Source organism: Lepisma saccharinum, chromosome 10 (assembly GCF_977018435.1).
Source record: "Lepisma saccharinum chromosome 10, izLepSacc3.1, whole genome shotgun sequence".
NCBI classification, from domain to species: domain Eukaryota; kingdom Metazoa; phylum Arthropoda; class Insecta; order Zygentoma; family Lepismatidae; genus Lepisma; species Lepisma saccharinum.
In genome coordinates this window covers 158,526-1,311,958 of record NC_139238.1, presented here as the reverse complement: position 1 = coordinate 1,311,958, position 1,153,433 = coordinate 158,526, and the positions used below count along the sequence as shown (strand labels likewise).

At 40.0% G+C, this 1,153,433-nt stretch overlaps 5 protein-coding genes, 2 non-coding genes and 1 pseudogene across 11 annotated transcripts; 5 read left to right on the top strand and 3 right to left on the bottom strand.

Annotated features, from left to right (window-relative positions):
• The first annotated feature begins 145,027 nt into the window (after positions 1 to 145,027).
• On the top strand, positions 145,028 to 145,804 carry LOC145994454 (uncharacterized). The gene has a single exon (XM_083130589.1). The coding sequence runs from the start codon at positions 145,028 to 145,030 to the stop codon at positions 145,802 to 145,804; it is 777 nt and encodes a 258-aa protein (XP_082986715.1).
• Positions 145,805 to 209,453: 63,649 nt separating this feature from the next.
• Positions 209,454 to 209,927, top strand: LOC145994453 (protein GVQW3-like). Its single transcript, XM_083130588.1, has one exon. It carries the CDS (start codon positions 209,454 to 209,456, stop codon positions 209,925 to 209,927), a length of 474 nt encoding a protein of 157 aa, XP_082986714.1.
• A 38,975-nt stretch (positions 209,928 to 248,902) lies between these two features.
• LOC145993730 (protein O-mannosyl-transferase TMTC1-like) lies at positions 248,903 to 896,827 on the bottom strand. The gene is made up of 16 exons (XM_083129469.1): positions 896,282 to 896,827; positions 692,223 to 692,400; positions 628,865 to 628,938; positions 597,481 to 597,645; positions 587,409 to 587,481; positions 580,652 to 580,755; positions 487,694 to 487,883; positions 435,651 to 435,772; positions 425,828 to 425,992; positions 399,556 to 399,669; positions 336,498 to 336,641; positions 312,889 to 313,100; positions 300,229 to 300,364; positions 276,044 to 276,194; positions 255,247 to 255,450; positions 248,903 to 251,712 (listed from the first exon to the last, which is right to left on the bottom strand). Exons 1-16 carry the CDS (start codon positions 896,569 to 896,571, stop codon positions 251,554 to 251,556), a joined length of 2,481 nt encoding a protein of 826 aa, XP_082985595.1. The 5' UTR covers positions 896,572 to 896,827; the 3' UTR covers positions 248,903 to 251,553.
• On the top strand, positions 443,418 to 445,184 carry LOC145994183 (uncharacterized). Its single transcript, XM_083130279.1, has 2 exons — positions 443,418 to 443,469; positions 444,638 to 445,184. Exon 2 carries the CDS (start codon positions 444,638 to 444,640, stop codon positions 445,103 to 445,105), a length of 468 nt encoding a protein of 155 aa, XP_082986405.1. The 5' UTR covers positions 443,418 to 443,469; the 3' UTR covers positions 445,106 to 445,184.
• On the bottom strand, positions 580,341 to 580,415 carry TRNAV-UAC (transfer RNA valine (anticodon UAC)). The gene has a single exon. It is a non-coding gene; the product is annotated as a tRNA-Val (tRNA).
• A 48,456-nt stretch (positions 896,828 to 945,283) lies between the features above and the next one.
• TRNAS-GGA (transfer RNA serine (anticodon GGA)) lies at positions 945,284 to 945,354 on the top strand. Its single transcript has one exon. It is a non-coding gene; the product is annotated as a tRNA-Ser (tRNA).
• A 93,841-nt stretch (positions 945,355 to 1,039,195) lies between these two features.
• Positions 1,039,196 to 1,039,645, top strand: LOC145994452 (puff-specific protein Bx42 pseudogene; annotated as a pseudogene).
• Positions 1,039,646 to 1,110,450: 70,805 nt separating this feature from the next.
• On the bottom strand, positions 1,110,451 to 1,150,666 carry LOC145993728 (beta-1,4-glucuronyltransferase 1). Of its 5 annotated transcripts, none has more exons than XM_083129464.1 (6): positions 1,150,463 to 1,150,666; positions 1,131,967 to 1,132,573; positions 1,119,184 to 1,119,586; positions 1,116,338 to 1,116,491; positions 1,114,095 to 1,114,668; positions 1,110,451 to 1,112,578 (listed from the first exon to the last, which is right to left on the bottom strand). In XM_083129464.1, the coding sequence occupies exons 1-5, from the start codon at positions 1,150,469 to 1,150,471 to the stop codon at positions 1,114,447 to 1,114,449; spliced, it is 1,395 nt and encodes a 464-aa protein (XP_082985590.1). In that variant the 5' UTR covers positions 1,150,472 to 1,150,666; the 3' UTR covers positions 1,110,451 to 1,112,578; positions 1,114,095 to 1,114,446. The 5 variants fall into 5 exon arrangements, with proteins under 5 accessions (XP_082985590.1, XP_082985591.1, XP_082985593.1 ...); XM_083129465.1 differs by having other exon boundaries at positions 1,114,105 to 1,114,668; XM_083129467.1 differs by lacking the exon at positions 1,150,463 to 1,150,666 and adding an exon at positions 1,149,342 to 1,149,415.
• Positions 1,150,667 to 1,153,433: the final 2,767 nt, after the last annotated feature.

Here is a 1,153,433-nt window from a genome sequence, read left to right as displayed (position 1 = left end):
GATTTTGGAAATGTGAATGTGTTAATTTGTGTAGTCAAGAAGTATTATGATCTTAATACAATTTTGTTTGTAATAAGGAGTTTAATTGCGAGTGCAAGTGTAATATATTAACATTAACTGACATTTAAATATATTTTTGGTGTGCGAGAGTTAGTAAGGTTTACGTAAACATACCCGTATCTGTTTTCCCAAAACCTGAGGGCTTCATAGTAGGCTGATAAGTCTCATGTTCGCCGTAGAGGAATAAAAGTAAGTAGATCCATTGAGAATAAACCGGCGAACCTAACACATTGCATGGCAAGAAATCGGTAGAAAGTTGTGGGGTACAAATAAAACAATTGTTCCGCTTTGTAGTCGACGAATCATCTCAAACTTTCCCCATACCCTGTCCCAACTATCTCTGGAGCAAGGCCATGCGTAGTTTCAGAGAAGGGCAAGAAATCGAGTGGCCAGAGCAAAGCAGTATAAGCTGCTGCAAGAGCTCGTAACAGCAGTCTCTTCCTCTCCCCGCAATCCTGTTCCCTTTCGCGTGTTCATTGGTGGATCCGTCTCGCGTCAATACTTGCGGAGATACTTGCTTTCGTCCGCCTGCTTCAGAGATATCTGGGACAAGGTATAGTACAATGTTGAACTCATCACGAAAATTGATGCATAACTTATGATTACAATCATCCGAAAAATAATTATAGTAATAAATTACTATTAATTATATAATTTATCATTATTATTACATAGAAACTGGCACAATTTATCATTATTTAGCATATTTTCACAGATTCAATTGCACTTTTTTTTCCTTTCGGGAGGTTGGCAACGGTGGTGAGCATCGCCCTTTCATTTCGCTCGTTACACGCAGCTTGTAAAACAAGACATCATCGCGGCTACTGTTCGCACTCTCCCCTCTCCACTGTTCTGCAGATTCAAGCGGTCATTTCTGCGAAAGAAGCACGGCCGGAATAGGCACCATCGCCGTAACGGTGCCGCGTGGAAGTCCAGTAAGGGTTATTGCTGTGCTGTTGTACCCATAGTTGCGTTTTCTGCCGGACTGGCGCTGTTGTGCACTTCGTGATGAAATATTTACGGCGCTCTCTCGTCATACGACTCATTTTCACTGGTATTTATGAAGGAGATCGTTCCATCACACTCATCAGACACAACCAGTGCTGAATCCAGTCACTTTCCTCCGTGGAAAATTTCAAACTTCACGAGAGGGGTCGCCATAGGGATCAAATTATAATAATATTAAATACAAAACTAATATTTTAAAATTGTCCCTTACCTCTGAAATGTAATTAAGTGTAAATTTCGATTAGACTGCACAAACTGTGTTTATTTTATTCACAGTTTAATACAATCTCAGTTTGAAAAAATAAAATCGTGGCAATAATTTATGGTTTGTCGTTTTAGTCCTTTCATTGAACGTATTTTAAAAACCTGGTCTCAGACACGGTACGCAACCAATGATGTATTTTTTCTCGTTCGACCAACGAAGGATTAAACAGTATGTTTTCTTCAGATTAGCCTTCCCGAGCATGAAGTGGAGTTAAAAACTATGCCACCTTCGAAAATTGTTAATACATTCCAATGTAAAATGGCTAATTATGTATTTGAAGTCCGCTGTTAGGTATGTAAATAACAGCACAATCAATGTTAGGACGATTTCTTATAATGCACACGGTGCTACGATACCAGGACCAACTTGCTATTATTTCAAAATTTTCTGGTATTTTATTTAACGTTTGGTGCAGCTTTCGGCAACATTTAGCGTGTAACTCTCTGAACAGCAGCTGATAAGATATCTTCTGATGCCTTCATCGGTATTAGTAGTTTGTGTTGGTGCTGCAGAAAAAGTATTTCGCTCGAGCTACAAATAGTTCGACGTTAGCTAGCGCGTGGAATTCAGAGCTTGTTCGCTCGAGCGAATAACGCTCGAACAGGCAAAACGAGCAGTATTCACTCGAAGCCACTAGTACACGTATAACCGTAATTTGTCTCTGGTAGTGGGCCCTGAAATATGGACTGTGAACTGAAAGACGCCGTGAAGTTGAAACTTGAGTGAAATAGTCATCATCTCTATGTTAAAATTTGGTTTAGTCTTACCAATACATATTGATGCATGAAAATCAAAAAATTTACATACATGTTCTGAGATTATTGTCACATTAGAATTATATTCTATTGTATACGCTCCAGGGTGGGAGACATGCACGAGTACAAGCGAATGAAAGTACTTTATACTGGTCGCAAGCCCGTCTGGCGGCTGACCTACATAACTCTATCTTTCCTCCAATCGTCTTCGGGGGGTGTGGCTCAATGACTGTCAACAACCTCAGCTGCAAAGTAAAAGCTCTAAGAGTAACATGCCTCCCGATGGCGTAGTGGTAGCGTCGTTGCCTTGTAATGAAGGGGTCCCGGGTTCGATACCCGGTGGTAGCACATGGCACAGTGGTTCGGTTCTCACTTTAAACCGTAGGTCCAGTCCCGATTAGCCTTACTGTGGATAAAGTGGACTTAAAACAACAACTCTAGGAGTAACATCGGTCTCACGTTACAACGTTACAGACGTTGTACGTCTGTTTTTGTCAGCTGTTTTCATTGGCTTGTTTGTACAGTGATTGAGTGTTTTGTGTACTAAGTTTCCTTGCTTTGTGTACTATTGTACAACCCCGGGTTCGATACCTGGTGGTTCGGATCCCACTTTAAACTGTAGGTCCAGTCCCGATTAGACTTACAGTGCATAAAGTGGACTTAAAACACCAAATCAATCAATATTGTGCAACTTTTATCCACTAACGGCTCTCTGTACGTTTGGCAACATGCGGTGTATACGATGCTCATTTGTTTCGTCCCGCCATTAACTTTCGGTGCCTTGTGACACGAAAATGCCGAATGCCAGATTATACACATTGCTGTCAGTTGATGTTCTCTTGTGGTTCTGTGTGCGCGTCTTGAAGTTCAAACCCTAAACAACAGTTTGCGACGAGGAGTCCTTTCTATCGGACGTATTTCTAAGACAAGTTCTCTGAAGATGTGCAGGAGTCACAGAGACAACAATTCTCCATTTACTCTTTGGTATGGATGCAGAACAGAGACACTTCCCCATTTCTTCAGTGTTATTGAGCCCGGGATCCCCATAACTCCCGAGTTGAGATTCCGGCCAGGAATTCCGAATGTTTGCACGAGACGCGCATCTGCAAAAGTTCATCAAAGGTCCATTGTTAAAAAGTCACAGCCCTGGTCGCCTCCTTCGCCCCCTCCCCCTCCCTTAGAAGTTAGGAATGGAGTAACTCAGCGAGGAACTTTCTGTTCGGGAGTTTCTCTTTCGAAGGGAGAGCGGGGGGTTGAGGGATGAAGGGGGGGCATCCATGGCAAACAGTGTCCGATTGATCAAATATTGACCACCGGGGTTCTGCTTCGCTTGGCCCCCACGGAAGAACTGAAGAAAGGCCGGGGTGGTGTGGGGGTTGACTTTCGCGATTCTTTTCGGATTCGGAAGAAATCTTGAGCCTGGCTAAAGCTTTTGCAATCATAAGTCACGTCCTGCAGTCTCGTACCTGCAAATGCTGAAATAACCTGCGATTAGGTTTGGATCAGTGCAGTAAATCCTGAACTTCTTCCTGTAAAATCACGTTATACAATTTGATCTTCAATTATTGTTATTTGAACATACATAGAAGTTTTCACGTCATGATTAATCTGCACTGTAAATTTCCAAAATGCCTTATTGCTCTCACTGATCAGGGTCTTTCCATATTCCCTCTTTTATTCTCTAGGTTTTTAGTTCGAATCCTGGGACAGACAACCTACCTGTTATTTATCGTGATCTTCCTCGCTCTATACATATGTTGACAAGTAACTGGACAAGTGCTGTATTGGTGGCAATAAATCATTGAATGAAATAATGTTTCCTTTTTGTGCACAACTCCAGGAAAACTGGATGCGCCTAATACATACAGTCATGGACATAAGTATTCATACAAAGGCATTGTTTGAATGAAACATGTTATTATACAAAGAAGACCGTAAAGGCAAGTCAAGTCTGTAGCACATATGCTCCATTGGAATGGCAAGAATAGAAACGCAAAGCAATTGTGTGCATACAATTGAAATTGTCATGAGAAATGTGGGTAATCCTGAAATAAACTGCTTTCTGGATGGTCATAAAGTATTCATACGCCAGGTTATAAACCCCCAAAAAAGTTCATGAAACAACCGTTTCCATCATTCAGTGCCAGATATTTGTTTACTGTACTTGCACCTGTGTAAGGAAGTGGTTGGTTTGGTGTTGGCGTGCTGCAGAAAGTCAAATGGGCCGCAAAGGGAAGGAAACCACGATCGAAGAGAGGAGAATTATGATATCATTATACCACAATAAGCAATCATATTCTGAAATAGCAGACATAGTTAGGAGAAGTCGTGCGACTGTGCAAAGTATCATCAAACGATATAAGACACAAAAGTGCTGATAAATAGGGAAAGGGTTGGACGTCCTCAGAAACTTACTTCGAGAGAGAAACAAGGACTGTTGAGAATGATCAAGAAAAACCCAAAATTAACATCGCCAGCAGTGTCGGCACATGTTCACGAACACCTGGGAAAACAAGTGTCCTCAAGAAGTATTAGAAGGCTTTTCAACCGAGCAGGGTACATAGCTCGGGTACCTAGAAGGAAGACATACATCAGTAAGAAGAACAAGAAGGCCAGAATAACATCTGCAAAGAGTATGTGAGTAAAAGTTTGGACTTCTGGGATAAAGTATTGTTTACGGACGAGAGTAAATTTAATATTATCCATAGTGATGGTAGAATTTTGGTGTGGAGAAAGCCCAATACTGAGCTTGAGCCTCGAAATCTCTTGGCCACAGTTAAACATGGAGGTGGTGGCGTTATGGTCTGGGGCTGTATGTCAGCCTCAGGTGTTGGAGAACTCGTCTTTATTGAGGGAACTATGAATAGATTGTCTATTTGGATATTCTGAAGAACAATTTGCAGCAGAGTATCGATCATTTGGGTCTTGGGAATGATTTGTACTTCCAGCAGGACAACGACCCTAAACATACAGCTGAGATTGTCAGCCTTTGGTTGTTATATAATAACAACCCACACTCAAAACTCCACCTCAGTCCCCCGACCTTAACTCCATTGAACATCTTTGGAGCCATTTGGAAACCAGACTCCGAAAACATGACATAACAAGTAAGAATAGACTGAAGGAGGTCATTTTGCATGAGTGGCACAATATTACATCTGAAATAACCACGCCTCTTGTTCATTCTATTCAAAAGAGGCTGACAGCTGTTCTCCATAACAGAGGAATGCATACTCAATTCTGACGACATGGTATTTGTTTCCTTCTTTTCTTCAAAGTGAACTTTTATGTTGGTGTATGAATACTTTTGTCCAACCAAAGAAGCGGGTATTGAGAATGTATTGTATTTTATTTTTCTAGAAGCAGCATCCGATATTTATTTTTGTTGTCAATATATCGTTTGGTGCATACATGGTAAAGCATTAACAGTTTTGACTTCCTTATTGTTTTCCTAGCTGCTGCAATTCGTCCTTTCTTCCTTTCAGTTCCACTGTATGATTACTTTTGTCCATCACTGTATATAATTATGTGCGATGTCAACATATTGCATCTTGTAATGTACATGCATCAATCCCCTCAATGGTACTTTCCGTGTGAAAATTTCTCAATAAACTCTCTCTCTCACTTCTCTCACGCGTTTATTGGTCGAGCTCTCTCGGGTCACTACTTGCGCAAAGAACTTGTTTTCGTTCCTTTGCTCCAAAGATTCCCGAGGCAGTGTGTGCTTGCAGTTCTTTCTCTGACAGCAATTCTATATTGTTCAGCACATACATGACTCACCACTGAAAACATCCAATAAGGAAATCCTGATGAGCTCCCATCACGGGAGATTCGGAGCAATAAAAAATAATATCCCCAAGGTTATCGAACCGAGCAACATTTATGAATTCAGGTTTTGTGCGAGAGACAAAAATCCATGCATCAGCAATGCATCGAACATTTCATTATTTCACGGTGCAGAGGGCAGCTTGAATCCCCGGGGAGCATCTGTAGTTGGCAGAATTACACGGAAAGAGACGGCGAGCGCAATGCGACTTTTCGGTTATGAATAGCGGCGCGGATCGGAGGTCAGTCGTCTCATCGAAACAAATAGAAATTCGCAAGAAAGCTCGCTCCGTGGCAGAGGCCTTGAGTCCGCCAATAAATTCAGCTAATCTCCCGTCTGAAGATGTAACCGTTAATTTTCATACAGGAACCGAATGTAAATCAGTTTGGGATTCTCATATTTCCCCCTCTGCGGAGAAATGTAATTTATTATCTTCTTGCGTTTCTTTTGTAATTGAAATGCGTTCCGTGCGTATTACGAGTGAGGGGTGTGGAGATGGAATTTCGGGTGTGCCAGCGGCACTTTTTGATATGTCTTAGTCTTCGGGAAGAAGCGCTTGAGATGTAGTGGATCCATTTGCGATAGAATTTGAAATTCCTAGAGAGGAATTGTCTTATTAAAAGAACGGGGGAATTTGGCATGGAACACACAGCTTTCTTTCAAAAAAGGAATTTTTGTTTTCATTAGTTTGTTTACAAGTTTACTATGTGCTAGAGAATCCGAAACACTGTGAAATTTGCCTGTATCAGGGATCGAACCTGGAACCATTTGTTACATTTAAGAAATGTTTCTTTGCTTGGGACCTAAATATTGAATGGTAACAAGTTTAAAAAATCTAAAAGTTCTGACCAAGGCAATGTTTATTCTATAATAACACACTATGAACTTAACGTTTCCACCATCTAACATGATATTCTTCAGCCAAATTTTCAAACTAAAATTCTTTTAGATATACATTTTCTTATATTCTTCATTCATTCCTTCCTTTTTCCTTTCTTTGTTTCTATCTTCCATCCATTCTTTTTCCCTACTTTCTTTTATTGTTTTTTCATTCCTTCATTTAATATTTTCTTCTCTTTTTCCTTCCTCCTTTCTTTCCTTCTTTCATTCACTTCTTCCTCCTTTCTTGCTTTCTTTTCTCCTTTCTTTCATTCTTTCTATCTTTAATTCTTTCTTTCTTTCCTTCCTTCTTTTTCATTTCTATTCTTCTTTCTGTCCTTCTTTCCTTGCTTCAATGTTCTTTTCTATCATTATTTCCTTCTTTCTTTCCCCTTTCTTTCATTCCTTTCTTCCTTCTTTCCTTCCTTGTTATTCTTTTCTATTCTCCTTCTTTGTTATTTCTGTCCATCTTCCTTTCTTTCACTTTTCTTTTTTATCATTATTTCCTTCTTTCTTCTTTCGTTTCTTCCTTCTTTCTTTCATACCTTCCTTATTTCTTTCCTTCCTTCCTTATTTCCTTCTTCTTTTCTATTCTCCTCCTTTCTTTTCTTTATTGTTCCTGTTTATCATTCCTTCCTTCCTTTCTGCTTTCTCTCCTCCTTTCTTTTTAATATTTTAATCTTTATGAAGAAGACCCTGTTAGAGGGTGGAAAGGTTTATAGTGTGTTAATATAAAATAAAACTTACCTTGGTCAGCTTTAGTGTTTCATCTACATCTTGATAAGTTGTCGCAGTGCATGATATTTCTATGTTTCCACTGATGGTAGCTGTCTTAAATTTGGACCACGTGCTCCCTACTTATTAAGAAACAGGACCTCAACCCCCGCCCCCCTAGAGAAGACCCCGGAAGAAAGTAATTAGCATTCTCACAATGGTCTGGAAGTTGCCAGGGTTATTTTCCAACTTTGCAACATCTCTCCGAACGCAGTGAAGGATGGAGCGACCCGAATTGTTCCCATTGTATGAAAATCTCCGACGAACTTCTCTGACAAGAGGAAAGATTATTATTGGCTCTTGACTTCGCTCACGTGGAAGGCCTCCAGCTCGGAGGAAGGAAGATTGCAATCTGACTTTCCGAGGAGCGAGCCTGGTTTGTTTCCTTGTTACGAAGATGGATTTATTGTATTGTTGCTGGAAACGGCTGAAGAGACGATGTATGGTTGCATGGAAAAGTTCATTGTCTCACAAAGGATATTGGATATCTTTTCCCGGTCTTGAATTGTTGCATGACAATGAACTTGTTCCTGTGGCAGATATTCCAAGAAAATCCTTCAAGGTAGCGACAAAAAGGGGACTGATATACTATGTAGCTTTGAGACCGAAGCGACAGGTGACACGCGGCAGGTGTCTTTGGACGAACCATCAGAAGTAAATACAATTTTTCGTCTGGATAACAACACCACAAGCTAGGCGTGTCGCTTGTTGCTAGAGCGTTACTCAGACTGGACCGTTTTCTCAATAGCTTTTATCCGGATATCGGATAATTTTCTATTCGGATATCCGAATTATCCGGATATCTGTTACCCGGATTATTCGAAATGTCCAAATGTGTGCATTATCCGGACGGTTTTATCATTCATCCGTTTTACAGTCTATCCACATATTATTTTATTCGCCATGTTCGTATTTCACTGTACGGATAATCTACAAATCCTTCTATCAAATCTGTCCTATCCGGATATTTTGATATCCTAATTATCTGGATATTCGGATTACCCGTTGTCGCCGTAACGGAGATCCGATAATTTGAAATCCTTATATCCGTTATCCGGATTTTGTGGCCATACCTTTTTATTATCTTGATAGCGGTGAATGCCTCTGTATGAAACCCACGTGTCGTTGTCGCTGTTGCATACATGAGATGTTAAAGAAACTAAATCAATCTCAATCAAATGAATATGGAAGAAATGCATCGTTACAATTAATTTACTGAAATGAAAATTTTGAGTGCCGTCACATTATTCGGGGTTATGCCACTCAACACGCGTATCTGATGACTACAATGTTCTTACCTAGTTTAGCCACTATAGCCACTTAGGACACATATGGACAAAACACAGCCACACACAGGATTTTACTGAATGTAGGTCCAGCCGCCAGAGCCTCGTTGGCCTGAAACATTGCAGTTTCCGCGGTGTACTACCTGGAGGTGAGGTTCAGATTTGGGTAATTCATGAAGGAATCATCCGTTACATTCTAACAAGTTTCATTTTACGAATATAAAGCTTTTTAGTTATTACAATATAAATTCAAACTGGATAAGTACAAGACTGTAACTGGAGATTAATTTTAAAACAATTTAACATTGACTTAAAATTAAACAAGAACCCAGCAGTAACACAGATTATACAGTTGCATAAACTTTCGATTAAAAGTGTAACTTCTTGGGTGCGACGAAGGCGACCTAAGTTTTAAACAATTTACATGCAAACATTTATTTTAAATACAGAATTTACTCTAAATACCCAATTGCAGGATTTAAACCGAAGTTCATTGTATGTTTCTATCTGACGTGTCGTGAGGCGAGGCGTACTCCATGTACAGTGTGCACCATAATAGAGTAAACAACTTATCTAGTTAACTGTTAAGAAAATACGAAACGCTACAATGAGGTTCGTTGTATAACAATGAGAAATTCTTCAAGTTTTGTTTTCATGCGCAAGATTTTTGTAAACACGGTCATTGTGGCGCTGGTGTAGTGTTAAAAAATGGCGACTTTCACAGGTCCCCAGACCTTCCACCCCTAGACTTCTGCATTTTGGGCTTTGTGAAAGTCTGTGTCACCTATGCCACAGAATGTGTAGCAGCTAAAGCTGAGAATAAGAAACGCCCTTGCTTTGGTGGACAAGGACTTCTTGGGAAAAGTGTGGCAAGAACTAGAATTTCGATAGGATGTGTGTCGCATAACTGGTGGAAGCCACATGGAACTTTGTAGCCATTTGTAGACATTCATAGAACTTGCCTAATTGCTAATTCCGAAGGTTTATGGCTTCAGCAACACAATCCTTCCATCTGTCCCTATCCTGGGCAAGATCAATCCAATCCTTTCCTTTCTTACCGATTTCCTTTATGTCCACCTCAATGTATTCCATATAGTTTAGTCGAAATGAATTCTTAAAATTGTTTACGTTTACTCTATTTTTATCCTGTATAGATATGGCACCGACTGAATTTCGATGGGACGAGAAATCCCATCCCAAAATGTGAAATCATTGAAACCACGAGATGAAAAAATACCCCAAAAAATTCTAGATTTCAATAGCTGAAAGAGCGCGGGAGCGTGTTTGGCGGGAAGGCACCTCATTGGCCGTTGCGTTGAGTTGTTCCGGATTATCCTTTCGATGGCCAACGGTGCAGAAGAACGGTTTGTGGCCCACGGTTCAATGTACCAGCGCGCTCTGGCGGCCGAAACAAGACAATCTGCGGCATCAGCATTTCCACAATGGAATTATTGCTCGAGGCACGCGCTCGTCTCGTTCCGCAGCAGGGGGCGGACTGGAAGGGGGGAGGGGGGACGAAAAGAGAGTTAAGGACTTTCTTTAATTTATCAAATAGAGTGTGCCATGGTTCGCTAACGCCATCTTATCATACTCTGCCAACATGCCACTTCAGAATTGGCCCGCATAGATTGAACACAGTGCAGCCGGCTCTCGTGGAGGAGGGGTTAGGACATCGCCCTACGACGCCAGGGGTCCAGGGTTCGATTCCTGGCCTGGGGATAGATATTTGTGAGTTCCCATTCATTAACTTTTATCATATCACTCATCCCCATCTTCGTAAATTAGCCAAAAGTTGCACCAAAGGCGAAGTAAAATAAAGCATATCATTCAATCAACAATCAAAAATCAACGCAGTGCGTTTTTGACTTTTCCTGTTCTCCAAAAGTGATTTGGGGGACCCATATGCAGAATTTTTATTCGCAATTTTTTTCTCCGTTATTTCGGGGACGGTGACTGTAATGAGCAGGTCACGTCGACCAGAATTCGTACCAACATCTTTCTGAGAACTTTTACAACAGGGGCATAGCTAGAATTGACCTCCAGGGGGGGCTCTCAATGCCGTAGTGGTAACGTCGTCGCCTTGTAATCAAGGGGTCCCGGGTTCGATACCCAGTGGAGGCACATGGCACAGTTTTTAGGATCTCACTTTAACCTTTAGATCCAGTCCCGATTAGCCTTCTGTGGATGAAGTGGACTTAAAACAATAATTCGAATTCAAATCCAAGGGGGCCCACGTGTTATCAGGGCGGGTTTTGTAAACAAATTCCATTTTTCAAAAATTGAACCCTATTAAATGAAGATTAATTATGTGTGTGTGTCCCTGGTGATCATAAGTTAATATAGAATTTAAAATTTTAAAATATCATGCAAATACTACAGTGTATTTTCAATATCTTTTAGAGCATCTCTTTAGGTGTTAATTCCCTGATACGGACACCATACCTTTCTACACACTCCATTCTGCTTTTGACGACACATATTTATATCACACAAGAGAAATTCATAACATTCAATCTTGGTGCCTACCGAATTGGCACATATATTCCAACATAAAATATCCCATGACATCATCAGAAGTAATCGCCTTGAGGAAATTAGCTTTCGAGTCCCATCTCGCACAGCAAGAAGCATTAAACTTTTTACTTCTCAGAAACCAAGATTATGCCTCATCCAGCGTTCCCTGTTCCACAGACAATACAATAACTAAGCAAGCCAAACAAATATCTATGAAAATCAGGCAAGTTTTACAGGACTGTCGAGTGAAAATGTGTATGTCAATTTAGCGCATTTTTCGTTTATGTTATTATTTTCTGTTTTTACAGTACATTCATATTTGAAATGTCTAATATTTCATTTGGAATCCTCTGTTAAATAAATAAATTATGATACAATTTTATAAGAGTACTTGGACCTAAAAGTGATGATGAGACAGGTGAGTGGAGAAGGTTACATAATTTAGAACTGCATAATTTGTATTCATGTCAAGATATTATTAGAATAATTAAATCAAGACGACTTAGGTGGGCAGGCCATGTGGGAGAGGAAAGAAGAGTTTACAGGATTCTTGTTCGGAAACCTGATGATAAGAGACCTGTAGGAAGGCCAAGATGAAGATGGAAGGATAACGTTGAGATGGACCTAAAGGAAATCTGTAAGGATGGAAAAGATTGGATCGATCTTGCCCAGGATAGGGACAGATGGAAGGCTTGCGTTGCTGCAGCCATAAAACCTTCCGGTTTCAGATTGCGAGAGAGTTAGTTAGTTTGATACAATTGGAATGGTTCGCATTAGGTAAGACTAAATATTAAAAATACATCGTAATGTGAAAGTATCAAGTTTCAAAAGTTTTCGTCCCATTTGTTCCAAGGCCGAAGAAAACTCGGATACATATTTCAGAATTTTGTATACGAATTTCCGCATGCGGTTCGCGCCACGTTATCTCATTAGCATAATGCTTTTTCTTCATTCTGCTTCTTTGTTTATGGAGGTATAAACCACGAAGCTAAATTTGTAGTGACTTTTCTGGCGCGTTTAAGGGGAAGAAGGGAAGAAGAGGAGGATTCTCGGTCATTACTTCAAGAGGATGGCAACTGGTTCTCAGACGCCAAATGATCTCCCCTCTTCTAAACGTGAGGTTTTTAAAGCGCACTAACGCAGCGCCACGCTCGGCGAAAACAACCAACAACTCCTTCTGCCTTTTTTTCCGTCTGTCACGGAAGGAACCTTTACAGCACTCAAGCGCTACGGTGGAGGAAATAGAAGTTTTATACACACATATTTCAACTGTCATATTTTCCCCGTCGGGCTGACACTTTTAGCAAGGGGAGGGTTTAAATGTCATTGTAGGCAACCGCTCACCCACCCCGACTTTCTCTCCCTCGGCTTCCACTCCTTCTGTGTAATTAATTACAATTTCAGCTTTTCACTTGTGCACCTAGATGGCACGCGCGTCTCTCTCTCTTTTCTCCGGCCTTAATAATTATATCCGCATTTAGGAGGAAGCTCTTCGTTTACCTGAAGATGTTGCAAGACAAAGATGGAACGTGGAAAGCATCTTGCAGGAAACTGAAATGGTCTCAGGCTTGAACTGTGAAACAATACAAAATTGTGCTACTTTTACGATTGCGATACTGTTCTCGTCCCCATTTTGGATTCATTAATCACAAAAGGTCAATTGAAGTCTATCTTCCTCATTTCACTTAGTAATATATCGTTTGGTGCGTGTCAACCTGCCGTTATATTTCATTTTCTTGTGTGTACGTATTGTATTGTAGAGTTATTTATCTCGTAATCAGTAGCGGTGATTGGTTTCCAGAACTGAATGGAGAGAGAGGGGGGGGGGGCAAAGACTGTTCTTTCTCTTGGTATTATCATTAAGAGGTCCCGAAATATTGTCAATATGCTTCGTTGCGTATGTATAGTTTCTGTGTTCTGAAAAGCGAAGGAAATAAACGAAATCAATCAATCCTTGTTTTCGTTTACAATTACTGTTTCTTATCGCCATTGATTTGTCATGGCATTTTCGCTCTCGTATCAAACAATAACGGGCGCCCCTAACATTTATTTCGAATAATATAGGACGTGCGCAGCGGAACAATCTTCTTCTGCGCACCATGTCGCCACTGTACTATTGACTGAGGATTGCCAGTAAGCGTTCTCGTTCTTCCGCGCAGGTGAAGTGTTCTATGGCGCATGATGTTGCGAGAGAGCACCTCCTACTCAACGCTTTCGTTCATCTGCGCATGCGCAAGAGTCGAAACATTCAACGTACGGTGCTTCTGTGCAGTATTGTTCACGGGTTTTCCACCGTAATATATTCCAACTCTATTGTTAAATCTATACACGTTATGTGTTTGTACGAAGCCAGTTGACCTCGGTTGGGAGTAGGAGCATGCAGACAATTGAAATTCCATCCTGTGCTATGCAAACAACGAACTCACCCCTGGTGGTTGTCCACAACAGAGGAAAACATCTTCGTTTATTTGGTCCGGGGGAGCCAGACCTTTTTTGATAATCAGCAGTACGCGAAACAGGAATTTCAATCCGGTTTGTCGCTCGAGGCTTTTGTTCGGGTGTGGAACACGACGGAGGACGCTTCATTTCGGAAACACGTCACGCTCTCCATCGGGGTAGTCCTTGTCTCCAGGAAATTAAAAGTAAGGGCTGTTACCTTAACGAATGCGGTGCGATACGGACGGAACGCCGGTCTCTCATCAGAATTGCATATGAGTGCATTTCCTTCTCTTCAAAATGGAATCGCAAGTGGCGGCGCGTTCTTTTTCCATCGGGGAGAGATGGGGCTTTGGAGGTAGGAGGGGAGGGAGGAGGAAATCCAATGTGCGGAACGAGATTTTGCGCATTTAAATCCATTGTCTCCGATCCATCAAGCAGCTCATGCAGATGTTGCAAATATGAATTGTCGCTGAAGAACGGGGAGGAATTTTAGAGTAGGTATCTGTAATATAATTTATTCCGGTTTCTTTTATTTATTTCATTTAAGCATTCCAAATCGTATTTTTATCGAACAGTTAAAATCGTGCTGTTTCGCGCTCAGCCGAAAGTGCCTGGGTAAGATACACGTTAGAACGTGTGTTCCCTACAATACTTTTTCCTATTATTATATTTATTATTATTATTATTATTATTATTAATTTATACTTATAGTTTGATTATATTGAAAGTAAATAGTGTTTTGGCAAGGACTTGACACCCCACATTAAGCATATAAATAATTAGTGACTCTGAACACATTGATTTGGTTTATATTATTTACTGCCTGCCACTTTTGGCTAATCGTGGGGATGATGATGAGATAGTATGTGATGAAATTGATGAAGAGACACCCACAACGATCACCCATGCCCAGGCCGGGATTCGAACCAGTAATCCCTGGAGTCTTAGAGCGCTAAGCTAACAGTTCCGCCACTAAGTTGGGCACACCTTCAAATGCAAACCTCATTTAGTTCCTCCTTAAGTCACAAGAGGGCATTGAGTGGTTAAGGTGTCCTAAGTTCTAAAATTAAAAATTGGGCCTACTGGGACACAAAGTTGATCTTTCATTTTGGTCAAAGTCCGAAATTGAAATTTGCCACTGGAGAGAGAGAGAGAGAGAGCGCACCTCAGATTGAGATTGCAAGATACACATTATTTCCCCTTCGCAAACGCCACCGCACAAAAATTCCCCCCTGCCTCACGTAGGGCGGAAAGTATTCGAACAGCAGATGCCGCTCTTTCACATTCTTTATTTCTGAATGTCGACTGCAGATTGCCCCTGCGGTGTTGCTTGTTCGCCCGACTGGCGAGACACCTGCGTCAAGGAAACATGGCGAGCCCGGAGACCCATCACAAATTTTATTATCAAGCGGTCGTCGACATTTTTCCTCCTCTTTTCAGCTAGGAATGGGGGAAATTGTCTGCTTGCTCTCCAGGGAGGAACAGCTGGCCTTGTCTTCTTGTTCCAGAGAGTCCAGGCTGCTGGAAGTATTCTGGAATGACAGGAGTTTTTACGCCTTCATTAGAATCTCTGAACTAAAAAGTTGACAGGGAACAGCGGTACGTATCAATCCGCCAGGAACGTCTCGTGTTGTTTGACGAAATGTTTCAGCATTTTGTTTCATTGACCAATGGCGAACCTAACTTTGGGGACAGAATCGAACTTGGGGGCCTATTTTGATAAATAATTGTTACATTTGTGATGTTATAAAAATACTACACATTTCTTCGTTGCTCGGGAGATTAACAAAAGTACCCTTAACTTGTAAATTTTAATCAACCTAAAAACTTGAGGGAGCAGGTGCCTCCCTTGCCCCCACCATGTCATGCCTATGTCATTGACAATGGAAAGGTTAAGCGGTGACGTCACTAGTAGCCGATATCCTGGATGAATATTTCCAAACAAAACTTTCAACCTGCTTGCTTCTATCCTTTTACATTGAAAATGTATCAGAAAGGGATAACTTGTTTTACAGTGACAACAGTTAGCAAGCGAAATATAGCACATCAGTGTAAATATTACATTCTGGTGAATATATACGAGTAGATACGTATGTTACTAATTTCTTACAGTTCAGGGGTTAATTAAGAAATAACATAAGAAAATCGGGTATTTTTGAGGAAACTCATTAAAAATAGAAGCCCTCGGAATATTAGTGGATTTAACCCACATTTTTAAAAATATCTTACATGGTAAAAACTAATCTTAGAAGGTTATAGTTTGTTACTGTGACTGTTAGGAAACAAAGCACGAATGCCTTATCATATATTGGTGTCAAGACTATATCGATGTTGCTGACGTGCTTTTTGAGAAAAAAGAAGAAAAAACAGCCGATTCTCTTAAATTATTTCTTCATTAGCCCCTTGTCAGTGATGAATAAGTAAAATATCCAGGTATTTCCCAGAATATAGTCCTTATATTGATGTACGACACACATCTTTCTGTTTCCTGACTGCTGTCACGGTAAGAAAAGTATCACATTCGGGATCAGTTTGCAATGCCGAAGCGTAGGGTATTCTCCGCGTGAAAGCTTGTTTGGAAACATACATCCAGGACACTGGCTCTGGTGATGTCACGCTTTGCCTGTCCATCACTCACGATCTGTCTTTTATATCTACATCCAAATTATGACGTCCCTTGTCACTTTTCTATATACACAATTAAAAACCCTTCTTCTATACGGGTTCATCATCAACTATTCAGAGGATTTGCAAAACACCCTCGGGGGTAGGAGTCGCACAAGACCTGCAAAGAAGCTAATTTACCATTTATTTTCGTTGATTCTAAAGTATCTTTCTCACACATATCACAGATTCCAAATTACTAACATTATGAACTACAATCCACACATATTTAGTTTAGAACATGCTCCAGGACAAACTGATACCAGTTCTATATATACAGGTGAGCCCATCTCCACATCAGACACATTGATTGATACTACCAAAATTCCAACAGCCAATAACTACTAACACACAATATTGTATCTGTTTAGTAAACTATTATAATTTCTTGCTTTGTTTCTCGACCTGTTCAAACTTTTATCATTTCTCATTTAATTTCTGCACGACAATACTCTATAATTATATCCTGCTACAAGTATACAATCCACAGTGTGATATCATTGTTGCAATATCGCGGGGCGTACTCGAACACATTTTCATCACGCTGTTGAAAAGCAACAGAATATTTCAGCAACATGGGGGTTCATTATTTTGAGGACAGACGTGCGTATTTATGGCTCTCTTCTGCGTCCGGGAGGGTAGTAAACCTTGCATCTGTCCAGAATGAAAAGTTTGCGGAATCGGACTTGCTGTCCCGTGTGAAGACAAATGAATACGAGCCTTGCCAATTTCTCTCCAAGCACCTGGCCATACTGGCTACAAAATGAACACCAGTTTGAGTCCATTTAACGAGACATTTATATTAGTCTAGTTTATTTAAAGGGGATGGGTTACTAGGCGTCGCTCGTGTTAACATTCGCTGTAAATCCTTTGTATCGAACAGTGTATCGTGCAATTCGATTCTATGAATTGAAGTTTTTACGATATTAGACATTTTAGGGAATTTTCTTTCTCCGCCCATCTTTATATGTTTTCATATTCATGGTAATATCAAACCTTACTAAACAATGCAAGAAAATTAGAATTTTTAGAAACTAAACAACTAATAAACACTTTAATAAAATGAGAAATTTTAAACTGTTTCAGAATTAAAGATCAAACTTTTGTGAACAATGCAAGAAAACAATCATTTTTAGAAACTAAACAATTTATAAACTGTTTCAGAAATGAAGATAAAACTTTTGCAAACAGTGCAAGGAAACAATCATTTTTTTAGAAACTAAACGGTTTATAAACATTTTCAGAAAATTAAAAATAAATTAAACTGTTTCAGAAATGAAGAGTAAAAGTTAAAATTCTAAACACACACTCAAAAAAAAAGAAGTGAGGAAAGCCATAATTTTAAACATGTGCAAAAATATAGCAAGAAATGACACAATTTTAAAACAGTAGACTAAGTTCCGTTTAGGCTAACCATATTTAGAGCGAATCGAATTTCTTTTGTTCAACACTACAAGCTCAAACACACATACACACAATAAATAAACATTATATATTTAGAACCTTTATTTTAAAAAGTAATAGGAAACTATGTATATTTACAAGATACTTATAACAGCAATAACAACTTGAACAAAACATAACAAAAAAAATAACAAAAGCTTGTAACTTGCTGTGTAGGTATGTATGGTTACAATGTGTCTGATGCTGGAATGATTCTATTCATGCAACGAGAAGAAAAGTCATACTCCCACGAAACACGCATTCGCCTGTGAAGTTGCGCTTTAGCCTGTAATGTCCAATAAATATTGATAGTGTAATCCACCCTCGGAAGTTTTCTGAAAGGGGCCTTTGGGTCTCCCTCACTTCCGGTCAGTGTTGCCAACTGCTGAAAGTGAAAATGTTCTAGATATTATTAAAGGTTCTCCAATATATGCTATTGCATGGTTTAAATCCATTTTAAGCTTATTTCATCGTTGGAAGTTTTCATTGCTGTGTGGTAGTAATAGCTACATTTTGTTTATGTTTTGAGGCATTGAATGAAAGTAAAAATATAGATTTGTTCAAATTCTAGGTGCAACTGTATTTTATTCAGTTGTGAATCTCTCAAATTAGTGTTGAAATAATAATTATTTGAAGAAAGTAACAAGTGTTTTGATATACAGATGTCTCCATGAAAAAATAATCTTCTGATACATGTAATTGGCAATGTTTACGCTAATGGGCTAGTCCTACAGTTTGAACCAGTATGCAATGTGCTTTCACCGAGGATCAAACCATAGATACTTTGATTACAAATCGACAGACACTACACAGCAGGGGAGGCCCTCAAATTTAATGTATGTAAGTGTAATAAGACCCTTTATACTATAGACAAAATAATTTGGAATGATGTTGATCTGAAAAGAAGAAAACAATGTATATTCGTTTAGAAATCTTTCTCTATATTCTATCCATGATGCACTTTTGTTTTCCAATTCGTACATGGACTGCAACGTGACTGCAGCCAGCTGGCGTTTGCATCATCGCGCACTGCTTTGCTCCATCCTCTCGATTTCTCCCCTTCTCTAACGTTATGTGCTGCGTTGCTCCACAGATTCTTGAGATAGATTATACAAGTTTTATTTTTGTTTCTTAATTTATTTTGTAATTTTCTTCAGTCGGTACTAAGAAACGAACCTTGACAAGCAAACCGAACCTTTCACACCAGAGTGGCGCGTAAGTACTATACTCTGTCCAGGCAATCTCTGGAGCGAGGGAACGAGAACAAGTATTTGCGCAAGCAGTGATTCGAGAGGGCTCGACCATTGAAGCCGTGAGAGGGTACGGGATTGCGTGGAGGGGAATAGCGACGGCTGCTATAAGCTGTTTGCGACAGCGTACACTACTTTGCTCCTACCATTTTATTTCCCTCTGTCGTTACGCGCGACCTTGCTCCATAGATATTTGTTTCTTAAAGTCTAGTATAAGTTGGCGTTCTCCGAAACATCTCTTCCCATGCGTCAGTGACTGCTATATCCTCCAAAGCCCTATTATCGGTGTAACGGAAATTTTGCATCGGAGTCAAGTTTCACGATTACACCAAACTGCGACTCCATCGAGGGTCGAAGCGCGCGTCAGGGATCGCAATGGAACTATTTCCGGTGATTACCATGATTCAGTTCCGATGACGGAATTACGTAACAGCCACGGAGACATTCGACATAACATCCGAAATAGCGGGCGAACAAAGCCTCATGGAATCCAGCATGCTAATGACTAGCACGTGAATGGTAGGAGCTTTACGTACAATAACCGCCTGAGATCACGGGCAGGATGTCCAATTATGTGGTCACTAGGTTTCCAACAATCATACACGTTAATTACATTGTTGAGCAGAACTCTGGTATCATCAGCATATGAAATTAGCTTCGGAATTGTGTTCAGAATTCTATCCAATGTTCTTATTGGGCAAAGCAGATATCTAAACTTGGTTTTCAATATTTCTGGATTACTGAACACGAATGATAAAGAAATGAACACATTACCTTAAACAGGAATTAGACTGAATTGTTGTTTTAAGTCCACTTTATGCACAGAAAGGCTAATCGGGTTTGAACGTACAGTTTAAAGTGGGATCCGAACCTCTGTGCTATGTTACTTCACCAAGCATCGAACCCTGGAACTACTACAGAAAAATAAGTCTGACATTTTGGTTGAGTTTTAGCCGTGGTTTTCCTCGTCCCTTTCTGGTGAATGCCGGGTTGCTACTTTTTACATACTCTACTCCCTCCTTCATGGTTAACTTAATATCACAAGTAAGCAATGTTAATAAATTAAGCCCACCAATCAGAACACCGACTCTTTCTCTACGGAATCTGTGAAGCTAGGCCGCGAATAATGGTAGAGAAGAGGAGAAAGCGAGTAGGCAGAGCAAAGCAGTACGACTGGTAGCTGCACCACGTTCCCCCCTCGAATGCACTCATTTTCCCTCTAACGCCTTCTTTGTTCGAGCCATCCCGAGTCACTACTTGTACGTGCTGATCTTCGTGGCGGAGTGGTGAGCACAAGGCGCCAGGGGTCACGGGTTGGAATCTCTGTCTGGGTGTCTTTTGTGAGTGCGTGTGCATCAAATTCATGATATTATCGCTCGTCCTCATCCTGAAGAAAGTTGAAGCGAAATAAAGCAAATCAGTGAATCATCATTGCTTCCACAGAGGACTTGTTCACGTTCGGTAAATTCTCATTCGAAAGCAGCAAAACAGTTTGTTGTCTTGTTCCAGCTTCGAGAAATAATGAACACAAGAAAGCGCGGGTTAACGTCATCCAGGTAAGCCTATTAAAAAAACATTTGCCCCTTCCCTCTTCAGAACAAGTGTTCGTAGCGAATGGCAATACAGCATGCTGTTTTAAATTTAGCCTCGAAAACGAAACAATGTAATGCCCGAACATTACTTTTTTGTTGAAAAATTGTGTTTATTCGTTTTTAATTCGTCAAATATTTCAGATGTCACAGGCAACTAGTTTTAGATGGACAAGTAAACTAACCTGACCATAAACCTGGCTACATAATTTAACATACTGAGAGATTTGTCAAGTAAAAAGTAGCAAAGCAACAAGATAACGATAGTATGGAAGTTTCTCATTTGTTATTAAGTGCATGCACGAATAATAAACTTTTATTAAGGTAAAGCAGTGTTTTGTTTACTACGACTGGTGATTACCCGAGTCTTTTGCTCACAATCTGAAAAGCAAAATGTAAATTCCTAAACAGACTCTAAGATACGTAACAAGAAGATGTCTATTAGACGATATAGATTTTAAGAGGCTTGAAAAAGATAACGTTACGTTCCCTGCACTTAGAAAATATTTCATATAGGCATATTTCATCTCTTTTCTTCAAATGTTAACAGTTCTGACAAACATAGTCTTCTTTTTTTTTTTTGGGGGGGGGGGGGGGTGATAATATCGAAAGTAAAAGCTCATAAGGCCCCATGCCGAACTCGAAACCCGTGATCGCTTGTAGCGTCGTGGGAGCGATTATTTAGCCTCTACTGCTAAGTGGAATGTGAAGGTCGTGCTCCACAGAGACTGGTGTTTAACGCCATACCGTTCATGAAGTATTGCAATTCTTGCAGAGACTGTAAATCTGTACTTCGATACGCACTTAAAAGAAATCCTTAAAAAAAAGGTTTCGTATGGTACCCTAGCGTCTGCTGTATATGACTATTTGCAATTTTGCAAGATTAATTGAAATGCTAGCTTACTAGATCAATAGGTTTTAGGCATTTCGTCATGTATGTTCCTTTATCCATCCCATCAACATACGATTCGTCCTTATGCAACGCATGTACACTCACCGGCAATAAAAAATGGGACACTTATATCCTGAAATACTTGCTTCCCCGCAATGTGTTTTGTGTTTTACCTTACTCAGCGGCGATAGTTGAACTTACTATTGAACGCCGTTGAGTTAGGCAACACACTTAAAGCTTTGTAGGGAAGCCATTATGTCATGACCTATGTATCCATTTTTTTATTGACGGTGACTGTACATAAATTAATGACGAAGAATTACTAAAAGTGCAAGTGCAAAATGATTTCAGTATGATTTCGGTTACTTTACGTCACTTTTCTGCCTTTAAGTCAATCGCGACCATGAGAGAGAATGAACGAGCAGATGAAATGGATGGTAGGGCAAGCATACTTATACAGCCATGCTTTACAAGTGTAGAACTTGAAACCTCTGGTTTCTTAGGGCGTGATGTTGATCACTCAGCCAGGAGAATCGTGTCCCAGCATGATAAGAAATTTGATCAAATGTCTAGAAGCATGTGTCTAGGATTGAACCCTTTGCACACTGTAACATCTGTATTTTCCGCAACTATTTTCTCATATAAAGTTCTTTAGTTTGAAACTGTGTGACATTACGAGAGTATAATGAACACTGGAAGCATGAGGGATACAACAATGAAGTAAAATTGGTTTCAATCAATCCTCTGTGCAAGCCGATTTTTTTGTGTTGTAGTTTTTCTGTAATAAACACAATTGAGCATGCAGGTGAATTCGCAGTTTCATTTACCTCAAAATTGTTGTTAGGTGTCTAGGCTTGCTCTTGCTCGCAGCTGGTTTCTTGAAAATAAGCCCTGGTAGACATCTAAGTATGTTAACAATTTCGATAATACTTGTTTGGATCTTCACAGAAGAACTTTTATAATGTATGACTATCACAATTTCGTTGCCTAGTTCATATATGCACAGTGTTCACAACTCGTTCCATAAAGCTGTAACGTAAGTAAATAACATCACTTACTAAAGCGTACACTTAACCATTATGTAGATAAGTGCTGTTGATTAGAACACTGTCACCGTAACCTGCAGCGATTTGGGAGAAATTCGCCATATGTTACTAGCATTCGAACAGAAGATTTCGGACTAGCTAAAGGTAATACTTAGGCTGCGAAGGTATAACAAACTCGTTGGAATTATTCGAGTATCATCGTCAGCAGTTTCCGAACAGTAGTTGGACTTTCATCCTTTGACGTGCTCAAAAAACTTCCCAGTTTGCAACACTGACATGGTATATTGGGTTTTTCCTCTGCGTTCCTTCCTTTTAACCAAGATGGGCGAAGGAGAATTGATTGAGGAAAGGAAGGAACTCCCTGCCTGGATGAGAATGAGCATCTCAGCGCTTAATAATTCATTGGATTTTTTTCCCTTCGTCCTCTCGAAGTGGCACTGGCAAGTGTGTCGCGATTTCAGTACGTGCAGGGTATTCCCCAGACTCACTCCTTCTCGTCTTGTTTGTTTTCTCTCTCCTTCCCTCCATCGTACCCGGCGTCTTCTTTGCCTTCATCGTTTCCGACGTCCTCTTCCTCTTCATTTTACTAGACGATCTCTTCCTCTTCATAGCCCTCTGTGTCTTCTTCCTTCGTACTCTGCGTCTTCTTTCTCTTCATCGTACCCGCCGTCTTTTTCTCTGCATCGTACCCGACGTCTTCTTTCTATTCATCTTACTTTTCATTCTCTTCGTCGTACTCTTCTTTGTCTTCATCGTAACCGGCGTCATCGTTCTATTCATCTTACTCTTTCTTCCCTTCATCGTATCCGGCCTTTCCTCCCTTTTTCTCGTCTTGTCTGTTTTCTCTTTCCTTCTGTCCATGGTACAGGGCCTCTTCTTTCTCTTCATCGTCCTGGACATTCTCTTTATCTTCATCAACCTTGAATTCATCTTTTTCGTCATCGTACTCTTCTTCCTTCTCTTCATCGTACTCGGCATCCTCCTTCCCTTCATCGTACTCTGCGTCTTTCTTCTCTCTATCGTACTTGGGAGCCTCCTTCACCAACTCGTACCCGCGGACTCCCTTCTCCCCATCGTACCCGGCGATCTCTTCCGTATTATCCTCGTGCACGAGGTACTGTCCCTGGGCGGCATCTCCTTGCTTCCTGCTGTACGCGTCCCCTGCTTCCGTCAATCCCTGTGCTACATACTTCTTCTCCTTCAGCGTGCTTTCGTCGAACCCACTTTTCCTCAGCTCCTTCTCTTCCTTGTTGTGCTCTAGATGCTTCTTCGCCTCCTCCTCATCACCACCGTCGTCATTGTAGACGTCATGGAACACCGTGCGTTTCCCGAACTCATCGAGATGGTACGACCTCTCGAAGCCACTTTTGGAACGTCCCCTCCTGTACCCGCCTCTCTGGTCATATTTTGCCCCTTTCACACCCTTACTGCCACCATAATGCTCTCCGTGGTAGACACCATCGTTACGGAATCGTCTCTTCAACGCACCTCTGGAACGGTAACGTCCACCATGGTGCTCCCTACCGGAGCGCCCATGGTGCCTCCTGTTGTAACCAGACCTGGCCTTGTACCCTGCCTTCCCTCGCCTTCCACCACTCTCACTGTAGCCACCACTGTGCGCTCTCAGGCGAGGACGTCCGTGCTTGTAAGTCCTCAATCTTGGCCGATCCCTCCGATAGATCCTCCGACGGGGCCTCTGGTCCAAATTATGCTCTCCATCCTCGGTCTTCTGGTTTGTCTCCAACTGACCTTCAGCCTCTTCTTCAAGATTCCCAGCATCCTCTTCGACAACCTCCGCCATTGAAACCTCGCGGACCACAAGCGATAAGACGCACGCCAAGAACAGCGTAAACTTCATATCCCCTTTTTCCACTGACCGGAGATAAAAGCGACAATGGAAAAACGGCCAGGGGGAGCCTTTTTCCACCCGTTAACAGCCTCGCGATACCAGCCTACTGATACTGTTTTCGTCTTTATCGGAGCAATTCTTTATATAGGCGTCCCTCGCGAAGGAACTAATAAAGGAGAAGAAAGGCTTAGAAAGAGGAGGAGAGACCTTTTTCAGGGAAAGAGGAAGAATATTTTTCCGGCTTCTCTTCCGGTGGTGGGGGAAACCCAAAGTGGAGCAGGATCTCTGAGAATACATCAATATGAGCAATGATGCGAGAAATCCTTCAGACATGAATTACCTTGCCTAGGCACCATAACAGAGGAGCGTGTTCTGGAACTCACATTTCATTGGAAATCCCCGAAAGAATTCTTCCTCGGAGTATCGGAGACATTAGCTTTGCGTTACGATCATTATTACAAAATCGCAAAGACGTATTCCCTCCTCTGAGTGATATATCTACGCAGAAGTCCTCCCCTTCAACCGAACATTTTGCCAATGTAAATCACATCGCGTTCTATGAATGATGGAAGACCCAAGACTCAAGCAAAAATGCAGTTGTATAAAATCAATATCCCTAAGAGAATACGGGCATGATTTCTACGTTTTCCTGGCCGGCATTCTCCTAAGACTAGTTAAGATGACATCTCTTCAATGTGTATATTCATGAACCAATCATACTTACATTTTGTACTGGATTTGAAGTTCAGAAAAGAAATTCTTCATATTTTTCAAATACCAGAGTATTACCTACTTACCAGCTTACTTAAAAAGGATTGATTGATTTGCTTTATTTTACTTCGCTTTTTGTGTCACTTTTGGCTAATTTGCGAAGATGGGGATAAGTGATGCTATAATTAAATTGATGAAAGGACACTCACAGGCATCCATGCTCAGGCCGGGATTCGAACCCGGGAACCCTGGCGTCGTAGCGCGATGTGCTAACCACTCCGTCACGGGAGCCGGCTACTTAAGAAAGAATCGATATTATAAATTAGTAATGCCGTGCGCAGAATTATCGAAAGTGCGGGGGGTGGGGGCAATAAGATTTATTTTTCAACTTATGTGGTTGCAGCAAACACTGTTAGAGGCGGAAACTGTCCCCTGGCCACACGACACAAATCAACGCGGTAATCAAATTCGTCCCAGACACGGCGCAACATGTCCTGCACTGCGTGCATTACGTTGATCACGAAGTTGCTGGATGGAAGTTGGTATTGGTTGTGCATAAACCCTGTCTTTAATAAACTTCCATCCAGCAACTTCGTAATAGGATAATGCATGCAGTGCAGAACATGTTACACCGTGTCTGGAACGAGTTTGATTACTTCGTTGATATGTGTCGTGTGACCAGGGCAGCCTACATTGAGGGATTGTAACAGTGTTTGCTGAAATCACGTATGTTGAAAAATATTTCTTTTTATTGACATTTATAACCACACCATTCATTTGTGTACAGTGGCGGCGATTGGGTTCCAAAAGGTGCCGAAACTGGGGAGGCAAAGACAGTATACGTATTTCCTTTTGTAGATAAGGTTTAGCATAGTGGGGGGGCAAAAGTGGCGAAAAGTGTGGGGGGGGGGGCAACTGCCCCCCTCGCCGCCACTGCCTGTATAATTCTTTTAGTATTCAGCCTTCATTTTGCTACCTTTTTGTGCCTTTGACGTTCTTTTTCTACGAATACTGGGCCAAAGCCCCCCCCTACCCAAGCACGCCGCATAATTTTGGTGAAAGTGGGATGTAAAGGTGTGACCTTTTGAGAACACACCCTAAAGTCAACCCCACTTCCACGTAGCACATCCTGGTAATTGCAGTCTTGTAGGCTAACGAGGCTCTGAAGGGTTGTGTGTTGTCCTGTGTTTTGTCGTTGTAAATTATGTGGTAGTGGCCCTTTACAGCCTCAACATTTAACATGGGTAAGGAAATTTAATCATCGGAGACAAGTGTTGACTTTCGTTACGGTAAGATGCTAGGGATCCGTTTAATGTGATGGGTGTAAATAACCCCAGTGTTGACGCACCCCAAAATTTTATTTCGATCAATCAATCAATCGTGATGAATGAGTCGACAATTGAAATTAGAAATTCAATAAATTTCTATGTCTGGAATCTTACATTGATTACATGTACGCTAGTGCTATTTGATTGATTTGCTTATTTTACTTCGCATCTTGTGCCACTTTTGGCAAATTTCCGAAGATGGGGATGAGTGATGATATGAAGGAATTGCTCAAGGGACATTCACAATGAACATCCATGCTCTCAGGCCGGGAATCGAGCCCGGAACCTCTGACGTCGGAGCGCGATGTGATAATCACTCTGCCATGGAGGTCGGCTAATCGCGGAGATGATGATGAATGGTGGAACGATGAAATTAATGAAAGGACGCCCAAAAACAGGACACAACACAAGCCCCATAAAGGTTTATTCTGGCTGTGAACCTATACTTTGTCCCTGTTATCTCTGGAGCAAGCGAACGGAAACTGCGTAAGTAGTGACTCCACCAATGAACACGTGAGAGAGAACGGGATTGCTTGTAGGGGAGGAAAGCGACTACAGGTACCAGCCTTCGTGTACTGCTTCGCTCTGTCCACTCGATTCCACCACCTTTTCTGCCGCTATGAGTGACCTTGCTCCAGAGATACCCGAGACAGAGTTTAAACGCCAGAGTCTCGTTAGTCTTCAGAATTCAGTACAGAGTGTACTACGTGGAAAAGACCCTAACATTAGGTGTCTTTCAATGTTACTTCCGTTACGCTGAAATTTTCAAATAACCATTACGTTTCAACAAATCTTCTATATATAAAAATTGATGTATACATGTGTGTGTGTTTATATATTTGTTCCGGCATAACTCTCGAACGCCTGGAGCAATTTCAACCAAACTTGGCACACGTATCACTTGCAATCTCGAAAGAAATACTGTGAGGTAAAACACCCCTGGCACCCCTAAGGGTGGGGTGGGAAGAGGGTGACATGTAAAAATGATCGAAAACGACCGATATTAAATTCCGCACAGAAATCAGCCGCGAATCTATGCATCACGCACAACGATGGTGATTCTCGGATTGTCTAACATTCAGGCTGATATGAGTTTGTTTTGCGAAAACGACCGATATTAGTGTGGAATCCATAGTTTTCGGGGTTGCTAAGAGGAATAGTGACACTCCCAATGCTGTTGAGCTCCACGTTCATCATCTATCGGCATGGGGGTGAAAAATTACCTACATTAGTGTCGAATCCATAGTTTTCGGAGTCGCTAAGCTAATTGGTAACATTCAGGATGAAATAGAATTACTTACATTTTACATTATAGTTAGAATTCGTTATTTTCCTGCCTAATAGAACATTGGGATAAGTAAATTCCCGGGCAACGCCGGGTAATCAGATAGTAATAATGATAAAGGTGTAAGAAGCGCGACGACGGGTTCAGTGGTAATCAATTAAAGTAAAATGTACACAAATTAATTAGTTCAATAAGGTCAAGTATAACTGTAATTTAAGCCAAAAGGAATATAATCATATCATAATAAATATGGTCTCAGGGATCGCGTTTACGCAGTTGGACCTTTAAAGCGAGGTAACTTTGTTTATACCGTTATATTATTCTATTCTGTAAATTACGTAACACGACAAAATGGGTGTGAAATCTATATAATTAAATAAATCAATTTATATTATACAGGCTGCCCTCTTACGCACAAACCACACACTCACTCACACATTCATCGGCAGATTACACAATACTAATTCTACTACAAATACTTTCATTTTTTCTGGAATAATATTATTGTCTGGCTTTTAGTTAAAGACGGTTGTTAGCAATTTTTTCTCAAAGCAATGTGATTTTAGGACTGATAATTATACTCAAATGATTATTACTTTTTAATATGCGAAGTAGATAATGTTTATGTCAATTTGGCTACGGAATCTTGTGTAATCCTATATTTAGAATAACGCGCCGATATTCTGGAATGATCTCCGACGTTCATAAAATGCTTTCTTACCTTACGGCTGGACTTGGGTCATAGCTACCTGGGATGACATCTCAGATGGACACTCGATTAACGGAATCACTTTCACTTCCCGTACTTAACTTACGATTGTCAACCCGTATTCCTCTCTTCCTTTCTCTGGAGTAATCTTCGTTGAAGCAAGGATCTTAAGTTCGCTCAACAATGGATCGACATCTCATCAATGGTTCAGCATCTCAACAATGGTTCGGCATCTCAACAGTGGATTGGCACGTCAACAATGGTTCAGCATCTCAACAATGGTTCGGCATCTCAACAGTGGATTGGCACGTCAACAATGGTTCAGCATCTCAACAATGGTTCGGCATCTCAACAATGGTTCGGCATCTCAACAGTGGATTGGCACGTCAACAATGGTTCAGCATCTCAACAATGGTTCGGCATCTCAACAGTGGATTGGCACATCAACAATGGTTCGGCACTTCAACAATGGTTCGGCATCTCAACAGTTCACGATCTCTCACACATTGAAAATCAGAGTTCACAGGGCTACGAATGCGGCGGTTATCTTTAAATATAGTTCGGGCGGCGTTTCTATGATGTTATGAAATTATCGGGCTATAATTTATCACGGCGGTAATCAAATTCTCGCGACGACTGATGGAATTTTGTCGCAGACGTAGGCGCGATCGGAAGGGGAAAAGCCCCTTGCGGCTCTGTAGCGATCTACTCACCCATGATGTGGCTGTTCAACGTTTCGAAAACTAACAAAGACTCTTTTGCGAAATCAGCTAGCACGGATGCGATCCGAACGAATATTCCACTAGTACTGTGTTTTCTTTCTGCTTCGCGCGAAGACTTCCATGTCTAGCCTCTATGCTTAAGTCCTTTTCTACTTTCCCTCCAGAAAAACTTGTTATCCGCCATCTACCCCTGTATTGATGAAATGCACCCTTGACGAGATTAGGTGATTGACCCGCTCATTGTCCATCAGCATGGAAAGTAGGACAGCTCAGCGTGAATGCTATCTTCTCAAGCGCCCTTTTGTTATCTTCTGTGATTTTTGATCCTCAATTACGGCTTTATCCTTCACTCGATTTTTATTAAACTTCAGAAACTTGACTTTTAGAATGTGTTTTACCATGGTCTTGAATTTCTGCTCAATCGGTCCACTAGATCAAAAGTTCCTTTTTTCCGTTAATGTCCATAAGAACCTATACAAATGCTGTTTCAGAGACGATTTGTCGTGGCCAAATGCAACATTAAACATTATCTACTTGCACCTTGCCTTAGTTCAAATTATACTAAGTATAGAATTATACTGAATACGTGTCTTAAATGAAATAATTTAATCTATAATTATTTTAATCAGATTTGTTAATCTGTAAGGCGTGATTTTCCGTTATAAAGGATAATGCCTACTTTCGGTACTAATTGTTTGCATGAAGCTTCACTGGGACAGTTTGAGCCGCCACCGTATGCGACGTTGCCAGCTTGAGTCTTGCACATTGCGTGTACGAAATAGGAAAGCGACAAGGTTTCTAATCTGTTTGATGTTCCGCCGGGCGACCGCGAATCATTGCCACAGTTTAGGAACGACCGGTTCAACCTTCCCCACATCACAGTTGTCGGCTTTGTCGAGATTCGGAAATAAATCAGTCCAGTCGCGTTCCCATGGTTCGCGTGCGTTTGTGTGCGTCCGTGGATCAATTTTTCAAACCAGCGAGTCTGGTCTGGCGTGGATTAGTGGCACCGAGCGCATAGCAGTCTCTTTGGGGAATCCCCGCGTATATTGTTGACGACATGCATGACGGGCCGAATCAGTTTTAACAAAAAGGCTCCGCGGAGGGTTTCTCTCCGGGTGCCCTGCCAGTGCATCGACAGTAGTAAATTTCCTCGTCATCCCATCGGACGGGTTTATGGTTAAGAACGAGAAATATATGTTCGTCCTGTTTTAAACGCATACATGTTGTGACGTCATTGCACGCTGGAGAATTGGCCGGGGTGTGAGGGGCAACCTTTCGGAATGCACGCGAATGTCAATTTAGCCTCGACTGCATTGTTGCAGTGTAACGAGGTTCTGGCGACTGTATCCTCAGCCAGTATGTTTCTCTGCGAGGCTTGTGTTCTTTCCTGTCTATACCCTATTTCGACTATCTTTGGAGCAAGCGAACGAAAACAAGTCTCTGCGTAAGTTGTGACGCGAGATGGCTTCACCATAGAACACGTGAGAGGGAATCGGATTGCGTGGAGGGGAAAAGCGACAGCCGTTACAAGCCTTCGAAGCAGCGTGTACTGCTTCGCTCAGCCCATTCGATTTACCCCCTTCTCTGCCGCTGTGCGCGGCCTTTCTCCCGAGACATCCGGGATATATGTGTGTTTATCCCTTCATTCACCACCTGTCACCACCATGCATTATCATCTTTGCCAGAAGTTGCAGAAAAGCTAAGTAAATCAAACCATACAAGGGCGTAATTAGACACAGACCAATTTTCCATCGGAACAGTATTTCATGCTTCGTATTACGCGTTCATACTTGAAATCTGATTTCCTGATCTTTGTTTAGTGTCGATGCCCCTTGAGACTGAAGGTGCGACCCATCTTCTGTAAGTTTCCGGGTTCAAATCCTGATGCAGGTATGTACAACGAACGATAGGAGCGCAGTGGATGATGAGAGGGAGAGAGATGCTAGAATAAATTATGTATAATGTAAATATATCAACAAAACACTTTTCATGTGGCCTGAACCTCGCCCTTCAATAAAGGACAAGTGAATCGAATTGAAAGGCGGCCGGGGCGTGGTGCTGATCACACCACCTCGTAAATCTTGAATGTGTAGCCTGCTCCACATTCACCTTTAAGGATAATTTTTTTTATTTTTTGTTTTAAGTTCAGTTTGTGCACAAATAGGCTAAGTGGAATTGGACCTTCAGTTTAACGTTGGATCCGAACCACTGTGTGTCGCCACCGAGTGTTGAACCTGGGACCTTTAAGTTTCCGCGGTACGGTGCAATGATCACGGGGTATATTTACCTTGAAATTATCGAACAGGAAACGAGAAAAGTTTCAAAATGGCATCCTATGATATAACCTGAACGAAATCGCCTGCTGCATGAGACACCGCAAGAGTTGACTCCAGAGGCATGTTTTCCTCGTCTGTGACCACCGAAGACTTCCAAAAGTGCTGTGTCACGATCATTAGTTCCTTTCGTTCGAACATTTTCTGTCAGCCGCACGCCTATTGGTCGACAAGAACGGCGAGGGTGACTAATAGCCGACGGGACTACACTTCTTCTCAAGCAATTATAATTCTTGGATTTCGTCTCTCCTTTTTTCTTCATCGAACTTGTCCACAAACTTCCGAAGAAAGTTTTTCTTGCAAGTTGGCCATCATCGAATGTCTCTTTTTCTTATCTCCCTGCAAAATGTGTAGGAAACGTTTTGCTAAAATGTTCTCAAATTTTGACAATTGACTCGGCTGTTTATGGTTTGTTTTTTATTTTGTATTTTGATCTCATAGTTTATTTTAAGTCAACTTTATACTCAGATAGTTTTTGATTGATTTGGTTTTTTACATGTTTTTTTTTACACTTTAGGGAGACGCTAGAGCTTCGCTAGTCTGCAAAATACATTTCGTCATGCTGGTTGATTTTGCATCACTCCCAGGCTGTTTCATACAGATTGGCTTTTGACCGTTCCATTGATTAGAAGCCACACGTTTTTAAGTCTCAAGTGTTTAAGATCATCAAATACATCTAATGCCTACAAAACTTATGTAGCCTACTCTTAACAGATTAAACAATCTTTTCAACAAATATTACATACTTGAACGTTACCAAGCTGCGATATCACATACAGTTCATGGGATAAAAATACTAATAATATGAAATTATAAAAATATTAATGAATATTTTGTTTATAAAAGAGCAAAATTAAATTCATATTAACCATCGCTTCCCGTGATAATTTAAACAAAAGACTAAATTTCTATTCGTCATAGTGTTGCTGTTTCCACATGTTGAAATGACGTATAGTATACAGGGTGATTGGTAAATTCGACCCATTCCTAAAGGCTAATACTAGAGCACATTTGCAACAAATTTGACCCTATGCACCGGGGGTCGGAAATCAATGGGTTTCGAGTTATTGCAGTTTGTAGATTTTCGTGACATATTCCGACTTGCGACCAAAAAACTACTAATTGTGAAAAAAATACTAAACCCTGAGCACTTAATCAACACGTTGCTAACAGTTGACGAATGAGTGAGTACTGGGAAAAAAATTATGCCCAAAATTCCCATATCCACAGAAAGAAACAGTCATTGGAACACATATCATGAAGAAATTTGGAAATTATTGTTTAAATCGAAGAGGATTACTCAATAAAATGGTAACACAGCGTAAAAATTACGGAAAAAAACTTCCTCGTTACATAAGCTCTCCAAAAAGATACAAATGTTGTCAACTGGCACATGAGTTGGGAGAAGAACATCCCCCTTTGAAATTGTATGTTACACTTTTTAAAAATGTTAATAAACTATAACCCATCCGAATTAACTGGATTGACAACGAAACTTGACAAATTTATTGGAAACTAAATCTTTAGATCATGTAAAGTTCTATATGAGGTATTTCTAGTATATTTTGGGCATTACAGCATATGTTGCATCAAATGTTTTTATCTTTTTGGGAAGAGCTGCTCTCTACCACTGTCTGTGAGGAAGGTTTTAGTATATTCATACTTTTTAATTTGTTGTTTTTGTCTTGTTGAGATCCTTTCTTAACCTTGAACTTTTAATTTTTTCCAAGAATTTAGAATTTTAGATAAAAGGATATTTCCCCGCATACATTAAAGGAAGCAAAATGGCCTAATGTGCCGATGCATCCAATAATTTTAATTCAATCCATCCATCACTGTTATAGGTCTATTTAATTTGGATAATAAACCTTTTCGTGCAGGCCTCATCTCCAGGAAGCTATCAACTCGGAGAAAGCCCCGGCACCTAGCGACCTGTTGGTTGAGATGAGTCAAGGATAATAAACCTTTTCCTACTCCCACAAGAATAGGCAATAGTTAGGCTGGAGAGTTCAACTGAACTAACCGATCTCTAACTACGCACTGGTAATGATCAGGCTGGATGGTTCATATGAACTAACAGAACTAACTTACCTGAGTATGTAATTAATTCTTATTTTCTTCTTTGGTCTTTTTAAGTTCTTACGGCGGCCGTCCTATATGCTGGCAAGGTAAGTGGGGAGCAGGGAAGCGACTAATCCAGCGTGATAAGAAACGCAGCACCCTGTAGTAGTACTTATTTCCGCCACGGCGTATCTCTCGGCGCCACTAGTTGGTCTGCGCCGAATTACGCGCTGCCGTAAGAACTGATAAGACCTATAGCACACGACTCTTTGATGTGAGATGTGAACACTACAAAATATTTCTGTATCCTGTGTGAAATACCAGTACAGTAATATGACGTATTCTAGGGCAAAGTGTATTATTTAAAACAATACTCTGCAAAAAAAAAAAAAAAAGAAAAAAAAAAGAGGGTTAAAAAACGAAGGCTCCAGAAGGGTAATAATGTTCAGTTTATATTGATAATAGGACCGGAAATCTCTGTGTGGCCTAGATTTGTTCCCGGATTCAAGGATTCCGGAACAAAAAGGTTGAAAATTCCACCGGATTTATCCACCCCTTTTGTTTTAGCAAAAATATTCCATCTCTCCATCCTCCACGCTTTATCTTCTCTCTTTTATGAAAGGAACAGACCGAAATTGTATTTTCTTTTCATTTTCGAGAGAGAGAGAGAAAATAATTCAATGTCCGAGGATTACAAATGACAAGTATAAATGAATGCGCCTCACATTATCCTGAACGGCATTCTTCCCGCACTGCCCCCGTGCGTTAGAGGTGAGTTCAGCGTGCTCCACGCATCGCGGTTCGTAGCCTTCAAGCTTAGGGCAAGTAATGCAAGTTTCATGTTCCGGAAGCCGAGTAACAACGAGAATCCAGCGTTTTTTTTCTTGTACTGATGTCTATTTTAATAACAGGAGGAAACCCAAAAAAGAAGGGAAAAAGTCGTACTAACATTTCAGTTCCATGACAGCGAAAATTGGGCTATGAGACAACTTGCATCCAGTGGGCTCCGTTGGTAGGAGGACTTTTCGTTACGTTTTCAGGGAAGAACTTTTTTTAACATTTCGCTTTTGACATCCAGCTGCAACTTCCGACAAAAACCCAACGTAGATAAGTTTATTTCAGAACCGGATGAACTTTAAATAGTATTTTCAATTTCAGCTCCAGTTTACTTAGGATGTTCTTCTGGAGAAGCTGATTTAAAAATTAATATCCTATTTTTTTATTTCCTTTTGCGAAACTTCTGCGTTACGGAAGATGAATTTTAGTTTTTCATATTAGTGCTGATCAAAGGGTTAACAGATTATGTGTGCTATACTACACTGCACACCTTTTTCCTTTTAATTTGTTGCTTTAAATAATAGGTTATTTTATTAGCTTATGGAACGGAGTATACCAGGCTCGCTGTGGTTTTCGGCGTGAATCTGCGCCTTTCACTTGGGCTGTTGCGTCAGTGGGGGAAAGGTGACGTGATTGTTTTTTTTCACTACGCGTCACAGCAGGCGCTCGGAACAGCCAATTAGACGAGCATGTTCTTGAAATCTTCCCGCGCTCTTACGCTATTGGATGCCGGAAGTAACGCCGGTTGTGCTTTAGGCAAAAGCGCCAGCCGCAGTGATTCGTTTTCTATAAATATCCAGCGGCAGACCATTCTCCCTAACAGAAATAAACTCTGTCTATTCCAGAAAATCTTACTCGTTTCGATGACATTTTAAGAACGGTTAACGTACACTATCTTGTGCATGTTGCTTCATATCGCTCTTTGTTAAAATTACTCTGTATTCTTCGACCTGGGCAGTTTGAGGCCACTATGCATCTATTACGTATATTAAACAATAATATTATAAGGCTTAAATACAGTTTGCACACTCTTTTCCAGGAACAACGTATTTTTTATTATCATCTTGGACACATCAGTTATATTTTTTGACATATCCGATCAACAAACGCATGATATATATCATTATATTTACGTGCAGTGACCAAAATACGTCATTTTTTCCCTTAAAAATAGTGTCTAAAATTTAACAGCATCTTTGATCAAGTGAAACCTAGCAAAATCCGGTTTTCACCACAATGTGAGGCTACAAGGGTAAATGCCGTTAAAGGAATGTTGTAAGCAGCAAAAAACTGCTTCTCGCATCCTCAATTCATTTGTTCTGTGTTACGTTGGGTCAGGTTCGGGGTACATCCAGCTCGAAACAAACGCTAAAACTAATTCCTAACAGCTTTAAACCTGACACTCCTAACCTAACCACATGCGCATTATTAGAACTAAGCGGAATTGTAGGTTAGGAGGGCCAAGTTTAGAGCTGTTAGGAATCAGTTTTAGCGTTTGTTGCAAGTTGCATGTGTCCCTCACGATTCCCGTGTTCAGTTACCAGTAGCTGGTGTACTGGAAATGTGTATGGTACTCAACAGTTTTCAGTGACATTCAGCAATCGCAAGCTTTTAGCGCTGGGAAGAAAAATCTGTAAAATGCTGCCTGTGCAGAAGTCATAGACAGCGCCGCAATTAAATTACTGGTACGACTTTTGCAATATGTAAAAGAACACGGTAATAAGGCAACAGAAAGATACTTCGGGCCGCAACTAACTGTAAGAACAATGGTTTGAATTTGTGTCTTAGCCCACTCTATTCACAGAAAGGCAAATCAGGACTGCACCTGTAGTTTAGGATGCAATAAGAACGACCATGTACCTCCATCGGGTGTGGAACAAAGAATCATTTAATTACAAAGCTACGACGTTGCTATTATGCCATCGGGGAGGCCTACGAGACAATTAACATTACTTAAGGTATTTTCTACTGTTACGGAGGCCGATCCTAATGCTGGCAAGGAGAGCGGGGAAGCGACCAATCCAGCACGATAGAAAACACAGCAGCTAGGTGAACGAGGTTCACGTAGTACATCTTCCCGCCGCGTCGTAACCCTCAGCGCCACCGCTGTTGTCTGGTAAGTATTAAGAAGCAAATTGTCCATCACGACGTTTAATCTCTTTGGTTTAAGCGATGAGACCTTCAACAACTGAAATAAAACATCAACGAAGGTGCTGATAACCTCTGCACCAGCATATGTAAACATTAGTCATTTCAACACGTAGGATGCAAGAAAAAAGTTTATGAAAATAGACATGAACGATTTGCCAAGCAATATTTGTGCATCCCACTGAACGTTAGTTGAGAATAAAATTTAGAATAAATTTGTATCCCAAAATTAAGGGTGCTTTTTATTGTCCGAAATATTTCTTCTGCTTCACAGTTTGAAGTAACGGTTCTAAGTCGTGGTGTACTTACGAACAAGAGACCGAGTTTGCCAGAATACTATTCACACACGTAGTATTTAAAACTTAAAGCGCATGAACGTACTTTTGTGGATAGTATCTTCTTATTTGAATGTTCTAATTATCTGATTCCATATCAAGGTCTCTCTAGTGACGACAGTTTCAGGAAATTCACATTTTCCTGCTTTTCAAATTTTTGCATGAGCACATTCATTGCTTATCTCACGGTCTCTCGATTCTCTTGTTTTCCTCCGGAACTCTGAGATAAAGTTGCTTCCTCCTCGTTGGAAGGGACCAGTGTCATGACCATGCAATTCCCTTGGAAACTAACCTTTATTTTCTGAAACGCGGGAAATCCTCCGAAGTGTGGGAAAAAAATTTCAGCAGCGCGGGAAATTTTGACGGCGTTTCTACAAGTCCCCAGCTCCCCGGATGAATTATTTGCTTTTACCCGCTTGCTCTCCCCGGCCCCGACATTTTACAGAAGATTGTTCGGGAGTCCATCCCCCCCCGCCCCCTCCCCAGTTCCAACGGGATTCTTTTCTCGACCGTCGGAGTCTGTTTATGAAATCAACAGCCCTGAAAATAGGCTCCAGAGAGAGAGGGAGAAGAGATCTTGGCCGAGTCGAGCTGGTCCAGCGGGGACGTGATCAAAAAACCGCAAGAGAAAGCTACGTAACCGCACACGTTTTCACCTCTTCCTTTCGTTCACTGCTCCGGATTGCGACACGCTGTTTTGCATCATTAGTCGGGCGTTTGGAAATCCAGCAAGTGAGTCTGTGTGTAGGTTGTTGGTCTGGGAACTGGAGAAATGCTTCAAGAAGCTGGAGGATGGAAGCCTTACTAAGCTTCGTCAAGTAGAATTATTTAAAACTTACATTACACATTCATTTCAGTTTTGTTCTTTAGCGTCATTTTTCTTCCACTTTTGAGTAATCGCGAAGATGAAGATGAGGGATTATATGATAAAATTGATGATGGAACACTCACAAAGAACACCCATTCCCAGACAGGGATTCGAACCCTAGAGACTTGACGTCGTAACGCGGTGTGCTAATCACTGCGTCACTGAGGTCGGCTTTTTGCAATGAGAGGTCATAGTGTCACTTTCAAAAACCGCTTATCAAACCATACCCAGCAGTTTTCTTTCTATTACATTCTTCGGGATATTTGAAGCCAAATTTTCGAGCGTAATACAATGTAAATTGCTGTTCCGTTTCTTTGTGTACGTTCGAACCATCTTATCCTGAAAAGATGTATCGCATAATGATTATTTTCGCCATTTGATCACGTGAAACGTTTCACTTAATATTTGTATGATGAACTTATGGGAAATTTTGATCACTGTTCAAATTGCCCCAAAGGTGCTGTTCAACTCTGTCCTACAGGACCAAGACAATCAAATCCACCCTTCAGAGGGAAAAGCTAGTTGATATGTAAGTTTCACGATAATAGCACACATCTGTATCCAATAATGTTCTACAATCAAACTCGCCTATTCACACGTTCTCACCCTGAATATGAACTGATGAATGGTCAAACATTTCATCTGCAGTGCTACCATGTTACTGCCACTGGTGTCAATTCCGTAGAATTTCTTCGCATTACCCAGAAATTCGCGATGTTCAAATGTAGCTCAGTCTCCCTTATAGCGCGTTACTTTATCGTACCACGATAATGAACTGCGCTTTGTGAAAGTATCAAGATCTTTTTTAACCAATCTGTACTATTTCCAGTACGATCTAATTGTGAATCAGTGCCACAATGTGTTCGTTTGTGCGTATGTGCACTGGTTTGTGTGTAATTTTATTTATATGGCCGAGTTGAATAGACAGTTGTGTACTCTCTAGATTAAAGATGGTTAAATGTTCTAAAAAGCGAGGCCATTTTGAACAAATAGGTTTATATTCTGTTACTATGCTGTACGATTTTTGAAGCAATGTAGAAATGGTGTACATGTTGTAACATGTACAAATGGTTATTTTTAAAAGGAAATGTCCAAAGGATAAATTAAGATATTATATTTATTCGTTTAGTTCAAACTAAAAATTTGTTTGAACTAAACAAAAGATCAAACCTTTCAGGTGATGTTCGAGATTGAAATATGTCGAAATCTCGGAACATTTCATCCTGCTCTAAGATTGTTTGTGATTTTCTTCAGTCCTGACAAGATGAGTGCTAGGGACAGTAGCTTCTGGGAAAGACCGTTTCTGTCCTTATATTTTAACTTTATTGTTTACAATTAACTTTACCGTGTAAATTAGCGTCATTAAATATTGACAAAGTTAATGAAATAAGCAAATGACATTAAAATATACAGCATAATATTTAAGTTTTTCTTCAAATGCAATGCACGATTTTCCTCTAAAAGACGTACAAAGTTTCTTTACTTGCAGAAGGAAACACCTGACGTAAATATTTACACAATACTTGCTTCTTTTTGTCAACATCCTTCTTTACACTCTTACGAGCATTAATGTTACGCTGTCATTTCTCATAAAATACCTTTCCTTCTGTTGACTTCAGAGTTATTTTTCGTCTTCTCCTCTTCCAAGTTCCCGGCATCCTTTGTCACCTCTAATTGCCTTTTGGTGTATCATGACTGACAGGGATGAAGGCTGTAAATCTTAATTAGTGAACTAAGATTTCTTTCTTTGAGTTTCGTGTGTTCTATAGTAGCTTATGATGGCCACCTCAGTAGCCTGAATTTCAGTCCGGGCAATGACAGGCCCAGGAAAATTGAACGAGCGATTTGACAAAGTCATACGCGCGTGTGCACAGCTATATTAAAACTATTTGTTTGGTATTGCATGTAGTTGAAAACAGTTTCGTCTATTTATAACTAGTTTTAATGAATGCCTTTAGTGGAATCTATTTTTTAGTGAAAACATTTGGTTTCTACTAACTACAGTTGATACTTACTTTCTCTAGTAGCACTGTAAATTAAGCCTAACTTTATGTAAGCAACATATTATTTTAAAAATTATGGACAAAAATTCCAATGGTCATGTGTAAAGTACAAGTAAATACTTAAAAATAATTTCAACTGGGGGTGATTAGTGAAAACTAGTTTCGACTACAAGGTACCCGAATCCTGATTTTTACTATAGTTATTCTTTGAAACCAGTTGTAAGTAGTTAATTTTTCATGCTTGATAATTACGTAGTATCATCTTGAAAGTATTTTGGGAGGTTGAAGTCCCATAACACCCTCTCAGCACACTTTGTACAAGAATAATGATTATTACACAACTTCTCTATTGCTCAGATAGTGTATCCGTCAAATACATAAACAAATAGAAGGAAACAACTTTTAACCTTACAGAGATTTATCATGATAATACAAAGAACGACTCTTCTTGTCTACACAAGCATGATAGCATTTACAAAATCCCAAATAATTTCAAACTTGCTAAATGAAAAAAAAAATCCATTCTCTCAATTCTAAGCAAAAAAATAAATATTGACAACTATATACCTCTAATTACATAATATTCAATTAATTAGAAGACATTTAGTAATGTATAAAAGAGTGACGCAAGAAACGTGACCAGACGTGGGGAATAGTCTGTGTTGGAAACCTTACAGTTCATTAACGTTTTGTAGTCGGCAGATATAATTATCGAATATTGTGTGCACGCAGCAAGTTCAATATGTAATCATGTTAACATAAATTGTGGGTTATTTGTCAAAGTAATACAATTGTAGTTTACACCTGAACAATTAGGTAAGTGAAACATATTCACGACATACCTGTGCGGTCTACTAGCTGGAAAACAAATTAACCATTTGCCAACACTTCATCAACAAACAAGTTGGGTATGAATTTCTTAGCAAAAAAAATAATATGAAAGGATTGTTGGTTACACGAGAATGCAAACTCCAACAGCCAGTGAAACCTTACGACAATATCCCTCAACCAACCACCGCCATCTGAGTATGAGATGAACTACTTGCATTCTAACCTCAGTCACTTATGGGAGCTGCTTAGAAGTAGTAGTGGACTTCGGTTCTTACTTTTGTTGTTAACAGACAAAGAATTGAATAATAATGGAATCAGAGTAGTTGATTGATTGAATTTATTTACTATCTTTTGATACCAAATGACAAATTTATGATGAAGTTGCTTCATCTCCATTACAGAACAATTTCCTAATCTCATTTCCAAAACAAAAGTGAGTGTTGTGTGTAATGAAATTTCAATTATTAATTACAGCATAAGTACCTAACCAAAGAATTACTTATTTTTAGAGAGGCTTCAATATATCAGCCTTTGCAATGATACAAACATACAATGGTGACAAATGTCCAAGAAATATATCATGTCATACTTTAAAGGTCTCTCCTGAAAAAATAAAAAAAATTGGACATAGAACATTTACATTTTCAGTGAAACCACATCAATGCGACGCCATGTCTAAAATCACATAATTGCATTATTTGTGTTGAATTCTCCTCAATCACACTGGAAACTTATTACCAGATAGGAACATGGTAACCTCCATTCTTTCGAGAACAACATGGTTAATGGCGAACAGTAATTATAAAGCACATTCTCGTCTGCAGGTTAAGGTTACAAATGCGGACGGTCATTAGCGTTTCTTGATTTGACTTTGAAAAACGCATTTGAAACTTCAGCTACTGTGTTACAAACGGTCCCACCTGTAATTTTCTCTTTCGTTTTGACTGGACAACAGATTTTATGTACGTATTAATTAAGGCTGTAATGGGAAGGCATATAACATGGTTGTTTGTGTCTTTTAGCATGGCTAAATGCCACCATATTGATTTAGAATCGTCGGGAGTTCGGGGGGTGAAATGGCGCTGCTTGCATTCGAGATAGAATGATATTAATGCCTTGAAATGTGAGAGTTACTCTGTAATTTAAGGCATTTCTAACCAGCGTTGTAATGATGTTAATACGAGTGCCAATGCAATTTGCCATTTGTATGTCGGAAACATTATTTTCGCTCGTTGAATGTTAATATTCTGAATCGTAGGGAGCTTTCAGACCGAAGCGACATGTGTAAATTGGAAACGAATCTTCGACAATTTTCTGAGTAGCGTCCATTGTGCCTCCTCGGTCTGGTTTTGGCTCATGTAAACTGAATGTTTTTTCTACACACTGCATGTATGATTTGATTTGTATTGAATTTTGTTATGTAGCGTTGCTTTTCTGCCACATTTGACTACTCGCGATGATGATGATGAGTGATGATATAATAGAATAGATGAAGGGACACTCATAAAGAACCCATCACCCGTGAATCGAACCCAGGAATAATGAAAGAACGTTCAGCTACACAAAAGCACACAAAAGCACGCATGCTCATTGTAGTTTACAGTCTAGCAAGCTCGGAATGAATATTCGATGGGTTACAAACATCAGTTAAAACAAATTTTAACAAATTATGTTCACACGACGACGAAAGCTCTCAACAGTATGGATTACATTTACAATTTCAGTGTGTGACTGCACTTTGTTGGAACATTTGTGTATGTAAAAATGACGATTATAAACAACCATATATTTTATTAGTATTGAAAAAAACGGGATATCTACCTGTGGATGTGTTGATTGATTGATTTGGTTTATTTTAGTTCTTCCTTTACTACATTTGGCTAATCGCGAAGATGAGGATGAGCGATGATATGATGAAATTAATGAAGGGACACTCAGGCCAGGACTCGAATCCTGAACCCCGTGTTTCGAAGCTCATCTTTGGATCTCGTACAGTGCTTTTAGTAGGGTCAATGTTTTCTTAAGAATGACTCATAAACTTTCATATCAACTGGAACCCGCGCCCTCGTTTAACCGACCACAAGGATACATACACACACGCTGTCTTTCAACTCCACCTTGCCAACAAAGCGTTACGAAAGGTCAGAGCCGGCTGCAATATGAATATTTGGGTTAATTGACTTGCGGCCGAATGACCTCAGCGGAACTACTATATAAGTCGAATTTGGACACCAGTCTTTGAAACAGGTGCAATCCGCAATGTCGTTCTTGGTGCTATTGTCGCTGTGTGCGTTTGGTGTCGGTGCGTTGAACCGACAGGAGCAGACGTTGTTCAGTAAGTCTTACGCAATGCAAAAGTCTTTGGATCTACGTGCGTCGGCGACGAACTACGGCGACGGTGCGTCGGGGGCGAACTACGGTGCGTCGGCGCAGAAATACGGCGATAAGTTTGGCGGCCAAGGCGCATCAGGGTACCGGTCCAGCGAAGGTTACGGAAAGGGCCTGCAGGGCTCTTTTGGTCTGCAGATCAATGGCGGTCACTATGGACTTCGAGGAGGGGCGCTGAAGAGCTTTGGAGAACACGGTGCGTTTCATGGACTTTCTGAAGGTAGCAATGCTGGACAGAAAGGGTCTAACCATAAGACGATCTCCAGCTACAAGAAAGGCGGCTCCAGCAAAGGTTTCCAACGGTTCCACCATCTGGAAGAGAAGGGCAGAGAGGAAAGCTACTACGACGAACGTCACGAAGAAGGAAGCCAGGAGAAGTACGGAGACCAGCACAAGAGCTACAAGGAAGAAGAGGGTAAGAGATATGGCGGAGAGTACGAAGATAGGGGCAAGGAAGAGAAGGAATACGGCAAGGAAGGGGAGTACAAGAAAGGTGCTTACTATGAAGATGAAGAAGGGAAGAAGACTGAAGATGGACAGAAGACATACTTTGACAAGCAGGGCGGCTATTCAGATAGCAGCACCGTCGGTGATTTTGGCGTAGGCTACTACGAGATTCCGAACATTTATAAGTCTTTCGGCTAGCTTCTGTGGTGTTAGTGTAAGATTTGTCGGTTGCTGTGATGAATTTCGACGAATATATGGTGCTCTGAAAGAAACTCTTTAAGATAAACTTAGTTCCAAATAGGACGTCGTTTTGTGCACCTTCTGTGAATGTGGTAATATGCCTGTAAAAATACTAGTAGGCATAATCACTGGCGTACGCAGGGGGAGCTGATGGGGCTAAAGCCTCTCCAGAAATTTTAAGATAATCAAAATCTTCAATTGAAAGCAGTAAAGATCTCGGAAAAAAACAAAGTGGTGAATGAAAACCCACCTTAAAATAAACCAAATTATCATTTTTGTGGACAACTTTTAAAACGAAAGTTAGAATGGTAATTACGAAATACTTTCTAGTGTGTAATGTCCACCGCCTAGAACGCAGCTACTGTATATAATATATACATTTACAATTCCAGCCTCCACAGAAGAAACATGCGTACACTAGTGAGCAAAATTATCATAATCATGTTCATTAGCTTTACTTTGTGAAGTTCAATAATCTTGAATGTCCCAGTGATGCAGAGAAGAACCTTCCAAGGTCAACCAACATCAGAACAATGTAATGCATTCAAATCAGTTGCGATGTAAAAATAAATGACAATTAATATAATGCTGTGGAATTTGTCTTCTTATAACTTTTCCGACAACCGAATTAAGTGCAGAACTAGTGCAGTGTACTCTATGTATAATATAGTTTAAGGCAATTTATAATTGAATTATACTGAAATGTTCGGTAGAGGCATATTCAAGCTTGATGGAAATGTGTAAATTCTAATAATGTTTTGCTTTCTACTCGCATAATTTCAATAAAATGAAGTACACTAGACAATAACTATTTGAATGTTGAAACTACATCTTGAGCAGATATCATAGTAGTTGTTATTGCACACACAGATAAGGAACTGCATCAATTTAATTTATGTTCGTCAGATGGATGAATTGATACAACCATACGTTAAATACCAATCGTTTTCCTCTCATCTGTTCGTTTTGAACACACTGTTTATTTTAAATCTTGACAATAGACACTACATCTGTTATTCCGACATTGTTGCCAACAATGGAGAATGCAATCTCAATCTTTCGCAGTGAAATCCCTGACATAATTTAAATATGCCCCCTTTACTTCATGTGATATAAATCTATCTTTACGGACAAGAGGAGGAGATTCAAGTTTCAGTACTTAAAAGAAAGTTTGGTAATCCACTTTTTTGCCAACAAAAAGTGAACATAGTTTATATTTGAATAATTCATTACAATTAATGATATGTAAGCCTAGTGCATTCTATTTAGCAACGTAAACAGTTTGCTTAGTAAAAAAAATGTAATTTTTCTCAGTTTCAAATCCACATTTACAATTTTTTTAACACTGTTTGCTGCATGTAAATACGTTCTCTGCTTGTACATTAATCATACATTATAACACCATACATCAAACATTGACTTATTAACTAGAAACCATTTTATTTCTCTTCACAGTGTGTGTTCATTAATGATGTCGTTTTTGTTCACCTATTTACATTACAGTAAAGTAATGAACGCCGCATTTAACTTGATGCACAGAGTATCTCCTACATTTGGACCAAATCAACTTAAATGTGCAGATATAGATTTGATTCTGGAAGCTAAGCCGTGCGTGGTGAATATTTTTGTGCTGTCGGAACAATTGAAAATTCAATTTTTCGAACACGTATTTCCCCCCATGTATACGATGCAGAAATAAGTTTCCTGTATAATGGCCCATTAAAACCTTTACCGCAAATGACATACTTCCAATATTGCGTCAATCCGTCCACTTTGCAAAATTAATTGTGTAGCAGCAGAAATCTTGTTATGCTTACCCAAGTGGCATCCAAAATAGTTTTAAAATGTTTTGTTTTGCTTTATCTGATATAGATCGACGCTAGAACATTATTTGGCCCAAAAAGTTAACGAGATTTGTTCCAGTGTATTTTCAGGACCACAGCTCCAATATTATGTTCTTTTTAACATGTTTAATTCCATTTGTCAACTATTTTCATGTTTTGATTGCCGAAAATGGTGCACGTGGAACATCTTAATTTTAGAATCCACTTGCAATAGATCAGAAAAGTATTTTAAATTCAATGACGTTGTAAATGGGTAAAATGTGAATTAGTATAATACAACTGCAGTGCAGTGACCAATGAGTTTCAGTAGTATAATACTTACAAATGAAGAGACAGATAGGAAAACGGTTAGAAACATGCAGAGACAGAGAGCCGACGTGCATGGCGGAGTGGTGAGCATAGCTCGCTGCGACGCCAGCAGTCCCCGGTTCGAATTTCTGTCTGGGCATGCAGTGAGTGTCTCTTTATCAAATCGTCGCGATTAACCAAAAGTGGTAGAAAAGTGACGTAAAATAACAAAGATAGGGGGGATGCAAAAAAAAATGTGGATTTTGAATTCTCTTCACTAAATTAAGTTGAAGTTCATTGCACAATTTCCTATACACTCTGTCCCAGTTATCTCTGGAGCAGGCTCTGCTCAAATAGTAACGCGAGATAGCTCCTCCAATGAACACGCGACAGGGAACGGCCTTGCTTCACAGATTCCCGGGACAGATCATAGCTACGAAAATGATAATGATAGTAATAACACTGTCCTTGGAGACGTAGCTTTCATCATTAATTTACATTCCAATCCACTATTTCTCGCAAGTGTACAACAAGCTGTGCAAATACAACTCTAAACGGTTTTTACAACTTCAAGCCTCAAGTCAATATTTGAGGACATTTAGCGCACAAAAGTAGCTTACAAAGAGGGTTTTTATCACAAGTTATTTATAACCCTGTGTAGGGAACATTCTTGTCTTCAATTGTGAGACATTTCCGCTGATAATACCACATTAACTTCCTACCAAAATGCCATGTCATTATTCCCTGTATTCTTACTTGCGCTCTACTTGGAAAATCATGAATGGTGCATGAAAGCAGCGTGTGGGGGAACGCAAGCTCAACGCCCACGGATGTGTACATTACAGGCGAATCAATGGTTCCTTACGTGATTACAGTTCGTCGTACGTCAATCATTTCTATGTAAGTTCTGCAAACAGCCTGTGAATACACCTTTGTGACCCTTTATTGCCTGAAAGACCGTCTATTTGGGAAGACAGGGGACCCTTATTGTCGTTTTGTTAATGCATTGGGAAAACCATTAGGCACAGAAAGGAAAGCTGCGAGCGCAATATATCATTCGTCACGTGACAGGTCCTTCTAACTACATAAGGTGAACTCGACTACAAATAAATAAGGACATTTACAGAGGCAGTCGGACATGTGCAATAAAATAAACAGAGACGGCGGAAGAATGGTTTCTGGTTCAATGATTGATTGGCTTCCCTGTCATTTTCCCCTCCTTTCGTTTTCCTTAGTTCCCCTGCTATTGATTCCCTTCTGCTATCCATCATCTATTGGTCTTGCACTTGCTTTATTCCTATTCTTCCTTCCTCTGTTCCTTTTGCTTTTGTGACGGAGGGGTGAGATGAAACGGTGAGACGGGTTTGGACACTGACAATCAACTTTGTCGCACTTCACAAGCACCAATACATTTAAAGTACCGATTACCTCATTCTGTATTGCGATTGCAACTAACTACCTCTCTAACCTTCTTAAACACGAAGGTTTATGGCTGCAGCAACACAAGCCTTCCATCTGTCTCTATTCTGGGCAAGACCAATCCAATCTGTTCCATCCTTACCGATTCCCTTTAGGTCCATGTCAACGTTATCCCTACACCTTCATCTTGGCCTTCCTACAGGTCTCTTACCATCAGGTTTCCCAACAAGAATCCTGTAAACTCTTCTTTGCTTCCCTTTCGTGCCACATTATCTGGACATAGCTGTTCTTTGTGAAAGTCCCTTCATAAATTTCATTATATCACCACTGATCTTCATCGTCGCTATAGCCAAAAGTGGCAGAAAAGCTAGGCTTAATAAATCAATCTTGCTTTTCTACAGCCACCTGGGTGGCCTAGTGAAGTATAAGTATGGGTGACCGATGGTCAATTTCAACTCATGCTCGTCGTTTCGATTAGCCAAAGTTGCAAACATGGGACGTTAAATAACAAGAATTCCTCTACTTGATGGCGCCTGATATTAATCATGAGAATTGTGATGCGAGAAAAGTTGAACTCAAGCATATATCAGGCTTTTCGCTTGTGTTTCTCTGTTTATACATAGGAAAATGAAGCATTGAAATTCAATATTTTGTTGAACGTCTGAGGGTTGTGGCTCTAATAATTCCTAAGTTACAATTTTTTCTTTTTTTGTGGACACCTACGGTAAACCAGTTTTAGATAGTTCGTAATAATAGACTTGTTTTCTAACACACAGTTGCCTGAAGATAACAGCAGCTTTTAAGAAGGCTTTCATTTGATTTCTCTAGAGACTTTCTTTTTGTCTGCATTCTCAAAGGCATGTTAAACAGCACTGAAACATTCATGTACGTCTGCCCACTTGCTGCATTCAAGAGTTGTAGCAACACGAAGTTCTCTCTTTTTTAACTAAAATGTTGACAAGAACGAGTAGGCACTGTCTTAGATTCTTCAAACAACAGCCTAAAAGCTGTTGTTATCTCCATGTTCTTATGATAGATCATCTTAAGTTGTTGAGTTATAGTAAAATGATGTATAAAAATTAATTTTGCACGAACTCAATCGAGATGTAACAATTATAACTTTCTGACCATGTGTAGAAAAGCTAGCAGAAGTATTCTGTTTTAACTTCGGGTGGAAGGTGTTTTGTAAGTTTCTTTATGCATGCCGAACGTATCTTTATTCCTGAATCTCATAATCTTTATTTTTATAACAGCCTCCTATTCACGTTATACTGCTTGCAGATCGAGAAGAGTAGGGATCTACTTCCTGACTCGGATTCTCACCTTTCAGGCTCCTATCATATTACGCAAATTCATAGAAATTTGTAAAATAGAGTTTAAAGTTAGTGATAGTCATGCTTTTTTTTATTAGTGGACATGCAAAATCAAAGTTAATTCCTCACGTAAAAAGAGGTTTTCGGCATGCATAAATAAACTTACAAAAAACAACTTCCTACTCTTTATCCTATAAATTTGTCAAGTTAGCTTTTCTACACGTGGACAAAAAGTTATAATTTGTACATCGTGACTGGGTTCATACAAAGATAATTTTTACACAACATTTTACTACAACTGAACAACTTATGATGATTTTTTATAACCTGTTATACAGTATATTGATTCTTAATCATTGATTTTCTGGGAAAGCAAGCTTACCATAGTTATTAAAGGTCCAGGAATTGTGAATGAATTCAATTCTGGTCCTGGAGAAAAATCGGCTAGCGTAAATAGATTCTGGACTTTAAAGAACATTTATGTCTTTAAAGTATTTCAATTCTGTCCTGGAACCTTTTTTCCGGATCAATTTAACTACGACTTGGACCGAATTTTAATTGTGCGATAAGAAAAGTTCCGGTCCTGTTGCGGAACTCAATATAACATAACCCACTAGAATATATGGGTTCTTGAAACTTTACCAACCCTGCCCTCTACTTTTTACCATCCTTGTGCAGTAAGTTTTCGCACACACACACACAGGAAATATCTTCATGTAGAAAACTATCCTCTGTCCCGGGAATCTCTGGAGCGAACGAACGAAAGCACGAGAGGGCTTGACCAATGAGCACGTGCGAGAGAACGGAATTGCGTGGAGGGGAGAAATAGACCGTAGTTACCAGACTTTGCAGCAGCTTCGCTCCGTTCATTCTCTTTCTCCCTACCTCTAACGTTATGCGCGACCTTGCTCCTGAGATTCCCGGGGTAAAGTAGTAGCAAAAACGCTTATACTCTATCCCCGGAAACTGCGGAAAGTGGGGAGGGGTCTAGTCGGCAGAGCGAATCAGTACACGCTGCTGTGAAGACTGGTAACTGCAGTCGCTTTTTCCCCTCCACACAATCCCGTTCCCTCTCACGTGGTCATTACTGGAGCCGTCTCGCGTCACTACCTGCACAGAGACTTGTTTTCGTTCGCTTACTCCAGATATACCCGGGACAGAGTATAGCTGAGAGAGAATGCGAACTGTAAAAGTAAACACTGTACTTTAATTTTTGATGAGAGAGAACATTTTTAGGAAGATAAAACCACAGTATAATGCTGTAAAGGGCAATATAATTACAAAAGTAAGAATGGTATAATATAACATGGTTAGAACTGGTAATTTGTACTGGATTTTCCACATAACTTTCGCAAAATTTCTGTGGTAATGGTAATGCAGAGAATATGGCCGTACAGTTTTTGTTGAAAAGTCAGTCTCATCGCAAGCACAAGTGTTGAGACTTAAGAGTCCTTTGGATGACTGTAAGTGCACTAATGATGGCCGCCGTCGCCGCCGTGCCCGTAATGCTGTTCGTTCCCTCCTCTCTTGGAGTGGCTCTCCTGCTCGTCGTGGTACGCCTTGTGCCCGTGAGAGCTCTTGTGCCCTCCCTTCTCGTCGTGGTAGTTGCCGTGTTCGTTGTGCCCACCTTTCCCGTAATGGCTCCCCTGGTGCCCGCTGCTGTGGTGCCCACCACCATGGGACTTCCCGCCCTTGTCGCTGTGGAAGTCGTGCGACTCGCCGTACTTCTTGTGGTGTCCCTCGTCGTGCTCCTCGTCGTAATGGTGCGAGTCCTTTCCGGACTCCTCCTTGCTGTAGACGTTGTGGAAGCCTTTGGTGCTGTGACCCTTGCTGTGGTGGCCCTTCTTCCCGTAGCTCCCACCCTCTGAGCCCTTTTTGCTTCCGTGGTGCCCGCCGTAGTGCGATCCCGCGTCGTGGTAGCCCTTCTTGTGCCCTCCCGAGGATCCGTAATGGCCGCCGTGCTGCTCCTCCCCTTTGCTGCCCTTGTGGCTGCTGTGATGACCGCTCGAGGACTTGTGACCGCCGGAACCGCTGCTGCCGCTGCTTTGGTGGTGGTTACCCGAGTGACCGCCGTCATACCCTCCACCATACCCACCACCACCATACCCGGTTTCGGCAACCGCCAGATCATCCGAGTCGCCTCTTTGGCCAACGGCCTTTGGTTGTGCAGGCTCGATGACCAAAACTAAAAGAATCCCAACAACAAACAATGCCTTGAGCATGGCCTTTCACGAATCAGCAAAAGTGGTTGCCGTGTACCAATCTACTCTCGACGACTGTTATTATCGAATCAACACACACGTATATATATAGATTTATACATTTTTCCCGCACAGTTCTTTCACTGATTTCAAATACGCAAAACATTGACCGCAGCGTAACATTTCGTAAGCCCATCCCACCTTCGCTTATCCGCTAAGATTACGAAGCCTTATGAAATCCCTTTCCACGGTTGAAAACTTACGGCAAGGGACCGTAGATTATGACCATTCATCGTAACATAGTCACGTCGTCCATATTGGTCGACGAACAAAAAATGTTTCCCAGAAAACCTCCTTGCATCAACGTTGTAATTGCACTAGTTGAGAAATACTTCCCCGTTTTACATATTATATAAGTGTAGGAATTGTGCTCTCATGTAGAAGTATGCGCTTGCTCGGATACGTTGGGCAATGGAAAAAGTCGTAATCATTCTGTGCTCTATGGAGGCTGATATATCAGTCTATAAAATATTCGCACGTCAATAACCCGTCGTAGACTTGGAATCAAGGGATCCCGGATTCGATACCCGGTGGAGGCACATAGTGGTTCGGATCCCACTTTAAACTGCAGGTCAGGTCCCGATTAGCCTTTCTGTGCATAAAGTAGACTTAAAACAACAACTCAATCAATCAATAAACACGTCAATAATCACATCTTACATTTAGCATCATCGTAGTGTTTAGCCGGCCTCAGGGGCGGCCTGTTTGGCATTGCGCCCCTCGATGCCTAGGAAACAGAGTTTGAATCCCGGCCCGAGCGTGGGTGTTCCTTGTGAGCCTCCCTTCATCAACTTTATCATATCATTCATCATATCCTCATCTTTGCGATTAGCCAAAGGTGGCAGAAATGCAAAATAAAATAAACGAAATCCATCAATCAATCGTAGTGCTTAATTCTGACTCATTGCAATCACGAGATTATTGTTCGATTTCTTGAGGGGGCCAATTCAATTCTTCAAACGCCATTTACACTGGAGCCCATTCCCGTTATGCCCGTGCATAACTTGTGTCTTCCCGATGGCGTAGTGGTAATGTCGTCGACCTCAAATGAAAGGGTCCGGGGTTCGATACCAGCTTGAGGCACACACGGGTTCGGATTCCATTTTAAACTGTAGGTACAGTCCGCTTTACTCTATCACTGCAAAAAGTGGTATTGTTTCTTTGAGTTTGTTTTTAAGTCCACTTAATTCACAGAAAGGCTAATCGTGACTGAATTATGCGTCTTCACTGGGTATCGAACTCAGGTTCTCTTGATTGTAAGCCTCCGATGTTACCACTACGACATCAGGGAAGCGATTCAAGTGGACTTAAACATAACTCTGTTCTTGAGCTTGGAGTTTTAAGTCCGCTTTTTGCACAGATAGGTTAAACGGGACTATATCTGTACTGTAAAGTTGGATGGGAAACACTATGTGTCTCTACCGGGTATCGAACACAGGATCCTTGGATTACAAGGCAAAGACATTAACAAAACTTGAACAAAATTCAAACTGAAGCTTATTTTGCTTCTTCTCTTGTTGTTTATTCATCTATCTCTTGTTCTCCTTTTCTCCTTTGTTGTTCTAATTGTTATTTCTTTATTGTGCTTCATATTTTCTGATCCGCCCTCCGCGGTGGAGTAGTTAGCACAGCGCGCTAACACTCCTAGGGGCCTGGGTTCGAATCCAGGTCTGGGCATGGGTATGCTTTGTGAGTGTCCCTTCATCCCTCATCCTCATCTTCGCGATTAGAAAAAGTTACAGAAAAGCAGTCTCCAAACAGGCACGCTATCTTGGGATGTTCTTCTCTTGTCACCCTGGCTAATCGGGTAGCGTTTTCCTGCATATTACGCAACGAATTCTACCTTCTTTTGGCCTGGACGTAAGAAACAATGGAAAGGACAAAACAGTAATGAAGTAAACTAAACGAAATCAACCATATTTCTTGCTTGCAACTTTGGCGGTATGAGTCCTCTCAGAGTTAATTTTTAGTTTTTCCTTGTATATGTCTCGTGCAAAAACTTGTCGGCTGTTCCCGCCGTTGGCTCAAAGCAGGATTATCATCTGCAAGAACTTAGCCCTGGAGGGAGTCCCTTGAAGGGAAGGGAAGGGCGTCTGGACCTGCTGATTGAGAACTCGACGAACGTGATCTACGACACGGACGAGAGCCATAACTCTCCTCTCGTTGATCTTCTTTTGTCGATTCACTTTTTTTTCTCTCTCTCGTCGTCGAGAATTTTTTCCTCCTCTATCCTTATTCGCCCACTTTCTAAAGCTTATTATTGGTGTCCGAGTTCATGCCCAGACCTCTCGAAGTTGCTCAGTGTTGCCAGGCGTAGTGGAGTTCTCTGTAGGTTATATTGGGTATTCAGGAGTGCAGTTGATAGGTGTGGTTTATTTTATTTCGCTTTTCTGCCACTTTTGGCTATTCGTGAAAATGAGGATGAGTATTGATATAATGAAATTGATAAATTGTTTCTAATTATTATGTAAATTAGTTAGCTAAACCATTTTGTGGTTGAAAGATTGAATTGCTTTATTTGACTTCGCTTCTTGTGCCACTTTTGGCTAATTTGCGAAGATGAGGATGAGTGATGATATGATGAAATTGATGAATGGACACTCACAAACATTCATGCCTAGGCCAGGAATCTAACCCGGGACCCCTGGCATCGTAGCGCGATGTGCTAACCACTCTGCCACGGAGGCCGGCTGTGGTTGAAAGAAAATGTAAGTAGCTGCTTAAAGTTGTCCGCACAAGAAATGTATTTACATGAAAGGAAAGGAGGTTAGAGGCCCACACAATTTTCATCACTAAAATTCAAGAAGCAATTTTGTTCTCGAATCTCTACATCCTTTGAAAATTACCCATCAGTCGACCTCCGTGGCGGAGTGGTTAGCACAGCGCGCTACGACGCCAGAAATCCCGGGTTCGAATAGCAGCCTGGGAATGGGTGTTCATAATGAGTGTCAACTTCATCACATTATCACACATCCTCATGGTCGCGATTTGTCAAATGTGGCAGAAAAGCGGGAATAAATACAAAAATAGGAACGCATATATAAATATATAATTTACTATCCACATTGTGTTTTGATTTTATATTTGTTATTTAGCGGCGGTTTTCTTCAACTTTTTGGCTAATCGCGACGACGATTCATTGATTGGGTTTATTTCACATCGCTTTTCTGTCACTTTCTGCTAATCGCAAAGATAGGGATGAGTGATGATATGATGAAATTGAAGAAGAGACGCTCTCAAAGAACATCCCAGGCCGGGATTCCAACCCGAGACCTCTGGCGTTGTAGCGCTCTTTGTTAATGACCCCACCTCAAAGGTCGGTCGCAGATTGTGACATACTTTCAAGAAATGTTTACTGATAGGTACAAGCGACAATCTTTAGGTTCCACGTCTCGCAACTTTTCCTCAAAAACCCTGGCAACCTCGGAACCTGGGAAAGCAGCTATCGCCTTCCCCCGTGTTCGTCACGTTTAAGCGCCAAAGGGGGAGGCCGGGGGGCAGGAGCCCCGTGGTCATAACCGGCGCCTGGATGTGAGTCAAAATAGAAGGTAAATCCCACAATTTCATTCTTGGGGTTCAGTCACGGACCAAGCGTCCAGTTCTTTGTCTTTATTACGGCTTGTCAAGGGAGGAAGTTTCCGGTCTTATTTCTCTTCGGGGAGGAGGAAAAAAGGAACGGAAATCCCGCTCGGTGAAGAGGGAAGACACGAAACGGGCGGGAAGAGGCTGGAGGGCGAGCGGGAGATGAATCTCCGCAGGTGGAGAAAAGGGAGAAAGATTGCAGCATCCGAGACTATCTCAACGTACCGAAAACCTGATTCACCTGTGTGTTTGTCGCTTCAAGGCCGGAATGGGATTCTGACGCTTGAAGGCAGGGGTGTACAAACATCTTAAGGGCGGAGGAATAGTGTTCATTCAAATGTACTTTATCTTCAACGGGGTGTTTTCTGAGTTCACGTTGCAAAGCGTGAATTTTGCGTCTATTTCATCAGGGCCTTTTGAGCAAGGGTTTATTGAATGTTTCAAAGTAGATTTACTTTCCTGTTTCATTTCCTCTCCTCTGCGTGGAGACGTCACAATATTTTGATAGAGGTGCAGTCTTTCCAGGCGTTGGCTTCAAAAATATTATTTTATAAGAGATTATTTAATCCTAGCTTACCCGTACGAGAAAATTACTGAAAACGAATCACTGCTTCCTTTGTTGTCTATTCAGGTGTAATTATACATTAATTATTAAAGTTAAAAAATCATCAGCAATAAGAAATAAGAACGAATGATTGCGTGAGTGTCACACACATGTTATATCTTTAACTAAACCTCGAAAAAGTATATTAATGTCGCATCAATGTTTCTTTCTTTATATATATATGTTCGTTATATAATTACAAAAATTAAATTATTACCAACCAATTGTACACTATTTCAGACATGAGTGTCATGTCGCAACACACATCCGGATGGGGGCTGATAGGCCCATCATGTGAATTTTGCCCCTATTTACGTTATCATTAGGATTTTTAAACAAAAGTAATACAGAACTATTGGGGACAGCCTAGGGAACAATATAATTTAATTTAATCTCTTTATACAGGGTGGCTCAATAAGTCACTTAACACTTAATCGAAAAAAAGAAGTGGTTGGCGTGAGAGCACCTCCCCTCTCGGGTAATCTAGGGTTAATAATATTTTCATTTTTAGATAGTTTTACAATTTACGCCGAGCCGTAGTGTTGTAGTCGAGAAGCCGTCTGGGTACCTCAAGAGAGAACCGGGTTCGCAGGAACTATTCCAGCATGAAGCTGGTTTGAGGTGCACCCAGCCTCTGGAAAATGGGTACGTGGACCAATTGGGCAATCATATGGTATAAGGGCTACAGGAGCGTGTTGCCGATGATATCCACAAATGGTAGAGATTGGGAATGTGTGGGCTGTTCTGCGACCCTACCTTCACAATTCCCCCATAAAGAACGATTCCTTCTAAAGATACTCAAATGTCAAACTCACTTCCAGGTAGTAAACACTTCACTCTTGCAGACTAACGAGGCTCTGGCGTTTGCGTCTAATCCTCTATGAGAAGAGCTTGAAGTGGCAGATGTTAGCTAAGGGATGCTCCTATGGTTTAACATGGTGACAATGTGACAGCTGGGGGATGCTTTGAGAAAATTGTGCTAGCTGGTTAGATGCCACCCCCCAAAAACCCCCTCATATCCAATACTATCCATATGGCTCATGTTGTGTCCGGTTTGTGTGTGTTCGTATTGTCCTTTCACGAATGAAGTGTGTCTACGGATGTAAAAATCACGACATGGCAAGACTGAGGGAACTGCACATGACCTGCATTGCTTGCAATGTTATAAATAAAAACATCCCGGACTACCTAAGCGTGAAGCTTAAATCCAGGCGTGAAACGCACTTGTGCCCCACAAGAAACGCCACTAATCTCCATATACCTCGCTGCAGAACTTCTGTTTCACAATCTTCGTTTAGTTACGTGGCACCTAACATCTGAAATGCACTCCCGAACGAAATAAAACTACTGAACTACAAACACTTTCGAAGGGCAGTATACGATTCACTGATTGATGATCAGAAGCAAAGCAAGACCACATATGATTAAAAACTGGAATTCCTGTGAAATATTGAAAAAAAAAACTGGGCCGAAACTAAGTAAAAATACATGTATATTATTATTTTTTAAAATTTATTTGCATCTCGTATATATTTCGTCATCTGTTTTCATTTTGTGATTTCTTTGTGTAGTTTTTTTATAGTTCCTTTTATGTTATTTTATTTATGTAGTATCTTATAATCTTCATGTATAATAATGTACCTAGGTACTTCGCTACAACCTTCTTTGTCTGGTTAGACAAGAATAAAGACCATTGAGATATGAAATACGAAAAAAAATCATCTTATCACTTGTCACCCTTATCTTCGTCAATAGCCACAAGCGAAACAAAATAAATCAACCCCCAAATATCATGGCATGTTTCACTATTGAAGGGATAGTTTACCCTTTAATCCTTTCAGGTCACTGCACATTTAATAACCAGCTTCTGCTATTCCCGTGAATACTTGCAAAGATTTTAACTATAAATAAACTCTTAAATTCTAAGAAGGAAATTAATTTTCATTAAGATCGGTCCACTACAGCCTCCTTACGGTGCGCTATTCAAACTTAAGTTTACAAAGTTTTCTTGAAAGTTCAAAAGTTAATGCAACAACATGTACGGTAATAGTTCTAAAAGTTTGTAAATATATATTTATATGTAGTTATAATAATTTCGTCCCGAGAACTGGAAATCATGAAAGTCAGACATTTTTATGAGAGGGTTTGCTTCCATAGGCCTCATCTTCACGTCGTCCATTTTTTTGTTCTTGTTTTCTTAATTTCAGATCTTTATTAACAAATTTATGGTCTCAAGACTATGCCCTTATTTTGTAGCGTAGTGGTAGCATCGTCACTTTGTAATCACGAGTTCAATCCCCGGTGGAGATGCACAGTGGATCGGATCTCACTTTAAACTGTAGATCTAGTTCCGAGGTTTTATCTTTTCCAGCCTCCACGATGACATAGGGGTAACATCGTCGCCTTGTAATCAAGGTGTTCTGGGTTCGATACTCGGTGGAGGAACATAGTGACCTTTCTATGCATAAACAAACTCACCCCAACTAATGGATCTTGGTGTCACACATGACTCTATGCTTTAAAGAACATACCTGTCATATTGTTAGCCAAGCGTACAAAAACAATATGTACTATAAGCATATAACTATACGTACTCCACTGTTTGTCACTGGAAATTGCAATGAATCGTGTATTCAGATAATGGTTTTATTTCCGTCTCTACACGTGATATGTCGTATTTCCACAGATTGACGTGTGCCGGCAGCACTGCACTGTCTAAATGCACTCTGAGACAATATATTCTCACAAAATAAACAAATTGCGTTTATCAAATTTCAAGTTGGACGTGGCAGAATTGGTGTTAAGTGTCTCGGAGATTAGCCAGGCCCACGGAAGTTCGGACAAGTACTCAGCCGCAATAAAGTGATGCTTCTTGTTGTCTGCGACTACGAGGTCTTCCTCCCTTCAAAACGACCAACATTTTTGGCGAAACATTCGATGGTGCTGCGGCACAACTCACAGGTGAAACGTTGGTAGTTCAGTGAGACGACTGCTTGAGCGGTGGGATTGGAATGTGCTAGAGTACCACTTTCAAAGTCTGTACTAGAGTTCTTGCGACTATGATATGTTTATCCACAACAAGGATGCAACTTCAGGAGCTTCGATGACATGGCATGACGTAGGGCGGACTCTCAGTGATACAGTATACGGAAAAACTATTCCGCTGACGTGAGAAAATTTGGCAGAAATTTGGAAACGTGTGCTATTACGGAGGAACGCAGTAATTTCGTCCTCCACAATAATATACGTAAAGAGTTGTGAGCATGTAATCAATTTTCTTGTAATGATCCTCGTACATGATAAAGTTTCTGTAATGCACAAAACAGTATACATGCATGCCTCAATGAAACAATGTTTTGCGGCTTCATGTGACTAATAAGTCTAGCATTGAAGCACACCATAACCGCCTTTGAAAAGGATCTGGGAAAGATGCCCCCTGGAGAAGACATGTGACGCTCATCTCCCTTTGAATGGACAGGATTTACGCTGCTTCCTTCCTCCCTTCGACGTCTCCAAGAACGTTTTGCATCCTTTCGCGGGAACTCCTCTTTGCATCGCCAGCAGGAGGAGGCGTAAACAACATTACACGGAAGACGAGTCGCCGTAAAAGTCAATTAGAGCTGAGTAATGCTGGATCGATTCCCTTCTGTGCTATTTCCCTTTGACAGATAAAAGAAGAAAACCAAAACTACCCGCGAAAGTTTTCGCATATGCAGTCTCGCACACTGTTTGGCTGTTGTGGAGGCGAACTCCATTTCGATTGATGGAAGGAGACCCAGATATCTCTCCGAGAGGAACTTTCCGATTCGTCTTCGCTCTAAAGGGACTTCCATTCCGGCAGGTATTGGGGTTTGAAAATGATTCACTTTTGAGGACTTCAAACTCAAAAAAAGCAGCTCCAAGAACCGATCCCCATATTACTTTTTGGAACTTTCTTCCTAATAAAACTTATGCACTTCTCTATGCTTTGTGCATGATATAAAAAAAGGCGACGTAAACTAGTAGATCAGTGCCAAAGACGGCACGAACGGCTAAGAAATTGTATGCATCCTCATGGGCGTAAATTGAGGCTTAGAGAGAGACTCCTTGATGGCGTAGTGGTAACGTCGTCACCTTGTAATCAAGGGGTCCCGGGTTTGACTCCGGTGGAGGCACAGTGGTTCGGATCCCACTTTAAACTGTAGGTTTAGTTCCGATTAGCGTTACTGTGCATAAAGTGGACTTAAAACAACAATTCAATTGAATTGAGGCCTAGAGAATCGAACTTGAGGGGGGGGGGACTTGAAAAGTTTTCAATCACATATTTGAAGAGCCCGGTTTAGTTTATGCTTCTTAAGTTTTCATTTCTTAACATAATTACACTACATTTAGCCTAAAAACGAAAGCATTTAGCATGACGTGAGAAAACAAAATACGGCGCTTGACCGGATAGGTGTTTGACTTACGTGCGATAAGTGAGACCCTACAAATTCTGGCGAGAGTACCATGTGATCTTCATGCCAACCACGAAAACGAAATTATTCCCAAGCAACCAAATACAGATCTATTTTCAACACGATACATGCAAGTATGGTACGGGGACTTCATGAAGACCTTGCATCATGTTGAAGTGATACAAATATGTATGGCTTGCTGATTATAAAATTTTGATAATTGATGTAAGTGTATTCGATATTAATTTTGCTGAAGTGCTGCTTTTAAAAGTATAAAGCATATCGAGCCTTGGTGTCTGCAGAACGTTTGATAGGGGGGCGAGGGGGGGACTAAAGCCTTGATGAAAGTTTACTCGGGTGAAGAAAAATCTCATTTCATACACTGTTTCATTGTATTGATGCATAAGAAACAGGAGCGTATATAGAATATGTCCGGATCCATCGATAATGACTGTATTAGAATTTCATCTTCCCTGGCAGCAATGCCTCCCCCTTTATTTCCCCTCTCTGTGGTTCAGGGACTAATTTACATGTAAATATAAACTTGTACAGCAGATTCAAAACAATGTATTCCTTTCTAATGTATGCGAAATTTATTCTGCACACACGGGCATCCACGATGGCGTTGCGGTAACGTTCTCGTCTTGAACTCAATAGGTCACGGGTTCGATACTCTGTGGAGGCACAGTAGTTAAGATCCCACTATAAACTGTAGGCCTAGTCCCGATTAGCCTATCTGTGCATAAGTGGACTTAAATCAACAAATCAAAGAAATAATATCTGTATACACACAGGTGCAACACAACTAACGCATAAAGCATGTGGAAGTGTTGGTATCAATAAATTTGATAGAGAACGAAGTGGGATAGTTCAATTATGAAGAAAATAATGACACCCCCCCCCCCCAGTTGCTCGGAACTTTCGTCGACTTTAAAATACTTTTTTTTTCATTAAGAACATAACAACGGTGAAAAGATTTCTGTGCACTAAATTTCTACGTGAGATTATTAGGGGGGGCAACGGTCTCTTCTTGTCCCCCCGTGCGCACGCCTATGATATCGAGCTAATATTAGTGGAGGCTGCGGTGCTGATTGACAGGAAGCATATGCTATAGTGCAGTACTGCGTAGTGCTTTGAAATCTATGTGGAAAGTTGCTCTGTCCATGCAGACAAAAGCAAAAACATCCCTCAGACCTGGGTAGACCCCTAACGAAAGATTCATCCACCTCTTCCACGGAAAACTTCAAAAGTAATTTATTTATAGCCTGCAACGTGATGCGAAAGTCATGTTCTTCAGAAAAATCCATGAGTTACGCTTTCCGGTCGAGTTAAAAGTGCCAAATCACTTCCCGCGTGTAAATAAATTTCTGCGCCACTGGCTTGTTCCTCTTTCCTTTAACCCATGGTCATCGCTGAAATTTCTAACCGGTCTTTTGGCACGCGGCCAAATACGCACTGAATTAGATAATATACAACCTAATCTCAACTTCATATTTATAGTTGATGTCCCCGATATCTCTTGAGCAGGCGAACAAGAAACAAGTCTCCGCGCAAGTAGGGACGTGAGATGGCTCCACGTGAGAGGGAATGGGATTGCATGGAGGACGGAAAGCGAGTGTGGTTATCAACGTTCGAAGCAGCGTATACTGCTTCGCTCTGCCCACTCTATCCCTCCTTCTCTGCCGTTATGCGCTGCCTTGCTCCAGAAATAACCGGGACAGGGTATAGCTTAGCGTTGAGGTCATGTTTTAGACGTGCAGTGATTTAATATTGTGCTGCATGATATTGTCGGTTCACTGCAAAAACGGGGGAGAATATTCTACAAAACAACTCGAATACTCGCTTATGCTGATGATATTGTGATAGTATCACGGACCCTTGCATATCCTAAAAGCACTTTCTTAAAGATAGATAGCAAATCCAGATAAACTTGACTATTAATTAATGAAACCAAAATGAGATACATGAGAATGTCCAGATCGCCACCAGACGAAATCACGTGGTTCTGAATATAGGCACATTGAGTGATTCGGGCGAATACGCCCAACTTTATTTTGGCGGTTTATAGCTTCGCTAAATGAAGGAGTGTCGCAATGAAAAGGATGTCAAATGAAAGCTACATGTTTTGTTATTGTTACCTATAAGTTTTATTACTGTAAGTCTTATAGCAAAATAACCATAGAAAAATAAACAGATGAACGTCAATTTTGTCAAATCACCCCGTGTTCAGGGTAAAATGCCCACCCATTAGGGGTAAAATGCCCAATACAAGAAACAATTCTTGTAATACTTGACATGACATATTTAAAGGAAAATAATACACAGCAATAACTGGAAGATTGTTAACGTTTATTTCGTAAACAGAACATCATTTGTACAGACAAGCATAGCTTTTCTCACAACATTTATTTTGAATTTACCATAGCCTCTTTTACTGTTTACATTTATGAGAAACTGTATTGCACCTTGGACACATGGACGTATATTTGGTACATATTCCATGCATCCACATACTACAACGAATACACTGGATCCAGTCACATTGTGGTCCTTTCTTCTCATAATAATGCCCATGGGCATATTGTACTTAAATTCTGTGGGCATATCACCCCACAGCTACAAGCAGGAAATTGAATCACTGGGTTGGCAACTCTGAGCACCATACGGCAGTTTCACTCTGCAGATATGTTTCCCTGACTCTTGATCTTTGCACCAAATATAATTCAGTTTCTTTGTCTCTTGGGAATATTATTGCACACTGTTAATACAGCAACGTCCAAAAAATTATTACCTCAAAAATTGTCTTACCTCATGAAAAGAACCCCGAGTGGCTTCAGATTCTTTCACAAGCTCCAAACCTGTTGCCTCGTCTCACCACGGAGGGCGCTTGCAAACAAGGGTCGCAGAATTGTCGTAACATTAACGTTGCGCGAGATACGAGGAGGTGGGAATTTAACCCCGATGGGCATATTCCCCCGAGTGACTCTACTGTTTTGAAAGAGTTTCCACTTTTACCTACTTTGGAGCCTTTCTACATAACAATACAGAAGAAGAAGAGACAGTTACCCACAGGATCCAGCCTGGCAACAGACAATATTATGCACATATAGAATTATTCAAGTCGAAGAGCTTCAAGAACACAAATTTAAGATTATATAGGACACTCATCAGACCGGTGAAAGCTTATGGTGCAGAGTCCTGGAAACGTGCATCCAAAGCAGAAAGCAAGATAATGTGCTTTGAAAGAAAAATCTTACGAATTTTTTTTGGGCATATTAAGAATGAAGATGGGTCCTATAGAATTATGAGTAACATGGATGCAGAAGAGTTGATACAACATGAACACATGGGGCGATACATCAAATCACAACGGCTAAGATGGGAAGGACATATGATGAGAATGGAGGAGGACAGGTTACCATGCTTGGTATTAAACCAGAAACTATGCGGAACAAGGCCAAAAAGATGACCGAGAGGAAGGTGCATCGATGAATCGAGAATGATTTGAAAAGGATGAATGTACGTAACTAGAAGAATGTAGCTCAAGACAGAACGAGGTGGAGGAAGATTGTTTGGGATGCCAGAACCCACCAAGCGCTTCAGTGCAAAAGAAGAAGTGTGATGAAACATCATTCCCCTTTTACTTGCATGGGCGTACGGTGAGGGCACTTTTGAGGGTTAACCCCTCACCCGAAATCTATTAACATTTTTCTATTGAGGAATTCTATAACCACTATGTAGTAGAACACCAGTTCTTCAGACTAGGAAACAAAAAATTATCTGTGAACAAGTAGAAGTTTTTTTCAATTTCTTCACGAAGTACAAAAGTGCTATCAAAAAATTTAGCTCTCGTAAGAACACATGTTCCGAGATATTTTTACCTTGTAGAAAGAGAGAACAAATGTATAATATTGATGATTTTCTCTTATCTGTATGTTGTGTAAATGTTTTCCATCGGAATAAAATATGTGACTACATAAAACGTTTTAGTACATACATACAGCAATAAACAAATATTATCTGTTTATTTCCCTCAACACACAAATTATTTACATAATTATATGTTCGCAACTGTCGTATAAACATCACTAGTCGGACTAAGCTTAAAGTTCTCTAGAATTATCAAAAATGCAAGTATGAGTGTAATGTTACTACAAAGAGGTAATAATAACATTAGTACAAGAAACTGAGTCATTGTGTACAAGGTAAACAAGTGCGTAAATTGCTGTGTTTTTCGATCATACAAAAGTTGCACCACTCACAGTAAAGTCAGTACCTCACAAGCATCCCTACATTTCAGATAGTGGTGCCATCTATGACTCCCTAATCACTGTAGTAACATTAAAGATCTTGCGACAATAACAAAAGTAACAATAAAAGTCAGGAGCATATAAGCACTGAAAACAAATAGACTCGGTTACAATTCTGGGTGTAAAACTGCACGGAGTATCTTAACCGTTCGGCAACGTCTTTTGATATATTCTGTGGTTTCAACTATTTGAATTGAAACTCGATTTCACTATTAGATTTTCACACGAACTTCCACCCCTAGGGGAAAACTTTTTCGAGGAGTTTGGAGAAGGGGGGAAAGTAGATCAGGAACAACCTAAAAATTGGCGCTGAAAGAGAGACGCGCGAGCGGGAAAATTCCCGCCAACTTTCAGAGACATTCCGAGGAAGACATAGCAGAGGAAAAACGGCGACGTTGTTCTCCAAATCACGTTGCCCGCCTAAGATTTATAACCTTGGAAGAGAAGGACCCATCTCGCAGTCCGGGGGCCCAGAGAGAGCTCGGATGTGACAGGGAAGAAAGAGGGGGGACAAATTAAACGCGCAAGAATTGGTCGTTTTCCCGCCAAACCCGCCCACCAGTCGAGTGGACCGGAAAACGCGGTCGACGCTCTCCGAGTTCCACGTGTTCAACGGCTGGAATTGGATTTAACCTTTGGCCCCATTTGCCGAGGGACAGCGTTCCTGTGGGGCGCCATACGTGAACGACAAACTGACATTCAGGTTTTCTCGTACGGTGAGAAATCGCCCGATAATTAAGTCTAGAAAATGCATATGGTTGACATTTTGGTGCGGCCATTAAAGGTCGTTTTAGCTTATTTTTTCGTACGTTGGCAAAGGCTGCCGAGACTTCATGCATTGAAGTTTTGTGTCACGGTGCCACCGTGTCATTTTCGGTCCATCTAAGATCGGCCGGGCGAAACTTGCAAAACTCTATAACACAAAAGACCTTCTACGTTGGGGTAGCCGCCATTCTTGGAAAAGTTGTAACGTGGCATCACTGGCAAGTACTACGGTTGCAGGCAGTTACTGAAAAAGAACTGTTTGAGCCGCGGTAGCTCCGTCGTTATGGCGTCTGATTACCATGCGAGAGGCCCGGGATTATTCCCGGCGGGGGAGAACAGGGATTTTTTCCACCTGTTCAGGCGGCTCCGTAGCCCACCCAGCGTCGTATAACGTGGGTACCTGAAGGAAACTCTGGGAGGGGCGTGGTGCTGATCACATCAACCCCATTTTCAGTCGGGATCAAGAAAGTGTTGGGCACCAACTTCACCCACCTATACGCCTTCATGGCGTGGCGCAAAGCACAGGGAAACACTTTACTTTTTACTTTATATGCATAACATATTAACATCTAAATAACAATACAAGTTAGGAACTTCCCTATGGCTCAGTGGTAGCGTCATTGTGTTTTAATCAAGTGGTTTCGGATTCGATACCAGGTGGAGGTACATAGTGGTTTGGATCCCACTTTAAACTGTAGGTCCAGTCCCGATTATTATCCTTTCTGTGCATAAAGTAGACTTAAAACAACAACTCAAAGACAATACAAGTTAGTATAATTTCAAAGTGTGAATTTTCTTTTGAATAACCCTGGGGGTAATATGCACTATATAATATAATGTAGGGGTTCTGGGATTTCTCAAACACCCTGTAGAATCGACGTCTTGTCATAAAAAATGTATTATATTTTGATCCCACCAGTTCACATGTCCAAGTCTCGTCATTTATCCTCATCGTCACGATTATCCCGAGGTGTCGTAAGAGCGATGTACAATAAGAAAAACACACACACAACGAGAGATAAGGACCCATGTAACAGTGACATCGTAAACGATACCGTTGGAATCCATTAGTTTTAATTGCCCGTCCCCTCCCCCTTCCCCCATAAACGAGGGAATAATTGCCCTAATAATAATGTTAAACCCATAAAGCTGGATATCTGGCTCACCATACGAAAGACAATACAAAGATATTTTTTGGATACCAGCCTGTGAGAGAGAACTTTATTTATGGACGATCAACTTTCAATGAGAATCCCGCGCCACTCGCCGTTCACCGATTGATATATGAACTCCATAACGATATCATTTCCACACACCCCATACGTACCAACACTGATAACAACCATATATACAAAAGGCGTTGGTTTTATCGTTTGGGTTCCCGCCACCGAAACTCGATTCTCTGCAGCCATTTCGCATAAAATGGCCGTTCGATTAAATTCAAGCAGATGCATTGAAGTGTTTTCGAAGGGAAGATCCTATCCTAGAGATGAGAGATACATTTCCATTAGATAGAAAAAAGAGGGGATCGGAGTTTTAGTAGGCTAAAGGTATTGAAAGCGAGAGCTGTAAAGTGAAATATTTATCATCTTTACAGTCATTCATTTTAAAATGGGGCGAAGGGGTTTCTGGGTAACGTCTGTAACGTTTTTTTTAAACAGGAAGTGTTTGAAAATTGCAAACGCAACAAAATTTTGTTTTACAGCGACTATATTCACTTTTAATGGCATTATTAAAGTAAGCTTGATGTACTGAGATTTCTTACAGTCTGTTTTAGGTATGGAAAATGCTCAATAAATCATTTATAGTATAGAATCTGAGAGCAGATACTCCGTAAACGGCACTTGGAGATAACTTTCATTCATTTGAACTATACTCTATCTCGGGAATCTGTGGAGCGAGCGCTTCCTCCCCTTCTCTGCCTTTATGCGCGGCCTTACTCCAGAGGTCCCCGCTATAGAGTATAGATTAGTCACAACTATAGCACGTTATTTTTTGAAAAAGTTCTTAATGATCTTTGAAAAGCAAGTCGTTCAAGTAAAAAAATTGTCCTTCCTTGTTGTTGAAATCCGTTCTATAAACACGTTGCTTCACATACACCAATCAGAAATGATTATTTCACTGATTTACCGATTCAAACTGGTCTTTGAAGCTTTCTGTAAAAAATAATTCTATTTCTAAAGATTGTTACCTTACTATGTATTTAACTGCTGATTTTAGGTATTAAAAGTAATAGTTTTTTGTTCCATAGTTCTGAGCACAGCAGTGACGAATGCAGTAGTACATCAACTGCGTTTACAGCTAGCTCATCATTATTTAAACCTATCAGAGTGTTTACCAGCTCACCACCTTGGTTACAGTTTACTAACAAGGGAGGTTATCTAAGTGTCCCCCTCCGATTTCCATGAAACTTGGCAGGTGTATAGAGGAGCCCAAAGGAAGAAATACGTGTTTTCTTGTTTCGGCTAAAAAAACTGTTTTAGGGGGCAAAAACCCCCTCAAATGTCAAGATGAGGACAGATTGAAGTGGGGATGTGACCCCTGTGTGCCCCTCTTGTATCCTTGGCTATGGATATCACCTATATGATATCTAGGTGATGCTTGATAGGATTATGGTTCCCGTGTGCGGCTATTTTGATGCTTCGTTACCTGCTTTAATCCGTCTATTGTTATGGCAATGTCTATCCGGGAACAACGGTGTCTATGAATTCGGCATCTCTCTACAATTGCACTGCGTTTGATACCGACAATCATACAGTTCTGTGCTGTGTGTGTTCCAATTATAATTATATGAGCGTGTTGTTCCTATGCCAGATTTACGTGGTTTCGGAGTCAGATCCCCACTTCAATCTGTCCTCATCTTGACATTTGAGGGCGGTTTTTAACCCCAAAAACATTTTTTTTAGCCGAAACATAAAAACAGGTATTTTTTCCTTTGGTCCCCTCTATACACCTGCCACGTTTAATTAAAATCGGAGGGGACATAGGGGTCAGATCTCCACTTCAATTTGTCCTCCTCTTCACATTTGAGGGGGGTTTTGCTCCCTAAATCAGTTTTTTAGCCGAAACAAGAAAACACTTATTTCTTCCTCTGGGAGTAGTTGTATTTACAATAGGATGAGCACCACTTATAAGTGTAGAAAAGAAGAGCTCATATGATTGAACAGCCCGATTTGCCTATACTTAAAACAATGCCAAGAGGGGCTTATACCCCAATTCTTCAAGTGTGATATGCTCTTAATTTTAAGAATTCTGAATTCTAGTGTAGAAAAAGAAGAAGCCTCAACAGCCCGATTTGCCTATACTTAAAACAATGCCAAGTTCCCATATGATTTTATTCTTTACAGTGTGTTTTTCTGTCAAAATCCCAGGAATCTTGAATTCTAGTGTAGAAATGGTGAGCCCCCCCTCAGATTGATTCTGCCATGTGTATATTGATATAAAGCTCATAGCTCCTGGGTTCTGAGACCCAGTAGAGTGTGGTGCATAGCCCCATGGTTTTTATTGCCTTGTAATCAAGAGGCTTCTGGGTTTGAGTCCTGATAAAATGTGAAGCCTCCCCTGATTGCAAAGTGTTAATATTGTTGCCTTGTAAACAAGAGGCTCGGGTTTGAGTCCTGATAAAATGTGTAAGATTGAAATACATGTGGCAAAATAATATCTCCACACGTGAGATTTTGAGAATAATTACTGCTAGTTGATATACAACTGATAGCTCCCAGATCTGAAACCTGGTAAAGAGTGTTATACAACAACATAAAAGAGCAAAAATTATTTTATATTGGGGATCACCAGAGCCTAATTATTGCTGTTGTCTGGGTATAAAAGCACCACCTCAGCCACTAACTGCTGTTATAATTGTTTTGGCATAGTTCTGTTTTTTTTGGATCAAGAAATTTTATATAAATAAACAATAAAAATGCCAAAACAAAAATATTGCAATCAGTGTAATAAAAATATATCTAGTTCTAATTGGTCCAGGCACCGGCATATTTGTGACTCTAAGAAATGCAGAAAGGCCACAAAAATGTGTCCAAGATGCCATAAAATATTAAGCAAGGTATATTACAAATGGCACAAGTGTAATTTTTATGTACAGTCATCAATATTGCCCTCACAACCATCTACATCTGGTCTGAAAAGAAAGCATGAAGCACCTGTTAATGCTGGACCTGCAAAGCAGCCACGCTATGAACCACCTATCCATAGCAGTTTTAATGGCCAACTTAGGGATTACCGGTATGAATCAGAGCCAAGATGTGGTATTAAGAATTTTTTGAACAGTAAAAATCCTGATGTGCAGGCAATTCTAAATGCACAAAATGGCTCTTATAAGCTATCCCTCAAATTGTTTACACAATATAAGAAACCAAATGGCACAAAATTTACACAGCCCCACATAACAGAAACTGTACCTGTATATTCAAATGCAAATTCAGACAAAATAATAAGCAGTTTGATAGATCAATTGAATATTAAACACTCTGAATTTGCAGCAAAAGAGTCTGGATGGAGCCTATGCGGATCTCCACACAAGCTCTATGTTAATATGTCTGAATTCAGCCCATTACAAGGATCTACATATTTGCCATTACCTGTCAATATTAAAAACAAACAAGCCGTGGTTAATATAGAAAATAATGATGATCAATGCTTTTTTTGGTGTATTTTAGCTGCTTTGTTTCCAGTTTCAAGGAATCCTCAGAGAATAAATTATTACAAACAACATGAGCACGATTTTGATGAGGCAATGGAGGGTTTAGAATATCCAATGTCTGTTCAGAATATTGATAAATTTGAAAAAAAAGGCCCGGGATATCAATGGTAAACAATTATCTATTAATGTATTTATTTGTTCCACTGGACGTGGTAATTGCTTGATAGCACCTCTCAGAATCAGTACATTTGATGATGATTCTGCTGTTCCGATTGATCTGCTCTTAATTGAAGGGGATGGCACATATCATTACACTCTGATACACAGTCTTGAAGCTTTAGTCAGAAAACAATTAGACAAATCTAAGACAATATTCAAGTTGTGCCGAAGATGTTTAACTGTATTTGATGGTCAAAAAATGGTGAATAGGGTTCGGGAAGTGAATGCAGAAATTGCTAAAAACAAGTTAATTGAACATTTAAAATACTGTGGCAATCATAAACCTGTTCATATGGTGATGCCAATGCCAAGTGAAAATGCAAAATTCAAAAAGTTTGAAGCCTTGTTGGAACACCCAGCATATATAGTCTGTGATTTTGAATCAAATCTCAAACCTCTTGCATTCTGTAGCCCAGATCCTGATGAACCTTCAATTACACCATACCAGTTATATGAACCTTTTAGTTTTTATTATGTTGTTGTACAGGATGGTGTTGTTAGTAAAGAAGATTCATACATGGGAGCAGATGCCATCAAAGAATTTGCACATAGAATAGAAAATGAGTGCAATGACATAGCATCTAATATCTTATTAAAATCAAAACCCATGTTGCCTTTAACAGAGAAACAGATTGAAGATTTCAACAATGCAGAAAAATGCCCGGTATGTGATTCTGAATTTTCAGATATAAATATCAAGGTACATCACCATTCTCATACAGATGGTAAATTCTTAATGGCCCTGTGTAATAGCTGTAATATTAAGATCCAGAGACCAAAATTTGTCCCTATATTTTGCCATGGTGCATCCAATTATGATTTTCATCATTTGATCAGGTACGAGGGGTTTGACAAGCAGAATTTAAATATTTTAGCTGAAAATGATGAAAAATATATTGCTATTAGCAAAATAATTAAAGTTAATGGTGTTCCTATTCACTTAAGATTTCTTGATTCCTACAGAATTTTATCGGCTAGCCTGGCTACACTGGTTACTCAATTATCTGATGATCAATTCAAAATCACATGTGCTTTGTTTCCAAATCAGGACCTGAAATTAATTAGGCGGAAGGGTGTATATCCATATGATTATGTTACAGATCTTTCTAAATTTGATGAGTGTTCTCTGCCACCACAACATGAGTTTTACAGCAAAATCAGAGGATCTGCAATCACTGATGAAGATTATCACCATGCCCAATTGATGTGGAACAATTTAAAATGCCAGACATTTGGTGATTACCACATGGCATATTTAAAACTTGATGTCACTCTCTTAGCTGATATACTGCAGGCATTCAGAAAATCTTCCATGCAAAATTATAAACTGGATCCAATGTATTTTTACAGTGCGCCAGGCCTAGCATGGTCTGCAATGTTTTTGAACACTAAAATGCAATTGGATCTGATCCAGGATCAGGACATGTACTTGTTTATGGAGCATTGTATAAGAGGAGGCATGGTGCAATGCTCTCAGAGATGATGCAGCACTGCCATCAAATTATATACTGTATGTAGATGCCAACATCCTCTATGGTTATGCTATGATGGATAAACTGCCATATGCAGGGCTTGAGTGGGTTGAAGATTTCAATATTGAAGATCTTAAGGATTTTGATGACAGTGACTATGGCCTGTTCTTAGAGGTTGATCTGACAATTCCTGATGATTTACACAACACATTTTCTGATCTGCCCCCAATTCCCGAGGTTCAGTGCTCACCTGGCTCTAAACAAAAGAAATTGATGATGACACTGGAGCCAAAACAGGGTTATGTCATATATTACAAAAACCTCCAGTTCCTGATGAATCATGGTGTTCAAGATACCAAAGTTGGCAAAGTTTTGAGGTTCAGGCACTCAAGATGGTTGAAACCATATATTGATACAAACACAGAGCTTCGAACATCTGCAATGAGCCAATTTGATAAGACCTTGTTTAAATTGATGGTCAATTCTGTGTATGGCAAAACTATTGAAAATGTCAGAAAACATACCGATGTTAAAATAATTACTGACCCCAGCCTGAGCAAAAAATTGATTGCAAAGCCTAATTTCAACTACAGAAGAATTTATGTTGAAAATATGGCACTTTTCAACATGAAAAAAACAAAGATTAAGTTTGATAAACCTATTTATGTAGGGGCTGTGATATTGGAATTGGCCAAATTACACATGTTAAAATTGTATTATGATGTGTTGAAGCCTTTTTATAAGGATCGTGTAAAATTGATGTACATGGACACAGATAGTTTTGTTCTTGATATTCAAACAGAAGATGTTTATCAAGATATATCACAGCCTGCATTGCTTGAATATTTTGATACCAGTGAACATACAATAATTCAACCCCACAACAAAAAGGTGCGTGGCAAGTTAAAAGATGAGACACTTGGTGATGTTATTGTGGCATTTGCTGGGTTAAGGGCCAAGATGTACAGTTTTGAAACATGTAGTGGTGCTGTTGCAAGAAAAGCCAAGGGCATTGGCAGAGTAATTGTTGACAAAGAGCTCCAATTTGAAGATTATGAAGATTGTCTCAAATCATGTAGCACAATCAGAACATCAGAATCCAGAATTCAGAGTGTGGATCACTTGTTGACTAGCAATATTGTAAGAAAAGTGGCTCTGGACCCACATGATGATAAGAGATGCATTTTATCATGTGGCATACATACTCTACCATGGGGTCATTGTTATTTGAAAAATGGCAATCAATGCCCAATTACAGAGCATGATTTGAAATAAATAAACATGTTTATGAACTTATTTGGGTTCAAAAAACAGGCTATTATGGACCTGCCAACACCAGCACCCTCTTCTGATATAATATCTAAACTGAGTGGTTTGTTAATTATTCATCTGAACAGCATACTTACAGATGTTGATGATAAAACAGGTAAAATATTGTACATATTTAACAATAATTTAAATCATTACCAATTACCTGTAGGTGGTCAATTACAATTTATTACAACCCCTGAGGGTGATGTCAAAATTTCAGTAGGGAGAAATATTTACAGAATTAAGCACTCAAACTTGATTTCTGGCACTGTTTATACTGTTTCTGCTGGTGACTGCTTATATATTGAGGTCCCTGGATCCTATGACAAGCTTATACCTTTTTTTTATAGAATTAAGAATCAGGTATTCAATAATAAATAACCACTAAAACAAAATGCCTAATGATATATTTGGCCATACAAGACATGAAGATCACAGTGATGAGATTCTGATGCTTGATGTCAGAGTCAAGAAATTAAGAAGTGATTTACAAGCTTTACAAACCACACTGAATGCCAGTCTTCAACTAGAAATTACAAATTTGCAATCACAATGCATGGACCCTCTTCTTAAAATTGATTCTGAACTCAAATTGTTGCTTCAGAAATATACTGATTTGGCCACATTGGATAATTTTCATAGTTTAGAAGAAGCTGTAGCAGCTCTTCAAGTCAAATTTAAGACCCAGGCCACCAACTCTGAGCAATTGAAACAACAATTGGAAGAGCAAATAAATAATGTCCAGGCACAGCTCCAAACAATTGTCAAAAGCATAAAATCACAAGAAGATTTTGATCTAGTGATTTCCACTCTAAAGGAACAGATTCAGTCACTGGATATACCTAATCTGGACCCTCTGAACAATGCCATAGCCGAGGTTAAAGAAAAAATTGAGACACTTGAAAATTTTATGAACAACTTGCCATCTTCTGATGCTTTGAGTGCAATAACTCGGAGTGTTGCCAATATTAAGCTGCAACTTGAAACATATGAAGATTTTGGAAAAATTCAAAGTACCATAACCCATCTTGAAGGTACAATAGCAGCAGTGCAAAATGATTTGGCAAATGTACAAGAAACTTTAGAATCCCGCTTGCCTGGGATTGTAGATACTCTTGTTAGTGTCCAGCAACAGATCACAAAGCTTGAAAACCTCAACACTGAATCTGAGCTATCTCATTTTCATCACTTGATTGATGATATCCAAACAAAACTTGAAATTTTACAACAATCAACACCTACTCAGGCAGATATAGCCCTGCTCCAAGATGCTATGCGTGGTGTGGCTGATGCTCCTGAATTAAACAATGTGAAATTGGCACTTGAATCTTTGCAAAATACAGTGTCAAATCTGCCTACATCACAGGAACTTAAAAATATTAAGAGAGCTGTGAATCGCATATTGAAATCAGAAGATATCAAGAATATCCAGGCAGAGATCAAACAACTTACTCAGACAGTGGCCACTCTACCAACCAATCAACATATTAATGAACTGCATGCCCTGTTTGAGGATATCAGAAGACAGGTCCATGATCTTACTGCTCAAAATTCAAAATTGGCAGTTGTTGAAAATTTACAGCAAATTGTAGCTAATATCAAGCAACAGCTAGGGACCATGGAATCCAATCAAGCAAATGCCCTGTCTGTTTTTGCCACCCAGCTACAAGAAATTGTGCAACAATACAAAAAACTTGTTGTGGACATAAAAATCAAGCCAGGCCATGATGATGTTGTTAGGACCATCAATGAGCATCTTGAATCTGTAACAAGCAGATTGCTTACAGCAGAAAAAGAAATAACCGGCATAATTAAAAATCCTAAACATACAGTAATTCTTGAATTGTACAGCATCCCCAACAAAGAATATGATTCACCATTTACACCAGGAGGCAAAATATATATGCTGTCCCCTGCACAATTTTATTACCAGTTTTTTGTTGGGGGCACACTGAGACCAATCAAGATCAAATATTGGCTACAACCACAGGCACACCACTACCCTACCTTATCAATAACAAATGCTGATAACAAAGCAAAAATCACCAGTGTAGAGTTAGAGGATTTTACAGACCCCAATACATTAGAAACAGCATATGTTGAAGATGATGGCTCTCTGGAATTTAAAATACAAATAGGGGACAAATTATATTTAGAAAATCCTGTAGTATCAGCTGCTGAACACCCTATAGTTGCAATATTCTTGTTTACATATTATGTCTAGACAAATTATTGTTGATGAATTACACAGACAAGCCAGACATAATTTTAAGAGACTGCCAGTAGTCACAAAAGGCATAGATGATTTATGGCAGAGCGACTTGATTGAGATGGCAAGTGGACAGCTGAAAAACTTAGACAAAATCAACAAGGGCTACAAGTATCTACTCACTGTCATAGACACATTTTCAAAATTTGCCTGGGCTGTGCCACTCAAATCCAAGACTGGAGCATGTGTTACAGAAGCCTTCAGGACAATCATCAATCAGAGTGGAAGATCACCGCGCTATTTGCAAACAGATAATGGCAAAGAATTTTATAATTCAGTGTTTCAACAATTTATTAAAAGCCAGTCAATACAACATTATTCGAGTTACAGTGATCTCAAGGCCTCAATTGTAGAGAGATTCAACAAAACCCTAAAAATCTTATGTATAAACAATTTACACTTCAAGGTAATTATAAATGGTTCAGTATTCTTCAAGAACTTCTACATAAATATAACAACTCTGTCCATTCCACAATCAACATGAAAACCTCTGAAGTAACTTCATCTGATGAGCAAAAATTGATCAGCACTGTTTATTATCCTAGATACCAGCCAACAACAAGAAAAGCCAAATACAGGGTGGGTGATCAAGTAAGAATCAGCAAATATAAGCACTTATTCAAAAGAGGCTTTACAAGAAACTGGCGCACTGAATTATTTACAGTGGTTCAAGTTAAACCTGGGACCCTTAACACATATATAATAAAAGACCACCGAGGAGAAATTCTCAAAGGCAGGTTTTATGAAGAAGAGCTCAGCAAAACTAAACAGCCTGACACATATCTCATAGAAAAAATTATCCGCAGAAAAGGCAACAAGTTACTTCTCAAATGGCTAGGACTCCCAGAACACAGCTGGATCGATGCAAACAAAGTGATAATATGAACACCTGGGATGTTATAAAAAGGCTGCCAGAACCTGAACAGCAGAATAAGAGAAATGGAAAATTGCTGCCTGATAATATTAGGTGTCTTATTGTTGGGCCATCTGCTTGTGGTAAAACTACACTAATGGTTGATAATTTTTTATTGGCACCCAACTGGTTAGATTGGAAAAACAGGCACTTGTATGTCTTCTCTAAGAGCTTAGAACAATTAAAATATCAGCAGTTGATGAAGCTATATGATGGACTGGATATAGCCACTTTTGAACCAGATGTTAAGCCACTCCATGAATGTCTCGATAATTCTGTTGTTGTGTTTGATGACATTATACTGGATAATCAAAACAAGGTTAGAAATTTCTTTACACAGGGCGGACACAAAAACATTGATTGCTTCTACCTTGCAGAGACTTTTTCAAAAATACCGAAGCAGCTGATCCGAGACAACAGCAATTTTATATGTGTGTTTCATCAAGATCATACCAACCTCAAACACATACATGATGAATATGTAGGTGGGGACTTGAGCTACAATGATTTTTCCAAGATTTGCAGTAAGTGCTGGAACCAGGACAGTTATGGGTTTGTCACAATTGATATGACAAGAAAACCCAATAGTGGCAAATATAGAAATAAAATCAACAATTTTCTAGACATTGAAACATAAATAAATAACCATGAAAAGGCCAATCATTGATGATCTTAAATTAAGAGATTATCTTGTAAAAAGATTTAAGGGATGGAAATCAGAGAACCGAGGTTTTTATGAAAAACACAAACAAACAGAACAGCCTGTTATTGATGCTATTAGTGAATTAGGTAAAAATATCAAAACTGTTACAGAGCAAAATCAAAATTTGATCACAGAGCTTGTACCTGTAGCTGCTAGGAACATATTAGATTATCCATTCACCCCACTTTCTAGTATTCATACACCTAGTCCTGTTGCTCCTCGAAGAATTGAAGCTAGTCTGGATCCTATTGAATTGGGTCTTCTTGCTCAAAAATATTTAAGCACACCTAAAGACAACAAAGATGAGGTCTTTGACTTATATGCTGACACAGAGCGTGATGGTAGCATCATACATAGAATTGGCAATTTCAGAGTAACATTTATGGGAGATGATCTGATTGTTTATTCAGAATCTCGTCTCGGAGAAAAAGGTGCTTTTGTTAAGTATCCCGGAACACCTGGATTGTGGGAACTGATGACTAGGAAAAGGCCTGGCAGCTATACAGATCAAGATTATGAGCATTACAAAGAAATATTAATAAAATCAGATGCTCTATACCAGAACAATGATCCCACACAAAAAAGAGTCAAGTCTAGCAGTGGAGCAAAATATAACAACTTAATCAAGCCCATATGGTCACAAATCAAGACAGGTAGTGGAATCAAACAATACAACACCCTGCCCAAAGAATTTGTGTGGGTTGATGATGTCAGGAAACTTGTAGATAGGTTATTGGTGATAGCTGGGGAGGAAAATGCTGGAAACCACAATTTTTACAATGAAAAGGTTGGAATTATGGACATGATAAGCACAAAATTGTCTAATTTTATAGTGAATGACACTAAGGGGATTGGATATCTTATAAAAATTATTAATACTCTACCACCTAAATTTTGGAATATTTCTGAGGGTCGGGGGCTTGTTAATGACATTATAAACAAGCTGCCATTTGAACTACACCTTCCAGGCTATCAGTATTGTGGTCCAGGCACAAAATTGGACCATAGATTAAACAGAGGTGATCCTGGTGTTAATCCCCTAGATGCTGCTTGTAGAGACCATGACATAGCATACAACACACATTCTGATCTTGACAAGAGACATGTTGCAGACAAGAAATTAGAAGAGGCTGCATTTGGTAGATTTGTAAGCAAAGATGCTTCTTTAAGTGAAAAAATAGCAGCATTGGGGACTACCATAGCTATGAACACCAAACAAAAACTGGGGTGGGGGTTGTGAATATATATATAATAAACCTACAATGAAAGCCAAGGGTGTTGTGTATCAAATACCTTATGCAGGTCTTAAATTCCTTAAAACTATTGATAGTCTTTTAACCAAAAAGCAGCGCAAGAAAAAAAGCTCTTGTCTTGCAAAGGGCCATGGTATGAAATTGTTACTTAGTACCCCCCAATTAAAAAAATTACAGCAATCTAGGAAAAAATCACATGTGGGGGATTTATATTTACTATCCCTGCCATCTTAGCAGCACTCGGGGCTGTTGGGAGCTTGGCCGGGGGATCAGCTGCCATAGCAAAAACAGTAATAGATGCCAAGAAGAATAAGGCAGAATTAGATGAATTGAGGCGCCATAATCTGGCCATTGAGAAACAAGGCAAAGGTGTTAAGAGAGCCATGAATAAGTTTAAAAAAAACAAGAGCCGCTTACAAACCAAGATATTGAAGCTTTAATCAAGCCACTGGGCATCAAAAATTTTAGAGGTGTGTACATGTCTGATTCTTTGCCAGAACAACCACTCAACAAAGAGTGTGGCATTGTTAATTTGGATAAGTACAAAAATCAGGGCACTCACTGGATCTGTTATCTTAAATATTTAAAAGATGAGGCATTTGTGTTTGATTCATTTGGAGGTGTTCCACCTGAAAATTTAGTAAAATATCTAAAATCAACTAATCTTTATTACAATAATGCCCGTGTTCAAAATTTCAAAGATGTTAATTGTGGACATTTGTGTTTATCTGTTCTTAGATATATGTCTCAAATAAATAAACCATCAATTGAAGATTTTCAAAAAGCCTTGTGGTATTTAAAACATCATGGGGGTATTCCATCTCACCAGCCAAAATTCAATATTGAAACTCAAATTACATGATGACATAGTGTATCCCAAAACAATAGCTCTCAGAGCATTTTATGGCATGTACTTGATCCCTAATATTACACACCACAACAACAAAATTGCAGTTGGTGATGAAAAAATTGTCATCACTCCAGGGCAATATAATCTGTCCACTCTAAATGCTCAATTACCCAGAGGTATAGTATTAACTCAAAATTCTGTTACTCACAGAGTAGAGATTGTATCTGCTACAGAAACAGTGGATCTGGGTACTATAGGGGAACTTTTAGGCTTTGAGAACAACACAAAACTTGAACCGGCCATCAAACACACTGCTATTAATATACCTAAATTCTTAGCCATAGAGACTCTAAATATTCACTGTAATGTGGCCGAGGGTATGATCACCAAATCAAATGGCATAGGCACTCACAAACAAACTGGCATCATTGCAACATTCAAACCTAATTCTGAATTTATGGAGCCAATCATCTACAATCCATCACCAACATTATATTTTCCTGTGTGTCATAACAGAATAGATTACATTGAGTTGATGGTCACTAATGAAAAAGAAGAATTAGTTGATTTTGCTGGAGCCACAACAACTGCAATCATAGAGATTAATATTTAAATAAAAATACATACAAGAAAAAAAAATGGAAAATATTGAGAGTTATGAGCTACAATCATTCCCCCCAAACAGGAGGACATTTGCAAATTTAAATCAACCCAACACAGAGATTGAGGTTGATCTTGATGTAGGGGATGGCTTTATACACCCTCACAGAGCAGATCTATACATCAAATTTGATGTTGTAAAGCTCGATGGTACAGATTATCCGGCAAATTCAAATATAAGATTGGTGGACAATTTTGTGCCACATCTGTTCTCTGAAATTGAGATCAGAAAGCATGGTGTTGTTATAAACAGAGTGGATTATCCTGGCATTACCTCCACAGCTTTGGCCACACTAAAATTATCCAAAACCGAGGCTTCTTACTACAAAATAGGTGGATTTGAGGCTGGTGATAAAATATTATCCAAGAGCCACACAGTGCTGTTCCCCATGCGCCTGTTGCCAGGATTCTTCTCAGATTACAAAGATATTATGTGGAAGGGTGGTTTAAGAATTACATTTAGAAGAGCTGCCAATGATAATAATGCTTTGATGAGGTACAGTACATTAAACTCTACAGGGGAAGCTCTGCCTAATACCCTACCTGATGAAGGCAAATGCCTTATTCAGACTATGGAGCTAAGAATCCCGGTTGTTGAATATGAGGCCAGTTATGCTCTTAAATACAAAGCAGATATAATAAAAAATCCACAGGTTCCTTTACAATTTTATACATATCAATGTGTACAGAAGCCCGCAACTGGTACTTATTATGAGTTTGATGCTACAAATTCATTCTCCAGTATACAATATGACATGCCAGATTTTGTGGTGGTACTGTTTCAGACTGGAAGACACAATAATCAAGAAAAAAATTCAAGTAAATTTGATAACTGCAACATCAAGAACATTTATCTTAAAAATGGCAGAAATGAGGTATTTCCTAGAGAAAATTATAATTTAGACATGTCCAAGGATGATTTCCTCAAATTATATGAAGCATTTTCAGCATACAAAAGGGTCACTACTGGCAATACTGACATGTATTACACACCAGATGAATTCAAAGCACAGAGACCCATGTTTGTCATCAACACTTCAAAAAGAAAACAAGTTGTGGTTAATGACAGGACAAACATTAAAATTATCTGTGAATTCCACGATACACTCCCCGATGACACCATATGTAGTGTTATTCTCATAGGTGAAAAATCATATGTTTATGATGTAAGAAATGAGAGAGTCACAGAACAATTCTAGAAGTCCGACTCAAACCCAGAGCTCTTGTTTTACAAGGTAGCAATATTAATATTTTGCTCAAACACAGAACTTCTGCTTATTGCAGGGAAGCTCAAATACAATTCAAAGTGGGACTTTGAAATATGCAATAAATATTCTTGTAAGTCTCTCTCGGTATATATTATCAGAAGAAGGCAAAACTTGAATTGGCTCGGGCATGCAAGAGTGAAGTTCTGTACTCTTCCAGTAAATTGGAGATTATATCTGCTGGCATGGCAATTTTCTCTGAAAGATGAAAGAGTACAGTGTAGATTATATGTCTTGCATGCCAGCAGATATAATCTCCCAGGCGTGCATGATTTATTGCTGGCCGAGACATGTGACTGATCAAAAGGTTAGAAAGAACATGCAAGCAATTAATTATGCATGCCCGCTCTTGTCCTATTGTATTGATCGGGAAGTTTTGCTTGCATGAAAATATAAATATTTTTCGCTTAATTTCAAGTATAGCCAATACAATATCAAGAGGGCCATATTTTTGACAAGCTTATAGACAACAAACTGAGAGATTCAGCCTTTGTACACATGGCGGAATCAATCTGAGGGGGTCTCACCATTTCTACACTAGAATTCAAGATTCCTGGGATTTTGACAGAAAAACACACTGTAAACAATAAAATATTATGGGAACTTGGCATTGTTTTAAGTATAGGCAAATCGGGCTGTTGAGGCTTCTTCTTTTTCTACACTAGAATTCAGAATTCTTAAAATTAAGAGCATATCACACTTGAAGAATTGGGGTATAAGCCCCTCTTGGCATTGTTTTAAGTATAGGCAAATCGGGCTGTTCAATCATATGAGCTCTTCTTTTCTACACTTATAAGTGGTGCTCATCCTATTGTAAATACAACTACTTCTGGGCCTCTCTATACACCTGCCAAGTTTCATGGAAATCGGATGGGGACACTTAGATAACCTCCCTTGTAAGATATGAAATGCTTGCCTAGCCCTATATTTGTGAACGTTCTAAACAATGAATGAATAAACCAATCATAGAAATCTACAACGTAAAAACTCTTTTGTTACTACTTGGCTTGAAATAAAAAAAATACGACACAAAACAATAGTCTTAAATGAAATGTCAGGGATGAAAAAAAACAGGCAAGTCAATTTTCTGCATTAAGCGAGGTAGTGGTGTCATTTCCTGCCGTGTGGATGCTGTACTGGACTTTACATGCTTCCTTTTGTTTCATACATTTAACACGTCCATTTATCAAAGCATATGGTTTTTGTACATTTTCATTTACATGTTCAATAATGCTTTTCAATTTAAAGTTCATTTTGTGGAGTTGGTAGAAAATTGACTTACCTGTTTTTCTACATCTGACATTCAAATAGTTTATGTAGCCTATGTAATGTAGAAATTGAAGAAATATATCAACTCACATTTCTTTATTTTCAGGAAATCCGACTCAAAGAAGGAAAGGAATAAGTATTTGAAGAACAGTAATATGGTAGTTACTAAGTACCTATATGTATAGCAAACTTTGTTTTATGTGTAACTTTATGCAATCTAAAATATGAACACATTTAGGGCACTATCGATAATGGTAGATTGAAGCACAGTTTTCGTTTTGTTTGAATAACTTTCATGAAGTCTTCCTATAATTTCAAACTTTTAATACACAAAACATTTGCTCTGTAGAGACATGTTTTTTTTGGAAATGGCACCAAAACTCAAAAGGTTCTCTTACGTTGGGCACATGCACGTTTTTTCCAAACGTCCCCTAAAATCACAACTTTGTTGATTCATCTATAGGACTTCCAACATTTGCGCGATTTGTTGCACGGAGAATATCTAAACGATATTAATTTTCTCCTCATGTTTTAGCCAACATCTCGTCAGTCACTGTCAATAAGATTACTGTTATCCTCACCTTCAACTTTTCAACGTATGGAACTAGTGAACTGTACATTTTGCTCTTAGCAAATTCCCACAGAAAAAGTCTAGAGGCGTTATGTCGGGAGAACGTGGAGGCCATGATGTTGAACCATCCCTCCAAAGGCAGCGGTTTGGAAACGTGTTACTCAATTACCGGCGAACACCTAAATTTCTGTGTGGAGATGTTCTCTGACATAAGAAGATAAATTGAATATCTTTTAGACATTATCCGTGCAACGTACGATGCACATATTAAAGTTTACGAATAAAACAACAAACTTGTGGCTTTGGGGGATATTTCGCATACGGTATGATGGCAAAATGTGACATTGTCCCGCTTAAAAAAAAAATGTCTACCTACGCACTTTTTTGTGTAATAAGTGATTGGTATGAGGGAAAACTGTACCAGTTTCATAGATCGAGACGCATTAAAATCGTATATTTTGTGTTTCGCATGGTTCGCACTTACCAATTGTGTATTGCGGAACATAGTTCAAGGTGCCATCATGCTTTTTACACGAAAACAAACAATTTTTCACATTCTGAGTGTTTTTTTTATTAATTTCTTTGCTTCCGGAACTCACAATATGGCGGGCACATCTTGACTCACGTTGTGGGTATGCAGTGTTTCAACCTTCACCGAAAAATACCTACTATCGTGTTCGTCACCGGTGGAAATTATACATTATGCACGGGTAGCTGATGGATAGCCCCACGAACCATTATGCACGGTAGCTGATCGATAGCCATACGAACCATTCACAGATAGCCCCACGAACCATTTCCGATAAGGTTAGGTTAGGTTTGGTTACGTTAGGCAAGCATAGTAAAAAAAGGGGGGTTTGAAACACTGACAGGGGCTTACGTCATCAAACGTACGCACCATCCGGTTGTCGTAGGGCAAGCAAATGAAAGCAATGGCAATTGTGCGTCTGTGAGATATTTCTCTTGAAAAATACATGATTTCCCGGTGAAATATATTCCACGATGAAAGAACATACCTCGACGAACGTTGTAAACCTTGGAGAAACTCATTTCCGTAAGTAGTTTCTTGTGTAAAATTGAAGAAATGTGTCTCCGATGTATGAAACTGTTACCGGGAAATTCTTTATCCTCATTCGGTATTAACTTTGGACGTAAATAAGAATGACAGAAAAATTTTGAGTTCTTTTAAAGAAGTCACGATGTAACGTAATGCTATTCTATCAAACGATACACGGCACGAGTTCTGTATCGGCGATTCGGTGCCAAAACTGGTGAGGCAAGGACAGTGTGCTTCATCTCGGTAAACAAGGATTAGCATTAAGAGGCCAAAGTGCAGGGGGTAAAGTGGCAAAAAGGAGGGGGGGGGGGCAAGGTCCCACTATCAACTTTTTAAAATACGAGCATATCGGCATAGTACAAAACTGTCACACTGATTTTAGATTGACTTACATGGATAAGTTCAAACTGTGTCCAAATTACGTCAACAGGACACAACTTGAAATTGACCCAACCTGTAGAATTCAATTAAGGTTTGTTTTCCATCTCGATTAGGTATCTTGGCAACCGAGGTTTCTTTGTCGTCAAATTACGTCGACAATGAAATTTGAATTCTCTTCCGATCTACGGCAACAATTAAGTTATGCAGAGCTTTTGAAGCACTTCCTGAGTCTAGGCGACAAAAAACGATGCCTTTGTTTCGGAAGTTTCAAAACGTCCACCGACGTGGGAGAACAAAAGTGAGTTTACTGCCCCTGGATGTATTAACATATAACAACACAATGCAGCTTTATTCGAGACCCCAACGTGCAGATAATTAGAAACAGAACGCGTACGAGGAAAACAGACCTGCCGACTAAAACAAGGCTCATTACGCGTAAGCATGCACGCACAGTTGGACGCATTGCAAACAAAAGTTATAAACTGAAAACGTACGCATCTCACGCAGAAGCTATTTGCACTAAAGTGCGTGAAATTGTGTCCACACAAATGAAGATCTCTTCCCTTCGGCCCTCGGTGTAGCCCTTTGTGTCGATCAAAGGGCATGCTGAGCACGGTGAATTTGGCTCCTGCCCTGATTATAAACTATTAATTCCGTTTATGGAAAAGCCAGTGTCCAAAGCCGAGAGCAAAGTAAACAAGATAGTATTGCTGGTGACCTCGTGTTTGTAATTGTGTGTGTGGAGTGAAGCCCCCCCCTCTCTCTCTCTCTCGAACGCAGTACCTATGTAACAGTTGTTAATGTTTTCTCTCCTTTTTCCCGCTATGAATATGGCTGATACGTGTTGTAAGATATCAACAAATTTTTTTTGTCGTTCACACGTGCGTGTTGTTATACAAACACATATGATGAGCTTGAATTACACTAATTTCTGTTTATTGTGCGTGAAATTAAAAATTTCGTTGCCGGTATAAATCAAGCAAAAAGTATTTTAAAAAATTAATCAGTTTTACTTTTTTGCATGCATTATTTCATGTCATATTTGGATGGCTGAAATCTTTGTAGTGTCATCTACTGATGTCCCCATCCATTCACGTCACCATCCTTAGAAGGTTTCATCAATTGACGTTGTGTCCTCATCGTACGATTGACTGACGACGTCATATCCTGATCACATTATATATTGACGTCGTTATGTCCTGATCGAAACATCTATTAACGTCGTCATATTCTGATCATAACATCTATTGACGTCGTCATACTCTGATCAGAACATCTATCGATGTCGTCATATTCTGATCAAAACATCTATCGACGTCGTCATGTTCTAATGAGGACATCTATTGAAGTCGTCATATTCTGATTAGGACATCTATTGAAGTCGTCATATTCTTATTAGGACATCTATTGACGTCGTCATATTCTGATCAGGACATCTATTGACGTCGTCATATTCTGATCAGGACATCTATTGACGCCTTCAAATCTCGATCGAACCATCATCTATTTATAAAAACGTCCTGATCACGCCACGTCTTGACGTCGTTATATCCTGAATTAATCACTTACTCAAGTCGTAATATCTACAGACGTCGTCACTTTCTTTTGGCACCTTCCACTGACGTAATCATATCCTGATCGCATCATTTATTAGCGTCCTCATATCCTGATCGCACCAGATGATAACTGTGACATTTCCAAATCCTGATCAAACCACATATTGTTGTCGTCATATCCTGATCAAATCACCTAATGACGTCATCATATCCTGATCGCACAATCAATTGAAGTAATATTCTGATCGAACAATCTAGATGCCGCCATATCCCGATCACACAATTTATTGATGTCGTCATATCCCGATCACACCACCTATTGACACCATCACTTTTAGGTTCTATCACCTACTAGTGACTTACATCTTGCAGCATTTACCGTGACCCACCTATGTTCTCATAACGATATGCAAGGTAATAAATGAACTACAAATCTAAGATATTTGTATTATTATGAAGTACTACACACGACTTGCGACATATTTCATGGCTACGAACCAGAAGAAACTTCTAAGATCTATATCTTGCACGAAATCCAGGCTTCTTCCTAGTTTCCAAAATGTAATAACTTGCATCTTGCATGTGTTTGTTTTTTATGCTTAACTGAATTTCAGGAAGAAGTCATTATTGTCTCGTAAACCAAGCACATAAGCGAAGGCCACTTTGACAGAAACTTTATCGCTTCAAGGGCAACAGCATGGTCAAACTGCTGCTTGATGGAAGGGAATTGTGCCCTTCTATCGACGTGCATCCGGTTCCGACATTTCCCTCGCCATTTCGTACGATGACCAGTCTCAACTCCCACAACTTGTTTCACGTTGGCAGAAATTACTCTCGGCGTATTGTGTGGGGAACTGGATGTTAAATGCCCTCTCTCCGTCCATCTTGCGAGAGAGATGGTTGAAAACCTCTCTATTCTATTCACAGAGCAAGGCAGTAGGAAAACCTTAGGCCACATTTCTATCAGACAGGTTCTAAACAAGTGAGATGCATTTCCTAATCGCTGTTTCGCCGAATGCGGGTGAGTTTTCGCGGATGACAATTTACGAATGAGTACATTTCATCACCATCTGTCGGAAACTTAAATGAAATTTCAGTGTATGATTATGAAATTCTACCAGAATACCAGCCAGGTTAATTCCGGATAGGCTTTCGGGTGCTAACATCCCTCTCGTCTTCATGGATTGAAGTTGGCGGAAATAAATGAATATTAATGAATGCGGAAATCAGTCAATTTCTAACCGTCGTTGGGGAACTTTTTCTACAGTTGTCACCGTTTCGTAACATTCCATATGAACGAGTCTATTGTTCAAGATCTCGTACGCATGGCCTCGGCAGAATTTTTGTGTGGCGATTGATTAAACTTGATTGATGAAAATAACAAAAAAATTATAATTACCATGGGTAGGGTCATATTATTCAACAATAACTATTAAAACTAATGAGAATAAACCACTTACATTTGAAATTTATTATTATCAGTATTTTATCCTCAGAGAGAGACTTTTACTCGATCCAACAGATGAGTGAATATCCACAACTGTTTCTCATTTTTTTTCACATTTCAAGCACTTGGTGTTCTGAAATACATATTTATTCTATTTAGTTACTAACTTTTAGACACAGAAATTAGGTGAATATTTAAGTCATGGACTTTATGTTGTGTGATCTCGAACATGAAAAACTACTATTTTGAATTTTGAAAACTGTGAAACCATTTATTCTTTGGATAAATTTCTTCCCCGATGGCAGAGTGGTAACGTCGTCTCCTTATAAGTAAAGGTTCTCGTGTTCGATACCCGGTGGAGGGACATAGTAGTACGCATCCCACTTTAAACTGTAGGTCCAGTCGCAATCTGCGCATAAAGTTGGCTTAAAAGAAGAAACCAATCAAACATTATTTTGGATTAATTTGTAGAATGTGAAAACAAACCTGGTTCGTCTATTTTACATTTTTTTCCCTCTAGAGTTCTAAGTTAGGCTGATTTTCTATTCCAAAATAAAGTTTAAATTCGGCATGTACAGTCATTCGCAATAACAATTTGACGGTTAGCTCGTGAAATACACGCTACCTGCCTAGTACTGCCGGAATGGCCGCCGAAATTGCTATTGAAAAGTTGGTTCATCAACATAGAGTTAGGCAATATGTATTTCTGAATATAGTTGCTCCATTTTGTATTCCCGTTGACTGTATCTATTAGTGTTTTTGATCCGTTAGAAAATCATCAATGCCAAGACAAAAAGAAAAATCTCTCTCGCTTGTCATCAGTATTGAAGTGCGTGTCAGGAGGAACAAGGAGGGTTCATGTTTCCTTGAAACCACAGCTGTATCTTGATCAAGGTAAGAATATTTAAGAGGGGCGGATGGGGTGACCTTCTGGTAACACATCCAAAAGTCAACTTCACTTCTACGCAATACACGCCGGTAACTGAAATGTTGCAGGCCAACGAGGCTCTGGCGTCTGTACCTATGACCAGCATGATCCTCCGTAGGGCTGTATTCTCCTGTGTGCTGAGTGCCCCTTTACAGCCTCAGCTTTTAATAGGTGTCATAATTTAAGTTATTGTTAAGTAATAGATAAGTGTATTAAAATTGAATCAGGAAGTTTTTAATACACATTTTATTTTGTTGTTGAAGGTCTGTCTTCAATTAAGTTTTAGTTCAGCATGAGCTGAAATGCCCATAATATCAAATTCAATCAATGAAAAATATTTAAGAATCTCTTTTGCTTATTCTTTGTCGTTTTTCTACCTCTGGAAGATGAAAGAAATGAACTGGATGATGCGACAAGCACAATTAAACTGACCAGAAATCGAACCTGGAACCTCCGTCTTCGCAGCTCTGCTTCGTAGTGGATGCTGGGACCATTCTCGATACCGCATTGACAACAAGGACAACCAGTAAGCGCTTCCATACTAGCTCCCATTCTTGTATAAAGGGGGCGACATCAAGCTGATTGAAATAACCGCATTTCCATCTCGCACATGAGCTATTTCACGCCAGCGCCCTCGTTCTTAATAGAAACCCGACAGAAACCGCATTTTATACGAATGCCGCAATATCTCCATGAATAGAGAATGGGAAAGGATGCAAAAAGAGCGAGGCGGCTTTTGATACGCCCTTTCAGGTTTAAAAAATGCAGATACAATAAACGCGGCTGCAAAAGAGAGCGCAGGGAGAGGTTTTTGCATTGCTGCTGTACAAAAGAGAGGAATCGTATCGCTGACGTGGCGTGAAATTCGCTCCGGTCAATACGAATGCTATTGCCGATTCTGTTGTTGCTATGGTCGCGTTCCATTGTCCCTGTCCCAACATAGCGTGGCTGGATTTTTTCGTGGAATGTCCTGGCGTTAATTCTGCCTGTGTTTGAACTATGCGCGATTCGTAAGGAATACGGCCAATTATTTGATTGCGCATTGAAAATGTGCCGAATCAATTGACGCAAATGCTATGAAGGCTATTGGTACGGATGTCTAGAGAGTTTTACATATCTAGGTAGAAAATGATTATAATTGCGTCAGATTGTACGAAAGTATGTAAAAAGTGTTATGGTGGATTTGCTTGAGATTTGAGATACTTTACCACCATATGCCTTTTTGAACAAAACGCAGATTATACTTTCCAAAACTTGAATATCACTTGGACACCAACATTTTAAAGCTTTTTATTTGATGCAGTTCTAATTATATGCGAATCGAACTTGGGCATATAGACAAAATCGGACTTGAGACATAACTTTAGGAGGGGGCAGAATCGAACTTTCGGCGTAGCTTTATGGGGTCGTAATCGAACTTTGGGGCTTAACTTTGGGGGCAAAATCGAACTTGGGGCTTAAATTTGGAGGCAGAATCGAACTTAAGGCCTAATTCGGGGGGAGGCAGAAACGAACTTGTCCTAACTTTGGGATGGGGCAGAATCAAACTTGGAGCTTAATTTTGTAGAGCAGAATCGAAATTAGGGCCTAACTTTTGGGGACATAATCGAAGTTGGTGCCTCACTTTTGGGGACATAATCGAAGTTGGTGCCAAACTTTTGGGGACATAATCGAAGTTGGTGCCAAACTTTTGGGGACATAATAGAAGTTGGTGCATAACTTTTGGGGACATAATCGAAGTTGGTGCATAACTTTTGGGGACATAATCGAAGTTGGTGCCAAACTTTTGGGGACATAATCGAAGTTGGTGCCTAACTTTTGGGGACATAATCGAAGTTGGTGCCAAACTTTTGGGTACATAATCGAAGTTGGTACATAACTTTTGGGGACATAATCGAAGTTGGTGCCTAACTTTTGGGGACATAATCGAAGTTGGTGCCTAACTTTTGGGGACATAATCGAAGTTGGTGCCTAACTTTTGGGGACATAATCGAAGTTGGTGCCAAACTTTTGGGGACATAATCGAAGTTGGTGCCAAACTTTTGGGGACATAATAGAAGTTGGTGCATAACTTTTGGGGACATAATCGAAGTTGGTACATAACTTTTGGGGACATAATCGAAGTTGGGCCCAACTTTTGGGGACATAATCGAAGTTGGGGCCTAACTTTTGGGGACATAATCGAAGTTGGGGGCCTTACTTTAGGGGACATAATCGAAGTTGGGGGCCTTACTTTAGGGGACATAATCGAAGTTGGAGCCTAACTTTTGGGGACAGAATCGAAGTTGGGGCCTAACTTTTGGGGACATAATGGAAGTTGGAGCCTAACTTTAGGGGACAGAATCGAAGTTGGGGCCTAACTTTAGGGGACAGAATCGAAGTTGGGGCGTAACTTTGTAAAGGGGTTGAATGTAAAGTTTTCCATTCCGTAAAAATAGCTTTAAGGATTATTTGCTAAATAACTGTTACATGTGTGAAATTACAATAATTAGGCATACTCTTTATTACTTTCCTCTTCAGGTTCCAGAAGGTTAACAAAAGTACCAATAACTAGTACATTTTAATAAATCTGGAAATGTTGGATGGGGTAAGTATCTCAATGTCCCCCAAGTTAGGCATATGGTATAGCTCTTTTCAGTTCTTACGGCGGGCACTCTAGAAGCTGGCAAGGGGAGCGGGGAAGCGATCAATTCAGCGACCGATAAAAATAGCAGCAGCCTGTAGAACGAGGTTCACGTAGTACTTATTTCCGCCACGTCATATCTCTCGGCACCACTGCTGTTCTCTGGTTGGTCTGCGGCGAATTCCCCGCTCCCCACTCCCCTTGCCAGCTTTTAGAGCGCCAGCCATAAGAACTGAAAAGAGCTATAATAGTGGTAGAAAGAAGAGCATTGCCGTGAATTACAGTGTGCAGGCGTGATGCTCGCACTGCACAGAGCTCTGGCTGGCCTCCACAGAAGTTGCTCAAGCCTGCCTCAAAGTAAACACTTTCAATCCTTTCAATCGGTCGTCGAAGTTACCACGACAACAAAACCACAACAGAAAACTAATCCGTTACATTATACTATATACACTTGTTATGTTATCAATCTGCGGCTTTATAACACAATAGCGGACTACAGTTTCCTGTAAATTTGTGGTAAAATACATCCCTTCCGACTAGAGTTCCTGCCTCATTTGCATTGTTTGTTCACCACAATTCAAATCAAACAAATGAGATTTATCAAACATGGGGAACACGCGATTCTGCATGGCAAAACCTTCAATCACCGTCCATTATATTTCACATCCTTAAAAATAATTGTGTTGATTTAATTCCTCAAAGTAAACAATCAGCTTTCGCCCCCCCCCACCCCCAGTTTTTGGTTCGTCATCGCATAATTTGTCAACTAGAAATGGATTTTCGGGCGTTCGCAGCAAATACCGTTGGATGGTAGGGGATTAGCTCAACGACATTCGGTGACAAGGGCAGCATTGACTGCAAATGCCCTTATCAAGCCATTCGACGCTATCGCCAGGTCATTAATTACATCAAAATGCGACCGATCATTATTTTGGGCTTAGCCTGAGGGACCTTGCAGGGCTCAGGAGGCATAGATATGCATTACAGGAATGTTTAGGCGAAAAGACCATTGAAGTGGTTAGATTTACCTGACAAAGGAGGGCCCTGACCTCACATTGAATATGGAAAAGTTGCCTCTTCTATTTTCAACTTGTTTCCCTTTTTCTTTTCTTGTGGTTGATTTACTCCTTGTTCCTCTCTCTGTTTTCCCATAAGTTTTCTGCTCACTTCCTTACTCTTCCGTTTTACTCTCTACCGATCTTCTGTTCTTTCTTCTCTCTCCCTATCTCGCTCTCTCTCTCTCTCTGTTTAGCTTCTTCTCTATTTTCTCTCTCTCATTCCTACCTCGCAGCCGCGGTAGTCAAGTCGGGGGGCGTCTGACGCAGGAGACACGGGTTCAATTCCCGGGCTGGGTGATCTAAGTTCGGAATTTTTCCGGCCGTGTCCCCGCATAAAGCAGCTCTGGGGTTCACCCAGTCACAAATCAATGGGTATTTGAAGGCAACCCTGGGGGTAAATCCGGCCGGAGCGTGGATCTCATCACATCCCTTCCAAAATAGCCGAGATCGAGAATATGCGGTACCCTACCTCCACATCTGTGTGTCGTCATGCCACGGTGCTATATGCACGAGGAACTTTATCTTTCAACTTTCCTAGCCCCCTTCTCTCCCTCTTCCTCTCTGTGGTCCTGTAGTCTGATTCCTACAATCTGTTTCCTCTTTCTCATTCTCTCCGCTTCTTTCATTTCTCTTCTTATTTCTCACCTTTTTCTTACCTGCTCTCCTCTCTCTCTCTCTCTCTCTCTCTCTCTCTCTCTGTGTGTATATATCTGACCTCTGCAATTCTCACACCTCCTTTTCATATCTCTTCTTTTTCCTCTCTCTCAAAACGTATCTTTCTTTTTATAAGGTAAACACGACCTCATTATGATCCATTTAAAGATATAACTTTCCATTTTGCACCCTTTATCAGTATACGGTCACCGTTTTCTTGCTTACATAAAGATGAGGATTTACCATTAATGTTCCCTTCGAAAATTATCGTTAACTTTGCTTATTTAAGGAATGCAATAATATCTCCACGAAATATAAATCCATAACAGTGATGCTTTTGAACCGCCTTTTTTTCAAATCACAATATTGAAACAATGTTTTCCCATGATTGTTAAATATTCTAACAATATACAGCAATTTAAATTGTTTTGCGTTTATTGTATTCATTAGTTTAACTGGGTTTCATTTATTTATATTCGTCGTAACCTTGTAGTCAAGGGGTGCCGGGTTCGATACCCGGTGGAGGCACATAGTGGTTCGGATCCCAATTTAAACTGTAGGTCCAGTTTTGATTAGACTTACTGTGCATAAAGTGGACTTGCAAAATCTGTTCTTTTCTTGCCAAAGGTTTTTCATAAGTCAAATAAGAATTTCTATAATCCTGTGCAGGTCTTCAAGTGTTTTGGTTGGTCGGTTATTAAGACAACGTAAACCAACCACAGTGACGCATCTCCCCTCCCACCAGTAATGTCAGCGTTGATGGTATTTCGCCGGCGCCCTGTGGCGTGTTTGTGATTGAGTACGGACCGGTCTATTTCACGGAGCAAAGTGTATGCGTGTTTATGACATAATACATTTTGCGGTCTGGCTCGCAGCTCGGCGTGAAAGTAAATTCAGTCCGTTGCGTCGGTCATAACGGGAGAAATGCATTATTTTTACGCGCCGTATGTACGCGTGTGTGTGTGTGTGTGTGTTCGAGTGTCCCTTTTTTTTCTCTCCCCAAAACTTTTCCCGTACTCGCGAACACGGCAGCTGTTGTCGACACGGCTATCAACGAAAACAAATGACGGGCTATAACCGCATCATTAACCGCTGGGGACAACATTGTTATGTCACTCAACAATAAGACTTGTCTGAAATTAATGGCTTCGACGAGAGGTGCTGCTATCTGGCAGGTAATGGCGGAGTTACTCCGGGGCTAAATGGCTGTTCGAGTAACGTCACAGGATGCTGGAACGTGATTTACCGCGCTGGCCGTTCAATGAATGGAACCGCAGGAAAAGGAACGAACGGACAGAAGATATAATCTGGCCCCAAATTCGGTCCAACCCCCTCCCCCCCCATCTCGTAGATCATCCCCGATCTCTAAATCACGTTGTTTAAATTTTGCTGAAGTGGGCGATGCGATGCGATGCGCTGCGTCATCGTGTCGCTCTTGGCGAGCGATGCGCTGATACTGTTAATCGGTGGCGGGTTCCGAGTGGGGGCACGGGTAGGCGCTTCACCGGAATTTATCCAGCGGACAGGAATCACTCAAGCGAGAAGTGAAGGGCGGTTTTACAGCAATCGCCTGCCAGGGGGCGCAGCTGCGATTGTGCGATATATCGCCCTTAAGTATATAAATCACAGAAAAGAATCACGCACTAATTTTGTGGTCCAGAATAGCTCTTTCAGTGTTACCAGATTGATGCGACCTATATATACCTGATGTAAAAGGGTGATTGATATATGGAAGTACAAAGTGGAATTAAAATTATTTTTTTTTACCACTGTTTGCTCTTTAGTAAATTACAACTTTACAGAGGTCTTTGTTCAGCATGTGTCTCGGCATGTAGAAGCAAAAGTTACCAAATCGAATGAACTAATAATCGTAATGATACAATAAAGTCGCTTTTCAGCCTCGTTTATCTAATCGCGACGGTGAGGATGAGTTATGATTTGATGAAGATGATAAAGAGAGACTCGCAAAGAATGCCCAGGTAAGATTTGAACTCGGGATCTCTGGAATCGTGATGATGAGAATGAGTGATGAAGGACACTCCAAAAGGGCACCCATGCCTAGTTCGGGTTTCGAATTCGGAACCTCTGGCTGATTTTCTGAGTACCTTGGCTTATTTAATTTTGCTTTCTTGCCACTTTTGGCTAAACACAAAGATCAGGATGAGTGGTGATATGATTAAATTAATGAAGGGACAATGAGAAAGAATTCAAACCGGATTCGAACCCGGAACCCCTGGCGTCGTAGCGCGGTGTGATAAGCACTCCGCCATGGAGGACGGCAAAGCATACAATAAATCAAAACTAAAAGTAAAAATAATAAAAGAAAGGGAAGTATGTGCCAATTATACGAATTTAAGCAACCGACCTCTCTGGTGGAGTGATTAGCATAGGAACCTTACTTCTTGTCATTTTGAATTTCGGTAATGCTCTTCGAATATTTTATCACTCTTCCTTTTCAATCATCTTGCTCTCTTTTGTCGTCTGAAGCAGCCTGAGACGAGCTAGAAGGGGGAGAGACGTCAAGTTCTGAAGGCAATGCGTCATTGTTGACTGAAAGAGCGGATGAAGGCACGAGACCCCTCTTCTTGCGAGGACTTCTTGCATAAGGTCGCCGCGGGTCGAGAGGTTGGGGAACAATGACCCAGCCTCCTGTTCGAAACAAGGACAATCTGTAGGACGAGAGCGCTGTCTGAGATGATAAAGCGAGCCGTGGTGGAAGTCAAGGAGGACGGTCAACAACACCGCAAGACCCTGATGAATGCGCGTGTTTGTAGCGACTGAGGGGATTTGCCTGCTTGAAAAGGACTCCAGGGCCCTGTAAGCCTCTTTCTTGTGTGAAAACTCTTGAAAGGTGAGCCGAGCACAACTTTCAACACGAGGAGATATCCGAAGTGTAAACCATCAGAGTTGTGGGACATCGATCTCGCATTTTGCGGTTCTTTTAGGAAAGAATGGTCAGCTATACTGGAGTATGGGGCTTCCACGTGGCGCAGTTAACGTGTTCTCGTCTTGTAATCAAGGAATATCGGGTTTGAGTCTCGGCGGAGGCACATTTCACAGTACATCGTCCCTTTCTTTATTATTATTATATCCATTCACATTGAAATACCCTACAACCCTACATAATTGAGGGGTCTAATGAGAGTGGGAGCTATGCCACTTAAACAAGAAATGGAAATAAATTGAGTTTTTTAAAGCATTGCGCTGAGTCATAATTTGTATAACAAAGCGTAATTTTTTTTCTGAACATATTGTTAGGTACATTATTCAAAAGGAAAAATATGGATTTCAATATAAATACCATTTATTATGAACATGTGTGGTATATTGTTGTAGTATACCCATGTGGAAAAATCAATCTAGCACATCAAATACTTTGAACAAGGCTTAAATACTTTTGCCTGAGTGTAAATCATGTTAACAGGGCTACATATGATCTACATAAATACAACTTCATATGTCTTCTGGAGGATCTTCACTGTCCATTGTTTCTGTGGATTTTAGTTTTTGGTAAACACCATGAAGAACTGGAGGAATATAAGGCATTATTGCCATGAGATCTTTTAACTTCAGGCTTGATATTAAATCTAGCAACGGTTACTGCAACACAACCTCTCCCACTTCTATTGCAGACACCATCAGTAAGTGGCATAGCTCCTTCTCTCGCTCAGAATGCTGATGAGGACGTATTCAAGAACTCAGAAAATCTGCTGCAGAACAAGCGGGAGTTATGTCACACGGTTGTAGTTCACATGATAGATGACAGATGGTAGGAGAATACTGAAAATGCCAAAAAATAAAATTTTCAAGATTTTTGGCATAGCTCCCTCTCTCACTAGACCCCTCAATTATCACCTCCTTATATCTCTAGATATAAATTAGAATTACATAAATTGTATTCATGTCTAGATATTTTTAGCATGATTAAATAAAGACGACTTAGGTGGGCAGGCTATGTGGTACGAATGGGAGAGGAAGAGTTTACAGGATTCTTGTTGGGAAACCTGATGGTAAGAGACCAGTAAGGCCAAGACGAAGATGGAGAGTTGGACCTAAAGGAAATCGGTAGGGATGGAAAAGAGTGGATAGATCTTGCCCAGTATCGGGATATATGGAATGCCTGTGTTGCTGCAGCCATAAACCTTCGGGTTTAAGAATGCTAGAGAATTAGTTAGTTATATCTCTAGTATCCCTCATGTAAAGCTTGATACATTACTACTGTAGGTCTATGGAGAGGGTTTGTTGGGCTTTACCCTTCAAAATATCCTTGGAGCTTTCAAGCAAAATGTTATTGTGGCTATTCTTGCTTCCTGGCTTATAAAGTACAAGGTTTGGTCAGGACGTCAAAAATGTTTATTATAAAATGTACTGAGAAACTGACTTGAAAACAGTTATCATTTTTCAAAATAATCTCTACCAATATTGACACACATATCCCAGCTTCATCAGTCCCCCAAATCCTGCTGCATAGAAGACTTTGGGCTGCTGTCTCAGCCACAGTCGCACCTCACGTTCAACATCTTCATTATCCGCGAAACGTTTGTCACCACCGTTTTCACACTTTTTTGAATTTCAAATGATCATGAATTATGCTGTAGACCAAACCATGAGAACATCCTATTGCAGTTGCTATGCTGTCTATCGTCATTAACCTGTCAGCTCGAATAATCACCTACAGTCCTCTGGTACGGTCGCCATTTTTAAACTGAGCTCCCCATGCGTGCGTCTGCTATCTAGCGTCTGCTAACTAAATATCACCAAGCTAGATTGTGCTGCCTCCTAATGACACCTTCAGAAACTACGCACTTCTATTTTCAGCTATCCCACATCAGTTTTTGACCTATTTACTGATTTACCCTCTTACATTAAACAGTTGTTGGAATCTCATCCTAAACTGAAGATCTAGTCCCGATTGATATATTTGAGGTTAAATAGACTGAATCATTTTTTTTTGCCGGAATTGTTGCCACAGCTTTATAATAGACTTAGAATCCATCGAGGAATTTTAAAACGTATTTTTCATCATGTGAATAACTGATTTCTTCCTTCCTACGATTTTGCAATATTGTGTGCACATTTCTCTAAACGACAGAATTATCGAGTATACATAAATTCAACAGGGTGTTAGGGCTGCGTAGTGAGTTTTCGTCAATGATGAAAGAAAGTTAAAAACTTCTTTGGAAATATTCTATTTTCCTTAAGTCCTTTTTACTCAAGATGAAAATACACTAGATTATAAGTTAACATAAAAAACTCCATATGCTTTTACATCGAAAAGAATCTCATTTCCTCCGACTTCTTCATATTAAATGCAAAGTTCCTTTGCAAGCGAATTGAAAATGTTCTGGATCTTTAAATGGAATTCATGTGTTCCATTCCGGATGAACATATCGAACACTTGCATCTTTCAATCCAGGCTGTGAATGGGTTCAATCTGCAGCTATATTCATATATTTAGAGAACCCATTACCACGTGTATGTTTTATAGGTTTTTAAATATTTAACCCGAACGTCGTTGCGAAATCGTTAGTACAGCGCCCTATGACACCAGGGGTTCCGGGTTCGAAATCCGGTGTTGGCATAGGCGTTATTTTTGAGTGTCCCTTCATCAATTCCATGGTATCATCACTCATCCTCATAGCCGCGATTAGCCAAAATAGCATAAAAGCAACGTTAAATAACAAATGAAAATGTTAAATACATAATTATTCAAATATTAAAAAATATGTAGAACAATAAATATATGTAATGTTAATGCCATTAATTTTATTAATTCTCAATCGATAGACTTACATTTACGGTCTAGATTCCACACAATTTTTGAAATATATTTTGTTTGATATTTCTGAGACTTTTTATAGTATTTATATGCTATTGCACAGGGATATCAGTTTTTCTAGGTAGATTATTACAATCGCGTTGATTCTCAGACTTGAGTGAATATACAGGGTGTTCATAACTAAAGTTCCTCTACTCAGAGCCCTCTGGAGCCCGTACGAAGCAACGTATTCCGCTGAAACGTAGCGTAAATGCTATGGAGACCATGGAGAAGCGAATACTGACGAAAGAATAGTTCAAATTTTCGCCACCATGTGGAGATGTGGCGTTGAAATCTGCTGACAATTGAGCATCATCCCTGGAAAGCGCTTCGTGCGACAACGCTGTCTTACTCTCTCAAAGGGTCATTTGCGTTGATGTCTGCTGTACTGGATAAACTAAAAATAGTTTTGCAGGTTCGGGTGCTGGTTGTTGTTATTTGAACGCCAAATTTCCACCTGGTGGTGAAAATTTGAAGTATTTTTTCATCGCCATTCGTTTCCTCATTGTTTCCATAGCCTCTTTACCAAGTTTCACCGCAATCCGTTGCTTCGAACGGATTCCAGTGCACTCTGAGTAAGGTAACTTTAATTATAACTACTCGGTATCATTTCGATCCCTCAGCCTTCATGCTGCCCTAATGATTACGCTGTCTCCTTGTAATGAAGTGGTCCGGGAGACGATCACCGGCAGAGGCACAATGCACAGTGGCTCAAGTCCTCTTTATACTGAAAGTCTACTCTCGGCATATCTAAGCAGAAATTATATTGGTTCTCCTTTAAGATACTCCAGGTAAAAGGGGTCTGTTGTTTCATTATTACAAAGAACGTATTTGTAGTTAGGTGGTATCCAAGAGACTCATTTTTCTCCTCGAGCTCCCAGACCTCCTGAAAGACCTTCCAGAAAGAACTGTTTACCTTGGAAGAGCTTTTAATTGATTGGAATGCCTCCTGCAGGCACCGGCCCCTTCTCCCCCACCTCTTGGCCTGCCACGGTGCCTTAATTAGCGACGGGAAAATCTGGCTAACTGATTGGTTCGTCTCATTTGGCAGGAAAGCCAGTTGAAAGAAGGGAAACCTTCCCCTTGCCTTTTCCAGTCGCGGGTATTTGTCTTCTCACGTGTGTTTTTTCTTCCTTGTAAACAAAGTGAACGAGGAGCGACCCTGAACGTAATCAAATTGTGGAAGAAGCGGTTACTTTTAGGGTTTCAGAAAACTGCCAAGGAGGTTTGCTTTCCTCTTCTGACAATGCCTTCTGGTATTTTGGATCATGCTCCGAATGCAATTTGGCTTTACTCTCTTGCGAAATGTGCTTCTAACAATATAATAACACAACAGTTGACGTTGTCGAAAGGCTATTCTTTGTCCTCTGAAGGAATGAAGTCAATATGAACAACTAGACGTGGCTTGTGAGAAATCCTATTGGTAGGAATATAGTACGCGTACATATCGTATCAATCCCTAAGATTGTATGTTTATTTTTAAGTCTCTCTGAACGCTTCATGTTGACCAGGGCATTCACTTGTTTTCTCAGCTGTCTCAAGCCTCTTAGGCATGTTTACAATGCATTGTGTTGTGCCATGCAAACCTCCTGAGCATTCAGGAAACAGGTAACACTTCTGGGTTTGGTGTCAGCGGTTTGCATGGTAGCAATTATAATAAACACGATTCGGCGATTCGGCATCGAGGAAGAGCTCGATGGCCAGGGAATATAGAGGTGAGACAAGCTGGGAAGTGACTGGACTTTGGGAATTGAGTTGGTAGAGAGAGGAGGTCAGCAAGACAGGAGGTCGATAGTGGAAGCTCGATTTGGTCAACAAGTTAGAAGCTTACAGAGGACTTCGCTATTTTCATTCAGCTCAGAGACTTCAGTTAGACAGGTAATTATCCTACACCCAGCCATGATACAGGTTCAACGGTTCACAAAATCCAACGAGTTGCCATTGTCTTTTCAGTAGTTTATTTCCTTTGAGTAATTTGTACCTTTCGCATGCCAAGCAATAACCCGTCATGTCAATGACGAGTGGTCTCATCAAGAGGATGAATGATGAGTAGTTTACATCACCCCATCAATTAACTGGTTCAGATCCCTTCATTCTATAGAATGACACGTGGATGGAGGTGCTTAGGGCTTTCATCCATTTTTTCGGAAATGCGATGAGAAAAGAGGTTTCAACAACCAGTTTAAATTTAAACCCCACCCAAAATTTTGACACGTGGTGGAGTGCTTGAGGCCTTTTCATTTTTTTCACAGAAAATGAAAAGAGTTGCAGTTCATTTTTAACCAGTTTAAATTAAACCCCACCTCAAATTTTGACACGTGGTAGAGTTGCGGGCCTTTTCATTTTTTTTTCAGAAAATGAAAAGAGTTGCAGTTAAATTTTAACCAGTTTAAATTCAACCCCACCCCAAATTTTGTTACATGGTTTTAAATTCAAACCCACCCTAATATTTTGCTCAGTTATTTAGTTTTTTTTAGTATGTCCTTGCCATATTTTATTTTTGAAAATACATAGGGCTTAAAGGTTTTAAAATTAATGGGGGGAGAAGAATTTACTTGTGCCATGATAGATGTCGAGCTTTCACCTTGCTGATGAACTCGACGAAACTTTAGATCAATTATTAGATATAGCACGAGGGACTACAAGTTTTAATTTAGATGTCAGCGGCCCAGCTGCAAGTTCCACCCCCAAGTTTAAACGTAGCCCAATCTTAACTAGACGCCTTCAGCGAGAATTATTGGAAAAACAGAAATGTGAACCACGATTAGAGCAACAAGATCAGGATTTTAGAGATTTAGACCAAACACAATTCGCAACAATGGCTCAGTCGCAGTTTGTTCCCCCAACTATTTTAGAGGGTATCCCATTTCAGGGGATAGCCGGGGAGGACGTTTCAAAATTTTTAGATAAAGTGGATAGCCTTGCCATATTAAATGGATGGAATAATGCCCGTAAACAGGAATTATTTCCAGCCCTTCTGGCCGGGCCAGCATTACGATGGTACCAGACCTGGAAAGATGGTACAGAAAATCAGGAAGTTACTTATGAGGAGATACAGAAGAAATTTAAAGACGAATTTACAGGGTCCTTGGATCAACTCCAGATTGAGGAGCAAATTCGATATAGATTACACAAAGAAACTGAGCCAGTTACGAATTATGTTCGGGACAAACAATTACTTCTACTCAAGGCAGACCCTAAAATGAGTATTCAACAACAAATCAAACAGATCATATTGGGTTTACAGGTGGATTACATGAAAGACATCCACCATAAAGAGTATGAGTCCGTGCATGGGTTGCTTAAAGATTTAAAATCCTTTGAGAAACTCCAATTTTTGATGAGACAGCGCAAGCTGAAGGAATTGAGGTACGAAGAGCAAAGAGAGAGTTTATTCTCTCCTTTGCATAATACACCAGCACTTTCGCAACAGCAGCAGATTTTACTGCAGAGTAACAATCTGGCTACTGCTGAGTCAGCGCAAGCGCGACCCACTTCAGACATTGAGGCAAAATTCAAAGCATTGCAAAAGGAGGTTGAGCAACTAAAATTATTTAACAATCCTCACAATACCAAAGCTCAAGTCCAGGCTCAGGAAACTGGTCTGGAAGCGAGATTAGCCAGTCTCACTTTGAGATTGGATAGCATGGAGGATCAAAAGCAGAACCCTGGCACCGACTCATCTACTCCAAAACAATTTAGAGAACATTATAATAAGGATAATTATCAGTCAAGTAACAATTATAGAGGCTGCTATCGGGGTAATAATAATAGACGACAATTCAATAGGGGGTACAGGAATGGACGTAATAATAATGGCAACGACTCAGATCGCAATAGGCGATATCGTAATACCCAACACTGGCGAGGACGTGGAAACTTCCGCGGACAGAACTCGCGGGGTTCCTCGTCGTCAGCAGGGCGAGACCAGGAAAACAGGGAAGAGCAACGGGGGAGACCACGCTGCTCAATTTGTAATTACCCTAATCACACAGCAGCCACTTGTTTTCAGAACACAGAGGCTTTAAACGAACAATGACTGCCCATAGAAGAGACGTATGTGCAGATTTCATTGGCAAACAGATATCAGTCTCTATTTTCCCCTATGAGGAACTAATTTATATTAACGCAGTGTTAGGGGGACAACGTCAGAGGTTTCTCGTGGATTCCGGAAGCCAAGTATCCGTCACCAGTGATCGAGGCATTCCTTCAACGGCTAAACGATTTAAAATTCATACGGCCATAAGGGGAGTAGCAAAAGAACAAATTGAAATTAAAGAGATTGTCCTATTAACTTTTGCAATAAACGGCCGCAATTTTACCCATCCTTTTCGGATGATTCCAAATTTTGAACATGGGACAATCCTGGGAAACGATTTCTTAAGAGCTCATAAAGCAAATTTGGATTTTGATCAAAATCGACTCACATTGAGGAGATTTGGTACTCCTCCGCGAAACCAGTTAAGGACGGAACACCGAAAGACCTTTGACGTTTCCATAAAAGTTGCTAGTCTGATCAGGGATTTATATGTGCCGGAATTTGTAACTTCCAGACAAATTAGAATCAAACCTAGATCTCATTTGTGCATTCCTGTCAAATTGACAAATTCTAGTAATCAAAACTTAACTTATTTGGAACCAGATTTACAGTTTCAAATGGACACAGGCTTAATGGTGCCTCGAGCCATTGTAAATCCGGAGTCATTTTTAATTTGGATTACTAATCCAAATTCTTACAAAATTAAAATTAGGAAAGGGGCACGCTTAGGTACCGCAGAGGCATGGCAAAATCCAGTACCAGCTTCGCGTCATATTGCAGACGACGAAGGACCTAACGTTATGGTGACCAAGGAGACTGGCACCGTGACAAAACCAGTGCACGACATTACTAAATTTGATATTAATCCAGCATTGGAACCCGATCAGAAGTTGCAACTTACACAATTATTAGAGAAATATGTAGATGTATTTTCTTGGTCTGAGCAAGACATTGGTTGTGCCACTAATTATACGCATCGTATAAAGTTAAAGGACGATTCGGAATTTCACGTCCCAGCCTACCCTATACCAGTTCACCTGCGTAAGGAAATTAACCAGCAAATTGACAACTTGCTAGAAGCAGGAGTCATCAGTCCTACAACATCACCGTACAATTCACCAGTTTTTCTTGTCAAGAAGAAATCAGGAGCTTATCGCATGGTGCAGGATTTCCGATTACTAAATGCTAGGTCTGTTTTCGATGCAGTTTCTATAGGAAACATCTCAGAGATATTGCACAATATGGCCGGTAAGAGCTACTACTGTAGTGCTGACTTGAAACAAGGATTTTTTCAAATACCATTAGAAGAACAATCGAAAAAGTACACTGCCTTTACTATACCAGCCAGGGGACAATTTGCGATGAATTTTACACCTATGGGACATGTGACTTCTCCCGCGGCAATGACCCGATGTGTTCAGCTCGCTACAGCGGGGATGAACGACAATAATTTTGCATTTTATATCGATGACATGTTTGTTTTTGCCAATACATTTAAGGATATGTTGGTCAATTTAGAGAAAATGTTTCAATGTTTACGATCTGCCGGATTGAAATTGGCTGTACCTAAATGTTCATTTGGATACTATGAGACAATTGCCTTGGGCCACAATGTGGGCAAATATGGCTATCGTATAAGTGATAGAATACTGTCATCCATTAAGAATTATAAGGTTCCCACCACAACGAAAAAGGTTAAAATGTTTTTAGGTCTTTGCAGCTACGTGAGGAAATATGTCAAGAATTTTTCTGATATTGCATCACCATTACAGGGTTTAATTCGTAAGGGCAAGAAATTTACATGGGGTCCTGAACAACAATCAGCATTTGAGAAATTGAAGGAAGCTCTAATTACTGCACCTGTTTTGTTACCGTACGATCCAGCGAAGCACACCAAAGTTTTCACCGATGCTTCATCTCATGCGGTCAGTGGCGTACTAATGCAGCCCAATGCAGAAGGAGAGTACTTGCCATGTGCGTACTGCAGTAGAACGTTGACCGACACTGAAAAAAGATTGAGTGTTATTGAGCAAGAATTAACAGCAATTTTATATGCTTTCAAATCATTTAGATTTTATCTTGTTGGCCGCCATTTTGATTTATACACGGATAACAAAGCAATTACGTACATTAGGACATCCCGTAATTTGAGCTCAAAGCTTCTTCGATGGAGTAACCTTTTGGAGGATTTTTCATTTACACCAATCCATGTTAAAACTACGGAGAATATCGCCGATCCCCTCAGCAGAGAATGTGGAGAAAACGTAGAGGATGGCAACACTGAAGAGGACATTCCCGAACCCAGGACACTTACTTTATTTGATGCAAGCACAGATGTCGCGGAACATCAGAGACAGGATTCATTTTTTGGCCCAATTATTAAAGTTTTGGAGGACCCAGACAGGGACGATGGAACATTACCTCTACACATCCAGAGGCAGGTCTATCATCATGTGTTGGAAGATGGATTATTGTATAGACAACAGAAATTAGGAGCTACTACCAAGAAATTATTATGCATTCCCATGACATTACGTGATTCTGTCATTGAGACACTCCACGCTTCACCCATAGGAGGTTCTCACCTTGGATTTACCAAGTGTTACAATGTGGCCTTACCAAGAATTTATTTTCCAAATATGAAGTTGTTTATACAGAGGAAAATTAGGGAATGTATAACATGCCAGCAGAATAAACGCCGTCCAGGTCTACCAGCAGGAGAATTGTGCACTTTTCCCGCACAGAAGCCATTCCAGCGGATTTGCCTGGACTTTTCAGGTCCATATCCTCCTTCATCCAATCTTCGTCATCGATACATAATCGCTGCCACAGATTTTGGGACGCGCTATTTAATAGCCAAACCAGTTGCGGATTGCACGGCCAGTACAGCAGCAGAATTTGTGTATGAAGAGATTGTGTTACGCTACGGAGCCCCACAGGATATTTACACGGATCGCGGATCAGCATTTAAATCTAAGCTTTTCCAGGAACTTGGCAATAAATTGGGAATCAACATCAAGTTTTCACCAGTCGGTCTTCATAATTTGATAGGTCTTTCGGAACGTAACCACGGGGTCTTACAGAGTATAATGAAGTGTTATGTCAATTCAAAACACACAGATTGGGTCCAATATTTACAGCCAAGTGTATTTAGTTACAATACTACCAGGAATCAGAATTTGCGGTATAGCCCATTCTTTTTAGTACATGGATTCCAACCCACCTTGCCCTGGGAGCTTGCATTACACACACCAAGCTGTGAAAATGTGGAAAATGATGTACGTTTCCGAGTATTGGAGAAAGCAAGAACCAATGCTACGGATAACTTAGCAAAACGACATGTTGAAGTGAAGAAATATTATGATCAGAAGAGGAAACAGATCAAGTTTCAACCAGGCGATCAAGTCTTAATTTTTGACAGCACCCAGAAAATTGGAACCGCACGGCGCTTTTCAGGTATTTATAAAGGCCCAGCCACAGTTATTCGAGAAGAGAATCCGAATACATACCTGGTGGAATTCCAAAACAAGCGCGGAAAGACAGTAGTGGACTCTATTGCCGTCCAGAGACTCAAAAAATATTATGCGCCTGATGACGGTGAAGGCGAAGAGAATTTGGCAGGTGAAGATGAAGATCATCAAGAGGACAACGTGGACTCACGCACGGATAATGGTCACTAAAATTGAAAATTCATATAAGTAACAGGTTTAACATTTTAATTTTACTTGCATGACATAATAATAATAATAATTTATAATAGAATAGCACTAATAATATTAAAGATTAAAAGCAGACTTATTATTTAATAATGTGCTTTAGGCACAAAAGTTTTTTTTTGCAGTATGTAATAATACTAGCTCAGCGAATACATCACTAGAATTTTATAGTTACTCTTCAGAAGAAGGTATATGATTTATATTAGCAAAGTTTATTTTTAAGCGCCAGTTATGAGAATATTTATATTATATGAATATGTAGACGTCGACGTCAAGATTTTATTGCGCTCCACTAACAAGTATTTTCCTTCGGATATTGGATCATGACCAAAATCCTGGAAATCCATTCTGCCATCGCAGAATGATAATGAGTAAACCACAACGGTTTTAGTTTAAAGCTTTGCCACAATAATATGCTAAGCATATTTTAGAATGAGTAGAGAGAATTAAATATTCTTCAAGTTTTAGTGATGTTAGTATTTTAATGCATTTAAAGATCGCATAAATAATAATTATTATTTTTCAGGTAGTCAGGAGTAAATCAGACTCAATTTTTTCCTTTACCTTGTACCTCAGTACGGTTCAATTGATGTCAAGTATTTAAGAATAGAAATAACACCTGAAAGTAGATAAGAGAAGTTTGCAGTAAAATTTAAAATAAGATAAGTTAACCAGTGCTAATAAATTTAGAGAATAAATAAATTATATTAAATAAATAAATCACGCAGGTAATTTGAGCCTAGAGTCAGAAATCATTAAAAGTTGAGTTAAAATATTTATTAATTTAGACTAGGCAGGCTTAAAGTACGTATTAGCTCTGAAGAACTGTTTGTTTTGATTGCCTAAGCAACATGAAAATCATCGCGATTTTAGTTATTTTAAACGGATTTCTTCCATACGTAAAAGCTTTTAATTTTATTTATCTGTTGAACAAGTCCTTTGACTATCCTTATAATATAATTACAATTTTATTATTAACAACATTTATTATTAGTATTTTTATAATTTTCATAATCTGTTATTTTCAATGTCAACGCAAGAAATCTATTACTTATGACCATGAGTGTACCAACGAGTTACAGTTAAGCAACTTTAATAATGATTCACCGCCCTTTGAGCAGATTTACGACGATATTGCACCGATTGTTGAAGTGGTACCATTAAAAACGAGTCACCCGCCAATTCCCCCTCCACTCCCTCAGTCCATTATTAGTGAACCTAGGGTACAACAAGAAGTTCAAGACGTATCCAGAAATAGTTTAGTCACTAAAGACGACAGTATAGATTTGCCGAAGAATATTTTATCCGTTAAAGATAGAGTTCAGAAATTTGCCGTAAGCAAGGGTCCTAATTTTGTTCAAAACAGTCGCATAATGGAAAGTGAATTGCCTATTCCACACTGTGTTCAGCCAGTTGTAAAAGTTAAAGAGTTATTTGCGAATCAGTCACCAGTAAAAGTTGAGAAAGTTTCAAGTGTTACTTTAAAAGCAGAAAGTACGTTAAATTTTCAGGTTCCCGAACCTGTTGTATTGTTTACAGACCATATTTTCTACGACTTCATGTTCGCCTAGAATTTTATATTCATTACGATTTAAATTTTAAGTATAATTCATTTTTTACGTTTGATTGTACCTTATGCAAGGTTTATTAGTCATTTAGTTTGCTAACAGCTTCCCAACTGTTGTTATTTTACCAGCACGGAAGTGTTCAAGTAAACACGCTGTCGCAAGCACAACGAAGTTTTCTCTCTTTCCATCCAATTTATTACGTCATTTCAAAGACCTTGACTTTATTTCGAACTCCCGCAGCGCTTACTAGACTTTGTTCGTAGTAAGTTAAAGTTTTGTAAACAGTTACGCGTTATTCAGTGTATCAGCGAACCATCGCCTTGCATTTTCTTTCTCCGTTCCTATGCCCGCTGCTCGTAGCAGCGACCTTTTCCCCTCCACCTCTCCGACGGCACCCGAACGTACCCGAAGTCGCCGATCACGGCAGCGAACTTGCCAGAGCTTTCGTTGTCGCCATAGAGAAATTTTCAGTTACGTCCAGCGACCACAAATGCAACCTTGCACAATTTAGAATGTCTCGTATCAGCAAATTCCTTTGCTGCACTGAAGCTCTCTTCCGAGTACTTTGAACACGCTAGAAGCTCAGAAACACTTACCACAGGCTTTGCATATTTTTTTTTTTGAGTTAGTGGCGTTCGTTCAGTAAAATTTTAGGGAATCAGTTTAGTTACGCATATAGCCATCAGAATTTGATTTTACAATAGAAGTTCATGTAAACAATGTTAGGGATATTTTGTTCTATATAGATAATTTTTTTTCGTAAAACGTCGCATTTATGCACTTCAGGCTAATCACGACCAATAATTTTCAAAGGAACAACAAGACGAAATTTTTTGCGTTTTTCTCGCAAAATTTTCCCGTTTTTCATAAGAGATATTTATAGTAAGTTAAATTTTGATAAAATCAGGGAAATTTCTACAAAAGGGCAATTTTAGCACTTTATGCACTTAGAGTAATCAAGATTATTAGCAACATGCCAGGCTAAGCCTCGGTGATTGGCACAGGCATGTGCAGCAAAAGTCGCCACGGCATCGTTAGCCTTTCCAAATTTAAACAGTGTGGTTTACCACAAATGTTATAATTTGGGAATTTATTATTATTATTAATATTTATTATTAGGAAGTTTAGTTTATCTACCCAATTTGCACTTTATTTGACCATGCAGCTATAAATTCATTACTTCTTACTGATTAACTTCGTGTTAATGTTAGTACAGTAGGTAATAACTATTAATTTGTATTTATATGGTAATATATAGCATAACTATTCTCTATCTATTTTGTTTAAACATACCTAAGGGATTGACACACCATTCTTATATGGGTCAAGTATACCTTTCCGCGGCGGGTCTGTTTACACGACCAAGTGATTTGAGGTATACGGCGGACTCAAGAAGTTTTGAGTGGTTAAATTTCTTTTGTTTAAAGAAAATTTGAAATTGAGAAAGTTTTATTATTTTTATTGTGTTTCAAATTTGAATATCACCTTTTTAATTCCCTGATGCTTTATTTGTTACCACCTGGAGTTTCAACGAAACTCAGAAGTAGCATTTACTGAAAATTTTGTCTTATATTGCATATTTATGAACCACGGCAAATTGCACCGGCCTATCATTTATTAGGAGGCCATTAGAGGCTTGCCAAAGCAACCTTTTAGCCTAATAGCTTGCTTTGCGCAACACAAATTTTATATATTTATTTTAAGGGTTCACAACATAATTATTTTTTTTAATTTAAACAGAATTTAGAACATGCTTGCAACACTTATTTTTGTTTATTAATTCTACATTTTGTAATTTTGAAGTGAAATCTATTACTGACAATAAATTATTTCAGTTTATTAGGACACGTAATGGTATTTTAATATCAGGTTCAGGTCAATTTATTGTTATTCATAATTTGAATAATAATTTGAATACGCACAGATCAATTCAGCTTAACGAAGGGGAATCTATATTTTTTAATTATCAGGATTTTTCGCAAATTATTGTGGATCAACAAATTTTACACACAAGAATTTTAGCCTTCGAACAAGTCAAAATGCAGGAAATTGAGTTATTACTTAATATTCCCAAGAATTTATCTGATTTCACTATTCCCCAATGGACTTCGCTTGAACTTGCTTTAAAACAACTTAATCAATCAATTAGTAAGAACATTTCATTTCAGGAATTAATTCTAAACCCTTTGCCTATGTCTATATTAGTTTTTGTTATTTGGAATGTGTTATTAACCGCAACCTTAGGATATTATTTTTATAAGCATCATCAGCTTGTGAAACAGATTAATTCAGAGCAGAGCAGTAATAATTAATAGGTTAAGGCAACACATTAATCATGGACATTAATATTTTAAATTACGGTTGGATATTTTATTTAAATTTTCCTTATTTATTTTCAAAGAGTTATGGCAATTATTTTATCAGTTTATTTTAATCATATTTTATTTTTGATGAGACAATTTAATTTAATTTTAAAGAAAAGGCAGTGGAGATTAGTTGGTTTTGTGTACATGCATACTTGAATTATATATACCCATCCTATTGCAATTTCCTTTCTTTGTCATACTTTTCCCTTTATTCAACCTAACCTGTCTATACGGAGCGCCATGGACAAGCAATACCTACACCATCCATGGGCATTTTTCGTGACGGACATCCGCAGGCAGTCCATTACCAGGCAGAAAGACTGATTACCATTCTACGAGGGAGACATGCAGACATTTTAAGTACTATTTCAAGAAGAGACTCGTCACCACCATTTTACGAGGGAGACATGCAGACATTTCTAATTACTACACGGAGACTACCTTTTACAGGAAGGATGTAGTCAACCATACATTTCCCAGTATAACAGACTACACATTATCAACAACAGCTAGTGATGGAGCTAGATAAAATTTCCCTCCACACTGCAGTTCAAACAACAACTTTTCCCCATCTCCTAAGTTCTACGGGTAATTTACTACATTTTTACATTGCCCCAATGCAGTCAAGACGACAAGCAATCCAGAAAGAAGAGGAAGCAGACAAAACATACATTCTACAAACAGCAGTTCTGGTCACAAACAATAATTACAGAATTGTGCTACAGTGTTTCTACACATACACATGCGAGCTCCTATCATGTGTATCTATTTGGTTATTTAACATGCATTATGGGAAACAGTACTTTTCCATAGTCCTTATATACATTTTCAGTTTTGTGCCATGCATAAGAACCAGTTTTATATGCATTCAAGTTTACAGTATATTACAAGGAAGCGACAAGCACCAGTGGTGTCAAGTGACCAGTGTTCGCATCAATTAGTGCATAATTTTTTTTTTACGATGAAATTTTGCACTTCGAATAATAAATGGACATGCAAGCAATACAAATAACATAATTATAGCACTTTCGAACATTTTAGAAAGCATGCTTTAGTGCCAATATTTTATGCATATGTTTGTCGCATGCAGGTATTATTGTTATTTTTTTTTTTTTTTTTTTATCTCTTTCTTTTCACCAACATGGAATATTGAAAGCGACATATTTGTTCGCAAAACATTTTTGATATTTATAACTTAAGCACATAGTTTTGTCACTTGGAAGATTATTAATTTTGTGTGCAGTCATACAAAGGTATTCACCACGCCATAGTTGTGTATACAGTGTACAGTTTAAACGTAGAAAAGAAAATTGAACGCTATACTTAAGTTTTACCAGCGACAGTTTTCAGTGTAACTCACTATATGCATTTGAATATTGTATAATAATACATTGGAATGTGCAACACAGCCATGCAAGTTTATATATTTGGCGACGTTAGGAGTGCAGTGCTACGTAGTTCGTAAAACATACGCATTTTGATATAATCAGGCTTTCACACGGACAAAACAGTGAGATGTGACAATGTTTTACATGCTTACTTACGTGTACTTATTTGTGCACCTTTTCAAGGTATTTTTTAGTTTGAAGAGTTTATATCGAGCGGCACTATAAACAAACATTGTGAATTCCGTTTCATCTTGCAAGACGCTCCCTCCAGCCGTTAGCTTCGCGGAACACACAGAGTCGTTACCGCGTGGCGAGGCATCACAGACTCTTGACTCGGAGCAAATGGATGAGCAATTATACATAATAAACAGTACGTACGCACAAAATGTGGTACATTAAGAGTTTTTCGCTTAACGACACGAACCTTTGTGATTTCTAGTCCTATACTAGTATATATTATTGTTTTTTTACATCGTATAAACATACGAATTTGTTAATATTAAGGGTATTATTCATTATAGAGTTTAGGGAATAAAAATTTTTCTTTCCTTTAGGCTACGGCAAACAAGGGAAGGTATGTTTTGGTGGATTTTCTTTTGTATATTTGGGTTTTTTAAGAAAATATATGGAATTGGCGAACCTGAGTCATGTCAAGCTTTGCGATTTGACTTTTAAATTTTCAAAGAAGAAAATTTTTCCTAGAGGGCGCGAACGTATCAATCCCTAAGATTGTATGTTTATTTTTAAGTCTCTCTGAACGCTTCATGTTGACCAGGGCATTCACTTGTTTTCTCAGCTGTCTCAAGCCTCTTAGGCATGTTTACAATGCATTGTGTTGTGCCATGCAAACCTCCTGAGCATTCAGGAAACAGGTAACACTTCTGGGTTTGGTGTCAGCGGTTTGCATGGTAGCAATTATAATAAACACGATTCGGCGATTCGGCATCGAGGAAGAGCTCGATGGCCAGGGAATATAGAGGTGAGACAAGCTGGGAAGTGACTGGACTTTGGGAATTGAGTTGGTAGAGAGAGGAGGTCAGCAAGACAGGAGGTCGATAGTGGAAGCTCGCTTTGGTCAACAAGTTAGAAGCTTACAGAGGACTTCGCTATTTTCATTCAGCTCAGAGACTTCAGTTAGACAGGTAATTATCCTACACCCAGCCATGATACAGGTTCAACGGTTCACAAAATCCAACGAGTTGCCATTGTCTTTTCAGTAGTTTATTTCCTTTGAGTAATTTGTACCTTTCGCATGCCAAGCAATAACCCGTCATGTCAATGACGAGTGGTCTCATCAAGAGGATGAATGATGAGTAGTTTACATCACCCCATCAATTAACTGGTTCAGATCCCTTCATTCTATAGAATGACACGATATGCTAAAGCCATAACATTAATATAGCTGCTATATTGAAATCATTGGACCTTATACATAGGGAAGTCAGCAAGTTGATCACACACGTTTATTAAAGAAATACCAAGTGAGATACTGACTTAGAAAAAGGTTTGATATATTTACCACACCGCTTTATCAGTTCCCCAAAAACTGCCATATAAATGTCTTTGGGCTGCTGTCCCAGCCACAGTCGCACCTCACGTTCAACATCTTCATCATCCGCGTAACGTTTGTCGCCACCGTGCTCACTTTTCGAAATTCAAATGATCATGTATTATGATGGAGGCTAAACCATGAGAACACGCTATTGCAGTTGTTATGCTGTCTATCGCCGTTAACCTGTCAGCTCGAATCATCACCTACAGTCCACTGGTACGGTCGCCATTTTTAAACTGAGCTCCCCATGCGTGCGTCTGCTATCTAACGACTGCTAACTGAATATCACCAAGCTGGATTATGCTGCCACCTAATGACACCTCCAGAAACTACTCACTACTATTTTCATCTATCCCACAGCAGTTTCTGACCTATTTACAGACTTCCCCTAGTATAATAAAGTGCACAGCTACAACAAATATATATGTGGAAAAGATATGAACTATCCAATAGGAAAGAAGCATTTTTCATAAATCACATGGTTTTCTTTACCTACATTAACTTTGTAGTTATCATGCATGGAGAAAAGGTTCTTTATTATCTATGATCGAAAGGAGTAGCCTTTTCAGAAAGCAATCCAGAGTCAAACCACACTTCCACGTAGTATACCTTAAATTGTATTTTGCATACTAACGAGGCTCTGGCGTCTGGTCTCTGGGTCAGTATAATCATCTAGCTTCATGTTGTGTGCTGTCCATATGTGATGATGATTGTCCTTTTATTAACTTCAGCTTATCACTATCTGTCTTGCCTCCCCGATGGCGCAGTGGTAGCGTCGTCGTCTTGTATTCAAGGGGTCCCGGGTTCGATACCCGGTGGAGACATATAGTGGTTCGGATCCCGCTAAAATGCAGGTCCAGTCCCGATTAGCCTTTCAGTGCATAAAGTGGACTTAAAATACCAGCTTAATCAATCAATCACCATCCGTCTTTACCTCCGCGATTAGCCAAATGTAACAGAAAAGTGAAGTAAGATAAAACAAATCAGTCAATTAGTATCTGGTTATTGACCCTAACTTTATACACCTGTTTTGGTTAGTCGCGACGATAGGTGGTAGATGAATTATAATTAATAATATTATGATGGATATCATTAATACTAATATTCTATTTTGTTTGGAGAGCATTGGTCCACTTTCTATCTCACCATTGAGGATCCTGTGTTCGAGGCTCGGCCTGGGCATGTGAGTTCTTTGTGAGTGTCCCTTCATAAATTTTATATAATCATCACTCATCCTCATCGTTGCGATTATCAAAGATGGCAGAAAAGGTGACACTAAATAACAAAAATTCAATACCAAAACATTGAAACTGATTTCTTAACACAAAGAGATAAAACCTTCCGTTTCAGGCAGGAGCCATCACCGCTTTGGGGCTTGGTTCAACATTTCTTTCGAACCACACCACGGTATCGGAAAGAACACCGTTTTACTTGTGAGTGTGCAAGATCCGTGTCGGTATCATTGCCGATAACTACTCCGACAAAATATCGGTACGTGTGAAAAAGGTGTTTCTCTTTGAGAGCAATACAACTGGAAGGCTTGACAGGAATCGTGGCAAGGTCTGAGACCATAGCAACACGCATCTTGCATTAATCATCTTACTTCCTCCCTCGAGCGAGAAAATTTCGCTAAATATGGTGGCTTACATGGACTTTCCTCCAATGTTTACAGTCTTGATATTCCGTTGGGCGACCTACAAGTTATGTGTACTTTCGTCGGAAAACAAACACCATTGTTTCTCGCTGGGTCCCTCTACGGTTGCAGTCATAATCGGGCACCACGCGGGGAATTAATTGCAGAATGCTTAATGAGGACTAATATTCCGCCGGTGGTGTTTAATATTGGGAATTTATTACCGGAGGAAACTTCACACAGGGACCTGATGCGTGGAAAATTCACAGCTGCTCAAGTTCCTGCCTCTCACGTTGGAACGTGCCTTTCGTAAAGTCGACGCCGAAATCATTATTCATCTTGCACGTCCATCATCCTCTCGCTTTTAACGTATTTATTCAGGTCTGCTCACGTCCTCGCAATCGGAGATTCCTGGTTTGAACCTCGTCCTGGGTATTGGTGTTCGTTTGTTGGTGTACCTTCATGAGCATTATCTTTGTCTATTTCGATTACTTTACGTCGGTTTTCTACTTATCGGGTTAATCGTACGATGTTATCACAACGCGCTATACCAACACTATTATTTATTAACAGTTATCTTAATACGGAAACCATTATTTACTAACAACTTTCACAACATGGACACGACATTTATAAACTATCATAGTGATAACTATACAATTATTTATTAACAATTTTACAAAACTGACACTATTGTTTATTAACAATGTCCGGCCTCCGTGGCAGAGTTGTTAGCACATCGCACTACGACGTCAGAGGTCCCTGGTTCGAATCCCGGCCATGGCTTGGGTGTTCTTTGTGAGTGTGCCTTCATCAATTGCATGACATCATCACTCATCTCCTCTTCACGATTAGCCAAAAGTGTTGAAAAGCGAATTAAAATGAACCAACTCAATCAATCAATCGTAACGATGCAGGATAATGTTAAGTTCACCTTATGCACAGATAGACTGACTGGAACTACAGTTTAAATAGAAACAATAATATAATAATAGAAAATAATATAAAAATATGTAAAATATGTGCTAAATCCTAATGTATGTAAAAATATGTAAAAATAAAAAAAAATGAAAATTAAATACCACGATTCGCGAAGATAATACAAAATAACATTGCTATTAGCATCATATGTCTGTTAATAAAAAATAATGATGCCTGTGTTATGATAATTGTTAATAAAAATAGTCATTATTCCGATAATTGTTATAGGTGTGTCGTGCTCCTCTGGAAAATAAAAGTCAACCTAAAAGTAGATATTTCACACATATAATTTTATTTCAGTCACAGTAATTTTATTTATTATTAAAAGGGTTGTGCAGGAACATGGTAACGTCAAACTAACAGTGTTTGTTTTTCAGGGAGCAACATTTGCCCTCTTGGAAACATATTTTGCTTGCCCTTTTCTCGGAAAAAAAAATCCTTGGGACGTCAATGTCCGTGTTACGGTAATTGTTAAGTATTATGATAATCGTTTGTATATAATTGTTAATAAACAATTATAGTAATATCGAAACAATTTGGCCTTCCTACAGATAATAACACATCTCAGCCAGACATTGACCATGTTGATTCTCGTATGATGTTTTAGCACGAGACATCAACATGTTAACTTGATATCCGGGAACGTTTTTCTGCAAATGCACGCTCATTGCTGTAATTTCTCCGATTTTGAGCACACTACCTCTCGCGGAAATCTGAGGAAGGATGTCAGCTTAAGACAACAACGGAGGCCCAAGAGATGAAAGTGCTTCTCCTGTTGATGCCAGTCACACGTCAAGGGATCTCGGTGTTTGCTCTCAACAGACTGAAAACAATGCGCCTCCCCTTTGACAGCGGGGAAACAAAAAGTATGCTACATGCCACGTAAACAAGCCCACTCCCTCGCTGCAACGTTGTGTGCTTCTGCCTCCGTGCATGGGAGAATAAAACGTCTCCTTGCGTGGAGATGCCAGGGTAAATAGAGTCCTGGGAGCACGCCCTGGGATCTTCGCAGAAGTGGAGCGCTTTGCTGGAATTTACGGTATATGAATACTAGCATTCACTAGCTAATGCTAGCCATGATGATCATGAACGTGCGCAGATCCTCTGATTATGGGGGCAAAAGCATTGATGGAAGTTCAGTCGGAGAAAGAAGAACCTGATTTCATCTCACTGATTTATTGTATTGATGGATAGTGTGTGTCCGAACCCACCGAAAATCACTTTCCTTCCTTCCTTCCTTCCTTCCTTCTTTCTTTCCTTCTGTATTTGTCTGTCTATTTCTTTCTTCCTTCTTCCTTTCGTTCGTTCTTTTTCTTTCTTTCCTTCGATCTTACTTTCTTTGTATCCTTATTTTTTTCCTAATATGTATCGTCCATTCTTCCCTTCCTTCATTTCTTTCATTCTTTCTATATTTCTTTCTATCCTTCCTCAATTCTTTCTTTTCTTCTATCTTATTTCTATCTTTCTCTCCTCCTTTATTTCTTTCATTCCTTCCTTCTTTATTTGTTTTTCTTCCTTTTTCTTTCTCTCCTTCTTTCTTTCTTTTCTTTCTATTATTTTTCTCTTTCTTTTTCTTTCGAGCTTCATTTTTCTTTCTTCACTTTCTCCATCTTTCTTTGGTTCTTTTCCTTTTTTCTTTCCTTATTACAAGAATTCCAAATTTCGTGGCACCAGCGTTCCCTCCTCCCATCTTTATTTCTAGTCTCTGTGGTTCAGAGACTAATTTACATAAAATCATGGTTTCGTACAGCATATTCAAAATAACTATACATATTCATTTCCAATGTTCAGGCAATTTATTCTCCAGACATGTAACTAACGAGTAAGGTATGTGGGAGTGTAAATAACAAGAAATCTACTAGAGAACGAAGAGGAATAGTTCAGTTACCTATGAAATAATGCAACTCCGCCCCCCTCCATAGTTGCCTGGAACTTTCACTTTTCTTTAAGGAACTGTTCTTTAATATTGTTTAATAACTGAGACGAGATTCCTCTATATGGAATTTAGTAGTGTAATTGGTCCTATTATTGGCGCGATAAAGTATGAACCCCCCTCAATCAGATTTGCCTACACTTAAAACAAGCTCAACATGCCCATATGAGCTTTTTGCTCAAGTGTGGAACTCTGTCTAATCCAAGATTTTTGTAAAAATGCCCTCGGGAATTTTCCGAGAAAGTATGACCCCCCTCAGATTGATTTGCCTACACTTATAAAAGGCACTTCTGTGAGATTGTTGTCCATAAATTTGTTAAAAATATGCCCCTCTTGATATTTTTTTTGGCCACACTTAAAACTAGGCCACCCTCACACACACACACACACACCCACACCCACACACACACCCACACACACACACACACACACACACACACACACACACACACACACACACACACACACACACACACAAATCACACTACTGAACCCAACTGATATTTTTTATTAAGCATAGAATTTTGATTTGAACCCCAAGAAATTTTATATAATAAACCAACAACAAAAATTCCAAAGCCAAACATATTTACAAACTAAGTATACACACTAAGTATACACACTAGGTATACAAAACACACTGCTGAACCCAACTGATATTTATTATTAAGCATAGAATTTTGATTTGAAACCCAAGAAATTTTATATAATAAACCAATAATAAAAATGCCAAATCAAAAACATTGTAATCAATGCAAAAAAAATATATCCAGCCCCAATTGGGCTAAGCATCAAAAGATTTGTAATCCAGACAAATACAGAACTCCAATAAAAATATGCCCTAAATGCCATAGAAAATATAGCATGGAATATTTCACATATAAACATAAAGATACTTGTTCTGCACAGTCATCAACATTGCCCCCACAACCATCTACATCTGGTCTGAAAAGAAAGCATGAAGCACCTGTTAATGCTGGACCGGCAAAGCAGCCACGCTATGCACCCATCCATAGCAGTTTTAATGCCCAACTTAGGGATTACCGGTTTGTATCAGAGCCAAGATGTGGTATTAAGAATTTTTTGAACAATATAAATCCTGATCTGCAGGCAATTCTAAATGCACAAAATGGCTCTTATAAGCTGTCCCTCAAATTGTTTACACAATATAAGAAACCAAATGGCACAAAATTTACACAGCCCCACATAACAGAAACTGTATCGGTATATTCAAATGCAAATTCAGACAAAATAATAAGCAGTTTGATAGATCAATTAAATATTAAACACTCTGAATTTGCAGCAAAAGAGTCTGGATGGAGCCTATGCGGTTCTCCACACAAGTTATATGTTAATATTTCTGAATTCAGCCCATTACAAGGTTCCACATATCTGCCATTACCTGCCAATATTAAAAACAAAAGAGCCGTGGTTAATATAGAAAATAATGACGAGAAATGCTTTTTGTGGTGTATTTTAGCTGCTTTGTATCCAGTTTTAAGGGATCCAGAAAGAATAAGTTATTATAAACAGCATGAACATGATTTTGATGAAGCAATGGAGGGTTTAGAATATCCAATGTCTATTCAGAATATTGATAAATTTGAAAAAAAGGCCAGGAATATCAATGATAAACAATTATCTATTAATGTATTTATTTGTTCTACTGGCCGTGGCAATTGCTTGATAGAACCTCTCAGAATCAGTACAATTGATGATGATTCTGCTGTTCCGATTGATCTGCTCTTAATTGAAGGGGATGGCACACACCATTACACTCTGATACATAATCTTGAAGCTTTAGTCAGAACACAACAAGGCAAATCTAAGACAATATTCAAGTTGTGTAGAAGATGTTTAAGTGTATTTGATGGTAGAAAAATGGTGAAAGGGGTTCGTGAAAAAATGCAGAAATTGCTAAAAACAAGTTAATTGAGCATCTGAAATACTGTGGCAATCATAAACCCGTTCATATGGTGATGCCTAATCCAAATGAAAATGCCAAATTCAAAAAGTTTGAGGCCTTGTTGGAACACCCAGCATATATAGTCTGTGATTTTGAATCAAATCTCAAACCTCTTGCATTCTGTAGCCCAGACCCTGAGGAATCTTCAATTACATCATACCAGTTACATGAACCTTCCAGCTTTTATTATGTGATTGTACAGGATGGTGTTGTTAGTAAAAAAGATTCATACATGGGACCAGATGCCATCAAAAAATTTGCACATAAAATAGAAAATGAGTGCCATGACATAGCATCTAATGTCTTATTAAAATCAAAACCTATGATGCCTTTAACAGAGAAACAGATTGAAGATTTCAACAATGCAGAAAAATGCCCGGTATGTGATTCTGAATTTTCATATGCAAATATCAAGGTGAAACACCATTCCCATACAGATGGCCCTGTGTAATAGCTGTAATATTAAGATCCAGAGACCAAAATTTGTCCCCATATTTTGCCATGGAGCATCCAATTATGATTTCCATCATTTGATCAGGTACGAGGGGTTTGACAAGGAGAATTTAAATATTTTAGCAGAAAATGATGAGAAATATATTGCTACTAGCAAAATAATTAAAATTAATGGTGTTCCTATTCACTTAAGATTTCTTGATTCATACAGAATTTTATCGGCTAGCCTGGCTACACTGGCCACTCAATTATCTGATGATCAATTCAAAATCACATGTGCTTTGTTTCCAAATCAGGACCTGAAATTAATTAGGCGGAAGGGTGTATATCCATATGACTATGTTACAGATTTTTCTAAATTTGATGAGTCTGCTCTGCCACCACAACAAGCATTTTACAGCAAAATCAGAGGATCTGGAATCACTGATGATGATTATCACCATGCCCAGTTGATGTGGAACAATTTAAAATGCCAGACATTTGGTGATTATCACATGGCATATTTAAAACTTGATGTGACCCTCTTAGCTGATATACTTCAGGCATTCAGAAAATCTTCCATGCAAAATTATAAGCTGGATCCAATATATTTTTACAGTGCCCCGGGCCTAGCATGGTCTGCAATGTTTTTGAACACTAAAATGCAATTGGATCTGATCCAGGATCAAGACATGTATCTGTTCATGGAGCAATGTATAAGAGGAGGCATGGTGCAATGCTCTCAGAGATATGCCAGAGCAAATAACAAATATATTCCTGATTATGATCCAGCACGGCCATCAAATTATATATTGTATGTGGATGCAAACAGCCTGTATGGTTATGCCATGATGGATAAACTGCCATATGCAGGGCTTAAGTGGGTTGAAGATTTTAATATTGAAGATCTTAAGGATTTTGATGACAGTGACTATGGCCTCTTCTTAGAGGTTGATCTGACAATTCCTGATGATTTACACAACATATTTTCTGATCTGCCCCCAATTCCTGAGGTTCAGTGCTTACCTGGCTCTAAACAGAAGAAATTGATGATGACTCTGGAGCCGAAACAGGATTATGTCATATATTACAAAAACCTCCAGTTCCTGATGCATTATGGTGTTCAAGTGACCAAAGTTGGAAAAGTTTTGAGGTTCAGGCACTCAAGATGGTTGAAGCCATATATTGATACAAATAAAGAGCTTCGAACATCTGCAATAAGCCAATTTGATAAGACCTTGTTTAAATTGATGGTCAATTCTGTGTATGGCAAAACAATTGAAAATGTCAGAAAACATACCGATGTTAAAATAATTACTGACCCCAGCCGGAGCAAAAAATTGATTGCAAAGCCTAATTTCAATTATAGAAGAATTTATGATGAAAATATGGCACTCTTCAACATGAAAAAAAAAATTAAGTTTGATAAGCCTATTTATGTAGGGGCTGTGATATTGGAATTGGCCAAATTACACATGTTAAAATTGTATTATAATGTGTTGAAGCCTTTTTATAAGGATCGTGTAAAACTGATGTACATGGATACTGATAGTTTTGTTCTCAATATTCAAACAGAAGATGTTTATCAAGATATGTCACAGCGTGAATTGCTTGAATATTTTGATAACAGTGAACATACAAAGATTCAACCCCACAACAAAAAGGTGCCTGGCAAGTTAAAAGATGAGACACTTGGTGATGTTATTGTGGCATTTGCTGGGTTAAGTGCCAAGATGTATAGCTTTGAAACATGTAGTGGTGCTGTTGCCAAAAAGGCCAAGGGTATTGGCAAAGTAACTGTGGACAAAGAGCTTGAATTTGAGGATTACAAAAATTGTCTCAAATCCCAGAGTTTAATCAGAACATCAGAATCCAGAATTCAGAGTGTGGATCACTTGCTGACTAGCAATATTGTAAGAAAAGTGGCTCTGGACCCACATGATGATAAGAGATGCATTTTATCATGTGGCATACATACTCTACCATGGGGTCATTGTGATTTGAAAAATGGCAATCAATGCCCAATTACAGAGCATGATTTGAAATAAATAAACATGCCTATGAACTTATTTGGGTTCAAAAAACAGGCTATTATGGACCTGCCAACACCACAAGCCTCTTCTGATATAATATCTAAACTAAGTGCTTTGTTAATTATTCATCTGAACAGCATACTTACAGATGTTGATGATGAAACAGGTAAAACATTGTACATATTTAACAATAATTTAAATCATTACCAATTACCTGTAGGTGGTCAATTACAATTTATTACAACCCCTGAGGGTGATGTTAAAATTTCAATAGGGAGAAATATTTATAGAATTAAGCACTCAAACATGATTTCTGGCACTGTATATACTGTTTCTGCTGGTGACTGCTTATATATTGAGGTTCCAGGATCCTATGACAAGCTTATACCTTTTTTTATAGAATTAAGAATCAGATATTCTATAATAAATAACTACTAAATCAAAATGCCTAATGATATATTTGGCAATACAAGACATGAAGATCACAGTGATGAGATTCTGATGCTTGATGTCAGAGTCAAGAAATTAAGAAGTGATTTACAAGCTTTACAAACCACACTCAATGCCAGTCTTCAACTAGAAATTACAAATTTACAATCACAATGCATGGACCCTCTTCTTAAAATTGATTCTGAACTCAAATTATTGCTTCAGAAATATACTGATTTGGCCACATTGGATAATTTTCAAAGTTTAGAAGAGGCTGTAGCAGCTCTTCAAGCCAAATTTAAGACCCAGGCCACCAACTCTGAGCAATGGAAACAGCAATTGGAAGAGCAGATAAATAATGTCCAGAGACAGCTCCAAACAATTGTCAAAAATATAAAATCACAAGAAGATTTTGATCTAGTGATTTCCACTCTAAAAGAACAGATTCAATCATTACAGATACCTAATCTGGACCCCTTGAACAATGCCATAGCCGAGGTTAAAGAAAAAATTGAGACACTTGAAAATTTTATGAACAACTTACCATCTTCTGATGCTTTGAGTGCAATAACTCGGAGTGTTGCCAACATTAAGCTGCAACTTGAAACATATGAAGATTTTGGAAAAATTCAAAGTACCATAACCCATCTTGAGGGCACAATAGCAGCAGTGCAAAATGATTTGACAAATGTACAAGAAACTCTAGAATCTCGCCTGCCTGGTATTGTAGATACCCTTGTCAGTGTCCAGCAACAGATCACAAAGCTTGAAAACCTCAACACTGAATCTGAGCTATCTCATTTTCATCACTTGATTGATGATATCCAAACAAAGCTTGAAATTTTACAACAATCAACACCCACTCAGGCAGATATAGACCTGCTCCAAAATGCTATGCAAAATGTGGCTGATGCTTCTGAATTAAACAATGTGAAATTGGCACTTGAATCTTTGCAAAATACTGTATCAAATCTGCCTACATCACAGGAACTTAAAAATATTAAGAGAGCTGTGAATCGCATATTAAAATCAGAAGATATCAAGAATATCCAGACAGAGATCAAACAACTTACTCAGACAGTGGCCACTCTACCAACCAATCAACATATTAATGAACTGCATGCCCTGTTTGAGGATATCAGAAGACAGGTCCATGATCTTACAACCCAAAATTCAAAATTGGCAGTTGTTGAAAATTTACAGCAAATTGTAGCCAATATCAAGCAACAGCTAGGGACCATGGAATCCAATCAAGCAAATGCTCTGTCTGTTTTTGCCACCCAGCTACAAGAAATTGTGCAACAATACAAGAAACTTGCTGTGGACATAAGAATCAAGCCGGGGCACGATGAGATTGTTAGGACCATCAATGAGCATCTTGAATCTGTAACAAGTAGATTGCTCACAGCAGAAAAAGAAATAACAGGCATAATTGAAAATCCTAAACATACAGTAATTCTTGAATTGTACAGTATCCCCAACAAAGAATATGATTCACCATTTACACCAGGCGGCAAAATATATATGCTGTCCCCTGCACAATTTTATTACCAGTTTTTTGTTGGGGGCACACTGAGACCAATCAAGATCAAATATTGGCTTCAGCCACAGGCACACCACTACCCTACCTTATCAATAACAAATGCTGATAATAAACCAAAAATCCCCAGTGTAGAATTGGAGGATTTTACAGACCCCAATACATTAGAAACATCTTATGCTGAAGATGATGGCTCTCTGGAATTTAAAATACAAATAGGGGACAAATTATATTTAGAAAATCCTGTAGTATCAGCTGCTGAACACCCTATAGTTGCAATATTCTTGTTTACATATTATGTCTAGACAAATTATTGTTGATGAATTACACAGACAAGCCAGACATAATTTTAAGAGATTGCCAGTAGTCACAAAAGGCATAGATGATTTATGGCAGAGCGACTTGATTGAGATGGCAAGTGGACAGCTGAAAAACTTAGACAAAATCAACAAGGGCTACAAGTATCTACTTACTGTAATAGATACATTTTCCAAATTTGCCTGGGCTGTGCCACTCAAATCCAAGACTGGAAAATGTGTTACAGAAGCCATCAGAACAATCATCAATCAGAGTGGAAGATCACCGCGCTATTTGCAAACAGATAATGGCAAAGAATTTTATAATTCAGTGTTTCAACAATTTATTAAAAGCCAGTCAATACAACATTATTCGAGTTACAGTGATCTCAAGGCCTCAATTGTAGAGAGATTCAACAAAACCCTAAAAAATCTTATGTATAAACAATTTACACTTCAAGGTAATTATAAATGGATTAATATTCTTCCAGAACTTCTACATAAATATAACAACTCTGTCCATTCCACAATCAACATGAAACCCTCTGAAGTAATTTCTTCTGATGAGCAAAAATTGATCAGTACTGTTTATTATCCTAAATACCAGCCAACAACAAGAAAAGCCAAATACAAGGTGGGTGATCAAGTAAGAATCAGCAAATATAAGCACTTATTCAAAAGAGGCTTTACAAGAAACTGGAGCACTCAATTATTTACAGTGGTTCAAGTTAAACCTGGGACCCTTAACACATATATAATAAAAGACCACCGAGGAGAAATTCTCAAAGGCCGGTTCTATGAAGAAGAACTCACCAAAACTAAACAGCCTGACAAATATCTCATAGAAAAAATCATCCGCAGAAAAGTCAACAAGTTATTTGTCAAATGGCTAGGACTTCCAGAACACAGCTGGATCGATGCAAACAAAGTGATAATATGAGCACCTGGGATGTTATAAAGAGGCTGCCAGAACCTGAACAGCAGAATAAGAGAAATGGCAAGTTGCTGCCTGATAATATTAGGTGTCTTATTGTTGGGCCATCGGCTTGTGGTAAAACTACACTAATGATTGATAATTTTTTATTGGCACCCAACTGGTTAGACTGGAAAAACAGGCACTTGTATGTCTTCTCTAAGAGCTTGGAACAATTAAAATATCGGCAGCTGATGAAGCTATATGATGGATTGGATATTGCCACTTTTGAATCAGATGTTAAGCCACTCCATGAATGTCTCGATAATTCTGTTGTTGTGTTTGATGACATTATACTGGATAATCAAAACAAGGTTAGAAATTTCTTTACACAGGGCCGGCACAAAAACATTGATTGTTTCTACCTGTCACAGACTTTTTCAAAAATACCCAAGCAGCTGATCCGAGACAACAGCAATTTTATATGTGTGTTTCATCAAGATCATACCAACCTCAAACACATACATGATGAATATGTAGTTGGGGACTTGAGCTACAATGATTTTTCCAAGATTTGCAGTAGGTGCTGGAACCAGGATAGTTATGGGTTCGTCACAATTGATATGACAAGAAAACCCAATAGTGGCAAATATAGAAATAAAATCAACAATTTTCTAGACATTGAAACATATATAAATAACCATGAAAAGGCCAATCATTGATGATCTTAAATTAAGAGATTATCTTGTAAAAAGATTTAAGGGATGGAAATCAGAGAACCGAGGAATTTATGAAAAACACAAACAAACAGAACAGCCTGTTATTGATGCTATTAGTGAATTAGGTAAAAATATCAAAACTGTTACAGAGCAAAATCAAAATTTGATCAGAGAGCTTGTACCTGTAGCTGCTAGGAACATATTAGATTATCCATTCACCCCACTTTCTAGTATTCATACACCTAGTCCTGTTGCGCCTCGAAGAATTGAAGCTACTCTGGATCCTATTGAATTGGGTCTTCTTGCTCAAAAATATTTAAGCACACCTAAAGACAACAAAGATGAGGTTTTTGGCTTATATGCTGACACAGAGCGTGATGGTAGCATCATACATAGAATTGGCAATTTCAGAGTAACATTTGTGGGAGATGATATAATTGTATATTCAGAATCTCATCTTGGAGAAAAAGGTGGTTTTGTTAAGTATCTCGGAACACCTGGATTGTGGGAACTGATGACTAGGAAAAGGCCTGGCAGCTATACAGATCAAGATTATGAACATTACAAAGAAATATTAATAAAATCAGATGCTCTATACCAGAACAATGATCCCACACAAAAAAGAGTCAAGTCTAGCAGTGGAGCAAAATACAACAATTTAATCAAGCCCATATGGTCACAGATCAAGACTGGTAGTGGAATCAAACAATACAACACCCTGCCTAAAGAATTTGTGTGGGTTGATGATGTCAGGAAGCTTGTAGATAGGTTATTGGTGATAGCTGGGGAGGAAAATGCTGGAAACCACAATTTTTACAATGAAAAGGTTGGAATTATGCACATGATAAGCACAAAATTGTCTAATTTTATAGTAAATGACACTAAGGGGATTGGATATCTTATAAAAATTATTAATACTCTACCACCTAAATTTTGGAATATTTCTGAGGGTCGGGGGCTTGTTAATGACATTATAAACAAGCTGCCATTTGAACTACACCTTCCAGGCTATCAGTATTTTGGTCCAGGTACAAAATTGGACCATAGATTAAACAGAGGTGATCCTGGTGTTAATCCCCTGGATGCTGCTTGTAGAGACCATGACATAGCATACAACACACATTCTGATCTTGACAAGAGACATGTTGCAGACAAGAAATTAGAAGAGGCTGCATTTGGTAGATTTGTAAGCAAAGATGCTTCTTTAAGTGAAAAAATAGCAGCATTGGGGACCACCATAGCTATGAGCACCAAACAAAAACTGGGGTGGGGGTTGTGAATATATATATAATAAACCTAGGATGAAGGCCAAGGGTGTTATGTATCAGGTACCTTATGCAGGTCTTAAATCTCTTAAAACTATTGATAGTCTTTTAACCAAAAAGCAGCGCAAGAAAAAAAGCTCTTGTCTTGCAAAGGGCCATGGTATGAAATTGTTGCTTAGTACCCCCCAATTAAAAAAATTACAACAATCTAGGAAAAAATCACATGTGGGGGGATTTATATTTACTATTCCGGCCATCTTAGCAGCACTTGGGGCTGTTGGGAGCTTGGCTGGGGGATCAGCTGCCATAGCAAAAACAGTAATAGATGCCAAGAAAAATAGGGCAGAATTAGATGAGCAGAGGCGCCATAACCAGGCCATGGAGAAACAAGGGAAAGGTGTTAAGAGAGCCATGAATAAGTTTAAAAAAAACAAGAGCCGCTTACAAACCAAGATATTGAAGCTTTAATCAAGCCACTGGGCATCAAACATTTTAGAGGTGTGTACATGTCTGATTCTTTACCAGAACAACCACTCAACAAAGAGTGTGGCATTGTTAATTTGGATAAGTACAAAAATCAGGGCACTCACTGGATCTGTTATCTTAAATATTTAAACAATAAGACATTTGTGTTTGATTCATTTGGAGGTGTTCCACCTGAAAATTTAATAAAATATCTAAATTCAGCTAATCTTTATTACAATAATACCCGTGTTCAAAACTTCAAAGATGTTAATTGCGGACATTTGTGTTTATCTGTTCTTAGATATATGTCTCAAATAAATAAACAATCAATTGTAAATTTTCAAAAAGCCTTGTGGTATCTGAAACATCATGGGGGTATTCCATCTCACCAGCCAAAATTCAATATTGAAACTGAGATTACATGATGACATAGTATATCCCAAAACAATAGCTCTCAGAGCATTTTATGGCGTGTACTTGATCCCTAATATTACACACCACAACAACACAATTGCAGTTTGGGATGAAAAAATTGTCATCACTCCAGGGCAGTATAATCTGTCCACTCTAAATGCTCAATTACCCAGAGGTGTAGTGTTAAGTAAAAATTCTGTCACTCACAGAGTAGAAATTGTATCTGCTACAGAGACAGTAGATCTGGGTACTATAGGAGAGCTGTTAGGCTTTGAGAACAATACAAAACTTGAACCAGCCATCAAACACACTGCTATTAATATACCTAAATTCTTAGCCATAGAAACTCTGAATATTCACTGTAATGTGGCCGAGGGTATGATCACCAAATCAAATGGCATAGGCACTCACAAACAAACTGGCATTATTGCAACATTTAAACCTAATTCTGAATTTATGGAGCCGATCATCTACAATCCATCCCCAACATTATATTTTCCTGTGTGTCATAATAGAATAGATTACATTGAGTTGATGGTCACTAATGAAAAAGAAGAATTAGTTGATTTTGCAGGAGCAACAACAACTGCTATCATAGAGATTAATATTTAAATAAAAATACATACAAGAAGAAGATGGAAAATATTGAGAGTTATGAGCTACAATCATTCCCCCCAAACAGGAGGACATTTGCAAATTTAAATCAACCCAACACAGAGATTGAGGTTGATCTTGATGTAGGGGATGGCTTTATACACCCTCACAGAGCAGATCTATACATCAAATTTGATGTTGTAAAGCTCGATGGAACAGATTATCCGGCAAATTCAAATATAAGATTGGTAGACAATTTTGTGCCACATCTGTTCTCTGAAATTGAGATCAGAAAACATGGTGTTGTTATAAACAGAGTAGATTATCCCGGCATTACCTCCACAGCTTTGGCCACACTAAAATTATCCAAAACCGAGGCTTCTTACTACAAAATAGGTGGATTTGAGGCTGGTGATAAAATATTATCTAAGAGCCACACAGTGCTGTTCCCCATGCGCCTATTGCCAGGATTCTTCTCAGATTACAAAGATATTATGTGGAAGGGTGGTTTAAGAATTACATTTAGAAGAGCTGCCAATGATAATAATGCTTTGATGAGGTACAGTGCATTAAACTCTACAGGGGAAGCTCTGCCTAATACCCTACCTGATGAGGGCAAGTGCATTATTCAGACTATGGAGCTAAGAATCCCGGTTGTTGAGTATGAAGCCAGTTATGCTCTTAAATACAAAGCAGATATAATAAAAAATCCACAGGTTCCTTTACAATTTTATACATATCAATGTGTACAGAAACCTGCCACTGGTACCTATTATGAGTTTGATGCTACAAATTCATTCTCCAGTATACAATATGACATGCCAGATTTTGTGGTGGTACTGTTTCAGACTGGAAGACACAATAATCAGGAAAAACATCCAAGTAAATTTGATAGCTGCAACATCAAGAACATATATCTTAAAAATGGGAGAAATGAGGTATTTCCTAGAGAAAATTATAATTTAAACAAGTCCAAGGATGATTTCCTCAAATTATATGAAGCATTTACAGCATACAAAAGGGTCACTACTGGCAATACTGACATGTATTACACACCAGATGAATTCAAAGCACAGAGACCCATGTTTGTCATCAACACTTCAAAAAGGAAACAAGTTGTGGTTAATGACAGGACAAACATTAAAATTATCTGTGAATTCCACGATACACTCCCCGATGACACCATATGTAGTGTTATTCTTATAGGTGAAAAATCATATGTTTATGATGTAAGAAATGAGAGAGTCACAGAGCAATTCTAGAGGGGGTCTCTGCATATTACATTGTTTTAATATTAGATAAACAAATTGAACCTGGTATCCAATTGAACTTAAACCGGAAGTGGACCGGAAGTAAATATGTGTGTGTGTGTGTGTGTGTGTGTGTGTGTGTGTGTATGTGAGGGGTGTGTGTGGGTGTATGTGTAGGTGTGTATGTATGTGTGGCTTTTTGGCCTAGTTTTAAGTGTGGCCAAAAAAATATCAAGAGGGGCATATTTTTAACAAATTTATGGACAACAATCTCACAGAAGTGCCTTTTATAAGTGTAGGCAAATCAATCTGAGGGGGGTCATACTTTCTCGGAAAATTCCCGAGGGCATTTTTACAAAAATCTTGGATTAGACAGAGTTCCACACTTGAGCAAAAAGCTCATATGGGCATGTTGAGCTTGTTTTAAGTGTAGGCAAATCTGCTTGAGGGGGGTTCATACTTTATCGCGCCAATAATAGGACCAATTACACTGAATTTCTAAGTGACAGTATAAGGAGGCAATTGCCCCCTTGTGCGCACGCCTATGATGCAGATTACATTAGGCATAGATAGTTTTTCGAAAAAAATAGGTTTTTAGATTAGGTTTTCAAAAAATCCCTATGATATTTGAAAGTCTAAAAAAATACATATGCTTAGAATTCCTTCTTCAGCATTCACATGAATCTTCATGTGGTCTGCTTTCGTTATTGCGTAGATATTATCTATAGTTTAATAGACTTACGCATTATTGAGAATATCTAGGAAACGGCGAAATCAAAGAACAAGAAGATTCACAGGAAAGCTCCAGATGAAATTCGAAGCATTTCTTTACAATTTGGAATATCATTGCGGTTTTTCTAATGGAGAGAAAGAAATTGAAAAGATCTATCCTGGTGTCGGCCAAAGGTTAAGCCGGGCCTTAAGATTATTTGAGAGAGATTTGGAAATATGAACAGAATTTATAGCTCTGTCAACATAGGAAGAATAAGTTTTCATCCTTTTGAAAACACGCTGAAACCAGCTTAACAAGGTTAAGGCGTGAGATCGATTTTCTATTGTCGAACTGCACTTACTTTTTACTTCGACTGTACAAGAAGCTAACAAATAGGTCAATTTATGTTCTCACAGCTTGACAAAAGTAGGTCTCGGAGATCCTGACAAGCACGACCAAAAAAACTACCACCCTTCAAAAACTTCCCTCTTCCCGCATAATTGTTAATCATCTCCTCAATGATGAGGCTGACATCTCCACAAACACCCTCACACCACGGCTGGTTCCTCGTCTCGCACCATTTGGCACGGTTACAGCACGCACGGACTGCGATGGTTCTTTACAGGATGCCCCTGGGTATCGATTTCTAGTCTTCGGGAGAAAAGACGAAACAAGCCATTGACTTGGATGGGGGAATCGGGGTGGGGGTGGGGGGGCTCCCTCTCGGAGCTTGGAGACAGGGTTTGGTACATAAAGAGCTATTTCCCTTGAAGTTAGACAGTTTCTTGCGAAGGGTAAGCGGAGTGGAAAGTTTTCACATCCATCCCACCCTCCTCGTCTATTATAGGCGCAAAACGTGATTGAGAAATTCTCCCCGAAGCGGGGGAATTCAATGATAGCGTGGGAAGTTGGGAACAATGGTTCTGCTTTGCCTTCCTTAGAGCTTACTAATTGAATATTAGAAGCGATTTTCTTTCGCTGTCATTACTTTGATCGCTGCCGCCACCACAGGCCGTAGTTTGTGTGGAGGAGTCCTGCCAGGATTGTCATAAGAAAGTTGACCCATTTCTCCGTTGCTATGGTTAAGTTCGCGGTATGCATAATCAAGCTTCCTGGGGTGGTATGTTCTCATCAGAATTATCTGTTTGCAAAACTTATGGCACGAACATAAGGCAGAGTGGGGTAAAGGTGAACACTTAAGGAAGATGCTACAATTAAAATGCTTGAAGTTGTGGTTCACTTATTCAGTATTTTGTTCTACATCCATTATGCGAATTAAGCTTTTGCTTTGGGGGGCGTATGCCCACTCAGTGGCGTATTTGTGATATAACTTTGGACTCTTAAGTTTTTTTGGGTATGCAAATTTGTATGTATGTTACCAGTCAGTAAACTAAAGTATTGACTTGCGAACTAAGTACCTTAGAACATTGTTTTTAACCTACGTAATTAACTGTTATGGTAACATTTGCACGTAAGTTTGAAACACTTACTATGTTTACGCTCTAAGAAAACCCAAACTCATACACGAAAAGAGCCATCGAAGTAGTAACACTGAAAAGTTGACCAAATTTCTATTGGCATGTTTAACTTTTACTCTGTCCCAGCCATTCCTGTAGCAAGCGCACGAAAACATGTCTCTGCGCAAGTAGTGACGCAAGACGGCTCCAGCTATTAACACGCGAGAGGGGGCGGTATTATGTAAAGGAGGGGAAAGCGACTGGAATTGCCAGCCTTCGAGCAGCGTGTACTGCTTCGCTCTGGCCACTAGATTCTCCCCGCTTCTCTGACCTTGATTCGATGGGACAGAGTATAAAATCCATCTATCCTACCTGCAAGTTTCTCGTGAACACTTTAACGCACGTAAAATATCAGTGCTATGCCATGAAAACAGGCTGCGGTTTTCTCGGCTCGGTAAGGTTGGTCACCTTCGCAATGGTGTCTTCCTCTAATCCAAAAGGCTGCATACTTCTCTGCAGGGAAATCTTTGATAACTGGATCATTACTGGAGACCAATGATTTTTCAGTTCTGTTTGTTACATAGAAGAGAAGTGGTATAATACATGGTTTCGATCTCATTTTCTTTGAGAAGGATAAAAACATCCCTGACAGGGATAAAAAAAAAAAAAATTCCCGGGGATCCCCAGCATCTCCCGTTAATTCACACATTCCTAGAACGTTCGTTTGTCTATCACGGCTGAACACTGCAAGTATTTAGCCCATCTATCTTCCTTACTTTCTTTCTCCCCTTTTCTTTATTTGTTCCTGCTTCTCGCTATCTCCTTCTATCGTTTCCCCTGTTTCTCTTTCTTTCTTTGTTTCTCTTTCTCTGATCCTCGCTCTATCTCTCTTGCTTTCCCGGATGCTTTCTATCTTTCTTTGTCTCTCTTTGACCCCATCTATATTTTTTCTTTTCTTTCTCCCCTTTTCTTTATTTGTTCCTGCTTCTCTCTATCTCCCTCTATCGTTTCCCCTTTTTCTCTTTCTTTCTTGGTTTATCTTTCTCTGATCCTCTCTCTCTCTTGCTTTCCCTGATGCTTGCTATCTTTCTTTGTCTCTGTTTTTCCATCTATCTTTTTCTTTCTTTCTTTATCCCCTTTTAAAGGGCTGGGGAGAGGGTCACCAGAACTCTACACAGTCTACGTCACAGACATCAGTGTCAGCGTACCTTAGTGGAAGTGGAACATCGTCTGTACCAGAAAGCAGCAATGTCTGTCAGTCGTGGTAACAGTGAGAGGAGATTGAATGGTCAAACTAATATGGCAGGAGAAGTGATTTTGTAACAAGAACACCATCGAACTAGTCGAGAAATATCTATCCTAATTTGCCCATATGCTACCATATCCGGCAATATGCTTCACGTACCCAAGGCTACTTTACGGACAAGCAACACCAACAGAAACCACTAATTGGGTTACTTGCATCTGAAACGTTTTCCCTTATTGATAGTTTTACCTTTTATTGGTGAAGCCACAGCGGAGCAAATACAAGACGTAATGCTTCACAAATACCGCTTGAATGTGTCAAAGTTGCATGGTTTCTAATGGCACTGTCAAATATTTTGGTCGACGCGGCGGGGTTGAAGTCACACCTGCTTTAGAATCAGTCCATAGTAATTGTTCCACCCTCTTCGTCTCTACAAGGTAAAGACATCTCCTAGCAACCAATGGGTTTAATTTGATTTGATTTTTGTTTTTTACTGTCGCTTTTCTGCTACTTTGGGTAACCTAGACGATGGGAATGAGTAATTATATGATGACATTGACGTTCACATTTCGTGGCGGAGTGGTTAGCACAGCGCGCTACGACGCTAGTTATTCGGCTTAGGTATGGGTGTTCTTTGTAAGTGATCACTCATCAATTTCATCATATCGCCACTCATCCTCATGTTTGCAATTAGGCAAAGAGTGGCAGAAAAGCTAAGCAAAATTAACCATATCTAAATAAATAAAATGAACATCCATGCCCAGAACGGGATCCCATCCTGGGACCTCTGGCGTCGAGGCGAGCTGTGATAACCACTCTACCAGAGAGATCGGCCAAGCAACCAATGGGAAAAACGTGGATACATACCGACCACATGAATTTCGAGATGCGTGTAATTGGTGACCCTTTCCAAGGACAGCCAAATGTTAACCTAATTTCCAAGTACTACACCTTGGACTGCATTTTGCAGACTAACTAGGTTCTGGCGTCTGAACTCACGTCCAGAATAATCCTCTGTGGGGGTCGTGTTGTGTCGTCCATGTATGTTTGTGATTATCCTTTCATCCATTTCATCTTAACACCATTCATCCATATCTTCCTGAGTACCTAAAAATAACAGAAAATGGAAGTAAAATAAATGAAAACCTAAAATCACACATTTCACTTAAAAACACCCTGTAAATCAATGACAAGAAATGTATGTAAGTAAGATGCTTCGAAAGGTGGACATTCCTGTTACGAACGCTGTGAAGGAACATTTCGGTCCATCCGTGCACGAGATCGGGGAACGTATCCCAGACCAGGCGAGAGGCTTTCTCTTAGTTTTTTTGATGCCTGAAGATGGTGAAGCCGTATCTTCGGAAGCTGGACGCCTGGGTGCACAAATCGATCCTCCGAACGCCACCAATCCATCGGGAGAATGCAGCGTCACTGGACCGTAAGGGAAGAGGACGCGGACCACTCCGCGATTCGTCCAGACAGGGAACGAAGGGATACGGCAAAGAGACGTGCGTGCCTCATTGCTCTATCGCGCATGCATGCATGCATATATATATATATATATATATATATATATATATATATATATATATATATATATATATATATATATATATATTGAGAGAGAGTAGGGGGAAACTGGAGAGAAGAGACAAAATGCTTCCATGTGCTCTTCACAGGAGACTGGTATTTAATTTTGAGCTCCCGCGCTGTACAATAGATTTGGTGCAATGAAAGACAGCTATTTCCAAAAAACGCATGAAGAAATACTATCATGTGGCACATCGTAAATGTAAATCTCAAAATATTCTCAATCTACATTTGATATTGAATTAGTGAATATATATATATATATATATATATATATATATATATATATATATATAGTGTGTGTGTAGGGAAACCTGGGGCACAGTCGCAGTATATGCAGATGACATAAATATTAATAGATTGTGGTCATGCCGTAACAGGGCGCATAGTGTGTTCTATGCAAAATTTTCGAGTGTTATATTCACGCTACAAACCTCCACTCATTCGAGACTTACATCCTTTTTGTTTATATTACAACAAACCGCTCAGAGATACGTTCATTAACGTCCTGTTAATAACGATTTACCTTTCTGACGTCTGAAATGGATCACCCTGTGTAATAATACACCATAAACGTGACGTTTCCACCCTCTAAATGCCTCTTTCTTCAGACAAAGCTTCAAACTAAAATGATTTTTGGATTTTAATTTCAATCTTTGTCTGAAGAAGACCCAATTAGAGGGAGAAACGTTACGTTTAAAGTGTGCTATTATGTAATAAAGATTGCCTTGGTCAGCATTTTTAGTGTTTAATTAAACTTGGAAACAATACTCAATAGTACCGTGCGTCTAATTCCTGGCGAGGCCGAGAAATCGGGAGAAGTGTAGCGGGCGGCGCTAGCGGAGATGCCGACATTTTCGACCAGTAACGTCTAGCTTATTTTTATGGACATATCTTTAACATGCAGATATTTATGTTAATATTGCAAAACGAGCACTAACCTGTCCTATAAGAGTTGTTCAAAGTGATGTCCACCTACATTCACACATTCCTGGCATCGTTTGATGAAATTTTGATTCACACGCAAAAGTTCTTATTCCGTAATTCTTCCAAGTTCTGCCCTTAATATTATCTTTTAGTTCGTCGATACTATGAGGGTTATTTCGGTAATCTCTATCATCTCGTAATGTAAGGACGAGACGCCTAACCGTCCCTCTACCTGGAGGTGAAACGCCAGGGAATTTCTGTGCAAATTACGTTCACACGTCTTGACACGAGTCTGTTTACACGTAAGCGTCTAACATAAAAAATCTGTGTTCTAACGTGAACTTTGCGGCTGGCATTTCAATCGCCTCACTTACACACAACACACACACACACACACTGCAAGTAACCAAAAACCACACTCTTTCACATAGTATGAAATTAACACGCTCTTTGTTCAAGGTCTGTTCCTCACTCCATTCGCAGCTCTGTCCAGGGCACCTGTAGTCGCGAGGGTGGAACGTAATCTTGATACAGTGTTGCACATTCAAAACCTTCAAACGATTCCGAGCGAAGAAAAATGCTTTCGAAGGTAAACTTAAGCGGGGCGTTACTGGTCGAAAATGTCGGCATGTCCGCTATCGCCGCCCGCCACACTTCCCCCGATCTCTCGGCCTCGCAAGGAATTGGACGCACTCTATTACTATTTCATTAATCGCGACGATGACGATGAATGATGTACTGAGCGATATGGTAAAACAAACACAACAATACACATACGTATTCCAAGTTGGATGAGATGATCTGTAGAGATGACCACTCCAACAACTAAGACGGGAAAACCATCATTATCCAATCCAGCCGGCCCCTGTGGTTAGCACATCGTGTTACGACACCATGGGTCCCAGGTCTGATTTTGATTTGATATGGCGCTTTAAGTCCACTTTATGCACAGTAAAGCTAATTGGGATTGGACCTACAGTTTAAAGAGGGTTCCGAACCACTATGTGCCTCCACCGAGTATCGAACCCAGGACCCCTTGATTACAAGACAACGACGCTACCACTGCGCCATCGGGGAGGCCAAGTGTCCCGAGTTCGATCACGGCCTAGTGTCCATTCATCAATTTCATCAAATCATCACTCATCCCCATTTTCGCACATTAGCCAAAAAGTGGTACAAAAAGCGAAGTAAAATAAAGCAAATGAATCAATCAATAATCAATCCACTGCAGTCATGAAAATTAACTGTCGAACCTTGTGCAACAGTAGGTCATAAGTGTGTGACACCTTGCTGCTGATAACTGACTCTTATGAGATTGCCTTTGTCCGGTGAAATTGGCACTCCATGGATTCATTACCCGGGGAAACGGTGCTAAAGACAAGCGCCACAGGACGGTGAGAGAATTATGAGTCTCCGGTTAGATCTCTCAGCTGCCATGGGTTGGGGACTGAACAAGGATACATAATGAAGTTACTCTTGGAAGGAAGATTTACGCATACCGCTAGCAGGAGACTCTCTCTCTCTAAACCTGGAAATTTTCCCTCTTGATCTAACCGAATGTCCCATCTGTTAATTACCAGATCAATACATTGAGTAATTAGAGGGGGAAGGTCTTAAGTGACAAGATTCCGAACGTCCGACGGTGGTTGACGCCGTCTGCGAAGCGATGATTAATGCAATATTCACTCTGCATCGCTTCCTTTAATAACGCTTACATAGCTCCCTTGGACGAAATTCTGAGGACCGCGGATTGGGTGCAGGGTGGCAAGCGGCGTGTCAAAGGAGCTAAGTTTGGTCATTTCGGCATCTTAGTTGACGCAAGTACTATTCCCTTTAGCGTCACTGCAATTGTCTTCACTTTTTGTTTGTATTTCTCTCTCACTGTTTTTTCACTCTCTTGTCTGATTTCTTTTCTTCGTTTTTGTTCTTTTCTTATTCATCTTCCTTCATTTTGTGCTGTTCTCCCGTTCGTCTTTTGTATTTCATGGTACTTCACAGTCTTCTTTTTTTTTTTTCTTCAAATCGCCTTTGCTTTGTATTTTCTGTTGTGTTCCCTTCTCCTTTTTCGTCTTCAATTTCCTGTATTTTATATTTTCTGTTTCAATCACAACTTCTTCTTCGTCTTCAAATTCCCATTGCTTTATATTTTCTTTGTTTTCTTTACTTCTTTTTCGTCTTCAAATTCCTTATCTTTTATATTTTCTGTTACGTTCTCTTCTTTTCCGTCTTCGAATTATCTTTCATTTATATTTTCTGTTTCGTTCACTTTGTTAAGTAATTACTGTTCTCTTAATTTCTGTAATAAAATTATCACAATGCACTCTTCCAGTTTCTTATACTATCTAGATAAAATGAATAATTCAAATGTAAAGAACGATTTGTTACTTTTATAGATCAGACACATCTTTGAACAGTCTCTTCTGGCTTTCTTAGTCCTTAGCCTGTATCTCATTGTACGTGTACTACCCGTCTCTACACTTTTATCTAACTACATTTTCTCTTTCGTAAACTTAGAGCGAGAAGAGTGAAGATTCGTATCTGGAAATAAGTCATTCTACTCGATTTCTTATTAAGGAGGCCCAAAGCAGCGCATCTTCCATGTGATGTAGACCTCACAGTAACTACTTTCTATTCTTCTGCGCAGACGCAAGAGGCTTTAGCACATGACACTACGCATAATCCTCTGTCTGATGCAGCATGGACTCTCTTCTCAGTCGTTATTTCCGTTCTGCGCAGGAGCAGTAGTCAAGAGCGCACGGCACTGCGCATCTCTATCCTGACGTAATAGAAAATGCTCCTCTCATTCGCTGCTTTCAGTTCTGCGCAGGCGCAGGAGTCTACTGCAGCAGCGAATGCTCTTCCCTTCCTTTCCGCAGACCACAGAGTAACTCATGGTCTTATGTTTTCCGCTATATAGGCTCAGCTCTCTGAGCGTAATCTACACTTTAACTTCAACCACCAGCATACGCAGAGATTTTTTTGAATTATTCGCATGTTAAAATTCACATCTGGTTTGTGTTACACCAATGACTGCCTGCCCACGCGTTAAAGTCTATGTTTATTTAAAATAACACCAACACAATTCCCGCACATACTCTCTCCCTCACATGTAACGTATGTAATACAAGACCTATCGATCAATAAAGCGTTCTCTACACTCACGCACGCATATGAACGCGAGATCTAAATTCCCAGAGCTCCTCGTTACTTCATTACTGTTACACTCTGATCAACGCAGAGGGCGCATGTGACTTGTCATGTAAGCCATCGTGAACGTTTGATATTGGTGACCTGGGGTTTGCAAATACCAACATTACTTAGCGAAAATAATGCAGAATGAAGCGGGAGTTCTGTGGGGCAGGATGGGATTGTGGCCGGGCGTAAAAATTCAAACCGTTAAATAATTAAGCGACGACATCTTGTTGACGTTGTTTATGGTTATCATAACTGCGGATGTTGCGTAAGAGGACTAATACCCACGCCTAACGCAGCAGTGGATTCTCCTAACTAATGTGCTGTTTGTGTTGTGCGTGTGTGCTCCTGGTTGAGGCGGATACACGAATGTTCAGCTAGGCAATCAACTGCGTTGCTTTCTCTAAGGGAGATTTCAGACCGAAGCGACAAACGACACGTGCTTTTTGGAAGTCAACGTTAAGAAAAAATGCAAGTTTTCGAACCAAAGAAACACAAAACGCCGCACGTGTCGCACGGACTGTGCCGTTTTCTCAATTCAATGGGTCATGTCGTCTCGGGCTGTTGTTCACGCATGTGCGGCGAATGTTTTAATTTCGTTTGATTGATTTTGGCTTATTTGACTTCCATTTTCTGCCACTTTTGGGTAATCCAGAAGAAGAGGATGAGTGATGATATGATGAAATTGAAGGAGGGACATTCACCAAGAACATCCATGCCCAGGCCGAGTTTCGAACCCGGGACCACTGGCTCTGTAGCGCGTAGTGTTAACCACTTCGCAACGGAGATCGGCATTTTTGCTTTAGACTGAAGGGGCCCGTGTCGCTTTTCGCTTCTATTTACCTATACTCTGTCCGGCGATCTCTGAAGCGAGCGCATAAAAATACGTATCTGCGCAAGTGGTGACTAGATTCTCTTCCGTTATGCGTATATACAGAGTGTTGCAAAATACTTGTTAGAACGCTTGGGAGGCGATTCGACAAGTAAAAACAAGGAAAAAATTCCATGTGAAAAAATGTCGAAATCGGCAGCGTTTTCGAGTGACAGGCGTGCGAAAATCGCCTCACACCATGTTTAAAGCACAATAACTCAAGAAGGAAGAAATATATCAATGTCGGATTAAAAGAATACAAAGAAAGTCGTACCTGACGAATGCAATGGTGCAGCAATTGAGGTCCAGTGTAAATTCTGCAAAGCGACTCTCAAAGGAAGTGGGGAATCCCCTAATGGAAAATATAGGAAATGTACTAGACTACTATTTTCTACATAATGTTGAGATCGGAATGTAGCCAGTAAAAAATGACGACGTATGTACAGTGTACACATGTCCCACTATTGCTGGAACACCGTCCCACAATCGGGAAATAGGAAAAGAACTGCAACTCTCTGCGTAGTATCCGCCAACGCTAATACGTAACAGGTGACCTACACTCCCAGCGCCTCTAGTGGAGGTTTCTGTATCACTTAGCAGAAATCAATCTCAGCGTAGTCTGACGGCATAGCGTAATTTTTTGGGATTTTTCCCCTTGTTTTTACTTTTGGAATCACACCCAAGCGTTGTAACAGGTATTTTGCAACACCCTGTATATACACTATGTGGAAGTAAGTCATTCAACACAACATGTCAGCGGATACCATCAGTTTTCTTGCAATCAATAGGAGGTAGGTTAGCCTTTGGCAGCGATAACTGCAGCTGCTCGTCGTGGTAAACTGTCCACAAGATCGTGTAGTACACAGAGTGGGATATTTCACCATTCCTCCTGCAGTACAGTCACCAACCCTAGAAGGGCGAAGGCGATCGCGACCTCAATCGGCGCTCCAGTTTGTCCCATAGATGTTCGCCGGACCCTGTGGCCGAGTGGTTAGTACATCGCGCTGCGACGCCAAGGGTCCCGGCTTCGAATCCCGCTCGGGCTTGGTTGTTTGTGAATGTCCATTCATCAATTTCATCATTTTATTACTCATCCTCATCTTCGCAAATTAGCCATGAGGCACAAAACGCGAAGTAAAATAAACTAAATCAAACAATCAATCAACCATAGATGTTCGACAGGGTTGAGGTCAGGGCTCTTGACAGGTCAATCCAGTCGAGTAACATTATTTTCTGTATACCACTCTACGGTAGCCCTGGAAACATGACAAGTCGCGTTATCGTCCTGGAACGCACATTCGTAGTTTCCTAGAAACGCAACAACGTGGGGAGCATGGAGTTGTCGAGAATAACTCGATAGGACGCAGACGTCATACTGGTACCAGTGGACCCACGCCATGCCAGCTGAAACAACCCCAGAACATGATGCCGCAACCACCATACTTCACTGTGGGCACTACACACTCGGGTAACAGACGTTCTCCGGGTAATCGCCATACCCACACTCTCCCATCTGATCGAAACAGTGTGAAGCATGATTAATCGCTCCATAGGACCTTCTGCCATTGCTCCACCGTCCAGTTTCTCAGCTCTACACCAGAGTAGTCTCTGCCGTTTATTGTTTTTTTGTTATCAGGGCTTTGTGGACAGCGGCTCGACTATGATAACCGAGCGCATGGGCCTCCTTGCGAAGTGTCTTGGTCCAAACAGTCAAATTGGTCGCACTTTGAAACTCTTCTGCAATCGAATACATCAGACGGGTCCCGTTTTTCCGAATCTCCCTCTTCAGCACTCTCCTGTCCCGGTCGTCCAATTTCGTGGATCTTCCACTTCGTGGTGCATTGCTGCAGTGTCCCTTTTCCTTCCACTTCTTGATGACAAAGGCTACAGTTGATTTAGGGACCTGTCGGGCATCAGCTATGCTACGAATACTCATGCGTCCTATAGAGCAGCCTACTATGATCCCTCTTTTAAACATGCTGAGCTTTTTCCTGTCCGTCATTTTATCAGCGAATGATTTGAGAAGCCTCCTGCTGCCGTATATATACCCGTCTATACCGGGGTGTCCAATGACTTTCTTCCACATAGTGTATATGTAGACTTATGGCCAACCATGCATATGAAGTTAGACATTTTGGAAGCTATTGCCTCGGAAAAATTGAGGTGTTCTGGAATCGCGTTGCTTATTTAAAATGTGTTCTTTTAGAAGCTGTCACAAATGCTCTTTCAGAGAAACAGTTTGATGTGGAATTAGATGACGGTTTCAACTTACGTGTGCGTAGTATAGTATTCATGCCATTGGAGTCTTGAAGCAACCAGATGGAAACACTTGCCAAAGTAATTACGTGCTACACGACGACGAGAAGATGATGATGAAGGAATGATGAGAAGACGCTTAACAGATGATGGCAGTCGCAGCCGCCGACTGGAACCGAACTTTGGTCTCCCCGTCCTAGTCTTTGAAGGCAGCAACAAAGCGGCGAGCGTCGCGAAATGTAATTTACCCCCTCCTCTTTGCATACTTCCCCCCAACCCATCTCCTGCTTAGGCGCCATGTCTGAGGCGAATTCAAATGTCAACGTTCGCTTAATCAAAGCATTCCTGGCAAGCGATTGAGAGAGATTAATCCACTCACGCTGTGCCCAATGAGAATCTCGAAGGTGGATAATTATAACTGACGTAAGTACGAGCTATTCTCCTTGAGCTTGTAATGCTTATCGCGAAATTGCATTAGATTTTGTGAATACACAAGGCGGCTATCGGGACAGTCTGTGCTCCAGTTTAGTTTCGCTCAGATCTTTAACTTAAGATGTGAATTGTCTGTTCTGGAGACCAGAACTCGATTTGAGCTGAGATGGTACCGAGACTGATACAGCGCTTACAACGAAGTCTGGCAGATGAAAATTTCTACTTGCAACTTGCTAGTGTTGACAGCTTACATTTTGTTAATGATCGTTGCTTCCCTGTCACTTTTGGCTAATCGCGACGATGAAATGAGTGACGAATAGATGAGATTGATCAAGGAACAGTCACAAATAAAATCCTTACCCAGGCTGGGTCTCAAACACTGGAACTTCTGTGTCAGCCATGTAAAAAGTTAGGCTGCCCAGCCGTCAGTGTTGCCATCTACATTATCCAAATTGTAACCGTACGACATTTTTCTTCTTCCTACTTAATACATGAACATTGGTAACAGTATTCATTAGCTCACAAAAATGAACTTACTTCATCTCGTCTGTCACCACAAATCAGATAACTCATCTCCAAGTGACAAATTACACTGTAGGATATGATAAGTTGGTGGAGATAGACCCTGCTTTATTGAACCCAGGGCCAATTTTTGGGAATAACAACAGCGTCTATTTTCGAAGACACGATAAACGACCTCACCAAGGACCGACCCTTCAGGCCTGGAGCAAGATAAAGACTTATATGTTTAGATGTAGTTGTTTTTCAGACTAACGAGGCACTAGTTGTCATTTACATGTGATTGTCATTGTCTCTTCATCCATTTCATATCATCAACGCTCATCACCATCGTCGCGATTAGCCACAAGCGTATGAAAATCAACGTGAAATAATAATTGTAGCTTTTCTGGCAACGTGATTCGAACAAGTGTTCTCGGGTTACCAGCCAAGTTAAGTTAAATCAAATCAAACACTTCCCCACTCTGCGCCCTAATTGCATTCTACTGATTATCTTGTCTCCTGTGATGCTGTATTTTGATTCCAGAGCTAAAGATGTAGATTAGCAACGTTAAACATCTCAAATACAAATAGCAGTACAAGCAGTGGATACTGCTCCTTCGGGATCATCTTCTTACACCGCGCAGATTGTCTTCTCTAGGCAACAGCAAATTAGGAGAAACATAACTTGAGTACGGCTGGGTTACGGGAGAGTGGGTGCACTCGAGACACAACTCAACGTAAGGAACATCGCAAGCGACAGATCACAATCCCTGGTCGAAAATTACAAGCAGGTAAAGGACACAGAAGAGATGGAGCATTTGATGTTCTTGTGAAGTATTGTTCAGTCTCGTCAACACTGCGAGCTCTCGGTGCACACCGTGAATACGTATTTCTAAATGACGGATGAGGGAGAGATCCCGTTTGCTGATCATTGATCAGTACTACGTCTAAACGATACATTTATTTATCTGAAGCATTATCTTCATTTTATTTGATTTTTGTTATTAGCGTCACTTTTGTGCCATCTAATCGCGACGATGAGGATTAGTGAAGATATGATGAAATTGATGACGGGACATTCACAAAGAATACTCTGGGCGGGATTCGAACCCTGGACCCCTGACGTTTTAGGGCGCTCTGCTAACCACTCTACCACGGAAGTCGGTTATATGGTTATATAAAATAATGCATATGAACTAGGACTTGTTAATTATTATTTTCCAGGACGTGTGTCGCAAACTGTTCATATTTATTTGAAAGAAACGTGAACTGAAACTCATTTACTTATATTTTGAAGAATGTGAACTGCAACTCGTTCATATTTATTTTGAACTTCGTGAATTTCAACGTATTCATCTTTTGTTTGGAAGAAAGCAATTTGCAACTCGTTCTTATTTATTTTGAAGAAAGTGAACTGAAACTTTTATTTTTATTTCGGAGAACGTGAAATGAAACTTGTTTATATTTATTTGGAGGAACTGAACTAAAACTCGTCCATATTTATTTCGGAGCTCGTGAACTAAAACTCATTCATATATGTTTGGCAGATCGTGAGCTGCAACTTATGCATATTTATTTGAAAGAACGTGAACTGAAACTCTTTCGTTTATATTTGGAAGAACTTGAACTGAAACTTTTCATTTTATTTCGGAGAACGTGAACTGAAACTCGTTCATATATATTCGGAAGAACGTGAACTGAAACTTGTTTATATTTATTTAGAAGAACATGAACTGAAACACTTGCCTTTATATTTGAAAGAACGTGAACTGAAACTCGTTTATATTTATTTAGAAGAACATGAACTGAAACTTGTTTATATTTATTTAGAAAAACATGAACTGAAACTCTTTTTCTTATATTTGAAAGAACGTGAACTGAAACTTTTCGTTTTTATTTCGGAGAACGTGAACTGAAACTCGTTCATATATATTCGGAAGAACGTGAACTGAAACTTGTTTATATTTATTTAGAAGAACATGAACTGAAACTCTTTCGTTTATATTTGAAAGAACTTGAACTGAAACTTTTCGTTCTTATTTCGGAGAACGTGAACTGAAACTCGTTCATATATATTCGGAAGAACGTGAACTGAAACTTGTTTATATTTATTTAGAAGATCATGAACTGAAACTCTTTCGTTTATATTTGAAAGAACTTGAACTGAAACTTTTCGTTCTTATTTCGGAGAACGTGAACTGAAACTCGTTCATATATATTCGGAAGAACGTGAACTGAAACTTTTCATTTTTATTTCGGAGAACGTGAACTGAAACTCGTTTATATTTATTTAGAAGAACATGAACTGAAACTCTTTCGTTTATATTTGAAAGAACTTGAACTGAAACTTTTCATTTTATTTCGGAGAACGTGAACTGAAACTCGTTCATATACAGGGTGGCGCACGAAATGATACCCCATTTACTTCTTGAATGAAATTAATTATGTATTAATTTTAATTTTTTTTCCCTAGGAAACCTTAATCCATTGAGATTTACCAACAGAGGCTGTAGTTCACTGAATCTTCACCGTGGCGCTAGCAGTCCAGTGTAGCGGCATGGCTGACAAAGGAAGGCTCACGCCAGAACATCGTGCAGCAATAGTGTTGTTTGTTGTTCGCGGAAACCAAAAGCATTGTTGGTGCACAGAGACGTTTCCGCGCCCAATTCAACACACGTTGGGCTCCAAGCAAGAGAACAATTCACAAACTCCATGAACAATTGCGGGTTCAAGGGACATTACTGGAACCGAAACGGCCGCGAGTGAATAGTGTCCGTACGCCGGAAAACATCGAAAGTGTACGGGTCGCTATGCAACGAAGCCCCAGTAAGTCCTGTAGAAAAGCATCTACCCACCTGTACCCCTATAAAATAACAGTTGTGCAGAAAATGACACCAGAAAAGATTCAGCGGAGACTGGTATTCGCTGAATGGGCTGAGGGACATATGGATGTTATCAACAATACGTGGTTTTCGGATGAAGCTCACTTTCACTTGGACGGAGTGGTGAATAGACAAAATATGCGATTTTGGGCTACCGACAATCCGCAAGTGCTCCATCAAAAGGAAAGCCATTCTCCCAGGATTACAGTGTGGGCCGCTATTTCAACGCATGGACTCATTGGATCATTCTCTTTCGATGAAAATGTTAACAGTGAGCGTTACCTGGATATGCTTCGTAATCAATTTATTCCTCAACTTCTTGTGAAGGATTTGCCATTTAACACACAATGGTTTATGCAGGATGGTGCAAGACCGCATACTGCCAATGTGGTCTTGGATTTCTTGCACGAGATCTTCAACTTCCGCGTCATTTCAAACAGGTTTCCAGAACGCTTTAATGGTGGTCAGTATTGGCCTCCCAATAGTCCAGACCTTAATCCCTGTGACCATTTCCTGTGGGGATTCCTGAAGGAAAGGATTTTTCCAAAACATCCAGAAAATCTCATGGATTTGAGAACATTAATTACGCAGGCTTTCACTGAAATTACAGAAAACATGTGTCGGAGGGTGATCAATAACCTAACTGTTCGTTCGACTACAGATGTGCAGTGCAATGGTGGTCATATTGAGCATGTTTTGCATTGAAACATTTTTCCACATTGCTATGTTCACTACAATGAATGTTTTTTTTAAAAAATGTTGCTTACTAAAGTTTTTACACTAAAAACAAATGGGGTATCATTTCATACGCCACCCTGTATATTCGGAAGAACGTGAACTGAAACTTTTCGTCTTTATTTCGGAGAACGTGAACTGAAACTCGTTCATATACCGCGTGAGGCACCTAAAAGTACCACCTGAAATAGCGAAGAAACCAGAAACAGTAGCGATGTGAGGTTTGCGGGAAACAATAATATCAAATGGGGCTCGTAAATCGGAGGTATGGGGTGGGTCGAAAAATATCGACAAATGGGGCATCTGGAGCAAAGTCATATTTTTTTTAATGGAACGATATACAATAACATGCATAATATAAAATAGCACACGCAGAGAAACACAACGCCGTTGGTCTCATGCATCTACTGCACATAGGAACGAAGATATGGCCATGTGAAAATATGTAAACAAACTAACAAGTGGCCCACTTGACCGTCAGTACCACGGCATGTACAAGTATGAGATGTCGGAAGCCATTGGACAAGATGAAGACAGGACGTGTTAAAGGAAGAAAAAATACAGTAGACATCGTCAGCACCATGTATTTGACAGCGTTACAGCATAATGAAAATGACCATGACAGTATGTCGAAGAACCACTGCGTAAGAAGCGAAAACCTGTCAAAGTGTGTGTTCAAAGTGGTGGCCGTCAGCTGCGATACAGGCAACGAGGCGCCCACGCAAAGATCGTCGCACAGAATGTAGCATCTCGTAGGGAATGTCCCTACAGGCCGCAGTAATGCAGTGTTGCATATCCTCTGGAGTTGTTGGCACATCCCGGTAGACAATGTCCTTCAGCTTTCCCCACAGGAAAAAGTCTAACGGTGTCAAATCTGGGGAACGAGCCGGCCATTTGACAGGCCCTCCACGTCCAATCCAACGATTTGGAAATGTATTTTCCACACATGCTGTAGCGCGTCTTGCACTGTGAGCTGGGCACCCGTCATGTTGGTACCACATGTCCCTCCTTGTCTGAAGTGGTATGTCCTCCAATAGTACAGGCAGTTCATGTTGTAAAAACTGTATGTATCGGTCAGCATTCAGTGTCCCTTGTATGAAAAAAGGGCCAATGAGATGTTCACCCACTATACCACACCGCACGTTCACACTCCATGGGCGCTGGCGTTCCACTTGGCGAAGCCAATGTGGATTTGTCACCGACCAATAGTGCATGTTCCTTAGGTTGACATTTCCATGATTGGTAAAAGTTGCCTCGTCAGTGAAGAGGATACGTGACAAATCGGGTGTGTCGTGTCGTAACAACCATGTGCAAAACCGAACACGGTCCACAAAATCATTCCCGTGAAGTTCCTGATGGAGGGAGATATGATATGGGTGAAACTTGTGTGTGTGCAGAATGCGCAATACACTTCGCTGACTCATCCCAGCATCCCTGGCAATTTCACGGGAGCTAACGTGCGGATTCACAGCAACAGCGGCGAGAACATTTGTTGAACCTGCCTCACCTGTAGTTGGCTTGTTCCGCACACGTGCTCGTGGTGTTACACTTCCGGTGTCTCTTAATTTAATAAATAACTTACCAAACAGACGTCGAGATGGCTGTCGTCTGTCCGGATATCTCTCTGCGTACACACGGTAGGCTTCTGAGGCATTCTTTCGGCATTCCCAATAAATCAGGATCAAGTCCGCTTTTTCTATGTTTGTGAACACCATAATCTTTGCTCTTACCACTACGACTGCTTGCTATGAACTAACACGATCTCGTGGACCTATCAAAACTTGCTCTGCATAAAGGCAGTTCTGTCAGGCACCTGAGAAGTCTTACATGCCGTGGTACTGACGGTCAAGTGGGCCACTTGTTAGTTTGTTTACATATTTTCACATGGCCATATCTTCGTTCCTATGTGCAGTAGATGCATGAGACCAACGGCGTTGTGTTTCTCTGCGTGTGCTATTTTATATTATGCATGTTATTGTATATCGTTCCATTAAAAAAAATATGACTTTGCTCCAGATGCCCCATTTGTCGATATTTTTCGACCCACCCCATACCTCCGATTTATGAGCCCCATTTGATATTATTGTTTCCCGCAAACCTCACATCGCTACTGTTTCTGGTTTCTTCGCTATTTCAGGTGGTACTTTTAGGTGCCTCACGCGGTATATTCGAAAAAACGTGAACTGAACCCTGACTTTATTATTTTATTATGAAGTAACTTAAAATACATCGTTATTTTAATAAACAGAAAATTGAAATTTTCTCCATTGTTAGGCATCAATAAAGTATGTTATCATTAATTTGACGTTAGACTACTGTTAATATTTTAAATCTCTAATTAAGAGAATCACTTTCCTGGTGATCTCCTGGTTCGTACACTGATTATGTGCATTCACGACATCAGGCGATTGTCTGCGGACGGAAACAGCTTTCTCCTCCCACAAACACATCCGAAATGTTGCTCAGACTCACAAGTTCCTTCTTTTTGTCAGCGCGCCGGCGTTCCCTCCGTCGCTTTAATTTTGCAAAGCGTTTCTCTTTTGTCTCTAGATTTACTTGCTTACGGTTAATTCCGCTTCGCTTTGAAGAGCAAGGGAGGAGAGGAGAACGCAACAAACACAACAGAAATTAACATCGGTTGATGCTTGCGGGCTGCGTCAGGTAACCGGCTGACCAAACGCTCTGCTTTGCTTTTGTGGAAGTTAACCCCCGCCGCCGACTTCGCAGCGTCTGTGCCTTTGGGCTCGAATTCCACAAGACTAATTATTAAATTGCGCGGGGAAATCCCTAGCTTTACGGATGGATGGTGCCTAACTTCCCTCTCTCTTTCAAAAGAACGGAAACCAATTATGATATGTTTACTGCATGAGCACTCTCTAAGATTACATCCGCGCAAATGGAAAGTTTTCCTGTGTTACCGTTGGGCGTCCATTTTGCGGGTCATTTTCTGTTCCGAGTCATTTGCAGATGTGTGCTCGGATGCTGTAATATCGAGTTCCAGTTAGCGAAAGTGCTCGAAATGAACACAATATTAAAGTTCCGAAAAATGGAAGAACGACGTTGTTCAATCATGGATACTTATGATTTGGAAGGAACAAACCCATTGTCTTTGAGCTGGTCTCTGTCGTGGAGTGGTTAGCACACCTGCTTCCCCGATGGCGTAGTGGTAGCGTCGTCGCTTTGCATTCAAGGGGTCTCGGGTTCGCTACCCGGTGGTGGCATATACTGGTTCGGATCCCACTTTAAACTGTAGGTCCAGTCCCGATTACCCTTACTTTGCATAAAGTGGACTTCAAACACAAACTCAAACAATCAAACTGAATCAATCAATCCCGGCCTGGGTATGGGTATCCCTTCATCAATTTCATCATATCATCACTCATCCTTATCAAGATTAGACACAAGTGACAGAAAGCGACGTAAAACAAACTAAATGAATAACCATTGTATTTGAATAGAAGTGGTACAAACCACACGTATCCCTTTAGCTACCCTATTTCCGAGGCTATAGATAACATTGCACCACAATATGCCTGGTTATTTATACTATTTTAAACTCTACGTTTAGTCACATAATGTGTTATTTGAACATAAAGAAAAGTCATACAACTAAATTCGTTAAAGATCAAGCCAGTTTTTAGAGCACGAACCAACAACTAAAATTTGTACATTTCTGTGACTGCTGTGTTTACTTTCCCGTGTCAATTACCGATATCAATATTGATATCGAGTATGAATTGTGGATGCTAATTATTTAAAGATTGTTTGTAAATATAGTGTACTGAACGTCGCTTACTTATACCATTAGATTAAAAACTCAATATGCTGACCAAGGCAGAAATTTATTTTATTATAAAATATAAACTAAACGTAACGTTTCAACCTTCTAGCAAGGTCTGCTTCAGACTCTGTACCATGTACAAACGAAACAAGGTACAAGAACAGGACTATATATATAAACAAAAAAACTCCCTGCCAGACTATTAGAAAGTAGTTCTGGAACAATCTAGCAGGCTTTCCCTTGTCAACTTTACTTTCACCTGAAAGTGATTGTGGTTGGACTCTCTATATCACGCTTTTTTTCCTTCATTCTTCTTCCTTCTTCTCCCTTCTTTCTCTCTTGTCCTTTTCACTCTTTCTAACACCTTCTTCCATTCTGTGTTTAACTTCAGTCCCCCATTCCAGTTCATTGTGTCTTCTTCACCTTTCTTCTCTATTTCCTTGGCTTCCTTTCATTTTCTCACTAGCATTCTCTGCTCCCTTCCTATCTGCTTAGCCTCATCCCACTCTATGTCATGTCCTGTTTCTCTCGTGTGTTTAAATATCGCATTTCTCTCTCTCTTAAGTCGTACATCATCCCTATGTTGTTTCAACCTGTCTTTCAGCCTCTATTTCGTTTCTCCTATGTACACACTCTGACATTCTTTACATTCACTTCGTAGATAATCCCTTCCTCTTCCTCTTCTCTGTTTTCCTTGTTTTCATTCTTCGCTATTCTTAAGATGCTTCTCCCTCCCTTTTTCTAAGTTTTAATGCTCGCTTTTCCTAAGCACTTTGCATATCTTTTCTGTGGTCTTCCCCATACTCCTTATTCCAAACCTCCTCTCTTTTTCTTTCTCTTCCAATTCTCTCCTGACACTTGATACGTTTAGTTTATATTTTATAATAAAATAAATTTCTGCCTTGGTCAGCATATTGAGTTTTTCATATCATGGAAACAAGGCTTAATGGTATTATATCATTAGATTGACTACGACTTGGAAGATCAAAATGAAGTGAATGCTGAAACACATTTACACCATCATTTCCCTATAGCGACAGAAAATAGTGGGGAAAAACTGTCAATATACCCGGCGTGGGATTTGAACGCACGCCTTCGCAAATACAACCAACGAATGAAAACTTTTCTAAAAATAAAATGTGAAAAGTATGAGCGATTGAAGATGATAATGGGTGTGTAGTTTCAACATCACAAACACAAATATGCGAAGGTGGTTCTAAGTGTTGGGATGTGAACCAATTTTCTGTCTCGCAAAAAAGCAAACAAATCGTTCTCAAGAGCAAGATAGGCGAGAAGTGGACGCCTCGCTGTTCAATAAAATCACCCTTCGTCCGAAAGACAAATGACAGGCGCGTGTCCAATATCCCGAGGGAATTGTATTTGTGATGAGCTATGGGGGAGAATCGTCACCCACTTTCTCCATCCTCCCTCCCTCTCTCTTCCAACGAGCATCTTCGCCTCTTTCATGATCTCCTTCGAGTGGGGTATCAATCTCAGGGAAACAAGGAGTGCATTCGTGAATCCATTCAAGTACTATTCCCGACAATTGTTTTCCTTTCACGACAGCCCAGTGTTGCAATCTCGTGGTTCTAGTTGGAACTAGTGGCAACAAAACCTCTTTTTTCTTCTCTCTTTTTAGAAAACTGAAAACCGTTCTTTGCATTTATGTTATCATCATTTAACGTCACTTTTCTGCTCCTTAAGCTAATAGTGAAAACGAGAATGAAGTTATGATTGAGCAATTGATTGAATTAGGTTATTTTACGTCGCTTTTCTGTCACGTTTGGCTAGTCGCAACGATGAGGATGAGAGACGACATGTTGAAGTTGATGAAGGAACACTAGAAAGAACACTAATGTCCAGACCCGGATTCGAACCCGGGAACCTTGGAGTCGTAGCACTCTGCGATAGCCACTGAGGGAAGTTCCGGGTTCGTTTCACGATGGCGATACACAATTGTTCGAATCTCACTTTAATCTGTAGGTCCAGTACAAATGAACCTATCCGTGCATAAAGTACACTTTATTATTTACAAACTTTAAGACGTAGCTATTACATACTGACACAATATAATCAACCGAAACCGAAAAGCGACCTTTTCAGCAATCTGAATATGCATACACTGGCAGTAAAAAATCGCATATGATAGCCAGACCATCACAGGTAAGTCATTAATTAGATGAACAGATTTCCAAAAAAATTAGGTAGATTTCAGATCAAAACGACAAGTCACAAGCCACGTCCAACATGGGGGCGGGGGGACTAAAATGACAAGCGACACGAGCCCCTTCAGAATGTAAACAATCGTTCATTGCACATGTGCGATCAATAGGCCAAGGTGAGACGATGCATGCCATTGAGAAAACGATCCAGTCCAAGCGACATTTGCAGCTTATCGTATCGCTTCGATATGAAAGATTACTTTGATAACTGTAAGCGACGCGTGTTAGTTGTAGCCTGTTCTGAAAGCGCTCTTAGCTAAAGAAGATATATATATTTTCGGATATATTAACCACAGTGACATCAGAGAATCACATACGATGTTAAAACATCACTGGTGCATCTCTCTTCAGATGAAACGATTTGTTTCAAAGTTTTAGAGCACAAACATATATATATATATTTTTCGATACATATTTGCGAAGAGGTGACTACACTGATACTGAAGAATCATGTCGGTGGTCAGACTATCATTCGTGGGTCACTTTTGTGAGGAAACGATTCCTTTCGGCCTCCGTGACGGTGTGGTTACTACATCGCGCTACGATGCCAGGGATCCCGAGTTCGAATCCTGGTCTCTGGATGGATGTTTGTGAGTGTCCATTCATCGATTTCATCATACCATCACTCATTCCCATTTTCGCAAATTAATCAAAAGTGGCACAAAACGCGAAGTAAAATAAGCAAATCAAACAATGAAACGATTCCTTCTAACGTTTAGAGCACGAAAATATATTTTTGGATATATTATCAAAGGGATGGCTACACTGACACTGGAGAATCACATCCGATGGTTAAACCATCCATCACTGTTTAGTAACTAATTAGACGAAATGATTTCTTGAAACCTTTAGAGCACGAAAATATTTTTTTGGATATATTATCCAAGGGTTGGCTACACTGATATTGAAGAATCACATACGATGAGCGATCAGGGTGATTCTTCGTATCACCCTAAGGTTTAGAGCTATTTCCCTCCCCCAGATTCTTTACGAAGGCAATGAATCATGCCTACAAAAGCACTTCCTCCCATTTCCCTTCTTTCAATTCCTTGGAGAACTTAAACAGAAGAAAACGACCCAACGTTAGGAGTCTTTAACTGATCTTCAATAGACGCTCATTCCATGAAAAAGAAACGGGACGTCGTCATTCTATCTTTCCCCCCGGGGCGGCCCCTAATTGGTATTTCCTTTAGTTATTGACACGGTCCCTGAAGAGAACGGAAGCTATCGAGCACTTTAATTTAAACCCCTTGTTTATCCGATCCTGCATATTTACGTGCGCTTAAGTACAAGACAATAGGCACTTTATGACGTCTTATTGTCCCCTTTTCCCTTCTAGTTTGTCTTTTAGCAATAATGTTCAAGATGGTCCTATCCTTACTCAAGCTTGTCTGGACCATTCAGAGGTTTTTGATCGCAGAAAAGTACACAAGAATTGCAGAAACGGATCGCATTTCCTTCTCCCAAACTAAATGTGTGTACGAATGACCAAGAGGTAAAGAAGAAGTTCAAATACTTAACTTGACTTGTGTCAAAATAGAAATTGGAGCGTTGAAGCGAGAGGATTTTGCTCAAGCGCCAAATAGTTCGCAAGAATGACACTAGATAGCGTACAGAATCGAGCAAATAATACTCGAAAAGGCAATACCAGCGGCGTACGCTCGAAGCCCAAGAGTACACGTATAACCGTAATTTGTCTGTGGAAGTGGGCCATCAAATATGGATCGTGAAGTGAAAGACGAAGTGAAATTGGAACTCAAGTAAGCATAGTCATTATCTCCATGTTAAAATGCAGTTTAGTCTATCTTACCAATTGAATGAAAGTGAAGCAGATTGTTATGGGCTGAAACCACCATGGCGGAACCTTTACATGTATGTGTCTATGATTATTGTCACATTAAGATGATATTTCATTGTACAATGGGATCCTTAAGTATTACCATGCAAATTGTCCATGACTATTTTCATTAATTTTTCTCTTACATCCTGTGTGTTTTTAAGCAATGGATATTTATGTATGCTGGTGCAGAAGTTGTCAACAGTTTGTTTTGAGCTTTTTTTTAATTCTTGAAGCTCTTATTGGGTCAAATATAGTAGACGAACATGGTGATGGAAAATTTGCACGGTAATACTCATAGATCCCACTGTACACACTCGAGGTTTGAGACGAGTACGAGCGAGCGAACGTGGTGACATGCAGTACTCGACAATGGACAATTTGGTGGTCGGTTTTACCACAGGCAGACATTGATCTCAGGCAGCAAACCTCTTGCGGTTTCTGCAAGAAATTTATATGATCCACCGCTTGGAGGCGCCCGCTTTCACTTCTGGATCAAACTCGCAAACAGCAGATGTCGCTGGTAAATTTCAAGCAACTGGAGAACGTGATGTCACGGGAGGCACTCTGCAGGATATGTGTTTGCAAAGAATGATTGGTCAAGCGCTTATCACATTATCTGTGGTTTGATCTTGGAATGTGAGTTGAAGGCGAGGTACGTCGAATGGTAGCCTTCCTGCCTGAAAAAGTTCCTCCATAACTGCGCTTTCTACTAACCCCCGTGGTCGCAGAATTCTGTGACATTATCGCGGAAGCACTTTCCTTCCATCGTTTGAAATTTCCCAGCCACATCTGATGTTTGCGAGTTTGATCCAGAAGTGAAAGCGGGCGGCTCCAAGCGGTGGATCATATGAACTTCTTGCAGAAACCGCAAGAGGTTTGCTGCCCGAGATCAATTTCTGCCTAATACATTTGTCTGTGGTTGTACTGACTAGTTTGGTGAAACAGCACGAGACTGAAGAACCCCTTAATTTTATGCTTCCCAAATAACACTGCTGTATTGTGTGTTGCGAACCACTCAGGCGTTTGCTAGTCGAAATATGTTTATTTTTGAAGTAGTTATTTCAAAATTAAGTGGAAGATAAATGAGTGAATGAGTTGAATTGATACAATAACGTATTGAAAATAGAAAATTAATTCCTTGCAGAGCAAACTAAAGTTCTGTTTTTCAATAAAAGTATTTGTGTTCATAAAATTGTCATAGTTCGAAGAAAAAAATAGGCAGTTTTTCCCGGACCTTGGTACTGCCTAACAGTGAAATATAGCTAGTATTCTTGGTATAGCAGTTAGCGTAACGCATTTGACAATCAAATCAAGTTTCTTTCTGTTTAGATCATTTTTTGTTTGTCAAGTTAATAATTTCTCACGTCGGAGTTTTTTGGTTTATCTTACGTGGCATATTTGCCACTTTTGGATAATGGCGAAGATGAGGATGAGTGATGATATGATGAAATTGACGAAGGGCCATTCACAAAGAATGCCAACTCTGGGGCCGGAATTCGAACCCGGGACCCCTCATCTGCGCATGATGTACTCTGTAAATGTCCATCAATTTCATAATTTGATCACTTATCTTCATCTTCGCGATAAGTGGCACAAGTGCGAAGTAAAATAAACCAAATCTAATGTGGCCCGGGACCCGTCGTAACGCGCTATGCACATCGTGAGTAACTAAGAATTACAAACTAACTCAAATGAATGTGGAAATGTGGTAAGAATTTGCATGTAAATACTGATATTTATACATTTGAATATAAGTTTCGAAATATTTTATTCTATATAGTTTTATGTGATAGACTTTGCAAGTGAACCCAGTTGGTCCGTTCCTTACCCTGATCCCTGCATTGGATTTTCCCCAAAAGTCCTCTGGTGGGTTCCTGATTACTTTTAAGGATGTCTCGCTGCCCGGGACCTCTTCTCGGCTACTCCTTTGGGAACGGGATCTTCCGAATAACTTCCAGGCTTCCAGAGAAACCTAATCACCCTGGAATCCCGGATACCACGTCAGGAGCGGTTAAGGAGGATGACCCTCATCCAGACTTTCCTGTTAAACTTGCAGGACAAGTCCTTGGAGAATTCTTCCAGACGGGGATACTTGGGGATGTTGGTGATCCGAACGCTTCTCCCCTCCTCTCATCTTTCTCAAGGATGCTAAGATAAGTCTCCAAACGGTATGAGCTGGTGGCACTTTTTCTGGAAGATTACGGACTGGTACGTGGGAGTCCTTGGATTCAAATCCGGCCACCCTTACTCAGATCTTCCGTATATTTCCCTGCAGCCACTCCAGGTGAATACTGGTGTAGTACTTGTAGCACAAACCATGGACACTCTCTCCTAGCTTTAATTATACTTTACCTTTTGAAACAAGTAATGATTTTTGGCACGTATCTGTATTTATCTCAAACTTTCACATCTTTACTTGTGCTAAATTGTTGGCATGTGACGTGAATCTCTGACCTTCTCTATGTTGGAGCAATTGTACACTCACTGGCAATAAAAATGGGACCCCTAGATCCTTAAATACTCGCTTCTCTGCAACGCGTTTTGTGTGTTGCGTAACTCGCAATAAGTGGAAAAAATTTTAATGGCAAATTCTAAAACCGCCGTAGAGTTAGGCAAAACACAAAACACCTTGCAGGGAATCCATTATTTCAGGATCTAGGTGCCTCATTTACATTGCCGGTGACTGTACATAAATGAAACCAAGAAATCGGAATACTATGATTTAGATTCTCACAACTCGATGTTCGAGTTGCCAACTTTAGTTCATTTGTGTGTAATTTTTATGTACATAGAAATATTGAGAACGATTCTTTTCAGTCCTTGTACACACATTTCGGTCGTTTGAAGTTCTTCATCAACCTGAAATTTATATACATAAGCATAGTAACTAAATTGAGTGAATTTTTATAGTTCAATGCTAATCTTGATATTAGTTACAGCTTAAAATGTCAGTTTCTCTAATGGCGTAGTAGCTAAAGCTGTCGTTTTGCAACTAACAAAATCCCCATTTAAATTTGCGGTAAGAGCATATAGAAACAGCTCAAACCGCATTTTAAATGTAGGTTTAGTTTCAATTTGCCTGTCTGAGCACAAGCTGGATTAAAAAAAATGACTTTGACAATAAATAACATTTTAAAAGAAATTCTATTAATAAATAGTAAACATATCATATTTGCTTGGAAAGCAGTACATTGGGTATTGACCAACCTCTTTACTTCTTCTCCTCCACAAACATAATTTGATTAATTATTTTCTGAAACATTGGAATTCCTTACGAAATGAATTTATATCTGTCAATGTCAGTTATTATAAAGTACAACCAGTGTAGTGTGTGTGTGTGTGAATTCTGTATGTGCTAGTAAACTGTAAATCATGACCGAAAAGATATAGTTCCAAGATATCCAATTAATAAAGCAGTATCTTAAAGATGGATATTAGCTGTATTTACTTAGAACGATGGTACACAAACTCTCAATTTGCAATAGTTTTAGTTTCGCTTTTGTTCTTTGGATAGTTTCCTGCGTTTCTAGATGAACTTGAATAATGAAAACTCTGATTAATGAACAGACATTCAAACACAGACCATTTAAGATAGCAGCTCCATGTGTAAGTGCAATAAAACCAGAAATCCACGTACCATATTTCCATCACAGGTCAAATTTCAACTTCCTTTCCGCTGGGAGAAACATGACCAGATTATTAACCTTTATTGGAGGTTTGTAAAAATTCTATATTTAGTACAGAATCGATGCCACTCAGCAGTTATGGCTTTACAACCAGCAATAGCGCCGATTGAACGAGCTGCTTAATTATTGAAACCTTACACAGGGACACACCTTCCCATTTCCCCACGCGGCTACGCCAAACGAGAAAAGGCGAACCCAATTTTATTGCGGTGATATTAGCACCTCATTTGACGACAATGACGCGTGTGTATACACCGTTAAAAACCCCGCCAACCAATTAGTAAACGCGCGTCCTAAAAATGCATAATTGTCCTTTTTATGGCGTCTTTTATGTTGCAATCTCACCACAAGCTGGTCCCCGCGGTCCACACTGCATTACGGTTGGTAGTAATCCAAGCGATTCACACTCCATTATCCATATTTGGAAGCGAGGCTCTTTCACCTGGGTTTACGTCACAGAAACTGGGCATGGAGCCAGATGTATGTTTGAGGTGCGTCGACCGGGGTTAATGCTTTAAATTGTTGTGCACTAGCCTCTCAGAGAGGCGCAGAACTATTTTTAAGAGAACCGTTTGGATATGGGTGCTCAGTGCTTTCATGTTGGTGGGCAAAATAATCCTGTTATTGACTAGATTTTTCTCCTTCGCTGTAGAACGCTATAATCCTACTTTCGCAGCTGCAACACCAGATCGCGCGAAAGGTCTCTGCTGTCCATTCCTTTCCACAACTCCAACGTGTATTGTACCTCCCCGATGTCGTGATGGTTAAGTCTTTACCTTGTAACCAAGGGGTTCCCAGTTCGATACCCGGTAGAAGCACATAGTGGTTGGGATCCCACTTTAAACTGCATGTTCAGTCTCGATTAGCCATACTGTGCATACAGTGCACTTAAAACACAATTCGTTTATTTTACTTTGTATTTCTGCCACTTTTTGGCTAATCTCCAATTATGAGGATGAGTGTTGATATGATGAAACTGATGGACACTCACCGGGATTCGAACCTGGAAACCCTAGCGTCGCAGCGCGCTATGCGAACCAATCCGCCGCGAAGGCCGGCTCGAAAAACTATTAAAATTACTTATACAAAATAATAAAAGTTTAACTTCCCAAAGTAACTAGCGGATGCAGAGAATGACAGAAGAAAGCAAAGCACAGAAACAAAGATTATGATATGTCGTAACGTTTCACGAGAAAATGGGATCGAATCTAGGGTAGTGTAGCTCGTTCATCATTCATCCTCACTGTTGGCATACTCGTTGTTCATGCTGAACTGAATGGCGATGTGCGAGAGGTGATAAACAGACACGTAGAATGGCAAAACACAACACTTGAGTTTACACCCTGAAAGAAAGGATCAGCATGGTAATATGGAGTAATGTACCTCTGTCTGCCTGGTGATGGAAGTTCGGCGATGAGCGGTTTTGACCGTGACTGTGCAGTATCTCAAGAGTTTGACTTGCAACTCGCTCCAACGTTTCATCGCCCAGTCCTCGTTCTGCTCCTCTCAACGCTTGCTCTAAAACTTGCTGATGACTTCTCGTGTCCCAGATATTTATTGTCATAAAAGTAATGCGGAGTCAGTCACCTGTATCCTCTTTCTGGATTTCGCCTGTTGACGTGTTTACGCCGTTAGTAACCCAGTAAAGCTTAGGTAATCGTCAAACAGAAAGCGATCTTCGCCCGCGGGAAGATCGCACTACGTTACGCAGTCGCTGTGTGATTAAGATATACTGCTATCCAGTCAAACAGTACGCGGGCAGACTCGGCGAGACGATGCAGATCGCGGCAGTCAGTTTTCGGGTTGTAATTTTTCAGAGAGACCGCGGCAATCACAACACAAAAATGACCGATGACTACGTAGAGAAACTTCCAGACCTTGTGCGGTGAACTCCCTCTACTGGATCGTTCTGTTTGGCATGCGAGCGAGATCGCGACGGACAACAGCGCGATTTCCTTATTGTCGAGTTCCTGTCTGGAAAGTGACAGTCAGTATCTGGGATTTGGAACTGTTTTAATCTAATGTACTTTCAATATTTGAGGATTATTACGATGTGTCCTATTAATAGTAATATTTACTTCAGAAGAACTGTTGTTACTGTACATTGTTTGGACTTTGTTTAAGCGTAACTTTATATATGTATTTTCTTGTATCTGTATGAGCCATGTGTAAGTGTCAAGGTGTGAATACATGTTATATACTATACTGGCTTTCTGTTTGCGTGAAAGGGCGAAAATGTGTCTGTGTGCGTTTATAAAAGGTAGTCTTCTTTTTTTCATTATATTAGTAAAGAGAAGTGAGAAAATATCGTAACTAAAGATTAAGTGTAATAGTGATTTTGCCTCTTTTGACTATTCGCGGCGATGAAGATGAGTGATGATACGATGACATTGATGAAGGGAAACTCGCAAGGAACATCCATGCCCAGGCCAGGATTTGGACCCGGAACCACTTGCGTTGCAGTGCTCTGTGGCGCACTTCCAGCTGGCGGCTGGGAAACAACGAATCGGCGATCAGTTGGTTTCTCTTCGACTAACATCGGGCATATTCGTGTCACGAGGCACCAGATGTTGCTGGCGGGATGAGACAAATGAGCGTCGGATACACAGCATGTTGCCAAACGTACTGTAAAACGAAGGGGTGGGGAGAGTTGATCAGCACCGTTACTGTATAAATGTTGCACAATAGTACACAAAGCACGGAAATTTAGTACACACTACAAACAAGGTAATATAAACAACTGACAAAAGCAGACGTACGCTTGGCAACGTTGAAACGGGACAGCGATGATAACCCTATAGAATTTACTTCGCAACTGATGTTGTTTACATCATCCAGGCACATACCCCCGAAAACTAATGGTAGACAGATGCAGCAAAAAGTAGGCCAGCCTCCAGTTGTGCCCGTGATCAGTATAACCACTCCGCCACAAAGGTCTGTCTAAAATTTCTATCGATTTGGGTACTTAAAAACTGTAGGTCAAGTACCGATTAACTTTTGACTATATTTCATAGCGGCAGGCGGAAGCTTTGATGTATAGAAACAGTCAGTTGTATTTGAAGGGCTTATCCTTACTGAAATGTAGAGATAGCGAAGGGGGAAAGGTTTGACCAAAGGGAAGCGTCCTCTGCATGTTCTCCGTTCTTCTAATACGGAAGAGCCCTTCTCGATGTCTATTCAAAACCCTTCGTCCGTACAAGGGACTTCATTGGGAACCGCTCTGCGTATGTCACCGGACGTCCTTTGCAAGGCAAGTGCACCTACTTGTTAGGAGCAGTGAAATTTCTACCTGAAATCACCCACGCTGGGAATTTAACCCCTGTCTCCCGCGTGGTAATAACATGTCCTACGGAATGGAGAGCCCTGGATGCAAATTTCAAGCCTGTAAAAGGATATTATTTCCCTATAGTATATAATTCTCTTAACTTCAGGGATTGAAGGATAGACTTTCAGGCTGTTAACTTCAGGGATTGAAGGATAGGTTTTTAAGCTCACATCTTCAGGCATTGAAGGATAGGCTTTCAGGCCCTCATCTTCAGGGATTGAAGGGATGGACTTTGAGGCTCCCATCTTTAGGGATTGAAGGATGGACTTTCAGGTTCTTAACTTCAGGGATTAGATGATAGACTTTCAGGCTCCCATCTTCATGGATTAAAGGATAGACTTTCAGGCTCCCGTCTTCAGGGATTGAAGGATAGACTTTGAGTCTCCCATCTTCAGGGATTGAAGAACAGGCTATCAGGCTCTCATCTTCAGGGATAGAAGGGATAGATTTTGAGGCTTTCATCCTCAGGGAATCAAGAATGGGCCTTCAGGCTCTCATGTTCAGAAATTAAGGAATAGATTTACTCTCATCTTCAAGGATTGAAGGATAGACTTTCAGGCTCTTAACTTCAGGGATTGAAGGATAGGCTTTTATTTTCAGGGATTGAAGGATGAACCTTTAGGCCCTCATGTTCAGGGATTGAAGGATAGACTTTCAGGCTCTTAATTTCAGGGATTGAAGTATAGACTTTCAGGCTCTTAACTTCAGGGATTGAAGGATAGGCTTTGAGGCTTCTATTTTCATGGATTGAAGGATGGACCTTCTGGCTCTCATGTTCAGGGATTGAAGGATAGACTTTCAGGCTCTTAATTTCAGGGATTAGAGGATAGACTTTCAGGCTCCCATCTTCAGGGATTGAATGATAGATTTTCAGGCTCCCGTCTTCAGAGATTGAAGGATAGGCTTGTAGGCTCTCATCTTTAGGGATTGAAGGATAGGCTTTGAGGCTCTCGTCTTCAGGGATTGGAGGATGGACCTTCAGGTTCCCATCTTCAGGGATTCAAGGATGGACCTTCAGGTTCCCATCTTCAGGGATTTAAGGATGGACCTTCAGGCTCTCATTTTCAGAGATTGAAGGATAGGCTTTCTGTCTCCCATCTTCAGCGATTCATATTCTGAATTGGAGAGTATCGTTAGCTCTCAAATCCTTGGAATCCTATGCGGTTATCAAATGGTTGAATCCTGAGAAAACCTCTTCATTTTCGTTACTATTTGGTTCTAAAATTAAACAAACTAACTCAAAACAATAATCTTGAATGTATTTATTTTATATGATTTGTATATCCTGTATAAAGAAGAAATTAAAAAAGTAATCATACACTTCTTTACTCGATCCACACGATGTATCAAACGACCCAGTATTTTGAAGAGCAACATGGAGTAAGTACCAAGTAATTATATGTGTAACCAACTTTGTTTAATATGAACATTTTATGTAATTTAAAATATCAATCCAACTAGCGCACTGTGGATAATGATGAATTGAAGTACAGTGCCCGTTTCGTTTGAAGGAAACATAACCTGATACAGTTATATTTCAGTGCAACACATTCCCTTAAAAGTAAACGTCGGAAACTTACCATTAATCATACAGATCCACAACCACGAACTTAGCAGTGATAACACAAAGCATAGCGGACTGTATAAACAACAAAGGACAGTTGGACATAATCTACACATACCTCAGCAAAGCATTCGACAGAATAAACCATTCCATCCTTCTCCAGAAACTACTTAGTGTTGGAATTTCTGGTAACTTTCACAAATTACTAGCAAGCTATCTTTGTGATCGCACACAAGCAGTTGTACTAAACGGGTTCGCTTCGGCCGAGAGAAGAGTTTCGTCAGGAGTCCCCCGGGGTGTAAGCAGACGGGAATGATCATAAATGTGAATAAGTGCAGCGTAATGTCTTTCACCAACAAGAAAACAACCATCACACACGAGTATAAAATTGGCAGCTCGACGGTGAGGCTTACGAGAGTTGTCGTTGACCTCGGTGTCCACTTCACATCTGACCTGTCGTTCAACACCCATTATCAAGCCTTGATGAAAAGGTGTATAAAGCTAGTTGGTTTCATTAGAAGAAATTTTCTGTTTAATTTTTCTGTGCCTACGGTTGTAAAAATATACGTCGCACTCGTTCGTCCAGTACTGGAATACTGCAGTCCCATTTGGAATCCACAGTAGAAAACATGACAAGACGAAGTGGAGAGCGTCCAAAGGCAGTTTGTGAAATGACTGTGCTTCAAGGTGAACATTGAATATCACAAAAATAAATATACATCCTTATGCAAGCATTTAGGTCTGGAAACTCTGTCCAACAGAAGAGAAGTCAGTGATGTCATTTTTTTACAGAAACTGATTAATTACGGCTTTGAGTGTTTGCACTGTTAGAAAGTACAAACGTTAATGTAGGCCGACACAGTGCAAGAAACCGAAAATGATTCTACACAGAGAGGCCAAGGGTCAACACGCATAGGTTTTCACCTGCAGTGCGCATGCAGGACACGGTGAATGAACTATTAAAAACTGTAGACTTTGATATGTTCACAGACTCACGTAGTGTGCTGAAAAAATATAATCACAACAATAAGTTCATAAATTGCTGTAAATATTGTGTACATTCATACTTTCATGTATTCTTTTTTTTCCCTCTCCTATCTTGTTATTAATTCACAGTGTATTATGTTCAACATAATTGGGAAATGTATCCTGTGCTGAACAAATAAATACTAATACTAATAATAATAATAATAATAATAATAATAATAATAATAATAATAATACGCCACACTTATAGGATTCTCCACCCAGAGACCACGAGAATTTACTTATTTTCATTTCAACGACGCATGTACAGGCTTCTGCGTTATGTTTCCGTTGCATCGTTCATTGACACTCTGGAAGATCCATTTTCGTAGGTGAAATGCCGCTTGCCCATCCATAATATCAAAAACTTGAAAAGTGACTAATTTCATTATACATGTACATATTAAGAGAATCATTGAATATTGTTTCGTGATAAATAACAGCTAAACGTTATGTAGAACAAAATAATACCTTTGAAGAATAATGTAAACTCGTGCTTACGAAGATCAGAGGAAACATTGGTTAATGCAGGGATAGCAACACTTCATTGTTGTACGGTAGTCACATTCTGCAGTTGACGATTTTAAAGATGTAACAAGCATTTGATAATTAACTAACTAACTCTCTAGCCTACTTAAACCCGAAAGTTTATGGCTGCAGCAACACAAGCTTTCCATCTGTTCGTATCCTGGGCAAGATCAATCCAACCTTTTCCGTCCTTACCGATTTCCTTTAGGTCCATCTCAACGTTATCCCCACATCTTCGTCTTGGCCTTCCTGCAGGTCTCTTACTATCAGGTTTCCCAACAAGAGTCCTGTAAACTCTTCTTTCTTCTACCATTCGTGCCACGTGGCCTGCTCATCTAAGTCGTCTTCATTTAATTATTCTAATAATATCTGGATAACATTTGATCGTTAGGATGGTACTAGGGTGAATCAAATATAAACGGGAATTTATTTTTCATAATTTATTGAAACAAAATACAAATACAAAACAAAGTAATTACTTTTCTACATACGATGGTCACTATTTATATTTTGAGTCTTGGCAACACTGATTGAAGTTAGGCGCGATTTGACGTTTGCACGGAATCGTCTGGCATTATTGACCATAACGTACTTCAAATGTTTTGTCAATATCTTCATTTGTGTTGTTTATGTTGCCTTGGAGATTGCGCGACAACAATAAAATGGAATTAAGTCGTGAACATTTTCGTGTGATGATTTTTTTACGATTTTCGACGTGGATTATCAAGACAAGAGTGCATCGATCAACTTACTTCCACATTTGGCGATGAAGCCCCATCCTTTGCCACTGTGAAACGCTGGTATAACGAATTTAATCGTGGCCGCCATTCGCTCACCGACGAGATTCGCGAAGGTCTTCCAAAATCAGTTGTTGTTCAAGAAAACATTGATGCTGTGCAAAACCTAATACTGCAAGATCGTCATGTGACATACTGCGAGATTGAGGCAACCATAGGCATTAGTTCCACCAGCATATATAAAATATTACATGATCATTTAGCTGTGAGAAAGGTATGTTCTCGTTGGATCCCACACAATTTGACAAAAACTCAAAAAGACGCTCGCGTCAATTGGTGCAAACAAATGCTCAATAAATACAATCGTGGTGCTTCAAAAGCCGTATATAAGATTGTAACAGGTGACGAATCATGGATATATGCATATGAGCCGGAACGTAAACAGCAGTCGACTGTATGGGTGTTTCAAGATGAACCCAATCCAACAAAAGTTGTTCGCGCTCGAAGCACATCGAAACAAATGGTCGCCTGTTTTTTCGGGAAAACTGGTCATGTGGCAACTGTGCCTTTAGAGGAACGTAGAACGGTCAACTCTGAATGGTACACAACAATTTGTTTGCCACAGGTCTTCGGTCAAATACGGAAAACAAACAAACGCCGTCGGATCATTCTTCATCAAGACAATGCCAGCTGTCACACATCTTGTCTAACAACCGACTGACTTTATGAACAGTCAAAAAATCGAATTGATGGGTCATCCGCCGTACACTCCTGATTTGGCACCCAATGACTTCTTCTTGTTCCCGAATGTCAAGAATAAATTGCGTGGACAAAGATTTTCGTCTGCGGAAGACGCCGTTGATGCGTTCAAAAACCATATTATGGAGGTGTCTCAAGAAGATTGTAAAAACTGCTTTGACAAATGGTTCGAACGAATGCAAAAGTGTATTGACCATAAAGGAGAATACTTCGAAAAACAACAAAGCAGTTTTCAATGCCAAATTCCTGTTTTTTCATTGTTAGGCTCAAAATATAAATAGTGACCTTCGTAGCTCCCTTGAACTGAAATGCACTTTTGCCAGCGGATATGGAGTTTGGCAATCCCTTTGTCCCAGAAAGTTCTCGGGCGTGTGTGCAGCCAGTTGCACACGAACTCTTCCACTTCTGCATCATCCTGAAAACGCTTACCTCCGAGTGCTTCTTTCAGGGGTCTAAACAAGTGATAATCACAAGTTGATAAGTCTGGACTGTATGAAGGATGTTCAAGTGGTGTCCAACGAATTTCGTCCAGTTTGTCACGTGTTGCACCAGCTGTGTGAGGTCTGGCGTTGTCATGAAGCAGCAGAACACTTCTGATAGGTGTGCCACGTCGTGTTAAAGAAAATTGCTACTTTCACAGGTCCATAGACCTAATACCCCTAGACTTCTGCATTTGGGGCTTTGTGAAATCATGAAAGTCTTTGTCACCTATGCCGCAGAATGTGCATCAGCTAAAGTTGAGAATAAGAAACGCCCTTGCTTTGGTGGACAAGGAGTTCTTGGGAAAAGTGTGGCAACTACTAGAATTCGATGGATTTGTAGCTATTTGTAGACAATCATAGAAACAAACTTAAAGTGTTACTGATTGATACGCAACGAATATCATTGTTGTATTTCATATAGCTTAGTCGAAGTAAATTCTTAAATTTGTTTCCTCTATTATGATATACTTGCATTATTTTGACATTTCATTTTTAAAAAATTACAGTTTGTTTCTTCGCTGTCGTTTTGTGCATTCGCTTCTTCCAAAGTTTAACAACGGAAAATTCATTTGATTCCGCTCATGTGCCAAGAAAAGAACAGGCTTCTTCTTGATGCTTGGTCCCAGATAACAACACAGCTAGCGAAGAATCGATGACGTAACTTTGCAGTCAGGTGGAAATAAAACGTTTAAACTACCAAGACATTCAAGCGTGTTGAATTATTCAAGAACTTTCACAACTACGTGAGACTTTTGCTGTTTACGAAATATCGATACCAAGAGTAACTATATATAGGTCAATTTCTTTTAGTTCTATAGTTTTATTGCTAGATCTTCAACTTTCATGCGTTAATACTGAGCGCACAAATTAGTGCACATGCTGTCCACTTGATTGCACGTCTTATTGCTGCCTGTGACGTCACTTTGGAGAAGTTTGCTCTGCAAGTTGGACGCGGATACAGAGAAAGTTCGCCAAGTGCCATCAAGTCGCACAGAACTTGCGAGAGCGTTTTCGCATCGTGAAGTCCTGTGAAGGAATCTCTGTTAGCGTGAAATAAGCGGCTACAAGACTGTTTGATGTGTAAGGTTGTTCCTGCTTCAGATTGCTTGACAGTAAAAAACATTCCCTCCGACAATTATTGCATTAAAAATGACGCATCTATAATGCGATTTCACCTGTACAATAATATATTTGTGAACAGAGACGTTGCTTATTTTGGAAGCAATTTATAAACAATTACTGCATTGGATTAATGCGTTACTTCGCGAAAAATTAATGACTACAAAATCTAAATTAAAATTGTGAGTGAGTCAGCACTTAGGCTATTTTCGCCAGTCACATTATAGAGTGCTTACGACGCCAGCGGTCTCGAGTTCGAATCCAGGTCTAAGCATAGTTGTTCTTTGTGAGCGTTCCTTCATCATATCATCAATCATTATGATCTTCGCTATTAGGCAAAAGGGGCAGAAAATAAATCTCATTTTTATTACGTCATCAATCTAGAACTGAAAACAAAAAAAGCGCAATCACCGCAACGTATTGGATTTATCTGACACAGTCAAAGTATTGAACATTTATTGCCACAATAATGGATATTTAAAAACTAACGGGTTAAAACTTCTCTTGCATCACTGAAAGGTTAGATTGTTACCTGAGCAGACGCCAAAACTTTGCGTAACTCCGTTATGAAACTGCTCTCATAAGCTTATGCCTTCGTTGCGTAATTTGTTAGTGAAATTAAAGCAGGTGGTAATTGTATTTCTTTTTTAAAAAAAAGAGAAGAACGTCTCTGCGAGCCAGAGCGCCTCTGGTGGTCTGCACGCGAAGCAGCCAGACATTTATCGCTTTATTGCTTCCTCCCGTGATCGTGTGAAAGGGGGAAATTCAGTTGCCAATAATATTCCGTACTAATTCCTTTCATTGCTCTCCAAGATCGTTCCAGTGATAACTTTCGGGGGAAGTGACGGGTGGTCGTGGAATTTAAAATTCAGATCGCGATTCCCTCTCTTTTTTTTTTCTCTCTATTTCTTCTCCGTGTACATTTACTGGACGTGTATTTATGGTCCTAATAAATCATGCGAGATATTTCAACGGTTCGATTTCGTCTCTGGTAGTTGCGACGTTGGTGTCGTAGAAATCTACAAATCGCGATAGAGAAATTCTCTTTCTTCGCAGCGTGGTGAAACCCGAATTACGTTGGCAAATTTACGTACTTTGATACTTGTCTTTGCCTGATAACTGCGTCAAATTTTAAACGTATTGCTTCTAAGATAAACAGGGCCCTGCCTGCCTGAGAACTCTCCTTCAATTACTTATATACAGGGTGTCACCGTAAAACATCGACAAACTTTGAATTAGGTTATTTTACGCCACTTTTCATCCTCTTCTGGATAATCGTGGCGATGAGGATGAGTGATGATGTGACGAAATTGATGATTCGACACTCACAAAGAACACCCATGCCCAGGCCGGGATTCGAAGATTGGACCCTTGGCATCTTAGCGTACTGTTCTAACCACTCCGTTACGGAGGTCGGCTACAGGGTTTTAAGTTTTTGTTTAAAGTCCACGATAGGCTAATCGGGACTGGACCTACAGTTTTATGTCGGATTCGGATCACAATGTACCTGCACTGGGTATCTAACCCGGGACCCTTTAAACACAACACAAATTTTCATGAGTGTAGAGGACATTACCCGATTAGTTTTTCTTACGAACGTTTTGCTGGAATCGAAGTTACAAAGTGTCATTTGTATCATGTATATACAGGGTGTCGTAAAACTCTTTCAACAACGCTTGGGTGCTGGTAGATATCATAAAAACAAGTAACTTTTCCCTATAAAGTTTACCTCAAAAGCGCTTAGTTTCTGCGCTATAAGCGCTTAAAATCTATCCTGTACGTATGCAACCCAACACAGCAAACGCTTGCTCTGACATAACTACCAGGGGTGCGTGGCAGGGTTGCCACTAGCGTTCCTCGTTAAGAGAGGCGACTTGAAAACAACAACTTGGGAGTCTTGCCTGAGCAAAATCCAAAACATTAATGGTACTTACGATTTTGTAAGAAGCATTGACAGTATTTATAAACTGACCAAGACAAATAATGGGCAGACTGAAATTCAAGATTGCTCATTCTAAATTATTTCCATAATTGCTTGATTGATTTGGTTTATTTTAATTCGCTTTTCTGCCACCTTTGGTTAATCGCGAAGATGAGGATGATATGATGAAATAACAAATGACACCAATGTCTAGACCAGGATTTAAACCCGAGACACCTGGTGCCGTAACGAGCTGTGCTAACCACATCACCACGGAGTGTATCGCGTATCATGCAATATCAACAATTGCAAGGGACACGTGAGATAGGGGAAATTCACGAACGAACAAATGTAAATAAGACGCAAATGTGCAATACGAGACCCTTTACAGTTCAGCGCTTGATATAAGTATGCATTTCTTCGTTTTGGATTTCAATAAGCACTAGTTTTAATGTGTGAATTTTGTTCATGTTTAAACGACGTTTTTCATTAAATTGAAAGTGATGGTCTGTGGTGGAGTGGTTAGAACATCGCGATAAGATGCCAGGGATCTTAGATTCAAATCCCGGCTTCGGTATGGATGTTTGTGAGTGTCCATTCATCAATTTCATCATATCATCACTTATCCCCATCTGCGCAAATAAGCCAAAAGTGGCACAAAAAGCGAAGTAAAATAAAGCAAATCAATCAATCAATGAATCAATCAATCATTAAATTAAAAGAGCCTTGCAATTATTTCCTTATGAGACGAACACGATTAGCAATAACGCTAGCACAGATAGGAATAATTTTCAAATAAATTGTAATAACATTACAGTCTGCGTGTTCGAAACTAGGCAGCAAACACATCATGTTTACATTTGTTCGTTCGTGGATTTCCCCTATCTCACGTGTCCCTTGCAATTGTTGATATTGCATGATACACGAAACACTCCGTGGTGATGTGGTTAGCACAGCTCGTTACGGCACCAGGTGTCTCGGGTTTAAATCCTGGTCTAGACATTGGTGTCATTTGTTATTTCATCATATCATCCTCATCTTCGCGATTAACCAAAGGTGGCAGAAAAGCGAATTAAAATAAACCAAATCAATCAAGCAATTATGGAAATAATTTAGAATGAGTAATCTTGAATTTCAGTCTGCCCATTATTTGTCTTGGTCAGTTTATAAATACTGTCAATGCTTCTTACAACATCGTAAGTACCAATAGGGTAACTTCGGTGAATAACGCCAGGCGGGAAACAACGCCATTTCAAAGTTTCAACTCTGAAAACATGGACGCATGTAAAGTTAAGGGGTGACTCACCGTTTTGCGATAAACAATGGTGCCTGGTAGCATTGCTGATAAGAACGGTTGCCATTGTCGAGCCTTCGTTTAAGAGAAACACTTTGAACAGTGTAGACGTTTGAGTTGCGTTTCGAAGAAATAGGGTCTACATTTTCATCGCGCCGACAAAGATGAGTGTTTTTCTATTGTAGGATTAGATTTTAAATGTTAACAATGTTGTACGTACGCAATACGTTTATTACGTAAGAAAATGATGTGTGTACGGTTATTCTCGGTTAATTTCCTCTTTCAGATGGCGAGAAAATGTAGAAATATACAGGCCAAATGGTCAGTAGATGACTTTAGGCAAGCTATGGCAGCCGTCAAACAAGGAATGAAGATAGCATGTGCTCCAAGTTTGTTCCAAATTCCTCGCAGAACTTTGAGGGACTGGGTATCGCGAAAAGACAAAAAAAGACATGCTTTTTCTAATAACTTACTACAGTAATTATTTTTCCTAGTACAGTTTAGTAAAGAAAATGTGAATGTTTTATTTGTAATTAAGATAATGTGAATGTTTTACTTGTAATTAAGAACATGGCGTTATTACCCGACAGGTCTGGAAATAACGCCATTTTGCATTAACAGAGAATTTCGTATTTTATTGCTTTCATTATAACAGTGCAATCAATATTTTATTATTACACAATAGAGGAAAGTTCATTCCCCTAAACATGTAAGTTTCATGTTCCTAACAATAAAAATGTATGAGTTATAGAACAAAATGACCAATTGGTGGCGTTATTCACCGAAGTTAGCCTAATGTTTTGGATTTTGCTCAGGCAAGACTCCCAAGTTGTTGTTTTCAAGTCGCCTCTCTTAACGAGGAACGCTAGTGGCAACCCTGCCACGCACCCCTGGTAGTTATGTCAGAGCAAGCGTTTGCTGTGTTGGGTTGCATACGTACAGGATAGATTTTAAGCGCTTATAGCGCAGAAACTAAGCGCTTTTGAGGTAAACTTTATAGGGAAAAGTTACTTGTTTTTATGATATCTACCAGCACCCAAGCGTTGTTGAAAGAGTTTTGCGACACCCTGTATATTCAAGTACGCTTTTCAGATTCATGGTTGTCACTGTCGTTTATTTTTCTATCGGAAAACGCACAACACGTAATCGTACACCATGGAAGCAGGAGAGACGTAAGGAGAGAAGTCGCAGGCTTTAAACCCTCCACCTTAAATAATGGAGGAGCTAAGCAACACATTGCATTGAAGTTGGTTGAGAAGCTATGGAGACAATGAGGAAGCAAATGCCGACGAAAAACGGTTCAAAGTTTTACCCACGGGTGTCACTGAGGCGCTGCAGTAGAATCAACGAGTAATGTGACTCTATTTCGGTACAGCACCGTCCAGTATGCGCCCCATGATATATATTATAAAATGCATTATTGTAGATGGTAAACTGGCAGCTATGGCCAATGTAATAATCTGTGCATAGTAACGATTATGCACCTTGTTTATGTGTCTTATGGATAATTTTAAATTTTAATAAGGTAATCCACATTGTTACAAGTTTTAATATATTTAATTATGAAGTTCCAATCTTGAGATGTTTATTTCTGTTTATGTCATAAATATAAGACATAACAAAATGGCGACGAGGATTAAAAAGATAAACAATTAGCTACTACTGTAAGTAGAATTATAGTAATTATGTCCAAGTGAGCCTATATGGGAAAACACAAGCTTTATACCTGAATTTCAGGCTTATGACCCAAGCCAGGATATAAATTCGTATATTAAAAGATTCAAGGCTTTTATTCAGGCCAACGATATACAGGAAAAGAAACGAGTATTTACTCTCATTTCTGTAATCGGTAGTTTACCATATCAAGAGCTGGAACACGGATTAAGTCCAAAGGATCCACAAGATTGCACCTCAAGTTAATAAATGGATTCAACGATTTTCTTTTATGCAAATTTAGCAAGAGCAAGGTGAGACACTACATCATACATAAGAAAAACTAAATATGCTGACCAAGGCAGAGATTTATTTTATTATAAAACATAAACTAAATGTAACGTTTCAACCTTCTAGCAAGATCTTCTTCAGACTGCACAAAGAGGCTAAGCAGATAGGAAGGGAGATGAGAATACTAGTGAGAAAATGGAAAGAAGCCAAGGAAATAGAGGAGAAAGGTGAAGATGACACAATGGACTGGAATGGGAACTGAAGATAAACAAAGAATGGAAGAAGGTGTTAGAAAGAGTGGAAAGGACAAGAGAGAAAGAGGAGAGAAGAAGGAAGAGGAATGAAGGAAAAAGAGCTTGAGATTAAGAGTCCAACCACATTCCAGATGAAAGAAAATGTTTAGCCTTTTAGGTGAAAGTACAGTTGTCAAGGGAAAGCCACCTGCTAGAATGGTCCAGAACGTCCTGTTTTGTACCTTGTTACATTTGTACTTGGTGCAGAGTTTGAAGAAGACCTTGCTAGAAGGTTGAAACGTAACGTTTAGTTTATGTTTTATAATAAAATAAATTTCTGCCTTGGTCAGCATATTGAGTTTTTCATATCATGGAAACAAGGCTTAATGGTGTTATAATCATACATAAATCGTTTAAAGGTTGCTGCAATAACTTGTGAGTTTACAACAGACGCATTAGACACGCGTCTTAGAGAAAAAACTCGTGTTCGGACTACCCGACAGTATACTAAAAGATAGATTACTGTCAGACATGCCCAGCATATTCGAAAAGGTTTGTGATGTGGTACTCCCACATGAGATAATAGGCACAAATAAAAATAAAGTCAACGAAAATACATTTTTGTAGGTGCAAGTAAACAGGTACAAGGCTCACGTAGATTCAGTACAAACAATTCGTTAGCTAAAACTAATTTTTCAAAGAATCGACAAAACACAAGAGAATCAGGATTCGGTATACATACAGTTATTAAATTCATATACGTTGATATCAGGTGAAAGATTGTGTTTATTAGGTCAATTAAGCTTACAACTTTACTATCATGGCAAAATATACATGATGACATTTGTTGTTGGCGATAAGATCAATTCAAATATATTAATTGATAGAGCTGGAATTAACATATTATTTGGTGATTGGCGCAGCAAACTTCTAAATGAGTTTCCTGAAACTGATTACGTTCAAATGAAAGATTCTACACATGCTTGCTTAGGTCTAGAATCATCGCTACCAGATGCTTGTTCGAGAATTCAGCGTTCAGACATAATTGATACTCCAAAGGCACATCAGCAAAGGATTGATGATATAGGTGAATGTTCACGAACATCAAATGTGCATCGGCAAAATAGCAAAGCCATGATTCTGAACAAACGTAAAGCCGAGGTAGATAATTCAAGTAATGAACAAACATTGAACACTGTCGTTCACGATTGCTGACATCTTTTGCAGAATTGTTTAATGAGGATATTAGTACAACCCTTAACACTCCCGTTGTCAAGCCTTTCGACACCTTTATTTTACCAAGCAGGGTATTTTGACTACCCCAATACAATTTTGTGATTTAGTGTAATATTTGTTTTTAGATTGTTATTTTCAATGAATAGCTTTATTTAGTTTTGAAATACAGTTTTTCAAATTATTAAAAGTATTTAAACTGAACATAAACACCGTATGGTGACACTAGTGCAGCGTTGCCATGTATGCGCGCTCTAATTCAACTCAAGAAAAGTAACCTGAAACAATAGAGTACAATATATGTTATTTGATCTAAACAATGGATGTATGGTAAAACTCAACAATGGAAAAATTAAATAACGAAGATGAATGAAAGACATAATAATAACTATAGAAACAAAACAAATTGGGTCAGTCACGAGTGTAAATACAATTTCAATCATTTTAGGACAAAGTCTAGAAACCACAAGTATGTAGCTCTTCAGATAAAATTATTATAGGGAAAAATCAACCTGGGTAGTCAGAATACTCCGCTTGGCAATGCGAGGGTTTCAAAGATTTAAAGGTATCAATACCTTTACAGAAGAATGCCAGGCCTGTGTTCAGGAAAGCGTACAGAGTAGCATATTTATTACGAGATCAAATTAAACAACAAATATATAATATGTGTAAGCAGAATATTATAGCTCCTATAAAACATTCCGAATGGCCAAGTACTATTGTGCCAGTAAAAAAGTCAAATAGTTCTATACGTATCTGTCTAGATTACTCTAAAACGGTCAATTTTCAAACCGATGGTTTAGTGTATCCTCTACCAGATTATCCTGATATTTTACAAAAAAGTTAAAATAGGAAAGTACTACACTAGGCTTGATTTATGTTCTGCATTTTTACAAGTAAGTTTGCATTCAATTTTAACAGGATTGGAAAGAGTTGCAGCATTTTTGATGATGATATCATTTCTGGAGATAGTCTACAAGAATGTCTCCTAAGAACAAAACAAGTCCTGGAACGCTTTAAAGTTATAATGTCAAAGTCAATTTAAGTAAATCTGAATTCCTGGTGCAAGAAGTGATTTACTTAGGAAGACGTTTTACGGCAAATGGAATCACACCAACTGAAAAGCACGTGCGTGTTATTTTAGAAAGTCCAGAGCCAAAGGATAAGGTGCAACTACAAGTTTATTTAGGGATGGTTGCATTTCAAAGCCGTTTTCTACACAACTTGTCATCTACAATACCACACATTTATCGACTTCTGAGAAAAAGCGAAAAATGGTTGTGGTCTGATCAATGTGTGTCGGAATTTAAGGCTGTTAAAGATAAGATTGTTCAGACACCTGCTATAATTCCTTTCGATCCTTCAAAAGAAATAATCCTAGAAACGGATAGTTCTTGCTACGGTGCTGGAGGACGATTAGGGCACGAGATAGATGGCGAACATCGAACAGTGGCGTGTTTTTCAGCCACACTTTCACCTGCTCAGAGGAATTACTGTCGGGGAGAAAGAGAGGCATTAGCCATTGTTTCGTCAGTTAAGAATTTTTACTTATATCTGGCAGGTCAAAAATTTACAATATACACTGATTCAACGGCTGCCAAATCATTGCTTGATTCGAATACACCAGTGCTAATGCAACACAATGCACGTTGGCAGAGATGGAAAATATTCATGGCATCTCTGAATTATGAAATAGAAGTTTCCAATAGCAGACGCTTTGTCAAGATTATCACTACCTGAAGAATTGAAATCAGATTTTGTTTTGACAGCGTAAGCAGAGCTAAAACAAATATTACAACCATTACGCGTGTCTGAGATCAAGGAGCATACAAAAAGCGATAGTTTGTTGTCTAAAGTAATAATTTACGTCAAGAATGGTTGTCCAAGAGCAATTGATCCACATATCAATGAGGAAGCAGTACCTTTATGGAAGAAACGTCTGGAACTGTCAACAGAAGATGGATTGTTGATGTGGGGAAATAGAATTGTATTGCCAGAGACACTGCGATGCAAGTTTCTGACTCAAAACCATTGTGTGCACAGTGGCGTAGTGAGATTAAAACAGATTTGCAGAGAGTTAGTTTGGTGGCCTAAAATGACTTCTGACATTGAAAGGTTTATCGGAGATTGTGATGCTTGTCAGACGAATGCAAAAGCTCCAGCAAAAGGACAATTTATATCATGGACACCGACATGACAACCCATGGAACGTGTACATGTTGATCAATTTTATTTCAAACGTTATTTATTCTTGTTGTGTGTTGATGCTCACATGATTTTTTAAAATCTTTGGCAATGTTCTACTTTAACGGCTCAGGAAGCAATTAGACATTTAAAAAGCAAATTTTACATACTTGGTTCTCCAAAAGAGTTAGTCTCAGATAATGGACATCCCTTCGCAAGTGAACAATTTAAGATGTTCATTCAAAGGTTGGGCATTGAATTAAAGCACGCATGTCCATATAAACCTTCGGGGAACGGTTTAGCGGAGAGAACTGTTAATACCGTGAAAATGTATTTAACCCTCATAGGAGATATTCCAAAGGGGAATGTTAGAAAATTAAATATTGAGGTAGAATCACTGCTGCGTACAATAATCCACTGGCATAATAATACTCCATTGCCATCAACTGGAACATCTCCAAGTTCATCAATGTTTTCTTACGATACTGCAAGTAATATAATCATTAAAGATGACACTAAAAATGTTCATTATGAATGTGAGAGCTTTTCAATTGGAAGTAAAGTATATTATTACTGCCCTGAAAGAAAGATACCTGTTTCTTCATGAAACGGGAGAAGATTCAATCAGTCAGAAAGACCTAAGGAATATGACGATAGTGCATATCAAGCATATTTATATCATACAATTAACAATGAAATGCGTGGCAGAAACTAAGCGACAGTGAAGAAAACAGTGCTCACAGTTCGTCTCCGAAGCAAGAAAGTAGCTCATATTTGAAGGAGGCGAGCAGACTTGGTCCAGGAACCAGTTCATCTAAGAAGCAAGGGAATAGTTTTGGTCTAGGACGTAGTTCGATGGGAAGAAGGAAATCTCAAAGAGTAAAAAGGACAATAGTGTTTTACCCTTCATAAGTTTGTTTTCTATGGACGGGGAGAAGATTGATATATATTATAAAATGCATTATTGTACATGGTAAACTGGCAGCTATGGCCAATGTAATAATCTGTGCATAGTAACGATTATGCACCTTGTTTATGTGTCTTCTGGATGATTTTAAGTTTTAATAATGTAATCCACTTTGCTACAAGTTTTAATATATTTAATTATGAAGTTCCAATCTTGAGATGTTTATTTCTGTTTATGTCATAACATAACACCCCGTCAACGTGAATGAAGCTTTGGAAACTTAAGACCGTTATCATTAGTCTTACGAAACGTTTTCCGCGCTGCTGTTCACTGTGAACCAGATTTAAACGCCACATTTCCACCTGGTGGTGAAAATTTGAACTAATTTTTGTTTCGTCAGGATTCGCTTCCCCACGCATCCAAAGCTTCTCTTCCAAGTGTCAACGCAATCCGATGGTTCAAAAGGCCTCCAGAGGGCTCTGAATATGTTAGCTTTTAATTGTGGCCAGCAGTATTAAGTACGTGTACTCAACGTATTAGAATGAACACTAGTCAACAAAATGAGAAGAAATAAATTGAGCCAGATTTGAGTCTTAGTGCAGTGGAAGGTAGCCTGTTCCCCTCTTCTATTCCGCTGTGCGTTGTGTAATGAGCCACGCTTCATTCACTTTGGTCACGAACATATCTCTTACCCGTGACATCGCAAATATCCAGGATTAAAGCGAATCGTCCATTGCGCTTAAAATTCCCTTTGCTCTTGTGCATATTTCATCAAAATCCTCCTTGTCTTACGCACCCAGCTTGTACCAGTGTTGCCAACTGCAAGGGAAGGAATTGTATTATTGTCATTTTCCAAGTGTATTTGTATTTTGAGCTTTTATTACTCCACGTCGCTTTTCTTTTACTGTTGCCTAATCGCGACGATAGGACGATGAAAGTGATGAATGGATACTCGCAAGCAGTGACCGTTCATAACAAGATTTGGGAGTCCAGAACTCAAAGCCCTCGGCCACTGAGGGCCTCCCCGATGTCGTAGTGGTAACGTGGTCGCTTTGTAATTAAGGCGTCCCGGGTTCGATACCCAGTGGAGGCACATGGCACAGTGGTTCGGATGCCACTTTAAACTGTAGGTCCAGTCCCGATTAGCCTTACTGTGTATAAAGTGGAATTAAAACACCAAATCAAATCAATCCGGCAACCCTTCATTACAAGGCGATTTCGTTACCACCACTCCATTTGGTGGCTAACATTGTAACTATTGAGTTATAGGAATAAAATATTTCAGTACAGTTATGTTTCTTAGAATGGAGGGGTGAATTAATAAAACATAAGCAGAACTCATGTGGCAAATGCCCTTTAATCTTATGGCAGGAATTTCTCGATGACGTAGTGGTAACGTCGACGTCTTGTACAGTCCCTACCAAAAGTTTAAGACCACCTTGTCATGTGTTTTTCAGTCAAACAGAAAAAGTACATATGCGAGTGCTTTTCATGAAATAAACACTTTAATACAAAATTGGAATCATTATGTAATATTATTGAAAGGTACATCAAGATCAAGAAAGTGTAAGGGCATATTAATGCACTTATAACTAACAGATGGAACTAAAGGTACAATTTGTAAAATCATTAAATCTGAACTTTGAAAATATACTTGGAATAAAACATTTCTCCTGAAATTAGATGAATGAAGTGTAAAATTGTAATAGTTAACAGGTCCACCATTAATCGTTAAGCACATTTGCACACATTTTCTCATGCTGCGGACCAATTTCTGGCATTCTTGGGGCGTAATCTCATTCTATACTTCGGAGATCTGTTCACGAAGTTCCTGGACATTCCTTGGCTGGCGTCTGGCTACACCTATGGTATTCCATAGGTTTTCCAATGAATTCAAGTCCGGACGTCGTGCTGGCCAAGGCAACAATGGGATTTCCCTCGCTTAATTCCAAGATATTATTGCTGCTGACGTGTGGCAAGTCACGTAGTCCTGCTGGAAGACGACGTACCCGTTGTGGAGCTTCTGGGCGGATGGGATCATGGTATCTTTCATTATTTCAATGTATTCTCGTGAATGCATGGAGCCAGGAATGAATCTCAAAATCCAGGTCCCTGCAGCAAACATGCGTCCCCAGATCATGACTGATTGACCCCCACCCTGAACAGCTTGCACGAGACATTTGGGGAGACGTTTCTCGGTTGCTGTCCTCCGAACTCTCACTTTTCGGGAGCTGTACAGCACGAATCTCGATTCATCACTGAAAAGGACCTTACCTCAATGTTCCATGTACCAGTTTTTTTTATATTTGCACCACTTCACCACTTCACACGATGACTGATAAAATTTGTTCACTCCAGCGCCGTCGCTGTGGAAGATATTGTTATCTGAAGACCTCTCAGTTTTCGCTGTATTTTTTTAATTTGCTAATTTTAGAAAGAAAAAAACACGAGAACATTTTTTTGGATTTTGTTCTTGCGTCAAAACCTTCGTTCATGTTCCACAACACTGAAAGAAAATTCAGTACTGTCATAACGACGTCGGTTACGTGTATACACATTCATCTGTGCTTCAAAATGCTGGATTTTTCAGTTAAGAAATTTGATTTTCCACTTTCCTATCTCAAGAACTACAAGACGTAGGCTATACCAATATTTTTTCGGCAATGTATGGCTCACACACTATATCACTTCCATACAGTTTCACTCCATATTTGTACCAAAAACTTTCGGTCAGGATTCATTTATATGAAAAACGTTGGTGGTCTTAAACTTTTGGTGGTCTTAAACTTTTGTTAGGGACTGTAGTTATGAGGTCCCACGATCGATATTCGGCAGAGTAACATAGTGCTTCGGATCCCACTTAAAATGTAGGTCCATTCCCACTTAGCCTATCTGTGTATAAATTAGACTTGGAAACTAACTCATTACTAGCATATCTCTCCTAGAGTACGGCAAGGGATCACTTTCGCTTGTTGTACTCGTTTGAATCTCCCACCGTCGAGCTTATAAAATAATTAATGTTACAATAATCGTAGACACACATATGTAAAATATCAACCTTGGTAATTTCAGTCCACGATCATCTATTTCATTTTCATCTATCACTGTTGAGGACCCACTGCGACACACAAATTACGGTTAGACGTGTACTACTGTTCTTCGAGTGTATACAGCTTGTTCTGCCTGTTCGAGCGTTACTCGCTGGAGCGACGAAGCTGTCGTACTCTATCTAGCGTCGTCAGTGAGTACTATTTGGCGCTCGAGCGAAATCATCTTTCTACCTAATCTCTGAAATGTCGAAATATATCCAATAACAGAGATAAAAATTGAATATCATTCAACATTGTTTTATTATTATTTCTTAATTCCCGCGTATCCAACTGGATGTAGAGGGCGAATTGCTACATTTGTGTCTATATTTTCAACAATTGCTGGTGGTAAAGACGTTAGAGCTTCCTTCCCACGCTCCAATAGCAAGAATCCACCCACCACGACCACAAGAGTTACAACCCGCTGTGTAAGTGAATTTCCAATCGCACAGCCAAAAAGGAAATATTGATTTTTCTTCCCGATTTTTCCCTTATTTCCTTGGCTATCAACGTTTAAATTGACTCAGCACTTTTGCAGAGGGATTAAAGGCGGGAAAAATGTAGAAATTACGCGGGAATATTTTTCTCCCCAGATCCCCAACCGAGAGCAATCCAAACTCAATAAGAACCACAGTTATTCTTCAATTTCCTTCGGTTTCATAACCCTTTCGGGAAGGTCTTTCTTCTGATGTACAAAGTGATTTTTTTGTGCAAAAAAGGTAAACTTAATGAAAAGTTATAGAAGTAAGATTCCTGTTAAGATATCTGCAGAGTATCGCTTAAAATATTCTTTGAAGATTCGGGAGTCGAAATTAAACGGTTGAGAGAACGTCATTGACCGCTTTCCAACCAATTACCAACAGAAATTAAACCGCTTGGAACTCTCAGATTTCTTCTTAGGTACCCAATTTTCCGACGCTTTTGTTATTTTATTTTCCCCCACCCGTTTTTTTTATCGTTCGCTTTGATTGGCAGCTGAACAGAAGAAGGGTATATCGATTGGCTGAAACCCCTTTGGACTCTTGCAATATTCATTATATCCTCGCGACTGATATTTGCATTTCAGATCTTTCAGCGTTTAATTAGAACTACTTATCCCAACTTTTCAGTGTTGAAGGTTGGGAGTAATTGCTTAGAAATGTTAGGTGGTAGTCCCCTCCCCAAGCCCCCCTTCTAGACAGAGTCGACGCAGCCAGATGATGCGGCGGGGCGCTACTGACTATGTGGAGACAATATCGACAAATATTTCTTATGCAATCAGTATGTGAATGACAGTGTTGCTAACTACATAGAAATCAGCATGCGAATAACAGTGTTGCTACCTACATGGAAATTTTACTTATTTCTTTGAATCCGGCATGCCTATGAACAGATCAGTGTAAGACGAGGAGAGTTTTCAAAACCAGTATGGGTGTAGGAATTATTTTAGCGGAAATGCTGACATACACCTTATTTCCTATGAATTTGGAGTGCTGATTTCGAATATTTTCTTGTCTCAATTGTGACGTAACATGATTCAAATCTCTAAAACAATTGTGGCTGCGTAAAATAGAATACTTATAACTTTTGAGACAAGAAGAATAATATAACGAAATTAAGGCAAACATTAAGTGTTTTATGTAGTTTTTATAAATGTTTGAATGTCAAATCTAAATATTGGCCACCGTTTCTAATTATAACACCATTAAGCCTTGTTTCCATGATATGAAAAACTCAAAATGTTGACCAGGGCAGAATTTTATTTTATTTTAAAACATAAACTAAACGTAACGTTTCAACCTTCTAGCAAGGTTTTCTTCAGACTCTGTACCAAGTACAGTCACGGACAATTCTGAGTTGTAATGTTTCCATTGAAATGCAATGGGTTTGTTACAACCTAGCAGTGTCCGTGACTGTACAAATGAAACAAGGTCAAAACAGGAAGATATATACAGAAAAATCACTCCCCTCCAGACACAAGATTATTAGATAGTTGTTTTTTTCTGGAACATTCCAGCAGGTGGCCCTCCCTTGTCAACTGCACTTTCATCTGACAGGCAATTTAGCTAAACATTTCCTATCATCTGGAAAGTGGTTGGACTCTTTATCTCGCGCTCTTTTTCCTTTCTTTCTTCATTCCTATCCCTTCTTCTCTCCTCTTTCGCTCTTGTCCTTTCCACTCTTTCTAACACCTTCTTCCATTCTTTGTTTATCTTCAGTCCGCCTTTCCAGTTCACTGTGTCTTCTTCTCCTTTCTTCTCTATTTCCTTGCCCTCCTTCCATCTTTTCTAAAATATTGCTGAGGAAACGAGATAATAAATAATATAATTTTCCAGCTAGGAGATGTGACATAAAGAAACTGATATAATGGTTTAAAAGCATGTTTCATATCACATCTTGCTAACTGCGACTCTCCGGTGGTGTAATAATAATGTCGTCGCCTTGTAATCAAGGGGTTCCGGTGGAGGCACATCGAGTTGGAATATTACTTTAAACTGTAGGTCCATCTCCGATTAGCCTATTTGTGCATTGAAGTGAACTTAAGAGAAAATTCAAACTCGTAGATAAGGTTAATTAATAATTTTTGTTAGTTTTAGAATACTATCTGTGCACAAACACATCGCAACACCGCTGCTTTTAAAAAGTCTCATTGTAGTAACAGGCGCCAGGGTTCAATTTGCGCCTGGGGAACAGTGCATACAGGTTCATACCCCACTTGAAACTATAGATACGATCCCAATCAGCTAGAGCACCAGTGGGGGCACATAACATCGAATGCCACTTTAAACTGTAGGTCTAGTCCCGATTAGCCGTACTGTGCGTAAAGTGGATTTAAAACACCAACTCAAACCAAATCTTAGCTGAGCATAAAGAGGACAAGCGAGGATCATTACAAGAAAAGTGATTACATGCTCACAATTGCCTACTGGACGAGTTTACTGTATTCCTTCATAATAGTTTACGGCCGAGTATAGCACATGCTGCCAAATTCCTTAGATATTTCCTCACACCATCAGCGGAATCATTTTTCCGTACATCTCCCTGCGACCTCCCTCAGGCCTGCACTATACCATCGATAGTCTTCAAGCGACGTCCTCGTAAAGGATCTTCTAGCATCCGAAACACGTCATCGTAGCAAGAACTTATGTCTAGACTATAGAGAGGTGCTTTCGAACTCCCCAACCTCAGTGCCCAAGCGGTTGCCTCACTGAATTTGCAACTGGTGCAGAACAATTGGATGTCTCGCCAGAAGCATTGGTCGTTTCCAACGAATAGCTGGACGAAGTTGATTCTACAGACAGTTGCTGTAATACTCATTGTTCACAGTAACTTCATTCGGTACTGTGAGACAAATGAAAAGGACTTCGTAGTCGAAGGCAATAAGAAGCAACATTAATGTAGCTTCGTACTTTTGGATCTTTTGCGGGCTTAGTGAATCAGTATAGTGAACCACTTAACCATGTTGCATTGAAGTGTCTCACAACCACAAGCGTGAACACGTTTTCTATGACTTGACAGCATTTCTTCCACTTGCAAATCAATATGGCTACAGTTAGCGTAATGCTGCCACCACACGTCAATCTGTGGAACTAAGACATGTCACGTGTAGAGGCGCGAATAATACTATTATCTGAATCCACGATTTATTGTTGCTACCAGTGACAAACAGTGAACATATTGTTCAGTAATAAGTTTCTTAATAATGATTCTCGTAAAACAAACCTTTTCCCTTCATTGTTTCAGTGTCAAATCTACGTCAAAGCTGGAATTCATTTTTGTATTCCTTTCTGAATCATATTTCCCGCGACAAATTTTGAGAGCGCCGTTTCAGAATAATTGAAGTGACTTTCGGACACAGTGATAAAGCTTCAAATAGCCTCTCCATCACTAGACGCGAGAACAAAAAAGCATCGCGGATGCCGACACGCGTTAACCAAGCACAGTACGCGAGAAACAATAACGCTCTCTTTTCATTTTCTGTTGGGCTTCGCCTCCTGCTGGTTTCCCCCATATCCTCGTCTCAAGATCTCATTACTCGTTCTTTGTGTCTTTAGCTACCTGTGGATTTATTCTCATGGTTATATGTGGAGTTGTACCTGAGCCTCAACATCTGTTCCTACCTGCATCTGGTGCGCCGAGGGGAGGGGCGCGGACCAGACCTCATGCTGTTCTTATACAGTTTTGCCATCTCGGTGTCGTTTTCGGAAATTTAGTTCCTTTAGTTCACTTGCACTTCGCGGCAATTAATTACAGTAGAGTCCAGATAATTCGAGTTGTACAGGACCTACCTCGAATTTGAAAATAATTTGATCGTACGGAATAATCTAGGGAAAATCAGAAGAGGTGATAGAAAATAACAAAACACTACTATATCTGAAAATGGGGTATGTAGTATTATTATGAATATTGTACCTACATTGCTTAGTACGGTAGTAACAATGATGTTGCAACTATACTTTACGCTGACATATAGTCCGTACAGTACACGAAGGATGACTAGACTTTTACACACTTTTAAAATTGAATTTCTAGTCCTCAGGGCTCAACTGGGTTTCCATATTGTGTAACTTACGTTGCAAAAATTGAAAGAGCACAATTTAATATTACAACAGTTGTTGCTTCGATTCGTTTTTGTTACATAGGAAGATTGATTAAAAATGTCTTGTGTTAAAAGGTTGCAAATGAGTTTGCATTGAATTATTTATAGTGAAATTATTAGTCGATACAAACTCGTTTGCAACTTTTTAACACAAGACATTTTTAATCAATCTTCCTATGTAACAAAAACGAGTCGAAATCAACAACTGTCAATATTTTAAAATTAATACAGCGTTCTTTACCTCAATGGCTTCCTGTTAATTTTATAATCATGTGTACAATAGAAATAAAGTAAATACGGATTATTCGTGAATGTAGAAGACAGTCACAGTGTCAGGAAAAAATAAATAAATAATATTGAACGTACACTTTACAGAAATGGCCAGGTGTCATCTGCTTCAGGACATTGCATCGTTGCCGTTTGCATAACATGTTATCTGGGTACTTAGCAAAAGAAAATTTGGATTTTGTTTGCCCCGGATTAATGCTCGAAGTGGAAATATCCTATCTGGAGGATGCTTGGCAGAGTTTTGGGTGGGGGATGCTTGTATTGATGAAATTGGAGACAATTCAGGGATTGGGGGGTGCTCACTTAAGTTATATCATGGGTGCTTTGTATTTTTTTCTTAACTTAAGGGGATAGCATCCCACTTCGAGCACTCCTGTGGAGTATATGGAATATTGGATTATCGAGACTTTTCTGTATATGTCGCAACGTTCGTGCAGGGAACTGGGATCGAACCTGGGTAGCGTAGCTCATTCATCACTCATCCTCAACAATGGTGTACTCGCTATTCATGGAGAGCTTAATGGTAATGTGCGAGAGGTAATAAATATACATGCGTTTGCCAAAACACAACACTTGAGTTTTAAGCCCTCAAAGACTGGACCAGCATGATGAGATGGTATACCTGTTTCTGTCTGCTAAATGAGAAGTTCTACGGTGAGGAGTTGTACTTGAGACCGTAGCATGCGTAGAGAGTCTGACTTGCGACTCACACAATCGCCTGACTGACAAACGTCGACCTGCTTGGACTGGATGAGAATCGTGAAACCGACTGCCTGACAATCGTCTCACTGGCTCGTACTCCAAAAGCTCACTGACCCCTCACCCCCCTTTGTTCCACTTATTTATTGCAATCGAATTTGCCTAGGCAATGCCGAGTCAGTAACCTGTAGCTTCTTTCTCGATTACCCCTGTATACATGGTTACACCTTTGGTGACCCTGTAAGCTTAGGTAATGTTTGACAAGGCATTCCTTAAGTATTTCCTGTCTGGAATACAACGGCTGGTATCTGGGTTTTGGAGTTTTTCATACTGATATTTTCCAATTATTTATGGATTGTTACGATGTTAAGTGGCTAGTCTTCCACTGTCTGTGAGGACATTTTTAGTGTTTTCTTACCAACTTAATGTGTTGTGTTTGTCTTGTTCAGGTCCCCATACAACCTTTAACCTTTCTAATGAGGCTTTTTACTCCTCCTACTTTAACTCTCAGGTTAGAATTTTATACAAGGGGTATTTCCCCGTATACATTGGAGGGTGCTTAATGGCCATGTGTGCCGAAGAACCCAAATGTTAATTAATTTATTAATTAATTCAAACTACGTAGCAACAGGTATTCGTGAAATTGATTGAAGCGATATGTTTTAAGTTCGAATTTTGATTTATAATGGACCTTTCCTTACTCATATTTCCACAAATCATGAGGTTTTATTGATTTCATTTATTTTACTTTGCTTTTCTGCCACTTTTGGCTAATGGAGAAGAAGAGAATGAATTTGGATAAGATGAAAGGACAATCACGAACATAACAGACATGGATAAATCACAACACAAGCTCACAGAGGATTATAACGAGTTACATTAACATGAGAACAAGATTGTCCACTTTGTTTACTTATTTTTAGATATAACATAATCTGATTTTCTGCTTCAAAATGTTACCTTATTGAGAATGATCTTGTACGCCAAGAGATGTAAAATATTTACAGACACATACTATTTACTTCTCTGTATCTATTTATAATATATAAATTGTTAACAAAGATATAATATTAGAGACAGGGTAAAAACTTACCCTGCTCTTCTCTTAAAGCGTTTTGTGCGGGACGAAAGTACCTTACCTTACTTCCGGAATGGCGGAAATGCAGAAGGGCCTGCACGATAATGTTGTGATGTCGCCTTGTAATCAAAGATCCAAGATTTGATCCCAGGAAGAGTCGCCCTGTAATGTTACCCGGATCACACTTTGAACTGTAGGTCCAGCCCCGATTAGCTTACCTGAGCATGAAGTGAGCTTTAAACCAGATTTGGCAATTTGTATTTGCATTGTTGTTAATTTACGTTGTTTTTCTGCCACTTTTGACTAATCGTGACGATGAAGATGAGTGATAATGAAGCTGATGAAGGGACGTTCACAAATAACTTGCATGCCCATGGCGAGAATCGAATCTTAGAACTTCAGCGCCGAGATCGAAAGTCGACCATCGAACAGCCTTGACAAACTTTTTATGTTGAGATCCAGAATGTCCGGAGCTCTACCTTGATGCTTCTAATGCATAGAGGACACCTAGTATTTTGTAAGGAAAATATTTTCTTTGTTTGAACCGCAGGAGCGACCAGCGTTGTTCTGCTGTTCCTTCCCTAACGGGGAGCGCCGAGTCCTGAAAATGAGTGGATTTGGGAGATTCGGGGATGAAAACGCTGCCCTGGAGAATCAATAGCTGTACGCTCTCCGCAGGAGTAACACGAGCGAGTTTCAATTCAGAAACAGGAAGAGTTGGAAGGGAAAGAAAAGCAAAACAAGAGGAGGCGAAAGATCCTATTAATAATAGAAGGGGGAGGCGTGCGTTAAAGAAAGCAGCGTCTTCTAAATGGAAAAAAAAATGAAAGCGGAAAGAAATCGGGACAAGAAAAACAGTGGAGAAAAACCTGTGGAAAGAGAATGGGATGAAGAAAGATGCTCGAGATCTGACTTCTTCTTTAATTGTAATAGGAGTTTGTTGCTGGGGATCCCCAGGGATGCTTGGGATCATATTGTGGTGGTGAGATGACAAAATTGTGGAAAATAATGAATGATACGATTATGTTTACGTACTTGCTTTGCAATAACTAAGAAGTAGATACACTCTGTCCCAGCTATCTCTGGAGCAGGCGAACAAAAACAAGTCTGCGCGTACGTAGTGACGCGAGAGAGCGCCACCAATGAACGCGTGAGAGAAACGAAATTACGTGGAGGGGAAAAGGGATTGCGTGGAGGGAGGAAAGGGACTGCAGATAGCTTCACAGCATTGCTTCGCTCTGCCCACTTGATTCCCCCCCACCCTTCTCTGCAACTATGCGCGGCCTTGCTCCAGACTGAGACAGGGTATAGATGAATAGGTTTCGTGGTGAAATTGTATAACAAATTGTGTTCTCGATTCAAATCTACTCTTGTCATAAGTACATCGTCAAATCTTAATTTCAATACTATAAACAAAATACCGACATCTGTGGTAGAGTGTTTAGCACTTCATCAGTCACAAATGATGACGATTATATTGAGAAATTAAAAACCACTGTCAATTTTAAAAGCTTTCATCTACTGTATGTTACGTAAACGTAAAGCCTCCCTCTGTACAGCCTGTGCAATATGACTAGGAGCCACATGGGGAGGAGTGGAGGTAAGTCTTGAAACATTCACGATGTCGACCATTGTGGAAGTGACGTGTTCAGCACCACTCTCAGGTACTCATTTTGTTAGAGGCTTGGTGAACCCAAAAGCAACCTTATGCAGGGACATTGTCTGAAATATTCCGGCTTGAAATTATCACCCCCCAGTGAATCAATCCAGGTGCTCTCGCGTGGCAGTCAGACACCCTACGGAGAGCACAACTGTTGCTATGCTGTCTTGATATGTAGTTATATTTTTTGACTTGTTGAGTAATACATTTTAATACATCACAACTACTTTTGACATTCTTCCTGGATCTAATCACTTGTAACACACCCTTCTCTTAGCATATAATGTTAATTGGACATTTTCCATTGCCTAGTGCTTTTAACAATACTTAATCCTGGGGTCCAGGCTTCGATACCCGGTCCGGATACAACTCTAAACTGTACGTTCAGTTCTGATTAGCCTGTATGTGCATAAAGTGGAATATTATATATATATATAACGAGAGAGAGACAGATTGTACAATTTTGTCTACTTAGGATTGTATTTATATGTATGTATGTATATGTATTGTGTTTATTCGCTACTGAAAATTTGCGACTCCTTCATGAGTTATATGAGTACTTGCGATATATTTTTGCATCAATTTTTTCCCCATGAACTACCATACGGTCGAAAATTATCTGATTCCTTTAATGATTTAAGTCTAAAATTATACAACACAACTGTATGTCTTACACAAATCTTATAAATGTTTACGGAATGTTTTAAAACTTCAAAAAAATCGTTAGACCGTAAACTACATACACCATTAGTTCGGTGACTATACCAATATACATTCACGCACCGCAATGAAAATTGCATCCGATTTAATGGGCGACAACGACCATCACAGGGCACCCCACCCCCACGTCTCCCGCCACATTTTCGTTCCGCCCGATCGCTTCCCGCGTTAATTTTTTTCATCCCCCCTCCCCTGCCCATCCGGTGGTTCGCCGCCGCCTGACAAGCCTGGGTTCGCCGCGATTCCGGCCCATGTCAACCATGTTTCCCCTCAGTCTCTCCGCCGGGCGGGGTCAGCCGCAAAGCACCGCGGGAAGGGCTCCTCCGGGGAATCCCCCGCAGCATCTCAACAGCCAAATTCCGGGTTCGGCTGAACAAAAGTTGAACGACGAATATCGAGAGTTTTCGGAATGTACAGCTGAAAAAAAAACTTCTAAAAAATCTGTTTATATAAAATGCAACTCGAACTGAGTGTAGAAAACATGTAAAATGGATGTGATGTGATGTGCACCAGGTTCCCGTTTCTTCCACACTCAGGAATACACACCGTGACGCGAAGGATCTCTTGTTTGAATTCCAGCCTGGACATGCGTTCTTTGAGAGTGCCGGGCCTTTCCGATGGGGCAGTGGTAGAGTCGTCGCCTTGTAATCAAGGGGACCGGGTTCGATACCCGGTGAAGGCATATAGTGGTTCGGACCGCACTTTATACTGTAGATCCAGTCCCGATTAGCCTTACTGTGCATAAAGGGAACTTAAAACACCAACTCAATTAATCTTTGAGAATGTCCCTTCATCAATTTAATCTTTTTCAATTCCTAATCTTCGCGATTAACCAAAGTGGCAGTAAAGCGAAATAAAATAAACCATATCACTCAGTCAGTACCCACCGCAACCAGTTAAGAGGCTGAGAGGGTTCCAGAGCCACTCATGCAAGTAGGACGTTTGGGAAAAGGGAAAGCATATCATGCTAACCTCCGTGAGGTAGTGGTCACCGTTCCTCGCTACCAGGCCTCACCGATGGCGTAGTGGTAACTTCGTCGCCTTGTAATGAAAGGGTCACGAGTCCCATATCCGGTGGAGACATAGCTATCATCATTAACTTCTCCATGGTCTCCATAGATACTATAGAGAGTTACATCGCAATCCTATGCGTCCACGGTCTACAGCAGAGAAACTTGAATTATGGGCATCTGGTATGTACTGTACGGGTTATTATAAATGATTGGCCCAATTTCATAAATTCACTGTAGCTTTTTTATTTGACATATTGTCAAAAAACTTTGCAGACGTATAGAAAAACTCAAAAAGTTTTTTTGTGTTGCATGTTCGCTTCTGATTTCTGCCACGAGAGTGCAGCAGTGAGCATTTATTCAATATGGCTTCACTTCCGAACGAAGTTCAACAAGATCCACCAACTGGCAAGTTCATTCGGCGATGGTATGCACAATTTACAGCTTCAGTATGCCTCTGTAAGGGGAAATCAACTGGTCGGCCTACAGTGACTGAAGAAACGGTTGAGCGCGTGCGAGCGAGTTTTGCACGAAGCCCATAGAAGTCGACGAACAAAGCAAGCAGAGAGATGAACATTCCACAGCCTACCGTTTGGAAGATTTTACGGAAACGATTGAAGCAGTAGCCTTACTGCTTTCAATTGTTACAAGCCCTTACGCCTGATGACAAAGTCATACGCTTTGAATTTTCGGCACAGTTGCAACAGCTTATGGAAGAAGATGGGTTTTGTGAGAAACTCATCTTTTGTGATGAAGCAACATTCTTTTGTGAATGGAGCAGTAAACACACAAAATGTGCGAATCTGGGGGACAGAGTCCCCATGCTGTCGTGCAGCACATTAGAAACTCACCAAAGGTTAATGTGTTTTGTGCAGTCTCACGGTGTAAAGTTTATGACCCCTTTTTCTTCTCAGAACAGACCTTGACAGGACACGTGTATCTGGACATGCTGGAAAATTGGCTCATGCCACAATTGGAAACAGACAGTGTGGACTTCATCTTCCAACAGGATGGTGCTCCACCCCACTTCCATCTCGATGTTCGTGAATTCCTAAACAGAAGATTGACAAACCGATGGGTCGGTCGTGGTGGGGATGATGATCAGCAATTCCTGTCATGGCCTCCATGCTCTCCGGAACTAACCCCCCGCTTTTTTTTTTGTGTGGGGTTATGTGAAGGATACAGTGTTTACGCCTCCGCTACCAACAAACCTAACAGAACTGAGAGCTTGCATCAACAGTGCTTTCCAACGATTGATAGGGATATGCTGCACCGAGTGTGGGAAGAACTTGATTATCGACTTGATATTTGCAGAATTGCTAGGGGGAAACATATAGAGCACTTGTAATATGCGACAAAAAAACTTTGAGTTTTTCTATACGTCTACAAAGTTTTTTGACAATATGTCAAATAATAAAGCTACAGTGAATTTATGAAATCGGGTCAATCATTTATAATATCCCTGTTTATATCTCGTATAACCACAATAAAATTCTACGGAAATGATACACATAGATTCAAACTAATTTAAGTATTTATAACATATTAATTTTCACAGGAGAAAAATACAATATTTCAAACCTACATCCCCAAATATTATTTGCGGTATGTGAGCGAAGCTGTAACGACATTCTTCAAGAGAAGGCTTTTTGCTTATTACATAGCGTAGAATCTAGAAGTTTCAATGCAGGAAAAATGACATTCTTTCCCTCTTTTCTGACTTTAGGAAAGAAAAAAAAGAAAATCGTTGGTAATTGGGAGAAAAAGATCTCTTATGATACTACCCGTCTTGACAGAGGCAGAGAGAGAGCGAGAGAGAGAGAGAGAGAGAGAGAGAGAGAGAGAGAGAGAGAGAGAGAGAGAGAGAGAGAGATGACAAGAGCTTGGAGAAAGATTTAAGACATTTTTAGGAACAGAGGAAAAGATTAAGATTGCTATTTTCCAAGGGAGAAATTACATGTAATTCAAACGTTTTCAATTTCTCTCTTCTCTTTTAGTCAAGTTCGTTTTTCCAACCGCGAATAATTATCTCCAAAACTCTCATTCCTTCGGGATCCCCCTCCCTCTCCCGCCGACACAGACATCGTGAGCAGTTTCCGACTTATTCTCTTCTCTGGAGAGAGATTGTCAACGAAATGCCATCATTTACTCTCGTAACAAACTTTGATATTTCAAAATTAGAACGTGAAGTAAAAAAAAAATAGTATGAAACAAAATATGCTTGAATCAATTTTACAATATTACGAACCAACGAAATTTAAGTACTCGGCTAAGGCCGATCATAGCGCCAGAGAAGGGAAGGAAATCGAGTGCGCAGAGCGAAGCAGTGCACGCTGCTGCTAAGGTAGCTTATGCAATCCCGTTCCTTCTCACGTGTTCATTGGTGGAGCCTTTGTTTTCGTTCGCCTACTCCCGAGATATTTTGGATAGAGTGTATCTACTTCGTAGTTATTGCAAAGCAAGTACGTAAAGGTAATCGTTGGTAATTGGGAGAGAAAGATCTCTTATGATACTACCCGTCTTGACGGAGACAGAGAGAGAGATGAATCTCGGCTTGGGCATTGGTTGTTCTTCGTAAGAGCCTTCATCAATTTTATCATGTTATCACTCGTCCTCATCACCGCGATTAGCCAATGATGGTAGGAAAGCGAAGTAAAATAAACTAATGAATAAATAAAGAAAAATGTCATCTCAGGCTGTACACTGATACGAGCCTCATTGGTAGCCGAAAATGCCACATGTCCCTGAATACTGCATGCCATCGCAATACCACACAGTCACTCAGAGAACTAAATGCATCATATTGATTGATGCACTAAAGTGTCTTTTTTGGCTTCTTCAAAGAATCAGAATCACATTTGATGCATTTGGATGCATTTTTGTATGTGGTGAAAGAAACACCAAAGTGCATCATTTGCTTCAAGTGAATATTTCTTTCAGTCGATATGCACTTCAATGCTTCAGTTGATGTTCCTTGATGCACCTTCCTGCATCTTTTTGAATGATGCACTTAAACGTTTGGTCTGAGCTACAGAGTTTATGTAGCTCGGACGAAACGTTTAAGTGCATCATCAAAGAAGATGCAGGAAGGTGCATCAAAACTCATCAAGGTGCATCAAAACGCATCAATTGATGCATTGAAGTGCATCTCGACTGAAAGAAATCCTCACTTGAATCAAATGATGCACTTTGGTGTTTCTTTCTCACATACAAAAATCCATAAAACACACTTTAGTGCATCAATCGATGCATTCTAGTGCATCAATCGATATGATGCATTTAATTCTCTGTTTAATTCTCTGAGTGTACCGGTTAAATTAAGAATTGTTGACGATAATTACAGCCAAGTAAACAAGTGAAAAACGTGATTGTGTCACACGCGCAGTGGCACAGTGTGAAGCACGTATTGTGGCTTGACTCTCATTTGTGCCTCTTAGCCTTTTCTTGAGGTGTGGGAAAAGGAGAGGTATGTGCGTCACATGTTCACGTTTTGATTGGCCCAGTGAGAAAGAAAAACCAAGGACGGTGATCGCGGATTGGAAGTGAGCAGTCAGGACACTTTATAAGTTTTCTCACTTCCTACGTCAGCCATCTTTGATTCTTTCTGTAGACGTTACTTAACCGTTCGAGAAAGAGAGAATAAATTATTCAAAACATCAACACCCTTCGCTCCGAATAAATAAATAAACCCGCGCTTCATGCATTAAAACTTCCTTGTCAGTTCCATTAGGACGTTAAGTCTGCCTCCTTCAATCGCTTCTTCGAAAGCTTTAACAGCCTTCGAAAACTGTTGTCGCTTGTTTCTTGCTATTAGCATTCTTCTATACGCTCAAGCGTATTGCAAGAAGTAGGCAAGCGGGAGAAGAAAATCTGTTGTCGTATGCTCCTAAATATTAAATATATATATGTATAGAATTTCATCTTGACCTTACCTTTCTTATATTTTCGTTTATTTTTGTGTGTTTTGTTGTCAATATTTCAGTATAAAGTGCCCTGTGTGTTGTGTATCTGAAAATCTCTAAGTAAATAAATCCTTCACCAGCTTACGGAAGGGTCTTATGATACTTGTTGCCATATATTTTTTGAGTTCACCCCCTCCTTCCACATACGCGTATATTAGGGCCTCCCCCATGACGCAGTGGTAGCGTCCTTGTAATCAAGGGGTCCTGGGTTCGATACCCGGTTGAGGCACAAGTGGTTCGGATCACTTTAAACTGTAGGTCCAGTCCCGATTAGCCTTACTATGCATAAAGTGGACTTAAAACAGCAACTCAAACCAATACGCGTATATTGGTTTTCACAAATTGTTTTATTCAATCTGCTTGCATGGCTTTACCTCCACGATAGTTAGTTCTCTCTATGGAATCTCGAGCAGTTCTTGCTCTGTGTTGATCGCGACCATGAGGATAAATGAAATTTATATGGGGACACTATTAAAGTAAATGCAAGCCCAGACCGGATTTGAATCCAGGAACTGCGGTGGCAGGACCGCACCTGACCTCCGAGTCGGCTTTTTATATATATCTCTCAGCTATGTTTGGAAAGAACCGCATAGAGCGAGGATGCGTGCCTCTTTAGTGTTCATTTGAGGATTTTGCTTCTGGTTCGTTTCCCAGCCAGAGCATCTTCATTTCGCTGTTAATCGCTTCACCCTTTCATCCATTCATTCATCTTTATACTCGCTATTAACGTAAAAGTGGTCAAAGGCAATTGTTCGCCATAGAATACCTTCCTTTCGACATGTATCCAAATCAGACACCATGGCTGCTCTGAATATTCACACTCCATCCTTTCGTCGTGATCTAGCTGACATGAAATTTTTATACAAGATAATAAATGGCAAAATCAGAACAGATCTCCTAATCAGTGAATTCACACTTAGGGTACCCTCAAAGCAAACGCGCAACCTGCAAACCTTCCACAACCCAACCACTAGGCTATCCCTTCTACAACGCTCCTTGTTTTACAGGCTCCCAGAAATCTACAACAAACTTCCCATGAATGTAGATATTTTCCTTCCAGAACGTAATTTTTGCATATTACTGACCACGAACATGTAAATCTATCCCATCTTGTTATTATTTTTATCATTTGTTATTTTTTGTTACTACTTTATGTTGTTTCAGTGTAAAATGGCCAAATAAGACTGTATCTGAAACTCTGAGTAAATAAATAAATAAATACAAACAAACCGTAATAGAAAAAAGTATTGAAGCTTTCCTGGGGAACAATGATGAACACATTCTCTAGGAATATCGAGCAGATAAGTTCTGGAAAGGTGTCCTGTCGCTCTAATCTTCAAAGCAGAAGTAACATTAGCTCTCTAAAGCTCTGAAACCTTTCCAATAGTTATTGCAAACTGAATGGTGCACTTCCAAGGTTATTTCCTTGCCAGATTTCAATAATTTCGAGTGCTGGATGAATAATATACACCATTCCTCAGTTGTAGGGTAGGTTCCTATAAGAGTACGCGGTCTTGAAAGAGTACGCAGTGCCAATTTCCAGCATTGTGGGATGGTAGCTTCTAGACGTTAGCAAGCAGCAGTACGGAAGGTTGTGTATGAGGATGATGGAAGTAACAAGCGGCTGGCAGGGACGGAGGAATTAGCGTATAAGTACTTTACTGCTATTTCAGTGTAATATTACGCTTGTAGAATATAACGTGTGCCCAATAACGCTAAAACGGGAAGACAATTACCTTGATAGTAAATATCTGTGCACGCCTTGAGAATACATAGGTGTGGGTTTTACATGTCTAGTCTGATTGATTCTGCCATATGGTGATCAAACATAAATGTGGCGTTGTCCTCAAAGAGGATTGTTTGAACAATACCCAAACAGTTCGCATGCGTACTCTTGAGGGACAGAGCAGTTTCTACGTAGTAAAATTCCTCGAATCTCTGATATTTTTAAAAAGATGTCTGTGGTCACAAGTTCTCAATAATTTTCTGTAAAATTAGAAGAATTTACATAGATTGAATCACAAATAAAATGAACAGTGCACCAGGAGGAAACCAGTCAGTGCTCATATATTTCAATTCAGCCTCATGAGGATGATCTTTAGCATCCGAGGAATTCCAATGCTAGTGCAGTGTCTGAAAGTACAGACTGTCGAAGTGATAATGGCAAGAACAGACATAAGTTGACCTACGAGTATCTCTTTCTGAATTGTTCCCCCTGCCCAAAGCCAAGTATGAGTTGAAGCGCAGTAGATGCGGAAAGACATCCGAAATAATAACATCATCACCATATCGAGCAACATTGGAGTTTGCATCATCCCAAAGTACGGAGCCAAGTAAAGGAGCCAAGTGTTGCAAAGGGGAAAAAGCGCTTGAAATGTGATGCTGCTGTGCCGTCCACATCTACAGACCTTCATGAAGTTGTCAACTGCCCAGAATGCCACGAAATCTTCGAGGAACCAATTACAGAAGACTGGATTCAATGTGGAGGTCGCGAGCAATGGTGGCATGAAGCTTGCTCTTCATATGAAGGACAGGGTGCCTTTCAGTGTGACATATGTTACAGGTTTTATTTCCTTCATCTCCACGACACTTTCAAGTGCGTACTTTTAGAGGACGTGTTGCGTACTCTTTAAGGACTAGTCCCCTAGAGTACTATTTTGCATCCATTTAAAAATATATCTGTATAGTCTATCCTATATTTTGTTTCCATTCATTTTATTTGTAGTTCCATACGAATGTAAAGATACTACTTAAAAAGTGGGTGCAGTTGTTTTGTATTTCTGTTTGTTTACGTTTCCGTAATATGACTTTAAACACTAACTGCGTACTCTTATAGGAACCTACCCTATACATGGTCGAGGACTCACAGATTTCTTTTTACAAGGCAACTCTTGTTTTGAGATTGCAACACTGTTGTTCTTACACGCGACAAGTAACTTACACTTGTTTAACACTTCTATAGACAGAGAAGAGGCAATAGTAGCATCGAACGTCTTGGATGTGTTTCTTATGGTATTTGAGTCCAGGATTATTCGAGTAGTTATATCCTCAGACTTATAAAGTGTTGACTCAGGGTGAGTCTAAATGGCACTGTTCAGTTTGCAAAGAGAGAATCTTCTGTCCCATAATCCCAGATGTCAAATTTATAGAAGTGATTGTGTTATTTTCACAAGGAACGTTCCCCTTTAGAGTTTAAGAACAATGCTTAGGATTGAATAGCACTAAGAAGTTATATTACTTACTCAAAAACAACAGTGTAGAATCTTGTCTGACTGGTAGCCACAATCAAATTTGCTCTTTTGCACATTGGGTGAAGAAATATATCCCTTCCTGAGCGAACATGCTCCTGTTTTTATTAGTTTTTAGCAATACATTAAATATATTGACTGTCAGTGTATTCATCCTTCATCGTCTGTTCCTAAAATTCGCAACTCATGTTTTCCAATCACTTGGAGTGATTTGTAAGTGTTCCACTAGTCTCAAAATGCATTTCTGCGTATCAGAAATATACAACCAACCTTTGTGTACCGCCAGAACAAACGCACCACATATGTTTTTTGTTTGTCTGTTTTTGTTTTTAACTTCACTTTATGCATAGGTTAATCGGGATTGGACCTGCAGCTTAAAGTGGGACCCAAAGCACTATGCACCTTCACCGGGTATGGAACTACAGGAAGGGGGGACAGGGGACGAGGTCCTCCAACCACCTTCTACCTCGCACTCGAATACACCTTCTCTCCCAGCGTAGTTCCCGTAGCCTGCAGTTCTTGCTTGCAGTTTTATCTGGGAGAGGTCGTGCCCCTCGAGAGGATAAGGATGTACTGAAGGTTGAGGAGAGGTTCAGTAACCTTGGTTCCTAATATTAAACCCAAGTTATGTTTCTCTTCAGACATGACAACTTGAGGAGATATCCTTGATAATAATAAATGATATACATGACATAGAATTTAAAATTATAAAATACAAGAATAACATAAATGAAAAATCATAAAAATAAGAATAAGATATAATATAATAGAGTAAAAGAAGAAAGAGAGAGGATATACTTATATGTTTTAAGGTATGGGTATGGAACTGTAATTGTACTTGATTATAAAGAAAAGCCGTTACCACTACGCCATCGAAGAGAGCCCTATTACACTGGAAACATCATGTACTTCCGCAGGTGGTCAAACAACCAATACTTTAGTACTGCTAGGTTTCAAGAAAATAATATTAACTTCTGAATTGCCTGGCGTTCGGGCCAATCTCCGTAGCACAGTGGTTACCATATCACGCTAACATACCAGGTGTCCAGGGTTCGAATCTCGGCCTGGGCATGGTTGTTCTTAGTGAGTGTCCTCTCATCAATTCCATCATATCATCACTCATCCTCGACCAAATGAATCAATCGAGCCTGACGTTGACTACTGTAGGTAGCGGCCATGTCTATTGTATCTAAGCGACCATACCAGGAAAATATAGCTTTGGAAAGTGCAAGACTTTATATTGCAAAATCTTGCTGTACTTATTCTTTGTCTTCATTAAAAAGTAACAAAGTTTCAGAATCCCCCTGTATAATCGTAGTATTTCAATTGTCGTGAAGACTTTTCAACTTAAAGCTTATCACGAATTCGATCTTCTGATTTGGAACAGGAAAGCTATAAATTCCTATTTTTTTCTATCGCTATTTTCTTGGACTTTGTTTCCAATATACCTATCTCCTTATAAATCTTGATTTTGTTGCAGGTTTAAGACATGGCTGAAGAAATTCTTTCCTTTGCTGGCTTTTGTTTGTCCGTTCGCTCAGTGCAGGTAAGAAAGGGAGGAGAAAAATCAAGATGAAAGGAATGTTAAATATATCGAGGCCAAATCAATCTTACACCCGTCAGAAAGAGATTTCTGCGTGGCCGAGGGAATTCTCTGAATATTTCCGCATCCCCCCCCCCCCTCCTCGTGGGTGAACCAAAGGGGTTGATTGAGCAGTTCCATGACCGAGCGTCGCCATGTTAATTGCAGATTGGTATTTCGTCTGAAGGACCGTCAGAAACAGGGAACGTGGAATAATATTTCAGTGTTTCTTTTTTACGTCTAATTTCATGTGCCGAGTTCTTCAGAAAAAATAATTTGCAGGTGATTTCTCTGATGCCGTCGGGTTAATAAATCATTTTCTGCACATAAAAGGTCCTAATTTGTCTCCCTCAATGGAGAGATTTTTTTTAAAAAAAGTTTGATAGGTTATGAAGTTTTGAATCACGTTAACTAACTCTCCGGCACACATAAACCTGAAGGTTTGTTGCTGCAGCATCATAAGTTTTCCACCTGTCATGCAGGGCAACATGAATGCACCTTCCCTTGCCGGTCTCAGTGGCGGAGTGGTTAGCACAACGCGCTAAGACGCCAGGAGTCTCGGTTCGAATCCCTGTCTAGTTATGGCTGTTCTTTATGTATCTCTTCATCAATTTCATCATATCACTCATCGTAATCTTCACGATTAGCCAAAAGTGGTAGAAATACGAAGTACAATATTCCAAATTAATCAATCATGAATTCACCTTCACCCTCCTTGTAGATTTCCTTCAGGTTCATCTTCGTATTGAGATTCCATTTTCTTCTTCGCCTTCCAACCGATAATGATCAGCATCACCACCTAAGACGCCAGGAATCACAGGTTCGATTCCTGATCCGGCATGGAAGTGTCGTTTTTAATTGATCTTACCTTTTTTAACGTTGGATGTCTGCGACATTGGGCTAATCGCGACCATTGTGATGAAATGTGTGAACGTACAATAATAAACGTACGTACATGGACGACACAGCCAAAACCTCGCAGAAGATTATACTGACCGCGAGCCCAGGCGCTGGAGCTTCATTGGAATGTATCATTGCGTTTATCTCACTACCCATTTCATCAAACATCAATAACCATAGACGTATAGTAAGGCGACCGTTCGAGAAAATGTGCCTACAAATGAACCCTGCTTAAACTTCGCAATAGAAAATTGGTCACTACTTTTGAACAGTTCTTCCACATCAATTTAAAGTAGTATTATTAAAGTATAAATCGTTGCGAATGAGACATACGTATAAATGTGCATGATACTCATGTGTCTTCTTCTTCATAGTTTGGCAAATTAAATTAGAGAGTCTGAAATGCCAGGTGTAAAATCTGCGTTATAATACAACGCCATCATATATGTTCTGATTGATAACTTCGGAACTAAAAAATATAACATCCCCCAAATAACTTGCAACATACTCACGAGACAGTACACGTTATTTTCTATCAATATCATATTTTTGATATGATTGCTATTTACCATGTTATGAGAGATTTACAATAAAATACAAATACAATTTCGAGAGCAAGAACAAAATATACATTTGAAAGTTTTTCATTTCTACTCGTATATTCAAGGTATAACAAGATAACCAAATCTGGTGATAATTTTATATTTGTTGGAGCTTTCTCCTTCGAATGGCATCAGTTTTGCAAATCTGTGTAAATAGTACTCTTTCTGTCATGAGAGCTAAATATATTTGGCTTGCTACCATTTTGAATCCTATATGGCAGTCACCGTTCCATGATGACTCCTTTGGTTTTGGCCTGTTTGTCGTCCTACAACTATAAAATCAACGAAGAATCGCCAAAATAGAAATACTCTTAGTATGAGTGAATGATTGGGATTTAGGAAAAGATAAAATTATCAATTTTCGCAAATCCTCTGTACTGTCAACAGCACAGTATTAAAATGAAGCAGCTGTCGTTGCAAAATGGTTTTGTGAATTACTTGGATTGCATTAATTCCATGCTTCATGCCCAGCAAGTTTCTAAAATGACCCAAAAATGAAATTGTCCCGAATTTTGAACTTTCGTTGCGCCGGTATTTTCTTTCCGGCAGCCTTAGTCCCAGAGGGCATTACCTATTCAAATGAATCCATTCGAAGAGTTTCCGGAATCTTGTTTCCTTCGGAGAAAACAACAAAGAAACCAAGCATGAGGTTGATGGAAGCGAGCCGTAACATTTAAAGAGCGAAAGTCCTCCATGCATTGCTGATCGATCCGAAGATCTTTTTGGCCACGGTGCGGACGTGCAAAGGAAAGAGGGAAAGGTTGTCTTCATATTGGAACATGCATTTGCCTCCTTGTGTTAATCTAAATGTCAAGATGTTCTCTGTAAAGAGGCGTTAACTTCCTACTAGTGGCATGTTTTGTAACGGGACGTAACTCCTGTCGAAATGCCATCAATCTACTTAAACTTTTATAAAACATTAAAATGCTGACCAATGCAAGATTTATATATATAAAAAAATATATATATACACTAAAATCGTAACGTTTCCACCCTCTAACAGAGACTTCCTCAGACCAAGATTCACAATAAATTGATCGTAAATTAAAGGTAAGCAGATGGAAGAAAGAAAATAAAGCAACAGGAGAGGGGGAAGAGAAATAAAAAGAGAAGGGGTTTGGCAAAGGAGTATGGAGAAAGCCACAGAGACGATAAGCAAAGTACTTAGACAGCGGGCGTAAGAACATACAGAAAGGGAGGCCGCAGCATTTTAAGGATAGCAAACAAGAAGAAGGAAGAAAACAGAGAAGAGGAAGACGAACGGATTATCTATGAGGTTCAGTGCAAGGAATGTGATAGCGTGTACATAGGGGAAACTAAAAATAGACTGAAAGACATTTGAAGCAACATGAGGATGACGTAAGACTAAAGAGGGAGAAAAATGATATATTCAAGCACACAAAAAAAACGGAACATGACATAGAATGGGATAAGGCTAGGAGCATAGGAAGGGAGAAGAGAGGACTAGTGAGGAAGGCCAAGGAAATAAAGGAAAAGGAGAAGAAGAAATAATGAACTGGAATGGGGGACTGAAAATAAAGAATGGAAAGGAGTTTTAGAAAGAGTGAAAAGGATGAAGAGAAAGGAAGAAGGAAAAGAGGAGGGAAGGAGTCCAGGAGATAAGGAATCTGTCCAAGTTCAGAAGTGGAGGCACAGACTCTCACCAGGTACCTTCCAATCACCGGTCAGGTATTGCCAATTACCTAAAATAAAATATTGTGAATTGTGAATCTTCGTCTGAAGAAGATCCTGTTAGAGGGTGGAAAGTTACGAATTTAGTGTATTTATATATTTTTTATACAATAAATTTTGCTTTGGTCAGCACTTTAATGTTTTATGAACATGGAAACAAGACTTAACAGTGTTACTAACCTTTTGTGGTTATAACCTTTGATATTTTTCACTTCACTTTTTCTAGTCGCGAAGATTAGGACGAGAGGTGATGAAATTGATGAACACGTATGGGCAGGACATAACACAAACTCACTGATGATTACACTGGCTGTGGATTGGAGAGGAAAATTGAGTTTGGGACGAGACTTCGTGTAGTGGTAGTGTACCCTATAGGTATTGATATGCCACGGTACAGAATACTAGCACGCACTAGCCAGCCATTTCCGAGAAAAGGCGCTTCAAAGTTTCGAAGTTTACAACACGCGTCTGATTAGGCGCAGATATTGTCCGGCTGCCAAGTGACCATGTGGTAGCGTATCAGTTTTACGTGGCATGAGGACCAGAGATGTGCAGAAGTGTGAGATCATCAAACCAGTTACAGGGTGACGTGTGCTCAGCACGACAAACCCCAGTCGTTGTCATAGGTTTCCGTGACCGGGTTACTCGTCCCTCACGATGGTGGGTAGGCACCGGTAACATACAAGGGCCGAATTCTCGGGAGAAAAGTTGTTCCTCGTCCCCCAGGAAACTCGAACCTGCGCACGCGTCCCGTAGCCAGCTCAAAGCATGACGCCTTAGACTGCATGGCCACGGTATCTTCTTACCTGTGTGTACACTTACTGCGTTCAAATACGTTCCTTCGAACGCGACCGACGAAGCCTCCTGTCTCGCTCACTCCCTTCTATCCGGCCCTCTTATACTGCTACACTTGATACGCACTCACTTATTGTATCATTTTAAGTGTTTAATATGTTAATTGTCTATGATGACGTAATTTGTTTTGTTCAATTGGGTAGTTTGTTATGGTTATGAACTAACCTTAAAAACTTTTGATTGTGGGTTGTGAGGTGAGAGATATTGTGAATGTTGCTGGATAATGGAAGTGATTTTGGAAATGTGAATGTGTTAATTTGTGTAGTCAAGAAGTATTATGATCTTAATACAATTTTGTTTGTAAAAAGGAGTTTAATTGCGAGTGCAAGTGTAATATCTTAGCATTAACTGACATCTAAATATATATTTGGTGTGCGAGAGTTAGTAAGGTTTACGTAAACATACCCGTATCTGTTTTCCCAAAACCTGAGGGCTTCATAGTAGGCTGATAAGTCTCATGCTCGCCGTAGAGGAATAAAAGTAAGTAGATCCATTGAGAATAAACCGAGCAACGTAACACAGTCTACGCGTGGATTCGAGAGGGGTCTTTACAAATTCGGCGGGTTGATCACATCTGTAAGCCATGCAAATTATGTATCATTCTCAAAATTTATATCAGGGAAGGAAATCTTCCGTGTTTATAATATCAATTTCTTCCCTTAGAATGCTCTCCCGTAAAAGGGTAGCGAGGGTGGGGGGTTAACAGTTTGCCTGCTCTTTAATGTTGTTCACCCGAAACAGGAAAATTACTGAGCATCAAATTACACTCGTACACCACGATCGTAATTAATAGAACCGAATTCAATTAAAATTTGCAGCAACTGTAAAAAAGAACCTCAATTTCAATTCTGCAAAAAAAAGAAGGTGATTAATTATTTGAACTTTACGGAAGCACCAACTAAATCATACATGGCTCTGCGTTGGGGTGGTCGGTTTGACATGTCGAAAAGGGCTTCCACCTTTGTTAGTGAAATCTTTAATGCAAAAACAATCGGTGATCGGCGATAATTAATAAAGCTTCGGTAATCAATCACTGTCTATTTGATCGCTGCATAGAAAATGAGGAGGATCATCGAAAATTCCAATCAACAATGTTCTCGTTATCCGCGACTGATGGATAGATTGATGACTGAACAAAGCTCGCGATGGTGGGGGCATGCCCGTGCTTCAGAGGCTGTTAGATTCTAATGAAGTTTTGATGAAATCAGCTCTGTGAGTGATGCGAGTGCGGTCGCCTTCGTTCGTAGCCATAATCTGCGGAAATTGGTCAGATGCGATGGACCTGACTGCACCAACGGTGACGTTCATCTCAAATGGTCCGCCGCAACTGAGCGCGGGAAACACGTCGGGTCTCTTAAAAATGCATCCTCCCGCGCCGTCTCCTGTCTAACTTGGCATCTGTACCAACCTTAGAATTTTATTTTCTTAGCAGAATAGGAGAATGGCGTACTGGTAACAACGTCGCATTGTAATCAAGGGATCCGGGTTTGATACCAGATGGAGGCACATAGTGGTTTTATTAATTTATTTCGTTTACCTAAAGTTTCAGATACAGTACTGAATGATAATTTTACTCTGAAACAGAAACAGCAGGAAAACAGCAACAAAATAGAGTACAAAATGGCACAGAAAACAATCAAAATTATACATACATCGTTAACAATTTTCTAAAACTTTGGTCTGCCAAGAATGTATCCACATTTGGAGGTTATTTATATGAGAGAGGAAGCCTGTAGAAAAGACACCGGGAGAGCTTTGGGGTGGGATTGTGAAAGATCTTTACGTTGCGGGTTGGTCATGTGATCCCACTCCTACCTAGTTCCGATTACCCTGTTTGGGCATAAAGTGGACTTCAAAACTCCAACAAACAAAAAATGTAGTTGTTGCTCCTGGGCATTTTATATTTGCACCCTCACCATATTCTATACCGGGAATCTTTAGATCAAGAGCACGAATGACGGTAGACAAGAGAAGAAAGCTAGTGAGCGGAGCTAAGCAGTAGACCCTGCTGCAAAGGCTGGTGACTGCAGTCGCTTTTACCCCTCCTGTCAATCCTGTTCCCTATTAGATGTTCAATGGTCGAGCCCTCTAAAGTCTCTATGATGAGGTGAAAACTCTGCCTTTGCTCTTCTGTTTGACGCATAACGTGCCGTTGTTATTTTGTAAGGAATATACGTATATTTATTGGACTCCTGCATAGAGAAATTTATTAAGTGTAGATGATAATAAAAAAGTGGACGTTAAAATAAAATCACGATGCATAATTTTTTCCACATCAGAATTTCAAAGAATCTAACAGTCGATATGGAAGTTATTCATTCTATGTGAGTAATTGTGAACTTAAATATTATTATTATCTTCATTATTAATTGTTTCTACTGGCTTCCGTGGCAGAGTGCTTAGCCAGGGTTCCGGGTTCGAATACAGGCCTGGGCATGGGTATTCCTTGTGAGTGTGTTCCTTCATCAATTTCATTACATCATTACGCATCCTTATCTTCGCGATTAGTCAAAAGGGGCAGAAAAGCGACGAAAAATAAACCAAATCAATCAATTGCTCATTGTTCCTGTTGGAGTGTCAAGCCCAGTTTGTCTATCTTCGCGCAAAGTAGATTTGGACTTTTCTTAATTTTTTTGCAAGCGTAAAATTAATTTATATGAAAATGAAATCCAAGGTTGTGTGAAGACGTTATGGAAATTGTGGCGTCAAGATGTCGCTTTTCTTGATCTTGGATTACGCAACGAGAGAACAAGCTCTTTCATGCGTGCATTCATTCTTGCCAACTCGAAGAAAAGCGCCGTTTTTTATTCTCTAACCCCAAAACGCGTCGTTTGATTCGCACATTCTCCACGTTCCCGGCTAACATACTCGGGAAGAAGTCTTGCTCCACCTAATTATTTGACGATGTTCCTATGCAAATAGCAAAACTCCGGAAGCCGAGGCAGCAGTTGTAATCTTCAGGAGCGAAGAGGAAGTTCCCGCCTAAATGTAGCAACGGGCTAAGACGATGCGAAACACCCGCGGCGTGATCGGCGACTGAAAGTGTCTTCTTGCCCTAACGGCCTTCTCCTAAATGATGGTCCATTAGCTAAGCACACGGCAGGGATCCTCGATTTGAGACGAAATAAAGAGACATTGCCTGGTCAAGAGGTGAAATTTTATTGGAATTATCTTGAGAGATTAGGTTTGGTGGTAGCTATTGGGTGGAATATTTTTTCCTTTCGTGTGTCATGGGTTGATTGAGTTTTGATATTTTACGTCGCTTTTGGCTCTCTCTCTCTATCTATCTTTCTGTCTCCATCTCTCTTTCTGTCTCTGTCTCCATCTCACTCTCTGTCTCTCTCCTTCTCTGTCTCCCTCTCCCCCTCTGTCTCAATCTCACACTGTCTCCCTCTCCTCTGTCTTCCTCTCTCTCTGTCTCCCTCTCTCTCTATCTGCCTCCCCCTCTCTCTCTATCTGCCTCCCTCTCTCTCTTTGCCTCCCCCTCTCTCTCTTTTGCCTCCCTCTCTCTCTATTTCTGCCTCCCCCTCTCTATTTCTGTCTCCCTGTCTCTCTCTGTCTCCCTCTCTATCTCTGTCTCACTCTCTCTCTTTTGCCTCCCCTTCTCTCTCTCTCTGCCTCTCTCTCTCTATGTCTGTCTCTCTCTCCCTCACTCTGTCTCTTTCTCCCTCACTCTCTCTTTGTCTCCCTCTCTCTCTCTGTCTCTCTCCGTCTCCCTCTCTCCCTCTCTGTCTCTCTCTGTCTCTGTCTCTCTCTCTCTTTCTCTTGTCTTCCTCTCTGTCTCTTTCTCCCTCTCTCCCTATCTCGCTCTCTGTGTGTCTGTCTCTGTATGTCTGTCTCTGTCTATATATATATACACACACACATTAGTGAACAAAATTATGTGGTCAAATGGACACACGGGAAAGAATTTCCGTTTGTTGCTTTAATTTTGCACATTAGTATATATATATCCCTCTTTCTGTGTGTGTGTGTGCGTGTCTGTGTATAATATCTGCGCCTAGTAACCAAGATCGTCGCGATGAAGATGAATGGTAATGAGATGAAAAAGTTGAAGGGACACTCACAAACACACATGCGCATCACAAAACGCAAGTCCATAGAGAATTACACAGGCTATGGATCCAGTCGCCAGAGCCTCGTTGGTCTGAAAAATGCAGTCTAGGGTGCACTACTGACATTTGGGTGTATTCTCAATGTGCGGTATTGTGTAAACTGACATATTGACTGGATTTTTTACCCATCATGTAGCCGACGTCCGCGCGGAGTGATTTTCTCAGCGCGCTACGATGCCAGGGGCTCCGAGTTGGTCTCCCGACCTGGACTTGTGTGTTATTGTGTGAGTATCCCTTCATCAATTTCATCATATCATCACTAATCGGCAGCGTCATGATTAGCCAAACGAGTAAGAAAAGCGACACTGATTATCGTTTGTGTCCCCAAGCTGAGTGAGATCTGGATTTCTTGGCACCATTCGCTTGTCGTCGGCGTCCAATGATCTGGGTACAAACTTTCTTGGACACCCTGTAGATAGAGTTTACATGGTGCTCTATTTGACCGACCACGTTACTAAACTATTATTATTACAGTCACATCTAGAGAGAGTCGCATCCATTTGAACTGTTTTGAAACAACAAAAAGTCAAGATATATCTGGATTCTTTGTAGCATTCACCTGCCAGAGCCAAACGACAAATTAAGCCAAATTGTATCTGCTTATCGATATCTCCGAAGAGGAAGCATCGCTTAAATTATCCTTTTCCCTACGCAACGTTCTTTTCACGAGCCCCCTTCCGGCCGCAGCAGAACTTTGAAGTCTGTATTGTTGCGCGTTTCCAACGACATCGTAGCCTGCCTTAATTTCACGGGGAAAAAGCTCGTCCTTCTCTAAGAGCTGTTCGGGCTATAACTAATTAGGTTTCTGGGAGGGGCAGGAATCAGTGAAAAAGGAGGCTGCAATCGCAAAACTTGGCTTTCGTAAGCGGAGGCTAATTCTCGGAACGACATCGCCGTCCCTTGCTCTCATTTTTGCCTTCACAATGACTGAAACAGAGTTTAATCACGGTCCCTAATCAGCGGACTCAACAAGCAATTTCCAACCCTGGTCCAATTCTCCTTCTCCTCTCTCTCTCTCCCCCTCTTCCCGGTCCCTACGTTGCTTGGACCTTCCCTCCTCAGCCAAGAGAGATTGATTACATTGGCGTCAATTGAAGTCAACTCTCAGGATTTTCCTGTTTCAATAGGCAAGAAGGGAAATTAATCCGTGAAACTTTCTGGTGATATTCTCCAGCTAATATGTCTCGGAGGTAGGAAGACAGGTTTCTCTAATTTACCTTGGCGTGTCCTCCTCGTTTTGCACAAAGTGTATGGTTGTTATTGTTTAGTTTTTTCTGTAATCCTTAGTTTATTGATTTATTTGGTTTATTTTACTTCTCTTTTCTGGCACTTTTGGCTAATAGCGAAGATGATGATGAGTAATTATGTGATCACATTGATGAAGGGTCACTCACAAAAACATCCATTGCTTCTCTGTCCCATTGGCATAAAGGTAACGTTGTCACCTTGAAATCAAGCGGTCTCCGATTCAATACCAAGTGGAGGCATATGGTGTTTCGGTTCCCACTTTAAACTGTAGGTCCAGTCCCTATTACGCCGATCTCCGTGGCCGAGTATTTAGCGCAGCGCTCTACGAAGCCAGAGGTGCCGGGTTCGAATCCCGGCTTGGGCATGCGTGTTCTTTGTGAGTGTCCATCAAGTTATCGCTAATCTTCGCGATTAGTGGAAATTGATAGAAAAGTGGAATAAAATCAAAATAATCAACCACAATCAATCATGTGATTCCGATTAGCCAATCTGTGCATAAAGTGAACCTAAGAAAAAAATTCGAACTACAAAATTAGATTGTACCAGTCTGGCAATACTGAAACAAGAGATCCAGCCTGGGCTATTGCGTGCTGAGTGGTAAAATGTTTGACTGCATCTTCAAATTAGATGCAATATTCAATTTTGATGCCTCAAATCCTGTTAACGCGAATGAAAAATGATGTTTTGGGCCAACCGAGAAAATTTTCCCTATCCGCAGAACATTCTTACGTCTCTTGCATGGAAATGGGATTTTGCTCACGTCCTAGACATGTAATTTTCCACGTCTCTCTCCTCACACAGCTTCCATTAGAAAAATAAGCCAAGGAAGGCGCTGAAAGTAACGCACATTCCCCCGATGGATTCCTTCGTCCCCCACATAACCAGGCTGGTGCATTCTGTTACAACGCCTACTCCTGTTCTTTCGCGAAAAAAGAACTCCGAGTGTAATATGTCCTCTTCTTCTCTTGTCTGGTTACCTGGGTGATGGAATTCTCATTAAGAAGGAAAATTGAGTCTCCGGGCAACTTCAATATAAACACAATTGCCTTTCATCCATGCCCCCTTTTTTAATATCGCGAAGTTCACTTTGACGTCTTGTTCTTAACTGTCACTTAGCGTCCTTTTGCATCCTTCTGTACTTCTGAAAGTTGTATGCTTGAGATAAACTAAAAATTTTGAAGGTGAATGCTTAAGGTAGGCCTCTATGTGAATTTCGTTCGTATGTGATTAATACATCCATAAAGTTCATGCCATAGTTTGGTAATTTTTCAAGATTACGAATTGTACCGGGTGGTCAGAATTAAAGTTACCCAACTCAGAGCCCTCTGTAGCCTGTTTGAGGCATCGTACGAGGGGGGGCTGGAAAGTTCATGAAATCACCCAGAAGAAATAAAAATTGAAACAAATTGTTGTAGCCATTAGAAATAGCATATATTGCAAACCTCTTATCCTGCATATGATCCTTTTGTCATTGTTATTTTTTTTGTTTCACGTTCAGTAAGAAGAGATGGCGGAGGACCTAAGGAAATTTGAGAAGAATGAGCTTCGCAGTGTCATCACGTTTTTCGTGTTGCAAGACAAATCCCCCATGGATATCCATAAAACTTTGCATGAGACTTTGGGGGAACATGCCCCAGGATATACAATAGTAGCCAAATGGGTGAGGCGTTTTAGGACTGGACATGGTGAGACTGAAGATGAGCCCCGCTCTGGCAGGCCTGCAAGTGCAGTGACTAGGGAAAACATTGTCAAAGTGCACGACATGTTCATGGAGGATAAGCGCATATCCACCAAAACCATTGCTGCGTATCTGAGGATATTGCGTGAGTGTGTGGGTGTCATAATATCAGAGTATCTGGACATGCGGAAGCTCAGTGCGAAATGGAACCCAAAATGTCTGAATGCTGACCAGAAGAGAACACGAGTGCAGATGTCACGGGAGATCGTGCGCAAATTTCAACACCCTTATGATTTTTTGTGACTGTCTTGTGACTGAAGATGAAACATGTATTCACCATTATGATCCACAGACTAAAAAGCAACCCATGGAGATGCGCCACAGTGGGTCTCCTCGACCGAAAAAGTTCCGACGTCAAAGGTCAGCAGGGAAGGTTCTGGCATCGGTCTTTTGGGATAAGGACTGTGTCATCCTCACAAAATATCTTAAACAGGGTGAAAACATCAGTGCTGCTGTTTATTCCCAATATTTGATTGAATTGAAGGCGGCTCTGAAGGAAAAACGTCGGGGAAAAGTGAGCCGTGGTGTGCAATTTCTCCAGGACAATGCGCCCTCGCACAAGGCCCATCAAACCATGCAATTGCTGGCGGATCTGGGCTTTACCTGTGTACCCCACCCACCCTATTCCCCTGATATCGCCCCATCCGACTATCACCTCTTTCCAAACCTCAAAAAACATCTCAAGGGCACACATTTTCCGTCCGAAGAGGCACTGGTTGAGGAGGTGGAGGGCTGTTTTGCATGGCAGGACAAAACCTTCTATTTGAAAGGGTTACAAATGTTGAAACATTGTTGTGAAACGTGTATTGAGCTTCGGGGGGAATACCTTGAAAAATGTATTAAAATGGTTGTTCCAGCTGTATTCTTTCTGGGTGATTTCACGAACTTTCCAGCCCCCCCTCGTAGAACTCTGAAATTTGGTTAATCCGCTATGCAGACCATGGGGAAGAGGATGGCGATAAAATGATAGTTCAATTTTACGCCACCAGGTTGAAATGTGACGCTGTAATAATGAATAATGAAAAACACAAGTCAGGTGTGTAAATCTTTATTTTTGGTTTCTGCCAGTACAGCAGTGTTCAATATGCGTGCCAGAATAAAACAAATTCACCAGAAATGTACGTTCTTTCTTATTTCATGTCATCGTGATCAGTTCCGAACTTTTGTTCAGCACTCACATTAAGTGATTTAGCTGAGTTATTAATTAGAAAGACATTTGTTTTTTTTGTTTTTTTTATAAAATATTTATTGGTTGTGGACAAAATCCATGCACCAGTTAACAATTTATCAATTGGTATTATATACATGTATGCACATAATATTTACTCACAATTATTCCTTTCATAATAAATACTTTCCAAATTTCATTACACTTTTACAGAATTATGTTAGACTTATTAAGATATTTTGTAAGAATATAGATTACCGAGGATGAAGGTGAAGTCAGTAAACAAGGCAGTGTCAGTGGCGCTTGATGTCCACTCCTGTACAATTCCTGTAAAAATGGTTCTCTGTAAGTTTCATAAAGTTTGCATTGAAATATAATGTGGTTTGGAGTTGCAGTATATTCATTGCACAAACAAACTGGTGAAGTCACTAAATTCTTCTTGTAAAGGTGAGCTGCGGCGATAGTGTGATTTAACCTGCAGCGCATTATAGTTGTGAGGGAACTCCGGGAGAGTTGAATCTGTTTAAACCAACATTCCTTTGGAATTCTTTCTTGTATAGCATAGTAGGCCTTACCGCATTGAGTGCCAGTATTTGTCCACAAACTTTGCCAGTCAGTAAATAGTATTTTTCTAGTGTGTGATTCCAAAACTACGGACGGAATCTTTATTGAAAGCGGCCGTTGGATTGTTTGATTCGCTGCATATTTTGCCAAAGTATCTGCTATATTGTTCCCTTCTATTAAAGAATGTCCAGGTGTCCAAATAAAGTTGATATCATATCCCAATCTCGTTAATTTCAGTGTGAGTATTCTTATGTTAACAATGTACCATTCCGTATGACATGACCATGATGCAAACTGTAAAGAATTTAGCACAGAGGCTGAATCGGTTGCAATTAGAACTGAATTTAACTTCTTCTTTTGTACATAAAGCAATGCCTGTCGTATTGCAAAAGCTTCTGCAGTGTAAATGGACAGATACGATGGCAAAGGAAAAAAATTGAATTCTGCAGAATTATCACAGTAAAATGCTGCTCCTGTTTTTCCAGACGTTGATTTTGAAGCATCTGTATATATGTGATATTCACATTGTAATTTTGAATGTATGTAATCTTGATATATATTATTTGAAATTGTAGGGATTGTCTTCCTGAAAACTCTACTTGGGTAGGCAGGAAAATGAATCCTCATGGGAGATATCATATTAAAGTAGTCTGTCATGAAGCATGGTGCATTAGGTAAACGAATAACATTAGCTTGAAATTTATTAATGTCCTTATAAGCATAATATAATATAGGTAATCTGGATTTATATTTTGCTGTACGTCTGTTGAGCATCAAAGAGTCTAACAATTGAAGTTTTGGTATGATCGGAGATGTCGTGTTGGCAATTTTCTTAAGTAAAAATTTGCTCGCAAGATATTTAACTCTAAGTTTGTATGGTGGATCTCCCACTTCTACGAAAGTTGCTTGTTTTGGAATTCCTTTCCAAAGGCCATAAATCCTGGATAAACTGCTATATTGGATAGAAGATAGCGTGTTGAAAGCCCAACTTAAATTATCATTGTACATAAAGGAACCATACTCTAGTCTTGAGTTTAGCATCTGTTTATGGATCTGATGTAATAATTTAGGATCAGCACCCCACTTTTTCTTAACTGTCAACATTTTTATTATGTTAAACACTTGAGATCCCTTACATTGTGCCAGTTCTACTTGTGACTTCCATTTAAGTTTTTCATCTAATATAAGTCCCAAAAATTTATGACTTCTTTGTTGACTAATAGGTTTTCCGTTTATATTTATTGATATGCATGAATGAGATCTCTTCTTATTAAAAACTACCACCGAAGACTTATCTGGATTTACTTCAATTCCATTGATATCACACCATGATGATAATTCATCCAGAGATTTTTGAATTTTTTGAGCCCCTTCTTGAATATTTTTACTACAAGTGTATATAACAATATCATCTGCATATTGTAATAGACGAGTGTGTTGAAGAATTTTTGAGCCTAAATCTGCCGTGTACATATTAAATAGCATTGGACTCAGCACTGCGCCTTGTGGTAGACCTTTATGTGTATAACGTGCGGTGGATAACTGTCCTCCATATCGAATGTACAACTTACGTGCCAATAATAATCCAAGAATACTTTTTATAAAATTACGTGGAACGTTCATTTTCTTCAATTTTTGTAACAGTATATTTGGAAGGACAGAATCATAGGCGCTACTTAGATCGAGAAAAACTACAATACAAAATTCCCGCCGTATGAAAGATAGCCATATATCTAAAATTAGTGTTGCTAATACATCTACTGTTCCAGTTCCTTTCCTAAATCCCATCTGATGTTTCGGTAATTTCTGATTATATTCGACCCACCATGTGAGTCTGTTCAGTATTAAATGTTCATATAATTTAGCAAGGCATGATGACATTGCAATAGGTCTATAGTTCGTATGTATTCCTGATTGTTTACCTGGTTTTAATATGGGTATTATCACCACTTCTTTCCACTGTGATGGAATTTCTCCACTATTCCATATTGAATTGTATGTATTTAGTAAAATTTCATATCCATTCAAAGGCCAGTGTTGAATACATTCGTATGTAATACCATCTAAACCCGGAGACGTTTTCTTTCGTTTGTGAACAACATATTCTAATTCCTCCATAGTGAATAGCGATTCTAACGTGGATGTTTCTGGATATTTCATAGAGTTTAACAATTGACAAAGATTAGTTTCAACTGTATCTGGTGTCAACTTGCGGTGAAATTCTTTTATCCAGGCTGAATTGATATCTCCTCCAAAATAATGACAAGTATTATTATTGGACATACTTCTTATTATTTTCCAAGTCACTGAAATAGAAGAATCTTTAGTTAATGTAGAGCAAAATGACTTCCAAAAGTATGATTTTGATTTCTTTAGGAACCTCTGAGTTTTTTCTGCAATTTCTTTATATCTAATAAAATGATTGATGGTAGGATTCTCCTTATAATTTATGTATGCTTTTTGTCGTTCGTTTACCCATTTCTGGCAATCCGTTGTCCACCACGGAGTCACTTTTCTTCTAGATCCAAAATTAGATACTGTTGCATTTATTTGTTCTTGTCGAATGAGAGACACCAATGTGTCATACGATACTTCTTGTTTCAACAATTCATTCTTTATTGCATTGTTTACATTTCCGGAGAATTTCTGCCATTCAACCCTTCTTGATATATATTGACTATTGTTTTGTTCAGAGCGCATAGTAAACCACGTTTTATTTTTATTATGTTGAAAGCTTATCATAATTGGCATGTGATTACTGTTGTAACACTTCTTTAATACACTCCAATGGATATTTGAAGCTATATCATTTGAGGTAATAGTTATGTCTGGAGCACTCGGCTGTTCATTAGGTCTTGAGATTATTGTAGGTGTTCCGTCGTTGAGTAATACAGCTGAGGAATCTTGCAAGTAATTATACAAATCTTTACCTGATCGATCAGTTAGAGAACAGCCCCACATAGGGTGGTGTGCATTAATGTCCCCTGCCAGCACAAATGAAGTGTTTGGTGGAAGCTGCCCAACGATATTCTGCCACACTGTAACAGGGAGGTGCACTGTGGGAGGGCAGTAAATTGATACATAAGACGTATCAGCAATCCGAACACCTGTAATCTGAATTTGACTGTTTATATTTTGAAACAAAATAATGTCATACTGTATATTTCTTTTAACACCTATAGCTGAACCACCGTATCCATCTAAACGATCATCTCTTATCCAATTGTAACCTTTAAACTTCAATGTTGAGTCAGTTTTCAACCACGTTTCTTGTATAAGAAGGACATCTGCAGAAAAATAAGATAAAATATTTTGTAAATTATGTCTATTGGGAATTAAACTTCGTATATTCCATTGTAATATTTTCAAGACTTTGTCTGGCATGCTGGTTGTTGAAATAAGTATTGTAAAATACTTGTAGCAATGCAAGTCCAGTCCTGGTTAACGTTCAATGTCGAAGTCCCTGCTAGGCTACATAATTGTTCTATATATAATGAAAAATTATTTAGGAATTTTGTAGAATTTTGTTCTTGTGCCCGATTTGGCTGGATAGCTTGAGCCGCCTCTGCAAGAACAAATAATTCATTTTGTTGGCATGTTGTCGACAAATCCGGAGCATTGTCTTTTCGAGATCCTGACAAAGAATAATCAGGGTTTGTCATTCTCTTTTTATATTCATTTTGTCCAAATGGTTTCAATGTTTGAGAAGATTTCTGGCGTTTTCCTTGAGAAGACTCAGTCTCTTCCAAATATTTTCCAGCTTTCTTTGAACTGTACAATGGCCTTTTATTAGATACACTGTATTGATCTTGTGTTATATTATTATGATATGAGGTGCTACTCGAATTGTTAGATATCGAAGCATATGTAAATGGCATTACTGTCTTTTCTATTTCCTGAACATGGCCAGTAGATATCTGTTCATATCCATACATATAGTTAATTTTTGGGACTTTCTTCATAGCTTCGTTAAACGTAACATTCTGAACTGTCATAATTTTGATTATTTCCTTTTGGCGTTGTTTTTCAGGACAGTTTTTATCAATTGCAGTGTGCTCCTGATTACAATGGAAACACTTGATCTTATTTGTGCAAGAGGACGATTCGTGATTCTCACCACAGCGTTTGCATTTTAATTTACTTTTGCAATTAGCCCTGAAGTGCCCATAATAAAAACAATTAGTGCACTGTTTAATCAAGGGAATGTACCTATCAATATCAAACTTTTTGTAAAACAGTGTGACATATTGTGGTAAGGATTGCGAGTCGAATGTTACAATTACCGTTCGAGTTGGAACAGCAACGCGAGTACCCTCCTCGTACTTATACTTCACAATGCGTTTTACCTTTATTACTTTGGCTGTTGATGAATTTATATTTTGCAATATTTCATCTTCACTTATTGACTGATGTACATCTTTCATAATTCCCATTCTTCGTACTCGGTGTGATGGAACAAAACCTTCCCAATTATTCTGTAACAGTAATGGATTCGAAAGGAAATCATTTGCATAATTAGATGTCGTAAATGTAAGTCTAGCTAGATTTTTCCCAAGGCTATCTATCTCTTTCAAACCTCAAATATTTTCTTTGCTGACTATTTGGCCTAATTTTAAAATGTGAAGTTGACCAATGTTTCCTTTGCCATTTCCACCTGAGGCATCCTGATGTTTAGATTTCACAAATATTTCATACGGACCTAAATGATGACTTCTGTACTTCAATACCTGTTGCTCATAAACTTTTTTGGAACTTGATTTACTTATTTGTTGGGTGTAATCTATATTATTACACTGAGAATTCAACTTATTAACTTCTTCTACCGAAGTTATGATTTCCACGTTGCTGGAAAGTTCCATAGCACTAATGTCCGTGTCCATGTTGGATTCAGCTGGTTTTGTACCAGCAAATTTGGCTTTACGGCCTTTAGATTTTTTCATGAATTAATGTTCACATTGTCGCACATATATTTAGAACGACACTAATATTCAAACAGTAAACTATAAAGTCTCAAATTCTAACTTAGAACACAAAATTATCTTTGCAACAAATCACTTACACAATCACATCTGTAACCACAGACTCAATTTCACCGAAAGGACATTTGTTAGTGGTTGGAAGTTGCGAGAAAATAATCTCTCGTTTATTGCAAGATTGCAAGGTAAAGGCAAATCCATAACCAATTGGAGCAGTTTACGTCATTATTACAACCCATCATGGAAGTACAGCGCCACATTTCAACCTGGTGGCGGAAAATTGAACTATTTTTATCGCCATCATCTTCCCCATGGTCTGCATAGTGGATTCACCAAATTTCATAGTTCTACGATGCATCAAACAGGCTACAGAGGGCTCTGAATTGGATAACTTGAATTCTGGCGACCCGGTATGTTGCTTACGTAAATATATGTGTGGTTTTTTGAGGATTTGAAATATTCGATTTGTTATTTGATATTTGTCTATAAATATATGGATTTGTGTCCAAATCGTTTACTGTATACCAAAAACAATTTCCTGTTACATATATGTTTAACATTTCAAGGTTTTTATTTCTTTATTACATAAAAAAGTACCTTCGTGCCATATCTATAGCATTTTCAACATTCTCAGTCGTTTACCACATGTAAACACAAGTTGGTGTCATATTTATAGTAATTTGAAGATTTCGAGTTTGTTACTGCACACAAAAATAATTTTTGTCACGTTTAGAGCCTTTTTTGAATTTCTGAATTGTTTACTGCGTATCCTGTCATATTTTGAGCATTTTTAAGATTCCGTGTCCTTTACTGCTTTAAAGATATTTTCATGTTATATTTAGTGCATTTTCAAGATTCGTAATCATATACTGCATACAAAAGTAAAACCGTGTCATATTTAGAGAATTTTTAAAATTCTGAATTGTTTGCTGCATTCAAAAATAAATTCGTGTCACATTTATAACATTTTCAAGAGTTCGAGTCGTTTAGTACATTCAAAAAAAATTAATTCGTGTTATGTTTGAAGTATTTTTAAAATTCCGAGTTGTTTACTGCATTCGTGTCATATTAGGGTATTTTCAAGATTCTGGATCGTTTACTACAGTATCGTACCTTCAGTTACCTGAAAACTGTAATGACAGGCACAACTCCATGGGTAACATAATCTCGGTACAGGAATCGATTCTAATCACACACTTATACCATAACCCCAGCTGCGAGAGGTGAAAGGACAACTTTTTAAGAACTTTAAAGAACTTGCACTCAAATGCATTTTACATCGTCATGGTTGGACTCGGCACATATTTGGATATGAAAGTAAGGATTCTTACCAGTCTCAGCGATAGATATGAATCTCCTTGGAACTGCAGAGATAATCCCCAATACCTGCTTCACCAACGACTCCCGATCGAATCTCCCTTCACTCTTTTCTCCCAACTTTTTATTCTCCTCTCTTCCCACATAAGAAACCCAAATTTTTGAGGTGTCATCCTTCCTACTCGCACATTTCCTTGTTATGCTCCTCAGTGACCTAAATCCAACTCGGCAATAACTAGCATAAGCATTCCATTAATATTTCCTGGCTGCGCTGATTGCTAATTGTCTGGGAGTAATTACATCTTTTATATTCCTAAATTTCCTATTCCTGATTTTCAAATATTATCCTTCCTTTCTTTTTATACATAATTATCATCTCTTTACGCTACACACAAAAATAAATTTAGAGAATTGTTAAGATTTCGAGTTGTTTACTGCATAAAAATAAATTTGTGTTATATTTAGAGCGTTATACCCTTCAGTGGTCCTAATTGTATTCTACAGTATTACGAAATATGTACATTCCCCTGTTCATTTACTTTATGAATTTGTTCTTTAATTCCTTCCCTTACTACTTCGTGGTGGAAATCTATTGTCTTCCAACTTGTTCGAATAATTCTCCTCTTTATAAACATTTACATAGTTCCAAGTCGACATCTTTCATAATTTTTTAAGCGTCAAAGATTAGTTTCCTTATAATATTCTAAAGAAACCGCGCATGGAGTGCGAACACAGCCATCTTCCTTCCCTCCATACATATCCATGCTTGTGTATGAAGGGAGAAGAAGTTGCTTACGCATTACACCAGCAAGATGAGAGGAAGGGGAGTCTAAAGATGTGTATTGTCCCGTGAAAACAGCCTTCGGAAAGATGAGTAGGGGAAAGCCAAGTCCCTTGCAGCATCCCTAAGGAGCTTAAGGGAGCTTGTAGCGGAGAGAAGAAAGTAAAAGTTTTGGCGAGATGTTGAAGCGCTTCCTTCCATGTTTGGCACGTGTGTCCGGGTTATGAGGCATATTTCATAAACGCGATGGGTACCTCGAGATTGGTGATGGCCCTGGTAGAGAAACGTCTAATTGCATTCCAAACTAATTTCGAACTTGCTGCAGAATTCTCCCAACTTCAACCTGTAGCCGTTGTAATAAGACGTGGGACAACTAGCAGGAGAACAAAGGAAAGATGTGTGCGAAAAAGCGGCGGAGGGTCGCTCTCAATAACCTGTCTTGCGCTTCCATGGTGTGAGGTGAGAACAGTAATGTTCCTCAGCGGGTCTAATAAGGTTGTAGCAAGTGTTGCAAGTTTCCAAAAATGTGATTGGATTTACTGTGCATAAATAAATCTTCATTTTTCAATGTTTATCACCTCTGAGAGCTGACGCATCTCTAGGATGGTAACACCAAGAATGTGTAATAGCTCTGTAGGATGTACTCGTGCTATTTGGACGTGACCATCGGCATGCGCTCGTATGTTGAAATGGGGTGCCTCTCAATGCTCGTTATGACTTTGATTGATTGATTGAGTTGGAGTTTTAAGTACACTCTATCTACAGGAAGCTAATTGGGACTGGACGTACTCTTTAGAGTGAGATTCGAATCACTATGTGCCTCCACCGGGTATCGAACCCGGTACCCAAGGTGACGATGCTATCACTACACCATCGGAGAGGCGTTAGAATGCAACGGTGTGTGTGTGTGTGCAAATATTTTACGAATACTTGACATATTATTTCTTAATATGAACTGGGTAAATAGATGTTTTACAAAACGTATTCAATAGCAGCACTAAGCAGAAAAGAAATATTTACTTGTTTTCTTTCTCAATTATACAGTTGCAAACATAGTGGAAATAATTGATTAGCAAATGTGGATATTAGCCTATAGAATTCCAGTCATTTCCCGTAAATTTCCATCTTGCCTCTGTAATAAATTCTGAGCCCCATATTCTGAAATACACTCATGCTCATAAATTAAGGATAATGCTGAATCTTGTACAAAGAAATATTTGATGTGCTCGTTGCAGCTTGAAATGATGTCTGGGCACTGTAACAAAGAACCTGTGTTGACTATGACCTTGATCCAGTGTGTGGTGGCGCTGTAAGCAGACAAATGACTCACAGGAGCGACACTGCTGACCAGAGTACAGTGCCTATAGGAAGTGTGCAGTTTTGTTCGGTTGTGCGAATGGTGAGTGTGTGTGTGAAATGGCTCAACGAACACATGTTGATGATGTAATGAGGGGAAGGATACTTGGGCGGCTAGATGCGGGCCAAAGACAGCAGGTCGTGTCACAGGTGCTCCAGGTGCCACAAAGTGTCATCTGACGATTATGGCAACGATTCCAACAGACTGGAAACTTGTCTCGGCGCTACAGCAGTGGACGTCCACAGTGTACAACACCACGAGAAGACAGGTATCTTACCGTAAGTGCCCGGAGACACTGACGGAGTACTGTCGGGGGCCTTGCTCGAGACCTTGCAGATGCCACTGGAACAGTTCTTTCCAGACACACTGTGTACAGACGACTCAACAAGCACGGTTTATTCGCCCGGAGGTCTGCAATTTGCATTCCACTGTCACATGGTCACAGAGTAGCCCGTAACAACTGGTGTAGAGAACACAGGACATGGACAATGGAAGAATGGTCTCATGTACTCTTCACTGACGAGTCCAGGTATAGTCTCAACAATGATTCTCGTCGTGTAACCATCTGGCGGGAACCAGGAACCAGATACCGACCCGGTACCATCGTCGAAAGGGACCAGTATGGAGGTGGTGGTGTCATGGTGTGGGGTGGCATTGTCCTGGGTTCACGTACACCCTTGCATATCTTCGACAGAGGTATTGTAACAGGTCAGGTGTACCGGGATGTTATTCTGCAAGACTACGTTCGTCTTTTCAGAGGTGCAGTCGGTCCTACGTTCCTCCTGATGGATGACAATGCCAGGCCACACCGAGCTGCTATTGTGGAGGAGTACCTTCAAACAGAAGACATCATACGAATGGAGTGGCCTGCCTATTCCCCTGACCTCAACCCAATCGAACATGCTTGGGATGCTCTAGTCCGACGTGTCGCCGCACGTCTTCCACCTCCTCGGACTCTTCAGGAGCTCCGACAGTTACTGGTGCAAGAATGGGAGGCCATACCCCAACAGCTGCTCGACAACCCCCTCCAGAGTATGCCAAGCCATTGTACTGCATGTGTCAATGTGCATGGGCATCACATTCCATACTGAAACCTGTGCACATGCTCAAAGAACTGTGAAACAACATTTTACAATCTTCCTTGCTTTGTATCATATGTGCGCTCTTTAGTTTTTCTCACGTTTTCTGCAATAAACATGGTTAAAGAGGGTATGTGGATGTCTTTCTTGTGTGTTCAACATGTGTCTGTGCTACCACAACTAGTTTGTTTCAGTGCTGTATCGTGGGGCACCAAAATCTCTATTATCCTTAATTTATGAGCATGAGTGTATGTAAATTCAAATATCACTCAGTTACTGGAGTTTCGTGGGTGAAAATATATTTTTAAAGTTCCTACGGTACGCCCGTTTCCAGGGCCAACAACAAACATGGGAAATACGAAAGTATAACGTCTGTAAACATTTTATAGCAGCCATGATGGAACTATTCTTGTACTGAGTAACTGTTTATGTAATCTTTGGACTTAATTTTACGTAGATGCCACTCTTGTTTAAAGTATGTTATAGTACATTAAGTTGGTTTTTGCATTATTGATCTTGAGGAAAGAATAAGATTTCACCCCAGGAAACGGAAGTTACTTGGGACTTCAATAAAGAGGATTTTCATCCTGAAGACTACATTTAGTGAGTTATTTTAAATTTTCTTAGTCTTTGAGAAATTGCATAGGGGAGGAGGCGGGAGGATGTAATGAGTACTCTTTCTCCTCGGCTTCCTTCATGGCAAAGTCGGACATTTTGGAGCAAGACTTGATTGATTGATTGATTTGGTGTTTTAAGTCCACTTTATGCACAGTAAGGCTAATCGGGACTAGACCTACAGTCTAAAGTGGATTCCGAACCACTATGTGTCTCCACCGGGAATCGAACCCAGGACCCATTTTGGAGCCAGACCTTTTGGTGTTAGGGTGGTTGCTTCCTGAGCATTTTGGTACTAGACACTTTTCTATTAGTTTTCTCTTTTGCGCACCGTTTCCCCTCTGATCCCTGGTTCACTTTTAGTTACTGCATGTGCTGAATATCTTCCTCATAACTTAAAAAATGGCTTTGTTAGAGAATTCCACCCTTGCTGGGAGGAAACTAACTGTGCACGAGTATGTTTGTTTTCAAATTTCACAGCTTTATAATTTATATTGTGGGCAGGAGGTGAAGGGCTGTACACACGAGAATGAAGACAGGCATCAAATGTTTAAGCACAAAAATGCTCAGGTAAAAAAAGGTAAAGTGCTCCCCTGTGCATAGCACCACGCCATGAAGGCGTATAGGGGGTGTGGGGGTAACGCCCCACGCTTTCTTGATCCGGTCGCGAGTGGAGGTGATGTGATCAGCATCACGCCGCTGACCGCCTTTACCCCCCCAGGGTTTCCCCCAGGTACCCATGTTATTCAACGCTGGGTGGGCGCCGGGACCGCTTCCATCGTTAGAAAATTTCCCGGATTTGAACCGGCCGGGGATCGAACCCGGGACCTTTAGTATGGTAGTCAGACGCCTTACCGACTGAGCCACCGCGGCCATTTAACCCGCGGCAGCACAGTCGTTTTACAAACCCCGTCACGTTTTAAAAAGCACTATGATATTCAGAATTCTGAAAACTTACTTCTATTTAGGATCCCTTCTAGAAAAAAATATGTATTAAAGTGACAGAGACGGAAGGTCTACACAACATGTTGGTCAACGTTTTATCTTAGTTGTTGGTGAAACAGAGATAATTGTTTTGTAATAAACACCATGTTTAACTTCACTAAGAGAAATTTCACATCCTTAATCGACATTCGACACTGCCCCTTCGATCTAAACCAAACATTAATTTAAGTTGAGCCTTGTTTGATTTTTCCACCTATGTTAGTGTTGCAGAAGGGGTGACGTTTTGGGAAGGCACCTAAATATCACGTATTTTATTTTAGCTACGATATAATGTGACGGGTGTAAAATACCCTAAATGCTGATGCACCCAGAATTTTAATTTCAATCAATCATCTGTTTTATTAGGCTAGAGATGCGAATGATTTAATCTTGTTTGAAAATAAGATCTTTAGGAAAATATTTGGGCCTAAAAGGGATGAGGAGACAGGTGAGTGGAGAAGGTTACATAATTTAGAACTACATAATTTGTATTCATGTTCAGATATTATTAGAATGATTAAATCAAGAAGACTTAAGTGGGCAGGCCATGTTGCACGAATGGGAGAGGATAGAAGAGTTTAGGGGATTCTTGTTTGGAAACCTGATGGTAAGAGACCTGTAGGAAGACCAAGACGAAGATGGAGGGATAATATTGAGATGGACCTAAAGGATATTGTTAGGGATGATAATTGCTCAGGATAGGGACAGATAGAAGGCCTGTGTTGCTGCAGCCATGAACCTTCGGGTTCAAGAAGGCTAGAGGGTGAGTAAGTTAGGTAGAAATGCGAGTGATAAAATATGACGCGAACATTCAGGTAACTATTACTGAAATCAGCCCTCTGCGATTTAGGTGTGGCGACATTATCGCCGCTGATGCGACAATGACACCTTTGCGACTACAGCGTCGATTCCGTTTGTTGACATTCCAAGTACCTACGTTCCATTCCACCTCAGGGGAAGACAACAGCATCGTGGATTATTTTCCGCGAAGGCATTCACCCGCGGAAGAATATTTGAGGGAACCTGAAGGAGAGGCTGCGTTAATTCGAGACCGCATACCATCCCTACCTTGAAATTGCGGGAAGCTTCCTTCGCCCGCCGTCAGATGTCAGGAAGGTAACGTGAAGGGGTACCGTCTCAAACGCTTTGCGTATTTCGCTCTAGCCTTAATTTCCTCCGGAGCGTGAAGACGGGGCCTGTGTGCGCCAAGAAAGAGTAAATACGATGCAGACGATCGAAGGGGAATTGCGGAAGTGGCTTTGAGCCATAACTCGAGAGGCGGCGGAAGTAGCGCGAGATATATGAGAGAATAAAGAAACAAGCGCGAAAGGAATTAATTGCAAACGAACAATCACGATAGAAGAATTGTGAAAAAATTAAAGTAAAGTATGTTAATCCTAGCACTCCCATGACATTTTCTACAACAAAGTATCCCAAGGAGAGCGATGGACCCATGAATTGTCATTTGTATAATATTCTCTCTCGATCAATCTACTTTCTATATTTCTTCCTATTTCTTTCTTTTTCATTTTATCATTCCTTCTCTTCTAATATCTCTGTCTCTCCATTCCTCGACCTTTTAATTTATTTTCCCTTACTTCATCCCGCCCATCTTTCCCTATTTTACTCCAATCCGTTTCTTTCTCCTATTCTTCTTGTCTGTTCTATTTCTATCTTTCAGTTTCTCTTTCATTCATATTGTCTTTATTTCTTTCCAATTCTCAGTGTCTGTTTTATTTTTCTCTCTATTTCTAATTGTTCGTATCCGTTTTCTTTCTTTCTTTTTCTGTGTCCGTCTTTTTCATTTTCTTTCTCTCAAATTCTTAGTATCCGTTGTATGTCTTTCTCTGGGTCCCTCTATTTCTTCTTCTTTCGTCGGTTTTCTTTCTTTCCCTATGTTATTTTATTTCATATTTCCTTTCCCCAATTTTTCGTGTTTTCTTTCTCTCTGTTCCTCTTTCTTATTCTTTTTCTTGATCTGGTTATCGCTCTTTCTCTCGTTCCTTTTCTTCTGTTGTTTAGCCAAAAGTGGCGCAATCGATCTGTTTTCTCTGAGGCATACTTTCCATTCAATATTTCGCTTCAATGTTATGTTGTTTAAGTATTATACTCATATATCGTGAACATAAGTATTGTAAGTAACGCAAAAGCTTCACTATTAAGTTTTAATAATTTTCGTAGTAAATGATGTTAAATTATCACGAGCCCTTTAGAGACAAACATAGAATTCAGTTTTAAGAAGATATACCCTTATACTCTCCAAATGGAAAGGGGGGATCATCAGAGTCCACAAAATACCTTATTCGTAATTCTCTTCGTGAAAATGTAACCCATATAATTAAGATAATTATAAATTTTGATACGAAGTAAGTGACAAAATACATCACTTTCAAGGAAAGAATGGAGGGTTGGATCGGAAGGAGTAAATTTCTCGAAAACACTCAAATGTAAAGCTCTATTGTTCACTAGGGACTACATTCGTGCAACCTAAAGGGGCTCGAGCATCTGGACTCGCAGCCAGTATAATCATCTGCTGTACTTTGTGTTGAGTACTGTCAATGCGTGTGTGTGATTGTTCTGTCATTACTTTCGTCACTTCTGCCTACCCGGTGACCGGTTAAGTGGTCCATTTTCGGACTTACAAACGAAAATTCCTTGGTTTAAATTTCGACGTGGGTAAGAGTGTTATTTTTTAGTATCCCGTCATCAATTCCGTCATATCATCACTCATCTTCATTGTCACGATTTGCTAAAAATGGCAGATAAGCAACGCTAAATAGTATCAATCTTATCTTGGGACCTTCACGATAGCGTAGTGGTAACGTCGTGGCCTTGTAGTAAAAGGGCCCAGGTTTGATGCCCGGCGGAGACACACGGCACAGTGGTTTGGATCCCACTTTAAACTGTAGGTTGAGTCCCGACTAGCCTTTCTGTGAACAAATTGGACTTAATCAAGCAATCTTATCAGATGTAATTCATGTTTTATCCATGGATAAAATAATGCAAATGAAATAAATGAATTTAAGGTAAGAAATGGTATCCTCCTTTAGGAGTTCTAGGTTGAGAGGAAAATAAATAGAAAAGGAAAACTGAAACATGAGTAGATATGAATGGAATAGGCGGCGATAAACGGATTAAGATCAGAATAAATAATAGCGAAAATTACTGTACGTCCAAGTGCTAAATTAATAAAAAGAAGATTCTCGAAAGGAAATGGACAAAGGGCGACTGCAAAATTAGCTACCACGACTACCGCGCCATCAAATGGATGCAAAAGAAACAACACGCTCTAGAAATTTATGCACAAAGAAGAATTTAATGTGAAAGCAAAGCCATGTACAGTAATCAGCACGAAAGAAACTGAAAAATGATAAATTGAATTAAAACACAAAAAAGGATTAAACGCGGACAGAGCAACAGCGAATGCAAAAAGAGAACCGCGAAGCAAATTAAGCCAAATTGAATATCTTCATAAGCAGGAAGAGAAATACAGCGTCGCGGATTAAGCACAAAACCGAAATCCAGTTCATGAATAAATGTTGGATGAAGAGCTACGAAGCAAAACTGGAAATACACGGAAAGAGAAACAGGACGATTCTTCTTTCTCTCTAATTTTCTCTCTTGTAATATATCTCTCTCTTCATTCCTCAATGTTTCCTTCTTTATCATTCATTTCTCCAACCAATCTTCCTCTATTTAATTCTTCATCTCTTTCTTTCTCTAATTATTCTTGTCATTTTCCTTTTTCTCACTGTCTCTCTCGTTCTTATTCTCCTCCTTTCTTTCCTAATTATTCTTGTCATTTTCCTTTTTCTCACTGTCTCTCTCGTTCTTATTCTCCTTCTTTCTTTCCTAATTCTTCTTTCTTCCTTTCTTTCGGATCCCTCTCTTTCTTATTCCGTTTCTCTCCAATTTTGTTTTGTCTATATTCCCTAACTTTCCTTCTCTATGCTTTTCTCTTTCTTATTCTCTTTCTTCCATACACTTCGTGTGTCTGTTTTCTTTCTTTCTCTGGGCCCCTTTAATCTTATTTTCTTTCTCTCTTTCTAATTATTCGTGTCTGTTTATTTCCTTATCTGGATCCTTCCCTTTTTCTTTCTTTCAAATTCTTCGTTTATTCTCTTTCTTTTTCTGGGTCCCACTTCTTTCTTATTCACTTTTTTCCTTCCATTTCTTCGTGTCAGTCTTCTTTCTTTAAGTGTCTTTCTTATTTTTTTATCTCTTCCTAAATCTTAATGTATGTTTTCTTCCTTTCTCTGCTCTTTCTTTCATATCCTTTTTCTTTCCAATTCTTCGTGTCCGTTCGCTATCTTTCTTTCTCTGGATTCCTCTCGTTCTTATTCTCTTAATGTCGTCACATGTTTCTCGCTCTTTCTAGCGTTATGTGTTTCTTTCTTCGTTTGCAATATTTGCATTTTTCCCGGCGACCCAAGAGAATTTGCTAATCCTACTTTAACAACAACTTGCGCAATCTTTCCTCGAAATCTCTCCTCTTTCCTTGCGGTTATTGGTGTTGGACACAGCCCAATCCTGTAATGAGACGTATTTCGAGTAGGAAGAAACGACATAAGCAAAGGTCCTGTTAAGAATTTTAAGCCATCTGTTACGACCCGTGGATTACAGATAAGAGGAACGTCCCAGATGCTGAGAGCATCAGATAAAAGCTCATGTTTATTTCAAGAAGAACAAGTTATCTGGATACTTAGAAAAACTTCTGGCTAGGGGAGATGTTTTCTGGCAATTCCAATTACACGCACAAACATCAACATGCGCATAAGATTCCAAAGTAGGGTGGAAATTACAATTGATAAAGGTCTAAATGTTTGAAAAGGTTCTCACGTTTCTTATCTTGTCTGCAAATATCCATAAGGTTGTTTTCTCCCTGTATAATTTTCACCTTCGGTGAATTCGTTTGGTTGGAATTGCTTGGAGGAACTTTCGTCAGTAAACCTTGAGGTTAAGTTATTGCGTTTGAAGTAGTAATTTTCCCGTGTCTGTCAAAATTTTGTCGCAAGCATGTTCATGTACATTTCTTGGTAGGCGTACCAATTTGAACGTCAGAACTTTGAATGAGTGTTATGGCAACACTGACTGGAATGACGATATGAACTGGGACGTCTGTGTGCAGTAGTCTGTGGCAAGTTATCATGGAGAGATACACAATGCAACAACGCATAGAAATTACTCGAATTTATTATAAAAAATCGTGTTCAGTTCGACAGACATTTCGTGCATTGAGAGGAATTTATAGTCAACATAATCGACCGACAGAACGCTATTTTTACGGCCTCTTTGAGAAATTTGAAACAGGCTCAGTAGCAAACGAGCCAACATCTATCCATCGTCGAGTCGGTTGTTTAGCTGAGAATATCGCTTCGGTAAGCCAGAGCATGGTGGACGATCCAAACCTGTCTGTTCAAGGCGTTCGCAACAACTCGGCCTTTCACAGATGACAACATGGTGAATTTTGCGTCACGATCTTCACCTAAAAGCTTATAAAGTGCAACTGACTCAAGAACTTAAGCCTAATGACCATCGTCTGCGTCGGGATTTCGCTAATTGGACTCTACAGCAGTTGTTTGCCGATACAGAGTTTGGCCGTAAAATCATCTTCCGATGAAGCACATTTTTTTCTTCATGGCTACGTTAACAAACAAAACTGTAGGATATGGGCAGATGACAATCCGCAAGTGCTTCTGGACGTACACCTTCATCCTAAGAAAGGTGGTGTGGTTTTTGGGACAATGGCGTGATCGGGCCTTATTTGTTTTATGACTAACATAGAAATCAAATTACTTGTCAATGGGGAGCGACACAGGAATATGTTGGTGAATTTTTTGTGGCCAAAACTGGCAAATCTTGACATCAACAATGTGTTTTTTCAACAGGACGTTAAACTTGTCACACAGCTCGGCAAACAATGGATTTTTTGCAGGAAAAGTTCCCCGGACGAGTCCAAAAAGGGTTATGTGAACTGGTCACCAAGATCATGTGACCTAACCCCCCTGGATTATTTTCTATGGGGTTATGTCAAATCTAAGGTCTATGAGACTAAGCCACGAACAGTTTGTGACCTGAAACGGAACATCGAACGAACCATTGAGGCTATACCGCTCAATATGTGTGCAGACGTGCTGGAAAATTGGACATTCAGAATCCATTCCACCCACCGAAGCAGAGGAGTACATTTGAACGACATAGTGTTTAAAACTTAATTCCATTGTTTGCTCTTCAAAATAAAAAAAATGTCTTTATCACTTGTGGTTTTAATTCTATTTAATTTTAAAGATCTGACGTTCAAATTGATAGACCCTATAGAACCGGCGTGATAAATTTGCTAATAATGCTGTAGGTGATGCATATAACAGCTCACAATTAGGACATAATAATCCTTTGGCAGTGCTAAGTCAAATGATCTGCGGCTAGTCCGACAGGTGGCAGCACTTATGCTGCAAGGTTCAGGGACACACAGCGTTGCAAGTACGAATGTGTTTGCAGTGTCCAGGCGACAGGCTCCCAAGATCCCCCTGCCCTACCAGCCCAGATTTTTTTTCTGTGGGGTTTACTGAAGGACAGGGTGTATGCAAATAAACCGCGTACGTTACACACTTCAAAGGACAACATTTCGACTGAAATCAGGAACATCACCGGAGAAACACTTGGGCGAGTCACGGCGAATATGCAAACGCAGGTGAAGGAATGCCTTCTTCAAAACGGCGGACCCTTTCAACACATGCTATGATCACAATCAACAACACACTATCCAAAGTACGTCATGTATAATTTACGTTAATATCTACATGGTACATTTTATATTACATCTTATTTTGTCGGGCCGGTTCTATAAGAATCACCCTGTATATGCAGGTCTGTAGATCAACACGATGTCAATTTTTTTGGTAATCGATCATTTAACATTCATGGTCAGGCAGGTGCCTTCCTGGCGGCATAGCGTCGTTGCTTTGCAATTTTGGGTTTCCGGTTTCGATACCCAGCGGAAGTGGTGGTTCCGATTCCACTTTAAACTGTAGGCCCAGTCTCGATTAGCCTATCTGTGCGTACAGTGGACTTAAAACCAAAACGCAAGCAAAAGTAAGGCATTTTTCAAATCTTTCAAATGTCCAAATACAACCCTGAGAATATGTACAGTCACTGCTACAAGTGGGCTGGAACTAAAGTACAATTATACTTGGAAATAACATTCTATCCTTACAGAAAGGCAACTTCAACACACAATGAACTGTCACACTGCATAATATTACTGAAAATATGTTTAAGATGACCATAAACAGAAAATCTTTCAAATTTCCAAATACGACCCTAAGTATTTGTACAGTGATAGGGTGGGCTGGAACTCAATTATAATCCTGAACAACAACACACTATCTTTCCAGGAATGCAACCTGAAACACACATTCAACTGGCACACTGAATAACCTTCCAGGATATATGCTTAAGACGACCATAAACATCTGCATTATTATTCATTTTGTATTGCAGTTGATGTTAGCATAGCGTTGGGATGTTGAAAATAGGGAAAACAATAGAGATTGCAATGGAATGTGAAAGTTGTATGGACATGTTTTGTCAGAATACACATTAATCGCTGCGAGGGTTCATCATAGAGGAATGCTTGTCTACGGTACTGTCGGCCTTTAGGTTCGAACGTCGATGCGAACTTCAAAACGTCAGAATCAACACAGAATCGTACCAACAGCCGTGGCGGGCCTCTGAAAGGACACCGTTCATCAGGAAACGCTGGGTTACTGACGTTTACTGAGCCGCCACACGTCTTTCAATACATCACATCACTGAAAAATAACCTATTTCGTGCGACAATTACTTCTTGTAATTCCTCTTCTGTATGCTTGCGTGAGTTGGTTAGGAGGGACAGGTTAACGTTCGTTTGTCACGTGATGCATGGAAAGGAAGAACATTTAGGAATGGCTGCTGAGAGAGTGTGCGAGTAAATAAGAGCACTTCTTCAAAGGTGATGTTCTATTTTGTGTTTGAGCGGTCTGGTTGTAATTGTTATTATTTTTTATTTGAAGTAGGGTTATACATAAGCTTATCTTACTAAACAAACAACTTTTTGCCCTACATAGATTAATTTGTTAAGCTATACAATTCTGCTAAAAGTTTATAAATTTATAAAATATGGAAAAATATAAGTGAGCCTATTTAATTGAAACACACAAGGAAAATAACACACAAGAAATAAGAATGAAGTAAGTATATGTGAAGAAGGCAATGAGGTAAATGGGGCACGGTGTCAGTATTCGTAGATTAACATCTTATGAAAAAATATAAATATGCTGACCAAGGCAGTAATTTATTTTATTAAAAACATAAACTAAACGTAACGTTTCAACCTTCTAGCAAGGTCTTCATCAGACTCTGTATCAAGTACAAAAGTAACAAGATACACAAAAAGGGCATTATATATACACAAACTTCACTCCCTCCAGACTATTAGAAAGTTGTTAGGAACTTTCTAGCAGGTGGCTTTCACTTTCCAACTGTACTTTCACCTAAAAGGCTAAACATAATTACTTTCATATAGAATGTGAAGAGATATTCATATAGAATATATCACGCTCTTTTTCCTTCATTTTTCTCCCTTCTCCTCTCCTCTTTCTCTCTTGTCCTTTCCACTCTTTCTAACACTTTCTTCCATTCTTTGTTTAACTTCAGTCCCCCATTCCAGTTCATTGTGTCTTCTTCACCTTTCTTCTCTATTTCCTTTGCTTCCTTCCATTTTCTCACTAACATTCTCTTCTCCCTTCCTATCTGCTTAGCCTCATCCCACTCTATGTCATGTCCTGTTTCTCTCGTGTGTTTAAATATCGCATTTCTCTCTCTCTTAAGTCGTACATCATCCCTATGTTGTTTCAACCTATCTTTCAGTCTCTTTTTTGTTTCTCCTATGTACACACTCTGACATTCTTTACATTTTACTTCGTAGATAATCCCTTCCTCTTCCTCTTCTCTGTTTTCCTTTTCTTTGTTTGCATTCTTCGCTATTTCTAAGATGCTTCTTCCTCCCTTCCTGTAAGTTTTAATGCCCGCTTTCCTAAGCACTTTGCATATCTTTTCCGTGGTCTTCCCCATACTCCTTATTCCAAACCTTATCTCTTTTTCTTTCTCTTCATCTTTTTCTTTCTCTTCCAATTCTCCCCTTCCTCTTTTCTTCCTTCTTCTTTTTATGTCTAGTCTATCCTGCTTCTCATAGCCATTCTAATTCTGGAAAAGAATGGCTATGAGAAGCAGGATAGACTAGACATAAAAAGAAGAAGGAAGAAAAGAGGAAGGGGAGAATTGGAAGAGAAAGAAAAAGATGAAGAGAAAGAAAAAGAGATAAGGTTTGGAATAAGGAGTATGGGGAAGACCACGGAAAAGATATGCAAAGTGCTTAGGAAAGCGGGCATTAAAACTTACAGGAAGGGAGGAAGAAGCATCTTAGGAATAGCGAAGAATGCAAACAAGAAAAGCCCGACCCTGTGGCCGAGTGGTTAGCACATCGCGCTGCGACGCCAAGGGTCCCGGGTTCGTATCCCGGTCGGGCTTGGTTGTTTGTGAATGTCCATTCATCAATTTCATCATTTCATCACTCATTCCCATCTTCGCAAATTAGCCAAGAGGCACAAAACGCGAAGTAAAATAAACTAAATCAAATAAAAAAAAATCAAATCAAAGCAAACAAGAAAAAGGAAAACAGAGAAGAGGAAGAGGAAGGGATTATCTACGAAGTAAAATGTAAAGAATGTCAGAGTGTGTACATAGGAGAAACAAAAAAGAGACTGAAAGATAGGTTGAAACAACATAGGGATGATGTACGACTTAAGAGAGAGAGAAATGCGATATTTAAACACACGAGAGAAACAGGACATGACATAGAGTGGGATGAGGCTAAGCAGATAGGAAGGGAGAAGAGAATGTTAGTGAGAAAATGGAAGGAAGCAAAGGAAATAGAGAAGAAAGGTGAAGAAGACACAATGAACTGGAATGGGGGACTGAAGTTAAACAAAGAATGGAAGAAAGTGTTAGAAAGAGTGGAAAGGACAAGAGAGAAAGAGGAGAGGAGAAGGGAGAAAAATGAAGGAAAAGGAGCGTGAGATATTCTATATGAATATCTCTTCACATTCTATATGAAAGTAATTATGTTTAGCCTTTTAGGTGAAAGTACAGTTGGAAAGTGAAAGCCACCTGCTAGAAAGTTCCTAACAACTTTCTAATAGTCTGGAGGGAGTGAAGTTTGTGTATATATAATGCCCTTTTTGTGTATCTTGTTACTTTTGTACTTGATACAGAGTCTGATGAAGACCTTTGCTAGAAGGTTGAAACGTTACGTTTAGTTTATGTTTTTAATAAAATAAATTACTGCCTTGGTCAGCATATTAATATTTTTTCATAATCATGGAAACAAGGCTTCATGGTGTTATAATTAACATCTTAATTTGTTGTTTAAATTTGGCCAAATTTCTCTCCTTTTTCCAGGTTACAGGCAGTTGGTTCCACGCTTTACTTGCCAGCGATGATAGGGATTTTGATCTGTATCTTGCCTTGTTACATTTTGGTACTCTGATACTATTGGTGTTATTAGATCGCAGATTGGGATAATGCATGTTACTACACCTTTCCTTAGTAGTGAAGTCAATTTTACTCTTAGCGCAAGACAGTGACATCGCCAGAGAATACAGTTCGCGTGGTATCTAGTTGGGTTTTTAAGTCCACTTGATGCACATGTAGGTTAATCGAGACTGGGTCTACAGTTTAAAGTGGGATCCGAACCACTGTGGAATGTGCCCCCACCAGGTATCGAACCCCTTGATTACAAGGCAAAGACGTTATCTCCATGTGATGTCGGGAGACCCTTGTGTGTGTGTATGGTGTCTAGGGTGGTTAAAATATTTTAGTTGAATTGTGCTTCGGTAGTCGTGGTTATCATAATTCTCTCCCTCTCTGTCTCTCTCCTACTCTGTTTCATAATTTATCTTTCTGTTTTCTCTATCTTTTCCTTCTCTCCTTCTTTGATTTTATGTTTCTTTATTCTCTTACTTTATTTCCTTCCCGTCTTTCCACCCGTTCTCTCTTTCTTTATACTTTTCTATTTCCTCTTTCTATCTATCTTCATTTCCCACTTTTGTATTTCTGTGTTTCACTCTTTAGAGTGGCGATCACCCAGTAATTAGGACTTTTGCTACTAAGGTGTGACCCATTGAAAAGACACGCAAATATCAACCTCTCTTCCACATTGTACACCCTGGACTGTATTTTACAAGCTAGTGAGTCTCTGCACCTGGTGCCTATGCGTTTGTGATTCTCTACATCCATTTAATCTTACCACATTCATCATCATCATCTTCGCAATTAACCAAAACTTGCAGAAATGATTACGTAAAATCATTCATTCATTCATTCGATCCGTCTGCGTACTGCGTGGGTGACCCGGATTCAATTCATGGGGTGGATCATGCATAGGGCTGCTCTGCGGTTCATCTAGCTCCTAATGAAAAGCTACCTGGGAGGACATATAAAGACTGCTTGAGCGTGATCCTGATTACACTACTTGTAAAAATAGCCTAGAAGTGGGGCCATATTGTATGGCGTGGCTTTAATTTTAGCATTATCTTTAACTATTTTGCTCTCTACCCGTCCGTCTCTGTGTGTGATTAACATAATTTATGCTGACAATTTCTCATGTAGTCTACGTGGTGAACCAAGACCACTTTTACAGAGTGCTAGATAGAACCATACTTGCCTCATGGATGTGGATGCCGTGGTTGAAAAACAACGCGTAGGCGTATCCTCATTGCTCTAGTCCAGTGGTGTTCAACCTTCGCGATCCCGCGAGCCGGAAAACTCATTCTCTAAAAAATTCGATGCCTGATACAATCAATTGTAATCGTAAATAGCTCTCTTTTTTTTCAAAACTTTACACCTTAATTAATATGTAGTTTTCAGCTCGGGATGCAAACGTCGCTCCACTCTTCTGGCCCTAACTCGAGAACCGCCCTACGGTTGAAGTTCAAGTTTTGAAGCTGCACAGGGGTTAGCAGCTTTGACTTCTCACCAGTACTCCCGAGAAACAATTTCCTGCCGGCCCCCGGGGCGGAGTGGTTAGCACATTGCGCTACGACGCTAGGGGTCCCGGGTTCGAATCCTGACCTAAGCATGGATGTCTGTGAGTGTCCATTCATCAATGTCATCATATCATCACTCATCCCCATCTTCGCAAATTAGCCAAAAGTGACACAAAAACGAAGTAAAATAAAGCAAACGAATCATAGAATTTCATCTTAAAACTGATGTACCACGAACAAAATGCGATGTTTCCAGGTGGTATTCAGCTCAGGCTGAAAGTCGCAAATTTAAGGAGAACCTCTCACGGTTCGGTGTAATTGACGGTAGAGCTCGGTAACTATCCGCGGCCCGGCGGTTGAGAAACACTGTCCTACTCCAAGGAGAGAAAAACAATGTGGCAATCGGCTGTTCTCCCTTCCTTGAAACATGTTCCAGAGAGAGAGAGAGAGAGAGAGAGAGAGAGATAGAGAGATAGAGAGAGAGAGAGAGAGAGAGAGAGAGAGAAGGAGATTAAGAACATAACCCCTTATACACTGTGCACTTCGTTACAGCGTTCCGTGTCGCCCCTCCCCTTCCTTGCACAGAACAGCAGTGTAAGGAACTTGAAAAGTTGCCACTCCCTGCTCTGCAGGATGACGGGCGGTTTGACTCACAGCTGTGATTCTTCATGAACACTCCATTTCCCAAATCCACTTTTGAGGGATGTTCGACAATAACTTCACCAGCTGGCGCCCTCCGTTGCAACCTTCCACCCTCTACCCTCTATTGATCGTCCCGCCCTCCTTCGAATAATCATTCCGAAGCGACTCCCAAGATGAAAGTGAGAACATGACGGGGGAGGATCCAGCCTCCTACTCTCGTTTTGAGCTGGAAGAGTGTGGGGGATGGACGTTTAAGCATGACCCCTTTCCCTTCAAGTACAACTGTGGTCCGTAGGCATCAGTGTGAAAGTGACAACATGTTGAGAAATTGATAATGTAATTAAAAAACGAACAACATGAGTTTACTCTTAAAGGTAACTATCTCTCTCCATCTGTTAGAACGTGGACCTCGCAGAATTCCTACTCAAGCGTATGTAAGGGTTGCTTCGAGAATATTTATTATATTTCTCAAGAAGCACAAAATATATTTTGAGTTGAATCGATTGATTGATTGATTTAGTTTTGTTTAAGTCCACATGTATGCAGAGAGAGGATCATTTGGACTGGACCTATAGTTAAAATATACCGTTAATGTTAGAATGCAAATGTTAAAATGCAAGTCAAGACTGAATTCATAATAAGGGGGGACATAAATAAGGACGTGAGATATTTAGGTTGGGGCCGGGTCAGGTTACATCAGGCCTTGAATTCAGTCTTGCCTTACGTCCTGATTTTAGTCTTGCCTTACGTCCTGATTTCAGTCTTGAATTACGTCCTGATTTCAGTCTTGCCTTACGTCCTGATTTCAGTCTTGAAATACGTCCTGATTTCAGTCTTGAAATACGTCCTGATTTCAGTCTTGAAATACGTCCTGATTTCAGTCTTGAAATACGTCCTGATTTCAGTCTTGAAATACGTCCTGAATTCAGTCTTGAATTACGTCCTGATTTCAGTCTTGAAATACGTCCTGAATTCAGTCTTGAATTACGTCCTGATTTTAGTCTTGAATTACGTCCTGATTTCAGTCTTGCCTTACGTCCTGATTTCAGTTTTGCCTTACGTCCTGATTTCAGTTTTGCCTTACGTCCTGATTTCAGTCTTGAATTACGTCCTGATTTCAGTCTTGAATTACGTCCTGATTTCAGTCTTGAATTACGTCCTGATTTCAGTCTCGAATTAAGTCATGAATTCAGTCTTGACTTGCGTCCTGAATTCAGTTCTGAATTCTTTCCTGAGTTCAGACGAGACTTATGTCCTCGTTTTCAATCATACCTAACCTGACCTGAGATGACCTGGCCTAATCTAACTTAACCCAACTTAACCTATTCAAACCGGTTAGGTTATAACCAGTCAAACCAACCTAACTTCACATGACCTCATCTGACTTAACATACTTTATGTAATTGAATCACAAATGAAACCATTCAAACATTTGTCTGATTAGTCGCTCACGGCACTATTGCAGATATCTTTCTGGACACAATCCGACACAGTCGGTTGGCTACACTAGGGCCGTCGCTGGCAAAAGATAGGCGAAATTAGCCGTTTTCTAATTAGCTCCATTGCGTGACGTCACATAAACAGCCACCGCGTGAATAACACCACGTCAGCAGCGGAACACGGATCTCATCATCGCGTCTCTCGCCCCATCTGTGATGTTGTTCTGCTTCACTTAACACAGGAGCCTCTCGCCGAGAGAACTGGAAATCAGTTCCGGCTGCAGCACGCACCGAGCGGGATACAAAGGTATTTGTTATGTCGTTACCCGGGCTTTCATTTTTACATTACGTCCTCGCTGTGTTGTTTAGTCTCTCTCTTTTCGGGGGAATGAAATTCTGCGCGGTTGGAACACGCACAATGGGATGCCTATGAACGAGAATTGATAGGTTCCAGCAAACGCAGAGAACGCAATACAAGGGCGAATGGTTTTAATTATTCATCCGCTCGTATATATACGCTGGGTTTCCACATTAAAGAATGCTCTGCGAAAGTGAACACTGTTCACGATGTACTACCAAGAGAGCATTTACAAATGAAAGTAATCACACAAATTATAAGCTGATTAGGCAATGTCAATTAAATTGTGTCAACCTCCATGGTGGTTAGCACAAAGCGCCAGAATAATTTTCTGGGGGGGGGGGGCAGAGATTATGCTTGAACCCGAAATAAGTATATTATAGTGTATAACTTTGGAAATATAAAGTGTTGACTTTCTGCATATTAAATGCTGCCACAGTATGTTATACAGGGGAGTTCTTTTGTAAAGAAATGAACGAAGTTGACTACGAGGCGACAGCGTTAGCACTTTTTGTGACGCAGGAGCAGTTCTATAGTACTTCTATTAGTAATGATTAAAAATGAAAGAATGAATGTTGAGAATTCACTTTCTAGGACTAAATTGTCGCAAACATTGGAGAACCTGCACATGAGTGTAGTTATGTGTTTGTGGGGTCTTCTATAACACAGGTATGTCTTCTTTATCTCAATTAGTGTAAATTTCGGTAGACTCTCTCTATCCCCATACTTTATCCTTGAAGGCCTTCTAAATGTCGTAGTATTAACCTGATCGTGTTGTAATGAATACGTCGTAGATTCGATTACCGATGACGCACATTCCAATGTCCAACAAATCCAGTTCCAAATAGTTTATTTGTGCTAAACTTTGATTTATTCATTGTCTGGGAAAGGGATAATACCGAAGAACATTATGGAAATACAGCACTTGATCTTTTACTGCTCGACATTTTTCTGTTTGTTTGAATACAAAAGTATCTTTACTTCTCATAACATTTAGTTTTCCCCTTTTTGAAAGGCACGTGCCCCGTGCCCCGTGCGCCGTGCGCCTCCAATGTCCTCATCGTCACGATAGCCACAAGTGGCAGAAAAGTTGCAACAAATTACATAATCAAATCAAATGATCTAAAAATGCATGTAGGAGAAAGGAGAAAGAAATTATCTTTACTGTGCGTAAAGTGGACTTAAATACCGACTCAATCAATCAAAAAATCAATCCTATTGCTATGTGGGAGAGTCCAATAAATACCTTAAAAGTCCGACAAACATTACACGAGAGACACTACAGGTTCATTTATACGAGGTGTTAACTGTTACTTTCAAATTTACCTCAAATCTACTGCTATTTATCACACTTCATAAGGAGAAAACGCAATCAATTTTTCAATTTGGCCTATGGTGCGGTTCTTTTCGGTCACCCTGTATATATAGTATTAAGGAAGAGACGAAAATGTTCTCAGCCATACATATAAGGAACAAGAAGTTTGTAGCAGATGGATAAGCTTGGATGTTGAGCCAATACTGCAGCAAAATTTCCGAAAAGTTTTCAAAATAAAATTGACCATTATCATCATAAGCTATTGAAGTTCATATTTAACATCACGAAAAATAAATTCAATGGTGTAAAAATCCTCTATTTGACCATGGCCTGCTAAGTGGCTTTCGCTGGGCTGTTTTCTGGCCTTCGAGACTGGTGGGAACTGCTTTTGCTTTCAAATAGCTCCGCACCTATCCTTACGAAGTTGCTTTAACACTGAAATTAGAACTCAAACAGGGGATCGAATCCGGGACCGGTGGCACAAAGTGTGAGAGCGCTAAGCATTCGTTTAAGCCGAAGCAAACCTTTTCCATCAGTCTTGCTCTATTGGACCATGTATCCTGCATGCTATGCAAACCAGCTCATCTTTACACTAGTGTTAGTTGCATAAACACAAGGCGTTCAAGTATGTCTTTCCCTAAAGCTTAACTGAGGCCACCTCTATGCATATTCCTGCCATTCTTCGAGAATCTTGGCATCTCACCTTAACTCTTTTTAACATTCTTCCCCATTCTTGTACATCATTCCGAGCCCCCCACCCCTTCAGACTTGAATTTTAACTCCCTCGCCCACGGGTTGGAGGGAAATGTGCTTTACTGCCCCTGTCCGCGAGCGAGAAGGATGACGTCATTTATCCGTACATGAAACGTGACGTCAAATGTTTAGCTACGATGACGCACTTCTTTCCACCGGCGGAGGAGCACTTATTGTGATATGTGACGTGGCGCTTGAGGCTGTAACGACGTGGAAACTCCGAAACCCAGAATCTTCGGGGGGAAAATCAAAACTCTGCAGACGCCCTGGGCTAACTTTATGTTCAGACTTCACGCAAGTTTCGAACAAGAAAGGGAGGGAAAGAGTGCGCAGTTTATATAAAAAAGAGCATGTTGTAAATCAGGTTTGATTCATGTGTTTGAAGAAGCGAAGCGTCTGACAAAAGAAAGGCTGGTTTGAGTTTCTGATCACGTGATGTCTGGGGGAAAGAAGCTTCTTTTATCAAGATGTATACGAAAGTAAACATATGTACTAAACGGGTTAATAACATTTGTAACACCTTGGTGGGAGTGGTTTAAGTTTCTGTAATAGTCTTAGATATATCGGCTTAGTGGCCGAGCTCCTTGAGTAGTTGCTTTTCGATTTCCGAATGTCTCGGGTTCGAATCTCGACCTTGGCGTTAATTTGTCAGTGTGCTTGTATCAATTTCGTCTAATCATAACTTATTCTCATCGTCGCGGTTAGGCAAATGTACAGCAAAGCAACGTCTAATAACAAAAATACAATTCGAATGCACAAGTCTTAGATATTCTGTATTGAGAGAATAACCAAGAGGACAAAAAACTACTTGCGCCGACCTCGGTGACGGAGTGGTTAGCACAGCATGCTACGACGCCGGAAGCCCGGGTTAGGATCCCGGCTTGGACGTGAGTGTTCTATAGGTGTTCGTTCCTCAATTTCATCACATAACCACCAATCCGCATCGTCGCAACCAGCCAAATGTAGCAGAAAAGTAACGCACAATAACTAAAAATCAAATCAGAAAACTGCTGTATCTGTTCAATTTGATTCAATAAATTTTCATGGCAAGGTTCATCAACTGTTTGTCTATCACCTAATAAAAAAATACAACAATAATACTAGTATTAATAAAAACTTTAAAAATATAAAATGTAGCAACATAATAGAATTTAATTTATATTTTGGTTAATTTGCGTTACGTTTCTACCTCTTGTGGCAATCGGAACGATGAAGATGAATGACGAACGGATGAAATTAATGACATTAATAAAATGATTGATTATGGTTTCAGCATCATCATCATTCTTTGCTAATCTTCCTCACTTCTCCATCTCTTTCTTCTATCACTGTGGTGATCCATCGACATCCCACTTAACGATCGTTCCAGGATTACCCTCAGAGAATTTTCTGCTGGTGTCCATGGTTGCATCTCGGAGCTCGCTTCGGGATTCTATTCGAAACCCATTTCCAAAATAACTACAGCAGTCTGCCGCAAAGGAAGCATAGCTAAGTTGATTACCTTTCGGCACGCAACGGGGCCAGAAAGAATAACGGAAGGATTAAGCGCCGAACAGCAAACGCGGGAAGTAAAATTGCTTCATTAATTGGATTATTCAGTTGAGGAACATTCATTAGGCTTAGGGCGAGATCTCCGGCAAGATTGGTCGCTTCCCGCGTGGACACCGTTGCTTAATCCCTTGCGGCGTTCGGGTCTTTCTTCAGCGAGCGGCATAATGAAGCACTTGTTTATGTCGAGTCGTGCATACAAAGAAGGTTGGGCTACTTCCGTGGTGCAGAGGATAACAGATGGGGCTACAGAGCAACAGGTTCAGGACTGCGTTTTCTGACAGGGCATTGTTGCACTCGAGCGTGGTTAAACGAATTGTTACAAGCCGGCAGGGGCCGTGACTGTACATATATGCATGATGGTTACGTGCCGGCCTCCATAGCGGAATGGTTAGCATAACGCGCTAGGGAGTCCCGGATTCGAATCTCGGCGTGAACATTATTTTTTTAGTGTTCCTTAATCAGTTTTATCATATCATTACCCGTCCTTGTCTTCGCTATTAGCCTAAAGTGGCAGAAAAGCAAAGTAAAATAAACAAAATCCATCAATCAAGCCAGCATCATGATCTTGAATATCATAATTAATGATTAAAAATGGTTTATATTGCTTAGCTTTTCTGCCACTTTGGCTAATCGCGAAGATGAGGATGAGTTGTGGTGTGATGATATTGATGAAGGGACACTCACAAAGAACACCCATGCCCGGACCTGGATTCGAAACCGAGATCCCTGGTATAGTAGCGCGCTGCATGATTAACCTAATGACATAAAAAAGAGACGTACATTACCACAATACGTATACAGCCCATCAAAGGTGAGAAGAACCCCAACAAACCCGCGAACTCAAGTCGACAGTCCTTTGTTTTCTCAATTCACTGCCGCTTCATTTGCTCCAGAGTGTCGGAATTAGTTTTCATTACGTTAATTACTTTTATATGTAATTAGATGCGTCCCACATCGTGGCAGCGTGGTCTAAGGCGCCAGGCTTGGCGCTCAATCTACGAAACAACTTTTCTCCCGAGATTTCGGCCCATGTATGGGACCGGTGGCTACCCACCATTGTGAGGAATGAGTAGCGTAACCTGGTCACGGAAACCTACTACAACGAATGGGGGTTCGTCGTGCAGACCATACATCACCCGTAACTGGTTGAATGATCTCTCACTTCTGCTGACGCATTGGGAATGAGGTCGCCAGTCAATAACTAGGCCCTGGCAATCCCGGGCTGTTGCGCCACGGGTTGTTTATTATGATTAGATTTAGTTACTATAGATTGCCAAATCCGGATAAAATGTTATCAGGATATCGGATAATTTTGTATACAGATTTCAGATATTTTGATATATGGACATACTGATTACACTGATTTTTTGGCATGATAGAAGGTGTTCTTTTTAGTGTTCGAGCTGCTGAAGATGAATCTGCACTTAGTTTTTCTCCTGCACCCACAGATTTAGAAATAATACCAGATATACGTAGGTTATACGTATATCAACCTTTAGACCCCCGCCAAAATTTCAAGGAAATCGCAGAGCTTCATGTTGGCGCCTTTGTGCCCCTGTACTAATTATCCCAGAATAACAAATTATACCTCGTTGGAAAGCTTATGGAACACACATTCCAACTCGGTACATTTGAGACCCATCACGTCCAATTTGTAGAAGATGAAGAAGAAAATAAGAAAATTGGAAAAAATGTTAATTTTGGAGAACTTGAGGTAAGTTTGCAACACTTACAGTTGCGCTACGCAAACATGAACTCGTTAACACACACCCTATACATTAAGTTGGCTAACTGAAGTTGTCCTGTAGGACGAATTTCAATGAAGAAACATATGTAAAGTATAGATATTGCAATATAAAACTATACATGTAAAAGAATACAGCATATTAGGCAATATACATACCTAGTTCATTGTTTTCCTTTTAACATTACTCCTGTGGGTGTCTTCGGTGTCCCTAAGCTATCCCCAGCAAGTCTGCAAGCATCCATCCACTTTGGATACGTTTCTCCATTGCTGCTATTGTTTGATGAAACTGTTTACAATGCTCATCACTTACATCGACGAGATTTGGTGGAAAGAAGTGTGTGGCTGTGCAGGAAATGTAGTTTCAGAGACATGTTGCATCCTTTCTTTTCGTAACTATTCAGCAAAATTTCCACGAGTGTACTGTAATTCTCAACCTTTGTGTTGCCCAAGAAACCGGAGCACAAACTCTTGAATGACACCCAACATTGCAGTTAATTATCCTGATATTCGAATTATCCGTATGTGCTCATTATCCGGACGGTTTTATCGTTTATTCGTTTTATGGACTATATACACATTCTTTTTGGTTGTTCACGTGTTTGTCATTGTTCCTTTCTCTATTTCATCTTTTCACCATTCACCCTAATCTTCGCAATTATCCAAAGGGTCATAAAGGTGAAGTAAAGCAAATAATTCCTTCCTTTATTCGTCATGTTCGTATTTTATTGTATGGATTTTTTTTAAAATCCTTCATCCAGTTTGTACCTTACGGATATTTGAATTATCCGGATATTGGGATTATCCGGGTATCCTTACTATCCGGATATTTTGGGATTATCCGGATATCCGAGTATTCAGGATATCCGAATTATCCGGATATCCAGTTTCATCCGAAATAGATATCGGATAATTTGAAATAATCCGAATTTTGTGGCCATACCTAGTCATTACATCACAAGTCACTTTCTTTCCTTTCTCTACTACATCATACAAAACAATCGCACCTGAAATAACATGCACGGATGACAATTAATATTAAATTTCCGTCCGGATTTCGTGCCAAAATTTCCCACCTAAATGACAGTGCAAATGCAAACAACCGAGGTTAAGGTGAAAATTAGAAAGTGTAGTCAATATTGCATCCATCTTGCCGACAGATGGAGGGCATGGAAAACTGCAGCAATAAGCTTTTGAATTTAGTAAAGCTTTAGACTATAACAACAATAAGAATGACACTTTATTCTGTAGACGATTTCTGTAAACAGGATACATATTGCAACAAGAATCTCTACTGTATCACCTGCAAACGTTTGCTTTCATCTGACACTCTATATGTACTTGTTATCAACCTTCTTTATTACAATTATCCTTTCCTCAAATAACATAAACCTTGCCGATCCTTCGCTGCGGAGGATGATAAACTTATCTTTCATCGTGGCCGAGTGGAAAGTAAATTCCGCGCATTTGCCAGCATCCTCTCTCGCTGTCCTCGTTATCAGATGAGGTCTCCGCTCCGGAGATCGCATCTGCATGCAGCGACACGCGCTCCCACAATGCAAAGAACATTAAACCAGATGACGTCAATAACACTGAAAAAATGGGGATGGTGTAAAGAGAGGGGAGGTTTTGTAACGGTAATTTTGCTTTTTTTTACCCTTCCTTCCTCTAAATGGTTCATGAACCGTAAATTTTTGTGTTAAATTATTCCTATTTACCTCCACACTTTGTCACGCTCAATTTAATTATTCTGTTTGCCAGACACAGAGTTTTTTTTAAAAAAATAATGATTACAAGTGAGGATGTGCAATTTAGGCAGATGCCTCCCCGTTCCTCCCCAGGTACTCTAACGGCTGAAAATTGTCCCTGTAGGGCAATTATAATTGCTTTACAGCTGCGAAGTAGGCCATTTTCCCGCGCTTTTGAGCCAGCTTTTGTTCTTACTGCGCGGGAAAACAACAGAAAACGTGTACATTGAAAATAATGCCCTTTTCCTGCATTAGATGTTTCGGAAATAATAACGGCAGCTTTTGTTCTGCTGCCTGAAAGCATAGCAAGGCCAAACATTGCGAGGGGGAAGAAAGTAAAGTTACAATTTAGTAATGAACAGGTATTTAGACTTTGCTTACAATGAAAAAAGTCAATTTTAGAACTTCCAAAGCTTTAGAATCTGGCTGAAACTTGACACAATTTGAGCACATTCCATTGTGGCATTGTGTTATGTGAAGTTTAAACTTGTTGGAGATTGGCCTTGAGATGAACCCATAAGCTCAGTATAGAAAGTATTATCGTACTTAGCTTATCGTGAGTTCAATTTTGTACTACAGGGTGGTCATAACGTCTGAAACAAATTGACGAATTGACGAACAGCACATTTTCTTAATGCAAAACGTGTCAACTATCAACCTCAATGGCACTTCCTCAAATGTTCCAAGATTCTTCCTTGGATTTTACTAAATTGCAACGACCAAGAGCAGCTTGGCCATTCTTTCCTGGAGATGAAGCAGATCCATGATTGTCGCAGCATACACTTCTAATTTTAAAATCGCCTACATGGAAAAGTCCATAGGGTTGAGATCAGGCGACCGTGGTGTCCATTCCACATAGCCCTTTCACACAACAGGGAAACATACCAACCAGACAGTGTCATAGCTCACCTGTACTCAGAAACAAAACTAATAATGTTGCTTCATGTTTTTATGGCTACCCTGTATAATGTAAATAGTATAAATGGCAGCATATATGTAATAATATTTGATCCAATATAGTGAATATGAAGTTGATGTTGTTTCTGTCTTCTTAATATTTACACGTATTGTAATTACTCCAGAAATCATTGTTTCTAACGTTTTTATTGTAGATTTGAAACATCTCCCTTGTGTATGTTTTAAACTTAAAAATGTGTACGTTTGGATAATGCACAATATTAAATAACGAAGTGGGCCATTGTTGTAAGAAGTGTATGTATTTTGCAACATCGACGTTGCTATGGTAACAAGAAATAACAGTTTGGGATATGGTGATAAAAATGCATTTATCAAAACTTGATTTTGTGCCTTTTCTTTCGTACAATTAACTCATAATTGCATACTCTGTCCCTGGAATCTCTAGAGCAAGCGAACGCAAACAAGTTGCGCAAGTAGTGACTCGAGAGATCTCGACCAATGATCTCATAAGAGAGGCCAGGCATTTGAAGCAGCGCTCACTGCTTTGCTCCACCCACTCCTATTTTTCCCTTCTCTTTCGTTATTCGCTGCCTTGCTCCGCAGATCCCAGGGACAGAGTATAGTTATATTATCAATCAACGCAAGTTAGGTTCAAATTCACAAATTCTTTGGAATATTAGATTTGAAGAAACTATATTTGGATGAGAGTTTGAAAGCAGTATACGTATTGCTAAGTACAGACGTTAACAGAACATTTTTTCTATTTCAGAGCGTGTGAATCCACCTTGCTACGCATCCTTCCACCCCAGAAGACAACAGGGGTAAGTAAATGAGTGATTTATTTAGCCAAATATTATTTTTTGAAATGTATTTAGCTGTTTACTAAATGCAACAACCTTCCCACTAACCGCCACTGTACAAAATCTCTCCCTGTTGCTGTTTTTCTGAAGATCTCAACCCCTTCAAGATAGCGATTAGTAATTAGTTCGCAAGAAAGTTATCCTCGAGAACTCCATCTATCTCTCTCTCCACCCCATCCCCACCTTATCCCCAGAAGAACAATAAAAACCTCCCCGAGTTAACTGAAGCAAGACAAAACCCGCCTCCCATATCCTTTCATGTCAAGTCAATAAATATATTTCCCCACTCCCATAACGGTAGGAAGTTTAATTTTGTGAACCAGCAAACTCTTCCCCCTTGGAGTTTTCCCAACAACGACGAGTTATTCATCTAATAGAAAACTTGCCGAAGTTCTCCCGTTATTGAGGGGCGTATAAACAGTGCATTTCTCGAGATTGATCCCGAGGAAAAGTTTCTAGAGTACCGCAAAAGCCGACGTGCCCAACAAAATGAGTTTCCATGCTCTGGAGTACGTGCTTCAAGGAACGAGCGTGTGGAGAGTGATAAATGTATATGCTGGTTGTCCCCGGAGGCTGTCCTGCAAGCCAAAGGAACTTTTTCCACCGCAGACATAACGTACGCGGGAAATGGTTTTGCAATCTGTGAGAGAACGGCGAACATATGGGCACTGACCATACGCGAATATCTTTAAACTGATGAATGGAGGTGCGATTGCAGGGATAGGGTATCATCGATCTGTGCAATAAATGGACAAATCGATTTTGGGTTTCTGTGGGTGATTTAAACAGAGAGTCTCCGAGATATTTTCTTCCATGAAGACAAAAGCCATACAAATGTTCATCCTGCAAAAGCATAGATTTTCGGTACTTTCACAAATGTACGAGGGGATGTCAGTCAGTAAATAGATCAGAAACTGATGTGGGATAGCTGATAATAGTAGCGAGTAGTTTCTAAAGGTGTCATTGGGTGGCAGCACCATTAAGCTTGATGATATTCGGTGAGTAATCGCTAGATATCAGACGCAAGCATGGGAAGCTCAGTTTAAAAATGGCGACCGTGCTCGGTGAGTGTACGTGGAGTTGATTCGAGGTGGCAGGCGAGTAGCGATAGACAGCGTAGCATTTGGAATGGAGTGTTCTCATGGTTTGGTCTGCATCATAATGCATGATCGTTTGAATTTATAAAAATGGTGCCCACGATGGCAACTAACGTTTCGTGGATGATGAAGATGCTGAACGTAAGGTGCGACTGTGGCTGAGACAGCAGCCCAAAGACTTTTATGCAGCAGGATTTGGGGGACTGATAAGCGATGGGATAAGTGTATCAATGTTGGTGGAGATTATGTTGAAAACCAAAAACTGTTTTCAAGTCAGTATCTCACTTAGTATTTATAGGGCCTCCCCGATGGCGCAGTAGCGTCGTCACCTTGTAATCAAGGAGTCTTAGGTTCGATACCCGGTGGAGGCACATGGCACAGTGGTTTGGATTCCACTTAAAACCGTAGGTCCAGTCCTGATTAGCCTTACTGTGCATAAAGTGGACTTAAAACACCAACTCACTTAGAATATTCTAAATAAACGTTTGTGATCACCTTACCTTAAGAATGAAATGATACTATATGAATGAAAATGAGAAGAAAATGTGCTCTCAAGTGAATTGCAATATGTTAAGAAATAATAAGCTCCATTCACTTTCCTGTATGTTAGTTCTGATGTTTTGCTACATTTACTTTCTGCTGGAAAGTTTCTTGCAACCAGATGATACACAACCAATGATCATTAATTGTATTAAAATAAATATACGATGTGCCTATGTATGTTTAAGTTTTTGGTACACAAAATAAATGTCCACATATTTATATACATAATTACAACAAATAAAAATAATGGAACAAGTAGTAAACTTTGCTTCAATGATCATTAATTTTATTTTACTCTCTTATGAAATGCTTCCTTTCTAGCTCAACTACCACGTTCAAAATGAATGCAACAATGAAACCAAAATACTGAAGGCTTCGCGCACATGACGAATTGTAATAAACCCTGGATAGTCCAAACTTAGCAATTTAGCATGCAACGAAGCCTGCCTTTGCTTGCCTCAGAAGCTTGCCTTTGTTTTAGCTAGGACACATAGTTGGGAACACAGTTGTCTGGTTTAGCTGCTCCACCACGTTACACATTTACAAGTTAACAATATAAGCGTTGTAAAGCAAGTGTAAAAGTAACTATTGACGACGTCGCTGCAAAAAGTAAGTACTTCAATTGTGGCTTCTTGGTTTTAAAAGTATCCAGTTACAGTTAAAATTTATGAAAAAAAAACGATGCAACTACTTACTTCTAAACACTGAGAGGCACTGGTCATTGAAAAGATTATTACTAGGATTGCTTACAGTTTGGAGAATGCCATTACAAGCCAGTGATTGGTTGTAACTACCATAAATACAATCACATTTCTGGTAGCATTTTTAAATATATTGAAATGAATGAATGAATTAAAATTGTTGGGTGCTTCTTCGTCACATAAGACCACTTGCGCCCTTCAGTGTTTGCGGGGAAATAGCCCCTTATCCAAAATTCTTACCTAATAGTTCAAATAGTCGTGTAAAACGGGCCTTGGGAAAAGTTGAAAGTACAAGGCGTAAAGGGACCTGCACAAAACAAACACAGAAAAAGCTAAAAACACTGTCATCATCTTCCAACAGGGATGAAAAACTGTAGGGAAGACTAAAGGTTTATCTGAGCAAAGTTAAATCGGCACATTCAATAAGAATATGCCAAACACTTAAAATTACAATACGGACAAAAGATATTACAGGGTCCAATCTTTGCAGCGAGTGATATGTATCGGCATCAAAAGATTGTATTCGGAGGTTTGTCTCGTGTAGTAAATCGTAGATAATAAAAACGAGGATAGGCAAATGAATACACAAAGCTTCAAGGACATAATTGAGTAATTTATTGTCACCTTTCTCTCGCAGTGAAAACATAGCTTAGAGCAGAAGAAGATAGGGAACAACTTGCTTTGCAAGACATGCTAATAGGTTCTTTGTAAAATGAAATGTTCAACGCTAAAGTTTCCCTTGGGTTCATTACAATGCCGTAGTCAAATACACAACCAATAAAAGTTCGTTTACTTCGTGCGGTTATCTATTATTCAGCAACTGTCTTATTTTTTAAAAGTTACTTATTTTTAAATGCCATATGCTGTATATAAAATACCTTTTCTTCTTTTTTATAACACTCTACAAGAGCCTTAATAAATGATGTATGTATGTGAGAAAAAGCCTTACATTACACAGCTGCATATTCGAGTGAAAAATATGATCACAATCATCACACAACAATATGAAACAAAGCGAAGTCACATTAAACTGGCTTATGAGGGACGTCCCTTAGAAGAAACACTGGATATATTACACGATGCAAGGAGAGTTTGGTCGGAAACAAAAGAAACACGTTGTCACGTAGCTAGTAGCGTAGATAGGACGAGAGTAGTGGCCTTCATAGTCAGTTTTACAGGGTGATCCAAAGTTGCGGAAGTCGAATATTGACCAATTTCGTATGAACGATAAAGCCTCATCCATTGTTAAAATATGGACACCATTTATTCACCACCACTTACAATAAATAACAAATGCAGATCTGAATGTATTTGTTTCAGGAATGGTCCAAATTCAGAATTAGAGCGAAACAGGAGTTTTGGAACATAAATTTATTTTCAGTTGGCAACCCTTAAATCTGCTAAAAGTGTTCGTATCATTGGAAAATATAAGTTGCTGCTGCATATGATATATTGTTACATACTATCAAATAGGATTGCCAGGTCCATGTAAGTTTCACAAAGTCTGATTTTTCTTTCGATTATATTGTCAAGAGAGGAATATAGTCCTAGGACGAATTTTTAGATTTGTAATATTTCCAGCCCAGATTATAAGCCACTAGATCGATACTTGGATGTTCCAAGCACACAAAGTATGTATTATTAATCCGCACCCATATGTTTGATACGAATGTTACTGATCTTGTAGAACAATACCACAAAGCGCCAATCACTAAACTTGTAATATGGCCCCAAAGAAGTACTTTGTCAGTACAACGCCCATAAACGTTTACAGAATGCAGATGCACTTTTGCCCTTCAAGCTTTGTTTCGGCGCCGCCAACCCTCGAAAACAGTATTTTAGATCATGGTTGCCACTGGTCGATATTTATTTCTATCAGACAAGATGCGAGCAGAAATTCTGTCGGGGAATAGTCAAAGGAATTTCTCCTTTCCCAAGTTATTAATTTATCACAGCGCTTGTTCCTTTGAGTTATTTTAAGTTCATTGTATGCATAGAAACGATAATCTGCACTAGACATGTAGCTTAAAGTGGGATTCGAATCAATATTTGCCTTTAGCTGGTATCAAACCTGGGACTCCTCGATTACAAGGCGACGACGTTAACCAATACGCTTTCAGGGAGGCTCAAATGTTCCTGATACTTCTGAGTTCATTCCCACTCCAAATAACAGTCTTTACATAGATTAGTGTCGTATATTTTTATTGCTTTCCGGCAGAAAAAATAAGTGTCAGTGGCAACCCTGCATCAATGCCGCGCGGTTTCATAATACATAATGCGCTAATGTCGTGGCATCGATAGATTAAATGATTTGCTTTATTTTACTTCGCTTTTTGTGCCACTTTTGGCTAATTTGCGAAGATGGGGATGAGTGATGATATGATGAAATTGATGAATACGACATTTACAAACATCCTTGCACAGGGCAGAATTGGAACCCGACACCCCTGGCGTCGTAGCGCGATGTGCTCGTAGCATCGAAGCGAGTCAATGAGAAAAACATCACGAACAAAGTTAGTTCGCTTTGATCTGTAAAAGCTGCTTTGTAGAATAATTGCTAGGAATTTCTTTGACCTTGGTAGGCGATTTTGAATTTTTGTTCCTAAAATATGAATCTTAATGAAGTAGGCTTTATAACGCACGGCGAATCTGCTGCAAACTTTCTGTAAATCTGCTGCAAATATTCTGCAAATCTGCTGTAAATCTCTCGTAAGACTTATGTTGTTGACTGCGTAAGTTAAGTTACGCGAACTTTGGATCACTGAGGGGGATATTTTAAGGTATTTATAATATATTTATATGGGGAGACGGCGAAATGTTTGGTCAAAAATAGTCATTCGGATCACATATTATCATGTTGGCACTCTCTGTGACACAGAGTAGAAAGAATAATGACGTCACTGTCAGGAAGCTTTCGTATTGGTCACCCCATTTCACCATAGCCGCGATTTTGGCGCGATGCGAGATTCATGCAAAAACTATCGTCTCTTGCACTTTTTTTAAAATTTTCTGAACAAAAAAGCAGTTTATTGTGGTCCCGCCCCTGTCACTCACACACACGCACACACACACGTTCGTAGTTCATTCGTGAAAGAACATCGGCTGCAACTGTTGCATATTGTTTCCAAGACCCTGCAACTCGGCAATGTACAGCTTGATCAGGCGACCCCTGTCACGTGGTATGCAGCACGCAGTCATCAGTTTTTTCACCGAATTAATATTCGCGGCTGCGGCGCTTCTGCGGCGGGAATGATGACGTCATCGAACCTGCATCCGTCATCCGGTCATCAGCTCTTGAGAGAATTCCTCGTCTTGGAAGGACCCCATGCAGAGGACGTCCAGTTCGCCACTGCTGCGAGTCGGCGATTCAGGCACCAGGAGGGGATCGTCGGGCAGAGCCATCTGTTGGTGGTTCCAGAAACTGTAGTGGTAACCCTGAGGAAGTAACGAGAGAATAATAATTACAATTATTAACATTATCAAGTATGTGTTAATTGAACATTATCCATTGTCTAGTGCTTTAAACTATGCATATTCTAATAACACGTGACGCAACGGCCCTTGAGAGTCAGGACCTACCAACCGATTGCCGGCATCACTCCCACATGCCTCAGCAGAGATGGGCGATCATCCAACAAGTTAAGGGGTGGCGTGCGGTCAGCGCGACGAGACCCCAGTCGTTGGTGCAGGTTTCCGTGACCAGGTTACGCTATTTGTTCATAGCTACCCAATTTCCTCACGATGGTGGATGACCACCGGTCCCATACACAGGCCGAAATCTCAGCAGAAAAGTTCCCCAGGAGACTCGAACCAGCGCGCGTCCCGTAGCCCGAACCCAACGCCTAGCGTCTTAGACCTCACGGCCACGGTGTGGGAATATACAAGGGGGTATCAAAAGGTTTTGCCTGTTGAGGTATAATTTGTTTAATAATGGAAAGATTGAAGCATGAACATACATATAGTTTGCCTGTAGTGTCCTCTACTCAGAGTTACCCTTACATATAGTTCCCATGACGTTCGATGCATCGTTTTACCCAGGCCTCAAAAACAGTTTGGAAAAATTCCACAGAACACTCCCTGTCCCACCGTTCAGAGATGTTTTAACCTCCTGTAGGGCTTCGAATCTCAAGACACGAAGCACAGAATTAGCTCAGACTTTATGGTGTCCCAAACTTTCAATCATTGCATGTGCTGACCCATAGGACATGTGCATTGCATCCTGGATGGTGATGCGTCTATCCTCTCGAATTAGTTCATTGTCCCTGTGGCGGTTGTCGTCGGTCAACGACGTTGATGGCCTGCCACTCCTTGTCATGTCCACACTTTCTCCCACTTTGAACTAAAATACTTAAGTCTGAGCCAAGTCTGTGCTTCGTGGCATGAGATTCGAGGACCTACAGGGGTTAAAACAGCTCTGAACAGTGGGGCAGGAAGCGTTCTGTGGAATTTTTTCAAACTGGTTTTGATGGCTGAATAAAACGCTGGCACGAATGCATCGAACGTGATGGCAACTGTGTGGAAGGGTAACTCTGAGTAGAGGATGCTACAGGCAAACTACAGAGTTTGTCTTTCCATTATTAAACAAATTTACCTCAACAGGCAATACTCTTTGATACCTCCTCGTACTTATTCTAGCGCCTCTTTCCTCGTCTTCGGGTGAGAAACTTTCTTTTTTGCTTTTGGTGGAGATAAAACCTACCTCAGACTTGTGATTGTACTACAAATCCTGTCCGCGTAATTGTACTACTAGATCTTCCATGAATTTCAAATATCCTGTTTTTATGCATTTCGTTACAAGACCAAGTGACACAATTAACGACTTGAAGAAAATACTTTATCTGAATACACCTAACCCCCGATCTCCGTGATGGGGTGGTTAGCATAGCGCGCTAGAACGCCAGGGGTACCACGTTTAAATTCCCGTCTCGGCATGGGTATTCTTTGTGAATATCTTAGCATCAATTTCATCATAACATCACTCATCATCTTCTCGATTAGTCAAAAGTGACATAGAAACCAAGTGAAATATACCAAATCAACAAAAAGTTATATTGCTGTTTTTTTTCTGTTCGCCCAATCAGTTGTCAATAATAGATGCCGTGCTTATTGAAAGTACTATTATGTAACTGTAATTCATATAAAGTAAAGTATACCATTAGCTCGTGATATGCTTGAAATATCTTCCATTTGATGTTGCTATTCAGGTAACACTTTTTGTCGCGAAAAATCAATTTTGAATCTTTATTATATTATCGTATTGGAAGATCCTAATCATATTAAAATAGACATTTGGGAGAAGAGTGATTGCTTTTCAATCTCCTTTGAAGCTTTTTTCAAGGGACGTCACATCATCTGACATGAAAGGAAGAGGAAACGACAATTGCATCACGGGGATTCCCAGGATAAACGGAATGCGCGGGAAAAGCGGTGAAATGATAGGGAAAAAAACAAGAAGGTTCAGCAATGAACATGCAGGATGGGGGAAAAGTATAATCTTGTGATAAATGTCACATTCTGAAATCCCGTGGGATGAAGACGCCCCCGGTCGGGACAACTCTGGGAAAATTTACCCTCCCGCCAGATGCCAACACAAAGCAGAGAGCGAGTTTCGTTTATATTCCCGCCATCTATCATTCATCCGCGGCTCTTCATATTGTCTCCGTCCGCCTAGGCTCGCTTCAAGGTGAAAGGCATTCAGATTGCTGTGACAACGTAATTACATTCGCCGTGGTTGACGGAGCCGGGACCAATTAGTTTCAGACGGTGCAAGATTAGATATAAGACACCCCCTCCCACCCACTTGGAGAGATTGAAGTGCGTCTTGAGTCTCTGGTTGAGTTTGTGCCTCACGTGTGCAGCCTGATTTCCCTCCTCCACCCTCTCGAGTGTCTATCAGAATTATACTCATGAATATTGCTGCAACGTATCCCTCATCGTCATTTGGTGCAAGAGCTGGACTCTTCGCTGTGCCGCACCTGTAACGTTGTTTTAAGTGTTCGGCACATTCGAGAAGAACATAGGACAAACACAACACATCAAAAAGGTAGGGCTAGTTTAAAAACTATCTCAGAAACAGTAGAAGAATGTACCTCAGACAGGATTTTACCTTTCCCAACGATGTGTCAGCTATGTTGGGAGACTGACAGTGTTTTGGTCAATGTTTTTAGCTTCTTGAGAAGAGCAGGCCTTTTACACTCTTTCTGAGGCAGTTTATAGAATATTCCTACCTTTTTAAATTTGTTTGTTCTATGCAGATCCTTTTGCTCTCCCTTTCTCTCTTTCAATCCCCTCACCCTGGACCAAGAGAGAGAGAGAGAGAGAGAGAGAGGGAACCCCTTCTCCACCTGTCTGTCCCTCTCTCTCTCTCTCTCTCTCTCTCTCTCTCCCTCCCTCTTTTTTGAGAAATAAAGAGAGAGAGAGGGAGAGAGGATCGAAAGAAAGAGATTCTTTCTCTCTCTCTCTCTCTCTCTCTCTCTATCTATTATATCTTATAATTTTGATCTTTCTCAAGGGGCACTTTACACCCCATTTTAAATTTTACGGTAAGGGTTTTAGATAAGGGGATTTTCCCTATACATTGAAGGGTGCAAAAAGGCCATAGATTCCAACGCACCCAAAACTTTGTAGTGAATCAATCTCGGATGTCGATCTAAGTAATGCAGTGGTTTGCCAGGAGTCACGGGTTTGAACCGTGGTCTGAGTATGGGTGTTATTTATGAGTGTTCCTTAATCAATTTCATCACATAGCAACTCCTCATCTTAGCCAAAAGTGCCAGAAATGTTAAGTAAAACAACAGGAAGTCAATCATCTGATGCCATCATAAGAAAGATGAAGAGCGAAAGGAACAGAATGCCTTGTAACCAAGACTTCGACCCTGGAAATTACGTCTGCGTGCGTTTGCATACACAACACGTCTCAGCGATACACAATAAATATTACAGAGACGAAAAAAGGCATTTAGCAGATACCTGGTTGAAAGCCGCCGTCCCCGTGCTGTGGCCGGCGATGTCCACGTGGGGGCTGAGCCCCGTGACGCAACTCGCCGCCGCCAGGGTGCAGGCCTCTCGGGCGGCCGTGGTTTTGTTCACCAAGTGCATCGCTCTGCTGTCCGACGATTTCTTTTTCTTCTTCTTCATCTGTTTGTGTTGGTGCGATTGCCGAGCCATTTGCCCCTGCAAGAAAAAGAGGAAGCGATTCTTAGGACAAAAAGCATTGTCAAAATGCATAGTAGAATCTGTAACTTTTGACATGTAAACTTGGACATTATGAGGGGGGGGGGAGCCTTCTCACTTCCTAAAATTTCTACTAGTTTGTAAAGCTGAAAATTGGTGAATCATTAGTTTATACCGTCCCGCACCTTGGCCGTGCGGTCTAAGGCAGCATGCTTTGATCTCCGACTACGGGACGCGCACAGGTTCGAGAGAAGCGTAACAAATTTTTAATGGCACCTTCTACCACCGCCGTAGAGTTAGGCAACACACATAACGCCTTCCAGGGAAGCGAGTGTTTCAGGATCTACGAGGGGAGAGTGAAAAGTTTTGAGCCTCACAGGGAAGGGATGTTTGAGCTATCACATAATCTCTATAATCACCACCAGATCAATGCACGTACGCATTCTGTGCTGCCATTTGTTTACAGTCATCTGGTAGAATGATTTGTCCCGAGTCTCGCACCACTGAATGACCGCCTTCGTCCGTGTGGAAGTGACGTCCTCGAAGTGAATTCTTCATAGCAGGGAAAAGATGAAAATCTGACGGGGGCAGGTCGGGGGAATAAGGTGGATGTGGAAGCCACCAAGAAGCCTGTGCAGTGAGGCCTTGCCGACAGAGGTACCGAATCACGGCCCTGTCGGCCATTCTCTCCCTTGACACTACATTCAATTTTAACCTGACAAAAAATTGAAGAAAACATGTGAATTTCATAAACGTTTGCACAGTGTGTACTAAAACTCAAACCTTACATCCTCCACAATTTTAACTACCTAGCATCGCTTCTTCCATGTGAGGCTCAAAATTGTTCACTCTCCCTTCGTAGGTACCCCATTTTTATTTTCGGCGACTGTAAGCTTGGCAACAACGGCCTACAGACGATACACTTCTTAGCGGGAGCTGTACCAAAAAAAACGCCTTCTGGTCTATACTCTGTCCCTGGAATTTCTGGAGTGAGCGAACGAAAGGAAGTCTCTGCGCAAATAGTAACTCAAGAGCGCTGGACCAATGGACACGTGCGAGGGAAAAAGATTACGTGGAGGGGGGGGGGAAGAAACTGAAGCTCGCAGCTGTTTGTATCAGCTTGTACTGCTTCGTTACCTCCACCTCCTTCCTATCCTTCTGCGATAAGTTGCTCCAGGGTGCGTTTAGCTTACGATAATAAAATATAGTCTCAACTTTTGGGAACAATTTTGGACAAAACGGCTTAAGTAAAGGTCGAAATTTCACTGTAACCAAATTTGTGGAGACAAACATTTCCGTTATGTTATCTGCAGACGAGCTCCATCAAACTTCTCCTTGCAATGAAAACTATGATACAGAGTTGCCATGCCACATCCGCAGAGAATCGAATTCAGGACAACTTGATTGCAAGGTGGCAGCATTATCACTACGCCATTACCAGATCCAAGCCGCTACATAGCATATGTATTTCATAATAATATTGTCGTTGATTGATTGATTTGTTGTTTTAAGTCCACTTTATGCACAGTAAGGCTAATCGGGACTGGACCTACAATTTAAAGTGGGATCCGAACCACTATGTACCTCCACCGGGTATCGAACCCGGGACCCCTTGATCAGAAGGCAACGACGCTACCACTGCACCATCGGGGAGGCCCAATAATATTGTCGTAATATGATTTATACTGTATACAATGACTACCCATGTAACGTTGTGTACATCTTGGTGCTGTTACCTTGCGATAGTTCTGATGGAATGAGAAATTGAAAAAAGAATAAAAGCTACATTAATACACCAGCAAAGAGTACTTTATAATCACCCAGGTTTGAGTGGTGCTTCTCTACTGCTAATTCTTACGTGACAGTATTGTCAGGACAATATAATTTATGTGTTCTCGCTAAAAAAAAAAACGAGATATATCTTTTTCTTGTATGTTCCATAATTCTAAACCACTTATTTTTTTTTTTTGTGACTGACGTGTTAGAGGGGACAAAATTTTCGCAAAGACATCCCCTCCAGTTGTCTTATTGTCACTTTGTTGAACCATAGAGCATACGGGGAAAGAAGAGTGGCAGAATACAAGCAGGAGAAGAAGAGAAAAGGGAGGGTTTCTCTTTTCCCGTCACTCTTTAAATAAAAAGAAGCCGTCTTTGCTTCATTGTTTTGACACCTTACCCAGCTAACAACAAGGTTTGACCAAACATCTTCCCCAGAATCGCGGGTTAGAGTATATGAGAGAAGGTGATTGTTATGGATAATTACTCCTAATCATTCATGAGTGTTTCCATGCGTGCTGTATACGCAGTTTGAATGCAATGCGTGCAAGACTGAAGTTGCGTGTCACGCAGGATCTCAGCGATGATCCACATGCGGTCTGGAGGGCGCGCGGATGGGAAGGGGAGGGGGAGGGATGGAGATGAAAAGGAGCGCGACGCCAGGGTCTAAGGGACGGCCTCTAAAGAAGCAAATGTCCTCCTCAAAGCCCTCATCCGAAGACGCTGATTGTAGACGAGCGGCTTTTGGAAAGGCCGGACGTGTGAGCGGAATCGGCAAGGAGGACAATTTGCTTACCGCTCGCTTTTAACTCCGGCGGCGTCTCCACCACGTGATCTGCGACACTTCTCGTGCGTTGCATAACCTCCAGGCGAAAAGAGCCGAACAAAGAGGGGGAAAGAGTTGGGTTGTATGCAGTATTGCCAACCAGAGGATCCTAACGGGTACTCAAGGGTGTTCAGCTTCTCCTTTGAACATAAAGAAAGGCATTAGGCGGGAAGAGACCTTCGCGAGAACAAAGTGACTGTGCGTTGACTGCACTACTAAAGACTGCAACGCGCGGAATTCCTAAAGTGCTTCTGGCGACTTCATCCAGTCTTCTGTACGTTAAGCTGCGCTTATCGTTCTTACGTATTGCCAAAAAGTAGAAGAAATGACGCGATAGTTCAGATTTGGAAACTTTGAATTGGGATGGAAGACGTGTTAATCCCTCCTGCGAAAGGTGGGTCTCGACATGAGGTTGAGGGCGCGTAAGGACGGGTTTGAACCGTGATTCTGAAAGTCTTTGTTTTATGTCCACTTTATGAACAGGTAGAATAATCACGACTCGGGAAGTCCCAATTCTGGAACTGCAATGAAAGTTCCAAGTTTAGGACCTGATATTTTCACGTGGAATATTTGCATCAGAATGTTCCTAACACAGGAACCTCGGGAGTCAAGGGGAAGAGGCAAGGACCGGTTGTTGGGATGTTGTTATCGTTACTGCACGTTACTCTGAAATGTGAATGTATCTATTTGCATGAAAGGAACTGTGTCTTACGGGGCGTTTCTTCCTTCCTTTAATATATTTTGAGCATACTGCGGATGTCTTGCTTGTAGGTTAGGTTAGCTGTTATACAGCTGTGTGTAATGTCAACAATTTCAACGTGAGTCAATTAGTAGGACATCCTGAGTTGGGAAGACATTTCACTGAAATATCCAACTGGTAAATACCAGTTCCTGAAATGGCACTGTTTCCATCTGAATTTCCATAGTTCCTGAGTTGGGAAATTCTGAATTGGAAATAAATCGTTGGGATTGGTTCTACTGCTTAAAGTGGGATCCGAACTACTAAGTGCCTCTATCGGGTATTGAACCCGAGACCTATTGATTACAAGGTTACGACGCTACCACTACACCATCAGGGAGACAGCATACAGGCTTATGTGATTAAAGACAATAATTTGCTATTTTGCTTAAAAAATAAAGGTACATCATGCCATGACAGCATATATGGTGTGTATGGAGAGAGGGGCTCACACATTCAAAATATCGGCCATTTTATGGACAGGAAGCTATCAGAACCACGCTACGTCGGCCTTTACCCTCTAATGTAGCCCCTCCAGGTACCAATACATTAGAGGCTTAATGGATTCTAGGCACGCCTCCAACGAAAATTTCACATGTAAAACTATTCATTCCGGGAATCTAACCCTGGTCTCCCTCTTGACAGTCAGACGCCATAACGTCTAAACCACCGCGGCTGCACCCTTCTGCGTACTTGACAGTATATTTTAACAAACAATTTCACAACAGTGCAAACATACACATGGGTCCTGTTGCAAACTACTCATTAAAGAAGTCACGAAATGAACTCTTGAAGTGGAGGCGTTTAATACCTGAACTTCGTGCTTTATGGTTTCAGGTCATAAACAACGGAGGCTATGAGATGCAGTCTGCAAACTCCACAACAACAGTAGCAGGAGTTCAAGATTACTTTAAAGTAAGAAGCTTACAACTCGAAAGGAATAAACAGTCTGGTGCGTGGAGATTATGCTACTTCATGCCCCGTGTTCTGTTAGAAGTATTCGTAAGTCCATTAGGTGAAGAAGGATTACATAGGCGTGAACGCAGAATGCATTAGTAATTAGAAAAGTGTTCTCTCGCTTCTGTGCGGAATATGTTGTGTAATGGATCGCTCCACGTGGGAAAAGAGGATGTGTAGGTCAAGAAGTATACTTCTTAGGAGAGAGAGAGAGAGAGATACACGTGAGACACAGATACAATCAAACAAATAGAGATTTATTGATTGATTTATTTATTTTCCTCATTTTTCAGCTCCTGTTATTTTTTAGCTAATCTCAAAGATGAGGTTGAGTAACGATATGATGGCATTGATAACATTGTCTTCCGTTTCGCCGAATTCCCTTTCGCCGAATGGCCCACAGGCATATTATATCAGATTTTCCACCTAAAGTAAAATTTTCCACGATAGTGAAATTACCATTTCGCCGAATATTTAGACGGAAGGGATTTTTTTCTCCGCTGGGAAATTTCAGGAGTTCGAGGCCAAAATGCACCTATTTTAGTTTTGAAAAAAAAAATTAAAGTATGGCAAAAGATACAAAGATACGTAGAGAAAGGAAGTACTATATATAGTATTTCTGGATCTGGAGAAAGCATTCGATGGAGTGAATTGGATGAAACTTCTCGGTCTTCTGAACAGATTCACTGAAATCCAGAACCAATCATCCATCAGCATATTTTACAAATCTCTTATCTCCCCCATACTTGAGTACTGCTCTTCTATCTGGACCATGGCTTCAAAAACAAATCTTTCCCGGATTGATTCTGTTCCCAACTTTTTCCTCGCCAATGCTCGCCACAGAATACCTTCTATGAGGCACCTTCACAAAACAGATATTATGTCTGTCTTCAATATTCAACCACCACACACTCGTCGCGAATTAGCAGACATGAAATTTTTGCACAAAATCATGAATGGTAAAATTAAGTGCGAATATCTGCTCAACAAATTTCATCTACTCGTCCCCACATGGCCAACTCGAAACGTTAAGCTCTTTCCCAATCCCACCACAAGGCTTTCCCTTCTACAGCGGTCTCGTTTCTACAGGCTTCCTCGCACATATAATAACCTGCCTCCAAATGTGGGTATACTCTTGCCAGAACAAAGTTTTAGACAATTGTTAACGATGTATGTATAATTTTGATTTGTTTTCAGTGCCATCTTGTACTCTATTTTGTTATTGTTGTTATTTTCCTGTTGTTACTGTTTCAGTGTGAAATGGTCATTCAGTACTGTATCTGATACTTTACGTAAAATATAATAAAAATAAACGATACTGAGTAAGATTGATACAAATAGGAAAGAGCGGAGATTCATAAGCAATCTGTATAAGAAACAATGATTAAAACTGAGAGAAAGAGAAGAAATGACAGAGGGAAGTGAAATTGGGAGAGAAGTATGATATAAATGCTGCCTATCACCTACGTCACTCAATATCTACTTAGATAAATTAGTAAGGAACTCTTTCCAGAATAAGGAGGGCTGATAATAGGAAGAAGAAGAACAAAATGTATGATTCGCGGACAGATGACGAGAGGACGGTGAATACTCAAATACCCACTCTGAGCATCTGAGATGAATACTCACCTCGAAACACTAGTACAATTCAACCAGAATGATATTTCCTATTTGCATATGCAATCCTACGATCAATTCCGTGAACGATAAAAGTTCATTGTTACTGGGAAGAAATCAAGGAAAATTAATGCGAGATTTTACGGCCAAACATGAAAAACTTTGCTTTAATGTTAGGGTGTGAAAAGTTTTTCTAGTAAGCAACACTGCAGGATACTGTTTCTCTAACATTTTTCTATTCGGATGTACCGACACACTCCCCAACGAAGATTGACTTCAACTCAATTGAGAGTGCCACTTTATGTGAACAGAGATATACAAAGAATTTCTTACTTTATTGAAATTATCTCTCACTTCAGTTCCTGAAATTTCCCAGCGGAGGGAAAATTCCTTCTCTTAAAAATATCCAGCAATAGGGGATTCGGCAAAAGTGGAATTTGTGTGTGGGACATTTGGCGAAGGGGAATTCTGCGAAACGGGAATAAATAAAAAATAATACCCATGTCCAGGGCGGAATTCGAACCCAGGGTCCCTGGTGTCGTAGCTGGCTGTAAAACAGACAGAAAAACAGATGAAGATATAGAGATATGAAGATAAACAAACCAGCAGATCTGAAGAATCACAGTCAATCACAGAGAGAAAGGTAGGGAGGGAGGGGAAGAGAGAAATAGATGCTGTACGTAAAAGAGGGAGAGATAGAAGAAAGGAAATCATGATTGGGACGCAAAAATACAAGCAAGCAGACAGATAGAAAGAGATAAAGGTTTAATTGATAGATTTGCTTTACTTTACTTCGCTTTTGTGCCAATTTTGGCTAATTTGCGAAGATGGGGATGAGTGATGATATGATGAAATTGATGAATGGACACTCACAAACATCCATGCCCAGGCTGGGATTCGAACCCGGAACACCTGGCGTTGTAACGTGATGTGATAATCACTCCGCCACGTGGGCCTGCAGAAAGAGATAAAGGGATAGAGATAGGAATATTCAAGGTGTACAAGGAGTGATGCGGTGAAAAGTACACGATAGTAGAAGCAAGAAAGTCTCAGTAAACATGTGGTCACAAATGAACCGTTTGCGAGATAATTGCGAGTGTATGATTACGATCCATCCCTGACTTGATTGTTTGCACACATCGTATGCTTTTCACGTGTAAGGTGCCATAGTCGAACTTTGTAACAAATAGCAGAATTAAAAGGTTCACCTTACTAAACATTAATCTCGCTTCTATTACCAAGGATTATTGTACTGTGCAGTACGTTACGTGTGCGGCAGTGTTAACTTTTAAACAAAGATACCTCGGAGTGCGCAAGGAGACAAGCTACACACAGAGAGAGAGAGAGGGAGACCCTATGCGGGACAGACAGAGATGAAAGCAAGCAGACAGGAAAAGAAAGACATATCACGATTACTACAGGCTGAGAAAGAAGCAGCCTGACAGACAGACAGGTATACACACACACACACACACACACACAGAGAGAGAGAGAGAGAGAGAGAGAGAGAGAGAGAGAGAGAGAGAGAGAGAGAGAGAGAGAGAGAGAGAGAGAGAGAGAGAGAGAGAGAGAGAGAGAGAGAGAGAGCTAGCTCTGAGTTGATATTATTTCTAGATTCAACCTGTTCATTGTTTAGGCATCATTTCACATCGTAGTATTTTTGGTCTAACTTTCCCAACATTAATCCAAAACGGACTCCACGGCCATATCAAAAAAAGTGAACAGAAGGCTTTTGTTTTCATATTTAACCCAATATAGGCCGCCTTGCAACCCGGTACGTCGTGCGAAACGACAGTTATCGTGGCTGTCCGATCTAGATAACATTCAGTCCTGGCTTCTTTCTATTTCTACCTTGGAAATGCACATTCCCCCAAGCCAGGCCCAGCAACAAAGTTATTACGTCACAACCAGCAGCAGAAATACGTGTGTGTGTTTAAGGAAGCTGAAATTGGTGCAAAATTGATTGAGAAGAGCGACAGACATGTAGTGTGTAAATTGTGAGGAATTCATGGGGAAATTTCCACCCTGATGTTTCCATACTAAAGTCAGAGACGGGGTAACATCGAATGATTGTTACACTTTATGTACAGAAATGCTAATCGGGACTGGAGGTGGCATCCGAACAATTATGTGCCTCTGCTCGGTATAGAACACGGGATCCCTTCATTACAAAGGAACCTCGCACATTTGGAAACTTATATACGAAAAACTTCTCTATTTGTTAGGCATTCCCTTAAGCTGTTCATTTACCATGTTCTGGAAGTAACAGAGTTACAGTTAATCGTTCAAAAAGTAACTCAGTTACTGGTACTTGGAAAGTAATCGTACATTACTTTTACAGTTAGTTTCTGGTGACAATTGTGGATGCTCGCAACTGGAATCTAACCCGAGACCGTTCACACCAAAGGCGAGAGCACTAATCATTTGGCTAAGCGGGAGCTCTATCAGTGGACTTAAAAACAAACGCAACTAATTGTTTGATTTGGTACTGGAGAGGTAAATATTTTCTAGGTTGGAAACACTGCTACACATGCAGATGACCATCAACACTGGAGAAGTTGTTAGGTTGAGGTTGCGACGCTCCTACTTCAGAAGGGTCGGTTCCCTGGCGAACTTAATGAATACGAGGCCGGGAAGACATCTGGAGGACGCTCCCAAGGAAGTCTCAGGTGGAATAATAGAGCTCCTTCAGATGGGAGATTCGCTAAGGAGATTATTTCTCTGTTGCAGTTTACCCTACGTCGCCTGGTTTTATTTTCATTATGCGCTTCCCTCAAACGAAGAATATTTACTGCCTTCATGAAACTCCCAGCCGCGCAAGTAGCAAGAAGGGGCGAACGTTTCTATGCTCTATGTCTCTGGACCTCCGTGTTCACCCTGGCGTTTGTGTAATGTAGTCAGTTAGTAAGAAAAAAAGTCTTTAAAGTACCTATAAAATAATATGAAGTCATTTTGAAATGACAGGGCTCCTCGATGGTGTAGTGGTAACGTCTTAATCTTGTAATCGGCGCTCCAGAGTTCGATACTCGGCGGAGGCATATTATGATTCGGGTTGATTTTGTTTATTTTAATTAGCTTTTCTGCCACTTTTGGCTAATCGAGATGATGAGGATGGGTGATGATATGATGCAATTAATTAAGGGACACTCACAAAAGCCACACATACCCAGTCGGGAATTTGAACTCGGGGACCCTAGTGTCGCAGCGCGCTGAGATAACAACTCCGCCACGGGATCCGATTTTAAATTATAGGTTCAAATCCGGAATGATCTATCTGCGCATAAAGTGGACTAAAATTGTCAAACCTCGTTGAAAAATGACGTATGAAATTACTTTATATTAGTGTTGGTTATTCCTTAAGTCGTCAAAACACTACACGCGCTGCTTCTCTCTTCTGGGATTCTTGTCTGTGTCTGTGTGCCTCTTCAATACACAACATGCTGACCAACTTGAAGAAGTGTTTATATCAGCGTGCTACGACGCCAGGGGTCCCGGGTTCGAATTCAACCCTGGGCATTGATGTTCCTTGTGAGTGTCTCGTCATCAATTTTATCATGTAATCACTCATTCTTATCTTCGCAATTAGCCAAAAGTTACTGCAAAGGGAAGTAATATAAACCAAATCAACCAATCAATACGCCACAGCAGAGTGTGTTTCCTTGTTGGAGAAGTTTCATTTGCGTGAACACCAATAGTTGTTTAGTCTCAAGAACGTTGTTCCTTATACCAATGATAAATGAACTACTAATTAAAACCCCCGAAGATAGTAAAGGAAGAAATCATATTCCCCTGTTAAATATTTTAAAGTTTTGTTATGTTCAAAGAACTTTAGGACCGACATTTTTTGAAGTTGACGGAATTTCCCATGTACAGCTGCAACAGCAGAATCGGATTTTCTGTACCACGTTCAGTAGTGGCATCGTTACTATTATTTCGATATATCTCAAGTCTTCTTCATGCACGTACGTTTACCGTATTGTTAGTGCTTTAGAAAATAAGTAAGGTTAAAGTTTTCATAAATGGGAAAGTAGGCACGTGCTTGTGACAGTCTCTTAATCTTTTGACGCAACCGGATTTTTGTTGGTTCCAATTACTGAAGCTAAGAAAACTATAACAAGCACAACGTTCTATTCCGTCATCTGCTCTTTCTATCGTTCTATGCCTCTCCAATCGTGTAGTGGCAACGGAGTTTTCTTGTCATCAAGGGGTCCCGAGTTCGGAGGCGCATAGTGGTTCTGATCCCAATTTAAACTGTAAGTTCAGTTCAGATTAGCCTAACTGTGCATAAAGTGGACTTAGAACACAAATTATATTAAAATTCTATTGTTATCTGTTATGTTACCAGGATTCGAGAAGTTGCCTGTTTTCTCCAGAAAAAATTAAATGAGGTGACATAACTTATCCCACTAGCTTCTCCCCTCCCTTTTCTCGAATGTAAATTTCCTCCGCTTTCATTCATTTCTTCTTCCTTCTCCACTTACTCACTTCATTGTCTTCGACTTATTAAGTTTTGTCTGACACATCTTTGGCTTCCGTCTCGATCTGTTCTTTCCCCCGCTACCCCTCTTTACATCCCTCCCCAACACCACCATAACTTCGGCCGACAGTCTTCCGCACTCTGCAATGTACAATCGAATTAGTCGTCGTTGTCCACCTAAGGAACCAAGCTAGTCCCCACCCACCAAGCCACCACCCTCCGAGTTCTTGCAAGTTGCTCCCGAAAAGGAATTCTCCTGTTCCTACAACGGTGCCATCTGTCTCTCCCAACTTGTCAATCACGGCTTTGTGAAGGGGGTACGGGAAGGATGGGGGAGGGAGAGAAGAAGAGGCCAAAAAGTTGCTCAACTTTTCTCCCGAATTCTCGGAGACGGAAAGTGGATGGATGCTGGGGAAGGGAGGAGTGGGCGGGGAACGCCAATGCCATCTATCGACCTTCGTGGACTTTTCTTTCGTTTGGGGCTCTGTGAGGGGAAAGGGGAAGGGCAACGGACAACTCTCCCCGAGAATCTAATTCCAGGAACGTGCTCCTATGATGTAGTCCATTATTTTCGGCCGAAAGAAGCGTATAAAGGAGATGATCTGGTTGCAATGGATCTAGGAACGGCGCTATAGCACAGTGTTTATTAACAAAAACAAATTTCTTCCTGTCAAAAGAGAAAATTTGTGAATTCTTGAGGAATAAATGCATCATGTGAAGATCCCACCATTAGTTTACGGCTTGAAATTCGGATTCTGCGATAGCAAGTTTAAACTAACACTTGGAGCTATCTGAATAGGAAAGCCACTACGCAGTAACTATACTCAGTGGCATTAAAGTCGGCGGCGGGCAGCATTTCCGACGTTTCTATATTGTCTGTTCTCAATATTGAGTTTGTGATAACGTTTTCTCTGATTGAAGTTGTAGTACATTTGATATCAAGTTACATCGGAAGTTCACGAGCAGCGAATTCCTTCTGCTACCTTGAAAAGCCTGCTGCCACTTTATGTTCTACAATACATTTCAGCCAATTGCAACCGACGGTATTGCCTTCGAATGAAGATGTGTATGCTCCAGTGCCCAGAGCTCTTTGTACAGTTCTTGCAGAGCACTTCTGCCGATCCGTCTGCTCATCGGTCTATTTTGATCCGAACAGTACCAAATAACTTCCGTATTGTTATTTGTTTCAATTTCCTTTTAGAACTTTTGCAAAAGTTCCTTCTTTCGTTTCTGTAAATGATTTTATAGAGGATTCAGGCTTCATATTTTGTGACCGCCAAACGCAAGAAAAAACGAAAGAAACGCTCAATCTTACTTGGGACACAGAAGAAAGTGTTGATGCGTGAACTAGAATCTGGAAGGATGCGAAACTGTAGATCCATTACAATATCTCTCCGATGGCGGAGTTGTAACGTCATCTGCTTGTAATCAAGGGGTTCACATTTCGATAACCGGTGGAGGAACATTGCACAATGCATTGAATCCTACTCTAAACTGTAGGCCCAGTCCAGATTAGCCTACATGTGCGTAAAGTGAACTTAGAAACTCAAAGTTCTTTCGAACTTTTGATCGAGACTGCACTAGAGTAAATATTAGCCAGCAGGGCTTATACAGGGTAAGTAGAGAAAAATAAACAACTTTACACAGTTATTATGACATGACTATTTATGACAGAAAACAAGACATCAATATAAATAAAAACTCTGGAAGTTTTATTCGTACCTAGTGCGCTTATGCAGCTTTGTCGTTGCTTCAATAGGATTGCTAGTGTGGTTATATGGTGAGTGTGTGTTAGAGCTAGCGAAGACAATGAACAACGTCTACTATTGGAACAAACACTTTAAAGATACTAGGTGTGTGTGCAACGGGAAGAGCCCTGACCCGCCGTGTGTACCCTATGAGCTGTGAACAGAATTAGGAAGTGTTCGCAAGACGGCCACGTAATTCCACTCACCGTGCAAGTCGTGAGCTGCAGCTGCATCAGAAAACACAGAGTTCTTTCGAGATGGTGGAATACAACCGAAACGAATACAGAAATGTATTTGTACCATTGTGATCGAATCAGTCTTCACTAAGTCCAATAACAATACACCATCTGCTGATTACTCGCCATTTTGCTACACTAGCGATCCTAGTGGACCAGCGACAAGGCAGCATAAGAGCGCCAAGTGGGAATACAATTTCCAGAGCTTTTCTTTATATCGATGCCTTGTTTGATTTTATACCGCAAATAGTTACGCCGTAATATATCTATCCGTAAAGTTGCTTCATTCTTTTTTACTTACCCTGTATAAGGAACAGAAAAGTTCCTTGTAAAGCATCCTGGGATGCTTAAAAATGCGTCGTCTTAATTACAGAAAGTTTTCGTTAGCTTTTACAGGGTTTCTAGCCATCAACTTTTCCGGGAAGCGAAAAATAAATGATATTTTTTTGATCAAGCCAGAGGGCGGTGTACATTTCGAAGCATCCCACGTTTCCAAATGAAGGTATCAAGTATGCGAGACGGCGCGCCAGAGAAACGCCGCTTTATGCATTTGTGATGAACGGCCAGTCCGATGCAAATTGCGTTTATCACCTGAGGGGGCCACGGACACGCTTTACCAGACCCCCCATGGAGGGAGGGGGAAGAAAGGACCCTTTCAGAAAGGTTGTCTCTGTTAATATTCAGTTCTGGCATTTAAAAACATGAGCCTTTGGGAGCAGGCTTCCTTTGCAGTGAGGGACGGTGAGATTAAAATTTTACCTGGTCTTTGTGCCGTGTTCTGCCTTGTATCGAGAGCGGCGCTGCTTTTGCCGTGGTGGAGGTGCAGAGGTTATGAGGTGCAGATTGTTCTCGTTGGGTTATGTTGCGACCGGATATTGTTGAATGATGGAGGATTTACTGCACGCAAAACTTAAAGAATTAAAAATGTTTGAATATGTATAGGAGTTTCGAGTGTAATAGAAGAAAATTCTTTTTCGCCATTGTGAATCAAATAGTCGATCTAACGGGTTGGTTCCTTCTTGCATCAAAACTTGAAGGCTTACGGTCTGACCCTTCTAGGGCCGGAAGAATCAAGCGAAGTAAAAGTTAACCTTGCAAGCACGTCGAAACATGACATTTCGTTTGGGTTTTGATTGTAATAAGAGAAAACTTGTCTAAGTACTGAACCATAGTGCATATTGCACTTTCGTTTGCACACGTGGCAACACTGTGCCAACAGTTGGCATCATTACGTTATCAGGAAAGAACTTTATGTGAACGCTGTATACAGTGAATAAAATGTAAATTTCGGTATTTCAACATTCAAGTTTATTTATGGTACACTCAACTGTAATTTATAATCATAAAATACATCTATGCTTGCAGCTTCCGTGGCGGAGTGGTTAGCATAGTGCGTCACGACGCCAGACGTCCCTGGTTCGAATCCAAGTTTGGGCATTGGTGTTCTTTGTGTCTCTTCACCAAATTCATCGTATTATCACGTCATCCTCATCTATACGAATAGCCCAAAGTGCCAGAAAAGCGAAGTAAAATAAACAAAATCAATCAATATCTTTATGCTTGATAAATTTTTAATTCTTCAAATAACGGTTGCGTTACGTTTTCAAAAATTTTTAAATTTTAACGGTAAAATATTGTAGATATTATGGTAAATTGCCAAACTTCATACCTACACATACATATTGATCTGCAAAAATTGGTTACACACCACAAAGGAAATATCAGTGGAGGTAATTGCAATAGAATTAAGTGGGTACGCCGGGCGTCAGTCGAAGCGCCTCATGTTTTGACAGCTGCTCAGGGAAAAAAGGAAATGGAACATGCACTGTTTGCTGTTCACAAAATTGGCAAATTCGTAACAGCACAATGGTACTCTGTTACCCCGAGGAGATAAAAAATAATAATTTCATAATCCTCTTCATTTCAATTTCAGTCAAAAATTTCCTCCCCACTCGCGTTTTGAACGACGTAACTCGGGAAATGAAATAAACAGATTCCATTATAAATCACCTTTATTTTGTAATGAAAATATGTGGCAGGGGAAAAGCCATAAATATATCACCCTTTGTTTAATTTTTACACCATTGTCCTGCATTCATTTTGGAGTTTCATTCCCCATTCGCTAAAATTTAGTTGGAAACGAATATGGAATTCATAGAGACGCACAATATCTCTCGCCCAATGAGTTTCGATGAAATGACCAGAACTGGAAGAGAAAACAATGATGTTTATGTCTGCAGGGTGGATAAACGTTAGAGACAATCATTTTCTCGAGATATGGAACTTTGTAAAGACTAATTTCATGTGGAAATATGAAGTATGGGAGAAATATTATGACATTTATGATCATGGATTCTATATGTTGTAATACATAAATTTGCATTTTAATTATTTTTTTTATTTCTTATGTCTTTAAACTTAATAAGCGCCGAATTTGGGGAAGAGGAGGCATTTACTGGTCCCAAAAAATCCCCCAAGGACAGGGATGAGTACAATTTTTACCCACCAAGAATATCCCATATCTGTTAATAATTTCTGTTTTAAATGTGTAGCAAAATAAGGTGTCAGTAAATCTTCTATCTATCACATTCAGTTATTTTACGTTGATATATCATAGAAGCGAAGATTGTATCTAAAATATATTGGAATATTGTTGCAGATAATGTTTTAAAGCAAGTTTTAGTGTTGTACTTTATACTTAATATATTGAAAATTATTAAATTATAATTATCTTCTTGAATACCATAAAGTGAGGAATAAACTAGGAAGTGGCAACACTGCGCGCGTAGGCACTGTTTCTCAGCTATCCATTCGCTCCTCGAAACGACGATAATTTTCTCGTTTCCGATTGCTACAGGAGTTGTGAAGGATCACTAGCGCGGGAATGCTGACAGGTTAGACCAAACGCGGTTTAGAAGCTCTATCGCTCTATAACGGTAATATTTAGTACACACTACAGCACGACGATAAAATGAGAAGTGAATTTTTGTAAAGGAGAATAAAATCTGGGAAGAACTATCGCTTTTCCTTTCTCAAGTGCATGATAAGGGAACATCTGGACTCTGTAGCGGACGAAACGTTCAACACACGTCGTCTTTTCCGTCCTCAAACAACTTTAGTAATCGAAAGGATTAAGAACTTTTGCTAGCCATCCTGAAAACCCGCCTTTCTTGTTTATGTACCCTCGTTCCGGAGGAATCTGTGGAAACCCAGTGTTTCCTTTCTATTACCCGAGGCCCGGAATGGACCAGGGATGCTGTTAGGGAGAGCAAACTTTGCGGACGGCAGGAGAAACAATTTCTGCTCGTCTTATCATCTCTCCTGGTCGTGTTGGCTCAACTACTTTCGCAGAAACGCAAATGGATCCAACAACGACCCACAAATCGAAGGCTTTTTTTCTTCTTTTTCTGTTCCCACCCCGTTTCCCCTTCTCCCGGTTCCGACGTCTTCGCGTCCCGTTCGTAAATCCCGATCAGCGAGAAAATTGGTCCAGCGTGGACTGAGTTATTTCGCGGCATCCCGGGGCGTCGACACAGACACCATCTGACGGCGCGGAGGGAAACTACGAAGGAAGAGAGAAGAGAAAGAGAGAGAGACACACACAAGAGAAGTGAAAAAAGTTACTTGTCGGAGCAAAGTGATGACAAGTTGACCAGGGAGTTCGCTGCGACCTCCGAAATGTTAAGGCTGGTACCCGGCCCTTTTCTCTCAAGCCCTAAAAAAGGAGAATCGACGAGAAGATAGAACCTAAAGAAATGGGTGCTTTGAGAATTGGCCTTCGACAACTCCATTTTGCTTCATCTCCACTTCTGATGCATAAAAGCGACTTGGGCGGTTTTCGTTCCGACACCCGTAAAGGTATATCTCACCGCACGCCTGTATTTGCCAGTTTTATAAATTGAAATCGAAGTCACCTTTGAAAAACTGTAACCAGAAAGAACGAATGTTAGATGTATGGACATAAATAAATATTTCTATCTGATATCCCTCCCTTGTTCAATTTGATAAAGTTCCTAAAAGGTAAAGTGTTCCCCTGTGCATAGCACCACGCCATGAAGGCGTATAGGGGGTGTGGGGGTAACGCCCCACACTTTCTTGATCCGGTCTTGAGTGGGGGTGATGTGATCAGCATCACGCCCCTGACCGCCTTTACCCCCCAGGGTTTCCCCCAGGTACCCATGTTATTCGACGCTGGGTGGGCGCCGGGGCCGCTTCCACCGTTAGAAAAGTTCCCGGATTTGAACCGGCCGGGGATCGAACCCGGGACCTTTAGCATGGTAGTCAGACGCGTTACCGACTAGCCACCAGAAAAACAGATATCGTTTCGGCATCGCCAATAAAAATATTAAGTTCCTATATATTTTTATTGGCGATGCCGAAACGATATCTGTTTTTCTATATTCTCTACCTGACAAAATCATTTGAATCTGTAACTTGTAAGATACATTTGTATTTTTTATTACTTGTGTATCAACCACATTTAGAGGAGTTCTACTTATCCCGCCAATTACACGGAAGAACTGGAATGAATTTCTAAATTCTAAAAAAAGTATCAATTTAGAAATCTTACAAAAATAAACCCGAAAACCAGTCTTTGCATCAGTACATTTGCAATGCTCTGACATGTACAGTATATGTTTTTACATATGTTTTGTGTATTAGTTCTCTGAATATTAGTGACAGTTGTTCTACAGTAAGCATGCCATGTTAATTCGTAACGTTCCCAAATGGAACTGGGATCGAATCTGGGTGGTGTAGCTCATTCATCACTCATCCTCAAATAATGGCGTACTCGCTATTCATGGAGAGCTTAATGGTGACATGCGAGAGGTGATAAATACACATATGAATGGCAAAACACAACACTTGAGTTGTATACCCTCAAAGACTGTACCAGCATGGTAAGTGGAAATACCTGTCTCTGTCTGCTAGATGTGAAGTTCTACGGTAGAGAGTTGTGCGTCAGACTGTACTTCGTGCAGAGAGTCAGACTTGCCACTCTTTGCCTGATCTGCTCCCCGATCGTCTCTTCGCACCCTCCGACTGTTCGCTCAAAATTAACTAATTACCTCTATTCTCCCAGATATTTATTGTGATAGATTTTACTAAGCAATGCCGAATCAGTCACTTGTATCTTCTTCCTGGGTTTCACCTGTTTACATGTGTACGCCTTTGGCGACATGGAAAGGCTTTGGTAATGTCTGACACCGCATTCCTGATTTGCAAGTTCCTGTCTGTAAAATTATAAGTTAGCTACTGTCTGGGATTTAAAAGTTGTTTCATATCAAATATAGTATTTATATTATTTGTAGATTATTACGAATTGGACATTGCCAGTGGTCTGGTGCTTTTAACTATGCTTATGAGGACAGGTTATGGCAACTGTTTCGACTGTCAGCCGTCGCTGTTGTTTTGGCAGAAAGAGGAACTGCATAAGGTGCTTTATGCATGGCACACTGAGTACTGAAAAGTCAGTTTACTCTGTTATGGCTGTTCGATTTATTTTGTTATGTACGTCGCTTTTCTTCTACTTTGGGCTAATAGCGACGATGAGAGTGTATGGTGATTATGTGAAATGAAGGAAGTTACATTCACAAAGGACGCCCATGGCCTCGGGACTCGAACTCGGGGAACTTCAGTGGCGAGATCGGAAATAGATCGGCTACCGAACCGACTATCCTGTTTGGGGAATGGCTTGTTTTCAGTTTCTCGAGGGTTGAGACTTCAGGAACGCTTAAGTACTACAACACAAGCCAACATGAAACTTGATTGTACGAAAGCCCCTCAAGAGACGAAACTGTCCGTAACACACTCGCCGATTGCACCCTTGGAGCTGCTATCTGTTCCAAGCGTCATCGTATCGCAGCCTGTGTTGCATTTGACATGTCTGTCTGCCGGCCATACCTCCACTGATACACTCTTTGCGAAAGGTGGGAGGTAACCTGCGGAGGTGTACAGACTACTATAAGGAACCACCGTGTTTGTATTGAAGGATAAGCATACTTTGGATCGTCACCCTACGACTCGCAGGTACTGGGAGGTTGAAATTGAAGTACTCTTTCTCAGACACTCCGAAGCTCTTTCGAAGTAACGGATTGCGTTGAAACGTAGTTGAGAGGCTATGGATACCATGGGAAAGCGAATGCTGACGAATAAAAAAATAGTTCAACTTTTCACCACCAGGTGCAAATGTGGCGCTCAAAATTAAATTTCGCTCCTCTTATTAGCTTTCTCCCTTTCTTTGTCATTATGCGCGGTCTTCCTCCATAGATTCCCGGGATAAAGTATACAGGGTGCTCGGAAATTCCCCTTACAAACTCCTAAGGCTAGTAGAGGGGACTGAGTAGACAATATTTGGAATAGGAACCCATGGCCGGAAACGTACAGTTTCCGTGCTACAACCATGACAATGTGTCGGATGTGCCTGTGTTGGTATGCAACCGGGTAGGCAGTACTTGACGTCAGAAAACCACCTGATGGCACGTGACGTCTACAAATTGTTGCGTTCCACTGTCGACTCAGGTGTTGGTTGATCAATGGATAGTACGTTTCTTTTTTGTTCCCTTGGCATTGTTACCAAATAAATTGGTTTGTATTATGGACTGAGTCACACGTCATTCACTTCTGTACCTTACGTAACACCTCATTTGACATGGTTGTAATAAATGATTACACTTTAGGTCATCAGGTGATCTTCTGACGTCATGTACTGCCTACCCGGTTGCATACCAACACAGGCACATCCGACACATTGTCATGGTTGTAGCACGGAAACTGTACGTTTCCGGACATTCGTTCCTATTCCAAATATTGTCTACTCAGTCCCCTCTACTTGCCCTGTACGTATATGCTGGGAGTACCGCCAGTAAGAAGAATGGCGACAAGACAAAAGATCGAGAAAGATTCAAAAGATCTTGTTTAAGAGCTGGGAATAACTTCAACGGAGGAAAAAAGTTATGGAGAGCAAAGTTCATAAGTATTCAAGGTCATTTCATTTTCAACACCGGAAAAACCAGCTTTTAGGAATATTTACCAGCCTTGCAGACAATAATCTGTAGATATGAAAACGAAGTCGCTTCGACGTTGTCGCATCCCGGACTAGTCCCCATCTTTATTGGCGTTCCGGAATTCGATTCTCGTTCTTGGCTCCTTAGGGAAATGGCGCTCGCATCGAGCAGCTCTGCCGCCGTCGGCGCTATTATCGTTAAATTCATCGGAGCAAGAAGCAATCGGGAAAAATGAGATCAATTTCCTTCTCTCTCTGGAGTCGCGGGCGGTCGTCAGTCGGATTCATGTCGGGCGACTGCAACGCAGCTTCCATCAAGGAGCAAATGAATTCGAAAGAGAGAATTCTTAAGTCCTGAAAGAAACCAATGACCTATGGGGACTCGGAAGTTGCCCAGTTTGACTGAGGAGCGTTTTTCTTTGGGGTCCTTGACTAGGTGATCTTCGAAGACAAACAGTTGTAATCATTCCGAGCCGAAGGATGCATTTTCTGTTTCCGTGGTTGTCAGCATCCTCCAAGGGATCGAAGAAACGGACACTGCGTGATAGATGACTCGGCTAAACGATTCAACGGGCCTGTTTTCTATCTAGCCAAAGATGGAAGCGAGTGGTTGCAGTGATCAATTTGTAGTCGAAAAATGGTTGGTTAAAACTTTCAGTAGTGTCAAACTGGAGAATATTTCTATGGTTTACAAGGAACAAGTTCTGGGGGAGTGGAGATAATTCTGCACAAACTTATTTATGCGAGGGCTGGTCAGAAAATGTTTCCATGTTAAATGATTTGTCTCCTAAGTGTGATAAAATTTGGCATATGCTTTAATACTGCGTCTCCCATTCTGCGTGCATAAACATGGCATTGGGGCCTAAGTTTGGGGTAAGGGCAGAAGTTTTTCATTACATAAAAATAGCGTCCAGGACAATTTTGCTAAATCATCGTTATATTTGCGAAATCGTACTTCGCTTTGGGGAGCAAGTGCCCCGTTGTCCCATCAAGATATACCTATGGATACTTACATTTTATCACTTTTTCCATACGTCTGAGATGTTTCATAGTAGGTCATTTACATCAAGTGGTTCTCTGCTATGGGAATAAGGATAATTTTACCCTGAAATATCCGGTGAAACGTAACAAAGTAACTACTATTTTGAAAAAAAAAATCACTTTTCTAATCTAAGTTACAACAAATACACAATGGTTTCTAAGATACTTACGCAAGGCGGCCTTCCAAACGTATGCTGTTGCTTCGGTAGGCTTTGCGCTGGCTCTTGGCGATCATACATAATATTTTCAAGTTTCCCATTGCGGATGTAGATGTCGACATCGTAGCTTATGGTTCTGTGTTCTTTGGATAAGAAGTAGGCTCTGAAAAGAGAGAAACGAAAACCATTATGTAGGTACATATGTACAGAAATTTCTCAGTCGTTTGCTGCTTCTGTTATACCACGAGACCTTGGTATTTTTATTAGGGTTATTCTATGCTGATTTTATGCCACCTTTGCGCCGACCTCCGTGCTGGAGGGCGTAACACAACGCTCTATACGTCAGAGGTCCCGTTTTCGAATCCCCGCATAGGTGTTCTTTGTGAGTGCCTCTTCATCAATTTCATTACACCACTACTCATCCTCATCTTCTTAATTGGCCATGTAACGACCCTGCGTGGTCGCCATATTATATTTTGTTAAGAAGAATGCATGCTAAATGTCCCTGCGAGGCGTACGCTTTTAGTTTAAATGTGTTAACGGATCCACCTCTACGTATTATTTGACTTTGCGTGGTCGCTGTATTCTGTAAACGCTAACGGATCCACCTCTATGTTTATTAGCTTCGCTTATTATTAGACCCTGCGTGGTTGCTGTATTCAGTAAATGTTATCAATTATTATCATTTACACTGTTCAACTCGTTGTTTAGAATTACAGAGTCCTGCGAGGCTCAATATTAATTGTATTGTCTGAATGCACACAGTTTTAGTTTATATTGACACGTGCATCTAGTGATTTTCCCACTAGTGATTTCTCAATGTCAAAACCTTGATATTTCTCAGTACGAAGTTTGCAATATGTAAAAAATGAGTTAGCAACGCGTACTTGTAGTTAAAATTTTCACCACCAATGCGCCGCCCCCGCGAGTTTAAAGCCAGCGCAGCAAGACCCGGAGCTCAGTTGGCTCCCTGATGTCAACAGGCAAACATCCAGGGTTAACTGGCCTCCCAGCCTGAGAACTAGAAGCCATCCCAGAAGGAAGGACGGAGAAAGAAGAAAGAAGAAGAAGAGCCTAGCAGCAACCTACCTACCTGGTCCGCTCGCTTAGGCTGATAGGTGCCCAGGTTCTACCTGCCCGGCTTGTCTGGGAGCACCCAGACCTTCCTTTCTAACCTGCCGTCCCTGCATAGGAGACACCGGTTGGCTTGCCAATTCCCAGCTTACGCCGGGGGTGTCGCGGCATCCTTTAATCCTTTACCCTGCGCCCGTTATTCGGGAGTACCGATTGGTTTCGGCCAATTCCCGGCTGTGGTTGGGGTACTACGCACAACTTACTCTCTTTTACAGGGGAAACCGTGACGTCAGCGGCGACCACGGCCCTAAATAAAATTAGGTCTCCATACTCCCCCTGGCGCCTCACAGCGAGGAATAAATTGGATGTTCCCTGCCCCCCTTATCTCTTCGAGACCAAAGGTGGTACAGGTAAAGGAACGTGCGTGGTACAGGTAAAAGCACGTGTGTGGTACAAGTAAATGCACGCGCGTGGTAAGGGTTTCAGGTAAAGACACGTGTGTAAGTGTGCTAACGGACACCCTTGTGTTGAGATTACAATAAACATATATAAATGTATCTATTAAGCTGGTATAGTCTTTCCTTACACCCAGCAAGCCCTGAGATAATTCTGAGTCCATGTTCTACGGCTGACAAAAAGTTAGCGCATATGGGTAGACTTTTGCCGTCCACCTAATTGCACGGTTTAGTGTGTTGAACGTAGCCCGTGCCAGTACTCCTGCGCTGTGTTGTTAGTGTAGTGCGGAGCACGTGGGGAGGACGTTGCAGCCAAAAGTGGCAGAAAAGCTACACCAACGTAATCAAAAGAGCCTCCCTTTTTCAACCTAAAGTTACCATTAGTTACGAGTAAATAATTCCCGCGTCAAATTATGTCTTCAGGACTTACAATTTTAGTTGCGGTCGTAAAAAAGTTGTCTTCAAATTATGCATGGACTTTTTACTTCATTTTCATATCATTTATTTGTCCTCCAAAAAACTGAAGTCCCACTTATGTTGAAAATAATATTACAAAGATAATATTAATAATACGAACACATGTTAACAATAACGTTAATAATATACATAAAATAGTGTCAAACATTATAATAGTGTGACAACATGTTATGAATAATAAAGTTAAAACTCATTTACAGTAAAGCCCAATTAAATGGAAACTTTCACAGAATTTTGCACTTAATAATATTATATGAAGCAAAATATGTAAAAGTCATGTACTAGGAAATAACTCATTAAACAATTCCTGAACTCTTATTATTGTAGAGTTTATGTGTATGTTTAACCTTGAGAATGGCATGTAGAAAGGTGTTCTGTTCCTAGCTGTAAAGGTATTAAATGGAAGTTTATTCTCTCTCTAACAGCTAAGAACATAGCCGAGCTTGTCTTACTAATATATGTAAAAACATTAGATTATTAAAACTCTGTCTTGAAAGGTATTGAGACCAAAATGGCTACATAAAGTTACGTACATAATTTATATTATGATATTCAATATTGCTTTTAAAACACAACCATTGCACCATTTGTATTTGTACTTTTTCCACGGCGTCCTTTAAAGTTCTATGCTGAGGATTACAGATTGAACTGCAATCAAAAACTCCATATGCTGACCAAGGCAGAATTTACTTTATCTTAAAACATAAATTAAACGTTACGTTTCAGCCTTCTAGCAAGGACTTCTTCAGACTCTGTACCAAAATACAAATGAAAAATAAGAAAATGAAAAAGAAAAAAAAAGTTTAAAGTGTAAAGGTATTTGTATTTGGTACAGAGTCTGAAGAAGACCTTGCTAGATGGTTGAAACGTAACGTTTAGTTTATGTTTTAAGATAAAGTAAATTCTGCCTTGGTCAGCATATTGAGTTTTTGGTTATCATGGAAACAAGGCTTAATGGTGTTATCATTGAACTGCAATATTATTTTGAATGGATTATAAACTCTTTACATAATTGTACAGGCACGGAAGTTTCCCAGCGACTGGCTTCAGTGACTTTGCTACAACCCAGAAAAGTCCTTGACTGTACATGTCTGGGATGAGATGAGTGGTGACGAGATGAGGAGAGCCAGACAGGTGCATGGAAAAGAAAAACGTGCTCGACGAACAGGAGAACTAGGTGGCGCCATTTACACGAGGAAGTACGTAGAACTCGATCCCTCGATTTTGAAGCAACGGAGCATCGTTAGCGAGATGCAAGTCTCCACGGGACGAAAACCCTTCGCTAATTGAGTCGCTTCATTTCATCTGATTCCGTAACGAAGGAAAGGAAGAAGTGGCTGCGAAATCGGATATCGTTTCCACCAATCAAATCGTTTTGGCCGGATTTTCAACCTAAGAGGCCCGGCTTAGGGTCACGGCGAGCTCCATCCATTGATACCGTCGAAATGAACCGTTAAAATATCGGGCTTTTCTCCGGGAGTCGCCGAAAATGCCGACGTTGCGAAGATTGCATAACTTCGCGGATTCCTTTCTTAAAGGCCATCAAAATGCCTTCTTCCCTAGCCCTTCTTTTTTTTTTGTATGCACCAAAACATTCGCCAGCATATTTTATTGATGGTGGATCTCGCATACAGAAAGCAATATACTGAATCTGATGACATTTTTAAAAAGTTTTTTAGGGAACTTGCTTTCGTCTCCATATCAGATGATAAATTACCCGAGATGGCTTGTTTGCGGAGAAATAAATTTCTGAGAAATTGCAAACTTTGTTCTCTTAATGGGAAGAATGGTTTGAGTCTGCTTTATGCACAGGTGGACTAATTCACATAGACCCTGCGCCGGCAGAGTGGTTAGCATATCGCGCTACTACGCCAGGGGTCCCAGGTTCGAATCCTGCCCTGGGAATGGATGTTTGTAAGTATCCATTCATCAATTTCATCATATCATTAATCATCATCATCTTCGCAAATTAGTCAAAAGTGGCAGAAGAAGCGAAGTAAAATAAAGCAATTCAATCAATCAATCAAATGGGCCCTGAAGTTTATTTTTATATCCCAACTCTGAAAACTAGATGTTCTATAGTCGGTCTGCGTTAGTAGCGACCATTAACCTAAGTGCACATGCTGACTGGACGAGTCTACTGGTAAACTACGGGTGACGGATGCTTATTGGTTGCATTTCCAGCTGGCGCCTGGGAAGCAACGGATCAGCGATCAGTTGAATTCTCTTCGACTGAAATCGAGAATTTTCGTGTCGCAAGGTGCGGAAAGTTGCTGGCTTGACGAAACAAATGAGCGTTGGATACAAAGCATGTTGCCAAACTGAAGGAGGAGGGGAAGAGTTGATCAGTGCCGGTACTGGATATAATATGTACAATAGTAAACAATGCACGGAAAATTAGTACACGAAACACCCAAATGCTGTTCAAAGCAACTGATAAAATAGGCGTACGGTTTCGGAAGAGCGATGTTACTACTACAGCTTTTACATTGTATCTGAGGCTGTTGACATTAATCAAGCCACACATCCCCAAAGACGATTGTGGGACAGATAGAACTATATTGGTCAGTAGATAGTTGGGCTTGCGATAAGCATAGTACTCACCCAATCTTTCACGAATGGGCAACTGGGGACAAGCCTGCGGGGAGGGAGTAGAGGAGGCCGGAGCGCGGTGCTGACACAGTATGATCCAGATTGAGAACGTGCGGTACCCTATAACTTTCACCGGCCCTTGTGGCGGAGTGCTTAGTACACTGCCCTACAACGCCAGAGTTCACGGGTTCGGGCATGGGTATTCTTTGTGAGTGTCCATCTATCAATTTCATCATATAATCACTCACCCTCATCTTTGCGATTAGCCAAAAGTGGCAGAAAAGCGAAGTAAAGTAAACCAAATCAATCCCTTTTTATCTTATCTTTTTCTGTGACAGGAGAGCTTTACTTTCTAAATTTTTGAGGGGGGTGGGTGTGTAACATCCGTAATATTCTGTATATGATTATTTCTGTTTCAGATCCACTTTTGTCGTATGGTCGTTATGCATGCAGCTTTCTAATATATTTTTTGCACAAATAGATGGCGCTGAATGGAAACTCAACGGCGGTAGTACGCGCCCATATTTCGGCTCCCAAAATTACTCCCGTGGCCAATTTTTTCCCGTCAGCCCCTTCTGCCTCATCTAGATGGCGCTGCTGAGGCTGGGAAGCAAGCCGCGAGTAATCCTGACAAAGGACTCCGCCACGATGAGAACACGTCGCCTGATGAGGGCGCCCTCTATCTTAATGCCTCTAGGAACCGGGCTGAGATGAATCACCGGAAAATTAGGAAGATGAAAGGGGAGACGATGATACGAAAATAACGACAATGTGGCAGGGATGCTCTCTATGGCATCCTCTTTGATAGATTTTCAGATCGGACTGGTTTCGATCCTGGTTGCAAAAAGCCATCAATTATCCTTCAGCTCCTTTCGCGGGAACACAAAGGGGCGCCGAAAGGCGGCGTTTTAAGTATTTGCCAGTCGCAACGTTGTCTTGAGGCCTATAATGGTATTCGGCGCTGAAAGGATAACGTTTCGGCGGAAACCCTTTGAAGTTTTCGATGTTTCGAAAAGGGAGCTATGAGAGTAGTCACTTCTAGGTTAGATCTGTGGAAGAAGATGGGTTGGCGCTCCTATGGGCTCGAATTGTTCGTTCTTGCGCACTCGAGATGTGCGTTCAAATCTGAATTCATATTTTTGATCTGATATCCAAATCCCGAACTCTGGATTCGGTAACCTAACTTTGGATCCAGGGTATCCGAATTCCGATCCAGGCATCGGTATCCGAACAGAGTTGGTTATCAGCACGGGTATAAAAATACAGGACGCCCGGTTGCCATGGTGCCTGAAAATGCTCAACTGCCGCTTGAAGTTTCAAATTCAGTGATGAAATAATATATATTTTAATATTTCGCTTATGGAAATATTCATTATATTTTATAAAATAACGAGAACAGCATGTTCCTTTTCATGATTGTGTGTTTTCTTTGTCTTTTGTATCATTAAATGAGAATAATAAACATGCCGTTATCACTTTGTTTACTGTTGCTATCCCAATTTTATGATCTTCGGCAATATGGTGGAGTCGCCCATGTATTAGTACGTATTGCGTAGTTATTCATACTGTTACCGGTTGAGTTCCTTTTTTAGGAAGGCCGCTCCGGGGCATGAATTTATTAGTTTTAATCCCATCTTGTTTTAATTAATAAATTAAGTCTTTTAAGATCGTATTTAAAAATGTGTAGCTTTATCTTAGTTGCATTAGTGACTTTCTTAGATCATATTTGCCACTGCTGACTCCTGTGAAAAAGAGAATGGTGCCTGAATTTATTTTATTTTTCCTACCCCTGCTTATCAGAACATGGGAACAAGGTTTCGATATCACAGCCTTGGATAAGTTTCGGGATATTCTAGCCTTGTACAACTTTCGATATCCCAGCTTTGGATGAGTTTCGGGTATCCTAGCCTTGGACATGTTTCAGTATCCCAGCCTTGGATAAGTTTCGGGGTATTCTAGCCTTGTACAAGTTTCGGTATCCCAGCCTTGGATGAGTTTCGGGGTATCCTAGCCTTGGACATGTTTCAGTATCCCAGCTTTGGATAAGTTTCGGGGTATTCTAGCCTTGTACAAGTTTCGGTATCCCAGGTTTGGATGAGTTTCGGGGTATCCTATCCTTGGACAAGTTTCAGTATCCCAGCCTTGGATAAGTTTCGGGGTATTCTAGCCTTGTACAAGTTTCGGTATCCCAGCCTTGGATGAGTTTCTGTGTATCCTATCCTTGGACAGGTTTCAGTATCCCAGCCTTGGATAAGTTTCGGGGTATTCTAGCCTTGTACAAGTTTCGGTATCCCAGCCTTGGATGAGTTTCGGAGTATCCTATCCTTGGACAGGTTTCAGTATCCCAGCCTTGGATAAGTTTCGAGGTATTCTAGCCTTGTACAAGTTTCGGTATCCCAGCCTTGGATGAGTTTCGGGGTATCCTAGCCTTGGACAGGTTTCAGTATCCCAGCCTTGGATAAGTTTCGGGGTATTCTAGCCTTGTACAAGTTTCGGTATCCCAGCCTTGGATGAGTTTCGGGGTATCCTAGCCTTGGACAGGTTTCAGTATCCCAGCCTTGGATAAGTTTCGGGGTATTCTAGCCTTGTACAAGTTTCGGTATCCTAGCCTTGGATAAGTTTCGGCATCCGAACCTCCAATAAAGCATTCTATATCAGAATCGATAATCCTCGGTCCTATATCCGAATCTTAGATCTGGTATATGAATATTCGTTACCCGAATTAGGATCCAGAATCACATGTTCAAAGGTTAGGACTCGCCCTTTCCTGTTTCGAACTCCTACAACACAAGCTTTGTACACTCCTCATAAAAAGTTTGGAATATTTTTACATTAGGCACAAGAAGTTTGGAATATTATTAAATTAGGCAATAATTGATTGGCACGGTGGCATTTGTCGGCGAAAAGACGAGAACATCCACCAGACAGATACCGTATGTTGTTGCGTTCCAAGACCGTGTCTATCACCTATTGTCTAATATAACAATATTCCATACCTTTTGTGAGGAGTGTATAACGTAAATCCATTCTTTGTGGATATCAGAGTATCTTAAGGTGTCCACGTATTCTCCACATTGACTGCTTTACTCAGCACCACTCTTCGTCAGCATTTACCCCAAGTTGGCCCATTGGGTAAGCTCTGCACTTTTATGAATGGACGTTTTCGTAAATCATTCCAAGTCAGGCTTGAGCAACTTGCGTACTGTGGATCCGTGAGGTGCGAGCTCTCCACCAGCACACTGCTCTTTTAAGGCCAAGAGCAGAAGTGGGGGAGCACAGAGCTAAAAATACTGCAAAAAGAGGCGCCCTCCATTTCACGGAAACCCCTCGTGTTTCTTCTGCCACAATGCCACACTCCACTGATACTAGCGAATTTGTCGATGAGAGTTTTCCCACTGCACGAACGCGACCGACGAAGCCTCCGCCGCATTCTTAACATTTTACCGGCTCTCTTACGTCACCACATTACCGCTGCTTGCTCTGCAGCCTACACCTGCATACGAGAGCTCTCGTCCAAGACTACAGTTTGCTTGACTAATCCTGTTATAGACATTCACAATTCAATTCATATCAGTCAGTCAGACGAAAAGAAACTAGTTTCGAAGCCTATACTATTATTGGCTCCATCTTAATAATTGTCTCGTTTCATAACGTCGGTAATTCATCCAATCCTGACATAGCCTGATGTTCAAAAGGAAATTGCACGGGATCATGTTCCTTAATTCAACTTCGCGATAAATATTTGAACCTTGATTACATTTTCACCAAAGGAAAGAAAATATGAAAGGAGGTCGATTAGAAAATGAGGCTAAAAATTATTCAGGGCGTTAATTAAGAGAGAAAATTAATAGCAACTCCATAGCCAAGGTAATTACATCCTGTATGGATCGATATTCCCCAAAGGCTTTGCTTTGAAGTCAGGTCGTTCTTTCTCTGTCTGTTTTCTCTGCGTTTTAAACAGTCCAATAAAACGGTACACTGCTATATATAGCAGCGCTAAAGTACCATTTCGAATTATTTGATGTTAAATAATGTATTCGATTATATATTAGCCTAATCGATCTGCCTCTGCTCACATTATGGTAGAGGTGTTAGAGTACAGAGTTACAAAGCAGGGACCTAGATTGTGTACTACGTAAGAACCACATCTACTAGTGGGTGATCCTGGATGCTATTACGAAGCAGAGATCCTATATTCTACACTACGAGCCACATGTACTGGTGGGTGATTCTGGATGCTATTACAAAGCAAGGATTCTAGATTCTATGTATACCAAGAGCCATATCTACTGGTAGGTGATCCTGGATGCTATTATGAAGCAGAGATCCTAGATTATATACTAAGAGCCACTTCTACTGGTGGGTGTTCCTAGATGCAATTACGAAGCAGAAATCCTAGATTCTATACTAAGACACACATCTACTGATGGGTGATCCTGGATGCTATTACGAAGCAGAGATCCTAGGTTAAGAGCCACATGTACTGGTGGGTGATCCTGGATAGTATTTCAATCTGCAAATCGTCTTAGGTTTGGTTAGGTTATGCAGATATACAGGCTTGGTAATCCTCAAAGCGTCAAGACCTTTATTGGTGAGGTTAGGTTTGGGATAGGTTACGTTAGGTTAGGTTAAATTGTAAAATGTCGATAAGCCCATGTAATCTTTGCAATGATCGTCTTCTAACCGAGACGTTTTCATTTCCAGAACTGACGAGATTGAAACCCAGGACTGATCAACAGTCTGGCTACAATGTGGTTAATTCCAGCGGTAGATTTCAATTTTTTCCAGACAGACTTTTCTAAATTGCCTCTGGCATAGAACCGGGTCTCCCTTGTATTTTATATTACATGAACGATACGGACACGAACGGCGATTAGAACATGGTTAAGGCTAGGAGCGGTCTGAATCGTTTATAGTCACCTGCCCTGTTTCACAGGGACGCTAGCTTCATGTAAACGAAGTTATGAGCAAGAAACTACAGTGACGTTGGAGGGGTAATATCTTTTCGTGCAGTGAACTACTTATACAAGGGTTGGATAAAAAGTAATGGCAACACTGGTATAATTGGTACTTGACTGTATTGGCAGAGGAGCACTTGTTACATTCCTTCAAAGTAATCGCCCCTCATCTCTACGACCTTCTGCCACACGTATGGAAGGCGTCGTACACCGTCAGCGCGTCCATCTCTGTCGATGTCCCGCAGTGACCGCCCTATAGCACGTACGATGGCTTCGCGCGTGTCGTAGTGCTTCCCGCCCAGTGGTTCCTTCATTTTGGCAAAAATGTCGTAATCACACGGCCTCATACCGGTGAATACGGCGGATGTTCCAGTACCTTCCACTACCAGTTATGCAGGAGCGCCGTCAGAGTGTTCGCAATGTAACACCTTGCATTGTCAAGCAGGATAATGGGACACCGTGCCAGAATGTGCCGTCGCTTCCTTCTTAATGCGAGACGAAGGTGGTGTTGCAAGAAGGCGCAGTAGTAGGCTGCGTTGACCGTCTGCCTAAGAGACGTTGTTCTTCTTGCCTAAACATATTGTTAGGGCGCTTGCACTCTCGTCCTCTGCTTCAGAGCACTGCTGTTTTTGACTGAATAACATACAATCGCTCCCATTCACTATACTTCCTCGTCTGACATTCCTTTATCAGCCACAAAACGCTTGTGGCGCTGTGACTCACCCCTTTCACGGGACAGCAGTGTTGCCATTACTTTTTATCCAACCCTTGTAGCAACACTGTGACCTCAATCATGATCACGCATTAATATTTTCCACCTCGAATCTTACCATGAGAGAGAGAGAGAGAGAGAGAGAGAGAGAGAGAGAGAGAGAGAGAGAGAGAGAGAGAGAGAGAGAGAAGACGCAGTGAGAGAGAGAGAGAGAAAGACGCAGAGAGAGAGAGACAGACAGACAGAAAGAGAGAGAGAGAGAGAGGGGGGGGGAGTATCAATGAGAAAGTTGAAAGAGGCAGAAATATTCCTTCACGTGGTCTTACATATTCACTCCATTCAAACATATTGCTGCTACAAAGCTTTAAACGACTTGGCATGTTGTCATGATCAAGTTTCAGCAACTGATGGTTAGCTACTAACCTGTATGTTTTCTGTTGGCGCTAAGTATTTTGTTTCTTACATGTTGTATGTTGTTACTGAAGAAAGTATTTAATGATTAAGATTATTGTGTTTCTTTCGCTGTTTATTAATTGTTTTGGATGGCAAACTTAAGACACAAGCTTTTTCTTCCACTTAACCTCTCCACTTTATATTTTACAATTTGTTGAACACATAAGTTTGAGAAATATACAAAACTAAAAACATTACAATAAAAAGAAAAGACAAAAGCACATGAAAGATACACATACACTGTAAGAACAGAAAAAAATGCATGTAAAACACAAACATACATAACATAACAATAGTCAAGACACAAAAGAGCGAATAGATGTCGGTTCTACAAGTTTGTATAGAAGAAAGGTTTCATGTTATTTTATTTCCTTGCCTTCAATACTGGTAAGTTAACTCTTAATTTTGATTTAAATTGGCCGAGAGAAGAAGTTTCTTATGTCATTTGGAAGGGGTCGTTCCACGCTCTGGTAGCAGTGACCGTGAAGGAATTTGCATAAAATAATTTGCATTTCTATGTCAACTATCTGATAAAATTGTTGTTGTGGATGAATATATTATTTAAAGATTGAAGTTGAAAATGTACCAAATGTTTGGGAACCTGAAAAAAATCGAGGATTATAACAAGGTCCAGGTTTTAGGATACCTGTCAAAACCTCCAAAACTGCTTAATACCTGATTTGTTTTCAATGACAGGAAGTTTTACAAAGTAGGGAAGAAATTAAAGTTCTGTTTCCGGCTACATATCTTAAACTTCCTGATAGATAAGCTAAAGAGGAATACTTCCATTTATAGTTCAGGACCTGCTGGGAGATCAGATTGGCAGAAGCTAACGTAGAGTATTATTGACACGTGCATTGATCGCACTAGGTGCTACACAATACGTTTCTCATCTATTACATAGGAGCCTACCCAATGGCACAGTGGTAGCGTCGACGCCTTGTAATCAAGAGGTCACGGGTTCAATACTCACCAGAGGCACATAGTGGTCCGGGTCCCACTTTAAACTGTAGGCCCAGTCCCGATTAGCCTTTCTGTGCATAAAGTTGACTTTAGAAACTAAAACAAAACACTACATCTGCTGAATTGAGGTCTATTGTTATTTGTCCTAGCATGTACAACCTTAGTGACAATGAAGTTCGACCAGTCACAAATAAAGGAGTGCGTTGTGATAGAAGGAGAACACATGCATATGCTGAACATATTTTATTCAGCAGGCTACATGGAACGAAGGAAAACATAAATTTCCGCTGCAACGCAGCAATGTATGGTGTCCACACAAAATAAAACATTTTCGTCCATCTACACGTGACATTGAAGTTCGACCACTGTTAGAGGGGATCCTGTTTACCATGGTGTGACGCCGCCCCGTCGGCGAATAACTGTGGCAATGCGTCGGGGCATGCTGCGGACGAGTCGTTCAAGGTATTCCACATCGATGCGGTGCCATTCCTCCTGCAGGCAGGCGATAAGAGCAGCCACTGTCGTGGGTCCCCTCTGTTGCACACGTCGCTTAAGAAAACGACACACGTTCTCAATGAGCGAGAGGTCGGGACTCGATGGTGGCCATGGCAGAGTTCGCACGTGATGGCGATTCAACCATTCTCTTGTCAGCCGCGCTGTATGAGGCCTGGCATTGTCGTGTTGAAAGATGAGACGCCGCCTGTGGAACAGGTGTCTTCGCACTGTGGGAAGATGCCGCTCCAGTATACGTGTATAGGCGTGTGCATTCACAATGCCCTCACAGACGTGTAGTGGGCCAACCCCAGATGCCGTCATGCATCCCCATACCATCACTGACGCAGGTTTCTGTACCCGACGTGCATAACATTTTGCTTCATTCTGTTCCTCCTTCCGACAAATGACTGTTTTCCGTATTTTCCCGTACACAACATTGAAAATGGATTCGTCCGTCCACAAAACCCTGTTCCACTGCCGAAATGTCCATCCCCGGTACATTCGTGCCCACCGTAGTCGATTGCCTTTGTTCAACATGGAAAGGAAGGGTTTACGTTTCGCCTTGTACACTCGGTAACCGCATCGCTGTAGGTAACGGCGAATGATTCTGGTTGACACTTCAACGTGGAAGCGTTCTCGAGTCCACAGTCGTAATTCGGCCACAGAAACATGATTGTTGGTCTGGATATAGCGCCTAAATATCCGTAGGTCACGCACGCTCAGCAGGCGTTTTCGACCGGTGGCCTTACCTGGCTCTGTAGCACCCGTAGTTTGGTGGTGTTTAATGATGCAGTGGACGGTTGACTTGGGTAAGTTCAGTTGGCGCCCTATTTCCCGTTCACTGAGTCCATCCCGTTGCAACTCCGCCACTCTTCTTCTCACGGTGTTGTCAACAGGTTTGCCCCTGGCCATGGTGATGATGCACTGCGGTTCCTCGGTGCACAACACGCGCTTATATACGGCGGACTCCCTTATCGTGTCCGTGACGTCATGCTTCGGTGGAATGCGCCACTATCTGGAATTTCCCGTATGGGTCTGGTGCCTGGTCGAAGTTCAATGTCACGCGTATTGTTCCCCGTTTTCGTTCTTTACGTGACCTTGGGTACAACATGCTGGGATCACGATTCTTGCCTGCTCACACGCCTCCTCTTACACACATGCGTCACTTCCGCGGGTCACCCATTCCACCGCATATGCCTCTGTGCATTTAATCACGTATTCCTTTCTGGTCGAACTTCATTGTCACCAAGGTTGTACATTTCATCTTTAAAGTTTGTACAAACACTTGTGAATCACCCTGTATAGCTGGAGTCAAGATGACTATAAATATGCTTCTAGAAACGAAGAACTGAAAAATTCCTTAAACAAGCATTCGCGTAGGATTATTTTCATCTTCGATCCGTTGCTAGCGAAACTCGTCGTCATCCTGTGACGTCACTGCCTGAGAGAACCCCATCCTTCATTTGCCTTTTGTCACAAAGTCTTCTCAACCAAGTTTTCCAATTTATCCCAGTTTATTCGAGCATCTCTGAGAGAACGGTGAGAAGGGGGAGAAAGGTATTTAGCTGGTTCTTTGGGCTGGGGACGTAATGTATTTTGAGACTACGAAGTCACGCCGTTATTATTTTCCTAAACAAGGATTTTCACTTTTCCCCACTGTTTTGCTTCTTTTTACGAGGGAAGAATATGACGAGACAAAAATTGGCCCTTTCTTCCATTACGGTGGAATTAAAAAAGGTGAAGGACCTAGAGGTTAGCTCATCATCCTTATGTATCGCTCTCTAGTAAAAAAGAAAGTAAGTCTATCATATCTGCGCGCGCACACTCCCATCTCCCCCCCTTATATTCGTCTTCCATTAAAAACTAATAAAAGCTCGCCCTGGGGAGAAGCCCTCTCGTTGCTTTCCCCGTCCAAGATTCACATCTTAGCACACGGGCTTTCAGTGTTGCCAACTGGCGTACTGAGAAAAATATCAGAAATAATTATTTTTCGTTGTCAGAATTGCACGGACCTTCCGAGGATATGTTGAGTTTCATTCATGAAATGAACAGTCGATACCCGGTTGCTGATTTAGGTTTGCTTTGTATCGCTGTAGGTAACTAACTGGTGCAATGTTTTACGTACCGACAGAAATATCGTGGTTCTAATTAAACTGCGGTATTTCATATTTTTCTGCTTCTTACCTGACGTTATTCTGACATCTGCTTCATAATTATTCGAGTATCGCAAGCAGTAATACAGGGTGAGCATAAAGTCTTTCCGTGATTATGAATATTTATATCTCATCTTCCACGGTAGATAGGCAAATAAAACCTATGGCAATAAGTAGTGCAATACATCAAGTTTTTTCCATTTCTTTGTTTTGTCTGATTCTTATTCTCTTGTCTGATTTCTTCTTCTCTTGTGTTTCAGGTAGCGTAATTTAGAAGTGCTGCTCTCACTATGACGTCTATGCAGGATAAAGTAAACAGACATAATGTCCGGATATGGGGGGGGGGTCGGAGAAGCCTCATGTCGTGTCACAGCACATAAGGGACAGCCCGGTGTGGCTTAATGCACAACAAAGTTGTTGGACCGTTCTTTTTCATTGAGCCTACCATTACGTCAACAGTTTACCTGATCATGTTAATACTTTACGTTGCGCCTCAGTTACAGGAATTTCAACCATGGGTAGTGTTTCAACAAGATGGTGCACCGCCACACTGGGAGTTAACTATTCGCCAGTTCTTGCATGACACCTTTCCAGACAGATGGATCGGTAGAGACGGTCCCATATCATGGCCACCGCGTTCGCCGGACATAACCCCTCTTGACTTTTTCTTATGGGGTTACGTTAAGGACACAGAGTTTAGTTCACCAGTTCCTGATATGCAAACTCTTCAGACACGAATACGGGATGCTATAGAGACGTTGACGGAAGAGATGTTGGCAAAGACATGGAGAGAAATTGAGTACCGCCTACACGTTCTAAGGGTAATAAAGGGAGCACATGTCGAAGTGTACTGAAGTGCATTGATAACAAAACATTATGAGTTAAGCTACAATTTCCAACAAACCGCATATGTATATCTATCATAGTTCTTTAGCAATAAAAGTTTGTAATCAGGAGAAGACTTTATACTCACCCTGTACACGAGGGTCGTTCATGGAACATACCCAGACGTATATAAAATACATTACTTATAAGGGACAAGTGTCTTCTATTACCGTGTGACAAGGTCAGTCACTTGATGGATTGACCGATTTTGTTTATTTTACTTCGTGTTTCTGTCACTTTTGGCTACTTGCGAAGATGAGGATGAGTAATGATGTGATGAAATTGATGAAGAGACATTCAAAGAACACCCATGCCTGGATTGGAACCCGAGACTTAGTAAATTCTTTAAGAAGATCGTGGACAAGTCTGAGAGTTCAAACATTGAACATCATGTTGAGACGTAATTTCTTGTGAATCAAGGTGCAATACCGAGTGAAATTCACAGAAGTTTCAAGCACAGCATGGTGATGGGAGGCTTAGCAGTAGCAAAACTTTCCAATTGTGTAAGGACATTCGTATGTCAGTGCAAGGCGGTTCCAGCTGATGTGGCCCGGAGCACATTGCAGTCTTTTCCCATGAACGTTAAGCGTCTGACCCTGAAAGTCTACGGATAACACGTCGCCAACTTGCGGAACAGCCGTACCTTTTTGTGGCAACTTTGAACACAATCACAAAAACGGGCTAGTTTTATTACTAAAGGCTTTTGTTGCTGCAAGACAATGCAAGACCGCATACTGACAACCACACGATTTGCACACTACGGGAACTCTGTTCTGAGTTTCTGCCACACGCTCTTTACAGTACGAACTTCGCTGAAAGCGATGTTCGTCTGTTTGGACTCTTAAATTTTGACGACTACTTGGAAGCCAGTGTTGCAGCATTGATGACGAGGAGAAGCAAAGAGACCGATCACAGCTTCGGTGTGCTGATAAATCGTTCTACTCTGCTAGTATCGAAGGACTAGTGAAACGCTGGGATAATCGCGTTCTTGTCCAAAGCCATTCTGTTGTTAATGAAAAATCAAAAGTCTCGGTTTGACTTCAACGTGTCTCGTAATTACCCTATTATTTGCATAAGTTGCATTACATCTTCTATATATATATCAAAATGGATGTATATGTGTGTGTTGGTTTGTTCTGACATAACTCTCGAACGCATGGAACGATTTCAACCAAACTTGGTACGCGTATGACTTACAATCTGGAAAGAAATACTGTGGGGGTGAGACACCCCTAGCACCCCTAGAGGGTGGGCCGCAATGGGGCCGGAATGTTTTTCCTCCTTAGCTCAGCATGAAGCGGCTCTGTGGATCACCCAGTCTCAATTAAATGGGTACCTAAGGGGGAGTGGCATAATGGTGGCCGGGGCGTGGTTCTGATCAGATCACCTCCAATAAGGCCGATATCGATAGAATGTATGGGGCCCTACCTCCGGGCACCTAATATATACCTCATGGCATGGTGGAAAGTGTACGGGGAACTTTATCTTCCTTTACCTTTATATTCTAAATGCATTGCACTTATATAATATAAATCGCTGTTCGGGAACAGTTTGTGTCAATTTTTCCATACTCAAGGGAATCTATTTATTTTCCACAAAAGAACAAATTGTCCATCGTTCGTTCCCATCTAAAATTTTTATCCGGGTAAAATCCACTTCTCAATGAGCGAGAGTAAGTTTTCCAGAGTGCTGAGCTCCCCCTGCCCTCATCTATAGCAGTGGCAGGGTCATAGTTCAAAAGTAACGAAATGCAATATACAGTGTGCCATAATAAAGTAACATTTATTTATTTATTTACTCAGAGTTTCAGATACAGTCTTATTTGGCCATTTTACACTGAAACAACGTAAAGTAGAAACAAAAAAAAATAACAAATGATAAAAACAATAACAAGATGGGATAGATTTACATGTTCTTGGTCAGTAATATGCAAAAATTACGTTCTGGAAGGAAAATATCTACATTCAGGGGAAGTTTGTTGCAGATTTCTGGGAGCCTGTAAAACAAGGAGCGTTGTAGAAGGGATAGCCTAGTGGTTGGGTTGTGGAAGAGTTGTAGGTTGCGCATTTGTTTTTGGGGTACCCTAAGTGTGAATTCACTGATTAGGAGATCTGTTCTGATTTTGCCATTTAATATCTTGTATAAAAAATTCATATCAGCTAGATCACGACGAAAGGATGGAGAGTGAATATTCAGAAGAGCCATGGTGTCTGATTTGGATACATGTCGAAAGGAAGGTATTCTATCGCGAACAATTGCAAGAAAGAAACTGAGAACAGAATCTAGTCTGGTGAGATTGGTTTTAGAGGCCATTGCCCAAATTGGGGAACAGAATTAAAGGATGGGCGAGATGAAAGATTTAAAGAATAAAGCAAGAGATGATGGGTTTTGAATTTCGCTAAATCTGTATAGAAGACCGAGAAGGCGCATGGCTTTTTTAGTGGTAGCTATAATATGATAATTAAAAGTGAGTTTTTCATCCATGATAATACCTAGGTCCTTTTGTGTGGAAACGTTTCGGATTGGATTGTTTTCAATAGTATAAGTAGACACCACTTTGTTCTTTTTTAGGGAATAAGTAAGGAAAGAGCATTTCTGAGGGTTTAGTTCTAAATTCCACTGACGACACCACTTAACAAGTTCTGTGAGAGCATTTTGAAGAATCATCATGTCATGATGCGATGAGATCTCCTTAAAGAGTTTACAGTCATCCGCAAACAAAAGTATATTGATAGGGAGAGAGGACAGTTTTTCAGGGAGGTCATCCACGTACAGAAGGAATATGGCACAATGGATAAAGACGTAAAGTTTATAATGGTAGCATAATGCTGCTCGACAACGCCGGCCCCTGTGGCGGATTGGTTAGCACATCGCGCTACGACACTAGGGGTACCGGGCTCGAATCCCGGCCTGGGCAAGGATGTTTGTGAGTGTCCATTTATCAATTTCATCATATCATCACTCATCTTCATATTTGCAAATTAGCCAAAAATGGCACAAGAAGCGAAGTAAAATTAAGCAAATCAATCACTCAATCAAATCCGCGATAGAATTTCCCTTTCCCTACGACAATAGGCTGCTGAGTGGCCTTTTACATAGACACATCCATCCATCTTAACATATTTATAGCTTGTTATGCATTAATGATTTCCATTATTATGTTATTACACTCTCAGACCAGGAACGAAACAACCAGGAGTAAACATCCCGTGACGTCACTTGGCGAAATAATTATCGTCCTCACGTGCACGTGCCGTTCCAATCAATGCAATTTTACACCACGGTGATTTTATTCGAAGCAAATGAGGCCGCGAGTAGACTGTTTCGGAAATTGGATTCCAAGTTGATTTTGTCCGTTCCACATTATCAAAATCGTTCCAGCTTTTATAAAAACCTATTAAAACTTTTTCTCTCTCATTCGAGCTGGATACTTGCGGTATCCGAGTGTGATGGCGTTTGGAGTTTCGAATGTAAACTTGTGTATGTATGGTGTTCACACACACCTGAAAGTACACCTAAAACGTAAAAACTTATATATATATATATATATACACACACACACACACATACACATACACACACACACGTATATTTGAGTTTCACTTCTTTTTCAAATTGCAGTTTATGAACAGATAGGCTAATCAGGCCTGGACCTAGAGTTTAAAGTATGATGGCACTAAGTATGTGCTTCAACCAGGTATCGAATCCAGGACCACTTGATTATAAGGTGACTTCGTTACCAGTACGCCATTTACGTGCACGTAATATTCGAAAATTCCGCATACCATGCGGCATACGGTGTGCGCTGTCTCGGGGTGACCACCATTTTTGTCTACCATGCACGCTAGCGCCACGAGATTGAAGTCTGTATATCTTCACTCGCTCGAAACTTACATCTTTTATGCTTATATTACTGCTCAGAGATACGTAAAAAACTCCTATATGTTACGGTTTACTTTACTGACGGATCACCCTGTATACAGATAGATCAGACGAGGCTTTAACAGAGCTCTATGAATAATAAAAGAGTGTGCGTTTGTGGCAGTTTGAGTTCACTAAAGGCACAGTTAGGAGAGAACGTTAACATTTTGGACTGTTACGGCGGGAAGGGTAGCATCTCCATCACCAGCAGCAGCATTTATCATAGAAAGAGTACCTGACCGCAATTAGCGGATCCAATGCACCTATTTTAGCGAAATTTGACACCCATATTTAGTGCCACCTTCAGGGACGTTTTCGCTGTGACTTATAGCCAACGCTGTAACGTATTAATTCCGACACCATTGGCTGGATGTACGCTTCACCTGTTATGATGCTAATGAAGCCCTGGCTCGTGTTATGGGTAACAGCCACACACTCCTCTTGCAATTAGTCTGTTGTGAGATACGTGAGTTGTTCAAGGGCCGTTGATGAAAGCATTGGTGGATTTAGCTAGAGGGCGCGTACCTTTCCCAAAAAGAGAAGACTATTCTCTGTCTGTGGTAAGAATGAAGTCCATCTAAACAAACAAGTGACTTCTGATACACCCTATTAGTTGTTCGAATGACACCGGTGCAAAAATCTTGAGCGAGGAGTAGTGTTACTCTCTCCCTCTCTCTCTGTCTCTACTTCTCCATCCTTCTCTCTCTTCCATCCTTTCTCTGGGAGGGAAACAGAGATAGAGAGAGAATGGAATGAAGAGACATGGAGGAGAGAAAGGAAGGAAGATAAAGAAGGTAAAATAACAGAGCAGCAAAAGTAAAGTGAAGAAAGAAGGAGAATGAAAGAGAATTAATAAAAAGGTGAAATATGATAAAGAGGGTAGAATAAGATAGAAAAAGATACAAAAAAAGGGAAAGATGAGAAAGAGAAGGAGAAAGGAAGGACGATAAAGGAGGTAAAAAAAGAGAGAAAGAAACAGAAAAAGGAAAGTGAAAACGAGAGAGGAAGAGAAAGATTGATAAACGGAGAAAAGATGAAAGAAGGTAATCTCAGAAGTCTCATACTTTTGATTTACATTCAGTTCGTTATTTCAGTGGATGGAGAATAAGTTGCAACGTCGGAAGACTTGTATATAATACTCATGATTACTGTTGTGTTGTATATTATTGTTTAATCTAGCAAAACACTCGGAGTTTGTGCCATGAAGGAATGTTTTAACAACAATGACGCTGTTTTCCTTCAGTGCTATTGTTATAAGTAGAGACCGGAAGTTCAGGCAATTATTTTGGTTAAAATAAGCAGACAGAATGCATTTATAATGCGAGAAATAGGCACTTAATGCAAAAAAAAATAGGCACAATAAACCGAAAAAGTTGGCTAATTCCAAGTCATTCAGAAAGTTAAATTCTACATGAAAATAATATTTTTTACTTTCCTTTCTTGTCTTGATTACACATAACCACAAGTTTTCTTTCTTTTCTTTTTTTTAGAAAAGGACATTCATAAATAGCCGTCTGTCAGAAAGAATGCTTTTTCATAAGAGAAAATGATCTCAATTCTTCGACAGGAGTAATTGGACCATGCAACCGGATTCATATGGTCAAGACAATAATTTCCACCTTTAAAAATATCACAAGTTCTTTTCAGTTTTCCAAGTCCACATTTGCACTCATTAGACGTTTGCACTTTCATGCAACAGTATTTTCTTTCTCCTCCCACTTCCATCAGCTACTCAACGGATTCCTCGAATACTTTTCTTGGATGCTTTAAGAGATTCACCCTCTTTTCTCCAACTTTGTAAATATCTCTGACAATACCATAATGATCTAATATATAAAGTTTTTGAAATAAAAATAACTTGCATACAATTAAAGAAAAAACAATTCTAAAATTTCTTTCAAAATGACAAATGAGTAACTAAAATTAACACTAGGCGGCAGGGCACGAAATAGACAAAATGAAAAAGCTTCTAAAACGTTAGCAACATGAAAAACGCATCTCTAGAAAAGTCTTATCTATCAACAGCAGGAGAAGGGGCATTTCGCCAAACCTCTTGGCTCTAGTTATAGATTAGCGGATACAAAGTTGTTTTTCTCCTCATGTTTGTCATTGCTGCAGTGCATATGGGAAAGAAAAGAAGGGAGAACGTAACGTTTTTATTGTTTGTGTATTCGTACAGTTAGTGTTAGAACCCTGAGGAAGAGGCCGGTACAGCAGACCTGAGCAGTAGCCAAGTTTTTGCCTAAAGTTTCTTGGTTTACAACCAGGGAATATTCAATCGACTGATATACATCACAACCTAGCAGATTTAGAGATTAATATTTGCAGCAAGAAACACTCGCTGCCTTCCCCCACCATTTCTACGACACGTGGTGTGGGACGTACACAATTCCCCAAATGCTCCCGCGCCATAAATTACAAGTATTCAATTAGCGAGCGTTCGCGGATTCTGTTTCCCGCTCTAAGAACGTTCGCCTAATTTGAATTATGCGGCTCACACCTCCACTCGACCTCCTCGCCAAGGAAACAACAAAGGGAGGAGGGGATCTCAAGTGCTGCGCTTTTGTAAAACACGACGCTCAGGGTTCGCAGCAAGACCTCCCAAGGCTAAATGAACTTGCTTATTTACATTCTCTGCGATAACTTTATTCCGGCGTCATTAATTCTTGGAGCTTTATTACTTATTTTCTCCTCTCTGCGCAATTTACTCTTGTTACTTCAAGTGTTTTGGTAGCTACTATGTAAAGACGTTGAGCATTGCACTACTGTTCAACGTGTTACAAATTTGAATTGTTATTTCTACGTTTTTTACTCCATAAAATTTTACACCACAGCAGTGGCGGCGATTGGGTTTCAAAACTGAGGTGGCAAAGACAGTATATTTCCATTTGTAAATAAGGTTTAGCATAGTGCGGGGGCAAAAAGAGTGAGTGGGGGCAACTGCCCACTCTCGCCCCCCTTATCGCCACCATCACATACATCTTTACTTTGAACAAAAACTCCTTGTTTAAACAAGCCTTTCCTCAATTGTTTATTGGCCTCCCCGATGGGGCAGTGGTAGCGTCGTCGCCTTGTAATCAAGGGGTCCCGGGTTCGATACCGGTGGAGGCACATAGTGGTTCGGATCCCACTTTGAACTGTAGGTCCAGTCCCGATTAGCCTTACTGTGCATACAGTGGACTTGAAACACCAAATCAATCAATCAATCAATCAATCAATTATTTATTAATTTATTCTATTTCGCTTTTCTGCCACTTTTGGCTAATTGCGAAGATGGGGATGAGCGATGATACGATAAAATTGATGAAGGGACAGGCCGGGATTCAAATCAGGGACCACTGGCGTCGTAGCACGATGTGATAACCAAACGCCACGGGATCGGCCTTTTCCTCAACTTTCCCAAAGGTTTGACAGCTATGTTGGGAGACGATGACAGTGTTTTAGGCAATTGTTTTAGCTTTATGAGAGAAGCAGGCCTTTTAAACTGTTTCTGACGTAGTTGTGAGATTATCCCTATCTTGTTTAATGTATCATGTTTGTCCTATGCAGGTCTATTTACAACTTGCATTTCTAACGTTTCTCAATGTGCTCTTTACACCCCATTTTTAATTTTAAGGTAACTGTTTTATGAAAGGTTTTTTTTCCGAATACATTGAAGGTTGCAAAATGGCCATACTTGATGACGCACTTAAAACTTTCAAATCAATCAATCAAAATGTGTCATAACCTCGAACTGATGACATTACACTCCTAAGTCATTCCCCCCAAGTTTTATACCTGCCTTTTGACCTTCAATATAAAATAATGAAGGTGCCAGTATCATGGTTATCTCCAGGTCGACGTGCCATCGGAAAAATGTAAAAATACCAACACAGATGCTAACAAAGGGCATGTTTAACCCCGTCGTTTTTTAAATGGTTGAATTAAATAAAAAAGGTAGAACATATCTTGTAATTACGTTTAGTTGTCGAAGCTTTGTTCTTGTGTCCATCTGATGCACAGTTTAAAGTTGAATCGGAAGCACCATATGCCTCTATCGGGTATCCCAGAGCACCAGAGGGCAGTGGCCCAAGGGAAAAATCCCCCCGAAAATTTCAGTAACCTGGCAGAAAATTCAGACAATAGCAACAATTTGGCAACAGTGTTCACTTTCGCTTTCTTTCATTCACTTTAATTTATAGTAAACTTTGTCGTTTTTTTCTTCATAGTGATAAAAGTTGATTCGGATCTCTTTATAATTAAAAGTAAAAAAAATGAAAGAATTTAAATCTTTCTCCGTTTTTATAACTGCTAAATTAAGCAATGTAATACGCTTCAAGCTAGTGTGAAGGTTTGAACTGAAGAGGACGGGGAACCCACAAAAATTTAATTGATGATGTCATTCACAGATTTGGTGTAGAAAGCATATACGCTTTAGTTTGCTGTAAACATAAATTATGGCATGTAATATTATTATTTTATTGATCCTCATATCAATATGAAAATGATAGTTAAATAAACCTAATTAAAATTAATTATTTACGTATGAGAAGTAAGGGACCATTCACAACTATTAGTGGTGTTTTATTGGTATTATAATTTCATGTCTATGACATTTCCCCCTCCTCCAAAAGGAAATTGGCTGTACGCAACACTCCCGGAGTGTTTCAAAGCACTATGTGCCTCCACAAAATGATATTTATAACTAAAATATGCAATATCATGCAGTCAAATAATATGTGTAATGAATAAAAGTTTATCAATATTTATATAAGAAATCAGGTTCAGATATTAATTTACATCACCAGTTATTATTCTTCAATTACATGTAATATTGCGGCAACACCATATAACAACAAGGTTGAAAAATAGCCTTACTTTACGCAATTTTCGGTTTCGAAAACTTCAGCGTTCTTTTCCTTTGATCAGTATATAGTTGCATGCATACACGTGGAGCTTCACTACAGAAAACCCCACAGCAATTTCAGCATCAGTAATGAAACACCACAAGCATGGACAAGCGCAAAGGCTACAGAGGGACCGAGCATAAAACGGAGTGCAGGGAGGGAAACGGACTTACCTCCTCATGATCAGCTGCGCTTGGACGTGGTGTCCCTTTGACCTCAGGATGTTGGCGATGCCCAGCAGAGAGGATTTGTGGTTGCTCGATGAGGCGAGGGCCTTGCGGAAGTAATTGAGAGCCTCCCAGCTTCTCCCTGGAAGAGGAAACCGCGCGGTTAGGACTCGGAACACTGTTGATGAATCCAGGCTAAATGAGAGCATCCGATATTCCACCCAACGACAAGTTCCTGCTTGTTAAATGTTGTGTACTCCTAACAATGTAAAATAAATGAAACCCAGGATATGTTCAGTGGCGTGCACAAGGAGGATTGAGGGGGGTCATATCCCTTATCTTTGACCCAGTATTCCTAAAAAAAACGTCAAAGGCAAGAAAAGATGGCAAAACGAGGGCTGACTACTGAAAAAAGTAGATGCAACACACCTTCTTTCGAATATCCTGGGCACGCCACTGTACACTACGGGGTTTCTGCCGTTCCAAGTGCACTTTACACACTGGTAAGCTAATCGAGACTGGAAGTACAATTTAAAGTGCCTCTACCGGGTATGGAACCCGGGATCCTTTGATTATAAAGGGACGATGCAACAGTGGATATAGTTTATTTCGACAGAGTGATTGATTATAGAAGTGTATCATAGGATATAAAGATTAGAAGTATAGAGCCTCGCCGGAGATGAATATTACTTGTGACTGATTGAATTAGCTTATTTTGCATCGCTTTTCAGCCACTCGTGACTTATAGCGGGATGAGTGATGATGTGATGAAATTAATAAAGCGACACGCAAAGAACAATACCATACCCAAGCCGCGATTCGAACCCCAATGTTATTTTTAGTCTCACGTCATCAATTTTACCATATCGTCACTCATCCTCATCTTCGCGATCAGTCAAACGTGGCTGAAAAGCGAAGTAAAATAAACCAAATCAATAAATTAACAATATATATAACTAGGAACAAATAGCACTTGTTCTTGGCCCATTTAATGTTTAATAAGTGAGGTTAAGAATTAAATACTATCTAAATACAAAGCGCAAAACCCAATGTGAATACATGTCAGCATTACCATTTTAGTAACAATTAGGCTAAGCCAGTGGCCACGAAATGTTCCAATATTTTCACTGACATGACACTTCTTAGTCTACACATGGTGTTAGTACTTTTTACACATAAAATGTTTCTGAATTTGAAACATATGATTTTTTTAACGTAAGGAAAGCAACCTAACCACACTGAGCGTTGCTAGTGTTACATAGACCTACATTCTGACTACGGAACATGAAGGGTGCCGTGGGGAAAATTTTTGGCTTGAACACTCTTAGCGATGCAAAATAACTAAGGATACCTGCTTCCACTCTTGCAGATCGAAGGAGTATTCATCTGATGAAGAATGGAAGGACTGGATGGTTAACTGGAGTTACGATTACTGCCACTCGAATGCACACTTGAAGAGATGCTCACAGTGGAGAAGAGTTTGCAGCCCATATCAATCAACGACTCAGGCGAGTCTACGGCCTAAGTACGGCAAGTACCATATACTTCCATTGCATCTATTTTTCACTTTGACTGTACCTTGTTCTTATTACTGCCGTGCCTACAATGCGCTTCAATGCAAAGCGTTTAGACCAAAAACCGAAACTTGACGATTGTCCTAGAAAGGACTGCATTTAGTAATTTCGGGAGTGGCTGGTGACAGATCTGCTGTGTCTCACCTGGCACCAGGTAGCCAGCAGCGCGTGTATTGGTGGGGACGTCCTCGCAGCTTATTGGGTCGTTCCAAAGTGGAGCCAGGAGAGGAGCCAATCCAGATGATAGAGAGACGCCATCGCCGGAGGAAGGTAGGTGCTGAATCTTTTCACGGCATGTGTTCATATGTATGTGATATTTTCCAGTTTATGAGAAGATATTGAAAGCGATGCTTTGTTGTGTGATATGTTGTAACATGTGGATGAAGAAGATAGGAGCGGAGAGGAATGACGGATCTTCATCGGGACGTATGACCAATTACCCATCATTCCCCATTTCATCCGGAAAGCTAAGGTCTCTTACATTTCATTTGAAATGTTTTACTGTGTGAATTGGGTTAACGATGTTTCTAAGTCAGGTACAGACGAGCAGGTTAATCAACGCACAGAATGGCCCACAGTAGAGATCAGTAGACGAGTCAACTTTGCAGAAGAGCACGCGGCACGTGAAAAGATGTGGCTACATCTCGTGAAGGTAATTTCTTTAGTGCTCGCTTTGAATACTATCCAAGTTGAAGTGCGTTAAGAATATTGCTAAACGCACGGCCATGACATTACGCGGGTGAGAGAAGTTCGCGCTGTTGCCACGGAGTTGCTCTTTGTAATCCATGGGATACAAACTAACAGTATTTGCTCGAAAGGTCAGGGATGACACAAAATTGCCCCGGAGAGAAGTCTGTCAGACGCTCGAAGTAGGCAACACAGCCCGGTTGACGTTGCGACACATTGCGCGGGATACACAGAGTTTTGTCCAGCTCTTGCTTTGCTTATCTCACATGCGGCAGCAGCGCAATTCTGCCCAGCCGCCTATTTTCGTGGCTGTGCGTTTCTATATTGCTTTGTTTTGTTATATATAATGTTGCGTTGGGCCCTCTAACAAAGTACACATTCAAATACTTTCAGTTTTAAAATGGTATTAAACTAGTGATTTTGATTTTACTGTCTCGCATAATTATTTCTAAACATGTACCACGGTTTTCTTTTAGATACGATTTTGGAAAATGTCCAAATTTAATATGGCTCATATTACATTGTATTAGAGCCTAAAACACAAGATAAAATGTTTGAAATATGTCAAAAATCGCATTTTATGCCAAATTCGCGTTATTTCGCGATTTCGAATTATTGAAACATTTTGGAGAACATGTATTTGCGCGCACATCAACACTTTTTTGCAGCAATTATCACTGTTCTGTATTGTCGCGTTTCCAAAAAAATCAAGATCACTACCAATCAGTGCCTAAAATGGCCTAATACTCTGTCCCGTGATCACTGGAGGGAGCGAACGAAACCACGTTTCTGCGCAAGCAGTGACTCAAGAAGGCTCGACGAATGAACTCGTAAGAGCAGAAATGGGTGCAGCTACCAGTAGAGAGTTGCACAAGACCCGGAAAAACCCGTCTGCGAGGAGGCGCGCCTACAAAAATATGTAACACGCACGTCAAGCCCAGGTGTTCGACATCGCGTAAGCGAGCTTCACGTCACAGTTGTGCACAGGCATCGATGCCTGCTAGGTTTCTCTATTACCCGGGTCTTAAGAAGACCCATGAGACTCGATGTAGTTCTTGCAGGTAGACGCGAGGACTACTGTCAATGTTGCCAACGGCCATTATATTACACTACGCATGGAAATAGTTGAATTTCTGCTAGGCGCAGGTGCCTTGAGGTTGTATAACCATTGGCGTAGCAAGTGGTGGACGACCACCCTGGGCCTCCCATATGTAGGGGCCTTGCGTTATATGTGGAAGTGAGAAAGATAGAAAAGCCTAATTTTTGTGGGCAATAAAATTAAAACCTTTTTTATCTGGCTTTATATTCTTGTTTAATGTTATAATTTGAATGAATACGTCAAATCGGAAGCGGACGGGAGCTCTAAGCCCAAGAGGCTCCGAAAATGTCAAAATAATTCTCATTTCTCATCTGAAACATAACGCAAAAATTGCTTGGACATTTTTATCCACTTATTATTTTGTTGAAAGAAAAGCGCTTTGTCTTGGCTTTTCTTCTGTCTCGTGACCTTGCATAGCCTACACGATTTTAATATGTTAATGATAAAGCACCTCAAGCTGCCACGGAGCAAAGTATAGGACATTTAATTGCTTCTGGTATTTTAAACTGAAGAAGGGTATGGATAATATTAGCAGTACTTCCTTCGTTCCTACAACTTCATATGCAGCTATCGCCCTCTATAACGGGCACGAAGATGAATTATCTTCCGAATTTCCTGATCAAGTTGTACGTTTCAGCTTAAATCTGAAATCAAGTGCTTTGGCAAAGTTTTTTCTTCTTGATAGCTCTACACTAGCTTCCAGTGTTCTCTGTATCCTGTACCGCCTTCTGTTTGTTTCCTACTCTTCAAGTAACAACCACGAAAAAATAACTATCTTTCTCAAAATTGAAACTTAGAAGAAACTTCTGGAAGGTAGTGTCGAATGGTATGATTCAGCCTAAATTTAGAGGACTCAGTAATCTTACTCTTCACAAGAAAGGGCGAGATCTAATGTAAAAGTGTCATTTGCTGCCCAGAAGCCAGCTTTCTGTTAAGAAAGGTCGTTTGATTTAAATCAGGTTGATTTAAATCGATATTTAAATTGAGGAATTCTATTTTAAAAAATCACTTATTGAAATCACTTTCAATAAAATTACAGAATAATGTACACAAGAAATTTCTAGATATCAGAATCACTTTTTGTGAAAGTACCTAGTTGTATATTAATCTCGTAATCATTTAGTGGTGTTTATTATGGTCTAAGAAAGGAAATAAAGGGGAAAAATATATGTACTGATGGGGTGAAGCTCATACGAAAGTAACTGTAATATGTCATCTGAAAAAAGACTTAAATTTCCATTGATTTAAAATTAAATAATATTTATAATTAAAAATAGCACATTTTTTAAATACAGAGCATTCCCTGACATTCACTAGGAGACTCGGCGGCAAGCGGCCCGGCGTCAGAGCCTGTCTTTCCCGGCGAACGGGGTCTGCGACAGTCGGTAGAGTCTGCTATTAAAATTACAGTTTTCATATTGTGTACTACCCTTTACTACAGAAGGTGTTGAAAATGATGTCTCTCTGCTGCAACACATTCCTGGCATCTCCCAAGAAAATTGGCATTTGCACGTGCAAGTTCGTCTACTGTAATTCTCCCGATTTCTCGTACAATACTCTCTTTTAACTCACGGATGGTGTGCGGATTGTCTTTGTATACTTTATTTTTTAGATTTCTCCATAAATAAAAATCGCAGGCTGACAAATCGGGGGACCTAGAGGGTTTCTGAAAAACCCGTTTCTTGTGAGAGGCGGCGGATATATTTCCGAGAAGACTGTTCTAACCTTTGTCCTATCTCATCGAGTTTTTCCTCAGTACGTACACATGGGTTTTTCTTTCCACTTTTATTCAGAACTGACCCTGTTACTCTAAACTTTTTTAGAGGTTTAATATAGTGGTCCTATGTGGAACGGGAACGCCAGGAAATTTCGTTGCAAAACGTCGTCGCACTTTTCCACAATTTCTCTTTCCGAAGTAACACTCGACTAGATAAATCCTTTGTTGGAATGTAAACTTTTGTGGTGCCATATTAAGCCACAATCTTCAACACACGGACGCGACACAACACAACTTCCGAGGGAGGATTATACTGGCGTCAGTCTGCAACGTCAACAGAAAGGGAAAGAGAGCGAAGGCAGGGAGAGCGAAAAAAAACAGACTGTAGCGTGCGACTGTCGCGGACCTGTTCACCGGGTAAGACAAGCTCTGACGCCGGATCGCTTGCCGCTGAGTCTCGTAGCGAATGTCACGGAATGATCTGTAGAATAATATACAAAATACTAATCATGTTAAACCGTAAAAAGCGTCATTTTCATTAAACTGTAAATAAATATCGTAGCTGATATTTGGCTAACTATCATGAAAAACAATAAAATTCGGCTACAAAGACTGTAAAAATTATTTTAAGTTAACATTATAAAGTATATCCAGAATTTATTATTTTCACTGTAAGAAAAGTTACTGAAATTATAATAGTTTCACTAACACACTCAACAAACATTTTCATATTAGGTCATTATGTTTAGTTCCAGAAACAGAAAAAAAATCATATTTACACGTAATTTGTTATTTGCTTTTATCGAACTGTTCAAATATTTTACAGGGCCGTTTATCAGAAATAAACCTTTCTAATTAAAAAATAGGTCTATGTGTACGGTGACAAAAAAGATCTATTTAAATAACAAATATCAAAAATTATAAATAAAAATCATTATTTTTATCCATCCAGCTGTTAAGAGGGGCGGGGGACGGGTAAGTAGGTATTCGTATTTTCTTCTTTTGAATACATAAATGTCAAAGAAAGATATGATGTAATATGTAAAAATTCAGAGATTTGTATAATTATTTATATTTATTTATTTTTATATTTATTTATTTTTATATTTATTTATATTTATATTTATATTATTGTATAATTATTAATGCAAGTGCAGCCACAACCAGCCATTCTAAGTAATTACATAAATTTCCTGGAAGAATCTGACTGTACTTGAGGGACCCAAATGTGTTTCTTGCGGACGTGTACATTACGACTTTGTTACTCCACTGCGTCAAATATTTAATATTACAAGAACATTAAGACGTAACAACAAAATGAGATTCACAATTATTATTATCATCCAAGTCCTAAAATTTAAACTTAACTGGTACAATTAATGTGCAAGAAAGTCAAAATTGATAATTAAAAAAGTCAAATTAGTTGTACCAATTGATTACACCAAAGATTTCACACTTATGGGGCAAATTACTATAGCTTTAAGATTTGTTGATGTTGAAAAAGATTGTGTCGAAGAGCTTGTAGGTAGGTATTTTGGACCCTAGACAGGATTGTGGTTTAGCGCCCTCCTTCCCCTTGCTCTATCAGGCACCGACATTTTATGTGCGTACTTCGATATTTTCTACTTAAGCCATGGTTTGTGACATTTACATACTACAAACTTTGAAATGAGGAAACAAAGAAAACGACTCATTAAAAAATATATGTTATATTTAAAGATTCTTAGTTTGTATTTCTGATTTTTTTAAAAAAACGTTTAGCACATTTAAGGATATTTCAGTTGTCTTACTGCCTGAAGAACATCTTAGAAACGTACTATTACTACTACTTTAGTTAATGAAAATTCCAGCAGCGTATTACTGTAGCTCTGCCAAGTGTAAATATAATTTTCGTCAGAAATGTATTATTATTATAGGGTATTATATAAATATGATAATTTGCTGACGTTTCCTTGATGACTGTGTATCGATTCACATTGATATTTCAAACTTAAAGAACGGATGGGGCCCATGGCTTCGTGATATGTTGCTATGCCACTGTAAGATTTTGTAACTTCTCAAATTAATTTCATTATTATGTCAAACCAACTACCACATATTTCCCAAATTTGTTTCGAAGGTCTTGAAATAGGTTTGTCTGTCTTGTTCATTTTATGTCACTTTTCTTGTCTTGAAATCGTAAATCTTCTCTCGGATTCATTTTTACGTAGTTTGTTTGTTGAAATTTGTAAATAGCACATTATATTTTGCATCGTATTATCAGTGGCGGCGATTAGATTCCAAAACCGGGGGGGGGGGCAAGGTGCCAAAACTGGGGTGGGGGCAAAGACAGTATATTTCACTTTGCAGATAAGGTTTAGAATAGTGTTGGGTCAAAATTGGGGAAAAGTGGGGTGGGCAACTGCCCCCCTTGCCTCCCCTAATCGCCGGAACTGCAAATTACTATCAATGCTGTCTGTAGAACTAGATAACTAGCAACAACATGAGCAAACGACGATTTGTTGAAAGAGATGACAATATTAAAAAAATATATATAATGCAAATTCTGATTTCATGTTCCATTTTATGGACCATCGTGCCTTAGTGTTAAGGGGGGGGGGGATCTTGAGCAACTAATTTTGATATTGAATTGGCAAAATTACACCAAAGAGAAAATCTGTTTCATTGATTCATATATTTGGTCAATTTATGCACAATACGGCTAATCGGAACTGGACCTATAGTTTAAAGTGGGATCCGAACCACCATGTGAATCCACCGGGTATCGAACCCGGAACCCCAAGATTACAAGGCGACGACACTGCAACTGCGCCATAGGGGAGCACCTCCCAAAAAGTATAATTAGAACAACCACCAAAAGTCACAAAGTTCCAAAATATTTACGATGGCACTTTTTGCGAAACTTGGTTCGTACTCCTTTACAGGTGTCAGCAGTGGTGGGGCTGAGATGATGCAGCTCCCCCACTTTTTGACACTTTTGCACCACGCTAACTTCAGGTACCAAGGGAAATTAAACTGTCCTTCCCCCCCCCCACCTTGGCCCCCTAGTTTTGGAACACAATCGCCGCCACTGGGTGTGAGTGAGTGATACAAATGTTTTATACCAAGGAATAAATGTATGCAATTTCAAATTGATAAAAGTGATGAACATTTTAAGTGCTCCTTAACCAGTTTAGAATCTAAAAGTTGCCAACGGTGACTACGTGACTTATGTATCTCGAGACGATGCAAAACCGGAATGAACGTTCGCTGAAGATAAGCAAGCCTTGTCTTGCAAGGCCTTCCAGTTAGTTCACCCGTGGGCTTTCGATGTTTGACGGGTCAAAACTCAGGTCTACAGTTTTACTTGCCCGCTCGCCAGCCAGACGGGCCTAGTAAGCGATTCTGCCCGATGTGCAGCGCTCTGGCTTCCATTTGCAGCAGCGCGTACTGCTTTGCTCCAGCATTTCGGTTTCTCCCCTTCTCTTCCTGTATGCGTGGATAACAAATTTGGAAAGCGTGCATATTACACATGCATAAATATGGCACATATTAATTATATATTTCAAAATCTAAAACGGAAGAATTGTGGATCCGGCTTCTGTCGAGAAGTGGTTACTACAGCGCGCTTCTACGGCAGAGGTCACGAGTTAGACGGCCTGAGCATAAGTGTTCTTTGTTATCTTCTCTCAATCCCATCATATCATTACTTATTCTCATCTTCGCGATTAGCTAAACATGTCAGAAAAACGAACTAAAACTAGTCAAATCGACCATCCAACCATCCAGCAAGAATGGTGGATTATCTAGGCATTTTTAGTTTTGAAACCACATACGTCATATTTTATGCCAAATTAGCATTATTTCTGAATTTCGAGGGGTTGAGAATGTTTTCAGAGCATGTCACTGCGCACATCAACACTTTTTTGCAGTAAGATAAGACAAAATTCCCAGTGCATATAGCACCAAGCTATGAAGGCACATTTAGAACATATGGAGATAGAGTCACACAAATTCTCGATCTCGGTAATTTTGGAGGTGAGATGATCAGCACCACGCTCCAGGACACTTTAAAATCCGGTTCTCTCCAGGTACGCATTGATTTGAGGCTGAGTGAGCCGCCGATCTGTTTCATTTGGGAACAGAGCCGGAAAAATTCAGGCCCTACATCACCCACCCTGGGGAATCGAACTTGCGTGACAGACGCCCTACTCGCTAGACCGCTGAAGCTCCTTACTTTTTTCTGTAATTACCTTCATTCGGTGTTATCGCGTTTGCGAAAATTTAGTACTTAAAATAGACTTCAAATTTGTCATATGCAACGTCGCTTGGTGATTGATGCAACTAAGCACGTCGTGAAAACAAATATCTTAATGTAATTTTTTCACAATCCGCGCGATATAATTTCTGTTCCTCTGGAGTCGAAAAAATTACATAATTTCCGCCGGGGAGATTTTTTATGGGAAACACGTCAACACGAGAGCAGGCGGCGGGAAAAGTCAGGGATCGCACTTAAAATTCCGCGCCGCCGTTAACGTTGTCCTGCAGACGAAAACCACCGCCAGCGGGGCTCATTCGAGTGTCTCGAAGCGGCGATGCAAATTCCTGCTTACAGGTGATGACGCCGAGATTTAACGAGTGTCGCAGCCATTACCGGGCTCCCAGAAGGGACTTTAGCGGCTCCCGTTTCACTTGCCCCCCACCCACCTGCCCCCGAACAACACGGTCTAATTAACGAACAGCGGACTCAAGCAGGAGCCCCACCCCTTATTTCTCTACCCTCCGTCGCCCCTTTTCGTCACCGGTGGAAGAGAATATTGTTTCTGAAATACGCTCTCGACTGGACGCAACTACTGTTCTTGCACGAGCGGGAATGGCAAGTTTTGAGAAATACAGCCGTGTTATTTTTTCTCCCTCTCTCTCGGCAGAATGAATTTTTCGCTTCAAGCATTCCTGGTTTGCTTTAAAGAGGAGCTTGCCTTGCTTTAGAAAGTTAAAGTGAACACTCATACGTTGGGATTAAAACTTAATTGATTTTTGGGTACATGTTTCAATACAGGATGCTTTTTTTAACATGATCTATTCGAATGCGTATTTTGTGCTTTCTGTCGATCGGATTATGTTTTCCTGGATTTTTCCTTTAATCGTTAATAGATTCAGAAATTGAAAAAGAAGGTATCCTGTCACTTATGCAACTCAAATAACTGAAGAGTAAACTTGGATGCGGAAACTTAGGCGTTTTGTCCAAAAATAAAGATATAGATAAAAGTAAGAACATATGAAAGGAAATAATGCATCCTGTAGCTAATGCAACCCAAATAACTGCGTAGTAAATTTGGTTGCGGCCAGCTAGGCGTTTTATACTAATACTATAAAGCTATAGTATAGTATAAACTGAAGATTTAAACTACGTGGGTCAATCAAATATAAACGGGAATTTATTTCTTATTGCAGGGAAAGTGTGGTGGAGTCCTGTGGCCTTGAGGTGATGATAGTGGGTGTATCTGGAGTCTGTTCCTTCCCTGGAGTCCTTGTCAACATTTTACATCAGTCAGTAGCACGATGAGTGAGCAGGAGGTACACCCGTCCATTGCGCAGCGCATCATTATCAAATTTCTTACAAACGAAGGGGTAAAACCAAGTGAAATTTTGACCAGACTTAGAGCACAGTTTGGTGAGTCCACCCTTTCAAAGACCCGTGTGTACGAGTGGCACAACATTTTTTGGGAGGACGGGAAACTATGAAAAATGATAGACATCAACGGCGGCCAAGGAAAAGCATCACTCACGAAAACATTCAGGATGTTCAGGACTTGATTGAAGGTGACCGTCGCTTGGCAGTCAGTGAAATTTCATCTGGAGTAGACATAAGTTATGGTAGAGCTAACACGATCATTCATGAGAACTTGGGATACAGAAAAATCGCTTCGAGGTGGGTCCCACGCCTCCTCGCTGAGGAACAGAAAAAGGTTCGACTGGAAATCTCTTAAAGGCTCCTTGTTCGTTATGAGATAGAAGGGGATGAATTTTTACCTCTTGTCACCTGTGATGAAACTTGGGTCCACCTCTACACACCAGAGTGAAAACAGGCCAGCAAGGAGTGGCGGAAAAAAGAAGAGGCTGAGCCAGTCAAGGCCAAAAGCCATGCATCAGCTGGGAAGATTCTTGCCACAGTTTTTAGGAATTACCGAGGTGTCATTTTTATTGATTATCTTCATGAAAGAAGAACAGTAAATGCTGCTTACTATTGTCAACTCATGGAAAGTGTTAAGGCTGCTTATCAGACCAAACGACGTGGTACACCCATCAGAAGTGTTCTGCTTCTTCATGACAACGCCAGACCTCACACAGCTGGTGCAACACGTAACAAACTGGACGAAATTCGTTGGACACCACTTGAACATCCTTCATACAGTCCAGACTTATCAACTTGTGATTATCACTTGTTTAGACCCCTGAAAGAAGCACTCGGAGGTAAGCGTTTTCAGGATGTTGCAGAAGTGGAAGAGTTCGTGTGCAACTGGCTGCACACACGCCCGAGAACTTTCTGGGACAAAGGGATTGCCAAACTCCATATCCGCTGGCAAAAGTGCATTTCAGTTCAAGGGAGCTATGTAGAAAAGTAATTACTTTGTTGTTGTATTTGCATTTTGTTTCAATAAATTATGAAAAATAAATTCTCGTTTATATTTGATTCACCCTAGTATTTGTTAAAAACAGTTATTCCCGAATTAGTTGCAATGTGTTACCACATACGTGTATATCTTTATCTGTGGTGTTAGTCTTGTATCAGTCGAGGTAGAAAGTATCTTTTCTAGGTACGAGGCGTTTCTGGCGGGCAGTAGGTTACCACTTATACAAATTGCACAAAGAAATATTTGTACACTCACGGACACTTCTGGTTTCTACTTATATCATTGAAAGTCAATATCGTAGTTACAATAAAGGGATTATCAGTAAATTATGTGAAATATAGCATTTGATTTCGATATTTGGAATACAAAAAATAGCTCCACATAATTCTAAGCTTCTTCCTTTTCTGGTTTCCCTCATGTTCGTTTACGTTCACACCAAGAAGAAAGTTACGTAAGAAAACATATTTTTATAACTTGGTATATTTATGGAAATCATAAGTGCATATTTCTGTAACTTTAGGGTCATAAAAATCCTAGTCCTGCTAATCAACATCCATTCTCATTACTGATTTGATATAAATAGCTGATAAAGTATATAAAATAAGAGATACCAATGGAAATATTTATACATATATATCGTATATATGTTGTTTGCCTCCCCCATGGTGCACTGGTAACGTTATGGACTTGTAATGAAGGGGGCTCGGGTTGAATGTACATAGTGGTTCATATCCCACTTTAAACTGTAAGTCCAGTTCCACATTTTCTGTGCATAAATTGGACTTAGACACTCAGAAAACTAAAACAAGATAAACTCAATATGTACTTATAGCAACCCAGTGCTATTTATACACGTAAATTTCTACATGCTTGTGCGCCATGGAGATGAAAGGGTTGCGGGTGAATGTGGGTTGGCAGCATCGGCTAATACTCCCTCGGCCGAATTGGAATTCAGTGGAGGAGTGGGCGAATTACCTGATCTGTAGAGCCAGCTCCCGTACTCTGCCAGGTTGTCGGGATTTTCGGGCTCCAGCACCGTGAGTCGCTTAAGCAGCTTGCCGACCGCCTTCTCCCTTCCGAGCGACGTGTACAGCTTCACCAGGAGCAGGTAGGCCGGGGCGTACGACGTATCCAGCAGGATGCATCTGTTCAGCATTCGCACGGCGTCCTCCGTTCTGTTCACCTTCCTGAATCATCAAAGGAAACGGAAAAAAATACATGAGCAGTGTTGCCAAATCAAGTTTAATAACGCAAACAACCAAATATACAAGGGATAGTTAAATGAAAGCGTGAACTACATATACAGTAGTGGCATTAATTCTGGACACTTTTAGTAAAATGTTAATTTTTTAAAAATCTCGAATGTAGAAACTAATTTCTGTATAGAAATATTAAACAAGTTTAAAATGACATCGTTCAGTAACTTCAATAATTGCATCTGAGTGCAGCATTGTAGTCTGTTATTGTTATTTTAAACCAACAGAACGCTTGTGTGCGATTGTTGTATAGTAGGTCAACTGGGAGCATCATTGTTGTACATTGTTCAGTAGCTTCAAGAATTTCGTCTTACTGCAGCATTGTTCTCTGATTATTGGTATTTTCTGTATTGTACTGTGGGTTAAGTGTGAGCTTCATTGTTTGCAGCAGTTGGAAGTTGACCTACTATACAACAATCGCACATCGCACACAAGCGTTCTGTTGGTTGAAAATAACAATTATAATCAGACTACAATGCTGCACTCTGATGCAATTATTGAAGTTACTGAACGATGTCATTTAAACTTGTTTAATATTTCTATACAGAATATAGTTTCTACATTCGAGATTTTTTAAAAGAAGTGTCCAGAATTAATGCCACTACTGTACTTTCAATTTTAAGTTAGTGCCTGTATACCTTAAGAAGATGAATTCTTTGGTGCCAACGTGAAGTTACTTATGAGCCTCTGCAAAGGCCATTCCACCCATCTGCCTGCGAACTGAGGCCATGTCGAACTTTCTTCTCCATTAGTAAACTTGCTGGTGTGGTAAGCATGCACAGGGATATTGAATTTTCATTTGCCGATACATTTCTGTACGTTTCAGGCTGACAGAGGTCAAGAAATCAATCCTCTATACTGGTGCAAGAATGCACAGGAGGCGCCATTTTTAAAATAACAGAAATCATGTTTTGAAGCTCACTTTAGTAGTGTTGCAGCCTTGAGGTCGTTTTGTAAATAACCGTTGATATCTAATGTAAATTTGAGCTGTACACAGTCTGACCTACAGTTTTTGTTGGACTTTTAAGGAGGTTTGCCTTTGACTCCTGTAACATTTCTGTTTGTAGAGAAGTGTAAGAGTTAAAGAGCATCACAAGTGTTATGGAAGCTACGAATTTGAAGCGATTATCATATCCTCAAGAAATTTACCAAAGCATATCATTTTCCTAGTCATTTTATTAAAAGGGGTTTAGATATGGACATGAAACTTAAAAAAGTAATTAAAATCATTTGTGGGAGGGGAATTTTACTCTTGTTTCCAGAATTACTATGTCCGGTCATTTTGATCTTCGTGACTGCTTATTAAAATTTTGATATTCTCTGCATATTTTCCTACAGTCCCAATTATCTATCTGTGCATAAAACGAACTTCAAACAAAATTTTTGTTCTACCGAGGTTAAAAGGAACGCCTCTATCTAATTTATTTTCTTCCCGTTTTTGCATTAATCATAATTTCAAGTTGTATACTTGACTAAACATAAGAAACCGTCTTCGTTCATCTGAAGAATCGCCTTAGAACGAAATAAATATAGCAGTTTTATTATAGTTATAGAAAGCTATAGAAATGTACTAAATTTGCTAAACCTTCGGGTTTAGGAATCCTAAAGAGTCAGTTGAATTCTTCCATATAACCATAAGGAAAGCAAGGAAAACGCAAATGAAATATTTCCTTGCAAACATGTCTAAATATTTTCTGCGTAAAATCGTAAAATGTTTACTCACTGGCAACCCTGCACGGGCAAAAGTCGAAGAAGAGAAATTGAGCAAAAGAAGAAAAGGTTGTGAACGACCTGAAAATTGATTTTGGGAGAGTGGGGGACAAGCGGGGAGGGAGCTCTAGGGAGAAGCGACTGAATCAGAAGACAAAACCTAATTACAATCCGTTAAATTTTCTTCTGAAAACTTTGGATATATTTTTTTGTTGGAAAAAAGGAGAAAAGTAAACACGGAAATTTCCCCTCCGAACCGAGGAGTCCCCTTGACGTGCCCGGCCATCTGTAATTTGTTTCCTGCGCACCGTTTCGCGAACCATCGGAGGGGAAAGTAAAATAACGTGACACTCGTTGCCAATTAAACAAAAGAAACACGACGTTTGAGCACGAAGTTATCCGCGGAGTAGGGGAATAATATCCGGATGAAATTTCAATGTTCGGTACCCGTCAAAGCGGGGCCACTTTCGAAAATCTTCAGTGGCAGCGAGAATTAATGTAATGGCGATGACAGTGCTTGTGACGTCAGTTAGTGTCTGAAGATGGAAATACAAATCGGATGAGAAGGCCGGTTTTCCCTGATTGCAAGGGAAATTTTCCTGAGAATATCATCACATCTTTCCGGTACACTGCTCTTCAATGGTTATTAAAGATTTCTGCAATTCCTTAACGTTCATGTTTCTTTCGTCGCACTTAATGCTATTATATCCAAGTTTAACGGTCCGGACTTAATGCTTCAGACCATTCCGTAGATATCGTGCTGTGCAATGGGAGTTTTTACTTTCTAGATCATTTCGATTTCTTGAACCTAAAAATGTACAGTCGCCAGCAATAAAAATTGGGCGCTATATCCTGAAATACTCGCTTTTATGCAATGCGTTTTACATGGTTTATCTAAATTCCCATTACAGACTTTGAGGGCTTGTAAGTCGGGACCAAAACGTTGAAGTTTTGCATAGGAACTCATGTCCGGAAATGCACCGTTTCCCCGCTACAAGCAAAACACCACCACAACACACGTTGAACACTCCCACTTCTGCTGCTTGCTGTACGTTGTTTTTGCATAGCTTACAAGAAGGGTTCGATATGGCGAATATTGACTTCAATACAAACACCTTACATACGTATCATGTTCTGGTACACACGATCACCAAACCTGCTAGTCCTACATCCGCCCCTGCCATAACCAGCAGGTCTTCCTCTGATTACGCCGAAGTCTCGTAAATCAGGCTTTTCATGTGGCCCTACAGGAAATAATCCAGCGGAGTCAAGTCCAGCGAACGTGCAGGCCAACTTACGTATACCCTGGTCATTGGCGCCGAAAACGCGGGAAAGTACAACGTGTTTTGTGGTGGTGTTTTGCTTGTAGCGCGGAAACGGTATGTTTTCGAACACGAGTTCCTATGCAAAACCTAACCGTTTTGGTCCCCTCTAAAAGTCCTCAAAGTCTGTAATGGGAATTTAGATACAGCCTGTATTGCGTAACTCTTCGGCGATAAGTGAATTTAAATAGCAAGTTTTCAATGACAACTACTATCACCGCCGTATATTTAGGCAACACACATAACGCCTAGAAGGGAAGCCAGTATTTCTGGATGTAGATATCCCAGTTTTATTGCCAGTGACTGTATATACATTATTGAGATATTAGAGCTCCATCCTTGCCTTTTGCAATCAACTTGCAGCTCCAACATTGTCGGTGTTGACCAGCATCGACGGGGCAATTGTGGATATATTAAAAGTACGTAGGTCTGGATTGATTTGCTTTATTTTACTTCGCTTCTTGTGCCACTTTTGGCTAATTTGGCAAGATGCGGACGAGTGATGATATGATGAAATTGATGAATGGACACTCATACATCCATACCCAGGCCAGGATTCGAACTCGAGACCCCTGGCGTCGTAGCGCGGTGTGCGCCCCACTGGGGGCGGCTACGTAGTCTGGACAGCCAGACAGTAGCAACAATGGGATTCGATGCGGTGACCATGCGACAGCCAGCAAAAAGCTGCTTTGGACTTTGCTATCGAGTGGCTGTTGTGCGTTAAAGTTTGGTTTTGGTAGGACATGAAACTATTTCTACCTGGTTTGGTCATGAACCTATTATCATAACTGTCTTGCATGTACGCAGAGGTAACTTTTTGCACAAACATAGGTACTTCATTAGGAATTCATAATAATAACGAATTAATGCCAAACTTACAAACCATTTCTAAGATTTCTGAACTTACAATTTCGTAATTAACAACCTTAGAAACAATTGAATGGTTGACTGATATTATGCACACTTAACAATCACTTGGATCTATATTGCAGTGGTCGGCTTTCTATCGCGCCACTAAAGCACCTTGGTTCGAGTTTCGGCGTTGGGATGAATGTTTCTTGGAGAGTGTCCATTCAGTGTCATTAATTTCATCTCATCACCCATGGTCATCGTCGCGATTAGCCAAAGTTGCGGAAATGCGACTCTAAATAACAAAATTTAAAAAGAGACTTCAAAATGAAAACATAATTTATTGATGAATTGGCCACAGTTGCAAGTATTATGTATATATATTCTTACATCATCTAATTCAAGGTCCGAATAGACAGGAGAAAGAAAAAGACAAGTCCAGTGATCTCATAAGTGTCAATCTATAGCCCTGAATGATCTTCATAAGCAAATTTCTGGTTCGACATTATAGACCATCATTCTCTTTATTTCAGGTTACAATATGTAGGTTAGTCAATAAATAGGTGTTCCTATTTTCGTTACAATATTCTCTAGAGAACGCTAGAGTTATTTGCATATCTCCACTAAGGCACGAGGATTCTTTGATTTTATATAGTTACACTACCGGCCCCCGTGGCAGAATGGTTATCACAGTGCGCGACGTCGCCAGGGGTCCCTGGTTCTAATTCTGGCCTGCGCATGTGATCTTTTGAGTGTTTCTTCATCAATTTTATCATGTATTCACTCATCTTCATCTTTGCTCCCATCTTATCAATTAGCCAAAGGTGGCAGAAAAGCGAAGTAAAATAAACCAAATCCATTAATAAATAGCTTAGTTACATCTCTTATAAATAATTTCTTAGGTATTGTTAAACGATCGATAATTTTTTTTAAATAATATATAAAACGTAAAAGTAGTTATGTATGCAATAAAGCAGAAAACTAGTAAAGATTTTACAACGACGAAAGTACCACAGATTAATATACAGATATGTCAGTGTCGGGTAGAATGTGTGTATTAGTCGGAACGACTAGGGCGACACACGTTCCTGCGTTCGGACTGAAATTGCTGCCAATTGGCGCCTACTTTTATAAACTAATAAACAGAAAAGTAAAGGTTGTTGGGAAGAATGTAACATGCCCGTTAGTGCGTGATAACTATAGGCGCCAGCGATTCCAACGTAACACGTTTACATGGATATGAGTTGAGAGCTGGCGTGCAAAGACAACTAATGAATATTGGAGGACATCTAGGAAGTTCTGTATCTCGTAGAGTCTACCTTTGGACATATAAATGGAGGACACGGCGCATGATTTTTAGTTTGAGTACTTTTCCAACTGTTTAAGAGCAATCAAACTTCCATTGGCCTTTGTCTGCGCAGGCGCCTCCTGGCTCTACAATGTTGAAAGTCTTCTTTAGTCAAACTCGCAGAGAGAAAAACTTGACTCCAGTCGGTGTTTACGAGCAAATAAATAGCCGAATTAATCCCGAAACTAGGTTCTTCCCCTTTCCAGTCTCGCACAGTTCAATTCGATTTATTATCCGATTTTCGAACTTCGGAGAGAAGTTGGGGGAGAGGAAGGATTCCATCCATTCCGACAATGAGAGTCAGGGAGAGAATTGCTGGTGGCTTGAGAAGAAACCGTCCAGAATCGTCGAAATAAACTATTTAGAATGTCTTATCATGTTTTCATTCGTTATTTGTTCATATTCTTGGCTTCGACAAAAAGCGATGCGACTCTTTGCTTGGTTCTTGGAGTCGAAAACTTGCCGGTCTTCTTTTCTGAAAGATAATTTCCATTTGCATCCTGTCGCCATTACATCCCAATTTCCATCCTTACGGAACTTTTGCTTCACGTCCAAGCATCCTGAATTACGGCCAAACAGTCGAAACTATCTGTGCCCTCAAACCGAGTTCCTTTTTTGGCATGTGGATGCAATCTGAAATTCCTTGTGTGCAGTGTAGCAAACTCGTTATATTTTCCACTGCAAATGGTGTCCCAAACTTAACCAATATTAATATCTTTTTTCCATCATTACCTTGCGTTTGTTACAAAATATGAACAAAAATGTATTTATTCATACACTGCCTTATCTTCTTTATTATTTGATACATCAGTTATATGTACCGTTCGACTTCTAAATATTTCAGGAATTGTATAGGTTAGTGAAATGTTAATAAATACTTTTCTCATGCTGATTTTGTAATGGCGGATAATTACACGATGAATAATACACAGAAATACATTCACAAAAATGTTATATGAGCAGGACAGAATAAAATAAAATAAAATAAAATAATATTTTTGCCAATGCTGTGTGACATCTTCGATTTCCATTCACCTTCGCAATTCTGGCAGTGTCTGTCGAAGTTGAGGAACGTAAACATTTTCTCTGATGAAACCCGACAGGACGAAAACGCACGCGGAGCCCCAAGACATGCTTGAGAAAATTTGGCGAGAGTGGAAGTACCACTTCGACACCTGTCCTGCCGCAGATGGGGTGCACATGAAATGAATTTATTTTGGCCACCCCGATGGCGCAATGGTATCGTCGTCGGCTTGTAATGAAGGGGTCCCGGGTTCGATACCCGGTGGAGGGGCATAGTGGTTCGAATCTTACTTTAAACTGTATGTCCAGTCTCGATTAGCCTTACTGTGCATAAAGCGGACTTCAAACACCAAATCAATCAACCAATCAATGAAATGCATTTGGGGTCTGTGTGAAATGGCAAATATTCCTCTTTCGAAGGTTTATAGTATTTTTATCTATGTTCAATATTCTTGAAGATATGGCCTTACAAAATTGACCAATAATTTCTGAACACCGTGAACAATATAATACACACACGAACACGATCATGGTAACATAAAAATATTAGGAAAGTTACCGTGAGTTTACACAATAACTTAATTCTTTCAGGCTACCACAACATTAGTAAAATCCAATTGATTTTATTATTCGATTAATTTGGTTATTTTGAATGGTTTTCTTCTGCTCTCGTCTAATCGCGATGATATGATGAAATACAGAATGGGAAAAAAACAGCTGATTTTTAAAATAATATAACGGAATCAATGAAAAGAGTTTGTCTTCGTTCATGTACTAGTCTTACATCCATATGTATGCCATTATTAGTATTAAAAAATGATTTACACCAATGTTAAGTGCGGAAAATAACATCTTGCAAATGGCGCCCATTTCAAGGTTCCAACAATGAAAGCGCTGTGCGTTGCTGTTGACTGAAATGGTAGCTAGTGAGGGGTAGAAGCCCCACGAGATCCTACCACGCGATGCGACGCAATATCAAAACAAAACTTGGCAGGTTTTGTCTTCAACAGAAATGAGAAATTCCAGCGACCGAAAAAATGGGCGCCACTTGCAAGAGGTTATTTTGCGCACTTAATGTTGGTGTAAATCATATGTTTTTGTTTTTCAATAATAATGGCATGCATATAGCTGTTACTGTGTTATATGATTTAAAAAATCATAAGGTCTTTCTGCCTCACCATGTAGACAATAGGACACTCATAAAGAACACCTATTCTAAGGTCGTGATTCGAACCCGCTACCTCTGGTGTCGTAGTGAGATGTCCTAACCACTTCGCCACAGAGATCGGCGGTAAAATTAATTGTAGTGGTGGTGTGATTACCTTAAGCTATGTCTCGTCACAGATCTCTGATTACGTCATTTACACATGCCACAACAGTACGACCGTTACACTAGCAACAGTACCTGTGATGTGTTTCATTAAGAAGCAAGAGAATTCTCCCCGCGGGGATCCGAGAAAGGAAGAAAACACAGCACGTTAACATCTGGCAGCGACAGTGGTTTTTTGCCAGCCGGATGTGGTAGCACTGGATCCTGCAGAGGAAGAGAAATATTCCCGCAGGCGTTATCACACAGAGAACCTCTCCTAATGTCGGATCATAATTCCACAAAAGCAAAGGTTTCATCTCCGGATCGCTATTGATCTCAATGGAAACAAATGGATCGGCGGTCTTAAGGCTTCCCTAAGTCAACTTCGAATCTCACGTCAGACATTTTTCGAATTATGTTCCTTCCTCCTCAAAGGACGGGAACCCATCTTTCTTCGGCTCCTGCCCCCCTTTCTCCCCCGCAGCACGCGCTCCGCCGATGGAAAGGAAACGCAAATATTCCTCGGCGCGTTATCATGGATGGATGAAATATAATATCCGGTTCTTGACAAAGAGACGCTGAGTGAAATGAAAGGAGACGTTTGATGCCGTGTGTTTGAACGTCTCTGCTTAAATGATTTGGTACTGATTTCAAATAAATTAACTTTTGCGTACAATGGTTGGTATAAATGGCTTTCTATGTTTTGAAGGCCGCGTTCCGGAAGCAGCTGGCTCGCATTGTCAAAGACACTTCTTCACCGAAGTTATTTCTCGGTTTTTCTCAGCTGCTCCAGATAAATTATGGAAAAATACCTACACAGAAATACCGGACCGCATTCTACAAGCCTGTTAACAATCTCCGTAGAGGAGTGGTTATCATAGCGCGAGACAGCAGGAGTCCGGGTTTGAATCGCACCCTGAGTGTGTGTGTCACTTTATCAATTTCATCATATCTTCATCGTCGTGATTAGCCAAAAAGTGGTAGAAAAGGAACGCAAAATAGTAATCAAATCCAAGACTCGGTACTGATCTCTGTGACGGAGTGATTATCACAGCGTGCTACGATGCCAGTGGTCCCGCATTCGAATCCCTCCCTGGGCATTGGTGTTTCATGGAGTGTCCCTTCAACCATTGCATCACATAACTAATTCCCATCGTCGCCTTTATCCAAAAGTGGCGGAAAATCAACGCTATATTGGATACTAAAATAACTATAAAATTGATATTTGCACTTTTGTTAATATGAGCTTGTTTATTGCCCCTTTAGGATAATCGCGACGACGAAGATGAAGAGATGAGATTAATGAAAAGTCCCTCAGGAAGGATGACTAATGCCAGGCTGGGATCAAACCTGGAGCAGTGAATTACTACTTTTTGAATCGAACGCTGAACAACCTGTGACACAGAAACGGCTGTGTCCACTTGTAAAGAAAAACTATTTAGCTTCAACGAAAAGTCTTCTCGTATTTCTCTGAAATCTCTTTCTGGAGACATCTTAAAGAAGGTAACAAAGCACTGAAATTTCACAACATTTCTGTGAGTTCTAGATTCGATACGTAACATAGGTAGAGACAGAGAGAGCGAGAAAAGGCAGAAAAAATGAGACTTCAGATTGTTTCACAGGAGCGGCCATAACACGTAACGACGTCAGCGCAGTGCGATGACAACAAGTGCGACAAACATTAATGTCAGGTGGGAATTTATCGCGTGTAAGATTAAAGTCTTCGAGTGGAAGGAAAGCAACGGCGCAACTTCGAAAGAACGGAACATTTGGAAAAGAGACTGTGGAAAGAGAAGTGCAACTTGAAAGTGGCATTTTCCCCCACCTCTGCTAGACGCGGAAAGCGACTCTATTTTCCCAGTCCCAGAGAAGACGCCTGCGAGGTGGGGGAGGCAGGTGACGCGGAAGGTATCCAGGTCAAACAAAGAAAAAAACTTGATAAATAAGTGCTCTTTTAGCCCAAGTGTATATATTTAGGGAATTTTAAATCATGCTACGTCCCAAGATAGGAGGCTCCTCCACCCTAAATTACCTCAACACTACTTTTTTCTGCCAATCGCACTAACCAGTCCCTGAGTTTCGTATTGCGAATCTTGTTCTACACTATGTACCTCAACCGCGTATCGAATCTGGGACTTCTTGATTACAAGGCGACGAAGTTACAACTACGCCAACGGGGAGGCTCATGTTAAACTTTATTTCTAGATAGGATCTAGAGTGTATAGGGCGAGAGAGAGAGAGAGAGAGAGAGAGAGAGAGAGAGAGAGAGAGAGAGAGAGAGAGAGAGAGAGAGAGAGAGAACAGCGAAACAGAGCTCTCACTTTCAATAGAGAGAGAAATAAACTAAAGAAGGGGAGAGAAAGAGAAACTTAGATAGAAATGAAGAAAGAGTGTGAGAGAGAAAGTAAGTTAGAAAGAGGAAAAAGTAATAGAGAGGGAGATAGGAAGAGAGAAAGAGAGAGAGAGAGAGAAATAGAGCTCTCTCTTTCCATAGTGATAGAGAGAGAGAGAAAGGAAATAAGAGAAAGATGCGGATAAAGCAAAAGGGAGAGAAAACAAAGAGGAAGAGAGACATAGAAATCTCTGTTTCAATAGGGATGGAGGAGCGAGAATGGGAGAGAGAGGGAGAGACATAGAAAAAGAAATACTATTTTCTCTTTCAATAGACAGAGAGAGAAAGAGACGGAGGGAGACGTCATCTGCTGTGTTTACAGTTTCACTGATCAAGATGATAATGTAACTGTTGATCATGATACTTGCTGTCACACCAGGCACGTGTGAGAAATGCAACATGAGTACGTAGCAAAATTGATATGTAACACATTCTCAGTGTGGTAAGAGTTTTGTTGGTATCATAGGCAGTCTTTTGCGAAGAAATGCGAAGCCTTGGTTGCTATTTTGGGGAAAATAATTCGTTGTAAGAGAATACATCAATAAATAATGTCATGAAGTTTGGAGACACACACTGCCTGACATCTTGTGCATTCCTCCAGACTTATAAGTATTGCAGTTTGCATACCTATCCTGGGTTCTAACACGTTCGTCGATCGCGACATTCCACACTATCTCCATCGTAATGGAACTTCATTTGCAATATTTTGTCAACGTTTTATAGATGTGGGTGAAACAATAAACTGTAGGTCCAGTCCAGATTAGCCCATCTGTGCAAAAGGTAGACGAAAAATAAACATAACCCAGGCAATGTGTAGTCTTGAATTGTGTGGTACAATCATGGACACTTCTGGCTTGTAATGGGTCCATGGGACGCTTACAACCCAGAAATATCCGTGACTGTACCTGGTATAACATTTAATCTGTATGTATTTTGCATTTGTAGTGCTGCAATTTGACGTCGCTTTTGTCATATTTAGACAAATCGCGACGATGGGGTGATGATAAAACATTCAACATTACATTATATCCTTATTTAGACCGGGACTCGACCTCGGGAGATCGAAAATCGAACACTTAATGCGTCCGGTTACTGAGCCGGAACTTTATAAACTGGGCGACGAGTCGACCACACAATTCCACCTGACGAGGACTGTCACAGAGAAAAGCTTCAATCAAATCGCACGGACACATTCATAAAAGCTCAGCGACCATTGAATGTGGCGCGTCGATCCAATACTCTCCAATCCACACCTCTCCGAGTGTGTTTAGGTTTTCCGTAAAGGAGTACTAAGGGGTGGGGAGGGGTCCTTTGTTTCCCTATAAAAACGCGCCCACCCGCGAAGCAGCGCGGCTTAATTTTATGAAATCAGCTCGTTGACGCCCGCACGGAATTTTCCACCGAAAGAAAAGGGTAAACAGTGTGGCTCCACGCTTCAAGGGTGTTTCATGACAGCCTGGGCTTATGGACCGAATCAAAATCCTGCAGGTGTGCGTGCAGATAAGCGTCCCGTACGGCTGAGTTTGTATTTGTATAAGCGAATGAGTTTCGACTGCTTGCTAAATCGATAATCTCCTGTGTGTGTGTGTGTCTTTCCCAGCTGTCTTTTTGCATGTCACTCTGTGCGGTTAAGCTATAAAAAGCGAAGCACAACCTTCCCCGCCTTTATTTTTCCAGCGTCTCGCGCAAATATTTATTCACGTGGACCTTCTTCGGAAATCATTCGAGTCCAAGCCTATGCTCGTATATAAATAAACATGCAGAACGGAGAGGCATGTTTAAGTAATATGACCGTACAAAGATTTTTTTGGATATGTGGAAACATCTTTTGTTATTTTTATCGACCTTCACGAATATGTATAGCACATAAAGTTATTTTCCGATATCCATGATGTAACCGTTGGACTGATACGGTTTTCAACACAAACTTAGTTCTGGCGCTCACCCAGCGTCGAATAACATGGGTATCTGGGGGAAACCCTGGGGGGTAAAGGCGGTCAGGGGCGTGATGATGATCACATCACCCCATTCACGACCGGATCAAGAAAGTGTGGGGCGTTACCCCCACACCCCCTATACGCCTTCATGGCGTAGTGCTATGCACAGGGGAGCACTTTACCTTTACCTTTACATTTAATTTTCAGCTCATTTAAAAGTACGGAAAAAATCATTAAGAATGGCTTTGTTACATTGTAATACATCAAGTGGTTCTCAAGCAATTGTAACGTGAAGTTGAGCGCAAACGGTGCATCCCCACTATACCTGTCGGCAGAGCCAAATGCAACAGCTCTGACGTACGTACAAACGTCTGGTTAATCAGTGTACTTTGTTAGGCCTTTGCTTTATTTGATAAATTTGTTAAATCAGTTTTTAAGAAAGAAAGAAATATGTATAAGGTGCAAAGTATAAAAGTTGAAAACTTAAAGATTTGTCATGACCAAACGCGAAGAGTTGATTGTTCCGATGTACTAAAGATTATGACGTAAATGAATAAACGCCAATAAAAAATTAGAAAGATGTTAATGTACTAACCTTTATGAATGTAATTCATGGCGGAATGTTTAAAATTTATAATTTTTTAATGTACAAATATTTGTTTACTCAGAAAGATTATCAGAACCTTTTAGATAATTTGTCAAAGCTTACTTATGTACAAACTACTCATTTTACTGTAACCCGAGTTGTTGGAACGTAACAACTTTTTTGGTAACGTCAAAAGTTCCACGTTGGCATTCTCAATTGTTGCCAACCATAATCAAAGCTTACTATCGCTAAGTAGCATTAATGTGGCATATATACGAATATTATCAGCTTTTCTTGTGTTATTTTTATTTCATGAGTTTGCAGGATTGTAAGAAAGAATCTGTTAAGCCGTTCCTCGCGCCTGAGGTAGCAGTTGAGGTCTTGCTATTAACGGTGAAGGATGTGCGCGGGTTCTGTCGTGATAAATAAGTTGCTTATTACTGCCTACAAGAGAGCAGGACACAGCAAATTATACTTTAACTTGTGCGTATGTACGCGTGCGATTCTTGATTAATGTTTTTGGACACTGTTATTATAACATATTTGATTTTATTTGACTTGATGTGCTGCTCGGTGGTTACCTTCCTGGTAGATTGGGGATCGCCTTAATCCCGATCCCTGGGTGAGAACTCGTGGTTCCATCTAACAGCCGGAGCAAGAAGCAGAGTGTTGCCAATTCGTGGCTCCATACCCTGGCGTTGCGATTGTGGTGGCACGTTGCACCTTCGGCCCAGTATTCCCAAGAAAGATCTTCAAAGGCAGGAAAAGATGGCAATATGATGGTTGGCTACTAAGAAAGGTATACGCAATACCTCCCTTCCTTTCGAAAACCGCGGGCACGCCACCGAGAGGAAGTGGGTGGATGAAGAGAAAAATGCGGATGCAGCTACCAGCTGTTAGAAGCAAGGCGTACTGCTTCGCTTTCTTTACCTTTATGAGCGGCCTTGCTCCACAGATTCCAGAAAGAGAGTAGTGACTTGGCTATTGTACAGAGTTTGCAAAGTAACAGAACTACACAAAGAATTAAATGGAAACTGAGGAAAAAGAAGCAGCCTTCATAGCAACGGTCCAAAACCCTGTAAGTCATCCCAGCGTAGGGTTCAAGCACATATGATCTCCTCTCGTCAAAAATTAGTGGCATAAATTTGGCTAAAATTAGTACAGAATTCTGGGGGCACCGTGGAGTAATTGGTTAAAGTACCGGATTTGTAGTAAAACCACATGTCTGTCGTAGGGTCGATTCTCATCACTGGCTGAAGAAGACGAGAGAAGAGAATTACACTCTTGAAGCGTAGTGTTAAAACAAGTATAGTTTAAAATACTAGACAACGGATAATTTCCAACTAACATTACATGCTAGAGTTTGCAACACTTGAGCAATGGAAGTTTCCTCCTTTCAAGACTACAACCAGAGAACATTAAATCGACCTGGAGGAACTATTGGAGCTTTGGTCTCGTCCTTCTGACCCTTTTCCACTCGTTCCTTGCAACAGCCTCAATCAAAATGAAATACTTTTGACTGGGAAAGATACGATGACGTCATTTACGAACTGGTAAACAAGTGTCTGCCCTGCGTCTCGCGACTTCTGGACCTCTCGGTATTGACCTTTTAATTGAAAACTTATGAGGAATTTTTAATTTCAGAAAAATCATATAGAAAGGAGTAACGAAAGTCAAATATTGACATACTTCCCTTTCTTTCTGCCCAGCGGAGGGGTTTGATGCAAATTTGCCGAACGACCACAGCGCCATGGGCGGAGAGTCTGCTTTCTAACTGACGAGAATCCCGTTCTCCGAAGCGTATGATTGTGCGTTGAATTAAAAGCAAACAAAACGAAAATGGAAAGGTTTGTGACCATGATTACGTTCCGCGGACTCTAAAGGGTTTGTGCATCTGTGCCATTATCCGGGACACTTAAATTTAAATAAAACTGATCCCAGTTTTCTTCTGCTTCGAGCTGTTTACACGGACACAGAAGGAACCTGTTTCACGCCCACAATAGGTTTGTTGGTTTTACTGGGATATGATATCGTAACACAAGATAGCTGTAATTAAATTACGATAGCGTAGTGTTTGGGTTCTCGTTGCTACGCTATACCTTTGTAGCATTTGCCAGACTTATCCAACCGTCTGTAATCAGTAATGTATGTAAGGATAAAGTAATTTAGTATAATTACTTTTTTACTATCAGGAATCTAAAAAATAGCAAAACATATTATTACATGTTTTATATAATTCTCTGTACATACGTATTTATGTGCACATTTTGCATTTCTTGGCTACATAAAAACCCAAGTTCTATCATAGCTAAGTGCCTTTATTTTATTTATTTATTTTATTTTATTTTATTTTATTTCAGAAATTGAACGCAACAGGTATATTACCCATTAATGGCGTTCATTATACAATACTTTGTGATAACATTATTGAAATATTGCACAGATGAATGTAGTATATAGACAGAAAACATTTAACAAACATATAAATCATAGGTTCTATCGTAATTTATGTAATTTTAGTATATTCCTTTTCAAAATTGCGGTCGGGCAAAATAAATCCACACTGTTTTCACTTTTGATGGTATCATTAAATGTTTTACACATATTCCAAATTGGGGATATTGTCAGAGCGTTGGTTCTATTACGACGGAGGCTGAAGAGTTGCCTTCTTGGTCGTAATTTGCTTGAGGGGACGTAGAAGTCGAGCTGCGACAGGGCGAAAGGAGCTTCAATGAGATTATTTAAAATTTTGTGGAGGAAAATGAGCTGATGCATGATGCGTCTGTTGTTGAGAGTTGTTAGGTTAAAATATCTGAGAAGGTTCTCACGGGATTCCATTTGAGGGTATGTACCATCTAGTTTGTACTTTAAGTGTCTTAAGAATTTACTTTGAATTTGTTCTATTTTGTTTATATCTTGTTGGGTTTGAGGGTGCCACACTATGCTTGCGTATTCAATTTTCACTCTAACGTAAGCATTATAAAGCATCATTAAGCTTCCGACATTTTTGAACTCTTTGCATGTACGCATTATAAATCCCAGAAGTCTGTAAGCCTCGTTTGTTACAAAGTTAACGTGCGCGTGAAATGTAAGTTTAGAATCAAACAGAACTCCTAGATCTTTGATTGTTTCTACCCGTTTTAATTTTTGTTTATTTATGCAATAGTCGTATATTATTGATTGCCTTTAAAAGAATAAACGTAAAAACTGTTTGCTGTAAAATCGCATTTTTTTTTACCTAGGTACTTTCTTTACCAGAACACCCTAGATATATTCCTGTATAAAGTAGCCAATGACAACATCTGAAATGATAGCCTTCAGAAAATTCACTTTCGACTTCCCTCTCGCACGAGAAGCTCATATATTGCTCTATATGACCACTTATATTTTTATATATTTTGTTCTGTTCACAGAATTTCAGTTTCCAAATAACTTGTAAGGTTATATTCCACAATTTAGTTTCATTATTATTGTATTACCTCTGTGTTTTTGTCACTATAATTTAATAAGTAAATTATTAGCACAATTGTTATTTAATGCAAATTGTATATTACGCCATTCATATTTCTAGTGAACTATCTTTATTATGATCTTGGTAATGTAATGGTGGCATCCAATATTGAACACTGTAATTGGCCATGCGCCTGTTGTGTTTCAATGAAATAAATAAATAAATACAGGGTAATTCAAAATTATTGACCAGATTTCAACGCCATCGGTAAGGTCCAGATTCCTGTATTGACTGGGTAGTCTGCAGAACAGAGGACGCTAGTGAGGCACAATCTTGGCTTCTGAGAAGCGAAAAGTTGAGAGCTTCTCGTGCGAGAGGGCAGTCGAAAGTGAATTTTCTGAAGGCTATCATTTCAGATGTTGTCATTGGCTACTTTATACAGGAATATATCTAGGGTGTTCTGGTAAAGAAAGTACCTAGGTAAAAAAATGCGATTTTACAGCAAACAGTTTGTACGTTTATTCTTTTAAAGGCAAACATTACAGACATGACATACGACGCGTTGGACCGTGACTGCATACAATCTTTAGATGTGGCCAATATAAAAATACACTTATAATATTTTATTTAATTAATTCAGTGATACTTAAGAGAAAGCAATAAAAAATTGCAGTATGTGACTTATGTGCCTTTTCCAGAACACCCTATACTCTGTCCCCGGAATCTCCGGAGTAGTAGTGACTCGACAGGGGTCGACGAATGAACACGTGTGTGGGAACAGGATTGCGTGGATGGGGAAGAGCGACTGTGGCTACCAGTCTTTTGCAAGAGCGTGTACTGCTTATCTCCACCCACTAGATTTCTTCCCTTCTCTACCCTTATGTGCGGCCTTGCTCCAGAAATTCCCTCGATAGAGTATATACATGGTCTACCAGTTATTGTCTTGTGAGGGGCGCGAATATTTAACACTTTCAGAAGGATATATTTTTACAGGTGTTATGTGGATGGAACAGAGTTACGAGCAATAGCTATACTCTACTCGGGAATCTCTGGATCAAGACAGCATATAACGATAGAAAAGGGTAGAGAGCAAGTAGGCGGAGCGTAACAGTGCTCGCAAGTGCATTCACTTTTCCCCCTCCACGCAAGCCCGTTCCCTCGCACGTGTTCATTAGGCGTGCCCTCTCGAGTCACTACTAGCGCAGAGACTTGCTTTCGTTCGTTTGTGTTTGTCCACTTTATGCACAGGAAATCTAATCGGGACTGGACCTACAGTTTTAAAGTGGGATCGGAACAACTATGTGCCCGCAACGGGTATCGAACTCGGGACTGCTTGATTATAAGGCGACGACACAATCAGCGGGGAGGACCAACAATAGCTAAGTTACAATTTACAACGGAGTTTGCAATTAGTATCTATTCTTTTGTTTATTGTTGAAACAAACGTGTATCTCTGTGTAATCAACGCTTTTCAAAACAAAGTTCCCGTACGTGTATTGGCTTAAGGACTTCACATCTGCGCAACCATGCGTTTCCTACCCTCTACCCCTTTCGCTCTTGTGATTCGCCTGCTTCCGTCCTCGGGCGAAACCACCTCTGCTCAAATATATGTTGTCAACTGCTACGAAATTAATTTGGCGCTAAGAACTCGAAATCCCGCCATTATGTCCCAGAATCCCAGCTACTGATTTAGCTCCGTCGCACCGAACGATTCAATGCCGTAATTTATTTCATTTGTTCGTTTCCAGCTAGTAATATGACTGCGGCAGTATTGCACAACAATACTGCCCGTGATTGAATTACGCGAAGCTTCAAAAACCGCCGCAAGCCGAAATGTGGATGAATTGCAGATCGTTACGAAAAAAGGGCCTTGATAAATTTGATTACATTTTTTTTCTTTTTTTTTGTCAAAATTTAGCTTTCTTCGTCATGGAAACAAAAATGAAAAGTATTATATTACTGATTAGCTATTTCAATCGTTTTTTTTTCATATTCGGAAAATTTCAATTGGATTCGCTCTATTGTTTTCATCTATGACCCCGTCTCCTCTTATTCTATTTTATTAGAACAGACGAACGAATGGGTAAGATGGGATCGATTCAGTTAGCCTGCTGGTAAAGCATTTGAACACAACTGTACAGATGTGGTCCTTTTTCACGAAAACCTTTAGAGAACACAAGAATATGAGCGATCTACATCTGTAAGGGTCGTACAAGGTCAACACGAAGCCATATGGCCGCAATCACGGTAATTTGTTGTGGTGACATGATCAACACCACGCTCCGAATGCCTTTAGGGCGGAAAGTAACAGTACTGTATACCTCCATTAAGTAGGCCGTGATAGTCTGATTGATTGATTTGGTTTATTTTACTTCGCTTTCTACCATGTTTGGCTAATTTGCGAAGATTAGGATGAGTGATTATGTGATGAATGGATGGACACTTACAAACATACATGCTCAGGCCAGGATTCGAACCCAGGACCCCTGACGCAGTAGCACGATGTGAGAATTTTCCGACAGTCTCCATGCAGCAGTTCTGGGGTTCACCAAACCGTGATCAAAGTGTGTCCTGGTGTAATCTGCGGTGTTAAAGCCACCGAAGTGTGTTGCTCATCACACAACTTGCAGCATCTCCCTACCTCCACAGCCACTGTGTATCTTCAGGGATCAGTAAAATATACTGTAGATAATCTTCTATTTCTTTAGCTCTAACTCCCTGCAAGAGTACAGGGTTAGCCTAAATGATTGATTGATTGATTGATTTAGTTTTATTTTACTTCGCGTTTTGTGCCTCTTGGCTAATTTGCGAAGATGGGGATGAGTGATGAAATGATGAAGTTGATGAATGGACATTCACAAACAACCAAGCCCAACCGGGATTCGAATCCGGGACCCTTGGCGTCGCAGCACGATGTGCTAACCACTCGGCCACAGGGTCGGGCGTTAGCCTAAATGAAATAGACAGTTTAAAAGCTTTATAATTTGAAATTCGTTTGTTACATCAGAAAGCATTTAGTACTATTCTATAAAAGAAGTCTTCAAGTTTACGACCTCCGCTTTTTGTTTGTCTTCGTGACGTCAGTATCACGTGACCACCATTGACTTAAGTCGAGCAGTATGGCCATTAGCCAGGTGCAGAAGGCTTTCTGCGTGATTGAATTTTGCAAAAACAAATTCTGTTCCTATCGTTCAGCGTCGTTTAAGAACACGGTATCGTAAACAACCACCCAGAAGGCAGTCAATCTACGATTGGGACAGGACATTTAAGGAGACTGGTTGTCTGTGCAAGGGAAAAAGTCGTGCTTGAGAAGAACTGGACTATCGCATTGATATCTGCCGTGTTGCAAAAGGGTCACACACAAAACACTTGTAACTTACCAATGTATACTTCAGGACGTACTCTTAACACCATGTGGGGTGTAAGGGGTGCTCCTTCCACGTAGTGCACCCAATAGTCAACCTCACTTTTACGTAGTACACCCTGGACTTCAGACTAACGAGGCTCTGGCGACTAGCCACATGGCCAGTATTATTCTGTGTCGTCCTGTATTTTGTCCTTATTTGTGCTAAGCGCCCTTTTTAGCCTCAGCTTTTAACCAAGGTAAGGAAATTTTAGTTTTCAGACACGCTTTTATTTTTGTTATGATAAGGGGCTGGACCTCGTATAGTGTGACGGGTGCAAAATAGCCTTAGTGGTGACGCACCCAAAACTTGTAATTATAATTTAAAAATCTTACCACCATATACATGTAAGTGTTTCAGCCCTATTATTAAAACTCTTCTTTCTGTAAAACTTTGAAAGTGTCTATATCTTTTACGCTAAACCTGTACAGTATGTTTATTTAAGAATGTATTAATTTCCAGAAGCAAATAAGATAATTAAAATGGCTTCGAAAGCTTTCAGTTTGTAAGCTTGCATTTATTACTGAGAGTTAGTTTCCATTGGAAAATTCCAATATAAATCAGCACTTACAAAATTAATTTAATAATATTAGACAAAGCAAACAAGACGATTCCATTAGACCAAGTTGTTGTCAACTAGTTTAAGCAATATTTTATATTTATCAACAAGCTTAAACATAATCCAAGTAATACTCTCTATGATTGATTGATTGATTGATTTGCTTTATCTTACTTCGCTTCTTGTGTAACTTTTGGCTAATTTGCGAAGATTGAGATGAGTGATGATATGATGAAATTGTATGTACACTCACAAACATCCATGCCCAGGGCGGGATTCGAACCCTAGATCCTGGCGTAGTAGCGCAATGTGCTAACTACTTCGCCACGGGGGCCGGCAATGCTCTCTCTGATAAATCTATAATGTATTTGTTAATATTAAGTTTCAAGGATACACATTAATTAACGATTAAAGTTAAAAAAATAGAAAGCTATTTAAGAGCAAAATTGTTGTGATTAGGGCATTGACTTTTAAAAAGATAATTTACTGGAAGATTGAGAAAATTGAGAACTACTGCTCCATATTCACTGGAGACAGTCCCACTGGCGTCTTCTTGCTCGCATAGACTCATTTTGGAGACATTTTACATTTTACATCTCTACAGGCTTTTCTTCCCATAATCTCAGTTCCCAATCTTTCTTCCTGCAATTATATTGTACTCAGCGCAAGTTATGAAAACTTTGTGCAATGCCATGCACGCTGCTACAACCGGTTCTTCTCTGACCCGTTCGTCATTGCCTTCAGAGAGAAACGATGCTCGCGTGCGAGCGATGAGGTCTGCGCGGAGAAAAACATTTCCTTTTCCAAGAACATATGCACGCACTTAACCTCCATGTCTTACAAACCAGGCGCATATGTAAACACGGCACCCATCATTAGTGACGTACTCAAGGCAATTAAGGAGCGACGCTCGTTGTTTGACGAATCAAAAGTAATTGTTGATAATGACGAACGCTTTGGACATTAATTGGCGTTTAGGTTGCACGGTTATCATCGAGTTAGCGACGAAAGTTGATCCTTAGCTGGAGATAATGGCATGAGCTCCCGCTTATCTTGAAAAGTTAACATTCTGCATACACCACAACGTCAGTCTTCTCTGACGTGTTCTAAGCTGAAATTACATGCTATTTCCACATGCACTGACCTCATTAGCTATTCAAGGTTAGTACAGGTCTTTGCGTTCTTCGGCATGTACATATTCTTGTGTCGTAAACTCGAGATAATGAGAAAGAGAGGAGGTTTCCTTTTACAAAAGTTATTACGCTGTTCTGGTATCACTGTAAAATAAAACTACTGTAATTTTACAGTCGACCCTGTGTGATTTTGAACGGTGCCTTCAAAAGAGGCAATAGACGGTAGTGAACAGACTGACCGACCAGAATTATCGTCATGTGCATCTTTTGGAAATTATAAGCACAATTAAACTGTAAAAGTCTGATTGGAAAAATGATGGAGTGAAACTGATTATACTGCACATGCTCCACTCCATTATTGCCCTATACTGTAACTCGGTAATCTCTGGAGCAAGGCCCGGCATACTGGGAAAAAGCGAGTAGGTGGAACGAAGTAGAACACGCTTATGCAAAGGCTGGTAACTAAATCGCTTTTCCCTTCCATGCAATCCCGTTATCTTGCATGTGGTAGTGGTAATGTCGTCGCCTGTAATCAAGGGGCCTCTGGTTCGATACTTATTCAAGACACAGTGGTTTGGATCCCACTTTAAACTGTAGGTCCAGGCCCGATTAGCCTTTCTGTGCATAAGGTGGACTTATAAACAAAGCTCATTATTTTTGTAAACAGAACAACCCGTGCGGAGTGACCAGAAATCTTAGCGCAGAAAGCCGCGCTGCGAGATGATGCGTTAAATACATTTCCCGGCACCATCTTCCTGCGCGGCAAGTCGATGCGTGTAATACAGCCATAGCATACGTTATTTATGCTCACTAGGTGTTACTGTAAAAAGCGGTTAGTAAAGTAGAATATACGGTCGGTCGATGAAAGAGATTTTACCCTATTATTTTCTAATTTGCGGTTTGGGGTTGCAATTCTCCAATAAAGTTTATTTTTTCCAATTTAATGTGGCTCTATCTGATAACACCATTAAGCCTTGTTTCCATGATACCCAAAATCTCAGTATGCTAAGCAAGGAAGAATTTATTTTATATTAAAACAAACTAAACGTTACGTTTCTAGCTTCTAGCAAGGTCTTCTTCAGACTGTACCAAATACAAATGAAATAATGTACAAAACATGAGTTTTTAGTTCTGTCTGTGCTTTGTTTTTGGTCTCACGTTTGCAGTTTCTGTTAAAATATACAAAATGGCTCCTGTTTCTATATGTATCTAAGACCGCCAATATTACATTTCCTTGAAAGTGTTAACGAACTGTACCCCATCCGAAATCTGGATTCACAACCAAACTTATTGGAAACTAAACCTTTAAATTATAAAAAGTTTTATGTAAGCCATTTCTCTCTCTACTATATTTTGGGCATTGCAGCATATGTTGCACGGCTGCACTTTCCCAACCACATTCACATCCCTTATTGTTCGTTATTCCATCTTCGTTATTCAAATTCTGAATGAATGTTGCCTAGTACATAAATTGCCAGATCTCAGTCTATTAATTAATATAATTACATTTCTTGTACAACTGACATGATGAAACCATGGTTTGTGTGGTTTCAATTCAGCAAATGCTCTGTATGATTCTCCAACTGTTACAAGTTCATGTCGGCACCAATAAAACCACTCATTCAAAATGTTCTTCTTTACTCTAGGGACAACATCAGTATGATACATATAAACCAAAGAAATATAATATTTTTTAAGTTTGCAATATCCAGGTTAGTCTTTAACCAGGCGTTCATAAGAATACGTCATATTATTGAAGTATTTAGTGTTTACACTCTTTGAATGTTAAGAACAGAGAAACTGTTAAATATAACTTGACTGGGCTTTTTGTATTTGAAGCTGCAATATCTACATTGAGTGTGTGTGAGCGTGTGTAGGCATTCTGCTTTTTTAGTTCCATTACAGCACACCAGACGTACCCAAAGTGGCAGAGGTGAACATTTTTTTCTTTTGAGCAATGTAAGAAGTGTCAAATAATCACCCACAACTCCCAATTTAACACCGTTAGATTTCTCCTCTGGGAAACTGAAGAACGACGTGTAGCCCACAAACCCATGGTCAGTTACAACATGAAACATACGATTGACCCTTCCTGTGGAAACCATATCTGCTGTTTGTTGATTTGTCGATCTGTTCTATAGCATTGCAGACAAAGTATTGCTGTCAATGAACATCTATCACTTTAAGGTAGTGTTCCCATTATGAACGTTCAAAGAGTGTAAACACTATATTGGGACACTCTGTATGTTGGTAGGAAATGCATTTATCCCTTGTGCAAGATTCAAGAAACATACAAATGGCTTACCTGTACACCTGTCCCAAGTTGTAGTGTGCATTCACGTGGTTGGGGGAGTGGCGAATGGCCGCCAGGAAGTGGCCCTCCGCCTCCTCCGTCTCGCTCATCAGAGTGCCCAGGTTGTTGTGGGCGCTGGCGTAGCTGGGCCACAGCCTGCGGAGGAAGAGAGAAACGAATGAAAGCTGCGGGGCGATAACTCAGGGTGATGTGTTGTGAGAGGAAGCAAACTGCTTTAGCCAAGGTACGCAATCTCCTTCCCCCATTCCCTCGTGAAATATCTGTCTGCGAAACATCCTGAGCGGCTTTCTGTGTTCGCGGTGGTTAATAGTGCAGCAACGAGCGGAACAACTTTATCCGATTTATTGCAGTGCATCCTCATTAGGCATTATCTTTGTATTTATTGAAACCTTTTCTAGAGCACTCTGAAATTTTCAAGTATGTTAAAATGCAAGGTGGATTCATTTAAATTGCGATATAGATCAAGGTTTAAAGCAGGTGATGTTTTTTTAAAAAAATCAATGATTTAAATCACTTGAAGAAATAATTTTAAAATGATGTAGATATCAGAATCACTTTTGGTGAAAGTACATTAATCCTGTAATCATTTAATGGTGTTTATTAGGCTCTAAGAAAGGAAAAGAAAGGAAACAGAATATGTATATGTACTGATGGGGTGAAGATCATACGAAAGGAAATATAATATGTAAATTGCAAGCACCCTTAAATTTATCTTGATTTAAAATTCAATATTGTTTATAGGCAAAAATGGCAAACAGTTTGTGTAGAATAATATCCAGAATAATAATCATGTTAAACAGTAAATAGTGTCATTATCTTTAAACTGTAAATAAATAAAAATGGCAGCTACTATTTTGCAAGCTATCCTTAAAAAATTGCCAAAATTTCATCTACGTAGACTAAAAAATTTAAGTTACAATTAAACGTATAGCACATCCAGAATGTTGTATCTATATTAGAAAAAAACTACCGAAATTATTATAGTCTCATTAAACACACTCAAACATTTCCATAGTAAATTTATATATACAGCATCAGAAACATAAAAATGTATATTTACATATATATATATATATATATTTATTTATTCTTATTAAACTGTTCAAATATTTTACAGGGCTGTTTACCAGAAAAAGCCTTTCTATAGAAAAACAAATCTATATATATGCTATTAAAAACATACAAGCCATTTTAAGTGTGTTTTTTTAAAAAAATAAAAAATAGATTTAAATTTTAAAAAATCATCAAAAATGATTTTTTAAATAAAAAGCATCATTTTTTATCCACTCTGTTAAAATGTTACTAAAATGTGCGCCAATCGTTTTTCTCCATTCCTCTTGCTGAAAAGTAACACATGTTAAACATGTTGATGTCTCAGGATGTGCTCTCCTTCATTTATAACTCTTTATCCAACCACAGTCCTCTTCAATTTTAGGCTAGCTTGTATTATCTTCTTGATTTGGTAATTCATTGCTTCACTATACATATATTTTTTTTCGTTTGTTGTGTAAATTTACTCTATCTCTAACATGTTTTACTTTCCCTTTCGTTATGAAGACAGACATGTCTACTTAGAGTTTTGTAATTTCAAGAATTTTAATTGTTATTTGCAATCATTGTCAATTAGAAATGAATAAAAAGAAATATACCTTATTTATAGCGAGGTTTATACTACTGAAAGCAGCTTACGAGACCTTTTTACGACAGCTTTTGCACTATAATAATACAAAAATAGTTAGGGAGAGGTACATGAATACTAACTTACTAAATGAAGATACATTAAATCACACAGAAAAGAAACATGCAAATTAACCTGAGGCTAGGATATATGAAAATTTAAAAACCTTATAACATGCAGTTTATCTTAAAATTACACTATTAAAGTATTTGCTTCACAACGTATGCATTGCAATTACAGATGAATGTAAGAAACTTTATAAACATGTTTTTATTTCAGGTAGAGGGAATTCACTTTAAACACATTGATTTCAATAGGTTAGGTGCTTCGGATCTTCCTACTAAAGCGTTCTCCACAAAAGATATAATGCTTTTCTCTCTTCTTACTTATAGGTTGTCTATGTTTACTATTTTAAAAATTTTAGGTCTAAAATAAGTATATAAGTATAAGCTGTATATCTAATATTTAACTTTGTCATTACCTAGCGCCCTTGAACTTGTATTGAAGGTTGTATATGAATGGTTACTTTGATTTCCGTTGTTGAAGTAATGGATCAACTTAGTCACATGATCTCGAGTAGCGCACACATACACATACATATTCACACAGAGAACTCCATTGCAGAAGTTAGGTCACATGTTATATTTGTTTTGTATTAGATGCGTTACTGTTAAAAACTCTTCACATTATATCCAGTATAGATTAATAATAATAACTTTAAAATGTTTCTTAAAATGTGGTTTCATTCTTATAACCTATACATATATCCTAGTTTTATGGGTTATACAGTAGTATGTGGCTTATCCTAAGCAGTCCATGTTATTTGCCATACCTTTTCAAAAAATAATCTAGTCAGCTTAGAATTCACTTCTGTGCATACTAACAACGGGAGAGAATATGCATAAACATTCATGGAAAGTCTAATTGTTGTATTTGAATTATAAAATATTATCTATAGTGTTATTTGGTGAATGGAGGGATTTTGTATAGGATCACTGCATACGATTCAAGCCATGCTATCAATAAAATGATTTTGAGAAATATTCTATAAACTGTCACCCTTCTGTCTGATGCTTTAAAACGTAGTTTGTCAGACATATTTTTATAATGAAAATAGACAATACAATTTATAACATAAATAAAAAAAGTTTTCAAACAATTGTATATCTAACTATGTGCCTCCACCGGGAATCGAACCCGGGACAAGGCTACGACGCTACTACTGCGCCATCGGGAAGGCACATGCACAAAATTGTAAGCCAGCAAATTTAGTACATAGCACGACATTAGGCTTATACATAAATAAACGCCACACTTTCAAATAATTACCGAAATACGTTCAGCATATATAAGTGAATAAACTCTCGTCAAAATTAAAAAATCCACCCATTCAGAAAAAAAACATGTCTCTGCTTATGTAAATTCATCAACAGTTTTCTGTGAGATTGAATTCGTTCAGAGTTCGCTGTGAGATAAATCCTCGAAGAGAAGAATAACGCGGACAGTATGATGAACAATATCGGATGTTATGTAGATCCAATTCCGAAGGAAACCGACTTTAAAATTCAGCAGAACTCTTCACTCGAACAAAAAAGGAAGCCTGAGCCCGTCAAACAACAATCCCGCCTTTTCACTTCGTAGTAGGAATCGCATTTTTGCATTATTCACAATTGGAACCCTTATTTACAACACAGTAACCCCGAGACACATTTAATTTATTTTTCATTTATATGAAAATAATACAGGCAAGGGAATTGAATTCGAAAGCAGAGCCGTTTCCGTGAGCCGTGACGTGGACGGAGAGAGCAAATCTGTTCCCCCGCATTCAGTATTTGGAATTACACATGTTTTCCCTTGTCTTATAGGAACTGCCGTTTGGGCGTAGCGCCAAAGATCGTTGTCATGACAAATCTTGCTTAAAATGCATGAGCGAGCCGAGAGAATAAATATAGGAGGGGTCCAGGGACGAAATAATGCTGTCCTTTTCTCTTGCAGATGTCGCTAGGAGCTAGAGAGCGCCAGTTTTTTTTTTCCCGCGCGCTGGAGAAAGCGACAAAGGGGCGGGTTGGGCCGCTTTGGAGGAAAGCGTGGGTGGGTTTCGTACTGTGAGGAAAAACTAGAGGAGAAAAAGAGATGATGATGAGATTCTTCGAAGAGAAGACGATGCCACGAGGAAGGAATCACTTCGTGTAATCTTTCAGGAAGCCCCGCGTGAGCATAAAGAGAACGGCGCCATATCCTGTCCCTAACAGCCAATGATGGCGTCGTGAGGTCATTTCACCCGCCCCACACGGTGCGAGAGGTGAGTGGCGCAGAAGTTGTACCGACTATTATCGGACCGAACCTCAATTTCCACAAGCACCTTCAGATAAGGGAATATATATAGAGCTAACCTTGCGATCATCGGAAGTTCCTGTGGAGCATTAGGAGGCACGAAGCGTTCCTGCTGTTATCCAGCATCGGCATCCATTAACCCAACCTACTCTCTTTGTTCATTAATCTTTCAAAGCATCAACCGCAACAACTGAATAGGAAGAGTTTAAAACTAATATTCAGGGCTAGCATAAATGATGCTCCCTTATTTGAAACATACATTACTCATGTGCAATGGAATCCGGTTTTACAAAGTTGGCGCGGATGGACAGATAAGCTTAAATAGTTTTTTGGTCTATCTAGCAACCACTGTTCACCGCCAGGAGCGACATTGGAGAAAATGTCTTCCACAGAAGACAGGAGAGGATATGTTGTTTAGTTTTAAGTGCGCTTTTGTGCACATGTAGGCTAATCGTAATTGACCCCAAAGTTTGAAGTGCATTCCGAATCATTTTGTGTTCCTACAGGGTATTGAACCCAAGACCCATTGATTATAAGGCGACGACTTTACTATTTATTATTTATTTATTAGCTCCTTGTTTTAAATGGTGGAGTTAAGGCAGTACAAAGCCTTTTCTTCCACTCAACTATTACGTCACCAGAGAAGCAAAAGACGAGTGCTTGATAAAGCGATACATCCAACCTGTAGTCGAATTCCTGTCAGACACGTCACACATTGAATCATATCACAATCAGTGGTTGCCCTGATATCAAACATGCTCTACGACACGGGTGATTTTGCGAGGAGCTGTGTAAACCCCTGAGCAGCTCCACTGTTTCCTCCTCTATTTGCGATCGACCACTCTATTTACTTTTTTCTACAGATCATCCATCCCTTACTTACATTCGAAGTACCATTTACTTAATTTGATTTATTTTACTTCGTTTTTCCGCCACATTTGGTTAATCGTGAGAGGATATATGGTGAGAAGATGAGATTTATGAAGGGACAATCACGAACACACAGGGACGACACAACATGTAATTCCAGACGCCAGATCCTCGCTAATCTGCAAAATGCACTCCAGGATGTTCTACGTGGAGGGGAAATTGATATTTGGGTGTCTTAAGAGATGATTTGTTAATTAAGGGCGTTGAAGTAACATGATAACTCTAAACTGAAGAAGTGCTTTTTAAGGAGTCACCTACATTATGGGTTAAAATGTCTCATTTGACCGCCAGAAGAAACTTTGCTTGACCCTCTCCCCTAGAAAACAATCCTGTGGACGTTCAGTTTTAGACACAATGAATACAGCTATTATACACAGTCAGAGTAGAGAACTGTGGCACCTATATGTCCAAATCAAACGTGCACAATCACGTCACATTATTCTCACTAAAAATCGTATGTTCACGTATCTAATAAAAACTCTATATTTTCATTTCATTTTTGCCTCACTGCAACCCTTTGAGCTAATATTCATAGCTGGTTGGGTTTTAATGTCAAGTTCCAGTGAATCCAAAGTTTTCAGTCCACTGGGTTTTGGTAAAAAACATTGCGAACATATATGCTAATAGAGCATTGACTGGGGCACAAAAAGCAGACTGGTAACCAGAGCGAGGGGCTTTCTAGTCTCCAAGTTTACTGAATAGAGCCAAAAAAGAGAGTCAAGAGGAGAGGAAATGAAAAAGCACTTCGCAGTTGTTGAAAAATGAAGTTAGGAAACTTTCCAGTGCCCGAGTACTCATAAACCATTACAAAATTTCCGCGAGACTGAGTGATCACGATTCATTCTTCCGGGAGTGCACGAACATCTCCGGAAGTGTAAGGGGTCCTCTTCAGTGCATAAATGCACCCTTGCAAAAAAGAAAAAAAAAAGAAAAAAAGATTTCCATACAAGATAAAGCATTTGCAGTGCTCTACTTTGCAATTGCCAAATTCTCATCTCTACGTTTCTTCTTTTTTTGCTCTCTCTCTCTCTCTTCGGAATTCTTCAAACAGATGCTATTCGGGCAAATAGCCCCGTGTTTCATCAAGTTGAATTTCCAGTTCTCTCTGATGTGGAGCAATTTTCGTCGCGATATGAGGCGGAAAGTTTTGCGGCTAAAAGGGAGGGGGGTTCATTCATCAACTTTCCCTTCGCTCTTTGATCTCGTTTTAATGGAGTGGGACCCCGATGCATCTGCTTTTGGTTGGTGGCCGATATCTCGCTGGAACTGCGAAACGCTCCGACGGAATTCGGAGAAAAACAAACAGGATGTTTTTTTCCTCTCTCGACAGTGTAAACTGCTTCCTCATTATTTGTTTCTGGTTCCGGGAGACGTCGTTCAGGTGGGTATATAGAAGGATTTGTCCCCTTCGGCCCATAATGGTTGGAGAAGTGTAAATTGAGGCTGTATGGACTTCTCCTGTTTTTCCGTTGTTTGTCTGTCATTCCGTACGTTACTTTAATAGTTTTGTTTTAGGTAATTATTGATGAAATGTCTGTCTCGAAATGCATCATATCTAGGCTGATGCACTTTGATGAATCATCACAGCTGATGCATTTCAGTATGTCACAACCAACATCTGCTGATGAAAATACCCTTTGATAGTTGTTTACACGTATTTGGTACACCGAAAGTCCATCATTAGCAGATCAAAGAAAAAAGAGTAAAGTGCTCCCCTGTGCTTTGCACAAGGTGGATTGGATTAAGTCAAGTTGATTTAAATCGGGTTATTTAAAAAAAATCACTGATTTAAATCACTTTAAATAAATAATTTATAGAAAAATGTACATAAGGATTGTGTAGTTATCAGAATCACTTTTGGTGAAAGTACATAATCTCGTAATCATTTAATGGTGTTTATTAGGCTATAAGAAAGGAAAATAAAGGAAATCAAATATATGTTCCGATATTGTTAAGTTCAGACGAAAGAAAATGTAAACACAGGATTTCTCTTGACTTAAAATTCAATAATTTTTATACGTAAAACTAGCAAATATTTTGGTGTAGAAAAATATACAAAATACTAATGTTAAACCATAAATAGTGTTATTATTAGGGCTCGGAAGTTGAAGACCTATAAATTTCCAAAAAAGACCTATAAAAAGACCTAAGCATATAAAAAAAGGACGTATAAATGTGATCCAAATTAATGAATAACTTCAGTTTTAATTACATATTTAATGAATATGCGCGGCACCTCTTTACCTGACTTGAGATCTTTGCAGGCGCATGCTGTCTGGTCGTACACACCGTGCTGAAAGATTCAAAACAAGAGAAGTTGCCACTTAAAGCGCGACCTTCCAGACAAGTTACGGTTAAAGGACCTTGTACCGTACTTGCTTCAGTCGTCCAAAATGTTTTTCTCTCGTTTCAGGGATGGTTCAAATATATTTCTTTCTCTCTTTATTTTATTTCTTTGCTACAGAAAGGATGTTTAAGAGGTGATGAGCTGATGATGATTCGAATTGAGAATGGGCAGTAAAAACGTAGTCGAAAGAAGGTGAAGTTGCCAAAAAAGCCGTTAAGACCTAAAAAAGGCTAAAAAAGGACCAATAAGCCAAATAACGCCGAAAAAGTTAAAAAGGACAAATAAAACCCACATTTTCTGGCCTAGAATGACCCCAAATGAACATATTTTATGTTGGGCTCGTCTTCGGACACTAGGAAAAAAAGAATATTTCCTCAACTTCCGAGCCCTTGTTTTTATCATTAAACTGTAAATTAACATGGTAGCTGAAAATTTTCAAAGTATCATAAAAAAAAAGTCTCCAAAATTCAGGTACAAAGACTATAAAAATATTTAAGTTAATATTTTAAGTTACAATTATGAAGTACATCCAGAACGTTTTATTTTCACTCGAAGAAAAGTTACTGAAGATTCTATAGTCTCATTAGCACATTCAACATTCATTTACACAATAGGTAGGGGATGCGGGGGCTAGTTGCAACAGGGGTAGGTTGCAACACTGTTAATATCTTCTCAACGTGAAGAGTTACGAGAACAAACTTGCTCTTCACGCATGTGCATTTTGTGGAGGAAGAAACGTTCTAATTGTTGGTGACCGCGAGCTGATACCAGTTACAGGAAATAAGAATTGTTGTTTTCAGACTAGGTGAGTAAAATTTGAAGAATTTATTTTGAAGTGGCTGGCGACTAGGACAAGTAACTGTCGTCGACTATGTTGCTATTAATGATACACATGTACTTTCACCTGGAAAAGAATAACATCCATGTTTACAATGATATTCGTGTTGAAGACATTTTCGTCCTTTTGTTAAGTAAAGTGGGTAAGGGGTAAGTTGCAACAGGCATATGAAGATGATGGAAGGGAGTGGGTGCAGTGTGTAGAGTGCAACGGCTGGGTACATTTCAAGAAATATGCGAAAGAAGATGCGTTTTATGTCTGTCATCATTGTTTCTCAGATTAAAGAAAGTGTTTCTTTTGTTGTATACTCCTTTATCTAGCGTACATTTATAAACTACAAATATGCTAAATTTAGGTCTAGGCCTACTTGAAGTTTAAAATATTGTTACAATGTCAGCATATGTTGAACAGTTTCTAACATAATATTCATGTTGTTTTTTGTATCATTTGTTAAATAAATTAAGATTTCGTTCTTACTTTCATTTATGTTTCCAAGTATTGCAACAAAAGTTAGGTGTTTGAAAATTTTAAATTTCCAATAAAAGTACATGAGTGTCGAGGTTCTCAAATTTTCTGTGCAAGTGGGATGTATCCCGCCTTTCAACTACAAAGTTTCGTGAACGTATGTTGAAAAACAAAATTGATACAATTTTTTGAAGTTGAAAATTTTAAAAGTGTTGCAACTAGCCCCCGCTTCCCCTACAGTATGAGAGACAAAAAATATATATGTACGCATATTTTGTATTTGCTTTAATCAAACTGATCAAATATTTCACAGGGCTGTTTACTAGAAAAATCCTTTCTATAAAAGACATATAGCTATCTATATGTATGTTGCCAAAAAACATACAAGCAATAGCAATTTTAAGTGTTTTTTTTTAAATAAATCGATTTAAATAAACAAAATAAACAAAAGTGATTTTTTAAAAATAAAAATCATGATATTTATCCACCCTGGCTTTGCACCACGCCATGAGCCCCACACTTTATTGATTACGGCCTTAGGTGGGCGTGATGTGATTAGCACCACACACCTGGCCGCCTTTACTCCCCAGAGTTTCCTTCAGGTACCCACTTTATACGACGCTGGGTGGGCGCTGGAGCCGATCGACAGGTGGAAAAAATCCCGTTTCTCCCTCGCCTGCGATCGAACTCCGGTCTCTCGCATGCTAGTCAGACTACACTGGTCTACGTCCATTTTGCTGACTGGAGGCTGATGGTTGTTCTTTAGTAATTCGGGGGTGGTAAATCCAAAACCGAAATCCGTTTTTTTCTATCACGTCAGGTTTCGGAGGAAAATAGAAAATTATCTAAGATGAGGGATGTATATTTAGAGCAATGAAACAATGTAGTCCGCAAAGAGGTCACAAGATGGCAGCACATGGAATATTATAATGAATATTATTTCAATCAGTTATTCGAGCATTGTTAACCCGAAAAAAAGGACAAATATTACTGACTTTGTAAGGAAAGCATATAGTGCATATTTCAGAATTAAATTGGGTGACCAAGATAAATCCTGGGCACCTCATAAAGTATGCAGGACCTGTGTAGACTAAAGGAAAGAAATATGTTAGCGTCTGGAACATGTATCGGGACAGAGAGAGGCATCTATTAATATATTTTTAAAGGGACGAAGAACTTGTCTATTGTACAGATGTGAAGGGACTAATTGAAGCTATGGGATGTACGTATAATGCAGAAGAATGGAGGCTTTTTATTGATAGCTCGAAGAGGAGTTTGAAGTGTGTGTTGCTGCATGATGGCAATGAGTTAGCATCCATTCCTGTTTCCACTCCGTACATTTGAAGGAAAGCTACGAAACAATGAAAGAACTGCTTCGAAGGATAAAGTATGCAAATGACAGTTGGCTTGTGTGCGGAGATCTCAAGGTTATTTCAATGTTACTTGCTCAACAAGCAGGTTTCACGAAATATCCATGCTTTTTGTGTTTATGGGACGGTCGAGCAAGGAACGAACATTGGGTACGAAGACTGTCGCCTGATAGGAAAAGCTTTGAAGTCGGGGCGAAAAACATCCAGAACAAGCCGCTTGTTGATCCTAAGAAAGTGTTACTTCCTCCACTGCACATTAAGTTGGGATTAATGAAGCAGTATGTAAAAGCTCTGGATAAGAATGGGGCTTGCTTTAAATACATTTGCTCAAAATTTCCTGCATCGACGCATGAGAAAGTAAAAGCAGGTATTTTTGATGGTCCTCAGATAAGGATGCTAATGAAAGATGAAGAATTTACAAATAATGAACCGCACAGAGAAAAATGCATGTGTGAATTTTCTGATGTCATTACAAACTTTCTTGGAAACTTCAGGGCGCACAACTACGAGGTTCTAGTTGAAAATTTGTTGGTGACGTTTCAAAAGTTATGAGTAAATATGAGTGCCAAGCTTCACTTCATGCACTGCCACTTAGATGTATTTCCGTCCAATCTTGGTGCCGTAAGTGAAGAACAGGGCGAACGCTTCCACCAAGACATAAAAACCATGGAGCACCGGTATCAGGGGAGATGGAACGAAAACATGATGGCCGACTATTGCTTGCAGCGTGACGTTCCTGAGGCCACCTACTCCAGAAAATCAAAGAAACGAAAATTTTTGCCTAAGTAGGTATGCATGTTGTGCTATTCTGTGGTGTATGTTAAGTTTAGCATAAGTACAGCCATCAGGTGTTGACCGTATGTGCTCGTGAAACAAATTGATCAATTTGCCGGAATTGCCTAAAACTTTTTGTCCATTAACAACTCCCTATTGAGAAAACAGAAACGTATGTTGTATGTATGTGATACTCTGCATGGACATCTGACTACGACGCAATCTCTTTGCAAGTGCTGTTGGAATGTAGCCGGATATAATTGTCTGAAAATTGGGAAATGTGACTTGTGAGACAATGCAACTTAATATCTGTTATCAGCTACGCCACCTATGTTTGTAGTCCTATAATTTCATTATGTGCAGATATCTATATGGAAAATTGTTGGAGTTTAGCCCAGTATTATAATATTGTGAAAATTTTCAAATGTGATTTGTGAAAAATTGTGACGTGATACACTTTTTCTGACTACATATTTGGAATCAGCGACCTCAAATTATATAGAGTCAGTTAAAATATCTAAGTCAGCAGAAAAAGAAATTTCATTATGTACAGATATCTATATGGAAAATTGTTGGAGTTTAGCCCAGTATTATAATATTGTGAAAATTTTCAAATGTGATTTGTGAAAAATTGTGACGTGATACACTTTTTCTGATTACATATTTGGAATCAGCGACCTCAAATTATATAGAATCAGTTAAAATATCTAAGTCAGCAGAAAAAAATATTTCATATATAGACCAGTGCTATCATTAGCAGTTCATTCACTTTAACTTGTTGATTGATGTATTAGAATGGAAATGTTGGGTGCATCAGTATTTAGGCTATTTCCACACGTCACATTATACGGGGACAAGCCCTTTACCGTAACTAAAAACAACTGTCACAGAGGATTAAAATCCCCTTACATAGGTTAAAAGCTGAGGCTGTAACGGGTCGCTAAACACATGTAAGGACAATACACATTACAGCACACATTCCTACAGAGTTTGCCTGCAACATTGGCTTTAATGTGTTACCGGAGTCTGTACCAACTAATGTATTTTGTGTTCTGTGCATACTTCTCTGTAGTTTAGAGAGTTAGATAATGTGAACAAATAGTTTCTTCTACAAAGAGCTTGTTATGTAATTGTGTCTTAATAAATCCCCATGTTTTCAATGTAATGCTTGAGTAACTTATTCCAGTGCATCTTGATATGATCCATATTTTTATGTGACACGCCGATAGCCACGCATTGAGGTGTGTGTTGAGTGAAGACACCGTAAAGCAAAATTCCCGCATTTGTTTATTCAGTTGTCATTATTAAATAAAATACAACCACTGAATACCTCGTTAATAATAAGATAATACTAAACGTATCAATCTTATGACCATATATTCCTTACATAGCTTAGTAACTCCTTGTAGTTATGCTTGATAGGCTATTCGGGACTGGACGTAACGTTTGAAGTGCCTTCACGAGGTATTGAACCCTTAATTACAAGGCCACGAGGTCGTCACAGCGCCACCAGGGGGCACGGGCATTTGTGGCGATAGTGGCCGTGCTTGTATAGAGTGACATTTTAAACGCACACATAAATGAGGCCAATATGTAACCTCGTGTGCTTCGCTTTGGCAGGAAGGAGCGTGGTGCGTTACCTGCTATGATGCTGTCCCACGAGACGATACAGGACATAAGAAGATGGACTGGGTCCTCGACTTCCACCTAAAAGCCAGCAGGTACGTGTTTCCTTGTATTAGAGTCCAATCTACAACTTGGGCCAAACGTCACGATCGAATACTTCTTATGGTGCAAAAGCGTATTATGTGCAAAAGAATTGACATAAAATTTTGTAGGTTGATAGAAATGTTTATCCTCTTCACATGCGTTGTGTGATAATAATTCGTCTCTTTTCTATAGAGGTCAGTCAGTACCAAAACTGTGGTTAGGAGTCAGGGTTTCAGGCTATTGTCTTTTTCACTCTTCAATATATCTGACTCACTTCAGTAGAATTTCTGCACTGATTACCTATCTTGTTTGGCATTTTGACTTTTGATTTACCCTGTACAGTATCATAACTGTTGCCAACTCCCTACTTCGGAATTCTTGGCGCTGAGCTACTTGGTTAGGACTTCAAAATATCTCGTGCATATATATAAGCATATCTATTCAGGCTGGCCAAAGGGTTCTGTACAACAGTTATGATATTATCCTGTCATTATCTTTACTGCCTTAAACCAATTTTTAAGGATCTCTATTCTATAATTGTTTACAAATTTACCCTGCCAATATATGGTAGTATAAGTAAATAAGTTTATAAAATATTACTTCAACATACATGAAGTTAAATTTGTTCCTTCTTTATTATTATTTTATGCAACTTTAATGCATTAATTACTAGCAATTATTGAAGAGGCGACATCTGCTGATGCTACACCCTAATAGAATTCTCGCTCTATCTGTGCCTTAGTTCTACATATTAGGTCACACTGGTTCAGATAATGGTCACGTAATGTAGCTTGAATTGGATTCTGTCGACTTTCAAATAATATTTTTACTCTCTCTGTGCAATATTTAGAGCTGCGGATTCCTGGGATGGGTGATTTCAAGTGAGACATTTTCTAGCAATGTCTTTGCAGGAACCGGCTCTGGGAATCACCCGGACTCTAATACATTTTTATCTGGAGGACAACCTGTGTGGTAAAGGTGGACAGAGCGTTTTGTTGGTAACATCGCCTCCAAAAAAGGAGCGAGATTATAAATGTACGGGAACCCTACCTCCACGCCCCCCCCCCAAATATAGTTTCACGGCGTGTTACAGTGTGCAGGGAATGATATATTTACATTTTACCTGTGCTAAATTTTAAGGATTTTGTAGTATATTTGGGCAGAATGGTTAATTTTTATAATGAATTAGTACAGGATTAATAACCCATTCTTTGATATCTCTGAACTTAAGACACAATACGAGAAATAGGTATAATTATCCTTACAGAATTTGTGGTATATTAATGTTATCCAATGCAATGTAAAAAATTGCGTAAACTCTTTTGTAAATAACACTTTGCTTGGTTGTAATGATGTTACTTACGCTGAAGGGTTAGAAAAATTACGTCCAAAAATGCTTGTTGTATACCATAATATCTGACGTCCCACAGCTAGCTAGTGCTTTCTAGGTATATACATCCTTCAATCTCTCAACTTTTAAATTTGTTGGCGTTTCATGTTTTGAAAGGTGATTCTGCATTCGGAAAGCGTTTTCCTTCAAATATTAATGCAATGAGATTACCGTCTCGTGTAAAGTTTTTTTTCCCAACCCGATATTCTGTTTATCTTTTGCTGCCAGTCCTGTATACACAACCATTTTTCCGGTGAAAATTCGCGGCTGAAGACAGAATAACCTGTTTTCCTAGGCGATCGAGCAGACCGTTTTCCCATGCAGTTCTTGCATTGCTTCAAACCACGAATCCGCAGAACACTTATTTATAATTCAGGTCACGTCTACTTTTAAATTTCAAATCAGCTGCTGAAGTTTTTTCCTCTCCCCATCTCGGATTTTTTTGGCTCCCTGGCAAGATGAAGCTGCGATGGAAGCGCCATGGAAAGTTAACGGCGAGAGAAGGAAACTAATGTTAATGTTGCCCACAAAATATAGAGCATTTAATCTTCAGCTTTCTGTTATCTTGAGAAATACAACGTTGGACATTTGATAATTAATTTCTACGTGCTTCATTATGCCGTTGCAGTGAATGATTTATATTTGTAGATTAATTTTCTCACACACAGGAAAGTAAATGCATCAGTGAAAACGAGGAAATGCATAAAGTCTGTATCCCAAACAAAGCGTTTTTGTACATCGATGAGAAAGATGCATCAGTTGATATATCAAAGTACAAGCTCAACATAGACAGAAGTCACTTGCATCGCATAATGATTGCTTGTTTGAATTATTGTTTTAAGTCCACTTTATGCTCAGAAAGGATAATTTGGACTGGACCTACAGTTTAAAGTACGAACCGAACCACTGTCTCTCTACCGGGTATCGAACTCGAGCCCCTTCATTACAAGAATACAGCGTTACCACTGCGCCATCGGGAGGCGGTATCATGTAATATACTTTGACATTACCTTCAAAGACAATATGCAAAGATACAACTAACTGTAAACTTAATTCTTGGTAAAGGACAAGCAACACACTTTAGTGCATTAATCTATGCGTTTCTGCTCCATCAAATAGCTTTGATACATTTAGTTTTATGTGCATAGGGCACACAATGTTATGTTATGGTATAATGCATTACTTTGTGGAAACATTACTGTGTAAATAATCACATAGTCAGTACTACATTATTTTAGAGGCACGGTTTTCTATTCGGTAGGGTGTCTTGACTGTTACGCGCGAGAACTGGGTTCGATTCCCGGGGTAGCTTATCTCAGAGCTATGCCCCTGCATAGATTGACTCTGAGGTTCACCCAGAATACACAAAAGATAATGATTTTTTATCCCTACCTGGGGTGTTTTTATCCCTTTCAAAGAACACGGAATTGAAAGCATACAGCTTACCATTTCTTGAATATGTAACAAGCAACTGAAAAATCATTCTTGTCCATTAATGGCCCCGTTTCCAAAGATTGCTCTACAGAAAATTGTACCGAAAAAACCGGAAAGGCTTCAACCTCTTACTATTCTACTTGACACGGTAATTATGTTACAAGTAATTGTTGCCCGCTTTACAAAACATCAACAACTAATAGGAAATAGTGAAACAACTTTCATGTCCGAACATTAATATACTTTATGTATTTTATTCTCTCACATTTCAAAGCGATTATACATTATGCAAATAATCTTATCGTGTAGTGGTTACTTGCAAGTTCCTCGTTGTCAGTTTGCAACAATGAAAACGGTACTTTTAGCCCCTATGTAAATATTGATTTTCTATAAATCAGCTATATTTGCTCCCGTGTATTTCCTTGGTACCAAGGATAAATAATCGTAGGGACATTGAATTTTCGCGATGCGCGAAATCGCGAAATGTAAAAAAAAAGATGCAATTTTGAACATTCTGCACGTAACTACACCCCCAATGATGAAATACGCATGAGTTTTATTCGCGAAGTAATGCAAAATGTGTGCTTTTTCGCGAAATAACCGTGAAATATCATCAAATTAAGTAGAAAACACCCAAAACCGGCAATCTAGGTTGTGCGCGCAAACTGTCGATTTGTAACGAAACGTTTGCCTAAAGTTTCCTACCACTTGCAACTGAAGAACGTTTTATCTTCGATTACATCAGGAAGATGCTGCAAATTGGAATTTCCTATGCACATAATCTCAGTTCGAAAACGTCGCCCCCTGTCAAGTTATATTCCTTTCTTGCCCCAAATGTCTACTGAACTTCCAGTTTCATTGAACTTGCTAGCTGTAGCAGCGATAAGATTAGTCTGTTCCCGCACATCAAGGGAAACAATGGTGTAATTTGTGTTCAGTCATGAATGCATTTTGTTTATCATCATGTGATTTTCAACATGTGTTTGTGTATGTGCAGTAGTTATTTTTTTATTTGTAGGACAGCAAGGATATCCTTTAAATACATACAATGAATAAATCACTTGAGATATGCAATTTAGAAATGAAGTGATTTTGTGTTGATGTTTTCTTTTTGGTTGGACAGCTAAGTACTTGTGTATGTGTACAGTATATAAAAATGAAGTAGTTTATCAATTGATAGCTCTTTTGTATGTTGTTTCTTCTCATGATGAAAAAGTGTGTGCCATTTTTTTTCCGCCGCTGGTATATACCGCTGATCTAACATTTTATTTACCGCTCTCCTCAGTTTATATTTACCATAAATGTGTCTCCCTTATAATCAGTAACGGAAATTCTTGCAGTATGCACAAATATTATTAATATATACTGACGTGATTTGCTGGAAATAAACATTCATTCGATGTGCACCATAGAAGATTTCAAAGAAAGAGCCTTGAATAGAGTCCAAGATTCAGGGAAGATAACTTTTCCCACACCCTGCGCAAGAAGTTTTTGTAAGGAGGTCATCTTTCAAAATCAATAAATGATATGCATTCCATATATAGCCATATGTTTATCGAAAAATAAGATTATGTTCTCGAACACTTCTTATAGATATTTCCCTACGATCGGAGAAAACGAGTACACCAAAGCTCAAGGAGACTGAATCTTGCGGCTCACCTCAATTAAGTCGAGGAAACGAATAAGAACGAAACGAGTGTCTTGTAATTAACTAAGTTTGAAATATCTTGTGTGCAATTAACTTCTCCTTTTCCGCTCCATAATATTCTCTTTTAAAAACCATTACACAAGAAGCGAGGCCAAAGTTTCACAAGGAACTGTGGAAACAATTTTTTTTTCTAATGAAAGAGATCGAAGCTGCTTCTTGTGTTTCAAGACACTGGTACTTTGTTACAGTTTTCAAGTTGGATATGAAGTACCCCGTGTCATGAGGTTCAACCGTAAATAGAACCCGGGAACATTTTATTGAAAGGAGTTGGAATTAGCCACTATGCTCTTTAGGACAGGTTGGTACCCTGGTATGAAAGAAAGGAGAGATGGCAAAAATATTTGCGTTTTTTACTCACAGTGTTCTCGTTTGCAAATATTGTTTCAATGGACATGATATATTTTGATGCTTTTCTTACCTCTTGCACTGCACTGGGTAATTATATTTAGTTTAGTAATAACTTCGAGCAAACAAGGAGTAATTGTGCTCCTCCCTCTTTGTTGTTTCTAAAACGTCTCCCACGATTCTTGTTTCGCGGTTTCCATCATTATCCATTGGATACTTCAAAATAGAAACTACACAGTAATTTTCTCTGTGTCTCTATGGAAACATCAAGATATAAACACAAGAGTTATTTCCTCCCTACATTGCAAACTTAAAGAGAATACCAAGTATTATTCTCTGTCAATTGGAAACATAAAAATAGAAACTCCACAGTTATTCTCTCTCTCCATTGACATTTCATTACTCTCCCTCTCAAATGGAGATTTCAAAATAGAAACGTCAGTTATTCCATCTCTCCAGTGAAAACTCTGCAGTTATTCTCCCTCTACGTTGGAAATTTAAAGATAGAACATCCACTATTATTCACGTTCCATTGAAAATATGAAGCTATAAATTTCACTATTATTATCTTCCCATTAAAAATCACATTCTCTTCCATGGGAAACTTTAAGATAGAAACTCCACAATCGTAATTGTCCATTGTAAACTTCAAGATAGATACTCCACCATTATTCTCTACCTCTATTCAAAACGTGACGATAGAAACTCCAGTTATTCCCTTTCTAAAAGAGGAAACTTCAATATAGAAACTCCAAACTTATTCTTTCTCTACATTGAAAACTTAGACAGAAACTCAACTATTTAAAAACTCTATCCATTTGAAACCTGAAGATAGAAACTGCACAGTTATTATTCTCTCTATTTAAACTTAAAGATTGAAACTACACAGTAAGCCTCTCTCTTCATTGGAAACTTCAACATAGAAACTATTCAGTTACTATCTCCCACCAATTGAAACTTCAACATAAAAGTTCCACAGTTATTGTCTCTTTGCAACGTAGAATCATCATTATAATTATCTGTCTATTAGAAACTTAGAGATTAAAATTACATATTTTTCCCCATTCTCTATTGGAAACTTAAAGGTTCAAACTAAACACCTATTTTTTTTATTGGAAACTTGAATAAGAAACTGCAAACTTATTCTCTCTCTACCTTAAAGACAGAAACTCAACTATTATTATCTGTCCATTGGAGACTTAACAATTGAAACTACACCGTTATTCTCTCTCTCCCTCTCTCTCTCTCTCTCTCTCTCTCTCTCTCTCTATTGGAACTAATAGCCAGTAACTGACTAATTACAGGAGGACAACATTCATTGTAGATTAACGATCGTAGATTGATATTCTACAATGAAATGTGTCTTTCCACAATTCAAAGCAGTAGGTGTATATTAGTAAATACGGTGAAAAGCAGCATCAAGAAATATGAAGAAGCTATAAAGTATAATTTCAAGACTTTTATAGCGCTGAAAACATTATTGCTTCCTCCCTGCGTGCGGCATTCTTGTCTTATGACGTTTACACGTGTTCTTTAAACGGCCTTATTATCATCGCTGACACTGCTATCTTCCTAGGTTTCGTTTGCTCCATGCACCTCATTACTACTTACTTATCGCTTCGCTACGGGCAAGCGAGCAATGGACTTGAGCGGCAAACCCGTCTCTCCTGGCACAGGTAGATCATTATCTCACGTGTAAGGCCATGCGTAGGGAGCGAACATAGCAGCGTGGCCTTTACGTGACACTTCGCATGTACGCATCACTTTGTCAGCTCCACACGATATGATGTTATCTGAGAACTCTGTCGGCTATAATTCCCTTTCCTCATTATCCCTACGCCAAAGACAAAAAGTCAAAATATTGGTATAACTTACATTATACAAGGAAGATGGATGTAACAGTTGTACTTCATGAAAGCAACGTAACTTTCACAGCACACCTGGCGATATTGACAGAAAAACTTTCCGAATTTGTCATTCTCTACTGTTCTCGTGTGCACCTGTCTCCTTCTATAATCAGCGTCTGTTTTACTATTGTGTCAAAAGTTAAGAACTCTATTACCAAAATTATCTCTGCCATAGCTGGTTATCATAAAACCCTCAAGTTTTCGATTTGTCTTCCGGATGTCGTAGTAACGTCGTCAACTTGATACCAAGGGATTCCGAGTTCGATACCCGATAGAGGCACATAGTGTCTCAAATCCTCCTTTATAAACTGTACTCCCAGTTAGCCTTTGTGTGCATATAGTGGATTTAGAAACAAGTTTTCAAGGCACGGGAATAGAAGTGCATTTTCGATCATCAAGTTTTCAGTTGAATGAGAATGAACGTGAATTCTCTATTTCTCACTGCACGAGAAATAGAATGAATTTTAGATCAGCAATATTTCAGTACAATGAAAATAAAGTGGGATTTTCCACCATCGCGTTTCCAATTAACATGAATAAAAGTGGATTTTTGATCTTGAAGTTTCCAATACACAGAGAATAATAGTTGATTTTCTATCTTGAAGTTTCCAATGGACAGGGAATAAGAGTGGAATTTGTTTTGAAGTTTCCAATGGGCACGGAATAAAAGTGGATTTTTGATCTTGAAGTTTCTAATGTACATAAAATAAATAAGAGTAGAGTTTCCTAGAGAATAGGAGTAGTTTCTACATTGAAGTTTACAATGCACAGGGAATAAAAGTGGATTTACGATCTTGAAGTTTTCAACGGACAGGGAATAAAAGTGGAGAGTCTATTTTGAAGTTTCCAATGGACAGAGAACAAAAGTGGATTTTCGATCTTGAAGGTTCCAACGGATTGGGAACAAAAGTAGATTTTTGATTTAGAAGTTTTCAATGGACAGGGAATACAAGTGGAATTTATTTTGAAGTTTCCTATGAACAGGGAATAAATTTGGATTTTCGTTCTTAAAGTTTCTAATATATACATTGAAAGTTGATATCCTCCATTCAAATTTTCAGAGGACTACAAACAAAACTGAGGAAACAATCCTGCAGTCTTCACACTCCAGGTAATAAAAGTACAGAAACAACCCTGAAGCCTTCATATCCGTGGAACGAGTTATAGAGAGTAACGCAACGATTCTCAAGCGCTCAGTGTGTTGAGAATAAATAACATGAACAATACTGCCACGAAATGTAACATTCTCGTGGTTTATAAAGAGCCGTTTTTATTGGCTGCGATGCTTTCTCGTCATGACTCCGGGCCACCTCCGTTATTTTTCATCGTTACCTGGTGCTCGGGCGTATCTGAACTTCGGAGGCTGGGTTAGGCGGCGCGTGACTGGAAGAAGTAATGGCGGATCCGACCGGCCCGTTGGAGGGGGGGGGAGAAACCTTAAGGGCTAATTACGTATGACTTCTTAAGAGGATCAGGGGGAGGGGGAAAGAGAGAGACCTCTTGCTTGCATTAATGAACAAAATTAAACACTTCACGTCAGTTCACCATTCTGAACTGGTTCGTTTCGTGCGACCGTGAGGGGGCGGGGGAGGGAGGATGAACGATCGAGAGGAGGAGGAATTAAAGCGCCAAATGCACGATCGCGGCAGCACGTGTACTTAGGTAGTCGGGGTACATTAAGTGGTGCAGTATCAATAATTAACTCGTGCTTAAAAATTCTCTCTCTCGTCGCGAGATTTGCAAAGTTCTTCGTCTCTCGGTTATGATATCTGCGTTTAACACACACGGAAAGTCACTTCTGCAAGTAACTAGAAGCTGGCACTAGGTGAAAAGTAACTTGGTTGCAGTTAAAATCAGTCCAGAGTGTTATAGTTTAAGTCCTGATTAAAACGCTAGTTCGGTATCTTTGCCTTCCCGGTGGAGGCACATAGTAGTTCTGATCCGACTTTAAACTGTAGGTCCAACCCCGATTATCCCTACTGTGCATAAAGTGGACTTAAGACGCCAAATCAATAAATCAGTCGGTATCTTTGGCACAGCTCGAGAGGAAGTCGACCTGATGCGTATCTCGATTCGAGCCAGCGCCTGTTTTTTCTTCTAAAAAGCGTTGTTGTCACTTTAACTGCAGTATTTCCTAACGTAACCTAACCTTAACTAAATCAATCAGTCAATGAAACGAGTTGGCAAAACCTGGTTTAGATGTTTTAAGTTTTTCGTAGAGTAAGAAAGTGGGTATTTATTCTTATGAACATCATCTCTTGTTTTATTCTGTCCAGGTCTAATTGCAATATTTAATTGCAATAAATTTGGTTAAAATAAGATAATTGAAGTCTTTGGCAAACCATCGGGAATAGTGGAAACTTGCCTTGGTTGCAGAAGTGGTAAGTTTGGAAGCAACTGTGAATCCGAATACTCACTGCACCGTCTACGTAACAATAACATGTTAATTCAAAATAAAATGTTGGTTTATGATATTTTTATGTTTGGAATTTTATTATGCTGTTACCGATTTCGAAAATGTTATCGCAGTTTATGATTTTTTACTACCTTTGCTATCTCACACCACTCAGACGTTGAGTCAAACGTCTTGTCGAATTCCAGTACCTGTATTTCTATTGCTTCAACTCCTACAGATAACTGATTGAACCACTTCCACTGCGAAAAAAATAAGAGTTGGATAACTACTAGCCTGCTACGTCATTTGCCCGTATTTGGTTTGTTCTGCATGTTACAAGACAAGAAAAGCAAGTACGCTCTCCTCTCCGATGGCGAAGTGGTAACTTCGTCGTCTTGTAATCAAGGGGTTCCTGGTTTGATAACCAGTGGAGGAATATAGTGGTTCGCATCTCACTGTAAACTGTGTTAAAGTGTAGGGCCAGTCCCGATTAGCCTATCCGTACATAAAGTGAACTTAAAATGTCAGTCTCATTTCCAAGTAGTGTACCGTGGCTACCGTTTTTTGCAGGCCAACAAGGCTCTGGCGTCTCGCTAGTATAATCCTCGTGTGTGTGTTGTCCTGTGTTTTGTCTTTATACACAGTCTGTCTACAAAATTCTTAAACTGACTTAATAAAAAGTTTAACGTCATCGCCACTCTTTGGTCTGTTTTCAAATCCATGGCGAGTGTACAAAACACTGCACTAATTTAAAAGCTGTAACTCACTCAGTATTGCACCGAAACAGACACCAATTTCGCTACACACTCACTACGTGTGACACTACGTAATACACGTACAAAACGTCAGATTCCATCATTTATTTTGTTACAATGTTGCCAGTCTAAACACTTAGTAGACACACTGTGTATGTGCTGAGTGCCCCTTTACAGCCTCAGCTTTTAACTCAGGTAGGGATTTGTAGTCCACAGGCACGTGTTTAATTTAGTTATGCTAAGATCCTGGGCTCCGTATGGTGCAAAATAGCCTAAGTGCTGACGCACCCACAATTTTCAATAATAAAAAGCTCAAATAAAGAAGCAAGTGTAGTACAAGTGTTTAATAGGAATTCGGATTACCCGTCACAAACAGGCATGAACAATTAATAAACACTGATTCCAGAAGCATCCCCACGGAACAACAATTAAGACAGGTTTGATCGATTAGTTACACGGACTCCAACAGTAAATCCTTATGATGTGAGGCGGAGACAAACTTGAGAGATTTCCTTCTCGAAATTACATGGACGTGAATGTTACATCACGTGTAGTATTTTTACACTAAAGCAACAGTGCGTGGAATTTGTTTTGCGTCTTAGTGAGTAGACACTAAAGCGTGGACCAGTGTTGCGAGTCACTGTCCTCTTCACCAATGTCCAGTTAGGGACACGTGCAGTATGAGCGATTTATATTCGAACACGCGCACCTCTGGTGGACAAAATTGAGTCAGGATATTTCCTTTATGAGGAATGATACGCTCCACCGGTTCTCTACACGGGATCGGACGCTGAGAGAGGCTACTTTTTTATTATTAAAGGTCCGTATATTAGAAGAAACTGCCACGTAAAGCAGCCAGCGAAGTGCATTCTGGACTATGAAAGTCTGAGGAGACAAGCATAAAAGCGACAATACGAGGGCCACTTTATCGATAACAACACTGCACGTGTCCCAATACGCGACTTCCGTGACGTAATTTCCTGTCACTTTCCGGATCATCTTGTCAGTTTCCATTCGACACATGCGTTGGATTGTGTCACGGGAGATAACCTAATAAAAAAGGAGGAAGTAGTAAAATAGGAGTCTTGGAAGGGGGATTGACGTCACACGTATCTGCTCATACGGTGTCGTTTACGGCTAATGCCCGAAAGACCGCCGGACGCTAAGGAAGCTGGTTCCTTACACACACACACACCTACAGTGGACACTCTACGCCCGCCATACGGGGACTGCAAAAAGTGACATTGATGGTCCACTCTTCCCGGCATGATTCAGTGTTATGACGAAAGTAACGAACGGCCTGTCGCGTCCATCGGGGCTGGCGACCGCCCGTCCATCTAAGAGAAAGTTATTTTTGGTTTTAAAGACCTTTCCGCCCGCGGGAAGACCCCCGATGATATTTAATGGTTATGGAACTGTCTCCTCGGAAATGCGAGCAAAAATTTGTTACTCCAAACCCACAATTCGTTCCCAGGGTCTGTTGTCAGTGTTTCCAACTGCTAATCTTATTACCAACTTGAAGTTATATTTTGGTGTGCAAGGGGTGAACCTTACATGCCAAATGGATCCTTGTACCGTGTTATATCTAAGAAACTAAAAGTTAAAATATACAGAACAGTAATATTGTCGATGCGAAACTTGCTCCCTTACATTGAAAGAGGAACAAAAATTAAGAGTATTTGAAAATAAAATTCTTAGAAAAATATTTGGATTTAAAAGGGATGAGGAGACAGGTGAGCGGAGAAGGTTACATAATTTAGAGCGGCATAATTTTTATTCATGTCCAGCTATTATTAGAATGATTTAATCAAGTGGGCAGGCCATGTGGCACGAATGGGAGAGGAAAGAAGAGTTTACAGGATTCTTTTTTGGAAACTTGATGGTAAGAGACCTGAAGGAAGGCCAAGACGAAGATGGAGGGATAACGTTGAGACGCACCTAAAGGAAATCGGTCAAGATGGAAGAGATTGGATTGATCTTTCCCAGGACAGGGACAGATGGAAGACCTGTGTTGCTGCAGCCATAAACCTTCGGGTTTAAGAAGGCTAAAGAGTTAGTTAGGGATGATCCTTTCTAGTTAAACCCAAATATCAATCTCCTTCCCACGTCGGTCTCCCAGATGGCGTAGTGGTAACGTCGTCACCTTGTAATCAATGGATCCTGGTTTCGATACCCGGGAAAGGTTCATAGTTCTTCGGATCCCACTTTAACCAGTCACAATTAGCCTATCTGAACATGAAGTGGACTTAAAAACAGAATAAGCAATTTCTTTCGACCTAGTGCACTCTGGACTGCATTTTGAAGACTAACGAGGCTCCAGCGCCTTGATCTGAATCTAGGATAGTCCTGTGTGGGGCTCCTGTTATGTCGTCCATATATGTTTATGACTCTTCCTTCATCTATCTCATCACCGATTGGCAAAGCACGCTACAAAGCCAGGGATTCCGGGTTCGAATCCCGGCCTGGACATGGGTATTACTTGTGTCTGTTCATGAATTTCATCATGACGCCACTCATCCTTATCGTGGCGATTAGTAAAGAGTTACAGAAAAGCTACGATAAATAGCAATCATATCAATCATCACCATTCATCCTCATCTTTGTGGTTAGCGAAAAGTGGCAAAAATAAACCAAAACAATTTTAGACTTACATTTTAGAATCCGCTTTAATCTTCACAGCTAGCTGGAACAATTGGGAAAGTAATATTCGGTATTATATTTTGGTTATTTAGCGTTGCTTTTCTGCTACTGTTAGCTAATCGCCACGATGACGATGAATCTTGATGAGACGAATCGAAAACTCTGGCACTCATTTTTGGTTTCGTTCTGGATGTTCTAAGTTTTTCACTGTAAGGTCAAACCTTATTCATAATTAGTCTTTCGAGTGGTTAGTATTACGTTGATCCTTAAGCCAATTATCCGAGATTAAGAGAAATACACTTTTAGAAGTTATCCCGTAAAATTTACAAGATTATCCGTTCCCAGTCTGCATATTAATTTACAAAAACAGTTTTTCTTTTCATGAGCGTTGATGCAATCATGTTGTCACATATCTTTACTGTGGCTATGAAGTGAAGTAAAGATGGCGTCGCAATCGCTTGGAATATTAAACACACACACACACCTATAGAGATTATATGGTAGTACAGCACTAAGACAAAAAAATTTAAGGTTTAAATTTGAATATTTTTATCTTCGATAAAGAGAGAGAATGTTTATAAATCTCAGTTGTGCACATAAATATATATTTTTTTACATTTAAATATTTAAAAAATACCTTATTTGTACAGTACTTTTAGAATTTTCTATGAGTAGAATTTAACAGTTTGTATGGTAATTTTCGAAAACTGGACGAAAATAGTTTTTATGTTTGATTATTTTATCATGAATAAAGATTATACATTATAGTGTAAAACTGTAATTGTAATTTTTACGGAAGTTTTACGGGAACAGAAACTACGGCTTAGACCGTATTTTCTCCAGTCAACATTTAACAGTGTAGTAGAGTATAGAATCTTGCTCCATTTCCACGCAAACAGTTTGCAACACTGTCTGTAGCGAAAGATGAACTCCAGCACTAAAGAGGCATTACTCACACCTCCATAACTTCTTTTGTGTTTTATTGGAGCGTCAGGACTGGGATTTCAACGCCGGTTCGGGAACAACATTATCTTTGATGGAGAGCAAAATATACGGCCCACATCGTCATGAAATACGTTGCATGTTCTATTCGGAGAGTTTGGGATAGGAAGCAGGAGTAATTTCAAATACACGATACCTCGCACACATTTCTCTTTTCCGGAAAAATTACGAGTGGAGTTATGTGCAAAAATATTACATTAATTAAAAATGGTATGGTATCGTAAACAAGGAAAAAATGGAGAGAAGGGTGGCTGCCGAAACAAATGTCATGGGAAGGGGATGGAGTAATGCAGCTAATGACTAATGGTCGCTGAAAGGGTAAATTGAGATGGGGTAAAATTTCACCTTTATGTAGGATATCCGAGGGGTGATACTGACTTCCAGCCATGCGTGCTTTATTAGCAGGTATTTTTAGGAATCTTTTTAGTATCTTTCAATGTTCTCGTCTCTTTGGCTGTGTTTTGCACTGTTGAGTTGCGTTCATGCAACACATAATTTGTTGTACCTTTAGTGTAAATAAGTACCTAGAGATATATAGGAGAATAATTTTAAATGTGTGTTTTCTATTATGAATGATGTTAACGTATAATGTGCGTTAGCCTTGTTTCTGAAGCAAGCGAGTCATTAAGAAAACATCTCTCTGTAAAGTTGGATGTGAATCAATTGGATGAATTGTACGTAGGCAAAGTTATCTAATGATGAAGTAATTTCGTCATTGTAATGTGTGTCTTGTATATTTCAACCAAGAGGTATATTTGAACCAAGTGCCTTGTCGATGAGGTGTATTTCAGGCAAGTGTCTTGTCGATGAGGTGTATTTCAGCCAAGTGTCCTGTCGATGGGTGTATTTCAGCCAAGTGTCCTGTCGATGTGGCTCATTTCAGCCAAGTGTCCTGTCGATGTGGCTCATTTCAGCCAAGTGTCCTGTCGATGTGGCTCATTTCAGCCAAGTGTCACGTCGATGGGATTTATTTCAGCTAAGTTTCCCGTCGAGGAGGTGTATTTCAGCTAAATGTCCTGACGATGATGTACGTTCATTTTTATCGTCGCGATCTACCAGAAAGCAGTGAAAATAGCAACTTAAAACAATAACAGAACGAATTGAAATTAGAAGACACTTTCAACATTTACCGTAACAAAAATTACTTTGATTCCACTACAAAATTCATGAATGCACTTTATGCATTTTAATCCATATTTATACCAGTGAAAAATGGTAAACTTTTACACACATGTGTTCATTGGCTTCACCAAATGTTCAGGCCTGCAGAAGTTTTTTTTTCTGCAGACACGCTCCATAACATTTTCAACTGATGATATTCCTTATCTTTCAACGGTGAAGAACAAAGCACAATTCGTATTGGAGAAGACAGGAGTCACCTCATACAGCCTTTCTGAAACACGGCCGTCTTCTCGCCATTTTCGGGCGGTGTCAATTGAGTTCCATGCACAGCTGTTTCACAAGAGAGTACATTTTCATGAACAACAAAGGACCTAGATAACAGATGGAGTGTTCCGTCATCAATTGCATCTACTCATCATCCATCATTATAGCCACGATTAGCAAAAAGTGACAGAATTGGAATATGGTGGGAAACAGTTGTTGTAGGTTTATTAATTTATGGAAGAATGTATTTAAAACACAATTAAAATACATATGTTTTATAATTAAGTGTCTGTAAATAGAGTGCTATGAAAAACAACCCTACGAACCATTTTTATAGAGTACAATAGTGTTCAACAATAGCTGTTCATTCCAAAACTGAATCCCTTATTGGAAATGTAATAATTGTTCGTAAAGTACATACGATGGAATAAGTTGAAGGTTCAGAGAGGAAAATTTATACTATATTTTGGGAAGAAACGCGTCAACAACTTAAATACATGTGATTATTGTATAGCAATGAGAGTTGCTTGGGAGGGTAGGGTCTTATGGAGGGGAGACAAATGTTCATTTATTACTCTACTTCCCTGTTGAAATATATTTCAATCCTTATTTTTGTTATTTGCTGTTGAAGCTGCTTCTGTAAACAGTCCACGTGATCAATTGATTGATTGTATTAAAATGTTTGGGAGCGTCGGCATGTATGACCATTTTCACCCTTCAATGTATACGGGGAAATATCCCTTTATCTAAACTTCTTACTTAAAAGTTTAAAAACCCCTTGAGAAAGATTAAACGTGCAAGGTTGTAGAAGGACTTACGCAAGACAAACACAAAACATTAAAAAGGACGAATAAACTAAAAACTTCCTCACAGACAGTAGAAGAGACCAGATCTTCGTAAAAAGCTAAAAGAATTTGATAAAACTAGGTCGTCATCTTCCAACAGGGATGACAAAACAGTTGGAAAGATGAAAAGTCTGCCTGAGGAAAGCCAGATCGGCACATTCAAGAAGAAGATGCCGAACACTTAAAACGACATCGCAGACATGACACATTGGAGGGTCCAACCTTTTGCCGCAAGTGACCATGGATGAGACGAGACGGCTGTGTCCAATACGCAGTCGAGTTAGGAGAACTCGAAAGTTTGAATTAGTGAAAGACATGTGTTCGTGCAGAAAAGAACCTTCGTGTTTTGGAATGCCAAAGCGTTATATACGTCGAAAAAGACAACATGACCGTGTGCTAAGTAAGAACTTTTTCCACGTCTAGATTGAGTCATAAAAAATGGGGCATTTATTAAAAGGAAAAGACTGTCCTGTATCCTTAGAAAAAGGTATGATATCGTCGACCGTATTACGTAACAGTCAAACGCTAGCTTAAATAACACTATTTAAATCCACCTCTGGCAGAATGAATTGTGTCCCCGTTGCAACACCCACGCTTTGACGATGGACAAAATTAAGGTATTCTCGCTGGGGTTTTGCGAATTTAATTTACGATGAGTTTTTTTCTTTAATTTACGTATCCAGAAAACCATGTCAGACATGTTGCAATATCATAGACAATCCCCTCCATGAACAACATTATCCAGAGGACCCTAGTGCTCTATAATTCAAGACGAAATGTCGTGTAGTGTGAGGTAATCTGATACAACATCATGAATTACTCGCAGTATTTTGTCCCGTTTCAGCGTGGCCTGAAATGACGCATACTTTCAGCCGCAGCTCCCGACGTAATGGTATTGCACTGTTTCAGTGCCCCGAGTGCTAATTGCAACAGAGGCTCTGCAGTTCTATTGACGCACGAATCGCGTCACCGCCTCCATTGTTGCAAGTAATTGTTGCACTTTTTTAGGGTTGCTGCAGTATAACTCTCCAGACAGCAGTTACTGCTTAAATTGTTGTTCCGTATAAGTGAACAAAGTTTGAAGCTTGCGTTGTTTCAAATGTATGTCTCCCACGTAAGCTTGTTTACGTATGTACTGCAGATATTCGAACGTCGTGCTGGGGAAAAAGTGCAAGAACTCTCTCTCTCTCTCTCTTGCGGTACGAGAAGTGGAAAGTATTCCAAACGCAAGAAGTAGTATCTGCATAGGTATCCGCAGAGTATTCTCTAGGGGAGGCGAGGGGAGGCAACATTGAAAAGGGGTAAGTCTTGAAGCTTTCCTGGCGACGAATGATAAAAAGTTTCTCTCTGGCTATCGACCAGGTGAGTTGCGGAAAAGATTCCAAGCTTTCGAGAGCTAACGTCACTCTCATCTTCAGGGTAGAAGTCTAGTGACGTTAGCTCTCGAAAGCTTGGAATCTTTTCCGCAACTCACCTGGTCGATAGCCAGAGAGATCCTTTTTATCGTTGAAAAGGGGTGTCAAAGTGTTTACGTCTGATCAGAAGAAAGAAATGTTTTGAGGGAGGTAAAACAAATGTGAAAGAAGCGATGGAGTGGATATGATACGGAGAAGAATTATAGAAACGGCAAATAGAAACAGACATATAATGAAAAGGGGGAGGAGGAAAAATAAACACGTTACACACCCACGCACCCACATACACAAACACACACACACACACAGAGTGAGAGAGAGAGAGAAGAAGAATAATATATGTATAAACATAAAGGGGATAGAGAATGAGAGAGAGAAATGAAAACATATAGAGAAAATAGTAAGGCGGAGAGAGAGCGATAAATATGCGACGCACAAAGGTAGAGAGAAAAATAGAGAAAATGAAGAGATAAATTAGGCGAACAAAGAAGAGAGAGAAAGAAAGAGAAGAATGAAAACAAACTAAACGTTTCATTACAAATCAGGTTTGGCATCGAAAAACTTAAATTTACTTCTAGATGTTATATTGTTACGTTAGTCTAATTGGAATATGTTAATTGGTTTTCTAACATACCAACTTACAAAGAAGATGCTGAAATCTCGCTTTAAAATGTGAAATGTGTATTTAGAATTTTGTTATTTTTAAGAAAATTGGAACTTTAGTAAGCAAGGATCTAATTGTCATTTTGATAAAATCTGAACGTTAACTAGAAAAAATGAGTTTGTTCATCCGTGGCGCAACAGACCTCGAGAGTGAGGGCCTACCTACCGACTTCTTGCCTCACTACCATTTACTTCAGTAAAGGTGGGAGATCATCCAACCAGTTACGGGATGACGTATGGTCAGCACGACGAACCCCCAGTCGTTGTAGTAGGGGTTACGCTACTCATTCGTAGCTCCCCATTTTCCTCACGATTATGGGTGTCCGTCCACCTGTCCCATACACGGGCCAAAATGTCAGGAGGAAAGTTGTTAATCTTCCCTCAGGAGACTCGAACCATCGCGGGTCCCGTAGCGCGAACCTAAAGCCTTACGCTTTAGTTCGTACGGCGAGGGTGGGGAACTATTTATGAGTTTTGACATTTAATTCTCGACAATTTTACAAATTTCTCATCTGAAAGACGTTACTCAAATGTCATTATTTAATGTTTATAATAATTTAACAAAATTAGGGCACACCAATTTTTAACCATATTAGTGATGACGTTTTTAAACCAGATTGTAGCACGTTGATAAAAATTTGACCGTTTTTTTTAAACGGATTGAAATACACTTATCTTATATTTGTCGTTATAACCAAATTAGCGAACACTGATGAAAGGGTGCGATGCAAAACATTGAACGGAATGAAATTCAGCCCCCTTCAACCGTATTTTTTTTCATTCAAAGGAAGGTGTAAAAAAAGTGAACATCCAGAAACAGGCTCTCTTATGAAATTTCGCCTTCACCTCAAGATAAACAAAACTCAAGGCAAATGCATTTTTAAATATCTCATTAGGATTGCACTTTATGCATAACAGTGACAGCGCAAACGTAAAGGCAGAATATACCCATGCGCTTCTAATTATTCTGCAGCTTCTGTGGTCCTTAATATCTTTGTTATGAATAGTGGAGCAAAGGATGGAGTTTCCTGTGTAATTATCCCAACGTTCATTAGAGACCCGCGGTGTTCAGTTTAAAGGGGGCACGTGCGGCATTTGTTTCATGAAAGCAACATGAGAGTGGCACTAAAGTAGATTGTAAGTACCTTTGTTGTGAGAGATGGTCGAAGGACTATGGTGTGTGATGTAATATAAGGTAAAGGTAAGGTAAAGAGGCAAATGAGCCGAGCTCCGTGGCGGAGTGGTTAGCACACGTGCTCCTACGCCACAGGTCCAGGGTTCGAATCTCGACCTGGGTGTTCTTTTCGTCATATATTCACTCATCCTGCCTTCATACGTGGTGGAGTGGAAAGCACAGAGCGCAACGACGCCAGGGGACTAGGGTTCGAATTCTGACCAGCCTATGGGTGTTCTTATTGAGAGTCCTTTCATCATTTTCTTCATAACATTACTCATCCTTTAGCCAAAAGTGGCAGGAAAGCAACGATAAATAACAAAGATTTATTTACTTGGTTTCTTTTACTTAGCTCTTGTGTCACTCTTGCATAATCGCAATAACGAGGATGAGTGATGACGTGATGAAAGTGATGAAGGGACTCTCACAAAGAACACCCGTGCCCAGGACGGGATTCGAGCATGTGACCACTAGCATCGTAACAAGTCGTTCTAACCACTCCCATCACAAAGATAGGCTCTTCGAATACAATTTGTGTTACATGCTTAATAAGGGTGCGGATTGAGTTGAACTTTGCGATAACCACTTTTGATTTGGAGTGTACAGCCACCGGCTATAAAAATTGGACATCTAAATCCTGAAATAATCACTTCCCTTCAAGGCATTGTGCGTGTTGTCTAACACTACGGCGGTGGTAGAAGTTGCCTTTGAAAACTTGTTATTATTATCCACTTCTTGCCGTGGAGTTAGGCAACATACATAACGCCTTACATGGAAGCGAGTATTTCAGGGTCTATGCGTTCCATTTTTATTGCCGGTGACTGTACATCATTATGGATGCAGTTCGTAAGAATCTTAACACAAGACATGTGCGAAACTATTTACATTCAAAATTCATGACATAAGAAAATATTAAATCCAGCAAAATAAATCCAATTGAAGTATTCACTCCAGGGAATCATGTTTACCGTGCGATTCCTGCTCGAACAAACATAATTACCAAGCACCTGCGGAAAACACTTGTCGCGCAACGCAAATACGCGACTTGAGTATTCTGTTTGCTGGGTGAAACTGTTGCGAGACGATTGATGGCTGGACAAACCAAGCAGGAGTCGCTGCAAAATATTACATCAGGCCATGTTCCCTCTCTTGTATACATTTCAATGCATGGACAATAATGAGCAAAAGTGAGTTGTAGTTAATCATATTTGACCCTCGCTGATAAGCAAAGAAACACGTAATAATCTGGAAGAGCTTTTGTTTGACAATTATGTGAGAACGGGAAGTGAGTCGTTCTATATTTTTGCTGTTCCCCACTTCCTTTTTCATCTTATCACGAGCCTTATTCTTTTGTCAATCATTAACTTGTGAAATAGGTAGAAAATACGGTATCATGCGACAAAATGAATTAAATATGCAGTAAAGAGGAATTTCCTAGATATGCAATGTTGTCTAAAATGACTATAAATACAGCTAAGTCACTCTCTTGCCTTCTTAAACCCGAAGGTTTATGGCTGCATCAACACAAGCCTTCCATCTGTCCCTATCCTGAGCAAGATCAATCCAACCTTTTCCATCCTTACAGATTTTCTTTAAGCCCATCTCAACGTTATCCCTCCATCTTCGTCTTAGCCTTCCTACAGGTCTCTTACCTTCAGGTTTCCCAACAAGAATCCTGTAAACTCTTCTATCCTCTTCCATTCGTGGCACGTGGCCTACACATAACTAAATCAAGAAGACTGAGGTGGGCTGACTACAAATACAGCATGTTAAAAATGATTGTTTGGATTCAAATGGTCATGTGTTTGGGATTTACAATGTGTCAACGGTAAGTGAGTCGATGTGAGCGAAAATTCATCACAATTAATTTCATTCCTTACAAGTGCTCTTTGTAATCTCCTTTAGTTTCACGAACAATATAAAGGTGATAGATAGATAGATTAAATTGATGTTTTATGTCGAATTTATGCACAGATAGGCTAATTGGGACTGTACTTATAGTTTAAAGTGGGTTTTGAACTACTGTGCCATGTGTCTCCACCAGGCAAGGTGCAAATCATATGAGAGGTGCTACTGACATGATATTGGATTTATGGAGATCAATCGTATGTTTAAAAACATTGTGTTTTTCTGGGATGTTAAATAATGCAAGAGAGATTCAAATTAAAACCTACATTTATTTTTGTTCCTCATCTAGTATATTTCTGTATGTAGGGTTGCACAAGTTTGCTGCATTTTAGCGCACACCTTTTCCTGATCTACATATAAATGTATTTTCAACTTTGAGTTGGTGCCTGTACACCTGAAAAAGAATAAACTTTGGGGTGCACGTGCAGTCACGTATGAGCCACTGCGAAGGCCTTTCCACACATCTGCCTGCGAACTGAGGCCATTGTCGAACTTTCGCCTCCATTAGTAAACTTGCTGGTATAGTAAGCATGCACATAGAAATTGAATTTAATTTTTATTTGCCGAGAAATTTCTGTAAGTTTTAGGCTGACGAGGGCAAGAAACCATTCCTGTTCTGGTGCAAGGCGCCATTTTTAAAATAACAAAAATTGCATTTTGAAGCTAGATTGATTAGTGTTGCAGCCTTGGGGTTATTTTCTAAAGACCAGTTGATACCTCATGTAAATTTGAGCTGTATACAGTCTTCCCTGCAATTTTATTTTGAATATTTAAGTTTTTCATTTGACTCTTGTATTACAATAACGTGATTAACTCTAAGCGCAGGAGAACAAGAGAGCCAGTAGGGCGTCTAACTGCCATGCGGGAGACATAGGTCGATCGTCGCCGTAAATGAAGCAGACGATGCCCCCGCGTAATGCTGCTCAACCAACCTAATAAAGTGGGTACATGATGGGTAACGACAACCTGGGTGTGGTGCTGATCATATGACATTCACAAAAGGCAGAGATTTCTCGCAACTTGACATATATTTAAATAATCAATCCATCACTCTTTCCCAACTAACAATAAATAATCCATGAATATCAGAATATATGCAGACGACTCCTTCTGACGTCTAAAAACTATGGACATATATGGTCGGTTGATGCTGGCGTTGCAAAAAGACATCAGCTATGAACAATTGTAAGTTCAAATGTGTGACTGAACACACCATTCACACTTCATGGTTTTTGAAAATATGATTAGGTGTCAGCACCTACCTCCACTGTCCTTGCGAGCTTTGATGGATCCTTGCAATGTGCAGAGGAAAGCTTTACCTTTACCTTAGAGAAGAACCAAAGCGTTTTGTATTGCAATTATCGCGAACTTCCCCGGCTTGTGAATCTCGGTGGGACACTCGACTACATGGATCTTCCCTTGTCGAAGTTTACGGTTCAATCCCGTTGTTTCTCTGGAAGTTGGCCTACTTCTCCCGAAACTTCGAGGGGAAGCTCGTCGCTTTTTCTGGAATCCCTGGGGAGCAATTTCAAGTTAAGGCCTAACAAATTCTCGGTGTCGTTGCAACGGTGTCAAAAAAGACGATCCTTTTCTCCTCGAAAATGTACAAGCCAAATTGGCAACCAGCATTGAAACTAAATGGATTCAAATTACTGTTTCATTTACCAATGTACAAATCTTGCTGTTTATAAAGCGAGATGTTTGGAGGAACACTATCCCATGTTCTAGAAGAAAGCAAAGGTCATTGGTTTATCGAAACTGACCCTACTGCTTACAACCAAATGTAGTCACACGTAGAATCTAGTCGGTAATGTTGTCCTCACTGGAACGTCCCAAAATTCAGAGATTGTGTACTTTTTTCCTTAGAGCAGATCGATACTTCGAATGATTTGTGTAGTTTTGTCTTTGGTCGATGTTTTCATTACTGTACAGTGCGTATTTTGAGCACCGGCCTCCGTTGCGAAGTTGCCAACGAAACTATTTACGAAACCTCAGGTCCCAAGTTCGAATTCTGGATAAGGCATGGGTTTATCTTAGTTTTGGGCTCGTCATCCAACTTATTGGATCATCGTTCATTTCCATCCCCGCGATTAACCTAAGAGATAGAAAAGTGACGTAAAATAGTCGAAATGTAAAGAAATATGATCTCAACTCCTTTGAAGAGCCGAATAATGTATAAAGTGTCAACGTAGGTCACCTTGTACAGTTATGACCATTTTTGGGATGTGAGTCAATGGGTCTATTCCAACAAAGTTAGAAATGTCTGTGACTGAACATGATAGTTAATTTATTGGTTTGTTTTTCTAAGTCCACTTTATGGACAGGAAGGCTAATCGAGACTTTACCTACAGTTTAAAGTTTTAACCGAACCACTGTGTCATGTACTTTCACAGGGTATCGTACCCGGGACCCATTTATAACAAGGCGACGACGTTACCACTACGCTATCGGGGAAGCCTTAGTACATGTTAGTGATCATATTAATCACACGAATGTTGTTTCTAGTGTCTACTTTGATCAACTTGTACAGTCATGAACATTTATGGTTTGTAAGTCAATGCGTCATTAAAATCAACTTACATGTGTCTGTGACTGTACATGTTAGCGATCACATTTAAATCTAAGACGTGAAAAACGAACTCCCAGAAAAAAAGGTGCATGGAAAAGCCTGGACAGAAACTAATTCCGTTGTCTTTACGATTCAGCTGCCGTCTGCATTTAAATGGTTTAATGACGTACGAAATGCAATTAAGCTAAAATTTGCATCACTGCATATGCAACAGTCTGAGATTTTTCTCGTGCTTCAATGTATGCACTCTCCATCATTTTTTTCTCCATGTGTGGAAACATGGGAGATCGGTTTTCCTTCTCTTTTTTTAACAGCGCGAAAAAAAAAGCGTCCATTGCTTTTACCGCCTGGTGGACAATATTACGACACACACCCACTGCAGGTGGAAAAACGTTCGATTGATCATCGATTAGTTTCGTTCGGAGTCAAGCGGCTGCACCGCAGGGGGGGGGGTGAGAGGGGGCGGAGGCTGTTATCGTGCGTAATAGCCCACCGGAAGTAGAGCACGTAGGTGAAATGGTTGAAACTTCGGGGTCAGTAGGCTACCTAATGGTGTTCGGTTCCGCAGTCAGCTGGCGGTGAAAAGTTCCAGGCCTCTTGGGGCGAGAGGGGAAGGTTTTAGGAAGGGGGAGGAGGGGCGTTTCGTCGGTTGGTTTTGCGGGAACCAAAGGCTTTCACCGACGTTGTAACCTCTGCATTAGAGGGTGCCGAGCGGCCATTTGCAAACCGTTAACTTCAATATTCATCACTGGATCTACCTTGGAGCTTTTTCCCAGATTCCGCTCAGGTTTTTCATAAGGCGGCATAAATTCTACTGCTCCCGGGTGGATATTTATATTCAGGCTTGGAAGGGAATTCGTCAATCATGGTAGCATCTGGTAGCCAGCGTACATTGTCTAAGCGCGTGGAGTTCAACCTTGGAAATAAAGTCTGAATGGCCGCAACACACATACACGTGCAATGCATTCAACATTACATTAGAGTTGCATGTTACTCAAACTGAGCCTTGAAATTTTGCTTTTGTTCATTCTGTGTATTGTCAGCTTTTTAAAAAAACACTACATATGCTGATCAAGGCAGTCTACATTTCAGTAAAAAACTCTTAACAGCGTGATGTTTCAAACTTCTGTCAGTGTATCCCTCAGACATGAAATATAACAAAAAATCTGATTTTGATTTTAGTTTGGTATTTTTTACGTCATGGAAACAAGTATTAATCGCGTTACATCAACTGTTTACTGTGTCACAGACAACCACTAACAGGAGGGTTAGTGAATACGCTAACCTATAGATGGCAACCTGGCTACTAGAGTCACAGATAATCAACAGTCTGTACATATCCATGGTTTTTTATTTTCATTTTTGTTATTTAGGGTCGCTTTTCTGTTATTTTTTTTCTAATCGCCACGATGAGGATGAATAATGATGAAATTGAAGAAGGTACAGTCACATTAAACTCTCAGGCTAACCACTTCGATTTGTAGTTTGGCTTTGGATGATGATGATGAGTGATGATATGACAGGCATCTGAAGGGACACTCGCAGAGAACAACCAGCTCAGATAGGGGTCGAATCCGAGACCCATAGCGTCGTAACGAGCTGTGCTAACCACTCCGCCACGGAGATTCGATGATCATTAAATGAAATTGATGAAGCGATACACACAAATAACACCCACTCCAAAATTCAGGACTCAAACTCGGAAACGCTCTCATCCGAAGAGCCGGCTAATACTGTATATACAGTGCAATGTTCTATCGGAACCTCTGCACAACGTCCTACCACCAGATATCCAACGGACACTCTATTACAAGGCGACAGCGCTAGCCACTACGCCATCGAGTATGCCCACCGGAAGTGTCAACCAAATTCAAGTATATACATCGATGATGAATAAGAGGCCATGATCAGAAATATTCCGGAAAGACGGAAGAAAATCACTCCCACCTCGTAACTTGTTGGCAAATTCTTCGACCAGAGAGCGAGTAAAGAATGGCCTCTATCCCTCACCATTAGGCTTTCAATGTTCCTCATAACAGGGATTGGGCACGCTATCATTTCCCCTAATAGACAATAAGATTTTTTAACTGCAGGCTGTTCCCTATCATTTTCTCCGTCACGATTAGCTCCGGGTTTCCGGGCCCTGCGAATGACCTGCTTTCCCCCGAGTTTCTCTTAACTTAGTGCCTCGGATCACGAACGCCAGCGCTCGAACGGCGAGATAAAAATTAAGCAGGCGACAGGTAGAAGCTTTTGTTCCTTCTAAACTTAAAGTAAGGTGTATATAAAATGATAGCCAAGAAGTTTTTCAGATTGCATAGCTGTAGTTCAGATCAGAAACTCTAGATGATGATGGTTGTAAACCAGGGAGTGTTGAACTTCAGCAGAGACAAGTGTGTGGAAATGTAAAAAGAGTGATACCCCACCCCAAAATGTTGTGGCATTGCCATATCTATTATAGTACACGCATTTATATGATTCTTCAGTGATGTACAGTCACAGGCAATAAAAAATGAACCGTCTGGATCCTGAAATACTTGCTTCCCTACAAAGCAAGCTAAGAGTTATGTTTAAATTCTCATATTACATCCCTACGAAAGCGAAGGAACTGTTACGTGCTCCACTAGTCTTGTCATAGCTGCCCATCAACTTGATCGTAACAAGAATACGTTACGAGGATGTACGATAATTACATGTGTAACTAGTGATACATAAAGCTAACAAACATCTCGGTATTGCAACGCAAGAAATTTCCTTCATGGAGTATTCGTGGATGATACAAGAAGCAAACACGATAAATCGGCTCCAGCCCCGTGGTACGTGTTGTTGCCATACCAACGGGGCATCTTCTCTAGATGGCGGTATCCGGAGATCATGGTCTGAGAATAATGGGTTACGATCATTCCTCTTAACTGAATCAGCCTTCGTATCTCACGTTTCCGACACCACCAACTCTCCTCTCCCTATCCCCCCTCTTTGTCTCTTTCTCTGTCTGCACATCTATGTCTTGTTTCGTTGCCTTTTCCTCTATCAATTTTCTTCCTCCTTTCCATCTCACTCTTTCTCTGCGTCTGTACTTTCTATCTTTCTCTTGATTCGTCTTGTTACTCTGTCTCTTTCTCTCTCTATCTCTCTATAACTAACTAATTAGCATTCTTAAACCCGAAGGTTTATGGCTGGAGCAACAAATCCAATCTTTTCCATCCTTACCGATTTCATTTGGGTCCATCTCAAAGTTAGAGCCGGTGTAGTCTAGACGGTAGGGCGTCTGACTGCCACGAGAGAAAACCGGGTTCAATTCCCTGTCTGGGTGATCGGATTTTTTCCAGCCTTGTCCCCGCATAAAACGGCTCCGTGGCTCACTCAGCCTCAAATCAATGCGAGTTAAAGGCGCCTGGAGCGGGGTGCTGATCTCATCACCTCCAAACTGGCCGAGATGTGTCGACCTACTCCCCACATCCCTTAAATGTGCCTTCAAGGCACGATGCTATGTGCACGAGAAACTTTCGCTTACCATCTCAACGTTATCCTTCCATCTTCGCCTGGACTTAGGAATGGGAGTTTGTTGTGAATGTCCCTTCATTGATTTCATCAAATCGTCACTCATTTTCATTTTCGCGGTTTGTCAGAAGTGGCAGAAAAGCAACGTAAAAATTAACCAAACAAAGAACACCCATTCCCTAATGGGGATTAGAACTCTGGAACTTCTGTCGACCGCTCAACGGCCACAGAGCTGGCGGAGTGACTTAGGAGGTACGTCACAATTTCGTCTAATCATGGCTCATCCTCACTGTTACTACTTGTTACTAAATCTAACAAAAGGGTAAATAATAAGTATTCACAGGTAATTGTTTGAGGTTAGTCTCGTGCAGTTAGAATTCCTTCTGGTAACCCCTTACCGTGTATTCAGTGTAAATAGTGGAGCGTAGTTATGCCTTTTCTCCAGGCCTGCATGAATAGAGATCGGAAGACGAGATGGCAGGGGACAGTGATAGGCTTTGGCTGACACAACGATAGACATGACGTCACAGCGGGACCATCAGCTGCGAGGCTTCCCATGAAAGAGGGAATTTCCTCCGCGAATGAAAATAGGCTTTGGAAACGCACGCGATGCTAAATATATGGCGGGGAGTCCCGAGGCCGGCGAGATGGGGGACAGGCAGGACGTAACGATGTCCGACGACTACAATGCGGGGCTTTTCCTTGAAATCGCCTTCGAAACGACTCGTCTTCGCTTGGTTCGCACGGCTCCCGAATAATCGTGGGGAAGTCAACATCTGCGACGGTTTTCCTTGCTTCTTAACACCGACGGCTTTATTACGGGGAACGCACGTGGAATTGAATTTCAGGTTTTCTTTTTACTTCGCGCTTGCAAAACTGTGGATTTGCATGCTCTCAACGAGCGCACGCGGTAAGAGATACGGTGATGTTGGTTTAGGGAACAACCAACCGTTCCTAAGAAAAGGATGCACTGATGCAAAGTCAGGGTTGTTAAAGGTACAGAAATTTTAAATAAATTCAATTCCGGTCCAGGAGAGAAATTCAATGAGCGTAAATAGCTTTTGAACCACCTTTTTTTGTAATGTATTTCAATTCGGTCCAGGAACATTTTTTCCGGATCAATTTAAATTCGGTCCAAGTTCCGTATTGAAATTAAACAATACGCAACTTGAACCGAATTTAAATTGTGCAAGAAAAAAGGTCCCGGTCCTGTTGCGGAACCCAATAGAACAGATTAGAATGTATGGGTTCCTGGACCTGTAACAACCCTGATCAAAATCCTTTTGGCAGCGAAGGGAGTTGTACAAATCCACATGCTTCTGACATAAACTTCTTACTTTCCGAGAACTTCAATATTAGCATGGCATAATAATCCACGAAATGTTTTAATATTTTGTTCACATACTCGTATAGGTGCAAGTTAATTGACTGATTGTTTTAAATATGGGGACGTCAGTACATAGGTTATTTGTGCCCGTCACACAACGGGAATAGTCCGTTAACTAAAACAACATTGAGGACAGGATTTGATTGATTTGCTTTATTTTACTTCGCTTTTTGTGCCACTTTTGGCTAATTTGAGAAGATGGGGATGAGTGATGACTGACTGATTGATTGATTTGTTGTTTTAAGTCCACTTTATGCACTGTAAAGCTAATCTGGACTGGACCTCAGTTTAAAGTGGAATCCGAACCACTATGTGCCTCTACCGGATATCGATTCGGGACCCCTTGATTACAAGGCGACGACGCTACCACTGCGCCCCCTAGTGATGACATGATGTAATTGGTGAATGGGCACTCGTAAACACCCATATCCAGGCCGGGATTCGAACCCGGGACCCCTGGCGTCATAGCGCTATGTGCTAACCACTCCGCCACGGCGGCCGGCTTTGAGAACAGGAGTCTAACCGGAAAATAAACTATATTCGTCAAGAACTTCCTTATCCAATTTCTAAAACTAGTACTGCCATCGACGCCTTAACAACAAATCAGACTTTTTAATCTCTCCAAGGATAATATCGCAATATGTGGTTGCGACGCTCTGTATAACACCCTACTGAACAACCGACGAGTTTATATCATACTACGAAAACATATGGTGATAATTTTCAATTTTAATTGTAACATTTTTGAACACATACGATTTACGATCAATCCATTTGTTATCTTCCTTTAAAATTATGGTAATTTGTATTGTCTCCAAAGCTAAGCACTTCGATTGTTTGTCTCTTGATTTTATCAAGAAACACAAATTACATTCTTATCTTTTATTTTAAATATTTGTTATAATTTATTTTAATGTACCTACATTACAATCAAAAGCATTGATGCAAAATAAATTGAATTAAAGGTGAAAAGTTGTTGTAGGAAAAATGAACTAACCATCTGTTTCGATCATAAACCCTGTCGGAGTAGTTATCACTGCGCGCTAGGACGCCAGGTGTCCTGGGTTCGAATCCAGACCTGAGAATTAATGTTTGTTTAGTGTCCCGTTATCAACTTCGTCATATCATCACTGATCCTTCGTGATACTGGTAAAAACACAAAGTAAAATAAATCAAATCACCCCTTAGAGCTATGCAACCTGAATCACAAAATAAATTAGTGCATTGTATAAGCAGAAAGGATACTCGTTTATGGGAAATTCACTAAAGCTGGTGACCAAGGCAGAATTTATTTACATAAGAAACAAAACGCATGACATTTTCACTGCTTAGATCGCCAGAATTGGTGTTTTTCTAACATGGAAACAAGGCTCTATTTTGTCACAATCGTTTATGTGATAGTAATTTATGCTGTCAACAAAAGTTCTCTGTTCGAGTTCTATGTGCCATGGGTGCTATGTTGAGAAAAATAACCAAACCCATACCCCACTCCCTAAGCCGGACCCCCTTCCTGTTTCCGTAAGTAGGTGCTGCCGCGTGGTGACAATGGGCGAAACACTTCAAGAATAACGAAAAGATTGTGTAGGGAAGGTATCAGCAGTAACGTGCAAGTATCAGGTGCTGTAGTCCGCCATGACTTGTTTTTGTGTGAATGAAAGTTTGTACACTTCGCAACATCTTATTTGACCGACCCAAAAGAATTATAAGTCCCGAAATCGTAAACTTAGCAACATTGCACTTCAGCTCCAGGTGAGAGTAGCCAACTTTGAGTAGGTCCTTCCACTAGACGATAAACGCTGCGGTGATAGGTTTTCAATTTAACACTTTCCATGAACTTAGAAACTATAAACCGCTATTATAATACGCAATCAAACAGAAATAATAAATTGGAAAAAGAACCTTGAAGGATATTTACGATTCTGCTTGCTCGACTTGAAATTTTGGGGGTTTGAAACACTGAATAGAGTTTTTCTCCACCTGGAGGAAATTGCCATCAAGTTTGTGCAGAAAGAAGCAAATTTGTGAGGAGTTTATGCGACATTTTATTTACAATACCTTGCATAATATCGAACAGTTCTCAGAAACATATATTTTACACGACTTGTCGAGAAAATGTGCTTGAAACACAGGAAGGTGGGAGTCTTCATAAACGTCAACATGTTTTTAAGTGTATAACGTCATTAAGTAAACGTAGAGCAGTTGGTTAGGCGCTACAATCTTTAATTTCCATCAAGCGTGAAAGGTTGCGGGTTCAAATCCCACCCTCTCCTCTTTCTTTTTTTGTTTGCTGAACATATACCGTTGATATTAGAATATTTAAAAAATGAATACGATGCACACTTGAGGGACGTCCCTTCTGCGCATATTCCCCTTAGATGTTGGAGATTTCCAGGATTTAAAGTTAAAACTTTTCTTTTTAGTTATTGTTCATATGCTGTGTTAACACACACATCATGATTAATTCACAAATCACATATATGTATTCAGGATGCAAAATGTAATGTTATTTAAGTTATGTATTTTTGTTCTTCACTGACACCTAAAATATTGATTATTTGATTTCGATATACTAAAAAAAGATATACAGTTATGTTAAGTAGTGATGTAGTGCAGTACTGTAACGAAGGAGAGCGTTTAATGAGTTCAAATTGCTAAGATTGGTAATTTTATGTCCGTTCCTTCGTAATGACTGTTGTCAATCCTCTGACCACCATCTTACTATGCGTCTAAAACTAATAGTAAATCGCTTATTAACATAAATAAATTGTTATTGCGACGAAGGCCGATTCGATAAGAAACTACTAATAAGTATTTATATAGTGAATGACAAATAAAAAATTCAAAACCTCATAATGATCGTTAATTCCTCACTGCTTTGTACCTAAAATGTTTGTCTTCTTTGAACAGAAAGTACGAGTATCAGATATAACAAACTTTCCCGCTAACTTTGCAATATTCGATACCACCATCTCAGACTTAGCTCTACGTAACTTGATTCTGCGCATTCCACATGTCATGTGACTTCCTCCTATCATCGAAATAACTTTCTCTTACTATTTCCTTTTCTCTCGTGAAATACAGAGACCAATGTTAACTTCTTAGCGCAGTGGATAAACTTTACACCCAACGATATAATCCTGAAAAAAAATCCTGCCTAGGTGGAGAATCGATCCTACGACCTCCCTCGTAAGAATCAAGCACGCTACCTCTTCTCCAGGTAGCTCATGTTAAAATTTACTACCAGTTTGAAGAAACCAATGCACACATAATGTCATATCTATAATTTCCTCATGTCGTCAATTTTCATGAGGAAACGAATTCAGATAAAATCGAGAAACGCTGAAAGGGAAAAACGATGAACATGTCTATTGGCGTTTTGTCATATTTTGTAAATTGTGTAAAAATTCCGTGTTTTGAACAAGCAATCATTTAGTTACGAAGTATTTTTTTTTAAAAGTAGGAACAGGAGAGCGAAAAGGAGTAATTTGAACCAGACCCCGTTTAACAAGAATCTTCAGCTTTTTTCCAAAGACTGTATGAAAAGAGAGAGGAAGGTATGAATATAAAATATGTGTGAAATTAAAACAATGGAAAACTTGAAAGATAATAGTAACGAACTTCAAACTATGAAAAACATATTTTCATGGTGGAAAACTCCAAGTCATTTCCGAAATATGAACTTGATGTTTTTCTTTATTATGAAGTGGACATATGGGACGATACGATCCCTCAGCAAGAAAATTTTAAGTAAGCTACCTCCAACTTTTTCAATGGTCATAATTACTAATTAGGGTCCGGAAGTTGATGAAAAATCAACTTTTTTCTGCCCCTTAAAAATAATGCTAAACCTGATATCATGTCCGTTTCCCTTCAGTTAGAGCCGGAAAACACTTTCTATTTTACATTTGGTTTTGCATTTTTCGGCCTTTTTTGGCTTTTAGTATATTTGTCAGTATTTTTAACAGTTTTTGTTGCATTTTTACTTATTTTTGAGGTTTATTTTTCTCCTCCCCTGTTGTTTCGTGCATTTCAAATTTATTTACTAGTAAAACTTACATATTTAGATGTCTTGACATGGTCCTTTTAGCAAATTCACCATGAATCGAAAATACGGTCAATGGAAAAGCATAATATTATTCTTAACTGAAATGTTTGGCAATGGATTAAAATACTTTGTGTGAAGATCTACTTTGAGGTTCTTTTTCTGGACACTATTATCGCTTTAATCTGTAGTTTTAAAGTAAAATTATTCACAATATTAAATGCAATTACACTCTGGTACACGCGAAGCAGAACTGTATTTTCGGATGCTGGCCGACTACAGTATCATAGAAGGCCCACTCTGAAAGGAGATGAATTGGTTGATTTGGTGTTTTAAGTCAACTTTGTGCATAGTAAGGGTAATCGGGACTGGACCTACAGTTTAAAGTGGGATCCGAACCGAGTGCATAAAATAACGTGAACCGTGTGGTGTAGGGGGATCGTTTGCTTATGGAATGGAAGGTCATGGGTTCAAACCTACTTCTTTGCAAAATCTTTTTCGGGAAGTAAACGGCTTTGGACGAGAATGCTTATCTACGTTTCTTGGATATTTCCGTTGATATTTATGCGATTTATGTCCAGCATTTCCGGATGCAGAAAGTTGACATGTAAGTTCTTAATATGTGTTAACTTATAACAGCTGAATGAAAGGAAAAGTGTTTCCTAAAATCCTGCCAATCACTGAAAGATTAAAAACATTAGTAGAAGCATTACTTGAGGCATGCACAGTGGCGACGATTATGGAGTGTGGAGGGGCAGATGACCCAGCACTATGCTAAACATTATCTACCAAGGGAAAGAAACTGTCCTTGCCCTCCCTGCTCCCCCCACCTTGCCCCATCAGTTTTGAAACAAAATCGCCGCCACTGAGCATGCATTGCATAAATATTTTCAGTAATATCATATAATATTATATTACGTTATTAGAACACTTCGTACTCGGTAAATAAAAAGGGAAAAATAATAAGAGTGGGATTTGAACCTACGATGTTTCGATCTTGACGAAAACAGTAAAAAAATGAAAGTGCTGTCATCTAACCAACTACTCCAGGAGATCGCTAACAAAAAGCTCAGTAAAACACGTTAATCTCAGTTGAAGCAACATTGTGCCGGAGTTTCGAACTATTTTTCGACAAGAACCAAGGAAAAGACACACTTTGCAGAATCTTTTGGTGTTGTGCAAGGTATCTTTACTAAACATTTCGCATAAAATCATCATAAATTTGCCTTCTTGCATTCAAATGTGACCGCAATTCTTTCCAGGTGGATGAGAACCTGTTCAGTGTTTCACAATGCACATACATTTTCCTATTTTCAAATTCAGAACGAAGAATCTTGAAATATTTTCAACATTCGTATTTCTATTTAACATTTTTTTTGTCTACTCATATATTTTGTTACTGATTTAGGGTATCTTTACTTTATGGAATGTGAAAGAATGAAAAATAAATCACGAGCGTTTTCATTCAGGAAGAAGAATTGTTGCTAAGTTGGCTACTCTTAGTTGGCTCTGAAGCGCTATGCTGCCAAATGTACGAATTCCGGACTTTGAAATTTTTCAGGGCGGTCAAATAAGATGTTGCGAAGTGTACATCGGTGCACAACAGTGCGAATTTTGCTAATTAAGAGAGAGATTAGTAGCAATCTTGTTACAATTTAGACACTAGTAACTATTGTACTTTGAAATTATGGTAATGGTTTGTTTGAAGATGTGTGGTTTTATTGTATCCACGAGTAAAATGCCCTATACTGTTTCCAGCTTTAAAACGAAGTAGGTGTGGCCAATAAGTTACCGAAATTTGTATTAATGCGCGCGGTGCCCACTTTCTATTCGCCAGCACTTGCCCCTCCCTCCTAGCGCACGTGTTAGCTTCAGTGTCAGTATTTTTCACAACGTTTCGAAACTAAAGTGGCTTTTAAAAATGTGCAAATATTAGTTTTTAAAATGAACACTGTTGTAAATACGAGAGATGAAGAAAATATAATAAAATAGAGGTAAACACTTACGATGTCAGTTCTCGTCAATGGTAATATACCATGTAAGAAGAATTCACACAGCTGGCGGAGTGGTTATCACTGTGCGCTACGACGCCAGGAGTCCCGAGTTTGAATCTTGGCCTGGGCATGGATGTTCTTTGTGAGTGTTATTTCATCAATTTCACCATATCATCACTCATCCTCATCCTCGCGATTAATCAAGTGTAGCAGAAATGCGAAGTAAAATAAACCAAATGAATCATGCAATAATTTAACCAGCGTAGACAAACTCATATCCATGAAAAACAAACATCCACTTTCCTGCTGACGGCAGCAAGTACAAAATCGGCTAAAATGTGCCATCCGCGTTTTTGTTCGGCTGAATTTCCTTGCGGACCGCATAAATCCTTGTTTTTAAGACACCTGTTCAGAAGTTAACGATTCAACACAATACTCTGGATTCCCCGCAATTTTGGTATCGCCACTTGCTCAAGGTTTCAAATGTAGATGTTTTGTAACACTTGCTATTGAAGCCACATCAACATTCAATGATACTTACAACCTATAAACACTACGCAAAATCTCGAGAACCACCACACGGCAAGGGAGAGGAGGGCAGGTTTTGCAGGGTCGAGGGGAGGAAAGCTATAAATAGCCGTGTGCTTGAGGGTAATAGTGTTTCGGAAGATTCTTGACCACCAGAAGTAGTGTCTCCAACTATGTTAGTTTTTCCCTTATGAATTAGATACAAGAAATGTGAATGTCTTATTACGTACACGCGTGTTGGAACATTAATAAAACTTTGTAGTTGCGAAGTTGGCTATGTAGCAATTAGATACGATAACAGCTTTGGAATATTACCGAATTGTAACGATGTTTCTATAAAGGTCGGGTAGCAACACTGAATGGCACAGTTTGCCCATCTGTAACGCCAAAAGCTTGTGTCCCCGCCCTCTACCAATTCCTTCCTGGAAGCAGTTGCCAGTGTATGCATCTGGCATTTTTCTTTGACAAGCTGGGGGAATTCAGGTTCCTGAAATCTGAGCATGTTTTATGTGGGAAGTAAGGAAAGGAAGCATAGGTGGATCATTTAATAAATGCTAAACTAATATTCCGTACGATTTTAAGCATCACTGGTTGTATTTGCACCAAGCAATTTGGCTTTCTCAAAGGTTTCGCTACAATCTTTTGCAGTGTGTTGATTTTACCATTCTAGATAAAACGCATGAAGTTGAAAGTAGTGTGTGCGTGTTTGTGGTATATACATCAACACATGTGTAATCTAGAGATTCCCATGTCAGTTACTGTCAGTGTAAATCATGTTTTCTGATTCTGTCTAGTCATGTGTTTCAAGATTATAGACTGTACTTAATATTGCGAATTTGCAACACTGCACAACACGGACTGACGGACAAGTAGCGGGAATTTCGTTAATTTAAATGAGTGAATGTCACCATAGGTGCTTTACTAAAGAATGGTTATGGATTCATAAACAAGGATAAGGCTAGTAAATGCTTTGAACAGCATACAATGCTGTATTACTCTAGTTTCAAGACGGCATTGAATGGACTATCTATCAGGGTGCAAAAGGTCTGCGGAGGGACTATTGCCAGAATCCACCAATAGGGCTGCACTGGCTTTCTCCAGAACACGTGCTTTTGTTTACATCCACTTCGTAGTGGAAAAAAATGGACAATAAGTAGGACCCCTCAATGAATGCCTAACATTACAATTGTAATTGAACCAAAGGGCGTTACTCGTTAGTAAAGTCCTTTTACATATTGTTTCAGATGTTCAAGGGAAAAGGTAATGCAGGTGGGAAAAGGTGGGATGTCCAACAAATGGAAAGGGCGATTGACGCAGTTAGGATATTGGTAGTCTATATTATATTACTTTTATACATCTATATTCTTTATACAAGCTCAATAAATGTCATTCATTTACTACATATCATATATTTACATTTCCTTGCGTCTTTTCCAATTTTTGGAACTTGTTAAAGGAGGAGTCCGACTTTGGCCACTTTTTCTCAATTTGTTACTTTTTTGTCCCTTTTTACATAAATGCTTACTGGCAAAGCATCATGCGCTTTAAGGTGGATTAAGTTAGTCAAAACGTTACCAACCACATCAAAGAACCCATTTTATTAAATTTCTAATAGAAATAATACACCATAATGACACCAGGGTTGAAAACAAAAGGGGGGGTCCTACTTTGGTCACTTTTCTCTGCTATTAGTCCTTTTCGTTGTCACAATTACCTTACTGTGAAAAAGTTGCGTATTTTTTTAATGTGGTTTGTGTTTTGTTGACAGCTTATATTCCTTATATCAAGAATTTGTGTGTACAATCACACTAAAATCCCTGTAAACTATGTTTCGTTCATGAGGATCATATCTACAAATTGATAAAGGTGGAAAAACGCAGACGGTTTTGACGTGCAAGATCCCGTATAATTCATCCCGGGTCACTTATTTGCCCTCTGACTGTTTCCACGTTGGAAGATGAATCACGGAGTTTTCCCCTCGGAAGGAGAGAAAAAAAGCCGCCCACCAGAGTCGAAAGTTTTGTCGTTATGTGAAGTTCGGTTGTAAGTCGAAGAGGTTTACGAGCAACTGCGTTTCCTGCAAGTGCAAGGGTCTATTTCCTGCGGGGAGGATGAGTTGGTGCACTCAGACGGAGAAAGAATAATTGGGTCTTCACCTACAGCCGCTCCGCCCGCTTTTCCGACCCAAAAACAGCCGTCCTCGCTTTACGGGAGGGGGAGAGGGGGAGGGGAGGGATTTGTACCTCTCTCTCGGAGGAGGGATACATGGTTGGGTCGTCACGGCGAGGTTTGGAGGGGAGGATTTTTAGAGTAACGTGAGCTAGACTAACTTTCTGGGTAATGTTACTCTTAAAGGACTATTGTTCTTGCATATAACGAGACGAGAATTGCTTTCCTGTAATTCAATTCCTTCAATTGTACCTACATTAGAGCTAAAATAAATTTGATTTCAGGTGCAAAGCCGTCGGAAAAGTTAAACGTAACCATGTGAATCCGTCGCAAGCCCCTTCGAGCTACGCAACCTGAATTAGCTCCTTGTATAACAGGCAAGGATACTCGCTCTTGCAAATTGTCCCGACTATCTCTGGAGCAAACGAACGAAAACAAGTCTCTGCGCAAGTAGTGACGCAAGATGGCTCCACCAATGAACACGTGAGAGGAAATGGGATTGCGTGGATGGGGCAAAACGACTGCAGTTACCAGCCTTTGAGCAGCGTGTACTGCTTTGCTCTGCCCACTCGATTACCTCCTTCTCTTTCGATATGCACGGTCTTGCTCTGGAGATACCTGGGACAGATTATAGTTTCAGTGGTTTTATGAACAAACAAGCTAATCGGAGACCCGAGCCACTATAGGCTTCCACCGGGTATGGAACCCTTGATGACAAGGTGAGGACGTTACTACTACGCCAACAAGGAGAGCCCTCCTACGAATTAGGGTGAAGGATACGTAAGGACACTGGAACTTGTAAAGCGTTTTGTAATGTAACATAGCTTTTCTATTATTTTTTGGTTAATGGCGACGATGAGTGCTGGTGCCGTGAAATTGATGAAAGGGCACTCAGAAAGAACACCCATCCCGAGGCAGGGATTCGAACCCTGTACACCTGGCTCCGTAGCTCACTGTGCTAACCAGTTCAAGATGGAAATCGGCCACTATACTTTGACATGCTTATGTTTCCGGTAATTTGGTTCATGATAAGGTAAAGTTCCCCGTGCATACAGCATAGTGCCATGAAGGCACATTTTAAGGGTTGTGGGGGTAGGGTCCTGCATATTCTCGATCTAGGCCATTTTGTAGGTGATGTGATCAGCATCATTCTCCGGCCTCCTTTACCCTCAGTTAGTCATTGACTTGATGCTGGGTGAGCCCCAGAGCCGCTTTATGCGGAGACGAGCGGAAAAAATCCACCCATCCCGGGAATCTAACCCGGTTCTTCCGCTTGACAGTCAGACGCTCTAACGACTAGACCACCGCGGCTGTTCATGGTACTCAAATAAAAAAATAAAAAAATATTGTCTTGTTAACCAAAAACTCAATATTCTGACCAAGGCAGAATAAATTTTATTATAAAATATAAACTAAACGTTACGTTTCAACCTTCTAGCAAGGTCTTCTTCAGACTCTGTATGAAACAGAAATGAAATAAGGTACAGAACAGGAAGATGAAATATATATACAAAAATCACTCCCCCTCCAGACACAAGATTAGTAGAAAGTTGTTTATCTGGAACATTCCTTTCCAGATGTTCCAGCAAGTGGCCGGCCTTCTCCTGTCAACAATTGTTTCACCTGACAGGCTATTTAGATAAACATTTCCTTTTATCTTGAACGTGGTTATTATCGTCATCATTATCATCATCATAATAATGCTTTCTTACTCTGAATCTGAATCCCATCGGTACATTTTGTTCGATCCGTGCCCTTTAACGAAATACTCCAGGTTCTGTGTGTCTCTCCCACCCTCTCTCTCGCACCGATTGTTAATGATTTGCGTTCGTACGCATTGTGTGACCATCATGAAACAACGTCACAAAGGACGATCATAAATTGCCATCAACGTTACAACGATGACGCCTGCTAATGAAACCGTATGAAGCGGCGGAGTAATTTACTTGCATGAACTGAGATGGAGCCGCGGCACTACCTTTGACACGACAACCCCCCGGCGGAATTATGTTTGATAACGCCGCCGGCGACGACCGTTCCTGAAGCATGAACTGCCGCGCGAGAACGGCTGGTATAAGATTGCAAATCACCCGCCGGCGGACTATTTTGTTCTGTTCTGCTTAGTCGTTACCAGGCAGGCATTACGTCACTTTGAGGGTAATGGTAATGTTACGTAAGCTGCTGTACTGTAAGGGACAAGCGGTGTCTTTCAAAAATAAATTGAACTTTTTGAATCTGACTACACGACAAATTGCACGTGTTCCTCGAACTCGGAGTGGTCAGCACAGCCAGCTATAACTCAAGAGGTCCCGTGTTCGAGTCCCTGACAGAACACACCTGTTTCTTATGACTGTCCCTTCATCAATTTCATCACACCATTATCATCGTCGTGATCAGCTATAAAAGTGGCGGAAAAGAGACGCTAAATAATGCATTTGAATTCAAATCAATTCCTTCCATTGTGTCGCCTCGGTCTGTTGGTCAAGTATGAACGGTGAATGCTTCTTATGGACTCAAGGGTCGCGTGTCGCTTCTTTCCTGTCGATTCAGTGTGGAAGCTCCCTTAAGGGTACTGGTGTTCAATTAAGTTTAATTCTACACGAACATCCGCTCTGGTCGTGTCCAAGATGATCCCCATGTATCCTCGCGATGTTATGACAACCACGAAAGTTCGGAGCTCACATCGGGGATCGAACCTGTGACTGTTCGCATCAAAGGGAAGAGCACTAACTATTAGACTACGCAGAAACTATGTATTTTATTTTACCTGCTTCATCTTCTTCGACCTGTTTGGCTTAAAGTCAGTGGCAGGTTTGCCAACGTCTCAAACATTGTACTGACATGTCAATGGGAGCGCATTTTGTCTCCTTGACAGTAGACATGCCTTTTAGAGTTCTTGTATGTCTGTGTCTGTGCGTACCTTCCATACGCCATTTGGTGTATTGAAGATATAGGTCATAGCGTGAACCCACGTGTACAGCCACCGGCAGAAAATGGACACCTATATCCTGGAATGTTTTCTTCCCTGCAAGAAGTTGTGTGTGTTCCCTAACTCTACGGCGATGTTTATTTTAATAGCAAATTTTCAATGGGAACTTCTACCAACTCCGTAGAGTTAGGCAAAACACAAAACGCCTTGCAAGGATGCAAGAATTTGAGTCTTTAGGTGTCCCATTTTATTGCCGGTGACTGTACATAAACCGTGTTGTTAACTAAGAATCAATCTAGCAATTTTAGTCAGAAAGCGGGTAACTTTAAATGTTGAAGTCTTTGTGTAACTTGGATGATATTTACAGTTTGTTTTGGTCGAGGTCGCTCAGTCGTTAGGGCGTCTGACTACTATGCGAGAGACCGGGGTTTGATCCCCGGCTGGAGGGAACCGGGACTTTTTCATGATGTTCAAGCGTCTCCGGCGCTTACCCAGCGTCGTATAATGTGGGTACCTGGAGAAAAATCTCGGGGTAAAGGCGGCCAGGGGCGTGGTGCTGATCACATCACCCCCAGCTCGGTCGAGATCAAGAAAGTGTGGTGCCCTAACCCCACACTCCCTATACTACTCCATGGTGTGGTGCAAAGCACAGGGGAGCCCTTTATTATTCAGACCGACAATGTTTTCTTACCCTTAACAATGTTACCATTTAGTTTTTTTTTAAGTTTTATTTCTTTCAAAGAACTTCTTTGTTGTCAGTTTTTGCATTGGCAGGAATTTCTGACGCTCATCTGCGGAAGCAGAACTGTACATCAGTAGAAACCAGAAATTACCGTACTGCTGGCTACACTGCCTCTTAGACGAGTACATTGAAGCATGTGCATTTCACGGATGAATCCAGAGTCAGGTTACAGACATGCTATGTGGCGAGAACAATAAACCCGTTAGCATTCCATAAACATCGTGGCAAGGGACTCATTTGCAAATTGGCTGGTTCTTGAACAGGCATCTAGTATTGTAATCAACATATTTTCTAAAATAAATTTAGCATGCACAGTGTCTTGGGTAAATATACCTGCGCGCAAAAAAGGGCGCGCTTGTTTCGAGATCTTGCTCCGTAGGAAGACAAAGGAGAAGCGTTTGTTATTTCTACGCACGGCTCGAAAAGCAGCCCACGTAATTTCCACCAGAGCAACTCGACTGGCAAAAAAGCGAACGGAACACAAAATGCTTTGTTGCTGAATTTAGGGGGAGGGGAGAGAAAGAAGCTAAAATAAAAAACAAACAAATGTCTTCTTCTGTTAAGTCTTGTTCGTTTGTTTTCGAATCCCGCGCATTTGATCGCGCTGCCTGAAGGCTCGTTGGGTAAACAAAGACAGGCCATAAGGATCTGAAAAATGCTGCCTTACGGAGTTCACTCCCCCCTCACCCCCTCCTCTCCAATATCCACGGAGAGCGCTCAATAAGCGGCCACGTGAGAAAACACTTCAAAATAAAAGCGATGTCTCCGCAGTCGAATAAGGAAAATGAAGGGAAAAAATGAACCTGGCAAAATGCTTCGAACACGTTTCCTCCAAACTGTCAGCGAATGTTTGTTTCGTACCTTTATCTGTGCGTTCAAATTGTTTAGCCTAGAAAATGCCAGATAAATTCTGTCAGACTGAGCATTAAGCTCGGGGTCTAAGGGGCGCCTCACGAGGCTCTGGCGCCTGAAGCTAAGGGCTGGACAATCCTCCGAATGGCTGTGTTTTGTTCTTAGCTGTTGCGTGTTCCCTTCTATAACCTCATCTTTTAGCCCAGGTCAGAATATTGTGTGTCCTCCGAACATTATAATTTTGTTATATTTTAGTTATGGTAAGGCGTGGGACTGTGTATGATGTGAAGGGTGCAAAATAGTCTAAGTGCTGACGCACCCACAATTTTGAATTCAGATTCAAATACTTTAAGCTCGTTATGCCTAAAGGGCACAGCTACCAATGTTCATTGCTTCATTGATTGACTTTTCTGTCACTTTTGGCTAATCACAAAGATGAGAATTAGTTATGATATGATGAAATTGATGGAAAGACACTCGCAAAGAACATCCATGCGAAGGCCGACATTCGAGGCGACGCCTGGAATCTTAGCGGACTGTGCTAACCACTCCGCCACGGAGGCCTGCAACAACATTAGGAGATTCATGTTTGAACACTTGAAAGAATGTTATGTGATCCATTGCTTTGTGCCACAAAATAAAGGACATTTTTTAGTAGAATTTTGCATTACCGTTAATGTCATAAAAACGTAATACATTTTATTTACATAGCTAAGTGAGCTGCTTGCTTAATGGAAATTGCCATTTTTCATAATTATATTTAATTTCATATTTGATTAGCCCGGGATCGATCGCGCTCGCTTCAGTCACGTGTGATGGCGGCGCGCTCTCTCCCGTTTCAGGCACATTTTACCACATTTTAATTTTTTAATATTTATGTTTTGTATTACTGTTTATTAAATCCATTCTCCCTTATTACATTTTGTTTCAAAATGCTTATTTGTTTTCAAACAGCGTAATACATCGTCGAAGCGAACATCTCTCAACGTTAACAAAAAGCGCCCGTTCCTGGGAATTGGTGGGCAGTTCCATATGAGTTCCGCAAATCTGATATAATATAAAATCACGTACACATTTTGTATTTTCTATTAACACGACAAAAACATATAGGTACGAAGACTCACTAAATAGAGCATAGATCATTGACTAAATATAATGCACAAATATATATTTTCTAAAACACTAACGTAATCTGTCGCGCTGCGCTTACTCTGACAACACTCCTTCCACGACAATGGTCACTTTCTAACTACAGATTACGTCATCTCATTGGAATGTGATCAGGTCACTCGTGGCACTCTAGAAGTGAGCTAGGGAGCACCACACGGCAATGGTTTAAATGGCGTTAAAATTGAAAATGAGGGCGGCGCTTACCAGCGACCGATAGCTGGTTAAAATAACTAAAAATGTATGGGTCAGCAACATGTGTGCTAATAGAAGCCCCTGTGGCAATTAAGATTTTTACTTTCTAGGGTATACCCACTCAGTGGCGTATTTGTGAGGGAGGTAGGGTTTTGTTTGCTTATGCAAATTTGTATATATTACCAGTCAGTACACTAAACTGTTCCCTTGCGGTTCTAAGTACCTCAGAACATTGGTTCTGACCTGGGTTATTAGATCTCACGATAAAATTTACACGCAATTTAGAAACAGTATGGGTTGTTTCGTGTCCTAATTGCGAACAGTACCTAAATCATCCTAACTGCGAACACACACAAGTGAGAAAATACTTCCATGTCCTAATTGCGAAACATGTAACTGAAAAACCTGTTTTTAAAAACTAATAAGGGTAGTGACTCAGAGAGACAGCTGGTTTGGCTAGCAACAACAAACTGATTGACTTATCATGATGGATGACTTTTTCTTTTCTCTTTTGGACGAAAAAGTGGCTAGGAGCAGTAACAGGTATGAGGGGATTGATGGTATACATATCTTTTAAGTACAATGTCATACGTTTTGAAATTTGAATTTAAAATTAATAAATATATTTATTAAATGACGAAGCTCTTTTCAGTTAAGAAGTGTGCAGTATGTAGTAGTTATATAAAATAGGCCACATTTTTATTATTAAATTATATTACGCAACAACTTTAATCATGTCGACTTATCTATGTTCCAACAAGGCTCTGACCAGTCTGAAAGTCCCTCAAAAAAATCGTTAAAAAGACAGGAAGTGGAAGTGAAAGTTGTAGGTCCAAAGGCGGAAATTGTGTTCGCAATTAGGACACTGCCCATCGAGGTTAATCCTGTTTAGGCAGGAAGTGTTCGCAATTAGGACTGCTCCCAACTAGCACTGTTTGCAATTAGGACGACACTATATTTACTTTTAAGAAAACTCACACTCGCACACAAAAAAGCTATCGAACCAGTAACACCGAAGGCTTGACAATTGTCAAGTTGAAACTTAAAGTCCATCTAATCTCTTTCTTGTAAACACTTTAATACATGTAAGATATCAGTATTAAGCTACGAAAACGTACAGCCTGCTGTTCGAACAAGCGTGGAATGTCTGTTGGTGCAGTTACGAGTCTCGCAACTCAAAGATGATGAGACAGGAGTTTCTCAGGGAAATGTCCGGTCACTGCTGGGGTGAGCGCATTGCAATTGTGAAGTCCGACAGGACAAAGAGGACCGGCAGTTATCGAAAAGGGGTCAGCTCGCTTTGAGAGAGAGTAGATCTGGAGATTTTGAGAGAGAGGGGTTCGATACTGCGTGCCCGAACAGGTAAGTTCCATCTTCCTTTGTGTGTCTGTTATTCTCAATAATAAACGTACAGTCTGTAACAAAATAACTGCATCATCGCTAAAAATGAAGGGAATATTGAAATATGTTTTAATTGCCATTGTAATATTGTGCAAAACAATGGCAAATTGCACCTGGGATTATTCCTTGATTTTTTTTGTTATTTTGCACTGCTCTCTATCATTCCACTCTCTGCCAATAGGTGTCTCTGACGTCTGTGTGCAAATGGCTGCCGCCTGTTCCTGATGTGCAGCCATGTTTACTGGTGGAAATCATGTGAATAGTGGGTGTAATGGATTTCACTCTTATCGCTAGATTACTAAAGTGTGTTCCAGCCGTGCCTGAGAGGTTGTCTGCACTATTCTCAATTACTAAAGTTCAGTAACTGTGTCCATTTTACATGCATGGGGAAAATTCTAAGTGACACTTCCCCACGCAAACAAGGCAAGATTGTGACCCTGAAATCAGTTGGTTTTTCATATATAGACATATTATAAAACATATAAAACAAGGCCCAGGATTAATCTAAGGTAAAATATGAGCGGTATAATTGTCTACATATCACCTAAAACACAGTTTGCGTTCCATTGTGTTAAGTGGAGCAGTTATGTTGTTACAGACTATTTAATTTCCTTTATGTAATCTGGTCAAGTGTGTACCTCATCTCAGTCCCTTTTGGGGGACATGTGCTAAGCGAGTGGCGAGGCGTTAGGACTACGTTACGCAACTATTCTTGGGTTACCAGCAGTTTAAGTCGATATTGGCTTCCAACGTTTCGAGCGCATATATATTATGCAGACCAGTGTAGGGTTAAATGACTATGATGGGGCGGAATTTGGACTTTGTCTTCCTATTGACTCCAAACTCCGCCCCATCATAGTCATTTACCCCTACGCTGGTCTCCATTTCAATATTACCTGATGATGAGAGAAATCAATGTATTCGCTCGAAACGTTGCAAGCCAACATCGACACTTATCCTGGCTGGTAACTCGAGAACACGTCACCAGGAAAGCCTGCTCTTGTCTCTGCTCTGTGAGGTTGATCAGGTGAAGAATGGTGTCCTCCTTTAATCCAAAAGGCTGCATACTTTTCAGCAAGGGAATGTTTGACGACTAGACATTCACGGAGACGAATGATTTTGTTTGTTTGTTACATAGTTAAGATATGATATACAGCGTGTCCACAATGAGACTCCAACATTTTGAAAGTCTATAACTTTTTCATTTTAAATTGTACAGCTGTGATTCCGGAAGCAGCAGAAGCAGAAACTTAAAAAGTTTATGTGGTAACGTTTTAGTGCGTGCAATAGCCGTAGTAGCGCTGCAACAATCGATTGTTTGAAAATGGAGATTCTAAACGAGCGTGCACAGGTTCATTCGAAAGGAGTCCACAGATGTGAGTAAGACAAGCAGTGAAGAACTGTGTGAAGTGTCGACCGTTTCATACCAAGTTCTCTCGCTGCTTGTCTTACTGACGTCTGTGGAGACTCCTTTCGAATGACCTCCGCACATTTTCTACAACCTGTTCCTGGATTCTGGGTTTACCACCACAGCGTCCTTTCAAAACATTGCCGGTCGCCAAAAACTGATCACACCACTTCTTTATAGTCGTGAATGTCGGGGGATCCTTATTGTACGCACGACGAAAGTTTCGTTGCACTTGAATAAGTGATTTCGTTTCTGCACACCACCACACAACCTGTGCACGCTCGTTTGGAATCTCCATTTTCAAACAATCGAGTGCTGCAGCGCCACTACGGCTATTGCGCGCACTAAAACGTTACCACATAAACTTTTTAAGTTTCTGCTTCTGCTGCTTCCGGAATCACAGCTGTACAATTTAAAATGAAAAAGTTATAGACTTTCAAAATGTTGGAGTCTCATTGTGGACACGCTGTTTCACTTCACTTCACTGTTTCATTTTCTTTGAGAGGAATAAAAATATACTTGGCAGGAATGGAAGTACTTCTCTTTTGCTGGGATAACATTTTCTGTAGGGTGAAAATCCCTGCCAACTCCTCTCCTCATTTAATTTGCACACTTTTGTAGACCGTGCTGAAAGATTCGTATCCTGTTCGTTGCAGAAGATGCAGTGGTAATCCGCTTCCGGAGGGCTATGGCGGATCGACCGCTCGGCAGAGCAGTTGTAGCCCTCAGCCTCACATTTGAAAAAAACAAGAGGATATGCAGGGATCGGATTCCATCCGTATCTGGGATTTATCGGATCATGCGATTCTCATCCGCGGTTGGCAACCTGCGCGTGATGCAATTTGTGCGGACTTTCGGGTCAAATTGACTTGGAATGTGAGCCCGTTGTTTTCGAAGCTGTGACCTTTTGATCAGCCCCACGCATGAAAATGCTGGAATGCCACGCGGGAATGAATGTGCACTGCTCATGCCATTGGACAAAAGAAAGAGTACGTGTTTTTGGTCTACTGGAGAGACAGTCCAATCAGAAACATTAATTTCTAAACATTTTTTCCCTCGTATTATTATATACATAAAACTGATAGACGGGCAGAGGGAGCGAATGAAGGAGAGATTCTAGAGGGAGGGAAGGAGAGAAAGAGAGAGAGGCAGAGGGACAAGTAGAGATCAGAGCGGAGGGAGGATGAGAGAATAAAGGAGAAATGGATAGAGAGGGGGAGAGAAAGAGAGAGACAGAGACTAGAGAATAAGATATATAGAGGGAGAGGAAGGACGATAGGGTGAGAAAGAAAGAAGGATGGAGGAAAAGTGGAAGGGACGGAGAGAGAGAGAGAAAGAGAGAGAGAGAGAGAGCATCCATCAGGAGGATAATCTCCATCGTCTCGAACTTATTTAAAATTAAAACTGAGACTTGCCTTAACACTCAAATAATGTTGAATATAACATGTTGCAAAAGATACAAGGGTCGTTCAACGTTTACAGTGTCATTTTGAACAAGAAAATAAATAGCTGGAGATCGATGTAACTGCCGGAGGATGTTCCTTCATTCTTCGTGAACATTGCACCATTCGTCTCGATGAAATTTGGCGCATGTGCAGTAGTGTCAGCAAAAAAAAAGACAGCAAGTAGTGTGTGTGTAGCTGTGGAGCAGCGGTACAATATAGGATTCCTTGTGAAGGAGAACCTGAAGTCAGCTGATATTTTGAGAACATTGGTACCACAGTATGGAAATAAGGGAATAAACGATGTCATGGACACGTTCGTCCGGCTGGGACATGCAAGGTATTATTCATGTGGATTTGTTGTAGAAATGGTCAGAATTAATGGTCAGTATTACTGCACATTGATCAAGGGTGCCTTGCCAAATGCCTTTCGCATGCCAAAACAGATGGTGTTCTCTGGAAATATCATTCTTTATCATGAGAATGCCCGACCCCACGATTTAACAGGAACTCAAAATGCACTGGTAGGTTTTCCTCCATATTATTAGAGTCAGATTATTTGTGATTATCAGATTTGTTTCACCCCCTTAAAGACAGACGGTTGATTATTGAAAATATTTTATTATCACATTACTGCTGTAGAAATATACATCATTCTTTGTTGCATAAATAAATACAGACGAGAATGCCCCACCGCTCCTCTTATGCTTCCTCGCAAGTCAACCTTTCCGCGTCGCTTAGAATACAAGTAAATAGCATTCTCTACCTCGATGCTTCTTCTCGATAATCGATTATAATAGCATGTGCTCCGATTGGTCGACAGTCGGTCACAAAAGACCTTATTTAGAAATTATTGTAATATTGAATGAGAGAACAATTATGACGTGTATGCTGATGTCACTTCCCTTAAGCTCGGAATTCAAGGACTTTGTTCGTGTTTCATCCGTTCGTATACAGAGAGGTTTAAACACACCTTAAGTCAGCACAGATGGTATAATCAAGGTACTTGCCTGGAAAGGGAGAACACATCACAGCTCTCCCTGGAACTACAAGGCATTAATTTTCCACTGACATTTCGGACAAATTAAAAAAAAAAAGCAGTGAGGGAGTTTCTCGAGTGAATTGCACCGTGCAATTACAATAATTGGCACGTCATCGCGAACCTGTTCGTTCCCTGTTTGAGAGTTTTCGGGGCGCAAAAAGGCTTCCCTTGTGAGAGGGGGATTGGGAGGGGGAAAGGTCATCGGAGCTGCAGTGGCCTTTCAGCTGCCCCTCCCCCAAATTCCAGTAACCCCTTTTTTACCCCCCGTCACTTGAAGAGTTGTGACGTCTGCAGAGGAAAAAAGGCTTTCAGTTCATTCTGACCGCCAGTGTTGCAATCTGGAGATATTTAACACTCTGTGCAAATATACCACATTGGTTAGTTTCCAATACGTTCCATGACGATATGAGCTTCGGTTTTATTACTTTATAACGTTTCAAGGTCTATTATTTATGTCACTAGGTTAATGTGTACGAGGTGAGATAAACATATGAGATTTTCTTAAGCCAGTGTGATGAAAAAGGGTGGCACCACTGATAACCATTAGTCGGTTGAAGTCTTAACAGGAACCCCTCACCCATTTTCTTGGTCCATCTGACATTTACGAAAAATTGTGTCTAGAAACTAGCAAGAAAGGCATCTTTTCTTTCTGGTCACTTGGTAAATCTTCCTTGGTTGGTTTCCAGAGCGTGACGTAATGTATTCTAAGAATGTTATAGTTCTAATGATGAGACTCTTAGGATACGAAGATTTATACAGTCAAGAACATGACTCAGCCAATACCCCGGACTGGGAACTGGTGAATATAATACAAACAACGGAGGTAGGTGCCTTCAAATTTGATTTTGTAGTACCTGCAAGATGCACAAGTTTTCATAGAAGACCTCACTCATTCATCTGTATTGATGGACAGAATCTATTTTTTTCTTGTTGTTATACATAAAATTTCACAACATTGAAATGTGTATTTTACATTGTTGTTCAGTCTGGACAAAGGTATTAGACCATTGAGTACAGGGTTGGAATCGAAAGAAGAAAGTCGGTTTTTGATTTTGGGACGAGATCAAGACTTTCTTCTTGATGATCTCTCTCTTTCTCTCCCACTTTTACTCCGTTCTGTATCTTTCTCACCCCTCGCCGTCCGTCTCCCTCTACACCTCTTTATCTTCTCTCTCTCCACCTCTCATTTATTCTCTCATCCTCCCTCCGCCCTTTTCTCTACCTCCTTGCGCCTCTCTCTTTCTCTCCTTCCTTCCCTCTACCAGATCTCTCTCTATCTCTCCCTCCAGCCCTCTGTTCGTATTTGTGTGTTTTTTCCGTCACTTTTGCATATCTTTGGTTAATCACGTCAAGAAGAATAAATAGTAGGTAAAAGTAATGGCATGATTCGAAGAATCGCAAATTATAGGGTAAAACTTAGCCTCCGGGGTGTAATATTCACCCTACACCAATGTTTGTTGCATTATAAGAACTGTAATTTTATTTTAATGTATCTAAGAAGTGACTTTTTATGTGCAATACAAAGAAAATATAAGCAAAAATATTAGCTCATGCTAACACTATTAAGTCTTGTTTCCATGTTTAATAAAATACTCCACAATACCGACCAAGGCAGAATTTATGGTAAAATAACACACCATAAAAATAACGATTCCACCCTCTAACAGGGTCTTCTTCAAACAAAGATTCACACTAAAAGATTGTGGAAACGTTACGTTTCTAGTGTATTACATTTATAGGGTGTAATATTGCAATAAATGCTGCCTTGGTCAGCATTTAGTGTGTTATCTCATGTTGCATATAGGAATGCATGTCGGCCATATTAGAAAATCCGATATATTGGAAAATCCGCCATATTGAAGGTACGCCAACTCGTAGAGTGGTAGCCGGCCCCCATGGCGGAGTGGTCATCACATGGCCTGGGCATGGATGTTTGTGAGTGTCCATTCATCAATTTTATCACATCATCACTCATCCCCATATTTGCAAATTAGCCAAAAGTGGCACAAAAAGCGAAGTAAAATAAAGCAAATCACTCAATCAATCAATCGTAGAGTGGTCGAATTTTTACTTGTGTTGTCCCCAAAAAAAACTTGTCACATGATATCATATTTACCCTAGAACAACTAAAATGCTGAGACTAGAATACCAACAGAATTTGATTTGCAGCAATAAGAGATTCTCCCAAGCAACCGGGAAAGAGCAAGATGGCGTTGGCCAGCCTGCCGTAATGCAACACGCTGGCGACCAAGAGAGATGGAAACTTACCTCAGGGCTTCCTTGTAGTGCTTCACGGCCTGGTCGAAGTTCCCGCTGTCTCGGAGATAGTTGGCGAAGTTGTAATGCATTTTAGCGTTGTGGGGGAGCGACTTCAGGCCGGCTCTGAAAAGTGAAACAGAAAGTTCTCGTAAGTACACGGGAGAAGCTGGGCTCAGGAAATGTTTAAACTCGCTCTTCTTCTGACGAGGAGCAAAGTTAATGGGAACACATGTACTTCTATGGCTGGCGATTAGTGCTTCTGACTCAGCATATTTGCAAGGTTGTGTTTCAACTCTGACAAAGGTAGGAGTAACACTAATCGCTGCATTTTGAAAGAGCAGCTTGTCTCTGGCGGAATTTATCCTGCTAGATAAACACATAGCTTGTGATATTCAAGGAATGGATATTTTTCTAAATACGTATATTGATTTGGTGCTCAAATCGATGTTGTTTTGTTTTGTCGTCGCGAGTTGTGGCTTATAAGCTCCAAAAATGCTATTTTAATTTTCCATTATTTATATATAACTAGCTGATTACCCGGCGTTGCCCAAGTATTTATTTATCCCAATCTTGTATTACAGGAAAATAATGAATTCTAACTAAAGTGTAAAATGTAACTAATCTTAAATGTGAACGTGAAAGTCACCAATTAGCTTAACGACTCCGAAAACTATGGATTCGAACACTAACACTGATGAACAAATTCAAACTTTTTTTTGCTCCTTTGAACAAAAATAGGTGATTTTATTTATAATTCGACCCCGCTGAATCCAAATCTGAAAGTAGAAATGCTGTATCACCTATCATTTTCCCTGGATTTTCATTTTATGTTTTTAATAAAAAATTTATTCCCTTTGTAATAATACATCGAAATTTGAAATTATTTTTGTTTGTTTGCTCATGAAATAAGATTTAAATATTGAAGTGAATAACTATGAAATTTTAAAAAATTAAAATATATGTATAGGACCGATTTTGACTGTTCAGTGAAGAAATTTCATGCAAAAAAACGGAAAAAAACACATTTTTACTCGCATTTTCAAAATTTCTTTCTTGAACTCTGCCGTTTCTAACTGCCACCAGAAACCTCTTCCTTGAGGTTCCAACAGTAGTCTGCTAACATGTTCTGTACCGATTTTCCTGCATATCGTTTCTCCATGACAGAAATATCCTGCTGAAATCTCTCGCCGCATTCGTCACTAACCGTGCCCAAGTTAAGGGAGAAAAAGTCTGAATGCGAATGTTAAAAAGTGAATTTTCAAGGACATATTGCACCCCATGCGCTAATAACACTTCAACAAGTTCTTAACAAGTTCCTTGTAGTTGTCAGATTTCACATTTCCAAGAAAATTGCAGCATACTTGTCTGAAAGCTAACCATGCGCATTTCTCTTTTTCTGTTAGCAATTCCACAAAGTTGTCATCATGAATGATCTCACGGATTTGAGGCCCAATAAATATGCCTTATTTTAACTTACTATCACTGAGTTTAGGAAATGTTTTTCTCAAGTACACAAAACCCTCACCGTGTTTATCCAAAGCCTTAACAAAATTTTTCATCAGCCCTAACTTTATATGCAACGGTGGTAACAAAATCTTGTCTCTCAAGTAGAGGGTGATTCCTAACACTCTTCTCTCCAGGACTTAAGTTTTTTCGTATGGGCCAATCCACAATGTTGTAATGTTTATCTTCTGCCCGGCTGTCCCATTCGCAAAGAAAGCAACAAAATTTTGTAAACCCAGATTGCATGCCTAACAGTATACCAATCATTTTGAGGTCTTCTCTTATCTGCCAACCATATTTTTCATAATTTATCACTTTTAATATTGTATCCATACTTTTGTATGTTTCCTTCATGGTGGAAGAATAGGCAAGGGGTACTGATGGGTATATATTCACATTATGCAACAATACTACTTTTAAACTATTCTTAGATGAATCTAAATATAGTCTCCACTCGTTTGGGTTGTGACTCCTTCCAAGTTCTTGCGGAAGGCCTTCTACATCATTGCAGTAAGTTAACTCATTACTAACAGAAAAAAAATGTCTCCGTGATTGTTGGCGTTTCCGATATGACACCTTAACATCATCTTGTAATAAATTCCACCCTCTGAGACGAGAACCTAATAATTCCACTTGGACTTTAGAAAGGTTGAGGTCTCTGACTAGATCATTTAGTTCGGATTGGGAAATAAAGAGAGGTATATTTGGATCAGGAAAATTTGGATCGGTGTTTGAATATGAGGGTCCAGGTTCGTCATCTGGAGAAGCACTGCTTGGTTCTGTTTCATCCACTGTCCATTCTTTAGGAGGCTTAGGAATTGGTATAAAATCATGACTAGTAGGTTTCTTGGCTGAAGGAACATCAGGATAAAATGTAGAATGTTTTGATTTAGAACTATATCCCACTATGTTTGTTAAACAGAAGTAACAATCCGTAGTATGATCTTTCTGTTCTGTCCATATTACAGGGTTTCCGAAGGGCATTGATTTGTGAGTGCCATTAAGCCAACCACGTAAAGTTCGCGAACAATTACAACAAATTTTACCTGGTGCCCAGCTTTCTCCCTCCTCTACTTTACTTCCAAAATACAACTCATATGCTTTTTTCACTATAGGAGTGATCGTATTTCTCTGTGACTTCGGAGTAAATTCCCCGCAAACATAACAAAACAAGTTCAGGTTATTCACACATTTGCGTGACATGGCAAACTCATTAATTGACTTATAATATATTTCTTTAAAAAAAACAATTATGAATGCTCTTATCGTTTTGTTAAAATACAGCTTACACTTCACTTCACTATACACAATATTACATTCACAATTTCACTAACATACACAAACATAAAATACGGCTACTCGCAAAGTTATCGGAAAGGAAGTTAATACTAGACTAACCCACAAAAGAACAAATTTTAACAGAGAAACAGGAAATTTCTCTACTGCCAAATGTTTCCTCCACTAAATATTAAGTGCCAGTCATAAACACACATGGTCGCTGAAAAGTTCTTATCCATTTGCTAGGAACCAAACGTTAAGCCGGATGCGGAGAACTGAAACCATAAAACTATAAAATGTGGGTGTTCTGCAAAATATTTAGGTGATACAGGAAAACGGATGCGATATTCGTTATCAGCACATCTGAATACATAAAGATCACTTAGTTTTATTTAAAGGAGTATTTCATTGTTTATCAGTGTAATCTAGGTCATTTGTGGCATTTTATTTTCACCCCCTCTCACCCTCCATGCCAATAGGTGATGAACTTGGAGTTGAACCGCATTGGGAGTGTCACAAAAACTATGGATTCCATTCGCGACACAGCCTGAATGTTAGACAACCCGAGAAACACTATCACTGTGCGGATTGCATAGAGTAACGGATGTCTCTTTGTGCGGAATTTAATATTTGTGGTTCTCGATTATTTTTACGTGTCCCCCCTTCCCACCCCAGCCCTAGGGGTGCCAGGTGTGTCTTACCCCCCACAGTATTTATTTCCAGGTTGCAAGTGGTACGTGTACGAAGTTTGATTGAAATCACTCCAGGCGTTCGAGAGTTATTGCTGAACAAACAAACACACACATATACACATATACACACATGCATCCATTTATATATATATAGAGATCAGCTTTAGACACATATTTTACTTAAAATGTCCATATTTTCAAACATTTTCCAATATACAGGGTGACGCATATTGTATCTACCAATATAAGTTGGCAACCCTGTCGGTGCGCATGCGCAGACGTCTTCATGCTCAGGCAGATGGAAGTCTGGTAATCAGTCTGGCCTGGAATGTCAGAAACAAATTGTTGCAGTGTGACGCTCTGGCACGGGTTGATGGCAACCCTCACTGTACCGTCGTTGCAGTGCGTGCTCATTCTCCAGAATGAAATTCGTTCGGATGAACGCATCCACTGCCACGATTCGTGACTGACCCGGCCAACTTTCATAGCAGACTGATTACAAGACTTGCAGCTGCCCAAGCATGGGAGACTTTTGCGCATGCGCACCTGTGTTCCGACAGGGTTGCCAACTGATACTGGTAGATAATATATGCGCCGCTTTGTGTATTCTATATTCATGCTACGTATTAGTAGCTATTTTTGTTAAATACCAAAGGTTGTTAATTTGTCTGCCTGTATTCTGTTCGTTTTTTACTTTGATTATTCTATATTTAGTCCTAGTTGAGCTTGCACTTTTTTTCCAAATTTCTACTGTAATATGTGTGTTAGTATATTTGCATGTATATGTATGAACCTTAATATTATTCGAGCTTTTCACCACAATTCGTCATGAATCAGAGGAACGTAATTCCAAAAATGCTGTTTTCAGTTTTGTTTAAATAAGCTCCTTTGAAGAGCTCTATTTGGAGTCAGATCGACATATCTCCATTTCTTAGCAGTAAGGTAGAGTCACATATTTCTAATTTACTGACTATTCTAAAGAGTCAGACATATTCTCTAATTGGATAATAATATAATTGGAGTTGGTTTCTCAGTATTTCATACAGTGATTTATATTTTTACTGTTATACAGACATAGCGCTTCACTCTTTCACACATGGAGAGAGAGATAAGTACAGATAGAGGCAAAGGGAGAGAATAGGATGGGCTGAGAAAAAGTGAGAGGTGGAGGGAGAGGGGTAGAAAAGGGAGAGTAAAAGAGAGATGCTTAGACAGGGAGAGAGGGAGAGAGAGAGAGAGAGAGAGAGAGGAAGAGGAAGGAGAATGTGAGATAAAAAAGAGGTGAATAGAGGAAGAGGGAATTGGGGGAAGAAGGAGAGAGGGAAGGAGAGAAAGAGAGGATCGGAGGGAGAACGGGAGAGAAATAGAAAGGTGGATAGAGGGGGAGAGAGAAAAAGGACAAAGAGAGATGGGATAAAGGAAGAGAAAAAACGAGAAAAAAGGAGAGAAAGTGAATTGCTAGAGAGAGTCCTGGAGGAGAGAAAGAGTGAATGACGGATGAAGAATGGGAAAGAGAGAGATAGAGGTGGATGGAGAAGTGAACACAAATAGAGAGAGAAGGGAAACAGGGAGAGAAAGAGAGAAAGGGATAAAGAAAGAGAGAGGAACCGTGCATTTCTCAGAGACAAACTAAAAAATATATCTCCTTAAACGTAATATTTTACAAAAGACATGAAAGGGAATAGGTCGTGTCAACAAAAGGCAGCTCATGAGACTAAACGAAGTTCACAGTTGCGAAAGAGTTTCTATTCTGGATTGCCTCGCGTCGCCGGACTATTACAGAAGTGTTTTTTTATTTATATAAGTCTCAACCCTTGCAGTCTTTCGGGAACCTCGTCTCAGTTTTATTTGCCTGCGACACGAAAGGGAGAAAAAAAAATCATTGTTTGCGCAACGATTTTACCGCCAGAAGTGATCTAAAGTTAAATAGTTGGTGGCGAGTTCATCCCCGAATAAATAAACAGGGCTGCTCTGTGGTCAAATAGGAAGAGGCATGAACTCACTCCACACCAAACTGCTTCAATACCAAGCAACCAATAGCACAGGCGCTACAATTTGTTTTTTCCGGAACGTCAGAACAGTTCTTGAGGGTATGAGTGCTTGAGACCTATTTTGAGTTCGTTAAAATTAATTCACAGCGCCTTTCGTTGTTATTATACTACAGTGTACTATTTACACTTTTATCAGTACTAATTTACTCGTTGTAATACTGCTTTCTATCTTTTCCATACTTCCAGCTCTTTCAAGTACTGGTCCTTCCAGAAGGTGTAATGGTAACATTGTATTCAAGGGGTTCCGATTTGGATACCCAGTGGAGGCACATAATTGATCGGGTCTACTTTAAACTGCACGTCTAGTCCCTTTCAGCATATCTGTGCGTGAAGTGGACTTAAAATGTCAACTCCTTTTACTAACACGATTAAGTTTTGCCTCCATGACAGAAGAAACACTACATACACTGATCAAGGCAGTCTATATTTCAGTAAAAAAACAACAAAAAAAAAACAGTTAAGAACGTGACGTTTCAACCCTCTATCAGGGTTTTACTAAGACTTGAAACCAAACTAAAATCAGCGTTTCGCTCCTCCTCAGACTTGAAACAAAACTAAAATCAGCGCTTGGGCTTTCATCAGACTTGAAACAAAACTAAAATCAAGGTTTGGCTTTTTCTGAGACTTGAAACCAAACTAAAATCAGCGTTTGGGCTTTCCTCAGATTTGAAAACAAACTAAAATCAGCGTTTGGTCTTTCCTCAGACTTGAAAACAAACTAAAATCAGCGTTTGGGCTTTCCTCAGACTTGAAAACAAACTAAAATCAGCGTCTGGGCTTTTCTCAGACTTGAAACCAAACTAAAATCAGCGTTTGTGGCTTTCCTCCGACTTGAAACCAAACTAAAATCAGCGTTTGGTCTTTCCTCAGACTTGAAAACAAACTAAAATCAGCGTTTGGGCTTTTCTCAGACTTGAAAACAAACTAAAATCAGCGTTTGGGCTTTTCTCAGACTTGAAACCAAACTAAAATCAGCGTTTGGTCTTTCCTCAGACTTGAAAACAAACTAAAATCAGCGTTTGGGCTTTTCTCAGACTTGAAAACAAACTAAAATCAGCGTTTGGGCTTTTCTCAGACTTGAAAACAAACTAAAATCAGCGTTTGGGCTTTTCTCAGACTTGAAACCAAACTAAAATCAGCGTTTGTGGCTTTCCTCCGACTTGAAACCAAACTAAAATCAGCGTTTGGTCTTTCCTCAGACTTGAAAACAAACTAAAATCAGCGTTTGGGCTTTTCTCAGACTTGAAAACAAACTAAAATCAGCGTTTGGGCTTTTCTCAGACTTGAAACCAAACTAAAATCAGCGTTTGGGCTTTCCTCAGACTTGAAAACAAACTAAAATCAGCGTTTGGGCTTTTCTCAGACTTGAAACCAAACTAAAATCAGCGTTTGGGCTTTTCTCAGACTTGAAACCAAACTAAAATCAGCGTTTGGGCTTTCCTCAGATTTGAAAACAAACTAAAATCAGCGTTTGGGCTTTCCTCAGACTTGAAACCAAACTAAAATCAGCGTTTGGGCTTTTCTCAGACTTGAAACCAAACTAAAATCAGCGTTTGGCCTTTCCTCAGATTTGAAAACAAACTAAAATCAGCGTTTGGGCTTTTCTCAGACTTGAAACCAAACTAAAATCAGCGTTTGGGCTTTTCTCAGACTTGAAACCAAACTAAAATCAGCGTTTGGGCTTTTCTCAGACTTGAAAACAAACTAAAATCAGCGTTTGGGCTTTTCTCAGACTTGAAACCAAACTAAAATCAGCGTTTGGGCTTTCCTCAGACTTGAAACCAAACTAAAATCAGCGTTTGGGCTTCTCTCAGACTTGAAACCAAACTAAAATCAGCGTTTGGGCTTTTCTCAGACTTGAAACCAAACTAAAATCAGCGTTTGGGCTTTTCTCAGACTTGAAAACAAACTAAAATCAGCGTTTGGGCTTTTCTCAGACTTGAAACCAAACTAAAATCAGCGTTTGGGCTTTTCTCAGACTTGAAACCAAACTAAAATCAGCGTTTGGGCTTTCCTCAGACTTGAAAACAAACTAAAATCAGCGTTTGGGCTTTTCTCAGACTTGAAACCAAACTAAAATCAGCGTTTGTGGCTTTCCTCCGACTTGAAACCAAACTAAAATCAGCGTTTGGTCTTTCCTCAGACTTGAAAACAAACTAAAATCAGCATTTGGGCTTTTCTCAGACTTGAAACCAAACTAAAATCAGCGTTTGGGCTTTCCTCAGATTTGAAAACAAACTAAAATCAGCGTTTGGGCTTTTCTCAGACTTGAAAACAAACTAAAATCAGCGTTTGGGCTTTTCTCAGACTTGAAAACAAACTAAAATCAGCGTTTGGTCTTTCCTCAGACTTGAAAACAAACTAAAATCAGCGTTTGGGCTTTCCTCAGACTTGAAAACAAACTAAAATCAGCGTCTGGGCTTTTCTCAGACTTGAAACCAAACTAAAATCAGCGTTTGTGGCTTTCCTCCGACTTGAAACCAAACTAAAATCAGCGTTTGGTCTTTCCTCAGACTTGAAAACAAACTAAAATCAGCGTTTGGGCTTTTCTCAGACTTGAAAACAAACTAAAATCAGCGTTTGGGCTTTTCTCAGACTTGAAACCAAACTAAAATCAGCGTTTGGGCTTTCCTCAGATTTGAAAACAAACTAAAATCAGCGTTTGGGCTTTCCTCAGACTTGAAACCAAACTAAAATCAGCGTTTGGGCTTTTCTCAGACTTGAAACCAAACTAAAATCAGCGTTTGGCCTTTCCTCAGATTTGAAAACAAACTAAAATCAGCGTTTGGGCTTTTCTCAGACTTGAAACCAAACTAAAATCAGCGTTTGGGCTTTTCTCAGACTTGAAACCAAACTAAAATCAGCGTTTGGGCTTTTCTCAGACTTGAAAACAAACTAAAATCAGCGTTTGGGCTTTCCTCAGATTTGAAAACAAACTAAAATCAGCGTTTGGGCTTTTCTCAGACTTGAAAACAAACTAAAATCAGCGTTTGGGCTTTTCTCAGACTTGAAAACAAACTAAAATCAGCGTTTGGGCTTTTCTCAGACTTGAAACCAAACTAAAATCAGCGTTTGTGGCTTTCCTCCGACTTGAAACCAAACTAAAATCAGCGTTTGGTCTTTCCTCAGACTTGAAAACAAACTAAAATCAGCGTTTGGGCTTTTCTCAGACTTGAAAACAAACTAAAATCAGCGTTTGGGCTTTTCTCAGACTTGAAACCAAACTAAAATCAGCGTTTGGGCTTTCCTCAGACTTGAAAACAAACTAAAATCAGCGTTTGGGCTTTTCTCAGACTTGAAACCAAACTAAAATCAGCGTTTGGGCTTTTCTCAGACTTGAAACCAAACTAAAATCAGCGTTTGGGCTTTCCTCAGACTTGAAAACAAACTAAAATCAGCGTTTGGGCTTTCCTCAGACTTGAAAACAAACTAAAATCAGCGTTTGGGCTTTTCTCAGACTTGAAACCAAACTAAAATCAGCGTTTGGGCTTTTCTCAGACTTGAAACCAAACTAAAATCAGCGTTTGGCCTTTCCTCAGATTTGAAAACAAACTAAAATCAGCGTTTGGGCTTTTCTCAGACTTGAAACCAAACTAAAATCAGCGTTTGGGCTTTTCTCAGACTTGAAACCAAACTAAAATCAGCGTTTGGGCTTTTCTCAGACTTGAAAACAAACTAAAATCAGCGTTTGGGCTTTTCTCAGACTTGAAACCAAACTAAAATCAGCGTTTGGGCTTTCCTCAGACTTGAAAACAAACTAAAATCAGCGTTTGGGCTTTTCTCAGACTTGAAACCAAACTAAAATCAGCGTTTGGGCTTTTCTCAGACTTGAAACCAAACTAAAATCAGCGTTTGGGCTTTTCTCAGACTTGAAAACAAACTAAAATCAGCGTTTGGGCTTTTCTCAGACTTGAAACCAAACTAAAATCAGCGTTTGGGCTTTTCTCAGACTTGAAACCAAACTAAAATCAGCGTTTGGGCTTTCCTCAGACTTGAAAACAAACTAAAATCAGCGTTTGGGCTTTTCTCAGACTTGAAACCAAACTAAAATCAGCGTTTGTGGCTTTCCTCCGACTTGAAACCAAACTAAAATCAGCGTTTGGTCTTTCCTCAGACTTGAAAACAAACTAAAATCAGCGTTTGGGCTTTCCTCAGACTTGAAAACAAACTAAAATCAGCGTTTGGGCTTTTCTCAGACTTGAAACCAAACTAAAATCAGCGTTTGGGCTTTCCTCAGATTTGAAAACAAACTAAAATCAGCGTTTGGGCTTTTCTCAGACTTGAAAACAAACTAAAATCAGCGTTTGGGCTTTTCTCAGACTTGAAAACAAACTAAAATCAGCGTTTGGGCTTTTCTCAGACTTGAAACCAAACTAAAATCAGCGTTTGGGCTTTTCTCAGACTTGAAACCAAACTAAAATCAGCGTTTGGGCTTTCCTCAGACTTGAAAACAAACTAAAATCAGCGTTTGGGCTTTTCTCAGACTTGAAACCAAACTAAAATCAGCGTTTGGGCTTTTCTCAGACTTGAAACCAAACTAAAATCAGCGTTTGGGCTTTCCTCTGACTTGAAAACAAACTAAAATCAGCGTTTGGGCTTTTCTCAGACTTGAAACCAAACTAAAATCAGCGTTTGTGGCTTTCCTCCGACTTGAAACCAAACTAAAATCAGCGTTTGGTCTTTCCTCAGACTTGAAAACAAACTAAAATCAGCGTTTGGGCTTTTCCCAGACTTGAAAACAAACTAAAATCAGCGTTTGGGCTTTTCTCAGACTTGAAACCAAACTAAAATCAGCGTTTGGGCTTTCCTCAGATTTGAAAAAAAAACTAAAATCAGCGTTTGGGCTTTTCTCAGACTTGAAACCAAACTAAAATCAGCGTTTGGGCTTTCCTCAGACTTGAAAACAAACTAAAATCAGCGTTTGGGCTTTTCTCAGACTTGAAACCAAACTAAAATCAGCGTTTGGGCTTTTCTCAGACTTGAAACCAAATTAAATCAGCGTTTGGGCTTTTCTCAGACTTGAAAACAAACTAAAATCAGCGTTTGGGCTTTTCTCAGACTTGAAACCAAACTAAAATCAGCGTTTGGGCTTTTCTCAGACTTGAAACCAAACTAAAATCAGCGTTTGGGCTTTCCTCAGACTTGAAAACAAACTAAAATCAGCGTTTGGGCTTTTCTCAGACTTGAAACCAAACTAAAATCAGCGTTTGTGGCTTTCCTGCGACTTGAAACCAAACTAAAATCAGCGTTTGGTCTTTCCTCAGACTTGAAAACAAACTAAAATCAGCGTTTGGGCTTTTCTCAGACTTGAAAACAAACTAAAATCAGCGTTTGGGCTTTTCTCAGACTTGAAACCAAACTAAAATCAGCGTTTGGGCTTCCCTCAGATTTGAAAACAAACTAAAATCAGCGTTTGGGCTTTTCTCAGACTTGAAAACAAACTAAAATCAGCGTTTGGGCTTTTCTCAAACTTGAAAACAAACTAAAATCAGCGTTTGGGCTTTTCTCAGACTTGAGACAAAACTAAAATCAGCGTTTGTGGCTTTCCTCCGACTTGAAACCAAACTAAAATCAGCGTTTGGTCTTTCCTCAGACTTGAAAACGAACTAAAATCAGCGTTTGGGCTTTTCTCAGACTTGAAAACAAACAAAAATCAGCGTTTGGGTTTTTCTCAGACTTGAAACCAAACTAAAATCAGCGTTTGGGCTTTCCTCAGATTTGAAAACAAACTAAAATCAGCGTTTGGGCTTTCCTCAGACTTGAAAACAAACTAAAATCAGCGTTTGGGCTTTCCTCAGACTTGAAAACAAACTAAAATCAACGTTTGGGTTTTCCTCAGACTTGAAACCAAACTAAAATCAGCGTTTGGGCTTTCCGCAGACTTGAAACCAAACTAAAATCAGCGTTTGGGCTTTTCTCAGACTTGAAACCAAACTAAAATCAGCGTTTGGGCTTTTCTCAGACTTGAAAACAAACTAAAATCAGCGTTTGGGCTTTTCTCAGACTTGAAACCAAACTAAAATCAGCGTTTGGGCTTTCCTCAGACTTGAAAACAAACTAAAATCAGCGTTTGGGCTTTTCTCAGACTTGAAAACAAACTAAAATCAGCGTTTGGGCTTTTCTCAGACTTGAAACCAAACTAAAATCAGCGTTTGGGCTTTTCTCAGACTTGAAAACAAACTAAAATCAGCGTTTGGGCTTTTCTCAGACTTGAAACCAAACTAAAATCAGCGTTTGGGCTTTTCTCAGACTTGAAACCAAACTAAAATCAGCGTTTGGGCTTTCCTCAGACTTGAAACCAAACTAAAATCAGCCTTTGGGCTTTTCTCAGACTTGAAACCAAACTAAAATCAGCGTTTGTGGCTTTCCTCCGACTTGAAACCAAACTAAAATCAGCGTTTGGTCTTTCCTCAGACTTGAAAACAAACTAAAATCAGCGTTTGGGCTTTTCTCAGACTTGAAAACAAACTAAAATCAGCGTTTGGGCTTTTCTCAGACTTGAAACCAAACTAAAATCAGCGTTTGGGCTTTCCTCAGATTTGAAAACAAACTAAAATCAGCGTTTGGGCTTTCCTCAGACTTGAAAACAAACTAAAATCAGCGTTTGGGCTTTTCTCAGACTTGAAAACAAACTAAAATCAGCGTTTGGGCTTTTCTCAGACTTGAAACCAAACTAAAATCAGCGTTTGGGCTTTTCTCAGACTTGAAACCAAACTACAATCAGCGTTTGGGCTTTCCTCAGACTTGAAAACAAACTAAAATCAGCGTTTGGGCTTTTCTCAGACTTGAAACCAAACTAAAATCAGCGTTTGGGCTTTTCTCAGACTTGAAACCAAACTAAAATCAGCGTTTGGGCTTTCCTCAGACTTGAAAACAAACTAAAATCAGCGTTTGGGCTTTTCTCAGACTTGAAACCAAACTAAAATCAGCGTTTGTGGCTTTCCTCCGACTTGAAACCAAACTAAAATCAGCGTTTGGTCTTTCCTCAGACTTGAAAACAAACTAAAATCAGCGTTTGGGCTTTTCTCAGACTTGAAAACAAACTAAAATCAGCGTTTGGGCTTTTCTCAGACTTGAAACCAAACTAAAATCAGCGTTTGGGCTTTTCTCAGACTTGAAACCAAACTAAAATCAGCGTTTGGGCTTTTCTCAGACTTGAAAACAAACTAAAATCAGCGTTTCGGCTTTTCTCAGACTTGAAACCAAACTAAAATCAGCGTTTGGGCTTTTCTCAGACTTGAAACCAAACTAAAATCAGCGTTTGGGCTTTCCTCAGACTTGAAAACAAACTAAAATCAGCGTTTGGGCTTTTCTCAGACTTGAAACCAAACTAAAATCAGCGTTTGGGCTTTCTTCAGACTTGAAACCAAACTAAAATCAGCGTTTGGGCTTTTCTCAGACTTGAAAACAAACTAAAATCAGCGTTTGGGCTTTTCTCAGACTTGAAACCAAACTAAAATCAGCGTTTGGGCTTTTCTCAGACTTGAAACCAAACTAAAATCAGCGTTTGGGCTTTCCTCAGACTTGAAAACAAACTAAAATCAGCGTTTGGGCTTTTCTCAGACTTGAAACCAAACTAAAATCAGCGTTTGTGGCTTTCCTCCGACTTGAAACCAAACTAAAATCAGCGTTTGGTCTTTCCTCAGACTTGAAAACAAACTAAAATCAGCGTTTGGGCTTTTCTCAGACTTGAAAACAAACTAAAATCAGCGTTTGGGCTTTTCTCAGACTTGAAACCAAACTAAAATCAGCGTTTGGGCTTTCCTCAAATTTGAAACCAAACTAAAATCAGCGTTTGGGCTTTTCTCAGACTTGAAAACAAACTAAAATCAGCGTTTGGGCTTTTCTCAGACTTGAAAACAAACTAGAATCAGCGTTTGGGCTTTTCTCAGACTTGAGACCAAACTAAAATCAGCGTTTGTGGCTTTCCTCCGACTTGAAACCAAACTAAAATCAGCGTTTGGTCTTTCCTCAGACTTGAAAACAAACTAAAATCAGCGTTTGGGCTTTTCTCAGACTTGAAAACAAACTAAAATCAGCGTTTGGGCTTTTCTCAGACTTGAAACCAAACTAAAATCAGCGTTTGGGCTTTCCTCAGATTTGAAAACAAACTAAAATCAGCGTTTGGGCTTTCCTCAGACTTGAAAACAAACTAAAATCAGCGTTTGGGCTTTCCTCAGACTTGAAAACAAACTAAAATCAACGTTTGGGTTTTCCTCAGACTTGAAACCAAACTAAAATCAGCGTTTGGGCTTTCCGCAGACTTGAAAACAAACTAAAATCAGCGTTTGGGCTTTCCGCAGACTTGAAAACAAACTAAAATCAGCGTTTGGTTCTTCCTCAGATTTGAAACCAAACTAAAATCAGAGTTTGGACCTTTCTAACACTTGAAACCAAACTAAAATCAGATTTTAGTTGGTTTTAAGTCTGAGGAAAACCCTGATAGAGGGTTGTAATCGTCACGTTCCTAAGTATGTTTTACTGAAACATATACTGCCTTGGTTAGAATATGTAGTGTTTTTTTCTTTTAGTAGTATATCCTCTTTACGTACAACGATTTATTTTTGTATTATTTACACCCTTATCAATTCTTTTCCTTACATTGTAATACTCGCCATCGCCTTGTAAATCAAGGGGTCCCGGGTTCGATACCCGGTGGAGGCACATAGTGGTTCGGATCCCACTTTAAACTGTAGGTCCAGTCCCGATAAGCCTTACTGTGTATAAAGTGGACTTCAAATCCCAAATCAATCAATCAATACATTGTAATACTACTTAGTATCTTCTCAATACTACTTGTTTAATTGTTGTTTTAAGTCCACTATATACACAGAAAGACTAATCGGGACTGGACCTACAGTTTAAAGTGGAATCCGAACCCCTATGTTCCTACGCCGGGTATCGAACCCTGAACCCCTTGATTACAAGGCGATGACACTACCACTGTGCCATCGGGGAGGTCCTGAATAATACTAATTGTCTTATGTCCCCTTCTGTACATCTATTCATCTCCGTTCTTGCCTACTTTTCTCTTCCAAAAATTGCCGCTCTGATTGTTTAATGTCTTCAATATTCAGAATTGAGGAAGCGTAACATTTATGGATTTTTGCTTAGATTCGAACAACTTGACCTCGCGTTTGGCTGGGTCATTCTCATCTTGCCATTAAGTGACGTCATGATTTCCTTCCCCCTCCCCCACCAAGGCCCGAAAGACTAATTAAAAAGTTAAGGAGGCAAAACACTTCCTCCCCGACAATCACGGAGCAGATGAAAATTACAGCATCCAAAATGTAGCAGACGACCGTTTTCAGATTGCTGGAAATGGCACTTAAATTTGAAAATTGCAGGAAAAGATCGACTTAAGTGCTTCTTCTGTTTTCTCAGTCTTCTTCTCAAGAAAGGGCGCAACAGATCAATCTCTTTAATGGGTCTCTTTGCAATTTCCTTCATATTTCCGCTGGCTTCGACAAACAAGACGACGCCCGTAAAGCAAACGGAGGTTGCTTCTGCCCATTTTCGAATTTGTGTTTCTCCTCTCCTAGCTTTCGTCGTGCCTCCTCCTAGAAGGACAACAATGCCTGAAAATTCATTTAGCCAATTGGATAGAACGTGTACAATGATATTCAATAAAAAGGTTACATCAATATTCTGAAATGCTCTTTTCCCAGCAATGTGTTATGAGTGAGTGTTGCCTAACTCTACGGCGATGTACGAACTTTTAATAGGAAATCTTCAGTAGAAGCTTCAGTCACCGCCGTAAAGTTAGGCAGCACACATAACACATTGCTGGGAAGCGAGTAGCCTATTTCAGGATATGAATGTATAGTCACGGACACTTCTAGGTTGTTACAACCCAGAAGTGTCCGTGACTGTACCATCTTTATTGAAGGTGACTGTACACAACCTATAATTTTGAATTCGTTTCATGCTTCACTCATTTATTCAATTGCTTTATTTTACTTCGATTTTCTGCAAAGATGAGTTTGAATCGTGATAAGATAAAATGGATAAAAGGTGTTTTGATTTCCACGCGATTCAATAATGCGACCTTTAATATGTCAAATTTAAAAGTAATATCTTTATCTTACTATGACGTTAATTCTGCAAAATCTATTTCTTTCCGGTTGCTAGGAGATTTTAGTTGTTTATTGATAGGATTATGTAAGCTGATTCAAATGTATGGTTTCTGTAGTGTAGTTGAAAAAATATCTTCGAGATTAATATTGCTATTTTCCAATTCCGTGCTTTTCCTGTGAGCGTAAGTTATATGGAAATAATATCAGTGGAAGTTGCATTTAATGTTGTGTTAGAGTAGGTGAGGATGCTTACGATATTTCATCCAAAACATTTATCCCAGTTCCGAGGTGGTCTCAAAACAGACTCGTTGCTCTCCGCGAAAGACGTAATGGTGAGTGAATGAATTAATTAAAATGTTGTTGTTCCCCGTCACGTATGACCATTTTGCACCCTTCAATGTACGGTGAAATATCCCCATAACTAAATTCCTTAACTGAGATTTAAAAAGGTGGTTTAGTAAGCTTCTTCAGAAATATTAAAAGTACAAGGCTGTAAAGGTTGTTTTGCACAGTGCAAACACATTAAAAATGTAAGGATGTTCTAAAATGTTCCTTAGAAAGTGTGTAGCAGGCATACTCTTCTAAACAAAACTAAAAGTATTACGTTGTCATTGTCATATCCAAACAGGAATGATAAACAGTTAGGAAGGTTAAAAGTTTGTGTGAGGAAAATATGATCGGCACATTCAATAAGAAAGTGATGACAATCTGACAACGTGACACACCAAAGAAAGCAAATTAACGAAAGCTTCTAAACTGTAGGACCCTGAGCTAAGGAATGAAAAACAATGAGAATATATCAAGGGTGATATACTCTATCCCGGGAATATCTGGAGGGAAGGCCGCGCATTTGCTCCACAGATTCCCGGTACAGAATATAGAGATGAGCATGATCAAACCGTTCGTACTACTAATTCCCCTCACCACGGTAAAGCAAACCTACATGGTGAAGGCGCCGGGTATTGTGTCAAGGACTGATTCGAAATTTTCCAACTACTTTGTTCAGTTAAATTCACGCCGCGTTTTTCCACGGCCATATTAACCGAAGATAAATAACGCCAAATTGGATGGAAGAACGAACAGCAACATAATACCTCGCGCGGAATTTACAGGACCCTGGATTCGCACAATTCCAGCAGCTTGACAATTGGACCCAGCTGAATGTGCTGTTGGCACAGGGAACCGTACATGCTGTTGCAGTTGACAGAGGCACGGAGCGCAAACCTTTTAACGCTTTGATCGAAGCCGCCACTAGAACGAGGCCACAGAGGGCGCTGTATAAACCATTAAAGTGGCAGCACGCGCTTTTGTTTTATTTTTCCTTTCGACCTGTTCGAAACGAAAGGCACGGGTGACTTGCCTTGTGGGATGCAAGAGCAAATATTTATCTGATCACCTACCAGGTTTCTATATCGACGGCTGAGCCCGAATTTTATCGAAGCAAATAGAACAAACCATATATCATTTTTCTATTTGGGGTGTCTTCTCTCAAGCAGTGAAAGTCGCGAACTACACTCTGTTCCAGCTATCTTTGAAACAGGCTAACGAAAACATGTCTCTGCGCAAGTAGTGACGCGAGATGGCTCCACCAATGAACACGTGGGAGGGAATGAATTGCGTGGGGATCGGAGAGCGACTGAAGTTACCAGCCTTCGCAGGAGCGTATACGGTTCGCTCTGCTTACTCGATCTACACCCGTACTCTTCCGCTATGCGCGGCCTTGCTCCAGAGATAGTTGGGACAGACTATAATGGCATTATTTTCTGCATTGGTCCTTGCTGTTGTCTATCGTTTCAAATATATGCTAGTAAAGAAAATGAAAAAAAAAAACACACATGGGAATAATTGCAACACAAATATTTTTTGTGTCAGAATGTGCCAAAATATGTATTTTTGTCTTTAACTAATTTGGAAAATGGCGGCAGAGAAAAAGCTTCTTATCATTTACTTGGAAACTATCGTATTCACTATTATCAGATGATGTGGGCGGAAAAAAACACCTAGCAAGAACTTCTTCAGGTCTTTAGTCTATTGATTGATTGATTGATTGATTTGGTGTTTTAAGTCCACTTTATGCACAGTAAGGCTAGTCGGGACTGGACCTACAGTTTAAAATGGAATCCGAACCACTTTGTGTCTCCACCGAGTATCGAACCCGGGACCCCTTGATTACAAAGCGACGACGCTACCACTGCACCACCGGGGAAGCCCCAGGTCTTTATTCTAGAAGGGTCCGACCGTCAACCCTCCATTTTGAATCAGGAAGGAACCATTTATCACTACAATTAGTGCGAATGGTAATTTTTTTACGGGCTTTCGAGATTAAGCTTGTCTCCTTCCCAGACCTTTACCCAATGGTCAGTCACTTTACAAATCTGTCTACAACACTATGTTCACCCAGGAAAAGGGGTCTCCAAGATGGCGTTAGCGGTAAAAGATCGCCCTATGGTTTGTATTCTACTTGAAATCGTAGTTAAAATTCCGATTAGCTTCTCTGTGCATAAAGTGGACATAAAACTTAAAAACAAAGGAAATAGTCAGAAAAAATAGCCAACTTTTGCACACCCATACACTTGCATCCATGAACTCTCATTCTTGTTTCATTTTGCGTTGTTTACAATGGTGGTTACTATTGTATCCTGACGCCTTACGTTATGATTCATGCGCCTTTGCTAATATACAAAGGATAAAATATTTATACTGCCATAGTGGCCAAATCAGATGAATCAGAATCTAGCAAGTATTATAAAGGTTCGGTAACACTGTATAAAAGGAAAAGTGGGTATTACTTGATTGCAAAGGTTAGGATAGCTACAGCCCCTCTATGTTCAGGTATGCAAGGATTAAGAAACGGAAGAACCACTGCCTTGACATATTATTATTATTAATTACTATTATTACAATTATTATATAATATTGATCTATTTAAATGATGAGCACGATATGATAATTAGGTACATCACTTTGTCAAATTAGGAGGCTATGAAAACTACAAAATTTAATCTGTATCCTTTCTTAGAGATTTGAGATATTGCTCGTATTCCTTCTGGGATTTTTATAATTTATGTAGATATGTTATTAAAAAATATTCACTATCTAGTTGGAATGATAAAATTTTCTGTGCAAAATTGTGTTCTTCCAATTTTCTTCTTTCTTTTGAGGTAGACATATTTAACTGTGTTAATCATTCAGAATAATGTTGTTCATAGTAATTCTTTTTAAAGGCAAAGTGCTCCCCTGTGCTTTGCACCACGCCATGAAGGCGTATACGGGGTGTGAAGTTAGAGCCCCACATTTTCTTGATCTCAGTCGAAGCTGAGGGTGATGTGATAAGCACCATGCCTCTGGCCGCCTTTACCCCCAAGAGTTGCCTACAGGTGTCCACTTTATAAGACGCTGGGTGGGCGCGAAGCAGCTTGAACAGGTGGAAAAATCCCGGTTCTCCCCCGCCGGGGATCGAACTCGGGCCTCTCACCCTAACGACTGAGCTACCGCGGCTTGTACCTGATAAAAAAGTATCTGAACTAGTTCAACTTTTTAAAAGCAGTTCTTGGCTATAATAAAATCACTAAACGTGATTACTAGGGTCGTATGGCTAATCACGGGAAAGATACCAAGCCCTTGTTTCTAATATAGTTTTTGCTGAAACCCGAGTGTACTGACACTGGGTCACTTAGACCCCCGCGCGCCTACTTAAGGGTTAATACATTAACCCAGATCTACCCTTTCCCACACACTTTCATGCTCAGCAATCACCCTTAACACCGATCCTATTTCCTTTCCCCAATCTTGCCAACTTCATCACGTACGGCGCCAGACAATGACAGAACATGTAAATCAAAAGCTCCCCATCCCATCTCCGCTCGGGGATGAAAGAACGGATGATTCCGATCTTAATAACCAGTAAGCTAGTAACCCATAAATTGAGGCTCTCGTCAGAATGAGGCATTGTACACTTGACGCCCATTTCGAGGGTACAATGGATGGGTACGGCTCGCGGCCCTCACAATGGCGGTTAATTATTGTTCGGAATCTGAGTAATGGGACTTGGAGGAGCCGCCCGAGCGAGCTACACCTGCTCGAACCATTTCTATTTATACGCGATTAACGCACAAGTTGCCTAGGAATTTGAGGAGACATTATTAAGCAAATTGAATTTCATTTGCGTATTTCTAGTTATTGTGAGTAATGAGGAGGGATCTCCTAAATGCGACAAGCGGATAAATATTAGCCTGGGAGGACGAAGGCTTGTTCTAGATTTGCTCGCGAGCAGATCAGCCGAAAGGAAGATTGAATATGTGGACATTCAAAATCATCTGATAAGCAGAAGATGAGTCAGAAGACAGTTTGAACATGTTCCACTCAAAATCTTCTCATGATTAAAAGATTAAGTGGAAGACAGTTTGAACATATTCCCCTCAAAATCTTCTGATAAAAGATTAAGTGCAAGATAGTTTCCAACATATGCCACTCAAAATCTTCACCTGATAAAAAGTTTAAATTTAAGGCAGTTTCAACATATGCCTCTCAAAATTTTATCATGATTAAACCGTGTTAGAGGACAGTTTGAACGTGTGGCACTTAAAAAATCTTTTGAGAAGCAGAAGATGAGCTGGAAGGCAGTTTGAACATGTGACATCTTAAATACTCTGATGAGCATAAGATTAGTCAGAAAACAGTTTTATCACAATACACTCAAAATCATCAGATGATCAGAAAATGAGCTGATAGATAAAATATTGGAGCTTAAGATGAACTGAAAGCCAGTTTGAACACACAACACTCCAATCTTTCGAAGGCCACAAAGTGAAACGTAGACGTGGAAGTAAGACGCAACGCATTCAAGATATCAAACATACTGGAGTTGATATGAACAGAACCACGCTTCGACAACCTTTACTCCCTGTAATTTTATCTTCCTTCTGCACAAAAGGAGTAAATTTTACCGACATTTTGTAATAACATGAATCCCAATTTGATTTCGCAATGCAGGTATTGATTTTCAAAAAAAGAAATGTTTGCTCTGGGGAAGAAGTGTTTCCAATTTGCCAAGTGGAGCGTTAAAACTGTCTTTAAGGGTTTATATCGCTTGTAATTGGTCCCCTTTTAGCTTTAAGAAAAGAAATTAAGTCGCCATTTCAATGAGACTAGTCGTTAATCTTGGGAAACATTTATTTTCCAGGAAACTCCTCGGAAGTAAGGAGGGAGTGGGGAGGAATAAATAAGAGATATAGAGAAAAAGGAGTGGGAGAGGGATGAAAGCGGAACAAGAGAAGAAGGAAAAGGGGAACAGAGAAAAAGAAAGAGTAAATGAGAGAAAAACGATAAAGGTAGGTAAAGGAGGGGAGAGAGATTGATGGAAGGGAGGGGAGCGAGAAAGTAAGAAAAAGTAAGAGGTGGAGGAGAAATATCCACATGGGACCCCGTGTTCGTCACAAAATCAAATTTCCCAGCTTTAATTTTCATTCACCTCCAGACCGTAGAGGAAGCACAGCGAGAGATGCTGTTGCGGAAGGATTCGGTTGTTGTGGCTGTTCCTGGAGGCAGGGAGGACCGGAGCGAAATGGAGTGGTGTTAGGGGGGAGGGAAAGGGTTACGGAAACAGGGACTCTCATTACCCCCAACCGGTAAGCGAAAATCCCACCCAGGAATCCCGCCTTCCCGAGTAATTTAAGTACTGAGCATTGCTTTCCTTTGCATCCAGACTTCCTTTACCTTAACGGCTGGCGCGTGATATACCTGCTGTGTGCCCATCAGTGTTGCAAACTGCATGTTGTATAAATGTGCAATTTTTATAGATTATTAAATAAACTAATTCCCTGTCGAGGGAAATATTATTTGAAGACTTCATGCTAAATGTATCAGCAAAAGTTGAATTTTTCTGTCTTTTTTCGTCTATTTTGGTTATTTTTTAAGTTTTGGACTTATATCTACGCTGAGGATGAATGGTGAACGGATTAAATTGTTAGGACAAATACAATTTTGTAATTTTTTGATGTAAATTGATTTAGAAGTTGAGACATGTGGCCTCTTAGATCTTCCTAAGAGCTGGATAGGATTGGGTAATGATTATGATACACATTAACAGGTAAATGCGGTCAGCCACCTTGGTCTACTGTTTATATCACACTCTTCAGTAAGAGTTCTACCTTATAAAGTCTTGTGTGTTTTATTTGCTTTATGACTTACGTATAAAATGAAAATAAATATACCTTTTCGTTTACAATAAGAGTAAGTCCAATGGACTGAAATTAACATGACTCGAATTCAATAGAGAGAGAAACTATTCCTTCTATCTGAAAATTCCTCTACAACTGGAATGTCTTACATGGATGTGTTGTGACACGTTAAAATAACGTTACATCCAAGGTAAAGGTAAATCTACATCACCCCATACATTCATAATCTCGCCCATTTGTTGATGTGACGTGATAAGCAGCACGCTCGCACCGCTTTTATTCCCAAGGGTTGACAAAATGCTACACGAATATGTACCGAGTTCTTAAATGTGTGAAATTAGGTATAATGCAATTCATATAATTATAAATTTAGTTCCTGTATCATAAAAGAAGCATGAACTAAAGAAGCTTTGGTCAAACAAAGAAAGCGAGCAGCGTTTGTGTAGGTTTGGATGAATTACATGCTTCTGTTACCTCACAATAAGAAACACAACGAAATAAAGCTGGTTTAAAATTATAGTCTTTCTAATAAGGAATGATATATGTTTTACAGACAAATTCAAGGAGTAGATAAAATGACTTCTCCAAAGCGTGTGTTTGCACTTGGAATAACTATGCAGAGTATGGACATTAATCACTTTAGTACATCAAGATAATTTCGGAGGATAACTTATCTTACTGATCCGACTTACTTATTCCAAGGATAAATTGTTGCTAGCAAGGAATTCAAATGATAACCTCACTTCCTGGTATTGCACCTTTGAAACAGCTTTCCTGCAAGCTAAGAGGGTTCTGGCGCCTGTATTTCATCAGAACACGTGCTGTCCTTATGTGTGTGCTGAGTGCCCCTAAACGATTTCATATTTTATCGAGGGAATGGAGATTCTTAGTCACTTGATTGATGTTTTGTTTTTAGGCTAGGTACATAGTTCTTTTCTGTAGGATTAGTTTTAATCAGAACATTTGAATTTTAATTCAGAAATTCTTACTTATGTTTACGTTTTAATAACGTTACTTGCAGCTTGTCAACTTTTGTGACGGAGTGGTTAGCCCAGCGTGCTACGATCCCAGGAGTTTCAGGCTTGAATCCCAGGTAAGACATGTTTCTTTTTGTCCGTCTTGGTGATAATGGAAGAGTAGTGTAACAGAAAGCAAACGACGGATATCATGTGATGAGTCTCAAAAGTCAGTAGGGCGTCTGATTGACGCAGGGGCGACCCGGGATTGATTTTTACAGTGGATAATCTGAAGTCCTTTTTTTTTCACTTTTGTGTTCACCCAGCCTCTAAGAAATGAGGAACCTGAAGAGGGAGCAAAGCACGGTGGTGATCACATCACCATCAAACAATCCTGATTCCGAATATGAGAACCGTTACTTTTTCTCGATACTGCAAATGCACGTACCGTTAGTGTGTGAAAGAGTTCCATATCTTCCCTACGTTCCGTAAAGAGTCAACATTTAGTAATAACACTTCTCATGTGGCAACACTGGTTCTCCAACCCTCCACGTGGATTTCCGCCGGGCAATCCCATACTGGAAACCATGTTTTTACAGCCCCTGTATCTCCTCGTGAGCCGCAAGATTTTCATCTCCCCTCCTTCCTCTTTCCTCCTTTTCCTGTCTTCGATTTCAATTTCGGGAAGCAAACCGTAATATTGCGTGGGTAGGAAAAAATGAACTTATTTCCTTTGAATGTATTATCGGGGGGAGAGAAACAGGGATGCACTACAAGGGATGCCGGATTATGCAGCCAGCCATTGCGGGTGGGTTTTACTCTCGGGTTTCTTACTGGCAGACCTGTAATCCGATCTTCTTTTGGGGCCGTTGTTTCAGATGAGCATTAGGTGAAGACAGCAGCCATTTCCATTACGGCATTACAGTGATAATAAGTGGGATCATGGCTTTTTCCATGAAAGCTAATAGATTTAAATATATTACGGTTTTATAGATGCTTATGATGTTTGAAAAATAAAATATTTTAGTATTTACTTCCATGTTACTAGAATTCCAGCTTATTTAGATTTTAAATGCTCTAATTTCTTGAATTCCAGCAGTTTTAGAATACGGTTTATATTGTTAATAGAATTACAGGAGTTTTAGAATGCGGTTTCTCTTATTTCTAGAATTTTAGTAGTTTTAGAATGTGGTTTCTCTTGTTACTAGAATTCCAACAGTTTTAGATTATGAATTACCCCGTTCCTAAATTTACAGCAGTTTTAGAATATAAATTCTCTCGTTATTAGAATTCCATCAGTTTTAAAATACGGTTTCTCTTGTTATTACGTACAATTCCAGCAGTATTAGAATACGGGTTTTCTCGTTACTAGAATTCTATCAGTTGTAAAATACGGTTTCTCGTGTTATTACAATTCTAGCAGTATCAAAATACGGTTTCTCTCGTTACTAGAATTTCATCAGTTTTAAAATACGGTTTCTCTTGTTATTACAATTATAGCAGTATTAGAATACGGTTCTTTCGTTGCTAGAATTCTAGCAATTTTAGGATATGAACACCACAAGGAAAGAACGTGCTTTGTCCATTTTCTTGATTTGACAGGAGAGCTCTTTATTTCCTTCTATCCCTGTATATGGAACCAAAACCTCTTTGCAATGGATGGAAAAGCACGCTCTATTCTTGTAAAATTCTTAGTTAGAAAGACCCTTCTCATAGCTCTTTGATAGCACCTTTATCTCAATTTTGCTACAAATGGACAAAGCACGTTCTTTCCCTGTGGTCTTCATATGGTTTCTCTGGTTATTAGAATTCCAGCTCTAAGAAAATCACTTGTCTAGTTTCGTAATATATTTACGAGACCGTTTTGCCTTCCTTTCAGTATTATCTACAAAGCCTTCCTATGCACGGAAGGTTAGTTAAAGTCAGATCATACATCACTGTGAATTCTTACGATCATTTTGTTTATTCCATACTAAAATATAAAGCAAAATACGGGAACTTCAAGTGCAAATGCACTTGACGTTCTGTCATAACCATTGACGACTTGATAATGGCTTTCGAAGATGATGGATTGTTTGTTCCATCACAGATTTATCTACCAAACTGCCGTTTTTTTAAAATACTCTGGCCTTCAATGTATTATTGCAAAATTCGCTATTACTCTTACTAAACTGATTTATAAAATATATCCAGTTTAAATCCTTATTGAAAATAATATGTACAACTGAAAATTGCTTTGTATCATGAGACAATAGTCCGATTTGGATAAAACATTCAGCATTTGAAAGACATGTAATCATAACTCTTCAAATTGGCTAGACCAGTTCTATATCCACAACAAAACGCACTTGGAGAAAATAAAAATAAGGTGTAGCAAATGTCTAACATCTCTCTTTCTCTCTCTCTCTCTCTCTCTCTCTCTCTCTCTCTCTCTCTCTCGCCCCTTCTTCTTCACTAATATGTCTACGTTGTACATAAAAAGGTCTCCCGATGGCCAGGCATGTTGAACATTTGATTCTTTATCTCATAACCAAAGGTTCATGGTTTGAATCCAGGTCTGATGTTGGTTTGTGTGTATCTTTTAATCAATTTCATCTAATCACCGTGACTAAGCTATGGAGTTAGATAAAAAGAAAGATATAATACATTATAATCCTAAGTTGGAGATTCTAACCACCGATATATTCTCCGGCCAGAAACTGAATCCGAGATCATTTGGTTACTTTGCACTAAGTTCGTATTGACTGTCGATTGATATGTGCTGTGGAATATGCTAAGCCCTCGGTAAGTATTTGATTGGCTGGAACGGGATTAACATCCGCAATATTGTTTACACTCTGTCTAGAGAATCTGTGAAGCAAGGTCGTTCATGTCGGAACCGAAGGGGAGAAAGCGAGTGGGAGAAGCAAAGCAAAGCAGTGCTACGGCTGCGTTCTCCCCCTCCATGCACTCACATCCTCTCTCACACGTTCATGGGTCGAGTCCTCTTGAGTCGCTACTTGCGCAGATGACTTGTTTTCCTTTGCTCCAGAGATTCCCTGGGCAGAGTGTATATATTTGAACGGAGACAAACTGAAGTACACACATAACTAAAAACGTACGTTGACTCCAATATTACATGAACGTGAATAAACTTCAAATGATGCACTTTTTGGTGTCACGATGTACACAGAAATGCATAGATGGGTACTTTTATCAGTTGATGTTTTGTGCGATGGACTAAAATGCATCAATTCGAAGATAATTTCAGAGACATTTCACTTTTAATGCATCAATTGACACAGCTGTACTGTAATTTTGTTATATTTGAAATGTTCTTCTCTGATCATCCAAATTGATGCATTTTTAGTGCATCACAGGGACACACCAAGTGATAAAAGTGCCCTTTAATGATTTTCTGTGGTGTATTTTGACACACCAAGAAGTGTATCATTAGCAGTTTATTCACGTTAGTGTGTTATTGGAGTCAATATATACGTATGTGTCAATTGACACGTTTAGGGTTCTGTGCGTATCGGCTCAGAAAGTAAAGCTTGAAGCACTCACCTTATGAGGGAATCCCTCGTGGTCCAGTCCCTGTTCCTCACGATGGTTCTGCTGCAGAAGAACAGCAGCAGCAGCAGCCCCGCACACAGCAGCAGAGACCTCTGGCGGAGGAAGGCGCTCCACATCAACTGGACCCCGTACACCACGAGCAGCACGAAACCTAAGCTAGCAGAACAGACAAAGTCAGTACATCCAGGGAAAACTGTTCCTGGTGAGAACACTCAAAATAGCTATGCAATATTTACACACAACAAAACAGTTTTGCCGATAATTCCTACTGACTGTATTACATGTATCAGCTTGCAGCGCAGAACACTGGACGCATTGATATTCGTGTCATGTGCAGTGTAGTGTACGTCACAGTGATTATCCGTGTACCCGCGCGTCTAACGGAGGGTTAAGTGCATTAGGATCAAATATGTTCATTTCAGATTTCATCTCGAACAACAGACTTCTTGGGTATTTTCTAATAACCGTGCTGCAAGTTCATACGTAATATTTTGCAATTTTTTTTAACGCTTGAGTGTTGCTTTTAGCAGGCACCAGAGATTGTCTTGCACACGGAAGAGATCATCAGAAGATTCAGCTAAGAAAGCAGTGCTGCAATATGATGCGTGTAATCACCAGTAATATTATCTTATCGCGTAGAAACTTAATCGCGATTTTCTGTTCTTAAAACTTGTACATGTAATACCACCATACCACACACAAACTAATATAAACAGTCTCAAAACCTAGGAGGATCAACATGATACTGAATTATTTTTTGTATAAATAATCTGAAAGATACATAATAGAGTGATTCGGGGAGAAAATTACGCTCGAGCGCCAAATAGTTTGCACGGACGACGAACAAACAAAACGAGCTGTATACACTCGAAGCCCAGTAGTACATGTGGAACCGTAATGTGTCTGTGGTGATCGTGAGATGAAAGACGCAGTGAAATTGAAACTTAAGTAAGCATAGTCATAGCCTCCATGTTAAAATTCAGTTTAGTCTAGCTTTTTCAGATATGTGTTTACGTCTATTGTCACGTAAAAATGATAATCGCTCGAGCATAGCACGAAGGTTTACAAGCGAGCGAAAGTGGTCCCAATTAGTACTCTAATACACAACAAAATTTAAAACGTTGCTTGTAATATCGTGCAAAGTGGGTTGTAGCAAGGTTTAGTTAATGTAGATAGAAAAATTAACGTTAACTTAGCACTCGGCTTTAGCATTCCGTACATCGTCAATAAATAAGCCCATTGGTTGAAAGATTAAAACTGATGGCATGTCGCTCGGTGATGACTAAATTATGCACAACATTGATTCGGCGAAAATCGAGTGGAAATAGTCGACTTCCATGTTGGTCAAACGATTCACTAATGAACAATTTAACAGCTGAGAGCTAGAATTTGAAAGAAGGCAGAAACTTGTTTAGTTTTTCATTGTTGTCTCTTTACAGTCGCGCAACAAAATCTTTTAAAGAGAAAAAGTTCGTTGCCAAAAATTAAATTTGACAAAGCTTTTAACACTGACCGACTCACAAAGTGTATTTCAGGCGTTTAATGCCTCTCGCAAGAATCTTTATGAATTATTAATTATATTATCATTGTATTATATTAGTTTAAACAACACAAGAACTTGAGAAATCATAGACTTTACTTGGGTTAAAGCACAGAATAGTACTGGCAATTCCCGTGTAGATGAGTGTGCAAGGATAGCAGCGTGCCTTCCAAATTGTAGGGACTTAGCATTATTCTATACTGATCTTCTCCCCAGAGTAAAGAAGAAAATTTTGAATGAATGTTTTGATTGGTGTCGATGTGAACTTATAAGATTTGGAGGATAATACAGAAAAGTTTCTGAATTCAAGCCACACATACCATGGTTTCGTCATGTAAGTGTTAGAAGAAATGTAATTGTATAATTAATAGACTGACATCTGTCATTTATGTGCTAGGCAAGATATATTCAGACTTGGAGAGAGACTTGTATAAAACTTTGTATAATGGAAACGTTAAGTTTCCAATAAATTTGTCAAGTTTGGTTGTCAATCCAGATGTTCGGATGGGTTATGGTTTGTTAACATTCTTAAGGAAGTGTAACATACAATTGTAAAAGGGAATGTTTTTCTTTTTGAATGTAATATCTGTGAAATAGGGGGAGAATTTGGATTTTTTTAATACAAAACCATTATGTATGTTTTTATGTATACTATAATTGACAAGAAACGGCTTTAAAGCTGTTAGGTCTGAAATAAAGGAATGAATGAATGAATGATTATCTTCAAGAGAGCAGAAGATAGTTGAGAGCATAACAATTAGGAATGCTGAACAGGAAATTGTAACGTCATTTGCTATTTAAGCAACCTACAGTACACATCAAATCCGTGCGTTGATAAGGAAAAAGATAAAGAAGTCGATACGTTCGAGATGGATGCTTTTTTAAACCATATCCATTCAACTACCATTTCCTAGTGTTCAATCCCAAGATGTTCCAATAGGATTCTGATATTATCTGCAAACATATGTTGCTGTTAGTTTTGTATTAGCAACTAAAACAAATATATTATTTGTTTTAAGAAAGAAAAATACTGAAATCTACTTACGAATTGATGTATATTACACTATATCCCATAATACATAATTAGAACAGTAAAAGTGATAATGAAATGTCTTTCTTCTTATCAAAGATTTTTATCATTAATGCAACTTAATTGTGAATGTTATAAAAAGATGACAGTCACAATAATCTCCCCTCCTGGGGTGAAGAAAATATAGACATCATACTTTGATGGCTTAAAAAGATACAAGATTTTAAATATTCACATCGAACAGTTACATAACTTTAAAATATTCAACATTCAAAACAACATTTAATACTATAACAAATCTTTCAAAGAATGACAATCAATTCAAAACTACGTTGTTACCCTTGCGCACCTATTTGTTAACATTCAACAACAACTCGTGTTTCTTCTCCAATGAACAGTGAAAGGGTTTGATATTTTGTAAATTGTGTCTACACTTTATCTGTTGTCCATCTAAAGACACCAAGTTCACGAAATTGTTCTTCACTTCCTCCACCAAAAATGACCCCACATATAAGTCATAAAATTTATGGATAGTTTTGTTCAAGGCAGAACTTCTTGCATGATTCCTAACCATAACCAAATCACCTTGAACAATTGTAGGGGTTTCTGCGTTTGAATGAATCTTCTTTCTAGATTTTGAACGTTTAGTTGTTTCAATTAACTGAATATATTTAGCTTTCCAAGACAATTCGTTCATCTCTTCTGGCCAGTCAATAACAGAAGTTATTTTATCTTGAACTTCCTCGTGTAGAAAAATTTCAGCCGGAGTGAAACCAACAACCTCGTTATATGAGTAATTTAGTAATTTTATAACATTTGTTAAAACTTTGGACCAAGATCTGTGGTTGGTTTTACAAAAGAGTCTAAGCAAACGAATGATCTCTTTATTATATCTCTCAATTGGATTCGCATGAGGCGAATATGGTGAAGTGAGAATATGCTTTACACCAATTGATTTCAAAATTTTTTCCCATTCATTGGATTTAAATTGTGATCCATTATCCGTTAACATAACTGTACACATAGGATAATGATGGAAATAACCTAAGTTAATTCTGTTGATAATTTCTCGAGTTGTAGCCTTCCTGAGAGGATAAGCCATAATATATTTGCTGGTTAATTCTACAATAGTCAGAATATGTTGATATCCTTGAGATAATGGCAATGGACCAATCAAGTCTAAAGATAAGAACTGATGTAATTTGTAAGAAATCACGTGAAGCTCCTCTTTGGTAATATGTTGTGTTTTTTGTTTCGTCCTTGCACATTCCACACAATCACTTAAATATGACTTGACACTTCCTCTCATCTTAGGCCAGAAATAGAATTTAGAACACTTCTTATAAAGCTTAAAAAACCCAAAATGGCCAGCCAAATCATGTTGTTCATACAAAACTTTCTTGACAGCTGCTTCAGGTACAAAAACTCTCCAATGATTCGAGTTGGTAGATCTATAAAACAATATATTTTTATGTAGTTTAAATATTCCCTTAATTTCGAAATGGTCATGACCCTTGCCTAACATAGAAATTATTCGTTGACATAATTCATCGTTTTGTTGTACTTTCATCCAATACAAAAAGTATTCTTCTTCAAGTAAATCAATATCTGTGCAGTTTACATGTAAAGTGGAAGGAAACAAATTGTTTTGTGACTTAATTGGATATCTACTTAACGCGTCCGCGGCTGTATTTGCAGAACCACTAACATGCTGAATTGTATAATCATAATTTTGCAATTTCAAAGCCCATCTATTAAGCCTTGGATTTAACGATCTTGCTGAATGTAACCAAGAAAGTGATTGATGGTCACAGTGTATTACAAATGGTCTGCCCAATAGATATATTGAAAATTTTTCCACGGAAAAAAGAATGGCAATACATTCTATTTCATGCACAGCATATGTTAATTCTGAACCTCGCAAAACTCTGCTCGCATACTGGATAATCAAAGTTTCACCATCGTCAGAATATTGCCATAAGACTCCACCGATTCCAATTTTACTGCCATCAGTATTTACATGGAAAGTGTTGTTCAAGTTAGGTTGAGCTAACATCTCCGGAGACAAAGCCAATTCCTTCAGACGTATAAATGCCTGGAGATGTGCTTCATTCCATTCCCATTTCTTATTCGTTCTAAATAAATCGTATAAAGGAGCAGCAATCATTGCAAACTTATCCACAAATTTTCTTCTCCAATTTACCATTCCTAAAAATTTTCTTAACGATTTTCTATTTGTTGGAGTAGGATATTCAGTTATTGCTAGATTTCTTTCTGGATCTACAGCGATGGTTTCACCTGATACTATGTGACCAAGAAACTTCACTTCAGTTTTACAAAATGTGCACTTCGATAATTTGATGGACATATTTACTTCTTTCAAAGTTTTCAACACGTAGTCCAAATGTTTTAAATGACTTTGCAGTGATGATGAAAATATAAGAATATCATCCACATACACTATAAGAAATGAACTAGTATCATTGCCAAACACTTTATGCATTCTGTCGACAAAAACACTAACAGCACTCTTAATACCAAAAGGCAAAAAATGAAATTCCATTAAAATACCACGATATGAGAAAGATGTGAACTTATAAGATCTAGGTGTCAGTGGTATTTGAAAATATCCACAAGTTAGGTCAATAGTCGAAAAGAATTTTGCGCCTCTCAACCTAGGCAAAAGTTCAGATCTAGGTTCAACCTGTGTCATGGGTGAAATTACATGTTCATTCAGCTTTCTAAAATCAACAACAGGACGCCACAATCCACCTGCCTTTGGAACTATGTGGAGAGGGTTCCGGTATGGAGAAGTACTTTCATGAATTACTCCCCACGTTTTCCATTTCTTTAATTCTTTCTCCATATCATCTCGCCTAGCGAATGGAATAGGGTACGTAGATGCCACTATAGGTTCATTCGTATCTAGCTGTATGTCATAAGATTCCACCTTGGCTACCTTTGGTTTGTCCGAAAACACATCTTGATACTTCAGTAATAAATTAAATAACTTATCAGCAACTCCAGCTTCACAATATTCGTTGCCATAAACTTTCTTATGGATATCTTCTTCAGAAGCTAGATAAGCAGAATCATTAACATGAGAAGATTCAAATGTCAAAGTTTTACAAGATTCAATTACGGAATTTAGCGAGCAAGTATTATTTGTGGAACTCGGAACAAAAGGAGCTGATACTTCCTTACCACTTGAATGAATTAGTTCAACAGTAGACATACGATAATTAATTATAGCCTTATACTGCCACAAAAATGGTGCTCCCAAGATCAAATCGGCATGTAATTGTTTAACTACATATAAACCCACGTGGAAAAATTCATCTCCCAACTGCATAATGACATATTTAAAACCCACAACTTTTATACGTTGCTCACCAGCGAAACAAGCCAACTGAATTCCTTCTATTGGTTCCAGCTTTGTACTTGGTAATAAAGAACTTAGAGTGATCCAAACCTTGTAATCCAACAAATTACATTGACTACCAGTGTCAATTAAACAATTAAGAAACAGGTCACAAATTCTTCCCTGTATTTCTGGTGCTTCAAGTAAAGGTGTAGGAGTTCCTTTATCTGTAACAGTCCACTCAGGCTCTGAATCAAACCACTCCAGCAAAAATGCAACAGGTAAAACATCTTCTTTATCAACGCCTAAATATTTAACTCTATTAAAGTCACCGAGACAAGAATTAACATGCAAAAGGTAAGGATCATAATTACAAGTAAGCTCCATGTGGCCATCCTTTGGCAGGGCGAATTGGAGCGCATTTCCCCGCCTTAGTTGTTTAATGTTCTCGGAGGGCTCCCACTAGTAGCATTAGTTACTGAGGAACATTCTTGATTTAAACTAATGTCATTGCAATTCATTCCATTTCGGAAATGTCCATTGTTCCTTGCTTAAATATCTGAGTTAGTGTTAATGGAGTCACCTCGCAATTCTGTATTGGTCGGACTTTGAAATCTTCTATTCCTGTTGTATCTAGGTGCATCTGTATTATTGCTATTACTAGCGTTCCTTTGAGTGTTTGTTCTTCGATTATTATTATGAAAGTACAAACTTCGATCGTTACCTTGTCGCCTATAGCTCTCTTGATTAGCTCCAGATTGCCTATAGTTGTTTCTGGGATTCCAGCAGCTGGTTTGCCCATAAGTCTCTCTGAAGCTACTGTTTGGGTAGATGAATCGCTGCATGACTTATTTTCCATAGACACTTGCCTTACAAAATGCCTAGATTTTTCGAACCTATTCGAGTTGTACTCCCCACTTATATAATCACCAGGTAGTGACAAAGATTTGGTTTTATCACTAGAATATAAGTCTATTGCCCTGAGTTTTTGTGTTAATTGTTTAAGGTTGGAAATTTCGTGGTAACCCACATTCTTAGAAACTGTTTCTGGCAATTGCTTCAGAATTACTCTTATTATCTCAGCTTGTTTAGGCTTTTCTACAAGGTTGCAATAAGATGAATATACCTTCAATGCGTACGCTTCTAATGATAAACCAGAAGATGTGTTGTATTTACGAGAACGCAAAACTGTCAGTTGGCTTTCTAACAAATCATTCGAAGCAAATTGTTCAAGAAACTTGCACACAAAATCATCATATGATGAGAAATTCCGTCTTTCACTATTGAACCAATATGCTGCAGTATTGTAGAAACATTTGTGAATAACTTGCAGGCGATATTGAGAAGATACACCAATCAAATTTAACATTGTTGTCAGCTGGTCTATAAACTCCCTAGCTGATTGTTTCAAGACGTCACCTCCAAAACGTGGTAACTGGCTTAGCTCATTTACACGAATAACTTTACCCGGGCATTCTCCAAATTGGTTTCTTGCATAAATATTTGTATTACATTCTGCACGCGCAGGTTTACAAAACTGGTTTGATTCAAAATTTGGAGACTGAGAATTCTTAGAAGCAATGTTAATTGGATCATTCAAAATGTTATTTCTGGGAATGTAATTTTGATTACAAAACATCGGACTCATTGAAGTTGTAGCATTTGTATTACCAGCCACAGTATATAATGGCTTCTCACATGAAGGTGTATGCTGAAAACACATTTGTGAAATTGGATTATTTGAATAAGCTTTCGTTGTACAACACTGAGTTTCATTATGAAAACTGGCATTCAGAGGACTTCCATAACCATAATGGTTAGTAGAACAAGGTTCATTGTAATGCACTCTATTTGTATTCTCCGAAAGTGCGAAGTCCCTATTGGCCAACGGATGTGTAGTGAAATGAGCAGGTGATTCGTCACGTGATGGAGGATCCCACAAATAAGATGTATTGGAAAGCCTGTAGTTAAAATTAGTTCCTAAAGAAGCGTTCTGACCTGATTTACGTTTAGTAGTTACAGGTACATCAATATCAGATGAATCATAACCGGAAGAACCAACACCACGTTTGTCACTTCGAGCACTATCCCGAAATTTAACATTTCGTGATCTTCGATTTGAATTTGCGTTATTTGTTTGACAAGCCACATGCTCAGTTTGTTTACTATTTCCATCCTCTTCGCTCAGTTCTCGTCTTCCATTCAAAGTTTCGTTAGCAACACTGTTGCTGATGGCATTGCCTTGCTCCAAAGAAATAACCCTATCTCTAAGGTCATTTACCAAGGTTTCAGAGCTACATGTAGCAGTCTGAACTACCTTCATTCTATCTAATTCCGCATTTAATGTTTCAAACCTAACCTCATGTTGAGTAAATTTCTGCATAATTTCCTGATTGCAGACTTCCAACCTTGCCAACTTTCCGTCATGACTCTTCATTTGTTCTTGAATATCTGAAACTTCGACATGCATTGTACTAATACCTTCATCCAATTTACACCTCAACTCACTGCTAACATTTTGACAAGTTTGGGCAACATCTTGTAATGAATGTTCAATATGATCAAGCCGGCCGTTAAACCTAACATTATGCTGCTGTAATTCATTTCGAATGGCTTGAAACTTCTCTTCCAGATTTTCATTATTTTGTTGCAATTCCCTTTGTAACATTTCATTATTTTGTTGCAACTCCTTTTGCAACATTTCGTTATTTTGTTGCATATACTTTTGCAACTCCTTTTGCAACATTTCATTATTTTGTTGCAAATCCTTTTGCAACTCCTTTTGCAACATTTCATTATTTTGTTGCATATCCTTTTGCAACTCCTTTTGCAACATTTCATTATTTTGTTGCATATTCTTTTGTAACTCCTTTTGCAACTCCTTTTGCAACATTTCATTATTTTGTTGCATATCCTTTTGCAACTCCTTTTGCAACTCCTTTTACAACATTTCATTATTTTGTTGTAATTCACAGCGAATGTTCTGTTGCAACTTTTATTGAAGATTTTCATTATTTTGCTTCCAACTTTGGGTAACCGTAACTTGAAATGCAGCAATAATCTTGTCCGAGTTTGGATTCACTGTACTTGTATAAGACTTTAACAAAAAAGGATCAAAATCTGGTTTACAAGATTTACAAAAATAGCTTTCATTAGAAAAACTAAATATTACCCAGTGCATTACAGTCAAACCTCTGCACTCCAAATGTTCCCATTTATTGCAGCTATTGCACTTCACAAGACGGGAATCTGCTTCAATGTTACTGCAACAAAAAATATTCTTCATTGGATCAGCATTTTCTTCAATAGTTTCATTTTCCCTGAAACTATCGACGACATCGGATCTTAAGAAAACTCCCGTTCTTAAGTTGTAAGAATGTTGTTTCCGATCCATTATTTAAAGTAATCAGAAGATAACTTCCACACTATATATTCACGAACCCTGGCTGAAGGTCGCCATAATTGTTGCTGTTAGTTTTGTATTAGCAACTAAAACAAATATATTATTTGTTTTAAGAAAGAAAAATACTGAAATCTACTTACGAATTGATGTATGTTACACTATATCCCATAATACATAATTAGAACAGTAAAAGTGATAATGAAATGTCTTTCTTCTTATCAAAGATTTTTATCATTAATGCAACTTAATTGTGAATGTTATAAAAAAGATGACAGTCACACATAACATGATGAAAAGGAAAATAATGCATGCTAAAAAGCTTGCTGACAAGTATTTGTAAAGTTTTCATATTAATGTTACAAAACTTTAAAATGAGTACATTGAAAGCGCGGTGCTACTAAATTATTCAGCATTAAGGCTATTGTAATTGAACACGTAGCTATGTTACAAGTGATAAATAAATCAACAAGATAGCCTTACCTTGGGATGAAAAGCACCCTCTCCGCCACGACGAAGCCCACTGTGACAATGAGGTTGGCAGCGGGGAGGAAGGGCAGCACCAGGAAAAGGCACCCCAGCAGCAGGGGAGGGTGGCGTTGTTGCTAAAAATAAAACAAAAAAGGAAAATTCTTAGATAGGAACTCCCACATACATATGACAAATGGGAAAAGTGTAAGTATTGTATAGCTTTCAATATATCTGAAAGTACCACTATCGCTTGTGTTCTTAAAATTTGTTTTTTGTTATTATTTGCCACTTTTGGCTAATTGCGACGATGAGGATGAGTGATGATATGTTGTAATTAATAAAGAGACCCTTAGAAACAACAGGCTGGGGTTCGAACCCTGCACTCCTAGCCTCGTAGCGCACTGTACCAACCAATTCGCCACTTCAATATATAATTCCAAAAGGACAATTCTCTAAAGTTCATAAGGCTTCCCCGATGGCGGAGTGGTAGCGTCCTCGCCTTGTAATCAAGGGTTCGATACCTGGTGGAGGCACGTAATGGTTCGGATCCCACTTTAAACTGTAGGTCCTGTCCCGATTAGCCTTACTGTGCATACCAACTCAACTCTAAAGTTCATATCCATGCCAAGGGTTTGAATACCGGCCTGGACATTTTTTTTCTTTTGTGTCTCTTCCTCACTTTCATAATATCATCACTCATCTTAATCTTCGTGATTATTCAAAAGTGGTAGAAAAGATAAGTAAAGTAAACCAAATCAATCGAGTAATACAGAAAATTGAGAATCCTGGTTTGTATAAACGCTGATGTGTTGTTAGTACAGTTAAATTGATTTGCGTTAAAATACATACAAAATCACAATTAAATACTGCATATCCCAATAAAAGCGTAAAAAAATGCAATTTTATGGCAGACAATTTTCCCAAACATTACACACATGATTTACGCGTACATGTTGGATCATCACTGTTTAGAAAGCAACTGAAAATCGCAGTTTGTGACTTACGTGCATTTTTCCAAACACCCTAGAATTATAATTCTATCAAATGCTTTGGCAAAATTAATATAAATAGAATACATACTTGATCTGTTATAAACGGCATTATGTACAGTCACGGACACTTCTATGTTGTAACAATAACATTGACTCTTAATGGAATCATTAGAACCCAGAAGTGTCCGTGAATGTACATCTTGGACAAAATTAATTAGGGCAGTTGGAGTGGCTCGGAATGGATAAAGGCCATGTTGACTGCAACTTACATAGCTTCTAACATGTCTAAAAACCCTTCAATACAAAATTTGCATTCTTCCTTCTTTATAGGTGTAATGTCTCTTGCTTACAAACGTGTCAATTTAAACATTTCGTGTCAATAAATACAATATTGTTTCATAGATATGTTCAAGAAAACGTTTCTATTTAGAACAATCCATAACAACAACACGATAAGCGTGACAGACCTGTGTAAAACTCCGCAATCTCTTCCATAATCCTTTAAGGAAGTTGGCAAACAATATGTCAAAAGTTATGATATTGCAAGAAACAAAAGTTTATCCTCACGGAAAGGTGAATTTGTTATACGGGATTCCCAGCGGATTCTTAAGTTTTGCCAACACTTGAAGGTTTACTTGGATTTTCATGACGTTCACGAGATCAGTAAAGCAAGCAACCGTGAGTAATGCCAGTCTCGTGGATGACCCGACTGGCAGATAGTGAGAGATGATGCTTGCTTTTCTCTGTAAATGTACGAGTAATACAATGCACGTCCTTCTTAACCCTTAAAATTGATTGATTGATTTTGTTTAGTAGGAATTCTAGCTTTCCTGGCGACGTAATTTGAACAAGTGTTCTCTAGTTACCAGCCAGGTTTAATTTAGACTTAGTTTCGAACGTTTCAAGCGCATACATTACTCATTATCATCAGGAAATGACGCTCATAAGAGAATTCCCTGATGATGAAGCAATGTATGCGCTCGAAACGTTGGAAGCTAACATTGATTTAACCTGGCTGGTAACCCAAGAACACTTAGTTTTATTTATTTTACTTCGCATTTCTGTCACTTTTGACTAATCGCGAAAATGAGGATGAACGATCAATGAAATTGATGAAGGAACGTTCATAAAGAACAGTCATGCTCAGGCCAGATTTGAACCCAGAACCTATGGGAACGTAGAGCGCTGTACTAACCACTCCGCCACTTAGGCCAGCATCATTAAAATCAGAAGGTGGGTTTAGCTGACCCCCTTCGGTTATATTTTCGATTATAAAAGTTACTATTTTTGACCGTGACTCTAACAATGTACGTATTTTTACATATAAATAAATAAGTAAATAAATATAATTATCGAAATAACTAGTGAAGGAAAGAGCCAACTACAACTTGTATAACACAGTATTTCTTGCGAACTATGTAAGAGAAACGTTTCACATTAGTATCATTACATATAAACAATTGTGAATAATAACTGATAACATAAGTATATGTGACCTCAGTCCAGTGTGCACTAGTGTTCTCGAAATTAGTTTTATAGAAAACAGAAAAACAATTTTCTTTAAAACGAGAGTTCACGAAACTGGATGTTAGTTTTGAAAACATTTTTTGCATTTTAGGTTTCTTGTCTTCCCCGATGGCGTAGTTGTACGATCGTCGCCTTGTAACCAAGGGGCTCAGGTTTCGATACACGTTGGAGGCACATAGTGGTTTGGATCCCACTTTAAACTATAGGTCCAGTCTCGATTAACCTATGTGTGCATAAAGGGACTTAATAATTCAAACTCAAAGAAATATTTTTTTTGAGAAAAATTAACAGCCCAGATCTGTACGTGATTTAAAATCGCCATTTCAAGCCCTTAGATTACTCCACCTCGTACACGAAACTTTCAAAATTCCTTTCATAAATGATTTACCACACAGCCTAAGTTATGAATCAAATTTCACGTTTAAATTACATTCACTACAATATATATCAGCTGTGTTTCAACAATTACTAGTATACACTCATGACTCTTCAATGAAACCAATATCATTTTTCATATTCAATGTTCCTCTCCACTTCTAAATATCTATTCTATATTCAATCAAGCAAACTTATTTATATGTATGTACGTATATATAATTGTCAGGATTTCATTTTCCAAACAAATTATGGTATTGCATTACGGACTACATCTCACTCCATCCCAACCCCAAATCCGGCTTTTTAAAGCAATATTACAATTGATCTGCGGATTTAATATGTAGCATGTTTTGTTGTGAGAGGGAGAGTAGGCTTCGTGCAACTTTAATCCTGTCCCCCTTCCGGATGAGAGGTATTGTACATGTGGAGTGCGTCGGGCTAATTCATCCGCGCAGCCTGAGTAGGGGACCGGAAAAAGGACTCACAATCCCCCCTTCCCCTCTTCAGAGCAACCCGATTCAAATTGTTACGTTGCGGGAGGAGTCTGCTGGAGGTAAATTGCTTTCCGTATGGATTTGCATCTGTGCAGTTGCACGTGTGGCCTGTGATTCCGTTCTGGACTGTTTTGGTTCGTTTGCTGCGTTTCGATTGGAGGTACCTAAATGTGAAGGCTGAAAGGTATACTCTGTCCAGGGAATCTCTGGAGCGAACGAACGAAAACAACTCTCTGCGCAAGTGGTGACTCGTGAGAGAGGAAGCCATTTGCGGCAGGGCGTACTGTTTGTGCTTTCTCCCCTTCTCTACCTGTATGCGCGGATTTTCTCCGCAGATTCTTGGGACAGAATATAGGCAGATTAGCCACAGATGATCTTTGTTGAAGAAAACTTTGATTCAATTGTTGATGCTTCAGCATTTAGGCTATCTGCATCCATCACATTATACGGAGCCCAACGTCTTACCATAAGTAAAACGAACATGTGCCTCTGAGGACTGAAATCTCATTATCAGTGTTAAAAAGCTGAGGTTGTAAAAGGGCACTCAGCACATACATGGAAAAAACACACGATAATACACAACCCTATAGAGAATTATACTGGCCGACTGCAGTTACAGTGGTGTTCATTTCAAAACGCCACTCCTTGCACCCCTCCAAGAAAATTTTCGAAGGTGTGTAGAAAAAGGCAAGAGATACTTGTAGCGGTCCCACAGTTGTCCAAATGTTTCATTTCGTTTTGCATTCTTATGGTTCTAAATAGTTTCCACATTCATTGTTAAGGTGCGTGCCCAGAAAAAATGTGAAGAAGTTATGACGCGGTCAAAATTATAAAACGATATACATTTCACCCCGGACAATTACTAACATTGGCATATCCACATAGAAATCTCCAGCTGTACACATTTTTTCTCATTGAATTGATTATTTTCGGATTTCTGAAATGAAAGGCAGTTCCAAGTAATTTTCTATCCTTTAGCACTTAAATACGTAATCAGATGAATGTTTATGACTGTTCAAGATCCCGATAATCAGAAAATAATTTTTCGAAATATTAATTGTGACAGGAACATTTATTCTCTATCACAGACACATGAGGCGTTTTGTTTGGGCATAAAAGCATCCTTACGGTACGTTCCTGGAGAGATGTTGAAGTTATTGCAAACTTTACTTCCTACGTCTTATGCAACCCAAATATCAGCAGCGTGCGGTAGGTTGCAGTAGGTCAAGGATACTGCCCTTCTTCCAGCAAAGCTTCATATTGAGATACGTGCTGGCAGCCAGTAGTCAATCGGGAGAAGCTCGAGGGGAAAACATTTGTTTCCTTTATATATCTATCAGTTTTAGCAACTTTCACTAAAGTTGGCAACTATGATTCTGTTCAAGATCCCACATTTCCCTTGCACAAGCTTAATATTGCCAGACTTACGCCCAAAATAACCAGAAACCCAGGATTTATTTTCTCAGAAAATAACACAGGCGGACACATAGGCTGTAGGCTAGTGAAACTTGTTACACGGTCTGCCATCCGTGCGTAGGTGAAAGTGCGAATCGTGATACCAACTCACGCACACGTGTCCCTCGCACAGTTAATTAGTCAAAACGGACTTGGCCTCTACCTGTGGACGATTTGATGGATTCATTTCATGTCCAATGGTGGCGCCCTCCCTTCGGAATTAGCTGGGAATGAACAGAGCTCGCCGCGGATTGCATGAGATATCAGCCACGGTGGGGAGTGGCTGTGGCGCTTGAAGCTTTCACAAACGCGCTGGAAGACAGATTGTAATATTTGAAGAGAAAGATCGACGCGATTTGTCTGCCAGCTGGAAGGATACGTGATGCAAATGGATAGTGTCCTGTACAAGTAATAATTAAGTTTCTTAATTATCTTGTTTTATATATGTTTTAACATTTCAATATGCCGGAAGGGCATATGGGAATTTTTGGAGGTAGAGCGCTACATATTCTGGAGGTGATGTGATCAGCATCACGATCCGGCAGCTTTCACCCAACAGCCGCTACATACAAGAAAATTCTCACCTCAAATCACCCGCCCTGAAATTCGAATCCGTGTCTCTCAGACAGCCTATCGACTAGAGTAGTTATGTACCCCCGTTGAAGTCGATAAATCAATTGATTGGAAAAGATCGATCAAAGATCAATTGATGACCAAGCCGTGTGGGCAAGCAAGGGTGGGTGTTTTGGGTGATGACGTCATAAATGGGTGGGGTTTATTTTGTGAGGAGTGATTTGATTGGTGTGACGTCATTGAATGGGTTGTGATTAATTTGTGAGGAGTGTTTTGATTGGGGGGAGGAGGAAAAGTCGGTTGGGGAATTGATAAGATGGTTTCCTGTTGTTAATGATGAGGTGACGGTTTTCTGGGAATGTTGATATGGGTTGGGGTTTCCTGTTGTTAATGAGGAAGTGAACCATGATATGGGTTTCTGTTTCGGTTGGGGGCGTAAATGACTGTTGAAGGTGATAAGAGTGGACTGTTGAGAAGATAAAGGAGTTGGAAAGGAAATGTGTTGGGATGTTGAAGTGATATGGAGAGATTGTGGAACACGTGTTGGGACATGTCGGATGTTTCTTGGAATGGGCGTGTAGAAGTTTGTGGGAACGTTGATAAGGTATGACTGTGTGCAGGATACGTTAGTAGGCGGCGGAATGGAGAGCGGGAAAAAGGAAAAGAGCGGATGTGTGTAATTGGTTTTTAGGGGCGTTGGTTATGAGTTTAGTTGAGATAAATGCTATTTGTGTAGGAACATGTGCTGGTTATGCAAAGATAGAGAAAATGTGATACTGTTTTTGCTGGATGGAGAACGGAAGGAAAGAAAAGAAAACAGTACGTTTCTCCGAAGAGGTGGATGTGTATGTGATACCGGGGGAGGAGGATCGACGAGGTACGTGGGCACTCGACGCTCTGCGCGAGAGGATGCGCAAGGAACTTCAGGGAGAAGTTATCAGCGAGGAAGAGGAGGGGTAGGTAGGTATATAAAAAGTTCCGTTGTGTTTGAATTTCACTATTCACCAGACATCTTCAGCTGTGTACATCATTGGAGATAGTTGTTACCGGAGGAAGCGATAGAACCGCTATTCGAAATTAAGTATGATGGGTTTGGTGTCCTGGGTGTTGACGTTTTTCGGTGGGGTGATTGGAAAATTATCCCCAGCTGAACCAGTTTCGGATTGTAGTAGTGACGTACCTGCTCCTGAAAGTTTACCGGAATCATCGATACGTCCAGGTGGGAGTACGGAAGAGAAATGGTATGAGGGTAGTTGTATTAGCGAAGCAGAATTTCGACGTAGTTGCGAGGAAAAAAATGCCGCCCATCATGTATACGAGAAACTAAAACGCTGTAGAGGAAAACGTATCGATGATGACGGTAAACATTCAAGGAGGAGGAGGAAACAGAATATTCTGAAGAATGTTGTGTCTAACCCCTTATATGGCTATACGGAGTACTCTCCATGTAAAACAACGTGTCTGGCATACCCTGCTACGATTTCTGGTCTAGGGAAAGTGAAGTCGTCGGTCAAACCAAAATTGTCTGGTGGGAAGAATTGTGAGTTGCTGATTATAGATGCACCTATAAGATTCCGAGAATCTCTTCTGGTCACATATTACAGCAGGAATGTATCGCGTGAAAGATGTTTGGAATTGGACAATGATGGATTTGCGATCAGTATGTTCTATTCCCGACATCGTACGCAGGGATTATGCGAGACACATTTTGTTACAGAAAGAGCTCCCGTGTACAGCCACTTACCGTACTGTGTGTGGTCGGAGAAAGTAGCAGATGATATAGCTGCACACGGGTACCAGGCAGGGCCGTTCATTGTAGTTACGGGGGTTACCTCAACTAACTGTGTATGCCAGGAAACAGAGACGGAGTTAAATTCCGAGCATATAAATGTAGATTATCTGCATGTTCCTCCTCAATGTGTTGCCACAAAATATCTGATGGGAGCCGGCGAGAACTTGAGACATTCTGTTTCAGGCATCGAGATGGTTCGCTATGAGAATTTGGAGGAGCTAGTTAGTGAGGAAATCCCACGTGTCTACCGAGTAGGGTGCCACAAGTCCTACATGATAGTTGATTACTGTGACGTTTCAACGTTAATGCAGATGTTTCGAAAAAGTTACCGAGACTCTGTATTAACGTTGAACGAGATTTTCAAATGGTTCCACACCGGTATAATGTTAAACAACTCGATGGGCACGGTAATGGGTGTGAACGGCCATGTTTTGGATCCTGCGGAATTACTGGAGTACGGTAACGATCCGACAATAAGTGGACTAAAAAGAATATTCATTTTTCTTTCCAGCATATACAAAGTGGAGGAACAGTTTTCCGGAAGTAGAACCCCACCGACACGGCGGTACCCAGATATCATAGAAGAGACGGACACCTCAGAAATTGACGAAGAGTGAACGGTGAGAAAGCATATTGTTTTTGTTCTGTATTCCGGAGTAGGGTATAATTTCCGAAACTGAGGGTAAAATGAAAAGATCGATATTTAAAAATAGTAATAAACGTGTACATATATATTTAAAATGAGCTATGAATACAAAGTTAGAAGCGATAGAATATAAAAAACAGAAAACTCACCGGAGATTCGGTACTTATACCTGTTGAGCTTCTTCTTCTTCTTCTCCGGAAAGTATCTCCACTATCTCCGGTTGGGGGTTATTTCCACCCGAAGATAGTGAAGCAGTAGAGTTACCAGCATTCGGTATCAGGGGGGAGGACAGGCGTGCGAAAAATAGAGCAGAACTCGGAGGGGGAATTTGTGGAAGAGCTGCAGGTTCGAATAGCACGGGTTCTGTAGCAAGAGTGTGAGTAGTAGAGGTAGAAGGTTTGGAACGGTCGAAAGGTGACGGAGACGTAGGTATTAGAGGGGGTGGGGGGTTTACTGTTGTGGAAGATGAAGAAGTTTGTTTTCGTCTTAAACTCTTCCCTGATTCTAGATGCTGGTAACGTCTTACATGTCTTTTTCGGAGAGTATCGAACCTGTAAATAGATAGAAATATTTTGTGAGAAAATGCATATCAAAATATATAGAACGAATTAGTAATGATTAAAATGTTTAAATTTAGAAGAACGTTTGTAAGTATAGGACAGTATGTTTCTATGTGTGAATCGGGAATTATCAGATACTTTAATCGAAAAATTGTAAATATGAGTGTATAAGAAATTATAATTTGAGAATTCCAGAAAAAATGTATTCCAATATAATAGACGTGTCAAAATATTGTATTATAAAATATGGTATTTACCCTTTTTGGTGGGTACGGCACTCGTCCAGAATCTCGTTCTGCATATCATGAGTACCGAATCTCCGGTCCAGCTCCTCTTCCATCTGGTCCAACTGTCCCCTCATGGCGTCTATTTTTTGCTTGAAGAATTTTCTGTTTTGCTGATTTATCCTGTGATATTTCGCCAATATATTCCTTATTTTTCTGAGAAACGTCTCTTCCGTACCCGTCATCACACCGAATATCTGCATTAATATGAACTGTGTCTGCATCATGTTGCCCATGGTGAAAAACTTTTGCTGAAAACAAAAAAACATATGTCTTACTTTTTGTTTTTTATTTCCAGATGGCATCCCTACCGTTCGAATTTGACCTCCTACACGCGAATGTGAAAAATGAAGCTGAAAGTGGAGGTGAGAGAAGGAATCTATGGAGCAAGACCCATGCGAAGCAGGCTGAGAAGCAGATTGCGTGCTTTGTAGATTTTTGCGAGGAGAATGGTTTAGCTGGAGAGTTGTTGGAAAATCTGGAAGAGGTGTGCAAGGATATGGAGGTTAGGCTCGACAACCTCGTCAAGCTGTTCACGTACATATGCGACAAGAAACAAACAAGTCCGGTGTTCGAGGGGTTTATTGAAAATATAAGAAAAGCTACCTATGTACCATCCCACTTCAGCATGAAAGTGTGTTTTGAACTGATGGAAGTTTTCAAAGGTGTGCGGAAGCAGAGAGGTATAGATAAAATGGGGGGTACAGAAGGTGAAATGGAGAAGAGGATGCTAGAGATTTTGAAAAAACGCAAATTGGATAACTAAAAACTAACAATGCTAACACACTAATCATCTTATTCAATTTTCGTTATTTCTATATATGTAATGTATATAACTTGACATGTGTGCAGAGTAACACTGTTTTTCTGATCCATATATGTATTTTGAATAAATGGAAATAATAAACATATATTGAATATATATAAAAAATGATTATGTTAATTATTTACTTGGAATACTTACAAAGTTCTCTCTCTCCATATTCTTGATGGCTTCTATAAGATGTCAGAACAAACACTGTCAGTGTATTCGACAAGTTTCATTTTCCATTCGCAATATCAAAAGGAAATGGGTTGATGTTGATATCTCTGTAAGGAAATGGGTGGATGTTGATATCTCTGTACGGAAGTGGGTGGATAGCGGTATCATATTCTGCTAACGAGAATGACAAACCATTCGCAGTATGTCACAGAACCCGCTAACACACATAACTCATGGTTAAAGTGTAAAACCGTATACCTTTGTAACCGTAAGTTAATGACCGCTAATAACAGTATATATATATATATATATATTTGTAACCGTAAGTTAATGACCGCTAATAACATATCACACACACACACACACACATATGTCAGAGTATATATATATATATATATATACCAGGTGTATAAGCTTAAATCTGCTGTTTGCTCATAGATGGCGTTAGTGAGTGTATGAAGCTACCATGGGCACGCCATACCTGGTGTTTGTATGAGTTGGACATCTGCCAACACAAATCAGTGCACATCGCCACCATGTGCAGACAACAACAGACAGTGTTCCTGTGGTAAGCATGTCTAGTTTTGTGCCAGAAAAAGAGCATATGCGGGAAGCTCTGCTTTTCTGCTTCCATTTGAAGAAATTGGCTGCCGAATCGCATCAAATGCTTGTGGAGGCCTATGGTGACAGTGCTGTATCGGAAACAACGTGCAGGGATTGGTTTCGTGGGTTCAAAGACGGCAATTTTGACCTGAGGGACAAGAAGTGTGAAAATCGGCCCAGGAAGTTTGAGGACCATCAATTGCATGCTCTTTTGGACGAGGACGATACCCAAACGCAAAAGATGCTTGCCGAGCAATTGGGTCTTACTCAAGCAGCCATTTCCATGCGTCTACGTGCCATGGGAAAGGTTCAAAAGATCGGAAAATGGGTGCTGCATGAATTGACCGATCGGCAGCTGGAGAGACTCCAAAACACATGCGAAATCTTGCTTGCCAGACATAAAAGAAAGTCTTTCCTGCATCGGATTGTGAGTGGCGATGAAAAGTGGATATATTTTGAGAATCCTAAACACAAGAAATCGTGGGTTGATCCCGGCCAACCATCAACATCTTCCTCGAGACCAAATCGCTTCAGCCGGAAGACGATGCTGTGTGTTTGGTGGGATCAACAGGGTATCGTCTACTTTGAGCTGTTGAAATCTGGTGAAACTGTCCCTGCCCACGGCTACCACCAACAACTGATGAAATTGCACCATGCTCTGTGTGACAAAAGGCCGGATTATCAACAAAGACATGGCAAGCTGATTTTCCTCCACGACAACGCCCCACAGCACACGTCAAGACTGGTCCAAAACTACTTGGAGACACGCAACTGGGAGGTGCTACCCCATCCCGCCTATTCACAAGACCTGGGCCCTTCCGACTACCATCTGTTTTCGTCGATGGGCCACGTCGTCGCTGAGCAGCACTTCGATTCATATGCAGATGTCCGAAAATGGCTTGATGAGTGGTTTGCCTCGAAAGAGAATTACTTTTTTTGGCGTGGTATCCAAAAATTGCCCGAGAGGTGGGCAAAATGTGTATCTCGCGAGGGCAAGTACTTTGAATAAATTTCTTGTTGCCTTCTATGAACAAACCATTTTTTTTTCTAACTACAAAACAGCAGATTTAAGCTTATACACCTGGTATATTACATATACATATACACCTTGACCTTGACCTTGAACTTGAACTTGACCTTGAACTTGACCTTGACCTTGACCTTGACCCTGACCTTGACCTTGACCTTGACCTTGAGATGACCTTGACCTTGACCTTGACCTTGACCTTGAGATGACCTTGACCTTGACCTTGACCCTGACCTTGACCTTGACCTTGACCTTGACGTTGACCTTGAAACTTCAAACCCGGATATCTCGGTAACCGGAAGTGCTAGACCGGAAATGACACCATATTCGGATTCTACGCCTCGAGATCTATCGATTGGACAACTTGACCTTGAAATGACCTTCAAACTTAAAATCGCTATATCTCGACTCCTAATTGACCTAGGAGGATGATTGATAGCTTGTTGGACTCGGAGTGAAGGCCTCTTTCCGGTGAACCAGGTTTCATTGTTCTAGGACCGGCCGTTTCCTACTTTCTTTATTTTCAATCGTAGACCCCCCCTTCCGACCACTCTAATGAAAGGTCTCGACGTGCAGATTACGAAATTGTCATCACTTCCGGTCTAGCTCAATTAGGAGCCGAGCTATTTCCTTATCTACGTCCTTCTTCCTTTGTCGATAGATAAACATTTCACACGTTCCTTCGTTAAGAATTTATCTACATCCTGTTTCCTCTGTTTACAGATAAACAAGAAAACCGTTACATAGTGATATCAACGAGGAAAACATGTGGTGAAGACTGTTAATCATTTCCGGGATAACCACATAGGGTCAGTAGAACCGTTAGGATCGGAGATAACTGTTGCGTCATGTTTGCGTATATAAAGAACGGCGTCCTCTCCACAAAACAGTCTTCGTGAAATAATCATTGTACGATCATGGACGTACAGTTATCCGCTGACGATCTGTTAGTGCTATATCGTGACGGATATTACACAACATCTGCACAATTACGGGAAGTGTTGGCGATTATTGCGCAGAAAATTATCGCGGGAGAAAGTATCTCTTTGGTCGAGGAGTATGACCACTTACTACGGACAGTGACAACATACGCACCCGATCTTTCAGGAGGAGGATGGACAGATATTCCCGAAGAGTCCCCAGGCCCCCCATCGACACCTGATCCTGTATCCCGAGTCACCAAGGAGACGCAGGCATCCGACACAGGAACTTCTGCAAACGCTGCATCCAGATCACACCCGGAGCCTTTGCCAGGACCGTCATGGAGACCGGACCCACCAGCAGGAGGAGGATGGACAGGTATTCCCGAAGAGTCCCCAGGCCCCCCATCGAGACCTGATTCTGTATCCCGAGTCACCAAGGAGACGCAGGCATCCGACACAGGAACTAACACTGCATCCAGATCACACCCGGAGCCTTTGCCAGGACCGTCATGGAGACCGGACCCCCCAGCAGAACAGCCATCAAATGGGAAAGGTAAGAAAAGAAAACGTGCTTCAGTGTCTCGTGAACAGATAGGGAATATAATATTACACAACATTCAAGAACGCGAATATCCTAAATTCCGTTCCAAGGGACGACGTGTTGAATTCAGTTTCTCACACCCGCCAGAAAATGTCGATCCTCACACTTGGATTCGCGAAGGTGTTGAAAATCTTCTCACCTACGTTAAAAAAGACAGCAAGGATGAAGACAAAATAGGTTTAACTTTGTCTAACATATCTGACCCAACTGTGAAAGATATTTACATCGGGTGGCATAGATGTGATCAGTTGCATAGTGATATGGTGTGGAACATTATGTACAAAATACTACAAAGTGCAAAAACCTTCACTGCTACAGATCGCTTAATTTTACGAGCAGACCATGTCAATATACCTGTTGGAGGTGGGGGTAATCGAACATATTGTTTACCTAATTATATGTTAAGCACTCAAAAAAGAAGTATCGTCGGTGTGCCGAATAGAAAAAAACCACTCTGTTTAGCTGAAGCTCTGGTCATAGGGAAAGCCCATGCTGATAAAGACCCGTCCTATACTCAATATAGAAGAAACAGAAATCTTCTTAAACCTGTTTTCGAACTGATGCGAAAAGCAGATGTAGATCTGACAGACAATACGTGTACTGGAAGTGGAATTCCGGAACTGAGAAAATTTCAGCAAGTTCTCCCTGAATATAAGATTATTGTATACAACAATCTTCGTGATGTTAAAGATGTTTTGTTTGAAGGACTGGTTGAAAACGCTTCCAAATTTATATACCTTCTCTATGATAATACCAGACAGCATTATGATGTAATAGTGAACCGTGTTGGAGCATTTGCGGCAAAACAAGAATGTCGCGGGTGTAACGAACTCATATTTCAAAAAGCTCATAACCATCTGTGTAAACAATTGTGTTGTATGTGCCGTTCAACTCCACCGTGTGTACCTGAACAGGGGGTTCGCAGAATATGCCAGACATGTCACAGAATTTTCAAAAATGAAAACTGCTTCACGAATCACGTTTCTACACCATTCCGAAACGGTACAGTCTGTAGTGAAATACAACAGTGTCCCCGATGTTTCAGAATTATTCTAACTCACAATACATATGAAAAAGTGCATAAATGTAACATGAAGTACTGTACTGTATGTAACTGTGTGAAGCCTATCAATCATTTCTGTCACATGGCTATACCGAAACCTAAATTGAATTCAAAATTTCTCTATATATTTTACGATTTTGAATGTTATACAGATATTCCTTACTCTGAGAAAGAAAAAACTTTTCTGCATGTTCCGAATCTTATCGTGGTGCAGACAGCCTGTCACGCATGTTACAAAAAAGAGGATTTAACAGTTCCGTGTTCTGTTTGTGGAACAAGAGAGTTTATATTCTGGGATGACCCTGTAGACACATTTCTGTCCTATTTGGAATTGCAGCATAAGTTTTCCGACATAATCATCTGTGCACATAATGCACGAGGTTACGATTGTACATTTTTATTACGGAGAATGTTGGAGAGAGAAATGAAACCTCGTGTCATCTTAGATGGTACCAAAATCATCAGCATGACATATCAAAATCTTCATTTTGTGGACAGTCTCAACTACGTTCAGACAAATCTTGCAGGCTTTTCGAAACTTTTCGGTTTGCCTGTTCAGAAAGGATATTATCCGCATTTGTGGAACACCTACAAGAACAGAAATTACATTGGACCGATGCCTCCTCCTTCTGCATACGGTTATGAATACATGAAAACAGTTGAAGATCAACACCGTTTCATGTCTTGGTATGACGTCGAATGCATGCGAAACGTACCTTTCAACAACAGAAACCAGCTTCTCCAATACTGCATCAAGGATGTTACCCTATTGAGACAAGGATGTCTGAAGCTGAGACAGAATTTCCTAGACATATGCAAAATAGACATTTTCAAGGATTGCCTCACAATAGCATCTGCCTGTTCACTAATTTACAGACAGAAATTTATGCCTGCTAACACTATAGGAATAATTCCTAAAGGAGGTTACCATCATGCAGATCAGATGTCGAAGTTTGCATTGAAATGGCTAACCTACGTTGAAGAACAGAATGATGTAATACTTCTTCACGGCGGACGTACTCGTGAAAAATATGTCATAGGAGGACGTTACAGAGTGGACGGTTATCACGAGGAGACGAAAACAGTGTATGAGGCCCTGGGCTGTTACTGGCATGGTTGTCAACGTTGCATATCCGTTAACAGGGATATGTATCCGAAAGATGACGATGAAACCGATCAGGATAGTAACAGTCAGAAACACAGTGACATGTTGAACACTGCAGCCTTCAGATACGAGACAACATGTCGTAAACTTGCGGCTTTACGTTCTGAAGGATACCATGTCGTCACTATGTGGGAATGCGATTTCAACAAAATATTGAAAGCAGATCCTGAACTGAATAGATATCTATCGACACATCCTATTGTTTGCTGCATTCCTTTGAATCCACGAGACGCCTTATATGGAGGAAGAGTTGAAACAGTCAGGACTTATTACAAAATCAAGGAAAACGAGAAATTGCAGTACAACGATTTTACAAGTTTGTACCCTTATGTTAACAAATACTGTGCCTATCCTGTCGGACATCCTACAATATTTCTAGGAAATTCTATTCCTCCGGTAAATGAGGTTTTGAACATGGAGGGACTCATCAAATGTACTATTCTGCCACCGAAAACCCTTTTACATCCTGTTTTACCTACAAAAATGCACGGAAAACTGATGTTTGTATTGTGCAAGGAATGTGCTTTTAAATTAAAATGTGAAGGTACATGCCAGCATTCCGATGAACAACGCGCACTTTCGGGAACTTGGGTCATTGCCGAGGTACGTAAAGCATGCAGTTTAGGTTACGAAGTGTTGTCGATGTCGGAAGTGTGGAAATATGAAACATCCATGTACAACCCTGTCACACAAACTGGAGGACTTTTTTCTGGTTATGTCAACACCTTCTTGAAAATAAAACAGGAAGCGAGCGGTTGGCCTTCATGGTGTAAAAACGACGAGGATAAGAAGAAGTACATACAGGAATATTTCGATAGGGAGGGTATTCTATTGGAAGAAAACAGAATAGAAGTTAATCCTGGAAAACGTACTCTGGCTAAACTCTGCCTTAATTCCTTATGGGGCAAGTTCTGCCAACGGGACAATCTTTCCCAGACAGCCATCATCAAGGAATCGAAGGATTTCCTCGATAAAATGACTGACCCAAATATCGTAATCGGAGGAGTCGTATTCATCAATCAGGACACCGTTTTAGTAAACTGGAAATATGTTGAAGAAGCAGTCAGTCAGAACAGGAAAGTAAACGTTCCTATCGCTGCCTTCACAACATGTCATGCTCGTCTGAAACTTTATGAACTTCTAGAAAAATTGGGTGACAGGGTATGTTATTGTGATACCGATTCAGTAATTTACATAGATAGTCCTGAAATGGAATACCATCCCCAGACAGGTGACGCACTAGGAGAACTCACCGATGAATTGGCAGATTTCGGCACCGATGCTGTTTGTGAACAGTTTGTTTCAACGGGACCGAAAAGTTACAGCATGAAAATAACAAAACCGTTCTCCGAAGCACAGTATATCTGTAAAGTGAAAGGGATTACATTGAATACCTCCACATCAGAATTGATTAATTTCGATACCATGTGCGACATGATAAACAATGAGAAACCTGAAGTTATGGTCGAAAATATTTTCAGAATCAGAAGAACAAAACAGTTCCAAGTCATCAGTACAAATGAAAAAAAGCTGTTTCAGCCAGTATTGTTGAAACGACAATTCGACCATGAACATTTATCGTTTCCTTTCGGATACTGTGCAGACTAAAATATGTCTGTAACGGTCCAGAGTTCGAACCCTTCGGGGCTGATATAAAACGTGTTCGCAGACTGCCAGACCTTCATTTTTCTTCAGAATCTGTAAGACGTTTCTTCAGCATGATTCCTAAACTTTCTCATCCTTTCACCATGATGGTTTGCGGAGCATCAGGAAGCGGAAAAACTACTTTTGTGACAAACATGGTCGATTCCATCGTTCATCTTGTAGAAGGATCCGTCAAGAAAATCATATGGTGTTACGATCAGGAGAACAGTATTCCACAAAGTCTTCGAGATGTGCAATATCATAAAGGTATCGTCGATTGGCAGTCGTGGAACGGAAAAACTCCTACACTCATAATCCTGGATGATCTTATGATGGTTGCACAAGGGGAAAAAGTCGCCGACCTTTTCACAAAAGGCAGCCATCACAAAAACATTTCCGTGGTGTTCATAACACAGAATCTTTTCCACCAAGGAAAAAATTGCAGGGACATTTCGTTGAACGTGAAGCACTTTGTTATTTTTAAAAATCCTCGAGATATGAACCAATTCACTGTTTTTGCAAGACAACTTCATCCTCATCGCATGAAGGAACTCGAAAAAGTATATATAGATGCTACCACGCAACCTTACAGTTATTTGTATATTGATCTCTCACAGTCAACACCGGATCCTTTACGTTATCAAACAGACGTTTTCAACCAGAATTACTCAACTGTATATCTTCCTCAGGAATGTTTAAAACATCGAGATGAGGAAAACGAGGAAGACACGTACCAACTCACGTTCTAACAGGAATAGACATTCCACTTCTTTCAAGAAACATTCACCTTTCTTGCACGTGTTGAAAAATTCGCCGCCCAAAATCCGTAAATCATTATTGAAAAGTGCTCCGAAAAAAACGATACGTTTCATCAGCGAATGCTGCCTGAACGTTTTAAAAGGAAACGTGAAAATTAAAGCGTCCGCAAAACGTCGTCTGACACCTTACAAGTCGGTCATACGCAATCTAGTGAAACCGAAAGTGAACATCGAGAAACGCAGAAAGCTTCTTGTTCAGAAAGGAGGATTTCTACCTTTACTTCTAGGCTCCTTGTTATCGGGTCTTCTCGGTACTCTCATTCCTCATTGAGAAATGACATCTTCTTACAAAAAAATGATCGTACTTTCACCGGAACAGTTAGCACGTATTCGTGGTTCCGAATTGTCTGTGACTCAAAAATTATCCGTTCTAGATAAGAAGATGAATGATATTCTAAAAATGAAAAATATATCAGACGATCAAAAATGGCGTCTTTACAGAAAAGAACTGGACGAGTATTTATGGTTGAGTCGAAAATCCAAAGAACCATTACAGATTCCTATTGTGCAAGATAACGACGGTTCTTCTACTATTTCACCAGAATCGACGTATTTTCCTCAGAATCTGGCAGAGACATTACCCCGTAATACACGTCATCAGTTACAGAATATCATCGATGAGTACCAATCCACGGCACAACATTTGATAGACGAACGTCAGGAAAAAACACTTCCGGATCCGAAAACATTGAACTTCTCATCGTCGCCAACGGAAAGCCCTGGACCGTCTCATCGACAGAAGAAGAAGAAGAAGAAAGTGACCGTCCGTGTTTCCAGGAAAACTACACCTTTTCTGAGAACACCTGACGCTTACAAACTGGTTCCTCTGAGAAAAAGCCGTAGACAGAGAGATCGGTCATGGGAGTCTCTAAGTTGAAACATAATAAAATTCTCACCAAAATATATTACGATCCCCGACACCATGCTTCATTCTCATCTGTAGATCGTCTGTGGAAAGCGGTACGGGATAAAAATATATCCCGCGATACGGTGAAAAAATGGTTGATGCATCAGGAAACCTACACTCTCCACAAACCTGCGAGAAAAAGGTTTCCTCGAAATCATTACAACGTATGGAACATAGACATGCTTTGGGAAGCCGATCTCAACGACATGACATCGATACAAAAACATAACGACGGATACAAATATCTTCTGACAGTGATCGACGTATTTTCAAAATATGCCTTTGCATTACCGCTAAAAAATAAAACAAGCAATTCGGTAACCGAAGCTTTCAAAACAATTTTCGAAGAAAACAGACGGAAACCTGTTACACTACAGACCGACCAAGGAACGGAATTTACAAATTCTACATTCCAGAAATTTTTAAAAAATGAACATGTACAGTTCTCGACAGCAACAAATTATCCTGTGAAAGCAAGTGTAGTGGAACGTTTCAACAGAACATTAAAAGAACGGATGTGGAAATATTTCACCTCAAAACAGACAAGACGTTATGTAGATATTTTACCGCAACTTCTCGAAGGTTACAATACAGCAATCCACAGTTCCATAGGAATGGCCCCTCGAGATGTCAACGAAACAAACGTTTACATTGTGTGGAAACGTCTTAACAAACCTGACAAACATGTTTCACAACCGTCTTCAGATCTTAATGTAGGTGATATTGTACGAATTTCTGTCGTCAAAGGACATTTTGAGAAAGGATACGAACAAACGTGGTCACGAGAACTTTTCAAAATCCATTCCCTTGTTCAGCGAACACCTGTACCTGTATACATATTAGACGACTTAAATGAAGAACCAGTAAAAGGTACATTTTACAAACATGAACTGCAGAAAGTTTATTCGGATCCTGACGAAGAGTATAAAATTGATAAAATTTTGAACAGCCGGGGAAAAGGAAAAAAATTGGAATACCTGGTTCGTTGGCTCGGATATCCGCCTAGTTTCGATTCATGGATCAAGGCATCTTCCGTAAAACAGTTGTCGGGAAAATAATTTCCAAAACATATTTATATCAAAATATGACGTTACTGCGATCCAGTGAGTCCTATGTGTTCGGCGAGAATGGACGATAATTTCTACGTTTACCTCCTATCATCTGCATCGGAGAAATATTTTCCAGACAACACACTCACCCATTTCACCGTAAAACTTGCTAAACGGATCGATCTGTCTCCAGAATTGTGGGAAGTCGGATTGGCAGAACTACATTATTCAACTCTATACGACAATGTTTTGGAAACTGATTCTGGAATGTTAACTCTTCCTGTTCGGACATATGCAAGTGCTGAGGACCTAGTCTCTACCATCATCGAATCTCTCCCAGACGACCTGGAAATAAGGAGATCCGTTCTCGAGAAATTCTGGCATTTTTTGACGGAACCGCAATGGGGAACATTTGGATCTACTACCTGTACGGATAACACTCTCTATATTAACGAACAACCATTTTATTTTCCTGCAACAACATATACGATAGAGGATCTGATTTATTTCCTGAAAACAGACCCTGCTAATGTAGCTGTTCCTACTCATCTCAGGTTTTTCTTCAAACAGGCCGTGTACAAACATCTATCCGTGATAGGGGTTCCGAAGCCTGAACCTGACGATGCTCCAACAAATACCGTTACACCCATAGACGAAACTGATGACTATGCTAAATTTCGATATGACATATTGAAATCTATTTATTCTACGCACGCAATGTCCAATAGTGTTGTGGATAAAAACCCATACATATTTATCTACTCTGATCTGGTGAAACAGCAATTGGTCGGGGGAGAAATGGTACGTCTCTTGCGTCTTACCCGAAAACAGTGTTCGGACACAAATACGTCTTGCACAGTACCCGTAGCCCATCAAACATTCGACCCGATTCATTACGTTCCTCTGGATAAAGCCTCTTTCGAAACAATAGAAATTGCTTTGTACGATAGAAAAGGAAATTTCTTACCTTTGAGAACTGGGTCCGTACCCACAATCGCTGTTTTACATTTTCGTAGAAAAGCAAAGTCCTTTTAAAAAACAGTAGACAGCTATTTCTCTCAGTCTTTGTCGAAAAGCGAATGAATCACCATGAATTCGCAGACCGAATATTATAGTAACCAAATCCGTGGAGGAATTGGGCCCATCTACCGTTCAACTAGAAATCAGAAAGGGAGAGGATTGGGGTCACTTTTCGCAGGACTGTTTAGAATGGTGAAACCTCTACTCTGGAGCGGTGCAAAGACGATCGGAAGAGAAGCTTTAAAAACAGGAGCTAACATTATCACCGACATTGCAACAACCCAACAAACTCCGAAAACTATTGTTCGTCAACGGGTACGTGAAGCAGGTCAAAATCTTCAAAGTAAAGCACAACGGAAAATCGACTCTCTGGTAGGTTCAGGTATAAGAACCAAACCTGCAACAAGAATTGCTCAGTTGATGTTAAAACGTTCAGCCACCCGTATTAGAACATCTACGATCCGTAAAAAACGAGCATCCAAAAAACGAAGAAAAACATCTGCAAAATCTAGGAGAACACGTAAAAGAAAAATCAAACAGAAGGTCTCAGGGAAAGATATTTTTGGATAATGATGGAGGATAACATGTGCATGATCTCGCAGTTCGACCTCTTCCGGAAAAAACCTATTCAGCAAAATGTGGAAAAAACGTACACAGCCACCTACAAACCTATCGCTTCCATCGATAATCAGAATATAATTCAGTTTGTCATACCGGCGGCAGGAACTGATTTTCTCGATCTTTCATCTGCCTATCTTCGTCTGCAAACGCAAATGGTTAAACAGGATGGAAGTCCCATGAGTGCTTCCGAAACAGAAAATGCCCTCACAAAAAACTGCGGGGTCGTGAATTATCTTCTCCATTCACTCTTTTCCCAATGTACAGTGACTCTCAACGGCATTGCTGTAACAACCGCCGATAACAATTACGCATATAAAGCAATCTTCGAAGCAGCTATCAATTACGGAAGCGATGCCGCAAACACGCATCTCACGAATGCCCTGTGGTATTTGGACACACCTGAACATCAAGATCAAATCACTGCCGACAACACAGGTTTCACCACAAGAAAAAAATTTTTCCAGTATGTTCCGACGACCGGAAATCCTACGGAAGTGACAGCCGTGGTCGACCTTATGGGAAAACTTCACATAGATTTCTTCCATCAGTCTAAATACCTGCTCAACGGTGTTGAAGTACGCATAGATCTAGCTAGATCACGTGACGCTTTTTACATCTGGGGAGACCAGACATCACCTACAGTAAGAATAAAAATTTTAAAGGCTGTTCTCGAAATAAATCACATCATTCCTACTCCTACCACCAGTTTGGCCATAGACAGAGCACTCACTTACGCTCCTGCTCATTATCCGTTCACCAGAAGCGTCATCAAAGCTTATTCTTACGTCGCCGGAACGCAGCAGATTTCGATCGATAATGCTTTTCAAGGTCCTTTTCCGAATGTTGTTCTTTTTGCTATGGTATCCACCGCCAGCTTTCTCGGAGACAGTAAGAAAAATCCGTTCGACTTTAGAAGTTTTAACCTATCTTCTTTCCATCTTGTGAAAAATGGAGAACTCGTACCTTCCGAACCTTTACAAATCACCACAGGAGGAAACAGCGGATTGATAACACGTGCCTATCAAACTCTATTTTCCGGTACAGGCATTCACCACGCCAATTACGGACACCAGATCACACGGAAAATGTTCGAGAATGGATTCTTTTTCCTGATTTACGACATAACACCAGACTCTTCAGGAAACGACACGCACACCAGTCTCCAGGAACAAGGCATCATCGGAGCCGAGATGCAGTTTTCTCCTCAGCTGTCGGAAAATATAACATGCCTTTTGTATGCTGAATTTGAATCTGCAGTAGATATACCTAAAGATTGAAGTGTCATCCTCCATCAGTGAGACCGAATTTTCCATAAATATGTGTGCCTGTGTTTCTGACTCACAGTGTTACCGAAATAGCTCTTATGTAAACATTATATTGCTTGTGATGGAAAAACCCACCAAAGTGATAACCCGTACTATTAAGCATAGTAGTGTTTCTTCGAAAGTGACAACTTCAAAACCTGTGAACATACAATTGTTTCCCGAACTATTTGACAACAGCCCAGGAAGCATAGAAATGACCAAAGACAGACACATTATTATACATTATTGAAAACATAAGCAGCATGAACACGTCGCAGATCAGACAGATTCTATCTCGAAACTGTTCCACCAGAAACATTTTTTACGGTGTTTACCCGAGAGATCTTTTACCTCGGACGTTTCCTAAGCCGGCCTTGGTCATTGCAAACACTGACAAGTCCGACTCCCGGGGTACACACTGGGTGGCCTTCTATTTCGACAAAAACAATGTGGCCGAGTATTTCGATTCATACGGATTTCATCCTTTCTATCAAGAATTCGTAACTTTCCTGAATAGCCATTCCTCGGTCTGGACTTACAACAACATTCCCTTACAGGGGGTATTGGCCACAACATGCGGTCATTACTGTTGCGTGTATGCTTATTACAAAGCACGTCACGTTACAACCAAGGATTTCATCCACATATTTCCACCAGGTATCAGTAAAGATGGATATATCCTACACCGTTTTCGTCAGATCTTCAAATGTTTACCACATTCCAAGTGTTCCAGAGGGGAACAAACGTGTTGTTCTATCCACACGATCCAGGCTCGCGTCATGAAGAAATCTAATTAAAATATGTGCTGCCGTATATTTCTCTCAGTGCCATCGAGACAGTTCTAGTGAACACACCATGGAACCTACTGCGGCTTCTATAATGGAGAAACACGACAAACTTGTGACACGTATGACCCATAAGGATGATGTTTCCAAACGTAAACCTCGCAAACGTGTGCAACCTATTAAATTAGAAACCGTTACTATCAAGAACGAGACGGCTGACGAGGGAATGGATGTGACTACGGACTGTGATTTCATAAAGAGACGTAGGGAAATTGGTTTTTCCACAGACAAAATCGAGTGTCCTAAACTACATGACGTAGATGCATGTTTAGATCTCTATCTTGCAAACACATATTTTCTGAACAAGGAAAAAAACAAGTACGTAGCCATAGGATTCGAAAAGGAATCCCCTTTCAATTTGGTGTGGGAGTTTTCGCAACAGGGGAGATCACCCGTACGCATCGATTCTAAACAGATTAGAGAACTGTGTGCTTTAAAATCTGACTTACTGAATTACGTCGACACTGGTCGACGATTCAATTATTTGGTTACTGGAAATATCACCGTTAGTGGTGTAAATTTTTTCGGGAAACGTTGCATCTCGATGTATCAACATCATTCACCGGATGCTTTCATTTTCACAGCCTCTGAACTACATTTATTTATGTGTAATCTTTTCAGACCTCTGCAAAAATTAATGAACGAACGTTATCATAAATTACAACCCGAAATGGAGGCTTTTGTATATTGTATAAAAAAGAATATGGTTTCAGAAAAAAAAGAAGTACCCGATGTATTGAACTATTTTTATGTACTTTGGTACAACGAACTGATGATTGAAATATATCTTCAGAACAATCTTGGACACACATTGATATTGTAAATAACTTACGTTATGTATCTGATGCTGTAAAGTATCCATTGTAAATCTATTCCATATTGTAAATGAACCATTGTTATTTTTATGTATTGTAATTCAGTCTTTGTTATTTTATGTATTGTAATATAACCCTTCAGGTATTGTAAACCTTCTATATCATCAATTGTAAATAAAACATTTGTGTTATTCTATATCCATACTATCAATTATAAATAAAACATTTGTATATTTTGAACATTTCTTTTATTTATTACAATAAAAAGTGTACATTTTCCAGACATTTTCAACTGCACAGGTTTTTTCACCTTTACCATGTTCTTTACATTTTAAACTTTCTGAACTGTTTTTGACACTGCTTAACTTTGGACATTCAAGTTCTTCGATATTGCATACAGTCATCTTACCCTCACCTTTTTTCCCCACTAATGTTTTCACCCATTCCATTTTCTCCGTACCTTTAACATAAACTTGCTGATTCATAAGCACTAAATACAGAAGATCTTCTAATTTCTCGTACGGTAGCCATCCATCATTCCAATCGAGACCATGTTTGTTGGTACGGAGCCAGTAATTCACTCGGCGATACTTTTCACTCAACAAGTGTAAACCATATGGAGGTTTCACTAAACAGTCAAATGCACTGTCGAAAGGAAATTTTAAAATTCCTACTTCTTTACACACAAATTCTCCTTCGACTCCTCGAAAACCTTGAATGTCCAAAAAACAGGCATCCATTTTGTTCAACAGGTGAACACTGTCAATGTATCATCAATACTGCCCCGACATACCGCACACTTGTCCAATTGAGAGGCACAGAGACCACAGGCTACAAAATGTCGACACGGAAGAATTACCACACTGCGAGAGTTTTCAAAACATATTTTACAGAGTAGCACAGAATCCACACTCTTTTTATCGGATGTTTTTTCAGTAGTTTCCACACTGTCGCAATATTTGCAACTTTTCGAATCACTGTGTAACGCTGCAACACTCTGTATGTAACTACAGGCTGGTATTGCCTGGTAATGTTCTAGAATCGGGCAATCTTCGGATGTCCAATCACACACTCCGTACCCACAATGGAAACATATTACCCTATCACTGAATCCTGAATAATAAAAACCTGCAGTGACTAATTCTTCAGCAGTCTGACGTAATCCTATTGGCCACTTTCTGTAAGTCTTGTATCTCGCATTCACCGACATATAATCGGTGGTAAAAGGACCGCCTGCTATCAGACGAGTATGGTAAGTATACACTCTCATATGTCGAACAAAGAAAACTCATATGATACTGTAGGTATCGGGTATGAAGGTTCAGCCAGAATATTCTCAAAATCAGATACTGTAGGTGACGGGGTCCTTGGTATCGGCGATAAAGGTTCAGCCAGATTATCCTCAGGATCGTCGGGGAACAGCCGTCTGCGAAAATCGAAACCTTCGGGAGGAACCACAGGGAAACAAGGATGACCTTCTAAGTTAAGTAACAATGGACGATCACAGCCAGAACACCACACGGAATTTCTGTCTGCCAACAAAGAAAGCCACTCTTTCACTCTCTTCTTCAAAGCTTCGCCCAACTCTTCCTTCCTGCGACGTAGTTCGCAGATACACCCGTGACTCGGAAATCCTGTTCTCTCGTCACCTCTTCTTTTCCTCTCTTCTATCTCCTTCAAAGTCTCGCAGCGACGGTGAATTATTTTTCCTGATCCGTTGACCACGTGACATCCACACCAGGGAGATTCAGGTATCGCTACATACATAAACGGGAAATAACTCAGCAACCGATCCAGGGCCGTTCGATCGCTGTCCAGATCACCGCAAGACCGAACAAGTTCCCAGAACTCTTCGTAGCTGATCTCGTAGAAATTCACACCATTATCAGACAAACGTGTACCGCTTACATCCATCCTCACATGATACTAAGATCCTCTTTCCTTTCTATTTATACCTTTTTCCCTCCTACGTCACCATTTCCGTTAAACAGACTTCAAACTACAAGGCTACGCCCAAAACATGTTCGGGCATGTTCACACAGAACCGTTACACCACCCAGAAATTGCAAATTCATCCAAACCTACGCCCAAAACATGTTCGGACATGTTCTATTCAGACAGAAAACCGTTACACCCGTTTCCAGGAATCTCAGACTCATCAACGATCTCAAAACGGGAAACGCCCCCCCAAAAAATAGCCACAAAAATCCCGAATACTTTCCCTCCTCCCCCCTAAGAGGAAGAAAATGGCGTCACAGAAATTAAAACAATTCATAATAATAATAATAATAATAATAATAATCCGAGAATTTCAGACTCATCAACGCCATCTGTTTTCAAACACCGGAAACACGTACTCCAATTTATATATGACGTCACACGCCAAAATAGCGTAACAAGAAACAAAATGGCGTCACAGAAATTAAAACAATTCATAATAATGATATAATAATATTTAATAATATAATCTGGTCACGTGACTTCCATTTTGTGACGTCACAGTCACGTGACTCTCAGAAATTGCAAATTCATCCAAACCTACGCCCAAAACATGTTCGGACATGTTCTATTCAGACAGAAAAACCGTTACACCCATTTCCAGGAATCTCAGACTTATCAACGGTCTCAAACGGGAAACGCCCCCCAAAAATAGCCACCTATCTCATCAACACCGGAAACCCTTATCAAGTCCTCAATAACAACAGGAAACCCGCAATCTTATCAAAGTCCCGAAAACGCCCCCCACTTATCACTCTCCTCATTAACAACAGGAAGTCCATATCATTAAGCCCCGCCCACTTTTTCCCAACAACCAATCAAAACGCTCAAAACACCCACCCTTGCTTGCCCACACGGCTTGGTCATCAATTGATCTTTGATCGATCTTTTCCAATCAATTGATTTATCGACTTCAACGGGGGTACATAACTACTACTAGTCGTCTGAATCTCTCGACTATCTCTTACTTTGAATAATTTTTAAGCCAAGCGCATTGCACCGTACGTTTGTGTTCAACACCGACAAAATGACTTCCCCGTTGTCGTAGTTCGTAATTTGTTGCTTCATATTCATCGAGTCCATGGTTAGTATAAATTCTTCATATTTTGGATCTCTTTTCCCCAGTTTTAGGGTAATGGTGACGATGCAGATGAACGATAATTACTATATGAAATTGATGAAGGGATTATTACAAAGAAACACCCATGCCTCTCGTTAGTGCTCGCTTTGGTGACAAGATCGTGATCAACACGCTCGACTGCCGAGGCTCCACATGGAATCGAACACAGGATCCATTGATTACAAGCAATAGCGTTAGCCACTACGCTATTCAGAATGTCCTACTAGAGAATACTTTATGCAGATTTCAATGATGTATATTTTTCACCTGAGATGAATTGAAAATGAATGAAATGTCTATTATCCAGCATTTATTCCTTTTTGTTTATTTTGTTCCCCTACTTATAGAGTTCATCATTCGTTCTGATCATAATTATTAATCTAAAGAGGTGGGAAATATTCTGTAGCCATCTATTTTCAAAATTCTTAATATATCCGACAGTAAATAAGTAAATTTATCGTCATCAAAATATTGATAATTGTACAACGTTTCGCAACCTGCCTCTCCTAAAGTACGCACTGTTATTCATTTGTGATTAACAAAATATATCTCACGTAATACACTCCAATCATTATGATTTGTTTCTCAAAATCGAGCCTACATATTGTCCGTGGCCGTGCGGTCTAAGGTGTTAGGTTTTTTGCTCCGGCTACGGGATGCGCTAAGGTTCGGGTTTTCTGGGGGAAGCGTAACAACTTTTCTCCTGAGATTTCGGCCTGTGTGTGGTACCGGGTTCATTTCTTGCTCTCTTGATTGGCTGTTGGAAAGTTACGGTGCTCTGATTGTAAGACTATCTTATTTGCGCTGTACGTTAGGTTAGGTTAGGTTAGATTAGATTAGATTAGAAAGCAGGAAATTTGCGATGAAAGTAGAAAATAATATATTCTCACAATCAGAGCACAGTAACTTTCCAACAGCCAATCAGAGAGCAAGATATGAACCCGCATTCACAAGTTGACTGGAAAAAAAATTCCCGGCCGGTATCATCGTGAGGAAATTGGTAAGCTACGAATGAGTATCGTAACCCTGTCACGGAAACCTACGACGACGACTGTGGGTCCGTCGTGCTGACCACACCTCATCCCGTAACTGGTTGGATGATCTCCCATCTCGGCAGGGGTGATATAGGTGGGTAGCCTCAAGTCTTAATGGGCTATTGCGCTACGGGGGTTATAAGCCTATACATTACTGATGACATTTTCAGCTTCATACACGGCTCCCCGATGGCGCAGTGGTAGCGTCGTCGTCTTGTAATCAAAGTGTTCCGGGTTCGATACCCGGTGGAGGCACGTAGTGGTTTGGATCTCACTTTAAACTGTATGTCCAGTCCCAATTAGCCTTACTGTGCATAAAGTGGACTTAAAACACAAACTCAAAACTCAACATGTATATTCATGTTCAAGAGACAACACCGCGTACATGATCCAGGGCTGATATGTTACCATAAGGGGGCTCAACTTCGCCGATTATCGTAATTAAAATTGAATTTTTCGGTGTCCTATAGGAACTTTACAAGCACGTTCAAATTACAGTAACCCGATACTTCCACAACAAAAACTCTATGTCCGTCAATTGTGCCTCAGCCTTGACCAGACCTTCGCTTGGAGCCGCCAAAAGAGGTCTTCGCCTTGACGGGAGCCACTCGAAGGGCATTAGAGGAGCCAGGCGAAGTTTTCGGAGCAGCTGCTCATCGAGCGTCGCTCCTGGGGGTCCCCGTGTTCAGGTTAATTACCAACTTGAGCAGGTGAAGTGTCGACATCTCTCGGAGGAGTTCAGAAATTCCTTTCGCGAATAGCGTCGGAATACGTAATGAGCTCTGCAGTGGAAGAGTTGGGAAAACTTGAAATTGCTAAGGATGATGGCTTTAAACAAAGATGGCACCCGCGCTTACAATGATATATGGGGAAAATTATGGGAATTATCATGAAGTGTCGTTACTTTAGGATTATTTAACATTAATAATCCCATTAACTCTGGGTGTGGGAAAACTACGTCTGACTTAAGAACATATTTGATTTGCTTTTACCTACCATATTATAGTCTTCTTAACCGTGTATTCTGATTTTGCATAAGAGTTTATCAGTTCAAGCTTCATGACCAAATCGTCATTTTAGGCGAAACGTGATTCTTGTTTCGCCTATTTCCCATTTCGCTTAATTTAAGCTGCAAATAAAATATTTCAAATGATGGAAATTTGAGGAAACTTGTATCAGATGTTATACGCAATGATCAATGTAAACACCAATAAATTCGGAACACATAAAATATGAGTCTGCCAAGCATAATGAAGTATATATATATGCAGAAAGTAATTTACTTGATAAATTACGTAATAGCAAATAGGGTTAGATTAGGTGTAGTTTTATTTGTCAATTATTTAGAAAATCCATACCACACACAAATGTCAAGGGGGAAGCCTTAGCGATGTCTTTTTGATGTTTGTGCTAAAGTTATGAATAGTCAGAAGACATCAAGGAATATCAAGTAGATATCCATTTCATATTCATTACATATCTATATGTCAGTCCAGAGGACATTCATAGAATATAAATGAATTATGTTTCATGGACATTCTGTAGATCATTATGATTTGTTTTGGACATCAGTGCTGGTTAGTTTGCATGAAATGTGATTGTGGGTAAGAAAATGAATTCTGTGAATCTAATCTGAATATTATCAAGATATTTTTTACACAAAAGTATTCTTTACAGAATTGCCTTCCAAATGATGTAAAATTTGGTGTGATTTGCTGAAAATATATATTTGGAGGATATTTGTAAATTAAGCAGAATTGAGAGCGCCTGCACAAGGAAAAATAATTATTCGTTCGACTCCAGAAACGCGTTGAAAATCAATACTAGTCAAATCATCAAAGGCATCTAGGTACAGTAAAAACTTCGGATCAAAATCAAATCCCATTGCAAAGGGATCTGCAAACATCAGAAACAAACTCCTGACGAGACACAAACTTGATCAAATTAAATAGTCGGTGATAGGTATAAGAATCGAGAACCTACTTCCTCTCAATGAACGTCCTCTCTTGCACATATTGCCTAGGTCTATCAAACCATTAGGCTATTCACAGACTACATTACACAATATTGACACACAAAATATATCTCAAGAGATTTCCTAAAATTACAACGATTTCTTTCTCAATATTGTAAAATAACCTAGTTTACACATTACTGACGACATATTCTACATATTCGTGTTCAAGATACAAAGCTAAATACACAAACCAGTACTGATAGATACGACTCTCTCTCTCTCTCTCTCTCTCTCTCTCTCTCTCTCTCTCTCTCTCTCTCTCTCTGTCTGTCTGTCTGCATGTTTCCAAAAAATATAATAGAAATACAAATATTTAACTTTGAAGGATATTATGCAGACACAGCAGTGTTTATAAAAACATGAACAGTAAAATAGGATATGAAAATAGTAATAAACCTCAATGAACAAACATATTCTGAAACAACTGAAGATCACAGTAACAGCGAATGTCCTAAAAGCTTTTTCCGTCCTAATGACGCCCTCTGGGTTTAACTTTTGCAAAAGAAGTCTAATTAGCCGTTCCAACGCAACAGTGGAAACATTGTTTGCTCAGCAAGTTAAACAACAATGCAAGAAAAGCAGCGCGTAAAAATCATAACCTTTAAAGCGAGGTTTTAGATGTAATGACGGCGGAAGCGTAAAAACACCTTCGTTATGCTTTAGCTCCCTGAAACACCGAGCTACAGCTGATAGTCCCCGGTGTTTGTTATGCGAGAGGACCGATGCGCACACAGACTGTGTTTTTGGGCGCTCCGAAACGGCGTGTTGTTTAATTCGTTGATTTATTGATGCGCCGACGAAGTCTCTACTCGCTGGCGGCCGTGTCAACTTTTACAATGGAATTGGAACCACGAGTCCCAACGCCGAACCGCATTCGCATATCGATCCGGTGCAACTCTTCCCGGCTTTGCAGATGTCTATAGTTATGAACACGATAAACTGCGTTAATCCCTCCGGTTCGTGGAGAGGATGGCGTTTCGATATCTATAACGATTGCAGCCATGCTTACTGTGCAGTCACTTAGATCAGACAAATCCTTTGTTCACTAGTTATCGCGGATCGAAACCTGATCTAAAAATACTAATATTTAAGCTTGAATTGTTATTAAATGGGAAAACAGTCACTTACTAGTGGATAATTTGACACAACCGAACATCTGAGGTATTAACCACTAATTTTAAAGGCCTCCATCTACGTAAGAGCCTGAATGCTGAATTAAGTCCACTTCATGCACAGATAGGGTAATCGGGACTAGACCTACAGTTGAAAGTGAGATCCGAACCAATGTGCAATGTGCCTCCACCGGATATCAAACCCGGGATGCGTATTTACAAACCCTATAGTGCTGCAGAACCTCCAGCGATATTCGGCTTCTGATTGGCTGTCAAAGTTAATGCAGTGTTCCTCCAAGGTAACGCTAGATGGCAGAGATCAAGTTGACAGTGTAGATTTCAGAGATAAGAAACAAGATAACCAACCCCTTTAAACTGAAATTGATTTTTTAGCACATTTTTAAATTAATGTTTTGAAAGACAGAAATGAGAACTCTTCTAGAAGTGAATGATTTTCTTATTTAAAGTCACATTAGTAGAAACATTGTAACTACTTACGACTATTGAGAAATTTATGTATTCCAACTTATTGCAAACAATACCACAATGAAGCCACTGGTATATATGATGAATTAGTTTGCCCAGTAAACTTAATATGTATAATTTACGTATTTTCAATGGCATTTCCAAAGATTCTTGATATTGTTCAACAATATTATGCTTCTAATTTATAATTGCAACGGTTTGTTTTGCAGTACAGAAATTGCATTATTTAGCTTATTTCAAGTTATAAAATTTCTCCTGTAATGCCGAAATCACTTCACATACATTTCAAGCCCTTTCAGAGATATTCAATATTATTTTACAACGTAAAACATTATTTCGACAATTTGATTACAAACATTATTACTAAATAAAAACTAGTGTAATTTTTCAATACTTTTCCTGTAAACCGTAGCCATACTACTCTGTAAACGAACAAGCAAGGAACGATGGACACGAAACATAAACACTTCCGGTGCGCACAGCCAATAAGAAAGCGTTATATACCTCTGGTTCTGCAACACTTTAGGGTTTGTAAATACGCACCCGGGATCCCTTGATTGCAAAGCAACACATATTTCAGCACACAGGCGTAACTCTGCTATCCTCGGACAAACTTTTCATCTTCCCAACTGTTCTCCATCCGTATTGGGAGATGATGACAGTATTTGAAGAATTCTAGCTTCTTTAACTTTAAGATAATGTTTTTAGATAAGAGGATTTTTTCCTCGTATACTTTGAAGGGTGCAAAATGACCATATGTGTCGACGCACCCTAATAGCTTAGCTCAATCATTCATTCATTCATAGCACTCTCAAACCTAAAATCATATTTTTATAATGCAGAATGAATTCACTGAAGAAAGCTGTAGTAACAGTGATCGTTTAGGCGAGTGTGACATGTTCGCGAGAACAAAGGAGAGAAAGAGGAAAATGTAGGTTAGGAATTGTTGCTGTTTTAAGTCGACATGCAGTATAGGCTAATCGGGACGGGACCTACAGTTTAAAGTGGGATCCGAACCAATATGCACTGTGCCTCCAAGGAGAATAGCACCAAAAACCAATCGATATACGAGGGGAGTCAGTAAATAAGGTCACTGAACATGGTAGTAAGTAGTTTCTAAAGATGTCACCTGGTGTCAGCACTATCCAGCTTCTTGATATTCAGTTAGCAGTCGCTAGATAGGAAACGCACGCATGAGTAACTCAGTTTAAAATTGGTGACCGTACTCGAGGACTGTACGTGGAGATGGTACGGGTTGAGATGATGATTCGAGCTGACAGTATAGTAACTGCAATAGCGTGTTCTCATGGATTAGGCTACAACATAATCCATGATCATTTGAATTTCCGAAAAGTATGCGCACGGTGGCGGCAAACGTTTCGCGAATGATGAAGATGTTGAACGTGAAGTGTGGCTGGGAAAGCACCCAAAAGACTTTTATGCAGCAGGATTTGGGGCACTGATAAAGCGATGGAATAAGTGTATCAATGTTGGTGGAGATTATGTTGCAACGCCTTTCAAGTCAGAATCTCACTAGTATTTTTTAAATAGACTTGTGTGACATAATTAGTGATTTACCCTCGTATTTCAAGAACAACAGTGGCATTTATTATTTTTAGACATCTCACACCGGGAATGATTGTAAATTTGGTGAAAAAAAACTAATTATTTTCAACTCTTTCATTTCTGGGATGCTCTCTGGATAAAGGATGAATTGGGCCATACCCCGAGGAGCGTACATAATTATGTAAATTCACACGTGCATAATTCGTGGAGAAGGTTTCGTTTATTTTCAAATCTTCCTGTTCAATGACTCTCTCGTTAATTTTTTTATATTGTTTGTGCCGAATTCATCCCCCCTCGTCCCGTCCTCAGAGACAAGGTTTTTGCAATGCATTTTTGTTCGCGTCGTCCCGCCCGGCGGAACACAGAAGCCGCATTTTGTGATTATACAACTCTCGCCGGAGGCATTGTGTAATATCACGTGCGCGGACTTCTGCTTTTTCACCGTGGAATGTTCCTATCCGATCGACGGAAATTAAACCTCCCTTCCTCCTCCACCCCCTTTATCCAGTTCGCCAAAAAGAGGACCGCTTTGGGAAAAAAGAGTGGAATAAATATCGAGGTAGATTAGCACGAAATTGGTTTTGTTGATTGGGTACTGGCTCCTGCATTGGTCTGCAATCCGCAATGCACGCACGCATGTAACGTAGCATACCACCACAGGGGAACTTGCGAAGAGAGCTCGTACGGTGCTTGTCGTATCCATGGTGCTCCGCGGTTTTTCTTGGAAGCGCTCGAATATATACTGCGAAGTATTACTCTTCAAATGTTATGGTACTACGAGAGTGAGTCAGTAAGGTCCCAAACGTTTATTCAGAAATACTAAGTGAGATACTGACTTAAAACAGTTTTTATTTTGCAACATAATCTCCAACAACATTGATACACTTATCCCATCGCTTTATGAGTGCCCCAAATCCTGCTGCATAAAAGTGTTTGGGCTGCTGTCCCAGCCACAGTCGCACCTCACGTTCAACATCTTCATTGTCCGTGAAACGTTTGCCGCCAACGTGCACACACTTTTCGGAAATTCAAAAGATATTGCATTATGCTGTAGGCTAAGCCATGAGAACACCCTGCTGCAGTTGCTATACTGTCTATCGTCACTCGCCTGTCAGCTCTCATCATCTCCACGTATAGTTCTCGAGTACGGTCGCCATTTAAAAACTGAGCTGCCCATGCGTGCGTCTGCTGTCTAGCAACTGCTAACTGAATATCATCAAGCTGGATTGTGTTGCCACCTAATGATACCTTCAGAAACTACTCACTACTATTTTCAGCTATTCCACATCAGTCTGTGACCTATTTACTGACTTTCGGTGACGTATTTCGACTAACCCACGTGGCTTCGTAGTCAAATCACTATCCTGTATCTTGGAAAGGAGATAAAAGTGATTCATGACATCACTGATTGTGTAAAGCAGTGAACAATCAATCTCTCTATTAAAGTTAATGCACACTTACTATGTCACCGACTCTTCGAATATAATATCTTGAAGTTCTGGTAAAATGAATTAGCAGAACGAGAATTCACCAGGAGCAATGGCTGTTCGAAAAGTCTTTTCCCCTTTGTATGCAACACATGGAACCAATCAATCAAATTTTGGGATTCGCCCGGCCATCCCCTCTCCCCTCCCTCCATGATTGAGATCGATCCCGGCATTGGGTTCGACATCGTCCGGCGGATTGTATTAGCCAACGACGTCGAAATGCTTTGATCGCATTAGCGGCCGGACAAGCTTTGACAGTTGGAGCTGATCACCGATGCAACCGGGATGCATAACGAGGAAATGTCAGGGAAAGGTCTTGTTCGGCTGACCTTCGTGGACCTCCATGATGGCCGATTGCAGCCGGGTGAGTGCGATTCTTTCTTGCCCCCGCTTCGCTGTTGTTTTTGGTATGCAGTATCTTTGAGCCACGGTCCACTCTTGTATGCTTCTTGTAACGCCTCTGGCCATAAACGTTCCTGGTATTTCTTAAACGGAAAATTAAGTGCCGGACAACAGAAATGTGAGTATATAGGAGAGTGCCATAAAAGCGAGTGTGGAGGTTGTAACGACTGTACCAATAAGAGTTAAGACTAACAATATGACGCATTCCCAGCAAGCACTGGTTAACTACCAACCTGCATATTGCAATCTTACAATTATCTTGATATTATTTTGTTTTCAGATATTGTTGTATGCTGGGCATAAACAGCCACCTGTAAAGCTGTAAGTCCAATAACAATTGAGTTGAGTTGAGTTCAGATATTGTTTATGGTTCATTGATTGATTTAGTTTACTTTACTTTGCTTCTGCGCCGCTTTTGGCTAGTCACGACGACGAAGATGAATGATAATATGATGAAATTGATGAAGAGACACACTCCCATGAAACACCCATGCAATGGCCGAGATTGCAACTCGGGGACGTAGCGTTGTAATGCGCTGTGATAACCATCCCATTCTGCATCTCGGTTCATATTGTATTTTTTGCAAGCAACTGTATCATATTAATGAACTATTGTTTAATTAACAATATGTTCTGTACTTAATGTGCGGTTTGTTTGTTAGCTATTTGTTACATTGGCCATTAATTATACATGTTTTGAAAGTTCTTTAAAATGTGGAAGGTTAGGTAATTAATTGCGGTATCTGAGTATTAATTTGTTTACTAGAGTGTTGTATTATGTGCGAACGTAGAACTGTGTAGTACAATAGGATGTATAAGTATCGGTAGACAAATTGCATATGGCGTGTTCATAACAATTGTTCTTGCATTCTACCTGGACTGGTCCAGAGGTATTTAGGACCTTGCTTGGACCTTTCAATTCCTGAAAATCGAATTGCGTAAAATAAAGAGAGCGATGGAAACTTACTAGGTAATACTTGTACATCCAACTATACATGTCAAGCCAGGATAATGAACAATAAATTGCCCGAAGAAAACCTTGAACTTATTATCTGAAATCTACAACTATTTGGCCAGTGAATCCCACAAAATCCAATAAAGCATTAAAATCAAAACTTGTAGGTAAGTTTAATTTTAAGTGTGCATAATTAATTATGTAAAGAAAGGTACGGAGCTTGTCGTCAATGGAGATGTGAAAAATCCGATAAGGAGGAGTAATATAAGGTGACAGACAGATGAAGTATTTCAAATATCGTGAGTTACATCAAGGCACTATTCTATATATTCAAAATTTCCGTATCTCCGGCTAAGGTTGTCACCTTTTAATCAAGGGGCCGCGGATTTGATACCTGTCGAGGCACGTAGTGATTCGGATGACACTTTAAAATGTAGGTCCAACCGATTAACTTAACTGTGCAGAAAGTTGACTCCAAACAACAATTCAAAATTCAAAATCAAAATCTCGACCATTTGGAGGTGACGTGATCAGCACCACGCTTCGATTGCATTTAACCACAGGATTTGAACCTGTATTATTTTGTATCCGCTCAGGACGTTTGCATCATAGCAGATCCTGAAGGAGCTTGGTGACTAGACCACCTTGTTGTAGCAACCAGAATCCACCAGACGCTTTCTTCCATCTCATTCCCCGGCGACATACGACTTCGCATTTCTGGAGCACAAATTGCACCATTCTTGTTGCGTTGGTCATTCCAGCCTCCTCTCTGTATCCGACGCTTCGGACCGTGAAATTGGGAAACTTGGCTTCCTCCAACGACACACAAGGAGCGGGGAAGTGGTTGTCCGTTGCCAAACACGCGTCGCTGCGGTTTCTTGAATTGACTTCCTTCGTCACTTTGTCCGCTCGCCAGGCCGATTTATTAAGTCACGAAATTCTCCCATAGTTCATTACTCTAAATTACAGCCGTTGCCATGTTTCTGGTAAACGTTTCAGATAACAGTAAGCACAGTTGAAATCGTTCAATTATTTTGTTGCTAGCCTTGCATATTTTAAACGACTCTCAAAAGTGTCATAACATTGTCTGTAATTAGTACAGTGGTGCATCCAAATAGCAAATTCTCCATTGCTATCCTCATTTAGTATTTTTATCTAAATCAGGTGTTTTCAATGAACAGAACTTAAACTTGGGCAGAGGTTATTCTCTAAGTTAACCGTGTTAAACAAAGTAAATGGGTATGTGGACGGACATTTGTCTGTTAACTTACTGGTGTCTTTGTACGCGACTGAACCGGATTTTATATATTCGGTGTCAATTAGATTTGTAGTACATGAATTTGTCTCCACATTTCACATAAATTCACCCTCGGTATTACACCATGAGACATTTTGGTACATAAACGGATCCTCAACAATATAACGAACTTGCTCCCAGCTAATACAAACATTTTCTTTTCCATTTTGTGCATACTGTGGCCTATCAGGAATGTGATTATAGTTATCCATGCACTTCCGCTTGCTCGTTGTTCTCTTTCGAGTCTCCCACGCTCGAGCGTTTATAATGGAATATCATTTTAATGTGACAATAATCGTATACACACAGATGTAAAATATCCTTCCTGGCAGTTTCAGCCCACAATCATCTATTTCATTTTCAAATATCGCTGTATTAGTGAGATCGGCTAACTACATATTAACATGGAGATAACAACTAAAATTACTTAAGTTTCAATTTCACTGCGTTCTTCACCTCACGATCCGTATTTGAAGGCCCACTACAACAGGTAAATTATGGTTATACGTGTACTACTGAGCCTCGAGTGTATACCACTCGTTTTGCCTGTTCGAGCGTTTCTCGCTCGAGCGAAGACGCTCTCGATTCTGTACGCTATCTAGCGTCATGCGTGCGAACTATTTGGCATCAGTAAACAACAAGTTACTTCGTCCTGTTGGATAATATGAAGGTAATTATGAAAGAAATTCGTCTTTCTGCGCGGAGAAGTTTAAATGTCAATCTTCTAAAAAATATATATTTTTACCGTGTATGATTTATATTCTACCATTTCATGTGAAATGGTTGTGTCTTTTTCGTACGTTTTCTTGCTGTTTTATCTTATTTCTGTATTTCCCGGCCTCCGTGGCGGAGTGCTTAGCAGAGCGCACTACAATGCCAGAGGTCTCTAATCCCGACCTGTGTGTGTGTCCCCTGATCAATTTCATCATGCCACCAATCATCTACATCGTCGCGATTAGCCAAAAGTGGCAGAAAAGCAACACTAAATAATAAGAAATAAAGTAGAATCAAAATCGCATATCTGCATCTAATCAGAACGACCGTGTAACACTGAATATGCTTTAAAACTTCAACCCGGGACTCCTTGATTAAGAAGCGACAACAACATCGCAGCAAGAGGACTCAAGTTTATGCACAAGATTTGATAGAGCATGAAAGGGGCGGATGTGAAATTGAATACTATGTATTGAACAAGAATATTTGGTCAATTCTAGATTCCTTTAGTTTAGTTCGTGTACTATACATCACTGGCTGTGTTTGAAATGAATATTCGTACAAATGAAATGCATGCAAAACGGTTGGAAAATGCTTTTCCAGGAATATAACTCACGGTCCGGCGCTCGCCTGTGCGAGGCGGTTATTTTCGTACTGCAAAGGGATGGAGGGGGAGGCGCCCCTGGGCTCAATCGTTATTAGCAAGTGATGAAAAGGGCCGCCGGTCACGTGTTGTGGACAGTTTGTGTGTAGCTGTGCGTGACAGGAAAATAACGCCATCCAGAATCCCTCAATTTCTGAAGGGAGAGAAAAAGGGGGAAGAGGCCGGTGGAAAATTATACATGCAAATTTCGACGACGCCCCCCATCGGCATCAAACGCTAATGGCTCCATGTCGATACTCAGAACAATCCCATCTCTGGAAATGTTCAAAGCGCGCCCTCCAGACATGGCTCTTGACCCCCCCCCCCACTCCCCAACGTTTGCTCATTTCCCTTCCATGACAATTTCGCAGCCGCGATGTTTAAGTGTGGAGAAAACGAGAGACAGGGGGGGGATGTAGCACTGGACATGCTGAGAAACTATTGACGTGAAAATATCTGAAATTGTCCTTGCTACCCTTTCAACGTTACCACGTGCTTCTTCCTGGAATGTTACTTTTTAAAAGTAGCTATGTTAGTTTATTATACTCTATCCCAGGAATCTCTGGAGCAAGATCGCGCAAAACGGTAGAGAAGGGGAGAAATCGAATTAGCCCATGGAAGCTGTAGACACTCCTGCAAACGTGTGGTAGCTGCAGTCGCTTTCCCCCTCCACGAAAATCCATTCGTTCTCACCTGTTCACTGGTGAAGCCCTCTCAAGTCACTACTAACGCAGAGGGTTGTTTTTATTCCCTGACTCCATAGATTTTAGAGACAGAGTATAGTATAAACAGTTAGCAAGTGTTACTTACAGTTACTTACTCTCAGAAGTAGTACATTAGAGGAAGAAAAAATCGTAAAAGTAACCATTACTTACTTACTTTTCAATACTATTAAAAAGAATTCTGGCAACGGGTTGTAAGGGGTGGCCTTTTGTAAGGACACCCACATGTCCCTTCCACGTACTCCTTTTTGCAGACTAACGAGGCTGTGACATCTGGACTCGCTGCTAGTATAATCTTCCATAGGGTTTGTGTTGTGTGCCGTCCTTGTGTGTCATTTCATATTATCACTATTCTACCTCACCTTAGCCAAAAGTGCCAGAAAAGCAATGTGAAACCAATCAATCAATCAAATCAAGTTATGACAACGTAACCAGCACAAATGCTCAACTGTCGTGGTTAGCACAGTGCAGTACGACGCCAGGGGTACCGGACTCAAATCCAGACCTGTACGCTTGTGCTACTTGCAAGAGTCACTTCATGAAATTCACCATGTCGTCACTCATTCTCATCGTCCCGATAAAGTTAAGATAAAAGAAACAACACTAAGTAACAAAAATATAAAATATTTTAATCTAAATTTCATGGCGCAATAGCCATCTAAGGATCAGAGTACCAGAGGATCTTCTTCATTGGATGACACTCGGTCAACTCTTCGAGTCCTATCGCCGCAATACAAATGCTCAGCGCTGTGAAAATGTATGCAGCTGAAGAACTATAGCTAACGTCACATAGAGGATGCGCAGTGGAGTGCGCTGTTGCCCCCTGCGATTAAGCAGAACAACAAATTAAAAGTGGGAGGAGCGCAACCGCCTCTTGCGCATGCAACAAATGCGCAGAAGGAGAGTTATCTGCAAGGTAAAGATAAGGATTAACTTTACGCCTGCGCAGAACAAAATGTGACAAGTACCAGTGTGACGAACCCTGAGAGGTGAGAACTCCCAATCAGAATGTCAATGCCTGGTGGGTAGGTATACTAAGTTAATGTGAACAATTTAGATGACATCTCAATTACAAAACACTGAAATCACACCAAATTCTCACACGTGACCCTACCCATGTCATCGGTAACGCTGGTAGCCGTGTTAAAGAATTACAACGATTAAGCTTAAACAAACCAAAGAATCTTGACCAAAATTATCCAAAAAGTTTATGTTCACCATTATTGACCTCAAGAAGTATAAAACCGCAGCAGAAATGAACTTATGCTTTATACTAAATTCCGCTGTCACCTGTCCACCCTGTATATTAAAATGAACCCATCTCCGTTGACTTATTGACGGACCCGGAAGATGAACTTAATTTAAATTCTTTCCCGATAACGAATACGCTAAGGTAAAAGTAAGTAACAATTTCTTGAGTTATTATTCATGCACGAGTGACCAGTAAGAAGTGAACCCCCCACCTGTAAGAGATCACTGACATTAGTATGCACATGGTTATCTTACATGAATTGAAATCTGTAACTTAATAATATTCACACTAGAGAGTTGATTTATGAGCATTTATTAACTAAAACAATTGCAGAAATAAGATCTGCTGGATTTTATTTTGAATTACGACGAACACATAACACAACATTTTGTGTAAGCTACATTCTGCACCTTACCAACATGCCAGACAATGGCGTATTAATACGTGAATATCAACTGATGTGACCGCTGTCTTTTTCCTTAAAATCGATCACACCATGCTCATTGACACCGTCAATTATTACGTGTGAAAATAATCTGAAGAATTACCAGTTTAGATCATTTTGACGTTGCTGACGAATACAATTTTATACCATTTCAACGTATGAAAACCAACAATGAAATCAGGGGGTGCTCGTTCGGCGGCGCAGATCGTATGCGCAGTTGTCCGTGGATGCATGACGTCATCATCGAAACACTCGGCACGGAAAAGGCTGGTTCCTTATGCAAATATTGAGAAATTTGACAACGAATATCTTCTAAAATATAGTAGCAAGGGAAACGTTACAACTTTTGCTGTTAAGATTCATCCTTTCTATTTAAATTATCACAAAGTTGATTCAAATGTGTAAAATGGTTTTCAAGAAATCGTGTTACGAAGGAACCCCTGTTTTGTTCTCTCCAGGCTTCCAATGTAAGGGAGTTTTAACTTAAGCGCGTTGGATTTCTTTTTGCTCTATGTTTTGAAATAAGATTATTTTGTTCTTGTCAATTGAAATCATGCCTAAATGCTATGGAAAGCTGTGAAAATTATTACCAGAAAACTAACGGAAGAAATCTAAAATATCACAGCTTGATTGATATTAAAAAATGCGAGATTGCCCATTTTTGTGAAAAAGGCATTGTGCGAGATCTAAAAGCAGAACTTTATAATAGTGTATGTAAATGTAAGGGTGTAATAAACGTGACTGCTTCCCAGGCACGTATCCAAGGGGGGCTTAGGGGGCTCAAGCCCCCCCCGAAAGTTTTCGGTTTACACTAGATAAAATGAGATTTTTTGTTTCTTGTGGTGTCAAATAAAATAATGTGACGTTAATTTAAGGAGATAAATAATTATCGATGAAAGACGGAGAATATTCTGTAACCTTGTTATTTGTAACAGCTCGTATCCAAGGTGGGAATCAGGGGGCTCAAGCCACCCTTCAGAAAATTTTCAGTTTACGCTAGATAAAATTAGGTTTTTGGCTTCTTGAATAATATGGTGATAATTTGAGAGAGATAATTATCTAGGCAAGACGGAGAATGTTCTCTAAGCCTGTTATTGTCAATATTGCACGTAAACTTTTCTTACGGTTTTGGTGTTGTCGTAGCGAACTTGAACACTATGTAGAAGAGACTTGTCAGCATTTGGAAGGTGCACAACAAAGGTAGCGCCGCAGGTAGGGCGATTCGGATTCATTGTAATTTTTTAATCTCTGGAAAGCGCGAGAAGGAACGTTCTTGAGAAAGAGAAGGAGTCGAACTACTGGCAATATTTACGAATCGTTTTATCTGCGAAACGTTCTAGAATATAATGAGGATATTAATACGCGGATTCAATTTCCCGGTTGATCTGTACAACAGAATAGGTGGAGACTTCAGAGGTAAGTGTGACAATTCATACAGTCGATTAGTGATCACAGCCAGTGTCCATTGGTTGCTTTATAAGATCTAGTGATTCGAAAATGAAATGGACTAAATACCGTAAAGTAACGAAGTCTACCACTAGTTCCAGTTCGGTCCCAAAGCTAGAGACATTGACGACAGCGGAACTTCGAGTAGTGCTACGAGTAGTTCGGGTCGAAAGACGAAGAGATCGAAGTCTCTCTCTAAAGTGAATATTTCGGCAGTATCGGACTGGGCATTGGAGCGATTTATTAAAAAAGAAATAAGCTGCACAGATCAACTGAAAATCAAAGTTTTGAGTGATGATTTGGTTGTGCCAGGACCAAATTTTGTGTATGCAGCCGAGAATTTCATGGCATAAGAAATACTTTTGTTTAAGGCTACTGGGTTCGACACACACTCAACAGACAATTTTGGACACTTGCGAGTGCTTAGGCATGAATATGAACAATTTGGTGGGTTTCGGCTTTTATAAGAGCTGCAAACATGGGAGGACAAGACACATTAGTGGTGTTCAGGCTGGAATGAGAGAGAAATATTCGTGAACTGTCTGATTCCAGTTCCCAGCACACAGTTTGAATCTTGTGTTGTCGAGTGGATTGTGCATTCCGTGCATGTGTAACACCTTCGTAAAAACACTTCTGGTACATAGATGTTTTGATGCCTGATGAGAAGAAATGGACAAACATACATACTGAGATGGTTCCGGCACACAATATTAATGCATGGAAACAGAGCAGTTGAGTGGTAGAAAATGTCCCGATTTCACGTTCTGATTAAAATGACAGCCTTAAACAGTGGCGACGATTTAGGAGATAGTTGCTCCCCATTCTTTTGCCTCCACACTATCACACTATGGCCTCTTAATGCTTGTCTCCTTGTCCACCCCCCTCCCCACATTTTGGAACCAAATTGCCACCACTGGCCTTAAACATACAATTATGATACCCCTTTAAAAAATAGTGTTCAGCCGCCGCCCCGAAAGGATTTCCTGGATACGTACCTGCTGCTTCCCGTAAAATATCACTGCACTCTCCACGTTCTTCTTCTTCTGTCTTTTCTTTGCCGCCGTCAATAGCTTCAACACGTTGTTTTTTTATATATATTTGTCACATATTTGTTTTAATTAGTATTCTGGTCGTTCCGCCACCTGAACGCAGCAGCTACGGCTCAAAGGGCAGTGTAGTTACACCGGAAGAAGGCTCGGAAATGGCAGGCTTCAGAAGTTAACTCCTCCAAATTAAATTAAACAGGTATGTGCTCTCTCTAAATTTAAATCATAGTTCACAAATAATTTGATTAAAAGTTTTAAAAGTATCTGTTTTATTTAATAGCGTATTAATTGGTGCATTCTTCTCCAGCATAGCCATAGGCAGTGACCACACTACGGGGGGGGGGGGCAGGAACGCCTCCCAATTCTCGTTCGACAATTTCTCTCTCTCCCTCTTATCTGCCCCCAGTAAAACGAGAAAATAAATAAATGAATGAATGAATACTCTTTTAGCCAAAATATGCATTTTTGTGTCGTATGTAACGGAATAATACGTAAAAATGATTGCCCCGGGAAAATATGATTTACCCCTCCATCTTTACTATTGCGCTGTCACTAGCTACAACATATTTTGATTTCTATTGTTCCCACATATTTATTTTAATTTTAGTATTGTGAATCATATTCCACTGTGTTACCTCACGTAGCCACCACCCCCCACACACACACACACGTACGACTTCAGTTGTAAGCTTGTCAAATATCCACTTATATCTTCGTATTCTTGAGCCATTTAAAAACAAAATCATTTCGCCCCTTCTTCTGGACTATTTCATAAGGAATGTTTTCCCACTGGAAGCCCCTTTGCAGATCGAGATCCGGGGCTATAGCCTTCCCAAGCCACCTTCCCCTCCAAATACTCTCTTGGCCTCATGAAAGACAAATATATGTATTTCTACGAAATAGTAATTTGACTTGGCAGTTTCTCTTTTCGAACAGGAATAAGTTTTAAATTTTAATAGCTTATAAATTTACACTAGCAATTTTGAGTAAAGGTTTTGCGTAACCCTAAAAGTACATTTAGAGACTGCAAGGTCAAATCTCGATATTTCAGATATATTAATAATTTTCATCACAACGTCTCGCATTTTAAAACATAGATGCCAATTTCTGTTTATTTCCTTGTAATGCTGACCTCCGTGGCGAAATGGTTAGCAAAACGCTTTACGATGCCAAGTGTCCCCAGGTTCGAATCCCCGCCCGGGCATGGGTCTACTTTCCTTTCTTCAATTTCATCATATCATCACGCATCCTCATCTTTGCGATTAGCCATATGTGACAGATAAGCGAAGTAAAATAAACTAAGTCTATTAATCAATTATTTTTTTAAACTCTTTAATTCTTCTTTAGCATGCAACGTTTTTGTTAAAAATATATTACAATTTGTAAAATGACGAAATTCTAAAGGAGAACACGCAACTTTCTTTGTAGCGCATCGGTCAGAAAGTTTCAGGAATATGGATTTTAAAAATACATTTTTTCACATGTACTTTGCCCCCTTTTAAAAGTAGCGCGTTTTCAATTATATTACTAATCATTAAAAGGATGCCTCAATACCATCTTGGAGGATGACAATTAATATTCCCCCCCTCCTAAAAGTAATAATATACTTTCGCTCTCTGAATCTCCCATATAAATGCTAGGGGCCGTCTGCTTCAGCCGAGCTCACTGCTTCTCCGGTGACGTCACGCGTTCGTGCAAGATCGGCAATCTTCGGATGGCTTTACCTAATCTCTATATTCCTTGAATGAAATGTGTCTATGTAAGTTTAAGCAGCCTCAATTATGGACAGCTAACGGACGTAAACATACGTTACAAAATATCTCATTCGATATGAGGTAAATTTTGACAAATATCACAGAAAATAATGAATGAATTGAGCACAATAAATTAAAATTATATACAATAATTAATATTTACACAGTCTTAGGCAGCGAGAAATTTCCTCGACAAGATAGCTACCTCAATCATATGCTTCGCGCTCAAATTAACGACGTATTGAGTTCCGTATTATGGCCATAATATACGCACACGAAAGCTAGCTTAAATCACGTATAAAGCCGATGAGTTTCATGTATTCTCAGTTGGATTTGAGTTTATCCGTAATCACTTAGATAGAAAAGGATTCCTACTTACAATGCATCCGGGTCCTTCAATTTGTGAATATTGAGCGAAAATAAAATTCACATATCCGCTCACACCTTCACTTGCGCTCACAAATTTCTCGTGAAACAGGTAATCTTATCCTTTGTAGGTCATAGGCATCCTTCAATTTGGATGGATCGCCTATAAATGGACCGATATCCCTTGATATCTGCAGCATCAAAACAGCTCACTTCTGCGTCTACCATATTTTCTCCTCGAACTCCTGAATCGCTCTTCCGCGACCCGTTCCTCACGTTCAGATTCCAACCTGCGATTTCCGGCAACAAGTCCAATTCCTAGTGCAGAACTGCTTTCACATCCAACGTATATGCGAGAATGATTAAAACCCATTGTTTAATCTTTGTTTTTCACAAACTCGCCAAATCACATTAAAGAAAGAAGCATTTTCTTGCTGGATCCCGTTCGGAAATCAAGATCCGTTATTACCAATGAACTGTTCAAAAGATCTGTTACTCGTATAGCGCTGCACAATGTTGCCAACAGATATAAAGATTTTGCTCTGTGAGTCCTCAAGAATATAAGCATGCGCGCATAAACAGCCGTGGATAATTTTCAATAACCATTATCAATAATATAGAGAAAAACATGAATACAGTTGAATATAATATGACTCGTATAACGATACCCGTTATACCAGGAGCTTACGAAATAAGCCGATCACCTTTCATAGCCACGCATGCCTACGTATAGGTCAAAGCTATTTGGTTTTAAGATGCAAATTATTATACAATGGTCCTTTTTACTGCTTTACTAAAACTAAGAACGTTACTAATAGTTCTGACAAGGCTGCTATTTTTATAGAAGAGGGTAGGGGAAAACGAGGGTTTCTCTTCTTAAGGGTTCTTAATATTTCATACCCTTCGAAGCTCGACTGAACTTCTCGGGATTCTTTTTTGTTATCGAAGGACGGACATCTGACTTTCCTTTGAAGTTTCACCCCCTTTCTTGCAACCCCGTGTCTTAAAAACTTCATAAGAATGAGTTCAAAGGTCAATCTCCTTAAACTAAGTGCGCGGGTTTATTTCCTAAGCAGCTTATGTCGCGCGTTCGCGAAACTTCCTTTGGAGGAAAGAGAGGAAGGGACGAGAAAATATTTTTGGCTTCGTTCTACTAATTTGTTGTGTTTCCCCTTTCTTCCGGAGCGGCCCCTTAATCCTTCTTAAGGAAAAGGAAATTTGAATAAAGGTCTTCATACAGGTTTTTCACGACACAATGGCGTCTATTTCCCCAAGGTGCTTCTGTCCGGAGGCGGTATTAACGTTAAAGTATGTGAAAGCCAATGGAAATGACGGAAAGTGACTCTTTCAAGTGCCAAGAACATGATTGGCTGCTTGAGGTTTAAGAAAAGTGAATGTTGAAGCACGCTAACATAATTTCATGAAGACACTTCTGCCTTAAAGAGGTTTAGATATCTAACTTTATCAAATGTTCTTGAGTTTTTAAGTCCGCTTTATGCTCAGAAATACTAGTCGGGACTGGAACTGCATTTTAAAGTAGGATCCGAACAAGTATGTGCCTCCACTGCGAATCGAACCTGAGACTCCCTTATTACAAGGCTACGAAGTTCACTAGGCCATATGGAGGCCCCGAGTCCTTTATATGAAAGCACACGAGACGTTAACTTATATTCATTGATATGTTTGACATCGCTTTTCTGCCACGTTTTTGGCTACTTGAGAAGATGCGGATGAGTGATGATATCGCCAGTTTTGTCGTAAGTCCATCTGTACTGGCTTTGCAGGAGAGCTGATTATAGTTTGACGTGTGTGGATTTTGAATATACTACATGATTTGCCCAAACATTTTATTAATGTTGATAATTCAAACAATTTGGCATCGAGATACGTTGCTTGGATACGCGACGCATTAAAGAACACGTCAACTCACTTCTGACGAAAAGTGGAGTTACGACAAAACTGTATTTCGCCGGCGATATGATGAAGGGACACTCACAAAAACACCCATGTCAAGGCCGGGATTCGAACTCTTGGCGTTGTAGAGTCGTTAACATCCAACCAGACGCTTTATGAATATGGCGATATTATTTGTTAGTATCTAACCCTCATATGAACATTGAGCTTATCAGTAAAATGAGTCTTGAGAATTTGCCTCCCCTCCTAAGAAACACCACTACTCGTATTTAGTTTGGGGTCCGGCATCTTTAAATTCCTTGGTCGATACGGCTCAAACTCAACTCCGACTTATCTACCTGATGTAGCAATTTTAGACCAAAAGCTTTAATTCTACAGAAATTAATGTGCTCAAATTCTAGTGAAGTACAGCCATTATGCCTCCGTTCCTCTTACACAGCGCACTACATATCGAAGTGTATATTGTGCCCAGAAATTTCTGTAAGTTTCGTTTCTAAATCTCTGAAAATGTAGTGTAGACAAAGATTTGAGAATTTCAAGTGCTTGTGTTAAAGTTGTGCGTCAGTCATCTTCAAATAACTCTTCGATTTCACTGAAATGCAATACCTTTCCACCCTGCAAAGTTATTTGGCGTTTGTAAAGTTTTCTGCTGATAAGATCTATGGCAGGTATGTTGGTCAAAACTTGTATTATGTTTCGTAAGCACCCCTTCTTAAAACATAAACACGCAGGTCTGTCACTTCAACGAGCTTCGTTTTTTAAGATTCAAAACTGTAGCTTAGAAGTAGAAAGTAAAAAGCTAACTAACTAAATCTCTAGCCTTTTCAAGCCCGAAGGTTTATGGCTGCAGCAACACAAGCCTTCCATCTGTCACTATCCTGGGCAAGATCAATACAATCTTTTCCATCCTTAACGATTTCCTTTAGGTTCATCTAAACGTTATCCCTCCATCTTCGTCTTGGTCTTCCTACAGGTCTCTTACCATCAGGTCTCCCAACAAGAATCCTGTAAACTCTTCTTTCCTCTCCCGTTCGTCCAACGTGGACTGCCCATCTAAGTCTTCTTGATTTAATTATTCTAATAATATCTGGACATGAGTACAAATTATGCAGTTCTAAGTTATGTAACCTTCTCAAGTATCTCTTCATTCTTTCACAAAACGGGCAATAGATGAACATATAGCACAGCTGAGAACATTCTAAATGTAGTGCTTTACCTTATAACACTGTGCGACAATGAAAATTGCCGCAGAACAAAAACATGTGATTCCTCTGGAGTTCAGTGCCCTGATGACGATAGTGAAAACAGTTTTTCGCTATCACCTAAACTTTTCTCTGGAAACGGAATTTTTTCAGCGCACGACTGCATCTTATTGTTGTCGCGGCGCTCATCAGCAGAGCCATCGCACAGCCTGTTACTAGGGCTCGACAGTGCATAGGGGAGGGGGTGGAGAGGGAAGGGATAGATAGCCACTTGGTTGAGGTATAGTGGAGTTGCAGTTACTTGCATCAGTCAGTTGCTAGAGGGATGACGCAGTGTCTGTTCTTGAAGTGTGTCGTGCAAATCCCCTAACGTGAAGAATACTGTTTGTGCGTGTTTCTTGTGTTGAGGGATGTCTATGAAGGGTGTTAATTCACCAAACCTTTTCTGTTATATTTGTGGTGAGTTTACGACGAAGTCGCAAATACATCCCATTTCCCCGCTCGTCAAAAAGACGTACGAGTTGTATTTTGTATCAAAGGTAGATGAGGGTAAGTTTTGGGCACCACAGAACTCTTGCTCATCTTGCTCCCACTATTTAAGAGGCTGGTTGAATGGAATATACCCATCTATGCCATTTGCCGTACTACAGTTGTGGAGGGAACCTAGAGACCACATAACACATTGCTTTTTTTTAACGAAAGTAACAGGAATCTCAAGTAAATCAAAACACACAGTTTCATATCCAAATTTGGAATCTGCAATACGCCCAGTTCCAAAACCACCAGCGGAATGGACACTGGAAGATGAAGCAGACAATGGTAGTGACCAACCAATAGGTAATAAAGATCTTGATTACACGCCATCTACATCACAGCCCCAACCATAGCCATTGTCCAAGGGTCCCGGGTTCGAATCCCGCTCGGGCTTGGTTGTTTGAATGTTCATTCATCAATTTCATTATTTCATCACTCATCCTCTTCTTCGCAAATTAGCCAAGAGGCACAAAACGCGAAGTAAAATAAACTAAATCAATCAATCAATCAATCAATCATAGCCATTGTCACAGACAGAATTGATCGATCTTGTAAGAGATCTAAAAACAGAATTACTTGGGTCTCGTCTTCAAGAAAAAAAACCTGGTACAACCAAACACTAGTATACCATTCCGTAAACGACAGCTTGCTCTTTCCACTTTTTTCTCAATGGCAGAGATTCTGGTATATTATAATGACATAAATGGTCTGCTTCCAGAATTTGGAATGATTCACAATCCGAAGGAATGGCGCCTATTCATAGATTCCTCAAAAACTAGTCTCAAAGCTGTTCTCTTGCATAACGGAAACGAGAAACCTTCGATACCAGTGGCCCATTTCTTTCAGTTAAAAGAAACCTACGAGAACATGAGACCACTTCTGAAGTATATTGGCTATTTGAACCACAAATGGAATGAATATCTGTGGTGATCTTTAAGTTCTGGGGTTTGTGCTGGGAAAGCAGACTGGTTACAAAATATTGCTGTTTCTTGTGTCGCTGGGACAGTAGGGCAAGGGGAGACCATTATGTAGTGTAACAATAGCCTTCGAGAGAAAGCTTCAATCCGGGTGATAAAAAATGTGTCGCATGAACGCCTTGTGGACAAAGACAGTGTGCTGTGACCACGCCCCATCTGAAATTGGGCTTCATGAAGAATTTTCTGAAATCAATGGACAAAGATGACAGGGATTTCAAATTTTACTGTCCAAATTTCCTGCAATTAGTACTGCAAAAATTAAAGAAGGTATTTTAATTGGGCTCAGATCCGTGACTTGATGAAAGACATAACCTTTGAAGAGTTGCTGACAGATACTGAGAAGGAAGCTTGGCTTGCCTTCAAAGATGTATGCAACAATTTCTTGGGTCACGTCAGGTCTGAGAATTACAGGGTACTGACGGAACACATGCTGGACTGTTACAAGGCTATGGGGAGCAACATGTCTTTGAAAATACATTTCCTGCATTCTCATTTGGATTTTTTCTCGCCTAATCTCGGAGATGTGAGTGACGAACATGGTGAGCGATTTCACCAAGATATCGCTGCCATGGAAAGACGATATAAGGGACGATGGTCACCAAACCTTTTGGCAGATTACTGCTGGACACTCCTACATCCATCCGCCCACAAACGGAAGGCTTCCATGCCACGTTTCTAAGTACATTTGCAGCTTTCTCGTACCTTTCTTATGTTTTCTAATACAAACAATTAATTTTGTTCCATGATCTGTATTTTATCCAGCTACAGGTTCCTCCTGTACTGTACTGGAGTAATTTCCAAGTGTCGTGAAAGTTACTACTTTGTTTTTCATGAATTACAATATATTGCTAACTATGAAATATAGGCTAAGAGGTACATGTGGCATATCTTTTCCAGAGGGCCTCCCCCATGGCGCAGTGGTAGCGTCTTTGCCTTGTAATCAAGGGGTCCCGGGTTCGATACCCGGTGGAGGCACAAGTGGTTCGGATCCCACTTTAAACTGTAGGTCCAGTCCCGATTAGCCTTACTGTGCATAAAGTGGACTTAAAACAGCAACTCAAACAAACAATATCTTTTCCAGAAAAATTGGTACGGGATGGAACACTTCTGATTTCATTTTCGTAATCAGCGTATTTGATTTAGTAAAGAACACCTTCTTTCATCTCGCGAAAAGACAAAAACTTCAAATTTGTTGCACTGAGTAATTTGGCGCATACCGGAAAAGTGTACGTTCGACCTGTACGCAAATCCAGGTCTCTAGCATGCCTTGCATTTGGTCTACCGAGCCCCGGTTACGCATGATTATTCGCCTTTGCTGTTTTATCTGTGTAAAATTTTCAACGTGAAATTATAACGTAATACGAAGCTTCACCGCTACATATTAGTAAAATAATATCCAGTATCTGAATATTACTGTGACTCCTTCCAATTTGAGCAATAAACGTAGCAAGATTATTGAAGAGCATAACAGGACTTACTTCGAAATCGGCGATGCCCTTGTACGCTAGGAGGATGAATGTGAGGAAGAAGATGCAAGTAGCCACGTTCCTCGAGTCCCCCAGGCTGGTCACCAGTGGCACGGAGCCCATCTGCCAATCATGGCTCAGAGTGGACGGGCACAGCAACAGCCAGCAGTTGAACGCTGCCAGGTAGCAGAACGTCAGGAACCTGAGAAACAAGAAAAGCATTGTTATGTACATCATTGTTGTCTTAGCCAGAAAGCGCAATTTACATTTTTCCAACCAAATTTTGCCTTCGTCACAGAAAAATTGAAATTGTGATAATATTTTTTTCGCACTTCTGCTATTACTAAACCCATTGACTCACAGGAAAGATTAATTCACAGAAATATATGGCATGTAAATTTGAATTGAACAGCAGAGGATGAAGATTATCCGTAGCAAATTGTACACATTGCGGAGAATATGCGAAATATTAAAAATTCCATGAAGTTACGTTTATACGAACTGTGATACTACGATAATTTTAAAAGTTTGATGATGACCGAAGGATAATGATAGTTCTCAAATAAAAAAGTTGCTATATTTATACCAGGCTCGCGTTTAGATCGACTCTTATACTACAATCATTTACGTCTTAGAGTTTACTTCTGATTACAGCGTGTTCCGCTAAGAGGGATCGAGAAATAAATGCTCAGCGTTCAAAAACAGAGGAAAATATTGTTATGATTTTAATTTTACAAGATACAGAAACTCTCAGAGTTTAAACAGTGATAAATATAGGGTCTGGTGAGGGGAACATACAGCTTGCAACGAACGCTAAACTAAATGCTAAGGGCTCTAAACCTGGCCCTCCTAAACTAACCTAACCTAACCACAGATGCATTACTAGACCTATTCTCTCTCCCAGGAATCTCTGGAGCAAGCGAACGAAAGAATGTCTCTGCGAAAGTAGTAACTCGAGTGCTAGAACAATGAACACGTTGGAGAGAACGGGACTGCGTGGAATGGAAAAGCGACTAGGTCACCAGGCTTTGCAGCAGCATGTACTGCTTTGCTACGTCATGCTCGGCCTTGCTCCAGACATTCCCGGGATAGACTATAAGCGGAATTGTTTTGTTAGGAGGGCCAGGTTTAGGGCTCTTACAATTTTGTTGTCGGGTTTGTTTCAAGCTACGTGTACCCTGCACCAGACCCAACTAATATAGAAAAACAATTACGTGTTTTAAATATGGCTTCTAGCCTGACGCGTAAGCAACCGAACGTCTGCCCTGTGCAGTCCAATGGCTGAAGTGACTGCTCCGGGCCATTGGAGCGACATCGTGCGTTCATCTATTAAAGCATCGGGGGAGCGCGGCGTTAATGGGGGCGTTGAAAGCGAGTGTAGCCATAAGGCTTGCGGTGCTGAAGCAAATCGTCTCTAATAAAAGCAGTTGTAGCTCGGGTTTCTGGGTAATTTGAAACTACATTTGTGTTGAATCGAAGGTCGGGTAGCATACCATCCAGGCCTCGCCGCAACAAAGCGCAATTAATTTTGTTCCACAAGCGAAAGCCTCCGCCCTGAGATCCCACATGAATATTTTGAGAGGGAGGGGGAACTTCCCCCTTCCCTCCTTCCTGCCTTCTGCCATAAACGCACCGCTCTGCCCGGATATTGCGGCCAGTAATAAGGCAATGGTAAACTCGCTCTACGGTTTCGCAACGCGTCAACTTCCGGCAGGGTTTTGCTGTTTCAGTCGAAAGCAAACTCCAGATTTGGAAACCGACCTCAATCAAAGTAACTTTCTAATGCAGTACGAGTAGATAAGCTCGAGCGAGTAAGGTGCGTGGTTTAAGCTCACTGGCTCGTATTTTTGAGGTCCAATCTGGAGATGGACGTTCGAATCATAATCCAGCGGATTCAAATCCTCGATCCGATACGGGTCTTAGATCTGGAACCTAATTCCGAATCCTGGATCCTACATCAATTTTAAATCTTGGATCCAATATTCAAATGCTAGATTCTATATCCGAACCCAGAATTTAGGATCGTATATCTGATACCCTATGACTACATCATGACTATTTGCAGTGTTCTAGAAACAGAATCGTGTCATACAGGTTGAACTCTGAAGTCATTTTCTTAAGAGTGGCCTTTTTATTAGACGTCACAAGTTTGTGAATCCCCTGTTGTCTTCGCCAGTAAATTTACATTTCTGGTCCATTATTCTGTTTCACAGGCAAGGCTTTCATGCTCTGAAACAGTAGTATAATCTGTCCCGGGTTTCTCTGGAGCAAGGCCGTGCATACCCGCCGAGAAGGGAGGGGGGATCGAGTAGGTGTAGTGAAACATTATACGCTGTAGTTTCTCCTTCCTCAACGCAAATCCCATTCCCCTACCGGGTTCATTGGGAGAGCCAAGACTTCTTGTGCAGAGACTTGTTTTCGTTCGCTTGTCCCAGAGATAACCGAGAATAATACTTTAAATATCCTCACTGGAGCCTTCCATATCGCGTAGTGGTTAGATCGTCGCCTTATAATCAAAGTCGCGGGGTCGATACCCGGTGGATGCACATAGCACAGTGATTCGGATCCCACTTTAAGTTGTAGGTCCAGTCCCGATTAGTCTATCTGTGCATAAATTGGACTTAAAACAACAATTCAAACAAACAAACAATATCCTCACTACACGTAGGACTGCTGTTACGGACGCACCAACAATTTACCTCTGTAGAGGTCTGTGAAGGCTGACAGTCGCAGATCAACACACGTTACTACTTCCGAAGGCTGATTACAATTTTTTAAAGTGTGTTTTACGTCGGGACTGAAGTGATTTATTCATTGATTTGATTTATTTTACTTCGCATTTTTGCCACTTTTGGTTAATCGTAAAGATGAGAATGAGTGATGATATTTTGTAACTGGTGAATGGACACTCACGAAAAACACTATTTGCCAGGCCTGGATTCGAACCCGGGGCCCTAGGCGTCGTAGCACGCTCTGCTAACCACTCCGCTTCGGTCGGGACTGTAATGTGGGAGGCAGTATGTGCTTCCGCCGGGTATCGAACTCACGATCCATTCATTTCAAAGTGACGACGTTGCCACTACGCCATCGGGGAGGTTAGATAAGAGTTTTATAAATAATATATTAGTGTCAATAAATGGCGGGTATATTCAGCGGTGTTCACATTATTTACGAAATTCGCTGTCGGTATACAGGAAAGATTATTGCTCCCATTATAGTCGAGAAGAGAGAACCGAGTCGAGAGATCTTCAGCTAGTGTTTGCTTGTTTAATCTAAGATGGTCCCCAGGGAACCGATGAACACAGCCAATTTTACAACACCTGCTTCATACAGTTCTCTTCCGAAGTGAAGAAGGCAATGAAAAGGGAAAAATGTTATATAGACCGCTCCAGCATTCAGTGCTGGATAAGCATTTCCTGGAGTCTCCAGCAGACCCTCACGGGACGAATGATATCACGTTCCTTCCACAGTCGATGTACAATAAAGCGATTCCATCCACTTCTTGCCTCTTTCGACGCTTCTTTCTTGCTGCCAAGGACTAGTTCCGAGGATTTCCTGCTGGAAATTTGATTCTTTTTTTCTCTTGTCCGTGTGGATTCTTCACAGCTACAGGAAAACTGAAGGAAATTTCATCGCAAAAAAGGGACGGTTGAGAAAAGGGAAGGAAGTCGGCAAATGAATGAAACAGCCTCGTTCCTATTGCTTTGGATCACGGAGGAGACAAAAACAGTTTCAAATCTCCAGTTCCCTAGCTAAGGCAACTCGTTTTCTTAGAGTTTGGACTTAAAAGCAAGAAACAGAAAATATTTAATAGTTTTCTAGTGGGATAGTAAATTTGCTGCGAATACATTTTTGCCAATTTGACAAGGAATTTCTGGTGACAAAGTAGTAGTTAAAAAATGGGTATTTAGAAAATTTAAAGTTTGTTTTTATCCCTCAAGGCAGAACGACATACGCGTGTACGTTCGCAGAATTCTGTGTTAGTGACGGTTCGACGTACACGTGTACGTTCCCTGCATGGTTGATGTCAAACTGCTGTTAGATGCCATCTATTGGCGTAGATATAAACTGTTTTTAACAGTTGACCAGAAAAGTGTTAGTCTTTACTACCATCTACAGGGAAGTAAGATAACTACTTGTAACAACGTTGCTCTCGTCAGTCAAACATCGACAATGGCTGGGTTGTCCACATTTGTAGGCGTTGCGGACGATTGATTGATTTGCTTTATTTTACTTCGCTTGATGAGGATGAGTGGTGATACGATGACACTGATGAAGAAACACGCACAAAGAACGCCCAGGCCAGAATTCAAACCCGGGTTTTGGTTTAGCCAGAAGTGACTGAAAAGCTAAGTAAAATAAACTAAATCGATCAATCTTGGCAAGTGACCTTTTATCAATTTAATTTAGTCGATACCAATCCTTGTTGTCCAAGTTAGCTAAAACTTGGAGAAATGCGACGCAAAATAATCAAAATACAAATTACATTCATTTCTCACATTTATCACAAACACATATGGGCAGCACAACACAACAAAATATCTACAGAGGATTATCTTGGTTGCAGGACCTCTTTAGTCTTCAAAGTGCAGTCTAGGGTCTACTACGTAAAATGCCGTAAGTGTCCTTTTCTTTAACACAGCCCTATGTATATATATATATATATATATATATATATATATATATATATATATACACACACACACACACACACACACGTCTTGCTGAATTTTTAATATTACTTGTCGCGTCTCGAGAGAATGCCTCCCCTTTCGCAGAGAAGATGCGAAGTTAACCATGGATGAGGCACATTTTGAATCTAAAAGATCCGTACGTCTGAAACCTTCTGCAGTTATCATTGTCGACTGTAATATTTCATCTGTCACGTCTCTTAAACAACGCTTTTGTGAATAAGAGAAGCAGAATTTGACGTGTGTCTTGCGCTCTGAAATTCTCCAATCCAATCCAATATTAAAGCGCTCGCGGGGCATAGAAAGGGGAGGAGAGGAGGGGGCCGTCCCAGGTGAGCTCTCGGAATGCTCGTTAAGGCGTTTTTAATGTATGAGAGCGGACGACTAGGCCCTCGCATCCCGCGTGACATCAGCTACAATGGTCCGGGCAGTTATTCCGGAACGTGATCTCCCCTCCCCCACCTCCGACGCTCTTGAAACGACTTCAATTTGCCTTGTGACGTCATTACGTATTAATCAGAATGTTTCTGTGAGCCGTTTTCGAACTCACCTCTGTGAGGCGGCAACGACAAACGGCAGGGGGGAAAATGGCACGTCTGTTGGAGAGGAGATGCGAAGCAATTTTTGTACGTCTCCAAAAGGGAGGAATGTAATATTCAGCTGTTTATCTGAGCAACGAGAAAGGAAAATTTACTTTCTTACTTATGACAATAACTGTATGGATGCCTTATGCTTTGTCCATTAGCCTTGAGTCACTCACTTATTGATATCAAGAGCTTTTAATGTTGCGAGAAAAATAAGCGGAAAGTCCATTTAATGCTTAATGGATATTTATCACAACCTGGAATCAATATTTCATTGATTATATGGGACCATTTTGAAGGTATTACATGAGAAAAACAGCACAAATATTGTCCCAAATGCCCAATGGTCATAATCTGATATAGGTTGTAGGGTATCTGACTAGTATGTGTTAGACCCGGGTTCGATACCCGGGTGTGTTGTCTCAGGTGGAAAATTCTCTAACGATAACTGCAAAAAGCAACTCAGGGAATCACCCAGCCTCTAATCAATGGGCAACCTGAAGAGTTTTGGTTTTTAGTTTCTATTTTGATTCCACTTTTATGCACATGTAGGCTAATTGGGACTGGAGCTACAGTTTAAAGTGGGATCCGAACCACTATGTGCCTCCACCGGTTATCGAATTCGGGACCCCTTGGTTACAAGGCGATGACGTTAACACAACACCATCGGGGAGGAACTGGTAACCCGAGTAAGTCCTAAGGTGTTAAGACGACCGAACGTGGTGATGATCACATCATCTATACTGTGGCTGAGAGAATGAATGAATGAATTGAAGTTTTTTAGGTGCATCGGCGCATATGGCCATTTCGCACTCTTCAAAATATCCGGGGAAATATCAATTTATTTAAAAACCTTGCCTGAGAGTTAATAAAGAGTGTATAAAGTCTCTTTAGAATGGCTAAAAGTGCAAGGTTGTAACGTATCCTAAATAGAGAATGTGCGGCGCCCACCCAGCTTCGAATGACATGGGTACCTGGAGGAAACCCTGGTTGGTAAAGGCGGTCAGGGGCGTGATGCAGATCACATCACCCCCACCCACGACCGGATCATGAAAGTGTGGGGCGTTACCCGCACACCCTCTATACGCCTTCATGCCGTGGTGCTAAGCATAGGGGAGCACTTTCCTTTTTTTGTGGTGCCATCCCCAACTTCTATATGCCTATAGATATTACATGAACGTAAGTATATTTACATAAATATTGATATTAGTCTGATTGGGAAGACATTGTTTTATAAAAATATTTATCTAAATAGTGAAATAAAGTGTTTTTTTAGTTTGCGTTTTTGTTATAAGTTCACATAATGCACAGATATGCTAATCGGGACTGGACCTACAGTTTAAATGAAATTTAAACCACCATATGTCTCCACCAGTTACCTTGAGCTCCTTGCTGACAAGGCGACAATTGAGAAAGCTAAGTTACTTTATTATTGTATTTTTCTGTCGTTTTTTTTTTGTATTTGGTTATTTGACTTCATGGTCTGTATAATAAATACGAAATAAGGATGAATAGTGATTAGGTAAAGAAACGAAGACACACACGCACTGGCATTTCTAACCCAATCCTTCGTTGGTTATATCTTTGGTCCAACAATGAACGCGTTCGACCAGCAAGGCAGCAACTCGTGTTACATGGACACCTCCTTCAGCCCATCAGATATTCGCGTCGGCAGTTGTCGATACGGACAAACTGATGGACGCAACGGGAGACCTCTCTTTCCCCGATTAGAACGGTTGAACAAAAAAAATTCATCAACAAAAAGGAATTGCTTCTGCGAGTTCTTTGATGCTTTCCGGCAGCCGTGACAGACCGGGGGTCTTCCCTTGCGCGGTGACAGGCGGCGTGACATTGACGCCCTTTGAGTCCTCCTGCGAACCGATTCTTTGTTCCTGTCGTTTTGCGACAACCCGAAAAAAAATCGATTCCTGCATCGCGTGACAAATAACATGGAGGTAACGGTCTCTTTGTGCCTCGTTATCTGTGAAAATCGTAAGGCCTGCCTTCAAAGCGATCCGCTTGGAGCGAACGCCCAGCGGGGAGTCTTCGACAAGAATGGACACACAAAAAAAGAAGAAATTCAATATTTCGGATCAAATGCTTCGGGGTGCACAATGTGGTTGAAGGCTCTCAAAGGGTTGATGGGGAAAAGGTTGCTTTGCAAAATTCCAATGCCTACTCCAAGGGGCGGATCAAACTGAACTTTGCCAATGCGCGTAGCTCGCCTCCGCACTTCAATCATGCATTTACCTTTATTCCCAGGAACGCCCTCGGGCAATGTTCAAACCGTAGTGCACGTTTTGTATTAAGTGATGCTTACCTTCAATCAAGTGTTTCCGGGTTAGCAGCCGGATTAAGTGGGAGGTTAGAGAACATACGTTGCTCTCGTGATCAGGGAATGATGGTCTGTATCCTGCCTAGTAACTCGAGAATACTTGTTTGAATCACGCCGCTAGCAATACCAAATTCCAAAGACTTACCTTTCTGTACATACATGCATTACTGGCATTTTATGAACACTACATGTCATAGTATCTGCGATATTTCAAGTTGATTTTGCAAGTCAGTTAAACCCATTCGTAGAGGTTTCTATTTTGGTTATGTTAAGCCTCTTTTATACCTATTGGTTATTCCATTTATTATTTATAATATATCCTTGAAGGGACGATCCTATTCCATTCAGCAGATGTATGAATATCCGGTACAACTTTTTACCACTTTTTTTTAAACATTTCATGCAGTTAGTGTACTGGGATACATAATTACAGTATTATATGTTGTTATTAAATGTTACATACCACCTTGAAGAGAAAGGTTTAAAAGTTTGGAGGTAAATTATAATCATACATTTTATGCTGTCTGATGTTTCACATAAAGCTATTTTTTTAAAAATTTTGAAAATAGAATATTAAAAAATGTTATTGTATTTTACATTCAATTTTTTTTATCTAATTTAGATTTTACTTGGATTATTCTCTTGGAATACAAGCTATATGAACTTTATTTCTGTTATTAACAATGAAAATAACAAGCTTTCTGCTCTTTTGTAACTTGAAATGAAAGATGTCAATTTCCCGGGGGCTCGATGGATTGTTTCGACCCTCATTTCTCGTGAAAAAATTCCCTCTTTCTTAATTTCATAAAAAATGAAATCCGCAACGACCGAACTCCAACATTAACCATTATTTTTGTAACTAAATCCATGGAAATAAACAGTTTGGGATATAATTAGGTTTTATTGAATGATTAAAATAATGGAAAAAAATTCAAATCTTAATATTATTTGTGTGAAATTATACATTTTGCGAAAAATTAAAATTATCATGTTAATAATTAAGAGTAGATTTATCTTAGTTGCGCTATTACAAATATTTTAATAATGCATAATGTATTTATTGTTCCCAAAACAAATGCAAAATTTAATTAGGCTGAGTTTGTTTGGAAGGGGAAGGATAAATTGGCCTACGAAGAAAAGGAAAATTTATTTTCTCTTCCAAGAGCTTGAATCTAATATGTGAAAGAAGAATTTCCAAATTTCTCTCCAATTTTGTCGGAAATATTTTTTCCCTTTTCACCTAAACTGTTTAACTGAATTACTCTGCGCCGAAAGAAATTTCCCATCATGTGACAGCACTTCCAAACTTCAACACCTTACCCACCCTTGAACCTCCATGTTTAACCTTGAGCTGAAAAATGTATCTATTATTTTCACCGTGCGAACTGTACACGAGGGGTAATTATGCGCAGGGTCTTTAATTGGTTTGGAAGTTAAGGCTGTACAAGTTCAATCAAGACGTAATGAAGAACCACCCTTCACGCGTGGGGAAATGTAATGAGGGTGTTTCTTCATCCCAAGAACTCGCAATGAAAATGTTGTGTTTAATGTGCTCTGTATTTCTCCCCGGGAATATCGATCAGGCGCGCCGTTTGAGGGAGCCTTTTCTATGCACAACTTCGTCCACGTCATCAGCTAAAGCCCTGTGCTTCCCCCAGAGAGGAAATTTTATAAACACTCTCAACTGCATTAAAATAGAGTCATGGTATTATAGAAAAGAACAAACAATTAGGTGGTGTACGCGGATGATGCTTAAAAGGGCAGAAAGAGAATATTATCTGATAAGACTGCCTTTACCTTTAAGCGAGCAAAAAATAGTCGACTGCCTGGTTGCAATGGTTTGGATATTCGTCACTGTAATGGTTAATCGTATTCTTTGTCGACAAGTGCTCATGAGTTCGATCCTCTGTACAGTGTGTTTCAAAATCATTTCAAATTGTTCTATATTTGGAGTTTACAACGTCAAAGTTGTGATATAAGTGCCTTACATTAACTTCTCTAGTTACACGAACAATATAAAGGTGTTAGAGAAATACGTGTCATTAGTCTAGGAGCTAGCTAGCTCTAGTTTGACTTGTACTTTTAATAGGTGCTCCTAATATGCAGAAAAAAATTGTCATATGACTTGATATTTTATAGCTTAGCCACCATACTGGATTCAAAATGGCAGAACTCATATTTTTAAATTACTTGTTTCTCAGCTATTTCTCAACAGATTTAAATTTTTCTTTTTTTATTTGAATGGCCTAAGTAAGGCCTTCAATTGTAATTATCATCATGTTTTCGTTAAAATCAACGATACTATTAGAAATTTAAAAATAAAAATTTCGTAGAAAATCTACAGTAGTAAGAACATTTTTGCTTTATGGGAAAAATTTACCTGTTATGCCAGGCTATCTGGCTTCCTAGATAAGATAAATAATTCCTGTCCGATTTTAGGCTGGAGGTAGGCCATTTATGGCGCAGGGTGCCCCGAAAGTAGCACGTTCTGATTCGGATCTCGCCGAAGCGAAATGGAATTATATTGCATAACAGGACTTAGGAAGAGTCCCTTCAGTGACATATAAAAGCTTTTCTTTAGCTGTTTGACGAATAAATTGTTAATATAATACACTGTTTTGTTCGTGTTTTGCTGACGCATCTCGTGTGTGTGTGTGTGTGTCACACACTAGAGATAAAACCCCAAATAATAATAATAATACTAGTATAAATAATAATATTAAAATTAAAATAGTGTGTGATAATTTAAACAATCAGAAGCCGAAAAATCTCAGTTACTGTAAACTGCGTTGAAGTTGAAGTCAGCAGAATTTTTTGTCGAGAGAAAAATTAATATTTTCCGACGTACAAGAGTCTTGAAGAAGTGGGGATTCCCGGGAAACACCAAGGACAAAAAACAAGGTACAAAAACAAGGCTTCTGGAAGGAGCGAAGTTACACCGTGGCAAGCTCAGAAGCTCTTGAGTCTCAGGGCGCGGTACCTGATGCTTCTTATCGAGTGTGTGTGGAGACTAGAGAGGTTAATTTCACGGTGAGGGGCCACATTCCGAGAGTTCCTTTTGCTCCTGCAGTGTGCGTGTGTGTGCGTGTTTACAGAATTTGATCTCCGAATTCAACACTGAAGATGGAAACAAGCAACTGCGCCTTGGGCGAATTTTCCTCTCGGAAGGAATGTTGTTCTTTTTTTCCGCCTTTGCCGGCGAAGACAAGCTGTGATGCTTACATAAGGGAGTTAAGACATGGCAAGGAAACGATACAACATGTCTCCCATCTTCACCTGTGTGTCATGTTTACAAGAGATATGGGTCATCGAATAACGTAATTATAACTAATTTAATATTTTCAGGGAATGTTTCACATGTATATCGCCGTGTGTAAGGGGTTACCCTTCAACGTAGTGTTACAACAAAATGTCAAAGCTCACTACCACGTAGTGTTCCCTGGATTGCATTTTTCAGACTAGCGAGGCTCTAGCGTCTGGACTCAACGGCCAGTATAGTTCTCTGTTGGGTTGTGTATGTATTTTACTGTGTTTTGTTCTTGTGTGTGCTGACTGCCTCTCACAGCCTCAGCTTTTAAATAGGTAAGGAGATTTTAATCCTCCGACATAAAGGGTGGGCCAAAAAAGGTAACCGAACACATAATAACGTTTCTACATTTCGGTTACCTTTTTTAGCCCACCCTGTAGTTATGTTGTATTTGTTATATTATAGTGGTGGTAAGGGGTTGCTGAATCTCGTATAATGTGAAGAGTGAAAGTAACTTAAGTGCTAACGCATCAAAATTTCACATTCAATCAATCAATCGCCTGCTTATCATTTATATCATTCGTCCTGATTAAGTTATAGAGGACGATCTCCGTGGTGGAGTGATTAGCGCAGCGCGTCACTATGCCGCAGTTGGGGTGGGGTGATCCTCGATGGCGTAGTGGTAACATTGTCGCCTTGTGGTCCCGGGTTCTATACCCGATGAAGGCACAGGCATATTTTATCGGAAACCTCTGTAAACTGTAGGTTCAGTTTCGATTATCCTTTCTGTGCATAAAGTGAATTTCAAACAACAATTACATTCAACGACGCCAGGGGGATTAAGTTCGAATCCCAGCCTGAGCATAGGTGTTCTTTGTGATTGCAACTTTTCGACGAAAAAGCGTTGGGATCCAACTGGTGACTGCCAGTGGCAATTGTTCCCTCAGTTTGACAGCCATCATCCTCATCAATGTCATCATGTCATTAGACAAAAGTGCCAGAAAAGCGACGCTAACAAAAATCAAATAAAGAAAAAGGGGATGAAATACGGATAAGTACAAAAATGGAGGGGGCAAGGACAGTTTACTTTCTTTTGGTAGACAAGGCTTTCCATGAAGGGACCATAATCCGGGGCAAATGTACCATAACCCCCCACCTTTCCCTAATAACCGCCACTGTTAGCTTGTTAAAAATATAGAAAAGAACTTGCGAATGATTGTTGGGATTAGATCAAGGAGGGTCAAGGTGTATGAGAGGGAATTCCTTCTTTTGCATTCCCCCTGTAGATACTTGTGGGAAAAATATAACTAGCGACTAAAAAGAGATTTCATCTATGTCTTTTTCTTTACCGGAAATAAACCTTTATTCTATTGTCTTCTATTCTATTCATACCGGTACAGTATAAGTAGGGACATTGAATTTTTGCGATGCGCGAAATCCCGAAATGTGAAAAAAAGATGCAATTTTGGACATTCTGCACGTAACTACACACCCAATGATGAAATATGCATGAGTTTCATTCGCGAAGTAGTACGAAATGTATGCTTTTCCAGGAAATGAACGCTTTTCAGCGAATTAACCTTGAAATATCATCAAATTAAGCAGAAAACACGCAAGAACCGGAAATCGAGGTTGTGCGCGCAAGCTGTCGATTTGTAACGAAACGTTTGCCTAAAGTTTCCTAGCACTTGCAGCTGAAGAACGTTTTATCTTCGATCACATCAGGAAGACGCTGCAAATTTGGATTTCCCATGCACATAATCTCAGTTCAAAAACTTTGCTCCCTGTCAAGCTGCATTCCTTTCTGCTCCCAAATGTCTTCTCAACTTCCAGTTTCATTGAACTTGCTAGCAGTAGCAGCGATAAGATTAGTCTGTTCCCGCTCATCAAGGGAAACAATGGTGTCATTTGTGTTCAGTCATGAATGCATTTTGTTTATCATCATGTGATTTTCAACATGTGTTTGTGTATGTGCAGTAGTGATTATTTTATTTGTTGGACAGTAAGGATATCCTTTAAATACATACAATGAATAAAGCACATGAGATATGCAATTTAGAAATGAAGTGATTTTGTGTTGATGTTTTCTTTTTGGTTGGACAGCTAAGTACTTGTGTATGTGTACAGTATATAAAAATGAAGTAGTTTATCAATTTATAGCTCTTTTGTATGTTGTTTCCTCTCATAATTAAAAAGTGTGTGCCAATTTTTTTTTCCACCGCTGGTATACTGTATACCGCTGATCTAACATTTTATTTACCGCTCTCCTAAGTTTTTATTTACCATAAATTTGTCTCCCTAAGTATAAGCATACAAGTAACAGGCAAAAATTTAGAGAAAGTTAATTAAATATATTGGTGGTGTACGACGACGTCAGCATTTTCTATTACTTCTTGCGTTTTCAGTTGTGAAGCAGGAACCTTCTGAACACGCTGGGGTCATTTGTTATGCCACTGTTCGTTCAGAATTTAAGCACGGCAATTTTCAACCACGGTCCGCTTGCATTATCCACCCGGGGAAGAGTAAAATGAAACATTGATTAATATTTAAAATGTAATTAACGAGAATAATTGGCAGCCTTGAACAAATGCGCATTACAAGAGCGGTTGAGAGAGGGGAGTTTGGTTCTGCCATGCAACGTATGAATCCATGGAAGAAAATATCGATCTCATTGAAAATTCCTTTGTCACCGATTGTCTACGTGGCTATCGCCTATTTCAGCTTAAAGTTCAAAATATTGTGCAGAAACGGAGCAGATTTCATTTTAACGTTTGTTTTATTACTGCGGAAACATCGCACGTATTGCAACATTTTTACATGAAACACAACTGTACACATTGCATTCTTTCATGTATAAGGAATTGAAATTTCATTCTTGCCATCTTGGTACTAAAGTTTATGTCAACGTAGGATCCGAGCACTTCGAGTTATGTCGGTCGCGGGGTTTCTTGAGTCAGTTGTCAACATGGTGCCAATCAGAGTTCCTTCCTGCCAAGGTCGTTCCTGCCTGTAATTGTTGCCACCTATGAATCGGATCTTAGCCCGCGTCATCAGGCTCTTCAGCCTGAGTGGCAACAGACATGTTGCACCGGAAAATTACGATGAAACTTGTAAAACAACCACAGATTTTTATTCGGTGGTGGTCCCTCTGATAAAACATCCAATATTCTCAAAATTCTTCGAACGGACTGTGTAAAGCATTGCAATACTCCAAAAACTAAACTTGCTCTGCAACACAAGAAAAAATGCCTCATCAAGCAATCAATGTGCCTTTGTTAAGTTGTTAAGTTCAGTATGGCACAATATTTTCAATAGGCTAATGCTGATAGAATAAATCAATAAAGTTTGTTAAATGACGACCCCTTACCACAAGAATATAATTATTCTTTAGTTGCCTAAATATATGTGCAACCACACATGTATGTCTTTCCAGTGACTCATTGCAAGAGTTGGTTATTGTCCTTGACTTAATAAAATAAACTTATTGAGCGAGGCAGATTCATAATAATAATTACCCGTAGCTCGACAGCCCTTGAAGGGCCTTGGCCTATCTCCCGACTTCCAGTCTCCCTTTCACAATACTACCTAGAGGTGTGGAGATATTCAACCGGTAATGTGGTGGCGTGGGGTCAGCACGACGAACCCACCCCTTTGCAGGTATAAGAGATTTTTATGACCGGGTTACGCTACGTCACTCGTAGCTCCCAATTTCCTCACGATGTGGCTTGCTACCCAGGGACTGAACCCAGGCGGACTCGAACCCATGCCGTCCTGCAGTCGGAGCCCAAAGTACAGCGCCTCTGACCGTGCGGTCACGGAGGAGGACCAGGGCCTAAACTATAAACTTCAAAAAATTCAGAATTGTTGTATACGTTTCATATTTAACCTAAACAGAAAGGAACATGTATCCCCCTATTTAAAGAAACTTTCTTGGCTAAACATTAACAATAGAAGAAAATACTTAACACTCACCTTGATGCACAAAATACTTAAGAGTGGCTCCCCAAATTACTTATCCGATAAGATCTGTTCTCGTAGAACATCAGCCGAACATAATATCCGCAAGAAGCATAATCTAAAAATCCCCAAACATAAAACCGCCACATATAACAAGTCCTTCATTGTTACAGGGATCAGGGAATGGAAGAAACTGCCTGCACCATTGACTAACATTATTTGCCATCAAAGTTTTAAGAAAAATCTGAAGAACTTACTATTGTCCCAACAACTTCATTAACCTTCATATGTTAACAATTGCACCTGCACTTATACATCATATAATGCATACCTAACCTACCCCCCCCCCGCACACACATTGAACTACCGAAGAATTATTACTTATCTTTACTCAACAGTATATATACTAATCTATTCAATGTATTATTTTATCATTGTATAATCTTTATATTATCTTTATTGTATAGGTATTATCATGATCATTATGTGTTTTTTTTCTTTCTTTTTGTTTTTATTCATATAGTGTATCTTTGACAAGGGTTGGTTGTAAGAACGGCCCACGAGGCCGAAACACGTCTGCTTAAATAAAGACCATTCTATTCTATTCTATATGAGCTAAATATAGCCAAAAATGATAATTTACCTCAAAATGACAAAAATGTATTTACTTATTTTAATTTCTTATTCTTCAAAAGGTTTGTTGAGTTGAGGTTTCAAGTCCATTTTATGCACAGTAAGGCTAATCGGGACTGTATCTACGGTTTAAAGTGGGATCCGAACCACTATGTGCCTTCACCGGGTATCGAACCCGTGACCCCTTGATTACAAGGCAACGACGCTACACGACGCGGAGGCATCGTTTGCTGAGGATGCTCAAAATCGATTCTCACGAAATCAAGAAAAATAATGTGTGACTCAAGAAATCGTACAGTTTGTGAATATTTTTAACACGTTGAATTCCGAGAAACATAGTAGTGCTCGGTTCCTACACTGACATCCAGTATAGGGATGGGCGATATATTGCGATATTGAAAAAAATGTCGTCCAGGCGATATCAAGTATACGATATATCGTCACGATATTTCAGCAATATATATATATCGTGTCGGCGATATATCGTCACGATATTTTGGTGATATATATCATGTCTGTAATATATCATCATGATATTTGGAGAGATATGTATATCGTCACGATATTTGGCGATATACATCGTGTTGGCGATATATCATCACGATATTTACGCGATATATCGTCACGATATGTGATAATATATATCGTGAAGACGATATATCGCCGATATCACAATACGGAAAAAAATCGTATAGTATCGTCTGTGACGATATATCACGACATCAAATTCCGATATCGTTCATCCCTACTGGGTACTGACTGTTCAAAGTAGTGTGTTGCAATGTTTGCTTCCTAATCCATGTTGCAAGTTTGCCTCTATGTGTAAGTCGCGAAAATAAAGTTAAACTATAACCTGACAAGTTAAGTCCCAATATGCGCAGATCGCTGCGGAGCACTTCTTACGTCATCCTCCCACCACTCTTGAGTACCAGTGGTGCCAACTCAGCAATATTAAGCTAAATCAAATATGACAAACGATTTTCACTGTGTAGCGTGACGGTGTCGGCTCATATTATATCAGTGGTTCATTTTATTTAATCCGGCCTTTGAAAATGCGTGAGGTGCGCGGATCGTAAACTGTAGTATTACGCACGCGCGTTAAGGTTTATAACGAAGAGAAACTTCTGGGCGAATGACTTCATTTTCTGAATGCGACATCGAGCAGTGGCCTGTTTTTTTTCAAAAGCCGAGTGGGATGGGGTTTCTTTTGTTTATCGTACAACAATCACTACGAGAAGACATTGAAATGTTCTTGCTCTTTACTCTTGGCTGCGTATTTTTGAAATGCAAAATCAAATCATGCCGGGTCCAACGAAATCCACATTCTGCTCTGGAAAGCCCCTTAGAGGACAGGCTAGAGAAATTATTTACAATGTTGCAACATATTTGCGAAATCAGAAGGAGGTACATAAACTTAAGTATAATATTGTCGAGTCCACAAGCGCCGCCACGGGAGTATCTAAATGGATGGTTTCTGAAGTTTTAAAAGAAGGAAAAAGAGTCGTTGGTGAAAGGTGAACTGTATTTCTGTACTCCGAGAGGTAGAAAACAGACCAGAAAAAAGCGAACACAAATTTGGTTGAAAATTCTCAGACCATTCCGCTCCCTCCAGGTTGCAACACTGCGAACCAAAGTCGCCACGGAGAAGGGAGTGGGGAAATGTGGTGTGAGTTGCCAACAGCTATTTACAGCATGTCTTGTTTTTAAACTTGTCAAGTTATAACACTATTATTATTCAATGCAAATCAATTTGACGCCACTGTGGGCGCTGCGTTGGTTGGTCGGCTCACAACCTCCCCATCCATATTTCCGGTTTCGAGTCCTGATTTTGACATAGTTTTGCTACTGTCACTTCATCAGTTTCATCTAACCACCGTTAAATAGTGCTAAACTACGTCCCAGGAGTCTGTGGAGCAAGTTCACGCGTAAATGTAGTAAAAAGCGAGTGGGTGAAAATAAGAAGTGACCGCTATTAGAAACGGCTGGTAACTACAGTGGCGTTTCTTCCTCCATGCACTCACTTCCCCTCTCACTCGTTCATAGGTCGAGTCCTCTCGAGTTACTACCTGTACAGAGAACTTGTTTTCGGTCGTTTGCTCCACAGACTCCTGCGATTTATAGAAAAATGACGTAAATTTAGGAAAATGTAAAACATGCTAAAAATAAAATTTTACAGCCAACAAAGAAATAAAGACCGATTTCAGTGTTACAGTGTGCTTGGAAGTAGGAATCTGCATTTACAATGGAAAAACATGGCAATGACGATTGTGAGCTTGAGAAACTTGTGCTGTAGGAATGAAATAGAATCATGTTTTGATGGTTGAAAGTGTTAAAAGTACTTTGTGATTTTCTTTACAATTAAAAACCATTTTCTACCGAGTATCAAACAGAATGTATGAAACATTCTGGTAACAATTAAGGAATATACATTTGTTAAGATAGCCACGTGTTTGTCTACATTTTAGTTTTCCCCAACAGATGACGTTTGAAAGAGAGTGCTAGATGTTTTGTTGTTTTAATCTAAATATGAACCAACACGATAGAAAAATGACACTTTGTTTAGAAGATGTGCCTTAAGTTAATCTTTAGTGTGGTTTACATTTCTTTCTGCGTAGACTGTATATACTATACGTCGACATATTCTACGCCTAGATTACACATGTAGACATATATTTACAGTCTACAGCACCATAGTACGTGGTAGACGTTGATATTTCATCGCTTTAATTATAGTCTAGTCAAATGAGAGTTCAACCTGGACATTCAAAGAAATGAAACGAAACTTGCTGGAATATTTAGTGCTGCCTGAGGTGCTTTTGTCACAAAAAGCCCCATAGAATCCCGATGCAGGATTCGGGGATATGACGTCATCAATATGGCAGTCGTCAGAATTTGTAGTGCAATCTTTAAACGCGTATAACTTCTCACAGGATAGTGATAGAACCTTCTTTTTCGGACCAAATTAAAGAAAATCGATTGGAGAATGTATAAAATAAAGTATATTTTTCTATTCGACATGTTGTCTGAAATATATTAACAAACACAGGAGAAAATTAGAATTTTTATTGCATGTTTTAACATTTTAGCATAAATTATTTAATAATTATGAAGCAATATTGAACGTTTTGACATTATTATTGTATAGCATTTTAAGATCTTTACAATGGTAAACAATCAAAATAAATTAATGAGAAATAGAAAGAAACACACGAGACTGCATCGACCAAATGCACGCTTAATGGCAAACAAAACACAAATACAGTCATGGACATAAGTATTCATACAAAGACATTGTCTGAATGAAACGTGTTATTATACAAAGAAGGCCGTAAAGGCAAGTCAAGTCTGTAGCACATATGCTCCATTGGAATGGCAAGAATAGAAACGCAAAGCAATTGTGTGCATACAATTGAAATTGTCGTGAGAAATGTGGGTAATCCTTAGATAAACTGCTTTCTGGATGGTCATAAGTATTCATACGCCAGGTTATAAACCCCCAAAAAAGTTCGTGAAACAACCGTTTCCATCATTCATTGCCAGATATTTGTTTACTGCACTTGCACCTGTGTAGGGAAGTGGTTGGTTTGGTGTTGGCGTGCTGCAGCAAGTCAAAGGGCCGCAAAGGGAAGGAAACAACGATCGAAGAGAGGAGAATTATGATATCATTATACCACAATAAGAAATCATATTCTGAAATCGCAGACATAGTTGGGAGAAGTCGTGCGACTGTGCAAAGTGTCATCAAACGATATAAATACACAAAAGTGCTGGTAAATAGGGAAAGGGTTGGGGATCCTCAGAAACTTACTTCGAGAGAGAAACAAGCACTGTTGAGAATGATCAAGAAAAACCAAAATTAACATCGTCAGCAGTGTTGGCACATGTTCACGAACACTTGGGAAAACAAGTGTCCTCAAGAAGTATTAGAAGGCTTTTCAACCGAGCAGGGTACAGAGCTAGGGTACCTAGAAAAAAGCCATACATCAGTAAGAAGAACAAGAAGGCCAGATGAACATTTGCAAAGGAGTATGTGAGTAAAAGTTTGGACTTCTGGGATAAAGTGTTGTTTACGGACGAGAGTATATTTAATATTATCCATAGTGATGAAAGAATTTTGGTGTGGAGAAAGCCCAATACTGAGCTTGAGTCTCGAAATCTCTTGGCCACAGTTAAACATGGAGGTGGTGGCGTTATAGTCTGGGGCTGTATGTCAGCCTCAGGTGTTGGAGAACTCGTCTTTATTGAGGGAACTATGGATAGATTTGTCTATTTGGATATTCTGAAGAACAATTTGCAGCAGAGTATCGATCATTTGGGTCTTGGGAATGATTTTTACTTCCAGCAGGACAACGATCCTAAACATTCAGCTGAGATTGTCCGCCTTTGGTTGTTATATAATACTCTGCACACACTCAAAACTCCACTTCAGTCCTCCGACCTTAACCCCATTGAACATCTTTGGAGCCATTTGGAAACCAGACTCCGAAAACATGACATAACAAGCAAGAATAGACTGAAAGAGGTCATTTTACATGAGTGGCACAATATTACATCTGAAATAACCACGCCTCTTGTTCATTCTATGCAAAGAGACTGACAGCTGTTCTCCATAACAGAGGAATGCATACTAAATTATAACGACATAGTATTTGTTTCTTTCTTTTCTTCAAAGTGAACTTTTATGTTGGTGTATGAATACTTTTGTCCAGCCAAAGAAGCGGGTATTGAGAATGTTTTGTATTTTATTTTTCTACAAGCAGCATCTGTTATTTATTTTTGTTGTCAATATATCGTTTGGTGCATACATGGTAAAGCAATAACAGTTTTGACTTCCTTATTGTATTCCTAGCTGCTGCACTTCGTCCTTTCTTCCTTTCAGCTCCACTGTATGATTACTTTTGTCCATCACTGTATGTAAAACTTGACTATAAAACGGGCACACGCGCTCCATGCACCTTTCTCGATGAATTATATTTCTTCTCACGTAACACATCCATGCGTTTACTTGCGTTGGAGAAATATCGCGACACAGATCATAAAAAAATCCTCCTGACGTAAAAGTATAAATTTTAAACAGAGGTCGAGAACAGGGTGTTAATCAAGCAGCCTTGGGTGCGAAATTAAGTGGTGTTGTCAACGTGACGTGTTAAAAGTGAAATATAGCCGGAGTTTCTGATTGGGAAGTCGAGGGTCAAACAACAATTTGTCATTGCCTTTGCGCGTAAATTCATATCCCCTTGTACACGAGGAAGTGAAGGCCACTTTAGTTCTGGCAATAGAGAATTTACTCAGAAACGATGGTTAGATTTGCAGTGAGGTTACAAATATTTGTAATTTTTGTATTGACACACAGGCCACAAATTACATTTTTAAGACCACTTTCTTTATATTAGCACCTTTGCCTCATTTCTGTGTTCTGAAAAGACAAATTCGTATTACGAGAACCAGAAGAACGGAACTCGCAAAATTCGGTTTTCAGTTATGCTTAATTCTTCTCTCAAGAGCTCTATCTCGAGTCAGATCGACACATCTCCAATTTACGGACTCTATTTAAAGAATCAGGCATATTCCTAAGAATACATTATTTCATCTATCTTGCAAATTTTGATAAATTGCAGTAAAATGTTTATTTTAAACTGGGTTCTTTATGGATTTGGTTGTTTACTATTCACTCACACGAAAACTGTGTTACAGGAGACCAACAAATAATAGATCTGGGACTAATAGACTGCAAGCGCTCGGACGTATCAATGGTTTCAAGGCTGTCGTTGATATTGAGAAATGAAGAAACGCATTTAATGTTTCACTTTTATGGATTAAATTAACTTCCATTACAGATGCTGCATAATTGCACTAAACCTATTTGTTTTCTTACCACAAGCGAATATCTTGACACTTAGTGGAGCACTTCCCCTCTTTTTCTTCCTCTTAAAAATGTTCGTTTATTGTGTGGCGTGTCAATTGTTACCGTGTCAATTGTTAAGAGTCATTGTTTAACCTCTCGTCTGGACACACTTTTTACTCTCAGTATGAGAGTCATTAAAATTTCCTGGAAAGGGAAGGGTGAACATTCTTTTGGACTAAAATCCTCAGTTTTCTTGAGAATAAATAAAAATGTCTGTAGAAACTCCTTTTTGAGTATACACTGGCAATACATAAATAATCAATATATATTCCAACATACAAAAGTAAAACATTACACATACTATCTATTTCTTGTCAATGTTCTCAGAAGGGCCACATGGTAACTAAACTTATTATCAATTCCAGGCTCTTTCTTCAAACAATTTCATCTCACATGAATCATTATTGCAGGATCTGAATTTGTCTTATTTTCTCATCTCGGTCTTAAAACAAACAATTAGATCTGTATAACATGTAAGATTTGCAGTTGGCTCCTATTCCATGCTTGCCCTTCGAACAACATATTCTGTCCGTATGAGTCAGGTTTGCAGGATTCTAATCTGGCTTGTATTTCTGTCTCTTACTTCTAGCAATTTAACCACTATGAACCATTATTATAGGGTTTAAATATGGCTTGTATTGCCGCCTAGACCTTGAAACAAAAATTATTCATGTATGAAGCAGGGCTATTGAAATGAAAGTTGACTTGTATTTTCTTCTTCCAATTGAAACAACACACTCGAAGTGTATGAATCATTACTTCAGTATTTCAGTTTGACTTAAATTGCCTTTTAGGCAGGAAAACAACAGATTTTCTATGTATGAAGCACGACCATAGAATTTGATATTGGCTTGTATACTCCCAGCTCTTCTATGATAGCATAACTAAAGGATTTGCATCGTAAATCACAAACGCGAGCGATAAATATTTAAATGAAACCACGCGATGGAGACTGGCACATTCCTGCCCTCGAAGCGCTGCAATCAATTTTTCCCACACTGGGATGAAATCGACAGAGAACGCCGGGAAAATAGATTCGACTTTTAACATGAAAATAACACAAACACGCCGAAACATGACACAGGATACCTGCAATACATGTCCGTTGATCAACACATTCGATCGAAAAATCAATGAACCTTTGACCTGAAAATGGAACGAAGGCTGAATCTGGCATACCATGTCGAACGTTGCTTTGTGCAGATGTATCGCGTTGCTTGTAGGTATGTGGTGTCTGCAATGTACTCCGCATGTTTTAATCAAACCATGGAATCAGGAACGTGTTATTGGCAATATTCATTATGGCTTTGTCCGTGTTAAGGGAGGATAGTTTTTATGAACACGTGGTAGAGTTGCCCTATTGGCCTGGGAGCATATGTACACCATCTATCGGAGTGATAATCGGTTGACTGCCATAGCCTTCCCGAAAGTTTGTCAAGTAGGGTCGTTAAAGGTTCAGGAAATTTAAATAAATTCAATTCCGGTCCAGGATAGAAACTCAGCAAGCGCAAATGATCTCTGGACCGTAAAGAACCTTCTTATCTAAAAAGAATTATAATTTCCAGGAATCTTTTATCCAGATGAATTTCAATACGGTCCAGGAAGCTTTTCTTTCCAGATGAATTTCAATACTGTTCAGGAACTTTTTTTCCGGATAAATTTCAACACTCTCCAGGAATATTTTTTCTGGCTGAATTTAAAGTTGGACCGGGAACATTTTTTTTCGGATGAATATAAATATGATCCAGGAACCTTTTTCCCCGGATCAATTTAAATATGATCCAGGAACTTTTTTCGAATCAATTTAAATTCGGTCCAGGAACCTTTTTTACGGATGAATTTGAATACGGTTCAGAGACCTACTTTTCGGATCAATTTAAATCCGCTTCAAGTTCCGTACCGAAATGAAACGATACGCAACTAAGACCGAATTTAAATTGTCCGAGAAAAAGAAGGTTCCTGTCCAAGCAGGGTTGATAAAAATCATTATTTTTATCTAAAACATCATTTTTGATGATATTTTTTATTTAAATCGATTTTTTTTTTTAAAAAAATCTCCAAATTGCTACCAAGAACCTACTATGAAAATTTTTATTGAGTGTGTTGTTGAAACTATAATAATTTCAGCAACTTGGACAGTGATAGATGTGTTCTGAGAGATTTCGAAGAAAAATTACTCAACTACTCATCACTTTCTGTAACATCATGAATAGCAATACAAACAATACCAAAATATTACATGAGTAAAGAAACAAACCTAGGGCAACACTCGTACTTGTTTGTTAAATTACTGTTATGTACGTACAGTACAGTACATGTACTCTCCAATACGTACTATTTCTTTAAACCCCTGTTCAAAATGTCAACCGCTATGATCACGACAATCTGTACAGCGACGCAGCACGGACTGTCCCAGAAGATTGACGCAACCCTTCAGCGGCTAGCAACCAGGTCCAAGGCTGTGTCGACTAGAGTCTCGTCAACTAAACGAATACCGCGGCAATGAGTCAAATGGTACTGCACCCAGTAAATATACACAAAGGTAGTACAGTTTGAACAAACGAAAGAAATGCAATTACTCTGTAATGAGGTAATGGGGACCATGAGTTCCTCATACATATCAAAACACTCAGCCAAGATCCCTGAACGACCTGTGAGAGTTCGTTGGTAGAATTCGGTTCCACCTTGAATATGAAACAATATCCAGCGTGCATTACGATGCATGAAAGAAATCAGCAGCCATAAATCAGGGGGAGGGTCGAGTCTGAAAGAACTGCAACAATTTAGAGCGTCATTCAATGGCGGGACGTTCCTGAAACGTGAGCAGAGAATCTTCTTCCTTCTCCTCCTTGTATATCTCGTCTCTCGATGGCAATCTGCTCCTCTTTTTACTTGTAAGTGGCTGAACATGATGTCGATTTAATGAAGATTGCTGACTCAGTAAAGCTTTCTATTCTTTCATCCGCGGGAATTCCCCCTGCTCCTTCCTCATCTGATTTCTTTCGGGACGTGACGTCGCATCATTATCTCGGGACTTCAAAATAATCGACATTAATAAGGACCGAGGTAAGTACGGTAGGTCTGACATTAAGGGTATTCGTTTCCTTTCCATAGCAAGCTTTGTCAACAATGAAGACCATATTTGTTGGTTTTCATATGAGCTCCTTTCACTTCCATTTGGTCTAGTCATCTTAACATTGCATCAGAATAGAAAATCACACTACAGAATATCGTCAACCTCCGTGGTGGAGTGGTTAGCACAACGTGCTATAGCGCCAGCGATCTCGGGTTCGAATCCCGGTCTGAGTTTGACTTTTTGCTTTAAATACACTTTTTTCACAGATAGGCTAATGGGACTGGATATGCAGTTTAAAGTTTGGTCCGAACCACCGCGTATCGAACCCGGGACCCTTTAATTACAAGCCAAAGACGTTACCACTACGCCATCGAGGAGGCTCCGAATCCCAGCCTGGGCATGTGTGTTCTTTCTGAGTGTCCTTCATCATATCATAACTCGTCCTTATCTTCGGAATCAGCCAAAGGTGTGACGCGCACCCTTCCGTCTGTGTAAAGGCTCTACGGATTATTGTAGATCATGTCACTCTTCTTAATCGAACTTATATAATTGAACAGCGGGGAGCAACACTACCTTACTTTGCCTACCTTCAATGCGTGTAGGGAACATCAGGTTGATTTTTTAAAATGTAGGTTCGTATCAAGTTCTCACATATACATAAGACATATTAGAGCAATGCGTTCTCAAATAATACACTTCAAACAAGATTCATATTTTAATCTTCCTCTCTTCAGGAAATGTCAACATACTTATACACAATAATCAATACGATCAACACCAATAACATTAAGCACAGCAAATAGAATTGACAACAGATTTTGTTAGAACCAACTCCACGTCAAAATCCACGAACATTCCAGATCATCATCTATATCCTATTTTAAAGTAATACAATAATAGGTTAGTCGTTAACCACGCGCTCTAAAAAGTACGTAATATGGTTAAAATATTCGTGATTAGTGACACGGTCGTTACAAGTGACAGAAAATCGAAGTGAAATAAACCAAACCACTCAATCAATCATGCTGAACAATAGCATGTGTTTGTCAAGTTGTTCTCACGTGCTTCGTGTGACATGTCAATTTCGTGTGATATCTCCTAAGGGTGAGTTTAAGCGATTTTTAAATTCGAGAACAGCGTGAAATAAACACCAACAAATTACCATATATCACAGAAATGACTCCATACCTCCTCCGTATAAAATAGTTAGCGCGCTCACCTTTAGCGCAAGGGATCTAGGGTTCGAATCACGCTGGTAGTCTCCAAACATTCGGCGTTGACCCAGCGTTGTCAAGCTACGTGAAAAGAAGTCCCAGAAAACAGCGGCGATGGGTCTCGATACACTGAGCATGCATAGTCTAATGATAAAACCTGCTCTGGCAGGCCCTGGACCTTCGAGCGCTGCTGCGCCGTTGTGGTTAGCCTTAGAGAAAAGATATTCCTACGTTCTTTGGACCAACAGTTCGCGCAGTGACCGTTGAATAATTCACAAACACCTTGCACCGTCCACAAGTCAATTGGACGCGTTCGCGCCGTTTGTTTACGTTTTCAGTTCGCTGTGAAAGCCGTTTTAATTCTCGACCTGGGTTAAATGCACATTCAATTACAAACTTCCGCGACCGAAGTTTGTTTTGGACCGGTAACTAGTTGTTGTTGAGGACATGCTAATCAGGCACCGAAGGGGGCTCAACAGCCGGGTAATTGAATGCGAAAGAGAATTGTTCGTCGACAGACCCGGCTCAACAGGCAGGAACGTAAAGTCGGTCTTGTTTTTGAACGAGGACGGTGGCTGTCCAATTGCGATCCCAAATTTTATATTAACAAAAGGAATGTGTGTGTAACTACATGAATGTACGATCATTTATGAACATACCAAAAGTATTTTACAGTAGTTCTTGCTTGAATAGATACCCGTAAAAAAATTTCAAAAGAGAATCAAAATCGAAAATCTGCGTCCTTCAGTCGGGGATCACGGTATATTGACATCATCATCATGAGACAGAAATTCTATAAGGAAAACAGAAACAAATATTTGAATGAAGCGTAGAGAATGAGAAAAAGGATGAGAATAAGAGTAGCGACAGAGAGAGAAAAAAGAAGAATATGACTGAGAGACAAAGAAATGGAAAAAGAAGTGAGACAACACACGCGCACACACAAACACGTTGAAAGTTATATAGAGAAGCGAGAGAGAGAGAGAGAGAGAGAGAGAGAGAGAGAGAGAGAGAGAGAGAGAGAAGCCCGTGAGATCTTATGATAAACACAATAACATGCCGAAACAATATAAAACCACGTTGAAGAGTACCGGATAGCGTCACCACACACACACTGTCGCAGTGCTAGTGCCAACATCCTTGGCCAAGTGGCTTGCATAGCGCTCTACGACGCCAAGGGTCCCGGATTCGAATCCCAACCTGGGCATATCATCTCTCATCTTCGTGATTAACCAAAATTGACAGAGGAGTGAAGGAAAATAAACCAATCAGCTACTGAGGAGATAGGATATTTTTAAATGTTTTTTTCTTTTTTGATGCCTCTTTTCGAACACTCGAAAAACGGCATTTTTTGACCAGTGTATGCAACCACGCTGCTAATGTTAATAAAAATATATAACTCATGAGGTAGATATTCTCTTGGTACATCTGAATAAGACTAATAGTAAATTGAGATTGGCTTGGTTAAATATTAAAATATCACGTAGAAGTCTGTTGTGCTTTATTTCTCGTCCCGTTACAATATTAAAGAGATCTGTCTTGTTTTCGTATCAATTGTTAAGAGATCATCTCAGTACCATGCTTAACGCATAGCATGTCACACAGTCTGCGTGAGCTCGCCATTACAAGGACATAAACAACGTTATTCACATATTTCAAAGTGCTTATATCAACACGCTGTAAACCTGCTTGCAAAATAACGTGCGACATTTTCAAAACACCCCACTGTTCGCAAATCAACATTTAGTATCCACGCGTGTGCTATAATGTATGCAATCGCCCTTGTATCAATCTACGAGGCCTCGTCAGGGCGTTTGCAAATGCGCATCTCGCGAGCGATCATTAAAATCGCCCCTCGTTTCGGACCGCTGCATAGATGGCGCTGCAGTTAATGAGTTCAAAACTCGACCAGATAATCCATGGAAATCGAAATATTTTCCACATTACTGCCATAGACTCTAACAGGTGTGCCCAACCCCTCCCCTCGGCTTCTCTCGGTAATTTCAGCGTTCGGTCATTCTGTAATGCGACACCTGCGTTCCTCCTGGCATTGTCACGGCGTCATGTTGCAATCGATTCATATTTCCCGACGTTCAGTGGTGTTAGGGCTGAAAGAGCAACGCGAGCTTTTCATTACCTTTCATAAGTTGTAGTTGTTGTTATCAAGAATAGTCCGTGCTTCTATTCGTAGCATTGGTGTCGTTTGTGGACTCAATACGGTGTATTCGGAAACCACCTTTTGACTGCTAAGCGAAACTCAACAAGAGGTTACGTGGACGGTAGAGGATATAGAAGAAGGCAGAGAACAGCAACATATGACTATGCTCAAAAGGAGAAGAAAAGGAAAGGAAGAGAATAGGAACGAAGGACCATGTTTAAAGGAAAATGAAGGGGGAAGGAAGAGAACATCAACAGAGTACTATGTGGAAAGAAAAAGGAAGGAAGACAACAGCAACAGAGGACTATGTAGAAAGGGAAAGGAAGATACATCAGCAACAGAAAACCATGTGGAAAGGAAAAAGAAGGGGAATGGAAGACAACAGCAACATAGAACTATGTAGAAAGGAAACTAAAGGAAGACAACAGCAACAGAGGACTATGTGAAAGGAAAAAGGAAGGAAGACAACAACAACAGAGAAGCATGTGGAAAGAAAAAGAAATATAGAAGGAAGACAACAGCAACAGAGAAGCATGTGGAAAGAAAAAGAAATATAGAAGGAAGACAACAGCAACAGAGTATCATGTGGGAAGGAAAAGAATGAGGGAAAGGAAAACGGAAAGAAGACAACAGCACAGGACTATGTGAAAAGGAACAGGAAGGGGGAAGGAAGACAACAGGAAAATATAACTATGTAGAAAGGCAGAGGAACGGAAGAAGGAAGAGAACTGCAACAGGATTTTAGGAAACAAGTTGTTGAAAGTGCAAAAAAAACACTTGAAACTGAATAATTTACTTATTTAGTTTATTTTGCGGTGCCTTTCTTTCACATTTTGTTGAATATGAAGAAAACAAACATGTGCAAAACACGAGCCCCACAGAGCATTATACCGGCTGTGCGTCTAGACGCCCGAGTCTTATCAGTCTGCAAAATTTTATAATATTTTTTTGCTTATTATTATTATCATTTCATTTTCATTGTTTACAATTTCAGTGTAAAATGGCCACCTGTGCTGTATCTGTAATTTTCTTAATAAATAAATAAAATTTATTAAAAAAATTAACTTCTTATTGTATGCCGAGATGCTGTATAAACATCAAGTTCTTTTGGTTCCTTGTTATCTTATTGCACGGACATTCCAAAACAGACACTCCAAGGAATCTGTCACCATCATGTTTTGCACTGCGAAAGGCACGATCAAGTTTTACAACTTACGGAGATTTTCTTTGCACACACAAGTCTGTCCCAGGCTATCTTATTTGCACAGCTAGTGCAAACACAAATTTAAAAAACTTCTGGTCGTAAAGATTAAAGAAGAAAAAATCATAAATTTAATTCATGGCTGACCGTTTCTCTTGTCTCTCCACTTCACGCCGATTGGTTGTCGAGATACGCAGAGTGCATGCAAAGATCTTAATGGAGTCCCTTTAGGGAGAGCGTCGATGGCATCTGGATATTAACAGCCTCATATGACACGCCCGCCTAATTTTGAGCGGCATAAAAGGGAAAATACTGCATGACGATAAAGTGACCGTAACTGCATAGGGACTGCGGGGGATACTTTTAATTAGCACTTCGCTCCCTTTTACGATTTTCCAACTGAATCGAGGATTTTGCTACGACTCAACAAACTTAGGATAATTCTCCCAATTCTTAATAAAGAGTAAATGTAGGAAAGGTTTTGAATGATTTTTGTCGGAGTTTTTATATTAGCATGAATAATAAATGATTTGTTGTGATTATTTGAAACACCTGAAATGCTAGTATTATTTTCGCGAGCTTTCAGAACGAAGTGATACATGACACCTGGAAACGAACCTTCAAAGGTAAATGTAACCTTTTGTACCGAAGTGGCACGACAAGCAAGCAGTACCTGTCGCTTGTGTGTCGCTCGCAGAGAGATGTTGAGGGGAAGAAGAAGAAGGGGAAATGGGAGAGGTGGTGAGGAGCAGTGGAAGTGGAACAGACAGAGATAAGATGGTGACGAAAAATAGAGGGAGAGGGAGTGATTGGAAAGAAGAAAAAGAGAGGAGGGAGGGAAAGAAACAGACAAAGAAGGTGAGAGAAAATAGGCGTATGAAGAAAGAGAGAGGGAAAGGAGATACAGAGATACGCGCAAGGAGAAAGAAAGATAGAAAAGAAAAGAGAGAGAAAAACAGACAGAAAGAAATAAGAAAAGAGAGATAAAATAAGATAGACACACACACAGAGGAGATAAGGATAAAGAGATACAAGCACACAGAAAGAGAGAGAGAGAGAGAGAGAGAGAGAGAGAGAGAGAGAGATGAAAAGGAAAAATAAAACAGAGAGAGATAAGAAAAGAGAGATATCATCCGGGGGACAAATAGATAGAGAGATAGGAGAGAGATAGAGAGAGAGATGAGAAAGAAGAGATAAAGGCAGACAGGCATACAGACACACAGAGAGAGAGGAATAGTGAAAGAGGCAGAGAAAGAAACATAATAAGAAACATACACAAAGAAAGAAAGAGATTAAGGGGAAATGAGAAACAGATATATATAAATAAGCAGAGATAGATAGAGAGAGAGAGAGGAGAGGAGAGATAAAAAAACAGACAGGTAGAGAAAGAGATAGTGAGTGAAAGAGGTAGGAAATGAGGCATACAAAGAAGGAACAAAATACGATTAACTGCCAAGCAATTTTTCTCCACATTTTTTACTGTTTAATAAATGAAGAAACAATCTATTCTCGGTAAACAAAATTTCTGAGTGATATTGATCCAAGAGAATCGGGGATGATAAAAAATGAGTTAATATCGACGCAAGAAAACACAAAAGTTGAAGAAACATGTTTCTCTTACTTTCTTTCCATGCATCCCCCTTCTACTACGAAGTGTTGGAAATGGGTAGGGGCCGAGAACTCGAGCTGGAACTTGAAGCATTGCAAAGGCAGTTTCCCCTTCCAGAAAATAAAATCTTATTTCAATATGCTGCGTTAAAAGTTAAAGTGTCATTTGTGAACTGGAGCGGTGCCGCAATAACTCCTTCAAGAGGAAAGAAAGAAAAAAAGAGAGGTCAAAAAAGAGCGTGCGAGTGGAAGCCCAGATCAAGTGTTTCAAACCTATTATGTTATTCTCTAACGGTAGCTGTTCATTAATGGTTGGTTTAATCGATAATTTTACTAGTAGGTTGGCCTATTGGGGCGGGCAGATGATGAAAGAAATCCTTTGTGGCCTTCGTTAAAGACACAATCGATCGAGGAAAACCACGGTAAACTGTTTAGATATAGTACAGGATGAGGCAAAGGTTCAGCGCCACACTTTTAATTTGAAAACGCCAGTGTGCATCATTGCAGCCACCTTGAAAGCCGCCATTTTGGAATTGCCTCCAGATTTTCAAATATAAAGGGAGTCATGTGGCACATCTTAAAGATGCCCTTTTTCTCATTTATTTTCCCCTAAATTTATTTGGTGAGGATGTTTTGACAGTTAAAGTTCACACAAACAGTTAAACCAGATAGAATAAACAGTGTAAGACTGTAATTAAACGTAAAAATGATATAATATACATTACTGGTAGTAATTTCCTATAGTTTGTATATTTATAAATTATTAGTATAATAGTTTAGCACTACATCTTGATGTATCTAATGATGTTTTATGTAGTTAGAAACGAAAGTAGGGATAAAATTGTCAGCTTATTTGTAATCCTACTGGAAACAAATAATAATAATAACGTCAGTAGGTAATAGATTTTTAATTAAAACCTGTATTACGTATGTAGGAGGGTGAGTCAAAATAAAACCCTTAACTCTTTCCACTTAGAATAAATATACTATATTCAGTTATATACAGCAGAAAGACGAAATTTTTATCTTTCAATCAGCGCAAGTTTAATCAAAATCAGACTTTTGGTTCCAGAACAAAACTATTTATAGTTTGAGTTAATTTCAATATTGACATATATTTTTATCAACAAATTGCAAAACAATTCTTCTGAATTTTGCAAAGATAAGCGTGGTTTGGACAATAATCAGAATCGGAACCAACCACTCTTCTTGGTGAAAAGCCTTTGTCGTCCCAACAATCGAGTTCTACAAACCAACCGGAAGTCGAGCCTATTAATGGATTCAGAAGACAATCCATATGCTAGCAACCAAGCAGGTCCATTACATCTCGCAGTATCCAAGGAAGCATCAGATGGTCATTATGGAATAACAGTGATACGCAAAGTGGCGGTTTTACGAAAAGAAACAATTTTAGATCACTATACAGTTGCATACGATAATAGTAATACGCATGGCAAGAATTATATGACATAAAAATCACGAAAATATGCAAAATAAAAATGCTCTTATTACCTTAGATTTTACAAAAATAGGCACTATTATTTCATTTATTGATTGATTTTGGTGTTTTAGGTCCACTTTATGCACAGTAAGGCTAATCGGGACTGGACCTACAGTTTAAAGTGGGATCCGAACCACTATACGTATACCTCCACCGGCTATCGAACCTGGCACACCCTTGATTACAAGGTGACGACGCTACCACTGCGCCATCGAGGAAGCCTCACTGTTACTTGAAAAATATGCCCTTGCAGCTGAACTGTTTCGAACATGAATATTTAACACGCTGAGATATTTTCAAATACTATTTTTAGTTCACTCTATGAGCCCTGAGTTGCAGTGTACAATGAATAATTTCTGAAAATAAATACTTACTTTCTTTCCATTATAAATGAAAGTTTTTTTACCATTTTCAGGAAATAAACTGGAACGTATAATTGTAAAAAATCAACGACTTGAAGTAAGAACGAATCCACTTCGAATACGGCTGTCAATTCCATGAATAAACGAAAATATGCTGAATATTTTAATAAATCGATCAAAATATGCTCCATCACGTAGAATTGTCCAAATATGCTTAAATATTCCATTAAAAAGCATCTTTATTTAATTAGTTTCTTCATAATATGAGTTTCTATATATATTTAGGGAACTCACCACCTTCACCAAAAAAAAAAAAATCTAAGCCAAGAAAATTTTTGCCCAAGTAATAAGGATTCAATAAAGAAGAAACAGGAATAATTGAGGAGACAAGGAAATTTTATTCAATAATGAGGTAAAATTTTCACATGCAAAATCTGCAAATTCCATGCGTTTCCAGTGTGCAAACCTTACGCATGCTGTGTGCGCATCATAACGTAGTGGCAGATAGAGACTACATAATGTATGTGGTTCACGTATAGTAACACCCCAAGTGAGTCCTCTATTTCCATGATACGAGTTAAAAAGGAAATTATAGAATTGTACGCTAGTGTGTGTGTGGGCGGTGATAGTTGCTCTATTCGGGAATCAAACTAAGTCTCCCCTGAACAAACAGAACTCGTTATAACTTAACTCTTGATAATCTTCTTTCAGGACGCAAACATTTATATGTATACATCTAACAGTTTCCGATATAATCTTGGTTTTCTAAATTCTGTATAGATACCCTCGTAAGACATTATCATCTTGAGAGTTACTCAATCTTGGGTTGGAAACACTAAGTAAAGGACATGCTATAGATGCAATAAGTCAGTCCCCGCCGTCGCACCCCACCCAGAGGCACTCCCAAACTCGAAACGCAATGATGGCTTCCTGAACCCTCTCCCCTCTCCCGGCTAACCCCCCAACCCTTTCTATGCGTTCGTGACAAAATCCAATATCGACATTTCGACACCTTTTTTGGATCTGAAAATTCCGGGTTGAAATGCCGGGAAGGCGATAAATTGTTTTGCTTTCTAATTAGGTTTTGTGCGGGAAAGACTTGGAGTTTACCTCGGTGAATAAAACAGTTTCACTGTCTCTGGCTGGAAGTTATGTCGCGTTTAGTTTCTGTCCTGTCTTCCATTTTCTTTTAGTTATGGGGTTTATCCATATACGTGCGTGACGTCAATAGGAGAGGCTGGAATTGTAAAAGTGGATATTACACATCTGAATTCTAGGGGGATGGGCATTACACATTATTAAATATTTCCTTTGTGCCATGTTTCACCTTCGTTTTAAAGAAATGGTAATCGGAATGATTTTATGGTTGGTTTCCATTTACCACTTTGTTTTCGCATAGTTCTTTATGTATTTGATTTCAAAATTACAATTTCCTCAAAATTTCCGGCAGGGTTGTATTCCAATCAACTCATCCCTGCGTACGCTGGAGGCTGTCCTCATATTTTAAAAACCAATCAACGATGCAAGGGTGTACCAATTCGAGGACCCATCTTACGTAATAAGATGTTGCTGTGGGGAGTGGTCTAACTTTGATTGCTAGACTAATATCAAGCCCACTAAGCAATGTAGACTTCAACCGACCCCACAACTCCTGATCCTCGTCTATTCGAATAAAAGCCAATCTCATAACCTGAGCCGGCTCCAATTTGATAAGCAGAACACCCGAGGGCTTCTCGTGGCAGAGAAAAATGTCAGAGCCTGGCAATCTTGATCTATCAGCCGCTTTATGTGATGGATACAGAATATATCCAAAGCCGCTGGCAATCACGAAAGAAAAATGGAGGAGAGGGTCGGCCCGGGAGGGAAAAATCGGTTCATAAAGCATCCATTTTCGTCGTCTTTTGCGCAATCTCGAGTTTCAAGAAAGGAGTCCTTGGAGAGAGGCATTGTGGTTGTAGGTCGAGCCTCCGATGTTCAATAATAGACTTGTCACCAGCAGAAGTTCTAGGGGAGAGGAAATACAAGTCGCTCCGAGGACTCAATCATTTACTGGAAGGCCAATGCACAGTGATGCTAACTCGGGGGAGTTCTTCGGACGCTGGTTCGGAAGAAGGTGGCGTCGGAGGGCCAAGATCCTTTTCCGTTTACCTGGGAGTCTCTTTCGAGTTTTGGAGCCCGAGCGTCTGGTCAAGAATGTCTGGAATTAAAATTGGTTTCGTATCCTTCCACAGAGTAGTTGGAGGAAATGAACGTGACAAAACCTCCCCCGAAATGTTTTTGCGCCAACCTCCGTGGCGGAGTGATTAGCAGAGAGCACCACGGCGACAGGGGTCCAGGGGTTCGAATTAGGTACGACCAAATCCGGATAAAATTGTCCTGTCTTCCATTTTCTCTTAGTCATGGGGCTTATCCCATATTGCGTGACGTCAATAAGAGGAGCTGGAATTGTAAAAGTGGATATTACCCCTTGTAATCAAGGGGTCCCGGGTTTGATACCCGGTGGAGGCACACAGTGGTTCGGATCCCACTTTAAACTGAAGGTTCAGTCCCAATTAACCTTACTGTGCATAACGTGGACTTTAAACACCAACTCAATCAATCAATTATCCGGGTGTCCGAATTATAAATATATCCGGATGGCTGAATTATAAGGATATCCGGATGTCCGAATTATAAGGATATTCGAAGTGTCCTAATTATGCGGACGTCCGAATTGTCCTAATTATCTGGTTGTCCGAATTATGTGGATGTCCGAATTATCCGGATATTCAATATTCGGATTTCTAGAAATATCCGATATCAGAATTTGCCGGATTTTTCCGGCTATCCGAATTATCCAGATGTTTCCGGCTTTCCGAATTCTCCGGATGTTTCCGAGTATCCGATTTCTCCGGATATTTCCGGATGTCTGAATTCTCCGGATGTTTCCGGGTATCCGAATTCCCTGGATATTTCCGGATGTCTGAATTCTCCGTATATTCAGATTATCCGTTGCATCCGAATAATTTGAAATATGGTATTCCCTGTTTTTGACCATCTGCGGATTGTGCTCTCATAAAGGGACCCGGTTCGTGTCCAGTTGCACATAGAGAGACAGGGGTTATGCAAGTTAATAGCCTTTCGGGAATAGTTGCGGCAGAGCCTTAATTTCAATAACTGGGCCAGGAGGAAATGGGACGCTTCTCCGCCCAGCCATCGCGAGGAGGCGGCAGTCTGCGAAAGGACTCAATCAATCCTTCGGGTAAAGGGCCCGGACCACTCCCCCAAGATTCGCGTGCTGGCGCGACCAAGATTGAGGCGAGGGGGACGTCCCCGTACTCCCCGCTCCTCCCGTTTCTTTTGTCTCCCCGTCCCACCAAAAGTTCTTTCCCTGGGCGTGATTCAAAGCCCAAGATCGACCCCATCGAATTTGAATCGGAGGGGAGAAGGCAAGTCACGAAATGGCGATCAACCCTCTCCCTCGGTTCCCCATCTAACATGATCCGCCTGCCGTGTCCCCGGTCACATGACCTCGCCGCGGAATTTGTGAATAAGGCAGGGCCCGAGGGGGTTGTCTCCACCTTCCAATAATGATAAAAGTTTATTCGGCGAGGGTGAGAACGATTTCCCCCTTTCCTTTCGCTCCTTGTACGGTCGGAGGAAAAAGTAAGTGGGGATTAACCGCAAGAAAAGCTCTATACTCTGTCCCAAATATCTCTGGAGTAAGCGAACGAAAGCAAGTCTCTCCGTAAGTAGTGACGCGAGACGGCTCCACCAATGAACACGTACGAAGGAACGGGATTGCGTGGAGGAGGGGGTAAAGGTAAAGTAAAAAAGTAAAGTGCTCCCCTGTGCTTAGCACCACGCCATGAAGGCGTATAGGGGGTGTGGGGGTAACGCCCCACACTTTCTTGATCCGGTCATGAGTTGGGGTGATGTGATCAGCATCACGCCCCTGACCGCCTTTACCCCCCAGGGTTTCCCCCAGGTACCCATGTTATTCGACACTGGGTGGGCGCCGGGGCCGCTTCCACGTTAGAAAAGTTCCCGGATTTGAACCGGCCGGGGATCGAACCCGGGACCTTGAGCATGGTAGTCAGACGCGTTACCGACTGAGCCACCGAGGAGGGGGTTTGGAAGCGATTACAGTTACCAGCCTTTGCAGCATCGTGTACTGCTTCGCTCCGCACACTCGATTTCCTCCCTCCACCTTCTCTGCCGCTATGCGCGGCCTTGCTCCAGAGATATTCGGCAGCCTTTCTCGCAGTGACCCGCTGTTGCCGCGTTTACCTATACTCTATCCTGATAATCTCTGGAGCAAGGTCGCGCCTAACGTCAAAGAAGGGGAGAAAGTGAGTGATCGGAGCGAAGAAGAGCACGCTCCTTCAAACGGCTGGTAGCTGCAGTTGCTTTTCCCACTCAACACAATCTCCTTCTCTCTAACGCGTTCATTCGTCGAACTCTCTCGAGTTCGAACTCTCACTACTTGCGCGGAGATTTGTTTTCGTTCGCTCCCTTCAGATATTCTCGAGACAGAGTACACGAAGAAACTTAGTCAAACAGCCAACTAGGCCTACTGCTGTTCTTTTTTTGGGCAACAATCAACTTTAGAATCCCTACTCCCCGAAGCGGCCAACAGAGGGAAACAAGATTTTGTCAAAATAACCGTTCTGCGCTTTGAATGGGGGCTGGTTGTTAGAGTGGCCATAGCGTAATAGTACCAGAATACTCCCAAGGCGTTGGGACGTCCTGATATTCGTCTGGCGTTGACTGATTGTCTCCCGGAACTTTTAGAGTAATTGCGCAACTGTCACATGCGACACTGGACCCCGTTGGAGAAGAGGGGGATGTCAATGATTAAAACAATTTGCAAGGACAGGTGAACTTCTCAGTCCAGACAGCAGTACGATCTAGATGATTTCCTCACGCGTTAGGAGCATTCTGACACGTTTCTCACACCTGAAAAATGAGACATTTGTAAGAATCATGCAGTCATAATTTTCTCCTGATTAAATATAGGTTGAAAAGCTTAACCATTGCATTTCTCGTGAATTTCTAGCCTGATTTGATTTTTCACATGACCCCCCTTCCCATTAAAAATGGAGTTGAATTCAATATGGCGGATACCAATATGGCAGACGTCCGCTTGGAACACACCAATACGGTCCCTCCCCCAGGCCTAACCTCTATCTATCATGACCATTTCTACCCAGCCTAACTCCTTTACATTTCATAGGGGTGTTAAGGGACTTTCAAATCACCCTGTACAAGCAGAAACTAATAGAAGAGATACCGAGACAACCATTACGAACAAAATAAGCACACTTTTACTTTCCTACCCAGTAGACTTGTGGAATAGCCCAGGTAGAGAAAACATTGATCATAAAACTTGGATAATTCAGCGGTTGGAATCCCAGTAAGGTGTGCGTGACAATAGCTGGTGTACAGTCATGGAAAATAGTTCTTGGGCCACGAGACCTACGATATCGTAACATCTTAAAGCCTGTTGTCTATGCAACCCAAATAACAAAATTGTCGCTTGGGTTTGCCTGGCAGACCTGGATTCTCGGGAATGATTGAGTATTGACAGCAGCGTGAGTCATACCCCCAGGCCCAGCCATAAAAAACAGCAGCTGGGTACCGTGAGACCACCAGAAAAAGTTTCAGGAATTGGTTTCTTAACAACAGCTATTCGTAAGAAAATGTTCTCTTTACTGATATTAGTCATTGTCAAGAAAGTTCACTGAAATGGTGGTTTTCGTCGAATCATCATCGCGCAACACACATGCTGTCAACCCAGAAGTCCTTGAAAAAGATTGGAGTTAAAAACTACTACTTGACAAATGATAAGACGAATCGATATTCATTAGTCCCAACTTAGAATTTTGTGTAAGACATGGATCATCATGTCCTATCATTCATTTCATAACTTCATTAATCATCCTCATCGCCTTTGTTGACGCCAAGTGCTAGAAAAGCAATAAAAATAAGCAAAATTAAGAAATTAATAAATGACATTTTCAGCGATTTCACGTAGCGACTCAGTTGCATGTAGACAAAGTTTCATTAATCGGGAACCAAGGGCCCCCTCGTTGTGCTTCATTGTCATTTTCCCTCCACTTTGCCTGCCACGATTAACCTGATGTTGGGTAATGCACAATCCACAAAGTGCACCAAAGCGGCGCATATTATGAATAGGTAAACTATGTGATATTATGCTAATTTACAATTTAGTAATAAAATGTGAATTTTGGGGGGTTCAGTTAAATGGCTGCACATCCATTACGTAATCGCGATATCAAATTGTACGAAGCGTGTCTACACCTACGTAAAGTGTCAGTCCCCGTCATAGGCGTGCGCAGACCCTCTGATTAGAGGGGGATAGCCTTGATTATATTTCAGGCCGGAAAAGAATAACGTAATTTCATCTCACTTGTTTAAATTTTATTGCATTGATAGGTGTGTTTATATATACACCCCTCCCCCCGCCCCACACACACATATAAATACATACATACATATAAATAAATACATACATATATATATATATATATATATATATATATATACAACACACACACATATATATATATATACCAACAGTAAAAATCATATAAATTGTCTCTCAAATCTGCGCGTTCCTTTTCCTCCAAACAATTGTTCATGCACTTAAGAGAAAACCTTTTAGCAGCAGTACTTCTCTCCTCGGTAATATAAAATGCATTACAGAAAACAAATTGCGAGCAAAGCGACCAATAAATTTTCAGATCCAAATTTTTGCAAAATGAAAACAATGTCGATTTAATATGGGAAAAAAATTCATGGAGCGCCATATTATTCTCTTTTACAATTTTTTTCATTTATATCGTTTGGCGTCCAGGGTTAACTCCCGCCGACCCCTAGCTACGGCTCTGAACTCGACTAGACTGCAAGAAAAGCAGACATTGCGAGCGAAGCGAGCAAGAACATTTTACAAAAGGTATTTATATTTGTATAAAATTTGAAATCAAGGGGGCAATTGCAGCTCTGCCCCCCCCCCACCCCCGCAGGCGCTCTTGGCAGTCTGGAAGAAATAATGCAAGAAGGCGTGAAAACAAAATCCACCTTGAGTATCCTTTTGTCCTGCTACTCTTGCTTTCCTTTACTTCCATGTTTGCCCCCTAAAATTGATTTCCGTTCAAGGTTGTGTGGGGCTGTGGTTTCGCCACTGCACCCCCTTCCCCCGTAGTTGCCTTGCCTTGAACTTTCATCGGCTTGAAAATACTTAATTTTCTTTAAGAGTATAATATAGTTTAATAACGGCGATAGGATTCATCTATCCGAAATTTCTAGGTGAAAATATAATAATATAGGGGCATAGATGTCTGAAAGGGAGGCAAGGATTGCCACATCTTCCCCTTAGAAAACGAATGTCAACCAAAAAGTACGTTTTCACATGTATAATTTGATTTCAGTCATAATAATTTACATTAATTATTATAATGAGGATGCAGGAATGCGATAATGCAACACTATTATCGGGGTAATATGCCCCATGGAAAAATACCTTGCTTGTCTCTTCGTGGAAAAAATCTGCAGACGTCCATGATTAGGGGTGTATTTGCCCTCCCCCTGGCCCCATGGGCGCACGCCTATGATCCCCGTGATGGAATATGTAGCGCAAAGCCAGGGCTTTAAGATCAAATTTGTTTTGTTATTGTTTTTATTAGTAATTACCTCAGTTTTCTTCCTCTGAAGTTAAATTATTCATGACGACGATTTATGATTACATTAAAGACATGAATGAACATACACAATGAATCCATTTTGGTCGGAACTCGAACTTGGAACCTTGTTCGGCAAGAAATAAAAGTATCCATAAGGCATGAGTGTTTCATTGGATATGTTCCTCTACTTCCGTCATTTTATCACTAATATATTTCTTTAATATACAATAAGTCACAACTACCTAAAAATAAATATTATTTCGCATTTTCACATGCATATGTTTTTTTTACGGTTAGTGTGTGAACTGGCATCTGTTTATTTAGATTGTTCATTATGTTTCGTGTGTAGTTAAAGATAGGAAATATGCCTGAGGAACGATTAGGGCTATAAGAATTCCGTCCGTGACGGAGAGGTTAGCACAGTGCGCTACGATGTCTGATGTCCTGGGTTCGAATCCCGTCGTGCGTATGGGTGTTCTTTGTGAGTGCCCCTTCATCAATTTCATCATATCACTCATCCTCGTCGTCGTGATTAGCAGGAGGTGAAAGAAAAACGACGCTAAATAAGAAAATAAAAAGACTTATAAGAATCAATCTTATTTCCGGACGTGTCCTACATTTTATAGTTGTGTCTGGCCTCCGGAAGGAATTTGAAAGAAATCTCAAATGTCTTATACGTATTTTGAGCATCACGTAACTTCAAATTAGATGGAGAAACAGAAAAAGTGAGGGAAGTCTAAGATAACGTGGTTCCTTGGGGAAGTATGCTTAAATCAAAGAGTGTGCATGGTTGCTACTGGATGTTCGGAAAAACAATTACAATCCCAGCTCAGAAATTACTTCACAATTTTCTAGATCCGAAAAAGTCCGGATATATGTATAAAAATGCTTACTTTGTGAAGTTTTATCGATATAAGTGTCGGTAATTTGTTCGAAGTAACAAGTAATTTTTCTCGTTATTGGAGAAATAAGGCACACAATTCTGTTTTTTCCCAGCGTATAATAGTTTTTTTTACATATTAATAAACAAGAACTTCCAGACTTTGTTTACGAAATTGTGAATTTTTTCCTTCCCGAATTCATGGATTGTTTTCTCTTCCTGGCCCCACATCGACGAAAAACGTTCTGTCTTACATACACAAGTTGAAATCACATACAGCCGTGCTATTAATTAGCAGTTGAGGAATTTTGAACTCAACCGTTCACTTCAACATTAATTTTTCAGCTGAAAATGTGTCATATTCTCGTTATATGCTAAGATGTCCTAGTAACCTATTATATTTACTGCAAATACGTTCGCGTCCAACATTTTGAGACAATTTGTCCTACTTTCCGCTGAAGAGTGATCTGAGAGCCCTATGTGTGATGGAAACTGTTTTTACTCAATTTCTGATATAATTTATTCCAGCATTTCCTTCAACTTCTATTACCTTGTTATTACCTCCAATGCTTACACGACTTTTCCTTCGTGCTCTATCTTTGGGTTCAGAAATGTTTACAACACCCCCATCTCCCGCGTGTAAATAGCAAGCAACAACACTCTGGAAGTGTATACAACTTGTTTACTACATATTTTACGAAAATATTAGAATGTTAGCTTGATATAACTGTGGATTGGAACGAACGAAATAAAATACCTGTTTTATACGCACACTGGAACGAGGGAAGGCCAGCTGTGAGTCACTCTGGCAGTGAAGGTCACTGATCGAAGCAGTTAGGCTTGCTTGCTACAAGCAGGCGCCTTATCTTTCCTCAAGGAAACACGGAAATCTTCGTTACTTTTTTTCGCCAGACTAATGGTGAACATTTACAGGAACGTAAGGAGTAGTATCGTATTGTATTGGAATTAGATTTCGTGGTGTTTAAAAGATATCATAACAATATGTAAATCTCTTTTGTGACCTACACTGAACTTATTTTAAAGTTTCATTGACATGTGAAAGCGGAAATTTGGAGATCCTTCTTCCTTACGATTTCTTAACAACCGAAGAGTGTGGTGAACGTGAAACTACTTATTGTTCGCATCAACGATATGCATTATACAAATGGTCCTTAATCAAAAACCCTATTACATCACAGGAAGTGATATTTAAAACAATTCTACCACGTATCCAACGTAACCAATATTCAGATTGATTCCAAGCTTCTCTTTGGGTTATTTTGTGTCGCACTTTTACCTCTTGCGATAATCGCGACGACGAAGATGATGGGTAATGATACGAATGCAATGCTACATCTAAGCCTCAACAGGTTTCAAAAATGGATCCTCTGGCTTTGTAGAGAGTTACGGTGATTTTGATTTTTATTTTCATTTGGTATTTTAAGTCCACTTTATGCACACAAAGGCTAATCGAGACTGCATCTACAGTTGAAAGTGGGATCCTAACCACTGTGTCTCCACCGGGTATCGAACAGGGGACTCCTTGATTACAATGCGACTCCTCTACTACAGCACCATCGGGAAGGATGAGAGAGAGAGAGAGAGAGAGAGAGAGAGAGAGTTACGGTGACTACGATAATCAAGAATTGAAAGTAGCAGAACGCCTAAGCTATTCTTTTGTCAATATTGGAATCCTTAATGAATGTTATGAATGTCAGTTCAAATTGAAAAAAATAAACTACTTGTAAAAGATTTCCAGAGTGCCGTTACAAATCGTTAATTTTTCTCTTTCCACACATTACTTTGCTACTATGTAGATATTTGCATGCTAAGATGTAGAAAGTGCTGCATTTTCAGTGTTTGGAATTGCGATTTATTTCTGAGAATGGAGTGAGTAGTGGGAAAAAGATCACCTCACATGTTTGGATTATACCTCCCCGCCAAAAAAAAGACACAATATATATCAGCTGTTGTTCTTATAAGGAAATATAACATGTATGAATTGTCTCAAGAAATATTGGAGCCTATTCACATCCCTACGGAACTTGGAAGAAAGCCCACGTAGAGATTGGGAAGTTTGTTACGACAAAATTGGGTTGTATAGTAAATTAAAATGCAAAGTCCTACCTTGTGCTTTGCACCAAGCCATGAAGGCGTATAGCGGGTGTGGAGTTAGTGGAGTTAGGGCCCCACGCTTTCTTCATCAGGCGGAAGGTGGGAATGATGTGATCAGCACCACGCCCCTGGCCGCCTTACCCCCCCCCTTCCCCAGAGTTTCCTCCAGGTACCGACTTTATACGACGCTGGGTGGGCACCGAAGCAGCTTGAACAGGTGGACAAAATCCCGATTATCCCCCGTCGAGGATCGAACCCAGATCTCTCGCATGGTAATAAAACGCCCTAACGACTGTGCTACTGGGGCACATACAGTAATTAAGGCAAGAATTGTTTTAGCGTTTCGTTCAACGTTTTTAGGGGAATCATTTTCGGAGATATAACGGGTAGCTCTTGTCGATTCTGCGACCTGGAGTAGTGGTATTGATGCTATTATAAACCCGAGAAAGGAAGAGCCCCCCTCAAGCAGATTTGCTATACTTAAAACTTGCTCAACATGAGCATATGAGCTTTTTGCTCAAGTGTGGAACCCTGCCTAATCTAAGAATTTTTGTAAAAATGCTCTTATGGATTCCATGAGAAAAAAAGAGCCTCCTCAGATTGATTTGTCTACACTTACAGAAGGCACTTCTGTGAGATTGTTGTCCATAATCCTGTCAAAAATATGCTCCTCTTGATATTTTTTTTGACCACACCTGAAACTATGCCAAACGTATTAACACACACCTACACCCACCCACGCACACCCACATATATTTACTTCCGGTCCACTTCCGGTTTACTTCCGGTTTACTTCCGGTCCACTTCCGGTCCACTTCCGGTCCACTTCCGGTTTACTTCCGGTCCACTTCCGGTTTAAGTTCAATTGGACACCAGGCTCATCTTGCATATCTAGTACTAAGACAATGCAATATGCAGAGACCTTCTAGAATTGCTCCGTGACTCTCTCATTTCTTACATCATAAACATATGATTTTTCACCTATGAGAATGACACTACATATGGTGTCATCGGGTAAAGCCTCGTGAAATTCACAGATAATTTTAATGTTTGTCCTGTCATTCACCACAACTTGCTTTCTTTTTGAAGTGTTGATGACAAACATGGGTCTCCGTGCTTTGAATTCATCTGGTGTGTAATACATGTCAGTACTGCCTGTAGTGACCCTTTTGAAAGCCGAAAAAGCCTCATATAATTTGAGGAAATCATTCTTGGACATGTCTAAATTATAATTTTCTCTAGGGAATACCTCATTTCTGCCATTTTTAAGATATATGTTTTTGATGTTGCAGTTATCAAATTTACTTGAATTTTTTTCCTGATTGTTGTGTCTTCCAGTCTGAAACAATACCACCACAAAATCAGGCATGTCGTATTGTATGCTGGAAAATGAATTTGTGGCATCAAATTCATAATAAGTACCAGTGGCAACCTTCTGTACGCATTGATATGTATAAAATTGTAAAGGAATCTGTGGATTTTTTATTATATCTGCTTTGTATTTAAGAGCATAACCGGCCTCATATTCAACAACAGGAATTCTTAGCTCCATAGTCTGAATAATGCACTTGCCCTCATCAGGTAGGGTATTGGGCAGAGCTTCTCCTGTAGGGTTTATGGCACTGTACCTCATCAAAGCATTATTATCATTTGCAGCTCTTCTAAATGTAATTCTTAACCCACCCTTCCACATAATTTCTTTGTAATCCGAGAAGAATCCTGGCAACAGGCGCATCGGGAACAGCACTGTGTGGTTCTTGGTTAATATCTTATCACCAGCTTCAAATCCACCTATTTTGTAGTATGAAGCCTCGGTTTTGGATAATTTTAGAGTGGCCAAAGCCGTGGAGGTAATGCCGGGATAATCAACTCTGTTTATAACAACACCATGCTTTCTGATCTCAATTTCAGAGAACAGATGCGGCACAAAATTATCTACAAGTCTTATGTTCGAATTTGCCGGATAATCTGTTCCATCGAGCTTTACAACATCAAATTTGATGTATAGATCTGCTCTGTGGGGGTGTATAAAGCCATCCCCTACATCAAGATCAACCTCGATCTCTCTGTTGGGTTGATTTAAATTTGCAAATGTCCTCCTGTTTGGGGGGAATGATTGTAGCTCATAACTCTCAATATTTTCCATTGTATGTATTTTTATTTAAATGTTAATCTCTATGATTGCAGTTGTTGTGGCTCCAGCAAAATCAACTAATTCTTCTTTTTCATTAGTGACCATCAATTCAATGTAATCTATTCTATTATGGCACACAGGAAAATATAATGTTGGGGATGGATTGTAGATGATCGGCTCCATGAATTCGGAATTAGGTTTGAATGTTGCAATGATGCCTGTTTGTTTGTGAGTGCCTATGCCATTTGATTTGGTGATCATACCCTCGGCCACATTACAGTGAATATTCAGAGTCTCTATGGCTAAGAATTTGGGTATATTCATAGCAGTGTGTTTGATGGCTGCTTCAAGTTTTGTGTTGTTCTCAAATCCCAACAGCTCTCCTATAGTACCCAGATGCACTGTTTCTGTAGCAGATACAATCTCTACTCTGTGAGTGACAGAATTTTGACTTAACACTATACCTCTGGGTAATTGAGCATTTAAAGTGGACAGATTATACTGCCCTGGAGTGATGACAATTTTTTGATCCCCTACTGCAATTGTGTTGTTGTGGTGTGTAATATTAGGTATCAAGTACATGCCGTAAAATGCCCTGAGAGCTATTGTTTTGGGATACACTATGTCATCATGTAATTTGAGTTTCAATATTGAATTTTGGCTGGTGAGATGGAATACCCCCATGATGTTTCAGATACCACAAGGCCTTTTGAAAATTTTCAATTGATGGTTTATTTATTTGAGACATATATCTAAGAACAGATAAACACAAATGTCCGCAATTAACATCTTTGAAGTTTTGAACACGGGCATTATTGTAATAAAGATTAGCTGATTTTAGATATTTTACTAAATTTTCAGGTGGAACACCTCCAAATGAATCAAACACAAATGCCTCATTGTTTAAATATTTAAGATAACAAATCCAGTGAGTGCCCTGATTTTTGTACTCATCCAAATTAACAATGCCACACTCTTTGTTGAGTGGTTGTTCCGGCAAAGAATCAGACATGTACACACCTCTAAAATTTTTGATGCCCAGTGGCTTGATTAAAGCTTCAATATCTTGGTTTGTAAGCGGCTCTTGTTTTTTTTAAACTTATTCATGACTCTTTTAACACCTTTGCCTTTTTTCTCCATGGCGAGGTTATGGCGCCTCTGCTCATCTAATTCTGCCCTATTCTTCTTGGCATCTATTACTGTTTTTGCTATGGCAGCTGATCCCCCAGCCAAGCTCCCAACAGCCCCGAGAGCAGCTAAGATGGCAGGGATGGTAAATATGAAACCCCCCACATGTGATTTTTTTCTAGATTGCTGTAATTTTTTTAATTGGGGGGTACTAAGCAACAATTTCATACCATGTCCCTTTGCAAGACAAGAGCTTTTTTTCTTGCGCTGCTTTTTGGTTAAAAGACTGTCAATAGTTTTAAGAGATTTGAGACCTGCATAAGGTATTTGATACATAACACCCTTTGCCTTCATTGTAGGTTTATTATATACATATTCACAACCCCCACCCCAGTTTTTGTTTAGTGCTCATAGCTATGGTGGTTCCCAATGCTGCTATTTTTTCACTCAAAGAAGCATCTTTGCTTACAAATCTACCAAATGCAGCCTCTTCTAATTTCTTGTCTGCAACATGTCTCTTGTCAAGATCAGAATGTGTGTTGTATGCTATGTCATGGTCTCTACAAGCAGCATCTAAAGGATTTACACCAGGATCACCTCTGTTTAATCTATGGTCCAATTTTGTACCGGGACCACAATACTGATAGCCTGGAATGTGTAGTTCAAATGGCAGCTTGTTTATAATGTCATTAACCAACCCCCGGCCCTCAGAAATATTCCAAAATTTAGGTGGTAGAGTATTAATAATTTTTATAAGATATCCAATCCCCTTAGTGTCATTCACTATAAAATTAGACAATTTTGTGCTTATCATGTCCATAATTCCAACCTTTTCATTGTAAAAATTGTGGTTGCCAGCATTTTCCTCCCCAGCTATCACCAATAACCTATCTACAAGTTTCCTGACATCATCAACCCAGACAAATTCTTTAGGCAGGGTGTTGTATTGTTTGATCCCACTGCCAGTCTTGATCTGTGACCATATGGGCTTGATTAAATTATTGTATTTTGCCCCACTGCTCGACTTGACTCTTTTTTGTGTGGGATCATTGTTCTGGTACAGAGCATCTGATTTTATTAATATTTCTTTGTAATGTTCATAATCTTGATCTGTATAGCTTCCAGGCCTCTTCCTAGTCATCAGTTCCCACAACCCAGGTGTGCCGGGGTACTTAACAAAAGCACCTTTTTCTCCGAGACGAGATTCTGAATAAACAATTATATCATCTCCCATAAAAGTTACTCTGAAATTACCGATTCTATGTATGATGCTGCCATCAAGCTCTGTGTCAGCATATAAGCCAAAAACCTCATCTTTGTTGTCTTTAGGTGTGGTTAAATATTTTTGAGCAAGGAGACCCAATTCAATAGGATCCTGAGTAGCTTCAATTCTTCTAGGAGCAACAGGACTAGGTGTATGAATACTGGAAAGTGGGGTGAATGGATAATCTAATATGTTCCTTGCAGCTACAGGTACAAGCTCTGTGATCAAATCTTGATTTTGCTCTGTAACAGTTTTGATATTCTTACCTAAATTATTAATAGCATCAATTACAGGCTGTTCTGTTTGTTTGTGTTTTTCATAAATTCCCCGGTTCTCTGATTTCCATCCCTTAAATCTTTTTACAAGATAATCTCTTAATTTAAGATCATCAATGACTGGTCGTTTCATGGTTGTTTATTTATGTCTCAACGTCTAGAAAATCGTTGATTTTATTTCTGTATTTGCCAGTATTGGGTGTTCTTGTCATATCAATAGTGACAAACCCATAACTGTCCTGGTTCCAGCACCTGCTGCAAAACTTGGAAAAATCATTGTAGCTCAAGTCCCCACCTACATATTCATCATGTATGTGTTTGAGGTTGGTATGGTCTTGATGAAACACACATATAAAATTGCTGTTGTCCCGGATCAGCTGCTTCGGAATTTTAGAAAAAGTCTGTGCCAGGTAGAAACAATCAATGTTTTTGTGCCGGCCCTGTGTAAAGAAATTTCTAACCTTGTTTTGATTATCCAGTATAATGTCATCAAACACAACAACAGAATTATCGAGACATTCATCTAATGGCTTAACATCTGGTTCAAAAGTGGCAATATCCAATCCATCATATAGCTTCATTAGCTGCTGATATTTTAATTGTTCCAAGCTCTTAGAGAAGATATACAAGTGCCTGTTTTTCCAGTCTAACCAGTTGGGTGCCAATAAAAAATTATCAACCATTAGTGTAGTTTTACCACAAGCAGATGGCCCAACAATAAGACACCTAATATTATCAGGCAGCAGCACTCCATTTATCTTATTCTGCTGTTCAGGTTCTGGCAGCCTTTTTATAACATCCCAGGTGCTCATATTATTATTTTGTCTGCATCGATCCAGCTGTTTTCCGGATGACCCAGCCATTTGACAAATAACTTGTTGCCTTTTCTGCGGATGATTTTTTCTATGAGATATGTGTCAGGCTGTTTAGTTTTGCTGAGCTCTTGTTCATAGAACCTGCCTTTGAGAATTTCTCCTCGGTGATCTTTTATTATATATGTGTTAAGGGTCCCGGGTTTAACTTGAACCACTGTAAATAATTCAGTGCTCCAGTTTCTCGTAAAGCCTCTTTTGAATAAGTGCTTATATTTGCTGATTCTTACTTGATCGCCCACCCTGTATTTGGCCTTTCTTGTTGTTGGCTGGTATCTAGGATAATAAACAGTCCTGATCAATTTTTGCTCATCAGATGAAGTTACTTCAGAGGGTTTCATGTTGATTGTGGAATGGACCGAGTTGTTATATTTATGTAGAAGTTCTGGAAGAATATTAATCCATTTATAATTACCTTGAAGTGTAAATTGTTTATACATAAGATTTTTTAAGGTTCTGTTGAATCTCTCTACAATTGAGGCTTTGAGGTCACTGTAACTCGAGTAATGTTTTATTGCCTGGCTTTTAATAAATTGTTGAAACACCGAATTATAAAATTTTTTGCCATTATCTGTTTGCAAATAGCGCGGTGATCTTCCTGAATAATTGATGATTGTCCTGAGGGCTTCTGTAACACATTTTCCAGTCTTGGATTTGAGTGGCACAGCCCAGGCAAATTTTGAAAATGTGTCTATTACAGTGAGTAGATACTTGTAGCCCTTGTTGATTTTGTCTAAGTTTTTCAACTGCCCACTTGCCATTTCAATGAAGTCGCTCTGCCATAAATCATCTATGCCCTTTGTGACTACTGGGAGTCTCTTATAATTATGTCGGGCTTGTCTGTGTAATTCATCAACAATAATTTGTCTAGACATAATATGTAAACAAGAATATTGCAACTATGGGGTGTTCAGCAGCTGATACTACAGGATTTTCTAAATATAATTTGTCCCCTATTTGTATTTTAAATTCCAGAGAGCCATCATCTTCAGCATAAGATGTTTCTAATGTATCGGGATCTGTAAAATCCTCTAACTCTACACTGGTGATTTTTGGTTTGTTGTCAGCATTTGTTATTGATAAGGTAGGGTAGTGGTGTGCCTGTGGTTGTAGCCAATATTTGATCTTGATTGGTCTCAGTGTGCCTCCAACAAAAAACTGGTAATAAAATTGTGCAGGGGACAGCATATATATTTTGCCTCCTGGTGTAAATGGTGAATCATATTCTTTGTTGGGGATGCTGTACAATTCAAGGATTACTGTATGTTTTGGATTCTCGATTATGCCCGTTATTTCTTTTTCTGCTGTAAGCAATCTGCTTGTTACAGATTCAAGGTGCTCATTGATGGTCCTAACAACATCATCATGGCCTGGCTTGATCTTTATGTCCACAACAAGTCTCTTGTATTGTTGCACTATTTCTTGAAGCTGGGTGGCAAAAACAGACAGAGCATTTGCTTGATTGGATTCCATGGTCCCTAGCTGTTGCTTGATATTAGCTACAATTTGTTGCAAATTTTCAACAACTGCCAATTTTGAATTTTGAGCAGTAAGATCATGGACCTGTCTTCTGATATCCTCAAACAGGGCATGCAATTCATTAATATGTTGATTAGTTGGAAGAATAGCCACTGTCTGAGTGAGTTGTTTGATCTCTGCTTGGATATTCTTGATATCTTCTGATTTCAATATGCGATTCACCGCTCTCTTAATATTTTTAAGTTCCTGTGATGTGGGAAGATTTGATACTGTATTTTGTAAAAATTCAAGTGCCAATTTCACATTGTTTAATTCAGAAGCATCAGCCACATTTTGCATAGCATTTTGGAGCAGGGCTATATCTGCCTGAGAGGGTGTTGATTGTTGTAAAATTTCAAGCTTTGTTTGGATATCATCGATCAAGTGATGAAAATGAGATAGCTCAGATTCAGTGTTGAGGTTTTCAAGCTTTGTGATTTGTTGCTGGACACTGACAAGGGTGTCTACAATCCCGGGCAGGCGAGTTTCTTGTACATTTGCCAAATCATTTTGCACTGCTGCTATTGTACCTTCAAGATGGGTTATGGTACTTTGAATTTTTCCAAAATCTTCATATGTTTCAAGTTGCAGCTTAATATTTGCTACACTCCGAGTTATTGCACTCAAAGCATCAGAAGATGGCAAATTGTTCATAAAATTTTCAAGTGTCTCAATTTTTTCTTTAACCTCGGCTATGGCATTGTGCAGAGGGTCCAGATTAGGTATCTGGAGTGACTGAATCTGTTCCTTTAGAGTGGAAATCACTAGATCAAAATCTTCTTGTGATTTTATGCTTTTGACAATTGTTTGGAGTTGTGTCTGGACATTATTTATCTGCTCTTCCAATTGCTGTTTCAATTGCTCAGAGTTGGTGGCCTGGGTCTTAAATTTGGCTTGAAGAGCTGCTACAGCCTCTTCTAAACTTTGAAAATTATCCAATGTTGCCAAATCAGTATATTTCTGAAGCAGCACTTTGAGTTCAGAATCAATTTTAAGAAGAGGGTCCATGCATTGTGATTGTAAATTTGTAATTTCTAATTGAAGACTGGCATTGAGTGTGGTCTGTAAAGCTTGTAAATCACTTCTTAATTTCTTGACTCTGACATCAAGCATCAGAATCTCATCACTGTGATCTTCATGTCTTGTATGGCCAAATATATCATTAGGCATTTTTGTTTTTACTGGTTATTTATTATAGAGTATCTGATTCTTAATTCTATAAAAAAAGGTATAAGCTTGTCATAGGATCCAGGGACCTCAATATATAAGCAGTCACCAGCAGAAACAGTATATACAGTGCCAGAAACCATGTTTGAGTGCTTGATTCTATAAATATTTCTCCCTACTGAAATCTTGACATCACCCTCAGGGGTTGTAATAAATTGCAATTGCCCACCTACAGGTAATTGGTAATGATTTAAATTATTGTTAAATATGTACAATGTTTTGCCTGTTTCTTCATCATTATCTGTAAGTATGCTGTTCAGATGAATAATTAACAAGCCACTCAGTTTAGACAGCATATCAGGAGAGGCTTGTGGTGTTGGCAGGTCCATAATAGCCTGTTTTTTGAACCCAAATAAGTTCATAGGCATGTTTATTTATTTCAAATCATGCTCTGTAATTGGGCATTGTTTGCCATTTTTCAAATCACAATGCCCCCAAGGTAAAGTATGTATGCAACATGATAAAATGCGTCTCTTATCATCATGTGGGTCCAGGGCCACTTTTCTTACAACATTTGAAGTCAATAAGTGATCCTCACTCTGAATTCTATTTTCTGATGTTCTAATTGAACTCTGGGATTTGATGCAATTTTTATAATCTTCAAATACAAGATCTTTTTCCACAGTAACTCTGCCAATGCCCTTGGCCTTTTTGACAACAGTACTACATGTTTTAAAACTATACACCTTGGCACTTAACCCAGCAAATTCCACAATAACATCACCACATGTCTCATCTTTTAACTTGCCAGGCACCTTTTTGTTGTGGGGTTGAATTCTTGTATGTTCACTGGTATCAAAGTATTGAAACAATTCAGGCTGTGCCATATCTTGATAAACATCTTCTGTTTGAATATCAAGAACAAAACTATCCGTGTCCATGTACATCAGTTTTACACGATCACCATAAAAAGATTTCAACACATCATAATACAATATTAACATATGTAATTTGGACAATTCCAATATTGGAGCCCCTACATAAATAGGTTTATCAAATTTGATCTTTGTTTTCTTCATGTTGAAAAGTGCCATGTGCTCATCATAAATTCTTCTATAATTGAAGTTGGGCTTTGCAACCAATTTTTTGCTCAGGCTGGGGTCAGTAATTATTTTAACATCGGTATGTTTTCTGACATTTTCAATAGTTTTGCCATACACTGAATTCACCATCAATTTAAACAAGCCCTTATCAAATTGGCTCTTTGCCGATGTTCGAAGCTCTGTGTTTGTATCAATGTATGGTTTCAACCATTCTGAGTGCCTGAACCTTAAGACTTTTCTAACTTTGGTCACTTGAACACCATGTTTCATCAGGAACTGGAGGTTTTTGTAATATATGACATATCCCTGTTTCGACTCCAGAGTCATCATGAGCTTCTTCTGTTTAGAGCCAGGTGAGCACTGAACCTCGGGAATTGGGGGCAGATCAGAAAATTTGTTGTGCAAATCTTCAGGAATTATCAGATCAACCTCTAAGAAGAGGCCATATTCACTGTCATCAAAATCCTTAAGATCTTCAATATTGAAATCTTCAACCCACTCAAGCCCTGCATATGGCAGTTTTTGCATCATAGCGTGACCATAGAGGTTGTTTGCATCCACATACAGTATATAATTTGATGGCCGTGCTGAATCATAATTGGGAATATATTTGTTATTTGCTCTGGCATATCTCTGAGAACATTGCACCATGCCTCCTCTTATACATTTCTCCATAAACAGATACATATCTTGATCGTGGATCAGATCCAATTGCTTTTTGGTGTTGAAAAACATTGCAGACCATGCTAGGCCCGGGGCACTGTAAAAATACACTGGGTCCAGTCCATAATTTTCCATGGAAGATTTTCTGAATGCCTGCAATATATCAGCTAAGAGGGTCACATCAAGTTTCAAATATGCCATGTGATAATCACCAAATGTCTGGCAATTTAAATTGTTCCACATCAACTGAGCATGGTGATAATCTTCATCAGTGATTCCAGATCCTCTGATTCTGCTGTAAAACTCTTCTTGTGGTGGCAGAGAACACTCATCAAATTTAGAAAAATCTGTGACATAGTCATATGGATATACACCCTTCCGCCTAATTAATTTCAGGTCCTGATTTGGAAACAATGCACGTGTGATTTTGAATTGATCATCAGATAATTGAGTGGCCAGTGTATCCAGGCTAGCTGATAAAAATCTGTAAGAATCAAGAAATCTTATGTGAATAGGAACACCATCAACTTTAATTATCTTGCTAATAGATATATATTTCTCATCATTTTCAGCTAAAATATTTAAATTCTGCTTCTCAAACCCCTCGTACCTGATCAGATGATGGAAATCATAATTGGATGCTCCGTGGCAAAATATGGGGATAAATCTTGGTCTCTTGATCTTAATATTGCAGCTATTACACAGGGTCTGTTTATATCGACCATCTGTATGAGAATGGTGATGTACCTTGATATTTGTATCTGAAAATTCAGAATCACATACCGGGCATTTTTCTGCATTGTTGAAATCTTCAATCTGTTCCTCTGTTAAAGGCAACATGGGTTTTGATTTTAATAAGATGTTATATGCTATGTCACGGCACTCATTTTCTATTCTATGTGCAAATATTTTGATGGCATTTGGTCCCTTGTATGAATATTCTTTAGTAACAATACCATCCTGTACAACCACATAACAAAAGCTGGAAGGTTCATGTTGCTGGTATGATGTACTTGAAGATTCTTCGGGATCTGGGCTACAGAATGCAAGAGATTTGAGATTTGATTCAGAATCCCAGACAATATATGCTGGGTGTTCCAACGAGGCTTCATACTTTTTGAATTTGCAATTTTCACTTGGATTGGGCATCACCATATGAACAGGTTTATGGTTCCCACAGTATTTCAGATGCTCAATTAACTTGTTTTTAGCAATTTCTGCATTTTTTTCACGAACCCCATTTACCATTTTTTGACCATCAAATTCAGTCAAACATCTTCTGCACAACTTGAATATTCTATGAGTTTTGTCTAGTTGTTTTCTGACTAAAGCTTCAAGATTATGTATCAGAGTGTAATGATATGTACCATCCCCTTCAATTAAGAGCAGATCAATCGGAATAGCAGATTCATCATCAAGTGTACTGATTCTGAGAGGATCTATCAAGCAATTGCCAGTGGAACAAGTAAATACATTAATAGATAATTGCTTGCCATCGATGTGCCTGGCTCTTTTTTCAAATTTGTCAATATTCTGAACTGACATTGGATATTCCAAACCCTCCATTGCATCATCAAAAATATGTTCATGCTGTTTGTAATAACTTATTCTCTCAGGATGCCTTGAAACTGGATACAGAGCAGCTAATATACACCACAGAAAACATTTCTGGTCAGTATTTTCTATATTAACCACGGCTCTTCTGTTTTTAATATTAGCAGGTAATGGCAGATATGTAGAACCTTTTAATGGGCTGAATTCAGAAATATTAACATATAACTTGTGGGGAGAACCGCATAGGCTCCATCCGGACTCTTTTGCTGCAAATTCAGAGTGTTTAATATTCAGTTGATTTATCAACCTGCTTATTATTCTGTCTGAATTTGTATTTGAATATACAGGTACAGTTTCTGTTAAGTGGCGCTGTGTAAATTTTGTGCCGTTTGGTTTCTTATATTGTGTAAACAATTTGAGGGAGAGCTTATAAGAGCCATTTTGTGCATTAAGAATTGCCTGGAGATTAGAATTTATACTGTTCAAGAAATTCTCAATGCCACATCTTGGCTCTGATACAAACCGGTGATCTCTTAATTGGCCGTTAAAACTGCTACGGATGGGTTCATAGCGTGGCTGTTTTGCTGCTCTGGCATTAAGAGGTGCTTCGTGCCTTCTTTTCAGACCAGATGTGGATGGTTGTGCAGAGCAAGTATCTTTATGTTTATATGTGAAGTATTCCATGTTATATTTTCTATTGCATTTGGGGCAAATTTTTGTGGGAGTTCTGTATTTGTCTGGGTTACAAATCTTTTGGTGTCTGGCCCAATTAGAGCTAAATATATTTTTATTGCATTGATTACAATATTTTTGATTCGGCATTTTTGTTGTTGTTTATTATATACAATTTCTTGGGATTCAATTCAAAACTTTATGCTGGATAAAAATATCAGTTGGGTTCAACACTGTCCTTTGTGTGTGTGTGTGTAAGTGTATGTGTGTATACACTTAATATTTTTGGCTTTGGTATTTATATACAATTTCTTGGGATTCAAATCAAAACTCTATGCTGGATAAAAATATCAGTTGGGTTCAACACTGTCCTTTGTGTGTGTGTGTGTGTGTGTGTGTGTGTATGTGTGTATACACTTAATATTTTTGGCTTTGGTATTTATATACAATTTCTTGGGATTCAATTCAAAACTTTATGCTGGATAAAAATATCAGTTGGGTTCAACACTGTCCTTTGTGTGTGTGTGTGTAAGTGTATGTGTGTATACACTTAATATTTTTGGCTTTGGTATTTATATACAATTTCTTGGGATTCAATTCAAAACTTTATGCTGGATAAAAATATCAGTTGGGTTCAACACTGTCCTTTGTGTGTGTGTGTGTAAGTGTATGTGTGTATACACTTAATATTTTTGGCTTTGGTATTTATATACAATTTCTTGGGATTCAATTCAAAACTTTATGCTGGATAAAAATATCAGTTGGGTTCAACACTGTCCTTTGTGTGTGTGTGTGTAAGTGTATGTGTGTATACACTTAATATTTTTGGCTTTGGTATTTATATACAATTTCTTGGGATTCAATTCAAAACTTTATGCTGGATAAAAATATCAGTTGGGTTCAACACTGTCCTTTGTGTGTGTGTGTGTGTAAGTGTATGTGTGTATACACTTAATATTTTTGGCTTTGGTATTTATATACAATTTCTTGGGATTCAATTCAAAACTTTATGCTGGATAAAAATATCAGTTGGGTTCAACACTGTCCTTTGTGTGTGTGTGTGTAAGTGTATGTGTGTATACACTTAATATTTTTGGCTTTGGTATTTATATACAATTTCTTGGGATTCAATTCAAAACTTTATGCTGGATAAAAATATCAGTTGGGTTCAACACTGTCCTTTGTGTGTGTGTGTGTAAGTGTATGTGTGTATACACTTAATATTTTTGGCTTTGGTATTTATATACAATTTCTTGGGATTCAATTCAAAACTTTATGCTGGATAAAAATATCAGTTGGGTTCAACACTGTCCTTTGTGTGTGTGTGTGTAAGTGTATGTGTGTATACACTTAATATTTTTGGCTTTGGTATTTATATACAATTTCTTGGGATTCAATTCAAAACTTTATGCTGGATAAAAATATCAGTTGGGTTCAACACTGTCCTTTGTGTGTGTGTGTGTAAGTGTATGTGTGTATACACTTAATATTTTTGGCTTTGGTATTTATATACAATTTCTTGGGATTCAATTCAAAACTTTATGCTGGATAAAAATATCAGTTGGGTTCAACACTGTCCTTTGTGTGTGTGTGTGTAAGTGTATGTGTGTATACACTTAATATTTTTGGCTTTGGTATTTATATACAATTTCTTGGGATTCAATTCAAAACTTTATGCTGGATAAAAAAAGCAGAAATAGGCCACAACTTGGCCACAAGTGGACCGGAAGTAGGCAAACCGGAAGTAAACCGGAAGTGGACCGGAAGTGGACCGGAAGTAAACCGGAAGTGGACCGGAAGTGGACCGGAAGTGGACCGGAAGTAAACCGGAAGTAAACCGGAAGTGAACCGGAAGTAAATATATGTGGGTGTGCGTGGGTGGGTGTAGGTGTGTGTTAATACGTTTGGCATAGTTTCAGGTGTGGTCAAAAAAAATATCAAGAGGAGCATATTTTTGACAGGATTATGGACAACAATCTCACAGAAGTGCCTTCTGTAAGTGTAGACAAATCAATCTGAGGAGGCTCTTCTTTTCTCATGGAATCCATAAGAGCATTTTTACAAAAATTCTTGGATTAGGCAGGGTTCCACACTTGAGCAAAAAGCTCATATGCTCATGTTAAGCAAGTTTTAAGTATAGCAAATCTGCTTGAGGGGGGCTCTTCCTTTCTCGGGTTTATAATAGCATCAATACCACTACTACCTGGGTTGAGAAAAGGCGATTTTCTGACGAACAACATTCCACCTGACAAGTCACGTGACTTTCCTACATTTCCTGTGCCTGTTGGCTTTTGCATGAAAGACGAGTTGCTCTTGAGACAGACAGAATCACCCGATCACCTAATGGTGCAATGTGTGTTGCCTACCCTTCCGGCATTATTTACTGCCATTAAAGTCTTATGGGGAAGAACTTGTTTCCACCACTGTACGTACTGGAATCAGTCACAATGAATAAACTCGATGATTTATTTCCGTAATTCATATTATAAGCGCCCAGGTCACGAACAAGTGCATTGGGGAAGTACCATAAGAAACTAGAAAGATCCAATAGCCATGGATTTGCATTTCTGCAAAGAATGAAATTGCATGCCAATCCAAAAATTGTTGTTTCAAGTAAAGGTTAGCAACATTTATCTTCTAAAGGCATGCAATTGGATTTGTACTTTTTCCAATGTTTTTCCAACTATTTCTGAATGCCCTGGTAATATAGACATGTCTACGAAAAATGCAAAGTTGATATTTCAACGCATCCCTGCATTTAGAGATTACGGTGTCGGGAAAAGAGGAAAGGAAAGAGAGAGTTCAATCTGTTCTAAAGGCTAAAGGTGGTCCTACGCCGTATTACGAGCCTACTGTATAACTTTTTGAAGCGATTCCATTACTGGCCCCTGTGGCGGAGTGGTTAGCACATCGCTCTACGACGCCAGGGGTCCCGGGTTCGAATCCTTTTCTGGGCATAGATATTTGTGAGTGTCCATTCATCAATTTCATCATATCATCACTCATCTCCATCTTCGCAAATTAGCCAAAAGTGGCACCAAAAGCGAAGTAAAATATAGGAAATGAAATGAAATCAAGAAGTGTTTCCATTAATCTGTACACCCCCTGCTGTGTGTATGTTTTATATATATATATATATATATCGTGACTACACAATATAACTTAGTTTAGTTCTCGAACAAACAAACTTGAGTAAATTAAAGTGTTATAGTTTCTGAAGAGTATGAAACATGCATATTATAGCTCATTCGCTTGTAACGTAGTATGATACGTGTATGTCGGAGGCCCAGATAGCACAGCCAGCTTGCTGCAAGCATGAAGCAAGCTTATCATGGCAAGCTATTAGCTGGATGCAAGCTTGCATTAACCAATCTAGTTACCACAATTGGAAGTTGCAGCAAGCTTGCCAAGACATGCTTGCATCAAGCTTTTCATAACTAGCTGTAAGCTTACAGAATGCAATGCTCGAAGTAAGGCATAATGTGTATCTTTAAGCTAAATTTATATATATCTCTATATAAACATGGATGTAATGTACATTGCATGCACATATATGGATAACAGCAAAACTAGAAAATAATTGGGGGTAATTATCAACAAACACTAAAATTTGTAATGTCACAGTTTCTATTTGCAGTTTATAAAAACTTTTCGTGCTCCCCGAAATAGCCAATAGTTAGGCAACAGAATTCGATGAACTAATTAATCTCTAACTATACACTGGTAATACATTCTTTTTTGCAGTACTTAACTTCCTTCTAATTATATAGTGTGGGATAAAAATATTTATCACGGGAGTTTCACTTTTATTTACCACATTTTATTTTTTGATCTTTTTTGCAACTTCAATATTCACACATCTTTCAAAGAATAATAAAACACATTTTCTCACTGACTATAATCAAAGTTATCCTTATTTATGTTACTAAAACTTATATTTATTTTACATTTGAGTTGTACTGCCATCTAGTGTACGCTGCATGAAATAAGAGCTTTGGTGTTTTATTGACATTAGAATTCATTCACTGTATTTCAGTTTTATTTCATTTTGTCACTATTGTTGATGATTAATAAGTATCTCTATTGTTATATTAAATGGGTGTTTCTATTGTTTTATTTTTTAAAAAATGCATCCTTATCACATGCATCAGGCTTACGTCGAGCTTGCCATGTCAAGCTTGCTTTGACAAGCTAAAAGGAAGCTATCGAAAGCTTGCCCCAAGCTTATGTGCTATCTGGGGGAGTTTCCTTCACAGGATTAGATGCTACACGTGTAAAGCAAGTGCTCCATTTGTGTGACGTTGAAAGGAAGCACGTACTTAACCTGACTAGTCACCCGAGAACACATACTTGTGTTAGTTATTTGGTTACAATTAAAATTACCTTATTCAGAGCCCTCTGGAGGAAGTTTGAGGCATCGTATTGCGCTGAAACTTGGTAGAGAATCTATGAAGACTATGGGGAAGCGAATTCTGACGAAACAAATAGGGCTGAACCGATGCCGATGTATCGGTTTCGGCCGATACTAGGGGTATCTGTAAGTATCGGTTAATATTTTTGCACCAATCCCAGCCGATAGCATTTTTTTGAGTCGCTAGAACAGCGTCCAAAACCAGGATGTTCTCCTTTTCAAAGGTTCATTCACCCTTTTCAACTAATCTTTGGTTTTGAAAAAACAGCTAGTTGTGCATTTGTAAAATGAACCTGTACTCAAGTTTCCGTGAACAGCAAGTACGTGACACAAAGATACAAACGCAGATCAAACTCACACTTGAAGTGAAATTATCCCCATAGGGGTTCGCTGCTTCTTTTTAGTTCTCTTCGAAGACTACCAGTTTTTGTTCGTACAGATGCGGTCTCGTGTAAGAATAACCCCAATGAGGTCCCGAAAGCCAACGTGGCACTGTGGGTAATCCTTCCACTTTCTTTTGTGTTTGCGGACATCTCTCTCTTTAGAGACTTACAGCAATCAAAAAGGTAATCGCCCACGAAAGTGGCGGACGTGTCTCAGACATTTTACATAGAATTTTCGTGGAAATTCAAATTAATAGGGTCAATAAGGTACGGGAGAAAGATATGGGGAGGAAGGGGGGCGATGTACTATACAGAATCCAATGCACATTTTACAAGAGGGCTTTGCATTTAAGTATGGGCACTGGAAACTGTGGCGTACTACGACTGGTAAGGGAGAATACGTGAGGTATGGCGAGAAGGGTTAAATACTGGGCGACATTAATATCGAGAAGGGAGAACTCGGTAAAAGGGCAAGCGCTGATGCAACAGGTACAAGGGGAAGAAATGGGAAAATGGGCGAAAGAGATCAGAGGTAAACTATAAGAAATTGGACTGGGATGGATCTGGGAGGGGGAACACGTCGACCAGGGGACATTTCAATTAGTGAAATAAATATTAGAGGATATAAATAGGCAGGAAACAATAGCGGAATGTGAAACTAAGAGATCGCTCGAACTCCAAAGATGGGAATGGGGACAAGTAACGTACATCAAGAAGGTGAGCATGGTGGCAAGAAAGGGGTTGGAATGGATGATGCTAGGGGGATGGAGACACAATACAGTAAAAAATGAGGAAGGGAGATATAAATGCGTATTATTCAATGGTGATGATGGGACAGAAAATTTATTCTTATGTCAGGACACGCGCGTTCTGCAGGAGAAGCTACGCAACATAAGCTTGGAAAGTGTGTTCGAATCAATCGTAGTGCAAAGGAACATGGAACTATTGGAAAAAGTGGGGGTATATTTACAAACAGTTAGGGGATAAAGAAGAGGAATAAATGTTAGTTTAAGTGAGAACAGTTAAAACGACCAGAACTGCTATTTAACACCTATACGGAATGTAATGGAAAGTGTAGTCTGTAAGGAAAATCATAGTTGTGTAATACGAATAAATGTAGTGCGCACTTGAGACGAGCAATAAATACTAACTTACTTACTTACTTTCTGGAAAGTGTAGTGATGGGTTTGGATTTCTGTCCACGCCAAGCGATAGAACTATTATTTACTTTTTTTAGAAATGATTTGCGAAAGTATATATATATATATATATATATATATATATATATATATATATATATATATATATATGTGTGTGTGTGTGTGTGTGTGTGTGTGTCGAAGGCAAAGTCACATCGGAATATCACTGTACTGAATTCAGTCGCCTGATATAAAAGCAAGAGACTGGTAAGTTTTCACTCTCTCCTTACATTTTGTTTACTAATTTTAATTCTTCTTTGTTAAAGGACAAGAATAGACGAAATTGGTTCTACATTAGAGTTTTACTGTTAGTTTTAGACACCGTGTCCGGGGCTGGTGAATCGCCAATTATTCTTGTTTTCACGGATGATTTAATGTTAGTTTAGGAAGAGTAATCCTTTAGTATTAGTGGAGGTTGAACAGGCATGATCTCATTTTCAACATGGGGGGAGGGAGGTGACGACGACGACCCGATTGCCTCGCTCTCAGCTTCTCTTAATATTTCTCTTATATTTTAAACATCTGATCGATTGTCACTGATCTAAAAAGGACTGTCAAGTTGAGATTCATGGTTGCAAAAAAGCATCATTTGCTGGGTTAATATATTCATCGCCCCTCGTCAGAAATGCATACGTATGATATGTAATAATAATAATTACACACACACACATATACAATATAGTATTTGTTATTTTAAATTGGAATTATACAAGTATCGGTATCGGTGAGAGTATTGGTATCGGTATCGGTTGAAAGTGGAATCGGCTAAGCCCTAAAAAAAAAGTTGAAAATTTCACCACCAGGTGGCACTGAGGTGCTGCAGTAACAACAACCAGTAATTTGAGTTTGTCGGTACAGCAACGTTCAGTACGCGCACCATTATCGTGAATGAAGGTTTGGAAGCGTGAGAAAGCGGCATCAATGGTCTCACGAAGCGTTTCCCTGGATCTTGTTCACTGTGCACCAGATTTCAGTGCCATACTTCAACCGGGTGGTGAAAATTTCAACTAATCTTTTTCGTCAGGATTCACTTCCCCATGGTCGTTTCTACAAAGTGTCACCGCAATCCGATGCTTCAAACGGCCTCCAGATGGCTCTGAATAAGGCAACTTTAATTGTAGCCACCCAGTATTACACCGTTAGGAAAGCTAAAATTCAGGTATTGAATGCTAGCAAACATGTGCAGTAGTCTTCACCCACGTGCCAGATGAGATAATTGTCAAATATTCCTTGGAAACATGTGCAAATAAGATGTAAAGAATTGAAGCTGAAGGAGGTGGATATCATTCTCAAGCACAGGCCTAAAGATCTCTTAAAAGAAACATGATAAAAAGCCAAACCGACAAGCAAGCTAAAGGCACTCGCGCAAGTACCTCTTAAATTCATACGCACGAGCGGGAGACATGACGCGGAAACACAAAGCAAGCATCACTCATCCGTCCTAGGACGCATCTCTCTCCGCAACCCCCATCTCGCACTTTCTATTATTCATTCCGCACAAAGCAATCTCGGAGGTAGTCATTAGTGACCCCCCGTTTCCTCAGCTGATCCCTTCTCCTAATCCCATTCCCTCGGTGATGTTTTCCACTTTTCTGGTTGACGTAATCTTTCGCAGCGAAGCTTTTCCTCCGGTAATGGCCGAGTATTTGCAAGCGTCATGCGTGGTTAATCCCAGAAAATGAACAGGCTTGTTTTCCCGGCTTAACGCTCATCCGACTTCTCAGTACCAGGTGAGATTGGTTATCTTCTTCCTTCGTTCCTTAGCGAGGAGCTAAGGAGTAAAGCTCCGCCTCTGCACAGTTTGAATAATTGCACGCATACACTCACGCTTGAGCCTCCAGTAGTTGCAACCATCTCGTAATAGATCTTCCGCGCCTCTAGTCCCTTAGCCGGGAGCTTTCCTGTCTAACTCTAGTCTATGCTTCTGCAAATCCTAGTAACGTGGAAGATACTTTAGGATAACAAACTAAAGAAGTAATAGCGGTGTCTCTTATTGGATATCAGATGAATTGATGCTTGGTTTGTGATGTAACAGTAGCCCTGTTAGGCCTGACATACAACCTCAAGTCAAGGAGAAAAGTCTTTATAATACGATATATTGGATTACATTAGTACACGTGTAACCGTAATTTGCCTGTATAGTGGGCCTTCAAATATAGATCCTGAGGTGAAAGATGCAGTGGAATTGAAACTTAAGTGAATATAGTCATCATCGCCATGTAAAAATGTAGCTTAGTTTATCTTACCAATACACAGTGATACATGAAAATGAAATAAGATGATTTTGCACTGAAAGTATCAAGGTGGATCTTTTGCATTTACCTGTACACGATTATTGTCACATTAAAATGATATTCCCACGCTCGAGGGTGGCAAACTCGAACGAATACGAGCGACCGAAAGTGGTCCCATGCTGTGATCTACTTCATATCGTGCGACCGAGAGGAGACGGACGAGCATATCCTCCTAAACTACCCTTCTACACGTGACCTAAGGGACAAGTTTCTGAAATACTTAACAGGGAGGGAGGTGATAGAAGTGGTGAACGATAGAATAAAGAAAGAAGAATCGGGACAACAAGTGGGAAAACACCTGGGGGAAATAAGAGAACGGCCTGGGAAAGTTATTAGAGAAGACAGCAAGATTAGTGATCATGCTCAAACCGAACAATCTTTATAGTGTAACGTAAAGTGTAAACATCCCTTAACACATAAAGAAGAGGGGAGAATGGAAGTGTGAAAGGCAGCCCCAGAAATAGTGCAAGGGGGGAGTTTGTGTGGGAAGTGAAAGATTATAATAGAGGTATATAGAGACTGGAGACCAAAGGAACCAGATACATGACTTGATTTGCATGTACAAGATTTGGATTTCTAAACTATACCTATTATGTCTAATTTTCTTATATCTGATCAACTGCTTAGAGTATCTGTATATTAACGTAAAGAGGGTACAATATTAATACATGACTGTAAGGAAAACGAAAATGTGTGTAAAGTAAAAATTATGTAGTGCATACAGCGAACAGATCGCACAAGGAAAATGCAAATAAATACATCCCGCAATTGTAAGCTGAGTGAAAGCAAATCAAGCAAGATGTACACTATGCGTGCCTGGTTCAGTTCTGTACACTTGGCTTTAGCTTGACACACGACCAGGTTGCCTTTTCGCGAATTAAAACAGTTCTTGGACATTCGTCCAGAACCACCCACACCTACCTATTTCTCTGCCACATCTCGGATGCATGTTAACCGTATTCCTTCCTCTCCACAAATATTGCATGCACCCAATAGCCTACATATGTCTCATGAACACACGAATACTTCATGAATATTTTCATAAACAACATGCGGAAAATCTCCACATCCTTTTAATACTCCACCAAAAGGATGCATAGGGTAGAAGTACAGTTCTTACCATTCAATTGTATATTTTCGATATTAATTGAAAATTAACATTTCGTGCCTGCCACTTATTTTTAAGTACTTACTTATTTCAAAAACCCACATATATGTTCTGTAGATGTAGGTATACTATTTTATTATTTTTCTTCCATAGAATAATTCAAATAGATTATCGTCAATTTCTATTTTCTACGCTCATGTCGTCTTTTTCTTGCTTCTCTTTTCAGGACTTCCCGATGAAGCAGAGCTAATGTTGTTGCTTTGTCATCAAGGGCCAAGCATTCGGTACCCGGTGGACTCAAAACAAACTTCGAACTTCAAGCTGCTCTTTTAATGGCAGTATACAAAGGTAGGGAGGCCAGTAGATAATATATATTAATAATTCTGACATGTGTTAGATCAGTTGATGTAAGAGATGCGAAAATTCAGAAGGTGCGTTTTTAATTATGGGTTTTCTTGGGGATGGGAGATGAAATGCAATTCTCCGCGTAAGTGTTCCATGTAAGAAATATTCCATGACAATCAGCGGAAGTGTCTGGAAGTCATATCGAGAAAAAAGTGTCTTGTCTCATCTGTCTGTACAGGTAGAGAAATGTAGGAGTAGCTAATATTGGGGAAGGAGGCAAATATGATAAAAGTTCAGTAATAGTCGAGAGAATATTACGACTGTAATTGTAGAACAAAATTGAGAGAGAGAGAGAGAGAGAGGGAGAGGGAGATATATTGATCTAATTTGGTTTATAAACGTAACTTCGATTTTCTGCTGATTTTGGCTAATGGCGAATATGAGGATAAGTGAGATAAGATGGAATGGATAAATTGACAATGAGAAAAACACAAGGGCAACACACTATAGGGTCCAAGGCTCGATACCAAGTGAAAGCACACAGTGGTTCGGATTCCACTTTAAGGGGTGTAAGGGGTGATCTTCCACGTAGTACACCCAAATGTCAACCTCACTTCCACGTTAGTGCACCCTGGACTTAAGACTAACGAGGCTCTGGCGACTGGCCCCATGGCCAGTATAATTTTGTTTGTATTGTCCTGTTCTTTTGTCCTTATGTGTGCTGAGTGCCCCTTTACAGCCTCAGCTTTTAACAGAAGTCAGAACATTTTAAATTTTTTAGTTATGCAACGTTAGAGTTGTTATTTGTAGAGGTAAGGGGCTGGCCCCCGTATACTGTGACGGGAGCAAAATAGCCTAAGTGCTGACGCTCCCAAAATTTTAAATTCAAATTCTAGTCAAAATTCCACTTTAAACTGTAGATCCCGTTCCGATTAGCTTTTCTGTTCATAAAGTAGACATGCAACCAAAACTCAAGTAAACAAGGACATCGTCAACATTATACTGGCTGTGAATACAGACGCCAGAGCCTCGCTAGGATGCAAAATGCAGTCCAGGGTGTACTACGTGGAAGGGACGTTGACATTTTGGTGTTTTCTGTAAGGGTTAGCCCTTACGCCCGAGAGAGAGAGAGATGCTTGATTGCTTTATATTACTCCGCTGTACTGCCACTTTTGGCTGATTGTGAAGATGAGGATGAGTGATGACATGATGAAATTGATGGAAAATCACAAGGAAGACCCGTGCCTAGCCCAGGATTCTAACTTAGAACCCTTGGCCTCTTAGCGTGATGTGCTAACCACTCCGCCACGGGGGTCGGCAGATGGGGAGGAGAGAGAATAGATAGATGCCAAGTAAGAGATTACATGCTAATACAACATAGTCACCAGCATTAAGACAATTACCTCCAGCCGTTAAACATGCACACTGGGATTTATTGCATGCAGTAAATGTTTTCTGATGAATTTTATGTCCTCCCGTGTCCCCCTTTTTATTCCTGCTCTGTCACCGTGACGTTTGCCTCCCGGATGCCCCAGGGGAGGCCTTCCCTATCTCCAGAGATCGCTCCTATGATTCACGCATCCAGGGCCACGCGACAAGGGCCGAGGAGGAGTTGCGTGAGAGGGATCTTCTCGTGCTGAGCGCAACCCTTCTGATGCCTTCCCCGCCCTAAGGGTTTATTTACGGTCATCACGCGAGGGAGTCCCCTTTCTCATGCGCTCCTCAAGTGGTTCCTTCTCGAATCTATTGTTCCCCCTTCTTACCCCGAACTCGTCTTCGGGAAGTCGCAGGTTCAGATCTTGACGCCGATCACAATAACTGAGTTTTTTCGATGCCTTTCCTCATTTGTCGCAGGTAAATGTTGAGTTGCAGGGCTCGAAACTATACGCTGTCCCGGCTATTTTTGGAGTAAGTGAACGGAAACAAGTCCTTTCGCAAGCAGGACGCGATACGGCTCCACCAATCAACACGTGAGAGGGAATGGGATTGCGGTGAGGTGAAACGCGACGTCGTTACCAGCTTTTGCAGCAGCGTGTACTGCTTTGCTCTGTCCGCTCGATTTCCCCCTTTCTCTGTTGCTATGCGCGGTCTTGCTCCAGAGATACAGGGACAGATATCTATATGTGGACGCCATTTGGTGACTAATGAATGACATTTAGGCGCCGAAATTGACCACCTAGTCGCCGAAGTGCGTCACATGCCAATATTACAATGCGAGAAATACATCATACAGACAGCATTTCGACACAAAAAAATAAAATTATAACCCGTGTCGCAACAGCCCCTGCCTCATTCCGACCTGACAAGGTTGTCGATCATCCAACCAGTTTCGGGCTGACGTGCGGTCAGCACGACGAACCACCAGTCTTTGCTGTAGGTTCCGAAGACCGGGATACGCTACTCATTCGTAGCTCCCAAATTTCCTCCCGATGGTCAGGGCCCACCGGTCCCTTACGTAAGCTGAAATCTCCGGAGAAAAGGTGTTACGCTTCTCCCAGGAGACTCTAAAGCTTGTCGCGCACTGAGACGGAAAAAATCCGGCAACAGAACCTGTATTGTCTGTTTCTATTGAAATCAAGTTGTGTAACGCCCACTACAGGGTAACATGCAGAACCGAAGCACGGAATTTCCGGTTAGAAGTCTGCAGGTTATCTTGAGGATTGTGGCGCACTGAGACACCGGAAGCGTCCCGTTCTCAGTGAGCGAGGTCCTTTACAAGCGCGCGTTCCGTAGTGCGAGCCCAAAGCATGACGCCTTAAGCTCAACGCCCACTGAGACGCGAGGAAACTCAGATCAACACGCCAACAGAACTTCTGTTGTCTGCTTCTATCGAAATCAAATGGTGTAACTGCCACTACAGCGAAACGCATGGAACCGAAATTCGAAATTTCAGTGCCAGAAGTCTGCAGGTTTCTAGGATGGGAAATTTCCGTTGGCCGCGTCTTCAAATGCCCTCTCGTTTAATTCCGCGTCTCTTGGTTTAGCTTCAGCAAACGTCATGCTCGGCTACGCTGTAGCCGAGGATGGAAATGTTCCGCGAGGCGGCGTGGTTCGGAAGGTAGCCGGAAAATTGCAATGATGGACAATTGAGATGAACACAGAAGTGAAAGGACGGGTGGACAATTGCGATGACATTTTAACTCTTCTATCAAATTGAAGGGTGACTTAACACCCCATACAATATCTCTTACAAAATAATCATGTGATATATTTATATTTTAGAATAGAACACTGATTCCTCTCACACTTTCTCCAGACATGAAACTGGCAAGGTAGCTTGTAAACGCACTTGCATTACAACCACTTTGACGTGTTTAAAACCAGTGTTATTCCACACATTCGTCAGTCGTAACCATTTCTTCATTCTCGTATTTTTGTTATTACTAGGGACATGGAATTTTCGCGATGCGCGAAATCGCAAAATGTGAAAAAAAGATGCAATTTTGAACATTCTGCACGTAACTCGCGTAATAAACGTGAAATATCATCAAATTAAGTAGAAAACATGAAAAAACCGGCAATCGAGGTTGTGCGCGCAAACTGTCTATTTGTAACGAAACGTTTGCTTAAAGTTTCCTACCACTTGCAGCTGAAGAACGTTTTATCTTCGATCACATCAGGAAGACGCTGCAAATTTGGATTTCCCATGCACATAATCTCAGTTCAAAAACTTCGCTCCCTGTCAAGCTGCATTCCTTTCTTCTCCCGAATGTATACTCAACTTCCAGTTTCATTGGACTTGCTAGCTGTAGCAGCGATGAGATTAGTCTGTTCCCGCACATCAAGGGAAACAGTGGTGTCATTTGTGTTCAGTCATGAATGAATTTTGTTTATCAACATGTGATTTTCAACATGTGTTTGTGTATGTGCAGTAGTGATTATTTTATTTGTTGGACAGCAAGGATATCCTTTAAATACATACAATGAATAAATCACTTGAGATATGCAATTTAGAAATGAAGTGATTTTGTGTTGATGTTTTCTTTTTGTTTGGACAGCTAAGTACTTGTGTATGTGTACAGTATATAAAAATGAAGTAGTTTATCAATTTATAGCTCTTTTGTATGTTGTTTCCTCTCATCATGGAAAAGTGTGTGCAAATTTTTTTTTTCACCGCTGGTATATACCGCTTATCTAACATTTTATTTACCGCTCTCCTCAGTTTTTATTTACCATAAATTTGTGTCCCTAGTTATTACTTTCCTCTCTTTTATTTCTTGTCAGCACAAAAGTGTTTCATAAAACTTGGCTGGGAATTTCGTTCTATCATGTATTTGAACATTGACTAGAGCCAACATACACCTTGTGAAGTTATCCGTTTCCTCATATGTGCGAACACACTTTCCCAACTCTCTCGTCGACTTTATTGTTACGCTTCCTCCTTTTCTGACCTTCTATATTAAGTTCCATCCGCATGTACTTGATGTTGGTGTATTCTGCTTGGCTCTTGAGGCCGGCCAGAACATCATTAATTTTTGGATGCGGTCTTCCAAGCCACCAATGTTTTTTGTTGTTCCAACCTTCTACAGCATTATTAGTTCTGTGGCGCCTTTGGTTAGGTTAGGTCCTGATCATCGTAATTGTCCTACCATTAATTTGTAAAAAGACCTTCACCGTCAAAATCATCGCAATTGTCCGTGATTTTGGCTTCGGCGCAATTGTCCGCCATCGCAATTGTCCTACATTCGGTTCGGAAAGGCACATGGCATTTTCCACTAAAAGGTTCGGCGTTTCCGGTGCCTCAGTGGGTGATAACCTTTAGACCGTACGGCTAAAGGGCAGGATACCATTTGGATACAGTATTGTTAATTATCTTGATACAAATATAATTTTTTGTGTGTGTTTTTGTAGCAATAGTAGACTCGAAATATCGTATTTCACCGTACAGTTGTTGCACCGTGTTTTTTGAGAACAAAAATATGTTTCTAACTTTTCATCACGTAATTTTCGCACCTCGCTTTTTTTTTCAAGAATCTGCCACAATTATTCGGTGAAATACTGAAATATAATCTAAGTTCTATTTTCTTATTAATTGTAGATTCATTATAGCTTATATTTCCACGATGAATAATCAAAAACTTCTGAATTTTGGGAACAGATTATGGCAACTTCATGTGCAACACCAGCTTCCAAGATTTTAACGTTGGCCTCAGCACGTCATTTTCTGTTTCAATTTCGCCCGCTGACTGCGTACGCGCGGTATAATACGACCGCTCTCGTCAATTACAACGTTGTTCCCGACATATGCTCACTCACAGATGCTAATTTTAAACCCACGCCGTGCAACGATATGCAAAGAACGCACAAAAAGGCTCGCTGCATGCATAATTGGTAATCCCTTGCAAATTGATGCCGAACTGGTAAAAATGCAGCGCCGCTGACATCAAAGCACCAACAACAGATATTGCTAGGAAGTTGATATGGAGGTTGCTAGGGGTATTATGTACAAATAGACCACAGGCTCTACGGGAGAGAGGAAACATGTGTTGGCAGTGGTCAAGCAAACCTAATGCAACTGCGTAGCAGTAAGTGTTGCCATCTCTGGAATAGTTTTTAGTTCCTTTAGATAGTTGCCTCGAGCCTCCACCACTTATATCGCTTAGTTCACCATGGCAGTTAGAGCACTTTTGTTAATAAAAGATTGTAGATGATTTTGACTGTTTACTTGCATTGGACAGTGAATAATAGGAGGAGAAAGGTAGTTGGCTGAGGGATGCACCAGTACTTTCCTCTGCTTTGTGGCGGCAACACTGGCTGCTACTCTCAACGATGCACTAGTGAATTGTTACTAAAAGGGAGACCTGTCTTAAGGCATCCTTCGCTTATATAGCAGCCAGTTCCGCTGTACTTTGCAACCTCCGTTTCCTGTGGAATTTCCCTGGGGCAAATCGGAGCATTCTACGAGACGGACGAAACCGGATGTGAAGTACACCAGGAAGCAAATGTTCTGCACCCGCAACTCTAGCCATCTACAATATGATGCAACCCAACGAATCTCTGGCACTAGACCCACAGTCAGTGTAATCTTATGTGAGCTTTTGTGTTGTGTCGTGCATATGTGTTGGTGATTGTTGCGTCATCTTATCACCATTCATTCCCATCATCGCGATTAGCCAAAACTGACAGAATAGTACCTTAAATAAATTAAATCAACAATCTCACTGTGCTTACGTTCATTGGCTGGTTTAGTAGAGGCAAGGCACCACACATTCACAATCTCGGCTATTCGTGGGACATGATGTGATAAGCACCACGCCCCAGATACCAATTAGAGACTGGTTGAACTACAGAGCTGCTCCATACAGGATTTTTACTGGCGAAATTTCCACCTAAAATCACACACCCCAGAAATCGAACCCTGGTCTCCAGCTCACTTGTAAGATCCCATACAGACTGCACTATTGTGGCTCTCGTATATTGAATTAGAGAAAGCAATTACAATTTCCTGAAAATTTACCAAACCCAGTGAATAATTATCAAGTTGGCAACACTAATTTACAGCTCAATATACTTTGTGTTTCAGTAATTGGGCTCCAAAGAAAACATATCTGTATTTAATTCAGTTGCCAAGCGAATTTCAAATTACGACCTACGCACAAAATCTAGCCCCCCGCTTCTCATACGAATATACAAACTCGAATTGATGAGAATGGAAATAAGAAATTAAAAATTAAAGCAGAAATGTATTACACACTTGCCCTTTCTCTTGCCGTGGGTTGTTTATCGTTTCAAACTTCCAGTCCAACACCTGTTACGAATCCATTATAGATTTCCACATAATACTTGCAATATTATTCAATATTGGAAAAAGAAATACCGTATAATGCGTACTGCTTTCGGGAATTTAAAGTAAACATTTGTTGTGTATTGAATTTCAGTCTTTCCTGTTTGTGTTACATTATTGAGCGTTCCAATTATCGAGGGGATAGTCCACAAGTAGACAAAATACGAGGGAGAGTCAAACAAAATTCTTAAAAAGTTCGACATAAAGATGGGATAGATGGTATTCAGCTCAAATTTTACGTGGGGTATACATTGTTATTTACTAAACGACCTTAAGGCTGCAACACTTATCAAGTGAGATTCAAAATGCCAATTTTATCATTTTAAAGATGGCCCCTTCTTTACAGAAACTTGTGCCAGTGAATAGAAGTGGTTTCTTTCCATCTGGAAGCCTAAAAACTTGCATATATTGAATTTTCATTTTCCGGAGAATTTATCTATGAATTCTTATTACACTAGAAAGTTTAGAAATAGAGGAGAAATTTGGACAATGAGCTCAGTTCGCAGACTGGTGGGTGTCTCAGAAGTGACTGAATATCCAACCGAAAGAGTCTTAACTCACTAACGGGAAATATATGTACGGTACATCAGCAATGGATCTATGCTACGTGCAGCAACATACATGGAAACATTTAGTACCATATGATTCGAATGTCCCTTAACACCCCCCTGCAAAATGTAAAGTAGTTAGGCTGAGTACAAATGGTCATGATAGAAACAGGTTAGGCCAAGGAGGAGTGTCAATCGGACGACCGCCATATTGATGTCCACCATATTGAATTCAACTCATTTTATTTAAATGGGAAGGCGGTGATGTGAAAAATCAAATCAGGCTAGAATTTCACGAGAAATGCAATGGTGTAGGTTTTCTCGATGCATCTTTAACCAGTAGAAAGATTTTAATGAATACTTGTACCCATGTTCTCTATTTTGAGGTGTCAAAAAAAAGCAATAAAATGCCTCTAACGCATCAGTATCACTTCGAGATAATACTGACGTCTATGGTGAGAAGTTCACGTGTCATTGCACATGATTTTTATTATCTACATCCCCGAAGGGTTGAGCATTATGAATGGCCGTCTCGAACAATTACAGTTTGAAGATTCTATTCAAATGAAAAGTCCTTCACCGATATGGCGGACGTCCGCTTGGGACACACCAATATGATTCCCCCTATTCCAAACATCTTTCTATCACGACCATTTGTACCCAGCCTAACTCCTTTACATTTTATAGGCCGTGCTAAGGGACTTTTTGAATCACCCTGTAGATAGAAAACGTAAGATATTAAGGATTTATTTTGACCGACCCTCGTATCTGTGTGAATCTGTGTGTCAATGAAATATTCTTATTGTTCACAAAAATCTCTCTCAACCACTCAGATGCTATTCATAACAACTATACATCTTTTCAGTTGACAACTCCGACATTAGTTAAGGGCCTTTGTAAATTTTAAGGAAGAACACGCCATTGGGAGTAATATGGTGTTTGTGGCTTCGTGGATACTCCTTCCCAAAGGACTTAGACTATCTCCCTTCGTTTGTGTAACTCTAGGAAAGTGACTACATTAGGCTTTTAACTTTCCATACTATGCTTGGATCGCATCAATCTATCTTAATCTCAATACAAGACACTCAGATCTGCAAATGGAGAATGATAAAGAATTAACGCGGTAGGATCGTGTGAGAGAAACGATCCATAAAACCGGATATGCCTTCATTTTATTATGCACGCGTGTGGGGACTCTACGCAGGGAAGGTCTCCCTAGCAATCTGTAAAATGTTTGCAGAACTCTCGCGTTTTTTCTAACACGCTAAATTATTGCAATGTATGCTTTTAGCTTATACATTCGTAAAAAAAAACATAAATGAATGATTTATTCTGCAAGTACACTACTTCTTTGAGCTAGACGTTTCTCCGAGTGGTTCCACTTGCTATATCTTTACTCTACGACGAAACTCACTTAGACATAAAGGTAGATTCATCTCCATATTAGCTACATGAATATTGCAGTGTTTCTGAAGTAACTACTTACTTGTAACGCAATTAGAAGTAACATATACCTTCTCGAAGGAATCCTAGCCATAACCAGTTACTATTAAATGAAACTAGTTGTAATTGTCAGTGAGTAACTTCTTGCAGTACAAGTAATGTTATCAGTAGTTACTTGAAGACACTATAGAAGAAACTAACAGTTACTTTTCAAATATCAGCAACTATAACTGAGTGAGTGTCTAAAATGAGTAACATTTATCTTAACTCATACTTTTTAAAGCAAGTAACTGAACTTATAAATGAATTACATTTTTAAAATAACTTTCCGAGCACTTTCAGATAGCCACATGTCATAATGATTGATTATGCGTTCTCTATTTCTTGCGTGTAAATTATTCTAAATTTTCATGTTCTTATATATGTATTGATGGATTATGTCAGGACGAATATTGTAAGCATGTATGTATTTTTATTATTTAGGGTCACTTCTATGTACTTTTGGCTAATCATGACAATAAGGATGACTGATGCTTGGGTAAAATTGATGCCTGGACACTCGAACAGAACACCCATGCCCGGACTCGAACCCAGGAACTTTGGATCCGAGATAGAAAGTCGACTATTTAACGCTATCGGCGACAGAGGCGGGTGATATGGTGATATTATCTTACATTTTACGTAAATATGAAGCTATACAAGAACTTACATTCAGATTGATTTGTAGAGGGCAGAGGATATGAATATTACTGTATTATGAATACATTTACTGTAGTTAATCGTGTCACAGATGATGAATAATAATTCAGCGAAGTAGATAGAACGCACGTGCACTGTTCACGAACCGAAATCAGACATTTTAGAGCCGAGATGGTGAGTTTTAACACTGTATGTTTTCTGTCATTGAGGCAGTTATTGTCGAAAAACCTCGTATGGAAGCTCTAGCGTGTTCCTATACAGCAAACATCGAGAATTGATGTCGAAATGAAAATTTCCATCCACATACCATATGCGACTCCACGCCACAATATTGCAAAATTTTATTGTGATTTGGAAAAATGTACATTTTGTATTCATTGGCAATGTATTTTATGCGTGTCATTTCCAGGCGTCCATTCCAATATTTACCTACCAGATAGGCCCCCAACGACAGCGAAACAAGGGTTATGACTTTTCTTCTTCCGAATGTGTACTTTGCTCTCGCGTTTCGTGTGAAAGACTATAATTCTCCTTCGGTTAGAACTTTATTACTTGTGAGGCTTAGATATTTATGGTACAAAGCCCGTCCAGAAAGTAAATAAGATATTTGAACAAAATCTGAAAGTACAGTCAGCGGCGATACTAATGGGACACATAGACCCTTCAAAACCCACTTTCCTGCATGGCGTTGTGTGTTGCCTTACCCTACAGCGATGTTAGAAGTTGCCATTGAAAATTGGCTATTAAAGAGCACTTATCTCCGTTAAGTTAGGCAACAGCAAAGTATCTTGCAGGAAAGAGAGCATTTCCGGATACATTTTTTTAAAATATTGTTTTATTTTTTTACCTAATTATATATTTTAATTGAGGTATCCCATTTTCATTGCCGGTGACTGTACATACCGTGAGTCATTTTCGTCCGAGGGGAAGTCAATATATAAGTCGCAAATTGCTTGGAATTGCTGCAATGTGAAATTGATTTATGAATATCAGTCGCACTGATCTTTGCGCAAGTGTCGGTGTAGGCGAAAGCAGCACCGTGTATCGTATACGGCGCTAGTAGTCACGTTCTCGTGCGGCGGTGAGTCGTTCGAGTGCCAAGTGGTAGGTATTCAAGGTCACCCAGTCAGCACGAAAGGTGATGGTCACGGTGTTTTGGGACAGTAAAGGCATCCTGCGCGTGGAGGTTCTGCCCCAGAGTCACACTGTCACTGCAGCCACGCATTGCAGAACTCTGACAATGTTACGGTTAGCCATTCGCAGGAAACGTCCAGGCGCATTGAGAGATGGAGTTCTTCTGTTCGATGACAACGCTAGTCCACACAGTGCCAATACCACAGTGGCTCACATATGGTCCCTAGGTTAGGAACGACTGGAACATCCAGCCTACAGTCCGTATTTGGCACCATCCGACTTTCATCTCTTCGGCCCACTGAAGAATCACCTGGGTGGTCACCGGTTCCAGGATATGGAAAAGGTCCATCGGGAGGTTACCAGCTGGCTACGACACCAACCACAAACCTTCTTCGCTGCTGGCTTTGAGGGACTCTTGAAACGCTGGGACAAGTACCTAAATGTTCATGGAGATTACGTTGAAAAATAAACCACATTTCATCAGCTAACTAATTTAACTTTTCTTTCTATTCCATTTTACGTCTTAGATATTGACTTACCTTCGTACATAATTATGTACATGTGTATGGCTGCAGCCATACACTTATTGCGGAAGGATACGCAGACGGCATCCAAAGTAGCCCGGTATGAATCAGTTGTGTATGAGCTTTCGTCCAAGTTGCATCCAGAAAGTGATTCTGTACTTGTGTCTGTGGGCAGTCAAGATGATAAAGAATATCGAGAATCCTGCCAAGTGTGCAGTGAGAGCTGACGTTCGATTTTGAACACTAGAGAAGCTCGGACTTCTGAAATTCAACGTCAAATCACAGAGTTTTATGGTGATGGATGAACGAACAGTGAGACGATAGTGTAGGACGTTCCAAGAGTAACTGACGGCAGGACGTATAACGAGGAAGTATCTCAATGCCAAGGGTACCTATGTAGAAACATATCTTAGCTGAAGACATGTATTGTTCACTTAACTGTTTTCGTTCTCGTTTTATCACCGAACGGGAACTATTTTCTGGAAGTGCCTCAGATATTCACAATTCTAGATGCAAATGTAAATTGGCTTACCATAAATAACAAGATTGATTGATTTTTTGGCTTATTTTACCTCGCTTTTCTGCCACTTTTGGCTAATTGCGAAGATGAGGATGAGTGGTTATATCGTGATATTGATAAGGGGACGCACACAAATCCAGACCTGGGTTTGAACCCTCAACTCCTGGCTTCATAGCGTGCTGCGCTAACCACTACGCCACGGAGGTCGGCGTAGAGTAACAAGAGTTGTTGAAGAAATCCAAAGTAAGAAGAAACTTCGAAATGAAAATTAATAATCATAATATTCGTATACGTTTATGTTAAGTGTACCATTGAGTATCTTCGAGAAATGAAACCGATGTTTACATTCTCGTAGTATTTAAGAAAGTTCATGTTCAAATCTCAAAACCGAACACAGTAATCAAAGTCTAACTGCTGTAGAGAAATCCTAGAAAGACCGAGCTGCTCCACATGAAAATATTCTCTGATCTTACTTCTTTGCGTCTTTGAGAACGCCGTTTCTTTGTTTTTTCAAGCCAATCAAATCTTTCCTTGAATTAAGTTACGTTCTTCCCCGGCAAGAGGACAACGAATTTCTTCTTTGTCCATAATGAGGGAAGCCGAAAGTAACCCAATTACTGGAAGGGGCCGAGGGATGCGAGTCCGCCTTCGCGCGGAGCTAGACGGAGGGGAGAGAAAAAATGTCAACAAGAGTTCGACGAGCTTGTCCGGCGTTTGCAACTCAGAATGGGGTCCACGAAACAGGCAAGCCTTCATTACCTTTTTACGTCACCGTCACGTGACACAGAGGTCATAAAGCACGCGGAGGGTGGGGGGCGTAATGGCGAGGTGGCATCCTGCCCACTGGCGTAAAACAGCACTTTGAGCGTCCTTCGAGATATTTTAATTACACGTATAACTCACGGTGACATAAACAGCAACTCCTATGTGGCCCTGCGAGTGTGTGTGCGTCGGTTGTTTATTTATGTGTAGCCACACTGCGGCGGCACAGGACGGGCGATAAAAATAAAAACATGAACTGCGTCAGGGACGTAACGGTCGAGCGAAAGAGCGAGTCTTCGTTTATGGGAGAGTCAGCGGATCTACAGTCTCGATAGCTCCTAACAACACCTGATCCTGTTCGAGGAGCGATATCGGAGTGTTCCATTGTAATTGCGGGCTGCGATTTTCTGCATCGCTTAATTGCCCGTAACAGAATACGTGCAATCAGGGTAAATTATTTAGGATCCCCTTATGAGGTTCAAGTTGCGGGCGGATTTTTATTCTCTCATGAGGTGGGAGTCGCGGTTGTTAAACGTCCGCAATCCACTGCCTAATGATGTACTTTAAGTTACTAATTCTATCTCATCCACAATCTTGGATTAATATCGTTAAAAGACACAGTACGTGGAACGAGAGAGAGAGAGAGAGAGAGTTATGAGGGGCAGAGAAAAAGTGGAAGAGAGGCACGCAGACAGACACAGACAGAGGGAGCGTGGATAAGGATAGAGAGAGTCATAGAGACGGCGGGAAGGAAACAGGTACAGCGAGATACAGACAGCCAGTGAAATAAGGAAGAGGGAAGGAGATTATATATATATTATATATATATATATATATATATATATATTGATGCGTTCACTGGTTTCAAAAGCATAAATTACGGGGATTGTGATTGTGAACGATTCGGGGTCAGATCGTAGAGCATGGTTAATTTTCATGTTCCCCATATAATCTCGCTAACAGGCTCCTGGCAGAGAGTGGAAAGGTTTCAAGGGATATCGACGATGTACATCTTACCTCTCGGCCAAGTGGTAGCATGTAGACGTCAGGAGACTGAGTACGGAGTCCTGGGTTCGAGAGCCCACGGTCTTCTTGTCCGTGGCAGTCGACGAAGCACAAGCTGGTCTTCGAGAGAAGGCGTCCGAACGACGGTCTGACCGACGGCTGCAACTTACAAGCCGTGTTGGTCAACTCGCATATGTACTGCGGTTGCATTAGGCGAAAGCCGAGCTTGAGACCTGATAGAGTGTAGTAGGTCTACACCTGGTAACTGGTAACTTTCGTGAGGTGCTCCTTAATTCTTGAATTTGACTGACTGAATGACTTCTGACTCTCGAATTCTAGTGCCTACATCTTTTAAGCTGCTGGCAAATACAGACCCAGCTGCATGCTCTGCTCTTCCGTATTTGCCAGCCGATGACGGGTTTCAACCCGATAGTAACAAAGTATGCAGAGCCTCCTGACGTCATGTGCTTCCGCTATTTGTGGAATATTGCGTTGTGCAGTGTATTGTAGCTTGACCGAGCACTGATGTCTGGAGAGAGATTTTACCTTTTTACAGAGTCTCCCTTGAACCGTTTCACAATATATATATATATATATATATATATATATATATATATATATATATATATATATATATATATGAGAAGGAGAGAGATATGCAGAGACAGGCATATAGAAAGGTAGAAAGAAACATAAAGGTTCAGGCAGGTAGGAAAAGAGAGAGAGAGAGAGAGAGAGAGAGAGAGAGAGAGAGATGGAAATACCAGAAGTTAGGCAGAAAAAAAAGATAAATGGAAAGAAAACGATGTGATAAAATCATTTGTATCGCTGGTATCATTACCTTCTTCGAACCTCGCAAGTATCGTTATTCTGTTTGCTTTCGTCTTGTTAAGACCCTCATGCTGTTGTTTTCAACTCTGCTCGGTTTTCCTTTGGGTAGCATTTAATTATCATGTAGATGGGGGAAAGAGTATACAACTCCTACATACTCTGTCCCACCAACATGGCTCAAAAAATAATAAGAGAGACAACTTCTCTGGAAGAGAAATTTCATGGACGACAATATGTTTAGTGGGATTCACACGTGTCTTCCAGCTAAGGATATGAAAAAAGATCTCGCTGTAAGTTGAGATCGAGCTCGTGTACAAAGCCCCAGTACACCCTCTCTTCCCCCGCAAGCACTCCTCCCTCCCCAAAAGCACATGGCAGTCACCGTGCTTGTAAGCCTTGCAGCGGCGGGTGTAACAGGGCATCCGTCGTTGTACATGTGCGATAATGAACCTTCCCTGCCTTTCCACTGCTTCGGGGCAAGGAAAAACCATACCCGCTGGCGCTGTAGGAAAGTGGGATGGTGACGCGTGCTCTGTGTGGCAATCTAAAGCACGTGGAAACGGTTGATGGACACCTAGGAGACAGGAGGATAATAATACAGTATAGCCGGGCTGGTCTAGTTGGTAGGGTGTCTGACTGCTACGCGTGAGCTCTGGGTTCGATTCCCGGGGTGCGTGACCTAAGGCCCGAATTTTCCATTTTTCATAAAACTGCTCTGGGGCTCACCCTGCCTCAAATCAATGGGTATCTGAGTGCAATTCTGGGACTAAAGGTGGGCCGAGCTTGGTGCTGATCACATCACCTCCAAATTGGCCGAGATCGAGAATGCTCTACTCTCAGATCCCCTAAGTGGGCCTTCATTGCACTTTAACTTTTACTTTACCTTACCTCTCTTTTGTTTTACCATTTCTTCTGTCTATCTCAAATTACGAGGCGCTAAAATCAAATCTGGTGCTCAGTGAACATCATCACTGGAAACGCTTCGTGAGACCATTGATCACACAGTCTTATGCTTCCATAGGTTGTTTACATTGACAGAACGCGTACTGAACACTGCTCAACCGAGAAACTCAAATTGCTGGTAGTTGTTACTTCAACGCCACATTTCAACCTGGTGGTGAAAATATAAACTACTTTTTTTTCATCAGCATGTGCTTTCCCGTGGTCTCCATAGTCTCTACTTAAAGTTTCAAGGAAATCCGTTTCTTACAACGCGCTCCAGAGGGCTCTGAGAAGGGAAAATTTGGTTGTGAAAATCTGAATTATTTATTTTCTACCAACATTCACTTTCTCAAGGTCTCTATAGTCTCTATTCCAACTTTCAGCGAAATCCATTGCTTCGAACGGGCTTCAGAGGGTTACCAGACGTCTTCTTTTACCCGGACATGTCCTCTTTTTCAATCCTAAAATTGGTCCGGGTGGGTTTTTAGGAAAATTGGGAAATGTCCTCTTCTTGGCGGTATAGACAACTGCTTCAACTTCAAGATTCGTAACAAAATGTTATATTTGTAAACAACTGTTAATATTGTTTCCGTGTTCAGTTTCAAAGTAAAGAAATACACACTCTCAGTTCCAACTTTCAAGCGCAAAGATAATAAACCTTTTTTTCTATACACAGAAAGGCTAATCGGGACTGGACAAACAGTTTAAAGTGGGATTCCAAACACTATATGCCCCCACCGGGTATCGAACCAAGACTAATTGATTACAAGGCAACCACACTACAATTGCGCCATCGGGGAGGCCTAAGAAACTTTTTTCTTGTAACATAGAAACATTTTGCGACATTTGTTTATCTTCTGTTGTCGCCGCCGAGACACGTGAGGTTTTGATTTCAAAGCATTTACATCCACCGCTGCTCGCGGTGAGCTAAGCGCAAGTTTCTAACAATAGGTAAGAATATGCGAGATACCGCGGAACTGCTCTACTCTTAGTTATTATATGATAGTGAAGAAGTGAACTTGTGTCCATCAGAACTACGGCGAAACGCAAATATGTTCTTTATGACGACTTACAAAAATGGTTTCCTGACTTTAGCCCTGAAAGAAATAACTACTAGGCTGAATCTCTTATCTGTTCACAAAGCACATTCATTTCGGTTACTAATAAAGATAAGTTTATTTCCGTATAGTCTAAATACATTGATGCTCCTTCATAATCTGGCTACCTAACTAACAAATTGACATCAAGGAACCCAAAGGTTTATTGCCGCAGCAACAAAAGACTTCCATTGTTCCTAAAAATGTCCTCTTTTTTAAAGTTTGCCATCTGGCAACTTAAATTGTGGCCACTCAGTCGTATTCATATTAGTTGTTTGATTTTTGTTATTTAGCGTCGCTTTTCTACCACTTTTGGCTATCGCGACGATGAATATGATGACATTAATAAAGGAACATTCACAAGGAACACCTATGGCCAGGGCGAGATTCGAACTCGGGACCCTTAGCGTCGTAACGCTCTGTGCTAGCCACTTCGGCATGGAGGTTGGCGAAAACAATAGAATTCAGGGAAATAGAAGTTGTGTTCTTCTGAGGAAAAGTAGCAGAAGAATGAAAGTTGTGTGCGGCTTTTTACGAAGGGTTTTAGTAAATTTAAAGGCAACGCCACAGAATAGGAGAATATATAAGCAGTGAAAGAAATATCTTCTTGAAAGGGGGAGGCATTTACCGGAATTTGATGTTAACCCAGGATATCGATTCCCGATAGCAGGAGAGGAACAAGAACTTGGATATTCGACCTGTCTTTCCATCGCAACCACGAGGCTTCCCGGGTATGTGGCTGCGATATCGTCTCTTTCGGCGACCAGAACACCGCGGGCAGATGAAGTCGAAATCTGACAAAGACTGCCACCCCTGACGAAATATTTGCTCTGGAGGGTGGGAGCGGAGGGTTTGTTGATATGAATTTTCAATTCCTCCTTTGTTCCCCGAGAACAAGGTTGTTCCCCCTCCTCATAATTCAAAAGATTCCGTGTGGGTGTTGTTGCAGAATGGGGGAGAGTGGAATATGAATTGTTGCCTCAGTGTGAGGAGGACCAAAGCGGAGGATAAGTTGAGACAAGCTAAATCTGAATCATTTATGTCTGGAGGAAGGAGAAAGAATGGGATACTTGGAGGTGGGTGCTGCAAGATAAGGGAATGATTCTTTTCTTTCAGTTTTATCCTGATTTGTAGCAATTTGCAAGAACAAAACAAAATATAAGAGGGACGTTCAAAAAGTAACTTATTCTTGGAATAAAAACCCAAAATCACTTAGTAGGAAGTTGTACTTTATTATGGGGCGTGCATTTAAGCATTGTAAACAATGCTTAGAAATAATATAGTCGTACACCCAACGGCCAAAGAAATGACATGCGAATTGTCCATCGCCATGTTCATTCACTCTGTTTCCCACAATGTGATTATTATGGATTGAAATATAAACACCTATTAACAGAGAACAGAATCTGCTTCACATAAACAGAATTTCTTAAAACAACTTAAGATATAGAATAGAAAAGAAAAGAATGAAAACCAATGCCAGAAACACGAATGGGCAAATGCTCACTTTTTCACCTAATGCAGTTTCTGACTACTTTTGTTGATAACTTCACCTTGGCAACGGTCCTTCTCGATGGCGCAGTTGTATCGTTGTCGCCTTATAATCATGGGGTCCTGGGTTTGATACGCGGTGGAAGCACATTGCCCAGTGGTTCGGATCCCACATTGAACTGTAGGTTGGTGCGACGATGATGTTATATCTAAGATGTAATCCTACAAGACGAAATTGAACATGGCCAGCTTCTTGTGAGCCTAGTAATCAATTATATCAACATATTCCGTAGTTAAACACATGTACTAGGTACGTTCAATATATAAGTTTCCCTGGGCTATAAAATATTGTATAAAGCAATGCCATTAAAAAGAAGCACATGGTTGACAAGCGCCATCCTTCGTCTACAAGGAACAACAATCGATTCGTTATCAGACGTGAAGGTGCATGCGCTCAAGGGCGAAAAGTAAATGCTTGTTCGGAAAACGTGGGCTCGCGTCATAAGGAGTTCAGCAGCATGGATTCTAAGGGCGTTCTGATTATGGACTTTTTGGAACGAGGAAGAACAATTAATGCTGACCGTTATTGTCAAACATTGGAAAAACTGAAAAACGCAATTTGACATCAGCGACCAGGTCTCCTGTCAGCTGGTGTCATTCTTCTTGACGATAACGCTTGCCCCAATCAGTAGTGCAAACACAACACAAAATTGAAGAATTGGGATGAGAATGGCTGCCCCACCCTCCATACAGCCCCGATTTAGCGTCAAGTGATTTCCATCTTTTCCGGTGTTAAAGTCTGAATTGCAAGGCTACCGTTTCGAAACAGATGAAGACGTGAAGCGGAATGTGAGAATAGTGCTCAATAGCCAGAGCCCTGATTTTCTTGCAAAGTGTATGGACAAATTGGTGCAACGGTGGGACAAATCTCTATGGGGATTATGTGGAGAAGTGAGGAAGGATCCTCCTACACATGTATGTATAGTTTTCTAATGTATCTTAAAAATATTTTTTTTTACAGCATACGGAAACTTATATATTGAACGACCCACGTAAGTAACGCACGTGCCGCTCCGGCCAGATACCAAAGCGATCACTACGTTTGCTAGCTAGCGCCATACCGTAGTATGTGACAGCAATCTGCTGTGTAAGTAGCAATTTAATACATTCAAAATTATATTATTGAAAAGGATATTATTTGTACGAAATATTTGATTCAATGATTGATTTGGTATATTTTACTTCCCTTTCCTGCCACTCTTGGCTCATTGCGAAGATGAGGATGAGTGATGATATGATGAAACTGAAGTAGGGACACTAACAATGAACAACCATGCCCAAGCCGGGATTTGAACCCGCGACCCCTGGCATCGTAGCCACGGCTGGTAAGAAATCCACATTAATGAATACTTACAAAAGCAGATTAAAATACTTGTTACAAAATATTCGCTACCAGTACTGAAAAGATGTGATTTTACTTTTCCGTACAGAATTAAAGAAAGCATAGCATTCACAGAGGTATTTGTTAATCAACAGTCTCTGGAAACAGCTTGTAGTAATACGATATTCGTCTCTGCTCTTGAGGATGTTCTCATCTTATTCGCTTCAATTCTCTTTTCTTCGCAGCATCCTCGACAGCTTGTTCACGAATCTGTTTATTCAGTTTTCATTTTCCATTTAATTCTCCTTTTCTCTCGGAAGACGGGCGGCTTGAATTTCAGAACATCTCTGGGCCAGCCCCACCCCCTTCTCTCGCCGGGAGCGAATCGCATCGCATCGCATGCCAAGGGAAGCGGTTCGCGGGCGTAATCGCCTGGAGCTTCCTGAGAAGCCGATTCTTCACGTGTCCTCGCTGTCGGGAGATAACGCATCTCTCCACGCGAGACTCTTCTGTTTCAAATTTACAAAGTTTTTCACGCAATTCTTCTTCACAATTCGACTAAAAGATATCGTTTGCTGTTTTTCTAGATCACTTTCGGTTGGTCTTTCAAGGGGATCGTCATCGGGTGATCTCTACGATAGGAATGTCCAGGCTCTCTGATTACAACGGGGACAATATACTCTATCCCAGGAATCTGTGGAGTCAGACCGCGCAAGAAGAGGAGAGAGCGAGTGGGCGAAGCGTAGCAGTACACGTTACTGTAAAGGCTGGTAACTGCAGTCACTTTTACACCTCCACGCAATCCTGTTCCCTTGCACATGTTCATTGGTCGAGCCCTCTCGAACCTCTTCTTACTTAGAGACTTGCACCAGAGATTCTAGGGGAAAAGTATAGAATTCATGAAAGTCCAGTGGGGGCTACATTCCATCCCACAGTTTTAAACACTCTGTATTGACGCGGAAAAAACCTCTGCGGTGGGTCAGACATATGCAAAAGAGCTTCGTGGACGCCATTTTCAAGCAGACAGTAAGCTGAACAACGCTGTTTTGGATGTGCGAAACTCACTTCCCAAGAATGGCTTCAATCATTGCTTTCAGAAATGTATTGAACGCTGGAATCAACCGTATCACTTCACAAGGAAGTGATGGAAATTCAATAAAAGAGAAATGGTGTAAAAATAATATTTGTCCCGTTAATTTAGGCATATCCTCGTACAAGCGAAATACTCATCTGAAACGTACTTTCGTGCATATTTATACTTACTTCCGCATTCGCGCATTTGGACTCGTCCACTCGATATAGGTGTCTTCCGAAGTTGAGCAGCAGAGAGAGGTAGAAAGCAGAAGAGGAGGCAAAATAAGAAAAGAAGAGAGAGAATTAGAAACAAAAGAGTAAAGAATTTGGAAAAGAGAGAAAAAAAAGAAAGTAGGAAGGAAGTAGAAAGATGTATTTCTCCATGTGCATTCTAAGTAAAAGATGTTAACTCGGATTGAAAATTTGTGGGGAACGGTACTGGGGTTAGGTGGGGAGAGAACATGCGTTGACTCTTAAGATTGGCCTGCGGCTATGCTTTTCGGTACATCAACGATTCACATTTCCATCCACAAGTTACACGTTAATATCTAAGTCGTCGCCGCTTTATGTTGAAGGAGCCCCAGTTTTGATACCTGGTGGAGGGACATAATGGCTGGGATCCCACTTTACACTGTAGATTTAGTGCCGATAAGTCTATCTGAGCCATTGGGAGTCTGACTGAACAACTACATGACAAGGCACATCTACTCGTACTAGCTAGACGTCCACAGAAGAGAAGACAGTAATTTTAATTTCAGCAGCGTCAATCCTCCTGGTATCAGAAACTGCCGAAAGCGAGAACGAAGAAATCTGAAAACTCCAAGGGCCAAAGAAAACCTTGAGAATGAAACGAGAGAAAGTTTAGAAACAAACTTATTCAGGTTTTGATAACCGTCCCAAGAAGTTTTGCACAAAAACCTTAACTCTCAATGAAGGAGCCAAAGATTCATCTCCAATTTCGGAAGTCTTCCCGGCTACTTAACTCTGGTTCCTGCAATCCAAGTATCATTAAGCATTGGAAACTCGTTAGGCTGATCTCTTCTCCCCCTCCCCTTCACCTCTTGCGGACCCAGTTTCTCCTTTTGTGAAAAGAAAATTTCCAGTTTCCTTTCTTTCATTTATATAAGCCTCTATTTTTCTATGCAAACAGTTTCGAGTTTTTCTTCCAAACCTTTCCAGTTACTTGTCCATTTCTTCCCTTTTATCCGGCCCCGAGAAATCCTGTTTTTCTTAACTGAACTTTAATTGCGCTAATGACACAAACTGAAACGGAAACTTTCCCCCTCCCCCATCAGATGAAAGAGGACCCATTAATTTAGTACCAATTTCTTCTTTTCTTTTTGTGACATTTGATTTCTATCTTGGAATGTCGTCTTGATGAAAATTTAATTGCTGGGAAGGAGTTCAAGAACGTTTCCTTCCCTCCACCCCGGGGGCCCAGGTACAGTCGGGGGGGGGGGGGGAGCATAAAATGAAGAGAAAAAGAGAAGGCTCGTTTGTGCACTGCATTTAATTAAGGGCAGCGTATTAAAAGGAAAAACAAGGGTAATGAGCAACTCAAAATAAACGTCCTGGTGAACTTTATTAGAAAAATTTTCCAGTTCTGGGACTTTTGCTTTGCTCTTTAAACCCCCCTTGTTGTTGTAATGTATTGAGTTCTCCCCCAACCCACGCTTCCATCCTTGTGGGAAATGATCTTGTGTTCTTATCCACATTTACAAGACCTTCATTCATCCACCGCTTGTTGACGGCCCTAATTGCTCTGTGTGTGCCAACGAAGGGGGGACAGTGGGGAAAGGGGGTTGCAGCCACTCGTGCGACGTCTACCGTGGATATTACCTTTTGAAAGCAAATGCTTGTGCTTGTACTCAAAACCCAACCAGGTTGAATTTTAACTCTGTGAAGCTAGCGTCACGGAGGAACTGTTTTTGTTTCTGAATTAAGCAAGGATTTGTTTTTCAGATGTAGTAAGTAATACTCAAAGAGGTGGTTATTTATGTGGATCTGCATTTAAATGTTTTTAAATTAAAGATTCACCTCACAAAAATGCACAATCTAAAACGACTGAGATTTTTGGTTTTCTTTAATATCGATGCGTTGATGAAATGAACATTTCGGTATGTCAAAAGTATCAATCAACGACACCACCGTTAGTATTATTGGGCAATCTTCCATTTGTAAAAATAACTATCCTAGTCATGAATGATGTGATTTACTTTACTTCACGTATCTACCACTTTTGGCTAATTGCGAATATGAGTATAAATGGTGATAAGGGACATTACAAGTACCATAGAGGATTACCTTGCCCAGTATATCTTAATGTTCAGCAGACATCTTAAGTTCACACTACAAAAGAATAGCAGACCTCCGTGGCGGACTTGTTATTACCGCGCGCTACGACGCCAGGGGTCCCGGGCTCGAATCCCAGCCCTGGCATGGACGTTCTTTGGGAGTGTCCGTTCATCCATCATCATATCATCACTCATCCTCATCATCGCGCCTCATCTTCGCGATTAACCAAAAATAGCTGAAATGAGAAAAAAATCAACTAAATCAACAAATTTAAAAGGATCCAGTATTTCCAAATAATTTTACGAATCACTTTAGTAGGTGGATCATTGTTCAATATATCACCCTACCGGAACGGCTCTATGGCTCAACCAGGTTATCTAATCAGTGTGATTGGAGGGGTAAACGCAACGAGATCCAGGCGCTGATCACGTCACCTGTACTATGTCGTACGTTGAGAATATGTAGGGCTCTACTTCCAAGCCGCACGGTGCAATGCACAGAGGGTACCTTTAGCTTTTATATGTAACTAATAAAAGATATAACGTGGGGTTCATGACTAAATTATGAATCGCCAAATGCAAGGAACATCGAGAAAGAAATGTTTGTAATTACTGCTTGACAGACCGTTGATTGGTGGTGGGAAGAACATTTTTTTGCCTCTCTGACACTCCCTCCTCTGATTGGGGGCCGCAGTGACCTCCGCCGAGCAGCTCCTAATTCCGGAAGAAGCCCCACCGGTAATTACTCTGCGCGGACGAAGGACTTGCAGGAGACGTGATCCAGCTTTTATCTGGAAGCCCTCGGATTCCTCCCTCTCGCCGGAGGCGCTGGATGGGTCGTTTGCTCGTTGCGGTGGAGGAAGGCTCCGGCACCAATCCTCTTAAAGAATCAGATGGGGAATCAAGGAATTTGGAAACACGTTTGGCGGGCAGGCGAAGCAACTATCAAAGATAATATAAAGGAACAGCAGAGTTTGGTTAGTTCATGAACAAAACGTTTGCGTGCAATAATAATGCTTTACCATTTCTTTGCTTCCGATAGAAATGCGTTATCATTCTTTGATTCCAAAAGAAACGATTTATCGTTCCTTTTTTTCAAAAGAAACGCGTTATAGTTCCTTTGCTTTAAAACAAACGCGTTACCGTTCCTTTGCTTGCAAGATACAGGCATTTTTGTTCCTTTGCTTGAAAAAGCAACATGTTTTCGTTCCTTTGCTTGCAAGAGAATCGTGTTACTGTTCCTTTGCTTGCAAAATAAGCACGATACCGTTCCTTTGCTTCCAAAAGAAACTACTTACATTTTATTTTTTTCCAAAAAAACGCGTTACTGTTCCTTTGCTTGAAACGAAACGCGTTACCGTTCCTTTTCTTCAAAGTAACGTAGTTACCATTCATTTGCTTGAAAAGGAAACACGCTAACATTCAGTTTCTTGTGAAAGAAAAGCGTTACCGTTACTTTACTTGCAAAAGAAACTACTTACCTTTTATTTTCTTTCAAAAGAAACGCGTTACAGTTCCATTGCTTCCAAAGAGAAGAAGTTTCCGTTCCTTTGCTTGCAAGAGAAACGCGTTTTCGTTACTTTGCTTGCAAAAGAGTCAGCACAACGACGAGATGACACACAAGAACATGAAGGATTATCGTGGCTGTGCTAACCGCCACGCAGGCCGGCTCTGTGTGTATGTGGAAGAGACTTTGTCATTTCAGTACCTTTCAAAAAGGCACTCCTTTTAACTGTTGCTGAAAGGAGAAACTGTTGACTACAAATTCGGAAGTTTACAGATCTATCCCAACCATCTGTTTCCTTAGAGAATTATCCAAACGTTTTTCATATCTCCATTGCGCATCGTAATAGCTCGATCTGGAATCCCACGGAACGTCAACAACAGAGTTCATGGATGGCCATCGGAGAGATTTGCATTACAAAATTCTTCCCTGTCCCTTCACGCGCAGATAGGCGAGGAGCGGGATATTTTCTTCTCCAGAAAGGGAAACTCCTCTCCTGGCCTCATCATTGATTCCCGAACGGCTCCTGCAAGAGACGCAGGAAGAGAAGATCCGTCGGGAATTAAGGGCTTTTCAAATTCATGCAAATACAATGCTAATGGCTGCGAAGGTAATGATAACATCCGATCAGAAACCGTCGTCGGTTTATTCCGTCGGAAGGAGCTCGGTTCCATTACATGATATGCCCGCCGAGAGAGGCGCTGATGGTTGAGATTGGAGTCGCAGTTTGCCAATTTGCAGATGACACCTGTCGACGCGAACGTGGTCATTTGCAACTTCTGCATTTTAGCAGCTCAAACATTCCACTACCTAGTAAGAAATAAACTGCTGATGTATTTCGCTGTGTTTTACAAATTTTGTCTGGTATTGTAATGCTGGTTATTCAAAGTCGCTTTTCTGCCCATCTAAGATAAACCTTTGGCAGAACGTGTAAGTTATTTAACGAAATTATAACATGAAAAGGCAAAGTGAATATCTTCCAAAGCATACATAAATTAATAAACTGAAATTTAATCTATGCTTGATTTCTTTCATTTCTTTTATCCTCTCTTTCTGCCACTTTTGGCTAATCCCGGAGACAAGAATAAGTGATAATATAATGAACTTGATGAATGGACACTCCCAAAGAACACCCATACGCAAGCCGAAATTCAAATCGGAGGAAGGAAATATGGCGATGAAAGTTCATATAAATAATTTTAGTTGGTTTTACTAATATAAATTATTTCAGTTTGGTCTATTTTTCATTAGCCAAGCTCCGCGGCGGTGGGGCTATCACAGTTTGCTACGACGCTAGGGATCCCGGGTTAGAATCCCAGCCTGGGCGTGGTTGTTCCATTTGGGTGTGTCTTCACCAATTTTGTCATATCATCACTCATCCTTATCTTGAATTTCATTTTGAAATTTAGGCGCGTCAGCACTAAGGCTATTTTGCACCCGTCACGTTATATGCGGTCCAGCCCCTTATTATAATTAAACTAAAATAACTGTAATATTGTATAACTAACATATTGAAACATTCTGACTTCGGTTAAAAGCAGAGGCTGCAAAGGGGCACTCAGCACACACAAGGACAAAATACAGGACAATACATACAATTACACTGGCCATACCGCCAGGCGTCAGAGCCTCGTTAGTCTGCAAAATGCTGTGCAGGGATGTGAGGTTGACAATTGGGTGTACTACGTGGAAGGATCACCCCTTACACCCCTCACTCATCCTTATCATCGTGGTTATACACAAATGGCAGAAAAGCGACGCAAAATACCAAAATTGAAATAAAATAACTTTTTCATTCCTGTCATTCTTGTGTAATATTTAATGCTATTTCTCAATTATGGTATTTTCAATTTTTGAATATTTGCATTATTTTGATTTATTTTTATTGCCATATTTCTTTTCTTCATCCGCCCCAATTGTCTTCAAGACATTGATCGAAGCCGAATTTCTTTGTACTCAAACGAGAATCGAACACGAGATAGTTATAACACAGAAAGAGACTAGTAAAGGAAAAAGTGTTGAACATGAGAATCGAATTCAATGGTAAGGCCAGAAACACTGAGACCAAATTAACCAAATGAATTGAAAGGATTAATAACAGCATCTACTCACGATTCTTTACAGGGAAAAATGACAACTTTGACTTTATCATGCAAGACGCTATCGATATTTGGCCGGAAACTGAATGTTCATTATTTTTTTAGCGGCAAGTAAACATACTCTGCACGCTAAAACTTACAAGTTGGTACTATACCTGTAACTGCGAAATCGCCCCGCAACAAATTTAGCGAGTAATTCGAGTTGGCTGGTCTCTCCACTAAAGGAGGATCAGTGTTCCACACACAGGAATCGCGGGGAATGGTCGAAGTGAAAATCGATACTGAGATGGGGAAGCGGAGCATCGGAAGCTCAATTATTCTGGGATTTCTCCCTCGAAAAAGGCAGAAACTGCATGGTACATGGTAACTAGAGGGATTATGCTCTCTTTGAAAAGGGGCCCTGGCAATTTGCGATAGGTGGTGAATGAGAGATGTGCTTGAACTCGTCCCTTCTACCTTTGGAACGAGTTGAAGGAAAGTGTCGAAATGACGTTCGTTTATTCTTCTAACACGCTTCTTAGATGAAAGGGTGTTGCTATATGCATACAGCAAATTCCCACAAACATTCGCTATACATGAGCGACGGTGGTCTACTTGGTAAGGCGTCTGACTGTCTTGCAGGAGAGCCGGGTTCGATTCCCGGGATGGATGGTCTAAGGACCATTCAGGCCTTGTCCCCGCATAAAGCGGCTCTCGGGCTTACCCAGCTTCAAATCAATGGGTACCTGGGAGCCACCCAAGCGGGAAAAGGCGGCCGGAGCGTTGTGCTGATCACTTCACCTTCAAAATGTCAGAGTTCGAGAATGTGTGGGGCTTACCTCCACATTCGCTAAATGCACCTTCATGGTACGCTGTTCTATGCATGGCGAATTTACCTTACCTTACCATTCACTATACTAAGAGAGCGGCGGAGTCCAGTCGGTAGGCTGTCGGTTTGCCACGCGAGAGGTCAGGGTTCGAATTCCGAGGTGATTTCAGGTGGGGATGTTTCCACCAAGGTCTCTTCATGACGCTGAGGTTCACCCAGCCTATAGTAAATGAGCACCTGAGGGCATCTCTGGGTGTTAAAAACCGCTAGACCATGGTGTTGATCACCTCCAAATATAGACATTTTCTTTCCAGAACACATTTTCGGACAATCACTAATAATGGCCATGAATAACCATCTTTTATTGCTTTGTTGTTGTTATGCTTTCTCTTGATTTGGTGTTTTAAGTCCACTTTGTGCACAGTAAGGCTAATCGGGACTGGACCTACAGTTTAAAGTGGGATCCGAATCACTATGTGCCTCCACCGGGAATCGAACCCGGGACCCCTTGCTTGTAAGGCGATAACGCTACCACTGCGCCATCGGGGAGGCCTTTTATGCTTTTTCTGTTGCTACAGTTTCAGCATAATATGGTCTTTCAGTCTGTATCTGAAACTTTAAGTAAATAAATCATCTCCACAATTGGCCGATATTATGAAAATGCACGCTAATTGCTCCAACACTCTTAATGAGTAGCATTTCTAAGAGGGGTAGCAAGTTGGAATCCACCTTTGGAAGGAAAATCATTGTTTTATTAGGATATTTGAAAGAGAAATATTGGTACTTACCTAACGTGTCTGCATGGATGAAAGGCAGTAGGGTTATCCTGGCTTGAAAATCTCGGCAATGATCCTTGTAGGAGCGCAAGGCGAAACACCAGCAGCAGACAAAGCTGAAATAGAGAGAGACCCAGATAAACGGAATGACCTGCGAAAGCATTTTCAAATCCCATCAGCAATTAAAGATTCTATCAGTTTGCTTACGCATTTTCATCGTAATTGAGCAATTAAAAATTGATTTTTCGGGGCTAGTAATAACCTTTGGAAGCCCATAGTGGTTGTAGCCTACTTTTATATGTTCATCCGGTTACGGAAAAACAAGTTCTGCGAAATTGATTTAGTTTATTTTACTTCCCTTTTCTATCACTTTTGGTTAATCGCGAAGATGAGAATGAGATTGATGATCGAATACTCGCAAAGAACGTTCAGGCCAGGATGTGAACCAGGGTCCCCTAGTGTGGCAGTACGCTGAAATAAACATTCCGCAACGGAGGTCGGCAAAGTTCTACAGAAATGTTACAGTCTTGAGACTACTCAGCGCACAACAACTGGCAAGTGAAAAAAATTGTATAACGGACAGGTCCTGCACCGTTGCCGCGCGGTCCAAGGCTTTAGGCTCAGCCTACTGGACGCGCGCTGGGGGAAGAGTAACAACATTTCTCCTGAGATTTTGAGCAGGGTATGGGACCGGTAACCACCCAGCATCTTGAGGAAAATGGATAACTGCAATAACAACTGGGGGTATGTCGTGCTGACCACACGTCACCTTGTTACTGGTTGGAAGATTTACCACCTCTGCTGAGACATGCGATAGTGATCGATAGATAGGTTCTGACCTTCAAGGGCTGTTGTCCCACTATAGCTCTTTTCAGTTCTTACGGCGGGCGCTCTAGAAGCTGGCAGGGGAAGTGGGGAACGGGGATTACGCAACAGACCAACCAGACAACTGAAGTGGCGCTGAGAGACACAACGCGGCCGGAAAAAGTACTAAGTGAAACTCGTTCTACTTGCCGCTACCTTTCTTATCGTGCTGGATTGGTCGCTTCCCCTCTCCCCACTTAAACTGCCAGGTTTTAAGCGCCCGTCGTAAGAACTGAAAAGAGATATAGTTATTATTGACATTATACTCTGTCCAGGGAATCTCTGGAGCTAGTGAACGAAAGCAAGTCTCTGTGCAAGTAGTAACTCGAGAGGGTTCGACCAAGAAACAAACGCGAGGGGAAGAGATTGCTCGGACGGGAAGAAGCGATAGCAGTTACCAGCCATTGCAGCAGCGTATTGTGCTCCGCTCCGCCACTAGCTTTCTTCCTTTCTTTACTCTTATGCACTGTCTTGCTCCACAGATTCCCAGGATACAGTTACAGTTACAATTCCTTATAAAGGTAACTGTCACAAGTAACTAATTGTTTCAATACACTGAAGTTATATCGCTGTTGAGCAAAACCCCACAGTTCCTTATTTTGTCACACTGCATGCTATGGAATTCTGTACCACAACTTAACATTAAGACAGTGTCAATTAATTTCCCATTCGTGCATTCACACATTCTACAGTACAAATTTCATAGCGTCAGTTTATATCTCCCTACATGACATTACTTTGCGGAACTCTCACGTGATACCTGCCGTGAATTTATAAACACGTGTCGACCAACTCCCCGGCCAGGCTATAAAGGCACCGCAGCGCAATGATTACAGAAATGGCTTTTTTTATGAAGTGCGTAAACACGTTTAAAAGCCCCGACTGACGCACGTGCGACAGGGAATGAATGGCATCGTCGTCAGCGCGTTCGGGACTTCACGGCGGGTGAGCGAAGCCTCGCATCCAGCGACCGATATTAATTACATTTGCTAATGATACGAGAGTGTTTGGTTTCGGGAGCGCCTGTGTTTCAGTTGATATTTGCTCTTCAAGCCTGTGAATATTGCATGCGCCGGAGTTACCGCTTGCTCTTTCATAACGATCGGTTGTTAAGGTTACAATTTGCGACTGTGTGTGGAGAGAGTGAGAATAATAATTTAATTTTTTTTTTTGGACGGAATTTGTAAGCTTTGCGTACTTTCCAACGTTAATGGCATTTGTTCCACTATACTGTCAGACCTCCGTACCGGAGTAATCATAACTCGCTACGTGGGCCTCCTCTATGACAAAATGGTAACGTCCTTGCCTTGTAATAAAGGGGTCCCGGGTTCGAAACCCGGTTGAGGTACATTGGTTCGGATCCCACTTTAAACTGTAGGTCCAGTTGTTACGTACCCAATAGGACCAAGTAATGTAAATAGTTTGCCAAAGAAGAATAGAGATGGCAGCACCAGGCGTGCAAGGTTAAGAATTGGCATAATATATGTGAATAATTTTATAAATAAGAACAAAGCAAATTGGAAAGATGAAAAACAATAGAATATATTATAAGAAGACAAAGAATAAATATGAAAGAAGTAAATTAATATATATATTTTATAAATCAAGTCAGTTATCACATGTAAGTTAAAATGAAAATTAAGGAAGTCAAAGCACTGATACAAGTTTGTGTCTTTGAACAGATATTGCATCTGTATGATTGATTTACCATTCCTATAGGGGAAATTTTGTTTACATCAGTGGCGAGCGCGTTCTGATCGACGCCCCACAGCACTTTTTGGTTGCGCAGTTTAACTGTAGCACCTACTTGGATGCGCATGTCAATCGGCTGCACCAAGTATACACTCTGTTGTACCTAGTTAGTGGTGGCAATATTATAAATATGTTGTCATTGTTAAACGTAATTAATGATCAAAAGGTTCTCCCTTAGATCGTGGCTAACCTGTATATAAAAAAACTACAGTTATTTTCAAAAACTCAATATGCTGACAAAGGCAAACATTTATTTTATTCTAAAACATAAACTAAACGTTACCTTTCAACCTTCTAGCAAGGTTTACTTCAGACTCTGTACCAAACACAATGAAATATGGTACAAAACAGGAAGATAGATATATATACATATATATATATATATACACACACAAGCGATTTAGATAAACATTTCCTTTCATCTGGAACGTGCTTGGACTCCTTATCTCATGCTCCTTTTCTTATCCTTTCCTTCTTCATTTCTCTTCTTTCTTTGCATAAAGAAGATAGGAAGACTGCCCAGTTTGAAAGACTTTACAAAGATACACAAAGAGGAGATAAAGTTGAGACCAGTAATGGGCTGCAGAAACAATATTTTGGAACCAGTATTACGATATTTAAGATGGTTGGATAATAGATAGAAAATATTAGAAATATTGTACACTTCAGCTTGTTGATTCGTGTGAGGTGCTATGGTCCTCCTCGTCTTAAAAATATGATTAATCTAATCCATTTATCTAAATCGCCAGTCAGGTGGAGAAGGCCACCTGCTGGAACACCTGGAAAGGAATGTTCTAGATAAACAACATTTTAATAATCTTTTGTCTGGAGGGGGAGTGACTTTTGTGTGTGTGTGTGTGTGTGTATATATATATATATATATATATATATATATATAATCTTTCTGTTTTGTACGTTATTTCATTTGTATTTGGTACAGAGTCTGAAGAAAACCTTGCTAGAAGGTTGAATAAATTTCTGTCTTGGTCAGCATTTTGAGTTTTTGGTTATCATGGAAACAAGGCTCAATGGTGTTATTACAGTTATTTTATTTATCTTTCTGGTACTTAATATAAGGTCCACATAAATGTATATTATTATTACAGCTTTTCTTGAATGATCATCCATTACTGTTCTATTAATGTGTATGTATATATACATATATATATATATATATATATGCATATACTTCAAACGCGTTCTCTAATTAAACAATAACTTCCCTCTAGTTCTAGTCCCTGTTCCAAATGAATGCACCAATTCGCCCACAATACCGAAGTCTTCACAAGCCGTAGAATGAAGTGCGTACATTGGACACAGTCTTCTTACATGCAGTCATTTGTAGAACACACTCATCTGTCGTGTATGTAATGTTATTTTAAGGATTCGGCATATTCTTATCGAATGTACCGATTTTTCTTTCTTCAGGCAAACGTTTAACCTTCCCATCTGTTTACGTTCTTATTGTTTATTGTTGATTTGGTTTATTTTAACTTTCTGCCAACTTTCCCTAATAACGAAGATGAGTGATGATATGATGAAATTGATGAAAATACACTCAATGAACACCCATGCCAGGATTGAACCAAAATCTTTATATTCCATGCTGGGACATGATGACAGTGTTTTAAACTAAAGTTTTTAGCTTTTAAGTCTTTTACAGTTTATCTGAGGACATTTGTAGTGCCTTATCTTATTAATATGTTGTGTATTTCTTGTGCAAGCCCCTTTGCAACCTTGCACTCATAGCTTTGCTCAAGGAGCTCTACACCTCTTTTTAACTCCTTTAGATAAAGGGATTCTCTCCCTTATATTCTAAGGACGCAAACCTACAAAATGTTCATGCATTGGACACCAGTCCAACCCCGTATTAGTAGATAACTGCAAGTAACCTCAGTGTTGACGCACTTATTTCCATTTTTATAAGCAATCAATCAATAAAGAAGTTGCGACGGCTAAATATGATCTTGCAAACCCTCTGGTGACTTACGCCAGCGGTTGGAATCACTGAAAACTTTACTATTTATTTCCTGAACGTCGTACATGTACTTTTCTACCCTCTGCTGCATCTTTCCCAGAAGTCTTGAAACGAGGACATAAATATGCGAGTGTCCGTAGCGTCCCCAGAGCCCCGCGTCTGCGTGGGTCGCTTCCGGAGTTCACATCCGCTAATAATTGATGACGTCAAGGAGAGGGGCTGCGGCAAAAGTCTCCAGAATTTCCCCAAGACGTCGGAACTTTAGTTGCAGGAATAACTTGGGCCGTTCGGGAAGGGATGAATTTCCACAACCTCCAAGTGTCAAACTTATATCGACGTGTCACAAGATTGATACAGCCACGAGGCCAGTTTTGCGTCGGTGATATTTCAGTTCCGAGACGTTGATGCAAAGCAAAGGGCGGGCTTCCCCCAAGCGGGAATACGCACCTGCCTCAGGAGATGCTTCAAATGCCCGTTGCACAGTTTGCATCTTCAAGAACTTGTACAGTGGCGACATATATCAAGAGTGAGTTAAATTAAAACTGCCGAACGTCGTGGTGGAGTGAGGCCTGTCCGATAACTTTGTCGTCTTGTGATCAACGCGTCCCGGATTCGATACGGTGGAGGCACATTGTAGTTCGGATCTCACTTTAAACTGTAGGTCCAAACCCGATTAGTCTTCCTGTGTACAAAGAGAACTTAAAAACACAAACTCAAACTTGTGGCGGTGTGATTAGCACAGTGCACTACGACGGCAGGAGTGCCCTGTTTGGGCATGGGTGTTCTATGTGAGTTTCCCTTTCAATGCAAATTAAAATAAACTAAATCAATTAATCAATTAAATGAAAACCTCAAAAAGCCGACACAAAGTATAAGATAGATCATTTAGTGTCATATTTACGTAATGTATCAGCTGTTATTTTCAGAACGTTCTAATAGCTTCAAAAGTGATGAAGTGAGCTTCATATTGCTATTGTGTCACTTATAGACTTGAACCACCACTGTTATTTTTGTTCTTTGGAAGTTAAAATCCTAAAGCCTTCTTTCAACCAATGCCTGAGTTTGATTTTCAACCCTAGCTTACCGGAGATGGGAGGGCCTGTCAGCTTCTCCAACTTTTGTTTTTCAATTTTTTCAGTCAGTATTTTTTTTAAAAAAAACCTGAGAATTAATATATTTGTTTCTTAGGAAGTTCCCAATGTTTCTCCATTCATAAAACCATAAAGGTAACGTGCACAAGCAAAAATGACATGGTAGGCATATCAACCTCCCCTCCCCCAGCCTTTGAGAGCGTGTTCCGACCCGACACTCATGCCAGTAACAATGTAAGAATGCTTGGTAATGATGCTTTTTGTCATTATTTTAATTAATATATAACTGCACCTACAGCATACATACGACATAAATGTGTTTCTTAAAAGTTTAGTGAATTGATATAATTTGTGCGTGATAACAATTCACTAATTAGTTTTTATATTTTACTGATGATGGTAATTTTTTTTAATTATTTCAATTATTATGTAGACAACAAAGGAAACATTGATTTAATAACAAAATGGTTTCTTGAATTAAAGTGATCAAAACCATATGTAACTCGGAGCACCCCCCTTTCCCCTTCAAACAAGTAAGTTTCTTGTACATCTCGGGCAAGCTATGGTTAAGTTCCCTTTATGCACAGTTAGGCTACACTGGTCTTGTAGTTTAAAAGTGGGATCCGAACCGCAGTGTGACTCCACCGGGTATCGCACCCGATGCCCCTTTGATTATAAGGCGAGGATGTTACTATTGCGCCATCGGGAAGGGCCTTCAGGAAACTAATATATTCTCGTCGCTGCATGACGCCATCTTGGTAGGTTATGTTCACTCAAAACGCGGGAAAATCAATTGGGGAAAAAACATATGACTGTCTACATGGAACTCCCATCTCATAAAACAAGAAAAATGGCCGAAGAGATATGTAGATACGACAGAAAAGACCACGTGAACAGAAAAGAACTATTCTTGGTTCCCTTTAAGCTTTTGTCACCCAAACATACTCGTAAAATTACTTCCATGCTTCTTATTGCACCCATAAACGCCATTCATAAACTCACGGATGGCAAAATGTACCAAAAATAACTTGTGGAAATACATGCAACCACATCTGAGAATGTAATACTGTAGCACTTTACTTACTGATATAAGGACCTTAGCAGCTCGCCTCGAGAAGTGCAGCGTCTCCTCGTTCCACCGAATCTCGACGATCGTTCTGGAAAGACACACAAACACACAATTACCATATTTCCCACTGCAGGGGGCGCTGCACATACAAATTAGCACGAAGGCAAACAGCTTATGCAAATAGAATCCCAGAGGGATTTCAATTGATACATTTACAGGGAAAAAATAATTTACATTAAAACTTTAGGGGAGTGGCACCCCTCCGACTAGTGAAACATTATTATTTTCTTGAATGCTACGAGAACATAAAAAGCATTCCTTTTTAACAATTCAGAAATATTGAAGTTTAGGCATCAACTATGTATTCACTCTTAATAACGTACTAAAGTATAAAACTATCGTATTTTTAAATTCATGTGTAATGAGTGCCATATGTCAACCAAGCTGTATATTTTAGCAACTAAAACAACTATAATTACAGATGGTGTACTAGTATAATCTCACAGATTCGCCTGGAAGTATGTTCGTTAATTAATACGTCTGATACATCAAAATCATGAGAACAACGTTACAAGTTTTTGGCACTGATGTTCCTTCAATGGGAAATTCTTCAATATCTTTATTAATTATACACTTAATTTTATCTACAAGGAATCAAAATTATATCCACGTATATTATGGATATCCATTAGATGTCAATCCAGTTCTGGATATCCACTGGATGTCAACGGGATATAGAGTCCTGAACATCAATGGGATCTCCATTCCAGTTTAAAATTAAATAAGTAATAATTTCTTAGTACAAAGATCGCAAAATAAATTACATTACACACTATATAAAAAATTACAATCTCATGTACAGTTAGAGAAAGAATTATCTGAGCCACGGGATCTAGAATTTTGTAACGTCTTAAAGCCTGTTGTTTATGCAATCCAAATAACAAATATTCGCTTAAGTTTGCCTGGTGGATCTGGGTTCTCGAGAAGGATTGAGCAGTGATAGCAGGAGTCGAATGACTTATGCGCCAGTCGCAACAAACAACAGCTGGGTGCTACGAGGCCTCCAGAAGACAATTTCAGGAAGTAGTTTCATAACAAGGACTACTCGTAAGGAAATATTCTTTCAACTGATATTAGTCATTGTCAAGAGGGTTCACTGAAATGGTGGTTTACATCGAGTTCTCATCACAGACCACATACCACACGCTAATTCAAAATTGAATTCTTTAAGTCCAGTTTATGCACGGAACCCACAGATTAAAGTGGGATTCGAAACATATGTTCCTCTATCTGGTATTGAATTCGGAAGCCTTTGATTACATGGCGAAGACGTTACCACTACGCCATCGGAGAGGCAATGGAACGTCTTGAGAAAGAGACGAGCAAAAATTGCTATGTGACAAACCATATTTGGCCGTAAATTTTAAGATAAGACAATATTATGTGGTCACAGGTTCGAACAGTGGGAGAGGCATATATTTTTTTGTGACATCGTCCATTGTGCGAGTTTATAATTCTTCCTCACCGACACGATTAACGAGTGTGGTAGAAGAAAAGCAAAGTAAAATAACTGAAACAGAAATAAGAGGGAAGAGCGAAACAAATTTCATTCATATTATTCTACATTTACGGATGCTACCTTCAAAGAGAGCCGTGGTGTTTCCCTTCCTTTGTGCTCTCGTTTCAGTCTGCCACGATTTGTCTAATGCTAATATAATGCGACTTTAATTAAAACATCCAAACAACGAAACAATGCACAATCAACCTCACCAATAAACATTCCAATTGTTTTCGAATCGGAAAAGAATTGCGATGGTGTAAAATGAAGTAAGATGCAGTAATAAAGTTGGAATTTGGTACGGTAGAATTACATCGGTGGAGATGTTCGATTTGATTGAATGTTTGTTATTTATTTAGTGTCGCTATTCTTTCACTTTTGGCAAATAGCGACGAAGAAGATGAATTATGATATGATGAAATTGATGAAGGTTCACTCGCAAATAACACCCATGGCAAAGCCGAGATTCGAACCAGGTGCCTATGCCGTCATTGCGCGCTGTGCTAACCACTCCGCCACGGAGGTTGGTTAGGAGTGGACATTATACCACATTTTGTGTGTTCAGTTGGGATCAATCAATGGAATGACCAGGCATATTACATTATTAATATCACGTCATATATTTCGGCACGAAGTAACATCAGACATATTCAATCGCGCATTTTTGTCTTTCAACTAATTCTCTGACTTTAGGTTAATCACAACAATAGGATAAATGATGAAACAAGTGACCATGAATGTGGGATATTTACAGTTATTACGAATTACCTGACACAAACATCAGTAGGTTCATTAAATGGTCAACATTCGATCTCGTAACCAAAGTTGCCGGGTTTGAGTACCGTATTTGTCACGGTTGTTTGAGTATTTCGTCATCAATTTCATGTAATGGTCACTCGTCCGTAGCGTCGCGATCAGCGAACAGAGAAGAAAAGTTTTGTTACGTAACAAAAATTATAAAAGTAAACATGATGGAAGACTACTTATTTCATCTCTCACGAAATCTCCTACAAAACCGGAATATACGAAACATATGTATTCACATACTTTTTCGCTTTCTATATTTAAATAGTCGAGACCGATAACGGGAGAAACCGAGAGACTGAGACAGTGTCAAGTCTCGTTTCTTCTTGACACCTCCCTTATCGAGTTGTTCTGTTTGTTATTGACTTTGTATTGACAATTATTGTCATTATTCGTCCTCTGTAGGTAAAGCATAACGATCATTTATGATGAAATTAAGCAGGTAAAAGGTCAAGAACAAGAAAGTCATGCCTGCCCGGGACTCCAACCCAGAACCTTACGTAACAAGATTTGAAATTCTGGAGAAACTATCCGTGTTTCGCTTGGCTTTGCTTTCCCTTTTCTCTATTTCTGTTATTTTATCATACATGTATAATTGAAATGGATCTGAGAAAATATGTTGCGCTTCATAATTGTGTTGGTTAGATGCTACGGATGTGAACTCAAACATGGAATAAATTATTCTTTTTCGTTTCGTATGTGGTTGAACATGAAATTTTCTTACACTGTGACAATTTCTTTTTTTAGTATTTGTTTTGTGCACAAATAAGCTAATATTGATTGGACCTCAAGTTTAAAGTGGGATAAGAACGACTACGTTCCTCCACCGTGTATCGAATCCGGGATCTCTTGATTACAAGGCGACGACATTATAACTACGTCATCGTGGAGACCCCGTGACAAAATGTTATTTACTCGATCTCTACCATAATTTATTTCAACATTTGCATTTTCGATGTCTTTTTCTTGCTTATTTTTGTTAACTACTCTTATACGACTCTTTTTGTGTCTTCAAATTTCTTCTTGTTTCAGGAAAAAAAATATGGAGACTGTATAAAAATCCCCCCGTGCAAATAGAAAGAATGCTCACTCTCGAGAACCAATTTACAGGTTAATCACTAACGTCACCATCAGGAAACTATTCGATCGTTAACTGATGTAACTGCAGATGAAAAACTTACATCCACTAACAAAATATCTATTCTTGTATAGGCTCACAGGCAACAGGTATCTGGTGAGTCATTCACTCTTGCTAACTACGGGTGAAGGTCACTGAACTGAAGAGTGACAAGCAGGCGTCTGCCCTGCCAAACTAGTGTTAGCAGACGAGGTCACGTGTTCCTGTTATCAATAACGTACGAAATAAGGAGGAACACACCTTGGTCCCGTCATTGCATGTAGAACACTTTATTGTTTTGGCCTTGAAGTTTCTTCAGGGCACTATTACGTAAAGACTTCTCAGCTAGAAGGATATCTTCCCCATTGAGGGGGGGGGGAGTGGGTGCGTATAGAGGTTGTTCAACTTTCGTGTTCTTGTGCATTTCAGAACGTGTGCTGTATCGTCGACTCAATCCAATCTCTCCGTTGTAGGTTTTAGGTTCTGTTTCTATTCGATTACTTCACATTGTCTTCCTACTTATTATTCGCGACGAATGTTCTGGATTCGATAATATGGACAATAACTGGATTGTGTTGGTTGGTTGATTTGGTGCCTTAAGTCCACATTATGTCCAGTTTGGCTAATCGGTACTGGACCTACAGTTTAAAGTGGGATCAGAACCACTATGTGTCTCCACCGGGTATCGAACCCGGGACCCCTTGATTGTTAGGCGATGACACTCCCACAGCGCCATCAGGGATTATTTTCGATACGAATGAATCAATTTTGGGGATATGATATGCAAACATTGTAAGGCTATTGAATGGAAAGCTATGGAACCTGCTTTTTTTGTATCGCGGAGAGGAAACCATCAACATGAAACAGGAGCTTATATACTGGGAAATCTGACGCTATGGGTTCGAATACTAGCTACGACATGTGCCTGTTGTTTTATTGTAAAATTTAATCCATACAGATGTAGCAACGTTAAACAACCTATTATAATGTATATATGTTTCAAAAGGACGAAATAAACACAATTGTGTGCGCCTCCCTGATGGCGTAGTGGTAATGTCCTTGCCTTATAATCAAAGGGTTCCTGGTACGATACCAGGTGAAGGCACATAGTGATTCGGATTCTACTTTAAACTCTATCCAGTTAAGATAAGCCCATTTGTGTATAAAGTAGACGTCGATACAACAAAATTTAAACTTACAAAAATGATTGTGCTAATGTATTGAAGAATTGGGTCTAACACAAAAATTCAATCTTTTTGCTTTGGTCGCCAATGACATTTTTAACTAATATTCTTAATTTCAGTCTCAAGAAGAAACCAGCTACGAAATCAATGGAGAGGGTTAATTTTTCTGTTATGAAATCCCACTTTTGTAGTAGTCATTTGCTCCACTCAGATGTTACGTAATAAACAAATCTGACACTTTTTTCAAAATATTAAATTGGTATCTATTTTGAAAGCATCTTTCAAATATAAGACATTTTAGACGCGTCGAATTTAATCCTGTTTTAGCAGCTTTAAGAAACCTGATTTGAGAGGGGGCAAATGCCCCTTTTGCCCCGTCCCGGCGATAAGTTACGCCTATGACGAACATGAATTCAAAGTAAAAGTCTGCCCCCGACTAAATCGGCACGGCACGTCTGATACACTTACAATTAATATAATCATAATTAAGCGTGTAGTTGAAAACAACCTTTTTCATATATTGCATGCAGCTCTACTTTTTCTGCAAGGTGGATCAAGAGCTGGGGACGTGGAAACCACAACCCTCCACGTAACCAATAGTCACGTGACCCTCTTTACCTTCCTGTCATGCTGACATTCGCATGGAAGACGTTTTGCGTTATGTTAAGACAGGCAATATCACCCGATCATCAAAAGATGCAATGTGTGTTGCCTACCCTACTGCATTACTTACTCCTATTAAAGCCTTACGAGGAAGAACTTTTTTCCACCACTGTAAATGGATGAAACAGATGGTATTGATCTTTCTCAGGAGAGATGGAAGGCTTGTGTTGCAGCAGTCATAAACCTTCGGGTTTAATAAGGCTAGAGAGTTAGTGTGTATAATTTAATAATAATAAATTGAAAATATTTATTTTTAAACAGTGCATACTAGTGTCAAGTGTGGAAACTTGACTGTGTGCGTTGTAGACTAAGAATGAAAAAATCATAAAATATGTATCAACTGTTTTCAAAGAAATATCAATAAACTGTCTGACTAGGTATAGTTGGTCTATTAAGACTATATATCCCGGTTAATCCCTTTTCACTCGACGAGTGAGTTGGTTTAGTGTATTTCGGTTTTCTTCCTCTTTTGGCTAATCGCGAAGATGAGCATGTGTGATGATATGATGAAATTGATGCAGGGACACCTGCAAAGAACACCCATCTCCAGGCTGGGATTCGAACACGGGAACCCGGTCGTCGTTACGGCCCTGACGATCATTCTGGTCAGTCACGCTGTGACTGTAACTTGCTGCTGTATGTGCAATGCTATCTTGGCTATTGGCGTAAGCTCTGGCGCGTGACATTTACCAGAAATGGAAAACATGAGGTTTCGACCTTTTCCATCTACATTGTAAAAAACACATTACATTTACTTGAAAATTGTAGCACATTTCTGACTCGCCCTGTACATATCGAGGAGATTCTCTTCTCCTTTTCATCTCCCGATTTAACATCTTGGAAATCCCGTTACTGGAGAAATCTTGAATGAGAAAAAACCCGTCTCCGCAGTACATAAACATTGACCCGGATTACTTCTGGCAAACGACGCTGCGACGCGACCCTCGTATAATTGTCACGGAGAACATGGAAATTAGCCTCCCCTTTCCGAGTCCCTCGGTGGATGTCGCCATCAGCGAAGAATGGGAAGGAAGACAAATGGAAGGAAGGACGAGGAATCTGGAGCGATAATCGACGCGGAGCAGAACTTCATCTCGGTAGGTGAAGTTCCTCCTCGTGACAAACGATGCCAAGATCCCAGATACCTCTGCTAAGGAAAGCTCGATGCTTTGCCTCAACAAAGGACACGGCAATCCATCAAATGTCCACGGCGGGGAGGGAGAAGAGAGGCTGACAAAGGAGAAGAAGAAATGGGGTAAACACTGTTCACGGTCAGGTCTCGATCTTCAACCTTTAACACGTGAGAAAGAGGTGACCTGGAGTCTGCATCGGAGGCGAAGATGTCCGTCTGTTCTACAACAAAGGGGCCTGTACAATGAGCTATTTCTTGAAATACAAGTCGAGTATGTGGAGTATTTTTCCTCTATCGCTTTTAACAATTTCTATGTAGTCATGTCACTAGCCTATTGTATATTCGTCACATTGTCATCAAGGAGTCCTGGGGTCGGTACTCGGTGGAAGCACACGGTGCTTTGAATCCCACTGTAGGTCCAGTCTTGATTAGCCTCTCTCTACACAAAATTGACTTAAACATGAAAAATTCAATATGCTGACCAAGGTAGAAATTTATTTTATTAAAAATATAAACAAACAAACGTAACGTTTCAACCTTCTAGCAAGGTCTTCATCAGACTACGTGTATGTACCAAGTACAAATTTAACAAGGTACAAGAACAGGACGATATATATACACAAAAATACTCCCCTTCAGACTATTAGAAAGTTGTTCTGGAACATACTAGCAGGTGGCTTTTCCTTGTCAATATTACTTTCACCTGAAAGTGAATGTGGTTGGACTCTTTATCTCACGCTCTAATTCCTTCATTCTTCTTCTCTCCTCTTTCTCTCTTGTCCTTTCCACTCTTTCTAACACCTTCCTCCATTCTTTGTTTATCATCAGTCCCCCATTCCAGTTCATTGTGTCTTCTTCACATTTCTTCTCTATTTCCTTGGCCACTTTCCATTTTCTCACTAGAATTCTCTTCTCCCTTCCTATCTGCTTAGCCTCATCCTACTCTATGTCTTAATGGTGTTATGACTTAAACATATCCCGACCTTACAATGTTTCTATTTTCCTTTAATTTTTTTCTGTACCTATCTCTTTACCTGAGAATAGTTCTTTATTGTTATCTATTCCCACATTCGTTGTGGAGTAGTTAGCTCAGCGGTGATCTTTGTGAATGTCGCTTCATCAATTTTATGGCATCATCACTCATTCTCATCCTCGCGATTAACCTAAAGTGGCAGGAAAGCGAAATATATTAAACAAAATCAGTTAATTAATCTTGTTGTTTAGTAATTTTATTTTGCATATATTTATATTGACTAATACTGTTGTTCCTATTCAACCATAGATGTCTCTTCCTGGCGTGGGAATAATACAGTGTAGATCCAGTTCTGATTGGCTTATTCGTAAGTAGAGTGATTTGTATTTACTTTTCCAATTATTACAAATTTCCTATCTCCTTTTATTTGAATCTTTTTTACCATTTTTCGGTTATAAAGTAACAATTTTGGTACTTCTCTTTGCTTTTTTTCATTATTTCGTGTAGAAGTTAGGTAAAAGTCAAGTACTTCCTTGTACATTGCATCGTGTCTGGAAGGCACGTAGGAGTGCCGCGTTACTACTATAAACATTCTCGAATTGGTTTTTAGTGAAAGTGGGTACTCTACTTCTTGCATGCTTTCATGCAATTTACCGCGTTTTCCAACATTTGTGTTGCATAGAAGGTACGATAGCATTAATATCATTTCTTGGATAAGATTTTACCATACAATACTTCAGACCAAGAGCTATCCTCAGAGTACCTTAATCATTGAGCGTTCACTTTCATACAGTCCTATTTAGTATAATATATTTGGCATTTTCAATTCTAAGTTTAATTTTATTACGCAAGGAAAACAACAATATATTTATTGTATTTCTATTATCATATAAATGAGAGTTACTTTGGCGGTTTTAGTATTCTTTTACTATTTTATTCTGTTGTTCTTTGTTTATATGTTTCAAAATTGCATCTGTTCTCTTGGAAAGGTAATAGCTACATCTAGTTTTTTTATACGTTCATTTATACTATTTATTGGTTCGTGAAATCCTCTTGCAACTGCTATTTTTATTTTCATCATGGCTGGAAATTCCTTTTTCTCTATTCTACTGATGATACGACTGATAATAGAAGAAGTTGCGTTTGAGAAGGAGTGAAGAACGATGGCTATATCGACCAATGCAATTCTCGCGTTGTTCAGACTGCTGAAGTCAAGACACGGTCCAGGCCATAATCGTTGCGCAACATGAGTGCCGTTAGGAGAAAGTGCTTCTTTACTTTCTCGCAGCAACTCCAGCCCGAAGAAATTAACTGGGGCAAACACATCAAAGTATCGTTCCCGGTTGTCCTGAGCCTCTCAAATCCGTCCCCACCTAATGAATGCCCGAGGGAAGGGAGCCGTTTAAATGCTGGTCGGAGGACGGCCAGGAGAGTCATTTCAGAGCGCACCGTATAAACTCCGGCAAAATGTTCCCCTCCTCGTGACAGTGATTTATCGCTCGGCATTAATCTTAATAACAGGATTGACACTCCTCTGTCCCTTCACTGATTTAAGCCGAAAACGGAAACTCGTCGCTTTTTGGAGAAAAAATGCTCTGAAAAATTGGCGCCCATCGTGGGCTCAAAATTCAACAGCCGTTTTGTGCACGTGACCGGCGTTCCAAAGAACGTCAATCCAGGCTTCATTCTGCATTTGTCAAACGAGTAACAAGCCGGCGCTGCGGGTGCGGTGGGGCAGATACAAAAGCTCATTGTGCGTGAGATGAACCCTATCGCAGTCTGTTACCGGACGGTTTTCAGAAATGCGGAAAGAGACTACGCTTTGGGAATTAATTAGATAGATTTTGGTGGTAATTGGCTGCTTATTGCGGAAGACATGTAGCAACCCATTCACTTGGTCAAACACCTGACATCTCCTTCACACATCGGTTATTCTGAACAATACAAGGTATCTGAGCTATTTTATTGTATAGCACGATTATACTATCATGTGACAATGATTTATCCTATTCTTTGTTTGATATTACAAGTACTGTAGAAGATATTACAAAATTAGATAATTTTAAGTCTGTTTGTATTTCAAACTTGGGGTCATGGTACAGTCACAGACACTTCTGGCTTGTATCCATCTCTTTGACTTACAATGGGATCTTTACAACCCAGAAGTAACCGTGACTGTACAATAAACCCCAATTTGAAAAGCAAAACTTATTAAAAATTGACAAATTTACCCAGAAGTCTCCGTGACAATAACAGTAAAACAATAACAGTAAAGAAATCAATCTGTATAGCAAGCATTGTAGGCCTATTTCTTATTCATGAATTAGCGGAACGTCTGATTATGAAAGTATTGTTATTATCATTTTATACTGGAGTTCTTTCAACCAAAATAGTTAAACCTTAATACTCTTTACGCACATTACAATAAAGAACTTTTCATGATACATTCCACATAGAAATCAACGGGAGTCTACGGAATTGTTGTATGAAATCAAGTATATTTTTAATATAACTGTCAATATTATAGTCTCTATTTTGCCTTCTAATAATTGACTCTCCTCTGAGTATTGGAATGGATACACAATTATTTCCGTCATTGGAAAAGGCAACTTTGGAAGTATATAAGGGAGAAGAACAAAAACAATGAATGATTTACCTTTTAATATAAGGCCAGCAACGATAGAGATCATACGCTAGGTTGACCCCCATCACTGTGATCCCAGTTTCCTTCGCCAGCATAGAGAGTCCCCCTAGAAGGACGCTCAGCCATACGGATAACCCTGATATGTGCCCTGGTTCTGACCCATCAGGCGACGTTTGTCTGAAAAGAGAGAAATGGAAGTAGTTAGAATTCAAATAAGAGAAGGTCGAAAACAATGGTTTTACAAGTAATACATTTATAAAGTTTCAAATTCTATATACACTCCAGTTCAAATAAAGTGGCACACTAAAAGGATTGAACAGTTCAAGAAAGTGTAACTTTATATGAAGAGGAGTGTACAAATAAATTTACTAACAAGAGGTATATCAATTCAACAGCTCAGAACAAGTCTTTTTAAAACAAACTTTGCTTACAAATGGCAATATGGAAAACTTCCAGCTGTAGTATTATGTGTACAGTTTGAATACTGTTTGCAAATAGTACCTTGATTTGACTTTTGTTACTTGGCGTCACTTTTAAGCCACTTTTGGGTAATCGCGACTATGAGAGTGAGTGACGATATCATGAAATTGATGAAGGAATTCTCAGGCCCAGCCCTGGATTCAAATCCGGGACACCTGGGATCATATCGCGCTGTGCGCAAATAGTACTTCTGATTATTTTTAAGCGTTATGTTAAAAATTCTCCTGTTGAAGCAGATATTTTCTTCTACAGTACGTAAAATTTTTATGCTGCATTTTCATACGTTAGTAATGCATGAATATTATTATATTTATTGTATCTAATGATTATTCATCGCCGCGTCCCGTCTAGGATTCGAAGTCAGAACTTTCCATGGCACGAGGTCGTGAGTCAAGAACTCAATACGCTCGAACATCGAGGTAACAGTGTGATACGTTCCTAGCAACTTTCCTCACCCTTTACTCCTATAGCCGGGAGCATTGAGGTTCTAATGGTCTACACTGAAACCTATCTTCAGGGTAGGTGCGAACAAATCCAACCAACGTCGTGAAGTTTTAATGAAATGTTCATTTACTGCTTGAGTACTTACAGTCAGTAAAAAAGGTAAAGTGTTCCCCTGTGCATAGCACCACGCCATGAAGGCGTATAGGGGGTGTGGGGGTAACGCCCCACACTTTCTTGATCCGGTCGTGAGTGGGGGTGATGTGATCAGCATCACGCCCCTGACCGCCTTTACCCCCAGGGTTTCCCCCAGGTACCCATGTTATTCGACGCTGGGTGGGCGCCGGGGCCGCTTCCACCGTTAGAAAAGTTCCCGGATTTGAACCGGCCGGGGATCGAACCCGGGACCTTGAGCATGGTAGTCAGACGCGTTACCGACTGAGCCACCGCGGCCACTACTTACAGTCAGTGGTTAGGTAATTCATAACTGGAACTTGGAGATCACTTGTTAATAGATAATTTCAAACTTACTAGAAAGGTCAAACTAGGGTGACCCAAACCTAGGTTTTACAGAAGAGCGACATACACCTGTTCACTTCTTCCTAGACTTGGAGTTATCACCCGAGATGGCCAATTTAGGTTTTTACAGAAGAGCGGCTTGCACCTATTCACTTTTTCCTAAATTGGAACTTATATCCCATTCGGCTAACCTAGGTTTTACAGAAGAGCGGCATACACCTATTCACTTCTTCCTAGATTAGACCGTTCCTATTTGGTCAGTCTAGGTTTTACAGAAGAGCGGCTTGCACCTATTTACTTCTTCCTAGACTGACACCAGAACAGACCTCCTTACGGACCAAACTCCTTCGTATTTATACCCAAAGTTCCAGCCTCGAACACCTGTCTTTAGGTAATTTCTTATTACAATATTCCAAATTACAACAGAGGGATATTTGAAAAATACATAGTTTGGCTATCAATACAGTAATTTACAAAGAAAGTTTACATATTCATTTGAGTTAACAATTATTTCTTTAACGTTGATAAAATCTTACATTTTGGAAATATACAAATTTAAATGTTCCGCCATTATTTAATTACAATTAGGTTAGTTCATCAAACATTGATAATATTTAATTGACAAATCTATATTTACATCATAATAAATGCCCGTTGTCTTAAACGAGCTGACTTCATTAGATTGTTACAGAAAGGTGAATACATTATTTCAACAACGCATTGTTTGGCGCGTTCATATTTTCGTCACAACCCGAGCCATACAACACGTAGTACCATGAACATTAATAAGGACTCGAGGTAACACTATATAGATTTTTCTTTTAACATGGAATCTCAAAGTTACAAAATAAGTAAGGTCGTAACAAGTAGCCTTGTTTTGTAACGTTTAGTTCACCATCAAGATAAACACATCGGCGATTTGGGTCTTCCTAATGGCAAAATGGCAACCCCGTCGCCATACAATCGGGGGGGGGGGAGGTGGCTGGTTGGATACCCGCCGGAATTACATGGTGGTTTCGATCCCGCTTGAAAGTCTTGGTCCCGTCCCGATTAAACTATTTGTAGCCGCCACTTGTGGCGGAGTGGTTATCACATAGCGCTATGACTCCAGGGGTCCCGGGTTCGAATCCTGATCTGGGCATGGATATTTGTGAGTGTCCATTCATGAATTTCATCTCATCTTTACGCATTCCGATCTTCGCAAATTAGCCAAAAGTGGCACAAAAAGCGAAGTAAAATAAAGCAAATCAAATCAAATCAAAATAACCTATTTGTACACAAAGTGAACTTAAATTATGGGCTATTATTTAGTCAACAGATAATTTGTCTAATAAAGTATATTTCTTCTTGTTGGAACAATAAATATGAAATTTGTTATTTTTACAAACAAAGAAGGCATAGAAAAGGTATTCGATGTATCATAATCTGTCGTTTTTTAAATCGCATCTGATCTACGTAATATTAAATCAATATAAAAAATATATTTCTGTCATATTAATACACGTACAGTCACCGGCAATAAAAATTGGACACCTAGATAGAGAAATGCTAGTTTTCTTGTAAGGCCTTATGCGTGTTGCCGTAATCTACGGGGATAAGTGAGAATGTTCACGAGAATACATTCGTGCATAGCGTGTGCCATGAATGACAAGTGTCAACGCATTCGTGCAGATTTTGGAAAACGATAGAGAGGGCATGATGTAGCTTCTGTAGAATCAAGGTACGAGAGTGTGTGTACCGGGAAAAGAAAAACTATGTACTGAAATTCCTATTTTATTAAATATATTTCCTAACATACGTATATTGAGCCCATATATAATTCATTCATTAATAGTAGCTGAGGACACTTCATCAAAGGCCAACACGGCTATATACTGTACATGTAGTACATGTCTCAAGTAATGACAGTTCTTACTCCACTCTTCTAGGTAAAAAAAATATTTTTAATTATGACAAAAAGTGAGAATCGGCGTAAATATTGATTTAAGGATAAGTTTTTCCTAGATTGTATATTGTTTTCACAAGTTCTCGGTGTGTCTTCATCCTCTTTAAATTCCTCTACGTTACGTCGTTGCCTTGAAATCAAGGGGTTCCGGGTTCGATACTCATGGGGGCACACGGTGATTCGGATCCTACTTTAAACTGTGTGTTCTGTCACGATCAGCCTTTCTGTGCATAAAGTGGACTTAAAGTAAAACCTATAACTCAAGATTTATCCTCTTTAATTCTACATAACAGTGTTTTTGGCTTTATGGCTTAAAGAAGCAAGCATCAAAGTATTGAGTGGCAGAGGAAGGTCTCCAAGATAAACTTGTTTTAGTGGAAAGACTGGCGAGATGGAATCCATGGCAATATGTTATTTAATATATATCTCTCAAGGGCCTTTCCTCCATTCTTCGAGATTAACCTGGAGAGTTAGTAAAGTAACGTAAACATTACACCCACACTATGCTGCCTGAAGATAGTGTCTTGTTGATTCAGTAGGCTACCTTGATGCTTTATGTAGTTCAATCCTGCCTCTCGCTTCTGATCATTAGCAGTTTAGACACACTTCTGTTGGACTTCGGCGTTAGTGCAGTGCTCATGAATATGTAACGTTGTTTGCTAGACGAACGCGTATAAGACGGACAGGCTGGCTCCAAACGGAGACAAACTAAGTTTTCACTTATCACGAACCCCATTTAAATATATTTTGTTGTTGCAGACCAGGACATGACTCAAAGTCTGAAAGTGCATCAAAAGAATTATTAAAAGTTACGCAGAAAGAGTGCCTGCTATGAATATATATACAAGTATGAACGAGATTTTTCATATGTATTATATAGTCCAGGAATATTATTTTCTTATTCAAGATATCCAGATGATGTCCAAATGATGTCTAATAAATGTGTAGTTTCGGTATATTTTCTTGTACACAACATATCTCAAACAAAATAAATTCATATGACGTTCGGTTCACATGAACAACACAACATCAATGTACACAACATTTCCAAAAATTATCAAAACGAATATCAATGAAACATCCTCCTGGTATATCATATGGATATCTCTTGCACAGACATGCAATACCCAATGGATGTCTACTCTATATTCGGTGTGTAAGGTCTGACCTTCCCATAAGGCACACAAGTGTAAACCTCACTTCCATTTAGTACACGCCTGTAGTGCCAATGGGACTGGACTTACAGTCAGGATAATTCTGTGTAGTGCTGTGTCTTGTCCTTATATGTACTGAGTGTGCCTTTACAGCTTCAGCTTTTAATCCAGGTAAAGAGATTTTAGTCCACAGAGACACGGTTTCATTTTTAATAATGGAAAGGTACGGTACTTTACCCTGTATAATGTGGCGGGTACAAATAAGCAAAGTGCTGACGCACCCAAAATATTCTTTTCAGTCAGTCTAATGGATTTTTCTGGATATCGCTCAGCAACTGTGTACGCATATCTAAGAGATATCCATTTGATATATTGGATATTTTTTGGGTGCATTCATTCAATTCGTAACAAATTTAATCTGGTCTCATAAAAAGAAGAATAATAATAATTATAAAACATTCATTATCTTCAATTATCTGGTGTGTCTGTGTTTTACAATGCATTAAGTTGAGTTTGAGTTCAGTTTTGGTTTTCCGTCCAGTTGATGCACAGGGGCTAATCGGGACTGGACCTACAGTGTAAAATGGTATCCGAACCACTATGAGCCTCCAACGAGTATCGAACCTGAAACCCCTTGGTTACAACGCGATGACGTTACCATTACGCCACAGCAATGCAATTAAATATCCATAATAATGATGATGATGATTATTATTATTATTATACTTTTCCATTCGTAGTAAAATTGCGAGTACAATAATCTGAAGAATGAACTGTAGCATTTTGACCCCATGAGATGAACTAACTTGTAATATTTTTCCGTGGTTGTTTCACACTGAAGGTCATAATTGTTTCCCTACCAGAGCCTCCAAGCTCTAAGGACGGCGCTTGCCACCTGAGAGCCGTGCTGTGACCACGAGAGCGTTTTGTGTTCTGAAGCGTGGTGTGTTGTGGATTTTGAATTACCCTCGAAAGAGACGTTCGCAAGAGCAACAAACACCCCGAGCCTCGTAATGCGAAAGGTATCCCGCAGTATATACATTCAATCCCATTAACATGGCAATTTAACCTCCCACGAGATGATTCTATCCTGCTAGTTCTGCAACCCAACTCACATTTCTACACAGGGGGTTGCATAAGTAGGTGCTCTACAACAGAAAACGAAGGAATTTTTCGAATTTCGTCTGTGTCCAGAAGCTGACCGCGTTACACTAACAGCGGTATTGTGCACAGTGGATTTTATTGAGTGATTGAATTATGTTCCGCCGTTTTTCTGCCACTCTTGGCAATTGCAACAATGGGGATGATTGGTTGATTGTTTTGTTTATATTTTACTTTGCTTTTCTGTCACTTTTTCGCTCACAAAGACACCCATGTTCATGCCGTGATGGGACCACAGGCTTCGTTGCGTACTGTGATAACCACTACACCGTAGAGTTCGGCAGTTAAAGGTTGAGCTTCTAGTAATATCAAACAAGGAATGATTTATTACAAAGCGACACTTAGGAATGGCATTTTAAAAAATAATTATAAATTTTATTTTGTTCCTACAACATTATCCTACTAACTAACTCCATAGTCTTTTTAAACCCGAAAGTTATTGGCTGCAGCAACACAAGCCTTCCATCTGTCCCTATCCTTGGCAAGATCAATCCAATCTTTTCCATCCTTACCGATTTCCATTAGGTCCATCTCAACGTTCATCTTGGCCTTCTTATAGGTATCTTACCATCATGTTTCCAAACAAGAATCCTGTAAACTCTTCTTTACTCTCCAAATCGTCCCATAAAACATTGACCTATATCAATCATAATCATTTCACCTGTTCGTATCGTATAATTCATATCTCTTACCCGCACAATACACTATCAATGACTTATTAAATTCCTTTACTTTACAGTATAAATAATACTCAATTCAAGGCACTATTTTTCAGTGTATATATCTTCATTGTATTAACATTATGCGTTTCTTTGTTTCTTATTTATTCATTGTATCTGTGACAAGGGCTGGTTGCACAAACAGCCCATGAGGCCGAAACACGCCTCCTATTTTTCTATACCTATATTTATCAAATCATTTATTTATGGTTTCAAGTCAAGACAAACTATATTCCAGAAAATACAAGGGAGAGTCAAATGAAACATTAATTTGTTTTTGTTTCTTACCTACTAGATTTCTGTATGTAGGGATACAGAAGCTTGCTGAATCTTAGCACAGACCTATTGCGGATCTACATATATTTTCAGCTTTGAGTTAGTGCCTGTATGCCTTAAGAAGAACAAGTCTTTGGGGTCCACGTGCAGTCACTTATGAGCCACTGCGAAGGTCTTTGCACCCATCTGCCTGCTAACTGAGGCCATTGTCGAACTTTGTCCTCCATTAGTAAACTTGCTGCTGTGGTAAGCATGCACAGAGATATTGAATTATCATTTGCCGAGGCTGATAGAGGAAAAGAAACCACCCCTCTTCACTGGTGCAAGTTTATATAGGAGACGCCATCTTTCAAATAACCAAAATGCTGTTTTGAAGCTCACTTGATCAGTGTTTCAGTCATGAGATTGTCTTATTGATACGTAATGTAAATTTGAGCTGTATACAGTCTGTCCTGTAATTTTTGGTGGACTCGTGTAATGCTTTATTTATTTGAAGACAAAAACGTCTTGATGCAAAGCATCACTTTATCCTGGTCGTAGCGATTAACTGAAGTTGCAAAGAAACGACCCAAAAACTTTCGAATTCTACCGTTCGCAACACAATTGGAAGATACTAATTACAATGAAGTAACCTTGGGAACGTTACCCAGAATCCCCCACTTCAGTCGCTTACCTGGGATGAGCTCCGAGAACACTCGGTACAATTTCCTCCACTTGACAAATTGCTTTTCCGTGACGAAAGTTAGCATTCTTGATGCCATTTCAGGCGGTTAAACTAATGAGAGCCACGGTTTTATTCCCAGTTTGGAAAAGAGGGAGAGAATTTTAAGCGGAGAGTCGACGAGAAAGATGCACGCGATTCTCTCTCTCTACCATCTCGCAGAGGTGCTTCGTTCATTACCGTGATGAATTATAACTAATAGGATTTGCGCGCCAAGAAGCCGTTCTCCTGTAGAAGAGCAGCGGAGGTTAAGGGATTTGGACCTCCCCGTTCCAAATTTAATAATTGTTTGGAACGGGAACAAGAAGTGACAGAGCCTGCCGTGCGCCCCGCGTAAGTCTCTCGCGCCCTTTGACGGCCGCCACCGACTTCTGAAATCCCGCGCAAAGCGAGTCGGGACGTATTCGGAACGAATTACCGCCAGACTATCAGATGGGCGGGCCCCTTACAACTCGATTAAGGAGAAAATTTGATGTGGTGGGAGGCCCCTCTGCCCCCTCTTCCCCACGGCTCGTAATAAAATTACAGAGCTTTTCAACTTGATTAATTGATTGTTATGTCAAGGAGATGAAGAAGGGAAAATTCTTTTTGTTCTCCTTCAGGCGAATTCTCTGAGGAGAATGGATGGATGGAGAGACAAAGAAATCTCTCGGAGAAGACGCCATATCTAGGGCACGTTCTTCTCTGTCTCTCTCTACGTGTAGATCGTTAAGTACAAGTCGTGGAATTGAAAATTATATAATGAAGGAACATACGAAACTTCTAGTGACAGAAGTACACATCAGGAGTTTACTTATGATATTGTTTCATACTCGAGAATTAATTTAGTAATTACAATTACGACACTTTTCTTTATAATAAAAATAAAGACGTTCATACACACATGTCCAGGTAATAATGAGTAGTTTGCCTCCACAGCTTAACCCTAACTTCCCCGTGCCGCACGAGAAACTTGCTTACCTGAAAGGGGCCACACTTTCCTTTATCATCAAAATTCAAAAAGCCATTTTGTTATTGAATCACTGCTGCCTTTGTTGATAATATATGTGCAGTTATTTATTAATTATAATAATTATAAAAATTACCATCAATACCAACCAACTTTACACTCTCACTTGCCTGAGTGTCTATAATGACACACAGTCAAACATGACGCTTGATAGGCCCATCTAGTACATTTTGCCATCTATTTACATTACATTTATGTCTTTATGAACAAACTTAATACAGAAATATTGTGAACACCCTAAGGAACAATGTTATAAATTTTCAGTTTTTTAGTAAAAATTTCCAAACTTGAAAAATTGATAAAAATTATATTGTTGGTAGGCCTGACCACTCCTCGGGAAAGTTAGGGTAAAATTTTTGCAGCCTTGTAACGGAGCAACGAGTTCGATTCTTGGTGGATTCCGCTGTAAGCTCTGGATCCAGCTCTGATTAGACATACGAGCCTACAGTACACTCGAGACACTTGTAAAAACGCTACAATCTGAACGCGAGCCTTGAGGACACAGAGTAATGTGCATTTCTTGTTGGGTAAAAGGATACATCGGTGGACTTACACGATGACGTGGCGGTAAAACCGTCGACTTGTAATCAAATGGTCTCGGCTTAGATCTACGGAAGAGGTACGCAAACCTCACGAAGATTCAGATGAATGTTCTACCTAGGTACAAAGAATTCTAAGCATATGTAGTTTTTTTCAGATTTTGGAATATCGTAGCGGGGATTTGAAAAGACGGGAAATTTCGAAATCGGTTTCGCTGGCGTGCGCCACTCCACCCGAAGCTTAATTCTTTCTTACTTCTTCACCCTATAACTAGGTAAAAGGTAACACATTTAACAATGCAACATGTGAGTGTGTTGTAATGAGCACCACGCTCCGGCAGGCTTTACTCCGAGAACCTATTTATATTAGAGGTCGGCTGAACTCCAGAGCTGCTTTACGCAGGTAAATTATCGAAAAAGGTTTACGCCTGAGATTATTGAACCGTGGTATCGCGAATGATGATACCTCTACCGCTGTTGTACTCTTAACTAGGAACTAAAAATACTTGAGCTGAAATGCAGGACCAAGTAAACTATATAAATTATAACCTTTTATTCAGATGGCAGTGTGAACGGGAACTACAAAGCGTTCTAGAAGTCCCCGCCCTCATACGTTTTCTTAAAAGAAATACTAATAAGAAAGTAGTTCCCAAAATGTGCGCAGCTGCAGCCTGTCAGCAGGGTTTGGTATGATCTTGAAAAACGAGTTTATGTTATGTATACATATATAACATAACATAACATAACATAACATAACATAACATATGCAGCGCCGCTATCACAGTCCTCGGTGTGAGACGTATAGTGGGATGCATGAGTATTACCGTGCAAATTGTACATGACAATTTTCATTAATTTTCCTCTTGCATCCTATGTGTTTTAAGCAGTGGATTTGTATGCTGGTGCAGAAGTTGTCAACAGTTTGTTTTGAGATTTTTTTAATTCCTGAAGCTCGTATTGGGTCAAATAAAGTGCACGAACATGGTGATGGACAATTTACACGGTAATACGTATGGATTCCACTGTACAATCACAGTATGTCAACAATACCTTTCACTCGTTTTATTGGAAGCATATTTTGAGTTTATGTCGTGTGAAACACGTGTGGAGAAATGGCGAAGTCTATTTTCAGATGATTCGGCACCGGGTAAAAGAGCAGTGTATGATTGTATCAAAATTTAGTTTCAATATCCTTTTTCTGTATTTCAACGCGCAGATAGTGGTTTGCCGTCTTGTTAGTGTGTTATTAACCTCAGAGATTGCAGTATTACTCACGTTTAGTTTAAATTTTTTTAGGGGTGTGTCAAGATATAGTTAACAAATGTATGTATTCCTTACGTTGGCAAGTTGAATAAATTATAAGCATAACATTCTCAAACGTTGAGTCGAGGGACATTACGAACGCTCTGTATAAAGGAGTGAGGTCAGCATGCGAACGACTCTCAAGAAACGGAGGGATGGGAAAAATCATGACAAGCGGTCACGTGATACACATATTTGCCTAGTCGGGGAAGATCAAAGGGAATCCCTCGCGGAGGCAGGAAATCGCATTTGCCTTTTATCTTGTATTTGCAGTGGAAGATTTGGCCGCGGCTATTCATCGTGGCTTGGGCGAGCATCGGTAAGTCGTTACCTTGACACGGGAACTGAATAGCAAAAGGCGACGATGAGAGGAACATGGAGACGGATTGAGGCTCTGCAGTTTCCTCAAGCAGTGTTGCCAGACTCTCTGCAAGGAAATGTTCTTTCTCTCCATTTCCGGAGGAGTCGAAATTCGTAAATTTACATGACGAAAAGAGGTTTCACACACGAAACCACAATACGATCTGAGCGTGTGCTTTCCAAAAAGTGCAAAGAATTACTCGTGCGATGAAATGCTGTGTGCTTGGTGCCACATTTTTGGTTCTTCAATAGACGTGGGGGATGCTATCAACAACTGCAACAATGAGATACGCTGGCTCATGGCCTTTTCAAAAATTATGCTCTCCTAATATTTCATGCTCTGATATTTCATGCTCAGATAATATTTTCTATCATCTATTTGTCTCGTTGTTTTTCATACTTTTCTTCTTCTATTTATTCCTTAGTTCTCTATATTTACCTTCCACTTCTTCCTTTGTTTTTCATTATTTTCTTCTATTTCTTTCTTTGTTTTTCATATTTTGCTTCTTCTATCTCTTCCTTTGTTTTTCATATTTTGCTTCTTCTATCTTTTCCTTTGTTTTTCATATTTAGCTTCTTCTCTTTCTTCCTTTGTTTTCATATTTCGCTTCTTTTATTTCTTCCTTTGTTTTCATATTTTGCTTCTATTTCTTCAATTGTTTTTCATATTTTGCTTATTCTATTCCTTCCTCTATTTTCATATGTTTCTTCTTCTATTTCTTCCTTTAGAGGCTATTCATGTGTGAACCATGCATAACGAAAACTGTTATTCGGTACCCCTTGCTAAACTTAAGTACATGTGGATATATTTTTTCTTTGTTTATGATTGAAGATAATTAAAATATCATTGGATGATTAAAACAGCCGATGTGAAAAGTAAATTCAAATATATATAAATCGAAATCTGTAACTAATTTGACATAATTAGAGAATGTCCATTCCCAAAATTTGTCAATTAGCTATTGTTTATTTTTGTTATTTAGCGTCGCTTTCTTGCCTCTTTGGATAAGCGCAACGATGAAGTCAATGAAGGGACACTCACGAAGAACACAGATCAGAAGTGGCTATTGTGTTTTGTTGCTAGGCTATACCCTCTTCATTGCTTAGGTTGAGTTTAAAGTCCACGTTATGCACAGATATACAAATCGAGATTGGACACATAGTTTAGAGCGGAACTCGGTGTTTTCACCGGGAACAGATTCCAGGACCCCTTCATCTACATCACCACTACGTAATCGGAAGGGCTGTCTCTGCCCTGAAGCGTGATGTGAAGACACATAATATTTGTAAAGGTAGGGGCTCGAATATTCTCGATCTAGGCCATCCTGGTGGCACATAGTGGAGGTACATCATGTTGTGTACCCTGTGACTCCTGACCTCCCCCCCCCCTGTGCACAATTCAAATACCTGAGAGGTGGACAGCTGGTGTAAATAAGTGAATGAACTTAGGTGAAATGAAGCTTAGAGAAAGTTAAAATAAACAATGCAACGCCCAGAACCCCTTCTCCTCCATCGGGTACTTACTAAACAGAGGCTGTGTTATCCCCAGAACCGCTTTATGAGGAAACATTGACGGAAATATATCCAACTCAGATAATCCACTCCGGCAATCAAACTCAAGTTTCCAGCATGGAAGTTTAAAAATATTATTGTTAAAAGTAAGATTCTTTCAAAACACAATGACTGGATCATTGTACTGCTTACCAAGTAGATGCCATTAAGCACACACACGGAAGTTTCACTAGCGCCTGGAATATCTTGCCATTTGAAATAGTAGGAGGGGGAGAAAGAGTGACCCTGAATATAGATGGCAACACTGGCTATCGTCCAGGGAAAACTATCTTCATTTTTTCCTTTCTTCCCTCCTTCCGTCTGCGGTCAGCAAAAAAAACCTCGGATGCTGAGTCGGCAGAGAGGAAGAAGGATGGAAACAAGCGGCGAGGGAACATGAGGGAGAGAAAAGGCCCTGATTCATTTCGTCACGCGTAATCACCAATTATTTCCCGTCGAATCGGCATCCGCCTCTCTTACCTTTAGCTTCTCCATTGGCTTCTGGAGGAGATCGGTTTCCCGCGTCGACTGCTGGCTCTCTCAACAGTCTCGCAGTGGGCCAATTTCACTGAATCTTAAGAAACCTACTCCACTTGCAAAGAACCTTTATGAGCGTGTGTTGTAACATTACATCGTAATTCTAAGCACTGAAATATAGCCACTACTGCCTGGCCTCACTTATTTCATACCATCTATTGATTACATCCCCACCGACCGCCGTGGCGGAGTGGTTAGCACATCGCTCTACGACGACAGGGGTCTAGGGTTCGAATCCCGGCCTGGGCATGGATGTTTGTGTTTGTCCATTCATCAATTTTATCAATCATCCGTCAACCCCATCTTCGCAAATTAGCCAAAAGTGGTGCAAAAGGCGAAGTAAAATAAAGTAAATCGATCAATCAATCGCTGATTATATCCCCTTTTCGCCTATTCCCGCTTCGCCTAATGGCTCATCAGTACAGTAAAGTAAAAAGCACTTCCCTGTGCTTTGCACCATGCAAAGAACGCACATAGGGGGTGGGGAGTTAGGGCCCCACACTTTCTTGAACACGGCAGAAGTTGGGTTAATTGGATCAGCATCACGCCCCTGTTCGCCTTTACCCCCCAGAGCTTCCTCCAGATAGCAACTTTATACGACGCTGGGTGGCCGCCGGAGCCGTACAATATTGTTTAAATTGACATCTGTGCGCAATTTTACCCGAAAAAGATACTCCCATGTCGCCTAATCGAGCTTAAGGAGAAATATAAAGAACGAAGGAAATGTACTGTGCCATTAATATGTTCTCTAGGTTTAAGGCTTGCTTTATTTATAGTGTAACTGTCATTATTTTTTGTTTATTGCATGTCAATGATCAACAATATATACTCGTATATATACATATTGATTTATTTTACATATTTTACTTCTCTTTTCTGCCACTTTTGACAAATCGCGACGATGAGGATGAGTGATGATATTATGAAGTTGATGAAGGGATACTCACGAACAACGCCTTTGCCCAAGCCAGGATTCGAATTCGAAACCCCTGGCGTCATAGAGTACTGTAGTAGCCACGACAATATATATATACATGTATATAGACACACGCATACATACATGCACACAGTGTGGTCCATTTATAATGAAAACATTTCGAAAAATACACCACATAGTACATATATGAAAAGTTTACTGCTGGAAGTGGCGGTTGATATCGGTTATATCATATATGACGTCACTGTCCGTGAAACGGATGTGAACTTCATTTTACCCTTTCTTTCGGAAGTTCTTTTTTAAAATAAATGTGCATCAGTAGTAGTAAGCAATAAATAGCAGCTGTGCCACTTCACCTTTAACCTACCAGACGTAAAATATCGCGAAAAATAAGTATCGTATAAAATAAATGTTTCTGAAAAAGTAAGAAACTTCCGTTTGTAACGAGATCTAAAATAATAATACAGATGGCGCATATGGGCATGCATGTGCTTATACATATGTAACAACCCGTGGCGAAACAGCTCAGTGACGACCCGGACCTACCCACCGACTGTCGGCTTCACTCCCACCTGATCCTACTCACTCGCCCTAGGTGGGAGATCATCCAACCAGTTTCGGGGTGACGTGTGGTCAGCACGACAAACCCCCAGTCTTTGTTGCAGGTTTTCCATAACCGTGTTACGCTACTCATTCGTAACTGCCCAATTTCCTCACGATGGTGGGTGGCTACCGGTCCCATACACAGGCTGAAATCTCTGGAAAAAAGTTGTTACGCTTCTCCCAGGAGACATGGCGCCTTAGACCGCACAGCCACGGTGCGGGACAAATGCTTACATGAAACGAATGGAAAAATAAACACAATAATGCATCTATGCCCTGGCCAAGATTTAAACCCATTCTGCTCGATGATGAGCACGCGGTCAAACTCCAGAGACGATATGAATTTTTTAAATCCAACTGATGTTACAATCACAATAAATATTTACTAGATTAGAAGTAAATTGAAATCTGGGGATTAATACTAACCTACTGGCAACACTTGTGCAAAGATGACCTTGAGCCGCCATTATAATACTTAATAGTGAAAAGAAACACTAAATTGCAATAAAAAGAGCCGCGGTGGATGATCTAAGGTGTCGGAATTTTTCTGGTCTTGTCCCAGCATATGTTGGCCTTGGGGATCGCCCAGCCTAAAATCAATTGGTACCTGGGGGCAACCCTAGGAGGAAAAGGCGATCGGAGCGTGGTGCTGATCACAGCAGCCCCAAAATGGCCGTTATCGAGAATGTGTAAGGTTCTACCACCACATCCCCTAAATGTGCCTTCATACCACGGGGAACCTTACCTTACTTTACCAAATAATCACGTAAATAAGATGTGAAGTAGATAAAAGAGCTATAAGCAGATGGAAAGCTGCTTGCTAATTCGACCCTAACTGCTTGGCATGTAGGTGGTGTTTAAAGGAAGCGACATGCATTGTAACTTTCAGCGCCCAATATGTTTCTGGAGCCGGAGTTTAGCGGCCACTGGAGAAGAGCCCTTTGTTTACGGCGGCCGAGGAAGTGGCTGCAATTTCCGACATTTAATAACGCATGGCACGGCGGTCGGTGGAACAAGGGAAGGCAGTGGCCGTTCATCAAATCCTCTAAGACGGAAGAGGAGAAGCGTTTTTCATTCACCCAAAACTAAGAGCTTCTTCCCTAACGGTGAACGATAGGCTGGTTGAGTAATTTCCACCCTCGTACAGAAAGAACCGTCAAAATAGCTGACACTCGTACCCGCTTCTTGTTTTTACATAGTCTAAATGCCTTAAGAAGACCTTTGGCATATATCAGAAACAACAGTTTCGAATAACCATGTTGATATTAGAGTTTACTGAAGGTTTTTCGTTCAGTTGATTGATGGATGGATTTGATTTACATTACTTCGCTTTTGTTACTTTTGGTTAATCGTGAAGAAAGGATGATTGATAAGATTAAATTGATGAAGGAACACCTGAACATCAATTTTTAAAATTAAATGCAATATTGTAACTTTATGCCATATTGTGAGTGAACAATCTAAACTTGTCATTTCCATAATAATTCCCATATTGCACATACTTAAGGTAGAAGGTATTTTACATTATTCTTCCAATAACTTATTTATTTACTTGTGTTCTGTATTGCGTCCCACCCGTGACAACAAAAAAAAAATTCTCATTTAACTGTTATGATAATGCGTCTGACTACCATGCTAAAGGTCCCGAGTTCGATCCCCGGCCGGTTCAAATTCGGGAACTTTTCTAACGTTGGAAGCGGCCCCAGCGTCCACCCAGCGTCGAATGACATGGGTACCTGGGGAGAACCCTGGGGGTTCGTGATGCTGACCACATCACCCCCACTTACGACTGGATCAAGAAAGTGTGGAGCGTTACCCCCACACCCCCTATAGGCCTTAATGGTGTGGTTCTAAGCACAGGGGAGTACTTTACTTTTTTTTATTTAACTGTTACATTTCCCCCTCAACTATATTAGAATATTTAAAGCTCCATTACCTTCTATCTTTGATTTAAATAATTTACTTTTCATCATTTGACAATTCACAGAAATTAAAATAAATTTCTTATTAAGCGAAGAGGCAGTGTTTCGTCTGTCCCACACGTGACACACAATTGTCCAAAATTATTTTAAGGGTAGTTAAATGTTTAATGAACAGTGTTAAGTTTCAAATTTCACTGCACAGAAACTGTAAGAAAAATGTTACTCAACTATCAGTAGAATAGTTCACGTTAATATGAAAAGTGCAGTCCGCGTGTCCCACCCGTGATTGAATGCCACAATTATTTTTCATCATCATTCGCATCCCCGTGGTCTCCATCGTTTATAACTAGCATTCACTTCTTCATGGTCTCAATAGCCTCTGAATGCGAATACTGTCGTTGAGTACCAAAAATGATTGTGGATCCTGCCCGGTAGGACCTAAATATGTAAGCGTATTTGTAGGTAAACACTTACAGTCCCTCTGGAATGGATTACATCACTGGCTAAGTTCACCGCGATCTTCTTACGAGGTGTAAAGAAAATACAGGCACTTACCATTAACTTTAACCATGTTTTGTAATATATATATACGTTGTGTACATAAACTCTGGACCCACTTTGAAGAATTTATTTGCAACAACCCATGAAATGTATCACCATCGGGAATACAAAATATTGTAGAGAATACATGAAAGTTTTTTACATGGCAATTTGGTTACAAATGCTCTATGTGGGAACCGTGGGTGACCCGACAAATTTCTACACGGTAATCAAACTCCTACCAAACACGGCTCAATGTGTCCTCTGTAACTGTGGCTGTTGCGTACTCGATTCTCTCTCTGTTTCACAACATCACGTGAAAGAGAAGGGACATAAACATGCTTCTTCACATGTCCCCATAAAAAAATCGCAGGTGATGATATCGGGGGACCTCGGGGGCTACTTCATCACACACTCGTCATTGTTTCCTGCACGACCAATCCAGCGGTCGGGAAGCTCTGCGTTAATACATACGAGAACAGCACGGTGAAAATGCGGAGGAGCTCCGTCTAACTGTAGCACACAGTTTTCTGAATCTTTGTTCAACAGCGGTATTAACCAATTGTGTAACATTTTAAGAAACGACTGTCCAGTTACAGTTGGTTCTGGAAAAAAGAAAGGGCCATACAATTTGTGGCGAGACAAATCACAAAAAAAGTTAACCGTTTGGAGAATTTTGCTAGTGTCCCACAATGGCATATGGGCTTTCCAGTCCCCAAATTCTACACTTGTACCGAAACACCTTCACACTTGTATGAAATGTAGCCTCGTCACTAAAAATTAGCGTATTCACAAAATCACCATCTATTTGTTGCAATGCACAGAAAAAATAAAATCGCCTGTCTTTATTTTGGGGGATATAACTTCTGTATTAACTGAACTCTATACGGTTTCATGCTCAACGTTCGATGTAAAAATCTTCCATACAGTCATTGTTGGCATACCCAGCTCAGATGACGCTCTCCGTGTAGATTTCGTGGGACTTCTCGTAAATTCTTCTCTCACTCGTTCAATGTCACCTTCACTCACGCCTGGCCTACCACCTCCTTTCTTCGCACACAAGCTCCCAGTGTTAAAAAATGTTCGATACCAACGGAGGATCGCCTTTCTGGTAGGAGGTTCTTTCCCATACTTGGTACTAAATTTCCGTTGGACATCTGTAGCACTTTTTGATTTCTCAAATTGTAGCACACAAAAAGCCTTCTTAGGTTGAGAAAGCGCCATGATGAATCTGGCACTCTCTATCGGCAGAAAATGGAACTACTAGAAATACCTGCAATACAAAGAAAAAAGTCAAAATAATCTACTTTGTTACTCGATAGTGCTAACATTTTGTCTACAATGTTTTTTTCAAAGTGGGTCCGGAGTTTATGTACACACTGTGTATACACAACACGTAATTACACCTTCCTGCACTCCTGCCTAGGGAAACTGTTTACATGAGGTTGCAGCTGGTGTTACAATAACACGCTACTATTTCTTGAATGAATTATATCTAGATCTGTAATGTTCCTGCGATAATCAATCGCATATCACTGCACTTCACTGAAATGCCACGAAGGAAACGCAGCCACGTTAGGCCAGCGTTATGCATAATTGCCCGCGACGGGACGGTTTCCGGCTGTTGGCCGAGTAGCTTCTCCACGAACACTGAAAAATGCAGAGTGCAAAAGATAGGACGGTAACAAGGCACCGCGCTCAGAATGATTTAACCAATGGGAGGGCAGGTTTCTTAAAACATTTGATATACCCAAATAAACAATTGAAGTTATACAGAAACAACTGAATAGCAAAATGAGCAACCGAAAGGTCTGTTATATATGAATACAAAAATATATAAATGAAAAATAAATCTTGGTTATTTTTTAGAGATAAATCTCCTACAGCCTCTGTACCGAGTTTCACCGCAATCCGTCACTTCGAACTGGGTCCAGAGAACTCTTAAGTTGGGGGACTTTGATTGTGAACACCCGGTGCAAAATTACTTAGGTCCACTGAATCCAAGTAATGAATGCAGCTCCCACATTGCATCGCATTCTAATAGACAGCAAAATGATTCACATCGCCTCCCCAACTCTGTTCAGACAGGTAACTGCTTGCTTTAACGCTACCAACGAAGATGTTTTTATACAAGACATATCCACAACATCCATGTTCGTGGCTTCCAGGCACAAGTGACATAATACCATGTTCTGTTACTCAAGACAGAGAAGCTATCTTCTCAAAGGCACGGAGCAATACAAGAACGGAACCTAATAAAGGAAAGTTGTCATGACAAGAGACGTACGTAAGACTTCTGTTTTCCAATTTTCAGTTTTCAAAAATAATAGAAAGGGTCTATTACGGAAATAAAGGAAGGGAGAAAATCCCTTCCGTTCGCCGAAAGCTCTGTTTCTATTAACCTAAAAGGGTCACGTGATTGACATGGGAAAAAGTATCAGTGTTCCGTTATGCATCAGAACCGCAAGGTTGCTATGGCGACTGCTTGTTAGAACGACGTAAAATATTTGCTTCGTCTTATTCCTTTTCCCCTCTGTTTCTTTATCTCGCATGGCCTTGAGTAAGCCTTCCTTTGAAATGATGCGATTAATATGCAGGGGGGGATCGAAGGGGTACTGACTAGAAATAACATTCTTTTGAAGGTTATAGCAAACATTTTTTGGCGTGGAAGTAACGTTTTAAATGCTTTCATATATTCCATTAGTCAGTGAGTCTATTTCGGATATATAATATGCACTGCACATGGTCGGTGTTTCATAGAATTTGTGCTAGAGTCGTTTTCACGTTCAGAAGAGACAACGGCGCTTATGGAGAAACCGCACAGTGTTGCCAATACAGCGCTAGCTCATGTCGCCGGGAAATGATGACCTTCCTTCACAATGAAGGTGTTACATATTTTGTATATATAATGATAATTATATGTAATTATTAACATTACTATTATACTGTGAACGTTACAGTTAGCCTTTTTACTATGATCCATTGCGATCACTACACACGCGAGTGTAATGCACGAATATGACACTTCAGAAATCACTTAAAAAAGTAAAAATCACTGAGAGCTCACACAACTGAAAACACTTTTTCGGGAGAGGGAAAAATTCTAAACAGACCAAAGCAGATCTCTCACACAAGTAAGGGGACCCTGGCACATGGGTTAGATTCAAGTTGCAACCCAAACAAACAAATGAGTTATGGCCCACGTGAACTGATAAGACGCGAATGACTCAAGCAAGGCATGTCATATTTCTATCTTGAAGCCCCATATGTTGTCACGTGTTGGAAAGCCTTTCAAGGGTTAATATGGTGTCTATGAATTTATGTGTACGTTGGAAACTGAAAGGTGATCTTCATTTCAGTATTAATGTCGACAGTAATGTAAACGAAAACAACGTGTATTTGCGACAGCACTAATGTTGATCACAACAGCAGCATTGGAAATAATTGTCAATTATTAAATTTAAGTAATTTCAATTCTATTATATCAAACTGCATGAAGTTCATATTTTTACTGAATGGAAATAAAATAACAACTGGAAAACTTTGTGATGATAGCCGGAATGCTGCGGTGAGTCGGCTCAAGATGGCCAGACAACGTCTCCTTACTTCGCGCGCGGTTCGGGTTAAAAAGAAACTCCAAATGAATGGAAGTAATATTTCTGGGAACCTTTGAGTGGTTAAAAAAATAATTTCATTATTTTGTCCACAACTTTGTCGCTGGAAGTTTTTACTTGGAATTACAGAACAAAAAATGGCCAGCGACGACATTTTCTACTGCACGAATATAAAAAATCTCCACATACTTTATTTGAATATTTTTTAATGCAAATATGCTTTAAAGTATTGATAAATTCTGAGTACCACCGTCACCTATGACAATTAAAAAACAGTGTCAATTTTTTCATAATGAAAGCTTCAATTTTACGGCATGTTTCAACGTTAGGAATGAAAACAATGTAAAAATTGTTTTCACAGAAAATTTGCGTTTTTAATTTATCTAAAATTATGTAAGCAAGTTATCAGTTTTTTGTGTTCACCATCGTATTCTCTACAAAATTTCCTGCAAAACTGCAGGTACCGATTTTACTTAAGCTAAATTTGTAAATCCAGAAATTTCACAACAGCGCGCTCGTATTTCCCATAAGAAAAGCATTGCCCATAAGAGCCCATTGTGTCTTCTGAACGTGAAAACGACTCTAGGAACGAAATTTAGTAGAAGTGGTCCGTCCACTCCAAGGGCGGCCGCAGGTTATATTCTCAGAGGGGCATTATTATAGGATCCACTGTATTACTTTATAATTCTGTAATTTTGTATGACAAATTTTGACATAGTGAAGTACCTGGTTGTCAAATCCTGCTCATCACTTAAATAAATATTATATATATATCATTATTATTGTAATTATTTTACAGTACCCTTCGGCACATTAAGACATGGAATAGAGGTACCATGAAGAACAGTAGATTAATCGGTCTCTGACTCTGATTGATATATATATTGTGAGAAGTACAAAGTGATAGGCTAGATGCTTATTTAAAGGAAACAAGGCAAATCCAGTTCCTATATAAATAGTAGACTCGAGACTGAACTTGTATATAACGCCGAAGTATTTTCAATTCAATTTGAATTTTATAATTTGTAAAGTAGTAGTAGCAAATAATAATGTAAAATCTTATACATCATCATAAATTCAAATTGTAGGTTTCAGCAAGATCAGCTACTATACCTCTGGCCTTATTAGACATGTAAGAATTGAGATATACCTATGGGAATATCTGGGAATTCTATAAGATACTAGCTGATTGCCCCAATCTGCTATTGGACAGGAAAATAATGAATTCTAACTATAGTGTAAAATGAACTTGGGGTTGAACGGCGTTTAGAGTGTCACTATTCATCTTAGCGACCCCGAAAACTATGGATTCCACACTAATATCGGTCGTTTTCAATCATTTTTGCATGTTACCCCTTCCCCCTCCCCCTAGGCGTGCCAGGGGTGTCTTACCGTCACAGTATTTCTTTCCCGATTTGTAAGTCATGTGTGTACCAAGTTTGGTCATCGTGAATGTCACCAATTAGCTTAGCAACTGCGAAAACTTCGACACTAATCTTGGTCATTTTTGACATTTTAATTTTCACCCCCTCTCATCCCCACTCCGATAGGTGATGAACTTGGAGTTGAACGACATTTGGAGTGTCATTTTTTGTTATGAAATATCGTATTAGTTTCACCACTCGAATTACATGAACACTTTCCAGAAATCTCAGGGGGGCATGTATCCCCCTGGCTCATCCCTGCGGGCGCCCTTGGTCCGTTCTGTTCTAAGTAAGATGTAAATTGTTATTTACCATCGCTTTTCGTATTCTTTCGTCTGATCGTGACGAAGAAGATTGTGATGATTAGATTAAACTGACGACTGACACTCCTAAAGAACACCAACGTTCAGGCTGGACTCTAGAATCTGGAGGCTTTGGTGGCGAGATCAAAAGTAGACCACTTAAGGCTATGATATAGAAAAACCGCTAAGATATTCCAAAACATGAAGAATTATATCTGCTTAGAATTCCTTCTAGCATTCATGTGCATCTTCGTGTGGTTTGCTTTTCGCTGTTATCTAAATACAGGGTGATTTACAGAAAACTAACCCATAACTTTCTAATTTATTTCAACAAGAATGTTGCTACACACAATTTGTTATGCCACAAATGTAGAGTAACTTTGGGAGATTACTACCCTCTACAGCAAATGCTGAAAATGTCATCCCTGCTGCTCCAAGCACAACGCAACACGTCGTTCCAAGTTACTGGCCGCTCGTTGGAGAACGCTGTTGTCAATAACATTGATCTCGTGTACAATGTTCTGCTGCAAATCGTCCAAAGTATGGGGCCGTGTGGCGTAAACTCTGTCTTTTAAGTAACCCCATAGGAAGAAGTCCGGGGTTGTCAAATCCGGATATCTCGGTGGCCACAGGTTCTTGGAAATTATCCGGTCGTCAAAAATACTTTCAAGGAGCTCCATGGATTTGTTCGATGTATGGCATGTGGCGCCGCCTTGTTGAAAATATCCTTAACTCAGCTCTAGCCTTTACGCAGCTTTGTGTCATTCAGTTGCTCAACAAACACCATGAAAATGTGAAGCGCGTACTGTATCCATGCAATGACTGAGCCAGTTTCACCGACGAAAGCTACCAAATTCTGCACAGCCGCGTACTCTCTTGAGGATGTATGAATCTCCCAGATGTCCTGCGTCATGTGAAACTTACTTGGAGAATTACGACGTATTCTTGTTTCAATAAAATAGCAAAGAAATGTGTTGGTTTTATATGAATCACCCTTTATTAGCAATAGTTTCTTGGGTATGTACGCCTATTAAATTATTCTAAATATATAGGATTAGATAAGAATGAGTGATAATATGGTAAAATTGATGAAGGGACACTCTCAACAAGCATTCATGCCCAGACGAGGATTCGAGCCCGGGACCCCTGCCGTTGTTGCACGCCTTGCTAACCCTTTTACAAAGAGGCCGGCGTGGATATATGGGAAGCAGCGAGAGCAAACAGCAGGAAGATTCACGTGAAAGCTATAAAAGGGGTTCTAAGGTAATTTTTCGACATCGACATCGGCCGATCCGGAAAGCTTCGGCCTTCGAGCCGGCTTATACACTTATACACATGTTCCAGTTCGCCGGTTTTGTTTTTGCATGGAGAATTAAACATCTCCGCAGAAAGATCTTGGAGGTGACTTAGTCACCACACATTTATAGTTAACTTAGGGGGAGAAAGACGGTTGAAAATGATCGGAGAGTGTTGCTGGTCACATCACCTCTACTAGTCCGAGATCGAGGATGCGTGGAACCACCCCTCAACACCCCTCTACGTGCTTTCACGGTATTGTGCAATATAAGGCTATCTTCTCTGCGCATACGGGTAATTGCAAGGAGACCTCAGGAGCTAGCGTACCTTGGAATGTCACTAATTGCAACCAGGATCAGGTAAACACATAAATCCATATATCATTTTAGATTAAAGTTTTCTTACGCGAAGCTTATATGCGGTTACACAAATTAACGTGGGATTCCTCTGCTGATATTAAGTTGAGTAATGTCGCAGTCGGAGAAACTCTTGTCTGCAATACACAGGTAGTAAACGGCAATTACACATGTCGACGGAGGTCTTCTCGTCCCTTTTTGCAAGGAACACAGGGACGAGGTGTGCACTCGGAATAGCAAGAAGGCGATGCACAGACCATGTAACACGGAGGAAAACCCAGACGGAGACGTTTATTGTACTGAAAGAAAATTGATGGCGTTTCGCGTCCGGCGTGCACACGAAGCGTGTTCCTTCGTCTCCAAGAAATAAACACGGCCGAAAGGAAAGACTGGCAGTTTATCTGCGGCGGTATCTTTATGGGAGGACACTGGTAGTTGCCCCGACACCTTTGGCGAAACGTTGCGAAGCACTTCCAACCCCGCCCTCCTTTTCTTCTCGCTGAATCGTAAAAGCTGTTCCCAGTGGTAGGTTATCTTCCACCTCTAACATACGCTCCGTGTTTCAGAATTTATCGTGATTTACATACCTTATCATCCCATGTTCATCTCTACTGCAGTTTTCTATCGTGCTAAAAACGACTAAATAAAAAACAACAAATATAATTGGAACAATTCTTGCCCTCCAGGACAATATTTCTCTTGGAACATGATATAATGAATATGGAATTATTTATTGATATGGGAGCTCAAACGTATGTTTTGCTTTATAGGAATCTTAATATATAAAAGCATTTGTTCTTACTGACTCATCAACACACAACGCAAAACCATGGACCTAGAAAGTTGAAATTATGACGAAAGCACCCACTAAGAACGGGCTATCTTAAAATCATCCCGTAAGAGGAGAAAAGGGGTCTTACGTTTTTATTTTGGTACGTTCCCAGCCCAAACCATTGGATCTAGAAGCATGAAAATATTTATACAATGAAAGTCTCACGCAGTGTGTATTACGCATCTCGATATGCTTGTGTTCTTCGGAGATCTATGGACTCGCATGGTAATTTCTGATAACCAACTGATAAGCAATATTTCATAATTTTGTGCAGCTCATTCATTCCATCTTTACAACGTGGATTGAATTTGACGATTTTGGTCTCATAACTCTGTACCATATGATGAACAAGCATATAAATATGATACGAATTAAGAGATGTGCGGGCGGTTACTAGTAGATCCTATGTTTTGAATTGTAATTCTCTAAATTTTAAATATTTGCTACATGCTTTACGAGTTATGCTGTCCAATGATATATAAAGAGTATTAAAATAATTCCATTAATATTTAATTGATTTTTGGCTTTATATATTGTAAACCAGTAAAGATTGCTGCGATAGTTCTTTAATTGCTCAGAGTATCAGGTTGCCTGACGCTGGTTCAGTCTCGGGGAGCGTGGTGGTTGTTTCTTACTTCTGGAGAATGGTTATTATTTGACTATCTACTATATTGTGTTCCTTATTTGGAGAAAATGGTGGTCTTTGGTGTTGGGGAAGGAAATGCAAATTGCAGTTGTTCCAATTAGTAAAGTTTTACGGGAGCAGGATAGAAGAAAGTGAACGTGAGTGAAGTTCAAAGATTTGACAGAATAATTTTCATTCTGGACGAGAGGACCCGTAATGCCAAAATGATCATGAGTTAGGGCTTTGTGCAAAATGTTAGATTTTTACTGCAGGACCCTTTCGGGGGATTGTATCGTGGAAGATAAATCACTGGAACATCACACAAATGACTAACGACCGTCGAGTGGGCCGGTGAGGTTCCCATCTCGTGAGTCACGTGAACAAGACAACCTGATCTTCAACTTGTACTGTGCTCCGACATGCATGGGCGTCCGAGGGGCCGATCATGTATTTAATACCAATTAGTTTAAAGTCAAGTTAATCTCGAAGGAGAAGATTGAAATATAAAATTGATTGATGGATTCAGTTTATTCTACTTCAGTTTTCTGCCCCTTTTTAACCAATTGCGAAGATGAGAATGAGTGATGGCCGGCCTCCGTGACGGAGTGATTAGCGCGCTAGGACGTTAGAGGTCCCGGGTTCGAATCCTGCCATGGGTATTATTCGTGAGCGACCGTTCATGAATTTTATCATATCATCAGTTATCCCCATCTTTGCGATTAGCCAAAAGTGGAAGAAATGCAAAGTAAAATAGACCAAATCAATAAATCAAGAATGAGTGATGATATGGTGAAATTGATGAAGGGAAACTCACAATGAGAGCCCACGCTTAGGTCTGTATTCGAACCCGGGATACCTCACGTAATGTTAACAACACCGCCACGAAGGTCGGCTGGAAACATAGACAGGAAAATTGAACTATACTCCGTCCCGGGAATCTCTGGAGCAAGAGAACGAAAGCAAATCATCTCTGCGCAAGTAGCAACTAGAGATGGTTCGGCCAATGAACAAGTGCGAAGAAGCGGGATTGCGTGGAGGTGGAAAGCGACTGTGGTTACCTGCCTTTGCAGGAGCGTGTACGGCTTCGCTCCGCCCACTCACTTTCTCCCCTTCTCCACCGTTATTCGAGGCATTGCTCTGGAGATACCGGGATAGAGTATAAGCTACCTTAACCACCGAGAGAGTTCTATCCCAACATTCACGTATACGAACTCAACTTGGAGTCGAATCTGTAGCCTCTTGTATACGATTGGTTTTATTTGCTGCCCACATAACACGTTCGATGCTGGAGCGATATTGGCCTCCTCCCCTGGCGACCGACGGCGGAACTATTTCTCTTGCATGAGATGCGAACAACACGTGTTCGATATCAGCCGAGAGCTTATAACAGAGTTTTGTTGTTGATCCAGCAACGTGAAGGCAATTTTGAAATTGTTTGCATCAGCGGCGCCGGGCTGTGGTCTCGAGAGCATGTAGAATCAGAGGCGAGAGTCGACGCGCTGACTATGCACCCCGCAGAATGTTACTTAACAACCCCGAGGCCTTTCGTTGGGATGCCAGACGGACTTCGGCAAAGTTGATTCTGACCTCCATGGTGGAGCGGTCAGAGTAAGGTATATGGGGTGATGTGGAGGTAGAGATCCACATATTCGTTATCTCGGCCATAGTTGGGCCCGGGTATCCATTGATACGAGGCTGGATGGACCTGAGAGCAGTGCAGAAACAGGGAAATGACTGGAAAATTTCCTGATCCACATCACCTGACCGGGTCAGATGGGGTCAGAGTAATGCGCTATAAGTCAAAGTTCCCAATTTCGAACCCTGGTTACAGCGTGGATGTCCCATTATTTAGGCTCATGCTAAACCCATGAAATGGAAAAGCGAATCGAAAATTACACAGAATCCATAGAAAAACATAGAGAGACGAATGAGAACTGGGTTCTGAGCTGTTGGTGAGATACGTTACTTAACGACCCTTTTCTTCTTTATCAGGTAAATCGTGACGATAGGAATGGTAAGTTTCTGGGTGGTAGCTGGACGATACGAGTCTCTATCTCGTATCTACATTCGAGTTGAGACCAAGACGAACTCGTAATAATCGAGATGAGAACCAGATCAGATCCTTTTATATGAGACCGAGAGTAAGTATCAGAGTTCTAGGTTTCATTTCAGACTTCGATAAAGACGAAGAGAGAGAATTTCGCACAAAGTGTGCATTTATTTCAATATGGGCACCTCATGTTGCAAGTAGAAGCGATTTTTGCACTTGATCATTAAGCTGGACTAAATGTGTTTTTTTTTTAAAGATAAATAAGACATTTTCAGATTTGCATTCATTTTATAGGGGATAAAATGCAACAACTTCAACTTACAGCTAATCAAAGGGAGTTTCTACTTTTGCCTACAACAAACCCTCTTTCCGTTCATGTGTTTTTCAGGGTCCTCGCATCTGTCTGGACCTAAACTGTCCCCCTTGCCCTTAAGGTAAACTTTCTCAAATGGACGGATTAAAGTTACAGTGGTGTAAGTCACTTTCTTAAAAAGAAAAATAAGTCTGACTCACAGCACTTTGCTGATCAACACAACAGCTGTTTCCTTTATCACTAGACCTTAAATTGTCATCTGTTAACAGTTGAATTAATCTGATATACTTCACGTTTTCTGTTAACAGATTGACGTATAAAGATCTGGTTTCTGAGTCTAAGTCATTTTTTTAAAAAGGCTGGACCTACAGTTTAAAATGGTATCCGAACCACTATGTGCCTCCATCGGGTATCGAACCCGAGACCTCTTGATTACAAGGTGACGACACTACCACTGCGCCATCGGGGAAGCTCTTTACGCCGTTGATAAAAAATTTGCATAAAATCGGTTCTGCAGTGCGAATTGACATTGGGTTTTAAAAACAGTCTCAAAAATACTCAAAACAACACCAAGATCTTATTTGTAGGACCAGCCAATACTAAAAAAACGTTGTTTCACAAAGTTGATAACCTTTCTTTGGTCAATTTTAAAAAATCTGAAAATTAAGAATTGTAAAAATGTTCTACCTAGAATGTATTTAAATTTCATCCCGATCGGAGTACACTTTATATTTATAGAATTTCAAAGAGAGCGGGCGTTTGGAAAACCGGCACATTTTTTGTTCTCAAGACGATAAAAGATCGAATGGATATTCAAAGAAAAATTTGGTTAGCTAAGCTTAACGCAGAACTGACTAACCTAGATTTTTATGTAACTCGTTTATATTTAGGTGAACTGGTTAGTTTTTACTTTTGGTCCAGACTCGAGAATATATATATTTTAATCCGTTAGTAGTAGATTCCTTAGCAGTGTTATACTTTACCACCAGAAATATACAACACTGCTTTGTATCAATTCACCTCTTCTTCATTGTCGCATCTATCTCTGCAAGCGGTTGTAAACCATAAAATGATTTGCTTCTTAACACCATTATCACTACAAAGAAAACAGTTTAGCGTTTATTTTCGAAAGAAAAAAGGGTTGGGTAAGAATTACAACGAACAAAAGACGATGCTATAGAGTTAACACTGAGTAAACTCCATCCCCAGGGCATATTTTTAAACCCTTCTACGGAGAAGAAACTCTTGCATCTTGAACACAAGGCTTCATATCAGAAGCAGGTGGTGGTTTATGTAAGTAGCGGCAGCACCGTCGAGTCGTTCTCCTTCCTTATTACCTACTCCGGGACCATTAACTGCAATTTTTCTTCTCCCGAGAAGGAATTTTTCCTCCGCAGCCGCCTCCATCATCATCAATGGAAGGCCGCCCCTGCGAAGACCGCGATGCAATATGTTCCCGTATTTAATAACGGCCTGTCTGAAAGGGCGGGGGCTCAGGGCATGGTAGAGAATTAGACCACATAATGACTAATATCTGGTACCCGTTGCGGAGCGCCTGGTGAAGGAGATAATGTTTTTCTGGAATCTAGTAGAAGATAATGAGTCATTGGTTTTGGAATCTTGCGATGGAAGGCACTGAACGATTGTTTAAGTAAGACTTGTTGAAAGGATATTTGTAAAGTCCTTAGGAAAATATTTTAACCTAAAAGGGATGGGGAGACAGGTGAGTGGAGAAGGTTTCATAATTTAGAACTGCATAATATGTATTCATGTTCAGATATTATTAGGATAATAAAATCAACAAGACTGAGGTGGAAAGGCATGGGGCGTCAATGGGAGAGGAAATAAGAGATTACAGGATTCTTGTTGAGAAACCTGATGGTAATAGACCAGTAGGAATGACAAGACGAAGATGGAGTGATAAAGTTGAGATGGACCTAAAGAAAATCTGTAAGGATGGATTGATCTTGTCCAGGATAGGGACAGAGGAAAGCTTGGGTTGCTGCAGCCATAAACCTTTGGGTTTAAGAAGACTAGAGAGTTGGTTAGTGTGTATATTTTGTCAGCGTTGTTGCGGTCCAATCTGTTAACTTTTATCCCTCCATCTTCGTCTTGACAGGTCTCTTACCTTCAGGTTTCCCAACAAGAATCCTCTAAATTCTTCTTTCGTTTCCCATTCGTGCCATATGGTCTGCCCGCCTAAATCTTCTTGATTTAATTATTTTAATAATATCTGGACATGAATGCAAATTCTGCAGTTCTAAATTATGTAACCTTCTCCAGTCACCTGTCTTCCTATCCCTTTTATGCCAGATATTTCCCAAAGGATGATATTTACAAAGGTTAAATGGATAGACAAATAAAGTAAAAACTTTCTCATTTATTTGTCTTAGGAAGAGGGGTTGCCCTTTTTTGCAGCTCCCTCGATTTCAATGAAACCTTCTGGATAAGAAAATTTCAGAAAATAAATTTTTGTTGTGCATCTACAGTGTGTATACATTTCCCTCTGTCGTGGTGAGCCTGAGGCAAGACTTTTCGGTACTTGGTTTGAGAAACACATAAGAATAAAAGTGATGCGTAAGATCGAACTCTATGGATGCAGGATGACGACGCGGTTTCCTTGTGGTACAGATGAGAGTTCCTCAGCACCGAGAGTCGTAAACTTGAGAGAATGTTCTGCGACTGAAAGTTTTAGCGTTTGTTCGAATCGTGAAGGAATTTATTCCCATTCTGCTTCGACAGCATCTCGGCAGTTCCATTTTTATATCAGCGTCCCAGGTTTAAATCCCCGACAGCTTCTTCTTACGATGCCATATTTCTGAGCGCGTATGCTTGAACGTGGGATTGTAAGCTTTTATTTCATGTTTTGGACCGCATTGCATGTCCTTACTTGAACTATGAATACGATAGCGATAGAAAAATACGGAATATGTCAGTTCTACACAGTATTTCAAGTGATTCTAGCGCAGAGAGATTCTAGTGCTATGATTCATTATATACGGTGTCCCAGTTAAAAGTAGCCATGATCCGATCAACAGTTACGTGCCAAGGATCATGAAAAGAAATGAAGCGTGTGTACTGATGACCTTGCGTACCTACCACGGTTCACCTTACAATGCACTACTCCATTTTACTGGTGCAAAATAGACGGCATTTGCTTCATAGACAAATTTATTTTAGCCTGGCTAGTTTTAACTGGAACACCCAGTCGTAACTGTAAGGTATCAACTCATCGCGTATACGGATCCACGTATTATGATCGAACAGTTGCGTAAGTTCTTATGGGTTTTATATGTTGTTAGCCGTTCACATCTAAGAGTATAGAGATGGTTAAATGGTCTACTAGGATTTGACCTAACAGTTTATAGTATTGTATGGATTTCTGATTATTTTAATTTAACAATTTCTACTACATTTTGGCTAATCGTGATGTTAGGAATGAATGATGATTGCATAAAACTGATGGCGGGGAGATCACAAAGAAAGCCCACACTAATGCCAAGACTCAAACCAGGGAACTTCTGCTTCGAGTCTTCAAGTCGACCATTTCACTCGAAACTTCTCCGCACTGCCCTTCTTTGATACCTTCACTAGTAGTCTTCTAGTAATCCCATTCTCCTTGCCAATTTCAGCATCTGAAACACAATTCTTCCTTGGTTCAGATATCATCCATCTTTGACATCCAGCATTTATCCACTCTCATAATTCCAAAGTGCCTTCTAGGACCGTAGTTGATATATTTCACTTATCTGGCTACAGAATAAACCCTCAACAATTGGCAGAGTGTTTTGGACATCGCGAGGTCTAACACTAAAATACATTATTTTTTTCGTAAAAAAATGAGACTGTATTAATAAGATGTACTCACCCGTGGTAAGCAAGGAAGGAGAGAAGAAAAAATACACAAGCCAGGACGTCCGCTCTGCCTACAATGCCCGTCACCTGGAAATAGTAACAAGAACAATGTGTAGTTTACACAAGGAACAGTACACTGGACTGTTTTAACATTTACATAATAAACATATGACTCGATATAGAGTTATTACTCTCGTTTCAGTGCCCCATTAAGTTACAATATCCTCTTCTGTACCTCTGTGATGGCGTGTGTAAGGTCATAAGGAAATCTTGGGAAAACAGTTAAGAGCGTAAATGTGACTAAAGGGAAGACAGGTGTGGGTATGTTCTGCGTTAGGGTGTAAAGTAGGTCCCACGTAGAGGGTACAGTTAATTTAACTTAATTTGACAGTTTATATGCGTGTAGTTGACAATTATGGTACAAATAGTTTGTGAATTGACACAATACAGTCTCACATCCCTCTACTGAAACATGTGGTTCTTTCTACGTTAGATTATCGTATTTTATTCACATTATTCAAGGGGGAATTGTTGTATTACATTTATAAATTTATTATGGCCTGCCCTGCAGCACAATGGCAGTGGGGACGTCATGTTTTGGGCTCCAGCTACGGGATGCGTGCAGGTTTGAGTCTCCTGGGGGAAGCGTAACAACTTTTCTCTTGAGATTTCGGCCTGTGTAGAAGACCAGTGGCCACCCACCATCATGAGGAAATTGGGGAGCTACCCAGTCACGGGAACTGTGGATTCGTCGTGTTGACCACACGTCAGCTGGTTTGATGATCTCCCACCTCGGCAGATGAGAGTGAGGCCGCAGTCAGCAGGTAGACTCTGTGCTCACGGGGTTTTATATTTACAGCCCTCCACGGTGGCGTAGTGCTACCTTCGTCGCCTGGTAATCAAGGAGTCCAGGGATCCCACTTCAAACTAGACCCAGTTCCGATTAACCTACCTGTAGATAGACTGAAAACAAACCAAAAATATAAACTTATTTATACTCGTACAATAAGTTCATCCCCAGGCATTAGTTGTGTTTCTTCCGTTCTCACTTACTTTTGTAAATTGTTAGTTTACGTGGTCTCCAAACGTTTGCTCCAGAGGCAGAAATTAGTTGGAGTTCGGGATAATTGGAGAAACAGAACGCTTTGATAATTGGAAGAGCCTCCCTCAACTAGCAAAGAGTGCGTCTGCAGAGACCTCTACTTGCAATAAGCGCCACCAGGAATTTTCCAAGCAGGAATTCGGAAAACGGAACAAGAGAATGGGAAGTCGTTGTGCTCTATTAAGCATATAGCTGCAGAGAAACGATAGTAGGCCACTGGAATTCATGGAAATCAGACTTAACCAGAACACTTGATTTGATATTTATTTAGCGTCGCCTTCAGCTACCCTAGCTTACTAGTCTTGTCGCATCTTGTTTTTCAATTTTTTGACTGTGAACAAGGTTTCTGCATTACTTTTGTTCATACAATCGTCTCCCCAATGTCGTAGCGGTAACGTCGTCGCCTTGTAATCATGATATCCCGGGTTCAATAAAAGGCCCAATATGCTTTGGATGCAACTTTAAACTGTAGGTCCAGTCCCGATCAGCCTTTCTGTGCATAAAGCGGACTTAAAAACAAACTCAAACTCTTCATAAAATCATTTAAATGTTTCGAATGTAGGAGCCAAAATTCACGAGCTAGGCCTATCAACCGCCTTTCTCCCCTTGGGATATGTGTTCTCTCATGAAACATATGCAAGTAACTGTGGATAGTTTATTCATTTGTGTTAATGATAGTACTTTGTAATAATTATAATTACTACTATGCAAAATAAAACCATTCATATGAATAAAGTTTTAGGCTTACTTACATTCATGCAAGTAACATTAATTGATTCCAATTATTATACGCCGTATAGCTAGCTGTTCCTCTATATTTATTTATTGGTTGCTTTTCTGCCACTTTTCGTTAATCGCGAAGATGAGGATGATTGATGATATGATGAAATTGATGGAAGGCACTCGCAAATAACATCCATACCGGGATTCGAACCTGGGAACCCTGGCACCGTAACGTGCACTTCGGCCACAGAGGCCGACATCAACATAAACAACAAAGGAAATAGTGATTCAATAACAAAGTTGTTTCTTGGCTCTTAGTGACGAAATAATGTGTGAACCCTTTTGAGGTAAGTAAGTTTCTTGTACGAGAAAGGTAAGCTGGGGTTGAAAGTAATATGTCTTCATGTGGAAGCAAGTCGCTTTTCATACGGAAACATAGTAAATAATGCATTCTTTTCTTGTTCCCTTCTCGTCTTGATTACCAGTAAAATTTATACAAAGACAAGTCGTGAAAACCCCCCAGAAGTATTGTAGTCAAATATTTATTGCGGGTCCTCTAATTCATTACTCTTCAGATGTTGCAGCTTGACGATAATTGCGCCGCCCAGCGGTGGAAAAAGAAAGCTCCCGCGGTGCGTCTCCCCTTAATGGTCATTACCTCCCGGACGAAATCTTGCCTGGAAACGTTGTTTGGGTTCTTCTCACCTCTGCGAAACAGAACTCCGCGGCATCATTAGCAATTTATCATAGCCTGGTCGCGGAGTCAGACATTTAGTAAGTCGTAAGGAGAAGCCGTTATGGAGGGGAAAAGCACTTCTTGTTGGTGCTTCAGTCTTGCGGTTCTTGTTCGCTACAAGATGCTGAGAGCTTCTCCATCCTTCTCTCTCTTCTTCTTTATATCAACTCTTCCTTTCTTTCTCATAAAACTTTCGTTATGTTCCTCACTTTTTTATCCTCCGAAAAAAGAAACGCACATCTCTTTCCATAACTTCATGCTATTCTGCTTTAGGATGCGATTCGAAAGTTCGTCGGCAATTGCAATTGCTGTGACGCGAAAGTAAAGTTTAAAAAAGTAGTCATTTCCGGTATGTTCTGATGGAATCCCGTAAAGCAGTGTAAAGAGCTTCTTTCACTATTCCATTGCTGTTATGGTTTTTGGAGAGAAGCCACTGAATTAATACCGCTACTTCATTTCGCTCGTAGGAAATGATTTCAATGCGACTGACAACAGGCAACGCAAAGGCATCTTTATATTTTTATTTGCTGTTGCTTTTTCTGCAAATACTTGGTTGCAAGATCAAGGATGTACAGCCAACGGCAAAAGAAATAGTAGGTAAATGGCCCATAACTATTTCACTCTATAATAATACTATATCGTCTTTTGTTTTAAGGAATAGAGTTCTGGTGATACGAACTCTGCTTGTTTCAATTCATGATCATAACATTGTGCAAAAACAGATTGTAAGATTGACAATTCTCGCACTATTTCTTTTACCGTTGGGTGCAGTCATCTGAACAAAAATGAATACTTAAATCCTGAAATGATTTGTTCCTTCTATGGTGTTATGTGTGTGGCCTAACTCTTCTCCGATGAGCGAACGTTAATAGCAAATCTTTATTTGGATATCTGCCATCCCAGTATAGTTAGGCAATACTTACAACGCCATGGATTTGTACCCGGAACTTGGGTAGCGAAATCGTCAGTCCAACACTCAAGTCCTTAGGTCACTAAGACATCTGAAATGCATCTCTTGGCTTCTAACTTGGTTATAGTTAAATTAGTGCTTTCTCTGTGTAACCTAATAATAAAGAAGGCCCGATTCCGCTCGAATGAAACTCCATTCGGAATACAATTACTAGAATTAAGTTAATGCTGTGTTACATTTACGTGATTTGATATTTGTTATTTAGCTATTCTGCCACTTTTGGCTAATTGCAACGATGAGGATGATCGATGATGTGATAAAATTGATGAAGGGACGCTCAGAAAGAGCAGCCATATTGAGTCTGGGATTCAACCCAGACTCCTGGCGTCGGAGCGCGCTGTGACAACTACTACGCCACGGAGGTCCGCCGAGCACTGGAGCGCCCTAGTAGATTTAGTTATTAGTAAGGTGGTGCTGTAACCAGTAATGTGTGCTGCGAGTCATTTGGAGTTTGTACCATTCAAAACATTTTTAGGAACACTTAATCGTCAAGGAAGAACATTGATATTTATTAGTATATTTTCAATAATTTTATTCAAGAACTCAATAGGATAATTCCCATATGTATTTACTAGATCAAGCCACTTAGTTTTTACTTTAACATTTACTTTGTCAATATGATTATCCCTTATATTATTTTGGTGAATTAATAACACAAAACACATGTTAGCACACCTAGTATCAGAAGGTGTACAACAAGCTCAGTAATATATCAGATGCAGTCAACACACGATTTTATTTGCAATGCATATTTAACATTTGTGTTCACAGACGTAGGTAGTGTTAATGTGCAAATACCTCGAACAGCAAGACATGACCTAGTACTAATGCAGGAAGTGTAATAGTGGCTGAGGTTCTAGTTTGGTCAATAATTGATTGATTGAGTTGGTGTTTTAAGTCCACTTTTTGCACAGTAAGGCTAACTAATCGAGACTGGACCTACAGTTTAAAGTTGGATCCGAACCACTATGTGCCTCCACCGAGATCGAATCCGCGACGATGCTATCGCTGCGCCATCGGGGAGGCCCTTTTGGCCAACGATATAGAACTGAACAGAATTAGTCTTTATTTAAGCAGGCGTGTTTTGGCCTCATGGGGCGTTCTTTCAACCAACCCTTGTCACAGATACAATGAATTAATGAAAACAAAGAATGAGAAGAAAGAACATAATGATCATGATAATATAATAAAGATAATACAAAAATTTTACAATGATAGAATAATATATCGAATTAATTAGTGGGGGGGAGGGGTGATAGGTATGTGTTATATGATGGAGGTGCAATTATTAAGATTGATGTAGGTTAATCTCCCAGATGAACACTGACTCCAATGTATGTTGTATTGGTAATAGTGACCACAGCTCCAACTGCTTTTATCAACGATCCATCGCTCTTTGTCACAGCTACAAAGAGACGACAGGGCATCTGGAAAAATGAAGACTCGCCTTATCTGAAGCCAGCGAAAAGACTAAGAGACTTTATTTTCATAAATGGAAGCGAGCATCCACGCGACCCCCGAGCAACGAATCATCCCGTGTTCCTTTCCTTCTCCCAGGAATCTGGATTTACTCTTCCCCTTCATCCGCTCCAAGGAGGATTAGAGGGACAGAGGATAGCTGGGTAGGGAGAGGGGTGGAGGCTCGTGTTCTACAGAGACTCTCGCTTCCTTTTCGATGCTAATCTTATCGATATTCTCCTTCCTTCCTTTTACATCGGAGCCTGCATCTCTTACGGATTCAGACGAGGAAGGAAATCTAGCAGCCGTGGAGATCTCGTAGACTAAACACCCGAGTCTGCATCCGCTCATCTCAAGTCCAAGTTGGTCATTTCCAATCCTTGAATAGTTACTTTCTAAAAGTTACTGCTATACAGTTGCTTTCGTCAAGGGGTAACTCAGTTACAGATGCTCGTTTTCACTCATGTGTTTAACTAACTCTGTAGACTTCTCAAACCCAAAGGTTCATGGCTGCTGCAACACAATCAATCTTTTCCATCCTTTCCGATTTCCTTTAGGTTCATCTCAACGTTATCCCTCCATCTTCGTCTTGGCCTACCTACACGTCTCTTACCATAAGGTTTCCCAAAAAGAATCCTGTAAACGTTTCTTTCCTCTCCCATTCGTACACTAACTCGTATTTACATTTCAAAATATACAGGTTCAGAAACTTTCATGTAAAACCTTATATTTGAAACATTACCTCACACAAAATATTTAAAACAGTATACAAATGACGATTAATAACCCATTTGTCAGAATATCATAATTGTTTCATTATGATATTGACATATACAGAAAAGTAGTTGATTTAGTTACATGACAATTACTCATTTCAGCAAGTGATTAGTTACAATTACCGCTACTCGAAAAGTTTGGTAACTGCTCTTTTGGTATTTGGAGACAATTTTATTTATTATCATCTTTGTATTGGATGAAACTAAGAATTATTAAATGTTGCTTTTTGTGAGTTTATATGGGAATTCGAGAGCATAGAGAAAGGAAACTATGACACAAGGAGACAGAAAAACATGCTCGTGACATTCTGGCTCCCTGAGTTCGAATTCAGGCCTGAGCATCGGTGTCCTTTCATCAATATTATCACATCATCACTCATCCTTATATGCGCGATTAGCCAAAAGTGGGAGAAGAGCGAAGTAAAACCAAATAATGAAGCATAAAAAGAGAAAAGTTTGTTTTAACTCTACTTTCTACTCAGAGGCGCTAATCGGGACTGGACATACAGTTTAAAGATGAACCCAATTCACTATGTAAACAAAGTACCTCTGCCTAAAATCTAATCCGGAGCATTCTAATTATAAAGAGAACATATGAACAGGAAGCTGTTAGAATACCAGCTCATCTGAACTAACACTGTACGAAAATTGAAATTTTGGAAAATTTTACAGAAGTCCTTAACTTTCATTCTGTACCACTTTATGTGGATTGATCACTACGCGCTGACAATATGATATTTTCACTGTAATAAAAATAGTAATTGTTGTGGATCTACTTTTCCTTGAAATCATCGTCTTTAAAGATAACGATTTACACAATAACCTGTGCACGGTTTTTGTCAAAATCCAACGATTGGACAGTGGTGTGTGCGACTTCTCTCTCCTGATTCTGTTCATAATTGCAAACGAATCTGGAAAACTCTCGGCAACCGCAGCAAAACATCCCGAGAAGAGTCGGTATTCGTGTAGCAGGTGAATAATTGATACGGTCGACGTTCGATGGTGAGTTTTTTGTGACGTGCAAAGTAAACCCAACACTGTTTTGCGGCACGAGTGTATCACGAGGTTGAAATGGAAATTTGCGGTAGATGGGCGATTAGACCTTTTAGTTGCAGACACTTCAAGAGGAGCGAGAAAGAACTCAATAGGAGATTTAAGGATTCAGGTGCAAAAGGGGTGACAGGGAGAGAGAGGGGGAGGTTATTTGGAAATATCAGTGCCGTAGGGACCTCCCCGAGGGCGCAGTGGTAGCGTCGTCGCCTTATTCGATACCCGATGGAGGAATATGGTGTTTCAGATCCCTCTTTAGGCAGAGTCCCGATTAGTTTATCTGTGCGTAAAGTGAACTCAAAACAAACTTTAACATTTGACGTAACAGGCCAGCGTCAACCACATTAATTCTAACGAAGTAATAACTTTTGTTCTCATGAATAGTGTGAAGAAAATTAGCTAAATATAATTACATGCATCACAATTTATCTAGTTTGGAATATTCGGCTTTTAGTATTCGAAGTGAGAAACTGCCCCTTACCTATTTTCACTTAATGGCAAATCACTGAGTATAAAAGAAACGTGTTCGAATTCTATATAAGGATGGAAGGTTCGAACGAATTTTTATGAACTTAGCGGAACGCCTCTTCAGACAAATTCGATTGTTTTGTGATACGTTTTTCCTGTAAGAGGTTTTTAATAAACTGTCGAATGATTAGTGTACGAATAATCTACTTCAAAGTTGTAAAAACTTGAACAGACATATAGATGTGGGAATGTAATTATATGTGTTAATTCATTGAATTTCTTGCGAAATTAAAAAAAAATGTCTTCACAAAAATATGTAAACCCTACTTCAAACTTCGTTAGGTTAAACGCGACGATGAGGATGATTTGATTTTTTGATTTAGATTACTTAACGTCGAATTTGGATAATCGTAATGATGGGAATGGAATTGATGATGGATTAAATGCAAAGGAACGCCAATATCAAAGTACAGACCGGGATTCAAACCTGCTGGCAGAATCGCGAGTAGAAAACTCGACGCTTTGGAGCCACAGAGACGGACAGCTCCTCTCAACCTAGCGGGATAAGAACCACCGTATCGATCCCAATAATGCAATTCGTGAAAGTTTTTTTTGCCAGAACTATCTTTAAATTAGTTTTCTTCCAAGGTGTGCGTTCGGATGATGAAAATACATCCGAACTGTCAACGCAAATGAAGGCACACGGTGTCGCGCAGGGAAATTGAAGAGTTCGGAAACGCGTTCCCTTGCGACGGGGCCTGTCAGACTTTGGTAATTTGGCTGGGTGAGCGGGGTTGCTTATCTACTGCGTGGATGGGCATAAGAACTGGTAAGAGAGGAGACTGACTCTAAATTACACCAAATACGAACTTAGATTAATTTGTGAGTGAGAACTTGTGAACTGAACAGTTTCGTATTACTTAATACTTTCTTCGCAAGTGGGGAGAAAATAAACAAGCACTGAGATGTTTCTTTAATACGATCTTGTTAAGTCCATACCAGAGTAAAGGACCGATGACCAATATGTTTCTTGATTTGATTTGATTTATCTTACTTTTCTTCTTGTGCCACTTTTGGCTAATTTGCGAAGATTGGGATGAGTGATGATATGATGAAATTGATGAATAGATACCACAAACTTCCATGCCAAAGCCAGGATTCGAAGCCCGAACCCCTGGCATCGCAGCGCGATGTGCTAACCGCTCCGACACGGGGGCCGCTAATATGTTTCTCGTCCTATAATGTTATTTAATATTGTAACTAACTAACTAACTAACTCTCTAGCCTTCATAAACCCGAAGGTGTATGGCTGCAGCAACACAAGCCTTTCACCTGTCTCTATCCTAGGCAAGATCAATCAAATCTCTTCAATCCATTTGCTTTAGGTCCATCTCAACGTTATCCCTCCATCTTCGCCTTGGCCTTCCTACAGGTCTCTTACCATCAGGTTTTTAATATTATAGAATGTACTTTTTAATACACTGTACAACTGCATGTGTGTACGTACATGTGTCCGTCAATACTTTTAATGTTAAGTTATTTTAAGTACAATGTCCATTTTTGTTGCGTGTGTATTGTAGTGAAAGAACAATTTAATATAAAGATGAACTTTGGTAATGACTTTAGGTATTTAAATTAATACAGAAGATGCACTAATTTATGATGTTTTTATACTTTTCATGATAATGTGTCCATAAAATTGTGTTCTACTGTAATGATGATAATTACACCAATCTTAGAGGAGGAAATATACTGAGTGTCCTACATTAAACCTTCAGCCTCAAATCAATGGGTACCTGAGGCAACCTTGGGTGTAAAGCCAGCTGGAATGTGGTGCTGATTACATAACCTCCAAAATGGAACGGTGTTATATGCACGAGGAACTTTACATTTTTTACCTACATATAACCAGTGCCCATCATATGTATCGTTCATTTCAGTCGTATCAGGTTTTATGTGGGACACCCTGTAGAATTAGATGCCAAAAAATGCACTCCGAAGAAAATAAGAGAACTCTGTGTTAATTTTAAAAAACTCTTGAATACACTAAATCGTCGAACTCCAAACAAGGTAACTCATAGCGTTACTTCTAAAGCCTCATGAAAACAATCTAGGCCGAACTCGGAGCAAGGAAAACTCATAAACTTCCAAAGAGACGCAAAACACAGAGGCATTGTCTCTTCCCCGCAAGAACTTCTTCGTCGCCAGCAGATATTGAGGAGTCCCCTTGGTGTTTTTTTCCCTCTAGGGCGACCGCGTTGCAGCTAAAATGAGCCATCGGCTTGACTAAACTCCGACACAGGCCGTGGCGACAGGTTAATGGTCTGCGTCTAACGGTAGCCCCAGGAATGGCCGGGCACCTCTCTCTTTGCCTGCGACGAAGCGGCATTTGCCTTTCTTGCGCGGGGCGGTCGGCGGAGAACAGGCTGGTCGCGGCGTGTTTACACGGAGCGGTGCAGAAAAACTGGAGCCATTTGCCGTGTTGGCTTTTGGTCCCGAAGTTGACGTCGCCAGTTCGTAAGAAACTGATTAATGCCAGGTGACGGAGGGCAGCTGTTTTCTTATCACGATTAACAGGGGACTCGAGTTCGAATTGAACAATGATTACGGAAAACTTTCCATCTGCTTTTTTTTGTATCGACGCCAGAGAACCGGGTTAGATTCACGTCCTGAGCATATGAGTGTCCCTTCATCAATTGCACTATATCGTCATGTATCTTCATCCTCGCGATTAGTCAAAAGTCACAGAAAAGGGACGTAAAACAAATAAATTCATTTTTTTTTTCATTTCTTATTTAGCATCTATATTCGTCAATTTTCCTTCCCGAGGTGCTTAACCCAGTACGGCGTCTGGCCACCTAACGGGAGACCTGTGTTCGATTTCAGGGTTGGGTGACCTCCACTGGCGTATATTTAAGCCAAACTTAGGGAGGGGGCAGAATCGAAAAGTTCTAAATCCCATAAAAATAGCATTCCTACTACTTTGCTACATAACTGCTATACTTGAGAAATCATTGAAAAAATACTATGTATTTCTTTGTTACTCGAAACCTCAGAGAGTTAAAAAAAAGTAAACTTACAAATGTTAATAAACCTTAAACTTTTAGGAGAGCAAGTGCCCCTCCTTGACTCCGTCAAGTTACGCCTATGTTGACCTCGGATAGAAATTTATACAAGAATATCTCTGCATAAAACGGTTCTTCAGGTCACCCAGTCTCTAATCAATTACTGATAAAGGCGGCTGGAGCGTGGTGTTGATCACATTATCACAACTGTGATAAGAATGTGTTGCCTCTATCCCCACACCCAGTGTGTGCAAGACAGGAGATGTTTTCCACATCTGTTTTAAGATATAAATTCGGATCTAAGGAGTTACCTTTTGAGAAAATACAACCTCGCTTCCACGTACTACGCCAATGATGCATGCCAACGAGGCACGAGGCTCTGCCGTCTGAACCCATGGCAAGTATAATCCTCTTTGTGGCGTGTGTTGTGTTACCCAAATATATCTGTGAATGTCCCTTCTTCCATCTCGTCTTCTCACCATTCATCTACTCGTACATTGTCGTGATCAGCCAAAAGTGGAAGAAATATGACGTAGAAGAAACTAAATCATTCAATCAGTTGAGATATAAATGTTCTTTCTTATCTTTTTGCACTATCACAAAAATTGCAAACTACTGAAAAACATACATAAAAAGGACAAGGTGGCAATATGAAGAAGCAGAAAAACACGAAGATCTATTGCAAGCTGCACTCCGGATCCGACACGACACGTCGCGACAAGACGAATACATTTCTTGTCTAAAATCTGATAGCAGATTTCGTCCATATACGCAGTAGGTCTAGGTCTGTCTTTTATTATTTGGGAAGCGGGTATGTTGCTTTATAAGTAAAACGGTTTACAGCAGAATTAATGTATGAGTGTTTATGTAGAATCAATGTATCAGTTTATATGTTGTGAACTGAATATATTTCTAACAAATAATTGATTGAAATATACGATATTAACCATTTAATGTAAGATTCAATGACTATATTCAATTGCTGGCTTCAAGTTGTTCGGCCTATGATTTGATGTCTGTGGCAGAATTGAATGAATTTGCGCATGCGCAGATCGTTTTGTGGCAAGCTGCTCCACGCGAAACCAAATTCCACTGACCTTCGTTGGTTTGTAGCAAACCGGTCCATGGCCTCCCATAAGAGACTATGGTAAAGCCATCCCTGAGACGATTTGCGACAAGAATGATTCGTCGCGTCGTGTTGTGTCATCCGGTGTACTGCTGGTCTAAGTGTTTTTGAATACAGAACGCCTCAAGGATGCTTTTATCCATGTAAATAGCCAGAGTTCAAGATACAGCTTGTGTTCCTTTGCTCATTCGCGCCAAAGATTTATCGGCATTTTCATTACATGACGTCACCAAAGAGTGCGCGTTACAAAGCGAGCCGATCGGAAAAGATCAAAAATAAAATTCTAACCTTGCGTCAACCTGCAGACCTGTTCCTTCTTCCTGAATTCCCTCCCCAACCCTTTCAACTTGCATCCAGAAAGAAAGCGAATGTTCCGCACGTTAGGGCTTTTTTCCTTCCCTTATTTCCCTCCGGCAGCCGGCTCAGATGACAGGATTACGTCACGCGTTTGATTGATGCAGGAAGCAGGCGCCACCTGCCGTTGACCTTTCCGCAGCAAATAGAAAGGATTCTGCTTTTTTTTCTATTTATATCAGTTCCATTTGTTTTTTTTTCAACCAGACGAAAAATGGTAATTAATGCCTCAGGGTATTATTGCGTTTTAACTGTGAATAATGAACGAACAAGGACAGCTATATTAAGATGAATAAATGCGTTGACTTCCATTTATTTCCATTTCTCCAAAAGGGTGATGCTCGTTGCATACAGGAGGAGAGAGAGAGAGAGAGAGAGAGTGTACATTTTTGAAATCCTGATTTTTAGCATCAATTGAGCATTTTCTTTCTTGTAAGTTCTTAACTACCACCTTCACTTGAATTATATTCTGTCTCTCTCTCTCTCTCTCTCTCTCTCTCGCTCTCGCTCTCTCTCTCTCTCTCTCTCTATCTATCTATATATCTCTACCGGTTGTTTTAGAAATAAAATCTTTTAATATACCTAGCTCAGTGCTAAGTGGAGTTGAAGTCCTGATTCGAACGCCACTTTACTACAAAGAAAGTTTCGAAATATTAGTTTCCCTGTGACAACCATGTGTCAAGTCCACGTGGAACCCCCTCAATCCATTCCCACCAATAGCATCCGTTTTAGGACTGACAGTACTTGTCCAGTCCACGTGCAGTAAACGAGATTTTGCCAATTCAGTTTATTGAGAGATTTCATAACGTGAGGTTATCATCGCTAGGTTGTGTTATTGTGCTGCGCTATATCTTTTATACAATGTGGAGACCTTGGACTGTAACGCCGTCGCAGTTCGTGTTTGATGCAGGTAAAAGCGACAGCAGAGCTTCTCAGGAAAACAGGTGCTGGCTCCAAACCAGATACCCGTCCGTTCGGTTTACTCTCGAGCCGTGTCAAAGATAACGATCTGGCGTTCGAATCAGGACTCGAACTTTAACGTGGAGGTTATTTCCAATGAGCTCGTGTCCGTTTCTTAACTGTAAATACAAGCAATATAGTTTTGGCCGGTCAGAAAGGAATGTGGCATAATATGCAAAGGGCATTGAGTCTATGAAAAGAAGAGAACAGAACTTCGACATCCCTGATAGCCGGTTCATCAGCATAGTTGGTTTCCGCTGATGTGGTCCAGTCTTTTTGTGGGAATGTAACCCAAAGTTCTGTATCTTACTCTACAAAGGAACTTATATAAACACATATAAATTTTCACGAGGGACATTCAAATGAAAACCTAAATTTGTTTTCTTGCTTTTTATCTAGTTTGTTTCTGCATGCAAAGTTGCACAAGTTTGCTGCATTTTAACATAGACCCATTGTTGATCCACATATATTTTCAAGTCTGAGTTAGTGCATGTTTACCTCAAGGAGAATAATATTTGGAATCTATGTGCAGTCGCTTATAACTAGAGCCCAGATTTGTTTGTAATTACATATTCTATTCCTTCCTAGATACATATCTTGAACAGGAAAATGTCAACGAAGTATGTAACTGACATGATTTTGCATAGGTTTTATATTATATATTTTTACATATTTGCCAGGATATTACATATTTTATATATTTGTTAATTTGCTTTACATCAAACAACATATTTCGGTAATTTTTTTCCTAACTTGATCCTTTTTTTCTATATTTTTTATTTCTGAAACATGATGTAGAAAATTCGTAGATCATGTGATGTCTTATTTTCTAATCAATGAGATGCATAGTGCCTACGGTCACCAAACATTGACTGCGAAGACAGGCTGAAGACAAAAAAATAAAATAAAAATACAACTGTTATTTATCGAAAGATACTGAAGTTCCTCCCCCCATTCCCCTTTCTGGTTACATATTTTTGGTTTCGCTTTTAGGTTTAGTCAAAGCACCTAGGAACTTGGCATCGGTGGACAAGAAAGCTACTTTCCTGTACATAGCGAGCTATACAATATGTTCGCTTGTACAAAAAGTACAAAAGTAGCTATGTATTCTCATTCCATTATTCTTTCTGTAGACGCTTTTTTCCACAACTTGTTTCGAAAGTTACAAAGAGCTCTCTTTACCTCAATGCAGTAAGGAATTTCTTAAATATGTACAAATTGCTGCTCTTTCTTGAGTTTATAAATTTGATACAAATTACAATTTGAACAACTCATGTCCTTAAAATTATATTGTATATGTTCAAATAAAATAAATACCAATCGAATTCTTGAAATTGCTTGTATTATACGCGATTATTATTAATATTACATATTATTTGATAATACATATTTAGCCACTTGTCCTTATGATTATAAATATTTAGGTACATATTTTATCAATCATTGTTACATATTTATGTACATATTTTGTACTTTGATATTACATAAAAATCCCGGGTCTACTGATGAGCCACCGCAAAGGTCTTTCCACCAATCTGCTTACGGACTGAGGCCCATTGTCGAATTCCTCTATTTGTAAACTTCCTGGCGTGGTAAGCATGAATAGAGACGTTTGGCAAAACTAATAATATCGGTTCACTAATAGCAATGGCCGGGAACTCACAATTGAGACCGCATCGTCGCATCACATGCTCTCTTACATGGAGAGAAATGAGGGATAAATTTTCAATCGATGAAGCCAAATTTACAGTTGGCTCCCTTTCTTTTCCCTCGCACACTTTACGACGAGTCGCCTCGTGTTTATGGAGACGTGCGCCAGATTTTTACGGCCGGCCGGGCAACATACGGCGCGAATGTCCGCCTCCGCCTGGGAGAGAGGCTGGGATCGTTTCGGAGGAGGATGTGCCGGGAATCTCAAATGGCCAGCGGTGGATCCTCTCGCTGCACTGTGGGGGCCATTTTGTCCAGAGGAAAGCGCTACTTGGCGGTTCCCTTCTTAATGTCCGACGTTTCTATTAGGGATGGTCGAATCCTGATAATATTTTATCCTGATATCGGATAAATTTCTATCCTGATATTGAATATACTGATATCCAAATATCGGATATCCAAACTCTCCGGATTATCCAAATATCCGAAGTGTCCGGATTATCCGGATATCCAAATTATCTGGATATCTGATATTCGGATTATCAGAAATGTTCAGATATCCGAATGTGTGTATTATGCGGACAGTTATATCATTTATCCATTTTACTGGCGATCCACATATTTGTTTATTCGTCATTTTCGTATTTCACTGTACGTATTTTCCATAAATCCTTCATCAAATGTTCTATCCGATATCCGGATTATCCAGATATCCGAATATCCGGAATATTTTTTTGAAATCCTTAGTTTCTATACCAACAAGGCAGTTTCCAATTCCAAAGCGTCTCTTGATACCAAATTCCTTCCCAAAAGAGAGAGTAGGAACTTGCGTTGATTTAAGTTATCTTTACAGATTACAAATTTTCATAATAAGGAGAATGGATTAACCTATTCTGGTAGTTGACATGGCCACTTTGCTTTGATGTCTGGTAGAGGCACATGGCACGGGGGCGTCGATCCCACTTTAAACTGTAGGTCCAGTCCAGATTAGCCTTTCTGTGCATAACGTGGACTTAAAACAACAAATGAAACCAAAACATCAAAGGTTGCAGTTGTGTGTAACTTACTGGCCGCAAACCAAGCTCAAACATGTCCAACGTTTTCAAAGAATGGAACTTAAGCGATCTACGACATTTGAAGAAATTTATAGGAAAATCAGTCCACGGTATTTGCTGAAATTACGACGACCGCTTTGACGGACAAAAAAATGTGCTAAAGCCGAAAGGTATTTGAAAAACAAGCCTCCATATTCCTTTTTCGATGCGTTCAGGAGAGCTAAAGAAATTAATTCAACTGCCAAGCGGCTCGAGAGCGTCAGCTTTCGATACATCTTGTTTGCTCCATCTTGAAGCTGGTTTCTCTGCGCTGCAGACGCTACTTACCTGGGAAGCTAACGAGAAAAGAGGGAAGACGAGGCGCCACAAAGGACGGGAATTAGCCCGTCTCTTCTGAAACAGAATGCGAAATTAGGGACGCGCGCACAAACGGGAGATTATAATAGATGTATAGGCAGCTAATGCATACGGGGACATGCAAATCGACACGGAGTGCGTGAAAACGAGATGCCACGTTTTATTAAAGTCCTGTGCAACGTGAAAGCTTTTCGTTCGAATAATGATGAAGATTCAGCATCATCAAAGGCAACCATTACGGAAGAAAGCAACGAAGGAACTTAGTTTCCAATCCAAATGATTCACATATAATGCACAAGTTGTCATTTACTGTATACATTCTCGTTAAAGCGGATTGGTTGTTTATTTCTATTGCCGCAGACACAAGATACATTGTGGTCTGCGGAAGGAGCCACGGTATCATAAAAGCAGTAAACAAGTGCTTTTATGCAGGTGTGTTTCCTGCACTGTTCAAGCGTGCCAATGTTGTACCGATCTATAAATCTGGAGACAAGCATTCGGTAAAATCTTATCGACCTATCTCTCTTCTGCCACCTCTCTCTATCATCTGTGGGAAAATAATCAAAGACAGGGTACTGAAGTTGACATATCCACTTATAAATACTGCTCAGCATAGTTTTCTTCCAGGCAGCTCTTGCTTGACCAATCTATCGGTATTACTTTATCATACTAGTCAGTCTATCTCAAACAATTCCCTGCCGGACCCTGTGGCCGAAAGGTTAGCACATCGCGCTGCGACGCCAAGGGTCCCGGGTTCGAATCCCGCTCGGGCTTGGTTGTTTGTGAATGTCCATTCATCAATTTCATCACTCATCCCCATCTTCGCAAATTAGCCAAGAGGCACAAAACGCGAAGTAAAATAAACTCCATAAAAATATCAAACAATTCCCAGCTTGACGTTATATATTTGGATATTTCAAAAGCCTTCGATAAAATTAACCATAATCTCCTTCTTCATAAATGACGATCCAGATTTCACATCCATGGCAAACTTCTATCTTTACTAAAAGACAATCTGCATGCACGAGAGCAGCGTGTCATCCTCTCTAGCTCCTCTTTCCAGCTTTCTATCCGTCCTGTCTGGTGTCTCCCAGGGGAGTGTCTTAGGCCCACTTTTGTTCCTTCTTTACATGGATCATCTGCCCGACAAACTGTCTTCTGTTCTCATAAATGTACTTCTCTTTGCCTATGACTGTAAACTCTTCAAATAAATTCCATTAATCCTACACCAATCTGTTCCAGAACTACTTTTGTGGTGTCGCCAGTGAAAACTTGAATTGAATCCTCAAAAATGCTCCTGACTCACCATTTCTTTAAAAAGGAACAAAGTGCTCTCTTTTTATACTCACGAAAACAGTCCCATCAAAAAGGTTTCCTCTCAAAGAGATCTTGGTGTTATCATCGACGAAAAGCTAAACTTCAATGATCACATTACATATACTACTAAACGAGCCATACGTCTCCTTGGCATTCTGTATAGGTTTCCTGAAATCCAAAACCAATCAGCCATTAGCATATTTTTAAAATTCTTCATCTCTCGCATTCTTGAATATTGCTCTCCCATCTGGACTATAGCTTCTAAAACTAATCTTTCCAGGCTTGATTCTGTCCTCAGATTTTTTATTGCCTTTGCTCGCCATAGAATACCTTCTCTCAGACACCTCCATAAAACAGATATTATGTCTATTTTGAACATCCAGTCACCACATACTCGTCACAAACTAGCAGACATGAATTTTTTGCATAAAATAATTAATGGCAAAATTAAAACCGAATTCCTTGTCAACCAATTTTATCTACGAGTAGCCGCACGGCCAACCCGCAACGTAAAGCTCTTTCACATTCCCTCTACAAGGCTCTCTCTCCTACAGTGGTCTCTTTACTATAGGCTCCCTCACTTATATAATAACCTGCCTGTAAATGTTGATATTTTCTTGTCAGAACACAGTTTCCGACAATCACTAAGAATGTACATGTAACAATTTTTTTGGTCTGCTATCTTGTATTGTCTTGTTTTGTTGTTGTTATTTATATTTTTTCTTGTTGCTACAGTTTCAGTATAAAATGGTATTTCAGTACTGTATCTGAAACTTTAAGTAAATAAATAAATAAGTTACAAATAAAACCCGCATGGAAGTTGCTACTGTGGGTGCAAGGGCAACAGCCAATAGTAGAGCTTTTTCATGTGACGCAACGGTCCTCCAGTTATTACGGTTAATACATGGACAATGAATGGAATTCGAGGTCCTGTAGGGAGTGTGTTTACAAAACCCACGTAGAAATCGCACCTTTGTGTGCAGATAATGGCAACAGCCAACAGTAACTCGTTTCTTACGTGACGCAACGGTCCATCAGCTATATTGGCTGATATGTGCACCATGAATGAAATACGAGGTCCTGTGGGGAGTGTATTTACAAAACCCACGTGGAAATCGCAAGTGTGGGTGTGCTTAATGGCAACAGCCAATAGTAGCTCTTTTCTTAAATGACGATCAGCTACGTCACCATCAACCTTAAAAGTATGTCTTTATGTACGCTTCTTGACATGCTTTATACACTAGCAGTACCATACGTAGCATGCCCAACATCATAATAACATATGAAATCATTAAGACATATTAGAAAGAAGTGAACTAGGGTTCGATTTTACGAATTAATGGTAATAAAGCTGGAAAAATTCGTCTTTAATCAGCTATGCCACACTCAACCTCCCTCCTAGTTTATTTGGGGTTTAAAACCAATGTCTGCTCAAATGTTTACATTATAAGTACAGTCAATTAGGAATATTCTTGCATAAAGTTAATTTTAAGCTTAACAACAAATAGAACTGGTAGTCGTTTTTGTATTGTAATTCTTAATAATCCCTTGTTTTCAACACCGTTCGTCTGGTCCAACTGTTATGATGAAGTTCTAAATGGGATTTCCACTCCATATGTTATATCATGTTACTTTCGTTGTTGTGAAGATCTGTGATTTGCAGAACATCGAATCGGCTTTCAGGGTAGAAAACTCTTCTTGAATAATTCAAATGATTAATACACGGCATCGCTATCGAATCGAGAAATCATCACTTTGCCTGAAATACGAGAGCTTCACAAAGCTGCCGTTTCACTTAAAATGGCGCTGTGCCAGTGAAAACGACGCGTGCATCTTTTAAGTTGCGTGACCCCCGCAAACGGCTGCAACAGTACAACCGCCGCCCCCCGAGGCAGGAAATGGACTCGCCCGTCCGCTCCTCCTGTAGACAGAGCCACGTCCACGAGTGGAAGCAGTATAAAAAATTTAGAGGCGAAAGCTCTCTCAAGAGCGACACAGCGCCGCCTTCGCCCCCCATTCACCCCCTCCCCTTCCAATCCCTTCTGCTTCTCCTCTGAAGGAACTCCACGTCGATGTCCTCTGTTGAGGCTCGGACCAGCAGTCCCTTCCTTTTCAATACATATTCATACCACAGTTGCTTGTCGATGCTGAAGCACCCTCAAAGCAACCTTTACCGCGCATATTGCATCAAGTCGCTGGCGTCTTGTGGGAAATCAGGAGAAAGTTTGCATTTCCACAAAAACTTTGAAGCTAGTTTCATCCATTAAACTTCGAACGAACTGTTATTTAACCATACAGCACTAATCTTCAAGAGAAATCCATTGCATACTCACAATGTCCGGACTAGATCAATGGATAATAAGGATATCCATTAGACATCCATGAGATATCTATTGCTTAATATCCAACAGATATTCATTCCTTGATATTCATAAAACATACATGAGATATTTATTCCTGAATATCCATTAAGCATCCATCAGATATCCATTCCTAGAAATCCATTAGGCATCATTCCTAAATATCTATTAGGCATCCATGAGAAGTCCATTCCTATATATCTATTAGGTGTCCATTCCTGGATATTCATTAGGTGTCCATTCCTGGATATCCATTAGGTGTCCATTCCCGGATATCCATTAGGTGACCATTCCTGGATATCCATTAGGTGTCTATTCCTGGATATCCATTAGGCGTCCATTCCTCGATATCCATGAGGCATCCATTCCTCGATATCCATGAGGCATCCATTCCTCGATATCCATGAGGCATCCAATCCTCGATGTCCATTAGGCATTTATTCCTAGATAACTATTAGATATCCATTATCTATCCATACCTAAATATCCATAGGATCTCCAATCCTAGACATTTCTGTGTAGTATGGGTAATGTTCGATTTTTATTTTTGGGTTATTTTGCGTCACTTTTCTCTCTCTTGGATTAATGGTGCCGATGAGAATTAATAATAAATTGACCTGACGGCGTGTAAATATAATGATACACATTGAACTGGTTGAACACAATTTCCTTGAACCAGCCTGAGACTGAGATGCACCTGCACTACACCTAATGTCCAAAAGTATAGCCAACTAGATGAGGGCTACAAAGTGTTAAATACCTACGAGTCGTTTTAGGAATCGCCCTTTGCTCCTCTCGTCCTGATCAGAAGACTTAAGAGTTACCAGTCGTGGTAAAAGAAATCCTGTTTTACCTTACAACAATTTACAAACTTAAATACACCCATCGGTACATATTTTTATACTACCCTTATCTGTTGCTCTTGAGAGTTTGTTGAGAGATCTATCGGTTTGTTTAATTTTAATTATGTTGCATGTTGTCATGTGAAGATTAGTCTGTCTGTCCATCTAATACTAGTTGCCTGTGACATATGAATATTTGAGAAATTAAAGAACGAAGAAACACAACGTTCAAATTGAGTAGGAGATAACTATAACGTAATTTCCAGGGCATTACAGTGTAAACAAGCATACCAAATGCACTCTTTAAATTCTGCCCAGTTCCCATTAAAATTATGTGTCCGCCTCCGTGACGTAGTGGTTATCACAGCGCGCTACGACACCAGGTGTCCCGGGATCGAATCCTGGCCTGGGTATGGGTGTTCGTGAGTGTTCATTCATCAATTTCATCATACTATCTCTCATACTCACTTTTGAAATTAGCCAAAATGGAAGAAAAGCGAATTGAAATAAACCAATTCAATCAATCAATGAACTTAATCATGTCAACACCGATTCTCATCTACGCGGTTGCAGAAATGAAAAGTAAAATAAACCAAATCAATGAATCAATGAAGAACGTTTAAGACTATGCACATGAAAATGAACTTGAAGCAAACTGTGATATGTTACCTGCACTTTGATGACACAAATGCAACGTCAATGGAATTCTTGCGCTCTCTAGCTGTCTATTTCAAGAAAAGAGGTCTGCATAATGCCCTGGCAGGTGCTGTAGGCAGGGGCCACAGTTCGGAAACCTCCTTTGTGCTCGAGCGGGTCTTTTCGTGCCGCCTTAAGAAGCCATTCCCATTCAGGCTCTTAGTCCAACTTCTCGTTATAGCTACTCAGAGTCGAACACGAGCCTGCCGGAGACGCATTCAAATCGAGCCCCCCGTCCCCCCCTCCCCCCGCTCGCCGTGGAGAAAGTGGGCCCGGTTTTAGTGGTTTCCTGGCAGACAAACGTCTGCGTGGCAGGCGATCGATCAAATTCACAATGCACGATGACGCGGGCGAAATAGCGACCGTCTCCCTCCCGAACCAACCGATCTAGAAACGAGCCAAAATCCCGAGTCCACATTTGCGGCGAAAACTCCGACCAGGTTGGTCGTTTTTTCCCAGTCCTCTTCCTTCCTCCCTGTTATTGGATAAGTGGAGCCATAAAGCCCCGGGAATAAGCATTTCCGGAAAGCTTTTTTATAAACCATTCCGACGGAAACCAGAACCGAAGAGGATTCTGGGAGGAAAGTCTTGTATTCCGAAGATGTCCCGGTTGAACCCTTTCCCCTGGAAGTGTAATGGTCGGTCGACAAAATATTGATACACGTTGGAAGTTTGTCTTCGGCAGTTTGGAAGGCGTGTTCCGTCTGTGCAAAGCTTCGTGCTAGTGGAACGGGAACTCCAAGAAAAGGTTGACAGAGTAACCGTGTGTAAATTACGTAGTATATCACCCGTGTGTACAAAATTTCAACGGAGAGTCAAATGAAACATTAATTTGTTTGTGTTTCTTACCTAGTAGATTTCTGTATGTAGGGATGCAGAATCTTGCTGAACCTTATCACAGACCTATTGCTGATCTACATATGCGTTTTGAAGCTCACTTGATTAGTGTTGCAGCCTTGAGGTCGTTTTGTAAAAAAACAGTTGATACCTCATATAAATTTGGGCTGCATACAGTCTGCCCTACATTTTTTTTTACTTTCAAGGTTTTCATTTGACTCTTGTAATATAAGGCAACATACGACTTCACGCTGGGAAGAACTAGACATCATCAGTGTTTCAAAGGCAACATATCGCATTGTAGTGCTAAGAACACAGATATCTTAATGGATAGAGCAATAGTACGATGTGCAAATGAACCAGGTTCGAGTACTTCATCACTTTACTTACTGATGTTGTAATTTGATAACTACGTCGCATTATAATCAAGGGGTTTCTGGTTCATGAACAAGTTTCACGTGTTTCATGTAATTTTAAAAGCTCAGATATTTTCGAGGAGAGAGAACTTCCTTTAAGTTTTACCCGTACTTTACCTTCTCAATAAGTTGCAGAACATAAAAGGGAGACACTATAGTCTACATCTCTTACTGAATTCTTAAAACCTTTAAGGTAAAAATCCACTTGCTAAGAAAATTGACTTCAAGATGTGTAAATCTGATTAGTATATACAGTGACGAAACTGGTACAAGTGCATTAATGATACCCTCCGAGCAAAACCTCATAACTACAGAGTAACAGAAACTTATTCCATACACACGGTAATTCAATATCTCGGAGGGTTTTCCCTTTTCAAAAATAAGGTAAGAAGAAACTGAGAAAGCAACTTTGTATGAAAATAACCGAAAACTTTGAAGAGAATGGGAAACATTTGAGAGACTCCGCGAACTACGGGGTTAATTAATGATAGGCATGTCCCAGGTACTTTTAGCAGCCGGGAAGTTACGTCACGGTTCATTTGAATAATGCAGTTGTTCAGCCGCTCGCAAGAGGGAACCTCCTCGATAAAATCATTAGGAAACTTGTTAACATATTTTTCGTAACTGTTCGAGGAGGGCTGCGAGGTTAAGTACAGCTTCCTTCTACGCGAAAGTCTTCTGGAAGAATGGTTGGAAGCTATCTTCTTGAAAATACATTACGCAAGGGAAAGCTTGTTTTAGGAGCGTTCAGAACAAAGCAAGACGTGACAGGCTACACGTGTTACTTGGAAACCAACCTTCAGAAATAAATGCAAACTTTCGTACCAGCGCAGCTAATGGTTTTGTATAGAGTGGATTGGAGCCCGTGTTGATTCTTGTAGTGTGACCTAATCGCGACGATGAGGATTAGTGATGATATGATGAAATTGATGAAAGGACACTCGCAGAGAACACCCATGCCCAGGCTAGGATTTGAAAGCGGGACCCCTGGCGTAGAGCTTTGTACTAACTACTCCACCACGAAGGTCGGCTGCAAAGATTGGAAATTAACAGAAAGAACTGTCTATTTGTTCAGCGGCAAAGGATTTGTCAACTTTGAACTGTAGGTCCAGTCCCGATTAACCCATTTCAGCATAAGGATTTATTACTTAAGTATACCGCCAACTGAAAAGCGGGGAAACGCGAAGAGACACGGCAACAAAATTTCTGTTGACTGCTCCTATTGAAATCAAATAGTGTGACGCCCACTAAAGCGAAACGCGGGGAACCGAAGTGCGGAATTTCCGTGCCAGAAGTTTGAAGGTTATCGTCCACTGAGACACCGCCGCATTTCTCCGCGTCTCAGTTTGGGATTAATATTAGACTTCTTTGCAACAATTAATGCAAGCAAATTATGAGTAGATAAAAGTCTGGTGATGTTAATTTGCTGTTCAAAAGTTGTTGGCGTTTGATGGGAATCTTACACGTGATTTGCGACCCTGGAGGGGGTTGAAGTAAGAAACGGAGAAAGTGACACGTGCAGCTCGGAAGAAAGAGATTACCTTTTCGCAACCAGCGCTGCATGTATTTTAACGAGACGGGAAGGACGGAGCGCGAGGTGAATAGCTAAACGGCGACCACCTTCGGGGGAACAGAGTGGGCGCCATCCTCAAGGCACTCCTCGACAGGAAACTCCCGCATCCCTCTTCCAGAGAAGGCTTCCGACAGGATGATTACTTCGAGGTAACGAGCAACGCAGGAACTTTGGTTACCAATTCTCGTTACCCGCTTCGGACATCCGAGAGCTCGAGTGGACCTCATTACCTGAAAGGATGTTTCAGAAGGTGTTTCTTCCTCCCGCTCTCTCGGATCGTGTGCCACGTGCTCATTTAGTGGAGGAGGGGAGAAGAGGAACATTTCTCATACGTTTCTAACGACGACCTGCCGTTCTACGGATCGAACAATGATTCTGGCTGCTCGCTGGGGTTACGTAAATCCTCTATATGGGCCAAAGGAGAATCTCTCGTGTAGCGGAATGGTAAACGCTCTCGCTTTTGGTGCGAGGACTCGGGGTTGTTCCCCGGTGAGAGTACAAAAATGGCACTAGCCCCATCTAGTTCGCTTCACTTTTTCACACTATGTGTAGAGTCAATGTTTTCCGGTGTCAGGCTGGTGCAAGCAAATGACGTTGAACCAAGCAGACGATAAGCGGGTGTTGAAGTTCAGAAGATTCAACAAATGCCTGTCTGCTACTTCAAGCGTTCATTTGATTAGTTATCACGCACCAAGTGACCATACACCACATGCTACACCGCTCCAGAATGTAATGCAAACATTAAATACACTACTCGGCATCAAATCAACGAAGTAGACGAGTTAGTGTTGCACAGTGTAACCAACTAGACGCGCGAGTGCGGAGAGGGCCAAAAGGTGCAGCGAACCAAGCAGCTAGTGCTCGCTGCTGTCTCCAAAAACTCAATAGGAACGAAAGGAGGGATCTCTAGTGTAGCGGAATGGTAAACGCTCTCCTCTCGCCTTTGGTGCCGAGGGATCCAGGGTTCGATCCCCGGTAGGAAGGGGAAAAAATCAGTCTTAACTGCACCATGATGACAATTTGGGAACAACTTGCAAGTAATAGCAACGGACGTTTTTTTCTTGGCACCCCCCGCCTTCACCCCACACGAAATGATGCCGTGTAGCTTCTGGCTTCTTTTTATAAAACGCCAGACCGTCTTTTCCTCAATTCACGTTATTATTGTCCAAATGATATATGTTTATATATGTAATTGTAAATGTATGTATATAAATAACTTATATACTTTTATATTTAACATTCTGTTACGTAGTTTATCGAAAAGTCGAGCGCCATTACTGGGTAATGATGGAAATCCAAGACACCCCAAGGAAAATTGAACACAATGTCTCAGAAGATAAAGCCAAGAACGAAAATGCTACTAGGTTTAAAGAATCGCTGGAGAAATCCTTCTTCCAACACACATTTTGTTGAGAATTCCTTCTGACGTTTCGTCCAAGTCCATATGGCATTGCAAGGGAAAGTGAGGAGGGGGAGGGGGGACCAGACCCATACGAAGCCTCGACGGAGGCCTTCAACATGCTTCGAGGAATTTCCACAGGGTTTTCACGAAATTCACGTCACGACCCACGAGTCTCGACAGAACGAAAGTCTCTCTTCCTTTATTTCATCTTCCTGCTTGTACCTCGCCACATCCAGCTTCCGCATTCCCCTTCTTCTTCATCTTCTTCTTCTCGCGAAATAGGAATTCCCTTCTCCTGGATACACGAGGGCTACAAGAATGGATGGAAGTCGATAGATCAGGCAGAAAGATGCCAGCGGCGGTTCTTGGGTCGTTCATTCTGTACACGAGAAGGTATGTATGCTGCAGTGTATTTGCGTGTATAGTATACCAACTCCTCTGCCCAAAGATCGCAGGCTATTCAGAAAATTAGTTTAAAAAACGTCAGTTTTATTATCAAAATCTTCACACCTTAATTAAACCTTTCGTTTATGCGCTATACCTTTATATTAGAACAAAACGCCTATCTATCGGCAATCAAATTTACTTTGCAGTTATTTGAGTTGCATAAAGTACAGGATGCACTCTTTTATTCTGTGAGTTCCTACGTTTATTCTGAATCTTCATGTTAGGACAAAACGCCTAATTGTACGCAACCAAATTTACTTTGCAGTTATTTTGGTTGCATAGGTTTCATCTGCGTCGCTGATGTTCAGCTGGAGATTTCGTTTACGAGTATCTACAAAACTTGGGTCTTGTCATTTTGTGTGACAAGTATCTTAACTAAGGTGATGACTATTAGGCTCTGTCCAAAAGCTCCGAACAGCAGATTTGAAGTACGGTCTTGTCGGAAGTGACGTCGCGAAGTGCAGTTCGAAACGGCCAATTAAACGAGCAATCGAGACCATAGACCGGGGCACGTATCGTTGCAGGCTTGAATACTTGGACTCGTGCACTCGTTGTTTATTTGTTTCGAAGAAAGTTGAAAGTCAGCCAGCTGTTGGTTGGAATTGTTGAAATGTGTTGAACTGTTAGTATTAGAACATTCTAAAATGCTATGTGATCTCTATGGTGAAAAGTGTTTATAATGCGGGAAACGAATGCGCTCTTAGTTTTGTCTAATGATCGTATTTGGTGCTGCAGTCGAATTGCAATTCGAAAGATATTTGCTTCCAGCCAAAAGCTTCAAAAACTGAACTGCTAGACTCTTCTCGGAGGATATTTGCTTCACGTACGGTCTGGCACCTTTCGGAAATGCCAGATATGCAGCTTGTGACGAAATAATCATAACCATAATGAATATGTGACCAATATGTGCATACTTCTTTTTAAAAAAAGACGAGAAGTCATTATTACCCCGAAAATCTGAACGTTAATCAAACAGCACAAAATGACAACAAGTATGCATAAGCAATTTGAATCCACAGAGTTCTATCGTAGTCTATAGTGGGAGACAAACATTTTAGATTGCTAAAGTCACATTAACTGGGCAAAGCCTTTGCATTTACATACTATATTTCTTCAAATTAATATATTACGTCATTCAGTATCCTGTATACTAGAGTACTGCACAGAACTACTTTCGCTCGTTCGTACTCGTTCGGGCCTACCACCGTTGAGTGAATACATTCGAATAATAATCGTAGACACATAAATTAAAAATATCCATCCTGGCAGCTTCAGCTCACAATCATATTTCATTTTCATTTATCATTGTGCTTCGGTAAGATAGACTGAACTGCATTTTAACATAAATGATGACTGTTCACTTAAGTTTCAATTTCACTGCGTCTTTCAACTCACGATGTATATTTGAGTGCCCACTACCACACATATGTAACGGTTATTCGTGTACTACTGGGCTCGAGCATATCCCGTTCGTTTTGCCTGTTCAAGAGAAGAAGCAGTCAATTCCGTACGCTCTCTAGCGTCATCTGTGCTAACTATTTGGCGCTCGAACGAAATCCTCTCACTGCAGCACTCTAGCATACACTATTATAGTCTCTTGAGGATAAATATTTTTATGAGGGTACAGTTTCAAACCATAGTCATAGAGTCACTCGGGGGAATATGCCCATGGGGGTTAAATGCCCATCCCCTTGTATCTCGCGCAACGTTAATGTTATGGCAACTCCGCGACTCTTGTGTGAAAGCGCCCTCCGTGCTGAGACGAGGCAGCAGGTTTGGAGCTTGTGAGAAGAATCTGAAGCCATCCAAGTTTAATTTCATGAGGTAAGAAGACAATTTTTGAGGTAATATTTTTTTTGGACGTTGCTGTATTAACAGAGTGCAACAGTATTTCCAAGAGAGATAGAAACTGAATTATATTTGGTGTAAAGATCAAGAGTCGAGAAAATATCTGCAGAGTAAAACTGCCGCATGGTATTCAAGAGTTGCCAACCCAGTGATTCAAGTTTTTGCTTGTAGCTGTGGGGTGATATTCCCACAGAAATTAAGTGCATTATGATAAGACAGGACCACAATGTGACTGGATCGAGTGTATTCGTTGTAGTATGTGGATGCATGAAATATGTACCCAATTCACGTCCACGTGTCCAAAGTGCAATGCAATTTCTCATAAATGTAAACAGTAAAAGAGGTTATGGTAAATTCAAGATAAATGTTGTAAGAAACGCTATGCTTGTCTGTACAAATGATGTTCTGTTTACGAAACAAACGTTAATAATCTTCCAGTTAATGCTGTGTATTATTTTCTTTTAAATATGTCATGTCAAGTATTACAACAATTGTTTCTTGTATTGGGCATTTTACCCCTAAAGGGTGGGCATTTTAGCCTGAACACGTGGTGATTTGCCCAAATTGACGTTCATCTGTTTATTTCTCTCTGGTTCTTTTGCTATAAGACTTACAGTAACGAAACTTATAGGTATCAATAAAAAAATATGTAGCTTTCACTTGACATTATTTTCGTTGCAACACTCCTTCATTTAGCGAATATATATTTTATATATATATACAGATAAAATAGTAAAAATTAATCTAAACGGCTAAGATATCCCAACATATGGGGTTTCTTATTGAAAGATAGCGGTATGCGTCATCACTGAGACATTTCTTTGCGACCATGCTCATGGCAATAATAAAGTACTATGTACGAGCCATAGATGTATAATTTTATAAAAAGGACTCCCCTTCAACATCCTTTTTCTGGTGTCGAGTTCATTGCTTTAGATCTCTTTCATACAAATCCTGCTGAATTACCTGCATTCTACACTAAACAACGAAAGGGAGCTGAAAAGGAAATAACATTTTGTGATCGCCATTAACATGTATCCATCAATGTTATAGAATGTGGGAATTCGTTGTGTATTTCAGGTTGCCTGCCTACAAGGATTCAAGGCCAATGTGCTCATGTTTGTTTTTGCTTACGTTATGGATAATTGGCATGTATATTTCGTAGACACGCTGCCTCCTATCTCCCTCGGGGAAATATCATGTGTACGTCGGAAAGTGAACCCGAAACAAGATTACTAATTAGCAGAATAAAAAAATCCGCATTGCCATAAACAAGTGTTTGCGGCTCACGGGTTCCCTCCGCTAAGCAGGCGCAGGGACTCCGTCGTGTAATTACGCTCGCATTACGACACGGGCTCCGGGAGAACATGATATCAACCGTCGGGTCGACCCGGTAAAAACCGTTAACACGGCCGGTAACCGATTCTTCCCTGGAGGTCTTCCCCGGGAGCGACCAAATCCAGATGGCATGCTGCTCCAACGACCGACGGGGCATAATTTCTATCAGATTTTCTCTCTCGCCGCGTTTATTTCTTCTTTTCCTGCTCCGTCGAAACGAAGGCAAGCAAAAGGGACGGGTAATTTCGTCGGGATGGCTGGAGAGTTCTGAGGGATAAAATCTCTGGAATCCCGATTTATAATGTGAGGTGCTCTTCTCTGATTTTGGAATCCGGCTAATTACAAGCAAAGGATTTTTACCGGGCTAATTGTCCTCGTTCCCGCGACCTACTTTTCAAGACTGAAGTGCTGCTGGAGTTTGAACCCACCCGGAGATTTTCTCTGTGGATATTTTCAGCGGCTCTTTATTTCAAGTCTACTTTATGCTCAGATGGGGCATTTCACTGGACCTAGAGTTTTAAGTGGAAATCAAATAGGCCTCCTTGATTACAGTACTTTTCGGGCCATAAGACGCAATATATCCGTATTTTGAAACATACTGTCCAAACTTGAACTGCGTCGTATCTTTGGAAGGGTAATGAATGTATGTAAAAGTGAAAGCCACCCCTAATGTGAAGCTACAAGGGTAGATGCCCTAGACAGATAAACCCGTGTCCTGTGTTCAGTTATCAGTAAAAACATCATGGCAGTCGTGGAAGTAATATAAACATAGTGCAATCCTTCAATAAATTTGGCATCAGCAGTGCGCTTGATGGCACTCATGTACTGTTTGAAGACAGCCAAAGTATAAGTTGGGACTATGGCACTATGTGTGAAAGTAAAAAATGAAGTGCAGTATGTATTTCTTGTACAGTGTCTCTCAAAAGTTTTAGGACAACGACATTTTAAACTAGGCAACCCAATTTACACAAGGCATTGGTGGGTTGCGTGTAGAGTTAGGCTCAATTTCAGGGTTGCCACATGCACAATAGATATTTATAAAATACGCGAAAAAATAAAAACAAGTATTATTGTATAAAATTATTAAAAATATCACTATTATATCGCAATTGACAAAATTTATTCTCAAAGAAAAAAATAGGTTTTCTGGTATTTCATCGCTGATGAGTCTACAGAAAGGAAAAGAGGTAAGAGAAAACGAGAGGTGACAAGGGAGAGCAGAAAGAGAAAGCGAAAAGAGAAGAGGAAAAGTAGAGGAGAGAAGAAAGATAGGAGAGATTGGAAGAAGATTCTAGGAGAGATGAGGAAAATGGAGCAAAGAAGAGAAAAGAGGAGGAAAACGAGATGAGAGAAGAGGAGACGAGAAGAGGGGAATGGAGAGTAGAGTAATGTAGAGAAAAAGAGAAGAATCAAAAGAAGAGGAGAAGAGTGAAGTGGAGTCGGAAATCTAAGACAAGAAAGGAGATACGAGGAGTGGGGATGAGTGGGATGGAGATAAGATGCAAGAAAAGTAGGGAAGACGATATGAGATAAAAGCAGAGCAGAAGGAGGGGAGAGAAGAAGGAGAAGAGAAAAACAGAAGGGACTGAAGAGAAGAGGTAGTTTCAGAAAATATCGTCTCAGCGTCAAGAATTGATGCATTGGTTAAATTATCGACATGAAACATTCAATAACATTTTGAAATGTATTGGAGAATGTATTAGATCGGTTCGAAATGCCTTTTGGGTTCTTTCAGAGCAAGATAAAATCTTCCATGTAAGATCTTTGATTTTACCTGCGATTATACCACTAAAAACATGAATGTAATTTTAATATTAATAAGTATTCTCCAATTTTTGTCCACTTCTCCGTTGAAATGGAGATTTTGTAATTTAATATTTCCCCTTCCCCCATCGTTAATTCCAAACTGAATCATTCCGTTTCACACGGACAATGAACACAATGGGATAGGTCTAAAACTTACGAAAATTTTCTGCCACTGGAAGGGTTTGAACCTACGACCATTAGATTGACAATCCTGAACGGTAAACACTAACCCACAAGCCTTCGCTCCTGAAAGTAAGTAGAAGGAGCTGACCAATGTGAAATGTAGATGCAACTCTCCTCCTACATGTAATGTGCAAACAATACTTGTTTGTAACAAAGAAAACGAAGGTAGTACGACTCGGCGAAAACATTTAATGGAGAATTGCACATGATGAGAACTTTTCATTCGATATTTGCGGAGGTATCCTTCCATTGAACTCGAGTGGGAAAAGGGGTAAAATTAGTATGTAATGAATTGCCACAAATATAAATAGTTATTTCATTAATATTTGTCAATGTCTTTGAAGCAGTACACAATTATCGTTAGAGTATCATAATTCACGATCTTATACATGAAAATATCCCTTTGAACGTGTGTCAATTCATTTATTTGTTTATTTTTTTTATAAATTCCATATGCAGAACAATGTAGCCACTATACACTGCTATTACAAATAATGTTACCATGCTCTTGTTTGATAGAAGGGGATTTAAAAAAAAAAGAAAGAAAATAATACCTAGTATGGAGGATCGAACCTGGGACCGCAATCAATGCTTTCAAGAACTCTAACCAATACACTACGCCCTTTGTTTCCTTTGGAGCAACAGTTCTTAATTATTCTGTCGCGTCAATATTGTAAACGTTATCCTGCAAAAAGATGTTTAACTCTCTGATATAGCTCTGTACTTCTAGAATTACTCTATACACATGCATTTGAAATTTAACTCTGAATTTATTTCTTCGTTGTTAGTATATCTAAGCTTGTGAATATATTTTATTTGTATTTTTATAACGGTTACATGAACATCTACGAAATAGTTCCTTATAATAACCTCCGGTTGACTAAGTTGCCAATATAAACAAATGGAATACAGATTGTCTTCGAGCTTACATTGTTAAAAAGGAGCGGATACTCATATTACTATCCCGATACTTATTCAATAAGGTTTCTTGTTTGTCAGACATTATCACTTAAACTATTTCATGTTGAGCTAGTGCCCAACTTGAAATCTATCATTCTTCAGATTCTCTTTAAAATTCGACTCTGGTCACTTGTAACTTGCTGGGTGCACACACTGCATCGACAGTGGTTTGCGATAAGAAGCGGCCTTGAATAGCGTGAGTCACTTTGAACGCGAGCAAGCTACGACACCAAGCTTGTCTGCCTTTGAAAACCAAGTCATTTTTTTTCACCGTTTCCGAACGCGATTGCTATTGTAGAAGTATATATTCTCTCAAAAGAGCAAGAAAGGAAATTCGACCAATGTTCTCCCGTCGTTTAAAACCAAATATTATCTATTAAACGAAAAGTTCACGATTGTCACTAAACCTATCTGAGCATAAGGTGAATGTAAACAATAAATTTAATAGAAAGATTCTCCAAAATTTCTCTCGCACTGTCTACGTCAGGCCAGTACCCAGGGGGGGGGTGCATGGGGTCCATGCCCCCTCGAACCCTGAAATAATTAAATGTAAACCTATCAGTAACTACGAAAATAACATCGTCGATTTTAGAAATGTGTAAAAATTTCAATTTTGTTCATACATAAATGAATCTGTTTCTTGGGCAAAAGTCTTCAGGCTGCAATATTGGATGGTTTTAGTTTTTTAATGCAAGGCTAGGAAACGTCCGATTTACCGATTTAGTCAGGACAGTGTGTTACTTTCAATCCCTGTCCCGACTTTTTTGAACTGCAATCGTGATGCGAGATGTCTCTATTATTGTTTTTTCTTAACTCACAATTAGACACGCTCTTTATTGTAATAATAATTCCTAGTACGCAACATTTAATTTATAAATATATTATTTTCTAAACATAGAATTATCATGACTTTTCAATGGCGCTTGCACTATTTGAACTATTTTGTAATATCTGTCTCTCTCTCTCTCTCTTATATATATATAAATTTGGGTCTGGCCCCTTCCTCAAAGAAATCCTGCGTACGGGCCTGGTCTACGCCAATGACAGAAATGCAAGCAATATTTTTATTTATTTTTAACCCAATTAAAGGAATGTGGAAGAATTTAAAAGAAATAAGAAAGGACGGAACGACTGTTGCTCTACTTTAAAAATTGTTGTTCTTCCAGGAAGAAAAATAAGAAGGATTTCCTCCAGCACCTTAACACAGTGTCCCACGAGTCTCTCTTGATGAATACTGTCAAATGTGAAGTGATTTTATGAATAAAATTTTCCGCCTGTTTACGTCTAACGTTGCGCAGATTTGGTAGTTCGCAAACGGTGTAATTATTTCGTGTTACCTTACGCAAAGATCACATACATTTCATAAGACTGTTCTGAACACGAGACTTGCGTCAGTAAACAAGCATTTCGTCTGTTGTAGTATCACAGGAAAAGAATATCGTCCTGCAATGTTCAAGCCTCTAGATATTTTCCATTAATAATGTCTAATCACAATAACAAATTTGAAGAAAGAACTCGCATTTTCACAACTACGTACCAAAATTCTCGTTTTTCTTCATCACTTCGAAAATAATTTCTCGAAGATATCTTCTATACTACAAGAAAGCAATCCAAAATTAAAGTAAAAGTTCAACTACATGTATACCCAACGACATTTACAATATTGGAGGGACAGAATATTTAAAAATTGTTGTTTCAATCGAAAGTAAGGGCGTGGTGTAGTGGTTAGAGTTCTCGGTTGGACTGCTAGAGATCCCAGGTTCGATCCTCCTTAGAAGGTTTTCTTTTTTTTAATTCTCCTTTTATTATAAACAAAAGCATGGTAACATTATTTGTAATAGCAGTGTATAGTGGCTACATTGTTCTGCATATGGAATTTATAAAAAAAGTAAACAAATAAATGAATTGACACACGTTCAAAGGGATATTTTCATGTATAAGATCGTGAATTATGATATTCTAACGATAATTGTGTACTGCTTCAAAGACATTGACAAATATTAATGAAATAACTATTTATATTTGTGGCAATTCATTACATACTAATTTTACCCCTTTTCCCACTCGAGTTCAATGGAAGGATACCTCCGCAAATATCGAATGAAAAGTTCTCATCATGTGCAATTCTCCATTAAATGTTTTCGCCGAGTCGTACTACCTTCGTTTTCTTTGTTACAAACAAGTATTGTTTGCACATTACATGTAGGAGGAGAGTTGCATCTACATTTCACATTGGTCAGCTCCTTCTACTTACTTTCAGGAGCGAAGGCTTGTGGGTTAGTGTTTACCGTTCAGGATTGTCAATCTAATGGTCGTAGGTTCAAACCCTTCCAGTGGCAGAAAATTTTCGTAAGTTTTAGACCTATCCCATTGTGTTCATTGTCCGTGTGAAACGGAATGATTCAGTTTGGAATTAACGATGGGGGAAGGGGAAATATTAAATTACAAAATCTCCATTTCAACGGAGAAGTGGACAAAAATTGGAGAATACTTATTAATATTAAAATTACATTCATGTTTTTAGTGGTATAATCGCAGGTAAAATCAAAGATCTTACATGGAAGATTTTATCTTGCTCTGAAAGAACCCAAAAGGCATTTCGAACCGATCTAATACATTCTCCAATACATTTCAAAATGTTATTGAATGTTTCATGTCGATAATTTAACCAATGCATCAATTCTTGACGCTGAGACGATATTTTCTGAAACTACCTCTTCTCTTCAGTCCCTTCTGTTTTTCTCTTCTCCTTCTTCTCTCCCCTCCTTCTGCTCTGCTTTTATATCATATCGTCTTCCCTATTTTTCTTGCATTTTATCTCCTTCCCACTCATCCCCACTCCTCGTATCTCCTTTCTTGTCTTAGATTTCCGACTCCACTTCACTCTTCTCCTCTTCTTTTGATTCTTCTCTTTTTCTCTACATTACTCTACTCTCCATTCCCCTCTTCTCGTCTCCTCTTCTCTCATCTCGTTTTCCTCCTCTTTTCTCTTCTTTGCTCCATTTTCCTCATCTCTCCTAGAATCTTCTTCCAATCTCTCCTATCTTTCTTCTCTCCTCTACTTTTCCTCTTCTCTACTTTTCCTCTTCTCTTTTCGCTTTCTCTTTCTGCTCTCCTTTGTCACCTCTCGTTTTCTCTCACCTCTTTTCCTTTCTGTAGACTCATCAGCGATGAAATACCAGAAAACCTATTTTTTTTCATTGAGAATAAATTTTGTCAATTGCGATATAATAGTGATATTTTTAATAATTTTATACAATAATACTTGTTTTTATTTTTTCGCGTATTTTATAAATATCTATTGTGCATGTGGCAACCCTGAAATTGAGCCTAACTCTACACGCAACCCACCAACGCCTTGTGTAAATTGGGTTGCCTAGTTTAAAATGTCGTTGTCCTAAAACTTTTGAGAGACACTGTACCAATAAGGTTAGGTTAGTATGAAGTATACCTTATATATATATATATTATATATATATATATATATATATATTATATTCTTATGATTTGGACTCTTGTGTCCCTAAAAATACTACACAAGGCGACAGTGTCACCGAGTTCAATCACTCGGACTCTTTGTAAAATGACAATACCGCATATTGAAAACACTCAAACGTTTTTTGAAAAACACTGGCCTGGTTTGTAGGAAAAAGTTGGACAATCTCCAGTCAGAATTATGTCACTCATGGAGGTTTGAACCCTGACCTCCCTTAAATTGTGGTTGCTACAGTACGGCTCATCTCCGCTGCCGAGAGGAAATTTCCATTGTTCGCATCTTATGGCACCTAACGATAAAACACCCATAGCGTGTGTGCGCTGCGAAATTTCCATGCAATAAATCCAACGGTTTTGTGCACTCGTGTCTTCCCGGGTGCATTCGAGTAGTTCTGGCTGTATTTCCCAAAAGGGCGGTTCGTTATATGGGCAAAGCTTCTCCGAAAAGCGCATGGAATGTTCAGCACGGCGTTTCTTAGCGCCACAGTGAGTGTGAAGCTTTGCAATTTTCGTAATTCGTGCGATGCGAATATGTTAATTGTGAATGGAAAGCTTATAATGGTAAATAGAGGAACCGGTGTAGACAACCTCCATTGTATTCGTAGGAAAACTCGCCAAAACAAACTGCATCTGTAGCGCTGCAGGCATCACCTCACTCGGGAAATATTGCGGTGCCACCTCCCGTATTGCAGAAAAATGAATACAGCGGAGGGAGAGACCGTTGAGGGGATGGGGGACTGTTTTTTCGGCGTCGGAGGAAGCTGATATGAGACTTTAAATCTGTTTTGTGTCCAATATTCATGGCGTCGACCCTTGTATCCGCCGCCTCTCCTGGACGGTTGCGGCAGGAATGAAAAACGGAAATCAATGTTGTGGACAGAGGAGAGCACTTCGCATGAAAATTCCCTCTCCCTGTGCAGGTGCGGCGAAAAGTACGCGGGCGTTATTACCATTCCGGTCCCGCGCTTTTTTTAATATTCAATCTTCCTGCAATCTGAGAACAGAAGGTACAATATTCAAGCGGCGTTTCCTCCCGCGACCTCAAACGAGAAATGCAACTTTACAACGGAGACTGTTCTTTACCAAGAAATAGCAATTGGATCGTGAGGTCTGGGAGAAAGGAAGTAGTTTATTTCCGTTTATTCAAAGGTTATATACTTCTTCAGCCAAGAAACTACTTGTGAGATGATGGCCACCGCTCTCCGTGGAGGAGTTGCCGCTTCAAAGATAGAGGAACCACGTTCGAACCCAGAGTAAGTCATAGTGCCAAACCGTTTCGTATAAAACAAACCACACGGGTTTTTGGCAAAATGGATGGTGTTAAAATTGTATTGAGTAGAATCACTTAACTCTTGTGATTTTCTGAATTCTTTTTCCCTTCCTCTGTTTGCCAATTCTTGGCTCTTACGATATACACACTATCCCTGCTTCAAGGTCACTTAATAGAATTTCCCCTCTACCTAGGTAAAGTAATTTTTTCAAACACCTTATTGGTAATTTTAACAAATAAACGTTAGACAAGTAATGTGCACTTCTGTGGAATACTGTGTGGTTTTTACCGCAATTTTTGGCAGTGTATGGATGTATCATCGCCCATTCCATCAAACATTCATGCTAATCGCAGTGATTAACCCAAGAACGTGGAAAAGGAAAGTGAAATAACGTAAACAGACACTATGTAAAAATGTGAACCATCTTGCCTGCAAAACTCGTGGCAAAGTAGAGCTACTTATTTGAACATGAAAGATCTCTACACGTAGTAATGCCTGTAAGAAAACAGTAGTATGTAACACCTTTTTGTTGTTATTTTACACCTACGTTTACGGTTTACAAAAATAATGAAAAAATAGAGAAAACACAATTCGGCAATCTGTCCTGCTGCCAATTTTCATGGCCATGCGTTTAATGATGCAACGCCCACTACAGTGTACAATCATGAAATGAAATACTTCCCCAAAAGACTACTCATATTAAGTGGAAGATTGTTTTCCATAACTGTACCTTGCCGAAGCGCGTTGCGCTCAACAACGTGTTTCAAGTTCAAAATTTTGCAGAGAAAATTCGCATTTTGCTTTTTCAATGTTGTGGCTGTATGTTTTTTAACGCACACAGCTGTGAAATAGACAAATCTATGTGTGGAACTTTATATGTTTTAAATGTTCTTGCTAAGGTTGCTTCTTGCTTGGTAGCCGGGAATGAAAACATTGTTTTCCTTCAACGGGTTTCTGGTTCAAAACTAACAAAAGGGCCTTCGTCTCAGTGAGTTGGGGTGGCCCAGTTTTCTTGGAGGTATAAACACCTGATTCCGACTGCAACGGAGGTTTTCTTGAGGTTGCAACACGTTGTTTGAGATGAAGCTAATAGAGAAAGGTATTGCTTGGCGACTGTGTATTGCAGCATTCGGTTGGAGAGCGCTGAGTGGTTATGTTTTTTACTTATGAGCGCCGTATGTAGCGACTCCTGCGGGAAAAACTGCAGGGGCGGATTAGCGATATGCTAAATAGTTTGCTCGTAAAACGAAAGCCCTGAAAGTGCAAAAGGCAACCCGGAACGTATTGTACTGGAGCTGTAATGCAACGTTGTATATACGGAGAAGGAGAGGAGTGGAAATTATATGTATACAGGGTAATTCAGAATTCCTATTACACACTTCTAGGGGTTGTACAGGAGACTTAGTAGATCACGTTTTGATAAGGAATCCATGTCCGGAAACGTACCGTTTTGGTACTACACAGATAACAAGATCACATAATTTCACATCTGCTTCACGGTGGGCAACCCATATTGACAGAGGGCGACGTATTCAGTCTCCTCATGTCATGTTTGCTGCTTCCAACGTCCTCTGTTCATAATCTGTTTACACAGCACATGTGGTTCCAACATGATGGCGCACCAGCACACTTTTCCCATGACATCCAAGAACATCTCAATCAAACATACGTTGACAGGTGGATAGGTTGCGGTGGACCAGCTCCATGGCCACCACGATCGCTGGATATATCTCCTCTTGACTTTTTCGTATGGGGCCACATGAAGAAAGTATTTTGGAGCGTGTGTATGCAAACGTCCTTCGGAGGTACACTGTTTGCAACGAAATTCAGGGTCGCCACATCAAGCAGCTCTTGTAGTGGCACAGGCAAAGCGGGAGATGTGATCTGTGTAGTACCAAAACCGCACGTTTCTGGACATCGGTTCCTTATCAAAACTTGATCTACGAAGTCCCCTCTAATACTCCTAGAAGCGTGTAGGAATTCTGAATCACCCTGTATAAAAGATATGTGAAATAATTCCTTCACAGCATGTGCTATTTTTATTATAATAGTCACTTGCCATTTGAGATTTAATTATAATGAGCCTCTTACAAGAGGAAGTGGTTAAGAAAATTCTGAGGATTTTTTATTTACGGTATTTCATAATTCTATAAATACTGTAGAGTGTTCTGAGATTCCATTCCTGTGGTTGCAACGTCATTCGCGAAACAAGCTATGCATCATTTTCAGCGCGGCTTGTTACTAACGGGTGCATTAGCAGAGTTTTATAAACGGCGCGGCACTCACTAATAAAGACTCCAAAAATCTTCAGAGGGGAAAACACAAGAAAAAACTTCTCAGCGACTGGCAACGGCGCTTTCTGGAACCACTCCAGCTAATCCCCGCGGCATCTGCAGTGTAACGCCAGCAGAATTCATCTCGGACGTGACAGTCTTTTGTTCACGAGAGATTGTTGACCCAGGATTGTTCGCGAATCTTCCTGAACTATTAATTAGACTCCACTCAATTTTCCTTGGACGGTTCTGAATAACTAAAGAGCGGATCTCCCGTGTTTCGCATCCGCCCGTATTCGTAGCGTCGGATTCACTCGTTTTGCGACATGCATAATTCACCGGGCGGTTGTTATGGTGCCTTCCTCCCGGGTGGTGTAATTGGCAGCGACAGAACATACGGTTGCAGCTCCTTCCCTTCATTAGAAGCCAGAGTCCCTTTGCGTCGCGTTGCTTTCTGTGTCAGTAGAACCAAAACTTCCAGTGTTGCCAGCTACATATTTTTTAAAAACACTAGAGTTAAGCGGCTACGGCGCAAACCCAGCGTCGTATAAAGTGGGTACCTGGAGGAAACTCTTGGGGTAAAGGCAGCCAGAGGTGTGGTGCTGATCACACCACCCTCACCTTCGGCCGTGATCAAGGAAGTGTTGGACCACACCCCTTATATGTCTTCATGGTGTGGTGCAAACCACAGGGGAGCACTTTACTTTATTTACTAAAGTTGACAGATTGATGAAAATTAAAATTGAATCCAATGTACTTTATTTCTGGACGAGATTCAGTCATTGCTGAAGAAATGAATGGTAATAAGAATCACAAAGGTAATAAGCCAAGAATGACAAGACAACAGAAACTACATGATAGTCCATTTGACTATCAATAAAGTGATATAAAAATAATTCAAGTTTAATACTTATGTTAAGTGCATGTGCTGGATACTTATAATCCTATTTTTCTATCCGCCCACCGTGGCGGAGTGGTTAGCACATTGCGGTACGACGACAAGGGTCCCGGATTCAAATCCCGGCCTGCGCATGGAAGTTTGCGAGTGTCTAGTCATCAATTTCATTATACCATCACTCATTCCCATTTTCGAAACATTAGCCAAAAATGGCACAAAAAGCTACGTAAATTAACGTTAATCAATCTTATCTTGCTCGATGACCGATCGAGTTCAGTGGTCGACTTTTGATCTCAACATTGTATTTTCCGAGTTCGAGTGCCGGCCTGTGTATGAGTGTCTTTTTTTGTTTTTGTACCACCAGTGTCATCGTCACGATTTGCCAAAATTGGCAGAAATGTGACGCTCAATATAACAAAGACACAAACAGTGAATGATGTAGTGGCTGGCGTTACTCTCTTCCAAGCCAGAGGGTTCCAGGTTCGTACCTTAGTCAGGATATACATATAATTGATCGTTGATCACTCAAGATTAACAAAAGTGGTATGAAACGGACTAGAAAAACAATATAGAATGAACATTGATTTATTCCTTTTTTGTATTTCTTGAAATTGACGTATATACATGCTCGTAGGTTTGATGGAACTGTTGAACTGCTAACGGTATTTCCTTTTACGCACTATTGACCAAGAATAGAAGATAATAACCGGTACAGTTCGTCAATGGTCTGAAGTTAATCCCAATGGGGCCTCGCTGACAAAACGTCATAAATCCATTTTTATGCAAGCATAATTGAATTGGACTGGATATGAATTTCTGAACTTCTCCCTCGACGAGAATATAACCCAGGAACATTTGATTACAAGGCGTTAACCATCATGCTATGCAGAAGATGATGATAGCATTTTTAGGCTCCACTCGCGAGATAATCGGGACTATAGTTCTAAATGCGATTCAAAGCAATGAAATTTCTAATTCCATTTAAATCGAACCATACTTAAGGTCTTTTACATAGAGTTTGTACATCTCTAGGATATGATACACGGTCAAAAAATTTAACAATACAGTGTATAATCTATAGAGAATATATTGAGACACACATTTTTCACTTTACAGTACAATCATGAACAATGTATATTTTGATAATATGCTGTGTAAAGAATTAAACCGTTGGATTCCGTGGCGACGATCAAGAGAGTGGTTGTGGGAAAGCAGTTGTCCCTCTCCACTTTTTTCTACTTTTTGCACCCGCACTTTGCCCTCTTAATGCTAAGCTTTGTATAACAAGAAAAAGTAAAATCCTTGGTCAATACACGAATGAGGGAGTGCAATGAGTCTACACTTTAGCACTAGGAACCAGAGAGTAGACTTATCGCACCTGTATTGAAGATACTTCGCGTTCTGACGTCGTTGCGGTATGCCTTCGTTGTTAGGCTTGTTAAGTTTCATTCTGTTAGCACAAGAACAATGCAATATTTAAAAAATTGACCAAAACATTTTTTTTTTTTGCTAATAGAACTAAACCTAACAAGCCTCTAACAAAGCATACCGGAATGACGTCAGAACATAAGTATCAGTGAGACTCTGAAACTAGAGATAATCATTACAGGATGGCCACACTTACACCGCACAAAAGGGGGGAGACATCTCTTTGCATGCAAACAAGCAGCAGCGCGCATGCTCGGATGAACAAAAACCAAGGGACTGGTGGAGAAAGTTGCCACTAAATCTTGGTCTCGGAGTTCTCTTTAACTTGCCAATGCGTTTAGGGACGAGGGACTCCATATTCATGATTGCCCGAACAGTTCCCATCTCTCCTGGAAATTTGAGAGGATCTTCCGGGCGACTAATGCAGAGGATGCGTCTCCGAAGGGGGCCTTGTCCATTATTTACAACGAGTGTTGCTGGTGAGCGGGCCGGAAAATGCCCCTTCGCTCGGAAAATGCCTTATAGAAACATACCAACAAAGTCTAAAGACAAAGAAAGTACTTTCTTTTCGCATGCAGATTCCCAAGCGGGAGGGCATGATGCAGTGGCCATCAGAGCCCCATTTGGCTTCCTTTTCCGTTTCCATGGATGCGATCTTGCGTGGTTGCTCGGCGCCAAAAGTTCCCTCCAGTTCTAATATGAATTTTTCATGGGCGTTTGACAACGGACTGGTTCGTCCATTTCGTTCATTACATTCAAAGAGAGTGTCCTGAATGACGGGTAAGAGAGAGCTGCCCAAATGACAATAGGGGTACCTACTGGACGGTACATTCGACTGCATAGATAATAGTAAGGAAATTGCCCATCACTGTGCATCTTTGTTTTATGCAATAGAAAGTTCGAGAGAAGAAACAAAATCACCAACGGAGTAGAAGACAACTACTGCACCAGAATCGCAATTAGCACCGCCCAGTTCGCTGCACTTTTTCACTCCCTTTGCACTCACGCGTCTAGTTGGTAACCCGGTGCAACACCGACTCATCTGCTTCGTTGATTGGGTATCACGTAGTGTATTTGGTACCTGCACTACATTCTGTAGCTGTGTGGTGTATGATCACGTGGTCAAATGAATGTTGAAAGCAGCAGACAGGCATTTGTTGAATCTTCGGAACTTCAAAACCGCTATTCCTCTTCTTGGTTGAACGTCATTTCTTTGCACCAGCCTGACACCAGGATACACCTACACTACACTTGGCATCAGAAAGTGCAGCAAACTAGATGGGGCTATTATCGTCGTCAGCTGCATTGTACAGGGTGGTCACAAAGTGGGCGTACACCCCTGTATTTTCGACACTACGATGGTTATGGTTGAATGCTTGATATGAACAAATATCTGATGGTTTAAGTGTCCGGAACATCGGTATGGAGACCGTCTTTTGGTACCACGGCCGAACTCTGTGCCATATTTTGGCACACTTCGCAATGCAAATGTGAATAAGACCTCTTTCCGGGCGGTGACGTTCTCCTCAATACTTTTTGAAGGACCTCCAAGAAGTCCCAGAGGTGGTGGTTAATCAATGACACAGGAATGTTTTCGTATCAAGTAATCCAACTATCACCATCGTAGTGTCGAAAGCAAGGGGGGACGCCCACTTTGTGACCACCCTGTAGATAGTGTAAATACAAAAGTGAGGTGTCTCTCTATCTCTCTTATGTCTCTCTGTGGTGCAGTGCTAACGTCATCAGCTTGTAATCACGGGTTAGAGTTCGATATCCAATGAAGGCACATAGCAGTTCCGATCTCACTTAAAACTCTAGATCCAGTCCGAATTAGCTTTTCTGTGCATGAAATGAACTTAGAAACAAACTCATTGAACAACGAACTCCATGCCTCCTGTATTGTTTGTTTATGTGTTTTAGATTTTCTTTTTTTAAGTTCACTTTTTGCTCCGATAAGCTAATCGGGACTAGACCTGCAGTTTAAAGTGAAATCCGAACAACTATGCGCCTCCACAGGGTATCGAATCCTCCACCGCTTGTTTTGAAGGCTACGACATTACCACCTCGCCATCGGGGAGGCTTGACACTTTTCTCCTTCACCTTGAGGTTACATGTTGCCATCTCGAAGACCAGACCTAACACACCAGAGCATTTTCCTTTGAGGATAGCTGAACGATATTGTGTACAAAGCGGTGCACGCACACCGCCGAATTTTCTCTCACCACTTCTGCTATACTTGCTGCAATCCATGTCAAAATATCAAGTGTTGTTATACTGTGTTTGCATCGGAGAGACTGAAACTTCCAACATTTGCCATGATGAGAACTTATTAAGGTATCCTACATCACAGTTTCATCTTACTAGAATAAGTAGGATTTTATAACCACGTTGCCTTCTAATCAAGGGACATAGTGTTTTGAATCCAACTTTACACTGTATATCCAGTTCCGATATGCCTTTCTCTGAATAAAGTGGACTTAAAACAAGAATTCAAATTCAAGTAAATAGGATTTCCATAAGAATTATTTTAATTGGTGTCGTTAGTTGTGAAAAAGCCTGTAGTATTAGTTACAATTCTCTTTACGCTGTCCATACATTTTTCTATCCACTAGAATATGTGTACTTTTATCAGGACTCCGATCCTTATGTTGCAAAAGTCTTGATACGGTTCCGGGGCCTCCCCGATAGCATAATGGTAGTCAAGGGGCCCTGGGCTCCATACCCGATAGACGTGGATTCCACTTTAAACTGTAGGTCAAGTTCCAATTAGCTTTACTGTGCATAAAATGGACTTAAAACACAAACTCAATCAAACTCAATCTTGATAGTGTTCCAGATATTCCATTGTTTTCCTAGATAAAATATCCGATTTAAAAGATGGAATATAAATGCGTTCCCTCGAAGAACCGGTTGAAGCTAAGTAGATTTTCAGACTTTCGATAACTGCTTCTTCCTGCGTCCGCTGGAGAAACAGGGACTTCCTCCTCCAGCAGGTGAGAAAAGACTGCTCCCCTGCAAACCCACCGGACGTATCGAATTCCTGTCACATCGCGGCCCACTCGAACATCCATCAGTCGACGTGTATCGGATTTAATCAGGCCGAGGGGAGGGGGGGGGAGCAGATGCTTGCTTGAGTGTCAGGCGGAACCCTCTATCCGTCTCCTGCAGATTGAAAAGCCTCCTTTGCCTCCGCCCTGTCAGCGCCCCTGTCGATGCCGCCTTCTCCCGTTGCCATTTGTCACTCCAATGCTCAGACACATTTTCCTAACAATAAATAGCAAATAAACACCGAGTCGGGGCCACCATTCCGACGAAAAATGAGCCTACGGGGCAGTTCCATTCGGTTTCTTCGGTGACTGCACGTTTGTGCTTCGGGTTTAAAGGTTCTCCGGAAGAAAGCTTTAATCCGGAACGTTTATTCTGGTACAGTTCCCGTTTATCTGCACGATGTTGCCAAACTTCTTCCAGGAAAGGGTGTTTAAAAAAAATTCACTTTCTTACTTCTTTAATCAGCTGACTCGCATTTTTACTAGATCACCATCCAGCATTCTGATATACCCTTCCCTTACACAACAACAACTCAACTACTAACAATAGTCAATATATTGTTCTGGTTACCTGAACATCTGATCTAGTATTGTTTGTATTATTATTGTATTGTAGTTTATTGTATTGTACTGAATTATGGGCTACTTCGGGGGTTCCCCCTTTTTCTATGTTCAAACTAATGTTTCGTGCGAACTTAATGATTGACCGTATTGTTACACGAACACTTTAAAATGGCAAGCCAATTGGGAGCTTTCAGCCCGAAACGACACGCGGTAGGAGATAAATACGTAAAATTCGAGAAGCGACTCCTGTTACTTCCAAACGAACCTTCAGAAAAAATTCAAGCATTCATACCGGAGCAACTTGACAAGCTTCACGTGTAGCTTCCCGCTTGCGCGTCGCTCTGTTTTAGCTTTTGTTTTAATTTTGATCGAATTAGATTATATTACGTTGCTTTTATGCCCCTTTTGGCTAATTGCTACGATGAGATGAAATTGACGAAGGGACACTCACAAAGAACACCGACGCCCAATGGGGATTGGAAGCCTGGACCCCTGGCGTCGTAGCGCGCTGTGCTAACCACTCTCTCATTGGTCGAGCCTTCTTGCGTCACAACTTGCGCACAGATTTACTTTCGTTTCTTCGCTCCAGAAATTTCCGGGAGAGATCATTATAGTACAATAAAACTCATTCCTGTTTGAAATCTCGCCCTTAAACATAATCCTGCAAAGAATATGTAAAGGTTTGGAAACTTTTTTCTTCGAATAATGCCTCGTTTAAAATTTCAAGCTGGAGACGGCCCAGTGGCTGCAGCAATAACAGTTTCAGAAACGATTCAGCACCATCTATTCAGAGTCCACTTTCCTTCTTTGCAATTCTAAAGATGCCTTGGACCATTCTTCAAAGGGATCCTACCCACTCGAAGAACTCCCAGGTGGGGCGGTCATCAAATTACCCAGAAGCAACCTCGTTCGGGGACAAGTGAAGAACGCGTAGGCGTTAGCCCTGGCCAATAAAACAGTAAGGAATCCTCGCGACTAGGCCGGCGGCTCCACCTCGCAGCTGGGCCCGTAAGACACGCGTATATATCGTCTCCGCGGGGACCCTAACTGCCTGCCAGGGCCTTGTAGGGAATGCCGCAGGAGCAAGCGGAATTGGCCTCCGGAGTTGGGGGAAAGATGTAATGAGGACCGCCCCTGGCTCGATGCCATTCAGCACGCGAGGCGATCTCCGACGGTGGAGCCTCCTAGCTGCTAATTGAGACAAAACAGGCCAAAGGAATTGATTGCATTGATTCCATTCTCAGCTTTCTGCTCACGGATCAATGCTGGGTGATCAATCTTACGATGTGGGTGGGAGCGAAGCAGGAATTGTTCCCGTTTCGAGCATAAAAAGAGGTTTTATGTTATGTTGCTTCTGCATTTAGCTTTCTCGCTGCTTCTTCGTACTGCCAAGATTTACTGCGTTGATAAACGGAGCTAAATTATTGTCCTTACTTCTAGAGAAATGCACCTTGGTCCAAGATGGCTTATGGAAAGTGAAAGAAACATCTCAAAGTTTGATGTAGTTGATTCAACAAACAAAATCATATTTTCACCGATGTGATATGCAAACTTCATATGAATGAATAGGTCCTTCTTCTCAACTTCTTCTGGGACCCGGGTTCGATACCCGGTGGAGGCACAAGTGGTTCGGATCCCACTTTAAACTGTAGGTCCAGTCCCGATTAGCCCGTACTGTTGACACGTTCTAAAACTAACTTATGTATGTACGCGTCGTATTATTATACTATTAATATTAACTTAATAATACTCAGCGGTGAACGATGAGACTCGGTGAAGTACACAGACTCCTCTCAGGTACAGGGATAGTGTTAGGCAAAGACAATATTCACAGCACAGAGAAATAAAACCACATTACTGCCGTATGTATAAACTGAAAAGTTTTATTCTTTATTTATTGCAATTATAATGCAACTATACTTGAGACGAGGGCGAGGATTTCGCTTTGTCGATGAATTGACTCAATTAAAACGCATAAAACTCAATGCGTGGCTATCGGCAAGCCTATGATCACATAGACCTAGCTTGCGCCCCGAACTACCACACCAAGAGATATGCAATGATAACCGAGCCAATATTTGCTCTTTAGCCTTTTATTTCCAAATTAATCTTTAGGCTAACTTTATTATTTTACGTAGAATGGTTGCAGTATTGTGCATATCATCAATGCATGGCTATCGGCGTACCTATGTTCACATAGGCCTAGCTTGCGCCCCGAACTACCATACCAGGATGTATGCACAACACCAAGGAGTTCTTTTTAAGTTTAAAAGCTTCGACGATCCGTGGCGAAAGTGTGATGATTTCTTACGCGATATCCTCGCTTTTATACTCTTTTCGAGAACACAGATTAAAGTGCAGATGAATCACTCCCTATCTACAAAAGGATACTATCAACAAAACTGACATCTATACATCTTTAGAAATACAAATTCGTATAGTGCACTCTTGCAAACATGAAGATACATTAAACTACTTATAACAAAGCATAAAATACAATAAACATTAAACAAAAGATATACATTACAAACCAGGTGCGTTATTACATATAATAACTATAATAACAAAGAAATTACTCTTTCTTTTACAAAATAAATACAATAGTGACATATTTTCTACTGATGACGTCACATAAAAATATGGATCATATCATCTGCCCCTTCCTTTCGAAAACTAAGTTTCAAGAAGGAAGTTATCTACCTGGAGGAAACTTAGTTTTAAAGTACGAAGTCTTTCTTTTTATCCTCCGAAAAACGCACTAGTTTCAGGTTATCCTAGTTAACCTTATCATATAATTCTTTAGTCCTTGGAATTAGCAATGTCACAACATTATTTTCCACTTTGTCCACTATATAAGGTCCAATCCACAACATAAATAACTTTTGAATGGTCCTATCTAGTGAGGAGCTTAAGGAATGGTTTCTAACCATCACGAAGTCTCCAACTGTCACTGTCTTGGCGTTTCCCTTCTGTTTTAAATCTTTCGACAGCTTTTTCTTCTCCCTGACTTGGGCTAAGAATAATTTGGACTTCCAATCCGGTTGGGCTTCTTCCCGTTCGGGCCAATTGAAATGTGTTAGGATCTCTCTGGGTATAGGATGATTGAAGAATAGTTCAGCAGGCGAATATCCAGTAGTTTCGGAAATAGAATAATTAATTAACCAAACAACTTTTGATATGTATCGCGACCAAGTCTGATGTTCTCGATAACAAAATAAACGAAGTAATCTTACTATCTCTTGATTTGCTCGTTCTACCATGTTCCCCTTTGGATTGTAAGCTGTTGTGCAAACATGATGGATACCACGGCTTTTGGTAAATTCTTTCCACTGCTTAGAGGTAAACTGAGCTCCTCTGTCGCTCAGGGTAAACGTAACGTTGGGATAGTGAGCAAAATATCCTCTCTGAAGCGTATTTATAATTTCTGTGGTGCTGGCAGTCCGTAAAGCATATGCGGAGACAAAACGTGTACCCACATCAATAAGGCTCAAGATGTACTGGTATCCATTAGAACGAGGAAGCTTCCCAATCAAGTCCAGAGAAAGCATCTCATGAGGTTGCTTGGGACTGATATGAAGGGTCTCCTTGAGTATCCCCAATTTGTCTGGTTTACTCTGGGCACAAATTTCACAATCTCGGATGTACTGTATCACGTCATCCTTCATGCCTTTCCAGAAGTATCGTACTGCAAGTCGCTTCAATGTCTTGGATGCTCCAAAATGTCCAGCTTCATCATGAATTACTTTCAAGAGAGGTTGCTTCATTACCACCGGAACACACAATTTCCAAAGGGACTGATTGTCTGATCCTCTCTTAAATAAAATTCCTTCTTGAATGCGATAGGAACGATGCAATCTGAGGTTAGGTTCCTGAGAATTTAGAGATTGGAGTAAATTTTTGCAGAATTCATCTTCAGATTGTGCCTCTCTCCACTTGTCGACGTCATCTATTTCTCCTCTTTCGGCCCACAGGTAGTTTATTCTGAATGTCTGCTGGCTATTTTCAGGATGAATCTGGGGTATATCATCAGCAGGATACCGAGATAAAATATCTGCCAGATCGTTTTGGCGACCAGAGACGTATACTATTTTATACTGGTACTGTTGGAGTTTTAGAGACCAGCGAGTCAAACGACTGTTCCAGTTACGGGCGTCTTGTAACCATACCAACCCTTTATGATCACTGTAGATAGTGAAGGGTCTACCTTTCAAATAAACAGCATACTTCTCAACTCCAAAGATTATGGCCAAACATTCTAACTCATGGATGGAGTAATGGCGTTCGTTCTCCTTCAGTTTTCGGCTTGCATACTGAATGACCTTTCTCTCTTCACCATCCATTTGGAAAAGAATACTACTCAATCCTTTCCCAGAAGCATCGCATTGGATACAGAATTCCTGTTCAAAATCAGGCTGTGCTAATTCAGCATCTCTTATAAGTTCATTCTTCAGTAGCTGGAAACTTTGTTCTTCCTCGTCTCCCCAAATCCAACGTTGATTTTTACCTAACAGCTTGGTGAGCGGTTCAGATTTTGCTGCAAAATTTTCAATGAACTTCCGCCTCCAGTTGGCGAGGCCAAGAAATTTCCGAACATCCTTTCTAGTTTTAGGTTTAGGAAATAGCTTAACGGCTGAATTTTTGTCTGGTTGGATTTTGATCGCATCTCCAGAAACAACGTGACCCAAGTAGGTGATTTCCTTTTTTACAAATTCACACTTTCGCAGCTTTACAGTCATCCCCACTTCTTGGAGTCGCTGCAACACTTCGTCCAGATGTTCGAGATGCTTGGAGAGTTCTTTGTCGAAAATCAGCAAGTCATCCATATGTTGAGTTAGATACTCTTCGGTATCAGGACCAAATACAGCATGCATGGCAGCTATGAAAATTGACACAGCACTAGAGATACCAAAAGGCATTCGAGCAAACATCCATTGACGTCCTTTATAGGAGAAGGCAGTACATGGTTGGCAGTCAGCTTTTACAGGGATCTGTAAATATCCAGAAGCCAGATCCAGATTTGTAAAATAACGAGCACCTTTAAATTTTTGTAAGGCATCCGAAATGGGCTCAACTGAATTTCGTGGAACACGTACAATTTTATTCAAATTTCTGAAGTCAATGCATGGGCGTACTGTACCGTCAGGCTTGTCGACTACAATTAAAGGGTTCAAGTAAGGGGAATTATAAGGAATTATAACACCCCATTGTCTCCACTTTTCTAATTCTTCCTCCAGGAGTTTCCTTTTTGCTATAGGTATGGGATATGGAGATCGATACACTGGTTCTGTGGTGGTGAGTTCAATCTCACACTGGAAGTTTTTAATAGTACCTGGTCTCTCGGAAAATACATCTCTATGCTTCAATAAGACTTCTTTCAATTGGCTTCTACCCCTTTCGCATAAAATCTCATTCGCATTGACCTTCTGAAGAATGTCGTCAGGACTAGCCGTCCACTGATCGACATGGGAATCTTCACGGACTTTTCTTACATACGTCCCTGTCGAAGATCCATTATTCACGAGGTCCTGCTCTACCGGAACTCCGTCTACGGTGAGGGATAACTTCTCGCGCTGTAGGTCAATTCCTGCTTCATATTTCCTGAGGAATGGGTAGCCCAAAATAAAGTCAGCTTCGAGACCTTTCAAGACAAACATGTCTTCCAATAAATGTCTTCCAGCAATCTCTAGATATACTTGTCTACAACCCACAACTCTAGTTTTGTTTCTCCCAGTGAAATCAGTCAGCCTAACATCTGGACATGGTTGTAACTGCAATGACGGCAGCTTCTCTTTAATCTTCTTCCAAATGGCGTAGCTCATGAGATTACATTCGCTTCCAGTGTCCAGAACACAAATAAAATCGACGCCTGCTACAGTTGCTTTAATTAACGGAGCCCTGGGTAAATTTTCCTTTCTAACTGCCTGTTGTAGTGCTCTATCTAAACTTTGTTCTCCTTCATTGAGGGTCAGCACAACAAAAAGATGATTGTCTTCACTATTTATAACGCTGTCATCTGTTCCCAGAGAAGTCCAAGATTTTAGCCCAACCATGATCGGGAACGAAGAATTCACGTTGGGCGACTGGCTAAATCCGACTGCATACCACTCGGATTAGCACTAGTCGAGGGTGCCCAACAAAAGTCTCTTGTTATGTCGACGCTTTGACGTTGCTCGTTCGTCAAACGTGAAGCAGAAGGTTCAAACGGAGGCGCCGTCGCTCTGAAATTACTGGGTTCAGAGGCGTTACGTGAAGAGTCACGGGAATGGTCTTCTGGATCAGATCTGGAACGACGCGGTCCACGTGCGTAGTTGTTCCTGCCTTCCCTTCTAGGAGGATTACGCCGCCTGTTGTAATTGGAATAACCATTTCTATGGTTCTGCGTAACTTGTCTGACCCGGGGGTTTTGGTTTCCAATTCTATTTTGTCTAGGAACATTTCCCTGGCCAGCACCTTCTCTATTCCACGAAGGCTTCCAACTGTCTTGTTCCTCAAGCACCTCGAACCTTTTCAGAAAGTCGGCTAGCTGGCGTACAGTTTGAGGAGAATTAGCTAGACTCAGACTGCGAGCTCTATATGGAAGCTGGGAGATGATTAAATTCACAATCTCAGGTTCTATGTAACGAGCAGACAGATTGCGGTAGGCTGAGTAAATAGACCAGGCATATTCCTCCATGCTCATACCGGACTGCTTTAAGTATCGGCGAGATCTCACTGCTGTCAGCTGCCTCTCTTTGGCCTCTTCTGAAGCATATTGTTTGCGAAAACGACGGCAGAAATCAGAATAGGACTTGAACTCTAACTGGTTTGTTCGAAACCAATGCTCAGCCTGGCCCTTGAAAAGCCGAGGAATAATTTCCAATCGGTATTCGTATGGAATCTGCATTAAATCAAAATTGATATTAAGTTCTTTTAAGTATTGCTCAGCATTTTGGGCTTCCAGGTCTCCCTTGAACTTTGACAAGGAATTAAGGTCTGCCATCCTTGGAGTTCCAGTCATTGCTGATCGCTGAGTTGTTGGCGGCGACTCATCTGGCCCGCTCCTTGAATTCCTTGAATTTCCATGCCTTCGTGTTCGCTTCCTGATTTTTGCTTGATACTGAGAGTCAGAGCTGGTGCTGGAAGAGGAGGAACTGCGATCTTTCTTCCTTTCTAGACGTTTCCTCTTTGCCCCTTCTTCATAATGACGATACCGTGACCTGCGAGATTCACGCTCTCTGTAACCTCGGTCATCGCCCGAAAGACTAAACGTAGGTGGAACAGCAGACGCCACTTCATTAGCTCTTGAACCAGCAGCAACTCGTGGGCGACAAACTTGTTTGTCTTCCCTAGTTCTCTCTCCACCGGCTCTGTTCATCGCTTCATTTAGTTCAATGTTCATGGTTGGCAACGCTGCACTCTCAGCAACTGCAGACGGATGACCAGCTGTTCGAGATCCAGTTTCTGTTTCTGTTTGCCGGGTGACGTGCATGGTCTCTAACTGATTCGTAAGCTGTTCTACTTGAGTCTTTATTTCCTCAACATCCTTGCTTCTCTGAGATACAACAACGGAAATCTGACCAATATCTTCTTGAACCTCAGATCGGAATCGTATTTTGTCAGTCTCGGCCTCGGTCAATATCTGTTCCATTGTCAGCTGTTTTTCAATAATCTTATTGCACTCCGCAGTGAATCTCGAATTTATATCCTCTACATCGATGCGAACACTTTCCGTGGCTTTATTTACATCGGCTGCCAAGCTACGCCGGAAGTCATCAAAGTCTATCTCTCTAGCCTGCCGGATTTCTTCAGAGAATCGCGCCCTAGTTTCCTCATTCTCAGACTTCAGTTGTTGAATCTCACAGGCCATCTCGCCTATTTCAGCTCTTAATACTTTTATAGATTCATCGTGTTGCTTACCGATATCATCCTTTAGCAACGCACATTGTCTGAGGATATCTTCTTTTAATATGTCAGATTGTCTACAGATATCAGCTTTCAAGCTGGTAATGGAATCAGCTTGTTGTTTAATATCAGCCTGTAAGGTTTCAGACTGTTTACACATATCAGCTTTCAAACTGGTAATGGAATCAGCTTGTTGTTTAATATCAGCCTGTAAGGTTTCAGACTGTTTACAGATATCAGCTTTCAGTGCTTCAGACTGTTTGCTAATATCAGCCTGTAATGTTTCCATACTTTCAACTTGCTGCTTGCTAATTCCTTCAATCATGGTTTTTAAAGCTTCAAACATATTTAATGGATCAGATGTAATAGTTGTAGACAATGATTCACAGTCTTTACAAACGAAATCGGTAGCTTCGTGGCTTTCAGATCGAACATCTAAGCCACAACATTCATAATGTAGAAGCTTTGTACATTTCTTGCACACAAATGTGGTTTTATCTTTATCAATGTTCCGACAACAATCGGGAACATTAAGCTCTGAATTTGAAGCAAGATTTTTATTTGCGCTACGCAAATGTTTTCTTTCCATTTCGAACGAAGTAGTTCTGTGCTTTTCTATAAATATGAAAGTTCAGTGCTCTTGCACAATTAATCTCAACTTTAAACAATGGTCTTGCCCTTGTACACTACAAAATCGAGCCAACACGTTGAGCTGCCACTTGACACGTTCTAAAACTAACTTATGTATGTACGCGTCGTATTATTATACTATTAATATTAACTTAATAATACTCAGCGGTGAACGATGAGACTCGGTGAAGTACACAGACTCCTCTCAGGTACAGGGATAGTGTTAGGCAAAGACAATATTCACAGCACAGAGAAATAAAACCACATTACTGCCGTATGTATAAACTGAAAAGTTTTATTCTTTATTTATTGCAATTATAATGCAACTATACTTGAGACGAGGGCGAGGATTTCGCTTTGTCGATGAATTGACTCAATTAAAACGCATAAAACTCAATGCGTGGCTATCGGCAAGCCTATGATCACATAGACCTAGCTTGCGCCCCGAACTACCACACCAAGAGATATGCAATGATAACCGAGCCAATATTTGCTCTTTAGCCTTTTATTTCCAAATTAATCTTTAGGCTAACTTTATTATTTTACGTAGAATGGTTGCAGTATTGTGCATATCATCAATGCATGGCTATCGGCGTACCTATGTTCACATAGGCCTAGCTTGCGCCCCGAACTACCATACCAGGATGTATGCACAACACCAAGGAGTTCTTTTTAAGTTTAAAAGCTTCGACGATCCGTGGCGAAAGTGTGATGATTTCTTACGCGATATCCTCGCTTTTATACTCTTTTCGAGAACACAGATTAAAGTGCAGATGAATCACTCCCTATCTACAAAAGGATACTATCAACAAAACTGACATCTATACATCTTTAGAAATACAAATTCGTATAGTGCACTCTTGCAAACATGAAGATACATTAAACTACTTATAACAAAGCATAAAATACAATAAACATTAAACAAAAGATATACATTACAAACCAGGTGCGTTATTACATATAATAACTATAATAACAAAGAAATTACTCTTTCTTTTACAAAATAAATACAATAGTGACATATTTTCTACTGATGACGTCACATAAAAATATGGATCATATCACTGTGTATAAAATGGACTTCAAAAACAAAACTCAAACTCAACTTCTTCTAGTAAAGTATGGTAGACACACTTATAGGGGTGTGGAAGAATAGCGCCGCACATTCTCAATTTTGGCCATTTTTTAGAGGTGATGTGTTCAGCACCACACTCTGGTGTCCTTAACCTTTGAAATTGATCCAGGTTACTCGTTTATTTGGGGGTGGTTGAACACCAGAGCCGTCTTATGAATGACAAAACCGGAAAAATTCCGTGCCGTAGATGACACATATCGGTATTTATAGAGTAATAGTCGAATCTGTGTATTTCCAGCCAGTTTTATTTGCGACCAAGCAGACTAGTAATGGATTTTTAAATTTTATTTCCTAGCTGAATATTTCTTTATCAAAGCTCCTAGAAGAAGGATTCTCAAAGAGCTTTACAAAAAACGTATTCTGTTCACAGAAAAGGGAAAGATTCAAACTCAGAGAATTTACCATTAGAATGTAAAAAACAAGGAAGTTGGAAATTTAATTTTGATGGGAAACTTTCAACACGGATATCACACGTAAAACAATGGGAAACTTTCCCCGAAAACGAATTCCGAGATGTCTCTTGTGCCTTGCAACTTCCTTCCCTTTGTGGAACTTTTCCTTTTCCGAAAAACACCTTTCTCCCCTCCTCCTCTTTCCTCCCTGCTTCACTCGAGCATGCTAATTCAGTCAGAATTTTGAAGCACTTTATTTTGGCGTCAGTTTGTATTACGTCCGCTCCAGCGAAAGAATTCCAGCGTTGGGGGTTTTTCCCCCCACCTTATGACGTTCACGCCTGCTTCTCCGTCAGAAATGCAATATCTTTGTTTTCTCAGAGCAAAGAATTGAGACGTTTGGCTGGAATGAAGTTCTTCGTTTCCTTTGTGATGCGGTGGTGCGGGCGGCAGGAAGCTAGGAACATCTCCGAACGTTCATTAGGAGTTACAAGCGCGCTAACTGTGAAATCTTTGGTTAGGCTCGTTCCTTCCGGGTTTATAGGCCAGCTGTAATATGTAATAGCAATTGTCTTATCTTCGTTAGTGATGTTACTTCTTCCAATTTCAAGGAGTCAATAAATAATCATCCTCCTTAGGAGCACTATACACCCTTTCGTATACTTCACTGAATTCTTCTAGATGTGGAAATTATACCAACTATGAAAATCACTTTTCCCATTTTATCTCGTAGCTTTCAAGAACACAACTTTTCCTCACATACAATGCATCTCTATAATATATAATATTATATTATAATATATATAATATGATCCATTCATATTTCACCTGAACGGTCAAAATCGAGTTCGTTCCTTTTCAAATACATTGATTGGATTACCACGAAAATTCCACTGGGTGGCTAACATTAGTACACAATATGGATATAGCAAGTGCATCATATTTTTAAAACAATACATTTTACAATTTAGAAAATTATTTGAATTGATTTGTATGCCTCCTCGATGGCGAAGTGGTATCGACGTCGCCTTATAATTAAGGGGTCCGGCGTTCAATACCCGATGGAGGCACATAGTGGTTCGGATCCCACTTTAAACTGTAGGTCCAGTCCCGATTAACCTTACTGTTCATAAAGTGGACTTAAAACACCAACTCAATCAATCAATTAATCAAGTGATTTGTTTTATTTTACTTCGCTTTTCTGTCATTTTTCGCTAATTGTAAAGACGTGGATGAAAAGTGACAAAATGAAATTGATGAAAAGACAATCACAAGCTCCATTGGCTGTGAATCAAATTTCCAGAGCCTCGTTAGTATGTAAGAATGCTAATATGAGTGGAAAATAAGTTGGCATTTGAGTGCTTACAGGAAAGTCACCACTTACATCCCTTAGGAAATTATTAAACTTTTAACTGGTGGCGTCACGCGTCTATTGTTGATAACATGTGAAAACGGTTATTCTGAGTTAATGATATATTATTCCTGATTCAAATACATGATTACTAGTTGTAAGATGGAAGCCTTTATGTAAAGAGTTATCTTCGCGATTAGCAGAAGCGATTCGATGTAAAATAAAACAGATCAATCAATATAGTTAACCCGCCGTTACTCGCGGGTGAGCGCTGTGCTCACATTAGTTTTAAAATGCTTGTAATTCAAGTTTCGTTGAACTGTGAGAGCCAAGCTCTCACCTGCCTTCCGAAGTTTGAGTAATCGCTAACGCTCTCTCAGCCATCTTTGTTTCAGATGTGTCGGAGGCAGCGAAGAAAGGAGCTCAATGCTCAGCCCGGAGCAACCGTATTTTTGCTTGGTAATGCGTTACAACAAATTTTATTTCCTTCTTAAATAAAGTAATTGAAGCATTACAATGGGTATTGTTCATAAACAAAATATACATACATACATATGTAGCATAAACTTCCTGATCTGAGTCAAATTTAGCAAACGAAATCTTTACAAATACGAGAATTCGTTGGGTGAGCACCACGCTCGCCTGCGAGTAATGGCCGGTTTTATAGTCATTATACATTCCGTTCCTTATTTAATCTAAAACTGCTTCATCAAGAGCAATAAATATCATATAGATATAAAAACTTTCAAAAGTGGGAGGGATTATGGATTGACTTTGAAAGATAGGGCGTTGTAAACCATATGAAACCTAATACACAGCCAACATTGTTGACTTGATTCTTCAGGGAGTGCAAGGACAACTGAACGTAATCCAACTGTCCTTCCGCATTATGTTGTGTCGCGTGAACGACCACACTGAGACTTCCCGCAGCATCCCCTTTGGTCATTGTTATTGTAATACAACGTTTCTGATATGATTTTCCCTCTCCCCGTGGAGCTGCCGAAACATTACCTTCGCTCGTGCAGAACTCCCTGTGCAACGTAGCACCCGGTGGGGCATATATACATATATGAATAAAACATCTATCCATTACACAGCTAACAATATATTACGGTAACACGCATATGTAACGTATCAGCTTATAACAGTGGCCTACCGATAGGCACAGAAAGCCATACAGAAATTTCTCATGACTGAAGATAATAAATTAATTTTTAGATTCATTACACGTGCCTGCATTAAGATTACGTCAGCATTTGTCCATTGTTTAAATACACAAAGCATTTTCTTTTGTGATACTATAATTATACTACGTAGAATATTACAAGATCTCAAATCATTTGTTGGACTTTGATTTCGGTATGACTCAGGCTAAATTTATAAATATGTTAAAGGGGTATTATTCTTAAATAATGAAATTATTATGAGGATTGGATTTGTTACATTGAAGTCTCTTGTAATGATACTTTGTACCAGTGTTTGCCATACGTGTTTTGTGTGACTCAGGTGAAATGGGTAAATATCTCAATATGTTCGTTGTTACAGTTAAGTAGTAAACTTTTTCTGTCACCAAAATGTATGTACATGTGTATATGCATGTATGTAGTATACAGTATATTATATTATTGTAGATTAGGCGCATATATGTCTGTGAATGTACAGTATGTGTGTGTAAGGGGGAGAGATGTTGAAGGATGGTGTGATTTGCGTAAATGTAATTGTAATATTATAATACTACCTTCTATAAATGGAGACTTGTCTCAGATGAAGGTAAATATTTAAATAAATAAATTACTACAGCTTCACCGACGGTGTAGTTGTACAGCTATCGCCTTATAATCAAAGCTTCCCGGTTTCGATTCACGGTGCAAGCACATTACACAATGGTCCGAATCCAACTTTAAACTGTAGGTCCAGTCTATCTCAGCATAAATAAGACCGAAACAAACGTTAAATTTGACTATAATTAGTAAACAGTACTCACATGGTAATTGTTGTTGATAATTTTTAAATTGTGGAGAAGTCAGTGTGTAGGCTACTTGTGCCTGTCACACAATACGGGAATAGGCTCATTAACTAACACAAACTTGAAAACAAGAATATGCCTGAAGATATTCTCTTGTGCTACCGACCAGGCGAGTAGTGGAAAGGATTCCAAGCTTTCGAGGGCTGACGTCACTCTCATATTCAGGGTAGAAGTGATGATAAAGAATGACGTCAGCTCTCGAAAGCTTGGAATTCTTTCTACAACAACTCACCTGGTCGATAGCCCGGGAGAATATTTTCATCATTCGAGGCCAGGAAAGCTTCAAGACTTAATTAAGAATATCTATGCTGAAAACCATCTCATTCAATTTCTAAAACTAATATGGTCATATGTTATTTACTAACAATTAAAACTATCCCATCCCTGAGGATAAAATCTACATACCTAGGCTAGAATCTGAGGCTGCAATGGAGCACTGACAACACGTAAGGACAAACAAAAGACAGTATTATACTGGCTGTGGGTCTACGCACAAGATAGTATGGTAACTCCATGACGTGTCCGTAACCGTCAGTTAAAGTAAAGTAAAAAAAGTAAAGTGTTCCCCTGTGCTTAGCACCACGCCATGAAGGCGTATAGGGGGTGTTGGGGTAACGCCCCACACTTTCTTGATCCGGTCGTGAGTGGGGGTGATGTGATCAGCACCACGCCCCTGACCGCCTTTACCCCCCAGGGTTTCCCCCAGGTACCCATGTTATTCGACGCTGGGTGGGCGCCGGGGCCGCTTCCAATGTTAGAAAAGTTCAGTTAAAGAAGAAAATGAATCGCGTCTCTATTGAATTAGCATGAACTTTTGTGCAGTGCAGTCCGTGTCTCCCGTTATGGCCATTGACAATGATTCGAGGCAAATTATATATACAGACCGGCCTCTGTGGCGGAGTGGTTATCACAGCGCGCTACATCGCTAGAGGTTCCGAGTTCGAATCCCGGCCTGGGCATGGGAGTTGATTGTGATTCTCGATTCATCAATTTCATCGTAACTGTCATCACTCATCCTCATCTTCGCGGTTAGCCAAACGTGGCTGAGAAACGAAGTAAGATAAATCAACTCAATCAATCAATGAAAGAAAATTATGTTTACGTAATCAACAAACAATTTTAAATTTCTAGAATGAATTATTTATGATCCACTTTTCTCTTTCCTTCTTCAGGCAGTTATTCCAATTTCTAGCTAAGTCTGGTACAAAATCGTTCCTGAAAGAGTATGTGTATATTTATATATTTATGTAAATCGTTTACAAATTAGTGGATTGAAAAACATTGTGTCAGGATAGGCTATTTGACAAACGATTTTTCACCTACTTTAGTTCGATCTTTGGAGTTCCATTGAGTAAACAACTTTCTACGTACCTGTTTGGACAAAAGATGGAAATTAGTATTTTTAAACTTAAATTGTAATTGTTACCTCACACAGAGGCTTTGAATTAGATCAGATAAAGCAATAACTGTCCATTGTTTGATTTATTGTGGCATAGTGTTCAAAGCTTTACCATATAAAGGCCTTTGATTGTGTCACTACAATCGATATCAGAGGATACTGTTATTCAGTGTTTAACTTTTGTTAATGTTTATATGGATGGAAGCATATTATTATTATATCAAAGTAAATAACAGTAAACTAGAAAAGCGTAAACGTAAAATAAGCGTGTTATGCAACAAAACTGTTATGGTTGTTTAGCAAAATCGAGAGCAAATGACGGTTTATTATTGATTAATTCTTTTGTTTTATTATACTTCGCTTTTCTGCCACTTTTGACTAATCGCGAATATAAGGATGATTAATGACGTGATGAAATTGATAAAGGGGTACTCACAAAGAACACGTATGCGCAGTCTGGGATTGGAACCAAGGACCGTTGACTTTGTACAACTCATTACTAACCACTCCGCCACCGAGGTAGTCAGCAAACTGCGAGTAGATTTACATAATAGTTCTACCCTTCTAAACAAGTTTGCATTAACTAAATTATAAGAGAAAAGTATTTTTTCGCACCCCTGGTGGTGTAAATATAACGTCGTCACTTGTAATCAAGAAGTACCTGGTTCGATAACTGCTGGCGGCAATTGCAAGGTGGTTCGGAATCTACTTTAAAACTTTAAAACTGTATGTCAAGTCCCGATTAGCATATCTGAAAAGAAAAACTCTTTGGTGGTGCACGCCAAGTATCCAGCTTCACCATCAAACAACTCGCTATTAATACAGCCACCAGAGGCTTTTCTATAGTCATATCAGAACGTTAACAATGGCATCTCGAAAATAAATTTCCGACAGCAAAGAAGTGGTCTAAATCATAGCGTTGACTTCCGAGTCAAACTCTTAATCGTTTACGTCCGTGCGGAAACCGAGAAGAATTTTGATACTGGATACAACTCCGACATTTCAAAGCATCTCAATTTTTCTGACGGCGACTGTCAAGATTGAAAACATCCATCTACTTCCACGCAAGACGTCGCTTTGTACGACAGTGACGCGAACTGAATCAGCCATCCCGAGTCACGTCTCTTTTTTGCCTCATCCCACACTGTCCCGCGAAGACGTTTTAAGCCCTCCCTGCATAAACGGAAACAAAAGAAACGCGATTTACATTTTTGTCGTGTCACGTCATGGCCAGCCCCCCGACGGCGGAATGACATGAGTTCCAAACGTCGCTAACGAAGCTCGGTCGGCAGAAGAAACGGCAGGAAATTGTGCTTGCAAATATAGCTTGAATTATTAAACGGTCCCCGTCGATTTATCAACCGCCGCGTCCCGCGCAGGAGTCCAGGACCATTTATAACCCGCGATGGAAGAACAGGAAACGTATGGGAGTGGCTGAAAACGTTAATGTGGGTAAAGAGCTGTACAACTCCCCGCGGACGTCCATCACCAGGAACCACTCTCTGCGCGTCCGCATCTTCCTCCTTTCGCCGGGGGTCCTGCCCGCAGCTTTTAATCCCGGATCAGCTAAAAGCTGTCAAGTCATGCAAACCCCAGCTCGACCTTGGGAACGCCAGATGAAATATTAATCATCCAAGAAGCTGTGGACATAATTTGGAAGTCTCCATTTGCTGAAAAGGTAATTTTTAATGGCATCTGTCTTGCTGGTCTCACTTATCGCACACCGTACTGAACACCTTCGTTCTAACGTCACTATAAATGTTCTCGTTGTTAGTTTACAATGTTTCCGGGCTTGACGAAAAGTAGTGTACGTATTTATCATGCATGCTAAAACACTAAACCGAACAACGAAATCAATCCGCGCTGACGTCAGTAGACGAAGGTGCTCAACACGGTGTGCGACAAGTAAGGCTGCTCTCTTACTCGTAACTTTGGCGTACGTACAAGGTGTTTCAACAAAGCTGGCCTTTTCGTTCGTTTCGAATATTTTCCCCCATAGTGTTGGCAAAACCTACGGACTGACATCTGTTAACGAAACTCGGCCATTTGTCGTAACTTGTTTTGGTGGAATGTTGTGATTTATTGGGTTTATTTGGCTTCGCTATTCTGACACTTTTGGCTAATCGCGAAGATTAGGATGAAAAATTAACTGATGGACAAATACAATGGATGCATGCATGCTTTGACTAGGGTTCGAACCAGGGACCTCTGGCTTCATAGCGCGTTACGAGGCTGACAACTTTGCCACGGAGGCCGCCATAACTTCATGTTGAATAGACGCAGGTGCGATGCTCACACTATCAAGCAGACATTTTCCAACATGGACGCTTCGTTCTAAAATGCATGGGTTTGATAGCGCCTGCCGAATCCCCTTTGTCACAGCCATGTACAACGTGCGTCGTGTTGACCTGTGTGTGTGTGTGTAATTCCCTTTACCTTTCTGGTTCACGCAAGGGATTGAAGTCTTCTGGGGGAGGTAATATGCATTTTCGTTCAGAGGATTTCCACGCATTAATCAAACCTAATACATTTTCCGTTCGATATACTGCTTTCAGAGGCTTTCATTCGTTAATAGAAATCAATATGTAATCCCCTCGCGTGATTAATTTTTAGCGCATACTTATTAATCCCGCTTGTTTCTACTCTCGAACAGGAGTGAATAAACAATGCACAGGAGATATACGTAGTTTCATCTCGGAGAACACGGCTGTATTTGATATTTTGTTGTATATTGTACCTGGAAAGCCAAAAATTAAAATTGCACCCTGTTCATGGAACATTTATGGTAGATTTTATGACGACGGAAGTAATGAAAATTGGCTTTTCTGGCACACAATTTATTACACGCATACCAGTAATATGAACCGTTCTGCAGCTTCAATCCAAACTGTGGGCTACCTGTGGTACAAGGAAAAAAATCCGAGTTATTCGTAACTATTCTGACCCTATATGTATCATGCTTGCACACTCGACCAACAGGAGCTATTGCACTGCATGTGCACTGTTGTCTGGTGACCCGCTGTTCTACAATCTGTGAAGCAAGCGAAACAAGTCATCTGCGCAAGTAGGACTCGAGAGGGGTCGACCAATGAACGCGCTAGAGGGAAAGGGATTGCTTGTAAGGGAAAACGCTTCCAACAGTTTGCAGCAGCGCGCACTGACTTGTTCCACCCACTCGCTTTGTCCCCTTCTCTACCGTTATGTACCGCTTTCTCCACAGACTGCTGGGACAGAGTATAACTATCAACATTTTCTTAGCTTGAGTCGTGAAGAGTTGAAGAGATCTATGGTATACTGCGTCACTGTGACGCTCTGCCTCAAGATCTCTCGGTATACATGAACACGTAAATATGCACCTGTCAAATTTTGCTGCAGAGTGATGAGATATTAAAATAAGTTTTAAAATCGTGTCTCATATTTCTGGCATCAGTATTAAAATGAGCTTGTGATCACATATGGGCTGTCCCAATATCTGATTGGACCTCCCTGGTTTGATACCCGGTGGAGGCTCACGGTAGTTTGAATCCCACTTTACTATGTATAGTTGGTTCCGATTAGACTATCTGTACAAAAAGTGTATTTAAAATAATAAAAGAAATCAACAATATATGTGTGTGTGTGTGTGTGTGTGTGTGTGTGTAAAAGTAAGAAGGAATTATCGGCATACGGGGATTATAAACATGAAAATACCAAAGTAGTTACTTACCGCTTCTGTATGGATCGGATGAGCAGCGAACAATGCCCCGGCCATCCCTGCGAACTTGGGTTTGAGTCCCGCGACGGCCAGGCACACCCTTGTGAAGAGAAGCGACGCGATGGCGTGGAGAGCTACATTGCACACGTGGTACCAGAACGGCTGCAGCCCAAACAGCCAGTAATTCGCCCTAGAATAAAGAGACATGCAGACATTAGTTACCAGTCAGACGTCATCCTCACTAGACTACCGTGGCTCCGGTGATAATAATTTTGTTTCGTTACTAACTGAAAATATATCCATGCTTTTTCGACAGTTTTATTTCTTTATTTATTTGAAAAATACATTTTACATCAGGATATCAAGCGGAAAAGAAGGGATCAAAATAATAGGATGGACACACGTACATATATAACAAGACCAATAACAACTAGGGTAAAACCAACATTATTTACTCTTCAGCTGCTTGATGCACACCATTCTGTAAGTCTGTTTCGATAAATGGAAGCCCTGATAGTCTTTTAGTGAGTTGTAAATGGTTTGTAGCCGGTAGAGAAGTGATCTTTGTTCTAAGGATAGTCTTGAAGATTTAATGTAAAATAAAACGTTGTTGCATTTGCTGTTGGTACGTGGAATTCTGATATTAAGAAGTGGCAAAAGTTCGCTGGTGAAAAGTTGCCCATTCAAGATTCTGAAAAGAAATGTTAAATCTGAGAGTTGACGGTGAAGAGAAAGATCACGAATTTGTAGAGTGCATAGAATTTCGTGTTTGGAAAAGTTTGCAAGGGCTGGACATCTATGCTTCTAAAGTACGTTTTGAGAGCAGAAACATGTGTTATAACTGTAAATTAATCCAAGAGTTTTCATTGGATTCAAAATGATGTAGCTAATCTATGTGGTGGCTGAAGGTCAATTTGCTATCAAAAATGACACCAAGATCTTTGTGCTGTTGTTTTTGTCCCATGTAGGTCTATGACCGAGTGAGTGAACCAAAATCCACGTCAGTAAAAATACACCATTTTTGGAGAAATGCACTAAGTTTACAAGTTTCCATTTTTGGGATGCAAACCCATCTCTCCATGATCTTTAATTCCAAGCACGAGGACGAACATTTTAAAAGGATTAGAGAAATGTTGCAGGCGCAGTATTTACGAAACTCTTCTGGCACAAATATCTCTCGCAACATAAACACAGGATTAGCAAGGAGAATCATTTCGCGCAATGAAAATGGAACGTGCAGCTCATGTTAAAGTTGCCAGAGAGTAGTGACGTACACAGTTTTAAAGTAACTGATGTATTATTTCCAAACTTTCAACTTCGTTATCAAAAGTGCCTGTGCGTTATTTTTTTCCCGAGTTAATTTCGGAGAATGTATAAGTTAAAGTTTAAGGACATCAGCGGTTATGACGTGTAAGTTCTTTACGTCATAGCCTACGGTGAAAAATATCCTCCGTTTATATTTTGGGTTTCCCTACCTCTCCTTTTTGCCTTCGCGATTCTTGAATTTACCGTTTTGCGTCATACAGTCAAAAACGTAAAAGTAATATTCAGTTAGTTTAAATGTTTGTAAAATGTGAAATTTATATCCAATTTTATATGTTCATCTTACGTAATCATATGTTGTTAAAGATGGACAATTAAGGTGTTAACAATATATATGTTGACTGGTAATATAAATTTGACACCGTTAGTTGGTAACAGGAATTCCCCTGTTTCTACTTTCTGCTACATATAGGTAGCTACAGTAGACTTATTAATGTATTGGACGTACTAAAACTCTGAACTGCAGGCTCCCATAAGAAAAGAAAAAGCTGACCGCTTGGCAGGAACTCATGGTCCGTTTGATTAATTCAATCCCTGAAGATTAGAGTGACATTAGCTCTCGAAAGTTCGGACGCCTATCCGGATATCACCTGGCTGATATCCCGAGAAAACATTTTGAAACATTTATAAGTTTGGGATTAGAGTTACGTATACTAAACTCATGAACGCTTTATGGCAATAATAATTTTGTGTCAGCCTTTGTGGCTAAGTTGCTGCTGCTACATACGACATCTGTTACGTGCAACAAACATGGCGAATAGAATTTACGGATGATCCTTTGCCACCGTTGCAGAGGTCGGAGGGGGTCTCGAAGGAGCCCTTGATCACAGTTCCTAGCAATTGGCTCGTGTTCATGTGGCTGGATTTAGCTCTTCCATCCACACGGCCGCATAAATGGCAGGGTGGAGAAAAGCCAATATCTCTAAATGCAAACAATGGACGTCGATTGTTGGTTATTCCCTCATGTGGGTCATTTACAAACAGACTCTAAATGGTGAACATACCGGAATGAACTGACTTTATAGCCGGGCTGCACCCAGACAGAGTAACGATCTACCAAAGAAAAGTAGTAAAATAAAAATCACCTGAGAAGTTTTTCGTAGAAGCACCAAAATATTACTTCAGTTGGCTGTATTGTGTATCAGTCTTATCTGTAATTAACAATTCTTTATAATAATTAAAATAAATTAATGTGACTGAAATGAAATTTTATGTTTGAAATTTAACATTTTTACTGACATTAAGATTCGAGGTTGGGCAACGCTCCCCTCTGCCTCCTCTTTTGGACGTCCATGCAGAAAAAAAGATACGGTAAGTACAGTCACTAATTAAATTCAAGGGGCAATCCCCTCCCCTTCCTCACACACACATTAAAGTATATATCTCAGACTCTGTATTTCTAAGGGTCTAAATTCCCAAACAGGAGAAGATCATTTCTTTCTTCTCGGAATATATGCATCATCGTTATTTATTACTATTCATCAATAATTTTCAGCATTGTAAGTTAATTTCATACTACAGGAATATCAGATTTTTGTGACCATTGAAAATCATGGATCTAAGTTATAAATAATGTATTTTGTTTTAGGTAAAACTTGACTGTGGTGTTTCATGAATCAACGTACAATTCACATCTGTGAGGTGTAGTACATAATATGAAATGTAATATTATTGTTGTTCTTATTGTAATAACACAACTAGAATTCGTTTTTTGTAGGTTATTATCCCCTCCCGCCGACCCAGACAACTTTTTGTTGCATTCGAAAAATAATTGACAGTGTAGCGTAAATAGCGTTTACCAAGCACAATTTGTTTTGTTTTTGCTTCGGATTCGTAGTTGCACATATTGAGACAACAAGGCATTGAAAGCTATGACTATTTTTGAAGATCCTATGATCCCTTGAAAAAGTAACAACAGGAACCCTAACAGTGAAAATATAACAATTACCTCACCATATGTACCAAAGGGTCATTAATATCAAATGAACATAATGCCAAGACGCTAAAATTACCAGCCTGTCAAAATTTGGTAGATGATTCCGATTCCAGCCCAACTCCGCTTGTGAATGTACAAAATATGGGGAACGCAGACCGTATGGTTTCACTTTCAAGTGGTCAGATTGGCGCTTGTCCAATTCATTGGTCATTTCCGCTGATCCTGGCAAGCATTTGTCTCATTCCTCGAACATATTGCGCGGGGATTCTTTAAAGTCAGAGAATGCGAATCGTAGCATGACTTAAATAAGTACGTATGTAATAATTCTGTGGGACAACTGCCTTCATTAAGATGTAAACGTAATTAGACATTATTGTGCAAAATTTCCTTTCTTTACATTATGTATGAGCACATCTCTTCTGTCTTTTTCTGTGAAAGACCCCCCACCCTTTAATGTTATTCTTTCTTTTAAAAAATCACTTGGAATAAATGACAAACAAAGGACTTTTATCAAGGAAGTCGGAAATGTTGGTGCTAGGTAACTTTGGTGCAATATATTTCGGTGCCAGGGAATTTTTTGTGCCTGGATATTATCATGCTTAACATTTGATGCCTTTCTCTCTTGCACAGCCCCCTCTCTGATCTATGGCCCACAATATACATGATAAAGTTGTGATATTTGTGGACGAACATACTCGTACACCAGACATTTGTGGATTAAACACCGGATTACTGCACAGCGAAATGAAGACCACTGCCAGGAAAATTACCTAGCACCAAAAAGTGCTGGCACTAAAATGTATGCACCAAGATGTCCAGCACCAAAATGTCCTAGACCACTTTATCAGTAGTTGCAGTGTAAATGGAAAGTCATTTTAAAAGATAACATTCAGACACACTGTCTATCACTACTCCTTGAACAAATGCATAAGATTTGTGTTTGTATAGAGACAGGGTCCTTTATCCTCATCGCAGGTAAAGAACCACACAAAGAAACAGATGAAATGACAGAATGCAGCTCTATCTATATTTCAAGATCTCAAGACTACCAAAAGAGAAAAAATAGCTATCAGAAGAGAAGAATCCCATGAGGTCTACAACTAGACACCTCATTTTTTTGTGACCAAGGTAAAACCCATGTTACAAATGACACACAATGATATTGCTTCCTATGTGGAGAAAGTATGGAAGAAAACATGGTGAAATGCATCGAGTGCTAGAAATGGGTATACGATTCGTGTTCTGGCCTCTAAATCTAGGAACTGCATTCCTACATTTGTGATGTTTGCAAACAAACTACAGTTCAATGCTGTGTTTACTTTCTGCAGCTTCAAAATTAATGTCTAGAATACGTTTACTTGTTAATCCTTTTCCATTTTTTTTATTTCTTAGACTGAAGATATGATATATATGTTCAGAATGATTGTGGTTCTAAATAAACATACTGTTAATAGAAATCTTACCACTGTATTCTGTAGTCTTTGAGCCTTTGAAACATGTTTTTTTTTCTCAATTTGGGCTCTTTGTTGTGCGATTTAGGAGACAAGTTGCCTAAATCGCACCGTTTTCAAGAGATGGGAATTTAGTATTTTTCTGCTACTTCTATTTGGAATACAATTTTCTAGGGACATATGAAGAGAGGTAAACGTTCCCTTTACGAGCTGGATCATAAACTTACGTCATGTCACTTGTTTTGCAGCTACGCCCATATATTTGAAAACTAGTGCGATTTGGGTATCTTTCCCCCACTACTGTGCTCACGCGTTGGAATTTTTTGTCAATACATTTATATTCTGAGATTCGAATAGTAGGTATCAGAAAACGCAATTGATCTGGGTTTATCGTCATTTCAAAGAAGACTTTGCAGTAATACCGCAAATGCTGAGGATAAACCCAGCAGGGGCTATGCTACTGCAGCGAAGCATCTTTCATTGCAGGAGGGCCCAATGGAACATGCAACAGTCCCATCCCTCCATACGGGAGCACCAAACGCCCGTTAAGCAATACAAGGAGGGACAAGTTCTCCTTGATAACCCATCCGAGGAGATATAATTTGAGTTCAGCATTTTAGCTGCTGAGCACATTCATAAATCTGATTTCCCTTCCCGTGAGGGGATGATTGTGAAAGGTTTCGTTAAGTTAGACGTGATTTGAGACTAAATGGCTTTTACGATTGTCTCCAGAATGCTTTTTTTCAGCCATTCTTTTCCTCCCCATTTCTTCCTGCGACCACCCCTTCCATTGAATTTCCTTAATGTAACCAAGGGAGGTATTTCCATTCCTTCCCGGCGATCTGGGAAATGGCGGCTCTCTCGTCTCCAACCAGGAGAAAATAGACGAGTGGACTTATTTCCCCCACCCTCCGATGGAACGCCGTTCTTCTGGAGAAACAATTGAAATTTCGCAAAATTAATCCGGCATTCGTAGTGGTTGTTTGAAATGTAGGAGAATTTCGGAGCGGAAGGAATAAAGGCAGAATACGAAACAATGGCATTTTTTTCCTGAAGGAATTGCTTTTCGCTGAGTGTCACTTTTATATTATTCACTCCTGGCAGATTTTTATCGGGAAACAAATGAATTCTTGGAAGTCGGAATGAAAAGAGTCTTTAGTCGCTGTATAGGACTAATGCAAGCAAAAAATGTTGCATAGCCATAAGAAAATATTTTTTTTCTACTCTATTGTTTGGCACTTATAAATAGCAGCTCACCTTTTTCAACAAAGACACAGGAGGAATTGTTTGCTTGAAAAAACGAGTATAGAAGTCCGTGATGTTATATTTGTTCGCTCAATCGAACACATTGGTTTAGGGTTATCAATAAATGGAGTAAGATTTACTTAATTTACCATACAACTTCTACGATATTTCCAATGCATCTTTCTATATGTTATTGCTAAACGGAGATAAGGATCGTATTTGTACCTGACATGAAAAATATATACATTAGAGAATATTATATTTTTATAACATCAAAGCCTTAAAGTATTTTAAGCCAACTTTTTCCACAAGGGTTTCTCTTAACGTGATTGATGATTGATGTATAGTCCATGCATTCGTAATTTCGGTAATTTGTGTACGTGATGAGATCAGCACCAATATCCAACCGCAATTACCCGAGTAATAGTGTTCCCAGGTGTATTTATTAGAGGCTGGGTGAAGTCCAGAGCCATTCAGTGCAGGAACATTGCTAAAAATAATTCTCACTGCAATCAACCATCCCGACAGTCGAACCAGCCTTCCGCTCAAAAATTGCAACATTGAGACACCCGTTCGCAATTGGTTCTACATTCGAAGGCTCAAACACAAGATGTGTCCAAATATGAGCCAAACATTTGTACCCAACAGATTTTAGATGAAAGTTATGAAAATTTCATCGTGTTTTTCAGTAAGCCCCTAACAACAACAATTTTCTCCTCACCGGATGAAAGATGTTACCTGGAGCTTCCATATCATGGACTGTTATAACACTGAAACGTTTTAGTATTATGTCATTATTAACAAGGTGGTTGTATTATATTTCATAATAACTGAATCTTAAGCCACGAACTACCACACCAAGATGCATGTACAACACCGAACAGCTCTTTTGGGTTTGAATTATTCTGTCGACGATCTTCGACGAATGTTCATTTCCCATGCGAAATCCTCTCTTTTGTACTATTTTCAAGATCACAGATTAAGCATAGATGAATCACTTGTAATTACAAAAACATGCTGCAAACAAGTTTCCATACAAAATCTAGACAAAGCATTTCTCAATATATATAAATATACATACACAAAACAGAACACAATACAATAAATATTAAACTAAACACACGCATGTAAATAAGTTACAATTTATATACATTAATACAAAAATTACGCTTTCTTCACAAAACAGTAAACCAGTTACATATTTTCAAGTGGAGACGTCACATAAAATTATGGATCATATTATCGCTTTATGGCCCATAAAAAATATTTTTTGTGATTGTTACGTTAATGGATTTAACTGATATGGATACTTTGGTTTAGCCGAAAGAAGTAATCCTTTTCAGTGTATCAGATTTACTTGTGAAAGATAATTCTATTTTTATTTCTTTTCAACAAGCAGTTCAGGCAGAGAAACTTTTGCTCCCATTGAAGACTTTGTACCAACTCCTGCTGATTGTTTCATCTTTCCTGTGTTCGCGTTAGCGAAGAATAATTTAATTACTCCGGGTAAAGATACTCAAAACAGTTTCACGAGGAAAGCATCTCGCGAGAAATACTTTCCGCGCTTCTCCAAGATTTCCTTTGATTACTTCCAGGCAAATTCGAATTTCCTTTTAGAGAACCTGCAGCGAGGCATCAGTTGAAAATTCTATGAATAATTCAGGAGTTCTGCTTGTTGCACAAAGTTTGAATTCCCGGAACATCTCAGCTGAGAGTTTTTGTCCCTCCCTTTTCTAGAGATGTATTTATTGAAACTAAACCAAATAGAAATCCCACATGGCACGGGATTAGCAATTGTTTTCTTACTTCAGATATGGTCTATGTCCTCTTATGCTTTTAGAAATAACATGGAGAGGAAGAACTGACAAATTATGATCCATTCGATTCACGGCCAACTGCAAGTATTTACAATAAACGTTTGCTCAGACTGTGCCTGCAATTTAAAGTGAATTCCGGCATGTAAAGGGTGACCATTTCTGAAAATACTCAAATATCAACCTCTCCTCCACGTAGTACATCCTGGACTGAAATGTGTAGACTAACGAGGCTCTGGCGTCTGAGCTGATAGTCAGTATAATCGTCTGTGAGGTTTTCTATTGTGTGCTGTTGATCTTTGATAGTTCTCTCACCAATTTCATTCTGTCACCATTCATTCTCATCGTCGCGATTAGCCATACTGGTATTAAAGCGAAGGAGACTCAAACAATGTATAAAGTGGATTGCGAACCACTCTATAATGTAGCTACAAGTATGATCGAGTCCAGGATCCCGTGATTACAATACGACTGCGTTATCACTATACTATCAGGGTTACTCGTGTAGACATTCAAGTAGAAGATAGAAATGTATAAGAAATTAGGAGGAAACGCCTTTAAGTTACACGAGGTGCATTCGGGAAGTAAATATTGATTACATGTGTCTCGTGTAGCTCCAAACCTGCCTAATTGAACATGGTCAAGTCAGTGTTCACGGTCATGCGGCAAATTACATTTTCTGAAACGATTTCGTGCATTTTATCCGCATATAAGATCAAAGCAAAAGTAAGGAGTCAAATAAAATTAATAAAAGCAGCAGACGGACATGTCTTGTGACTTCATTCGCCCCTGTCGTTAGTGTTTATTAGGTTTCTTCTGTATTATTGTGAATTTAGTAATGTAATTATGAATTAGTATGGTGAAATGCAGTGCAAAGTGACATCACGGTTAGCGTTATACGGGTGGCCATGAAATAGTACAAAGAAAAACTATATTTATGGCTGCAGTAAATTCATTCCTTATAATTCATGTCTCGGGCCTCTCCGATAGCCTTGTGGTAATGGGGCTCGGCATCAACACAAGGTGGAGACAAAAAGAGGTTCGGATCTCATTTGAACTTAAGGTTCAGTCCCGATTAGCTTTTTCTGCGTAATCTCCATCGGCTTCCACGTAGACCTCCACAGTCTGAATTCGCACCTCTATTGGCCAGTGATTCATTTTAAGCTAAATGTCTTCCGGTTAGGTACCATATTTCACCTAATCACCATCGCAGATTTTGTGCCAAATTGTTTTGCATAAAAAGTGGAGTACTACCTTTATGTGAAGCTTTTCTAAAAATTAAAAAAGTTGTAGTGATCTTACCAGTACTCAAGAATCATTTATTACTAAACTGTCTTTGGTACAAGATTGGGATGCACTGAATATTAGTGAATACAAGTTAAAATGTAATAGTCCAAATTCACGAACATCATTTTTAGTGACAATCTAGGGAGCACTTTTTTGGTCTGAAAAGAGATCGGATATTGAAAATAAAATATTTTGTATCCCAACACTCTACGCCGCTATAATTGCTTTCATTATCTGACGTGTGAATACGACGATTAACCGATGAAAGGTTATCAACCAATTCTTGGATTGAAAAACAGGGTGCGACGGCGACTGTTATACAATGAAATACCGTAAGATGGGTGACGCCAAAACACATTACTATATCTAGAAATACACAGTCTCAGTTGTTAATTTACAATTTCGCGAGAACTACCCTGTATTTATTTGAAGCAAGAATCTTGGGCCTTTTCTGATGAACTTCGTTCTGCATACATGTAGGTATTATTCCTTGTACTTCGTGTATTTCATAGGAACTCCTGCTGAGCAGTTGAGCACATCTGTTCTAGATACTAACATCGAATTTCTATGCATTTGTTTTAGTATTGTATTGTTGTTTCAAGTTTTTTTAAATATAGTATTGCATTCTTCTTTCGAGCTTTACGAAGTTGATACTTGGAAAGAGGATACGGCGAGGAAATCCAGACTCTTCCAAAAGACATCGCAAAAAAATAACAGTAGAAAAGAAAGGGTTTTAATCTCAGAGATTGAAAAGCAAAGGGACTGTGTAGAGGGGTGTGCGGGCGGTCTGGGACACGGCGAGCAGAACCGGAGAGAAATTAAAGTTCAGTGGCATGATTAGGACCGTTTACAGAAACGTAATTACGGGAATGTCTTCGTCTCCAATCCCTCTTCGCCGCTCCTCCTCCCTCCCTCCCTCTCTCTCTCTCTCTCTCTCTCTCTCTCTTCCTCACTCACTCTTGCCTTCTGGTCGTCGTCCGTTAACACTTCTTCAACGCGGACCAATTTTCCAGTCTTTCTTTTTTTTCTGTTGCAAGAGAGCAGAAACCAAGCTCCTCCAGGGATTTAATTCTTGGGAGAAAGATTTCTGCGGAGGGGAACGTGCCAGACAGACACTGCACGGCGATAAAAACTTTTCCCGACGTAATTACTTACTGGTAGGAAGAAGGATGCAAGTGAAATATTATTGCGTTGTTTTAAACACTTTTGCTCTGTTGAAAGCAACAATTAACTGTGAAACACTGATTTGGTCTGGGATGCAGTCTAAAATATTCTGAAGGTCAACATCCGGTCACTGAAGTCGGGATTTAAAGGAAGGGGTTGAGGTTTCTTCAGTACCCCAAAGCTTTGAAAGAAGTTTATTTTGCGTTCATGAGAAAAAAGCCAGTGAGAGTGAAGTAATTTTGAAGTATGATCCAAGGAAACATTTCTGCACGTTGATATCCTATTTTACATGCTGAAAAGAAATACTGGTGAAGCACAAGCTACGTTACATAGGAAAGCAAATGCTTCCAAACAAATATACACAAGATCGATGTGTTATATTATGTTCAATATGCACAGCATCTGCTTGAGTGCATGCTTCAATTCGACGTTCCCAGTTGCGTAAGACGTCTGCTAATATGGTTGGAAGAATTGGGAGCCTCTGTTATCCTTTCGTCGTGCTCAAGGCTCTTAATTTTGTTAGCGTACAGGATGGTCTTTACGTTTTTGCTAACAGATTTCACCCCATCTCTGTCCTCACATGTAAAAATCCAGGGATGCAAGGTCTGGCGGCCGTGTTGGCCATTCACCTATGAAACATAATTTTTGTTTCACTGTGTTTAATAACGCCATTTGCAAAATCAGCAAATATGGCGAATGGAGACTTTCCTGACCGTTGTAGCCGATATGGCGCATGCTTTGATGAATCATGTTTCATAGTGCTGCTTAAGATATGGACTATATGTGTCTACATCCAGTGTATTCGCCCTCAGTGCAACACTATTGGTGTGACAGTTCTCGTTGAAATGACATAAAGCAGATTCAAAGCATACGTAGTCATTTTCATGCATCGTCCACACCAGCCGGTGCGAAAGAATAACCTCATGATTTAACCTGGTGAGAGGTTTGGTGGACAATGATGAAGTACGGAGCGTGCAACTGCCTTGCATCCTCCTGCGCAGCGGTGAATTCTGGGAAGCAGCCTCCTTTTATGGACTTAACGCGCTTCTTTGTTCCAAGAATATCTTCTTGGAGATGAATCTTCTCTGTCCTTTGAACAATCCCTCCTCTCCCACCCTCCGCTCTTCCCTCAAGCAAGCGGGGAGAAATTGGCTGCCTGAAATTCTCTTTCCTTCCCTTACAAGACGCGACGTTAATGAATATAGACAAAATTCACCCAATAAGAAACCGTTTTCGATTCACAATAGCTTCGGAGGTTTTATTCCACCTTCTGAAGGAGGTTAGGGGAAAGGAGGGTTGGTAGCTACGGGAGTAGCCACGGACAAAGACAGAGAAAGGGGGAAGGGTAGATGCTCTGCTTTAAGTAACAGACAACACAAATCTTCTTTGAAGATCTTGTGGCTAGTGTTTCCAACTGTTGCTGTTATTATTATTATCCGCGATTTTGCACACACTGGATACAAATCACCACAGTTTGTGGTTTGCATCTGTAACTACATTTGTTACGAAAAGGAATAGTATATTGTGGAATAGGTAAAGCAGATGACTGTTGTACTTGAAAAGAGCAGGAATTGAATGGTGTCTAAAGAAGAGTATGTACAAATTAGAACATAGTACAAAGAGAGGAGTGGTGAAAGAACAGAAGCGGTGCTCATGATCGTCCGGAAGGGGAGGGGAGGAGGACACGTCCCACGAAAAATTATTAACAGGCTCAAAATTACTTATAATTTAATTTCAATAACATTCATTCATCCCCAGTGGCGCAGTGGTAGCGTCGTCGCTTTGTAATCAAGAGGTCCCGGGTGCGATTCCCGGTGGAGGCACATACTGGTTCGGATCCCACTTGAAACTGTAGGTCCAGTACCGATTAGCCTTACTTTGCATAAAGTGGACTTTAAACACCAATCAATCAATGAATCAATCGATAACATTAATTTGCATTAATATTTCGTAAGGGTCTGATAATCTCAAGACAGCTACAGGTCCTCAAAGGAACGGAAAAACTTGAAATTGAACCGCTATTGTGGCAGCATTGTCTTGGTGAAGAAAGTGCCTTAGATCTCTTACATCGCTTGTGCCAGTTCCGGCGTCCTCTGTCACCTCCGTCTCCTGCGGAATCATCCGCCTACGGTAGTGAAGTAAGCCAGGAAACAAAAGCGCTGAACCGCATCCCTACTCATCTGCATTACCCCCTGAAAATGTGCCTTCATTGTCCTCCCTAGAACAACCCATGCGGACTATCAAAGCAATATACATCTAGAGCAGGTTTCTCAATGTCTATTACATTTAAAGAACTAAGATATATTGTTTTACCAACTTAAATTCAACCAGTGTTATACGTAGTCTAAACTCTACATAATTATTTCTGTTATTCGCAGACTACCATTTCATTTTACCGGCATTTCTCTAGTGTTTAACTCAAAGGAATCGGTTGTCTATCGTTTTCGTTTAGGTAGCAGCAATGAGTTCCTAATTATCAGTCACACGCCTGATATCTTAAGGTGCCGCTTGATATTTCCAACCGATTGTGTGTGTGTGTGTGTGTTTGTGCGTGCGTGTGTGTGCGTATGCGCGCGTTCGGCTGCCGAGAGGTGTCAGCTGTCATCATTTAACATTGCTATTGAGAGAGCTTCGATTATAAAGCTAACCGCCTATGCACAAATGATAGCGGCGGCTTACATATTTACTCTCTAGGATGAAGTATGTGTAATTTGTTTAAGCAAGTGTATAGGAGGGCTTCTTAAAGTACTCCATGTTAGGAGAATCAAGACTATAATTCTGCCGGCGCCCATGCTTTTTGGTCCCGTGAAGTGTAATGCCCTTCAAGGTGGATCCCGGACTGAAAAAGGTTGAGAACCACTGATCTTGAGACAAGAAACAAGGAAGGATGATGATGTACCAGCTGGTAACGCAACCATACTGACACACTTGTATTGCTTTAGCTGCACGAACAAGAGCCCAAATATGATAATTCGGTTACGTACTAACGTAATTTCCTAGCTTGAACCCGCATTTGCTTTTAGCCCTACAACCGCAATATCGCTCTGACGTGAAAAGTGTTAGGTTACGCCCACATCTAAGTACATGAAACTCTACCCTTCGCATAACCTTAAACCACGTTTTAACAACAGAGTTGAATGTGGTAGGTTATCTCGCACTCGGGTGGCACAAGTTAATGAAACCTGGCAGGAAAGTACAATGCAGAACGGTTGTCCGAGGGCAGTCGACTGTATGCTCTGCAACATTTCAAATTAAATTTTAATTTGCACCGCAATATTTTGATTATAGTTCAAATAATAACTCAAGTCTTGACATGAAACAAACATCTGCATGCACCGAAGCTTAGCATATCCTAGAGAGTTTGCAAATATTTTTCGTGCAAAAAATTAGCTGCTCCAATATACTCAACAATTATTACGTCCCTTTAATAACGATATGCTAGATTTAAAATACATGTTATTCTTCTACAGACAAAACATATTTATTTCTATTGAAAATGGTCCACATGTAGAAGAGTTTTTAATACCTAGCATTGTAGACTTTTATAACTTCTCGATATATTCGCAATTCCGTGCTGGCAACCCTAGTGTGCGTTAGGGCCTACATTCCAATTCCGCTTTAAACTGAAGGTCCATTTCCGAAGGGCCTGTCTGAGCAGGAAATTGACTTAACTCAATGTTAGAATGAATAGTTTCACTTACATTTGCTTTTAAAAAGTGTCCGAAGATACCACACAGGATTTGTTAAAAATTGCATTCATATACAATGGCTGTGATTACGAAGATAATTGGTAAGAATTTTATTACAATATCGGGAGACGTGTACTTGGAACACCTGTAAGCAATATTCAGTAAATCTAATTTGAACGAGTTTTTTTACAGTTTATTTATCTCACGTTTTGTATTATTAAGTAAGGTATGAATCTTTTAAATATAAATTACGCCATATATCTGAAAATTATAGAGAAAGCACTTATACAATCATATGGGCACATTGACAACGTGATATTCGAAAGGGGGATGAGTGATAAACCCCCTCTCTCCCCCATGATTTTTTTAAGAAACAACACTGCACATTAATATACAACTGTTAGTGCAAAGTCGCACATTGGTTTTCCAATTTGCAAAAGACAGGTCGCGAAACTACATACCGCAATAGAACGGGTTGCAAAAGAACAGGTCACGAAAGAAGGTTGCAACGAACAGTTCGCAAACGGCAGGTTGCAAAAGAGGATTGTTTACGGACAGGTCGGATAAAGACGGGTCGCAAAAGAATTGGTTGGTTGCAAAGGACTGGTTCCAAAAGGACGGATGGTGAAAGGACAGGTCGCCTATGAAGGTAGATAAAGGATGGGAGGGTTGATACTAGTGCAAACTCGCACAACGGGTTTCCCATTCGCAAAGAAACAAACCGGAAAACCACATGTCGAAAATGGACGGTTCGCGAAAGAGGATTGCAACGAAGTTTACAAAAGGACATGTTGCAAAAGAAGATTTCCTATGGATTGGCCGCAAAAAGACAGGTCGCATAAGGACGAGTAGGAAATGGACGGGTCGTAATAGAGTGTAGCAAAAGGATAGCATACACAAGGATATCTATATTCATATCGATATTTCAACATTGTCATTTTTATAGTGGTCCTACTCTTTGTCAAACAATTATGAAAGCAGTACTTTCTTCGCACTGGTGTAATATTGAAATCTATGCGTTTATATCCTATTGCATGACTATTAAACAACTGTGATTATTTTCAATAATATTTTGTTTTCCTTGGAATCTGTTACTGTGGTGGTAATTTTAAGACAAGCTACATAACAAATAAACTATTTACAGAATCAGATAATCGTTAAATAGGGATGCATAACTCCCGACTGAAGCTTGTTTAATTGCTGCATGCTGTGGAAAATTTCAACACTGCAGAGCCATTTTAGAAAGAAGGTTCCCAATGCATTTGGAGCAGGAGGCGAGAACTTCGCCTTGAACGAAGCCCAATCGATATTTCAATTGCACATCGCTCTGATGTTCGTCCAGCGGATCCGCGAGCCCTGCATTATGCATGAGGGAAGATGTTATTTGTGTCGGCAAGGAATGCGAGCTGTAAAAGAGAAATATTATATGGGACGACAGCCGCGCGAAATACTCTTATACGCTGAATCAACTGCGTCACATGCCGACCGGAGTGCCTTCGCTATGGTGCCGGGACAAGCATGGGGCAGGCAAAGCGCGAGTGTTGGAACAGAGTAAGTTAGAACAGGATTAAGTGAGAGAGAATTAAAACGGGAGTTGATTACGAGCGAAATGGAATACCGTCAGCAATATTGAATAAAACTGGAGATTAATTGCAGAAAGGTTAAAGGCAAAATAACCCTGATAGGATTAAACGCAAAATAACCACAAAAGGATAATATGTGAGAAAGCACAAAAGGGTTGAAACAAAAATGAAATAACAGAGCAAGAATTAACATATAAAAAAAATATTCATGAAATACTTATAGGAAACGAAATAACCACCAAATGATTAAAATAAATATGAATTTACAGTAATATAATTGAAAGCCAAGAGAAATACGCGCGAAAGCTTAAAAGCCAATTGAAACAATCATGATAAAATTAGAAGCCAGAAGAAATGGATGCGAACTAATTAAAAAATAAACGTGGAATTTTTGTATCTCTATGTGTATTTTCGTTATTTAGCGCTGATTTTCTGGCCCTTTTGGCTAATCGCGACGACAAATATGAGTTGAATGAGATGAAATTGACGAATGGACACCCACAAATAAAATACATGGGCAGGCAAATACTAGAGTAGAACCCTGGACCTTGAGTGGCGAGATCAATAGGCGAATCAAAAGTGGAATAGAAAAAAACTCGCAATATTTAAAGTTGAAGAAAAATAACCGGGACTTGATGCTACAATTCAGTCTGAGTTCGTAAAAATTAAACTACATAAGAATTAACTATACATTACAGAACACTCATCATTGCTTAGTATCTTCACGCAAAGAAATAAAAGTAAAAACAAAGGACAAATTCTTTCTTTAGTTTTCAACCGAAAAGAGCACTTGCCCTGAATACGTCGTTGCCTTGTAATCAAGGTGTCGCCGGATGGATACTCGGTGGAGGCACATGGTAGTTCGGATCCCACTTTGAATTGTAGGTCCAGTCTCCATTGGACAATCTGTGTATAAAGTGGACGTGAATCATGAATTCGTAACATTTTCAAACTCAAATCGAGAAGTGAAACAGGTAGTCAGTCAGTCCTTAAATAGGGCTGTAGAACTCCCCACTGAAGCCCAACCAAGACCAAAGTCAGCTCGTAATTATAAACAAAACACTTATTTTAACTCTATGGTGTATAGTGATAAAAGCTCACATTGTTGTTATTCAGAGCAGTCAGGAAAAAGGATAAAAAAGATATAAAAAGACCAAACAACTCTGAGGAGACGTCCTTTCAAAAGGACCAAGATCTGTAATTCAACCTACGAATAAAACTAAAGCCGTGTTACCTTGGCTTTCTTTTCAATTTATTTCAGTTCTCAATTATTTTTAGGCATTTCCATTTTAGAAACTAAATTGTCTTGTCAAATCCTAATACAGTAGAGCCCCGAGGATCCAGGGCTTACAAGGTCTCGGTGCTTGCTTTCTTCGAGGTTGGCGGCGAAGAGAACTTCAGAGAGAGAAAGATAGTTATTTCATCCCCCGCAGCTACGTATCCAAAGCTCCAGCCTCGGATGCTGCGAGTGAGGACAGCAGAGGCCTAATAACCAGTGGAAAATTTGCTCTCTCAGAGATCTACCTCCGGGAAAACCTAGGAACATGAGCACCACCGTTATCTAAATTTGCGGAAACTATTTCTGCAGGTAGCAGCCTGACGTTATTTACAATAAAAGGCATTGTTCACTGAGAAAACATGACTTTGTAACAAATTTCCTAATTGGTGTATTGTTTTGCTTGTACTATTTTTTTCAAGAGGATTCTAACTGTAACGTTTCCACTTTAGAGAGGTAGTATAACTGAATTTATTTTCTAAGGTCAACATCACTTTGATTAGAGATCCATAATCAGATCCCTTTCCAGGAGCTCAATTACACATTTTTATCGAGATCAACAGCAATGCAGATGATTCAATTCCTAGTTAGAAAATGTGTATCAAACAAAGAGTGACATCTACATAAGAACATTCAGTCCAGAGATTATATAAACAATGATAACGTACTACTCAAAACAAAAACAGCTTTTAAATGTTCACAGATTTAATACTTTTGTGTTTTCCATATTTGTTGTTGACCCTGGAAACGGACATTGCTAGAGAGCTTAAAGAAAGAGTATTTTCATCCCGAAACCCGAAGTGATATTTTATTCTTCGTGTTCCAAAATATGGGCGTCAGAATTTATTACAGATGCAGGAGTTTACATGGCCTGACCGGAATTATATAGGCTAATATTGAAATTTGCAAAACAAGTACTTATTACAGTATGTTTTCAAATATAAAATTGAAAAAGAAGTAAATTATTTATTTTATGATTAGTTGTCGCTATGGAATTCGTTTCTATAAAACATCTATTGTACAGTGGTCAGTATTTAGCCAGTTTATTGCTAAGGAGTAGACAATAATATTTCAAGTATTTGTACAATATTAGAACGCGTATACACACAACGTACTCGTTCGTTTCCCATCCTTCGCTACTACATGCCGATATTTGCAAAGTTATTAGAGCATTGAGGCACTCTATCTCAACATGCGAGCGCACAGGATGTGACTATAAAACTGAAGAGTATTATTAGCCGTTGTCCTCAAGATTAGTGTTGGTAGTGTTGCATTCTATCGAGAAACGACTAAGAATATTGTAACGACACCAAATAGTGTGAAAGCAAGTTATATAATTTGAAGTTTTACACGTAGATATGTTCAACATAGACATAATTGTGGTCTTGCGTTTATTAATTAACATAGATGATAGTATAGTATAGCAAATTCTGTGCCATTAGGGGATGAGGCAGAACATGGTAGTCCTTTTAGGTGAAAAAGCAGCGTTAAGTTAATTATTTTTACCGTAATTCTAATCCACGTTAATAGTTATTTTCACTACAATCCTTGTTTCAAACAAGTATTTTACAGAAAGTAACTTTCAGGTAACAAACTTCACAGTTACTTTAAGTGTGAATTAGTGTGTTGTTTCCATCACAGGCGTGAGCCGAGGTGGGACTAATGAGGCTAGACACCCCTCCGGAATTTTGAGAAAATCAACACTCTCTAATAAAAGGAGTGAATAACTAAGGGGAAAAGAAAGTGGTAAGCTGAAACCCACCATTAAATTGTGCCTGATTGCCCTTTTTTTAGGGTTGAAAGTTCTAAAAATACGAAATACATTGTCGTGTATTCCGAATTCCTAGAAAGCATGTACCATCCACTTTTACAATTCCGGCAATTCCTGAAAAAAAATTCTGTGTACGCCAGTGGTCATCACGTAACAACAATTGAGGAAAACCTATCAGGACTGTTGACAGGAGAGCTTGAACTACCAAATATGGAAGCCCATCATGGAGTTAATACGAAATGCCATATCAATGGCGTTCTTATAAAACAAAAATCAATATGACGTGGTGCATTTAATGGAAATGCCACCACTGCTTTACACAAAAGCCGGTGGTCGTTCCGAACCTTTTGTGGCATTTGGTTGGAAAATGCACATCCCATTAGGAGCTGGGACAAATGGATGTGCAGATAACATGTCATCCGCAAACCTCACCGACACGCCCGGTTTTTAATGTCTCCGCAGGACAATGTTCTGCATCGGAATTTCCAACGAAGCAAACAACATATTGCAAACCCAATCCCCGTTTGTTTGCGACGATTGGTTGTTGATTTATTAAATATTCGCTCGCTGTCGATTCCGCCGTGTGGTTGTCGAATGTGCTTTCGGGCCAAATGATATTTTGCACCCTTTATTTTCACTGTGGCTAGTACTCATAATTACCTGTTTACCTGAATAGTAACAGAATGTGGAGTTTACCTTTGTTCGAAATTCCATCCGAATGCGCATAAATTCAAGTCTAGTGTTGTAAACACTGGATGATTTTTTAAAAATTAAGTTACCTTAAGCGTAACGCACGAGTCTCAGTTTCGAGTCCTGGTTAAATTTCATATTTTTAGAATTTTGTGCCGCTTTTATGGCAGTTTTGTCTAATAGCGACGACGAGGATGAGCCATGATTAGATGAAGGGACACTCACAGATAATTACCTATGCTCAGGCGGGGCTCGAACCTGCGAAATTTCGAGAGTCCGAGGGTTAAGCACTTACGAGATTGGCCGCCTTGTCGGCGTATCATCGTTCAGGTCTGAGCATTATTGACCTCTTGAATTTTGTAAAGTGGACGATATGAAAGTAGTAAATGTCATTATATTTTTACTATCCCGTGTTTATTTTTAAAACAGCTGGATGAATTGGGTGGTAACGTCGTCGCCTTGTAGGCAAGCGGTCCAGGGTTACCGATGAAGGAACATAATGGGTAGAATCCCACTTTAAATTGTACGTCCAGTCCCGATTAACCTCTATGTTCATCAAGTAGACGCAGAAACAAATTCAAACGAACAAGCTGAATCAACGAGGTGAAAACTGTCATTAACGCCCATTGGGTACGCCACTAGCCACATATGTTTCTTCCGTTAGTATTATAGGATAAAGCCCAATGCCCGATTGAAGCACCTTGAAATTACCCGGATTCACAAATATCTTACTCAGAAAAATAATGTAGGTGCCGGGTAGAAGGTTTCCACACACAAGCACACGCACAAGCACTCTGGGATGTTGTGAAATATTTTGAATTGCTCTGGCTCGCTTGTAAGTCAGTTACGGTTTGCATTTTACTTTGTTTTATCTGTTTCATCATAGATTTACCTACAGAAGTATGTACGCATTCACGAGCGTAATGTGATCAGCACGACGCTCCATCCGCCTTTACCTCCAGCGTTGCTCCCAGGTACGCATTTATCAGAGGCTAGGTGAACCCCAGAGCCGGTCCATGCAGCGATATTGTTTGAAAAATCCCCACCTGATATTACCTACTCTGGGAATCGGACGAGGTCTCCGCGTAGTAGTCAGACGCTCTACGTCCGTGGTTCTCTAGGGAGGTGAAAACGTAAAATAACAAAAAAAGGGAGCGAACATAATAATTTCATTCAGTAGATACAGATAACGTAACCTCCCTGTGTACAAGCCAACTAGTTCTTGGAGTGGGGTACATTTCATAGCCTTGCATAATCTATGTGGCGGATTGGTTGGCGCACGGCGCAAGGACTCCAAGGATCCCGGCGGTTGTATCCCGGCCTGGGAATGAGTTCTTTGTGAGCGCTCCTTCATCAATTCCAGCATCCTCACCATCGAGATTAGCAAAAGAGTGGAAGAAAGGGGACGTAAATTAACCTAATTTAATCAATAATTCATTCAATTAGCCATAAGCTTGGATTCCATTCGCAAATAATTGGTTCAGTCCAGAATAGATTTTGTTCGATCTCTTAGGTCTAAACCCTAAGACTGTCCACCGCATAAATTTAACTTATATTCATTAGAGCAGACTTGCAAGCAGTATGTAGTGTTGCTTTGCTTCTGCGGTTTAGTTGCAGAATAAGGGTATCTCGATTTTCATGTTTATGGCATTACAAATCGTAGTTTCCAGGGACGAAGTTTCCTCAGATGGATAACGTGCTTCATCCTCCTGCAAAATTAGTCCGAAGCACGTATTGCAAAGACGTACGATCTCTCTCTCACACACCCCTCCCCCCCTCTCTATCTCTCGCAAATACGCAAATTCAGTGTCAATATTAGGAACGGAAGTTACCTTGAAAGTTCTATGCAGTGAGTCTGAAAGTAAAACAGAACTTTTCTCTCTGTCTGTCTGCCTTAGTAACAGAGAGCGAAAGTAAAAAAGAAAAAAAAGAAATGTAATTGAAAGTTTGACACATTGAATCTTCAAGCAAGTTTCACTCAAGCATCTAATTTATGTAATTACGCGTATCTTGCGTAAGGTATTCGAAGAATAAAGTACAGTGGAACAGAATGCAATATTATTTAATGATGTCTAATTTCTCACAGCAGACCTCCTGCAGATTGCAGATATCTAGGAATTTTCCTCGAATTTCTTCATAGTTTTACAGATCGGTGCGATGCTAGGGATCCGGGTTCGAATCAAGACCTGAGCGTTGATGCTCTTTGTGAGTATCACTTTGTTAATTTTATCACATCATCACTCTTCCTCAGAATCGCGATTAGCCAAAAGTTTTTGTAAACACCATTTTGGGAAACTTTGCAAAATTGGAAATGATTTTCGAGGGCAAGTTAGTAAATAGGTCACAAATTGATTTGGGAACCTGCTGCTAGCAGTCGCTAGATAGCAGACGCACTCATGGGCAGCTCAGTTTAAAAATGGCGACCGTGCTCGGTGAGTAGACGTTAGAAGATCCGCTTATTCTTGTGCGTCTTTTGTATACAAAATGACTTCTTTCCAATGGATATTCAAAAGGAATCTTTCCTGTTTACGGTGAGAATCTTTGTAGAACTGGGTCGAAAAGGACGGACGCGGATGATGATGTTGGACGTGAGGTGCGATTGTGGCTGGGACAGCAGCCCAAACACCTTTATTGGGACTGATAAAGCGATTGGATAAGTGTATCAATGTTAGTGGAGAATATGTTAGAAAAAACTGTTTTTACATCAGTTTCTCACATAGTATTTTAAAATAAATATTTGTGACTAAGCAACAAAAATATATTGGGAAATGTTTACACACCGATATCTACATCGCTATCGAGATAATCAAATACTGCAAACACTAGGACTAACGGAATACACTGGCAACATTTCTTCGGAGCAAGTCCTTATGGTTTAAGAAAGTAACCTCTCCTTCCAGAGATGGTTTACAGGAATCAGAGCGCATCACTCCGAACGACGCAAACCCCTCAGAAGGACTTGGCACGAAAGGGCTAATTACTCTCGGTGCCCACACCCCGTCCCTCAGGCGTCCGCTCCGGTTAGTTACCCCAGCAATCTGCAATTCCCCTCCCCTCCTCTCCTTCTTCTTCTTCTTGTCTCCTCTGGAAATCCTCTAATTTCTTCTTCCAGGAGACCTTCGTTCCTTGTTTGTGGCTCGGATGGAATAATTCTGCAGCGAAAAAGGGGGGAAACCCTCCATGCAAAAGCGACGTCGAAATTAAGCTCCTGGATTGCTCCAGTCGGATGCAGGAACTCCTGGAGACGGGAAACTTGTTTGCTCGGATGCGAGTATAACCTTCGTGGCCTCGGCTTTCCTTTTTTTCTTTACTTGCCGAGAAAGGATCGCCGAGTAGAAATGTTGAAAGGGAATACATTCTTCACGCAATCCGATCTTTTCCCCATCGAATTCTATATTTTGCCTCGGAAGAAATTTCCAAAAAATCTACACTTTTGCACTGATCGATACGCATCTGGGAATCGTAAATGATATAGGTAAGTCAGTAAGTAGGTCACAAACGTTTATTAGGAAAGACTAAGAGAGATACTGACTTATAAACCTATCTTATTTTCCATCATAATCTCCACCAACATTGATACACTTATCCCATCGCTTTTATCACTTACCCAAAATCTGCTGGATTTAAGTTTTAGGGCTGCTGGCCCAGCCACAATCGCACCTCACGTTCAACATCACCAAGGTGCGCACACTTTTCGGAAATTCAAAAGATATTGCATTATGCTATAGGCTAAACCATGAGAACACCCTGTTGCACTTGCTATGCTGCCTATCGTCACTCGTCTGCCAGCTCGAATCATCTCCACGTACAGTCCTCTAGCACGGTCACCATTTTTAAACTGAGATACCCATGCGTGCGTCTGCTGTCTAGCTACTGCTAACTGAATATCATAAAGCTGGATTGTGCTGCCACCTAATGGTACTTTTAGAAACTACTCATTACTATTTTGAGCTGATCCACAACAGTTTGTGACCTATTTACTGACTCCCCGTTGTAATATGTGTTCATAGAGGTTCAATAATATAGAGGTTCAAATTAATTAATACACAATAAATTATTAAGTGGTGGCCTATGCTTACAGCATCAATACCATGACAACAGTTACAATGACTTGTTTTGGATCAACCCAATCTCGTATAAAAGCGTATGTCCTCAATCACTGGATCATAAGCACACAGCTGAAAACCAAAGGACCTTGATACCTGAAACTTTCGTAGCGTCTTTCGTTCATGACGTAAGCCCATCCTAAGAAGAGAGCATACCTCTGTGGAGCAGTGGTTAGTACAGATGTGTGTCCATTCATCAATTTCATCACATAATCACTCATCCTCATAGTCGCAATTAGCCAAAAGTGGAAGAAACCAGACGCAAAAGAGCAAAACTAAAAAGCGATTTTTCGAACTTCAACCCCTAAAGGAGAAGGTGTGTTATTTTTTATATTTTGATTCTTTTTCAGCTCAACACCATTTGAACCAAGAAACCTTAAAGTTGAGGAGTGCCTTCATCTTCAGACGCAAGGATCCGCTAAGAAGGGGTTTCCGAAATAAAACCCTTAAGGGGAAAGACTTGTGTTAAACTGTTATTACAGCCCACACCACTGAGCCTAAAAACTTGAACATAGGAATGTCTGCCTCTTGCACTGAAATAAGGCAGTATACTATAGCTAGAAAGCTTTGGGAAAGTTAATAGTTTATGTTCAGATATGTAAATTGGGAGTAGAACTACAGTATATATTCCAGGTTCCAAACCATTATGTGGTGTGATGTCTCCACTGGGTGATGAACACGGAGCCCCTTGACTACAAAACAACACCGTTACCTACGATGTACAATCTGGGATGAATGTCTGGGATACGAGAATGTACTGCTATTTCCGGTTTGTTTATTTTAAGCAGCTTCTCTGCCTGTGCATGAATAATGACTGGATTGACTTAGTGTAATCACGTGAAAGTCTTGATTTGGATAAAAAATCGCTAAATTTGACCACTTGCCAAAACATAATCGTTCTTGGGCAGGGAATCGACACCTAAGGATAAAGCGAATTCCACCCCTTTTCGGCCCCTCAGAAGCACAGCTCTAGCAAGGTAGCTTACACGTAGCATCCACTAATATATTGATTTCATCCATAAACATTGACTCAGTAGTAGAAAAACAAGATCCTGGGGTCATCCTCAGAACTTCCTGCTTCATTTCTCTCCTCCCTCAGGTTTGTATCTTCGAAGTCTCATTAGTTCTGTTTTCAGCGCTGAAAGATGAATCCAATCCACTTTCTACTTCATCTTGATGACGTATCTCTCCCTCTCTCCCGAGCCTTACAAGCCAAAACCGCGGACCTCCGGGACAAGTATTAATTACTGGGTGGCTGAAACTGGCAGCCGGGATATAAGGACGCGCACTTCGCGGTCTCAGCGCTGCCTATTAAACGGCCTCTGGGCCTGCAACAAGGCGAAACTACTTGAAAATAAGTTCTTCGCCTCTCCCCCCATTTTGCGCCCTGATCCGAGCGAGCGGTTAGCGCCGTCCGGGCTGTGTATTGTTTTTGGGGCACTTGCAGCCCCCGCCGAATTGGATGTGGGAACCTTTTAATGATGGGCCATTTCTCGCGGAAGACATGACGAAGTGCGTTGGTCAGATGATCAATCTCGGGCACTTCCACCCCTTTCTTCCATTTTCTTTTTGTTCTCATTCTCTGGAAAGAGGGAGAGATGAAGAGGGCGAGGAAGATACGTAATTGATGATCTCAAATGAATGTCATTATGGAGTTTTCAAACCAAATGGATCTTTTGATGCAAAACTTCAATGATATACGCTGACCTGTTTTATTTCTCGTACAGTCACGGGCACTTCTGGGGTTCAACGATACCCTTGAAAATCAAAGCTGTAGTTTCAAGCCAGAAGTGTCAGTGTCCGTACTAGAGACATTTGGCAGTACAGTTGTAAATGTGTGCGTTTTGTTTGCACATAGAGGTTGCCAACACATTTTTCTACGAGAAGGCATTGATGGAAACCACAGATTACTAAAATTAGAGTAGACTTCATTATGATATGATCAGGAGTTGATTTATTGATTGATGTGTTGTTTGAAATCCACTTTATGCACAGAAAGGCTTATCGGGACTGGACGTACAGTTTAAAGTGGGATCTTGACACGGTCGTGCCAGGTTCAACTATAGGATATTAATGTCCATAAGAATAAATTTATCTCAATACAAATTGAGCATGAGTAACATGAGACTGTATATCGGTATACACGTGATACCTCCCAGGGCACGGGAAAACATTAAGATTTGCAGTAAATTAACGAACTCAGGACTTACGTGTTAACATCTAGGTTCAGAATATATTTATCTTCATTATGCAATTAAGAACAACATTTTACATCTAAACGAAATGCACTAAAAATTATAGTAACAGCAGCACAAAAATTATCACATGAACTTCCATTAATCTCGTAACTTCTATTTCAAGATTCATATCTATCAGGCGGGATGATGTACTTCAGCAGACTGTTCATACGTCCGGGAAGGACATGTCAATCTAAACCATTATGTGTCTCCACCGAGTATTCAACCCGGGACCCCTTCATTACTATACGACGACGTTTCTGCTATGACATCAGAGAGACCCTATGAGCAAGAGTTAAGTCAAGGTAAACATTTTCTCTTAACTTGTTACAGGTACGAGATGTACTGAAGGTTGGACTAGAACTCGAATCGGGTCTCCGTTAGACTGTGCCATTGCTGGACATTGGTAAAACAACGTAAACGAAAAATTAGGCCCAACCAATGTTTGCTTGGTAGACCAATGATACGGTGTGCCAGAGACCCGGGTTCTAGTCCTAATAGAGCCTTTCTTAAATTTTTGCTGGGGTTAACATTTTCTACTTCAAGTGGACCAATGGCGAAACGAAAAAAATCACTGTGATACTAAATATCTGTGCTCGTATATATATTTACCTATTCAAGTTTCGGCGCGAAATAACCTGCACCCAGTGACGATTTGATTGATTGATTTCCTTGACGATTTGATTGATTGATTTGCTTTATTTTACTTCCCTATTTGTGCCACTTTTAGCTAATTTGCGAAGATGAGGATGAGTGATGATATGATGAAATTCCTGAATGGACATTCACAAACATCCATGCCCAGGCCTGCATTCGAAGCCAGGACCCCTGACATTGGAGTGCGATATGTTACCCAGTCCGCCACGGGGACCGGACGAACTGTGAAGAATAAGATGCGGTGCAAAACACGCTGTCGCACTAACTGAATGGACTGAACAAACTCTGTGAGATTGCATTGAAAAATAAGACAACCCATTGGAGGGAAACAAATGCGCCAACGTTTACGACCAACACAACGGAGGGAAAACAGCACGTCAGCGAGTTCTGCGTTCTTTTGTGCCTCGACCGCCAACCGTGAAATGACATGTGTGTTTCGGAGCTCCATTCGAATTAGTCGCCACGATTGTCATTTCTTTTCAGAGCGGTCGCATTGTGCTGCCCTCACAATGGGACAACGCTCGCCTTGTTTCTCCATGCCTAGGTATTCTTCCCCCACGGACTCAAACAAACATTTGCTTTGTCGCGGGGTGACTGACGCGCGACGACTGCGGACTTCGAAGCGCCAACGGCCCCAGTCAACGTCCACGTAGGCAAACACACGTCTAGAAAACCAACCAAAGCATCAGTTTTCCATTAGCCTTGGGGACGAATTGTGATAACGTCAGTCTCATTGTGCTATGCCGAGGATTCATAAGAATGTAATTAAGGAGCTGAGCAGGATAGAACACTGCATTCAAGCTACGGGAGAGTCAATATTGACAGAAGACATGGAAGCAAGTAGATTAAAAATGAATCGTTTCGTTGCGAGTAGTTGATTGAACGGTTAATCCCTGTTTGGGCGCCATAGTTAATCATTTTACACTCTTTTAGATTACTAACCAATAACGGAAGCATACGCCGGTTGTTTGCCACTTTTAGCTAATCGTGACAATGTGAATGAATTATGATATGATGAAATTGTCGAAGAGAGACTCACAAAGAACAGCAATGCCCAGCTCGGATGCGAACCCGGGATACATGACGTCATAGTGTGCTGTGTTAACCACTCTGCCACGTAGTGCATACCTTTTGTCATATTAATAAACATGGACAACTGAACTATGGCGACTAGAAACACAATTAGTATATTCATCTCAATTCTTGATTTGCTTTTTGTCTCTTGCTTTTATTATTTACGTGTTCTGTCAAACGTCGTCTGACTGTCGCGTGAGAGAGTCTGATTCGATTCCCTAGGTGCGTTATTTCTCGTGAGGAAATTTCAGCAATATCCCTACGTGAGCGGCACTCGCCGAACCTCCGTGGCGAAGTAGTTAGCACAGTGCGCTACGATATCAGAGGTCCTGAGTTTGAATCTCGGCCTGAGGATAGGTATGTGAGTGTCCTTTCATGAATTTAACCATACCATCACTTATCCTCATCTTCGCGATTAGCCAAAAGTGGCAGAAAATCGAATTAAAATAGACCAAATCAATCAATCTATCAATCAATACACGTCCACTCGGACTCTCACTTCATATGTTATGTAATATACTTTGTACGTATTCTTTTTATGGTCATAATATTCGTGCGAATTATTTTAAACTAAAAACGAACAGTTCTACGCACATGATAAGATTGAAGAAATTCAGGTTAAACATGCAACTGGGAGTCTAATTTTGCAGTCAGGAGTTGAAATCAGGGTGAGAAATTTTTGGCAGTCAAATTTTCATGCTCGCGGTCGCGAAAAACTTAGCGAAAAACCAATAGAGCAGCGATGAAGACAAAACCCGACGAGTTTCAGCCTTTCATCGCACTGGCTCTAAATAGGAACCTGATTCGTGTACGGCCGCCAGCGAGCAAGTGCATGGTTCGCACGGTTGCCCGCATCAGAAAACGCAAATCTGAAGGGAGATGAGGAACTTCCATGTTTTCCCCAGCGCATGCGGTCAAGTCTCTAGTTACACCGTCTCCGCAAAACGGGATTCGCGAGTTTGCAGAGCGGCGGAGACAAAGAGGAAGGTAAGGATGGGAGGGGGAGAGACAGACATAGAGGCAAAGAGGAAATGACACGTACACACTCACACATGCACAGTGTGAGAGAGAGAAAGGGGGCTGTGGAACATTCAGGGAGAAAAAGGGGGTAATAGAGAGAGAGAAAAGGCGAGAAATATGGTGTTTAAATAAAGATAAACCTGATAAGGCTAAGAAGGGAAAGGGGGATGTACGATATAGATAACAAGAGTAAAGGGAACCGAGGAAGTACGGAGAGTGATTGAGAGAGAGAAAAATAGAAAAGAGAGCGCTAGAGACAGAGTAAAGGAGATGACATTAACGCTCGCAGAAACAGAGAAATTGATGGGGGAGAGAGAGAGAGAGAAAAGCTGAACACAGGGAGACATAGGAGAACATAAAACACAGAGGTGGAGAAATTAGACAGAAGAATATAAAGCGATTGATTTTATTTCTTTTACCTCTCTTCTTTGCCAAATTTGACTAATTGCAAAGATGAAGGTGAATGCTTATAAACTGAAATTTTTGAACAATCACAAACACTAATGGATGGCACATCAAGTCGCCAGAACCTCTTCTCTCTGCAAAGAGGAGGAGAATATAAAGAGCGAGACAAAGATGATAGGAGAGAACAGAGAGTGAGATATAATGGATAGCTTGTAACAGAGCGGGACAAAAAGGATAGCAAAACATAGAATGAAGGACGGGATAACATAAAACCGGTGAGAGAAGATGAGGTGAAGAATGAGATAAAAGAAAATTAAGAAAAGGAAAGAGATATAATGAAGAGAAAGCTAGTGAGAGGAAGGAAGAGGCAGGAAGAGAAAGAAAGAGAGAGAGGAGATAGAATTGCCGATGGAAAGAAAGAGAGAGAGAGAGAGAGAGAGAGAGAGAGAGAGAAACGTTCGATCGTGTTCGAGAAGAGGCGTAATCAAGGCTTTGCTCCATCCGTCATCCCGCTGTCACGTACGGCGCTGTCTGTTGTTGACAATTTATTCACCTGCCTGTTGAGGTGAAAAGGAACCTGTGCTCGCATCCGGTCTATAACGGATTTTCAGTGTGGATTGCGGTCGTGGTACGAATAAAGTGGAGCCTCTGTCACGATACCTTTTAGCAGAATCATCTTTTGAACACACATGAACCTTTCGTACCAAAGCTGATACATGTCCCGTGTTGCGTACGTGCCACTCGGGCAGGATTATTTCGTCAACCTTCTTTTCTTGTGGACGAGCATAGTGCTATTGTGATAGTAATAATAAGTCAATAAACCTTGTGATCAAGGCACAGTCACCGGCAATGAAAATGTGAACCTAGATTCTGAAATATTCATTTCCCTGCAAGATGTTATGCATATTGCCTAACTCCACGGCGCTGGTATAAGTCGCCATTACAAATTTGCTATTAAAATCCACTTATCGCCCTAGAGTTATGTAACAAACATAACGTATTTCAAGAAAGTTAGTGTTTCAGGATTTGGGTGTCTCATTTGTATTGCCCGTGACTGTACATGGGAAGGCTTTTCACAGCCATAATTATAAGTCTCTCTTAATTCTGGCATGCAAACAGATTCGGCCAGTTACCGTGGCTTGGAAACCTGTACTGCTAAGGGAATGTCAGAAGTTACATTTTTAATATCTTCACGACTTTTCACATGGCTCTAATTTTGACCCCTTACACAGCAGGTTTTCCCAGTAAAGGGCCAGTTGTGGAGCAGACCTGGAGCTATACATGCCGCTGCCTTCAATCTATCCCTAACTCCGTGCCTGTCTAGTGAATACCATCCGAAATTATTCTGAGTTTACTATATGCACACATACGCTAATTGGGACCGAGCCTACAGGTTAGAGTGGGATCTGAACCACTATGTGCCACCACCGGATATCGTACTGGGACCCCTTGAATACAAGGCAACAACGTTGCAACTACACCATTGTGAAAGACCACCAACCTACGTGTCATAGTGGTTACCACAGCGTGCTACAACGGCAGGGGTCCCGGGTTTTGAATCACGTCCTGAACATGGGTGTATTTGTGACTGCCCCTACATGAATTTTATAATGTAATCACTCATCATCATCGTCGCGATTAGCCAAAATGACAGAAATGTGACGAAAAATATTATAATTCAACCAACCATTGCGCAACGGAGTGTTTACCATAACTCATGTCTTAGCCAGAAACGTTCTGAAAATGCTGTTTTCCTTTCCACATTCATTTTTTCTTTTTTGTTTTGTTCAGCACAGGATACATTTCCCAATTATGTTGAACATAATACACTGTGAATAAATAAAAAGATAGAAGAGAGAAAAAAATACATGAAAGTATGAACGTCTATATACACAATATATACAACAATTTATGAACTGATTGTTGTGATTCTTACGATGGTGATTAATCTGGAGAGTAGGAAGAGTGACAGGTTATGTAGCTACAGTAAAATATTCTACTCGAGTCTTTGTTGTGTTCATTGCCGAAAACAAGTGTTTCCAACCGCGGAACATGAACAATTGTGATGATGACATTTGATGGAAGTTTCATTACTTCCCTGTCCTGCATATGCATGTAAGATTATATTGAATAGAGCGCGGCTTGAGAATTTCAGACACGTCCCAAGGACTCATTAACACACGTGAAACTTTTCCCATTCCCCGCTCCTCCTTCCCCCACTTGTCACTAACGATGATGAATTGCAAATAGGAGCAACGACTCTCGCATGCAACGAATTTATCTGGAGAAGAGCTCTGAAAATTTTTGCACCTCTCCCCCTCGGGGGCGGCGAGGGGAGATTTAAAAAGTCATGCTGCCTAAGACATTGTTTCAAGCTTCTGAATTTACTATTGCTGAAGCTTCTCATGCAAATAAGAATTATACAGGGTGTCCATCTGAAAGGTGCTCGAAAATAAACATTTACTTTTATGTTACCAAAGCTGTGCAGTTGTATTAGGCACATTTTTGGATCAGTATCCCCATCAGCTCTAGAAACCTTGCAACAGGATGTGAACCTGAATCTTTACAACTAAAGTACGCTCAGTTCGGGCATAAGTCACACATGCCACCAGACTTAACCCACCGGTTTTTCTGTTCTGATGAATGGGATATTTTAGAAGCTCAAGAGTAATGTGCATATTGTTCATGTTACATAGTGGACTGTCCTACAAAGAGAACAGACTCACAAAAAATACTGAAAAAATATCTGGTAGTTTCAAAACTTGTGTTGGAAATTATAAAATTTGTGAAGTGTAGGCAATAAATCAGATTTATTGAATGCTGTGAGTCCTGTTATATTCTAGCCACACCTCGTATATATATACATAATGTACATAAATTCTGCCAAAATTGTATGGTTTTGCAGATTTATATGGGCGAACAAAAGTTTTCGTATGTTAAAGAATTAATTTGGTTCATTTTACCTTGCATTTGTTCCATTTTTGGATAATCGCGAAGATGAGGATGAGTGATGATATTATGATTAAGAAGGGGCACTCACAAAGAACGCCCAGGCTGGAATTCGAATCCGAGACCCCTTGCGTCACAGCACGCTTTGCTAACCACTCAGCCACACTAAGATCCGCAGTTTTACATTATGAAATCAATTTCTACCAAATGAAGGGCCAGGGGGAAAAACGATGAATGTTCATTCGAGACAATTTGCCAGGAAATGAAAAACAAAGTATTTCTTTCCATAAGAACGTTAATATATGCCAAAATAATAATGCGTTTTTCAGGCACTTCTCATCGTTTCCCAACCAAGGCCGTTCTCATTCTTATAGTACAGCTTCTGAACTATCAGATGGCGTTGCGATCTCAAAATGGGCGAAAAATCGACATTCATCGTTTTTCCCCCTGGCCCTTCAAATGTAAGTGCTTATAATTTTGATTTATGACTTAAGACAGGTAGAATCCCCTTCTAAGAATTCCAGGTGCTACAATGTACTCCTGTTCACTCTCTGCGTTAATGGATAGTTAAGAAAAGAAACAGATAAGTAGAAGTTTGATATCGAAGTGTTAAGCGATGATGTAACTTTGGCCTGTGTAATTGACAAGTACCGTATGGATCCACCATGCCTGTGCCTCTACTGCGGAAACCAGCTCTTGTAGCGCGGCGACCTTTGACCCGACCGCCTCTTACTTGTTGCTGTTCCGGGCGGAAGCGAAATTGTTTTCCATTCTCCGACAGAAACATTTTTCATTCCTGAGTAATTTAAGTGCGTTTCATTTCGGCAAGGCGTCCCAGGGTACTTACGGCAATAACAAGACGTTGCAACGGAGGAGGAAGCGGAACACCAGAAGAGAAAGATTCTTCGCAGCTCATAAATTGCCAGCAAAGCTCCCCTGTCCATGGTTACAAAAGGTGAACAGCGATAGGAAACGTCGGTTTGCATCACGAAGGAACCACGACATACGGAGCGGGCTATGCAATGTATTTTCATTTTCCAAAAAAAAAAAAACACCTTCCTACCCCTTTCAGTCCCTCCCAACCCTTATCCAGCATTCCGCTTCTTCATCTCTCTCTCCTTTCTAACCGAGGGAATATTTTCCCCAGCAAATTTAACTTGTTTTTCAAACAGCCCGAAGGATGCCAGACTGCGAGCGGAATATTGAAGAAAGCCTCATCTTCTTCTACCAATTTATATCGTGCGTCTTTTTTTTCCGCCGCGAAATTTTTCTCCGTCTGCAGTTGCTCGTGGGCTTTGTTACAGTCCTCCTTCCGAACAGAATGAAAATATATAAATGATTGATCAAATCCTCGATGGAATTGCAGGAAACGTTTTAATGCCGGCGCTCCGACACTTCAAACAATTTCCCCCACCGTTCTGTTTAAGTCGGCTTTTCAATTTCGACAAAAGAATCCAATTTGCACTAGAAATATTTAGTAGCGTATAAGGCGCCTTTTCCTGCCGCCCTAACTAGTAAGCAGCCGTTTTGAAAAGGCCGAATGCTTTTGAGAATTCCAAAATAGTTCCCGTGTATTGAAATTTAATAGAAGAAAGCGTGCTTCCTTTCTTCGACATAAGAATTTGCATCTCTCAGATGTATCCTGAATACATTCAGAGTACAAGAAGCGGGCAAGTGCTTAGAAAAAGAAACACATATCCACCCCCTTTTCCCATACTTGTATAGCATTGCGCCAAGAAGGCACATACGTAGAATGGATCTACACTGGAAGAAACTCTGGTGATAATGTGACATAGTCGTCGCAGGAGATCCACACCAGATTTCAGTCAACGTTTTATCTCACTGGACTTAAAATGGTGTAGTTTGCAACCATATTTACGTGTTGTATTTTTACACTGCAGAGATAAAATGTGTCCAAAATATGATATGGACCTTCTCTGACCACTGCCTCTGTCACTTTTAAAAGAAACTTTCTTTGCAGGGCTGCACATATTCTTGAACTCGGTAATACGTTGGGAACGTTTACGAGTGTGCTGAATCATTTTCTCCACTCCCCATATTTGTTCCCCGGTGATTAATTCCTGCCCAATATGAAGGTTGTGTCCAACAGGTTGTGACGTCGAATCTTCAAGTCATGCCACATGAAAACTTGCAGATGTCATTGCTCTATCGATGCAAGAGTGGCATACTGTCCTTGATTGTGTTAGGTTATTTTACGTAGCTTTTCTGCCATTCTGTGCTATTCGTGAACTGGGAGATCAATGGTGATACGACAAGATGGATGAAAAGACACTCACAGAAAACACTAGTGTTTAGTTATGGATTCGAACTCAGGACACCTCTCCTCGTAGCGCGCTGTGTTAGACACCCCGTCACAAAGGTCGGTTTAATATGTACTTCTGGCTTGTAACGATTCCATTGAAAGTTAATGGGATTGTTACAATCCAGAAGTGTCTCTGACTGATCGTAGGGTATTGGTTTGAAATGCACAGAAAGGCATATCGGGACTGGACCTACAGTTTAAACTGGCATCCAGGCCACTATGTGCCTCCACGGGTATCGAATACGGTACACCTTATAATTTGAGTACTAAACAGGTAATTGGAATTGTGCCTTTCCTGACGACGTGATTCGAACAAGTTTCCTCTGGTAACTAGTCCGGTTAAATCGGTGTTAGCGTTTGGAGTGCATACATTGCTCTCATCTTCAGGGAATGAAAGCTTTCCCAATTTAACCTGGCTGGTTACCCGAGAACACTTGTTGCAAACAGGTAATGCTAGATTATTTTGTTTTCTATCTCATTACGTAATTGTCAGACTGTGTATACAGTGTGTCCAACTTAAAGTATAATAAAAGAAAAATTAATAACATGTATTTTTTTCTTCTACCTATAGGGGAACTGGTGGTGTAAATATATGCGTGACAGAAGCTCAACTCATATTCAAGCTCCGCCCATGCGTTGTACAGCATTACTGGCATCTTGCTGGAAGATTGGTGGAAGCTGGGGTTTTGCGAAGAAAAATGACCAATGACCCTATTCTTCATCAATGATACCTTTGGGGGAATCACGTTGGATGCGCATGCGCAACCTAATGAGTGCTGACGTGTTACATACATGGTAAACAAAAAAAAAATTCAAGATATTTTTCAAACTACATACGACTTATTGTGCTATTATATTGGTTGAATATTACGCCGCGGTAGCTCAGTAGTTAGGGCGTCTGACTACCATGCAAGAGACCTGGGTTCGATCCCCAGCGGGGGAGAACCGGGACTTTTTCAACCTGTTCAAGCGGCTCCGGCGCCCACCCAGCGTCGTATAAAGTGGGTACCTGGAGGGAACGCTGGGAGGTAAAGGCGGCCAGGGACGTCGTGCTGATCACATCACCCCAGCTCGGCCGAGATCAAGAAAGTGTAGGGCCCTAACCCCACACCCCCTATATGCCGTCATGGCGTGCTTCACAGCACAGTGGAGCACTTTATTTTTTTTTACTTTTTTATTATTGTACCTTTAAGTCAGACACTGTACATTCATCTTCAGACCATACTCAATTATAGGCAAGGGTTACCCTCTATGAGAGATTTATGATGCCCGTACTTCCTGTCTTCCTGCATAACAGGTAACGCAGCGAACTCTGAGACACGCGGGAGATGAGAAGCGCTGATGCAACGTCACACAGAGACGTGCGTCCGTTTCCCTCGCGAGCCGTCACATAAATCAAGAATGCCGGAGTCATCAAGTAGGACTCCGGTTTCCGGGAGGAATTCCAGGCTCGCGAGAGGGGAATATTACCGGAGCGTGATGATACGGGATGTGATGATAACGGTGTAAGCAGGGGGGAAGGGAATCGTTCTTCCCGTGACGTCTTGCTCAGGATGGAATTCGAAGGGGAAGACGTGGCGGCAATTTCTTAGCAACAGGTTCCCGGAGAAGGAAAAGGGGAAGCCATCAAAAATTTTATGTTGGAAGATGAGGTTTAATCCTCTCGTCCGAACCCTCACTTTGCATTATCTCTCGGAGGTCTCCATTATAAGATCCCCTTCGCCGCCACTTAACGTGCACGGGACGAAATATCGCTTTAATAATTTGACACGCACTACTCATTTCGTATACGGCCCTTCGCAATATTGGATACGCTGGGAGGGGACTGGAGAAAAGTATCATCTCTCAGCAACGGAAATGGATGTTTGGAGGAGTGTAATTGCAGACTGTGGTGAACGTTGGAAGCAAATATGATGGGACTCAAAATAAATTGTTTGTAGTCAGCGAACCGTTTGGAAAATATGCGCGATGCAGTGGTATTTCGTGCGGAAACATTGAGCTTAGCATTACACGTTTCAACTTTGAAGTTATTCTTGATTGATTGATTTATTGAAATACGTTATTTTACATTGCTTTCTGCCACGTTTGGTTAATAGCGATGATGAGGATGAGTCATGATGATACGATTAAATTGATGAAAGAATCCTAAAAAGAAGCATCCACGCCCAGGTTGGATTTCTAAGGCGAGACCCATTGCGTCTAAGCGCATTATTCTCCGACCACCGATAGTTCCTTGCTGAAATTAAACATTTCTTACTTTTGTAAACCGGCAGGAAAGGTATTTGTTGCTCTATGAACAAATCAAGCAAGATTTGTTACCATGGAGAAAATTTGTTTTTTTATTGTACCACATTGCCAAACTTAGCAGCCGCAACCCTTTAACAATAGGAGGATGGAAACCCTGTGGGATGCCTATCTCCTTCCTCTCTTCTTGGTTCAACTGTGAACGGGCAGCAGATGCTGACTGGTCGAATCCTGGGTTGTGACAAGAAAGTAAAACAGCAAACCGACAAAGCTGTACCTACCCTTCGATTGGTACCTAATACTCTACACTTCTTCTTTCATGGTGTTGTATTCAGACTACTGCTAGGGACAAAACTGAAACTAGCCGTCAGTATTTCCAACCCAGTTTCCCTAAGATACGAATCTGCCAGTTAGGAAAATCTTTTATATCGATCAAAAAGTTGCATTTTATATGGTTTCAGTGTTTACGAATTGCCACGGATGATATGTGTGTATTTAAATGTTTTCACATTTTACATAAGTATTTTTTGAGAATTACAAATTCAAATACGTTTGACAGTCTTGTCTCTTAACCTGCATTTCATGACACATTAGTCAAACAAGTTTATAGAAAAGTCACAGATCACGAAGATGATACACATCAGATTAAAAAAAAGTGTTTTCGCTAATGGTGACGACAGCACTACATCTTGGATTGCTTAATTGTAACGCAAATAAATCAATACTAAGTCTGTGTTCTTTGAATGGCTAACAAGCAGACAATATTTGCTCAAAGGTTTATGCTATTTCTGCTTTTATGAAGTAAAAGTGTGATCATAGCGTATGTTGTACATTACTTTGAGCTGTTGAACTGTTTCGTTACTAACCTAGTACAAACCGGAACCACAACGGGTTAAATCTGGTGACGTACACGTCACTGAGTATACTTCTATAATGTAACCTTATCGTACAACTTAAACTGGTGGGGCGGCAACAGATGCTCGGAGAGTTCGATCATCATACCTCGCAATGTCAATAGAAGAAAGTCCCTTGCTTTCACCTTTCAATCCCTTGCTTTCACATTTGAAGAGAAATAGAACTTCATTCTTCCCTGCGTTGAGGGAAAAATGGCAGTTGGCAACTTTTTGAGGGGAAAAATCGATGTGTTGAGAGGGTCAAACGTCCTTCCACACCTCGCTCTTCTACTTTCAAGATTTCGAGAAAAATCAACAGACGATTCCTAGAAAAACCAAGGAGTTCCTGGTCGGTCGTTCAGTGTAAACATGATCTGCTGAAATACAGCCGCTTGAGACCAGTTGCTGAAATTTTGCCTTCAGAGCTCACGTCCGCCTGCAACTCGGGAGTTGGCGCTTTGAAACATTCGCTGGGAAAGCTTCAGATACCTTGTCTCAACACTCCACAGTCTCTATCACAAGAGAAATGCAATGGGTGCCTTCGTCCAGGTGCGTTAAAATCAATGTCGGAGATGCATATTTTAAAACAAATCCACAATCTCACTTTGGTGGTTTCGATAGATGTATATTGACATTACTTCGAACATTACTTTCACTGGTAAAATACTAGCACTGGGACGTAAAAATGACGAATATAATGATGTTTCTGTAACTGAAATAGACTAAACTAAACCGTAAGAAGCATCTTATAATTTGAGTGAAAAAAGAAATATTATTCAATAATTGTCCCCCATTTTTCGGTATGCCAATGGCTTTTATAAATATTTCCATTAAATATTTCGAACTAAAATAACATATTTTTACACACGCTTGTCATGTTTCTGTCATATATAAGCTTCTAAGTGGGAAATTCGAATTGTAGACTCCATTAAAAGAAATGGCGCCTTCCGTAATGTCCTGATAGTTTCGTGATATGTACCAAAGTCCTCCTTACTAAGAAGTCACATTGTCTATAAAAATCAGTTTAGGCTTATTTTCTAATTTTTCTTTAATTTCTTTAAACGTTGTTGCCTGTGTCACAATTACAGAAAAAGTTCCTGCTGCTTGCAGGTGTTAAAAAAGTTCTCTCAAAGGTTTATTTAAATGAAGTGTTCATAGGTTTGCAATTTATTCTTTACCAACACTTCTTTTATTCCCAAGGTTGTGTGTTTGTGGTGATAGGGTACGAACAGTGTCCCAAAGCATGGGCGAATTGCAAATTGAGATTATTTTCATTTCAGCACGTGCGAGGTAAAGTAATGCGCACATACACTTATGCGTTCATGAATGTGGAAGTAATGGTGCACCCTTTCATTACAACGCCGAGGTTCGTATAATATCGTCAACGTCCTGCAACAAAACGAATCTATACATTTTCATGCCTTCATCTATCGCACACCAACCGAGAAATCGAATCGAACATTACATATGCAGTGGACTATAGAGTCTTGCAGAGCACGTAATTCCCGGTTCAACATGCCAGCGATTCGTGCATTCCGCGTATCCACTATAGAAGACTCCATTCACGCTGCACTACAATAAGAGATGGCGCAACAATGGTACCATTAAATGCCAACCCATGTGCTATGCATATTCAAATTCCAGCTTATGACAGGGTCAAACGCCCGAGTACCTCGCTTTGTCCGGCGTCTGCAGAGGGCGCTCTGACGCGTGGCTTTATCCGCTGTTAATGTTATTGTTTCTGCAGCGACAGCGTTGACGGGATATTTGTTTTCGAGCAAATGTTTGCACTTTGTAGTACATCGTGTGTTTGTTGTTTCTGCGATCAATTTTATATATTTCCCTAGCGGCATGGCGCGGTGGATAATTCTGTGCATACTCTGGAAACACCTGTTTCGGAATCCCGAAATACCCAACTGTGCACAGATCGTTACTTCCCGACCGCGAAAGACGAGACCAGCTCGAGAATACTAGTCTACAGCCTAAAAAAAGAGGGTGGTGTACTTAGGGAAATTCACAAAACAACGCTGAAAGTTTCAGGCCAGTGCTTCCGTTGTATGCGTTCGGTTGTTTAGTGTATTATCGCTCGCTTCTCTATATTTGTTTTTTGCGAAGTCTGTTCCTAGGTTCCCACTACGGGGTTGCCACAATTATTCAGGGCTGTCTGGAGCCCGTTTGAAGCATCGGGTTGCGGTGAAACTTGGAAGAGAGGCGATGGAGTCCATGGAAAATCAGTGCTGACGAACAAAATAGTTCAAAATTTCACCACCAGGTTGAAATGTGGCGCTGAAATCTGTTGGACAGTGAACAACATACCAGGAAGAAACGCTTCGTGAGACTATTGATAACGCTGTCTTAAAGCTTCAATGCACGATGACGGGGTGCATACTGAACACTTCTATACCGATAGAACCTCAGATTACTGATTGTTGTTGCTCCAGCACCTCAGTACCACCCGATGGTGAAAATTTGAAACATTTCTTTTCGACGGTAGCGTCCTCGCCTTGTAATCAAGGGGTCCCGGGTTCGATACCCGGTGGAGGCACATAGTGGTTCGGATCCTACTTTAAGCTGTAGGTCTAGTCCCAATTAGCCTTACTGTGCATAAAGTGGACTTAAAACACCAAATCAATCCAATCCATTTTCGTCGGCATTCGCTTCTCCAGTGTCTCCATAGCCTTCTCTACTGAGTTTCACTGCAATCTGTTGCTTTGAACGAGCTCCAGAAGGCTCCTAGCGCGGGAATTTTAACTCGCAGCGCCACATTTGAACCTGGTGGTGAAAACTTGATCTATTTCTTTTTTCGTCAGCACTCGCTTCCCCGTGGTTTCCTTAGCCTCTCTATAAAGTCTCACCGGAATCCGTTGCTTCAAACGGCCTCCAGAGGGCTCTGAATAAGGCAATTTAATTGTAACAACCACCGTCACTCCTATTTTGTCACTAGACTCGACACAAAACTATAATCTTTTAACAATAAAAACTCATAAAACTGAATTTCTTTGTAACTCTTTTACTGAATCAGTGGTTAGAGACTGGAATGTCCTCTCGCATGAAATAAGAAAATCAAATTCAATGGAAATAATTGAGAAAAGATTAAATAAATGAACGACCATTTTTAGATCTATGCCTCATTATTTATTGTACCGGTAGACGGTTAGTATGCATGCACTATTGACTTTACTGTGTGTGCCTAGAAGTAGAAATAAGAACGCGACAGAAGTCAACTTGGAAGCATGAGATTTTGTTCCTCAAATTTACCTGTAAAACATTATTCTTGTTCCCATTTGTTCCCGGGAATTAAGAGATGTTCCGACGGCAGCTAAAGCTATTAGTAAACGACACAGGACGTTCGATTTCCGAACTCTCCGCTCACCTTTTTCTCAGGGAGATTTTTCCCCTCGGTCTCTCCGGGAGCATCAGTGCCAATCAATAGTCAGGGCAGTGTCTTGTACCGGCGCTTGATAAACTTCTCAGGGGTAGAGAAAGACGAAGCGCTATTCCAGGCGAGCGACCTCCGGTTCTTCCCTGAACATGATGCGTAGAAAACATTAACATTTTGAGCCACCTTCGGAAGTGAAGTGAAGGTGTTATCAAAAAGTTCCAGGAATTCCCCACGAGACACCTTGAGAATCCAACTACTCCGCACGATCACAATTGAAGCCTAGACTCTGCCTTTGTTGAAAACAATTTGAAGAGCCTCGTTTGTTACAAAGTGCAAACGAGCTGAAGTATTAGTTTTTATGTCGTGGAGCCATATATTGAGAGTATGAAGCAGTCGAAAGCCAACAGGTGCCAAGTTAGGCGAGTGAAACAGCTGCGATACCAGTGGAATGTGTTTCTCTACCAGAAGCTTGGCGATGCATAAATGTTCAAATTTCGACCTGCCACACACGCCTTTCACACAGTCTCACTCGACAGCTTCTGCAAAGAATAGGGAAACAAGATTTTCCAATCATGTATAGATATTACTATAATAATTAAATTGCCGGCCCACGTGGCGGAGTGGTTAGGGGTCCCGGGTTCGAATTCCGGCCTGGGCATGGATGTTTGTGAGTGTCCATTCATCAATTTATCACATCGTCACTAATCCCCATCTTCGAAAATTAGCCAAAAGTGACACAAAGAGGCGAAGTAAAATAAAGCAAATTAATCACTCAATAAATAAATGAGAAAGACTTAGGTGGACAGACCATGTGGCAGGAATGGGAGAGGATTCTTGTTGCAAACCTAATGGTAAGGGACCTGTTGAAAGGAGTGGGATTGACATTTGTGTGCCTACTGTAAAGGTCACCCCTTACTCTATACCCTGTCCCATCTAACTGTGGAGCAAGGCCGCGCATAGCCTCAGAGAAGCGAGGGAAATCTATTGGCCAGAGCGAAGCAGTACACGCTGTTGGGAAGGCTGGTAACTACAGTCGTTTTCCTCTACTCCACGCAATTCCGTTCCTCTTACGTGTTCATTGGTGGAGCCATCTTGCGTCACTACTTGCGCAAAGACTTGTTTGCATTTGACTGCTCCACAGTTATCTGGGACAGAGTATAAATATCAAAATTCTGATCCATGTGATCCACGTGTTATTGTACAATTTTGCTATCTAATTAACAGAATTTAGTTTTGTATGAAACGTCACGGTTTGATATCACCAAATTCCATCTAATTTTGATGTGGCTGCTGTAACCTTATTTAGGATATCGCTTAATTCAGGTATAAATGTTGAAAACTCATTGCATAAATTGCCCACTGAATTACTTGTGATTTAAATTATATGGTCCACAGCAAGAAATAAATATTAGAACATTATAATTGAATTCGATTTGTTTTGGCTCTATTACTAACGACGTAGAAAATATCACAGATTTTTGCATTTTAATGTACGAATATTTTACAGCGAGCATTTAATACTTGTCCCATTAGGGACATTTAACTGAGAAATATGCAAATGAGGACTTTTTCGCACGTATAATAAGAAGCTTTGTGAAAATAACGGCTTGCAATATATATCTTACAAATAAGAGACAGCTTCCAATTAAGCATTTCGTTTCATTCCGCACGATCATTTTAAAAATGAAAATGCATTGTTTTAAAGCTGTTGTTATCATCAGGTATTTTATTAGGATATTGTATTGACTACGTTACTAGTTCTGAATGAGAGAAGCTTATTCCATTTTTGAAGATTGCACCCATTACTTGGCGTCTTTTTTAATGTCTCGTAAATTATCTGGAGCGGATCACCTCGGGGAAACTGTTAAACGACAGCGAACGGTTAATTGGTGGGATTGGAGTTCCATTTACATCAAACCGAACGAGGCTTATTTATGCTTCCAGGACAGCGTTCCTTCCTCTTGCTTTGTCGCTCGGGGAAGAATTTAACGATACCTCCCAGTCATCACAAGGTCCTTCGGAGTTATATTTATTGTTTCATGGCGATCATTGAAGGTGTTAATGTGTTTGTTCAATATTTACAGCTTTCTCTGAATGTTGGTGGTGGTGGTTCATTATTAGTATGCAATGAATTGGACATTATCCATTGTCTAGGCCTACTACCTATAGCCATTACATCACTATGACATGTTTATTTGGTTCAATATGGTAGTTATGTATTGAGCATTGAGCGTTGGGTGAAAGCTGTGCGGTTGTTATGTAGAACCTTTTCTTGTTGACTTTTCTTCGTCTTGTTTCATTGATTGATTTATTTTGCTTCGCACTTCAGCCACATTTGGCTTATTGCGAAAAACAGGCTAAATGGCGATAAGATGAAATTCATGAAAGAGAGAACAAATGTCTCAGAAGGATTACACTGGCCAGATGGCAGAGACTCCTTAGTCTTCAAATTTCAGTGCAGAGTGTACTACGTGAGAGAGAGGTTGACATTTCGGTATCTTCATAAAGGTTCACTTGTTACACTCCCCTTTGTTCTGGTACTTTTAGTTAAACATTAATAACACTTCACATTTCAAAATTTACAAAATCATAATTACAGCTTTAAAACTTACATAACACTTTAAAATTTTATTTTACTTTTCTTATTAGTTATATTTATCAAGCTTCTTTGATCAATGAAATATTCTTCTGCCGTTTAGTATTTTTTTTCTTACATCTAATATTCATTGTATTCGTAGTGAATATGCTTAATTTGTTATTTTGAGAAGTTTTTAATTTGTTTTATTTTACTTCGCTTTGGTTAATCGCGAAGATGGAGATGAAAAGTGATAAGATGAAATTGACGAAAAAACATCAGGTTCTGGGTCCACACGACAGAGTCTGCAAGAATACGGTCCGGGGTCTACTACGTGGCGTGGACGCTTACGGGAAACTCACTCCTCACGCCTCGTATTATGACAAGGGTAAAGTGGGGGATTAGCTCAGTAAACGAAGGATTTTTGTCGGAACTAATCAGAGAAAAGCTGAATTTTGGTGTATTGGTCATAAGAGATGTATTCGACCAAATTCCCCCCCCCCCCAATCCGAGCTTTCCTCCATACGACCCCTCTGGTCGATGTTCAGTGTTTCAGGAAAACATGCATATCTCTGAAAGTAGGGGATAGCATATCCTTAACCTATCACGCTCAATGAAGTTATTATCATCAATTGCTAAAACTTCATCTTAATGCATAACTTCCCCAGTGGGAATTCCCATTGAGAGATTCCAGCTTCCTGTAAGTCCGGCGGAGTCCATTCTGGGAGGGGAAATCGCGTTGGAATTCAAAGTCCCTCTCTGTCCAGGATGTGGGTGGAGCCCAAACATCAAATTACCCCTCCCTCGGCGCCTTCCATAGATGCTATCTCCTTAGACAACGTGATGATTAATGGAAGTCTTCTGCCCACGACTCTTTCCCTCGCGCTTAACGCTCAACATTGAGCCAGGCACTAATGAGAGGCTCTTCTTTGAGGCTGCCCTTAACGATAGTGATCGATGTAATGTGTAGCTGCATAATGGCACTTGCTGTTAAGAAGAAGCCGAGTCGCTGACTTACAGGCGGGATAGGTTAGTTCTGTTATGTATATCTAAGGGCTTTACTTCCGAAAAGTTTCAGCTCAGATCCCTCTTCAGCGATGCCAAGCCATTTATCGACCTTTCATGAGGATATTTATCCTCTTTGTTGCGATTCAACTTCCACTTTCATTCCCTTTCTTGCACCCGTTTAGGAGCCTATTTTATTAATTTAATTAGTGTATTGTTATTCTCTACCAGCCACTTGAACTTTGTTTAGTTCCTATTTTATTGATTAATTAATAGCCTACTTACTCTATTCGAGTAAGACGCCCACCCAGCGTCGAATAACATGGGTAGCTGGGGGAAACCCTGGGGGGGGGGGGTAAAGGCTGTCAGGGGCGTGATGCTGATCGCATCACCCCCACTCACGACCGGATGAAGAAAGTGTGAGGCGTTACCCACCACACCCCCTATACGCCTTCATGGCATGGTGCTAAGCACAGGGGGAGCACTTTATCTTTTTTTACTCTATTCGAGTCATTATTATTCTTCGTCTTTGCCTTCTAATCAAGGGGTCCCGGGTTCGATACTCGATGGAGGCACATAGTGGTTCTGATTCCACACTAAAATGTAGTTCCAGCCCCGATTAGCCTTACTGTGCATAATGTGGACACCAACTCAATGAACACCAACTACTGTACCTAATTTCAGTGCCTATGGTACCAATAGTAATGTCTATTTACTACCTTCAAATCACTATTTTTCATTGTTTAGATTATATTTTACCTAATGTAATTTAAATGCCTATTTTCTAACTTCAAGTCACTTTCATTCCTCTCTAGTTCTTATTTTACCTACGTTTGATGCCTATTTCACCAATTTAATGCCTATTTCCTCCCTTCAGTTACTATTATTTAGTTCCTACTTTACCTAGTGTTAGTGCCTATTTTTACTAATAAAAAGCTTATTTTCATTCTGTCACTATTTTTTTCTTTGTTTTACCTATTTTAATGCCTATTTTACTATTATTAACGCCTATTTACTAAATTTAAGTCACTATTATTTCATTTTAGATTCTATTTTACCTACTGTCATGCCTACCTCCTCCCTCAGAGTTACTATTATTCCTTGTAGCTTTTCACTAGGTGACGTGTGGCCAGCACATCGAGTCCCATCGCCGCTGTTTTCTGTGTCTCGAGACTGGAGTCCGCTTCTTGTCCTAACGATCGAAAGTTTGGAGCTCCTCCCATTGTTGGTCTAACCCAGGACCGCTTGCACCAAAGATATGAGAGCTAAGCATCTCGGTACGCAGGAGCTCAATACGAAAGAATATGCCTCTAAATTAAGAGCAAAATTATATACCCTATTAACGTGGTAATCTCCTTGTGATACACGAGGTTCCCTCCACTTCGGAAAACTATCGCTGCAAATAATCCGAGGGATGAAGTGGCTATCGTGGCACTTCCCCTAACACCGAGCGGCAAATACTAGAAGCTCCTTGTAGGCTCGCGAGAAATCGAGTTAGCGTAACAACATCCGATGATTCTCGCGGGAGAGAGATACGGTCTCCTAAGAAGCCAAGATTGAGTGGATGCGGCGTAATAAAGCGGAAGTGACGTCGTCTTTCACGCGTCCTGGTTTTCTGACCGTTTACATCACCTCTTCGCCTGCGAGCGACGTGCTTTGCGGTTTGCGGAAGGCGTACGTTCCTCTGTTCCCTTGATTAGTCCATTAGCGCGAGATGTCGCGACGATCGCCCGAGGCTTACAGCGCTCTTTTTTTGTTTCCTATCGCAGTTGTAACGATCCGGAGTGTCGTCGGTCGCAGGTGTCCAGGGAACGGCGCTCGCCGCGACAAATACATTTAGCGACGGTTATGACTCGCCGCTGCGGATTGTTCTAATTGAATTGACACGGAACGCTAAATGCTTCCGCTTCGCACCGAAGCAAAAGGCAAACATCCCGCTTGGAGAAGTGTTATTGAAATGTTCGGTCGCCATCGCGTGACTAACTTCGGGCATATTGCAGTCGGAGATACCATTTTCGCCGTAGAGTTAGTCAACACACATAACGCCTTGCAGAGAAGTGAGTATTTCAGGATCCAGGTGTCCCATTTTTATTGCTGGTGACTGTACCTCTACCAGTTATCGAACCTGGGACACCTTGATTCGAAGGTGACGACGTTACCACTCCGCATTGGGAGAGCTAAATATTTATATTTCTCTCGTTTTTTTTGTTTTTTTTTTTGTTATTTACGTCGCATCTCTTCCACGTTTCACTTATCGCGAAGATAAGAACGAATGATGAAGATACACTCACCAGGAACACCCATGCGCATCCTTATCGAATGTGTCCACGTAAATGTTCTGTCTAGCTCTTAATTTCCCTGACTCTTCATCCATGTTTGAAGTTGATGGAAATTTTCCTCGTATAATTTGAAAGGTGCAAAATGGCCTTATGTACCGAGCACACAAATATTTTAACACATTCATTCATCCAAATCGTCATGATTATCCACAAATGGCGGAAAACGGCGATAATTGGGGAAAATGTGAAATACGTGTCACTTTACGTGTCAGTCTAAGGCTTTGCGCTGGTTCGACTCCTAGGGGAAGCGTAATAACCTTTGGCCAGTGTATGGGAACCGGTCGCTTCCATTGTGAAAAAAATTGTTAAGTTACGACCGAGTAACGTTCGCGGTGATGGAAACCTATCTAATTGAACAAAATAATTATTTAGAACTTGTAATTACTTACTTAGGTCAATAGCTCTCGTAACCAACGTTGTTACATGGCTCTGGGATTCGTGTGGGCCCAGAGAAGCTTTCCACTGCTTGGTAATTCTTTAATACATAATTTGCCTCCCAGAACGGCAGATATTATTAGATTAATTCGTAAACCTTAGATGGGCAGGCCATGTTGGACGAATGGGAGACGAAAGAAGAGTTTACAAGATTCTTGTTGGGAAACCTGATGGTAAGAGACCTGTAGGAAGGCCAAGACGAAGATGGAGGGATAACGTTGAGATGGACCTAAAGGAAATCGGTAAGAATGGAAAAGATTGGATTGATATTGCACAGGATAGTGACAGATGGAAGGCTTGTGTTGCTGCAGGCAATAACCTTCGGGTTTAAGAATGCTAGAGATTTAGTTAGTTCATAGTGAGGGAGTCACTTTACGCTCAGGCAAGTTTGCGAGGACGATAAGATGGAGTGTTTTTCTTTCTATCCAATGTTAATTTATCACCATTTCTCACTGCAGAGTCTATAGGTATCACCACCACTGATGAATCGGCACACAAAGATACGTTTGTGAAGCCAGAAAATAAATATATTTCCCTCGCGTGAACCTTAGCCTCAGTCTTGGAGATATCGTCCTTCTGAGAGAGTAAGATAAAGATTCACCCTCTCCAAAGTTCAACCTGACCTCGACCCTTCCATCGGCTTCGCTACGAGCGCGACAAAAGGCCACAGCGCAGCCGGACAATGTGCTCGGAGCCATCCAGATAGCTGGCAGGCAGTTTACAGCAATGCACCGCAGCGGGGCGCTGGTTCCTCTCCCGATAACGATTTCCATGTCTTTGACCGTGTATCGGCAGTGAGCCAGAGAAAGGCGCCCGGTTATTTCACTTGCTCTGCGGACCCCGGCCGGGATGTGATGTACGAGAAGCTCCGTTGCCCTCTGCGAGGAGGGGGCTGCAAATAATTCCTCGCCCCATTCTCCGATCCAGGGTTTCCAGAGCAAGAAACACTTCGTTGAGAAACGTGGAGCCGAGGATGCGTAAAAAATTCACGTCTTCGAGAGCGGTGCGTTCATGGTCAGCTGCTGCGGGACAATGGTTGGGTAAGACGTTTTATATGCTGTAGCCGAGCAGTCCGTCTGCTGTAAAAGAGATATAAAGACTTATCTTATTCTTGGAAAACTTTCTGGTGCAGGGTGCCCCAAAACTTCAATCGCTTTGATCTTAAAAGGAGGTATACCTGTCCCATCTATATCTGGAGCAAGTCCGCGCATTGGGGCAGATAAGGGGAGAAAATCGAGTGGACAGAACGAAGCAGTACACGCTGCTGGGAAGGCTGGTAGCTGCAGGCTTATGAGAAGATATTGAATGTTCTCTAAGGAACTATTATAAAATATATATCGGCTATCAATAAGTCCACTAGTACTTTTGTATAATAATGGTGAAATTAAAGAAGGGCTACGTGATTTCGAACTTAGATCTGGAAAAGTAGTCAATGATATGACGGTTCAATAAGATATGATTACTTAAATATTTGCAGTAAATACAACGGCTGAAAATTGTCCTTTCTGTAAGACTCAAAATTCGTACATTTTGATGAATGTTTTTGTGTATGTAAAATGTATGAGGGTGTGTTTACATTAATTTACGATGTTTTTTGTCACTAACCGCGTCAATGAAAATAACCGTTGATTATCTGAGATGAATGAATAGATAATAAAGAGAAACACAAACCATACCGAAGATTATACTGGCACCAAAGCTTCGTATTCCTGGAAGAATTCAGTTTCCAGGGTGAACTGCGTGGAACTGTTCTTGTGTGAGTGCCTTGCGAGGGTAAATATCTTCCTGCTTATTTCAAGAGAAAAAGCATGCGTAGTTTCCGCAATGTTCACACGCGTGTTGCGAGGTGTGCGTATACGCACACGTAAATGGACTGAAAGGGATCAATGGGGACTTGAAACATCCCTTGTGAACTGGAGCAGCATTTCGCTCTATGAGGAGGGTGTTAAGTCCCTGGGCAACAGAACTAATTTAATGATGAAAATTCCTCCCCCTTTCTTCCATGTAAACGAGCTCACACATTCAAGTAGAAACACAAGAGATACGTGCTTCCCAGCGTTGAGTCTCCTACTTCTGCACTACTTTGCCCTTTGCTTCTTAAAACCGTGTTTTATGCAACCTAACGTACAGAAATGTTGTTTGGGTTGCATATCAAGGAGGATGAAATCCTTTGCAGAACGTTCTCCTTCGATGCTGGCTGGTCGAAGAGGCTTCACTATTATTCATATTTCACTTCACCTATTTCTCCTGTCAGACGAAAAATAAGATCAATACTCCCTTGCCTACACATTTCAGTGTGGTCGAGATGGAAAAGCATACTCATGAAGAGCAATGCATGTTTTCAAGCATGTATTGGCCAATCATTCAAAATTCATTAACTTGAGTCGCGCATATATCACATGTATTTACGTCATTTCGAAAAGTAAACATCATGCTACACGCAACAGTTGTTTGTAATCAAACCCAGCTAATGTACACTTTACCTCAGGCCATCTGCATTTGCGACATGACTAGTTTCCTATTGTTTCTTCAAATGCCATTCACACCGGTGTATTGTGTGTTGGATTGGATCCTACAGAACGCCGAAACTACAAAACAGAACCTATGAAAACTACTGATTTGAAATTTCATAAGCATATAGTCGAAACTATTTAAGTTAATAGTGTTTAAGTGTAGGGTCTTCCCGATGGCGTAGTGGTAACGTCATCGAGTTCTAATCAAGGGTCCTGGGTTCGATACTCAGTGGAGGCAAAATGAACAGTGATTGGGATTCCACTCTAAACTGTAGGTTCAGTCCCGATTAGCCTACCTGTGCATAAAGTGGACTTAAATCAACAATTTAATTCAAAGCAAGTGTTTAAGGGTAAAAACCTCCGGCTTGTTGGTCGAGGCTGTTAAGTTGTCGACTTTCAATATCGCTACCGAAGTTCCTGGGTTCGATTATTTGCGTATATAGAGGAGCACTATCATATATAAACCAACGGCACTCAAAGACCAAACTTGTCTGCTTAGGCTTACAGGAGAAACAGTACTGATTAATGAGGTGTTTTTTATATTTTTCAGAGAAAATAAATAATTACTTCCAAGATGTAACCTTTACGGGTGAAGGAGATGCTTTTCATTTGATTCGTTCTGACAGCCAAGGAATATCTTAACCCGCAAGAGTCGAGTCCTACCCAGTTCCTGACTTTTTACACAACGAGTGTGATATTTAAACAATGCAGACCCCCATGAGAGATGTATAGTTATTCTCCATCTCCAATCTTCTCGTACGTTTTACAACATTCGTAGACTAGAAACAGCAAAGCTTTTCTATCTTTCCGCTTTTGTCCTTGGAAAGGAAAACAACTGCTCGTTCGAAACTCTTCTACAGTTTGAATATCCTTCCTTCAACATTATGTACGCTGAAAATCAATTTACCTAAAAATCTGCTTCAATCGAAACTATTTGTAGTAAATTTTAAAATTACACACATTTTCCGCCGCTATAATCAATATTTAATAGCGTACACAAACGTTCTGCATGATACAGCAATGCACACGCAATATGTAACTCTATTAATATCAATATTCAGTGCAATGTGTCAATAATAAACATTTGCAGTGCGGTGAGGCATTAAAGTTTGTGTCAATATTTACTATAATTCCTTAATGTACAGTACATGAGTAATACATCATTACTTTAACAAGTAATTGGACTCTTCCTGTAGAAAGTTGAAATTACATATTATAAAAAAATTGTCACATCCACCGTGATATTTAATATAGAGTCTGTTTCATGGAATACAGGAGGAAAGTCTTACAGGTACCAGTGCGACATGTGTTTATCAATGTTCAACATAGTTTGGGCACGCACGTTCAGTTCCGATCAGAAAGAAACAACAGAATGCATTATTTGTAGGGAGATATTCAATGAAGAATGGGTGCAATGTCTATCGTGTAATGTTCGGGCGCACGTCCAATGTGCACATGAGGAAAGTATCTTGTACTTCTTGGGAACATTGCAAGAGCATCCTAAACTGTTGCCACTGCATTTAGGTGATAGTGGTATTTACTTTATATTTTCGACTAATTTATAAGCTAACACATTGTCTGTCCGGTACTGGACGACGATTTTGGCCTTTTCTTTAAATGTTACTATTTTTAGTTTGCAATTTCATTTGTACTTTCGTTTCCATTTTTCGGCAATGATTCTCTGTTCTTGATAAATATTATCTTGAAGTAAAATATTCTTGTTTTCAACTTATATTCCGCATACTCATTTTCTAATTATTTCCAATATACATAGGGTGTCCGGTGCTGTAAGACTTTCTCCTGTATATGCAGGGTAATGCAATATTTCGTTTATCCTAGCTGGCCTCCATGGCGGAGTATTTAGCATAACACACTACGACGCTAGGGGTCCCAGGTTCGAATTCCAGCCTAGGTATGAGTGTTATTTGTGAGTGTCTCTTCATAAATTTCACATATCAATCATCTTCATCTTGGCGATTATCCAAAAGTGGCAGAAAAACGAAGTAAAATAAACCAAATGAATCAACCAACTAATCAATTAGTTTATCAGAAAAGGATTCTACCCCCTCCCCTTTCAAATTCGGATAGTGTAGTAACCTCAACAAAGTTCGAACTGACGCTATAACGATTGCGAGGTTTGCGATTTTCTTTATTTTATTGTTTCCTCTACATGGAGCTACATTGCCGCAAAGTTAGTTAATTGGTCTAGCCACTCTAGCTATTTGCCAATCAAGAGGGAGCAAGAAAAAAATAATCCTCCTCTCACTCTCACCCACGATGTTACCAATTGCTTGCATATATGTTATGGATTCGAGGAAAAAGATCTCAGAACGATCAGGGTATAAAAAATGTATGCGGGAATTTCCGACATTTATGCGTGTCCTTGCAACACTGCATGGGAGTAGATTTTAATGCTAAATCCCGCTAGAAACAAAATCCGACATTGAGAGCAAAGACGAGGAAAAGAATGGGAACGAAAGAAAGAGCGTAAGTGCAAGGAATAGAGGGAGAAAAAAGAGACAAAGGGAACAGGGTTAAAAGGAGGAGAAAAGGTTTATAACAAGAGCATAGTCCAACACTAAGCCCTTTCTCTTCGGCTCTTAAGACGAGGACCGAATCACGCTGGAGAAAGATAGAAGGCGGCGAAAGGAAAAAGAAGGCAGAGAGAGAACATAAAATAACCTTTATATTTCCCTCTCAGGCTTTTATGTTACAAGTCTATGTACTGAATTCAAGGAAAACAAACACGGAAAAATGCCTAAAGCAAAGAGAACTAAGAGAAGAAAAACCTCTAAGCGTGGCTCGTGTTTTCCTTCTCTCCAATCATTCTGTATCTTATGCTGTTGGCTTGGTTTCAGATGAGAATTACGCGGGGAGAGAATTTTTTTTTATTCCAGGCATGTTTTCATGGTAAAGTAACGTGAATGGATGTTTAAAACTGTAATTAATGCAAAGCCTTTCAAAGCAATATACCATTCATAGAATTACAATGGAAATTTTATTTCTTATAAGAGGAATTCTGATTTCATTCATATGCGTCACTTTCTAGTGTACGGGTCACAAGCAATTATATGTTCGAATATATTGTACAGTAGTATTGTCCATACACTGTATGGGGTTTTACTAATACCAGTGTATAGCACAGTGCGATACGTCGCCAAGGGTCCCAGGTTCGATTCCCGGGTTCGGAGTGATTGTTTTTTGTGAGTGTCCCTTCATGATTGATTGATTTGGCTTATTTTGCTTTCAATTTCTTCCATTTTTGGCCAATCGCGAAGATGAGGATGAGCGATGATGTGATAAAATTGATCAAGGTACACACAAGGAACACCCATGCTCAGGCCAAATTCGAATCCGGGATTTCTGGAGTGTCCCTTCATCAATTTTATCATTCGTTCTCATCTTCAAGATTTGCCAAAAGTTGCAGAAAAGCGACACCAATTAGCAAATATCAAATGAAATCAACTATAGGTCTTTTCTACGCTTGCGGTGGCCGATCCTATGCTGACAAGAGAAGTGGGGAGCGGGGAAGCAACCAATCCAGCACGATGAGAAACGCAGCAGCCTGTTCACGTTCACGAGGTTCACGTACTACTTCTTCCTGCCTCGTCGTAACTCTCAGCGCCACTGCTGTTGTCTGGCTGGTATGCGGCGTAATCCCCGCTCCCCATTTTTCTTGCCAGAACGAGGACCGGCCGCCATAACAGTAGAAAATACATTTAATGCCGATAAACATGAGAGTTGTGTTATTTAACGATTTTTATTTCACTTAATCTCGCGTTATCCGAAACAAAGCAAATACACGTAATAATGGACAATTTTGGTTCATTGTTTATGTCAATTTATTCCTAACCTTGTCGAATTGTAATGAAAATGTTCAGGGATTGGTTCTTTGTGGGGATCCATTGCCAAGGGTTTTAAACGTATGTTCCGTACAGAGTAGCTTAGCTGAGCTCGAAATCAAACTTTAAACTAAACCTATCTTTACGGACTTCCCTGCTAGTGGAAGACGAGAGTATGGAGGACAGAAAAGGACAAGGAACTGTAATTCTTGTAAGGCGTAGGCCTGCATTTGTCTGAGGCAATTGATGAAAAAACACGGAAAAACCCCGTTAAAAAAATCTCACTGGTGTTGACCTGCCACGTCTGTCCCTCGGCTCAACCACTTACGTACCTATTTCGGTATAAAGTACACGAGACTGTGAACACAAACGTGATGCATATTTGAAGTTAGAAAGTGTGGCTACAAGAAGATTGTGCAAATTATGTAATTCCGCTTCTTGTAACAACGCGAGCCCTTATATATTTAGAGGTAATTTTAAATTTAAATCAATGAGGTTCAGAATGTAAGACAAGCCTCTACACTGCAGCTTAAGTTGTTCATTCTGTCCTTAATTTTCACTATTTCCCCGATTTATACAATTTCGTCGAGGGAAATTAATCCGTTTACAATTTGTAATGCACACGTAACCAAAAGCATTGGATTACAATAAGACCCACGTAATTTACTAAACACAAGAGAATAATAAAATACATAAAAAAAACATTCCATTTGTACATAAATTGTACAGGAGAAATTCTGCATGTAACATTCTGACGTACGTACAACAATCTTGTGTGCTGCTCACATACAATGTTGCCAACCTGTACTTTACGAAGTCTCTCCGCCATATTGGAAAAGGTGCAGCCAGCATTATATTGATATATCCATATATTCTGTTTATTTACAAGGTTTAGATATAAAGTATGGATGTAAAGATAATACGAGGGTCACTATTTATATTTTGAGCCTTGGCAACACTGATTGAAGTTAGGCGCGATTTGACCTTTGCACGGAATTGTCTGGCATTATTGACCATAACGTACTTCAAATGTTTTGTCAATAGCTTCATTTGTGTTGTTTATGTTGCCTTGGAGATTGCGCGACAACAATAAAATTAACTCGTGAACATTTTCGTGCGATGATTTTTCTACGATTTTCGACGTGGGTTATCAAGACAAGAGTGCATCGATCAACTTACTTCCACATTTGGCGATGAAGCCCCATCCTTTGCCACTGTGAAACGCTGGTATAACGAATTTAATCGTGGCCGCCATTCGCTCACCGACGAGATTCGCAAGGGGCGTCCAAAATCAGTTGTTGTTCAAGAAAACATTGATGCTGTGCAAAACCTAATACTGCAAGATCGTCATGTGACATACTGTGAGATTGAGGCAACCATAGGCATTAGTTCCACCAGCATATATAAAATATTACATGATCATTTAGCTGTGAGAAAGGTATGTTCTCGTTGGATCCCACACAATTTGACAAAAAGTCGAAAAGACGCTCGCGGCAATTGGTGCAAACAAACGCTCAATAAATACAATCGTGGTGCTTCAAAAGACGTATATAAGATTGTAACAGGTGACGAATCGTGGATATATGCATATGAGCCGGAACGTAAACAGCAGTCGACTGTATGGGTGTTTCAAGATGAACCCAATCCAACAAAAGTTGTTCGCGCTCGAAGCACATCGATACAAATGGTCGCCCGTTTTTTCGGGAAAACTGGTCATGTGGCAACTGTGCCTTTAGAGGAACGTAGAACGGTCAACTCTGAATGGTACATAACAATTTGTTTGCCAGAGGTCTTCGGTCAAATACGGAAAACAAACAAACGCCGTCGGATCATTCTTCATCAGGACAATGCCAGCTGTCACACATCTCGTCTAACAACCGACTTTATGAACAGTCAAAAAATCGAATTGATGGGTCATCCGCCGTACAGTCCTGATTTGGCACCCAATGACTTCTTCTTGTTCTCTTTGAGTTTGAGTTGGTGTTTTAAGTCCACTTTATGCACAGTAAGGCTAATCGGGACTGGACCTACAGTTTAAAAGTGGAATCCGAACCACTTGTGCCTCCACCGGGTATCGAACCCGGGACCCCTCGATTACAAGGTAATGACGCTACCACTGCGCCATGGGGGAGGCCCTTCCTTCTTCTTCTTCTTGTTCTCGAATGTCAAAAATAAATTTGCGTGGACAACGATTTTCGTCGGCGGAAGACGCCGTTGATGCGTTCAAAAACCATATTATGGAGGTGTCTCAAGAAGATTGGAAAAACTGCTTTGACAAATGGTTCGAACGAATGCAAAAGTGTATTGGCCATAAAGGAGAATACTTCGAAAAACAATAAAGCAGTTTTCAATGCCAAATTCCTGTTTTTTCATTGTTAGGCTCAAAATATAAAATAGTGACCCTCGTACCTTTTATATAGTAATATTTGAAGTTTTGTGTGCATCAATCTCAAATTTTATGTCTATCTCTTCAAGTTAACTTGCATTATTTCTTACTATTACAATTCACATTTTCAGTATCTGTATTTTTATTTCTATCGTGATTGTGTTCATTTCTTTTAGCTCTGACATGTTTTTGCTGTTATCTTTGTTGTGGAAATATAATGTTTACTTACATGTCTGCAATTAAGAAATATCTCTTGCCATCAATTCGTGTAAACGTGATACGCTGACCAAGCGTCGCCCAATGAAATCCGCTTGAAAGGCTGTGGCCACCGAAGTGCTGTTGCGCAATTAAGTTTAGTCTTTTACGACGTAGCATCCAGTTCGTTATAATATATATCAAACTGGGGAGAAGTCCTTGCTACAACCTTATGTAGTGGACCAACATAATTCTCTCTTGCGCACTGAGAGTTTTTACACCCTGCTGGAACACCCTTGTTCATTTGTGTCCTAATTTCAACGTGTTGGAAAAAGTGCTATAGAAGTCACTCACTGTACTATGTGTTTTAAACGGGTCATTAGCTACTCCGTGGAAAAAAAAAGTGCTGTGGTTTTTCACGGAGAGGGAGGGAAAATATTGTCTCCGACAAAGTGGTACTTTGGCTAGATGCGTTCTATTGTTGTGCGTGTGCATGGAGTGAACTGACGAAGTAGATAATTATCATGCTCCTAAAATGGCCGCCGTGTCGTACACCACCAGCACCCATCAGCGTCCTCGCGTTTCTCCATAAACTTTTTCATATCTGCATGACGTCACCTTACACAGCACAAACTCGTAATTCCAAATTGGGACAAATGGAAGGATTAATGGAAGAGAAATTACCCAGTAGGAGAGATGGCATTGGTCTAAATTGGACCACTGGAAGAGTACTTCTGTTAGCAACATCTGTCGTAGTGATCAGCGTAACTTACTACGAAGCCAGAGGTCTGATATTCGAACCAGGGTACGACGTGGGTGCAGAGTTTCTTAACACAGAGAACCAAACTAGCTTAAAAAATATAATTGTACACAAAGTAAGTCAGTAAGCAGTTCACACACCTATATTTAAAGAAATAGTAAGCGAGATATTGACTTGAAAACCGTTTCTATTTTTCAACATAATCTCCACCAACATTGATATACTTATCCCATCGCATTATCAGTGCCCCAAAACCTGCTGCATAAATGTCCTTGGGCTGCTGTTCCAGCCACAGTCGCACCTCACGTTCAACATCTTCATCATCATCGAAACTTTTGCCACCGTGCGCACAATTTTCGGAAATTTAATTGGTCATGTATTATGATGGAATCTAAACCATGAGAACGCCCTATTGCACTTGCTATGCTGTCTATCGTCATTTACCTGTCAGTTCGAATCATCTCCACGAACAGTCCTCGAGAAAGGTCGCAATTTTTAAACTGAGCTGTCCATGCGTGCGTCTGCTATATAGCGACTGCTAACTTACTATCATCAAATTGGATGGTGCTGCCACCTAATGACACATTTAGAAACTACTCTCTACTATTTTCAGGTACCCCACATCAGTCTGTGAGGTATTTACTGAATTCCCCTTTCTGTATTTATATATAAAAGAGCAACACAATTGTGAGTTTTAATAATGTTTTCCAAGCCCTTCTCCTATACTCAGAGTTACAAATACTCAATAAGGAAGTTCGTGGAAATTTCACTTTCCGTTTGCATTTGAGAATGAAGTTAGTGGGTTCTAGATTCCGCGATAAGCAGGGAATTTGTGGCAGTGACATTTGGAACCGAGAGAGGGGCTAATCGGGTGCATGGAAACGGGAAATGCAGCGGCGGGGGATTTTCGTTGCATGGCGAGGTTCCGTAACGACCTAGACCAACTGTTACGTGCAGACTATCGGCGTGTATGCAAATCGTCCGACGCTGATTGTGTAGCACGTGAGAAATCCCTCATTTCCAAGGTAAATAAAATGCTAGCCGTTTGGTTTTTCAGTTGTTTTTTTCACCTTAGAGTTGTGCCACGATTGCCAACGGTCAACAAAAAAATGGGGAAACGAATTATAGAAAGCTTGACCTCGTACTAGAGGCTCGCTGGTATTCACACTGAAATCTAATATGTACGTATTACCTTACGAGAGTCTCGGTGGTCTAGTCGGTTGGACGCCTGACTGGCACGCTGGAGACGCCGGTTCGACTCCCGAAGTGGGTGATCTAAAGCATGACTCCCGCTGAGACGCAGCGAAACACGGAAATATCCGGCAGTAGAACTTCCGATGTCTGCTTCTATTGAAATCAAATGATGTAACGCCCACTACAGGGAAAAGCGCGGAACGGAAGCCGGAATGTCCGTGCCAGAAGTCTACAGGTTATCTTAACGGTTATCGCCCGCTAAGACGCCGGAAACTGGTCTATTGCGTTTTGTTGCCGTGATTTCCACGTCTCAGTGGGCATCAAGCTTAAGGTCGCAATTTTTCCGGTCCTGTCCCCACATAAGACGGCTCTGGGGATCACCCAACCTCAAATCAACAGCTACCTGGGGCAACCATGCGGGGTAAAGGCGTTCGGAGGGTGCCATATGCACGGGGAACTTGACGGGTTTTTTTACCTTTCCATATTATCTTACATTTGCTATTTTCATCTCGCTTTAGGTTAACCACAACGAATACGTGAAATACATGAATGAAGGAAACATTCATACAATGACTGCGACTCCAATCCAGGACCTTCAGTCGAAAGTTCATCAATGGAACACTCAAGCTGTCAAAGCAGCAACACATACATGTTCGTAACTTTCCATCCTATCTGTTTTACTAGTGGATGGACGAGTCTCTATAATCTCGATTGGGCTTACAGTTTATAATCGGACCAATGGAAGGTATATTATTATCTGATTATGAAGATAAATTAGTAGTTAATTGCAGCCAGTGCCTACATTTATATTGTAGATCACCATACTATTGGAGAAACTTAACTGCGTATCCCATCCATTTTCTGCTCTCTTTATGTCCTTAAATCCTTGGGAATCTCTGGAGAAAGCGAACGAAAACAAGTCTCTGCGCATGTAGTGATGGGGCTCGACCAATGAACTCGTGAGAGAGGAAGTGAGTGCATGAAAAGGAAACGCCCAATTCTTTCTCTATGGGAATGCTTTGCCTTGCTGCAGATTCCCGGACAGAGTACACGTCAGAGTTAGCCAAGCGGTAGAAATAAGGAACGTCCATTCCGTAGCAGTTTAACAAAGAGTAAATCGTATTTAAGTTCGTGGGTACCTTTTCTACCCACCCATTCACCTAGACGCGCAAGCTCCCGTAAATATGGAAAAGAGTGCGTCAGCCTGTTGTACAATCCAGAACATGTGGTCTTATATATCTATACAAAAAAAATGCAAAAGTGGTTTGCAGCAGAAACATAATTTTTCTTCTTATTTTTGTGACGTAATCAGGTTTTGCTGTAGAACGCCAGGTTTCGAAGGAGTTAAATCCTAATATTGCACTTCCGACTTGGTTGCGGACATGCAAATATCAGAAGGTGACATTTAATATTTGGCAAGCGATTAAAGTGGGCGGGGAGACGCAAGTTTTCGTGACTTGCTGTAGCATGTCCTTTGGCAAAATGAACGGTGTTCGTAGCTTGGAATTGGCCTTATCTGGTTTATTTATATAAGCTGTCCTTGAATCTCGCCAATTTTCGTTCCAAGGAGAGATATATTGCCAAACCCTTTTCTTTCACTTTCATGTCTCTTAATCTGGAGAGACCAAATTTCAGTTTTAGGAAATTTATCAGTGACGTAATACTTCCTGTGCTGTAGAGTGAGCCTTTATGCAGAGGTGCTTCGACACATTAGTGGCTGCCGAATGGTACAGTGGTTCGGATCGCACATTAAACTGTACGTGCAGACACTATTAGCCTTTCTGTGCATAAAGTGGGCATAAAACAACAATTCAAACAAACACGTGTGGCTGTGTCACCTTATGGGGCAAATTCTTCGCACCATAGTTGGATAAAAGGTAAAAACATTTCTACAAGTGGAATGGCTTTATCATCCGTGGCAAAACAACTTACATTTTTCAATGTCTCCCCCCCTATCGTCATGTCAAGCACCGTCTACCACACTTGATGAAGGCATCGTACACCATTAACGGGCCCATCTCTGTTGATGTCCTAAAGTGACCACCCCATGGCGGCCATGGTGTCCTGGGTTCGAGTCCAGGCCTGAGTATGGGCGTTCTTTGTAAGTGTCCCTTCATCAGTCTCATCACTCATTTTTCCTCTTCGTTGGCGTAGTGGTAACTTCGTCGCCTTGTAGTCAAGAGGTCTCTGGTTCGATACCCGGTGGAGTTACATTGGTTCGGATGGCATTTTAAACTGTAGGTCTAGTATCGATTAGACTTGCTGTGCATAAAGTGGACTTAAAAAAAACAAATCAATCAATCATCACTCATTTTTATCTTCGCGATTAGTCAAAAGTGGCAGAAAAACGAAGTCAACAAAACGAAATCAATCAATCAATAACCATTCCGCCACGGGGGTCGGCTATGAAGCTTTTGAAACCACTGTGATTTCTTGTGTGTGTTTTTTGTTTAAGTCCACCTTATTCCAAGATACGTATGTTGGCCTACAGTTTCAAGTGGGATCGTCCACCGGGATTCAAAGTAAGGACCCCTTTATTTTTGGAACCAGTGCTGAACTCTACATTAATTAAAAGCTGACTACACAAAAGGCCTGGCTCAGAAGCCAATCCTGAAGGACTTTGCCTGGGCAGGAACTTTTCCACGACGAGGAGAGCCGCTTCGTTTCTTCTGGCTCCGCTCGTAAGTCGGCCTGCCTCGGCGGATCCCGCGATCTTTCCGCTAATGGGAGAAGTTTCCAAAGAGAAACACCCTCGCGGTTTGATGTAGATGTAATCAATAACCACCTCCTCCTCCGCTCCAAAGGTGCGAGTACGCCATCACGCGGAGAACAAAAGACGTGCGGATTGCTACAACGGGGGAGTGAAGAGATCTTCAACCCCAGAAGCTGGCGAGGGATGTTTTGTGGCTCAGAAGTTCCAAGATTTGTTTCATTTTCAACTGGCTTTTATTTTTGTGTTCTCTTTTGGCGTCGAGTTTGTAGTCTTGACTTGATTTTAGAGGACGGTTCTTTACGAATGGTGAAGTCCGGGCTCCGTGTTACTTCCTCTGAAATCTCGTCAAAGTGAGATTATTTCTTGGTGACTATTTAAATTTGAGTTAGAGTCATTTTTCGTGGGAGAAATGTCAGAAAATGCCGTAAGGAGTTGGTGGAAACTGTAGGGATAGTGCCCTACCGTAGTATGCCCCTATGATTCCAGACTTGCGACACGATGTTATCTTTAAGGATGATTGCTCGCTTCCCTATCCTACACCTGGCACACGTGATCTGCATTGTTTATATATTTCACGATACATACACTGTCCCCATCCATTTGTATTTTGTATATGTCAGATTTTGCCATGACTTACTTATGCTCCAACCCTCGTATATATTACAGACAGAAATACTAATACCCGTGACCTTCCATACAACTTGTTACAGGACTACTTTTTATCTACTGCTTGATTGATATTTTACATCTCTTTTTTGCCACTTTTGGTTAATACATACATGCATAAAATATGCATACATAAAAATATCCTACTTCTTATGTATGTACATGTGTGAATGGTGCGTAATTTGATTATTTCATGCTTATAATAAATGGTTTATCATTTACGTGTGTACAGCACTATGTCGTAGTGATCATGTCAGCACCTTGTAATCAACGGGTTCCGTGTTTGATAACCGGTAGAGGTATACAGCGCTTCGGATTACAGCGGGGATAAAAAGTTGTAGATAACTTTGCGTCTCATCTAGCGCTATCTTTTGGGACTAGGATACTCTGTGCTCAATTGTCTCAATCGGTGCTGCGTTTACACACTTTAGAACAGGAGCGTTCCAAACGTAACCTCAACAGATTTAGCCTCCTCTGAGTTCCATCTATTCCCGGTACTCCTAATATTGCTCTGAGGATAAAATTGTTTTGAATTTACAATTCTGTGGATGATTATTTTTCAGCTCGAGAAAAAATGTTTTTACAAAGCATTATAATTCTATTAAAAAATTGTTGGGTGAAGTGTGTCGAGTTGAAGGAATATTATGTTGAAAATAAATATAAGCAATTATAATTAAATCGTCGTTTCCCATCCGTTCAATTTACGTATCAAACCACTGACGTGCATTCAAATGCTTTTTGTGCTTATTTTACTAGATTTTCCAAGCACGTTTTGGATGTAAGACACCCACGCGATCAAAAGAACACCCAAACATCTTCTATCGGAGGGCAGCGAAAACAGTTGCAGAAACATGACGCATGGACATCAATAAGAGAAGTGATAAAGCGGGGAAGTTATCTAATTCACTGCAAGTTCCAACATGATACTTCTGGACCTCCGGCGGCATCCTCTCGCATCTGTTGGAAACGCTCCTTGGAGAAAGAAGAAGTTTAACTTAGAAGGAGGGAACGCAACTATGAGACAAGAGGGTAAGGGGACTTCCCTTCTCAATTCCTTCGTACGTGTTTGTAGAACTTGGAGCCACATGCTGTGGAGATGCACACGGCAGGGTCCCCAGTGCGAGATTGAACCTCACGATATTGGCAATAGAAGCAGATGGTCTCTGCAGCATCGCTTTAACATGTATGCCTTCTACCATCGGAGCTTTTAATAATTCTCTCGCACGAAACGAACGAAATAATATGCAAGGGCGCACAAGGCGGTCCTCTAGGAATACATCTGCTTCGTTATTGGACCAATACATTTCTCATTATATATCAGTGCTGCAGATAATCACGAAGAGAAATTGCTTGGGTCAATGGATGAGAAGAAACTGTATCCTAAGAGATGCTATTGAAGGAATGGTCGAGGGAAAGAAAATTCGGGGAAGAAGTGTTAAGTGTGTATAATATTTGAATCTACGTTCAATTGTTTGTAAAGTTGTGGATTATGAGATTATATGTTCAGCCATCTTAGAAATGGTCGTGTAAGTTGAGTATTAAATTGTTGTTGTTTTGTGACCTCGTAATCTTTATATCATGAAGTACCTACGTGTGTGCATCAATTAACCTCTGCATACATGCACGACAAGAAGAAGATTCTTCATGATTGACGACATCAAAATAAATGGGTCCTACGCTCTTACAAAGCGAAGGGCTGTAGATCGAGCAGAATGGAGGTTGCAAGGAAAGACCTGCCCCTACGCAGAAAACGATGAATGAATGAACAAGTATTTTGTCCAGAAATACGGTACTCAAAAAATTGCAGCATATTTTGAAAGCATGACACATATCGCATGTATGACGATTATGTGTCCCTGTTCTGCAGAATTCATTGCATGCCATGGCCAGCTTATTCACCCGACCTCAACCGCATCGAAAATGCATGGGAACTCCATAAGACTGTAATCGCCAATCGTCCGACCCACCACAGACTCTCCAACAGTGCTCCGAGGCCACCATACAGTAACGGTATTCCTCAGGATACACTGGACAACCTCGTGCAAAACATGTCACTTCATGAAGAGAGGTTCATACGTGCTCGGGGTGGGCCCATTAGCTCCTGAAGACCAGGAAATACTGTATCAGCGATTACAGTTGAGATTGCTGACAGTCATTACGAACCCCCGTTGCTTTGGCTCCCTGTACCTAGGAATACTTCTTCCCTTGTGTAAAATGCTGTTGCCTTTGCTTTTAAATAAAAGTTTTTGCTTCTATAGTGGAACCACAGGCAATAGAGCCTGAGCAGACCCGCGTCACTTGTGCATCGTACTCTCCCCTTGAGGAAGGGGACAGAGTGGAGCAAGCTTCCTAATGGGCTGAGTTGAATGGTTGAAGGGGAAGATGCGCGGATGATTTTGGCCGAAGTTTCTTTTGTTTGTGGTCGCTCTATACCTCATTTCCTGGCATATCACATTTCCTTTGAGACCAATATTACATTCCACTCTGTAAATATCAAATGATGCAACAGTTTTTGTAGCACCGTAAGTTGCACTCGTTCCAATCACTGTGTACGTGACTTGGAGCAAAGCTATATTCTTTGGTGCCAAGTCGTAGGTTCGATTCTCGATTGACATCCTTCGTTGCCGACTCAGCAGGCCACATGCTTGAACTGATGCATAGCGGAGCTGTGGCCTTCAGGACCAGGAGAGCTGTCGATCGGTTTGGAAGCACTCAAAGGAAGGCTTCGTCCTGGACTCCTTGCCAGCTCTTCCACAGAGTGCAGCGAATTTAAATATTTGTGCATTTACCATGTCTAGTGGTATTTAATAAAATATTAATTCTAATGTTGCTGTTTTGCAATGCCTTCATGTGCCTCTGTGCTCAGGATAAGCGATTACTGACTGTTTCTCACTGAAAATTACGAGATTGGATGATTGATAGCTTTGGTTAGTTTACTTTTTGCCTCGGTGTTTTTGGAGTTTATTCTGCATAATAATGCATGAAAGGTTTTATTTTCCGCAAGTGATTGATCAGAATATATGAAGAAGATGATGATGAGTGATGATATGATGAAATTGATAAAGGAGCACTTACAAAAGACAGGAATTCGACCCCGCGATCCCTAGCGTGTCGTGCTAACCACTCCGCCACAGAATTCGACATGTGTGGAGAGGTGACAAAGAGATTAAGAGCAGTCGAACAATTTACACCGCGAGTATCAGTTCACTGGTTAAGATGGAATAAGTCCAACAATATCGGTTTTAAACTTTGCGATATTTTATAACCACTCCTGCCCTATTTACCAACATTCCCTCGTATCTATGTAAATGTGAATGTGAGGCATTAGATTGTCGCTGGTAGGACACCAACACTACAAAGTAACTATTCTACTGACAGTCAAGCAATATTTTTCTTACAGTTTCTGTGCAATGAATTATGAAACTAAACACTGTTGATTAAACACAACTACCCTTATAATACTTTCACAGATTTAGGTAAGTGAACAATTTTGTGCCAGTGTGGGACATATAAGACACTCCCTCTTTACTTAACGAGAAATTGATTTCAATTTCTGTGAATTTTCAAATCATGAAAAATAAATTAATTTAAGACAAAATGAGAAGGTAATTTACCTTTTAATATTCTAGTGGAGTTGAGGGGGAAATGTGACAATTAATGGAGAAATTAATTGTTTATTGATGTTACGGACGGGACACAATTGAAAACAAAAATAGATAAAATAGTAAAGTAAACGAATAAATATGTAAAATACTTTCTCCTTCTAACTTAACTAAGTATAATATTGAAATGTTGTTTAAATGACAAGTCTAGATTGTTGACATAAAATATACTAAAAAAAATTACAGCATTTCGTATAGTTTCAAAAATTGAAATTCAGGGTCATTTTGGCATGTAATGCCCCATGGAAATTCCGCTACAGATGCAAAAAAAATCGCTGGGAAGGTGGTAGGAGACCCAAGAACGTAGGACGTTGTTTTTAGGTAATTGGCGGAGAAGGTTCACTTGCTCCCGCGAAGGCCTTCTCTAAGTCTCCCGCTGGATAGAGCCGTTACACGTGACTCCGGTTTACTTTCGGCAGAGATTCCGGGAGGCCCCTTCTGCACGGAGATTTAGGGTTCCGTTCCGGGGCATAAATTGGGTCGCTCCGCCGCTGGAGCAACTCGGCGGGCTTAACGGCTTTTCCAGAGTCATAATTGGAGTCCATATTTCCAGGAGATAGTCTTTGTTCTTTTCCCTTCTTCCCCGGGAGATCTTACGCACAGTATCATTCTACTTTTTCTCCTTTGATTTCTTTTTTTGATTTTTTCCAGTTACGAATCCTTTGTAATGAACATTACGTTCTTGCTGACTGACTCTCGGTTCCTTTGAGGTTCCGACGGGGACTTTCATCTTCTTCCTCGCCTAACCTTGCGTCTGGAATTAAAGCGGTCTTCTTCTAGCAACCACTTGGCGCGGAATTGCTCTACAGTCGGTGCTCCTCTTTTGGTCTGCAAAACAACCAGTTTATGCTCAGAGAAGCTTACTGGTAATACAAGGTGAGTTAAAAGTAAGAACTTTCTGACTGTGAGTAAAGGAAGATGCTGAAAAAAGACGAAAGAGTGAAGGAGATTTTCCTGAGTGGCCAGAGCGGTCTCCAGGCCTCACACCAATGGAAGACATGATTATGCTGGACATTCTGCAAAAGCTTCTGGAGATCTCGCGTACACATTAAAGATGTACTTAAGTCCCTATGAAACCTGTACTTTAAAGTGGCAGATTCATTGTAACATGCACCACAACTGTTAAAAATTTCCGTAAAACTTCCAATATTCTACCGTTAGAGTTGCCAACCCTCTAGAAATGGCCGGGAGTCCCCGGGAATCGAACTCACTCTTCCGGTCTCCCGGACAAACTTTGTTATCTCCCGGGAACGACATTTAATATTAAATTTCTTATTATTGTCTTTTTATTCTACTTCTACTGAGCGATGAAAATTCTTATTTCTAACCAAACAATTGAACCTCACAATATTATTTTAACATTCCAGGTGCCTAATTTAATATCCTTATTCCTACTGTACATCATATTCTTAGTCCAGGTAGGGTCTCCCAGATGGCGCAGTGGTAGCGTTGTCGCCTTGAAATCAAGAGGTCCGGGTTCGATACCCGGTGGAGGCACACTTTCAACTGTAGGTCCAGTCCCGATTAGCCTTACTGTGCATAAAGTGGACTTAAAAAAACACAAAATCAACACTTTAGTCCAGGGACCTCCCAAAGTAGTCCCCGCCCGGAGATCCGAATGGGGGACTATTTTGCCTCCGGAATACTTTACCTTGGAACATCCATGCCTCTTGTTTCAGTTTCTTGCCGTAAAATTTTACAGTGCATAGTTGTCAGCTTTACACCTAACCCCTAATATGAATGGAGGACCGCACCTGTCGTTGGTCACTGGACCCTCGGATCTATCTGGGAGGACCACATAGTACTTCACCAATCTTACACCACCTCTGCCAATTGTAAAAAGGCCAAGACGAAAATGGAGGGAAAACGTTGAAATGGACCTAAAGGAAATCGGTAAGGATGGAAAAGATTGGACTGATATTGCCCATGCCCAGGATAGGGACAGATGAAAGGATTGTGTTACTGCAGCCACAAACCTTCGGGTTTAAGAAGGCTAGAGAGTTAGTTACTTAGTTAGTAATATTATTTCAAAGACTCTTCCTCGTGAAGAATGGGTAATTATTTAAGTAAGTGGGTGGAGGGGGAAATAGAAAGTTTAAACCCATTGTTGCGCCAAAGCGTCTACACAAGAGCTTCAGAAACGAAACAAATGCGTTGTTGCGTCAAAGTCTCGAGACTTCTTTATCTTCCACTAGGCAATTTGCTTCATTATATAGATTTAGTTCGTAGTTTGCAATTTTGGGATTAAGTGCGTCTCATCATAGGTGTTGTTACAGTCAGTTCGGAGGCAAGAGAAAAGACTTACTATTACTAACTTATTTGCTTACTTACAAATCGTGGCTGTTGGGTTGTTTTGATCAAGTTGATTCAGTTTTGTATTTACAGTAGCAAGACCACAAACAGCTAACAGACTAATGTTCACTACATTAATCTTCTGAACATTTCAATGCAAAGAATTTGAAGATTGTGAAGAAATCTCTGGAAATTTGTTATTTTAAGCTGGCAAGCGTATCTACCGTTACAATTTAACAGTCTGCCTTTTGATTAACATATGAATGGTCAACCGATAACCTCAATAAAAGTAGATTAATTAGATTTACACTGTAGTAGGCACGAATACCATACAAATTGTTGACACTACTTTTACGCAGTTGGATAGTAGCGAAAACTGTAGTCATTTCTCCCAACTTTGTACTGTGCAGTTGCTAACAGGAAACAAGTGATATCATCAAGGTGTTCGAGTGCATTGGTTGGTCGATTTTAGATTTCGTCGTCAAAGGTTCTGGGTTCAAGTCTATGCGTAGACAAGGGCATTTCCTTGGTGAGTGTCCTTTAATGAATATCATAACTTATCCTCGTTCCCGTTATTAGTCAAAAGTGGCACAAGAGCGACATAAAATACAGCAAAGAACTGAAGAACGACCAACGCAACTCTCAAGTATTCAAAAAGAGCAGGAAACGATTTTCACGCCAGGTTCACACCTAATGACTGTTTCTGTTTGTTCACAACCTGAACACATGACTAAGCAATTACGATTATTCCAAAATGTAATTGTAATGGATATCGACTCGTTAAGGTAAGAATAAAATAAATGTCATTGATAAAAGAACTTATTAAAACCACGGCATTTATACAATCTGAGGTTGCAAAATGACACTCAAGAGATACGAGATACTAAACAAAACAAGTCCTCAAAACATTATGCATAATTGAACAACTAACGTGATGACACGAGGGGCGTGACAGATGCGAGCGTGAGGGTGAATGCTGTTCGTGCTACTAACCACCTCGCAATGGCAAGATGGATTCAGGAGGGGGGACAAGGAAGGTAGAAGGAGATAACTAAATTGAGAAGACATTGGTTCCCAAAGTGTGCGTCGCGGCACCCTGGGGCGCTGTAGCTGGCTTACAGGGGCGCTGCGAAATGGACCAATATATTCACTGAAATGACACTTGTTAGCTGATGACATGATTGTTCCAAATATGTGCTTATTTAGTACTTTTTACACGTAAAACTGAATTTAAAATGTGTTTATTTTTTAAGTTAAGGCAAAAAACCTAAATACACTAACTAAACTAAGTTTTGCAAGTGTTAGATAGGAATACATTCTGACTTGGGCGCGACTGAAAAATCTTCAACTACTAAGAGCGTTGTGAAACTGAAAAGTTTGGGAACCCCTGAAGAGGAAAACAAGAGAGGAAGAAATGCATATGTGGAGAACGAACGGAGAAATGTTTGAATAATTTTGCCCTTTGTAACTTTTTGTTAATCGCGAAGATGAGGATGATTGATTGATTGATTTGTTTTAATTTACTTCGCTTTTCTGCCGCTTTGTGACTAATCGCAATGATGAGGATGAGTGATGATGTGATGAAAGTGATGAAAGGACACTCACAAAGAATAACCATGCACAGGCCTGGATTTGAACCCGAGATCCCTGGCATTTTATGCATCTGTGCTAACCACTCCGCCACGGAGATTGCCGAAGATGAGGACTACAGCGCCTTGAATAACGTAGTGTGGAAAACGACCCAAGAAACTGGTTCCCCGAGACGATGACAAGTAGATGGCAGTGCGATCGACCCAGGTGCTAATTTTGTTATGAAAGTAATGCGGCTTAGTTAGTTTTTGGAATATATTGTGTAGATTTGTTTCTCTAGAAAGGCGGTAAGTGAATTGATGGAAACAGTTATATTTGTGGAGTGATTTTCAGTCACGAAATGGCATTAATTTGGAAAGAAAAGTAAAATAAAATGAATAAATAAATAGCATGCGTAACACAAGAAGAAACATCGCAATGTGATTCCGGACGTCAGGTGTTGGACTGTGTATTAGAGTTTATTTCTCTATGTTATTAGAATATAAATAGTATCCTGAGAGATATTTCATACCGAGGCGACAACCACAAATGTCGCTTGAAAGCGAGCAGTCGGAAATCAATGCAGCCTTTCGAACCGTAGGGACAAAAGGTCTGACTGCACCGTTTCCTCAAGGAGATTTTACACCAAAGCGACACGCGACAAACGATACGAGGATTTCATACCAAAGCGACACGGGTCATTCGGTCCAAGGCAACTTTCATACCGAAGTGACACATGTTGCTTGGAAAGGAGCCAATCAAGAGCAACATTTCACATCGTAGCGGCATGACGGGAAGCACAGGCCAGCGTTCGGTTGGTGAAATCCTCAAGCCATAAGTGTCGCGTGCCGCTTGTCACCTTGGTGCGCAATCTCACTAAACAAGACACTCATTGCATCGCGTATGCGCGAACAACAAACCACGGCAACATGTTGCAAGCTATTGAGGAAATGGCCCAGTTTGAGCTACGGAGAAGCGACAAAGCGACACGTGCGGTTTATCGTGTCGCCTATCTGTTGTTCGCAAGCAATGCTTACTAATAGACTGAAGGCAGCATGTCGCTTGTCACTTAGTTGGGAACTCCCCCTGTAGCGCGTCGCTTCGGTCTCAGCACCCTTCCTTTAAGGAGCTTTCCGACCGAAGTAACAAGTAGCACGCGAATACGCCATATGAACGTGTCGTTTGCTGTTTGGACCTTCATGTGCAATGAATGCTATTTTACAGTCTGAAAGTGTGTGTCACTAGTGTGACAGTGTGAACATCCCGTGTCGCTTGTCCCATTGGTTTGAAAGTTTCCTTATACTCATGTCGATGGCACTAAGAAAGTTTTGTGGGGTTCCCTTTGTTGTTTCATGCAATCATCATTATCATCATCGCCACGATTTGTTTAAAGCGGAAGAAAGCAGACAGTAAATATCAAAAATACAAATGTTTCAGTGTGTATATATTTAAAAGAAATGATGATGATGATAATAATAATGAACCTAATTCATACACAAAAATTTAGTTGCCAAGAACATTCCACGCGTATTTTTTCTCCCGTATTATTAACGAAAGTATGACGATAACAGGACGTGGTCGACTGTATAGAATGTTCGTTAATATCTTCGCGACCACTGTACCAAATATCATAGCAATTATCACATTCATAGAAATGCTTCATGTAAAAGAATGAGACGTTGCAGCGAAAACTCCATTTACTTCCATTATAAGCAGTCGAACACCAAGCACCGGGGTCAACACCAGCGCCTCTAGCGGATCATTTTCGAGTGGAACCAGCCTGAGAGCGCAGAAGCATGCCGTTTTCCACACTACGTTATTCTAGGCGCTGTAATGAGGACAAACACGTGGACGGACACAATACGAACATCACAGAGGATTGCACTCACTTGGAGTCCAGACGCCATAGACTAAAGCTTTTGTTTAGCCTTACGGCAGCCGGCCCACATGCTGGCAAGGGAAGTAGGAAGCGGGGAATACGCCGCAAGCCAACCAGGCAACAGTGGTGGTGCAGAGAGCTACGACGTCGCGGGAAGAGGTGCTGCGCGCATCTCGTTCTACAGGCTGCTGTGTTTCTCATTGCACTAGATTGGTAGCTTCTCCGCTTCCCACTTCCCTTGCAGGCATGTAGGCCGCCCGCCGTAAGACTGGATGAGAGCTATAGTTGGGAAGAAAGAATGAAAGATAAATGATGCTAAAGACAGAGAAACATAATTAAAGAGAAAGGGGGAGAGAAAGCGAAAGAATATTGTAGCTATCTATGAGTAGGGCAACAAGATCATCGGAATGAGATTCTATGGAGATTTCACTTGCTCTGGTTCACAGCTAACCTCGAATCGAACATATTAGTTATCGGGAGACACAATTTGGATTTTGTATAACAGCTATTTCCACATGGTTTTGAAACTCGGAGCAAGTCCAATCTGGAAACAAATTCCAAACAATTTCTCTCGCAGATCAGACCTAACAATGCATCTAGTTTTAATCCAATTAGGTGAACGACGATAGGACGAACCAGCCGCGGTGCATGCAGGGGACAATATAAAGTTCTGCTCGCAAGCGGACCATAATTTTAAAATTCTTTTCGTCGCGAATTACATTGCGTTGTTCAATCACGCGAAGCAATGACAATGAATATCCGGACGAAGCGATCAGTTGACCGTAAGTGATGTGGTTTTAACAAACGCACGTAAACACATTAAAACCGATTCGGCAGGCTTGCCTCTATGCGCAGTTCAAATTGTTCATGCATTAAAATGCATTAGCGAAAGACTTTGATTCAATTTTTAACACCAGTTTCACACATATACATACCTTTCACATTTTCGAGCGCATGTATTGAAATATGTATTTGCTTTCCACATTTATATTCCAGATACGCAGCCTTTCGGACAAGATAAAATTTGCTAGAATTGTATTTTTGTTTACTATTGCTCGAATAAGTTGCAAATGACAGTGGCATTAATTTTGTTTAAGCCTCCATTTTTGAGCGTTCATTTGTTTATTCTTTCTAATTTAGTTCATTAACTGTAGCTTTTTCGTGGAGATCCTTTCACGTACTTCATCTATTACTTCATAGCATTTCAAATACATGGTCAAATACAAAGCCTTACTCTCATTGACAGGCATTTTTATATGGGTTAACGTGAATATGAATATACAGGGTGGCTCAATAAGTCACTTAACACCCTCAGTACAAGGCCACTGCGGCATGGAATGTGAAAATGGCGATGACCAATCATTGCCTGGCCAAGGGGGAACCACATTGACGCCACCCACACGGTCGGCGGCCATCTTGATGTCCGCCATCTTGAATTCAACTTCAGAATTTTAAATGGGAAGGGGGTCGTGCGACATATCAAAATGGGCTAGAATTTCACGAGAAATGCAATGGTGAAGGTTTTTTCGACGTATCTTTAACCAGTAAAAAGTTATGACTGAATTCTTGTACCAATTTGCTCCTTTTCGAGGTGTTAGAAAAATGCCTTAAAATTTGTTTAGCGCATCGGTAATGCATCGAGATCAAAGTGACGTCTAGGGAGAGAAGTTCGCATGCCATTGCACACAATTTTAATCGGATACATCCATGAAGAGCTGCGCATTATAAATGGTTGTCGCGAACAATTTACAGTGTGACGCTTCCATTGAATTAAAGTCCTTCACAGTGACAAGGCTAATGTTTATGTTCATAAGGAAATTTATAAACAGAATATTCGATGCTTTTTATCTGATAACCCATTTTCGACAGATCAAAGCTGAATGGTTAGTGTTGGTAAGTTTATGGTATGGCGTGCTGTGTGGAACACGATTGGTTAGTCAATTTTCCATCAACGGGACCTTAAATGCTTAGGGTACTTGGATTTGTTGAATAAACAGTTTTTTTCATCCTTGCTTATGGAAGAAGGTACTTTTCACAGAGTTTTTTTTCAATAGGGAAGAACACCAGAACACTTATGGGAACGTTATGAACCTGTTTTTGTCCAAAGTTAGTTATCAGATGACAAGGGTCGCATATTCTGTTTATGAACTTCCTTCTGAACATAAACATTAGCCTTGTCACTGTGAAGGACTTTTAATTCAATGGAAGCGTCACACTGTAAATTGTTCGCGACAACCATTTATAATGCGCAGCTCTTCATGGATGTATCCGATTAAAATTGTGTGCAATAGCATGCGAACGTCTCTCCCTAGACGTCACTTTGATCTCGATGCATTACCGATGCGCTAAACAAATTTTAAGGCATTTTTCTAACACCTCTAAAAGGAGCAAATTGGTACAAGAATTCAGTCATAACTTTTTACTGGTTAAAGATACGTCGAAAAAACCTTCACCATTGCATTTCTCGTGACATTCTAGCCCATTTTGATATGTCGCACGACCCCCTTCCCATTTAAAATTCTGAAGTTGAATTCAAGATGGCGGACATCAAGATGGCCGCCGACCGTGTGGGTGGCGTCAATGTGGTTCCCCCTTGGCCAGGCAATGATTGGTCATCGCCATTTTCACATTCCATGCCGCAGTGGCCTTGTAGTGAGGGTGTTAAGTGACTTATTGAGCCACCCTGTAGTAAATATTTTAACATATACGTACACCCAACGGCAAAAGAAACAGTAGGCAAATTGTTCATTACCATTTTCATTCGGTCTGAATTTTACAATGAATTGAAATAAAGACGTCACTAAGCAGAGAACAATGCCTGCTTCGAACCAACATAGTTTCATTCCTTAAAACAACACATAATGTAGAATAAAAAGTAATGAAAATAGCGGTGGACAATTTGCTTAACAGTATCTTTGCCGTTGACTGTACATACATAGTAATGTCTCTGAAGAAACTTATACCGGCTCGCAATGGCTGTTGAAACAGCAGGTTATTACTGTTACAGTCTGTTCCATGAGTCTGTGTAGCAAGGCCGCGCATAACGGTACAGATGCACGCTGCTTCAAACTGCTGGTATCTGCAGCTGCATTACCCCTTCCTTGAATTCACTTCCTTTCACTATTGTATTTAGTTTCGAGTCACTACTTGCGCAGAAGACTCGTTTTCGTCACCTTGCTCCAAAGATTCTTGGACAGAGCATAGTTATCTTTTACCCGACCTCCGTTGCGGAGTGGTTAGCACATCGCGCTACGACTCAAGGAATCCCGGATTTGAATCCCTGCCGCATCATAGCGATTAGCCAAACGTGATAGAAAAGCCACACTAAATAACAAAAATAAAATATATCTGGTATTTTCCTCGCTTTTCTACCCGGATAAATTATAATCAACTGGTATTTGGATAAATACATGCCTTTCTTAAGGTTCGATCTTGAGACCTTTGACTTCGTATTGAGTTAAGCCGACTACTCCGCTACATAGGCCAACATATATCAGAGGTGTAGAATTCCCATACAGACAACCTAAACTTACAATAAAAGTATGCATGATTGCATAGTACCGAAGGATATAACAGGAAACAGTACTAGGAAAGGGAATGCCGCTTTCCATTTTCTGTTGTTCAGCTGTAACCACATTTTTACTCCAACTGTACAAGAAATAAAATATTTGATTGGCAAAAAATTATATATCGAAATGTAAAAATATGTTTGTACGTAAACGTCTACTAGACTCGGTCGCCCATTGGTCCGTTTCTGTTTGACCACCTGCTGTCAAAATCGATTCGTTTAATCCTTTTCCATCTCCGCCCACCCCCGGTCGACATTCGCCTAAACAAACCAAGAAATTAAATCCGAAAAGCAAACCTCCCCCTCTCGCAAAAGGGAAACAAAAATGTAATTTCGCTAGTCACCCGCCACTAAGGGGAGGAGGGGAACAGTGCGTGTGTGGCACCAATTGGAACAGGCAGACCTTTAGTGTAAACAAAATTGAAACCGCCGGGTGTTTCAAGACACCACTGGTGCTTTTCATTTCGCATTAGTTCCGGTATCCAGGAGTGAAATGGAATGCGTGTTAGCAACGGTCGTCAGGTGATGTTTACTTTCGTAACAGTGCAACACACATAATTCCAAACGAAGGTTTTTTTTCGATTCTAATATTCGCGTCATCCAAGCAAGATATTTGTACTGGTCGACGGAAAGACATGAGATCATAATATTGGGATATCACAATTAAAGTAGCCTTATTCAGAGCCCTCTGGAGGCCATTTAAAGCATCGTATTTCAGTAAAACTTGGTATAGAAGCTATGGAGACAAAGCATAAGCGAATGCCATGAATAAATAGTTCAAATGTTCACCATCAGGTTAGGTTGAAATATGGCGCTGAAATCTGGTGCTCCGTGAACATCATCCCGGAAAACACCATTGATGCCGCTGTATTTCGCTTCCAAAGCTCCATTCACGTTGATGGGGTGCATACCGAACGCCGATATACCGATATAAACTCAAACTACTGGTCGTTCTTGCTGCGGTGCCTCAACACCACCTGGCGGTGACAGTTTGAACTATTTTGTTCGTCTGCATTCGCTTCCCCATCGTCTCCATAGCATGTCTACCAAGTTCAACTGCAATTTGTTGCTTCGAACGGGCTGCAGAGGGCTCTAAATAGGGCAATGTTAATTGTGACCACTCAGTATTTACGTGATTTAATGTCGGTCTGAAAAGTTGAAAATGTTTCACCTTTTTTCTACGAATGACTACCGCGGTCATGTTAGGAAGGTTTGTACCTTTAAGTAGGCAGGCGCCACTTTTCATTCTCTTGTTTCTGTCCTGGTCAGCCCTCGGTTGCTAATAACTGAAAAATTCTGTACGGTCATCCGCAATAAAATGAGATACGTATTTAGATCCTGAAATGCGTGCTTACCTGCAAGCAATGAGTGTTTCCTAATTTTATGACGAAAATTGAAGTTTACTAGTAACTTGTCAACTGCAAGTTTGACCATCGCTGTAGAGTTAGGCAACTCACATAGCACATAACAGGGAAACTAGAATTTCAGGATATACATGTCCCATTTTTATTGCAGGTGACTGTCGACATAAGTCAAACCTTGTTCCTTCATCAGAGATTAAGTCCACTTTATGCTCCAGTAAGCTAATCGCGATGGAACGTACAGTTTAAAGTGGGATTCAAACCATAACGAGGATCAAATCGGGGATCTCTGATTACAACGACATGCCATCGGTATACCGACTGTAGATGTAGGTGACAAACAGAATATGTAACTGTGATGTGCCACGTTGGCGTTAATAAAAATATATTGGTTTTTCATTCATTGCAGATTCTTGAATGTTCTGACGCAACACGTTGCTAGGTCCTTATGTGCACCGAAAGATTGTTTCTCGGGTTTCCTGAATGCACCAATTAAAATAACCCTTCCACTAAATTGATATCATGTTGATTTTTTAATAAATTTTACATCTGTATCTATAGTTGTTTCTGACATGGATGAGTTACTAAAATGTTGACTTTTACTATTGACTATTTCTTGTCTATTGGCAGACAAGAGTGAAATGAAGGCTCACATGATGTGTGCATTTAGGACCTATACACGTTCGCGATGAAGGCACTTTATAACACTAGAACTGCCTTTCACAGTGATATGGTCTGAAGAAAATTCCACCTTGAGATCCTTAGCACAAGTACTAGAACCCGGTTCTTCCGCGTGGCAGTCAGAAGTCAGACTGAACCACAGATGGATGAAGATATGAACTATTCTATTAGCTGGAATGGAGCACTTCCCTTAATCCATGTTTTCCTTATGTCTGGCTGTTACGATGGGTAGCGCATCGTTCTGGTTGAATGTTTTTTTGCAAAAGTATTTGGAATGAATTCAGGATTCGAGAACTATAAACAATCTGACTTTTATATTGTCTAAAATGGAATTTATGGAGGTGCAATACATACAGTACAAAATTATGGTGACACGTGTGACGTAGTGTCCATAAACATTCATGGCTTGCAAACAATTTGTACGTGTTTATAGCTTTCTCGCGGACTAATTCTATTTCACCGAGAACCTTGTGACTGGGCTTCAATATATTTTGAGCGAGACGGGGAGCGTATTTCGTAAATGATTTATGAAACGGGTGAGAGACCTTTATTTTCCGAAAGTACATCCTACATTATCTTGTCGGGCCGGGAAGCAAAATAAAGTTCCGAGCGCGAACTATTTCTTGCTTTCAAAAAATAATGAAGCGACATGTCATACTGTGCTGCTGCAAAAACGGCACCGGAATGGCCACCCGGGCTGCCGAGAGAGAGAGAGAGAGAGAGAGAGAGAGAGAGAGAGAGAGAGAGAGAGAGAGAGAGAGAGAGAGAGAGAGAGAGAGAGAGAGAGAGAGAGAGAGAGAGAGAGAGAGAGAGAGAGAGAGAGAGAGAGAGAGAGAGAGAGAGAGAGAGAGAGAGAGAGAGAGAGAGAGAGAGAGAGAGAGAGAGAGAGAGAGAGAGAGAGAGAGAGAGGGGGCTAGAGAGAATAGGACAGTTGAACCGAACACTGGATCCCTTTGGCTCTTGGCCTCGGCTGATGGCGACCGTCCAATGGAATTTACAAGGGTTGTGCCAAAGCGTCCCATCCACCATGACGGAATCGATGTTGTGGATTTGGTGTGAGAAAATGCTGATGGGTGCGGTCGATGCTTCGCGGGGTTTCAATAACTGTTAATGTTAATAGCAGCGAACAATCTCGGGCGGTGCCGGAACATCGATGGCGATCTCCTCTCGAAACAGCCCCGCCCGGAAATGCAACACGCTTGTTTGTATATTACGGTTGTTTTACGTCGTTGTGTGCGGCGATGTCAATGCACGGGATCAGACGGGTGACGGGGATGGACTTCAATATCCGGGATTCGTGTCCCATAACTTTCGTCGTGACAATCTCTTTGTTCTCGGCGGTAGGTACGGGCATCGCATGATGCATCTACTCTTTACTGAAATCAATATTTTTTCTAAGTTCTGTTCAAACTTTATGATACTTTTGCGAAATTTAAAAATTGTGAGTTTGCGTGGAAGATTCCCTATGTAGCTGTTAGTTAAATTTAAAGCAAAGTAAGGATGAAGGGTGCGATCCTCCGTGATCTTAAGGACTGTTTGGGAGCAGCATCAAAAATAATATAACGAGCCTTTTGTTGTGCAACATTAAGCCTAGTATGCAATCAAAAATTCCTACTTCCCACATGTAATATCAAACCAAGCTGCAGTCAGAGATTCGTACTTCTCACACGCAACTATAAACCACGGATGTCATAACTGCCTACTTCCCACATGTAACGTTAAACCAAGAATCTAGTCAGAACTTCTTTCTTTGCCATACGTAACGTTAAACCAAGAATGTAGTCAGAATTTCTTTCTTTACACACGTAACGTTAAACTAAGAATGCAGTCAGAATTTCTTACTTCGCACGAAAAGTTAAACCAAGCATGCAGTCAGAACTTCTTACTTTCCACACGTAACGTTAAAGCAAGAATGTAGTCAAAACTTCATACATTTCATGTATAACGTCGAATGAAGCATACAGTTAGAACTTCTTACTTCTCACACGTAACGTTAAAGGAAGAATGTAGTCAGAGCTTCTTCGTATTTCCCACATTTAACGATAAACCATACACACATTAATAGATTTATTCTTCGCCCATGTGCTAAATGAAGCATTCAGCCAGAGATTGATTGGTACTTCGAACGGATAAACCAAGTATCAACCAGAGCTTCATACTTGCTACACATTACATTGCGCCAAGCATATAACTCCATCTTGTCTCTATTATTTGTATGCACACTAAGCCTGTTGCACTGTCGAACGGTTCTCTTCTTTTTCTGCGAAGAGAAACGTGTCCCACATTGCTATTTTAGGGCACGTAACGTTATATGTAAAGATAATGTGCTCTAAGTAGAGAGACAGCTCGTCGTTCGGGAGAAAATGTCTCGCATATTTTTCACCGCCGAGCACGACCCGTGCAATAAATTCGTTGGCTAAGTTGCCGAAAGGCCGCCTCCCCAAAGCGCCGAAGACGAGGGATTGGCAGAGTTCAGATCGTGGCACGGAAACCTATTGTAGACCGGTTTCTTCTCCAGGGAGACGTGAAATATCGACGGCGCGTGTTCGGACGATAAACAATCACGTGACCTGCATTCTTTAACACCTCCTCCATCGGAACGAAATCTAATTTCCTTCCCTCTCCGTGGAAAGGTGAAGAAGTGTTTCTGACAGACAGACGCCTCCTCGACTTTGCATGCTGGAACTTCTTCTCGGGAACCGACTCGTTGCTAATAGACAGATAGACAGACAGAGTTCATCTGCTTCCCAGCATGCACCGCCTTAATTATAGGGATTTCGTGAAAGACGATTGTCATGCAAGGCTCCTTCCAGGTGCCAAAAAGTCTTGCTGTGCGCCGGCAGGGTGGAAGAATCAAGGTTTTCTCGAAGCTCCTTTGGAGAACTGTTTAGCGGCTGGAAAAGCCTTTCAACGGAAAGGCTGCCAGTGGTTCCTTTCATGCCAACTGTAATTTGTTTGACGAGTTAGGAAACAAGGAAATATTTCTGCAAATGAGATCTGAGGACGCAATATGTTGGATTAATTACAGATGTTTTGCGACACGGTGTGTATGCAAATATCAACATGATTGTTCCAAAAACTTATTTTGCTTTCTATTATGAAATATATTGTGAATGTTTATATTTTCTTCGTTTTACTAAAAAGCAGTGAAAACAAAAAAAAATGCCTTCATTTTCCATGCTTAACTTTTCAAATAAATACAGAACTGACAATAAATCAATTTATCTCAGAACAAGGAATCACTTGCACCGTAAGTCAGAGAATTCTAGTAATCAAGAAAAATAAGACAAAAATGCGTTCTACAACTAATACAAGTAATTCTATCTAACATTTTGTCGACATCCGATCACCCCTTGACCTTTAAGTCCCACAGCAGGGTTTAGAGAGAGAACTTTGGGTTTAAAATATCTGTACACGCGATGTAGGACTTTGAAACATCAGCATGGTTCTGTCAAACGATACACGTATATTTCCACACTCAAGACCCAGTAGAGATCAGAAACAACCAACGGATCGATATTAAATGTTAATGGATGCCTCAGTACTTAGGCTATTTGCAGCTTTCCATAAGGTCCAAACCATTACCAACTACAAAATAATGGACAGGACTCTACTCTCAAATTAAAACAAACAATGAGTTGTTTGAGTAACAAATAGCATCCAATCGTTTCACAATTTTTTAGAGCACGTGCGCCATATTTCATGAAGGAAAAAACTGAGAACCTGTCAACATAAGAAGTAGTTGCTTCAATGCTGAGCAAGTCCTCATATTTTAATGCAAAGAAGATGTGCTTACAAATCAGGAACATGCACATGGACGAAAGTATGCGAATGTACTGTCACCGGGAAAAAAATGTGACTCCTGGATCCTAAAATACTAGCTTCCCTGCCTTACGTTTTGTGTGTTGTCTAGATCTACAGCGATGAGCTGGTTTCAATAGCAAACATGCAGCAAGAAGTGCTTTAGTGCCCGAGAGTTAAGCAACACACTGCAGGTAATCCAGTATTTCAGGATCTAGGTGTCCCATTTTTATTGCCGGTGACTGTACGTATGTCGCTAGGCCATAAAAAGCTTTATAGATGTACGTAGAACAAATTTAGGTTTGAAACATGAAATCGATGACTTTATTAATCGAGGCCAGGAAGCGTTCCGTTCGTTGCGAGTTCCCCGCCTGCACACTTCAACTGAAAGGAGGCGCCTTCCTTGAAAGGTTCAAGCACAACCCCTTGTTCACGTTGCCATTGTCAGAATTCCGCACAGTAGCATTACCCATTGCATGAACGCGACCGACGAAGCCTCCTGCCTGGCTCACTCCCTCCTTTCCTCCCCTCCTAAAGCGCTGCAGTACCGCTACTCGCTCTTCTACAAATACAGCAGATCGACAGGGCTTTTCTCACACCTTAAACGCTTTGTACTATTGCTCAGACATACACTACAGCATTAATATATTATAGATGATGAAAGCGTTTTCAAGAAAGCATTCGCTCCGCCAGTTCGTTTGGGAAACCGTCGACCGTGTCATGTGTAACCAACGCCACACAATGAATATATTAAATTGATTGTTTAATCGAAACAAGTGCCTCTCTGCATTATTCAAACGAAATCCATACATAATTTATCAAAAAGGGTTGAATTTTTTTTCCGCCGCTGTCAAACTTGGTTTCTCTGGTCTTTTAGTTCCGCTGATGATGTGGGACGCTTGAGAATGTTCCGACGGAGCAGGCAGGCGGGAATTTAATTGCAAGCAACGATGTCCGCGGTATCCGGGTTCGAGGCTCGAGGACACTTGATAGCCGTTCCCGTATTGGTGGTGGTGACGACATTTCAAGACATTATGTAATAAAAGAAAGGGATGACAGACCTTTAAGGTCCAAACTCTGCTAAGCGCTTTTTCATAGGTGACAAGTGGTCAGCGCATCGAATCCCATCGCTGCTGTTTTTTGTTTTTTGAGACAAAAGATGGACTTCATCAGAAGTAGCTTGGAAAATCAAGACAACTTTCATAGTTACAAAGGCTTTAGACAGAAGGATCTAGTCTTGCCACGTCTATTTTTACGCAAAATTGTCACTCGCTCATTTCTTCTACGATGTGATTTATTAAAAGAATAATAATGCCATCAGTTTGACATAACCAAAGTTGCCTGAGAGATACATTGTTTTACTTCTTTATTCAATGTCTCAAGAATAATGTTTTACTATTCAGCATCGAAAATGATGTGGTTATGCATTCTAATTAAACTGACAGAGTTTTACACATTAGCAAGTTCCTAGAAATACGAATTGCATTCCGAAAATAGCCCAGTCTAGATTGCTGCACTTTATGACATTAGATAAAGTGTAGGTGGATCCCGTGCCAGGCTGCTTCAAGCAAATTGTGTTGAACCAAGTAGACAATGTATGCAAGAATAGTGGAGCTCCAGGACGTAGTGCAAACGGTGCAGACAGCAATAGCATTACGTGACACCAAATCAACGAAGTAGACGGCTCGGTGTTGCACTTTGTACTCAACTAGACACGCGAGTGCAAAAGAGTTAAAAACTGCAGAGAACAAGACCGGGGGGTGGCTAATGCGTCGTGTTATAGTAAAGTGGTCGTAGCATGGTGCTGATCACATCAACCCCGTTATGGTCCAGATCGAAAATATGTGCGGCCGTTCCTTTGTGCCTTCATGCCATCGTGCAACGCAAAAGCATACCTCGATTATGTAAAATAGATATAGCCTGGAAGGCTCGCGCGCACCGGAAGGGTTAGTTTCTGTTTTGGGGATGCAGCACCAGCAATCGATGTGCTTTAAGTTTCGTGACGTCAGAGAGGAAGTGGAGAACCACCGGTCCATCCAGGTGAGTCCAGGACAACTTTCAGGAGAGCCTGAAAACCAGCCAATGTTTAAATTCCGCTCAACTACTTGCATTCCATTTATCTTGTCTTGACTCTGCATTGCCTATTGTTGTACCTTAGGCCAGGGAGCAGCAGAGCCAGAAAGCAAGTCTCCACCAAGTTTCCCGCAGGCACAAATCGTCATGCACTCCTGCTGATGCATGGGATGCTTCGCACAAGAGGAAGGTGGAGGCGAATGCTGTTTATATTGCACATTGTATATTTTTCTATTGTACATTTTCTGTTGCGTATTTTTCTATTCTCTAGTCTATTGCGTATTTTTTTTTTCTCTATTTTATTGCGCATTTCTCGATTGTGTACTTTATTATTAGGCATTTTCTATTGCGTGTTTTTCTATTCTCTAGTCTATTGCGCATTTGTTCTATAGTCTATTGCGGATTTTTCTATTGTGTATTTTATTTGATTTTAGTTTTGTTATATAACGTCGATTTTCTTCCACCTTCGGCTAATCCCGACGATGAAGATGAGTGGTGAAATGATGAAGCTGTAGATTCAAAACCGGGACACCCTATTGCGTATTTTTCTATTGTGTGATGTATTGTTCATTTTCTGTTGCCTATTGTTTCTATTCTCTAGTCTATTGGCATATTTATATTCTCTAGTCTATTGTTCACTTTTCTATTGTGTATATTTATTTGATTTGATTTTTCTTATTTAGCGTCGCTTTTCTGCCCCTTTTGGCTAATCGTAACGATGAGGATGAGTGATGAAGTTCGTGAAGGGACACTCACAAAAAAACACCCGTCCCAGGTCAGGGATTCAAACCCGGAATCACTTGTTGTGTATTTTTATTGCGTATGTTTCTAGTGTGTACTATATTTTCATCTTTCAATTGCTTTTTTTTATTTGATTTTCGTTATATAGCGCCGCCCTTCTATTTTCTATTGTGTAGTCTATTGTGTATTTTTCTATTTGCTTCAGTTTATTGGAAACCAGTAAAACAAAGAAGAGACCTTACTTTCCATGACGCTATTGTAATGATCAAAGAAGACTTGGACCATTTTTTTAGAATCTCGGCTACGACGCATGCACAAAAGAACGTAGGCAATTCAGAAGTAAGTGAATTACTAGAGCGGAAAGGTATTGGCTTTCAAATTAATTACTTTCTAACTTGTCTCTGAAGTGATGCGAGAGTGGAGATTGACCACAATACTTTTTCTTCTCTTTTCTTGTCCCACGACCACAATATTGATTTTCTTGCTCCGTCTACTGTTGTGGTTCACCCACGCACACGGACGGGGCACCACGTTTTCATCGCTTGTTGTGTTACAGATATTAATACGGTTTTGGGTATGATTGAGAGCTCCAGAGAATTTGACATCAGAATCTGATAACAGGTAACTGAAGAAGCGTTAAAACAATGCTGCGAAAGTCTGCGGAGGTCAACAACTTTTTGGAAGGGGCAAATTTAAAATAGTAACTTTGTATCCGTTCGTTGCACGGATTTAGACCATCCATGAATACTTTCTTGTAAAACGAATCAACTGTGTTTGCTATCTATCTTAGTTTCCGAGTTAAAAGCAACACATCATTCATGTTGAGGTTATTTTTAATTTTTAAGTCAACTTTATGCACACGTAGGTTAATTGGTACTTGACGAACAGTTTAAATTACGATACGAACTACTATATGGCCTCACCGGATATCGAACCCGGAGCTATTTGTTTACAAGGCGACCACGTTAACACTGCACCATTAAGGAAACCCAAGAAATATTATTTTTATGGAATTAATTTAACTAACTAACTAACTAACTCTCTAGCCTTCTTAAACCCGAAGGTTCATGGCTGCAGCAACACAGGCCTTCCATCTGTCCCTATCTTGAGCAAGATCTATATACTCTTTTCCATCCCTACCGATTTGCCTTAGGTCCATCTCGACATTGTCCCTCCACCTTCGTCTTGGCCTTCCTACTGGTCTCTTACTATCAGGTTTCCCAACAAGAATCCTGTAAACTCCTCTTTCCTCTCCCATTCGTGCCACATGGCCTGCCCACCTAAGTCTTCTTGATTTAATTATTCTAATAATATCTGGACATGAATACAAATTATGTAACCTTCTCCACTCACCTGTCTCCTCATCCCTTTTAGGTCCAAAGATTTTCCTAAGGATCTTATTTTCAAATACTCTCAATTTATGTTCCTCTTTCAATGTAAGGGACCAAGTTTCACATCCATATAATACTACAGGCAAAATTACTGTTTTGTATATTTTAACTTTTAGTTTCTTAGATATTAAACGAGAAGACAAAAGTTTATGAAGAGAGAAGTAACATGCATTTCCTGAATTAAGCCTACTTTTTATTTTATCTTTAATATAATTTTCATTTGTTAATATTACTCCTAAGTATTTGAATTTGGAAACTGTTTCAAACGATTTGTTAGCAATAATTAGATTTTGATTATTACCTAACACTTGGTTTCGGCCTGTAAGCATATATTTAGTTTTCCCTTTGTTAACTTCCAAACCTATCTCTTTAGCAGTTTTGAAAAATATTTTAGCATTATTCTTAATTGTATTCACATCATCCCCCAGTAAGTCTACATCATCTGCATATGCTAACAACTGAGTCACACCATTTAATTTTAGTCCTTCTTTAGTTTCGTTTACCTTCCTAACAGCATATTCTAAGGCAAAATTAAAGAGCAATGGAGATAATGCATCTCCTTGTTTTAACCCATCATGAATTGTAAATTTGTCAGACATATTAATACCCACACGAATTTTACTTTCTGTTTCACTGGTGCATATTTTTATCATACTAACAAGCTTCTTAGGTATTCCAAACTCTACTAATATATGATATAATTTATCTCTTTTGACCGAATCATATGCTTTTTTGAAATCAATGAATAGCTGATGGACATTTTGATTATATTCCCACTTTTTTCAAGTGTCTGTCTGATGTGAAAAATTTGATCTGTAGTTGATCTGTTACGTTTAAATCCACATTGATAATCACCTATAATTTCATTAGCATATGGGGTTACTCTTGTTAAAAGAATGTTAGATAATATTTTATATGTTGTTGAGAGTAGAGAAATTCCACGGTAATTATTGCAGTTCATTTTATCACCTTTTTTAAACACAGGAACAATTATGGATTCTTTCCACTGTTGAGGGATTTCTTCTTTACTCCATATTAAACAACAAACAACATATTAAAGTAAACAACGGACGTGAGTTAAGATGGAGAAAAGGAAGCTCAAAGTTAGAAAGAAAAACAATAAAGAAGACTTGCAGTTTACGTCTTTCGTAATTGTCGACAAGTTTCATTTTTCGTTAGACTGAGGATTTATGTGCAAGTCAGCAATTCCACAGAAAGTGAGCCTAGACGTACCGACAGTAACAGTGTTTCAAAGTTTCATGAATTAATTTAACATTCTTCCCAAAACATTTTTTTGGCCTCAGAGGAATACCGCGACCACATAACATACTTATAGTTAAAATAGCATTTAGTTGAAAAGCACGAGATTGTTGCTGGCCAAAGATCTACTTGAAGTGATGGAAAGAGACCGCGAGCGCTCAGCTGTATGGAGTCGTGTACGTTAGATCGGCCTTCCGTAAATTGTCTCCCCCATCGTCTGACCATACTGTTGCTCATGATTTTCTGTCCATACGCCTGATGCAATCAGCGGCAGATCTTTGCCAGTGTCCGCTTCCGAACATACAAAAATCTGATATGCAATCGGAACTTACTTTCTAGTTACGCCTCGTAGTATATGACGACAAATTCTCAACAATTTCCATTCATAATAAAAAGTAATATGAGTTTGTTTCAAATATCACCAAAATATGCAATAAAATTAGTTGTTTTCTTTACATAACGCGCAAGAAAACATTGTTTCTGAAATGGCTTTTTGGAATGGTTTTTTAACGAAAACTCTCATCTGGGTGAGCTCTAGATGTCCAGACCGTAACAGTGCATAAAACACAATTATCTCTTCATGCATGCAGCATGACAAAAGTACTAACGGTCAGCAGTCTGGAATGTGTTTTAACCAATTTCACTTTCAAGCGGTAACCAACGGAGAAACTTTGAAACACTGTTACTGTCGGTACGTCTAGGCTCACTTTCTGTGGAATTGCTGACTTGCACATAAATCCTCAGTCTAACGAAAAATGAAACTTGTCGACAATTACGAAAGACGTAAACTGCAAGTCTTCTTTATTGTTTTTTTTTCTAACTTTGAGCTTCCTTTTCTCCATCTTAACTCACGTCCGTTGTTTACTTGTGAAAGTACAAGACGGATGCTATAGATTTCCTTACGGCCAAAGTTCACGAGCACCTGAAGTACAGCAGTTCCTCGACACCGAGCTCCAATTCCGCGTTGCCAATATATTCTTTTCCTAATTGCCGCCATCGATTTTGCAAACTTGGAGCTCGCCAGGAAGCATAAACGAGACACTTCATCTCCCGCTCGCCGACTTGCCACTTCCGGAATGCAAATATCTCGCTGCAGGCTAATATCTGGCGGCGCCGTTTCCCGTCATGCCCCGCTTCCAGAAACCGCAGCCCCGTCGCTGCTTGCAGAGATTCGACACGAGGCTCATAAACCAGCGGTGGTTTCCTTTTTCTCCGTTAATGCTTCCGATGCAAGGACGGCCGCTCCATAAATTAGCGGCTGCAGGTGGTGTGTGTACGTGCGCTTATTGCGGCGATTGATTTCGCTCCGTGAATAACGCTTCGCCGTTCGCTCGACTTCCTGAGAATTCGAAGGAGGTGATCGGAGCAGGGACGCCGTTCGACATTAGTGATGGTCAGAGTAAAACTTGCATCTTTATCAAAGCTAGTTTGAGGTGCAGTTTTCGGTACTCGAGTGAAGAGATCAAAGACAGCTTATTCAGGTCGCTACAACCAGAGATAAACGTATTATAATACATAATACATACTTGCAGTCTTAAAACAAAGTTGTACCCCTTCCATTTTGCCCCTCTCGATAATTCTAGTGAGGATAATCTGTATAATTGAACTCGGGGTACCAAACCATCATCGCTATGATTTACTGTCCGCAAGAAGTTCTGCCACTCACCGTTGAGAAACGCCACCGGCGCCTTTTTGCTCTCATCTCTAGACCAAATCTATTTACAAGAGATAAAGAGATGGCGCTACTAATTCTGCTGCTAAAATCCAGTGCACCGATGAAACCTAGTATTTCTCCCTTTGGGGAAACTTTTTACGGACCTATATCAAATACATTTATCTCTGCTACAACGTAACCTCTTCAAGTCCAAGTTCCTCCTTAAGTCTCATTTATCATAATTGCATTTCTATTTGCGATTATTGGAAAAACAAAGTTACCAATTGCTTCTAAACATTGGATAAGCAACTCAGAAGAAAACAACCAGTGTTTGGAAAGTTACTTTCAAAAGTAACTGAATTACAGTTATTAGCTTCAAAAGGTCAGTAATTTACAGTTCTTCAAAACGTGGGCTTGTGGAAGGGCATTGCATCTCCTTTCACAGGAGAGATTTTCTAAGAAAGTATGAAAAATGTACTTGTGTCCCATTATCTTTTCTTACAATCAGATAATTATAGTCCGGATAATTCCATGTTTTAAAAATCCCAGTTTTCTTTTGATAAGTCTTGTGAGAAGTTGGTTTGTGAAGGGAAACTATGCGCCGTCTTGAAGCAGAAGACACCTTACCCGAGTCCGTGTCGTTTGCGCCGAGGCTTCTTATCGGTTCATTTGCGCCGCGACATATGTCAAGACCTTCCTTGGTGGGTTTTCCCACAATCGGGAGTGTCATTACCGCCGCCCGCACGTGTGTTTATGGGAACATGGTGCATAGTGCATGAAATCAATCAAACAAACAAACAAACGTGTGTTTATGACGTTGCACAGCTGTGTTTACACTGAAATGTTAAACCTATCCAGAGAGTCAAATATGACTTTTCTTTACTTATTTCAGAAGACGTTACACAGGATTACTTGTATCAATTTTATTCCACAGCACAAAATACATAAATCAGCCTATTAACTATTAATCATTTATACACTACATAAGCGTTCCTGTTTACGACAGACAGAAGTGTATCCTGAACAGGATAAGAAGATCGATTTTAGGTGTTCAACAAGATGCACCAGATGCAGATCATCTCACTTTACCAGAATCTTTGAAGTATTTTAATGACGGTTCTCCATTTCTGTACCTTGACGACACGGAAAGTGGGAAGCGGTTGTTAGTTTTTGCTAGTGTCAGATCCAAAGATGTTTTTGCAACTTCAGAAACCGTATTTTTAGATGGCACTTTTAGCATCTGCTCCAAAAAGTTTTATCAGCTGTATACCCTCCATATCGACATCGGTAGTACGAATACTGCTACTAACGTAGCACCAGTAGTTTATGCTTTACTTCCGGACAAAACCGAAAGAACTTATCAAAGATTCTTTTCGTTCATTAAGAACTACTGCCCTGAAATTAATCCGAAAGTGATCAAGTTAGACTTTGAAAGAGCAGTACTTAAGGTGATAAGAAACCTGTTCCCACTGTCACACATTTCTGGATGCAATTTCCACTTTAAACAAGCAATTTGGAGAAACGTTCAACGACTAGGGCTCGTTGACATGTACAAGAAGGACGAAGCTGTTAGAATGCACATCAAAATGTGTGCCGCTCTGTCTCTGATCCCTGAATCAGAAGTAGAAGAGGGATTCCTACTCATCATGAACAGTTCTCCACTCGATCAAAAGGTCCAGTTGTTTAATGACTACTTCGTGGAACAGTGGTTGGAGAATAAACATATTCCAATATCTGTGTGGATCTGTTGCAACCAAAGACACAGGACAAATAATGCCGTTGAGTCATGGCATTCAAAGCTTAACAAAGTCATCGGGAAAAGTCAACCCAATGTATACGTGCTGCTTGAAGCCTTAAAGGCGGAAACAAAGAGAAACTCGTCTGCAATTGAGATGGCAGAATTGGGTCTATTGGCTGGGAAGAGAAGAAAACATCAATACATCGAAATGGACAAACGTGTTGAGTGTGTTCTTTCGATTTGGTTATTTTTGGTGATTTAAGTCCACTTTGTGCATAGTAAGGCTAATCGGGACTGGACCTATAGTTTAAAGTGGGATCCGAACCACTATGTGCCTCCACCGGGTATCGAACCCGGGACCCTTTGATTACAAGACAAAGACGGTGTTCTTTCAAAGTACAGAAGCTCGGGCGATCTTCGAGGATGTCTTCGAGCATTTGCATACCTACAAGAATTCAAATAACGTTTGTATTATTGTTGTGCAAGTGTATCGAAATATTGTGTTTATATATACGTAGCTATTACTTATGTAATGTTTGCAAAACATAACACAGTTTTAATAATATTGTTGACGATTTTATGTAGTGTATAATAATTAAGTGTAACAGACTGGCATATTTATGTTGCTTCCAAAGTGTACATATACGTAGTACTTATATAATGTTTGCAAAAATAATACTATTTATAATATTTTTGACGATTTTATGTAATGTATAATAATTAAGTGTAATAGACTGGCACATTTATGTTGCTTCCAAAGCGTACTTGTAGAATGCTTGCAATATTTTAACAATACTGTATTTACAATGTTTTTTTAACGATTTTATGTAGTGTATAATTGATTAATAGTTAATAGGCTGATTTATGTATTTTGTGTTGTGGAATAAAATTGATACAAGTAATCCTGTGTAACGTCTTTTGAAATAAGCAAAGAAAAGTCATATTTGACTCTCTGGATAGGTTTAACATTTCAGTGTAAACACAGCTGTGCAACGTAATAAACACACGTTTCTTTGTTTGTTTGTTTGATTTCATGCACTATGCACCATGTTCCCATAAACACACGTGCGCGCGGCGGTAATGACACTCCCGATTGTGGGAAAACCCACCAAGGAAGGTCTTGACATATGTCGCGGCGCAAATGAACCGATAAGAAGCCTCGGCGCAAATGACTCGGCGCAAACGACACGACACCACCTTACCCATTCTTTAAACTGTTATCTTAATATTGCTTAAATATTGTTTCCTAACATTATTGATAGCACCAGATTTTGAAGTAGAAAATGTTAGCTGGGGATCTTGGGGCTAGCTGGAGGGAATACTCCTGTGGTCTAACATGGTAACAGCTAGGGAGGATGCTTTGTGAAACTTTTGCTAACTGCGAAATACCATCCCTCCACACCCCCCTTCACTTCGAGCACTGATCAGTACTTAACCGAGAAATGTTTGTTCCATACGCTATTCATAATAATTCTCTCTATATATCATTTTTCACATACTATATTTTTCTGATTTGTTGTATTTTCTTTCGTATCTTCCGATTTTACCTATGTTATTCCGTATAGTCAAAGTTTTTTTTTAATTCAATATAGTCCCGGTCTCGTCCATGGGGACTCCACTGTACATCTCTTATATGGTGGCAATGATAAGGTTTCAAACTCTATCACGCTTCAAAGTTCATAAATTCTTCTTGAATGTATTTTAGATGTTTTTCTTGTGTTGTATGTGAAACGTTCTTTGTGTATGCGTGTGTATTAGTGTATTTGGTTATTAGAGCATAACGCAACTTCATTGCACTTCTTTTGCGAGTATGAGACTCTTTTGTAGTAAAATATCAGTGGTTTTGCAATTTTACATCTGACACACGTACATAAAGAAATTACCTTTGCTTTTTCTTTTCAACGGTGGACATGTACAATGCTGAAAGATGTCATAAGTTTATAAAAAAGAGCGTCCGTTCCAATAAATAATAAAATGAATTGACTTTTTGTATCGGTCTAAGGGAGCCAGCGTCGCAGGTGCTCCAGGAAAAACTAATTGATGATTTCTTTGTCCGAAGAATGCACCAGGAGGCGCTTCTTTATTTATGCCCGGCGGAACGGAAAGCAATGAGAAATCGCAATCGCGGCGCTCGCAATCCAATAATGCAAAGCCGCAACCCAAGGCCGTGCTTTGTTATGGGCGCTCATGTAGCGGAATTTAATTAACTTTTTTGATAATGAAAAATAGCAAACATTCCAGCGGCACTCCTTTACCACTCTTAATTGACGCCGGATTTATTTTGGACCGAGAGGGAGGTTTGGCGTACGAGGGTTGGATGAATGGGTGAGCCTGCGGTCTCCTTACAATCAATCACTCATATCCACAACGCGGTCGCAATAATATGGTTGCTGGATGGATACGGAGAGAAAAGGTCGTAAGGATTTCAATGGTGGAAGCAGTATGAATGGGAAAGTCTATTTCTAACAGCTGATCTGAAACCTTTACGTCGCAGCGACACTATGGGTTCCATTGTCTCGTTCAGTATTAGCAGGGGACATCTTTAGAAAACGCTTCGTTTTAGTCAGTTTTTAAAGTGAGCTTTAAAACGCCATATTTGTTATTTTAAAGGTTGCGCCTACTATACGTACTTTCAAGAGTGAAGAGAAGTAGTTTCTTGCCCTCTGTCAGCCTTGGCAAATGATAATTCAATATCTCTGTGCATGTGCACCACAGCAGCAAGTTTACTAATGGGGGAGAAAGTTCGACAATGGCCTCAGTTCGCAGGCTGATGGATCGTAAGGCCCTCACAGTGGCTCGTAAGCGACTGCACGTGGACCCCAAAGACTTGTTCTTCTTAAGGTATACAGACACTAACTCAAAGTTTGAAAGTATATGTAGAGCAGCAATAGGTATGTGCTAAAATGCAGAAAGTTGTGCAACCCTGCATACAGAAATCTACCAGATAAGAAACAAACAAATAAAGGCTTTCATTTGACTCCCCCTTGTTGTACTAAGAGTTGACAAATAACCACCTTATTACCAGAGTTTGAGGCCTTTGCCGAATGTACGAAATTAATTGTAAATTTTTAATTATTTATTGATTAAACAAAAATTAGTTATTAAAAATATAACATTAGGAATTTTCGTAGCAAGAAGTTTCCATACAACAACTCAATTCAGAAACTTCAAACACTTCATACTTGAATCTAATTAAACATCGACAGTATACCTATAAATACGAACATCATTTATACAGACCAAATATCACCTGAACTCGAATCAGATTGCATTTTTCTGGGTTGGTTCAATGTATTAAAGTTTACTATTTTACACTTCAAAAATTATCAAATGGCAATTAACGCGATGTCCCTATGAAAAGTAGATACCGGAAATAATCACTTGAGTCATGATAGTATTTAATATGAAAGGCAAATAGTGCTCAAAAACAATTAAATACTAAGTTCTATATTAATGAATTAGTTTGGAAACTAACTATTTATATTATAAATACTACCAGTACACAAACGATCAGTCCCGGGAACACCGAGTCTACTAGTCCAAGATATGTGACATAACGTGTGACACCATAACTTTCCAAAAACACAAACTCCTAACTACAGTAGTTGCAAACAATCTGAGTAGTACGAGTATTTTGTAGCGAGGAATATGTTTACACAACAGCAGAGGCTATACTAACTTCTTCTCGGATGTTTTGCCGGATCCTGTTGCCGTATGGTTAGCACATCGCGCTGCGACGCCAAGGGTCCCGGGTTCGAATCCCGCTCGGGCTTGGTTGTTTGTGAATGTCCATTCATCACTTTCATCATTTCATCACTCATCCCCATCTTCGCAAATTAGCCAAGAGGCACAAAACGCGAAGTAAAATAAACTAAATCAAATCAAAAATCAAATCGGATGTTTTTTATTTAGCAGATTTCTGCATGTAGGGTTGCACACGATTGCTGCATTTTAACACAGACCCACTGCTAATCTATATATATTTTCAACTTGAGTGAGTGTCTCTGTACCTGGAGGAAGAATCTTTGGAATGAGCCGCAGAGAAGGTCTTTCCACATATCTTCCTACCAACTGAAGCCATTGTCAGACTTCTTCCTCAATCCGTAAACTTTTTGATGTGGTAAGAGTTTTGCATTTTCATTTGACCCAGAATTTATATGAGTTTTAGGCTTCCAGAAGCAAGAATCGACTGCTGGTGCAAGCATGTGGAGGTGGCGGCATGTGCAAAATGACCAAAAAGACACTTTGGTGAATGTTGCAGCTTCTGTACAAACAATTGATACCTCGTGTAAATTTGAGCTATATTTTGCTGTAATTCCAAAGAAGCGGCATATTACTGTTAATAATAAAAGTAGAATTATTTCTCAGTAACGATTACTTACGATGAAAAAGTTAGTTAACGGCTATAACATAGGAATTATCTCAACCCTAAATTATCACACAACTGAATTAGTTTCATAATTTGTTATTATTGATGTACGTACATGAGATTCGTAAATAATAATACAAGGTTAATAATGATATAATGACTAAAATGGTAGTGTTTTCATTGACTGTCCGTCATATAAATTCTACATGTTTTTAGAGATTGTAAAACCGGAAGTTTTTCTTGTGGATGCGCAAGGCACAGTGTTTTGGATGACAGTTCAAAATGTGGAGCTAGTCCCGATTAGCCTGTTTGACCATAAAGTTGACTTAGTAAAAACTTTGTTGACATGGCTAAATTGTACTCAGATGTTCTGTGGTTCTAATACCTAAAGGTGCAAGATTAAGTACAGTAGTCATTCCACGGGAACTGAAATTATAAACTAATATTAATATGTGCTCGTCCCACACCGTGGCCGTACGGTTTAAGGCGTCGTGCTTTCGGCTCCTGGTACGAGACGCGCACAGGTTCGAGTCTTCTGGGGGATGCGTTACTTTCCCCCTGAAATTTCGGCCTGTGTATGGGACCGTCGTAAGGAAATGTGGGAGCCACGAATGAGTAGCGTAACCCGTTCATAGTAAAAGTACTACAACGACTCGGGGTTCGTCGTGCTGACCACACGTCACACCGTAACTGGTTGGATGACAACGGTAGGTAGGCCCTGGCCCTCAAGCGCTGTTGCGCCACTAATTATTATTATGTTAATATGTGCTCATAAGTAGACTTTACTGTACGTTTATGACTATTTCAGTATTCAAATATTATGCCTATCTTTCCTTAATACGGACAAATGTATCCACATTTTATGTAGAAATTCTACCGAACAAATATTTCATGTGTGGCGAACGCGCCTCTCTACAAAAACGGTGGATTTCCAACATTCCGTCCGCCGAGGAAGAACGAAACAATTACAAGAGCGAGAGGGGTGAGGTGCGTATGCTGCGATGATGTCACAGCTCCTCAATGTCAACACAGCGCGGATGTTTCCCTCCCTTTCCAGTGAGTTCATTCACCACCGCACTGTTTGTATTCCTACGGGCTAACTTCCTTTGATAGATCTCATTTCGGCCGTTTCAATTGAGTTCTTTTTCCTCGTCTCCCCACGAATGCGTCATTCTCCATGATAACCACGTGATAATTTTTCCACGCTCATCTGCCCCTCGAAACCAGTCCTACAGCAGTGTGTTGTAGCTTGCTTTCCGTTTTAAAGAGGGCCCCTGAGCGAAGCTAAAACATGGCTACATTTGCTTCCGCCCGTCAACGTAAACGATGTATATATCGAGAACTACTACAGCTATAAAGGAAAGGAACGGATTTACAGTCGCTAGAAAGTGCCGGAAAGGGTACTCGTCAGTTGTGCGGAAATGTTTTCAGAGGAATTAACAATCCTAAGAGAGAGAGAGAGAGAGAGAGAGAGAGGGTATTCGTTGAAAATTGCGGACCTTAGTAGCAGAGTGGTTATCTTAGCGCGCTACGACACCAGGGGTTCCAGGTTCGAATAACGGCCCGGGCAAGGGTGCTGTTTGTGAGTGTCCCTTCATCAATTTCATCATATAATCGCTCTTCCTCGCCTTTGCGAATTGCCAAACGTGGCAGAAAAGCGAAGTAACCAATCAATCAATAGTTGAAAATTCATTTAATGTACAATAAATCTGTTACTATAGGCGCAAATTTTGGAAGAAATGTGCCTTCAGCCTCCCAACGTACCCTCATGCCTCCTTAATATTCATTGTTGGATACTTCGATAGAGAGATATTCAAACGTTGCTTACTTTTCTTTATCTGTTTGTTTGGTACAGGTTCTCCGTGAAGTTACTCATGTACAGTCAAGGACATTTGTCGATTGTAACAACCTCATTGAAAGTGAACGCGATAGTTACAACCCACGCCTAGATCCTGAAATACTGGCTTCCCTGCAAGGCGTTGTGTGTTGCCTAACTTAAAGGCGGTGATAGAAGTTGGCATTTACAGTTTGTTATTGAAATCCACTTCTCGCCGTAGAGTTAGGCAACACACGTAACGCCTTCAGGGGAGCGAATATTTCAGGATCTAGGTGTCAAATTTTATTTGCCGGTGACTGTATAAAGGTTCACTAAAGTGAAACAGCGCAGAACGCTGGAGACGCTAACTAAAGAAATGAGTAAATAGGATTTTGTTTCAGACAATTTTCTTAATGGAGTTTTGATGCACTTGCGCCGCATAAATAATTTTCAACACCTGGAAATATTTTCTTTTGTTTGTGTAACTACCATACATACAGGGTGACTGGTAATTAGATGTATTCCCTGAATGGGGTTAAAGTAGAGACAATTTGCAATAAATTTGACAATATGATACCCCGTCCGAAAATTAGTAGTTTTCGAGAGAATCGAATTTCTATTGTTTTTTTTTAAAAAAATGACAATTTTCCACATAAAGAGATGAATTGAGAAAAAAACTCCTCATTGTATGGAACTTATTTCTTGATCGGGGGATCGAGCTGGGCAGTCATCATGCTGATAAATCATGTCACGTCTTGTAGCTAGAGGCACATCCTCCAACAACATTGCCATCCCGTTCCTCAAAAAATGTTCATAAGTAATACCATTTAAGATTTTGGGCAGAAAAAATGGCTCGATCAAATTATTGTTGAAGACGCCCATCCATACTTCTGCCTGGGCGTGCGACAGTGGCTGGATGACAATTACCCAAAGAAATGGATTCGCCGAGGCGGCCCGATTCCCTGGCCGGCTCGATCCCCCGATTTGACGCCTTGCGACTTCTACATTTGGAGCCATATGAAAGACTTAGTTTACAAGACACCGGTAAACTCGCAAGAAGAGCTCAGGGAGAGGATCTTAACAGCTGATCAACACATCAAGGACACCATCACATCTCGAGTTAAGAGAACAAATGTCCGTAAAAACCTACGTGCCTGCATTCGTAACGAAAGTGCCCACTTTGAGCAAGACGTATAATGTTCTTTAATTGTATTTTTCATTGATCCCATTCACATGAAGATGAATGAAGTATTATTTCTTGTACACAAATGTGAATGTTAGCAACATTTGTACCTTGTTGGATAGTAGATGACACAAGGAAGTAATTAAAGTAATTTGTACGCTTCCTGTCATACCATTTTTGTTATTAATACGTTGCCAAGTAAACTAAGAGTGCATTTTTTTATCATCACTTGTAAGTTTAGACCCACCCATTACTTACATGTGATTGTTATTTGGGAAAAACTTTTTTTTCAAGGAACCACTTATTTGTTAGCTATCAGGAAACGCTGAAATAAGTTCCATTCAATGAAGAGTTTTTTTTCTCAATTCATCTTTTTATGTGGAAAATTGTCATTTTTAAAAAAAAACAATAGAAATTTGATTATCTCGAAAGCTACTAATTTTCGGACGAGGTATCATATGGTCAAATTTATTGCAAATTGTCTCTACTTTAACCCTTTTCAGGGAATACATCTAATTTCCAGTCACCCTGTATACATATACATATATATATACCAGTTAAACAGCACAAATATATATAAGTAGATTCGGTGGTGATAACCTGATATTCTGTACTCTGCCTCTTTCATTTAAATTCTAGAATTCAGATCTTTAAATGATTGCTGGTATCATTCATATCTCAAATCAAACTCATGAAACGATATCTTCACTACCATGCTCCGTAAACCTTCAGGTTCTTAGGTTATTGCATGCATAATTTCATATAAAAATAAAACTCAGAGCCGCTTTTGTACTGTCAATACATACCAATAGAAATGAGATTCCAATTAGCAGAAGTTTACGGTAAGTTGAATGAATGATGCTTACCTGAAAGAAAAATAAAACAAAATTATTATTTTCTGTGCTTGCTTACTAAAATATTTAGTAACTATAGACTTAATTTCGTAAAGTACACTAGATTAAAGAGAACCACGGTGATCCAGTTGGAAAGTCGTCTCAATTCAACATGGAATTTCTCAAGAATTGTTCATTAATGGTTCGCCCCGCCTCGATTAAATATCTACATTAGGATAGACCTGAGAGCGAGGGAGTAAAAGCGGTCGCAACGCCTCCATATCTCCTCATATCCCTTCACGGCAAGATGCAGTGACTAGGAGATAGTTTTACTTTTATATAGGGTGTCTCATTGAAAACATATACGCACTATAAGTGACTATCAAGTCAGTATTTATTAACATACATTCTGAACAGATCCAGCTGCTTGAATTCGAGTGGTGGTAAGTGGCGAAGTTTAAACCTTTCCCCTAAACTGTTAGCGCACTTGAACTGCGTTTTCAAACGGGCCTCCCCGATGGCGCAGTGGTAGCGTCGTCGCCTTGTAATCAAGGGTTCCTAGGTTCGGATCCAACTTTACACTGCAGGTCCAGTCACGATTAGCCTTACTGTGCATAAAGTGGACTTAAACAGCAAATCGATCAATCAATCAAACTTCCAGTAGCAATTTATGATAAGTTTACTTTCCTCAAAGCCTAATCTATTCCCTATCCCAGGAATCTGTCAAGCAAGCGAACGAAAGCAAGTTATCTGTGCAAGTAGTGACTTATACCGCGTTTGGTAGAACCTGTCCCGCTTCCCGCGCTAGGGAACGCTCAACAGTTTCCGTGCTGGGGAAAGTCAAAGCCAGGCAGCCAATTAAAATACGCAACGTCGCAACAGCGTCTACGTAAACGCCTCTCTTCTGGCTTTCATTCGCTCCTCGCTGCCCAGCAGACGATTTTTTCCTCGTTTCTCATTGACACCGAAACTGTTGAGCGCTCCCTAGCGCGGGAAGCGGGACAGGTTCTACCAAACGCGGTATAGAGTGCTCGACCAATGAACGCGTGAGAGGGAACGGTTGAGCATGGAGGATTGCACCTACCAACCATTTGCAGCGCTGCAACTGCTTCGCACCGCCCACTCTCTTTCTCCCCTTCTCTACCGTTATCCGCAGCATTGCTCCATAGATTTCTGTTTCTCACCTGATAAGGTGTAAAAATTGTGAGTTTTCACCTGTCAAACTACTTTGTATATTCTGGACATTTTTGGAACATCCTGTGTGGGTGTGTGTATGTGTATATATATATATATATATATATATAGTCAATACTGCTCCTGTCTCCACGATGGCCTCGTGGTAACGTCGTTGCCCTGTAATCAAGGAATCCCGGGTTCGTTACCTAATGGAAAAACAGTGGTTCTGATCCCACTTTAAACTCTAGGTCCAGTCCCGAGTATCCTGTTTGTGCACAAAGTGGACTTAAAACCAAAAATAAAACTTAAAGTCGAATCCAAGGTTACATGAAGTCTCGTTGAACAGAGAAGCTGCAAGAACGTTTAAAATCTTTAAAAACTGAAGGAATTCCGCTATGACTTTTTTCAATTCAAACATTGTTGAAGGTCGATCATACGCTGTTAGCCTCTTATTGAGAAAGCGTGTTCCTAAAGCACACGCATGCGAGCACTTGATTCCACATGAATAAAATGCCCTTTGAAAATCCCCCCAACCAGGTTTCCGTAACTTCACCTTGGTTCCACCCTCCGAAATGAGTTCAAGGGGGTACGGCAAGGGGAGGCCGGTTTGCATTACAAAGAGCGTCCATTACCGGTCCCCGAAGGTGCTCAAAGCGGATGCGGCCTTACTTGGTTATTTATGTGCATAGAAGCAGAGGAGCTGCCCCCTGGGGGGACGACGGAGGATTAATCAACGGATGAAAGAATTACCGAGGAAAAGCAGAACGACGCTGCGAATATTTTATTCTCGTTCTGAGGAAGATCCTTCAAACGAGGCACGGAAGAAGAGAATTACGATTTTTCCGTCTTTTGCCTCAAAATTCACGGATCAATAGTCTACGGACACATGTTGCGTGTTTGAGATAGAAGCTGTCGGTATGTGATACTAAACGCAAGAAGAGGACGTACTTAATGTATTGCGAGCAGCTCTGAGAGGAAGAGGGAAGGATGTAGGTATGCATAAAATAAAAGTCCAGATATTATTAGAATAATTAAATCAAGAATGGTAGAGGAAATAAGAGTTTACAGGATTCTTGTTGGGAGACCTGATGGTAAGAGACCTGTAGGAAGGCCAAGACGAAGATGGAGGGATAACGTTGAGATGGACCTAAAGGAAATCGGTAAGGATGGAAAAGACTGGATTGTTCTTGCCCAGGATAGGGACAGATGGAAGGCTTGTGTTGCTGCAGCCACAAACCTTAGGGTTTAAGGCTGGAGAGCTTTAAGTAAAAGTGTGCATAATAAATATCTGAATTTTAGTGACAGTGGCTAGCATGCAAATGTTGATTGGACATTGTCTAGTGCTTAAACTGTACTTATTCTAACACTACGTTTCGACACATGATCAGCACATCATTCAGCAGTAAGAAGAAACTAAGATAAACTATCAAACACCAAACGAGAGAACTTCATACAAGTTATCAAAAACTGCATACCAATGAACACAAGCAGTACACACGCAAGGGCAAAACAAATAGGTCGAAAATAGCCGAGAATATGCATGGAATAATTCACATATAATTCAGTGGACAACATAGCAGTACTACACAAATAACCAAATTGGAAAGTAAGGAAAATGAAAGAAGGAGGCTTTATAGCAATGGTCCAAAACCCTATATGTTATTCCAATGTAGAATTAAAGCACATATTACAAAAATTACAAATATTAGCATAAATGGAGCACAAATTAGTACAGAATTCTAGGGAGCACCGTGGATTTGTTGGTTAGAGGACGAGAGACGAGGTTCTCTCTCGAAACGTGGTGTTAGAATAAATATAGTTTAAAGCGAATGGATAATGTCCAATTAACATAGCGTGTTAAAAGAGTGCGTAAAGTTATGGGGGCTGAACCTCTTCCAAGTGGCCTAATTTGTAACAAGCTGAAAACATTCAAACATGAAAATAAATATTCTTTTTGAACTTTTACGCAATATTGAAACCACTGAAACAGATCTATTGGTTGGTTGGTTGTAAGTCCACTTGATGCACAGTAAGGCTAATCTGGACTTGACCTATAGTTTAAAGTGGTATCCAAACCACTATGTGCCACCACATAAGATCAGACCTATTGGATAATGATCTGTTGCTTCTAGTGTTGACTTTAAATAGATTCTACTTATTAATCATAAGAATAAAAGTACAATAAATAATTTTCTTAACATATAAAGGAAACAAAAGAATTCAATGTTTGTGGGAAGTCAGTAAATTTGTTTAAGTACTACTCGTCATTGTTATAGGATATATTGCTTGATCTCGTGGTTCAAGCACATTGGAAACTGTACGTTAGAGCTGAGAGAACAGACTGCATCATGATCAGCACCCCATATGGAGGCAGAGAAAGGCAGCCTTCCGGTTAGGAACACAGATGATAAATCTCTGCTCCCGGAGATGGACCCAGATAGGAAATTCATTAAGATGAACTCCCTCCGAGCGAGTTGCAAACCCTGTCCTTATCTCTGCCGCGATCCTCTTTAAGCCCTGCTGGGCGTCCGCCCGATTCCAGGAAGACCAGGCGTTGCCTTCGGGCTCCGTGGAGGGATTATTGATAAATTCCAAGTGGAAATTGTACGGAGCTCGCTTGTGACGAATACAGTAATGATCTTTGTTCCCTCGGGAGGAGCATTTGGTGCTGACGTAGGCTGTCAATGGAGCCCTTCTGTTGCAAGATGCCTCTTGACTAGTGGTTTCCAAGACGCTGGCAGTGAACAAATACTCTTAGGGATGCAATCTGTGGTGAAAGGGTTATAGCAACAGGCTACAAAGCCTAGGTTCGAATCATGTCCAAGGCGTGTGTTTGTCTGATCACGAATTTCTTCATTCATCCTCCTCGTCGTGATTATCCCAAGAGATAGAAAAGTGACGTAAAATACCCGACATGAAAAGAAAGAAGACCGAATTACATAGCAATATACAGGGTGTACACAAACGAAGTTTACGATTTCGATATAAGTTTTCCGTCTACAGGTTATTGAACTACGCAGCTTTGTTACTTTGTCAGTTTTTGTTTAGTTTTGTTTCAAACTACCTTGTTCAGATAACAACCTAATGAAGGACTTTGCAATCACAAAAGAACGTGTGTTTCATTTCAGAGATACATCCAACCCAGTCTTGATCTTAACTTACAAGATACTGGCTGCTACACGTCACTTTTTACAGTTACAAATAATTATTACGTTGAAGATGGAAAATAAACAAATGAAAGCGGATGAAAACACATGGAAACACAAAATGTAACCGGTATTCGAATCCATTACTCTTGGTTTCTCAGTATGTTACGCTAATTACTACAAAACACATTAAAAGTAATATAGTCTGTACACTATCGAGCGTTCATTAACTATAAGGAAATTTTGAATATTTCCATAGTGTTCTGAGACCTAAGGGTGTTACTTAGCTGCATTTTTTCACTACATTGCCTGTACATTACCAAACACAAGACAGGTTGGACAGGCACCTTGATTAATTTGTCCTCGGCGTGTGTAATTTTCCGCTGGCTTGCAGAGGAAAATTGTTAACACATCTTTCCACACGACACGCCAGGGAAAATTACAAACAGTCTCTCACGTGGAATTACTTGACATTGCAATTACAACTTGCTGAGACTAATTTGCTTCGACAACGAAAACAATTACCTCGTTCATTGTTGTTTCGACAAACATCAATTTCTTCTGCTCATTTCCCTTGTGACTTCTGATTGATTTGGGGCATTGCTAAGGCCGGCATGTCATAATAAAAGCACGATTATTTATATGTGCTGGTGGTTGCCGTGAAATGTCTGTCCTGAAATTACTTATACATATCTTATTAGTGTTTACGAGTTACAAGATCCAACATTTTGTCAACTGTCTGTGTCGTTGTGGCCCCCTGTTGAACTGCACAATCTTCTCCACGCATACACGTTCATATTATAACAAGAATATGATTTAGTGCTCAAAGTTCTTTTATCTCATTTTCGCCGACAGTCATACCCTTCATAATCTTACACATTCTACACGTTACACCTAAGTAAAGGGTCGTCGCCTTGTGATCAAGGGGACCAGGGTTCGATGCCCGGTGGAGGCACATGGCACAGTGGTTCGGATCCCACTTTAAACCTTAGGTTCAGTTCCGATTAGCCTTACTGTGCATAAAGTGGACTTAAAACACCAACTCAAGCCAAACCAAAACCTAAGCAATGGCCAGAGCACAGACTGGCGAAATAATCTTGATTCCCTTTGCATCACATGTTGCGCAGTATTTTTGAGGGACTCAGTGAAAGACCAAAACGCGAGGAAAGTATCGGCAGGTATCGCTAAAGAAATTCCAATCAATACTTCCTGATACCGATACCACTGATATCGGCCGATACATATACATCAAGGCTCAGCCGATACCGATATCGATGTATCGTTATCGGCCAATACCAGTGGTTCTGTATCTGAAAGCATCGGTTGGAATTTATTTACCGATACCGACCGATACTTTACTGGCGTTTTGGTCTTTCACGGGGTCGGCAAAAATGGCACGGGGCACCTACGCGAAGTCTCATTATCTTAAGAATTACGCAAAATTCGAAGTTTCTTTTTACTTTGCATTACTTTTGTGTTACAAAAAACTCAATTTCGTGATTATATAGCTTGTAATTTAATATTATATGATTCTTGAAGAGTTTTTTTAGATGTTATTAATTTTAATTATTACTGATTGATTGATTGATTTAGTTTATTTTACTTCGCGCCGAGCGGGATTCGAACCCGGGACATTTGGCGTCGCAGCGCGATGTGCTAACCACTCGGTCACAGGGTCTGGCTATTAATTATTATTAATCAATATTTTGAACAAATTTTAATTATTTCAATTTTCAAGTATCGGTGGGGATAGGTGAGATTATCTGTGTCGGTTCAAAGTAGTATCGGCTGAGCCGTAATATACATCGACATCGGATCAGTACTACTTAGGAATTGTTGGCGTGGCCGCTGATGTCATTAAATTTTGGGAGCGTCAGCACGTTATGCAGGGTCCGGCCCCTTACCATAACTAAAATAACTGTAATGTTGTATAAAGAAAAATATTAAAGCCTGACTTCGGATAAAAGCCGAGGGTGCAAGGGTACAGCACACATTAGGACAAAACACAGAGTAACACACACGCAGTCCTACGAAGATTATACTGGCCGTTCGTCCAGACACCGGAGACTCGTTAGTCTGAAAAATTCAGTCCAGGGTGTAGTGGAAATGAGGTTGACAATTGGGTGCACTGCGTGGAAGGGAAAAACCCCTTACACCACATGAAAAAGAGGGAAATGCAGCAACTCGAGTTTTATGCACGCCGCACGGGGAAAGGACTGAACTTCCGTGGACCAAAAAGCATCCGTCGAGTTTGTTGTGCTTTGCCATTCCGTAAGTATTTGTCCTGTTGGCAGCGACCGCAGTGGCGCTGGCAGCCGGGCGACCACACGAGGGCGAGGGAGCATTCCTCCTTGTTCTCGGATGACGCCATTGCTTTATGAAGCCACTTGTGAAGACCGACCACATATTAGAGGAGTCCCCGGCAGCGCGCAAATTGAATTTAGACGCGGACTCCCCATTAACCACACGGCTGTGTGCTAACAGGCGCCGAGGGAAGGTGCCCTCGCAAGAAGGGGCCCCTCCCCCTCTCCCCCTACATTGCAGTGCCCCTCGCAATCAAGGAAGAGCCACATCTTGATTGCCTATTGTTTCCGTGTCTCGCCGGCACATTTCCATGTTTCCTTTTAATATACAGGATGTTTTCAAAAAGACCTGCTCCAATGTTCATGGACAGAGAAGAACACATAACTGAACAGAAAGAATCCGCTTGTCGAATAAGAGTCTCAACTTCACTGTACATTAAAGTACCACTACAGTCAGTTGCAAAAGTTCAACATTGCCAGGTCTAGCATATTTTCCGGCATGTGCGAAATTTATTGCGTTGTAAATTGTTCGTTGTCGTCCCTTGTGATAGGTTTTGGGAAGTAAATACCACGTTTTGAGTAATTTCAGAAGAAAAAGTGTAAATTGATTGAATGATTGATTTATTTTACTTCCCTTTTCTGCAACTTTTGGCTAATCGCGAAGATGAGGACGAATGGTTATAAGATGAAATTGACGAAGGGACACTACACAAGCCCGGCAGAGGATTGTACTGGCCGTGACTCCAGACGATAGACTCTTGTTAATCTGAGTGTACTATGTGGAAATGAGTTCACATTTCGTCGTGTGAGAGGGATGTAACTCCAATTTGTCATATTTTCATGAGAGGGGAACTAATGTATTCTTAGGAATATGCTTAACTCTTAAAAATTATGACTAAATTGGAGATATGTGATTCTGAGGCCATAGGTTAAAGAAAAACAAAAACTGACGCACAGGCACTGGTACGATTGAACCTTTAAAGCGTGACGCAATATTGAACGTCCTCCCTTCAAAAGAAAACCGTGCAGGAGCTCAGAAAAAATACCTGCGTATCTGCTCACTTGCTCTCAGAAATGGGATTATCGCATAAAATGATTTCCGCACAAGGCTCCATTGACAGCGAAGGCTTTCCGAGGGAAACAAACGCTTTGGAATAAAAATCCTATTTCTCGTCTTAGCGTTAAAAGCGGGACGCTGGAATCGACGGAAGCACACGAGTTTGCATTACCTGGGGATTATGCACGGCGTTCGTACAATAGACGAAGGCGAAACCATGGCAACGAACCTCCGGGGCAGGGCGGAGTGGTTGTTTGTGTTGCGCCGTGTCCAGGAGCTATGTTTTCATCGCCGAGTGCGATATTTTCAATTCCAGCATTGCATACTCTCCCCCCTCCCCCTCCCCCACCGTCCGTTTTCCTGCTCTTTGTTCCCCCTGCGCTTCCCCCCGAAGGGTAAGGGACGAGAAGGGAAACACTGTTTCAAAGTTCGAAGGGCTAATTGAAATTAACACCAGTCTGCCACATCGAGAAATGAATATCATTGTTTTTTTGTGAATTTTTGTTTGAGATTCAGTGATTCAGTGATTATTGAAAAATAATCAGGAGTTGGATAATTGACTATACAAGAGAAGAGTAACATTAGTACAAATATTTTATGGATTTAATGGAAAATATTACAGGTATTGAAAAAGGTCAAGAAATGAAACTCCCTCATTGTGTTATGCTTTCTTTGTAGCGACGATGAGGATGAATTGAATGGCGTAACCATACCCGTGGAGGCATATAGTGGTTCGTTTACAAGTTTAAACTGTAGGCACAGTTCAAATTAGTATTTTAGTGCATAAGAACAAACTCAATTATTTTTTACACCAGGGTGGAAACTCTAGCTACTCTAACCTTTGTGCCATCGAGGCTGGCATCACCCACTTGATTCCTATAGCTCGCATCAAGTGACGTAGTCACTTGAGAACCTCCAGAATCATTTCCAAAAAACACTGCTGTGCTGCAATACCATTTATCAAGATATAAAAACTAGCCATTCCAAGAAGATTTCGAGGTACAGAATTTAAACATGGAATTTATTGTTTTGATTGCCTTTTGCTTGTTTTCATGTCATGCAAGTAAACCACTCGCGAATATTGTGGTGTACAGATCTTACTTAAAATAGCACCGAAACACCTAAATCTTTGGTCGCAACTGTTGCAGAATAGTGAAGATTTAACATTTTATGTGCGTTTTACTATTTTGCACGCTTTTTGCCATATGTTCCCACATGTTCTGTGAATAACATCACGAAAATCTCAAAATTTCTGCTATTGGTGTTTAATGTCTTTGATTTCAAATACAGGTACAAATTTCGGCAAAAAATGCATGCTCGGCCAGGACTCGAACCCGATTTTTGGGTGTAAGTTGTGACTTTTTGAGAGGACACCCAAACTCAACCTCACTTATAAGTAGTGCACCCTGGTAACTGCGATGTTGCAGGATAACGAAGCTATGGCGTCTGAACCTACGGCCAGTACAATCCTCTGTAGGACTGTGTTTTGTCCACGAGTGTCCCTTTGCAGCCTGAGCTTTGAACTAGGTAAGGAGACCTTGGTCCTCAGAGACGAGTGGATTTTAGTTCCTGTAAGGGCGATGGTCCCTGTATAATGTCACGCGTGCAATGGCCTAAGTGCTGACGCACCAAAAACTGTCTTTTTTTCCTGAAATTTCTGCGTAGTACATCTCCTGCGTGTATCAAACAGTAATTTATGAATACAGTCGTCGCAGTTTATATACATAGTGACGACAGGTATATTACAAGTTGTTACTTTAGTACTATTTTCCCATGATCATTTTACAACACTATCGAAGGTTGAAGCCCCAACTGAAAACATCCTGGTTACGCCCCTGTTCACATCCTACTTAAACTGGAGTTTGACTGTGCATGCACCGGGCGGCTACAAATAAAGTTGCCCTACTCAGCGCCCTTTGGAGCCCGTTTGAAACATTGGATTGCGGTGAAACTTGGTACAGAGACTATGGAGAAGCGAATGCCGACCATCAAGAAATTAGTTCAAACTATCACCACGAGGTTGATATGTGGCGTTGAAATCTGGTGCACAGTGAACAACATTCCGGGAAACGCTTCGTGAGACCATTGTTAACGCTGTCTTTCGCTTCCAAAGCTTCATCCCCCTTTACAGGAAGCATACTAAACGCTGCTGTACGCTCAATTTACTGGTTGTTGCTACTGCAGCACCTCAGTGCCACCTGGTGGTGAAAATTTGAACTTTTTGTCTGCATTCGCTTTACCATTGTCTCCATAGCCTCTTTACCAGGTTTCACCTCAATCCGATGCTTTAAACGGGCTGCAGAGGACTCTGAGTAGGGCAACTTTAATTGTGGTTACCCGGTAGTATACCCAGCGCATAATTTGTGATTCATTTTATCAATTTAAAGTATCGGAGTTCCGAGTATGACACGTCACCTAGGCAGGTCGTGCATGCAGAAACAAAATCAGGTTCGTGCTCCTGTTGGAAGCGAGCCGGAAATTATTACTTGTGTAGTTTTATCTCGGCGAGGTTCATTCCGTAAATCTTGCGTACGGAGAGAAAGGGGTGGAGAGAGAGGGAGAGGAGGGGAGAGATGAGACAGCACATGTAACTGGTTTTAATTATTCAACAGGCGAGGCTGACGATGTGCCGATCCAGCACAGGCGGTTCCTGCAGGGAGGCCACTCCATGATAACGCCGCAGCTGCAGGTCGGGCTGAACCCTGGTTTTAGGAAGGGAAAAACGTATCTTTCTCTCCCCTCTCGACGGCTCCCTGACTTGGATCGTTAAATCTCAGCTGGAGAACGTTTCGCTTTCTTTCTGGATGTTGACGACCTGTCCCGACCCTAACCTTTTGACCTTCTTTGTGTTGGCCACGTGGGGCGGATTCGCTTACAGAAACAAAGGAGGATCCGTGGCTTTGGTTAGGGATCGTCGCGGGAAGAAGGAATGAAATGGCTGGCGGGATGAGGGTGTCTGGAGAGGGATCCTTTGGGATGCTGTGAAACAATCATCATTTTAGTGGTAGCGTTTTCCGAAATTGGTTTTCTAGTGTGTTATCCTACAGTCGGATATGATGGTTAACAACTTCGATATTTGTTAGAAATGGACCGAGCTTTTGAGATTTTACTGATTCATCTCTTACTGTTTTAGTTTTTCTAAGTAGCATCAGAAGGTTAAAACAAGCCAATGCATTTTAACATTTGCACTTATCACGTGTTTCAGGCGGTCACTATGATGAATACAAAACAACATGCGGTTACCAAGATACTCAATAACTAACTTCGTTTGTGCGACAAAAGATACATATATTATTTCAGTCTTTCAAAGTTTTGTGGATCAACGTTGTTCATTTCATGTGGATTGTGAAATGTATCACGTCTTAAAAGTTCTGTTTCAATGTTCAGCTGACTTCCGTGGTGCACTGGTTAGCACAGCGCGCTGTTACGCTACTGGTCCCCGGTTCGAATCCCGGCCCTGGCATGCGAGTTATTTGTATGTATCCTAATCCTCATCTTCGCGATTAGTCACAAGTGGCAGAAAAGCAAAGTAAAATAAACAAAATCAATCAATCAATCAATGTTTCAATGTTTTTGATTATGTATGACCGGGACTGAGAACATTAATTCTTACGTACGCCTCGATCTATCCCCGAAACTTGTTTTTTAGGTGCGTCAGTACTTACGCTACATGAACCCTCACATTAAACGGTGCCAAGCCCCTTACCGTAACTAAAATCAACACTCGTATTTCAGGACTAAATTCTCCTTACCTAGGTTAAAAGCTGAGACTGTAAGGGGCACTCGGTACATATAAGATCAAAACACAGGACAACACACAACCATACAGATTATACTGGCCGTTGGTCAAGACGCCAGCCCCTCGTTAGCTTGTAACATTGTAGTTAGCAGGATGTACTGCGTGGAAGTAATATTGACTATTGGGTATCTTTTGCGAAGGTCGTCCCTATCACTCATAACCCGAAACATTCGCCAATCTTTTTTTCTTACGTACTTATGTGTTTTCTTTCAACAACTAAACTTCTGCAGCCGCACAGAAGATTTTTTTTTTCATTTCTCAACATAATGATTAACTTATGTTGCATGGTTGGATCTTTAGAATGCAATGCCAAGATTTTTTATATCGTCGCATCCGGACACAGTGTCCAGAATTCTGCTCTTGCATGTTCCATATATGAAATATGTTCGATCTCTCTCTCTCTCTCTCGTTCCTTTCAGAATGGGAAAAGTGGGTCGGGAAGATTTCAATTTCAATTCTAGCCAAGGAATCCATTTCTGCGTGCATCTGGCTTTCTTCCTTTTGTGCTCCATTCTCCCTGCCGCGATTTTCTATCAGGAGGCTCTTCCCTGGACGTCGAATCCCAGAGATTGTTAGGAGGTTGTGGGAGGAGATAGGGAACGGCATTCAGGCGATCAGGTTGCTGCCAACTCAACGGGGAATCACTGAATATGACGACCTGTATTTTAACATTATTGAGAAGCATTTCGTGGTACCAGAGGGACGGTTGAAGTTGTTTAATATCTGATTTTATCGGGAGGGTAGAAGATGTCTATTGGTGAAGTTCGTCGGCCAACAGAACAATAAAATTTCAACAATCTAAGTAATTCGAACATTAACTACTAAGAAAGTATAAGTAAATTTAATGTAAATACACTTCCAGGCCATGCAGCCTGGGTAGGGGGTGTCTCCAAGTCGGCAAGGTTCTGTCATGCCAAATCCTTTGCTCATGCATCTGAGATGTCTAGCCAATGGCAGAGCTTCCTTTAGTCGCATGATAATATATGTCTACTTGTCGTTATCGCTGCCCTATATGCTTATAATAACCAACCGAGACCGAAATAATGTCACATAGGATATGCAGATAAATCATTTGTGTCAAGAAAATGGTGGGAGTCAAACCTTCTGGTGACTTCGTGAATTCCTCTACGGGTGGGGGGTAACAAAACATTTGGACCACCCGGTATATGCACAGCTGGTTCGTACAGCATCAAGGTATGAAGGCATTGTTCATCCTTTTGTTTCACTTACTTTTAAAAACTAATTCAGCCGACCCCCGTGGCGGAGTGGTCATCACATCGCGCTACGACACCAAGGGTCCGGGTTCGAATCTCTGCCTGGACATGGATGTTTATGAGTGTTCATTCAACGATTTCATCATAAAATCACTCATCCCCATCTTCGCAAACGATGCACAAAAGCGAAGGAAAATAATGCAAATCAATCAATCAAGAACACTAATTCACCCTAGAAGGACAACGGTTCACTTCTTAACTGCAAGGATCGCCAAGTGCTCCAGGAAGCAGGTCTGAGGGCATGAATATTAATTATACGAAACCTCAAGCAATCAGATAAAGCAAGCACTGTTGTTTTACCTGCCGTTGCGTAAACAAAACCAACGGTTATATCGTTTTCTTCCTCTCCAAGCTATTATGGCGGGAGATTTTCAGAAAAGGTTTGCTCCGTTAAATCTGTTGCTCCAAGCATAAAGAAGTCTCTCTCTCTCTCTCTCTCTCTCTCTCTCTCTTTCTCCACAAACACAGACAGCGCTTTTTTTATGTTCCTGGGTTTACTAGCTAGCGGTGAAATTGGAAAGAGAGAGAGTGACTCTTTTTGCTCTATTTCACAAATGGGGAGGCCTCTTTTCTTCCCCGCTGCTTGTCTTTCGTTACCAGAGAAGGACAGAAATCCCTACAAAAAGGGCGGGTGGTGGGGCGGGGGTAACAGAAAGGGTTGTCATCCGCAGACCTTAGAAGTCAACTACCGGAGGATGTTCATAATGCGAAAATACCACTGGCTGGCTGCTTTAGTAAAAAGGTTGTGTACAACATTTATCTTCAGCTCACTGTACAAATAGTAGGCTTAATCGTGACTGGCCCTACAGTTCCTTCTCATTGAAGTCATTTCAAAATAACTCTTTCTCTGAAATAAAACAACCCACTCTCAATACACAGCACCCCAACTCTACACCTATTCACAATTCAAACTAAGCTTCTTCCTAATTTTTTACTCCCGCCCTACATGACACCTTGCAATTACAATCTCTTAAACCAACTAACCTATTCTAGTTGCTCTCTCGCTCCCGAAATAATAATAATTAAATAAAATATTACACATTACCTTCCATTCTACATAATGTGATTGTGATTTGGTGTTTTAAGTCCACTTTATTCACAGTTAGACTAATCGGGACTGGACCTACATTTTAAAGTGGGATCCGAATCATTATGTGCCCCCAACGGGCGTCGAACCCAGGACCTGTTCATTACAAGGCAACGACGCAACCACTGCGCCATTATGAAGGCCCTCCTTTCTACATAACCTTACAACAATACTATACTACACTTTAACTCATGCGAAAGTTTACATCCATTTCGATGCCTTCCAAACACAATCCTACTTCATGCATCCACATGATTTTAATGTACTTATCCAGAGTTACCTCACTAACACTTCTACCTACCCTACTATTAGTTTAGCTCATATTTATAGATTTAATTATAGTGTTACGTGTTTGTAAACCGGGTCTGTCCAGGACTATCGAACAGCCCCGGGACTTAATCCTGCAGAATGTCTGTAGAATACACAAGTAGAATCAAGACAATTTGCAAAAATGGAACAATAAAGAAAATAGACGTCTTGGTCTTTCTAGACACCAGAACATAAGCGCATACTCTCGAATGTATGCGGGTGGAGGCTGGTCATTCTTCGGGGGTTCCCCCTTTTAAAAAAGGTTTAATGTAATATCCACACCATTGAAATGTATCTCACTGGGAACCGAGCACGGAATATCTTGATATTCAAGTTAACTTCTTCGCAATAAAGGTAACGAAACAAGCTTGAGGGCGAAGGTCTGTCAAACGGATTTTTTGTGGGTGACGCGTAGTCTGCTCGTTGAGTCCCATCGTCGCTGTTTTATGGCTTTCAAGATCGCTGGTACTGATTCCAAACAGTGCCCAATTGTTCTCAAGATGCTGAGTCAGGCTCAAAACGTGGAAGCTTCCGCCGGGGATCGTATACGTGACCGCTCACACCAAAGGCGAGAGCACTAACTGTATTTGGTTGACAATATAATCTTTAAGTTGATGAACAGTCGGAGTGTAAAGGTTGACCTTTCAACGCACTGACTTCTTGTTGCAGACTAACGAGGCTCTGGCGTGTAGACTCTCTGTGGGGTTTATGATGTGTTTTATCCTTTTGCTCATCTTCGCCAATAGCCTACAGTGGCAGAAAAGCTAAGTAAAATAAAACCATGCAAACAAGAAAATATAAAACCGATGGAGACTGAAGCACTAAAGTAAATATGATATAATTTTAATCAGCAAGGAAAAGGTTGATTATATACATTTTATGCTCAAATAAGCTAGTGAGGATCGAACTCGACACCCCTTTAGCCGCCCCCCGTAGCGGAGCGGTTAGCAAATCGCACTACTACGCCAGGGGTCCCGAGTTCGAATCCTGGCCTGGGCATGGATGTTTGCGATTACCCATTCATCAGTTTCATCATATCACCACTCATCCCCATCTTCGCAAATTAGCCAAAAGTGCCACAGAAAGCAAAGCAAAATTAATCAATCGATACCCCTTTAGCACAAGGCAACAGCGTTACAGTACGTACTGACGTGGATAAATTTCAATCCCATTTGCATGTGAATTCAAATCTCTGCTGGAAATATTTTATGAAAAAGTACATCTTCTCTTCTGAGACATTAACTGTTATTTACCCCCAATTATGCCCCAGGATAAGTAATGTCGAGAACGTAAGTCATCTCGTGAAGGTCTGTTTACTTCGGAACATCTCATTTCGTGTTTTTGCGACAGCAGCGTTCCTTTCTCTCTCCTGAGGGATGTTTATCTGTTCGTACCTTTCCTGGGGACCTCTAAACTTTGACTCTTCAAATTTACAATACTTTAAAGAAAAAAAGGAAAACGGAACTGGCAATAAAGTAAACAAGACCGGAGCATTTTTCTCCCCATACGATATAATTCGGGGTCCAATTCCACCTTTCCTTTGGCAAAGCGCAACTGGAGACTTTTATAGACCGTAAACGTCTTCGGCGGATGATTTGGAGTTCCCCGGTGCCTAACCTTGTTTAACTCGTTGACCTTTTTTCTTTCGGGGAGGAACACAAGTAGTACTTTTGCTCCGCGGAAGCGCATTAATATTGAATGAACTATTTTTCGCTTCCTTCTTTCGAGCAAGAATCCAAGGTCGCTACACGAAGGCGACAAAAATTTGAGTAGGAAAACTGACTTCTTAAAGTGATGTGCAGGATGGAATATTTTGGCTTAGTTGACTTAAAATAGACGATCACACTAACGAAAATAGAAGTGCAATAGATAATCGTGGCTGTTGCATGAAAAACACTCATGCGAGAGTTATATTTCGTTAATTGGAATCGAGTTTGAGTTTTAATTATTTTTGTCGGTTATCTTTCACTTCTGGCTAATTGCGACGAAGGGAATGAGTGGCATAGTTGTTAATGCAGCGTGCCAAGACGCCACGAGCCATAAGTTCGAATCCCGGCCTGGTCATGGGTGTTCTTTGTGAGTGTCCCTTCATCAATTTCATCGTATCATCTCATTCTCATTTTCGCGATTAGCAAAAAGTAGCTGGAAAATGAGGTAAAATAAACAAAATTGATGCAAATTTGCTCGTACCGATTGAAATTTTCAAACTGAACGCCAAATATCATTGTTTATACGAAAATCAAGATATCTCACGATGCACGTTATCAGTGACAGGTTGAACAATGCGAAGTGCCCATCTTACTCGAGACTTTACGGAACAATGTTTAGGTTCACCGGCCAACAATACCTTCTCCCGAAGCGACGCTACAAAGTTTCGCCCCGAAATGTGAAGCATATACGCCTGCGAGTGGCCCGCCACTTCCCTTGTGCCAGAATTAATGAGCTGCTCCGGTGGATCTAATTTCTGAACGCGAGGCATCATTAAGTCCCCCGTAGGATATCTCCTGGTCGATATCAGGTGACTAAAGACATCCCCGTGTCACATAAGACTGCAACGATTAATCAACGGCGTTCTGGAACGCGAATTTTTCCCTGAAAATCTTAATTTATCGTCGCCCGCAGAACAGGGGTATTACGCTTCGCCTCTCCGCAACTTAGAGCTGATCCCTCAGAAACGGTTATCAAAGCTCTTGCATATCCACTAATATACCTGCGTCGTTAATAAATGTTATTTTCTTAACTTTTAATTGTTCTTTGCAGGAAAAGTTGAGTGGAGAAATGAGTAACGTAAAATGATGATGATGAATTTAAATTTTAGTGCTGATTTGTCACATATGTTCATCTTGCACCCTTCAGTGTATACGTAAATCCTTCCCTCAGAGTTGAAAAGGGATGTCAAAAGCAACTAGATTGATTGAGTTGCTTTATTTTACTTCGCTTTTTGTTCCACTTTTGGCTAATTTACAAAGATGAGGATGAGTGATAACATAATGAAATTGGTGAATGGACACTCACAAACATCCATGCCCAGGCCGGGACTCGAACCCGGGACCCCTGCCGTCGTAGCGTGATGTGCCAACCACTCCGCCACGGGTCGGCACTAGAGAAATCTTACAGAAGGTTGTTCGGGATCTCTGGTGACGATTTTGAAAGCCGCTGGCGGCGCTGTTATCAACGTCAGTCCGTCCAAACGGTGCATGCTGAGTCACGTCAGTACCGAGAACGCATGTGCAGAGTGTTGTGCCATTTACCTACAACGATGCCGAAGAAAATTGAACCATACTGGGAGGGCTACATAACAGCCCTTTCCGATGCTAAATATAGCTATTCGGCAATCAAAGAAATGTGCAAGAATCGTGGTTTTGTGATATCGAAGAACGGGATCTGTGCGGTATTGAACAAAAAAGGCAAAGGCCGACTGGGACTAATTCCACAGGGGAAGAAACAGGCAAATCCACGAGCAGCTACGAGTCGTACACCGGACATAGTGAGAAAAGTGAAGGCCCTTGTGTCAGGTGGTAACCCTGCCCCCCAAAGAAGTATCGCACGTAAGTTGGGAATGTCTTTGTCAACAGTGAACACCATAATCAAGAAGGACCTGCAACTAGAAATGCGGCATAAGCGGCGAGTTCACAAGCTGTTGCCTCGTCACATTGCGGAACGTCGACGGAACGCTAGAAAGCTCTATGAGGCCTATCTTGCAGGAGAGAGATGGAAAAATGTGGTGACATTAGACGAAGCATGTGTCTACCTTAGTGACTGTCACAAACCCCGCGCGATTTACTACCGCCCTCGCGACAAAAACAATTATCAAACATTGTATCGAGAATGCCAGGAAAGTTTTCCAAGGGGTTTCATGATCATCGCTGGATACTGCTATAATGGCAAGCTAGCAATTCGCCGTGTAGCTAATAATGTGAAGGTGAACTCCACGTACTATCAGGATGAGGTTTTAACACCCATTTATAACATAGATATCCCGGCACTGTATGGGGGGGCCAAAAACCAGGTCTGGGTGCACCAAGATAAAGCATCCAGCCATACCTTCCGTTCGACTCGTCTGTTCTTACAGCGAATGGAGGTGGAAACTGGCATCCGTGCAATTCCTTACAGCGACATTCCGGTCAAGGCGCCAGATGGGTCACCCATGGACTTCTGTGCATTTGGACACCTAAAACGGGCTTTAGGAAAGAGACGTCCACGCACTCTCAATGGCCTCTGGAAAGCCTCTCAGGAGGAGTGGGAAAAGTTGGACATGATAACTCTCCGGAAAAGTCTGTTGCAATGGAAATTACGCTGTCGGGCTATAGCGCGGAATGCTGGTTTTCCAATTGAGCATGATCGTTGGTGACGACATGGGTTTTCATGAACTTATCACCCTTCCAACATTGTCCTCAGAGATCCCGAACGACCTTCTGTATAAATGCAGGTTGTAAAAGGACCTGTACGTGACATACGGTAAGATGACCACGACGGTTTTAACAGTATTAACGACCATTATGAATTCAATATGGAGTTACAAACTGCGGCCAAATTTACCGTACGTTTCCTTGGACTTTAAAACAATATACTTCCAATGTTTTTGTGTTTTGTACATTTTTGTAGTTTTCTTCTTAAGGTTTGACTGAACCTTAGGCAGCCGTAACGGCGATTTTTTTCAAATTTTCCTCTTCATTCAAAAAACCGCTGAGATATTCCAAAATGAAAAAAATACTTAAGCTTAGAATTCCTTCTAGAGCATTGATGTGAAATTTCGTGTAGTTTCCTTTCGTTGTTATCTAGATATTATCAAACGTTTAGCGATTAAGTAAGTTTATTAAATTATAGATAATATCTAGATAACAGTGAAGGCAAACTACACGAAAATTTACGTTAATGCTGTAGAAGGAAGCGTATATAACTTTTCATATTTTGGAATATCAAAGACGTTTTTTGAATGGAGAGGAAAATTTTAAACGAATCGCCCTTACGGCTTCCAAAGGTCCAGTCGAGCCTTTAAATGCTTGAATTTACCTTCATAAATGTAAAGAATCTTACAAATTTGGAATTTAAAAATTAGGCTAATAAAATTGTATTTCGTTCATCCTGAGATGAATATAGAAATATGGCAGTTACATGTACTCAAGCATACAATATCTATAACTTTAAAGTATGATTCATGCAAAAGGTAGAAGGTAGAATCCCTTACCCCTAATTCCTTGAAACTGCTTTCTGAGTTTTATGTCTGCATCTAAACTCCAGTTCACAAAATATTACTATAGTTGAAGTATCCGAGTACATTCTTTGAGGAGATAACTACTCGTAAGATAGGTGAGCCAAAGGTGGCCATAGTTAAGCTTCTTGGGCAATTTACAAATCTCCAATGAGAGAGAAATTTATGAAATTTTAAGAAATAACTCTTATAACTCATTAACAACATGAACCGTATAAATCTCTTGTAAAATTGCTTGCAAGTTTTTTTAAAAAAAGAATTGCGAAACCGTTACATCTGTTCCCAAGGTGGCCCATGGATATCAAAGGTGGTCCACTGTAGTTTCGTAGAAAATGTTTCTTGTGCTCCCGAAAACATATGTACTCATGTTTATTCATTTTTTTATAATTTATTAAAGAAATTGTTAGTCTCAAACTTTTGATTGGTGACGTGCATTATGTACAGTAAAGAAGCATAGCACTTCCGCAAAAAAAAATTATCACTGAAGTATTTAACATATGAACCAAACCTATTAATAACATTTACTGATTCACGGAAGTCTGTGCAAATTTAACATCATTAGGTAATGTTTAATAATAAAACTTATTTCAATGTGAAGAAAGTGTATATTCCAAAGGCGAGTGTAACCTGTCCCCAAGGTGGCTAGCCATATTCAACGAAAATATGTATTGTTCCTTTGACACAGAAAAAATTTACAATGTAACTATGTGATGAAAAATATATTTAAACGAGCTTTCAAGGTATGTATAAAATTTTAACGTTCTTTAATTTCAAGGACTTACACACATACATTTCTTACTTTCCTTAAAATAAGAACTACAAATAATCTGCTCGATCCCTGACACAATAATTTACATAAAATAGCTGCTGGCATCCCGAGGAAGTTCGTTTTCTGCATAGTACACCACAGGGGAACTGTGTACATTGATGTAGTGCCATTTGTTAAACTAAATTTACTCTTCCCCTTTCTCGCTATCCCGTTTCCTCTCACGTGTTCATTGCATCACTACTTGCCCAGAGACTTGTTTCCGTTCTTTTAGTCCAGAGATTGCCGGGATAGAGTCAGGTGTCAAACTTTAGCATGCATCATTAAATTATCCAATTCATTCATGATGGTTTTTTCTGCTATCAAGACACTGGGCAGATACTAGTTAAGGGTGGGCTAGAGTCCATTTTGGGCCTTCAACGGTGGCGCCATAGTGAGCGACAGCTGAATTTCCTGAGGAAATCACTACTGGATGTCCAGTTTGACCGCTACGCAAGCATTGCCTGTGATTTCAGCATTTCAGCGCCGCGGTTTCAGCCCTGAAAGCAAGCTCCTTCCGTGCATTCCAGGCACGGAGAGTTGAGTTACTCGTGACGTGCGTCATGCAGCGAGGCAGATTCCAGAGGCGTATTTTATTCCGTGGAGCGACGAATTGTTTAAAGCCTGTTTACGCGTTTTGCATTCGCGCGGGGAGATATTTCACGATGTCCAAACGCTCGCAGCTGTTGTAATTATGCGCGCGTAAACAGCGTCGTTCCACCTTGAAGCGTTTCACTCTTTTGGTGGCACCATTGTCCTTGCAGAGAGCCCAAAGACGCGGGTCGTGGAATTAGCATTCATATTGCGACCATTATTTTGGTTGCAGCAAGGAGAAGAGGGAAGTGGCTCGGGGGGAGAGAATCCTGCTCCCGAAACATAATTTCGTGTACGTGTCAACGCAAAACAAACGCCGCTTACAAAATGCATTACACTTGCCTTTCTTTGCCAGCTGTTGCAGATTTTAAGTACTTCTATGCCTACATATATTTCTTTATACACTATATTGCAAGTCGACGATTAGTACTGTTGGTGGCTTGGATCACTTTTGTGATTCATAGAATACCATCCTTTTTACACATTATTCTTCAAAATTTCTTGGGTTTTACAGCGAGAATTTTCTTTCTGAAGTATTCTGGTTCACTTAACAGAACATTATACGTTTTTTCAATCAACACATTACAGAAGGGTGGAAATTCTAAATCTAGTGCATTACATTGTTTGTTATTTAGTTGAAATATTGTTGTTTTTTTCGTTTATTAATTTGTCAACTATAGCTCTTGTATAATCTTATGGCAGGCGACCTATATTCTGACAAGGAAATTAGGAAGCAGGAAATTCGCCGCAAACCAACCAAACGACAGTGGTGGCGCAGAGATATACGATATGGTGGGAGGAAGTACTACGCGCACGTCGTTCTACAGGCTGTTGCGATTCTTATCGCGCTGGATTTGTCGCTTCCCCACTATCCTTGTCAGCACGTAGAGCGCCGCTGTAAGAGTAGACAAGGTCTATAGTATTAGATGGACAAATAGACTAACCTAAATATATCAACCTGGTAATATGTAAGAGATTCAGAGACTTATCACCAAGCAAAAGAGAACACAGCAACAAGATAATTGTAATGTGGAAATGTCTAGAAAAATAAGGATGTATGTATTCAAGTTTCTATATTGTTGTTAAGTGCATTAAAGAAGAATGAAACTTTTTATTAAGGTGAAACAAGGTGTTTTGTTCACCACGCTGATCTATGTTCTTTTGCTCACGACGTGTGTGTATTCACGGAGGAGGCACATTATACAGTCGCTCGGATTCTGCTTTAAACTGTAGGTCCAGTTCTGATTATCACACCTGAGCATATATGGGATCTAATACAAACTTTTCAACTTTCTACCCATAAGTTTTATTTTATCAATCTGAAAATCTTACGCCGTCCCAACTGATCAAAGCGTAGGATTAGATTATTTTGCAATAGAAGTTCATTTATTTTTTCTTCCGCACAATCAGAAAACGTAGCGGACTGTAATAAAAAGAAGGGGAAAAGATTATCTCTAAGTCTCTCCTTACACTCCATTCCCTCGCCAGAAACTGAGTTTATATCCAACCTTCCTTTTTTTCTTTTTTTTATCATTTTCGGTTCGCTTTCCAGCGTACCACTGAAACAATGTGGCTATTGTGATTCCATCGCGCCTCCTCCACGGGACGAGAGGAATTAAACAATGGCTCAGCGATTTCCCCAACACCGATGCAGTCAATTGTGCTAAGCAGAGGAGATGGTGCTCGGAGTTGCCAGGACCCGAAAAACTTTCCGATAACTGCATTCCCATACGCTGCGTTAGCTTTGAATGCACGTGTTACTCTCAGTACACTGATCCTTTGTGCGTGTAGCTACATCAATGCACCTCTGTAACCTGCTGCGCTGCATGACATACGTCCCAGGTAACTCAACCGCCCGTGTCTGGAATGCTGGGAGAGAAATCGCTTTCGGAGACCATCGCGCTGAAATCGCAGACAGTGGTTGCGTACTTATTTGCCAGTGTTTGGATCAACTAGTCATTTTTTTAGGGAATTCTGACTCTGACTACCTACATTTGAAACTAGGTAGCTGTAGTTCCTTTCTTGAAATAAAAGTAACGTTATCAAGTGCTAATTTACGACATTTAAATTCTTAACTTCAATATTTGTAAGATAGGGGAGATCCAAATTTAGCAACTCTGTTTCCGACTATGTACAGGGTGATCCGTTTGGGTATGGATAAAATAAAATTAATGTGATTTTTTTCTCGTCAAATGTAATTACCTGAAATATTGTATACAAAAGACTGAAAGGTGGGAGTTTTTATTTTTATATACCACTAACAGTTTGGTACAGTTTTCAGTTTTCTACATGGCCTCCATTGCGAACTCTGCACAACTCATAACGGTGATTCAATTCATTCCACGTCTGGTGTAACATCTCTGGGGTGATTCTGTCGAAAGCCTGTGTGATTTTGATCATCAATCATAAATCATCGATGTCTGTGGGTTTCTGTGAATAGACAATGTGTTTAACGAAACCCCAGACGAAGAAGTCTGGAGGGGTTAAACCTGGGACTTCTGTAACACTCTCACACTTAGCATACCAAAGGACACATTTAGCTCGTTGCTGGTTCGTAAACGCCATTTTAACAATAACGAATCAGTTCAAACTTCATTGTTGCCAACACACTACAGCAAAACTCCCATGTTTCACGCACAGAAACACCAACACGAAAATTTTCCTACTATCACATTTACGTCTCTATTTATGTTTTATTTTATCCATACTCAAATGGATAACCCTGTATTTTATTTGTGCTACTTAGCGTACCTTTTGTGTCACTGTTGCCTTATCTTGACCTTGAGAATAAATGATGTTAACATGAAATTGATGAAGATACACACATACCCTAGCCGGGACTCGAATCCCCAACCTTTGGTGGCGAGGTTGAAGTCAACCAATTAACTCGCCCGGTTTCGTAGTGTTTTCGTTTCTTGTGAACACATTGACGCATAATTTTTGTAGCAAAAATGTCAGTGACACTGAATTTGTCTCCGTTTCTGTTCATGTTCAAGAAAATGCTATGGAATTTTAAGAGAGTCATGATCACAATAGAGAAGCATAAGGCTATTTTTTGGGTAATGGTACAGGTGTGTTTCACCTACGTCACGAACTGTTGCGTTGTGGCTTCGAGCACATATGAATTTCAAGCGTGCTGGCGGAGATACGAACACAGGCATTTCTGATTTAAAACAAACGTGCAATTGATGCAGATGGAACGCACCCTACGTGGTAGATATTTCCTTGCACACGACAAAAAACATAATTGGCCGCGAACATGGCGACTGTGCGAATTCTGACGTCACATGAAACACACCAACATTTTCTCATATTTTCATTCAGATTCATCCTTTTTTTAGGAACGTTTGATCAGTCAGGATGACATAAACACCATCTAACATGTTTGTGCATTCTATTGCATGTACTTGATGACTGAAACGCACGTCCGTCATTTTGTTCTTAGTTTAGCTTCTCTTTTGCCGCGAAGTGATATGTAACTGCAAGCAGGACACAGTTTTTACCCCCAATTAAATGCATGGTTGATTTGGTGAGTTTCGCCCTGACAGAGAACGTAAAACTAGCGCTCGGAGTTTTCCACGAGCGCTCACTCGCCTGTAACAAAAGTCCCCGTTGCCTGGCAACCCGTTATCCATACACCAAGAGCCCGCCGGAGCGCACAGCATCACAAGTGTCGGATAATTCCCTCAAGTTGAGAAAATTCCGTCTGTTTTTCGTCCGCGGATCGCCGTATTGAGGATTTAAGCGGCGCGATAGGTGAGCCCTGCTCGGGAGTGGATTATCAGAGGCGGAACGCTCGAGATTAACGCCCGGATCCAGCCATTGTCTCCCCTCGGCTATCTGGAGCGCCATTAGCAAGTAAAATTCCCTCCCATGAATTGGTTCTAATTTTTTCATTCCGGCTTATTTTCATGGACACTTTAACTTTTGCTCAAGTGTCCCCGTGGACTACTACTCGCGCTTGTTTTTCCCCTTTTAAAAAAAAAAGGTTTTATAAAAATCCGTTTTTTTGTCTCCTTTCTCTTCATATGGGAACGCTTTTGTGCTGCACCCACCTAAATGTGAAACGGAGGGATCAGTTTGGAAACTATCTTTCATAGTCTCCTACAGTATGTTGCAAGAATATCATAACCTTTACACGTTACAAAGTAAGGAAAGCGATATTGAAAGTCTCGCATGGAAAAATCTGTAAAAATAGTCATACTGATAATTTGCAGTGATGCTTGCAATACTAAAAAGTGTTTTATTTTGTTGTTCTAAGTCCATTTTATATACAAAAAGGCTAAATGGGACTGCGAAAGATCTGTGTTAGATTCCCGGCACGAATGATCAGAGGTAAGACTTTTTCTGGCAAAACGGCTCTTGAACGAATGCAGCCTCTGGTGCTTAAGACTGAAGACGCGTTACTCATCCCATCACCTTCACTATCGCCGAGATCGGGAATGTGTCCTACTCTGTACCCCATGGCATTGTGCAATACTCCGGTTAGAGGTGAAATTTTACAATGATCTATACGCATGCGAAAAGAAAAATATAATTTACTTGAAATCTATGAAATTTAATCATTCTATAATAGCCTCGTTAAGTAATCATGTCAAAAAGTATGACGTTCTTACTAAATGGCACCTTCTGACTGGCATTAAAAGTGACTTCAAAACATCTAATTGCAATTAACAGAGCTTACGATTAACGAACTTATTTATCCTCCTTAACAATGGCTTGTGGAGCAACTTAGCGCCGAGAGCGCTCAAACTTTCTCCTCTCTTTGTTCGCTTCTTACAGCTTATTAAATCCCATCCGGACTTTCGTAACATTTTAGCCTCTCGGTTCGACGTGAAATTTGTAGCGAATTAGAAACTTGTTTGCTGATTCTTGTGTATCTACTGAAGACGATGACGTCACAAAGTAACTTCGGAAATGTCATGGGAAGGCCGAGTTCAGCAACGGACAAAAGCAGAAAGTTAGGAAGATTGGTTTCCTTTAGAGTAAATTTTATAGTAGCATAACCAGGTAATTTCAGATTTTCAGAGAATCTTTGGTGAGGGCGGGGAAAATTTAATGTTAGTCTTCGATATTCTACAGTCATGTACAGTTTGGATTTTGCAACTTCATCTGAGCTTCCATTAACTTTAAACACAGAACAATTGGAAGATTCTATATTGACATTTTCTTATTTCCATTTAATTTTTTTAATTTTTTTTATTTTATTTATTTTACTTCGCATTTCAACCACTTTTGGCTCATTAGTAAGATGAGAATGAGTGAAGATACGATTAAATTGATGAAGGAACACTCACAAAGAACACCCATGCTAACACTGGGATTAGAATCCGTTTAACCAACTGGACGCTTGAGTGCAAAGAGAGTCGAAATGTGCAGCGAACTAGACGGGGCTATTATTTGCACGCAGGCCTTGATTCGTACCTAACACCAGGTCGAAACACAGTTCCTTTAGCATGGCCAGCTGATAATCGTCACACACAGTGAGGCCCGTGCTTCTGGTAGGATAGGGAAAGGCAGATTCCCTGGAAACGACCCGATCTGAAAAGAGTATGTCGATTGATTGATTTGATTTATTTTACTTCGCTTTTCCGCCACTTTTGGCTAATCGCGACGATGACAGGACACTCACAATGAACACCCATGTCCAACCCGGAATTCGAAGCAGGCATTCCTGCCGCGATGCATTAACCACTCTACCACGGAGGCCGACATAGTTCCTCGAAGAACGCCAGACTACCATAGCTGATGTGTCACTAATGTTCATCTACATTTTGTGCAACACCCTATAACTATCAAAAGTCAATACCAACTTTTTTCGTAATATGACGAGAAAGCGTTATTTTTGCAGTCACTAGTTAACTCCACGCAGATCCATTACACCTAAAGTATTATCGACAAGTTTAATCTCGAACACTGGGTATGCATTCGTGGCGCGTTTATGAAGGCGATTGCAAAAAAAATTCTGTCGCTCGTTTTGCTGACACGCAATTTCCTCCCCCCCTCCAGTAAAAGTCGTACGCGTGCGGAAACTTGCGACACGAGCTGCTTAAATATTCCGGAAGATGCGACGAGGTAATGGCGGGCCGTGTTTCGGAGAGACACCGCACGACTTCCGTCACACGCACGTCGCTGCAATTCTCGCCCGTCCGTCCGCGCCACCTATCGGAAGCTCAAGAAAGACCGGATCCGCTTTATCCCGTAACAAGATCTGACACTGACACTCCTTCCAACTCCTGAATAATGCAAGAATGTAAATTGACGCGCAAGGAGCGAACGGAAGGAGACAGTTCGAGGGGGTGGGGGACGGGGGGGAAGCGGAAAACAAAAATAGCAGGAGGAACGAAGAGATACGTTTCTCTCCCCCTCCTTTTCGCTCTTATTTTTTCCTCGCAACGACAGCTGCGAAAGAATTTGTTTGTCTCAAGAATAGAATATCCCGCTCTTCTCTTGTTCTTTTTTGTCCAAGTCTCGACAAGCTGGGTTATGTGTCCAACAACAGGTTTTTCCTCGTCTTTGCGAAGGATACTTGCGTAGCTTTTTGAATAGATTTCTCATCCCAGTTGCTGCAAATGGCAATATCTTCCATTTGAAGAACGAAAAATGCTCTGCAAACTTTGATTGGTAGCGAGGAAGATTCTAAAGCAGGCGAGAAGGATTTTAAGAGGGAACATTGACGCCAGTGACGATTATCTGCTCCAATTTGAATTGTACGTAGCTATTTTCTCCACTTTCTGCTGTTTTAATCATGACGACTAGGATGAGTCATGATTACGAGGACATTCACACAGGAACATCTTTGACCAAGTCGGAACACAAACCTCGAATCTTACTTCATAGACCGCTCAGCAAATTAAGACTTAAGTCTTTTGCTCAAACCTCAGTGGTGCAAAGGTAAGCGTATCCTATTTCAAAGTAAATTATCTGAACCTCACATCCTGTCTATTTTCATATCAATCCCTTCATTCACATTCGTGAACAATGTTAATCTGACTGTGTTATTAAATTATATACATATTGCAGTGTGCTGCGAAACTAGAGATCCGAGGTTCGAAGCCTGGCCAAGGCATAGGCGTGCCGTTGTGTTGTTTCCATCATCGTGTATTCATTATCATCGTCCCGATCAACCCAAGATGTAGAAAAGCGACATGGAATAGAAATATGAAATTACATATATTGCCACCTTTCTATTGTGTCTGGGCGACCTCATCAAAAAGACATCCAAGAGTCCTTTCACGTAGTACACCCCGCTCCAGCAGCTGGGCTCACAATCAGTATAACCCTCTGTGGAGTCTTGTGTTGGTGTTTGTGGTTAACTCTTGATCCATTCATAGGACGTTGGCCAACCGCAGGCTTGTTTCGCCCAACTTTGATGGGCATGAGGAGGTTAAGGAGTCGGCAAGCATTGGAATGCGGAGATGTGGTGAGAAAGAGGCAACGTTGAGAGAGAGATCGCGGCAGTCATCTCATGACCATTCATCCACGTCATCCAAATCAAAAAGACCATTGACGTCTTTTCTATGAACCTAAGGGATCTCAGTAAAACCACTATTAACACAATGGCTTAAGCTTAAACACATAATTTCGTAATGAAATGGTGTGATAAAGTATGTAACTGTATTCACTATGTATCCTTTATATGGGCTCTGTAATTACATGTACCTATTGAGTTCAATAAATACTGTAAATAAATGAAAGTGGAAGAACAGCGATTAAAATAACAAATTTAGATCAAATTCTATTATATTAGTGATAATATTATTATATTTGTACTTGTATTGTTGTTATTTAGGTTTTCTGCCACGTTTGGTTAATCGTGACGTTGAGAATGAATGATGATTAGATGAAATGAATAAACGAGCAGTAGCGAATAACAGCTACACCCAACCGTAACTTGAACCCGGAAACCTCTCTGGCGGCCAGTTTGCTAGCGCAGGCCAAAGGTCCGACGGGACCTCAAATAAATAAAGGAAGTGCCCACCCACCATAGACTCAAGCCGAGAAAACTTCAGTATAACATGCGAGCTAACAGTGCATTGAGCATTTGGATAAGTGAGAAAAACTAAGAGAGCAGAAGAGCCCGGAAAGAATAGCGTGAAGGAGATAACAGCGAATATTCGATCGAAGCACCGTGACCCTCCTCCCGTCTTCAAAGCTCGTCGGGAGATTGCGGACATCCCATTTGGAAACTCGAAACAAAATTCCTTAATAAAACAACGAGAGGGTAAAACTTTGAGGAACGCCCAGATACTCTTTAATCTTTTCCGACCTTCTCCAAAGATCACCGTCGAATGTTTCTCGGTGCCTCGAAAGTTCCCTCGGGCCGTGGCGCCTCCTATGAAAGATTGTGGCCATTGTGAACCAATTTTCCCTTCAGTTCTTAAGCTATTGTTTTAGCTGCCAGAGAGATTGGACTGTTAGTGCTTTATCCCCTTCTCCCAAAATCCCACCCCTCCATCCTTCTCGCATCGGAGCGCCCTCATTCCAGAAGCTTTTCACGGCTGCTACGGAGACAAATGACAGTCTGAGTGAGCGGCATTGTGAAATGGCTCGCGAAGAAAATGGGGCTTGTACAACGTTTGCTTCGGCGGAAGCTGATTTTTTGCAGCCCGCACCCAGTCTACGTTGAACGGGAAAGTAGTTGAGGAATCTGTTGTGAAATGCAAGCGCAAAGCACCTGATTCTGGCCTTTCGAAACAAACGACGCTGTTCTTTCAGTCTGTCACGTCCGTTTGTACAAAATACAATCGGAGTGAGATGGATATTTTGAATGAGAGTCCCGATCGTGATCTGAGCCCCCTTTTAAAGCCTTCTCCGACCTTTCTTTCACTGTTCCTTCGATGATCACTGGTTTGTAAGCCATGATGGATGATCCTATTGTATCCTGAAATTCTATAGCTTGGGGACAGGATCTCTTCTGGCTTCCGCGTTCCCCTAATCAATCGCTGCGAGAGATTACGAGATATATGGATAGGAAGGACATCGGAAATAATTCTAGTTAGTGAATTTAAAGCTACGCTGTTACACACTACATATACTCTGTTCAGATTATCTTTGGAGCATGGCCTCGCGTAGTGGCCGAGAAGGGAGGGAAGAATCGAGTGGGCACAGCGAAGCAGCACACGCTGCTGCGAAGACTGGTAACGCCAGTCGCTTTCCCCTCCACGCAATCCCGTTCCAGTGCTCATTGGTGAAGCTTTCCCACAACACTACTTGCGCAGAGAGTTGTTTCCATTCGCTTGCTCGAGAGATAGCCGGTACAGAGTGCACGTCGTGTCAGAATTGCACGAAAGAAGATGACGTCTCCACAACATCGATCACACTTACTATGCTACATAGAGAATTGTGCAGCGACTGGGACTGCAGTGAAACAGGCTAAACAGAGATTTGAGTGTTATGACGTAATTCAAGAAAACTATGCATGAATGGTTAGCAATTCTTCAAAACATGCACAACCTTAAACAATCCTACAGCAATTCGGTTGCGGTCTATCAAAGATTCAAAATTAAATTTCAATACAGAATTGGAAATGCATGAAATTATTGTTATGGCATGGTCATTTTTAATGCATCAATTGAAACAGGTAAATGTTTAATTTTGGTTTCTTTTACATGATTCTCTGATGTTTTCAAATTATGAATTTTTAGTGCATTTCAGCAGTAATGAAAGTATCATAAAAATGCATAATTTGAAAACATCAGAGAATCATGTCAAAGAAACCAAAATTACACCCTTACATTTGTCAACTGATACATTAAAAATGGCCATGCCATAACAATAATTTGATGCATTTTAATTCTGTGTTAAAAAACATTCTTCAACGTAACGTTTCAACTTTCTATCTGCGTCTTCAGGATTTTATGTTTGGTTTCAAGTTTGAGGAACGTTTTATTGTTAAGTGTTTTGTTTGTTTTACAGAAATATAGGCTGCCTTGGTCAGCATAGTCACCGCAATAAAAGAATGGAATGCACTTGAACCACCACCGTCCTCGAGGGAGCACCACCCTGCGACATAAAGAAGCATCTACTGCCTAAACAATAGTGCCTGACATTGCCTTTCTGCAATGAACAGGAATGAGGTATTGGTTTTAGCTTTTGTTATAACTCTGTCAAATGAAAGTACGTTCGATAAAAAGTGTATGATAGACTGTGTATAATTCAAATCTCGTACATAAGGCATAAACTATTATTTACAAAACAACCTCAATGCTGCAACATTGATCACGTTTGGTTTGGTTTGATTTGGTGTTTTAAGTCCACTTGATGCACAGTAAGGCTAATCGGGACTGGACCTACAGTTTAAAGTGTGATCCGAACCACTATGTGCTTCCACCGGGTATCGAACCCGGGACCCCTTGATTACAAGGCAACGACGCTACCGCTGTGGCATCGGGGAGGCCCCATTGATCACGTGAATGCCATTTTTGTCATTTTAAGATTGCGCCTCCTCCTCACACTTGCACCAGTGAAGAGCGGTGGTTTCTTACCCTCTGGAAGCCTAAAACTTGCGAAAATTCTCCCGTAAATGAAAATGCATTGTCTCTATTCATGATTACTACATCAGCAAGTTCACAAACGAATAAGGAAGTTCGACAATTCGCAGACATATGGGTGCAAACTCCTTCACAGTGGCTCAAAACTGACTACACGTAAATCCCAAAGATTATTGTTCTTGAAGTATAAAGGCACTAACTTACACTTGAAATTATATGTAGATCAGCAGTTGGTCTATGATACAACCTTAGTGACAATGAAGTTTGACCAGTCACAAATATAGGAGTGCGTTGTGAAAGAGGGAGAACACATGCATATGCTGAACATATTTTATTCAGCAGGCTACATGGAACAAAGGAAAACATAAATTTCCGCTGCAACGCAGCAATGTATGGTGTCCACACAAAATAAAACATTTTCGTCCATCTACACGTGACATTGAAGTTCGACCACTGTTAGAGGGGATCCTGTTTACCATGGTGTGACGCTGCCCCGTCGGTGAATAACTGTGGCAATGCTTCGGGGCATGCTGCGGACGAGTCGTTCAAGGTATTCCACATCGATGCGGTGCCATTCCTCCTGCAGGCAGGCGATAAGAGCAGCCACTGTCGTGGGTCCCCTCTGTTGCACACGTCGCTTAAGAACACGCCACACATTCTCAATGGGCGAGAGGTCAGGACTCGATGGTGGCCATGGCAGAGTTCGCACGTGATGGCGAGTCAACCATTCTCTTGTCAGCCGCGCTGTATGAGGCCTGGCATTGTCGTGTTGAAAGATGAGACACCGCCTGTGGAACAGGTGCCTTCGCACTGTGGGAAGATGCCGCTCCAGTATGCGTGTATAGGCGTGTGCATTCACAATGCCCTCACAGACGTGTAGTGGGCCAACCCCAGATGCCGTCATGCATCCCCATACCATCACTGACGCCGGTTTCTGTACCCGACGTGCATAATATTTTGCTTCATTTTGTTCCTCCTTCCGACAAATGACTGTTTTCCGTATTTTCCCGTACACAACATTGAAAATGGATTCGTCCGTCCAGAAAACCCTGTTCCACTGCCGAAATGTCCATCCCCAGTACATTCGTGCCCACCGTAGTCGATTGCCTTTGTTCAACATGGAATGGAAGGGTTTACGTTTCGCCTTGTACACTCGGTAACCGCATCGCTGTAGGTAACGGCGAATGGTTCTGGTTGACACTTCAATGTGAAAGCGTTCTCGAGTCCACAGTCGTAATTCGGCCACAGAAACATGATTGTTGGTCTGGATATAACGCCTAAATATCCGTAGGTCACGCACGCTCAGCAGGCGTTTTCGACCGGGGGCCTTACCTGGCTCTGTAGTACCCGTATTTTGGTGGTGTTTGATGATGCAGTGGACGGTTGACTTGGGTAAGTTCAGTTGGCGCCTTATTTCCCGTTCACTGAGTCCATCCCGTTGCAACTCCACCACTCTTCTCCTCACGGTGTTGTCAATAGGTTTGCCCCTGGCCATGGTGATGATGCACTGCGGTTCCTCGGTGCACAGCATGCGCTTATATACGGCGGACTCCCTTATCGTGTCCGTGACGTCATGCTTCCGTCGAATGCGCCACTATCTGGAATTTTTCCGTATGGGTCTGGTGCCTGGTCGAAGTTCAATGTCACGCGTATTGTTCCCCGTTTTCGTTCTTTACGTGACCTTGGGTGCAACATGCTGGGATCACGATTCTTGCCTGCTCACACGCCTCCTCTTACACACATGCGTCACTTCTGCGGGTCACCCATTCCACCGCCTATGCCTCTGTGCATTTAATCACGTATTCCTTTCTGGTCGAACTTCATTGTCACCAAGGTTGTACAATGGAGCAAATTGTGCAACCCTACATTAAAAACAATGACAAATTAAGGTTTTAATTTGACTCTCTCTTGTATAAATGTTTTTATTTTTCTGTAGCAATTACTTTCAGAACGTGTAAAGTGTCAATTGAAATATGTATTTGACAAGGGTTTGCTGTATGAGCGGCCCACCACACCCGTTCAGTAAAAAAAAAAAGTAAAGTGTTCCCCTGTGCTTAGCACCACGCCATGAAGGCGTATAGGGGGTGTGGGAGTAACGCCCCGTTCAGTAAGGCGATTCTATTCAATCCTATAGCATATGTACTTTTTTTCTTTCTTTCTTCAGTCTATGGAAGCTCGCATGCAGTTTATCCAAGCAAAGGCTTCATCCCGATCGAACGTCGGGGAAAATTCACCGAGGACGGTGCGCGGCCGGTGACATCAATTTCTCCTGCAAAGAAAGCGAGAGGAGCTCCATCGCAATCCCTCTTTATTAATAGCCGCAGTAAATCAGCCGGCCGGAGGAGAAATTCGCGTAAGCAAACAAGAAAGAAAGAACTGGTGGGGATCCATTATGAATGTGTGGGAGCGGCTCAGTGGTTGTTAAGTACCTTTCGAATTACTGTGTACTCGCGACCTCCAAGCGGTCCAAGTTTTAAGCTTTATTGCCCTCCCGGAGTAGCTGGGGGCTTCTTCCAGTCCCAAGGTTATTGTTATCAATTACGAATTCACGTCTTGCAGCCTGCCACGGTTGCGGTTTTATTTGCGGCCTGAATAACAATGACGTAGCCAACCTGGGGTTCTACGTCTCTCTCTCCTTCTTCGCTTCGGAGCAGTGTTACTAATGCGACAATTCTGCCACCAACGAATGGAGACAATTTATGTCTTGTTAGCTTATTTTCAGCGTCGACACCATTGACAGATACGTTTTTGCAAATCGTAATTTTGGTATTTTTATTATTGGTTTTTCGAACAGTCAAACGGTTAGCATGCATTGTTAATTTCATCGAACCTACGACAGACCTACTACAAACCCCGTGCTTTAACCAATTACTCCACGGCGCCCCTGCGGTGGTTGGTTAGAGCAACGGATTTGTAGGAAAATGACAGGTTTGTTTCATGTTCGATTCCCAACACTGGCAAAGAAATTCCACCTGAAGACGAGAGAAGAGGTGCTCTCTTGAAACGTAGTGTTAGCGTAAGTATAGTTTAAAGCACTAGACAATGGATAATTCCCAATTAACATTGCATGCTAATGTAAAACCATTGTCACTAACATTCAGAGAATTATTTGTCACACTGAAGCGGTGTGAACAACAAAATTTTAACGTTGACCCAACATCATAAGTAGCACTGAGTGAAGGACTATAATACCACATTTGAAAATCATGTATTACTATAATTCCTACCTAACAATGACACTCTTAGCATTACTAAAATATCTGTCGTTAAGTTTTATGCTGCTTTCACCTTTAAGATATTTAATGCATGGTGTCAACTATGCCTATACCAATATCCTGGTTTTCTTTAAAAAAATGTTATAACATGCATGCCATGTTACCACAAAAATTATGGCAACTATAAAGCTACCGCAACAGAGCTGGGAAGGGTCGATACTTGCCCTTTAAAGAACATCACGTGACTCAAAATGTTGCTACTGCACAACTTCGATCAGAAATGTTACTTTACACCAATTCGCAGTACTTAAACACCAATTCATGGCATTAATTTTACACATTTATGCCACGGTTGTATATGTGAATGTTTTAGTTCTTTTTACATAATGCTAATATTTTGGCGACTTTCCTGCTTTGGAGAGCAACTTTTCAACCCCGATGTGGACTGTGTGGGCTGGTTGCCAGAAACAATATGGTAGATATCCGTGCATTGAAAAACTGCTCTTTGAACGAGCCCGAGAACAAAGGGATTTTTTCGCTTGAAGCATTTTTTCGGCTTACACTTGACATTTTCAATTGAATTTTTACATAAACGTCCCTGTTAGAAAACCAAGGAAAAAACTCAAGTAATACACATAAAGCTCTACCAGAGGGGTGCAAAGAACTCCAAATGATATATAGATGTAAATAACAGCAACCTTAACGTAAAAAAAGTAAAATTGTCAAACATGTTTTATGCCAATTATAAAGACGCAAAAACAGAGATGGATTATGCAGAAAAGAGAAATTAGTTGGATACAAACAGCAAGGTAAAAAATACAAGAATAGAAGATATAAGAATAGTAAAAGTTGAAAAGCTATAGACCGAATACAAAGATACATATTACAGATATAAAAATAGAATGAACGAGGAAAGCCTGTCAAACAAAAGTAATTGAATTGAGACTAAATGCATCAATTTCGAGAAGAAGACCAGGAAATCAGTGGTGATGACTGTCGTGGAAAGAGACTTGGGCCCAAATTGAGAAGGAGAAGGTGTACTGCAGAGTTCTTGGAAAATCAGAACTGCGGGTGTGGTTAATTGTAGCAGTCAATAGTAGCGTATTTCTCAAATGGCTTAACGTTCCATGAACTCACTCGCTGATATAAGTACGACAGAGCGCTATGAGAGAAACTCTCCACAGTCGAATGATTTAAATGGTCATTAAATGTTGCATTTTTACCATTCCGAAAACCTTGACTTTCCTGGAATCGTAAAAAAAAAATTCCAGAAACTTCTTACTTAGAAGTTTTCTTGTTGTGCAAAGTTTTTTCTATTTGGTGCTGTTCAAATTTTCGTCTTTGTTAGTTGTTTCATGCTGATACTAATGTTACTTTTTTGTTACAGTTTCAAGAAGTATTGAGGAAGAGATCGCTGTGCTTATGGACTCTGTTGAGGAGAAGTTAACTTAACGTTCACGAATCAAGAGTTCCCAGTTTCGAAGTACGTGTAAGTCATTGTGTTTGTCTTATTGTAAATTTCTTTAGTTTCTTATTCATGTTTAACGTTGCAATTAACCCAAGACAGAGTTTGTGAATTGAAATAAGATAATTTCAAATATGTATACATGTTGGTGGTATTAGTCATTTGTTTTTGTTGGGTAGATGTTTTAGGCTTAATACTGATAGTAATTTAAGTTTTTATCAGCTTAAGCGTATTGAAGTTTCATAATGTTGGAAATTTTACCACATTAAATAGCTACCTACAATGATGCAAAGGTAAAGGCCGTGACAAAAACTTCCTTCCCGGTTAATCTTCCAATAGCGAAGCTTGTATATACATCGAAATATATATATATGCTGATTCCAAACTTACGTCGGTTATATTCTTCTTATATGTATAATTGAAAGGAAATCTTCTTCTTCTTTTCTTCTCACAATTTTGGAGAAAAGGCTTCTTCTTTTCTTCCTTCTATTTTGGGAAAAGGCTTCTTCTTTTCTATCTTTGATTTGGGAAAATACTTCTTCCTTTCTATCGTTGATTAGTGAAAAGGCTTCTTCTTCTTTTCTTCATTCTATTTTGGTAAAAGGCTTCTTCTTCTTTCTATCTTTGATTAGGGAAAAGGATTCCTCTTCTTTTCTATCTTTGATTAGGGAAAAGGATTCCTCTTCTTTTCTTCCTTCTATTTTTGGAAAAGGCTTATTCTTCTTTTCTTTCTTCTAATTTATTGTCTTTTCTTTTAAAGCGTAATCTTATTGATTACATATATGTGCTCGTTTTCCCCGCTTTTTTTGGCATTATACAAACGACACAAGTTATACTTATAGAAAGATTAGGGGCGACTAAACTGACAGTAGCGCCACCTCCTATGTAACGACCAAAAGGGGAATAGCCCAGGATCGCTAACAGCAAACGCTGCCTATGGCCCAGTGCGTCTAATAAGGAGCGCAACCGTAAGTGCTTCGGGACGTCTAATTTGACACAGCGCCACCGAGGGACGGACAAACACAAAAGCTGACGATGTTCTCCTCGTCAGAGGTATTAAATCAAATTTTGATCACTAGGATCAAAAAAGAGATACATTTCTGAATTCATTTGCTCACTTATTAACATTCCTAATTGTTTCATATACGAGCATATTCGTATTTATCTTAATTGGCTATATACAACATTTTATTTACTTCTTCTATAATTTTTATACTCTTCCTTTATGTATTTTGCATTTACTATAATATATGTAATCACTTTTTTCCGCTCCTAGTTTCTACAATGAACTCTGCTCTTCTTTATATGGCGTGTTGCCATCTATCGTCGCTCTCGGGAAACAGTTCTTCCTTGAATTTTTCATTGTGTCGTCGGAACTGGCACGTGACAGTATAGCCTTAGAACTAAAGTGAGAAACAGCCTGCTGTGTCTTGGATCGGTGCGGTTGGCCAGTTGCAGAATGGCGATCTTCTTTAATCCACAAGGACAGATGGGAATTTTTTTTATGACTTGACCAATAATGTTTTTGGACACTAATGGTTTTTCAATTGTGTGTGTTACATAGTTAGGAAATTAATTATTTTAAGCTTTCAATTCCATTTTTTTAGAGGGATAGAAACATCCCTGGCAGAATAATTTTATTTTGAGGGGTTAAAATGTTTTGGATCACAAGTTATGACGATGAAGATGTGAAGAGACTCTCACTTCTTGGTGCTCTCCAGCGTTGTGGTGCGGCAACCCTGCCTCCCCAAGCTGGTTCCGGGCGCTCTCCCCGCTTCACGCACCGCTCGTGGTTCATGGTTTTGTATCTTGCTTCGCAGACGTGTCCGGGGTTTGTTATTGAGATGGCTTTGTGTGTTCTGGACGCGACTCGGCGAGTTATCAACACAAAGGAGAAAAGAGTCGGAAACATTGGGGAAAATCAGGGAAGAGCCGCAAATCCCACCTTTTGGGCCCCCGCAGAGGCATTAGCGAAACGCTGCGTCGTCGATGTATAACGGGAATAAAAGAGGGAGAGAAGGAAATAGAGGCTTAAAAAATTAGACGAGCTCTGTTTCCTCGAGTATTTGTATCGCTTTGTCTTCCTTCCCTGTATTTAATCCCTGATTGAGTACAGGAGAAGGGTTGTATTGATCCCGGCTAGCATAATGTTGAAGTCGCTGTACTAATCTTCTAGGGATCTTAAAATCGATGACATTTTCTTCCAGTCCTTTTTGGGATGAAGTTACAAGAACGCGTACACGCAGAAAACTAAATGCATCACATCTATTGATGCACTTAGCAGTGCGTTTTAAGGCCTCTGCGAAGAATCAGGTTTACAGTTTGATGTATGTTTGTCCATTTTTGTACATTGTAAAGGTATCACCAAAGTGCATCGATGCAAGTGTGTACTTCTTTCTGTCGAGATGCACTTTAATGCATCAGTTGATGCGTTTTCCTGCACCTTACTGCATCATTTTTGATGATGCACCTAAAAGTTTGGTCTGAGCTACATAATGTATGTAGCCAATACAGCGCCAATGAAATGCTGTGCTTATTGTTAAACTTTACTGTTAGAGTTTTGCTTTTTTTATATTACCAGTATTACCAGTTGTTATGACTAACTCACATTGGATAAATTTGTAAAACAAACCATCGACATTCATAGATTCATAGACTAATTTTGACTTTGTCTGCTAAGGATGTTTTATAACAGCCAGAAGTGCCTCGGCGACGGCGAGTGAAAACTAAGTCAACTTGTAATCAAGGTTCCGGGGTCGATACACGGTGGAGGCACAGTGATTCGGATTTTACTTGGTCGACCTCCGTGGCGGAATGGTTAACACAGAACGCTAAGACACCAGGAGTTCTCGGTTCGAATCCCGACCTGGGCATTGGTATTCTTTGTAAGTAAGTATCTCTTCATCAATTTCATGCTCTCGTCACTCATCTTCATCTTCCAGATTAGCAAAAAGTAGAAGCAAACTAAACTAAATCAATTAATTAAAGCACATACAAGTCTTCATATATTTATTTTATCCCAATTCATGATCATTGGTCTGTATGGTTTGTGTGCAAGAAGATTTTCAGCAGAAATTATCTGTAAAAGCAACTTACTGTTACTTTGCAAGTACCAGTAACTGTAAATAAGTTACTTTTTTAAAATCAGTATTTGTAAGTCAGTTATTTTTTGAACCAAATAACTATAATTGTAACTTAGTTACTTTTAAAATGTAACTTTCTGAACACTGCTAGATACATGACAAAGTATAGAATCAACATTTGCAGGAATCCGATTTTATATGTTCCTGTTGCAATTTGTACTCTATAAGTAACAACAGGCCTCCTCGATGGCGTACTGGTAACGTAGTCGCTTTGTAATCAAGGGGTCCTTGGTTCGGTACCCGGTGGAGGCACATAGTGGTTCTGATCCCACTTTAAACTGTGGGCCCAGTCCGGATTAGCCTTACTGTCCAAAAAGTGGACTTGAGACACAAAATCAATAAATCCATCAATAAGGAAGAACACCACACAACGAAGTATGGAGAATAACTAATGGCTATGTTGAATCAGACATTGAATTTGACGAGGAGTAAAAACAAAGATCTGTCGCTGAGATAAGGTAGGTCTGGTTTTTCAGAGGTATGTAGGATGATATTTTTCTGGAGTAGAATAATGTATCAGTGTTTAATATTTACTAAGAAAAGAACGTTATTTTTGTTTGCAGATAATATTTTCAGCTATCGTGTTAAAACAATATGGTTACACAGCGGTTTCGTACGACCAATATTAAATGCATTATTCGCTACGTTCTTCCACGCGAATAATTTATAGAAAAGAGACGCTCAGAAAATTGTCTCTGTGACGTAGCTTTGAACTAATCCGCTTGTAATTCATCAATTTCACCTCCCAAGGTCGTTTCCCTTGAAGGACGCGGTTCCGCGAGACCCCGTGAAGATGTTTTTCTCTCCTTGTAATTGAAAACGTTTCCAACTAAAGCTTTTAAGACCAGTCATTATTCACGCAACTCATAGACAAATGGAATGAGGACGCTAGGACTAAAACAAGAAGGGATCTATAAGGTGGAGACTTAACTGTGCGTCAGCAACTAACGGAGAGTTAATATTTTAACGAGTCAACGTGACGAGCGAGGATCTTGTTAGCTAACAAACGCTGCGTCACGTGACGCATTCTTGAAAAATTGATGAGCGAAATGGCCAGAGCCTTCGTCCACGTTAGTCATCGGTCTCTAAATAAATTTTACAAAAGTGCGAGGGGAGGCGTCGAACATGAGAGGGAATTTTAAGCCTCGGGGTAGAAAGAACGAAGTGACAGAGAGAGTCAATATTTCTTTAGTGATTAACTGTGATAAATTGAGAGGCTCTTAAGCAGGACCTAATTAAAGTGGATCCGCGCTTTCGAGAGCAAGGGGATGCACAATGTAGCCACTTCCGCACGCTATTATTATGCAGCTGTAATTTACGGCCGACGTCTTCTCATATCTGCGAACCTGCAGACACTTGGGGGAGGAGGGAGATGTTCTGCCGAGGACAAATTCGCCGTCACCTTCCTGCTCCGTTCGTCGCCTCTCGCGCGACGTGAAGGGCGTTTATGGGCTGGCTCCTGCGGTGGTCCGTCCGCCCAAGAGAGTTTTTGCGCCTTAAGTGACACGTGGCACGCCACGCTCTATGCGTTTTGCTAGTTTCTTTTAGAGCCTCCCTGCTGGCGTAGTGGTCACGTCGTTGCCTTGTAATCAAGGGGTCCCAGGTCTCATCGCCAGTTGAGTACACAGTTGTTCAGACCTCACTTTAAACTGTAGGCCCAGTTCCTATTAGCCTTCCTGAGCATCAAGTGGTTTTAAAATAAATTCTAGATCTCCCTGATGGCGTAGTGGTAACGTCGTCGCCTTCGTAATCAAGGGGTCCCGTTTACAATACCCGTAGGAGGCTGACAGTGGATTGGATCTCACTTTAAGCTGTACACACTGGATAGGTCCAGTCTCGATTAGCCTATCTGTGTATAAAGTGAACTTGAAACAACATCAAACTTGGTTTCTTCTCCATAAGTTTCAAGCAGCGTATCACACGACACTGATCCTAAAGCTTCGAAAGACAGAAGTTTCGTTGGTTGCAGACACTAAGAAAAAAATCAGGACAAGCTCTACCAGGTGTCTGACACTCAGTGCCATTGTTCTTCGAACTGAATAAATAACCAGTTCTGGTAAAGACAAAAGGACAAGCCTCCCCCTGTGCATTGCTTCTTATCTTGAAGGCACAAAGTATATGCGAATATTGGGCTTATCAAAGTCTCGATCACGGGCCATGGTGGAGGTGATGCAATCAGCACTACGCTCCATACACCTTTACCCCACTCATAGTTTTCCCCTGATGCTCATTGATTAGAGTATGGGTGCCGGAATTCGAACTCGGTTCCATCGTGTGGTAACCAGACTGCCTCTTTACTAGACCAAGGTGACTCACCTGACTTTACGTGCAATGTTTTGCCTGTGTGGAAATTGTCTTGTAAGTGGATATATACATTCAAATTAATGGTGGCGCAGAAGGTGTCAACTCCTGTCTCCCAGTACCGAGCTGAATATTTTTTTTTTATTTTTGTCGGAGAGACAAACCATAAACCATTGTAGAAAGAGAAAAATGTAAGCTCTGGCCCACTGTGCCATTGCAATATCAACTGACCAACAATACGGATCACCCTTGGATTACGGTTTGAGTATGTTACTCTCGAGGCCCAGAATTCGAATCCAACACTTTCGGTTCTGAGTTGTTGAGTCGAAGATTCGGCCATAGAGACGACTAGAAAAAACTTTACCCATTTCTGGAACGCAAATAATATGGGTATATTTATGTCAGGTTATCAACATTGAATTTTAGTCTAAAAATACATGTATTGTTCTTGAGACCAGCACCATTAAACAAATCTATGGCTGGCACGTACTCGGTTTCAAAACGAGCGAAGGTATTACAACATAATGTCTTACAGTCCCATATTGTGGCTACGAGAGCAGGGGAGATACAATCTGTATATTATTTTCGGATCGTCACTTCCCAATTTCCAATCTCGCAGCAGCCCTCGGGGATTAATGGAGTATAATGGCGCCGCAAACGCTCTTCTGACCCTCCAGTGTTGCTTAACCTTATTGATTATCTCTGCCGGAAACCAAACCATAAAACAAGGGCGCGGGACGCGTGCACTCTTCTTTATGTAGATGTCGGCGGCTCGTAATGGGGAGGGGGAGGAAGAATGGATGGTGCCACCGGCCAGAGGAGACTTTCTGTGGAGGGAAAACTCTCTGCTGTCTCCACTCTCTCCCGGGCTCGTGCATTGTTTCAGGTTCCCCCAGTTGATCAAAGGAGGCGCGGCGTCGCTAATTGTGTCCGGTGATGGCAAAAAAATCGTTTATGACCTCACGGTGGTGAGAATCGCTTTAGGAAAGAGGCAGCTTCGATAATGGAAGTCTCAGAATCAATGCGCATCTGGTGATTGGGTTCACGCGCAGAATAGACCGTGGAGGGAACGGGACGGTGGGAGGTAATTTCAGAACCCTTACACGAGTTTCTGTTTAGAGACTTGAACGCCAATTAAAGATAATTTCCTTCTGGGCCCACTGATGGATGAATACTTTGCGTAAGAGTACGTAGCTTCAATATTCTCAACCGGTACCTGAATAAAATTTAGTGAATACAAATACAAGTTATAAATTATTATAATTTTTCTCTTAGCAGTTTCATACGTTTGTGATAAACGCATTGCTTTCCTTAATTATTGTATTATACCTCTTGATGCCACATACGTACACGCAGATTTAAAACAATATTTATAATCAAATTGAAAGAATGGAGTTTCTTGGAAATCGGCGTTAACAAATATTGTGTACTAATCGGTGTTCCTGTGTAACATTGCTCTCCAGCATAGTACATTCAGACATGAGCTGATGTTATTTTGATATTTTCATATAAACCTTAAACGAGATTTTTAAATGACTGCTGCTATAATTCATTATCTCGATTCAAACTTCTAGAAGGATTTCCTTACTACCATGATTCAAAATCCTGAAGATTCTTACGTTATTACATGCATAAATCGATACGAAATTAACACTTGTAAACACTTTCCTACTGTCACTACATACCACAGAAAAGGGGTCTCCGATTGGCAGAATTTTGCGGAAGGTTGCGTGATTCTTACCTGAAAAGAAAAGAAGAGAAACATATTATTCTCTGCGTTTGCTTATTGAAATATTTAGTAACTACAGACTTAGCTTAATCAGGTATACTATATTCATTGCTGATTAAGTATACTCCTTCTGCAGTTACTCTGAGGTACTTTTCCTTGCTTAAATTTATAACCTTGCATTCTTAACCACAAAATATTCGATTTAACCCCAACTAATGGAGAGGTTTCAAGTTTGTTAGAATTTGGGACAAAACTGTGAAAGTTGTAAATGAGATTTCGATTTGTTTTGAAGTACAACATTTTCACTATTGATGGAATCTGAAACATTTACTCATTGTAGTCTTTCTGTTGTTATTTATTATCGACTTTGCTTGCCTTTAATGTTAATCTACTTCAACTAAATACAAAAAAAGGATGAAGACAATGGAAAAAAATATTTGCCTGAGGAATACTGTTGCAACGAGATGATGAGAGAAATATGGAAAGAGGAGGGAGCGAAAACCAAAATACCTGGTGAAGATAGCCGATCGTGAGGCTTGAACCCGCGACTTTTAGTTTGCGAGTCCCCACCACAACCGGACTTGGTTGAGGGGCGCGTGCCTCAGCTGCCTAACGACCCGAAAGGCCTCCCGCATGGCCCTGCAAGTCCCGACAACAGAAGACCCGTATCTTTCGCCTCGCCGTAACCCGAGCCCTCTGCAGGCGGATCGATTGTGGGGCGAGTGCAACACTCGAGCCGTGATTTCGTACGAGTCCCTGGGTTGAGTTACAAAGTTCCGTGGCCCCGCGACTGCTTCCTTCTTCCCGCAACACAGCTCCACTCCGGCCGCAATCTCGGGGCCTCACGGACGGAGTGAGGCATCGCGACTTTGCAGGATTGGCCAAGTACTCGGCGAGGAAGAGGTCGGCGTTTTTCATTCACCGTCCAGAAACATCAAGCAATCATAACTTTCTTAGGCAGTGTACCACGTTCCTCTATTGGCCTCGTCTAGTTCGCTGCACGTTTTGACGCTAGGCGTGTAGCAGGTGTATCCTGTTGTCAGGCTGGTGCAAAGAAATTACGTTCAACCAAATAGACAAATAGCAAGGTTCAAGTTCAGAAGATTCAAGAAATACCTGTCTGCTGCTTCATTTGATTAGTCAGCACGCACCAAGTGATCATACACCACACCGCTCCATAACGTAGTGCAGGCACCAAATACACTACTTGACACCAATCAACGAAGTAGACTAGAGTGCGCGTCAAATCTCCTGCATATGGCCTTGAACTGCTGAACAGCACCAGCGAATCACAGACGTGCGGCGTTGCCTAGTTCAGAACCTGTTTCACCTCGCTACTAAATCGTGTACCTGGCGCTCGGATATAAATATATTATTTCAAGTGTCAGTAGTTCAACAGATGGAAAGATAATGAATTTGCGAGTATGTACGAAAAACAAGCGTGATTGTAGCTTATACCGTTCCCTCTGTAGAAGCAATGTCATTATAAACGTATTTGCATTGTATCGTTTTTGTTCTCCCTTCGTTCCTGTTGCATTCCGAAACTTTCCGATTAGCGAAGGGAACAGGGCAGGTTCGTTCCCAGTGATGGTAGAAGGAGAAATTGACGAAGAGGATACCGTCACTGTTCGTTTTTCCCACGTTTTTAGTGTGTGTGTGTGTGTGTGTGTGTGTGTGTGTGTGTGTGTGTGCAGCATGTCGTTGAGTAAACCAAGTGGTAGTGATAGCGAGAGAAGAGAGAACAATACAGTGTTGTACGAAGCCAGGCACGACGGGTGATTTTTCAGGTGTACAATTTTTTTTAAAAAAAATGTTCGAGTGAAGAAGAGAGCAGTAAAATTGACTTTAAGAAGTGCCAGGCTCTAACAGCTCAAGCGTGTGGTGTGAATCAAGCTACCGTTTCTCGGATATGTTCGGGGGCAAAACAATGTGGATCGGGGCCTGCTCCAATGTTTCAATCACCTAGAAAGCACATTAACGTACCGAAAAGAACGACAAACTTAGATGACTTTGAAAAATACGTAGTTCGTAGAACCGTCTTTGAAATTTACGATTGTGGCGAATTTTCTACTGCCAAAAGGATAACGTACTCTTTACGGGACAAAATATCTTACAAAGGCTGTACAACTTCCACCTTGAGAATATTGAAACAATTATGCAGTCCCTCTTGCATAATCAGGTATGTTCTTTTCTTCCATTAAGTTTATTATATGTTATATTATCTAATGTTCCGTGCTCTCCGTGACAAGGTGTTTCGCTCAACCACGCTGTCTCTTTTCCGTGTGAGATTTCGACATGGCACCGCTGCAGTGCGCTGCTATTGGCTATCGCCATATGCAGGAGATTTGACGCGCACTATAGTCGGTGTTGCAGCGTGTAACCAACTAAACGCGTGATGCAGAAAGCATCAAAAAGTGCAGCGAACTAGATAAGACTGCTGTTACTTTTTTTTGTAACCTTGTGATATTCACCCCTGCACACCTCAAAATCGTCGCAGCGACACCTTCTCCTGAATTTTTCATATCGACCTCCTCAACAGCGTTGTAGCCTAACACTGCCAACGTATTCTCGATTTGAGTTACCACTGTAGACCTAGTGTTGCTGCCACTGCGATGGCTGTAAGTGGAACAGAGCGTTCGTTTTCTCTGCACAACGTGAAGCGTGGTAAAATACTTGGTTCAAAATAGACGAAACTTTGAATTTACGAAATGTTTTCCTGTGATGCGAATCCAATGTAAACTCCAGTAAGTGTAAAGAAGTTGAAAGCATAATTCTTACGACTGAACAGAACTTTAAAATTTTCATTCATAAGTGCAATTGCATTTTCACTGTAAAATAAAGTTCGTATCTAGTACCCTGCAGATATTCGAGATAGCATACATATTAAACTAATCTATTCAAACATACCAAGTGAAATATGAAACATAGGCTATCCTCACCGTTCTGCTTTATATGAGCAGATAAATGCATCTTCTGATAATGGACACCGCCTGTAAACTACGTATAATGTGCGAAACTGCTTTGGAAATAAGTTTCGGCTTGGAAAATGTAAATTTTGTGGACTCTTATCTGTTGTAGATGATTTTTAAGCCTTTCTAGACAAAGAACTTGCTCAGAAGAGCTGTATCATTCTTCTGTTTTCTTTATGTGCATTCACATGGCGAAGCAAGCACCAACCCAGTGTAGTTACAAAATCTCTCGCCGGATGTCATAATACGTGGCAGGAATTGCCCATTTCCTGACATCACGGGATAGTTTACCCAAGCTTCCTTAACAGACAGCAATTGAGCTTTATATGAACTAATAAGAACCTTCCCAGTTGGTGCTATTTAATGGAAAGGTCGGCCAAAACCTTTGAAAGAGGATTATCAATCACTGCACTGTTTTATAAATTCTTTACATGTAATTAGTTGTCCTTTTTCTTTGGAGACTTTGTCATCTTGGCTTACTGTCACGTCCTCTGCATTATATTACTTTATATCCAAGATATAAGTTTCAGGTAACTTCATACAGGTGGGTCAGCAACGCTCCAAACTGATATTTATTACATTTCGTCATTTATCACCTGAATCCAATTGCCTGAAAACTGGGGAGAGGGTGCTAACCATTATGAAGATCAGTGGTAACTTATTTCAATGATTTTCGTCACTAGAACTAGAGAAATAACAATCATTTAATCTTCTTCAATATCAACAATCTGTATTTAAAAAAAAAAAAATTATATGAAGCCAACCATATAATTGAAATGTCACATGTTCACTCCCCCTTCGCCCCCACGCACGTGTGTCACGCAGGTGACGCAATCGGCAGTATACTTTTCCTCCGGTCGAAGGTGGTCATTATTCCTGACCGTTACATATTGATCAGCCTGATGGGTCTGCATCGAAATGGTAAATTTCCAAAGTGAGAGATATGTATGTCACTTCGATTTTACGATTCAGCTTTGCAAATGCTTAACTGGCAAGATGATGGGTGATACGCCATTCAGCGTTCGACGCCATCAACTGTTGAGGCGAAAATTACTGTCACATAACTGGTCTGAAATCCACCTGATTCAAAAACCAGTGCGGTGTTCCTGCCATTTCTATGCAAATAGGACAAATAACAATAGTTTTAAGCATTCTTCTGGTCGGTTATCGTTTGTTTGTTAGTTGTCTAATGTCACTTTCTTACTACATTGGGTTAATCGCGATTATGAGGGTGAATGATGATTATATGAAACAGTAAAGGTCAAGCGTAAAGTAACGCCAGTACACTGGCGAGGATTTGAACCGAGTCTCTTCCGTGACAAGGTTGTGAGAGGGCCACAAATTAGCTCGGCCATCGAGGTGGCCGGTAGCCGATTACTGTGTTCGATTTGGTTGGTTTCATTTATTTTACTTGGCTTTTCTGCCACGTTTTGATTAATGGCAAAGATGAGGATGTGTGGTGAGTGATGATGATATGATGAAGGGATACTTACAAAGAACACTCATGCATCGGCCGGATTGGAACCCGGAACCCCTCGTGTCATAACACACTGTGCTTTCGTGTTTCGCCACGATCACAAAGCACATTATGTACAAGGCAATATAATGTAATGTATACAGGTGCCTTGACACTGTATCTTTAACATTACAATGGGACTTTTCCCCTTGTTTCGTCAAAGTTTCTTTTAAATTCACTTTGTGCTCAGATAGGCTAATCGTGACTGGATCTATAGTGTAGAGTGAGTTTGCGTTATGTTTTTAGTACATTTCGTGCTCAGATAGAGATTGGACCTACAGTTTAAAGTGGGTTTGGGTTTGTGTTTTAGGTTCATCTTGTGCACAGGTAGGCTAAGCGGGACTGGACCTGTATAGTAAAATCCGAACCACTGTGTGCCTGTACCGAGATTCCTTTATTGCAATGCAACAGGGTTATCGGTATACAATCGGTTAGACCCTTTTCTAAAGTGAGATCTCAACCGCTGTGCAATAGTGTGTCATAAGCTTTTGCTCTAACCAGAGACAGCTCGGAATACAACCCATGTCCTTTCTGGCAGTGAAAACACCCACAGATACTCAGCTGTCTGTGAACACAACCGAAATGATCCATACAATTCCCGTTCGATGCTAGTTCGCTGTTCGTATCCATAGAAACACGCGAAGAGGAGGCAGCAATCAGCTAATTGTCAATAACAAACAAGCTTATACTAAACACTCTCGTACGTCGACGTGACGTCATTCTTACTTCCACCGATGAAGAGAACCCAGTCTCCAAAGTGCGAATGTGTGTGCACCAATTTCTGGCTTGTGATCTCTCCAACGCTTAAAGTGTTTTGCTTGACGTTCAGTCAATCCACAGAAAATTTCAGCGCTTTTATTTGCTGCTCATTTTTTTGTTTTACACATTCACGATTCATTATTTTCCTGTCTAATACAAGATTTGCGATAAATAAATAACAGTTTAGTATAAAAATCGCTATTATGTCGCTTTTCTGCCAACGTTTGGATAAACATAATGACTATAATCATTAGTCGATGACTGTGAACAGGTGCAAGGTATTTACAAATAAAGTGTCCGTGACACGGTTGTCACTATGCGTTTATGGATACGTGACTCGAATGGCGTCAACGTCAAAATTTAATAATTTGTTTGAAATTTCGAGAAGTGCTGTTCTGTCGAGGCGACAGAAGTGTCCCGACACGCACAGACAGCCAGACACCTCCCATCAGAAACAAACACGTTCGCAGCCGGCTCCTTTCCGTATTGATCACGTGACAAATGCCGGGATCCAGCCCCTGACAGCAAACGTAATTTGTCCCTTAGTTGTGCATTGTCCATGATTATTACATCAGCGCAAACAGAGTTTTGTTGTCAGGGTTTTCGACGCGTAATTCTGCATTGATCTTCCTGATAAATGGCTGGAAATAAGTAACACGTGACAGATATAATCTTTAGAGACATTCGTATGCGTCCTCATTCCGTGCACATTAGCATTTCGTACGGTTGTAACGACTCTGTCATGTGAACGTCCATGTACACAGCTGCGAATTCGGTGGAGGGATTTAACCAGTCGTCTCCAGCAAGGTTGTATCTCAGTTAAATGTAACAGACTTGATCAGTTTACTTATAACATGCAGGTACTTACAATTTTACTTTAGTTCATTGTATTTTTATGGTTACTAAATTTCATTAAAATATTTGATGATGGAGGGTGCTGTGGTTGGTTGCTTTTCCTTCCTCCGAATTATTCGAAACTGATAAAGTGGGATCCGGATCACCATGTGCCTCCACACAGTATTGAACCCGGTACCTCTTGATCACAAAGCGACTATGTTTACATTATACCATTGGAGAATTTTATCGCTTAAAAATAACAATAAAGTAATAATGATATAGATATAGTGATTGTGTTTGAAGGGTTAATGGTACATATTTTAAACATTTCTTAACCCTAGCTTAACCGTGCCGTATGAGAAATTCACTTTCCTGAGGGGGCTCACGGGCCCACACGTCTTTTTATCACTAAAACTGAAGAAAACATTTTGGTATTGAATCACTGCTTCCATTGTTGATTATGTATGTGCAGTTATTTGTTAGCTAATGATAATTATTACAAAAATTACCATCATTACCAGACAATTGTATACTGTAAATGGCGCGAGTTTCTCGAATGACACGCAATCAAAGATGGCGTCTGATATCTCACCAGTTTTGCCTCCTATTTACATTATATTCATGTTTTTATGAACAAAAGTAATACAGAAATATTTTAAACACCCTAGGAAACAATGTAATTTATTTTAATTTTTTTAAAAAAAATTCAGATTTGATAAATCGAAAAAATAGCGGTGCAGGCCTGACAGCGCTATCCCCACTCGGGTAAGCTAGCGTTGAACCCTTATGTGTGGTTAAACTAATGTGGGAATGCAGTGTTGGTCAATAGTGCAAGGAGTTTGCTCCATTGCCTTGTTAATTTTATACTCCCAAGCCTTTCAGATGATACCTTGCTCCTTTAATCCATCCTCCTTGGCGGGCTTTGATGGCTGCAAATAAGCGAAAGGGAAATAAAAGCTTTAAATCCACCGAGGTTCGATCGCGTCTAATGAAGGAGGAAGAAGCGATGACCGAGGCAACCGCACTGCATTAGCTCCTCTCCAGTAGTCGGCGTTCTTTAACATGCGAAGTGCAGGCCCTCCGAAAACGCCATCAGAGTCTCTATTCTGATTATCCATTATCCCGTGTCCTCCAAACGGCGGAAGAGTGACGCCATCGTTTGCCGGTTTATCATCAGTGTTGCCAAACACCAAATTGGAAATTATTCCAGACATGCTGAATGTGATTTAATTAATTGTTTTTAAGAGGATAAGGTATATTCATTAAGACAGATTCTAGATATTGTTCTAGATTTCAACGTGTATTTTGAAAGCATCACACTCTACTTACTGCATTTAATGCAGTATGTACGTCACGTGTTTACAACTGTAAATGGCTATTGATGATCTAACTAGGGATGGCCACAAAATCCAGATAACGGAATAATTTGGAAGATTTGATGAAGAATTTGTAGAAAATCCGTTCAGTAAAATACAAAAATTACGAATAAAAGAATACGTGCATAGCCCGTAAAATTAATAATCGATAAAACTGTCCGGATAAAGCACACATTCGGATATTCGGACATTTCCTATTACCAGAATATCCACATTATTCGAATATCGAATATCTGGATAAGTCGGTACGAATTTGAATAATGTGAATATATGATAACCCATATATTCGGATAGAAAATTTTCCGATATTCGGATAAAATTTTATCCCGATTTGGCCATCTCAATTTCTAACTTGGATATCCTTCTAGATCACAGAGCACTTTTGGTTTCTGCATTCATGATCTTGTCATGTCGTGTCCCCTTGAATTAAATAAACACGCACACATTCCGAATGCAACTTCGTAATAATATGTGTTTCTGTTTATTAAATCATTTAATTACACTATTTTATACAATTCATATAACTCATATACATAAATAAATTTCGTCCCTCCATAGCTGGTCGCTATGTACACTTGACCATATTTACCAATTCAGCATGTACACTAGGGTGGAACGACAAAAATATTTTTTTAAAAAAAAAATATTCTAATAGTGCGGAAAAGTTGCCTTTTGATGTAAAAACGACAAAAATAAAATTTGATGGTAATCGGAGCATGTCTTGAGGTGCCGCAAGTACGATAAAGTTTCATAAGTTTGATTTTTTTTGCTCTATTTCAACCTTTTTCTCGTTTCTTATTTGCCCAAATCAAAAAGTTCGTAGGTTTTATGCCGTTTTATTAATAGAACAAACTTTTTTTGACGGGTTTTAAATTTTTGGTGATGATAAAGAAAATATTATTAAAATATTAAATGTAAAACCGCCAAAAAACGTTTGTTCTATTAATAAAAAGGCATAAAAAGTACGAACTTTTTGATTTGGGCTTTTATAGCGCAAATAAGAAACTATAAGCCTAAAGTGTCCTAGTACACTGGTAGTTAAAGTCGCACTGTTCATGCTTCTGTCATATTTCTGCACAAAATATTAATTATAAAGTAAACTATAAACTTGCATCTTCGTATTTTATTTCCCTTGTCTTTCTGTTCAAAAGCTAATCGCCACGATGAGGATGATGAAGGTGAAATCAAAGAAACACCCATGCTTACACCAGGGCCAAAACGTGAGGCTTTCGGTGTCGAGATCGTGACTATAGGACTCAAAGCGCTTCGAAAACAGACGGCAGACAGAATTAAAATAAATTCTGCGCGTTAATCCTAATGCATCTACATGAAACAAATAAACAAGAGATATTGGAATTCATTCGCGTTATTCCACCATTATTGTGAAACACAGGATTTGTGTTGAAACATAGGGATATTTAATATTGGATTTCATGCTCCAACAGTGAACGCATCCTTATACATATGCGACCTACACAACATCATTGGCAACGGGTTGCAGGATTTTTAGGATAGGTCACCAATTTACCTGCTATGGAGAGTCATACCACAAGAAGGGTATTCTCCGCAGATGCAACCCTTATCTGTGGTCGTACCTGTGGAGAAATTAAACACGTTCTGGCTGCTGAGCCTCCATATGACATTTGTCGTCTCGAATACCTGTAGAAAACAAAATTATGAATTGATATTGCCAGGTACGTATACCAACAATGGTTATTCTAAATTCTTTTAAGTTCATAGAAAACACATCGATCGTCGTCGATTTCTTTTATTTATCTATTTCGGATATTTTATGTCGCTTTTCTACCAATTTGATTAATAGCTACGATGAGGACGAATGATGAATTAATTAAATTGGTAATGGGTCAAACACAACGATATATCCATGCCTGGCCAGGGTTTGAACCGGAAACGCCTGGCTTCGTAGGACATTACGGTACTACCGCTGCAAGGAAGCCGTCATCATTTCCTTTGTATGATAAACCAAGTAAGGTTAAGTTAAAATGATAAACTATTTTGTCCAATTCTAGTTAATGGAGTTCGAACCTAGATTTCTGAGAGCAGTTCTTCATAATTTAATGGAGTGCCACACAGCTTTGTGAAATGAAACTCGCTTGATCGTCCTTCTGTTACAAAACACAATAAACTTTCTGAATTTTGTATAACCCTGTACCGAAACAGTACGTTGCGGAATTCAGGCGAGAACATTGAGTGTTACATTTATTAGGAGACTTCACCTTGCTTGCGTGGTGGAAGTGCTAGAGAGACATTTCTTAATTCAGAAGTTAAAGCATTACCATATCAGAGTAGTCATCCGAAACGAGAAACATTTTAGAAACAGTCTTAATGCACTGCTATCAGAAATGTGACAACCTAGATGGAGATCTTAATACTTTAATAAGAGAGTTCAGACAACATAATAATTCGTGTAGCAACGCTCTCAACACATCTCTAATTGAAAATAGCTTTTGGTAAACACACATTCATCTAAAGTATCTTACATGGATGAAATAGCTACAGTTCTGATTGAATTATGAACCTAAGAATGTCAAGAAAAATGTTAAAGGTGCACCTTTAATTCGTTGATCTTGAATACTATTCAGTTGAGAAATGCTCTAGATTTATTACGTTCTTCCTGTATTTGGAAACACTGCATTTTCCTCTCCGCTCTCTCCAGCACCCTGTGTCATTTCGAACAACCAGCCCCGCTTTCTTCCGACGATATGGCAAGCTTCCAACTGAGCTGCTCGTTCGCTCCTCCTCTGCCCTCTGCACTGGAGGAGAAACAGCCACCTTGTTTCTTCGGTCGACCCCAAAAAAGAGGGTAGATTCACTCTACACCCTGTCGACAGTGACGGTAAGTTGAAATGGCGAACGATTGCGGTTGTTGTTGCTGAGTTTCTGTCTTTTTTGCTTTCGACTAGGAGGGCTGCTCTTGGCGAAGGGGGGAGGTTGAAATGTGCTGTGAAAACGAAGTGCTGGAAGCAGTTACATTTCAACTATATAACGATAGCGTCTTACGTCAAGAAAATTCCACAGCCCTAAAATAACATCTCTCAACAATTCCAATGTATCGCAGCATCGGGAGAAAAATAATACAAAGGATATTGACTTAGAAGACCGTATAAACCCTTTTCTAAAGAAATCATTTTTAATAAATCTCCTTACAATCATTACTTAACTGGTGCATGCAGAATCGAAAATATGTAGGTTGACACAAATATGTATACTTTTTGACTCTAAAGTGCAAGAACTGAAAATGATACACTTCTTGTGCTTCAGAATAATACACAGAGAAAGGCACCAAAGGGTACTTTGATCGGTTGATGTTCCGTGTGAAATCGTGAAATGCGTCAATTGAAACGATTAGACACGATAATTTTAAAGAAACGATGGCAATTGATGCATCAATATACATAGCTACTTTTCCACTGCACTTGTCGAATGTCGACGAGTCCACAGTTCCACAGAAGACATTCAGATTACAAATGTAAATCCTTGTTTCAATGCCGTCTCAGTATCGTCTATTTGCCCTGCCGTATATATTGCATTCAAGTGAGGAATTCCGCATTACAAAGACAGACGATTTACAAAGTCTGGAGTTTAATTTTTTTGCAAATAAAGACCCTTCAGATGTGTTTACATCTTGTAAAACGCTCAATTGTTGAATATTTAATAACGTGATGCTCGGGCTCATTTGATATTTTAGTGCCATACAGAAGCAGTTCTTCAGATAAGAGTTTCGGAAACAAACTGTTGTTTTCCTCTGGCTTTCCTAACCGTTCTATTCATTTTTAATATTCTTTATTATGTTACATAGTATATTAAATAGTGGGTTAACATTATAGCGTTTTGCGGACAATACGGTCAATCTGCTAATACTGTAATTCTGACTGTAGTAATGTTGCAACGATGGTTTATATGTTATTAAATTATGCCATAAATATCGGGTGTCCCAAAAGTCGCTTGACCGAGAAATAAATATTTGTATTTGAAAACAATACTTGTGTTATTAAATCATCAATAATTTAATAAATAAATACAAATATTTATTTCTCGGTCAAGCGACTTTTGGGACACCCGGTATAATAAATATATTGAGCTACTGGGAGCTCGACAGCCCTTAACTTCCTAACAGGTAAGTACACAAAATTGGGGCAAAATATGTGCTCAACAGTGCTCATGAAGTAACTAAGGATCTTACGCAAACTTCCGATGTACTGTTGCGATGCATATCACTATAGCTCTTGTCCAGTCTTACGGCAGGCGCCCTTCATGCTGGCAAGGGAAGTGGGGAGAAGGGAAGCGACCAATCCAGAGCGATAACAAACACAGCAGCCTGTAGAACTAGGTGCACGCGGCACCTCCTCCCGCGACGTCGTAACTCTCGGCGCCACCGCTGTTTTCTGGTTGGTCTCTTGCATATTCCTCGCTCCTCACTTCTCTTGCCAGCATGTAGGCCGCCCGCCATAAGACTAGACGAGCTGTGGGCGATGTGGCAATGTGTGGTTTTGATGGCAGTAGGAACTCATAGCACTGTCAGTCAGCGAGTTTTGATGATCTCTAGCGCCATTTCCATTTGCAACATGAACCATCAGTTACCATCACGATCTAACCATTACCTTCTCAATATGAAAGCCTCATGGCTTGCTCCGGTCACGTGACTAAGCGTCATCAACTGGAGGCGAGATAGCCGCCATGTTTGATTTGCTTCTTCGGAATCAATGTTGGACCTTTTTAGTGAATATGGAATTGTAACGCAAATGTAAGAACTGTAATCGAGTTTACATGACGTGTAAATATGCTTAACTGTGGAAGAGGTATGGTGTAGAAGTCTTGTGTACTAAATTGCAGAGGCAATTACAATTAAAAAGGTAAGAGTAACGTTCACATTTCTTCAAGATGTTGTTGAAAATGAGACATTTTTAGAGCAATTCCATGTGATTCAGTCACTACGAAAAGATACAAGTTAAGTAACAAATGTTTTATACTAAAAAATAAATAAGAGTTAGTTCATGATGTAAATATTTCATGTGTCCGGAATAGGCATCAAATATACTCGTAAATGTGGACAACATGTCATCATTTTTTTAGAAATATCAAATAATTTACCCTGAATTACAAACGTTGGTTAATATTACGTCTACCAAAGCAATTTGTTAGTGTAAATTTTATGCAAGCATTCGATAAATTATTCATATTATTTACACAAATTTTCAGTTTCAAAATGTGCTTAATGAAAGAAAGCTATACAACGGGGCAAAGTTGATACATGTGTACATTTATTCTTATATTATCCCGCTTTATGCTTCTTTATGCTAATCGGAGGCTAATGGAAGATATGTTGTACATTCAAATACAAAGTTTCGATGTGTAACAAGAACTTCGATGAAATGTTCGTGTGTAAAACTATCCAAGAATATATTACTTATGTTTCAAATACAAATGTTTTCACACAGAAAGCATTTTGTTACCTAGCTATGTTAATATGAACTACAAATCAAATGTATTAAATTTTTAAGACTGTTTCACATGAACTGCTTTTTATTTTTTGTTTTTGTGAAGCTTCAATGTTCGTAACTTTGATTATTAAATCAGTGATAATGTTTATTGTTTCATAATTTATTAACATTCTTCACGATTTTTTTTAACAAATGTAAAATACAGTATAAGGAAATATTCCAACTGTTTATTTCCCAATTGAACGTTAAAATGGAAATAGTAATCTGCTTTTTTCTTCAATGAAACTCTTAAGTTATTGTCACAGATCTTACTAACGACAATGAAAAGATTCAATTTGTTTATTATCTTTCGTTCAATAAAGTCAATAGGATCGAAATTACAATGTGACAAATGATTTAGGTTTAGTCTTTATCACAGAAATGTAACATTGCCCTTGTACCTATTTCTTTCGCTTTTCCTGCAAGAATATTGAAATTAAGGATTTCTATTGAGATTGTATAGCTACACAGAATATCTGCATTAATGGGTTGATTAATTTTGGGTAAACTTAAAGACAATTTAATTGATTAGGTAACTTGGAAAGTTTACGGTCAACCTAACATGTTTTTTGTTTTATTTAATCAATTGATTTTACAAACAAAAGTTCATACAAAAGCGGTTACGAGTTTTATTGTAGCTGACCAATATTCCCGATAATATTTTTCAAATATATACAATGTTTTAATTTTTCCGCCAGGAAGTTTCTAACGGTTTTCGACTCTTTCTTTGTGCTATGGTAGGAATTTTTGTGATGGCCATAGTGACTTCCTGAATGAAAATTTTGGTGTAAATATTCAATATTATAAATTTTTCTTCTAACTATATTCGTCGGAAGGGTAAATGTCAAAATTTAACTTCATAAGAGAAATAAATATACCTTAATTATCTACGGTAAAATTACGACAAGGAGTTTACAGCGTTAAGACGATCGCCTCCAGATGATGACGTCTTGACTGAGCGCTGTGGCCTGAACCTCAAGATGGTCTTGATCTAACACGGTTAGATAAATTAGTTGCATACATTTTTCTCTACCGGTTGGGACAAATTTCAGTGATTCTCATCACATAATTACTTGTAATACTTGAGAATAGCTCTTTTGATCATAACATATTTTGACAACGTATTTATTTGTTAACCAGGGCCGCCATTCTGACAAGAGGCGTTTTCGTGATTTGCTTCAAGCACTACGGGTGAATGGTTATTGTCCCTGAAATGAGAGACTTCATAAAAGAAACCAATCATTGCATATTTTCCTAATCCTTTCTACTTCCAAAGTAAATATGAATTTGCACACGGCGAGGAACATGTTTTGTAACAGTGATAATGCCATCTGGCGGCAACGAGAGAAAGCTCTTTGGAGAACACGTGGCAACGCAGCTCCATGTGACGAATTGACCCGGGCAACAGATCTCCTGAGCCGTGACCTGGCCGGGAAATCGCCAAAGCATGTGAAGGCTGGTCCTTGCGGGGCTCGTAAACCCCGTGCCTTACAAGTCCTTCAGGAACAACAAACTTCCGAACTCGGTCAGTCCATCCCTGCTCGGCGGACGGTGAAGCCGAACGAGTCTCCTCGTATTTCGAAGGAAGCTTAAACAAGGGCTGACGTCGCGGTGTAATTTCTCACTTCCCCAACTCCCGGAGGGGCGTCTTGTTCACTTAATACCCGCGTGCATTTTTTCTGGCGGGAGTTGAATGCGATGGCCGAGGTGATATTGCTCCCTGTATGAGCCGCGACAGCATGACTCGCGCTGGCGTAAACTGTCTCCAAGCGGAGGAATATGACTGGCGCTGGCATCACGGGCCTGAAACGACGTAGCAAACAACTGAACTCTTGGTGCAGTAGGCCATTTGTGACATAACACGAGGGGAAGTTAGTAAATAGGGCACAAACTGATGTGGGATAGCTGAAAATACTAGTCAGTAGTTTCTAAAGGTGGCACTAGGTGGCAATGCAATCCAGTTTGATGATATTTAGTTAACAGTCGGTAAATAGCAGACGCATGCATAAAGAGCTCAGTTTAAAAATGGTGATCGTGCTCTAGGACTGTACGTGGAGATGATTCGAGCTACCAGGCGAGTGACGATAGACAGCATAGCAATGCATTATCATTTGATTTTAAGAAAAGTGTACCCACGGTCATGGACGTCCGCAGGAATTTTTTCAGGGAGGGGCAAGGAAGGTATTTTTTTTTTCCAGGGGGCAAACAAGGCACATTTTCCCCAATAATAGTATTGTTCCCTCAAAAAACATTGCTTAAATTGAATTTATCATATTCATACAATAATTAATAAATATTGTTGTGGCTGAAAAGAAATTATAAGTAAAAAAATATATAATTTTTGGTTGACTTTCATTTTCCATGGGGGACACGCTCCCCCTTGCCCCCCTACCGACGCCCATGCGCACTGTGGTGGCAAACGTTTCGCGGATGATGAAGATATTTAACTTGAGGCGCGACTGTGGCTGGGACAGCAACCCAAAGGCTTTTTTGCACCAGGTTTTGGAGACTGAAAAAGCGATGGATTAATGTTTGTGGAAATTATGTTGCAAAATAAAAACTGTTTTCAAGTCAGTATCTCACCTAGTATATTCTTAATTAACGTTTCTGTGCTACTTACAGACTTATCGATGTATAATAAAATATGCACATAAATCTTTGAATTCCGTTAATTAAGCGTCTGACTGCCACGAGGAAATCCTGGGTTCGATTCCTGGGATGCGTTATATCAGAAGAGAATATTCCCGACAAAGACAGTGCACAACCGACTCTAAGGTCCAATCAGTATGTCATGAAAGAAACACTGTGAGTATGTAAGAGTGGCCGCGGTGCAGGTCATATATCGTGTGGGACCTTACCTTTATTTACCCTATCTGCCTTCATAACACGGTTCAGAACAGACTTTCTTCATGACATTTATTAATACAATGTTTCTAACATTTTAATGTCCTATGGATTCTGTCCCACTTCTATGCGAATTGCAATAATAAAATGTATCTTTTTTCAGGAAAATAATGAATTTTTCATGTGGTGCAACGGAATATTTATTCTACCGTTTATTTAAAAGAAAATATAAATTTCATATAACAAAGTATGCGTAGATTACACACGAAAGTACAGCGACAACAGATTGAATAGAAGAAACGACAAGGATTGTGGAGATGGCGCATTATACTCAATCGATTAATACCTTTGACGTTTTCGATTACATGAGTACTGGTAAAAAGGAACCATTTAACCTACATTAATTGAAGATTTGAGTCCATTTTTTTAAAGAAAATACATGTTATTTTGGATTGACTTGCGAAAAAAAGCAAAACAAGTATTTTAAACCGAAGTACAAAGAAGAAAAACTTGTTTTGGTGTTTCTATTCCGTTGACAATCTGCAAACTGAACCGAGAAATGTTCCATATGAAGTCCATATTCCCAGAGAGCGTATAGAGCTTGCTTCAAAGTTGAAACACGCTTATAATGCAATTGAACAATCGTGCTGCAAGCTTGCAGCAACTTTGAATCATGCGAAATAGTTACCATGCATCACACTTGCAACAAGCTAGCCAAGTGATGATTGCCCCGCTTGTCCATGCAAGCTAAAATCCAACATCACGAATAACATGACACAAGAACAAGTTTGCTCTAAGCATGCCGTATAAGCTGTACGCAAGGTACGGTAAGCTTGCAATAAGGTTGCGTGTTATCTGGACTGTTGTATTGTATTCGCCTTATGAGACAGGCATGGGATTGTGTGTATGGGTAGAAATACTTCAAGTAAAGATGTAGACACGCACAGAAACGTATTCCTACGATTTAACTCGAGAATTCCATTTCAATGTCCTTTTCGAAATGAGCTCTAACTTTGAAAGAAGAAAGTAATGTGAGGATCATTTAAGTTTCAGAAAGTTTGCTTGGAAAGTAATTTGGCAATTTAAGAAAAATGTGTAAATAAATCTTCTCTAGGAAACGGCGATACGGTGCCTAGCGGATGCTGTGCAAACAGAGACGACATCTCATCATTCTCGAGAGCGGAAATTTCGCAGTGTCTCTCCGGCGCCCTCTAAATGGCAGCATCTGACAAGTGTTGTGGCACCGGCGCCGCCGAAGCAGGAAATGCAGGTGCCAGCTCCCCAATTACCCCCTCCCCCTCGTTTAAGCGAGAGGCAGAGGAGGGGGATAATTGTCTCCGGTGGTGGTCTCCATAAGTGACGGTAGAATCTTACGGTTAATTAAGTCTTCGCTCTCAATTAGCTAATGATCGAAGTGGGGCAAACCTTTGAGACTTGGGGCGCAATCGGAGCAGAAGGGGACTCCGCCAAAGATGGAGGCGGGGGCCCCCGGCGCTGTCTCTCGCTTGAGACGCAGCCTCTTAATTTCCAAGTTGCTGTTGGTTGACTGCCCCTATCTTCCCTTCCCCTCCGTCTCTTCTTGTCTGATCTTAATGGCGGATCGTATCAAACAATAGAGCATAAATCTAATAAATCTCACTAGCTAGAGGCTCTTACCTAAGTGCGTCATATGTTCCTCTAGCTTCCATCTTTGTAAAATCCAGTACAGTTAAGGACAAACCTAAAGAAACTCGGACCTTATCGTCCTTGCAATTTTTTGCTTGGGCTTGTGGTCACATGTTCCCTTGATGTTGAAAATTCTTGTAAGGACACCCACGTGGACATGTGATGGCCACTCTTCGCCAATATTGTGAGAGGAATAAAATCAGAGTTTCTTTAAGTTTGTCCAGAACTATATAATTATGTTCCTACACTTATGAGTAACAATAGGTCCGAGATTCTTTAAGTTCATCCGGAATTCTATATTCTTAATATGTACAACTCTATGGTACTTACGTATCCGCGAAACGGTCTAATTGATTGATTGATTAAAATTAACTTTTGGGTACGTCAACACTTGGGTTCTGGCACCCGTCACATTATACGAAGTTCATCCCCTTACCGTTACTAAATCAACAAATATCTATGAGAAATAGCATCTCCTTACCAAAGCATCCCGGGTTCGATACCCGGTGGAGGCAGATAGTGGTTGGGATCCCACTTTAAACTGTAGGTTCTGTCCCGATTAGCATTACTGTCCATAAAATGGACTTAAGAAAACAAACTGACTCAGTCACTCCTTACCGAGGCTAAATGCTGAGGCTATAAAGGGGCACTCATCACACATGAGGACAAGACGGAGGAGAATACATAGTACTACAGATGATTATAATGGCCGTAGGTCCACACGCCAGAGCCTCGTTGGCCTGCAAAAATGCAGTTACCGGGGTGTACTATGAGCAAGCGAGGTTGAACCATTGCACGCCCTCTGGGTATGTGTGCTCATTTGTGTGAATCCTACGAATCTTTGTTTATTCTCATCGCCGCGATTAGTGTAGAAGGACAGGAAAAAAACAAAACGTACAAACATCCAAATATAATGCATTTACGATGTACAAGACCTATGCAGTAGGCGGTAATATTAGGCTTATCTTACAAGTGTTTTCAGAAAAACGGAGGAGTGGCGAACATGTTTATAGGTCCGGAATTTCGCAAGAAGGTGTTCGAAGCTGCCGAATTTGATTAGCGTGAATAAGGCTCACGCGATGGGAGATGGATTTAGGAACGGGGCGAGCTCACAATCACAGCGCAACCTTTCCTTCTAGGAGGGGAGAAGCGTGGCCGATCCTCCGTAACAGCCTCGTAATGGCCGAAGCGATGGTCCCTCGGAGACCGTGGGGGGGGGGGGGAGGGGGGATAACTCCCTCTAACAAGGGGAAAAGGACATGATTCCAGATTGCCGCAGCAACTGTAAATCCTCTGGACTCACGTGATGCGTATCTTCCCCGGGATCAAAGTCAGAGGCTGGGGCCTTATCGGGAACGACATGCAACGGCCGTCTTCTTGCCCCGCAGTTTCTTTTTAAACGATGGGGTTATTTTGTACACCGCTTCGCCTTGTCGTGTTTGCCGAAAGTACTTTTTCTTTACCTTCTCCCTTTCTGTAACTTGATAAATGTCTCACGGACTCCATCTTCGCAGCGACCGCTTCCCGTGGACATTTCAGCAAATGTTGAGATTAGCCGCAGGTAACTTTCGGGTGCGCGCATCAAACGAAACATGCATGCACCAATAAAGCTCCCGTGGAGATTTAATCTCCATGCAATTAACACGTTTGTGTGACTGCTTACGTGGATGATACTCTCAAGAATAGACCAGCCGAGCCGCATTTCTTGAGATGTTGCATTGCGGCACTACGCACATGCAATGAACAAACAATGTTTTGCTGTGACCTTTAAAAACCACGTAGACTGAGAAATGTAAGCTTTAATTTGTCTCCACATGCCATTCTAGCATTCCTTTCCATAGAGATTAAATCACTATTTGTTATTTGCAGTAGGGATGTAGTTAAGCTTATAATTTACTTTGTACTGATTCTCTAACTATAAAAAACAACTCCTTGCCCTTTCATGCTGACAAATCATTTATCTCCTCCTCTCTGCTTCACCCTTTCGATCATTCGAAGCGGCTGAATAATAGGGTCGATACATGCAGAAATCAGCAATGCATAACGGACATACAGACAACCATAAAACGTAATGAAAAGAAGGAAAACAAATTCTGCAGAGGGTGGACAGTCTTGGCACTACTCAATAAACAATAGTGTTCTTATTACAATCGAGCGGCTAGGGAGAAAAACTTGACTTACATTGCATTTAGTTCCTATGTAGTCTGAAGTTGCTGTACAATAGTGAATGACGTTCCTTCAGTAGCCGCTGACAGCTCGAATCATACGGGAACATCCGGGTAAGCCACAATGCAATGGACGTACTTGCGCCTACGTATTTCTCGGTTTCATACTTTTGTGCGTTATCAAGTTTTACTCCCTAGCAGCTCAAACAACAGAGTGCTTTCTTCCTTTCTATTGGAATTACAAAACAAATTGTAGTAAACAGTAACTTTCAAATGCAAATAATCCTATTGCTTTTCTTCTGGCGACACTAGGGACATTATGGGATTTTTTTTGTATCATGCGACCAAACAGTCTAATAATTGAAAAGGAATGCTTTAATCACAAAGAAATAAACGATAAATTACACGGTTATAAGTTTCAACGCAGTGGGAGAAATCCAGAAGAAATGCAAAAATGTCGCAAAAGGAACAAAGCAGTAGTTCCACAGCAAGTCTGCCGTAAATACGAAGGCGAGGATACAGAGGAAGAAAGGAAATGTGAAGTGAGGAGGGAAATGCCAGGGAAGGGAAATTTTAGAATGGAAATAAGGAGTTGGAGAAAATGGTCTAAGGGTTCAGCACTTAAGAATAATAATTTCGGAAGTAGGCAAGGGTTTTTTATGCTGTATGGTTACCACAAGACAGTGGCTGTAGCAGTGCCCAGTTTGCTTTCCTATTGTTTCTTACTGCTTCTAAAAGTGCAAGCAAGACTGTCATTTTGAGTCCACCGCTCTACAAGTGTGTTCGATTCTTTGTACGATTCTCGGGACTACACCAAGAAAGGTGCTTGTGAAGTGTGAGATAAGTGAAACCCTTTCAATGACGAGTTAATATTAAAAATATATCAAGGATTTCGTAACTGCATACCACATATTAACGTAGAGATGTTTCACCTTCACCAAAAATGCGTAACTTAGGCGGATCGACTAGGGCGACACAGTTTCATCTTGTTTACATTTCATACCATCCCATGTGGCGAAGTGGTTAACACATCGCGCTACGACGCCAGGGGTCCCGGATTTGAATCCTGGCCTGGATATGCATGTTTGCGAGTGTCCATTTATCAATTTCATCATATCATCACTCATCCCCATCTTTGCAAATTAGCCAAAAGTAACATAAGAAGCTAAGTAAAATAAAGCAAATCAATCAATCAATCTATATTTCATGGTTACACTGTTGGAAGCGGCCCCGGCGTCCACCCAGCGTCGAATGACATGGGTACCTGGGGGAAACCCTGGGGGGTAAAGGCGGTCAGGGGCGTGATGCTGATCACATCACCCCCACTCACGACCGGATCAAGAAAGTGTGGGGCGTTACCCCCACACCCCCTATACGCCTTCATGGCGTGGTGCTAAGCACAGGGGAACACTTTACCTTTTTTTATGGTTACACAGTAGAATAGTTTTTAAATAAAGAGCATAAGTTTCTTATTAAATTTGAGACTTGGAGGACATTTTTGGGCTTCTGAAAGAGGCCTGCGTGTATCGTGAGCAAGATCGCTGATGAAAAATAGTGGTTTCAATGTTTTCCGGACAGAGAAAAAAAGAACAGACAAAAATTCCCTTTGTTTGCATTTCCTCCAGCGGAGGAATACCGCAGGGTTTAAAATTCGAAGAAAGCGCGTTGTGCGAGCAGAAACAATGAGAGCCAGCATTTCGACTCGCCGCAAAAGGTGGGCGCAGCATTGTGTGTGACATCCTATTACACGGAGCCCCGTGCAGCTTCCACCGAAAATTAATCTACCAACATGGCGGTTGCCCGGGAAACAGCAAGGCGCATTTACCACATCTCCCTTTCTGGCTGTGCGTGTTGAGCAAGGTGGCTACACGGTCGGCCGTGTTTTTTTCTCGTTCCCGTCGAGGAAAACTCTGCTTTTACGTGCGGAGGAGGCCGTAGGGCCTGCGGAAGGAAAGTATTGCTTTCACGTTGGATCCGCAGCATATTATATGTTTCTCTCTCTTTTCCATTAAAAAAAGTAGATACGTTCTTTTTATCAACAAAATGGAATCGTGACAAATTACAGCGGTGTTCATTACAGATATTGTCGTTCTTATATGAACTAACTTTCGATTATTTACATGTTGAGGTCAACCGCATGGTGGAGTCAATAGAAGAAGGGAAGATGTCATCGAAAGGTTAAAATTACAATCTAGAGTGCTGCATCGATAGGATTTCGCTCGAGCGCCAAATAGTCCGCACGGACGACGCTAGATAGCATAAGAAATCGAGAGCTTCTTCGCTCAAGCGAATATCGCTCGAACAGGCAAATAAGGCGGTATACACTCGAAGCTTAGTAGTACACGTATAGCCGTAATTTGTCTGTGGTAGTGAGCCCTCAAATATGGATCTTGAAGTGAAAAACGTAGTCAATTTGAAACTTAACTGAACATCTGCATGTTACAATGTAGTTTAGTCTATCGTACCAACACACAATGATAAATGAAAATTAGATAGATGATTGTGAGGTGAAACTTCCAGGACGGATGTTCTACATATACGAGTATGTGTCTACAACTATTGTCACATTAAAATGATATTTTCTTGGCATAAGAAAATATAGAGAGAGAAATATTAAAAAAGGTAGAGTTTTCATTTTTCCTCTCTTTTTCTCTCTCACTGAGAGAGAGAGAGAGAGAGAGAGAGAGAGAGAGAGAGAGAGAGAGACACAGAGGAAAAATGAAATCTATCTCTGTCTATATATATTTTTCTCTCTCTCTTTTCTATTTGTCTTCCTCCCTCTCTTTTTTATTTTTCTATATTTATCTTTTCTATTTCTCTATCTCCTTCTCTCCTCTCAAAAAGAGAGAGAGTGAGAAGTGAGAGAATAAGAGGGAAGGAGAGAGAGAGAAGTGAGAGAATAAGGGGGAAGAAGAGAGAAAGAGAGAGAGAGAGGTGAGAGAATAAAAGGGAATGAGAAGTGAGAAGGGAGATAGAATGAGAGAGGGGGAGGAACATGAAGATAGCGGGAGTGATGATACCTCCTTGCAACCGACAGAGCAAGGTGAAGAGAAATTTGCCTCCGCCTGGAAGTATGCAGGGATGGACTCCCACACGGATGCTGCAACCTCGTTACCTGGACGAACACAATTAGCGTTTCCAGTGGCTCTGGGAATTGCCACGGAGCCACGCAGAACCATAAGCTCCTTTGTCCATCCTCCGTGTTGGTACAGAGTTCAATTATAACAACAGAGAGGATAAGGAAGGCGCTCAAAGACCTCCTAATTGAAAGCACCGCGTGGATTATAGCCTGGAGGAGTCTTGCTCCGGTTTTCTTTATTTCTCTGTGTTTGCTCGTGCCTCCGAGAGAGGGCAGCATCGGGTAATTATGACGCAGTTTCTTGCAAAGGGCTCCGCTAGGCGTGCCGCACGTCAGCGGTGAGCCCTCGGAGGGTCGGAAGGGACGGGGGATTCCCCGGCAAAGAAACTGCTCCGAGGGATTCCAGGGATAGTTTTTCCCCCCTTCGTTTTTTGTCTGGAGATCGACAGGGCTTCCAGCTTAAGAGTAAACGATTAGGGACGGAGAAAATCCTTACATGCTACTCTGAGGGAGAAGAGGATAAGAAACGATGTGTGGCAAAAACTAATGGGATTTTATGAGCTGATAATGTGGCTTCCTCTTGTGATTTTAAGGAAGCTTCAGAGTAGCTAGACGCACGGGTCACCAGCGTCTGTGACTTCGAGCACCCTTCACGTGTCATATTTCCCATGCGACGCTCAGAATTCAAGAAATTCGATTTCATTGCATTTAATAAATTTAAATAGTCAGTTATATTAACAGTGTGTATGTTTTGGATTTAAAAACACAATATCAGAAAAAATATTGAACTGAAAATTACAGTAAAAAATTGTGTGAAATATGCGGAAATATGAAATTATTTTGGTCTATGTCTTTAAAAGTGTTTCCATTTTGAACATTTGGAATATGACGTCTCAGGGTAACAAAGATATTGGGTCAATTTATGAAAAAAATGAAAAGCTCATACTGATAGTTGTAGTGTGATACGAGCATGCATTTAGGTGTTTTCTGAGAAGCGATTTCATCTTTATAATCAATGTCGAGAGTTCCTCCTTCTCTCATACTTATGCCCTACATCCCACGTAAGATCAAGAATAGATTTATCTTGCTTGGTCATTGGACAACGTCTACTCAGACTTTCCTGCATGCCCCAGACTTCTATTGTTTTTTCCTAGTTTCCTAAATTACTTTGAAATCAAGAGTCCTCCCGTTGAAACCACATTACAAAGTAATTCCACAGAGCTTCAAAAAGGCATGCACGGAGTATGCCTCCACACATTTTACATCAAGATCTTATCTCTGCTCGATTCAATTTTGAATTTCAATCAATTTCTTTGCAAGTCCACTTTGTGCACTGAGAGGCTAATCGGTACTGGCCATGCATTTTAAAGTGGAACCCGAACCAGTATGTGCTTTAGCCAGGTATCGAACCTGGACCCCTTGATTGCAAGACGACGAAGTAACCGCCTCGCAATCGTGAATGCCCCAAGATCTCTTTGCTTTAACTCTCCAGAGTTTTCCCAAGGTAACCATCGATCAGAGCTGCTTTAGAACAGAACATTTTCGAATAAATTCCCACCCGAGATCACCCATTCCGGGAATCTCACCTGGTTCTTTCGGGTGAAAGTCAGACTTCACACTAACTGAGGCACGTGGGTTCATAAACTGATCATGGAGCAAATATGATTTGCCATTATATTTCCGAGTCTTCATTCTTCTTGAGTCCCACTATCTCTCATGAACTGTTTTGTCTCTAACACTTTTTCCTCCCACAATCCAGTTATAAGAATTATAGATCGCGTCCACTATGAGAACATACCAACTCGAGTTTCTCAATGCACGTAAATGAATTTTCTTCACATCCGAGTTTATAAGTGACACCCATCCATTAGCCCCTTTCCCAGCCCCCAACTTCCTTCGCCTCGAGGAATAAATAGAAGCCAACGCAAACATATCGATGTTTATTGTTGACGGTAATGACATCACAGTAGCTATTTGTATAACAGAAAGCTGACAGGATCACGTGACTGCACACAGTCCCAACAAAGGCCGTTTCTTTGCTCTCATCGATTTCAGTTAACTGCTTTGTGATTGTCGAGGTAAGAGCACGCTTCTATTCAGATGCAGAAGTAGGATAATGGAAGATCTGCATTTTTCCACTCTATCTAACAATGGATCAGATGATTTCATCATAGTTGATAATACCTGTATTAAGCTCTTGCAATGTTACGGTTAGTCATTTATAGTTTCCAATATAATAGTTTTTTTCCATGGACAACGATCGTCCAAAAATCAAGTTTCCAGATATAGTGTATCTGAGCAACCAGCATGGGCTGGTTCTGCATTGTAACTAGAGATGAAAATTTGATTCTTATTCGATATGATGCCACACATACTAGTGACAGGTAAGTACAAGCACAAGTTCCCGCCGTGATTTAATTTTTAGCTTACAGTGCACTGGTTTGACTTTGATTTGATTTTTGTTATTTAGCGTCGCTTTTCTGCAACTTTTGGCTAATCGCGACGATGAGGATGAGTGTATGATGAAAGTAATGAATTGACAGCCGCATAAAGAACACCCATGTCCAACCCGGGATTTGAACCGGGATCCCCTGTCGTCGAAGCGTTCTGTGCTAACCACTGCGCTACGGACGTCGGCAATGGTGTACTGGGAACCGGTTGCAGTTGCCTTGAGCTTCGACGGCAACCTACACGTTCCGTTTAAGTTCTGGACACTCGCAATCTAGCACTGATCAATCCAAAAGCATGTTCTGACGCATCACGACAATGCTCCACCGCATCTTCCAGCATGGTTAGCGGATGACGAAGTTATGAAGTTTGCCACATCCAGCATACACCCCTGACTTTGCGCCATGGGATTTTCACCTTGCTGTAAGGACTGTGTAACTACCGCCAAGTTAGCCTAATTTCAGTCTTGTGTTGGAATATCTATTATTCGTATTACCTATATTTATTTATTTTCATAATTCATGTATATTACAACATCTAATAATTATCCCAAATAGTACATGTAACGTTTTCATTATTTTTCAAATCCAAGATGGCTAGGATTATTTCTATCTTTCAGGCAGAAGGTGTTTTTTTTAGCATTTATTACATAGATTCCTTCCTAATATACGCGTAGATAATTCTCAACAATGGACAAGATTGAAGTAATTTAATCTTCGGTAAAAATACGGAAACTAAATCTTTACTTAATCATTTTATGTAAAGGTAAAAAAAAATGTAAAGTGCTCCCCTGTGCTTAGCACCACGCCATGAAGGCGTATAGGGGCTTGTGGGGGTAACGCCCAACACTTTCTTGGTCAGGTCATGAGTGGGGTGATGTGATCAGCATCACGCCCCTGACCGCCTTTACCCCCGAGGGTTTCCCCCAGGTACCCATGTCATTCGACGCTGGGTGGACGCCGGGGTCGCTTCCAACGTTAGAAAAGTTCCCGGATTTGAACCGGCCGGGGACCTTGAGCATGGTAGTCAGACGCGTTACCGACTGAGCTACCGTGCACAATTTATGTGCAAGGTCAAATACTAATCATTTTATAAAGTCAGTTTATTTATTTCTCCAAGGCTTAATATTGTAACATTATAGCCAAGCAATTCTCCATCGCATTCAATAAAATAACGTTCTGCTGTTTATGTTTGGATTGGGGAATGATGCTATGTGTATATGGTGACGTCAAAAGTTCCACGTTGACATTCTTAATTGCTGCCAAACATAACCAAAGCACGTAGTACACCCTGGCCTGCAGACTAACGAGGCTCTGGCAAGTGGCCTCATGGCCAGTATAATTTTGTTTGTGTTGTCCTGTGTTTTGTCCTTATTTGTGCTGAGCGCTCCTTTACAGCCTCAGCTATTAAAGAAAGTCAGAATATTTTATGATTTTAGTTATGCAACGTTAGAGTTGTTGTGTAAAGATAAGTGGCTGGACCCTGTATAATGTGACGGGTGCAAAATAGCCTTAGTGCTGACCCACCCAAAAAAATTTAAATTTAAATCAAATCAAATCATAACCAAAGCTTACTATCGCTAATTTGCATTGATCTGACACATAAATTATCAGTTTATCTTGTGTTATTTTTATGGTATGAGTTAATAGCTTGTTAAGAAAGAACAAACTGTTATGCTGTGCCTCGCGCTTGAGGTAAGTAGTTGATGTCTTGCTATTAACGTTGAAGGCGGTGCTCGGATTCTGTCATGATAAATAAATTACTTATCACTGCCTACGCGCGAGCAAGACCAAACGTATTATATTTTTAACTTGTGCGAGAAAGTATGTAACGCGTGCGATCCTTGATTAAAGTTACTTTGGACATTCTAATTTTAAAATATTTGAATTTTATTTGAGGTGACGTGTTGCAATTCGGTGGTTACATTCCTGAAGGAATGAGGATCGTCTTAATCCCGATCCCTGGGTAGCCGGAGCAAGGAGCAGAGTGTTGCCAATTCGTGGCTCCATACCTGCAGTTGCGATGGTGGTGGTACGTTGCAACTGTGCTTTAATTCAGTGGGGGCCTCCCGGATGGCGTAGTGGTAACATCGTCGCCTTGTAATCAAGGTGTCCTATGTGTACATAAACTGGACTTAAAACAACAATTCATTGGATATGGTCAAAACGGGGCCCCGAGAGATTTTGTCATCTAGTAATTATATTTTCGTCCAAGATAAAACATTGTAAGTTTTGCTGATTGGTTTGTTCGATAAGTGTCCGAGAACTTTCGAATCATAACAATTTCGTCATTTTTCTAGTAGACGTAGTTTTTAAAATGGAAATGGTTGCTAAGACACACACAAGCAAACCAACCGAATCTAAATACCGTATTTTTATAGTAAAAAACGTATCTTTACAGTTTGTTACATTTAACCTTTTATAACAATTTGATGCGCCCCTACCACCCAAACAAACAACACGTTTCAGTTGGTTTGTTTTCAAGATTGAATCGTGGGCTAGCATATTGACCCTAGGAAGATGCCCTGCTCTGATTGGATGCAGATTAACATACAGTGGCGAACAAATATTGTAACAGAGATATTGACCTTCGATCATTATTGAAAACAATCTCGCAAACTATGTACATTTGCATTGCTGAATTACATTCCACGTAATTGGGGGTTGGGGCCATTTTTCAACCGTTGCCATCAGATAATGCGACGTGGAGTTCACTGTTCATCGTCAACATTATTGGAAGTAAGATGCAACTGCATGAATTACCAGAGTTTGGGAGTGACATACTTTCATGCCATCATCGTTCTCTCCTGAGAAAGCTTGTAGTAATCAGAATATTATGTCTCTCTCATAAGAGAGCTAGGATAATCATCTTGTAACGCACATCTACATGCGAAGAAAAGTTTCATTCGGAATTGACATGGTACACGAGGTGACTTCTTGAATTGTTATTCGGATGATAAACAAAATTGATTGATTGAAATTAAAACTTTTGGATGCGTCAGAACGTAAGCTACTTGCACCGGTCACATTATATGTGTGCAAGACCCTTACAGTAACTAAACTCTCCTTACCTAGGTTAAAAATTGTGACTGTAAAGGAACTCGGTGCATATAAGGACAAGACACAGGACAACATGTATCCCTAGACAGATTTGCATCTGAGGTTGCCGAGTGTAGGTACAGACGCTAGAGCTTCGCTGGCTGGTACAAATGCTGTTTACCAGAGTGCACTACGTGGAAGTACGATTGCCACTAGAAGTCTTCCAGCGAAATTGTTAAAAGGATAATCACAAACACACATGGACGAGGCAAGGGAAAATACTGGCTGGAGTCCAGACGCCAAAGTAATGAATTTGTGTTAATTGCTGGTATTATTTTCTTAATAGATCATAGAAACGTATTTGTTTCAGTTAAGCAGAAAAGCGTTTTGGTAACAATAACGAAATGATGGTAGCCTTACTAAACTTGGCAATTTTACTAATTCATTTGTAAATTCGAAACAAATTGCAAATTGCTTAAAACAGACTGGCTGGTGAACAAGCAATTTGTTTTGTAGTTTTAAAGGAATTTGCTCAGAGCCAAGTCTTTTCTACTTATTTTAACGAAACATTATCTTCTCTGTAATTTACAACTTTCGGTTTGTTTAGGTTTTCAGCTTCTGTATCAAAGTTAGCTGTTTTGAGGGGTCCGTTGTCTAACTATGACAGTAAAAATTAATTATTTCTTTTCAATTTGTACCCTCAGATCGCGATTGGGCTTGTTCGCACATTCTACAACCTAACTAACTCTCTAGCCTTCTTAAGCTCGAAGAGTTTTTGGCTGCAGCAACAGAAGCCTTCCATTTCTCCCTATCTTGGGCAAGATCAATCCAGTCTTTTCCATACTTACCGATTTATTGTAAGTCAATCTCAACCCTCCATCTTCGTCTTGGCCTTCCTACGGGCCTCTCACCATCAGGTTTCCCTTAAGGAATCCTGTAAACTATTCTTGCCTCTTCCAATCGTGCCACATGAGCTGCCCACCTAAGTGTTCTTGATTTAATTATTTTATTGTAATATCTGGACATGGATACGTATTATTCAGTACCAAATTACGTAATCTTCTCCACTCACCTGTCTTCTCATTCTTTTTAGGTCCAAATATTTTTCTAAGGATTTTGTTTTCAAATATTCTTAATTTATGTTTCTATTTTAATGTAAGGGACCAAGTTTCACACCCATATAATACTACAGGGAATTCTACATAAAACATTTAATTATATTGAAAGGAAACGTTATCAACAAGCATAACCGAAACTCCGGCAGCCATTCGTGAACGATGGAGGGAAGCTTCGGTTTCCTGCTCCACCAGTATTAACACCCGGGCTCTTCAACTCGTAAAACATTAATGGCCGCAATCGTGCGGTTATCTTCGCAGGTCTATTGGCCATCAGCGAGATCATGCTTCGCCTCCAATTAGTGGTAAGACGCGTTTTATGTACAGCGACGCATTCTGATCGATATCCAACTACAGGTGACTATGATTCCGCTTCCGAGAGCCAAGGGGGTTCAATTGCAGATTCGCGACCGCGAAATTGCCCTTCGGGTAACAGAAAAATTATCAGTATCGGCAGAATGACTAGTGCCTTCGTGCGTAATGATGTTATTAAGGTGTTTGCGTGTGCTTGGATTAGTCGTCGGGGGATTTCGTTGCAGGCGATGCTTGGAACTTCTGTCTGCACCGTGGCCTTCCGCTTAAAAGGAAAAGTGCTTCCACGAATTGAATATCGTAATTAGGCACCACGATTCTCCATCTTACTATTAATTGTATTGTCAGACTACTTTCACTGTTTCTATATCACGTTATACTGATCGCATAATCTATTTAATCTCATGCACTGATATTATTATAATAGAATAGTTAAACGAAGAAGCGCGCGTGGGAGAGGATGGGAATGCTTATAGCATCCTTCTTTGGAAACCTGATGATAAGAGACCTGTGGGAAGTCCAAGACGACAAAGGTAGAATGGAGGAAACTCGTAAGAATAGTCAAGAGATAAAGTCTCATCTCAAGACGAGGCCAAGAGAGAAGCAACCGTCTGTAAAATCGAAATGAGACGAGAACCAATATTGCAGGATGTAGGACACATTAAAACTTGTAAAATCCAATTGTTCTACTAAGAAACTTCATTCCGACAGGGGTAAGTGATGTTAATGTGTAAGTTTTAAGCTTCGTTCGACTTTTTAAAGCATGGATTTTTAATTTTAATAAATATTTTTCTCCTATTTTGTAGCCATTAATTCCATGTCCTAGATGAAGTCGATACTATTTTAAATTTATGCACTAACGAGGCAGGACTTTGATATTGAGGCGACTTTGAGAAGGAGAGGTATTTGTAACAGCTGATCTACTCGTACTCAATTGATGATTGGACGGGTTAAAGTTACAGTGGTGTAAGTCACTTTTTAAAATAAAAGACGTGGACACAGAAACCAGATCTTTATACGTCAATCTGTTAACAGAAAACGTGAAGTAAATCAGAGATTCATTCAACTGTCAACAGACGACAGTTTAAGCTCGGGTGATGAAGGAAACAGCTATTGTGTTAATCAGCAAAGTGGTGTGAGTCAGACTTACACCACTGTAACTTTAACCCGTCCAATTGACCTACTCATTTCATTAAACTGTCCCTGGAAAGCGAACGTATTAAAATATCCGCTACATCTATATTTCCCGTTACTATTATTTTAGGACAATAGTTTGGATTAGAACTAGGAACGTGTTTGCTATGTACTTATTTACTTGGCCTTCTAAGGTTACATTGTTATGTATTGTTTAACCAGACCAATGAAATTGAAATGATCAGGATTAGTGGAGGACTCAAAAATAGTAGTGAGAGGACTCAAAAATCTGAGTGCGAACAGTTAATACATTCACGCCCTTTGCAATGAAGGGGACCCTAGTTCTATACTCGGTGGAGGCACAGAGTGTACGGATTGCACCCTACCCCGAGATCTTGCCGTCGCCTGTGACTGGATACGCGCTTTGCTTCCCCCAGGGTTCCTGCTGGAACTTAGTGATTTGCAACACGGCATGAATTCTGCACGAGCTGTTCGTTGTTTGCAATCACCATATCGTATTAATAAGTAATAAGCAAATTTGTGTGCATTTACATAACCAAATACGCGTGCATCCCATGCATTCATAATTCCATACAGTATATCCATCGAGGTTTAGGTCATTCGTGATGTTTGGCGTTGCTAAGACCCGTACAGAAGAGTGCCATTTGAGTATAATCTTTTTCACCTAGTTCTGTCTCTCCAGAGGAAACACATCTCGCAAGGTGTACAATAACGATATAGTTTGCAGAAAGGCAACACAATTTTATATGGACATTTCAGCCTAAATTCCGTTCATGTGCTTCGTTGTCCAACTAAATGTGTTTCAGACACCCTAGTTATAGGTGCAGTGTGGATTATGGAGAATGAATCAAAATAACCCACGGGATTCTTTTCTGAAACTAGAGCTTCAAATAGAGCTACTAGCGCGTTATTTGCCTTGAGGATGAGAAATTTCTAGACCTCAAATAACAAGGAGAATCGTATGTACAGTCAACGGCAAAATAAATATTAGGCAAATTGTATATTGCTATATTCATTCTGCATCGCGTATTGTTTTAAGAAATGGAATTCTGTTTATTGGAAATAGATTCTTTACACTGCATATTGACATATTTCAATTCATGATCATCACATTGTGGAAAATAGCCTGATGAAAATGGTGATGCACAATTTGCCTACTATTTCTTTAGCCATTGGATATACGAGGTGGGGTCTCACTTACCGCACACCGTATTGGGCTCCTTTGTCTACTGTCGTCAGCGTGGAATGCCTTCGTTGCTAGGTTAGGTTTATTAGTTCTCTTAGCATAAATACACTACAGTTTTACGGTGCTTGACCAAAATGTTATTATTTATGTTAAGAGCTCGAAACCTAACATGCCTATCCCAACAACGAGAACATTTGTCGTGACATCAGTAGACGAAGGAGCTCACAACGATGTGGGATAAGTGAGACCCTGTACGAGGCGATCCTAATATCGATGATTTGTACTCATATCTGTGTGAGTGAGAAGTAACTGAACACTCACCTCACTTAGTACTCTGGAAGTTTATTTCTTTATGCAGAACATTTGTAGAAGATACAATTCAATTTACAAGTGTATCAGTATACGATGTATATAACACACTTTATTACTAAGTTCGTTGACTGTACAGTAATAGTAATTGCGACCTTTATACTAATAATACCGATATAAACCTGAAATAAATTGTTTAATGGTATTTAATAGCCTGTCTCCTGATAGAAACCAGGTTGAAGTAATTCGTCCTTACCCAATTTGATCGAACGCGGTTTCCCTCTTCACTGCATTTCCATACACTGCGACTTCCTCTCGGCCTTGATGATGGCAACGGAAAGTGATTCTCTCAATCATCGTGGAACGTCGCTTCCATCAAAGTCATAAATATTTTATTGGAGATCGACCTGGAAAGACTAACTCTTCGCTAATAAAATTAATGGCGCCTATCACGTCGTAGTTAAATGGTAGCAGATCTCGTGTCGACTGTAATTTTTTCACTTAAGAGAATCTCTTGCGGAAAATATGCGAGAATATTCGCTGCTCATCCGTTATTCATGGGTTCAGAAAGGACATGAAACTATTAAAAGATAAATTCGTATTGGTTGAGTTGGAGGAATTTGAGGGAAGCGGCTTACGTGGGAAAGTACTCGAACGCCGATTGGATTTCAAGTCGTGGTGATTTAGATTCATAGGTAATTTGACCCAATCTGTTCGTAGATGAAGAATGTTTGGTCATGAATGCTGAAGATCATTAGAAACATTTAAATGAACGTGTAGCTAGCTTCTACCTAAACAGTGGAATCTGCACTGTGTTGAGGTAGACTGGCTTTCTGTTCGTTTCAGAAGCAACTTTGTTAATGTATATGTTTTGGAACACCACTCTGATGTTTAGAATTTGAAAACAATACATCTGTTAGAATTCCTTCTAGAACATTTAGGAGAATATACTTGTGGTTGTACTGGGTATTGTCTAGTTACAAGGGAATTTGTCTTGAATACTTTTATTACTATTGTAAAAGAAAAACTAATATACTGAAATAATTCTTGAAGCTTCTCTGGCGGCGAATGATGAAGAGTTTTTTTTGGGTGATATCCGGATAGGTTTCAGAGCTTTTAAGAACTAACGCTACTCTCATCTTGAGGTATTAAAGTTTGTAATTCACTTCAATCCTTGAAGGTGAGACTTACGTTTTCTTTCGAAAGCCTATCTGGTTGATATCCCGAAACATCTATTCAAGTAATATACTGCTTTTTTTTTCATCCTTAACATCTGACCGAACGAAAAGTGTTTCAATGATCCAACCAAATTACGATCGGAGGAAGCTAGGTCGGGACGATATGGAGTATGAGATATATCGTTCCACTTGAAGTTTCTTGACACTGACAATATTAATGCGGGGGTGTGTGCACTCGCGCTGCCATGGAGGAAACTAACAGAACGCTGTTATCTTTGTTTAACTATGAGGTGAATGAAAAATACTGTGCATTGAATAATACTGAAAATGCAGTTGCAGTATATCCTCGCAGGAGTCACATATTCCCTTAGTTACTGAGCATTACGTTTGTTCTCCACAAGACCTAGTCCTTCTAGAAATGAAATACGCACAGCAGGACACAAGACACCACTTCTTTCTCTCTCTCTTCATCCGTCTGACTGGCGCAAGGGAATAGGATACAGCAACTTGCGATGACAAGTTTGAAAATATACCTCTTTGATGCTTCTTTGCATTCCCTGCGATACTGGATACCAATTGCTTCTTCATGTTTGTACGCTCTCGTATATATTGAAACATATGGTTTTATGAAACTGTTATAAATACTTGGTCAACACCAAATATGCGTGGAATCTTGAAAATGCTGTAGAATGCATTCTAATAAATCCAAGTTTTTTTTTAAAATTTAACATCAGAGTGGTTGTTCGATATTAGCATCTGTGGAATCTATTTGTTCAGTTTAAGATAGTGCAGGCTCTGTAACAGCCCCGCTATATACGAGATCATGGTTTAATTGCAATGATTGGAGCTCCGTTTGTGAGGGACCACAGAAGACACAAGAAATATGTGTCCTTTAGAATACGAACAGTTAAGAGCACATAGTTAACAAACATGAAGTCGAGTTGATGAAATTACACAAGTCGAGACGTGGAATTGAAAACATGAGCATTACGCAAGAACTCGCAATTTAATTTAGCGTTCCGGAATCTGAAATTTTTTTTGAACGCAGGAAAAGAATTCGATGTCGAAATTGAATTTTGCGAGCTGTGTGCACGATATTAAGGCTTCCCAAGGCGCATCCAGGATACGAGACGGGAGGCAGCGACGGGGTAATCCAATGCACCGAGATACACTTTTTTCGCGGGCTCGGAAGTGACTCGGGAGCCTCGGAATGTGATTGGACGACGGAGAGAGATGACGGAGAGGAACGGAAGGACGTGTGTCGAGAGTTCGGTGAAGCGGAACCGTGGAGGCGGAACGGAGAGAAAGGGGAGAAGGAACTTTTCCCATCTGAGGACAGGAATTGTCATAACGGCGAAGGATAAGACTTCCAAAATTTGGTTTCTGTCATGCTGTTTCGTTCGCGGAAACCAAAGGTGGGCACGCATCGCTGGAAGAGATTGACAGCGGATCCCAGATCGTAAAGTTCCTGATCTTCATGTCTTGGAAAAGAAAAGAGAATGTATTGGGGGTTGGCGTGTTGTTTCCTCCTATCTTGGGCACTGTCATGCTGCAAGGATACGAAATATCCGCTCTGACTTTATCCGATCCAATTTGTGCAGCTATGATGGAGCCTTGCCCGAAACGTACTATCAAAACTGGAGGTATGTATTGAGAAAAATATCTTTATCACATAGCGTCAGGAAGACAAAGCAAGAAACAACTCGAAAAAAAAGTATACATTCTCTTTATGATCAGATAGACGAATCGAAATTTCAGGATTAGAGGCAATTTGAAATACAAGGAAATTAGTCATGAAAAGAAGAAGTTGTGAGTTATAAATATAAAGAGGAGTGGTCTGTACGTCGTGACATGGTCTAGAATTTATAATATGGACTCAACCATTTTTCGACAAGTTACCTATTTAGAAATAATAAGGTTGCAGCCACTTCACTCAAAACAATAACTATTTTATAGTTACTTATTTGATAAAGTAACTCACATTACTTTAAAGTAACTAAGTTAATATTAGAGTTATACTTTATATTAGATGATACATAACTTGTCTAACATGTTTCATTCACAAGACATAACTGCAAGGAAACTGTGTTTCTTATTTCTCATTATATTCTAGTTAACTTCATATTTTCAAATATGAAAATATGGAATATACTTGAATATGAAAAGTTAATAGTTTCTTCTTCTTGGTGAACCAAGAAGCTGTGGCATATCCATGAAAGTTGTCATAGATTCATGGAAATATAAAATAGGTACGCTTAGAGTACATGCATGTGACGATTTTGGCGACACATCTTTTCAGACGAATATTTGGCTCAATTTGTTGTAAGCATTGGTCTGTAGGAAATGTCCTTTCACGTAAAAAGTAACTAAAAGTTTCTAGTTGCAATTTACCTTTACTAGAAAAGTTACTGCGTTAAGAAAAAAGTGATAACGAATTTAGTCACAATGCTGTGGCGTCAACCATTACGAACTGGAAAGAATTTAAATCACATCCCAATCTATCGATCAATCTAAGCGCTTGACCTGGTCGCTTTAATTTCGAAAGCGTCAATCACGTGACCTGTAATAGAACCAATCAACATAATTTGGCAGTTGGCCGAGGAGTTAGCTGCGGAAGAATTTGCCGGTAATAAAAGAGCCGCCAGTCATTGCCTACGGAATCAATCACCCGGCGGAGAGCTTCTACGGGTTTTCTTTCCGCATCTCTTACTTCCTTCGATGCTCTCTTGTTTCTACTGGGGGGGGGGATGAGGGAGGGGGCGCTCCGCTCGTTTCATCCTCCGCCAGAAAGGGAAGCGTATCTGGCTGCTTGCAATGATTTTAAATTCCAGCGTGGATCCCGGCGGACGGCGGGCTCTGATCAAAGCAGGGAAGAGCACTCCGGGGAGATTTCGTAACATGACCAAGCGGCGTACACGGCGTTCGCAAGGGAACTTGGCAATGGTTGTATTCCAGTAAGTATTATGTACAATAACCCGCAATAAAAATGGTTCACCTAGTTCCCGTTTCCCTGCAATACGCTACATAGAATGCCTAACGATGGTCGAATTTACTATTCAAGTTTGATCATCGCCTCAGAGTTAGGCAACACACACAACGGCATGCAGGGAAGCAAGCATATCTGTGTTTAGGTGAACTACTTTTTTTTCAGGTGACTGTACAACAATTAATCCGAGACTAAAGAGCTGACATTATGGTAATGTACAGTCACGGACACTTCTGGGTTGTGATCCCATTGAAAGTCAGTGGGGTTGCTACAACCCAGAAGTCTCCGTCATTGTACCATATGCAGCATACACCATAGGTTTGTTGGTTGGTTGATTTGGTGTTTTAAGTCCACTCCATGCGCAGTAAGGTTAATTGGGACCGGACCTACAGTTTCAAGTGGGATCCGAACCACTATGTGCCTCCACCGGGTATCGAACCCTGGATCCCTTGATTGCAAGGCGACGACGCTACAACTGCGTCATCGGGAGGCATACACCACAGGTATTTGGAGCACTCTTTGATAATATAATGAGAGATAAATCAGAATGTTTACTACAGTTAAGCAATAGAGGAGGGAGCGTAAAGTAGCTGCCCTGACGCTGCTTAGTGGAGGCGGCACTGGTTGGTACAGTAACTGATTGGCTATATCGAACACGTAACCAGAAAAGGGTTTGGTCATATAATAGACTATTTTGCTGTGCTTTGTTACTTCCGTTTCCTGTAGAATTCTCCTATGCAAGCCTGGGTATTTTAGGAGACTGGGGTTCCCGAATGTAAAATGCGCATGAGGAAGCAAACTCCTGCACCCGCATCCTTAACCATATACAATACTAACTAACATCTCTACGTGTCCAATGTTGTTTCGTGTGGATCTGTCATGGTCGCTTCATCAACTTCATCTACTACTATTCCTTCAAATCTTTGCGATTAGCCAAAATGAACCGGTTCTATTGTTATCGAGAAAAGATTTGGCAAGACTAGATGTTTGGGTCTACAAAGATGGTGTTACAAACACCAAAACGACACAGAACACCGCATAATCCAAGCTCTGGATTGCATTATGTCTTCGTCAATATGGACTTAACCCTTGCTCAAAAGTGTTCAGAAGATTCCATTATTATGTTTCCTGGTTTTTAGAGCGCTGAACGGTAAAAGTTAAATAAAATATTGCTTCTAAGAGATAGGCCAAGTTTGTGTGCTAGAAAAGGTCGAAGTTGAGCAGTCCTACTTGGTCGCTTTCAATTAGCAACATCCGGGAATGCTTTAGGTATTTCTGAATGTTAACAAACAAATATGCAGGGTTCTACACTAAACAAAAAATCAATAAAATTGGTGCTTGATTTGATTTATTCAACTTCGCTTTTCTGCTATTTTGGCTAAGGTGAAAATTAAGATAAAATGAAACCGAAAGAAGAACGAGGATAATCCCAAACACGCGTGAACAAAACAAAGAACCCACAGAGAATCATTGGTCTTCAATGCATTCAGGCTATACTACATGGGAGAAAGCTTGATTTTTTGGCGTAAACCTTTTCAATGTAAATCATAAGTAAAATGGTATGGAAGTGATCCTCCAAACAGGTCGCTGTAGATTCTGTTCCTAGAGTTCTTGATACCAACAGATCTCTGTCTGACGAAGACTCAATTAAAACGCTAATTATTCCATCAAATCTCGAAATGACAATGCACCTGAGGTGAGGGTAGCAATAGAGCCAGAAGAGATTGCATGAACTGAATTCTGCAGTAGAGTAGAATCGGAGCCGAAAACAAGGCGTTCTCGAGACAAGCATCACACTTGCTGACCAGTTTCACAATTATTTATACTTAAGTAACGGCGATTTTCATTTCATTGTCATATTCTTTTGATAGTTTTTTAGGAAAATTACGTAAGTGTACTAAACATTAAATTTCGCGAATACGTCAACAAGATAATTTCGTGCTGTCCTGAACGGTAATGAGTTTTTGTTCTAAGTCCACTTTAAGAACAGGAAGGCTAATCAAGAGTGGACCTACAGTTTAAAGTGGATTCAATCCACTTGTGCCTCCACCGGGTATCGAACACGGGCTCCCTTGATACAAGGCGACGACGTTACCACATGCCATCGGGAGGCCCTAATCGATAATGAATTTTTACCATAAAAGCATTAGCATTTTTATTAATAAGTTTTAGATACTTTAATAAACATATTTTTTTCATAAATGTATTAAATACATCCGATGAATAAAGAACGAATGTAATATCCAACCATCCGATTCCAGTGGAGTTCCAATGACCGTTGTAATTTAATTTATAGATAGTTTGGTGTTGATGCTCTGAGGACGTAGGCTAATGAAGACTTTCTGCTTTTCCATCTTTACACATACTGTTGAAAATAAGAGTAAAAATAGCTGAATATTAACGTGTACTTACTAGGTTCGAAGATTCCTTCTCAAATACGTTCTTGTATCCTCATAATTTAATGAATGCGTAAAGTGTTCTAAGCTTTTAAAAGTTTTGCATGCAACCAACGTTTAAATATTATTTTCTTACGAAGCTATGAAGCAAAATTACGGTAGTAATGACTGCGAAAGGATACAGCCGATATTCGTGAAATAACTCAATGACTAAATGCTGGTTGTTACTTCTGACTATTCGACTTAATTAAATGTGTTTAATTATTTTTTATTCAGTTTTGACGAAATCATTTTAACAGCGAGAATCTTTCATGTAATAAGTCACAAATAACCCGTGCTGCAACAGCACGTGAGAGCGAGGCTCTACCTACCGACTGCCAGCCTTATCACTGAGTGACGTGTGGTCAGAACGACGAACCCCCAGTCGTCGTTGTAAGTTTTCTATGACCGGATTAGGCTACTCATTCGTAACTCCCCAATTTCCTCACAATGGTGGGTTGCAACCGGTCCCATGCACAGGCAGACATATCAGAGGAAAGGTGTAACGCTTCGCCCAGGAGACTTGAACCTGATCGAACACAAAGCAGGACTCTTTGTCTAACGCAAGGATCAAAATGAATGGTGTTTGGATGACATTGATCACAGGAGACTCACAAAGTACCACCAATTGCCAAGCAAGGACTCAAACCTGAAACCTTATTAGTGGAGAACGTGAGACAGGGACTCAATGTGTAGTTACTACTAATTCGGACTGGGCCTACAGTTTAAGAGCGAGATCCGAATCACTGCACAACGTGAATGAAAGCCGAGATACTTTTATTACGATATTTTTGGGTAAACGTGCACTTCACATTTCTACAACAACAATTCCAACGTAACCACAACATATTACTGTACAAGGAATTACGGAGTTGTACCAATCTCGCAGATGGCTACCCCTGGCAAGCCCCAACTCTGAAAATGCCACATCGCCGGCCGAAGGCACAATGCATCATCTAATTGCGTTGTGTATGAATTAACCAAATCTTGTTGATCGACTCTGCTCCAACATTCATGTCGCAATCAAGACAAACTAATAGGCTGCAATCGATCAATTCGTGATGAGCTGATGGACTCAGGCCTAATAGGTGTCGCTTCCCACTTAATTGCTAGCGTAGTGGACGCATTAAAATTTAACTCGCCTCTTATGATTGGGTCCCGCCATATTGTTAGCTAAATACGCGTTCCGTGTTCCAATTTGGTGAATTCTCCTTGGGATTTGGTCTAACTCTTGCAACAATATCCGGTGATGGAAAAGTAATTCTGCTCAATGAAGGGCTTAACGTGTACGTCACGGGAGGGACAGCGAGGGAAGGGTTTTGGGAAAACTTTGCAGCTTTTTTATTTAACGTCGCTCTTGGAAAGCTTTTGAATCGTAATATTATCATTAGTAGTATTACTAAGCAGTTATCAACGTAAATAACAACAATAATAAACTTGAATACGTGCACCAAGAGTGCATCATCGGCAGTTTTTGCATCTTGAGTTAAAGGAGTCAGCATATTTGCGCCAGTTGGCATACTTTGGGTTTTGTGCGTATCATTCAGAAAACACTTAAATGCATGCACGTGCGGGGATGAAAACCCTCTATCTTATCCTAATTCCACTAAATAAGGTGAAACATTGATAACAAGGCAAAGCCTTCTCTTGTGTAGCCTTGATTGATTTTCTTATAGCAGGACATAAGGTCTATGGACCGTAGTGCGCGCGGAGCCGTCATTTTGTTTATTTGTGTGCCAGATGGATGGAATCTTCTTAATTTTGCCACCAGAGGGCAATCGCATAGGTTACGCAATGACGTAACAAGGAAACCTTGGTGCGAAGTCGCAGCCCTTCAGGCAGCGCATTTTGGATTCTGACCCAGGGAGAGCAAGTAGTTTTTCCTCTAGACAGACACCTTAGGAAGGTGTCCGAGAAACCACGACATGGGAGGAGAAGGATAAGTACTTTTAAGTTTCGAATTGGCACTCACACACCCAAATTATATTTTGTTCATCTTTCTCGTCCGTTAAACTACGTGGAGTTGACTTAACTGTAAAGGAATAGATTTAATTCATCATTATTAATTATTTAGTTCAATTAATATCCATCCAACTGGCACAAGTGATACGACACAAAAATGTTTAGTTCAGCGAGTTTAACATCGAAAATCTTTCTTTATGTAGACTAATGGTGCTTGCACATTATGTGAATATGAATAAACTCGCATATTTTGGAAAAGGTGTTTTATCTGTACTTTCTAATAGCATAGCTGCCCCATAGCAAAATAAGTAGACCTATAAGGCGGAAATTTCCACTGCGCGCTTTCTAAAGGTTTGTATGCATTAAACAATTAAGTTTAACGTGCATAGGTCGTATCAGAACCAGAGAAACGCCGTTGTCAGTTTTGTTTCAATCCCGCCTGAAGAGCTTATTTGGAGTCAGATCGACATAACTCCACTTAGAATCCTTAGCAGTAAGGCGAGGTCACGTATTTCCACTTTACTGACTCTTTTTCAGAGTCAGGCATATTCGTAAGAATACATTATTCCGCCTCTAGTTCTCATACGACGTTACGTTCTATTATCTGAAACGAATTTAAGTCAATGAATTTTAAAAAATAAATAATTTGACACGAAGAAAATGTGGTGTTGAACTTCTTGTGGTGTTGAACTACTTGTCGTGTTGAACTACTTGTGATGAACAAGTTTAAGCACATCAAAGAACCAAAAACACCGCGCCAAAAAAGACAAAAGCTTGGACTGTAAAGTGGGGGGGGAAGGAACACATGAGGGACACTCAAAGGGAGGGAGATGATGCTCTGGTCGTCTTTATGCTCCCCCCTGTCCTCCAGGTATAATGAGGATATAAGTACTTGAAGAAGAACATGATTGATTGTTTTAGTTTCAGTAACTCGCTTTTCCGCCACTTTTGGCTAACCCAGAAGATGAAGAAGAAAGGTGATAAGATAACATTGATGAATGGACAATCGCAATCACACCTACGCAGGACACAACAGAGCTCCATAGAATTATACTGGCTACGATTCTTGATGTCACAGCCTCCTTAGTCTGCAAAACGCAGTCCAGGCTGTATTACGTAGAAGCGACGTTGGCATTTTGGTATCTTCCCAAAAGATCACACCTTTTACGAAGGAATTGTTCACCAAAGATTTCACAGAAAATCGAACCGAGTACCCTGCGGAAAGTCCTTCTCAATGATTGCCGTCACGTTGACGACATAATTCACGGCTTCGATTCCGTGCCAAATTTTTACATTTATTGATCCCTCGCCCCTTTTTTGTCTTCGCCTTTGCCCCTTTGTCTCTCACGAATACGAAACGGGGAAATTTTACCGAGTCAGCTCCCGGTATTGGATAACTTTCCCTGAATATGGTCTTTTTATTAAGACGTTCCGGCCCAGAAGACAGGAGCCGGGCCTCTCCACCGCGGCCCCGGATCGAGTCTTGCCGAACGCAGGTCACGTTCTCACCTCGGGGACATCAGAGGAGGCCGCGGCTCCCGATTTGTTCCTCTCCTCTCTTTCGCTTCAACTTTTCTCTCGCTTTGGAGTCGAGGAAACCGCCGGAATAGATCGAAATCTGGAAGCTGGCCGACGGTTGCTAGATACGGCACGACTGTTGCGAGTTCTTCTTCAGGGAGAGAAAAGGTTAGGCTCTCCTGCCCCTCATGGCTGGAGAACATTCTTTTGGGTTTCACGATGTACCCATTCACCCGCAATCTCTCGAAAGTTTGTCCTTATGACATCCACAGGAGATACATTAATGCAATGCAATACACTTTCTTCCTGTTCTCTTCAGAATGAATGAATTAACACTTGTTAAACGCAGCATTTAAACAGTCAAATATGTTTTTCTTTGTGATTTTAACCACTGCTTTTAATTTTTATCTACATACGCTTCGTAGACTGATTCTGTCTCCGTCCTTATGACAGTGTGCTATTCTCTAATTACTCACTTCTTCATTCCCTGGACACGTGATGTGTTTCGGTTAGACGTCTGTATGATAGAACATAGAATCAACTGCCTGGAGAATTATTCATCGGTGGGCAAGGCTCCACCTTGTCAGAAGGTTACGGGTTGATACTGTGAATAATCAACATGAAAAATTTATATTCAATCTCCTTCAGTGCCGCTTAAGTGCAACTGTCGGTCTGTGAATGGTTGTGAGCATACAGTTCTCCCAAACCGTATGCTACACTGATCCTCGATTGTATGCTGACCAAAGCAGGGTTGGAGATATCTCTGTAAAGTGTGGGTAGATGAAAATTTGAAACAGTCGTAAAAAGTAAAAAGAAACTCAACATGAATGAATCACCACTGATCAGCTACAAAGAAGAATGTTAAAATGTGTAATATAAAAATGTTTAATTAGGAATTTTCATGTGCCTGATGACGTCATGATAACAGTTGAATGATGTTAACGTGTACTCCTGCATGTCTCTTAGAAAGGGTGATAAGCGTAACACAATTTTTGGCAATGTGCCACGCCAGTATTTTACTACGCCAATGTCTCAGACTTACCAATATCCATAAGATAAGAAGAGGAAAATGAAGAAAGAAGATAAATGAAGGAAAGGTTTTTGCGTAAAGAGGAGAAAAACTATTCACTCCATTTTAAAACGGATCAGAATTGAGACCATATTGTTGCACCTGTCCGGCTAGATATTGCGATAGATCGATGGAGTCAGAAAGAAACAACCAGGAAGGCTTCTCTCCAAAGCTTCCTTAAACTTTCATTTGCCCCCGAAAGGTGCAGGTGTTGGGCTTCTCCACGTATTGACCGTTCAATATTTCATGGATGCTGAGACAAGAATTGACTTTATTGTCCTACAGGCGATGTCAACCTCGAAACTCCAACAGATACATTCTTCTCAAATATACATCGACAAACACGAGCGTTTCATCAAGATTTCATAGCTTTACGAATAGATAACATATAGCATCGAAATAAATGCTTGAAAACCATCGATGAAACTTTCTTGGAAATGTCTACACAGGCTTCATGCACAGTGTCAAGTACAGACTTTTATACCCTGTCCCAGATAACTCTGGAGCAAGGCCGCGCATAGCGTCAGACAAGGGGAGGAAATCGAGTGAGCAGAGCAAAGCAGTACACGCTGCTGCAAGGGCTGGTAACTGTTGTCGCTTCCAAGCCCCCATCCACGCAATCCCGTTCCTTCGTACGTGTTCGTTGGTGGAGCCGTCTCGCTTCACTACTTGCGCAGAGCCTTGTTTTCGTTTGCCTGCTCCAAAGATATATGGGACAGGGTATAATATATGGAACATCTAATATTAATAAAAATAACCCCTGGCGTAACAACCCGTGCGGGCCAGTGCCTACCTAGAGACTGGTCATTCAACCAGTTACGGGATGACGTGTGGTCAGCACGACGAACGCTCAGTCGTTGTTGTAGATTTTCTATGACCGGGTTACGCTACTCATTCGTAGCTACCCAATTTCGTCACGATGGCGAGTTTCCATACGCTTCCCCAAGGAGACTCGAACCAGCGCACGTCCCGTAGCCAGAGCCCAAAGCCTGATTCCTTAGACCGCACGTCCACAATAACAGCATGTACCAAAAGCAAACTGGCGAGTATCTTGTCCAGAGCAGAGTTAAGCGGAACACTTCCGTGGCTGCGTCAGTAAACCTTTGGTTTTAGGAGTGTCAGAGTATTATTTGTAGGCAATATAGAATCTTATGCTACTCAATAAAACCTGTTTATAGTCATTGATAGATAATTTTAATACAATGGAAATAGCAGGCAGGCTGACGTACCCCTTATAACCCCAACAATAAATCAATGATGGAATAATAGCACCGACCCAGCACCAAGGCTGAACGCAACTCAGTCCGAAGCCGTGGCGCATGAGGCTGAATGTCCAATCAATAAAATATTTCCCGATCTGACCGCAGAGCGATGGGAAACAAATGCAGCGATGCTTTTCTGCTACTATGTCGCTCGTGTTTTTGTTGATACACGTTTTGCAAGTGATCGGTCTGTCTCGTTTCCATGCAAAATTTGAAACTAGAGCTTTGACGTCATACATAATGCAGTGTACGCAGATCAATTTCATTTCAAAATTGTTTTATTATGCAGCAATCAACGTTATTGTTATTTATTTATGAGGTTTTGTGCATATGTCATGGCAACTAATTTTTTCTCGAGAATGCAGGACCGGCAGGAAATATACAACTGAAAGGTGGCAGTGTATGATCCTGTGGAATGCATGAACAATGCAGATCATGTGATCCACGTGTAGGAGTGGGAAGCGAACAAACATTCTTGAAGATAGTATCGTATCTCGTGTGTTTACAAGTCCGAAAACATGCAAGTTTCACAGGAACAAATAGACGCATACCACGTCGGTGGAACAGCAGCTGATAAAGATATATATTTATATGAAATATTTTACACCAAAAGTATAAATAAATAATACATGTAAATTTAGATGCTCCATATTCCTTTCTCTTCAGAACCAAAAATAACTACTCCTTTTTTCCCAAAGTTAATTATTGCATCTATATTTTCCTTAGCATTACAATCAAACCCGCAACATCAGTAGTCTATCTTTTTTAGACTTTCCATAGTTCTTACTATATTTGTAACGTATATCTAATACTACACTTGCTGTTTTTGCGATAGATATATTTTCGCTCGGTGAATTGTGATGTGGTAAAACTAATGCATCAATGTTCAAACAGTCATCATAATTTGTGTCATTTGAAACATTTTGGATTCTGTATGTATCTTTGTGTTTAAAGAGTTTAAAGATAACTGAGTTACTGTTCAAAATCAGTAACTGTAATTTATTATTCAAATATAGGGACCTGCCTGCTCCTGTGACGGAGGGTCACAGCGTGCTACGACGCCAGGTGTCCCGGGTTCGAATCCCGGCCTCTGCATGCGTGTTCTATGCGAGAATCCCTTCATAAATTTCATGAGTCATCCTCGTGTTCACTCTTTTGTAATGATGGGGTCCCGGGTTCAATACCTGCTGGAAGCACAGTGGTTAGGGTTCCTACGTTAAACTGTAGGCCTAGTACTAATTAACCTATCTGTGCATCACAACTGAACTCATCTTCACGATTAGCCAAAAATGACAGAAATGTAAAGTAAAATCAACCAAATGAATCAAGTAAACATAAGGGAATTATGTGAGATTGGATACTACAGACTTGAGGTTCTTCCGATTCCCCTGTACGTACACCTAACGGCAAAAGAAATAGTCGAATTGTCCACCATCATTTTCCGCAATATTAAATTTTAAAAAACGTCAATGAACAGAGAAAAACAAAATTTCGTTTCTTGGATATAGAATTAATAAGAATTAAGATTGTGATGGACAATTCGCCTACTATTACTTATGCCGTTGGCTGTACGAACGCATAACACAACGCGCATGGTCGCAGAGGGATGAGCACCGTGTTTCTCTTTAGTTCCGTGGAATGACGCAATCAGCCGGGTAACTCCTCCGTCCTCCTTAACTCCCCAATAATCTTCTCATCGCTAGGAAGTTTCCCCAGGGACGCGGCCATTTCGGCTGATTGAATTCCTCGAGTTCCGGCAGCGATTCTTTTCGTTGCGAGGCTCCACCTCGCCCTTATTACACAGCTTATTACGTCATTTCAATATTCCGCTTAAGAGCGCGGACTCCCCTCTTTTATGGCCCGCTGGAAATGATCGAACTCCAACTCCGCGGGAGATCGTGTTACGGCCTGAGTTGTGTCGTTCGACGCGGTGTCAGCGTGTCTTGTTCGTTTGACGTAGCTACAAGTTACAGCCCTCTCGAGCCCTTACCCAGGGACGGTAGTTTGCGCATCTACAGTGTTATGGGTTGTGCGCTTGTGTGCCTTCATTGCACACATACAGGAGAGAGAGAGAGAGAGAGAGAGAGAGAGAGAGAGAGAGAGAGAGAGAGAGAGAGAGGCGAAACATTTCGTGTGTGAGGAACTTCCAGCGCAACTTCAGATGGTAGAATAACATAAGTAAGGGTACTTCGACATTTTCATATACAGCGTGGGCCAGCGTTCACAACATAATTTGAGTAGGAAATGACGGGATGAAGCTGGCAACAGTGTCGTTATTCTGTGCGTGGATTATCATTTGCAGTAGACTGTGTTTCAGTTGTTGTTTGTTGTTACTCTATGCAGTGTGGTGAATTTCTTACGGCAGACATTTTCACAAAGTGATTTTTCCGTGATACTGGCCAGCTCAGTCCCCAGATTTAACCTCTTCGGACATCTCTTTATGCTTTTCTAAGGAAGAAGTTACGCCACTTAGAAGAATGTGTGGAGCGCCGCGTTCAAACATTAAACCGATAAATGGCTTTCTTTTGTATGTAATTAGGTATTAAGAACATTGAATGAAAATACATTTTTTCATCCTCGTAATTGCAACTTTAAATTATGCTATGAACGCTGCCCCACAATGTATTTCTGAAAGGAACGTGAAATATTCACAGTCTTGCTCATTTGTTGAGGTCATGTGAACATCACCACGCTCCGGCCGCCTTTACCCACCAGGGTTGCCCCAAGGCACCCACAGCCATTCCATGTAGGAGTACATTTGAAATCATACACACCAAGAACCTGGTAGTGGTAGTCAGATGCCCTACCGACTGATCCGCCTCCGCTATACAATACAGATAAGAAACAATGTCTACGTCGACCTCCGTGGCGTAGTGGTTAGCTCAGCGAGTTAAGACGCTTGGAGGCCCATGTTCAAATCCCGGCCTGGGTTCTTTGTGAGTGTCCCTTCATCAATATCATCATCATTACTCATTCTCAACCTCGCAGTTATCCAAAATCGGCAGAAAAGCAAAGTAAAGTGAACCAATTCAATCAATCAATCAGGAAACAATGTCTATAAAAAAAACGCTTTTGATAAGTATGAAACTGAATACTTTAAAAATTAACATAAAATGTTTGTAATTAAAATCACAAGATAACAATTTTTTATTATCATACATTGTGCTGTGCTACGTTTCTGTGCATGATTTATATAGTACCAAAACGTAGGTATACGACAGATTTTCTTCCTCTATAATCTATTCAGTAGGCTGTCTGACTTCCACGCGGTAGAAACGGGTTCGATTCCCGGGGTGGATGATCTAAGGTTGGAATTTTTGCAGCCTTGTCCCCGCATAAAGAAGCTCTGAGGCTCTCACAGCCTCATATCAATGGCTACCTGGGGCGAAACTCGGGTGTAAATGCGGCCGGAGCGTGGTGCTGTTCTCATGACCTCCAAAATGGCCAAAATATGCCTCCTTGGTACGGTGCTATATCTATATCCACGGAGAACTTTGCCTTTACCTATGATCTGCAAAGTTGAGAGAATCTTATAATTTTAAAATATAGGTGATGTGTGTCAAACATTCCACGATAGAGTCCCGACCTACGACTTGGCTTTCCTTTGCAACTGTCTCTGCTTCAGTTTCACTTCAATCGTCCTCATCGTTTCGTTTAGCCAAAAGTTGAAGTATGTTTAGAATACGGACACAACAGATACACCAATTAACTACCGTCGATACGGTATCTTCAGGTTAACATACTATCTTTATGGACGCCCACAATTATCATCGGAAGGACGGAGCACCACTGCATCTTAACGCTTTCGCTCCTCGCCACCTCCACGAGATCAGATCCTGTGATTGGGTCTTCGCGTGCGGCCAGCCTCGGGAGCTTCCGCGTGATATGAACCCGGCCCACCGGCGGTCAGCGCAAAACAATCACCGGGTGCACGCATAGACCATCCTGCTCTCTCCTGTCGCGATTTGTTCGGCGTTATCGCGCTATGATCGCAGGAACACGCTTCCTTCCTAACCATCGCTGCCTCGCCCACGACGACCCCCCCCCCCCCCGACTGTGACAACAATCGCAGCGTCAATACCAAATAAAAGCATCGATCTTGCCCAGCTTTTGTTTACTCTGGCGCTGTTGTTTTTTGTTACGTTTTCCCGAAACAAAAACAAGATAATCCTTTAATCCTAAATATTCAGAAACTAAATACACGAATCATAAATCATAAAAATGCGCATTGTTTTCCCTCTCTCGACTGTAAATACGTATGGGATCAGGTGATGTATTACATACAGGACAGGACTTGTTTATGTTTTACGAAAGCCAAAGCTGGGAGGAACTGCGCGAAAATTCAGGAAAATCATCGCTAAAATACGACCTTGTGTTCGCTTTGATAAACATGTCTGCGAATGCCAGGTAATATTCTTAAACATATTCCACTATTTCCTTAAGTGTGATACAATTTTTTTGAGTAGAGGAGTAACATATGATATTAAACCCAACTGAACTTGTGAAATAGCAGCTCTCGGACGGCCAGTGCCTGAAACGACTTTTCGTTGGCAAGGAGTGGTGAGTGCATTGAGTTCCATCGTCGCTGTTTTCTGGCTTATTCAGGTTTAATATGTATTAATTCTTTTCACTGCACCTGGCTTTCTATCTTTTATAAGTAAAAATTTGCTTATATTGCCAAAAAAGAACCCGCGACTTTAGTGAAAATTGTTATGTTAAGCAGTTATTTCTTAATCCAAACCCCAGAAATATGTACGTAGAAATTTAACCAGTCACTCTTTATTCAGATTATAATGGAGGGGGCAGTGCATTGAAAATAATGTTTTCTTAGTAAGACTACTTCTAATAAGTATCAATTTCAACTACTTTGAAGTCACGATGTGAATATGTCACACAAACCAACATTTTTGCAGACAAAAACTTTAAGTTGGAGAAAGGAGTTTTGGGAATATAGTAGCGACACTTCTTTTGAACAGATGCGTCGTAGAAATCCCTATAAAAAAAAATGTATGAGAGAAAGCGACAGAGCAACCTGTTTTGCTGTTTGCGTGGCATTTGGTTTTTGTTGGACTCAACGACCGGTTCACACGATAGACCAAAATTGTATGTTGTTCACTACAAGAAGACCAATTAATTCAGATTTTCAAGAAATGAGTTATGAATTGATTTGATTGATTTTTGTTATTTAGCGTCGCTGTTCTTCCACTTTTGGCCAATCGGGACGATGAGGATGAGGTTTGATGTGATGAAATTGATGGTGGGACACTTACAAACAACACCTATGCCCCTGGCGTCGTAGCGCGCTACGCCACGGAGGTCGGTGTTATGGAAAGTGACCAGGTTCCTTACTTGTACAATGTGTACAAACAACTGGTCGTCTTGAGCGCAGCTTTCTGTTACGTTTCTCTCAACGTTGGCTAAGAAGAAGGTTTGCGATGCGCAGTGTTGTTGCTGGAGGTGGTAGGGGATACAAACAAGCCTTTGGAGTATTTCTGCACAAAAGTTGCAATCGAGATCTCTGCGGCGGCGGCTTTGGATGCGAGAGGTCAGGAAGCGGTATCTTCGCAGGTAGAATATGTAGGTGAACGTGGAGGTGCTTGTGACTGCGTACAAATTGCATGAGAAGGAACAAGCGCGTTCGTTACTTCAAAGCGCAAGTGTTTGTGCGTCCCTCTGTGGGTGCGTGTGCGTCGGGTAAAGTGTGAATAATTAATATCGCTTGACTTTCGTGCGCTCCGTGAGCAGAAACAACTGATGGGGAAGGAAGGGCGGAAAAGTGACGGCGGCGAGAGTTGACCCATAATGCAGTCAGCGGATGAGGAAGGGTTGCTGAGGAAGAGGCAGATCCACATGGACGGGATAGGTGTGTGTGTGTGTGTGTGGGTGTGGGTGTGTGTGTGTGTCAGAGAGAGAGAGAGAGAGAGAGAGAGAGAGAGAGAGAGAGAGAGAGAGAGAGAGAAATTGAAAGAGAAAAACAGAGAGAATAGGAGAAACAGAGAAAAAGCAAGATAGAGAATGGGAGACTGAAGCAGAGAAAGAGATAATTGGAGGCTGAAACAGGGAAAGAGAGAGAGAGAGAAAGAATGGGAGACAGAGAAAGAGGGTGAAAGAGCGTGGGAGACTGAAGCAAAATAAGAGAGATGATGAGATATGAAAGCATAGAGTGAGAGAGAGGGGGAGAGAGAGGGGGAGAGCGAGGATGGTAGTCTAAAGCAGAAAAAAGGGGAATACAGAGAAGAATAGGAGAATAAAGAAAGAGAGTGAGATATAGAGAGAGGAAGAATGGAAGTCTGAAGTAGAAGAAGAAGAGAGAGAGGGGGGGAGGTAGAACGGGTGGCTGAAGCAAAGAGATAGAAAATGGAAGTCTGAAACAGAGAAAAGCTGAGGTAGAGAAAAGGGAGACTAATCCATAGAGAGACGGAGAGGGTGATTGAGGAAAATGAAAACAGGCAGATAGAGAGACTTATTGAGAGAGATAGACATAGATAGAGAGTGAAATGTGAAAACTAGAAATAGAGGAGAAGCTATAGCAAAGGATAAGCACACGAAGAAAGAGAGACAGAGAGAAAAGAGAAGAGACAAAAATAGAGTGCAAAATATACTAAAGCAGATGGAGATAGAGATACTCGCGCTAAGAGAATGGAAGTCATAACGAACCAAGGAGGAGACTGAATGAAAGAGAATAGATTGAAGTTGAGATTGAAGTGTAGAACGCACAGAGAGAAATGAAGGAAGAGATAGACTGGGGGTGATGTACGAATTATTAGAATCAGATAAGGGATAGAGAGACAAGTGAAACCAGCGAAAGAGGAGAAGATCTTCCAGAAAAGGAAAAAGAATGGCTCCAGTTCGGAACTGACATGGCAGTATCCCACCCAGATGTTGCAATACCATTATTCAAGCACCGGGTAGTTTAGGGCTGCATGATCTGTCAGCGTCTCTTGCGGAAGTGGTGTGCATGGCCGTTACTCTCAGCCTAATCGCCAGTTGTGCAGCGCTGGTCAACGATTTGCAAACAAACAGTTTTTGTGGCAATTGTGCTTACCTGCGCGGTAATCCTGTACTCTGCCTGTTTGCTGACGGAAATGGTAAACTCAGCAACCAGAGTTATTGTTATACTGAATGCACAATGTATTAACACCTTCAGTTACCATCTTCGTGCAAACAGTTGAGTTCGACATTACCGATTATTTTGAACTGCTGGACACACATTCCACATTATTGTTCATTCTAATAAAAGTAACATTTGCTGTTTTTCGCTGCCAAACAGTTAACCTGTAATCCTTTATGTATGCGATGGTCCTTGCTACGAATCCATTCGTCCATAAATTCACCACGTTTTTTATGTATTACGACTGTAATGGTTTTCTTAGTCGTAGAAATACACATATAGAAATTTCCAGTACAGCAGAAGCCATTCTAAACAAAAAAAACAATAGTAAAAATACGGTAAAATTAGTGTTGAAAATAACACAGTACCAAAAAACAAAACAGTACCAAAAGTAACCAAACCGAGATATTAAATCTATTATCTAATTTATGCAGAAAATAATGATGATCCACTGAATCAAAAGCTTTGGACTGATCAAAGTACACGGCATCCAACCGAGTACGATTAGTAATGGAGTTTATATTGCAGAGTAACATAAAACACATCAAACGCAAAATAAAATGGCTAAAAAATGAAGATAAACGGGAAACTTTCGGGGAAATATAAGCCTCCCTACAGTCTTCCTATCTACATGGAGAGTGGCACAACTCCCAAAAGGAAACTTACATTGTAATTGAGGAATTAATGAAAAATAAATATTTCATTAGGGTGTCTGACCACATAACATTTATATTCTATCTGACGTTTGCATAAAGTTGTTTTTAACCTCGATGCTAATAATACCTGTCCTATGATGTTGTCCTGCTAAAGGTTATCACAACCCCGAACATTGCCACCAATTTAAACATATGAACATGATTATCCACTTCATCTCTATACTTCACATAACAAACTATTGTAGTCATGGTAAGCAAAGAGTACAGAATACAGTAGTTTTTCATCTTATTCTCTAAGTATGACTATATAGGGTGTAACAAAAATGTCGTGCACAACTTTAGGAATGGATTCCTCCATACATAGAAGGGAGAGAAAACGCTACATCAACATGTGGCTAGAAATTAAAATTTCTCAATAATTCCAGCTAATACGCTACGATCATATTTGCAAATCTTATTTCTCAGACATTACGTTTTTCTAGACACATGTTGAAATGTTTTTTCTTCTCTACATATTAGGAATCTTTTCCTAAAGTTTTACCCCAAATTTTCCTTACACCCTGTATACGCCCACTGAAATTAACTGATTGATTATTAGATTTAGTTTACTTCACTTTTCTGCCACGTTTGGGTAATCGCGAAGATGAGGATGTGAGACGATATGATGAAAATGATGAAAGGATTCGAACAGTCTAGTTGGTTACAAAGTGCAACACCGAGCCGTCTACTTCGTTTATTTGTCCCATGTAGTGTATTTGGTGTCTGCACCGTTTGCACTACGTTCTGGAGCGGTGCACGGTGTACGGTGTGGTGCATGGTGACGTGGTGCGTGCTAACCCATGAAACCTGAGTTTAAAGCAGCAGACAGGCATTTGATCAATCTACACCGCCGTTCTTGCGTACAGATCTACTTGGTTCAACGCAATTTACTTGCACCAACACTACGCCTGGTGTCAAAAGGTGTAGCGAACTAGATAGGACTTATAAGAGATATATATTTCAGGGAGAAATGAATGGAGTCCGCCATTTTCAACATTAAACCCCTTCTGCCATTAAGCCTGGCATAAAGATGCCGCTTCGTATATCAGAGAGGTTCTTTTTATAACGATCCCAGTTCATGAGGACCTAAATAACTTCTACCTGGATTCCGGAAATGAAATACTGAGAGCGCAAGACATACGGCCGAGAATTTCCCTAATACATTTTAATTCCTTCTAATTGAAACTGAAGAAAGGCCATAAATCCTCCGCCACGTGTAAATCAACAAGTATCCCGGGGCCTCTGGAGGGAGAAGGTTTTTCAGCCTGTTTATGGAGATAAGCCTCGAGCGTGGTGACTCGGCATGGCCAGGTAATTTATCGATTCGAAGGTCCTTTTCGCTCGGCCGCAGCGACCAACTTTCTCTTCGTTATCCCAGTTAACTGCTGCCAAAGATGGAGTCGTTCCCTCCGTCACGCGTGGCTGTCGTCGTGCTAACAGCGGCAAAACAGGCTCAACGAAAGCATTTAAGCGTTTGGACGAATTGTCGTCCTCATACGTAAAATTTGCCGAGATTTTGACAATTTTTACAGTTCATGAACTAACCAAGAAGACTTCTTCTTTTCTAGGCCTCCAGGATCAGGGTTTCGGAGCGGAGCGGATCAACGCTCCGACTGTTGCCAACGCTCCGGAGCGAGGAGCGAGATTCTAAGAAATGGTTCGCTCCGCTCCGGAGCGGAGCGATGTCTTATCCCGCTCCGCTCCGGAGCGGAGCACCGGGAATCGGAAAATTTCTCGCTCCGCTCCGGAGCGAGGAGCAAAATTTTAGAAAATGGTTCACTCCGCTCCGGAGCGGAGCGCTACCATAACACGCTCCGCTCCGGATCGGAGCAGAGGAAGTTGGAAAATTTCTCGCTCCGCTCCGGAGCGAGGAGCGAAATTTTAGGAAACGGTTCACTCCGCTCCGGAGCGGAGCGATACCTTGTGACGCTCCGCTCCGGAGCGAGGAGCGATATTCTAAGAACTTGCCCACTCCGCTCCGGAGCGACTCCGGAGCGCTCCGAGGTTGGATAATACGAGTGTATACAGAAAACTAACGATCACAGGTTCCGAGTACATTAGTAATTTTGTTTGTGAAATTTGTACCGCATTTGAAAATCGCCCGTTATTGTTGTTATAAAACTGATTATTACTAAAGCTAACGCCACGGAAACAGTCCAGAAAAGATTACGTCACTCACCTACAGTGTTGCCAATAAGCAAGGAATAATCCTTACACAATACACCAAGGAAGGCACAATCAACCGCATACGTACTGTCCGTGACTGTACAACGCGCAATGTGTCAACTGTGAAGCGTAGAAGAAGTGTGGCAAACCTGGAGGGCCAGGGGTGTGGAGGAGGCAAGGGAAGCTTCGATCTTCACTGGACTGTTTTCGTGAAGAGAGCGATATTATTGTTATTATTATTACATTTTCATTATCACTTTTACTACTCTACTACTACTTCTGGGGACAATATATTTCAATAGCAGGTGTGCCACCTGTGGTTTTATAAGTTGAGAGAATGGAACCACTCTCTCATTTCCTGCCACCAGGGATCGCGACTGAAACTCATTTCGGTTCAACTTCTGGTTCGGGCTAAGCACTTCGGCATATCGGCCCGACGTTACAGTCCACGCCGCGGGAGAAGTGAGTTATTCCGGAATATTGGTTCGAGTAACACTGGCGAAATTACTGCAGAGAATCCATTCGACCATCTAAAAGGCCAGAGGAAAGGCGAAGCAACTTGTACGGAGGAAGATAAAGGCAGACAGGTGTTCATGCAAAACACTCGCTGGTGCATGATTGCCATATCTTACTTTCTTTTACCCTGGTTATGTATGATACTTTGAATGTAGCGAAAGGGAAAAGTTTAAAGTAATTGGAAATTCAGTTTGCTAATTTTAACTTTTCGATTGAAAATCGGAATCATGCTTATTAATGTTACCGTCGGCCAATAAGGAAACGTTTTAATTTGAAATACAGAGTTTTCATATCTAACTTTTTAAAAATTCTGACACTAGAAAGTTGAAAACCGGCTTAACCAAAAATGTAAGTTGCCACATTTGGTTTACTTTTATGAAGGTATAAAGTCGAAAATCGGAATGCTGTTTGTATACAGCAGAACAGGGGAATTTAAATAGTATGAAATACAGGGTTGTCACATCGATTATTTTTCCCAAATTTAAAGGCAGGAAGTTGAAATAGGTATTTAATGGTTACATAAGTATACTACTGCAAAAATTACAAAATGTCTGGTTGCCATATCTAACATTTCAAGTTTGTAAGCAGTAACCTGGAAATAGGCATGGTGGTTATAAGAAAATAGCAAAAATTTTGGAAGAACGACGAATGGAATGTTGCTATATTTAACTTTCTGAGTCTAGAAAGCCAGAAAACGTATACGTATAAGATTAATATTTTTTTGTATTAAGTACGTTGTACACAGCAAACCGAAAGGAAGTTTTTAGTAATGAACAATGTGTAGTCAGCAGATAAGTCGAAACAAGATGTATAAACCTTAATAACCGTGATAAACACAAAATGTAATATTATCTACTTGGATAGGGTCATGTCCTGAATTTTATGGTTTCATTTTGAAAAACAGGGCTGCGAGCAATACGTGCCTTCCTCACTGATGGCATTTGATTTGATTTTTGTAACTTAGCTTTGAATTTTAGCTAATCGCGACGATGATAATGAGAGAATTGATAAATGTGTACTGAAAAAGAAAGTAGCGCCCTGTACCCCGATAACATAGTGGTAACAACGTCTCCTTGTAATGAAGGGGCACTGGAATCGATACCCGGTGGAGGGACTTAGTGGCTCGAATCCCACTTTAGGTAGGATTTAAACTGTAGGTCTATTCTCGATAGCGTATTGTTGAGTCTTAAATCCACCAAAAGTCCATAACAAAAGGCATTGTTTCAACGTATGTTGAATGTATAATTGCAATGTATATTGTGATAAATTAATCCTTAAGCAAATATACATTTGTAATTCTGTTTAACAATAAGAGATGTCACTTTCCTTTAAATCTATTCACAAAATCATAAAAATACAACTTGGAAATTCATTTCCAAATGAACAACCTCTTATGCATATCTTTTACGTATGTGTGTGTGTGTGTGTTTTTTTTCTGAAATCTGGCAAAGTTCTAATAATGTATTCACTTCATAAATGTCTATTACATAACAGAAAGCATCATTGGGTATTCAATATCAGACGAATAATGAATTCCATGGGAATATTTCAGCGAGTTCGTAGATTTGAGTTCAGCTCTCAACGACAAATGGTGTTGGTTTGACCCGCGTTAATGTCATTGGTGTTTCCTTTGTGTTTGTTTCTCTATCACAGTATAATTCTTTTCCATAGTTTCGGTGTCCTATTTTTTTACCGACTTATCTAGGATTTGTTTAAAATTACGGATCATGATAAATGTACGATTAAAGGCAAGGTAAAGTCCGGAAAAAACAAATTGAAACTTATACTTAGTTGAAAGGACAATTGGTTATTGTTGATTACAATTATAGAAATAACTTTATCGAAATACTTGGTTTTCTTTTACATACATATTTCTAATTCGTTTTGTGCACCATTCCATTCCTACTTGAATATGTAGACTATAAATAAAAACTCTGCATGGTTTCCTTCAATTCATTATTACAGTATAGATCTTCCATGATTCTCTTGGCTTATGATGCATAGAATTAACAATTACGGATTTTTTCGTTCTTTTTTGTTCTTTTATATTGATTTAACAAATCTAGTCACCTTATTATTCTATTAAACGATACTGGTTGGAATGATTTCTCCATTCGCATGGACGTCCGGAAATGGAGGGGGCCACGCCACCCGGAAATTAAAGGTAATCAAGAAGTACATATTTCACGCATATAATTTCATTTCAGTCACAGTAATATATGTTAATTATTGCAAGGGCGTTGCAGGAACATGATAACTTCAAACTGTAGAATATTTTTAATGGGAATAATACTATTTTGGGGAAATTCTGCCTCATTCTGCCCCCCTCCCTTGGACAAATATCTTGCTTGTCCCTTCCTGGAAAAAATCATGAAGACGTCCATGTATCAGCGGCGTTAACAATTTCATTAAATGTCCATACATCACCGTTGACAAGCACACATAATATGCATGTAATGATACAAGAGAACACAGCTTTTAAAGGCTTCTTTTTATGACAGTGAAGAGAAGAATAACACGCGCAAGTAATACTTTTAAAAGAGAACAATCTAGCCAGAATTGGTGTAGCATAATTCTAATACAACTGGCAACACGTGATCTGTCTGGTAAAGGCGATGTCTCTACCATGTACGGATAAGTCGAACGCAACGTACAGCGCAGCGAACGAAGTTCTCAACCCCGAAAGCACACACAAACAAGCTATGTACCAGTTTCACCCTCCTCCCCTCTTGAAACGGGCACAAGACCAATGAGCTAGCCGATTGCACTGAGTCACCTGCAAGGAACACGGAATACGGCACAAAACGAAGCTGTCTGTTGTATGGGGGAGGTGGGTCGGAAAAATCCGTAAAGCAGAAAAAAATGATTGCTCGAAATTATTCGTAACCCATTCAACACATAACATTCAAACTCTTATATCTAAGAGTCACAATCCAAAATTTGAAATACCCCACGGATCCCTGACGTCAGAGCGACCACAAACAAAAAAGCTTCGGTCAAAAGTCCCCGTGCACCTCCTCCTTCACCCGTTCGACTAGGGCCATAAGGAAGCATGATTCACTCTGTCCCTCCCCTCCAAGAGTTGGCGATCATACAGACAAACAATTAGAGTACGTGGAAACAGGACTGCAGGCTCTTTTCCATGTGGTTCCATTATAACCACTCCGTCACGGAAGTCGGCTTTAACGCGCCCATTCCATTATTCATAGTTGCATTACAGCATTCGTGTAAAAAAAAACTCCTAAACGGATCGGAGCGTGCTGTCAAAAGCACCACGCTCCGGAGCGGAGTGCTGTTGCCTCACGCTCCGCTCCGGATCGGAGCGTGCGTCTAAAAAATCTGAACCACTCCGCTCCGGAGCGGAGTACTGCTGTATCACGCTCCGCTCCGGATCGGAGCGTACGTCTCAAAAAGCTGAACCACTCCGCTCCGGAGCGGAGTGCTGTTATATCACGCTCCGCTCCGGATCGGAGCGTGCGACTCAAAAAGTCGAACCACTCCGCTCCGGAGCGGAGCGTGTCTCTCAAAAAGCTGAACCACTCCGCTCCGGAGCGGAGTGCTGTTGTATCACGCTCCGCTCCGGATCGGAGCGTGCGATTCAAAAAGTCGAACCACTCCGCTCCGGAGCGGAGCGTGTCTCTCAAGAAGTCGAACCACTCCGCTCCGGATCGGAGTGCTGTCGTACCACGCTCCGCTCCGGAGCGAGGAGCGGAGTAGAAATGACGCTTCGAAGTCGCTCCGGAGCGCTCCTTTAGTACGCTCCGCACTCCGCTCCGAAACCCTGTCCAGGATGGTGTAGTAGTAACGTCATTGCCTTGTAATGAAAAGGCCCCTGGTTCGATACACGGTGAGGGCATATAGTTGTTCAGATCCCACGTTAAACTGTAGGTCAGTTACGATTAGCCTATCTGTGCATAAAGTGGACTTAAAAAAATTAAACCAAATTCAATTATTTTATTGTACACTGCTGTTTACAAAAAGTGACACATTTTATAGTAAATTACTGCCTTGGTCAGCATATTTAGTTTTTCATAATCATGGAAACAAGGCTTAATGGAGTTATAATTTTATAGTGTTGCACAGTTGAAGTATGTAACACTTTATTTGAACAGTTGTTTAATAATGTATTTGAATATTTGCTAACTTAATATGTTGGTGAAATCATTAATTGGTTAACCAAATCTTTGTGTATGTATGTATGTATGTATACACGTATGTGTTTATGTATATATATATATATATATATATATATATATATATATATATATATATATATTATATGTGTGTGTGTGTGTGTGTATGACCACCCACCATCGTGAGGAAATTAGGGAATTAGGGAATTAGGGAGCTACGATTGAGTAGCTTATATGATCTCCCACCTTGTATTGGCAGGTGGGAGTGAGGCCGTCAGTCGGTACCGAATACTGCACTTGACTCTCACGGCCTGTTGCGCCACAGGTTATTGTATCGTATTTAATAGAGTTTGTCCTCGCCGACTCTGAATACACAGCCCACACCTATGGACCTCGAAACTAGACGTTTACGGGTGTCTCCCTCTTGTTACTTAAACACTCACTAAAAAGGGATTTTCCCAAATTCAACCCCTAAAGGCGAAAAGGGATTGTTAAATGTTTTTGTTTTCATTTTGATAAGTTTTCAGCCCAAATCCCTGTACCTAGAAATATGCAAATACATATTTAAACAAAACTCCTCAACAGATGGCCTTGTGTATATTATTCATCTCGGCGAGCGATTTACTAGTAGATACGTATATAAATTTCAGATCCTGCATATTATTCCTTCGGCTGCTTTTTCATTATGGCAAAATGCAAAGAGATTAGAACTAATATAGATGAAGGACGAACAATTCAGATTATTTTGAAGCAGAGTAGTTAGTGAAAACGATGTAATTCAGGGTGCACTATTCTATGGCAAAATTGTAAATACATGCAAAAATTCAAGAGGTCTAATTTATAAAAAAGAAAGTAAATTTAATTCATGGACCTATGAATAATTGGTAACGTCGTCGTCTTGTAATCAGGGGGGCCCGGGTTCGATACCCGGTGGAGGCACATGGCACAATGTCACTTTAAAGTGTAGGTCCAGTCCTGATCAGCCTTGCTGTGCATAAAGTGGAATTAAAGCAACAAATCAATCAATCAAAACCTTTGAATAATAGATTGAGCACGCTTTCGGCACTTAAAGTTTCTTAGTTGACAACCCCTTTAAGTATCATCGAGATGAAAGTGAAGTGTAAGCGCTAATACGTTAGCGTTGCATCTTAATTTGAATAAAATATATTGATGAATTATAAGATAATGTGGTCTTAGCAGCAACCTGCGTAGAGGAGTGGTTAGCGTAACACACTAAGAAGCCAGAGATGACTAGTTGTAATCTCAGGTAGGTAAGTGAAATTGTAGTGTGCAAGACTAGTTCAAGGACTACGTTAATTGCTGTTAGAGCATTTCATACTCTCGTACAGTCTCTGTCTATCTGTGCGTAAATAAAATGAGAATTGTGTTTTCAACTATAATTGTATAATTTAGACGAAGTGGATTATTTCTCTCAAATAATCACATCATAGAAATTGATTTTAGCACATTTTCTTCCAGCCACGCCTTTGCTCGAGTGTGGCGAGAGAATGGCAAATACGTGTTTTACGGAACAACAGTTGAGACAGGTTATTAGTTATGACAGATATGCTATGCAAAAACTCGGACAAGTATTATAAAAATAACTGTAAATAAATTATAAATGTCAAACACTAATGAACATTTTTATAGTATGTATACAAAGAGAAATAATTTTATTAATTTCTTCCCGTCCCGTAGAACATAATCTTGCTTACAAGTTCTTTTATCGCGTCGTTGATGAATAACTTTGGAAACGAAAAGCGTCACATCTGGGCTATATGGAATATCCATATCAAGGGAAAGACATATTAAGATTGTAAATATCTTGCGAGAAGATTTCTTATCAATGCAGCAATATACAAGTTCTGAAAGACAAGATCCCATTGGTTTCTGAGACTAACGTCAGAGTCGCGACATTCAAATGCACGTGGCGTATCCACCAAGATATCGATTTAGTCTGAAAGTAAATCGAATGGGAGGCCCTCTGGAAATTGATTCTGTTACTAGAAGCAGGGTGTGTTATGAAAGAACGAAACGTCGAGTGATTGATGTGTATGTGTGTTCATGTATATTATCAGTTATCGGTTACTCTGCTTTTTAATTAGGAAGCGGCGAGTTCGATATGTAGATGTAATTAAATGAGCCTGATTAGATCTTGCTGTGCTTCGTAAGTCGAGGATTCTTTCCTGTGCATGAAACTTACTTTAATTGAATCTGACATGAATAGTGTTTTATTGTTAGTTGACGTTACAGGCAATTCAAGAATTCATTGCTCATCTTCGAGGTTTTTGAATGTGTTTTTAGACGTCTGGAAATATTTAAAAAGCCATTTTGCAATGTTATAGGTTTGTTTGAAAATTAAATGCACTTTATATTCTAAGATTCCATTTTTCGTCGTATTGATGTACCTTCTTCACTCACGTAGGCTATTCGGTACCGGGTCTTTAATTCCCTAATACTGTATTTTGCTATTTTAGTCACTATTTTACGACTTGAATAAATCGTGCCAAGCAAAATAATACTGTCTATGCTTTGACCAGGATTCGAACCTGGGACATTTTGTGTCTCAACGGATTACAACGCTTTGGAGTCTACACTTTGAAATTAGGAAGTAACCACTTACACACGAACTCGGCACTTCTGATTGCAAAGTTTCAGCGTAAGCTCCCATCATGAAAATATAGAGAGATGAAACATTTCCTTTAAAACTAGTTTCTATTTAGGTAATTCTACGTTATTTTTCAGCCTCTTCAGAGTAATAGAAAGGACGGGTGTGAATGGCAATTGAATTTAGTAGATGAACTCAAGAGATAACCTTCCAAACAAATGTATAAAAACGTAATATAGTATATTTTACAATTACTATTATCCTCACATACATACGTAAACATAACCTTATTATTGGTTTTCGGTCTGAGTTGAGAAAAATAAACATTAAAATTTTGCATAGAATCAAACTGTAAAACTGTATTTATTTACCTCATAATGTAAAATATTTATACCAAAATGTGACACTTTCAGACGCAGCATGAGGGAGTAAATTATATTTTCCTTTGCAATCTGTACTTTAAAACATTTGCGATGATGATTAATAAATACTATTTCCTAATCTCAAAACGTTCATCAGAAATACAAAAATTACAAGCAGTTTCCCTGCAAAGTTTTTCCGGAACATTTCAACTTGAATTTCGACAAACATCCATTTAGTATCTATGCAAATTCCCTTAAAAATGTTGAGAAAAAATTTGAAACGTCAATCAATGCAATTGAATATGTTCGAATGTTTATAATTGCATTGCGCTTCCTTCCTCTTTCGGCTACTAGTGACGCTGAGAGTGAGTGTAACGACTAATTTCATGAAAACTCAAACTTCGAACTTTGGTGACATTCCGTGCAATTGTACGTAATGAGTGGGTTCTTCATTAATGTTCAAACACTCAGAGAACACTATGCATAGAGAAATGTCCACTTGTGTCTTATCTCCTAAAACTTCTTAAAATGGATCAAGTACAAAATAGCTATAACATGGAGCGTATCTCTTATGCGTTACAGATGGAACGGTTGGGAAGAGCGAGTTATATTACGTGAAGTTGTTACTTTGAAAATAATCGCATTTAATAAAATATTATTAGCATAATACATTCTGCAACCTTTATATTCCTATTTAACATTTAATGCAGTTAACATCTAGTCCCGTGTACGAAGTTATATTATTGTAGAGCGCTGTCATTTTTGCGAACTAACAAAATGGCAAAGGTAAGCTCTCCTTTGTGCATTGTGCCGTGCCTTCAAAATACTTAAGGGATGTTTAGATGGAACGACATGCATTTCGATATACGACATAGGAATGTGAAGTGAAAAACGACACACTGTATAAATTTCTCTTTCAATGTTCTATCATTTCATGAATTTCTGTTTCCATTTCGGTGATTTAGACGCTCTTCCATCTCTCTGTATAATCGCAGCGGTGAGGATGAAATGATGGATTGCGTGATGAGGCAAACGGTAATTCCAACCTGAAACTTATGGCGTTACGGTGACCATTTAGCCACAGACCAGCTCATGGACGGACATTTTCCCACCTGAGATTATCGAGGTTGAAACCGAACCCTTTTTGGCTTCCCCGATGGCGTAGTGGTAACGTCATCGCTTTACATTCGAGTTCTATACTCGATGGAGGCACATAGTGGTTCGGATCTCACTTTAAACTGTAGGTCCAGTCCCGATTAGTCTTTCTGTGCATAAAGTGGCTTTTATAACAAACTGAAACAAACACACACACCGAACCCTTGCTCTCATCTTAGACGCTGTGGTGATTGAGCGACTCGTTGTCATTTGTTTGTTATTTGCGTTGGTTTTTCTTATTTCTGCAGCTGGCCTCCGTGGCGGAGTGGTTAGCAGAGCGCACTACGACACAAGGGGCCCCGGGTTCGGATCCAAGCCTGGGCATGGATGTTCTTTGTGTGTCCCTTCATCATCAATTTCATCACGCATCATCTTCGCGATTAACCAAAAGTGCCAAAAATACAAACATTTTTCTCTTATTTCTGCGTTTTTCGTGGCGTTTGGAATAGAAGAGCAGCTCCAAAATTTATTGCAAAAGATGGTGGTGGAGATGCATCAGGGAGACAGGTTGGCAACTTACCTGAACGTGAAGACGGTGAGAGGACGATAGGACTTGTGGCTCAAGGGGTCGCCCATGCTGGTGCCCCAGAAGTCGTTCTTGAAGATATCGAAGAGAGGGGAGATGCCCAGAACGTCCTTGTTCTGTTTGACGGCTGGAATGTCGTCATGAACGAGATCCCCGTGGAGGCCGTTGAAGTAGCAGCTGAAGGCCACGAAGGCCACCACCCCGTAGATCCTCCTGTTCTCCTTGTCTTCGGAGCACTCCTTCTCCTTCCCGCACCCGACGCTTTGGATTCTGCTGCGCCTCATGGCGGCTCGAACCGAGGACTCACGCGTCCAACGCGACGAACGTCCTCAGTCGATGCGTCGAACTCATCGCAAAGGAAACGAAAAGGAAGGAAAAGACGCACCAGGAACCTCGCGATGCTTAGCAGAGAACAAACGAGGCTTCAGTACGGAGATGGGATCATCTCGACGCACACGCGTACACACCCGAGGACCGAGGTTCGATCACCGGCCCTGGCTACGATTTCACGTAAGAGCCCGCTTCCACACGACGAGCGTTCCGCGGTCTCACTGCCCGGCACCGCAACTGCCTCTCGCTTATAACTCGGCACGCAGCCAGTCGATCGCCCCGTCGCTAGGCACGCGCAGGGGAAGGGACGCTCGTCTTCGGCGCTGACTCGTTGCTACACGAAGCGTGGACGCCGAGCGCCTTGCACACGGCAGCGTCTCCGTAACAGACCGCAGGTTCTCCGAGAAAGACGAGCTTTTTGCCGTAGCATCGCGTCTTCCCGAGGAAAAATTCTCCCGCGGACGAATGACCTGAGGAATTCACGAATTCCGCAATGCACTCACCCAATATCGGCGGTGAGTTTATGTCAATTCCGCGTTAAGGTCAATCGTGACTATACTCTATCCCCGGGAATGTATGGAGCGAGGCCGCGCATAGCGGCAGAGAAGGGGGAATCGAGTGGGCAGAACGAAGTAGTACATGCTGCTACGAAGGCTGGTAACTGCAGTTGCTTTCCTCCCTCTACGCAATCCCGTTCGATCTCACGTGTTCATTGGTGGAGCCGTCTCGCGTCAGTACATGCTCAGAGACTCGTTTTCCTTCGCTTGCTCTAGAGATACGCGGCACAGAGTAAAGGTCTGCAGTTATGATGGAATCCAAAGCACTATGCTTCTACCGGGAATCGATCCCGTCATCTCTTTCTTATAGATAGATTGATTTTGTTTATTTTACTTCGCTTTCTGCCACTTTCGGCTAATAGCGAAGATGAGGATGAGTCATGATACGGTCAAATTGATGAAGGGAGACTCACAAAGAACGCCCATGCCAACGCCGGGATTCGAACCAGGGGTCTCTGGCATCGTAGGGCACTGTGTTAACCACTCTGGCACGCAGACCGACAAATTCCACAATGTATTTACCCAATATTGGCGATGAGTTTATTTAATGTCTGCTGCAAGGCTAATCGTGACTACTTCTACAGTTATGACTATGCACCCACCGGGAATCCATCCCAATGTCTCTTTATTATTGATTGTTTGATTTTGTTTAATTTACTTCGCTTTTCTGCCTCTTGTGGCTAATCGCGAAGATGAGGATGATGAAACTCACTCGTGTCCACGATGGGATTTTTTCCTTTTTTTTTAAAAAAAAAAAAGTACAGCCCCTAAGTGGCAGCTTTCCCCACACAAACCTCACATCAATTTTCTCAATTCTTGCCTTTTCATTCAGAAGAGACTAACAGTCATCCGTGTCCGAACAGGGATTCAAACACTGGCGTCGTAGCGCGCTGCGTTAACCACTCCACCACCGAGGCCTCTCATTATTACAAGGTTTAAAACTGCCCTATCTTGATTTCAGCTTCGTTTGACATAAAGGTTCCTTGTAGTATTGGTGGTCCCGTCGGTGGTGTGTCCCAAGTTCCATTATTGAAATGCCTAACTTATTTCAGAATCTTTCCAACAATATCCCTGTATTAAGAGACTCACTCAGCCTCTAATCTAACCTGGGACAAATCCGAGGGGTAAAATCTATGGTCGAGAAGAGAATGTGCGGCGCCCTGTCTCAACATCCCCCATGCGCCTTCATGGCACGGTGCCGTACGCATTTGATAGAATTACCTATACGTATTGCATTGTTATCGCTTGGTTAAATTAATTGAGGCAATGATGATGAATTGATTATGTACAGCAGGGAATGAACGACAGTGCCCAGATTATTAAATTATAGATCGTTTGATTAAATTTTAAACTTTCAGTTCGTTAACGCTCAAGTTATTTGCACCTTTTGCAATCACCAGCTAATCAACAACAACAGTAGAATTACAATACTTGCGACATCAAAGGAAACGTGCCTGAATTAAAAGTGGTCTGATGCAGATAAAGTTCTTTGTAATTATTAAAATTAAAACATGTATCTGGAATTAAAACACTTGTCCGAGGTTTTAAATCTTATAATAAAAATTGACGATCTACATAGGCACTCAGCCCACATCCTGACATACAGTAGACGTGCCAGAGCCTCGTTGGTTGCATTGAGCATATATCAGCTGCTCGAAGAGAGGCTTCTTATTCGCCGATGAACTCATATGGCGCATGTGAAAATGTACCAAATATGAGTAAAATAATTTTGGGGTGGTGGCTCAGTCGGGAACGCGTCTGACTACCATGCTAAAGGTCCCGGGAAGCGGCCCCGGCGCCCACCCAGCGTCGAATAACAAGGGTACCTGTGAGAAACCCTGGGGGCTAAAGGCGGTCAGGGGCGTGATGCTGATCACATCACCCCCATTCATGACCGGATCAAGAAAGTGTGGGGCGTTACCCCCACACCCCCTATACGCCTTCATGGCGTGGTGCTAAGCACAGGGGAGCACTTTACTTCTTCTTTTTTTACTTTATGCCGGAAATCTCTGGAAGAAACGAACGGAAACAAGTCTCTGCGCAAGTAGTGACTCCAGAGGTCTTGACCAAGGAACGTGTGAGAGGGGAAGTGAGTGCATGGAGAGGAAAATGCAACTCAACTAGAGCTACCACGTGTTATGAGCAGCGCATGCAACTCCGCTCCGCCCATTGGCTTTCTCGCCCTCCTCTTCCGTTACATACGTACTTGCTCCACGGATTTCCGAGACAGAGTGTAGTTTATTTTCGTATGTTATATTCGACAGGAATTGTAGGGAAATGAAATAAGAGCGTTTCAAGTGGGATGCACCGTATTTTTTTAATGATATGGCCTTGACCTTTTAGCATATTAGTTTACCAATCATCTTTAAGTTTGTGCTGTAAAGTCATTTTCGTAGGTGGAATGGCATAATTACAATAGTTCTTGCCTTTATGCCTTCATCAATTTCGTGTAACAATCCCATGTTATTCTCATCGTCACGATCAACTCAAAGTGACAGAAAGCGACGTAAAGAGAGAAAAATAGAAAAGAAAATACAAGTTTTTTTAGTATTTCTTGAGTCTTCTAAATCTGGGGATAAATTCTTAGCACCATGTTTATCCTGACGTCGTCACCTGTGACTGTAGCACGAAAAGGCTATTTTCAAATATTTTTCTCAGTAAGCATAAATCATAAATGACCTTTCCTGGTTTGGGGTCCAGTTGGTGCGCACTTGGAAGTTTCCCATTGAATGCTGCGTTTCGCGTGAACCCTGTCTATGCAAACACAAGCTTTCTGCCGTGAGAGAGTACAAGAAATCAAAGACGAAAGTTTCTTTGAGAAACTCGGAGATGTCCTTTTCTTCCCTGCAACGCACGCAAAAGGAGTTGCCTGGGATAAATCAATGGATTACGCAAGGCAAAGGATGTGCCTAATGTCGCCGTTCGGCCCCTCTGAAAACAGCCTGTCCCGAATCCATGGAGACCGCCGGAGCGATTCAGAGAGGAATGATCGCCCGTCCCATATCTAGATTCCGAGAAAGCGAAGTTCTAGGTGATCGAGTTTCAGAAGGCTTTGTGCTTTTGAGTAGTCTAGTTACTGCTGGTATATAAAAAGTGTTGCTACGCAGTGAATTTTTTATAATATCTTTGTTTCAGTAGCCTTTGGCTATTTTTGTTCATGTTGAACTACACAGTGTAGTCTCAATTTACCAGGTTGCAACATGAGACTACAGGAAACCTTAAATTTCCCAAATGATGCATGTGCTAATGGAGGTGGTTCCAGGGAAATTATGGAATTAATTCCAGGAAAGAAACTGTACAATAACTCCAAATAGTAGGGAACTTTGCGAAAGCTCGTCATATCACAGATTTTGAAGATACGTATTTTTCTTATCTTGCCTGTACGAGTGATGATTATATTTATAAATGATAATGGAACGCTCACAAAGACGCTCAGGTTGTGACTTGGACTCTAAACATTCGGTGATTAGACCGTGAGTCGAACACTCAACGTTCTAGAGCGCCGATTTGGAAGAAATTACGTAATAAGAATTAAGTAAGAAGATATGGTTCAAGCGTCAGAAAGATACTGTTCTATTTCTACTTAAAGGTTCGATTAAACGGTTCTATCACGGCAATCACGTTATATTCCATTATTTCACAATTAGTAGCTTTGGAGCTGCAAAGTGATTAAGAGCAAATCTAATCATGATTTATGCTAGACGTCTCAATTCGTCTAGTGGCAGAAAAGAGATGCAAAATCAGAAATATACACAAACAATAGCAATTTAATTAATGGCTGTCATTAATTTTGTATCACTTTCAAGATATTAAACATACATCAGTACACATGGAGCATTCTAATCCTCCTCGTAGATCGTGACTTTGAAACTACTAAAACGAGAGCCTTCCCACATAGGGGCAGGTGTTACGTCACCGCCTTTTAAACAGGAGGTCAAGGGTTCGATATCCGGTGGAGATCTAGTGGGTTCGGATCCAACTTTCAGTTGGGGATGGTTTCGGGTTGGAGAACCTAAATCAGGAAAATATGTCACCACATGTTGTATTCCCACATAAAATTGTTCAGCACCTTCCAATAAACTACTCCGCAAAAATATTTACTTCGTGTAAAAGCATAAATTTTATGTTTGATAATATAAATTTTAATATTTGCAACAATAATATATTTTTTAATGTTCAATAAGACTATTGCGATAATCAAGACAGTTATATACAGTTAAAAAAAATCATGTTCTTGCACAATGATCGTGCCACACAATTTCGTTTGTGGTCGTGGTGATTTTTTTTATGAATGAAGAAGTAAGACCAAGCGAAATTCACAGAAGGACAGTGAGGTTATGGCGGATATGTGACTCTTAGCCGAAGTAAAAGATTCGCATGGTGCAAACTGGTTTAAAACGGCATGCGCAGACAAATGCGCTGACGCGGCGCCATGCGAGTCGGGGTGCTCCGAAAATAACCCACTTCTCCCCTGGCGATATGTTTTTACCATCTCTTGCGTGAAAATTTGGCCTCCTTTGACACAAAGACTAGAAAAAATGAGTTTTTCTGCAAAAGTGAACTGAACGCCCGCCGCTCTAAGGCAACGATCTTTTTCTCCCCTCTCCTCCCTTAGCATCCATCGTCCCCTTCCCCACTTCCCAGCATCCAAGGCGCTTTTTTCGCCCGAGAGAAGCATCGCCCGTTACCGCCCAGGAGCAGCTCAATTTTAATATTGCATTAAGGATTCTGAGAGCAAATTTCAGCAAGCAACACAGGTTGTCGATTCCGAGCTTCGCAAATCCTCTCTTCCTCGCCCTTCTCCGAATACTTCAGCCCCAATTTTGGAAGTTCCCGGCGCGGAGGGAAGAAGAACGGATAGCAAGGGGGAGGCGACCGAGATTAAAGACCCGAAGTCGGTTTCTGTGCACGAAACAAATCGCCGCGTTTCCATTTATTAGATTTGTCCATTGTTTACGGAGAGGAGACTAAAGAGGGCGTCGCAACTGAAGGAGACGGAGATTCTTGGATGCTGCGACCGTCCATCACGCCTTGCAAGGTGCGAGAAAGGCTCTTATTTTTCATGGGTGGTGAAAGGAATTCTGAGCTTCTTAAACTATTCCTGTCCAATTTCAGAATTTGGGTTCTTGGGCACAGTAAACAGAATCACCCTCTTTCCAGATTCGCGCTACGCCAGGGGTTCCAGGTTCGAATTCTTGTCTGGGAATGGATATTTTTGAGTGTCCATTCATCAATTTCCATCATATCATCACTCATCCATCGCCATCTCAGCAAATTAGCCAAAAGTGGCAAAAAAGTGAAGTACAATGAAGCAAATAATAGCAAATCTTTCCAGATTCGACCAGCCTTAGTCTTCAAATCATATTTGTGTCGGCGAATGACTTGCGAACTTGTGAATTTGAGTCAGTCTAGTTATATGACATCTTTGTGTTAGTGGTAGCGGTGAGAACTTTCCTTTTAAAACAGTGACTTTTCCAATTAACTGTAACTGTTGCTACGCACTGTACGAAATGAGCGTCGGCCTCCTCGGCAGAGTGGTTAGCACACACCGCGATACGATGCCAGATGTCCCGGGTTTGAATCCCGGCCTGAGCATGGGTGTTCCTTGAGTGTCCCTTCATGAATATCATCACTCATCCTCATATTCGCGTTTAGCCAAAAGTTGAAGAAATGCCAATTAAAATAAACCAATTCAATCAATGGAAATGAGAACATCAATTGCTTTTACACTTTAACTATTAGAGTTAAGGTTCTGTACGTCTGAAATGTAATGAAGACTATATGTGTTAGAAAACTAATAAAATTTTAATATTGATACGAGCAAATGACGATGGCGTAGCGGTAAGGTCGTCGCCTTGAAAGTGGTAACGGGTTCAATACCCGGTGGAGGCACATTACACACTTGTTCGGATTCCACTTTAAACTGTAGCCCCAGTCCCGATTAGCCTATGTATGTGAATAAAAGATAAACGTAAAACGAAACTCAAAATCAAACGACCAGTTCTTTACGTCACTTAACTTTCTCAAGTATAAGCAACTACTTTCAATTTTCTCACCTCTTAATTTCCATATTTAAACATGTGAGGTTTATTGTAATTTAATGAGAAATACTGTTAACATTACATGGTAATCAGTAAATAAACGAAGCAAGGCGCTGAGGAAGACGGTTGAATGAGAACGAGATAATAGAGGGAGAAAGAGCTTGGAATCGCAGAACTGCAGGAGAGAATAGTTTTCAGGGTCTGACAGCATTTGGACATTTGGCGTTGCATGCAGTGGGTGAGAATTTACGATCGGAAACAAAATAACTTTATTACCATCGCAGTGTGTGTACTGCGAGTTTAATGGCGTCCATCTTTCGCTTTTGCGCCAACGCCGCTATCATTGATTTGTCCATAAACACACGATTCGCAGGCAAACAAAAACTTAAACACAGGCGCGGCAGATGCATTTTTCGGTGCATAAAATCCTCTCCGCAAACGAAGCCGCCTCGCTGAAAATGGCGGCGCAGGGTTCCTATCCACACACGGCACCGATTTGCAAACATGTTTTGTTTGTTAATGTCCGGACGTTTTCCAAGGTTAAGGTAAAAATGGTACGTAAACTGTTTATAAACGCGTTGACCACAAATAGGAATGGAAGAGTGAGCTCGGATGACTACTATTTGTTGGTCTGTTGCAGAGGCGCACGAATGTATTTCATTTGGGGGTACAAAATACGACCTACACACGCAAAAAAAAAGTGTTGAAAAATTAATTTAGCACACCGTATTTATTCGAATCTAATGAATTGATTAATATCTTACTTTAATTTTCTTTTCTGCCACTTTTGACTAATTGCAAAGATGATGATGAGCGATGATATGGTGAAATTTATCAAGGGAAATTCACAAAGAACACCCATGACCAGGCTGGGATTCAAGCCCGGGACCTTTCGCGTCGTAGCGCGCTGTGGTTACTGAAAGGCTCTAATGCTCACTCTTTGGGATCAAATGTCTTCCCCAAAAATAAGTTGTGCATCAGATTCGAATTCAATGTGACGTTCTCCAGACTTATTTAAAAATAACTAGTGTTAAATTGTAATAAAATTTAAAATCCGCAATATCAACCCTTTGCTCTATAATATAGCGTTACTCTCTAATAAAATTTAATTTGTTACAAAAAATATTGTGTAAAAATAGTGTTATTATGTAACAAAATTTAAATTCATAAAATAATTTCGTTCTTGTATAAAATAAACTTTTCTTTGCACATACCCATTACATTCGTTTGAAAGTTCTTTCTTGTTTTCAAACATTTGAAAAAATTAGTTCACATTCTATTTGATGACGCATTCGATTCGATTATATATTATTATTGCTTTCTACTGAATTAGCACCAAGACAGTAATAAATATTATTAATGATTTTAAAATACTTACATATTTTCTTACATATTTGAATTAAGTTTTCCACATATTTATGTACGTATTTCGTATGTCGTGACTAGATAACCAATACTTAGAATGTCAGAGAAGACAGTTATGTATTATGGATAAACCGACATATAGCTTAGTAACTGATCTTTGGACGAAGCTATCTAAAACAAAAATAAATTGTTTTGAATGGTAATTAAATAACAGTAGTTGAATAGCGACTAATTTGGGACGGACTCACAGTTTGGACAAGTCTATCACGTAAGCAGAATGAAGAAATTTCGGAGTACTCTGGAATTCGGCCTGAATATCGTCCTCTTTCAAAATCAGCTCCCGCCTCATCGAGAGTTTCGGATGTCCGTATCCTGACAATGTGTCTGCTGATCGGATAAATCTGCAGGTCGTCTGCGGCCATAGCCACGCTTTAACAGAGTTACATGCGACACCTGTCTGTCAATTCCTAAGTTACCTTTTGTAAAAGCTGACCGGGACGTCCGCCAATCCGATGCATCTATTCATCAATAAGTTGCGCAGTGGACGGTGGCCGATCGTCGCTAAATTCTCGAAGCTGCCAGTTCTGAAGTTACGACTACTCTTACAGGGTCATCGGAGGGGAACAGGGAAAGCTATTGTCAGGAAATTCTGCATCAATCGAAAGCAATACTCGTTCACCATCATTTATGATAACTGTAATAGAGTTATTTTCCAAAGCGAGTAGTGGAGTTAAAATTTTAAAATTAGTATACTCTATTCCTGGAATCTCTATAGCAAGACCGAGGGGAGAAAGCGAGTGGTCGGAGCGAAGCAGTACACGTTGCTCCAAAAAGCTGGTAGCTGCAGTCACGTTTTTGCCTCCACATAATCCCGTTCCCTCTCCGTGTTCATTGGTCGAGCCGCCTCGGGTTACTACTTGCGCAGAGGCTCGTTTTCGTTCCCTCGCTCCAGAGATTCTCGGGACAGGGTGTAAGTTTCCTAACGTCAGCCTCACAATGATCCGACACATCTTAACGCAACGCGACGGGACACATCAGGGCAAGACGAGTAGGCACTTTATTGGTTATCTAAAATCTGATAGCAGATTTTGTCCATGTTCTCAGTAGGTCTGCGTCTGTCTTTTATAATTTGGGCAGAGGATAACGATGCATTATACTGTTTGCAGCAGAATCAATGTGTACGTAGAATTGATGTATCAGTTTATACGAGCATGTTGTGAATTCAATAGGTTTTCTAGCAAATAACTGATTAGAGAATAAGATATTAACAATTTAATGTAAAATTCAATGACTACATTAAATTGCTGCCTTGAAGTTGACCCCGTCTGTGCCTCAAGTGAATGGATTCGCGCATACGCAGATCATTGTGTCGCAATCTACTCCACGCGAGACTAAATTCCACGGACCTTCGTTGTTTTGTCGCAACCCGTCACAAAATGACTCGGGTCAAATATTTCGTCGGGTGCGCGGCCTCCCATAAGATACTATGTTCAAACCTTCCCTGAGACAGTTTGCGACAAGAATGACTCGTCGCATCATGTCATGTTGGATCCGGTGTGCGGCAGACCTAAAAGTGCATGTGAGTGGTCCTCCTGGAAAGGGTAATTATGCTAATTATCTGACACGAATTAAGGATTTGTTTTCAAAATAAGTAACCGCAATAAGTAGACATCTTTTGGTAGCTATATTTTAGTGCCATTTGCTTGACCTCTAGTTATTACATAGGATCGTAATCTGGATGTGTAAAGGCCGAATCACACGGAACTGGAACTGGCTACCTTTCCGGATGTGATGGCTGCTTGACTGGTTTGGAGGATTAGGACATGTTCTAATTGCTACTGGCTTTTCTCGACTAGATTCTGTAGAATAGCCAATCAGAGCAAAGTTTGCGCATATGAAGATAATCTGTGAGTTTGCAAGTGAAGATGTGTACTGACAAGTATGATTAGCTGAAAATGAAAATCCTTATTATTACAAGTGTATTATGATTTTTTTTAAAATTTGTAAATGAATCCTTCGAACCTCAAGTATGAATATGCATACTCTAGTTAATTAAAAAGCTTGTTCGGTACGCATTGATTACTATATTTCTTTCGAGCTAATCTTACATATTTCCTTTTTTCATTTTTTAATAAAAGCACAAAGCAGTAATTATCCTAAAGGTAAAGGTAAAGTGTTCCCCTGTGCATAGCACCACGCCATGAAGGCGTATAGGGGGTGTGGGGGTAACGCCCCACACTTTCTTGATCCGGTCGTGAGTGGGGGTGATGTGATCAGCATCACGCCCCTGACCGCCTTTACCCCAGGTACCCATGTTATTCGACGCTGGGTGGGCGCCGGGGCCGCTTCCACCGTTAGAAAAGTTCCCGGATTTGAACCGGCCGGGGATCGAACCCGGGACCTTTAGCATGGTAGTCAGACGCGTTACCGACTGAGCCACCGCGGCCAGCAGTAATTATCCTACAACATTATTCAAATTGCTCGTCCATCTTTACAGACTGTCTGGCTCTGCGCAATGTCTTATGGGAACAAAAGTCTATCAACAAGTACGGTAACAAGTAAACTAGCAAATGGGTAGCCAGTCCAACGCCAGCTAGGGCATTCCTACTGGAAATCCAGTTCCTTGTGATTCAGGCTTAAGGTGTGGTTTGAGAAGGCACCCAGTAGTTCCACGTAGTTCACCCTAGTAACTGCAGTCTTGCGGGCCAAGGAGGCTATGACGTCTCGGCTCACGGCCAGTTTATTCCTGTTGGGGCCGTCTTGTTCTGCCGTTGTCCTTTTTTGCGCCTTTGCAGTCTCAGCTTTTAACTAGTGTATGGAGATTTTATCCTAGGAGACAGCATCGTTTTAGCTTCATTGCTTTTAAACATGCAGTGAGGAAGTTTTCTTTTGGTTAAGAAGCCAATATACCTTGTGTGCTGATGCTGCCTTAATATAAAAAATAAGTCGTCTACATTCCTCTGTAAACGAATTAATTTTTACAAACGAGTAAGGAAGTTAACTTTCCGAAACGGGTAACTTCATTACCCACACGAAACGAGTAACTCAGTTAAGTACAGTGAAGTTTCCTAAATAAGCAACTGTAGAGTTACTACATTCCCGAAACAAGTGATGAAGTTCATTCTGTGAAGTAAGTAATTGTGACAACTGTCTGAAATCAATAACTGAGTTAATTGTCCGAAAAAAATATTTGGGTTATATGTTCGAAACGAGTCATTAAGTTAATGCCTGAAGGAGACAGTGAGTTATCCTACCAGAACGAAAAACCTGTTGCCTAACTAACTATACAGAACGAACAACTGTACCATAATTGTTCTTCTAAGACGCACTTGTAAATGCAACTTAGCCCACGTTCCTTTGTAAAAAGTTAGAAAAATACAAGTAGCATAATAATTAAATGCGCACAAAAGGTCATATGCAAATTTGTGGGACTAACACCAAAATGTAAATCCCATCGAGTCGTATAAAAACTGCGAACGAAATGGAATTCACTCGCGTGTGCCCAGAAGGAAGAAATTCAATGCAAAACAACGGGGTCGTTGAGGGTACTGAGTATTTAGTTTGAGAGCCCCGGAAATACATATAAAACCCGCAAGAAGCAGTAAAAACGTTGACACTCGGTGAGAGATAGCAGCGCCCTCATTGTCCGCCCGTTTTACAACCCCCAGATGCGAGTGTGCGATTCTCACGAACCCGTAAAATGAATGTCGGCAAGAAAGACTTGATAATCAGCATTTCTATCTCTGGTAATGGACGTTCCTTTCTCTTCCCTTTTGTCATTCTCCATGATTCTTGATTCTCTCCTTTCCTTCATCATCCTTTAAGCCACGTTAATGAATACTCGCCGCTCTCAAAGCACCCATTTCCTCTGCTTTGGCGAAAACCGCCATCTTCCTTTGGTAGGGAAAAAAATGCCTCGGAATGACGGAATTATCCTTCTGTCTCTCTAAGTAAAAAAGGACTTTCACTTCATTATTACGAATGACTGCTTCTCTATATAGCCGGGCTCTTCGGTCTTGTAATGGCTCCATAGTATGGAATCTACTGGACGTGAAACTTTTCCAATTGTCACTATGCACCAACGACGTCATTTGCAATATCGGCAGTAATGGCTTTTCGAGGTTCAATAACTTCTCGGAGTTCTTTCAGATATGAGGTCGTGCAGACTCTTTATTTTCTTACCTCCTTGATGAAATAGCAAGTCTTAGAATAGGATAGACTTGCATCCCCTTTTCATACATTAGATCATTGCCAGATTATAACCAGTCTTCTTGGGAAGGAATGTCAGATCTTCCAGCACTAAAAACTGTGAAAAACATTTTGTTTACATAGTACGAAATTGGACATAGAAGCGTTACTTCTATCTTCATTAAATTCCCATGGCGGAAAGTAGCTATGGCAGTAACTTCATTCTATTCATTCATGTCATTCGGATATAATTTTTTTTTAAAAAAAAATTTTGAATTAAAATATTTTGGGTGCGTCAGCACTGAGGCTAGTTTGCACACGTCACACTATACGGGGTCCAGCCCTTTATCATAACAAATATAAAAGCGTGTCTGAAAACTAAAGTTTCCTTACCTTGGTTAAAAGCTGAGGCTAAAAAGGCTCAGCACAGACGACACAGAATTATATTGGCCATGGGGCCAGTCGCCAGAGCCTCCTTAGTCTTCAGTCCAGGGTGTACTACGTGGAAGTGAGGTTGACTATTGAGCGCCTACGTGGAAGGTACACCTTACACCCCTCATTCGGATATAGGAAGTAGATTCCCTCCCCCATCCCCCATAATCATCACCAGAATTATTAGGCCTTCGCACAAAATTAAACAAAAGAAATAATAATAATAATAAAATATGATGAAATTCAGTGCGAAAGTAACATTTCATTGCTATTATTATTATTATTATTATTATTATTATTATTATTATTATTATTATTATTATTATTATTATTATTATTATATTCTTAAGAAGAGCGATCGATTGATTGATTTTGGTTCATTTAGCTTTTTAGCGACTTTTGATTATCGCAAAGATTGGGATGGTGATGATAAGATGGAATTGAATAAGGAACATTCGCAAAGAACACCCCCAGCGTCGTAGTGCACTGTTTCAACCCCTCCGCTACTGAGGTTGGCGGTTTTTTCGGGAGAGACTTCTGCTGTATCCATCCCATGAATTATTATCTGTCACAATTGTTGTATGTTTATTTAAATTTTATGTAGTAATTCCGCTGAAATTCATATTTATTTTGTTTTGTCATTAGCTTTTTCACACCCATTCAAGCCGGACCCGGTGACGGAGTAGTTAGCAGATCGCGCTACGACGCCAGGGGTCTCGGGTTCTAATCCTTACCTGGGCATGGATGTCTGTAAGTGTCCATCCATCAATATCATCACTCATCCCCATCTTGCGAAATTAGCCAAAAGTGGCACAAGAATCGAATTAAAATAAAGGAAATCAATCAATCACGCACATTAAAAAAATATCTTTAGTTATGGGGAAATTTCAGTCATAAAATTTTACTCTTAGTCATGAGTTTGCAAAATCTCTCACATAAAATTATCATTTTTAGCATTTTGAACTCACGGAGCTATTTATTCTTTGGATCATTTTATATATTAAGAAAACGTGAAGTTCTGACGTCGTTCCAGCATTTCGCACTTAATTTTTAGATCTAACATATATTACACTTTGGTTATGTTTTCATGGAATACTAAGTAACTGAACGTTTTTTTCTGTTATCGGGTATGAAAATAATATGATTTTTTGTGTAATTTGAACCAGGCGGTCGACTGACTGGTTATCTCCGCCCTTCGCTAAGCCCGTATCTCCTCCGAGACAAAAGGTTACATAAATATCATTTATTTATATTTGGATATGTAATAAATTAGATTGATTTCACCCAGAAAACTCTTTCTGATACCAACACTTCTCCAGAGTCGTTTTGTTTTAAATCAACAAGACTTGGGTGGGCAAGCCATCTGGCACGAATGGGAGAGGAAAAAGAGAGTTTACAGGGTTCTTATTGGGAAAACTGATGGCAAGAGACCTGTAGGAAGGCCAAGGTTAAGGTGGAGGGATAACGTTGAGATAGACCTAAAGGAAATCGGTAAGTATGGAAAAGATTGGATTGATCTTGCCCAGAATAGGGATCGATGAAAGGCTTGTGTTTCTGCAGTCATAAACCGTCGGGTTTAAGAAGGTTAGAGAGTTCGTTAGTTAGTAGCTAAACAAGTTTAGAATATAGTTCTGTGGGATTGAGGCTGTCAGAGCTAGTACGGAAACTTTCTCAAAGGTTGCAAATGGGCCTTTATAGGCAAGCATTTGCGCTGATATTATTGCCCCTTCTATGCTAATAGTGGGATTTGCCCAGGCGCACATAGTTTAGTAACAGTCGCCAATATTTGGCGGGTAAAGCCTTTGTTTGGCCAGTGGCAAAGACTCTCTTCTAATCGATCACTCGGAACAGGCAATAATTCAGCGAGTCGATTCTTGCAGTTGGTCATGCAAGGCCGCTGTTATTTCGAACTGATTACGCAAGAACCCGCTCCTTGTCCGAGCGGAAGATCGAATCCTGCGCAGCGTGGACGGTGATAGTTCCGCCGGCCGACCCCAGATGGCGGTCGCGTCCATGTTCCTTCCTGCAGGAACCGCTGCCGCATCTGATCACGAGATGATGCTCTCGCTCACGACGTAAACACATCTGTTGACTTTTCCTTCCCTTTTTTGCCACAGCTTACGGGTACCGTAGGATGAAATAATTAGGAGGGGAGATTGTATCAAAGGCAGTTTTGCGACTTGCGTTCAATTCAGAACCTCCTAATCGTTGTGATCAAAGTAACATTGCTTCTAACTCGTTACTTTAGTTTTACCTTTTTACAAACAAATCAACACTATATCATCAAGGGCACTTTATGCACTCATAAGCTAATTGGGACTGGATCTATGATTTAAAGTGGGATCTGAACCACTTTGTGCCTCCATAACGTATCGAACCCAGGACCCCGTGATTACTAGGATACAGCGTTACCACTACATCATCGGGAAGCCCTCCTCCACGAAGGTACTAAAATGAGACTCCTACATCCTGAAATACTTGCTTTGCTGCAAAGCGTTGTGGCCATTCAAATCTACTTATCGCCATAGAGTTATGCAGCATATACACATAACAGATCATAGCCATAAGAACATATTCGTGTATTCTTTTAGTATATGTTCAACCATCTACAAACAAAATTGGGTCGCCATGGTAACCAATTACTCTTTCGGCAGAATCTGAACCTATCAGTATCAGTATTGTCTAAAATTTTATGTAAATACAAACCAGTAAAAGGAGTTCTATAATGTATGTATTTTTAGAAAGCTATATATGGATGATCTGTTGTTTTTTGTGTGTTTTCTCTATTACAGAGAGAAGGAACTGCCAGCTAGAAGTAAGGAATAGCTAACGGCGAAATGATTCGGATAAGAAGATGATGCCAGGTGAGAGATAATATTAAATTAAATGGATCGTATGCTGACAGGCACAAGGTCGGAAAGCCTGGAGGTTGAGTTATACTTCTGTCTTGAAATGAGACGTTTGAATGAATCAACGATATATTTTCTATTTATTTTAGTGATTTTCAAATACATATACTGTGTATAAAATCGAACTGATAATATTTACTTATAATACATGTGATAATTGTGCTTGTAATATCACTTGTAGAGCTTTGTGTGAGTCCATCTTTATATACGTGCGAGTACTTAGATAATTCATGACTATCCGTTAAGGGTGTAGAGCAGTGTGTGCTCAACGTTGGGGGACAATAGGAGATTGAGAAAGAGAGAGAGAGAGAGAGAGAGAGAGAGAGAGAGAGAAGAGAAGATGAGAAAAGAGAGAGAAAAGAAAGTGTCTCTCTCTGTCTCTATCATTCTCTCCCTCTCGCTCTCTTTCTCTCTCTCTCTCTCTCTCTCTCTTCTCCTTCCTCACCTGTTTCTCTCTTGTTTTCATCTCTGTTTCTGTCTTTCTATTTCTTTATTTTTCTTTATTTATGTGAAGGGAAAATACACATGTCAATAAAAATAATTAATTTCAATGTACAGTCACCGGCAATAAAAATCAGACACCTAGATCCTGAAATACTGGCTTGCCGGAAAGACGTCATGTGTGTTGCCTGACTTTTAGGCGGTGGCAGCACTTGACATTCAAAATTTGCTATTAAAATCTATTCATCGCCGTAGAGTTAGGCAACACTCATAACGCCTTACAGGGACGCGAGTATTTCAGGAGCTAAGTGTCCCATTTTTATTGCCGGTGAGTGTATTCGAGAGTGAGCCTGAAATCGCACGCCTCGTGGCAGACACTTATAATAATTCCCCTCCCCCCTTCCGTGCGTGATGTGGCTCTCCTCGGGGTTTCGCGGGCAGAAGACAACGAATGGGAACACGCAGTTGTGTGCATTGGGATTGTACGATATCATGCAGAGGGTGTCACGTGATCGAGCACCGGGAGATTTACAAGAAACTGTTCGCATCGAGAACACAACGTACGGATTTCTTTTTTGTGATTGATCGAAGCCCCGAATTCCCCCTGCGCGGTCGTATCTTCTGCATCTCGTGACGCAGGCTCTCGATGCAAGCAGGTCCCTGCTGGCGAGTCAGATCAAATAACGTGACTCGTTCTGTGCAAACCGATTGCCGTTCCCACACGGAGCTCCTGTTTTATGGCCTTTCCTGCATCCGTGCAGTTTAAAATACAAGCATCTCAGATTGCGTTAAAGATAACAACGATCTGCCTGCAGGGTACTTTGAGGTTGTAACGTATCTGTTCAACATTCCCCATGGACGCCTTCAGCTTATCGTGTTTCTTTCAAAAATGACCGCTGTGTAGGATTCTGTTTCTGCTTTGATTATTGACGTCACTTTTCTTCCTCTTAGGGCTAATTGCGACAATAAAGACCCATGTCCAGATTCTCAAGATCGTGGGTCAGCTCCTCAACGCACTCGGCCATCGAGGTGGCAATCTTTACAATTCAGTATCTTGATCTTATTATTATTACCAAAGTGTGCTCCAACTAAACGTATTTTCTACCGTTACGTCGGCCGATCCTAATGCTGGCAAGGGAAGTGGGGAGCGGGGAAGCGACCAATCCAGCACGATAAGAAACGCAGCAGCCAGTAGAACGAGGTTCACGTAGAACTTCATACCGCCACGTCGTAACTATCGGCGCCACCGCTGTTGTCAGGTTGGTCTGCGATGTAATCTCCGCTCCCCACTTCCCTTGCCAGAACGAAAACCGACCGCCTATACCTATGATTGGCTACCGTAAGGACGTCTTCAGTCTCGGATAAGTTGTTGAACAGCAGTCACTTGAAAGAGAATGATTCACCTAGATACTGATACGCTTGCTCCCCTGCAGGACATTCAGTGCGTTACCTACCTCTAGGGCTTTGAGTTTGATTGATTGATTGGTTTAAAATTGATGGATGCCTCGGCACATGTGGTCATTTTGCACCCTTGAATTTGCAAGAAGAATATCCCCTTATCTAAAATGTTTACTTAAAGGTTAAAAGAAGCCCTTTGGAAATCTAAAAGTGCAAGGTTGTAAAAGAGGCTGCACAAAACAAACACAATACATTAAAGAGATAACAATGAACTAAATACTTTCTCGCGTACAGTAGAAGAGACCAGCTCGTCGTAAGAAGCATGAAAAATTTGATAAAACCCTGTTATCCCAACAGGGATTACAAACTTGGTAGTGGGGTTAAATTCAGGGGAAAACGTAATATTTTGAGTGGTTTGTGCTTTACATCTACCATATCATCACAAAAGAAAATTACAAGAGCTTGGTTTCGACTCGGCTAAAGTAACCATATTGAATCGAATAGCTACGTACGTATATAAATATATGCTCTACACTTCTCCTAAACATAATTTTAAAATGTATTCAATCTTTCAAAGTAGTTTGCTACACATTTGTCATTAATATAGCAATTAAAAATATCTTTGGAATACGATAAAAGATGTGATGCTTTTAAATTGTGATTTAAATGTGTAGGTTATTACTTATTTCAGTAAGTTTTGAATTTTGTTTTCCAAAACATTGCAGATTTTTATAACCACCTTAACGTGGGATCCTTTGGTAAGAGAATTTGGTCTCGTACGCTTGTAATCAGTTACAATGTGTTACATTCCTTGCAATTTCTTATATCTGGCTGAAGCACAGTTACTTTCGGAAGCGCTAAAGGAAAACATCGAGTGGGTTAGATCTGGCAGCCTGGAAAACCTGCTGCGTATCTACCTTCAATATGCACGGTGAATGTACGCGTGCACTCGTGAGACTTCTACGAGATACCTTGGTATGATGTACCTTGAGAATAATACGAACCTCGCGAATTTATGATGCATTATTTTGGAGATACAAAGGAATACTTGTCTGGTACCTATCATCCTGGAAACTGCAGAACCCGCTTGAAGAAACGGAAAAGCCGGACGTGACGGTGCATTGTGGCAACCATCCTGCGGTGCGCGGAATGCAAAATTGTTCTGATTCGCCTCCACATTCCGAGCTATCCTTCACAGAAAGTAAACAGAAGCCACCTCTGACGGCAAAGGAGGTTGAGGAATGCAATTTCGGTCTCCGGGCTTTGACAGTTGCCGAGGGACGCCCGAGAGAAAAACGCGGTCTCGCCTGCATATGCTCAGCATCGGAACGCGGATCAACGCGGCCCGTTCTTTCATTTTTCACTTCCTTGAAGCGGAGGAATCCAGCGATCCTTCATAGCAACTTCCAGTTTGTTTTATTTGCGTGAAATTGGTTGGAAGGTTCCGGCGGTGGAAGGAAAACGACAATTTTAAAACACTTTTTCTTCTTTCTTTCTGGGTCTTGAGAAAATATATTGCTCCTATTTTGTGAGACGTTGGAAAAATTAATTCTCTCTTTTCTTACCATGTCGTATACACAGGGTGTAAATAAAATTATGGCACTCGAAACCTTAAGGAAACTGTCTTCCCTATGGTGCGGTGGTCTCGACCTCGAATCCCGTCGAAGACTGTAACAGCACGTTAACCCGAGATTAAATTATATGAACTAAATCAAGTTACTCAACGGACCTTGAAGTACTGATATTTTGTTTAATTAGTATAAAATTTTATAAATTTACATCTACAGTCGAAAGTCTAACATCTTCATGTCAAAATTTTTAACTGCTTTGAATAAAATTATATAAGAAGTCTGAATTGAGCCTACGTAATGTTTTATTTAATTTGCTGCCTCTGGTGATAACATTTAGACAGAAAAAATCGTAATTGACAGAGTTGCAGAAGCAAGACAGTGCGTCTAAAAGAAACAATTGTGAGACTTCAGGGATGTCAAAAGCCAGTGGCGTAACTAACGACTTAGCCCCCGGCAGACGCAAAACATCTTAAGACTTCCCCTCACTCTTCAAGTTCTAGATTTAAAATTTTGTTCAGTTTGTCCTTCACCTCCCCAATTACTGATTATTCTTGAAGTATAGCTGTGATAAAATAAACAAATCAAGTGCTTCTGACTATTTTAGAGTTCGTTGTCTTCTCGACATAGATTTTTCCACCACACTCTTTGGGAAACGATCATTTTGGTTGACAAGGTTCGAGTGGGATATCTTTTTTACTTAATATAATCACTTATTATTGCTGGAGAAAGCAATTATTCATATAGTTTCGTCCTCCATCTCACGTTTTGCTAAGTCTGCCCAAGTCCCAGTCTATCTGGTGACAATATGGGCCATGGCCTACTCACAATCAGACTGGCCCATCCGTCAAAAGCATTTTTTCCTATAGTTTTTTTTTGAAAACACACTTTCGCCAACTTCTTTATCCTATCCTTTTAAGTTACATCAAGTTTTTTTTTTTTTTTGCGCCGCTCAAATACTATCGAGAGACGTTGTGCTCAATGAGAAAAACGCGAACTGTAGCATTGCACGATGGCATTGCACGATGGCAACTGATCTAAGGACGCCCGAAAAACTACACAAACAAGACTTCCTTCGTAACTTCTCTGCGAGATTTACCACCACGCAAAGACGCTACATTGTATCTTTCTTCAAGAATTATTGCAGATGTCTGTTTGTTGTTTCGAATGCTACTTCATGCGTTTAATCGAAACTTTGGCGCTTAGAAATTGACTCCTCCCACCTCCCTGCTTTTATTTTTTGAAGCCAGCGACAGGTCATTTGAAGCAGTGTTTGTCTTCCACCGTTACGGGTACTTTGTAACTGTGTAATTCCCTTAAAAAAAGTTTCCGATATTTCATGAACTTCAAGTACATTTGCAAAGTATCGTGTCATTAACGTAACGCATACAAATAAAAGAATCTACTCAAAATTCATGTCTATGTAGTAAAATATGGTGAACAATTTCGATAAAATTGTATTTTTTGTACTGATAGGAGGAAAGAGCTCGTCATACTCCCAACTCCGCGACGCGGGAGCTGCGAGGCCGTTACGTGTGGGTCTGGTGCGGTGCACACCCAGCTTAGAATTAATAAAAAATAAAGAACAAATTATATTAAAAATTTCACCTAATAAATAAAATATAAACAAGAGCTCTAAACCTCGCCCACCTAACGTAACCACATATGCATTATTAGACCTAAGCCGAATTGTAGGTCAGGAATTGTTAGGTTAGGGAAGCTCTTGGCATTTCTTTTTGGCGTTTGTTGCAAGGTGGGTGTGCACCGCAAAGACCTGTTCCACCAGCAAAAAGAGGCTAGTGATAATCCAAATTCGTGGGAGACGGTGTGATACAAACCCAGCTAAATGCTTTCAAACTCTTTTTCCCCTTTATTTAATTTGTAACATAATCACGAAATAAAATTTATATTTTTCCTTTTTCATGTGAATATGGTATGCTCACTTCATACCAGGCATCTTTGAATTAATCTTAGTTGATGCAATTTTTGAGAGTACAATCTCCGTCGTTTTGTCCCGGGAGCGAAATATCCAGCGTTTGGATCCGTGATAAGGGAGCGGGGAAACTTGAGAGCAAGAGATAAGGGAGATAAATCCGGAGGGAGGCTGCCTTTGTCTTCCCCAACAACGAGAGGCCCCGTGATCAACGGCGCGGCTTCAGCCATAAACACACGGGGGGCAACTTCTCCCCTCCTCAAGTACTTGCACGGAAGGAGACGCAGAATTTTCCATGAAGGCCGATGATATTGCGAGCCCTTTATACGTATCATGTGTTCAGTGCGTCGGGCCCAAAGCATCAAGATTATTCGTGATACAAATCTGGTGGACCCGGCCAGATAAAAATATATTTCCCAGCTTTATTGTCATTCGAATACATGCTCTCGTGTGATAGGGGTTTATGTCCAAGGTCTCGTGAATTGTTAAACGAATTGTTGTTTTTATGCACAATCGGGACTGAACCTACAGTTTAAATTACGATCCGAACCACTATGTGTCCCTACCGAGTATCGAACCTGCACACAGAACTAGAATGTACTTTTAATGCATCAATTTTGTTACCTTAGAAATGATCTTGCCTGTTATACCCAATTAAGTATTTTCAGTGCATCACACGGAACAGTAGATGATACGGTAAAACAACTCTATGCATTTCTGTGTGTATTTTCACTCACCAAAAAGTGCATCATTTGCAGTTTATGTGCGTTAATGTGTCATTGGAGTAACATATTTCTGTCAATTAACACGTTTTGGGTTCTGTGTGCGGAACCTCTTGATTTAAAGGCAACCACATTACCACTACGCCATCTGGGAGGCCCACACATTTTCGTGAATGAGCTTTGATCTTCAGAGGAGAAATGAAGAGGTCGTAGGATATTGGGATGTATGTGAGATGTTGACACAAACTCCGATTCAACCTGGCTGATCATGCAAAAATATCTGAGTCACGTCATTAGGATATATTCAGTCCTAAACAATACTGTCTTTCAACGAAGTTGTTGACGAACAATCTAAATTAAAACAATGAATATATTTCTTGTTAACTTTTCCATATACATCGTGTAAGAGCCTGCAGAGTGACAGTGATAGAGATAATAATATAAAAGTGCTCTCAGAGAGAGCAGATCAATTGTTCCTCCTTGTGGAGTCTTCTTGCAAAAATCTTCGACAAGTTGCTGACTCTGATAATTAAGGCTCGGCTGTACCTTTGGCCGATGCCAGGACAGCTGTTTCCGAATTGTCCTCTCCTTTAGAAAAATCTCTATGATATTCCAAAGTCTTAAAAATTACATATTCTTATAATTACTTCTACAACAGTCAACGTGAATCTTCGTGTGATTTGCTTTCGCTGTTGCCTGAATGTTATCAATAGTTTCGTGGCTACGTGAGATTATTAAACTACCGTAACGTTCTGGCATGAACGTGGGATCGAACCAAGAAACTTAACCATTCTGGTGGGTGATGTAACTCGCATAATCATTCATCCTCATTATTTGAACACTCCCTACTCATGGTAAGCTTGATGGTAATACGCAGGAAGTACTAACTACTCACTTGGAAATGGCAAAACACAGGCATTTGGATTGACACCTCCAAGTCTAGATCAACACGGTTGGAAAAGGATAATACCTGTTTATCTCCGATGGCGAAGTTCCCCGCTGACAGCTCTTAGAATCAATTCGTACTCGATCGCTCAATCTCCCCAGTTGCTTCTCGTTCCAAGACTCAAGACAAAAGGCCACCCGTTGCTCTCTGTTTTGTTACTTCCCACTTCTCCCTGGTCATTGGCCTGCAATACCTGTTGATCAGCACCTAAACTCCAATAAACGAGGAAGATTTGTTGATAACTGAAATGACATTCTTTGAATGCATGAGATACCAACGGCCGGTGATTGAGGTTTATGAATTCTGGTTCGATATAATTCTCTATTGATAACATCTAGACAAACGTGGGATCCGAACCACTATGTGCCTAACGGAGTATCGAAGCTGGTAGATTGCAAGGCGAGGACTTTACCAAAACGCCATCGGGGAGTCTTTTAGCATTTTATGGAAGATCTCGCTGGTATACTCTGTTCCGGATATCTCTGGAGCAAGGGCGCGCATTGCGGCAGAGAAGTTGGAGAAATCGATTGGGCAGAGCAAAGTAGTATACGCAGTCGCTTTTCCCCCTTCACGCAATCCCGTTCCCTCTCACGTGTTCATTGGTGGAACCGTCTCGCGTCACTACTTGGTCAGAGTAGTACTTCTTTCGCCTGCTCCAGAGATATCCGGGACAGAGTATAGTCTGTTGGCCACCCTCCCCTACGCTAGAGAGTCTGCGGTACGCAATAATAAACAAGAGGCAGACAGATGCATAGGAGAGACAGGAAGAGAAGGATTTTGATACAGTAAACTACAAGAATGCACAGAGGATGCTGGCGGAAATTCCTAATAGAGCATCGCCATTTTCGCCAACTTCCCTGCAAGAATGTGTGTTGCAATGCGTCCTCTGACGTGACTAAAACTAGCAGAAACAAATTGCCTGGACAAGGGGAACCGCGGGCCCTTTGAGAGCGACGAGCGTTCTTCACGGGACACTCGGGCGAGCATTCCTGGCGTTCCAGCCTTCCCGCCAAGGGTCAAGCACGGCTCCATTAACGCCACCTGGGTAGAGGAGGCCACTGATTATGCACTCGCTTCCGGGCGGACGCAAGTCGCTTGTTAGTGTTAAGTGAATTTCATTAACATACTTTGCTGTGCTCCATAATGAACGTCCTTCGCTCTTGTCCCAGCGCTGACCCAAATGCTCCCAGGTCGCTCGTTCTGCTTTCTTACACCAGCAGGAAGCAGGCGCAACGGCGAGCAAGTATGTGGCAGTATTATTACGCTTAAGAAAAATCTGTTGTCCTAATTGCGAATAATACGCTAAATTGTCCTATTTGCGAGCACACAAAAGTGAGAAATAGTTCCATGTCATAATTGCGAACATATGGAACTGAAAAACCTGTTTTCAAAAACGAATAAAGGTAGCGACCCAGAGAGACAGCCGGTTTGACTAGCAACAACAGTCAACCTGATGGACTTATCGTTGTCTTCTGCTCTAAGGTCATTTCACTCGTTCAGCCTCTCGGCTTAATATTTCATTCGAAAACCCCTTAGTGCCAAAATAGATGTGGAACTGCTTCAACAGGAGGCACCGGACACGTAGACGTTTAATGCAGTGAAGGCATGGAACCACAAAACCAACAGTGAGCTAGGTATGCACATCCAAAGTGGAAAACCTTATAAAAAATAACTTAAAGGCTGAGATAAAAAAGTATTCATAGGATAAAAATGAACTTGGAGGTGTAAAGCGGAAGAAATATGTTTTATTGAACGAAAGAATGACTAGGAGCACAAAAAAATGATTGATTGATTTTGCTTCGCATTTCTGGCAATTTATCTAATCGCAAAGATGACGATGAAATTGATGAAGGTACATACAAAGAACACCCATGCTAAGGCCTGGATTGAAAACCGGGACCTCTGGCGTTGTAGCTCGTCCGCTAATGACGGCCGCCAGCACTAGCAAGTATAAAGAACTGACCGAACGCTCACTCCCTAGCTCCTCCCCTATTTCATTTTCCGTCCTTGAGTAAGTCGAGGCCATGAACCTTATAATCTGCTGACTTCACATTAAGCACGAAACGACCTAGGCAGGCGATCATGCACCACAGGCTCATCACAGCTCAGAAGGGTCCGTGACGTTCTTTGCAAGAACCTTGTATGTTAAGAGGCGCATGGATGCCATCGGTTAATGTTATTTGAAAGTAGAAAGAGAAACCTTAATTTTTCCGACTACGTGATAATATATTTTCTAATGCATCATTGTAGTTTGCATCTTTTTATATTCCCATCCTTAATTCTCGTGTTGCAGCGTATATTCACCACAAATCATCACAGAAAGACAATTAAATAAAGAAAAACTGTGCAGAGGGCCCTTGAGCTCCAAGAAGCGAATCGCTGTAAAATGGAAGAGGAAAGTGGAGACTAAGAAAGCATCATCTCTCTCTCTCGACCGCCCCGTCGAGAATTATTGTGTCGATCTGGTTAAAGTAGTTTTCATAGGAAGGTCGTCCGTCGTTTTTCTCCTCCCGACGAAAAGGTCTGTGCTGCTGAAAGACAGATCGATGCGGCCCCGCAGGTCAACAGCTGCCTCCCTGTTTTTGCCTCCGGACCCGACCTCGTCAATCTTCAAGAACTTAACGATGCATCCCGATGGATCAAACGCAGCCGGGATCATCTCCCGTCTTTCGCAGGGATGCTCAATTTGTTAATGAATCTCTTCTTGCGATTTCTTCCCCTCCAGAGAAATCTTCTACAAGCCTTGCTGCGAGCGTTCAACCACCGAGCGCCTCCACTGCAAAGCTTACATTTTGAGTAAATTTAAATTGTTTACATAGAAGGAAAGTGAAAACGCTGCACTTAATAACGTATACTCTATCCATAAAATCTCTGTAGCAAAGCCTATCATAACGGTAGAGAAGGGGAGAAACCGAGTGGGCAGAGCGAAGCAGTAAAGACTGATAACTGCAGTCCCTTATCCACCTCCACTCAATCCCGTTATCTTTGTTCATTGGTCGAGCCCTCTCAAATCACTACTTCCGCAGAGACTTGATTTCGTTCACTTGCTCCAGACATTCCCGAGACAGAGTATAGTTATAAGGTAAAGTGCCCAAATACCGTCCCCCTAAGCCAAATCTTCAATTCTGAAAATGTGTTTAAAGTTAAAAGTAATACAACAACTTATTGAAGCAACTCAACTCCATAGCTACTAGTCCTGCTCGTGTGATGCTACTAAATAAAGCTTTCTTAACCAAAAAAGGAAATAATCAAAAGAACACAAATTCTGATTTTTCAAAAAAGGTGTCATAATTCCGTCCCCCCTTTCCAGTTACTATCTACTCATTTATTTTTATGGTAAATTTGATTAAAACAGGGTTAAAATATCTTGTAATAAATTTATTGAGATGAAAATATGACTATACATTTTTATACTCAAGTTACATCTTTTTGCCCATCCACACAAAATGTTTTTGACTTTTGTTGAAGATGAACACATCTCGTGGCACCCCTGGAAGCATTTCGAACACTTTGCCGATTTCTCTCCTAGCTTGTTTTGGGGGGGAGGGGAAGGCTTTCCACAAATAGGACGTGACGCATCTTCATCGCTTGAACTATCCTCGTCATCGGTACACACCAGTGGAACTTGTGTTTCATCTTCAGAGTCGCTTGAACTTGAGTCATATTTCTATGTTTTCTTTTTGGGAGGTTTTGTCGATGATGTTCCAAGCTGATCTTTATCTTCAATGATGAGACGTTTCTTGGCTTTTGATTAGGAAGTTTTCTGACGCTCTTTCGCCATTTGTTTCTTTTCTATAGAGGCTTTCAGAGACATCTTATATGGACTTCCTGTTACCAAGAATGAGGTTCCGGCTCCAGAAGATGTGGAAGGCTGGATTACTACCGTAGAACTTCCTGGATGTCTCTTGGACTGACCACTTGAGGTGGAGCTGGAGCATTCTGGTTGTCATCATTCCCTCCATTGTCAGGCACCTCTGGCTCTTCAAGTTGTCTGGCTATGAAGTCATGCTCTTAAAAGACATCGGGATCAAACGGATGAATTCCAGTTTTCCTAAATCCATTGACGGCAGTTTCAAGAGTATCAGCACGAAGGTACGCTTCGCAGAACAAACTGGATATTTGTAGTTTCCTCACAATTCTGTTTGAGTTAGAGACCAACCATTGATCTATAGCCTTTGCGTATAGAGTTTTGAGAGGAAACATAAATGCAACATCTAAAGGCTGTAGCTTGTCTGTTGAGTAAAGAGGAAGGCACATGCCCCCTCGAACTCCCCGCTGGCGCCACCTTCTTCATAGAACTTTAAGTTTAATATATACTTTTTATTAATTAGCATTATTTTTCTTTTCAAGAATAAGGCATAGAAGTGTTATATGTTCAGGAAAAAAATAAAATATATCACAAGAAAGATACATAATGTGGGTCCAAAATCCGTCCCCGGGACGGATTTGAGAATCTCAAAGGGGGCGGATTTAGGACTCCAGTTATAACAACAATTGCGATTGCTCCTGACCAAACGACTACACCTACGTGGCTGTGACAACTGGAACGCAATATTCAAGTACTAATCTATAATTATCAATCAATATAACTGTTTCAAGTTGATTTCAAGTTGTAGCAAGCTTTCAGACAAACTTTTTTGAAAAATTAAAGCGTGAATGAACAGAAAAAGCAACTACGTCACTGCCAGTAGGCAACCAAATGGTTCTGAAGACTTCATTTCTCGCAAAATGGCAGCACTTTCCAAGGAAGTTAAAGAGGAGGACGAATTTAGGGCAGGGAACGGATTTCTGGCACTTTACCTTATACTTGCATGATTCAGTACTGGTTAATTTTTGTTAGTACTGTTATTTTTGGAAAACAGAATTCACTGTTATTAGATGTACATAATGACATTTTTGTGTAATATGTAAAATGATATCTTTGAGGTTCAAACTTTTTCGACCTTCTCGATTACATTTATTCCTTGTAGTTAAAATGTCCCGGCTTCGATTTCATGTAGACGCATATTGCATTGTGATTCGTATTCAACTTTAACCTAGGTTTGAGCCCGTATGTCCTATCAGAACAAGACAGCTTCAACCTTATCTAGGTTAACTTCAAATTCGGTATAATAAAATATGCGATAAATAACATTGAATGAGAAATTCAAACAATTTTCACAACGCGTTCCAACAACGTATTGTTAGCGTTCTCAGATATGTCAATCCATAACTTGCGAGCTGAGCCATCCATCTAAGATGTCTAAGACAATATTAATATCCAAGAACAGATTTGATTACCTGATGTGTTATAATTTCAATATCAACAACTTCATTAATTCTTTAATATGTATTATTAAATTTATAAAAGTTGTGATTTTGCTTGTGCCACGGATTGGTCGCCCCTCATATCGATTATGCAGTTCAGAACGATGCCACTCTTATCGTTACTCCGTCCCATCTCTTGTAGATGCAACTATCTTTCATAATGTCTTATTTACAAAAATCTCTTAGGTTCCACTTTTATTTTATTATCAGTTAATGTGGATCTAGTAAGTTACTTTAACCGGTTTTGTGCCATATTCTCTTTTACCTCGAACTGGCGAGATCCAAGACTAGGTACGACGGAAACAATATATTTTGTATTTCGAACTACAATATTTCCCAAATGGAAATGCAAAGAAAATGCACAATGGTTGGTTTGTTTGGCTTCCATAGTTGATTATTTAATGTCGCTTTTCTACTTGCTCAGGCTAATCGCGACAATGAGAATGAATGATTTTTAGATGAAAGAAACGATGAAATACAGGAGTGGAAATACAGGATTCCAGAATCTTTGCCAGCGAGACGCGTACGAGTTGGTTAAATGTTCTTTGTCTTATTTTGGTTCAGAACCAAGTAGTGACATTTTCATGTAATCTTTAGTATTATCTAAATACAATCAAGAGAAACAATGACATTATTTTTTAGTGTTATAGCACTGATTGTAATCGGGACTCAAGTTTCACGCTGAAAAGTGAAGTGAATTTGTTATACATTTTATTAGTATGCATTTTATTTTAATTAGATGCAATTAGTGTGATAATCTCATCAATCACATAACTTAGGATTTGATATGAAAATTGAAATTTTAACGTTAGCCTTTTCACCTCAATATTACAATACAATTTGCAATAAAGAAGGAAAAAACAACCGATAAAGGGGCTCGAACACAAGACCTCTTGTATTCAAGCCAACAACTTGAACCAGTACTCCACGGCTCTCCGCACCACTCGTTACAGCATACCTTACCTCATTCTGAGAAAAAGTTGGACATTCTCGCTTAACTCGGTAGTTATGGAATTAATATTTCATTCGGAGCTTTTTCTTGAAATGTATGATATTTCCTTGTGGTATATTCCTATTCGTATCTCTTTACATGTCGATAAGCTTGTTCTTTTGTAAACGCTGCTGCTTGTGGCCACGGGTTCTCTGATAAGAACTGGACGTTTCGATACTGGCCTTCTAGCATGAGACCTGCGTATGCATTTTTATTCTACGGGGTGGCTCAATAAGTCACTTAACACCCCCAGTACAAGGCCACTGCGGCATGGAATTTGAAATTGGCGATGACCAATCGTTATCTGGCCAAGGGGAAACCACATTTACGTCACCCACACGGTCGGCGGCCATCTTGATGTGCGCCATCTTGAATTCAACTTCAGAATTTTAAGTGGGAAGGGGGTCGTGCGACATATCAAAATGGGCTAGAATTTCACGTGAAATGCAATGGTGAAGGTTTTTTCGACGTATCTTTAACCAGTAAAAAGTTATGGCTGAATTCTTGTACCAATTTGCTCCTTTTCGAGGTGTTAGAAAAATTCCTTAAAATTTGTTTCGCGCTTCGGTAATGCATCGAGATCAAAGTGACGTCTATGGAGAGACGTTCGCATGCCATTGCACATTATTTTAATCGGATACATCCATAAAGAGCTGTGCATTATGAATGGTTGTCGCGAACAATTTACAGTGTGACGCTTCCATTGAATTAAAAGTCCTTCACAGTGACAAGGCTAATGTTTATGTTCATAAGGAAGTTCATAAACAGAATATTCGATGATTTTTATCTGATAACTAACTTTGGACAAAAACTGGTTCATAACGTTCCCATAAGTGTTCTGGTGTTCTTCCCTATTGAAAAAACTCTGTAAAAAGTACCTTCTTCCATAAGCAAGGATGAAAAAAACTGTTTATTTAACAAATCCAAGTAGCCCTAAGCATTTAAGGTTCCGTTGATGGAAAATTGACTAACCAATCGTGTTCCACACAGCACGCCACACCATTAACTTACCAACACTAACCATTCAGCTTTGATCTGTTGAAAGTGGGTTATCAGATAAAAATCATCGAATATTCTGTTTATGAACTTCCTTATGAACATAAACATTAGCCTTGTCACTGTGAAGGACTTTTAATTCAATGGAAGCGTCACACTGTAAATTGTTCGCGACAACCATTCATAATGCACAGCTCTTCATGCATGTATCCGATTAAAATAATGTGCAATGGCATGCGAACGTCTCTCCATAGACGTCACTTTGATCTCGATGCATTACCGAAGCGCTAAACAAATTTTAAGGCATTTTTCTAACACCTCGAAAAGGAGCAAATTGGTACAAGAATTCAGTCATAACTTTTTACTGGTTAAAGATACGTCGAAAAAACCTTCACCATGACATTTCTCGTGAAATTCTAGCCCATTTTGATATGTCTCACCACCCTCTTCCCATTTAAAATTCTGAAGTTGAATTCAAGATGGCGGACATCAAGATGGCCGCCGACCGTGTGGGTGGCGTCAATGTGGTTCCCCCTTGGCCTGATAACGATTGGTCATCACCATTTCCATGTTGCGCGGTGCAGTGGCCTTGTACTGGGGGTGTTAAGTGACTTATTGAGCCACCTGTATAATAACAGAAACAGATTTTTTAACTTGAAAACAGATCATGATCATATGTAAAACATCCACACTCATACGTACTATTTATGCCAAAATACCAAATAACATCATTTTTTAACATTATACGGTACGGCTTATCACAATTTATATGTAATAATTATATATAAAACGGTACTTGAAATAGATCATTCATGCATACGAACAGCATACCTTGGTATTAAATGTCTCCCTCAACACCCCCAACCAGAATGCACGTTTCTTGCCGTTTACATTCCTTTTTTTTTAAATCTGGTAACATCATTGTAAAGTATGCACAATACTTTTCACGAAAACTATTGCTTTCCTTCACCCCTCCCCATTCAAAGTTACAACATCAGTTTAGTGCGATTTTTTGGTTTCTGGTGATGAAAATGTTTCAAACCAGAATAATAGAGCTTCTGGCTGTGAGTGTTGAGCGGTGGATTTCTTGCTAACGAAATCAAGGGCGCGAGCTCGAGTCCTGCGTCGTGCACATATATTTTTTTTTAAATGTCAAATCACATGCTTGCGGGTTTCGTTGGCGTAATATGCGTAGGATTCAAGATACGTTGCGTGCATGTGTGTTTCCATTCTGGTTGTGATTTCAATTCTAGGTTTGAAAATTTATCAACCTAATTGTAAAATATGTTGGAAAGGATCTTGATTTCGCATTTTGTTTACTAATTTTGTCCATTTACTGTATATATGCGCACTTGCAAGGAAATGATCTGAAATTCATTAGAAATCAGTCCTTTGTGCAGTACGTATTTCGTTTGAATTTATTTATTTATTTATTTATTTATTTGAGAAAATTTCAGATACAGCACAGGTGGCCATTTTACACTGAAATTGTCAACAATGAGAAAGCAATAATTATAATAAGCATAAAGATAAAAAATAAAATAAAATAAATAAATAAAAATAAATAAGAAATAATTAAGAGTAACAAAACAACATAAAAATGAATAGCAAATGAACAAACAAATAAGTTAGAGATGGCACTATGTGATATTAATTACAAGTATTTCTTCTGATAGAAGACCGAAAGGCAAACTCGGAGGAAAATATATCAATATTTGAGGGCAGATCATTGTATTGTGTGGCAAGTCTATAAAAGAGAGATCTTTTTTGAATTTCCAGTCTAGGTTTTTTTGTATAAAATAACCTTGTATTGCGAGTTGTGCGCATAGGTACTCTAAAGTGGAATTCCTCAAGGAGTGAGTTGCAGCGGATTTTGCCATTCACAATTTTGTATAAGTAACTGAAATCATTCTGCAAACGTCGCTGAAAAGCAGTTTGTAAGTTTAGAAAAGACAAGAGATGCGGAGATGAAAAATTGCGTAATGAGGGTACCCTGTGACGGACTATAGCTAGGAAGAAGTTAAAGACTGAATCGATTCTGGAGAGGTGAGTGGGACATGCCATGGACCAGACGGGAGAGCAGTATTCTATTATTGGGGAGATGAATGATTTGAAGTACAAAGTGAGGGCTGAGATGTCACTGATTTCAGTGAAACGGTAGAGTAAACCTAAGAGACGCATGGCCTTTTTTGTGGTGCATAAAATATGTTCCTCAAATGTGAGCTTTTGGTCGAAAACAATACCTAGGTCCTTATGAGAGGATACTGCTTTGATGTTATTGCCAGAGATGGAGTAAGATGACTTTAACAGATTCTTCTTGAGAGAGATAGTGAGAGTAGAACACTTGTCAGGATGTAATGTAAGATCCCATGTCAGGCACCAGGAAGTAAATGTTGCTATGTCATTCTGAAGAAGATGAGTATCGTCGGAAGTGGAGATTTCCCTGAAAATTTTACAGTCATCTGCGAAAAGAAGGTAATTGCTAGAGGGAGCTGTGAGATGGTCGGCAAGGTCATCGACGAATAATATGAACAAGAGAGGTCCTAGAACACTACCCTGTGGAACTCCAGAGAGGACAGGAAGAAAGTTAGAAACAGTTCCAGGAAGAACGACACGTTGTTGGCGATCGCTAAGGTAATCTGTGAGAAGGGTGAGAAATTTGCCATGAATGTTGAATCTATTGCATAATTTGTGAATCAGAAGACGATGACTAACAGTATCAAAGGCTTTGGCCAGATCAAAGTATATTACATCTAATTGTGAATTATTTGAAATGCATTTCATAGCATGTGAGAGTAAAACAGACAGGTTTGTAAGACAGGAGCTACCAGGAAGAAAACCATGTTGCTTAGAGCTTAAGTACGGAGAAACAAATTTGTACAGTCTGTCTTTGATTACTTTTTCACAGATGATGGACAGAGGAGAGAGTAAGGAGATTGGTCTGTAAGATGAAACAAAATTTTTGTTACCACTTTTGTGAATCGGTGTGATGTTAGCTTGTTTCCAAGCGTGAGGAAAGATGCCTTCCGAAAAACATCTGTTCAAGAGAATGGAGAGGGGATAGCACAGGGATTGCACAGTTTTCCTGAGGAACATGGTGTTGATATCGTCCGGTCCTAGGGCACGGTGAACTGAAAGAGACGACAATAGATCCTTCACCTCATCAGGTGTAGTGACAAGCGTTGTTAGGGAGGAGGAACAGACTGGTCTTACATTTGGCAACGCTGCATGGGAAGACGGGGGGCAGAAGTTACCATGAAAATAAGCGTTGAAGAGTTCTGCCCTTCGGTCCCCTATCGCACTTTCACTATCATGCGTAATTTCAGCTGGAATCCTACTGTTATTTTTCCTTGAGTTTATTAGATTAAAAAAGTTTTTTGGGTTTTCCGGGATTGTTGCAGTGATATTGTCTATATGTTCCTTATATTTTTTTCGAAGGAGATACTTTGAGTGTCGTCGCAGAGCAGCAAAGGTATTGTGCGTGTGTTCACTCGGGAAGCCCTTCCAAAGTTGCCATGCTCGTGTCTTGTTGGCCAGTACATCCCGCACTTCGGAGTCGAACCAACACGGAAATCTACGAGAAGATATTTTCCCTGTAGGCACGTGGTCCGTCACTGCTGCTTGAATGACACCTGTAAATAGGTCAGCTGCCTCGTCGACCGTCCCGTCTTCCAAGATGCTCCAGGGGAAGAAGTCGAGGGAAAGTCTTATCTCCTCCCACGGCGCTCGGTTCCACAGGTAGCGTTTGTTCTGGATGGAGGGGCGATGACCTCTTCTAGGGGGTGGGGGGATGAGAATAGAAACATCCAAACTGTCGTGGTCGGAGGTCAGGAGGTTCTTACGTGGCGTGATACTAATATCGTTTAGGGTGGACAGAACATAATCCAGGTTGCTGTCCTTCCTGGTGTTGAACAAATTATGTTGTTTCAGGTTTAAACCACAAATGAAAGTTTCAATAAACCATGCGTCGTTCGTACATTTTGCTGTTCCATTCACAGGGTCTTGCCAGTCAATTGAGAGGTTGAAGTCGCCGAAAAGCGCAACGTCTCCCAGGGCAACTGCCGCAAGCAAAGAATCTCGACATTCTTCGAGGAGGAACAAAGGACTGTTTTTATGTGGCCTATAGTAAGAGCCAAGGAGAAGCTTCTTGGCACCGGTCACCGAAACTTCCACCCACAGTATTTCACAGTTCCGTTTTAAGTCGTGGCGTACTTTGCTTGGCCATTTTGAGTTAACACAGATCATAACGCCCCCACCACGAGTCGCACGATCGTTCCGATATATGGTGAAATGGCTTGCGAATGGTAGCTCACTATCACAAACGTTTTTTGTCAACCACGTTTCAGTAAAAATTAGGCATTCATATGCCATGAGTTCACACGCAAAAATTGCACAGTCGCCAAGCTTATTCTTAATGCTCTGTGTATTTTGGTAATACACAGAGAAATTTGCTACCGTTTTCACAGGCCCCGGATTCACATGTATGTCCCCGCAGATCAAGGCCATGCACAGGAGGTGAAAGTACCGGACCGGGGTCCCCTTACCTGCCGAGCGTTGTTCCCTGCTGCTGGGCGAAGCCATGGCGGACACACGCACACGTGTCGCCGCGAGTGCCGGAAAAGAAAATCTTCTCTGAGCACATCTCCACCGCAATAGTTCATTAGAATCCTTTGACACAGCGGAAGGAATGCTACACTGAAGCCACGAGTACACTATGATTAAACACAGGCCGAGAAAAACCACTGAAAACTCTCGAAACACAGGACGACGATCAGCACCACTACTACAACTTGCCGCCATCTTGTACTTCCCCAACAGTGTCATGTCTATTGGCTGTCAGAAGACATACGTGTATTTGTAGTCCCATTATGTGATTGTAATTATATTGCTACGCAACGAACTTTTGAAAAAAGTAATAACCTAGCTTTCAAAGTGGATCGGAAAAACAGACTAATATTATTAACTGATATTACAATAATTATGTTGCACTAGAACGGTCACAAGATTCAGATCTAAAGTGTAATATGGTGCTCCTTCAGTTTAAGAAAATAATTTTTTGAAATACTGTAAATAACTTATTTACAAATTTCATCCAACAAAATCTTTTTTCAATGCGTTCATATTTCTTCATATTTTTTAGCAACAAACGAAAAAGTAAGATGAAATGTGTGTTTTGAGATTATTTTCAACTTCTAATGATCTCAGTGAAAACGGTATAAATAATTGAACCACAGTCTAGTTTTTCTTACAGCTGTGGTATAAAATGAAGGATTTTCAATTTTAAAATATACTTAAAAACCTTAAAAAACAAATAATAAAATGTAACCTTTTCAATGCAGTATCATAAAATAAATTGACTCTTTCTCACTCCTTTCATTACTACTTCAAGATTGAAAATATATGTATGTTTCTTTGACGAAGATGCATACACGTGATATTTTGCTTTTATATGCGTCAGTAGTGTGTCCACCATCCTTCATTTTCAATGACTTCTTGGAGACGTCGTGGCGTGGATTGAACAAGGTTTGCACACATTCGTGGTCTGTTTCTAATACCTTCCCACACTTCGAACACGTGCTGCAACAGTGCGGGCTTTGAACGTTCGTTTCGCACATCCCATTCGCGCACCATCGTTGCCCATAAATTTTCGATGGGATTCAGATCTGGCGATTTTGCAGGCCATTCTACAACAGATATTTCGGGATGGTCCTCCAGCCACATTGTCGTTCTTCGTGATTTATGCACACTGCTGTTGTCTTGCACTAGAGTTATTTTTGGCATCTCATTCGCAGGATAGAGTGTTCTTGGTAGTAAGCAATCTTCCAAAATAGATATGTATTCTTCTGAATTCATCCTCGGAGAAACATCCACCAACTCGCCAACTCCTGCCCTGGACATCCATCCCCAAACGCACACATTCAGACGTCCTTGCTGTCGATTTTGAGCCACGTACGGTTCATTGTATCTTGCGTTGGGTGGTCGCCATACATACACGTTACTTCCGTCATTCGATGAAAAAACTTTTTCGTCGGTGAAGATAGTGACATCCCAGAATTCCTGGTGATGGTTGACATATTGCCTGGCAAAGGTCAATCTTTGAACCCCATGGTGCTCCGTCATGGCGACCTGTAAAACAAAGATTTCAATTATACAAACGACAAAACACTCAAATAATTGTTAACTTCTACAGTTATGGCTTTACGTTCTTACAATATAATATAGATAGAAATTCTATGAGTATTCCGAAATTTTGTGGAGAAATGATGTGAAATACCAAAGTCTACTAACTTACATAGGGAAGATGAATTCTATATTCTTAGATCATGAATCTCAAGCGTGATTAATGCTTGTTGTTATGTTTTTGAAGAAGCTGGTAATATAATTTACTACGATACATGTTTTCAATTAAACCTAGTGCATAATTCTGATGAAGCGCACTGCAAATAAATTGTCAATTTTTTTTAGTAGAAATTTGTTAGCTTATTCTCAGACTGTGGGACGGCATGGGTTCGAGTCCGTCTCGGTTCTGGGTTCTCAACCTGTGTATACGGCCGCGGTGGCAACTCACCATCGTGATGAAATTGGGGAGCTACGAGTGAGTAGCGTAACCTGGTCTCGGAAATCTCCTATAACGGCTGGGGATTCGACGTGCTGACCCCACGTCACCCCATTACCGGTTGAATATCTCCACACCTCTAGGTGGGATTGTGGGAGGGAGACTGGCAGTCGGGAGATAGGCCAAGGCCCTTTCGAGGGCTGTCGAGCCATGGGTTATTATTATTATTAATTCTCTTATTACTTATGTCGAAGAAATTAAATTGATTAGAATATTAAAAGGGTAAAAATAAACAAAACAACAATGCATATTTCAGTCACGAGTGTAAGTGTGATTCTTATGTGCACGAAAAAGCTACTGTCCCATCGCAGTCTGCAAGAGGTTCTTCAAAGAATGTGTGTTACACTCTCAACGTGGGAGACGGTTGTGGTTATATGAAATATTTGGATAGAATATTACCTTTCAAAATTATAGGTACTATTCTGAACCAATTTGTCACGTTTGCTTCCGTTCAAGTACAAATTAGCAGTATTATTAAAATACATGAAAACTGCTCCAAAACATCTTAGAGTGTAGTTGATTTTGTAGTATCTATTGCCACTAATATAATGCTCTTAACGTCAAGCCGTTAATACATCTCTACATACCTTATTTGCGGCTCTTCTGAAGTACCTGCCACCTCTGTGCAAACGTCTGCGGACGGTGTTCGTCGAACACTCTAATTGAAGGTTTCTCGGGATGGAAGCAGCCGACTGAAAGGGGTTTCGTTCGGTTGCTTGTAATATTTGATCGTTCTCCTCTGCGGAAGTGCATTGAGATCTTCCAGATCTAGGCCTCGTCAGTAAACCTTCCTCGCCTTCCTCTTGAAATCGACGAATCCATATGTTGACTGTATTTCTGGACATTCCAAGATAGTCAGCAATTGCTGTAGGCGACATTCCAGCATGCCACATACCAATTATTCTTCCACGACGCAAGATTTTGATGCTCATAACGTATATGTATATCAGTTCATCTACAAATACACCTAACAGTATGACCTCATGCATACAACAACCCATGAAACAACGCTAGTCAGTAGATTTTCGACAGAATGAATCAAGTCCAAATATAATTATGTTAGATAAGTGATCTAGATATTATAATGGAACCGACGTAAGGTATTTACGTCTCAAATGTTGCTGATAACGTCCTTCATAAGTTAGTTAGTATTTTGTACTAAAACTTCCGTTTCAACACGAGTACAGTACCAGTTACTCACCTTTCCTGTTGTGTAGTGGTTAAGATAACAATTATTCAACGAAAGTCCTATCAGCCTCCGTGGTGGGGTGCCTAGAACAGCGCGCTCTGACACCAGCGGTCCCGTGTTCGAACCCTGGTTTGTTTGTATTGTTGTTTTTTTTTAGAAAATTGAAGACAATACATTTTAGATAATACAAAGAAAATAAATGTAAAGTAGACAAACTTTTTTTTTGTAAACTTTCCATTCAAGGACAGTGTCTTCTTCTGCTAAGACACATATGCCTATGTAGCTTTCTCGATAATTACAGAGAGTCCCAATAGACGTTGATCAAAATTCCCTAATTATGCACAGATTCTAACCAAGAAAAAAATATTTCGAGATTGTAAACACGATTTAAATTTTAACGGATCCTTTGTCCCTTATGGGTAACATTCTAAATGTGAGAGATACACATACTCAGATGAAAACAATACACACGTATATGTTGATCTGTAACAATCAGAGCAAGTTTCCTGAGAATGAGAATTTCAGAAGGTGAAATGCTCTTACATAAGAAATGGAAGAACGTACTTTCGAGAATTTAGTAGCTCAAAATGGACAACATGCGAAATATGATTTACTACATATGTTCATTACTTGGAGAGTACGTGACCACATAGAGTAAGTACCCCTTTCAAAATAACAAACAACATGTTGATGAAAAGAGAGAGACCAAAATGAAACATCGCATAATTCAAGTATAACTTCTGTATAAAACATTCATTTCAGTTAAGTGAAAATGTTGGAACGTTTTCGCATGGTGACAGAAAATATCATTATAATCGAGTAAACTGCAAGACAACTTCATATATCAAAGATTAGTTTTCATCATGTGCAAATTTACATTAAATATTTACGTCGATTCGTACTACAAGTACCTTTGTTTTCTTCCTGATAATCAAGTATGTGTGCGTTCTTTACATAATGCATGCAGAAGGTGAGTTGCATCTACACTTCACATTGGTCAGTTCCTTCTATGCCTTTTAAGCATGATAGATAGAACCGATAGCTTGTAGGGTATTGGTTAGCGTTCAGGATTGTTAACCTGATAGTCGTAGGTTCAAACCCCTACGGTGGCATAAAATTTTCGTAAGTTTTAGACATATCCCATTGTGTTCATTGCCCACGCCGTGTGAAACGGAATGATTGTGTTTGTAGTTAACGATGAAACATTAAAGAACAAAATCTGAATCTCCATTCCAACGAACTGAAAAGTGGAGAAAAATTAGATAATTCTTATAAATACGAAAATTACATTCATGTTTTTAATGGTATAATCGCCGGTAAAATCGAAAATCTTAATGTGGATAATTTGATCAATGCATCAATTCTTGACACTGATAACATATTTTCTGCAGCTACCTCTTCTCTCCTCTCGTCTCCAGTCTCTTCTTTTCTCCTCCTCTCCTTCTCATTCTCACTCCTCTTTCTCCTCTGCTTCCATCTCATATCGCCTCCCCTCCTATTCTCGCCCCTTGTCTTCATATCACTCTTCTCCAGTCCTCATCACTTTTCCTGTCTTTGTTTTCCGACTTCACTGCACTCCCTCTTCTCTTCATTATTCCCTTTTTCTCTCTCTTACTCTATTCCCCACTCACCCTTCTCGTCTCCTCCCGTCCTGTCATCTTGTTTTCCTCCTCTCTTCTCTTCTTTGCTCCATTTTCCTCATTTCTCCTCGAATCTCTTTCCTATCTTCTCACTACTTCTCCTCTCCTCGTCTATCCTTTCTTCTCTTCTCTACTTTTCCTCTTCTCCTTTCACTTTCTTTTTCTCCTCTCCTCGTTTATCCTCTATTTCCTATCCTCTACTTTTCCTCTTCTCCTTTCGCTTTCTCTTTCTCCTCTCCTCGTCTATCCTCTATATATTCTCTCCTGTAATTTTCCTCTTCTCCTTTCGCTTTCTCTTTCTCCTCTCCTCGCCTATCCTCTATTTCCTATCCTTTACTTTTCCTCTTGTCCTTTCGCGTTATCTTTCCCCTCTCCTCGTCTATCCTCTATTTATTCTCCTCTATTTTTCCTATTTTCCTTTCGCTTTCTCTTTCTCTTCTCCTCGTCTATCCTCTATTTATTCTCTCCTGTACTTTTCCTCTTCTTCTCTCGCTTTCTCTTTCTCCTCTCCTCGTCTATCCTTTCTTCTTTTCTCTACTTTTCCTCTTCTTCTTTCTTTTTCTCCTCTCCTCGTCTATCCTCTATTTCCTATCCTCTACTTTTCCTCTTCTCCTTTCGCTTTCTCTTTCTCCTCTCCTCGTCTATCCTCTATTTCCTATCCTTTACTTTTCCTCTTGTCCTTTCGCTTTCTCTTTCTCCTCTCCTCGTCTATCCTCTATATATTCTCTCCTGTAATTTTCCTCTTCTTCTTTCGCTTTCTCTTTCTCCTCTCCTCGCCTATCCTCTATTTCCTATCCTTTACTTTTCCTCTTGTCCTTTCGCGTTATCTTTCCCCTCTCCTCGTCTATCCTCTATTTATTCTCCTCTATTTTTCCTATTTTCCTTTCGCTTTCTCTTTCTCTTCTCCTCGTCTATCCTCTATTTATTCTCTCCTGTACTTTTCCTCTTCTTCTCTCGCTTTCTCTTTCTCCTCTCCTCGTCTATCCTTTCTTCTTTTCTCTACTTTTCCTCTTCTCCTTTCTTTTTCTCCTCTCCTCGTCTATCCTCTATTTCCTATCCTCTACTTTTCCTCTTCTCCTTTCGCTTTCTCTTTCTCCTCTCCTCGTCTATCCTCTATTTCCTATCCTTTACTTTTCCTCTTGTCCTTTCGCGTTATCTTTCCCCTCTCCTCGTCTATCCTCTATTTATTCTCCTCTATTTTTCCTATTTTCCTTTCGCTTTCTCTTTCTCCTATCCTCGTCTATCCTCTATATATTCTCTCCTGTAATTTTCCTCTTCTCCTTTCGCTTTCTCTTTCTCCTCTCCTCGTCTATACTCTCTTTCATCTCTTCTCTATATTTCCTCTTTTCCTTTCGCTTTCTCTTTCTCCTCTCCTCGTCTATCCTCTATTTATTCTCTCCTCTATTTTTCCTCTTTTCCTTTTGCTTTCTCTTTCTCTCCTCTCCTTTGTCACCTTTGGTTTCCTCTTTCTTCTTTTCCTTTCTGCAGACTCATCAGCGGTGACATACTAGAAAACCTATTTTTTTCTTTCAGAAAGAATTTTGTCATTTACGATATAATAGTTATATTTTTAATAATTGTATACAATAATACTTGTTATTTATTTCTTTCGCGTATTTCATAAATATCTATTGTGCATGTGGCAACCCTGAAATTGAGCCTAACTCTACATGCAACCCACCAACGCCTTGAGTAAATTGGGTTGCCTAGTTTAAAATGTCGTTGTCCTAAAACTTTTGAGAGACACTGTACAAAGCATTTAATACGTATGAGCGACCAACGGACCGAGGTTACACGCATTTCAATCCGAATAACACGAGAGTGACAAGCGACATCTGCAGCTAGTGTCACTCTGATACGATAGGTTCTGTTTATTTCTGAAGGTTCGTCTCCAAGTGGCACGTGTCTCTTGTCGCTTGTCACGCTTCACATCCATACAAAACTAGAACCAAAATTACAGTTTCGTGTATTTTTAAACTTAAGATAATTCGGCATTAAACGAGATGATAGGAGTTCATGCTCTAAAACTAACGTGCATTTCCTGAATTATACTCTGTCCCGGGAATCTCTGGAGCGAGCGAACGAAAGCAAGTCTCTGCGCAAGTAGTGACTCGAGATGGCTCGACTAATGAACATGTACGAGGGAACTGGCTTGCGTGGAGGGGGTAAACGACTGTAGTTGCCAGACATTGCAGCAGCGTGTACTGCTTCTATGCCGTTATACGCCGCCGTGCTCCACAGATTCCCGGGATAGAGTATAAATATTTTTTTCTAAAATGTATTCTTTAATCTTGTTTTTCATTTGTTTATATTACTTAAGAATCATTGCCTGATTTCTTGAAGTTGCATTATACGATATCAGTGTCATGTCAAGGATCTAGTTTCTGTGTCGCTCGGAGATTAAGTTGCCTTGAGTTGAGATTGGGTAAAAAGTAATTCTTCCGCATAAAAGGGCATTCGCCGTGAATGCCACCACGCCCAACGCTCGCGGCGGAGGAAGATAATCTCCTTCTGCTCCAGGGCGAGAGACAAGACAATGCCCGGCTGTAAGTCAGGCTGACACAATAACCAGGGAGACAGTTACTGTGGGCGGAACCTCAACTTTCGCTCCACACAACAGTCATGTGACCGGGGTGATCATCGTCTGGTTTTGCAGTCTATTTTCACACATGGGAGGGAGCGGCACGAGCTGAGACCAAAGGCATAAAGTTGAAAAATTGCCAAACTGTGAGTGGCCCTATTCTCTGAACTGGGTAATAAAATCTTGAATCGTATAGGAAGTTTATGAAGTAAGAAATTTATGCCGCAATTGCCTTGCATCGCGGGTTTAGAATGAAAACTGAATCATCGCCAGCAAGCTTATGAAATTGTTGAATAACAAAAACAACGAGTTGCAATTTGTTTTTATTTTATTCTTTTGAAAATGCTAGTAATAGGTTAAGGTTTATGCACTAAATTTAAAACTTACTTTTCACCATAAATGCTATTGCCAGTTTTTCTGGCTGCAGCCCCAAAATAAGTTCAAGAATAAGCTTTACGCAGTGTATCCAAAAAGTCCCTCATCGTGAGAAAATGACAGTATCTTTAGATATTTGACTATTGTTTGTCATTGTTTATTAACTAGATTGTTATGATATGTGACACATGAAGACAAATAGTGTCCTGTAGCACCTGAAACATCTCTGCAGACCTGCCACATTCAGACCATAGAGGGGTGTGAGGTGACCCTTTATGAAAACACCCAAAAATGCATTTTGGAAGATATCGAGGCTCTGGCGTCAGGACTCACGGCCAGCATAATATCCGTGCGGCCTGTGTTTTGTCCTGTCCTGTGTATTTGTGATTGTCATTTTATCCTTTCATCTTATGCCTTTCATCTTCATCTTCATGATTAGTAAAGAGTAGCAGAAAAGCTAAGTAAAATTAAAAAAAATGATTCAAATTGAAACAAATCTTAATTCTCGTCGAATTCTGTTAGTAATTCAGTATGATGATTCAGTTACGTTCCAGTTGCGATTTTCCTGATATTAATGCTCCAAATTCATTATTTCAATTCATGCGTTCGTGAGAATTAAAGATTACTACTTACTAAGGTGCTCCGAACAGCACAGCACCGCCGATAATAACAATTCCGTGGTTTGTTCCTGACATCAAATGGTGCAACTCCCTCCGACCACTGCAATATTGCGGGCTAATGGGGTTCTGGCGCCTCACAGCCAGTAAAATCCTCTCTGGGGCTTACGCTGTGAGCTGTCCATATCTATGTGTTTGTGATTGTTCTTTCATCAAATTACATGTTATCACCAATCATCACAATCTTCGCGATTAACAAGTGGGAGAGAAACTACGTAAAATAAACCAAATCAATCTGTCTATCCCTCTACAGTACATTGCACTTAAACACTGGAAATCGGTTGGAATTTCCATCACTTCGCGATGCCTCCGACTGCACACTCGTCCATTTCGTGTCTTGGTGTAGTTCCAGAATTTTGTCTAGAGGTCGACAGACTGCAGTTGTGCGCTGCGCAGCGGGGCGTGCTATGAGTAAAATCTCTCAGAAAGATGCTTGCACTGTTTCAGATGGCATTCCGGTGTGCCACAGTGGGTGACAAGTGTATTATGACCGTAACGTGTACACAGATTTATGGATGCTACTACCTCTTAGGCCGTGATAATAGGTGCACCCAGCTCACCGGATATGAATCCCATACAATTCGCTCTCTGGATTGATTGATTTGTTGTGTCAACTCAACTTTGTGCACAGGAAGGCTAATCAGGACTAGAGTAAAGTTTAAAGTGGGATACAAACCACTATGTGCCTCCACCAGAGATCGAACCCGGGACCCCTTGATTTTCGCTCTCTGAACATCTGAAGTCAGTGGTGTACAGCGTCAAAATTATCAAAACGAACCATCCGACCATCCGCGCACGAGGTTCAAGGACGACGTTCTGCCCCGTGAAGAACACGAAAGTCCTCCTACTGTATATACGTGCCTTTAAGTTGATGGAGGTCATACTAAGCCGATCTTGTAATTTACCTTCGATATCGGACCTTTAAGGCACCCTGTAGGGGATAGGTGATAAAAGTACGTGGGAAGATAAACTCGTTTCGTGAAGTCGTGATCCCATTGCATATAAAGTTTGGGAGACCCGACGAACAGAGCAAGTGCCACTTTGGAAACTTCCTTCGGTGTGCGGAGGAAGTGGCCAGATGGCATTTCGGTGCGGAAGATGACCAGTTGCAGTTGCCGGAGTAGTTACCTGGAAAACACGATCGCTGGAGAAAGTTACGTGAGGGACTCTCAACTTTCCCATCTCGATTTACTCCGGCGCTTACAAGGGTCAGCAGACGCGCTATCTTTCCGCTCCACGGAGCACCGCGACGTAAATCCACTCCAACAACACTTTCCATGGCCGTTCGCTCGCCGCTCTCCTGAAAATTGCATAATCAGACGTAGAAAGTTGTCATTGGTTTTCACACGGGCTCCCAGTGCTTTTTTCTCTAGAAGTACCCGATATTTGCTCTCAGAAATTTATCGTGCAAGTAACACTCTCTCTTCCGCTGGCAATGGTGAATAAAGGGAATGTACTGAAAGATCATTAAAATAAGAGGGTCATATGAAATATTCTACAGATTAAATGGTTCCATTTAAACATTTAAATAATCTTCATTTCTGTTTATCGTGGCAGCCAAACGCTTGGGGAAGTCTTGTTTTCCCACCGATGTAATTTATAAAACGTGTCTAAGTTTTAAATCCACGTTATGTACAGGAAAGCTAATCGAGACTGGACCTACAGTTTAAAGTGGGAGCCGAATCGCTACGTTCCTCCACCGGGTCCTTTGATTGCAAAGCGACGAAGATGCCACTAAGCCAGCAGGGAGCCCCAACAAAGCGAGTCGAGTTTATCAATGCCAGATAACAATCGTAATTGTTCTCGATTCGTTGGAGCCGCTAGGCAGACCATGCAATTTGGAATATTACTAAGTATAAAATATTGATATAGTAATATATTTTTCTTTCTATTTTAGTCATATTACGTCTCTTTGCTTCCTCTTGTGCTAGCTAATTGCAACGATGAAGATGTATAAATGATGAAACAGGCTTTACCCAAAGTTCGAACCTGTGCTATTACATTAAAAGCGCGTTACGCTCACCACTCCGCTGTCCAATATCCTGTTACAAGTAACGATTCAAAGCACTGGAGGATAAAGTGTTCGTAGGGTTGTGTTTTTAGGTTTCTTGTGGTTGTTGAATTTACCTGCTTCAGGAACTTTCGTAAAATCGATTAATCTTTATTTAGGCTAGACGTCTTATGTATGCTGATGTTTGATTTGATGGTGTTAGGAATTGTACATTTTTAGGTGTGTTGGATTTTGCTTTTCACTTAGGTTGGGAGCGTTAGTTTTGAAGATATTAGTAATTTTCCATTTTCTGTGGAACTAAAAATAAATTTCGTAGTACCACAATTGCGAATATAGCATCCGATATAAGATAGGGATATTATTGGCTGCTTCCTCAGCCAGTCTCGATGACGTTGTGGTAACGTCGCCTTATAATGAAGGGGTCCCGGGTTTGATACTAGGTGGAGGTACATAGTAGTTCCGATCCACTTTGAACTGTAGGTCAAGTCCCGATTAGCCTCTGTGAATGTAAAGTGGACTTACAACTCGGACACCATCCTAACGGTTATTTGTCGACATTGGTACCGTATGTTGGAACTTTCAACGGGGATGAAACCTTGGACAACCTCTAATGATCGCACGAGACCCATGGATAGTCGCAATTTAGCAGAGTGGATCGAGATGCTTGAAAACCAAATAATATCCTTTTCTCATTTTAATGACACCATCAATTGACGTAAAATTCGTGTTGCACACGGAAGGTTACAGCCGAGCTGAGAGACTGTCCAGCGCCTGGCAACTGTCAAAAGGCGCATCTCGGTAACGAAGGCTGCTTTTTCCGCCCATCCATCCTCCTTGTCGAGCTCCTTTTCATTAGTCCTTATGGAGTGGACAACAGCTTGCTTTTCCCTCGGCTACAACTTTGGCGAGAAAGAAACGAAGAAACAGAAAGAAATGAAGATCGTTTTTTTCCTTCTCTTCTTCATGGAGAAAGCAATAGGCTCACTCCATGAAGATATCTTTCTCCTCCGACACAAACCATCCATCTTGTTACCCGGAGAAGCTGTCGGTGAGAATGGCGAGAAAAATGAATACGAAGGTTGCCGAGATGCGAGTCTTCTGACACACAACCGCCAAGTGAAGGAAGTGGAGAGGCCTTCTGTTTCTTTCTTTAAAGGGCAAGGAATCAATTCCAGTTTTGGCCATGCCTATAAAGCAGCAATCTACACTGTTAGAATTGAACGTACAATTTCAAAGGTTCCCTCGCTAAGATTTAACAGTGTGTATATTAAGTAAATAATACATATAACATTATATTTGTATTTAAATTTCATGCATAAAGAAAGATAATGATTGTAATTGCAGTTGTCTGCACTATTTATATAATATAGTGCAGACTGTATATGTGGGATGACTATATACACGCAACGTGCTTCAAAATGATTTGAACGTTACATTTTATTCATAAATTGTTAAAATAAGATACAATTTCGCACATATGTAATGTAACTTTCCAAGTATAAGTGCCAATGATTATCGCGAAGTTAATTCACAAATGCTCTATGTGAGCACCCTTCAATACTCTGCACAAGTCAATACGGTAATTGTTAGCTGCACGCCCAATCCATCGATGGGATGTGACAATCTCTCGTTGAGAAAGTACCTTACATTATGGTGAAAGTGGTATGGGGTTCCATCGAGCTGATAGATAAAGTCTGCATTGTCATGTGTCAGCTGTGGCATAAGCCACGTTGTGAACATATTGCAAGATGTAGATCTTCAGCGAAAAATGCAGGCTTGAAAAGGACTCGAACCCGGGTCTCTGGCAATCCGTGCCATTGCTCTACCACTGAGCTACCGAGCCGGCCTGGCTCATTACCTTCTCAATCTGAAAGCTTGATGGCTTGCTCCGGTCACGTGACTAAACGTCATCAACTGGAGGCGAGATAGCTGCCATGTTTGATTTGCTTCTTCGGAATCAAAGTTGGACCTTTTTAGTGAATATGGAATTGTAATGCAAATTTTAGAACTGTAATCGAGTTTACATGACGTGTAAATATGCTTAAATGTGGAAGAGGTATGGTGTATAAGTCTTGTGTACTCAATTGCAGAGGTAATTACAATGAAAAAGGTAAGAGTAACGTTCACATTTCTTCAAGATGTTGTTAAAAATGAGACATTTTTAGGGCAATTCCATGTGATTCAGTCACTACGAAAATATACAAGTAACAAATGTATTATACTAAAAAATAAATAATAGTAATAGTTCATGATGTAAACATTTCATGTGTCCGAAATAGGCATCAAATATTCTCGTAAATGTGGACAACATGTCAACATTTTTTTTGGAATTATCAAATAATTTACCCTGAATTACAAACGTTGGTTAATATTACGTCTACCAAAGCAATTTGTTAGTGTAAATTTTATGCAAGCATTCGATAAATTATTCATATTATTTACACAAATTTTCAGTTTCAAAATGTGCTTAATGAAAGAAAGCTATACAACAGGGCAAAGTTGATACATGTGTACATTTATTCTTATTTTATCCCGCTTTATGCTTCTTTATGCTAATCGGAGGCTAATGGAAGATATGTTGTACATTTAAATACAAAGGTGCGATGTGTTACAAGAACGTTGATGAAATATTCGTGTGTAAAACTATCCAATAATATATATATAACTTATGTTTCAAATACAAATGTTTTCACACAGAAAGCATTTTGTTACCTAGCTATGTTAATATGAACTACAAATGTATTAAATTTTTAAAACTGTTCCATATGAACTGCTTTTTATTTTTTGTCTTTGTGAAGCTTCAATGTTCGTAACTTTAATTATTAAATCAGTGATAATGTTTATTGTTTCATAATTTATTAACATTCTTCACGATTTTTCTAACGGAATGTAAAAAACAGTGTAAGTATCCCAAGTGAACGTTAAAATGGAAATATTGATCTGCTTTTTTTATGAATGAAACTCTTAAGTTATTGTCACAAATCTTACTAACGACAATGAAAAGATTCAATTTGTTTATTATCTTTCGTTCAATAAAGTCAATAGGATCGAAATTGCAATGTGACAAATTATTTACGTTTAGTCTTTATACACAGAAATGTAACATTGCCCTTGTACCAATTTCTTTCGCTTTTGCTGCAAGAATATAGAAATTAAGGTTTTGTATTGAGATTGTATAGCTACACAGAATATCTGCATTATCTGGTTGATTAATTTTGGGTAAACTTAAAGACAATTTAATTGATTAGGTAACTTGGAAAGTTTACGGTCAACCTAACATGTTTTTTATTTAATCAATTGATTTTACATACAAAAGTTCATACAAAAGCGGTTACGAGTTTTACCGTAGCTGACCAATATTCCCGATAATATTTTTCAAAGATATACAATGTTTAAATATTTCCGACAGGAAGTTTCTAACGGTTTTCAACTCTTTCTTTGTGCTATGGTAGGAATTTTTGTGGTGGCCATAGTGACTTCCTGAATGAAAATTTTGGTGTAAATATTCAATATTATACATTTTTCTTCTAACTATATTCGTCGGGAGGGTAAATGTCAAAATTTAACTTCGTAAGAGAAATAAATATACCTTAATTATCTACGGTAAAATTACGTCAAGCAGTTTACAGCGTTAAGACGATCGCCTCCAGATGATGACGTCTTGACTGAGCGCTGTGACCTGAACCTCGAGATGGTCTTGCCTGGCTTCCCCTGCATTTTCGCTGGCGCTGTTTTACCTGTGTGAAATCGTCTCTGCATGTGCAATGCAGGGGAAGCCAGGCCGGCTCGGTAGCTCAGTGGTAGAGCAATGGCACGGATTGCCAGAGACCCGGGTTCGAGTCCTGGTCGAGCCTGCATTTTTCGCTGAAAATCTACATAGTACAGCTCCTGTGTGTGCCTAATTTAATGTATTGCAAGAATGTTTCGCCAGTTAATGCACCCATTTTACAACTTGTCAATCTGGCACCTGGCGGCAGAATTTAGAACTACTGGGACCGCCGCCCCTCCCCCCCAAAAGATGTGAAAAGATGTGATCGAATGTATTTCACGAGATATTACATCGGTGACTATGTTGTATTGCTCATGGAACGTGTTCTTATCGTGCAAATTATTTTGAAACACGGTATCACACATCCTAGATATATTTTAGCCGAACCATTTAAATTATTAAGTTAGCTATATATTGGCCGTTTCTGAGTTTCTCTTTTTCGTAGCCTCTGATGCTTTCGACTTTTCCTATTAACGTTTATTGCTTGCATGTCTGTCATCTTAACCCACGTGCAACAAACCTCACAAGATAGAATCGGTACGCATTTTTAAAACAATGAGATTCAAGAAGTAGGTACTCAAGGTCCAAAATAACTGTTACCTCCGAGTTTGAGAAAGCGCCATTGTTTTCTCTTACAGTTGCCCGTTGTTCGGAAATAAGAATTGTAGCTTTCCAGGCGACGTGATTCGAACAAGTGTTCTCTGTTTATCAACCAGGTTAAAACTTCGAAAACTTGTTCGGAATTTTTGAATTGTAGCTTGTTTTCAGTGACCCCGTCCGTAATTAAAAAGTTATATCTCCATATTAACCCGTGGCGCAACAGCCAATTGAGGGACCGGACCGGCCTCACTCCCACCTGCTTCTGCTCACTTACTCACCCGAGGTGGGAAATTACCCAACCAGTTGCGGGTGACGTGTGGTCAACACGACCAACACACCTATGTTGCGTGTTTTCATGACCGGGTTACGGTACTCATTCGTAGCTCCATAATTTTCTGATGGTGAGTGGCCACCGGTCCCACAGCCCCCCTTCCCCAAGAGACTCGAACTTGCGCGCGTCCCGTAACCGGAGCCCAAAGCATGACACCTTAGACCTCACGGCCATGGTGCGGGGTGCAGAAGACTACCGCACATATTACAAAGGAATACACTAAAAACCTCCTCGCATGCAGGGAAAGGCACCAGCTCTTCTCAATAAGGTAAAAACATTAGCTAAAACACTTGCGTCATCTTCCAACCGGGATGATAAACAGTTGGTAAGATTGCCGGCCCCCGGCGGAGTGGTTAGCACATCGCGCTACGAGGCCAGGAATTCCGGGTTCGAATCCTGACCTGGGCATGGATGTTTGTGAGTGTCCATTCATCAATTTCATCATATCATCACTCATCCCCATCTTCACAAATTAGCCAAAAGTTTCACAAAATGCGAAGTAAAATAAGGCAAATCAATCAATCAATCAATCAAATTGGGAAGATTACTGAGAAATGTCCTTTTTGTAGAGGTATCCGCTATTATTAGAGGTATTCCGCTGTAAAAGAACACACCTTGCAGCCATACGAACACTGAGAACACACGAATCCAGAAAGAGTATCTATTTGAAGAAAGTAAAAATTCTCGTCCGGGATCGTCTTGAAGACGGAGAATATTCCAGACGAAGGAGGAGCAGGTGGGGCAACAACCCGGTGGGATTTGCTTTGGGAGTAATTAGTGCCGCTCGTAATTACCTTAGTGCGCGTGTGCCGGACTGTTTAGAGGCTGCTGTTGGGAGCGGCCCAGGTGCTCTACCTCCGGGGTAATTGATTAATCAGCGGAGTCGATCGAGAACAAGATTGCGTTCAGGTACTCCGGGACCGTCCTCGGGTATTTGTCATCGGGGCCCGCCTTGGAACGGATTAAGCCTCGACAGATTATCACTTCCAACTCTTTTATGGCCGTCTGCGAAACTAGTTTCGACTTGCTTCGACCACATGATAATTATACCGGGCAAAGTAGAGTTCCAGGAACGTACATCGGGCAGCGAGGTAATCAAAGCCTCCCCCGCAACCTTTCCCCACGCAAACGATACCAAACTTTCACATTTATCAGGCTATTGAGAAAGTAGACTTTTAAAAAATGCACACATATTTTTGACAGACGATCAGAATCATTACACCGTAATCTAACTAAATAAATCTCTAACCTTCTTAAACCCGAAGGTTTATGGCTGCAGCAACACAAGCCTTCCCTCTGTCCCTATCCTGGGCAATCATTTCCATCCTGGCCGATTTCCTTTAGGTTCATGTCAACGTTATCCCTCATCTTCGTCTTCACCTTCCTGCAGATCTCTTACCATCAGGTTTCCCAACAAGAATCCTGTAAACTCTTCTTTCCTCTCCCATTAGTGACACATGGCCTGCCCATCTAAGTATATTTGATTTAATTATTCTATAATATCTGGATATGAATGTACATGAATGTGCTTTCGAACACCCCCGGTTTATTTCGGAATTGGTCACAAGCATGTACTGATTGTATCCATCCTGTTTGATTACCACGCCACCTTTTGGAAATGTTCTGTTTTGTAAACAAAGAGCAAATCTCAGAACGCGCAAGGAGTAAAGCACTCGGTGTTTACAAAATGAAATCAGTGACTGCTTCTAACCACACATTCGCAAACATTTTTAGCATTTTACCAACTAGGACTACGTTTACAAACAAAGAGGTCAGTGGCGGCTTGTAACCACACATTCGTAATTATCTCGAAAACGGCTCGTTTGTGTACCCATGATTACTGAGGCTTTTTTGCTTCTATTATCGTGTACTTTCACCTGTGTCAGTTTGCGCTATTACTTATGAGACACCCTGTATACATGCATGCATCTTTTCTTAAAGGTTTCTGATCTTATTGCGTGCGATCGATATGACTTAGCATTCTTGAATCAGAGTGAACACTGCAAAGGCAATTTTACGGTAGTAAATAATTGATTGCTTGGATTGGTTATTTACGCCCCTTTTCTGCTACTTCTTCGCTAATCGTGGCAACGAGGTCAAGTGTTATGATGAAATTGCTGAAGGGACAGTCACAAAGAACACCCATGGCCAGGCAGGGATTGGAACCCGAGACCCGTGTCGTCGTAGCACCCTGAGCTAACTACTCTGCCGCGGATATCGGCAAATTTAATGACTAAGAGGAGGTAGATCATGAAATTGTTCGCACAGTCCAAGGGCCTGTGTCGTATATGGCAATACATATCAGTATAGCCAGTACCACCGTTGAAGAACTTATACTCGAAAACAAACTTTTGTAGTCCTCTGTCGAAAGAAATCTGTTGCCTGCGTGCGGATTGACTTCAGGACTTCATCCTCATTGCGGAAACAGATTGAAGTCATCGGGAAGTAAAATCGGGGCAGTAGAGAGAATGCTTTCATTTTTATATCCACGTGACGTGATGAGCGGCATATTTCTTTGATCACGGTCTACAAACGCTTTCTCCCCACTACGACCAGTACCTTATGCTGGTGGTGATTATATAGAGAAGGAGCTTATATTTGTGACCATAATATTTGTGACAAATAGCGCCTAAATGTCATATGTTAAATGGCAAATGGAGGTAGAACAGATTCCAACTCTACTTCAAGTACCACATCTCCTTTTGAATTTTGTTAGTAAATTCACATTACAATATATGTAACTGACTTTCCACCAAAAGTGGAACCCATCAATTTTAATGGGTTCTATTTGGTTCCGCTACAGGACCGGAAGCTTTCTTCTAACACAATTTACATTTGGGCCAAGTTGCTTATTGCGTCATTGAAAAAAGGTTCCTGGACTATATTGAAATTGGTCCTGAAAAAAGTTCCTGGACCGTACTTAAATTGACCCGGAAGAAATGTTCCTGGAGCGAATTAAAACACTTTACAGATAAAAAATTTCTTTACGGTCCAAAACCCATTTACGCTTTCTGATTTTCTCTCCTGGACCGGAATTGAATTTATTTAAAATTCCTGGACCTTTAACAACCCTGGGTGAAACATCCTACTTGGTGTAACACAACACACAGCAGAGTTTGAAAGCAAATGGTGAAACAATACACCAAATTGGTGCTAGACAACTCCAAGTTCGGACTGACACCAAAAGAGGTGTCTTGTAGTCGCAACTTTTGGTAGCAACTGAGTTGTACATTTTTCATATTATATATGTAAGATAAATTTTGCAATAGAGAATGACAAGCTGGAGAACTTTCGTTGGAACTTTCCACCGCACTGCGGAACTATAACAAAATGTTGACGGGGGCTGCGAAAGAAGTGATTAGGACAAGAAAAAAGGCGGTTTTAATTCCCCGTCGGGTAAAACCCTCTACAGGGGAAGGCAGCGCACCGAGGCCTAATGAAAAAATCAATGGGTGCGGAAGGAGCCGCGATTGATCGATGCAACTGACAGAGATCTAATTAAGATAAGCAACGCGGTACATCTGCATTAGATATGATGCCCGCGCCGACGCCAAGGAAAAATTAATGAATGAAAAATGGCAAACCATTATGGAGATTGTCCTGATTGCTGACACCCAATCTCGCCCGCGGGTTGCTCGTATCGCTCCCCCATCTGCACGTCATCGCACCGCTCGGCTAGTTACATCTCGCGGAAATCAATCACATGTTGTAAATGTGCATTTACTTAACCATGGACGCTTGATAACGCTTGTTCCAATCCTCTCAGAACTGATTTCAGTTAAGTATCACAGCTTCTTCGTTAAGAATTGGACTGAATACTACAAAAGCACTGAAACATAAACATCACAATAGTGTTCTGATTGCAAGAAATATCACTGCACCCCACAGTTTCCGTGTGTTTCCTTTCTCAAACCATACACTTTGGTTCACAATCAGAAAGCATCGCGACCTAACAGGCTTACGCTGTCGCTGTAGTTGATTCGCTGCTAAGTACGTCACGTTGATTACTCGTCGTGACTATTTTCCTAGTTCAACGTTGACAGAAAAAAAAAGAACATTCTCTCCTTACGGGAAGCCTTTGGTCTCATAAAAAATTGTGATTTCAGAGCAAATGGAAACGATGACAACTTCTAAATTTCTAGAAATATTAATGATTCTTAACGATTATTGAAGGTAAAGATCAGGTGTAAAATAATAACGAGTTCTTCTGGTTACACATCAGGGCTGAAAGCTGAAATATGTACATTTATAATACAAGAAATTCCCAATAGAATGCTAAATTTGGTCCATTCAATTTACGTTCACTTACCTGCAAGCTTTCCGTGTTTCTGCGTCCTTTCCAATATTCTCTTTCGACGCTAAGTAGACTGAATGGATGACGAAAAAATATTTTATCCTTTCCTGAAAGAAAAAATATTCTCTATTTAAAGGAATAGTAATTGATTTTCTTTTGTTTTACAATGTATTTAATAGAAGTTTTACTCTTATGTAATAAGCATACATTGAATATAGCTTGTCTGCTGTAAGCAACATTTATTAAATTGATTGTAACGCATAAAAATTGCACATATTTTATCTAGGAATACCATAGTTGGATAATGTACTTTTTCATAAGAAAGGAATTTAGATAAAGTTTATATCTCACTATTTTTTTATGTGTGCCATGTCAAGAATTCCAGCGAGAAAAATAACAGACCTTCGTATTGGTGCCTGATATAAAATACTTCATGTAATGTTATTCTAGGTTGTTCTGAGAAATTTCAAATATTCTGCTTCTTAGAGTGAACTTTTATTGTCAGTTCTGTCGTTAAGGTTTACAGTTTTGATAATGTTCTTGCATAGATGTTGAAAATTTCCCCTTCTTATTCTTACTAGTCACAAGAGAAAAGTTCACAATTGTTCACTTTGCTTAAAAATAATTAATAATTAGAGCCAGGGGAGCTTGAAGAAGCTGCGCGATACAATGAAAGAGGCTCCTCTTGTAGGGCGGTGCGTTCTCCACATTCTCAGCAGCGACGTCGGCGTTGCCTAAGAGCAAGAAGCCTCCCCAGCATCCCGAGGGAAGTGTCCGTTGTCTGCGCCCCTTCCCTCTCTCCCCCTCTCTCTGCTCCCTCTTTGATCGAAGGATTCCTGGTAGCGACCCTCGAGGAACACTCCAGGAATCTCGACTACTTAGGAAAATAGAATTTTCCAAGTAAACATTTTCAAGGATTCTCTTTTTGCTTTCTCTAGCATTTTCCTCATAACCGTTTCTATATCCCTCCCCCAATCTTCTTGCCATTGTAACAATTGCAGTACGTTCGTTGGAAATTACTGCAGAATATTTTGCTAGCGTCGTAAACCTAATTATGACGTAGATTCACTTCATTTCACTGCATTAGCTCCGGTTTTGAATGCGAATGATATTGTTTTATAAAGGTATGTACCAAATGGTAGATTTCTACAGAAATGTTCATTGCGTAGATTTGAAGGAGAAATTGATGTCGGCTGGATGTCACACTACATTTGGTTGCTTCTGTGTACTTATTTCTTATTTATATTTATATATTTTTATTTTTAAAGCACACGATACTCGGAATAAGAAACATTTTGAGATGGTGAACTTACCCTGCTTACATTAGAAGGCATAGTTTATATCTCTATGAAAGAATATTACTTCATAAAGAAATATGAAAAATATAAATATATCAAATTAATACAAAAGTAATCAGTTGGATTCATTTGCTTAAAAGTTAAATTATATTTGTATAAATCCTGTCCTTCGTGGATTTCTACTCTACTGCGGTTCTGGATTCGAGCATCGCTAAGAGGTGATTTTTATTGTCTATTCGATTGATTTATTTGGTTAATTTCACTTCACGTTTTTGCCACTTTTGACTACTCGCGAAGATGAGGATAAGTGATGATATGATGAAATTGATGAAGGGATTTGAACCGGGACTCACTCCGCCACTCAGGCCGGAATATATTGTCTACTCCTTCATCCAATGAGGGCCAAAACTCACTCGAGAGGACAAAAACCACACGTTAAACCAAGAGGCGGATTAAATGCTGCCACAGTGATATATCTAAGTTTCGTGTCCCTAACAATGAAAATGGAAGCATTTTGTTTAAAGTTTGAGCGGGAGGATCGTTATTAACCGAAGACCGAAGGAGGTCAGCGGACAACAGCGCCTTCCGAAGGGAACGCGGCAATTAATTAAATCTGTCTTTCCAAGCTGAAAATGTCCGGATTTACAAGACGCTGGAAGATCTCTCCGTAAATGAAGGCCTTGCAGCGAGAGAGGCTAATTCATTAGCTGGCGGAGGCGCTGCCCGGGTATTTGTCTCCTCCCCCGCCCTTTTTATGATGCGGGGCTCAAACTGACGAATGAGACGTGGATGGAGGCGACAGGAACGAAGAGGATGTCTTCCTGTTTCTCTCGGCTAGCAGTTTTTCTTTCTCCCTCCGATCTTGTTACTCCATCCAAACGGTTTCGTCTGAATGACCCAGCTGCGAAAGGAACACTAATTCCTCTTTACATCGCGTTTCATTCATTTTAATTCTTTTCATTTCCCAAATTAATTTCCTTTTCAGTTTGCGGACGTTTCGCGCGCGCGGGAACATTTCCCAGACGGGCTCTTCTCCTCTCTTCCTCGCTCTTTTTTCTAATTGAACTAATGGAAGGAAATGTATTTGTTTGCTAAGCAAATGGTCGCCGTGAAATCAACGACTTGTAACTGTGTGAAAACTCACGCAGCTGCGCTCCTTTCCCTCTTTGTAATCAGGAACTGCGAATGTGTTTATTCCTGCAACATTACCCACACCCTTCTGCTTTTGCGGCGGGAACAGGCATTGTGTTGAAATGCTGAAGCAAACTGCGCAAAAAATGCCAGTTTCTTTTTCAGTTTTCCTTATTCCCCCTCGGTTAGTAACAGAGAAGGGTCCGTATGGTTGTCGCTGATATTTGAACAAGACCAGTTTAGTCGTATTGTAAAACAAGAAAATACGTGTCGTCTAGTTTCATACTATGGACTATGTGCGGCGGAAGGAAAGGGGGTGCACGGATGTCTGGAGAATTACGTAATAAAGAGTGACTGATATTTCCAGGACTGTAGAACACGCAACTCTATTTTTTAAAAGGTACGAGATACGGAAAGGTTTCTGTTACTGTATTTGTTGTATGTTAACGCGAGGGTGAGCTGCCAAGTGCATTACACACAGTGCAACAAACTGGTCGGACAGCTTTTGGCTGATATATCGGGGAAGTGCCAAAGAGAGAAGAACTTTCAGTTTCGGAACAGCTATTTGAAGAACATTTTAATACATTATGAGACAAAGAAGGGACTGATGCTGTGGAAATGGATAGTGATTTCGGTGATTCTGCAGCGTCACAAGTTGGAAAAGTGTCACTTGATTTAGTTGACGGTCAAGAAAGCAGTCGCTCTTTGTATGCTCCATCACCACCAAAACAGGAGAGAACAAAATTTCCTCTAGGTTATTGCACGATACATAAAATATCTGGAATCATTTGCGTGTCTGTCTAAAACATTCATCCGATTGCTATTTTAATAAATAGAGATTCCTTTCTTGTCACTATAAAGAGAGTCTACATGTTGCTCCTATGCTTATTGTCCGTAGCAGCTATACATTTTGTGGTATGTATATTTCGATATCCTCTAACCCAAGTTGGTCCTCTTCCTTGTAAGTGAAACTAAATATCTTAGATTATGTAAAAAAGTCTTCTCATCTCTTCGAATATTTGTGCTTTACGCAAAGAAATACTTCCAAATACAAATTTAGAAACTCTCAATGCACATCGCTGTGGGAAAATAAGTTAAAGAAATGTTTATTGTATTTGAACGCACTTTATAGGAGATAAATGATGAAATGGACAATGGAGCTCTTAATACTGTCGCCTAATTATCGTGGGATCCGAGTTTCATCCATGGCGAAGGCACATTCTAAAGTGATTGTATTTTAAACCTCATGTTAAATCCAGATTAGCCTATTCGAGCATAAAACTGACTAACATTTAACGTTGAGACATTTTGACAAACAAGAACTTCTGGTTTGCAGGATTAAGTTTACTTTCGAGTTCGTTTTAAGTGCAGACAGGCTAATCCGTACTGGCCCCACACTTTAAAGTGATCCAAAACATCGTGTGGCTCCACCGAGTATCGACCGTGACGCCTTGATTACAAGGCGACGGCGCCCAACTACGTCATCAGGCAGGCACTTCTGGTTTCACAAGGCTCTAAATTAACCACTACACAACGCAGATCGACCAGCATACTTTTCACTTCATTTGATACAAAATTGTGCCTAGTTCAAATTTCCCATCATTCCCCTGTCTGTGAGAGGAGTCCAGTATACAGTCACCAGCAATAAACATGGGACATCTAGATCCTGAAAAGCTCGCTTCTCTGGAAAGTGTCTTGTGTATTGCATAACTGTACGGCGATACACGTTGTCATTGCTATTAAAATCCATTTAGCGCCCTAGATCCAAACAACACACACAAAGACTTGCAGGGAAGCAAGTATTTCAGAATCTAGATGTCCCAGTTTTATTGCCGGTGACTGTACATGAGACAGTTTGCATTTTCATCAGCTGTTGGTACTGAAACAATAACATCATAAGTTGATTTTTAACGAAGTTCAGAATTAATTAACGAAAGGAGAAAGGAGTTTATTTTAAACATTGAATCATATCATTGAAGTAAAGGAAAATGAAACAGCAACGCTTGAAGAACAGAACGAAGCTTCGGATTTAAATAATCGTCTCCAGCGAACCAGAAATAGAGTGAGAATCTCCTTCCCCCTGGAAAACAAGGAATTGGATTCCAGATTCGCTTCTCCGACTGATAAAGCTGGGTGTTATTTCAGCAAAGTCGATAATCCCTTCAATTAAAATCCCACCCATCGCAGCACCAATGAGATGTAAGTCCCTCTTCCGTGTCTGCAGAGCGTTCCAGGGAAAAAGACACCTTCCAGTATTTATCACGGGAATTTATTAGTCCTTCGGGAACTCGGATCGTTACGGAGAATTATATTTTCCAGGCAGGGATTTTGCTTGCTTCAGGGGAGGGCTCACTCCTGCTGCTGCGAGTGGTCTTTCTTGTTAGTCAACATGTCTGCGTGATTCAGAGCGGCGCCTTCAACATAGAGCCTCTCTTTTTTTCCCTCGTGGGTGGCCGTTCACGATTCAATCAATGACTCCTTTGGTCGTTGCAAAAATGGCAATGCCTGACAATTGGAGATTCCAGACTGTATTGCGTTCTTTCATCCTGTATATGTCTTGTACAGTCGCCGGCAATGAAAATGGGACACCTATTTCCTGAAATACTCTCTTCACTCGAAGGCGTCGTGTGTGTTGTCTGAATCTACGTCGTTGGTAGAAGTTACCATTCATATTGGCTATTAAAACCCACTTTTCGCTGTAGAGTAAAGAGGCAATACACACAACGCATTTGAGGGAAGAAAGTATTTTAGGACCTATGTGTCCCATTTTTATTGCCGGCGACTGTACATTTAACATTCAGAAGTTAATAATAACAAGGGAGGACTCCCAGATGGCGTAGCGGTAACGTGGTCGCCTTGTAATCAAAGGGTGCCGGGTTCGATACCAGGAGGGGACGCATATTCTCTGTCCCAGGAATCTGTAGAGCAACGCCGAGCATAAGGGGAGAAAGAGAATTGACGGAGCAAAGCGGTGAGCGCTGCTGCAAAGGGCCGGTAGCTGCAGTCTCGTATCCTCCTTCCTACTCCACCTTCACCTCTCACGCGTTCATTTCTCGAACTCTCTCGAGTTACAATTTGCGCAGAAGACTCGTTTTCAGATTATAGAGGTTCGGATACCACTAAAAAAACTGTCGGTCCAGTCCCGATTGGTTTTTCTGTGCATATAGTGGACTTAAAAACAAGCTCAAAGAAACTCCTTAACATGAATAGGTTTACTTGACTTGTTTTGTTTTACGATTGGATGAGGATTATAATAATGGATTACGAACACACATGAACAGGACACAGAACACCAGGCCCACGGGGAATTACATTGGGTTCAGACTCCAGAGCCTCCTTGGCATGAACTAACTTTCCAGCATATCCTGAACATGCATAAGTTTGGCTGCTTTAACACAAAAATTGTAGAACCTGTAAATTCACATCCAGCAGTCCAGGCTGGTGCCAGGCACGTAGGCAGAGCGATGGTTAAGGGGGTTGAAGACACTCCCCCCCAAAAAAATCTACAAATATTTAATTTACATGTTATCTTTATTGTTAATAACAGAAATAAAGTTATAACCACAGTAAAAACTGCATTACAGTACATCGTAAAAAGTTTAGTGAATAATAGAGGAACCATGTCATATTATATTCTACCATTTAATACAAACAATAAATGGATCCACAACTTCCAAAACTTATAGTTTTCTTTGTGCGAGGTCACAGAATATAAACTTTATAAGTAAAGTTTACCACTAACTGTTAAAGCCTTCATTTGAACGATTGTGTAAAAGTTAATAACAAAATACATTTACTATGATTTTGAGTACACTAACTGTACAAAATATTAGAAAAATAATAAACAACAATTGTGTTAGATATTCACTGATACGGTGGATCGAGTAGCATTGTGTAATAATAATAATAATACATTTGGATTGAAATTGGTATATTTTTAATAACTTATAATACTTATTATTGTAAAATAAGAATAATTATTCCTGTCATCTTTAATTGTACTAATCAACTTTTATACAAATATTTCTGGCGACGCCCGTGCCGATAAGGGATGACCCCCCCCGAAATAAAATTCTGGCTACGGGCCTGGTTGATGCCTTTCTATCTGTTGAGCTAAGTAGCCGAATTTGTACGATCTGCATTCTAAACCGACAAAAACATTCTTCCTCAGTAAAATGCTTATCTTGTACGTACCTACCAGCAATATTTAATGCTTCAACACAATTTCATTGGTTGAAATTAGTCTCGTGGTGAAATTGTTATTTATCTATGTAAAAAGGTATCTATAAGGAGGATTGTGTGGTTTATTCGTTTTTGTTTGAATTTACTTATACAGCACCATAGACCTGCAATCGTATCGCAACAGTGCTACGAACTGAACTGTAGAAATCAAGAAAAAATTGTGAACCTGTTTGCTCTTCATCACCGAAAAAAAAGTAGCCAACAACACTCAACTTAAGACAAAACAAGGACGAAAACAAAAACAGCATATTAAAGAATACAGATATTATTAAAAATCATAACAGAAAAAGAAAATAATCTTGGGAATGAATTAAAGATAAAAAACAGTAAGACAATGTTAGTTCCAACTGTTATTTTCCAATTAATTATAAATAGTCACAATTAATAAATGTTTTCTTCAATAATAGAACGAAAAATATATAACAAGTTCAAGCTAGTACGTTTACTGTATAACCACGACATACTGAAGACACAAACTTATAATTTTGTATACAAGACTCGCTACTGTTAGCAGCGTCTGTGCCGTGGCCAAGGTTAACAGCAGCGTAGTGTATTTTGCCAACTCTGCATGCATTACTGGAGTTCCAGAGCTGGAGGCTTCTGGAAGATTAACGTTTCAGCGCTGGGGAAACGAATTCCAGCAACTGAAGCTCCAATTTACGCAGGATCAGCGCGGGTCATGGAGGGGCAGCGTTCGATTACGCTGAATCGACCAATGGCTGCTTCCTTGCATTGTGGAGGTTTGGTGAGGCGGCCTCCAACGTCAGATGTGGCAGAGCGAATTTGTAGCCTGACCTTATCTCAGGTAGAACTACGACGTTTGGCTGGACTTCTCGCCTCGTTATCCAGGGATCCCTGGTTCGATTGGAGACACGTTCCACGATGGTTCACATGTTGCAATAAACTGTAGGTCCAAGCCATATTATCGTTACTCTATCCCGGGAATATCTGGAGCAAGGTCGCGCAGAAGGATAGGAGGGTGTGGGCGGAGCGAAGTAGTACACGCTGATAAAATCAGCTGGGAGCTGCAGTCGCTTTGCCCCTCCGAGCAATCCCGTTCCCTCGCACATGTTCATTGGTCCAGGCTTCTCGAGTCACTACTTACGCAGAAACTTGCTTTCGTTCGCTCGCTCCAAAGATTCCCGGGAGAGAGTAACCCATGATATGGACTTAAAACAGTTTTTAGAATGTTAACGGCAAATCGAAACTAGCGCTCGCTACTGCATACTTAAGGTTACAGTTAATTTTTTATCGCTGATAAGGCGTGTCGAAGTGGCTAACACGGCGCCCTTCGATGCCAGGTGTCCAGCGTTCGAATCCAGATGTTTTTTGCGAATGCCTCTTCATCAATTTCATCATATCATATCATCATTCATCAACGCGATTAGCCAAAAGTGACAGAAAAGTGATTCTAAATTTCAAAAATCAAAATTTATTGCTGTTATGCCTTTGAAAAGTAACAGACACCAGTAGACATGTTACATTTTAATGTATCATATGTATTGTAAAGTCAAATAGGTATCGGTGAGGGAGTGGTAATGGGTTAATACCAAGCCACACATTTTTATTAACGTGTTTGAAATGTTCCTGATAATTCGCACGCCACTGTTCGTATCAGCACTTTGTTATAAGTTCACTTTATTCTCATATCGGCTAATCAGGACTAGATATACAATTTAAGTGCCATAAGAACCAGGGTTGTTAAATGTTCAGGAACCAATACATGGGTTCTATTGGGTTCCGTAACAGGACCAGAAACTTTTTTCTCGCAAATTTTAAATTCGGTCAAAGTTGCGTATTGTTTCATTTCAATGCGGAACTTGGACGCTATTTAAACTGATCCGGAGAAAAGATTCCTGGACCGAATTTAAATTCAGCCGGAAGAATGTTCCTGGAACTTATTTGTTTCGGAAAAATGATTCCTGCAACGTATTTCGCTATTACGCTCGAAATTTTTTGTGCCGCCCGTCGTACTTTGAAGTCGACCACATCCAAAAGAATCTGCTGAAGGGTTCGAATCCTGAGCCTCTGCCTCGTACACTGTAAAAAAAAATACACTTTCTGCACATTTTTGGAACACTTCCTAGAAACTACTTTTGATCACTTCTTGTACACATTAAATGTGCACAAGAAGTGTACAGGAAGTGCTTCAATAGTGTACAGGAAGTGCTTCAAAAGTGTACAGGAAGTGTACAAAAAGTGCAGCAAAAGAAGTGTACAGGAAGTGTGCAAGAAGTGCTTCCAATGTAAATGTGTCCCGAAAGTGTGTAAGAAGTGTGCTGCAGAAACTACTTTTGATCACTTCTGGTACACTTTACACATTTGGAACACTTGTGAAAATACTTGAGCGACACTTTCAGAACACATTGAAAGCACTTGTTGCACACATGAGATATATCGCAATTCAGTACTCATACTTAGTTTCTAGAATAAAAATACAGTTGAGTCACATTTAACTTGACAATTGAAGGAGGAAAAAGCAACAACTTTCACACAGAACTCAAAGTGTATCAATTGACACACAAAAGTGCGTAATTTTTTTGACTCCAATGACACATTAAAAATGCATCAAACTGAAAGATGCACCTAAATGCATCGAAATAAATGTGTCAAATGACACATTAAAGTGGATATTTCGGTTGATGCACCTAAACGTGTCGTTGGAGTCAAAAAATTTGATGCATCTTTAGTGTGTAGAGTGACACATTGAAATGCATCAATTTTTTTCTTTTCTTGCATACCTGCAAGGGAAAAGTTCCAATACATTTCTCCACTGTAAAAAATATTTCACTTTTCAAACACTCTCTTGAAGCACTTCACATTTAATGTGCTTCAGAAGTGTTGTATATGCTGAAAAAGTGATGGAAAGGAATATTGTCAATATTATATATTCTGCAAGTGTGTTAAGTGCATTCTAGAAATTATTTTATCATTTATAGTACACTTCCCACATTTAGAACATGCTGAAAACACTTCTTAGTACACAACGAAATAATTTATCAGTACTGTAATATTTTAGGCGGAGGGAGCTTAGTGTAAATTTCTCTAGTGCAGGGTAATGGGGGTGCTAAGCTACATTTAATTAAAAAATTGAGCTTGTTCAGATTTGTGCATATATAAACACACCTTTCTGCTTCAAAGTGGCATGGCCTTGTGAGTTCATGGTTGGTTATATGTGCAAATTTTGAATTGAATATTGAAACTGAAATGACACTTTCAGGAGATATTGAAAATAACTTTTGCACAAAATGAGAGATCATAGCTGAAAAAAGAAAGTAAATAAATTTTCCTTCTCATTTAATCTACATGTTTATGCCTTATCGTGTATACATGCAGATTAACAATCACAAGAATAAACCAAATAGGAAAAAAATTCAATTATGAACAAAAAATAAATGATGCAGGAGTAAAGAAGCATTGTCATTAAACAGAAAAAATCAACAACCTGTAACCTAAAATGAATATAAAACACAGAAACACTATGAATACCATTTTCAATCACCACACCATTGTTGCTAATGAACAATAAGAGAAACTTAGGTGCAATTCATAGTAACAAATGATACAGAAGATCCTGAGACAGAACATTTATTGTTTGATACACTGGTACTTAATGCATAGTCTGCTTTCAATCCTTGAACTTCTCACATAAGATAGATGACTTGAGGTGACAGTCTGTCTTTATGGCCTAATAATATACATATACTGAACTAATACCATACATGTAGCACAACTTTTGGGGTAGTCTAATTCAAAACTATAGTATATGTCAACAAGTGCATAGATAAATGTTCGTAAAGTGGCACACTGCACTTTCTAGCATCTGCAGCTACCGGGACAACATTCCTTCCACTAATAGTGCTAGATAGGGTGCTTCTTTCTCAAAATCTTTTGTTACCAAATGGTGATAATTCCTGAAAATAAATGAAGCATGCATAAATATCATATTTTTTTCTTGAATTTAATTACAAAACATCACATTTATTCCTGATCAAGTATTATCCAATTAAAACAATCTCTCTCTCGCAATGAGACTTAACTATGCATCAACCCACAAAAAAGAAAAAAATACATGGTAGAACAATGCCCTCAAATGGCTGTTGTACACTGACATTAAATTTGACTTATTTAATATCTGCCATGACCCAAGAACACAATGCTTTGACATTCAAGCAGATCCCTGTACCAATTTGCTTCCCTTTTACCTACACTAAATTCCATGACTCCACATCCCTTTGAGGGGTCAAGGCCTGCCACACAGACAGCTTTTCATTGGATAATATGTGCTTAACGCATTGTGTACCATCAGCACTGTTACTGGTGTTCAAGCTCACAGTATTTTATTTATTGCATGTAGCTCCCCAACTGTTATGATGTTGGGTTAATACAGAACTTTGGAACTCCAAAGAGTTCAAACCAAGAACCACTCATATTAAAGACAACAACAGTAACCAAGAATTCAGCTCTTCTATTTTACTAATGACTACAAAATATTTAGAATCCAACTTGTCAACTTCTAAACCTTTAGTATATTACTTTCACTGTTCCTCCCCTCAACTACAGCAATTAAAGTTTGTATGCGCTTACCTTTGATGCATGAAGACGGGTACACAAAAATACTCCTATACAGGCCAGACTTGAACCCGAAACTCATCACAAGAGCACTTTCTCCTTTATGTTGCATGTCTTTGCACAGGGCCATGAAAATATTGATGTGAAGTTACTGTAAAACAAAACAAATACCATATTTACTGGTATGAAACAGAGAAGATTCAAGGTTTATTTAAATTAGCACTGGGAAAATATTACCATACCCAGGTGGTGTAAATATAATAGCAATAATATTCTTTGTAAAACTATAGAGGAGACAGATTCTGAAATATACTTATAAGCCAAAACAGAGTGATTAAAGATATAGCATACTCAATTTAGTTCATTTATATTACTTTTCTGTTCATAAACGTTTATCCTATACATAAAAAATTGATTTAAAAAATACAAGACTAATTTTTCCTGTTTATATCATATAATATGAATGTGAAACAGACAACACTTTATCACAGAGGAACATTACTTGGAGCTTTTAAAATATAATAATTAGGAACTTATGTGAGACTAAAACAGATGAAGAGAATGCATGGGTGGCCTCTCCAATGGCGCACTGGTAGCGTCGTTACCTTGTAATCAAGGGGTCCCGGGTTCGATACCCGGTGGAGGCACATAGTGGTTCGTATCCCACTTTAAACTGTAGGTCCAGTCCCGATTAGCCTTACTGTGCATAAAGTGGACTTAAAACACCAAATCAAGCCAAGAGAATGCATGGTTTTAAATTATGTAATTTGTATATGAATTACAATTGGAAACTCTTCATAACTTATGCCCGACCCTGTGGCCGAGTGGTTAGCACATCACGCCAAGGGTCCCGGGTTCGAATCCCGGTCGGGCTTGGTTGTTTGTGAATGTCCATTCATCAATTTCATCACTCATCCCATCTTCGCAAATTAGCCAAGAGGCACAAAACGCGAAGTAAAATAAACTAAATCAATCAATCTTCATAACTTATCTCTCTTTTCTTCTCTTCCCTCCCCCTCTCACTCTTTTCTCCTTCCCATCCCACCACCTCTCTTTCCCTCACAAAAGGATAGAAAATTTGAGAGGGAGAGAGAAAGGCAGAAGGAGGGCTCACTCTCCCCTCCTTACTCTTTCCTTTTTCTGTTCCTTCAGAGAAAGGATGACTGTCTCACACACATATTTCTCTGTCTGTCTCCCTCTAGGAGAGAAGAAAAATGGAAGAAATGCAGTGAGAGAGAAAGGGAAGATGACACACACACACATATTTCTCTCTCTCTAAATGAGACACACACTCTCATACATATGTGTGTGTGTTGGAGAGAAGAAAAATGATAAATCCAGTGAGAGACACAGAGAGCGAGAGAGAGATAAAGGAGAAGAGGGAATAAAAGACATGAGTGAGGGAAGGAGTCTATTTCGCTCTGACAAAGAGAGAGGCTGAATAGAGAAAGCAAGTGGAAAGAAAAGAGAAAAGAAAGGATGAAACAAAAAGAAAAACAAATAAGAGGAGAAAGAGTTCTCTCTGCTCCTCTACCACTTTCCATGACTAAATGTCATTGTAATAATTAAATTTCCAAGTCTTTGATGTGTATAAAAGTTTGTATGTTAACAGAAAAAAATACCATTCCATATCTCAAGCAATTAAGAAAGTGAAAGAGAATATACATGACTGTTTCTCGTGTTGGCCATTATTTTTGTATAGTTAAGTTACTTAAAATAATTTATTACTTGCACAAAAAAATATTTAGAGTGGTGTATTCTGGATTTTCCATCTGTGGATGACAGTTTGTATTTAAAGGTGGTAGGAAAAATTTAGAGCCAAAATTACTTTATGACTTAAAAATGCATATTCCACATGTCATTAGGATAATAGGCATTGCTACAGACACTTTTGAAAGGAAGAATAAAAAGAGGTAATATGCACAAATAGATAAAATAAAATAAAAGAGACAAGATATAGTTATTGCACATTAAGAAGTATGAAAGCAAAATTAAACAGCAAAATTGACATGATATCCTTATCTATAACATCTATGAGTATAAAAATAATTTTCCACAAGAGAATTCCACTACTGAAAGAGAGAGAGACAGACAGACAGACTACAAACCTTAAGAGTTAAGCATATTGAATTAACCTAAGTCTCATTTATAAAGCTGGTATCAAAGGTATGAGGGGGTTAAGATCTGATCATTATGTCATCCAATAAGAAGCTATTCAGATTGTGAGTGATGTTATGAGTTATCAGGATTTTCGAAAGGAGGAGGGGTACATATGCTTATTTTTATTAATGAGCCCTCAATTTGCCATTTTTTGTGCCTTTGATGTTTTTTTTTCAACATTTTTTAAGGAATACTGAGCAAAAGAGGTGGTTATAAGTTGTGACCCCCACCAACCCCCTTTTAATATGCCACATTGATGTTGCGTCAAGCAGTTTAATAAATCTGAGCCTTAAATGTACCTAATGTTGAAGCGAAGGAAATATATTCTGAAGACAGTTTAAATTAATTCAACTTTGACTTCTTCTATTTATATTTGTTAACTCGCAAGTCCAAATTTCAAACACGAGGAATACTTTTATCATGGTAAATTGTCTACGGAAAGTGAGATTTCTTATCACTGATTGATTTGGAAATGCAAATATTCATGTTTCAGATAACAATATGTAACACACACTTACCTTTTGCATCCTTGGTGGGTAGATATCCACAATAAGCACAGAATAATCCTTCTTCAGTCGAATCATATGCCTCACAATTCTCTGCACGACAATAGCTTCTGAATATTTCTCTCTTGTCTTCATGACAGGAACAATAGGTCCCTTAAGAATAATAATAAAAGAAACTTTTGCATGAGAACTAGTGATATCAAAACAAAATACTAGTTGAGTATATCAATTTAATGGCACAGTTAAGAATAATGAACAGACAAGTAGCATTTAAAAATATTTTTTTTATAAAGTCCTAGGATGATCATTTCATTCTTATTACTAAGATGAGTGATATATATATTTTTTTATTGTTTAAAGTGATGTTAGTATGGAATGTTAATTCGATATTATCCATTGTCTAGTTCTTGAAACTACACTGGATATGGAAAATATCCAATTAATATTGCGTGCTAATGTGGCGCGCCCAAGGAGAGTTATTGGTGGGGGTTATAACCCCCTTTCGCCTGCACTTAAAAAAAAAAAGAAGAACGCCAGACGTACGAAAAGATGGCAAAATGAGGACGGACCACAAAAGAAAGTGCGCACGCCACTGATAGAACCATTGTCTCTAGCATTCATGGATTTTTTAATATAATATTTCTTATCTTTCACATATATAAGGTTAAGATATTCTAGATTTTTATTACGCCTACTCCTCTTTTCTAAAAGAAAAAAAACAACATTCAGAATGTGTAAATGCCTCTTGTTCGTTTCCCTATTTCTTTCCCCCTCTCTCGCTTCCCTATTTCTCTCTCTCCCATGTACTCGTATTTTTTCCACTTTACCCTCTCCCTCGGTTCTTGTATTCCGCTCCCCGCTCCTCTTCGGTGTATGTCTATGTATCTCTTCTCTTTCCTTCACTCTCTGTCCGGTTCTTCAATTCTCTTCCTTTCTCATATTCTCTGCCGCTTCTTTCATCTATTTTTTCTCTCCTTTAAAGCACTTCTTTCTTATGATGACATGCGAACATGATGTAAATATGTCCAACATCTCCACGTAAGAAAAAGTTTTAAAAGAAATAAAAGAAAGGGAGATGGAAGAAGCGGCAGAGAATGTGAGAAAGGAATAGAATTAAAGTCAGACAGAGAATGAAGGAAAGAGAAAAGAGACAGATAAAGATAAAGGAGCGAGTCGGGCACACACGCGGTGAAGAGAGAGAGGAGGAGAAGAGAATTGTTTGAATTGTTGGTTTTAACTACACTTTATGTACAAATTGGTTGGTCGGAACGGACCTATAGTCTAAAGCGTGATCCCAACCACTGCGCAATGTGTCTGCAGCAGGTATCGAACCCGAGATCCTTTGATTACAAGCCAATGACGTAATCAGCCATCGGGAGGGAGACCGAGGACAAGAGAGGAAAGAGGCCGAGTCAGAGACAGGCGGGCGAGAGAGAAATAGAGAAACACAAGAGAGATAAAGCAATAGAAAAACGAGCGAAATAGAGAAGCAAGAATTGGAGAGAATGATATATATCTCTGTGGAGATAGTAAAGAGAGAGAGAAAGAGGAACAAGTAGAAAAGAACAAACAGAAATAGAAAAAGACAGAGAAAGAAATATAAAAATGGAGAAAGAAATAGATGAGAGAGAGAGAAATATAGAAGCAAAGCAAGCGAAAAGAGGCAGGCAAGGAAGAGGAATAATAACAGAGAGAGAGAGAATAAAGAAGAAACAGGCCGAAAATATGAGGGTAAACATAGGGAAATGAATGCTCGAAAACAGAGGAAATAAACAGGAAGGAAGAGATACTAAAATGAGAAATGAAGATGGGAAGCTTTAACGGAAAAGAAATTGACAAAAACGTTACAAACAAAAGGGAGAGAGGAATGAGAAGGCAGTTTTTTTTATTCCAAAAAGAGAACGAGGGGTCAAGTCACCGCGAGAGAGAAAAAGTGTGCTTTCTGCCATTTTCAAATTTTATATGCCTGTATATTTGCTTCACGGCACTGGGATTGTCCGCAATGACAAAAATAAATGAAATAGGCAGAGAACAAAAGCAAGGAAGCATTGAACTCTCACCTAACACATAACTTAGTTCTTGCAACTATTTAGATAACAACGCAGCTTAATGTGAAACTATTATGACAGTAGGGTACGCAGGATTTCATCAAGGGGGGTGTTCTTTCGAAAACTTTCTACAAATTCACATTACCATTGTTTTATTATATTTTAATAATAATAATAATTAATTAATTAATAATTCTTATAATTAATTAATTAATAATTCTTATAATTAATTAATTAATAATTCTTATAATTAATTAATTAGTTAAATTACTAATAATAATTACTACTAATGCAGCTGCTATTTATGAAAGAAATAGAACAAAATTTCACATCACCTGCAAAAATAGTTCGAGATCGAGAATCTTTGGGGCCCGCCACACCACTACGTGTGCCTTCATAGCACGGTGCTATATGTACGGGGGAATCTACATTACCTTTACCTATCGAACTCGCCCAGGATGATGATGAAGCGCGAGAATACATGTTGCTAAATTCCATTGAGTCTATGTTTTCGTTGAAAAGTAAGTTTATAGATATTTCAACACATTTATCACTTCTAGGTGATTCACAAAGCACTTCTTCAACATTATTTAATGATGTGGATGTAGACTCAGCATCACTTGAGGAGTTCACAAGGGGATGTGAAATCAGTACCGGGAAGAATGTTTGCAATAAGGTCGGCAGACTCGGCACACTGCGACGAAGCAAGGAATTTTCACAATTCTCGCACGTCACTGCGCGACTTTTTGCAAATAAAATAATTGCAAAATTGAACTTTGCGTCCGCTTAGATTGTGTTTGGAATGTTGTGTTTTTCTTCATGCTGCATGGGAATAATAATTCAAATTATTATTATTATTATTATTATCATCATTATTATTATTATTACTGTCGCAGATCTTTGACTGGGATAAATTAGCCATTTTTAATTTTTTTCTACAACAATTTCCATAATATTTCAAAAGCTCAAGGGGGGGGGGGTTAAACCCGGTAACCCCCCTTGCGTACGCCACTGTATTATGGTATGGTAAATAATGGGCCCTGAAGCTAATCTCCCATTTTGGTGTAATCGTTGGGTCTGACCAGGTTCTTTCCTTTATTCGCGCGTTTATAATTAGGCAGTTAAATCAGAATTTCAGCGAACAAAGAAACATATAAAATGAAATTGTAGAAAACATGCATAAATACTTACTTTTCTTACTCCGAAAATCTGTGGTGGTAGTTCGTTCTCTCCTGAATCTGCACAGAACTACAATATACAGTACACAATGCGAAATGAAGCACTACTGAAACACGTGTCGCGAGAAGACGCCAACCAAGCGAAATGCTTCCGGCGATTGCGAAAGTTGTCTTCAACCCCTCACGCCTCTCAAGATGTACCGTTACGGTGGTGAGTCATGAGGGGTTGTTTGTCCAGAATTTTTCAGTAGCGAGCAGGTGGAAGAGTAAGAATAAACTTAGAACCAAAATAACCATAAGTTGGGACTCTGGGAAAAATTTCCTGTTTTGATTTTATTTTTGTTATTTAGCTTCGAATCACTTCCACTTTTGGCTAATCGCGACGATGAGGATGAGTGATGAAATTGATGAAGAGACACGCACCCATCTCCAGTCCGGGATTCGATCTCGGGACCACTTTCGTCGTAGCTCGTTGTGGTCTTTCATATCTGTGCATCGTTAAAAATAATAAAAAGACAAATAACTATTCGGAACAAATGACAATTGAAATTTGGTTAAAATGTGCGGCTTATATTCGGGCCAATACGGTATACCTATAAAAAGAAGCGAGGCGAATCCAGTTTCTATCTAATGAACGTACGGTAGTCTATACTTGTTAACAACTCCAAAGTATATTCAATTCAATGTCAATGTTATTGTTTGTAAGGTAATGATAATAACCAGCGCTCTTTTCCTGGTATATTTTAAAATTTATAAACATGCCGCAATATTTTAAATAGTTCTTACGATGAACACAAGAACAAACAGATGTGAAGTGTACCGAAACCTTTCTTCCCAATAATAGAACATTGATAACAACGCTAATAACACGGAAATTTTAACTTTCTATGGCTGAAGGGCAATAGGTCAAATCTTACTCTTAAAATCCTGTGCTTAATATAATAATTTAATAATCGGGTCGTACATCTCTGCTACACTTAACGTTCCCTAACATTTTTATCGAAGAGAGTTCACCAAAAATGACAAAACGGGTATTATTTTTACAGTGTACAAACAATGTACCAATAATAAAATATTAGTGGCTTGTACGTACATGCATGGGTGGCACCAATTGTGATGTGACATTTTATATGTGTTACTGCTTTATATAATGAAATTGATTTATGTTCATAAGATATTCATTTGTCAAAAAAGTATAAAATAACAATCGATATGACCAACAACACAAAATGAAATCATGTGCTACAAAGTGTACAAGAAGTGTACAGACTTACTTTAAACAAAAGTGTACAGAAAGCGTTGAAGAAGTGCACACAACTTTGAATGTGTCTCCAAAGTGTGCAACAAGTGTACAAAATTTCGTCATTTCGGGTCGCACACATCTAGAACACTTTAAGTACACTTTTGCAACACCTTCAGTACACATCTTGTGCATATTATATGCAAGAAAGTGTACCAAAAGTGTACAAGAAGTGTATTTTTTTTTACAGTGTATAGTTTGTTACTCTGGACACTTTGACTATTTATCAAGTGGACCTAGGTTCTATTACGGGTAGAGAAATATCGGGCCGTGGATCTTATCAGGGTTGTTGAACGTCCAGGAATTTTAAATACATTCAATTCAGAACCAGGAGAGAGAATCAGCAAGCGTAAATGGGTATTGGACCATAAAGAACCTGTTTTCTGTAAAGTATTTCAATTCGGTCCAGGAACCTTTTTCTGGATCTATTTAAATACGTTCCAAGAACCTTTTTTCCGGCTGAATTTAAATTCGGTCCAGGAATTTATTTCCGCTGAATTTAAATTCGGTCCAGTAACCTTTTTTGCCGATCAGTTTAAATAGGGTCCAAGTTCCGTATTGAAAAGAAATAATACGCAACTTTGACCGAATTTAAAATGTGCGAGAAAAAAGTTTCTAGTCCTGTAACTTTAACATCCCTGGTTCTTATGGCACTTAAGCTGTATCTCTAGTCCCGATTAGTCCATATGAGAATATAGTCAACTTATAACAAAGTGGCTGATACGAACAGTGGCGTGCGCATCATGAGGAACATTTCAAACACGTTAACTGAAATACCGAAATTTTACACAATACTTTTGCCTGTCATCAACATGTTTTTATTAGTGAAGTCTTGAGAACCCCAAAAAGCGAACGGGAAGCTTTCGTTAGAGGATCAAAAATGCAGTTTGTCGGTCGCACCTGTGTAAAGGAAATGACCACTGTGCATACCGCATAATCTGTTTGTAATGCGAGCGAATTAGACAATGTGAATGTGTAAGAACCACAGTGGGTGTTTTTCGTGGGGGGTGCAAAGAATAGGGATTTTTTCCTCCTCCATAAGCTCTCCCTAATGCAATCCCGCGGGAGCTAATAACCAAAAGGGAGGAAGAGACGACGCCTCCTTCTTCCCTCTGTGCGGCGAACCAGAAGCAAGAGCGGAGTCGGTTAATGTTTCAGAAAATTATATCCAATGCACATGGAGGCTGCTGTGGGCGGTATCCCGCACGATGGAGGGCGGGGGGGCATTCCCGCCGCCGGAAATTCCGATCGAACGGAGGAAGGAATTTTGAGCTCGTATGTCTCTGTAATCCTCCGTGTTGTTTGTCATCCTCGCCGCGGAGGCTATCGGCCCGGAAGATGTTTAACCCTTTATCGTCAGCTACCTTTCACCCTCCCTTCGCCGGATGGTTGGAAAATGCAGTGTACTATGCACACTAGTCTTGTAAGATAAAACCTGAAAAAATATATCGTTTCTCTCGCTGCTCCAAACAAGAATTTATGTCAAGGAAAATTGGTGTGTTATAGCTCTCAGCGCACAAAGAAAGATTGGTGTATCAAAGCTCTCGACACATAAAGGAAGAAGTTTGGTATGTTATAGCTCTCTACACGTAACGGAAGATTGATGTTTTACAGCTCTCGACGCACAAAGGAAGATTGTTGTATTGTTGCTTTCGACGTAGAAAGGAAGGAAGGTTGGTTTGTTATAGCTTTCCACGCACAAAGGAAAGTTGGTGTATTATAGCTTTAGACGAACAAAGGAAGATTGATGTATTATAGCTCTCAACGCGCAAAGGAAGATTGGTGTATTATAAATCTCGACGCACAATGTAAGATGGTTATGGTATAACTTTCGGCGCACAAAGGAAGATTGGGGTATTATAGCTCTCGACGAACAAAGAAAGATTGGTGTGTTATACGTGGAGCTTTCGACGCAGAAAGGAAGTTTCCTTTCAACCTACAACTTTATACATCAATGTCGTTTGCAAATTATACGTTCTTGCAGTATAAATAGTATCCAATCGTAACTTTTGGCCAACGGTGTACATATTTTGCCGCCACCAGCGATTGTTTCCAGAGACTGGTTTCTTTCCACGAGTCATTCGTACGCCCACTACTGCCATCGGCTGCCTCCAACGCTACAGCGGATGCAGACGGAGCGTTATCCTAGTCCACGGAGGAATATGAGGAAGAAAAACGAAAAGGAATAACGAATGATAGAAGGGGAAGTTTCCGGTGCCTGAGAAATTACAATTGCAAAATGCATTTTATGGAATTCGGCGATGTGATACAAGGAGATATTGTTTGCAGCACCGGCCGCCCTGCCATTAATCGCCCGGGAGCCTCGTTTATAAAAGCTAATTGCTAAATCCTGAAGGCATTCCGACTTCCCCGACTACGAATGGAATCGGAAGAAATAAAACAAAGAAGAATGATTGCGGAAGAAAATATATAAAGTATTCGAAAGCAGTTTCGTAAGGCCCTTAAGTCGATGACGCTGTTCTAAATTCTCAGGAGTTGGGCGCCGGCCAGCCCAGCGCTCCCTTGTGGCTGCCACTGATTTTCCTTTTATTCTGTTTCCATTCATTGGTCTCTGCGCCTCTTCCGTGGACGGAACACTCTCTCTTCTACTGGACCGTATCTCGTATTGCTGTTTGTATAATAAAATATGTTGGATCCTGGGTTCGAATCCCGACCTGGGCATGGGTGTTCTCTGTGAGTGTTCTTTTATGAATTTCGTCAAATCATCACTCATCTTCATCTTCGAGATTATCCAAAAGCTGCAGTAAAGCGAAGTAAAATAAACCAAATCAAAGAAGTTAACTACTTTCTAGGAAATATCCAACCCTAATATGTGTGTGTATTTTGATGCATCAAAAAGTGTATCAATAGCAGTTTGTGCACTTTCATATGCTACTGGAGTCAATATACTTGCGACACATTTTGGATTGTGTGTGTGGGCTCGCAAACAGCAAAATACAAAGTTTTGTTTAAAATCTATTTTATACTCACACAGGTTATTCCTGACCAGATGTGTTTAAAGTGGGATGCGAACTGCCTTTATCGAGAAGCGGACCCAAGACGTCTTGATTTCCCACAATGCTATGGAGATATCATATTTTGTTGCACATCCAGCTTGGAGTACATCCAGTTTGTAGGCCCTTACAAGGGGTTGTAATTCCACTTCACAGAAGGTGGATGTAACAGCTAATCAGATGAACATATCCTTGATATTTTTTTAGCGTTCTTATGGTATTGAAAGCCCGCAATAACGTTGGCTCTACTATAGTGTATAAAAACTGCATGAAAAACTAGTTAACACAAATGTAACCCATAGAAAGAAGTCAAGTAGAAGCTTCTTGATTTAACCGAATCGTGTGCAATCGTCACGCGCTGCAAAGACAAAGATAACAATTTGGAACTCTGGTCAAGGCATGAATGTATTAGCTATTTTTGTAACGTGTCCGGGCAAGCAGTGTCTGTCGGACACTTCATTGTTTTAAATGGATTTTGCCCTTCTAATGCGAGATTTCTATGTTTCATCGCTGTGGAACCAAGCGAGTGACATGATATTTACCTAATCATAATTATGTTCATAATTCTTGTATTCATCATCATCATCATCATCATTATCGTAATTGCATGTTGTATTTTTTTGCAGCATAGTATATGAAACATGTTAGGCTGGAAGGTAGTGTGAGGAAATAGTTTTATTTGCTCATATATTTTTTATTATTTTTATTTTAGCGTTAATAATATCTTTATGTGATGTCTTATTAAATACTTTATTTTTTATTAAACATTTGTTAATACATATTCAAGGAGACATCTTTACATATCAATTGTACACTGTGTCCGACAAATACTGCTTGCCTGTTTACGTAACTGAAAAGGGAAATATTTTTTTACGCCTGACCTTTTTTATCAAACAAAGCCAAATATTGTTAAATGAGAAAAAAGAGAGAAACAAACAGTAAAAAAATATCATGTTTGCAGGAAGTATCGTTTGGAGTATGTGACAAAAAATATAAGCAGACACTGGTTGCCCGGTTAAGGGTTAGTGTGTTTGTGATGTTGAGTTATCATTTCATCTGTTCATTCTTAACTTCGCGATTAATCCAAAATGTAGAAAAGCCACCTAAAATAACCAAAAACAGAAATATATTCAAAGTTGTGAAAAGATGGAACATTTCCCATACAACACACCAAGTTTCAGACATATTTCAGAAATAATACAATCTTTCATTTCTGTTTCTAACATTCTGGTTTCGCGTTGACGTTACAGAAAGCATCACATAAAGTCCCAGTTTTGTTTCTGAAACATTGCAATGTTATAGTTTCATTGTCTAGTTTCTGCAACGTCTCATTTTTCTTACATCTCTGAGAAATGTTTCAGAGACATTTCCGCAACGTTGGATTCAGTCATCATGCATGCGTGGCGGTCATCCGGGACATTTTCTGCGGCGGCCATGATGTTACCTTCAACGCTGACTGGGAGTCGTGCACATCTTATGAAGATTAATGTTGTTTATTGAGCAGTAGGTTGAATATTATTAATGACAAAGTGGGTTTAATTGTGTTATACCTATGCACGCTATATATTTAATCTGTGTTGTGTAACGTGTGTGAAAAAGTGAGTGGAAACAAGGCAGTTCAAGCCAGTGTTTAAAGAAGTATTTTTTTTGTTTGTTTAATTAAAATATGTGTGAAACTATAATCGCGAGAAATACGTTGCCTGCGTTGTGTGTAGTGAAAAAGTGAATGGTCGAGACGCAAAGTATTTCCCTGCATGTTTTTACTGTTAAAAATAGCTATATAGTTTTCGTTTACGGTATATGACTCCCCCCCCCTAAATTTTGCACAAACTTTGTCCTCTTCTTTTTAAAAAATGTTGTTTCTCACTTCCCTGTGCGTAGTGAAGAGGCGTAGAATACCATGTAAGTTGTTACATTCAGAGCCTCTATCTAATACAAATTACGAATCAACTAATTTGTTCTGTGACATCGTTACGTAATGTAAGTCTACGGCAGCACCACAGCCACGGTCATACTTGTTAGATCAGCTCTCGATTGATTCCACAAGCTATCAATAATAAAATTATCCTATGAAAAAACCTTTATTAATAGCTCAAATGAACATAGCAGTCATAATCAAAATTTTGTTTACAATGAAGTGCAATTATAAACAAAACAAACATGATACTAACTTTAAAAAAAAAACACAGCCCTCTGAAAGTGACAGTATGCCATGACTACTAGTAGTGTCACAGTGCCATGACTAGACAGTGTATATTATAAAAAAATGACTAGCTATGCCAGGCTATCAAGCTAGTGTTTATATAAGTATTTTGACCTGTCTCATTATCCACTATAATGTGTGAAATTCTTGCTATGAAATACATGCAAAATCGGAAGAGATATTGTTGTATACTTTCATTTTTTCATGCTGCTTATCAGGTTAGGTAGATAATGTGCAAAGCTAGCTTTTCCAATATTTTCAGCGATCAATCACCACATAGGTAATTTTTTGTGTGACAAAACTAAACTCCTAATTATATTTCTCTCTTAATCACTTGTTAGGTTACTCACTTATGTTAATCATCTTTCTCTTTCTCTTTCATGTAGTCTTGTATAGTTTTGTTTCTCATGAAGCTTGTGATGCCCTCCATATACTATATTCATAATTTTTTCGTAATTAGGTATGTAGAATTATAGATTATTGACAAAAATAAAATAAAAGGTTAAAATGTAATTATGATTCTGCACTATTGCACAAGTTGAAGATGTTGTATTTAACTTGACATGATTAAAGAAAAATGAAACATGAAATTTTTTCTGCGGAATACCGAGAAATTTTCTAAAAAAGTAGATGGAAACACTGATTTTCACTAATATTAACGATTTGGATGTTACATGACATATTGAGCATTCACTAAAAATATTTAAGCTACTTCTGAGCAAATAATATGAAGTGAAAGCAATTTTTCTTGCCAAAATTGAATCGGTTTTACGGCATTCTCCGAGGTTACCTTTACAAAAAAAAACTGAATGATGCTGACATGAAGAATTGTAAATTCTTGATGTTGCTTTGCAATTTTCTTCAAGGCTATGATGTTTATGACTCCAACAGTTAGTTTTTATGCAGATTTAGCAGTAATTGAGTATTATATGGCTGATTTAAGATTAGTTTCTTTCGCAAGAATGATCATTTTTGGACAAAATTTGGATTTCAAGTTACAGTAATTCAACACTATGAAGCAATACAAGTTTAATATACTAGATTTAGGTAATTTGTGGTTCAATTGTTATTATTAAGTTTCAAGAGGTAAAATTTGGTAATATTTAGTTTTTTTATGCTAAAAATCCATTCAATCATCATTTCTTCGTAATTAGGTAGGTAGAATTATGGATTATTGACAAAAATAAAATAAAAGGATAAAATCAAATTATGATACTGCACGATTGCATAAGTTTCAGATGTTAAAAGAAAGATGAAACATGAATTTTTTTCTGCGGAATGCTGAGAAATTTTCTAAAAAAGTAGATGGAAACACTGATTTTCACTAATATTAAAGATTTGGATGTTACATAACATATTGAGCATAATTAAAAATCTTTTTGCTAGTTCTGAGCAAATAATATGAAGTAAAAGCAATTTTTTGCCAAAATTCAATTGGTTTTTACGGCATTCTCCAAGGTTACTTTTATAAAAAAAAAAACCTGAATGGTGCTGACATGAAGAATGTAAATTCTTGATGTTGCTTTGCAATTTTCTTCAAGGCTAAGATGTTTATTTTACTTGTGCAAAATATTGTTTTTTGAAATGAAAATTCTGACCAGAATTGATATTATGACTATTACCTTTCAGGAAAAAATGAATGTTACTGAACTCCAACAAGAGGTTATAGCGGAGAACCTGCAATGAAATACTTCTTAACAGAACAAAAACAATTGTATTTTGACAAATTTAGACTAATAAAGTGTATGTTTTATGAAAAAATATTATTTTTATAATAATTTTTCTTTGAAGTGATGCATGTCCAATTTTTAGAGTTCAATGGTGACATGGATAGTGTCTGATCACTCGCTGGTGCAAAAAAATGTATCAAAGTATGCTTATTTATATTTATTTGGTTCTTTGAATTGATGTTTTAAGTCCACTTTATGCACAATTAGGCTAATCGGGACTCGACCTACAATTCAAAATGGGATCCGTATCACTGCAATGTGCCTCTACCAGAGTTTCGAACCAGAAATCCCTTCATTACAAGGAGCTTAATTCAATTTCTCAGTGTATTCTGAAACTGACCAACCCATCCTAACCACCATAACAACGTTGAAAGTCAAACATCGGTGAAATATAAATGATTAAAAAATAATAGAAATGAGAACATATAATTATATCTTTGAAGTAATAATTCAATGGAAATTGCTCACAAGTAACATTAAGAGAATTAATTTTCCTAACTAGTAACCACAACCTCTCATACACACTGAACATTTAATATTATAGAGAATGTCAAAACTTTTCATTGATTTATAATTTTTTAGTTATTATTCAATTATATTATTCGTATTGTTACTGCATAAAAATTGCTAAAGTTTAGCTTGCCTCCACTTTCCACTTGTGAATTGATATTTATTTCCCAGTTCTGGTTACTGGTTCATTTACTGAATTTATTTTGTGGTGAAAGTGTATCTACATTTCTCCAATTATGTAAGTATATAGAATATTATTACATTCATTTTGAATTTTGATTTGATATAAGTAAAAGGTGAGAATGTCACATAGTAAATTTTAGTATCCGAAAGTTATATTTGAAGACATGTGCTCAATTTGTGGTTTGAAATTAATTTGGAATATTGCTGTGTAATTCTGAAAGTTCGAATACCATATAGGTTGAAAACCATACATGTGGAACATGTATTCTGTCTAAGAAAAATGTTTCCATTCATGATATGACATTAGAGTAGAACTTTCAGATAACCGTGACTCATAGAATCATGAATGAATTACATACAACACTAAAATGCTTCCAGTCTCTCATCTATTAGTAGAGGGGACGGGAGCATTATGCTGATCACTTCACTCAAATCCCACCTTCTTTGTGACAGGGTGCAACAAACCACGGAGAGCTTATTATTGTATGTAAAACTTTACACACATTTGAAGGTAGTTTAGGATTTGTTGGCGAATACGAGTATTTTCCTTTTTTTAGTTGAAACTGTTGTCTGGTGTGAATGAATGTGTATTTCGTACTGTTATGCACTTTTTCCCCCTCGAGAATAATTGTAACAATTGAGATACGTGGTCATTCGAGGAGAGGTTAAATAAATATAATTACATATCATTCCTAATTAGGTATCAAACATTGTGAATTTTATTTTCAGGAAATGATTTACAAATAAATATTGAAATAAAGGGGCTTAATCCCAATAGGCCCCCTTAAATATTTCACTCTTGAATACAGTACTGATTCCATTCAATATAACCGTAATGTAAAATTATATCACTGTAATGTAGCTGAAATATCACAAAACCTTACGGAAATGTATCTGTAATGTCACACTGACATGTTTCTGCAATGTTACCTTGACACGTTTCTGTAATGTTGCACTGATATGTTTCTGTAACATTACGAATGTTATGTTAGATTCGCGGACATTTTTATATTGCTGAAACATACCTGAAACATCACAGTAATGTTTCGCAATGTTGCTGCAATGTTACAATCTTTCACGAGTTACGTATCCGTAACATATCTGAAACCATGTTGTGCTGTAAGGGTTATTATTCAGATTCATGAATTCAAGAAACGTAATATGTTGTTAAACATTTAAAAATTTAAAACTTTTTTAAAATGATTTACAGAAGAGTTGTGTAATTACTTATCATATTGCACGCATTTTCTTCAGACGTTGTCCTTACTGGCGTAGCAATTACTATTACATTGATTTCAATTAACAGCCGATGCATTTTACTTGCGGGTTCACCCTCGGAGTCAGCGCTTCTGGTGGCGTTTAATACAAAGTAGCCATTACAGAAAAAAACTGAAGGAACCTCGCAAAAATTTTACAGAAGTGCGAAACGAAGTTAAAAGTTACCACCAAGCAAAGGAGCCTTTATAGGCATCTTCGCAACTTCTTTCCAGTGGACGCCTGTAGAAAATGGCCGAACATTCCTCGGGAAACTTGTAATGAGATTTTGGTGGCCGCTTTTGCCACTTTTAATTTCCTTTAATGGAGATCCTAATGGGTCGCATCAACAAAAGAGAGACAAATCGACCTCCTCCCGGCAGCTGCTGTCCTGGCGATCGCCGCAAGATGCCGACCGCTCTGCGGTTTCCCGGATGCTGGTCGGCTGGCAATAACGGGCAGTGTAAAGCACGCCTAACGGACTGTCCCTTGGCTCGGGTGAGGGAACTACTTCGGGTTTCAGCACGACTGTTTACGCACAAATACCCAGCATTTTGGACTACTGCCTTATCGTTGCGAATTAACGGAGGAGGGGATGCAGGGGACCTCCCCTCTACAAAAATGTATATCCCGGCAGAAGAATATTTTTCAAATCCCTGCCAGGGATGTCTTTATTTCTAAAGCATTTCTTAACTATGGAACAAAACATCACTTAAAAATAATTTAGGGAAATATTGATTGAGTTGGAGTTTTAAGTACACTTTATGCACAGTAAGGCTAATCGGGACTGGACCTACAGTTTAAAGTGAGATCCGTAGCACTATGTACCTCGACCGGGTATAGATCCCGGGACCCCTTGATTACAAGGCGACAACGCTACCATTGCGCCAAATGGGAGGCCTGTCCACCCATCCTCCTGCGAACCGAGACCGTTGTTGAGCTTTCATCTCCATTCATCATCTTTCATATAGATAATATATATTTACCGTAGTTTACCAGGGGGGGGGGGGGGCTGTAAGGCCCCCAACCTCTAGTTTTTAGTTTTTATTCAACTGTGATTTTTTTATAATTTGAAATGTATTACATTGTTCTCTGGGGCGTTCCCAATATTTCTGTGTTACTTTTCTTCATTAAAATATACATGAACGTACGCACGAGGCAAAATTCAGGCACCCTCTTTGGATACGTGCTATTCGAGACGCTCATGGCAGTAACACTGCAGAATTGGTTGGTTATGATGTAAATTATTTTGTTATTATAATTAATATATAACTGCACCTACATAAACGAAAAACCATTGATGGAAAAAATAATGTTTTTTTGGTGATTTTAGCGAATGGTAAAAAATGTGTGTGACACTCATGAAATAATTGGTTATTATTCTTTATTAATGAAATAATTTTGTGATTATTATAATTAATGAGTAACTTGACATATGATAAAGAATGAAGACAATGATTCAAAAAAGAATTGGTTTCTTGATAAAAAAAAAGTGTGGGCCTGTGACCTACCCCTCCCCTTTAGGCAAGTAAGTTCCTCGTAATAATACACGTATGATTTGTTGTTCGTGTACATGTAGAATTTCGCGCTACAAAATATAATATTTTAATTTTTTGTTGTATACAAGTAGCTACACTGTTGAAATTTTGGTATAATTTGTCCCCTTGATATTCATTTCGCGTGAATGTCAAAATAGTAGTTCCAACATGTTGTCTAATGTAGCAGAGTTGTCACACTTTCTGATAAGTTAATTCTCACACATACTATCAAGTATTTTGTAATATTTTATGTTGCGGAGCGTTTAAATTTCTATTAATAGCAAAACATAACAATAATAATAATAATAGCGTACGAAACATGTTGCCGGAGAGCAAAGAGAGTCTGACGACACAACCCAGAATGGTATTTGGCAGTGGAGAGATAAAAATATCGGAGAAAAAACTTTCGTCTTGATCTCCCACCGCTTTTGTCCAATGTCTGCACACCGTGAATCCAGAGCCAAGAACTTGAGGACCTCCGCAGACATATCGAAATATTTGTCGAGGACAAAACCTCTCGGAGGAAGATCGTCAGAGGAGTGGAACCCTTTAACCGAAAAAAATGGATGGAGTTAAGCGATAAATTCTGATCTGCTTCTACGTCTCTCCCTCGGCGGGGGGCGAGGGGGGGGGATTCAGATGCGGGCGGGTGATTTCTGGCTTAAAAGGAACCGTGATACAAAAGGAACAGGATTTCTCGGGGCCGCTTCAATGAACGCCAAACATAATAGGGCCCGCGGCAGATGGCAGTTGCCCCGTATCTACAAAGAAACACATTTAGCCCCGCGCCTTGCACAGGCCGATTCGTCCGAGAGTCTTCTTGGAGGTTTTTGTGGAGAAGACCGCTGATAAGTGAAAGTTCACGGAAAGGAGCGGGCAGGCTCTCCTGCTCGGAAAGCATGAAATATAATTTCAAATGCTATTGAAGCGAACGGAGAGAAACGTCCTGGGTTTCAACATTCGAGTAATAGATTTGCGGCTGCAGCAGTAGACCTGTACAGAATGTCTTCTCGTTGCGTGCCTGTCGATTGCTCGAGATAATGAATATTAGAATTAGAAATAATTTATACATGTGAAGTTCAACCTTTGGCTACTCTACCACTTAACGCGCTAAACTTGCACAATAAAACAAAACAAAAATACAATACTACTATAACATAAGTATTTAATTACATTTATCCCTACTAAATATTTCAATAACTAATACTATAAAAAAAAGATAAACGCACAAATCGAAACTTATTAGTCTCTGGCAGTAGCGGCTTCTGTCTATTCGCACATTCGCACGTGCACACCCAAATAAATCTGAGATGCAATTAATTTGTATTATTCTTATTCACCGGACACTATCTCCTTCAAAACATCAAACGTTCCGAAGCCCAATCGCCCCGTCGGCTTCGCATTACCAGTGCTTGCCGCTGAGATACATTCGCTCGGAACACAAGTCGCCCTGTGCTCGTTTGCCGCTGTTTGCAGCACGTAAGAAAAGAGAAGGGATTCCCTCTTTTAGATCGCGGTATTATGGGCTCCACGCACACTGCTAGCGTTGTGTTCGCGATACAGCAGTGTTGCAATCCCGTTCCATTCGAGATCGTGTAGAGGAGTAGAGGCAACCCACACATCGTCGTAAATCGAGGGATTATTTTCAAAAAGGAAATTCTATGATATTTTAACCATGTTTGTCAGTTTAATACTAACTCAGTATCAGCACAATAGGTAGTAGCTATGGTGCTATATTGGAAAGGAAATTTAAATTTACATATACTGATAACTTTATAATTATTATATTGATAAAAATGAAAGAAAAAACTAGAAACAACAAAAATTACAATGGCATCAAATTATGCCTTTGTTTACAAGAATATTTATAAGATATCAATGCTATACATAAGAATATATATATATATATATATATATCTTTGTTATCTCCTTCCAGGATAAAGCAAGTCTTTGTATCTACAATTCTGAGCTTCAGTTTTCGAAATTCATCATCTTCTCAAATCACCTCCAAACGTAGAACATATAAGTGTCACTCTATGCGACCTTCCTCCAAGCACTCATTTGAGGAACTCTAACATTCACAAGCCAGCCCCTTAAGGAAGATGAAAACAGATACTTATTCACTGCTTCCAATTCAACATGGCATCTTTTATACATATCAGTGTCATTCCATAACTTTCGAATCTTTATAAGATTATATCATGATCAAAGTTCATTCAAGTCATAAAAGGCTTCTATATAACTTAAACATCCAAGTTATTATAACGTTGCCAAGTTTAATCTTTAAAAGCAACAATTATTATACAAATATATCACCATCCCATATTGATATATCTGTCCTTATCTTTGTTCCATCTTGAGCTCCACACCAAGTCACAGACCACTAGTATCAGAGCAACTAGTTCAAGCCAAATCTTTTAGTATGTGCAATCTTCAATTGTTTTTGTTTTATAGTTTTGTCCATAAGTGCTTAACAGCTTGAATGTTTGTGTTGTAAATGTACATATTTGCTCTGTTACAGCTATTTTACTATGTATATTACAATATACTTATCTAATGATTACAATTACCATTTTTTGAATGTTGATACAAAATACCAAGTATGACATCATATTATACATTGAACAATTTTAAAGAGTTGACCTTTGTATATAAACCTTGATGCCAATGCAAATGTACACAATTTCAATAAATTTAATTATAAATTTGAATGTATCACATCTTTCTTGTCTGAAAGAACACATATGATTGAAGATATTTGTTTTTCATATTGCCAGTCAAAAATAACTGTTATGACCAACTTATTATAAATATTGCACAAATGTGGAACTTTGAACTTAGCCTAACCATTTTCAAATGTTGTTATGAGAATGTATTATTTATATTGTCATAATATGTACACCCACTGACAGGCCAAGAAAGAAGGGAGGTCGGAAGGAGTGGGGGGTGGGTGCAACTGAAAGCGAGACGCCTGCTTTAAACAATGTCTTGCATTGTCTTTGCTTAGTGCAGCTTGGTCAAAATAAACTGCCCTTGTGCCGCTGTAGTCGAATTATCATATCAACCCGCGCATGGGAACCGTGGATCAGTCAGCTGTGCCTGCTCGTGCGTTGCAAAATTGTTGCACTGTCAAAAGCTCGTTCCTGTTTCAGTGGAAAGGGTTTGCTTTCATAATGAAAGGAAAAACTGTACATAGCGAAAGCAGAGACTTAATATTTAACGTTGTTGAATTTTTGGAAGGAAGTTAGCCACAAAGCGTGCAGCGACTGCATTAATAATACGGATACAGCGGAAGGGAAAGGAAAAGTTTGAAGTACAAAGAGTGCAGTGTAGAGTGGATTGAGTAAGTTCTGTTATTTTCTTTAATATTTATTATGCTCTTGATATCTCTTGCTTCTGTCGGTCATTACAAGTAAACAACTGATATTGATGGAAGTAATTTTCTGCATGTAGTCGTTGGATCTGCTACCTTGTTTGCAGGAGTGGCTCAAGATAAAATTTTCACCCTGGCGAGGTGGAATTTTGGTGCCACCTACTTTCTACCCTGATCCTCCTACTTTCCACCTTCCGGCAATGATGAAAAATAATAGCCTTATTTTAAAAATTCTTTAATACTGTTAAATAACACATTTATTGTAGGTGTACATAATAACATCAAAACAACAAAAATCTCTTAGCTTAAAATGCTTCATGATTTTGCGGTATACTTATTACGTTATTCAGCAGTAACTTCAATTAATTCTTGTCAATAATAAATCCAACTCTTTTTAAAACAAACAGCCACGGACACGGTGGAGGCACATAGTGGTTCGGACCCCACTTTAAACTGTAAGTCGTCTCTATTTGCTTTTCTGTGCATAAAGTTGAGCTAAAAAATAAATTCAAACAAAGAAACAAATAGCCACGGGTAGGATTTGCCTCTAATCAAGGAGGATCCTCGGTTTGGCGGCCCTACGAGCTCGCCGCCCCGGATAACCGCCTGGCCCTGCTTGTTTGATGTATGCAAATATTATTATTCTTGTTCACTATTATCAGTGGAGAGAATGAGAAACTTTTTACTAAATATTTTAAAAATCGACAATAATATTGAATATTGGAGATCGGTATTTCTATGTTTATAGTGATTTTGTCAGGTTATTATTGAATGTTGAATTATCTATACCCAATAACATCACTTTTCTCGTAATCGACGGAAAATTCACCGAAGAATTTCCAATTTATATATCTAGGTATATTAATATTTTTTTATATTTTTCATGAAATAAAACTCTCTCATAGCCTCATTTTCAGTAAAATGTGTGCCTCCCCGATGGCGCAGTGGTAGCGTCGTCGCCTTGTAGTCAAGGGGTCCCGGGTTCGATACCCGGTGGAGGCACATGGCACAGTGGTTCGGATCCCACTTTAAAACGTAGGTCCAGTCACGATTAGCCTTACTGTGCATAAATTGGACTTAAAACACCACCTCAGTAAAATTTGGCCATAACTTGGGTTGCCAATAAATTTAGCATCATTATGTACCCATAAACGGGTGCGAGTATTTGAGAGGTTTGATAACACGAGTCTGAAGTGCACACCCATAAAGTCAGCCCACGAGCCACCACTGGTTTCTGGTTCAAATCTGCTCGTGTATTTCGTTTCGATCAGGGTATAACCTTCCATGAATATTTAAATTGTGTATTTTTACTACAGCAGTACAAGTGCTGTAATTTTCTGCCTTACAAAATTCCAAGAGAATTTTCACCTTCTGATACCGGTGAACGAGACAAAACTCTGGAATTACAATTCACTTCGCGGACACAGACTGTAAAGATTTAATGAAATAACAGCTGTCCTAGCTGCACATCAAAGGATGATTATGTGAATATAGGCAATGGTTCTACATTAGTATGTAATGTTAATTGGGCATTATCCATTGTATAGTGCATAAGTCATCTTAACTAACTAACCCAGTGTAGAATTGAAGGGACTATGGTGCCTTTTCTTCAGAAATTAGAAATTGTAACATAAATGCAGCAAAAAATAGTACAGAATTTATAGGATTAGTTAGTTACCACGCCTCATTTGTAATAAATTCACAGGTCTGTCGTAGGTTCGATCGCCACTACCGGCAAAAAGGAATGTGTTCACTTGAAGACGAGAGAAGAGGTGCTCTCTTAAACGTAGTGTTGGAATAAATATACTTAAAAACGGATAATGTCCAATTGACATTGCATGCAAAGTAAAGGATACTTTGTTGCTACAAAGTCCAAATCATTACTTTACGCTCTGGACTTAAAATATCATCACTGGGGAGTTCTAATTTCCACAAACCTAAACATAAGGCCATTATCTATTATTTTCAGACTCTGTGCGTAAGTCTCCACGGTTGGACTCTATGGGAGGTACTTATATCTGTGTCTATTCACATCATTGGATACCGGATTATTCATTGGCAAATGGCAGTAAGTAGCAAGGGAACATATAAGCATATTAAAATGGGTTATGGCGCACCGGCTTTACATGTAAAAGCTTTAAGCATGCACATATTTTTTAAACAATATTGATGATAAATAAAAACTGTGTTCCGAAACATTCACGAATGATTACAGGCTAGGATTTGATTTAAGTTCGTAGAAAGTTAAGGATGGAAGTTAAGGGCCGTAAATAATGATATCATCGGGGTCGGCCGCTTTGGATGAAACACCGCCGAGGAAACGAGATCCGACGTGTTGTTAAAAATCCGTGCGTGGTCGCGCATTTTGTTTGCTCGAACATGTTCATCATTTCATGTGGGTCACTTCTCCAGCGGTCATGAATATTTGAAACAAATTGAAGAGCGCAGATAAGATCGGGTGGACCACACATGCTCGCTTTGTGATGCATTATTCGGGGACGTGCTTCTCCCGCTTCGTCTGTTGACTTCGCAGCCATCGTTCACATTATTAATGCCCCGCGCGTGACGTGGAAGCAATTCGGGCCGGCCGGGAAAGGAATTCGATGTCGCATGATTTAAACAGAGGAGCGGATGGGTCCGGAGGTTGCAACTTCTGCCCCCGGCCGCGAAGCTCAAATTGAATAGGTATTCCTCGTGCCGCTCGTTAGTTTTTCCTACCAATAGGTTTGCTTGGCGTCCTTTGATGTAAATATGTACAGTGAACAAGACCAAAAAAAAAACAACTGATAGTAAGTTTTGGATTCAGTGTCTCTGGCTTTGAAATACCAGATAGATTAACACTGCTGTGGTCCCGCGGAAATGGAACTCTCGTCATTGGTCGCGCGGATCAGTATTGTGATCCATAGAATATTATTGTTTCTACCCAGTACTCTTCAAAATGTATCTGGTTTCATAGCGAGAATGTCCTTTTCTAAGTATTCTTCACATAACATAAAATTATAAGTTATTTCACTCAACACAGTCCAGGAGGAAGGAAATTCCAAATCTAGTGGATGTGATGAATCATAACAAACATACATGTCGTAGAATCTTATTTTTGATATTTTATTTCCCAAAAATATCACACAGAGGTTATTGATGATCTGGACACACCCACTGCTTATATTTATACCATATTTTAGAAACACGTACTTATATATATATATATATATATATATATATATATATATATATATATATATATATATATATATATGTATATATATATATATATATAAGTACGTGTTTCTAAAATATGGTATAAATATAAGCATATATCGAAATACTACGTATCCAAAAACACTCCCGTCAATGGTCGCACGAATCACTATTGTGCTCCACTGAAATATGAGCTCTAATAACAAGTCAACAATGGATAGGTTTTAAAGAACGGCTGAACGAACATAGTTCCTGGACTGTTCTATGAAAGTACACTCACTGGGAGCCAAGGTCAAGAGTGTTGTCAAACTGCAGCAGCGCTTGAAAATATACGATTGGTGAACTATTGTGATCCCCGCGACCGCTGCAGTGTAAATCACTTTTGATAACAAAAATTAATTGAAAATTGGAAATTTGTCAACAGATCGAACACTGAGTAATGTCTACAATCGCGATGGCGGTGGCTCAGCCTATTCACCAACGTCAACTGTAAATGTCTCCGCAGTTACCGAGACATGAAACGATGCAAAGATGAAAGTAACCATCGAGATGTTTCAGTGGGACTGTTATAAGAAGAACTTCAAAGCATACGCAACGATAACTTAGTTGGTGTAGGGGAGATAATATTTTTCACATGCTGTCACATGGTTACAGGACATAAAAACTATGCCATTTGCTGAGATACGCAAGGCCATGATCTTCGGCATTAAGACTAGCAGGATTACCAATCTTATTGTGGACTCGGAAGGTCCCAAAGGATTGTTGTTCATTATCAGCCTGCAGCAACGTTGCAGAGGAAATTGGCAAATATTTTCACCGACTACCGCAAGGTACTGTTTGAATATGCTATACAGTTACGAAGAACATTACTCTCCTAGAGCAGATACTGCGTTATACATAAGCTCTCCTTGAATATAAAGCGGAAGAAATGCCGCTGCTATCAATTACCTGCCGGCGGAACAACCGCGGTAGGAAGGAGCCATTAGGAGCAGAGGTCGGCGAGGGATTCGAGCGTGTGTGCGAGGCCTCCGTTCTTTCCTTCTGCTTAATTTAATTTTCAGAGAGCACGTTGGACGGCGACGCTCTGCTAATGGAATCCTCTCTTATGCCTTCTCCCTAACCTTGAGATTCGGCTCAAGATGCTGCCTGCGTATTGCAAACAGTTCGGTGTTGCAAGTTTTATGAGTCCCTCGGCAGCCGAGGAACAAAACACTCGGCTAATCCCTTTAATAATTAGAAACTCTCCTGGCTTCTGCAAACCGCATTGCATTAGCCCTTCGCGGCTCTTCTTAACTCCGAAGATTCCGTCTCCGGAATTTGTGCTCCACGTCAGTCGCGTCGGTGCCGTTAATGGTGTTGACTCTGACGAGTGTCTTCGGGGCTGGAGTCTATTTCCGGTGACGCTTCTCGACTTCCGCTTCCTCGTGTTTAATTGCAAAGTGCGTGTTGCGTTCGCTACCGAGAACAGCCAGGCAGGCCATTTCACATTTCGCATAAAAGGTAAATTCATTGATGTTGACATTTCACAATGGAATTGTGGGAGCAAAGGCCGAGTAGCACGGAACTGGATCTTCAGTAGGAGCTCGCTACCTGGCGGGCTACTGTACTCTGTACTCTGTAGAGCAAAGTCGCGTAAAGCGGCAAATAAGGGAGAAAATCGAGTGGAAAGGGCGAAGCAGTACACGCCCAGCGAAGGCTGGTAACTGCAATCGCTCCCCCTACACGCAATCCAGTTCTCTCTCGTGTGTTCATTGGTGGAGCTGTCTCGCATCACTACTAGCGCAGAAACTTGATTCCGTTCGCTTGCTCCAGAGATATCCGAGACAAAGCATAATTGTAACTAGGTTATCTCTGCTAGATTCTGTGAAACAGCCAAACAGAGCGAAAGTTTGGTCATGGGAAGATAATCTGTGAGTTTGGCAAGGAGAAGTTTTTGTCTGTGCTTTCCGAGTGTCGCTTGTTTTTTTCGCTGCTCGATGAAAAAAAGTAATAGAGACGATGTGCATTCATGTTCATTATTATTTAGGAATTTATCCAAACCGATGTGATTCGTACAGTGGGATCCATGAGTATTACTGTGCAAATTGTCCATGACTATTTTCATTAATTTTTTCTTACATCCTATGTGTTTTTAAGCGATTGATTTGTATGTATGCTGGTACAGAAGTTATCAACAGCTTGTTTTGAGTTTTTTTTTATTCTTGAAGCTCTTATTGGATCAAATTAAGCGCACGAACATGGTGATGGACAATTTGCACGATAATACTCATGGATCCCACTGTACACGACAAAGGTTACTACCCGATAATGAAAATGTATTAAATATTTGACACGTTTACTTGAACAAAATATTTTTATGAATATACCCTGCGAGTCTCGTGGTATGAATATACATATCCGAGTTCATTTAAAAGCTTACGAGTACAAATTGATTATCATATTTTCTTTCGAGCAAATATCTAACTCATACTTTCTTTTAATTATTTTAATTTTTAATAACAGCAGTAGCTATTCTCTTACAACGTTCTTGAAATCGCTCGTCCATCTTTCTAGCTCGTCTATCTAAGCGCAATGTTACAGGGTACCAAACGAAGGAATGGTCTCCTACCCTCTGGCACTCCCTGAACCGCGACGTTGACAGCAGAAGGTGTCATTTACGACTGAGTAAAAATTAGTCTGTGGCAACACCGCTTTTTGCACTTGGAAACTCTGACATCTCGAAGCAAAAAATTTGGGTTTGTTCTTTGGTCGGATGGGCTTTAGTGAGGTGGCTGAAAAGGAGTCTATCCAAATATATCTTCCATGTGATTTATTTCGTCGGTCACATTGGAGACCTGGGTAAAGCGGCTCTGGAACCCACCCAGTCTCTAATCAATGAGCTTCTGGAAGAGGTAAAAGTGGCCAGGGGTAGTGCCAATTACATCGCCTTCACTATGGTCAAGATGGAAAATGTCTAGAGCCTTACCTCCCTACCCTCTATGTGTCTTCTTGCCACGACGTAATTCAAACAGTATATTTTTACATTCCTGCAAAGCAAAAAGCAAACAATTTAATTCGTTCATTATATGCAGGAAATTTTTCTTCAAAGCTATTTTGACAAATTCGTGTAGATAAATATTCTCATCGTAGATTGCACGAGCGTTTGTTCTGTGAGAATGATGCCAAGTTTGCAGTCGGACAATTGGATCCCGCACAGAGGGAAAAACCTTTTTTGCAGGAGAATAATTACGCATTGCGAATCAGCCGGTGTAGGATGTTAGCATTCGGAGGATGATCCAATCATGATTCATTGAGGAAAGTCGATACATTAAACCAATGGGTTGCCCGCTTGGGTATTAATGCCGATAAGTCGTAGAATGGAGAGCGAGTTATCCGTGAACGCTCAATAAACAGGTTGATCAATCATTGAATTATCTGCGCCGAAACCGAATTACCAACGCTTTTATTTTTCCGAAAGAGATCAGAGGGAAAAATGTTTTGCTTTCATCCATTTCATTCGTGCCGTAGCTTTGTTGTCTGACGAAGAAATTTGGTCTCTTTCAAAACAAAAGCTCGAAAGTGCACTTTTCAAACGTGGTCTGATGCTTTACCCTGAGCTCTTTTATTGCTGAATGACAACAGTAACATATATCGTAGGCCTCCCTGATGTTGCAGTGGTAACGCTTTCGCCTTGTAATGAAGAGGTCTCGACGAAGGCACGTTGGCCAATGGTTCGATTTCCACTATAAATTCAGTCCTGTCTCAGTTTTCACTATAGGTTAACCTATCTGAGCAGAAAGCTGTCACTTGTGTTGCTGCAGCCATAAACCTTAGTGTTTAACAAGGGTAGAGAGTTAGTTAGTTAGTAAGATAATAAATTATAAAGATATTGTTAAATGTGTTCTCTTTGTCACTAATATATTGCCACCCTCTACTTAGGCTTGTATCAGTGTCACCTGGGTGGCCGAGAGCATTTAGTGTTTACAAAAATTGTCACCACGGAAATCACGCCTTCGGCATGGGGTCCTTCTGCGAGTGTTCCATCATAAATTTCATATCATTATGAAATTATCATACAAATACGATATAATTAAAGATTAACTAATTGTGGTAAATATTATGCAGGACCTATTTGTTAATAAACATACTAAGATAAAAAGCTTAGTTTGCTTCTTCGATGAACAAGAAACCAAAGAACGTGAAGTGGAGGCCAACAAAGTTAATACTTTGATCAGCATGTATATAAAGACAAATAAAAAGTCTCATTTGCAAAAGATTACGTAGCGAACAGTGGCCCTATATTTGTTGGCACTATTTTTTACAATGACAAGTTATTATAAACATGAACACACCAATGCATTTAGAAACAATTTTCCCACTGGATTAATAGTTACTCATCAATTAATGCAGTTGTTTCTGAAATTATTAACTTTATCAATTCTAAACATTTTAGTGTAAGAATCAATAACAGTTTACCATATATCTGTATGAAACTTTTTGGCATTCTGTGTTACTATTAATATTAAAATACTGTAATATTAATGCAAACATCTTGAAAAATTGTTTCTAAATATAGTAATGTATTCATGTTTATAATAAACTTTTCATTATTAAAAATAACATTACCTCGCATCCATTTCCATATTAGCTTATAGCTTTTTGCAAACAATTACTTTATTGGATGTCATACACAATCATTAGATTGCCGAAACAAAATTCTAGAAAAGTGATGTTTACAAATAAAGTATCTTGTTTTCGATATATGTAAACTGTGTAAGTTCATGAACGTACATCGCACCTCACGTTGGCAAATCCCTTGATAGCGCAAACATGATATGCAGAAGCTATAAATTTCTTTTAGAAATTTTCAATCAACTCCGTGGAATTTCTAATCAGCTGTCGGGTATTGAATACCGTGTCTATGCGCGTCCTGCCTCCTTGCTACAAGGAAACTGGATGCAGCGTGTTTACATCATCTTCCTCCGCGTCTGCTTTGGTTCGGCTACGCTGCGGTTACGTCCTAATTCTTCGCGTCTCGATATCACTTCACTCGAAAAACAAAAATCCGAGTTTCCCTGCCGCAACGCGGATTAAAATTCATGGACATGGCGAAGGAGAAAATGAAATGTCACATCTGTAGCCCTCGCATCACTCATCGCAAACAAACAAAGAGTAATTCTCTCGTGTTTGCTTTATTTGAAGATACGAGGACACGACGAGATGAGTTGCAGGATTCGATCCTTTTGTTTTTTGTCCTTTTATTTGCTTCTTGGTCAGCTTCTCTTACGCGGCGGGCTTCAGAAAATGGAGTGCAATGTTTAAAAAATATTTTACCTCGTGCAATAAATAATCCTTTTCCGGGATTATTTCTGCAACGCAAAAAATATCAGAGCCCAAAATAAAATTGATCCTTCCCTTCTCTAGTGACCTTTCGGTAATATCTTCCAAATGAGAAAAGGCTCAATTTCATTTCATTCAATTCCAACCATGATATCGTAAAATTACATTTGTCGTTAGTTTTATCATGCTAAAGATTAATTATATTAAAGGATTTGGTATTTAATCGGTGGACAACTACATTATTTTTACCAATATGTCAGAACATTTTTATTTACGTTCTTAAATGCACGCTTTAGATTGGATAAATGTTTTGGAGCCTTCATACACTGCCAGTTTCACAATTTATTGTAGAAATTGTAAACAAGAAATTATGAATTTTGATGTATGATATAATTGAAGTTACAAACAATTATCACAAAATGAACATTATAAAATTATGCATATATTAACAGTTAAATCCCAACTTGTATATGCATTTATAATTTAAATTAATAAGAAATAATGATGACCTTCCTGTTTTATTAAAATCTATCGGAACACAAAGTGGAGCTAAAATGCTTCCTACAAAGATTTAAAAAGTCACGCAGCAAGAAACTAGAATCAAGTAGTATTTAATTGAATTACGAGACGCTTCGTATATAGACGCTTCGTGTTAAGAATTATTATTTGAATTATATATTTTAAACAAATCTCCCAATTAATGATCTTCTACTACATATTAAACTAGCTATAAGGACTAAGAGTAATTTAGATAGAATTTTACTTGTAATATTTTTATTTGTTAAGATATTTAATATGAACTATACCAATTCATCGGGTTCTTTTTAATCAATCTGATCGATGGGAAGCTGTCTACATAAATGTTTATGCTCATGAAACAAGACCAACAATCATATTGATCATACAAAGAGTTCTTTGGAATATTTCTATCAATGTCGCATGTGCAATGAGAGAAATAATGTTTACAAGGAAATTAAAATTAAACACGTACCTTTCCCAAACATGTAGAAAACCCACTTGAAGAAAAATAATATATTTCAGACTGAGAGGCTCAATGTGTTTTAACCTGGAATGGAACTTGGAACCTCTGATTACAAGACAACCGCGGTAACCAAAGACGCTTCTTTCCAAATTATGGTGTTAAATAAAGGGATCCTTTTAATGCGAATAACCAGTAGGGTCCCTGAACACTCACAATAAACTAGCATGAAATTAGTGGAAACTCGGGGCATGTGGATTGGCTGGCTTCTCTCTTCGGCGGCGTTTCTCATCTCGGCCAGGGTGTGGCCTCCTGATGTGACAGTTGGTTGGATGTCCTTAAATCATAAACTACCAAAGCAACCGCCCTAAAGTGGTAATTTTTCACTACATTAGACATGCGGTCAATTTACGGCCTTCTCTCCCATCTAAGAGAATTAAATTAAATTTACATCATGGCCCAAGCTCGAAAACAACGGGCTCATATTTTCGTAACACCTTCACAAAATGTCAAATTAGTGGAAGTGTCCTGAACATGATCCCAGAACACACCTCGGATAATTTGATTAATGCGGAGACATTTGAAATAAGATGCCAAAGCAAATTCAAATTGCTTGTGCTCTGGAAGAAGACACGAGGTAGAGAGTGGGCGGGTAGATCCTTAGTAGCAACCAGCGTTTGGGAGAAAATAGTTACATTTTACTCAGTTACAAATAACACTTACTTTCTAGCAATTCTGACTGTAATTAGTTACTTTTAAAAGTAAGAGCCTTTAACTGTATCATAGTTAGTTTTCTGCAATATACCCTGTCCCAAACATCTCTGGAGCAAGACCGCGCATACCGTCGGGGAAGAGAAGGAAATGTGAGTGGGCAGAGCGAAGAAGCACGCGCTGCTCGATGCCTGGTAACTGCAGTCGCTTGACCCCCTTTCACGCAATACAGTTCCCTCTCGCGTGTTCACTGGTGGAGCTGTCTTACCTCAGAACTTTCGTTCGCCTGCTCCAGAGATAGATGGGATAGGGTATAGATGTAACTTTTTCAACGCTTACTTTACGGCACTTAAATTATTAACAAGAAATTTGTAACGCGGAACAAGAATTAAACTTGACAACTTTTTTTCCAACTCTGAGTCTTCTCTGGAATAAATTTACAACTCCGTCAAGTCTCGTCTCTAATCTCGATACCATCCCTATTGAAAAACAATACTCGTCGCATATTGTAAATTAGATATGGTGATTCAACACAAGACATATTTCTGATAAAGAGAAACCTGATGAAAAGGAGATGGATTAAGCAAGATACACCTAACATCGTTGAGTCAGGTAAGAGACATGAGTTCACTCGAGCAAAGACTTCAAGCGTCCTGGTTGAGGTGTAGCCAAGGAAGGGAGAGGAGGGGAGCAACTTACAACCTAAAAGTTACTTCTATAAACCAGGCATAATTTGTTTGATAATATTGTCGGTTCTAGAAAGTCCACGAATTTACCTTCTGTACATTTTGTTGCTCTTTGACGTTTCTTTATTGTTCTAAGTATAATTGCGAAAATTCGTTGCAAATGGCCTGATGTTGGCGGCATATTAAGATAAATTAATTTTAGCTTTCATCACTTATCGTGTTTACCTTTGTTCTTGAAGAAGATCAGAATATAGGCAAAGCAAGGAGATGGAGCTGAAAAGAGATTGGAAATAGAGAGGAAATTATGAAACATGCAGATAGAGTAAAAGACAAAATCAAATGAGAGAAGAACTACCATAAGAGTGGACAACAGAGGCAGGTAACAGAGAAAGAAAGAGAGAGAGAGAGACGGTAGAGAAACATATAGAAATGAAGATAGGGGAATGAAAAGGGAAGTGGACAGAAACGTAGCAGAAAGAGGAACATGGTAAAAATCTGAGGGAGAGATAGGGGAAAGAGAGAGCGAGAGAGAAATTGTACATAACTACATTTATACCTGTCCATGTTAATTTATCACTAACTCTTGCCCAACGGCTCCACAATTTCTGACGTCGTTCCCTCGCCCCTGGATCGACTCCCTGTACGAGATACAGTTTCGCAGTTCCCGTACATCTAGTTCCGATGTTGACTTAAACTTTGCTAAAATCATACGTATTGGTCATATAATAAATACAGCACGGACACAAATATTCCTCAGTCCATTGCTTTATTCGTGCAATGTACGACCCGTGGGCCTGTCAAAGGAATAAATTCCAATAATGGTCTATTGGAATAAAAGTATAGATTCGGAAACCAGTCACAATTTCTATTTTCGTGTGTTTCGTAAAACACCTGCTCTTGAGAATATTGTTAAGCTTCGTCCATTATTCACCGTTTCCTGCGAGAGGTTCACCTTCGCGAATATAAAAGGTGTTCGAATTCAAACGCTGTCTCGGGAGCAAGGAATGTCACATAAACAAGCAGAAAGCATGGCGCCCCCCGAGTGGGACCATTACTCACACTCTCGTTTGCAAACAAAAGGAACGATCATCGCCATTGTGCGGCGCGCTTCGACTTCGCCTACGAAGGCACGTCGCAAGGAGGAGAGACACGTTGCCAGGCGTCGGGAATTTTTTTGCACGATCTGATTTTCCTACCGTGTCAGGAGAGTGGGTAAAGAGGTGTTGCTGCCGTTGTCAGAAACAAGAAACTGCACGGCGTTTGCCTGTTAGCTCTGTTCTGTTCCCACCATTGATTGTGTCATCACGTGCGGACTGTTGACGTTGTATAGTTCGTTTGCCTTAGTCACTCACGATCATAGGCTTAAGTGCGCATGTGCTGGCTAGGAGAGCCCACTGGCAAAATAGAGGTGAAACGCATTAAGGAAACTGTTTCTATAAAATAGCCTACTGGTGAAACAAGATTGCAGTTTCACATAGAATAACGTCGCCGAAAAAAAAACACTTCAATAATACGTAGTGGAATATTCTCTTCATCTGCAGAAAGAAGTTAATTTCCATTTCGTGGTAACCTGAGCAATAATTTTTCACACGATGCCCTACCTATTTGTTTTTTTATGTTGACGTCAATGTTTGTATACGTTCAGCATTATCTTTATGGAATTCGACGTCATCAAAATATTCACAAAACACAACAATTCTATATCGAGCAAACTCTTCGAATTCTTTTTTGATGCAGCGGATGTTATCACGGATGCCATGAGGTCAGAGCATCGAATTCTACCTCCACTTGCATCTTGTTTTCTAGACCCAAGCTTGCTGCTTCTTTCCAAATAGCTCCTCCTGGTCAACACCCAAACTTTGAGTCCGCATAAGAAGTAGAACCTGAGCCTAGTCGAACCCAAAGAAAGATCGTTAGAAACTCAGTAGCTGTTGCTGCTTACAATTTATTTCTTGCAACCTGAATTTTAAGGCAGCCCTCTAACTTATTCCTGTGTAATATGCCCGAGGCGAGGGGTAACCCTGTCTTTTAGAAATTATCGGGAGAAAAGCAGTTTCTTTCCTCGGAAGACGCGCGTCACCTGCCGAGGGAGAATCTCGTAAGCAGCGACAAAGCACGGAGAAATCACATTACCTTTTTTGAATTTCCGTGCTAAGATTGAGGGCTTAATTTTTCCCTGAATAGGAAGCCTTGTCCCTTTCTCCAAGGCATCCCCTTTGTTTGCGCTGCGATCTCTTGTCAGCACGGAATGAGGTGACACACGCGCATCGCTTCCCTCGCATTCTCGTCAGGCGAAAAGAAAGGAATGAAATATACCCGGTTTAGCGGATTTGTTCACGCACGTAACATGTATGTGAGTTTAAGCATGTCCATTTATAATGTTTATGGTCACTTGCTCTTATTACGGTAGAGTTTATAATTCTTAAAGCGCCGGTGTCGAGACTCTCATGCTGAAAAACTTAATTTAATTTACTAAACTATTATCTGGAATTCAACTTTTGGGGACTTTTTAGGTATCTATCTCTTTTGGCTCCTAGCGAGTGACCGACACTGTATCGGTCCATATAATCTGTTGAAAATCTAATGATAACTTTTTAATGTTATTTACGTCGCTTTTACGCCTCTTGGATTAAACGCGACGACGAGAAGGAATGATGAACTAATTAAGCACATGAAGGGACAAACCCATGCCTTAACCAAGGTTTGAACATGGGACATCTGTCTTCTTAGCTCATGACTCTGACCATTTCTCTACGAAGAAATTAACACAAAAAATTTAGATGATATAACAGTAGAAAGCGATAAACGAAATAATGAAAATGTAGGTGATTGCAAAGGATCTCCTAAATGAAACTGTATCCAATTTACATGCTATATTTGCTCCCAACTGGAGTTTTGAACCGAAGAACGTAATGCAATTTATTTCACTCTGCTCTTATAGAGGTATGCTGACCATCTTTATTCGTCATCAAGTAATATTAAATACAAATAGATTTCGTTTCCGTACTTGAACTACAGAAATTATCATGGCCAATATTATCAAGAAGCAGATTCATTTTTAATTCCAATAGATTCTTAAAATTAGTATAGGCAGGATGTACTAATGTATAGAACTAGGGCGTTCCATGTCAAAGTGCCCCGAAATTTGAATTTTTAGAATTAAATGAAATGTATCTTATGAGTCAACAATCTAAAATTGCCTTGTGGATACAAAATTAAGTATTATACAGACTTAAGTTACAAAGTAAAATATATTTTACATATGGTTTGTTTATTTTAACTGCTTGATTTATTTTTGTTATGACACCAAAAAACAATTAATTTATCCTTTAACTGTTACACTTCCCCTTCAACTCTACTAGAATATTCTCTCTTTGTCTTAAATCATTTATTTTTCACCATTTGAAAATTCCCAGAAATTAAAATAAACTTATTATTAAGTAAAGGTGCAGTGTTTTATCTGTTCAACCTGCATGCATATTTCGTTTTTAACGAAAACACGAAATATGAAATAACAGATTGTAATGTTCCTTTTCATGTTTCTGAAAGGTGTGAGGTGCATTTTCCTACCCTGTTTTGGCATGAAATGATGCGGAATGAACTGCAAAATGCGAAATAGACTCTTTAACATGAAATTTAGAGTTTATTTACTGAAACGAGGCTTTCTGAAGTCTGAATTATCCTGTGAGTTATGCAATTCATGAAAAATGTGTATTTCTGCTGTAAATATTTGAGAAACAAAAATGGATTCCTTTATATAGGAATAAACTTAATACTCTGGTAACTACATAAATGTGCTATTAGAAGGAATATGTTTATTTTGTGTAACAAGTGCAGTTTTTAAATCAAATTTAGGATTATGTTGACATACTTTAAAACCAAAATGTAATTTTATGTACCACGTTTGATCCGATTATTCACCGCTATAACACCGAAATTTAATTTTATTTACAGCTTTTGAACCCGAAATAGATTCTGTTTTTGTACCCAAATTTTTCTTTTTGATTCATCAAAAAGATGTGCCTCTATTTATTGCAAGAAACTGTAAGAAAAATATTGCTTAACTATCAGTAGAATAGTTACTTTAATACAGACAAGAGAAAGCAAAGCAAAGCAAGTAATACGTACAGAAGTAAAGTATCTTAAATGCCGTTCTCAGTGATTCAGAGTTTGTACAAGTCAATAGTAATAGGAACCATGAACTATGGGGTAGAGTTGTGGGGAGCAAGAGGGGGGAGCACAGTCGCAAGCATTCAAACAAAATTTTACAAAAAAGTAATGTGTGTAAGTAGAAGCACTGCCAATTGTGGGGTACTTAAAAATTAGGTCTAAACAGAGAGAGAGTACAAGCTTAGATAAGAGCTTTAAAGTATTGGCTTCAGCTGGCAAGGGAGTGTAACACGACACTGAAGAGTCAGTGTCTGATAATGCAAGTAAGAGAAGAAAATACACGGAATTGGGGGAGGGATATAAAAAACATGTTGAACTCTATTGGGATGGGGGTGGGTGTGGGAAGCGGGAGGGAAGGTAGATACATCAGTTGAAAATCAAATTAGAGAGAGACTTCTGGGCATAGACAGACAAGAAATACTAGCCGATTGTCAGAAGAAGACTTCACTAAGGGATCAGTTGAAATCAAGGGAATGGGGGAAAGTAAATTGCATACATTTGGTAGGCAAAAAAGAAAGGGGAGAGTTAGCATGGTTCAGACTGGGGGTTGGAAACAAATAAAAATGAAGAATGAAGCAGGGGAAACTAACTTATATGCTGTTTGTGCGGGGAGGGCGAGACTGACGAGCACCTGCTCTCTGCCTGCCCCGTTACGCTTTATTTGCGAGACAAGTGGAGTAAGAACGTAACAGGGAGGGAAATAATGGAAGTAGTAGAAGATAGAAGAGGAATCATAGTGCAACGAGTGGGGAGGTATTTGTGGGAAGTGAGGAAACGACGAGGAAAGGCCATAGCGGACGGCGAAAAGAAGGAAGAAACCGCACAAAGTGACCCTAGCTTGTAATACGTGTACTGTGGATCCAGCATTGTGCAATTTATATGTGTTTTGTTTTTGTTTAGTTTTTCATATTATTCATACATGTGTCAAATGAATAACCAACGTGAATCATCATGTAGTGCGTACAGTCAACGGCTCGCACAAGGAAATTCAAATAAATTCAAATATAAAATGTAACATGTGTGTCACACCCCCCAAATTATTAAAAACACTCTCAAACTACTTGAACATCATTTTGGACTTTAGCAACTCGACGATCTACTTGAAACAATCTCAGAAATTTTCCAGATCTGTGGAAAATCTTTCTTCGTTCCTTCATGATTTCGTTGGGATTATAAAATATTTCCGAGAAATACTTACCGTTGATCTATATGATATTTGCTTTCTGGAAGGAATTCTGATATTTCCGCTTGGCGAGTCCCGCTTCTCTTGCGAAACAATCCCGAAATTCCAGCAGGCAGGCGGCTGCACAAAGCCTAGCCACAAGAAAGGGATGGAAACAGCGAGGGAGGAAGCCAGAGCATGTTCAGTCGATAATCTTCCCCTGGGCATCTTTTTTTTTTAGAGAGGACTGAGACTCACCCCTCAAAAATTTAATCTGTTGAGTGCTGGCCTCGGGCAGTTTGTATTTAATTCACGTCTTTTGCAGTTTTTCTTTTGAAGTGTCACATGTCCATTGTCTACCAAACGTTGAATGTGGAGTCTCCACACGACGCTTGAAGAGATTTAAATCTGAAAATTCTCTCCTGTACAAATACTGAGACAAAACTTTCCATCTAATTTAGTTTATTTTATTTACACAGGCATTACTTCTGCTCGATATGCAGATCTGGACTGGTTCCATAGTTCAAAACGGCCAAATTTATAACTTGCAAACAAGATTTACTTACTTCTTATAGTATTTATGCTAAAACAAAACAGGCAACACGTTATACGAGTAAATGCTGAGTTTAGCAGGTCTTCTATAACAATGGAGATAACATTAAATTTGGCAATGAGTTTCGTGCAAGTTGGTCGTAGAATTTTACAAGGTAATCAATATTCTGTGATTTGCTTTTATAATTTTAATAAAACGTATGATTGAAAATCTGACAAGTCATTAGAAATATTCAACTCTTTGTGACATGTGAATTAAAAATTAGACGTTATCTTAATTGAGTATGGTAAAAAAAAATGTTTCATGAAAGTAGTATCTTCTTAGTAGGCATAGTATGTACAATTTGCTAGACATAAAGCTATTTTTGTGGAGCACCTTCGTCTGCTGACGTGACGATAAATGTTCTCGTTGTTAGTGTAGGACTCTTAGCATAAATAATACATTTTGGTCAAGGCGCCAAAAATTCCAATGTGTGTATGCTAAGAGTCCTGAACCTAACATGCCTAACCTGATAACGAGAACATTCATCAGTAGACGGAGGTGCTCAATACAGTGTCAGTGTGCGATAATTGATACCATTTTTGTGTTCCCTTACTCAACGTAATTGCTTCTAGATTTTTGTAGACGCAGCCGGTGTGCTGACTGTACGAAAAGCATAAATTAATTCACAAAATTTGACTTTGAATAGTAGAATTACACGATCGTAATTCTTTCAGTCAAAATTAAAGAGTTATGTGTTCGAAATTCGGTACAACATGTTTATTTCCCATTTGTTGCCACGTCTATTCCGTCAACCGGTACCCGTGACGGAGTGGTTAGCACATTCCGCTACGACGTCAGGTGTCCCGGGTTCTAATCCCGGCCTGGGCAAAGTGTCCATTTATCAATTCCATCACGTCATCACTCATCCCCATCGCAAATTAGCCAAAGTGGCATAAAAAGTGAAGAAAAATAAAGCAAATCAAGCAATCAATCAACACTCTCGTGGTCGTAACATAAAATAACTACAACCACCACCATAAAAATTTCTAGACGCAACATTTTTGTTGAAATCGCCGGAGGACATTGCCTGACGTGGAAAAAAGAAATGCGATCGAGTGCCTTGTGCGCATGCGCCGTCTCCTCTGCAGGTTTTATCTGTTGTTCGGAGCAACACGGTTCGGGTCCCCGAGTGATGCGATTAGCGCAGCTCAATGCGATGCCGATGCGCTGAATATAAATGAGCTTTAAATTACCAATTAAACTGAACGGAATTAGACGGGGCTACGAGATAGCCCTGCCATTTTATATAACGCCGGCTGATGGCATTACCAGAGATAAAGAGTTCCCCCGATTAGCCCGTCCGCGTAAGCAGCTGCCACGTTGACTTCCCTCCAGTGACATCCATTTCCATCCGTAATATGTTTATATAAATGTACATAACTAGAGATAAATTTTGATGTATCAACTTTCGTGGCTTCGTAATACGAAATACCCTACACTTCATTTACTTCTAACAGCTTTGTGTTGGGTGTACAGTGGTGGAAAAAAGTTCTTCCCCATAAGACTTTAATGGCAGTAAATAATGCCGGAAGGGTAGGCAACACACATTGCACCATTAGGTGATCGGGTGATTCTGTCTGTCTCAAGAGCAACTCGTCTTTCATGCAAAAGCCAACAGGCACAGGAAATGTAGGAAAGTCACGTGACTTGTCAGGTGGAATGTTGTTCTTCGTCAGAAAATCGCCTTTTCTCAACCCAGGTCGCAGAATCGACAAGAGCTACCCGTTATATCTCCGAAAATGATTCCCCTAAAAACGTTGAACGAAACTCTAAAACAATTCTTGCCTTAATTACTGTATGTGCCGCAGTAGCACAGTCGTTAGGGCGCTTTATTACCATGCGAGAGATCTGGGTTCGATCCTCGACGGGGGATAATCGGGATTTTGTCCACCTGTCCAATCTGCTTCGGTGCCCACCCAGCGTCGTATAAAGTCGGTACCTGGAGGAAACTCTGGGGAAGGGGGGGGGGTATGGCGGCCAGGGGCGTGGTGCTGATCACATCATTCCCACCTTCCGCCTGATGAAGAAAGCGTGGGGCCCTAACTCCACTAACTCCACACCCCCTATACGCCTTCATGGCTTGGTGCAAAAGCACAAGGTAGGACTTTGCATTTTAATTTACTATACATCCCAATTTTGTCGTAACAAAACTTCCCAATCTCTACGTGGGCTTTCTTCCAAGTTCCGTAGGGATGTGATCCTTTTCCCACTACTCACTCCATTCTCAGAAATAAATCGCAATTCCAAACACTGAAAATGCAGCACTTTCTACATCTTAGCATGCAAATATCTACATAGTAGCAAAGTAATGTGTGGAAAGAGAAAAATTAACGATTTGTAACGGCACTCTGGAAATCTTTTACAAGTAGTTTATTTTTTTCAATTTGAACTGACATTCATAACATTCATTAACGATTCCAATATTGACAAAAGAATAGCTTAGGCGTTCTGCTACTTTCAATTCTTCATTATCGTAGTCACAGTAACTCTCTCTGTCTCTCATCCTTCCCGATGGCACTGTAGTAGAGGAGTCGCATTGTAATCAAGGAGTCCCCTGTTCGATACCCGGTGGAGACACAGTGGTTAGGATCCCATTTTAAACTGTAGATGCAGTCTCGATTAGCCTTTGTGTGCATAAAGTGGACTTAAAATACCAAATGAAAATAAAAATAAAAATCACCGTAACTCTCTACAAAGCCAGAGGATCCATTTTTGAAACCTGTTGAGGCTTAGATGTAGCATTGCATTCGTATCATTACCCATCATCTTCGTCGTCGCGATTATCGCAAAAGGTGAAAATGCGACACAAAATAACCCAAACAGAAGCTTGGAATCAATCTGAATATTGGTTACGTTGGATACGTGGTAGAATTGTTTTAAATATCACTTCCTGTGATGTAATAGGGTTTTTGATTAAGGACCATTTGTATAATGCATATCGTTGATGCGAACAATAAGTAGTTTCACGTTCACCACACTCTTCGGTTGTTTAGAAATCGTAAGGAAGAAGGATCTCTAAATTTCCGCTTTCACATGTCAATGAAACTTTAAAATAAGTTCAGTGTAGGTCACGAAAGAGATTTACATATTGTTATGATATCTTTTAAACACCACGAAATCTAATTCCAATAGAATACGATACTACTCCTTACGTTCCTGTAAATGTTCACCATTAGTCTAGCGAAGGAAAGTAACTAAGATTTCCGTGTTTCCTTGAGGAAAGATAAGGCGCCTGCTTGTAGTAGGCAAGCACCAACTGCTTCGATCAGTGACCTTCACTGCCAGAGTGACTCACAGCAGGCCTGTGCTCGTTCCAGTGTGCGTATAAAACAGGTATTTTATTTCGTTCGTTCCAATCCACAGTTATATCAAGCTAACATTCTAATATTTTCGTAAAATATGTAGTAAACAAGTTGTATACATTATGGTCTCCCAGAGTGTTGTTGCCTGCTATTTACACGCGGGAGATGGGGGTGTTGTAAACATTTCTGAACCCAAAGGTCGAGCACGAAGGAAAAGTTGTGTAAGCATTGGAGGTAGTAACAAGGTAATAGAAGTTGAAGGAAATGCTGGAATAAATTATATCAGAAATAGTAAAAACAGTTTTCATCACACATAGGGCTATCAGATCACTCGTCAGCGGAAAGTAGGACAAATTGTCTCAAAATGTTGAACACGATCGTATTTGCAGTAACTATAATAGGTTACTAGAACATCTTATCATATAACGAGAATATGACACATCTTCAGCTGAAAAATTAATGTTGAAGTGAACGGTTGAGTTCAAAATTCCTCAACTGCTAATTAATAGCACGGCTGTATGTGATTTCAACTTGTGAATGTAAGACAGAACGTTGTTCGTCGATGTGGGGCCAGGAAGAGAAAACAATCCATGAATTCGGGAAGGAAAAAATTCACAATTTCGTAAACAAAGTCTGGAAGTTCTTGTTTATTAATATGTAAAAAAAACTACTATACACTGGGGAAAAACAGAATTGTGTGCCTTATTTCTCCAATAACGGGAAAAATTACTTGTTACTTCGAACAAATTACCGACACTTATATCGATAAAACTTCACAAAGTAAGCATTTTTATACATATATCCGGACTTTTTCGGATCTAGAAAATCGTGAAGTAATTTCTGAGCTGGGATTGTAATTGTTTTTCCGAACATCCAGTAGCAACCATGCACACTCTTTGATTTAAGCATACTTCTCCAAGGAACCACGTTATCTTAGACTTCCCTAAGTTTTTCTGTTTCTCCATCTAATTTGAAGTTACGTGATGCTCAAAATACGTATAAGACATTTGAGATTTCTTTCAAATTCCTTCCGGAGGCCAGACACAACCATAAAATGTAGGACACGTCCGGAAATAAGATTGATTCTTATAAGTCTTTTTATTTTCTTATTTAGCGTCGTTTTTCTTTCACCTCTTGCTAATCGCGACGACGAGGATGAGTGATATGATGAAATTGATGAAGGGGCACTCACAAAGAGCACCCATACGCACGACGGGATTCGAACCCAGGACATCAGACATCGTAGCGCACTGTGCTAACCACTCCGTCACGGACGGAATTCTTATAGCCCTAATCGTTCCTCAAGCATATTTCCTATCTTTAACTACACACGAAACATAATGAACAATGTAAATAAACAGGTGCCAGTTCACACTCTAACTGTAAAAAAACATGCATGTGAAAATGCAAAATAATATTTATTTTTAGGTAGTTGTGACTTATTATTGTATATTAAAGAAATATATTAGTGATAAAATGACGGAAGTAGAGGAACATCTCCAATGAAACACTCATGCCTTATGGATATTTTTATTTCTTGCCGAACAAGGTTCCGAGTTCGAGTTCCGACCAAAATGGATTCATTGTGTATGTTCATTCATGTCTTTAATGTAATCATAAATCGTCGTCATGAATAATTTAACTTCAGAGGAAGAAAACTGAGGTAATTACTAATAAAAACAATAACAAAACAAATTTGATCTTAAAGCCCTGGCTTTGCGCTACATATTCCATCACGGGGATCATAGGCGTGCGCCCATGGGGCCAGGGGGAGGGCAAATGCACCCCTAATCATGGACGTCTGCAGATTTTTTCCACGAAGAGACAAGCAAGGTATTTTTCCATGGGGCATATTACCCCGATAATAGTGTTGCATTATCGCATTCCTGCATCCTCATTACAATAATTAATGTAAATTATTATGACTGTACATGTGAAAACGTACTTTTTGGTTGACATTTGTTTTCTAAGGGGAAGATGTGGCAATCCTTTCAGACATCTATGCACCTATATTATTATATTTTCACCTAGAAATTTAGGATAGATGAATCCTATCGCCGTTATTAAACTATACTATACTCTTAAAGAAAAATAAGTATTTTCAAGCCGATGAAAGTTCAAGGCAACTAGTGTTGCCCACGAGACGAGACGAGACAGGCTTTTAAAAATTCGAGACGAGACGAGATTTATCATGTGTCCCGAGACAAACGAATATTTTCGAGACGAGACAGCATTTCACAGCATTTCCACGAGACGAGACAGGCCAAAGTCTCGTCTCGTGGGCAACACTAAAGGCAACTACGGGGGAAGGGGGTGCAGTGGCGAAACCACAGCCCCCCACAACCTTGAACGGAAATCAATTTTAGGGGGCAAACATGGAAGTAAAAGAAAGCAAGAGTAGCAGAAGAGTAACAGGACAAAAGGATACTCAAGATGGATTTTGTTTTCACGTCTTTCTTGCATTATTTCTTCCTGACTGCCAAGAGCACCTGGGGGGTGGGGACAGAACTGCAATTGCCCCTTTGATTTCAAATTTTATACAAATATAAATACCTTTTGTAAAATGTTCTTGTTCGCTTCGCTCTCAATGTCTGCTTTTCTTGCAGTCTAGTCAATTTCAGAGCCGTAGATAGGGGTCGACGGGAGTTAACCCTGGACGCCAAACGATCTACGTAAATGAAAAAAATTGCAAAAGAAAATAATATGGCGCTCCATGAATTGTTTTCCCATATTAAATCGACATTGTTTTCATTTTGCAAAAATTTGGATCTGAAAATTTATTGGTCGCTTTGCTCGCAATTTGTTTTCTGTAATGCATTTTATATTACCGAGGAGAGAAGTAAAAAAAAAGTAAAGTGCTCCCCTGTGCATAGCACCACGCCATGAAGGCGTATAGGGGGTGTGGGGGTAACGCCCCACACTTTCTTGATCCGGTCGTGAGTGGGGGTGATGTGAAGTACTGCTGCTAAAAGGTTTTCTCTTAAGTGCATGAACAATTGTTTGGAGGAAAAGGAACGCGCAGATTTGAGAGACAATTTATATGATTTTTACTGTTGTGTGTGTGTGTGTGTGTGTGTGTGTGTGTTGTATATATATATATATATATATATATGTATGTATTTTTATGTGTGTGTGGCGCGGGGGGAGGGGTGTATATATAAACACACCCATCCATGCAATAAAATTTAAACAAGTGAGATGAAATTACGTTATTCTTTTCCGGCCTGAAATATAATCAAGGCTATCCCTCTCTAATCAGAGGGTCTACGCACGCCTATGACGGGGACTGACACTTTACGTAGGTGTAGACACGCTTCGTACAATTTGATGATATCGCGATTACGTAATGGATGTGCAGCCACTTAACTGAAACCCCCCAATTCACATTTTATTACTAAATTGTAAATTAGCATAATATCACATAGTTTACCTATTCATAATATGCGCCGCTTTGGTGCACTTTGTGGATTGTGCATTAATCAACATCAGGTTAATCGCGGCAGGCAAAGTGGAGGGAAAATGACAATGAAGCACAACGAGGGGGCCCTTGGTTCCCGATTAATGAAACTTTGTCTACATGCAACTGAGTCGCTGCGTGAAATCGCTGAAAATGTCATTTATTAATTTCTTAATTTTGCTTATTTTATATTGTTTTTATAGCACTTGGCGTCAACAAAGGCGATGAGGATAATTAATGAAGTTATGAAATGGATGATAGGACATGATGATCCATGTCTTAAACAAAATTCTAAGTTGGGACTAATGAATATCGATTAGTCTTATCATTTGTCAAGTAGTTGTTTTTAACTCCAATCTTTTTCAAGGACTTCTGGGTTGACAGCATGTGTTGCGCGATGATGATTCGACGAAAACCACCATTTCAGTGAACTTTCTTGACAATGACTCTAATATCAGTAAAGATAACATTTTCTTACGAATAGCTGTTGTTAAGAAACCAATTCCTGAAACTTTTTCTGGTGGTCTCACGGCACCCAGCTGTTGTTTGTTATGGCTGGGCGGAGTATGACTCACGCTGCTGTCAATACTCAATCATTCCCGAGAATCCAGGTCCGCCAGGCAAACCCAAGCGACAATTTTGTTATTTGGGTTGCATAGACAACAGGCTTTAAGATGTTACGATATCGTAGGTCTCGTGGCCCAAGAACTATTTTCCATGACTGTACATTGCATGCAGTCAGGAAAAAGCCTCGCAGCTATACGATCGGAAATAAAGGACCGTTTTTAAAGAAATGCTGACTTAAATCTTGCAAGAAAAAGCTGAAAAAAGAATAGTGAAGCTTCGAAGTATTGAAAAAAGAAAGAGGATTCTTGTTGAGAAACCTGACGACACCTGTAGGAAGGCCAAGACGAAGATAGAGTGATAAGGTTGAGATGGATCTAAAGGAAATTTGTAAGGATGGAAAAGATTGGATTGATCTTGCCCAGGACAAGGATAGATAAAAAGCGTGTGTTACTGCAGCCATAAACCTTCGGGTTTAAGAGGGCTAGAGAGTTAGTTAATTAGTTAGTCAAACGATTGAATAATCGAACGTCCAAATATATAAACATAAATTGCTTTGTGGAAATATATATTACCGATATTTATTATCCAGATCAGGCTTTAGGAAAGTTAGAGATGACTCTAAGAAATCTCTAGGTTCCAATAGGCAGTACATTTGATGTATAATGTTATTTAGATAAAACTCTACACGCTGGGCAAACTACCCTTATTTCCATGTTCTGTTTTATGTAATGGCTATATACTAATGATATAGCTGCTCTCAGCATTAATATAATTGTATTAAGTTCCTTCATTCCTCTAGGATAAATAAAGATGCAGTGTTGAAATTGATCGCAGACAGAACATAAAAGTAACACATTTAACTGCTAACCGATAGACCACGGAGGTTATGAAGGAATTCAGTTCTGCGATTTGACAGTGATAATAATTCCTTCACGGGCATTGAATTTTTCCTCCAAAAAATATAGTTACGTATATCCTACCATTCTCTATACAAATTGACAATTACCAGGCACCGGTCACTTCCGAGAAAATCGAGTTCATAATAATGTGGAAACAAGGAGAGTTTCATACCGAAGCGACAGGCTACCCGTGCCACTTGCAAACGAATGCAAATTTATCGTACCGAAGTGGCACAACAAACTGAACATGTCTCTCACACTGGACCGTTTTCTCAATATCGTGCATCATGTCACCTCGGTCTGTTGGCCTCGCCTGCGCAGTGAATGCTTTTCTATGCCTGGAGGTGCCTTTGTCGCTCGTACCGTGTCGCACGTCGCTCCGGTACGAAAGCTCATTTAATTTGGATTGTTTGCTAATCCCTGTTGAACTTAGAATGAGAGAATCCTTACTTAGGATTCAAGTACTTTGTCTTCGAGGTCTCTAAGGCTCAATTTCGAAACAAGATGAAGATGAATGGTGAACATGTAAAGTGTCCGATTGTTTGTTTGAGTTTTGTTTTTAAGTCCACTTTATTCACAGAAAAGCTAATCGAGACTGCACCTACAGTTTAAAATGGTATCCAAACCACCCACTATGTGCCTTCACCGGATATCGATCCCAGAACACCTTGTTTACAAGGCAGCGACGTTACCACTACGCCATCAGGGAAGCCCTAAAAAGAAGAGACGTGCACGCCCAGGCAATAACTCGAACACGGAACCTTCCAGTAACAAGATTGTGAACAGACCACTTAACACACTTAGCATTCAGGTGGTAGTCTGGTGTTGAGTCTGGCCCTTATACGTTCATTAACGATGAAACAGTAACATAGCTAGATATCTTGCCGCCCTAGGCAGAATGTTGTTTTTGCGTCCTCTCCGCTCTTCGATATTTTCTTCTTTTGGCATGATTCGTGATATTTACATCCTACAAATTTTGAAATAGGGAAACAAAGGAAAACTCATTAAAAACAATAATTTCAAAGTTTCAATTTCTCATTTTAAAAAAAATTAGCATATGTCTTAATGTCTCAGATCACCTTTAAAAACGTACTATTACTACTACTTTTGTGAACAGAAAATTCCAGCAGTATGTTACCAGAATATAAGATTAATAGAACAAAACAGTTAAGAATAATAATTAAAATAAATACTACAGCATGTTCCCAGTAGAAAAAATATAATTTAGAATTATTGAATTATGTTGAAAGAAATAACACATTATTCTAATTAGACTTGCAGAATATTCACAAAAACCGAGTGATATCTCGTAAAGAAAGTAATTAGAATTTAACTTTTCTTGCTTTCTCCGAAGCAAACTCGTCAATTATCCTGTTACAATTTACCCTTTGTGCAATTTCCCTTTCAATTGACAATGTTGAGAGATTATTTAAACTCTCTTGACCTACCGAGTTGAATCGTGGCATCTATTTTTAATTGGCCACCCTCAAAGGAAGTATCTGGGGTCAACTTCAATAGGAACAATGGTCGAGTAACTACCTTCTCCCCTTATCTCTGCCAAGTGTAAACTTTTACTTTCCATATTCTGACTTTGTTGTCTTAAGAATAGAAAAAAGGCTTTGAATGGAGCCATTTGTCAATGATTGACTTAAAGTGGTGACGAAACATTTATAAGCTGCTGAAAATTTACAATTACAATGAAGTAAAAACTTTTAAAATTTAATTAATTTGATATACCTAATGTTAATATAAAAGACCGCAAATTGAACAACTGCGTGTGGCTGCTGAACTCTTTAGTAATTGAATTCCAGGGTCATACTCGTAAATTTCTCAGATGGGGAAAATTTGCCTCCGTGGTCCGTAAATTCCTCCCTCAAAGAAGACAGGCAGGTACGAGCTTATTACGCCAGCAGTTCTGGAGCCAGGCAGATGATCCTGTATCGTGCCTGGGAAAGTTATTGCCAACGATTTCTCTGCGTCGTTTGTCCATATCTGATTTTCGCCCCGTCACGAACAATGTTCGGAAAGTTTGGTTTGCATGTGCACAAACCATTTCCGCCGTTAAAAATCAAGGCAACTCGTTGAAAATATCGAAATGCTGCTTCGTATTTGTTTTGATTCGATCCAGGATAAAGAGGAGTATGTTGGCGCTGTATCGTGAGAACACGCCACGCCGACAAGGTAACGAAGATGTCTCAATGCGATTCCACGATTTATACTCACGTGATAGGATAGGCATTTGGGGGCGGGAAGGGGAATTATTTTCCTGATTAAGGAAAGTAGGCTTAGTTTCATGTGTCACACTCTACAACAGATCATGTTTCAAATCTTCTTCTATTGCAGTCGTATCCTTTTTCTAATAACAACAATGACCTTTTTATTTGATTGTTAAACGTTGTCAGAAATAACAGAGGAGTGGGAAGGGAGAAGATGACCGAGGGTTGCCTTACGGATTTATTCATTTCTATTTATTTATTTATTGAACTCGACAGATTATAAAAATGGGACACCTACATCCTGAAATACTCGCTTCCCTGCAACGCGTTGTGTGTGTTGCATAACTCTACGGGGATAAATGGATTGGAGTAGTAAATGTTCAATGGCATTCCATAAATGTAGTAAATACAGTTACATATATTTTCCTGTAATATGTTTGTGTCTGCTACTTTAAGTATGCCATTTCATTAGCAAATTTTAAGGTCAGTCAGTTAATATTGACTTTACTGAATTCTCTTAGGTTCATATAAAATATGTCAATGGTCTTATTCTTGATTAGTAATTTGTTGTAACTGGTGCACATTCTCCATAATGAAAATTAATTTTCAATTTCCGATCTAGCTTTCTTGAGAACTAAAAATCATTCTTGCGTCTAGTTTTTGTAGACGGGATTCGAAATCACAGGTGTTTTCATCCTCACAGAAGTCCATTCTCATCCGAAGTTACTAAAGTGAAATTGAAGTTCATCGCCCTCCACGCGAGAAGACAATTTCTGCTTGCTACGAGTACAGAGGTTTCTAGAGGATACAGTTTTCCGTTCCCAGTGTCTCCGAATACGCTCTCGTGTTATTTGTTATTCCGTGCGTCTTCGGATAGTTCCGGTATTCTCTGTAGAGGTCAACGAAAAACAAACGCTATAAATTCCCCAATTTTTATGAAAAAATATAAATATGCTGACCAAGGCAGTAATTTATTTTATTAAAAACATAAACTAAACGTAACGTTTCAACCTTCTAGCAGACTCTGTATCAAGTACAAAAGTAACAAGATACCAAAAACAGGGCATTATATATACACAAAACATTACTCCCTCCAGACTATTAGAAAGTTGTTTAGGAACTTTCTAGCAGGTGGCTTTCACTATAGAACTGTACTTTCACCTAAAAGGCGAAAAATATATACTTTCATATAGAATGTGGATTGGGCTTTATATCTCACGCTCTTTTTTCTTCATTTTCTTCCTTCTCCTCTCCTCTTTCTCTCTTGTCCTTTCCACTCTTTCTAACACTTTCTTCCATTCTTTGTTTAACTTCAGTACCCCATTCCAGTTCATTGTGTCTTCTTCACCTTTCTTCTATATTTCCTTGGCTTCCTTCCATTTTCTCACTAGCATTCTCTTCTCCCTTCCTATCTGCTTAGCCTCATCCCACTCGATGTCATGTCCTGTTTCTCTCGTGTGTTTAAATATCGCATTTCTCTCTCTCTTAAGTCGTACATCATCCCTATGTTGTTTCAACCTATCTTTCAGTCTCTTTTTCGTTTCTCCTATGTACACACTCTGACATTCTTTACATTTTACTTCGTAGATAATCCCTTCCTCTTCCTCTTCTCTGTTTTCCTTTTTCTTGTTTGCATTCTTCGCTATTCCTAAGATGCTTCTCCCTCCCTTCCTGTAAGTTTTAATGCCCGCTTTCCTAAGCACTTTGCATATCTTTTCTGTGGTCTCCCCCATACTCCTTATTCCAAACCACCTCTCTTTTTCTTTCTCTTCATCTTTTTCTTTCTCTTCCAATTCTCCCCTTCCTGTTTTCTTCCTTCTTCTGTTTATGTCCAGTCTATCCTGCTTCTCATAGCAATTCTTTTCCAGCTGTTTCCATAGGCTATTTATTTTGCCTTCTTTTTCACATTCCTTCGTGCATATTTTCGTTATTCTGTCCTCCATATTCTTTATGAAATTTCTTTTTGTCACCTCTCTTACATCACTTCTTTTGTGGCAGAATACCCCTACTGCACATTTCTTCTGATGCCAAGCGGTTTCAATTTCTTCTCCTCTCTTCCTTTTCATCAATATATCAAGGTAGCTTAACTTGCCTTCTTCTTCTATTTCAAGTTCCAATAAAATCCCTATTTCTTCATCTTGTATTTCTTTGGCAAAAATGTCAAGCTGCCTCTTTGTTCCCTTCCATATGCCAATATGCATAATAACTGGAATGGGGGACTGAAGTTAAACAAAGAATGGAAGAAAGTGTTAGAAAGAGTGGAAAGGACAAGACAGAAAGAGGAGAGGAGAAGGAAGAAAATGAAGAAAAAAGAGCGTGAGATATAAAGCCCAATCCACATTCTATATGAAAGTATATATTTTTCGCCTTTTAGGTGAAAGTACAGTTCTATAGTGAAAGCCACCTGCTAGAAAGTTCCTAAACAACTTTCTAATAGTCTGGAGGGAGTAATGTTTTGTGTATATATAATGCCCTGTTTTTTGGTATCTTGTTACTTTTGTACTTGATACAGAGTCTGATGAAGACCTTGCTAGAAGGTTGAAACGTTACGTTTAGTTTATGTTTTTAATAAAATAAATTACTGCCTTGGTCAGCATATTTATATTTTTTCATAATAATGGAAACAAGGCTTAATGGTGTTAAAATTCCCCAACACGGCGTTTCTGGACGTAACGGTTTGGATATTCATAGTGGGCACTAGCTTCAAAAACTAAGGAATTTAAAATTCCGTAGCTAAATATCGTACATGTTTTAATTCAAAACTACTTCTTCAGCAACGCAACAACACACCAGAATCAACTTCCTTTATTCTACATATGCAGAGCCTGGTTTGCCTGATATGTATGCAACCCAAATTGCATGTTACGATTGGCCAATTCTGAGGCAAGATTCTAGCACAGACAAATGTACCTGATAGGCGACGTCCGTGATGCTACTCACTCAGTGATTAAGCGCGCTGGCTTGAAGTTTGACAGCCATGTGCGTAGGCACATTAGAATTGCACGCTGCATTTAGGTTCGAATTCCAGTTAAGGCATCAGTACATGTGCTCGTTCTTCCACGTAACTGTTGAAGTCGCCGCCAGGGAATTGGTTTGGTCCATTTTTATTAAGGACATCTTTGATTTACACCGGTATGCATTACGTACAAGAACCTTGTTTCTTTTTACAAAGGACATTCCAAAATATTCATAGATCGTTCAGTTTATCTGTAAACAAGAATACAGATGTTTTTAAAAAATTAGTAATAGATAAAGATCGATGTGTGTGATCCGATAAATATTACGAAAACAAGTAAAAATACACGTAAGCGATATTACTGTTTTAAGGCAATTTGTAAACTTACAGAATGTCGAAATATAATGCAGTTATACTCTAAAGCAGGGTTGTTACAGGTCCAGGAACCCATAAATTCTAATGGGTTCTATTGGGTTCCGCAGCAGGACTGGAACCTTTTTTCTCGCACAATTTAAATTCGGTACAAATTGCGTTTTGTTACATTAAAACAAGATTCCTGGACCGTATTTAAATTGATCCGCAAAAAAGATTCCTGGACCGAATTGAACTCATTTACGTATGCTGTATTTTCTCTCCCAGTCCTGGATTAAATTTATTTACAATTCCTGGACCAGGGTTGACCGATCAAAAGTTGCCTTCTAAAAATGTCCGCAAGTACGTTTTACATTGGAATGTCACACTGCGGTTGTAGAAAAGGTAGCGGAGAGAATAAATCAAAACGCTGTTGTTCTCTCGTGGACCAGATTCAAAAACTCCCTTGTCGAAGAGTTACTGTACATAACGCAATGGACTATATTAGCTTAGCGTCACTTTGAGTTCAAACAAACCCGTCACGTGTTGCTCTGGCATCCGATCCAGGAACCGCAGCCAATAGAAGCCGTCGATGAGGCATCGTGAGGCTGCTGTGTTCCCAGAAGATATCACGACAGACAGGGACGGGAATTCCTGCTACAAACAAGCGAAGGAACGCGCACGATAGAATGGAGCTACAGGGAGAGGGCCAAGGTGACTGCAGCGTTTGTTTCGCCCATTTCTACCTTGTACCTTAGATTCTCGAGACAGCCAGCACCTGGAATAGTTTTTCATGCTCAGAAGTGGATAATTGTTTATCGTCAGGTCCGTATTCCATCCAAGTTGCATATTGTTTCATTTCAATACGGAACTTGGGCCTTATTTAAACTTATTCGAAAAAAAAAAGGCATTTAAGTTGGTCCTGGAATAAAGGTTCCTGGATAGAATTTAAATTGGTTCGGAAAAAAGGTTCCTGGATCGTATTTAAATTGATCTGAAGAAAAGGTTCCTGGACCGAATTGAAATACTTTACAGATAAAAAGGTTCTTTATGGTCCAGAACCCATTTACGATTGTTGATTTTCTCTCCTGGACCGGAATTGAATTTATTTCAAATTCCTTGACCTTTACGACCCTGCTCTAAAGTAATTTAAGTATGTCCTGAAATGTAAATATGTAGGTGCGTTACTAGATTATTGTGTTGTTTTTTTTTTTTTGTGGTGAAAATACAAAACAAAAATGGAACACAAGTGTATACGGACGTTCACCTATTTCTATACAATCACAAAAGTACACCTACTAGCTATAATTTTATTGTAGTATCATATATTTGTTTTGGCCTCCCCGATGGCGCAGTGGTAGCGTCGTCGGCTTGTAATCAAGGGGTTCCGGGTTCGATACCCGGTGGAAGCACAAGTGGTTCGGATCCCACTTTAAACTGTAGGTCCAGTCCCGATTAGCCTTACTGTGCATAAAGTGGACATAAAACACCAAATCAATCCAATCAATAATATTTTTGTTTTCTATTAAATGGCATCCGTTATCTTCCAAAACTACTTATTATTTAAGAAGATAAATCCATAGAACATCATAGTTTGTGATCGCTTGCACATTCTGAACACCAAGCACAGCGCCAACATAATTTTCACATTTCATATTCTTTATCATTTTCGCCAAAGTTGTTTTGCTTGCTTTTACGACGTATCCGAATGTTCAAGTCACTCTGTAGTAGACACTTTGAAAGTTTTGTAAATCCATTTCCCTTAACCTTTCTTCTGAAATGTGCTCTTAAATATTTTATAATGAAGACTTCACAAAAATATAAAATAAAGTAAGCATATTTTTCTAACATGTGAAAAGATATAAAACAGGTTCTACCAAAATAAGGTTCGATGGTTTAGTACAAGACAGAAATGTTGGGGATGGAAGCTTTGGAAAATGGAGAAGAGCCGAGGAGGAATATGGAAGAGGTCGGAACTCTTTCCGCTGAGATCACAATGGAAAACAGATTTCCTTCCAGCGACGTTCATGAGCGCTTGTTTGCACATCTAAAACGAAAATAGCTCTTTCTGACCCCGAGGGCCGAGACGCGAGGAGCGCGGAGGGACCCCGCGGCAAATACTCACGCACAAGATCACAGGCTCATTTAAAAGTGTAAACAGAGGCTGACACGGGTTGCTGCACTTCAATATCGGCTCCCTCCTTCGGCAATTAGACCGCATCTGCGGGATGGAATGCGGAGTTTAAGGGAGAGAGAGAAACTTTTCTGCCTTTTGCATGAGTGGTGATGGTCTCCCTGGTCTCTGTCAAACAAAGGATAATGTCTTCTGTCTCTTGTGACGTTTTACTAGCCGTGTATTTTCATTAGACTTTGTACTTTTTGATCAAACTTCTGACATTATAATGATTATTCGATGAACTGTAAACCTAAATACTCTCTCTTCGCAAAATTTTCTTGTTGGAATTGTTGGGCGTACAATGTCACGCTTACGTGTTCAATTTTGTTCTAATTTCAAGGGAGCTAAGATATATTACCGACTATCAAAACATATAAACTTTGTATATTATTAATGAATGTGGACAATTTTCAAGTGGAGACAGCATATTACAGGGTATAAGGTATACCGGCTTCCCAACAAAAGAGCGGACGACAGTAGAGAGCTGTATCAACTAAAATCAACCGTGTGGTCGAACCGGCAACCGCTCTTGCCAACCCCGTTGAGGGTCCATCCTCTCTATGTTATGGCTTTTTCTCCTTACTGGCGCTGTGCGGCCCAAAATTAAGAACGCGTGCAACATGGGCGGTTTGTAGGTAGCTGTGCTTGCTGTGATGTTAGTGTTTGTAGTGCTTCTAGAAATTTTATGGAGTGGATGAGTTTTACGCTCAGGCGAAGACGACACGAGTGTCAGCAACAGCGTCCACGTGACTCAGAATAGAGTGGCGGAACGCGAGAAGATCCTCTAGACAATTAAAGGCTACTACCGTTCTTGTATATGCCTAGGTCAAAACCTAAGAATCCAAGACTATCCCAGAACGAGTTTGCGGAGCAAAGTATTGCGCGCTGCTGAAAACGACTGGTAGCTGCATTCACTTATCCTCTCACGAGTTCACTCGTCGAACCCTTTCGAATCACTACTTGCGCAGAAACTTGTTTACGTTCGCTCCAGAGATTCCAGGGACAGACTGTAGTTCCTGTGGGTATAAACCAGGGCATCAGATCCGCACTTCGTCCATTTGATTCCTAGGTAAGTCGTCTATGTAACACCGACGACTTCGTGAATACAATAAAGTGAGCATGGGAATGACGTCCATGCCCACACCGAGAGTTGGGTGCGAAACCATCGTAGGTCGATCACTCAAATCACTCAGCAGCCTGAGATATTATGTAAGTATTCCATTTGAAAAGAAATTGTAACACCTCTATGTTCCCAATGTTTTATTTTGATTGTTCCGATGTTCGCTGAAACGAGCATCAGAAATTAGCAGAAATATTTTAGACTCCTCGACATAATGAACGCAAGATAATTAACTTTCACTGAACGCCCCGTGTAATTGAATTGTTAGGCTTTGCTGCATGTCAATTTCGCGGTGCATTATGATAGAAGTAGTCGTCGATCTGATACAAGGAGAACAATTACCAGTTAATTAGCATTATAAACCACCAACAGCTGCCTGCAGCAAATTGTCATTCCTTTGTGTAGTAATGGAATTGAATATTCCATTTCCACAATTGTTGTTTTAATGGCTCCCGTCACTTCCCGATGTAATCGTTGTACATGATTCTCTCTGAGCATCAGAAGATTGATTGGTTTGGACAGCTCTGATTGAAAGTCCTCGCTCAAGCAGACCCAAACAAGGACATTAATTGTTATGGGGAAATGTCCGAGAGACATTTCAAGTTTCAATCCGGTTATCTTTTCTTTGGTATCTCTCCAAAGTATGGATCTCTCTTGTACCGTACTGGCTAACACTGTCGACTTGTAATGTACAGGATCAGGTTTGATTCCCGTGACGACGTGTTGCACAGTTGTTTGGAACCCACTGAAAAATGTAGCCTATCAGACATAACGTGGAAGGTACGAATGTTCTATTGTGTTCTATATAGTTCTATAGTTGTTTATGGAAGCTATAGTGCAGTCCTTTGCCTTTAACTGTTGAACTGAAGGTGTTAGTTCAATTTAGTTCATAGAGGCAGCGTTGCGAAAGAGTTACGTCACGGAGACAGGCAGTGATCATGCATTGAGTGTGATGCTTCCATCCTTCTAACACCTCGCTGCAGTTTAAGTGAGAAAACTAGATGTAGTAGCTAGCATGGGAGACGAATGACGTGTATAAATACATACACACTCGCACAAACCCCCCCCCCCCCACACACACACACAGTGCTTCTTTCTGGAAAGAAAAGTTCCTACACATAGAACTCTTCAAGTTGGTTTGTTCTTGTGTTCATCATAAAAAGTACTAAAAATATTTTGGCACATTCATAAATAAAAAGGTGCCAGAAGAAAGGTGCTTGTTATTATTATTATTATTTTACAAAACATAAAATTGAAATTATATTGAAAATACTTTGGCGTTGTTAATAAGTTCAGACTTGTGTGCGCTTTTTAGGTAGAAACTAGATTCGCTTTGCTTGTTTCCATAAGCATCTAAGTATATCACTTTGTTCATGAACAGTTCTTTGGCTTTTTTGTCCTTTTTTACGATATACAGATATGAAAGATCCCTTAATCCGCTCCGCGGCGGAATGTTATCACAAAGCGCTACGATGTCAGGGGTCTCGAATTCGAATCCCGGGCTGGGGATTTTTTTGTGCGTCTCTCTTCATCAATTTTATGATATCATCACTTAGCTTTATCGTCGGATTAGCCTAAAGTGTAAGAAAAGCAACGTTAAAACAAAAATCAAATAAAGACAAAAGATTTTTTGGGTATTCACTACACCCTTACTTGATGTTAGTAACATCCACCTAATATTTTTCGCATAGGCCCAACTTATGGTTATTTTGGCTCTAAATTTAATGTTATTTCAAATCCCTCAACCCCCCCCCCCCCCACCTTCAACTTGCCCGAAACGAAAAATTCTTTGTAAACAACTCCTGGGTCACTGACTCATCACTGAGGGGTGCTCGCTGACGCTATGCGCTTTCACCACCAGAAGCGTGCATTCCATTCCGTTTCCGTAGTTGGCGTCTTTTGAATTGGTGGTGATACGTGGTTTTTTGGTGTTCGTATGTTTTGCAGTTGTTTGCAGATTGCACAAGGAGAGAAAGATCCACAGATTTTCGGAGTAAGGAAAGTAAGTATCTATTCAGGTTATTTACAATTTTACGTTTTGCTTTTTCCGTTGAAATTCTGATTTCAGTACTTAATTCCAAATGCTCGAGTAAAAATTAAACACGTGTTCAGTTCCAACGATTGAATTAAAATGGGAGATCAGCTTCAGGACCCAATATTTAACATAGCACAATAGTTTCACACTAAGCTTCTCTGTCATCTTAAGTTGCAATTAGGTTAGGTGTTAGGTGTGAATTGAATGTTTCTTTGCTCTTATCTGCCTATTTCATAATTCATTATTTTTGCAATTGAGGACAACTCCAGTTCCAAATCATGTTCCTCTGTGATAAAAAATTGCTGTCTTCCATTTATTAAATCATATTTTTATATATTGATGAGGATAAACGTTTATGAATAGAAAAGTAATGTACATTAACTGAATTGAATGTTCTATTTGTTTCTTGTTTGTGTTTTTCAATTGAAAATCTTCTTCGTAACTCGTTGGATTTGGAAATTGATTTGAACAGGTTATCAATAAGAAAGTTTATGTTTAACCTGTGTGTGTATTGTGTAAAGTATTATGTCACTTCGTTTTGGCCTATAACCATATAACGGAATCTGTTTCCTTTAGAGTTTTACAAAATTATTATTACATGTGGCATGTTTTCCCAGTGCCAATTGACATATGATGTTTTGTAATAAAATTCAAGGAAAAATCATATTTATGAGTGCTTCATTCATTTATTTTCAGGAGGCATCACCGTTTGCTAACAGACGATTTTGAGAATGAAGCATCTTATCTGGCACTATTAGTGGAAGGAAAGTTGTCCTGGTAGCTGGATGCTAGAAAGTGCAATGTGCCACATTACAAACATTTATCTGTGCACTTGTTGGCATGTACTATGTTTTTTAATTAGATTACTCCGAAAACTGTGGTAGTAGTCGAGTACATACTATTACGTCATAAATAGAGACTGTCGTCCTAAGTCATCTATCTTATGTGCAAGGATTTAAAACAGAATGCACATTAAGCACCAGTGTATCTGTGTCAAACAATAAATGTTCTGTCTCGAGATCATCTGTAGGCTCTCATTTGTTAGTATGAATCGCACCTAAGTTATTTTATTATTCACTAACAACATTGGTGTGATTGAAAATGGTATTCATAGATTTTCTATGTTATATATTAATTTTAGGTTACAGGGTGTTGATTTTTTTTCTGTTTAATGACAATGCTTTTTACTCCTACATCACTTAATTCTTGTTCATAATTGAAAATTTTTGCTTTTTGGATTTTTCTGTGATTGTTAATCTGCATGTTCACGGTAAGACATAAACATGTAGATTAAATAGAAAGGAAAATCAATTTACTTCTTTTTCTCAGCCTAAAAATGATTTCAATCTCTCATTTTGTGCAAAAGTTATTTTCAGTATGTTCTGAAAGTGTTATTTTTATGTATTCAATTCAATATTTGCACATATAACCATGAACTCACAAGGCCATGCCACTTTGAAACAGAAAAGTGTGTTTACATGTGCAGAAATGTGAACAAGAAAAGTCCAATATTTAGTTAAGTGTAGATTAACATACTAATTCCCTTGCACTAGAAAAATTTACACTAAGCATCCCTCCATCTAAAAATTTCCAATAATAAGGAATTTGTTCATTGTGTGCTAAGCAGTGTTATCAGCATGTTTTAAATGTATGAAATGTACTATAAATGATCAAAAAATATTAATAATTTCTAGAATGCACTTTACACACTTTCAGAATATTTAATATTGACAATACTCCTTTCTATCACTTTTTCAGCAATTTCAACACTTCTGAAGCACATTAAATGTGAAGTGCTTCAAGAAAGTGTTTGTAAAGTGCAATATTTTTTACAGTGGAGAAATGTATTGGAACATTTTCCTTACAGGTATGCAACCCACTTGAGTAAGAAAACAAAAAAAAATGACGCATTTGAACGTGTCACTCTACACACTAAAAGTGCATTAAATTTTTTGACTCCAACGACACGTTTTGGTGCATCAAACGAAATATCCACTTTAATGTGTCATTTGACACATTTATTTTGATGCATTTAGGTGCATCTTTCAGTTTGATGCATTTTATTTAATCATTTGACACATTTATTTTGATGCATTTAGCTGGATCTTTTGGTTTGATGCATATTTAATGTGTCATTGGAGTCAAAAAATGATGCACTTTTGTGTGTCAATTGACACACTTTGAGTTCTGTGTGTATACTCCTGAACTTGTGTGCATCATATTTCTCATGTGCGTCCCCTTGGAATAAGGAAAATTTGCTTCTCTGTTTCTTTCTCGCCCTATTCTTTATTTCTCTCTTCCTTCCCTATCTCCGTCTCTGCGTGTGTCTGTTTTGTCTCCCTTCGTTTAGTTCTCTTACATTATCTGTTTCTCACTTATGATTCTCTTATCTTTCCTTTTCTCTCTCCCTCTGTTGTTTCATTAATTCTCTTCCTTTCTCTCATTCTCCACCGCTTCTTTTAACTCTCTTTCTTCCATCTCCCTTAAACACTTCTTTCTTATGATGAAATGTAAAAATGATGCCAACCTAAATCTAACTTATCCAGGTAGTAACTACTAAAAATATTGTAGTATGTTCATAAATAATCGTACATATAGATAAACACACACACACTTCTATCGTAAAAGTCAAACTTTATTAGTTTTTATTATCACTTATAAAGGGATGTCGATATTATATATTTCAATGGCGGGTTGTGATTCATTGCTACTTTAATGTGGCATTTTTGCGGCAAGAGGTGTAATAATAATATGTTCAATGCATATTTTATACTCTATCATCCTGTAAAGGAAAAGTTGAATTTTATACGAATGTCATTGTCCATGGGTTTATATTGGACTTGTCCGAACTACGTGGAGCAACAAGAGTGCGTTGGACGACTGGTTCCCTTGGCAACATAACAACAACGAAAAAATACAGAAACTTTCCTGAAAGTTCGTCCGTGCGTCCAGCTTGGCGCTCACCCCAACAATGTTGTATGCAATTACAATGTTTAATGAAATGTTTACGGGAAGCAGATAATTTTTTCACCCTTTCCTCGTCCTGTCCCGATGGAGAGATTGCCTTCCTGCCCGTGAGCTCTCCTCACATGCTACGCTCCCTCAGATGCATCGGCAGATAACCAGACTGCAAGGAGACGAATTAAACGAACAAATTGCGTGCAAGCGACAATTTACGTTGATTCCAGAATAAATACGCAGCGATAAAATAAAAATTATCGCGTTGCTTGTGGAACAACTAGGGTCTAATTTCAACAAAGTTTCGACCTAATTCTGATTCACTTCAGTGGCAACGACCCTAAACATGGGCTTCTATTCCTTTGCGGTAAAATAATCCTTCCATCCATCTCTTTCATGCTTTAGTTCAGAACCGAACAAACTACGATTCACGGGCCACATCAAGCACGTCATGATTTTCCATTTGGCCAGACTTATTACTGGAACCATGAGAAAGTTGTTGTTTGAAACACTGACTATAAAGACGCTTCGCTCCGCAATTGTTATAAAACACGAGGAAAGAATAGAGAAGCGGGTTAGTAGATCCTCTGCCGCTACTCTGGGAATCTCTGGAGCAAGGTAACGAAATTAAGTCTCTGTGACTCGAGAAGGCCCGACCAATGAACACGTGCGAAGGAACGGGATTGCGTGGAAGGGGAAAAACGACTGCATCTACAAGGCTTTGCAGCAGCGTGTGCTGCTTTTCTCCGCCCACTCGCGGATGTAGCCGAGTGATTCTCAACCTTCGTGACATTTGCAGCCTGGAACATTCTTTTTTAAAACTCGTTGTCTCAGTCCTGTAACGTGCAAGTTTCCGCACTTTCTGTAAACTTGGATTTGGCTGCGGTTTTCAACAGGAAGCACTCAAAGTGCTGTGGATTGATCTTATCTCGCCTATTTATGGCTGTCTTCTTCACTTTACGTGCCTTGGCTAGGTAGCATGCTATTTTTCTTCCTCGTTCCACGTCGTTAATTAATACGTATGTATTTCCCACTGTAGGAACTTACGTAAGGTTGGCTGCGGTGGCTCAGTCGGTAACGCGTCTGACTACCATGCTAAAGGTCCCGGGTTCGATCCCCGGCCGGGAACTTTTCTAACGATGGAAGCGGCCCCGGCGCCCACTCAGCGTCGAATGGGTACCTGACCGCCTTTACCCCTGGGGAGTAAAGGCGGTCAGGGGCGTGATGCTGATCACATCACCCCCACTCACTACCGGATCAAGAAAGTGTGGGGCGTTACCCCCACACCTCCCTATACGCCTTCATGGCGTGGTGCTAAGCACAGGGGAGCACTTTACCTTTTTTAGGAACTTACGTAACCAGGTAATGCTCCATTATTTACATGTTTACTTACACCTTATTTACACATTAACGTTATTGTAACATTTACAAGAATTTAATACATAAGATATCGTCTATGTTGTAATTGAACGTACCCCTTGTTGTTGGTACCCTGTACGGACGATTTCATTGCCCTCAAGTTGGCATCATGTCATTTTGCTATTTTTGTGCAATTTTTTTCTTCTAAGCTGGTGAAAGACAAATCTCTCTCTTCCTCTTCCTTCTAATGTGCCTGTATTGTTACTTGCGTTGTACTTGTAACTGTTATTTCCCACATACTCGGTCGATTAGATGACCCAATTTTCTATGTTCACTGATAGAAGTGCAAATTTATGAAACTTACGAGGGCAATATTTATGAAATAATTTTAAGTTCCTTATGTAATTAATTATATGTGTAAATTTTAGCATTGACCCAGTTAAAATGTACTATTTTATTTTCTTGCCCAAAATTCTGTGTATTTACTCGCGGCCGGCATTTAATATTTTACACTGCGAGGTGTACATCTTTGGTCACCCTGTGTGTGGTCAGTGTGTGTCATTTTTCTTAAAAGTTTACGTCATCTTTCACTTCGGTTTTGTAGTAACACTAGGATGTGTTTTAATATGTGTAATGTATAATGTATATCGGTATCGGGGCCTTGTGCCCCAAGCACTACCGTTAGGAGTTATGTAACTCAGGCGTCTGGGCGTAGAGCTGAAGAGAATGCATTATTATCTAGGTAGAGCCTTAATCCTAAATAGGAGAAGCTGTAAGGTGTAGACATAATCAGGCGCATAAGTAATGATTAACAATAACAAAGTTTATTATAGATAGCAGGTGTGGCTGATATATGAAGAATATCCCAACCTATGTGTTAGGGGAAGGGAGCTGAAATGAAAGAAGGGTAGATTAGCTATTCTTAGTAAACTTGAAGTGAAGATCCTTGTCCATCTTCTAAGTGCCTGAAGACAGCCTGGATTTGGCTGGGTGGATAGCCATCTTGGGTCGGAGAATGGACAGCGCCTCCGGCCGTAATTCAGATCTGCTGGTCGACTACCCCCCCCCCCCTCTAGTCTTGTGACTAGGGCTTATATACTTCGGGTGTGGCCGAAACAACCTTAGGCAGGGTTATTTCTGTTGCCTCGTGTCGTTGTCAGGAAGTGCAGAAGGTCAGGGAGACATGGACAGAGGACTGACTGTCCTTGCCTCGTGTCATCAGTCATTCGCATGTGGTGTCCTCACATGTGGGGCTCTCCGCACGATGGGTAGCTGATCGTATCTGGTTCCTAGAAACCTTCTCAGTAACCGCAGCTTTCCTGTTGTTGCTGACCTTACTTCACCAAAGGGTAGCAGGCGAGAAAAGATCAATCCACAGCGCTTTGAGTGCTTCCTGTTGAAAACCGCACCCAAATCCAAGTTTACAGAAAGTCATGAACGTGCGTAAACTTGCACGTTACAATCCCAACAATTTTACTCGTAAATATATATCTATTTTTACAACATTTTTCATCAATTAATATGTATACTCAAAATTCAATATATATCGGCATAATCATGGATGTTGTCTTGGCGTTGACAAATACGTATAAAGTTTAGTTTACAATCCTTATCAATCACTGGAACTAATGAAATACGAGTATTGTATACAATAATAAATTAAGTATAAATAAGTATAAATAATAAAGTAATAATTAAATTTTGTAAGTACTGATTTTGAATGGCATACCAGGGCCCGATGGCGTAGTAATCAAGGGATGGACGCATATAGTGTTTTGGATCCCACTTTAAACTTAGGTCCAGTCCCAATTATCCTATTTGTGCATAAAGGTGGACTTTAAACGTGAATCAATGGCATGCTTCATTTTCGACACCAACAGTTCGGCGATTGAGAAACACTGGCCTGGACAAACAACCACCCAGAAATGTTATAACTGCTAAATATTGACATTTATATGTATAATCCATAATACACTGAAATTTTCCGTTTCAGAAGGGATCGACCTGTATTTCTTGATGATATAAAAGTAGAGTTCACTAAAGCGTGGGAACCTACAACACGCATTTGTCAAACCCAATGTTGCGCTTAATTCATCTCTGGCCATATCCCAACATATAATTTCAGCGTATTGCTGATGCCTTAGATAAATCCGAAATGAACGGTTCCACCTTTGACCCCTGGAAAACAATATACCGTAGTTTTTCTCCGAGCGAATTAAGCGATTCCAAATGTTACCTCTACCGAGTTCAGAACTTTCCCACAGCCGAAATATAGCTTCCCAATAGAGAGAGAGAGAGACTCGTGCAGTAAATCTATTTATCTTTTCTGAATGTCTCCGGCGAACACCGATTACATCTGATAAGGAAGAGGACGAATTCCGCAGAAAGTTCTATTCATAGCGGACGTCCAGCCTCATCGTTAAGACCTGCTTATTTACGACTTCCTTAAGATGCGCCCGTACCACGTAGCGCCGCCGCGATTAGGACCCCCGTCACGAACGCCCCCCTTCCGCCCAGCCCCCCCTTCCCAAACAACACGATAAACTGCAGATCGGTGATCTTAATAAGCCATCGCATTCATTAACCCTGGCTGACCACGCGGTGTATTCTGGCTGTTTACGTCCGCACGCCATCTGCCTTGTTCTGGCTCCACGGAACTGGGTTGTTCCAATCTATTGGAAAGAGGACCTGAAAATCAGTTCTGTACAAGTTGTACGATTATTCTCAGTTGCAGCCGACCTCCGTGGCGGAATGGTTAGGCCAGCGCGCTACTGCGCCACAGGTTCCGGGTTCGAATCCCGACCTGGGCATCATCATTCATCCTCATCGTTGCGATTACCAAAATGAAGCAAAAACCGACGTTCAATAACATAAAATCACATTCTCATACAGAGTAACTGTCTGTGGGCCACCTACATAGAAAAACGCTATAAAACAAGGAAGGTTCTAAAACAAATACCTTATTCTAAATCGATTCTAGTTAATAGAAAGAATTAAACGGGCATGAAATTAGGCGTGCGTCAGGAATTCACGCTGTTGCCATGTCAGGGCACAACCACGTGTGTTCGGGGGTTTAAGAGAATAAAATATCTCGTTGTACAGTTGGTCCTTGTAATCCATGTGATACACACTGACAGTATTTACTCGAAAGGTCAGGGATGACACAAAAGTGCCCCGGAGAGAGGTCGGTCTGGTGCTCGAAATAGGCAACGCAGCCCGGTCGACGTTGCCATACAGTGCGCGGGAACCAGCGACTTTTGTCCTCCTCTCGCTTTGCTTTTCCCATATGTGGCACCAGCGCAATTCTGCCCAGCCGCCTATTTTCATGGCCGTACGTTTAGTTCTTATTATTGGTGTTATCTGTATGCTGTGGAATTACTTGCAAATAAATTAGAGTGAATGACTGTGAGAGACTGCGATTACGTAAAGAATGAATCTATCTACTTAATAGACTGGGATTCTTAGGTTCTGACCTATACATAAATTGGATGAAGCTGTTTGTGGTGCGGTAATAAATGCCATGAGAAGTGTTTTCCTAAGGTTGCCCGTTTTCGTCCACAAGTACTTTCTGTCCTCCCCAAAACACGCCCTCGAAGGATTATGTATCCACTCTTAGATAATTAAATTTTAAATGGCTGGAAATATAAGAACTGTTGTAGCCTTTAATTGTGTAGAGGATCTCTTCCCTCATTAGATAATAATGACGTCAGAACTCCAAACTTATAATGAGTTGATTGGAACAGAATACTACAAGAGAACATCTTAAAATGTCCCGCACCGTGGCCATGAGCTCCGGGCACGGGGTCTCCTTGGTGAAGCGTAACAACTTTTCCTGAGACTGATTGATTGGCTATATTGTACTTCACTTTTGTGCCACTTTTGGCTAATTTGCGAAGATGGAGATGAGTGATGATATGATGAAATTGATGAATTATAATAATAATTGATGACTATAGTGCACAAATCAACAACAACAACTGCGTTAACTTTTTTGAGACTGGAAAAATGTTTCCTAAACTGCCACGAAAAAAATATGTACGTCGATTTTAACGTACATTGACGAGTATTCCGTGCATCCTCACCTTACGCTAAAGACAGTGTAGTAATAAATAATTTTAAGCGCCGGAAATAACGGTACAATTTCTTAAAACATAAAATCTTCACATAATGGTCACACCCTATTTTGTACAGAAAAAGAAATTGGCAAACAATCTGCAACGATTACGCGGGAAAATGCGGTATTTACATATCATAGTACTAGTATGTGGATATTTTCAGTTCACATTATTATACCAAAAATAATTATAGTATATTATGTCAATCCCCACTGAAGTTGGTGCCACTGGAATGTTGTGTATTTGTATCCAGGTAGTCGAGTGTTTCTTCCATCACTGTCAGGCCTTGAATGGAGGCATCTCATTAGAGCACGTGGGTCTCTCCCGAAACGAAAGCAGAGAATTCATCGATGGGGAGTGAAAGCAGGGACTTGGTTCCAGAGGATTATTTCAAATCCTTTCTAAATTACTTGGCCACAGACAAAGGATCGTACCACAAGCAGCGTCTAAATGTGTCTTTCTTCTTCTTCCACTCGGTTCTTCCGATAATAATTGAGTTTCCTTCTCGGGAGAGCTTTCGCCGCTGCGGAGGCCTTTCTTGTTTCTTAGCCGAGTGCCTTATCAGGAAGCAGTGGCTTCAGAGGAGTAACTAACAATTTCGGGGCCCTCCGCAGAGACGCTCCTGGACTTTTTCCTCGCAAACTTGTGCAACTTCAATTTGGATCAGTTTTCCTTTCGTCTCGCCGGGCTCCTTCATTAGTTTAGGAGGATTTAAGCGCGGCCAATAATTAAATGAATAAAGCGTGCTATAAACTTAGGGGCAACTGAGTCGCATAATTTGCCATATTCAGTGTTGTTAGAAAAATATTTCAACGGGGCTTAACCAATTGCTCATTTCATTGTTTCCTTTATTTGTTATTTTAAGTCCACTTTATGCACTAATCGGTACTGGACCTACAGTTTAAAGTGGAACTGTGCCATCTGCCTCCACCGGGTATTGAACCCGGGACTCCTTGATTAGAAAACGACCAACGATTGCTCATTTGATATAAGATGGTAGTAATGTGATATGTTTTACTTCCATCAAGGGCGTTCGAAGAGAGATGTTCTAGTGGTTCAACTCCCATCGAACTCTTTTTGAAGAACAAAAAAATGTAATTGGAAAATTGAAAATGTAACCTTCCTTGCAACTTCTGCTACATAGGAATATTTAAAATGCAGAGCACCAAGTTACTGACTACAGTTGGAGACAAACAGCTGATTGCACTGCATTAATTAATACAGTTCAATCGCTGTAGCACTGCAAACCACTCGATTCATAGTGATATAGCTCGAAAAGTCCAGCAGTTTTAACGGAAAGTGAAAACTAATTTAATTTGCTTTGCAGGCGAGACAAGAAGTGTCATTACATATCCTACACGCAACACACACACATACGTATTAATATATACATACCCACGCAACAACACAAGTATATGCATGCATGTGATCCTGCAAAAACCCAAAGTGAAGGAATCTTTCGGATGTTTCACAGCAAAATAGTATGTTTCTATTCATGCTGAAACGTTGGCAGTTAATCGCGAATGAACGCAAAGGACGATGAAGTAAGATAAGTAAGTGTCCTTCGTTAAAGGTTCCTCTACGCGCTTGTTTATTAAAATGGCCCAGAGAAAGGTTAAGGAGAAGAATTCCTCCTCGGCCCATGCGGCAGGGCAAGGTGTACCTTCGCCTCTCCTGACAGATGGCGTGGCAGAGGCTCCTTTCTCGACGCTCCCATCGCCTCCCCGTAACTCACCCTCGGCCGGCGAATGGCTTTCCTTTCAGCGGGACCTCCACGGGTACGGAAGACTCATTCCAGCAGAAGAGCCCTGGAGAAATCTGGCTAATGCGTGGCGTGCGACGCCGCTTCAAATCCACAGGTTAAAAATTTCAGGGGAGACGGATGTTTATTGCCCTTTCGGTGATTGGATAGGGTGCTTTCGTGCGAGACTTTTTGCACCTTCGACTTAAAGAGGATACCGTAATCCGTGATACAGGAATGGGACTTATTTTATGAACAACTGGAAAGCAAACTTTGCTTCAAGTCTACTTTGTACACAGGTATCTAATCGGAAGTCGGACTACAGTTGGAAGGTTGTTCCGAACCACCTTCACCGGGGACGTCAGCGGTTCCACTATGCTGTTTATGGAATGTCAGTTCACTAGTGCTTCCCGTATCGTGTTTTATATTTTTTGTCGTCAAAATTAATGAATAGGGTGGATAAAACTTATAATTTTTATTTGAAAATATTTTTTGTTGATTTTTTATTTGAATCGGATTTTTTTAATTTAAATCTATTTTTTAATTTTTTTAAAAAAACATGCTTAAAATTACTTCCATGTTTTCGGCATCATTCACATACATATATGTTTTTATAGAAAGGCTTTTTCTAGTAAACGACCTGTAAAATATTTGAACAGTTTGACAAACGCAAATAGAAAATACACGTAAATATACATTTTTCTGTTTGTGATACTGTAACTAATATGGAAATGTTTGTTAAGTTTGTTAATAAAACTAATAAGAATTTCAATAAATTTTCTTCCAGCAAAAATAACACATTCTGGATGTACTCTATAATAACTTATAATATTTTTATAGTCTTTGTAGCTGAAATTTGGAGATTTTTTTGAATGATAGTTTGAAAAATATCAGCTGCCATGTTTATTTACATGATATTAACAATATTTATGGTTTAACATGATTAGTATTTTGTATATTTTTCTACACAAAATGTTTGCTATTTTTGCCCATAAAATTATTGAATCTTAAATCGAGAGAGAACCTGTGTTTACATTTCCTTTCATATGAGCTTCACACCATCAGTACATATATTTTATTTCCTTTATTTTCCTATCTTGGAACCTAATAATCACCATTAAATTATTACGAGAGTAATGTACTTTCACGAAAAGTGTTTCTGATATGTACAAAATTCTTAGGTATGGTAAATGTTGTTAATATTGTGACTATATTCATATTGTGATAGATGGCTAGAAGTTCTCTCTCTGCTTGCCTTCATTCCTCGAGAAACTGACTTGCAGTGAGGATAATGGTGTCTCGCAAGATGGACGTGCAGGAGCCAGTCTTTAAAAGAAATTAACACCACCAAAGAAAAGAGGTAAGTTAATAAAAAATGTTGTATTTAAGAGAAGTAATAACTGGTTAGATGCTATAAGTAATATCAAAATAAAATTCCGTGTGCTAATACTGCATATTTATACGTATTTTTTTATATGTGAGAATTCCGTTGTCAATGGGTCATGTCTCTGCTAGAAGCTTCTGAACATGTCGTTCTTTCTTACAGAAATGTTGCAAGATCAAGTAGTGTAGGACGGGAAGGTTCGCAAATGGCGTCATTACGACCCCTGTAAACTTAAAGATTCCGTAAAAATGATAATTAATCATCATTAAACAATATATAAGGCTTGAAGAGAGTTTGGGATTCCGTGGAGTACCCTCAAGCTCCATGTAAAGAAGAATACGTCGAACAGTTCTTCGTATGTAAAAATTGACATTCCTAAACTTGGGCGGCCATGTGAAGCAAGAAGGAAGCAAGCCCGTCATCCTAAGGTAAAAATACATATTCCCATGCATGAAGCAAAACAACGTGAAAGGCCAAGGAAAACCACCAATGTTGAAGACCGTCGAACTTCTGACGACCGATCTAATGGGAATGCACATTCTGCGAGTAACGAAAAAGCAGATGATACATTTTGTGGTGAGTGTTCTGGCTCCTACAATAAGGATGTACATCTATCTCAAAAATGGAACTGAGTGGATTCAATGTGGTTTTTGTTTTGTATGGTACCACGAAACATGCGCCAACATTGAAGAATCTCTACATGTGCAAAAAATGTGAGGATTCTGTGGACGATGACAGCGATTAAGAACAGAACTTGAATTTTGCCAAAACTTTTATATCATACACTTAAAATATTACTACAGAAGTTTCTTGATCATTATATGAATTAATTTTTTAATTATGTGAAATACATACGTTTTTAAAAAAAATATTATCACAGTATTAGCAATCCTGTATCAAAATATTACCATCACTGTCACAATATTACTCTATGCTGTGGACATAGATATTTTAATTGAAAAATATTTAATGTAATTGTGCAGTGTGTTTCTTTGATAATGACATTACTTAATAAATCTGTGTACATGTCTCGTGTCATTGCCAATTCGTTGTCTCTTATTTAGTTTGGAAATAAATAGTGTTTTTCTTTTAAATATCACAATATTACCAACACTTACCCCACATTATTCTATAAATTATTTATTTAGAGTGATTTAAATCGCGATTTAAATAAACCTGATTTAAATTAATCCACCCTGTTAATGAATAATTTATTCAAAAGGGCAACAATAATTGTGGATTTGTATTATTTGCAAAGGAGGATGGAAGTTTTTCCTGTCAGAAAGGTAATTCATGGTTTCTTTCTGTTTGATTCAAGCTCCGTCTGTTCAACAGTTCATCTTGACCATGGAGAATATCGCTTACAAAATTTCTCGTTTTATTTCATTCTACTTTAATGAACAACGTGCTAAGGATCACCGAAAGTATTAAATGTCTCGTAGCTTCCTCTTCCCATTACAATATTTTCTAAGTAATATATTTTATTTATATATAATTGTTTCATCACCGGTCTCAGTGATGATGTGGTCAGCGTAACACGTTACCAAATCAGAAATTACAGGTTAGAGCCCTGGTTTATTTCAACACGATTTTCGTCCACATTGTCGCGATGAATCCAAGAGGTAAAATAAGCGTAATAAAAATTACTTTGTCTCGATAACCTGAAGAACAAAAATGTATATTTCTTAAATAGTTGTAGTTAATTTACATAAATATTTAGCTGTATTTATATTTCTTGAATTATTTTATTTCAAGCACGACCATTTGCATGTTTTGCAATTGGAATCTAGTGTGATCTGAAACCAGATTTTGCACTAATACTTGATAACATTACTATTAATTTAAAAATATAAAAGCTTATTCTCAGAAGCTTGCAATGTTTGGGTGAGGGAACGTTCAAAAAACTTGAGAAATAGACATAATGAAAAATGTTCTGCGTACATGATATAAGGAAAATTATTTTGTAGTAATATACTAGAACACGTTTTATCGAATATCTCATCTCGTACCAGGGTCATGGTTCCTTATGTTTAATGTTTTCCTAATTTTTTATGGGTATTAGGAATGCTTTAGAATACTGGAAACTACTATGGAAGTAGGTTAAGCTTGGAGAAACTAATTAGCAAAGTTTAAAGCTTCACTAAATACTATTTATAAAATAAATTATGATTTTTCAAAGTAGCTTAAGCGATTATCCGCGTTTCCCAACGGGTAGCCGTTCTTGGTTTATACTCGCCTCTGACAAAAGGGGTACTGGCTTATTTTCACACGAAGTTCGAAGGGGGTTTTGTGCTTGAGACCATGTACAGCGTGAGCACAAAAATACTCCCTGGTTTTGAAAGGGTATAACTTTAATACCATAAGTAGTATTCTACAGAAATGTTCACAGTAGTTGTAAAAACTCATAAAGTTTTCGTGGTGTTCATTGGAATTACAAATGCTCAATGTGCGCGCCACCTGTTACACGGGAAACACCGAGACGATAATCCAGCTCCAGCCACACCTTCTCAAGCGTATCCGGTGTGATGAAGTTGACAGCTGTACTGATGCGTTCCTGAAGATGATTCAAGGTTGTGGGTAGTGGAGGTACATAGACCTGGTCCTTCACGAACCCCCAAAGAAAAAAGTCACAAACTGTTATGTCCGGTGAAATTTGGGGGAGCCACTTGCATAGATTTTAATCATTGGGTCCAGCTCGTCCTATCCAACGGTGTGGGAGGTTGTCATTCAGAAAGCTGCGTACAGATTGATGCCAGTGTGGGGCGCTCCATCTTTTTGTAGAATGTAGTCACCTCTCTCTGCAGCAAGTTGAGGAATTAACCAGTCACGTAGCATTGTTAAGTAGCTTTCACCTGTGATTGTTGGCCCCTCAAAGAAGAACGCTCTGTCACTGCACAAAAAACATTCACCTTGGGTGAGTCTCGTTCCACATCAAAAGTGGCATGCGGATGCTCGCTTCCCCAGATCCTAACATTATGCCTGTTCACTTTTCCACTCAAGTGGAAGGTCGCCTCATCACTAAAAATGATCTTTGACAGAAAGGTTTCATCATCCTCCATGAAAGTGTGGATAGTCTCGCAAAACTGACGTCGCTTTACATTGTCTTGTGGATATAACTTTTGAAACAATTGCAGCCGGTACGGGTGAAAATGCAAACGCTTCCGTAAAATCTTGCTTACGGTAGTTTGTGGCACCTGCAACTGCCTGCTGGCTTGACATGTTGATTTTCTGGAACTGCGTACAAAGGCTTCTCGCACACGCTCCACAATTTCCTCAGAGATGGATGGTCGGCCAGAATGTTCTTTTCTTTAATCTAAATCACAAATGCATCCTCTCTCAACAAATGTTTTATACCACTGCAGAATGGATTTGTGTGTAGGTGGATCAACATTAAACTTCCGTTTAAATGCACGCTGGACTCTCACAACACTGCTTGTTTTGGCAAATTCTAACACGCACCAGCTTCTTTGCTGCGGAGTGAACGCCATTTTCGATGTTACTGCTCTCTAGCTACCGAATCCACAACTAGCGATTCTGAAAAGAAAGATATTAAAATATTTTGAGTTAACTGAGCTTTGGATATAAATTTTATCAAAATATTCAAGTAACTATTAATTTTATGACATTTTGAAACCAGGGAGTGTTTTTGTGCTCACGCTGTATTACGTGATCAGATGTTGGAAGCATTTAGAGACGGTATTATGATGCTAATGCTACGAGCCCTAGACACCCACCTAACCTAACAACTAACGCACTTAGGGTGGTAATACACCACACCTCACGTCACCTGACGCAGTATAAATCTCTATCCAAGACGACAGTATACGAAATGCTACTAAAAATCGTTTTCCAGAAAACACAGTTAGTAAGAACCACTGGGGGAGCAACTTCTATTGGCAATGGACTATTGTGCGTCCTGGGGTGTAAGGGGTGACCTTTTCCGAAGACATCCAAAGGTCGATCTCCCTTCCAGATAGTACAAACTTGACTACATTTTGCAAACTAGCGAGGTTCTGGCGTCTGGATTCGGTGAAGCTCGCGTTGCGTGTTTGTAATTATCCGTCCATCCTCATCTTATCACCATCCATCCCCATCTTCGCAATTAGTCAAAGTTGCAGAAAAGCGAAGTAAAATAACAGCAGCCTTCTAACTTGCTATCCTTTTAGATGCTACCATTTCTCCTGGATTGACAGGTTGATTCAGAAGTACGACGTGTTGTTTTTACACGTATAAGAATATATCTGAATCTATTTACCAATAAGCACAGTGCTTCGGTAAAGAGCATATACAATATTAAGAAGGACCATTCAATCTGGAAAGCTGATATTTTCATCTTGGGTTAATATTCTCTGGCCCCTTTTTTATTAATGCAGAGTGAGAGTTTCGTTGCGTAAAGGCGTTGCGTTCCGCAGGGAAAACACCATCCTCGAGATTTTCTGAAAGTCCACTTTTGTCTGCGAATACGTCGGTGCTGCTGTTTATCAAATATTAACATCTCGCGTCTTACTCTCCTTTATGCGTCCCAAATCGGATATTACCTCCTTTGGCTGCTCCCGACTCATCTGCGCGGCGGATGGAAGGAAGCATTCCCTCGACACGTATCTCGCAGCCATCGAGAACACAGACGCACTCGGCACTCTTCATTTTCTGCAGGAGCTCTCGAGGCTGTCTCTGCGTCGGGGTCCGCTTTATGGGTACTCGTTTCATAAAGTGCTTATGGCGGACTTTTTACGGTGGTTCCAGAAACCATATAAAGATGTACATAAACTGGTACAAGGTGAGTACTTGACAGATGGATGCAAGATTGTTGGCGGAATGGATTCGGCGATTGGACAGAGGCCAGTTCTCAAGAGGCATGGCTGTGGTCGAAAATATTTTAGTCAGTGTTTTATCGACAATAAAATAATGTTTTAAACAAGTAAAACATTTATAACATGATGCCAAGATGATTTACTTCCTAAGAATAATGGTTGATAAGGAATCTGTTAATCATAAGGAAAGACTGTTCTCTCTAGTTATAAACTATTAAAACATCAATTGATGTTACTTGTAAATCTCGCATGTAGTGCTTGTTCGAGGGGAAGGTTCGACCATTCCCCAGTTGCCAGGCTCCATTCTATCCCCGTTGTAGCTACTCTGTTTTCCGAAATATCATTCACATTAACAACAATGCACGTTAAGCGTGGAACAAAACTATTTCATTCATATACTATACGCTGTCCCGTGAATATCTGAAGCGAGCGAACGAAAATAAGTCTCTGGGCAAGTAGTGCTCGACCAATGCACGCGTGAGAGGGAACGGGATTGCGTGGAGGGGGAAGCGACTACAGGTACCGGTCGTTTGCAGGAGCGTGTTCTGCTTCTCTCCGCCCACTCGCTTTATCCCCTTCTCTGCTGTTATGCTTGACCTTACTCCAGACATTACAGAGATATAGTACATACAACTATAACACTTCTAAATAAATATAAGCACGTGTTTTAAACGTTTGAAACTAGTTGTTTTAAACGCTTTCGTTTTAAACATGCCACCGCTAAGGGAGTCTGCGGATCACAGGAGCGTCCTTGTAGCCAGCACAGGTTAAGTCTTATCGCCGTGCATTCAGCCAAGGGAAGGTGGAGAAATGTTGATCTGATATTTCCCTTTTTATCCATGCACGTTGCCTCTCTCGTCCGGGGTAATTGACTTTGAGCTTTCGGCCTCCCTATTAGAAGAAGCGGAACCCTTTTCATGCGAGAGGCGGATTGAATCTGGGAGAAGAAGCCGTTCTCGTTATGCCCCTCTGTTCAGGTTAATCCTCCCGACTACAATGGTTCTGGCGAGTCATTGTTAAGTGAAGCTTTGTACGGCTGGGGATTCGGTATGTTAACGCGGCGCGGCGACCTGCTCCGTGATTGCCGTCGAGAAGGCAGAACGACCCCATCCCGGCGATAAGGATCTCCCCTGTGTGCTCCGGCTTTGTTGCCTGAAGATGCGCTCTCGTAGCGGAGGGGAAATTCCCGTCAAAGGAGCCCGCGCGTTCCCCGGTGGATAAGAAGTGCTTGTCTACCTCCTCGGGCGACGCGCCGAACTGGGATCTTTTAATGTATTAAACCCTTCATTGACAATACTGAATCTTCAGAGGATGTGCATCTACAGAGTGTCCACGAATGATCAGATTCTAATCTGACATAATTATTTTGCAAGGTGTCTCGAAGGTCTTGTAAAGCTGCTGGCCAGTGACGAAATTACAGCTTAGATAGATTAGATATTCGATACGCTTCATAATAACGCTAAATGTCTCCGAACTTGCTAAATCTAAATCAACGCTGTGTCGTCTAAAAAAACTCATGCCTTCGTGACCTTGAAATCATAATTTATTGATTGATTTGGTTTATTTTACTTCGCTTTTCTGCCACTTTTGACTATACACGAAGATGAGAATGAGTGACATCATGATGAAATTAATGAAAGGAAATTCACAAATAACACCCATGCTCAGGTCGGGATTGGAACTGATAGACGCATGTAAGAGGAAGAAGATGTTATTGATTGGTTGTCATAGTAACAGTGTGTAAGATGTACGTGAATGGCTTCCATGCATTAAAGTTATGTTGTTTAATTTGAACCTACGTATTTTGTATGTCTTTTGCAAGTATAGATAAGAAATCACACCCACAACAAGGCTTACATCTATGGCGCAGTCGTACAGGATATTCTTGGTAATTCTTCATTCCAGCATAGGTTTATGCAAGTAGAAATTGTGTCGGCTTGATTAATTTCTACGGTAAGAACCAAGATTACACGGTTTGTGTATTATTTACAATAATTGTACAAGGGCAACTTTAAATAAGTGTCATAGGGATTGTGTCAACGATGTTGTGATATTAAGTTGTCCACAATTATGAATATGTTCGGTTTGAATTTATTCTCTGAGTTCCGGCCAGATTCGGAAGAAATAGAAGATTATTTAACAGTCTTGTGTGACTCATGATGTTAATGAAGCCAGAAAAGTACCCATACTAATTGCAGTTATGGGATTTGAAACTTTTAAGGTGTTGAAAACTATCCTTGCACCTGAACCAGTCGAATGGCAAACGTATTCGACCCTCAAGGACAATTTGCTTAAACATTATGGCCAGATAATAAACAAATATGTGAAACGTTTTAAGTTCAGGCAATGCATGCAGGAAAGAGGTGAGTATGCAACACAATTTATGGTACGTATTAAGCAACAAGCACTTAAATGTAGTTTTGGCCAGTCCTTACAATAAGCCATTGTAGAGCAAATAATTGTACGCGTTCGGTCTGACGCCATTAGAAAGAAATTACTGTCTGAAACTACATTGACTCCAGCAAAATGTCAAGATGTTGTGCTTCAAATAGAATTAATTGAACGGAAACACAAATGTACGTACATCGTGAAAAGGAATGTAGTCCTAATCTAGTTGCATTTTCTGGGACACAGAAATTTAAACCATGTTTCCAGTCCTCGCAAGCACACAAAAATAACTTTGTTAACCCTCAGGATAAAAGTAATAAAAGCACTGAAGAATGTGATAGATGCTCCAGAAGGCATGATCTTGGACATTGTCCAGAAAAATATCCAATATGTTCATTTTGCAAAAAGAAAGGTCATTGGCATGTAAAATGCAAGTTTAGGAAAAAGAGCCATAAACTTGCGAGTAAGACAATTACAAGTGATCAAATGTCTTTATTGCACGTTGAAGTTAGTGATTCTCATCCGCCAGAAGATAGTACTTGCACTATTTCATCGAACACAGAAAATACACAAGTGATAGATGCAACACTCACTCGTTCAAAAGCAAGGAGTGTCAGTTTCAAGCCAAGAGCACAAGCTATAGATGGCACTAATGTTCTTGTGTCATTCTTGTGTCAGCAGAACCGTGCGTAGTTGATTTGTGTATTGATAAGCGAATTGTACAATGTGAACTAGATACTGGATCTACAGTTCCTTTCTTTAATAACAAGTCTTTCAAACAATTGTTTCCTCATCGGCGAACACAATTCACTATACTAAAGTTACGAGGTGTGAATAATAATACGTTGAAGTTGAAAGGTAAAGCTTTGATTTATAATATAATTGAATGATGTATTGTAGTCTGTATAAGTTGCCGGTTATATTGTGTGAAGAAGAACTGCGTTATCCGTTGATTGGACGTTCATGGCTCGACAGTATTCATACAGGTTGAGAAAATTGTTAACACAAGCTAACACTGTGTTGACAAACATGAGGTCTGAACGAAAGAATGTGCAACGTTGGCCCGGTTGTACACCAGTCGTCACAAAGTTAGTTCGCTGCTACTTTTGTCGGGAACATGAGACGCTTTAATCACTCATCAGGGCTTGCTGGGTAGAAAAGAAACGCAACATTCTTTTCAAAGTTAAACACAGTTTTATAATCACTTACCAATAAAACACTAGAACATTCAATACTAACGTTGGGCAATTCACTCACATATAACGAAAGTCAAATTACATAATTAATTGCTTACTTTCAACTTATCGGCAAGAAGAATCTATACTTCAATTCTCTCCGTTTCCAAGTTCTTATTATTCTTCACCTTCACCTTCACCTGTTTTTCAAACTCAGTCTGTCATCAGGTGAGGAACATTCAGGTGGGTTCACTTCCTCGGCTGAGATGAGAAAGTGACGTCAACACGAACAGATTTTGACGTATTTATAAACATATATACTGTAAAAGTTCCAACTACAACTATATCAGTCTAACTATAATTGTCTGTGACAACTTGCACATTATTTGAACTAACAAACATTTTAAAGATCTTAACTTCTTACAAATATAAAATCTTAAACTCTCAGGTTCGTTACAAATGATAACGCAGATATTAATACTAAAATACCGGAAAGTGAAGGATTGAGAGCGCAGGTGGAGAAGAAACTTCCCCAGAAAGATAAGGAATCTAGGGAACGTAACCCTGCTCGAGAGAGACAGGGAGAGAGGACATTAGTGAACAGATTACCCTTGGAATGCCAGCTAAGAGCATGGGAAGTGACGACACTCAGTATGACCGAAGGCTGTTCAACCAATCAAAGAGGATGGACAGTGGGTATGGAGATGACGAAGCGTACATCGTGTATGATAAACCTTGGTGGGATGCAGGAACTCATGGCCAACATATTTACAGACCATCAAGAGATCTGGACAAGGATGTGTATGGAGATGAATTGGAGAAGATAATGAAAACAAACAGATTTGTCCCGGACATGGAATTCAGTGGCACGGACCGTGGAGCAGCAGGCACCGGACCTGTTCAGTTTGAGAAAGATGAAGACAATCCTTTTGGTCTGGACCAGCTCTTGACTAAAGCTAAAGAAGCTAGCAAGAGACCTAAGGATGCAGAGGGAAGAGATAACCAAAACCAACCAAATACAGACGCTTGGCACACATCAATCAGAAGATCGAATAGACTTAGAAGACCTCCTGATAAATAAGGTGAGTCCAGCATTTAAAACAAAAACAAGGTACTCCAGGAGGAGATGAAAGACGCATGATAAGAGGAAGAATAATAATTTGTATTTTATAGGATGTTATTGATTGGTTGTCATAGTAACCGTGTGTAAAATGTTCGTGAATGGCTTCCATGCATTAAAGTTATTTTATTTAATTTGAACCTACGTGTTTGTATGTCTTGTGTAAGTAAAGATACGAAATCACACACACACAACAAGGCTTACAGGAACACGGGACTCCTGTCTGTAATCTTAAGTTTCCTTGTTCGTCTCTTAAAAATTACGATTGGGTGTGCTTGCGACTGGGTTTGCAATTTATTTTGCATTTTGGGAGGAAACTGTATGAATAAATTTATATTATATACCGATGCTTCAAAAGTAGTTATTGGAATCCCCCAATGGGAATATTTCAATTGCCACACTATAACTGTCATTTCTGTTCTATCGCACACTTTCTTCTCCAATTTCACTGTGTGGTAAAATCACATTATTTTGCTTCCCCAAAATCTTTACTTTACTTCAAATAACATTTTATTGAACTTTCAGAAATGTCACATTTAATACAACAGCTACTATATAGCTCACAAAGAAAAAAACTTATAGTATACGAAATGACACATTAAGTTAAAACATAATAAGTTATCAACAATAACACGTGGATATTTGTGAATGCTAAGTATGATACTTAATTTGTATTTATTTTTATTTTGCGTCAATTTGGGGCCACGTTAGGATAATATCGCGACAATGAAGATGTGTGCTGATCATGTTCAGTCTTGATTCCAACCTGGAACCTTTGGTGTTGAGATCGTAGGACCTTCACTCAACATGCTCGGGCACCGAGGCGACACACGAAGGATTCCAAACATTAGCATCCCTCCACTTCGATGATCATGGTTAGAAAACTTCTTACTTTCTTTTCTCTCATTTCTCGTTTGCTCTTTCTTTATCTTTACCTTTTCTTTCCGTTTTCATTCATGCTTTCCCCTTTAACCTATCTGTATCTTCCTTTTCTTCTCTTTGTGATGTCTTCTTTTCTTACTTTTTGTCTCTTTGCCTATTTTGTTTCCCTTTCTTTCCTTTTTATGCTTTCTTGCTCTCTTTACTTTTTCTTTTTTGCTCATCCCCTCCTTTTCTATTTATTTTCGATTGTCTTTCTCCTTCTGTCGTTTCCTTCTCTAGCATATCTTTATTTGTCTATTTTGATCTCTCATTCCTCTTTTTGTTTCCGTACTTTGTTTTCTCTCTTTCTCTTTCCTTTCTTGTTCATCCTTTCTCTTTATCCTTCTTCTCTCCTTCTCTATCATTTTCCCTCTTTTACATTTTCTCTGTCTTTCTCACATTTTCTGTCTTTCCAAACCTAACCAAACAAACTTTCTGTCATCCTTTTGTTCCTTTTCCCTTTCTTCTTCTGCTTCATTTCATGTCTCTTTTCCCCTCTCTCTTTGTCGTGTGCTTGGCTGGAGGGAGGGATAATGCTATTTTTACAGGGGGTAGAGTCCACCACCAATCTGGCGACGACGCTCCTGATTGACACCAATTAAATTTTTTCAGTACATGAAAAATCCTATAAATGAGACCACGTTTTGCGAAAGAAAAAGAGTCGACCAAAGGCCTGATCTATTAGGTTGTCGCCGTGGCCGTGGTCAAATGGAAGCAATCCGAGGCTACAAAGTCACGAACTTTTAAAACTGCGAGACCATTAATCAACCCCGCATCAACTCTCTTTCGAAGGCACAATCTGCAGATGGCTAAACACAATGCAGCACCCACCCCCTCTTCCTCTTCCCTCTTCCAAACGAAGGATATTCCCTGGCTCCGGGGATCGCGTGACGCGGGGCAGTTGCTCCGGCAGCGATTCATGCATAATCCTTTCAGCTCCCGGAAAAGAGAACCATTTAGAAAATCCGAATAATTTCCGTTCCGCAACCACGCTGGTGGAACAACGTCTAATGCGCATTTCCAAGTGTTTATTTTGGTGTCCAGTTGGATACACTTGATTAATTTTACCTTCCGGAGTTGCCATGTTTTATTTTTCCGTCGCTCCGAATGGAGAAGAAGCGGAAAATAAACTCCCTAAGAGGAAAAGGCTCTCTCAAATTACCAGTCGAACCAGCGATTCGCGACTTGGACCGTGAAATTCTTTCTCTTTCCTTCTTTTTTCTTAATAGAAAATCTGTAACCGTGGAAAAAGAGAGAGAGAGTGTGTGTGAGCGTATTCCTGGTTTCAAAGAACATGAACGTTTACCTGAGCTTAATTGGAATTCTGATACTGTTGCTTCAGAGGGTGTTTGCTTAAAGCTTGTAATGTAGGCAAGAACTCTCAGTTTAGTTGCGTTATTGTATTATAAGATCCTTTAAATAATTTATGAGTAAAGCGAAATGATTTTATATCCCACAGTAAAAGAAAAGTCGTTTACACAAAAACTGTTGATGCCAAATAAATATGAAATGTCTTACAGTACCCTATTATGGAGTAATACATAAGGCGACGGTGAATTGTTAATATTCTTTTAACACAAAGAAAAGAAAAGAAGAATGCATTTTTTCATTTTCTTTGCTTTCTGCAACTTTTGGCTAGTCGCGAAGATGAGGATGAATGATGATATGGTGAAATGAACGACACAACAAAGGCCCCACAGAGGATTATACTGGCCTTGAGTCCAGATGCCAGAGACTCGCTACTCTGCAAAATGCAGTCCAGGGTGTACTGCGTGGAGGGAAAGTTAACATTTGGGTGTCTCCGAAAATGGTTCCCCCTTACACCTTGAAAAAATCTAAAGTCCTCCTTTCTATAATTTAATTGGATTTGAAGTTTGTTATTTAGCGTTGCTCTTCTGCTAGTCTTAGCTGATGAGGATGAGTAATGATATAACAAAACTGATGAAGGGACATTCACAAAGAACACCTACACCAAGGCCTGCATTTGAACACGGGATTTCTTGCGTCATAGCACGCTGTAATTTGTTCATAACGCTGATCACGAGTTATTTTGCAAAACTATTGAAACAATCATATTTGGGGCGATTGACTCCTGTGGATAAAACGGGGCACACAAGAAGAAGGCTTTTAGTGCATGACTCCTGTACTGTGACCGAACCCTTTTCATGATCTTCGTTGTGGCGGTAATCCACATCTACACAACAGCTACAAGCACACCCAGAGACGGGAGAAAGCTGAGATTTCCTGGGAGCAATTTACGGGTTATTGTCATCGGGGCCTGGGTGGAAGCAGATTGAGGGCGTGGTCGAAAGAAATGGATCTCGTATCAAGAACGACGAGATTCGTGAGGAGAATTCTTTCGTCGCGAGGAGCGGCGAAGTTGCCAACCGGCGAGGCTAATCTCATCTGCCCAATTTGTTCTCCGTCTGGAATGTGTTCCAACAGACGCAGTGCCGTGCAATTTTGAGTGTTCCCGATATTAGTTTAAGGTCGAATAAAATGGACAAAAGAGAAGTTTTTTTTTTTAGATCTTTTCACACCGAAAGCACCCCTGAGGGCCATTGGTGCATGTACATTATAAAATACATGTTGACGTCGCACATATTATATATCTATACATCAATTGGACAGTATGTTTATATAATAGTAAAACAATTGAATAATACGATGTAAAATCATACAATGACATATTATATATTTAAGTGAACTAGTGTTGTAAATGTACAATACAATCTAAATTTATCTTATAAAATTATATAATAGTAGTGGGGTTTGTGGTGGGGACAGGACCACTTACAAGTGTAGAAAAGGCGAGGCTATTTGATTGAACAATCAGATTTGCTTACACTTAAAACAATGCCAAGATGGGGCCTGTACCCCAATTCTTCAGGTGTGATATGCTCTGATTTTTAAGAAATTCTGAATTTCTAGTGTAGAAAAGGCGAGGGCTCAACAGATAGATTTACCCATACTTAAGACAATGGCAAGAGGGGCTTATACCCTAATTTTTCAGGTGTGGAGGTTTGGGTTTAAGTCCTCATAAAATATGAAGCCTCCCCTGATGGCAAAATGATAATATTGTTGTCTTGTAAACAAAAGGCTCGGGGTTCGAGTCCTGATAGATTGAAATACATGTGGCAAAATAATATGTCCACAAGTGAGATTTTGAATAATTACTGCTAGTTGATAGCCCCCAAATCTGAAACCCTGGTAAAACAATGTTTTACAACAATATATTGTACAAAAACTGAATTTCTCAATTTTCTTATTTTCTCATGTTTTATAACCACTTGCTCAATACAATAGAAGAATAGTGGGTAGGCATAATTAATTGTTTGCATGTCTTGCCGGCACGCAAGAGATAAAATCTATATAGCTAGAAGGGAGCATTAATGATTTTTCTGTACGATTCACTGAAGGGGGCATTAATCTTTCTGTGCGTGTAACATGTCTGTAACAAGGAAAATGTAACAAAGATTGAGACAAAGATACATATTTTCTGACCCAGTGGCAATGAACTGACCCCCCTTCATTCTGAAAGCAATTCTGTTCTGATAATATGAGCCTAGGCAAAGACTTAGAAAATATTATGGCAGTTCAAAATCCAATTTTGTCTGCATTAAGGTCTCAGAACCCGGTAAAATGTGGGCATATTCCATATTGAGAAGTGTTAATATTGCTGCATTGTAATCAGGGGCTTTGGGTTCGAGTCCTGATAAAAGATTGAAATATATACAACTGCCCACACATAAGATATTCACTGCTAGCTGATAATACAGTTGAGGTTTCAAAGCTGGTAGAGTGTCTGGGGCCTCTCTGACAGCAAAGTGTTGGTATTATTGCTTTGTAATCAAAGGGCCTCTGTGTTTGAATCGGGCTTCTAGAATTGCTCCGTGACTCTCTCATTTCTTACATCATAAACATATGATTTTTCACCTATGAGAATGACACTGCATATGGTGTCATCGGGTAAAGCCTCGTGGAATTCACAGATAATTTTAATGTTTGTTCTGTCATTCACCACAACCTGTTTTCTTTTTGAAGCATTGATGACAAACATGGGTCTCCGTGTCTTGAATTCATCTGGTGTGTAATACATGTCAGTATTGCCTGTAGTGACACGCTTGAAAGCCGAAAAAGCTTCATATAATTTGAGAAAATCACCCTTGGAAATGTCTAAATTGTAATTTTCTCTAGGAAAGACCTCATTTCTCCCATTTTTAAGATATATGTTCTTGATGTTGCAGTTATCAAATTTGCTTGAATTTTTTTCCTGATTATTGTGTCTCCCAGTCTGAAACAGTACCACCACAAAATCAGGCATGTCAAATTGAATACTGGAGAATGAATTTGTGGCATCAAATTCATAATAAGTACCAGTGGCAACCTTCTGTACGCATTGATATGTGTAAAATTGCAGAGGAATTTGCGGATTTTTTAGGATATCAGCTTTGTATTTAAGAGCATAGCCGGCCTCATATTCAACAACCGGGATTCTTAACTCCATAGTCTGAATAATGCACTTGCCCTCATCAGGTAGGGTATTAGGCAGAGCTTCTCCTGTAGGGTTTATCGCACTGTACCTCATCAAAGCATTATTATCATTTGCAGCTCTTCTAAATGTAATTCTTAACCCACCCTTCCACATGATATCTTTGTAATCCGAGAAGAATCCTGGCAACAGGCGCATCGGGAACAGCACTGTGTGGCTCTTGGTTAATATCTTATCACCAGCTTCAAATCCACCGATTCTGTAGTATGAAGCCTCGGTTTTGGATAATTTTAATGTAGCCAAAGCCGTGGAGGTAATGCCTGGATAATCCACTCTGTTTATAACAACGCCATGCTTTCTGATCTCGATTTCAGAGAACAGATGCGGCACAAAATTGTCCACCAGTCTTATATTTGTATTTGCCGGATAATCTGTTCCATCGAGCTTTACAACATCAAATTTGATGTATAGATCTGCTCTGTGGGGGTGTATAAAGCCGTCCCCTACATCAAGATCAACCTCTATTTCTGTGTTGGGTTGATTTAAATTTGCAAATGTCCTCCTGTTTGGGGGGAATGATTGTAGCTCATAACTCTCAATATTTTCCATTGTATGTATTTTTATTTAAATGTTAATCTCTACGATTGCAGTTGTTGTGGCTCCAGCAAAATCAACTAATTCTTCTTTTTCATTAGTGACCATCAATTCAATATTATCTATTCTATTATGGCACACAGGAAAATATAATGTTGGGGATGGATTGTAGATGATGGGCTCCATGAATTCGGAATTAGGTTTGAATGTTGCAATGATGCCGGTTTGTTTGTGAGTGCCTATGCCATTTGATTTGGTGATCATACCCTCGGCCACATTACAGTGAATATTCAGAGTCTCTATGGCTAAGAATTTGGGTATATTCATAGCAGTGTGTTTGATGGCCGGTTCAAGTTTTGTGTTGTTCTCAAATCCCAACAGCTCTCCTATAGTACCCAGATCCACTGTTTCCGTAGCAGATACAATCTCTACTCTGTGAGTGACAGAATTTTGACTTAACACTACACCTCTGGGTAACTGAGCATTTAGAGTGGACAGATTATATTGCCCTGGAGTGATGACAATTTTTTGATCCCCTACTGCAATTGTATTGTTGTGGTGTGTAATATTTGGGATCAGGTACATGCCGTAAAATGCTCTGAGAGCTATTGTTTTGGGATACACTATGTCATCATGCAATTTGAGTTTCAATATTGAATTTTGGCTGGTGAGATGGAATACCCCCATGATGTTTCAGATACCACAAGGCCTTTTGAAAATTTTCAATTGATGGTTTATTTATTTGAGACATATATCTGAGAACGGATAAACACAAATGTCCGCAATTAACATCTTTGAAGTTTTGAACACGGGCATTATTGTAATAAATATTAGCTGATTTTAGATATTTTATTAAATTTTCAGGTGGAACACCTCCAAATGAATCAAAAACAAATGCCTCATTGTTTAAATATTTAAGATAACAGATCCAGTGAGTGCCCTGATTTTTGTACTCATCCAAATTAACAATGCCACACTCTTTGTTGAGTGGTTGTTCTGGTAAAGAATCAGACATGTACACACCCCTAAAATGTTTGATGCCCAGTGGCTTGATTAAAGCTTCAATATCTTGGTTTGTAAGCGGCTCTTGTTTTTTTTAAACTTATTCATGGCTCTCTTAACACCTTTGCCTTGTTTCTCCATGGCCAGGTTATGGCGCTTCAATTCATCTAATTCTGCCCTATTTTTCTTGGCATCTATTACTGTTTTTGCTATGGCAGCTGATCCCCCGGCCAAGCTCCCAACAGCCCCGAGAGCAGCTAAGATGGCTGGGATAGTAAATATGAAACCCCCCACATGTGATTTTTTTCTTGATTGCTGTAATTTTTTTAATTGGGGTGTGCTAAGTAATAATTTCATACCATGGCCCTTTGCAAGACAAGAGCTTTTTTTCTTCCGCTGCTTTTTGGTTAAAAGACTATCAATAGTTTTAAGAGATTTGAGACCTGCATAAGGTATTTGATACATAACACCCTTGGCCTTCATTGTAGGTTTATTATATACATATTCACAACCCCCACCCCAGTTTTTGTTTGGTGCTCATAGCTATGGTGGTTCCCAATGCTGCTATTTTTTCACTCAAAGAAGCATCTTTGCTTACAAATCTACCAAATGCAGCCTCTTCTAATTTCTTGTCTGCAACATGTCTCTTGTCAAGATCAGTATGTGTGTTGTATGCTATGTCATGGTCTCTACAAGCAGCATCTAGGGGATTAACACCAGGATCCCCTCTGTTTAATCTATGATCCAGTTTTGTGCCGGGACCACAATACTGATAGCCTGGAATATGTAGTTCAAATGGCAACTTGTTTATAATGTCATTAACAAGGCCCCGACCCTCAGAAACATTCCAAAATTTGGGGGGTAGAGTATTAATAATTTTTATGAGATATCCAATCCCCTTAGGGTCATTCACTATAAAATTAGACAATTTTGTGCTTATCATGTCCATAATTCCAACCTTTTCATTGTAAAAATTGTGGTTCCCAGCATTTTCCTCCCCAGCTATCACCAATAACCTATCTACAAGTTTCCTGACATCATCAACCCACACAAATTCTTTAGGCAAGGTGTTGTATTGTTTGATTCCACTGCCAGTCTTGATCTGTGACCATATGGGCTTGATTAAATTGTTGTATTTTGCTCCACTGCTAGACTTGACTCTTTTTTGTGTGGGATCATTGTTCTGGTATAGAGCATCTGATTTTATTAATATTTCTTTGTAGTGCTCATAATCTTGATCTGTATAGCTGCCAGGCCTTTTCCTAGTCATCAGTTCCCACAATCCAGGTGTGCCGGGGTACTTAACAAAAGCACCTTTTTCTCCGAGACGAGATTCTGAATAAACAATGATATCATCCCCCATAAAAGTTACTCTGAAATTACCGATTCTATGTATGATGCTGCCATCAAGCTCTGTGTCGGCATATAAGCCAAACACCTCATCTTTGTTGTCTTTAGGTGTGGTTAAATATTTTTGAGCAAGAAGACCCAATTCAATAGGATCCTGACTAGCCTCAATTCTTCTAGGAGCAACAGGACTAGGTGTATGAATACTGGAAAGTGGGGTGAATGGATAATCTAATATGTTCCTTGCAGCTACAGGCACAAGCTCTGTGATCAAATCTTGATTTTGCTCTGTAACAGTTTTGATATTCTTACCTAAATTATTAATAGCATCAATGACAGGCTGTTCTGTTTGTTTGTGTTTTTCATAAATTCCTCGGTTCTCTGATTTCCATCCCTTAAATCTTTTTACAAGATAATCTCTTAACTTAAGATCATCAATGACTGGTCGTTTCATGGTTGTTTATTTATGTCTCAACGTCTAGAAAATCGTTGATTTTATTTCTGTATTTGCCAGTATTAGGTGTTCTTGTCATATCAATTGTGACAAACCCATAACTGTCCTGGTTCCAGCACCTGCTGCAAAACTTAGAAAAATCATTGTAGCTCAAGTCCCCACCTACATATTCATCGTGTATGTGTTTGAGGTTGGTATGATCTTGATGAAACACACATATAAAATTGCTGTTGTCTCGGATCAGTTGCTTGGGTATTTTTGAAAAAGTCTGTGCCAGGTAGAAGCAGTCAATGTTTTTGTGCCGGCCCTGTGTAAAGAAATTTCTAACCTTGTTTTGATTATCCAGTATAATGTCATCAAACACAACAACAGAATTATCGAGACATTCATCAAGTGGCTTAACATCTGATTCAAAAGTGGCAATATCCAATCCATCATATAGCTTCATCAGCTGCTGATATTTTAATTGTTCCAAGCTCTTAGAGAAGACATACAAGTGCCTGTTTTTCCAGTCTAACCAGTTGGGTGCCAATAAAAAATTATCAATCATTAGTGTAGTTTTACCACAAGCTGATGGCCCAACAATAAGACATCTAATATTATCAGGTAGCAAGTTGCCATTTCTCTTATTCTCTTGTTCAGGTTCTGGCAGCCTTTTTATAACATCCCAGGTGCTCATATTATCACTTTGTCTGCATCGATCCAGCTGTTTTCCGGATGACCTAGCCATTTGACAAGTAACTTGTTGCCTTTTCTGCGGATAATTTTTTCTATGAGATATGTGTCGGGCTGTTTAGTTTTGCTGAGTTCTTGTTCATAGAACCTGCCTTTGAGAATTTCTCCTCGGTGATCTTTTATTATATATGTGTTAAGGGTCCCGGGTTTAACTTGAACCACTGTAAATAATTCGGTGCTCCAGTTTCTAGTAAAGCCTCTTTTGAATAAGTGCTTATATTTGCTGATTCTTACTTGATCCCCCACCCTGTATTTGGCCCTTCTTGTTGTTGCCTGGTATCTAGGATAATAAACAGTCCTGATCAATTTTTGCTCATCAGATGAAGTTACTTCAGAGGGTTTCATGTTGATTGTGGAATGGACCGAGTTGTTATATTTATGTAGAAGTTCTGGAAGAATATTAAGCCATTTATAATTACCTTGAAGGGTAAATTGTTTATACATAAGATTTTTTAAGGTTCTGTTGAATCTCTCTACAATTGAGGCTTTGAGGTCACTGTAACTTGAATAATGTTTTATTGCCTGGCTTTTAATAAATTGTTGAAACACTGAGTTATAAAATTCTTTACCATTATCTGTTTGCAAATAGCGGGGTGATCTTCCTGAATGATTGATGATTGTCCTGAGGGCTTCTGTAACACATTTTCCAGTCTTGGATTTGAGTGGCACAGCCCATGCAAATTTTGAAAATGTGTCTATTACAGTGAGTAGATACTTGTAGCCCTTGTTGATTTTGTCTAAGTTTTTCAACTGCCCACTTGCCATTTCAATCAAGTCGCTCTGCCATAAATCATCTATGCCCTTTGTGACTACTGGAAGTCTCTTATAATTATGTCTGGCTTGTCTGTGTAATTCATCAACAATAATTTGTCTAGACATAATATGTAAACAAGAATATTGCAACTATGGGGTGTTCAGCAGCTGAGACTGCAGGATTTTCTAAATATAATTTGTCCCCTATTTGTATTTTAAATTCCAGAGAGCCATCATCTTCAACATAGGCTGTTTCTAATGTATTAGGATCTGTAAAATCCTCTAACTCTACACTGGTGATTTTTGGTTTGTTGTCAGCATTTGTTATTGATAAGGTAGGGTAGTGGTGTGACTGTGGTTGAAGCCAATATTTGATCTTGATTGGTCTAAGTGTGCCTCCAACAAAAAACTGGTAATAAAATTGTGCAGGGGACAGCATATATATTTTGCCACCTGGTGTAAATGGTGAATCATATTCTTTGTTGGGGATGCTGTACAATTCAAGAATTACTGTATGTTTTGGATTCTCGATTATGCCCGTTATTTCTTTTTCTGCTGTGAGCAATCTGCTTGTTACAGATTCAAGGTGCTCATTGATGGTTCTAACAACATCATCGTGGCCTGGCTTGATTTTTACGTCCACAACAAGTTTTTTGTATTGTTGCACAATTTCTTGTAGCTGGGTGGCAAAAACAGACAGAGCATTTGCTTGATTGGATTCCATGGTTCCTAGCTGTTGCTTGATATTAGCTACAATTTGTTGCAAATTTTCAACAACTGCCAATTTTGAATTTTGAGCAGTAAGATCATGGACCTGTCTTCTGATATCCTCAAACAAGGCATGCAGTTCATTAATATGTTGATTGGTTGGAAGAGTGGCCACTGTCTGAGTGAGTTGTTTGATCTCTGCCTGGATATTCTTGATATCTTCTGATTTTAATATGCGATTCACTGCCCTCTTAATATTTTTAAGTTCCTGTGATGTGGGAAGATTTGATGCTGTATTCTGCAAAAATTCAAGTGCCAATTTTACATTGTTTAATTCAGAAGCATCAGCCACATTTTGCATAGCATTTTGGAGTAGGGCTATATCTGCCTGAGAGGGTGTTGATTGTTGTAAAATTTCAAGCTTTGTTTGGATATCATCGATCAAGTGATGAAAATGAGACAGTTCAGATTCGGTGTTGAGGTTTTCAAGCTTTGTGATTTGGTGCTGGACACTGACAAGTGTGTCTACAATACCGGGCAATCGGGATTCTAGTACATTTGCCAAATCACTTTGCACTGCTGCTATTGTACCTTCAAGATGAGTTATGGTACTTTGAATTTTTCCAAAATCTTCATATGTTTCAAGTTGCAGCTTAATATTTGCAACACTCCGAGTTATTGCATTCAAAGCATCAGAAGATGGCAAATTGTTCATAAAATTTTCAAGTGTCTCAATTTTTTCTTTAACCTCGGCTATGGCATTGTGCAGAGGATCCAGGTTAGGTATCTGGAGTGATTGAATCTGTTCTTTTAGAGTGGAAATGACTAGATCAAAATCTTCTTGTGATTTTATGCTTTTGACAATTGTTTGGAGCTGTGCCTGGACATTATTTATCTGCTCTTCCAATTGCTGTTTCAATTGCTCGGAGTTGGTGGTCTGGGTCTTAAATTTGGCTTGAAGAGCTGCTACAGCTTCCTCTAAACTTTGAAAATTATCCAATGTTGCCAGATCAGTATATTTCTGAAGCAACAATTTAAGTTCAGAATCAATTTTAAGAAGAGGGTCCATGCATTGTGATTGCAAATTTGTAATTTCTAATTGAAGACTGGCATTGAGTGTGGTTTGTAAAGCTTGTAAATCACTTCTTAATTTCTTGACTCTGACATCAAGCATCAGAATCTCATCACTGTGATCTTCATGTCTTGTATGGCCAAATATATCATTAGGCATTTTTGTTTTACTGGTTATTTATTATAGAGTATCTGATTCTTAATTCTATAAAAAAGGGTATAAGCTTGTCATATGATCCAGGGACCTCAATATATAAGCAGTCACCAGCAGAAACAGTATATACAGTGCCAGAAACCATGTTTGAGTGCTTAATTCTATAAATATTTCTCCCTACTGAAATCTTGACATCACCCTCAGGGGTTGTAATAAATTGCAATTGACCACCTACAGGTAATTGGTAATGATTTAAATTATTGTTAAATATGTACAATATTTTGCCTGTTTCATCATCAACATCTGTAAGTATGCTGTTCAGATGAATAATTAACAAGCCACTCAGTTTAGACAGCATATCAGAAGAGGGTTGTGGTGTTGGTAGCTCCATAATACCTTGTTTCTTGAACCCAAATAAGTTCATAGGCATGTTTATTTATTTCAAATCATGCTCTGTAATTGAGCATTGTTTGCCATTTTTCAAATTACAATGCCCCCAAGGTAAAGTATGTATGTCACATGATAAAATGCATCTCTTATCATCATGTGGGTCCAGGGCCACTTTTCTTACAATATTTGAAGTCAACAAGTGATCCTCACTCTGAATTCTATTTTCTGATGTTCTGATTAAACTCTGGGATTTGATGCAATTTTCATAATCTTCAAATTGGAGATCTTTTTCAACAGTAACTCTGCCAATGCCCTTGGCCTTTTTGGCAACAGCGCCACTACATGTTTCAAAAGTGTACATCTTGGCACTTAACCCAGCAAATTTCACAATAACATCACCAAGCGTCTCATCTTTTAACTTGCCAGGCACCTTTTTGTTGTGGGGTTGAATCCTTGTATGTTCACTGGTATCAAAGTATTGAAACAATTCAGGCTGTGCCATATCTTGATAAACATCTTCTGTTTGAATATCAAGAATAAAACTATCCGTGTCCATGTACAATAATTTTACACGATCACCATAAAAAGGTTTCAGCACATCATAATACAATGTTAACATATGTAATTTGGACAATTCCAATATCGCAGCCCCTACATAAATAGGTTTATCAAACTTGATCTTTGTTTTCATCATGTTGAAAAGTGCCATGTGCTCATCATAAATTCTTCTGTAATTGAAGTTGGGCTTTGCAACCAATTTTTTGCTCCGGCTGGGGTCAGTAATTATTTTAACATCGGTATGTTTTCTGACATTTTCAATTGTTTTGCCATACACTGAATTCACCATCAATTTAAACAAGCCCTTATCAAATTGGCTTTTTGCAGATGTTCGAAGCTCCGTGTTTGTATCAATGTATGGTTTCAACCATCTTGAGTGCCTGAACCTCAAAACTTTGCCAACTTTGGTCACTTGAACACCATGTTTCATCAGGAACTGGAGGTTTTTGTAATATGTAACATAGCCTTGTTTCGGCTCCAGAGTCATCATGAGCTTCTTCTGTTTAGAGCCAGGTGAGCACTGAACCTCGGGAATTGGGGGCAGATCAGAAAATGTATTGTGCAAATCATCAGGAATTGTCAGATCAACCTCTAGGAAGAGGCCACAGTCACTGTCATCAAAATCCTGAAGATTCTCAATATTAAAATCTTCGACCCACTCAAGCCCTGCATATGGCAGTTTTTGCATCATGGCATGACCATAGAGGTTGTTTGCATCTACATACAGTATATAATTTGATGGCCGTGCTGGATCATAATCAGGCATATGCTTGTTATTTGCTCTGGCATATCTCTGAGAACATTGCACCATCCCTCCTCTTATACATTTCTCCATAAACAGATACATATCTTGATCGTGGATCAGATCCAATTGCTTTTTGGTGTTCAAAAACGTTGCAGCCCATGCTAGGCCCGGGGCACTGTAAAAATATACTGGATCCAGTCCATAATTTTGCATGGAAGATTTTCTGAATGCCTGCAATATATCAGCTAAGAGGGTCACATCAAGTTTCAAATATGCCATGTGATAATCACCAAATGTCTGGCAATTTAAATTGTCCCACATCAACTGGGCATGGTGATAATCTTCATCACTGATTCCAGATCCTCTGATTCTGCTGTAAAACTCTTCTTGTGGTGGCAGGGAACACTCATCGAATTTAGAAAAATCTGTAACATAGTCATATGGATATACACCCTTCCGCCTAATTAATTTCAGGTCCTGATTTGGAAACAATGCACGTGTGATTTTGAATTGATCATCAGGTAATTGAGTGGCCAGTGTATCCAGGCTAGCAGATAAAAATCTGTAAGAATCAAGAAATCTTATGTGAATAGGAACACCATCAACTTTAATTATCTTGCTAATAGATATATATTTTTCATCATTTTCAGCTAAAATATTTAAATTCTCCTTGTTAAACCCCTCGTACCTGATCAGATGATGAAAATCATAATTGGATGCTCCATGGCAAAATATGGGGATAAATCTTGGTCTCTTGATCTGAATATTGCAGCTATTACACAGGGCCTGTTTATATCGACCATCTGTATGAGAATGGTGATGAACCTTGATATTTGTATCTGAAAATTCACAATCACATACCGGGCATTTTTCTGCATTGTTGAAATCCTCAATCTGTTCCTCTGTTAAAGGCAACATAGGTTTTGATATTAATAAGATGTTAGATGCTATGTCACGGCACACATTTTCTATTCTATGTGCAAATATTTTGATGGCATTTGGTCCCTTGTATGAATATTTTTTAATAACAACACCATCCCGTATAACCATAAAACAAAAGCTGGAAGGTTCATGTTGCTGGTATGGTGTACTTGAAGATTCTTCAGGATCTGGATTGCAGAATGCAAGAGATTTGAGATTCGATTCAGAATCCCAGACAATATATACTGGGTGTTCCAACAAGGCTTCAAACTTTATGAATTTGCAATTTTCACTTGGATTGGGCATCACCATATGAACAGGTTTATGATTGCCACAGTATTTCAGATGCTCAATTAGCTTGTTTTTAGCAATTTCTGCACTCTCTTCCCGAACCCCATTTACCATTTTTTGACCATAAAATACAGTTAAGCATCTTCTGCACAACTTGAATATTTTTTTATATTTGTCTAGTTGTGTTCTCACTAAAGCTTCAAGATTATGTATCAGAGTGTAATGATATGTGCCATCCCCTTCAATTAAGAGCAGATCAATCGGAATAGCAGATTCATCATCAATTGTACTGATTCTGAGAGGTGCTATCGGGCAATTGCCAGTGGAACAAATAAATACATTAATAGATAATTGCTTGCCATTGATGTGCCTGGCCCTTTTTTCAAATTTATCAATATTTTGAACAGACATTGGATATTCTAAACCCTCCATTGCCTCGTCAAAATCATGTTCATGCTGTTTGTAATAAGTTACTCTCTCTGGATGCCTTGAAACTGGAAACAAAGCAGCTAATATACACCACAAAAAGCATTTCTGGTCAGTATTTTCAATATTGACCACGGCTCTTTTGTTTTTGATATTAGCAGGTAATGGCAGATATGTAGATCCTTGTAACGGGTTGAATTCAGAAATATTAACATAGAGCCTGTGCGGAGAGCCACATAGGCTCCATCCGGACTCTTTTGCTGCAAATTCAGAGTGTTTCATATTCAATTGATCCATCAATCTGCTTATTATTCTGTCTAAATTTGTATTTGAATATACCGGTACAGTTTCTGTTAAGTGGGGATGTATAAATTTTGTGCCGTTTGGTTTCTTATATTGTACAAACAATTTGAGGAACAGCTTATAAGACCCATTTTGTGCATTTAGAATTGCCTGCACATTAGGATTTACACTGTTCAAGAAATTCTCAATGCCGCATCTTGGCTCTGATACAAACCGATAATCCCTGAGTTGGGCATTAAAACTGCTACGGATGGGTGCATAGCGTGGCTGCTTTGCAGGTCCAGCATTAACAGGTGCTTCATGTTTCCTTTTCAGACCAGATGTGGATGGTTGTGAGGGCAATGCTGATGACTGTACATAAGAATTACACTTATGCCATTTGTAATATGCCTTGCTTAATATTTTATGGCATCTTGGACACATTTTTGTGGCTTTTCTGCATTTCTTAGAGTTACAAATACGGCAATGCCTAGCCCAATGAGAACTAGATATATTTTTATTACACCGATTGCAATATTTTTGTTTTGGCATTTTTTCTTGTTGTTTATTATATAAGATTTTCTGGGCTTCAATTCAAAACTTTATACTTAATAAAAATATCAGTTGGGTTCAGCAGTTAATGGCTGAGCTGGTGCTTTTATACCCAAACAACATCAGTAACTAGGTTTTGGTGATAGTTTTGCTGATGTGCAACACACTTCACCAGGTTTAAAACCCCATCTCTATATCAACTAAATACAATTCAAAATTGGATTTTGAACTGTACAATAAATATTCTGTAAGTCTCACTTGTGTTTATATTAACAGAACAAGACAAAACCAGAATTGTATTCAGGATTGCATGTTTTCATACAAAAAGCCATATTTTTGACAAGTTTATAAACAACAATCATACAGATATAGCTTTTACACACATGGCCGAATCTGTCTGAGCAGAGGAGAAAGGAGGTTTTCAGATCTGGGGGCTATCAACGAGCAGTAATTATTCAAAATCTCACTTGTAGAGATATTATTTTGCAACATGTATTTCAATCTTATACAGGACTCGAACCCAAAGCCCCTGATTACAATGCCACAATATTAGCACGTCTCCAAATGGAATATGCCCACATTTTACCGGGTTCTGAGACCTTAATGCAGACAAAATTGGATTTTGAACTGCCATAATATTTTCTAAGTCTTTGCCTAGGCTCATATTATCAGAACAGAATTGCTTTCAGAATGAAGGGGGGTCAGTTCATTGCCACTGGGTCAGAAAATATGTATCTTTGTCTCAATCTTTGTTACATTTTCCTTGTTACAGACATGTTACACGCACAGAAAGATTAATGCCCCCTTCAGTGAATCGTACAGAAAAATCATTAATGCTCCCTTCTAGCTATATAGATTTTATCTCTTGCGTGCCGGCAAGACATGCAAACAATTAATTATGCCTACCCACTATTCTTCTATTGTATTGAGCAAGTGGTTATAAAACATGAGAAAATAAGAAAATTGAGAAATTCAGTTTTTGTACAATATATTGTTGTAAAACATTGTTTTACCAGGGTTTCAGATTTGGGGGCTATCAACTAGCAGTAATTATTCAAAATCTCACTTGTGGACATATTATTTTGCCACATGTATTTCAATCTATCAGGACTCGAACCCCGAGCCTTTTGTTTACAAGACAACAATATTATCATTTTGCCATCAGGGGAGGCTTCATATTTTATGAGGACTTAAACCCAAACCTCCACACCTGAAAAATTAGGGTATAAGCCCCTCTTGCCATTGTCTTAAGTATGGGTAAATCTATCTGTTGAGCCCTCGCCTTTTCTACACTAGAAATTCAGAATTTCTTAAAAATCAGAGCATATCACACCTGAAGAATTGGGGTACAGGCCCCATCTTGGCATTGTTTTAAGTGTAAGCAAATCTGATTGTTCAATCAAATAGCCTCGCCTTTTCTACACTTGTAAGTGGTCCTGTCCCCACCACAAACCCCACTACTTATAATTCCTGAAATTCTTTAACTGAATATAATGTACGTATATTCCAATAGCAATTTTTTCACCTTACCTTTAAAGACCGTGGTTCTTTCAAAATTTTTGTAACTATTTTGTATAAGTGAATGCCTGTTTGGTATGCAGTTAGCCGAACTTTGTCTGGTATTGTAATTGTGAGAGTCTACCATGTTCTCGGGATATTTCGATTTTTTCTTGAATGAAAGTAAGTGTTTCAAGTTTATACAAACATGGAAGTGTCAATATGCGATTTTTTTTAAAAAAAGACGTTTACATGTATGTATAAGTTGTGTGCATTTCTCAAAACACGCAATGCTCTTTTTTGAATTTTGAAAATTCTCTGCGATTGTGCAGAGTTCCCCCAAAATGCAGTACCATATCCCTAACACTTTCGAAGGTTGGGAAATAGATAAGGTAATGCCGACTGGAGGTTACAAAAGACATCTACCATGACCCCTATAATGCAATTATCACAGCGTTCTGTCGGGGAATACGTAGTCAGTACAAACTGAACACGCGAGCACATAAGTGTGACGTTTGTCACATCCACACTTAACAGAAAACTGTTACATATCGACATGTTGACTTGTATTAAAATTTTATTGCAGATCTGTTTATTACACTCTTCAACATTTATAATGTCTCCAGTAAATGTCAATATTAGTATCTTTGTATTTTTCTTGTTTTTTGCAGTATTTCTGATTTTCTAGGTTAGACCGCGACGATGAGGATGAATCATGATTAGACGAATTTGATTGAAGGTACACTGTTGTCCATCCCAAACTCGAACCAACTATCATCGTGAGTAGACTATTCAAAGCGATCTGCACCAAGGAGGTCACAAAAATGTCTCCAGCTGCAGTTTTCACTATGCATTTAGACAAAAGACATGTCACTTGCGTAAGAAGTGCCTTGAAAAATTAAATCTCTTAACACCGATAAATCATTCTTCTTCATTAGCAAAGTAATGTATATTTCATTATCCTATTTTCCTTAGTTTTATTTCACTCCCCCTCTCTCGTTTCTTTGTTCAGGAGGAGAAATTGAATTCTTGTCTTCTCATCCTTGGATATTTTCTACCTCTAGTAAATATTTTTACAGCGTATACAAAATGCAATTCTATAACCAGACAAGTGCTTCGGGAAATTCCAAGATACATTTTGCAAGTATTCTTGCTCCACGTTCATATCTTTGCCGAAGAACGATATTTCATTTAGAGTTGGTATCACTGCATCAGTGGAAGTTCCTTGCAATTTGCTAACTGTGAGATGCGCTGTTTCTATTTGCACAGGGCCTCAATGAAAGTGTGCTCGGATTCTTAACTTCCTCGGCGAGTGTAGCTCTGTTACTGTATTGGTTCCGGCTTCTGGAAATCTTGTACACTCCACCGCATTAAAATGCTGTAATTGCGGCCGGGAAGGTTAAAACAGAAACAGTTTAACGTGCAGTGAAGCACTTTTATCACATACGTCACAACTCCTCAACTGAGGAGCATGTGCTTCAGCTAAATGATGATAATAATTTGCTTTTATAATGCCATATAACTCCAAGAGTGGCCAAAATGCATATCTTTATCTGCATAATATACTCCATACTAAAATAAGCACTACTTCGATACTCCGTGCAAAGTAAGTTATAATACTTAAATTATGTATTGTATGTAATATGTTATAGGAGGTATACATACCCTGATGCCCCCCCCCCCCCCCGTGAGGGCCAGTGCCTACCTACCGTCTGCCGGCCACACTACCACCCACCTGCCGAGTTGGAAGATGTCCGACCAGTTCCTGGGTGACGTGTGGCCAGTACGACCAACCCCCAGTCGTTGTTGTAGGTTTCCGTGACCGGTTTACGCTACTCTTTCGTAGCCCCCCAATTTCCTCACGATGATGGGTGGCCACTGATCCCATACACAGGCCGAAATCTCAGGAGAAAAGTTGTTACGCTTCCCCCAGGAGACTCGAACCAGCGCACGTCCCGTAGCCGGAGCCCACAGCTTGTACCTTAGACCACATGGCGACGGTGCTGGACTGCATACCCTGATATACCCGATATAATTGCTTAGGTATTGCTCATCGTAGCTTTGCTGAACTCTTTTCACTCTATATTCGTGCATAGACATTCTCAAACTGATGTTATTGGGATAAATGTGAACTGGCCACGTCACTATTGAATCGCTTACTTATGAACTAAATATTATTCATAAGTTTATCTTCAATGGAATGGGAGAGGAATTAAGAGTTTAGAGGAAGATGGAGAGATAACATTGAGATGGACCTAAAGGAAATCGGTAAGGATGGAAAAGATTGGATTGATCTTGCCCAGGATAGTGACAGATGGAAGGCTTGTGTTGCTGCAACCATTAACCTTCAGGTTTCAAAAGGGTAGAGAGATAGTTAGTTATCTTCAACGGGCATGATAGCAAAACAATCATAATATAGGCATGCTGAATTGAAGGTAATATACTATTGTAGAATAGCGAAACTTCTGAGGGGGGCATTTCTCTGGTGCTAACAGCAAAGTTTGGAACGATCGCGACAGGCGTCGATGTGAAGAAAGCTCTGCGCTGGAACCTTCTGTCTACTCCCAAGTTCCTTTGCGCTCGCGAGATTCTCTCCTCCCTCCCGTCGCCTCCGAAAGAGGAGAATTAAGCTCACAAAGTAATTTCCCAGATAGGATGCTTTTGAAGCTACCAGCTGCAGCGACTTCAAAGCGATGATGAAGTTAGCAGACTCTCGACTCGGAGTTTCATTACACGATGCGGTGGCACCACAGGCCATCGGCGCACCTCTCCGCACTTAACCCTTTCTCCCTCGGCTGCCATGTCTGCACAACGGCCGCTTCTCGGTAGCGTTCAGCTATGGGCTGATAACTAATATGATTTTTCTGTAGGGAAACTCATTATGGGACTCTCATGATTGGGTAATGATTAGCAGCCTTTAGAGCAGGTGCTGCGTTCGATTCTTGATGAGCAACTAGTTCAACTGTGTAAAATCCGCTCTAGACTAAAGCATTTGCCTTAGCATTTTTCTTATGCCATAGCCAAAATTCTACAGTGTAAAGTGAGAAATCTTCATATTTCATGGCATCTCTCAAAGATAGGATCCGTCCTATTTCCGTAGCATTTTTCGTAGCATAACCAATCAGAAGCGATCTCTAGGTCACGAGCGCAGTTGTAATGGCGGCCGCGCCGGCTTACGTGGTTCTCAGAATTAAACCTTGGGGTCTTCTTATCACAGATTGTTATGTACGTATCTTTGCCTACACGCTAGAAAAAGGAATGCTTTGCTGCAAATCACATTTTCATTTAATTGCCATAATCTTCTATTGATGATTCTTTTGTTAGTGTACAGTCACCGACAATAAAAATGAGAAATTTTGCTAACTAAAATCCAATTATCGCCGTAGAGTTTGGCAACACACACAACACCTTTCAGGCAAGCGAGTATTTCAGGGTCTAGATGTCTTAATTTTTATTGCCGGTGACATGGGTGTGACTATGCGTCATGCAAAGTGAAATTCGTAATGAAAACTATTCACTTGTACTGCAAATAAATTAAATATATAATATTAGAACGTATTCATAAAACATCATTACTTTTCCAATAAAATTTTATGTTCGAACCACACTTTACAAGTCGAGGAATTTTGGTGCATTTCTGCTGCTATATACAATATACTTCAGTTCCTTCTCCGATGAAATTTATTGGCAGCTCTCCAAGTATGTAGTTTTAAACACGCACTTGCTTTGTAAACAAGGAGTGCCGGGTCGAACCCCCGGTGGAAGCCCCGATTCGTCATCCGAGCATAAAGGTAAAAAAGAACAAAATCTTGGCCTCCTCGATGGAGTAGTGGTAACTTCGTCGCGTTGTAATCAAGGGGTCTCGGGTTTGATACCCGGTGAAGACGCATAGTGTTTCATATTGCACTTTAAACTGTACGTCCAGTCCCGATTATCCTACCTGTGCATGAAATGGACTGAAAACAACAATTCAAAGTATTAAAGACACTCTTCTCGATAGAATTTTCTCTCCTCTATTGTCCGTTCAGGTCAGATGCTTACCTTTTACAAATTCCAGAACCAATCAATTCAGGTCCGATAGTAATTAGCCCTCAAATTACACAGATAATGGAACATATAGCTCCTGCATCCTGATAAATAACTTAGTATATTTAATTAATTAATTAGAGGAATTAGGCAAAATTTTATTCTCGCCTGTTTACTCGAAATTTGCAATTATCTTTGCATGGCTCAACAACTGATACACACTATATATACATAGTAGTAAAAAAAAAGTAAAGTTCCCCGTGCATATAGCATCGTGCCACACATTTAGGGTATATGGGGTAGGGGCCCCACGCATTCTCCATTTCGGCCATTTTGGGGATTGATGTGGTCAACACCGTGGTTGCGTCCATGTACCCATTGATTTGAGGCTGGGTGAACCCCAGAGCCACTCTATGCGGGGACAAGAACGGATAAGTTCCTACCTTAGATCGGGAATCGAACCCTGGTCTCGCGGGTGGCAGTCAGACACCCAACTGACTTTTTTAAAAAAAAGAGAGAGACCACACGCGGCAGCCTTTCCCACAGATCACTCATATCAATAAATCTCAAATCTCTTCTCATTCAGGACAGAGGAACATGAACATCCTTGTCTTAACCGGGATTCGAACCTGGAATCCCTGGCGTCGTAGCGCGCTGTGCTAACCACTCCACCACGGAGGTCGACGCCGCTACTTCACTATAGACACAGAGGAACCCAGAAACCCCTTTACCTGCAACATGCAGAAAACCTTGACGGTGAGAGTGTTTGTGTAGCAAAGCCAGCAGAAAGCTACAACGGAAAGGTAAACAGTCGTAATGTAAAGGTGTTTGTTTACCTCAGACTGCAATATTTTAATAATATATTCTAGGAACATGAACTAATCTCGGAAGACACGCTGCAACGCCAGGCAGCCACATGCATTAGGGCGCGCTCTCAAGTAAATTGCGGCTTTGCTACACGGAACATTTCTCTCGGCACAAAGAAGGTTTGCGGAACCTTCCTCTGGCCTTTGTTGTCCATCACACTCAATTTACCTTCGAATGGCACGCTCCGCACAAAAGACTGAAGTAACGAACCAAGACCGAGCGGGTTTTGCTCCGGCAACAGCCTCATTTGCATATTAATACCCTGCGACGGCATCTGCTGCCTCCTTCCGCGACCTCCCTGCACAAAATCCCACAGTGATGTGGCTAAGTGGAGATTTTCTTAACCCGCGACTGTTAAATGGAGGCTCTGCGTGAGCCGAATGCTTCCCTCGTCCTCTCCAGAGAGCTCGGAGGGGCCGACAGGGCAGCGGGGCCACCTCGGACGACGAAGGGTCAGGAAACATGCACGTCGGAGCTGTGTTTAGAGCATCAGGTCAGAATTCGCGTTAAGCTTTACTGACAGTCTGTGGAGATGGGCGCTGAAGAATGCTGTAATGGTGGCCACGTATTTTCAAATGAAATACGTCACTTAACTAACGTGAGGGAACCAATGTGACCTTCGTCAAATACGGTGTGCATGAAAAGTTACGAAACCGAGGTTCTGAACACGTGTAACTGTTATACAAAAAGCGATAGACATGAAACTTGCACTGGATATTAACTTTATCTAACTTCAGTAAGCGAAAAAGTTCGTTCATTTTTTTTTACACCTTGCTAAGTAAAAACAAACATGTATAAAGTGCCAAAATTTTTGTTTTGTATCGATGGTCTGTGTAAGCATTTATCGAACTGATAAAAAAATTATAAATGTTTAAACATTTAATGCATTACAAACAGTTGTATAGGATTAATTATGGCACATTCATAGAGAGTACGTTTTTTCGAAATTACGAGGTGTACTGGCAACATTTGTCGTGCCAGAGTGCAGTGCCGTGTATGACCAAATCCTGACTAGGTTATTCAATCATTGCCGAGATGAAAAACGGAGAGATGGGTAGGTTAGGTTTTTATATCGGAACCACATTAGCCTAGAATGACTAAGGAAAACCATGGGAAATGTCAGAAACTTTGCAGGGTTCTGGATTTGAACTCATAATGGTGTGGTGTACGCATGGGCGTCCGGAAGGGGGGGCAAGGGGGGGCCGTGGCCCCCCCCTGGAAAATGAAAATCAACCAAAAATTATGTATTTCACACATACAATTTCATTTTAGCCACAATAATGTGTGTTAATTATTGCATGAACACCATAAATTCAAATTTAAGCAATGTTTTTTAGGTAACAACACTCTTTTGGGGGAAAATATGCCCCCCCTGGAAAAAAATACTTTCCTTGCCCCTCCCTGGAAAAAATCCTGCGGACGTCCATGGGTGTACGCGTACATGTGGAAAACATGTAGCCTATAACGTACAGTAGAGCGAATGTTATTTAATATAGCATAAAAGTGCAGACAAATTTCAAGGACATAATCATCTCATTGGCTCTACCACACCTGCTGTGATGTGTACGAAATACAGCCTTGTAAGGGCCAATGGTGTCTTCTATCTCTTCCATAAAATATTCATGTCACAGCCCAACCGGATGCGGCCAAGGTAGAAGGTTTTTGATTGATTTCTTCTAATTTACTTAACTTTTCTGGCACTTTTGACTAATCGCGAAGATGATGATGAGTGATAATATGATGAAATTGTTGAATAGAAACTCACAAAGAACACTCGTACCCAGGTCGATATTCGAAGGCAGGATCCCTGGCGTCGTAGCGCGATGTGCTAACCACTTTGCCACGGAGGTCGACCAAAGGTACAAGGAAAGCCGTGCAATGGAAACTACATCACACGTACAATTTTCACTTCACAGGTTGGAGTATTAAGTGCGAGAACAACCCTTTAAAACAAATACGGATAAGGAAAGAAAAACATACGATGTTATTTTTAATAGCATAAAAGTGCAGACAAATTTCAATCATCATTTCGTATCGGTTCTTGTTCATGATGTAAGAAATGAATTTCAGCCATTCTCAAGTGCTCCATCTTCGATTCAACTTGATTCTTAACTGTGAGATATCAAAATGGTTTAGAGTTTTACGGGAAACACGATGCTGTGCTTGATTTAACGTAAATTAAACCATGGCTCTGCTTGAAGCCAAAGAGTTGGCTTCCTGTACTTGGTGAGACAATTTAGGACCACGACAAAAGCTAAGTCATGTATCGGATCTTGGCGGTTTTTCATTTTAGTTGTGAAGTTCCAGCTGGTCAGCTTTGCCTTCTAGCGTTTTTTGAATGTTGCTTGTAATGATTGTGTTTATTGACATTGAAAGGCTGTTGACGCCGCACAACTGTCGGGGGCGATGAATGGTCGTCTGGTTGACTGCCTCTATTTGCCACATCCTTCAAGTGCTTCCCGATGGTGAGGCTCTGGTCTAGGAGTACTCCTAGGTATTTGGCAGATTCCGTTTGAGGGATGTCTTGTTGGTGAAGGCGAAGCCGAGGATGGAAACGGTTTCTCTTCTTCGTGAAGGCTACCACCATGCTCTTTGCCGGGTTGATTTTGCTAAGGAGTAACAGAGGTCGATTTATACTGGTCGCATGGTAATTGTATTAGGTTGCGGAGTAGGGAGCTCTCGAAACAATGCAACTCACAAGTTTTGCAACAAGAATGACGTCTACTGTAGCGTCTTTGAATGACAAGAAGAGAACTTTAATAGATTCATAGTATTTGTGTGTGTCTCTAGGTAGACACTGTCTAGTCTGTTTTGTGTGTAGAAAGTATCATTACTTTTGTAACGTTAAATTTTGTTTCGGTTTCAAGACATTGCTGTACTCGTGCTGTTGTAGCTGAGTTTTAGCCAATTTGCTACTAAGAATTTTTGAGGGCTATCCTGTCTCTCCATTGCACCATTTTACCTCTGTAGCAGTATAGAGCAAGAATTCCCCATTTTGCCACGCAGGGAAGATAATGAATTCGCGGAAGACCTTGTCTCTCATTCTCCCCTCTCTGGTTTCCTAACTTCGCAGTATCACTTTACAATTATCATTTGAGTAAGCCGAGTAATTCCCTCTCCCCTTAACACGCAACTCGATTTCATTTCCTTATGCCCCTTCCTCCCGCTTCCCCGTTGAGCCCCCGGGCATTGATGGAGGTTGCTTCTCCCTTATTCCTTTTCAATATTTTAACATTCTATTAAGATGCCAATTTACTCTACTTCTTCTTTATTTTCATCCAATTTCCCTCCTTTCGCCTTTTATCTCTCCCCTCCCCTCCCCATTCCTTTTGGGGTGTTAAGGTTCTTCCGCATGCCCCGTTACCAAGTAAACACTCACTGTACCAGTGGGATGCCCATGAAATTAGAAAGGAAATTGACTTGAAGGCTTCTTCTGTTTTTTTCTTTAGTAGTCAGTAACACCGTCTAGATCGCTGCACTGTTTGACACCAGGTGTAGCGCAAGTGTATCCGAGTGTCAGGCTGGTGCAAGGAAATGACGTTCAACCAAGTAGATGAATAGCTGCGTTCAAGTTCAGAAGATTCAACAATTCCTGTCTGCTGCTTTAAACGTTCATTTGATTCGTTAGCACTAGGGTTGTTAAAGGCCCGGAAATTTTAAATAAATTTATTCCGGTCCAGCAATGGGTTCTGGACCTTATAGAACATTTTTATATTTAAAGTATTTCAATTCGGTCCAGGACTCTTTTTTCCGGATCAATTTAAATACGTATTGAAATGAAAGAATACGCAACTTGGACCGAATTTAAATTGTGTGAGAAAAAAGGTTGAGATCGATTTATGGAACCCGATAGAACCCATTAGAATGTATGGGTTCCTGCACCTTTAACAACCATTGTTTAATATGCACCGCGTGACCCTACACCACACATTATACGCTACAGAACGTAGTGCAAACGGAGCAGTCACCAAATACACTACTTGGCATCAAAGCAACGAAGTAGAAGAGTCGATGTTGCACCGTGTAACCAACCGGACGCGTGAGTATTTTGAGAGCAATTTGATTCTATCAACTTCCCATGAGCACGCCACTCCCATATCATGCTACTGTTCAATGATACAGGAATTGTTAAACAATTTTAACTGAACAAAAGAATGCAGAAGTTAACCTTATGAACCAGCTCAAGGTCCATGTCCTCGTAAGCCGGCAGTTGCAGTACGTTTACCAGAATCAGAGGAAATCCAAAGTAGAGCAAAACTTTTAACAAAGCGAAAATAACTCTTAATTACCAAAATGTTGTTTCTGTTGCAAAGTTAATGGCGGCAGAAATTTTCTGTGAATTTTGTTCTAGCCTTTCTTTCGCGTCTTTAGTAAGACTTTCCGGCGTATTTGAAAACAAGAATGCCTTAGTTAATACTTCCTCTCTTTTCCTTCTTCTTTCGTCACCTTCGGCACTTTCCTTTGCTCTTCCCTTGTTTGGAACTTTGCCCGGGGAGCCTTGGAAACTTTCTCTTGTCTATTTCCCTCTGTATTATTTTCCATTTTGCTCTGCGCCAACCTCAAGGCCAGGAGGGCTTCCTCTGTCAACAGCCAGCACCGGCTAATAAGGCTCTCCCAGGGTTTCCAATTCCCTGTGGTGAGATTGCACCGACATCTGACCTTTCCCTGGTATTGTGGGAGCGTCCGTGTCTTTCTGTATATGAGTATAACGTGGGTATGCATGAGTTGAATTGAGATTTTGGTTTTAAATTCACTTCATGCGCAGAAAGGCTAATCGGGACTGGACCTACAGTTTAAAGTGGGATCAGAACCACTATGTTCCTCCGCCGGGTGTCGAACTCGGGACTCCTTGATTACAAGGCGATTACGTTACCACTACGCCATCGGGAAGACACTGATTCTACATGATTATGAATACCTTGGAAGTATTGAAACTGGGTTGAAATAATTTTAACTTCACTTTAACACAAATCACAGTCCATTATCCACTTGCCAACCTCAGTGGCAGGGTGGTCAGCACAGCGAGCTACCACGTCAGAGGTTCCGGGTTCGAATCCTGGCCTGGATAGGTGTTTTTTGTGAGTATCCCTTCATCAGTTCCACCATGTCATTATCCATCCACATCGTCGCGATTAGCCAAAAGTGGCAGAAGAGTGAAGATAAATAAGAAACATCAAAATCAAATCAAAACCCACAACAATTGAACAAATGAAAAAAAAACTCCTGTAGATACAAGATCAAAGTTGGAAGGAGACAAGACAAAATAAACTTGTAAATTGTCCAAATCAATCGCGCTAGATCAACAATTCAACTAATAAAAGTAGATTTAGATTAAAGCTGCAATAAAATTTTAAAATGCCTTCTGTGTGTTCCTGTCTTTGTTGGTTGATGGTTGACTTGGTGTTTTAAGTCCAACTTTATGCACAGTAAGGCTAATCGGGACTGGACCTACAGTTTAAAGTGGAATCTCAACCACTTGTGCCTCCACCGGGTATCGAACCCGGGATTCCTTGATTACAACGTCCTGTCTCGTTTATGACGTTTTTGCTCATGTTATAATTTACATATTTTTCATTCTAAAACTTTTCATTTCATGTACAATGACTGTGGTGGTTACGATTGGCATACTTCACTCTAATCAAGTTTACCTTCTCTTTATCACGACATACTTTTTATCCACATATATCCTTTTACCCTTTTAAAATCCTTACGGTTACTCTAAAGCAAGAATTATTATCCCTTTATCCTCCGCAATCATCCATACAGGAAAGTTCTTGAAAACATTGCAGTATATTTGCTCTTTCTTCGGTTTTATTCCTCCTTAGATCAGTCACGACGATTAGGATGAATGAAAATTACCACAAATTGATGAAGGATGCTCGTAAAGAAACTCCCTTGTCCACTCCCACACATCGTGTCCAATAGTTCAGCCACCGAGGTGTCACCCTTATAATATACTGGACATTCCTGACATATCACTCCTCATCATCAGTCGTTGTTTTCATATTTTGCTGCAAAAATATGGAGTGCCCTACCTAAGACCATGTCGAGCATATCTAAAATAGAATCTTTCCGAAATGAAGTAAAGAATTTTCTTTTGGCAGAGCAGAGATTGTGTTCAAATACTATGATGTAACTTGTATGTTTATGTTATGTATTTTGTCTACATGTTTTTATTTTTACTTATTTTTCATTCATTTTATTTTATTTTTATGTAGTTGTCTTTTCACAATTTTTGTATCATTTTATTCATACATTTATTACAATTATTTTATCAATAGATTTTGTAACTAAATCATACAGTTTATTGCACACTGTATTAATACTGTAATAACGTATGTATAAGAAATGTAAATTTAAATGTAATCGATGACACGGGTTAAGTGGCAGAACAGCCTCAGGCTGAACCTCGCCCACGTAAATAAAGAATTTGAATTTGAATCAGCGTTGCTAGGTGTCCCAGATTTTAAGGGACATGCCCATATTTCGTGATAATCTTTTCCAGACGTAAATTGACCCGTATTTGAAAATTACATTTTCCCGGCTGCATACTGCTTCTGAACGCCCAGATCAACGTTTCTTTCACCGACGGGGACAGATATTAATTCCAGCTCAGTTTCCCCACCTGTTTGTGACACGCTACCTCCTCTGCATTCTTTCTACTCTCTTCTCCGTGAACATGTTGCGTGGGTTCCATTCTGTGCAACGTGTTTCATGATGAGTGGTAAATGTAAAGTTAGTATTTCGATACAAAGAAGACTGTGTACTTTTGTGAATATTTTTAAAAATAATAATTCTTTGTTGATCATTAGTCAACGATCAAGTCAAGTATCGCATAAAAACTCACCCCTGATGACTTTATGTTTCTCAAGTCATGATTGGAGGAAAAGGTTTCCATCTACGGTTGAACGCTAATGGTAATAAATGTAAAGCAGGTTGCAAACACTGCAACAAAGAATTTTCAATAGCACATGGGGCTGCTGTAAAGCAGCATTTTTAAGGAATGCAGCACAATAATAAAAAATATGTCCTCTTTATCCACAGGATCTATTTGTCTTTTTTTCATAAGCAAGAATTCCTCTGAAGATGAAAAACTTGAGTACAAATGCAATTTTGTTCCTTTTTTTGCGATTATGTCTCTTATTTTCATCTTCACCACCTGCCACTCGATTTAAACTTTTTCAATCGACATGTGTAACTCGACTTCCTAAGAAGTCACTCATGTTAAATATCACAAAAATTATACTGGGGCTTTACATTATGTAGTAAACTTGCATTAACTATTCGAAACACACGTTTGTATGTATCTCGCTGCAGCAACTCGTCACGTAAGAATCAGCACTAACATTTCTTCGTGCATGCGACCCAAGGAGCCTTAAAAGGGCAGAACCGTCAGTCGTGAAGGCGCATCATTCTTTCGTCTCGCCTTTGGTTGAATTCCGTGCTGGTAACGGCTTTCCTGTATTCATATTGCAGCTTCTTTCATTCTACTAAATATTCCGTTAGCGGAGATGCCAACATAAGTTGCCTGGACTTCCTTCATAACTTCTGGCTGCGTAGCCTCGGAAGTCAAAAGCAAAGAAACTAAAATTAGAACTTCCTCGATTATTGTAATTGAGCCCTTGATCGTACAGTTAGTGGAAAATTACGGGTTAGGTGGGTGAGCTTTGTTGCTTTACGGTTGGTTACAACACACTTTTTCCCGTGATTGTGCAAGACTACACACCTCCCATTTACAATTGCTAAACTTCTAGTTGTTTAGAACACAATATTGTCGTAATATGAAACCAGACCATGGGCGTATAAGTTGACGAGTTTGAAATAGGCAATTAATGAGACTGAAATAACTCACCAGCGCGCGTACAAAAAATAGCACACAACAAAATATGCTTTTGACAACAATTAGGATTACCTAACAAAATTATGAACTATTACAACGAGTGGGATAGGTTTCCTAAAAAGTCAGAACGTAATGGAAAGTTACCGGTTTTCATTCCGGCTTCCATTAAAAAGCTACAAGGCGGACTGCAGGTAAGCCACGACTAACTTCCTGAAAATACACGTTTTCCGTGTTCTTTTATAGACTTGACATAAGCATTAACTTTGCGTTAAATATTTAAAAAGGGTTACTCCATTCCCAACCAAAGATTTGAAAAGTGGGATGTCCTCTTCGTCTCATCTTACCTCAAGAGTCCAAGACAGCTTGAACGCCGTCGCATTTTCAATTTGGCACTGAAAGGAAATGCGATTTTGTTTTCTTCGTATAGAACGATTTTCTTTGTCAGTGTCCATTCATCAATTTCATCATATCATCACTCAGCTTCGCGTTTAGCCAAAAGTGATAGAAGAGCGAAGTAAGATAAACAAAATCAATCAAACCGTACCATAAAGAAGTTAATGTGCGCCTAATACCTCCCATTTCATCACCAAATGTATTTTCATCCATCTCTGCTCTACCATAACTTACAGTTATTTTTTTATAAACCAGCAACTGTAACTGAGATACTTTTCAAACTGTAATTGTACCTATGCTAATTTTACAGCGAAGTAACTCTAACTATATAAGTTAGTTGGTTCATTTTATTCGTAGTTTAAACCGTTTAGTTTTAAATACATATATAAGTCATGAACCTCTTTAATCTTTCCATGTATGCCTCTTGTGGTTGAACGGTGTATCTTCAGAATTAAGTCACATGAACAAATTATAAATATTCGTTTCATAGTGAACATATTTTTGTCAGAGGAAGATAGCGATGATAGCTTCGGAGACAGCTTGGTGATAAACTTTACAGTCAAATGTTTAGGTAACATATTCACAATTTCGTCGTCGAAGTTTCAGGATTTGGGTTCTAGCATGATCATGAGTTGGCATCTAATTATCATCCACCCTCAAAGTAGCAGCAAAAAGAAACAAATCAAACATTGTAGTCGAACTATCGTGCTGGTAGCACATTACAGTGTTGCCATTCTCACGTCAACGATTCCGACTAACGTTTCCGTATATGAAATGCACCTGAAACAAATTTTGTGGGAATGTTGTGGCCGGATAACCGTCTGACCGAGAGCAAAAAAAGCTTGGGGTTGGCAACCCTTGCTGCGTAGACGTCCATAGGATGCTCCTCCGCCCCTGGAGCGCTTAGTCTGCTGATCATGAGAGGCGGGATAATTCAGCCTTAATGACCCTCTCTGGCCGGAAGCAAAGTCGCGACAACTAAGTTTCTTCCGGTTAATAGCTGCTGCTGCCATCTGGTGACGAGGTGGGATAAACCAAGGGATTTCGGGTCCTGTCGTTACGGAGGACAGGGAGATATTTCACAACACTGTGCCAAAAGAAAAAAAAACGAAACTCTTTCGCTTTCCTTCACCTCCACCGGATGACACTGCGTCATTCCAATGCTAAAATAACTTCACAAAAGTTGTAACTTTATAAAAACGGGGGGAATGTTACCATTGAGTTGGAAATAAACACTTCAAGAAACGATATCTCGCATCGAATAATAAATGTTTTAGTAAATGTCCGTCCAGCTTAGCAGTTCTTGCCGAATGTCTAACTACAAGGCCAACCGTTACTCACTTCGTTCGGAGGCCTCCCCGATGGCGCAGTGGTAGCGTCGTCGCCTTGAAATCAAGGGCTTCCGTGTTCGATACCCGGTGGAGGTACATAGTGGTTCTGATCCCACTTTAAACTGTAGGTCTAGTCCCCATTACCCTTACTATCCATAAAGTCAACTTAAAACACCAAGTCAATCAGTCAACTTATTTCGTTTGGATATGTCACTGTATATTTATTTGCTCTTAGGTGATATCGAATCTCATATGTAGTAAAACTTTGCAGACCAGTCAAAATTATTCAATCACTTCGTAATTTACATCTATAGCTGTAGTAAGGTTTCTGTAATTTTGATTTTTGTTATTTTTATTCTTATTATTCTACTTTTGGTGATGAGGATGAGTGATGACACTCACAAAGAACACCTATTGCCACGCAGGAATTCGAACCCGGACCTCTGGCGTCGTAGCCCGTGGTGTTAAGCACTCCGCCTGTAGTAAGGTGCTGCTGACTCCACCAAATTCATACCTCCAGAACACCATACGAAATTACGCTGATAGGTTCACTAAAACGAAAAAGATTTACAAAATGTTGCTGTAAATAATTTTTTTTAGCCTATTGAGAGGAGAACGGAGAAAGAAAGATTGATTGATTGATTTAGTTTATTTTACTTCGCGTTTTGTGCCTCTTGGCTAATTTGCGAAGATGGGGATGAGTGATGAAATGATGAAATTGATGAATGGACATTCACAAACAGCCAAGCCCGACCGGGATTCGAACCTGGGACCCTTGGCGTCGCAGAGCGATGTGCTAACCACTCGGCCACAGGGCCGGGCGGAGAAAGAAAGAAAATGAGCAAAAAGTAATAGGAGAAGATAGAAAAACACTCATGATAATCCCCTCTTCTCATCATATTCTCATTATCCAAAACTATGAGAAATGCTGATAGCACCTAGTATTCCAGAATGAACCTTGTGAAAATGCAATTGTACATTCACGAGCAAACCAGAAAAGAGCCCAATTCACATTCACAAATTTTTAAATGCAATTTGAAGGTCACCTACGTTTATGCAGTGGCAGCGATTGGGGTAAGGACAGTTTACTTTCCTTTCTAGATAAAGTTTAGCATAGTGCGAGGGCAAAAGTGGCAAGAAGTGGGGGAGCAACTGCCCACCACGCCCCCCTCTTATTCGCCGCCACCGCGTACATGGGTCGGCAAGTTAATCGAGAATGTTTGTGCAACTGAAAATGGATCCTGTCTTCACGGGGCATAGAAGTCATCACGAGAAAGCCTTTTATTTATAGCGGCCCTATATGATACTGAAAGTACGTGTGGAATTTGCCGCATATCCTAGCATATTATGCAATTAGGTCGACATATGCTCTCCTACGCCAACTTTTGACAGAAACTGTATAGCTGTGCATTAAACCTCCTTTATCACAGCTCATGGAGGAGTACAACTTACATTAAATTATTTCTATTTTCGAAAAACTTTCGCAGAGGACAATAAAATGTAATCGAATTGCTCTCATAAAAGTCCGTGTGAAGGGGCAGAAGGGGGAGGAACGCACCCCTCCCGTGCCATCGGTCCTCTCGATTTGATTTATATGTTAATGGGGCCGAAGCCAACTGTCGCTCTAGCCACTGCGTCGGAGGGGAGCAGATGAGATGCGCAGGTGTACACAGTCGATCTCTCGTCTTCTTTTCCATATTCTGCGCTGGAACCAAAATTCCGTCTCCTCTGGCTTGTTCCTCAGCATCCGTGACAGCGATGTTCCAATATTTCTTCTTTCGCAAATCTGGTGATGTCTTTCCATCACTTTTTGAGATAACTGACTCTGATTGGAAAAGCGTTAGAAAACGTCTTCAGTCCGCCAACCTATTGCTTACGTGCTAATACACTGTCCCTATTCTATAACAATATATGAAATAACGACAAAATTCACAGTTGGTAACACGTGCGGATTGTCAACCACTACCTGCATGAGTCGACATCTGCAGTTGTAAAAGAGTTAAGGGAGAAATCATAGTGGGATCAGGGCTACTGAAACGGGTTCACACTGTCGAACGTGCAAGACTTTAATGTCAAACGCTTCATTTTACAGCTTTCATTTTGGATTCCTCCATATATCAACAATATAACAAATAAAAGCATAACGATATTTTTATATTTCTGTGAATGTTAGTGACAATGGTTCTACAGAAGGTAGATTGATTTAAATCACTTTAAATAAATAATTTATAATATAATGTACATAAGTATTTTGTAGATATCAGAATCACTTTTCGTGAAAGTACATTAATTTTGTAGTACGAAAGGAAGCAAAACATATGTACTGATGATATGAAGCTCATACGAAAGGAAATGTAACATGTAAACTGGGCAAGAATAGCAAACATTTTGTGTATAAAAATAAACAAAATATATACTAATTATGTTAAACAGTAAATAGTGTCATTATCATAAAACTGTAAATAAACATGGCAGGTGATGTTTTTCAAAAAATCATTAAAGAAATTGGCAAAATTAAGCCACAAAGACTACAAATATACAGTATGTAACATTGTTATTAGTACACATATAATTTCCGAGCAAAAATGTCATATCTACTAGTAAATATAATCATTTTCACCAACAAATGTCAATATAAATGTATGTTCAAAGAGCATAAACAGAGCATATAATTTGTGTGAAAAGAGAAAAACATGATGTTTCATGCAACATTGTTATTCGTACAGGCAAGAGTTTCAATCTTCCTCGCATACAGCGCCACCGCTATTCGGGCGATTTCGTGCAGTTTGCAACTTCGTAACAAGTTTGAACATGCCGGAATGCGTGCGTAAGTATTGTTGTAGACCTATCGTCTATCTATCAGCGTGTTCGAAATGGGCAAGGTGAAGGACATTAGTTCCGATCTGAAGGATGTTATTATAAATTTGGCCCTTAGAGGTTATTCGTTAAGAAAAATTGGACAAACAGTCAATAAATCACACTCCACAGTTCAATACATAGTAAACGATTTTAGAGAGGAACGTTCAACACAGAGTGTGCCGAGAAAACCAAAAGAGAGACTGTTGAATAAACGTGATGAACGCTTTATTTTAAAAAGAGTGCGAGAAAACCCCCGACTAAATGTTCCTCAGTTACGACCGTTAGTAGAAAATGTTGCTGGCAAGATGATGTCCGATCAAACTGTCCGACGTGCCTTGTGGAAGAATGGATATCATGGCAGAATACCACGAAAGAGGCCGTATGTAAATAAGATGAATCGCAGCAATAGACTTTCATTCACGACAGAGCGCATCCACAAGGACCAGGAATTTTGGGATAGTGTCATATGGTCAGACGAGTCCAAGATTAATATATACGTGTCAGATGGGATAAATAGGTTCTGGAGAAAAGCAAATAAAGACAATAATCACATTAACATAGTTCCAACAGTTAAACACGGTGGTGGGTCATATCGTCCAAAGGTGATGGTATCATGGATGCATATGTCTACTTGGACATATTGAAGAACAATGTAAAGCAGAGTGCCCAAAAAATGGACTTGCCGCCTATCTACAGATTAAAACAAGACAATGACAGTAAGCATAAGGAGCGAGTTAACATGAATTGGCTAATATGGAATGTGCACAAACTACTACAAACACCAGCTCAAAGTCCAGACTTAAATCCCATTGAGCATTTATGGGAAATTTTGAAGAGGCGAGTCCATAAAGCAGGCGTCAAGTCCAAACAAGAGTTGAAAACTGTTGTGCAAGCCGATTGCAATAAAATAATCTCTGAAACATGTTGGAAACTGGTTAATTCTATGAAGAACAGGTGTCAAGCAGTAATTAAAGCCAAAGGATATGCATCAAAGTATTAGAACTGTCAGTCAATTTGCTCTGAATATACATTTTTTCTTTTATATTGTTAAGTGTACGAATAGAAAAGTTGTACAAAAAATGGCATGTTTCTCTTTCAGTTTCATTTAATTTATTATTGTCATTGATTATACAAAATGTTGGTAAGATTTTATGTTCCTAATGATATTAGTTATTGAATTGAAAATCCGTGTGTACGAATAAGAATGTTACATACTGTATGTTAAGTTACAGCTATAGAGTACATCCAGAACGTTTTATTTTCACTGGAAGATAAGTTACTGATATAATCATAGTTTCAATAACACACTCAATAAATATTCCCATGCTAGGTTCGTATACAGGGTGTCTCAAAAGTAATAGCGCAAACTGACAAAGGTGAAAGTACACGATAATAGAAGCAAAAAAATCTCAGTAAACATGGGTCTGCAAACGAGCCGTTTTCAAATAACCGCGAATGTGTGATTACAAGCCGCTACTCACTTGTTGTAAATGTCGTCTTAGTTCATAAAATTCTAATAATGGGGGGGTACAAGCCGTCATTGATTGCATTTTGTAAACAACGAGTGCTTTACTCCTTGCGCTGTCCGAGGTTTGCTCTTTATTTACAAAACATAATGATTTCGGAGAGGTGGCGTTGTAATCAAACAGGATGGATACAATCAGTACACAGTCTAATTGTACCGTGGGAGTCAATTTCCTTACTGTATTATTAGCATTTTACCAACTAGGATGACGTTTACAAACAATGAAGTCAGTGGCGGCTTGTAATCACACATTCGCGCGATTATCTCGAAAACGGCTCGTTTGCAGGTCCATGTTTACTCACACATTTTTGCTGTATTATCGTGTACTTTCACCTGTATCAGTTTGCGCTATTACTTATGAGACACCCTGTATACAGAAACAGAATAATGTAGCTATGTTTGCATATAATATTTTATTTGCTTGTATCGAACTGTTCAAGTATTTTACAGTGCCGTCCACTAGAAATAGTCTTTCTGTAAAAGACGTATATATGTAAATACATCTACAAAAACCATACAAGCAAGTTTAAGCGTGCAGGGAAGGAGCGAACCCGTGATTCTGAAAAGAGAAAATTGAGGTTCGAATCAATGTTACATGTACAGAGCTTGTAATTGCAAATTCAGGTTAAAGAAGCATTGATATGTGGTTAGAAAGCCTCAGTTTGAAACCATGGCAAGGAAATTTTCCCCAAGTCATTTCAATCAGTAAATAGTTCCTTTGTTCCTTACACTTGTCTAGGGTTAATTTTAATTTCAATTACTGCCTTTTAAATCATTGCATTTCCTTCTCACTTTCGTCATCCCGCTATTTTGAAATGCCAACATCTATCTACCCTTTTGTGTTTTATTGCTTCTGTTTATTGGAACACTTATTTCCTTTTTGAGTAGTTTATATGTATCGATGGGTTTTGAATGTTAACTGGAACAGTTCGATGAAAGAGCAAATGAAGAAAGCAAGTAATGCATCGCAAACTGATGTTCCTCAACTATTTCAGTCCACTAAAATTTCAAATTTATGGTTTTGGAAATTTTACGGCATTACAAATAGTAGAATAAAATTTATTTTTTGAAGTGTGGTCCTTAACAGTTGTACAAACCTTACAAAAAAATAGCACATTTTTTCTATAACACCACCTCCTCATTTGTTAATTTCACAACTACCGTGTTTTACTTTCCTTGCTTTCACTGTACTTTTACAATTATTAGAAAGTTTAATGAAACCCTTTCACTGATTTTCGTTCTTCGTTCTCCCAGTCTTATCAATTGACCTGGTTTTTGCTAAGGCTTACAATTCAAAACTTTGGCTCTATTCCAAAACTTTTCTGAGACATCTCTGGTGTCACGTGATCAGTGGCGGCTATTAGGGGATGAGGAGGGCAATTACCCCCACTTTTTCGTACTTTTGTTCCCTCACCTTATCTACCAAGGGAAAGTAAACTGCCTTTGCCCCCTCCCCAGTTTTGGTACCTTGCCCCCCATTTTTGGAAACAATCGCCGCCACTGCACGAGATATTTATTGTTTTCCCTGGCCGCTAGAGATAGAGATATTTTTATGATACATTTAACTAGTACTTGGTAGCTCCATAAGACCACCATAAGCATATTTGTTTCTGCCGACGGTTGGAAGAATGGACACGAGGAGAGCATAAGGGTACTTTTCCAGCTTCCCGATGACTCCCCTAAAGCCATTCGTACTGCAAGTTGATTCCGAGCACTTTATAAACTCCTAAAGCACTTGAAGCGACTCACTTTATCCGCCGACTGCGAATTCCGTGCGGCGGCATCTCCGAATAAACTTCAAAGAAGGCGTCTTTGTTGGGAACAATGCTTCGGCCGTGATCCCTTCGGAAATCCTGGAGGAGAATCGGGGCCGGAAACTGCAGCCCCTCGTCTTCATTAGAGAGAGGAAGCTCCCTCAAAGAAAGGGGCTAATTATCCGGGGCCGCGGGGCTAATTGTGCTCCAAGTGAAGGAGTCAAACAACCGATTATCCCGACTGGAGGAATCCTTTCGCAGTATTTTCGGCTGCATTTAACACGCCGCAGCCATAAATATATTTATTTTTCTGTCTGACCTGGGGAAACGCTACGGGGCAATCTTCAGCGCTGTTTCTTTGAATCACGAAAACAATTCCGTAAGGGGATTTCTGCGAGGGAACATGTTCATTAATTTTTGTGGCTTGTTGCATAAGTTCTAAAATGATTATCTTGTTTCTCTCTCCTGATTAAATTGTTGCTTATTTTCCTACGTCCTTCATTCAGTCCGTTGCATTATTACCCTCATATATTATATCTATCTTAGTTAAGGCCAAAAACTGGTCTTGCTAAAAGTTTTGTTAAAAATAAATTATACACGGATAACATCAAATAAGAAAACATCTGAAAGAGACTGGGTATCTGGGAATGAATTACATTCAAAACAATATTAAAAAGAGTGTTTGTTGTACAAAAATCAAACAAGAATTTTATACAAGAGTAAACAAATCATGTAGTGTCCAATGCACATTAGTCTTGAGTCTCAGCCTTGACATATTAAATCTATATTCAACTTTCTTCGCAAACGCTTTTAGTTTCAATTCATTGTTTTTCTCTTGCGGTGCCTCTGAAAGTGCCTAAGAATGGGTGATTTCATATGCGTATCGTGTTACCGACAACACAGATAGGATTGCCAACCCTCCCAGAATGACGAAATGTAGCATTTTATTATTATTATATTGTTGTTGTTACCGTATTATTTTCTTTAGGTATGCATTTTCAGAGCGAAGAAATTTGATATTGCAAACCAAACAATTACACTTCACAATATTATTTTGAAGACTCGTGGAAAATTTCTCATCATTTAAGTAAGTGGAAAGAGAAATAGGAAGTTTGAACCCATTGTTGCGCCAAAGCGTCTGCACAAGGGCTGCAGAAAACAAAAACAAATTCATTGTTGCGTCAAAGTCTTGAGACTTCTTCATTTTCCTCCAACCAATTTTCTTCAAGACGAAGATGGAGGGATAACGTTGAGATGGACCTATAGGAAATCCGTAAGGATGGAAAAGATTGGATTGATCTTGCACAGGACATGGACAGATGGAAGGCATGTGTTGCTGCAGCTATAAACTTTCGGATTTAAGAAGGCTAGAGAGTTAGTTTGTTACATAAATTTAATTCGTAGTATGTATTCACAGAAGCAAGATCACAAACAGATAATAGCTGATATTCAGGGCATTAGTCATCCAAGTTTGAAGGCTAATAGAAAAATCCCGGAATTTTATTCTTTAAAGTTGGCAAGCCTTAACATAGATCAAAGTTTATAGTAGTCGAACAATGACTATTTTATTGTAAAAAGCTGTTTCTATGAGCATTATTTTGTTAGATGTGGAGCAAAAGTTATTTCATCCTGGTAAATATCTGATTTTTGTTGAATAATGAATTTTTCAATAACACATTTTCATTACCGCTGCAGTTATTTCTAGAAACCATGTATTTCTAAACATGCCCCGATTTGTCCCCGGACGAACGCATCGCAAATACAATTTGGCGAGTCCATTAAGCGGCTGCGACCGATGCATTTTGCAACGTCAAATCACTTCCTGGCCTGCATTATTTTCCGTCGACGTACGTTCCTTGAAAGATGCATTATTAAGCTCCATTTGGTACATATAATGCCACCGAACGACCGGCGGCTAATATTGATGAGCTGGCTTTCACAAACCGAGCGCATTGTTCACCTACGTAGCGTCACGTAACGATCAAATTAAAGCATAAATCTTCGATGACTGTTGAGGGATGGAAAAATGCAATTTTCCTCCCCATAATAAATGCATGCGGCGGCGTAGGTCTTCTTTCGGCGTTCACCTTTCCCCAGCGACGTCGTAACGCGGGCGAATGGGCGAACGCCCCGGGGAGCAGCCGAAGGAGCGGCCGGCGATTCCCCTGCGAAGGGTTCCGGACACGAACGCTTCTGGCCACGTTATTGGGAGTTGTCGCTGGCAAGGGAACGCTGCTCTGAAGCGGACGTAATTTTGCCAATGGTGGATCTTAATTATGAACAAAGGAAGCTCTTACGTCTACAAAGGCTCTAGTTACTTGCGAAATTATGGATCTTGAACAGGTTAACTTTTTTCTGGCGAAAAATGTCAAAATATTTAGCATGTTACATAGTGCTGCGGGAGAGGATTTCGCTCCAGCGCCAAATAGTTCGCACGGACGACGCTAGATAGCGTACTGAATCGACATCTTCGAGCGTATAACGCTGGAGCAGGCAAAACGAGCGCTATACACTCGAAGCCTAGTAATAGTACACGTAAAACCGTCATTTTCCTGTGGTAGTGGGACGTCGAATATGGATTATGAAATGAAAGACGCAGTAAAATTGAAACTTAGGTCATCATCCATGTTAAAATGTAGTTTAGTCCAGCCGGTCTCCTCCGTGGTGGAGTGGTTAGCACAGCGTACTACGACGCCAGGGGTCCCGGGTTCGAATCCAGACATGGGCATGGGTGTTTGTGAGTGTCCCTTCAGCAATTTCATTGTATCATCACTCATCCTCATCTTCGCGATTAGACAAAAGTAGCAGAAAAGCGAAGTAAAATAAACCAAATCAAACCAAAAAAATAAACCAAGTCTGTCTTACCAATACAGTGGAGTGATATATGAAACTGCCAGGACGGATATTGTACATTCATGTGTCTACGAGTATTGTCACGTTAATATGATATTACATTGTAAACGCTCGAGTGTGGGAGACTCGAACAAGTGCGGGCGAGCGAAAGTGATTCCGTGCAGTATTCTGCTGCAGTGTTAGAACTATCTATACTCGCATATGCTAACCAGGATAGAGCCTTCAGATTAAAGTGTGATTCGAACCACTTTGCAATATTCCTCCTCCAGGACCCATTGGTTACAAGGCGGCATCGCTAGACAACCTGCCGTAGGGATGAATATGAGTGGATGATGATTCATGCAGAAGGCATGACATTCTGAGACTTTCGTCTTTCTCCTTAGCCACATTCCAAGAGCCATATTCCACGCAATGTGTGAATGAATATCTCTTAGCAATTCTAGAAACAAAAGGAGTAGAATTAATGGATTTCCTAGGAGAAGTAAGAGACATATTTTTTCGAGAATCTTTGCTCCCTCGTCGCCAAGGAGGTTAGAGCCGCGAGGAGTAATTCCAGAGGCCCCTGACGGAAGCGTCGCCGCACAAAGCGAGGCAATGGCTGCCGTGGGTTATCGCTTAATGAGGGCGATGTCCAGCGATAGGCCCTTTGTGGCACAAAGCTCCGAAGCCGCCGGGGCGAGGGGGATGTTAATTACGCGGGGTTTCTTCTCCTAGATAATCCTTCTCCGATGCGGGCGCCGCCGTCAGCAGAGAATCATCTACAGTGAAAGCAGAAAGGAAGTTTCCACTCGCGGAGACCCATGAGAGCAAGCGGCGGAGGAGAACCAGGGTTTTCTCTTCTGCAAAGGCACCTTCTTGCAACAAGTGTGCCGCTGAGCGAAACCAAATTTAGTTGGTAAAAGTTTTGCTCGGACTATTTGCACCTAGGCCCTCTCCTGTATGTCCACTCCTGAGTAGCCAAGCCTATCTGTGAAAAAAGTGGACTTAAAGCAAACTCAATCAAGACTATTTGCACGGATCACATCTTGACGAATTGACACAAACAAAACGATTGTCCTGAGCTAATAAGTTGGAGATGTGTCCCTCCTGTGTGTAAATTTCTAAAATATTGTAAAAAATATGTGTGTGTGGGGGGGGGGGGGTGTCTGTGTGTGGGAGCTGAGAAGACTGCCAGTGCGGGGTGAGGTTCGGGGGTGAACGGGGAGGTAGTGTGGGGAGGGAAGCTTCGACTTGGTGTTCAATTTTTCAGTGTTGCCAGACATGCAGAAGTCCCTGTAGGAAAGGGTGAGAAGGGTGAGAATCTGATAATGGAATCGGGACTTACAGTGTGAGGTGCAGTCTGGCGTTCGGAAAAGTTCGGAACCATTCTTGAACCTCCACGGATGATTGGACATCTCAAAGACCAGCATCGGCATAGGAATTCACACTTCTTCCGTGTTTTCCGAAATGAATTTGTTTTAAAAATCGAATGAATGTTCTGGCGTGTGTGTATAAGTAAATGTATATGTATAGAGCAGACTATATATAGTAAACTGGGTCGCTGAAGGTTAACTATCAATAGAATTAACATGCAACGAAAAGAGGGAAAGCCGACTCGGGGGTTGAGCAAAGGTTTATTCAGATTTTATTTTTTTTATTTGAAGGATGTAAGTTTGTGTTTATGTGTGTGAAAAGGTATAGTTAGAGCCAAAATGACCATAAATTTGTCCTTTTATAAAAATTGTGTGGGGTGTTAGCATGGACGTCCGCAGGATTCTTTCCAGGGAGGGGCAAGCAAGGTATTTTTTTCCAGGGAGGGGCAAAGGAGGCATATTTTCATCTAAAATAGTGATGCCGCTTCAAAAAACACTGTTTCAGTCTGAAATTATCATGTTTCTTCAACGAATTTATAATAACATAAATTACTGTGATTGAAATGAAATTATGTGTGAATTATATAATTTTTATGTACACATTCATTTTCCAGGGGGGGCCGTGGCCCCCTCTTGCCCCACCCCTTGCGGACGCCCATTGGTGTTAGGGCGTAGTTGGTGGATAAATCAATGGGGCCGAGACATACAACTTCATGTTCCATAATCCGAAAGTTGCAGGAAACCGATGCTACATGCCAAAATGTAAATACAAACGAGAGAGAAAATGTACTACCCTGCATAAGTTAAAATTAATTGATCCATGTCCAGGAAAGAAGCATTAACAAGACGCTAGGAAATACGCAAAAAGCACGCACACACCCTTACTTTCTTAGTCTCGTTGGAAGCAGATTGCTTTGATTTGTGAAGTTTTATTCCATTCTTAGTATTGCTTTCACTTGTTACTATGTAATATGTTCCATTCATTTGCAATGCGTTTTCGTACCACGCCTTTTTTATTTATGTCGCTGCCACCCTGAAGGGAAGACGAGCTGGCTGCACACGGCGACAACAGGCAGGTCAGTTTCGCATTCCTCAGCCTTGCAGTCTTCTCAGCTCTCAACTTATACACTGTGATGCGCCATTTTTCTATTCGTAATCTCATTGTTTTTTTTTTTTTGTTTTTTTTTCAATAGTTGAAGCCGTCACTTAAAAGTTCCTAGATGCACCTATTTGTGTGGGTTTAGGTTCGAAACAAGTATTTTATTTTTAAAAGCCATTCTTTAGATCATTTGCAATGCTTACTGGTGTAATTTAGATGGATTGTCAAGCTTGAAATTGCCTTTCTAAAATGTCCGCGTATGGAAAATGAATTATTGTAGTAAGCATCATTTTTTTCTCATATCTTTTCACAAACTCTACAGTGTTCTAGTACTATGTAATTGCATTTTGAACGAATGTAACGAGAAAAGGAGGTTTCGTGATGTTACTTTATTTATTTATTTATAAAACTTCACACTACAGGCAAATGCCCATTTATAGTGTTGTACATACCATAATACGAGTAATTGACACTAACATATAATTCATACATTACTCTCTCATGACATGAATATATATAAAATTGTATATAAGATGAATACATAACTCTGTTATTACATAAACATACGTATATACATGTACCATTGTTATTAAGGTTTACAAGTATATTATGTTGCCTAAACAACAAGATGATTACACAGATTTACATTGTACGAGATTTAAAATATTTAGGAGAAGATACAGACTTTGAACGAAGTTAAGGCATGGTGATAAAATATGAGAGAAAACAATTCAGTGATTAACGTCACCTTTCATATTACATTAAGAGAATATGAATATAGTATTAAATACATTAAAAAAATATAAAAATACAAAAGCTTGACGTAAAATATATAATGTTATTTAGTTAATAATGTTTGTGGTATTTTGCATATTGTATGGGTATCCTGTTTGTTCTACTCGTGATTACGGAACTATTACATGTACTGTTACATCATAGTTTTTTTTTACCCTTTTCTGAAGTAGGTCTGGAGTTCGGATTTAAATTTTAGGGTGCTTAGAAAAATGTCCACTGGGTAACTTTATTTTGTAACTTCGTCAAATGATTTACACATTCTTCGAATTGGAGCTGATCCTGCAGATTTTGTTTGGGCTCTGGAAATTTGGAATAGGTCTTTACGAGGCCTTACTTTGCTGTGCAGTACGTAAAAATTAATTTTCGAAAGAAGACGTTCGGAGTCTATTTTATTTGTGAGTAATTTGTGCAGAAAAAGTAATTCATGGATCTGTCTTCGGCTGTGAAGGGAATCTATATTGAGAAAACTTCTTAATGTTTCGCTTGGAACATACTCGTATTTTGGATAGACGCCGGATATTTTTAGTGTCAGGAACCTAAGAAACTTGTTTTGCACTCTTTCGATTTTGTCTATATGGGTTTGGATTAGTGGAGACCAGACAACAGATGCGTATTCAAGTTTTGACCTTACATAATAGTTGTATAACATTTCAAACGTTTCTTTCTTTTTTAAATTCGCTTCCCATTCTCATTATAAAACCTTCGGTTATCATTCGGTCCGTGTGTTTTTGGAAACTTAGATCATATTCGAACTGTCTTTATAGTTAGTTACTTTCTTGAAAATGTGATTATTGATTGTGTAACGATATGAATAAGGACGTTTTTTGCGACTAAAAGTAATTTCTTTGCATTTGTTAAGATTAAGCATTAATTTGGTCTCCTCGCACCATTTCGCGAGGCAATTGATATCATTTTGTAATTCGGTTGCGTCCTTATTGTTTGTAATACTTTTGTAAATTTTTTAGTCGTCTGCCTACAAAATTGTTTCAGAGTATTTAAGTTTTTCTGGGAGAACATTTATCATCACCAAAAACAGTAGGGATCCTACATTCGAACCTTGCGGGACACCTGAGCAGGCTTGGAATTCCAAGGATGCGCTGTTATAGTACTTAACGTATTGTTTGCAGCCTTTGAGATAAGAAGACATGAGTTTTAGGACAGGCAGTGAGAGGTTATAGTGGTGGAGCTTTTTTAGAAGAATGTCAACAAGGTCGAATGCTTTGGAAAAATCTGTATAAATTACGTCTACCTGTTCTTGCTTGTCTAACATGGTGGAGAAAAAGTCGGAAATTTCTACCAAGTACGTTACCACTGATCTTTTTGAAACGAAGTCGCGGAGATGAGAGATATCGGCCTGTAATTGTTGATTTCGGTCTTGTCGGAAGTCTTTGGGATGGGACATATTTCTGAGACCTTCCACTTATCTGGAAAAGTGCACGTTGAAAGCGATATGTTAAATAAGAAGTGTAGTGGATATTTTAAGCTTACTGCGCAGCCCTTTACTACATATGGAGGAATCATGTCTGGACCTATTGTTCTTTTAGGTTTGAGCGATTTTATTGCTTCTTCAACGTCCCTGAGAGAAATTTCACTGATATGTAGGGCATCCAGCAGTTTGTTGGTGTTGTCTACGAGGAAGGTTGTTTTGTAGATAAATTTAGCTTGTTTGTAAGTTGAATTGAAATAATGTGCGAATGCTTCGGCAATTTCATTTTTGCTTAAGAGAGGTTTATTTAAGTACGTAGTGGGGTGAGGTCGTGTTTTCTTTCTGTTGTTTTTGACAAAAGACCAGAAGTGTCGGGAATCCTGTTGTATATTTAGTTCGCAGTTCAATAAATTCTTATGATATGATTCGCTAATGCATTTTTTGAGTTTCTTTCGCAATTCTTTAAACTTCGTTTCATGAAACAGACTTTCTGCTGTTTCCATTTTCGGTGGTGCATTGCTTTCGAAGCAATATCTTTTTTTATTTCGCTCGTGAACCAGCAAGGAAAGTGACGCGAGTTGCGGATCGTAAAGGGGACACATTTATCGAATACAGTAGTTAGAATCTTATAGAAGTTATCTGTAGCATCATTTACGTTTGGATATTTTTTTTAGTTCGTTCCAGTTTGTTGTTTGGAGTTCTTGATACAGTTTATGAAAATCGTTTTTTTTTATTATATATTTTGTTTGTCAGTTCTGATTTTATTCTGCGCGGTTGTGGGTGGACACATACACCGATAAAGCTGGGTGATGCTTATCTTCCAGAACTAGCGGCATTTCGTTCTTTTCGACGATCACGTGGCTCATATTAGTTATGACAAAGTCTAGTGTTCTGCCTAGTGTGTTTGTTACGTTAAATTTGCTGTTTAAGGAATGAAGTTAAATAATTTTTTGGAGCTCTAAACAACGGTTTCCGGAATTTAGAAAATTACAATTAGTGACCGTGATTTCTGGTATGTTAAAATCGCCAACTAAAATTAGAGGACACCCATTTGGACAATGTGTAGTTATGTGGCTGAATATCATTTCGTACACTTTAGGTAGTGAATTGGGAGGAAAATAGACGAAACAAATGTATGCGTTAGCTTCGTCCTGAGTCTTAACCTTTACAATTAGAGTCAACGGTGGGATTGTCTAGAGTGTACTCAATTTTGGGGGGCTGATATTTCTTTAAAATTGCTAATAACACGCCTCCTCCCAGAGATTTCCCTGTGGATATTTTATCGCGATTAGTGACCGTGATTTCTGGTACATATCTATCACCGAAAAAATCTTTATCATTATGTGAAGAAGTTAGCAAAGTTTCGGTACATATTACTACATCATAATTACTTGATAGAATACTGAGAAAAAACTGTTTCGTTTTTGTTCTCAACCCACGTACGTTCTGATACGTGATATTCAGTTCTTTTTTAGGCTTAAGACTTGGTTGGTTGGAGTTATTTGCCCTAAGGTTGTTGTTTATAGCGTTATAAGTTTGAGATTTTGCTAATGATTGGATATTGTTTATTTTTTATAAACTTGCTGCACATCGGAGAACTCACAGTCACGTTACTGGACAACATAATTGGAGCTGTCTTACCTTCATCATGTTCAGAATGGGCACCGCTTTGCAGCCCGTCCGAGGCTCCTAGGGTCCCTGGGGTGAGCGGAGGGTGGACCTGCTCGTTGACCTGTTGTGGAATGACCCAACACGTTGTTTCCCTCTTGGCACTGAGCATCTGGGGCTGCCTGGAGTTCCTGAACCGTGTACTTTCGGTTGTCGACTACGAGATGAAGAAAAATAATATGAGAACGATGTCATTTTCTCCTTGCGTCGTGCATAAATGGAAGCAGCTGTTGGCGTTCTTTTCTCACATTGTAAGAAAAGTCCTCGTAGATGAAGATTTTCGTTCCTTTCAAATTGCATCTGTTCTTTAGCACTTTTCCTTTTTTTATAGCGAAGAAACCGGCTTATTATTGGGACTGTGAGCGCCGTCTGATTCTGTGGTAGCGCTGGATGTCGTCGTCTTGTAGACTGACTTGCAGTGTTGTTTCAACAAGATCCCGAACTTTTTTCTCAGTTGTTTCCCAGTTCTCACTCGCATCCTCTTAGGTGATTCCAATAAAATACCAAATTCTCACGCCTGCTTCTATTCTCTTGATCATCCAGACGGTTCTCCACCCAATTACAGTAATCTCAGAGTTCCGTGACGTCTGTAGCAAGTTTGTCAACGTCCTTCTTGACGTGTGCGACTCTGTCGACCAGTTTCGTGATTGTTTCATTCATTAATCTCACTTCCTTCTCGATTGTCTCATTCGAGGCCTGTAACAATTTCAGAATTTCCCGAATTTCAGTTAGTTCATTATGGTCCGATGCGGGGGACCCGGGTTCACCAATAACACCACCACCAATAAAAAGTAATGCTAACACCACAATCCCATATGCGTAGAAACACTTGGACACTTTCAATTCGGCACTGGGGGCTTCCTTCAGGTTCCTTGATTTCGCGCTACGTGCACAAAAAGGGCCGATCCTCGCTCTGTAGACGGTCAGTGGCACTCCCATCTCGGCGACACTTAGGCTTGCACCCCGCGGACCACGAGCGATTAGAAAGCAAGGAAAGTATATACCTTCCAGGAAGAAACATCATAATTATACCACTATTAATACAATTAATGATGACAATTTTTCTCTTCCCCTAACCTAGCACATCCGCAAGAAAATCCGAGAGAGAGAGAGAGAGAGAGAGAGAGAGAGAGAGAGAGAGAGAGCTATTTAATTCACCCAGTGTGTGTGTGTATGAATTAATAAAAATTATCAGTTTCCGAAAACGATATTTTTTTAAAAAAAAAAGTAGTTTGCTTTAGGAGCAGAAAAAGTTAGTCCTGAAGTATGTGCAAATAGAGCAAAAAACCACCTCCGACTTACTAAAAAACATTCAAACGGAATTTAATTAGGAAGAAATTAATTTCCAGACAGAATTTTCTGCGTGTTTGTTCCAGGCGCGTTTCCTTAAGTATTGGGCTCTGTTTGCGTGCTTTAATAGGAGCAGGCGCAAAACAATTGAATCTCGATATTCCAGCACAACCAGAAGACCTTTCTTTCCATTTTTAAACTAAACATACTCTACATGTTTGAACTGAGATCATGGAACGAATGTTGCCTTAGATTTTCAAACATGGAAATTCATTTTTCTTATTTCCGTATATTACTTAAAGTAATCGCGACGATCACCATGAATAATGATTAGATGAAATTGATGAACTTACACTAACAGAGGAAAACTCGTATCAAGATCACGACGCAAGCCGCAAACGTTTGATGATGAGGTCATGAGTCGAGGCTCGAGTTTTGATTTGGACAACAACTTGTAACAACTTACAGTTGAATCCGATCCGCTATGTGCCTCCCTCTGGTATCGAACTCTGGACCGCTTGATTACCAGCACGATGTTGTGGAGGCCAATGGGTCGAGGTTAGGAGGCAGCAAATGTTCGAAAGATTTTAAACTCCAATAACTGCAAGAATTGTCAATCCTTAAGACACGGGTGGATTGATACAGAAACAATTACGATTGGTAAATCGATTGATTTGGTTTATTTTACGTCGCTTTTCTGCCACTTTTGGCTAATCGCGGATGAGTATGAGTGATGATATGGTGAAATTTATGAATGGATCCACACAAAGAACACCCATGTCCAGGCCGGGATTCGAACCCAGGACTTCTGACTTCTTAGAAAAACAATTACGAGTATTTTGTATAAATAGCTATAGAGTTTTTTTTAAATAGCGTCTGTCCTACCCATTGGTCTTGCAATAGGTAATGAAGAAGCATCCATAAGCTGAGTGCTGCAAAACGCAAATCTTGAAGACCTCAGCATTTCTCCGTGTTCATGAATTCCCAAGTAACCCGTGCCGGACCCAAACACGTATTTGGGTCTCAGTTTGGTTTGCTGTGAATTGTCGCTCGCACAAAGGCACCTTGTCCATCTCTGGCTGCCTGCTGCGCAAATCTCTTTTGTAGGCTTTCTAGCCAGCCTCCCGGGGCTTTGTTGCGGCACCGTCGGACCCCTTTTGTCGCTGCAATCGTGCGCCACGTTCCAAAAACCGTCAGGTGGGGGCGAGTCATTGTTTCATATACCGAAATTAATTACGCTTCGGGAGGGAACTGAAGGATCTCGGTTGGCTGCGCGGTGCGCTCGGACGAGCAGAGACTCGCATCCTTTCGTGCGGAGGATTTCACGTGACTAGAAAAACAATGGCTACTTGAAAGGAACGGCCGGCATCTCTTCCGCGATAATCTAGCTCTGTGAAGAGCTTCTGCCTTCGAGCGGAAATAATATTTTCATGCCGAAGAAATGCAAAACCAACCTAAAAATTTTAAATCGACCATATAAGGGAACAGCAGATACTTATACAGCCCCGTAGATATATATTTTGGTACCCTAGGCAGGATTGTGATTTGCAACCCTTCATCCTCCTCACACTACCAAATACTGACATTTCATGTGAGTCCAATATTTTTTGTACTTTTGCCATGTTGTGTGACATTTACATTTTTTTCAAATTTTGAAATTATGAAATAAAGAAAACCTATTAAAAATAATATAGGTTATGTTTAACGATTCGTAGTTTGCATTTCTGATTAAGAGTTTTTTTAAGAATGCTTCAGTTATGTCCTAATGACTGAAGAACATATTTAAAAACGTACTATGTAGCTCATGGAAGCTGTTTAAGCGTCTGCACGTTCTTCATATTGCTCTTACGAAATATATAAAGTATTTGTTTATTAATTGTAGTAGGGCAATTTCACAGAAATGTTAATCTCCAGTCTAAAAACTGAAAGCTTTGTACATAAAAATGAAGATGATATCATACAAGAGTTATAATTGTAGTTAATGGAACATGCCGTTGCTTGATTAAAAACAATACGGCAGGTGGTTAGAAACAATATTTTTCAAGATAGCCGCAATATACATGGCATGATATGTTAATTGTGCATTTTAACGATTCATGAACAACTCACTGTATATGGCAAGAAGGAAATAATATGATAGTACGGTAAGATTAATGTGCCCTAGAAGAAGAAATTGGTGCATTTCGCTATGTTATTGTGTGTATCTAAACTGATAATTCCGTCACAATTTTTCAGTTTCTTTCGCATAAAAACGTGGGTTAATGATGCACGGAAGTAATACTTTTCCTGAAAAGATAGGTTTTGATACTACTCACATGTGTAACACTTACATGTGCAGCAATGTTCATGGAATGGCTGTACATCACTGTGACGGAATTATCAGCTGTGTGTGATGGAATTACCAGTGATACCTGGGAATTGCTCCAAGTGGTATTTGTGAGGTATCATAATGTTAGCTTATTATCTGCATATTGCTAACTCATTTTCAGTTTAATCTGTAACGTTTCTTGGAGTATAATGGCCAAGATGGAAGATTAATTTCAATGCAGAACTAGGCAGAGAAGAAAAAAAAATATTATGATGAAATGAAAGGGAAGACCCTGAACGGAAGCGATTGAAGAGGCAGCAGATAAATTCACGACAACTGATAAAATTAAAGGAGCATAACCGAATGGCAGTAAGGTGCTATGGACACTCCAAGCAGCAATAGAGACCATCAAGGAGGCTCTTCAAGGGATATCTTGCCATACAATTTGCTGTCACTTATTTTTGGAGTTGCTTTTGCAGGAAGTATTTTCATTGTATCCTGCAATCCAAGGTGTTAAATTCTTCTCAGGTAGCCACTTCAAACAAAGATATCTGTTTGAAAATATATAATTTTATTCTCAGAAACATTATTTAGCTTGACTCTCATGGAATGGAATTTCCTCTCCACTTGACTGAAGGAGATCGTTTAACACATCTTGACCAAGATCCCAACAAACAGTAGGGCAGTGGTAGCGTCATTGCCTTGTAATCAAGGGGTCTCGGGTTCGATACCCGGTGGAGGCACAAGTGGTTCGGATCCCACTTTAAACTGTAGGTCCAGTCCCGATTAGCCTTATTGTGCATAAAGTAGACTTAAAACACCAACTCAAACCAAACCAACAAACAGTATTGTTTGTTTTTAAACAGTGTGCTCGAAATGTTTTTGACAGTCCAGTAATTGAAACTTAGACCTATCAAAACAATTATGCCAATATAGTTTCCAAATATGTAGATTTCGTTTCAAAAAAGTGAGAATTTTGGATTACTTTTGATTCTTTCTTACCTGATACTAAATATTTTGTCATATTGTTATTGCATTGTTCAGAAGACCAATATTTTATTACAGTACGATCATTAAAAATCCATTTTCAGTTGGACTAAATAATATTATTTTGAAAACAACCCAATTAAATACACCAATGGCGTAGTGGTATGGTCATCTTCTTGTAATCAAGGGGTCCCAGGTTCGATATCAGATGGAGGCACATAGTGGTTCGGATTCCACTTTAAACTTTAGGTCCAGTCCCGATTAGCCTTATTGTGCATAAAGTGAACATAAAACGCTAACTCAATCAATCATACAATGACAATTACAAGTGTACAGCGTATTTTGAGAAATGGTAATTCCGTCACACACTGTTTGGGATAAAATAAGTATCCGAATACAAAAACAACTTCAGTTGTCGTGTCCTGGCATGATGAGCATGCTTTGAACTATTTTTCCCAATATTAATATGTCAGACAAACATTCATAATTCACAGACCTGCAAAGAAGGTTTACATGAAGGTAATTAAGTCACACGGATTTTAAACACAATTATCTGACTAGTACATCCAAATAATTTACATTTTTTGTAAGCTTGAAGTTGTACTACACGTATATTGTGTCAATACATATAGCATGACAAATCAAATATTGTACTATATATGTAATCGTATGAGGGAAATATGTAATTACATAGCTGTCCAAACGGTAATTCCGTCACACATGGAATTGCCCAGTAATGTTTATATTCTGATAATAGAAATCACCTTTACTTCAGACTAGGGACAAATATCAAATATCTCCATTTTTTCAGACCTCTGAAAAAACATTGGTTACAGGCCCAGGGTATATTTATGCCTCAGGATCTGTACCCACCTAGGTCCTACCTTGACAGAGAGCACAATGTCTCAAAACAAAGGATAAAACTTTCTCTGTTTTGGGTCAAGCACAATAATAATAATAATAATAATAATAATAATAATAATAATAATATATGAATTAATTCATATCGTGGTGCATAGCACAGAGGAGCACTTTACCTTTTTTATATTAATTAATTTTGTAAAATAAGTACACATACTTTCCATAACACCAGAGTAAAGAAAATCTGCACAATTAAAGAGACATTTTCATACTTCTTCCCTGATTTTAGGTATCCTTGAGCGACATAAGTTTTAAGAAACTGCGTTCTGTGCGCATAAGGGTTCATTCTAACCAAATTGCAGGAAACTTGAAGGGGTGTTGCGAAATATATTGCGCGTTGCTGCAGGCCAATTACGTATACGAAGCTCTTTTATTCCGATGCGGAAACCGCCTTCACTTGTTCCCCAGAAACTTCGCTCGTTTAAGTTGAAGACGAAAGTTCTCGATGAACTTACAAGTCGTTTCAACATCACACGCACAGATATTAGTTTCAAAGTCTCTGTTCTAGAGTCAAGTTCAAAAAACAAACAAAATGGCTGCTCGCTGTAGCCCTCTGCGGTCACGTTTCGCCCCGGGCGAGTGGCTTTGAAGTTTGGCGCTTCTTCTGTTCCCGCGCATCCAGCACGAAGGACCTCGGATAATGAAAATTTTCAAGTTGCGACCTTGTTTTGCACCAAGAAGACATTGTGTGTTATAGGAGCTCTTTAAATTTCCCAAACTGAGCTAAACTCTGTTTTCTACCCAAAAATTCCCTTTGTCGGCAAATAAGTTGTTTATTTTTAACTTTTTTACGTGAGTTTTATAAGGATGGGATTTGTAGCTTTTATGACGACGTGATTGAAACTAGTGTTCCCAAGTTATCAGACAGGTTAAGTCGGTGTTTCAGAATAGAATTCAGGATGTTAAGGATTGCATTCAGCCCTCCACTCAGTCCTGAATTCAATCCGCAATTCAGTCGACAAAAATTGCAATTTCGATTTTCTACACACACCTACTTCATCACTTGCATCCAAGCTTCAATCCTCATGTTCTGACGTCATCACGTCCTGATTTACTTCCTTACTTACGTCCTGACTTTCTCACAACCTGAATTCTTTGGTGAATCCGGTGGATCGATTTCAGGATGGAATTCAGGACGAAATTCAAGATTGAATTCATGATGGAATTCTGGATGAAATTCAAGATCGAATTCAGTCCTCTACTCACTCCTGAATTCAATGCTCAATTCAGCCGACAAAAATTGCACACAGTTAATAACTTTGGAACATTTAAAAGGAATATTGGGCTTGAGAACCTCTGAAACGCTTTCGCTCTGAAAAATATACAGTTATGATTCATCTCTGAATTCAGCCTGAGCTCAATCTCCAGCTCAGTCCGAAAATCAGTCCTGAATTCAATTCTGACTTCAACCATGAACCACCATTGACAGAAATCATTGTCATTACGTTATATAGCTACAGTATGTGCATAGTGGCTTGTGCTTACATAAGACACAGCAGAAAATATAAGTGAGAACATTAATTTTGTGGATTGGGTTATTTAGGAAATGTTAGGTATTCGATGAATAATTTTGCGCCGTTTTGTGCAACTTTTGGCTAATATCGATGATGTGTGTGTACTCAGATCTCTATATAATACTAATTTATTATTATTAATTAGTTCGTTGATATGTCTGTTCAAGTTAGTTCCAAAGGAGCATATTATCCGTGTGTTAAAATTACACAATTCAGAGGCTGTTTTACATTGTTTTCATGTTTTTTAAGTCTCAAAAAGTTATGACGAATTCTCTTTGAAGCAATGAATTCTACTCTTTTTTTTATTATTATTATTATTATTATTATTATTATTATTAACAAGTCTCATTTCATGCAGTTTCAGTAATCGTGACTTTCTGGAACACGTTTTACTTCAACACCACGAACATGGCGGAATAGCGCTCCGCGTGGTGAAAGAACAGCCAATACGCGCTGACATTATTAGACGACTCGGCACTTTCTATGGACCTCTTCACCCTCCGAAATTACTCCGTAAGACCCTGGACTGAGTGCTCTTCCTGGTTCCACAAGTTTACCGTTTGACGACGCCTGAATCTTAATTCGGCGGCCGCCTCCCCGGGAAACAAAATATGTTCTCCACGAAACCCCGGGCGTTGCTAAATGGTGCGGATGAACTCTTTCGGCCGGTTATCTAACCGTAAAACATTCGAACGTCTTTACTAAAGTCTTGGAGGAAAAACTTCAAAGAGTTTTCTCACTAAACTCTCTCTCATCTCCGTGCTGCGTGGCAGTTTAATCGTACAGCGACCAAGACTCACAAATTATGATGAGCGAATAAAGAGGAAGGCCCATTTATATTAACCAGGGCTCCAAACCAGTCTCACTGCGTTCGCAGCTTGTTAATACAGGCACGGACCATAGTCCACACTGCATCGCAACACGCTGTAGTCTCCTGGTACAAATCAGCGCTTCACTGCATCCATGCTAAGAGTGAAAACTCATGAGAACCTACATAAATTATACAAGAACGGCCACGCGTGTTGTATGCGTGTTGGTTTCTTTCTCGAAAAGACCAATCAGGATATTGGCAATTAAGCCTTCTTTCCATATTAAATGCACTACAGTTGATGACCAAGGCAGTTTATTAGCACATTACATGTTGCATTTCTAACCTATATCAGGGTCCTCCTCAGATTTTTTTATTAGTTCTTCGTCTGAAGAAGACCCTGATATAGGTGGGTTTCATGTGACGTCAGGATTCGTACCGCCGCCATGTTCGCGGCCAAGTTGTTTGTCGTCTGCAAGGAAATTCTCACCACGTAGCGTTCGTTACACCTGCGCCAACTTAGTACGGTGTAAAATGTCGGTAACATTGAATAAAATTAATGACAATATCGCGTCATCTAGGAATAGCGGTAATGTTTCATATGTTCAAACTCTTTCCGCAGTCGACAGAGAAAGATATGGAGAAAAAGCGAAGATTTGCGGTGTAGATCCATATGAACTGGACGATAACAAAATTAAAAGGGGTCTAAACCTTTGGCCAACTGTTGTTCACGTGTGTTTATTTACTTGACCCAGCTACCTGGAATAAATTGAAATATATACATCCAGTACATATTAACTGTAAATTCCAAGGTTCCGCCATTATCGTCTCTGTTTCCTTTTAAGGTTTGTTCAAGCGCCGTAATTTAAAATGTTGAGGTGCTCCAAAAGTAATTTCACTCCTCGCTTTAACAATTTGGGATATACCGGCCTCCGTGGCAGAGTGGTTAACACAGCGCGCTACGATGCCAGGGGTTCACATCCCAGCCTGAGTATAGGTGTTTGTAAGTTTCGCTTTATCAGTTTTAATATATCATCACTCAGCCTCGTCTCTACGATTAGCCAAAACTGACATAAAAGCGATGCAAAATAAGCTATATCAATCGATCAATTTGTTATTTTCTGACAGTACGCAAAGCCTACTACCGGCACATTTTCTCATGGATCGAATAACAATTAATAACAGTTTGCGTTAACGAACGAAATATAATTAATAATCAAATACAAACGTACAATTATCAAGATGAATTGAACTTTTAATATTATCATTATTATCATCAAACTTATCGGAAGTATCAGCACCTTTCTACCAACAAAAACGAAGAAACACTATTGGAAGTTTGATTAAACAGACCAGTTCGATCCATTTGTACTAAACGTCACAGAGAAAGGAGGCATATGAACTTACCTGAGAGGAAATGTTCCCTGCATACTCTGTAATGTTCGCTTTGTTCATTAATGTTGGCACGATTTACTTACTCCAACCAGACGACGAGGTATCTTCTGATCAGCAATTATCCAGTCCCATGCCGTGAAGCGCACCTTCTGTTCTTTCTCGGGAAATTCGATGATAAACGTGATTTTCTGTTAAACAACCGAACACTGCACAGTACCATCTTAAATAAGGTTGAAATCTCCCGCCATAGACATATCTAAGACATAGATAATGTAAAAGACCCTTCTTTCTAAGAGGTCTGAAAACATTCGTTAAAAGATGTCTGAGGATATTAAAATTTACACATTCATCAAGAATAGGATATATCGAACGATTTACATATTATAGGTTCCATATTAGTATTAGAGGTATCAGCTTTTACAATAACCGCCATCATAAAGGCTTCCAAAATGAAAAATCCTTGCTTCAAATGCTCTAATCTCGCTTCTTTTCTTCCCCATGCATAATTACGTGCCATGATTCGAGGGTGAGGCATTTCGCAAGAGCTTTCTGCATGATACAAGGTCTCCACATTCGCCCTCTTAAAACGTGCTGCTTCTGGTGGAATTTTCTGACCAAAACTTCCATAATTACATCACGGTTGGAAATTGCCAGTGGTTGCAAGTTGTCCTTAATTTGCTCTGCCTCGTCTATTATTAATCCCACAATTCCATTCTCGGCGTACAAAAGAGTATTAAAAATTAAACGAACGATAATTAATTGAAGAGTTCATTAGACCTAACTCCGTGAAGCGAGCTGAAAGAATTTCGGCCAAGAGAAAGGCAAATAATTTAGCTGGGGGAGGCTCCCGCCGCCCCATTTCCCCTCCCTCCTTTGCATCTCGCTCGTAAAGAAAGCTCATTGTGAAGGCGGAGGCTCACCAAGTATAGGTCGATTTAAAAATTGAGTCTTCTTGCGAAGAAATTGGGAGTAAGTGCTGCCCCTCTGTGGTGCTCTCTTACTCGCAACTGAGTGAAACGTTTTTGAAGAGGATGTCTTTGTGGTAACAATCACAATATCTGGAAAACGACAAGCGAAATATTCTTGTTTCGAGTCCTTGTAGAAAATATTGATACTTTGTATTTTAATTTGTTTACAAATGAGTGAAACTAAAAATTGCACAGAGAAATTTCTTAACACCATGATATATAGATACGAGAACATATGTTTTATTCATTAGTTCTTTGGTGATAATTCCTAGGTAATTCAACAGAATAAGATGGTATCCTGCAGAATTTCGAAGTTGGGAATACAGATTGAACAAAGAATGTCAGGGATTATTTTTTTAAATAATACAAAAGATTTAATTTTCTTTGATCGTCATCGCTTAAGCGTAAGTTATTCCAACTATTCTGTGTCCCTGAAATCTCTGGAGCGAGCGAACGAAACCAAGTCTCTGCGCAAGTATTGACTCGATGGTGCTCCACCAATGGAAACGTGAGAGGGAACATGATTGCGTGGGGAGGAAAAAGCTACTGTAGCTACCAGCTGTTTCTACACATATGCGCGGCCGTGCTCCACAGATTCCCGGGATAACTGAGTACCAACTATATATTTTATATAATTTTGTCTATCTTTGCTATTTAGGTCTCTCTAACCACTTCCATATCTACGTCCTGTACTCTTGAATTTGGTTGAAAAGCGTGTTCCTTTGTTCCGTTTGCTGCTTCAATCCCAGCCCATGCTATTTATACTCTAATCAAAGAATGTTGTTTTTCTTCTCTGCGTTGCTGGTTGGCTTTGTATCTTTCGAACTGCCAATGTATATTGAGTTGGCAGTCTCAGCCAGCAAACAAGTTATGTTCACCATTCGTCATTGAACTAAACCCTCGCTGGCAAACCCCTCAGTTTTCGAGTAATATTTCATGTAGCAGCATTCCTCTTGTTCGATATACAGTACCAGACCAAGCAACATTAATCCACAAAATCTCTTCGGGCTGTTCCTCTCAATCCCTTGATGAAAGTTTTATTTCCTCCTAACTCAGGAAATGGCCGACACTTACTTCCCTCCCCTCCCCTCTCGTGACGTATAATTTCTTCGTTGAGTGTGTGATCTTCGCCATCCCTCATCGCACGTCGGTCGTACGTTACGTTTCCCTGCTTCCAGATCTTGTTTTCCTCTGTTGTCGTCCGAGCTCTTCCCAGGGAGCCTGGAAGCATTCATAAATACTGCAGGAGGAGAGGAAGGGGTCGCTGTCCAGGCGTCCGGGATCAACGGGGAACAACTCTAGAGATTGACTTCCCGCTGTTCCAGAACACACGCTACGGGGATAATTTAATCATTGACTTTAGAAGAACTTCCAATTCCGTTCCGCTGGTCCTATGGCGTCTTTCAAATTCTGAAAACAGGAAAACGTATTCTTGTTTCCGGTGGAGAATCGTCGTCAATGAAACTTACATTTTCTAAAGTGAATGTTTACGGAGTCGACCTGGTGCAGTGAACAGTGAAACGTCGAGGAATTTCCGCGGTGTTTCTCACCGCTAGACACTAGCGGAAATGCTTCCTTTCCGATTTAAGATTACTACGTCACAGTACAATGTCCAATCTTCTTACGCGGTAGGGATATGAGGATCTCCTTAAATGATGATTGCGTTGAATCTTCTCGGAACATGATTAGAAAAATGAAAACGTAATTCTTACCTTCACCCAAGACTTATTGAGGGCAGACACTCAATAATACAATGTGATCCACCACACTAGCACGATCTCAATGTTAGGATCTTTAAATATTGTATTGTAATCTCTGTAACATTTTATCTTATTGTCGGTAATCACCACCTGTTTCACTTGAATACAGTCCCAACACTAGATTTGTCTCGCTGTTAGTTACTGGATATCCTCCTGTAAACCGGAAATAGGTTCAGCTTCCGGTGCAGATGCTCTGAAATTCTAGACAGCTCGATTGTTGTCACGAGAAAGGCTTTCCAGTAAGATGAATTTGATTTAGATCGATAATTTTATCTATTTGGGTCAGATGAGAAATCGCTGTTACACTAATTTAGTAAATACACTGAATTGAAAAACTGTTAACTGTACGTCATTAACAAGCAGACCGACTTTGCTGAAACTGGACAAACATTTAGTTCTTTCTATTGCGTGGAATGCATATTCTGTAACTTGAAACGGAATAACTATAATTTTAATAATAACACAAACAACAGTAAACAAATAAAACATAATAACTAGAGAATAAACAAGGCGTACCAACTTATCCATTTCGTCGAACTGTACCTCGCAATCATTCTGGCGATACCTTGGACGAGAAGTCTCAATAGTCTAAAGACAACCATGCTCAAAAATTGAGGATAAATTGTAGTCTGTTCCGGAAAAGGCACTTAAGTAAAAAAAAATGTAATTTTTCAGCAGGCAGTTATTTATGTTTATTTCTTTTTAATAACAAACATTACATGATATACTCACTGATTCGAATCTTCAAACGTGCCCAATATAATATTACTTTAACGTGGCTTAAATTAAAGCAATGGAAAATCGCAGGTTGTCACTTACGACTTTTTTTTCCGGAACACCCTATAATTGTGAATCACTAAATTGTTGGTAATCGTCATGTAAAATGTATGCCATACCTCCTTGGTCAGCCGTAGAGCCCAGTGATGAAAACGCGGTAGGTGAAGGCGGTCATCCAGTGGCATGACGGGGGAGTTAAAGCATGTTGAGGAAATCTGAGGAGTTAGCCAGGAACTGAAGATTGTAAAACGAACTTCTGCCAAACAAACATCTCGCCGCTGACCGCTATTTGTAAATTATCCACTGAGCTTGTTGTTTCATCTGGTGGTATTGCAAAGTGACGGAACCACCATAATCACAAGGCTCGAAAGAAGAGGTCGTTTCGTAATAATCGTTCATTTTATTAATAGTTAACAAATCCATAGTTAATCCTAAGGTTAGTGTCCTGGTGGTGGTTTTTAACAAGAACACCAACAGTAATAACGCTAGTGCTGGCAACCAATGACAACATGAAATCTATCACACTGAAGCCCCTGGAGGAAAGTTTCCGAACTCGTGCAGAAGAACGGAGGAGCAACGAACTTGGTCCCGCAGCCGGTCATTACGAAACGTTTAAACAACCCTTCAATCGATTTCTGCCTCGAAGTTTTGCCACAAAATAGCCCGCTTCCTCCGCACGCAAATCAGCGGTTAGACTTTGCTTTTATTGCGGTCGACTCCACTGAAATTATTCTTGACAACTACATTAATTTATGTGCATTTCATTTACCAATCGAGATTGTATTGAAATATTTTGATCTTAAAACCGCAGTATCACGAAAATACGCTACTACGTGTAGAAAATCCTTGATGTGAGGGAAAGCTTCGTCTTACATTTCTCATAGAATATATTTTATCCATTTTAAATGCATGTGATGCTAGATTTTTCCTTGAAGGATTCATTAAAAAAATATATTACTTTTACTTTATGTTTCAAATTCATTTTATGCTCGATAGGCTAATCTTGGCTGGATATACAGTTTAAAGGTCGATTAGATTCATTGTGCCTCCATCGGGGATTGACACAGAAGCTCGTTGACTACAAGGCGAGTCCCTCAAGAATATACTAGTACTTCTTACACCCAGTACTTCTTTTCTGAGAAGCGATGTTTAGGTATTCTTACTTAGAATAGGAAAAATTGTCTCCTTCTCCTCCTAGCTTTCAACTTTCTAGAAGCTTTAGTACCTATTCATTCGTGTTTACTTTCTCTTCTCTTGATCATTTCTTTTTATATCTTTTCCATCCCATTTTGTATCGATCTTCTGCTATTTCTCTCCATCTCTCTCTGTCTGCTTTCTTTCATATTTCTCTTCTCCTTTATTTATTTCCCTCTTCTCTCTGGTGTATCTACTTAACCCCCCTCTCCCTCTCTCTCTCATTTCCCTATTTTTCTCTCCCTGTCTCTGCATGTGCGTGTTGTCTCGCTCATTTATTTCTCTTTATCTGTCTCTCTCGTGTTTCCCTTCTCTTTCCTTCTCTCTCTCTCTCTCTCTTTCTGTGTGTGACTCCTTTAATGCTCTTCCTTTCTCTCATTCTCCACCGCGCCTTTGATCTCTCATTTTCCTATCTCCCCTCAAACACTCCTTGCTTATGATGACATGTAAACATGATATCGATATATCTAACTCATCATGTAGATTTTGGATTTTTACACTCTCTGGAAAATTTTCTGCTAGCGTCCATGTAAGAAGTACTCAAAATAATGTGTTATGTTCATAACTGATTGTAAATTATTCAGTTAGTCGCGTGTGCTCGCACAGACAGTTCTTTCGTTAAACTAAAATTTTGGTTCCGTACCGCCAGAAAAAAGTATTGCTACCACCACTCTTTCCCATATGTTATATATTATTGGGAAAGCTAAATATGGAGCATAACAGTAATAAAATCAAATTATTACTTATCATGTTCTTACTTTTTTTAACATTGTGTGTTACTAACACAATTTTTATAATACCAAATTAAACACTTGGGTTCGTATGTTTCTATATTGTAACTCCATAACACACAAATAAAATCAAGAACAAGTTTCCATATTTCTTGCTCAATACTTCAATACCGCGAGCTGCGCATTTTCTTAGCATCAATCCCTTTGTTGCAATAAATGTCTACACTCAGCCACGAACCCAGTTATTGCTACAATGTTTCGGAGGAATGATTGCATTCCGCCTTCAATCACTCGAGAGAAGTCGGTCGTGAATGCATGTAGAACTAATTGGATACGATGAAGAGGATTACGGAGTCGAACACAAAAAGCGGATGCGTTGTGTAAGCTTCGGAACATTATAATGCGAGCGAAAAGAGGAAAGATATCGTCCCTCCTTTTTAAAAAATAATTATTCGGTTCGTTTCGTAAAGGAGGCCTAATTGCTTGTCAAAGGCAGTCGGCGGAGATAAGAGGCGGCGTGCGGGGTTCTCTTCCGCGGACGAACAATTGGGACGAGCACAAAAGAAGCCCAAGATGAAACAATGGAGGAACGCAGGTGGAAAAGACAACCCGAGAGAAAGGTATATTGAGAGGGATTTTCAAGCTAATTAAATGTTCAAATGTCTTAGTTTGACCAACTTTTTGAATTTTCCCCGATTGTATACTGTTTGCAAAATTAAAACCCTACTTTTGTAGTTTTTTAATATACTTTTTTTTGCAAGAAAACTTTCACTTTGTCGAATGAAGTTACAAAAATGTCAACCATTGTTGCAAGAGAAGAAGGTAAAATACGTATAAGCTCAGAAACCATAAGGACCTACTGCAGCAACGTTTTCTGACAACGGAGCCGGACCCTGTGGCCGAGTGGTTAGCACATCGCGCTGCGACGCCAAGGGTCCCGTGTTCGAATCCAGCTCTGGCTTGGTTGTTTGTGAATGTCCATTCATCAATTTCATCATTTCATCACTCATTCCCATCTTCGCAAATTAGCCAAGAGGTGCAAAACGCAAAGTAAAATAAACTAAATCAATCAATCAATCAATCTGACAGCGAAAAAACAAGCGATTAACAGTGGTCCTAGGTCAGATTCACGGATGACTCTTTATGTATTTTCATCGTCGCGACAAGACATGCGTGATTAGATTGAGTGAATTGATTTACTTTACTTCGCTTTTCTGCCAGTTTGTCTAACCGCGAAGGTGAGTATGAATGGTGACAAGATGAAATGGATGAACGACACAACACAGGCCCCACAGAGGATCCAGATGCCAGAGCCTCGATAGTCTGCAAAATGCAGTCCAGGGAAGGGAGGTTGACATTTGGGTGTCACCCCTTCCACCTCTGCATGATTGCAAACACAACATATAATACAAATATAAAGAAGGTAAGTTTTAAAGTACAGCACGATCAAGTACTTATTTAATGGCGACGGTCAACTCCAAGAATATTGCAATTGGGCAAACGCCCCCATGCTCCCTTTGGGCCTCGGTGAGCGTGCAAGTGCCCTTGAGCGACCTTCATATCTCGACTTCTCTGACAATTTGTCAAGTTATCGTTCCACTTCAGCTCTTGTCCTTATCTCCTCTTGCATGCTTCCAAATGTTTTTTTGATAATTTTCTCGCCCTTGGTCCAAGCCCAAGATTAATGTCCTCAACCACAATAACAGCTCATATTATCTGAGTTTCATATTTCACATCCTTTCCCATGGCCTCGGGGCAGACAGGGTCTGCATCCCCTCACCAGATGGATTCTGAAGCTCTTCCATTTCAGCTCATTTCTTGTTAAAACGTTTGGAAACGAACAAATAATAATAAAGTATTGCGTGATGTTATATATGACGTATTTTATGAACAAGTATATCTTCATCGTAGTAGAAGAGACCAGTGCTTTTTTCACTTCATGTCATGATCCACATTTAGTAAGAACTTAGTCCATTCATTTGCAAAGTTACACTTTACGTTTCAGTCATGTACTAATGTATCGAAGATTCGTTTATAAAACTCAAGGTACATTTAAATGATTTATTGCAATGTTTCCACTAAAACAATATTAAATACATGATACTGAAATGCAGTTTTTAAGAAAGGGAATAAATTCAGAATGCTTCAAAGATTTCAAGTTCAGCTTTATTATTTTATTTCATTTTGGTTCATTTTATTCATTGTTCTGCCACTTTCGGCTTATCGCGAAGATGAGAATGAGTAATGATATGATGAAAGTGATGAAGGGACAGTCATGAAGTTTGGTTTGGTTTGAGTTGGTGTTTTAAGTCCACTTTATGCACAGTAAGGTTAATCGGGACTGGACCTACAGTTTAAAGTGGGATCCGAACCACTTGTGCCTCCATCGGGTATCGAACCCGGGACCCCTTGATTACAAGGCAATGACGCTACCACTGCGCCATGGGGGAGGCCCGACAGTCATGAAGAACAACCATGCCCATACCGGGATTCGAAACCTGGATTCTTGGCGTCGTAGCACTCCACCGGAAAGGTCTGCTCGCCTTCATTATTGGAACTCCAATTCTCATTATTTCATACTTGAAGTGAAGGGCTCTGGGGTAAAACATGCTGGCATTTTGGTCATTACTGAGTTCATTAATCAGAAAGGTTATTAGAAGATCTGCAGACAAATTGTTTTCGTGTTGCTTTTAGCATTTTCAGAAGGTTTCATTGAGTCCAATTCAAATTGCATGACATGGCAATTACACGTGAAAATTGATGAATGGTTCTTTTTACTTTGTAACTCAACAATGACCAAAATGTCACTTACCATGTTTTCAATGCCTTCAGTTGTTTTTCATAGTAAGATGTATTTAATTGTTTTGGGTTAATGTCAACAATTAGGCTGTATGATGAAATCATATGAGTATTTTAGCTTCGCCGCATGTTAAGTTAACCACTATGTCACGTAGTCTGGCTGAAATTGCGAGTTACTCTTGGTGTAGCCGTAGTTCTTCAGGATATACAAAGTTCCAGAGAGTCGCGTCAGTTGTGTTTAAAACTGATTGATTGATTGAAATTAAAAGTGTGGACGTCAGCACTTAGGCTATTTTTAGAAAACGTCACATTAAACGGGCCGAGCCTATTATCGTAGCTAAATTCAACGCATGTCTCTGTGAGGAATAAAATACTCTTACCTACTAAAAAGCTGAGGCTGGAAAGGGGCACTCGACACATATGAGAACAAAGCGCAGGACAACACACAGCACTACAGATGCTGGCCGTAGATCCAGACGCCAGAGTCTCGTTGGCCTGCAACATTGCAGTTACTGGGGTGTACTACGTGGAGGTGAGGTTGACATATGGCTGCCTTCCCAAACGGTCTTTGTACATGAAAGTTTTATTTCTAATATATGTAATTATATTTGAGGTGCGGTGGTTCCTGAGCGATGACGTCCTAATTGAAGGAGGTTCCTCCCTGGCCTTGCAGCTGTAACGACGGAGGGAGTAATCATGCAAATGATTCTGGTCCAGAGGAGGAAGAAGATCCTTTCCCTCCCCCGACTTGTTTTCGCCGACCGCGAAGCATTCTTCTCCGGGGAGTGTTGTGTTTCGGCCGCCGCCCTCCTAATTGTCTGCAAGTTGCAACTAATAACGGCTCCTCCTTTCTCTTCTTATCTAATTATTTCTCTCGTTATTTTCTTCTCTGTCTCTCCTTTCAGTAATTCATTTTGAAATGCAAATAGGATCTTGATGGGATGTTCCAGCTCATTAAGACTTTCTCAATGTCTTGGAAATTCCGTGAGGAAAATATAAAAGCGGAAAGAAAAAGTTTCCTGCTCTCTTTGTCTTACTTTCGCAACGCAAGGGGAGAGGAGGCGGGGGCTGGGGAGGGGGAGGGGGGCCTGCCACCGAGACACTCTTCTCGTATCTTGTACGAATCAAGTGTAAAATTTTAGCAAAAAGAGTTTGACATTACTTTTGCCTGTCGTAACACTGGGAAGGAGTTTCTAATTTTGTTAATGGTAGCTTACCACTAAGATGACATAATTTGTATTGTTAATTAATTAACGTCTTTAGATTAATCGCAATGACAACAGAACAAGTTTCGGAACCTGAATTTTCGGAGCTGAGATTTAGAGCAGAGTGTTCAATGCGCTCGGCCACTGACAAGTTACCTGGGCGGCATAGGCATTATGATTATCTATACGTTTATCTTAGTTTATTTAATGGTAATTGTAATATGTATTGCATTCTATCTTTTGGTTGCTCTTCTACCCGTATGCTACGATGAGAATACATGATTTGAAGAAATATTCCTTCATTTTTTAGCATTCATTTCAAGCCACGTGAAACGCGATGAATGTTTGATGGTTAATTTCTACAATTTCTTCTTGGAAGGAATCTGGATTGTGCCTAAGAAAACTGAGCCCCATTTTGAAAATCGCTTTAAGTTTCTTTTTAGTTCTTAATGAACACAAGTCCGTTTATTGCACAGATGGACTAATCTGTATTGGACCCACACTTTAAAGCGAAATCCGAACCGCTATGTGTCTGCGATGGGTATCGAACTCGAGACTCCTTGATTACAAGGCACCAGCGTTACCACTTTGGCATCGGGGAGAACCCTCTTTCTTCAGGGATGGAGGAAATTAGTTGGCTATTTGGCATGTATCGTGTATCTAAACTTGATGCTTAACATATTCGTGGTGGAACTAAATCATAACTTGCAACTGAACACATCTGCTTAACTCCGTCGTTCCGATCAATTGTAATGCCTTTGCCATGGTTAAATTTCAACAGGCACAAGGCCATGTCTCCACAAGGCTCTATCGATGAACTCGGGAAAATATCCGTTGAGTCGTCTCGCTAAGTGAAGTTGTTTCAGCACAAATCTTCCAATTATTCTGCTGCTATCAACAGCAATATAATTACAGTATTATCTGTGTTCATTTCCATAATATATTCTAAACGCATTATATTCAAGGGTGTTCAGTAGAGTTATGTATAATGTTCCTCCAAACTAGGTATCTGTGGTTAGGCTGACTAAAAAACCAAAGTAAAAAATCAAAGCTCATTTCGAGCTTATAGAGAGTGGGATCAAATGTTTCAGGAAACTTTAACATTCACTACGTCCTTTTAGAAAAGGAAGAGTTCGATCTATAGTAGGCTCTCTATTTATTGAGAACATTTCAGATACAGCAGCTGGCCATTTTACACTGAAACCATCAACAATGAAGGGAACAAAAGTAAATATAACAAAAGAAATCAAGATAGCACATTTTAATATTTTTTAGCAACATGTGTTCTGTTGGTAGACCGAAAGGAGTATTTTTCAGGAGCTTGCAAGATCTACAATGTCTAGGTAAGAGGAAAAGTCACTGTACAAACAACGTATTCTCCTGCCCCAGTTTCAATGTTGTTTTTTTTCTCGCCCAATGTTTTTTTCTGAACGACGTTATACTTTAATTTGACTTGGCTTTAAAAGCAGTGCAAGTCTCAGTGACAGAATCCAATTGACCGTTTCATGGAAAGGGACCTGGGCAACGGTCAATCACCTATTAACGTTTAATCCGCTTGGACTTTGACACGGGATAGTTTCGCGTTAACAGGACTTGGGGGCCCGTACATCATTCAACAGAGAGAATGGCTGATGATAGCCGGCGCTCACCTCTTCGGAGATTCAACATAATGTATTTATTTCTTGAGGGCCAGAAAAAGAGTTAACACAAAAGTTTCGTAAAGTTTGTTCTAATCTAACTTATTTCACAGATGTCCTAATCGTGGCTGAAACGTGCCTCCACGATGAAACCCAAGATTTTTGATTGAAACGTACAGCAACATTTTATGCTGTACAGGCTCAACGAATTTACTACAGTCTGTCTGGAGAATCTTTGGAGAGAGCGAACGAAAGCAAGTCTCTGCGCAACTGTGACTCGAGAGGGCTCGACCAATGAACGCGTGTGAGGGGACGGGATTGCGTAAAGAGGGAAAACCGACTGCAGGTATCATCCATTTGGAGGAGTGTGCTTTGTTTCGCTCCGCCCGCTCGCTTTCTACCCCCTCTCAACCGTTATGCGCCACCTTGCTCCAGAGATTTACGGGATAGAGTATAATAATACGATGCGTTTTATAGAATGCATATCGATACACTTATTTTTTTCACTCTGTTTTTATAAGAATAAGAAATAGATTGTAGATTTATGGTAGCCCAGTCATGGAGGTTAAATTGTACTGAATGAAATTCAATTGTTGGGCTGCTCGGGATATCTGGCATTTTGCACCCTACAAAGTATACAAGGAAAAATCCCCTTATCTAAAATCATTACCTGAAAGATAGAAAGTGTGAAAAGGCCCTTGAGAAATATTGTCAAGGGACCAGCACAGGACACATAACATATTAAAAAGGTAAGGAGGCATTAAAAACTGCCGCAGTCTACATTTCAACACTTCAATATGAAGTGATTATATTATAATACGCAATTAGTCTTATACACTATTCTAATCTGTTCTACTCTCATCATTGGTTTAAATTTATTCAGATTAATGAAAAAGCTATGCAATCAAAAATATTATCATTTAAGTAAAACTGCGTACATTATTCAAATATTGTTTAAAAACAACAATAACACAGTTTTGGAAATGGAACGAAGTTCAAGATTATCATGACTCATTAAGTAATTATAACCAGATCTAGTATAATTCGCTCAAATCTCAGCCTGGGCTTGGGTGTTTCCTCGTGAGTCTCCCTTCATCATATTCAAGATTAGCCAAAAGTAGCAAAAAAGCGAAATAAAAGGATCATGACGTCAGCGGTGGATCGTTTCCAAGCCGTTCTACGGAATTGGAACAACTTCAATTCCCTTCAAAAGGAAGAGTTTTATCCTAAATTATATATAATGTGAAACAATCTTTAATTTATTTATCAGAAGAGTAATTATCTCTTAGGAGGTGGACATAGCAGGAGTGGATCACGAGGTGAAGGCAACGCAGAGCCTGGAATACATTTTTCTTCTTTGCAAGCTCCGGATGGGAAGATAAACCTTACCTTGGAGCTGCAATTTGCAATATGTATCACTTCCGTCCAAAGGAACAATTAAGTCTTCTCACTCGGTGCAAATTACAGGGTCCCTCCACCTGGCCCTGCTATCTGCCGAGATACGAGAAGCAATTTTCTCTGGAGAATGTATCTGGGATTCCCACATCCATAAAGTAGCCTGCAACCACCAATTACGCAATTTGAGTGCAGTTTCCAATGACGGACGATGATTGTATAATTTGTGCGGATTGCTTCCTTCCTTCTGTAACAAGCTGTTTCTATGGAGTTTCCAAAGCACCATTTCGATTCTTTAATTCGTGAAATGCTTTATATTCATTCATGCTAGGCTTTTACATCATTGTAGTCTAACCAAACAGACTTACAATGTTTTTCGTGGGCCTTACTCAACTCTTTGTGTAAAATAAACTCTAATGCTTGTAACATAAACTGGTTTCCATAAAACATAACTTACTTAGTGTCAAATTCCTTTTTTCAATCAAAGTCTGTCCTTGAACGGACAAAATAAACAATTTAATATACACTAAGAATGAAATTATCTATGCCTCAACAGAACAACGTTCTGTGGCATTATTTGTTTGATAAATAAATAAATATTCAAGTCTATTACAAATAATATCAATCGTTAAGATATTTATAAATAATCTTCCATCCTACCACATTTCATGTCACTTGTTTCAACATTTTTGAGCGAAACTTGTAACTTGTGACAAGATCATACGTGTCGGACTTGTTGCCAAACAGACTTTTAGAATATGCCTTAGTGGTATTATTTTAAGTTCATATTCGTGTAATCTGAAGTGTAGAAATGTTTCTTCTACAATCACATGGCAAGGCCGTGCATTCTAAAACAACGTACACCGACACTGTCTATGGAGAATGACAACGAGTTCAACTTGCGTTAAGTCATTTCATTTACCTTGTCTCAGTTTCCAGTAATTGTATGTTTAAAAAATATTACAAAACTATTAATATACTCTTATGCAGTTTTGCGGTTATTTCCATGAATCGATTTACTGAAGAAATTTATCCTTTCAGATAAAAGACCCATTTATTATTTAAATGGCAGACTTTTTCCTAAATATTTCAAAATGTTCACACTCTAACATACGTACAGGCCTTAACTTAATTTAAAACAGATTTATTATATTTGCAAAGCATAAGAAAGAGCTCACTCTGATAGTGTCAAAAAAAAAATTGCATATTGTGTGTATGCTAAAACCACAATATTTGTGTGCATAAATAATGTTATACATGTATATTCCTCATAGTTAATGAAAAACTTCATATTAGTGCAAGTAATCTAATAATAATAAATTGTAGCAAGTGAAATATCTGAATTACAAATTAATTATATTTGAACTTTGAAGAAACACTAATCTTGTTTACACATCAGGATCCATACAATCTACCACGTAAAATTCTTAAGTCACCACTTTGAAAAAAAAATAACATGATAAATTACTATTCAAAGACACATAACCGTCAATTATTAAAACAAAATTTCATTTTATTACACAATTAAAATATTCCAATTTTGGACATAATTGACCACAGTTAATATTGATCCCATTTTGTGAATTTTCTTGTACAATATAAACAACTTTACACGTATTCACATACAAACATCCGACACAGTAATAGACAAAAGATACAACTCAGATATCATGGCAATGATATCACAGAATATCACCTGACTAAAATATCAACCATTCAGTACACCTGAAAATTCTCTTCTTTTGTTATTTCCTGGCACATTTGTAAGAAACAAAGACACGTGGTGACATAATCATTGTCCTGATCTAATGTACAGGAAAACAGAGTCAATTATTTGTGTGATACAAAGAATAGGAAACTGCAAATACGTGCAAAGTATCCTTCCATGTCAGGACTTTCTTCATGTTCTTTTTATTGTCCTTGCTTAAAAATTTTATAGCAGAAACAGCAATTTTCACTTTGCCCATACTTGTACTCAAGAAAGCCAGCCGGTTTAGACAACGGCTACTTCCAGAGCAAGAAAGTTTTGTCATTCTCAATAATTTTCGAGTGTAGCAATCATTCAAATTTCAGCAGTAGGTATTTTTTCATCATAATTTTATTGGTGTACTTTGTAAGTAATAGTAGTTTTATCGATATAGCATAATTTCTTACAACGAACTTCTAAAAGTGTTAGGTTACGTCGCTTTTCACCTCTTGGGCTAGCTAAAGGTGGTTGGACAAGGTAAAATGGAAGATCAATCTTATAAAATTTATTATGAATTAACTATGTGATTGGTAAGAAAAATATTTTGTGTTATGCAATTGAAATAACAAGATAAGTAATCAGTAAACAGTAACTTTGTGAACTGCAGAATCAACTATGCATTTAGTAGTGATAAAGCACTTACTTTACAATTCTTTCTGCAATATATAAAATAAATAATTTTATTAAAATAGAAAAATTTTGATTAAAAACGTCCAGTAAATATGCTTAAAATATATACAAATGGCATTGTCTTTAGATGGAAGGGACTTTTTCACAGATTATGGTCAGAAGTAATATTCTTTAAATTTATAAATCGGTGTTCACAGTAGTGTATAGTAATTTTCTGTAGAACAAAAGATGATTCAGTTCTCTTCATAAGTCAATTTGCACACAAGTAGCAATCCTGCAAAATTAATCCTAGTGTTAAGAAGATGCTAAATGTTGTTTTTCTCGTTATTTACATTGATTGTTGTGTTTTTCAGAGTAGACTGTGTGCATATACCCTCCCCAATAAAACACACACACTGGCCCGCGAAATAAAATTATCAGCATTGAAGACAATGAGAACTGAGTTCAGTGCTGTATTTCCTGATTCGCATAATCATTTATTCAATTTTGAAAATTGGTGTAACTGGATGCACTGTTTTTGTACTTAAGGGAAAACTGAATAGACTTCGATCGGAAGAACTTTGTATTGCTTGAGTGTCAGTGAAAATACCTGTTTACTAGTTTGACGCCCCACAGGAGATTTGTGTGAAAGCAAAACTTAGGAAGCTTCCAATCACTTACAAAGCTAGGTTGGATTGAAATGGTTTTGACAGGCAAGCAGTGACAAAGGTCGGTATCACTCTATGATTGTGTTTGAAAGCTGCAAAATTATCAGTACACTTCTTGTCAATGTCGATCATGTTCCCACAGCTGCCATCATTTGAATACATTGTCATGAGAACAAGATTACATTTAAAACATACAACACAATTTCCCACAATTTTCAATCATTAACAGCATTTACCGTCACCTCGTTACCTGTAAATGTTGCACGTTTTTGACTGAAACAACGCGTGAACCCATTTCTGCAACTCAAGAATTTTCACATCGTACATGTAGCAAAACTGGCACATTATTCACGAAGCACCCACACAACTCCAACAACAAGGAATTCTCGATGCATGTAGTTCAACGTTATGTCGCCAGGTGGTGTAATCGTACAACCGAATGATTGTTCCATCTAGCGGGAAAGTATAGAACTAAGTCAGAATACATCGATCCGTTGGTTCTGCAAGAGAAGTAGAAGTTAGTGAGGAATTACAACTTGGACTTTTAACATGCGATATGAATATCTTAAAATTAACTTAACCTTCGATCTCGAGTCGACCGCCCCTGCTGGAAAACTGAAATCGGAGTTCCTTTTGTCGGAAATCTAACTTCCTAGCAGACGGTGTTCCATTGACTACAGGTTCAGCATTGAATTACTGTACAGAAAACTGTACTTCGTCATCAATTGCGATGGTTATTTCATAAGGATGTAGTAAGCAGATGTAGGTGGGATAACAAAACGTACTTATTATTCGCTTTATGGCCCAGGAGGTATGGTACTTTTGTAACAAAAAAAATATCTAAAAATAGAGTAAGGAAATTCTTACCTGTGCTCGGAAGGCATCAGGGCTACGGGCGTAACGAGGATTTTTCTTTGGGGGGAAATAAACGGTGTGTTGGAAAATTGATAGAGAGCTTTCATATCGAAGCGATACCTGTTGCTTGGAAACGAACCCTCAGTAATAAATGTAAACTTTGGAACAAAAGCGACACCACAAGCTGAAAATGTCACTCGGACTGGATCATTTTCTCAATATTGTGCCTTGGTCTATAGTACGCACATGCGCGGTGAATTGTTGGTGCCCGTGTCGGTTGTTGCTTCTGCCTGGCCTTGCAATCAAGGGGTCCCGGATTCGATGTCAGGTGGATCCCACTTTAAACTTTAGGTCAGTCCCGACTAGTTTATCTGTGCATAAAGTGGACTTTAAAACTCACTTCGGTGTCAAACACCGCTGTCACTTGTCGGCTGTCGTTTCCGTCTGAAAGCTCTATCGATTGTGACTTGACTTGAATTCCAAAGTAACATTAATTTTCTTTGAACGATCCATGTTTCCATGCTATGCTGAAATCATGCCGGGCCTACCCGATGACTTAGTGGTGACGTCATCGCCTTAAAATCAAGGGTCCCGGATTCGATACTCGGTGATGGCACGTAGTGGCCCGGGTCCCTGTTTAGACTACAGGTTCAGCATTGAATTACTGTACGGAAAACTGTACCTCGTCATCAATTGCGAAGGATGTATTGAATTGAAATTGAATTTAAAATTTTGGGAGCGTCAGCACTTAGGCTATTTTGCTCCCGTCACATTATACGGGGGCCAGCCCCTTATCATTACAAATAACAACTCTAGCGTTGCATAACTAAAAATGTTAAAATGTTCTGACTTCTGTTAAAAGCTGAGGCCGTAAACGGGCACAAACAGGACAACAAACAGGACAACACACACAAAATTATACTGGCCATAGTGCCAGTCGCCAGAGCCTCGTTAGTCTTTAGTCCAGGGTGTACTAACGTGGAAATGAGGTTGACATTTGGGTGTACTACGTGGAAGGTCACCCCTTACACCCCGCTAAGGATGTAGTAAGCAGATGTAGGTGGGATAACAAAATGTACTTATTATTCGCTTTATGGCCCAGGAGGTATGGTACTTTTGTAACAAAGAAATTATTTAAAAATAGAGTAAGAAAATTCTTACCTGAACTTACACATTGTACTTCCAATTTTTGGCACTGATTATGCACAGCAATTTCATATTGTCAGTAAGACACACCCGTAAGGAAACGCCTCTTTATTTCTTAATCAGCCACTTCCACGTTCCTCACTTTATACTCCCTGTTTCAAGTAACAGTCGAGTTTCTTTGCGAGTTTCAAGGAGGAAAATATTCTGATCTCCCTTACAGTATAAGAACAACTACATAGAGCTCCACGTCACTTCGTTTTCGGGGGGAAATACATTTCACAGCTCGTTTTATTTTAAACTGGAACTTCATTGTTCTGTTCCTTCCTCGGCCCCTTGGAGATCTTGCGCAGAGCCAGGGAAGGCGCGTCTACCCAGCAGCCACGGGCTTCTTCGGGAGGAGCATACGCAGAGGATCGCGGCGGTACCTCGCGTAGACTTCTCGCTTGAAGACTTCGAAGTTCCTCCTGTTCATGCTGTTCTGCCTCTCTCGCCACACGGGCCGCCCCTTCTTGTTCTGCAGCCCCCAGTGGCAGGTGAAGATGGGCGACAGCACCTGGAACTGGTATCCCGCCACGAACATCTCGTACACCTGGAAAGAGACACGCGTCAGACACGTAAATGTGAACACGATTATTGAAGTTTGCTATATCTCTTTCGAAATTTGTCTTTGTTTCTAAGACATCAGTGGTATTCTTGTGTAAAATCAGGTCTACTTAGACGTGTATCTACAGACTTGAGGGAAATTCTCGTCTAGGTGTTGTGATGATATCTGCACTAGCATCGCGCGTCTAGGCATTGGGCCGGGCAATCTATGACAAATTTTCGGATCAGGAATGAAAATTGAAAAGTGATTCGTGAAGTTTCGTTAAGACAGTTTTCCAAACTATAGTCATAAGTGTATCAAAGGGGTTGAAGTTGAGACCCACTACTTCGAGCGATCTGTGGAAAGTCCTGGAGTTAGATTGTCATAAATGTGGCGATACATCTCCAAAGGTGGACAACTTGATGTCAAGGAAGCAGTATTGATACACCCAGGAGCGACATCGAGTGCCCTGTTGTCACGATTCAGGGAACGGGGAAGTGAAATTCATTATTTCGTGTGGGCCAAGCACCATACGCTCCATACGCTCGGTCTTGCATTTTCTCGGGAGATGAGACGCAACGCAAGAATGAGCACGGGCAAGCATGGCATTGACCTCTCCTCAGATCACTTTTTTGAATAACACGAAATTTTGAGTACTTCTTACATGGACGCCCGCAGAAAATTGTTTAGGGAGTGTCAAAATAAAAAAAATCTAAATCCTTAAGTTAGATATATCGATATCATGTTTACATGTCATCTTAAGAAAGAAGTGTTTGAGGTGAGAAAGGAAAAATAGAGATGAAATACGCGGTGGAGAATGAGAGAAAAGAAAAAAATAGATACAGACAGAGAGAAGTCAAGAGAAGACAAGCATAAGTAAGAGACATAAAGGAAGAGAAAAAGGAAGCGACACAATGTACACAACATGCAAAAAGGGAGGGAGGGAAAGAGAGAGAGAGAGAAATAGGAAATATGGAAATAAAAGAGAGAGGGAGAGAAAGAAATAACCAGGGAGAGAGAGAAAATACAGAAAGAGACAGATAGACCAGAGAGAGAAAATAGAAAAGCGAGAGAGAGAAAGAAAAGAAAAATAAAGGAAAAGGGACAGAAAGAGAGGGAGAAATAACAGATGATCGACACAGAGAAATAATAAAGAAGAAGAAATGGCCAACAAGAGCGGAAGTTAACACGAAAGAATAGGTAGAAAGGAACGAGAGCTAGAAGAAAGACACAAGGAAAGAAATAGACAAAAGAGTAACAAATAAAAGGTCAACCGATGCCCCTCCTCTTTGGCTCTCCTTGCGGACCCCTTTGAGTTCGTATGATGAACTATAACAAACCAAGATAAAGAGTGCCAGAACCTTTCTCTCCAGGAAAAGCAAACGTAATATCAATGATCATCTTATTTCAGTGCCTCCACTCTTGTAATCCCGTGGGTTTTTGAATGAAGGGAATATATAACTACCGGTAATACGTTGCTAGCGTGGTACACAATCATGTGCTACCAGGTGTCTCACCAGCAATTTTGGCTGAATACCTGTGAGACGTTATAAATCCAAGATGGCTACCGCTTCATGCTCTAACTAAGAAAATCCATTGTAACTCCTTTAATAGTGGAGTTGCATTAGATCAAAGATTAGCGGACAGACACACGTTTGCAACAATTGCTTATTACCTGAGTGTTCCTGGTGTATCCGTAACCAACGAAACGTTCCTCGTGGGGAGGGACGGTGTCTGGCGCCACGTAGAAAGGCTCGTAGAGGAATTCGAAGTTGGAGACGTTATGGCTCACGTGGACATCCTCATCGGCATCTTGCAGCGACTGCCACCTGCAGTCGAAAGTCAACAGGATGTAAACAACTGAGGAAAGTAAATTGATAGAATAGCATGGTTTACATAAGCAATTATTTTCCTGTAGTTTACGGATATTACAACGAAAAACTGTTTTCTTATGCTTGTAATAACCGTAAACTACAGGAAAATAATTCTACAATGCAAGCAATGCGTACATACAAGAAAAACTATTACATAAGCAAACTCAACATTCATATATGTATATTGAATGACGTGGCAGATGTTGTTAGAATAATTAAATAAAGAAGACATGGGCAGGTCATGTGACACGAATGGAAGATAAAAGAAGAGGTTACAGGATTCTTGTTGGGAAACCTGATTGTAAGAGATCTGTAGGAAGGCCAAGGCGAAGGTGGATGAATAAAGGAAATCGGTAAGGATGGAAAAGATTGGATTGATCTTGCCCAGGATAGGGTCAGATGGAAGGCTTATTTTGCTGCAGCCATAAACCTTTGGGTTTAAGAAGGCTAGAGAGTTAGTTTGTTAATTAGACTACTCCGTTGACCGGGTCACTAGCTGTTACATGAACACGCTTATCGCACAATGCTATACCAACGAACATAGATGTTCTCTGATACCACCATATTGTTGGAAAGAGAATGCGCAAAAGTTTATATGACATGGGTACAGATTGTAGTATTCGAAGAAGATGGTGAAGAATATATAACATAGTAAAAACACACAGGCAATTAATTTATTGTGTGAAAAATCGTAGTCGTGCTTGCCAACCTAGCCACTTTGAACTTGCTTCTATAGTCGACGCCAATGCAGCGGCAACAACTTACAAATGACGTCACACCTAGTAGTGTGAATAGCACAGTTACAGCAAACGTCGTATAGCTACTTCCATACTTTTATATCTATAAATCAAAACTTAGTACTCGAAACACGATAGCAGTTGCAGCACACACAAGTGGGAAGGTATTGTCTTAAAATAGAGAGTATCTTCCGTAGAGAACACTAGAACGTGAAAATAAGGAGTAGAATAGCATTTTGATTCGATTTGATTTGTTTTATTTTATTTCAATTTCCGCCACAATGGATAATTGCGAAGATGAGGATGAAAGGTGATAAGATGAAATACGTAGATACGTACCAAGCGAAGTGAACTCGACAAACTGAACTACCCCCTATAATTACTGCAACCTATCTGAGGTAAGAACAATTCACTCACTATGTCATCCATGTAGCCATATTTACACTCAACCAAAATCCTCCCTATTAACTCTTTACTCATGCAAATTAGGTCACCCGTGTCATACCCGAAGCGCCTGAAAGCGCAAGTGGGTTAAGTTGAGCTGCAGAGGAATAGCAACCCGAAAATTAATCAAATTAAACCAAATGGCTTTTAAATTAGTTTGCAATACGTGTATATCAAGCAGGTCGCTCCTGCTCAAACCGATAAACTTGCCAAATATTATCACCTGAATATACTATGCAAAATTGCCTCATTTCGACGTCACCCAAATTTGTGGCTCGAACACGTTAAGAAACGCACCCTTAACTGTATCATGACAATTTTAACACATCCTTAAGTACGTAATTTGCAGTCAAGTTTCTCATATTGTGTCATGCAATCTGTTAAAGTGGTAGGTAATAATAATAATAAAACGTTAGATGACTGCTAGAAACTTTGAAGACTTGTTTTGTTAGCAGAGAAAATCCATTTTTTAAAGTATTTCCGGTTATTCATTTTACGCTTTGACGACAATAAGGTTGAAGAGGATGGAATAAACAAACGCTCTGTCCAGAACTAGAAACATTTTCTGAGGCGCTACGTTTGTTATTTTCATCAAATAGCAGATGTGTAAAGTACATAAAATGTAATGAAAAGTGAAAATACAGGTTGCCCATAAGTTATTGGTCGGTTTTTTGCCAGAATTTAAGATATGACATGACATGGATATTTCATGATTTCTAAAATCCAACAGTTTTTTCATTGTAGCAAATATTAGTTACATGGCTTGACAAAAATGCCTTGAGGATAGTGAAACATCGTCAATCTAAGTACAGCTTTAGACGAAAGCATTTTCCTTAGCATTTTTTTTTTAATATTTATGCCATGACCAAAATGCTACCGTGTAAAGTGAAAAATCTTATGGCATTTCAGATGCCATGGCATATTTCACGTCATTTCTCAAGGATAGGATCGGTCGTATTTCCGTAACATTTTTCGTAGCATAACAGAAGCTACCTCTAGGTCACACGTGCAGATGTAATGGCGGCCGAGTGAGATGTAAACAATGTACCACTACATTTTTAACGACCGATAACTATTCAATTGAGAGGAATGATGTTTCGTATTAAATGGTTTTAGGTCCATAATAATGGCGCTCCTTAAATATATACATTACGTTTACTGTACACGTATGGAAGATTTTTTTAAAATTGTTAACACCGTGCACTCGCCATAGATGGTGTAACTCGATGTGCCTTTCGTGTTGTATCTATTACACATTGTGATCGCAAAAGCTAACTGAAACGTTCCATGAAATGCTTTCGTGCTATCTGCTATAAGATTTTTGGAAGCATTCACACAACATTTATGATAGCAAAAATGTTAAAGGAAATGCTTTCGTCTAAAGCCGGCCTAAGAAACATCATGCTCGTGTAATTTTATTGTTTTGAAGCTTTATGCATTGTGCAAAGAACTTTAAACAACGGTACCTTGTAAAATTCGTGGCGAACTGGTTGTATATGAAGACTTTCTGGTGGAAAGGCCTGGCCAGCCCCTTCTTGGCCAGGCGAACGAGGTCCGTCTTGTTCTTGGGGAAGCGGACCCTCTCGTCCAGCTCGTACGTGGGGATGACGTAGGCGCAGAGGCCCCTGCAGACGGCGGCCCCGAGGAAGCGGTCCAGCTGCTGGGCCAGCCCCGTGCTGGGGATGATGTCGACGTCGGTGAGGAAGACGAAGCGCGTCTGGCAGTTCTTGCGGGCGAGGTTTCGCATGTGGTTCTGCGGGTAGGCCAGCTTCGTCCGGAACTTCACGGTCTCCGGTCGCCTCAGCTTCAGAAGGAGCTTCAGCGACGCCTCGGGCTTCAGGCAGTCCAGGTGGACGTTCGGTGGCTCACCTAGAACAACAGATAAGCATGATCCTACGGGTTCTCTAGATCAGTTTTTCTTTTTTTTTTAACATAAAATATACTGAGTCGTCAACTCAAGTCATACTTTACGATTATGTCATAATTTATTTATTAATATTTCATTTAGAGGAAACACGTTAATTTTTGTATAAATTTTGTAAGAAGATGCATTATCTTCATTGCTCTTAAATTTTACATTAGAATATGCTATTAGGAAGGTAAAATAACTAATGAAGGACTAAATTAAACTGTGTGACTCAGTTCTTAGCATATGCAGATGATGTAGACTTACCAGGGGATGATATAAATACAATTAAGACGGCCCCCGTGGCGGAGTGGTTAGCACATCGCTCTACGACGCCACGGGTCTCGGGTTCGAATCCCGGCCTGGACATGGATGTTGGTGAGTGTCCATTAATCAATTTCATCATATCATCAATCATCCCCATATTGTAAATTAACCAAAAGTTAATCAATCAATCAACCAAAATACAATTAAGAATAATGCTAAAATATTTTGCAAAGCAGCTAAAGAGATAGATTTGGAAGTTAGCAAAGAAAAAACTAACTATATGCTTATCGAACCAAACAAAATCTAATTATTGAGAACAACTCGTTTGAACCAGTTTCCAAATTCAAGTACTTAGGGAGTAATACTAACAAATGAAAATGTTATTAAAGAGGAAATAAAAATCAGCTTTAATTCAGGAAATGCATGTTACTTTTCTCTTCAACATTTTATATCTTCTCGTATAATATCTAAGAAATTAAATGTTAAAATATAGATAACAGTAATTTTGCCTGTAGTATTATATGGATGTGAAACTTGGTCCCTTATATTAAAAGAGGAACATAAATTAAGAGTATTTAAAAAGAAAATCCTTAGAAAAATATTTGAACCTAAAAGGGATGAGGAGACAGGTGAGTGGAGAAGGTTACATAATTTGGAACTGCATAATTTGTGTTCGTGTCCGGATATTATTAGAGTTGAGTTGAGTTGGTGTTTTAAGTCCACTTATGCACAGTAAGGCTAATCGGGACTGGACCTACAGTTTAAAGTGGGATCCGAACCACTTGTGCCTCCACCGGGTATCGAACCCAGCACCCCTTGATTACAAGGCGACGACACTACCACTGCGCCATCGGGGAGGCCCTGGATATTATTAGAATAATTAAATCAAGAATATTTAGATGGGCAGGGCATGTGGCACGAATGGGAGAGGAGAGAAGAATTTACAGGGTTCTTGAAGGGAAGCCTGATGGTAAGAGACCGGCAGGAAGGCCAAGACGAAGATTGAGGGATAACATTGAGACAGACTTACAAGAAATCGGTAAGGATGCAAAAGATATGATTGATCTTCCCCAAGATAGTTACATATGGAAGGTTTGTGTTGCTACAGTCATAAACCTTCAGGATTAGGAAGGTTAGAGAGGTAGTTATAAATTTTGTAAGAAAAAAATAGACAGGTATTTACGACTCAAATTGTTGGGAATGGTAATTCGACTTTTAAAAAAGTGTAAATTCCAAGGTACAAATTACTTAATGCTGGCAACCTCCCAGCAGTATTGAAAGCTGAAACACTATAAGCATCGGGTTTCTTTTTTGTTTGTTAAAGTTCACCTTATGCTCAGATAGGCTAATTGGGACTTGACCTAACGTTGAAAGTGGGATCCAAACCACTGTGCAATGTGCCTCCATCGAGAAACGAATTCGATTGATTACAAGTCTCAGTCATATGTCATGGCGGGATTTAACCGATAAAACGTCGCAGAGAGAATGACTCGGTGAAATCAACACTAACTAATGTTAAAATAAAATCCTGATATGTAATTAAATTAAGCATAAATTTCAATAAGACTACAGAAGCACGTCACCACAATTCCACAGCAAAATGTTGACTGACTAACCATTAAAATAGCTGATAGAGGTTGAAATTTGTTGGAGCTTACATTACACCAGCTCTGCCGCTCTGCACGTGTCCATTATTGAGGATCATTGAAATGGAATTTTTTATTATTATTACGAAAAGACAGAAAAAATACGTTCTTCTTTAATTTAAAGCGAATAAAAGAAAGCCAAAATGAACATAGTTGCCAAATTTATTATATATTATCCGAATCCTCTGACTTATTTAAAACTTCGGTGGGAAACTTTTCTATTTCCTGACGAAATCCTCCCCGTATTCCTAAAATTAACTTCAAAAGCAGGAAAAGATGGCAATATGACTAACATATATACACACGTAATCCCTCTCCTGTTCTAAAATCCTGAGTACGCCAGACGTTACTACTACTCCAACGAGGATGACAAAAGTACTAATGATCGGGCGACGAGCTTAAACACTAAATCTGCCACTTCATTATCAGAACTCGTCGACCATGAAAATCGTTGTATCAAAGGTTGTATTCATAAAAAAATAAAATAAAAATGAAAGATGGGTTTTGAACTGTTTAATGAAAGGATTTCAGATTACGTGTTAAAGCTAAATTTCACGATATTAGCCTTGCAGATGTTCACGCTCCCAACAGAAGAAAAATACCAGTTTTACGAAGAATTGCAAGTGGGAGTGGGACTTGGAAAAGACACAAGTAAGAAGAAGACAAATTTACAATTCTTTTGATATCAAATGGTAAAGGAAATCTAATGGCAAATTTTGCAATTGAGAATGTTATGATTATAGCCAGCATCCAGTTTCAACATAAATCAATTTATAAAGGATCTGTGTTTCTTCATTGTTACTCTTGTCGAATTCTATCGTTGTATCCGTTGTCATTGTTAAGTTCCAGGCCAGCTCTAGTGGGTACGTTCCACACTCTATAGAGTAGAGGAAGTAGACAAAATAATCAAATGCTTTGTATCAGTTGTATGCATGTTTCTGTGCCACGCGACAGCAGACGTTTTGTCGTTCAGCACAAATGCTGACCCAGTGCTTTCTCTTGTGGGATATAGATATTTTGATAGTGGTCGTCACTTGCTTGCATACCTTTGTTCTGTAGGTGTTAATTTTCTAGAAACATAAGCAACGATTTCTCTTTTTGCACCTTTCATTTGAAATAACACAGCACCTATGCCATATGAAGATGAATCTGCACTAACAATGCACTGTTTACTAGGATCAAAATATGCAAGTAGGTCTTTCCATGTTTACAATAGATTTTACCCTCTCCGGGTCTATCGAAATACCTTTCTCAGACAGGATATGACCCAAATACTTAACTTTAGTTACACCAAAGATACTTTTGCTTTTGTTAATAGTAATACCTTCTGCTTTCAGTTTATTTAAGACTCTTTTAAGAGCTTCATCATGTTCTTCTATAGTACTCCCAAAGCACAATATGTCATCTACATGAAAAATTACATTTTTTTCACCTTGCAATAACATGGAAATTTGTGTTGTGAAACACTCTGGAGCACAAGAAATCCCAAATGGCATACGCAAAAATTTAAATCTTCCAAATGGACAAATGAAGGTAGTTAACAGTTGACTGTTTTCATCTAATTTTACTTGATAAAACGAGGTATTTAGATCAATTTTACTGAAATACCTTGCTCCCTTTAATTGTGCAAGAGTCGATTCTACTTTTGGCATAGGGAAATGTGGCCTTAACACCCACTCATTTAACTTTGTATAATCACAACATAGCCTAACCTCATTACCTTTAGGCACACACACAATAGGACTAACCCAGTCTGTTACTTCTTCTACCGGTTCAATTATTTTCAGATTTTTCAAACGGTTAATCTCTACTTCTAGTTTTTTCAACATTGGTATGGGTACTACTCTTGGTACAACCTGTACATATGGTTTTGCATTAGGTTTCATAGTAATAGAAACTGTTTTCTTAAATCCTCCAATGTTTTGAAACAATTTACAATGTTCTGGTGAATTAATATCAACTTTTGTGAAAGATCGTAGGTCTTTTTGCAGATTATTTACATTTAGCATTTCCAGAGCAGTGACTGCATTTCGACCAAGCAATGGTTTTTGCAACCCTTCTACTACATATACTCTTGTACAAAATTCCTTCCCTTTAAAGCATAATGTAAAATTCGTAGTACCTAACACCTTTAATTGTGTACCATCGGGTCCTTTAAGGCACGATTGCTTTGCATTTAAATTACTCAACATGTTTGGAAATAACACTTTATCAGGTACACATACACAATCAGCACCTGTATCGATCAAAAAATTAACATTATCGCCAAGTTCCTTAATGAAAATTGAACGATACCAACTGAATTCTGAATTAGAAGTAGATCCTTTAATATTTCCTACAAAATTATCTTCCACCCTCGATTTTTCGTTAGTGTTTTGTTCTATCACATTACCAAATTCAAAATGATTGATTGTTTTCGTGTTTCTCTTCCTACAAACTCGAAAAAAATGTCCTACTTTTTTACAGTACCTGCACGCCACTGTTCTAGCTGGGCAATCCTTTAATTTCGGGTGAAATGGTCCTCCACAGAAGGGACAATACTTCGGTTTCTCTAAGTTTGTGTTGTACTTACTCCGAGCTGGTGGTCGAGAATTACTTCCCCTGTACAGTCGGAGAAAGAATTACCTGGGCCACGGGACCTAGAATTTTGTAACGTCTTTAAGCCTGTTGTTTATGCAACCCAAATAACAAATTATTCGTTTAAGTTTGTCTGGTGGATCTGAGTTCTCGGGAAGGATTGAGCATTGATAGCATGAGTCATGCCCCAGCAACAACAAACAACTGCTGGGTGCTAAGTGGCCTCAAGAAGAACATTTCAGCAAGTGGTTTCTTAACAAGGTCTACTCGTAAGAAAATATTCTTCGAGTGATACTAGTCATTGTCAAGAAGGTTCATGAAATGATGGTTCTCATCACAGGCCACATGCCACACGCTAATGGTTTAAGTCCAGTTTATGCACTGGACCTACAGATTAAAGTGGGATCCGAACCAAATGTTCCTCTATCTGGTATTGAATTCGAAAGCCTTTGATTACATGTCGAAGACGTTACCACTACGCCATCGGAGAGGCAATGGAACGCCTTGAGAAAGAGACAAGTGAAACCATATTTGGCGTAAATTTTAAAAATAAGACAATATTTTGTGGTCACAGTTTCGAACCGTGGGAGAGGCAAATATATTTTTGTCCCATCGTCCATTTCACGATAATTCTTCCTCACCGACAGGATTAACGCCAGTGGGAGAAGAAAAGCGAAGTAAAATAACTGAAACAGAAATAAAAGGAAAAAGCGAAACAAATTTTATCCATAATATTCTGCAGTCACTTCAGTCGTGTTCAAGGAATCCTACCTTTAAAGGGAGCCGTGGTCTCTAACTTGTCTTTTCCCCTTCCTTTGTGCTCTCGATTCCCTCTGTCACAATTGGTCTAAAACTAATTAATGCGACGTTAATTAAACAATCAAAACAACGAAACAATGCACAATCAACTGCTCAACATTCCAATTTTTTTCGAATCGGAAAACAATTGAGATGCAGTAAAATGAAGCAAAAAGCAGTAATAAACTGGGAATTTGGTAAAAAAAGGTAAAGGTAAAAGTGCTCCCCTGTGCTTAGCACCACGCCATGAAGGCGTATAGGGGGTGTGGGGGTAACGCCCCACACTTTCTTGATCCGGTCGTGAGTGGGGGTGATGTGATCAGCATCACGCCCCTGACCGCCTTTACCCCCCAGGGTTTCCCCCAGGTACCCATGTTATTCGACGCTGGGTGGGCGCCGGGGCCGCTTCCATCGTTAGAAAAGTTCCCGGATTTGAACCGGCCGGGGATCGAACCCGGGACCTGGAGCATGGTAGTCAGACGCGTTACCGACTGAGCCACCGCGGCCAACCACTGGGAATTTGGTACGGAAAGAATTAAATCGGTGAAGATGTCCCATTTAATTGGATTTTTGTTATTTAGTGTCGCTATTCTTTCACTTTTGGCAAATAGCGACGATGAAGATGAGTAATGAGTGATGATATGATGACATTGATTAACGGACACTCACCAAGAACACCCATGGCCAAACCGAGATTCGAACCCGGGATCCATGCTGTCGTAGCGCACTGTGCTAATCACTCCGCCACGGAGGTTACTTAGGAGTGGACATTATACCATATTTTGTGTGCGCAATTGGGATCAATCAATGGAATGACTAGGCATATTATATTATTAATATATTCATATCATAATATCACGTCATATTATTCGGCACGAAGTAACATCATAGACATTCAATCTTGCATTATTGCCTTTCAACTATTTCTTCGACTTCAGGTTAATAACATCAATAAGATAAATTATGAAACAAATGATAATGAATGTGGGATATTGACAGTTATTTCGAATTACCTGACACAAGGAACATTAAGCAGACTCGGTGCGCAAGCTCATTAAGTGGTCAACATTCGATCTCGTCACCAAAGTTCCCGGATTTGAGAACCGTCCTTGTCACAGGTGTTTGAGTATTTCGTCATTAATTTCATGTAATGGTCACTCGTCCGCGACTAGGAAGAAAAGTGATGTTACGTAACAAAACTAATAAAAATAAACATGATCGAAGAGTACTTATTTCATCTCTCACGAAATCTCCTATAAAACCGGGATATATGAAATATATTTATCTTCACATACTTTTTCGATTTCTATATTTAACTGACCGAGAACGGGAGAGCAATTTTCAATTCGAGAAACCTAGAGACGGAGACACTGTCAAGTCTTGTTTCTTTCTTGACATCTCCCTAATTGAGTTGTTGGTCTGTTCGTTATTGGCTTTGTATTGGCAATTGTCATTATTCTTCCCCTGTAGGTAAACCATAACGACGATTTATGATGAAATAAAGCAGATAAAAGGGCAAGAACAAGAAAGTCATGTCTGCCCGGGACTTCAACCCAGAACCTTACGTAACGAGATTTGAAATTCTGGAGAAGGCATCTGTGTTTCGCTTGACTTTCTCTTTCCTCAACTTCTGTTATTTTATCATGCACGTATAATTAAAATGGATCTGAGAAAATACGCTGCGATCCATAATTGTGTTGGTTAGATACTATACTGTAAATGTGAACTCCAACATGGAATAAATTATTCCCTTTTGTATGTGATTGAACATGACTTTTTCTTACACTGTGACAATTTCTTTTTTAGTTTTTCTGCACAGATAAGCTAATCTGGACTGGACCATCAGTTTAAAATGACATACGAACTACTACGTGCGACCACCGTGTATCGAACCTGGGATCCCTTGATTATAAGGTGACGACGTTATCATTACGCCATCGAGGAGAAAATATTATTCACTCGATCTATACAATACTTTATTTAAACATTTACATTTTCGTTTTCGTCTTTCTTTTTTGTTAACTACTCTTCTACGACTCTTTTTTTGGTCTTGGAATTTCTTCTTGTTTCAGGAAAAAAATAATACATGCAGGCTGTATACACCCCCCCATACAAATAGATAGAAAGCTCACTCTCGAGAACTAATTTATAAATAACGTAACCATTAGGAAACAATTCGAACGTTAACTGATATAACTGTAGATGAAACAATACTTACAGACGCTAACGAAATATCTATTCTTGTATAAGCTCACAGGCAACAGGTATCTGGTGAGTCATTCACTCTTGCCAACTACTAGCGAAGGTCACTGAACCAAAGAGTGGCAAGCATGCGTCTGCTCTACGAAACTAGGGTTAGCAGACGAGGCCCGTGTTCCTGTTATCAATGACGTACGAAATAAGGAGGAACACAGCTTTCATATCAAACTAGGCCCGTGTTTTGGTCCCGTCATTGCATGTAAAACACTTTCTCGTCGTGGCCTTGAAGGCCTACGTAAAGGCTTCTCTGCAAGAAAAATATCTTACCATTGAGGGGAGGAAAAGTGTGTGTGTGTGTATCGAGGTCCTTCAACTTTCGTATTCTTCTTCATTTCAGAACGCGTGCTGTATCGTCGATTTAATCCAATCTATCCGTTGTAGGATTTAGGTTCTGTTTCTGTTCGGTAATTTCAAATTGTCTTCCTGCTTATGTTATTCGCGACGAAGCTTCTGGTTTCGATAATCTGGACAGTAACGGGATTATGTTGGTTGGTTGATTTGGTGTCTTAAGTCCACTTTATGCACAGTAAGACTAATCGCGAATGCACATACAGTTTAAAGTGGTATCCGAACCACTATGTGCCTACACATTACTTTGCTGCTAGATATTTGCATGCTAAGATGAAGGAAATGCTACATTTTCAGTGTGTGGAATTAAGATTTATTTCTGATAAGAAGAATCGGAGAATGGAGTAGTGAGAAAAGTATCACCTCACATGTTTGAATTATAGCGCCCTCCTCCCCCCCGCACACACACAGGATATCGGCCGTGGTTTTTATAACGAAATATAACATGGATAAATTGTGTCAAGAAAAACTGGAGGCTATTCACATCCCTACGGAACTTGAAAGAAAGTCCACGTAGAAATTAGAAAGTTCTGTTCCGACAAAATCGGGTCGTAGTAAATGAAAAAGCAAAGTGCTACCTTGTGCTTTGCACCAAGCCATGAAGGCGTGTAGGGGGTGCGGAGTTAGGGTCCCACACTTTCTTGCTACGGCCAAAGGTGGTGGGGATAATGTGATCAGCACCACCCCCCTGGCCGCCTTTACCCCCCCTTAAGTTTCCTACAGGTACCCACTTTATACGACGCTGGGTGGGCGCCGGAGCCACTTGAACAGGTGGACAAAATTCCAATTCTCCCCAGTCGGGATCGAACTCAGATCTCTCGCATGGTAATCAAACTCCCTAATGACCGAGCTACCGCGGCACATATAGTTTAGTAGCCTTTGTAATTAAGGCAAGAATTATTTTAGCGTTTCGTTCAACGGTTTTAGGGGAATCATTTTCGGCCATAGGCTATAATTCTTGTCGGTTCTGCGACCTGGCTTGAGAAAAGGCGATTTTATGACGAACAACATTCCACCTGATGTCACGTGATATTTCTACATTTCCTGTGTCTGTTGGCTATTACATGAAAGACGAGTTGCTCCTTGAGACAGACAGAATCACCCGATCACCTAAAGGTGCAATGTGTGTTGCCTACCTTTCAGGCATTATTTACAGCCATTAAAGTCTTATGGGGAAGAACTTTTTTCCACCACTGTACGTTGCACTTCCGGTCCCGGTTCTACTAGCGTAGTCCTTCCCGGTCGTCTGTTCGCGTCGTCTGGTCACTTGTTGTACCTGTCCTTGGTCGGCAATTTCATGTGAATTCTTCTGTTGTTGTTCGTGCTGCTTAACCCAATTAACTGCCTCGGCAAGCGTCAATTCTCGCTGCATCTGTAGTTTGTCGGGCATACGTTTATCCGCTACACCGACGACGATCCTGTCTCGAATCATGTCGTCCTTGAGATTACCAAACACGCAATGTTCAGCCAGTCTATGCAGATCCGTGATAAACACGTCAGCTGGTTCCCCCACATTTTGCACTCTGGTATTAAACTTATATCGTTCAAAACTTATGTTACGATGTGGCAGAAACACAGAATCGAACTTGTTCATCAAGTCGCTCACTGAACGTGGTTCCGGGAAACGCAACAAATATTCCTCACTTTGTGAACCCATCACGTATAGAAGTAGGTTGATTTTTTCGTCCTCAGTTTTGTTAACCAAGCCCGAAACACTTAGATAACGTTCGAACCTTTTTCTCCATAATGGCCACAGTTCTGGTCGAACAAAGTCAAATTGTTCAGGAGGATTCACATTCACTAGTGAATGCAAAACGTTGCCGGTTACCGACGAATCACTATTGTTAGGCATGTTTGATACTCACGTACCTTGTTTTCGGTTCTCAAAAAAGTCTAGTAGAGCCACGATATCTGGATCCCATGTTAGCTATTCCACTCTTCCGTTCGACCGAATTCGGATCCCACCGGATCCCACCGCTGCCACCATGTAGTGTTTGTCGTGCTAGCCGGAGCAAGAGATAAGCGAGGTATTCCGCTGTGGGTCGGAGGACGTACTGCCCCAGGCACTGGCATAGTGCAGCTTTGTTTACCTAGGTGGCAGCACCTTACACAACAGTCGTCACAGAAAATAGTGTTGTAAAATACTTATATTACAACAAAGATACTATCTGAAAGCTAAACACTGACTGCCCAAAGTACATGGGCGATGTAAACACAATTATATAGGTGCGACTTATTGTATATGGAATATGCGAATAGTTGAGTTTTATTTTTATTAATTATAGTCACTTCTTTGCCACGTTTGTCATATTGCGACGGTGAGGATGGGCGATGATCATATGAAATTGATGGAGGGACACTCACAAAGAACACCCATGCACAGGAAGGTACTCGAACCCGGGAACTTCGGTGGCGATGTTGAACCAAGATGGCACAATTGCATACTTCAAAGTCAACCAATATTGAAAGTGGAAACGTTGTCAGCATTTAGAAATATAGACAATTCACTAGTTCATTCTTTTATTTGTTTGTTTATCGTCATGTAGTATCACGTCTCTTCTTCTGTCGTTAGTTTGAACTTCCTACATTCTACATTGAACGTAAAGGATTTGTTTGTTGTCAGAAATGAAATATTTTAATATTTTTCAGCACTCCTACTCCACTAGTGAAAGGTTGCACAGCAAAAGTTGCATTTCAGGGCAAGATTTGTATCGAAATAATTGTTTAGCATACTGGTATTTAAGTTTTATTACCACGTAACGGCACGAAAAATACGAACGTTTCTCTTCATTGTAACCAGTGTAAGTTTGCTAAACACGTGTGCAATGTAAATAAGCTAAATACTTTATATGTATAGCCAAAATGCCCTAAGATACTTTGCTATCAATCAAGTATATTCCCTGATATAGTGTAGCACATGCGGAGGGACTTGCAAACAGTATTTTTTCGGGTATTCTGTCAACTAGAAATATCCCCAAGAAGAAGAAGATGATGAAGATAATAACTGCTATCATTACATTAACACTTAGCAACATATAGTTTCGAGGCATTGCATGTGTAATTGTGATTATTTTATGTTGCTTTTCTGCAACTTTTGGTCACCAACGATGATGAAGATGAATGATGATTATGTGAGATGGGAGAAGGCACAATCAGAAACAAACATGTTCAGGATATAGAACACACACTCCACAGAGAATCAAACTCGTTGTAGGCCCAGGCACCAGGGTATCGTTTGCCAGTTTCCACAATGTCTAGGGAATCTCTGATGCGAGCGAACGAAAACAGTCTCTGCGCAAGTGGAGACTCGAGACCGACCAATGAACTCGTGAGAGGGGAAATGAATGCATCTTCCAGGTGTTTAAAGCAGGACGCACTGCTTACCTCCGCTGACTCACTTTCTCCCCTTACCTTACTAGATCCGCGGCTTTGGTCTACATATTCCTGGGTCGAAGTATACGTAATTCAAATGCTAAGTAAACTAAAGAGTAAGACATTACATCAATCCCAATTAAGTAATTATTAACCCTGGGTCACCGTGAAAAGTTCCTTTGTAGAGATGGCAAAAAACATGGTTTATCTAAGGTACTAAGGAAACTTTCCAGTTGTGTTCATTTCTCCTAGATTTATTTTTTCACCTATTGGCACCATTGTTTTGTGTTAGTAAATACATACTATATTATTCTATCAATCAAGGGTGTCTAGGAAAGAAAGAGATCAGCCAGAAAACAGAAATGGCAACATTCAAATCAACATATTTACCAACTATTCTACAGTGAGCTTATTGTGGGTACTGACAAGTAGGTAGATATAGACAGAAATGGAATATTTAAGAAGAGTGGTTGGAAAAACAAGATAAATATAGAATTAGGAATCAAACGATCAGGGTGACACTAAAATCAAAACCTATGGAACAAAGTGTCATAGAGGTTTGGCCATCTAAATAGAATGAAGGATGGAAGAACACCGAAGGAAATATGGGAGGCAAGAGCAAGAGGAATGGAAAAGAAAATGCTCCTACGAAGAGCACGGCAAACATGGAACAAAAACATTGAGCAGACCCTGACCAGAAGAGGCATTATGTGAGATCAAGCAAGTCTGGTCTTACGTTGGGCAGTCTGCATGGTGACAAGGGAAGTGGAGAGCCGGAAAGCAACCAATCCGGCACGATGAGAAACGCAGCAGCCTGTAGAACGAGGTGCGCGCAGCACACACGCCAGCGACGTCGTAACTCTCGGCGCCACCGCTGTTGTCTGGTTGGTCTGCCGCTTATTCCCCGATCCCCACTTCCCTTGCCAGCACGTAGGCCGCCCGCCGTAAGTCTAAACAAGAGCTATAGCAATGGATCCTAACCAATGAAGTGTTCCCTAGGAAACCTCGAAGAGGATCGGAGTAAGTAAATAAGTATGTAAGTAGGACATACGAGTAATCTGATGACGAGAACTAACCTGGGAGATCCTTGGGTGGGTGGTCCCAGGGGAAGGCGAAGTGGAAGCTCACCCTCCTCCTGACGTAGCTGTAGCAGCGCCTCATGAACTCCACGTAGATCTTGGTCAGCTGAAACTCTTCTGCGGGGACGAACACTGAGGCTGAGACGGGGCCCGTCCACTGGTGTGCCACCTGCACCAGCGAGAACAGGCGGTCGAGGGAGCTCTGCGTGGCGAGGCACACCGAGTACTGCTCCGAGAGGCGGAGGAAATCGCTACCCACCACCACGTGATCGAAGAACTTGTAGGAGCGCTTCTGGTCCCAGCGGCCCAGCCTGGCGTCCATCCGGAAGACGGTGGAGCGGTCGTCGCGAGGGGGCGTCGGCGTGGTGGTCGCGCTCCTCGTGGCGCCGTCGTTCCCTCCGACGGGACACGCCGGTCTCTCCTCCGTGGTGGCGGGCGGCGTCGGTGTCCCGTCGCGGAAAGTGACGTCAGCTGGCGGCTGCTCCGGCAGCGAAGGTCTGGAGCAGTCGGAGAACTGGAGAAGGCGGAAGGTGAGGAGGATGTTGCAGAGGGTGAGGATGACGACGCTCAGCATGCTCAGGTTCCACAGGCGACGGCATCTCATCTGAAAGAAACAGTCAGAAATCAGGGGACGAAATATTTTGAAAACACTGGGTGAGCTCATACACCTCAGTTATAAGTTCACAAAAATCTCATAAGGGACATCGCGCACTGAGACGCGGGAAAACACGGAAATATCCAGCAACAGAACTTCTATTGTCCGCTTCAATTGAAAACAAATGGTGTAACGCTTACTACAGGGGAACGTGCGGAACCGAAACACGGAATTTGCGGCTAGAAGTCTGCAGGTCATCTTGTGGGTCATGGCTCACTGAGACGCCGGAAGCGAAATTGTTCCGTTCTATTACCGCGTCTCAGTGAGCGTCAAGCTTTAATCACCCCTTCCGTGAATCGTGACAGGCCTACTTGGCGGAGTGGTTAGCACATCGCCTACGACACAGAGATCCCGGGTTCGAATCCCGGCCTGGGCATGGATGTTTGTGAGTTTCCATTCATCAGTTTTAATCATATCATCACTTATCCCCATCTTCGCAATTAGACAAAAATTGCGGAAAAGCGAAGTAAAATAAACCAATTCAAGCAAAAGTAGCAGAGAAACGAAGTAAATGAGTCAATAAAATCCATATATCATGGTTTTAATGCACACCAACAATGATTTTTTTATTGTATGTACGCATTGCTTGCATTATTGAATAATTTCTCTTGCCGATTACGGTTCTTACAAACACAATTCTTTTTGTAGGCTACTTGTAAGAACCGTAAACGGCAGGAGAAATATCAATGAATTATTATCTACTTTAAAATGTTACTTATTGACTTAATGATGATAATAAGACGATAAATTGCTTGGTGGAATTGAACCTCCCACATAAGTTGGCGCCACTGTCAGCAAATACATCTCAAACAGCCTAACTGATAATGGTTCTTCCTAGCTTCGAGAATCATAATGCTGTTTGAAGCGTAAATGATTCTCGTTACAGATGGCTTGATAAATAATGATGATAACCCATGACCTTGAAAACCTGTTTCAGTGACGTTCGTTGGGTGCGGTCTCTTTGAAATAAAAATTAAACTAAGAGTGCTGCAAGGCGCAACAGCCCTCTGAGGGGCAGGACGGTTATTTCATTGGGTGACATGTTCAGCGATTGAATATTATGGTAAACCATATGTAGAATGTAAGCTTGCTAGAAATCACAAAATTACGCAGTGTGAGCTAACCTAATGATGATGAGGAATTTAAACTGTACTTTCATTAATACTACGACTAACAATAAACGATTAACTTGTGCATTAATGTAGTAATTTTTGTCGTAAAATATTACGTATGATGCTTGTCTAACTGAAGTAACACCAGAACCTACCAACAGTCAAACCTGCTTACGAAATCAAACCATTTCATTACAAAGGTCTAAACTTGTAATGTTAATATTTAACACATTTAAAAGTATATCATACTTTACATGTTAAACTGTACTTGTTTTATTTCTACAGGCTTTACCACAGATCTCGAGCTACCAGACAGAAAAAAATCTGAACCTTTTAACATGGGTCAACTTGAAGCCAAAAATGTCGAGGCTGGGTGATACTAAGATGGAACCCCTTCATATATCTTAGTTTTCATATTTCATCCAATTATTTTGAAGATTGTGAGTCATTGTGCTACAAAATATTGCAATTTTTAGGCGAATAACTGTACACATTCCACTCCACAAACGCGTAAAATTTACCAACAGAGAACAAAATAATTATACCGTGGGCTTCTAATTCTGTAAGTTGAAGTTAACGCAGTAATAATACGCATGTTAATAATTATCGAATGTCGTAGGGACAAATAGTATAACTAAAGTGAAGAAAAATGTATACATACATATTCAGAAGAACTGGTGTCTACAGCATTTCAAAGCTTAACGTCACAAAGTCATATATGTACTACAAATACAAATTTAAATGATTATTATATTATGCTGCTTAATTTGCATAATAATGAAAGCCATTTTCTTCAACCATTAAGTGTGACCAGCGTGACCAGACACATACATTTAAAAAAGAGGACAGAGCATGGCGAAAAAGGAGGACAAAGTCATAGAAAAGAGGACATCGCAAAAAATGTCTATACATTTGCCATTACTCATAATTTAATCAATATTCAAAAATCTTACCAACATTTTGCTCACAGATACTTTTCAGAAGATTTCTTTCAATAACTTCCTCTTACCTTTAAGCAAAGAAAGCCATCTCCTAATCTGTTATTTAACAAATGATATTAACTAATCGCGACGACGTCATTAAACAACGCAGTTCCACCTTTTTTCCCCTTCCCCCCTTTTTTGGGATTCCGTCAATTACTGGCGAATATGTAGAGTAGTTAAATTACTTGGGTTTTTGAATGAGCATCTAGGAGGGTAAACTTGTACAAAATTGTTGTGAAATTGTCGCAATTTCTTGATATGGTTGTTTGCAGTTTATACGCCTATGATAATGATGACTGTGTTTTAAAATATTGAAATCATTGGATTTAATCTTCGTCTCAAAAAAAGATTGAAGCGTATATGATAAAGCAGATAATAATATTGTAGATTTCACAATTTTGCTTATTTCCTAATTTTGAACATTTCCTTTTTTTTTTGTTGGTTAGTTGCTTAACATTTTTGAAGTACAAATATAAGATAGTTATAAAAGTGTTATAAAAAAATAGGTTCAAACAAATTGTTTCTAGTCAACGTCGAAAAGGGGCGTAATTTGTTGCTTGTTTGGGGTTAACCAATATTATCTTAACGTTATGTAGGGGCCTAGTTAATGATTTATTTAACGAAATCTTGTTGTAGTAATTGTAAAAGGACTATCTTCGTTTGTTGTGAAAATTTAATTGTTGAATAAAATGCGTCATTGAATTATTGAAAATTTGGGCATCTGTTTTGACTTAGTATATAAACTTAATTTTCCCTTTGCCACCGAGTGGTCAAAAATATCAAAAAGGAACAGTAGACCTAGTGGCCGGGTACTGGGCCATCATTTGGAGCTCGAACCATCATTTGGAGCTCGATCGCCTTAATGGATTTTTCTTGTAAGGCATGAGCAGTGTTACCAACTCCTTACCCGAAAAAATCACCAAGGTTGTGGCGCTTGTTGTAGCTTTTTATGATGTATATTTTGAGGGCAGAGTTGACAACACTGTGGGGGGCACTGTAGCCTTTTATGAGGGGGGGGTTTATTGTCCTCTGTTTACATCTGGCAACACTACCGTAGATTTTTTGACAGTGTTGTTAATTTATTGGGTTTTTTCACTGTAAATTTTCATCAAAGGACCTGAGGGGTCCATGTATTTTTTATGTCTGGCAATACTGTTGGGGGGCCTAGTGTCGGCGACACTGTGGGTTTACTGTAGCCTTTTATGAGGGGGGTCTATTGCCTTTTGTTTATATTTGGCAATTTTATTGGATGTTTCTTTTTTTTTGAGGCTCGAAATTATTATTTGAGGCTTGAAATCATCATTTGATGCTCGTCGGTGTTGCCTACCCACTCTACAAAAATTCTACTATATCGTAACAATATGATTTTTCACTGGCTAAGCTAACCTACAAATAGGAATTGGCAGCACTGACTTATAAACCAACTGGGTCCTCTTGGCATGTTTTTTCATGATGTGTTGCTAGGCTATTGAGCATCTTGGCGTATACAATGTATATATTTTGAGAGGGGGGTTATAGCTTTTTACGCTGTACGAATACTGGAAGCTTGACAGTGACAACCAACAGAGTAGGTAACACTAGTTTCTGACAGTGAATTTAAAATAAAATATTAAACAAAATACATGAGTAAGCACTGTGATTACAAATAGTACCAGTGTTATGCCCCCCAACTCCAACTGGACAACTGGGGAAAATAATTGTACAACAATTTGTACCTAATTGTACAATACTTGTACCTAATTGAGAGAGCCTTCCCGTAACTTACTTCATGTACAATTTATATGTTTTTACAACTGTGAAAAGAAAGCATATGTGTTCTGTATGCACATATTCATTCTTATTTTTCGAAGTTGAATGGAAGCACGTGTTTTTACGCTCTTGTAATACTGACCTTGCCCCAGTGATTTTAAATTGCTTCCATCCGCTTTTTTTTCTGTGTTATTTTCGCATGCACGCAACATTCGCTTTCAATAGTTTAATGAAATACAGAAGGAGTGTTAGTATAGCAGGCTCCGAGTTTACAATTTATTAAATTAAACAATAATTTATGTAAGAATATACTTGTACTTACCGAACACAAAATAATAAAAGCACATGTGAATTTTTGCGTGTGTTCATGTTATATGACGACTGAGTAAAAAAATAATGTTGACTCCCCGAAAGATAAAAGTTCCCGGTTCGATATCAGATGCATGCAAATTTTATGTTTTGCTCTCCAAAATCTTGATTTTTATGTTTGTGCTATTTGTCATACAGCAGAGGAGAAGAGGGGAGAGGGCAGGGGAGGGGGTACTATTAGCGCCATCTATTAGCAAACAATAGAAATAAAAAGTAGCGTCAAACTTTTTCAACACCCAAAAATTTTAAACGTCCTCGCGTAGTAATACGATCTAGCTGAAGATGTTTGAAGGAGTACTCTTAGTCGACGAAGCTAATTGCTAGGGCCCATATATTGCTAAAATGTTCTTTGATTTGCATATTTCTCATACCGCCATATGTTGTTCTAGTTGACTTCTTCCAAAAAAATGCTAATTAGAGAGAGTTAATTAAGCAAGGCAAGTAAAAGAAGCAAATAGGACAATATGTGGTGGCGTGAGAATATGTAAAAATTCGATTCAGAGGTGGATCGAATTAAAATTGGGGGATATTTTGCATTTTTTCCCTATAATGTACAAAACATTTACCGTACATAATCTTTTCCATTTACAACAGTATAAAATAAGAGGAATGTGTGACAATATCCATATTAATTAGGAAGGTATGTTGTATGCTAGGTTAGCTAATTGTGTCTTCTACAACTTTACTGTATAGAGGAAAGATGGAAAAAGAGAGCTCTACAAAAACTAACGCTCTTAACAATATTGTACGCCCCCGTGAAAATTATATATAAATAAGGCATAAGCGTATTATCTGCTTTCATGTCAGATTTTCCCGACCTGTGAGCTGTAGTGTTTAGGTGACAAGCGACCTGCTGAAATATAATACCGTTGACAATATTGTACGCCCCGTGAAAATTATATATAAATAAGGCATAAGCGTATTATCTGCTTTCATGTCAGATTTTGCCGACCTGTGAGCTGTAGTGTTTAGGTGACAAGCGACGCGCTCAAATATAATACTGTTGACAATATTGAACGCCCCGTGAAAATTATATATAAATAAGGCATAAACGTATTATCTGCTTTCATGTCAGATTTTGCCGACCTGTGAGCTGTAGTGTTTAGGTGACAAGCGACGCGCTCAAATATAATACCGTTGACAATATTGTACGTCCGTGAAAATTATATATAAATAAGGCATAAGCGTATTATCTGCTTTCATGTCAGATTTTGCCGACCTGTGAGCTGTAGTGTTTAGGTGACAAGCGACGCGCTCAAATATAATACCGTTGACAATATTGTTCGTATATTGTATTGTATAGGAGACTAGAAGCATATAATTTGACGAAAAAAAAACCCAAGTAAGGTCATAGAGAATAGTTAAAAAAAAGTGAACAATTATATTTTGCATTGCACAGCATTGGATATTAAATAACATACCCCCAAAAATCTCTGCATTATGCGTTCTGTAAAAAATTGCCCTACGTGCCAAACTGCTGTTTTTAAAGGCACTGTCGTACTTGTGTGCCGGGAAAGCGAATATGTGCGACCAAACTGTGCTCTAAGTGTGGAAAAAATATTTCTATTGCCAACTTCAAGTTGTTTTTTTTGACACGTATATATATTATTATTTTTTTAACAGAGGAAGAAAGTCCGTGCTTCGGAAAACGCGATGATGTGCGTAATGATATCTTCCGTCTCCTGCATAGACTTGTACCAATCTACTGTGTACCGTCTTCTTCCCTGCATCGCCTCGTTCAGTTCGTCCGACCTCTTGTTCAATTTTTCCCCAGCAGCCGAAAGCAGAATGTTGAGATTATCGCACCTCAGGCCGCTGATCTCCCGAAGATGGTCCTTGAGAACCATTTCACAAGGGATGCGAAATTCCGGCGTCGTTCTTGCTATGATTACAAGTTTCCCTACATCCTCACAATCTCCGTTTACTGCGTGTTTAAATATTTTACATAGTAGCTCGGGCGGCAAATTAGTTATACGAGACATGTTGTTATTATTATTATTTTTCACTCTATGTTATTTATATACCCTACCCCAATTTTTTGTTTCGTGTTCATGGCGATGGTGGTAGAGTGCCACACACGTAAATTTGCCGTTGCGTAGAAACGAATTTTCGTTTCGTCCCCCTCTCTCTTAGCATCATGTGTTCTACCCTGCTCGATAATCTTCGCTATTGTTGCCACATTGTTATTCTATTCCTGGACACACTCGCGCAAACATCATTGAAAACAATTGAATAGCGCTCCAGCTCGCGGTTCCCACCGTTCGGTAGGGACGCTAATGTGGCAATATAGCACGGCGTAGTGCTTGCTTTTTTTTATGCAGTGCATGTTTATTGGCTAGCTAGTAACTAGTGTTGCCAACTGTAATAATGAAGTACTATTTCTGTCATGGAAGGGGAAAAGGCAGGTAAAGTGGCGGTGAGTTTTGTTGGACTGGAAGCACCATATTTTTATTTTATACTAAGTATTTGACCGGTTTGACGTTGTGTGCGTGTATTGCGTGTGTGTATGTAAAAGTGTGTGTTTGCTAATGAACGTTAAATTCCATAATGCCTCCAGTTCTGTTGAAGTTGAAATCAAAAACCTTGCATAGCCAAGCTCGGGAAATTCTAAGCAACGTGCACGAGTTCATGAAGGAAGAAGCCAGTCATGGTGTTAGCATCCCAATAAAGCATTTTGGCAAGAGAGCAGCAACAAATTGTTCATATTTCATAATTTTGGAATTATTCAAAATAAATAAATTATGTAGCTCCAACATTATTTCAACTCTGGCTCCGGCACGTGTTCTTGTAGAAATTGCATAGAGGAGGCTGTTATTTTTGCTGCTTAATGCGATACATATTGTTTTCTGTGTTAAAATTGCCATGCTTTGATGGGTGATAAGCCTATTGAAAACTGTGATCGAGCGAGATATTTTTTTGCGCTGAATAGTATTGAAATAGCATAAGAAGTCTTATTATTTATTTTATATTTTGATGTTTTAGTTAGGAATATATTGATTTTCAATTTTCCGTTGCTGCGTAATGACCAGGGGGGTCGAAATAGAGCGGCATCTGCCGCCACCTCCCAGGGAGGCAAAATGACTAGCGCCGGCCCTGGTTCATAACAAAAGAAAAAGCCGCGCAGCTTATCGTCTAGTGGCAGTATATGTACTTGTTATTGTTGTGGAAGCCGGCATTCTTTGTAAATGTACAACAAAGGCAACCGACTGTCGCCGATCTCAGAGAGGAAATAATAATACTGCTTCAGGAGGAGTGTTATGGTGCAATTGTAGCGGTTTAACACGTTGGCATGTTATTATCTGCCGTTGCAGTTCCATACCAGTGTATACGGGTTTTGGAAGTGAAAAGTTAGAACGCCACCAGTGCATTAATGCAATGAAAAATAATATATATATTTTTTTATTTTGTTTGAAATTACTCAAATAAGGAATCGTATGAAGAAGTCTTCTTTGCAGCATTTTTGGTAATTTTACTTATGTGTTAGTTCATATTTTGCGAATTTTTAGTCTATATGTATGTAGCTACATACAAAGTTATTTGTTAGTACATATTAATCCTAGTCCTGGTATAATGCATGACGTTTAAAACTCAACGTTAGATAGACCTGAATTCTCTAATTTTATTGTTGTACGTAACAGCTGTGCATCGGCGCACTGCAGCGATTTTTTTATCTGCTCTATTAGCAACACTGTTTTTTTTAGTTGTTTCGCGTATCGCACGGTAGAATTATCTGTGCTGGACTCTACCCAGTGCGGCGACCCGTTCACCCAGCGATGCGTCTCTGCTCACGAACCTTTCGAAAGCTGCGTGCTCTAACTTTCTGTCTGCTTCGTGACGTGCATCCAGATCCGTCTGCGTGGTGTTGTAAGCGATGTCGTGATTTTTGCATGCGGCGTCCAACGGATTCACACCCTTGTCCCCTCTCTCCAATTTTTTCTCGAGTTTGGTACCCGGTCTGCAGTACTGGTAGCCAGGTAAATGCATCTCAAAAGGTAACTTGTCTGGATATTGCAACGTTCGCCTCGGAAATAAAACCACTCGACGATTGTCGTGAAAATTCAGTCGTTGTGTTCGACGACGCCATCCTGGAAAATCAAAATGAAATTCGCAACTTTTTCACGCAAGGTCGTCACAAAAAAAAATGGATTGCTTCTACCTAGCTCAAACGTTTTCCAAAATTCCAAAACAGTTAGTACGCGACAACGCTAATTTCATATGTTTGTTTCGTCAAGATCACACCAACCTCAAGCACGCGTACGATGACTACGTAGGCGGAGACATGAACTACAATCAATTTTCGGAACGCTGCTGCTCTACTTGCTGGAACGGTGACGATTTCGGATTCGCGACGATCGACATGACGAGGAAACCCAACGACGGAAAATACAGAAACAAAATCAACGACTTTCTAAACGTTGCAACGTTGTGAGAAACGACGTATATAAATAAACGTTTATTTATATACGTCGTTTCTCACAACGTTGCAACGTTTAGAAAGTCGTTGATTTTGTTTCTGTATTTTCCGTCGTTGGGTTTCCTCGTCATGTCGATCGTCGCGAATCCGAAATCGTCACCGTTCCAGCAAGTAGAGCAGCAGCGTTCCGAAAATTGATTGTAGTTCATGTCTCCGCCTACGTAGTCATCGTACGCGTGCTTGAGGTTGGTGTGATCTTGACGAAACAAACATATGAAATTAGCGTTGTCGCGTACTAACTGTTTTGGAATTTTGGAAAACGTTTGAGCTAGGTAGAAGCAATCCATTTTTTTTTGTGACGACCTTGCGTGAAAAAGTTGCGAATTTCATTTTGATTTTCCAGGATGGCGTCGTCGAACACAACGACTGAATTTTCACGACAATCGTCGAGTGGTTTTATTTCCGAGGCGAACGTTGCAATATCCAGACAAGTTACCTTTTGAGATGCATTTACCTGGCTACCAGTACTGCAGACCGGGTACCAAACTCGAGAAAAAATTGGAGAGAGGGGACAAGGGTGTGAATCCGTTGGACGCCGCATGCAAAAATCACGACATCGCTTACAACACCACGCAGACGGATCTGGATGCACGTCACGAAGCAGACAGAAAGTTAGAGCACGCAGCTTTCGAAAGGTTCGTGAGCAGAGACGCATCGCTGGGTGAACGGGTCGCCGCACTGGGTAGAGTCCAGCACAGATAATTCTACCGTGCGATACGCGAAACAACTAAAAAAAACAGTGTTGCTAATAGAGCAGATAAAAAAATCGCTGCAGTGCGCCGATGCACAGCTGTTACGTACAACAATAAAATTAGAGAATTCAGGTCTATCTAACGTTGAGTTTTAAACGTCATGCATTATACCAGGACTAGGATTAATATGTACTAACAAATAACTTTGTATGTAGCTACATACATATAGACTAAAAATTCGCAAAATATGAACTAACACATAAGTAAAATTACCAAAAATGCTGCAAAGAAGACTTCTTCATACGATTCCTTATTTGAGTAATTTCAAACAAAATAAAAAAATATATATATTATTTTTCATTGCATTAATGCACTGGTGGCGTTCTAACTTTTCACTTCCAAAACCCGTATACACTGGTATGGAACTGCAACGGCAGATAATAACATGCCAACGTGTTAAACCGCTACAATTGCACCATAACACTCCTCCTGAAGCAGTATTATTATTTCCTCTCTGAGATCGGCGACAGTCGGTTGCCTTTGTTGTACATTTACAAAGAATGCCGGCTTCCACAACAATAACAAGTACATATACTGCCACTAGACGATAAGCTGCGCGGCTTTTTCTTTTGTTATGAACCAGGGCCGGCGCTAGTCATTTTGCCTCCCTGGGAGGTGGCGGCAGATGCCGCTCTATTTCGACCCCCCTGGTCATTACGCAGCAACGGAAAATTGAAAATCAATATATTCCTAACTAAAACATCAAAATATAAAATAAATAATAAGACTTCTTATGCTATTTCAATACTATTCAGCGCAAAAAAATATCTCGCTCGATCACAGTTTTCAATAGGCTTATCACCCATCAAAGCATGGCAATTTTAACACAGAAAACAATATGTATCGCATTAAGCAGCAAAAATAACAGCCTCCTCTATGCAATTTCTACAAGAACACGTGCCGGAGCCAGAGTTGAAATAATGTTGGAGCTACATAATTTATTTATTTTGAATAATTCCAAAATTATGAAATATGAACAATTTGTTGCTGCTCTCTTGCCAAAATGCTTTATTGGGATGCTAACACCATGACTGGCTTCTTCCTTCATGAACTCGTGCACGTTGCTTAGAATTTCCCGAGCTTGGCTATGCAAGGTTTTTGATTTCAACTTCAACAGAACTGGAGGCATTATGGAATTTAACGTTCATTAGCAAACACACACTTTTACATACACACACGCAATACACGCACACAACGTCAAACCGGTCAAATACTTAGTATAAAATAAAAATATGGTGCTTCCAGTCCAACAAAACTCACCGCCACTTTACCTGCCTTTTCCCCTTCCATGACAGAAATAGTACTTCATTATTACAGTTGGCAACACTAGTTACTAGCTAGCCAATAAACATGCACTGCATAAAAAAAAGCAAGCACTACGCCGTGCTATATTGCCACATTAGCGTCCCTACCGAACGGTGGGAACCGCGAGCTGGAGCGCTATTCAATTGTTTTCAATGATGTTTGCACGAGTGTATCAAGGAATGGAATAACAATGTGGCAACAATAGCAAAGGTTATCGAGCAGGGTAGAACACATGATGCTAAGAGAGAGGGAGACGAAACGAAAATTCGTTTCTACGCAACGGCAAATTTACGTGTGTGGCACTCTACCACCATCGTCATGAACACGAAACAAAAATTGGGGTAGGGTATATAAATAACATAGAGTGAAAAATAATAATAATAACAACATGTCTCGTATAACTGATTTGCCGCCCGAGCTACTATGTAAAATATTTAAACACGCAGTAAACGGAGATTGTGAGGATGTAGGGAAACTTGTAATCATAGCAAGAACGACGCCGGAATTTCGCATCCCTTGTGAAATGGTTCTCAAGGACCATCTTCGGGAGATCAGCGGCCTGAGGTGCGGTGATCTCAACATTCTGCTTTCGGCTGCAGGGGAAAAATTAGACGAGAAATTGGACAAACTGCACGAGGCAAGGCAGGGAAGAAGACGGTACACAGTAGATTGGTACAAGTCTGAGCAGGAGAAGAAAAATATCATTACGTACATCACCGCGTTTTCCGAAGCACGGACTTTCTTCCTCTGTTAAAAAATAATAATATATATACGTGTCAAAAAAAACAACTTGAAGTCGGCAATAGAAATATTTTTTTCCACACTTAGAGCACAGTTTGGTCGCACATATTCGCTTTCCCGGCACACAAGTACGACAGTGCCTTTAAAAACAGCAGTTTGGCACGTAGGGCAATTTTTTACAGAACGCATAATGCAGAGATTTTTGGGGGTATGTTATTTAATATCCAATGCTGTGCAATGCAAAATATAATTGTTCACTTTTTTTTAACTATTCTCTATGACCTTACTTGGGTTTTTTTTTCGTCAAATTATATGCTTCTAGTCTCCTATACAATACAATATACGAACAATATTGTCAACGGTATTATATTTGAGCGCGTCGCTTGTCACCTAAACACTACAGCTCACAGGTCGGCAAAATCTGACATGAAAGCAGATAATACGCTTATGCCTTATTTATATATAATTTTCACGGACGTACAATATTGTCAACGGTATTATATTTGAGCGCGTCGCTTGTCACCTAAACACTACAGCTCACAGGTCGGGAAAATCTGACATGAAAGCAGATAATACGCTTATGCCTTATTTATATATAATTTTCACGGGGGCGTACAATATTGTTAAGAGCGTTAGTTTTTGTAGAGCTCTCTTTTTCCATCTTTCCTCTATACAGTAAAGTTGTAGAAGACACAATTAGCTAACCTAGCATACAACATACCTTCCTAATTAATATGGATATTGTCACACATTCCTCTTATTTTATACTGTTGTAAATGGAAAAGATTATGTACGGTAAATGTTTTGTACATTATAGGGAAAAAATGCAAAATATCCCCCAATTTTAATTCGATCCACCTCTGAATCGAATTTTTACATATTCTCACGCCACCACATATTGTCCTATTTGCTTCTTTTACTTGCCTTGCTTAATTAACTCTCGCTAATTAGCATTTTTTTGGAAGAAGTCAACTAGAACAACATATGGCGGTATGAGAAATATGCAAATCAAAGAACATTTTAGCAATATATGGGCCCTAGCAATTAGCTTCGTCGACTAAGAGTACTCCTTCAAACATCTTCAGCTAGATCGTATTACTACGCGAGGACGTTTAAAATTTTTGGGTGTTGAAAAAGTTTGACGCTACTTTTTATTTCTATTGTTTGCTAATAGATGGCGCTAATAGTACCCCCTCCCCTGCCCTCTCCCCTCTTCTCCTCTGCTGTATGACAAATAGCACAAACATAAAAATCAAGATTTTGGAGAGCAAAACATAAAATTTGCATGCATCTGATATCGAACCGGGAACTTTTATCTTTCGGGGAGTCAACATTATTTTTTTACTCAGTCGTCATATAACATGAACACACGCAAAAATTCACATGTGCTTTTATTATTTTGTGTTCGGTAAGTACAAGTATATTCTTACATAAATTATTGTTTAATTTAATAAATTGTAAACTCGGAGCCTGCTATACTAACACTCCTTCTGTATTTCATTAAACTATTGAAAGCGAATGTTGCGTGCATGCGAAAATAACACAGAAAAAAAAGCGGATGGAAGCAATTTAAAATCACTGGGGCAAGGTCAGTATTACAAGAGCGTAAAAACACGTGCTTCCATTCAACTTCGAAAAATAAGAATGAATATGTGCATACAGAACACATATGCTTTCTTTTCACAGTTGTAAAAACATATAAATTGTACATGAAGTAAGTTACGGGAAGGCTCTCTCAATTAGGTACAAGTATTGTACAATTAGGTACAAATTGTTGTACAATTATTTTCCCCAGTTGTCCAGTTGGAGTTGGGGGGCATAACACTGGTACTATTTGTAATCACAGTGCTTACTCATGTATTTTGTTTAATATTTTATTTTAAATTCACTGTCAGAAACTAGTGTTACCTACTCTGTTGGTTGTCACTGTCAAGCTTCCAGTATTCGTACAGCGTAAAAAGCTATAACCCCCCTCTCAAAATATATACATTGTATACGCCAAGATGCTCAATAGCCTAGCAACACATCATGAAAAAACATGCCAAGAGGACCCAGTTGGTTTATAAGTCAGTGCTGCCAATTCCTATTTGTAGGTTAGCTTAGCCAGTGAAAAATCATATTGTTACGATATAGTAGAATTTTTGTAGAGTGGGTAGGCAACACCGACGAGCATCAAATGATGATTTCAAGCCTCAAATAATAATTTCGAGCCTCAAAAAAAAAGAAACATCCAATAAAATTGCCAAATATAAACAAAAGGCAATAGACCCCCCTCATAAAAGGCTACAGTAAACCCACAGTGTCGCCGACACTAGGCCCCCCAACAGTATTGCCAGACATAAAAAATACATGGACCCCTCAGGTCCTTTGATGAAAATTTACAGTGAAAAAACCCAATAAATTAACAACACTGTCAAAAAATCTACGGTAGTGTTGCCAGATGTAAACAGAGGACAATAAACCCCCCCCTCATAAAAGGCTACAGTGCCCCCCACAGTGTTGTCAACTCTGCCCTCAAAATATACATCATAAAAAGCTACAACAAGCGCCACAACCTTGGTGATTTTTTCGGGTAAGGAGTTGGTAACACTGCTCATGCCTTACAAGAAAAATCCATTAAGGCGATCGAGCTCCAAATGATGGTTCGAGCTCCAAATGATGGCCCAGTACCCGGCCACTAGGTCTACTAGGAACAGTAAAATAGGCATTTGTATTTGCATGCAATTGTAGTTTTTGGTGGAGGTGAATAATTCTAGATTGCAACAAGGTTACTGCAGCGTTTAACGAATTTTGGAAGTTTCTTGTAGTACCTCTTTCTTAATTTTCCAGGATAAATTCGTAAACGGAAACATTCTAGTGTTTTCCACCCCTCTTTTTCTCAAATTGAAATTAGGAATTGTGAAGTTCGCAGTCAACTTTGAGGCGCCGCGAACAACGTGGCAATAACCTTCCCCCACAATTGATTTTGTAAGTTCGTGCTTAAAACTTTACCGCGGCCTTTGAGGTAGCATATAAGATCAAACCCAGTCACGACTTTGGAAATAAAAAGCACCTTGCACATAATTTTACTCCTTTTCTAATTCTTGGATATTAGACTGAAATATCCCCACAAGTGAATGCTAATGTAACAAGTAAGATTCGCTTAGCTTATTTCGAAAAGCCAAATTAAAATTTCAGGTAGTTTATATTGGGTAGAGAAGTATGATTTTAATGCCACGAACATTTCTAGCACTCTTTCAACAGCAGGGAAAAGTGGCAGCCACCTTACACTTTACCCCCATATTCGTTTCTTCCATCCTTTAAAGCTGGATATTTTCTTGCAAGATCATTGTTGAATTTACACTTTCGCCTCGTTATTTCATGAAAGTAAATATTACTTAATAATCATAATTCTCACTACGCATTTCTGTAACGCGTATGTATAACTCGAAAAGGAACTGGCCGACCTCCGTGGTGGAGTGGTTAGCAAACCGCGCCACAACTCCAGAGGCCTCGGTTTCGAATCCCGGCCTTGGCATGGGTGTTCTTTGTGAGTGTCCTTCATCAAAATCTTATATCATCGCTCATATCCATCTTCGCGATTAGCCAAAAGTGGCAGAAAAGCGAAGTAAAATAAACCAAATCAATCAACCGAAAAGGAACTGCACAGACTACGTGCGTTCCAGAAGTCTCAGCGCTTAATACTAATGACTGGGGTGCGAAAATTTTCCTATGTGCCTTTTTTATTCATTTGTAGTAAAACATAGGCTTTCATGTTTAAACTTTAAAGTTCGTTTCATGAAGTTTCTATTCTGAAAACACGTTTCTATAGTGCCTATAAATTCCTATTTTGATGGTTAGTGCCTATTTTGCTTAATCGTGGCAAAAAATGGATATTTGCAATTTCTGCATACTTCAGCTTTTTGCGTGCCTTTGACTTTCCCTATAATGAAAGATGTTGATGTTGTACTGACCGAAATCTCGAATTCGCCAGATTTGATGGACTGAATTGGAATATTGTTTTAAATATTTTCTATGTTACAATGGTGCAAATTGTTTTAAATATTTTTTTGTTACAATGGTTTAAATTGTTTTTTCAACTCCGTATTTTATCTTATTTTCCTATTTAAGTCACTCTTCTTTCACGTTTGGCTAATTGTGACGATGAGGATGGGAACAAATTGATGCAAGGACACTCACAAAGATCACCATCCATGCCTAGGTCGGGATCCCAAAATATTTGCTGGGGAGATCGACAATCTGCCACTTAGCGTGCTCGACCACCAATATAGCTGTAATCTAATTAGCCTTGGTTCATATATAGTGTAAATCATAGAGATAACCAAGGTCTACTTTACAATTTGTAATTGAGTTGATTCGATATGTGACTTTTTCATAAAGCTAGAATGAGAAAGTAATGAATAAAATACTGCAAAAAGTATTTGCCTGATTACAAACTTTATTCATATCCTCTATATTTAAGGCAGAGATGTGAAAGTGGTGCCAAAATGTTGGAAAACTAACCAAGTTTTCTTGTTGCAGGTTTCAGTAACGTGGCTGTAGTGTAGCAGTGTCAGTGCCCAGGAAACCGGAAATGTTCACAAATAAGGAAAAAAAAGCTCAGTGTGTCCTCTGGTATCACGAGACCCGGTCACCAATAACAGTGCACAGGAACTTTCAAACAACGTATGGAAAGCTGCCGCCCGATGTCCAGAGCATTAAGTCGTGGTATTACAAGTTCAAGATCACAGGATCTGTTCCTGACTTGCCGAGAAGTGGCCGACCATCAACCTCAGCGATTTCATACAACGTATAACATCAGCCAAAAAGTTCTCTTCGTGATATCTTACAAAAGTAAAGTAAAGTAAAGTGTACCCCTGTGCATAGCACCACGCCATGAAGGCGTATAGGGGGTGTGGGTGTAACGCCCCACACTTTCTTGATCCGGTCGTGAGTGGGGGTGATGTGATCAGCATCACGCCCCTGACCGCCTTTACCCCCCAGGGTTTCCCCCAGGTACCCATGTTATTCGACGCTGGGTGGGCGCCGGGACCGCTTTCACCGTTAGAAAAGTTCCCGGATTTGAACCGGCCGGGGATCGAACCCGGGACCTTTAGCATGGTAGTCAGACGCGTTACCGACTGAGCCACCGCGGCCACTCGTGATATCTTACACAAACGTTTATTGTTTCGTGCATGCAAAGTGCAAATTGTACAGGCTTTGTTGCCTAATGATACCAGGGGACGCACTGACCTTCTTCCAGATTTGTGAACATTTCCGGTTTCCTGTGCACTGACACTGTTACACTACAGCCACGTTACTGAAACCTGCAACAAAAAACTTGGTTAGTTTTTCAACATTTTGACACCACTTTTACATCTCTACCTTACATATAGCAGATATGAATAAAGTTTGTAATGAGGGAAATACTTTTCGGACACCCTGTACATTTTAATCAAAGTGCGATTCTAATACTGAAATTTGCCTACAGAACGAACGGTGCTAATTTCAACTACTTGCTCCTTAATTTTAAATGTGAAGAACGTAGAAAAAGGGCATACGCTTGTATGGGTAGGTGAAACGAATAGTGTTTTGTAACAACTAAGCTGAAATATACTTATCACTTTATGCTATAGGTGAGGGAGAAAGTTTCGACAGTAATATATGTTTTACGATTTATTGATTACGCAGTGGGGCGGCCAATGCGGGGTTAGGGGTGGTCATACCCCCCCCTCCTCGCCGTTTCCCAGTATTCCTAAAAAGCGTCATCTACGAAAAGTGATTCTACTCCATGTAAATAACAAATTGAATCAATATGGAAACTTTTGTTTTTAATTGCAGATATAAATTTTTGTGAATGAACAAAATTTGCATATTTCACCAACTGAAGTTATTAGCATCTGTAGCCTATTTGCTTCACAGAAAAAAGAAGTATGTTTTTCCATTGTTAGCAGACACCACGAAGTACTTCACAATTCTATAATTATGATTATTTTAATCCAATCATATGTCTAGAACATTACATTTTATGTGTGAATGTCACATATGTAACGCTGCAATACCCCAAAAAAGAACGTCAAAGGTAGGAAAATATGGCAAAATGAGCCCGCCACTGAAGATTACTACAATAATAATTTGTCAAATAACAAACCTCTTGAAACCGTGTTATTCTGTAATCAATGTAATGACTCGTTTTAATGACAAGGCGAACTTAAGGCATCGTCACAGAAATGGTGACATAATGGGTACAAATTGGATGTAAACAATACTACGAAAAAATACATTTCGGATTACAGGAAGCGCAAAGACACTAAAAGCAAAGAATTTCTGAGAACGATGTAACAGCTTACTCCGCCATGAGTTCCAGTACGCACCTGAATCATTGATCGCAGACGGATGCTAACAGCCGATCAATACCACGGGACACCAGCACGGCCAACAATGGGAACACGTAGCTCCTCCAGTTCTGCAATCTACGTATCGTCGGTGCCTGCTTTTGCCAACATTTTCACACAAAATGCCTTCCACACGCGCTCGCTCATTCACTCGCACGAACTCCTTGTCTGTCCTTTCCGTGCTATGTTTGTTCGATACCTACAACTTGGCGGCCATGGAAACTTTGCTGTCTGCCAACAGATGTCTCTACATTCAACACTCCGTCTGGCGAGGAACAGGTTGCGCTTGTATTTGGTGGTGGTAGTGCGTTTGGTTTCATTTATTTCGAAGTGTAATGGGAAACAAAGTCTTGTTCTAACTCTTGTTGCAAGCAACGAGGGCCATGCCTACCGCCTCGAGCGATGAAATATTTTAATGTGAACCTATAAAAATCTACGAAAATAACGTTGATGATTTTTCAAATTTTGCAATAATTTCGATTTTATCTTTGCGCAAATGAATGGGTTGTTTCTGGAGAGAGGCAGCCTCCAGATGTTTGCAATATTTGGTAATTTTAGTTTTATAAACATTTAGGGCTTCCCTATTTAGTGCATTGCATTCCTTTCAATCCACATCCCTGCTTTTTTTGTCTCAGCTCGGACACTACTCGCTACAAAGGAAAAAAGTTGCACCACTACAGACATTGTACTGGTTATGTACATTCTGTAGAATACTGTGTACATTGATAAAATTGTTTTTAATTTTTATAGTCAGAAACGGTTGTTTGGCACTCGACAAAGAAATAGGGATCCCTATATCATTCAATGGTTTCTTCAATTTTTTTTAAAAAGAATTGCCTGAAGTACAATGGACTCTTTTTAAGGGGACACGAAAAAGTTTGAATTATCAAGAACATCACACCTTTGAATATGATTTTAAGGGCAATAAACTTCTGTTAGAATTATCGAGTAATGTGAATTAACAAGAGTCCACTGTTCTTTTAACAGGTACTATTATTATTCCAAAACTCAAGAAATTAAGCACAATATCAGACTCTGCAAATCGGAATTTATTTTACTGCGATGTTTGTCCTTCTTTATTTTTAATTGTCTTGAACATAAATACACAGGATGTGACCGTACAACACTGACAACTTCCACAGTGTGAACAAATTCCATGCTACACGTATGAGCCGTTGATATTAACATTTTTTCTATCCTATATGTATGCAACCCCATTTAAAAGCTTCTTGATTGCCTCTGGCATTTATTTTTACTGTAGAATAATATTCTAAAAGCAAATATACGCCGTGGAAAACAATATTATGCCAGCAGAGACTGCCAGATTGAAGTCACTTTTCCTATCCGTTCATTGTTCCCACTAGCCTGAAAATCCTGGAGCCAAAGAACACGGTCTCCGAAAGACTACGTCACCAAATGATAGGGTGTTCGAAAGACAGCGTCGCCAAAGGTCAGGGCGTCGGGAAGACTACGCCACCAAAGGACAGGGTGTTCGAAAGACAGCGTCGCCAAAGGACAGGGTCGCCGAAACACAGCGTCACCAAAGGACAGGGTCTCCGAAAGACTGCGTCGCCAAAGGACAGGGTCTCCGGAAGACAGTGTCGTAGTACGACAGTCTCCGAAAAATAAAGTTACGAAAAGACGTCGTCGTCAAAAGACAGGGTCACCGATAGACGGCGTCGTCTTACATAAAGGTTGCGCAGACGCTCTGGTAAGCTACTTTTCAAATCTTAATTTCTCACATAGCTTAGTGTATCATTTAACTGTTCTAATTAATTTCTCCACGCTTTGAAGTTACTTTCACAATCGTTTCTAGTGTTCTGAATCACTTCTTAAACAGACCGGTAAGATATGAGCGAGATAAAGCCACTTATTCAAGTTGAAAACTAAACATTTCATGTGGTAGGAAAAGTTGCAGTACAGGAGATTTTTATTAATATTTTAAAACATTATTTGTATTCTACTCTCATTCTCACAATATATTTTACTAAAAGGAAAGATTCATAATATAGACGGACACGGAATTGAGTTCAGCCGATGCGCGAGGCACCCCTGTAGAAACACTAACTACTAACTACAGAGAAAGAAGGACGGCTCCAGCAACGCTCAACGTTGAAATAAACCGCAGTTTAAGGTTGGTCGTGTTTGAAGGCATTTTCTGAGTTCTTCTTTTTTTGAGTTTGTGTTTTAAGTCCACTTTGTGCACAGTCAGAGGCGCAACCACAATTTTTTTGTCTGCGGAGGAGCAAGTACCAGGATAAACGTACCGATAGTAATAATAATAATAATAATAATAATAGGGTAACTATAATAACAATAACAACAATACTGATATAATAATAATTATTATTCTTATTCTAGTATTAGAATTAGTAGTAGTATCAAAGACGTTATTATCCTCACAAATTACGCAAAAACGGGGTAGAAGTCGGTGCTAAAACATTGAAATATTTTTTCAACACCCTCAATTGCACATTAGCTAATTATGGAAAACATGCACACAAACTGTATTTTTGAATGGCAGAAAATGAATGATAAATGCATTCCGAAGATAATGATTATTGTACATATAACATGTAAAACTTTCATGTACAAGATATGCGTTACACATGCAACATGGAGCGACATAAAATAAGAAAATACATATGCAACATGGTAACACTAAATTGTATACGTATTCAAATTTTATTGAATACATATATACAACACATATTATACAAATACATTACATTACAGAAAACAATTGTATTGCGATCAAGAAAATTTTATGATCCAATTTTTGCAATTGGAAACAATATTGATTTAATAGGACGCAAATAATTTCACTGGGCGCCATGGCATCCTCTCTTTTATAAACTTTTTTTCATTTAGATCGCTCGGCATCCATGGCCGACTCCCGCCGCTACCTAGCTGCGGCTCTGAACTTGATGAAATTGAGAGAAGCAGGTAT

What these genes read in the sequence shown, in the direction of transcription:
- LOC145994454 (XM_083130589.1), top strand. Translation starts at nt 145,028, where the DNA reads ATGCAACGAAGCCCCAGTAAGTCCTGTAGAAAAGCATCTACCCACCTG.
- LOC145994453 (XM_083130588.1), top strand. Translation starts at nt 209,454, where the DNA reads ATGGCGGAGGACCTAAGGAAATTTGAGAAGAATGAGCTTCGCAGTGTC.
- LOC145994183 (XM_083130279.1), top strand. Translation starts at nt 444,638, where the DNA reads ATGGCATCCCTACCGTTCGAATTTGACCTCCTACACGCGAATGTGAAA.
- LOC145993730 (XM_083129469.1), bottom strand. Translation starts at nt 896,571, where the DNA reads ATGAGGCGCAGCAGAATCCAAAGCGTCGGGTGCGGGAAGGAGAAGGAG. An exon ending in AGGGTGCTTTTCATCCCAAG is followed by an intron (nt 425,993 to 435,650) that starts GTAAGGCTATCT and finishes CTGTTCTGCTAG; the next exon opens with CTTAGGTTTCGTGCTGCTCG. An exon ending in GCGCAGCTGATCATGAGGAG is followed by an intron (nt 276,195 to 300,228) that starts GTAAGTCCGTTT and finishes CTCTCTTTTCAG; the next exon opens with AGCCTACTTCTTATCCAAAG.
- LOC145993728 (XM_083129464.1), bottom strand. An exon ending in TTCGCCACGAATTTTACAAG is followed by an intron (nt 1,116,492 to 1,119,183) that starts GTACCGTTGTTT and finishes TTTCGACTGCAG; the next exon opens with GTGGCAGTCGCTGCAAGATG. An exon ending in GATACACCAGGAACACTCAG is followed by an intron (nt 1,114,669 to 1,116,337) that starts GTAATAAGCAAT and finishes GTCTCTTTCCAG; the next exon opens with GTGTACGAGATGTTCGTGGC.